At 40.1% G+C, this 1153433-nt stretch overlaps 2 protein-coding genes and 2 long non-coding RNA genes across 11 annotated transcripts; 2 read left to right on the forward strand and 2 right to left on the reverse strand.

Annotated features, from left to right (window-relative positions):
• Nucleotides 1-112535: 112535 nt before the first annotated feature.
• LOC139082348 (uncharacterized) lies at nucleotides 112536-138252 on the reverse strand. Its single transcript, XR_011538254.1, has 3 exons — nucleotides 138076-138252; nucleotides 125375-125496; nucleotides 112536-113272 (listed from the first exon to the last, which is right to left on the reverse strand). It is a non-coding gene; the product is annotated as an uncharacterized lncRNA (long non-coding RNA).
• On the forward strand, nucleotides 138198-193678 carry DHX15 (DEAH-box helicase 15). Its single transcript, XM_008513561.2, has 14 exons — nucleotides 138198-138738; nucleotides 145032-145467; nucleotides 150432-150625; nucleotides 163509-163668; nucleotides 165369-165587; nucleotides 171078-171245; nucleotides 178258-178344; nucleotides 179600-179749; nucleotides 180152-180260; nucleotides 180769-180960; nucleotides 183867-183989; nucleotides 189313-189503; nucleotides 191712-191881; nucleotides 193112-193678. Exons 1-14 carry the CDS (start codon nucleotides 138668-138670, stop codon nucleotides 193227-193229), a joined length of 2388 nt encoding a protein of 795 aa, XP_008511783.1. The 5' UTR covers nucleotides 138198-138667; the 3' UTR covers nucleotides 193230-193678.
• Nucleotides 193679-224623: 30945 nt separating this feature from the next.
• LOC139082349 (uncharacterized) lies at nucleotides 224624-231571 on the reverse strand. Its single transcript, XR_011538255.1, has 3 exons — nucleotides 230962-231571; nucleotides 229049-229162; nucleotides 224624-225305 (listed from the first exon to the last, which is right to left on the reverse strand). It is a non-coding gene; the product is annotated as an uncharacterized lncRNA (long non-coding RNA).
• A 1843-nt stretch (nucleotides 231572-233414) lies between these two features.
• Nucleotides 233415-843115, forward strand: PPARGC1A (PPARG coactivator 1 alpha). Of its 8 annotated transcripts, XM_070613065.1 has the most exons (16): nucleotides 233415-234036; nucleotides 394287-394381; nucleotides 407825-407889; nucleotides 560594-560761; nucleotides 752381-752560; nucleotides 802632-802826; nucleotides 804877-804999; nucleotides 805867-806071; nucleotides 810255-810300; nucleotides 810410-810483; nucleotides 821886-822801; nucleotides 823344-823448; nucleotides 823601-823721; nucleotides 833196-833317; nucleotides 833650-833801; nucleotides 839255-843115. In XM_070613065.1, exons 4-16 carry the CDS (start codon nucleotides 560693-560695, stop codon nucleotides 839356-839358), a joined length of 2412 nt encoding a protein of 803 aa, XP_070469166.1. In that variant the 5' UTR covers nucleotides 233415-234036; nucleotides 394287-394381; nucleotides 407825-407889; nucleotides 560594-560692; the 3' UTR covers nucleotides 839359-843115. The 8 variants fall into 8 exon arrangements, with proteins under 8 accessions (XP_070469166.1, XP_070469168.1, XP_070469164.1 ...); XM_070613067.1 differs by lacking the exon at nucleotides 560594-560761; XM_070613063.1 differs by lacking the exons at nucleotides 394287-394381; nucleotides 407825-407889 and having other exon boundaries at nucleotides 233439-234036.
• The last annotated feature ends 310318 nt before the right edge of the window (nucleotides 843116-1153433 follow it).

A 1153433-nucleotide genomic window follows, 5' to 3' on the forward strand; every position in this document is an offset into this window, starting at 1 on the left:
GGCAAGGATTTGGAGAAATCAGACTCTTCGTATATTGCTGGTGGGAATGTAAAATGTTTACAGCAACTTTGGAAAACAGTTTGCTAGTTTCTTAAAAAAGTGAAGATAAACTCATCATATGACCTAGCTATGTCACTCCCAGGAATCTACCTGAGAGACGTGAAAACATGTCTTGTTCAGGAATGGTCATAGGAGCATTATTTATAACAGATGAACGTTGGAAACATCTAGATGTCCATCAACTGATGAATGGATAAACAAAGTGTGGCATATCTAAAGAATGGAATATTATTCAGCCAAAAAAAACCCAAAAAGAAATGAATTACTGATACATGCTTATTATATAAATGAGCCAAAGATGGCTTCTGTGTATTGGCCTCTGAGTTACTTATTTCTGCAGACCCTTTAGCCTAATAAAATCAAACTTTACACATGCAATTATTTTTAAAATAGTCCAAACAAGCAGAGTCTTGGCCATTTAGCCTGTCTGCATTGCATTCCCCAAGAAACCTCACCCCACACTGGCTAGTAACAGAGAAGACACACCCTGGGCTATGAAGACCCCTAGCTGCTGTGGCCCTTCTCTCTGACCCAGAGACTGTCTCTGAACTGCTGAGTGACATCACCTAGACACAAAGGCCCCCTCTCGGATCCAGCTCTCTGCCAGGAGTTCCCTCACTCTCCTCCCCTTCTGGATGGTGGTCCCAGAGCCATAAGCCTCTGGACAGTCTCATCCTGAAAGGGACTTACCCTCTCAAGCAATCCTAAGCGCCACCCCATACAGCTTGTTGGGTGCATTACTGCCTCTCCTGGTCATATCTTTTTCCATTATTAGCCCCCAAATCCTTTGAACCCCTTACAACGCTACAACACAGATGAACCTCAAAAACGGTGTGCTAAGGAAAAGAAGCCAGACACAAAAGACTACATACTGAATTACTTCATTTGTATGAAATGTTCAGAAAAGGTGAGGCAGAGGCAGAAAACGCTGATATTTGCTTGAGGCTGGGTGTGTGAGTGGGGATTGACTTCACATACGCACAAGGTGATCGAAATGCTGGTTTGGGGTGATGGTTGCACAACTTGGTAAATTTGCTAAAAATCATTGAGTTGTACTTTAAAACAGGTGAAATGTGTAGTCTGAACATTAGATCTCAATAGGCTGTTTAGAAATTCCATTTTGGTGCTGACTCCAAAAGAAAGAGGAATTAATGTTGGGTTTTGAAACAGCAAATGCCCAGAGCTTCTTGCTCCTGCAACTGTCATTTATTCCTGCTGTCATTGTTGGGAGCTCAGTAAATATGGAGTCATGCAGGACTATTGAGAGCAGCTGTGCTAATCATTTTCATTGCTCATCAATGTAACTTTCAGTTCTCTGCCTTCTGGGCGCCCATGTGATTGTACTTTCCCGGACCCTGTGGTTGATAGAACCATATGACTAGCTCTGGCCAATCAGTTGTGAGTGGAAGTGACGTGGGTCACGTCTGGGCTGAGTGCTTGCCTGTGGAAGGAGCTCCAGAGTATTCCTCTTTACTCTCATGGTGACTGCCAATGTTTCATGACTGAAGCTCTGACAACCCCAGCCAACCTATGATGGACAAATAATATAGGTAAAAATAACCCTTTGCTGCCAGATACCCTTGAGGTTTAGGGGTTGTTTGTTACCAAAGCATAATTTAGCCTATCCTCACTGATACGAGGCAGCCAAATTGGAACCTAGTATTTTCTGGTCCAAATCTGAGCAATATCAATTGCCACTAATGATTGTAGTACCATTTTATTAATCAATTACTATGTGCCTTATGCTTTGCAAAGTATTTGACATATTTCTAATTCTCAAAGCATTACTTCCAAGTACAGATTACTTTTCTCACTTTACGTATGAGAAAACTGAACTTCAGCAAGTTGCAGTAACCCAAATAAGGTGATATGCCTATGAATTACTAATACAAAACTCATTTACTCTCCGATTCAACAAATAGGCCTATTCAACAAATGTCGCCTATTGCCAGCTGATCATGTATGCTGGGCACCAGGAATATGATGGTGAGCAAGACAATCACAGTCCCATCTCTCCCAGGGTTTAGATGCTTCAGAATCACCTAGATGCCTCAACCGTAGTCCTGGAGATTGGTTCAGTCGTTTGAGGAGGGGAACTTGACATCGGTGTTTCTTAAAAGCTCCCAGGTGACTCTACTGAGCATCCAGAGAGTGAACCACTGGTTTGGAGTCCAGAAGACCCAGGCCTCTTGTCTCCAAGCCTCTAATCTCCAGTCTCATCACACCGCTTTCGCTTCTGTACAACCTGGACCAGGTTTGACTGGGCCAAAGCAATCGGCTGGGTTGCCAGGTTCTCCTCTTTTCCTCTCATAGACCCTTTGCCATCACCATCTTTTGTTTCCTCAGCCATCTCCCTGTCTTCATTTGCCAGGGAGTCTGTTATAACAGAATCTTTGAGCTGGACAAGACTTTAATTAGAAAGACCAGTGGTTTCCTAACATTTTTAAGCTCTTAATTCCTCTTTAAAAAAAATTCTTATGAAAGCACACCATCTGATGGAGATATTAGTAAGACCTGAATGGAATTAGAAGATGGGATCCAGGAGCTGTCTTTGCCCTCCTTTTGCCCCTTATCTCTGGAACCCCCGGGCTCTGACAGACATAATTTGAAAACTACTGAGAGAGCTCTCCTAGCTCATTCAATAGGCAGAGCAGTTGATCTCGCAAGAGGGGAAGGGACTTCCCCAAGGTCCCACCAATTCCTTAGTGTCAGACATCAAGGCAGGATCTAGGTGTCCCACTCTCTGCCCACTGTTTTTGCCACCACATCACGGAGTCTTCAAAGCCATGTTCCCCTTAGCACCCGTGGTATTTTGGAATCTGAAAATATCAGATTAGCAGGATGTCAGGAAAGGCCTCCTGGAGGAGGGAGTAGCTGCATTGAGGCTAGAAGAATGAGTTGGCACTAGGCAGGCCAAGAGAGGTGGGTAGCATTTCGTCTTGAGGGAGCTGCATATGCAAAGGTCCTGAGGCAAGAAAGAGAGTGATAACATCAGCAGCTTCAAGTCTGGCCAGAGGCCAAGTGATCAGACATGAGGCTAAACTAGAAACCAGAGGCCAAATCATGAATAACAATGAACACCATGCTAAGGAGTTCAGACTTGAATTTTGTCTAAAGGCAATGAGAGTGACCTGGGGAAATTATATATTATGGAATATCACTCTGGCTCTGGTAAGGAGAATGGTTTAAGTTGATCAGGATTTACTCACAAGTCCAGTTAAGCTGTTGTGATGACACATAAGAGGGAGAATAGTATCAAGCTAGTGATGGCTGGACAGAATGAAAGCCAATAAGGAGGTAAGCGCCAGGGCCTGATGAATGATTAAGTTAGGGGGATGAGAAAAAAGAAGACACCAAGGATGACAACCAAGTTTCTCCCTTGGGCGTCTGGATGGATGGTGATGCCATTCACGGAGACAAGGAACACAGAAGGAAGGATCTGTCTGAGCAGGGAGGATATGAGATCAATCCATCAGTCAGATGCACTTGTCTGTGAACATCAGAAAACTCAGTCCCAAATGGCTGAAACAATAAGGGTATGTACTATTTCATATCACAAGAAGTTCGAAACAGGGCAGTTTCTGAGCTGGTTAGTTCAGAAGCTCAACAAACTCATCAAACACCCAGGTTTTTCCGACTCTGCGCTGTCATCCTCAGTGCATCTGTGAGCACCCCTCATGGTGGAAGATGGCACAGCGGCCCCAGGCACTACACCGTCACACACTGTGTTAGTTTCCTAGGGCTGTCGTAACAAAGTGCCACAGCTGGATGTTTAAGACAACAGCAATTTATGGTCTCACAGTTCTGGAGACCAGAAGTCTGAAAGCAAGGTGTCGGCAGCGTTAGTTCCTTCGGAGAGCTCTGATGGAGAATCTGTCCCCTGTGTTTCTTTTAGCTTTTGAGGTTGCGACATCTCTGGTGTCCCTTGGCTTGCAGCCGACTAGCTCCAGTCTCGGCCTCCATTGTCACGTGGCCTTCTCTCTGTATCTGTGTCCAATTTCCCTCTTTTTGTAAGGACACTGGTCATATTGGAGTAGGGCCACACTACTTCAGGATGACCTCATCTCCACTAATGACATCTGCAATGATCATGCTCCCAAATGAGGTCACATTCTGAAGTACCAGGGGTCAGGACCTCAACATGTCTCTTTGGGGACATAGTCAACCTGTAACATACATCAAGGCAGAAAGGGAATGTGAGGGTTGATTTTATGTGTCAGTTTGACTGGGCACAGGTTGCCCAGATATTTCCAGATATTTGGTCAAGCATTATTCTGGGTATTTCTGTGAAGGTGTTTTTGGGTGAGATTACATTTAAATGAGTAGACTAAGTAGAGCCCATTGCCCGCCCTAATGTGGGTGGGCCTCATCCAATCAGCTGAAGGCCTGAATAGAACAAAAAGGCTGACCCTCCCCCAGCTAAGAGAATTCTTCTATCCTACTGCCTTCAAAGTGGGACATCGGCTTTTTTCCTGCCTTCAGACTTAAACTGAAACATAGCTCTTCCTGGATGTCCCGTCTGCTGCCTTCAGACCACACTGTCGGCTCTCCCGGGTCTCAGGACTTCAGACTCAGACTGAAACTAAACCATGGGCTTTCCTGGCTCTCCAGCTCACTGACTCATCATGGAGATCTTGGAAGTTGCCAGCCTCCATAATCACGTGAGCCAATTCCTTATAATAAATCTCTTTACATATATATGTGTGTGTATATATCTCTTATATATTTGTCTATATATCCTATATATATATATATATACATCCTATTGGTTCTCTGGAGAATCTTAATAATACAGGGGACCAGCTCTTCTTGATATCTCTTGTATCCCCTTTTTTAGAGTTAAGAAACCTTACTCAGAAGCTCTACTCTCATCAGCCAAATTTGGGGAATGGGACTATCACTGTTGGCTTAGGCCAATCTGAATTTATCCACGTCACTTGGGGGAAGATGCGGAGACTGGAACGGTATTAAGATTTCTCCAGTATGGACGAAGGGGAAAGCCGTGCCAGTGTCAGCTGGAGCACAGACCATTTTAGGGGCAGGCGAGCCTCAGGTCAGGACCCAGGCAGACAGGTAGACAGGCACTGGCATCCAGGAGTCCGTGAGACACCAGGAAAGCTGAGTCGAGGCTCGAGTCCAGCAGGGCATTTCCTAGGGTATTCTGTTGGGGCCAGAACCCATCCCAGCAAATGAGCCCCTGGAATCTGTAAGTGAGATCTGGAAGGCGAATGTAGCCGTCTGGAAATGGGGAGGTGCTGAAGGCAGATGATGTCATCCAGCCTTAACAGGAATATATTTCCTCAGCCGTGGAAATAGTGATTTCTAGACTTTGCCCATTGTGCCATTCCCCAACTTGTTCCCAACTTTCAGATGAACTCAAAGATGCCAGGGCTCTCGGCGAGTCCTCTGAGGGGCAGTCCCATTGTCTGTCCTTGAGAGGTAGGCTGTGAACATCACAGAAAATAAGTCCATCTCCAAGTGCTGGATGCTCTGAAGGATCCAAAACCACCTGGTTCCTTCCCTCATGGAGCTTACAATCTATTCTGGACCCAAAAAACCTAAGACTATAATCCATATTCCTCCTGTTTATGAGGAGGACCTCCTAAATGCCAGGCCCTGAGCTGAGGACCTAATATGTGTTCTATTGTTTACTTCTCACAATAATGTAATGAGAAATATATTGTTATTCCCATTTTACAGACGAGGAAATGGAAGCTCAAAACCATTTCCTAACTTATTCAAATTTAGAGGAGCAGCAGAGTTGGGACTCACACTCAACTCTGACCCCAGAGCCTGCATTCTTCCCCATAATATGGGGGAGAAATCATACCTATTGGAGTCTGAGAAAGAGAGAGATTTCTGTGGGAGGGGGAGAGGTGGGGAGCAAAGATCCCCTGTAAGGAGAGGAGTTTCAGGAAGCTCACCTTGAACGATGAACAGAATTATTATAAGCTTTCTTTTTTCTTTTTTTTTCAAAGTGAGACAGTGAGACAGAGCAGGGGACAATGAATCTTCCAAGGTCACGCCACAAGTCACTAGCCAAGCCTGGCCTGTCACTCAAAGCTCTGAATTCCCAGCTCACTGAATTCAGCGGTTGAAGCAGCTGTGATGGGGCCATGTCAAATGAATCTGGAATAAAACACCAACCCGCAGTGTTTCCCCTTCTCCTCTTTTCCCCACTGTGTCCGCTGCCCCCTCCACAAGCAACCCTCTTATCATCCCTCCCACCAATCCATAAACTGTCCCGGAAAATGCCAGGATCTGAGCACCATATTGGCCATGAGGGACTCGGTCAACTTCTTTGCCTTCTGGCTGTTCTAAACAAACAAAGGGCAGTGCACAAGTTATTAGTAAATACCAAGGCTTAGTTTATTGTATAAAACTTCAATCCAACAAATAAATGAGCCATCAAGTTTGAATTTATGTAGCATTCAAAACACATTAAAGCCATTTGACCATGACAAAGGCCTTTCCTGCTTTGAATGATGAAGCCAGCACTGCAAATACCCTTCGGATGAGACATTAAGCGAGGTCCTTTCAGTTTGTCTCCGGGGACTGTCAAGGTGGAAGGTAGAGGTGCTGGCACTCTTTCGAAAGAATTCTTTCGGGAAAATCTCATCTTGGCTAACGTCTCCTTTCCCTAAAAAAGGGTTTGTGTGCCTCTAACAGAACAGTTACAGTTGCTCGGCTAGCGGTCATTCAGCTGACTGCCGCCGCGAGGCCCTGACTTACCTTGAGACATTCCCAGAGAGACATCAAGGAATACAGGAGTTCTCATCAAAGGACGCTGGCAGCTGATCGCAGGAGGTTCCAGCTGCCGTTGTGGCCTGTCTCCGAGCAGTTTCTTCTCCTGCAAATTGGTTATAATAATACCGCAAAGGGGGTGGTGAGAAATGAATCAGACAGAAAAGAGCCGCTTATCAATTCCAAAGCCCTGATCAGATAAACGGTGTTATTATTAATAATATGGAAGGGCAATCGTTCAGCCCCACCTTCTCACATCATTTTTGTTTTTGCTGCTTTCGCAATGGAAAGTTTCTCCTTCTGCTGATATTTCTGCCCTTGCAGGGAGCTCTTGGGGCCTGCAGCTGCTATTAATGATTGCGGTTGACTCACTGGAGTTGAGCTCCATCTGGTCAAGGATGGAGCCTCCACATAAACAGGCAATTTTCAGGCAGCCAACCCCAAGAGATGTAGAGAGCCTAGGAGAAATTACGTTGGCGTGGTCTTCCGCCCGATGCACTCCCAATTCCCACCCAAACAAAGATCAAAGGCAACCTTAAAAACATGAGTAGTAGTCCAATGAGTCTGGGTGGAGGAGTTGGAAAGGGACTATTCACTGAGCAATCTGATCGTGCGCCACCAAGGGCCGGCCCTGTGTTGGCTGCTGAGTTACAAAGACGAGTGAGACACAGGCCCTGGTCTCGAGGGGAGTCAGACATAAACAGATACGGCCAGTAATAGATGGGCTCTGGTTGGAAGCTGTGACCAGCTAGCTGTGACTTGTGGACTCCAGTTCCACTCCCTTTGTTTCAGGGCCTTTGGGATTCGGACTGATTTGTGTGTATAAGAGTTCCAGGTCACTTTTAGCACCTCTTTCTTCCACCTGCAGGGCCCTGGGTCATTACCTCCTCAATCTCAGCTTGGGGTGATTAATCTCAGTGGATGCACCAAAGGGTACATCCCATATAAATTCTCTGCTAGGAGGAACACTGGGCGACATGAGAGAGCTAAAAACAGCCAAGGGTTTGAAGAGGACAAAGAAGACAAAGAGATTGAAGAGAATAAACCCAGTCCTTGGTCTCCAGATGTCTGGACTTTGGTGTAAGAGCTGTAAATAATCACTAATATTTACTAAGTTCTTGTGCTATCCTCTCAATCTCATTTAATCATCGCAATAATCCTGGGAAAGAAAGGTTCACTTTTCTGTTCTGCAGCTTGGGAAATGGAGGCTCAGAGTAAATATCTTTTGCAAGATCCGTGGCTAGTAAAGTCAGGATTTGAACTCGCATGTAGCTGACTTCAAAGCTGGACTCTGAACTGTGCACTGTGCTGTCCCCACTGAGCCCTTTTACTTTGGACTCTTTGTTAAGGTCTGATCTTTTGAAAATATGCTTTGCAGATTCAAGTTCAGAGGAGATGATGGTTATAAGGCACCTAGTACAACACCTGGAACCCACTAAGTGTTGAATATATAACAGCTACTTCTCCTTCTATTATGGCTGTTATCACACCATGGTAGGGACTCAGAGAACAGGCTCCAGCTCTGGCAGAAGGCACTGGGGGAAGCCAGGCAGATTATCAGTATATTCAGGACAGGATCCGAGTCCTAAAGAAAAGACAGAACAGGGGAATTTCCTGAAGCTGCCTATGCAAAGGCAGAACTTTGTGCTAAGCAATAAGGTTCCAGAGTGTGTGTGTCCATCCATCTACCCATCCATCCAACAAAATATGTCTGAGCACATCTCACGCGCCTGGCACTGAGTATAAACTGGTGAACAAAACAGACGTAGCTCTGATCTCTTGAAGCTCATAGGTGGGGAGGAAGGACACAGTAAACACAGAAGTAAATAAATGTGTCATCGTAAATTGAGACAAGCCTTATGGATGTGACGTACAGAGTGCTATGCTAGAGAACAGTCAAGGAGGGACACTATTGAGACTAGCCGGTCAAGGAAGGCCTGTCCAAAGAGGTGACATTTAAAACAGACATGAAGGATAAGCAGCCAGCCAAGAGAAGGAGGGAGACCTGCCCCTCACAGAGCTGCCCAGCAGGCCACCTAATAGCAAGACTTGTTGGCACAACAACTCACTGCGAGCTCTCAACCAATGTGGGAGTGGAAGCCGGTGAATGACTCTCCCTGCATCATTGGTTTAGAGACTGGGGCCCTCTGGTCCTAAAGTTGACCCTAGAGGAAGTCCTGAGGAGCTGAGATATCAAAAACAAGGACACCAGCAGGCACCCATGAAATGCTGTCCAAATTCTCTGGGAATTCCTCATGAGATGCATTGAATGAAGGTGTTGGGAGTGGGTCTAGGGAATCTGGTGGTGACGACCACCAGCGAGCTCTAGTCAGTCTGTTTTCCAAGGCCCCAAAAAGCCTACTACTGCTATTTACATTTCAATGTAAATCAAGCCGGCTTCAACCCGCAAGGCTCTGTAAACTTGTGTTTAATGTCAGGTTTATATTAATATTTGCATTAACAAGATTGATTGTTTACATAACAATGCATACGTAAAGTCTGGGCTAGGTTTGGGTTTACACACATTTGCATAATGTTTACGGATTGATTGATTAGACAAACTGTGCATAAATCCAAGTAAACTGCTAGTTGTTTGTTTATTTTCTCTATTGGGGCTTGGGAGCCTATATCTTAATAAATGGGCTAAACTGAACCTAAGTCCTCTGTTATAACCTTCACGGAAGATTTAATAGTTCTGAAAAGCAATTTTCGCCAAAAAACAGTAAGATAAAATCATTGGGGTTAGTTTTTCCTTTAATCCTCAGCATCGAGTAGTGAGGAGGAGGACACCAGCTTTAAACTTGCCCTAACAGAGAGAAACCCAGGCTGTAGGCGGAACGTCTAGATTCAAGAGTCCTTCTGCCTTTGCCATTGCAGTTTCTTAGAGAAGCTCAGGTTTGTCAGGGACCATGACAGGTCATCTCACCTCCACTACCTACTGGTCCAGAGAAGCCAGGTAGAGAGTGCAGCTTCCTTCCACAACTTGAGTGCCTCCATACGACTGAAGAAAGATCTGGATACTTAGCCTCAAGCCCAAGCAGAGGAAAGCCTTGAAAAGGGCAGGAGAAGAGATTTTAGAAGAGAAAGGCACAATGCAGAAAGAAATGAAAACGAATTAATTTAAAAAATGCTTTTGTTTACTTTTCATGAGGATCCAAGAATTCAGTTGATCACTTCCTCAGTTCTCGGCACATAGTCTATGCGGATCCATGCAAGGCCCTCAGCTCCATTCCAATTCATCCTCACCCCACAAAGGGTCATTACTCCAATGTGCCCAGCAGATCTTTGGAGATCATGGAAATAAACGAAGACCAACCAAATGAGAATAAGCAAAGGCTGTTTATTCCAAGCTTGCTACAGCAAGGGAGTCAGCCACTGTCACTTGTGTTTTGACAGAGACTCAAAGGCAGGCAGAGGAGTGGGAAGTTTTATTATGAATCAAAGGGAAGGCTTCAGATGTGTCCTGATGGGAGGCTGTTGGCCCAGGAAGCTGGAGGAGGGCCAACTAGAAGCTGGGCATCCTCTCTGTTGGTTAGGGGTGCATATTGGGCTGTCTCTGGTTGATCTTAAGTTGGGAATGGGGACAAAAGATTAGGGAAGCTGTCAGTTATTAATCAAGTTCTGGCCATTTTGGGCTGATGGTTAAAGAAATTATTGTTTAGTTTCCTGAATTGTTTAGCTGTCCGACTTCCTACAAGAATGACTTACATAAAGCAGGCTGGCTTCCTGAGCTGGTTATTGTAGATAAGGAGTTGGTTTCCCGGGCAGGTCCTGCAGGTTACGGGTCAGAGTTCTATTTTTATATATGGTCTGGCCATCGTCCATTTGTATATTCTCTCTCAAGATACAGGTACCTTACAAAATACATAGCATTGTTTTCTGTGTGTATGTGTTGTAAATTTACTAAATAGTATTAAATAGTAAATTAATGGTAAATTAAATTAATAGATAATAGTAAAAACGTCTTGGTGTTCTTACTTTTTTTCACTCAAAACTACGAGTCAGTGGTGCATCTGGGTTGTTGAATATATATATATAGTACATTGCACATTACGGATGCATATGCTCCATAGTGTTCATTCATTAGTACAGTCAGTCCTCCATACCTGTGGGTTCCGCATCCACAGGTTCCATATCGATGGATTCAACCAACCTCAGATCGAAAGGCCTATGATGGTGTGTCTGTACTGAACATGTACAGACTCTTTTTTCTTGTCATTATTCCCTAAACAATACAGTATAACAACTATTTACATATCACTTACATTGTGTTAGGTATTATAAGTAATCTAGAGATGATTTGAAGTACATGGGGGTATGTGCATAGGTTACATGCAAATACTATGCCATTTTATATAAGGAACTTGAGCATCCACGAATTTTGGTATGGGGGCTTAGCCTGGAACCACTACCCTGTGGACACCGAGGGACAACTGTATGCACCTTCCATGTTTACATCAAGTTGCCTCCAATATCAACCACTACTAACAATGATGAGATCAAGATCCTCATGCATACTCGGTTAAGGAACAGGATGGCAGAGGCCCCTGTTCATATACTCAGGATAGGAGAGCTGAGTCATAAGATACATGCTCGTTAGTTACAATATCACTGGATTTTCTCAGAATGGCTATAAAAATATATGTTTTATCAACAGTGCATGAGGGTTCCCATTTTCCCACATCCTTGCCGACACTTGGTAGTAATAGGCTTTCTATTTATGGAGGATGGGAGGGTGCAAAGCAGTGTGTATTTCATTGATGTTTTTATTTTCTATTATTACAAGTGAGGTTGAGCATCTCACTGTGCACTTATTACAGAGTCAAGAGTTTCCCTTCTGTGAACTGTCTGTTCAGATGCTTTCTCCATCTTCTCCTGGTTTGTCTATCTTTTCCTTGTTGACGTACAGAAGTTCTTTGTATATTCTAGACATTAATTGTTTGTTGGTTTTGGAGGTTGCAGAACTTTTCTCTCCATCTGTCACCCTTCTTACAGTCTAATGAGCTTTGTTGAACAAAATGAATTTTAATGGAGACAAATTCATCAATTCTTTGTGTATTCAGGAGCCACTATTTTAGAAGTTCTTCCTTAACATTAAGAACACAAAAATAACCTCCTCCACTTCTATTAGCTTTATAGGAAGTGTTTTTTAACCCAGAGGGCATTAACCTAGAATTCAAGGGGTCAGTGAACTTGGATGGGGAAAAAATTACATTTTTATTTTCACTAACCTCTAATAGATATTTTTCATTTCTTTCGATTATGAATGTGGGCAACAAACCACAGTAGTATTACCAGGCTTTTGATTTTGTCACCCAAATAAATAAAGCATATTTTTTTTACCTTACATTACAGTTATTACAGGTATCTCAAAATGTTGTTTATGCTCATACTATTTCAAAATTGCTATAGATATTAGATTTACTGCTAGATCTTAGTCGATGTTTTAATAAGGAGGCATATATTTTGCTTCACAATTTTTAAAATATCTGCATTTCTACATAATTGGTTTCCTTGGTAATCCTATCTATTTCATGTTATGCATTTGAAAACATTATTTGGAGGAGTCCACAGGTTTCCTCAGATTACCGAAAGGATCTATGTTAAGAACGCTATTCAGAGCTTTATCTGTCACGTTGAGGTCTTAATCTGAAGTTCGTCTTTGTATATAGTTTGAATCAGATTCCTACCTCACACCATATGCCAACACCATATGCAGAGCAATCCTCTGTTCCCCACTAATTTTTGGTGCCATCCTTATTATAATAAACTTTCCATACATAAGTAAGTCTGGCCCTGAATCTCTGTTCTGTTCTATCCATCTTTGCCGGGTCCAGGCTGAAATTCTAAAATATAGAGCAGGCGGGTGTAGGAAGTAGGTTTGGGTACATCCACGAAGTCTGCATTTGGAGGTTTATTTGATTTTTGGCTGTTTTATTATTATATGTTAATTTCCCCTGTTTGTTTTTAATGAGTTAAAGAAAGACATTTTTTAAATTTTAGTAAAAAATGCATGGTTTAGGATTCTTTGGTTTTGAATGAGAAATCCTGATTTCCTTCGCATTCTAATACCAGGAATTGGCCAACTTTTTCTGTAAAGAGTCAGATAGCAAATATTTTAAGTTTTGCAAGCCTAAACTGCTCAACTCTGCCTTATAGAATGAAAACAGCCAGAGACAAAATGGAAGCAAACGAACATGGCTGTGTTCCAATAAAACTTTATTTGTAAAAATAGGCTGGCTGGATTTCGCCTACCGGCCATAGTTTACCAATCCCTATTCTATAACACTTGTAGTATTTTGTTCCCTGTATAAGGTATCAATGGTCTTTACTGTGAAACTCATCAAAGAAATTATTATCTTTGATAAAGGACTCTGCTCTGCGGAGCTGGGCATCAGATGTGTTCATTTTCTATCCCAGCATTATTTATAATAGGTGATATAACAGACGCTATATGATAGAAGATAACGCAATATAGCCAGTAGCGAGAAAATCATCAGGAAATTATGGTAAATCCAAATAATAGAATATTATGTAACCATTTGAAAATGTTTATGGAAGTCTTTAATAACATATGCAAATATTTATGGTATAATGCTAACAAAAGATGAGGATAAAAATAATACGCATAAGATATAAACTATGTTTTAAAATGCATAGAGAAAAGCCCTACAAGGAAAGATGTTAGTGACAGCTCTGATTGCATGAAATTATGGATGATTTTTATTTTCTTCTGAATACTTGGCTGTATTTTCCGTAATTTCTACAGTGTAGTTGTATTATTCTCAACATTTTCTAAGAAATCTTAGTGGATGGCATCCACAAAACTGTCTGGATAATCTCCCTTAATGTCAAGGATCACTGAGCGGATGGACAAGGAAAAAGCTTTTCTAGCAAGATCCCAATAATTCAGAATGTATAACAATTTAAAACAAAGCCAGTTGCAGCTTTAACCTTTGTGTTGAAAAAAGCAAGCAATTAATAATAGGCAAATATTTCAGAAAACATTGAATTTATTAACCTTGGGGACTCTTGTCAGGGCCATATATGGTGTGCTAAGAGTTTTCCAGGGATTTTCTCAATTAATCTTTCCAATAGCCCTTGAAGATAAGTGTTGCTATCATTATCATTGTCATCATCATCTTTACTCCCATTTTATACATGAGGAAACTGAGGCTTCTGTCGTTTAAGTACTTCATCCAAGCTTTGTGTATCTAGAAAGAAATGGAGGTTGGGTGCAAATCCAAGGAGATTTAAGGAGTAACCAAGCACGGGAGAAATCAACTGTTTCCTGGTACTTTAAAAATACCTATTGGAAGCTTGGTGTTTCCATCAGGTGAGGTATTAGTTTCAAGTGGTTATTAATTATTCACTGAAGCAGTTCCCAACAGGATCTCTATTTGCTGAAACTTGCTCTCATTCTCTTTATATTCTCATCTCTGGAAAGGCTTCATTTCTTTAAAAACGCTCTGTCAGAACTTTCACGGTGCAGGCAGGAAAGCCTCTCCCCTTCCTCCCGGCTGTCCCCCTGTCAACCCTGGGAATTCAGAATGATAGAGCTTGTCTTTTCCTGCAATGCACTGCAGTGGTTGCAATGGGAGGGCTTGGACTTCAGAAGGCTTCCTGAGATCGGTACCCTATGGCCCTTAAGCACCAGGCTCCCACTCACACTTCCAGACACTGATTTCTTTGGTGCTCCTCCGACATGCCCAGCTTTCTCCCACCTCAGGGTATGTGCATTGCTGTTCCCTCAGACTGTGATAGCTGTCCCCCAAACCTTCCAATGGCTGACTCCTCATCATTCAGATCTCAGCTCCAGTGTTCCAACGCCAGAGGACCCTCCATGATATCCACATCTAACACACCCCGCAACCCCTTGGCCCAGCACGTGCCATCTCACTCCTGAGGTATGATTACTTTTTTTCTTTATAGCACTTCACACTGTCTATAACCATCTCATTCATTTTAAAATGCTTGTTGTTTATGTCTCCCACTAGAATAGTAGTTCTCTGTGGACAGAAATCCTATTTGGCTTGTTCTTTGCTATGTTCCCTGTTCCTGGCACCTAGGAGGTCCTCAGTAAAGATTCCTTGAATAAATTATCCCACTTAATCTCCCCAAAATCCCATAAGGCAGGTCCTGCACTGCAGTTGAGGGAACTCAGGCTCAGAGAAGTTAAAACAATATGCCCAGATAACACGGCTAAAAACTGGGGTAGCATAGCGTGAGGACTTCATCTGCCTGCTATTGTTGTAATTACCCCCTATCCAGCCTGTGAGTGAAGGAAGGATTCTCTCCCCAGGGCCATGGAGATGCCAAACACATGACACCTGACACTGGACAGAGGAAACTAGTACCAGTTTATTAGTCACTTATACTCGTAGCCCTAAGGGAGGAGGACACTGTGCCCTGCAGGGCCATGGCAGAGGGGGTGCACCAAGGAATAGAGTGAACTGCCAGGGTCTGTGGGAGGGAGGCTTTGTAGCATCAAAAGGGTGAGGTGCCCCCTGGTTCCAGCAGGAGTATATGATTGTCTTCCTTGAATAATTCTGTAGGCTAGCAGGGAACTGAAACCCACTACTCGGGGATAAGCAAGAAATACACCTGGTCTGTTTAATGAGGAGGTTGTTTGGCTAGGGGACCTGATCTGCAGGAGTAGAACAGGAAGGAGAACTTGGGGTTAGGCCCTTTGAGGCCCTCCCAGTTTCACCACATGTCAAGGCAGCACATGATTTTGGATCTTAATTTTAAGCTTTGCACCACACCCATATTAAAAACTGTATTAATGGTAAAAGAGAAAAACCAGAGGATGCGTAGCAAGGAGATGAAGTAGAAGTTGCCATTGAATAAGACAGCCTAAAATTCAAGAGGGTCAGCCAGCACCCTGTGAGGGAAGGGCACAATTCTTTCCAAAATGCTTTGCCATCTTCAAAAAATTCTTTCTTATTTCAAGAGTACTGAAACATTGGCAAGCGTGGTCTTTCTGGGAAGAACGTCAAGGGCAATATTTTAGGGCATTTGAACTCATGAAGATGATGGACATTGGCAGACTCACGTCCTGGAGCCCGCTCAACACCTACCCATAATACCAGTGGGTCTTGATAGTGTGATTTTAAACACCCATAAAAATCAAGCTTTATTGATGGGGAAAACATAATATCTCCTTGGATGTGGGCCCTCTTTTGTGCAAAGAGAGTATACACAATGTTTCAACTATAGATAAGCGACCCAGGAGTCCTCTGGGGCTATTGCAGCCTTGAACGTAAACTCGTCTGAAGAACTCGTTAAAAACAACGCGACTGGCATCTAAGTCGTGTCACTCTTGCCTGCATTTCAGATGCTTGGTTGGGTCAGACATCAAGTTATTTTCATTATGTGGGATGAAGATGTATTTGCAGTTCATTTCATTTTGCTTTGTGCGTGCGTGTGTTGTTGTTTGTTGTTGCTATTTTTTCTCTTCAGTTCTTTGAGACTGAATTCTTTCTGTACTTTTACATCCCCATGAGGGAAAAAGGAGGGGAGCCCCCAGATTGACTCTCCCTTGACTTTCTGGGGAAATGTGCGACCTTCTTATATGCATTGCTTGGAAAGGTATATGCTATGTGCCCTTCCCCTCTGTCTAAGGGGTGTGTGCACACAATGCAGGCATGCACGTACACGCATGTACACATACACACTCACACATATATGTGCACGAAAACAGTTGTGTACTAATGCCACTGAGAACCTGGATCCAGCCTACTTTTGCCACCTCCCTCTCTGACTCCTGCCAGAGAGAAAATGGGCAGACATCGCAATTTCTCCACCTCCTGACAGTCCTCCTGTTTGGAACACTGTACCCCGTCCCTTCTCTTCTCTCCTTCACCTCCCACCCTCACCCTCTTTAACTGGCCAACCCCCAGCCACCCTTCAGATCTCACTTCCTTAGAGAGGCACATACTTTAATTAGAACCCTGTGTCTCCTGTTCTGTAATCCTCCGTGTTCAGAGGATGCCCTGGGGGTTGTAGACAGCAGCCTCTTCAGCTACAGTGTGTGATCTGATCATACTGGGCAGGGGCAAGACACAGCTGGGAGGGTCAGAGCTGTCATTTTCCCGTCCTGAACTGTTTTCTCCCCTCACCTCTGTTTCCTCCACCTTGCTCCAGACCAACGTTAACATCCCATGAACTACAATAGCAGCCTTTTAACTGGTCTTGCCTCATGTCTTGCCCCTGCCCAATCTGATCAGGTGCCATCCTTACCCTTGGGCTTCTTTCCTGGGCTCTGTACTACTGGGTTCAGCTGTGGCTGTCTTTCAGCCATGCCCCTCCTCATGGACTAAGAGTCTACAGGCCAAGGGGACGTTCCCACCAAAGTCTGTGTTCCCCCGCATCCCCCCGAAACAGCCACAATTTTACACTGTGATCCCGGCACCCAGGACCCTGTATTCCTGATACTCCAGCCCTGAGCCCAATCTGGGCCTGCACAAGACCCCTCCCGAGTCCATTCTCCTGAAGGCAGAGCTGTGACCAGTGTACACAACCCCAGGCCTGAAATGTGGTCAAAGGGCAGCTGTTTGCCTGGAAGTAGGGTTTGGATGGAGTCTGGACATAGACTGGGGAAAGCAGAGGTCTGCCAAGTGGGGCAGAAACTGGGGTGAGAAGAGATGAGGACCAGGCAACAGGCTGGAGGCCCTGCGGGTATGAGGGGCAGGCCTGAGGGCACTCTCTGCTTGGACCCTCAAGGACTCCTTACTGCCCTCAAGAAGGCATCGAATCTCCTTAGGATTCGATATAAGGCCCAGAAGAGTCTCTTTTCTGTACATCTCCAGCTTCAACCATTTCTCCAAGCTTCCCTCTCCAATCCTCGTTCCAGAGTTGCATACCCTTCACAGATAATTTGCCCTACCTCATCATTGTTTCTTTACTTTCTGATCCCTTTCCTCCCCACTGCTCCTTGAGGGCTGGCTCCAGGACTGGTCACCCACTGGCGTCTCCCCAGCATCCAGGACTGGGCTTGACACACAGCAGGCTCTTGGGAAATATGTCAGGGAGGGAGGGAAGCAGGGAGGGGCCAGGGGAGCCAGAATTTCTGCCTATGGGATCGATGTTACTGGACCTCTGAGCAGCATAGTCCACACTCCAACACTCTGAGAAGCTCCTGAAAGTGCTACGCTAGTGTAGGCTGGGGTTGGGGATGGGGAAAATAGAAATGAGCAGAGTAAAGAGCATAAAATAAGTAACAAGAAATGTCCACACGGAGATAATAGTGAGAACAAGCCCTTGTTAGAAGTTCCTCCAGAATCAGAAGCCCCAGGCCCCACACCGTCTCTGCCATGAGCTTGTTGGATGAACCATAATTCAAGGGGTTGCCCTGGGACCCAAGCTCAGAACTTCCTTAAGTTCTAGGTGTAGGACACTGCAAAATGTGCAAAATACGTTTTCAGTTATTTTTCCATTTGCTACCACCATTTTTGTTTTCCATTTAGAGAAGGCATGTTCCCAGCACAGCCCTGGATGTAGGCTTCAGTCGACATGTACATTACTTTAGTCCTGGGTCCCCCACTTATGATCTGTGACAGAGGTCAGCAAACATTTTCTATAAAGGGACCAGTAGGAAGTATTCTAGGCTTTACAAGCCTAAACTTCTCACCTCTACCTTTGTGCCACAAAAGCAGCCACAGACAGTACATAACTGCATAGGCATGGTTATGCTCCAATAAAACTTTATTGACAAAAACAGACAGTAGGCCAGATTTGGTCCCCTGGCCAGTTTGCAAACCCCCTGATCTCAGTGATCTTAAACATATCAAACCTTATCTGAAAAAAAAGTTTTGGATGTAACGTCTGTGTTACAGCAGACGGAGAGGTGTTAGATGAAATTATCTTGAAAATTATAATGAACTAAAGCACCAGAGAAGTGTACATTAGTAGTAGTAACAGTAATGCTAATATGCCATAGTTAGTCCTATTAATAAATCACATTTATTAAGTACCCACTGTATACTAGGTGCATTGCATTCCTTACGTTACTCAATCCTCACAAAGATCTTGCAAAAAAAGAAGTTGTTACTTATCAATTTACTGATGAGGAAACCAAGGCGCTGAATTTAACCAGGTAGCCGGAGGCAGGGCTGAATTCTAACTTAATAGCAGTTTCCGGATCCCAAACAGTGGTCTCAAAAAAAGAAACATAAATGTATAAGACGTGTAAATAAGAGATAAATAGATGAATAAATGGCTGCCGACAGACGGGTCCCTGTTGAGTTTAGACAGGAGGGCAAGACCAGGTACCATTCCCCTGACTATCAAATGATGACCCTGTGTTTGCCGTGGCATCTGAGGCTGGCTGCTCTTCCCTGGAGGAGAGAAGCTTTTCCTGGGCAGGGTCCCATATTTAAATCCTCAACGAGGCAAGCCACCTATGGTGGGCTCTGCCAGCGGTGGAGGGCTGGCCTTCCCTGCAAGGGATTTCCTGAGTCACAAAGCAGACCTCCAGAACTTTCTGGGCCTGCTTCAGCCCCAAGGGGAGGCTCGAGCAGCCGGTGCCACTTGAACGCTGAGTCCCCTGCCTCGAGGAGGCCAGATTTAGCAATCTGTCACACACAGCCCGCCTCATCGTGACACTGGGCTTGGAGAGGCAGGCGGCGCGGGCAGGCAGAGAAGCATCTGTCGGCATGCCACGCAGACAGGGATTAGAGAGGATGGGGGAGGATAATTATGGCATTCGCTTTCCTATAAAGTGTGTGTCAGGAGGAAAGGATTAAGCTAATTGAAGAAATCTCCAGCACTTACGTCAAAGGTGGCTGCAAAGCGATTGCTTTATCTTGAATCTCACCTGCTTCTGAGAGCCCAGCTCAAGGAGGCCTACCCACAGCTCCACTCTGTCCCCAGCAACTCTTTGCAGAAATAGTTTGAGTTGGCGTTAGCCATTCTGCAAAGGAAAGAGGAGCCAAAAATAAACTCATCTGAAGGAGGATCCCTGCCTTTTTTTTTTTTAACTTCCAAAGCTCACATCGACTTTCCCAGAGAAAGATGGAGAGCTGATTTTCCTGAGGTTTTACATAGTTGTGTATGTGTGACAGGTGAAATAAATAGCACTGAGAGTGCGCATACTACCCGGGGACAGGTGGCAGCCGCTCTCAAACCCTATCTCTTTTTCATCTCTCTGGAACATTAGCTGATGCTCCTGAGGACCGTGTTGCGTGCAAAGAGAAAGCAGAGATTCAGGATCATTTATCACTAGTCCCTCATGCACCACCTTGAGTCCCAAACAGCTCCGAACCCAGAGCCAAACCCAAAGGGGTAGGCTTTTGTCTTCTGTCACACAAACGGAACTTGGTTTTTGAGTTGCTGGGTGACAGATTTCGGAGTCCTCTCTGTAATGAGTTTGGAAAAGCAGTAAATAGTCAGAAAGGCTTCCTCTTTCTTTTAGTTCAAGATATTACACTATGTCTACCCAAATAATGTTTGACAAATGGACTGTCGTTTCTTGACAAATAAAATAGCACATCAGAAAAATATAGCCAGTTGTCTAAGTTTTGCCATGATGCATTCTTAGACTGCCTGAGAAAATGGATTGCCAGATGAATCCAAAAATATCCTTTCAACGCTTAAGTCTGGGAACCTGGCTCCATTCTCTGTCACTTTGTAGTTTTCTGACCTTGAGTGTGTTGTTTCAACTCACTTTGATTTCTTCATTTGTAAAAGAGGGGAGTAATGCACACCACACAGAGTTATTGTGAAGATTACATGAGGTGGCTCAAGAAAAGCATCTGGCACATAGTAGGTGCTCAAAAGTCAGAGCTATCCTCATTACCATCATCTGCCAGAAAGGCGTAAGGTATTTTATTAACTACGGTTCCCCGGAGAAACGGAACCAGTAGGATGTAGATATGTGTATATACAGATTCATATATATAGGGAGAGAAACAAGGGGGAGTGGATTTTAAGGAATTGGCTCAGACAATTGTGGGGGCTGGCAAGTCCGAAATTTGCAGGGCTGGCTGTCAGGCTGGAAATTCCAGCAGGAGCTAATGTTGCAGTCTTGAGTCCGAAGGCAGTCTGGAGGCAAAATTCCTTCATCTTTGGGGGATCTCAGCCCTTTTTCTTAAGGCTTTGAACTGATTGGATGAGATTCATGCCTGTTATGGAAGGTAATCTGCTTTACTGCAAGTCTACTGATTTAAATGTTAATAACATCCAAAAAAATGCATTCATAGCAACGTGCAGACTGGTGTTTGACCAGACAACTGGGCACCATCGCCAAGCCAAGCTGACACGTAAAATTACCCATCACAGGTATGTCATCTCTGATGTCAGGGAAAATCATATCTGACCCAGCCGTGAGCATGGAATATACCTTAACAACACACTGTTTCAAAAGACACAACAACAACAACACCACAAAAGGTGCCACAACCTATCACAGGCTTACCCTCCTCAGGACCCGTGAGAAGTCTTGAAGGAGGAAGGTGCCTGGTGTGATGGAAGGCAGTCAGCTCAGAGCTGGCGGGGCTGGTCCTAGCCCCCTCTGCCCCCCGGTGAGTGTGTGGTTTTTAGGCAGGTCACTGAGTGGCTGAACTTCCCCAGCTGTGTCTCATAGTAAACACATCTGCCCTGCTTACCAAACAGGGGAACCGTGGGAACAAAATGAGACAACGGTTGGGAAGAGCTTGTAAGTAAACTGTTAATGGTCCCAGTATAAGGCATTATCCTACAAGGAACGTAATGCTCTGGACAGATCGAGTCCAATTATTTGTACTAAAACAAATAAAAGGCAACTCTATTAGTTCATAAGTTTGACCTGACTCTGATACGTTAGCTGACATAATCATGAGTGGTTTCAATTGAAGTTAATTTTATCAGCTTTTGGTATGTGAATTTGATGACCAAGTTGTCTGAACACTAACCTTTTTCCCCCTCTCTCAATAAATTTTCATTGCATTTGAGCAGGACTCAAAGCAGCAGGTCCAACAAATGTTTGTTGGGGTTAATTCATTTATTACAGATATTTCCGGAGCCCACACCTGTGCGGGGCGCTGCCCTGGGCCCTGGTCAGAGAGGATGGTGAGCCCAGTCGTGTCATAGGGTAAGTGCTTGATAAATGTCAACTATCTAGTATTTGTTTGTATGTTATAATGCAGCCATTTTTGAAAAAGAAAGACGGGATTAACACTTTAAAATAAAGATGAGGCTGAGCAAACATTCCTGCCCACTTCTGCAGCTTTTCAAAGTTCTCAGGCCTGAAGCTCAGCATCAGTTCAGCATCATGACAAAGTCAGGGCACCAGGAGCTCAGAAGAGCGAGGCAATTCTTTGGAAAACTTTGCCATCAAAGGAAATTGTCCTGTGTTGTCTCTTAGAACACTTCACACTTCATTGGGAAGCCGTAAAAACAATTACCAGGTCATTAGTAAAGGTTATTATTTTTTTTTAAGATCTAAAAGCATCTCTTCCGGAATGACGTTAGCCAGCGTTTCAGGGAGAGACAATTGCCGCAGTGGAAAGGGTGAGAGCTTTGAAGTGGAAACTGAAGGACCCTGCCCTGGGTGCTTGACCTTCTCTGAGCCTCAGTTTCCTCAACCCTCTGCTAAAGCTGGGAGTCCCTGCCCATCTCACTGGGCAGTTTGGGAATAACACAACCCTGGGGACTAAAGCAGGAAGTATTGAAACACAGACACTGCAATAACAACCTGAAGGCCTGAGCAGCTAAAAACAACCACGTCCATCTCTCAGTCACACCCCAAGTCCATCATGGATTGACAAGGGAGCTCTCCTCCTGTAGTCACTTCCAGAAACCTGACCGATGGAAGGTCCATCTTGTCACGTGATTCCAAGATCACAGAGGGAAAAAACAGGAACCTGATGAATCATACGCTGACTCTTCAAGTTTCTGCCTGGATGTGATGCACATTAATTCCACTCACATCACTGGCCAAAGCAAATCATGTGTCCACACCTGAGATCGCCAGGGTGGGACGTATCATGCCACCAGAACAGCAAGGATTGGAGGTGTAGGAAGGGACAAATGTACATGAACTAGGATGAAGCCAATGTCCTTGTCTAAAAAAAGTAGGTGGAAATCTAGCAAAAGTTGAGGTTTCAAATATAATCCATCCTGTCACACCCACTCAAATCATTTTCTTTAACCAATAACCTCCTTTAAACATTCAATCCTTTGTTTAGTCAATAATTTGGTTATGCATCTTCAATGTGCCAGACACTGTTCTGGACTCAGTGAACATGATCTGGTCCCTGCCCTTACACAGCTTATCTTCTAGAAGGAAGGCAGACAAACAAGTAGGAAATATATACTGTCGTTTCAAGGCATGACACTTGCTATAAAGAAAAAGGAAGCAATGTAAGGGGGTAGAGGATAACTAGAATGAAGGAAGAGACTCAGAATGTGTGCTCAAGGACACTGAGTGAGCTGATGGTATTCCCCCCCACACACACATTTTATTTTATCTCCTCCCCTCACCCCCTTAGAGCCTTCTGGAAGGTAATGTGACAGCCTCAGAATAATGACAATAACAACAATTTTCACAAACATGAGAGCTAACGTTATTTCTCCCACCAGCACCACTACCCCTGGTCTAGCGCCCCTCCTCCCAGTGTGCACCTCAGACACTGGGAAGTGCTCCAGACTCCTGCTGCTCCAGAGGACCCAGAGGGGGACACATTAGACTAAGGCAGGGCAAGAACAGCCTCCACCAGTGCCTGACCTTATGCTGTAAACACTGGCAAGGCCTCAGCCTTCCTGTGCATCTGCACCGATCTGGAACATTCCATTTGTTCACCTATACCTGTGTATGGATATCTAGGTCACTAGTCAGGAACAAAGACAGAACTAGCATAGAGGAGGATCGGCTGAGGGTGGGGTAGCTTTCATTTACTGAATATCTCAACTGGGCCAGGTGCTCTGCAGACACACCTTCTCTATTTAACCTTCCTAATATCCTCAGGAGGTAGACAGGTTTATTCCCAGTTTGCAGATAAGGAAACTGAGGCTCAGAATGGGAGGTAATTTGTTCTAACTCACAGGGTAAGTGCCAAAGACAGCATTAGAGATCTCCATGCACCTTCTATTCATCTGTGCTGACTTCCAACTCTTGGACCCAGCCTACGCTTTCTTCCTCTCTTGGTCTTAGGGGCATCCATTGGCCTCAACGATTCAGCCCTGCAGGTGGTTCTCAAAATGCATAAGGTCATCAGTTAATATTTATTGAGCTCATATTATATTCCAGGAACCATGCTAATGACTTTACATACATTATATGCTGTAACATCATTTTATGTTTATTAGATTATGTATGTACCAAGTCAAACTTATGAGGCGGGTCTTTATGATCCCATTTTTTACATTACAAAACAGAGGTTCTGAGAGATGATGTCAGACTCTAAAAGACCACACTTTCACCCACTGTGCCACATTGCCTCCATAAACCCAAATTCTTTTCCAATAAGCCTGCACGCTGCTATCTTTTTCTCCCACAACAACCCAACAAGTAGACTTTCCACAAGAGAACTTTTTTTTCCTCTCTCAGACTCTTTTGAGGATCTGACAAGTGTATGGACTCTCTTCCTCAAAAAATACTCATAAAAATGTAAGTGGGAAAAATTACAAGCAATGATCTTGTTACATTAGAAATGTATTTCCTTCATCTATGTCCAACGTTTTTTTTAAAAAAATCTTCTCTCTCACTTTTATTTGATTATTCAAAAATTAATGGCTAATCCCAGGAAGAAAAAAGTGCAATAAAAGAAAGTCAATCTTAAAATCTTCTCAAAAGTAAATTTCTATCTTAAAGACATAATGGCGTTTTTAAGACCAACTTAAAATTGAAGTTGAAATTGTAATATGCAGTTTGACATGGTCTGTGCATGTTGTCTTTGATATCTGGTCAGTTTGACTTCCTTTGGAAAATATTAAATGCTGACTCACAAAAGAATCAGTGCCCTGAAGGTTTTGCCAGATGAGGGAAGATTTGTGCCGAGGAGCATTACGATTCTCCAGGATAGGGTTTGAATCATAAATCCTATTTTTGGAGGGCAAGTAATAAAATATCTAACTAAAGTGATTTAAATCCTAAGAATGTATATTTTCCCAAGTAATCTCAAGATAGGGAGTTCCAGTGTTAGTCTGGCAGCTTAACATTGTCAGAATTCTGGGTCAGCTTCTCTGCAATTCTCTTGGCCTCCCCTTCATGGTCACACGATGGCTGCAACAGATCCTCATAGACATAGTATTAAAAGAAATGTCAACAATTCCAGAGGAGTGTTGCCATTCAACAGAGGTATTGCTTCAATTTTCTTTATCTATTCCAAGTCTCAAATAAGCCAGGTCAAATCCACGGAACGAGGACTTGCCCAAATATCTCCAACTATATAGGGCTTCTTTTACTGAAAGGGTAAATAAGCAATTGTGTAAGATGTTTCAACAAACGGAGTTTGTGCTGAGACAACAGAAGTTTAAATACAGTTCCAGCCTTTTAAAATCAAGCCTTCTCAGGAAAAATGTCTGCCTTGTCTAATGTATTTTCGGGATAGACAGACACAATTTTGCCATACAATAAGCACTGCAGCTTTTGTGGGGGAGTGGGTCACGGGGGTTGGTCCTGATCAGGATCATTGATAAAAATCAAAACAAAGGATACGTGTAAATTTAGACATCATTTCTTTTTATTGATATCTTCCCACTTAAGCTAGGCCCGAGGTAAGAAAGACAGGAGGGCAAATTCACAAAGGTAGGGGGATTGTCATCCATTTCTCTCAGTGGGACAGTCCTCTTGCCAACAGGAAGTCGGAGTAATCACTAGAGTGTCTATTACCCACCATGTACAGTAACATCCTTTCCATCCTACACATGTTTGCAGTGAAACCACTCATCAAAAATATTTTTACATTTAGAAAAAACATATTATTTTCACAAAGATAATTTACAAAGTGACACAAAAAATGATCTAAAGAAAAATATTTATCTTTCCACCAGATCATTCATGGACTGCAGGTTAAGAAACCCTGCTGTAAATAATTCCCCTCTCTTCCTAGAGGGACAGAATGGTAAGTGGTACTTTTCATGTGATCTCAGAGTTCTGCCTCTAAGAACATCACCTACGTAGGACCTGCTAAGAAACTGGGATGCAACCATTTTCAGTCCTTCACTCATCAGTCACTCAAGGGTAGATAAACAGATTGGAAGGAGAGGAGAAAGTGTGAGCTGCAGAGCGACACTGACGTGGGCCGTGGGCTTGAATCCTGGCTTCCCCACTTTCTACCTCTGGGAACTTTATTAAATCAATTATTCTCTCTAAACTTTAATTTTCTTACCTGAAAAAAATGAGAGTAATCGTTCCCCTCAGTGAGACTGAACATTTTTAAATTACTAAAATTGATGCCGTGTTTATGACTAAAATTGACCAAAGAATGTTTTATTATCTGTGAGTGACTAGCGAGCTAATAGGACCAACCTGAGTTTGCACACGCAGGCAGAGGAAGGATTCTCCCCTTCCCCAGGGAGCATAGTCAATGGGAAGCTGGGAGAATGACTGCCAGTTGTAAAATTCTATCCTCTATGCTTGTTCACAGTATTTTTTTCCTATCCACAGAAATCCATATGAGTTGTAAGTTGGGTCCACTTTGCCATCCTGGGTAGTCTTGTCCAGGGTGAGGGAAGGCAATCAAGGCTCACATTTGCAGGCATTCCCACCTACCCCTCAAACCCACCAGGAGAAGATGTTCTGCCACCCTTTGGTCTATAGACACGTCAACCTAGCTGTGGTAACAAAGAAGAGGGGCAGGCAATGTGGGAGACACCAACGCTTGGTTTCTTTACCTTGGTTTTGATCAGGCCAGAGGAAGAAGCAATAGTTATATGAACTCCAAGCTTACTACTCTATGTCTTGGGCAAGTCATTCACCCTCTTGTCTTCTCCCACCCTTTCCATCTACTTTATTTGCATGTGGTTTTGCTCATTATAATATCGATAGCATGAGCAGAGAAGTCTATTTACCAGGGTAACCAAGAGAGAAGCTGGGGCCATCCAGCCTTAACTGATACCAGTCTCCAGCCGCATCCTTAATTTACTTCATTTTGTGAGTTTTCAGATTGTAGAATCATACGTTTTCACTATATTACTCATATGTCTTTTTAGCTAAACATACTCTTCTAATCCACTTATTGAATGTATTCATTTCCACATATATAAGCATATGGTTCTTTGTGTGTAAAAATGATTGTATGTAGGTATACCATCGTATGTATACCAAATACATTTTGTGTACTTATTATTTAACCTAATAAATGTCCTTCCTCCTGTACAATAGATTAAGTTCTTGAACACCACGAATCCTCTCCCACTTGTTATAAGGGTTCTGATAAATGTTTATCTCCCTTCAAAAGAAACCCATTTCTTCATTTTTCCATATTCTGAATAGTACTTCATATTTCCCACCTCTCAAGATGTTAAAGAAATTGGATCACACTTCCTACATTTCCAGAGCCTGTGGAAGTCAAAAGTTGCCAAGGATTCTGTGAATTCTCAAGTGACCTTGGGTTCTTGTGGTCACCTACACTTTCCACGCTTTCTCATGCTGACTTAGACCTGCCACCTGATATGAAACTTAGTGGCTTCCTTGCATTCTCCCTCGAAGGTCATTCACATCAAATATAACAGAAAAGTATAATCCAAAAATGCAAATTCATGGCTCTTCTCCTACTCCCCCATCCTGGGTTAGCAGGGCAAATTCTGATGTGGTCTCCTCTGCATTTTCCTGTCTTCTCCTCTCCAAGCCCTCTCTTGGCCCCTGGTGTGGAGATCTGGGTGCTCCCAGGGTGGGGGAGATGGAGAATCAAAGGTTGGGGATTGCATTAGAAAATGCAGACTTTTCTTAAAGAGAAAGAGTAAAAGAAAAGAGTGGAAAAGTCATGAAAACAAAAGGCAGAGAGAGGAAAACTAGAAACACCCTTTCGTGTTGAGAGTTAGAGAAAGCAGATCCTAAGATTCAGTTATTTATTTAACGAATATTTATGTAGCTCATCCCATGTGTCAGGTGCTGTGTTGAGGTCTTGACAAATAGTAACTCATTTAATTCTCATCACCACCCTAATAAGTAGATACTATAATCATCTTCCTTTTACAGATGGGGGAACTAAAGCATAGAGAAGTTTAGTGACTCACCGAAGATCTCACAGCATATGAGGGGCAGAACCAGAACTCAAACTCAAGCTGTCTGGCCCAGACCCCAGGCTCTCAGCCCTGCTTTATACTCCGTCTCATGTGGTTTATTTACTACACTTCCTTTTACGTTATTACAGACATTCAAGTAAAGTTTGGAATTAGCTATTAATTTCAGCTTGTGGACTGCATTACTTTGTCCACGAGACCAGCTTGAGACTGGACCACATGGGGCCCTGGAGTCTATTTGGCTTTTTTAAAAAGCACCTGAGTTGACAGGCTTTTCTGAAGATGGAGGGGTGTGGTTCAGAGGCAAGAGTAACATAACCGTAGAGACTTCTGCCTCCTTGACTGCCTCCTCCTGCTTCTTCCTCCCCTCCCTCACCCTCTCACCTCTTCCCTCCAGGATTGCCTTGGGAACTCCAAATTCTTCTCCTTCCGTCATACCGCTTTTATCAAGCTGCTTCTCTCAAATATGCATGCCCGACCATCATCATGCTCAGATGAATAAATTTACAAGGTCTACTCTGCTTTAGACAATTTAAAAAGTTTGCCTTTGGTTGAATTCTCTCATTTCTTGAGTTTCTCAAAAGATGAATCAGAACTCAGTTTTACCAGAGTGTTCTCCACAGGGTGCTGACACAGGCAAAGGGGGCTACTCAGAATCATAAAGAAGAAGCATTTAGAGTCACCCAGAGAGTTGCCATGGAAAATGCTCCCGCCTGACTTTTCTATGCCATCCAGTTTCCCTTCAATTCACTCTTCTGATAAGCAGAATCTAGATGCTGGTGCTTCCCAGATATAGCTGTTTATTGCTGAGTGCCTGAAAAGCCAAAGCAGAGATATTTTTCAAAAATCTGGCCACTTTGATAGCAACAGTGACTCGGGCCCAGTGGAGAATGTTCCCTCCTATTGCCACATTGCAAAAACGCCCTCTTGAGTTTCCAAAAATACCTCCTTGCTGAAAAGTCCTTTGCCTCAGAGAGGAAGGGTGATGGGTCGAAACAGCCACTGAGTAGAAGGCAGCAGGCATTAGTCACACGGGGGAGAAGTTGCAGATAAATTTTAAGAGCCACTGCAAACAAGGGACCATATGGTGTCCGGGGGCATTTTTGTTTTAGCAGATATATCTTGGGATCTTTGAAGGAATGGTTGCACTGCCAACTCGTCAATTAATCAACCCTCCCAAGGTCGCCAGGGACGCTGTGGATTGGGCCCGGGCAACAGGGGCCTGGAGGAACTGGCTTTAATTAAAGGATTTGTGCAGTAATGGAATCCTCAAATCCTTTGAGCAATGTTGCATGAACTGGGCCTTTCAATCCCTGTGTGCATTTTCCATGGCTGCAAAAAAGCGACAAATATCCTGACCAAGCACTTCGAGGGAGGGTGTTGTTAACCCATTTAGAAACCCCGCTGAAGGACACATGGCTGGGAAACAAGCCCGAGCAAATGAAAAAGAAAAAGAAAACTGCACCCTGTCACAGTGGGAGGGTTATCCTCTCTCCGAACTCCTGTGACAATGTCCTGGTACGGGCGTTACTATTTTAAAGAATTGCTTTGTGGACGTTAAGTGTTTTGACGTTACCCGCACTTCAGTACTCACCAACCATCTTCATTTGAGAGGTTAGTTATGATTTTGGATGGGATAATTGATATCTGAGATTAACAGTCCTGCAGTTTGTGAGGCCCGCAACCTGGGGGAGGGCATCTGGATGAATTCTGCCCTTCTGTGTTTTCTGACACTTAGAATATTCTTGCAGGGCATCTACTGGCTTCTGAAAAACTCAGCTACCCTCTTCTGACCCTCTGGGCCCATTCCACACACAGCCCCACCTATCTGGCTCTTGAAGGTATTTTTTTCTTTTGTGACCCTGATCAGACATTCTCTGAAGCTGTGCTCCCCCCTTTGCTGTCATTTGGCACATGTGAAATTCACTCACACACACCCCCCATACTGTCATGGGTGTTCCAACTTGTGGACTGCTGCACAGAAAATAAGGCCTGAAAGTGACGCCAATTCCTGGACACTGCCAGGAACTCCACTTCACAGCTGACTGCTACACGTCTCTCTTCCCGTCCCATTGCCAGGAAGCTGAGAACCAGTATGCTATGACTTGGTCCCCAAACTCTCTTCAAAGAACTATGATTTAACATTCAGGCATCAGCTTTTTTTAATGAGCTGGTACAAGGTCATCTTTATGTGTTTTGAGAAACTGCTATCAAATGTTAATATATTGTTCAATGTCTCTTATCTGAGTAACCTGCAGGCTGGGTTACTCTCAGAGCTCAGAACTGGGAAAACAATTTGCTTTCTTTCTTGATAACCAGACAGGTACAGGACACATGTGAGTCAGCTCAGGCTGCCATAACAAAATACCACAGTATAGGGGGCCTAAACACCAGAACTTTTTTACTCACAGTTCTGGAGGCTGGGAAGTCCACAATCAAGTGCTAGAAGATTCGTCCTTGGGAAGGGTCCTGTTCCTGGCTTGCAGATGGTGCCTTCACACTGTATCCTCACAGGGCGGAGATAGAGACCTCTCTGGTATCTTTCCTGATAAGGACACTAACCCTGTAGGGTCAAAGCCCTACCCCATGACCTCGTTTAATCTTAATTACTTCTGTAAAGGTCATGTCTCCAAACACAGTCACATTGGGCTTCAACACACGAATCTGGGGGCGAGGGAGACACAGTTAGTCCATAGCAACACATGCACACAATCCATCCAATTTTCTTCCTCCCTTCACACTAGGAATCTCATAGCAAAGTTGTGGACTGAATTCCGTGAGCTTCTTTATATTTTCATCTATAATTTTTCTGTTCCTCCTTGCCCTCATTACTCAGTTCTTTCATCCTTGTCACGATATGCGGTTCTGTTTTGTTACCTTGTTTGTGTGTTAACTCTATGTGTGTAGATGTGCTTTAATGACAAATCTTCCAGATAAATTTTGGACCCTGATGGGATGTAAGAATGATAAATACAAGAAAAGATTTGTGTCTTGACACCCTGAGGAAAGATACTCTTCAGATGTGTGTGTGTGTGTTTGTCTGTCCTGGAGATCTGCTTAGCTTGTTTCTGAAAGTCCTAGCTTGCAGGGCCCGTAAAACTTCAGCTGGCTTGTTGAAAGGCCCAGTAACAATGGCTGGTCACGCTGAAAAACAGAGGAGCTGGTTTCTGTACTTTTCTCAGGAAAGTTAATTCCCAAGAAAAACATATTGGAAATTGGTAATTGGCTTCGTCATCAGCCACTGACTCAATAGCTAGTCATCTTTTGCTTAAAATCATAAATATTTGACCAGTAACTGGCTTCTTCCCTCTTATTCATGCTTCACACCCAATCTGTTATGAGCTTCTGTCGATTCTGCCTCCTCACTATCTCTCAAATCCATTTTCTCCTCTTCATCTCCTCTACCCTCTCTCTGGTTTGGGCCCTTGCCTGCTTTTTCAGATACACTGTTAAACTCTGTAGTGGACATTTGTCATGCTTTTGGCCACCTAGAACCCCTTCTATATTTGGGAAATGTCCTCACCTCCATAAAACAGAAGCCAAAAACGTGTTCTCCCAGCATCCCTTGCAGCCAAGACATAGACATCGAGTTGGCCTCCAATCAAACATCCTCCCCCGAGACTTTGAATCAGAAGAAGTGACGCAGTGAAGCAGGTGCCACATTGAATACACCCTGGCAAAGGCGATAGCAGAATCTTCTGGTTTCCAGGGACAGTGACCCTGGAAGTCGTGTTCACCATCTGTGCCCAGTGATGGTCCAGTGAGGGTGGCAGTGGTGTCCCCACTGCAACTGCTCCCAGATGTGGTTTGGGCCTGGTTGTTGGCTTCACAACTCCTCTCTGGTTCTCTAAGAGATCCTAGGGCTTGCCTACAATCCTCTATTAAGTTGTGTTCTGCTCAAACTAGCTTGAGTGGGGATGGGGTTCGGGGCAGGCGGCCCCAAGATGCGCCACTGCGGTATGCGGAATGTTTCAAGCTAAAGACAATAGAGGCTCAGATGAATGAAGAAGAACAATTGACCTTCCCCCAAACTGCCTAAAAGAATTTAATATAGAAGGCATGTTCCAGGAAGGAGCTAATACCATAAGATAGCTATAGTATGATGTAAAGTAGGTGTGATAGAAAGGCACCAACAAGTCCATTTTGGGCCCAGCAAAACTTGTTTAACAAACATTTGCATTTCTGTCTCCATGTAAATTATCTTCCTCCCCTCTGAAGTCCCAGACCACTGCCCCCAATATCTTCCTTTTTCTTTAGCTGAAGATGGTATTTAAGCCGGCAGCTCAGCCATTTTGGCGAGCTACCCAGTTTCCCGGGTCTTTCCCGTTTATACATGTTATAAAGCCTTGTTTTATTTTCTCCTGTTATTCTGTCTCATGTCAAATTAATTAGCAGCCCAGCCAGATGGACCTAGAGGGTAGAGGATTGTCTTCCTCCCCAAGAGTGGTTTTCTGTTATTTACCACTAAGAACTCTATGTCATCAAGATCTTACTTTTAAACAACAGAATCTGACTTTGACTAAGTAGAAAAGTAGTTGATTAAAAGGATATAGAATGACTTCCATCTTCAGTAAGATTCAGTAGGCATTGTTTCCCCCATTTCTCCCACCTACTACAACTAAAAACATCAGACATTATATGGACAAATATAGGAAGTCTTGGGGCCGGCCAGATGGTGTAGTGGTTAGGTTCGCACACTCTGCTTTGGTGGCCTGGGGTTCACAGGTTTTGATCCCAAGTGCAGACCTAGTACCTCTTGTCAAGCTGCACTGTGGCGGCACCCCACATAAAATAGAGGAAGATTGGCACAGATGTTAGCTCAGCGACAATCTTCCTCAAGGAAAAAAAGAGGAAGATTGGGGCCAGCCTGGAGCATAGTGGTTAAGTTCACACGCTCCACTTCAGTGGCCTGGAATTTGCAGGTTTGGATCCTGGGCACAGACCTACACACCACTCATCAAGCCATTCTGTGGTGGCATCCCACATACAAAATAGAGGGAGGTTGGCCAGATGTTAGCGCAATAACAATCTTCCTCAAGCAAAAAGAGGAAGACTGGCAACAGTTATTAGCTCAGGGCTAATCGTCCTCACCAAAAAAAAAAAAAAATATATATATATATATATATACATATATATATGCATATGTATGTATATATATATGTATGTATGTATAGGAAGTCTCTGAAAGAAGGTGGACTGGCTAGGGAAATTGAAATCAAGGGAATGACACAGTAATGAGTTCCCTGGTTTTCTTTTTGCCCCACGTATCCTGGATTGGATATTGGAGAAGTTAGAAATCCAGAAACACTAATGAATACAGGCCGAAAGTCTCTACAGAAGCCTTCTCTTCTCTCTCTACCAAAATGATCAAGGTGATGAGGATTTTTAGGCTGCTTAATTTTAAAATGGCTTATGATGAGGATTTTTAGGCTGGTTAGTTTTAAAACTACAGATGAGATTCAGGCTCCAAGGAGTGGAATTTGTTTGCCCCTTTGTTGGGAAACATTTACATTTCTAAGGGAAACCTCTATCTGTGAAGATGCCTCCCTCTCTGTGCCAGGAAGAAGGGGGAATGGTCTTATCTCTAGAAGCTCTTAATGGGGAAGGCAAGAACTTAAGTTGATTGCTGTCTGGCAATCTCATGTAACTGATTTAGGGTGGTGGCTTCTGACCTTTACTTAATCCGATTTGATTCTTGTCTAAAAGTCATGGGATCACCCAATGACCAGACCCCACCTGCACTGATACCATTTTAACTTTTTTTCATGTTCTTTCCTTTGTCTTGTAAAGAGATGAATCATATACCTATGCCTTAAATTTAGCCCTAACCCTCAACTCGGGGCAGCAGCAGGAGCTCTGACTGCCCGTGGGTCCTGTCCCCACGCACCAGCTCTGCCTGCCCATGGGCTCTGTCCCCATGCCAGCGGGGGCAGCAGAAGCGGGGGCAGCAGAAGCGGTGGCAGCAGAAGCTCTGACTGCCCATGGGTCCTGTCCCCATGCTATTCTATACTATTCTCTAAATAAAAGAGCACTCCTGCCAGATCTTGAGAGTCTAAGAAATCTTTCTTTCGACTCCTGGGCTCACCGACCCCGCATCAAAGGCAGAAGCTGCTAGCAGGACAGAAAACCTGTAGCCAATAACCAGCTTGCTCAAGCCAAACATCCCAGGAAAACTCTGCAGCCCCACCCACACCCCTGCCAGCAAAGGCTCCCACTCTTGCCAGGCTGTAGTGAGGTGCCCCAGCCTCCCTGCTGCATGAAGTCAGAAAAGGAATCGTAGGGAGCCATGATTTCCTCCCCAATAGGTAGAAATGTAAGGAAGAGGGGAAGATGCCATCCGTTTCCCAGCCCACTCCCTGCAAAGTCTGGCTAGGATTTCTACCCCTGAATTCTATCAAATTCCCCTCTTTTGACAAATCTCTCTTTTAATTTAAGCAGTTTTAATAGGTGTCTGAGCCTCACATGCAACCGTCCTCTGGCTCAGATGAACAAAATTCAACAGGACGCCTGGCACATGTACATACTAACAGTTGAAAAGATGATGTTGGTTGTGAACCACCTCTTAAATTACTCCCCACACCTCTGACAAGACTTCCTTGCTCTAGTTAGATGTCACTTCTTCAGGGAGGGTTTCTCTAACCTGACACTGCAAATGATGCCTCTCCAAGCCATCTGCGGTTGGCTTTCAGAGTACCAATCATATGTGTGATTGGACATTCATCTGTGGCTGTGTCGACGCTGCCTGGGGCTCCCTGGGAAAGGGCAGTATGCTGTCGTTCAACTTCACACACCCAGCAAGACACAAAGCACAAGACGAACAGTATGCTGTTGATCAAAGGCTGCCCCAGAGAGAGAAGCCCGAGGCATCCTGGCTGCATGCTGATCTATATCTCCTTCCGGAAAGTATGGGACGTCCTGACCTGATTTGTATCTAAAGTTATACGACCCCACCTGCACTGATACCATTTTAAAGACTTTTTACATGACCTTTCCTTTGTCTAGTAAAAACTAACTCACATACCCATGCCTTATCAATTTGACCCTACCCTCAACAAGCTGCAGGTCTTCAGAGCCCATGAGTCCTGTCCCCATGCTATTCTCTGAATAAAGGAGCACTGCTACCAGACCTTGAGAGTCCAAGAAATCTTTCTTTCGACTCCTCAGCTCGCTGAGCCCTCATCATTTCTTCTCGTGGCCCATATGGGGATCTTGCTTCACCAGCTTGTGAGCCTAAGCTCTGCTATGTGCCCTTTCTTTCCTTGTACCTTCCTCTTTTTCAAGGATGGATCTAAATTCACTTCTTCATAGGGAACCTTCTCGGATAGCTATATGAATCTATGTTTGCTACCCATGGCTGCTCTGTGGGTAGCCTGAAGAGAATCAGTACCTTAAGCCTGAGGGTGATGAAGAATTATACATGGACACAGGTCTACCATTTAAGTCATTAGGACGGTCGCCAATCTCGAAGACTCCCATAGCATGTTTCTTTTCCTTAGGTTGGATTGGAATCCCTCCCTATGGCTCCTGACCACTCTCTGAACCTTGGGGAAGTCCCACTCAGGACTCCAGTTCAAGGAAAATACCAAACTCTAACCTTTGGTTAAGTATGGGAACTCTTTCTTGGGAGAATGGCTCCAGGACATAACTGGGTAGAATGTCCCCCAGAATGGTGGGAAATTCTTCACTGTTTTTCTCCATTCTTCTTCTATCTCTGGGACCATTCACCAGGCACCTATTATTGCCAGGCATAATAGGGAAGATATACAAGGGATGCAAGGCAGGGGGATGCCCCCATCGCCCCTTGCTATATGAACCCCACAGGCAGAACAATGGGTGGGACGCTACCCTAGGTCCAGGGGGGATCTTAAGGTAATGCACTCTTTTCTTTCATCTCTTCTTTTGTCTTTTTGCTTCCTAGGACCATGGGAGCTTCTAATTGCATTCCTAAGGACTCACCTTTGGGTTGCCTTTTAAATAACTGGGCAAAATTTGATCTACAAGATCTAAAGAAAAAAAGACATTTTTTACTATAATACTCTTTGGCCTCAATATACTCTGAATGAGGACAATTGGCCCATGAATGGCACCCTAAATTTTAATGCTATTTTTCAACTAGATTTATTTTGCTGTTACCTGGGAAAACGGTCTGAATCCCTTATATTCAAGCATTCATGGCCCTAAATCAAGATCCTGAACTCAGAGCGATTTGTCACTTTTGTCTAGCTTCCCCTCCATCTGGGATCCTTCCACTTATGACAGGGCCATCTGGGGTCCAATAGGACCGTCTGGGCGCACACCCAGAGTGGGAACAGTTGTAGGACTTTATACCCTAAATCTGGGAACTAGTTCACTGATGTCTGGTTTTTCTGTGTGTCTGTGTCTGTGTCGGTAAACACCTTAAAATTGACTGTTTGGGGACTGAGTTTCTCAGAGATTGTAACAAACTCTTTTTAGAAATTACTCTGTTTGTGGTGGCCACCTTGGGAAAAGCCCCCTAAAAATCAAGATAACTGTGAACAGCTTGCAAGATAACCTGGAATAATCTAAAGTTACACTGGCCATTTTGAGCTCCTTTTGTGTTTTGCAACCGAGCAACAAAGAAATCTTTAAAGACTCAAAGGCTCCACCCCTGGGAGCCCTGCCCCCCCACCCTCACTCCCGTTTTCCCAGCCTGATCACCCTGCAACCCCAAGTGGGGTGCCCTCTCTTGGCAGTTGAGCTGTTGAGTGTTTTAGGCACCTACTGAGTCAGTTACAAGGATAGGAGACGTGTGATCTATTCTGTGAACTGTCCTGCCGGTGTTGTGTGCCCCATCATGGGAACTGTTGTGTGACCCTTATCTTGATAACCCTTGGGAAGAGGCCATGAGGGCAAGGCTTGATCCCCTCTTTTCCTTTCTTTGTCTGTCTCGTTCGTCACTTCCTCTGTTGTCACCAAGTCAAGGTTAAGTTCAGGCTGGACCTGAGCAGAACCTTGACCCTCTGTAAAATCAACAACTTGATAACACTTTGCCAGGGACTTAACTCTCAACCCCAGTGCTGGGAGCCCCAGCCCCCAGCCAGCTCCAGGCCTTTCCTGCTGCTCCCCTGGCTCACCTTGTGCTGGCTCAGGGACCAAGTGCCTAGGCTGAGTGGGACTTGACCAAATCTTATAACTATGTTGATGCCTGCAGTCAGGCTCTGCACCCTTTCTCCAGCTGCTGTCAGTCAGACACTGGCTTTACAACCATGGGGAATGCCCCAAGCATCCCCAGAGACTCACCCCTCAGGTACATTTTAACTAATTGAAAACACTTTCAATTGGATGGTTTATGCCCCAGAAACTCCATCTTGGAGAAAACTTGAGTGGTTTCTCTGTGCCTTTTTGATGAAGTTGGACAGGTAGATCAACCTATAATGTCATTTGAATTACAACCCAATTTCTGAGAAATCAAAGCAACTGTCCTTGGAAAATCCTTGCAAGACTGGAAAAGCAGCTCTAGAGGTAGTTCAGATTCCACCAGTTCCTTTATCTCAAAAAAGATTATCATCTTGCCCCTCCAGGAGCTGTTATCTAGCCCATCACTAATTCCTAAGACTGAAGGGAAAAAAAAGGAAAAAGGAAAAAATTGCCATAAGCATACCGTTGCCGAAAAAACTAGCATCTTAAATGTTTTCTCCACAAATATTAGTAAAAAGTCTCAAAACAAAATTTGGATTCATAACTAGGGAGTGTTGTATTACTGTACCTGATTCATGGCAATAATTTTAAAACAATAACTGTAGAGTCTCTATGTATGTATGTCTACATGTATGTTATATATGGATGATATTTTACCTCTGGATGGTATGGCCAAAATTAAGAGCTCTGTTTAATTGGCTAAAAGCAAGCACTTACATAAATTCTAAATGGCATAGAAACTAACCCAAATGTCATTCAAGTTAACATGATAAAATTAATCTTTGGTAACTAAAAGTTGTTAGTTTGATTAAAATGGACATGTCCTTCAGAGTTATCAACATTGGATGTGATGCAGACATGCAGCCTTTTGAAGAAGATAAAAGTGTTGGGTGAACTTTTTAAAATAATTATGTATTATGGCATGTATATTTAAGATAACTTCCAAAATCTCTCTGGCAATGTGAAACTTTGAAGTTTTGCTAGGTAAAAATTATATAACCTTCCTAAAATTCTGATCTGTCCTAGATGTCAGCCATAATTCTGGTTATTTTAAAGTGTTGTATGTCATAAAATTAACCAGATTTCTTTGTCAATTTCCATTTTTGAATCTTTTGTTGTTTACAGACAGTTATTGTTTTATTCTGATGCTTTTGCAAAATATGTTTCATCTTCAGAGAAATTCATGGAAAGGACTCTGGCACTTACTCTAGAGTACAGGTTTCTGATAAACTTTCAGATGGTAAAACTGAACTGGATAAGAAATTACAGAACTCTCACAGAGAAACTGATGACCTCATAAATCTGCTGATAGAAGATTAAGATCAAGAACCGATTATACTGGACTGAATGAACTGATGAGAATGATTATAATTTTTTATGACTTTTGTGTGAAATATTGCTGATTTTTTATGTGTTGTTTTTTCAAATTTAGGGAAATCTTTTTCTCTTTTCTCTCATGCTAACTATGACATATAGCAATTTGGTGAAATTGTACCTTCATGAGCAGAATTGAAACAATTATCTTTTTCTCCCTACCTGATCACTCCAGAATTTGGAAACTCTTTGTGAGTGAGTATTATCTTCATGGCAATATAGTTATTTGCAGAAGTTCAATGAGAATCTGTTCTCCTTATAACAGGACACATTTGGAAACATTGATTATATTTACCAAGGCTTTGACTGGAATGTCATATTTGAGAGAAACATACAGGCTCAGACATGACAAGACAGCTTTTGAGGAATAAAGGTTGAATGTCTGGAATAAAGCCACTTGGAGATATCGGCCTGGTACCTTGTTTACAGGGATTCCAGCAATCTTACCCAGTAAGTAAGGAAGGTCACTTATCTGGCAGGTGCCTGGAACCTTGAAATATTTTGGGGGACCTCAAGAAGAGAGGAATCCACCCAAATCTATAGGTATTGCAGGCAAAATCTGATGTCAAGTCCTTGCTTGGCTTTCCTGGCCTCGAGAGGCCTTTAAGATTCAATCTGAGATTCCTTATAAAAAGTTCCAGCAAAGCAGATTTAAAAGAGCCTATATAATCAATTGCTATTCTTGCTGCTCTTGTGTAAATACTTGGACCAAGTTTTATTAAAAGTAGACATTTTACAAACCAGTTAATCTTAATTTGGCTATCTTTTGTAAAAAAGTGAGGGTGATTTTAGAGAGAAAAATTATGTTTCCATAGAAGCTATAGTACACATTCACCGATATTAGATTCTAGCTCTTTTCTTCTACAAGATCCATCTATTACTAATCATAATGTCTTCTTGTGGCCATCTATCTCTGATTCGGGAGCTCCTGGCCACAAACCTTTTCTTTCAACTCTACTGACCATATACTAATTGGATTCACCTTATCACAGGTGGATCATAAACAACGAGTTCCTAATGAAAAGTCCCCAACCTATCAATACACACAGGATGGACTATATCAAATTTGGGATGAATATATTTGGTTCACTCCTACTAGTGGTCAACTCAGTCAAAAGGCCATTCACTCTATGTTGGGAACAAACCAACTACACTTGTGATACATGGCCTAATAGCACCCAACCTATGGGACAAATTCCCTGTTATATGTGTTCTAATATCATAGCCTTAAAAGATACTGATTGGTTTGGGACTGACTTGGATAGACAGCCCAACACACGTTGGTTAGCCCCTAATGGCACTCAGTGGTTGTGTGGCTCCAACTTATGGCCCTGGCTGCCACCTGGATGAATTCAATGATACTCCCTAGGCTTCATTGGGCTAAGAAGTAGAACTACATTTACTATATCTCCTCCTGCTAACCTAGTCAACCTACAACAATGTTGGACCCATTTTGTCTTCCACTGGTATGATCACCTTACCTCGATTTTCCTTCCCCAATTAGGAATCAAAAGTATCATCTGGCACATGGAAGCCCTAAACAAATTTATCATGAAGGCATTAAAAGATACACAACATAGCCTTTCGCTGCTCAATTTAGAAGTATCCCAAATGTGTAAGGTGGTCCTCCAAAACTGAATGACACTGGATGTCTTGACAGCAGCATAGGGAGCACTTGTGCCATTATAGAAACCGAATGTTGTGTTTATATTGCTGACTACCGTCAAAATATCTCTGGTCTCCTATCAGATATGAGTCACTAAATTAAATCCATGTCCGATCCCACCCTACTCCTAAATGATTGGTTGGACTCTCGGTATGGTCCAGGTCTCTGGACTACTATCAAAGCTTTATTCATTGTGTTAATCATGTTGCTTGTATTTCTTATCATAATTTGTTGTCTATTTCATTGTTTGTCTTCCACATGTCAACAAAATTTCACATCCTGGATCACTTCTCGTCAAATGATTCTCTCGTCTCCAGAGGATCTGTATACCTTGTCTGCCTTGGACTCAGCGGCTGCAAACTTCCAGTCCACTGAACTTCCTGTCTGTACCCCTGTGGTCCCCATTTAGGAACAGTTCTATGACTTTGTACAGCTGGAAGTAGTTACAGAAGATTGACCATCGTCCATATCCCCAAAGGATTTTGGGGCCAAATGAGTTCAGGGGGGATTTTGTGATGTGGATCAAGGCTGCCCCAGAGAGAGAAGCCCAAGGCATCCTGGCCTACATGCCGATCTATATCACCTTCCAGGAAGTATGGGACGTCCTGACCTGATTTATATCTAAAGTTATATGACCACATGATAACCAGACCCCACCTGCACTGATGCCATTTTAATGACTTTTTAACATGACCTTTCCTTTGTCTAGTAAAAACTAACTCACATACCCATGCCTTATCAATTTAACCCTACCCTCAACACATTGCAGCTCTTCAGGGTCCATGGGTCCTGTCCCCATGCTATTCTCTGAATAAAATTGCACTACCACCAAACCTTGAAAGTCCACGAAACCTTCCTTTTGACTCCTCAGCTCGCCAAGCCTGCATCAAGTAGGTGCCCAATAAATAACACTCAAATTAACAAGCATCTGAAGCTGGATCAGCAGTCCCTCCCCCGCATCCATCTCTGCCTTTTTATGGGGGGGGGGGAGGGTGATATAGGCAAGGAATGCAAATGGGGAGGGTTAGCCTCTTCAGAATAATGTGTCTTTTACCTCCCCTTCCAGCTCCCTGCCCAGTCTGCTCCCCTCACTGGATAAACTCCCCAAAAGGAGAAGCTGCCTCTGATCTCCCTCCCCACTTAGTCCATCTTCCAGCAGAGGGGAGGTGAGGAGGAGGAAAGGCAAGGAGACAAGGAGGCGGCATCCTCCCCATTAGACTCATTTTCCCCAGAGGAAGGACCTGGCCAAAGCTGCTGCTGCACTCAGTGACCATTCAGCAGCTCCCACCATCAGGCTGGGATGCTAGAGAATGAACTCTTTATGACCTGCATCCACGAACTTCATGCTGGTGTCGAAACAACCCCCTCAGTCTTCCAGAATTTAAAATACCAGTGTTTTTTGTCAACCTCCATCATTTTAAATTGGTCGCATAAGGAGTGCGTTTCGGTGGCTGTTGTTTTTAAGTGGGTGGAAGATGCTTTTGCACTGAGACCTCTCCTTGGCCTGTTGCTGTCTCCAACAAATGTTGCAATCAAATTACCATTCCTTGGAAATAGCAGCCTAAACGGGAAATGCTGACAACTACTAACCTGAGCTGTACAAATGGCATTGATAGAAATCTCAAATAAACGAATACAGACCAAAAAAAAAAAAAAAAAAAAGCCTGAGATATGGTTTTCCTTAATGCAGAAGAACCATGTGGCTCTGAGCCTTCTGCGACTAGGCAGGAATGAGAGGCCACAGCACGCGGTGGGAAAGCCTTGCTGACCTTTGCATGGATTGCATTCTGCCAGCATTGTTCTAAGCTGAAAAGCTGGCTTTGTAATGAGGTCTGATAATCAGCAAGCAAGGAGCACCCCAGACCCCCGGCCCTCCCCAGCCCTGGCCGTGAGACTGCGCCTCTTGGATCACAGGAATAATGTCTTGCATTTATAGAGCTCTTTATCTTGTTCAAAGTTCTTTTTGAAAGAGACATGATAGGTATTTAACACTCCATTTTAGGTAAGGAAATTAACAACAAATGCATGGCTCATCCAGGCCTAAGCTCAAACTTTCTGATTCCTAGTCCAGTGCTCATTCCACCAAAATCATGTTTGGAAGTTTAAACAATAATAATAATCATAGTAGTAGATGATGGCTGACATTTATCAAGCACTCATGTGACAGATACTGTGGTAGGTACTTCAGTGCACATGAACCCATTCCGATGAGGTAGGCGCTGTCATTATCTACATTTTATGAACAAAGAAACTAAAGCCCAGAGAAGTTAAGTAACTTGTCCAAGGTCACACAGCTAGCAAATGGCAGAACTCTCAACCCCTATACATAAGGTTTTGCCAAGCTTAACATTAAGAGAAAGAATAACACTGTTTAATTTATGTATTTTGTTTTATGTATTCATTTCCTTATTCTGAAAGTGATTTAGTCACATGATTTAGAAATTAAGGGATATTCACTCAGTGGATTCTTCCAGCAAAATTTGGAAGATTACTTAATAGCATAGAAATATGTACGAGATAAACATCTACATATAAAATCAGGGTACAAAACTGTAAGTATTCTACACTTGCAACTATGTAAAATAAGCTAGGGGGAAAAAAAAACTATGAGAAACACCAAAATATCATCAGTGGTTGTGTTCGAGTGCTGGGATTACGTGAGATTTTTTTTCAGTGTTCTCTTTTTGTAAATTTTATGGGTGTTTTTTTTTTAATTTAAGGAAATGTGAAAAGCTTCCCCAAAACACAGATTGGCTTAGGGTTTTGAATCTCTGGCATTTTGGAAGCCACAGAGAAAAAGCAGTGCTAGAAAAACAGAGAAGGTGGGAGCAGCTCCTGTTTTTCATTTTTATTGTATCGAAACTTTAAGGAATTTGATTCCTACTTGATTCTACTAGTAAAAACTTGTCCCCACTGCCTCCCCAAAACAGAGAGAGAGAGAGAGAGAGAGTAAAGAGCGAAGGAAAGGGAGAGACTGAGAAAGAAAACAGGGTGAATTTTGTTGCACAGCAGAACCATTAAATTTCATGGCTTTGTTTGGAAACTACTTAACAAGTCCACAAACACTTATCTTGCCGGGTAATTAAAACAGTGTAAATGTCACTATTGCGATCTCTGACATTTGGTTTGGTCCTGACAGGACACCATGAGTTGCAGAGAAGGAATCTCCCTGTTGCAAACACATGTGTTAATAATCCTGGCACGAGCCTTACTATTCCTCTAGATATTTGAAAAAATCCGTACAGCTAGATATATGCCGGTCCTTCCGCACTTCATCACACGCTGTTTCATGGCGCTGCTTCTATTGCAGCTTCGTATAGTCGTGTGGTGTCTTGAATCATTTCCACATCCATGTGTGCAAGTCTGGATTTGCCGTACATGTGGCGTCTTTCCTAAGGGCGCTGATTGTGTTTTATTTTTTAGTATCGCAATGTCATATACACTACAGAAGGTGAACCATATTTTAGTAATAACAATAATAACAACAATAATCATGGCTACCATTTATTGATCACTCACTATGCACTAGGCACTCTGCTTCATGTCTATCAGATACTTGCTCATTTAATGAGAAGCAGCACGTGCAGTGGTTAGAGCAGGCAGCCAGCCAGGCTGAATCCCAAGTCCACAATTCACTGGCTCTGCAACGTTTGACCCATTTCTCAGCCTCCCTGTTTCTTTGTTTCATCCTCAGTAAAACGAGGACATAGAGGTACCTTACTAGTCAGGATGGTTGCAGACTTACATGAGTTGTAGAGTGCTTGCACATGGCAGGCACTCAAAAAACGTTAGCCTGTACAGTGCTCATTTTATCACTACTACTGTTCATTCTTACGGCCAGGGAACTCTCCCCTCTCCCTACCCTAATTTCTCCCCCTCAACTTCCCCATCTCAGTAGATGGTACCACCTGCCTCGTAATGGCCCATGTCGGAACACAAGTCTTCACCCTCGAGTTCTCTCTTCGCCTTCCTCCAAACCCAATCACTGAAGGAGTCCTGGCAGCTCACCTCCAGCATCTCCCGAATCCTCCCTCTGGATCTCGCCCAGGGAAATGGCATTCCACGGCGGCTCTGCCTGGCTCAGGAGCCACCACTTATGATGCACGAGGTATTGGGCAAAGTATTTGAACAATCGTCTGGAATAACAATAGAATTTATGTCACGGGGCTGTTGTGAGGGTGCAATCAGAGGATCCACGTAAAGCACTTGAAACAATGCCTGGGCACAGAAACCGCTCAGGCTACGGTGGTGACTGCTGTTGTCATTGTTATGTCCTCTGATTCCGGGCAGTCCAAGCTACAGCCTCCTAATTAGCCTCCCCGCTTCAGTCCTTATCCTTCAACCCAGTCACCACACAGCAGCCAAAGAGATATTCTGAATATGTAAATAAACCTTCTCTCTCCATTGCTAAGAATCTTTCAATGATTTCCCATTACACTTGGATAAAAATCCAAACTCTCAACTCTGTGAGTCCCTATATGAAGTGACCCTGTCTCCTCTGACCTCAGCTTGGACTGCTATCCTCCCCTCACCAGAATCCAGCAGCACCGGTCATTTTTTAGTTCCCTAATGTGCCAAGTTTCAGCCTGCCCCAGGGCCTTTGTACTTGCTGTTAGCTCTGTCTCCAGAACGTTTATTCTGGCCCTTTCTTATACTTGCAGGTCTCCACAGGACAAATGTCCTCTCCTCTACCAGGATTTCCATATGCTGTCTGGGCTTGCTCAGACAATGTATGGCACACTCCCCAATCACATCATTCTATTTTCAGTTATTTGTAGCCCTTTTTTTTTTTTTTTTTTTTTGGTGATGAGGAAGATTGCCCTGAGCTAATATCCATTGCCAATCTTTCTCTTTTTGTTTGAGGAAAATTGTCCCTGAGCTAACACCTGTGCCAATATTCCTCTATTTTGTATATGAGATGCTCCCACAGCATGGCTTGATGAGTGGTGTGTAGGTCCATGCCTGGGATCTGAACCTGTGAACCCCAGGCTGCCAAAGTTGAGTCTGTGAACTTAACCACCATGCAACCGAGGTGGCCTGATGTTTGTAGCCATTTTTGACAATATCTTATTTGTTTCTTTATTCACTGGTTTATCTTCTGTCTGCCCAATCAGCATATTAGCTTGTTATAGTTAATAGAGTGGCAGGACAAATTACTCCAGAACGTGTGGCATGAGAAAACCATTGTTTATGATGCTCACAGATTATGAAGGTAGGGAAGGCGGATAGGGCACAGTGGGGACGGCTCATCCTCAGGGCCTTGGCCAGAAGACTTGAACAACTGGGGTTCTTGGGGCATCTTTCTCTGTCTCTGTGGTCTCTCCATGTGATCCCTCCAGCGCACCAGCAACAATGTAGCTGGACTTCCTGTATGTCAACCCAGGGATCCCAAGGCAGGTGTCTCATGAGAGAGGGCCAGGAGAATGCTGTCTCACCTCTCATGACATAGCCTTGAAGGTTATGCAGCATCACTTCCACCATATTCACAGGCCTGTCTTGATTCAAGAAGAGGGAATGTAGACCCCCACCTCTCCATGGAGGAGGACCAGTGTCACAATGTAAGAAGAGAATGTGGGGTGTGTGTGTGTGTGTATATATATACACACACAATGGAATATTATTCAGCCCTAAAAAAAGAAAGAAAGTCTGCCGTTTGTGACAACATGGGTGGACCTGGAGGACATCATGCTCAGTGAAATATGCCAGACACAGAAACACAATATTATACTAGCTCTCACATGTGGAATCTAAAACAGTTGAACTCATAGAAACAGAGAGTAGAATGGTGGTTGCCAGGGGCTGAGGGAGGGGGAAATAGGGAGGCAGTTGTCAAAGGGTACGACGTTTCAGTTCTGCAGGATAAATATGCTCTAGAGATCTACTATACAGCACAATGCCTACAGCTAATAATAGCGTATTGTATACTTAAAATTTGCTAAGAGGGTAGATCTTATGTTAAATATTCTTACCACATACAATAATAATAATAAAAAAATAGTAACAATAAAGAGGGTGAGAGGAAACTTTGGGAGGTGATAAATCTGTCTATGGCCTTGATGATGGTGATCATTTCACGGGTTTATACTTATCCTCAAACTCATTGAATTATATACCTTAAAGATGTATCACTTTTTCATGTCAATCATACCTCAAAAGCGGTTTTTAAAAAACAATAGGCATTTATTCGTGACTTAGTTTGTTTTCATTGTTTGCAAGGGTGTTTAGCATAGAATGTTTTTTAACAAAAGAAGAGAATGTGGGACAGAACATACTGGTACAGCCATCTTTGAAAACACAACCTGCCAGAGAACTCCATGACAGGAGTGGCGACCTTGCCTTGTTCACACTGTTCCCATAGCTCCAGAGCAGTGTCTGGCATGTTGTATATGATCAATAAACATTTGTTGAATCAAGGAATGAAATGCCCTATGATGCAAGTATATCATCTTCATTTTGCAGATGAAAAACTTGAGACTCAGTGAACGGCTGAGGTAGAAACCCAGGTCTGACTCCAACTGCTATTTCCTAGCACGTTATCGACTCCATTCCCTCCCCAGTGTTGAAGACTGAATAAATGAATAAAAGAATAAAGGATTGAATTATTCTCTTTCTTCCCTAGCGAAATTATTCTACCATCACTTGATTAACATTCAGATTCTATCAAGTCTTCCAATTTCCTTCCCAGATTTTTCTTTCCCAGACGTTTTCATACTGACTCTTAACACTAATATGTACTGAGCATCCTTTTTCAATAAGATCACATAACGTCTGGTCTCAGGATATCTAAGTTACTGCTTCCAGGTCAAAGGCCCTGGGAATGGTTAAACACAGCTCTTAGTGGACTCCAGCCAAGGACTGTCTAAGCAGCCTTCAAAACGGAAAGCATCTAAAGACTCATTTTATTGTTATTTTCTGGAGGCTCGGTTCAGGTCTTGGCTGGTGGTGGGGTGGCGCGTCTGGGTCATGGTTCAGAGGAAGAGCGCCACCTACTGATGACCTGCTCCACCTCCAACATCAATACAGCTTCCTGTTCTTGGTCAAAGGGATGTGCAGAGGTCTTCTGAGCAGAACAGTGGAATATTGGTTTTGACGTCCAACTCTAATATTTGAAGTAACACTGAGACAGACAGAATCAGAGCACATTGAATCCAAGGCGGCCGAGTGTGGTTCTGAGAGGCAGGACGGGAACTCAGGTGGGAAAAGATTCTTTCCAAAATACAGCTTGCATTTTCCTGGCAAGCCTCTCCACTGAATGTTACTTTATTAAGGAGAGTAATCCTATAGCATATTTAACAGCATTCTAGCAAGGCGTCAACTAGGTTATTATTTCCAGTAAGGACACTCAAAGAGTTCTTGTTTCAACTAGGAGGCTCACAGCTACAAGTAACAGAAAACTGTGGCAACCTGACTAAGTAAATAGTTCATACAGTATGATTCTATGTATGTGAAGTTCTAGAAAAGGCAAAACTAATACACTGTGATAGAAATTAGAACAGTGTCTGCGTCAAGGGATGGGTAGGGGTTAATTGCAAAAAGACGTAAAGGAAGTTCTGCGGTGATGAAAATTTTTATATCTTGGGGGGTTTGGGTGACTCAGATGTCCATATACATATTACTCAAAACTCATTGGATGGTGCGATTAAGATTTGTGCATTTCACTTATGTAAATTTTACCTGGAAAAGAAAAAAAAGACGTAAATAGATATTGAACTCTAGTTCATGACTTGCACGCTAATATTTCTAGGAATGGCGTTTACTGATGTTTGCGAGTTACTTTGAAATCTGCTAAGAAATAAGATGGATGCCCAGAGAGTGGGGTTGATACATGATAAAGCAAAAAGGGTGGATGCTAATCACTAGGATTAAAGTGCTGTGTATATGGATGTTCACCATATGATTCTTTCAACTTTTCTGAATGTTTGAAAGTTTTCAAAATGAGTTAAAGGGAAATGAAAAAAGAAAGAACTGAGTCTAACGGAAATAACGCATACTCACCTTCAGGTTGAAATGAGTTAAGAAAATATCAAATTTGGGCTGGAATTATCTCAACTTGGTTATCTGAGTAGGAAGAACAGATTGGGGAGTTTAGATGTCACCAATTAATTTTTTGAATGAGAAAATTTTAAAATTTGAAGTGCCCCTGATCTTCCCTATGTAGTGGTGGGCTCCCAAATTAAGCTAATGAGGCCAGGGAAAAGGATACCACTTTACTAATTATTTGTCCCTTTTATTCTAACTGTATTGTAACCTTTAATTTACTGTAACCTCTTGACTAACAAGAATGTTTTAAAGAATGGCTGGGAGCCTGCCTTCCCCGAGTCCATCGCCTTTCTGGCTTTGTACTTATTTTTTCAATGAAAATCACCCCCTCCTCAGCATCCTGTCTCTGGAAAGCAGCTGCACAAAAAAATTCTTATTTAAGAGAGCCAACAAAGCTTTTTAAGCCATCAAATGAGTTAAGCGAAGATGCACCAGAAGTATATGAATTAAATTTCCCCTCAAGTCCTATAGAAATCCAATAAATAAATTAAATGCATGTGGATTTAAAAATTAAAGGCCAAGAAGACTTGAGGCAAAGTGCATTTGACATTTGAAATAATAGGAACTTGAAAGGAGCCGTGTAGCAAGACGAGCACTTACCTGGTGTAATGGGGCCCTTGGTCGCCACTCCGCCTGACTCTGTGTTTACAGAGCATAATGGCATCGCAGGGAAATTCAATAAAACTCTCCGGGTGCCAGGTGTGACTGGAGTGCCATCATTTAGAAGACAATGTCAGCGGGTTCTGCTCAGCCCTCAGCCCAGGAGGGCCGTGATGCCCGCAGTTCCTTCAGTTACCCCTTCCTGTGGGAAGGGTTTGCCCACAGCTCCAAAGCTTCCCAACCAAATGGTCTGGCAGTCTGTTCTAAGAACCTAAAAGATGTTCTGACGTTTTGACCCAGTAATTCTGCCTTAAGGAATTTAGCCTAAGCAAGGAATCCTGAGATGTGGTCAAGCTGTGTGTACACGGATATTCACCACAGTGTTATTCAACACAGTAAAGATTTTAAAACAATCCTATGACCAACAATAGGGGATTGGATAAAGAATTGTCCGGGATGCTATTGAACACAGCGGCTAAGATAGTAGGTGTGAGTTTGAGACCTGGCTTACCCACTCACTAGCTTTGGCACCTTGTGCTGGTTTCATATGGAACCTGACTGAGCCTCTGCTTTTTCATCTATAAAATCGGTTATGATAACATAACATCCTTATCAGCCTGTTGGAAGGATGAAATGAGACAATACTATACATATATATATATATATATATATATATATATATATATATATAGTCATGAGCCACATAAGGAAGTTTCGGCCAATGATGGAGTGCATATAGGACAGTGGTCCCATAAGATTAGTGCCATTTAGCCTAGGTGTGTAGTAGACTATATCATCTAGGCTTGTGTGAGTATACTCTATGATGTTCCCACAACAATGGAGTCACCTCAGGACACATTTCTCAGAATGTATCCCCGTTATGTCATGTTAAGTGATACATGACAGTATTATAGTAAGTATACATATAGTGCTATTATGTAACTATTACAAATTATATTGTTTAAAGAATATTTAGAGGCTGGCCCAGTGGTGTGGCAGTTAAGTTCACACATTCCACTTTGGTGGCCTGGGGTCCGCCAGTTCGGATCCTGGATGTAGACCTACGCACTGCTTGTCAAGCCATGCTGTGGCAGGCATCCCACATATGAAGTAAAGGAAAATGGGCATGGATGTTAGCTCAGGGCCAGTCTTCCTCTTCAAAAAGAGGAGGATTGGCAGCAGATGTTAGCTCAGGGCTAATCTTACTCACAAAAAAGAATATTTAATGGCATGAAAAACGCTCATAATGTCTTATTAAGTAAAAGAAATAGAGCACAGTCTGAACATAAAATATAACTCAATTTTATTAACATAGACATTTAATGGATATAAGAAAAAAGACTGGAGGAAACCGTCAAATTTTATGAATGACTATCATGTCTGATGGGGAGAATCCGGACGATTTAAACTTTGTTCTCTACGCTTTCCTCTATTTTCACATATTACCTTGTGAAAGTCCCTTTTAAGTAACATCTATTAGTTTGCTTTAATAAAGATGAATATAAAGAAAAGAGCAAAAAGAGATCCATTCTTATCACCCAGAAAACTGTTTGGCATTAAAAAAAAGTAACATACAAACGTGGTTGGAACATTGAGAGCAGAGAGACCCCGAAATTCATAGGGAACTTCCTGTTTGTTTACACCCTCTGTCCATCCCCCACAATGGTAAACACTGTTAATAGTTTTCTTTAAGGGAGGAATAAAGAAACCAGTGATGTATCAGTGCAAATAGATCCACCTCATTTTTTAATTTTTATCAAGTTTTGTTTACATTCTATTCTAGGGAACTGTTACTTTTAAAGCCCTTTAACTCTCCTCTCAATCCATTCGGCCACTGGCTCCCCCCCTTCCAGCCCAGCCACAGTTAGGATGATTCCTTCACATCAATTCCAGTGCATTTACTACAGAACAACATCCTCGTCCACAACATATGGCATTGTTGTGGGGCTTTTCTTCTTCATGTGAATGGCATCACACTGTACACATAAGTGTAACCACGGCACAGTGTTCTATAATATGGACATACCATAGTGTTTTTAGCATTTCTACTGTGGATGGATATCTAACCTTGTTTCAATTTTTATTTATTATTTTTATGATCAGGATGAAATATTACTTTTAAATTTCCTTCTCTTGAAACCTAAAATACATATATAAATTTTAAATGGGATGTTGGAAGCAGAGAATTCAAAGTTCATATGGCTTACTCGAATATTGAGTCAATGAACTCTCTCTGTGGTTTTGCAATGTTCATCCCATTCTGGACCCTTTCAGTGAACCCAGCCTGTACAATCTCACCCACACTGGACCTCAGAAATCAGCACTTCATCCCAGGAACTGCTCCAGGCTCCCTCCAGTTTCCCCTCTGCCACCTTGAGGTTTCTCTTCTCTCTACACATCCCTTCTCCTCTGACCACTACTTAGCCCCATAGCCTAGTTCTCACTTCTACTAGCCAGGAGATGCCAAACCAGGTTTGGACTTGCTATCTCAGCTAATCTCTGACAGACACGCAGGAAGGAGGGGTCAGGAAAAAAGACTTTTTGCCTGTTTTATACCTTAACAATAGAGAAACTGATACTCTGAAGTGCAGGCTGCTGTAACATTTCCTTAACTAACATGAAAGTTTATACTTGGGGGCAGGCCCAGTGGCATACTACATTAAGTTCACATGCTCTGCTTCGGTGGTCTGGGGTTCATGGGTTCAGATCCCAGGCATGGACCTAACACTGCTTGTCAAGCCACACTGTGGCGGTATCCCACATAAAATTGAGGAAGATTGGCAACAGATGTTAGCTCAGGGCCAATTTTCCTCACAAAAAAAAGTCTATACTTGAAGTGGGGTGCCATCATGTCATAAACCTAAAACATGGGACACCCATCTAGTAGTTTGCCTTTCAAGCCATCACAGGTCTTTTGCCGCTACGTGTCTTTCCAATCTTCCATATCAGCTTCCTTGTTGCCCACAGCCTGACTAACCAGTGATGAGTGACAAGTAGCAAGAAAAATGATTTTAGAAGCCATAAAGATGAAGACTATGTTATGCAGCAGTAAAACACTTGGAAGCAAAGAAATAAATCAGGCGTGAACATTTTTGTTTAGGAAAGAACTTTGACGACTGCTTGTGGTTACTGCTCGTGGAACTGACTAGAAGCATTCAGATCAGAAGCCCACTAAGATTTTGAGGGACAGTATTGCCAAAGAAACCATAGACCTGGACCTTGTCTGCAGATATTTTTGGCTGTCACAACTGGGGCAGAGATGCCTCTACCCACTGGCATCTAATGGGTAGCGGCCAGGAATTTTGCCAAACATCCTCCGCTACATAGGATAGACTCCCACTCAGCAAAGAGTTATCAGGCCCAAAATGTCAATAGCATAATAAACCACAGAGAACAATAGATGAGGGAATTTTTCCCAAGGAGTTTAATTCTGGTCTAATCAAGAAAGTTCCTCTGCTGCCTGGCAGAGACTTCACCATGCCTGCTGGGCAGGATTGTACAATTGTACAATTTACGGACGATGGACCAGTGACTGCCCTGTGACTCCTATTCTGTCCTTTTCTGAATGGGAGTGCTTGTTGCCTTGTCTGGTCAGTCCCTGTTCTATCATGGCATATGGGGGACATGAAGGGTGGTGGCAGATAACTTGTCCTTTTAGTTCACAGGTCAATGAGCTTGAAATATTGCATTTGGGCTTTGTGGAGATATTACATATCCCCTGGAGACTCAGAATATTGAGCTGGGTTGCCCCCCCTTGCGGGGGAGCCGGGGAATCAGTGTGTTCTAAGCATGGGAAGAAGGCTATGAAGGTTATTTGGTGACCAGAAGGGCAGACTGCAGCAGAAATCCCCAAAACCTAAGCTAGATGACTTTCTCAGTGTCCCTTGTGGTTTGGTGTGGCTATTGACTGCTAACTGACAAAGTGAGAAGACACGTTCACACTTACCACTTCCTGGCCTGGCCCATAGAAACCTTCTGCCAACCCCTCTTCTCCACTCCCGTCCCCACCAGGCTGATGCAGAGGAACATAGGAAACTCAGAAACCAAGTGTGGAAGAGGGCAGAGCCACAATATGGAAGGAACATGAGTCCCTGAAACGCTGCTTGGCAGAGAGCTACCCACTGATCAGAAATATCTGTCTGGGGCTTTATGTGAGCAACAAATAAACTTCTCCTGGGTTAATCACTGACAATTTAGGTCTATCTGTTTCAGTGGCTAGCGTTACCTTGACTAACACAGTTATACAAGGGCATCTAGTCCAACTGACGCCTGGTGCACAGCCAAGTTCTCCCAGTAGAGCCGGTCTCATTCGATTCCACAGACACTGTGTGATCAGCACTCCGAGTAACGCTCAGGACACTCCTAATTGCTTGTTCAATGTCTGTCTCCCTCGTAGACTACAAACCCCATCAGCAAATGTGTCTCTCTTCACTGCTCCATCCTCCTAAACGAAAGCGTACCTGGCACACGCCAGCCGGGCAGTAACTGTGTTTTGACTGAATGAGTAAAGTATCTTCGTGTTCTCTTAAACACTTTCTGAGGAATATTCTAAATCACTCATAACAACAACAGTTAGCATTGATTATGTGCTTATGCAGGCGCAGTACTAAGCACTCTGCATGGATTATTTCATTTTATTCCATAGCCAACAAATGTGTGCTGGGTGCCTGATGTAAGCCCTTGACTGTTCTAGGCTCTGGGGATTCACCAGGTGCACAGAGGAAAATTTCTGTCCTCTAGGAGCTTATATTCTGGAGGACTTAAATATTTACAGCTCTTCCTTTTTATACTTGAAAAGCTAAGTACATTGCCTAAGGACTCGCGGTGGGGAAAAGGGGGCTATGTGACCCCAGAGCCCAAGTATTAACAGGAAGAATGATTGACAAGCCACGTGGCTGCCTCTCTTGGGGAGATTTGTAACAAGAGAACAGGAGTGGGGTCTGTCTGTGCTACTTTGTTACAATGAACCCCATGCCCCGACATGAACTCTTTTAGGGGACTATCAGTCAACAGGCCCCATGTTGGGGAAGACAACCCAGAAGAGGAGGAAGGCAGGGAGACCTTCACAGAGACTATGAAAACTCTGGGTGCTCTGCTCAGCTGCGTGTGAAGCTGGTGCTCAAGACCCACCTGCTGACCCACCCCCAAAACTGAACTGGAAAAACTCACTAGCCAACACGCATGGGCGTAAGGGAGGGTGTTATGGACTGAATGTTGTGTCCTCCCAAAATTCGTATGTTGAAATCTTAACTCCCAAGGGGATGGTATTAGTTGATGGGGTCTTTGGGAGGTGATTAGGTCAAGAGGGCAGAGACCTCATGAATAGGACTAGTGTCCTTATAAAAGAGAGCCCACAGAGCTCCCTTCCCCTTCTGCCATGTGAGGACACAACGAGAAAAACAAGGAAGCAGGCCCTCACCAGGCACCGGATCTGCTGGTGCCTGGATCTTGGACTTCCCAGCATCTAGAACTGTGAGAAATTTCTGTCATTTATAAGCCGCTCAGTCTGTGGCAATTTGTTCTAGCAGCCTGAAGGGACGAAGACAGAGGGGCCCCTCTGAACTGGCTCAGTTGCACATGTTTCCAAGTAAACACATGGAGTGTGGGCGATGAACAGGGCCTCAGTCATGGGAGGGCAGCTGGAGTGTATGCACTGTTTAGAAACATACGGGGCTGCCTTGAAAACGAGAGAGGCTCACAGTTCAAAAGCAGCCCCAGGGGTCAATCCAGCCCCTCTGATCAGGTCAGCCCGCCCCAGGACACTTGACCCTCCTTCCTCCGGCTCAGACCCTTGTGCCCATCCCTCGGCTACCCAGGATCTGCACTCCTCCTGTCCACTCTCGTGGCCAGGTGTTTCACCGCCACACACCCATGCCTACCACTCCCTGAATTCTCTGCTTAACCCCTCTGACTGTGTTTCCAGCTCTGGATGACTGACGCTCCGTGACGCCCCACCCCCTTGCACACATCCACACTCACAGATGCTCCCTCACGTCCCAACACTCACCTCCCACTCCTGGCTCTTTTTGGACTGCTCACCTTTGTGCGTCATCACCTCACATTTGCCTCTAAACAGCCAACAGACATTGTAGAAACCACAATCCAGAGCCCTCAGTGAGGGCTACATCTTACACACACAACCCCATTCCCTCGTTCCCACAGCCAAGTTCATCCACAAGTCAGTTCTGTCAACCAAATGAGACCAATGCCACCAGGACTGAATTTTCACCCCTTTCAGTGGAAGTGTGTCATAGGCCTAGCTTGCCAGCAAATTGATCTGGGCCACAGAAGGTTCACTCAGCTTATCTCTGAACCAGGAGATGTTCCAGGAGATCTTTCTGCTTGGGGTACAAAGGGGGTTGATCTGAGAGGTTTAGGGCCTCTTTTGGCAAAGGACTAGACATCCTCTTCAGGTCACAATGCCCGAAAGGGTCTGGAGAGTGAGGCTGATCACAGAGACCCCTGGCCCACTCCCTAGGAGACCTCCAGCCCAGCTGACCTCAGGCCTGGCCAGAGAACAGCCCGCTCACTCCAGAAGGGAGTGCTGCTGGTCTGGAGTTCACTGGCTTGACCCTGGGCCAGGATGGGTAAAGCTGGGGAGAGGAGGAGGCTGGCCCTGTGAGGAGGATTACATCATTTTCCATGGAGCCAGGGGTTGGCCAGGGCTCCAAGAATCCCTTTCTGGCAAAGCAGATTTCGTGTCCTCACAGAACATTCAGTTTGAAAGGAACCACAGAGAAGGTCTGAGCCAGCCTCACTACCACAGCCTCCCCAACACACAGAAGTCTAATTCAACCTTGGCCATGAGGCGCCTGGGGCTGTAAGACACCACGTGACTGAGGAGGTGAAAATTTGACTGAAAAGAGTACTAATTCAACTGCTCTGCATCTTGAAACACATAGGTTGGTAAAACGACTCTGTGCTTTTTCAAGATTGTGAGCTCTTCGAGGACAGGAAGACTATTCTGCCCACCCCTGTGTCCTCTGGGGACCAGCCACCTGCCATGTACACAGTCAGTGTTCAATATGCTTGTTGAACTGAATCTAATTGTCCTAAGTAGATGCCTAGGAACATGGAGGTTTGGGAGACGGGTGGTCTCTAAAAAGCAGATTTCTGCTAGCAAGGATTCCTGCCTCTGCTGCAATAATGATGTCTTTTCCAAATATAATAATACACTTTTCTTTCAAGACACTTTTCTATTTTTTACTACTTTTTTCTTTTTTTTGCTGGGACTTTGCACTTTGAAGACCGCACCTTGCTCCCAGTACATTAGGAAGATGCACGTGGTCCCTGGTCTGTAGTTTCAACATCCATAAAAGGAGACAACGAAGATGTCCCATTTGTCTGCCTTACCCATATGTTGTCAGATCAAAGGGGCTAATTTGCACAAGCATCTTATAAACTATAAAGCCCTGTGTAAAAGGCCTCGCTCCTCTCCTACTTCTATTTCTCTTCTTCCTAACGTTAATTGAACATTACTTTGTGACAAAAACTGTGCTTGGCACCTCACTTCCGTCTTCTCATTTAACTTCATGAAAATCCCACGTTATCTCCATTTTACAAGTACAGAAACGCAAGCTCAGACAGGCTCAGGGACCTGCCAAGCTGGGGAATGACAAAGTCTGTTTGATTCCAAAGCTGCTCTTCCACCTGCTCCTCCTCCTTGCTTTGCTCCTCCGTCTTTTCCTCTACTCTTCTTCTTCTTCCATCCCTCCACCCTCCCAACCCTGAGGGAGGGGTGAGGGGTGGGGAGAGAGACACTTTTCGCGGTCTTCCTAACAGCCACGTCCCCTGCCTTCTTCCTTGAACTCAGAACCCTGATTTTGTTCAGTCTGGGGTTTCCTGCACCTCAGGGGAGGCAGGGCCTCTCTCCAGCTCTAGGGTGAATCTGGATTGTTTGGCTATAAACCAATCAGAATAATTTCATTCCTTTGCTAGTGATTGGTTTTAAGCGTGAGTATATGACTCATTTCTGGCCAATATGACTTAAGAGGAAGTCTTTTGGGGGGCTTACTTGGAAATAAAAGGTACACATGGAAGGAACACTGCTTTGCAAAGACATGATGCCCAGAATCATGGCAGCTATTTTGTTACAAGAGGAGAACTGGCCTGATACAAAGTGGAGAAATTAAAGGGATGTGGGTCTTTAATGATATCGGTGAGCTGATGATTTAACCATTCCTAGAGCTTCTGGAATAACTCTGGCTTTCTTTTCACATTAGTTAAATCATCCCCTTATTGTTCAAGCTGATTTGGGTTGCTTTGCACTTATTTGTGACCAAAAGCCTAATTCACATTCTTTTTCCCTCTTTTTTTCCTCCTTGGTGTACTGTTGTTTTTTTTTAAGGATTCAGAAGTGCTGATCGCTGACACTCTTTCTGCTGTTGAGACTGTGCCAGAAATGGCAGAGAAAAAGGCAAGGGGCCCTCTCTCCCAGGCTTATATAGGATCCATGGATGCCTCAAAGTCCACCTTAGGTTCACACCACACATTACACCAGACTTCAATTCCAACTGCTCAAGGTGGTGTCCAGAAGGAGCCAAGGTCATTCACACACCTAGACTTGAGGCCAAGAGGTTGCTGTTCATTGTCAAAGGAGAAGCAATGCTAAAAGAGAGAACAGGAGTGACCCCTCCTCACCTGTCTCATGGGGAGTCAGAAGCCCTGAACATTGTTAGTACTGGAGGAGACCTCAGGCACCCAGGTTCATTCCTATTTTTTTACAGATAAGGACACGAGGCTCAGAGAGGCGAAGTAATTGTCCAACATCCCACAGTTAGTTAATGCCAGAGGAGGGATGGTCTGCATACCCAGCATTTGGGTTCCTAACTGAGGGCTTCTGCATAAGTCAAATCTACCACAATCAGTTGAGATAGCTGGTCCCAGATTGCTAAGCATTTCTCACATTGTCCCTGAATGCACAAAGCTAAGATTCAAATTAGGAAGCAGAAAACTAAATCAGGGGTATGGGAGGAGGCAAGAGGAGTGTGTGTGTGTATGCGTGTGTGTGGTACAGAGAGGATGAGATGTGAGTATTCGAGAGGCTGCTGCCACACTGACTTGCCTCTGGTGCTCCTACCACTGGGCTTGCTGGTCACAGCAGCTGCGCTTCCCAAAGCTCATCCCTCCTGGCCTGCCACCGACAAATTGCATTGATTTAGGAAACAGACAACTCTGCAATTGCCTGAGTACATTTAATCTTTTCAAATTAAGCCAACTTCACATTCGGCATACCATATGGAATTCTTCAGGGTGTTTATAAACACGATTACACTTAAGCCCTCGTCCACTCTGCTTAAATGGTAGCAGAAATAGTACAGGGAGCCAGAACCACACAGATGGAGGGGACAATCGGCCACCAGGCCAAGCCCTTTCAGAAGCTGAAAAGTCTTTAGACATCATCTGGTCCAGAGCTGCACCCCCGAGGCCCATGGGTTGAATTCGGCACACAGATGTGTTGAGTTTGGCTCACTTTGTGTTTCTGAAAATTTTTGTGCCAACATTTAAGAATTGGAAGATTTCACATAAAAATCCAGACTTCCTGCATCTTTTGTAAAAACTAAAAATGTGGCTACACTGAGCCTTCATTCCCACACAACAACAATTGTGCTGAAGATGAGTAGTAGCTTCTCCCTCTGCTAGGGGTATCTCTCCTGTTGGCCGTGATTATCACCATTCCCTATTGTCTTGCACTAACTATATGCTTCACTCATTTTCAGTACTTGCCTGAAATTTGAGTTTGTCACCATTTTCTAAATCAAGACGTGCATTTACAGAGGAGGAAACTGAGTCTCAGAATCCAAACACGACTTGCCTAAAGTCACATAACTGACAAGTAACCAAGTTGGGATCTGATTCATGGTACATAGTGGGAGCCACTGGGTGGACACAGGCATACAGAGGCTGACAGAGATGATGGAAGCAAAAGGCTGTCCCTGAACCCAGGCATTTCCAGGCATTCCAGAGAGAGCTTTGGCCTTCCTCCGCCTGTGGAGTTGGGTGTGGGGAAGATGGGGGAAGGTAAGCCAATTGTAGCTATATTTTGAGAGCCTAAGAGACCACAGATGACCTCAGGATTAGAAAATGTGAGATATTTGATCCTTGGCCTCTGGCTCATGGCAGACGTTCATTTATTCATTCATGTAACAAACATTGATTGCTTTTCACAAACTACTTTAGGCTCTGGGGAGACAAAGATATTAAATCTCGATTCTGGTCCTCAAGGAGCTTTCAGCAGAGCAGAGAAAAACAGACATGCAAGCACATGAATTCCAACTGCCTTTCCTTCACTCTCTTCCAGTCAGATCTGCAGGCGGAGGGCAAGACAGCACAGTGGTTAAATGTGAGATAATAGAAAACAGATATTGGCCTCTGCCCCCAGTTCCTGGCACAGCACTCCTCAAACCCTTGTAGTTTCCTGGGTGATAGGAGTGTCTTTTGTTCTAAAGAGGTGACTCTGGGTGGACTCCTGGGTGAGGGCTGGTCACTGGAAAGAACAAGCCATGAGTAGAAGCTTGGCATTTTCAACCCCACCCCCCATTTTCTTGAGAAGGGAGAGAGACTGACGATAAAGTTAATGATGGATCACGCCTACTTGATGAAGCCTCTATAAAAATCCCAATAGTAGGGGGTTTGGAGAGCTTTCAGGGTGGTGAACAAGTGGAGGTGTGGGGAGAGTGGTGCACCCAGAGAGGACGTGGAAGCTCCGCACCCCTTCCCACACACTTTGCCCTACGCATTTCTTCCATCCAGATGTTCATCTGCATCTTTTATCATATCTTTTTATAATAAACTGATAAATATAAGTAAACATTCCCCTGAGTTCTGTGAACACTCTAGCAAATCAATCGAACCCAAAGGGGGAGGGGATCATGAGAACCTCCTATTTGTAGCCAATCAGACAGAAGTTGCCGGTAACTTGGGGACCTACTACTTGCAACTGGTATCTGAGTAGGAGGCAGTCTCATGGGACAGAGCCCTTAACCTGTGGGATCTGACACTCTCCAGGTAGAGAGTATCACAGTTGATTTAAATTGCAGGACTCCCAGCTAGTGTCAGAGAATTGCTTGGTGGGAGAAAACCCCTCACACATTTGGTGACCAGTGTCAGGAGAGAAGTGTTCTGTGTGAGAAGTAAAGGAGAAAGACACGCAGGAGATAGACAGGCCTGGGTTTGGGGGTTTTTCAAAAACGCATTAAAGCAACAGGCTGACTTGCAAACTGGATTCGAATGCTGGTCCCTTCTTAGCTTGGGCACAGTGCTTCCCAGCTAAGCCTTAGTTTTCATTCAATAATTGCATTCAGTAATCGGTGAATTCAATTAGTTCTCCTTCTGGAATGCTTTTTCCTCCTCTTCCTCTGTTGCTCATTCTTTATTTCTTTTTCCCCTTTTTATTTCTCTCCAGTTTGTTCCAAACATTGTCTTAAATTTTGAGTTCTCCAAATATTTTCTGGCATCACAAGTCGCTGGGCAATGGGCAGGCCCTATAATGAAAAGTGCCAGCACTTATTAAAATAAGCCCATGTGGCCTTGACTCTCATAAGCGGTGCATTGTTTGCGTTACTTCTTTGAAGAACAGAAAATTACTAAGGAGTGAATCCTTAATTATTTGGTCTCTTATTTGCATGGAATATCTTGGTTGCAAGAGTATCTTGTCCTGCTCTGGGGTCTTCACACAAAAAAATTCTTCTGGGCCTTGAGCATTCCAGATTCAAAAGGGAAACAAAGGACCGAGAGCTGGAAAATCTTAGATTTTAATCCCAGGACAGATGCTGGTTCCCTTGTAGGCTACGGGCAAATTACCTCCCCCATCACTTTCCCCACCAGCACTGCAGAAATCAATTATTTCCTGGCCTCACTTGAGGGCTGAGAGACTTAATTAAGCTTTTGGAAGATGATCGTTAGTTAACCTAATTCTTCTGTAAACTAACAATCCTTTACTTTTCTAATCACGCCTCCCAAACTTTTCATAATTAGTCCCCTTTTTCCTAAAGTCAGAATGTAGGATGACTCTTTGAAGTAATTCACATCAATAATTGGCTTTTAAGGATATAATTTTCATTTTCTCATCAACAGGCCCAGGGTAGGAACACTCTAATGAAGAGAGAGTACTTCAGCGATGTCCAAGACGACAGAGGCTCTGGAGAGACCTATCGGCTCCAGAAGGGAAGAGTTATCTTTCTTCTTGAAAATAGAGAAGGGTCTTGGGCCCTCTGGTCCATGTGGGCGCCCTAGAGGGAACTGTGGATTAGATTAAACTTCTTATTTGGCGGTGGCGTGGACAGAGTCCCACCTGGCATGAGCAAGAGACCCTCAGACATAGGTTCAAATCCTGGCTCCACCACTCCCTAGCTGAGCGACCTTGAACATTTGCTTAACTTTATAACCTCTTTATCTGTAAAATGACAATGATACAGTCTCTTTCACAGGCTTGTCAAAAGGAGAAAGTGAAGCCACATGAGTTTCCTTCATCATATTCCCTTTTAGAAATATTTACAACTGTCCAATTTCCACAGTAGATTATAATAAACCCCTGAGAACAGGGATTGCTCGTGTGTCCAGCCTTTCTCAACAGGGGTTCCACAAGAGAATTAAGCTCCATGGAAAATTATGTGAGTGACTATTCTCTCAATTCTCCCAAGGATGATATATAACTGGTACCCTTGTAGATGCAGAGGAGAGCAGTTAATTCGTTACCTACAATGGATGCCTTAGGGCCTTAGGGCTTAATTCTTTCCTGCAACTTGGTTAAGAAGCTCTAGTAACATTAATCATTGTAAAAGATAAACTCCAAACTTTCAGTGGTTTAATATAAGAGAAGTTTATGTCTAATGGGTGTACCAAATTGTCAGGAGCAAAATAATCAGAGCTTCCAGGCACCCCACGCTCATCTGCATTAAAGGGAAAGAGCAGAGAGGAGAGAGGTTTTCAGTTCACATTCCCTCAGCTAGAACACAGGCCCATGGCAACTCCCCACCACAAAGGAGGGTGGGAAATGAGCCAGAGAAAAGAAGAAAATGCTAGTGGTTCTTTGCTATGTATAAGTATTATCCCCCCGGTGTTGAGGCTATCATATCATATCATACAGTAGGGGACAGTGTTCAACGAATATTTGTTAAATTTATGAATGAATGAGTGAATTAATTACTCATTCATTCAATCAGTCCTCACAACCTGACTTTCTCTGTTCATCCTATGTCCTATTTCTGCTGAACCCTTCTTCCAGCCAGCTGCCATGTGAGGCCCCGATAAATTGATCCATAGAGCTAAACAGAGTGTTTGGAAGGAGCACTGGGCCTCAGCTTCCGAAGTCTTGGACCTGAGTCTCCTCTGGATCAATTACTAGCTGCATGACCTGGGCCAGCCACTTCTTACCTTTCATTACAGATAGGTATTACATGCTCCTCTGTCTATGGTGGAAACAATGCTTTGCGGCTCATCTCATGGTTCTGGGGAAGACCACAGGACTTAATATAAGTTAAGGTACCTTGGGAAGTGCCACACACATGTAAGTGCTATTGATGTTCATGCTTGTTAAGTCACTAGCTGGAAAAACTCAAGGCATTTCTCCTCAAAGCACATTTGTATTATAGGAGAAAACTCTGAACAGATTTCCAGTGGTGAAATATCAGGCACTTCCTTGCAAAGCCATGCTTTCTGCTCAATGTTTCTGTGTCCTAGTAGCTGCATGATAATAATTCCATAAATGCTATCACAGAGGGACCAGAGTACAGGGCTATCATTTGAATCTGTGATGATGGTGGGCTCCAGGATAGGGAGGAATATGCAGACATGAGATAGTTGTGTCAATGAGATTCAAACCACTCCAGGGATAAGGAAAGAAGGAGAAGAGAGAGGGAGGAAGGGAGGCAGAGACAGGGAAGGGATGGGGTGCCACCCCACACCTGTGTGGTGTGTCTCTGGCAACACAAGCGAACATCAATGGGCCCAACTGGATTATTTCCTCCAAAGGTAAGGGTTAGAGAGACTCGGGGAAATTCAAAGTTTGTAGATTCTTCCAATGGGGTGAAAGAAAAAATGGCTTTGCCATTTGCACAGAAACTAATCCAGATGAATTCTAAGTTCAACCATTCACCTTTTGTGTAGCAAGAGTTCGAAGGGCAACCTGTTGTCACAAAACTCTTACCTCTTAGGAAAGGATAGAATATGGTATTATAAAAAAGACACTGACTGCAGAGCCAAGTAGAGATGGGTTCAGATTTTTGCTCTGCCACTTATTTCTAGTATGATTTTAGGAATATCTTTCTAAGTTTTTGGAGACAATGCCTGTGTCAAAGGTTTGTCATAAAGACTAGATACCACAATATGTCTGTTAGCCTGCCTAGCACATAGTAGGCATTGAATAAGTTAAGTTATTATTATCAAAATAGACCAAAGGATCCATCTCCCTTAATGACGTGATGAATGACATGCCCATTTCTGCACAGCAAAGAAAGTTTGCAAAGCTCCAATGGGGTTTAAGTACTACTGCCTCTGGGATTGGTGGGGGGATGGGGAGATCTTTCCTGACCACTCTGTCCAACATAAATGCTCCTGGTGACTTCATTAGTGGATGTGTCTTGGTATACTTGGGTTTCATCTGTCTTTTCAACCAAAACGTAAGCTCCAAGAGGGCAGAGAGCTTGTCTGCCTTGTTCATGGTGGTTCAGTGTGTGACACAGTCTGGAACGCCATGTGTTCAATAAATGGCTGTTGGAAGGAAGACTAGGAAAGGAAGCAGGGCTGCCTGAATGATTAGTAAACATTTTAACACTGACAACCCTCGCATCCCATAGAGAGAGCTGCATCCTGAAATGCAGATACCCCTGGGAAAGTTAGCAGTTGACTGAAATGCGTTCTGACGTGTAAAGGGGCTCCTAGGAAATCGCTGCACAGGAAAAAGTCTCCAGAGAAGGTGAGCTAGGAGATGGGGGCCGGGAAAGAGCTTGTCCGGCTGTCACCTGGGCACACAAATTCAGGTGTGCATGTGGGTTAGACAGAAGCCCTCCCCAACCCAACCTGCCCATGCAGAACCCAATTTACATGCATCACCCGCCCCCTCGGCGTAGCATCCATCTTCCTTTTCATCAGTGGTTGTGGGGCAAGGGAGGAAAATACCTTTCAAGACCAGACATGAATCTTGCAGTAAACAAGCTTTACCCTGCCTTGTTGTGTGGGTTTTAACCTTTCATAGTCCCCGAAGGGCAGATTGAAATGCTGAATTAACACACTGTAAAGCTTCCATGCTAGGCTGGGAAAACTCTAGCCGTGAAAAACAAACAAATAAAAAAGCATGGAAAGCCTCATGAGCCTCTTCTCCTAAAGAGGCATGTAGACCCACATTCTTTGTTAGATCTTTCTCTTTTCTTTTAATCCCTCTTTCCCTCCCATCCCCTCTCTCCTTCTCTTTCTTCTTCCTTTTCTTATTCCCTCCTTCCTTCCTTCTTTTTTTCTTTTTCTTTCTTCTTTTCTTTTCGTTCCTTCCTATCTTTCTTCCTCCTTCCCTTCCTCCCTCCCTTCTTCCTCCTCTCTCTGTGTCTCTCTCTCTCTCTCTCTACTTGTGGATAAGACTAGGCTTCATTTTAGGTGGTAACCAAGGAAGGAAAGGACCTGACATTTATGAAGCACCTACTGTATGCCAGGCACTGTGCCGGGAACACCCACATGTGTTATGTCATTGAACAGTCCCAACAAGCCACATAACAGTCCTTATTCCCTCCGCCATACACTCAGTATGACATTTAGCAGTTAACTCACCTGAGATCACACAGCTAATTGATCAGATATTGGTCAGACTTCACCAGCCATACTACTTAATTATTTTGAATTTCATTCAAACTGAGGAATATTTTCTTATAAATGTATAGGCTATACTCTGTCATCCATTAGTATCATTTCCTGTGGAAATAGTTAAAGATGTACATGAAGGATGCAAGAATGAAACTGGTGGTTACAGCATTATTTTTGATGGCAAAAAATAATTATGATAACTTAAATATCCAATAGTAGAGGTTGGTTAAATAAATTATGGAATACTCATGCAGTGGAATGCCTCATAGATATTGTGATTGTTTATCCATTGCCATGGAAACATGTTGCTGATTTATTATTATTGGGGGGGGAACCATATGTAAAATTCTATTTAGGCAAATATTTGCATATAAAATTCAAGAAGAATGTAAAAAAACTAACAGTATCTTTGAATAGTAGGGTTATAGGTTATCTTAATCTTTTTTCGCTTATCTGTATTTTTAACTATTTTTCTACAATAAGCTAGCATCTGTTGAGCAGTTAGTTTTAGTTTTTTCTTTTTAAGAGAAATTTTTAGAATGGTTAGAAAGCTGCTTTCTAACACATTTTGCTCTAGGGCCCAGAATTTGGAAACATCTCTGTTCTTTTTTAGCCACTACTGAAAGGAGAAATAAAAATCCTAGCCAAGTACTAACATTTGGCCAATACTGTTTCTTTTTATAATTACATTGTCATTCACTGATTAAAATGTAAACACCTGGGGCTGGCCTGGTGGCATAGCGGTTAAGTTCATGAGCGCTCTGCTTTGGCAGCCCCGGCTTTGGGGCTTCAGACCCCAGGCGTGGACCTACATGTGGCTCATCAAGCCATGCTGTGGTGGTGTCCCACATACAAAGCAGAGGAAGCTCGGCACAGATGTTAGCTCAGGGACAATCTTCCTCACACACACACACACACACCATGTAAGTGCCTGAAAACAGAAAACCTATCCTTTTTCTTCTTTAATGGTTTTCCCTTTGTGGTGTTCAATGAATATCCATAGTTATTTGATTTTTTCCCTTCACTCCTTTGGTTTTTGGTGTTGGGGTTTTTTCCCCCTATTTTACACCAGAAGCTTATTCATTTAGACCCTTTTTAATTTAGGTTTGTGAAAATTTGCAAAATTTAGACAAGACTGAAACTTACTTTTTCTCTTTAAATAAAATTAGGGTTTGTTGAGCAAAGTGTCCATGTAAGCAAATGAGGCAGGAGGAGTATATTTAACCTACCCGGGAAAATACTTTTGAACTCTTTACAACATCCTTTTGTGCCCAGTTAATTAATGGACTGATTACAAATGATTATAATTCATTGAGTGGATTTGGCAGGATTTCCTCCTGGCACCATTCTATTTCCTATTAGCTGTGTTACTTGTCAGTATGGAAAGTAACACATCTCCTTTGCCTTACAAATAGCACAGATACTCTCTAATTCAGAACCTGTTCAATAATCTGAGTGGGTCTTTCATATTCTTCTAATTTTCAGATTTTACTGTGTTTTGAACACAATACATCCCTCTTTAAAATAAAATCAAATCACGTTTTTTAAAAATACAAAAGTTCTGCCTTCACTAAAACATATAGCTATACAATACAGCATATGAATGGAAATATTAACCGTGCTCATGGAATAAAAAATAATGCAAACAACACCAAAGGTCTCAAAAGTGAAAGTCCACACTCCAACTGTCCATTCTCCACGCACAGGCCCGGAGGATGTCTGCCCCTGTACTGCCTTGTTTCTGTGGAGAAGCACAGTCCACTTCTGCTTTCACAGTACAGTGTTCCAAGAGTCATGTCACCACTTGGTACCCAAATGCCAATTTGATAGAGTTGCTGATTTTCCCGTTTTGCAAGGTGGTTGTTTGTTTGTTTTGTTTTCTTTGCCAAAAGCAAACTCTTTAAGAGTCTTCCAACTGGCAACATGTCTACCAGACAACTATTTCCTTCATTAAATAAAACAGCTTATAGAATAAAGGTAAGAATTGATGATAGGAGCACATGAACCTAAAATAGTCTCATGAGAACTGTACTGTTCAATAAAGTAGCCAGTCACACATGTGGCTACCTAAATGTAAATACTTAAAAGTAAATAAAATTTAAAATCCAGTTCTTCGGGTGCACTAGCCACATTTCAAGTGCTTAATTACCACATATGGCTGGTGGCTACCATGTTGGAGAGCACAGATGGAGAATGTATCCATCATTGTAGAAAGTTCAATTGGATGGCATTGCTCTAGAGCATAATATGAGACAAAAAATGCAAAACAATTAGTGAAATACCTTTGAAATATAGATCTATGCTTCAAGTTTGGGCTACAGATATCTCACACTTTGTGCAATAGATACAGTTCAGAAAATACAGTATTACTGGAGGAAGGACAAAACTATATCCCAGGCACCTTCTCTTCTGGTTCCTATTGTTGTGGAACAAGTCATCCCAAAACTTAGTGCCTTCAAGCAACAACAGTCACTTTCTGGGGTTCTGGGGGCTGTGCTGAGTGAGGCGGTTTTGGCTCTGGGTGCGTGTACAGTTGCAAATGGTGGCTGGGGCTGGAGTTGGCTCAAAGCCTTCCTTTCACCAGGGTCTGGAGGTTATGTGGCTGTCGGCTGGGACCGCAGCTGGGCGTGTCCTGGAGGAAGCAGTAACACCTCTCAGGACATGGTTTGGGAAGTCACACCCAACATCACACACAAAAGTCCTCACCTTCCCCGATTCAAGAGGAGGGAACACAAATGGCCATTCTGACCAGGAGGAGAGTCCTCATCATGTTTGGAGGGTGTGAGATGGACAAGCTTGGGAACTACCATCTGCCACATCTTCTCAGGACAGGCCAAGTGTCCATTTTCACTTCACTGCCTTCCTGGTCTCTGGCCTTGACTACAGATGGGAGTCCCAGTTGGCAACTGATTACGTTAGAGGAAAACTAATTGCATAACTTCTGTAGTGCTTTTTCCTGTCAAAGCACTAATTCTAAATTTTATTGTGCCATGGGTCCCTTTGGCAATAAGGTGAAGTCTGTGGGCCCATCAGGATAATGTTTATGAGTACATAAAATAAAAACATAGAATTTCAAAAGAAACCAGTCATATAGAAACACAGCTACCAAAATAGTTAATTAAATAATAATTTAGTAATATGCAGCAAGTTCTAGCAGCAGGTCTAGTAAGTACTGTAATTTCAAAGGTCTGGTGAACCTAAATGATATTTCGAGATATCTGTGACAATTGTATGTGATATGGAAGAACTTTGGGAACTATAAGGTGCAGGCTGGGTGCAAGGTGGGCAGAGGGCAGGAAAACAGGAGCTAAACTGCTCAGGGCAAGAAAGTAACAGGAAACTAGATGGGGAAGGGGAAAGTTCTGGAAGGACAGAAAGCTGGAGAGGATGGTCAAAGGTGGAGCCTGAGGAAAAAATTCCCTAGTGAGGAAATTCCCTCTGGTCCAGATGGCCAAGGAAACTTTAGGCACCCCCCACTGGGGTTCCACATGCTTGATTTTGCCTTCCTACCCCCAGCCAATGATGCGAAATTACCTATTGTGGCCACACCATGAGCTACGTCCCTTTTTCTGCCAGTCTAGACTTCTAGCACATGCAAGCAGAGTTGTTGCCTCAGCGTCTTCCCTGAGCCAGTTGGTTCAGTCCCTTCTGCGGGGGTTTAAAGGAATTAATTAACTACACCGTCCTCCTCTGTGCCCAAATTCTAAGCCAAATGAGAGAGCCGGGAATGAGGAGATGGATAGCAAAACATCTGCTTTATTGTTACTAAAATCCGGATTGGAGGGTATGGCTTAGATGCGGGCCTCTGACTTCTCCCCACCACCCACACACCCCATTCTAAAGCTAGGGGAAAGTTTGAGTCTCCAGAACAGACACGCTTCTGCAGGACTGCTGCCTGGCGCTGGTCTAGGGCAGGATGGTGGAGGGGGAAGAAGGCAGAGAGAGGCAAACACACATACACACACACACACACACAATTTACCTTTAGTATTTTTGATGGACCAGTTCCTTCCCATCTAGAAACATGGACCAATGGCTGTCACTCACCAACCAGGTAACTTACTCCATCTCCAAGGGGAGGAGTGAGGGGTGTTGCAAGAGGTAAGGAGTGCTTAGAAAAAACTTTAATGAAACCTGAACGATGGAGAATTATCCCCCTCCAACACCCTACCCTGTGTTAGAAGATAAACTGAGGCATAATAAAATTTTAAGAATTTATTTGAGCAAAAATCAGTTTGAATTGGCCAGCATCCAATCTAGCAGATAGAAAAGAGCTCCAAGGAACGTACAAGATGACAGACTTTTGTAGGCAGAAGGGAGTAAGAACAAGGAAGCAACACAAGGCGAAAAAATCAGGTTGGTTATTGCAAGGTTCCCTTCCTTGAGAGGATGGCGGGGGTCTGTCAGGCAGATTACCTAACTAGTGCCGATCAGGCGAGTCCCGATTGACTGATTTAAGATCCCATTTCTGGGAGAGCCAAAACTGTAATTAAGTTTCAATTTGGTGACATAGAGCTTAGCATAAGCGACTCCATTTGGGGCCTGTTGTCTTGTTTTTTTACACCAGGTATAAATAATAATTATAATTCTATTTTTGTTTCTTATTATTACAAAAAGAAGAGGAGGATCAAGAGGGCTTCCTACCTTGTGACGGGGACTAGAAAAAAAATTTTAACGCATAATCTCATTTAATCCTCACAACAACCCTCAATCGTAGGCAGTTGAACCATATGAAATTGATTTTTGACTTACAAAAATGACAATTTTGTGTCCTTCGATCTAACGGCTCCCCTACTTTAGAGGTAATGTCACTGAGACTTACAGAGGTTAAGTGACTTGCCGTGGACCACTGAGCTAGCAAGTGAGCCATCTGGAACTTAATTTAGGCCTGACTCCAGAGCCCACGGTTTGAACTGCTACGGTAAGATGGAAGTTCTCTAGGCACTGGAATGGTTGGAGATGCACTCGGAGGATTTCAAGGCTCATTTCATAGAACAGCAACACCCAACTTTCACCTTCCAGGCCTGTGCCAGGGACCAAGATCAGAGAGACAAATAACATTACAGGTTCTGTCTCAAATGGTGCCTTGCATATAGTAGGTGCTCAATAAATGTATTTTTAATAGGCTAAGTACTGAGGTTCACCTTATACATGTAGTGTGAGGAAGCCCAGCTCTGCTTGGGAGAGGCCTCAACCTTCCGTCGTCCAGCCCTTTACTGTTTACAAAGCTCATTGGCACGCATTCTCAGAGTTGGTGTGTTTCTTTGTTAAGAGCCTGATTAATGGCTGAAACTGATGACTTAGCCCACTTCCGGAAGAGAATCTCTCCTGCTCAGAATTAAGCAGGCTTACAATAGAAATCAAGGCCAGAGCAAGAGCAGCCTCAGGCCAATTTAGAGAAATGCTAAAGATTCAGATGCGGGGAACTTTCGGATTCTTTTTTGCATTTTTTCTGAGCATGAATCCACCCTGAAATGAGATCTCATCTTCATTTCAAATTGCTCCTGGGAAACAGGTCCTACATTAAGTACAATCCAATAGGAAATTCAGCTCCGTGGGGACTCTGGCGGCAGTGGGACCCTGTGGCAGTGAGACTGTGCATCCCAAGATGCATTGATGGCATTTCAGCCTTTAACACCCAATTCCTCAACAGTCGATAGAGTCTGGCTGGAGGACCACTCCAGCCTGGACATTCTGTCTCCTAAACGCCTTCGGAATGAATCCACTTCTATTGCTGCCGTCACCACCCGAGTCCAGATGGCAATAATCTCTTCCCCACATTACTGATCCATTAAAAAGAAAAATCCAATTGCATCATCATATCTCTTCAAACCCTTCAAAATGGTTCCACTGACCCTAGAATAAAGTCCAGACCCCTCACCTGGCGCCTGCCTAACTCCACAGTTCACCTCCATCCGTCCCCTCCTCTTCTCTCACACTTGGGGCTCCAGCCAACTGGACTTCTTTTACTCCACAAATACTTCACTCTTGAGAAAGCTTTTCTCCAGGCTCTCATGCACACCGTTCCTCTGCCTGGAACATTCTCCCTGTCTCCACTCATCTTGGCCATTATTTCCTCAGATGCTTTCGCTGGTGCTCCTTTGGGCTCCTATATTACCCTGCACGTCCTCCATCCTAATACTTTTCACACTCCGTTGTATTTTCTTGCTCACTTCTCCACCTCTCTCACTACGTGTGCCTGAGTCATAGTAGGGTTTCAATAAACACTTGTTTAATGAATAGATGGATAAATAAACAAAAGATGAAATTAAAGATCCACACTCCATGGATTGAAAGGTCTTTAAAATATGTAGCCAGTTATGGACCTGAGAGAACTTTAGCTCTGCTCTGGGAGAGAGACATGGAGTCTCCGGGTTCCAAAGGCATACATATATCTGGGCGGATCCAAAACCCCATGGAAGCTTCAGCATGCACTAGTCCATAATATATAAGGGGTGGATTCCCAAAAGCCCAATACATGGCAGTGACTGTAAATTAGGATTCATTCTTCCTCCTGCAATTTTAATCCCACTCAACAACACCAGGTCTAAGTCCCATCAAAAACGCCATACAACTTGATTTGCTTGTATTATTCATCTCAAACATGACGAAAGCAAGTTTTTCCTGGACTTGAAAAGGACAAAGACCTTAATTTCTTAGCTGCCTGAATGAGCGCTGGATGGGTAGCAGACTTTTTCAAGGACAGTTTTGCTTTAACAATGTCATTGCTGCTGTCTCCTCAAGGGAAGAGGCCGGGGTTACCTGTAAACCCTACACAGGCCAGCGCTGCCCACCCTGCAGAGACTAGGGGAAAAGAAGTGGTTGTTACTCACTCCAAAGAATCTGGATGTTGGAACTTTTAAAGCAAAATCACTAAGCTATGAAAATATTTATTTATGCCTTAAGGACAACAGTTCTTTTAAAACCTCTCTCTCTCTCTATTTTTCATTTTTTGAGGAAGATTAGCCTTGAGCTAACATCTGCTGCCAATCCTCCTCTTTTTGCTGAGGAAGACTGGCCCTGAGCTAACATCTGTGCCCATCTTCCTCTACTTTATATGTGGGATGCCTACCACAGCATGGCTTGCCAAGCGGTGCCATGTCCGCACCCGGGATCCAAACCAGCGAACCCCGGGCCGCCGAAGTGGAATGTGCACACTTAACTATGGTGCCACCAGGCCAGTCCCCAAACCTATATTTAATGTATAAACTAAATTCAAGAAATCTGAATCAAACTTTGCATTACATGAAAGTTCATACAACCACAGCCATGCGTCACTTAATGACAGGGACACGTTCTGAGAAATGTGTTATTAGGGGACTTTGTCATTGTGCGAGCATCATAGAGTATACTTACACAAACCTAGATGATGTAGCCTACTACACACCTAGGCTGTACGGTACTACTCTAATGGGACCACCATCATATATGCGGTCTATCGTTGACTGAAGTCATTATGTGGCACATGACTGTAGTTCTTATAAGGAATGCCTTCTACAGCCTAAAGATATAATGACTATAGCTTTGTCGAACCAAAAAATGGCATTTGCAAGGTGAGGCTATCCCATTATAGACCCATGAATAATCTTGCTGATCTCATCCACTAGCCTTGATGTCATAGAATGAGAGTTAACATCAGTGAGATTGGGTCCCAAACCACTGAGTGTTATGAGGACGTAACAGACAGTATGCATGTATTCATTCTTGGCCTTGCTCCACAAAGCTTAGAGAGGCTATGGAAACACATAAATTTAAATAGTGTAGGGGAGGAGGACATTTCCTCTCCCCAAATGTGGGTTCGTCTGGCCGAACGAATTAAATTCACATGAGACAGACTAGCAAGAGAAAATTAAACAAAGCTTTATGAGGAACCATGGCCTGGGCCTTTCTTCCCGAAGGAAGAAAGGGCACCGAAAAAGTGGGGTGCACATAGTGGTTATATACCCCCAAACAGGGTGTTTCACATGTGATTGAAATGTCCCTCCCACAATAGTCACAAGATTGCCCTGTCGGCACTTGATGGACACAGCAGGTAGTGGTCTGCTATCTTGGTGGGATAGCAGGAGGCAAGTCTATTGTCTGGAGCTGGGCGGTCACCGGTGAGTGCAGCAATCAGTTCTTAGCCTAAGGAAAGATGCTTAATCCTTAAAGAAATGCCAACGTTGGGAGGGGGAGGGAAGTCAGCTACAGGAGGTTACCAGAAACAGGCACAATAAAATGCAGATTTAAGTCCTTGCCTTTGGTATTGATTAAGAGTTTCTAGAGAGAAGGTCCTCTCCTTTCTTCTTCCTGGTACAGAGAGGGAGGCACCTTTTACAGATAGAGATTTACCTTACAAATGTAAACGTGTCCTAACAAAGGGCAAGTTCCATTCCTCAGAGCCTCCTTGCCTGTCCCAGTTTATCAAAAGCAATCAGCCTCAAATAATCCTGATGCCAAAGAGACATATCTTGGGGTGGCCAATTCCAGGTCCCCACAATAGTAAGACATAAATAAATGCTAAAACACAAGAATCAGGGAGGCTACGAATTAGAAGGGGATGTCAAGTTTGGGGGTGGGGACAAATGGAGCAGTTTTGAAGGCCAAAAAGTTCCATGCGTTATTACAGATGAGCTGCAAACGTAGCTTTGAGTTTCCTAGTGCTCAAAATGAGAAGAGAATATAACTAGTGACATTCAACTTAGTACCACAAGTTGTGTCTTGGAACTGCACGTCGTAGGGACAGCCCCTGCTTAGGAACATTGAGAAATTCCAAATACTAGTGAGACAGGTAGAATAGAGTTTTATTTTGCCTCGGGTGAACTGCTCTGTTCTCACTGTTCCTAAATTACATTGTAAAGGTGACAACACAATCTGTCCCTCTCAGATCTGTTCCGAGGCTCTGAATGGGTTCATCCATTCAACAGACATTTACTGATGGCTCACTCTGTGCCAGGCACTACCCTGGTGTGATGGGCACTGGGATGTGCTGCCCAAGACCCCTTCAGGCATGAAGGACTCTTCTCGGCTGCTGAGAGTGCTGCCAGCATCCAGCCCTCAGCTGTCAGCTTGCTTCAGGAACCACCCGAGCAGAAGGGAGTTGCCTCACCTGGGTGGCCCACATGTAATGACTGATCCGTGAGGAGATACAAAGGCCCAGCCCCCTTCTTCCAGCTTAGGACAATTTTGGAGGGACATCCTGGCTTTAGAATGCCCCATAGAGTTGTCTGGGGGCTCCATGGAGACCGTATCACAGCTCAACTTCTCCTTCTGCCCAATCCCACTTCCTTCCTCTCCCTTCTGCGGGCACCAATCCCAAGAGTCCCTCCTAATAAACCTCAGGAACACTACCTCATCTCAGAGCAAACTTGAAGGAGGGGAGGAAGAGAAGCTGCACCTGGTGAGCAGTTACACCCCTGCTCCCTGTCCAGGAAATGACAGCAGAAGAGAGGAGGGAGGGAGGATGCTCCAGGCTCCAGGAGCCTGGGTGGTCCAGCTTCCACATCCTTGACCTCTCTTTCCTCATTTTCCTCCCTGCTGGGCATCCAAGGCTCTTGGCTCACTCCCTCCTCTCTCTCTCATTATCAAAACTAATCTTGGGCTAAGTTTTTCTACATGTAAAATAAGGAAAATGGACTAAATGGTTTGTAAGCTGTATAATTACGATTCTTTGAACATTTTAAAACATAGTCATGTTCTTTTAAATCTCAACTACTTATTTCAGAGAACGCCAATTTATGCAAATGCAAACTAAAGGACATCACAATATACTATTTATTTTTTCAATACACTATATTTTAGTAAATACATTTACGTCACCAGCATTGAAGAACATTCAGTGAGTGCCCACCAGATGCATCATACAGCACTTGAAAAATCAGCAATTGTTGAGATGTTGACATGTTTAAATTTGGCTCATATTGCATGAAGTAAATGAGAGTGCATAACTTAGATTGGGAATTACATTCATGCTACATGGCTGTTGTTTCTTCTTCCTCTTCTTCTTTTTCTTCTTTTTTCAAGCTGCCAGATGGTGTGGATCAAATTATTCTAGAATGCAGAGAGCTTGGATTTCTGCAGATGAGCAAAACAGTTGGTGCAGACTTTCGCTTCCAACACGCCGCTCACAGTGGTGTAATCTGCTCCCAGCAAGCACCTCCAGCCACACATGCCGCGCAGGTGTAAGGGTGATTCCAGAAATATTTCTACGTGTCGTTAGAGAATTTCCAGCACGAAACTTTCATTTTACCTCTTTCACTTATTCTCTTAAAATCCTAAAAATATCAGTTTTATCTTTAGTTTAAAAAATGGGCAGGATGACTAGGATACATTAAGACATGGTGACTAAAATTCCAACTTGAAGAGTCAGATGGACAACGATGATACCACATTTTGTTGAGCATTTTCTGTCTACAAATGTATCTAATCGTCACAACAATGTCTCCATTTTACAGAGGAGGAAACTGAGGCACAGAGAGGAAGGGCAACTTGCTTACCCAGCTAAAAGAGAGAGAACCAGGATTTTAAGATATACATATACATGTATATATTACATTTATATCTGCCTTAATTTGTGTTCCTCCAGAATCAAACTTTGAGAAAAGGATGTAAGTGTATATCATTTTTTGTGATCCCAGGAAACTCCAATAGGCAGTGGAGAAGGAAGGAAAGGTCATCAATTAAGGGACATTATCAAGAGTGATGACTGAGGGCGACCGGAGTGCAATCCTGCTGGGGAAGTCTGGAAAACAGTGTAGACCTACCTCCACAAAGGGGCCAGGAAGCTGGGGTATTTATCTACCCACTTTCCATCTGTCTTTGATTGTGGGCTCCTTCCAGGAACCTTCACTCTCCAGTCATTCCGGCTTGGCAAAAGTGCTCCCAGGGCCAGAACAAAAAGCCCCGGGCAGGCAGGTGGGAAACCTCAGGGTTCACAGAGAACACCTTTGGTGTGTGGAGCTGAGCGGTGAGAGGACATCGGGCGGCGTACTGACTGGGTCTGCTCAAATAGGCACATAGGCCATCGGGAGGGAGATGCGTGAGGAACGGGTGTCAGTGGCGGGGAAGCGGAGGGAGAACTAGAAGCCTGGGAGAGATGCATGCTTTCACTATGAACCCTACTGGACTTTGTGCATTTTGTCATGTGTGTCTATCATCCATGCTCAAAGTAAACAAAATGATATCTAGACATTAAATCAAGGCCCTGCAGAGATGCCCAGGAGGCCAACAAGCATGTCTCTACAGCACCTGGGACTTGTTGACATTTGGGGCCAGATAATTCTGTCCTGGGCGTTGCAGGAGGTTTAGCTGCATCTCTGGCCTCTACTCAGTAGACACTAGTAGCACCCCCTCCCCGAATTGAGATCATCAACAATGTTCCAGACGTTGGCAAATGTCCCCGGGTGTACCAGATCACTCCCTTCTCCTCATTGAAATCTACTGCTCTAGAGGATCTGGTGAGGTTGGATTCTCTTGGATGTCTCCAATGAACACGGGGTGGCCTCAAATGGCACATCCATATCTTTGCATGAAGCCTGTGTTCGGGATGTCAGACCACCCACTCACCCCATAAAAGGGGTGGATGGAGCTGCTTATGATTCTCCTTCCTGCCATTCCCTCCCCTCCACACACACACCATCCCTCGTCTCCTACACACATTTTCCACGGAACTACACAGGACACTGGGAGTCAGGACATAGACATGATGTAAGTGTTTCCAGAAGCTGAGCTGAATCAAATGTGCCCTCTCCCTGAAGTAGAGTAGCTCACAGCTTTCAGGAGAACCGACCTGTGAAAGGTGGACCCTCAGAGCGAAGGGCTAGTCAGGCACTGAGCAGCGGGGGGGCTTCCTCCTCTCCTTTCCTTTCTCTGCTCCCCTCTCAATCTGATCTGTCCTCAGGAGCACTTCTCACTCTCTGCAGTGATCTTGTTCATCTTATTTATTTGTTTATTATCTGTCTATCTCTGCTAGAAGTAGGCTCTGTAAAAATGGGGATCCTTCCAGCCCTGTTCTCACCATTTCTCCAGCATCATGAACATTGCTTGCTACAAAAGAGGTGGTCAATAAGTGCCTATTGACTGCATGATTGAATCACTGGATGAATGCATATTGCAGAGTGCTGGAGAAGGAGAGGAAAGATGAATGACGATAAGGGGAAAAGAGAGACCAGGCGGGAACCAGGCTGGGACACGCCGTGGAAGGCACCAGGCGCGGCTTCCACTGCTCAGAACTGCCATGGGATGAAAGCTCTTCTCCAGAAAGAAGCTGGGATTCCTTCCCACTGACTCCTCCCCACCTTCTGCCAGTCACCTCCCAGAAGCTAGAGCTGGACCACAATTTGCAGGGTGTAACACTGTCAGAGGGTGAAGACATCTCTAAAATGAACTGATTTTCAATGAGTTCACATGGCTTTATGCCCCATTTACCAGGTCCATGCATCATTTGCAACTTTTGCATCAGGCCATGGGGAAGGAAAAAAGGAGTCTTTATGTCATCACAGTGTAGGCCAGCTTTTCCTGAGACTGTGTAGCATGGTTGCCATTGTGTGGACTATTGTTGAGCAACACTCACTCTCCCTCCCACTGTGGGCCCAGGACATGGCCCTGCTCCATCAATGTTGGGCTTGGCTTCATAACTTCTTTGGGCTGATGGAATGCTAGTTACAACATGACTAGAGGCCTTAAATGCACTGGCCCGTTTGACTTAGTTCTTAACTCTGGTGTCCCCTCAAGGGAAGAGCATACCCTGCATGGCCACTCCCCTTTCACCTGGGCCCCAGAATGAACACACATGGAATCAACCCGAACCCTGATTTCCAGCCTGGAGACAATCCCATGGGACCCACAGCCTGAAGTAGAGTCACCCACTGAGTCCAGCTGAGATCACCCAAACCACAGTCAACCCACAGCCTTGGAAGCATGAGAATAATGCTGGTTGTAAGCCACTGAGTTTGGTTCACACATCTGAGTGGTTTGTTTGCAGCTTTACTATGGTGATTGATGGTTGATTCAGTCATAATCAGCAATGCCTGCTCCAAAGTCAGGCCTGAGCTTTAATAATGACTCTTTCCCTGCTAGCTATATGGCCTTGGGTAAGTCAACCTTCGAGCCTCAGTTTCCTCATTTATAAAATAGAAGTAATAATAGCACTCCACTCAGCATTGTTGAAAGGATTAAATGAGATAACCTATTTAAAGTGTTAAGCATCGCACCTGGCCCAGGGTTAACATTCTATAAATCAGAAATTACAAATTGGAAATGTGTTTTCAAAAACTTCAATTAACTATCTCTATTCCCCAACTGCCACCTGGGGAATTTCACAAACAAAAAATCTAGACTTAGACTTTCTCTTGAAAAATCAGATCTGGTGGCAGGCCAGCATTCCCACATGGCAACAGTAGATAGCCCTAGAGGGCAGTGTATCACTGTGCATACAATAGAAAATCTGACCACCGGGGTTTAAACAAGCAAGGGGTTAATTTTTCTCATGCAGCAAGATGTCCAGGAGTCAGAATTCCAGGGCTGGCACTGAGGCTGAGCAATGCCATCAGGAACCTAGGTTCCTCTGTCCTGCTGCCCTGCCTTCTTTAGCATGTGGTGTTTGGTCCTCATGATCTCAAGATGGTTGCTGCACATCCAGCTATAGCATATATGTTTCAGACAAGAAAAGAGGGTAAAGGAGATAAAGGGGCAAAGGATAAAATCTCTCCGAGCAAGTCCTTGTCCTTTAACATAGGAAAGGAAGACTTTCCAGGGACTTTCACTTACCTCTTAAAGATCAGAAGTGAGTCACATTGACTACATCTTGCTGCAAATTTGGCTGAGTAATTGAGCATTTCACTCTTACCCCTATAGTCAAGAAAGAAGGGTGTTGGAAAGGTGTTGAATAACTCGGTTTAGCACAGACTCTTTCCAGTCAGGTTTACCATTTACCTTCCCTCTATGCCCCTGCATCTGTTTGCGTTTGCAACTCCAGCCATAAATGGCACCTGTTTTCATTATTCCCAGCCAAGTGGGGGCATTGTTATGGAGAATGCTCTTGAGTTTCTCACCTCTGACCTAGGCCTTTCTAAGCTCAAGGCAGAACTGAACTTCCAAGGCCCCACCCTCTCGGACTACTTTGCCCCATTCATCATCTTTAGCTCTTTATCTGAGGCAGGGACAATATGCCATATGTTCAAAGAAGCAGTGCAAAGTTTCTGGTCCGCCTCTTAAAAGTAGCTCTGACTACATTAGGCTGTTCTTGGTGTGGCCTTGGCTAAAACTGAGAAAACATTCTTCTCCCTCTACTCCATTTGTCCTATTTTTCCTTTTGATGGACTTTGATAGTTTCATACCATTTTTCAAGGCAGGCTATTGAAGTGCCAGGAGGTGACCTCTATTTACTACAATAAAATTAGTGATTTATAGAAAGTCAGAATTCTACAATCCCCCAAACTCCCTTTTTATCCCTAACTACTGTGTCAACAAAGCACCCAGCATCCAGTATGGTTCAAAGGTCTGAATTGTGTAGCAAAATAAATCATTTTTAAAATCCCAATAGTAATGTATGGCGGAAGCATTCTGGACTTGAATTGAGTGAGGAGGAAGAGAGCAGACGCAGCCAACCTTGGCTGTAGTATATTACTCAAGTTGATGTGGGGCAGAGAAGATTGGATATTTAATGTCAATGATATCATGAGAAGGGGCGAAAAATTCCAAGTTCCACTAGAAAATAAGAAGGTAAAATTTAGGTCCCATAAGCCCTAGCCTATTTTTCATTTCCTTCCCCTCCCCCACTGTCATTCCCCTTGTTTTCTTACCTTCCTCCTTCTCACTCTCCCTCCTTTCCTGCCTGCTTGTCTATTTCTGTGTCCACTGTTGAAGGCCTAGCAAGTTTTTCACAAGGGCCCCATTTTAGGGTTAGTGTCGACATTCTAATATACACAGAACACTGGTCTCAAACTTGCTTTTTCACCTGCTCTTGACGTTGTGCATTATATCACAGCGTTCAAACTTAAATCTCTGGAGTGTGCAGAGCTGCCCAGAGCCTACGCAGAGTTTGCTTCGTTTGGGCAAATTTGCACATTCAGGGTGGTGTCCCCTCCAGGAGACTCAGCAATCACGGAGAGAAAAGGTCTGTCTGTTAGGGAGTGGAGGAGGCTCCATGTGGCTGGCTGCTAAGTGATGCCAGCTCACTTCACCAAAGCTGTGTTGAGCTCCTACCGTATTCAGACACCGTGCTAGCTGCTAGGGATACAAAGATCCATAGGACATGATCCTGCTCGCAAGAAGCCACCATCTGGAGGAGGTGGCTGACGTCCTCCCCCCCAAATTATTTACCCCTTAAGAAAAGCTCTAAATGCTTTAGCACAGTGTTTCCCACTTTAACCTGCACACACACCCTGGGGTTCTTGTCAAAATTTGATTTGGATTCAGCAGATCTGGGAGGACCCTGAGATTCTACACGTCTGACAAGCTCCTAGGTGAGGCCCACGCTGCAGTTCTGGGGCCACACTGAGTAGGACGGTCCTAGGTTTGGGTGCCAGCTGTGAACAGGAAGCCCACAGCGGGCTGGGTCAGAAAACCCCAGGCAGCCATCAGAGGCTGCTTGTTGCACACTTCAGAAGCAGCGGCTTCCACTCAGGAAGTATAAACAGCAGTATAAACAGGCTTTGCCCAACCCGCGTTGCCCATCCCGCCAAGGTCACCTGCCACCGTGTTGCCACAAACCAAAGGAACAGTTTTCAACTGTGGGCTGAGTGATGGGGCAATTTAGGGAGGCAGATATTTGAAAACGAAGCAGCACACCACTGTTTAGGGTTTAGGGGGAGTAAGGCCTTCCTTTCTCTCTTTTCTGTCTTTCTTGGAAAAAGAAGTTTTTCAGTGCACTGTCAACTCTGCAGCTCTCCATGAAGGCTCTTTTCTCCCATATCCCCTCACCATGTAAAGGTTACTGTACTTGTCAGAATTCTTATGGCACTCTGCACACAGTTGGTGTTCAATATATGCTTTAACAATCTTGAGCAGGAAACATATAGAGGTTGTATTCTGCTTTTTGCTTTTTAAAACCTCAAGCCAGACTCTAGGATCCATTTTGTATTTCTGAATCTCTAGAAAAGTTCTCCTTCTTCTTTCTTGTAAGGGATCATGTAAGGGATGCATGATGTGCAAAACCTTCGAGAGATCAGTGAGTTTCCAGTCCATGAGATTCTAAATGTGTGCTATTGTATCAGCTATCTATTTCCACAGCTAATGCTGTGTAACAAGCAACAACAAGCCCTCACAAGCAATATGCTCATTGTTCATGCATCTGGTGGTTGGCTAGCAGGCTCTGCTGGGCTGGGCTGGGCTCATTCACACATCTGGAGGTCATCCGGCTGTCAGAAGATCTAGGCTGGTCCTGACTGGACAGCTGGGGCAACTTCGCTCTGCTTCGTGTGTCTTATCTTCCAACAGGCTCTCCCAGGTGTGTTTTCATGGCAATTGTGGAGGGTGCGAGAACACAAGGAGAGACAGGCAAGTGCATTTTTTCAAGCCTATGCCTGCATTTGTCTGCTAAAATCTCTTCTGTCAAAGAAAGTCACACGGCTGGGCCAGAGTCAGGGTGGGAGGGCACTGCAAGGTTACATGGTGAGGACATGGAGTCAGGGAGGGGAGAAACCCTGGGACTATGAATGCAATCCGTCTACCACAGCTTTCACATGTAACAGAGAAACCTTACAGTTCATAGTTAAGCTGATCCAAGCAAGATCTTTGCATGCAGCAAACATCTGGCCTTCTCTGCTCCAGGAAAGACAAAACAGCTGCAGAAAGTCCAGAGAAAAACAAAGGCATCTGAGAGGAGGGAGAGCAACCAAGTATTTACTGACAATGCTCTATTCATAATCCACATTTAATTCAAACTCAAAAGGATGTATTTACAATCTGCCAGGTTTTAATATCCCCACCCTAAAGTGGCATCCCGGCAGCAGCAGAAATATCAAGCTTTCTGCCTCTTTCTAAAGCAAGGGCCTGCGCTCACGAGGTAAACAAAGGGTAATGAAACAGCAAATGGCAGAGTGTCAAGTTGTTGGAAGGTGTCTAGCGGGATGCCACGGGGACGCGGCTTCATTCTGGTCTCATTTGACATCTTCATTAATGATCTGGAAGAGGGAGTAAACAGCACATTAATTATAATCACAAGTGATGCTAAATTGGGATTTGTTGCCTGCACCAAAGGAAGGGACTCTGAAAGGACCGGTCAGGAGATGGATCCAGCTTGGAAAAGGCAAATGGCACCTAAGAAAAATATCACAGCACATGGCAGGAGAGACAAGAGGGCATTTGGAAGCAAAGAGGCCAAAAGGCAAGGAAGTTGTCTGAAATCCTTTCTGGAACAAACTAAGGTATTCACAAATAAACCCAAAGGGGGAAAAAAGTTTACCTCAAAAAGGTGGCATTAAGAAATTAGATACAAACAAGCTGGAGCAGGAGAGGGGAGAAAGACAACTAAGATTTGGATTATAAATGAAGGAGCAAAGGGTGCTTGACCTCTTCTGCTTCCCAGGTTCCTTTTCCTGCTAGGCTATTAGCTCTGAGGGTGGGGATTTGTGGGGATTTATTTTCTGCTCCATCCCCAGCACCTGGAATTATGCTCGGAAACAGAAGCCACTTAATAAATATTTGTTAAATGAATGAATGAATGAAGAAGGGAGTGTGACTTCTGAAGAAGGAATCAAAAGAGGCTTTCCCTCCATAAGGCACAAACCACTCAGAGATTGATTTTAAAAACAAAACAAAGAAACAAAACAAAACCTGGAGCTGGGGAGGAAATGAACAAAGTGAAAATCAATAAAGCTGCCCAGACAGCAGCGACTCGATGGGTTGTATGATGCAATGCAAATCATAGTCGGAGCCACTGTGGTTGGAGGTGACCGTCACCGTCACCATTCTAAGTGCTTTGCACACATTATCTCAGTCAATCATCACAACAAAACCGGGAGGTACGTTCTGTCTCCGCCCCCACTTTATATAAGAGGTACAGAAAAGTTAAGTAACTTTTCCAAGGTCCCCTCGTGATGGAGGGATTTAAATCTATGCAATCTACTATATAGTTCACTGCCTGCCACACTGGCTTAAAGGAAAGTGGAGAGATGTAAGAGAGGGAGACGGAGGGCTCAGGGGAGAAGGAGGGAAGGTGGGAGGGAGGAAGAAAATGAAAAGGAAAAAGTAAACACAGTCAAAATAGGGCAGGCAACTCCTGCCCAGCTCCCACTCAGGGAACCACACCCCCGTGTGAGCAAGGAGCCTGAAGACTGAACACAGCCTTTCTCCCTGTAGGGGTTCCATGGTCTTGGCCCTAAATATCATTCTAGTATTGAAAGATAAATTTTTTTTGGGATACAAAATGCCCCCTTCTAAACTGAGTACTTTATCTGGTACTCAATTGAAGAAACCACTTATAGTCTTCTTCTTCTTTACTCTTCTAGTTCTCATCTCTCTTTTATGAAAGTAAAAAGTCTGGAAATTTATATTCTGCATATGTATTCATTATTTTTCTGTATGTTATTCATTATTTTCTGTACATTACTGCACGCCTCTGTCATTTGTACATATCAAGAGCTGAGTATATAAAACCACATAGACTGTACTTTGTAGGTGATTTACGGGATTTTCAAGGGTAATCTTTTACAGGAATTGTTTTTATCCTACACTTTTACTTTAAAACCGAACCCCATTATCCTGGGCTTTTCCTCCTTTGAAACCATTCTATGTTGTTTAACGTTTTTGTTCAAGGTTCTAATTTTAAAATTATTATCTTTTTTTTCTGATGTTTATTATGTGAATACTTGAAGGTCATGAATTTGACTTCTGTAATCGCCAGCATCTATAGAGGCCACGTGGTCCGTGGTGGGACAGATTGAAGCTCAGGCAGAGACAGGCTGTGGTTGGAGAGAGAATTCTGGAAACATCAAGAAACTGGGTCCAGCCCCCTAAGTACCCAAAGGTGCTCTCATTCCCGAAGTTTGTCCCCTGCTTTTATAAGTTTCTTCTCCAAGTTACTTTTTTTTTTTCTGCCTGTTCAAATTGAGTTTCTGTCTCTTACAACCAAACAGTCCCTTAATAATGCAATGACCTTAGGGTCTGTCCAACTTTAGACAATCTGTGCTTTGATTCTGGGATTCTAATACTAACACTAATGGGGGGGGTCAATTTCAAAGTGTTCTGGGGGACAATGGGAAACCATTGTTCCAGGTAATTCTTGTCCTGGGCTCACCTAAAGATTACTAAGAATTGACCCTAAGATTGGTGCCTGAGTAATGAAAATATGCCAGCAGAGAGGAATTCTGAAGGCTGATCTCAGGTGGGTTAATCAGTTGCTCTCCACAAATAAAGATGACCATAGAAAAGCATGTTCCTATTAGAACAGGTTGATCACATAATTTACTCTCCACATCAGTACACTTTGGGGAATGAAAGGGGATGCCTTTGCAATTACGCAAGAACAACCCGTGTAAAACAGGATTGGTCACCCTACGTAAAATATGGCTGGCCCAAAAAGTTTGGAAAGTCTGCATGCTATGGTTCCCTTCTTGAGAGTGACAACATTCACTCTATTAAAAGCTCTGAGTCCTTTAGTAAAGAAACCCGCTAAATGTCATCCAAACCTGCATTTCCCAAACTGATTTGATTATGGAATCTTTACTTGCATTAACGCTACCATCCCAGGGACTCAGTGTTCCATACTTCAGAAAATGTTGACCTTGGATATATCATGTTCAGATACAGTGTAACCTGCTACCTGCATGAATGACCTGAAGCTAGAGGCCTCCAAAACAAAAATATCTTCCCACCAAGCTCCCATTTGCCTGAAATTTCTACCATTATTTCCTCCTTTAACAATCTTTTAAAGGATGGAACATTGTAATGGGGTTAGGTATTATGTCATGTGGAAGGAATAACTCATTAGCTAGCAAAACATTAGCGATAATTAGTTTATCTGAATAGCCACTTACCACTTAGAGATTCTGAGCAGAGAATGGGTCCCCCAGGAATTGTCTTCAGGGGAGGAATGGGGAAAAGGGTCTATAGCATGGGATGCTGGCCTGCCCTGTACAGTATTTTAATGGAAAGTTCTGTATTAATATGATTGCCAACCTTTATTCCACCAAAGATCACTTCTCTTTACCTGCTCCCCTAGTTTTCAAAGACATTTCCTTCCAAATAAACTGAACTTACTCGGTAGTAGCATTTGTAACTTTATTGTCACCTTTATTTTTTGCCTGCCCTTTACTTTCCTTCTGAAAATTCTCCTTCCCAACTTCAACTGTGAGGTTCCTGATCTTCTGAAACTCCACCTTCCTAGACCTGACCAGACTAGTCTAGGGGTGAGCCCTTGGACCAAGCTGCACTAATCAGAGACCTCCCCTGGGACTTCTGACATTTGGATTGGAACAAGCAAATCTCAGTCCCTCTTGGGCTACCAAAGCTGTTGGATGTGGGCCTGGTTGTTGCTAGCAGCCACGTTTCCAGCCCCATAGAAGTTGGTCTTAGAGCAGAGTTTCTTACTACTATGGACATTTGGGTCAAATAATTCTTTGTTTTAGGGGGGTTGTTTGGTGCATTGTCGGATATTTAGCAGCATCCTTGGCCTCTACCCTCTAGATGCCAGTAGTACCCTCCCCCTGACATGTGACAACCAAAAACATCTCCAGATATTGCTAAATGTCCCCTGGGGGAAAAAATCTCTCTCCACCTCTGGTGGATAAATACTGGTCTAGAGAATGAAGCTTATACTCAGAGAAGCACACAGTGAAAGCCAAGGAACGAGAGAAGGTCCTGGGGACATTTGAGGCCCCAGTCCTATCTGTCCCTGAGTCTCACACACCCTAGTTCTTCCTGTGGATTGATTTCATGAGCCAATTAATTCCATTTTTTCCCTAAGCTGGCTCAAGTTGAATTTCTCTAGCTGCACACAAGAGTACTGTGTTCATCTATAATTTCCATTTGGATTTTTGACAGACTGAAAATAGCTCACTTCCTTGCTCTCCTCCTCCTGTCCCACGCCCCCACCCCCCCCCCCCCAAGCAGGTCCATGACTACATTCAAAGACCCCTCTGAGGCACAGTCCCCTATCCCTGTACTAGACTCAGAGGACAGAGACAGTAAAAATGAGCCCCGTGCCCCATCTAATGTGCATATAACAAAAACAGTTCTGCTTTCTCCAGCAAGCAGTAGAAGTGGGTCTGCCTAAAGATAATTTTTTTTTTTGAGAGGGGTATGGGGGCTGTGGGGGAGGTGGAAGTAGTCTTTCTTCATTGGTGGGAATAAGCTAAGCGAAAGTTGAAAGGATAGAAAGCTGGTCTCTTGGTGTCAGAGGAAGCCCTTCCATGGGGCTGCTATAGGCTATAAGGAACTTCTGGGCACTGTGCCTGCTGGGGCTGAGGAGAGGCTGTGGCCTGTCCTGCCTGCTCAGAGCTACACGGACTTGCCTTCTTGAGTCATCAGGCCCTAGGCCTCTTCAACAGACCCCTACACTCGTCCTAGGATTGAGTTTACTGACCCACTCATCCCCTTAAAGTGCACAGACCCAACGCAGGGGAGAGTTTTCATAGGCCCAACTGCACCACAGCGCGTTGGAGATTAGGGCAAGGTGTCTGGAAGGGGCAGCGCTTGGCGCTCAGGCAGGACACACCAGGATGGACAAAAGGCTGTTAAAATATCAGAATGCTTCCACACTGGTGGGTAAATAGATGCCATCCTGAGCCCACAGAGTGTACCTTTCTCAATGGAGTCTCTCCCTTGGAACTGACGCTGCAGGAACTAAAGCGCTAATGTCGCCGCACAGCAGGCGGCCCCAGGACCCCGCTTCTGAGCAGGCCCGCCTCTATTCGGATTGGTTAGCGCTGGTGCATCGCTGGTTGTTCCATATTTCGAATGTCACACCTTAAAGGGAAAACAGAATCCTGGAGGAAAAGGATGGGAAGGCGATAGACTTCACTTATTTTCCAATTCTATTGGGAACGACCCGGCATTGTCACCTTCTTTCCGGGTGCATTTGTTCCGAAAGCATTTGGAACTTGCGCTCGGGGTTGAAGCAGCCTTGGCTCCCGCCGAAGACGCTCGCCATCCAGCCGGGGAGAGAAGACGTGCGCGGCGGGCACGGTAGAGAGCGGACAGGTGATGGAAAAGGTGCTTTGGCGGGAAGGCTGCTGGGGACTCAGGTGGTGGACACCTTCATTCCCTTTGGAGGTCGCGATGAGTTCCTATGGTTTTTCTGGGAGCTGGGAAGTATGCGTCCGCTCTCTCTTTTGTCCTTCCTAATGGGCGCACATTGGCAAGTCCGCTAGTAGAAATTCAGCCTACCACTGAGGAAGCGCACCCATCATCCGGCCACGTCCAGGCTTTGCTGCCACCCGCTGAGCCACCAAGGCCACGTGTGTACCACGAGACTGAAGCATCAAACGGAGCTAATTTTAGACTGGAGGGGCCCTTCTGTTGTAGCTGTTTCCTTGGGTTACTTTTACTGTTTCTAATTTAGGCATGACAAAGTAAAGACGCTCCAGCGTTCCTCCTTAATTCAACTTATGCTCAGGGCAAAGGGCAACAAACCAACCGTTTTAACACTGCTCCTCTTGAGAAGGCAGAGGAGAGGGCTATGGATAATGGTAAGCAGAGTTCATGCTGGTCAAAATATAAGAAAGACCCCAAAATGACCCCTTCAGTATTCTCCTTCTTCCTGAATCCATTTGCCCTTCCGCAGTTCCACCCCATCCCTCTGCCATTCTGGCCCCATTAGAGCAGGATCCAATGTTCATGCAACAGTCAACTATTAACTGATAAGGCTTAACAACTCCCAGTAGGTATTTGCATTTTAATAGAGAATTATTGAAGACCAAAAAGCTTTCAGAGTCCCAAAGAACAAAGCACAGAATTAGAGGCTGTGAGGTGGATATTTGGGGAAGCAGAAAATTGTCCAGGTTATTCTCTTTTACTGTGTTTATTTTGTCCCCGTCACAAGGGACACCTCTTGTCACACCCTCTTCCCATGTTCTCCTCTCCTACCCCCACTCCCATCCCATCTCTACAAACACATGAGCTGTCAGTGGCTTGTTTGCAGGCTACCTGAGAGAAAGAACAGTCTTTTATTTGGTGAAAATTCTGATGGCCAATCTGGTTATGGAAGGCTAGCCCTCAAGGTGTGGCCTCCCTGGGTTGGAGGCAATAGAGGGAGGGTGAAATACTTGGCTTAGGAAAATATCACAAAGGGAGAGTGGCTGGGTTGGGCGCTGCCTGTTAAAATGCAGGAAGTAAAAAAAAGATGAGAGAAAGAGCAGATTGGAGCATATGAGGGTAGATCATGGTTTTGTATAGAAGACTGGCCAGTAAGAAGCTCATGGTACAAGAAAGGCCAATGGGCCTTTAAAATAAGGATGTTTAATTTTAAGTTGGGGTGTGTATGTGTGTGTGCATTTGCTATACTGAGTTAAAAGCAACCCCCCAATAGCCTCAACGTTTCAGGAGAAGTTTGCTTTACCTTATGTCAACATGGAATTTTAGGAAAGTTCATGTATTTGAGTAAGCAACACTAGCTGTGGTAGGAGATAAACCTGAAACAGATAAGCCTTAACTCGACTCAGGTTTATTTCTCAATCTGGTCACAGTCCAATGAAGATTGGGCAGCCATTTTGTGGCTATGCATTTGAAACACATGGCCACCAAGGTCAAAGACCTGTGTGATGTGAAGAATAAAATCAATCGGGCAATGTGGAAAAGGAACAGCATGCCCCAGAAAGACAGTGTATAATGGAGACTGAGAATCAAATGGAAGCAGGAAATTGAAGCCAGAGATGACTAGGAGGAATTTAAAGCCACAGAGAATAGTAAAAGATGTTGGGAGGGATGCTATTCCCCACCAAAGTGAGATGGGAATTTGAGTTGATCTTTACATCTTACGGGACATAGTGATTGCAGGCTGAGAGAACTGGGGACTTCTAGATAGCTGACATTTAGTCACTCTGAAACAGGATGTTACCTGCCCCTCCCCCAATCCTACTTCCAATATGTGCCTGTTTCAAATATTTGGGTCATCCTTAATGTGGACATGGAAAGAATAAATTAATTTTCCAGGAAAAATGGAAAGCCAAGACTCAAAATTTTCAGTCTTGGATACAAGACCACAAAAGAGCACAGGCTACAAGCCACTGGGCATGAAGTGATCTTGGCAGCATCCTTGAGTGGTGATGCTAGGATTGACTTCAGTAGCAGGTCACAGAATGTGCCGTAGCATTGTCCTAGCATTGTCCAATGGGGAACTCTGCTTTGAGACCAGGTCCCAAGGGAAAAGAGTCTCTTCCCACCAAAGACGGTTAAAACACTGCTCACATGACGACAGATGCTGTTTGGGAAACAGCACCTAGACCACAGGGAGGGTAAGTGCATGATTAGCACCCCCAGAGGTGCAGCGGCAGAGGAAACATCATCTAATTTGAATACTATGCAGGACTTCAAAGGAATCTGCTCTGACAATAGAGACCACTACTGACCCAGGTCTCTCTAGCAGGAATCATGGACAACAGAGAGACAGAGAGGGCTTAGAATAGAGAGACAGAGTCATAGGCCCAAGAAATTAGACCAAAAATTTACAAAAAAGATAGGAGAGAAGCCAAGTCTCCTTAAATGTAATATATAAAGGGGATTTTTAACATTGCAGATGCAAACACTAAGCACTATTGGCAAATAACAATATGGGCACAGGCCATCCTAAGATCCGTTTTTCACCCTTCCTCTGCTCTGCTCTGCATCCCACAAGGTGTGTATGTTAAGAGAGTGAGAGATGGGCTGACCCCTGCGGGCTGCACTTCCAAGGCTGCCCTGTTAGCTGGCTCCTGCTGGGTTCAGCCACTGGGAGGCAGTAGTGGGAGCCTGGAGTGGGAGGAGGGGAGAAGCAGGGACATCATTCTGCTCCTGACAGCTCCTCCAGCAGCGGCTGTGTCCGAGCTGCCAGCTCCTGCCAGACAAGCTTGTGGTGGTTCCTGCGTCCACCAAGGGACCCCAGCCCCTGGGCTCCAGCAACACTTCCTTCTCCCGTCATCCTTCCAGCCTAGGGGTGGCAGTGGCTTTCTGCTGTTGCAAATCTCCAAGTCACCTCACTGTCTCATTTGTCTTCTCAGCTCTCCCATCACTCTTGTAACCAATTCCCTGCATTAAATTCCCTCTGTTTTATATACTCAGCAGGTTTCCATTGCCCCAGTTAAAGCCTAACTGACATGGCCCTGGAGTGGGAAATACCACTGTGTAGAACAATAGCGGATGAGACGTGGACATATCCATGAAGAAGTGGGGCACAGGCAGAGGACCCCACTGGTGAAGGATCCCCACCCATCCTAGAGAGGGTGCTGGGAGGCGATACTGGAAGAGTGGTCATGCTTAAGCACATATTTAGTAAAATGTTCATAATTTTCATTCTAGTGTGTGGATTCAGTTATTCTCACCCAATCTTTTTGTAGTCTTAATGAATGTAAGCTCTGTGGGGTCAGAGATATTTTTTGTATAACTTTTTGTTTGGAAATAATTTCAAACAGAAAAGCGGCAAACATAAGAACAGTACAAAGAACACCCATGAACCCTTTCCCTGATTCACCTGTTAGCATTTTACTCATCAGGTTTAAATTTACTCCTTCCCTCTCATATAGAAAACATGTGATTGTTTTAATTATGTAACCATATTCTATAATTATTTACAAGTTTCCCTCATTATCCAAAGGTGGAGAGTTCTTGTGAAATCTTTTGTAAAGCAAAGAATCAATTACGTTTAATTTATATCAGAAAAATTGAGGGGGGATTCTCTGACCCAAAAAATAACCTACCAAAATAAATGGAGATAAAGCACGGGCGCTCACAGACACTTCAAAGCTGTGGCGGCTTGATGCTGAGATGCTGAGTGTAGTTCCCGGGGAAGGAGCTTGGCGGCGCCACTCCCGCTGCCTTGATAACGGCTCACTGTAAAAGGAACGCTGAATCTGTTTTTGCTTTTCACCTTTTTTGGTAGAAGCAAAAATCCTCTTTGGATTTCTTTCGGTTAGCGAAAGCAGGTACTAAGGTAGGTCTTTTGTAAAAGCAAAGAGGACTAAAATGAACTTTTGGATAGCGGGGGGAAACTGCAATACTTTTTCTGACTATTTGAGAGTAGATTGCCTACATCACGGCCCTTTACCTCTAATTATTTCAGTGTGTATTTCCTAAGAATTGGGATATTCTCCTAAATAACCACAGTTATCAACTTCAGTAAATTTAACTCTGATAAAACACTTTTATCTAACCTACTTATTTTATCCCAATTGACAATTGACCCCATAATGTCAATCAACTCAATACTGTCTTTTGTAGCATTTTCCCCCCAGCTCATCCTTTCTTTGTATTTTATGACACTGGCACTTTTGAAGACTATAGTGCTTCTCTCTCTCTCTCTGTTTCTCTCTCTTAATAGGAGGTTCCTATTTGGGGTTGGTCAGATGTGTCTTCATAGTTATGTTACCGAACCTGAAGTGAGTCACTCACCTGTTGCACAGCAAGCCAATCTCTGACACCGGGTGTGGTGGAAGAAAATAGGAATTTTATTTTTGCACAGCACTGAGCAAGGAGAGAGGGCAGTTAACACTGAAATCCCAAACTCCCCAAGAAGCTAAAAGGAAGGGTTTTTATCTGGGGTTTTAGGTAGAGGAGGGGGAGCATATGGCCTTGCTGGTCGGAGCTTTCCCACCAGCCTGTCTTTGGCCTTGAGACACTTGCAGAGAGGAGGAAGCCTGTGACCTTGCTGGTCAGCAGCTTTCCCACCAGCCTGTATCTCTTTGTGAGGAGGAGATAATCCAGGTGCTTGTCCTTGACAGTGTCTGTCTCCATGGAGGATAGTGGATTTTGGAACCAGGAAGCCAGAGAGTAAGCAGGGAATAAGTGTTTTGGTTTTAACCCCATATATGCTGGGTTAAATGTGGGAAAACTGATATCAGGGTAGGTATCAGATTCAGGTTATGCACTCCCAACCAGAGTTCACCATAGGTGACATGTGTCCTTCTCAATGAACAACATCTGGAAGCACACAACATCCACCTGCCCCTCATGGGTGTTGTCAGTTTTAATCATCTGGTCAAAGTGATGTCCGATTTCTGCACTCTTTAGGTACCGTTCTTTCCCTTGCAACTGATGACTAGTCTCCAGAGAGACACTTAAGGCCATACAAATCTCTACTCTTCAGGAAAATTACCTCCTAGATTTAGAATCCATTGATGATTCTTGCGTAAGCCAATCTTCACTATGATGGTGGGAAAGTGGTAATTTCCAACTTCAGCCCTCTCCGCCCACTTACCAGTGGGAGCTTGGCATTTTACTGTAAGCAAGAACTTTCACTTCTTGGTTTGTTTGTCTATCTACCTATTATCAAAATGAATGCATCAATTTCTATTTTTTAATGGTTTATAATTCACCATTGTCCTTGAATATTCGGTCCTCAAATTGTCCAGAGTTTGCTGGTGGGAACCCTGTCAAGCAGGCTCTGGTCCTTGTGACATGCACTCATCAGTTTTTTGAGTACCTCCTTACTCTCTAGTATTCATTAAAAGATGTTCAAGGTTCGCCTTGTGCTCACTCAGGGCAAAGATTTTTGTCTGTTTGTTCATTGCTATATCTCCAGTACCTAGAACCACGCCTGAACACAACGAGTGCTGAATAAATATATGTTGATTGTATGAATAAGGTTCTTAACCAAAAACCTTTTCAGATGCTAAGAGAGATATCTGTGCTGGCAAAACCTAAATGGTAAAGTTAAGATTTCAGAGGCCAAAAGCCTGTGAAAATGTTTAAACCCTGTAACCTACTAATTCTATTTCTAGGAATCATTCCTAAAAGGAATAATCTGAAATTAACATAAAATGTGATTACACAAATATATAAATATATTATTATTTGCACAAAGAAAACTTAGACACAATGTCCAAAAGTGGGGGAATGATTAAGTAAAACCATGGTATAGTCAGGGCTGGGCCAGTGGTCTAGTAAAGTTCGCGTGCTCTGTTTTGGTGGCCCAGCGTTCACAGATTAGGCTCCCAGGCACAGACCTACGCACCACTCATCAAGCCATGCTGTGGCAGTGTCCCCCATACAAAATAGAGGAAGACTGACACAGACGTTAGCTTAGCGACAATCTCCCTCAAGCAAAAAAGAGGAAGATTGGCAACAGATGTTAGCTCAGGGCCAATTTTCTTCACCAAAAACAAACAAAAAAAACTATTGTATAGTCACATGATATAATCTATGGCAGCCGTTAGAAGTTAGATTTCTGGGAATTTGTTAATAATATTATAAAATGCTTTTGATCTGATAATAAGGGGAAAAGGAGAATCCAAAATTGAATATGTAGTCTACATGAAATATATTAAAATATGCATACAAGAAAAACCAAAAGGATACAGGAAAAAATTTTAGAAGGAGTTGCCTCTGTGTGGTAGGATTATGCATTTTTTCCCTTGTTTTTCTCTCTTTTGCATTTCCAATTTTTCTACAATGTTCCTGCATTTCTTTTTTTTTTAAGATTTTATTTTTTTCCTTTTTCTCCCCAAAGCCCCCCGGTACATAGTTGTGTATTCTTCGTTGTGGGTCCTCCTAGTTGTGGCATGTGGGACACTGCCTCAGCGTGGTTTGATGAGCAGTGCCATGTCTGCGCCCAGGATTCGAACCAACAAAACACTGGGCCACCTGCAGCTGAGCACGCGAACTTAACCACTTGGCCACGGGGCCAGCCCCCTGCATTTCTTTTACAACTAGAAAAGTTAATTTTTTAAGAAGGAAAAAGAAAATGTTCACATGCGTGATGAGTAACTAGGTAAGCAATATCCCTCCTGTTTGCTTCATGTGTACATGTTACAAAGTCAGTCTCATGTTCTGAAAAGCACTTCTCAATAAACAGAATAGACTGACATTGTAGGGCTTGAAGACCTGATTCAAGCGAGATCCTCTACCTGGAACACTGCACCAGCCTCCCTCTTTCTGTCAATATCTTATCCATCCTTCAAGCTTTCTTTTCTTAGTTTCTTTCCCTGCAAAAACAGACCCTGAGACAAGGGCTTGGGTGCAGGTGGCTTCTTTGAAAAAGGAAAACAATAAGATGTGTGTTAATGAGCATGTTACTACCAAGACTAAACTGGGGCTCAGTCCCCAGGGGTATTGTCTGAAAGACTTGGTACAATGTGCCACAGAATTGTCCCAGCATGGGATGGGGAAGCTGGGGTATTGATTCACCAGCTCCTATCCCACCTTGGTTGAGGGCGGCCCCGGGGAGCATGAACTCTGACACTTGCAGTCTGCCCTGCAAGTAGGCGAGCAAACTTCGATGGCCCTGGAGAAAGCCTCAAGCAAAAGAGCAGAGAGTCCCTTGAGATGAAAAGCTGGCAGGTGGTCCACCATAGCTGCCAGTGAACTCAGAGGTGGTCCTGGTATGAAAGGGGGCAAGGCATCAACAGCAGCTGCTACAGGGCCCAGGTTCCAATTCATCCCCACAGCAAAGAAGCTTTCAAGTCATTTATAAAATCATCAATCTCTCCTTCCTAATACTTCCATAGCCCTTTTGTTATAAATGCCGCTACCACCTCCTCCACCTCCTCCTCCTCCTTCTTCTTCTTTTTGTGAGGAATATTGGCCCTGAGCTAACATCCGTGCCAATCTTCCTCTATTTTGTATGTGGGACACCACTTGATGAGCGGTGTGTAGGTCCACGCCCAGGATCCGAACCAGCAAACCCTGGCTGCCGAAGCAGAGTACGTGAACTTAACCACTACGCCACCAGGCCAGCCCTGCCACTACTTTCTGTGTGAGCTTAGGTACCTCTTTATGGCTCAGTTTCCTCATCTGTAAAATGAGGATGATAATCGCCCCTGTGGTGTATTGCAAAAATGGCTACAATGTTTCACCCCTCTGGTATCCACGCTCTTTACAGTATTTCTTTGCAGCTCTTCTCATCAGGAGGTGGAGCCTACTCCCCATTCCCTGAATCTAGGTTACACTTGTAAATTTGCTTTGGCCAAGGGCAAACACAGCAGAACTGACAGTGCCAGTTTCGAGTTTCGGCCTCTAGAGGTTTATGTGCTCCTTGGAATCCTGTGTCTGCCATGAGAAGAAGCTGGAGCTAGCCTGCTGGAGGAGGAAAGATAAAGTAAAACGGAGGCAAATTGCCTCATCTGAGACCTTCTTAGACAAGCTAGCCTCCAGCTGCCCAGATGCACAAGAGAACCCAGCTGAGATGCCTCAGCCAACAGCCAGCTACCCCAGAAGGAGAAGCCCCCAGCCAATGCACAGATTTGTGAACAACAATACATGTTGTTGCATGCCACTGAGGTTTTATGGTCGTTACACAGCATGATTACGGTAATAGATAACTGATAGAGCACCGATTTCACTGAGGATTAAAGAAGCATACAAACACGTGCAGCATTTAGTACAGTGCCAGGACCATGATACCCTTCCCTGAAATGTTAATTATTATTGTTATAATATTATTGCACTGTCATAGTGTGCCATGTTTTCAGATTATTTACATAAATGTCAGTTTCTCCTATGAAACAAGGGTCTCCTGGATAATAGAAAACCAGATCTATTTCATCCTTCATGACATAGCCCTATACTCGGGGGCCCATAATTCAGTAGGGAGACAGATGTGTGCATAAAGTCTGTTGTGGAAACTGGAGATAGCTAACATCCAAAAGTGCTGAACACAGAGCTTAATACAAAGAAGACGCCCAATGATGATAAAGCAAATAATAAAAACCAAGCACCGCCCCCTCCCCCCCCTTGTCAGGGCATCTTATGGAAGGCAGAATTGATAAGGACTGGGCTGGCCATCACCTCCACCTCACAGAAGCACAGCCAGGGGAATGATGGGCTTATTTGGCGGTTTTATAGCCATAGCTGCTGCTCACGCTTTCAAGCTCTCTCTTCCTCCAGAGACCAACCATCACATGATAAAAAAAAAACTAATTAGAGCAAGCATGGTGCCCAGAATAAGCAGCCTATTAAGGAAATTTGAGTCAAATGAATGCAAAAGGACATCTATTATAAATATATCCTTAACAAGTATTTATTTTGGGTTTTTTCCCCCAACTTTCCTAGGGGAGTTTGTTGTTTGAGAAATGCCTGGTAAAAATCAGAATATTTTCACGATGTGCCTCCAGGTCCCCATAGAGATCCTCTCTGGGGCAAGCAGGCTGCGTGGAGCCAGCTCCCAGCAGGAACACGTAGGCAGCACAGGTTAAGCCTGGACAGCAGGTTAACAGAGACTCAGATAAATTCATCTTCATTTCGTGTCTTCAGCAGCCTTTGAACTTAGGTCAAGTCCCAGGCAAACAAGTGATTTTATTAGAGGCAGGGATAGGCGGTAGAGAGCAGGTGGACTAACTTGGATTCCATTCCCAACTCCTTGACCCACCAGCCGGGAGACCTTGACCTAGTTACTTAGTTGCTCTGAGTCTCAATTCCTTCGTCTGTAAAATAGGGATAGTAAGACATCACCATGCTGGGCCAGTATGAAGACCAAGGGAGAGATGCCAGATGTCTGGCTCATAATGGCAAGTGAGTAGGGGCAGGATAGCCTAGTAGCTAAGCAATTGGGCTCACGAGCCAGATGGCCTGTGTTTATATTCCAGCTTTGCCACTTGCTAATGGTCCTTAACCTCTCTGGGCTTCAGATTCTGTAAAATCTGCAAAGTAGGGAAAATTATTACTAGCTCTTAAGGTTGTCATGAGGATTAAATGAGTTCGCATATGTAAAGTCCTTAGAACAGTATCTGGACGTGCCAAGCACTCAGTAAGTGTTAGCTATTATTGTTCTTGAAATAGAATTATTAATAGAAATCTCTGATGACCAGAGACCTCCTAATCATCTCACTTTAGTCCAGATATCAGCTGCAATACATTAGCTCATACACAAATGGCAAGAGTGGATTTAAGCAAATCATAATTCAGTGAGTCACGATTCCAGTTTATAAGCAGGGAAGCACAATTCAATTTTATAGGCAGCTGGGCTGCTAATTAAGAAGAAGCCCTTAATTATAGCACCTGACATAGGAAACTTGTCTTATGCTCGCTCGCCTTGTTTTTCCTCACTTCTCCTCCTTCAATCTATCACCCATCTATTTCTCTGCGTAATACTTATTTCCCTCTCTCTGTAGAGGGTATGTCAGCGGTCTAGAGACCTAAACACTGAAGCTACACCCTGATTCTAGAACTCATAATCTCTGCTTGAAGTAACAACAGTGCTTAACTCTCCAGGCAAGCGTTCTGAGGATAAGGCAGACAGACACGAGTGAGCCACAGGAGTCTAGGGGAGCCACAAAAATGATACATAGGATTTACCCAAGGGAAGTGAAAACCTATGCTCATATGAAAGTCTATATGCAGATGTTCATAGTGGCTTGATTCATAATCACCAAAAAATGGAAACAACCCAAATGTCCTACTGGTGAATGGATAAACAAACTATGGTGTGTGCATACAATGGAATACTGTTCAGCAATAACAAAGAACAAACCCCTGGTACAAGCGCATCGTGGGTGCATCTCAAATGCATTTGCTGAGGAAAAGAAGCCAGACTTGAAAGGCTACATAGTGTATCATTCCATTAATACGACTTATTGGAAAACACAAAATTATAGGGACTGAAAATAAGCCAATGATTCCGAGGACCAGGGAATAGGGGAGGAAGGCTGGCTACAAAGGGCCCTAGGGAATTTGGGGAAGGAATGGAAATGTTCTATACTTTGATTGTGGTAGTTACACAACACATGTGTTTGTCAAAACTCATAGAATCTACTAAAATAGGTAGATTTTACTGCATGCAAATTCTACCTCAGTAAACCTAACTTGCTGCACCGTGGTCCTTATGGACCATTTTCTTTTAAAGAAAAGGAGCTTGGACACTTTTCAAAGTCAAACAAATAACCTCTATTTTTTTCCTGTATTTTATTTTTACTTTATACATTTATTGACATCTTTGTTAGCCGTTAAAATATACATTTTTAAAAGCAGAGGACAATTAATCTCATCAAACATAGTAACACTAGCATAAGAAAATATTTCTTTTTCCAAGTAAAATTAGTCTTGCAAAAGAATCAGAGAAGAATTCCATTGGGCAAAACATGTTAACAGCCATTACCCATGTCAGATGATACACAGGCTGGGATGCGTGTGTTTCTGATTCTGGAGTAGAGGGGATAAAGGCTGCTAACATGTTTTCCCGAGGTGATTCATATCTGACCTCAATGCACGATGACCTCAACACAGAGGGAAGCTGGTCCTACGAAATTAGGGCAAAGTCAAATATAGACAAACACCATGTGGGTATTTCCAGAAGAATAGCTTTGTCTGAGTGAAAGCATGCCGGCCTGGACAAAATCCGGATTCATACTCAGAATGCCTCCAAACTGCCCAGGGTCTAGCATTGCAGAAAGAGACCTGGTGTTCACAGTTCATCACAGAAGTGTAAAAGAATGTGGATTGATTGTTGTGAGCTTTTTCTACTATTAAGACAATTTTCTCTTAACTTAAAACACACTTTACTGATGAATCAAGTGCCAGCTTTTCAAAGAACATGACGGCTCCAAAAAAGATCTGTGGATAAATGAGTAACCCAAGACTGGGTGGGGCGAGGTGGCAGCGTGATATGAGCCAGCAAGTGTTGAGTATTTGCTGATCTCAGACATCCGTGACCTGGTCTCTTCCCACCACAACCTACGAGGAGGATGTCATCACTGGGTTACAGACAGGAGATGAAGGCTTAGAGAGGAGAAGCCATTTGCTCTTAACCGCTTTATATTTTTGAATGCAAATGACCTGTGACTCCACAGCAAGTAGAAATGGTGATTTCCGAATTAAATTCAGACAGAGGTGGTGGGGGACAAGAGGAGGAAAAATAAAATCATAAAGAAGCAAGCAGGGGTGTGCTGGTAAATAGTTAACAACAGGATCTGGGCAGGGACTCTCCCTGGGAACTCTACCATGGCCAAGTTGAAGCTATCTACATGAAGTCAAACAGCTTGCAAACTTCCTGACAGTGCAACAGTCAGCTATCCTGAGAGTTGTTTAGTGAAAAATATCAGTTCAGAGAAAGCTTTAGGAGATCCCTAGTCAGGAATGGGAACAGGAGGGTGATAGGAAGGGAAAAGGGGACTGAAATATATGGGGGAAATAAAGAGGAAAACAGAATTCTGGGGACAGATTTGAGACCTGCTGATGGTGATGTAGGCTCTCCTGGGAGTTTAATGAAGCCAGGGAAGGCCTGGATCTGCCCATGGGTTGACTGGGGAACTGAATGGAAACCTCTGCTTGAGGAAAAGCCAGGAACATAGTAATCGCTGGTCAGGATTTAGAGAAGTGATCTGGGGTACAGAGAAGGGACTGAGTTCCTGAGCAGAGGAAATGCCAATTTCTGGTGACTACGTTGTTTGTTGTTATTGATTTGGTTTGGTTTGGGTTGGGTTGGTTTGGTTTGGTTTGGTGAGGAAGATTGGCCCTGAGCTAACTGCTGTTGCCAATCTTCCTCTTTTTGCTTGAGGAAGATTGTCACTGAGCTAACATCTGTGCTACTCTTCCTCTATTTTTTGTATGTGGGATGCCACCACAGCATGGCCTGATGAGCAATGTGGAGATCTGCAGCCAGGATCCGAACCCATGGACCCTGGGCCACCAAAGTAGAGCGCACAAACTTAAGCACTATGCTACCAGGCTGGCCTATTCTTTTTCCTCCCTGAAGCCCTAGTACATAGTTGTATATTCTAGTTGTAGGCCCTTCTAGTTCTTCAATGTGAGATGCTGCCACAGCATGGCTACCAACAGACAAGTGGTGTGGCTCTGCACCTGGGAACTGAACCTGTGCCACTGAAGCAGAGCCTGCTGAACTTTAACCAGTAGGCCATCAGGGCTGGCTTGATGGTGACTATGTTGTTAAACTTGCTCAGATGTCCAAGCATAAAGAGGCAATTGTCCTGCCATCTGAGTTCCTCTGATGAGCAATATCACCCCATATAACACACACTAGGCATTGCACCACTTCTAAAGAGAAACTCCAGCATCTCTTGCTGTTCATAGATCTTACTTCTGAATACCTGACACCAACAGTTCCTCCTATCACATAGTTTCTGACTCTTGCTGCTTAGATTCTGACCTTATTGCTTATCCTCCCACTTGCAGCCTCACCCTGCCCTTCAGGTTTGGTGGGCATACAGTCTTTCCCCCTATAAATTTGCCTTCCTGTTGAATTCTCCCTGCCTCCACACTCGTGGCAGTTTTAAAACAAGGCTGCAAATTCTTTGACACTCCTTCCTTGGATAGGTAGGATCTACGTCCCTATTTCTTGAACCTGGGCAGACTTGGGCCAATAGAACATGGCGGAAGTGCCATTACACGATTCTGAGATTGGGTCATAAACAGCCATGAAGCCCTGGATTGACAAGCAAGAAGACAAATTACCCTGATGTCATCACGACAGAAAAGCCATGTGTAGGCACTACAGTGAACAGTCCCAGCTTTCATCCAACTCCCAAGCCACCAGACGCACGAATAAAGCCAACTTGTACCCTCCTGAGCAGCCCAACCTCCGTCTGAATGCTGCTATGTGATCTTAGGTGATGCTACATGAAGTACTTCTGCTGCCCCTGCCTAAATCTGTTATGCACAAAATCATGAGATATAATAAAATGGTTGTTGGTTTAAGACAATAAGTTTTGGGATAGTTTGTTCAATAGCAATGGATAACAGGAACACCTCACTCCCACCCCCAGGCTTTTCATGCATCCCTCTTTGAATCCCTCTTTGAAGAGCCTCTGGGCAGACAGTACCTCTACTCCTATCTCCTGAACAGTTGAGAAGATTCTTTGAATAATACCGTGAAATACGTAATTCCATCGTATGAACCAAGAATAACTTTACTAGCCCATGTACTACATGAGGATGTTTATGCAATAAAGGATCACAGCCTGCAGCACACACTTCCTTAAAAAACCAGCCTCTGGACCTAAGGACTAGCAAATATTTCCAAAACATCCTGTTAATATTTGTTTGTTACTTGTTTATTCACCTGTTTGTGAACTGTTCCCTATGAGAGAAGTAGAAGCAGGTTCCAAAGATTCATGGACAATTTAAGTGATAAAATTCTATCCATTTATGTGACTTTTTTCCTCTTGAGTTTGAGAAAATCATTCTTCAAATTGAGCAATAAAACGTCTCCATCTCAATTCATGGATCGAGAAGACTAAATTGAGAACCACCCTTCAAACCTACATCAGTCCAGCTAAGTAACTGATACACAAACGTGTCATCAGTTACCTGACGAGCTTGTAGTTTGCATTTACCCACATAGTCCACAGTATTTATTGAGCACATAATACAAACCAAGCACCGTACTGGACTCTATGGACACACAAATGAAGTAGAAAAGACAGCAGAACTAAAGAGCTTATAGTCCTACAAAGGAAAACAAACACATAAGTAACTATCTTAATTTTGTGATTGTAAGCACGAATATTTGCTGTTTTGATATTTCTGGGATTGAAACGTGCCTTTACAATCAATGCCAATCCTTATTTTCCTACCCGCAGCCAAGCAGAAGAGTAAGTTGTCACTGCCTGGGGTACCACAGGTGAGAAGGCCTGAGTGGAGGAGTATGTAGTGAGGCACAATGAATATATTTGCCCTTTTCTCACCTCCATGAGTTGTTTATATTGCTGACAAAATTTTAACTAAACTTTGGATTTTTTAGTTGTTGCTTAAAATGTCTTCCCAAAGATTACATTACAATGCAGCACAAAACAAAAAAAACATTGAGCACCCAGAAAAATTCGTCCCTTCAACAGGCAATGCAATTAAAGGTGGTACAAACCACCAAGTCTCTCAGCAAGAGCTGATAGATCTTCCAAACCTGGGAGAGACAGGCATGACCAGTTCACTCACCATGAAGGATTATCACTCAGGCTCTAGAATTCTCTCTGTTCAAAGCTTCCTGTCACTTAGAAGCCATTTAACTTCCAGCAATATGTCATTCAATTAAGGAATAACCAAGACTCTGAGTTTAACCAAATAAGAAACAGAGACCAAACTCTGATAATCTTTAATATACTGCAGTACTTAATGGTTTTACCCAAAGGTGCTAAAGAGGTCACTGTCGCTGTACAGATTACAAACATGGTCATGACATAAACCACGATGCTGTGCAAACTGCTGATGGTGAGATGTGATTCAGAAGGGCCCTTCAATTCTCAATATGTTGACGACTCAAACTCTAATACTAAACAAGAAAAGTAGAATGTAATTAATTATCTGGATAAATTTGGTAGTTTAAAAATTTGATATCTTTTAATAGTCTTTTAAAAAGTTATTACTAAATAAATATGCTATCTTAAAATCAATAGTGTCTCAAAACGAAGGAACTATGGTAATTATATTATACTGTCAAATGTGCTTACGGAGAGCATGATTTAGAGTATATTAATATACTGTAATTATAATATATTGTCAAATGTGCTATGGAGTCTTGATTTAAAGTATTTTATCATTGCCCTCATTAGTATAAATTACATTTATCAGGAAATGTGTTACGTTTGTTGATTAGGAAGGTAAGATCACAGGCGATAGGATAAAGGACCACGAGAGGTGAAATGGGGAGTGATTCATTTCCTTTGAAACAGGAGAAGGAGGAAAGAAACCGGCTTTCTGAAATAGTGATTTTTTTTGTTTGTCTTTAAAGATAGGTAAATTTTGGGGCTGGCCCCGTGGCCGAGTGGTTAAGTTCGCGCGCTCCGCTGCACGCGGCCCAGTGTTTCGTTAGTTCGAATCCTGGGCGCGGACATGGCACTGCTCATCAGACCACGCTGAGGCAGCGTCCCACATGCCACAAGTAGAAGAACCCACAACGAAGAATACACAACTATGTACCGGGGGGGCTTTGGGGAGAAAAAGGAAAAAATAAAAAAAAAATAAAAAAAAAAAAAAGATAGGTAAATTTTTTGTCATAGGAATGAGAGGAGTTAAAATTATAGGAAAATAACACGATTGAAGCAAAAACACTTGGCTTATTCAGGAAACTCTGAGTAGTTCAGTGGCTAGAGTTTAGGCTTTATGAGAGTGGTGATGGAAAAAGCATGCTGGCCGGAGTGGCAGGGCCACAGCAGGGTCCCATGTTTCACTTTGTCCTTTACACGGAGGGAGTCACAAGACATCTTCAACAGGGAAGTCTCATGATCAAATGCATGTGTTTAAAGAAACAATAACTGTGATAGCTGTATAGAAAACCAACGGGAAGAGAACAAGGCTGGAGACAGGGACGCAAGCTGAAGGCTCTTAGAACATTCTAGGAGAGAGACGAAGAGGGTCTCAACCAGGGAAGTGGCTGAGCAAATGGATGAGGGAAGCTTCTCCCTGGGGCTTCCTCCCTTTGAATATCCATATTCTTCATGTATTTTTGGGTTCTGTGTGTGGGACCAGAGCAGACACAGGAAGGGGATATATGCACCAAAGCAGAAAAAGTATATGAATCCAAGGATTTAGTCTTTGGAGAGAAAATGCCCCTTTTTAATTGACTTAATTTTCTGAGGGGGCAAAAGAGAGTTACCAGATATTGATGAGAACTTAGCAGGTGAAGCCTTTTCCTCAGGGATGGTATGGATAGAGGAGTGTCCTTTTTATTACACAATTATGTTAAGTTGTATTTATTACACAGTTGTATTGGATTAGGGCCCCCTCCAAAGGCCTCATTTAAACTTAATCACCTCTTTGAAGACCCTATCTCCAAATACAGTCACATTCTGCTGTACTGGGGGTTAGGACTTCAACATACGAATTCAAGGAAGACACTATTCAGCCCATAACAAATGCTGGGGAGGATGCAGAAAAACTGGATTTCTCTGGCCTTGTTGGTGGGAATGTAAGACAGTACAGCCACTCTGGAAAACAGCTTGTCAGTTTCTTAAAAAACTGAACATACAATACGACACAGCAATTCTACTCCAGGGCTCTTATTCTAGAGAAATGAAAACTGAGATCTTCCCAAAAGCCTGAATGTGATTTTTCATAGCAGCACTGTCTATAATAGTGAAAAACTGAAAACAATCAAAACGTCTCTCAACAGGTGAATGGGAGAACAAACTCTGGTACATCCACATCCTGGAATACTACTCAGCAATAAAAACGAACAAACTATTGACGCTCGCAACAATTTGGATAGATTTTAAAAGGTCACTATGCTGAGTGAAAAAAAGCCAATCTCAAAAGGTAACACACTGTATGATTCCGTTTATATACCGTAATTAAAATGACAATGTTATAGATGTGGAATTTAGGTTACTTTTTGCCAGAGCTTATGGAAGGGGGAGCAGAAGGGATGAGGGTGATGGTAGAGGATAGCATGAGGGAGATTTTTGAGGGGGGAATCTTATCTTGACTGGAAAGGTGATTACATGATCTACAACATGTTAGAAAATGACATACAACTATATGCACATGGCACCAATGTCAAATTCCTAGTTTTGACATTGTGCTATGGTTATACAAAATGTAACCATTGTGGGAAACTAGGTGAAGAATAACACAGGACCTCTCTGTACTATCTTAGCAATTTCCTGTGAATGCGTAATTATTTCAAAATAAGAAGCTTTTAAAAATCAATGATTAATAAGATAACAAAATTTTGAATAAAGACAGGATCCGAGGGGACTAGAATTAGGGTGAGGTGAGTGAGGCAAGCAATGCAATTGCAGGATTTCCTTTAAATTTTTGATAGTATTTTGTTCATCATAGACTTTATTTTTTGCATTAACTTTGATTTTTAAAAAAATATTGTATTAAAATATCACTTATTTTGACTACTGAGTTTTTTAGTGTCCCCTTAAATTTTGTGCCCAGGGCAAGTGCCTCTCTTGCATTACCGAGTCCCAGCCCTATGGCCCATCATATGCTGCCAAATCGTTTGTCCAAAGGATTTGCTTTTAATGACTGCTATGTAAAATATGAGCATGATTTTATAATGTTTTTGAATCTAATTACAAAAAATACTTCATACTCATAAAAAATAAGAGCGTATGGGAAAAAGTAAAAGTTTCTCATATCTTTCTGCTCTCAATCTCATTTCCAGAAGTAGCCATTGTTAACTGTGTATCCTCCCAGATAGGTTTTATATAAATACATGTAAAGTATACACACCACATCTACACTTTAAGAAACAAATGGGATAGAAAACATTATGGAGATGCCTCAAAAAATTGAGAATAGAACTACTATACGATCCAGCTATTCCACTGCTGGATATTTACCCAAAGAACACAAAAACACAAATGCATAAAGATACATGCACCCCTATGCTCATTGCACATTATTCACAATAGCCAAGACTTGGAAACAACCTAAGTGTCCATTAAGGGATGAATGGATAAAGAAGATGTGGTGTATATATACACAATGGAATACTACTCAGCTATAAGAATGAAATCTTGCCATTTGCAACAACATGGATGGACCTTGAGTAACATAAGGATGGACCTTATGCTAAGTGAAATAAGTAAGACAGAGAAAGTCAAATACTGCATGATTTCACTCATAAGTAGAAGATAAAAACAACAAACCCACAGATACAGGGATTGGATTGGTGGTTACTAGAGGGGAAGGGGGCAGGAGGAGGGCGAAAGAGGTGACATGACATGTGTACCATGATGGATGGCAGTTAGTCTTTGGGTGGTAAACATGATGTAGTCTACACAGAAATCAAAATATAATGATATACACCTGAAATTTACATACTGTTATAAACCAATGTTATCTCAATTAAAAAAAAGGAAACCAGATGGGATCATATTCTACCACTGTTCTGAACTTGCTTTTTTCTCAATTAATGATGTAACGGGTACTTTTCCCTTTCCTTCTATTCTAGTGCATTCTATTTGAGCTGCCTAGAAATCCATTGTATAGTTATATCATAATTTAGTTACTCAATTCTCTATTGATAGATATTCAGGTTGCATCTAGCATTTATTGTTTCAAATAAGGATACAACAAAAATTCCTAAACATATTTTTGCATGTTTGTTCTAACTTAAATTTTTAATTAATGTTGCCAAATTGCTTTCCCAAATATTTTGTGTATCTTTTCACCCTTTACCAGTCGTTTCAGGAATGTCTATTTCCCCTCTATGTGGCCGACGTTGTATGGCACCAATATTTTATAAAATAAATTTGCTAATCTGACAGGTAAAAAATAGAATTTCATCACTTTATTTTGATACTCTCAACTTTTTATCTATTTGTTAGCATTTCCTGCTCTCCTGTGAATTTTGTGTTCAGACCCTTTGTCTCTCTCTCTATTGGATCATTAATCTTTTCCGTGTGGATTAGTGTGACTCCGCATATTAAAGAAATTAGTCCTTCATGGATTACAATCATTTTTTTTTCTGATTCTTGTTTGTCTTTTTATTTTATCTATGGAGGGGTTTTTGTTTATTTGTTTTTGTGGTTTTTTTGATGTATGGATATTTCAGGATTAAAAAAATTTAAATAATCAGTCTTATCATTCTTGGTTCTTGAATCTCATGTCATGCTTAGTATGGCCTTCCCCATTCAGACTTATTTTATTTACCCATATTTTCTTCTAGGGCTTTTATTGTTGTTGTTGTTATGGCATTTCTTTGAGAGTTTAAGCTGTGGAATTTCCCTTGGAGAAAGAAGTGATGTAGAGATCCAGATGATCTTTGTCAAATGGCTTTCCATTTTTCATGACATACTTTATTGGATAGGACATTTTTCACTACTATTTTATGAGATGCTAACTTTATCTTACAATAATGTTCATACATCCTTCTGATCATTTCTGAATTTCCCTTTCTATTTATTTAATAGAATCTTTCTGTTTCCATATCAGTTCATAGCACATCAAGTACTGTAATTTAACAAAACATTTAAATATTTGATAGGGCTATTTCATTTCATTATTTCTTTTTATCTGCAGATTTTTTTTCTGGGTTTCTTCTCTCATGATTGTTTCTCTAGATAAACTTCAGAATAATTTTGTTAAGTTTTTAAAAACCCTACATTCTGACTGGTATTACACTGAATTTATCAATTAATTTTGGGATAATTTCTGTCTTTTAATATCTTTTTAATAATATTCACATTTTTTTTAATTCTCAGGCAAAAAGAACATGTCATCATGTATCAAAGTCTTCTTGAACAAAATAATATTGCCTTACATTGCATATCTTTTATTAAAAGCTTGAGGAAGGAGATCTCTTCTATAATTCTATAAGTACTATAAACATTTGTTTTAACGTGAACTAATTCATTCTGTAAACAATTATGAAGCACCTACTGCATGTACCACACACCATGTTAGACAATGAAAAGACAATGAAACAAAGACACAGTCCCTCCTCTGACACCTTATCAGGTGGTCATTTCTAGTATGAAGGACAGTCATATAAATAATTGCAGAATAATGTAGTGACTGCTATAACAAGGGTGGTACAATGTGTTATGGAACACAGGATCATAGAGTTTGAAGAGCTTACTTTCCCCAGGGGTTTGCTCGGGGCTTTCAAGACATGACATGTCAACTAGATTTTGAGGAAAAGTGAATGTTCACCAATAAGAGTATTGTCCATTTACGTATTTACTACTAGAGTCTTGATGTTACTTAAAAATATTATTTTAAGTAAAAATAGCAGAAAAGAGAAAAAAGGATACAAACGTGCTCATTAAAATTGGATCTTATATATTAGCAGGTTTTCATACATGTGAGTGAATTATTTAAATAGTGTAGATATGAATTTTTACTGTTATATGTGATGCAAATACTTTCCCAACCAGCTTTATTAATTTTCATGGTACAGAAATCCAAACATTTTAGACAGTTAAATCTGTCATTTCCCGTTTAATTTCTCCTATTGTTTCAATCTTTTGAAAGCTACCATCTCCACAAAGATCTGGTAAATGGGGTCCCATTTTGGCCACCACATTTCAATAATCACATGGAATTGCTGAATAGCATCCAAAAATGATGAGAAATGAAAAGTATGTTTCCATTTTTTCATGAGTAAAAATTAAAATAGAACAGACCAAAGAGAAATCTTGTGCCTTGTCTCCAAGAATAATACAGAGGATGATGAGCAATGATTTTCCATGTCCAATAATTTTGATTAAGAGAAAATGAGTTTACAGCAAAGTAAAAAAGTTTTGGAAGAACTTATTTACTATCAGGGTGCTGGAACAATGGAATAAACTTTAAAATAAGATGAAGGCCTCCATTCCCATAGATTTTTTAAAGATAATAGAAGCTATTTATACCAACGGTTTACAAACTGGAGTTCCTATTTGGACTATCTTGGAGAAGTTAAGGGAAAGGGATAGGACTTTATCCTTAGCAGAAGGCCAAGGGCATGAGTCTATAGGTTGAACATAAAGACCTGGAAAAACTGGTTTATCCTGTTGACAGATGGAGTGTTGACAGGTGGGGTGCTGACTCAGCTGATAGCTCAAGGTCCCTTCTCAGTATTGGCTGATGGTAGTAGTTAAAGGTCAAATCACATTCTTGAACATAATAATTTTTGCCACAGCTTTGTTATTTTGCAATCCATATTAATTCACATTTAGCCTTGGACAATGGGTTCACAGTGAACATTTCCTGCCCCTCCTCACATCTAACATAGTCATGAAATTACATAAAGGTAAAGAACCAAAAGCATTGAGAATATAAAATTATTTTTAAATAAGGGGATAAAAAGCATGTCTTTCTGTGGTTTATAAATGCTATGCTGGTGGGAAAGTTAGATAAAAATAGTTTAGCACACTCTCAAACTCCCAAATTAACCAAATTTCTTTTCGTAGGGCAGGCATATTCAGCATGTAAATCAATGGTCAAAATCTGGTCTTTAGTGACTTTGAAAACAGACATAAAAATGCATATTTTACATTTTGAAAAGTCTTTAATTGACTAGTAGAGCCATGGTAAAAGGAGATTAGAAATTTTTTCAGCTGCAGAAGATTTTCAATGAGTTCCCTAAGGATGTGGGTGGATATCTTTGATTTTAAGATTGAGTCTATTAGTAGGAAGGAAATGTGGTGTCGGGCATTAGAACCTCATTTTTATTATCTAGTATTTATGCAATTCATTTCCTCTTTGAATTGAAAAAATACTTTATAATATCTTGGTTAATGTGAGCAGTGTTACATTTTTTAAAGGGCTGGAGCACGAGATATCAGAAGAAGGCCAGCTGGTGGCCAAGCCAGGCTTCACAAGCCTACTTTGTGTTGATGGGGTCATCTGGGCCCAAAGTTCAGTAACTGAAGTTCATCAGATTCACTCAGACTTGGAGAGACTGACTCATACTAACAAACTCCCAGTTCTTTGAGGTCAAGGAAGTGGGCAGTGAGCACACACAGCTGCCTTTTCTTTCTTACCAAATCATATGAAATCACCATAGAGGTACTTTTAAAAAGAATAAATCTATAACAGTGTGGGGAAACAATAAAAAGCTTCATTAATGAACCAGAAATTTGGAATTATTCCTAAAAGAGCAAAAGCAAAAGGAGTCACATTTAAGAGAAAAAAAAAATCTTGTAGAACATCATAGCTCAAAACACATGCAAGAGAGGAATCGTAGCATTGGGAGGCTGGTTTTGGGGGAGCTGCATGCTCAGAGCTAATGCAATTCATCAATTCATTCTTTTTTCCACCAATCTGTTAAGCACAGCATATGTGCCAGGCACTGTCCTAGGCATTTGGTTCACATCAGTGAACAAAATAAGATTCTTGTCCTCTTGGAGCTTATGTTTTAGTGGGAAGGGACAAACAATAAAAGGTAAACTTAATAAGCATTTCAGTATGGAGAAGAGGATGAGTGCTATGGAAAATGGAAAAATAGATGGGGCAAAAGAGATTTGCTGTGTGGGGTTAGGAGGCTAGATATTGAATAAAGTAGTCAGGGTAGGCCTCTTTGAGAAGAAGAGGAGAGAATTAGTCAAGCAGTAATCTGGGGGAAGAGCATTCAAAGGGAACAGAGAGTGTGAAGGCCCCAGGGTGGGAGTGGTGTGCCTGTCATGTTCTAGGGATTTTAAGGAAGCCAGAATGGCTGCAGAGGAGTAAGCCAGGAGGAGAGCGGAAGGAGATGAGGTCAAGAGGTCACAGGGAACTGGACTGTGTAGCCCGTATATGGACCTTGGGTTTTAATCTAAATGAAATGGGGGCAGTGGCAGGGGAAAGTGTGTAGCGGGGAGAGGAGAGTGCAGGATTTTGAGCAAAGCAGTGATGTGATCTAGTGTACATTTAAAAGGGCCTGACTCTGGAATCATGTTGCAAACAGACTGTAGAAGGGCAAGAACAGACACAGGACAGCCAGTCATCCAGGTGAGAGGACAGTGGCTCTGACTAGGATAGAGGCAGTGGAGGTGATGAAAGTGGTCAATTCTGAAGATACTTTGAAGGTAGAAGGAACAGGATTTCCTGAAGCACTGGGTGTAGAGTGTGAGAGAAAGAGAAAAGTCATAGATGACCCACGTTTTCGGGCCAGAGCAACTGGCTAGATGGGCTGGTCCTCACATGAGATAGGGATAGCTGCAGGTAGAAGAGGTCTGGTGGAATTTGGGAGATGCGCGGGTGGTCATGAGTTTCATTTTGGACTGTTGAGTTTGAGATATCAATCAGACCTTCAGGTGGAGATGTCAATAGGCAGTTATTCAGAATTAAGAGTTTGGAAGAGAAGTCTTGGGCTGGAGATATGTAATTTGTGGTTTTTTGGGATATGTGTAAGGTTTAAAGCCATGAGACTGGATAAGAACACTACATGGGAGAGTGTAGAAATGGAAAAGAAAAATGACATTCATTGATTAAAGGAAAAAAACCAGATGGTCATCTCAATAGACGGCAGAAACAATTTGATAAACGTTAAACACTCATTCCTGATTAAGAAAACAATAACAACAAAATTCTCACCAGGCTAGAAATATAAAAAAACTTTATTTAAGAGAAAAAAAGACGACTTCAATATATAATGAAAGATATCATAGTCTCTAGATGGAAGACTATATATTTTTTTCTTTGTTTTCTCTCCTTGATATTTCTCCAATTACAAAGCAATACAGCCTATTGTAAGAAGAAAACAGTACAGTGATGTGTAAAGAAAAAGTTAACCATCATTTCAACCCCATCTCAATCCCCTTTGAGGTAACAAATGTTAACAACCTGGCATTTATCCCTTCGCATCTTTTTCATGGCTCATTCAGCATTACAAGCACTTATGCAGCTCACAGTTACAGAGGTTTGTTTGTATGTGCTTTGTTTTGACAAAATAGAATCATACCGTACACATTACTAGCTTTAAAAAATTTAACAACATATCATGGACATCCCTGCAAATATGTATATACAGATTCAACTCTAGTTTTTTCCCTTAATATATAACATATATATATATACACACACATTATACATATATAGTATGTGTATATATATATAATGTATATATGTATTAACGGGTATATATATATGTGTGTATATATATAATATCATTATGCTAGTTAAAAAAACATTAAATCAGATTTTTTCTTCTACCCTTCTTCCAGCATCTACCCAAATCTCAGCCCCGACCCCAAACCTGGCATAGCCCTTGTTAACAACCCCATGTAGAGCATTCCATGCTTTTTCCCTAAGCTTATGTAATCATAAACAAAGAGAAGTTTGCGTACGAACATATACATTGACACACAGACACACACACTCATACATACATACTAGTTTATCACTGGGAATCAAAATATACACAATTCTCAGCATCTTGTCTTTCTCACTCATCATCTTGTAGAAATCCTTCTAATTCATGAGAAGTAGTTCCAATTCCTTCTCCCTAGTAGCTGCATAGTATTTTATGATGGAGATACACACACAATTTATTCAACCATTTCCTTATGGGTCCATATTTACTTTGTTTTTACGTTTTTGCTACTGTAATTCTGCAATAAACAAGTTTGCATGTAGCCTTCTGTACTGGTTCTTTTATTTCTACTGGCTACACTCCCAGGAGTGCAATCATTGGGTCAAAGGGTATATGGATTTTTTATTTTAATAGATGCTGCTAGATTCTTTTTTCTCAAAAGGCGATAACAATTCACATTTTCACAAGCAATACATGAGACTGCAATAGATAATATCATTCTTTTTAGTTTTTGCCAGTCTGATGGGTGTAGAGTAATGTCTCATTATTATTTTAATTTACAGTTCCCTGACTGCTGGTGAGTTTGGGTATCTTTTAATATGTTTATTAGCCACTTAGATTTGCTATTCTGTGAATTGCCTGTTTACACCTTTTGCCCTATTTAAAAATTGGAAGAGTTTATCTTTTTCTCATCATTTTGTAATAATTTGTTGCATAGAAGAAATACTAACCCTTAGTCTTTATCTGCATTGCACATATTTTCTAAATGCAGATTTTGACTCGACTTTGTTTATGGTATCTTTCACCATACAAAAGTTTTAAATTTTTATATAATCAAATATGTCTATCTTTACACTTTCCGGGGTTTTGGTTTTAGTTAAAAAGGTGTTCCGTCCCCTAGGTTTGCATGTAGTCACCTAAATGTTCTTCTAAGATTTATTGTTTACATTTAAGTTTTTAATCCATTTGGAATTTATTTTTGGATTTGTTGTGAAATTAGAATACAAGTTCCTTTTGTTCTAGATGAATAGCCTGTTATGCCAGCACTATTTATTAAATAAACCATTCTTTCCCACAGAATTGAAACACTACCTTTGTCACATATTAAATTATGATGTATATTGAGATCTATTTTTGGATCTGCTCTTCTGTTCCACTGATTTGTCTACTCTTGTGCCAATACCATGTTGGTTGTATTACAGTGATTTTTATTACAGTGGCTTTCAGTTGAAGGTATGTCTCTCATTATTTATCTTCTTCATACTTTTCTTTGTTATTCTGGCATTTTATAGTTCCATATGGCTTTTAAAATAATTTTACCCAACTCCCTCCACCCCCCAAAAAGAAAACTGTTGAGTAATAAATGGAATTGTGTTGTATTTATTTAGGGGAAGGATTGTTATTTTTTTATCTGTAAGAATTTCAGTATTTATTTCTTTAAAAAGGAAATACCAATATCATATCTTAAAAATTAACAACAATTTCTTGATATAATTAAACGTATAGTCACTGTTGAAAATTCCCCAATTGTCTCATGATTATTTAGTTTATTTGTTAGACTCAGGATCAAAATAAGGCCATAAATTGCAGTTGGTGGTGATAGGTCTTTAGACCTTTCTTAATCATAGACTCCCCCTCTGTCACACTTTTCTCTTATAATTATTGAAGGAAATGGGTTGTTTGTCCAGTAGCATTTCCTAGCCTGAATTTTAATAATTGTACCTCTGTGGTGTCATTTAATGTATTCCTCTGTCCGCTGTAGTTTCTGTATATTGGTGGTTAGATCTAGAAGTTTGATCAGACTTGGGTTCAATTTTCTGGAAAATACTCCTAATAGAAGGTGGCACAGGATGTCTGATCTCCCTTTGCTGTTCAGCAGTCCTATATCCATTGATTTGTTAGGACTTGCAGAGTGGTGATATTTTGATTCCATCATTTCTTCTTCATTGTTAACTGGAGCAGCTTTAGAAGTTTCTTCTACAAAGATACTGTGTCCTTTTCAACCACCTGGGTACCTGGAGGTACAGGTTATGCAGGAAAACAAAATAAGGGATTGATTTCAGATGAGCTGGTTTTCTAGAATCCCCTAAAGGCAACCACTAAGTTTTTGCTTTGTTTTATTTGCTTTGTTATGAACTAGTGGGCATAAACATAGCGGATGAGCTTTCACCTATTATTTTTATGTTTCAGTGGCCTGTGGGAACCTCTTCAGATTGGCTAGTGAGTCCTTTGGACATAGCCTGAAAATCTTTGAGGTCACAGAGAGCAGGAAACTCAGAGGCTCCAGGGCAGATGGTGTATTTCCTGCCCTAGACCAGTCAGGGCTGTAATCCCAAGGGCCCTGCTGCCTTCTAGGGCAAATGGAATTAGGGACCACCATCTGGGTGCTTGATGTTACTGGCTTAGTCACTGTTTCTAGACTTTCTCAGTGGACAGAGTAGAAAATGGTATTTTCGTATGTCATGAATTTATACTAATATTCCAATTCAAATTAAAGTCTACCAGGTTTTTACTTAACTCACTGATTTCCTTTCTGCCACAATGGAAAATTTTAGTTGTTGACAATCCCAACAGAATTACTCATTTACTTTAGGCCATTCTACACACACTACACACACTTCAGTCTCAAAATAACAGTCTCCACACTGCCTCTAAAACATGTGATTTCTCAGAGCAGCTTAAGATATTTTTTGCAATTCTTTTTTTGCCCTTAGTGCATATCCCACTAGGGATGGGCTGTCTTATCTCTGTGCTTTGAAAGTCACTTTAAAGAGGTTCTCTCTGCATAGCTGTGCCACCTGATTCCAGTTGGGTTGGGTTTATTTGTTTTACTTTACTTTCAGTGTTTAGGGATTGCTTTTTAAAAATTTAAGTGTCATGTATAACTATTAAAATATATATGGTTTTAAAGTCAAATCTAAAAGTAAGGTACATTAGGAAAAGCATAGCTTCTGTGTCAGCTTTTTCACTCCTTCTCCCACAGGAAGTCATTTAAAACTGTACTGTAGTTGATTAACTTTGTGTTTTTTAATTTAAGTGGTTATGGATTTATGCACATGTGTATACATACATAGTATGTGTATACATACATAGTATGTGCATATGTGTATGTATATTTCCCCTTCCTTAATGGTAGAGAACTATATATATTTCTCTCCACCTTTTTTTCTCATTTAACAAACTATCCCAGAGACCACTCTATCTCCTTAATCTTAGAACATTAATGTTTTCATCCAGTGTAGTTCCTGTATCTTCCAACTTATCAGCTTCAAATTGGCCAACATGTCCTCAGTTGGGTCTTCAGATGCACAACCCAGTTGTATCATGTATTCTCCTCTTCCAGGCCATTGACAGCATCCACCAGATGAGAAGTGTTATTTCATGATATTAACTTTTCCCATTCAAGGGCAAGGTAGATGCAAATGTAAGGATATCAGTTATATCTCATATTACTACATAAATTTAATTCAATCCCAATCCAAATCCTAACAGGACTTTTTCAGGGAATTTAGTAAACTGATTATACAATTCATATGAAAGAGAAAGGGACCTAAATGGCCGGGAAAATTCTGAAATAAAAAGAAGAATCAGGGGGCTGGCCCAGTGGCTGAGTGGTTAAGTTCGCACGCTCCACTGCAGGTGGCCCAGTGTTTCGTTGGTTCGAATCCTGGGTGCGGACATAGCACTGCTCATCAAACCACGCTGAGGCAGCATCCCACATGCCACAACTAGAAGGACCCACAACTAAGAATATACAACTATGTACCAGGGGGCTTTGGGGAGAAGAAAAAAAAATAAAATCTTTAAAAAAAAAAGAAAAATTAAGGAAGACTTTTCCTACTAAATACTGGAGCATACTCTAAGAGTCTATAGTATTGACTTAGTTTACTAACATACTGTAAGACTTCTGCTCCTGGCCATGATGAAACAATAGGGTCCAGATTTAGCCTCCTCCCTATACAACAAAATTACTAGACAAAAGATATAAAACAACAGCTTTCAGGCATTGGACAACAGGCAGCACAGAGAAGGAAAACAAGGTGAACCCTAAGATTGCCGAAGATTCCTGCCTGGAGAGAATTTCTCAGCTGCAGTGCAGGGAAGGGGTACTCAGAGAGATCTCTGACTGGAGGACAGAGTCAGTGTCTGAGGAGGTCAAGGCAGCTAGAATTTGTGGGGCAGGCCAGAGAGCAAAGAGCCACACGGAGAGAGCTCTGAAGATCTACAGAGGGTTCCCCTTGAATAGTCAGCTTAGTACTTATCAGTACTCATCAGTAAATGTGTGTCTTAGACAGCTTGGGCTGCTGTAACAAAACATCATAGATTGGGTGGCTTAAACAACGAACATTTATTTCTCACAGTTCTGGAGGCTTGCAGTCTGAGATCAGGGTGTCTGGTCGGGTTTTTGGTGAGGGCCCTCTTCCTGGTTCCTACACTCACGTGGCCTTCCTTGGTAGAGAGGAGAGAGATTCCATGTCTCCTCTTTTACCAGGACACTAATCCCATCGTGAGGGACCCACCCTCATAATCTAATCTAAACCTAATTATCTCCCAAAGACCTCACCTCCAAATGCCATCACACTAGGGGTTAGGGTTTCAACATATGAATTTGGGTGAACACGAACATTCAGTCCATAGTAATGTATATGAGAAAACAACATGAGGTGAAGGAAAGACCTCCAGAAAGGATCAGGCAGAACAATTCCCACAACTAGCCCTAGGCTAAATGCCATTCTGGACCCAACTAACAAAGCATAAAGACAAGCTTTGAAACGATAGAATTTCTTCCAAGTAACTGCCCTAGAACAAAGCCCCAAAATATTTAAAGGAACAAAAAATATCTAGTATTGAACAAGACAAAATTCAAAGTATTTGCATGCAGAAAAATTTACCGGGGGGCCGACCTGGTGGCATAGTGGTTAAGTTCATGCGCTCTGCTTCAGTGGCCCAGGGTTTGCCAGTTTGGATCCCAGGCGTGGACCTACACACCACTTATCACTTATTATGTGGCGTCCCACATACAAAATAGAGGAAGATGGGCACAGATGTTAGCTCAGGGACAATCTTTCTCAGCAAAAAAGAGGAGGATTGGTGGCAGAAGTTAGCTCAGGGCTAAAAATTTATCAGGCATGCAAAGAAGCAGAATAATATAACTCATAATGATGAGAAAAATCAATCAATAAAACAGACCCAGAAATAACACAGATGATAAAATTAGTAGACAGTGGCATTAAAAGGGTAAACATGAATATGCTCAAGAAGGTGAAGGAAAGCATCAGGATGTTAAGGAGACAAGGAAGATACAGAAAAGACCCACATCAGACTTCTAGTGACTAGGGCTTTGGAGACTGGGCCATTTGATGAATTGGCCTTTGGTGAATTGGCCTTTAGAAAACTGGCTTTTGGAGAACTGACCAAGAACTGTATCTTAGACCTGAGGCTGAAAGTGGGGCTAATATTTCTTCCCTCTTTGAATGGAAATAGCACAACTGGGAAACAGCAGGCCTCCCTCCTTTTGTTGGGGGAACAGCGGGTGAGAAGAGTATGGGTGCTCTGCCTTGGCAAGCTTACTCTGAGGAGAAGGAGTGAAGAAGGAGTGGAGAATGGACTCCATTTGTGGGCATGCAAATCCAAGAGAACAAGAACCAAAAAGCTGGGTCACACAGTGAAATTTATCCCACTCAACTGAGAAACAAGGACCAGTGGAGGCTGGGCTCTCACTGAGTTGGTGAAAATGGTGAAATCTTCCTCCCTGGTACTTTCCCAAGATGTGCCCACAAAGTGTATAAAGCTGGGGAGGGAAAGAGAAGCTGTGTCCATACACCTAGTAAGCTCCAGGCATTGTGCTGAGGATTCAAGTTTGGGTGTGATGTGGCCACTGTTCTCAAGTCTCTCACAGTCTGTTGGGCTTGCCTTCCTCACTTTTACTTCCTTTCTTTACAGGCTTCCGTTCTTACTTGTCTCTGAAATAATACAGAGCCTGTATGGGGCTGATAACAAGGCTGCCCTGAGCTTCCTACTGCTCTATTTATACAGTTATCATGATAGGGGGAGAGACTGGAACAAATTACTAGAGCCTACAGCAGGATCTCCCTTGGAACCAGGGAATCAGGGCTCCTGACCTGAGCCCTGGGCTATACAGGGCTCCTCTGGGGCTCTCCTCTGGCCAATGCTAACCCACTTGGCAAAATGTCTACAGGGCCAAGGGAATGTGGCCGCTTGAAGTCTCTGCCCCTGGGAACATGGACCAGGGCCATCACAACTGGGCTGCAGTGTCCATACAGGGAGGGGAGCGAAGGTGTGTATGCCACAGGCCAGGAGCATTTGTTTATATCCTTGCTCCAGACCCCTCAAATGTTAGCAGTAGATCTGTGTGGCAATCCAGAGGTGGCCTGACTTCTTACCTGGGGAACCCAATAATATTTTTTATCAGCTTGAACCCTTTCTCTGGGGCCTGGATAGCATATCAGAACTTAGAGCTTTACCTATCACTCTGTGTCCTGTCTCTCAGCATGACCAAAAGAGAACTCTTGATTCATTCCCTCCAACCTACCCACCACAATCGTCCCCATCTTAATAAACAGTTCCACCATCCACCCAGTTGCTCAAACATCCTATATTCTTCTCCTTTCTGCTATCCTGAATTTCTGCTGAGACAACCCATTAGCATGTCCTGTTGGCTCTGTCTCTAAAATACATCCCAAATCCAACTACATCCTACCTGCTTTATTGCCACCATCCTAGGTTTAGTCACCATCTTTTCTCACCTGGGCTACTTCAATAGCTTCCACACCAGTTTCTCTGCTCCTACTTTTGCCTTTTCCCCCATAGTTGCTTCTCCAACAGCAACTAAAGTGACTTAACAAGTAAAACAGAGAATATTATCCCCTTGTTTAAAATCCTTCGATGGATTTTCATCCAGATTAAAATAAATCCCAACTCCTTACAATGACCCACAGGCCCTACACAATCTGGCCCCTGCCTACCTCAATGACCTCATCCTAGCCCACTCCCTCTTGCCCACTACCTCCATCCACTCTGGTCTTTTTCCTATTTTTTCACACACTCATACTCATTTCCTTCCTTACACATGCTCTTTTCTCTGCCTGAAATATTCTTCCCTAGCTCTTAAAAGGCTGAGTTCCTCTTACTTGGCTCAAATGCCATGTTCTAGGAGAAGCCTTTCCTAACCACCTTATCAGTGCAGCCCCTCACGCCTTCAGCACCTCCATAGTACTATGCTGTACTATTTTCTTCATAGCACCCATCAGTATCTGAAATTATCTTACTTGTTTCATGCTTATTGTTTGTTACCCTGCACTAGAATATAAGTGCCACCAGGGCAGGAACCTTTCCTATTTTGTTCATCACTGTAGCATTCGCATTTATAATAGCACTTGATATACAGTTGGTGCCAAATAAATATTTGTTGAATGAATGTATATATGAGACTTGCAAACTTTCTGACATTTCATCCAGAAATTAGAGGTTATTCATATTGAAACTAAAAAAACCAACCCTAGTATCTTAAACTGGGTTTCCTGGGAAGCTGACTCTGACACTAAGATTGGCCTACAGGAAGTTTGTTAGGGATCAATCCAGGGATTAATGCCAGTGGAAGGAAAGGGAAGAAAGTAGGATTGAGCGGAGAGAAAATTTGGCTGTGATAGTCCCCAAAAAGGCCTAAGTCGATTCCAGAGAGAACTCCAAAGCTAGGACAGCCCCTCCAGTTTGGTCCAGATTGCAATGAGTGGGACCAAGACCTATACTCCCATCATTAGACACAGACTACCCAGGGGAGAAGGTGTGCCACTGAGATCATCCACAGACACCACCACGGCAGTAGGTCTCAGTACTGTAATTAATACTCATTGTCTCCCTCCTCTACTAGCCGTCTGTTTTACTCTCACCCTCAGCCAGAACCTCTAGTTCTCCTGGTGGCTTACCTGGTAGTATGACGCAGATCTTTAACTTTTAAGGATCTGAGTCCCTGGTCATTATGCTATTCTCTGGCTGTAGCTGCTACACTTGTTAATTACAATCAAAATTGGACAAGAGAGTACCAAGAAGTGCGCAAATGGGGGGGGGGGGGAAATATATTCATTTTTGCTCCCATTGTGAAATAGCTACCTTACCTCCTCCTGGTGACAAAGGCCAATTACTTCTGCCAGGATGGTGATTCCTCTTCTTGCCTTCTGGTCCCTTGGCACAAGGAACTTAAAGAACCCAGTTGACAGCCATGGTAGAAGTATTCCCTTTTAGGAACCATGACTCTTAACTCTTCAGAATCTAGAGCTTCAAGTATGGGAAGCACAAATTCCCAAAGTGGATCATTAGAAGTGAAGGAAAGTGAGGGTATTCCTCCCACCTCTTGATTTCCAGACCCATGGATTCTACCTACTGGGGAAATAGCACCATATAAAGGTCATTTATTTAGAATGTGCACTGCATTATGGAGAATGGCATGCCATCTCTGTAAGGTATTGTCTCTGAACCAGTTCTTCTATCAGGCCAGTGGCTTCTGGGTATTGAAGTACATGGTATGAAAATGGTATCTCATGGTCATGTGCCTGTTCCAGCACTTCCTTTAATGGTAAGTGGGTCCTTTTGTCTGACACAGCAATATGTGGAGTCTCATGCTGGAAGATTAAACATTGTATATGCTCTTGGATAATAGTACTGGCTAAAGCCCTGTGGGCAGAAAAAGAAAATCCATACTTAGAATATGTGTCCATTCTTGTCACAAAGAATGGCAACCCCTTCCAGGGTAGATGGTATCTGATGTAGTCAACTTGTCACCAAGTGGTTGCTTGGTCTTTTCAAAGAATTGTGTCATATTGGGTACTCAGCATTGGTTTCTGTTGCTCGTAGCTTGGAGTTTCAGTGGTGGCAGTAGCTAGATCAGCCTTGTTGATTGGGACCTGTGCTGCTGCATCCATATATAGCCTCCATCCCTGATACCATGGAAACTCTATTCATGTGACTGTTGTGCAAGCATTGGAGTGGCTAATGACAGAGGCTGGCTTGTACCAACTTGATGATATGTGGCTTTTTAGTGCCTCTTCTATGATGGATGCTCTCTGATGATCATTATCATGTGAAATAAAGATCTTTACACTCTATTCCCGCTTCCATATGTTCATCCATGTGGCTTTACCCTAGTCTTCACTGTCCCCTAATCTTCCAAGCTTTCTGCTTCCAGACCCTTGACCAGATGGCCAAGCTATGCAGCACTGCTCACGAGTCCCTATGCATTCTAATTTCAGGCCACTTCTCTTTCTAGATAACGTGGCTGACCAGGTGGGAGGATTTCTCCTTACTACTGTCTTTCAAGACCATGCTGAGTGGGACAGCATTGCAGTCATCATACATTTCTAGCTTGCACCAACAAACCAAGTCAAGCTTTTTGTGAATCAAGCTCAAGCTTTTTCTGCTTACATCAACTGATCATTGAGGATCCCCTCATGCAGTAAGAAATGTGAGCTGAGCAGTGGTATACTGGTAAATACTTAATAATCAGCTTTCTGAAAAGGAGAAAAAATATCTGGTTTATACCATTAGCTAATTTTCATGGTGTAAATACTTCCAATATGGTCAATTTCAAACTACCAATGTGATGTCAACAGGATGTCAGCATTCCTGAAAATTTAACAATGAGCTCTCATGAGCTGGTACAGACTGTCTCCAGCATACCACCAGGGGCTGTGTAACAGTGGTGGGTGATATGAACTACTTGCATGCCACCTGATCTTGCAGCTTGCTCGTGTCCTCTGGTTTTATTGACAGTCAACCATAGAAATATCACTTCCATCTGGGCCTGTCCACCTTATGGGTTAGAGAGTGTGATAGAACCAAACTCATGAGGGGGAGCTCTGGTGTCATGGTCAATTGATGCTCCATGGTGAGGCCCTTGTCTCTAGCAGGCCCTGGTAGTACTCCAAGAGCTGTTTTATGAGAGGTGTATAATTCTCCATTGAAGCTGGTATGGCTTTGAATCCTATGGATCCACACTGTGATTCTCTATTGGGGCTTGATATAAAATCCACGTCATCTTTTCCCACCACTGATACTAATATTATAGGGTCTTCTAGATTCTGAATAACAACTTATATGGCAGGCTCCTGAATCTTTTAAGGTTTAGCTCCCTCAAGAGTGCATGTGAATTACCGAGGCCTCTAACCTCCTATCCACTTCTTGTTCATTTGGTCCAACTAGCATGATGTCATCAATTTACTGGACCAGTGTGATATTCTGTGAGATGTCCAGCTGGTCCATGTCTCTTCAGACTACGTCATGACAGAGGACAGCAGAGTTAACATAGCTCTGGGGCAAGGCTGTAAATGGATACTATTGCATGTTCCAAAGGAATGTGAATTGTTTCTGATTCTCTTTTGGATAGGGATAAAAAGAGTTGATTTGCCAGATCATTGGCCACATATCATGTACTTGAGTCCATTCTAACCTGCTCTAGCAAAGATAACACACCTGACACAGCAGCACAATTGGGGGATACTGCTTGGTTAGGTTTATGATAGTCCACTGCCATTATCCAGAATCTGTCTGGATTTTGTACAGGTCAGACAAGAAAATTAAATGGAGGTATGATGGGGACCACCACTATCCACGTTTTAGGCCTCTAAGGGAGGCAATCATTTTTACCTTTTTTCTCTCAGTTTTTTTTAATGTGGTAAAATATATATAACATAAAATTTACCATCTTAGCCATTTTTAAGTACATAGTTCAGTGGCATTAAGTACATTCACATTATTGTGCAACCACCACCATCATTCGCCTCCAGAACTCTCAGCGTCTCATTTCACTCAGCATATCTTCAAGGCTCATCTATGTGGTACATGTGTCATATTTTCATTCCTTATTAAAGTTAAATAATATTCCATTCTACCATTCCACCTCCATCATTCACCTCCAGAACTCTCCGCATCTTATTTCACTCAGCATGTCTTCAAGGCTCAACTATGTGGTGCATATGTCATATTTTCATTCCTAGTAAGGTTAAATAATATTCCATTGTACATGTATATCACATTTTCTTTATCTATTCATTCGTCAATGGACATTTGGGTTGTTTCCACCTTTTGGCTATTGTGAATAATGCTGCAACAAAGTGAATAGTGCTGTTATGAACGTGGGTGTACATATGTCTGTTCAAGTCCCCGCTTTCAATTCTCTTGTGTGTATACCCAGAAGTGGAATTGCTGAATCATATGATGATTCAATGTTTAGTTTTTTCAGGAATCACAATACTGTTTTCCATAGTGGCTGCACCATTTTACATTCCCAACAGCAATGCATGCAGGTTCCAATTTCTCCACATCTCCACCAACACTTCTTATATTCTGTTTGTTTTTTATAATAGCCATCCTAATGGGGGTAAAATTGGCTTCTCTTCACGGTCTTGATTTGCATTTTCCTAACGATTAGTGATGTTGAGCATCTTTTCACGTGTGTATTAGTCATCCGTATGTCTTCTTCGTTGGAGAAATGTCTATTCAAATCCTTTACCCACTTTTTATTTTTTGAAAAGATTTTATTTTTACTTTTTCTCCCCAAAGCCCCCCAGTATACAGTTGTGTATTTTTAGTTGTGGGTCCTTCCAGTTGTGACATGTGGGATGCTGTCTCAGCATGGCCTGATATGCAGTACCATGTCAGCGTACAGGATTCGAACCAGTGAAACCCTGGGCAGCCAAAGCAGAGCGTGCAAACTTAACCACTTGGCCATGGGGCCAGCCCCTACCCACTTTTTGAGTGAGTTGCTTTTTTGTTGTTTCCCTTGGTTGATTTTTCTAATGGTTTTCTATTCATTGTATTCATTCTTTATTTCTTTTCTCACCTCTTCTTTTTCTGCCGTTTCTAGTTTTAACTATTTTATATGACTTAATCCTATCTCGTCTCTTAGCATATCAATTATACTTTAAAAAAAATTTAGCGGCTGCCTTAGAGTTTTCAGTGTACACTTTAACTTATCTAAGTCCATCTTCAAATAACACTATACTGTTTCATGCATAGTGCAGGTAACTTAGAATATCCCCAATTCCTCCCTCCCTTAGGACATTACTATCATTCATTTCATTTCTCCATTTGCTATAATCACCCAATACATTGTTACTATCATTAGTTTAAACAAACTGTTATCTGTTAGATCAATTAAGAGTAAGAAAAATAAAAAATTTCATTTTACCTTCATTTATTCCTTCCAATACTCTTCCTTCCTTTATGTAGATCTGAGTTTCTGACCTATATCATTTCCTTTTCCCTGAAGAACTTCTGTTAATATTTTTTGCAAGGCATTCTTCACTTCTGTTGCAGTTTTTGATTTCTAACATTTCCTTTTGATTCTTTTTTCAGAGATTTCATCTCTCTACTTATATTACCCATCTGCTCTCATATCTTATCTCCTTTTTCCATTAGAACCCTTAGCATATTAATCATAGTTATTTTAAATTCCCTGTGTGGTAATTCCCAAATCTGTGTCACATCTGAGTCTGGGTCTATTACTTGCTTTGTCTTTTCAGACCATGTTTTCTCTTGCCTTTTAGCATGCCTTGTAACGTGTTGTTGAAAGCCAGCACAATGTATTGGATAATAGGAACTGAAGTAAACAGTAGGCCTTTAGTGTGAGGTTTAATGTTAATCTGGCTAGAAGTTGGGCTGTGTTTAATGTTTCCAGTGGCCGTAGGTGCTAGTGGTTTCAAATTCCTCTGGTGTCCTTGTTTAGTCTTCCCTGTCTTCTCTGGCTTTCCCTAGAAACTCTTTCTCAGAGTCTGCATCTCGCAGCTCTTTCAGCTGCAATCCACTGCTATTATACTGGAGCCCTGTTGGTGAGGTGGTAAGGAGTCGTGAGGGAAAGTGTTCTACAATCTTGTGATTGAAGCTCAGTCTTTTAATGGGCTGTGTTCCTATGCTGTGGCCTTCACAAGCATTTCTTAGGGTTTTTCATCCCGTTAGGCGAGACAGGAAGGCTAGAAGGTGTTGAAGTGGGAGAAGTGCCCTCCCCCCAGTTGGAACAAAGCTCTGGTTATGTCTTGTCTCTTGGAAAGTAAGCCCTTGTTATGGAGGATGTACTCAGCTTATTTCACAATGGTTACTCTTCCCCTATCTCTGCCAGAGCTACAAGCATATCTTTCTTGGCTTTTTATTACGAAAACTGGGTGGGATTCCTGGAGGTAAAACCTACGAAAGTGTGGGAGCCCCCCTAAGACCAAGGCCCACAGGAGTTTCTCACTCTCTAGGTAGTCCACACTCAACCTATAGCAATGGGTCAAAATGACCATTTAAGTGCTCCAACCAGTTTGTGACTCCAGCGACTTCTGCTCCAGGTAAGCAGATACCTGCTGTGACCCTTTGAACCTGCCTGTCTCTCCAGACTTCAGGGTGGCAGTTCATCCTGCAACCTGAGTTTCCTAATGGCTCCAAGAAGTCATTAGTTTTCAGTTTGTTCATCTTTTTCTTCTAAGAATGGAAGTGATAACTTCTACACTCTACAGGCTGGAAGTGTAAGTGGAAATCCCTCCCCAGGTTGTTTTTGATTTAGTATCTTAGCTGGGATGGGTGGGGGCAGTTTCATAAGCTTCCAATTGGATAGCCCTGACGCCTTACAGGCCAAGAATTCAACATGGGGGTTGTGCCAACTGCCAAGGATGTCTATTCTAAATGTATATTTATAGATTGGGGACATGACAAATGGGTGGGTTTGAGAACCCATGAAAACTACTACGAGCTGGACCTGGGCCAGACCTCCATTCTAGACTCCCATCTGCCCCCACTAACAGAGAATCCATAAAGACACTTTCAGTCTCTTAGTATCAACTTCAGTTCAGATTCTATATCCAATTGTCCCTGAAATGTTTGAGTATTCTCTTTTCCCCACTGCATGGCTATCTAAATAAATGTCTATAAATCACCTAGGGAAAGGACTCAGGGAATTATTACTGTACACATTTGTTATGGTGTTGTACACTCCTTCTCCTGGGGACATGGCTTTTCCCTTAATCAATATATCCTAGGTCCAAAATATGGTAGTAGAACCAAATGTTAGGGACAAAATGGAATTGACTAATGCACGTGCATTAAAGAAAAATGAAACTTAACCTTACCTAACATAAGTTGCAGGAATTTACAGCTCTTCTCAGAAGTCAGCAGAGGACACTAGCCAATCCCAAACGCCAAGTCTGTTCTTGCCATCTTTGTACTTCCTTGTTTCCCTGACTCAGCTACCCTAATAGAAATAAGGAAGAAGACCACCAGGCAACCAATCAGCTGAAAAGGCCAAACTTCTGCATTTATCCCATAAAAACCCTTTAGTCCATGAGCAACTCGGAACTCATTGTTCCCATAGCCTTGAGTTTTCTGGCTTGCAGGTCACAACATTTGTAATAAATTCATCTTTCTTATTTGTTTTACTCAGTGTGCAGAGTTTGGTTTTTGACATGGTTCAAGTCCAGAAACTGGGTAAGTTTTCGTTGGGGCAATTCAACCTCTTGATTTCCCATTCTTGATTCATTTTGGTTGTTCAGATTGAGGACTTTCTTTGATAGATGCCCATCTATTTTGCCCTAGATGCCTTCTTCTATTAACTGTCTCTACACTCTCTGTGAGTCAAGCCCCCTTGATTGCAGTTCTACGTTGTCACATCCACCTGGCTTCTAATGTTTAAATGCCACCATAGGCTCTACATGTTACAGGGTCCTATTACCTCTACTGCACTCAGGGATCCCAGTTCTGAAATGGCACCTTCTACCTTCAGCCCTGGACTACAGGGAAAGCCACCACCGAACTTCTGAATGGTGTTGATGCCTCTCTTACCAGAAAATTCCTTATTGATTTGGAAAGTGGTATATCCTCTGAACTTTCCTATGGAATATTTTCATCTGTTGTTTTCCACCTTTATGTAAGTATTTTCGCTCTAGCACATTCATTTCTTTGAGCTGTTCAATCTCCTCTTACACTGTCAATCACAGCAGTTCTGGCATTTCTACCTAACTTGGTGCACTGTGGGCCATTACTTTTCCCATGCTTCTACATGACATCCTAAGTGTGTTCCCACCATCAATTGGGGTTCTTGAGCGAGTGTTAAATCCTGTACCCTGGAAGAGTACTCCCAAATTGATAAATTCTCCCTTATCTAACTTTATGTTCCACCTCCCACCTCCCTTCTTTATTTAGAACCTTGAGAATTCAGTCCTATGCACACTCTCCTGGCTTCTGCTGGTACCTGTTATCTGGCTCCTGCAGTTTCTTTGGGGTAGGATCACTTTCCAATATTATCAGCACTAGGATGTCCTTGCAATATCATATGTTGTGACTTAACCCTGATTATTGCCTAGTAGTCAGCAGGAGAAGTGGGGGTGTATACTGGGGAAGTGCTTAATATCCTGCAGAGAAGAGGCCTCTCATTATCTCACAAGGAAGGGGGACTAGCTTTTAATAGGGAGGAGTGGAGCATTTCAACAGGCTCAGCAGGTCGAAGGGAATTTAGGGATTTTAAGATTTTTTCAGTATGTTAACCTAAATGTCTCCATCCCATGTGTCAGAGTCCCACTCTTTCCCAACCAGCACTCTCACCTTGACATATCATGCCTGCCTAAGTGGAGAGTTTAATCTTCTTTGGAAGTTTCCACTTGGCTTTCTGCTACTGTTATGTTTTGAATCCTGGGACTGGTCCTCAGTTTTCTCTGCCTTCTCACTTCGGGAGATGAGAACCTCTATATATGCTCCCCAGAGGGTCTTCTGGTTTTTGCACTTAGCTTTGAATTGCAGATTAATCACTCTCAGCCTTTCAGTTACCTCTCTCCAATGTTTCAATTCCACATAGCAATAGCTGTCAAATTCCAACCTGCTTGTAGGTGACTATTTTCCCCATATTTTGAGAACAACACCTCCTCTTTTGCTGCACACCACATGCTCTTTCCCAGAACATGACAAGTCAAACTTGTAACAATTGCCCTGCTTTCTTGTGGTAGCTACATTGTACCCGCCACCACTGATTCATTGTGGGCCAGCAACTGGTAGCCAACTCCAAAATCCAATCATAGTGTCTGCTTTCTTGGACCACTTCTGGCACCAAATCTTTTAGGTTGAGTTCCATGAAAAGTACACTCTGAGGCAAAGATTAAGATTCAGGAAGTTTATTAAGGAGTCCACTTGGGGTCAACACCAGTGGAAGGGAAGAGAAGAAAGTAGGATCAGAGGGAAAAATTGTGCTGTGATGCTGTTGTATAATAAATGATTTGACTGGCCTTTGTCCCTGGTTCCTGAGAGGTAACTTTTAAGTGCCTGGAATTTCCCAAATGATAGGAGTGTCTTTGTTACTTATGGTGGGTCCTTGGACCACATCTGAGTTTATGCTAATGAAGTGATTCAGGATGAGGGCTGGTCATGTGAGAAAGACCAACCATGTGATCAAAGGGTTGAGGCTTTGAGCCTCATGATATCAGCTTAACTTCCTGACCTCTAGGGAGGGGAAGGGGGCTGGTGATTGAGTTCAGTCAAAGAGCCAATGATTCAATCAATTATGCCTAGGTAACAAAACCCCAATAAGAACTCTGGACACTGAGGCCCAATGGAGCTTCCTGGTTTGTGAACACATTGATGTGCCAGGAGGGTTCATATACTAATTCCACAGGAAGAAGTTACAAAAGCTCTGTGTTCAGGACCCTCCCAGATCTCACCCTATGTGTCTCTTCATTTGGCTGGTCCTTATTTGAATCCTTCATAATAAAACCGTAAAAATCATGAGTATAGTGCTTTCCTGAGTTCTGTGAGTCAATCTAGCAGATTAGTGAATCTGAGGGACTTGTGGGAAACCTGAATCTGTAGCCAGCAGGTCAGAGGTACAGATGACCTGAGGACCCCTGAACTTGTGGATGGCATCTGGAGTGCCAGCAGTCTTGTTGGAGACTGTACTCCTAACTTGTGGGGTATGAGATAACTCTGGGTGGTTAGCGACCAAACTGACTTGTAGTACAGAAGATGGCATTATAACAATGGCCTCAGCTGATCCCATAGGGAGCTCTGATGCTCTGAAGCTCACAGTTGTCCCAAGTTTGGGAGAGGGGCAAGGTGCTTATACTTTCACAACGTATCCAGACTGCCCTTGGGCAGCTCTCTTTAGCCAAGGAAATTCTTGAAGGGAGCTGAAGGTTGTCTGCAGGTAGCACTCCCAAAGACTGAGCAATGTTTTTCATTCTTTTTTATTATTATTATTAAGGTTATAAAAGTTAACATCCTTGTGAAATTACAGTTGTACATTATTATTAGTCATGTTGTAGGTACACCACTTCACCCCTAGTGCCCTCCCCCCACCCCCCTTTCCCCTGGCAACCACCGATCAGTTCTCTTTGTCCATATGTTAACTACTACCTATGAGTGGAGTCATACAGAGAGTTCGCCTTTCTCTGTCTGGCTTATTTCACTCAACATAATACTCTCAAGGTCTATCCATGTTGTTGTGAATGGGACGACTTTGTCCTTTTTTATGGCTGAGTAGTATTCCATTGTATATATATATACCACAACTTCTTTATCCAATCATCAGTTGCTGGGCACTTAGGTTGGTTCCATGACTTAGCTGTTGTGAATAATGCTGCAATGAAGATAGGCGTGCATGGAACTTCTGGAATTGCTGATTTCAGGTTCTTAGGATATATACCCAGTAGTGGGATGGCTGGGTCATAAGGTATTTCTATTCTTAACTTTTTGAGGAATCTCCATACTGGAGATTTCCATAGTGGCTGCACCGGTTTGCATTCCCACCAACAGTGTTTGAGGGTTCCCTTTTCTCCACAGCCTCTCCAACATTTGTCACTCTTGGTTTTGGATATTTTTGCCATTCTAACAGGTGTAAGGTGATATCTTAGTGTAGTTTTGATTTGCATTTCCCTGATGATTAGTGATGATGAGCATCTTTTAATGTGTCTATTGGCCATCTGTATATCTTCTTTGGAGAAATGTCTGTTCATGTCCCCTGCCCATTTTGTAGTTGGGTTATTTGATTTTTTATTGTTGAGTTGTGTGAGTTCTTTGCATATTATGGAGATTAACCCTTTGTCAGATAAATAACTTGTGAATATTTTTTCCCAATTAGTGGGCTGTTTTTTTGTTTCAATCCTGTTTTCCTTTGCCTTGAAGAAGCTCTTTAGCCTGATGAAGTCCCATTTATTTATTCTTTCTACTGTTTCCCACATGTGAGGGGTTATGGTGTCCGAAAAGATTCTTTTGAAGCTGATGTCAAAGAGTGTGCTGCTGATATTCTCTTCTAGAAGACTTATTGTTTCAGGTCTAATCTTTAGGTCTTTGATCCATTTTGAGTTTATTTTAGTAAATGGTGAAAAAGAATGGTCGATTTTCATTCTTTTACATGTGGCTGTCCAGTTTTCCCAGCACCATTTGTTGAAGAGACTTTCTTTCCTCCATTGTATGCCCTCAGCTCCTTTGTCAAAGATTAGCTGTCCATAGATGTGTGGTTTTATTTCTGGGCTTTCAATTCTGTTCCATTGATCTGTGCATCTGTTTTTGTACCAGTACCATGCTGTTTTGATTACTGTGGCTTTGTAGTATGTTTTGAAGTCAGGGATTGTGATGCCTCCAGCTTTGTTCTTCTTTCTCAGGATTGCTTTAGCAATTCGGGGTCTTTTGTTGCCCCATGTGAATTTTTGGATTCTTTGTTCAGTTTCTGTAAAGAATGACATTGGAATTCTGATTGGGATAGCGTTGAATCTGTAGATTACTTTAGGTAGTATGGACATTTTAACTATGTTTATTCTTCCAATCCATGTGCATGGAATGTCTTTCCATCTCTTTGTGTCGTCGTCAATTTCTTTCAAGAAGGTCTTGTAGTTTTCGTTGTATAGATCTTTCACTTCCTTAGTTAAATTTATCCCAAGGTATTTTATTCTTTTTGTTGCGATCGTGAATGGGATTGAGTTCTTGAGATCTTTTTCTGTTAGCTCATTGTCAGCATATAGAAATGCTACTGATTTATGTATGTTGATTTTAAACCCTGCAACTTTGCTGTAGTTGTTGATTGTTTCTAATAGTTTTTCTATGGATTCTTTGGGGTTTTCTATATATAAGATCATGTCATCTGCAAACAGCGAGAGTTTTACTTCTTCGTTGCCTATTTGGATTCCTTTTATTTCTTTTTCCTGCCGAATAGCTCTGGCCAACACCTCCAGTACTATGTTGAATACAAGTGGTGAAAGTGGGCACCCTTGTCTTGTTCCTGTTCTGAGAGGGATGGGTTTCAGTTTTTGTCCATTGAGTATGATGTTGGCTGTGGGTTTGTCATATATGGCCTTTATTATGTTGAGGTACTTTCCTTCTATACCTATTTTATTGAGGGTTTTTATCATAAATGGATGTTGGATCTTGTCGAATGCTTTCTCTGCATCTATTGAGATGATCATGTGGTTTTTCTTTCTCATATTGTTAATATAGTGAATCACACTGATTGACTTGCGGATGTTGAACCATCCCTGTGTCCCTGGTATAAATCTCACTTGATCATGGTGTATAATCTTTTTGATCTATTGCTGTATTCGGTTTGCCAAAATTTTGTTGAGGATTTTTGCATCTATGTTCATCAGTGATATTGGCCTGTAGTTTTCCTTCTTTGTGTTGTCCTTGTCAGGTTTGGGGATCAGTGTGATGGTGGCTTCATAGAATGTGTTAGGGAGTGCTGCATCTTCCTCTATTTTCTAGAACAGTTCGAGAAGGATGGGTATTAAATCTTCTGTGAATGTTTGGTAGAATTCTCCAGAGAAGCCGTCTGGTCCTGGACTCTTATTTTGGGGGAGGTTTTTGATTACTGTTTCTATTTCTTTACTTGTGATTGGTCTATTCAGATTCTCTATTTCTTCCTGATTCAGTTTGGGTAGGTTGTATGAGGCTAGGAATTTATCCATTTCTTCTAGGTTGTTCAATTTGTTGGCATATAGTTTTTCATAGTATTCTCTTATGATCCTTTGTATTTCTTCAGTATCTGTTGTGATTTCTCCTCTCTCGTTTCTAATTTTATTTATTTGAGACTTCTCTCTTTTTTTTTAGTGAGTCTGGCTAAGGGTTTGTCGATTTTGTTAATTTTTTCGAAGAATCAACTCTTTGTTTCATTGATCCTTTCCACTGTCTTTTTTGTTTCAATATCATTTATTTCTGCTCTAATTCTTATTATTTCTCTCCTTCTACTGAGTTTGGCCTTTGTTTGTTCTTCTTTTTCTAATTCCGTTAGGTGTCGTTTAAGGTTGTTTATGTAAGATTTTTCTTGCTTATTGAGGTGAGCCTATATTGCAATGAATTTTCCCCTTAGGACTGCCTTTGCTGCGTCCCAAATAATTTGGTACGGTGTGTTTTCATTTTCATTTGTCTCCCGATAATATTTGATTTCTTCTTTAATTTCTTCAATAATCCATTGTTTGTTCAGTAGCATGTTGTTTAGTCTCCACATTTTTGGCCCTTTCCCAGCTTTATTCTTGTAGTCGATTTCTAGTTTCATAGCATTGTGATCAGAAAAGATGCTTGATATTATTTCAACCCTCTTGAACTTACTGATGCTTGCTTTGTTTCCCAAGATATGGTCTATCCTTGAGAATGTTCCATGCGCACTTGAGAAGAATGTGTAACCTGCTGTTTTTGGATGAAGTGTCCTATATATATCTATTAGGTCCATCTGATCTAATTTTTCATTTAATTCTATAATTTCCTTGTTGATTTTCTGTCTGGATGATCTGTCCATTGGTGTTAATGGGGTGTTGAGGTACCCTACTATTATTGTATTGCTGTTGATGTCTCCTTTTAGTTTTGTTAATAGTTTCTTTATGAATTTTGGTGCTCCTGTGTTAGGTGTGTATATATTTATAACTTTTATCATCTTGGTGGAGCATCTCTTTTATCATTATATACTGCCCCTCTTTGTCTTTCTTTATCTGTTTTGCTTTGAAGTCTACTTTGTCTGATATAAGTATGGCAACACCTGCTTTCTTTTGTTCATTATTGGCTTGGAGTACTGTCTTCCATCCCTTCACTCTGAGTCTGTGTTTGTCTTTGGGGCTGAGGTGTGTTTCCTGGAGGCAGCATATTGTTGGATCTTGTTCTTTGATCCATCCTGCCACTCTGTGCCTTTTGATTGGAGAGTTCAATCCATTCACGTTTAGTGTGATTATTGAAATGTGGGGGCCTACTGTTGCAATTTTATCACTTGTTTTCCCGTTCTTTTGCATTTTGTCCTGATGGAGAGCTGTTACTTTGTGTTATTGTCCTTCTGCTTATCTCCTTTGTTCTGGATTTTGTAACCCCTTTCCTTTTCTTGATTTTTCAGGAATGAGTTTCTTCCTGAGCAATTCTTGAAGAGGAGGTTTTATGGTGATGAACTCCCTTAACTTTTGTTTATCTGGGAAAGTTTTTATTTCTCCATGATATTTGAAGGTTATTTTTGCTGGGTAGAGTATTCTTGGCTGCAGGTTTTTGTCCTTCAGAGTTTTGAATATTTCATTCCAATCTCTTCTAGCCTGTAAAGTCTCTCCTGAGAAATCTGCTGATAGCCTTATGGGGTTTCCTTTGTAAGTTATTTTCTTCTGCCTGGCTGCCCTTAGAATTTTCTCTTTGTCGTTGACTTTTGCTAGTTTCACTACTGTATGTCTTGGGGTTGGTCTTCTTGTGTTAATAAAGTTTGAAGATCTATTGGCTTCTGTGACATGAAGTTCCATCTCTCTTCCCAAGTTTGGAAAGTTCTCAGCTATTATTTCTTTGAACAGGCCTTCTGCCCCCTTCTCCTTCTCTTCTCCCTCTGGTATACCTATAATCCTTATGTTGCATCTCCTAATTGAGTCGGATAATTCTCGGAGAGTTTCTTCATTTCTTTTTAGTCTTAATTCTCTCTCCTCCTCTGCCTGCAGCATTTCTATATTCCTATCCTCCAAACTGCTAATTCTCTCCTCCATATTATCGACCCTACTGTTCAGAGAGTCCAGATTTTTCTTAATTTCCTCCATTGTGTTCTTCATCTCCAGTATTTCTAATTGGTTCTTCTTTATAGTGTCAAGCTCTTTTGTGACATAGCTCCTGAACTCATTGAGTTGTCTCTCTGAATTCTCTTTTAGGTCGTTGAGTTTTTTCATAATGGCAGTTTTGAAATCATCGTCATTTAGGTTGTAGATTTCATTGTCTTTGGGATTGTTTTCTGGGTGCTTATCATTTTCCTTCTGTTCTGGAGATTTAATATATTTTTTCATACTGCTTGATGGCATGGATTTGTCTTCTCATAGACATCGAGTTTAGCTGCTGCTTCCACTTGTTGCGTCTGATGTGTGTGTGGGGGGGCAGCTGTTTAGACTGCCCCAACCAGGAACCCTGTCAGCTGTTACTGACTGGGCCTGGACCCCTCCTCGTAGTCACAGTGGTCCTGTGGGGTCCCTCGTTGGTTGTGGGGGCAATCGCAAGGGGGCCTCAGGCTGCTGGTGCCTACTGCTGCAGTCCACCTAGATGCGCTCCCTCCTTGTGGTCTGCAGCAGTGTTGTAGGCTTTCCCATCAGCCAGGAGCAGGATCACCTATAATCTCCGATTTGTCCCTAACAGAGCCCACCAGATCACACTTGTCCACAATAGGTCCAAGCAGAGCTATGGGTAACTTCTGCAGTCTGTTGTTAACTCACCTGTGCTGCTTTTGCCCCAGGGCCTTCCTGCCTTGTGATCACCAGTCGGGATCTCTCCACTAGTGCTGTGCAGAGGCTTTTGCTGAGGCTGCTGTAAGAACCTGGAGATCCCCCCTGGGCTACGTAGCCATTTCACCAGAGCTCTACTCTGCCCCACTTCACTCTCACGGGATCTCTGGGAGCCCCTTGCCTTGTCTGGGACACGGCCAGAGTCCGTGGGCCTGGTGGTGGCTTGTAAGCTGCTGCCTTGTGGGGAATTCTGCTCTAGGGAGCTTCCTGGTGTTCTGAATGCTGGGCGGGGCCTCCCTGCCAATGGCGAGCAGAGGCCCTCCCTGCTGGGTGGGTGTGGGACCCTGGAGCGGACCCCGGGCCACAGAGCTGGGTGTTGGAGCTCCACCCAGTCCCCAAGTGTGTCCATGGGAAGTCTGGGCACCCCCTGCACCGACCCGTGTGCAGGAGACCGTGAGCCAAGTGGCAGCTTGCGGCCTGGAGCCGCCCCGGGGGATCTGCCCACCGGGAGCTTCCCTTTGTCCTGGATTCTGGGCGTGGCCTCCCTGCTAGTGGCGAGCAGAGGCTTTCCCTGCCAGGGAGATGTGGGACCCCGGAGCCTTCCCCCGTGCCACAGAGCCAGGCGCTGGAGCTCCAACCGTGTCCCCAAGCATGTCTATGGGAAGTCCGAGCACCCCCTGCACCGAGCTGTGCGCCGGAGACCGTGAGCTCAGTGGCAGCTTGCGGTCTGGTGCCGTGCCGGGCCTGCCAGGAGCTTCTCTTTGTTCTGGCTTCTGGGTGGGGCCTCCCTGCTAATGGCGAGCAGAGGCCTTCCCTGCCAGTGGGTGTGGGACCCTGGGGATTTCCCCCTGGGCTTAGGTGTGATCACCGGGGGCTTGGGTAGGGGTGTTGTCACCTGTTTCCACTGTCGCTCTGCTGGTGAGTGCACACTCCTGCCCTTGGTGTGTGGCGATGCTATGGGGGAGTCCACTGGAAGAGAGCCTCCTGCAGGAACTAGGCTGTCCGGGGGTCAGGGGTCGGGGGTCGGAGAGTTTTCACCTATTTCCACCTCCTCCCGGGGGGAAGTCCATCCACCTTCCAATGTGTAGTAGCACGAGACTTTTAGGTGTCTTGAGATGCTATCTGGATATCCTTTGTTAATTGGTGAATGTCCAATTAGTTGTAGATTCGACGGGGGAGAGACAAAGAAGACCTCTCACTCCGCCATCTTGCAATGTTTTTCATTCTTAAAGCAGGATTTCCATGCCAAATCACAGTGCCCACCACACTTTGTAACTATTTCTATCTATTAAATGGTAGAGTGGGAATAGGGTGATTAAAAGCAGTAGTGAAGATTCTTTTGAATTTGTAAGCATTTTTCAGCTGAAGAGAATTCAAAGAGTGAGATTGGCGGGTTGATCCTGGTCAAATCCTCATGAGTGATCACATCGTTTTCCCACTTAAATCTTTTTGATGTCTTATTTGCTCTTGGGAAGGACAAAGTCAACATCCTTAGCAGGAATCCTCAAGCTCTGCATGATATGGCCCCTTCTTGCATCTGAAGGATCATGTCTTCCTCATCTCATTGTACTCATATTGTTCTGTCTATGGATTGCACCTGACATTTTAAAGTTTCAGGGCCTTTGCATAGGCTGTTCCCTCTGCTTGGAATGCTTTTCTCCCTCTTTGCCTTGCTGATTTGTACTTAGTTTTTAGGTTTTTGTTTAAATGTCCCTTTCTCAGAGAGGTCACCCCTAACCTTCACTCTGAATCAGGGCCACTTGTCATATGCTCTCACAGTACCCATCCCTCTTAGATGGTCTTTTTAGCTCTTAGCAGAGTTGTAACAATATAGTTACTTAGGTGTTTATCTGTTTAATGCCTGTCTCTCTCCCTCTGATAAGTGTCATGAAGGCAGGAACTATGGCTATTTTGTTCTTTCCTCTCTCCCCAGCTCTTAACTCAATGCCTGGCATGGGGGTTTAATAAACACTTGTTGAGTGAATAAGTAAGTGAAGTAATTAAGGCATAGATAATAGTGACACATTGTAGTGGTTAATAGTGTTGCTCTGGAGTCAGATTGGGCTCCAATCCTCCAAATCCTGACTTGTCCATCAAGAGCTCTATTAAATGAGCCCTCCCCTTGGACAATGAGGAAACTTCAGTTATCAGTTCACATTGAGTTTATTAGAGTAGGGGAACTTATCCTCTATAACCAAACCCTAGGAGAAAAATGTGGAATAAGAACATCTATTTACCAGCAGCAGCACAGCATAGCACTTAAACACACAAACTATCTGAAATGAATCCCAGAACTGTCATCTTGGTGAGAATACTTATTCTCTTTGCACATCAGTTTTCTCACCTGTAAACAAGTCTAACTCATAGCACCTTGCTCAAAGATGCCGTAAGAAACAAGCAGGTTAAAATATATAATAAACAAACAGTGTCTTGTAGCCAGTACGTGTTTTACATATGTTTGCCATATCATTATTGTTTATTAATTTAGGTTGGGAGTCACCTCTGGCTTGACACCTGGAGCTGGTTAGCTGCATAAGACATTCTCTCTATTTGAATAAATTCATGCCACAGACCAACTAACAGACCAGAGGGTTGTCTAGTAGACAAAGAATAACAGTAAAGGAAATATTCTCTGGCAACATTTCTAGGAAGCTGGAGGGGACCTTGATGAATAGCTCTTCTCTGCCATAGGGACAGTTCAGCCTGAAAATCTAGCATGAGTCATCTAGACCCAGAACTCTGCCTCTCCTCCCAGGGAGTGTTAACATCCTGGCAGATTCTGGCCCTTGGTTCCTCTTGTTGTAGATTCCAGAAAGGGCACCATCCTTTGGTAAATATGGCCGTTCTTCAGTCATTCAGGTAACAGCTTTCTTTAGATATCCCCTAAGCCCAAGGAGGAAGTCTCATCACTTTGATTCCAGTCCTCCTTTACCAAGCGTCCTTGCTAATGCCTCTTAGGGTGGGGGCACTTCTGCAGGTAGAATTCTAACCTTTTCCTTCATTATTTCTCCAAAACTTTAGAGTACTTTACGGAAGCCCTCAGACCAGGAACCTGGAGACTTGGGATTGGCATAGAGTGAAATCTGGATTTTAGTTCTGACTTTGATGGGCTGTGTGAACTTGGGCATGACCTAGGGGCTCAGGTTTCCTCATATGTAAAATGATGCAGAAAGAGAAAACCAGCTGGAAATTCTTTTCCAGGTTTACAACTCAGTGATTATGCATCAGGATCTCTGACAAAAGTCAGTACACGTACTGTTAATGTACATTTAGGGTTGAAAGTTGTACTGAATTTTCTTTTTTCTTGACGAAGATTAGCCCTGAGCTAACTGCTGCCAATCCTCCTCTTTTTGCTGAGGAAGACTGGCCCTGAGCTAACATCCGTGCCCATTTTCCTCCAGTTTATTTGTGGGACACCTACCACAGCATGGCTTCCCAAGCGGTGCCATGTCCACACCGGGAACCAGACGAGCAAACCCGGGGCCAAGGAAGCGAACTTGCGAACTTAACCGTTGTGCCACCGGGCTGGCCCCTGTACTGAATATTTTATGTGAAGGTATTCACTTTTCTTTGCACTGACTTTGGAATGCGGATTTGGTTAAAAAATAAAAACCCTCTTTATCAGTTGCAATATTAAAGTTGTATTTAATCTTAGCGACTGCAGTTCTGAGGATGCGATAAGACCCTGAACATGGTCTTCCTGGGCATCCAAACAGCCATTTCACCAACTGCATAGATCACTGAGCTTGGGTTGGTCCATAGGTCTTTTTCTTGTGCATTTCTTCCGGGAATGCGTGCAACTGAGCAAGCAGATAAGTTCTAGGGGGAGAGATCTACAAAAGTCAAGAGTCATCTTACCCCCTCACTTTGCTATGGCTTTAGAGACAGCCCTAATGGCTGTGTGGCTTCTTAACCTCCCTCAGCCTCAGCGTCCACATTGCTGGGTTACTATAAGAATGAGGACAGAGGTAGGGTCAATGCCGTGAAAGCCTATAATAGGCACACAGACAAAAAAAAGCTTTTTATAAACTTACTGTCAATTTTTTCTATTCCAGTAAAAACCTCAATGTTGAGCGCATGTTGTCCGTGTTGGGTAAAATAAGGGCAAAAAGGATTACGGCAAATCTCCAGATTTTTCTCACCTGTTTCTTCACTGTAATTGAGAGTGTCTGGTCAGTGGCTGAAAGTTCTAAGATCTGGAGTTACAAAACAGTTGGGTTCCAATTCTGGCTCAGTCCCTTATCAGCTGTATGATCTTGATTCGTTTCTCAACCTCTCTGGGTCTCAGATTCCCCTAAAGCCAGGGTAATACAGATGGATAGGACTTCCTAACCAGGGCTAGACTTTCTCGCCTTTCAATTTCCGATATCAGACGGGTGTGAGGCCATTAGGGCTCGCCCCACGAAGCAGGCGCACAGACGGCAGAAAGCGCCCGCACCCGCCGGGCGGAAGGAGGGCGAGCCAAAGAGGCCACAGGCGGGGTTGGAGTTCCCCCTCCGATGCGTGCGCGCGCACTACGCATGCACGCAGAGCACGCTGCGGAAGCGCGCGCGCAGGCCCAGCCCTCGACGCTGCCGCCATTTTAGCTCCTGGTTCCGGCCGCACGGTGTAAGCTGTTGTAGCGGGAGGGGTAGGGGTCCTCCAGAGTTAAGTAGCTGCCCGCGACTGCGCCCACACAGTCGTCAGCTTCTCTTTGTATCTTTCTTCACAACCGCCCGCTCGAAGAGTCCGAGGATGTCCAAGCGGCACCGGTTGGACCTGGGGGAGGATTACCCCTCCGGCAAGAAGCGTGCGGGGACCGATGGGTAAGCCAGGCCGGGGGCACGCGGCAGCGGCTCGGGCTTTGTTGGGGTCCCGGCGGGGAGCGGGCCAGGACCGGCCTGGACGAGCGGGCCCCGGAGCACGACCCTTTGTTCCCTCTGGGCTCGGCTGGCTGGCGGCGGGTCGGGGGGAGAGCGGCGCCACTCCGGACGTTCGGCTCGGCAAGGGCGCGGGATGTGTGGCGCGGCCGCCGCCCGGCCCAGTCGGGAGGCGGGGAGAGGCCTGCCGTGGCCACGAGGGCGCCTCTTCCCCAGGCCGAACCGAGCAGGAGTCACTTCAAGGGGAGCGGGCGGGAGGGAACCGCGGACCGCGTGGCCTGGGTTCCCGGGTAAGGCCTGGAGCCGGGGAGCAGGGTGGGGGAGGGCGCGGCGGGAGTGTTCACTTCCAAGGGCACCAGGTACTCCTCGGCCCGAGGGGGAGAGGGCCCTGGAGGGCGGCTGCGAGCCCGGTACCGGAGAGGCGGAGGGCGGAAAGTGAGAGGCGCGCGTGGATCCTCGTGTAGGCTGGCATGGGGGTGGCGGGAGTTTTCGGGGGAAGGGAGAGTCGAGGGCCTGCCAGGAGAAAGGAAAACGTGGAGGACACCTGATGGGCTGGAAGCTGCTGGTTTGGAGCCACCGAGTTTATAGATTGGCGGGAGAACGCGTGCCTCGGTCCATTCAAACACTTCAAAGACGATACTAGGCAAACTTCCGCTCTCTGCCTACGCTCCCGCCATCTCCTTTATTTCCTGCTTTGGCTAAAATAGTGGTTACTGAACATCTCTGGGATAGGCATTAGAAGGCATTCATTTTTTCCAATAAGTTCTCGGTTTTTCTTTTTTACAACCCCCTCCCCCCGGCCCACCTTCATAAGCAGCTTTTGAAACACGATCCTTTTCAAAACCGTTTTTAGTAGTTATGGCAAAATAGCGCCCGTGGGGGAGGTTGTTTGGGAGTTGAAATAATTACACAGACTCGTGGTGTTTCCGATTCCTTTCCCTTAGCGTTTCCTTAAAGGTACAGGGGAATTTAACAATTGGCTTTAGCAGTTGCGTCAAAATCATTTCTTCTCCGGTGTGTGTTTTCATTCCTGAGGTACAGTTTATCTGGATAAGTCAGGCAAAAACACAAAAGTCTGAATATCTAAATGCGTTGCATAATGTTATCATTTTATTGTGTGTTGTACGCGTACAGAATCACTGTGTCGAGTCATCTGTGTAACTTTATGAATTTCTCTTCACCCGAAGTCTTTCTTTTGGATTGATTTCCAGGTATCTGTTCAGTGTTAGTGGAGTATAAGTCAGGATAGGATGTACTTTTTAATACTTTCTCCTGTAGCGAGTATGGAAAGCAGCAGTATGTAACATTTTAATCTTGTAAGGTTTTTTAGTTTACAGTGTTAGACGTTAGTTTTCTCTCCTTTTAGGCTGCCTCCTCTCCCTCCCCAAAACTTTAGCTCATTTGAGCTACACGTCACAGACTCGTTGGAGCTGGAAATGACTTAGAAATGGAGACCCAGAGTTGTTAAGTTGGCTTGCGCAAACTTACACGGTTTACAGCTGGGTCTAGAACCTTGATCTTTTCATTTTCACTCTTAGCCTCTTGCTTTTTCCATTACAGCACATAGTCCATGACTGTAGTTAAGAGTCATTACAGCCTATTTTAATGACATTCATAATGGGTTGTTAAAGTAGGGAACACTTGGTTCTCGGTTCCTGTGAAGCAAAAATAAATTGCTTGTCATCTGGCTAAGATGCAACTGATGTCTCTCACAAGAGTTCAGATTGGAACAAAATATACTGGGAGGGAATGAATTTACTTACTCGTAAATGTATGTATGTGCACCACTTAATTGCTTTTTAGAGATTAGTGGTCCCATAATATGTATATGGGGTTCCTCCCTATCTCTTGCAAAACCGATATCCTGAGTAAAAATGTGGACTTTTTAGGTCTATGACGGTGACGTTATGATTCTCTTGGATGTTATATGGCATCTATCTGTAAGTGAAGGAGAGTTCATCTTTGGAATAAAGCCCAAGTTCTGAGGTTCTGGAGGGAAGTTTCTGTATTCGTTTCTGTGTCACTTGAATGTTATTTCTCTTAGAACTGATTTTCTTTAGCACTGGGTTTACAATGTTTGTTAGTGCTTGTGTTTTTTTCCCTTCATATTTGATAATTTAAAAAGTCACTTTTGCTGACTGCCATGCAGTCTTGCAGATTTTTTTTTAAGCCCTGCTAGTTAGCAGGTAATTTTTTTCTTAGAGAGTAGGCTTGTCAGTCTTTTGAACTCCACTGCCAAACACGGGTGTCCTGTTTCTGCGATACTGAGAGGGGAAGGTAATTCATTGGGAGATTTCACTCAATATGGCTTTATTTATTCCTGATACGTTTTAATTTGGGAGTCAGGTAGGGAAGTAAAAGGTTTCTGTTACATAATGACCATATTCCTTTTTCCATCCTCCCACAAAAATTTCTGTATAAAATTATTACCAAAAAGACAGTTTACTAGTGAAGTATGGAAAAAACTTTCAAAATATACTGTGCTCCCAGAAGTGTTCTAGGTGCTTTATATATATAAGCACATTTTCACGACATTCTTGTGATGTAGGTGATGTTATGTAACTTGCCCTAGGGAACACAGGAAATGTCCATACACAAAGATGAAAAGGCAAAAAATTCCCTGAAATCTTTATCCCTATCCTTAATCCCTTGAGGAACATTTTTTTAGATCTCTGCATATTTATTTATTCACAAATGTGAACAATAATAATTACTATCAGTGGATATTTCAATGTGCTTTCATTTTTATTCACTCAGAAATATGTCAAACTATAGAATAGATGTACATTACCCTTTTCATTGGCTGCATTGTATTCCACCCTGTAAAGGGGTATCATAATTTATTTAACCAATATTCTGTTCATTGATGTTTGGGTAGTTTCCCAGTTTTTGTTGTTTTGTAAGTGAAAAGTGTGACGCACATCTTTATATGTACATATTTGCATACTTATATCCTTAGGAGGAGTTCCTGCAAGCGAGATTGCCAGATAAAAAGCAATGTTTATTTAAAATATTCTGATTTTGATGACCAGTTTACATCTTGATTAGTAGTATCTTGTTCCTGTTATTCCATGTAGAATTTTAACAGTGTTTTAAATTTTAAAAGAACCCACTTTAATGATCGGCAATATTGGGCATTTACTGTGTTCCAGGGACTACTTTAAGCACATTACATATAGTAACTCATTTAATGCTTGCAGTACCCCACAAGACATATGAATAGCCACATTTTATAGAGGAGGAAAGAAATAACTGGTCATATAGTTAGCTTGAGTGCTGAGCCAGGATTGAGCCAGAGTACAGAACCATGTGCTCAACAACTGTGTCATCTTGCATCTCTCTCTCCCAGTGTTGTGGCTAAGTGATTATAAAGCACTGCTTTGGTAATCAGGTGTTTTTTTTAGGCATTATACCTCAATTAGTAAATCTTTTTAACAAACTTCTTTATAATAAAAGTACTTGTTTAAGAAAGAAAACATGCATATGCACAGTAGTCTGTCTATATTTATAAAGTAGTGGGTTTGAGCCCCCCTTAACTGACCTTTAATTTTTAATCTTCCCTTCTTCCATTAAAGGTAGATAGTTTGAATCATAGGCAACATTTCGAGGTGATTGAATTTGCCTTCTGTGTCCTGCCTGTTGTCTTCTTATTTTAAGCTAAGAGACTATTTCATTAATACTTTTACGCTTTGCAGAGTAGCAAATTGAGGCATATGTCCTACCAGTGGTTACACAACTGTTATTGATGTTAGTGCTCCTTTTACTCTTATATCACAGTCACCCCCTTTGTTGGTTAGCAGCTCATCATTGTCCTCAGAATGTATTTTATGCCTCCTATGCTGAAATTATTTTTGGTAATGAAGTTTCTGATGAAGCGGGTCCTTGAAAAACAAGTTGGTTAGTGTAAGTATTACTGTAACAAAGCAAAATGGTATATGATTTACTTTGTTCATCACTCTCCATTCTCCATATTTTGTTACTCTTGAAAGATTAGGTCCGTATGTTAAGTACCTGGTACTGTGCTAGAAATGTAGAAGTTCATTAAACTTTGTTGTCTGAACCCCCACCCCCACCCCCTGCCTGCCACAGTAGAGTGAGAACTAGAAATGTGAGTCCTTTTTATTTAGACCAGATGTTTTTTAAGGGTTCTTTTATGTTCCATGATCTTTAAGGTGTTTCATCTTTGAACCATTTGTGCCTACAGTAATTCTCACTTTGCTCGGCACGTTTCTACGTACCCTGTTATAAACTGTTTCTAATTCACTTTTTGGGGCAGTATACATTTTTAATTAATGAGAACCTTCGACCAGAGGCGGAATAAGAGAGGCAAAGAAAGGATGGTTGACGGCATATTTCAAAGATAAGCCAGGAAGGTTTAGTTTTGAATTGTGAAAGCTAATCTTGTATGTTTATTAGGTTATCCTTTGGGTTCTTTTTCTCTTTGATTTACTTTGTCTTTATGGCAGATGGGATGAGAGGCTTCAGTCTTAGCTTGTATGTCCTGTGATTCCATAGAACGTGAACATTGGGATGGGAGAAGGGAGAATCACTTTTCATGTATTTTGTATATACATACATGAAAAGTGATTATATATTTATGAGAAGAATATATATATATGAAAAGTGTATGTGTGTAATAAGACTTTTCTCTCATCTTTAAGTAAATTCCTATGGAATAGAATTATACACTTTGGGAAGGACAAGATCAAATATAATTGATCACCTTACCATTTCTGTAATTGAGGAACCATTGCCAGCTCATGCTGGGGTTTTGCCTTTTAGCTGTATTCTACCAAGGAGAGTTACTGTTGCCCAGCTGATGTGCTGTTAGAGAGAACGACTGGTTTTTCCTACTCGGCTACTGATAACTGGGGCATGGGAAATTTGGATGTCGTGTGTGTTATGAATAAGGAACAGTGACATATTTAGTGGCTTGTGTCATAGCTCCATGTTCCCTCACTATTTCAAATCTGGATCCAAACATCTTGTCGCAAGTTTGTCTGCTATAGGACTTGGTCTGAAGTAAACTGGACTAGTAGAATGAATAAGTATAGATTATTTAAAAATTACTATTCAATTAGAGATCATCTCTAGTAACTGGAAGTGGATATTAGAATTGACTATTTAAAATTGATATAAGTTTAATATAGTGATCACCTGGATAATTTAAATATTTTAAATGACTTAATAGTATTCAGTGACACTTGTTTTTAATTGGCTGTATTTCAATTTATGATTGCCTAAAGTGTACATAGGTTTAACAAAGTACTTCCAATGTTTACTATTGTTATTAAAGCTATCATGCAAGAGTAAACAATGGAAACAAAAGAATAAAAAGTGTTTTAGTTATAGTTTTTCTTATCATAGAGCAGTATATGCTAATTGAACAAAATTGAGAAAGTGTTGGAAAATGTAACTTAAGAAAACAAACTCGGCCAGCCCAGTGACGCAGCAGTTAAGTTCACACGTTCCACTTCTCGGCGGCCTGGGATTTGCTGGTTCGGATTCTGGGTGCGGACATGGCACCACTTGGCAAAAGCCATGCTGTGGCAGGCATCCCATGTATAAAATAGAGGAAGATGGGCATGGATGTTAGCTCAGGGCCAGTCTTCATCAGCAAAAAGTGGAAGATTGGCAGTAGTTAGCTCAGGGTTGATCTTCCTCAAAAAAAAAAAGAAAAAACAAACTCACCTAAAATCCTTGAACTCATATTTATATTTGTATTATTGTAGCTAATGTGAGGTGCAGTTTTCTTTGTGTCCAGTAGCAGTGTTTTTACTAAATTTTGATTATACTTTGAGTGCAAAAAATACCTTTCATATAACTTGAAGGAGAATCTGGGAAAGACTGTGATGCTGTCCTCTTGGCCTGATTTGACCCTACCTTTTCGCCACCTGCACTCAGTCTTTAACTTTTAATGTCTAAGTAGGAAGGGATTTTACCTGCAGAAGACTTAGTTCTTGTGTTATCTTAGCTGATGGCTAAAGGTTGTGGAAAGAGACTGTCCCCTAACAGAATTTGAGGCTTCATCAAGGAAGGGAAAGATGTTTATGGGTGAGACATGGCAAATCCTTAATTTTAAATTCTTTTTCATTATTTCTGATACTTAATATAATTCATCGAGTTTTGTATCAGTTTATTCATTTGGTTGTTGGACATTTATTTTCTTTGTGACTGTAACACTGCCATGAACATTTTGCATAAAGTTCAGAATCTGAATTCTAAATTTTTATTTTTAGGAAGGATCGAGATCGTGACCGGGATCGTGAAGATCGATCTAAAGATCGAGACCGAGAACGTGATAGAGGAGATAGAGAGCGGGAGAGGGAGAAAGAAAAAGAGAAGGAATTGCGAGCTTCTACAAATGCTATGCTTATCAGTGCTGGATTACCACCTCTAAAAGCTTCTCATTCAGCTCACTCAACCCACTCGGCACATTCAACACATTCAACACATTCTGCTCATTCAACACACACTGGACATGCAGGACACACATCACTTCCACAGTGCATTAATCCATTTACCAACTTACCCCATACTCCTCGATACTATGATATTCTAAAGAAGCGGCTTCAGCTCCCTGTTTGGGAATACAAGGATAGGTTTACAGATATCCTAGTTAGACATCAGTCCTTTGTACTGGTTGGTGAGACTGGGTCTGGTAAAACAACACAGGTGAGTTATTGTATACCATGGTACATATTTTATTAATGTTTAAGTTTACTAAATGTTGCTTAATTTGATCCTGGTGATCATTGCCATTGTTTCGTAGAACATCTTAAAGAATATCTGCTTTGATCTTTAGTACTTCTAAGTGATTTAGAGAGTAGGAATACTGTAGGGAGTACATATCTTCCTGAGTCTGTATGGGGAAATAGCAGTGCTGTTTTTTCCAGTTTTATTACGGTAAGTATGGCAGGGTGGTCCTCTCTCGCTCACTTTGACTCCGGGGTAGTATAGATTTAGGGGTACAAAATTTGTTTTCCAGTGCTTGGATGGAGAGATGTGAACTATTGGAGTGGTTTTTGTCATTCTTGTTCGTTTCTTTGTTTTGCTTTTTTGATTTTTTTTGCATTTGTTTTGAACCATGTGAATATTATCTTTCCTTATAAAGTTGAAAGAGCTTAAAGGCTTATAGTAAAGTCTCTTTATCCCTGATCTCCATCCATCTAGTTACACCCTATACACACACACACACACACACACAGAACTAAATGTTCGTGTCTCGTTAGTAGTATATTTAGGATATTTTTCAAACATGGATGAGCCATTATTTACTAGGTGCTTGTTATAGACATCTAGGCTGCTTCTAATGGTTGTTTTGCATACGCAAGTATGTCTGTAGGGTAAATTCTTAGAAATAGACGTTCCTGGGTCAGAATTGTTTGTAATCATGATATACACAGCAAATAGCCTTCCACAGGGAACATAATCAGTTTACCCTTCCATGAGCAGGTATGAGAGCATATGTGGGAAACCATTAGAATCTACTGTGAACTTAAATTTTTACAAATCTGATAGATGAAAAATGGTATTTCAGTGTAATTTTTAGTTTGCATTTTCTTGTTATGAGTGAGGTTAACCATATTTTCATGTGCTTGAGCCTGACCCATCAGTTAAAAATTTCATAGAGATTACAAAAGTAGCAGTCCCTGGCCATTGTAGGAAAATTTGGAAAATTCAGGAAACTGTTGAAGTGAATTTAATGATTACTCATCTTACTGTGCAGAAATAGTATATTGTTTCACCTGTGGGCCTGTTTTCCATGTTTATGTACCTATGATACATGTTTATAATTGAGCGAACTGCATATACAAGTTATCCTTTTTTTTAAGTTACGTACCCTTTTTTTGTTACTTATGCTACAAGTCTATAAATTTGAATATTTCATGGAGACACTTTGAAGGCTACAGTAGCAACCAAAATAATAAACTTTTGTTAGAGACTGAGCCTTAGTACAACTTTTAGTGAGGGAAAACTTAGTGTTAATGTAGGAACTTAAACTGTTGGTTTATCATCATCTTATGGAAATTTAGAGAATTAAATACATGAAAAGATATAACTCTAAATTTCTTAATATCATAGTATTTTTAATATTTCAAATAGTTTGTCCAGTTTGTGTAATATTAACAGCACCCATTTAATTAGCAGTTGGGGAAAGCCAGGCACTGTGTACTTTGTATTATGTATTATCTCATTGAAGTTTTTTAACAACCTTGCAAGGAAGTTGCTAATCACCATTTTACTAATGAGCAAAATGAGGCTTAGATTTAATGAGAATCTTAGAGAGGTTTAGTGGGTTGCCTTAGGTTACATAGTTATGGATTTAATTGGGCTCAGTATTTAAAACTTTGTTCTTTTGTTTCATAGCCCAAGTTAGATATATTTCATACTGCTATTCTGTGGTTGTATATGGTTAACCTTATTTCAGAGATGAGTTTATTTAGTAGCACTTAGTGTAGAAGAAGGTCAAGTCACCTCAAAATAAGAGGCTTGTGATTGCTTGGATTAATATTTCGCCTTTCTTTTTTTGGATACTTAAAATACTTGGATACTTAGGATTGCTGGGCATTTCGGGGATTTAAAGGGAAACGGAACAGTTTAAATAGTGAATTTCGCTCAAATGCTTTTTGGCAGACTCTTACTAAACTTTGACTCAAAACCATTAACAGTAGTTAGCCATATTTTTGCTTATCTTTTTGTGCCTGTCAGAAAATGAAATCCCCCAAGTAAAATCTAAAGTAATGACTTTAATTTTTTTTTTCTTAAGATTGGCACCTGAGCTAACAACTGTTGCCAATCTTCTTTTTTTTTTTCCTCCCCAAATCCCCTCAGTACACAGTTGTATATTTTAGTTGTGGGTCCTTGTAGTTGTGGGATGGGGGACGCCGCCTCAACATGGCCTAACGAGCGGTGCCATGTCGGCGCCCAGGATCTGAACCCTGAGCCAGCGAAGCGGAGTGTGCGAACCCAGCCACTCGGCCACGGGGCCGGCCCCCTAATGACTTTAATTTTTGACTGAGACTCAGTAAATATATTTTACGTTGCAACTTGGTATGCATGTGCTTACACGCATAGTTGAGAAACTGAAACTAGTTCAGCCAAAAGGGACAGACAGCGTGAGCAAGGGCACAAGTTTTGGAGAAGGGAAAGCATTGTATGCCCTGACCAGAGTAAAGGGTGTGTATGAAGAGTTAGGTAGGACGGGTGAGGCTGGAACAGCAGGTCTTTAATACAGACCTTTCTAATTAGATTGGGGAGTCATCAGAGCTTTTTACTTGGAGGGGAATGACAAAGAATTTTTACAGAAATGTCCTGTCTAGTGAGAATGTTGATGACAGACTAGGTGGGAGGTTGTAACAAAAGTTTGACTCTGTAGGGTGGTAAAAAGGAGGATAAAGGAGAGATTGGAGTTATGATGTTATTATAACTGAGTAAGGGACATGGGGAGGAATTAAGTATTTCAAGGAAGGTGAGAAATGGTTTTGGTTTTGAACTTGTCGAATTTGAGATACCAATAAAATATTTATTCTTCAAGTAGAAATGACCACTAGGTTGGGGATGGGATCTAGAGTTAGGATTGACATTGATTTATTATAGGTAGTGTTAGAAGTCAGGAGAATAAATAAGATCACCCAGGATAATGTATAAAACAAGAAGACTAGAGGACTTAGGATCAGTTTTTGGAAGATGGTCTCAAATGGAGGAAGGGTAGAACCTGAAGGGAAGGAGTAGTTTTAGAACTTATCCCTAACTTGAACAAGCCAGGAATTAGCATGTTTCAGGACCTGTTTCCCTTAATGCTGTTCTTAGAAATGTGAATAGATGCATTGACTGAGCCATTCTCCGAATACTGTCTGGGAACCCTTGAAAGTCCCTGAAAACCTTTCGAAGGTCCTGGGATTTTCTTCGTATACTTCAAACAAAGCAAATATTGTGACACATTCAAAATAGAAACAGATAAGAGAATCCAGCTATAGTCTATTAAGCTAGACATTAGAGATATGAAAAATGTAAAACAGCGTACTTTTCTTCCTGAAAATTTTTTTTATTTGGGAGATGTAGTTATTTTTCATAGAAAATGTTGTTTATGTTAACGTAGAATGGGTGTTTACTGTTAGGAATTAATATTTTAACAATTTTTCAGTTTTAATTTCCTAATATAGTAAGTCTATTAGTTGTTTCACATCCTTGGTTATTTTAAGAATATAAGCAGGTCCTGAGATAAAAAGTTCGAAAACTGCTGAATTAGCCAAAACTGTTTATATCTTATTTTTAAAGTGGGAGTAAGCTATCCCTTTCACTGGAGTGCATTGAAAAATCTGTGAACATTTTTGCTTTGAGAATTCTGAATTAATTTTATATAGCTTTAATTGACCAGTGAATGTTTTGAATTTCCTTTTGCTTGGTCCTTTAAATTAAGTACATTTTGCCTTTGTAAAAGCCTTGCTGAAATGAAGATATGTATAAAGCTTTGCTGGAAAACCACTTAAACTTTGTTCTCTGGGTTTACAGACCCAAGGGGATCCTGCTATTTTAGTTTAGTAATTTTGTTCATTTTGAATCCTTGTTACCTTCCTAGAGAAGCAGCATAATCACCCTTCTCCCCTTTCGGCTATTTGTGTCAGTGACAACGGTTATCCCAAAATTGCAGAAGTAACCTAACTAAAATGTAGTAATAATGCAGCAGTCAGTATTCTTCATCAGATAGCATTGTACAAACAAAAATGAAAGCAAAACGCATTTTCTGTAGCATTAGAGTCTGAGAGGCTTTTGGAGGCTGTGATGGAGACCCATCATGCCTTTCTTCTAGCAGTGGATTCCCTTTTGATGTAGTGGACACTTAGATTTCTTCCCATGGTTCTTTTCCAGGTAAGTGACTGGAGAAGAACCGTGAAATTAGAGGCTCTATTAGCTTCTGTTGATAACAGAATGGGGAGAAAATGCACTGTCATCATAGCAGCCAACCAACTTGTGCTTATTGGTGTTATTTTCTTCCTTCCTACTTGGCTGCCGTCCTTTCTTCAGGGATGTGCTGCTTCTCTAGATTCTGTTGAATTTGAGATTGGCCATTACTAACATTGACTTTTAAGATGGTATCTAAGGTGTTGCCCTTGTGCATACCTCTCCTGAGGGGAGGAGTTAAGAGTCTCTTGGCTTACAAAGCAAATTGGAATTGAATTAAAAGATACAGCTTTATAACTACAAGGGGATATGATTTCTACTTTTACCTGCATTTTGTTAAGTCCAAGTGTATAGGAATTTATGTTATAGTTTCTTAAAATATATTTGGAGACTAACATTTGTTATAAAGTAGAATTTTTCATGAGTTGGATTTTTTTTACCCCATTGCATAGAGAAATGCTAAATGATGGAACGGTTCGCACTGTATAGCGTATTCGGCAAAGCCTCAGTGGATCTAGCCCACTCAGGAATACAATTATGTCATATCAGTGTTATCTATGACTCTTTGACTTGGAAAGCTCATGCTGTTATAAGTTTGAGTCATAAATAATAATTTGTAGTGTGCCTAATTTAATTTTGTTTTAAATTATTGGAATGAGATAAAACACTTTATGTGACATATACTTGATGTGCAGGCAGGGTAGAATTAATTTAAATGTGAAATTATTTGATAGATTCCACAGTGGTGTGTGGAGTACATGCGATCATTACCAGGACCCAAGAGAGGAGTTGCCTGTACCCAACCCAGGAGAGTGGCTGCAATGAGTGTGGCTCAGAGAGTTGCTGATGAAATGGATGTGATGTTGGGCCAGGAAGTTGGTTACTCCATTCGATTTGAAGACTGCAGTAGTGCAAAAACCATTCTTAAGTAAGTACTTTCTTTAAAAAATGGACACTTTCTTTGCTTTTAGTTTTCTGTCCCTAGAATAGGAGACTTTGCTAATGGAGCCTCAAGTCCTCCAAATTTAGAGTAGTCTGGAGTAGACCTGAGAGTTACTGGGTGACTTTAATATGGATTCTTTTTCTTGATATCGATATGTATAGCTATTCAGTGGAAACTGAAATTCAAAGGTCAGGTTTCAGTTCCTTGGTGCTGTATCTTAGGTGAAATGTTCTATCATTTAAATGTGATAGGAAAGTTAAAGCGATAAAGCTTAGTAAAGCGCAGTTACTTTCAGAAAAGAAGGATACGTGGGATGGCACCTGGTTTATTTGGGGGAAAGGGCTTTTACTGTTAATTATACAGCTGTTACCATGCATATGTTATGAGCTAAAAGAAGGAATCTTTTGTTCTGTAATATGCTCTTAAAGAGTCTCCTCCTTGGAGTCCATGTTCCTCTTCATTATAGTTGTGGTGCATGTGATTGACTCCCATATTGAGCTTCTTTCTAACATTTTATTTAACTTTCCTAGTTTTTTAATCTTTGTCTTATCCTTGCATTCTGCAGAAGTAGTGCTATATGTGTTCCCTGATGGTAATTCTTTTGAAAATCTTATCCTTTTGTTGCTTCTGTTTATTCTGTATATGTGACATTTAAATCATTAAAAAAAACCAATGATTTCTTTGTTGTGATGGAATCTTCTCCCTGAATTTGTTTTTAATTTTAGATGATTTTGGAACAGAATGTTACATGGGCAGTGATATGAGTCTTTGATGGCAGAGATAGATTTATACAGTGTTATGTGTGAAAGCCATGTGTTTTATAGAAATTTTCAAGTGTATTCAGAAGTAGAATAGTATAATGAACTCCCATGTATTTGTGCATCTTCAACTATGGCCAGTCTTGTTTCATCCATATCTGAACCTTTTCCTTGTCCTATATTATTTAAAGCAAATCCTGGACGTATAATTTTATCTGTAAATATTTCAAAGTCTCAAAGAGAAGTCTTCTTAAAATATAACTATGATATCACAACTTAAAAAATTTCCTTAAAATATCCAGTCACTCTCCAGGTTTCATGTCAGTTTTTTCTAGTTTTTTGATAAATATTGTATTTTATTAGAACTTTAGATAAATGAATTCAGTATCATTTTTAATAGCAATTGGACTTAAATATTTAAGTCAGCTTGTCTTTATGACTTTATAAGACATGTTTTTGGCTTAACTCTTAATTTTCATTGAATAAATCCTTTAATGATAATCACATTATTGATCACTTATAGTTATGTTGTAATTGATAAAACAATTACATAAACAAAATCATAACTTGCCATTTTATACTACTTTAAAATGCAGATAATGTCAAGGACTTGAAGATTTAATGAAGGACAGATTTTACTCATTTAGGAGGAATAATATTCTGCCATTTGATTCATTATGCATTAAATTTTTCTTGGTAAACTACAGTTGAGCAGAGAGAACAGAATTTGGAAATTGGGAGATGAGAAAGTTATATGTACTGTTGGGGCAGAGAGAGAGTGTGTGTGTGTGTGTGTGTGTGTGTGTGTGTATGTGTATGTAGGAGGAAATGGTAGGCTTTCAAAAGATGTTTGTGAAAGATTTTGGTTCCATTAATAGGGAGTGATAAGCAACATAAATAGATTTAGTAGCTCAAAGTGAAATTATTTTTGGCATTGTCATGTTTTCTTGTGGAATGGTTTCCAGAGGCTATAACAACTTGTTTTAAAAATCTTACTCCAGACAGGGTAAGCTTATTGGGATTTCTTGTAGAATCTTTTGAAGAGCTAGAAGCCAACCTAGTGTTATATTTAAGTGATGTTTAATCCTATTTAATACTATGAGGCTAGTGGTAGTTTTGACTAATGGGAATGCTTTATTAAACGCAGTGTTTTATGAGTCCCTAAATACGTCTTGTGTAGTCATCTATCAACTCATTTCTTGAGAACCCAGATGTTAAAAAACAGCTAAAGCCTTAACTTAATGAGGATCAGTTACACAGTTAATTGAGTAGGAAGAGTGAATACATCAGATAACTGTTGGTACCCTCCATTAGCTACTTTCACATATGGAAATAAAATGACTCTATCCATTGTGTAGCCAGAAGAAGCCTTTAATTTTCACCACAGAAGAATGATAAAGAGGACTAACTTCTGAAGATTCTGCCTCAGGGACTCAGAATTTAACCACATTGATACTTCCTGATTGATTGTTAGCTGTAAACAAATACTTGTTTACTACTTAAATAAGTTTGAGACTACTTTAGCTAAATTAGTGTATCTTTAAATCGTCTGTATACAGGGGCTTTCAAATATAGTTCCTTCGGTGTTTGGAACAGGTGCATAAATTCTAGTCTCTAGGTCTAATATTGTGCTGTTTTCGGAGGATTGGATCTAGCATAAATTAGTGCACACTCTGTCAGACTAGTCTTAAATAGCTACCTGGTCCGAGTAGACAAGTTAGTTTTCAAAACCACCAATGCTAAATGGTTTTTATATTTCATTTGTTGTGTCTTTGCCTCCATCTTTTTTTTCCTGCAGTATCTCTTTGCAATATATTTATGTTTCTTTTGCCATCTTGGAATAGGAGTTATGAAAAAACACAGAACCAATGAGGTAGCTAAAGAGCAGACCAGTCAATGAACTAACTATATGTTGCCAGATTTGTGGCTAGTCAGTGAAAAATATCTTAATATGTTTTAATGTAAGGAGGAAGAGATTGATATACTTTTACAGTGGATTTTAAGAAAAACGGAGTTGTAACAAATTTTAAGAAATCCAATCTTCACTTTTTTTGAGAAAGCTGATAATTTTTTAAGGAGTAAAACAGTTTTATAGTTTTGAACCTTTGGGAAAATGTCCTATTTGAAGTTGTTATTTTGGTAGCCAGTTTCACTATTATTTTAGGTGATAAGCTTTCTCTTTTTTTACCCCCCCAAGCTGCAAAATTACTGAGATTTTGATATTGAGTGAATCCAGTAATTTACACAAGTAATGCATAGTCATTCAGTCAGCTACTAATCTTGAGGACTTTGTGTGTAGTGGGCAGTGTCAGGTATAGTAGTATAAAGTAAATCTAGTCCCTGTCCCCATAAAGCAAATAAAAGTGTAAATAGAAAATTTCAACTTGTGATTAGGCTTCTGAAAGAGAATGTTGGACTTTATATGAAAGCATGATTTGAGGATTCAATTTAGAATGGGAAAGAAGTGAAGTTTAAGTTAAAGTCTGAATCGAAAGTAATGGTTTGCCAGAGTAGGAATTGGGCTACAGGGAACTTAGCTTTCTAGGCAGGTTGAACAGCATTTTTTTAAAACTTGTTTTCTGGAGGGAAAAATGTTATACTTGAGAAGGCACTGTAGTCTGTGTATACTTAAGTATCCAACTGATTTGTGTAGGTCAGCATTTCCATGCCAGATCACTTTTAAGATACTACAGGACTGGTTTATGGACAAGAGTAGGGATAGTCAAAGTTTGGTTTCTCTATCTGCCTTGCCTAACTGGAGCAGAAACTCTGGGAACAGAGTTTGAATCTGTATACTTGCCGTATGCATGGAACCTTTTTTTTTTCATCTGAGAGAGGTGGAAGGGGTGACAAAGGAGTGTGAAATTTGTCACTACAATGTAGACTGTGGGTGAATCTTCAACATACTCATGGAAAAGGGGTAGATTCTTTTCATGGGAAGACATTTTCCCTGATTCGTTAGAACTTCTTTTGGTGGACAGAGTATAGTCATGGGGTGATTTGGTGCACATAGTTTGCCTTTTATTCTGAATCTTTTGCTTTTGAGTGTCAGATTCATTTCAATTTTGGAATCTGTCAAAGCTGAGGACCCAGTCTGGGGTAATGTTCATGAAGCCGAAAGTGTAGCTCTTTCTTGGAGGACATGTTTGTTAGTTATGTAAGACTGCACCATCCTGAGAGGTTTATCTTCTGTATAACTTCAGGGCAATCTACTAGAAGATCAAGAACAATTAAAGGCAGAGGATGTGGTTGAAATCTGTAATTGAGTAACAGGGAGAAATGTACAGTCTGGGTTTCAAGGTGTGATAAGCCCCTTGTAAAGCTTGAGAGAGAGAAGTTTTCAACAGACCAGCCGAAGTAATGCCACTCCTCACAATATGGATCAGAAACTTGTAGAATGTTTTAATCTCCAAAGGCAAGAAGATGAAAGAGAATCCAAAAATATTTAACAAAAGAACCCAGTACAAACACTGCTACACTAAGGAGCCGGCTGGAACTTTTAAAGTTGACACGGGATTACCAACTATTGCCATAGCAGATTCTTTGGGGCTACTGAAAACAAGTTTGAAGCACCGACTGCATAAGGACTACTTAGAGATTCCAGAGTAGGTTTCCAGCAAGGTAACCTCATTTTAAAATGGATAACTTGAGAAGAGAATCAAAAGGAACTAGGCCCTAGAGCATAGACTTTGAGGATCACAGTGCCTGAGTTGTGTCCTACCTCTGCCACTTACTAGCTATGATCTTGTCTGTGATACCCTCCCCACACTTACTGCTTTTTCAGAAGATGAAGCTGACAGTAACTAACTCATAGGGTTGCTCTGAGATCAAATACATTAATTTGTATCCAACCCTTAGTGTAATTCCTGGCACCCAGCAAGTGCTAAGTCAACATTGCTACTCTTGCTGCTGCTGATAGTGCGAGAAATTATTGGATCTTATTAACCAGTTAATCAATTAAAAAGGGTCTTATAAGACTAATTTAATAAAGTTCCTTTTAACACAACAATTGAACTATAATTTGGGGGGTTTAACTTGAATTAAACCTTGACATTATTAGTGACTATGAAATGAGTGAGTGAATCCAAATATTCATTTAAGGCTGGAGGTAAGATGTGGAAAAAGGGTTTGGGACTTTAAAGATCATTAATTCTACAAACATTAATTATAAACTAATTTATTGAACATCTGTTATGTGGTAGGCTTTGTTCTAATTCAGTTGTGGCACTGAAGTTAGATAAAGGTAGTTTTACTGGACCTTTAGAAAGGGGTGGGTATAAAGAATAAATGTAGTTTATTTACCACTTAAGCAGTTCATACCAGAGAGACTAAAACATCACTGTTATTCAAGAATTAAAATTCTGTTGGTTTTTGTTAATTCTTGGAAAGCTAATTTGATTTCTTAAAGGTCGGCATATGTTATTATGTTTGACCTTTCTGTTTATACTAAAGCACTTACCCTGGATTAGTTATAGAAGGCTCTCATTGTTTACAGTGCCATCATCTTTCAAAATGTTAAATAGAACCTGCATATTCATTCCAGTTTTCTGTGAGTTCTTTTGGGAGGATGGTAGAGCATTTCCTTCAGAACTTGTGAAAATTTGAGGAATGGGCAGTATATTTTGAAAAAAGGATTTAGTGGCCTTTTTTCCCCTATTGTTAATATGTTAGGCATTTCTTTTCCTTGATTGCATATCTAACTTGTTCCATATCTAAGTCTGAAACACATACCAAGTGTATTTTAGCTGTTAGCCAACATAAAGCTGTATACTTTGGCTGCTGATCTTAAAGCATTTCAGCTAGGAAGTATGAGACTATACATGTTACAAATGAGGTTTGATGTTTTCTCCTTGCTTTCTTTTTATCTGTTTTACAAAATACTGTATAGTGCCTTTCCATGTGACTGTTTGCATGTAGTAGTTTGTTCTCTTTCTAACTAATAATCGTCCTATATATAATGCTCTTGTGATTATAGGAAGATTAGTGTTGTTCATACTTTGTAATGTTTTTGCTAAGACTATATCATTGAACTTGAGCCTGTATAAATCTGTGTTTATCCCTTTACCAATGAAAGGAACATTAAGTATATAAAGGAGCTGTGCTAGTATCTCCAGCTTTTCTCTGGCTTGTTTGGGGAGGTAAGCTGTGAAGCAGTTAGGAGGGTAGATTGAGTATCACAGGAAGTGTGTGGATGTTTTCACAGAGGAGATATTTTTCATCTGAGCTGAGAAGAATGAGGAGACCCAGATAGGTGGATTAACTAGGTAAATGAGCTAGGTTTTATGTACAGTAGAGGAAGTTGACATGCTGCCTTGATTCCTAGCATGCTTTTAATGTCTTCAGTAATTTTTTCATGGCACCCTAGGCCTAAAGGAAGAAGTTAAAATTCCATTTATTTAGTAGTTCAGTCCTAACAACTTAATAAGTACTATATAAATTGAGAAATATAATTTTAGCCATTTTGGACAGACATAGAAGATGTTCTTAAGTTAGTGATGAATCCAGAAATAGCTAGATCACTTAAGAGGTAAATAACTTCATTTTAAACAGACTTATATTTACTTTGAATAGATGAACAATTCTTTTTTTTGTACATGGCATACAGAAATAACTGATATTGAAGGAAATTGTTTTAATGGAAGAAGGTAATTTGGTGACTTGTTATCTTTGGCTATTGAATATAATAGCATTCACTGTGAGCATGTTTAAAAATCACTTTTTTTTGATAATTGAGCATTTCATAGTGTTATTGTGAAGATTGGGTAGGTCTTCAGGTTCAGCATATTTAGTAATGAAAAGACTGTATTTTATAAGATCACTAATATGTATGATTCTGTCTTCTAATATAATTCCTGATAAGTGAAAACTGTTTTTGCTTTGTCATTCTTGTATTCCTTACTGTTGTCATTCAAAAAGAGTATTCTGCTGGTAGGGGCTTTAAACAAAAATAGGTTATGTGGTAGAGAAAATAAAAATTAATGAACATTTCTTTTGGTCAAAGTCTCATTCAGAAGTCTCGATCCATTAAAACTTTAAAGAAATTAACTACACACAAACCCGTTTGTGTAGGCATTTTAATGTGGTTAGCTTTTCTTTAATAGAGGCACTCACGTGTGACTTGACCGAATTCTAGTGGGTTAGTCTAAAAACTTAGTGGTAAATAGAAAATTTTTACAAACCTTAAACATTTTATTTTAACTTAACACCTATACATTCAATCTGTTAATATAGGATCAACACCATTTCCTTGAATATGGGCCCTTTGAAGTTCCATTACACAATAAAATGTCTTATTCCAAAGATGGGCTTTAAACTTTAAATATTTGCAAAATACACAGGTGTTGCTTTTCTGGAATTCAACTCCAGACCCCTTTCACTCTTTTATAGTTATCTCACACATTTGATAGGTTTTTGTGTGTGTGACTCATCTTTTCCCAAGCTTTTCTGGAGCATACAACTTAGGATACATATAAACCATTCTCTTTTCTGTGCTAAGAATTTATTATTTCATGTCAAATATAATTATGTTGACCCAACTGGCAGGGACAGAAATGTGGCTATACTACTTATAGAGGGTTAGGTTGTTTCACAGATTTATTAGTTAAGTGGGGTTAAGAGTGTAGTTTAGAGTTCTGTATTGAATACTTAACAAGTGCCAGGCAGTTGATGTACTAGGTGCTTTATATACATTATTTTGTTTAATTGAAACAGTTGCCACTGTATTCTCATTTTACAAATGGAGCATTAGAGAAGTTGAACTTGTTCAAGTTCAGACACTAATGAGAAAGCAGGGACTTGAACCTAGGTTTGTCTTGTACATGTTACTACTATTCTCCATCTTCATTCCACACCTCTCCATGTAATTCTCTATGTGCCTTGGTAAAGCTTTCCTAGGTAGTATGAAAACAGTGAATCTAATTACTCAGATTAGACAATGACAGTCATTTCTAACAGATACCCTTTGAAGCAGATACCAAGAATTTCTTTGGATTATGCTGAGTCAAGTTTTGGATTCTTTAGAAACACAGTTTTGGTTTATCTGTATATTTAGTTTTGCCAGGATAAAGCCTATACTTTGAAAGGTAACCAAATCCTAACATTATTGGAATAGCACTATATAACTAGTATTTTCAGAACAGATTAACTTTTTCATTGTTTGTACCAGGGCTGCTTCAAGACATGGCTACTGATTTCATTTACAGTGTATCTTGGACATAATGTTCTAGAACAGTAAACATCAAGTTGCCTCATTTCTTTTAATGGCTGCATAGTTTATCTCACTAAGTCTACTGACGGGCACTCACATTTACAGTTTTTGCTGTTAAAAACAGCTGCTGCCCTTACTACTTTTTTCCCCTTATACACGCATTTTGCACACATGCACAGGTGTATATCTGTGAAATGAGTTCCCTACAAGTGAAATTGATGGGTCGAAGAGTATGTTTGAATTTTATTAGCTGTTTCCAGGTTGCCCTTTGCAGAGTTTTTATCTACTCTGACCAGTAAGGAGGGAGCACATGTGTCTTTTTCTGTACCCTTGCCAACATTGTGTTGTGGAACTTTTTTTTATAATCTTTGTCAATATTTTAAGTGAAAAATTGAATCTCATGGTTTTAATTTGCATTTCTTTTGTAAGAAATTGGCCATCTTGCATGTGTTGGCCATTTGTATTTATTTTTGGAATATGAGACTGGTGCTTTTCTCATCTTTCCAGAAGTATTGCTCCTTGATTGACAGTCATTTGTAAGTTACTATTTTGGAATGCATCCCAATCACAGAGAAGTTAAATTTGAAAAAATGTACAGTATTATCGCATTGATGAAATTTGGTATTTGTTCTATTCTTTGCCCGTCTTTATGTGCTTGGTTTGCCTTTTTCTTACTGATTTGTAAAAGTTTTTAACAAAATTGGCACCCTGGATGTAAGTTGCAATATTTGCTCGGTTTGTTGTTTGTTTCTTTGTATTGTTTATGACACCTCATGCCATGCAGCAACTTGAGTTTTATACTATTTAAGTAACCACTTCTTTTTTAGCGTTGGATTTTGCGTCATACCCTGCCCAAGATTGTTTTAAGTAATTTAATCTGTGTATTCTAGTATTTTGGTTTTGTTTTAAACATCTTTGATCAATCTGGAATTTTTTTAGGGGAGTGTAAGGTTCAAGGTAGGGATTCAGGAAGCGTTTCTCTCTCTCTCCCCCCCGTCACACACACACATGCATACACACCCCCACACCTTTGTCCCAAATAACATGACATTAAGTTGTTGGGGACTGCTTCCCCATAGAGACAGTTTTTTCATTAGTAATAACTTGAGCATTAGTTGTTGGCATTCATTAAAGTTATAAAGTAATTTAATATATAGTATATTGCTAAAAATTTCTGGTGTTCATTTTGGAAAACATTTTTTGCCTCTCTGAATCTTTTTTCCTTTCTTCATGATTTTTCTTTGAACCATGTAACTTGAGGTATTTCAAAAAATTAGAAATGTAGGTAAACACAAAACTGTAAACAAATAATACCCTTGCAGTGTATAACGTTTTACCATGATTTGTTCACATCAGAATTGGTGACAATGGGATCAGGGTTGGTGATTGGCTTGTAGTTGTACTCTGCCATCTGTGTTGTGCCCTTTACGGGGAAAAATACCTGAGCTAAGTTGATACTGCTCAGCACTCTGAGTTTTTTGGTTTATTTTACTTAATTAAATAGTCATGGTTGGAAATATGAACTGTTTCTGACTCACCCTGAGGATGTTTTTGCTGCTTTTAGGCATCTTCTTTGTTTAATCTGCTTCTTGTTTAACTTGGTTAATTTAGCCTAGTACTTCTCACACTTTAGTGACCATCAGAATCACATGAAAGCTTGTTAGAACTGAGATTGCTGTGCCTCACCTTCAGAATTTCTGATTAAGTAGGTGTGTGGGGTGAGGCCCAAGTTTCGTATCTCTAACCAGTTCCCAGATCATGCGGATGACTTACTGTCTTTGACCCAAAACAGAAGAACACTGTTGATAATAGGGTACGCAGTAAAATGTAGAGTTTAGCTGTCATATGCAATTTTTGTTTACTAGTCCATTATTAAACCTTCAAAATTATGTCATTGCAGTTTAATTATTGTGAGGCCCTGTTCTTGTGACTCACCCCTTAGTCTGGGTAAAGGTTTTATTACTACTGAAAGGTAGTAAAACTTGACTTAGGGTGAAGGAAAATGCTGTGGTTTTTATGGGATTATCATACCTGGTTCTGCCTTTTCTGCGCTCTGTGTCCAGTTACTTTGTCCTTTTTTAAGCGAAGGGTGTAATCTAGAAGTACAGCAAATCATCAAGGTAGCTTTTTGCTGTAATAAAGATATTATATTTATCTGGGACTTTGAGGAGAGTGTGTTAATGTAGGAGACCCCCAGGATTGGGAATCAGTACGGTGAAACCTAGTCTTAGAAGCTATTTAACTAGTTTTGAGACCCTGGAAAAGTTAACTGCTAATATTTAGTTTTTGTCACTGGAAAAAACAGTAAATTTGTATCTTTAAGAGACCTTCCAATTTTTAAACTTGTTTTTCCTGAAGCTCTGTCTGTCGAATAAGGGGCGAGCTTCCCATATTAACTGGTGGTGCAGGAGGTACTTAACTGTATCATCTGGTGGAGTTTGATCACTGGGTGATAATCAAATTAATATTGAGGAACTATTGGGAATCTGTCTCTGGAATCTGAAAGTCAGAGGGTTCAGGTTTAGTTAACCATTTCACTTAGTATGTATAATATGCATAGTTGTTAATAAAACGTGGCAAATAATAGCTCCATTATCTAATTTATAATCTGTTATTTCTAACATTTCTCCTCTTAGAAAAATAGAAATGAATGAGTATTTGGGTCATCTCTGCTTTTGAATCCCTCCGTGTTGTGCTTGTCTGAAGCTTGAATTTGAGGAGGAAAAAGATCAAAATAAAGAAGGTGGCTTTTTAAAGTGTTTACAGAATTTTCAAGTTAAAGTCTGATACTTTATCAGTTCTGTGACTTTCTTCTCATTTTCTTTTTAAAGATTTTATTTTTTCCTTTTTCTCCCCAAAGCCCCCCAGTACATAGTTGCATATTCTTCGTTGTGGGTCCTTCTAGTTGTGGCATGTGGAATGCTGCCTCAGCGTGGTCTGACAAGCAGTGCCATGTCCACGCCCAGGATTCGAACCAACGAAACACTGGGCCGCTTGCAGCGGAGCGCGGGAACTTAACCACTCGGCCACGGGGCCAGCCCCCCTTCTCATTTTTAATATGTGAAGTTGGGATGTATCTTCCAGTCAATGAGGATCTTATAAACTGCTGGCAGTTTAGTGGTTGGCATTGCCTTTGAATGCTTGAACTTGACCTGGCTGTAGAAATTGTCACTTAATGTGCATTTTTGGAACTGTGTGTTGAGTTTATTTGCTAATTAAAATGCCTTTAAAAATATTACACTAGGATTTCATGTTGAAATGAGTAGGCTTAGAAACTGAGCAGTAGGGTATAAATTTGATAGTATTTAAGGAAATACTTGTTGGCAGAGTGATCAATTTATATTTTTTGCCTTTCAGAGCAACAGACGAGCTTTATTGAATCTAAGGAAGTTACCCACAAGTAGATGAAACTGTATTGTTTTGCTACTGAGATAATATGCAAAAGGATTGCGTATCTCAAGTCAGTAATAACATCTGAAGGCAGGAAGAATTACCAATTGTCCGCAAATAGATCAAAGATATTTCAACGCAGCTAGAGGTTATAGTGTTGCTGATTCATGCATTGTGCTGCACTGTTGTTAAGGCATTGAGTCATAGTTTAATTGGTACTGTTTTTTCTTTCGTGATCTTGATATAAAATAATCTTGCAGGTACTTCTGTGTCATTCCAGAAATGTAAACATGACCAAAGAAGAGAGAAGCATAAAACATATAAAGGGATTTATTTGCCAAAAGTCTTGATAAGTTTAAAATTAAGTTCAAGTGAAATAACGAGAAGGATTCACTTCTCTTGTACACTGTCAATTTGCTGAACTTATTGCTCCAACAGATGGCATTAGCTAAAAATGTTAGGTTGGTCCGTGAAAGATTAGGTTAGACTAATTTGTGAAAAATAGAGCCAAATATATTTTGTGAAGGCATAAATGATGACTTCAGATTTTTGTACCGATTTTAAATCTGTAAATAAAATCACCGATTTGTATTTAACTGAATGAGCTGTGACTTCAGTATTTACCGGCAGACATTGTTTTGTCCAGGTGCCAAACTGAGAATAATTGCTTTGTATTAGTGACAGTAGCAGCCAGAATATGGCTGATCCATGCAACCATTCTGCACCCCACTCTTTATCTGAGTGCCTGGATTCCATATTAGCTGACTTCTCTTGAGCCATACCTGATCTAGTTTCCCTCTCTTGGTTCATTGATCAAACTAATGTCATTTGCCTTTTCTCTTCCATTTGCCTTTTCTCTTCCATAAATATTTATCAGCATTTTTATAATGCTAATGCCACCCCTCATTCCATTAATGTTTTTCTTCTTGTGCTGCTTTAAGATCATCTCATTGAATTGGCTGGGGTGGGGGACAGAGATGGTAGACTGCAGTGCTCTCTTCACCCTTTTGAACCAGGAGCCTGTTAGCTTAAATGGGGACTTATTAAGGCTTTAAATAAATGTATATTTGCATGTGGTAACATTTTGGTGAAGTGATATAAAGCAATTTAAAATGATTTCTTAGTTTTATTTTACAGGTTGAATATTTGTATGTTTTAAGTTTTGTTTTTAAGAAATTCATTTATTTAAGTGATGAATTTTGCTTTGGCATTTGTGTGAAGCCATGTGATTATTATATTCCATGCGCAGACTTATGTTATTTTCTCAGTGCATTTCAGTATTAACAGTCATACTTGACAAGATTTGATAATGTGTGACTTGTTTGATATATACTCTTAAAAAGTTTTCTTGAAGCTTAATTTTATAATTATGTATGAAATAATGGCACATTTGTTTTGGGCTAAGGTTTAATTTTGACTTACCTGATGTCTTTGTATTTCATTTTTATGTCATGAAGTTTAGTTTTAAAGTGCCCTAAATGAGCCTTGACCAACGTGTTCTTTGTGAACATAGGTATATGACTGATGGGATGTTACTTCGTGAAGCTATGAATGATCCCCTTCTGGAACGTTATGGTGTAATAATTCTTGATGAGGCTCATGAAAGGACATTGGCTACAGATATTCTCATGGGTGTTCTGAAGGAAGTTGTAAGACAGAGATCAGATTTAAAGGTGAAGTAATTTCTTTTACTCATTTAGTTCATAAAATAGATATATATGTATACATAAAAACCTGGGAACATCACTAATCAACTATAAAAAATAACCAACTGTAAAGGAAGCAACAGTGAGTACCCACATTGGTGTCTTTCTGATCTGCTTTGCTGTGTCTTTGTTTGAGACTTAAGTATACTTCCACTTTTTAGTAATGTATTTTTGAGCTGAATCTTTTCAGTTTCTAATCCACCCAGTCTTTTGTTTGTTTTTTATGATCTGTTAGCATGGTGTAACCGTGCTGCTCACCCTACCTTTTATTAAGTACAGAGGTCTCCTCCTTTAAGGATCAAATCTTTGTCCTTGTCCCAACACAAACACACCCATTATCACTCATAATGCTGGAGGGGGAATAACTGTACCCAAAACACAAACTGTCCCTCAGAAGTGCATTCACTTAACCTAGTGTCTTTTTTTTCCTGTCTGTTATACCACTTATACCCTGGCCAGTGTCACTGTATTGATGGTAAGGGCTTAAAACTGACTAAATATTCTGACATTTTTGTCTCCTAAAGTTTATGAAGTTCCCCTTTTTCATTGTGTGTGCGTGTGTGTGTGCTTACTGTCCTTTGAACCTTAGACTCACTATCCTGTGTTAGCATATGTGTTATAGAGGGACAGAATGATGCTGCATCTTCAAAAAATTGATATGAGTATGTTTTTGCTTATAAAAATTAAATTTGTGTTTTTAAAGAATATATTTGAAGAACTATATGAGTACTATCATTATTGATTAAACCTTATGAGCTATTGAGGTTTTAGGGAGAAACTGAAAGTAGAAATTAGGAACTCTGTAGTAGAATGTTTTATGGGGGAACATTCTGTTTCAGTAAATTTTTAATGGATTATATATGTATGATTTACATAGAGGGAGGGTGACTGCACAATCACTGCAGCCGTGTATCTGAACGACCTTTTGTAGCTGTGGCTTTTTACAACAGTACAGAAAAACCCATGCTTACTTTAGGAATTTTTCTAAAGTCATACTTGTTAAAGATGGTTTGGAAGCAGGGAGAAAATTTATATTGGCCACTGATTTTTTTTTTTGCACTTCCTGTTTTTCCCTATGTGTGAAGTTGTGGTGTTCTGTTTTAATAAACATAGTAGTAATCATGCTACCTTCTAATGTCTTTTACCAATCTCTTTTACATATTATGGAATTTTATAAACTTTGATTTTGAAGGTATTGTTTCATGAAGATATTATAGTTTATTTATTGGATGTCAGGTTTGTTTCTAATTTTGTTAAATATAAATAACTTACTATAGCTCAGCCTTTTTGTAATTGATTTTTGTTGTTTTTTCTTTTTTCTTTTCTTTTTTTTTTGTTTTTTTGGTGAGGAAGATTGTCAGTGAGCTAACATCTGTGCCAGTCTTCCTCTATTTTGTATATGGGACACCATCACAGCATGGCTTGATGAGCAGTGTGTGGTCCACACCTAGGATCCGAACCTGTGAACTCTAGGCTGCTGAAGTGGAGTGTGTGAATTTAACCATCGTGCCATTGGGCTGGCCCCCTGTATTTGGTTTTTTAATCACAATTATATGAAGATTTTTGTAGGCTTCTTTATAATTAATAAATTTAGTAATCATTACTGTAGTTGTCTATTTTAAGAATCCTTGAAGATAATTTCAGATAATTTACTCTTTTCTTTTCAGGTTATAGTTATGAGCGCTACTCTAGATGCAGGAAAATTCCAGATTTACTTTGATAACTGTCCTCTCTTAACTATTCCTGGGCGTACACATCCTGTCGAGATCTTTTATACTCCCGAACCAGAGAGAGATTATCTTGAAGCAGCGATTCGAACAGTGATCCAAATTCATATGTGTGAAGAGGAGGAGGGAGATCTTCTCCTTTTCTTAACTGGTCAAGAGGTATGGTCATTACTTGCTTCATTATTTAACCTTTGGCATATTATTTTTATTATGCAACAGCTTTCAGCTTAAGAACTTGGCATGTATTAACCATATATTTCTTAGCTCAGTGTTTAAAATTTGTCTTCAACTTGATTGTATTTATATATGACCCCTTTTATGTATGTGTTTCATATAACCCCTTTTATCTGTGTACTCTAGGAATACCTTTTTTACCACTAGTGTTTGTGTTTTAGTTAATTATCTTAAGAGTGTTGAATGCTTTTAGAATGTCAAGATTTAGCAATGGTTGTCCCAACTTTGGAGAGACCTGGGTGGTAAGTGGTGTGTGGTAATTTGCAGTTTTTCTGAGGCATAAATTTGAATCATAGCTGCTGTGAAATCAGGCTGTTATAGTCAGTTATTTAGCTTGTGAGTGAACTCGGGTGCCCTTCCACCATTGAAACAAATGTTTGTGTTTTGTTTTTGTCTTCTTCCCTGTGCTCGCTGAGGATTGGAAGGTATCACTGAAATTCCTTATTTAGAATTTACCTTCCTTTAAGATAAGAATGTTATTCTCAGATGCAGCATTTTCTAAACTCGTTTCCAATGGGACTTTTGTAGGTGTGCTGTAAAATTTAGTGGCTAATTAAGCTCAGGAAAAGTTGTCTGGATAAAACAGTTTTAGAAAGCCATTTACCCGATTTTTTTCTTAGAGCTTATTATTTGCTCTAATCAGCCTTATGAATTTTCTAGAATGTGCTTCTCAAACTAATATACATGCAGATCATTTAGACACTTTTGCAGATTCTGATTCAGTAGGTCAGGTGGGGTGTGAGATTCTGTATTTCTAACAAGCTTTCAAGTAATGCTGAAGAGCTGAAGGGTTTACTTAGCAAGGTTCTAGAGCAGGGCTGCCCCGTTAGAACTTTCTTCAATGCTGAAAATGTTCTGTCTGTCTGCTATTCAATATGGTGCCACCAACAACATACAGCTTTTGAGTATTTGAAATGTGGCTAGTGAGAGGAGGGACTAAATTTTGATTTTATGGAATTTTAATTAACTTTAAATAGCTACGTGTGCTGACCCTCTTTCTGTTTTAGTTTTTCTGTGGCTCAGTGGTTAAGAATTGTTTTTACATTTTTAAAGGATTGTAAATAAAAACAAAGAGTATGCAACTAGATGGGTATATGGATGCAAAACCTAAAATATTTTGGCCCTTTGTAGTAAAACATCTGACCCCTGCTCCAGAACATTTTTTCTCAAGTGTGGTCAGTGGATTACCTGCCTAGGGGAAGAGAGTTTGTTAAACAAAGCAGGTTCTTGGCTCTGTCCCAGACTTGCTGAAACAGGGGAAAATTGAGAGTGAAATATAGGAATCTGCATCTTCAACAAGCTCCTCAGGCCATTTTTATATTCCCTTAGGTTTAAAGGTCGCTGCTCCAGAGGAATATTTTAGCCAGCATAATGCCTGTGGTACATTAATGAGACCACCCTAACAGTGTTGTGGGGAATTGCCCTAGTTCTCTCAGATAGCAAAATCGGAGGTCTCCTCTGTGACCACCTGCCTCCACTAGAATGTGAACTATCTTATTTGTGTTCTTTTTCTACAAGGAGGCTTAGTATATAGTATTTGAGCAAATGCTGTTGCATTTAGAGCTATAAATGTTCAGTAATTTTTAAATTTTTAAAATTTTTTGTGAGGAAGATTGACCCTGAGCTAATAACATCTGTTGCCAATCTTCCTCTTTTTGCTTGAGGAAGATTGTCCCTGAGCTAACATAAATGTTAAGTAATGTTTTTTTAATCTTTGTATTTCTTGTATTGTCCATATAGTGTATGATTTGTGCCCCATTGGCCAAAGTTTCTTTTCGATAGAGCAGGGTTTTTCAACCTCAGCACTATTTTCATTGTAGGCCGATTAGTTCTTTGTTGTGGGTTGCTCTGTGCATTGCAGGATGTTTAGTAGTATCTCTGGCCTCTGCCCACTAGATGCAGTAACACTTGCTCTCCCAGTTGTGAGAACCAAAAATGTCTGGAGATATTGCCAGATGTCCCCTGAGGGATGCAAAATCATTCCCAATAGGGAATCATACTTGTTCTTTTGGGAAATAAGATGTGTTGCAAATTCAGTTTTACAGATAAACCTTTGTTTGTACTAGTTTTCCTTTTTATGCATTTTGAATGAAGGATTTCTGTATATTTTGTAAGCAGGAGTACCAAATGCTTTTTTGATGGCGTATAGACAGTATTTATTCTGTAATACAGTGTTGAGGCCGTAGAGGTTTGCATTTTCTCCTTTTGTGTCTGGTCTTGATAGTTTCTCACTTCCTCCAAAGTGCATAGCATGTTTTCTTAAATGATTATTTAAAACAGTCATTATGTTCAAATAACCAACCATATCAGAAGTATCACATGGCCTCATGGTGAGGACCTGAAAGGCTTTCTTTTCTATGAGTTTATTTCGTGCAGTTCTTATTTTGGCAACTGTCCCGTATCTGGGGAAAGGGGAGTGGGGGGTAAGCTCCGTGGTTTTGAAATGTGTGCTGGGGGAGTTTCTTTCTTTCAGGAAAGTGTTCCTGTGGCTGTGAACTGGGTTTAAATGTGTCCTGTTAAATTTTTAAGTTCTCTTTAGATGACTAGTCTTGAATTTGAAGACCCGGAGAGAAGATAGCAGAGTACCTAAAGTGTTTTGTATCATTGATTGTGTTTAGTAGAACTGATTTAAAGATATGTAAAATATTATTCATCATGTCTGTGAACCTTTGTTATTTTTACTTGCTCAATTAAATGGTAGATTCTGGGAATTCACTACTCCTGTTGGCATATGAATAGCATCCATAAAATTTAGTTATCTCATGAAATTTTAAAATTTTAATATTATTGTTTTGACCGTTTAAACAGTAGTCATCTGAGTTAATTTGGAAGTTGGAGAGACTAGTTTTATTTGGTGAGAGTTGGGAAAAATTTGACTTCTGGAGTGTTTTTTATGTTATGTTAATGCGTGAACTCTGGACCTATGATTAAAATTAAATGTTGCCTAGTGGAAGTCCTTAGTAGAGCTATACTACTGAATTAGATAAGAATGATTATAATTGAAATATCAATTGTTTGTAAATAGATACTTGAAAATGTTGAAACCCTTCATTCTATAAACTGCACATTCTTTTATCTTTAATTTTGCTGAGTCAAATGACTTTTCTACATTGAGTTCAACCTCTTTAAATTATTAGGGTCCAAATTAATTTACTAACGTATTGGAGTTGAAAGTTTCTTCAAATCAGAAACTCGTGAACTCCTGTCTCACTTCTCAATATTGCTCATGACTAAGCTGATGGTTGCTTTGTGCTGATGCATGTCAGTGAGTTTCCTGGTCTTCTAAACTGACAGTGTTGATTTTATGGCAGTTTGGTAAATCTTAGGGAAAATTTTTGTTTCGGAGTTTTACAACTTAGTGTTTAGAACCTTGTTTATATGAAAACATTAGTGATGTGGAGATTTCCCCCCCTCTTTAGAGATATCTTTATATCCCATGCAGTAGTGATTTTATTTTAGCTCCATACGTGGTTAGCAGATTGGAGAGTCTAGTCCCAAGTAAAGTTGGTACCTTGTTAAAATTCTGGAGTATGCAAATGTATGATTTTGGGCACTTAGATTTTTCTAATAAGTGAAATCTGAATGTTTAGTAACTTCTGACCATACATTTTCTAGTCAGATATGTGGTTAAATTAACAAAATTGCAAATATTCTGAGTATTAGAGTTGGTTTTCCCTTATTTTTTTTTTTTTTTTTTTTAAGATTTTTATTTTTTCCTTTTTTTCTCCCCAAAGCCCTCCGGTACATAGTTGTGTATTCTTCGTTGTGGGTCCTTCTAGTTGTGGCATGTGGGACGCTGCCTCAGCGTGGTTTGATGAGCAGTGCCATGTCCGCGCCCAGGATTCGAACTAACGAAACACTGGGCCGCCTGCAGCGGAGCGCGCGAACTTAACCACTCGGCCACGGGGCCAGCCCCTTCCCTTATTTTTTTATTTTAGAAAAATCTAGTTTTGGATTTATATTTATGTCTTTTGGTTATTTGGAAGAGATCTCATTTTGTATTTGCATACCAGCAGGGGGCATTCTAATCTAGATACAGCATTTGAAAGCAATTTTTTTCTAAAAATATTTGTGTTAAATTTTTTTCTTTCTGTGAATAGGGTTCTTTCATTTTTTTTTTTAAAGAAACTTTAGGTCTCAAAGGGAATTATTAAGATTGAATCCTTAATAGTAATTTTCTGTTACAATTTTTAAGACGTTATCTGTCATTGAAGAAAACTAGTATGTTTGAAATAAATGGAAAAAAATTTTTGTTCTTGAGTATCCAAGAACATTGTATTCTTTTTTTTTTTTTTTTTTTTTTAAGATTTTTTTTTTTATTTTTTCCTTTTTCTCCCCAAAGCCCCCAGGTACATAGTTGTGTATTCTTCGTTGTGGCTTCTTCTAGTTGTGGCATGTGGGACGCCGCCTCAGCGTGGTCTGATGAGCAGTGCCATGTCTGCGCCCAGGATTCGAACCAACGAAACACTAGGCCGCCTGCTGCGGAGTGCGCGAACTTAACCACTTGGCCACGGGGCCAGCCCCGAACATTGTATTCTTTAACACAGAAACAAAGCGCTTTGACTTAACATTTCAAAGAAATTTATTCTAGTTTACCTGATAAACTTTTTCCTGTGTTTTTTTTTAATCATTCTGCCCTTTGAATAAGAGATTATTTGTATTGATAAGGGTAGTTTCTGATTGGGTCTCTCTTTGGACAGGCTGCCAAGTCATTGTTTAACATAATTCTGAGTTTAACTGAATTAATGCTTCAGTAAAATTTAAAATATGTCCCCCTCTTCGTTTTTTAAGTCCCTTTGCCACACCCTAGAGCGTCCACATGCCTGTCTCTCCCACTTTCTCAATAGTCATTGTCCTCTCCTTAAACCTGGGTTTGAATGCAAATGCACTGAAGGAGTTTTCAGTGGTAGTGAAATTTTTGAAGGTGCTGTAAGATATTTGAGTCAACCTAGTTTTGAATATCTGTGTTGATAATGTAGAAGTGTTTGTCCTCAGCAGGCACAATGAAGCAAGTCTTCCATATAATTGTCTTTGTGATTTGTGACCTTAAGCCTAATTGGCTTATTTAAAATATCTGGCACATCAGTTTGTTTTAGATTCTGAAAATTGAAAAGGTTATGATTACAGTTAAATATTCCTGGGTGAGAAATTCCGATTTTAGTACACTTTAGAGAATTAATTGGGACACCCTACTCTAAAAAGAAAGATGTGGAATGCCAGTAAGGCTGTTGTATGTTTATTTGACTGCAGAAATCAAAGTTTCTTGGATTATTTTGAAAATCCAGATGAAATTTGCTAAGTTAATTTTGATTACTAAATTGAAAATAAGCCACATAGAACTAGAAGTATGATAAATACTTAAAATATTTCAGTGTGTATTCGTCTTGTTTTCAGACTCAAACTTTTATTTTGTAGGAAATTGACGAAGCCTGTAAGAGAATAAAACGTGAGGTTGATGATTTGGGCCCGGAAGTTGGTGACATTAAAATCATTCCATTGTACTCTACACTCCCACCTCAGCAGCAGCAACGGATTTTTGAACCTCCGCCTCCAAAAAAACAGAATGGAGCAATTGGAAGAAAGGTAGCATAGAAATATTCTCTGTAAACATTTCATTAATACTGAAAGAATTGTCTCTGAGATATCAAACTATATTGAATTAAAAAGGACTAAGTTATTGGTGGTTGTGAACTGGATTGTACACTACAAAATAATCTGAATTTCAAAAGTAAATAGGAAAAAAGTATGTTTTTGGTGGAGTTTTGTATATCTTTTGACCTTAGAGAAAGAGCAGGTGCTGCTTATGCCCCCACGGGAGGTCCCTCCTTAGCAAATGAGAGGTTGGTTTTGGTGGGTTAAGAAAAAGGAAGGATGGCTTAGTGCTGTCTGTCTTTCCATTAAATCACTTGGCAAAATCTCAGCACTTTTTTGTTCAGTGTCTTGGCGTCTGCCTAGAATTTCCTTGAAGACCCAGCAAATGTCATGTCTATTAGGTATGAAACGTTGACTGCACAAATGTCTGATTAAAAGCGTGGGTTCCCAAGGGCAGGAACTGTGGATCCCTTTGTGGATCCCTTTGGTGTGCCTGGTTGCAGGGAGGGAGGAAGGGTTTTTCAACCCGGTTTCTGGGTATTGTGTTGAGGGGATAGGAAAGGAGATCTGAATTCTAGTTTGGAGCAGAGCAGCTGTGCTTTTATTTTTTAAGAGATGTAGGTTCTAATAGATTCTCTGAAAGTGATTGCATTTTTTTTAAAAAGGTCTGAAAACTACTAGAACAGTGGAGTCAAACTTGACTTTTTTAAAGCCCAGCCATTTATTAGGCAGTATAATAGCTGCATGTGAATTTTGCTAAGACTCTTAATCTCTGGTTTTAAAGTTTTCATTTTTTAAAGTGGATATAATTTATTACCTATCCCTGCTGGTCTAGTGGTTAAGATGCGGTGCTCTCACTGCTGCAGTCTGGTTTCATCTCCCAGTCAGGGAACCACACCGCCTGTCTGTTGGTTGTCATACTGTGGTGGCTGCATGTTGCTGTGATGCTGAAAGCTATGCTACCAGTATTTCAAATACCAGCAGGTTTCAGTGGAATTTCCAGACTAAGACAGACTGGAAAGAAGGGCTTGGCCACCCACTTCCAAAAAAATTGGCTATGCAAACCCTATGAATAGCAGTGGAGCAGTGTCTGGTATCGTGCCTGAAGGTGTGAAAGGGTGGTGCCAAAAAGACCTAGCAGACTTCTCCTGTGCTGTACACAGGGTCGCTAGGAGTCAGTCAACTTGACAGCATTAACAGCAATTTATTACCTTCGTCACCATGGGAGATGATTGTCAAGGATTAAGTTTGGTGGTGTATACAGAGTACTAACATCTAGAGCAAACTATGCTCTCATGGTAACCACCATGAATTTCTGGAGTTGATTCGTAGGAAAGAAGTCTTACCTGAAATGCTACTCACTTATGATTTGCTTGTCAAATTTGGAACCAGTTGCTTTTTTATTTCCACATTCAAGACCAACAGATTCAAAACTTCTTTTGCTATATTTTTTTCAATCTGTATACTAATAATATTTTTGATGGTGGTTGAAAAATTACAAATTATAAAGATATTTAACTATATCATGGCTAATTATTTCTTCACATGGTTTTGTAAAAGTTAAATGAACCAGATACGTTTTTCAAATTGAAAGAATTTTTGAATGGGTATACAATACCAGCCTAGTGGAATATAAATTAACAGGAGATTGATAGGGAAAAAATCAGCTTTTTAATTTTTCATAGATCAGCAAGAATAGTGTCTGACTTAAAAAATAGTCTGATCATAGCTTCATTATGCTGAACTTTCCAATCATTTTTGTCATTGTGCTATCTCTAGAACATGTTAAAACATTCTTCTCTTGTTACTTTATGTACATTGTGAACTTTGGAGGAAAACTTGGAGTTTAAGTGATAACTTTAGTATATAGTTTGAAGTTGATTTATTGACTGAAAAATACTTATTCTCTGGAGGTTTTAGCTTGATTCTGTATCAACAGATGTATAAAGTAATGTAGCTATTTCTTAAACATTTCTAAAGAGAAGTGAATGCATTTTCCAGGCAGAGTATTTAGTTTTTCTTGAAATCATGCATTTTGTTTATCTCCATTTGTTTTAATTTTAAAAGTGTTTTTATTTACCGTTGAGCAAAATTGGCATACAGCAAGATTTATCTTGTTTGTCTATCTTTTCATGTAGTTCTCTTCATTCCATTTTGAGTTACTTTGAGAAGTATTGGGCCTACATTTATTAAAACTTACTTTACATCTGAGCCCTTCTTTGTTCTGTTAACTTTTAGTGTTTTGGAAATTTAGGTTTAGTCTGGTGCCAGTCCAATACATGATACATTTTATAGAATCTACAACTTAAGCCCGTGGAGTAGAAATAGTTCTTGTTTTTAACTATTGCTTTTTGTGTTCTTGTAAATTCTAAGGATATTGAGAATTTTGTCTTACTGCAAAGAGTGGTTGAACAGCAGTTGGATGTATGTTTGATGGTGGCCACAGATTATGAGGGACCGTTGGGTTCCCCAAGGCTTGAGCTCACCTTGGGATCCCATTTTGAGCTTTTAATTCAGAATGAAAACTAAGGGCCACAATGCCTCTTCATCATCCATTGATGGTATTTGATTTAGCTAACGCTATAGGACCTCTTGCTGGGAATTCATGTTATCTCTTGGCATGAGTCTGCTTCATTTTAGAGGTTGAGAAGAGCACTGTAATAGTCTCCCTGGATGATCTCATTGGAAGGGAGGGATGGTTTCCTTGGCAATTGATGCATCATTCTCATTTTGAGGAAAAACACGTTGTTGAAGCGCAGCGTATTTAAGGGAAAATGAAAAATTTTTATAGAAGCCTAGTTTATAGAGGAGGATTCGCTTATCAAATCATGTATTTTTGATTCTGGGCTAGGAAGCTGCCTAGGAGGAGGTAGGAGCTCCCTCTGAAACCCTGAGATACCTGAAACACACTCTGGCCAAGCTCTGACTGGCATGCCAGATGAGCAGGTGACCATCAGACCCAGGGCCTGGCCCGCCCAGTTAGTGTGGGAGAGAGTATTGGTGGGATTGTGGGGAAGGAGGAAGGGTGAGAATTAAGGTGCATACAGGTTATGAGGGGAAGTGAGTGGATACTGGAACAGGAACAGGAAGAACTGGTATTCACTTGCTCTTTTCCTATTCCCTGTAAAAAATGCCACAACTTTGATAAAATTCTGTTTACCTCATAAAATAAAGGTTGAGGCCAGAGCTTGGTTCTTTCTTCTGTCCTGAATTCATTAAACATTATTGTGCCAGTTACTAGAATGGGGACTTTCATTCAAGAGTAACTGTCACTGATATTCACAAATAATTTAAAATTACGTAGGAACACAGGGATTTACTCTCTGCTTCCAGTTATGTAAAACAAAGTACAATTTGATTCATTTTTTGTTGTTTACTTTGTTCTACTGTAAGGATAATAGCATAGAGTAGAATATAATAAGTATTGAAAGGTTTAGAACAAAGAGAATGTTTAATACAATTTTTTAAATTCCACCAAAATAATTATAGTTCTGCTTTACTCTATATTTTGGTACTTTCTGTAAGGTAGTGCTTTATTTATTATCTTACTTCTCATTGTATTTATTTATGCAAAACAATTTATAATTTCATTGTGGTAAAACTAACAAGAAAGCTTTTTGGTATTAAATTTTTTAAATGTAGGCTATATTAAAGGTAAAGATTTATGGGCACCTGGGGACTTAACTAGCATGCCTTTTACAAATAGTTACTTAGTTCCTTTTATGTGGACTTCTAACAGCGCTAATGGTGAACTATTTCAAGTTTTTAATGATCAAGAAAAGTTGCGAATGCAATCCATCTATTTATGTGAAGGTAGATATTTTTACCTGTTTTGATAATGCTTGCCGTTTATTCAAGGGTTTGACTTTAAGCTCAAGCAGTATTTTTGTATATGCATTCGGGTTTACTCATCAGTAAATCACTTCTGTGCATCTTTTGACTAAGGCTTATAATTGCTGTTTTGTAGATTTGGTGTTACTAAAATTCAGCAACTACTCTTTCATTTTATTTATTTTTCATTAATTTTATCCATACAAATAACTGGTTTTTCTGTAGCTTATCTTACATTTTACTAGTTAACATGGCTCAGAGCATACTTTGCTCAATAAAAAAAGAGAAATGGTCCTCGTGGAGATAATTGTATAGTTTTAAAGAGAGACTTAATGATCCACTGTCTGAAGATAACTTAGTGTGGTGCTGCTGGGATGTTTACAAACAAATAAGTTAATGTTCTTACTGAGTTGGAGACCCACAGAGTTCCCTTGGGACTAAAATTCCAAACTAGTTTAACCTAAATGCATTATTGTGTCCAAATAGAATTCAAGTAGAGCAAATCAAGTACTCTGAGTTCTACTACTTTGAAATGGAATTATTGCAATAAATCAAAGTGGTTTTCATTAGAAGACATAGTATTGAAGGGGGAGGGGATAAATCTAGATGAAAGTTTACTCTTAGCACACTGAATTTAAAAAAGATAAAATTGGCAGCAGTGTCAAACTTTCTATCATAGGATTTATTCTTTATAGTATTTGGGGTTACTTACCTGGAATAGTTACTTGGTCAGTTAGGTTTGAACACTTTTTAAGGCTCTGACTACTTATTGCCAAGATATAGCCTAGAAAGCTTATATATATTCCCATTGGTCATATATAAGTCCCTTGACAAATTCAGGATCACTTTGTGTTCTGACCAATTGCTAATAAGATCATGTGCCACTTAATTCTGGAACATAGTTAGGGCTTGTCTCATCTCCACTGCTAAGGTTCCAGGGAAGTTAGATAACTTGTTATCATCTCATTTATTTGTCTTTTCTTTTGCATTTTGTGTGTGTGTGTGTTTTATTTAGCCTTAGCTGGTATTATTTCTCCAGCTCTCGTGGTAGTCAGTAGAAGTACCTCCAGTGTTGTACAGTTGTTTACATGATTTTTAGTTTTAGAGTTTGGCTTTTAGATGGCAGTAGACTGTCAGTAATGACGTGGGACTTGCCAAATGGGCATAATCATCTGATTTTTAAACACTTGTGGAATCACAAATCCATATCTCCTTACAAGTATTGTATAATATGTCACACACACAAAACCACATGTGCATCAAATCAAATTATTTTGTGGCGAAAAATTATTTTTAAATAATTATATAAGGAGCTGTAAACTTGGATCACATCAAAGTTTATCTCATTGCCTGTATTCTGTTCTAGAAGAAATATGTGAAATGTATTTTTTTCCAAAATAACTTTTTTTTTTTTAAAGTAATTTCCTCCACTGTCCTAAATATCTATCCAGGATACAATAATTTTCACCCCAGAATTTCGGAAAACCAGGAGACCTCGTATATAATCACAGGCATGTAGTCAGTTCTGGATAGTTTATACGGCCTTTCCATATCCATTGTCTAATTTTATTTCTTAAAGCCCCCATCTTGCTAGACTAATAAGCAAGAGTTATAAAAGGAAATTGAAGTTTGGGATATTAAAACCTTTCCATCATTGCGTAACTGCTTAGGTTTGATTTTTAGCTCTACCACCCACCCCCAAATGCGTGGCTTCTTTCACTACAATACACTGACTTTCTGGAAGAATATTAAACTCACGTTATATTTATTCAAGTTCACTTGTCAATCTTATATACCTTGTTTATATTTGCTTTTGTTCTGATTATTGAATGTGCTGATCATCTAAATGTCCTGAAAAATGTACTTCAGTAATGTCAAGCCACCTCTGGTTTTCTTATCCATTTGCTAGTTAGCAGTCTTTTTAACTGACCATGCAAAAAGGAAGTATTTTGGTTTTAGACATGTAAATGATTCTAAAATATTACCCTGTTAGTGATTCTCTAGTAAAGTTTTTAAATAGGAGTCCTTTCATTTCTTATCTTTGCCTGTGACCATTCTCGCCTGCATGCCCTTGTTTAAGCTGAATCTTCTCTTGCTCTTCCCTTCTCTCTTGTGGTTAGATCCCACCTTGCCTTCAGCAACTGTCCTAAATGCCATTTTCTCAGTAAGCTTTCCTTGTCTTTGCTGTGGAAGTAAACCTTTTTTAAATCTCACAGCACATCTTTGGTGTCATTTACTCTTTCTATCCATATCTAATCTTCCTTTACAAACTGTAAAAACTATAAGAGCAGACTCTGTATCCGATTCATCATCTGTGTCAACTGCTTGCATATACAGGCATCTCCCTCTTAATGGCAATAATCTGTTCCTGAAAATCAGATGTTCTGGGTAAAAACACTAATGAAGACCGCATTTTCCTGTTTAAAAAAGGAAAAATTATGTAATATGTCATTCTTGAGCCCCTAACCAATTTCCTGAAACATCCTTTAAAATACAGTAAAACACCTACATTTAAAAAAGGTATCGTATTAGTTTGTAAATGCTTTAAACATTTTTCCGTCAGTGAAAAGTTGAAATGATTCTCAACAGTTAGTTTATATGCAGTGACATAGTACATGTCATCCCCTTTGAGACTGCATACTTTCCAAAACATCTATATTTGATTCTGATGATCTGCCAATTCTTCTTGGATTATAACTTGAGAATTTTTTTCCCCATGTGTCATTTTGTTTAAAATTTTGATTTTTGGTGATAAAAAATTTTCCTTTGTAAATATTGCCTGAAAAGATTGAACAATCTACGTGTTGTGTGGAGTTTGTTGTTAACCAAGGAGTGTTCTATTAGGGAGACATCTGTAAGGTATGCCTTATATTGCTTCATTGATATTTTTCTTTTGATGTTATCCTTCTGTTTGAGGAATCAGAATGTAATGTGGTTGAGTGATAACCTGAAGTAAATAGCTTTTGTTGAAAAAGGAAGTTATGATGAAGTAAATGAAATATTGAATTCTTAAATGTTGTCTCTGTAAGGCATTGGCCACTGAAAATGAAACCTTATTTCTAGTTTAATTACTGGTTTGAAATTTTTTAGTGAAAGTTAGTGACTAATCTGATTGTCATTTGAATTTTACTTGACTTGTAATATAATTTGTATGCTGTTTATTTCTTAACAGGTAGTTGTATCAACTAACATTGCAGAGACGTCTTTGACAATAGATGGTGTGGTATTTGTGATTGATCCTGGATTTGCGAAACAAAAGGTATATATTTTAGTAGTTTAGTTGTATATTTTATAAATTATTGTTAGCTTAACAGTACTTACTGCCTACTCACTCAATGGCTGAAATTTAGATTTTGGAATTACTTTCCTTTTTTCTTGTGGTTCATTTTCTGACTTCTGTGATCTGAGCCCTTTGTGATACAGCTGGCTCTCACATATTAAGCCCACGTTTAATGTTTCAGCCTAGGCTTTTTTTCTTTTAGGCTTGCATTGGTTTCTTTGTTTCTGTGTAGTGATGGTGAGTGTTTTGGTTTGTATGTTCATTTAAAGAATATAGGGCTAGTAATAAGAGTACAAGATTGTCATCCCTGCAGATCAGTTATCCAACTAAATTAGAGTTTCTCTTACATACTAGGCATAGTATTTGAGAAAAGATAGTACATTAAGTGCTACTTTATCAATAGTGAATACCAAGCACTTTTGCCAAACCAAGTGACTACTCAATAAATACAGTACATGTGTTATTCAAAGATCTTTGATTATATTTTTATAGGTATAATGGAGAGAATTTGTTATGCATAGTATTCATGTGGTTCTTTTAGTTTGTTTGCTTTCTTTTTTTTTTCCTTCCTCCTGAGGAAGATTCACCTTGAGCTAACTTCTGTTGCCAGTCTGCCTCTTTTTTCTTTTTTGTATGTGAGCTGCTGCCACAGCATGGCCGCTGGCAGTTGGTGTAGGTCTATGCCCAGGAACCGAACCTGAGCCACCAAGGTGGAGCACACCAAACTTAATCACTAGGCCACCAGGGCTGACCCTAGTATTCATGATTTTTATGGCAAAATTTTCTTTAAACTGAAAGCGTGTAGCTGACTTCTGGACTAAGTTCAAAAGATTTTTGTTGTTGCCCAGTGAGAACATCAGGTGTTAAAATTGATAGGTTCTTTTCAGGCAGAAAGTCTTCAGCTCTGTCCACTATGTAAAAGCAAGATGAAGCTGGTATAACTGAAATTACTTAAAATTAGGAAGAGTAAAGATGATGTAAGTTGTCTGGATGTTGGATAAGAACTTTTTCATGTTAGCTTGAGTCTTTCAGAATGATAGAGTCAGAACACCTGAAAGAAAGTTAAGGCAAAAGGATGACGGGTTCTGTTTCTTTGGCAGCATGATTCGTAGCAGTCATCAATACCACTTTGTTTACTTGGGGATTATCTGTGAGCTTTGGCTACTTCTGTTAGATCACAATTTTGTGTTTAGCAGAAGAAAGAATCATTCGTGTATTATTTCCATTCCAATAGGTGTACAATCCTCGAATCAGAGTTGAGTCCCTTTTGGTGACAGCTATTAGTAAAGCTTCAGCTCAACAAAGGGCTGGTCGAGCTGGACGTACCAGACCTGGGAAGTGCTTCAGACTTTACACAGAGAAAGCTTATAAAACAGAAATGCAGGTAAGAGGTTTTGCTGTACCCTTCTATGTGTTTGGAAGGTTAAGTTGAATTTGTTACCAGAAGAAAATTGCTTCATTTGCTTGATCTTGCCTTTGGCACCATAACCTCCTTAATTTTTCCCTGAGTGAGATTTACGGTGTAATCTACCAATACAATCTCTTCTTACAGTTCTGAGTTGAGGTGGACAGCAGCAGAAACACTTAGAACGCTATAAAGATAGTTCAAAGAAAGTGTCTGATTCCTTTTTAGTCCATTCCACAACTATTTTTCTCATCTGAGTCAGTGATGTAGAAGTAATGCCAAAGTAAATAGCTAAGGAGGCAGAGAACAGATATGTTTTATCCTCTGGAGCAAGAGGATTAAGGAATGTTTAACAGAACAAACAATTTTGTTTTTTCCTAGGATAACACCTATCCTGAGATTTTACGTTCTAATTTAGGATCAGTTGTGTTACAGTTGAAGAAACTTGGTATTGATGATTTGGTGCATTTTGATTTTATGGATCCACCAGGTATGAATTCTCAAAGCAGGTTTTATGAAATCTTTTAACCAAAATTGACTCTTTTTCTCTGCATCGTATTCATTTTATATATTAAGTACATTTTACCTTCTTCCAGTATGCATCAAGATAAGTCCTGTGTGTTGGTGTTAAAACTAAAAGCTGACAATTGTATGAGCAAATCCCCCCTCGAATAACTAAATTATTCTGGGAATTATTGACTGGGCATGAAAATTTCCTAATTTTGTTTTAGAAAAAAATTGTTGGTAAACACATTGTTGAGTTAACAGTTAGTTAATTTACTTAGGAAGTTGACAGTTTTAACTACTATACAGGAAAATTTTGCAGTTTCATTTGATTCGTTGTTTGTTAGATCCCTGTAATTGAATTTGATGACAGTTTGAGTTCTGAGTTTAGTCTGCTGTAGCATGAAAAATGAGATTGCTAATAATAGTTTGTACTTTGTCACATTTTTGCTTGCTAAAGGCAGCTTGTCTAATAGATTGCCGTTTCCCCCCAGCTCCTGAAACTCTGATGAGAGCCCTAGAACTTTTGAATTATCTGGCTGCTTTAAATGATGATGGAGATCTGACTGAATTGGGATCCATGATGGCAGAGTTTCCTCTAGATCCACAGCTCGCTAAAATGGTTATTGCAAGTTGTGACTACAACTGTTCTAATGAGGTCCTATCTATTACTGCTATGTTGTCAGGTAATAGAGGGAAAGGAACTAAAAAAAGCCCCGCTCTTCAAAATTTGGGTGGACTTCACTTATGGTTTTGTTTTTTAGTATTTAGTATGATAGTGGATTTTATAGATGGTTTTAAGGAACTCATTTTGTTTTCTCCATATCTTGTAAATAGCTTCATAATGGCGTAGTATATCGAAAAGTAAAGTCATTGTGCGCAAAATAGAGTAAAAATATTGGCTCTCTTGAGTGCACACACAAATTGCGATAAGGGAAGAATAAGTCTGAACACAGTTGTAACTGAGTTCTTTGGAAGGTGCGTTGGTTTTGCAGTTTATTACTGAAAGTACGAGAAGAACTTTGTTCTAGTACTTGTCACTATTAAGTGAGCCTGAGAGAAACCCAAACTATCATTTAAAGTAGCTTTTTCTATATGTATATATATGCATTACAGTGGCAAACAGATGAATTTCAAACTTAGTGTCAAATAAATAGAAGTAGTGTTTAATTTTAGGTTTAAAATGTAATCTGATGGTAATTCTTTTACAGTGGCAGAAAAACACTTGATAAAAGAAATAAACCTAATAGATAAAATTGCTTATTTTGGAAATTGAAAGTTAAACAAATTGAAATTAAGCTAAACAAGTAGTTCTGGTTTTAGTAGCAGTAAAATTTAATCCACAAATGAATTTTAAGTTGGAAATTAGATTTTCCAAAAAGAAGAAATATTGATGATATACAGAGGTACACTGATTATTACAGCCAAAAATAGAAGATGTCTTAAATTTTGACTGACCATCAAAGTGCTCTGTGATACCAGCTTCGGTACTGGAGAGAATTGACTTCCAATTGTAGAGTGGTTTATTGGTCTTAATTATAATTTAATGCCTCAAGTAATTCAGAATCTTTTGGAATTAAAGGATAAATTGAAAAAAGTTTCTAAATATAAAAATTTTGGCTTAGTTTAGATGTATGGTATATTTTAATGGTGTGAATTTTTATTTAAGAACTAGCTAAAATGTTTTTTTTGCAGAGTTATGACTGATCAGACTCAGAGCAGATGGGCAGGGCAGTAGTGAATAATTTTAATTAAATTGTAGTCTCACTTGCGGAGGTGGTGGTAGGTTGTTGTCTGCCTTTCTTATGTATTGTTTTTGTTAGATTTTCCCTGTTGTACTTATCCCAAGATTTTAGTTTTTAGAGAAAATGTAGGGCAAGAGTTAACAGATTATTTGTGTATTTAGTTGTTATCTGCCCAGTTTTTATTCTTCCAGGTTCTCTTATCAGGCATACTATATAATTACCATTGTTTGAGTTTAGAATATTAGCCCTTTAAAAAACTGGTCATTGTGATGCAGTTGAAAATCTTGCAACTACATGTCTCATTTGTAAGAGGAGTTCTGCAAAACATAGGGTTTACTGGTTGTCATTCTTAGCACATTAAGAGAATGAACATTTGTATGTAGCAGTCATTAAGCCTGACATTTGTGGGGGACAATGTTAAAGGGTGAGGACGAAGGCACGGAACAAAAACAGTTTGCTGAGGTTGTAATGCTTTGTTTTTCATTTAAATAGCTTCTGAAGTTTTCAGGTCCTGATATAAATAGTGCAAATCAGGGGCCTTATGGAGTGCTACTTATTCCCACTATTAACTCTGGTAGCTAGTTCACATTAACTTTCACAGCTGTGAGAGGTTTCTGTACTTTTATAAATTGCCTTGCTTCAATTACATTAAGCAAGACTTCTAAGATTTACTGTGATCGCGTGTCATTGTCTCTGTTTGGCTTCTTTGGCATCTTTTTAAAGGGGAAACTGTATGGGAAAGAGTAATTTGGTACTGTATTTGATCTCATTGTCGATTATTCCCATTATCTTCTTTCTGAACTGATAATTTACAATTTTTTTAATTGACAAGGTTTTAACAGCTTTAAAAATGTGTTGACAAAGTCCCAAGCTGTTAAGTATTTTTGTTTTCATATTGCTTTTATGACTATGGAATTGCTAAAGTGAATTAAGGAAAGTTGTATTTCAAAAAATGTAGTGCACCCTTTGTAACAACTTAAAGTTTTATGTGAATTAATATTGAGGCTCTAAACAAATACTGTAGTTACATATTTTGATGACCCTTGAAATAATGACTGTTTCAGACTAATTGTCAACTTTTTAAATATTGGATTTTGCTTTTATGTTGAGGTTTTGATTTAAATAATTTTTTTTAAACTTGGGACTTTATTAATCTTTTTATTAAAATGCTGGAAAACTAGGCTGAATATTCCCAGCCTTTTTGAATTTTCTTAATTCAGAGGCGGTTTAACCTTCCACCACTACTGCTATCTTAAAACCCAAGATTTCATGATATATTTTATGTTACATATGCTTCTGCTCACCGGTGCTAATAGTGATACCCACCAGTTGGTAATGGCCACAGTACTAGGGGAAAAATTACAGTAGAATTGTGGCAGTAGACTGGTTAGAAAGTTGTTTTTAGCCCTGCAGTGGGCAAGTACAGCTTCATATCTTTCATAGCCATTCAGTGGATTCAGTGAATGGCGTTTTGAAAAATTACATTTAGCTAAAAGCCTATTGACACCATAATTCTGGATATTGGTAGAGCTATCAGCACTGGTTTTTGAAATAAGTTGAGCTTTCTAGTATCTTGATGGCCTTCAGAATAGCTGTTTTGATGCCTACTTTTAGATCTAGTTAACATAATCAGGTACTCTGTAGCTTTGAAATCCTCTTGTCTTACAGATGTGGTTAGGTGTTGATGTACCAAATCAAGGTAGTAAACAGTCCAAGATGCAGTTGGAGGCCATCCTGCCCTGCCCTATGCTCTGTGAACTGACCTAGCTAGGCCTTGTTCCTCTATCTGTGAATGCGTGACTCATCGATATGGGCGTTTGTGTTGGGCCCATACCAACCTTGTTTAGTCCCACAGTGTTTTGTTCGCCCCACGGAGGCCAAGAAAGCTGCAGATGAGGCCAAGATGAGATTTGCCCACATAGATGGAGATCATCTGACACTGCTGAATGTCTACCACGCTTTTAAACAAAGTAAGTGTAAATTAGATTGAAGGCACTCTTTTGTCTAAATGTCACTTGCAGCACATAAAATGTTTTTTCATCTCACTTTCATTTATTATCTGTGACAACTTTACATTAGAAACCCAGAGGTACTTTTGGAAAAACTCCTGACTAGCATTCAACATAGAAATTGCTGATCTTTTTCAAAGTTGTTTGCTTTTATAATCAGGAAGGAAGCACTGATTATAGAAAGCTGGGAAATACAGGGTGATAAAAATGAAATACTTGTATAAAATTTACCACTAACATACAGATTTTGATTTACTTTCTTCTATTTATTTCCATATATTCAGCTTTGGTTTTTTTTGCTGAGGAAGATTCACCATGAGCTAACATCCGTGCTGGTCTTCCTCTACTTTTTAGTATGTGGGCCACCAGCACAGCATGGCCACTAACAGCCATGTAGGTCCACTCCTGGGAACCAAACCCAGGGCTGCCGAAGCGGAGCGTGCTCAGCTTAATCACTAGGCCATAGGGGCTGCTCCATTCTGCATTTTTAATGACTAGTTTTGTATCGCTTATAGAATCATTACTGTATTATTTTACTAATAGCTCTTACATGAAAGTAAGACTGGGAAATAGAAAAATGGGCTACAGATTTGACTGTTCTCAGTCAGGCTACGAGTGGTCTGTAAACGTGGGGGGAAAATTCAGCTCTACTTTTTCGTTCAAGAAATGCATTATTATTGAGAGGTAGCATTTTCTCACCTATAAAATTGGCAAAGGCTAAAGAAAAATAGTTCTTAGCTGTATAGGAGAGGGTTTAGGGAACAATCATACACCAGAGGTGGGAATATAGATTCATGTTGTCTTTGTGAAAAGCAGTAGATTTTATGTTACCAAGAACCTTAAGAAATTCATACCCTTAAACCCAGAAATAATGTGTGAAATTATCTTTTAGTATTCTGTGAACACAGACATGATTAAGATTTCCTCCCAGCGTTATTTATGATTCTGAAAAACAAACAAAAAAAACCTACCTAAATGTCCACCAGTAGAAGGATGGCTCAGTGATTTATGCTACAGCCACATGATGAAATATTGTTCTAGCTTTAAATCATGTTTTCAGAGAATATTTAGTGACATGGAAAACATTTTCCAGTTACTTGAAAACAAGGAAACAAAGTAATAATCAGGTTATATGCTGTTGGAATGCACTGTTTATAAAAACAAGGCGAGAGTAAAACTTAAAAGAGAAAAAACGCAGAAATAACTGCAACAGGTTTTGAAAATGTTTGATTTCTACATGCCAGTAATTTGGATGATATGTAATCAAAGACTCATAGTCGCACATCATCACTCTTTACCAAAAATGTGGGGTTCTCAATCGTTCTGTTTGTGGTTTATGCTAAGAAGTAGTTATTTTCCTAACATCAACATTAAAATTTTTCACCTCTTGTTTTATTTGTAACTCATTTTTATTATCTTCTAGAAATTCTGTTTACATTCCTAAAACAGTCTGCTGATTTTGGCACATCTCTGTTAGGGGCGAGGGTGAATTTGTTCATCTCAAGGTCCAAAAGTACTAGAGGGCCAGTATGTAGAACAAAGCATAGCAGCCGAAGTACTGCACATGTATGTCATGCATATGAACCCTGGTATGAGTTTAGTAGAAGTGATGACTGTCAGGTAAAAAAAAAGTATGGAAGATTTCTCTGCCCAGGTCTAGCAGATTTGGGGCAGAAAAGGGAGGTAAATGAAAAGTGATTGAGAAACCAAGAGATGAAGGCCAGTACACAGTTTACTTCAGAGCATTTATTTTCTCTTTGTTGGTGTCTAACATATTGGTAATGCATGATGTTAATGACTTTATTCCTGAGAGGATAGGTCAATTCAAGAAATCTACTGTATTCCTGCTGTGTGCCAAACTGTACCATACCGGGTGGTACTGTGTGATCACCAGATGGATCACCTATTAGCAGACTGATAACTGCTATAAAGGGAAGACCTTGAGAAGGAGCGGATTCCCATCCACCTTGGTTCTTAGAATCCTTTGTTATTATTAAGAGATCGTGGAAGTGAAAAGATTTCTAAAGGAGCAATTTTTTTTTTATTAATACTTTATTACTCTCTAAGACATTTTAATTCTTTAAAAATTAGGAGATTGTGTTATTTTGCCATTTAAGTTTTTGATAACTAAGTAGCACAGCATTGTATTTGGATTTCATAATTGTGCTGTGAAATGAAATTTAGAATTGGTATTTGAACTACGTGTTTTGATTTTAAATACAATTGTAAAATGCAATATTTGAAATTAATGGAATTTAAGATTTAAAAGTAAAATTACTAAATAATGCTTGTTCTTTATGCACATATTTGATAGTTGAGACCTTTCTGTTAAAATATTGAAGAGTAGATATCTACAAAAGGTTTAATCCTACCCCTTCTAAGTAGGACTAGCGGTTAGAGGGAGTGTTAGGAGTTAGAATGGTAGCATTCACTCACTAGTAGATGATCCTTTTCTACTAAATGCTCCTCACTGCCATAGGACTGGTAAGCTGTTGGTTGGTTTTAGACCTTTTGCTCTTTACATTTGTCTGAATAAGGTCAAAGGAAACAGAAGGACTGGACATTTGATAGAATTGTCCCCATTAATCAAAGGATTTAGCCTTTAATCACACACTGCCACCTTTTCAGATAAGGAGAGCCATTTAATACTAAGCTTCTAGACCTCCACATAATATTTGAACATTTCATGTCCATTTATTGAATTTAGTGATTTTTAAATGATGCTGTGTTATTAATTGAGACACTAAGTATATTGAAAAAATAGCAGATGTATTTCAGATATTAGTCAAGAGAGTCTGTTTCATTAGAGAACAATGGTTGATTGCGTGGTAAACTTATCTTAATACTTAAGTAAACTTATCTTAATACTTAATACTAAAACTTATCTTAATACTGTTTGAGAAAGAAAACTAGATTTAAATTCTTTTGCAACACCTTAATTTCTGTGTGTGTATGTGTGATTTCACTCTGAAGTGGTTTGGTTTTAGATCTTAAGAGTAGTTTACTGTATTGGTGAGAAATACATAGCTAGAATTGTTTTAATCAAATGTTACCATGTTTAGAGTCTGTCCTTCCCATTTATCAAATTATTTCTCACAAATTTAGGTATACAGTAGAACCATCATCTATCATTTATCTTGACAACTTAAAATTGCCATTTTATTACTCTGTAGTGTATGAATTCTAAAAGTTTAGAACCTCAGAAACCTACATTCCAGATCAGTGCAAATCAACAACCCTTCTCAAAATTGCCCTTTTTTATCTTGGTTTCGAAATTTCCATTGCCTTTCAGCTTGTTACAGAGCATCACCATAAGCAAAAATACCTCTAAACCGTACTTTCTTTCTGTTTATCTCCTGAAGATATTCAGTGCTTTTTTTTTTTTGTCCCCCTTTTTTCTCCCCAAAGCCCCCCAGTATATAGTTGTGTATTTTTAGTTGTGGGTCCTTCCAGTTGTGGCATGTGGGATGCTGCCTGGGCATGGCCTGATGAGCGGTACCATGTCCTTGCGCAGGATTTGAACCAGCGAAACCCTGGGCCACCGAAGCAGAGCATGTGAACTTAATCACTTGGCCACGGGGCTGGCCCCCAGTGCTTTGTTTTAAATGTCAGTAAGTTCAGATGGTTACCTTTTATTTCTAGATAAAAATTAATTAATAAGTTAATTAATGGATGTTACAACATGTTAATTTTTCAGTTTAAACATCCGTTTACTACCCCACCTACTTACCCACTGTTTTTGAGATGTGGCTGAATTTTGTAATGAGTGAATGTTTATTAATATATCTGTTGTTCCTCTGAAAAGCTATTAAGAAACTGTTATACATTTTAGTTGATAGAATCCTGAAACCAAGGGGAAAAGAATATACCAGGGGCCGGCCCCGTGGCCAAGTGGTTAAGTCCGTGCTCTCCGCTTCGGCGGCCCAGGGTTCGGATCCTGGGCGTGGACATGGCACCGCTCATTAGGCCATGTTGAGGTGGCGTCCCACATGCCACAACTAGAAGATCCCACAACTAAAATATACAACTATGTACTGGGGGGTTTTGGGGGGGAAAGGGGCAGGGAAAAAAAAAAGATTGGCAACAGTTGTTAGCTCAGGTGCCAATCTTTAAAAAAAAAAATTGCAAAGAATAATGTATATCACAGCTGGAGCAGGATCAACACAGTTCGACTTTTAAGGTTTTTTTTTTTTTTTTACCCCCATTTCATGATAACCCTCTTAGGTTTATTTATCAAAAGGGGGGCCTCCTTGTGACTGTCTTTGGGATATAAAGATGTCACTATAGTGCCAGCCTCGATGGTCTACTGGTTAAAAGTTCCTCATTCTCTGCCTTGGCAGCCCGGGTTCGCTTCCTGGTCCTGGTCAAGGAACCACACCACCTCTCTGTCAATTGCCATGCTTGCGGCAGCTCACATAGAAGAACTAGGAGGACTTAGAACTGGGATATACAGCTGTGCACTGGGGCTTTGGGGAGAAGGAGGAAAAAAAGAAGATTGGCAACAGATGTTAGCTCAGGGTGAAGTCTTCTCTGCAAAAAAAAAAAAAGTCACTGTATAATATTTTACGTTATGCTACATTTTGAGCTCTTAGATGAGCAACACTAGGTTAGTTGGAAGCTTGTCAAAGATTCATCAGTGGAGAAGTACCCCTTTGATAATAAATACGTGTAGTTCAGTTACTTGAAGTGCTTAGATATAAGCCTTGTTTATTAACATGTGGGTGGGCCTTTCTGATATCCTTGTAAAACTGTTATCACTTGTATTTTAAACCTTGATGGTCCATGGTTAAGAGACACGATCACAATAAAATTTTTAACACTTCAGGTTTAGGGTGCTCTAGCTGAGGAATAGTTAAAGAAAAATACACAATAGTCATTTGAAATTCACTTTTATAACTTTTAAATTGTATTTGAAAATCTAAGCCTGTCTTTTCTTTGAAAATGAGAAAGACTTGGCATTTTACCAAATTCTCTCATCCCACCCCTGTGTGTTGTTGGAAACAACCAGGTGGATGTTCAGAGGGAAAATAATTCATTAAAAATAGTTTATTCAAATCATTGTCATCCCTTTGCCAAAATCCTTAGTGCTGTTTCTGATTTTGAGCTTCACTACGTATTTTTAGGAAAATTGATAATATTGTGATTCATTTATAAAAATGATGAGTAAATTCCCTTTCTGGATTATTTTGCTTGCTGGTTATAATGATTTTCTTTTTAATTATATAATATTCCTATTTGGATGATTCATGTCCTCCCTTTTTTCCCCCTCCTTCCAACTTTGTAGATCATGAATCAGTTCAGTGGTGTTATGACAACTTCATTAACTACAGGTCCCTGATGTCAGCAGATAATGTACGCCAGCAGCTATCACGAATTATGGACAGATTTAATTTGCCTCGTCGAAGTACTGACTTTACAAGCAGGGACTATTATATTAATATAAGAAAAGCTTTGGTTACTGGGTATTTTATGCAGGTATGTGGATAATACAGGAATGTGTAATTAAATGTTTACGTGATATTGTTTGCTTTCTATGATAGCCTTTTGAATCCCCTTAAACGCAGGTCATTTTAGGACTGTCTGTGAATATTGATCTTGAATGTTCTGTCCAGATTCTCAAGTGAACTAATATACTAAGAAATTTTATGTGCCTGATGAGTAACAAATTCCCTAAATATCGAAATTAGTAATCCAGTTAGGTAGAAATCAATTTTAGAATTACTTTTTTATTATTGGAGTGTTTTTTATACCAAATGGATATGGTAGCCATTTTTCCGGTGGAATTAGCAGCTGTTTCTTCAATGTAAATTTCAGCCCTTGACATTTTGATAAAATGTGTTAAAGAGTTCCTTTGAATCTAGATCTTCATTGGAGACATGTAATCGTAACAGAGTACTGAAAGAAATCAGTCGTCTGGGTGGATCCAGAAGTACAGTTTACTTTCCTCTTTATGTAGAAACCATTCACCCCAAATTCAAGTAATCAACTATATTTCATTACAGTGCTATAGGTGATCGTTGATATTTATAACTAAGACAGGTGTGCCACAAAAACCAAAAATGTCTTTTGAGTTAAGTAATAAAGATGAAAAATAATTTAAACTGTTTCATTTAGTTTTAAGTGTGTTGTATTGGAGGCTCTACAAACTGAAGTACAACTTGTCAGGTAAATTTAGTGAACATTTATTTTAAAAGGTTTAAAACAAATTATGTTTTGAAAAACTCAAATTTCTGGTGATAAAATTAGAAACAAATCATTCCATTACTTGAGATAGGGTTGATTTTAATTATCTTGTCTGTCTCTTGCTTGCTTGTTCGTTCGTTCTTCTGGCTATGTCTCCTAAGCAAGAGGTGGCCTGCCTTAAGGCCGGATGAGCTCAATAAATAGAATGGACCTAAATGCACTGAGTCAAAACACAAGTAGATTGGTGCATTGTCTGTCTTTGAAATCAAAGTAACAATAAGAATGTTTATTGTGGCATTTTATTGGAAGATCTTAAGCTTATTAGAGTTAGGTGAATAATAGAGTTAGGTATGAGAATTCTTTCTCCAGAATCTTAACTGTATTCTTAATATTTATTTAGTATGTACTAGTGTACACTAGCTTCCTTTAGACGTGTTGTTAAATTTGCTTTTAATAATTCAAAAAGGATTCCCAAAGCCATAGTGAAGCATTATGGATTCCTGATTCTCTCTTAAGATAAAAATTTGTTAGAAACAGGGTATACAGTATGGTACCTGTCACCCAGTAGGTGCTTAGTAAATATTTATTAATTGAAATTGATTTTCTATTATTAATAATTATTCATTTCTTTTCACACATTCTTTATGCTACTGGAGTTCTAGAATTTGAAAGGACGTATAGTCATTTACTTCAGTATTTGTTAATGAAGTATTAGATGAGTGCCACCAAAGTGTTTGATTATAGATAGAAGAAATATAACCAAGAAGCACATGCACCTTCTCTGTCTTTTTTTCCTCATTCTTTTTCTTACTATCTTTTCTTTTTAGGTTACTTTTTGCTTCTCCTTTTTGCTCTCTTTATTTTTCTGTCTTAAAATGTGAATCTTCTCGTAGTTGTTCATCTACTACATAATTGTCACTTGGTGCTAAAGAACCCACTCTAGTTGGTCTAAGGCAGGGGAAGGACCTGATAGTATGTATTAGGCTCTAATTGTCACTTGGTGCTAAAGAACCCACTCTAGTTGGTCTAAGGCAGGGGAAGGACCTGATAGTATGTATTAGGCTCTGTGGGCCCAGTAGGTCCCCATTGAAACTACCAAACTGCCAGCTCTTAGAGCGTTAAAGCAGCCATGGACAAATGGGCATGCCTTTGTTCCAATAAAACTTGACTCATGGACACTGAAATTTGAATTTCATGTGATTTTTTACGTGTCAACAAATGTTTTTCTTTTGATCCCCCCCACCCCAATCATTTAAAGATGTATAAACAATTTTTGGCTGACAGGCCTTAACAAACACAGGCAGTGAGTTGGATTTGGCCTGTAGTAGTTTGCTGATCCCTGCTTTTATCAGGCAGTGATAAATAAGTGTAGCCATGGAATAAAAAGCAAAAGGTGAGGCCTGCCTGTTCCTAATTATGTAGGTAGCTTTATATCACTCTTTTGTTTTGGTAACTAGTACATCAGAAGCATTGTATTAATTTACTGAGTTTTGGTTTCAGGTGGCACATTTAGAACGAACAGGGCATTACTTAACTGTGAAAGATAACCAGGTGGTTCAGTTGCATCCCTCTACTGTTCTTGACCACAAGCCCGAATGGGTGCTTTATAATGAGTTTGTTCTTACAACAAAGAATTACATCCGGACGTGTACAGATATCAAGCCAGAATGGTAAGCAACACCTTTTTTGTTGTAATAGTTTTTGTTAACGTTTTGCTTAGAATGGAATCTGCTTTGTTATGGAAGTCCTGTCCTTCTTTTCACTCATAGGGGAAATTGGTGTTCCCACCAGCTAGGGATATATATTCCATTGTTAGAGGGCTTTGGATATGGTTGATCTCTTACACTCTTTGCTAAGAGGACAGTGAGATTGTTGGTATGGACATGGGCAGGATTTGGAGCCAAATATAAAGTTACAGTTGACTAGTACCAACAATGTCTTTGGAGCCATTCTCTTGCTGTTGTGATTAATTCAATTTTCCTGGTTCCAGAAGTCAGTCAGTCTTTGTATTTTATCTATGCCATTATAATTAACTCTCAACTATGTATTATTTATAAGTTGGTCCTTTAGGCACTAAGCAAGCATAAAAACTACGTCTCTTTGTATCAGCATATTTAATTTACAAAATGTAATCAGAATTGATTGTGTTATTTTAAGTAAACTTACTCCACCCCCCATTTGTGTGTGTGTGTGTGTGTGTGTGTGTGTGTGTGTGTCTGTGGTATGTGTTTGCCAGAGGCCATTCTAAACTTGTGATGGGAAACGTCATCCAAGAATGGTGGAACTGAAAGCACTTATTTTAGTTGATGTCACTTGCTATATATTGTGAGGCTTCTTTCCTACATTGCTTGATGACTTTGACACTTAAATTCTGTAGGACATTACCATTTTATCTTAAATGCTTTGTTGAGAAAAAATTGTATGGCTAAACTTTAAAAAAGATTGCAGTCAGGTCTATTCTTTGGGGTATAAAGTTATATTTATAGTTGTTAAAACTTTGAAAATGAGAAGGTCTTCATTTGAATACTAAGATGTTTCTTATGTAGAACCTGTTTTACTGTAACCTTGCAGGAGTTGGTCAGAATAATGTTCTAGAGCGAAGAAATGAATGACCTATGTTAATATCTTTATATTAACGTAAAGAAAGGGTTTTTTAAAGAATTTATCTTTTTTTTTCTTTTAAGTTTATGAAAAGTCCAACGTTGGAAAATTTACAGCTTACTAAAATAACACATTTCTAAAAGTGATATAAGGATTAGGCATTTGTAATTTTAACATTGATTTGGAGTCGTAGATTTGCCTTTGTTCATCAATATATTAATGAATAATGCCTATCCTATTAGCAACTCTAGTACTTTAATTAAATGTTAATTTGGTAATTTTTCCCCCCCTCTGGACAGGTTGGTGAAAATTGCCCCTCAATATTATGACATGAGCAATTTCCCACAGTGTGAAGCAAAGAGACAGTTGGACCGCATCATTGCCAAACTTCAATCCAAGGAATATTCACAGTACTGAATTCAATGCTTAGAACTGAAGTTATTCAGAGGACAGCTTTAAAAGATGAATGAACTCAAAAGTTCAAGTTGTGCTCTTCACGTTGGTTCAATAATGGCCTTTATTTGAAAGCTTTTTAATTTTTCTTTACAGTAAATATTCCATTCTGATTTCATAAATTAAACATTTATGCCTCCCTTTTGTGTTGACACTGTAGCTCATACTGGAAAAGTCGATCAATGTTTTGCAGTTTATTGAAAGTAGTTCTATATATAACAATGTTATAAGCATTTCTTTAGAAATGGTTGAAAATGCTTCTAAAATGTGATTATCGACCATGGTATGCATGATCGTTGTAATTGTTGACATTCCTTTTAGAAGTTGTGAAATGTTACAACTTGTGCTTATGTAGACACAATCTTCTGTCTCAGTACAGAGGCACTGACTTCAATAAAGTCTATTTATACTAATTTCGGCCAAAGCACTTTGATATCTTTGTTCTAGTCTGTGTAAGTATGGCTTCTCTGCGTAAGTGTGGGGTTTCTTTTTTTGTAAGTATAATGTGATTACATCTTTAGCATCTTTCCACAAGGACCACTCCTCAGATAAAGTAGTCATTACAGCAGTGTTTTTAAGAACATAGCTTAGCAGTTTGTTAGGTTAATCAGGATGTGATCTAATGGGATAAAGTATATAGTTTTTATTCAAAATTGGATCCCAAAAAAACAATAATCAAAGGAGAGTTTTCTCTTCACCTTAAAGCTTATTTCATAAGGCTGATACTTTGTTATTTTGTTACCACGTTTTTAGTAGATCTTTTTGTTATACTTGGAGAAACCTTCTAAGCACTCTGGCCTCTGAAACAAATGTTTATTTGTATTAGATAGGGAATGAAATGATATTGTAGATTTTGGTCAGTTTTACTGAATTGTCAGTGTTGGATGTTTTAGGCAATGTTGAAAGTAATTAGTATGGTGTATTACAATGTGAATTTGACTTTCCATTTCCTGTAACAGGCAGTAGACAAGTTAACAACCTTTTCTTAACCACAAATGAAGTGCTTGGTGTGACTCATCAAAGGGTCTGTAATAAATCGCTTCCTTTCACTTGAAGACTAAATACTGTACTCATTTATGTCTGGACTCTCCTCTTCTCCCCCTTCCCCTTTAAAAACTAAATGTTAAAGGAAATGTCTAGGTGTGCCTAGTTGGAATTTAAGCATACTTTGAAACATATTTCTAGTATGTGGTTTAAGGGAGTTAATTGGGCAAATTGAGTTTTTCAGGCTACTGGGATACTTTTTAGTGTAGGTAGCTCTTGTTACTGAATGATGCCTAGTGGCTTGAAAGAGTTAATATACTTCTGTAAGTGCCTAATTTTGTTCCCATGGAATAATTTACATGCTGATATTTCAGATTACATTTAAGTTGGTTAAAATTTTATTGTACGTTAAGTATTGGCAAGGTTATCTGCTGGAATTTTTTTAGATTATGTTCAAGTCTAGGCAGTTGATCAGACTTCACTAAAAAGGCAGCTCTTGCCAAAGAAATATGCCGTCTGTCAAATTTATGCCACAAGCATACAGTTTGTAAATCAGTTGCATATCTTTATAATCTGACCATCTATCCAAGTTTAAATAGGTCTCAATCTAGTGTATGTATTGTTCAGTATTGTGCTCTTTTAAATGTGAAGATAGACCATTAGGTTTTCTTGTAGAGAAACTTAAGTTACAGAGCTCCTGATACGTGGAACAAAGTTTGGTATTTGGCAGAGTTTCTGGGAATGACAAGTGCTCTTTCCATCTTGTAAATGTTGAATGTGCATTGAGAGTGGCTCCGTGGAAAGAGTAGAGTGAGGTGAGTTTTTATTTCCTATTATTCCTACCCTAGTGTCGACAGTTTGAGGAGGCTGGCCACATCTGACCAAAGCTGAGAGTTTCTTAGTCATTGATGTTACTGACAAAGGTAGAGTTTTTAACACTTGTGTTCTCCAACCCCTTTATTTTATAGATTTGGCAACTGAATACCAAAGTGGTTACAATTTCCCTTGTTTACATAGGTAGTTACAACTATCAAATGAATCCTCTGTGGTATAGAGCAAGAAAATTAAAATTTAAAATTTTCTCCATAATATTCAGAAAATCTTTTTTGAAGGTTTTCTGAAGAGGTCTCCTTGTCTCTCACTTAAAGTAGTAGAGCTGCTTTTTGTTGTGAGTATGGCATACAGAAAGAAGGCCATCAGCAAATAAGAACCTTTGAGTGTAAAAGTTGAGGAAATGAACACAACTTAGGAAGAATAGGACAGGAAAAAATATACCCTATAATCAACCCATTTAGCCAGAATCCAAAAAACCAGAAAGCGTTCTGTGCTGAACTATTTTATATAGCATATAACGTAGTCCTCAAATTTTAGGTTAATAAAGTATCTACAAACACTTGGGATTCTCTTCTGAATTATTTTAATGGCCATCCCTTCTCTTCAGGTACTTTAAAGAAAGCCACTACTTTTTAAGACAGCTTAATGGATCTGTTAGAGATGCTGAGCTAAAATACTCTTTCTCTCTAATTGTTGGTAATTTTTCCTTCTAGAGCAAAGTTGGGTAAATAAGGCTGTTTGTTCTACTGCATGATGCCAAGTGAGTTGACTGTCAGCTCCCTTTACTCTTATTTAGGCTGTTTCCCCCTCATCCTTCCTGTTTGACATGGTTCTAGGTATCCCAAACATTCCTGATTAACTTCTGCCAGGTATGCTTTGGATTGCATTCAGTACTATGGTCTAGACTGGGCCGAGTACAGTGGAACTTGAAACTTGTATTTCCCAGGGCACCAGCCATGCCATCGCTTCTGATAATGCAACTTATGATTACATTAATCCTGTAAGCAACCCCAGCATACTTTGGGCTCTTATTAATCTTACTATAAATTTAAGGTATGTAATTATTACATGATAGTTTTGGATGTGGCTCAGGGCTGAGGAAAAACCCTTACAGACTTGGGCAGTGTTAATCTTTGGAGACTTCATCCATTTAAATGCATCCCATAGCTCATCAAATAGCATTTTAAAAATTAAAGATTTTAAAAATTGCTTCTTAAATAATTGTAATAGGAATCTTTTACTTATACATGTTTTCTAATAGTTCCAGGGTTCTTGTACTGAGAAACTAACCTAACATTGTTTTCAAATGCAGTTTTTATCAATACTGAATTTAAAAGTTGACAGGTTTGGTATTTACTTATTTAAACATTGATTTGTATTTCACAGTTTCTTTTTACGTTAGAGAAAGTAGGAGAGGGGATTATGTGCTGGTCTCGGCATTTTTAGTGGTACCCTAGTACCAAGCCCATGGATAAAATGTCCCTGTAGGGGGCTGGCCCTGTGGCGTACTGGTTAAGTTTGCGCCCTCTGCCTCAGCAGCCTGCGGTTCATGGGTCGGATCCCGGGCATGGACCTACACACTGCTCATCGAGCCGTACTGTGGCAACATCCCACATACAGAATAGGAAGATTGGCACAGATTAGCTCAGTGACAATTTTCCTCAAGCGAAAAAGAGGAAGGTTGGCAACAAATGTTAGCTCAGGGCCATCTTCCTCACCAAAAAAAAAATGTCCCTGTAGATAACCATTGCACAAGCGGTCAAGTAGTTTATCTTGCCATTGCCAAGGCAAACGTGTTTATTGAGAATTTCTTGCTGCAGTGACTTTTAATTACTTCTGTTGATAGACACTGGTGAGATTATGGGAACTTTCCTATTTTGCTTACTATGACTTCTCTAGTTTAGACTTGATAGTTGCTTGTTTCTAGGGTATTTGAACTTAACCTAGCAAAAACAGCTCTCTGTAGCCTCCTCTATTACTAGTTTAGCCCAACCGTGAGATTTACTTATGTTTGGCAGGTTTGTTATGTATATTTTTTAATATGTGGGCATATTTTATTCTGTTTGAAAGTATGCTGTTCTTTGTAGAGTCTTCATTTGTAATTAATAGTAGAGTAGTAAATGGAACCGGATTAAGAACTCAAGTCATAAATGTAGGAAAACCACATTTATAAAACCTTGGTTTTGTTTTTAACATTTCTCCCTGATAGCAGTTTTATTTTATTTGTTATAGTAGTCTTCCTTTATAGAATTTCTGTATAAATTGCTTAGTGGTACTGATCATTGTTCACTTTATTAAGCACCAATTCTGGAAGACACTGTGTGAGGCTATAAAAATATATTGATAATTCAGAGACTGTCTCGATTTATGGTCTGGTTGGGGTTTAAAAATGTACAAAGATCTATATTACAAAGCAGGGTATAATGGTGTAGTAAAAAAGTTCAAAGAGCTTTTTGTATCACAAGGAAAAGATGGGTTAAAATTAGGCAAATATTGAGGAAAGTGATGTAAGTAAGTAGCCAAGTCAGTTAAATGGCTAAGTGTGAGCCATTGGAAGTAGTAAGGGCTAGGACAAGCACACATCCCTGGTTCTGGCCGGTTGTCATGTCACAGTGCCTGGTGATCTTTCAAACAAAGCCGGAGATCCAATTTTCTATGTAAAATCTCCCTATTAGAAACTTTAGATTTTTTCTTAACTCTTAAATTCTGGGCAGCCATTTGTAACTTATGGGTGAAGTAATCAGAAAATTTTGTGGAGGAGCCTTAGTTGGACCTCAAACAAATATGAGGATTTCAACAGGCACTGCACGTTTCTTAGATGGTTAACAGCATTTCAGCCCAAGAGTCATGGTTCAGAGACAGTTTTTAAAGTTCTGCTTTAATTGAGGTATAATTTACACTAAATTATACCTTAAGGTTTAGGTCTATGGTTTGATGAATTTTGACAGATTTATGAAGTTGTGTAGTCATCACCATTTTCCTTGCCCCAAAGGGTTCCCTCCATCCCTTGGTAACTAGTTCACTTCCCTCATTCCAAGTGCTTAGCAACCACTGAACCTTCTCTCCTTTTAGTTTTGCCTTTTCCAGAAGGTCATACATGCAGTCATACTGTGTAGTGTTTTGTGTCCGGTTTCATTCATTGGGCATAATGCTTTTAAGATTCATCCATATTGCACATATTATTATTTTCCTTTTTATTATTGAATAGTAGTTCATTATGTATGTACCATATCGTTCATGCATTCACTGGTTGCTAGAAAGTTGGGTTATTTCCAGCCTTTGGCTATTATGAGTAAAGCTATTTGCATACATGCCTTTGTGTGCATATAGGTTTTTATTTCTCTTGGAGGAATACCTAGAAATCAGATTGCTAGTTTGTATGATAAGGGCAGTTTAATTGTTTTTATTCTTCTCCCCAAAGTCCCCCAGTACACAGTTACATGCTCTAGTTTTGAGTGCCTCTGGCTCTGCTCTGTGGGACGCCACCTCAGCCTGGCCTAATGAGCGGTGCCATGTCTGCGCCCACGATCTGAACCGGCAAAACCCTGGGCCACCAAAGCAGAGCGCGCGAACTTAACCACTCGGCCATGGGGCCAGCCCCGGGCACGTTTAATTTTATGAGAAATTGCTAAACAGTTTTTCAGAGTGCTGTCCCACTGGCAATGTACAAGTGTCTCAGTTGCTCTGCATCCTTGCCGTTTTGTAATTATCCATTTTTATTTTAAATTTTAGCCATTTTATTAGGTATATAGTTGTACCTCATTGTGGTGTAAGTTTGCCTTTCACTAATGACTAGTCGTCAGTGGCGTTGAACATCTTTTCATGTGCCTATTTGCCCTTTATATCTCTTTGGTGAAGCAACTGGTCACATCCTTACTCCTTTTTATAATTAGTTTTATTGTTGAGTTTGAGTTCTTTATGTATTCTGGATCCAGTCCTTAATGAGATATATGTTTTGCAAATGTCTTCCCAGTCTGTTGGCTTTCTTGTACTTTTCTTAAGAGTATCTTTCAAATAGCAGAACTTTTAAATATTGGTGAAAGCCATTTTTTCCTTTTTCTTTCTTTGATGGGTTTATACTTCTGGTGTTCAGGGCCAGTTTTGAAGGTGTGTTAAGGGAGCACCAAGGAGTCCAGTTTGGCTGGAGCATGATGCCTAAACTGTTTAAAAACAAAAAAGCTTAAAGAAGACAGTATAAGTGATACATAACAAACTTTATTTAACACTTCATGAAGTGGCCAGTCTTCGGAGGGCTGCAAAAGGGCGCAGAAGGCAAGAAGCTTTTATAGCCTAAGAACAGAGAAACAAGGAACAGACACATAGAAAGTATCTGATTGTCTAGGGCCACATAGTCAACCTTGTTTGGTGTGAAAAGGCCCACAGTTCGCTTGGCATTTGGGGCTTCGTTGACTGGATATACTGCAATTCTGGTCAAGTGGAGCATTTCCAGGGACAGGAAAGCTATCTAAGTTTCGGTTTGCTGGCATGGCACCCCAGGCAGGAGTGGCTCCATCTTGGGCATAGAGATTTATTTCAGTAGTATTTAGCGTGAGGACAGATGAGGCTGTGAGGTTAGGTTGGGATTGAGTTGTACAGGGTTTTGAAGGCTAGGTTAAGAGTGATCTGCGTTGAATATAAAAGATAGATTGTAAGTGGGGAGAACACTGAAGCAACTTAGAAAACATGTTATAATAACTCAGGTAATGGGATTGAACTTGAACAGAAGAATAAGCGTGAAGGAGCAAGAGATGAAGTAGTGATATAAAGCAAAGGAGTCATCACAGGTAGCTGGTTTAGGGAATAAGTCAATAGCTTGGGGTGCCAGTTTGAATCTAGGCTTCAGATCATTTTATTGAGATCCTGTTTGCTACCTAGAGCGAAAAATGGCAGACATTACAAGTGTAAAATCTTGAATAAGGGACTGAGAGGGGTGAAAGAGAAACCAAGAAATAAAACAATTTAGATAGTGCAGTTTCATGTTACAGAAAGGTATGAAGGATGAGAATTATGAATCTAGAAAGCCATTGGATTTGCTAGTTTGGTCTTTATCCAGCTTATGTAAGTTTAAGGTAGAGGCTGCAAGCAGCCTGTTGATTTGCTTTATGTGACCCTCATGGGTGTTTCAGATCAGTTAGAGCCTTTGTTTAGAAATGGAGAGATAATCACGTACAGTTTTCAAAATATCCACAGATCTGGCAAGGACAGGCCTACCTGATATTTAGCACGGCACTCGGTCACCTGCTGCGTTTGAGTTTTCGCTGTCCCCTGTAGTTGGGCACATACTCTTCAGTTTGCCAGACCCCCTTGCATGCCTTCATTTACTCTTTCTACCTGGCCTTATGTAGGCATTATTGAGTGAGAAAGGGCTTTGAAGTGGAAAAAACTTGCAACGGCTGCTTTTTAGAAGTTGCATGGTTAGGATTGAGATCAAGAGAAGCGCTGCTTTTTTAAAGAAAGTGACCACCTTAACATATTTTTCGGCAAGACTTTCACCAGTGTCTTAGGAGAGACTCTCAGAGTTGAGGCTAGACTTGGTGGTGGTAGCCTTGGAATGAGGAGAAAAATTCCTTAGAAAGACTAGGGTGAGGATAGAAGGGAGGGTTAAGGGACCTCAACTCAAATGGTCTCTTTTATGGGGAGCGGGGTATCTGTTGATCTGAATGTGAGGTGGATCAAGATAAGGCTTGAGGGAGGGGAGTAATGTACGAAAGAGACTTAGCAAGTGGTTTGATTGTGAGTAAGCCTGGGCTCATCATTGGGGGGGGGGGTGGGTTTAGATAATTTGATAGTGAATCCACTTTCCCCATGTTCCTCTTCTCTTATCTATAGCCTGGGAACTGAAAGCAGAAGGAGAAGGCTGCCTCAGGTTGAGGATGTCTGTAGAATAGGCACGGAGAAAAGTGCTGAAGTCTTTACGATCTTGCCATTTAAAAAAATCGTTAGACAAAGCAAATGTTCTTTTTTTTATGCTTAAGGTTTAATGGATTCTGTGTATTTAGATTTGGATCACAACTAAACCCATGAACTCGTCTAGTATCAATGAATTTTCCTTATGCTTTGTGCTCCTCTGGTTTTTGGTTAGTGGCATAGGTGAACACATTCTTCATTCGGTAATAGATATGATGTCTTTGCTGAGAGGTGTCTTCATTTCAGTGCATAGTTTTGTTATTCATATGAAGAACTTGGGCAATTGAAAGAAATTTTGACTTAGCCAAATCTGAGGCACGATCAGAGGGTAATGAAGCATGCTATCAATTTTAGGGAGTGACTTATTTAAAATTCATAATGAATGGAAATTTATTTTAATGCTTACAGAGGTATGTGTTGTTTTATTTTAGATTATATAAGGAAGTAAAATTGCTAAGATTAGGTGCTTGGGAATATTTCAGCTCTATGACGCTAGCACTCTTTAGTGCCTTATCAGAGAACCTAGTGTTCAATTGACAGGATTTCCCAGTGCTTACGTTCTTCTTTAAAAGGGAAACATTTTAATTTTCAAGGGATGATAAACTTGTGCAGTAAATTATAAAAGAAATGATGAGAATTTCATGTTTGAGTTGCAGTAGTGAGTGTGTGGCATTAGAGTATTTGCTTTTATTGTATAGTCAGTTCTGCATAGTGCAAAACATACAGAAGACTATTTTCTAAAATATTTACTTAAAAATTCTTAAAGCTTTATATTTGGCTGTTTTGTGTAATCATTACTTCCCAAGATTAATTATATTAATGAATTCTTTTTTGTAATTTAAAATATAGTTTACATATTGTTTGCCTTTTTACAATTAGGGGCTGAACTGATGATGTTAGATGTATTTTTAAGCTTTGAATGTGTGAGTCTGCTTTCCTTGCCTTTTAGAGCCATTTAGTTACCTTGGAGAAACAGGAATTTGTAGGGAAAGTGATCCTGCTTTAGAGATGTCTCCTTAAAGTAATGTAATGATCTGGACTTGCTCATGTCAATTTTGGTAAAAGGTATTTTGTTTATTAGGGATAAGAACAGTCTTTGAAGCCTGAATTTCCCCCAATTTTTGTTTATTACTATAAAGAAATATAATATTGGGTATCTTGTAGTATAGAGGACGTTTAAGTGAATAGATAGGCTCTTGAACAGTTACAGTCATGTTTTCACCAAGAAACAGTAAGATAGACTGAAGGCAATAGAAGTGATTGGGCATGTTGGAGGAAAAGAGAAAGCAATCAACAGCAACTTTTAAAATAATTTATAGGAACTGTTTAGAGTCCTTGATCAGAATAGAATCTCATAACTCTAGGGTAGATTGCATCATTTCCTTTTTTTCCCCCAGAAGAAGTGAGGTCCTACGTCATGTGGCCATTTATCAGCCGAGCTGGCTCTTCCCTACTCTGCGGAGCTAAGGGCCCCCTGTACTATGAGATTCATTTTCCTGAGCTGTGTACCAGGGAGCTTGAATGTATAAGGCTTGGTTGGAGTCCTTGATTTGCTGCATGATTCTAAGATTGTGATGCTCATCGTAAGTTTAGAGCAGTATCCCCATTATATATTAGGTACCTGTGTGAGCAAGGTGAGTCTGGTTTTCCAGTGGCCAATTTCCAGTGGCCATTTACTGCATCCCTGGTTCTCCTCTTCCTTGAGTGTACTACAAGGGTCTGATGCGGACATCTGTTTTTACTGGTGACTTGCTGCTTTATTATAGTTTGGATTTTCATTGCAATCATTTCTTGATTATGTTTTTAGAATGGATCAGTGATATTCTAGTCTGAAGTGAACATAGTCCAAAAGTCACTTGTTTAGTTTTGCAGTTAAAAATATTTCCAAACCAATGTTAGTCACATTCCCTCCTTCTTATTCACACGAAACTTCTTTTCCCCGTGACTTGGAGCCATCATGATTGATTGTCTTTCCCATTTCTGTCCTTGCAGTCTTAGTATTTATGGCTGTTTTCCTCTGCTAGGCTATGGGTTCCTTAAGGGCCGGAGCCATGTCACATGTCACTGTGTTCCTAGTACCTAACAGTAGGCTAGGTATGCAGTAACTCTTCAGCAAATATTTTAAAAATGTAATGCCGTGGCTTTCCTGTGTTTGCTTTTTTATAGCGCAGTTCCCTTCCTCACTGGTGGTGGTGGTGGAATTTCTTCTTAGACTTCTTACTGTTTTTTACTCACTAGGATAGAAACCAGCTTGTCCAAGGGTATGGAATGGAATGGGGTAGGAATATGATGTAATGAGCTTTTTGTAAACAGACTGATCGGGTTTTAAATCCCAGCTCTGCCCTTCTCTAGCTGTGAGATTGTGGATTTGTGACTTACAAACTGCTTCTGTGTTTGTAAAAGGGTTTGGTTCACTAAATGAAATAATGGTTAACTAACACCCAGTCCAGTGGATGCCCATAGGTGGCAGCTTTTCCTCTTCCACTGTGACAAGTACGGTTAAATAGGTATTTCATGAGCCTGAAGAAAGCGCCATTCTCTACATGGTCTTTGAAATAGTTATTGTGACCTCCTTCTAGAGGTTGGTCCTGCTTAATCCTTGACTCTTAGTTGAAGTCACCTGAAAAGAGAATCCCATTTGTAAACAATGATACTGCTGTGAATATGACAAGAAGATTTAAGTAACCTGAATGATTTCCTTCCCTGATTATATGCCAGGGGATGCTTGCAGGGAAATATCAAGAAAAAAATGTATTGAAAGGAATCACAAGCATTTCATGAATAATCCACACGGTGTTCCTGAATTGACAGAGTGCCGTGTCTGTGACTGTTTGTAGATGCTGTGCTGTAATCTGCTAAAGTCAGTATGTGATTACAAATAAATGACCAGAAGTATTTGTCTACAAAGGAGACTCAGGGTGTTGTGCACTCACTAAAGATCAAGTGTAAGTTTCCAGGGAAAGGGCTTGCTTGTTTGCACCTTCCGTTTTAGTCTGGTGATGGTTTAGGTGCAGCGAGGCACACAGGGGTGGATGCTTGGACTTAAAGACCACCTTTTGAATTGTTTGGCATAAACAACCGTTGTTTTTCTTCTGCAGGATCTTTTTTTCCAGTCCCATAAGCGAAGAGGGAAAAATATTTAAATTGCATAATTAAGGAATTTAGATTGTTATATTTCATATTAAAAAGTAATACTAATAGCTTTTGTAAAGGTATATCAAGAGAATCATTTTTTAAAAACTCATTTTCATTGAGTTTTTACTAGGTGTCTTTTGCCAAATTTATCTAGTTCGTAAATATAAACACTTGTCATATGTTAATGTTTATTATATCTGAATAATACAAAGACTTAAATAGTGCTCTAAAAGTTTTCCATGGCCATTGAATTTCCAACAATTTTTAGGCCTGCTGGATTTATTTTTTAAGTTAGTGTTTCAGTTTAAAGTTTTGCTCTTTGTTAAAAAATAGGAAACTTAGAAAAACAGGTAAGTGGCAGTTCGTCATGTCCCAGGGCCCTTCACACAGCTCGCCACCCCCGCATTCCAAGTCATTATCTAGTTTCTGAATATGGCATTGCAACCCTGATTGATTTATTTTTTTTTTTACTGTTCTGCACTAAAGCATTTGAGATAAGTTCTTAGTGTTGAGGAAATCCTGAATCCTATTGCCAGGGGGTTAAAAGAAATACAGCGACAGGCTATGAAATAGGGTTGTCATAACTTATCAGTGGCTAGTAAATAGGGTAGTTGCCTTCTGACACCATTTTGAGTGAAGGCAGTTTAATTGCATTGCCTCTGTTAAGATAAGCATTTGGGATCCATAGTCAAATGTGTGAATGCTGTGGTTAAAGTATTTCCATTATATAAGATCTGATTTCTTAAGTGATTTTTCTTTCTAAGTTCCACTTTACATTAAGTTATTTGGACAGTGTCTTTCACTGTGTGTGTGCATGGAGAAACGTCACCTACAAATGTATGTAAATTCAGTGACTGTGAAAAATTGGAAATTTGCAAACACATGATTGACAGTTGGTGATTTACCCCCATGTGTCACTACCTCCCTCACCCCCCAAAGCCTGTGAAAACAATTAAACAGTTCTGATTAAGAATTTGTAATTTTTTAGTTGTGTTATTTTTCCTTGAAGAAGACTCCTTCCTGTTGAATGAGTATTCTAGTTTCTGGGCATATCACATTCATGCTTCCAACCTCATTGCTTCCTGCAGCATAAACAGTAAACACTTAAACCACCAAGCATTTATCAGGATCCTCATAGAGGACGGCTGCGGCTATTTGAGCTAATTTTTGCATGCTTTGTCAATTCAAATTTTCTACTAGGTTGAAATCCACTTTGGTTTGCAGTGGTGATCAGTTTTATCCTCTGATGATTCAACCTTTTTGATTTTTGAAAGAGAAGTGTTAACCTTAGCAGTCATGTAGCACTTTAAATTCAAAACAAGAACTTGACTCTGACTCTTAAAATGATACTGTGTTTTCTTTTTGTGGAATGGGAGAGCTAAATGGATAGTTTCTGTCGCAGTTGCAACAGCTGTCATAAAATCAGAGAAAGTGCTGCAAGGGAAGCTCAGAAGTCATTGATTTCAAACCCTCATTTTCAGAGAACACCAAGGCCCTGAGATAACCAAGTTCTCTTCAGGGTCATTTGGTTTGTTATTTTGTCTCCATTCCAGGCAAGGGCTTTTCCCCCTATGCAGTTAAATACATGGTGGCTTTTATTTATAATCCTGTTTGATTTCCCACATTCCCCAAATAAACAAAAACTGTTTCTGCACTATGTTAGTGGCATTAAGAGAACTTGGATAATAGTTACCAAAACATTGTGTGTGTGGTTTTAGGGATTTAACTGTGGAGGAAGTTTTAAACCTTTGCTAATTTCAGACTGTGTGAGAGGAAGATTGGCCCTGAGCTAACATCTGTTGCCAGTCTTCTCTTTGTGCTTGAGGAAGATTGTCACTGAGCTGACATGTTGTGCTAATCTTCCTATGTTTTATGTGGGATGCTGCCACAGTGTGGCTTGACCAGCAGTGCTGGGTCCGTGCCCAGGATCCGAACCTGCGAACTCCAGGCTGCCGAAGAGGAGCTCTGGAACGTAACCCCTACGCCGCTGGACTGGTCCCTCACCCTTTTCTTTTTCTAATCATTTGATTAGCATCTGATACGGCTATGAAATCTTGGTCCTTTACAACTGAAGATGAAGTTAATTTTTTTTCCTTTAAATTTTCAGATAATGCATACCATTTCTTGACTTTCTTGAGGAAAAATCTGTTGAACTCTGGAAGAAAAACACATTTCATATACATTTTGATTTGGCCTACCATTTTTTGAACACTTTTTTATGTACCAGGTACTGTGCTAGTTAAGCACTTAACATGCACTAAATTTATCAATTCTTCACAACAGCCCAGCCAAGGGAAGTGAGGTGCTTTGAGGTTTTGTGACTTGCCCAAGGTCTAGGACGAGTCAGTAAGAGCTGGGCTTCAGACCTTGAAGGTGGAGGGTAGAGAGAGACAGCCCATTAACTTAGCCCCACAGCCGTTACTTCCCTTAATCCACTTTACCCGACCCCTACCCAGTGTAAAGCTGCACTTCATTGTCATGTCTTGTGTCATGTCATTGTGTGACTTGGGACATGCTTTTTGGAAGGCCCAGGCTTTATGTAGAAATCGAAGCTCTACTCCACCCCTTACTGCCATTCCACCTGTCCCTGTTTTGCCAAATTTGGCAAATGTCAAAGCATATCCAGTCACATCATCCTTATTTGAATTTTCAGTTCCTTATTTCCGTGCCCGTCCAGGGGTGTTCTCCTCTTTCCTGGTATGCTCTACTGTGCATTTAATCTTGATAAATTTATTTTCTGCATCTCCAGGTGTTTTGTGGCAGGTTATCTGTCTCTAGAATTGCTGAATATAGAAGCTGGACACTCCCCCTTAATCTTTAAATCAAGAGAAAGGCTTGAGATCACATCACTGTGCCATCTAACGAATTATTTGTACAGATGTAGAAAAGATATTTATTGATGTAATCAGATGAGTGAAAGTTTAGTAAGCTTTTCCTGACATATTGACATACTTGGGCCAGCCGATTTTCTATCCTTAGCAAATCTCACTTAAGTTCTATTGGCATAATTAAGTGGGGTTGGATAAACCATCTCTTTTACTTCTCCATGAAGCCTGACACCCAGGGGTCAGGCTTTGAAACCAATACACCCCTTTCTTGGGGTTAAGTAAGAAAAGTAGAGACTGTTCTTAGGTTCCTGCGTCACATTTTCATCTTGGCTGTGGAAGAGGCAGCTGAAGAGGTAGCTGAGCCAAGGCCAGCCTGAAGAGGCGCACAGTTCTGGAGATGCATCTAAGCTGTTCCTTCTCAGGGCACCTTCCTTGAGGAGATGGGGCTCTTGAGCCACTTCCTTGTTCAGTGTGCTTGCCACTGGACTGCCGAGTCTTTGGTCATTCCCTCACTTCAGAGAGGGGTAAAGTGGAGTCTTGTCTTCCACCCAGGGTCAGACTAAAGTCAGTCCTTCAGGCAAAAATATGGTCCAAATTCAATCTACCCAAGAAGGTGCTGTGTTAGAGATGCATCCTGGGCTACTTCAAGAAAAAGGAAATGGCCAGTTTTTCCTCCAATGTTGAAAGATCACAGTGTTTAAGCCGAGATTCAATATAGTTGGCTTTCATTCAGAGGCCATTTACAAAAAAGGAATATCTATCAAAATGAGAATCCCACTTATTATAGAAGACACTTCAAGAGGCAGACAAGTCTTGAGATGGGGAAACAGCAGATTCATACCTCCCGTTTCATACACTCTGCTTTCACTCAGAATAGTGGGCAGAACTGCCCGAATTGTGTATATTGCGTTTTCTCTTTTGTTGGTGTTTGCTGATGACTTATAATTGAATTATCACATTTAATTAATAAGTATTTGGATATTGTGAGAATTCAGTTGGGTAATCATGACACATGCTTTGTAAACTGTAAGATCGCTGTGGCAGGCATTGATGTGATTCTCTAAATATTTCTGGTTCCAGGCATGTGGTAGGTTTTCACATCCCTCTTGAAGTTAAGTATGGCCATGTGACTTGCGTAGGCCAGTGGGATGGAGCAAAAGATGGACATCATCACATCTGAGTGAAGCTGTAAGAGCACAGTCAGTGTGCAATTCCTGTGCTCCCTCTCCCTCTGCCACAGCAATGTTCCAGGTGAGGTGACAAAGAGCAGAGTTCCCAACTGACCCCAGAGGGAGATGAGCAAGAAGTAATACTATGTTGTAGACGCCACTGAGGTGTGGGGACCATTTGTTATTACAATATATCTTAGCCTGTCCTGGCTCATGTACACACAACACATACAGCTCTTATGTGATATTGTGCTATTTCACACATAGGCCTAACCCAATCTACAAGGCTCTGGGAAAAGTACGGTTGTGAATTTTATTTAAAACTAAAACTTGAACTCTTAGCAGAAAAAGATAGCTCTAAGATCCTTCAAGGATATGTTTGAGTCGTGCCCTCTTTCCACTAAGCTGGCATGAACCTTCATAGATAAGGTGGAGAATTGCTGTTTAGTCAGCCCCTTCTCTGTTCCTCTGACCTACTTACACAGGTAAGTTCATTCAGTCCTAACGGCAACAATGGGAAGAACCCTGGGTATTCCTCCTTTGCTTGGTGTAGAAAGTAAGGCTGAGAGGTATTCAGTGTCCCAGGTCCCATAGCTAGCTAATAAGCAGATGAGGAAATTATTTTAGAGAGTCCAAAATGCTACTTCGATGTACAGTGACAATTTCAGCTTAATCCTAGAAATTGGCTGCGAGTACCTGCTTGCTGCAGATTAGTTGCCCAGCTTAAGGGTTAATAACTCTCGTTCTGGGTTTAAAAGGGAAAATGTAAGTCTCCCCACTGCACCTTGATCTTTCTCAATGACCTTTTTGTTTGTTTGTTTGTTTTTGGTGAGGAAGATTGGCCCTGAGCTAACATCTGTGCCAGTCTTCCTCTATTTTGTATGTGGGACACCAGCACAGCATGGCTTGATGAGTAGTGTGTAGGTCCACGCCCAGGATCTGAACCCTTGAACCCCAGGCCACCCAGTTGGAGCATGTGAACTTAACCACTATGTCATCAGGCCGGCCCTCAGTGACCTGGCAAAAAGTCACCCTGATAGAAACTTCAACATAACAAAGCCCTCACTCCTTAGTGGACCACTCCTAGCCATTTGGAGGAAGTTAAGTTACTCCTGTTTGGATGAGAGTGTAGACTGGACTCTTATCAGAGCTCTCTGTTTTATTACTTGATTCATTTTCCTGATTTATATTGTATCTTCTCATAAAAAAAAGAAAAAACCCTCCAGCAACCTAAACTGATGTGTTGTCAGAATGCTACACCTTTCAAATTCAGATTTTAAATTGCAAAGTCAAATATATTCATTTGCATTTAGTATAAAATAGTATTAATAACTGAGAGCAACATTTAATTGCTTGAGTATCATCATTTACCACACGTTCTTATTTTCATTTGTTCTTCAGCTGTGTTAATTCACCTTCGTGCATTTCTACGCTTGGACATGGAATAGGTGAACAGTTTGCCAGTCTTTGATGGGTGCTGCTTTATAATACAATTGAACAGAGGTTCTCAACCTGGCCCCCACCTCAACCCAATGAAGTCAAAATTTCTACATTTAAGGGCCCAAACATCAGTAATTTTTTTTTTCAAAACTTCCTATTTGGTTCTATTGTGAATCTAGGGTTTATAACCATTGGGTTAGAGTCGTGGGCTCTTGTTGGTCAGACAGATTTGGATTCAAAATCTGGGTTCACGGGGCTGGCCCCGTGGCCGAGTGGTTAAGTCCGTGTGCTCCACTGCAGGCGGCCCAGTGTTTCGTTGGTTCAAATCCTGGGCACGGACATGGCACTGCTCATCAAGCCACGCTGAGGCAGCGTCCCACATGCTACAACTAGAAGGACCCACAACGAAGAATATACAACTATGTACTGGGGGGCTTTGGGGAGAAAAAGGAAAAAATAAAATCTTTGAAGAAGAAAAAAAAAAAAAAAAAAAAAAAAAAAAAAATCTGGGTTCACTGAGGAAGTTATCTACCCTTTTAGTTTTGCCACCTGTAAAAAGGATAGTATTAAGTATAAAAGGATGTGTAGTAGGTAAAGGAGCATCATCCCTATCTAAGATCAAGTACCCAGGAGATTATGATTACTGTGGTTTCTTTTTAAATGAATGGGGACTACGTGTCAGGGAGAGCAGGAAGGAATGTCTCCATTTGCAATGAAGCAAACCCACCTGGACAGCGTTTGAGAAGCGACTTGCCCAAGTTCTCATGATAGGATCCTGTTTCCTCCAAATCTGATTTCATTGTCGTCATTCCGTGCTGCGTCTCCTTTAAATTTCAGCTCCTTAGTTACATCAGATAGCATTCCCTTAAACCAGCCAACAGAAAGGAGTTGGGCGCCTTTAGGAAGGGAATGTGGGCTGCCAAGAACCTTGCACAGTTCTGCCTCCAGCTGCACCCAGTCTGCTTTGTTCCTTCTTAGAATATTCTGCTGGACATAGCTCAGGGCTTGGGGAAGTGCAGGCACTTTTCTAGTAAGTGGGTATGTGGGCCCTGGGGTCTCAGGGAGGCATAATGGTTGGTGCAGTGGTGAAAGGGTGGGACATTGGAGTCGTTATGCTTGAGGCTCTGGCTCCAAGACTTGGAGCTGTGTGACTTCACACCTCTTCAGTGGTGATGATAATAGCTTTTAGAGTTGTAAGAAGGGCTGAATAAACGGATTTTGCCACTTGCGGATGTGTGACCCTGGATTAATTACTTAACCTTTGATATCCTCAATATTTTCGTCTGTCAAATGGGGTGATAATAATAGTGCTTACCTTGTAGGGTACTTGCGGTAATTAAATAAGATTATGTGAAGTGTTTAGCATATACCTGCTACATGCTCAGCGCCTAAGCAATTGTATATATTGTACCTTGTTATGGGAAATTACCTATAGAAAACACCATCCGGCTACATGAGATGTGATGAGGTACATTACCCTCATGAAGTCTGCTCCCTCTTATGAGGCCTGGTGGACGGTGGCCACAAAGTCGGGCCCATTGCACACACCCCTGCGTGGAAAACCCCACTCCTCTTTGCTCCTCTTGCTGAGCGTTTCCAACTTCATCCCAGCTTGCTTCCCATTTGTGGATCCCTTTGGTCTCCAGCGTGCCCTCTCTTTGTCTTGCCTTCTGGTTACTTCCTTATCATTGACTTTTCCATGGAGGATGGGCAAGGAAAATAAAGGCTAAGACACTGTTAGTAAGAAGTGTGGGGAGAAGACGTCCCTCTTATTTTATGGGAGGATACATATTTGCAATACCATTCCCACCTCATTAGCCTGAGAATAAGAAACCTTCACATTGGAAGAGCCATTTATAATCAACAAGGCACTTACAGGTCTATTGTTTCTAAGATGGATATTACCCCATTTTAACAATCTTCATAACTGAGGCACAAGCAGGAAAAGTGATTTCCCAAGACTGTTAGCTGGTAAGAACTCAAGCCTAGATTTTCTTACCACCTTTTTCTTTTTACCTCAGGTGCAGAGGTTTGAGTCAGTCAGCTCTTTAGTGTATGGCATATTGTCATCATTTGTGCAGATGAAGTTCCCCTGACAATATGTAAACAAATATCTGAGACTGTGTTCCAAGAAAACATTATTTATACAAATAGGGTCAGAGTGGATTTGACCTGGGAGCCATAGTTTGTGGATCTCTGCTCTTAGATAACCATTCTGCATTTCATATGAATTTTCTTGTTTATATGTGTCTTTCCAAGTGAATATTTTGTTCAGTGGGACTGTATTTTGAATTTACATTTTATGTATCATTTGTTTCTTATTTTTTAATTTTTCCCTAACTGGATGCCTTTAAGGTCCCTTTTGCCATGGGTCCATCTGATCCGTTGCTTCTTACTACTCATCCTGTTACTTGGGTTGCCCTCCCCATGGTTCACCCACCATGGCTCTCCCTGTGACAGACACACATGTTGTCTCCAGCTCTCACTGCCATCCATGAAGCTGCAGGGAACACGTCCTTGCACCTTGTCCCTGTGCACCTGTCTGAGAACCTGCTGCCTCCCAGGTCGTGGAGTGGGCTGATTTAAGCAAGTGGGCCACGTGGCTCCTCGGGATGGCTGCACTGTACACTTCCTCCATCTCTGCTGGCAGTTGGTGTTCCACTTTCTCCTGTTCGCCTATTTAATATCTCATTGTTTCAATTTGCATTTCTCTGATTACTAATGAGTTAGAACATGTCTTCATGTGCAAATAAGTCTTAAGTTTTCTAATTCAAAAGCCAAGTTCTTTTTCAAACCTTAGTGGTTCCTTCCCAAAGACTTCAGATCTTTTAATGGGACTTTTCAGACGCGCAAAAAAGTTATAGATGTTTTGTAATGGACTCCCATGTATCTACCTCCTGCATCACAGTTAACATTTTGTCATCTTCCTTTCAGCTTTTATCCTGTACTTTTTTAGTTGTTGTCACTGGAAGGTTTTGAAGCCAATCCCAGATCTCGTGGCATTTCACTCATAAGTCAGTTTGCAGCTCTGCCTGATCAGGATGTTTTTAAAAACATTATCACTATGCCATTATCCCAAATAACAAAACTGACAATTCTCCCTTAATATCCATATTCAGATGTCTTGAGTTGTCTGCATCTGGCTGATTGTTTCCTCATGGTGTCACTTGTTCCTCTTCCACCTGCCTGGCTGCTGACTTACAGGCGTATTTGCGCCTCCTCCTCCCTGTGGGAGCCCCACCTGCAGGCCGCTGATGGCCCAAAGCTGCCTTAGATCTCTCTCTGCCTGTCTGTTACCAGCCTCCTCAGTGCTCACGCTGTCACCCACGTCTGCGTCCTTCCCTGTCCACCTGCTCCAGGCCAGTGGAATATGAAGACCTGGGGTTCCAGCATCATGACCAATCGCGTGTTGGCTGTACACTAGTGTAATAGGCTGAAAAGTGACCCCTCACCTCCAAGTTGTCCATGTCCTCACCCCTGGAACCTGTGAATATATGACTTTACGTTCCACGAGGGTCTTTGCAGCTGTGATTCACGTGAGGATTTGGAGATGAGAAGATTCTTCTGGATTGTTCAGTGGGTCCATTGTAACCATAAGGGTCCTTATAAGAAGGATACAGGAGGGTCACAGAGTAGGAGATGTGATGACCGAAGCAGAGAGAGGTTGGAGTGATTTGAGGAAGGGGCCATGAGCCAAGGAATGCAGGCAGCTTCTGGAAACTAGAAAAGGCAAGGGAACAGGTTCTTCTCCAGAGCCTAGAGAAGGAATGCAGATCTGTTGTCACCTTGATTTTAGCCTGTACGACCCACTTTCAACCTCTGACCTCCAGAACTGTAAGATAATAAATTTGTTTTGCTTTGTGCCACTAAATTTGTGGTGATTTGTTACAGCAGCAATAGGAAATAAATACTCCCTGTATCACGTGCTTTATGCCAAAGCTATAAACCAATATGGTAATGCCTTCTGGTTCCCTCTTCCTCAAATACCCACGTGGCTTCCGCCCTCACCTCCTTCACCTTCCTGGGTTTCTCTCTACTCATATGCCACCTACTCAGAGAGGCTTATTTCAAATAACACACACACTCCCATCACCTTATTTTCCCCTTACCCTGCTTTATTTTTCTTCATAGCACTGATTACAACCACAATATCCATATGTAGATGTATGTTTCTTTTTATATATGAGAGCAGACGCTTGGTTTGGGTTGCTTTGCCTGGCACAAAGTAGGGGCTTCATTAAATATTTGTTGACTGTGTGAAGGAAGGAGAGATCTTGCTTGTGGTGCGAATCCTCTACCCTAAGGGCTCCTTAAATGACATTCCCACTTACCTGTATTCTTACTGTAGTTTGTGTATTTCTTCCTTGAGTCTTTCAATAAAACAAGGGCACTCTGCTTAAATCATGGAATGCCTCAAACACACAGCGGGTTGCCAACAAGAGATCGGCATTAATTCTACACTGCAAATGAGAAAAACAAAAGTGCCTGATCCGAGGCCAGCAGCTTTTTAAAACCATAATGGTGGGGATTTGGGCTGCTGTGCCGGGCAGAGGGCAGAGGTGAGTCGGATGACTCTGATGGAATGGCTCACCTGGCTTTCCAGGGGGAGATTTATTTCATCCTAATTCACTGTCAAAGAGCAGCAGAGCTGGGAGGGAACTGAACTGGGGAGCTATCTGGCTTCACTCCCTGCCTTTGCCTTGTGACTACTGAAACATTCCCTGGGCTCCAGGGTTAAAAAAATAGATACCCCATTCCCCAGCATCATCCCTTCTCCCATTCTTGTCTGGCCCCAAGCTTCCCAGGCTTCAGCAAGACACTTGACAGGTTTTATGATACTGTTGGGGACAGAAATCCTGGCTGGCTCGATGCGAAGGCAGTCAGGCGGACTGGTAACTGTCGCAGGCCTGGGGGACTAACACTTGTGCCTGGCTGCCCGAGGCTTTGCCTGGGTTTCCAGCAGTGTGCAGGCTTGAAGAGTCAATGGCCCCAGGAGCAGCCTTGAGCCATTGTGGGGTGGGGAAGTGTGGATAAATACCTCCTTCTCCTCCCCTTCTGCTGGGATGATTCTCCAGCACATTCTACACTGTCTCCGTCTCCTGTCATTTCCCATCAGCATGGAGCTCCAGTGCCCTCAGCAGAAGGGAGCTTGACAATGTCCCTTTCATTGGCTTCCTTTCCTTCCCTGCCCCCACTTTCCTGCCAGTATTTCCAGGGATCATCTCCCCCCAGAATGCATGCTCTGCATTGTTGTCTCAGGACCTGCTTCTGGGGGAACTCGAACTGGAAATCAGCCCCCAGCTCCACCTTAACCAGTTGGTTCACTTCCTGGATTCTCTCCATGCTGGTATCTGAGCGGCTGCTCATGCCATGCCCCTCCTCGAGAAAACCACTTCTGTTCCTTTCTGCCTAAGTCCTACCCACCTTTTAGCAGCATCTTCCCTGTCCTCCAAGTCCCACCCTTATCTTTTCAGATCCCTCTGTCTGATTCATCAGTTAATGTCCCTCTTTGCCTTTGGCACATATTCACTGCCTTGTGACAGCCTCACTCCTTCGCCACCGCACCCCTTCCAGCCTCCGTCCTGCCCCCACAGACCACATCCTGCCCTCTTTCCTCCTTGAGACGTTCCCTTACTTCCCTGCCTGTACTGTCCTCCCCAACACCTTACGCTGGATGTTAAAAGGCCTGGTAGAGTTTGTCTTTGCTGATTTCTACCTAAACAGCCTTTGGGGACCTTGAGGACCAGACAATATTTTAAATGCATCTTTCTTTTTCCTTAGTGCCGGTTTTGATGACTTACCCTGTGCTGTCTCTTCTTCATCCTCATCTTCCAGCTCTGCACCCTCTGCAGTGACCTCTTCCTTCTCCTCTTCATAGCTTTTGCTTTTGGGAGTTAACAATGTATCAGCCACTATGAGAGACGCGCATTATCTCATTTAATCCTCCGTAACTCTATGGAAGTAAGTAAGAGACTCTCCATTCAGAAAGGTTAAGTACCTGGCCCATGGTCACAAGGTCAGGAATGTAACAAAGACTGGGTGATTCCACAGGTCTTAATTATTCTTAACTGCTTAACTGTACATACAGTCTTTCCATCCATCCATCCTCATTCCCACCAGCGGCACTTGCCTACTCTGCCCCAAGCACTGCACTTAGGCTCTTGGTATGCAAGAGAAGCTTCTAGACTTATGAGGGAAATATGTACAAGCCATTACAATACAAACTGTTAAGTAAGAAATCAGAAGGGAATAAATGAGCCGGGGGGAGGGGGAAACAAGGAAGGGTCACATTTTTCAATCACATAGGTGGTGTCTGATAAATATGAATTATTTGTTGATTAATTTGGCTCTGTTTGCTCCCCGGGACAAGCATCTGCTCTCCTGATGAAACGAGCATGTGCGTAAAACGTAGTTTGTAAATTCAGAAGCACTTAGAAATGTAAGGAGATGTGCTGGCGGTTACTGACAGGTGCGACAGCTGTGGAGATGCCTGACACGTAGTAGGTGCTGAATCGTGAGAGCTGCTGACGATGAATGTCAAGGGCACAGTGGCTCTGCTAGCCTTGCTAATTTAAAGGAAGAAAGCTTTGCCATTGTGAAAATACCCCCTCCTTCCCTTTTCCCCTCCAGTCCTGTAGCAGTGATAGGACTGCAGCCAGAAGGGGAGCGCATTTTCATGAAAATTCTCCAGGGCCTACAACGTTTTTTTTCTTTTAGACCAGAATCTGAGGTGCATTCTCTCACACCCACACAGACTCACCATTCACTCTACTTTCCCCCCACCTATATCATCCCTAGCATAGTTTGTGAGTTCTTCTCCTAATGGGTCTCCTAGTCATTAAAGATATACTGTGTGACTTTGGGTGAGTTTCTTAATTTGCCCAGGTCCAAAGCCTTAATTCTCACATGTGGGCAATTAAGTACCTCCTCATGGAGGCTCTTATTGAAGATGATAGGAGATAACATAGCACCTCCTTTGGTGCCTGTGATATAGTAGTAGCTCAATAAAACTGTGTTCCATCTCTATTGCTCTTGAACAAATAACCTCAAATTTTAGTGGCTTAGAACAACCATCTTACTATATTCCTTGAGTGTAGGATCAGGTTATTCAGGGAGGGCTTGGCTGGATGGCTTGTTGGTATTCCGTGGCTGAGCTGGCTCCTCTGGGCTGGCAGATCCACTTCCAAGGTGGCTCACTCACATGGCTGGCAAGATGGTACTGGCTCTTAGCCAGAGCGCCACGTGGCCTCTTCACAGGGCTGCTTGGTCTTCCTTAAAGAAGAGAGGCTGGGTTCCAAGAGTGTCTTCCAAGAGACAGAAGCTGCAAGGCCTCTTATGATCTAGCCTCAAAAGTCCCAGAACATTATTGCTGCCACATTTTCATGGTCAAGGGAGTCCCTAGGACCAGCTCATATTCAAGGGGAGGGAAATGAGACTACGCCTATTGACAGGAGGAGTGTCAAAGGATTTGCACCTCTCTTGAACCCGCCAGGAGCAGCGAGTGGTGGTGTTATTCAGTGTCATCCTGAGGCACCAGGGCAGCACAGCTGCTGGGCTCCTGTGCTGAGCAGGCAGGCACTCTCAGGGGCAGTCCTGCAGCTGTTCCAGGTGTGGAGCAGCAGCTGGTTCCTTCCTTGTCTCTGCTGGCCTCTCACTGAACTGGAGAACACACATTTCAGAGCCAGCCATGGCTTTTATTTATTTTAATTTCTCTTGAATTTATTTCACTGAGTAATTCTTTAAGTACTGGTTTAAATTCTTTTTTTTTCAATTTTATTGCGATATAATTGACATACAGCCCTGTATAAGTTTAAGGTATACAGCGTAATGACTTGGCTTACATATATTGTGAAATGATTACCGCAATAAGTTTAGTTAACATCCATCACCTCATACAGTTACCAAAAAACATGTCTTTTTCTTTGTGATGGAAACATTTAGGATTGTCTCTTTCAGATAGACCATACACAGTGTTAGCTATAGTCATTATGTTGTACATTACATCCCCAGTACTTATCTGTCTTATAACTGGAAGTTTGCACCTTTAACCACCCTCACCCAACCCCCCCACCCCCAGCTCTGGTAACCACAAACCTGACCTCTTTTTTCTATCAGCTTAGGTTTTTTTAGATTCCAATTATAAGTGAGATCATAAAGTATTTGTCTTTCTCTGTCTGACTTACTTCACTTAGCACGATGCCCTCAATGTCCATCCATGTTGTTGCAGATGGCAGGATTTCCTTTTTATGGCTGAATAGTATTCCATTACATATGTATTCCATCTCTTGCCCTACTGTGAATAATGCTGCATGGATTGTACTAAACCGTCAAAATGCAGAGTCATAGCAGAACCTCTGCTCATGCTGGTGAACATAGCAACTTCATGAATAAACTCTCCTTCCACACTAAGATCTTAGCTCTGAGCATGAACTAATAAAACACATTTTGTACCCCATAGTGTGAAACAACTTGGTTGCCATTTTATTTTGTCTTCTGGATTATATTTGGGAGTCACCCTGAATGCTGAAATGCTTTTTCATGTTGTAAAGACTTGGTTTCTTTATGGTTCTGGTTCTGTTTTTGTTTCCTAGTTCAGACTTTCCAGAAGTGTCTTACTTGAACAAATTTTCCTCCGTCCTTGAGATATCTGTGTCAATTCATTATTCAAGTGTGTAAGGTCCTATTCTTCACTTTCATTATGTTCCTTATTTGCCAAAACCAGCATTTCTCAAAGTGAACACTAATAGGTGTCATGTGTAGATAAAAACCCTGCTGTCAAGTAGGCCGTGGAAATGCTGACTGGCTTCAACAAAGACAAGCAAACAGATTTCTTTACTGCAGGACTTCTCAGAACCTTTAACAAACTAATGTGTACTTTGTATTTCAGAGAGAACAGTGAAGGCCACATTTCACAGTCTTAGACCCCTTTTACAGAGCACCTCCCAGAACTTAAGTTCCATGGGATGCACTTTGGGACATGTAGGCCTAAACCTATGCTGCTTTTTTGGGTGAGATGCATGTGACCCCCCCATTTCGTCAGTGTCTGCTTTCAAGGGTCTGCTCACCTTCCCTTCCTCCTGGCAAAGTTGAGTGCTGCTCTCCTCTCCAGGGACCCTGGGGGCAGCCCGGTGCGATAAGAGGAATCTGGGTTCCATCGCAGTTTCTCCTCTTAGCTCTCTGATCCTGGGCAGGTTAGCCTCAGATTTCTCGGGTCTAATGTGGAGTTAACACAACCACCTGAGCTAGGGCAAAGGGAGGATTATAAACGGCTGTGCACCCAGAGATGGGGCTGGAGGAGGTGCCAGGTGCCCCGTGTATGCTGGCTTTCCCTTCCGAGTTCTGGGACCGATCCACCACGGGGAACAATGAATGAACGCACTCGCCCCCTAGTGGACATTCCTGCCTCTGCCACCTGAGTCGACCCATCCTTACAGAGGACTCCCTCGCTGTAAGGCTTCTATTGTTGGCTTGTTGGCAGCTGTTCTGAATTGGTGTGTAGCACTTCCTTTTAGACTAACGAGTCAAGAAATTATTTACAGGAAGATGATAGGTTTGAGAACAGGGATGGTGGGTTCTTTCTCCAGTAAGAGTAACGATGTGCCATCCCCATTTTAGAGATGCTGGCCTTGAGGTTACACAGAAGTGACAAGGGGACGCTAGGACTCATGGATGGGCCATTGCCATACATCTGACTGTTTGTGTAGACAACCAGGAGTGAGCTCTTCTTATTACCTTTATCGGTTCTTCATTTTGAGAGGAGGGGAGAGGTATGATTTGCCCCATTCTATCTGCGATTCAGGATAATCTCTAATATCTAAAAGTCTTGCAAACAGTAGGTAGGTAGGCAGGGATAACAAAAGTTATATCTATTGAGAGCTTTCTGTGCCAGGAACCCTCCTGAGTGCTTTGCTTACTGAAGACTTGCAACAAACCTTGGAAGATGGAAGGAGGAGTTTCATCCCCATTTTAGAGCTGAGGAAACTGAAGCACAGAGCATTTGAGTAACTTGCTTGAGGTCACACAGCTAATGTGGGTTAAAAGCAGCATTCAAACCCACACGATCTGATTTCATACCTATGTACTTGACCAGTCCACCTCCCCACCTTTCCAAAAATTGCTTGCTGACCACCTGGGTCAACCAACAAGTATTTATGGTGGCCCTGCTGTGTGCCCACCCTGGTGCCAGGAGCCGCAGAGGATACAAAAGATTCATGAGACTATTTGGTATCTATGATTGCTCCAAAATTGGTTTTGACTTCTTAATAAAGGGTAAAATCCCCGAGGAAAAAACTGAATGATGAAATTTAAAAGAGCAAGTTTTTCAAAGGAGGAAGAAACTGGTTAATAGCAGGCTGAAGGGCAAACATGTTTAAAAAAAGAGCCAACACCGGGAAAACCAACGCTGTGTTAGTGACACGTATGATTTGTATGCCTGTGAGCAGGAAAACGTAAAAGGGGGAGCGAGCTGTCTTCTCAAGTAAATGAGGCATGGAAGTTCATTAGGACTATAAAGAAAGTGTTAAGAGCGACCCCTGCCCGAAGAGCATGAATGGACTGTAAGAGAAACCATGTTAGGTAGGTGCAAATTAGAAACTGCAGATGCAAAGGCATGATCTGAAGAATACAGTTACAAAAATATCAGATAAATAATAAATTATTAAATATGTTAAAAGCTAAAAGGATCTTTGTGTCTGCAAGGCTCTTAAATTCAAGAGAAGAAAATACCCGGTTGGTCTGGTCCGAGAGGGTGAAGGGAGGGATGGAGACGGTCTGGCTGGATTCGTCCTTTCTCTGAAGATGCAGGCAAACATCCCCAGTAGAGCTTTCACAGGAAATCATTAGGTCCAGGCCACGTGCAAGTCCCCTGGGGAAATGAAGGAACAAGTTAAAAACACCAGAGCGCTAGAGAGACGGGAGGTGCCCCATGCTCATTCCGCGCGCGGGAGCCCGAGGCCTGGCCAGAGATCCTGCTGCCCCGGACAGGGAGGTCTGGGCCCACCGAGGCCCCTCTCCCATCCCAGGAATTCCCTTCAGCCCCTCTGCTGCCATCTTTGTTTGCGGCTGCTCAGGACAGCAGGGCAGAGTGAAAATCTGCAGGCCCCTGGGCCCGGCGCTGGGCAAAGCCCGTGAAGATGCACCTACCTGGGCCTCTGCAACCCCCCTGCCACCTCTCCTGCCTGGACCACAGATGGGAAGGAAAGACCTGGTGGCCAGCAGCATGGCAAAGTGGGCATAAGCAGAGGATTCGGGGCCAGTCTCAGCTGGGTGACCTTGGGCAAGCAACTCAGCTGTTGGTCTGTAAAACGCGAATGATGATCATAGTAGTACTTCAGTGAGTTCTACGGATAATTGGGGCATGCGTGCTCTGCCAGGCACAGAGCCCAGCACAGTCTGACCAGGTGGAGGTTACAGAGTAGGGGGGTCGTCCTTCTGCCCCTCCTTGCCTGTCGCGTGCTACCTGATGGGGCATTTCCCCAAGCGCATTAGCTACGTAAGTTTATTTCATCGTTGCCACCATCTTCATGTTACAGACCAGGAGACTGAGGCAGAGAGAGGCTAGGGAACTTGCCCAAACTCGCTCAGCTAGAAAGAGGTGGCACTTTCCGCAATCCCATGTGCCTGCTGTCTGAGCTGTGCTCTCAACCCCTACTTTATACAGGAAGCCAATAATTGCACGGACAGCTGTGCAATTGTAGCTGTGACAGGCGGATGAAGGAGAATGCAGAGCGTGGCGAGCCCACCGTATGGGCATTTCATTGAGGAAGTGACATCACTGGGATCTGAAGATGAGGCTGGCGTTAACCAGAGAAAAATAGAAGGGGATATGGTCCCTGTGGCAGAAATCAGCCTGGTGCACTGCTATGAGGACCAAGCATACAGGCGTAGAAAGGGCCTGGCGCAGAGCTAGCCGCCTAACTGCTGTGTGAACTTAGCCAAGCTCCTTAACTCCTTGGAACCTCAGTCCCCACATCTGTGAAATGGAGAGAACAGGAGGTCAGAGGAGGAAGTTAGATGATGAATGTAAAGTGCTTAGCCCACTGCCTGGCACACATGGGAGCCACTGTTAATATTATTTATTGTCATGAACAAAGATTCGTGAGGAAGGATTTTTCCCTCCAAAGCCTCTACCTCAGCAGTGACACCACCTGAGAGTTGAGAGGTCAGAGGTGGCCCATTTAGCTCTCTTCCTCAGTTTACTGGAGTAAACATGAAATGAGCAGCCAAAAATCATTCCTCAGAATTTTCTAAGCTTCCCTGGTGATGAGACTTAGCAAATGACGTGCGAAGTATTATCTGGGTCTTGATCATGATACGGTGACAATGCCCAACGGGCTCATAAATACATGTCATTTGTGAGGTCTCAGGAATCTCCTTATTCTACTATTGATTAATATTGATGCCCTAATAATCCCAGATTTGACCCTTCTGCAGCCAGGCCAACCAAACAGTGAGTGTCAAAGTCAACAGCAGCTGAAGCACTCCATGTCCCACATGGGCCGGTGCCCTACACGCTTATTCCATTTCATGCTCACACCAGCCCTGCCCTAAGATAAGTGTCACCAGCCCATTTGGCAGACAAGGTGACTGAGACCCTGTCTAAGGCCACACAGAGGACAGCCAGGATCGCCCCCTCCAGCCTCCGGCTCCGAGGCTTGCTCTTCCCCTCTCTCACATGTTCTGTATGAGAATTTTGTAGGTAAATGATACTTCTGGGTGCCATTCCCTAGGGCTACCTTAAGCTTTTGTTTTATGTTGAGAGATTTAAATAAATCTGACTCTAGATTACTGTGTGATTACCTCCTTCTTGTCATTTGGGTATCGCTTCAAATCTTACCTCCTCAGTCTTCCTAAATGACCCCTGCCACCTCCATTCCTCATAGCACAGGTGGAAATCAAAATCTCACATCATCTTGTTTTGCATTTGCTTACTTACTTTTTGCATGGCTCAACTCACTGGACAGCAAGTTCCACAGCAGTAAGAATAGTGTCGGTCATCCATTCTCCAGCAAATACCCTGCGCACAGTAGGTGCTCAGCGTCTCTGTGTCTGAGGTGGTGTTGTCAGGTGACAGAGCCGAGGTGCCCAGGTGGGTCATGGTGTTCCCCTTACTGCCCACCAATTTCATGAGCATCCAAGCCTTGCTTTCTCATCTGTAAAATGGAGGTAATCATAGGCAACAGGACACCACACAGTCCCCCAAAATGATGTGCAAAAATATGGAATGGCGTGGACTGATATTCATGATATGGTGAGTGGGAAAAAACCAGGCAATGAAACAGCGTGTCGGGATGATCTGTAAAGGCTACGGAACATAGACATTCAAGGCCTAGGCTGTGCCTCCAGGCGGCCTGGTTTCCAACGTGAATCCTCCCTTTCCTCGTTGTGCGACGTTGGGTCAATTATACTCTCTGTGCCTCAGTTTCTTAAAGTCTGTAAAACGAGGACGGTAAGAGTCTGTGTCAAAGTGTCATTGTGAAAGTTAATGAGTTAAGGCACCTACTGTGTGTGAGGAGGGTGTTTGGCACACAGTGAGAGCCTAATGAAGACGCACTGTTGTTATTGTTGATGAGACAACTATCGTGTCCATTGTTCCTGTGATGTATCAAGTGAAAATAAAAGATTGAAAAATGGTACGTACACTATAATTCCACTATTTAAAATATGTGCGACTATATGACTGGAGGCACGTAGACCGCAGTGTCACATGATCTCTCTGGGAGAGATGTTTTTCTTATTTTATTTTGTTCTTTCCTCCTTCTCTCCCTCTTTATCTCTCTTCCTGTCTTCCTCCCTTTCTTTCTTTCTTTAAACAAACATGTACTACTTTGCATGATGAGAAAATAAAACGAAGAAAAGTCATTTAAACTAAAAAATAATAAAACGGACAAGGCACCCTTTCTGGGGCGTGGGGGAGGTGGGTTCTGGTCTCAATTCTGAAGCAGGTAACAGAAAGCAACACTTACCAAATGCTTTTATAACGTGCCAGGCATTACACTCCACCCCTCACATGCATTACACAATTTAATCCTCTCGTCAGACACAGACAAGGAATCCAGGGCCCAGAGATGTCAAGTAATTTGCCCAAGAGTGCCCAGCTACCAAGGATGCAGTTCCCAGCCAGGCCATTCTGACTCCGAGCCTGAGGTCTGAAGCCTTGTCTATTGAATTGTGGGGCCCTGGCCAGCAGCAGCAGCATTGCCCAGGAACTTGCTAGAAACTGCAGACTCTCATGCTCCAACCCAGCTCTACCAAGCCAGAATCTGCACTGTGACGAGATCCCCAGTGGTTCATGTGCATGGTCAAGCTGGAGAAACTCTGGCTGAACCACAGGCTGGGCCCTGTCTCTCAGGCTTCCCTACCACCTGCCTTCCGTCTTGGCTCTCCCTGACACCCTCTCACTCTCCAGACCTCAGCATGGGAAGCTGGTAGAAGCTGCCTGCAAACCATCCTCTCTAGTGACTACTTAGCTCTGAGACAAAGGTTTGAAGAAAAACAGATGTCTGAATCCATAGACCTGATGCAGGAGTCATCTACTGAGTGTCTATATCCATGTTATCCCTTTCCAAATAGTGGACCATAAATAGGATTTTTTCATCAAAGAAAAATAAATACTGCAGGCTTCATAAGCAGAGGCCCTTCTGCTATGCTTAAATGCGGTTCTGGAGATAGAACAGCAAAGGTAAATTATCCCGGCCTGTGGGTGTTTAGATATGATGATAGAATGCAAACAAGCGTTGTTTGGCTCTGAAAGCAGAACCGGAGAAAACTTCATCTAGGTATTTAATTATCCAGGGCAGAGTAGAAATGGTCTTTGTCTCCTCGCTGGCCCATGTTTGGAAACCCATAGGTCACTCTAAATCAAAAGGCATTACCGTGTGTAGAAGGAACTGGAACACAACATTTAGCAGAAGTTTTCTGCATTTCTGGTTGTGTTCTTCACTGCTAAGGCTGTTTGCACTGTGTAATTCATGTATGGAGCTGAATAATGTGGTTGGTGCCCGTGCATGCACACACACACACAGGCCCTTTAGGGTTTATGTGAGAAAACAGAACGATCAAATATGGTAATTTGGTGTTTAATTCGCCCGAGGTAAAGGGAGGATTGGAAATGAACGGTTCTCCTGTGTTTGTGGATATATGAGTTACACAACCAGATAAAGTCAAGGTATTGGGCTGTAGCTTTTGTCAGTTTCTTATGAAATATCAGGGCTATTTCACTAGTGTTAGAGCGAAGGCAGAGAACTAGAAAGATAAATGATTTAATTCGGGCTGTCAGGTTCTGTTGGTTTGGAAGCAAGGATTCAGGAGGAGAAAAGCACATTAATTGAGGTCCCAAGGTGGTCTTAGAGCACATTTGATTACTGCTTTCTGTGTAGGGGGATTGCCTTTTTTTTATTTTTAAGTTTATTTGGTCCTGTTCAGTCAACTTTCATTGAGTAGGTGCTACGTGGGGAAAATCAAAGTGAATAAGACCAGCTCGTGGGAAATGGGTAGTGGGAGTGTGGAAACAGGGGGAGGAGAGATGCAAGGAGTTTCCTCTGGGGCAGTTACAAAGGGCTTTCCCCAAAACGGTGACTTCCAAGCTAGATCTGGAGAAGGTCTCTCTGCCAGGCAGAAAGGGTAGGAAAGGCATTCCAGGCCAATGGAACAATAGGAGCCAAGCTACACGGATGTGGAAGAACCTGATGTCTCTGGAACCTCGGCGTGTGGGCAGCACCGGGGCCGCGCGTGGGCCTGGAGACCTGTGAGAAGGAGAAGAAGAGAAAGTTCCTTGAGATGAGATTGGAGAGGTATGCGGTAGGAATCTGATCATGGGGGTTCTTGAGGCTTCTTAGGCCACATGGGGTCATAGAAAATTGTGTCAGACTTGGGAGGCTTGGGGGCGGGCAACTAGATTGGAGGAATTGGAAGGGGTTGTTTTAAGGGTTTGAGCTTTGATCCAAAGAGCAATGGAAGCCATGGAAGGGAAGCCATGATTAGATTTGTGCTTTGAAAAGATTATTCTATTTGCAGGGTGGAGGATGGCTGGTAGAGGGCAAGAATGGACGTAAAAAGACCTGTCAGGAGTCTGCTATAAGGTCCTGGCAAGAGAGGAAAGTAGCCTGGCCTAGGGTGAGAAGTGGAAATGGAGAGAATGGAAGTATTTAAGGGATGGAAACACTGCACACGGGTGTTGACAGGGAGGGAGGTGTCAAGATTGCTCTTCATACAACATGGTCCAGACTTCCTCCTGATTGCCTCCCACAGACAAACACAACGTGCCATCATCTGTCTTCAGATGGCAGCCAGGACTTACAGGGATGGTCCAGAAGGGGTCTGAGGGTACAGGCTTCTGTGAACATCTTATCCCCTGGCGTCTCCATCCTCTAATTTTTGAGTAAATGTCAGAGCCAAATCAGATAGACCAGTGTGACAGGTGATCGGATCCTGAGTCCAGCCTATCAACATCTCTCCCACTGAACTCCCGTAATCTGCTCTATGGCAGATACTGTAAATTAACCCAGTATCCACTGCAACACCTCCTAATTAACCCTTTGGCACTTAGAGGCTAGAAAGCCGAAAACAACATTTCCCAGACGCCTTTGCAAGTAAGCTCATGCATTGTGACCAAGGTGCCCCCGAGCAAACACATCTTCTCCTGACTTACAGACGGAAGTAAGCAATGTATAGTGGCTGCTAAGGAGATCAGATCTTCTGGCCAATGAGATGGCAAAGTCTTCTTGTTCTTCTCGGGCAGTGGGTGTACAGTTTTTGGTGTCCAGTCCCTTCTGTCTTGCAGCTTCTTTTTCTGGCTGTTTTGTTCCTATTTGTAGCATCCAAACCCAATTCTCTGGCTCTCCCAGGAATTATATGAGTTACCTGAGACTATCTCTGTAAAGCATGGAAGTGAATTCTGTTTCCTGCAAATGACAGCCTGCAATTGATGTCATTTATTATGATATATTTTCTTTGTTGTTCTACACGTAGTGTTACTCTTCTCTGAACATAGTAGGAGCTTCTTAAAGACAAGAAAGAGGCCACGTGTCCTCTGCAGTGTCCATCAATGTGAATGACTGTGCTTTTTGCCTGCTTGACAGCCAATCATTTTTCCACAAACAGGAGATTACCAGATTGTGTCCCAATTTTCCTCTGGGGAACCATATTTTCACCAGTCTCAGTTCACATGCTTTGGTGGTGTTGACCCCACCAATAGAGCCAAGGAGAAGCATGTGACTAAGTCTGGTCAATCAGAGCATGGCATCCCACTGTCTACCATCATTAGTGTAAAGATGGGCACATGACCCAATCAGAGCCAATGATTAGAAATGTCAGGATTTTTGCTAGGCCTGTTGAGAGAGAGGGGCATCTATCTACTCTCTTTCTGTTGGACCACTGGTAAAAAGGAATAGGTAAGCCAGGCACTGCTGGAGACTCCAAGCAGGACTGAAAACGAGGTCAACCCAAAGGTAAGCAAAACCAAGAAACTGTGTTGTTGACATTGAGCCTCACATAGATCCAGCATTGCCTGAAGACAGCCCTACTTGTGGTCTCTTCATTTAGGTGAACCAATAAAGTTCATGTATATACAAATATTTTTTTTGCTTCAGCCAGTGAAGTGGGGCTTCTGGCACTGGCAACCAAGAGTCCTGACTAAAACAGGAGTTGTCCATAAATACCGCCTGATTGACTCATAAAAACAAAAAACCACCACCGACAAAAAACTGAAGGTCTTAATTCCCTGTTTTCTTTTTCTTTTAAAACTTTCTATCACTTCCACTCCGGCCTTTCTTCAAGTGACCATCATTAAGACATGACTGAACTTTTTTTTTATTAAGATTATGATAGTTAGCAACTTTGTAAAATTACAGTTGTACATCATTATTAGTCATGTTGTAGGTACACCACTTCACCCCTAGTGGCCTCCCCCCACCCCCCCCCCCGCTTTCCCCTGGTAACCACTGATCAGTTCTCTTTGTCTATATGTTAACCACCACCTATGAGTGGAATCATACAGAGTTCATCTCTCTCTGTCTGGCTTATTTCACTCAACATAATACCCTCAAGGTCTATCCATGTTGTTGTGAATGGGACGACTTTGTCCTTTTTTATGGCTGAGTAGTATTCCATTGTATATATATACCACATCTCCTTTATCCAATCATCACTTGCTGGGCACTTAGGTTGGTTCCATGACTTGGCTATTGTGAATAATGCTGCGATGAACATAGGGGTGCATGGGACTTTTGGAATTGCTGATTTCAGGTTCTTAGGATAGATACTCAGTAGTGGGATGGCTGGGTCATGTGGTATTTCTATTTTTAACTTTTTGAGAAATCTCCATACTGTTTTCCATAGTGGCTGTACCAGTTTGCATTCCCACCAACAGTGTATGAGGGTTCCCTTTTTCTCCACAGCCTCTCCAACATTTGTCACTCTTGGTTTTGGATATTTTTGCCATTCTAACAGGTGTAAGGTGATATCTTAGTGTAGTTTTGATTTGCATTTCCCTGATGATTAGTGATGATGAGCATCTTTTCATGTGTCTATTGGCCATCCGTATATCTTCTTTGCAGAGACACGACTGAACTTTTAATGATTTGTTGGAATAAACAATTCAAATAAAGCCAAGAGGTACCCTGATCCAGTGTCCTCTTAAATTGGGAGCTGCTTCTGGCAGGAAAGAGGCTCCAAGCGAGGGCCAGGCAATGAGCAGGATGACGTGGCTCTGAGCTCTGTCCTGTGGTAGACGTGAACTGCCACTTCAGAGCATGCTGGTTCAGAACCTGGTCCATAGTGCCATGTGGAATTAGGGATACTCGAGGTTGAATATTATCTCCACACTCATTAGATGTGTGATCGTGGCCAAGTTGCTTAACTTCTATGAATTAAGCTCAAACTGGCTTATAATTAAAGAGGAGTTTATTGGCTTATGCACTTGGAAAGTCCAGGGAGGTGCCTAGCTTCAGGTTGGGCTGGATCCAGATGCTCAAAAGATGTAAGTCAGGAATCTGTGGTGCATATTCAGTGCTGGCTTCTCACACTGGCTTTCCTCTGGGCTGGCTTCAATCTCAAGCTGTTGGGTTCATTCTCGTGGGAGTAACATGGCTTGGAAGAGCTCCAGGCTTATATCCTCCCAGCTTTGCTCTCCTGGCAGAAAGAGCACACCTCTCGCCCTATGGCTCCAGTGAAAATCGGAGGTGGAGCTCTTATCAGGTCAGCTTGGGTCACCTGTGCATCCCTGGAGTGAGGCAGTCAGGTCAGATCACTGAGATGGGGGAGGGAATGTTTCTCAAAGGAAAAGCAGGGGGCTGTTACCAGGAGAGGGAACTGATGCTAACTGGGTAAAAACAACAGATGCCACTTCTTACTCTCCTAGACTGTGTTCTCTTGGGAAAAAGTGGAAATGTAATAGTTCCCACTTCATAAGGTTTTTGTAAAATGAAACCAGTTAATGTTTGGGTAGCAGATGCTCTTGGTGCCCCACCCATATCCCCACAGCCCTTACCATTTCCACGTACATGGCCGCAGATTCTCACATCAGCCTCTGCATCCCTTTGCCCGCGGACTTCCTCTGGCTGCCAGACCCCGCTTTGTCCATGCTTGCCACAGGCTGGGAATGCTGCGAATTAACAACACCTGGGAGCATCCTTCAGCCGAGGAGCTGGAGGATCCAAACCCCAGCCTCCTCTCCCTTGAATGGGGCCTTCTCCACTCCCTCCCAGAGGTTCCTTCGTAGGATTAAGCTCTGGTTGACCAGTGGTGTACCCTTTAACTTTTCCTTCACTTCTTCTCTCTTCTCCTACTTTCCTACCTGTGTTTCCTAGGATCTCCTCCCAAATAAACAACTTGCGCTCCAATCCTTGCCTCAGGGAAACCCAAAGGAACAAAGACTGTCCCGCCCTTTACATCAGGCCTGGCATATTATAAACATTCAATCCAAGTTTGTTATTATTATTGTCATAGTTATGTTGAGGCTCATTTTCTGCCTTAGCTTCTTTTTGCACTAACTGCCTCGTCCTTCTTCCTGCCCTGTTCTTTCTGCTTTTCACAGCATGTCTTCCTCTTTTGTACCATTCCTCTGCCCTCTCAACTTTTCCTTGTCTCACTACTACTTCTTAATTTTAATCTTTCCCCAGCATAATTATAATTGTGATGAGAGGTTGTACATTTTTAAAGAATTACAAAGAAAAATTGGCAACTAACAAAATTGATAGACCAAACGAGCTTGGTTGAGACTGTAAACTTCTTGAAGGCAGGAATGATATTGGTTTTCACTTTGCCTAGAATTAACGCATAAGTTTGTATTCAGAGGGCTTTTTTCAAACAAGACAAATTAGCAGATTTTATTTTAATAAAGGAAGGAGACCGAATGAAACCTACTTCCTTTGTATATTACATCTGCTTCCCATCTGTAGTTTTAGCCAAAATGATAATTTTTTATCCACATCCACAACAGTTTGGCCTCTCGCATCTGCAGAGCCGAGCAGCCACTCACTAAATGATACCCTAGTGGTTTGAGAGTGTTAATGCACCTCATTTATAAAAAAGGAAAACACCCCAGCATCATCTGGACTATTAACCAATTCCCAATACGAGATTAATGCAAAACTTATTTCTTGGGGAGAAAGTGTTTATGAATAAAGATGGATTTTCTCATTAATGGAATGATATCACTTCAACAAATCACACATTTTCAGTGTGACAAATCGTGACTTGGCAATATGACAGGAATGCACGCAGAAGAAAGTTTGTCTTGAGAGAACCAACCACAGTGGATTTGGAAATCAAAGCCTTTCTGTTTGGGGTTTCCATCTTCAGACTTCTGAATCCTGCACAGCGAGGAGTTGGCAAGGTGGCTGGGGTGATCTTTTCTCAATGAGCTGGCGGCTCCCTCTGCTTCCCAAGGGGCTACTTCCATCTGTTCTGGGCCCCAGTGGGGGTGGAGGGGGTGGCTTGTTTTTATGTTGTTGGGAACCAGCAAACAAACCTCGATGTTACTGTGCTCATGCTAGGTGAGCAAACCTACTGAGGAAGAATTCTTTCAGCAGCAGGGCTGCCCCTGGGAGAGGGGCAGGCTGGGCAAAGAGGGACGCGTTTTATCAGAAGTCTATCCAGGTGGCCCTCTTTGGGCCTTCCCTGTTTAAAAAAGAAAGACCTGGAGTTTTGAGGGGAGCCAAATGTTTGTGGCTGGAGGCCAGACTTCATTTATACAAATGTTCCCCTGCTCGTTGCACAGAGGAGATTCTTTCCACCTGTTTCTGCCTCCCTATCCCTTGATGCCTCTGCACGCCCGGGGCCTGCTCAGTGGATCCATGTACCCATCCTCCTGTGTGTGTGGAGATGGGACAGACTAACTTTCAGGGAAAGAGAAGCCACAAGCCAGAAATCTTTGGTTCAAGACCCTGCTGCGCCACTTACCGGCTGTGGGTAGGATGGGGAGTCAGGAGTCTTTCCCTTAGCCTCAGTTTTCTCATCTATAAAACAAAAATAATAATAGCTTCCTAACAGGATCCTCCTGAAGAGTGGATGAGAACACGTAATCACTTCTTACATGAACACATCTCATAAACGTATACTTATCACCAGTTTGGGCAGTCAGAGAGTAGAACCACGCCTCTGTTCTTGGAGGGAGATGTGAAACAGTCATAACAGTAGTGCTAGTAGTGCTCAGTTAGATCTGGCTGACAGAGGGAGGTGGGTCACAAAGTTTGGGCTCAATTCCTACAACTTTGTACCTGGGTGACCCCGGGAAGGTTATTTACCATCTCTGAGCCTGTTTCCACATCTGTGAAATGGGGATAAAGAGTCCTGATTCTTCCAGGATAGCCATGAGAAATAAATCTGTTCATTCAACAAATAGGAAAGGGGATCACAGAGACAGAATTCACTTCCACTGTGGTAGAAGCGGGACCTGAGCTGAAACCAGGTGGCTGCAGGAACAGTGTTGACTTGAGCTAAAATAGATAGGAAAAGCAGTTTACAAACTAAGTTTCTGTAGTGCTTTATGTAAACATTATCTAAAGGACTTTATTTAGACAGGAGGCCTAAGAAACTTCAGGCACTAGGCCTAATTTTATATTTTCCAGTCCCTTTATGTTGAATATCTATAGGAGTGGGACTGCAGGGGGATTAATATTGGGGACAGCATGAAGAATTCTTCCCTCTCTTCTCTCTCCCCGCGTGGAGACACAGGAGACAATAGAATTAACGATGGAGGAGAAGCCCTCTACTCAACATCGGTGAGATCACCAATAGAACTTCTGTGGGTTTAATACTTCTTAAAAACTATTGTATTTTTAAAGCCAGGTCAGTCAGCATCATTTGGGTCTGAATTTAGTACATTAAATTCCATCTCTCAGTGTTATTTTTGACATCATGTTTTTAGGAAAAAATCCTTTTCCCCTTTATTAAAATCCATAGTGGCCAGGGAGGTTAGGGACCACTGATTTGAAACACTATTCTTCACGAACCCAGAAAAGGGAACGGTGACCTATTTTTTTAAAAGATCATTTGACATATCTTTGAAAAATAAGTCAATCTCAGAAAAAGAAAACAGGTATTTAGCCAGAAATCTGTTTTCTGAATCTCTACTAGGAGTGATGCTATTTGCAAGAAAACAGAAGCTGTCTTTCTAGAGAGATCCTTTCCTCCTCTTTCCCCTCTGAAACGGTGAGCCAATGTTCGTGACATCACTGGGTTGCTGTGGAAATGCTTATTTCACAGAGGATTTCGACCTCAAGTGGGGAATTTACAAGAGGAAGTGTGAACTCTTGGAAAAACACAATCGGTTTAATAAAAATGGGCAACATTTGGAAAAAGGATGCAGAAAGAAAATAATATAAACTGCCTATAACAGGTTGTTTCAAGTTTTCCTGCAAGGATTGAAATACTTATGGGAGCATCTTACACAGATATGCCAATTTTGATTTGAATTTTACTCACTATAAATATCTGTATAAAGAGTTGGGGGAAGCAGGTAAGGAATGGTTTTTTGCAGGAAAAACTTTTGGCCTTTTAATTTATTTATTAGTTTATTATGATAAATTATTAAAATTGAGAGAAAGGTTTGGTCCTAAAATACCATCTTGAGGGGAAGGGAGGAATGATATCCGTTTACATTTTTACAACAGACATTAGACTTAAGAGAATAGCTCCATTTAAAGAATTGTGACTCAAGGGGCCTGAGTTTTAGTGCAGAAGCTACAAAATCCTTTTTCGTTTTAAACTGTTAAATCAACAGAATGCCAAACGAGAGCCTTTCTTCCTGCTGGGGCAGTATTGTCCCCTAAATCCACTTTCCACTTCTCTCAGCCTAGCCTAGTTTGATGTAGCACCGACTTAGCTTAACTACACCAACCGGCAGAAGGAAGTGGGTTTGCATTCGGGATGGGAGGAGGCGGCCCCGGGTGTGTGTGCCTGCGTGTGCGCGCGCGCGGAGGACGGGGGGCACCGGGAAAGAAAGAAAATCGAGATATAGCAACTGTGTGAAAATAATCTCCCCGTGGCTGGAACAGGGGTCTCTGCACGGGAAAGCAATTTTAGGAATTTAAAAAAAAAAAAAATCTTCAAAAAGGATGGGAAGAAGGCTTGCCAGGAGGGTGCGGGGCGTAGCGGGGGACCTGTACGTCTCCGCTGGCATCTTTCTTTCCCCTTCCCAGGCTTCGGGGGACCCCCTCCCCACCCACCCACCTGCCCGCGACTGCACCCGCGTCCCCTGCCGTCCCGGGGCACGCACGGCCGGGGGTTGGGGGAGAGGCCGGCGGCCGGGGGGGCTGCAAAGGTCTGGCGGCGCGGGCTGATTTAGTGGCCGGGGCTGTAGTACAGGCTGTCCCCGGCAGCCGGCGGAGTCAGCGCGCCCACGTGACGGCCCCGGCTCTCCGGTGAGCTCCCCAAACAGACGCACACCCAGCCACACGCTCGCACACACACACACACACACACACACACACACACACGCACGCACCCCCGCGCGCACACGCCCGCCCGCCCGCTCGCTCTGCCTCTGCGCCCTCCATCCCGGCTCGCTCATTCTCTCGCCCTCTCGCTTCCCCTGCGGTCTCTCGCTCTGCGCGCACACACCACACACACGCACACGCACACACACGCGCGCACACACGCAGCCGGCACAGGCGGCGGCGGCGGCGGCGGCTGCCCAAGTCAGGACGAACCTCTCTAGGTACCGTCTTGAGAAGGCGGCAGCGGCGGCGGCGGCGGCGGCGGCCGGAGCATCCCTCCTCACCCGGAGAGGGAGCACCGCCGAGAGTTTCCGTTCCCTTCCCCCTCCTTTTCTTTATTTTCGAGAGAATTTCTTCTTCGCTTATCGGTTTAATTCGATTTTGAAAATTTTGGGTTGCTTTTTTGTGTGTGCCTTTTTTTTTCTTTCCTCATTTTATTTGCATCCAGAGCATGGCGGGCTGCGGGCTGTCGGACGACACCTTCTTCTCTTCCTTCTTTTACAACTACGGCTCCTCCTGGGAAACCCCTTCCAACCAGGTAAGGGGTGGCTCGGTGCCGGGCGGCGTCGCGCCCCGTGCCCCCAGCCGCGCGCTCACTTGGCACTCGGCGGGGAGGCAGAAGCTCGGGAGGGGGTGGGGAGGCTGGGGGGCCAAGTGGGTCGCACTGTCTGGGTCAGTGCCAACCGGCGAGAGGAGGTGTCCCCCCCCCTTCCCCCGGCACTAGCTCTCCAGTCTCCAGGGTCTGTCGCGTCCCTCCCGTGCTTAATCTGCCATCGACACCTCCTCCCCTCTATCACCTCCCAGCCCAGCGGGAACCCGAGAAAGAGGCAGGAGCCGGCACGTTACCCCGAACAACTCCAGGCAAAACCAGGGAACTCGAGCGCAACCTTCCCCAAGTCGCCGCGGGCGCCGCGCCCCTGTGCGCCTGGCGCCTGCCCGCCCTCCAGTTGCGCCGAGGGGCTGCGGAGCTGCGAGTCCCCCGCGACGTACTGTTCCCCCCTTCATTCCCCCCGGGCCCCGAGCCACCTCTTTCCCTAAAATGGCTGCATCTCAAGTGGAGGCGTCCGCTGACCCCGCGGAGGGGGGAGGGGGGGCAGAGTGGATGCTCCGCTGCCCATGACCCCGCGCCTCCCCCGGCGCGCACAAGCACCCCACAAACACACACACACTTAACTTTGATGACTGTGCAATGCAGTCCGGCTGCATCGTGCCCTCGACGCTCCCCGCCGCCGGCCTCTAGGTGTGCATGTCTGTGTGACTGGGGTGGGGGGTGGTTCGGGGAAGCTGGGGGTAGACGCCGGAAGGGGGGCGTGGAAGGACATGGATCTTAGCGGGCCACTGGTAACCTGGAGAGACAGGCGTGTGTTCAGGGTCTAGGAGTGCAAAAGCTATATTGGGAGGCAGAACGAGAAAGAGAGAGAGGAAAAATGCCTTTTAATTAAATAACTGTTGTAGTCTGCTGCCCCCACCGCTTGTTTGGTGAAAGTCTACAGGCATCTGTCATCTCCAAACTACACCGGGAAGTGGAGCTGGAGTCGAGGGAGGGGTGTGTGTGTGTGTGTGTGTGTGTGTGTGTGTATACACGCGCGCGCTGTGTCCAGGCTGGGGAAAGTTGGGGCCGGAGGCGAGGTGAAGGAGCATTGGTCAAAGGCACAGCAACTCGGTGGGCGGTCCGGGGCGCGGGGGATTCCCAGGCCTGGCGGAGCGCGCACCGCGGGGGGAGCGGGCCGGCGCGGGTGGGGTGTCGAGGAAAAGAGCTCTGCTGGGCCCGGCTCGCCCAGCCGCCGCGGCATCTCTTCTCCCCAGCTCGCCCGCCAGCCTCGGCCGCTCGCGGGGCTGCCCGCCGCACTCGCCGGCTCTGGCGCGCTCTCTCCCGGGCCCGGGGCGCAGCGCGCTCCTGCGAGCTCCCGGCAAAAAAGCCAAAGCCCCAAGCAAAACAACGGAAAAATGTGCTCCGCCTGCCCCGCATCACCCCCAGTTGGCAAGAAACTGAGATCGTCTAACTAGTAGTTGCCGGGCGAAGACCTCGCCTCTCCGGCGTGGGCTCTCCAGAAAGCGCTGCGGCCATCCGAGTGGATAATACATAAGGGCGGCCCGGGAGCCTTGGAGAGGCTCCTGCCGCCGCGGCAGCAGCAGCAGCAGCAGCGGGAGACGGCGGCGAGCTCCGGCCAGACCGCCGGGCCGCCGCCGCGGGTGGGGACGTCTGGGCCGCTCCCGGGAAGCGCGCCGGCCGCTCTCAGGGCGCACAGCCCCGGGTGGGGCAGGAGGACAGCTCAGGCACGTGAAGTTCGGGTTCGGGGAGAGGCAACTGGGAAAGGGGAGGCCCCGCTGTGAGTAGAAACTTGCAGGAACTGCCGGGGTGGTCGAACTGGCTCTGGAGTTGGGGGACTCGGGGGTTCCCTGGCTGTCCGTGGCCGGCGCTGGGCGCCGTCTCTAGGCCACCCTGCCCCGTCTAGCGGGGCCCGGGTAATTTCTTTGCCTTCGCGCGTCGACTCCGAATTGCGGAGAGCCAACGACCCCTCCAGCCCGGCAAACTCCAGCTCTCCAGGAGCGGGCGTCCGCGCGCCCCTCTGTGTGTGTGTGTATGTGTGTGCGTGCGCGTGTGTGATTGTCGATGGGTCAAAAACCAACCCCAGCTCGCCTTTAAAGACCGAGACGGATAGGAAAGGCTTGAACCACACACCTGGCACAAGCCGGGCCAGGATTCGGGATTCGGGATTTCTTGGCAGCCAGGGGCTCCGCTGTCCTGGAGTCAGATGCGTTAGGATAAGTTTCCCGGCGCGCACCTCCGACCTGCACCTCGGGGCCGCGAAACTCGGGCACTTGTTTTCCTCCTGAGGAGGAGAGAAAGGAGACTTGAGTGTGAGGAAGCAGGCAGTGATACAGCTTTACAGCGATGGGAGGTCTGGCAACATCTTTAATGAGATAGGAAACAAGTCGTTTGCGTGCGTTTAAAAGCGAAGGGCTGCGGCCGGATTTTGCAAGACAGGCAATCACGTGCAAACTCCTTGGAAACCAAAGGAGGTGGGCGAGAGGGAGGGGTGCGGGGCAGGACTGGAGTAAAGGAAGAAAGAACAAGAGAGGGAGGGGTGGCGTTTTAAAAAGAGGAAAACTATCGGTTGGTTTCTTCGGGTAAAGTTAGTTTGACTTGATTTGGAAAAGCATTTTCACCAAAGGCAAGATCTTTCTTCTGGAAAGGGAGACTCATGTTGCTAAGAAAATCGGAAAGAATTTCTGATAAAGCAGCTGGCGCTGCTCTGTGGAGGGTGATTAGCTCAGAGGCTGGTATTGGGTGGCGTGCTACTCTTAGTGCAGTGGAACTGTATGGTGGGGAGAGGGAAATTATCTGGGATATGGATTTCTCCTTCCAGTGGTGCGGTATGAACTTTAAGATAAAGTACAGAAACAAATGAGAGATGTACATCGTTAGAGGAAGGTGCCCTCAGGTGCTACAGAAGCCTTAACCTTTGGTGGTAGATGCAGCCGGGCGGTGCGTTTTTACCAGCATTTGTGGTTTCCAATGGGGCCATATCACCGTTTTCAGGGATGAAGACTGTATGTGCGCATGGACCTAGGTTTTTACTGATCTCCAGTTTGCGTTTTCAGCGTTTGAACGTGGGCCCGTGACTGAGAAAGCTGCTCCTAACTGTTCCTACAGAGAGGAAGGATAAAAACAAAGACAACACTTTGAATCTCATCCTGGACTAGGGCACGGCTGCTTTGGGGAGGCCTGGACCAAATTTGAAAGAGTGAGACTTATTCATGATTTTTACCTGAATGACTGCCAAAAAGCTTACAGATCCTCTGTTCCTTAAAAATAGCAATGCTCTTCAAATATAATTTGTTTACTCTACCTCAGTTAAAAATAAAACCTTCTTCCCAGTGTTATAAAGTGCTTATGAAGGTAAGCGTTGACTGTACCAAAAAAAAAAAAATCAAGCTTTTTATTTCCAGATCAATATGATGTGCTCTCAACATCTAATACCATGTAAAAGGAGCCTTTTTACAACATCAATAGGAGGCAGGCACATCTCCCTAAGAAGCTCTTTTCCTGGAATCACAAGGCATTTTGATTACTTTCATTTTCACAAGAAACATGATTATGACACCTCTGGTTATAAACAAGCAAGTGAAAAAAATAATGAAGATGGGAGTTCTTTATATAGAGACCTGGAAATTTGGAAACAACTGGGGCATTTATTCATTACTAAACACAAAAACAAAAACGAAAAACCCAACCACGAATCATTGTTGACTGGCAGGTTTTTAGTTATTCTGTGACATTTTATTATTCAAGCTGGGCGGCGGCGAGTGGGATGGGGTGAATATTTTGGAGAGATCCCAATGTGTATTAGAGCCGAAACTATATCTGTTCCCGTCTAAAAACTGGGAAATTCCATCTTATGTCTGAATAGACCATGTTGCAGATAATTTGGACCCACTTGCCAATGTGCAAAACATACCATAGAGAGAGTGTGTGTGTGGGGGGGGGGGAGAAGCATCTGCTTAGGTGGAATTTATTTCTTCAATTAGAATGAAAACCCCAATTAAAGTGTGTATGTGAAATGTCTCTGATTTGGCTCTGTGCAGCAGACAACAGACTATTCTTTAATTTACAGTTTCACGCCTAGGGATGGCAGTAGTGCAAGCTTCCAAAACCCAGCTTTATCTTTTTATGTTGTGCTTTTTCAACCTGTGAGTCTCTCCTGGAGTTGTTTTAGCTTTCTGTCTCCATCATCAAGGTGATCTCGGAGTGGTCTTTACTGCCTGCCGGTTGCACCTGGGTCACCTTCTTCCTTGTCACTGGGTAAGCCCAAATCGAAGCAGGCCAGGTCTGTATGATATTGAATCAATCCATTGAGAGTGAAAAATGGAGCCAATTAGCTGACTGCTTGGGTGTCCATGAGGCCAGACATCTGCCTTTATTCACCCTATTGACCACTTCTTTGGCTACTGGATGGCTTCACCTGAGTTTTTGAAAAGACATTACCACCACACTCGACTCTGCTCTTTTACTTTTCTTTTTCTCTCCCCACCCCCACCACTCCCTCCAGTTTTCCAGACTGGAAATATAAAATGGCTTCCTTATAAGGACACACACTATCTTCTCAGAGTGGGCAGTGACTATTTGAATTCAGCCCTGTACTTTTGTTAGCCAGTACCTATAATTCTTTGTACTCCATCTTTTCAAGCAGGATAGAAGTTTCAATGCAGAATCATTAATGGATGTGGGTAAGTTGTTGAAAGCTTGTGCTGACTATTTTTTTTTTTTTTGGCTTGGCACTACTTCCATGAGTATGGATAGCCCAAGTAGAAAGCAGCCCACTGAGGAACACTTCTTTTCCGTCCAGTCCAAGTACTATAAAGAATCCAGTATGTTTTCCCTCTTTCCTGGGTATTTCATAATTCTTAAAGTAGTAACAATGTTTGGATCCACAGAGATGAACCAAGACTTGGAAATACCCTCCATTTACCAAGTTGTTAGAAAGCCAATATCTGAAAGTTCAAAGAATATAAACTGGGCCTCTCTATGTTTTAAACATTTTTCTTTTCCTGAAGATGTTTGTATGAACTGCAAAATAGTTTTTAGGTGCATTTCTATATATTTACCTTAAATAAGTTTTAGAAATCCACCTATAAATCCAGCTCACCTAACCCCAATTTTTCCAAACATTCGGTTTCTCCTAGGTAGATAAAAAAGTAAAAGAGACTTGTAATAACTTGGCGTTGTTGGGGGTCTTCCAGTAAGACTAACTTCCTTAAGGCACCAGCTTGAAAATATTCACTTTTCTTTGTAAAGTTCTATTGACCTAAAACTTGGGAACCAAAGAGCAGGGACAATAGTTACCATTTATTAATGCTGTTCCAAACACTTTTCATGTATTTGACTCGTTGAATCTCCACGACAACATGTGAGTTAGGTAGTTTTATTTTTATTCTCATTTTGTAGATGAAAAAAATGAGGCACAGAGAGTTAAGTACCTGGCCTAAGATCTCAGTGCTAGTTAGGGGCAAAACTGGGATATCCTCCAGGCAGTCTGGTCTCAGAGCCCAGAATGCCACTTTCCTGTTCCTGGCCACACTCTGCTTGCCCTCCAGTATAGCATAAAGATGTTGTGGGGCCGCGAGTACATTCCTACCAAGTTTGTGATGATGTCGTTCATTTGCCACCTTCATGAAATAGTGACAAACTCCTTTGTTTGCCCATTTTTTCCCTCTTTATATATATATAACCAGATATACTTCTCTTTGGTAAATGACATGAAGTCTTCTGTTTTGGTGAAATCATCCGTAACTACCTGATGCTTTTTTTTTCTTGGTGATGGACTAAATGTTTGAGTTTACCATTCTTTTTGGTTTGAATGGTTGATCCATTTTGAGAGAGAGACAAGGTTTTCAGATTGTCAGCTCCCAACATCAGATAACTATGATTTAGTAGAGGGCTCATTCCAAATGTATGTGAGTATCAGTAAAATAACACTCTACAAAAGAAATGTAATTTTAAGATACATGAATAGGATAAACAATTATCATTATTATGTAATTAAATATATCACCTATTTTATATAAATATTGTATATGTAAATCAAATATAATTGTTGTAAATAATCATTCAGATGCATCAAAACCCCATCTCATATATATATATATGTATATATTAAGGCATTAACTCATTCTCATTTTATAAGCAAACCCATATCATTTTGGGTTTGCGCTGTATATAGTTTGCGATTTAGTCCAAAATACACCTTTCTCATCATGGCCGTGTTATAACAGGTGTCTTCTGTACTGAATCATGCACCTAACATTTATGTCCGTCATGAACTAATACCTTTTAGTGGTTCATCCCTTATATTGTGATCTTCCAAAATATAGTTGTGAGGAGGGGAGGAGAAACATTAAATGTCAGTAGTTACAGCAAGACAGTCTCTAGAAGAGGGCAAAGAGTTTCTCTCAGGTTTCACGTTCCTGTGGCCCTAGCGGAAATGCAAAAGTGCAGGGTTTGCATTGGAATGAGAATGGGGTCACCTAGCCTTTGTAGTCATCATCAAGGAAGCAGAACTTCCTTCCCGAGAGACCATAGGAAATCAATGATCACACTTTGCCAGTGAAGAGGTAAATGTGGACAGCAGACGGCATTAAATAAAAGGGCAGCAGAAAAGTGATTTACTCTAGAAGGCAGTGTGACTTTTTGGTCTCTTCAAAGAATTCATATTTTTGATATAACAATTATATTTAAATATTTATTTCTTTTGGATTATATGTTTAAAAAAAAAAGGAAAAGAAAAAATGCCATTAAATGATGTTCCCATCTTTTTTGCTTGAAGATAGTTACTGAAGGAAAGCAGAGTGTCCAGGGTATGGTATTATATCCCTTCCTGCCCTTATTTTTTTGTTAATAAGAATTGACCTGATTTATTAAAGTTACTAGATTTCTGTTTGTTTATTTCGTGTCGTCCCTGACGCAGAGGAGGAGCTTGTCACGGGGGAAGGCTCACCTTGACAGGAAAGTATTGCAGAGCCGTCCTCATCCAGGAGAGGCACGGGGAGGGGAGTATGTTTGTGGGGAGGCGGGTGATTGCTGATGTAAGGAGAAACATAGATGTGGAAGCTTAATGAATGTGCAAAAGCAAGTGTGTGGTTCTCGTATGCTTCCCCTCTTTAGCGTGCCCTTCTGATTGCCTTCTGAGCACATCTTCCTGTAGATTTGTGGTATAGAGCTGCAAAATGACCGTCTGGCTTATATCTGGGAGAACACAAAACATCCATGTAATCTCTTGCCTGAAAGCGTATTAGAAAGTGTGTTAGTTGTGTAACAGCAAAACGAAACAAGCCAAAAAGACACAAAGAGAAAGAAAGAAAACTCTAACCCAAAACCCCTACCACATTTTGCTCCAATTTATTATTTCCAGTAGCAGTTTAGTCCCTAATGTTAACAATGAATGATTATGATTCTGTAGTTTCGTTTACAGCACAAATTAGCATTTTGTTTTCTGTTACAGCTTTTGAATGAGGAATTATAATGTATAATTTGCTGAAAATAGATGTTATCATCTCTTAGGATGAGAACAACCACATAAACTTGAACAAATGATAAAAATGGAATCAATTACATTTCAAATGGAAGTAGTTTACAAACCTCCAAATACAAAGTGGCAGTAGTAGCTGGTTATTGTAACAAATAATTAGTTTTTTTAAACAACATTTATTGAATTCCATTGACAATTTGGTAATTGTTCACAGTCGACTGTCGCCCTCCCTCCAGCAGAATGAAATGTGGCGTGGAATGGCTGCATTTTATAAACTGCGGCTTCCTCATTATTTAGTGTTGCCACCAGAATGTATGTTTATTTGTGTATGTAACCCTTTCTGCGTAATAGGAAAATATTAAATTGAATAAAACGCTGTCACCAAATCTAGTTGGCGGCTTAAGATAAACATCCAAGGGCTGGTGTTTGAGAGTGTTTCAGGTTCCAAAGAAAGAAAAGAAGCAAGTCATCAGAATGAGTGGGTTTGAGTATCTGTTGAAGGGGAAACATTTTAAATGATTTATCAAACAGACACATCTTATTTTTACTTCAGCAAGAGTTAATTTTTCTTTTCCACTCCCATCGTTCTCCCTCCCACAACCCTTTCCACCTGGTATTGTCATTGTTGGTGTGAGTCTCTCCTCCCATAGTGCCCAGGAAGCTCCTTGCGGGGAGGAACCATGTCTCCCTCGGTTCTGGATCCCTCATCATGCCTAGCCTGTTGTAGTGGGATGGAATAGATGTATGGAATAAATGGTGGAAATTTCAGAAAACAACTTTTATGCCATTATATGTGTCACTTTATTTCTTGTTCTTTGTTCCATCTCTCCGGATCATGAGGACAATCCTGCAATGTCATTTTTGAAAATGAGAATTTGACTTGGAGAATAAATGAATCCTGCCTTCATTTAAGCATCCCCAGGGAAGACCATGGATGGTTTACCATAGGCTCATTAGACCTTTTAATTTTTAAAATGAAAAATTATGAAGCCTATACTTAATAAGTTTAGAAAGGATAAAGGAGGAAAAGTGGGACTCTGAGGTTTTTTAATTTTTCTTTCTCTTCTTTGGTAACTGCTACATGCTGAGTGGATCATTCATTTTTGATTATTTCTAAGAGATTAATCCATTTCTTTAAAGTTAATATGCAAAGAAATATGTTCAACATCACTTTATTTTTAGATCCCACGATTTAGTCTGAAACAAATCAGTGGTGCATTATAAACACACAAGAATGTATCTAATGACAGGAGTCAGGCTGAACAGATGCTAAAAAAGATGCCTTGTGTGAAGTCGAGGGAGCTGCAGGAGGGAATGGAAAAAAGTCTCTAGAAGATGGAGGGCTTGTGAGGTGAGCACTAAGGAGAGTTTTCGCCCATCACGTAGGTGCTGGAGAGCACTTCAGAGCAGAAGGGACTCCATTTGCTCCTGCATAAAAGTAGAAATGATGACATCCATCCCCTAGAATTGTCGTAAGGATTAAATGAGACCTTGGCCCTGGAGAGACGTTTGCTATTGACTAATAAAGGGCAGAGTCCATATTAGGTCTTATCAGTCAGTCCTCAAATATTTATAGAGTCCCTACTGATGTGGCAGCCTAGGAGAGTGCCTGGCACATAGGAGATTCTCAATAAATTATATCGAGTCAATAATAATAGAATCCATGTGGTAGACACTTACTATAACACTCTAGAAGCCTTTTAAAGTGCTTTTCATGGATTAACTCATTTAGTCATCAAAATAACTCTGTGAGCTTGGTACTGTTATTAGTATTACAGGTTACCTATTACTACTGAGGGAGCCAAGGCACAGAGAGGTGAAGGGACTTACCCAAGATCATGCAGCTGGTAAGTGGTACAGCTAGGATTTGTATCTATTGTGTCTGGCTTCCAAGCCCATATATTTTAACCACCATGCTAGGCTGCCTTCAGGTGGATGAACCGATAGATGACAGAAGAGAATCAAAGAGGAGTAAAGTGTGCTGCCTTTAACATGGGTGTGGGTTACAAGTGGAGCCCCACCTCTACAAAGAGGGGGTTAGGGAAAGGTTAGAGCTTTAAGAAAGCAGCGGGTAGCAGTGCTGTGGTCATCGGACAAGGGGGAGTTTACTTTTGGCTGGAAGAATCACAGAAGGTTTTAAGAAGGCGGTGGCATTTGATTAGGGCTTTGAAAAATGGAGAGGATTTGGGTAGGTGAGAATGAGGGTGGGAACGGGGCAGAATGGGCAATTCAGACAAAAGGAAAGCAGGGCAGGAATTTGTCAAGGAGTAGTTGGGAAGGCTGGTGCTTGTTGTTGTGGTTTATTTTTTTCATTCAACAAGATTTATTGAGCACCTACAGTGTGCTTGTCCCTGCCCTCAAGGAGCTTTAATTTAGTAGGAGGGATATAAATCACATGATACATATGATGTACATATAAAGCCTTTTGTATCTATATACATAAATATATGTATACATATCAACCTGTCTATCATCTGTCTACCTTCCTTCCATCTGTCCATCCATCCGTCTATGCATCCATCCATCCATCCATCCATCCATCTATCCGTCCATCATCATCTCTTTTGAATTGCGTGAAGTGCCAAGAAAGAAAAAGAAAGACTGTGTATAAAGAGAAGAACCGGGGCCAGCCCCGTGGCTGAGTGGTTAAGTTTGTGCGCTCTGCTTCGGTGGCCCAGGGTTTTGCTGGTTGGGATCCTGGGCTTGGGCATGGCACCGCTCGTCAGGCCATGTTGAGATGGCATCCCCCATACCACAGCTAGAAGGACCCACAACTAAAAATACACAACTATGTACTGGGGGCTTTGGGGAGAAAAAGGAAAAATAAAATTAAAAACATCTTTAAAAAAAAAAAAAAGAGAAGAACAGGCTAAGAGGCGAGGTCTACCCTACTCATTGTTTCAACTTTGGAAATTTACCAGTAGGGCCTTTGGAGGGTGAAGCTACCTTCTCCCTTGGAGTCATTGGTTCTCTCACGGACAGTCCTCTTTCCTCTCTCTTACTTAGCACAGGGAAGTTGCTAGCAGAGTTGGGATCATGTGAGTTAATAATCTAGGTAAGAGAGTTGCTTCACCTGTTCCTTCTGTCACAAGCCAGCAAGAAAACTTTCAAACTTAGTTGAAAGTCAAGACCTTTGCGTCATTTAAAATCTGCTCTGTTGACCACAACTAGAAGGACCCACAACTAAAAATATACAACTATGTACCAGGGGGCTTTGGGGAGAAAAAGGAAAAATAAAATCTTAAAAAAAAAAATCTGCTCTGTTGAGAACGTCAAAAGAACAGTTTAATTAGTAAATCAAATAGAAGGTTTTATTTGGGATCTTATTGCTCTTTACTAGGTTACTAAACTTTTTCTGGATTACAATTAGTCACCCAAACTAAGAGTGAAATAACATCTGAAGTTGGGACGTACTCTGAGGCCCGTGCAGCAGTGCTAATGAAATCCTGTACTTTTTTCTTTGTGTGACGTGAAACTAAAAGGATTACATAGCTTTGTGAAAACAGCCCAAAAAACTGTAAAAGGGAATGGAATCATCTTTACGAAGTTTATCAAAGGCCTGTTATTTTAGGCAGTAGGACTCCATTGCTAATTGATTTTTTGACCCTGCTAGTAACAGTTGCATCAGAAATAATTTAAAAATTATTTCCCCCAATTAAACTGGTCTTAAAGAACAAGTTGCTAGAAAACAACGGGTTGATTCTTGGTTTACAAGTATGAACTGGTTCATTTTTTCCAAAATTTTGGCCATACTCATTCTTTTACTGTGCTAGTATAATCAAATATGATGATATTTTTGGGAGTGTTTGAAAACTGTAAAGTATTCTCTTAGTCATTATCATTATCGAGGAAGGAGAATTTGCCTTCTGGAAGGAGAAACCATTTTTTCTATTATAGTAGCATTGCACAGACCCAGAAATAAAGTAAATGTTAAATAAGTGTACATTATACTCATTTATGTAATTATTTTTAAAATGCTTGTTTGCAATGATATCTAACATTTGCATTGTGCAGCCTCACTCCAAAACAATGACTAAATCTGTATTAAATCTCTTTGCTTCCTCTGTAACCCATTCTGTCAAGTGACCTCTCAAAGCATCCCAAACAAGATTGACTGAGGTCATTCCAGGCTAATGAGTCTGCCCCAAGCGTTACTTAGTTGTTTAAATAAGGTAATTAGAGAATGTCCTGTAATATGAGAATGTCCTGTAATGTATCCTTTGAAAATACTTGAATATCCTTCTTTTCTGGAAAATTTTGGGAAAATGCCAAATTTGGGGCATATACAGTATGTAAGAAGCCTTCATAAATAGTAAACACTGCTTAAACGCTAGTGGTTCTTATGTGTTCTTTGGTGCCTATTGTATTTAGAGGAAATAACTACAATTTTTTTCTTAGTTGATTTATAAATGCCTTGAGTTTTTTTTTGGTTTTCTTTTTTAACATTATTTGCAACCCCACAGCATTAAATACAGTGCAGGGCTTGAAATAGATGCTAACAAAAATCTTTATTGCTCATTTGAGGAGAGAAATAACCTTTGACTCGTTCTGGGAATTTAAAGATATCAGCCCCTAATTCCAAAAAGATCCAAACAGAGAGGGGCGGGAGCATTCCTTAAAGCACCTCCTCAAAAGGACATTTGCTAAAAACGGAGTTTTTCCCCCAATTAGGACAAATACCTCTTTTATTCTGCATTTTCAGGTATAAGGAATACTTTCTTCCTTTGTATTTACCACTTAATTTAAAAAATATATTTAGATTTGATTTTCTAGGGCTTTGTTTTGAATGTCAGATGCCAGGAAACTGATAAAAGCATATTATTATATTTTTCTTATTACAGAGTATAGCATTTTTGTTTTGGGAATTTTTCTTAGAAGAGTTCAGAGAAAAGAGGAAAATCAAAACCATACATAATGCAAACACCTAAAGATAATCACAGATAATATTTTAATATCTATCCTTCCAGTCTTTCTTCTAGGCTTACATATTTCACTTTTAAATTAGTGTCACATGTAAGTATTTTTATGACCTGATTTTAGACCAATAAATCCTAACCAGCTTGCCGTGCAATATTTCCTATGTCTCTATATCCCTTTTAATGGCTCTGTAGTAGTCCATTGTATGATTTTTAGGACCATTTATTTAACCCTCTCCTAGATATTGGATATTTAGGTTGTCACCAATTTTGACTAAATCTGGTGCATATCTATGGTTATTTCTTTAGGATAATACCCAGTAGGGGAAATGCTGGGTTAAAGGCCATAAAAAATTTTAAGACTTTTGTTGTCATTGTCTCTCAGAAAAGATGCAAAAACTTACACTTCCAGCAGGTACATGTGAGCGTACCAAATGGAGCCTATTATGAAATGAATCCTCATATTACAGTATTTCCTCTGTCCATTTGAAAACTTCAAAATAAACCTTTTTAATGACCACATCAGTCAAGAGGTCATACTTAGAACAATGATGACCTTCTTTTGTTTTTCATTTTTTGCACAGTCTTAGGTCTGCTAGAACATAACGTGAGTCAGGGGATCCAAGCAAACAGTTTGTGTCAAGAGTTTAACTCTGGCTATTGGATGAGCATTTTTTTTCTTTCCAGGGCATAATATCTCTGCAGATACCTACCGGCTCACGTTCTCTTGAGATCTACACAGAGAAAAACCTTTCTTGTTCCACTCATGGGACTACTTAAACTTCAAAACAAGGAATGAGTCTGGGCTCTAAGCAGCATCTCTTGTCATTCCTGAGATAATTCCAAGAGAAGAGGAATGTTGACTATATACGAATGCATCATTGTTGTTGGTCTGGTCTGGACCCAGACATGACAAATCTTAGAGATATTTGTGAAAATATAAACTCTTACACAAAAGTGATGATAATGAAGTTCCACAATGAAGGTCATTCTCATTTCTCTTGGGCTCCCCGACTTCCTTTCTCAGTTGACCCCCTCACAGCTTTTTCAGTAGTGCTTTTGGATGTTTGGTTCATTAACAATATAAATTCCCTTTCCCCAAATTTTGCCGTTACTGCAATTTGATTCCTCCCTAAGGAAGTGCATTTTTGGGGGGTAGCGGCTGTTCATCTGTCCATGCCTCTTAGGCCCAGAGGAGCTGTGATCACTGCTGCTTCCAGGACTTGACTTTACCACTATCACACAAATCTGTGTGATTCCTGTAGGCCCCAGTGAAATTTCCCTAGACTATATCCCACCCTTCTTCCTGGCCGTCTTATCCTCTTCCTGTCACTTCCCCTTGTCTCCTGAGGGCTCAGGCACCTGGCTCAGAAACCCTTGCATGGAAGGTGTACCCAGTGGCTTAGCTTCAGAGTTGCAACACTTTACCTCCCCCCACTACGCTTTGGCAGCCCAGTCACATCGCCCACACCCTGGCCTCATCCTTCGGAATGGCTCTGCTTCTGGAACCTTAAACTCTAGTATAATCATATATGACTATAGCCTCATAGCCTTTCTGCTCCCTCACCTACTTATTTCCAAGATCTCTGGGCCCTGTACAACTCTGTCTTTTTCCCAGTTCATACTTTGTCCCTTGCTCCTTTTTTAGCCAACCCAGAGCCCATGATACATCACTTTAACCACTCTCTTGCCAAAACCTCAAAGCCCTTAATCTCTTGCCCTTCTGTATCTGTCCACTAAATCCCAGTCCTGTGGTAGTCCAACCAACGGCCTTGTTTGCTTCTGCATGTGAGCTGTTGGAAAAACACAGTCATGCTAAAGAATGTGACCATAATTTTATTGTCCCCAACATCAGTGCTATTCAGCAAGCCTTGTATGGGTCATCAAGCTCACTTACTGTCCATATCTGCAACTCCAAACTCTGCCCACTGCCCTCAACTCTCCCGCCCACCACTGGTTCCCTTCCTAGGTGAGGATTCATGGTCACCCAATGTAAATTCCCTCAACCTTTTGTCTCATGTCTGGAAATCTCCATCTTTCCACCCCCATCTTTCCTTGCATGTGTACTGTGGATATCATTCTCGCTCTTACCACCATCCTCTCCAGGACCTTGGTCCATCAGTTATGGCTTTATGATTCCATACACTTAGGAATAAATGTACCAAAATCTCTTCCATCTTGAAAAGTTCTTCCATGAACTTCCACTTCCCTTTAGATGTTGTCTATTTCTTCTTTTATTGAACCACATGGAAGGTGTTGATATTGGAGACTATACATTTTAATGTCATGAGTCCTCATGACTGAGGTTGTTTTCTCTCAGTAGCTCACAGATTCCTGGAGCAAATTGGCAGATAGTGTTCCAAGGCAAGTGACCTATCTGCCAAGCTCAGCGAGAGACTTTTAGACACTCGTTGTTTCCATATCCTCCCCTCCCATTCACTTTTTGATAACCTCTAGGAAGGGTTCAGCCCTCACCACTTTGCTGAAACGCTTCTGGCAATGACTTCATATTCCCAAATGTGGAGGACTCTTATTAGTCTTTTTCTTTTTTTTGACATTTCTGTAATTTTGATTCTGTCAAGAAATTCCTTTGACTTCTCTGGCATCGTCCTGTCTTTCATCATTTCTCCTTCTCTCCCTCCTTGACTCTCTTGCTTTGCCTGACCTTGAATGTGATGTTCCTGGGGTCCGAACCTGGATATCCTCCTCTTTCACTCTATTCGTGCTCTCCTGTGGCAATCTGCCCTTGCACTGAAATCCGTCACATGCCTGTCTTTCAGATTCATATTTTCGGGCAAAATCTCTCTCCTGAGCTCTATAGGACTATTTAACCAACTGGCTCCTTGCCAGCCCTATTGATGTTTCAAGCACAATATGTCAAAGACAGAATTACTCATCCAGATTCTGTGGCTCTGGAATTCCTTATCTGGGTGAAAGGCAACAATGCTTATCCTGCGTATCAGTTAACTTTTGTGGAATACCAAACTACCCCAAACTTTGTAGCTTAAAACAACCAGCATTTATAAGTGCATAATTATATGGGTTAAGAATGTGGGCTGAGATCAGCTGAGTGGTTCTGCTGGATTCAGCTGGGTTCACTTATGCTGAACCAGGCAGTTGGCAGTTGATGGCCTCACTCATATATCTGACATATGGTTGGCTGTTGGCTGGGAACGTGGGGCTAAGTGAGCCAAGTATCCATGTATCCAACATCCAGCAGGCTAGCTCAGGCTCATTCACAGTGCAGCAATCACAGGATTCCCAAGAAAAGCAAGAGAGAGGAAGCTGCAAGATCTCTTGAAGCCTGGACTTGGAACTTATAAAATATCACTTCTGTCTTTTTCTATTGGTCGGAGCAAGTCACAAGGCCAGCCAAGATTCAGGAGTGGAGAAATAGATTCTACCTCTTGACGGGAGGAACTGCACGCCACATCACAAGGACACGCATGTGTCTGGTGGGGGTAGGGGGCAGGTTGAGAAGGGTGGGTGGGAGGAAATTAGTGGCCACTTTTATAATTTAGTGCACCCCTAACTCAGGTCAACCTATAGCTCTTGCTTTCCTTCTGCTTTCACTTCTTGTCAGTCATCAAGTCATATTGATTATGCCTTTATTATAACTGTCTTACTTGTTCCTGTCTTCAACCACTGGTCTACATAATTCTTAAGCCTTACTTCTGTACTAGTTTGCTGGGGCTGCTGTAACAAAGGACCACGGACTGGGTGGCTTAAACAACAGAAATTTATTTTCTCACAGTTCTAGAAGTCCAAGATCAAGATGTCAGCAGAGTTGGTTCCTTTGGAGGGCCATGACGGAAGGATCTGTTCCAGCCCTCTCTCCTTGACTTGTAGATTGTCATTTCCTCTCTGTGTCTCTTCATAGTGTCTTCCCTCTGTATGAGTCTGTATCTAAATTTCCTCTTCCTATAAGGACATCAGTCATATTGGATGAGGCCTCATTTTAACTTAATCACCGCTGCAAAGATCCTCCAAATAGGGTCACATTCTGAGGTACTGATGGTTAGGATTTCAACATGAATTTTTTGGGGGGACATAATTCAGGCCAAAACAACCTCCCCCACCATCCTCCACCTCATTTTAGACCAGTGTTATTGTAGTGGTAGGGCTGAAATCTCAGGCCCTTTGTTAGGGTTATTATATTTTTTGCCATTGTTTTTTATGTGACCCTACTAGACTATGAGCTGCAAGAGAGAAGCACATCTTGTCTTTGTGTCTCCAGCACATGGAACGGTAGACCCCCAAAACAGTGGTTAATTTCAATGAATGACTGCCTGCTTATGAAAAAATAGGTAGAACTAACGATCCTGGGGAGATGGTCGTCCAGAAACACTGTGATCTCAAGATCTGTAATTTGGAAAAGAATGGTGAATGTTGTGGCCTTGTGCTTTTTGGCTGACTATGAACAAGGAAGGGAGACTATTCTAGCCTTCACTGATTCAAAGTCATGTTATAACTAGTGCAGAATGATTGAAGGGACATTGTTGAGGAATTAGAACTTCTTAGACCCACCTGTACAATTAAACCATGTACTGTTAGCTCAAGAAAGAAATGGAGACTGTGTTGCAAATTATAGCAATGTTGGACTTTTCTGAAACAGTGTATATTAGGGTTTTCTAGAGGAACAGAAAAAAACAGGCTCTGTGTGTGTGTGTGTATGTATTGAGAGAGAGAGAGAGAGAGAGAATGAGAGAGAAGTTTTAAGTAATTGTAGAGGCCTGGCGAGTCCAAAATTTACAGAATAGGTCAGCAGGCTGGAGATCCAGGGGAGAGTTGCTGTTTGAGTCCCAAGGCAGTCTGCTGGGAGAGTTCTTGCTCCGGGGTGGTCAGTCTTTGTTCTAGTAAGGCCTTCAACTGAGTGGATGAGGCCCACCCATATTACAGAGGGCAATGTGCTTTACTTGAAGTCACCAACTTAAATATTATTCTCATCCAAAAAACTCCTTTACAAAATCATTCAGAATAACATTTGACAAAATATCTGGGCACCACGGCCAAGCCAAGTTGACACATAAAGTGAACCATCATACAGTCCAATCCTCCTGGTCCTATGAGACGCTTCATGGTGTGGAACGTAATGATCATAAGGTAGGCAGAGGGTTGGACTAAAATAAAGCCACTGACCTCCGCACATATGTAGAAGAGACTTGTTGAAAACGTCATTAGGATCTGGCCTGATTTAGATGTTAGCAAGCATTTAAAAAAGATATTCTACAGTCTAAAAGGAATAGTTAGATGATTTTCTGTAGTTAGGCTAGAAAATATGATGAGCTCTGAGTGTTTAAGAAAACTTAAATCCTTATTTGGTGGTGAACTTAATTCCAGTCGATAAGATACAGCACAAATATAGATACAGTATTCATTTTTATGCAAACATGAAATCAAAGTTTATGGTGTATCCTGGGAAGAAGTATTACAGATTAAACAAAATAATGAATATCAAAGAATTATTTGATTAGGAACCCAGGCTGAAGTGCTGATTGTCACAGCTCAGTTATCTCCTTTTACTGTTACTCTCAGATCTATTTGTGATTCTAATCAAATTCCCTGTAGTTTCTTTGAGCAGACTCACAAGAGTTATGAAAAGAAATAATTGTTTTTTTAGACAGTTTTTGGATTCTGAGAAAGTCTTTCTTAACAGAAGAGGCCTTCGCGGGTGGTGATTTGAGGGGCAATAACAAACATGGAGTTATATTTCCATTAAGCCTTAAAAACATTTATGAAGGTGAGGAATTTGGAACAAGCTGTTTTTTTTCTTCAAACGGCCAAATATTCAGATGATGAGATGCTGTCTTCAAAGAGGTCTGTAAGCATCTGGCCCAGACTTGATATGCAGTGTTTATGAAATCAAGGGAAGAGAGAAAGGTTGCTTGTAATGATGAATTCAACACGGTGGTTATTAATACTGTCATTGTTTTTACTAGTGAGCATCATCCAGGCTTCAGATTCCTCCATTTTTAATGAGAAGAAAAGAATCTCTGAAACATTTATATTTTCCCAGGCAGATTTGTATAAGAATTCTACATTGCTTTAAGGTTTTGACCTCTGCAAATTGAAATCTTCTCATATAGAGTTTCTAGGAGGAAATCCAAGCACAGTGTGTTAGCCAAGGTCTGGTGTTTTACAGTCTTCTCTACAAGTTACTAACTTTTAGTTTTCTGATCTTTAAGATAGACATTGTAACATCTACCTCCTGAGGTTATTCTAAGAGTTAAATGAGGCGGTACAAGTGAAAATCTTAGAACAGTGCTTAGCATGTGAGAAGCAAATAGAAGCTACAATGATGGGGTTAGTATGAACGGAGAGAGAGAGATGTGGTACATCTGAGCAGATGCTAACGAGGTTTATAAGAGACAATTTTGGGGAAACCATAGTATCCATTTGACCACATTTTCTCTGTCCCCTTCTGGATTTGTTCCCACAGACCATGTTGGTGATGAGGTAAGTTTCAATAAAATATTTTCTAGGAACAAACACACATTCCTTTGTTGAGAAGCCTTATCCCCTAGTACAAACTAGTCAGGTCATTTCCAGAAGGTCTGTTGTCTGCTTCAGATTTTAACATTTTTTTATCTGATTTGCAAAAAAAAAAAAAAAAAAAGGAAAAAATTGCCCATTTATTTGCATGGAATAAAAACATGTAATACCAAAGAAAATTAGAAGGTAAAACCCTGGAATAACAGGATTCTTCAGAAAATACAATCCAATTAAAGGAAACAGATACTATCCAGTTCTTTTTTGGTTGACCTATAATAAATGCAGATTCCTTAGGTATTAACATAGAGTGGTATTTCAAAACCAAATGGTGACTATTATTTCCATTGTCAGTGATAAAAGTAATGTTAAGGTAGAAATTACTACTTTGGGCTTATAAATGGGAAAAAAGAACCTTTTGAGCAAAACAACCTGAAAAATTGTAACTCTTTCGATCTCAAGTTAGAGGACCGTTCTTTCAACAAATATTTTTGGAGGCTCTGTCATGGTCCAGGCACTATTTTAGAACCTGGATAGACGGCTGTGAGTAAGAAAGAAAGGCCCTAGCTTTGGTGAAATTTATGATCTGGCAGGTGGAGACAGAATGAAAACAATAAAATTAAATGCAGGCACAAGATAATTTCTGAAAGCGACAAGTGCTGCAAAGATTATAAAAAAGAAGGATGTGATAAGATTGACAGTGACAGGGATGGGGTGTGTGTGAGATGAAGGGGGTGTTCAGACTGGGGGGAGTCAAGGGAAATCCCCCTGTGGAGTTTTGTTGGAGCTTCTGCAGACGGTGTTCTGGGCTGGCAGGACGTGGCAAGCCCTTCCCACGTGCCTGCAGCTGGGTGAGTGAGGGGATGTGGCTGGAGATAAAGATCCAGGTGGTGGAGCCCAGATCCCAGGAGACTGCAGGTGTGATGTGAGGAGTCTAGAAGTCATTTTCAATGGTATGGGAATCCATTGGACTTTTAAGCAGGGAGGGACATGTCCTGATTTATGTTCTCAAAAGGTTACTCGGGCTGTTTCCAGGAGGATGGGCTCTCGCTGGGGCAAGAATGAATCAGAGGGCAAGGAGGAAGAGTTGGGGGCTCTTTAGTAAAATAGATGACACAGATGGTGGTGGCAAGGATTAAAGATGGAGAGTCATTGACCTAAACAAAGAAGAGTTGGGGCAGCTGCCTCTGTTTACCAGCGTTGTAAGGTCGTCTGAGTGTTTAGTAAGAAATGCAAATGACAGACCTGAGTGGGCTCCTCAAACATTCAACAGTGGACAAACCCTTCTGGGCCAAAACATAGCCTGCTGTTTCAGAAGGTGAGATTACTGTGAAGTGTTGAGCAATGATATATCCAGTTATGTAGGAAAATCATGTTTGTTTGGGTTAAAGGAGAGATTTAAGAAAAATTAATGCGACAAAATTAAGTTGGGTGTTCAGGGCAGATGCTCTTGGTTTTTTGTGGCGAGTTGGATTCCAGTGGTAGATGAGAATGGGGCTGTGGACACACTGTGCGTACCCTTGTGAACACCCTGGTGTTTTTAGAAATAAGTGTTTTAAAAGTTTAAATGAGCAGACCTCTGTTTTGTTTGATTATTGTAAAGAACGATTGCCCAGTTTGAAGAAGGGCTTGGTGCTGAAGTCTTTAGAAGCTACTGGTCATTGCCTCAGTCCTTCTGTGGGAAAGGACGTCTTCTGGGCTGTTTTGTGTCCATGTTTCCTTCTTTGGTTTGCAAGGAAGAAAACTCAACACGCATGCGTGGAAACACACACACACACACACACACACACACACACACACACAGCTTTAGTGGATAGTGGATGTATGGCAAGGATCCAGATATATCACGGGATTCAAGGTCAGAAAGTCAAGTGATGCCACATGTCACATGAAGCTGGACCAGTTGCTGCAGAGTAGGGACAAAGGCTATAAGCCCTTGCCATTTTAGAAGCCCCTAGGAGAAACTCTGACTCATGTGGCCAACCATTCAGCCCAAACGGCTGCCATTCCTGATTCTGCATCATCACCTGTCAGCTCCAGTGCCCCATCCCAACTAATGCTGCTTCTCTGCCTTACTTTGTTCAGTTTCCCAGAGCACAATTCTGTTTGGCTCAGCCCCTGGAGTCACCTGCCTGATCCTGGTTTGTGCCAGTGGCCTGGGGCAGGTGACTGTGACTCCTCATCCTTCTGCTCAGCGGCGCTGGGCAGATCAATGACAGATGGGTCCAGGGTAGCTGTTTTGTGAAGAAAGCCATCTTCAGTTTCTCCACAGCCTTGGGGCCACTTGGCAGTGGAGGAAGGAGAGTGTTTCCAGTTGTGTCTTGGGAGGGAGGGAGGCACTGTCGGTGCTCTGCTGGGTGGCCTGCCTGTGGAGAATTCTGGAGTGTCTCTAAGGGAGTGTTGGAAGAAGGTTGGGGTGGAGTAGCAGCACTCAGATAAGAGATGCTGCCAGTGGCTCAAGGGGCCTGCTCTAGAAGGAGGTGTTTCATATGCAGTGATCAGGTTTTCACTTGTAAAATAAGGCAAAGATATGATTCAGTTCTCTGGCCAATTCAGCATTTCCCACCTGTCTCCGTGAGTCTGGGCTGCTATAACAAAGTACCACACGTGGTGTGGCTTATAAACAGCAGAAATTTGTTTCTTACAGTTCTGGAGGCTGGAAATCCGAGATCAGGATTCCAGCTGGTTGGGTTCTGGCGAGAGCTCTCTTCTGGGTCACAGACCACCAACGCCTCATTGTATCCTCAAGTGCCTGAAAGAGCGAGACCTCTGGCCTCTTCCTCTAGTTATCAGGTCTCTAATCCCATCTTGGGGGCTGTGACCTCATGACCTAATACCTCCCCACCTCCTAATACCGTCACATGGGGAATTATATTTCAGCATATGAATCTTGAGGGGACACAAACTTTCAGTCTATAACAGCACCTTATCTATTCTGAGAGTGTCACCTTTCATTCTGGCAACATGGGCCTCTTAGCATCCCTCTGTGTGGTTATTATGTTAAGTGTCTTTGTCTCTGCCCTCCCTTGAGGGGATTAAAATATATAAGAAACTCCTATAACTCAAAAAACTAATAACCAGATTTTTAAAAATGGGCTAAAGATTTGAAGAGACATTTCTTCAAAGAAGACATACAAATGGCCAACACATATGTTAGTGGCTCAATATCACTAATCAGGGAAATGCAAATCAAAAACATAATTAGATGTCACCTCACACCTTGTAGGATGGCTAGTATCAAAAAAGCAAAAGACTCAACTGTTGGGGAGAACGTGGAGAAGTTCAACTGTCCCTTTTCTTATCCTGGCTTTGGTGTATGGCAGGTTCCAGAACAAGATGCTGTTAGGTGATAGAAAGTGTGTTGAGAAAACGCTGCTTCACTGCTGTCTTAGTCCGTTCAGGCTGCTGTGACAACAATACCACAGGCTGGGCAGCTTAAACAACACGCATTTTTTCTCACAGTTCTGGAGGCTGAGAAGTCCAAGATCAAGGTGCTGGCAGACTCAGTGTCTGGTGAGAACCCACTTCCTGCTTCATAGACGGCCATCCTCTCAATGTGTCCTCATGAGGTGAAAAAAGCAAGAGAGCTCTCTGGGGGTCTTTTTATAAGGGCACTAATCCCATTCATGAGGGCTCCACCCTCTTTGACCTAATCACCTCCCAAAGGCCCCACCTCTTAATACCATCATATTAGGGGTTAGGATTTCAACATGAATTTTAGGGAGACACAGACTTCAGACTGTAACAATATGGATTGAATCATTTCAATGATGTTGAGTGAATGTCTTTTAGCCAGCAATGTTCTCTGGATTATCAGAATATACTTGGCAAAGGTGGGCAACCTTCTTGCCTAATAAACCCAGAAATGCATAATAGTGGAATTTTCTGATAGTTTTCAAGTCCCTGTCACTCACCTAGATTTGAGGACTTTAGAAGAGCTGTGCTGTTACCTCTGAAATGCTTTAAGTTCAGAGCTTAACAAACACCAACACATTTCTTAAGAGGTTTGGAAGAATGGAATCCTCTGGAGTTATTATTTTCCAATAATAAGACTCACTGCTGGTATTCTGAAAAGGGCCCCTGTGAAACACACTAATCCAGTACTGACAATCTGCTTGTGTTATCATAGACAAAAAGGAAATGTGAAGATATTGATTTTATATCAACCCAGGCCTACTGACACATGATTTAGGAAATATTTAAATAAAAGAACAGTCAGGGAAAAGGGATTATACGAATCTTCGAGACAGAGAGACGATCGGTCTTGAGATCTTAGTTAATGTTCACACTTGTGATTGCCACTGACTGCGTAGGGTTTGGTCCTAGGTAAGCGCAGTGAACGTCTTCACATTTACGGGTATTTGTGGAGAGCTGGTCATTTAGTCATAGGGCTGTTTTCTGGAACCTCTGAGAGGGATTTTCGGGAGATTTGCTGAGTTGACTACTTCCCTGTGAAACACTGCTCCATGTGGTCAAGTTAGTGAGAGGCTGCCTGAGCAACTGTCCTCTCTCTTTTTTCCAAACTAACGCAGACTCAGTTGCTCACCAAATCTCACCCAGGCCACCGTCCCTTGAATCACTTCTTCCCAAGTTTAATAAGTCTGATCGTCTGTAGGGGGCCAATCTGACTTTCTAATTTACATTGATCTCACCTTCCCTAACGTCCACACAGCTAGCAATTGGTAATTGATTAGGAATGACCTTGCACTGTTCTCTGTTTTATTGCATGGGTTTCATCTTCCAATCTAGACAGTAGGCTCCTTGGGGTAGAAACAACTCTCAAAACTGACGTCTTGGCTACAACTTGAGTTTGCACTTGCATCCTTTTCGGCCTGGACAAGTGCAGTAGATTCTTAACGGAACCAACTGAAAACAAAATTTCTAAAACACAAGGGTGGCTGTGGCCATCCCTTGTTTAAAAACCCTTCAGGGAGTCCCACTGCCTTCGATTTAACTCCACAGGCCTTGGTGCAGCCCTCCAGGAGCTGGTTGGGTTGCTGCACTTTGTGTCTCCCCTCTCACGGCTTCCACACTGTCTTTCCTTGGTGCCAGAGCTATTTCTTGGTGTTCAAGTGCCATGTGATCTTTCATTCCTCTGAGCCTTCTCTTCTTCTCGTCCCTTATCCAGACCTTCCTTTCCAACTCTCACTGTTCTGTAATTTTTAGCATATTATAAAAAACAACGGACATTTTTTGGACTAAAATGGTGACATTAAAACAGAAGGAAGAGAGGTAAAGAATGTATGTAATAATGAACATTATTTGACCAACCAGACAAATATATAATTTGTGCAGGTTAAAAAAGCATATTAATAACTTCATGAGGTTAACCAATTTAGGACTCAATTAGAAATGTGATCCCAGGAACTACATACAAATTATTATAATTATGGTGACAGGAAATGGCACTCCTAGGAAATGGTAGGAGGCAGAAATTTAAAGGGGGAATATATTATTTAAAAGTCAGGCAGCTTGTCTTTGCGGCCCTACGAGTTGAACTGGGAAAATTAAAGATCTCAGATCATAAAACTACCAGCAGAATGAAGAACTAAGCTAATCCACTCGGCTGAAAGCAGTTCCCCATCATAAGTGGGAATACAGGCTTGTGGTTGCTTAATAGAAGCAACCATTTAATCATGTCAGGGCCACTGTGTGCCATAGATTTAACATACCATCTCTAACATATTTTGCAACTTGGGCAATTAATTCCACACCTGTACTGTCCCAGATCCAGCTTTATAAAACATGTCCTCCACATAAAATAAATGTATGTGGCAAATAGCCCTCTCTCTCATTTGCCAAAAAACAGATTACTATCAGGAAGGCCGAATTAGCACCTGCTGTCAACAAACGGATTACCGAAGTTAAGGTCATTATCATTGCTCTCATTATCTTACATATTAAAGCTGTTGCGTATGAACAGAGGAATGAAATGGATGATCTTGAATTTGTCTGGGGTTTCTCTTAGACCTTTCTGAACTTCATTTTGCATGCTTGTAAGATTATGAATTAAAACTATCCATGCAGACCCACATTTTTTTTTAAGAGAAACTGCCTCTTTAAATGAAGAATTTTTTCCTTACTGCTAAAGGTTTTAGATTAACTCAGCGTCCCATGAACCTTTTCATGTTGTCATCTACTGACATTTTTCTTTCTGGATTTTTAGAAATATAACACAAGATAAAAATTCATTCGGAGGTGAAACAGCAAGAGGTAGAGATAACAAGAATATTTATTTAGTTTACTCTTCTGCTTTTATTTTTTCCTTATTATTTATGTAATTTATGTTTCCACTTTTTTAAATCTCTGAAGTCTGTTTCGGTTAACTTTGATTTCCCGGATTCTATTTTATTTAATTAAACTTTTTGAAGATTTTTTTTTCCACTCCATTTAAATGAAACATGGCTGAGGAGAGAGTGAATATAAACATCTTTGCATAAATGATACGTTGAAAAATGCATGACCACTTAAATGTCACAACTCGGCGAAGCATTTCTTTTTCATTCTAGTGCCACTGAATTTTAAGGACAAGCTGAATTTTGCATTTGTAGCTTTGCTAAAATCAGGTTGCACCAAACTCTTGGGCTAAGAATTAGCTCCATGATGAGCATGTTATTGAGATCTCAAAGACTTTCTCCCTCCTCTCTCCACCTCTCCCCTCTCTCTTTTCTTCCTCTTTCCTTCCTTCCTTCCTCCCTCCCTCCCTTCTCTCCCGCTTCTCTCCTTTTCTTTGGCAAGGAGCCAGGGCTGTGGGCATGACAGATGTGAGGCCAGCCTTGGGCTGAGGCAGCAAAGTCCACATTCAGGGGCAGATGGCCGTCCCTCCTCCTACTTCCTCTGCCTCCAGGGCCTGTTACTGGTGAGGCTCCTGTGCTGCCAGGTCCAGCAAAAGCCTCAGGAATTAATTTTATTATTACCTCTTCTCTGACCGGACTGCTCATTTACTTGCTCTCCAGCAGTCAGGCTGCGGTAGCTTAGACTCCAAGAATGAGGTAAGGTCTGATTCAAATGTCCTACCAGCAGGATCCCACGGGCAGAAAGGGGCAGGGGAATACAAATCTGGAAGAGAAATAAAAGGACACAGAAACAATTAGGTTATTACAAGACCAAATAAATCAGAGCTAGAAAAAGCGAGCAAGGGCAGGGGAAGTGGGCCAGGGAATGACCATTTCAGAAACACATACTAGGGGCGGGACACGCACATGGGAGCCAGGCAGGGGTGACATGAACGAAGCGCACTGGGTGGGTGGTGACTAGGGTGAGTCCTTGTCAATTTGTCACAGTCCCCACCATTCCATAGTGTCTCTCTAACAAACAAATGATTACTATTTTTAAGGAGCAGGAATTTTTATGTTGCCTCAAATCTTAACTCAATTTTGCATGAGATTGCTTGGGAGTGATGAGCATGTGTGAACCCGAAAATCTATACTTCTCTGGAGGAGGCAACAGCTTCTCAGCTCCCATCACTTGTTCCCATGTAGGAATGCACGTAGAGTGATGAGCTCTGATTTTTCAACAGGAGGTGCTGTTCCAGATTTGTTAGTGTGTGTTGTGTGGAATCTCCTGACTTTTAAATGTTGATAATGAAATGAAAACTTTAACAATTGATTAACACCATTAAATAAATATGTCTGTGAGATGAATAGGTCAGGGGCTGGTGGTTTAGGACTTGTGGCCTGTGCTGTGCATGAGCTAGCCGAGTCACACCTCAGCCCAACCCCACCGGGTCGGTATTGCTATTCTCCTTCACAGGAATGAAAGGAAGCTGACAATGAGCTTGCAAGAAAATTGAATCCAGCAAATCTCTCCTGGGTACCTACAAGGTGCCAAATGCCATGTTGTTCCCTGTGGGGAGACGTAAAAGAGTTGCTGCCCCGTAGACGCTTCTGGTCTACCTCACAACCCTGGAGGGATGTATGGAAAGTTCACCACCGCCACGGTTCACAGCAGTAATACAAGGCCACAGGATGAAGAGTGAAGTCAATCATACAGATAATCATTGTAATAGGAACTCCTAGGAGAGAGAGAGACCCCTCTTTGGACTTGATATAGGGCAAGGACTTGGAACAGGGATCAAAAGATTAGGAATATTCTCCAAAACAGGTTGGATAAGAAGAGAAAGTCAGAGTGAGAGACCGAGGCAGCTTCCCTTTTGGAAGAATTCCTTCTGGAGAAAAAGTCTCCTTGGAGGTATGGGATTTGGCCCAGAGGGTTGGGTCATTTGCCCAAGACTGGGCAGTAAATTCACGGCAAATCCAGGCCTAGAACCCCAGGGATTCTTTGTGTAAATGGGTCATTTTATTGGACTGTATCTTGGGTCTTTGATGGGAAAGACCAGAACAGTTATAGCAGGCGTCTCTACAGCGTGGCTGCGGAGTTCCTATGCCCCCTGGTTAGAAGCTATCTAATACTGTTTTGGAATTTTTTCTATTTTCTTCTGGAAATCTTTTTTCCTGTGAAAGCAGTTATGGTATCACCTGGATGGTGGCCTTGTAGTCCCTAGGTATGAGAGTCTGCCCAAGACCACTTGAACACTTATAAACAGTCATTGGGGGCTGCTTGAATGACTTCTAGTGTTGAACCTGGAGGAAGTCAAGAAGATAATAGGAAAAAATGACAGCAAGTGCAGAGACTGGAAGGGAGCATGCAGCTAACTTCTAACTGGCGTTCATAAGGAGTCCTAGCTGCTCTGTAGAGACATGATTTTCAAACTCAGTTTTATTAACTACAAAGCCCTTGGTTCAATGGAACTTCTCATTCAAAAATCCCCCAATTTAAAACAGATGAAAATAGTCCTCCCACAGCCTCTGCACCTAAGCCTTCCCCTAGGGTGCTGCGTTTAGCCCTAGGGGTTGGAAATCCATTATTGAACCAGTTCTCTCAAGGAATGAGAAGGACGAAGAAGAATCAGAGATGGGGGAGGGTGGACATGGGGGGAGGACAGTGTTCTGGGCCAGTTCTTTTCAAACTGCCGGGGCATTTACCCAGGGGGTGTGCAAGGGCAAAGGTGAAAGGGAAGAAGATTTTAGAATTTCTCTGTCTTTTTGCTTTGTATCTCACCATCTTCAAGTTCTTGTTGGTTTCTATGTTGTAATGTGTATAATATATTAGTGCAGCAGAAGTAATTTATGATTGAATTATATCACGGTATATTATAAGTTAAAAAACATGCTACAGGTTTGTGCTCCGTTTTACTTTTTATTTTACTAATGAGGTACAGGGTCAAAAATGTTTGGAGACCACAGTCTATGACTATGAGTTTCTAGACTATGAGTTTCAACCTTTAGTGCATATTTCAATTCTCTTCTCCTCAAGGATCTAGTTCCTACCCGTGATAGAAACAAGAAGCCTAGCTTTTCCAAAAACAGTTTAACTGCTCACCGGCATTCTGTAATTTGTCATGTATGGCAGGTTTTGAGGACATCAACATTGCAGTGGTGTTTTTGAGAGAAAATTTTTATCATTATAGCTCCAAAACACATCACAAACAGAAACAATAATTTCATTAGTCGCCGAAAATTGTAATAACGCTGTTGAATATAAATTGCACTGCTGTGGTAATTCTAAAACACGAGGATGATGAATAAAAAATTGCAGCAGTATTATTGGGAATAAACTTTATTGCGATGAGTAAGACAAAAGTGGGAGGATTGATGGAGACTGAAATTCTGGGTGATTGTTTTCCGCCAGTGGTATGGGTATTGTCAGTAGGAACGTCTTTTTTTTCCCCTTACTCCAGTATCATCTCCTCACCTCTGGTGGAAAATCCCTGCTCCATCGAGAAGGGGATAATGCTCCCTTCACTTCAGCCCGAATCACATCTGTTTCTTAATCGGTCTTTTATTACCTCAGTAATTCTATCCTGTTGCTTAAACCAAAACCCAAGGATTGTCCTCTCTTTCCCTTTTCCTTCACATCAAACCCATCGGCAAGTGCTATCGGTTCTACCTCTGAGTCAGTTTGTTCCTCTCCATCTTCTCTGCCACCTCCTGTCCAATCCTGGACCACATAGTATCCTCCTACTGGATCTACCCACTCCCTGTGCTGTTTCCCTCCAACTGGTTCATCACCCAGGACCAGAGTGAGCGTTGCCGTATGGTCCTTGGATCAACCACCTTCCAGCTAAAGCCCGCCTGTGGCTTTCCCTTATTTACAGATTTAAACCCAAACTCCTTACCATGGTGTTCAAAGCCCTGCAGGGTGGCCACCTCATCTCCTGCAGTTCTCTTCTTGGGCCACTATGTCTAGCTACTCACATCTTCCTTCTAATTCTTGGCTGCTGCTATCGACTGAATTGTGTCCTCCCCAAATTCACATGTTGAAGCTCTAAATTCCCCAGTGTGATGATATTTGGAGGTGGGGCCTTTGGGAGATAATTCAGTTTAGAAGAGGTCATGAGGGTGGGGCCTCATAATGGAATTAGTGTGCTTATAAAAAAAGACACCAGAGAGCTTGCTTTTCTCTCTGTCATGTGAGGACACAGCAAGAAGATGGCCTTCTGGAAGTCAGGAAGAGAGCCCTCACTAGGAACTGAATCAGCCAGAACCTTGATTTTGGACTTCTCAGCTTCCAGAATTGTGAGAAGTAAAGGCCTGTTGTTTAAGCCACCCAGTCTGAGGTATTTTGTTATGGCAGCCTGTGCTGACTAAGACAGACACCAAACTTTTGCCAACCCTAGGACATGCCTGTTCCCTCAGCTCTGGGGTGGCTCATGTCCACCCTTCAGGTTCTCAGCTACATGTCCTCATGTCCTGTCCTTGGAGAGCTCCTCCCTGACCACCCCAGCTGAATAGCCTCTCCGGGCCTCCATTACTGTCCATCTTCACTCCTCCACTCCTCCAGGGGGTGCTGTTCACACAGAGTACGGGGCGAGTGGTGGCCCTTGGGGATGTGCAGTGAAGCAGTCCTTCATCATCTCCTTTCTTTGCTTCACAGACACTACCCCAACCTATCCCATCACCTTCATGTTTGTTTATTATCTATCGCTTGGAGAAACAAAAGCCCAGTCTTCAAAGAAAGGGAGATTTTGTGACTTTTGGGTTTGTAGTTCCACATCTGATAAGGGAGATGGATACCATGACATAATGGCGAACAAAACACCCGTGTGTTCACGTGGTTCTGCTGAGTTCTGTATAGAGCGAGTCAGACAGACACTACTCGCTGGCGGACATGCTCTGGGGTGGCAAATAGGTGTCAACGTGTCTGCCACCTCTGCTCACCTGTGAGAATTGTGTGGTGCAGCGCCTTGCCGAGCCACCATGGAGCCTGAGACAGGAGAAAAATCAGTAATATCCATCTTGTTTTGACTTAAAATTTCGACATTTTGCTCATCATCAATTTTTTTCTGTTTTTTAACGTATAGCATTAAAATATTATCTTGGTTCTTGAGATTTTGGTGCTTCCTTAAGTTTTGCACTCAAGGCAAGTGCCTCAGCTGTACCACCCTAGTCCTGGCCCTGGCCGGGAACCTTCTATTGATCAGGGATGTATAAGGAGTGTAAAAGGAATCAAAGGTCTTATGCTGGCTCAGCAGAACAGTGCTTTGGCTCAGTTAGTAGCATGGGCTGTTGTGTTCATGCAGTTGGGTTCGATGCAACCTAGTTGCTCACCCTGCTAAACTGCCAGACAAGGACAGGACATGTCAGGGGCTAGGAAATTTCACACGGTTACTTTCTAACAGCCCAGCATTGACTGAGGCCTGAGAGCAGGGTCCTACAAAATGGTGGGAAGAGTGGGGCTTGGGAGTCTCATGGCCTTGGGTTCAAATCTTGCTTTTTGCCAACTTATTAGCTGTGTGGTTTAGGCCAAGTGATTTATCTTCCTTGGCCTCAGCATCCTTGTTAGTAAAATGGAGATTTATAAATACCACCTCTTCATGGTGTTGTTGTGAACATCCAATGAGATCATTGACTCATTTGGCACATATCCACCGAGCACCCACAATGTGCCAACTCTGTGCTCTGCGATGGATTCAGAGGTGAGGAAAAGAAGCGAGGATGTTGTTATGCCCCTCTCGGAGTTTGCGGTCTCGGGGCGAGGTGGACATGAATGTAGTGTCCAAGTCACAAATGTAAGTACCCACGCTATAACGGAGGTAGTTGCCTTCCTCAGAGACAGTAGGGAAGAAGCAATGATCTAGGTAAGACTGGAAGAAAAACCAGGAGTTCACAACGCCTAGCAAGTAGGAAGAGCTTCCAGTGGGGGAAATGGCTTGTACAAAGACCCAGTGCGGGGAAAGTCATAACCTGCCTGCAGAAATGAACAAATGCGTTAATTTATGTTGTCATTTTTACCATCATCAGCCACTCTGCTGGCTCTGGCTGATACCGGGAAGATGGAATCCAGAAGGTTCCCTGGCTTACTCATGCCACCCACAGGAAGGACAATTCCGCCTCCAAAGGCAGGAACTGAGCTCTAGATATAAGGCTGTATTTCTGGAAAAGTTTCCAGTAAGGGGCAGGAGAAGCCCAATAGGGCAAAGAAAGAGGGCAAAGAGTTAAACCGAAAAAGCCAACCTTAGGATGGACAGTGAATAAACAAGAAGGGACATTTCTGTGTCACCTGCCATATTTCTTTGGAAATAAAAATTATTTTTCCAGAAATAACTTTAGTATTCTGCAAGAAAATGTCCTGAACTGTACAGTGCCAGCGCTGAGAATATTCCCTGGTGTGTTAACATGTCTGAGCAAAATGTGAAGGCAGCTGTCATGGGCTCTGCCCATTTTCCCCATGAAGTAGCTGAGTTTTGGGGGGAATCTTAAATGTTTTAACTGCTAGCATGTTTCCATGGGCCTGTCGTGGGTGGACAAAAATTACATGAGAGGGAGAGTAAAATTGTTGGACTTTGAAAGTAACTCGAAAAACGTGTTGAAGAGGAATTTGCATTTATGAATGTTTTGATACTGGCAAAGCGCATTCCCCCTGGAGGTCACAGAACAGGTGGGAAAGAGCCGCTAATTCTGTCCCTCCGCCTCATGCTCTCCCAAGCCCGGTGTGACCTCAGAGAGCGTGCGTTTCCAAGCTCTTCCTTGAGACACTGTGCCGTGAGGCTGTCACGTGAGCGCCATTTGTGGCAGCTGATGATCCCCTGGAAACTTTCCCATGCTCCACCAGAAGATAACAGTTTTTCATGGCCTTTTGCCTTTGAACTAGTGACCCAGAGGCGAGAAATTCTATCTTCCATTACTGACTCCCTCAGCTCTCCTGGGCACCCGGACATAGCCGGGACACTCAGAGTCATGTGTGGCATGCTGCATCGGCTCATGATGAAAAGCTACACCGGACTGAAAGCAAATACCACCATGCCAGCTTAGCAATTAACAGCTCTGACTTTCCTGAGGGGGCTGCCTCAAGCTTCAGCATCGCCAAACTGTTCACAATCCCAAAAGAGGGGTGGTGTGTTCAGAGCAAAACGCCCTCTGTGGTCTGTTGTTTATGCTTCTCATTAGCTTAAGTGCCTTCTTTCCTTTTTCGGGAGAGGGAGCAGTTTTAATCAGTGCCCTGCAAGGGATCAGAGGGACTGAAGTGAAGATTCAGGGCATCTCGGAGTTTGCAAGATGTTTTGACACTGATGACAAAAATAGCAATCAACAGGTTGTCTTCCCCATCTAGGGTCTTCTGTGGGTGGGAAAAATCAGTCATTATAGAGGCCAGTGAGGCTTGGTGTCATTTTGTTAATAAAGGCTTTATAAGAACCAGGAGAACACCATCTGGTCCTGGGGCTCTGCCAGGTTGAGGAGACTTTAATAGCTTCTTGAGTTTCAGCAGTGAAAATTGGGCTATCGAGGGAACAGAACATGTGCTCAGGAATGATGAGGAGGTAGAGCTTATTTAAAAAGTGAGGGGGGGCTTAAGATAACCCTTTACATTGTAGGAGAGAGAGATGGGCTGTGTAGCCAGAGGAGCTGTTCCAATGATGCAAAAAAGAATAATTGATGGCTGCAACTTAGCATCCCAGGTGACCCCATTGTCTGGGATCCATGAATTAACAAGAGGAGGAGTCTCTTTATTTAGAAGGCTGTCCAATAAGAGACCTCCTTCAAAAACTCAATGCCCGTAGAAAGGAGCGATTAAGGTGAGGGTTTACATGTCGCTTTTGCACGTAGTGGTCATTAACATTGGTTATAGGAGATGCGGGTTTTTCTAGTTTGTGAAACTTGCAGGCCCAACTGAAACCTAGTGACCTATTTCAGCAAGTAAACTGTCGAAGAGTTGACAGTCACCCTCCAGAGAATTGCTTGTCCCCCTAGAGCAGAGGAAGATAATATTTATTCATAGTTTTAAAAAAATTTAAATTAAGTCACCCAGTAGCAACCTCCTGAGAAAGAAAGAAAAATGTACAGGGACACTGGTTAGAAATGTTGCTATAGATTAAGACTATGGAGGCAATTAATATTGAGAAAAAGTCAATCTAGCAAGCTAAGAAACTGAAATATTTATATAGAAAGTTAAAAAAAATCCCATTAGCTGTTACCCAGGTGGACATATCTCCATGCAATTATGGAGTCTACTAACAAAAGCAAATTTCTCTCTCCTTGGTTCCATCTCTAAGGCATTAGAATTGGCAGAAGTTCTTTTCATGGGGAAGTAATTTAAATAGATACTGAATGAGTAAACGTTTCCTCTGTAAATTGTTCTCATTCTATAGGTCAACAATGTGACTCCCACGGGGCAAGGAGAATAGTTGGAGAGAGGGAGACTGCCAGGTTCCTATCAGGTGTTCAATAGATTATTGCTGAACTGTATTATAAAAGATGGCAGACAGCTGGTTTGGGGAAACTGTGACCTGAGTGGTACTTAGGACTTGGCAAAAATCATTCAAGTAAGTTGTCCTATTTGAGCTCTACCACAAGCCAGTGAGACAAGTACAATAGTATGATCCACACTTGTGGGTAAGAAGCTCATAGAGGTAGGATGACACGCTCAGGATCAGACAACGTTGAAGGGATGTTGGGGCCAAAACTGGAACTAAGTGCTCTTGTTGGTAGAGAAGGAGGGTAGTCTCTCTTCCAGGACAGCTCTCCTTAGACCACACTATCGAGGCATCGGGAGTCCATTCTTTTCTCTCTGCTTCTGCTCTGGGGCTGTGAGCATTCCTAAAGGGAGCTCCGTGACCATGTTGATGGACACCACCATGAAGTTATGGTTTCCAGTTTTGGCTAGGTCTTTGGTGCTTCTTGGAATCTCTTTGCTTTCCCCTAGTTAGCCACTTTCCTCATCTGAAATGAGCTATTCCTCACCTTAAATTGTACAGATAATCTTGCCTCATCTTTCATAGAGAAAATAAGATTCCACCACTTGGGGATTCCCTCATTTTCCTTTCATATACCTGAACATTTACCCAAGGCAACCCACATCTTCTCCTCACCTTTTCTACAGCAGACAAAGCTTATTAAAGTCAACTTCTGCTGTGGTCTGAACGTTTGTGTCCTCCCCTCTCATTCATATGTTGAAATCCTAACCCCCTCATAATGATATTAGGAGGTGGGACATTTGGGAGGTGACTAGGTCGTGAGGGTGGTGCCCTCATGAATGAGATTAGTGGCCTTTAAATGAGACTCCAGAGAGATCCCTCCCTCCATCCACTATGTGAGGACACAGCTGGAAGGTACTGTCTATGATCCAGAAAGTGGCCTCTCAACAGACACCGAACCTGCTGGTGACTTGATCTTAAACGTCCCAGACTTCAGAACTGTGAGAAATGAATTTCTGTTGTTTATAAGTCACTCAGTCTATGGTATTTTATTATAGTAGCCCGAATGAACTAAGACAATCCATTCACATGTATCTGGACTCCCCAACCCCTTCCACCTTTCCCACTACCTTAGTCCATTTCCTTCCCCCTTTATTTAATCTTCACTTTCTTTCCTCTGGGTTATTTTATCTAAGTCTATGCCTGATTTCAGATTGCTTCCCTCTCTCCTCTTCCAAACTCACCTTCCCTTGACATTGCCTTCTAGTCCCTTGCAACTAGTGTCCTCACTCCCATTTTCTTTGAAGCCATAACAATTTAGCTTTTATCCCAACACTTTATTGAAATGACTCTTACTAAGATTACCAATGACCTCATTTTCAAAACTAATGGCCTATTTTCAGTCTTCTTCTTTCTTATTCTTTCAAGCAATTGCCTTTGTTGACAACTTCCACATTTTGGAATACTTTTCTTCCTTGGCTTGCACTCCTTTCTTTATCCGTTTACTCATTCAACAAATATTTATTGAATCCTACTATGTGCTAGGGGCACTATTCAAGGTTCTGGAGGTAAAGAAGTGTATCATACTCTAGTGGAGGAGGCAGGCAGTAAATAAATATGGAAATGAATATAAAGTGTCATGCTGGATAATGATGAGGCCATGATGATGGCCAGCCCTCCATTGCTGGTCACTGCTCTCTCTTCCAGTGCCTTTGACAGTCTCTCTGGTTCTTCTGTCTGGTTCTTTAATTTGGAATTCTGAAGGTGACGTGTCTGTTCTCCTCTCTGCTTTTTCCACATAACTCTGTAGGAGATGTCATCCACCCCAAGACTTCAGTGATCATATCTCCACTAACTACATCTACATCCATGTTTCCATCTCCAGACACATCTTCTGAAATCTGGAAGCATCTGTTCAGCCATTTACTGGACATTTCCATTGGAGGCGTCCTATAGTCCCCTCACATTTAACCTTCTATCACCCAAACCAGTTCCACTTTCTGTCTTCACTATCCTATCAGTCTCTCATTCTAGAAGATTTTCCCTCATCCCTACTATAATAAGTCACCAAGGTAGTTGATTCTGTCACTGAAAGGCACCAGAACGTTGCCCTACTTTCCACCTTCAGGGTCATTGCCTTGGTTCAGACTCATATCATGTATTTGATGGATTCTTGCTTCTAATGGGCTTCCCTAGCTCCAGGGTCCCCATTCTAGTCCATCTCTCCCTTACCACCAAAATTGTCCTCCTAAATATACCTGATTTTGTCAGTTCCCAATTAAAAAAACTCTCTTGCCTCCCTGTGGCCTGTAGCAGGGTTTAAGTTACACCCACAACTGATGCGTGACTCTTGAAATCATTTTATGGGGTTTGCAACAAAAATTCAAGAATGTGAAATAGAAATTAGAATGAATTTCTAGAAATTCATTAGAAAGGGTGAGTGTTGTTTTGTAAAATGTTGTTTCAGTTATAAATCCATGTGTTCACACTAGGTTGTGTGCACATGCATGCACATGCAGTACCGGAAGATAAGCATTAATTTTAGGGCATGTACACACAGCCTACTTCTGAGTTCTTTGACTACATTTGTATCTTTACCACCTCGGCCCAGTGCCCCTGAAGCCAGGCGCTGGTCACAGATTGTGTTATGCCACTGTTCCAGGCTGAATAGATGGGAATTTGCAGTGAAATTCCACATATATCTTGTCATATGCCAGTAGCAATATGACACTAGTTTCTGCCGTTGTGTTGGGTCCTCCCATCACTTACTGAGGGCAATCGCTTTGGTATTTTGAGGTCCCATGTCACTTATGCTCTGTCCTCATAAAGCCTGAGATTATCACATGGCCTGAGGCTCTTAAAATAAGGCATTTGTATGGCTAATGATAAGGAAGATACAGTTTCATTTTTCAGCCCTGGAATGAATTTGGCTTACAGTCAGCACAGGAAAGAGGGAGGAGATGTTGGCCTGAAGTAAAGTTTACTTCCTGTTGCATTGTACTCACTCCTCAACTATTTATGAATATTTTGGAATTTACTTTAGGACACGGGTCAGCCGCCTCCTTGTAGCATGACCAGATAATGTCCCAGGGTGTCCTTTACTGGGAGAGAACGCTTGGCCTGGAACTGGACTCACATCCGGTCTCGCCTTTACAACTTGGTAACTTGGGTGACCTTTGACAAATTACTGATATTTTGTGAGCTTTCGTTTCACCCTGTGTACAGTAAGGATTTAATACTTCCCTTAGAGGATTGTTTTGAAGATCACACAGGTTAAACTGCTTTGGAGACTATGAAGCATTCTCCACATGTAGACTTTTGAGGGCAAAGAGAAAGGATAGAGAGTAGAAGAAGAGAGAGGGAATGAGGCATGGTGAAAGACAGAGACAGAAAGGAGAAAATGGGAGGAAAGAGGATGATAGGAAGGAAAAGACTGGGATCCCTTGGCTCTCGTGCTGTAGATTGCCTTCTGTGGCTCTCCACCAGCACCGCCTGAGGGCCTTCTGTATGCCAGATGCCGGGGAGGTGCTGGGGATGCAAGCGTGAATCATAGAGACACCTGTTCTTAACAGCAAGGAATCTAGATCAGGGTTTCTCAACTTCGGCACTGTTGACCTGCGGGGCTGGATAATTCTTTGTTGGCGGTGGATGGGGGGTACTCTCCTGTGTCCTGGCCTTTACCCACATGATGCCAGTAATCGAATCACCCGTCCCTAACTCCCCCAGTTATGACAACACAAGACGTCTCCAGACATTGCCCAATGTCCCCTGGGGGGCAAAATCACCCCTGCTGAGAAACACTGTTCTAGACAGGTATTTGCCCACCTACCTAAGGCAGCTCCGACGTGTTGAGCAGATCACAACTGGCGTTGTGGACCCTGAGCTCTGTACCTGGAAAGACTAAGTGAATAAAGCTTTGTAAGAAAGTTGATTTTCAGCTTCTTCACTAAAGACCCTACCAAAAATCAGTTAGGTGAAGCTGTTTTCCAGATAGGCAAGGAAAGAATGAGAAAGCTAGTAGCAAGAAAACCAGGAACAAACAGGGCCCTATGCTTACTTAGTGAGCTGTTTCACAGCTTTAGGCCGTGAACTTGTGATCGAGGGGTGCCAATCTGGGTTTAACCGTGACCCAGAGGAACCTGGGCAGACATCTCCTCCGGATGACTAAGTCATTGCAGTAAATGAAGAAGAGGAGGGGAGCTGGTGTCAATGTTTTCCTACTTTAGTGTTTCAAACAACCGAAAAAAAATTCTTGTTATAACTGATTTCATTGCGTCTGTTTTCTAGGAAATGCTCAATTTTCTGTACTCTACCTGATACTGCTTTGCCAAGAAACAACCAGTGGGCTTCTTCAGAGAGCTGGTAGTTCTTGATAAAGCGATGAAACTCTTTTCTCACGTCTTGAGATGGAATATCCGAGACAGCTTTAGATCTACCATTGCTCCCAGACTGTGCAGTGTCTTCCGGTTTGACCAGAGATGCATTTGCAAAGATTATTTCACATAGAAAAAATTCGTTAGCAGGAAAATTACAAAGAGGGAGATAGTTGCAACATTGCCTGTATATTTGAAGAAAAATTTAAAAAGTATGCAAAATCCCCAGTTTACAGAATTCAGGAGAGAAATACAAATAGATTTGTGATGAATGCATTCAGAAATTGTGAGAAATTTACCTTAATGCAAGAAGTCAGGCCTGCCCAGCAAAGCGGTTAATTCTCAGAGAGTCAATACCTTGTGTCATCCCCAGCAGGTCATTGGGCCCCTGTGCCTCACTGTTTTGACCTGCAAAATGGGAATATTGCTATTATACCATTTAGCAGAGGTGATGAATGTATTAACCAAGATCCTTGCAGCTTTCCTGACAGCTGAAGCTTAAAAGGGTCAAAATGTTCTCCCCGAGACTTTGTGTTATAGAAACATTCGCCTACATTACAGGAACCTCCTTTCTGTGTGTGTTTTCTATTACGTCTGTCTGGATATTTATCTTTGCAGTATAGCACTATTACCGTAAGGTACATATTTTTCAGATCATTATAAGATTCTCGGTGTGATAACGCCAGGGAGGGAAAAATCCATGCATGCAAGCCAGCCTTGGAACGGTCTGAGCATTTATGGCAAGATTGTGTTGCTTATTTCTAAGCTAGACATCTGCAATGAGCACTAGACCATACTTAAACCATAATGTATGGTTTTAAGGTCACTGCCGGTTATTATCCGACCGGTAATGACCACAGAAGTATACATTATTGCTATTAGGAGCCATTTTTGTACTATTTTCAGTTTTCCTTTTTATTGAGTAGCTGCTGACACCCCCGCAGTTTCGCGGGGTTGCATTATGGTCGCTGAAACGCTCGGGAATTTCGCTGGGTTTGGTTTTGGGGAGAAGCTGGTACATAGCTGCAGTTTTTGCTCATAAGCTGTCAAGGGGATGGAAGTTTGTTTGAAATGCTCCTTTTATTTTGAAATGACACTTGGGACCTCCCATCCTACGAGGCCCTATTTTCTTCCCCTTTAAATTAGGTCTTAAGGTACAAGGAGGAGTTGGGGTTGTTTTCTTACCTTTTCTGAATAATTAGTTGTTGTGTCTCCGAAGTAATCACAATGTCAATATTATATATTCTGGACTCATAAAGCATTATATGATGGGCTTTACCTCTCTCGAAGAGAAAATAAGAATGGAGTCCAATGTTGACTGATTGTGTTTCCCCAGAGTTGTAATTTTAAATCATGTTTGTGATTGTTTGTGTTACTGATCTTACTGAAAAAACAGTCGTGCTGGAGTTTGAACTAGTAAGATCTTTATTTTTCCAATGCATAAGCATTCCTTTTGGAAATATTTACTGTTAGAGAAAACACCACAGAGTGGTTTTTCTGTGTGTGAAATCTCGTTATTTTGTGGTTAGCTTCAGTCAACTTTCATTTTCTGTGGAGATTCAAATAATTATTCAGAAAGTAATACGAGGGGAAGGAATCAGGAATGTGGCACCGTGACAATTTGATCCCAGATGTGAATTCTCTCCCTGAAAGTACACAAGTGATATGAAAGATTTTATTCAGCCGAACAGTTAGATATAAAGGTCTTAATAATGAAACCTCATTTTGACAGCTTTTACTGTTGGACAGCAGGCTTCATTATATTTGCCATGTTGATTTATTATTTTTAACTTCTTTTACATATGTATGCATGCTATGTAGAAACGTCGTCTGCATCTTTTTTTTTTCCCATCGCTATGTGGCCTTATGAAGAGATATATTAACATTTTTAATGGGAAATTTTATGTAGGAATAAGAAACAACAAACTAACATTAATTATTATACTTGTCTAAAGAAGAGAAGAATCTCCACCATATATCTTTGTCTATTTATGTAACTGTCTAATGGTGGATAAATTATACCCTAGTTGCTGCAGTAAATTAAAAAATAATAATAATCCAAGCTAGAGAAGCCGTTTTATAAATCTCTGGTTCTACAGAAATATTTCAGGAGATGACGAAGTTTCCCCAAGACTTTGTTATTATGTCACACACAAACCTTTGCTAATGGGTGTCATTGTGGTCCAGTTATCGAGACCATAATTACAGTCTGTGATATTTTAAGGTATCCTTTATAATCTTACCATTATAGTTTTTCTTCCATAAAAGAAGTCAGATGGGTGGAAAATTATGCTCCCTGTGATTCTTTGCCAAACTAGAGCTTTTTTGGAGTGTTTGGATGATGACAGAATGATCTCTTTTATACTCTTAAATACGTAATCCCAAGAACGTTTAAATCAATGTGTTAATTGGTAAGTGATACTGTAATTATATGCATAATCAGGGAAATTTTGAATCCAAATTATTGACTTGCTCTCAGGAAATTAATCTGCAGAGGTCATATATGAGATTGCTTGTTTATGAAGTGGAACCCCTGTAGTTACAAAGTGCCGACCGGCTCTGCCCTCCGTGAAGCATTCTTCTAGATGTTCCCACCAGGTGTCAACGGCACAGAGCCTCGAGTGCTTATTGATCCAGACTCAAACAGTTCATTAATCTAAGCACACATTATATAGATTTTTCAATGTAATTTTGAAAGGGTTGAAAAACCGTATTGAATGATGAGAGATGATACTCAAATTATGCTTTTTATAGCCCATCTCCCTCGGGGTTGTGCCTTCTAACGAGGATGGAGACTGGACCACATGGTACGTAGTTCTCTCCAGACTGAACATCTCTTCCACTCCCCTTTTATTACGTGGTTACTTAAACAGTTTGCCCAGCATTGCTTTTCCATAGTTCTTTTCCCCTTTCCTGTTGGGCATAATCAGTGAGGCTCCCCTCAAAATGCTGAAATGAAAAAATCAGCTACAGAGATATGAAGCCTGCAAAAAAAAAAAAAAATCACATATGGAACAAAACACTTTTTAGGATGTTTTTATCTTTCTCATGAATACAGTAAAATTTTCCTTGAAGCTTTTAATTTCTTCTCAAGAGCTTTACTTTTAGACATATACTAGATAGTTTCAAATAATCTATTATTATGTTCCGAAATAAACAAAGTGACTCTAAGATCTGGAAAGGATGCTAAAAATAATCATTGCACATATTTCAATCCCTACCATCACTGCCGCCATTTTGTACATCTCTTGTTGAACAAAAATAACTTTCCATCCAAGCAGGCTTGACTTGTAGGCAGAGTTGGGTGGTGTTTGAATCTTGTTTGGCCTGTTACACATGTCGCCAATTCCTTTAATTTGGGATCATGCCTTTACAATTTCTGTTAGAACTGAGGTTGGCAGAGGTAACCAATTATCTTATTCGTACTAATGTGCAAATGACTGATACTGGCTTATTTCCTAAGAGAAAAGGAGCAGCAATAGGTAGATAATAAGAACTCAACAGGAAGAGAAAGCATACAAAAAGGGAAAGGCTAGAAGTCATTGAACCACCCCCTCCCCAACGTGACTCATTGTGTATCTTGCCTTGTTGGTCATAACTTGTTAAACAAACTGGATTGCAAACAGAATGTTTCTTTGATTAGTACAGAAATATTTACTCAGTTTTGTTTTATTCTCCTAGTTTAATAGAAACTTGTGGTCATATTCTGCTTGGATCTCAGCTGGAACGACTTTGGGGGTTTCATCCTTTCTTCTAGCCAAGAAATATTAAGTCCTATCATGTGTTGGGCACTGGAGAAAGCAAGTCAAGCGTAGGCTTTGATTTAGAGACAACCAGGTGAGCAACTTGTCACCTGCTACATGATTATGGCAAGTCGGTGACTACTGGACTTTCAAGAGCGACCAGAGTCTATAGATACTCAGAGCACGGGCAAGAAATTTGGTCTGTGCCAGTGTGGAAACGTTTATCAAGGAGGTGATATTGAGCTGGAATTCACGTATATGTGTATACGGTGTTTTCCAAGGCTGGGAAACTTTATAGAAATGTTCAATATCTGTAACAGCACAATAAGGGCTGTATTTTAATTTTATTTTAAAACCTAAGGTGTCCATGTCTTCTCATCTTAGTGATTTGGCTTGAGATGCTGCAATACTGCTGACCTGTTGTATTAGAATGCTATCACGCTTAAGGATGCTTAACTAGTGGGGTGCAATTATGCTTACTCAGACATTTGCAGCTGATTAAAGCTTTATTTCCAGAGCCTACCCATTGTTTCAGAAGCAATTTGTGCATGATTATGGAAGTTACTCTGTTACCTATTTATGCTACCTTTAACATATTCTGTGCTAAAGTCCTGAGTTGTTGAGTTATTAAAAAGGGTTTGCCTTATATGGCCATAGTTCTCTATAAGAACAGATGGCTTTTTAAATTTTTGTTTTGCGTTTTTAAGGAGAACGCGATAAAAGACATGCTGGTATTTCACTTACCATTACCTAGTTCAGGGTGTAGGTGGGTCTGAGTTAATAAGGGCAGGCTTACTGGAAGAAGCAGATATTATTCTGAATCTTAAGCATGAGAATGAAGGATGGAAAGCCTCGGCAGATCTAAGCATGGGAAAGAGGTTAATAAAAAAGAATCTGAAATGGGAAATGGAGGTCCATGTCAACTTTCGGCTTTATTGTGTCATATACTCACTCTGTTCCAAAATATCTCTGTCATGGGGATGTTCAAAGTTCTCTCTTCTCCTTTGACTACCTTGATGAGGGATACTTTAGGTCAGGGGTCGGCAAACTTTTTTTTTGTAAAGGGCCAAAGAGTGAATATGTTAGGCCTTGTGAGCCATATGGTCTCTTTTGCAGCTACTCAGTTCTGCTGTCGTTGCATGAAAGCAGCCATAGGCAATGCATAAATGAATGATTGTGGCTGTGTCCCAATAAAACTTTATTTACGAAAACAATCACCGGGCTGGATTTGGCCTGTGGGCCAAAGTTTGCTGACCCCTGCTCTAGGTCATTGTTTCCCAAACTTCAGTCCTTTTGGTACCACTGTCATGATATTGCTTAATCTGAGTAGCATCTGCACTATTGTTTACTAAATTTTCTCCCTTATATTGACTTACCTTTAAAAGAAAAACACAACTTAAATTTATTTTAAAAGGAACTCCATCTTGCGACCGTCAAATGGAAAAGCAGTATTATGTTATTAATAAGGAACCACCAAAAAATTAATACCATGAAAACAAAACAGTAACAAAACGATGCAACCATGTACTGCTAATTGTATGTACACCATGTTCAGGGAACCGTTATTGACAGAAGCTATTGTCAGTAACAAACAAAACAGCTTGAACTTAGTCTCTCAGATTTGATGACTGTTCATTTAGACATTTTAGAAGAATGTAGACAGGTGGGCTTCATCAGGGAGGCACTGGCTGGAGAACTGCTGGGAGCAGGAGCTGTCGTATAGAAGACCAGGTTATTATGTGACAGATCAAATACAGAGTGCACATTAAGTCTGATCTTTAGCTAAACAACAAATAATTTTTCAGTATAAGTCTGCCCCACACAATATTTGGCACATACTTATGCTAAAAATTTATTTGTTGTTTATCCGAAATTCAACTTTAACTGAGTGTCTTACTCCCCTCCTCCCCTTTTTTTGGCTACGTCTGGCAGCCCCATGGTGCCCCAACAGCATGGAGTCGGTGCAAGGACCTGCGAGCATTGTGGGGGGTGGGAGGTGCTGGTGGGTACGGAAAGGGTACAGGAAAGCAGGAACTTAGCTTACTTAAAATTTATAGGTCTCAGCAGGGGACAGTGAATAAGATGGCCTGACCAGGAGGTGTGGGTCAGAAATTAAGTCAACTTCTTATGACTTGGAGCCCCAGTCAGGAGTCTGGCCATGATCCATTTCAGCACCAGAAACCACTGGAGGGTTATAAAGAAGGGCATATGTGACAGGACATAAAATAATCTTTCAAAGAGCTTTGCTGTTAGCCTATTTATGTAGCTATATCATGCCTTCAATGCTCTGGAAAAATAATCAAAGGAGAATTTAGAACTGTTCTCGGATTGTCAGTTTTTCATCTAAAAATGTTAATGTACATTAAACTTTTAATTAAAAAGAGCATATCCCATCACAAACTATTTTTAATATGGAATATTTAGCAGTGTTGCACACATTCTGTTCTGAGCTCCACCAGGCTATTAACCAGAATAATTTGGGTTTAAAAATGAACTGAATTAGGTTGTATACCCCCAGGTTAAGTCCCCAACAAATTTTTGCTATTTAAACTGCCATCCTTACAATGTACGGGCATGCTTTTGGTTTTCCTATGCAGGATAAAGTTGCAATTCACTTGTGAATTTTGATGGCATCAGAAATGTCAGCAGTTGATAGAACCATTTGTGGAAAAGAGACAAAGGGAATCTCATTATGGGTCTTTAGACCTATTTCTCGCGTTCTTTTTTTGTTTTAAAATGATTTTATGTCTATAACTGCATGCCTTGAAGACTTGAAAGGCCACCAAGTTGCCTGGATTTAGCCTAAATGTTTGTGCAAGTTTGTGAGTTTGTATGAGGATGCATTTGGACATGAAAATCTAATGCTGGCAGGAATTTTCTATTCTCTTGTCTCTTCCCTGTGATTTGAATGTGATTATAATCAGGAAATAGTTTGAATACGATGGAACCCTGGTGATTCCTAATTCTAGCCATCATGTGCAGCAGCCACTTCGGTTTCTCTTTGGAAAGGATAGAAGAGCCAGCATATGGAAGTTGCTTTTTCAGGCTGATGGGAATGAGTGCGTGCCTAGCTCACCTGGCCGCTAGGTGGCGCTGTAGCCATAAGGAAGTGAGGGCGCAGTTACATAGTTTGGCTGTGACGTTAAGTTCTCCAAGGCTGGCCTTTGTATCTCTGGCTTCCCTGGGTTGTAGGGCTCTTTGGATTCTGCTGCATACTTTGTGTATCTAGGATGCTGCTGAACGGGGAGAGGATTATTTGATTAGTATGCAATGTTTCCTGTGTGCTGTAACACACATGTACACACACATGCTAGTTGAAGATTCGCTAGGGATTGATGTTGGCTGGGGAGTGGGAAGTCAAGGGAAATCTCACACTTCCATGGTTTCTAAGCAGGATGTTCTGTTCCAACTGAGCAACAGATAGTGTCCTGACTTATGGCCCCTGAGTGAGTAGGACTGTCCATTTCTTCGGTGTTTATCTGCTGGAGGCGGCCATGGGATGTGTTCTCTTAGTAGAGACAACCAAACATCTGGACGATGGTAAGTCTCATAGCATCTCTCTTTATGCCAGCCTCCTCTTTTAGCTGTTTTCTCTCTGTTTTTAACCATTGAGAAAAAAAAACATGATTGTCCCAAAGAATATTTTTGTTTTTCCTTTTTGAACAGAAGCCAAGTATTTGAAACGTAGACACCCCACTGTCTTCTCAAAGACGAAAAGAAACCAAGGAAGAATCTAGTAGGAGTGTCAAAGAGTGAAACTGAAACAGCAACCCAAGTTGCTTTCTAAATATAAGAATTTTGACAAAGAATTAGCAGAACTATTTCCTAAATAGATCGAAGTTGAAGTGTGCCTGGTGAAATAAAACTTGCTACTAATGACTTAATTGCCAATGTACCCTCAGTAAACTTTTCTTTAAGTCAGCAAACAATGGGATTCATAATGAAATGATGATAGCTGTATTTATTGAGGTCCTACTATGTGCCAGGTCCCATGCCAGATGCTTTCGTATAATCACTTCATCTTTGGAATAGGCTTTTGAAATGGGTATTTATCTCCTTGTATGGCACATAAAGAAATGGTGGTGTAGGGGCTGGCCGGGTGGTGTAGTGGTTAAGTTCACACGCTCCACTTCAGCAGCCTGGGGTTTGCGGGTTCGGATCCTGGGCGTGGACTTATGCACCGCTCATCAATCCATGCTGCGGCAGGCGTCCCACAAGTAAAATAGAGGAAGATGGGCACAGATGTTAGCTCAGGGCCAATCTTCCTCAGCAAAAAGAGGAGGATTGATGGCGGATGTTAGCTCAGGGCTGATCTTCCTTAAAAGAAGAAGAAGAAGAAAAAAAGAAATGGTGGTATACAAAGGTTAACTTGGGCTGGATTCTAACACCTTTAAGAGCTCTATTTAGAATTAGGTCTGTTAGGTTCCGACACTGTGTCTTGGTGTTTAGGGAATGACTTGATAATGGAATATAATGCTGGGGATAAATCTATGTCACTTCTCCTTGTTTCTCCAGGACCTGCCACACTATCGGGCTCATAGTAGGACTTCAGTATACGTTTGTTCAACCAGTAGATAAATGCCAGAGGACTGAAAATATTCTATGGTATCTAATTAGAAAACTAGTTATCCCTTTAAGTACAGACTGTCATAAAACCGTCATATTTGGGTTGCCCTTTATAGTTTAGGACTGTGTTGGTTTGCACCCTCAGGAGTTGCTGGGTGAACTCTGGAACTGGCCCCATACACAGAGGGCAAGGAGAGACTGAAGAAAGAGGCAGGCCACTCCAGATGAGGAGATGGAAGATTTACTAAGCAGAGGAACTTACATACGAGGCTTGTCTTGAGTGGCTGCAAGACAAGCAGATCTCCACACCTGCCAGCCAGAATCTTAAGACTTTATATAGAGGCCTGGACAGGGTTCAGTCACATACACCATCCAGATGGCCTCAACAACACCTCACTCTCTCAAGGCTGCCTCCCTGAAACAGCTGCTAGTATGGGAACGGTGGGCGGAACGTCCATTCCAAGACAGAGGAGGGGGGTGAGGAGCCTCTAATTGTCCAGGTCCAGCTGGAGGGTCCCCCTGTGCTCATGTCCTCTTGAGGACCTCCTCCAGCAGACTGGCACATGCTTTATTTCGTTCAACCAACCTCAGACTCTGAGTTCGCGGGGGTGGGAAGTACTGAATTTTACAAAATGAAAAAGCTAGAGCTCTGGGGTCAAGAAAGCTTCTTGAATTCAGGTTTTCTGACCGTAGGCTGAAGGATCTTTACAGCAGCCCCACAACACAAATGGCCACATAATTTTTTGTAAATTAAAATTATGTATAATGAATGACATGCCTGATATTTTAGTTATGTATATATGGAAGCGTTCCTACAGAAAATCAAAAATAGGTAGTCTGAGGAAGAGAGGTAGGATTATAGCCCTATAGAGGTCTTTTCCCTTAAAAAGTAGCTGTTTTTTTCAACTTTTAATTATAATAAATATTTATTCTAGAAAACCTAGAAAATACAGATAAGCAAAATGAAATGTGATAAAATCACCCATCATTTCTCTACATTAGAGATAGAGACAAGTATTTATGTCATCTATACTTTTTTCTGTGCATATATGTGTTTTAAAAAAGAGATCATGTTCTTATAATTTGCTTTTAAAGTTTAATATATTGTACACATCTTTATGCGTCAATAAATTATTTCTATATCATAACCTCTCATGGCTACAAAGTGATCTGCCATATGAACATATTTATTTGTTTAACCAATCTCTTGTTGTTGGACATTTGTGTTGTTTCCAAATTTTTACTGTAGTGAAGCAATATTACAGTGAACATCCTTGAATATGTATCTTTGTGCAATTCATCTTGACCCGTCGTTTTATAGATGAACCTACAGAGACCCAGAGAGGTTATGAAATTTTTCTGAGAGACAGAACTTGGACTGGACTTCAGGGCTCTTGGGTCCCAACTACCTCCTTTCCTGTTTCATCATTGGAGGCCACTCACCTTGTCTGGTAGGTGTGGCTGCACCCTCCCCATTCATGGCCTGTGCTTGGAGTCATTCAGCAAGAGAGCTAAGCTACCCCCAGAAAAGAAAAGTCAAGTTAAAAAGCAGACAGATACATTATTTTATGGCTATAACGCTGTTAGTACAACTCTTTCTTTAAACTCTTTCTTCCTTGTCTTCTACAACAGTATATTCCCTTAGTTTCCTTCCTTCTTCTCTGACCTTCCTCCCTTCCTTCCTTCCTCTCCTCCTTTCTTCCCTCCTTCTTTCCTTCCCCTACCTACCAGTTGTAGATATTGAGTTTCTATCTTCAAATTTCTTTTCTCTGTACTCTTTCCCTATTTTAATGGCTTCGTCTACCACTTCCAGACAAATGACTCCCAAATGTGAAACTTCACTCCTGATGTCTCTCCCGTAGGCCAGTTCCATACATCCTACCGACTGTTGGAACTTCGTGTTTCTGGAACCAGCACTTCTAGTGAAAGCCACTCATTTCATCAGGCTAGCACTGGAGCCGTCTGATTCCTCCCTTGCCTTCATTTAGTCTCCCACATCTTGCCAAGTCCAGTCGGTTCTATTTCTGGCACTTTGCCTTTCTCTGCATTCCCACTCCCTCTGCCCTGATTCCGACGTGCGTTACCTCTTGCCTGGACTGTTGCGGTGGCTGCTCACATGGTCTCCCTGCCTCTTTCTCTCCCTAGACAATTCATCTTGCCTTGGTTTAGCAAACTAATCTCCTGAGGTCACTGCTCAGATACTGTCTACTGAATAGATTCCAAATCTATTAGCCTCGCCTTCAAGACTATTGGTAATTTGACCCTCAACTACCTTCCTAGCGTCATCTACCCTCGTTCTCCAGCATAGACATTGTGCTTCAGTGAAACTGGATTCCTTGAAGATACCTTAACACACTGAGCTCACAACTGGCTCTGAGCCTTGATCAGGCCAGTTCCTGGGTCTGAAATTCCTGTCTTCATTGGCCTTTTGAGATCTTAAAACATGAATGCCACCTCTTCCATGAAGCCTTCCCTGGTTCCTCAAGGCAAAGGTGACCTCGTCCTTCTTTGGTTAACCACAACTCTTTGCTGGCAGTACTGAGCATCCACTGTAGCTATTCACGGAGTTGTTTCATGTCTCACTGCACTTTAAACTCCTCGTGAGTAGGAACATGTATCTTTCTCAAAACCCTGCAGTCCTGCCCCTCTCCCTGAACCTAAGTGTCTCCCCCATACCAGGTTCTCAGAAAGCATTGAGTGAGGAAATAAATTACAATAATTTGGGATTTAAGGAATTTTAGCTAAATTTATCAGAAATACAACCACAGTATAAAGGAAATTTTAAGGCCTTGATATTCTTAAAGCAAAACAAACTTTACACGTATCCATAATAGCTGCTACTTAGCAAATCTTCTCCTTGCTCAGTGTGCTGGCGACACACATGAATGGGATTCAGAAATAGCTGGTCAGAAGCTCAGCAGAGTTGGGTAGGAAGATCTGGTTTTGTCAGTGAGAACCCTTGTCTCTGTCCTCGAAGTACACTCTGCACCGTTACCTCTGGTAGAAAGGCCGTAGGACTGGAGTCAGGTCATTTGGCTTCTGTTACTTATCAACTGTGTAGGCCTGGGCAACTTTTCTCATGTGTAACATGGCGATGCCTACTATGTTACCTAAGAATTGCATTTGGCTTGGTAACAGACATTTGATATGGTGGCTTGAAAATAAAAAAGATTTATTTTTCTTCCTTGGAAATAAAGTCTATAGACAGTCCACAGCTCTATGGCTGTCAATGATGCCAGCTCTTACTCTCTGTCTTCCCTCTTAGCGTGTAGTTTTCATCTTCATGGTAGCCTCACAGACCAAGATGGCTGCTTGAGCTCCAACCATCATGTCCACATTCCCAGAAAGAAGGAGGAGAGGCCCAAGGTCACCTTATCCTAGCTGAGTAAGCTCCCTTTAAACAGTTTAAAAGAATTTTTCCGGAAGTTCCACTCAAGAATTTTGGCTTAGAACTGGTGGAGGGCTTCTCAACTCCAGCTGCCTATTTGAAACACATGAAGGCTTTAAAAAAGTACCTATGTTTGGGCCTCACTGCAAACAAATTAAATCAGAATTTCTATGGTTGGGGTTAGGCCTCAGTATTTTTAATTGGTCCCAGGTGATCCAATTGTATAGCCGAAGTTGAGGACCACTGAGCTAGGGTGACCAGATAACTGATAATCCAAATGTGGACTCTTGAGAGAGAAAGGGGGACAACTGGCTTAAACTAGGCCTGTCTTGGGCAAAGCCAGAGGTACAGTGAGTGACCCACTGTGGGTCATCCTCTGCCCCTATGTATAAGGTGGTTGGGCACATCGTTTTCTACTGCTCTGGAAGGAGGAGAAGGAAGGGGAGAAAAGATACTGGTCAGGGGCTCAGGGTTTCCTTTCATTCCTACTCAAGCTTTTGGGTAGATTAAATGAGATAATTGTACGTGAAATCACTTTGTAAGCTGCGGTGTTTCGAAGATGTGTTTATAAATAAGATTATCATAATGTAGTACAAATAAGTACCCTTGATGGCCAGAAGGAGCCCAGTTGAGATTCACTTAGCACATGTTTGATTAATTTAGTGCCTTAGGGTCATTTCTTCCCCATGGCTCACTGGGAGCCGGTGCCTCATGGCGGTTTGAGAGTACGGACCTGGGAGGCTGAGAAGAAAATCACTGTGGGTTCGAATCCTAGCTCCTTACCAGCTTTGTCGTTTGACTTCTCTAAATCTCTTCAAAGTCTCCATAATATTGCTTAGCTCAAAGGGTTGTTGCAAGGATTAAAGAAGTTAAAGCGTGGAAAGGATTCAATTTGGGGCCTAGCTTATAGTAAACGTTCAATAATTGGCCACTCATTGTTATTCATAAGATGACTTTGGGACATGCAGAAAAGGGTCATCTTTTTTGTCTTTCAAGAGTCTAAAGTGTCAGAGGTGTTTTCAGGCTGCCACTGGTCTGAGAGCCCTTTCTTCCTCCCCTCCAGCTGGGAAGTGAGCCGTGGAAAGAAGGAATTGCAGACTCAAAATGTCTTCCTGGTCCCAGTGGCCACCTGTCCTAGCTGACCCCCCAGCAAGGGTCTGGGTCGAAATACCAGTGGGGAACCCAGCGGCTAAAGAAGCTAATAGCCAGAATTAAATTCATTATTTCAGCGACTTGATCCACACATTGGGAGATTTGTGCATTTGAAATAACCTTTGCCTGTGGCGGTTTTGTCTTGCGGATTCTTCCTTCTGGCCACTGTGTGGGGTGTAATCTCCCTTTCCATCCACTTGATTGCCAACTTGTAAACTTCTTCCCTGGGGCTTGCTCCTCTAATCTTGCTTTCTCCGTTTTGCTGTAGTCTTGTCTTCCTTTATTCGTTCTGCATTGCTTTTATCTCCTTACCTTTCCTCCTGCTGAGTGTAAACAAACCTTTAGGCAAAAAAAATGAAGGCAGGCAGGATGCTGCCTGGCTCCCTCGAAGGGGAAAACACAGTCTAAATCTTAGAGATGGCGCACTTTACTGTTGGCAGTCCAAATTCAATACTTTCTACTTGCAGCATCCCCACCTATACAATGCTAAGATGTCTGGAAAAAGTAAGAAGGAGGGTTCTATGGGGAGGAGAGCCACATAAGGAAATGGCTTTTGAACAAATTTTCGAGTTTGTTGATAGAAAACCATTACAAAGCCTAAGATTGTCTTCATAGAGACGATACTTCCAACTGGGGCTGATTCTTCTGTGCAGGGGTTAGCAGGCTTTTTCTGTAAAGGACCAGATAGTAAATATTTTAGGCTTTGCCGGCCATGCTTTTTTTGACAACTACTCAGATCTGCCGGCACAGCAGAGAAGCAGCCATAGACGATGGGTAAGCAATAAGCATGGCTGTGTACCAATAAAACTTTATTTACAGCCACTGAAATTTGAATTTGATGTAATTTTCACAGGTCATGATATTTATTATTTTAATTGTTTCCCCTAACTACTTAAAAACATGAAAACCATTCTTAGCTCAAAGGTGTAGAAGAGCAGGTTTGGCCCATGGGGTTAGTTTTCTGACCGCTGCTCTAACGTCATGGAAGGAGCACACCGATCGGATTTAGAAAACCTTGGTTCCAGTCACTTCATTCAGAGTCTAGACTCAGTTTCCTCATTGAACTAATGAGGTTAGATGATAACAGCACATGCTAGAGAGGGTGTGGACCAACAGGAACTCTCATTCGTTGCTGGTGGGAATGCAAAATGGTACAGCCCTTTAGGAAGGCAGTTTGGCTGTTTCTTACAAAACTAAGTATACTCTTACCATATGATGCCACAAATCATGCTCCTTGATATTTTCTCAAATGAGTTGAAAACTTATGTCTACATAAAAACCTGTGCGTGGATGTTCATAGTAGCTTTATTCATAACTGCCAAAACTTGGAAGCAATCAAGATGTCCTTCAGTAGGTGGATGGGTAAATAAACTGTGGTACATCCAGACAATGGAATATTCTTCAGTGCTAAAAAGAAATGAGCTATCCAGCCATGAAAAGACATGGAGGAAACTTAAATGCCTATTGTTTCATGAAAAGAGCCAATGTGAAAAGCCTACATACTGTATGATTCCAACTATATGACTTTCTGGAAAAGGCAAAACTATGGAGACAGTAAAAAGATCAGTGGTTGTTAAGGATTAGAGGGAGGGAAGGATCGATAGCACAGAGCATGTTTAGGGCAGAGAAATTATTCTGTATGATATTGCAGTGGTGGATACATGCCATTATACATTTATCAAAACTCATAGAATGGACAACCAAGAGTGATCCCTAATGTAAACTCTGGACTTTGGGTGATAATGATGTGTCAGTGTAGGTTCATTGAATGTAACAAAGGTACCATTCTGTTGTTAGTAGGGGAGGTTGTGTCTGCGTGTGTGGCAGCCTATGGGAACTCTCTATGCTTTACGCTTAATTTTGCTGTGAACCTAAAACAGCTCTGAAAAATAAAGGCTATTGAAAAATAAGATTAATGATATCTGCTTAGTGTAACTCAGAGCGCGCCAGCAGATCTGATGGGTTAGTTGTAAAGCACTGAGGAAACAGGAAGTTGCTACACGAAAGTTAGTTACTGAGTAGATGTCAGGTCCTCTTTCTCTCTGAGATGTCCCCTGTGACAAGAGTCTGGAGAGGGTTCTCCTGAATATAAGATTTCTGGGTACTTCTTGGATGTCCACAATGTAAGCATTCACTTCCGAGAAGGCTTGTCGTTAAAAACAACTGCCACCACATGCAAAAACCTGATTAAGGTTGTTTAATCTAGCATTTCCCAAACACACACGTGACTTCAGAGACCATTAACGAATGCAACACCATTAAAATGAAACTATTTTAGTGCGGAGGTCTGCAGATGCTCTGTGGGAAATGCTCATCTAAGGCATTTCCATTAATGCTGTAGAAAAGCTGAACACACAGGAAATTTACCTTCATGAAGCTTCAAATCTAGTAGAGAAAAGCAAGGACTTGTCTTATACTGACATTTGTTTTGTTGCTATTTGATGTTACCTAACATGGTGTCATGTTTTATTAGAAAATTAGGAGCCATTGGCAGATGTGTGGATTTAAGCCGCCTTTTTAAGTTAGATTATTTTATTAATTTTTTTCACAATTTATTTCAATAGTAACAGATCACTGAAACGGAAAGGCAAGTTAATGGAGGAATCTGCTCCAGTTACAGATATTTGGTTTTCTCTGTACTCCCTTCGTTAAGAGAGATGTACATAGAATTCTAGTTCTCGATATAGCAGCACACATATTAGTGGGTTAATTTAATTTATTAGTGAAGTTAATGACTTGTTAGTCTCTTTGGTGTTGTTTGGGAGAATAATCAACTCTCCTAAAATAGATGCATTTCTGAGCTGCTCGCCCTGCAGGGCCCTGTGTGGAGTTGCCCGCAGCAAGAAGCAGTTTGGCTGACCCCTCATTTGCAGCACACGTGGTTTTCTTGTCCGAACATAGCACCTCATTTCTGATGCCCTGGGAGATGAGTGCATCTCTTTTCAAGATGTGCCCTACCCCCAAAATGACCCTTACGTACCCTGCATGGCTTATATTTTAACCAGGCCATTCCAAATGCGTTCTCCAGCATGAAGAAAGATCTGTCTAGCTCTTGAATGTCGTGTGATAAGAGAACAGAAATGTAATGTTATTTACACTGGTAGGCAGATGATCTAGAGTAATATAATGTTGTCAGGGCCTTGAGAGTAAGTGGTTTCTTTTCCATTGCAGCTTGCAACAATAATATCTATAGTTTTATAGCACTTTATAGTGTATGTTGCCCCTTTAACTGTTTAAGAATTAAGCAATTGCGTTGGGAAAAACGTCCTTTGCTCATGAAGCAATGAAGCCCAGAGATGTTGAGGAATGTGCTTGAGGAAGCCCAGCTAGAAGGAGGGGGAGCTGGGATTTGAACTCCACTCTCAGGTTCTTTCAGCTCTGTTTTCTGCCTTCTCAGAGGTGGATGCCCTGTGGTTGGACAGGTAATAATGAACTTGACAATACTGCACATTTAAATGACATCTGTGATGCCTACTACGTAGAATCACCTAATTACTAACATCCTTTTCCTTGTAGTCTTGAAACTTTGTGTTGCTAAATCCAGAGCTCTTAAAAAAACTTTCATTAGAAAATATTTAAAAATACTCAAGAGTAGAGAGAAGAATATAATTAATCCCTGTGACCCAGTCTCTCAGTTTTAACAATTAGCAGCCCATGGGCAAGCTTGTTTCAACCATACCTCCCACCTCAACTGGATTAATCTGAACATCCCAGCTATCATATCATTTCTCGGGTAAATACTTAAGGATATGCCTCTAAGAGAGAAAGTTTTCTGATTATTTTTTGCTGCATATCAAAGCACTTCCAAACTTCGTGGCTTAAAGCAATATTTATTGTGATTTCTCATGGTTCTGGGCTGACTGGGCTCAGCTGGGAAGTTTTTGTTTGGGGTCACAATGTGATTGTAATCAGATTTCAGTTGGGGCTAGGGTCCTCTGCAGATATGACTGGGCTGCATATGCAAGGTGGCTCCCTCGTGTGACTATGAGCTGGGGATCAGGCGGGGCTGTAGACTCGTTAGTTCCTACAGATGGTCTTTCCATGTGGCGTGGGCTTCTTCCAGCATAGCTACTGGTTCCAAGAGGGAATGTCCCGAGAGCAAGAGCTCTACGATGCTTGGGTAGAAGTTGTAAGGCTTCTTATGACCTAGTCTCAGAGCTCATGACCATTGTTTCCATCACACCCCACTGGAGAAGGGAGCCACCAGGGCCACCTCAGAGTAGATGGAAGGGAACTACCTCTCCATGGGAGGAACAGCTAAAAGGTTAAGAATACTTCCTTTCACAAATAGCCAGTTAGTGTTTAAATGGCCTCATTCGAACTATTGATATTTTACAATTTGACTTGTTCAAAGCAGGATCAAAATGAGGTCCACACATTGCATTTGGTGGATAGGATTTTTATCTTTCTTTTAATTTAAGATTCCCCCACTGTTTTTATTCTCTGCTTGACATTTATTTGTTGAAGAAGCAGGTCATTTGTCCTGTTGGATTTGCCACCGTCTGGATTGTGCTGCTTGCATCCCTCATGCTCCTCTGTCCCTTTTATTTTTCTCTGGTAGGCTGTTAGGTCCAGAAGCTTGATCGAATTCAGGCCCACAGTGTTGGTAGAAACACTTCATAGGTGGTGACACGTACTTCTTATTGCATCACACCAGGAGGCGCAAAATCAGTTTCTCTCTCTTTGGTGATGTTAAAATTGATTTGTGGGTTCAAGTGTTGAGTCCAGAGCTCGTTACTCCAACTGAGCCTTTTTAGAAAAAACTTTTCCATTGTTGCCTCCTATTTTTCAGGCTCAGGAAATGGAATGAGTCTATATTGATATATCTGTGCTGCATTTACTGTGTGCTAGTAACCATGTGCCAGACATCATATCAGATACTTTACATGAGTCAACTGCTTTATTTTTCATAACAACCCAATAAAAGGGGCATTTGGACTATCCCTATTTTCCAGAGAAGGAAACTGAGGCAGAAGATGCCCTGTGCCTGACATCCGGACAGTGGATGCCTTCTGATTAATTCTCATTTGCAAAAGGGATTATTTCTCATTTTCAGGGATTCCTGGAGGAAACCAATTTAGGTCCATGAGAAAGGGAACAAAGTCGGTTGGTGGACAAAACAAGAGATTCACACACTTAGTTGCTTCCTCTTAAAATCCAGAGTCACTACACGGAATCCAGAGGCTTGTGAGGCAAATTCTGCCCCAGCTTCTCAAGGTAGGAGGATGACTTATTTAACAATAACATTTCCCCCCTTTGCATGATTCACTGTGCAGCAGGGTCAGCGGGGCGTGGCCTGCCGCCTCTGCCAAGGATGTGGGCATGATGCCCCATTTACATCTGTGTTGCCTGCTCCACCCACACACTGGATGCCTGCAGGAGGCTCAGAAATGACAATTTTATTTTAAACAAAATATTTTCAAATGCAATTTTCAGTTTATACATGAAGAGTAATGAGCAAAATGGATGCAGCTGTCTCTTAAATTAACCCTGCAGTGCCACCCCGCTTTGCTTTCCTGCCGGAGTGGTAATGTAAGCAGTTCTTGTTCCTCTTGTCAGGACTTTGGAGGCCTCTGGAGCTTCAGAGAGAGTAGAGTGGGCCTAAAAGATAGGCGTATGCCTGGTGGTGCCTGGTATCTAGGGGTGCCATAGCTGAAAAACAAAAGGCCTAAAAGAACAGAACCCAAGAAGCGCACAGTGAAATGGATCCTACCTGAGAATGCGCAGCAAGGGCCAGAGAGCAGAGCCCTGAGGGCGCTGGCTGGTAGCAGGAAAGCTTCCCTTTCTTCCAGGGAACATTTCTGAAGGACACGGCAACGTTTCTTGCATCTCTGTGGAACTCTTTAGAGCCGTCTTGGTGCTGTATGTCCTGTCTCAGGCAGTCATTAAAACAGATTGGATGCTCTGTGAACTTCAGGACACGATTCTCTGCCTTTTTGTGCAGGTATTGGGGGCTGAATGGAGCCTGCTCTGTCCTCCGTGGAGGACTCGACATTCTGGAGACTCTGACCTTCCTCTGTGGTCAGGTGTGTACCCAGCTGTGTGAGTCTCTAGGCTCATGGGCATTGCACATCGACAAAGCCAATTTCTTAATTGTGCTTGAAAGGGGGTGACTAGTTCCAATTTAGAAGATGCAATTTCTTGGCAATCCTCTTAGCGTTTGTTCTTAGTTATTTTAAAGGACAGCGAGTGACTTAAATAAGGGAAAGTACACACCCCTTTACAAAGACAGAGACACAGGCACATACACAGACACACCCACATCCACACAGTTTAATTTTTCGATATCCTGATATCCATCACTCCAAGCGGACACGATGATGGTGTGTATGACTCAGAGAAAGGAGGATGCCTCAGGTGTGACACAGGGACACAGATTCCCAAGAAGTTTCCATGGGCCAATGAAGGAGATAGGATTCACCTGAAGTCACATAATGGCTTTATTCATCTGCAGCCTAACTTCTTTTTGTGGGGTGATAGCCATGGCTGCCACGTGGAACATCTGAATTAACTTGAACGTATTAGCCACTCAGGACCGGGGCATTTTTACTGACTCAGCAGGTGCCTCATTAAGAGTGTGATGACATTTTATGTGAAGTGCCATGGTGGTTGCTTATTTCTTAAAACACTTTTCTGTAGCATCTACCTTTCCCATGGACAAAGAGCTCTAGCGTAGCATTTCCTTGCTTGGTGTCTTGTGACTTAGGAATTGAGCCTTGTATTCTGTATGAGAACAGGCTGGAGAGGAAAGGAGAGGAGAGGAGAGAAAGAAGGAAGGAGGGAGGGAAGGAAGAAAGGAAGGAAGGAATGAAAGGGGAGAGAAGAAAAGAAAACATTTGAAGCCTTCTAATAACCCTAAGACTGGGCAGATCGTTAGAGTTGAGTTGAATAAATTATTGTTGAAAGATTTGTCTTTCTTCTCGGAAAGCTCAGGGTATTGGCCAGACTGGCTGGTTGGAGGCCACTGTTGGGTCCATCTTCATCTTGGAAGGATGGCGCAAAGTCTCAGGTTGGTCAGAATCCCCAGCCATGATGTAATGAGAGCTTCTACCTCATGCTTGTATGTCATTCACACAAGTGGAGCATCATGGGAGCTAGGCTGGATTGATGTCCCCTCCAAGAATAGCAATGATTATAGAACAGATTTTCCCATATACAGAGCCATTTTTAATTCACTGCCTACCACAGCTGCCAGCCTGCGGAGATAATTCCTTCTAGCAGAATAGCTCTAGATTATTATAGGGAAATCAAATTTGCATAAAAGCACTCTCTCTCTTCTCTCTTGCTCTCTCTTCCTCTCTCTCTCTGTTACTAAACAGATACTGTCAATTACTTTTGTTGGAAAAGCTTTTTTGGGGGGAGGGGAAAATACGCTGTTTTTGGAAAAATGCCACCTAAAAACTTTCTGGACAACTTGAAAAGATTTTAAGGACTTGCATTTAGTGTGACATTTCACATTTGATAAGTGCTTCACTGTTTTCAAAGTGCTTTGCAGTTTAACAAGCTTTGTATATTTATTTTATTTTGATTGACACAGGCCCTGGAGATGTAAAGATGAATGGCCCTTGCTTTTGAAAAGCTTGTTTTATTTGATTCATGGAAAAGTTGTGTGAAATAAATAAGGCAGGTATCATTAGGTCCATTTTGCAGATGAGGAAACCAAAGCCCAGAGACGTTTAAGTGAGCTTTTGAGAGTGTGCGTAACTGTAAGTGAAGGATGGAGAGGTGGAAAACAGGTCTTCAAAGTCTTGCTTGGGCTTGTTGTGGGTACCATGATGTCAGCTGGGAAAGGAGGGGTTACAGTTGCAAATTGGCAGCCTGTAGTTTCTTGGCCAAACCTTTTAATCTGACATTGAAAAATCAGGATGTACACCCCAACTCCTACCCCTAAAAAGAAAGGACTTCTCGCTTCTTATGAAACATATAAAATCTGGCAACACTGAGCCTGTATCCCATCAAGGTGAGATTGCTCCAGCAGACCAAACATAGCCAGTGGACACCCCACATCCTAATGCCCAAGTCACTCAGTTAAGTTACCAGCTTTTGGCCCAGAAGGCTTTGAGTTGTCCCTTCGGCTGAATCTGGGAGAGAATAAGGATGTGGCACCTTGTCCTGGGAGGAGCATTCTTGTGCTGTTTTTAGAATAATCTTTTGAGTTTTTCCATTGCCTCCATTTTTCAGCTTTTTAAAAAAAGATTGTCCCTTGTGATTCCCCAGTCTGATGATTCAGGATTTGGAGACTGACAAGAGAGTTCTACTTTCATAGCCACCGTAGACTGATACTCTACTTGTGTTCTTAAAAAGGCTTTTGTGGCTATTGTTTTATTTAATTGCTTTTCATTTTCTGATCTGTCTTAAGCCACCTTTTGGGCAATGCACAGAGTGAAGGTAGGCATTGATCAAGCCCTCGCTTCTGCATTTGGGCTTCTGGTTGTCTGATTTGGATTGTCTTCGAATTTCTATGCTGAAGAGAGGTTCTTATTAGAAAGATGAGGAGGAGACTACTATGAGAAATAAATAGAGAGACGAGCATGATGTTGAAAACTCCTTAGATATAAGGTGTTGCTAAGTTCTAATTTACTGCAGGAGCTTAATTAAATCATTTGATTTAACCATGGAAGTTCCAGGTTAGATGGATCACCCAGGAAGCTAAAAACAGCCCTGGAGCATAAGAGACCTTCCAGGAAGGGACTGCATGCAGCGGGCTGTCTATATGCAGTGAGTTCTGAGCCCCATCTCTAGTATGCCTCTTCCTGGTGTTACACTGTCGCCTTTGTGGGCATCAGAGTTGAGGTGACAATCTGCTGAGCTTCCCACCTTGGCTGGAAGGTCGTTTTGGGTGTCATTTGCATAATCTTGCAACTCTGGGATTCCAAATCTGAGGATTCTGTTGGCCGCTCGCCTCCCGAGAAGGTTGCTGTGTGCACGCAGTATGGTTTGATTTCAAAGCTAGCGACAGCTCTCCTGCCCCCCAAATACGCCCATGTCTTCTCGGGGCTTAAAATTCCACTTAAGTTGTGCTGATTTGGCTTTAGACTTTGATTCTGCGTTAGAAATCAGTTATCAACCTTTCCAAAGGCAGAGTTTGCAAAATGCATTCATATACTGTATCTCATTTGATCTTCACAAAAGCCCTGTGAGGTAGAAGAGTGGCACTGTCTCCTTTTGGGAAAAAGAAATACAGAGGAAGGAGTATCATTTGAGAGCTAGAGATGTTGGATTTAAGTCCCATTAACTATGACCTTGAACAGGAGATATGACTTCTCCGAACTTAATTTCCTTCCTCCATGCACAGGATTAAAATTTTATTTTACAGAGTGGTTGTGAGAATTAGAGAGAATATTTTCATTCATTCATTCATTCATTTATCATTCATTTATTCTATAAATATTTATTCAGCCCCTACCAAAACTCGGCACTGTACTAGGCTCTGAGGATATGTTCGTAAGTGTGACCGACTCTGTTCCTGCCCTCATGGGGCTTACAATTCAACACAGGGCACAGTGTTGAGCACGCAGTAGTTCCTCAATAAATGGTGGCTGTTACAAACAGTTGGCCCAAAGTCACTTGGTGAGCACAGTGCAGAGGAAGAGCGGAGCTCAGATTTTGGTGTCTTTGGCTCCAAAGTCTTTGACTAGTGGGCTCTGTCCCCCAGTCCTGTGGAGAAAGACAGCTCATTGTTATTGGAACCTCAGCCGTTTTATTGCAGTCATCATCTCTGGTGGGTGCTGCCGTAGGAGAGTGGCTTAGCCTGTCTGGGCTGCTGTAGCAGAATACCCCAGACTGGGTGGCTTTCTCACAGTTCTAGGGGCTGGGAAGTCCAAGACCAAGGCTCCAGCAGATTGGGTGTTTGGTCTGAACCCGCTTCCCAGTTCACAGACAGCCCTCTGGCTGTGTCCTCACATGGCAGAAGGGGTGAGGGAGCTCTCTGGGGGTCTTGTTTATAAGGGCACTAATCTCCTTCATGAGAGCTCCACGCTCATGACCTCCCAAAGGCCCCACCTTCTAATACCATCAGGTTTCAACCTAGGAATTTTGAGGGGACACAAACATTCAGTCTGTAGCAGAGAGTGGAGTTAGACGGATTACAACCCAGCTCCGGGCAGAGTCCTCGCATTCCCCCTCTGCAGAGAGCGCAAAGGGACAGCGCCTGCCTCAGCAGGTTGTCGTGGGGATCAGTTGAAGGAGCTCTTGTAAAGTGCCCCGCACTGTACCTGGCACATCGTGACGTGTTTGTTAAATGCTGGCTGCTGTTATTGCTGGCTGGTCTCTGCGACAGCGTCCATGTGGCTGGGGAAGACACAGCCACTCCTGCTTCTCAGGACTGGCTGCCTTTCTGTGGCCGAGGAGACAGGACACGGGAGCAGTTGCTGAGTCTGAGAGGCTCGTGGCTTCTCTCTCCCCACCTCTCAGCCGTTAGTCCACATTCTTCATTTTGAAGCTGTGCTGGGCCACAGCAGGTCATGGAGTGGGGCAGGCCGGGAGGAGAGGCCTTTCCTTGGTGTGTTCTGGTTCCTCCTCAACCAGATAGAGTTCTATTTGGCAGTCCTGCCTTGCCTGGGTTGGGGTGGGACCACTTATGTTTGAGGAGGAGCCTTCAGAGCCGTGGTGGAGAGGGTGCGGCATGTCAAGCTTCTGCTTTACGTCAAGTGTCAGACTGCTGGGGTTCAAGTTCCACTTCTGCTTCTTATGAGCCACATAATTTGACTTCTTTAAATCCTAGTTTCTTCGTAGGAAAAGAAGGGATGATAGTGGCTAAGATTTATGTAACATCGACTGTGTTCCAGGCTCTTCCCATGTACCGATTCACTCATCCTCCTGTCAGCTCTACGAATCAGTGGCTATGGTCACACCATTTGTAGACTGGGAGGGTGAGGCACAGAGGGCTTTCCTGGCTCTGTTCAAGGTGAATGCGGAGCCGGGATTCAGACCCGGGCATCAGACTCCGGAGATCTCTGCTCTGCTCCTGCCCTGACAGGTGGGGTAGTGAGAATCTGCCGCAGAGGGTTTTAGTGAAGATCGGAGGAGAGAAGCAGGAAAAGCAGTGCACATCAAGCCTGGCATATAGTATGTGCTTATGTGCTTAGTAAATCGTAAATCCTTTTTTTTTTTTTAAGCGAAAAATTTTAATTTTGTGTTATCAAGTATTTACTTCTTTCTGTACAGTTTCTCCCTATCATTTAAGCTCAGAAATCCATCCTTTTGGATTTCAGCTATATTTATTTACTGTTTTTTCCTAATGTTTTAATCATTTGAATTTTTATATTTAGCCACCAAAAGTATATTGTTTTAAAAAAATGTATATATTTATTTTTTATTTCATTTTATTGTGGTAAGAACACAACATAGGATCAACCCCCTGAACAAACTACTAAGTGGACAATATGTTATTGTTGACCATGGGTCCAATGCTGTCCAGCAGATCTCTAGAGCTTATTCATCTTGCTTGACTGACATGTTATGCCCGTTGATTAGTAATCCCCATTTCCCCTCCCCCAACCCCTGGTAACCGTATGTGCTCAGTGAATATTAACCGTCATTCTCATCTCCGAAGGTGGGTGTGGATCTCTCTGGAGCAGTGAGGAGCAGGGCCTTAGAACAGGTGGCATATTCTTGAGAGATCTCAGACTCATGGGCACATGTGTCCATCCTGGCCTCATGCTGGAAGTTTGAAACCTAATGCTCATGAGTTGCCCCATAATAATATTGTGATGCCCTCCTGGCAACACTAATATTTACTGTAAATATGAAATATTTATTAAGTACCTACTTAGACCTGATACATTTTCAGATGCTCCAGATCTAAGTAAACAACCCTGAATCATGCCCCTCTGGAGTTTTCAATCTCAAGCAGAGAATGCTTCATTTGTCCTGCATTGATTTTAGTTTTCAGTCACTTGGCATAGTTACTTCATATTTTTCAGAGATGCTTTTAAAAATCATCTCCATCTGCATCGTCATTATCATCATCCTCCCACCGTCACCATCAGAAGCTCTTACTATGTGCTAAGTGCTGTGTGCTTTGCCTGAACTGTCTCATTTAACTCTTACATTAGAACATAAAATGAAGAAGATTTCTGCAAATTAATCACCTACAGATTAAAGCCAATGTTGTGTAAATATCATTGCTAGCAATAGTGATGACAGAAGGAAAGGGAGAGAAGCGTATCTCAGCTCTTTGAGTATTTAAGAATTGCTCCATAGAATATCTGAAGAGATGCCTTTGGTGTAAATGTTCATATGCTTAGAAAAATAGGATATGATGAATAATTGACTAAACTCTGCTAGTACCTGTTTCCAAAATATTGCCTGGTGGACATGGGTGTTTTTATTTTATTAATATAAATACTTAGTGAGCACTTACTATGTTCTGGGTCCTTTGTGTTTTCCCACACTCCTCTTCCTCTGCTGCCCCCTGGAAGTTCTTGAGTTAGGTATCATGTCCTTCCACTCTGGTAATGGATTAACAGCTGAAGGAATTTTCCTAGAGCTGCCTCTCAGTGCTGAATAATTTTTAGTGATGGAGAAAGCAACCTGTCAGGAGAGTGTTTAGGACAGACAATAGGTGAGAGTCTCCCCATTTTATAGGCATAGGTTCTTTTGTACTTAAAAATTTTCTGATTATAAAAGTAACGTCAGCCCAAACTTCCAATTCTGGCTATATGGCAGGTTGACTAGATACTCTAATAAATCTTCCTGCTCAAATGACCTCAAAATGTTGGGTAAAGTATAACTAACATCTTTTAGTGATGTCTGCAAAAAAGTGGGTGCAATTTCCAGGGGCTAAAAGTAAATAGGGAGATGGAAACTGGGTGTGAAGCATAAGCTGAGGCTCTGCTCTGAGGGTGTTTGCTGAGAGCAGAAACTTGAGCTTTGACTACTGTGCTGGAGACCAGAAACCAGGCTTTGGGCTCTTCAATGTGGGAAGTGGAAACTGAGACCATAGTGTAAAGTTGGGGCCCAAAGGCTAGACCCTCCATGAAAAAGTCAGTTAGAAAAAATATCCCCCTGTTGGCTGAGAGAATATTTTAGCATTAGCCTTCATTGGGGAAAAATGGCTTCTTTCCAAAATGTTAACAACAGCCTGCCCTCATTTGGCTCTAGGGGTGGAGTTTATACTACCTGAGTGATCTAGGTGAGAAATTAACTTTGGAGGTCCTAGATTGGTGGGGGTCTGAGTGGTTAGAAGATGGGATGCAGTTGCTCTCTGGAGAAATTCACTTTTATCCCAGACTCTATGGCATGTCCACAGTTTCAGATTAGTCTCATGTGGTCTCACAATCCAGAACTACAAACATAACAAATTTAGTTGTCATGTATTTACGAGTCAAGGGAAACCACAAATAGCAGAATGAGACCCTCAAATACTTCATATATTAGAGTTATGATGATGCAGAAAAAGACACAGGAATAAGATGAGTAAGTTAAAAATGTTCAATGAAATATAGAACCGAAAACATGAGCAAAGGAATCCACTCATCCCAAATAATTTATATCAAAAGTCTATCGAAACGACTATCAAGATTCAAAAAAGGACCAAATAGAACATCTAGAAATAAACATAGAATTATTTAAATTAAAAGTAAAGTATGTTCTTTGTAAGAAATTTGGAAAGAATAAAGGAACCCCCATAAGTTAACCGTTATTTTATCTCTCAGAGGCAGGCAATGTTAATCTTTTTATAGGATTTGTCTTTTTTTTCTATGCAGTTTTGCAAAATAGACATCATGTTCCAAAAGAGTAAAATTTTTATGCTATCATTTTCTTTCTATATGGTAAGAATTTCCCCATCATTATGCTGTATAATACATGTTAATAAACAAGTGCCATAATGTAAGTGTTCCCCTATAGTTGGATTTATTTATTCATTTATTTATTTGCAAAGAAGATCTCGGCAGAAGCTGCCACGCTTTCTTAACATGTAGGCTGGAAATCGGCACAGTGTCACCTTCTCCACATTCTACTGGTTTAAGTGAGTCATAGGGCAAGTTCAGATTCATTGTGGGAAGAGACTATATAAGGGTATGAATAGTGGGAGGCATGGTTCGTTAGGGAGTTAGGTACCACACACATAGTGTTTTTGTTTTCCTTTTTTTTTATACAATGGTAGCATATTACACAGTATTTTGCATCTTACTTTTTTCGATCAAACATTTTACAGCACATTCAGTATTAATACATATATTATTTGGGATTAGGATTGGCTGCAAGTAAAACTCCAAGTTATAGTGGCTTAAACAAAAGAGAGATTTGTCATCTGAATTTAGGAAGTCTGGAGGTAGTTGGTTTGGCTCTTTCTATTTTGTTGCTCTACTACATGTGGCTTCCATTCTCAAATCACCTCACTAACTAAGATGGCTGCTGGAGTTCTAGCCATCACATTTGCATTCCAGCCAGTAGGAAAGAAGGAGAAAGAGGAGAAGAAAGTATATCTTTAATGGTACTACCTGGAATGGTACTACCGATCATTCCTATTTACTTTCTTTAAGCTAGAACATATTTCTCAGACCATACCTATCTGGAAGTGATGCTAGGAAATATAATCTTTATTACAAATGGACATGTGCCCAGCTAGAAAACCAGGGATTCTATTACTAAAGAAGAAGAGAAGAATGGATACTGGAGGACCATGGTACATGAAGAATTTCCTTATGTTTTGTACATGAGTCCAAACATAAGACTTTTGATATATTTTGCTATATCATTTTCAAGAAGATTGTACACATAACAGTGTACTGAAATGCCAGTCTTATGTCACCCTCATAACAAATTTTATAATATTGGCAGTCAGTTAAGATTACATCACATTTTAATTTATTCTTCTTTGCTAGTGTGGATTGACATTTTACTCTATTGTTTATTAGCCATTTATATTTTATCTTTTGTGAAATTTTTGTTCATGGAGTAATTGGTTTATTTATTTATTTATTTTTGACGAAGATTAGCCCTGAGCTAACTGCTGCCAATCTTCCTCTTTTTGCTGAGGAAGACTGGCCCTGAGCTAACATCTGTGCCCATCTTCCTCTACTTTATACATGGGACACCTACCACAGCATGGCATGCCAAGCGGTGCCATGTGCGCACCAGGGATCTGAACCAGTGAACCCCGGGCTGCCTAAGTGGAACGTGTGCACTTAACTGCTACTCCCCCAGGCTGGCCCCAGTAATTGGTTTATTTTTATTAACTGTTTACTCATCACTTTATATTAAGTCATTGACCCTTTATCATATTAATTATAAAGCAGAAATGATGTTTCTGAGAGTCCTGGAGTAGGGGATATATGAGGGTACCATTTTGTAACTGCGGCGGCTGGTGAAGAACTCTGCTCTTCACACTGGAAGTGGACTAGGATTTGTACATGTTCCGCGTTTGAGGCAGTGGACTTATTCTGTAGTGTTTTCATTGCAGAAATTAGAGTAACTTTCTACGAAGGAATCAGAAAAACCAGAAAGGGCATGGACAGAGAGGTGCCGTGGGGAGCTATACGCAGTGTGTTTGAAGCACAAGCTGTGGGGATCAATGCAGGACTCTTTGACCTCTAAATTGATTGCCAGGGCTTCCTGAATCCTGCTTTGTCAGGTCTCAGAAGAGGGGAAAAAAAAAAAAAAGACTTCAAGATGTTTCAACATAGAGAAGGTTGTAATGATACCACCTATCTGTTAGAGGGCGCGCTACAGACAGCCGTCTCCGCTGTCTCTTCGTTGAGAGCATTTTGTAGGCGCTGTCTCATTTAATGTGCGCGGGCGCTCCCACGGTAAGAACGCTGTCAGCGCGCTTTAACGCTGGACTATAAAGGTCAGGAGTCGACAACTCTTACAGAGGGGCCTGCTCTTAGAGATTCCTAGATCAAATCTCTCACCTATCAGACAGGGGAGCAGTTTGCCTAACATTCCCCCGCTTGTTAGCTGCGGAAGCGGATCTAGAAGTCGTGCTTGTCACTCCCACATAAGCTGCCACATTCTCCGCCCAGCTGCCCCTGAGCCTTCTCCATCGTCCTGTGCCTGCCCTGAGGGTTTGGACCGCCACGTGTTCTGGAGAAGCCCGCCTTGCCGGATCTCCCAGGAACTCCACGTGCGGTGCACACTGAGCCACCCTGCCCCCTCGTGGCTCTACCTGAGAACAGCGCTCCCCGAGCTCCGTCGTGGCCTAAGACCCACTGTTTACCCCGCTCAGCCCCACAAAGTGCGGGAATAATGAGACGTGGAGTCTCCCAGAAACTTGTCTCTTCTCGAGAACACTGAAAAGAGGTCGGCAAGAGATTTAGGGCTAGTGTGAAGGCTGGGAGGACCGATGAAGAGCAAGTCACGAACCAAAGATGAGAACGTGGAATGTGGACGAAGAGCAAAGTGGTGTATATTTCATGTTGTTTAATGATGTGGACGCCTGGAGTGGATGGGAGGAGCACTGCATTTGGAGCCAGATTTGGGCTTCCTTCCAGGCCCGGTTACTTAATGATGATGTGACCTCTCTGAATCTCGATTTCCTCTTCCTCCGTGGGTTGCAGCAACGCTCCTCCTATCCTAACACCCAAGCTTGGAATGAGGCTCCGATTGTGTTGCAGCTTGAAGGCACCTGGTAAAGTAAGCCCCACACTAAAGAGATGCTGCTCTGCCGGTAGGAGGAGTTCCTATTCCCACTAGGTGTGCTGGAGTAGCTCATTCCACATTTTCTCTTCAGGACAATTCATATTTATAGACTTTGAGCGTCCAGGAGGAGCCCTGGAACAGAAAGTCATAAGGAACTGGAATCTGGGAAGGTAAATTGACCAACCCAAAGGAATCCACCTAGACAGGGCCCATCTCTATTTGTGACTGACCGTTCCTCAGGTACTAGCCTATTTAAGTGAGTGTTAACAAAGCATACAATGATGATCTAAAACCAGTCAGCCCTGTGGTTCTTTGAGTCTAATAAGGAAAAGAGAAAGAAAAAATTACTTTATTACCACAAATGATCATTAGCTTTCATTAAAAATTAGTTCTGACAAATCTGGGCAGGAAAATCCTCAGGGTTCTTATTTTAAGTTTTCCACTGGGAGTGTGTGTTTAAATATTGAAAAATACAAAGAGTATTTTACAGATGTACCCGCTGAAGCTTTCCGAGTTTGTTATTCACTTCATGTGCCGTGTCTAGTGAGTGGCGGAAGCCGGACTTGAACCCAGGGTCTTCCCGGCTCTGCTCTGTATCACTGTTCTGTATTGTCCTGTCTCAAAAGGACGAGAATTTACTGTTCTAGTTACGTCAGATAGGATGTTGCACCAGATATGCTTTTTCATTGTTTTCTGAAAACCAATTAACTTCCAAGCTCTATATTATTTGCTTTTAAGCAATGGTGATTAATAATGTGTCTCATTGATTCCAAGACAAGCATTTTTTCCCCACATTTTAACATCTCTGAAATTGGATGCTTCTTACAAGTGATAGTGTATCATCATTTAATTGGCAGCATTTTTCTTTCTTAGTGGCATATAAAATAATGGTGCATCTCACAATTGATAGTATCTTAGATTTGATGAAATGCAGTCATAATGGCGGTTCATATCAAGGATAGAGTCGTACTCAGAAACATGCAGATAACCAGGGGGTGTACTAGGGTGGAGGGACATTACCTATTTTCCCTCCCTTCTCCTATTCTTCTAGTTAAGACCCTTGAGCTGATATCCCAGCCTTTCATCTCTTCTCTGTCCAGTTATCTTTTGTACCACAATCTGAGTTTTCTTCTTAAAGAACTACCTACCTATAATGATTTCCCAGCTCCTCCTGTGAAGACCAAACACTTGACATGAGCTTCAGGGTCCAAACCAGTGCCAGATCTGCTTTCTGCCTTGTCTCTCATTATATCTTTCTCTTAGCCAACTCCCGAGGGTCTTCGATCTATTCCATTGTTTCCCAGAGTGTAGGACAATGATTCAGAATGACTTTAGGTGGAACACCAACATGCCATTGAATCACCCTGGGTCACCCCAGGAGCAGTTTATGTAGTTGAGAATTCTCTCTCAACCCTCCTGAGAACCTTGAGGAGAAAGTCTTTGTCTGATGCCGGGAAGTCGTCAACATCTTGCCCCTGTAGCTTCTCTTTGTAACAAAGAGAGGAGAGGATCAGACAACAATGTTTAGCTAGAATTTCATTGTTTATTTTTCATTTATTTATTTTTATAATTATCTTAGAAGTGGGGCAAGTGACACTGGGTTTTCATTTATAGTTTTTGTTAGTAACCCAAAGTGGATTCCAACTCTTAACCACCCTGTGTATGAGAGAGCAAAGCCTGCTCTCTTTGCGCCATCCTCTCACCTTCGGGCGCTGTATCAGATATGCTCCGCCGCTATTCATAGAGTTTTCGTGGCCAGTTTTTTTGGGAAGTGGATGACTGGATCCTTCTTCCTAGTCTGTCTTAGTCTGGAAACTGCTGAAACCTGTCCACCATGAGTGACCCTGCTGGTCTTTGAAAAACCAGTGGCATAGCTTTCAGCATCACAGCAACACGCAGCCACCACAGTATGACAACCCACAGAAGGGTGATGTGGTTCCCTGCCTGGGAAACAAACCCAGGCCACGGTGGTGAGAGCCCTGAATCTTAACCACCAGGGCTGGCTTTCCATTTATGGTAGCAACATAAAATTCCCTTTTAAAAAATGAATTTATTTTAGTGGAGTCAATTAAAAAAGAATATTAAGAAAATGCTAGTACAGATGATATGTAGATATAGCAAGAATTGTGAATGTCGTACTTGCATGACAAAAATGTGGGCAACAATGATCTGTTGCAAGTACTTCCCTTGTCTGTATGTTTGTCCTTGCTGTTCCTTAACCCTAGGTGCTCTTTTCCCTGCTCACTAATAATGAGACTTCTTTGCTTTCTCCTCTTTGAAGCTTTCTCTGATTTCTCTAGTCAGAATTAATTGCCTGCTCATAGGACATTGCTTAAATTTGGTTTAGTACTTTGGTTATCCTAGTTTTCTCATGGTTAGATATTCACATGTCCAAATCTGTTGTGATTAGAAGCCTTTTATGGGCAGAGACCACTTCTCAATCCATCTCTACGAGTCCTTCAAGGCCTTATTTGTGGTTATAGGAAGGAATGAATGGATGTATTTGAAATTTATGTTAGCAATTATTTTATGCAATTTTCCCCCATTCTGCAGAAACTTGGCCTGGTTTTAGACAGGCTCATTTGCTTGGCTTTCATTTCAGTTTCAGTGTAAGTAGTAGTTACTGAGGCTTTTGTAGAACCTGCATTGTTCTTCAGTATAAATATTTTGCAAGGAAGCTCATAGAATCATCTGAAACCATTCATGAGGAAGTTAACCCTAGGGTAAAGCCAAAGAAAGGCCAGAAGGAGGTGTGCCTCTGTGTGTGAGTGTGTGTGTGTGTGTGTGTGTGTGTATGCTCGCGTGTGCATGTGCTGACAGAGCAGTAATCCATTGGGTGTAGACCTGTACCTTCTGGTTGACTTCGCTCTTCATTTGAAGCCCAAAAGACAAAATTCAGTGACCAAAGATAATGGTAATCTAAGCAGAAAGTAAGAGAGATAAATAAAATCCTTGCAGGTTTTATACTTGAGCAGCCCTGTTATCCTTCTCAGAGTCTTAGATAAGGAGCTTTGCTCAGACTGCAATAGCTGAGGCAGTGGGAAAGAGTGCAGAATTACAAAGATAGGTGCTGTTTCTGGAAAGATGTCCGATTCTGCTATGAATGTCGTCTTCTGGAAAGAGAAAGCAGAAAAAGACCTGGAACCACCACACCATCAATTAGGTAGGATGAATGGCGTTCTAAACAGCTCCTAATGAAGCCCACTGTTTACTAATCTTATCTCTGCTAAGGAGGAACGATGGCAGAGTGCACCTGCGGAAGGGAGGTGATAAAAATGGGAGTCAGCTTTATGGGAACATGCCTTTTATCTTCTTAGAAGACTTTCAAAGCATATCTGACTGCATTCTCTCAAAAATAGCTCTGCTCAGTTCATAGTATATCCTTAAAGACAATGATGGGAGGGCAAGTGGCATGAGGCCTCCTGGATGGCCATCTGGTTTTCTTTTTCTCCTTTTAGGATTCAACTGCGTTAGGTGCAATCAACATGATAGTTTAATTGTACTCCAAGGAGTGCCCTAGTCCAATCATCACTGACACGTGATGGTCTATGGACTAAGAATCTTTATTTAAAAAAAAATCTGCGCACAGTTGTCAGTCATTTACGAAAGAGTCCAATTTTAATGATTGATGGCAATTGGACACATCTTACTGTCCTTCCTGTGCTGATCTTTTTTTGGGCTTTAGTTGGCAGATCTGGGGAAGATGGGAATGGCAATAAAGCTCTTCCACTGTTGGGTTTTTCTAGGGCCTCCGTCGTGCTTTGGCAAACTGAATTGGAATAATAATTAATTTGATCAATTTTACATTAAAAACTAATTTCTGCTTGTATATTCTGTATCCTTTGTCAGGGTACAACCCTGTGGTCTGCTGATCTTTAAAAGAATGTACAACATATCTGTTTCAGAGCCCAGAGAAAGCAATTTACTATTCACATGCTAAATATATGGGACAGTTGGTCTTACTACAGCAATACAATTATTCTGGAAAAGAATTTTCGATGATGAAAATGAAAAAAGTTAAAATCGTCATAATTTACTGCTCCGGAGGGCCGGGCAGCTGTTTTCTGCCTCGATCTGTATTCTAATAAGTCTTTTAAATGAAGAGATTTATGAGATTATTTTAATTTTGATGTCTTTTTAATGCTCCATGCATTTTAAATACAACCTTTTAATAGTTTTTGAGATTGAAGAATTTAATTTTGTTTTATACTGCAGAAATAAATGTATTCTCAGGAGACCACGCCATTATTGTAGTTCTTTCTTTCTTTCTTTCTCTTTTTAAATCAGCGTATCTACTACATACAGCTCAATTGCCAACCAGAACTGACAAAGTCTTTCTTTAGCTGGAGAGCCAGCAAAATAGAAGAAAGTGTCATCACTGTGTTACAATATAACTGGCGCTAATAGAATTTTTGTGGGTTTAGAAGTGTATTTACTCCCAGTGGGGAAGAGCTTTCTTGATGAAGATGACCCAGCGTTATTTGGTTGAGTAGTCAAAGACGTATGTGAATCGAACATATATCTGATGCATTGCTTATGAGCGAGGTATGGCCAAGTCATACTCAAACTTTAGAGAGATCATTGTTGTGTGTATGTAACATAAACTGGTTTCAAAAATATAACATTATGGACAGTATTCACCTAGAAACATGTTTTAGAGAAGTCATATCTGTCTGGTACTATTAATTTTTTAAGGTACTGGAGAAGCTATAGAGATGGATTGAGAAGGGGTCCATGCCCCTAAAAGGCGTCCAGTCACGATAGCTATAGGTCTGTGAACTTCATAATAATATTTTGCTTTTGCCTTTACTCTCTAGGCAGGGAAAGCCGTCAAGCTAAGGAAAGCAGTTATAGCCAAAAGATTTGAAGTACTCAAAATAGGTTTGTTAAAATGCAAACACAAAGAATTACTCCTAACTAAAAGCTTTTCCCTGATATTTTAAGGCAAAATTAATTCCTTTCCTACATTGCTTTAGACAACTTTACATGTGTTAATTGGAGTTATCAGGGGGGTCCCAAAACTTAGCTCTCCATATTATGACAGAGAGGTCTGAAATGCAGACAATTCTTGAATCTATGTACTGTTTTAAAAAGGGGAGATATCCAAATCTAAGAAGTCACTAAAAATCCTGTGTCAAACAACATTTAATAATACAGGAAATACTCCCGATACAAGGTTAAAGGAAAACAAGAAAGGCAAATCTGCATATATGATATCCCAAGGATAAGAGGGCGGTTTTTGCATGATGTAAAAAAAAAGTTATAAGCTGCAAGAAGTTGGAAATACAATTTTATATTGGGGGCATGTAAATAAGTGGATGTGCACATAGGCATATCATGCATATATAAAACATCATGACATCAAGAGTATACATTTCGAAGTTGTGGAGTTTAGGATGATTTTTTCATTTTCTTTTTCATAATTTTCCACAATAAACACGTGTTTTTATATAGTACCAAAAACTAATAAAAATATATCTAGTTGTGTTAAGTAATGCATAAAAGGAACCAGAATTTCTTATATAGATTGCTAAAAATTCTACCTTCCTGTTGCAAGCATAGGTATTTTCAAGTAGCCATCTTCTCTGAATTTGTATTTGAGGAAAAGAAGTGCTAACTTCCTGTCTTGTGACTGATCTCGTTCTGAAGCTGAAAACCCGGACTCGTCTGAGGCATAATCATATTCCGTGAACTTTTAGCTTATTGCTGCTAAAATATAGTTTTCATAGTGCTGCTTTTTGCAGGTCTCTCTGTCTCTCATTTTTCTGAAAATAAGTTGCTTACATTCCTACTCTGATTAATGATTGCTCAAGTGTTACTCTACCATTTAAAACTCCAAATCCATCTAAGTTGCTTTGTCAACAAAAAGGCAGCCATAAACCCTCAACTAGTTCTTCCCCACTTGGGTCATACTGGGAGGGCTGACACTGTTTATACCCTTTCCTCTAATTTATAGCTTTAGGAGAGAACCCACTTCAGCCCTTACCTAATATCCCTATTTGTGGGAAATCCTGTCCATTGCATCGTTCTCTTGGACCTCAGTTCTTGAGCTATATAATGGGTCTAAGACCTGTCTTACAGAGTTAGAATGAAATCAGAAGCGTTAATGCATGGAAATGACGGCCTGCTTGTGAAAGCTGTAATAATACTTACCATTATCCTTATTTGTGTCATCATCATTAATAGTAATAAATGCGGGCTCCCTCAAGGCCGGAGCTCCGATGCTTCCGTGTATCCTTGCAACATCTAATAATAATAACGCTTAACATTATCTGTGTTCTTATTATGTTCCAGGATTATCTCTAAGCACTCTGCGTACATTAATCTCACTTAATATTCACAAGACCTGGGGAGATAGATGCTGCAATTGTCCCCATTTTGTAAATGAGAAACCAATGGCACAGAGCCTTCCTATAACTCACTGAGGGTCTCCAAGCTAATAATGTCAGAGCTCAGATTCAAACCCCTCTGACTCCGGAGTCGCCCTTCTAACTATTACAGGTCTTTACTCAAAACTTTACTGAAAATATTTTTAAAATAAAATTAAGTTGATCATAAATAGTATTCAGCTAAAAATGCAGAGAAACTTGGTAACTTTAGCATTTCGCTAAAGATTACTTATGCTGGAACTGTCTGCCATCTTAATTTCTTTGTTTTCAGTAAAATGGGTGAAAAATATTTTTATATTTACAGACGCTGACTGTAGAGATAAGAGGGTACCTGTCGATATCGTTTAGATGAGTCATCCATTTCACCTTGTCTCAGTTCTAGACAAGGCTTCGGAGTCTACAAATGAGCCATAGTCTACAGTCTACAAATGTGTCAAGATACATTTTAGAATTCTTTTTTTCTTACTTAGGACTGTTTTCTCTCCACTGGTTTTGATCTCCAATTACTTTTTTCCGTCCCTCGCTCCCTTCCTTCCTTCCTCCCTGCCTCCCATCCCCTTTCTTCCTCCCTCCCTTCCTTTCTTTTATCTTCTGAAAGTTCTTGTAAGAACATTAAAGGAAAACTTGAAAAAATAAACAGAAACCTTTCTTATTCCTACAACCTGGCTTTTTTTTTTTGAGTTTGTGTGTTACGTTAGCAGTAAGAATTTTTGGTTTGCACACATAATTTATAATTATATGATTGCAGTCAAAGTGAACAAGTAATTTTATTCAGCTTTGTTTCACACAATTAATGACTATTATTCCATTAAGCAGATGTCTGTAATTTATGAGGTTTTCTCCTCATTGTTGAGTTTTTAGGTTGTTTCCATGTTTTAGTTTGTCTAGATAAAATTCTAGTGAACATGTGTGTGCATATAGCTTATTTTCCTATTATGTCATATGATAAATTCCTAAGAGCAGAGTTATTGGGTTAAATGTAATGAATTGTTTTATGGATATTACATCTATAATGAATTTGCTATTTCTAGGTGAATTGAAGGAAAGAATGGTATGGACTTTGACTCTAAAATGGGCTGAAGTTCCTAACACTAAATTAAATAGCCCAATGAGAACCACAACAAAAATGAAGTTTCTTGAATTTTTATGGAAACTTCTTCAACTAGTTTATACTACACCAAAGGATTTTTATCTAATCAACCTCAAGTCTACTTAATGGTGAAAGAGTTATTCAGTTGATTTTAAACACCTCGGCCATTAGTAGATAATTTTGCCAAAAATTGATTCATTCCTAGTTCCTAATTATTTATAGCTATGAATTGTATTCCTTATATTAGTCATCTCTTTAAATGACCCGAGTAACATAAAAATTTAAGGTGAGACCTTTTGAAATGAGATCTCAGGATTTTTTCACACTGACAAAAGATCTCCGGAGTGTGAATTTTAGCTGAATGATGTTGATGTTTTAAGAACGAACGTTTGGACATGTGTTATCATATCTTTGTTTTGCGGCTCTATGACTATATTTCTGTTAAGTGAACCAAGGTGACTTCATTTCCTTGGTAATCATTACTGCGCTTGCAGCCAGTCACCTATTAATAAATAATCAATGACTTTCTTTCCTACTCCTGTGTTCGTTTCCAGTTTTGACGCTCTCTTTCTGCTTCAGTTCATAGCTGGTTTTGTGGAAGGAGTTGCTGCATTCACTCTGTCCTTAAATCTCAGTTATTCCTTGATCTGTTGGAAGCTTCTAACCACCCACTGAAACTACTCCAGCAATGGTCAAATCAGGAGTCTATCATTAAACCTAAATGATGCATTTTGGCCTTTTCTTGTTTGACCTCCGTAACCTTTCACCGTTTTGATCACTCCTTTTGGAAAATCTCTGCTCCTCAGCGTCCATGATCTGTTCTCTCTGACCATTCCATTTTAGTTATTTTTGTAGGCTTTGCGTGCCTGTCCTCAAATGTTTCCCCAATTTCCATGCTCCTCACTTTGCCCAATCTTCTAGAGTGATTCCATCCATTCCTAATGTTTTAAGCATGTAGCGATCTGCTGAGCGTTCTTGTCTGTTCCTCTATCCTTCGCCTATGACTTGCATGCTAATCTATGCGGTCTACTGTTCCTTCTCATCCGGATATCCAGAGTCACCTTTAATTCGACATGTCCAAAATCAAATTTACTGGCTTTTTGCCCAGATCTACTTCATTTAGGTAATGGTACCGCTGTCCACCCAGTTATTCCATCTAGAAACCTGGGAAGTACCTTGGGCACTTTTTCTCATGTGCTGACATCTAACTGGCCACTAAGTCTTGCTGATTCTATTTCTTAACTATCCCTGGAACGCCTTCCCTCCTTTCTGTTTCCACTGTTCCTTATAGGGATAAACTATCAGAATCTCCTGCCTGATCCACCTGACTCTAGTCTTACCTTCCTCCATCCTCTGCTTGCTGCAGCCAGTGATCTAAATAGCTGATCTATTCTTACTACTTTCTTCATCTCATCTCTCTCCACGTCCCCTTCCCCAGTAGGCTCTACCCATAATGTATAAAGTTTGAAGTCAGATCCTTTCCCACAGTATTCAAGGTCTTCTGTGAGCTGGCATGTGCCATCTCCATCATCACCTTCCACGATTCTTTGCCCCAATGAAACTCTTCATTTTTCCTGTTGTTTCCTTGTGTCTCATGCTTCTGCACCTTTGCATGTGCTCTGTCTAGACTTTGCTCCCTGTTGTTCTTGAATACCTGCTTACCTTGCAAGGACCAGTTCGATGTTTTCCTCCTTCTGTTCTCAACTTGTGCCTTGGGTTACTCCCATAGTATTCTATGCTCTCTCCTCTCAAAGAGATTATTACACTTCTGATGCTTTCTGCCTCTCTAGTAGAGCATGAGTTCTTGAAGGCAAGGATTGTGGTTTTATTTCCCTTAAATAATGTTTATGTCCCATTATTTAAAAAATATATTTTATTGTCAGAGTTTAAATAATAATGTCCAAAGAAGGAAATAAAATCACAATACCCCCGTCACTCATATTTATTTCATCCAGATTGCTTATGTACTTATATATAATTATGTCTTTTATAAAATTGGTGTGATAGGATATAGGTAATCTTGTGACCTTTTAAAAAAACTAATATCATATAGTGAAAATTTCCCTATGTATATTCTTCATAAATATAATTTTAATGGCTGTGTTATATTTGATAACATTATTATTACGTAGACATACTGTAATTTATTTAACATTACCCATGATGCATGTTTAATTTTTTTTTCAATTTTATTATGATAAAGCTTTGTTGAACTTCCTTTTTTATTGATATTTAATTTCATGAGATAGCAGAAGGGGCCAAAGAAGATCTACTGTAATTCAAGTGTAATTTCAGGGCCGGCCCGGTGGCGCAGCGGTTAAGTGCACATGTTCCGCTTCAGCGGCCCGGGGTTTGCCGGTTCAGATCCCAGGTGGGGACATGGCACCCCTTGGTACGCCATGCTGTGGTAGGCATCCCACATATAAAGTGGAGGAAGATGGGCATGGATGTTAGCTCAGGGCCAGTCTTCCTCAGCAAGAAGAGGAGGATTGGCAGCAGTTAGCTGAGGGCTAATCTTCCTCAAAAAAAAAAAAAAGTGTAGTTTCCTTAAACTTTGCAAGTTCAATCAGAGGGAGATTTCTATGAATGGTAACAACTCCCTGGTATAGTGAAAGCTCTGTTAATCCTTTGGATGGTTTTATTATCAGTATTGATAATTAAACATGTTTTTTAAAAAAATAACCTTTTTTGTAGCTTAAACCTATAGAATGTGTGAGAGTGACTGTTGCTAAGAGAATCTCAGCTTTCTCATTTTCTGATTTTGTGGTAATATAGCTTTTTATGTAACTAGTTCATATTTGTGAAGTGCTTTGAAGATGAAAGCTATTATGTAAGGGCAAAATCACTTCATAAAAATGTTACATATAAAATACGAAAATCCATAGACAGACTTTAAGATTTTCAAAGTAACATCAACTCTTTCATGTAATCATTTATAACCACCATCTTTAGACTGGTAATCCAGGATTCATTTATACATTATTCTTGGAGTATTTTAGTGTCATCCGTCATAGTGAAATTGTTTTTATAGTCAAAGATAGTAGTTAGGAATGACGTTATTCTTTTTAACCATAGCTGTTGAAGTTGTAGCACAATTTATAAATAGGTGAGGGTAAATAAAAATTGGCCATAAATATAAAGCTTTCTTTTTGCCATCCAATGTTGCAAACACACATATTGGTATTTTAAAGAAATAGATTTCATCCTGTGTTGTTTAGATTTTAAAGTTATAGCAACCATAAATTACAGATCATCTGATTTCTTTTTTTGTTTTTACTTTTTGGTAAGGAAGATTGGCCCTGAGCTAACATCTGCTGCCAATCTTCCTCTTTTTTTTTTCCTCTCCCCAAAGTCCCAGTACATAGTTGCATATCCTAGTTGTAAGTTGTTCTAGTTATTTTATGAGGAATGCTGCCACATGTGGGATGCTGACAGGTGGTGTAGGTCCGTGCTTAAGATCTGAACCGATGAACCCTGTGCTGCTGAAGTGGAGCACGCGAACTTAACCACTCAGCCGTGGGACCAGCCTCGCAGATCATCTGATTTCTGCAGCATATTTAAAGGAAGAGTGTACAGACTATGTGAGTAATGACCGGGGAAGTGAGCCAGGTGTTCAAATAAGGATTTTCCCCTTGTGCCTCTCTAAACAATATTCCACATGAACAATGTGTCATTCCTAAACTAAAGCTGTCCTGATGTTAACATTTGACCCTTTTATTTACACAATGATTTTCGTTTTAAGATATTGTCTTTGAGTTTTCTATGCGTCTCCCCCACCTCTTCCTACATACATATCACTAAAAATGAAGTGTGACTTCTGTGTCCTGAAACTGAAGCCACATATTTTCAGTGATTGCTTCTAATGACAGTGGCACTCTTCATACAGACACATCCCAACTGACGGACCCCAGATGCCCACCAAACCACCTTATGATCCATGCGTTCCTTGGCCAGAATTGAAACTCAAGTACAGTGAAGTTAAGAACAGGAGCCCAGAATTGTAGCAGTGAATGAAGAATCAGGCTGAACTTTGGGTACAACTGGCATGTGGTGATTGAAGTCCAGTAATTTTCTTTTGCTTTTATGCCTTTCTGTTGGAGTTGATGTATATTTATGCAATATGACTTCAACTTTGGAAATGGAAAACAAATGAAATATTTTCTATTTAGCTTTTTTTTTTTTAACTCTTAGTTCTTACTTCCTCCTATTCCAGGCTTCTCCTTCCTACCTTTCCCCTGCATCCTCACCCCTGCCCCATTCTTGGCCTCATTGGTTTCTGGGGATATTTAAGCCCAGGCATATGTGAGGTATGAGAAAATTAAGGTTGTTTCAGAAATCTTTTTTTTTTTTTTTGGCTTCTGACCTTTTTGTGCACTTGAAATTGCATTTAATATTTCATTACTACAGGTCTTTCCATTTAATTTCCTGGATTTTTTCCACTTGAAAAAAATCTACAAATTTGGTTTCTCAGTACAGAATTATGGGGTCTAATAATTCTCCAGCCTATGACAGTTCAGTAACTGGTGCCCTCTAGCATTTTTATTGCACACACTTTTATTGCTAAAAGGTTAGACCATTTGACCATTTTTTTTAGACTTATCCATCAAACATTGCTCAGAGAGAACTAAAATCATGCACAATTTAAAACGTAACCAACATGTAGTCATTTCTTTGAAAGAGGTATCCTTATTTTCATTATGAGAAGAACCCCCAACCTAGAAACATAATGGATGAGTTTGTGAACGTGGGAAGTTGGGTAAGGATGTAGCATAGGTATGTCTGGTACTTCATGCAGCTGAGCATGCAATAGCAAAGGTAATGAATAAGCATTTCTCTAATAGTCTTCCCCTTTTAGGCACCCATAAATATTTCTAGAACATTGACCTTTAGTCAAATGGTGAATTCTTTCATCCTGACATGACAAGGAAAGATCAGTGAGCTAGTTAGGAAAACTCTCTTGCAATCCATTTTATTTTCCAAGTGGCTTAAAAGCAATCAAGAGAACTATAAGATTGGAATTTCATCAAATTTACAACTTTTCTGGTGATTGGGAAATGGAAGGACGCTTTGTCAGACACATCCTTTCGTCTGCCTGAGGATTGACCTCTATCCGTGGGGCCGATTGGGTACATCCCAAATGTGACAAGCTTTCATGGAAAGCTGACTGCTTCTGCAGTCTCGCCTCTTCAATTCCCATAGGGCTGTGCCCAAATGCCATTTGCTCCACAGGACATGCAGGAAATACCTGATTGCTTTTGGAGTTAACCAATTTGATGGAGGGCTCCTCCACTGTCCATGGGGCAGTTTATACGCTTATGTGTGCTAAATGCATCAAGGAACTAGGTATCACTCTTTAAAGTTCCTTAGTGAGGTTGATGACGGTATTTAATAATGATAATTTTCCAAAGGAAGGTAAAATGTGTGAGCTCTTAGATATTATTTAATGTGTGAATGGAAAGCCTTTAAAGAGAAGAAAGGCAAAAGGTGCAGTTTTCTTTGGGGTGTAACATCTCCCATTTTGCATAATCCACACAAATGATTTCTGATGGTGTTACTCTTAGTAGCACCAGAAACCATTTGGCACTGCCCGTCATAGTGGGCCTGCTCCGTCCTCTCCTCCTCTTCTGGGCCTCCGTCTCTCTGTGACCATGACAGGTCCCACTTAGGGCCTGGGAGTTTACTCTTTCTTTTGCATGGGACTCTCTTCCTGGGCTCTCAATATGGCTGCTTCCATCCCATCCTTCCGTCTCAACCTAAATACCTCCCTTCAGAGAAGGCATTCCTGAAACCCTGTCTAAAGTAGGCTTTCTTTATTTTTCTCTCTCAAACACCCTTTTCAGTTCCATGATGGCTCTACTCTCAGTTTTTAATGATTTTACTAAATCTCCACCATAATATAAGTTCTACAAGGGCAAAGACTTTGCCTTGTGATTTGCATATCCCTAGCGTTTCCTGCAGTACCTGGCATAGAACAGGTGTTCAACAAATATTTATTGAATGAATGACTAGATACACAAATGACCAATTTAAGCTCGATTCCTGCTTCAACTAGTTGATGTGACATTTTCCTTTTTAAGTGCCTCTTTGGTCTATCCCGTGTTCAACTCTTAAAGAAGCCAAGTGATTTTGATAAAACTTGGTACACTGCTCCGTGTAAGTCTCATCTTGAATTGGATTTATAACTCAGCCTGTCATCTTGAATCCAAATGGTGGCAGATAAAACTTGACAAATGGGACTTGGAGCAGATTTCAGTACAGTTTGGTACATGGGTCGATGTACCATTTGATTGAAATGTGTGGAGTCTGAATTTCACAAACCCTTAATCCTAACCTTCACCTCCCCCAATTCTACTTTCCTTTTTAACGATACTGCTTTCTTCAAAACCCAATATTTGCCACTAGATTAAAAGTGTCTTGGGGGGGGGGGGTGAAAATCCACATGGAGTTTTAATGGTGGATAGTTAGCTGTTTTCTCTAAAAGTCTTCACATCCTCTAACCTGACAGGGTTGATGATAGACAAGGTTTTCTTCATGACTTTTGGCAGCCAGGCCACGTGGGAATGTCTCTAAAGATAGAGTGACAGGGTGGATGGTCAATAACTTTCCCCAAGTGGGTCTATGCCAACAGGCCAGAGATAGATGCAGATGGAAGAAAAGAAATACTGACCTTGGGTTAGTGAAAATGGAGGCTTTCCCACATGGAAAATGTCCTCCCCAGGGGTGTTACCCATCAGAGTTTTGCCACGGGAAGCATTTTGAACCTTGTAGGAAAATTTTAACTCAGACATCTGGGCTTGCCTCTTAGAAATCCATGACATCCTGTGTGAAGTTGCACGTATTTTTAGACTGGAAAAATACAGACAAGTGATGTTTTATAAAATATAAGCACCTCCTTGGTTTTGTTTTGGTTTCTGTATGCCTGTGCTCAATGCAAGGCTCTTTTGCAGGGGAATTTGCCTAGCATTCCTCAGTGATTTATTTGTGTTTGCTATCACATAGCAATTCCCAGGTTCCAAAACACTGGAAAAGCCACTGTCAACACTGCCAGCCAAAAAGGTTAAAATATGGGCTGCAGACTTATTTGCTATTTGCAGTGGCAAATTCTGACCCCAGTCTCCTAGAAAACATAATCTCCTGAATGGTTAACCCACCAACTTTCATTTGATCTCTTCTTAAAAACACAGCTCTCTGTCTCGATATCTTAGTCTTGCATCCTCTCCCACCCCCACCACGTGCCTCTTTACTCCTTGTCCCTCTTCTCTCATTTATAAACTTGTACGGCATGCTTCATTTATTCCTTTCATTTTTTGATAATAAAAGACATTTATATTCATTATGGATCTGCAGTCTGCAAAAATGTGTATCGAAGAAACTAGAAATGACCCACAAGTTCACTACTTAGAAGGGAACCATATTAACATTTGAGCATGTTTTCTTGCCGTCTTTTTCCTGCATCTGTGCATGCACAGATAGGGTCAAGCTAATTTTTAACAGCGATCTTGCTTACAGCAGGGCTGAACATTGTTCCTGTTGCCTATTCTCAGTGGTTTGAGAAATTCATTCTGCAGCCCTGCCAAAGCTGCAAAGGGCAAATATCTTTCATTTTTCTCATCTTTCCCTCTTCCATCTGTTGCAGACGGCTCTTTGCCTCCATATCACTAGACTCCACTGTTTCCTCATTAGGTTCCTCTGACCATTTGCCTCTCTCTTCCTGCGCTTTTGGCTGCAGGAGTCCAGGACTGGCCTACTTATGTCATGGCCTGCAGTTCTGTTGGTTCACACTTGTAGCTTCTCCCTTCCAGGGTGTAGAACTGGACTGTGTTTCTGCTTCTCTGCGCTGACGAGAGGGAGGACACTGCTGCTCATAGTGGGGAGGCAGAGCTTTGAAGCTCCAGGCGTCTCTCCGGCTGGCGTTGATCTGTCTAGCCAAAGGCTGCTCTTGGGGTTCTAGAAATTCAGCCTGGTCTTCCTCCAGCTCTTTCCTCTGTGAGCGCAGAATCCCCTGTCGCCTCCAAATTGTAGGAAGGGAGTGGTAAGTAACATTTATTCAGCATTTCCATACTGTGTATTTTAAATCCGTTCACTGCTCACGATGATCCATGAAATAGATATTTTCACCCCCATTTTAGAGATGAGAAAGCTGAGGCTTAGTGAGATTACGGGGCTTGCTCAAGGTTACCACACTAGAATTCAAAACCACATTTGTGAAGCTACAAAGCCTGTGTTTTTCACCAAACTACAAAGGCCCCTTTGGTAGAGGAATAAATTTCAACTGTTTGGCGTGGGCAGTTCTCTGGATAAGGCTAGGAACCGCAGCGTAGCAAAGACAGAAGTGTTTATGGATAAAGGCTGGGTAGGGCCAATGGAAGCAAGAAAAGGCTGCCAGCCCTTAAGGGAGGTTCAGAGACTGCAAGAAGGTTAGCACTGGACTGGCCCTTAGAGCTCATCTATGCCAGGATCCTCAAACCTGGCCACATATGATGACCACCTGGGAAGCTTTAAAAATTACAAATGCCTGGCACGTGCTAACCCATTAAACAGTCTCTAGGTGTGGGGCCCGACTGGGCATGTTTATAAAGCTCTTCACGTGATTCAGTTCTGACATGGAGCCATCTTTGAGAATCACTGAGATGGGCCAACCGCCTTATCTGGCACTTAAGTAAACCCAAAGCCAACAAGTTAAGTGTCACAAAGTCAGTTAGGAAGAGACCAGGAGGGAGGTTGTAGTGCGTGGTCCTTAGTGTAGCTGCTGCCTCAGGGTCAGTGGAATGATTCTGGAGCTCTGTATTAAAACGTAATCAAATCAGAAATGCACATGTTTCTCCCAGAGTCTGGAAGCCAAGAGAGAGTTGTATCTTTCTTAGTGCCCCGTCCATAAGTTGCACCAGTGAGTTTCCGAAGAGAGGCAACCTTGCATAAAAATGAACCCATCCTACCGACTTTCCACGCTCTGTGTGTGGAAGGTGCAGTCTTCTCTGTTCACTCCTGATTCACGGATTCTCCCTCCTGCCCTCCCCTTTTCCTTTTCCTCGTAGACTTCTGGGTTCCTTTTTCCAGAGATGTTCTGTCGCCCCTCCTTTGTAGAAGGTAGTAGGTGGTGGTTAGGGACAGTGCTGGTGAGGGTAGATACCGTCACTCAAAAACCCTTTTCAAGTCTCTAAGCAACTTGATTATTCTGGAGGAAGTGTATTAGGGACAGAAAAGTATGTGAGGCTTGGAGACAAGATGAAATTGCTTCTGATACATTAAAGGTGGTCTGTGTCTTTCACATGTAGTACAACATAATTTACGTACTGGAGATGAGAGACGGCGAGAGGAAGGTGGAGAGAGAGTGGGGCCGGGTGTCCTGTGGTCTTATTTCTGCCTCTGGCTGATCTGTGTATTGGACTGGAGCACGTGCTTCCCCTTTGTAGCTGGCCCTGGGCCCCAGCAAGGGCCTGTCGAAGTGAAACCAGAACACCTTTGACTGGATCGAGAGTCAAATCGTCATAGGTTAGGGGTGTTGCTATTGAAGAATGAAATTCCCACTTAATACCAAGATGGTCCTAATGACGGGCCTTCTCAAATTGAAGTCATTCATCTACTATAATTTTTGAGGGGTCATGTCTAAATATGTCTATATATATGTCATATCTCTCTATATAAATTTGTCTATCTAAACTATTATTTCCTACCCATCTATCATATATCCATCTTTTAAACCAAATCATATGAAAGTGCCAATTTTTGACTATTTTTGATATTAGAAAAACCACTAGTGGTTTCACATGGTTCAACCTAATATATTTATCTCACTGTTTTTTACCTTCAGAAATTTATTCATAGAAGAAATTTTGTTACCACTTTAAATGGAAAACGAGTTTCACTTGCTATAAATTGAAGGATACCTAAAAAAGTTAAAAGGACACCAAAAAATTAATGTATTTAGCTAGACACTGTTGCCTGCTGAAGGCTATGAGCCTGAAACTTGTTTTTCTTTTGTGAAAAAGGGGTATTAACAAGTGGTGGAGGGCTAAGGGAGGTGGTAAATGTTTATTATCTCCAAGTCAGGACTTTTACTTTGATGGGTGGAATCACGGTGTTTGAAAACAGGATTGAAAAGGAGCTAGCGCCTTATTGAATGCTGCGCTTGCCCACCAGCAGCGTCTGCTTTCTGCTGGTGGGGCCATCTCACACAGTGGGCACCATGGCGCTGTAGGTCCTGACCATGCCTTGCTAAGCCCCTGTTAATTCGGTGGGTGGGTGGGCATTCACGGAAGTCTCGGCTGCCTTTGTTCATTGTGATTGAGTCGAATGTGTTGACAGGGCACTTGTGCCTTCTTGAATAATTATGCAACAGCAAATATGCCAAAATTCTTGCTGCATTTATAGCTACAGCTCTGCAGGGTGTTAAAAAAGCATGATGTACTACCAGTTATGATGTTTTTAAAAAGTAAATGAGTTTGATGTTTTATATTTCTTTCTCTGTGCGAGCCTGAGCAGTTTTTCTCTTCCCTCTGAGCTTCAGTTTTCTCATGTATGACTTAGGGTCATACCACTTCTCATACCTACTGCAAAGGAGTATAATAAGGGCACACGAGATAGTGAGTGGAAAGTGCATTTAGGATATGAAGTCTCACTATTATTCCAATTCAAATTAATTTACTTGTAGCTTTCACGTCACTGAGACTATTGCCCTTGCCCCTTGCCCTTAGAGGGACAATGTGTCCTTTATCCCTGATCTCAGAGTTTGAACATAAGGTGGAAGCTGTTAGATTTTAATTCTGTTTTTAAAAAATAACTTTTATGGCTTTTGTCTGAGTGTAAAGTGATGTGCATGTTCAGTTAAAGTATTTACAAGACAGAGGTCTGCGAAAAGAAGGAAGTAACAATCACTCGTATTCTTAGCATGCTCCTCTAGACTGTTTTCTCTGTTAATACTGATATCAACCGACATATATCTTTAAATTCAGTGGCCTCAGGAAGGGACAATAAGCTTGCCTAGACTTCAGTCCTCTTATGAAATGGTACTTGTCAGAGCCAGCTGGGGTGCTAGCGGGGGGTTGAAGACACTGCAGAGCGAGGACCGGGGATGGAAGACTTGTCTCCATTCCATTGTCAGGAGAGTTTGTGTGTTTTCTCATTTCAAAGGAGAGAATAAAACTTGTTTGAAAGAAACTGAGTTAACAGGCCACAAGAAAACTGCCATCTGCTGACGGGTCCCTCTCTGTGTCTTGTGCATCTCCCTGGTGGATATGCCTCGTTCTAGTTTTTGTTTCAAGAAAAGTTCTGCCTTTCGTTCATGTTAGGTTTCAACTACTTTCCCTTAGCATAGTGCTTAAGAAATTAATTAAACTACTAATCAGTTTAATGCACAGCTTATTGGGAACAGGACACATAAGGGTCTTTTTCACATTTCATGTGGTGTGAATTATATGATGTAAATGTATGGAGTAATATATGGATATTTTAAAAGCCCTTGCTCAGAGGATCTACCTTAAAATTACTGAGTTCCTTTGTGAAGAGAGAAACCCAAAAGTTAGATTCCATTGTTGCTGGAGTCTTAGTTACCCAGCTTCAGATAAGAATATAGAAAAAAGAAAACTAGAAGTGCTATCGGGAGAAAGGAGAAAGAAGATCTTTTAAAAAAAGTGTTCCAAATTTGTATGCAGGTTACCATGACTACAAAATATCTTTATCACTTATTGAAAGTATATGTTAACCTTCTGTGGCTGTCCCATCCGTAGCTATATTTCGGGATTGCTACCCTAAAATTGTATAGTTCTTCGAAATTGCCCCGTTAACAGGTTGCTGAGTCTGAGTTGGAGGCGTCCGGTTTTTATGCATATAGAGTTCAGAACTCACTCCTTCTTACTGTGGTTTCCAGCTCACATTTGACCCAGCTGGTTAAGACAATTCACGTCTGACATCTTAACATACAGCAGAGCATTTAGGGTTCTGTGACTTGAAAGGGAATTAGAAATATCTCAGTCATTTTGGCAAGTTGTGTGAAGGTATTTTTAGAAAATCTTACTTATATAATTTTGATGTCTTTTCCTTTCTCTCTTCTCCGTGCAGCAGCCATAGGTGAGAGCTCGAAAGTATGGCATTTTGGAGAGAAACGATACGTGTGTCCCTTGAGTCAAAGGTTGACATTCTTAGTCACACTCCTGGAGGGACTGGGGTATGATTGTAGCGGCTGTCCCTGTTTATTGGAGTGTTCTACAGTTTCTGGGCAGGCCAGGTTGTTCCAAAGCCCCACCTGCCTCTTCAAGCACAAAAAGAGCCCGAAAGTGGCCAGATTGCTTTTTTCTTTTTCTTTACAGCAACAAAGAAATGACAAACCCTCATTAAGGCAGTATAGATATTCATAGATGTCTGCTCAATAAGAATGTTTATAAAAATTAACTTCTATTTTGAAGCAAGCAAGAGAGGAAAGACTTTTTAAGGCATTTTAAGATGCCCCGATGTCTTCCCACTGTTTCCTCTCAATTACTTACTTTTTGCCTTAATCTGGAATTACTTTCTTCTTGCATAATTGAAGCCCCTGGAGTTATTTGCAGCCATTGGTGGCTTAGCTGACCAGGTTCCTGACATAGTTGCTTATTGCAAAACTCATTTCATTTGGAATTTTCTAGTATGTAAACCTACTTTACTTAAGCTTTTAAATAGGTGCCTTTTAAGTCAAGATGGATGTTGAGGATCAGAACTTTTCTTTCTGTGTCTGCTCTTTCAAACTTGATTCTAAAACAATTGGATTCTCGTGACTCATTTGGCCCAATTATGGCTGTTCACTATACGGTTCCCTGACGATGGAAATTTGGGGTTATTCTCTTCCTTTGTGATTTTCCTGAGGACCTCCCCCCACAACCATTTTGTCCTCGGGTGCCCACTTTTTCTTCCACAGGAGTGGTTATTAACCCCTGGGCTCCTACCAGTGTTACCAACCATTAACCCAAATGCTTCTCTTGACAGCAATTGCTTTCCAAAAGGACTAAAGTCGTATTTCAACAATTTTATCCATTATGACCTATTTTGAACATACACACCAGAAGAGAGCAGGAGTCTAAAAACATACAGCCTTGTGGTTTCTCCACAAGTGTGCACATCAAATAATGATCCCTCAGGCACTTATTTCTCCCTCCTAAAATGTTCCTGGATGGAATCCCAGCATAGTTGTCATCTTGTGAGCAAGATCAGAGCTGGAAGGTAGAAAAGGGAGAAAAATACTTATTTTTATTTCAGAGAACAAAAAGTCCTACCCATGGCTGGTATCAGTGGAATTCTCCTGTGAATAACCTCTAAGAAGGGCTGCCCATGATAGGTTTTTGCTGCCTCCTAATTCATCACAATGGGGTGTTGACTGAAAATAGCGTATGAATTTAGATCTTGGGCAGGGCAGAGGAGACTGCCTTGAACAGGGTCAAGTCTTTTGAGTAGCGTCTGTTTGGGTAGGCATGGCCTTTGACACTTCCAAGATATTTAATGCTGCTAGTTCAATTGGTGTGAATTTTGTGTCACCCAATTCTCCTAAAACAGGAGAAAAATATTTGCTTTTGGTCGTGGTGTGAGAGAGAGGAGGATTAAAATAGAAGATAAAGGCAGTAAGATAACCAGCGAACTCCTTTTCTTAGCTAGATCGCTAGTAGTTGAGTCAAATGTTATAGTAGCAAGTCATCGATCAATCCTTTCTGGAATAGAAAGGCTTCAGGTAAATATCAGCTCTCCCATAAATTGTACAGAGTCAATAAAAATTGGTCTAATCATTTCAATAAACATGACATGATTTCTTTTCTCATTAAAGATTTAAGGAGTAATGCTACATAAACTATAACTCTCTTCAATGAATGAAACTGAATAAAATATGTGAAAAGAATATTTTGGCTGGCTCTAAGAAGGAGAGGTTGGTGTTTTGGTTTAAATGTTGAAGAGTCATATTTTCAGCTTATTATTTTGATGGTGTGAATTTCAACTGTTGGTTAGGCAGTTTCTGACCGAGGACTCTCAGGCTAGTTCAAGCCCAGTGGTTTTCATCCAGGACATCAGAGAGAAAGGAAATGTTCAGATCTTTTCTCTCCTTTACTCCCTCTGCCTCCCAAGTTGATGATTATGAGAGAAGCCAAAATTGGAAAAGTGTAGCATACTAAGTGATGTGGCTGTTCTGAATTTTTCATTGTATATTCTCTAATTTTGAACCTGTCAAGTATTATCTGTCAATCATCTGCGTATAGCTTGTTAAGATTACAGAGTCGTGAATGTGCATAGGAGACTGACTAAATCCTGTGATTAGCAACAAAACTTATAAGAAAAAATGTTGAAGCATACATTAAAAAAAAAAAAGTTAAAAAAACCTATTGCTAATAAAGACCCTGCTGTTTACTTATGAAAAACAGAAAATCAGTGATTTGGAAAAAAAGGTGTTTTGGGGAATGCAGCACAACTGGAATTTATCTGATGTACATTTAATAATATAATAACAATGCTGCTGCACCCTCAATGCTTAAGAACAAGAGGGATTATTAGATTTGTGCATGGAAGGTACAATTACAGCAAAGAATTGCTTTGGGGAATATACAAGATACAGGAAATGAAATGAAATAAAATAAATACAGGGCAGATGACTGATTTTTCTGTATTGCTGGGTAGATGTAATTAATTGCTAATATAGCACTGAGCCATGAATTACTCAATCATTGCCATTGTTTCAATTTTCGAATTTTCCTCTTAAATACAGATTCATTAGAAAAGAGGAAAATGTCACTGGGCAGGGAATAAGTTTTTGATTTTGAATGTTAACTTTTCACAGTCGGCTGTAAAATATTGAGAAATCTTGTGAAGATATTTTTAAATAATTTGGAAGATTTTTTTATCTTTATTTTGATGGGAGGCTTTATTGTCTTTCGAAGTCCCACTGAAATCTGAAATAAATCAGTAAACTTTTCATCATTCAATGCCATTCTGCATTACTTTGTTGTATGTATTTGGGAATCAGTAGGATGTAGTGAAAAGGGCAAGGATTTTAGACTCAAACAGATCTGGTTCAAATCCTATAAATTTAGCATTTGTCGGAAGTGTGACCCTGGGCAAGCTACATAACTTCTCTGGGCCTTGGTCTTCTGTTGTGTAGAGGCATATTGTGAGGATTAGTAATAATTCATTTGTCTGCTATTATCATGTTGACAGTATACCAAACGCTGTGCTAAATGCTCTGGATATAATCCAATGATTGTCATCGTAGCTAATATTTATCGAGAGCTTATTAGGTATTGGATATTGCATGAATCATTTCATGCATATTATCTAATTCAACCCTCGCAGCAGCTCTATAATACATACGTGTATATAGGTATGTACACACACACACAAAATATACAAATAAATCATTACATGATAAGAGTGGAATGATTTGCTCTCTGGAAAGATCAGTTTCCTCATCAGAGGTAAGTTTAAAATTCTTCTTTGACTTTTCTTTTCTTCTTATTGTTAGAAAGAAGAAAGCCTTGGATATTGCCAACCTGAACAATTAGAGAAAAAAACATAAGCACATGTTGTCGTAAGAGTGGAGGAGAACCCCAAGACCTTCCCCTCTTGCAGAGTTGGAGGGTCCTCGAGGCAGCCTCTCTGGAAGCAACATGGAGGGACTATATGGTTTAAGTCTTTGCAACTTTTAATGTAGCACTTTGTGTCTGAATATCCCTTCTGCTCAGGGTTTTGCCAATTGAAATGTCGTGCAAACCAAAGTTTGCCATGTATTAATTCGTAGAGAAAAGGGACGGTGTAATTGCCCACAGGAAATCCCTTCATAGACTGGGAATGTCTTTATTATAAATAAGCCTCAAACACCTTACTGGAAACACTTTATATTCATCTGAATGGCCTGCTTCTCTTTCCATTCCTGAAAGCTAGGAATGATGGATCATCCGCCGGTGATATTTGCAAGCCGTGTATTTTGCAGTTGTGGCGGTTGTTAAAAGAGGTGGACTTATTCCGGTGATCTTGGGCATCTAAAGCTTAATCTCATAAGAAAATCTTTAGCCAAGTCAGGTTTTTAATCGCTGTGTTAGTCATCCTACTGATTACATAAGGAACACTGTAGGAGCATTTCAAATGCCATCAGCTCTTGGCAGTGGAATGACAATGAGGATGAAGTATTAAAAACTAGGTATGCATAAAGGCAGACATGGAGAGAAGGCCTCTGATTCCTGCTCCTGGATATGCCTCGACATTAATTCTGCTCCTTTCTCAGAGAACTCACTGGAAGAAAAGCATAATTTGAATTAATTATTTGCACATATGGTGTGTTCCTGATGTCAGCTAATGCTACATTAAGGACAGACATGCTGGGCACCCATTAAATAATCGAGTAAATATTTGTATTGTTTATGATAAACTGGTTCCTTCTGTGGGTATTTTCTGTGTCTTTGTAAACATTCCTTTGGTAGGCAGACTTTGTTGGGGCTTCATACCAGGCTTCAGTCTGACAAAGAGCGCTGTTTAAATTCTAAATCCGACAAAGAAACCTCACACCCACTGTGTTTTTTGGAGCTAAGTGAATATTTAGTAACACTTTAATATAATAGCCGGATCATTATGGTATATTACCGAACTGAATGCTATGCTAATAACATTAATCACATGGACTCATTCTTGTCCTAGCCTGAATGTTATAAGTACTTCTATATGATTTCCACTATAATTCAATAGTAATTAGTGATACAATTACTTCAAGCTGGCACCAAATGTTTATATTGAACCAACATGAGTGTTAGGTCTCAACATACAAGTGAGCCCAGCCTCTGAATAAAAGATTGGGGCCTAGGTAAGTCAACCCCATTTTTCTTTGGTGAAATGTGTTCTATACCTGGAGCGTCCACAGGTTTATAAATGCTCTGAGTACATGAATGCGATTGACTTTTCACACTGTTCGCCAAAGGTCACGTTGTCACAGGGAAATATATAAAGGGATCATCTCTGGGTATATTTTCTGGAAAAGAATCAAGTGTTTGAGAAAAGCTTGAAGTGAGACTGGGAGAGAATGACATCAAGTTGAGGAGGCACCTTAGGATCTGTACTTTGTGGTTGTCTAAATATAAATTCCTAATGTTTGTTGGGGCCTTTTGGAACAAGGTCCTTATAATGATTCTTTTTCAGTGAGCTTTAGGACATCTTGATTTTTTTTGCAGACCTGATATTTCTAAGGGGCCTCCGTACATGCTCTCACATGCCTCTTTTTGTCTCATGGAAGGAAGATTATATGTTCGGCATTGTTCTACGTAGATCCAAGTGTGGAAGCAAGTGGTAGCGCTTAACCAGGATTCTTGGGAACAAACTGGGTCTGACTATGTCAGCTGCTGGGGATCAGCGTCACTGTCTGTGTGAACAGACTTGGAAGCAACCTCTAGACATTTCTTGAAAAGTTAGAAGCAAGCCTCTCATTCCTTTTCTGAAAGTGAGGCGAATAGGCCAATAAATACTTGTATTTACTTTAAGGCAACGTGGCTTGTAACTGGCTACTTTTTGGCTGTGGAATTTAATCTGTGGATTAAAAAAATCTAATCATTTTTTCTCCCTCTGCACCCTGCTTTTTTAAAAAAACCTCCAGGTGAATTTATTTCTTCTGTAGCCCCAAGGGCAAGTCTCTGATCTCTGAATAAATGAATCCATTCATTCATTCACTTGTTCAACCAACTTTGATTGACTGCCTCCTAGGTCTCAGGAATTGGGGCTGGAATTGACACAAGAATTGGAGCCTTTCTTTTGGGGCAGTGAAATGAAATGGTGGGAGATACGTATTCAAAAAAAGGAAGATGGTCACAGCTGGTATCTGAAAGGGCAGGCACCAGGGAGTGGCGACCCATGACCAGAGCCTCTTCAGAATAGGCCACCAGGGACAGGAATGTAAAGAATATCCTGGAGAAATTGCAACTCTGGAGGAATACGAGTTTTGCACAGGACTTGGTCTTGTTAGTCTTAAAGTTTTATTATGACAGAAAACTCCCTCCAAATGTCAGGAATGAGCTGAAACCCAGTTTCTCTGTTTTTATTCCCCATGTGGGAATTCCTTCGGGACGATGCATTTGTGCTTGAGGACGCTGTTGGGCCCAAGGAAAGGAGCGTGCTCTATGTTCCCGCCTGCACCTGCCCCTTTCCCTCGGCTGCCTTCTTGACTTTGTACATGACAGAATGCGGATTCTCAGCTGATCATGCCGCTCTGCCTGCTCAACAGCGGCAGCTGGGCATGGCCACGTGGATGGGGATGCTGCAGTTTTCTTTGTGTTGGGGTCCTGAGTATAAATTTCTCTAACCTTCATCTGGGTATCTTGCATTTAAAAATAACACTAGATTTTTCTCTTAGATTTATTTTTTAAGCTAAAATAGAGGCATTACAACAGATTATCAAACTCAGGTGTTACATACACAACTCATCTATAGAAAGGGATATTGAGAGAGAAAGAGAAACGAGAGAGAGACAGAGAGACAGATAGACAAAGAGATAGAGAGAGAGAGAGTGTGAGAGAGAATGAATTAATCTCCTTTGGGGAAAGCTCATGAAATTCTTGCTAATTCTGGTTGTGAAAGGAAGAAATTCTTCATTTCAGGCCTTGTTGACTCTATGGCTGCAGGAACTTAGCCGTTCAACTCTCCGAGGAGAACAGGGGAGTTGTAGGTTCTCACCGAATCCAGATCCTGATGTATTTCCTCTGGGCTGTGTTCCCATTTGTCATTTAAACCAGATCATGTCTTTTCCTATCCCTTAGAAAACCTTTTGGGATCTGGCCCCCCCCTACATCTCTCACGCCTCTTCTGCTGCCCTCCCATTTCTTCCTTCTCTTCCCTGCTGCTCCGTGGCTGCCGTGGTTCATTTGTTTTTCAGCCACACTAACCACTGGCGAGTGATTGCCTGTTTTCCTTGTGCAAGTCCCTGCCTCGTTATCTGCTCTCCTCCACCTGTAATTCCTGTTCTCCCCACTGTCTAAGAGCCAGTTCAAGGGACACCTCCTTTGTGAAGGCTCTCCATTTTATTGAGTTTTTACCCTGCACCAGACACTGCACACCAGGCACGCCTTATCTAAATTTAAGCTATACATAGGATATAAATCTATATATCCATCTTTAAGCTATAAAATATGGCTGATTAAAACTATGCTGTAGTGGGGCTGGCCTGGTGATGTAGTGGTTAAATTTGTGTGCTCCACTTCAGTAGCCCAGATTTTGTGGGTTCGGGTCCCGGGTGCAGACCTACACAGTGCCCATCAAGCCAGGCTGTGGTGGTGACCCGCATACAAAATAGAGGAAGATTGGCACAGATGTTAGCTCAGGGCCCATCTTCCTCAAGCAAAAAGAGGAAGATGGGCAACAGATATTAGCTCAGGGCCAATCTTCCTCACCAACGCCTCCAACCCCCAAAAAAACCTATGCTATAGCTAATGCTATATATAAACATTGCATTATCCTGGGGAATAGATGCTATCATTATTCCCATTTTAGAGATGAAAAGAAAAATTATGCTGTAAGGCAGAATTAGACGCTGCCCCTTCGACACTACAAGTGTGGAGTATATGCTCTCTCCAGCACTTTATTGCTTCAGCGGATGTGCTGAAGGCCTGTGACGAGCCAGGGACTGTCCTAGTGCCTGGCAAACAGTGGTACGGAAGCACCATGCTCCTATGGTCATGGCGTTCCAATGCTAGGGAGGGAGGCAGACAATACACAGGCATAGATATATGATATGCCAGGCAGTGCTGGTGGTAAGTGCTATGAAGACAAGTAAGCAGGGTGAGGGACAGAGAGGGAGGCAGGGGTGCCATACAGAGAGCCTCTGATGAGATGGGAGGGCAGTGTGGCTGGAGCAGAGTGAGGGATGGAGAGAGGCACAGGTGAGTTCAGGGAGGGGAGATGGGGCTGCAAGGAGGAGGGCTTGCCAACCATGGCGTGGAGTTTGGATTTTATTCTGGAGCCAAAGGATGATTGAGCAAGGAGTAGAATGAGCTGATCTACGTTTTAAATGTGTGTTGCAGCCGCTGTGTGGGGAACGGTCTGTGACTGGCTAAGGGGCAGCAGGGAGATCCGTCAGGAACTCTTTGCTCCAGGCCAGGGGAGAGTTGATGGTGACTTGAATGAGTGGCAGCTGTGTAGGTGGGGAGACGTTGTCAGATTTGGGATGTATTTGAATGTTCAGCTAGTGACATTTCCTGATGGATTGAATGTGAGCTGCAAGATTAAAAGAATTGAAGAATTTGCCTTATCCCTCGGGAGGATGGATTTATCTTTTACTCAGATGGAAGGCGAGGGTTTTGGGGGTGTATTCATTTCCTAGGGCTGCTGTAACAAACTACCACAAACCGGGATGGCTTAAAACAATAGAAATGTACTGTCTCGCGGTTCTGGGGGCTCTAAGTCCAAAATTAAGATATTAGCAAGGCTCTCCTTTCCCTGAAGTCTCTAAGGAACACTCCTGCTTTGCCTCTTCTAGCTTCGAGTGGTTGCCATCCTTGGAGTTCCTTGGCTTGTAGATGCATCACTCCAATCTCTGCCTCTGTAGTCACATGACCTTCTCCCTGTGCCTGTGTCTAATTTCCCTCTTTTTCTAAGGACACCAGTCCTTGCATTAGGGCCCACCTAATCCAGTATGACCTCATCTTAACTTGATTACTTTTGCAAAGATCTTATTTCCAAATAAGGTCACATTCACAGGTACTGGGAGTTAGGACTCAAACATATTGTTTGGAGGACACGATTCAACCCACAACAGTGGGGATCAAGAGTCTGATTTTAGTCACGTTAAATTTAAGATGCCACTTAATATCCAAGGAGAGATGGTGTGCAGGCAGGTGGACACAGGGGTGTGGAGTTAGGGTACAGCCTGGACTGGAGGTCCAAATGGGGATGACATCAAGATAGAGATGGTAGTTCAAGCTATAGGACCAGATGGGATCTCTGGAGAAGAGTGTACACTCTCAAAACAGAAAATTTAAGGACTGGTCCTGGAACACTCCAGTGTTCAGAGGTCAGGAGAGGAGAAGGAGGAGCATCTGGGGGAGGTTGTTTGGTTTTGTGTTTGTCTGTCTTACAAGCTCTGAGCTCCTGGAGAGCAGCAATCATTGTCGTATTACAGCTCCCAGCACTGGCGCTGACATGGAGCGGCTCTCCAGGAATGTTTGCTAAATAAATGGACAGTGAAATTTTTCTGTTTATAAACCATAAATAAATGTACAACATCAGTGGCAAGACAATACCAACAGAAATGCAGGTGCTGGCCTTTTGTAGCCAGCCCAGTGTGTTCGCGATCGCCCCGGCTCTTCCGTGCTGTCTGTAAGGAAGGATATATGTGTGAAAACGGGGGTGGAACATGACAAGAACATCTCTTTGCTGAGCTAGGGGACCCAGATGCTAAAATAGGCCAAGCCACCCTCCTGTTTCACTAACCATCACTGACTGTATCGGGGCACAGGAAGTCATCTTCGTATTGTGCTGTGCAGTGGTCCAGCTACATCTGGAGTACCTCCGTTCTGAGAAATTGGCAACTGGAATGGAGAGTTTCCACAGGTCCTGGATAATATGGTGAAGGGTTTTGAAGTCAAGGCATTGTTAAAGAAGGGAGTAAGAAGAAACAGGATCGCCATCTTTGAGTACTTATAGTTTTATCAAGGGAAAGGAGTGGGACTAATTTTGTATTCTGGAAGCCGACACTAAGAAAATGGGGAGAAGTGACACTGAGGATATTTAAATGGAGTATAAGAATTTATGTCAATATAGAGTTTTATGGTTAAGAAAGTTAACAAAAAGTAGTGTTTTAGAGCATGGGCTAGAAGCCAGAGTACCTGGGTTTGAATCATGCCTCTGCCATTTTCTGTGTGACATTGAAAAATTGCTTAACCTCTCTGTGCCTCAATTATCACATCTATAAAATGGGGATAATGATAGTGTCTATTTCATAGGGTTATTTTAAAGATTAAATCTATTAGTATTTAAAGATCTTGGGACAGTACCCACACATGTCAGCACTATTGATTACACAGAAAGAGGTTGGACTTTGGGGTCGGAGAGACTGGATTTCAGTTCTGACTCTGCCACATACTAACTGCATGGCCTTAAGCAGGTTACCAGCCTCAGTTTACTCAGCTATAAAATGGAGATAATAACTGCTTAAAAGGGCTGTTGTGAGGATTAGTGAAATAATATATATGACACCCCTGGAACATCTCCTGCTATATCATAAACACTCATAAATGTTAGCTCTCTACTAACAGGAAGGACTCAGCCATCTCTAGAGGTAGCTCAAATGATAGACAGGATGGCCGTATGTCAGGGATGTAGCAGCAAGATGGGTCCATTTGAAGGAAGATCAGTGTTAATGCCTTTTACAGTCTTCAGCCTAGACTATTTCTTTTTCTTTTTCTTTTTTTTAAGATTTTATTTTTTTCCTTTTTCTCCCCAAAGCCCCCCGGTACATAGTTGTATATTCTTCATTGTGGGTCCTTCTAGTTGTGGCATGTGGGATGCTGCCTCAGAGTGGTTTGATGAGCAGTGCCATGTCCACGCCCAGGACTTGAACCAACGAAACACTGGGCCGCCTGCAGCGGAGCGCGCGAGCTTAACCACTCGGCCATGGGGCCAGCCCCATTCAGCCTAGACTTTTAGCAAGTAGAGCTGCTAGAAGCAACATGGACAGGAAAAAATATAATACGAATATGGAAAAGTCTAATTCTAATTCATTACTTGAATGTATTGATTAAATGTGATGCCAGATATGGGATGGTGTATTTTTCATAAAGACACCAGGCAGCCCGTGATGAAAAGAGATGGTGTAATCCAGGGTGTAAGAGTATGGACTTTGGCATCAGCCAACGTAGGTTTGGTTTTGGCTGTGCCATTTGTTGGTCATATGGCCTTGGGCAAGTGTACTCAGTTGGCTTCTCCCAGAAGCTGACCCTGAGTCTTAGGCTTGCGTTGGATTTACTTATTTAGGTGCAAATTTATTTGGATGCTCTCAGGGGAGCATCTTGGGGAAGAGGGTCAGAAAGCCAGTACAAGGTGTGTTAATGAGCAGGTTACTGCTGTGTAACCTGGAGCCCAGTTCTGCTGGGACCTCTGGATGACCATGTAGACCTGACTCAGCCTTGTCCTGCTCAAGGGGAGAGGAAGCTCGAGTACTATCCATCAACTCCCATCTCTCACTATTTGAGGGCTGCTCCTGGCACAGGGAACGTCAACTCCTTGGCACTTCCATACTGCCCTACTTAATGGCCCAGATGCTCCTTTGATTGGAGAAAGCCCTCAGGCAAAGAGTCTTGACTTGTAGGAAGAAGCTAAGGATGCTGACCTGTGAGGATGGAGGGTGTCTCAGTCAGTTCAGGCTGCTATAACAAAACATCACAGTCTGAGTGTCTCATAAACAACAGAAATTTATTTCTTTCAGTTCTGGAGGCTGGAAGTCTGATATCAAGGTGTCAGTATGATTGGGTTCTGGTGAGGGCTTTCTTCTGGGTTGTATGCTCACATCGTGGAAAGAGGATGAGAGAGTTCCCTTCCCTTTTAGAAGGGTACTAATCCCATCGTGGGGACTCTACCCTCATGACCTAATTACCTCCCAAAGGCCCCACCTCCTCATATGATCATCTCGGAGATATGGATTGTGGGGGGCCACAATTGTTCAATCCATTGCAGAGGGATATGGGTGGGCACTAATAGTATCTGCTAAGACAAGTCACTTGAACTCTCCAAATCTGGTTTCCTCCTCTATAAAATGGGCATAACCATAACATATACCTCATAGGTCTTTGTGGGGATTAAGGGAGATAATGAACATACAATGTTTAGTTTACACTGCTTGGCCTATGGAAAGCCAGCCAGAGCTACTATTATTGTTATAAAAGGAAAGTGTATGAACAAGGAGACTCTGCCTTTCAAAGAGTGGTGCCCATAGACTCTACTGAGGAAATAAATTATTAGAGGGAGTTTGTGTCGATTTAATTTGCTTGGAGAAGAGCCCATAATAGAATCTTCTACACTTGGTCACTTAAAAGAATTATGTGTGGCTGACACACTGAAGTCACATTTATCCACTCGGGCAGAAGGTTCATCTTGAGTATAGAGCCTGTAATTTACTTACAGGTGTATATGGTGGGATAACTCAGGTTAATGTCCATGAACAGAGACCAACAATTAGCAAGTTAATTAGGGTCCTGATTTTAGTAGCGAAGGATAATCATTTATTAGCTTAGGTCAGACCCTGGGCCTTCCCGTGAAGTGACTTTCTATGAAAATATTGACTGAGAGGGACTCCCCGTAGCTTCCCGCATACAATTCACACATGCTTGGGAAACTCATTGTCTCTTACAGAGAGAGCAGCGAGGACTACAGTAGTTTAGGAGGATGGCTTCATCTGGTCTGTTTTAAGGTGTTGGCCGAAATATAAACAGGCTTCTAATATAACAGTGGAAATATGAGTCCTTCCCCATCCCACCCGGGTTCTTCAAGTGCTGCTTTGCTGGTTTCTGACTGCTCTTCGCTGGCACTTTGCTTTTTCCAGCCAATAATCTCAGATAAATTAACATTATCATTTCATTTGAGGCATTTGTTGAAAAAAAACATAAAGGGTACTATTGTGCCTTGGGGCTAAAAAGCATTAGGAAGTGGTAAGCTTTTCTTTTTTCTTGTTTTTCACAGTGGCAGCCATTGCTGTGTACCTGGGATTCTGTCTAAGGGGCTGGAGATTATAAATCCAATTTAGAGAAGGCGAGAGGGCATGGACTGAAGGGGCATCTAGCCACGGATGAAGATAAGAATGGCAGGCAGCTCCTCTTTTTGGCAACAAAAGGCATGAGGTTCATTGTGTCGATTTTGTCTTCTCACCTGACCCTTCTTGCCTTTTTTTTGGTACTGGCACCTGCTTAGCTTGGGTGGAAAGTTACTTAGAATGTCCCTTGTCTAATCAGGCGGAGGCTTGGCCATGCCTCGTAAGCTATAGAAAGGATGATGGACAAGCCTTTTGAAATCTGTTTGGCTTCTGTTTCGTGTGCCATCATTCATGAACTGTAAGCGAGAGTTGTTTCTATTTGTAAAATAGGAGCGGAGATGAGGTCGTGACAAATGTGGCTTTGATAAGTCACTTCAGCTTTCTGACGGAAGCTGATCCTGGGTGATGAAAACATTCCTTGGTCTCTCTTTGCTGGGGGCAGGTTACCTCAACACTTTTCCCATTTTGGTGTAAGCCAAATCTGCCAAAGGAAATGCCTACCATTAAAAGTCCAAGCCAACAGGGGCTGGCCCCGTGGCCAAGTGGTTAAGTTCGTGCTCTCTGCTGCAGGCAGCCCAGTGTTTCGTTGGTTCGAATCCTGGGCGTGGACATGGCACTGCTCATCAAGCCACACTGAGGCAGCATCCCACATGCCACAACTAGAAAGACCCACAATGAAGAATATGCAACTATGTACTGGGGGGCTTTGGGGAGAAAAATGGAAAAAAAAAATTAAAAAGTCCAAGCCAACAATCAAGGGGTGATTTTAAATAATATCTCACTGTTGTTTTTTCTTAACACTCTCTGGGTAAACTTAGTTAATAAAAGAAAACTAAATGGTGGAAATTCCCCACAAATAATTTCCCGAGGGCCAGGTTCCATATTCTACATGTAAATTGGTGCACATTTCTATGAATTGTTAATATTCAAGCGCTCTTGTGTCTTAGGCAAAATAACATCCCCCTGAATGTCTATACCCTGATCCCTCCAGAGCCTGTGAATGTTACCTGACATGGCAAAAGGCACTTGCAGATATGATTAAGGTTATGGACTTTGAGATGGAGAGATTCTCTTGGATTATCTGATTGGACCCAATCTAACCATGTGAGTCCTTAAAATCAGAGAACTTTTCCTGGCTGTGGTGAGGAGAGAGAGGACAGCATGAAAAGGATTGATGCCCCGTTGCTGGTTCTGAGGTATAGGGGCTGTGTGCAAAGAGCTAAATTCTGCCAACCACCTTAATGAGTGAGGAACCCACCCTCCCCTAGGGCCTCCAGAAGGGAAGTCAGCACTGCCAATGCCTTGATTTCAGCCTGGTGAGACCCAAGTCAGAATTCTGACTGACAGAACTGTAAGATAAATTCGTTTTGCTTTAAGCCACAGATTTTGAGCTAATTTGTTGTAGCAGCAATAGCATACCAATACATCTCAGTTTCTCTGGTCTAGAGTTTTCCTAGTGATAAAGTGGTTTCTGAATCCAGTGTGGACCCTGTGATCAGGAAGGGTTGAATTATTTCCTATCAAAATCAAAAACTCTGGCTCCAGTGTTTCAAAGAATTCCAACCGGTGGTCCTGGGTTGCTAGAATGTCAGACAACTTGGGTGATGGAGAACCAAGAGGAAATGAATGAATATGAATGGAGCATCCTCTACATTCCCAGGATATTCTTCATCTTACTTAACCCTGTAACAATCTGTGAGGTAGATATTATTGAATTTTACAGAAGGTAAACTGGTCCCGAGAGGTTCAATGACTTTCCTGAGTTTACAGAAGTAGTAAGTGACATAGTGAGGTTCTGAACCTCCAAAGGATACGTTCTTTCTATCTTCTGCCCCACTCTTGAATTCTTCTTAGCAATCCTCAGGAGTCAAGAAATCAAAAGCGTAGCGGCCGAGTCTTCTGCGGTAGAAAACAAGAAAATAGAATCACTTGCCAGTCTCTCCTTAATGTTTCTTCAGTTGATAAAATATTGATGAAGATGGAGGACATCGTCCCTGCCTTTTTTTTTCAAAACCCACAGCGGGAGGGGCCCCCCAGACAGATTGGCTCATCTCTCAGTCTCCGCTCAAGTTCTCTTCTACGTACTTGGCTTTCCTGATTACTAATCAGCAGTGCTTTGTGGCTTGCAGAATAAGCACCTAGTTTGTTAGCAAAGGAATCAGGTTGGCATTTAAGATGAAAGAGGATTTGAAAAAATGATTGATTATTTTAAAGGGTCACTTGGGACCGGCTTTGCAGATCCGACTGCATTAAGCCAGATTTTGGTTCGATGGCTGGAAATGCCGGTTGGATTAGATGTGTGCAACATGCCCCTGAGATCCCGAGACCCTCTACCAGCTGTTCAGCAGTCCTACCTGTCATCCAGAGAGAACGTTGACTCTCAGCTGAGGAATCCCAGCCCCCCGCGCTGCAAGAGGGGCTTCTTAAATTCAGCTGGAGTGCTGGTGGAGACCTCCCCACGGGATTTGTTCAATGGGTGGTTTTAAAGCACTCACTTCGCAGCATTAAGTTCCACGAGAGCAGGAAAGAAGCATAAGAAGTGCTACCTGTTTCTGAGGAGCGTCTGGTCTAGAGGGAGCGAGAAGACTGTTTCAAAAGATGCACAGCTTGTGGGAAACAAACAGTCCTGTGCTCCACAGGTGGGGAGGAAACTCAGAGTCACCGGTGCACATGCCCAGGTTTGGGGCAGGCGTTGGATGTTGGTGGCATGTGTTTGCTCCTGGGTTGGTCAGGAAGGATGCCTAGAGCAGCCTCAGCACCCTCTATGGTTTGAGAAGCAAGTCCTCAAAGCTGGGCCAGGCCCTGGTGGCTGGACCCCAGTGAGCTGCTCAAGAGCCCTGTGTCCGGCTAGACCCCACCTCTGAGATAGGCGGGGTGAACTGAGCACCTTCTGAGGACCCTCACTTACAGGATGTTGAATGTAGCTAGTCCATTAGCTCTTCCCAATTTCTTTCCCTAGAGCCAGATCATGCTTCTAGAATCTCTCTTCTGCCCACTCATGTTGGCCATTCCTGTCCAAGCTGTTCTCTCACCTAGCTTCTGGCCAGTGCCCGATAGCTCTGTGCTTTCTGTTGGGTTAATTCTGTTATTTGCTCCAGCTTGCAACTTGCTCTGCAGACTCAAAGCTCTCTCCCCCTACCTATTGCTGCCTCTGGGTCAGCTTCCATCCCCCGATGTCTCTCATATCCCAGGCTTCTCCTGGCCTCTCGCCTCCCACCCTCTAGTGGCTCTGTGTTGTTAAAGTCCCAGCATGCTTCATTTGGGAGTTGGAATAGCAACAGAACGGACCCCAAATTCATCCCTGTGGGGCCTCCTTGATTTACGCCCATCAGGTTTATAACTCCCTTTCGAGTCTTTAGCTGTGACCCCAGAGCCCAACCAACATAGTACCCAGCTCTGCGACTTTGCACAGAAACTGCCACACAGGATAGAATAAAATTCTTACTGAGATTAAAAAAAAGTAAAAACCTTTCTTTTCTTTGTTAACTACAGGAGGCCTTTTTTTAGAAGACCATATTAAAAAAAAAAACAGCTGTGACTTTTTGGTTAGAAAATAGTCACAGAGTACACTATGCCCCAAATCAGGATGCTGTATGTTTTCTGCACCATGAAATCTTTTTTTCTTCCTCAGCTCAGCTCTTAAAATAAAATAATTTTAAATACTTAAGACCAAATACTTCTTATGCTGGATAATTAGTGTCTTTTTGGAAAGAGTTTTGGGTTGTATCTGGGTTTATTTTTGTGAACTAATTTTTTATATTGAATTCTTTAATGTGCATTGTAATGGTTTTTTATAAGCTCCGGACCTCAAGAACAACGTCTATAGTGAAAATAATCTGTTGTAAATACAGCTTTCAGCATATCACGACTCTGCTCAGAAATTTTGCTCTGTTTTCTGATCTCTTTTCCATTTAACCTAAATTTGAGTGCCTAACTTTCCAGGTCTACCAGCACCTGACCGCACTGACCTTTTGTTTTCCAACTCTTTTTGTTGTCCTTTCTCCATGTTCTGCTCATAGTGAATGCGAGGCTGTGTCATAGTTAGTGACAAAGACCCTGAGCCCAGAGTTCCTGGGTTCAAGTCATGTCTATTAGCTGTGTGACTTTGGCAAATTGCCTAACTTGCCTGTTTCAGTTTCCCCATCTGTACAAAGGGATAATAATATGACTTACCTTATAGGGTTGATAGGAAGATTAAATATGTTCTGATGAAAGCATGCTTTCTAGTACACAGTAAGTGTTCAATAAGTGTGAGCTGTTATTTTACACTCTCTTGTGAGGGGATTGGTGATTTGGGTAAAAGAGCTATTTATGTCCTTTTCCTTCTTTTTTCTTTACTCCTCAGGGGTAGGTATCCTTGCACTTGGTTTAAGGGGAAATTGGCGTACCATTCAGAACATTTAATTGTTTTCTTTTTTTCATTTTTTCAGATACACGGCAGCTTTGCTTGTTCAGAATATACTGACTAAAGATTTTTCCTAAAAGTACCATGCACCCCAACTCTACCCTCTACCCTAACCATTTGCATATACATACAAGATATTATCTTTAATCCAGAAAGTCAAATAGGTTCAAGGTTTGGGTCACATTTTCTGCATTCACTGCCGTATCATTGAGACTAGCATGGGAGGTATGGATACAAGATAATTCATCTATAAATAAGGGTTTGGTTTGAATCAGGAGACTCTAGAAGGAGAGTATTTTAGTGGTGGTTTTTGCTATTTTGAAACTTTCTATTCTTGTTTCCCAGCTCCCCTCCCTCTAAATAAATCCTACAAGCCCAGTGACCTTCAGAACTTAGTTTGAAGCTCACTGACGACATCAAAAATGAGAATGCCCATAGTCGGTCAGATTTCTAGTCTCTCTAGCCCAGTTTCGTGTTACCAATATGTGGAAAAGTGTTGTTTTTCAGGAGAACATGTCAGCGATCTACCACAAAATTCCCTTCAGGAAGTCAGGGGTTTACCCTAGTGGCTAGCAAAGCAAGGCATCCCAATGGATCAAATGGGGTTGGATGTCCATGATGGAATTCAAAAAAGAAGTCAAAGGCTCAAAGTCAGAGTCTGTGAAGTTTTTGAATTGTCCCAAGACATAGTTTAAGTAAAAGAAAGTTTTACTTTACTCATTTGCTTTAAAGAATAATCCTCTTTGGTTTTACCATACCCTAATGAAGAAAATACATTTTGCATCACAAATTTAAGTCTTGGTAACATAATAAAGGAAAGACTTCTTTATATATCATCTTGTAGCCATTATATATATTTCTTTCTGAGAGAGAAATCAATATGGTTCTTATCTTTATATTTGAGTTGAGGGAGGCAGCGTAGTGTAATAGATAAGAGAATAGATTCTTGGGGTAAAAGATTTGGTAGTTGTCAACAACGTGATCTTGCTCAAGTTCCTAACCTCTTTAAGCCTCAGTTTTCTTATTTGTAATTCACAACAAAAATAATGAAAATCACACACACACACACATACACACATGCTTCTTGCAGATATTTTTTTAAAACTTGAATGAACCAATCCATACAAAGTACTTAGGACACTCCCTGGCCCATACTAGGGACTCAATAAACGGAAATTCAGCTGATAAGTACTCAAGTGCTTTTTATTCCATGTATGTGAAAGGCACAGGGGTCACAAAAAATGAGTAAGAAATGGCCTCTGCCTGTGAGAATCTTACAATAAAGATACAAGGTGTAGGAAGTCTGTGGGGTCAGTCAATAAAAGAGGAAACAAGTTGGTTGTGGGTTTGCTGGGTGTTGTGGTGAGATGATGGCGCTATCTCCAAAATGGCGGTAGGGCCCCCATGATGTGGCTTCTGCCTGCGTGAACAGAGTCATCTTAGGTTGCTCCCCTTCTTGCTCATTAAACTCCAGTTACATTGGCTACATTGACTCACTCAATCATTTGTAGATGTTTAGTGAGCACCCTCTATGAGCAAGATGCTTCTGTGAGCAAGATAGCGTGAACAAGTGGTAAATAAAGCAGGTAGGAACCCTGCTTTTCTGGAACACATGTGCTGCCAGTGTCTCAAACATGCTAAGCTCCTTGTTACCTCAGGACCTTTAATCATGTGTCCCCTCTACCTAGAATATTCTTTCATTGATGCTTTCTTCACAGTAGCTTCCATATGTCCCTCATGCCTTAAATTTTGCTTCCTTAGAAAAGCTTTGCTGATTTTCTGTCCCGAGCTCAATGTACCCTTAACTTTTACTTCAAAACACTTATCACAGTTTATTTGTATCATTTATTTGTTTACTGCCTCATCCACTAGACTGTATGCTCCATGAGGTCACAAACTATGTTGATTTTGTTTAATTTTTATCTACCACATCTAGGACTTAGCTGGTTCACGATAGGTTCTTTAAGATATATTTGATTTAATAAAAAAATCGACTTAGTATTAAAGTATATTTTCGTTTTACAAGCACTGATGGACAGTTTGTGTGGATTGTTGGTGGTAATGCATTTAGATCAGTAGATTTATTTTGGTTCTACTAGTTGATTGTACATATATATGTATATATAATTTTTTAATTGCTAAATTATGATCCTGGGGAGCTATTCTTTATATTTGAAAAGCTTTCAAATAGTTTTCTTTTCCTCCCCACAGGATTAGCTTTTAGAGTGAATTTTTCTTAGGATTTTGTCATGTTCTTTAATCTTTATAATAGCACAGGTCACTTAGTATGAAAGTCCTTGGGTATTTCAGAAGCTCATTCTTCAGATGGAAAATGTAAATCTGCTTCCTTGATTGCCTGTGCTGTCAGTGTCAACTGAAATCTCTGGAGATAGTGTTTAGAATGAAGAAATGGATAATGCACCAAACAAATGTTACCCTTTAGTCTGCTGGCGTGGGGAATAGATAGGAAAGGGAGTGGGGCAGTCATTGGGTTTACACATCTACAGCTGATATTAGCTTGAAGCATTGGTCAAAGAGAAGCACAGAAACCTCTTCCTCTGGCAGAGTCGACTAAGCCAGCCCACTGTGCTCCTATCCTTCTGAAAAGCATTAGTTCAAGTTTCAATACGGCTACAAAAAAAAAATCTGCCATCGCAGCAAATGATACTGTTGGATGTGGATGGAAACCCCATAAAATTGTATGGGTGATATTAATTTAGTCACCTAGGGCTTAATAGTCATTTTATGGACATTAAAAAAAAAGTTTTGTAGCCATAATGTTTTATCTGTCTTTATGGTCTCTTATGCTGTGTTTAATCAGTGTAATTATGGGAGAAGATAATTAAATATAGTACTATACAGTTCTTAAGATTTTAATACTGTTATTACTAATTTAACCACAAAAAAGATACATAAAATCTAAGACATTGCAAATCTGAAAGAGAAATATCCAGTCAGAATTTTTAGTAAGCAGTGTAAATAATAGAGGTGCCGTTCTGACTTCTTTTTTGTCAGTTTATTTATGTTATTTAATATATTTTTTATTTATAACTGAGAAGGAAAATCGAGAGGAGAAGAATATTTGCACTATTCTTTGAACAAAAGTGATACCTCTCTTTAGTTCAAAGTTAGAAATAGTCCACTTCCCCAAAAGAGTATTCAGGACTATATTTTAAAATTGAGGCTATACGTGCACTGTAATTTATTGTATATATGTACTCTATATACATTAGCCATATTATTATATTTTCATCTGCATAAATAAAAATATTTTTGTTTTTTTTTATTTTAACAAAAAAAGGGATTGTCAAAGAATTGATGAGTGTATTCTGAACTGTCGTGCTTCAGGGAAGGCTGCACTTGAACTTGAGCTTCTATTTGCTGTTGTGAAAGCACACATGTCACAGCCAGTCTGTCTGTAACTGAGGGGTGCCTTGAACATAGTGGCTGCTTACTAGATCTGTCTTGATCTGTGCTCCCATGGATCTCGTGGTGGAGCATGCCTTGAATTGAGCCCACAGGAAAACTAGGATTTAGACTAGAGAAAGCAGGGTGCAGAGTGTGCTGGGATGAGGAACCAGCAGGAGCATTGAAATTCCTGGACAAGAGGCAAGGAACTCCTGACTAATCTTCTCCACCCCAGGGCACGCAGAACTATGTAATGGGAAATAAGTTAGGGGAAGGAAAAAAAAAAGTCAGGTCAGAATATAGAGTTTAAAACATCATGCAAAAAGTTCTGGACTGAATACAATGGAATACTATTCAGCCTTAAAAAGGAATGGAATTATGATACAGGCACATCATGGATGAACCTTGAAGATGCTAAGCTCAGTTCTCTTCACTTATTTCAATAGGCCAGACACAGAAGGACAAATATTGCATGATTTCACTTATGTGAGGGACCTAGAATAGTCAGTCATAGAGACAGAAACTGGGACGGAAGTTCCCAGGGACTGGGAGGAGGGGAACGGGGAGGTAATTTTTAGTGGGTACAGGATAGTTGTGATGTGAATGTCCTAATGCCACTGAACTGCACACTTAAAAATGGTTAAAATGGTAAACTTTATGTTACATGTATATTATACTACAATAAGAAATATTTTAAAAGGACTGGGCTGAATTCTATAAACAATGGGAGGCATTGAAGATTCTTCTGGAAGGGAGGATAAAATTCAAATGGTATCTCTGGAATTAAGCTTTTTTTTTTTAGCTTTGTACTTTTGTTGACAAGCTGTGTTTGAGACCGTCTTTGTTACTATCACTAGGAAGAGGCATTGTCAGTCCCTATAATTTCATGAGAAAACAGGTTGATGGACAGAGGTTTCTAATGGAGAATGTGCAGTTGAGAGGGGAATCAGGGCAACAAAACATGGCTTAAAGCCAGAGTTGGTATCCCATATTTGAAAGACTTCTTAGCAACCCCAAAGAAATTTTGATTTGCCTGCATCCTTCTAGAAAGCCTGAGTTAGCTGAAACACTGAGGCCTAATGTTGAAAGCTATCAGCCTGGAATTCATGAAAAATGTGAGACCAGATCCTTAGGTTTTAGAGTGGTTTTGTGCACTAAATTGATGTTGTGTTCTTTCTGATTCTCCAGCAAATATATTCTTATTGTGTGCTCCAAGGAAAAGATTAAAAAACATCATTAAAATACTTCTTTTCCTTTCTTCTTCATTGGAAAAGGCCACAAGTGCCTGCTTTTTCAATTTGAACCAAACCCTCGCTTTTGCATTCTAATAGCAGCTCTCAGTGCTGATGGTGTGGTTCAGCGGCTTGCAGGATGTTGCACCATGAGACTTGCAAAGGGGCTCACACATCATCATTTCTGATCTCCTTGCTTTAGAGATAGAGAAGCTGGGGCACAGAGAGTCATTCCTGATCCTTTTATAATTCCTTCAATTTTATGGCAGTTGGAACAGATTTATACCTGAATGGCAAGGCTAGGCAACTCGAGGCACGTCAGGGGCACCAAGCTCAAGAGAAGAGGAAAGTCCACACCGGGTGATAAGAGAGCTAAGGAGTGAAGCCTCCGCTTGTGGGACAAAGCAAGGGAGGTTGCCTGGGAGGAGGTGGGTTCGAAGGGAAGGCACATCTCTCTGTCATCACAGATGGAACTAGGGAGTCACAGCTTAAGTCTCGGGGAGCTTTATTTGTGCTGATGGAGACTTTGTAGTGGGTCTGGGATGAGCTCGATGGCAGCTTCAGCGTAGGTCTGGAGTTACATTTGGCTTCACCCTTTATTAGGCTGTGATCTTGGACAAGTTACTTATTTATCTAAACCTCAGTTTTCTCATTTGTGAAACAGCAATGGTATCTCCTTAATGGAGGTGTTCTGTGGATCACTGAGGCAATTCTTGTAAGCAGAGAGCAAGTGCTCAGAGAGAGTAGCTACTGTTACGTCCTTGGGGGGAAGGATCAGGCATCACCTCCACTGGGAGGTCTTTCTGACTCTCCCTCTGCTACCTGCTCCAGATGCCCTTCTAGAAGCACCTGGAGCCCCAGGACCTATCTCCACAAAGCTCTAGTGTCATGGTGGTGCTGTCGTTTATTTACATGTCTGTCTGCGCCACAGCACCATTGTTCCTCCTCCTCTTGTCTCCTCAGCACCAGCACAGGGCCTGGCAAATAACTGCTCAACGACTGTTCAACTATTGGTTGGATGAATGAATGAGACAATGGCTTTGTTTGACTTGTCTTGCAAATAGGAGGGACAAAACTTGGAGGGCATAAGCTGTTGACCTTCCACAAGTGGCGTGGAAGGGGCGGTGAGAGTCAGAGTGAAGGTGGACCTCAGTTTTTTTGGCCTTTTCACAAATGGCAAATCAGAAGCTGATTATTTGCTTTTTAAAACTTCTTTATGACATTTATAAAAATGTTCTTTGCTTGATAAGGGATTTGGAGAGAGTACAAACTTTTTGGAATGCAATTTAACAATATAAAGAACCTTCAAAGTGCTCATAATCTTTGATCCAACAATTTTGTTTTTATAAAATTTATAATTACTAAGTAGACATTTTGCATAAAATTGTTCATGGTAGCATTATTTATAATAGCAAAAAATTGAAAAAATTGCCAACTATTTACCAAAAGGAGTATGATTCAGTGTATTTTGGTATAATCACACATTGGAATAAGATGCGGCCATTAAAAATGATGTTGATGAGAATTGTAGTAACATAGACAGCGTATGTCTATATGGAAAATTAGTGATATATGCAAATTTATGATATGGGTTAAATATAGGAATAAAGTAATGCATATTTAACAGTAACCACTTTCATACTACAATAATAATGAGTACCTTCTTTGTATTTCTCTATATTTTCAGTAAATATTTATTACTTTTATAATTCAAAAAAAATCCTGAAAAAATCTATTTTCCGTAAAAAAGAGACACTGGGCCCAATTTTCAGGGTGCATTTCAGAAGGAAATATCCTAGCTCGAGGTGCACAGGCACCATCCCTGTCTCCTCCCGGGAGCAGGAGAGGCCGATAGATCAACGCATGCGAAGTGACATAGTGACACAAAGCTCTTGCCAACAGGGAGGTGGAAACGCTGCCACTCTGATATCTCCTCTTGGAACCAGACACACAATACCAAGGAGAAGGGGCTCAGGAGACCAAGGACAAAAGAGTCTTTGAAAAGACGGACAAAAAGAGAGATTGAGAGGAAGGATGTGGAAAGTAGAAAAAATGAGGAGGACAGAGGTATGGAGGCATAGAAACGGGGGAAAAAATAGGAGGAGAGGAGAAAGACAACTGATGTTTTGGGGGAAATGTAAAGAAAGCCTTCAGTTAGTCCCTTTTATGGCTCTGGGCCTCAATATATCAGAATATATTCTGATAAAATAACAAATCAAAATGCTATACTTTTATTTATTTACTTATTTCTATTTAGCAGTGGTATCATTAGGCAATAAACAAGTGGGCATATCCACCTGACTTCTGTCTCCAGGAAGCATTTGTAATTCAAATTGGAAGCAAGACCAATTTTTCCTCCCATGTATCTCTGTCACCTTGAGCAGCTGGTTCATACTGTGCTGGGAATTTCGGCCCTGGGTGATGGACTGTCGTGTGACTGTTGTCTACACACAAACACTTTGTTTCCTAAATACAGGATTTTCTGAAATGTACCCTAGTGCTTACAGCTGAGGGATAGGATTCAGGAATGCATTCCATATTTTATTCCAAGACCTTTCAGGTATGGCTGCGAGGGATCACTTTTTCCTACTATGAGGGGATCCATAAAATGGAAATACCTTGCTAACATTTGTCATTAGCTGGCATTTACAAAGACTTCTGGTATCGGTGAAAGGAACTTGATAGAAGAGGGGAGACAAAAAACATAGAAGGAAAGAAGCAGGAAAGGAAACAGCCTAGTGTAGTGGAAAGAAAATTGCTTTTGGCATCAAGCACCTATGGGCTGGCATCTTAACTCTCCTACTTACCTAATGACCTGGTAAACATCACTTAACTTTTATGAGTCTCAGTCTCCTCATCTATAAATGAAGATAGTCATACCTAATTCAAGGGTTATTATGAAGGCTAAATGACATAATATGTGCTGACACCTAACACATACGAGGTGGTCATTTACATGACACCCTGTTCTGTTTATTGACTGCCTACCTTATGCCAAGAATTATGCTAAGTGATTTCCAGGGCCCCTGCCTAGTAATTTAGACAGACAACTCCCATTATTTCCTCCGAATGCAATAAAGTTGTTTTGAGTATATCCTGATAAGTAATTGCCTCCCTTAATGATACTCTAGTGGAATACAATATGGAAACCTCTGAAGGTTCTTATTCTTGAAACTAATTTTTAAGTACAAGTGCTTACAATTAGTCTTCCCTCGGCGTGATTTGTAGCATACCAAAAAGCTCTGGGTTTCTAAATATAGAAATCAAAATACCTTCAATCCTTTGAAAGCCAAATCAGAAAACCTTACACAAAAGGAGGATATACTCACATTATTCTCCAATATAAGTATGTTTTACAACATAGGGAACATTGTCTATTAAGTTACTAACTGTCTTAGAAAGGTAAGTGTCCAATTTGTTAATAACTAACCCTCCTACGTGCACCTCCCCACCAATTCCCATTATAGCACGTAAGGGAATTTCTTGGGAAAAAAACTCGGTAATTAAAAAAAGCACCCAAAACCTGTGGAGGACCATGCTTTGATGATGGTGTATTTTGCCAAGGTGGTGGTTAAAAATTTCCCATGCAAGTAGAAAAATGACAAAAATGCGAACATGTGCTCAGTGAGATTCCTGGAATTCTACCTTAATTATTCTCCAGCATGTTGAGTCATGTGATAGAGGAGCTTTTGGGGCTGAACCTGCTGGCTTTTTTTTTGGAAGATTGGCACCTGAGCTAGCATCTGTTGCCAATCTTCTTTTTTCTTTTTTTTTTTCTTCTTCTTCTCCTCAAAGCCCTACAGTACATAGTTGCATATTCTAGTTGTAGGTCCTTCTGGTTGTGGCATGTAGGATGCTGCCTCAACATGGCCTGATGAGCGGTGCCATGTCTGCACCCAGGATCGAACCGGAGAAACCCTGGGCTGCTGAAGTGGAGCGCGCCAACCCAACCACTTGGCCCCGGGGCCGGCTCCCTGGTTGAACCTGCTTTTGGCTTTGCTAAGAACTTCTTAGACATCATGTCTTTCTAATCCTCACAAGATCTCTGGCAATATTTTTTCAGTAATTGAAAAAAATGGACCACGGAGAAGGTTAGTTGACCTTCTGAAAGCTACAGGGATTTGGTTAATCAGTAAACTGGAATTAGAGTCGAGCTTATACTTTGGGCCTCAGTTTCTTAATATATAAAAGGGGTGTAATAATATTTACCTTGTTATTGGGGGAGAATCAAAGGAGTGGGTGTATGAGAAAGTGGAATGCTTCGTTCTAAGTGTGGTCCAGCAGCATCAGCATCTGCCAGGAACTTGCTAGTATTGCCATATCCTGGGCCCCATCTGAGACGTCCTGAATGACTCTGGGAGTGAAGTGTAGCAATCTGTGATTTAAGAAGCCCTCCAGGTGATTCAGATGCCCCCAAAATTTGGGAACTATTAGGTTAGTTTCTTTTGCACTGACTTCTTCCCAGTGACTATTTTGTAGCCTCCATAGTATAATCCACATACTAGATTTTGATTTTTGTTTTGCTATTCTAGCTTATCCTCTGCGTCTAGTAAGACTGAGAAGCTCTCTATACCACAGAACCCTTTGCTGAAAAATAGGGAGAACAGAATCAAAATGTTGCTGAAGAATTATAAAATGATTAGGAAAATTTTGCAGATTGAACATTTGGAACAAACATGTAATAGTCATTCGTGAATGCATCGTGAAACTCAGAGCTAGTACAAAATATATTAAATTGATTTTTTAATAGTTTGAAGGTATTTTAAGTCTTTGAGTTGTCAGGAAGATGGGAAGATAGAAAATGTCATTAACTCATATCTCTACCATACTTGTAAGTCTTCAAAGCCTTTGCTCATCTATTATTTTATTTTAGACTCATTATGAATATTTCAAGTTGGTAGATAGGCAAGAGATTGTCTTCAGCGTACAGATGAGGAAACTGAGGCTCAGCGAACCTGAGCAAATTTCTGAAGTTTACGCTTTAGAAATTTAATTAATGTTAGGAGAGCATCACATCTGCTAACTCCCTAGTCTGTGGCCTTTCCTCTGTAGACTTCACTGCTTGCACATTATGTATTTTGGGGAGCATAGATGTTCATTTGTATTTCAATTTTGCTTTGTGCCAGTTAGTGTAAATGATTTTAAACTCTTCAGCTACTTTTTTTTGTACGTTTCACATACACAAAATAAGAGATGTGCTCTGGGTTCTTGTACATATTGAAATATAAGTGGTGAGTGATAAGGCACAAGGCAAAGACGTTTCATTCATCCATTCAACAAATACCTGTTGAGAGTTTACTCTGTTCCAGATCCCGGGTTGAATCTCTGTGTTTACAGGGGTGAGCATGACCGACCTCCACTAGATTTAATGCTGTCATTTCATCTTCTCCCTTTATGTGGCCTATATTAGTACATGAAGTGCTGTGAAGTATGCCTGCTCAGTTTCCCTCTTTCCTTGGGATCATTCTGGAGGTAATTCTGAGGACCAGCTTTAAAACTACTGATCTCCAGAGAAAATGGAGATCATGCATGATGCCGTTTCTGGTGTATTCTATTGGTCAAAACAGTTCCGTGCCAACTCAGATTTAAGAGAAGGGGACAAAGACCCTACCTCTCAATGGGAGGAATGTTAAAGAGTTTGTGCATCTGTGGCCCTCTTTAATCTGCCACACTATTTTATGGATTGTGGTGAGAACTGAATAGGTTAGTAGAGAACACTTAGCAATGCACATGGAACATAGAACACATTCAATAATGTCAATGATTATAAAGATGGTGATAAGGGAGGGTCTTGAAAGCCAAGCAGGAGATTTGATAGGTCAACCCTAATGAGGTGGCAGGGTCCTCTGAAATCCTTGTGTTGGAATTGTGGGAGAGGAGAGATCGGAGAGAAAACTCACTCCCTAGTTTGTGCACAATTAGAATGAAGATTTTGTTCTATTGGGTTTGCTTTGTTAGATTCTCTCAATGGCAGTCAATATCTCTTGTGCACTTCATTCATTCATTCATTGACCTTGGCAAGCATTCAAACCTCAACCATTTGCATGCTCGGTGTTGCACTGAGTACTAGATGAATAGGACAGACACAGTCCCTGCCAGTGGGGGAGCAAAATTATAAACCAATAGTTATCAATAATTAAGCACTGTGAAGAATGAATACACAGGCCCCCAGGAGATCATAACGGGGGACCTAGCCAGGTCTCTACAGATGACATTCAGTCTTGAACAAGGATAAGAAGGAATTGCCAGGTAAAGAGCCCCAGGAGGGGGCCCGGCACAAGCAAGGTTTGGAGGTGGAGAGGAGCGTAGGGCACTCAGAAACCTGAGTGGTGGCCCTTGTGGTTGAGTGCAGTAGGTTGGGGGACCAGTGGCAGGAGGTGGAGCTGGCGAGGCAGGTAAGACCCCATCATGCAGAGCGTTGAAGGCTAATTCAAGATTGCAGATTTTATCCTAAGGACAGTGTGCTTCACTGGAATGGTGGTATTTGAAGAGTTCCCCAAATTGCTAAATCTTTTTGCCTGAAGAGGAAGAAAAAAATATCTTAAAGAGATGGGAGATGGTGTTGAAGGATGAACTTGGCTGGTTTCACTTGAACAAATAAATCACCGGTTGCCATTTATCCCCAATCAGCAATAATCCCAGCATTCTCACCCTGGGTCAGTCTGGACAAAAGCTGCCCACTCTGCTCCCTTCCGCATTTGTCAGCCTGTAATAGCATCCTTATCTCAGGAAATCTCTAGATTGCTCCCCAACATAAACTGTTTGCTGGGCAGCCAGGGTCAGCCGTGCCTGCTAAGCTTGCAGACTGACCCAAGTGCCCTGTTTGAACTGCGGAGGGTTCAACGGAATTGAAGCAGCCCTTCCGAGGCGGTGGTGTTTACTGATACAGGTTTGGGTCTCGGACTGTAATTTCCCGGTGCCTGTGAAAACCACCTACACGAACTAGTTCATGGGCTGAATGGCCAAGCATTGCATGTAGCCAAAAGGATGTTGCTTCTCTCTCACTGCCTGCAAAGAATCAGACCATTTAAAACAAGCTCCATTCATGCAAGGAGTGGGTTTTCTCATAGATTGAGGTGGGTGGTGTGGAAAAAAACCCCTCAAATTACAGAACAGAGCAAAACAAAACAAATACACATCGCCTTCACTTTTTTTGTGCCAACATTGAATGAAAATAGTCTTCCTTGGGAAGGGAGGCGATTTTAGTAGGTAAATGCCTATAACTGTCTGTTAGATAGGGTTTAAATGCTTTAAATATTTCAAATGAGAAGTTTGGGCTGAAAAAAATCCTCCTTGCCCAAAGGGGTTAAAAATGTGGAACATGTTTCCTAGCGCCTCTTTTCTTTTGTTAATGGGAACTGACATGCCCTACAATCAAATGGGACTGAGCCTAATCATATTCTCCATGACAGAAGAAATTAAGGTCTGTGGTAGAAGACATTATAATCCTGACAGAATTTTCGTGTTCTCCAAAAGCCCAAATTACTCTGTTTACTAAAATCATATGTTGGTGGATCTTTGTTTTAATGCTCTGATTTGGGGGCTTGCTAATTTCCATTTTGTGGGGAGAGGGTAGCCTTCAGTGTTGTCAGCAGCCTCCCATCATTTATCTGTGGATGGGCTTGAGGAGATAAGTGGCTCAATCCCACAGTCCTTTGACTAGAAAATCTCTCCCATGCTGGATGACTTCAGGATTTGGGCTGGCCAAAGGCAGCAGTGGGAACTGACTCATTTTGTTTTTCTCTAAGGCCCAGCATGGTTTCTTCCGTCCCAAATGATCTGTTTGGGATCTACCAGCAGTTGAGCTGTAGAATTTATTTCAGCAGAGTACCTGAGGTCCAACCAACCCCATGCTCCGTCCCCCCAAAAATATATAGACATATATATATATTTCTGATGATGGATGATATGATAGTATGTACTGCTTTTCAAAGATTACATCTAAAGATAAAGTACACATTGCAACTACATTATTTGATTGCACATGTATGAGGGTGATATTCAAAATATTGCACTTGACCAGTCAAAGTGGACACTGCAGCCCATCAGGATGGATGCTTATGTAAACAACTGGTATAGCAGTAGCTAGTGGTGGGCTGGTACATGTTTAACAACTAACTCTCTAAAAAAAAAAAAAAAAAAGCCATAAGCCCTGACTCATAGTGCATGCTGATTTATGTGATGTAAACACTCTCACGATGGTCAATTTCAAGCCACCAATGTGATGTCAATTGACTTGCAGAATTCCTGCAAATTTGATAATCGGCTCTTGCAAAGCCAATATAAGCCAGTGCCAGTACACTACTGTCGGTAGCAGGTACATACCAATTTAATATCATCCTTGCACACACTCACAGGCAGATACACATGCATCTAAGAGATGCTTTTCTCCCTCCAAAAAATGTGAAGTTAAAAATGACATATAGGAACAGCTCAGCTGGGAATAAAGTGTCTGAAGTGTTACCAGATGAGCCATCAGGGTTGTCAAGGGGAGAGCTACAGTTTGATTATTTTCTGCTTCTCCACTGTAGTGAAGCTACAACTCAAGCTTCGTTTTCAAAATGCATTTCTCACCAAATGTTTTTTGTTTTTTTAATACGCCTCATCTAAGGGGAGAAAATAATTCTGTACCCTGACCACCAGTGAAGTTAGCTCAAAAATTACAAATTTAAAGAACCATTTTCAGATTTGGTATGCGGACAAAATAAGTGGAGGCTGTAATCAGGAAATTCTGCATAAGAGCAAATGGATCTGAGCTGATTTTAACTCGGTGGGTAACGAATTCTACAGCATTATAGTTGGAATAATTCCTTGCAAGCCTTCTTAGGGCAGCTATGTTCTAAAAATGGTTGATGCTTCTATTAGGTCAGTGTTCTCCATTAATCCGTGATCTATTTCAGCAGGAAAAACAATCCCGTGCAGCCGGTGAGATTTTTGATTCGAGCACCTTGGGCAGAGGCCGATTATTTCTCTTTTACGGACAAGTCCAGAGTTGCTCTTTGCAAGTGCAGTTCTTACAAAGAATTCTAATAGGCATCCTGCTGGGTGTTGTCTGTTCTTAAGTCTCTTTTCATTTGAATTGGAGAGAAATAGCAGTCAGTTGAGATACTGGTCTCTTTGGCAGTGGCCTTTGCAGAGCTAACAATACAAACCAATGTCCATCATCGCACATTACGACGAAATCATCTCAGTCAAGTTGCATGAAGCAGAAAGATGGTGATTTTTGCATTGTACAGCTTCTGACAAATATTTCCCGGTCTGTCCATAAACATCTCTATTGGTGCCTCTCTGGGTTCTGGAAAAGCAGTTCCAGCAGGGTACTGATGCGAAGAAATTAATGTCAGAGAAATACTTGTATCATTGTTTTTGCCTTGATTTCTTTACATATCAAGATTAGTTTCTGATTCCCACTTGGGAGAAAATCATACAGTCACTCCTAGTGGAAAACCTGTCTTCAGTTATATTTAGCAGGGAAATGAGTCAAACTGTTGAGGGACTGCCAGCTTCATCATTATAGGATTATGCATTTTAATGGGACACAAGTTTGAAGGCCTCTGGGTTTGATAGTTGCGTCACACACATTTTATTTTTCCAAGCAATCTGAGGCCTAGAATCTACCTAGTTTTTAAAAGCCAGGTGTTGGGTGACCTCTGTTTCTTTTTGCTTCATTTTAATCACTTGATCCTTTTTACACGGTATCATTTGGGATGAGGGAATTGACACCAGCAAATTTAATTCGAAGGGCACCTCTATTTTGGAACTTTACATGATGACTTAGCAGAGAAATAAATTTCCTCTTCTTCGGAGCTTGCTTAGATAATTCAGGCTTGCACGAAGAGGAGTCAGGCCCTGCACCTGGCAACTCTTCTTCAGTACAGCTGGGACTAGGTGAGAGAAAAATGGAGCCTGGATGTCTTCGGGGCCTTGTAACGCTGGTTTCCAGCAACTGCTGGGATGGTGGTGTAATTTCACAGGACTCAGGGCCGGCTTTCTGGGAGTCATTTTCTGGCTACTGATCTTGTTTGCACAACAGCAGTTTTTGTCAAAATAACAAACAGGTATTCAGAAGTTTATTACCTAGCTTCTGTAGTTGTCTATGTGTGTTTCTCTTGGTTGAAGTCTGTAAATCTGGGTGATCTCCATGACACAGTGAGCGGCTTTCTAATGTAAAGGCTTTACACAGATTCCCAGGAGCTTCTCTGAGCTTCTTGCAAGGGAGACACCTGTTTACCGGCTTGTGCCTCAAAATCTATCTCTCTATTTTTATATAAGAATGTCCATTGTTTTCAAAGGGTGTTCATTACCTGGCAGAATATTTTAAAGTTCCTAGCACTTAAATATAGTTGGGAAATGTCAAAGAGACTGAAAACCAAGTCTTCATTTTAAATGCATTTCTTTATAGCAAAAAGAAAGGGAGAAAGAGAAGGAGTCTATAGATCACGACTAATATTAAATGCTAAGGCTGTTTACTTTCCTTTGGACCTTACCAAGTAAATATAAATCTAGTAGAAAAGAATCTATGAAGCAGATTTCTAATGGTGTTATATTTATTTTTTGTGAATAAACTATATTATTTATTCTAGAATAAAAAAAGATACAACATTTTCTTCCTTCCTTCCTTCTTATGATGTGAAACAGAAGATAGAGGATAATTTTAGAAAACATTGCTGAAACCTGCAGGAAACAAAATGCCTCCAGAAGGTTTAAGAGAGGTTGTGGCAGTGGTTCACAGCAAGTAGAAATTTTCTAAGGAAATCCACTATTTAGAAATTTAAGTTTACCAAGTAAAAGAAGAGCAATCCGCTCCAATGTTCCTCTAAATGCAGCCTTCTCCTGCTGCTCTCGCAGTTCAGCATTCGTTATTCCAGGTGTCTCTCATTGGTATTTTATGGAGGCCCTGTCTTGTAAAATGTGAGACATGCCCATGTCCAGAATGACCCTTAGTGAGCAATCGTCTCTCTTTTTGATGAGCCAGAGTTTTGGGCAACAGACATGAAGAAGTAACCAAAAAAAAAAAAAAAAGAATTACTATGAAATTAGAGATATCCCTGTGGATAGAAACAAGTGCTTTAGGGAAAAGTAACATATCCTTCTTATAGTGCATTCGACTCATTCTGCAACAATTTCATGGGAGGAAAACATTTCTTCTGGACCCCAGATGTCTACCTTGAGTTATGAGTATCAATAACATTAGCCATCACTGCAGATAGACTGTTACTTGGATGAACATATAATTCCATTAAATCTAAAGCTCGCTAAGCTACTTGGGAAAATCGTATCTATAGCAGTGAATCCCCAAAGCTAATTGTGTTATGTTAAAAACACTTCTTCAACCCATTTATTTTTTTCTCTCTTTAATTTCATGGAGTGTTTCCTTGGTCTTGCCTTGTGGCACAAGGTAACTAAGAAGATCCATCTGGCATATTCATGAACCCTCATTTATTAATTACTTCATTCGTACTCTTTATCTTTCTTGACACTTCTCTGTTTTCACAATGAAGTAACTCTCATCTCAGGACAAACTTGGTCTTTTCTCAAATGAATGACTTCATTTCTGGTCTCTTCTTTTTATTTCTCTGCTCCCAATTGATTTTTATTGTTTTTGAATCTGAATGATCTCCCTGTTCGTTTCCATCCGTAGAAATAGTATTTATCTTTGAAGGTGATGCTCACCCCCTGCCTTATGTGGGAAGTTCTTCAAACTTTGTTGGTTGGGTTATAATGTGGCATACCCAGCCATACTTAGTTATCTCTTCTGTGTTTGAAAGTTTACCAACTAGATTGAAGATTCTCCGGAGAAAGGATTTAGGGGGTCCCCAAATGACACACCCTTGGCTTAGTCCGTATTTGCTGTTTGATTTAATAGAGACTATTCTGACAACATCAGAGACAGAGATAGGACGTAAGGCTGATTTAGGCCATAGCCTAATAATACTTTTCTGTATTATTCAGTGCTTTAAAAAAATGCTGTATACGATTTATTGACACTTCTGACTAAGAATAGGTGTTCTCATGAAGCTGTCCACTGAGATGCTTGCAGCTTTCTCTGAAGAAGTTATCACTTATTCTGGACCAATCAAGACACACAAAAATAGCAGGGCAAAAATGTTTCCTTTTGCTTTTTCTGATGCTCCTTTTGATCATGGCTCACTCAATTTTGTTAATTCTTTTTTTCCCTTCTGATTTTATCTTAACTTCACGTTGAAGAGTTTTAACTATTTTCACAGAAGGTCTGAGAGCCCTTAGGCCATATCTTGTGTAATCCCATCATTTCACAGATAAAGAAATTGAGGCACAGAGAAACGTATTGACGTGTCCAGGCTGGGCCAGCTCCCTAATACTCTACCATTCCAATGCTTTCTCTGATGTACCGTGCAGTCTCCTGTCATTAGCTACCTGCATCTTTCTATTTACTGTACTTCATTTGACAAATCATTAAAAATAGATAGCACAACACTGGCCTCAGGACCGATCTTTGAGCAGCCCCATTATTTTTAGCTTCCCATGTGGAGAATTGGCTATTTATGCCTGCGCTTTGTTTCCTCTCTGTTAAGAAACCTTTAATCACGACAGAACTTACCTTTCACCCTGTAGTTACAGACTTGTCTGCCTGGCCTTAATAGCCTCCTATGAGAGAGACCTTCTCAACAGCCTTTAGAAAGTCTAAATAAATTATGCCCACAGATTCCTTTTTATCTGCTGTTTTTAGCACACAATTTTCCCAAACAAAAAACCAGGCCAGAGTGCGCGTTCTTCTTGGTAGGTGCTTTGAAATGCCTTTCTGTGGAATTTATTCTTTTCTTGTGCCTGGGTCAAGATGGATGCTTGTCTGGGGCTGGGCTGTGGAGTGCGGCAGCCAGCTCTGAAGTGAAAGCTTCAGCCAAACAACTGGTTTCTCTGTCTACAGGATGCCACGCAGCCAATCTGCCTGCGTATCTTTTAGGGACAGCCCTTTTGGTGTTTGTTATCTCCTCTTCTTGCTTAAGTCCTGCTAAAACTGGACTTCTCGAAGTCACCTCTGCTTTGAAGCCTTTTGAGACCTCCATACTTTCATCCCTTTCCCTCCTCCAGTCCCCAAAGCAAGTAGGATCTCTCCTACCTGGGGGTCCCTGGTTGCCTCTACAAACTTCTGTCATGGAGCTGTAGCACTTTTGATGGCCCTTTATTCACTTGTTGGTTTTACACCACCAGACTGGCCAGTGTCTAGCACAGTGCCCAACAAACGGTGATGGCTCAGTCAATACCTGCTGAATGAATGACTTCTGTGTCTCCAGGGCCTAGTGTAGGGTTGGAATATAGCTCGAATTAAGTAAATGTTTGTTAATCAATGTATGAATGTGTAAATGAATAGATAGGGTTGAGTGGCCATGGTTAAAGAGCATGCTCCCCAACCAGCTGAGTGATCTTGGGTAAGCTACTTACTTAACCTTTTTATGCTTCATTTTCCTCGTCTGTATAACAAGAATAATGATATTACCTACGTCATAGCGCAATGGTAAGGATTAAGCCAGAAAGTATTTAGAACAGTCCTCACTTACGGTATTTTTATTTTTATTTCTGAATCAAAACGAAGTAACTTTCTTCTCCTCCCACATGCACACACAGCAGAAATGAATGTGGATTCTGCTGGAGGTTTGTGGGAACGATAGGGATATGTGTAGTCATAACTGTATTGAATTAGCCCAAGACGTGGTGGCTTAATGAATGCCTACCTTTTCAGTTGACTGTTAAAAATTAATTTCCATTTTCAAAGTTCTTACAACATTACCTATGTGACCTCGTTTAATTCTCAAAACAGTAGTTCAAGTGGACATTATTATTCCCATTTCACAGATGATGAAATGGAAGCTCAGGAAGACAAAGGCAAGATCTTGCGTGAGTAAATGGCAGAGCCAAGTGTGGACTTGGGGTCTTGCCACTGCCCCTGTGGGACTGTACAACCAGCTCTGCCTGATTTGAAAGGAACCATTGTAGAAACTGACATAGAGGGTTTAAAAAAGTATTCTTAGATTAGTGCTTGAGGAACAAGTTCGTTTGTAGCTAAAGTCCCTCAGTTGTATAATCGTGCCTCTTTATTTTTGCTTCAAGAGGGTGATAGGACTACAGGTTATTGAATTATAGCTTATTAAATAACCACTGAAAGTAAAGCATTTGGACTTTGTGCTAACTGGTGTAGAATCTTAACGTGGACCCTATACTGACTCAGCAGCTACAGAGATGTGGTTGATTCATTTGGCCTGGGGATCTATCTCTCCATAGCCCTGGTATAGCTGTCTCTGCCCATCCAAGAAAGAACCCGCTGTGGCAGACACATTTGCTCTTGACAAATGCAGCATCACTTTGGCTGGCCCCTTGCATCAGGAGAAATTGTGATCTTTCAGCTAGACCAAGACAGATGAGAGCATTAATGATCCTGAAAATCATTCTGGAATCCAGGAGAAGAGACAAATTGAGCAGAGCCCCTGGCCCACAAAGGTCTGAATGAGAAGTGCTGAGTTCAGAAGCCCTTTGCTTGGCCTCTGTGGGCACTGGGTGCATCCTGGGCTGTGGCTCTTCACGTAGGCCAGAGCCCTTGGACATGAACTATACTTTCTGAAGAGCAAGTCCAGAATGGCACCTTTGCATCTGTCCCGTGTGGTCCAGTTTGGTCTGGTTTTGAATGCCCAGGAAGGCCTTGTAGTCTAACCTACACATGGTCTGAGCTTCAAGGGAGAGTTTCTCAACTGTGGCATTGTCGACATTTTGGGATAGATGATTCCTTTGAGGGCTGTCCTGTACATTTCATTGTAGGATATTTACCAGAATACCTGGCCTCTACCCACTAGATGCCTGTAATATCACCCTAGTTGTGAGAACTGAAATGTCTCCAGACATTGCTAAATGTCCCCTGGGAGTACAGCAAAATTGGACCTGGTGGAGAACCACTGCTGCAGGGTCATTGGCATGTGAAGTCTTGACCTGGGCAGAGCCAGTCAGTGAAGACTTGGTCCACTGATGGCTCTCATATCCTAGGTGTACTTTTGAATGTTTAGCAGCTAACGCAGTCTACTCCTCTTGCATGGAATTCTGCAACATATTTGGAGCCTAATACCATAAAATACCATGCATTTTCAGTTTTTGCCAAGTGTACTCCAAGAAAGCCATTTTCTTCAAGTGGCTGAACCTGGATAGTAGATACGTGGCTTATAACATCCCACTCTCCTCAACTCCCATGCTTATGGCGGACATTGCAAATCCGTGTTGACACTCCTTCCTACTCAGCTTAGTCGCATTAGCATCATTTCAACATAGGCTCCAGGAACTATCGTTGTTCGGAATTAGTAAGTAAGATGTAACGTGTTCAATGTCTCTGGGCTTGATCCTATGAAATCAATTCAAAGAGAACTGCCAAATGTTAAGATAGTGGTGGGGAGAGGGTCGTTTTGGCATAAGAGGGTCTGAGCCCTTGATTTCTAGTTTGTATTGATTTCTTTCCTTAATATCCCAGATTATTTATTTATTCTCAGTTATTTATTCTATAAAATGGAGTCAAACTTTCTTGGCAGAAAAAGAAATGCCATAAGAGCTGTTAATTCTCCCTCATGGATTCTTGGGTGATGGAAAGCAGGAAGCCTTAGGGACTGAAGACATGCCATCTATATTACCAGGATCTAAGTTAGCAGACAGGGCTATTTCTGCCAGCACTCTGGGTTTCCAAGTCACATTTTGAGTTTGGATTAATAATAGCTTTTGGTACATTTAGTAGTAATCAATTTAGTAAAGTTAAGCTTTGTATCCAGGTGATGGATGGAACTATATTTTTTTTCTTGAAAATTAAAAACAAATAAGAAAATAAAATACGATAGAAATTCTATTACCACTGCCCAGAATTGATAATTGCTAATATTTTGTCGTATTTACCTCAAATTATTTTTTTAATTAAAGAAATAGATCTTCACCGATAAAGTGACATAGTCAATCCATCTCTAGTTCCTTGCCCCTCCCAGTCTTTCCAGAGGCATCCTATATTATGAATTTGTCGCATAGCTTAGTGGTGTAATTTTATTCTTTTATTTACATATATATGAATCTGTAAAAAAAGTGTATTATTTTAGATATTACTTAAAAATTTTTATATAACTTTTGTCATGCTGTTTGTATCCTTCTGTTGACTTGCTTTCTTCACTTAATGTCTTGATTTTGAAGCTTATGCAAGTTGGTACACATAGATCTCGTTAATTAGGAGTTGAAAACTTCCTTTTGTATTTCATTGTATGAACGTTTTTTATGTACCCATTCATCTTTTTGTGAACATTTATGTTGTTACCAGTTTTTTACCTCTAGAAATAATCTTGCAATCAACAATCCTGTAATTTCTCCTAGCGTTCTTCTAGCATATGTACCTAGCAGTGAAATTAGTGGTTCATTTGGCATATGCATTTTAAACTTTACTAGATATTACAAATGTTCTCTAAAGCTAGTGGTACCAGTTTATCCTCCCACTAGCAGTATATGAGAATTTCCATTTCCATACATTCTCAGATTGGCTTGATTAAAGCTACCTTCTCTTGATGACCTTTGACCAACCAGCCAGTCGGGTTATAGTATGAATGTTTTGCAGTATGGAGATCATTCTACCATAGAAACTGAGTAGATTTTCTGACCATGGTAGAATGTAACTTGCCTTCCAGTTTACTATAGTATGAAGTCTTTTAAATGGCAAATGATAAAGCTATAAGGAATCAGAGATTACAGGCATTCTGCACTTCTGGATTCTCTGGTGAATGCATCCTGCTTTGGCTGGAACGTGGCAATCCATTCTTTCACCATTTCATTGACTCATGGTTCCCTTTGATGTCTCAATCTGAGCTGGGCCTCTCTTTCACATAATAAGATTTTTCCTCCCTTTCCTGTATTGCCTTATTCTCCAGTGTGAAAACTGATGCAAATACATTATTTAGTTTCCCTGCAATCTCCTTATCCTTTTGAATATCTCCTTTGTGCTCTGCTTGTCTAGCCGATTCACTGATCCCTTTGCTGCAGTCTTATTTCTGATGCACTTAAAGAATTTAATATTATTTGTTGTGTTATCGTTGGCTGTTTGTTTTCACACACCATTTTTAATCCTCTCTAATCTGTACTTTACATCTCACCTGCTAAAGTTTATTCTTCTGTAAGCCTCACAGTGAAATGGATTTCAATTTTTTGAAAGATGCTTTTTCTTTGGTCTCAATAAACTTCTGAACTTTGCTAGTTTTCTGAATTTTTTTTGGCCACCATTTTAATTTTTTGTTCTGATGTGGCTTGTTCTGATTATGGATTAAAATTTGAAATTTCTCTTTTGCAGGGAAGTTTTCATGATAGAATTCCTGGAAGAATGTTATATGCAGTTTCATTCAAGAAGAACAAAAAAATTCTGGGAAAGTAAATTTCTTTGTGCTTTAAATAAATGACTGCACGTCATACTACTGGTTAGGTCCTAGTAACAAAGTAGAGACATAAGTATTGATAGTTGGTCAATAAGTTGCAACTTTATTTTTTAGTAGATGAAAGGCCCCCCTCCCGTTTTTTGGTGGCTAGATTTGTAGAGATAAGACAAAGAGAAAAGCAAAATATCAAAGCTGATTTTCTGATGGGTAAGAAAATTAAAGAATTTCTTATCCACCTTTTTTTGTTGATTCTTTCTTTGGTGGAACCCATAAATATTGCAGTGCCTCAGGGCATAGTTCTTGGACTCCTTCTCTTCTTTGTCCACCTAGGTGATCTTATCTAACATTTCTAATTACACATGTGTTATACCTTTTGATATTGTCCCACTGAGGCTCTGTTCCTTATTTTTTCAACTTTTTCCTCTGTTCTTCAGATTGCATATTATCTATTGATCTATATCAAAGCTCACTGCCTCTATATCAAAGCCTCTGGGCTGTTCAGCCCATCCAATGATTTTTTTTTTTTTAAATTTCAGATTTTCTACTCTTAGTTCTAGAAATGCCATTTGGTTGTTTTTTTTGGTAATATTTATTTTTCTTTGTGAGATAGCCTATCTCCTAAGTCATTACAAGCATGTTTTCTTTTACCTCATTGTGCAAATTTCTAATAGTTGCTCTAAGATCATAGTCTGTTAATTCCAACATCTGGGTCATCTTGTGGTCCATCTCCATTGATTATCTTTCATTTAATACTGGGTCACACTTGCCTAGTTTTTTTGTGTTGAGTAATTTTAGATTGTATTCCAGACATTGTGGATTTTACGTCATGGAGATTCTGTTGCAGTCTTCAAAAAGTGTTGATTCTTTTTGTGTTAGTAGGCAATTAATTAGTTAAACTCAGACAGAAAACTTTATTTCTTGGGTAGCAGCAGCTGAAATCTCAGTTCAGGTATTTTATTTTTAGTTGAGCAGCTTTCAGTTGGCCCCATACAGTTGTGGTGCAGGGTCTCAAAGACTTGCTGTCCTCTCATTCTCCAGGCCAGAAAGATGGCTTTTTCTTCCTAAATAAGCCAAAAACCAGAAAAATGGGAAACTCACCTATGACTTCTTTTTCCAAGTATCAATTCTTCTCCAGAATCTGCTTACTTTTATTTACTTTTCAGAACCTTTGTGTAGTTGTTTTTGGTATTTTGTCCAGAGTTTATAGTTGTTATCTATGAGATAGTCACTCTGATTGGAGCATTTTCAGCCATACTGGAAGTAGATCTCCCTAGCTCCAAGTTTTTAAATATTACCTCTGTGTTATGAATTATTTGTTTCTCTATGCAAAATATCCTCCCCCCATTCTCAATAAATGGAATACCATTCTCCTTGATGTTCCTCCTTGATGTTCAGCTAGGAGTCACTCTTGACACATTTTCTTCACTACTCCTCCCCATTCAATCCATCGGCAAATCCTATTGGCTTTACATGCAACATATTTGAATTCATCCACTTCTCTCCATCTCTAATATTACCACTTTTACCACTATTATCTGTTTCCTTGACTAATGCAATAGCTTCTCAATATTCGTCTTCCTTGCATTTATCCTTTATCCCCTAGAAACTAGTCATCACACACCAGCCAGAGTATTTTTCAAATATATATCAGATTATATCCCTCTGGCTAAAAATTCTTCAGTGATTTAGATTCTTTGCTCTTAGAATAAAATCCAAATTTCTTACCACAATCCATGTGGCCATGTGTGATATGGTTCCTGTCCACCTCTCCAACCTCATCTTTCTCATGTCTTCACCAGGTTCCAGGCACATCGTTCCCTTATCTGCTTCTTGAACAGGTCTCAATCTTTCTTCTGGGATTTTGCCTTTAGAGTTCTTTCTATCTGGAATGCTCTTCCCACTTCTTTTGCATTACTGGCTACTTCTCTTCCTCCTGGTTAAATTCAAATATCACCTCGTTCAAGGGAACTTTCCTAGCCAATCTATGTAGTTACTTTCTATCTCATTACCTGGTTTATTTCCCTCATGGTGTGTATCACATATGTAATTATTTTGCTTATTTATTGATTTGAAATCTTTTTTTTTATTCCACACTGGATTGTGGGCTCCGTGAAAGCAGAATCCTTTTTTATCTTGGTTGCTGTTCTTCCTCAGTTCTTGGCACAGCATCTGGTATATAGAAGGCGCTCAATAATATTTGTTGAAAAAATGAGTGAAACCAGGAGTACTGAGCTTTTCCTTCTTTCATAGACTAACTCCTTAACTCATCTAAGCCTTTTCTCTTTCTGACACCTCATGCTCAAAGGTTGAAAGAAAACACTGATATGACTGTGATTTTCTCTATTTGTAGATTTGAGATTTTACCCTCGTCCTGTTACAAATTAGCTGGATGATCCTGGGTAAGTCTTCCATCTTCTTGAAGCCCCGTTTTTTTATCTGTGAAATGAGGAAGTAAAATTGGAATCAGTGGTTTACAATTTTTTTTTAAGCAACAGAAAACCTTCACCTCTTTAATTTCCAGTGAAGTCTTATACATAACCTTAAATAGCTCCATTTAAAACAGGATGGCAGGGCTATAACCCTTCTTCTCACTCTCGCACTTGAGCCTGAGACACCTCTGTAGAACCTGAGGTCTTCAGAATGCAGCCTGAAAACCATTTGTCCCTTCTACTCAAGCAGCCTCTGACTCTACAGCATGATCAGTTTTTCTGAGATGAGCTCAAGGTAAATAAGTCCCATACTGCTGTCTGTGGTAAAGAGTATAATTAATCCCTCCATACATCAAAAAACATTTGCACTTGTTAAAAAATTAAGGCAAGAAAATATGACCCCAAATCCAGCAAGCTAAATACAAGTTAACCTGATTTAAATGTACCTCAGAGAAAACGTGGTTTCCAAGCTGCTTTTTTTTTTTTTGTCTTTCCTCCTGAGAGAATAGCCATACTCCCTGTTAGGGAAAGACAGGGAATTTGGGCATCAAAGATCTGGAACAAAGGTCTGTGTTCCTTCCCACTCTCTAAAGGATGAGGCAGGGAATATTGCTGCTGGAGTAGTGTCTTGGGTATTCATTAAAACAGGCAGGGCAGGTTAGTGGAAAGAGCTGGGACTGGACGTAGGGTGGGTTCATGAGTCAGCTGGGACTCCAGTTACTGTTAATTAATGGCTCAAGCAACTTTGTCTTCTGAACCAGCTCCTCTGCTAGTACTAAATCAAGACCTTTTTTCATCTTATATACCTGTGCTTCTCAGAGAATCTGCCTTTATCAACTCACACTATCTTTTTAGTCTCTTAAGTGCTTCGCAAATGACACTTAACTCTCCTGATTCTTTTGAACCATGTCCAGTAGCAAAATGGAATTGTTTTCAGCTTCTTCCTTGCCTCCTCTTATTTTGGATAAAGTATAAGCTTCTTGAGGCTAAGGAGGAGTGTTAGAATTGCCTCAATTTTGCAAGAGTGGCTAGCACAATGCCAGGCATATAGCATGTGCCTTTGACATTATTGAGTTCAAACAAATGTTTGGCAAAATGTATTTTCCTCTTTATGAAAGTAATATAGATTTACTATAGAAAATTTAATGTGAGGAAAGAAAGAAGTGTATTCCAAGTGTCATCAGGGGAGAGCTGCCTCCAATGTCTTGATAGATTGGGTGAAACCCCACTCTATGACTTGTGGGAACCTGATGCCCTTTTCATGGTACCACTGCTTCTGGATCATGGAGATGCCTCGTGGATGTCTTCCTGCTTTCGCCTACGTAGACCTGGAAGTGAACCTCTTGTTCCTTGACTCAATTTTCTCTCCCCTTTTCAACAAACAAACAAACCAACCCATTTCCATGCATGCAGGATATTTGTACATAAAGCAAACTTTGCTTAAATCTTGGGAGATGGGAGAGGCTTAAGTTAGAGCAAAACAAATCACCTCAAATTGAATATCAGACATACCTGTTTTTAAGAGCTACTTGACAACCTGCCATAGTGTTTGACAATTCCCTTTTTTCTTCTCTACCCGACCCTACCCCCTTTTTCTCTTTCCACTATGCCCAAATTTCTGTTTTTTTCCCCAATACAGAGCATATTTAACTAGGTTTTTAATTTTTTTCCCTTTTTTTTGGGTTATGTTTTCTACCCCAGGTGTAATATAAAAGGGGTTTTTCAAAATGAGGGTCATGAAATAAATTTTAATTATTTTGTGAGGCAAGTAGGGCATGACTGAATAGAAAGTTTTCTTGAAACTTTTGTTTCAGATAGGGGTGTCTGTCTCTGTGTGTGTGTGTGTGTGTGTGTGTGTTTACTGGGTCACTGTGTCAAGGTCCCAACAGGAAACAGAAGACACACTTAAATTAGAATAAGTTGAGCAGGGTTTAGTGGGGAAATAGGGAAACCAGGACCCAGGATCAATGCAGACCTGGGGCTTAGCAGCAGCAGAGCTGTTATTAGCTAGTTCTTTTGATTTTTTGGATCTTGCTGGTGCATCCTCTCCATGTCTCCTGCCCCAAGAGACTTTTCTAGGCATAGTCCCTAATGAAAACAGCACCTCTTCTAAAGGGAATCTTGAAAATGTTTTTTTCTACCTTGCTACAGAAGAAAATAATAACCCTATAGAATACCACCACCAGAATAACCACTGTTAGTATTTTGTTGTAGATCTTTTTTTGTCCTTCTCTCTATATTTTTTAAAGAAAAAGCAACAAAAATTTTAAGCACCTGCCATGTGTAAGTCACTGAAGTGTTTGTTTTACTGTATGAAAGGTGAGCAAGCAGTGCTTAAAAGCAGCTTAACTAGGTAGAAATAACATACCATAACTTGATGATGGTTATGATCTATTACCATAAACCTGATGGCTTGGAACAAAGCAAGTTTATTATCTTACAGTTTTGGAAGTCAGAAGTCTGAAATGGGTCTCACGGGGCTAAAATCAAGGTGTTGACAGGACTGCGTTCCTTATGGAGGCCCTAGTGAAGAAGCTGTTCCCTTCCTTTGCAAACTGCTGGAGGCTGCCTGCGTTTCTTGGCTTGTGACCCCCTTCCATCTTCAAATCCCGCAACATTGAGCTGAGTTCTTCTTGCTGCCATTTCTCTGGTTCTCTCGTCTGAATCCCTCTTCCACTGTGATCAGTGATTAGGCACACTTGGGTAATCCAGGATCACCTCTCTATTTTAAGGTTAGCTGATTAGTAGCCTTAATTCTGTCTGCTACTTTAAATTTCGCTTCGCCATGGAGTCTAACATATTCACAGATTCTGGGCATTAGCATATAGACATCTTTGGGGGACCATTTTTCTGCCACCATAGCATAGTCACAGCTGTTGAGCAAGACCCAAGGGGACACGGCTTGGATGCTACAACAATCAGAAGCTACAGCATGCCAGAACCAGTGAGCCTCCGTTGGGGGAGGAGGTGGTTCTTAAAAGGAAAAGCAAAAGAACTTGAACTCTGGGCCAACCTTCTGATTTGCATAAGGATGGTGATGAGAGGATAGACTTATTGCTTGGGCCAGGTAGCGGGCAAAGAGGAAATGGGCAATCCCTTCATTTCTGTTTATTTTTGCCGTTAAAGGCAATGACCTTCAAACTGAAACTGGTTGCTCAATGATGGTGAAGTTGGGGTGGGCTTTCGATGTGATCCAGCCACTGAGCCACCATCCCCCTGTACTGCAGGGACTTGAATATATTGCAGGACCACTGTTGGTGGTTGTAGGCATATCCAATAGAAATGGAGCTAGGCCAGAGGCCTGGAAATTTATTGATGGCTTAATTTTTTAAAAAGAAGAATTAAATGGACTTTGGAAATCCTAGAAACCAGCAAATATTCTATCAATCTTCAGAAAAATTCTAGTAAAATTCTGGAGAATTAAATAGCTGGTTATTGAACATAGAGAAAAAATAGATCCCTAAAGTCAAAGAAAAAGAAGTGAAGCTAACCTCATTTGTAGTGGACAACAGACAGATAAATCAGGACATGCTATAGATAGCGTGAATATTGATTTCATCGTTGTGCTTGACCAAGACTCCGAAGGTTATTTTTCTTTTGGTTGGAGATGACAGCTAAGGTGGAGAACTGGAGGTGACACTTAGAAGCATTTATTGCTGATCAACAACTATGTCTCAGATTTTGGTATGTCAAACTTAACATGGCCACCAGGCTCTCACCCCCACCCCATAACATAAGTCTTCTCTGGTTAATGTCATCATTGTCCTTCTAGAGAATAACACTTAAATCCACAGGGACGTCTTCAGTGTAAATTCCCTTGTTATTGTCTACATTCAATCCTGTCAATTCTAATTCTAAGATGTTTAGGCTTGGTACTCTTCAACATCACTGCCGCTGTCCTGGTTTAGGCCTTGTTCCTTTTTACCTAGATTAATAGTTTCCTTGTCTTAGCTTTGCTTTTCTCCTGTTTTAGACCTAAGAGTATTCTTTCATTAATGTGATCTGATTGTATCATACCCCTCCTCAAAAGCATTTGCTAGCTTCCCACTCCCTACAGTTTGGTTCATACTCACCTTTTTATTGCTAGTGCTGGATTGCTGACTCTTCTCTCTTTTCCTTTCCTTCATCATTAACCTGAAAGCACCAACAGCTACTCAAAGCAGTGCTCCTGAGAGCTTCAACTTTGCTTTGTTATTCATTCATTCACTCACTGTGCATTCATTCACTCAGTGAGTTTTATTGAACACTGAGTTAGGTGTTGGAGAGATAATGATCATAAGACAAAGTTCTAGTTTTCAGAGATCCTGCAGCCATATCTTAAATTGATTGTTTTTGACTGCTTTTCTGCTACAGTGACAGATTTGAGTAGTTGCAACAGAGGCTGTACCGCCTGCAAAGCCTAAAGTAATTACTATCAAATTTTTTTCCAGAAGAAATTTGCCATCCTCTGGCCTAGATCATGACTCAGAATTTGCAGATGGGGGAACGAGTATCTGGAGGTTCACTATGTTGACTGAGGTCTTGGGGCATAGCTCTGACCCAGGCAGGAACCCAATGAGCATATTGACCTGGTTCCTTTCTTAGCCATTTTTTTTTCCTCTAGATTCTGGTCTCTTAACTTGTGGCACTAATTGTTCCTCACTTCCTCCATTTTTGGAGTCATTCAGACTTTTTCCATAGTTTGAGGAATATTCCTGATTTCACTATGCTTATCTGTTTCAGGCCACCTTCAAATGTTGTACAATTCTAGCCAGCTAAAAATCCTTTAAATTCTGTACCCCTGTTGGATTTTGAATCTACCAAGGGTACGAGGACCCAGACTTCCCAATAATGATACTGGCCATCATCTTGTAGGCAGTGGCAAACATTGTGCTAGGCTTGTAACATACATTACCCTTCTCAGTACCACTTTACAATGAAGATATTATTATTCACATTTTATAGATAGAGAGATGGAGATTCAGAGTGGTTAGTTAATGTACCCAAAGTCACACAGATAGTAAGTGGTAAAGGCCAAATTAGAATCCAGGTCTATTTCACTCTTAGAATCATGTTCTTTCCACTATAACACCCTGCTTCTTGGTGATAGCATGATGTAGGTGTATTCCACCTTAGAATGCTCTCAAACAACCATTCTTGTGTATATTATCTCATTTAATTGATTTTGAGCCTCACAGCAACCTACTAGAATATTAGCTTCAAGAGGGCAAGGACCTTGTCTGACTTATTCTCAGCCACAATCTCAGCATGTGGCACAGGGTTTGACGTTAGTGGGTACTTAATAATATTTTTGTGAATGAGTGGGTCCGCTCACTATCCCTCTCCACCTTTTCTTAAAGCCAATAACGCATGACTTTTGCTCAGGTCTTCCTTTATCATTCAAACTGTCTTTACAACGTCTACACCTTCTTTACTAATAAGGGGGGCATGTTTTCCCATTTGCCAAAGACACTTCCAGTTTGCTCCTGCTGCTTTGGCACAATTATTAATAGGACCTCATTTCACTTTCAAAAGTGTCTTGATTTGGTCGATAAATCGTATGGTCATCCACATGTAACATTTAAAAAGAAGCATTGAATTTGGAAGTCTGGTGGAGAGGGAGTTGAAAGTACAGACTCTGGAGTCAGACCACCTGGGTTTAAATCCCATTTCAACCATATACTTGCTTGCAAATTGGACAAATAACCACTCTGTCCCTCCATTCTCTTATGGAGGTGAGAAGACGACCTACCTCCCAGGGTTGCTGGTGAGGATTAAATTATAATTATGCAAAGTGCTTACAGCAGTGCCTGGGTCATAGTTAGAACTCCAAGTGATAGCTATTAGGAGTACTCCTTCCTTTAACAAGTTATAATAAATTTGGGGGCCCATTGTTGGAAATCCCTATGCTTCAGCACTCACTCAAAGTCAAACAAAGTGTATGAAGCTCCCCTCCAAAAGGCTGCCCCATTGCAACACTAGCCACTAACCAGCGAGCATTTATTAGATTAAAATACCCTTGTACCGAGTGAGCAATTTACTTCAAGCTCTCCCAGTCATCCCAGATTCATCAGCTTGTCCTCTGGTTGACCGAATCTTCCAGAACAGAAACTTGTCTTTCCAGATTCTCCTTACATTTCACGGGAATTGGATGAGGGCTTGCAGAAGGGTGTCCCCTTTCAAAGTCGGTCACTAAAACTGATTCATATTCCCTATGTACATTTCTTATTGGGACTAACCCCACAGCAGAAAGAATTGCACCTGTGCATTTTCCTCCCTTTCTGGCATTTGCTTTTCAAGGGAAAGCATCTGAGCAATACAGAGTTCACTTAAGCCGGACATGAAGACTCTCTGGTTTAAAAGGCACCAGAAACGAACGACAACTAATTTGAGCTTTCTGTACAACACTGTTTATTAGACCAGATGATGTACTCGACTCCAAACATTCATATGGAAAAAAAATTGAAGAATTGTGATTAAAATTGATTTTTTCCCTTTGGGAAGTTGGAATCAAAAATGGTTACCTGCTCATTTATGAAACAGATTTATTCTGTTGACATGGAGGCTTGTTTGAAATGTAATTGAATTTCTGTTACCTAATGGAAAGTGACAGTTAACAGTATTTATTTTCCATTTGTGTCTCAGCAGATAACATAACACAATTTTGATTTGTAGTTAGCTTCGGAATCTGGGATTGTTCTATCTCTGTAATTGAAAAGATGGGAGTGTGATGGCCCCAATACAATCCTTTTTCGTTTTTATAAAACCAGTAAAGGTAGCTTTAATACAGTAAACAGCCTCTCTTCCACGCCGCTAATGGTTATATTCAGATGTACTGCGTGCAGCTTGTCTTTCTTATTAAGCTCTAACACATCTTTCTATGTTGATAATCTCTCCATTTAGAGTCACATTTTTTTCCTCTCTGCAACTAATTTCTGTAAATAACCTCTCCTCTGTCTTCTCCCCCTCCCTTTTGTGCAAAAATAACTTCTATTTGGGAAATAAACTGAATGTTCTCCATGAGGATTTCAAATCTTCCTGCCTAGCTGACATTTCTGGGTGCCTTGTGTATGGGACAGGAAAGTTGTGGGGGAAGAATCACTTTTGCATGTGGCAGTTGTTCAACACAGGGGTCTGGGTTTTTATGTCAGGGAAAGGAATGCTTCCTTTGACTTGATGTTAACTCTTTTCTTTATCTGAGTCTAGACCGAGAGGTACAAGAATATAATGACTAATAAAGTAGACTGAACATGGGAAAGAATGTTCATTAAAACAGTTTTCTTTTTCATTAGAGAAGTTGGAATCAGATCTGGAGGCTGCCTCCCCAGGCACTGATTCATTTGTCTTCCCATAACTTTATTCCTTGGACTCTCTGCTTTCCCAGAAACCCCTTTGGATGGATAATTCCTGACTGCCATTTGAGAAACAGTGAGTGTGCGTGACGAATGGCAGAAATGGAGGTTTCACGGCCATTGGACTTGATTATGGAATGCCCTGCCTGGCCCTTGACTTGCTAAGTGACCACGGGAAGTTCACTTCATCCACCTGCTGTAAACGAGGGCCTCAGAAGCCTTCCACAGTGGTCGGATGAAAGGTCTCCAGCGAGGCTACAGTATTTTTGATTCAATAAAACCAGCCCTCTACGTCAGGGCCAACTCTATCAAGCACCCTGTCAAAGTGCCCAAGTTTAAGACAAGTAGCCAAGACGGCCTGGAGGGCAGGGGCGAAGAAGAGATCGGCCAGATGCTGACCATTCATAACAGCCTGCAAGGGGAGAACGGACATTTTGGCTCTTACTTTAAAAGTTGTCCGTCAGTCTCTATGGGCGGGGCAGCTCTTTTCTAGAAATATAGTATTGCAGCAAGGACATTACTCAGGACATTTAAAATTTTTTTTATGTGGTGTTTTGTAAACAGTTATGCAGCCATGAAATCAAACCTTTTATACAACATCAGATATCATAACCATCAATTATTATTCTATCATCAAACCATTTCCTTGTTCATGCTGAAAAATGAATGAAGAAGGAAGATGGATTTTCGGAGGTGGCTTAAATCTAGAGTGGCGAAGGACTCAGGAGAATGCGAAGTGTATGCCTCGAGAGGTACAGCTGGGGGGAAGTGAAGAGAATAGGAAGTGGCTGCTCCAAATGCAGGAATAGTGTTGCTTCAGAGGGAATGTTGAATTTCAGAAGCAGCGTGCTCCACTGACCAATTTTAGAAAAGGACTCTTCATTCGGTAAACGTTTGTTGGGTGCTTATCGTGCGCCCAGCACTGTGCTAAGTTAAAGGGGCAAATGATAAAAAGACCTCAGACAGGATCTGTGTTTGCCAGGGAGTCACTGGTTCTAAGCACAAGAAGCCTACGCTGCTTGCTTTAAAACACACGCGCACACTTTTTTTTTTTTGATGATGATGGGGGTGAGGAGGGTGCATTTTAAACTTTTCATTAAATGCTGACACTTAAAAAATCTCCTTTGATGATCTTAGAAGCTAACTGCAATCTCTCGCAACTGATGTTGCTATTCACTAATAGACCTCAGACTATTTAATGACTTGATGACTCAGTTTCTCTGTCAATAAAATTATGTCAGTAATTTTACCTACCCCATAGGGCTATTTGCAATTTGCTACAAATTTTAGGCATGATAGGTTCTACATCACTACTGGTGTTATTATTTACTTAACAGCTAGAGTTCAATTCTCATCAACATGAACCTCATTAACCCTGGACTCGGATGGTTTTGCCAGATAAAATCCTTCCAAATCACAGGGTCTGAAAGAGCTTGTGCTTCTTTTTATGATAAATATTGACAAAGAAATCAACTTTTATTAAGCTAAAATCTGAATTGTATTCATTTATTCACCATTAATGGGCTCATAAATGATTATTTTAACTTTTAATGGAGTATCCTTTACACATGCTGAATTAGATAGCGAGTGAACAAATTAGGGGTTGTTTTTATTTCTTTGTGAATGAAGACCAGAAATAGGCCCTTTAGCACTGGAGTGGTAGCTCCAAAAATTTGTTAGGGACCCAGGTCTTTCCTGTCTTTGTGTTTTTTCGTTTGTAGTACATGGGCTCTCATCTTCTAGATGAGACAGTTGCTGAATCTCCAGCCATTATTTCCACATTTCAGACAGGAAGAGGAAGGGCAAGGGGCAAAAAAGGGGTGAGTTCCAGTCTTCTGTCATCTTTTAAGGAATTTCTTGGATGTCTCAGCCAAAGACCTCTGTTTGCATTTCATTGGCCAGAACTCACTCACCTCTCCACGTGTAGCTGCAAGGGAAGCTGTGAAATGCAGAATCCACTGGGCACATTGGTACTCCAAATGAAACTAGGGCTTTGTTATTAGGCAGAGGAGGAGAATGAATATTAGATAGGCAGCGTACCAAACACATATTAGGTAGAAATTCCCTGTGGCATACTTGCACCTGTTTATAAGCTGATGGATCAATATAATAACAAGTTTATTGCAGATGTCAGCTTACTGCCAGATACCAAAGGAAAATAGGTTTATCTAACTGGAAATTTATGCATTTGTAGTTATGTGTGTGTGTATATATATATTTATTTTTACACAATCATGTTTTTGATATATGCTCATGTAATGCTTCATCACACAAGTATGTATATATGCCAATATGCCTATATCATGTAAGTTTTTAACTTATGCAAAAAATGCTATAGTTTGGAAAAATACCATTGTCTAAAGGGGAAAAAAACCCCATAAAAGCAGTAGTAAAGCAGTTTTGCCTTATTTCTAGATAATGAGATCCTATATATCAAAATGTGGCAAATTGAACAATGATTAAAAATATGAGGAAGACACAAATAACTGATGCTGACCGTTACTGTAAAGGGAGCTGAGAGTGGATACCAAAGGCAGGAATGCCAGAGTCCTCATGTTTATTTCTTGCTGCTCCCACCTAATCAGACCTGACCTTTAGAAGGCCTTGATGCATGGGACCCTCATCAGATTGGAAATGATGAATCAAGTATAAGTCTAAATTGCAAATATGGAAATGTTTAATTTGCACATCACAAACAAAAAGCCACATGATTTTTGATGCAGACTATAATTTCAACACACATGGTTCTCATAGATGAGGTTGACTAATATACGATATATATATATATACAAAGATTTTATATTTCTCAAAATGGTGCTTTCTCGCCTGGAATTTCTGTCCTGGACCTTGCCTCTAGGGATGCTGTTCATATTTTGGTGTAAGATGGGCCTTTCCTGAAGGATCCAAGCAGCCTGGTTAAATAGTCTTGTGATAGTCCCTAAAACTGAAGTTACTTATGTGTTAGTGTTGGGATGTCCTTAGTTTGTCATGCTCTGTGCCATAGAGAGTTGATGGGATACCAGTCTATGTCCACATGATCATTTAAATGAGTCATATTTTGGCTTATTTGGAGAAAGAGGACTGAACTGTAGCCTACATTTTCCAGGCTCTGAACGATGAGCTAGCTCTTCAACCCCACCAGGGCTGAGCAAGGTGGTTAACCATTTCAGCCCCTGCAAGAGGCTTTATTTTGTAAATTTCTGCTCCAGGGCCCTCTGCAACCCTGAAAAGCCCATACGCTTACTTCTGTGTGCAATCCTACACCCCAGATAGAACTAAGTTCCTTATGTTGCAGCTGCTGAGGCAATGATGCTCATGCATGAGACATAGACTTTTAACACTGCAATGAAAATATATTTTTTTATTGCACTGGAAACTGTGGCTTTAGTGCATAATTTTTAATAGCAAAAGTCCTATTCATCAACTAGCTTCTGTGGTCAGCTGTGGCGATCCAGGTTGACAAATGAGGAACTCAGTGACTGAATTTAAAATCAGGTCCTTAGAGAAGTTGTGTAATAAAGAGCATAAAATTTTCACCGCAGCTGTTCTTTGTGTTCAATCTGTGTATTTGGCTGTGACTTTTGGCAGCATTTGTGCATTGGTTTTGGTATAGAATATTTTATCCGCTTCTTGGTAATGAGACCTATGGATTTAGTTGACTCAATTCTGTACTTCTTTTTACTGCTCAGTTCACTAGTGGCCTATTAGTTGTGATATTACTGTAGCGAGAGGAGTTGTTTAGGTTCTTATCATTAAACATTTAGTAAGCACATTTATTAAACACATATGTAGGATAAATGCTGTTTCACAGAAGGGAGGCATAGGTGCTTCTAGATGTTTACATTTTGAGAAGAGAAAATTTGCACGACAGACACCAGTAAAACCAAGAACTTCATAGGAACTATGCCTCTTGGACATCTGCTTCTAGGTTTTGTTTTTGGTGTGGAATTGAGCATAGTAAAAGCCATGTTTTGTAGAGACACTATACGTTTTCTACTACATTCTACTACAAATTCAGACAGTGCCTTTTTCTATGAGCATTCAATGCCTAACCGAGAGTCTGGTATGTGTAGGGGCTTAGTATGTACTGGTTGAAATGAACTAAATTGTTATGAAGGTAAAATACCATATTAGTCAGGATAAGATAGGTTATGCTGCATTAAAAAACAACCCTTAAATCATCGTAATCAATAGCAGTCATGTATGTTAATGATAAAAATGATGGCCAATATTTATTGAGTAGTTACAACATAGTAAACATTGTTCTAAATAGTTTACATGGATTAACTCTTTAATACTAACAACTAAATAAGATGTTTGCTATTATCATTCCCATTTTACCCACAAGGATGCAGAGGCACAGCTTATCCAAGGTTATAGATAGTCTCAGAGCCAGGATTTCAACCCTGGAAGGCTGGTTTTAGTGTCTGAGCTTGTAACTACTACACAGTATTTTTGTAATCATTTAATGTTTCTGTGGGCCAAGGAATCCCCCCCCACCGACTTTCTTTTTTGTAATAGCACATGAATTTTGCTTTTCCTCCAGCCGGCTACGTGACTAAGACTAGGCCAATCAGAGTTTCTCTCTCAGGAATTGGAATATGAACTATAGTTGGAGCTAAACTATGTGTCCATGGAGCTGGCTGGTAAGAAGGTCTATTAGTTCCTGTTCTCTACATCACCTGTTATCTAGGTCCCCGTTCTTTCTGAAGCCTGACTCTACAGACTTTCCTATGGGTTACCACATGCCGCATGTCCATTTGTTTTCTCTTTGTAAAAAATGATTTGGGCTTACATTAGCCAAAGATGGTTTCTGTTGCTTACAACCAAAGAACCCTGATTGACCCAGAACATAGCTGACGTGCGAGTGGTTCCATCTTAGTGACACAGTTCTCTTTTGTCTCCATCTCTCTGGGCATGGAGCAGTAGAGGCTTTGGACACAGGTAAACTAGGCTGTCTTGGCCACTATTTTCCTGTGTACAAAGGGGATATGTTCTCATTTGATGGTGCCTGTATTGAATCAAAATGTGAGAGGATCTTACTCCCTCTACTTCCCTTAAAGCTCATGGTGAGCTCCAGGTATTAGTTATTTGCTGACTCTTGGGATGGAAACAAACCATTGAGGTTGGCTTTTTTTGACCTTATGATAATGAACCTTTTTTTTCTGCAGTGACCCTTCTTTTTTAGATACAAAGATCACATATGAATGAATGAAATCTGTTCATTGGCTGTTATGGGCTATTATATAGCCCCATGATGGTCCGTGGAGGTGAACTGTGTGTTTGTGTTTTGAGGCGAGCTGAAGGATGTGAGAACCTTATGGGCAAGAGTGAGATGCTTTTTAGACTGCATTTCTGAGAAGAATATATATCAGTGTCGCAGCCTAGTGGTTCAGAGTATGGGCTTTGTGGGAGAGGTATCCTAGGGGTGTGGGTTTGATTCTCCTAGCTCTATTACTTGGCATTCCTGGAAAAGCTGTTTAGTCTCTGCCTCACTTCCCCATTCATACTAGTAAGGTTGTAGTGCTTGCATTGTACATAGTGTATAGCAGGGGTTTATTAAATATTGCTCATTATTGGTAATATTGATTTGATGCCCAGAACCCTTTCTAGTTTCAAGTGAGAGTCACTTTGACACTTCTTTACTGTCTCTTATGTATTACAATGATTTGTCTTGTCTTCTTAACAATATGCAAGACCCTTGTCTTTTCCTTTTCCTCGCATCATCAACCTGAATCAAGCCGCAGTATCTAACACAGTCCTCCACACCTTATACATTTGCAGTTGAAAAAAAATAATGTGTTGATTTGAATGGTGAGATAGGAGGACATAGACTTTGGGGCAGGGCAGATGTTGATATCCATCCTGGCACTTCCATTGCCAGCTGTGTGGCACTGGACAGGTTTCTGCAACTTGCTAGGTAGTAAATAATACCAGCTTCACAGAGATGTGAGGATTAGATGAGCTAGAGTTATAAAGACCTAGCACAGAGGCTGGGCACAAAAATAGAGGTGCTCTCTATGATAACATCATTTTCTGTTTGAAATGTGAATGGGTTACCACTTAAAGCATATATCACAGATACATACCGCTAGGAATGCTGGAATGGTAAAATTCAAAAAGGTGATGGCCACAGACCAGGGTTGCCATGAAGTCTAGCTCCTGAGCTTGTGAATAATTCAAGCAAATTTTCCATCAGCCTAATTGATTTAGATGAAGAGTTTGGCCTTTGAGTGAGTTTGCCAATAGGACTTAACTTCTTGTCCTCTCAGGATCAACTTAAACTCTCCGGGAATTGAGTTGACAGATAAAGTACAGCACAACCAGTTAATTTAAATTCCAGACAAACAATGAAGAATTTTTAGTGTAAGTATGTCCCATGTAATATTTGGGATTATTTGTTATTTATTTGGCATTCAAATTCAACTGGACATTATATCTTTTTATTTCCTAAATCTGGCAACCCTATGAGGGGCCATATAGCAACTACTCCTATTACTCTTGCTAGTGAAGTCAAGAACAGACCTTTCAGGATAAAGTTGGATTCCTCTCTCTGCTGTCTGGTGCCCTGGATTCTAGCACAAGGCTCTCTCTGATGCTTTTCCCACAAACTCCAATAGAACCCTGTTTTACCTTAATTTTGCGTTCATCTATTTTAATCCATTTCATCAGATGAACAGCATTAACTCATCCTATTTATATAGAATCTATTTATAAGCACTGAAAAAGAGAGGGTATATTTGGCAGGAAAAACAACTCCTATTTAGCAATTGGCAAACATCAAGATAGGTTTTGGCTTCAGTAAACATCTCTAAAAGTTGTGATGGAGAGAAGGAGATTATTACCATCCTCTTCCTTTTTTGGGTAAACTTAAAAAATGAAAACAAACACACAAAACATCTCATGATAAGGAATAGGGAGAGACTTTGCTTTTATCCTTATAGAATATTCTTTGAGGCTGCTTCTCAGTCTCAACTCTCAAGGCACTAACTAAACAGCTTTGCATTAATTGGAGAGGCAGCTGGGTTGAAGCAGCACTCGATGCCTCTGAATGACCACAGCATGGCCAGTCGCCCATGAAACTGCCTCCTCAGAAGCCTTCCCATGGGCTTGCTAGTGCAGGCACAGCCCGGGGAGGGCAAGGGGTCTGGGCTGTGCTGTGCCACTGCACAGGCTTTGTAGTTAGAGCTGCCAGCCTCAAAAGGCCTGGTGGGCGTCATCCCAGAATTACAGGCATGCTTGGTGCCAAAGAACTGGGAGCTCCTTTTGCTTTGTCATTGCATGTTTGTGGGATCATGGGGAAAAACATAAAAGGAAATCCTTTGCCTGGTTTCTTATCTTTCAAAGGGAGAGATCAAAATCTGACTGTATAGTGATTTGGTATCTATGGATGAAGAGACCCATTTGAATGCTGACTCTTGTGAGAAATCTCCAAAGACCAATGATTCTCTACCCATGGAAAGCTTGTTTGGGGTTGTGTGCATAGAGCGGTGTGTTTTCGACTTCACTAGGCTTTCTTGAAGAAAACTCAGCTGGTTTATGATCATTCACACTTATTCCTTTTTTTTAAAGATTGGCACCTGAGCTAACAACTGTTGCCAATCTTTGTTTTTTCCCCTGCTTTTTCTCACCAAATCCCCCCAGTACACGGTTGTATATTTTAGTTGTGGGTCCTTCTAGTTGTGACATGTGGGATGCCCCCTTACCGTGGCCTGATGAACGGTGTCATGTCCGTGCCCAGGATCCAAACCAGTGAAACCCTGGGCCGCCGAAGTGGAACGTGCAAACCTAACCACTCGGCCATGGGGCCGACCCCTCACTTATTCTTTAATTTGTGACCTCACGATGCTTCTGAATTGCTTCCTATTTATTTTACAAAAGAAAGAATTTGTAGCAATAGATATACAATATTTATTCCCAGAGAGAGACTTTAGAAATGAAAACTCATAAAAATTAAGCCTTCTATGGAGAAGCTGTAATACTCATTTTAGGGACATGACCTATGTATTAATGGTCACTGAAGCATGGTTCAAGTCACATTTTCTGAGTGTCAACTATGTACCAGGCAAGTCACTGTAGATACTAAAATAATAATAATAACAACTAACTCTTATGTAGTCTTTCTACTTTCCAAGTTCTATTCTAAAAGTTTTATGCATTTATATATTTAACTATCTCCTCGTTTACACCATAAAATAGCCTCAGCTTTGGCCCAGGTCTTCTCTAAGAAATACAGTAGGGAAGAAATTGAGAAAATGTAATTTTATATTCAAAGATCTGGATCTAAGAAGGCGTTTGTACCCATAACAGTCAGAAAACATTTTAGGGGGCTTCCTAATACCAGAATTGAGAGCAAGGGGAGTGTACCAGAGAAATAAGATCATTCTAGAAAGCACGGAGGGAAATCCCTGAGTTAGACCTTGAAGAAAAGCTGGGCTTTGAAGTGATAGCAAGGATGGGTGGAGCACAGGCCCCTGGGGGGGCGGGAGTGGGAAAACGTGTCTGGGTGACATTTCTGAAGCTTCTCTGGGAAAGGGCACGTCTCGGAGATGGAACATCAGGTCTTGGCTACCTGCTTATTTGTAAGTGACATTTTCCAGAGAATGGTGGACAGCAGTTCTGACCTCCTATCTTTTCCTAGTCCCTCCTTTTTCGAAAGTGACTAGAATCAACACAATCAGGCCGTTCATAGCAACTCATAACAGTTCCCTCTTTCAGTGCGGGAAGTATTTATTGAATGGCTATTTTGTACCTGAAGATTTCTATGTGTTCTCCTGGGGTTCATCTGTATGTAGGGGTGAGAATAGAGGCCGAATCCTTAGGACGATCCCGCTAGGAGGAAAGTCTTAGAGAAGCCTTTGTGGTGATGTATTTGTCTAGTCATCTCAGCCCTCCGTCCTCCTTTGGTCTGTCTCCTTGCCTTCTCTTTCTTCTTCTTCACCCCCTTCTTTCCATCTCTGAGGAAGCAAGTCCCCCCTCACTGGTTTTCTGTGCTGGCTGCTGCCCGACATCCAAAGTGATAAACATTTTAGTTCTGCATCCACGGGAAACCTAGTTATTTTCTTCAGCTGCTCTAACCACTTTCTCCTCAAATTCACTTATGTCTTCATTTCCCACATTCTCCAATGAATTCTCTCTCCAGCTCTTCCACTCTTCACTGGTTTCATACCAGATGTTTCTCTCTGACTTACTGCTTTCTTCCTGCTCCTTTTCTCTTTTAATTAATTAATTTATTCTTCATATCTGCTGGTCTCCGCCCCAGGCACCCCGGCCCCTGAGTTCAGCTTAAACGTTCAGGCTGGTCAAGTGCGTGGGCTTTAGATCAGCTTGACTGGGGATAGAAGCCACTTTCTCTGCTTCAGTAGTGGTGTGTTTAGGGACAAGTTGTTTGGCTCTCTGAGCCTCAGGATTCTCATACTTGGGGATAAAACTTCCTACCTCCCTAGGGTTTTGTGAGATGAAATGTAATACTGCAGGATGTGTGTGAGGCTCAGCATCACGTCTGGCAAGAAGCAAGAGCCCCGTGAGTGGCAGTCACAGCTATTAGTCACCGCTTAATGCCATCCTACTTCAAGTTCAAGGAGTACTTCTCAACATTTACATCGGACATGCATTGACATAGAATGGCTGCACATGACCTCTTGTCCACTACAAAACCAAGACGGGGGAAAGAGTGGGAAGAAGTTAATTTACTATGTCATTAAGAAATATTGAGGGAAAGAGGATTTTAAACAGGCAGCTTCGTCAGGCTCAGGGGTTTGGACTTGTTATAAAAAGTGAAGGAAACGAGATTCTGAAACAGGAGTGTGATCCTGGGCACTAGTTTCCAGGGAATTCATCTGGCAATTGGGTGGAATACTTTAGGTAAATTGGAGATACAGAAACCACTAAGGAGGCCAGAGTGATGATTTGATAGTCAGAAAGTGGGATAAAGACCCAGATTAAAGGACAGCCAGAGAGGAAGGATAAATGAGGTACATGAGACATAGGGGTGCAGTGGAGGGGAGGAGAGAGTAAAATGTGAACCAAGATTTTGTCCATAGGCTATGATGAAAATGGTTATTCAAATTAATAAAAATGAAAACTTCGCAAAGAGAGATCAGTGGGAAAAGAGACACTGAATTAAATTTTAGGCAGACTGTGATTGTAATGTCATATCTAATGAATCTCAAAATCAAAATCAAATAGGCTCAGAAATAAGGGGCTATATTTTGGAATCACCCGCATTGAGTCATTAATTAAAATGTTATTTCACTTCATTAGTTCAACATATACTTATAAAGTGCCTACTATGTGTAGGTATAATTCTATGACCTAGAGATAAGGGATTGAACAAAACAGTCTCTGCCCCCCGCCCCCCCCAACCCCCAGAGCTTATATTCCAAGTGTGAGACCAGAATGGGTATGCAAGGAAACCATGATCATGAATCACATGGACTTTGGGATGCCACCGTGCTCAGCACTGTACTTGGATTATATTATTTGTTTCTCGAGGCAACTTAAGGAGATAGATACTACTATAACCTCCATTTAATAGGTGAGGAAATAGAGGCTTAGAGAGGCTAGTGCGTGCAGAAGGAAAAGCAGAAGGCTTAAGACTGAACCTTGCAGGATATGGACCAATGAAGCTGGTTAAGAGAAAGGGGAAGTAAGGAAGAAGGTAAAGAAAGGGTCAGAGAAGTGGGAGAGAAACCAGAAGCTGCTGGGAGCAGTGATCAGTGTCAATTGCCCTGAGAAGCTAAGCAGAATAGGAAATGAGAAAAGATCTCAGGATTTGCTCAAAAGATACTACTTAGGACTTCCCAGTGGTCACTCCCCTCAAGTATTACAAGTAGATGCTGAATATCAGGTTCCTTCACAGATCGAGAAATCTCTAGTGAGAGAAGGGACATAGACCACTCCTCTCAGGTGTCAGAGAGAGAAAGAAGTGAAATAAAATAGCAGTTAACAAACACGACCACATGAAGTTATTTTCTACAAGGAGACAACTTCCTTTGAGGGAAGGTGCAGAAGAGAGAATAAGATGTTTGTGAGATGAAGAAAAGGAACGTTCCCATGTGGTTGGAGGAGACGGGATTGAGAGCCAGCCTTGGATGGGAGGACTCATCTTGAAGAGTGCAGGGACGGATGGTAAACGAGACGTAAGGCCTGGATCTGCTGAAATGGAGCTAGGTAACGGATGGGGAGACTCTTGCTTTGGACAACTAACTTTTTCTTCAAACAGTAAGATTCCATGTTACCAGGTACAAGTCTTGATCAACAGAAACGACTGGGGCCTAAAAAGAGGCAGGAATACTTTCTGTAGTCTCTTTGGGGAATTCATCAAATGGGATTCACTATTCAGTTGTTGTATTGTTGATGTCTACTGCAGTTTATTTATTTATTTTGCATTTCTAAAATAGCTGCTCCTCTTATCCTGTTGGTGCATGTCTTGTTCTTGTAGGAAAATGCTGGTGATATTAAAAGGAAATTTGTATTTGCACTTTCGTTAGTCTTTCACATCCTCTTCCTGTCAACTTTATTAGTGTGAAATGCCATTAATCATTACAGTGTCATAAAACACATTTTACAATAATGTTATTTCCCTCCAAGGTTTATTTCTACCATTCTAAGAGATATTTGTGTTGGAAATAGCTTTCATTTTGAGCCTTTCATCTTGAACTTCATAGTTATTCCAGGGACTACTGCCCCTTAGTTGATAATTGGTTTTGGATGCCTGTTACAGATTTTGTAATCTCCTGAGGGAGCTCTGTAAAGGGATGGGTTAGGCCAATAAAAAGACCCTTAGTTTTTGAACAAAAATCACCATATGGTCTTTCCCTAGGACCAGGTGTTCAAAGCCTAGGGGGGTGAGAAACCCAGTCAGGGTCATCATCAGGTAGAAAGGAGCTCTTTGCCCTTGGGAGGCTGTAAAGAGTGATCAGTTCCTGAAGGATCTGAAGAATGAAAACCAGGGTTGTTGGTAAATTGAATGGGCTCATATAGTTCAGGTTTGGGGTATCCCAGGAAGGTTAGCCAGGGAACTGGAATGGGTTGAGGAAGAATCCAAGAGTTGCTAGGTCTCTAAAGAGAATTTAACATGGAGGGCATCCAGAAAAGAGGGGGAGTGGTGAACAGGTATGAATATGAGAAAAGGTGCTGCAGGACCAGCTGGTTGTCATTCTCCTTTGCTATACAATCGACTCTTAAGTCTTCTGTGTGGTCGACAGCTCTTCTCTATTTCAACTCTATTCCCAGGCAGGTCAGGAGCAGTCTTTTTCTGAGCATGTGACATTTACAAAATACTTAAAGAACCCCAGCTGGTATAATATGGTCATTCCTTTTTTGAAATGGTAGCATTTTTTTAAATTGCTAGCCTTTATATTCTGACTTTTGTGTCTTCTTTATCCAGTAAAAATGCACAAGATGGAGGCAGTTGATGTCTTTCCTTTAGAAATTTGTGTGTGTGTGCATAGTGTGGCCTGTGTGAGTGAGCTTAGAAGTAGAACTTCTGAGGCCTGCCTACTGCCACACGAGTGATTTTGGAAGTAGACCCTTCCCTAGTTGAGCCTTGAGGCGACTGCAGCCCTGACCAGCACTTTGATTATAGCCTATGGAAGACCACAAGCCGGAATCACTTATCGATGCTGCTCTCAGATTCCTGATCCACTAAAGTTGTGAGATAATGGTTGTTATTTTAAGCTGCTACACTTTGGGGTAATTGGTTATGCAATAATAGATAACTAATACACAAAAAGTCTGGAGGCAAGGTGGTTCCAGAATTGGATCAGAGATTCAGTGATGTCATCCAGGCCCAGGTTCTCTCTGTGCCTCACTCATGCACCTTCTGTGCATTGGCTGGTCCTTGGGCTCTCCCTTCATGATCATAAGATGGCTGATTTAGGCATCATACACTCAAACCCCAAGGCAGGAAGGAGAGTTTCTTCTCGGGCATCTCTTTTTAATTGGAGATGAAAACTTTTCTCAGGAGCCACCTACAGGACTTTCCCCTTAAATTCTTGAGGTCGTGATGAAGACATATATGATGTCCTCGTTGTAAGGCAGGATGGGATAGTAAATATCAGGCATTTTTGTCCTCTGTGATGGGAAGTGATCTCTCTCAGCAAAAAAAGAAGAGCGAGTCTGCAGAAGAGATAATTCCATATCTTTCCCTCTGTGAGTGGAAGCCTGTAGCTTTGGGCAACTTTTATATGGTGGCAATAGCCATATCCTGAGTCCAGGACTCTATTTAGTCTCTGGGCACTGACTGCTTGGGCAATTATATCTCCCATTCGCCTCTTCTTTCTTCATAGCAGATATTTTCCCACTGAGACGTGCTTGCGTGCAGGGAATTGGGAGGGAGGGAGAGAGGTATGGATTGGTTCAGGTATCCAGCTCCTGGATGCTGGGTGAATCTCAGGGGACTGCTGCTGTAATAGAAAGCATTGTTTCCTCTGAAAGTTTGGGCAGAGTTGTTGAAAAGGGATGGACTGTGGTTTAATAGTTTTGCTTTTCCTTCAGCTTCAGTGCAACCCCTGCTGCTTCTGACTATGGCCGTAGCCTTCTAGAAGAGAAATTATGGAGAGAAACAAAATCACATAGTTTGTCCTCATGACTGCTTTGGAAGTGGTGGGGAGATGAAGAATACGTATGCGGCTGGGGGGGCGGGTGGAGTTTGAAAACACAATGACTTGCAAAGGAATGGTTGAGCACAAATTCTGGCTCAGAAATAGAGAGACTCACGGAGATATCTGAGTTGCAAGAGCAGGTAGTTTAACATAGAGAGGCGGATGGTACAGGGAAGATCAGGAGATCTGGAGATAAATGTGTTCAAACGTCAGCTCTACCCTTTATTAGCTGTATCATCTTGGGCAAGTCATTTAACCTCTCTGAGGCTCAATGCTGTCATCTGTAGTATATGCAAGCACCCAACATAGAATGTAGTAAGTACCGTATTTCTTTCTTTCTTGTGAAAAGTCAAATCAAGTCACTTCTCTTTGGTAGAATCTTGACGTTTGTTTTTTTTCCCCTTCCCCCAGCTTCTTTTTCAGAGCCCCATGTCACCATTTCATTCCTCATTCGTCTCTGAGGACGTCCATGTGCCTACGTATCTGGCCATGTGGAAGAGGCATCCGAGGCACACAGGCACCGCTGGGGGCAGGAATTTAATTTCTTACCTGTCACAGGCATATTTGCATTTTGAAAGAGGAGGACTGAATGGCTACAAGCTAATGCAAAAGCATAAATCATGAATAGTAGGACATCAGTGGATGAACAATTTTTTGGGGAGCTGTGTCTCTCTCTGGCTTCTTAAATCATCCTATTCAGGCAACCGCCTCTTCCTCCTCTGCCCAAGACCAACTTCACAAATGCAAAGTTCCCGTTAGAACAAAAGGGCTGCATACGACACGGGACTATGCCCTCTTTACCCAGAGGATGACTTGTTACTTTCTTCTTTCCTTTCTAAGGGGTGAAAACTATTCTGTTGCCTCCTGCTTCAAGGCAGGGACAGACTAGGGGGGGTTCATTCCTTCTTTGTAAAGTGTGGGAGGAAATGGAGCTGAGCTGTCCGTGATCTGTAGAGCTTTGGGGATCCCCTTCCCTGCTGGCCCTCTGGAGATAGTGGGGAGCACCTCCCTCCATTCTTGCCATGGCTTTGGGCTCCCTTGTGGGGTTTTCCCTTTCAAAATCTCCATCTTCAATTGATTTCACCGTGCTATGGAAGACTGTGGGCCCAGAAACTCACAGCTAAAACTGACTCCAGGAAGAAACTAATGGAGGGGTTTAGAACTTGGGCTTTGGAGTTAGACTGCCTGGGTAAAGTCTTTGTGCTTCCACTCAACAGTCATGACCTTGAGCATGTTATTTAATTAACCTCCCAAAGCCTTGGTTTCCTCATCTATAAAACTGGATTAATAATAGTAATAATAGACAGGGCTTACCTGAGCATGTATCACATGCACAGACCTGTTATAACACTTTATATGCAGTGACTCATTTAATTCTCACAACAATCTTAAGAGTTGGGTATCATTATCCCCGTTCCCTGTGAGCAGAGCTGAGGCAGAATAAGGTTAAGTGATGTACCCAAGGTCACACAACTAGTCAGTGGAAGAATCAGGATTTCAGCCTGAGTAGTACAGGTCCAGAGCCCCTGATCTTAACCCCTCCACTACCCTGATTTCATGGGAAACCTTTGGGGACTCATTGAGATGACACAGGCAAAGTGATACAATGGCTCCTTGGTGGCTGTTGTTGCTAGTATTATTTTCTGTTCATTGGGTTACTTTCCAGAGAAAACCTGAAATGTATTCTTAGGTGTTGATGAGATAAGGAGTTATCTGTTACTGACCCTTAGAAGTTGGCAGAAAAAAATTTTAATGAAGTCTTTCTCCTTCTTTGGTTCCCTCTTTCAGGTTCAAATGCTACCAGCTAGAAGTAGAACTTTAATGTTTTAAATACCTGAAGGTGGATAGGTAGGTTTTCTGACCCCCATTTTAAACACAAAAAAGAGGAGGCAGTGATGGATCACATGGCTAGTTAGTGGTGCAGCAGGGTCTTACCATCCAGGGGTCCTCCTGCATGACCCCGGCAGGAGGTTGACTTAGATATGGTGGGAAAGTAACTAACAGGGAACCTCGGTGGTTGAGAACAATCATGTCTGACATTAGATCAAATCCTTCTGGATCCAGTACCAACACCGTGTCTTTGTCACTACATAATGAGCATCACAAGAGGGTGGCTTGTGGTGGAGTCAGTCATATGTCTTGGCCTTAAAATTGTTGCAAAGGAGAAGTGAAGGCCAACGACTGAGTTGGTTTGTAAGGACCACAGGAAGTAACAGCCGTATTATTGAAGCTGACCTTCTGCTTAAACCTGTAGCCATTTCATCAATCACCCACCGGTTGGGTCTCCTGAAGGTCAGTCAAATGATTCTGTTAATCGCCTGCTCATTCTCAGGTTCTCGCTTCAGGAGTAATAAATTTTTAAAACTTTTTAAAAAATGAAAAGTTGGGTGACAGGTGTGTGTGGAAGAAAAATAATCAGATGGAAGAACAGTCATTTAGGAGCAAGCGGTCGGAGCGAGTGCTGGAAAAAGGTAAAAGTTTCCCCTGACTGAGGAAGACCGTGCTGACTCGCAGAACTGTGCCTGGGTGAAAGCAAGGGATGAGGTCCTTGACTTACCCAAGGTGTGTCCTCCACACCCCTCGGTTCTGTACCTCTTGGCGTCAAGTGTTTCTACTACTGAGCGAGCAATGCACAGAGCCCAATGCCGGGAAATTCCTTACAGAATTAACCACACAGATAAGGTCCTTGTCAGTGACGAGCTCTGATGAACAGGCTCCTTTGAAATCAGAGAGCTGCCTGACCCACTTCTCACTTGTCATCTAAAATATCAGCCTTCCTTTTGTTACACAGCTTATTGGGAGAAACAAAAAACACACGCAGACCCTTAAAGAGATATATCTCCTTTGTTGTAAACAAGTTTATTTGTGTGCAAAAATAGATACTGTTATTGGTAAGATGGAGGAAATGGAGCTGCGGAATAGAAGCACTGAGCAGAGAGTTACTTGGTCATGTGGGTTAAAATACTACAGTTGTTTCAACATCATGGGCCTCCATGTCAGAAAGACCTAAGTTGAGTCCTCTTTCTGCACAATTAGCTGTGTGACCTTGGGCAAGTTACTTAGCCACTCTGAGTCTCAGCCTCAGATAAGTAGATAAGTGCAGTCATATTTACCCCTTAAGATTTTGTTAATGCTTATGTGAGAGGCTTCATTCATTCAAAGACTGTTTATTGGTACAATAAGCATCCTGCAATAGCATACAGGTTAAAAGCATAGATTCTAGAAGCAGAATATGTGTTTGAATTCTGGCTTCACCACTAACTTGGTCAAGTTACCTAAGGCCTCTGAGCCTATTTTTGCATCTATAAAAAAAATAGGGATAATAAGAGTGTCTACCTCGTAGGGTTCTCGTGAGGATTTGTTGAGTTTCTATATGTACTGCCTGGCCTTAGAAAGTGCCTGGCACCTAGTCAATACTAAGTAAGTGTTAGTCATTGTTATGTGGTAGGGACCATGGCAAAGCAAAAGAAAAACCAAAGGGAAAAATAACAGAGACAAAACCTTTGACTTCATGGAACTCCTGGTTTTGGGGGAGAAGACAAGACACATGAGGGCTGCAGCACAGAGCCTGGCGTCTGTATTCAGTGGAGGGAAGCTGTAAGAATCTTCATTGTTACCAAATTTACTTGGCTTCAGTCACCAGAAGCCAGCATCTGAAAGGCGGAGTTGAGCTGTAAGTCACGTGTAGTCCATATGTCAGGCCTCCACCTCCTTCCAGGTCCTCATCTCGCCTCTGGGATGGATGCATCCTTTGAGATAGGCAGGGGAATAGAGGTGGCTGCCTGATGGCCCACTTATAAAGTATATTTTCACCCATGATGAAAAATGTTGGGTTTCTCCATCTTTGGTTGGTTGTGATTCTGTCGTGCATTACTTGTGCCCAGGAGAACACAGACTGCAACATGCCAGAGCACCTTCAGGGATTAACTCCATCATCCCTCAGCAAGGAGTTGCTGTTGAGAAACATGTCCCGTGAGATTGAAGGGCCAGGAGAATAAAAAGGCCCACCCCCAGCGGTGTCATCATATATGCAGTGGATACATGCCTGAAAAGTTGGGGATCAGGTGAAATGAAACCTGTTTTCTCATTGTTTCATTGCACGATTGGCAATTAAGTCCGTTGAAAACATTGACTCTCAAATCTCTAATTTCCATAGAAATGTGTGCTCTAAGAAATAGTCAGGCTGTGCATTGTCTTCCTAGCCAATATTTTCTACTCATTAATTGGGGGACAAATAATAGGAAAGGCCATTTTTTTCTTTCCCGCCTTCTCTCCTTTTCTCAGTCCCTCCCTCCCTCATTTCTTTTTTTCTTTCTTTTGTTCTACCTTCCTTCGGTCTACCCTCCCGCCTTCCTTCTCTCTTTTTTTCCTCTCTCTCTCTCAGAGGTAAAAGAGCATCTAAAACACAGGAGAAAAGAGACACACCTAAGCTGCCAGGATACGGCTCTGAAGCAGGTCGCAGCATATTTCTGAGAACAAAAACTGTGATCTCCTGCCCTTTTGGCTTCTTGGGAAGTTGGTTTCTTTATTTGGCATTTGTTTAGCATTTATTTACAAAGTTTAGGCAGCAGCTGCGACTTCAGCAGGTACACACAGAGAAGAGCTAGCAGGTTGCCAAATTCCACAAGTACAAATCAAATGTAATGCCACGTTCCGTGAGTTCTCGGTATTATGTGAAATTAAACTTTGGACCGTCAAGTTGCTGTATGAGAAGGGACACTTCCACTGATCTCGGCGAGCCAGTGATCCACATTAAAGATGAGATGCGTGTCTGGATGGGATGCATCAGGGCAGTCCTATTTGACAGGGGGCGGGATGTGCGGGGCATTGTTCGGGGAAAGAGCGGATGGGCTAGATATTGGCTTTCTGGTTGAATTGGGCTGGGCCTCTCTAATAATAGCTCTCGGAGGGAAAGGCCAATTTGCTCTCCTGCTGTTTTCTAGAATGCTTAAATCCCTTTTTCTCAGTGGCCCAGTTATGTACCTTAAGCATATGGGAACTCCAGCAACTATCTGCCCCAAATCACACATCCTGAGCACATTTCTAGCAATGTGCTGTTTCGATGAGGAGCAGAGAGAAGGAGAAGGGGGAGGCAGAGATTGCCCCATGGCAGCTGAGAGCAGGAGCTGCCAGCCACCCTTGCAGAGGGACTGCAGAGGAAGTTTCAGTGCCCGAGGGCATTGCGCGTGTCAGTGGAGCTTTGCCACCATCTGTGGTGGGAGTTGGGAGTGAGGACACCATGTGTGAATCAAGGTGGGACAGTCTGCCTGGTTCTGGCTGGTGAATTCTTTGTTTGTTTGATTTTACCGTTTTGGGTTTAGAGAGCTAGACACAACGATCACAATTGCTTGGCCTAACTATACAGGATTCAAGATAGAAGGATTTTTTTCTCTCTCCTCCTGGCCTCCATTATTTCTTTTTCCATCGTCTTGAATACCTCCATGTCCACTTCCTCCAGCATCCAACTTCCCTCCATGTAACCCAAGAATGAGGTTGTACAAGGACCGCTCAATAGATTCATATTCTTTCTTTCTCAAGATGCCTGTGAGATCACTAAACTTTGCTTTGCTCTTTGCCCAACATTTGGTCAATTCAAGCCTTCTTATTTATCTACACCATATATCTATGGGAAAAGTGAAGCTAACAGGCTATTGGCTCACTCAAGCCAAAGACCATTTTGTTGTTCAAGTACATTGGAAGAGAGGGGAATGTGGATTTTACCAAGTGGTCAGATCACAGAGGTATAGACTTGGAAGGCAAGAAAGACCCAATAGCAGAAAGCAGTGGCAGATTTTGCTGGTCAGTTAAACTGAGAATGCTCATGCCGAGATTTTTCTCAGCCTTGTAAGCTCTTCTTCCTGTTCTAGGAACAAACAGTTTCCATTTGTCATTTTTTGCTGTGGGAAGGTATATCTGGAACTCAGCCCCTTAAGCTCAGGGACTGACTTTCTGGTCACTAGGAGTGACCTAGGGGAGGATGTGGATGGTGAGGCTCTCTGTTCTGAAAGCAGAGGCTCAGAGTGCAGTTCGACCACTATGTGCAGACGCTCTTCTGGTGAGGGAAGGAAATAAGAAAGTTAACTCGACTTTGTCCCTTTTCTTACAAAGCTCACAGTATAGGGAACTGTCCGTTTGTTAAATCAAAATTGCAGCACTGGAAATTCAGAGACTGATCCTCACTCAGGCGCTAAGAGAACCCCAGGGAGGAGCTGGGCTGGAGGTCTCTGGAGGCTTCTGAGAGGACGGACACACTCCTTCAAGATTCATGAGGGACAATGAGGACCGAGCCTGTGCGCAGCATCTGAATTTTTGCAAAATATTATTTGCTCAGCAGTTGTTTTCTCTTGTGTGTTACCTTAAGGATTGGTACTATAACCTTTCAAAATTAGGGATTGAGCCTGGACAACTCCCAGTACCTAGGACAAAGCCCAACATATAGTTAGTGCTCAATAAATATCAGTTGAATGAATGAAAGTGTCTTATGGGCCATTCCTTGGATTTGTGGAAAGAAAGCATAGATTTTTTTTGGGGGGGCGGGTAGCTAATTACTTTCTTTTCTTTTTTTGGTATTAAAAAGAATTTTAAAGGTAGAGATGCATGTAACAGCTGCCATCTTGAGCTCCTAATCTATGCTTGATGCATTATAGTGCTAGATTGAATTTAATCTCACAGCAGCCGTGCAAGGGAGTTTATTGTGCTATTTTAGAGATGACAAAACTGAGGCTCAGAAAGGACGAGTTCCTTGCTGGTGACACATAGCTAGTGAGTGGCTTGGGCAGCGTTTTTTCTCTTTTCTCTTTGACCCCCAACCAGTGCTCTGTCCCCATCCCCCTGCCATCTCCAGTTAATGTTCATAGCTGATTGGAAAGTCAGTCTTTTAAACAAGGGAATAAATGAAATGAGGGAATTTTATTTCCCATCAGATTTCATCTCTCTTAGAGAGATTTATGTCCCTGGATTGTGTTTCATGGAACCATTTTACGAGTAGCTAGATTTATAGGTAATAATCAATAGAGTGCTGAGCTGGGTTTCTGTTGCATATGTATACCTTTCACAAAGAGCAGGTAAAATGGTGCAGGCAAGAGATGGTCTTCACAGTTCCTAAGCATCCTAACTGAGCTGACACTAGTGGAGGGGGGCGACGGAGGGAGATGGAATCTACATTAGGATAGATGCTTGGAAAGTAGTGGTGGTCCTGCTCTATGTTTGGAGAAGGTGAACCATCAGAAAAGGGTCATCTGTCAGGAGACCGCATAACTCACACCAAAGTCTCCACGTGTATGTTTGTGAAAATGGATACCCATGGAGGAACGCCCACTTGGAGCTGAGTACATCCTGGAACACATCAGGAACGTGAATGTGAATTCCTTTTGATGTCAGACTCTACTCAGCAGAACTCCACGAGGATGGGTTGCCTGATCCTTGATACCCATGCATTTTGCTTAGAGGTTATCTATGATCACACGACCTGTGTTTGTTTGTGTGCGGGACTCAGTCTGTTCCTGTGTCTTTGATACCTTCTTTTTGTGGGTTATTTTCTTGCCCTTTTGGGGATGCCTCATCTAATTTCTGCAGGGTTTTAGTACCTAACAAGACATCATCCGGTAAGAGGACTTAAGCTATTTCTTCTCCTAGATATATTTGAGTTTAATTTCAGTACCCTTGGAGACCAGAAAACCTTTAAAAGGCAAAAGAATGAATTGCTAATTATGGGATTTCAGGATATTGAGAGAGCAATGTTATAATAATTTCCAGGGCAAAGGGCTCTTCCCAGATGCCTTTCAAATATGATCACAGAGGTCACTGGTTCCTAAACTTTGAAGTGCATTAGAATAACCCTGGGAGCTTATTAAAAATACAGGAGTTCTAGAGAAGGGCTTGTAATCTGGACATGCAGGTCTGAAATAGGACTCAAAATCCTAAATGTTGAGAACATGTAATGTAGACAGCTGCTTATTCTGCTTTTTTCTGGTAAGGTTTGGAAGTCACCAGCGTGAGCGTGGGCATGTGTGTGTTTGTGTGGGTGTGCACCTCGGTGCACGTGTACTTCAGGACCTAGAGCCAACGTGACTTTGGGCTGCTATCTAAGCTGTAAACATGGTTTCCATCTCAAGAAAAAGCAAGCAGTGGGCATTTCCCTTATTTACTGGAGGGATTCAGGTACTGCTGCCCTTTCTCTGAGTCTTTGCAACTCGCCTGTAAATGTACTGTTGACTCCCACTAAATGTTCATCAGATCATCCCCTGCTTCCTGGATGGCTAAGAGTGTCCACTAGTAGCATGTTATCATCACCGCATAGTGTTTTTATATTTATGCTTTCTATAGCTTCGCTTCTTCAGATGTCATAATATCTTCCTTCACTCCTTTCTTCCATCCTTCCTTCTTCTCTTCTTTCCTTTCCTCCCTCCCTCCCACTTTCCCTTCCTTCCTTCCTTTTATCTTAACATAAGGAAATCAGTATGAAACTTAGTATTCCAAGAAGCATCTCTCTAGTTTTTTCCATTAGCCTCTATGTATTATATATATGCGCATCGCTTGTGCATTTGTATTGGCAGTGCATCTTATAAACGCTGCCATGAACTCCGTTCTTCCATCCAGGATGGGAATGGAGTTTTTAAAGACAGTTGATGAGGTGGCATCTGTTGGCCAACAGTTTTATGCTGCAGTAGCTCTGAGCAGATAACATTAATAGGAATCACATTTTAAAGTTGTAAATTTGATGTAAAATACTAAATTTGACAATAATTGTGTTATAAAGCCAAAATTCTATTTATTAAAGGGCTCCCGTCTCTCCTTCGTGTGAGGGGCTCTGAAATTCTTGCTTATACCTGCCCCTAGCAATTATCATGCCTTCTCTAAAATTCTGTTTTATTTTTCCATTTTCATAACAACTACATTATGATGTGACATATTTTTTTCCAGATATTTTGCTTGAATAAATAAATAGGATATTAAATTCAACTGGGGTATTAGATTATAAATTAGTTCTGTAATAGGCATCATAATGTTATTTAGATTTTCAGTTTACACAGACCTTGTAGCAACTCCCCAGAGCTATGCTACAGAATTAGAAGTAGATAGAAGTTGATGTCAGAAAATTGGTTTTTGTAATATGCTGATGCCAGTAGAGTTGTGTTGTGTGTAAAGGTATTTAAGTGAAATCTTCCTACTTACTTCATTGTACAGACAAAAGATTGATAATGATTTCAGTGACTGATTTGTTGGTGCTGATATTGGCCATATGTGAAACTAAAATTTTTCTTTCCAAAATTAAAGCAGTATTTACATATGAAAGCTAAAAATCCATTAGTAGAATGATATCAGCTGTCCCATGGATGGATGTTTCTCTTTCATCTGATTGGTATAATAATGACATAACCTCCCAGTGGTTTCTTTGTGACCACGTTAGTCCTTTCACTTATATTTCACGTCAAGGAAGATACCCCACCCAGAAACACTGTGTGATTATTGAAGTCACTAGCAAGCAGGATATAACCTTATTGAACTAATATGTAACGCACACCAATGGAAAACCATACACATTTGATAGAAAATGTGAATTAGCCAGGTGAGAGCTGATAGCAAGTTAAAAAGAGAGCACCTGGGTAGCAAAAGAAAGTTTTCTTTGTAGTGGGTACTTTCATAACTCTAAACCAGGGTTGGCAGACTATGGCAGGGGCAAGACAAATCCGGCTATACTTTCTGTATAGCTCACGAGTCAAGAATGGTTTTTGCATTTTTAAATGGTTGAATAGAAATCAAATGAAGAATAATGCTTCATGATGCATGAAAGTTATATGAAATTCAATTTCAACGCAGGTAAATAAAGTTTTACTGGCACACAGCCGTACTCATTTGTTTACAAAATGTCTATGGCTGCTTTTGCACTATAGCGGCAGGCTCGAGTTCAGAGACCAAATGGCCTGCAAAATGTAAAATCGTCACTCTCTGGCCCTTTACAAAAAAAGCCTGCTGACACCTGTCTTAAGCCTAAACCAGGGTAGACTGCTATGTCCTCACATCTCTGAAAGCCCTACCCTCAAGGGGGTTGGTGAGTAGGAAGTGGGTGTCTTCTGCTTGGGATCTCTGGTCACTAGTGAGCAGAAGCACTTTGCTTAAAAGGGAGAAAATGAGTGAACAAATGAGAAAGATTGCACTCCTGGGCCTTGGTTAAAAAAATGGCCAAATGTAAAATCAATCCAACTAACTTCTGTAGCACGACTAAAAATATCCTACTGGGATAAGCTCACTTCCAAGTTTTATGGCACTTTTATCCAAATCCCAGAAGGGTGATACTCTGTGAGACTTACAAAAGTGCCCCAACAAAGTCTATTTTAGAGTCTTGCCACCCGTACAACACTTCTGGAAGGCCTTTGTAGGGTGGCCAGGCCCGACCTGGGCCACAGTGTCCCTGCACCTCACCAGCCCTGACATTTTGAAAAATCTTATTCTCTCTTGGGCCTCAGTCTTTTCATCTGTAAGCTGAAGTGGCTCATTTCAATGACCTCTAAAGCCCCATTTGCTTCTGAAATGACACAGTGTCTCTGATAATGGAGACTCTGACTAGCCTAAGAAGGTTCCCGTCCCAGGAAATGTGCCTCTTCTTTCCGGCACCTTTGTAGCTTCCTCTTGCCTCTAAAATGTTGCCTTTCATTAAGGGTTCACAAGTCTTGACATGTTTGTAAAGAAAGACACGGCAAGAATTCATATGCCTCGCCTTATAACAAACATGTTGTGAATAACCTATATTTGGAATGCAATTTGTCATGGGGATGCAGGCAGAGTTTTAAATTTGAGCAGCCTCTGAAATGCGATGTTCTATTCTTCTCAAGCAGATCCCTGAGCTCCTCCACTTTACACCTTGAATGGAGTCTTTATTGGAGAAGCTGCTCTCCATTTCCGAAGAATGGGAACATTTGCACTAAACGATGTAAGAGATGCCATTGTAATTTTCATGAGAATTACCCTTTCCAATGAATGTTAGATTAAGAACCAAGTAAAATCCCTTGAAAGTGGTTGGAAGATAAATTAGAGCTGAGCTGCAGTTAGGTAGAACTAAATTTTATTCCTTCCCTTTAAAATGGTTTTTAATTGATTTGGCATACTTTTTAAGTTAATAATGAATACTGTACCTGAGTCTGCATGATCACTCCTGTGAATTAGATCTATCGCACTGGAAACAGCTTTCCCTTACAGAGGACAGTGATTTTAATGAAGAGTCTTTCCTTATTGCACCGATGGAAATGTGGTTGATGGTGGTTTCAGACAGTTCTCTAATTAGCAGTCCAGCCTGTTCCCCTGAATATTTTACCTGAAACAGGATAGGAAATCTAGACAGGAAAGGTGCTTTCTCATAATGCTGGAGTTCTTCCTCACTTTGCAGGAGACCATGTAAATGCATGGAGATCTTGGAGCTGGGAGCATCCTGTAAAGATGTTGTGAGGCCTAGAGATCTTTAAAAGGGGTAGAAATAAGTAACTCTGAATAAACAAATGGTTTTTATGTTGGAATAACAAATTTCATTTTTTTGGGGAGGGTGGGCACAGAGGAGAGGCATTAAATCCCCAAATTGGGGGCTAGTGATCAGATTTCAGGTATGTCAAGGTGTAATGTGGTTGGAGGTGGGAGTCTCATGGCTCTTATACTCACTTGTTGGGGAATGGAGTTTCTCAGTCTCTCCAGTGGTATCACCAGAGGAGCATGGGGTGTATGCCAGGGCCATGTTTAGAGGCCATGGTTAAAGCCAACATGGATAGAGGGGCCAAGAAAGAATGAACCAAAGCCAGACATTCCCGAAAGGTGAAAATATAAAGAACAGAGTCTTCCCATTGACTCACAACACTGAGTGAGTGAAAAGGAATGGACAAAACATGGAAGGAGACAAGAAAGGAGAAAGACAAAAGTTTGAAAAATATAGTGTCCTGAGCGATAGATGCTAGCATTCAGCACATTTCTACTTTAAATAGGACATTTGGTCACTATTATTAAGACTATGATCTCAAAAATTTAGGAAAATGTTTGATCAGATTTGCATTGATATAAAATGATAGTAGCAACCACTAGTCTGTCTTGAAGACTTACTATATTCCAGATGCTAGGCTAAGCGTTACACACAGAAGGATCTAATTTAGCTGCTATTAACACCCTATGAGGTAGGTACTACTATGTTTTCCATTTTATAGATGAGAAAACTGAGGCACAGAGAAATTACCATTAGCCAAGTTCATATGGCTAGAAAGTGATAGAATAAGATTTTAAACCCTGGAAGAATGACTCCAAACTTCTCGATTACACTGATTCTGCAGAGGGAACTGGGTTCACTACCTCTAAGTGGAGAAAGAATCATATTTCCTGAACTCAAACCATGGGAGTCAGAGCTAGGGCCAAAGTGAAGAGCTGTTGGTTCCCATAATGCACTTAGAGCCATAGACTGCTGCGTGCTTTCTCGCTACCCAACTGTAATTAAAATTATCATACAGTATAATGATTTCTAATACATTTCAGAACAAATCACCATCTTATATCTGACATGTTGTTAATGTTTACTACCATAATTACTAATTTGAAATATAAGGCAGCAATTTTTATTAGTGTTTGGTTATGTATAATTATGTCAAATATGAGACTGCAATTTAGATTGAACTGTACTAGCAGAGATCATAGAAAATGATTACCCTGTATATTTGACACCCTGGGTATTTTATGTTTCTATAGATTTTTTTCCCCCTTCAAACCATAAAGAATTATTTAAAGATCATCCAAAGGTTATTTATAATGCTTTTTATTTAAGGAATTTTAGAGCATGGGAATACACATAACTAAAAATGGAATGTACTGAATCATGGTTTAATAGAGAGGAATGTAAGCTACGATCAGTGAATGGATCTGATGTGCCAGACCCTCTCCTGGGCACTTTGTGCATCTAATTTCTAATCCTCACAAGGAGTATATTATTTTCCTGACTGGAAACCAGGATCCAGAGAATTTAAGAGATGTTACCCATCTAGTGAATGGTGGAGCTAAAATTCAAGTTCATGATCTTTCTGGGAGTTTTTATCCTGAGTGGTTAAAAAAGAGATCGTTTTATGGTAGATTATTGTCAGAATGTGCTTTCCTGTAAAATTAGTAGTGTCCTGTATTTAATGAGATGATGTATATGCTGGTCCTTCCTTATATATTATCTCAATAAATAAGTTCTTTCAGGTCCATTTTAGAACTGGCAAAACTGAGACTCAGAAGTTTCAGAGTCGTATCAGGTTTGCACAAGTTAATACGAGAAGAGCTAGGACTTTAACTAAGGACTTCTGAATTAAATTCTAGTGTTTTCTCAGGACAGGTTGTTACTAGCTTCCTTTGTAACCGGTTACTGCCAGGATGCTCTAAAGCTGCTCTTTATTGCAACAGACCTTGAGTTCTTTGATGATGATGATGATGATGATGATGACACAGTTTGATGATGAAGGTAGCTAACAGTGATCAAGGACTACAGGCTAAGCTATTTACATTTATCATACTTATTTAATTCTTGTGATATGCCCCTTTTATGAATAAGGAAACTGAGATATGCAGAAGTTCTTACAACACAGTGGGAGAGTGAGGACATGAATATATAGAGCTTGTCTGATTCCAAATTTCATTCTCCTACATATTCATTTCCCATGGAGATAATAATCAAGTTATCTCTTGGGATCTGTGACCCTGATTCCTTATCCTTCCCCAAGAAGATCCATTTTCCACTCCTCAGTATGTTTTTTGTTACGTTTCCCTGAACACTCTCTTTTTTACTAACATATTTCAAAAATCCAATGATCAAAATTTCTTTGAACGTTAACATTTCAACAAATAACACTTGAAAAAACAAAAAACAAGTACAAAAACCAGAGTCCAGAAAGATTACTTCTTGGTCCCACTGCTTAATCAAATTATTTAAAAGCAGTAAATGTTTTAGATTTTAAAAGCAATAAAACTATGTTAGAGAGAACAATAAAATAGTAACATTTTAATTCAGTCACTGATATAATTTGGTGAATTTCCACTCAACTGCTCGTTCACACGTACTTTTTAAAAAATACTGTAAGCACCATGAAGGCAGGGAATATATCTGTGTTGTTCACTGTACCTGAATCGTAATATAGTTCTCGGTATATGGTAGGAATCCATGAGCATGTACAAATTAAAGAATCAATCAATGAAGTATAAATGTTAGTTTGTGTTTTGCTTTTTTATTTTCTAGTTAGTATGTCATATACATTTCTAATCATAATCCTTTTAAATCTTGCTTAAAATTAAATTTACAGAGTGATTATTGGTGGAGAAATTTGCATCCTAATCAATAGTGAGATTTTTGTGTTTGATTGATTCTCTCAAAGCGCATCTTGCTCTTTTGGATTGACTCAAAGCCGAAGCAATAAGCCTTTGTAAAACCAAAGACTGTTTTCTCTGAAGCCCTACATGGTAGCCTTAGAAACCTTTTAAACAATCTCACCCCGAACCCATGTTTTGTCATTCATCGATGATGTCTGTGCCCAACAGAAGGGCATCTATTTTGCCTTTCTATTCCATTCGTGGTGAGGGGTGTGCTGCCTCATCCCCACCCTAGCTTGACTAGCCACCACTAGGCCAGTGCCTTGTACTTGCAAAGCCAGCATTAAGAACTGGACAAGGCAGGGTTTGACCATGTGTCATAACTGAGTGAGCTGGTGGGGTGGGATCCTGATTAAACTCATAGAAGTGAATTTGGCTAATACTGGGTTCTATCTGAGCCATAGGGCACCAGATCAAATCACACTGAAAATTAACCTGCCCTTTCGGCCAAAATGAAAAAAAGAAAATATTTTGTCTATGAATGTTTTACTGGACTTTATAGTAAAGACTCATGCTGCTTGATTAAAAAATATACATGTCAAGATTCAGAACCTTACATTTTAATATATCAAATTAAATTTCTTTGTTTGTTTGTTTCAAGTGCTTCCACCATCACAGAGACGTATGAATCAGTCCTTTTAAGGTTCCTCATGAAAAAGAGACTTGTAAATCCTTTAACCCAAATCTGAAATTGATCCCCTAAGAAAAGTTAAATATCACCATTGTTTGTACATTGCTAGATCACCATGAAGATAATTCTTTTATAAATACAGATGGTGCCCTTATGGAAATTGCATGACAGCAAGTAGATGCCAATAGAGGAAGAAAACAAAACATTAAAATGGTATTCAGTAGAATTATGCTTCTTTGTCTAATTTATGGCTTATTTGAACTTGTGATGCCCTGTTTTCACTTTGGCTTTTAATAAGTGCTCCTTTAAAAACTTTTAAAATGTAAAATAATATGAATTTGATTGTCTTGGGCATAAAATGCTAATCATCGATTAGCAGTGAATCATGGCTATAAAGCTTCTACTTTCTCACCCCTTCTCACCCCAAGCCATTCTTATGAATTGATGAAACTGAATCAATCGCCAGGAGACTGAAATCACAGCACTAGACTGATAGTTACAAAAATGAGCTAATGAATATGTTATTGGCGAGTTATTGATATAAAAATTAATACTCAGGGTATACTCAGGCAAGGGGGATGGGGAATGGGGGCAGGAACCTATATTTACTGAGTACCTAGTGTGTGTCAGATCATAGAAACAACCTCATATTGGGCCTCTGCTGACGCTTTTTCTCTTTTATTCTCTCTGAGCTGTGTTGTACCCAAATAACCACCCCCCTGCCTTTATGATCATCAGTTAGAGTACAGCGGAATTTTATCATGCTATCAGGACATGGAGGGCATTTGAATATTAGCATTACATTTTCCACCTTCTCCCCTCTGTTTGTTGGTAGGTGGAATGTTGAGAAATGTTGCCCAACCTCTTTGAAATGGCACGTGAATAATCCCGTAATCAGTATAATGTATTCTGTTATGGGAGTAATCAAGTCGTTCAGCTTTGAAGTAAGATCCAATTTGTAGAAAGTGGCTGATGAATGCAGTTTCAGGTATTTAGAGGAGGCTGATGTTCCTGGACTATTTGGGTCTTCTGGTTGAACAGGGAAAAAAGTGCTTGAGGAAACTGAAGTGGACCATTCTAAAAATATCTAAGTTTTGGGATATATTTTCCTAGCAGGCAGAATATGCAATTTAAGATTTTAAAATTAAACACGTCTGTGTGCTTTTGAATTTAGTATTGCCGAAAGCTTAGTTGGTTGGAAGCGAGACACGATGGTGGCCTGAGCTAAGTTTGAGGGAGGATGGGCCCCTGCCTCCTCCTAGGCTGTCGTTTCCCTAGATCTTTGTTGGGTGGGGTCCTCCTTGGTATTCAAGTCTTAGTTTAAATGCTCCTTCTTCAGCCATGCCTTCCCTGAGCATGTTTTCCTGCTCCCAAACCACATCTCCCTCTCTCCTTTTCCTCTTTGATTTTCTTCATGGCTGTTATAACCAAAAGAAATTCTTATTTTCTTGTGGTCTCTGCTCCTCTGGAAGAATGTAAGCTCCTTGAAAGCAGGAACTTTGTGTTGTTCATTACGGTATCCACAAGACCCCGTATGGTTCCAGACATAATGGAGGCACTGATGAAAGATGGATTGAAAGAATGAATGCTTGAGTCTAAACTAATGGCCCCAAGATTCCGTGGCTCAGAGGGTCCCCCTTCCTGTGCATCATTGGCGTTCCTAAAAGAGTCAAGGGAGCTGCAATTGTCCTTGCTACAACACTGCCCACCAGCTCCTCAGTGGCACACCTAGGGATTAAGGTTCACCTAGTGGGTCCTGTCCCAGGTGGGAGGCTGCTGCTAATTGGGCAGCTTTGGTTCCCAGGCAGGCCACAAGCCGGCAGCAGTCACGCAAAATACTGTGAGTGTCCCTGCTAGTTAAGCTTCATATTACTTAAGACATCCATTTCAAAAATAACTCCAGCATCTATGGTTATGTTCTGTACTTGATTTGCAGGGCTTTAGCGGTCCAAATCCCATTAATGCCAGAGCCCTTGCACAAAGCCTTTTGTATTGACTTGGGTCAACTTAATCTGTGGGCTTGTGTTTCCCTCCCCCACCTTAGGCTTCTCAACAACTCTCTTGCTGACCCCCTCTCTTGCTTTTTCTCTCTCTCTCTCTCTTGCTCTTTCTTGCTTGCTTTTTTTTCTCTCTTGTCCTTCCTTCCTTCTTCTGTTGCTTCCTCCCTTCCTCCCTCCCTCCCCTTTTTTCTCTCTCTTCCTTTGCCTCAGACATTGTGGGTGAGTCCTGTGGATTCTTTCCTCCGGAGACTGAATTCTAAGCACATGACGAACAGTCTTGGCTCTAGTTTCCTCCTGCCTACCCCTTCCACTTCAGATTTATTTAGTGTCCAATATTAAGTAAGATCTTCATGAAAAGCCCCATATATAAAAATCTTCATGTACACATAGGTAATTTTTGGACTAATCATTGGTGGAGCAACACATCCCTATAGAATTTCTTTTATTTTTTTCCCACCATCGAATTTCTGTTTATGAAAGTAGTACACGCTCACTGTGAAACATTTGGATAATAAAGAAAACCCAGGGTGACTTTAAGCAGCAGGTTCCCCCAGTGTGGCCAGAAGAGGATTTGGCTTTCAAGAGAATAATTAACAAAACTCGTTTTAAGAGCCCATTTATTGCAGAAAATAGGGGAATTACCTGTCCAAGGGAATGAGAAGCGTTCAGATGTTGCCGACATTTCCCTCAATGCACTGTAGTCCCAGAATAATGACTTCTTTTATAGGAAAAGGAGGAGAAGTTGCTGCGGGCCAGTGGATAGGAAACAGACTGCTAGGCTTTCTTGGCTTGCAGAAAGTATACCCATGTCTGCCTTTTCAAAGAAGGCCATCAGACCACAGCAGAACCCGATAGGGTATATATTCCTTATCTTTTTTGATTTATTTGTTCTTATAGCAAACCCACATTTCCCAAAGTCTGTTCCATTGAACAAGTGTCACATATGATTTTCCATGCCAAAGGGTTCCACAGTCAAATAAGTTGGGAAACCCTCATCCCATTGTTCACATTTCTTGGAGATATGCGATGCACATTAGCATATTAAAGAATAGGAAGGCCTGAAGTAAAGGGACCTGCGTTTCATTTATTGTTTCTAAAACTTATTTGACTGTGGGCTTTCTTTTTCAAGTAACGTCTGCTACTAGATAGAACTATTTGGCCATAAAAACAAAAACAAATTAGCAAAAGCAGTTATTGTAGACTTAACTCTGGGTGCATAGTCTTTATTTGGGGGCTTTTGCATTTCTGGTGTCCTTTTTTTCCTGGAGGAGAAAGTGAGTGAGGCAGGGACTCAGCTATCAATTCGCTAGTGCCAGTCACTGTGCTGGGCTCTTTCCTGGTGGTACTGCATTTGAACCCCATGGTGACCTGCATGCCTCGTTTTGCAGATGAGCATCCTGCAGCTCAAAGAGGTGATGTAACTTGCTTACGGCCACTCAGCGAGGGAAGTGGTAGAGCTGAGTGATGGCTACGGTTGCCCACCCTATGCCAGGGCTGTCAGTGCTTCCAACACTCATGCCCTTCAGCGCAGCAGACACGGCCCCCACTGTACCCTTCCCACTGTTGGGGCCCCTTAGCGGCATTCATTGGTTGCCTTTTAAAAGAAACTGGTGTCAGCAGAGTGGCATCACGCACAGACCCCTATTGGTGAAGACTGCATACCCTTCATACTCAAACAACTGGAAATCAAGCATGTGATGTGTATGTATCCATATCCATCCATCCATATATATGTGTACACATATATGTAGACACATGTGTATACACACACACATATATACATATATGTATGTATGTGTATATGTAGTTGCCGGCTTCCCCAGAATCCCTTCTAGGGCCTGAAGCATAGTAGGAGTTTGGCGACAAATATTTATTGATGTGAAACAGGGAAATGAACGCTGTATGAAGTATGAACTCATGTCCTTACACTCCCTAGCTGCCTCTGCTTTGTTATTCTCCATAGCCACCACTGGACGTATATTTACCCTTTTACTTTACATTTACTTGTTGATTTGCATACAGGGTGTCTCCCCACATTTGGATGCCTCCACTCATTTTCCTTGGGGAGGCAGTTCTTTAGCTCGTTTATTCACCACTGTGAACCTACAGCAGGTGTTCAGTAAATATTTGGTGAAAGAATAAATGGTTGAATACAAGTTTTTACCATTACTTCTACTTCCCCCAAAGTCCTCAAATTCCTTGCTTTATTTGTCTACTTCTCTCTCAGGAGTAGTTAAAATGTACTGAGGTCTGTAAATAAAGAAAGTCTATATTCTTGGCTATTCCACTATAGCAAACATGGGAGGGCTCTGGGCTAATGGGCACGGGGCTGTTTGCAGGGCAGAAACAGCTACAGAGTCTAGTGTAGAGGAAGGTATGTAGTCACAGGGACAGTACACAGAGTCGCCACCATATGCTTTCAACTACAGCCCATCACTGTCACAGCACAAATCTCGTCAGCAGAAATCCCAAGTTAAAAAAAAAAAATCCAGATAGCTCCACTTTCCATCCAGTAAAACTGCACCCTGCTGGGGTTCTTAACCTGGGATGGAAAAGTATTTCAATATAATGAATCTCCATTGCGAGCCTTTAAAAACCATTCTTCTTAGAAAGGGTCCATAGATTTCATCAGACTGCCAAAGGGATCTGGGAAGGATCAGGACCCCTGAAAAGCCCTGACTAATGTAGACCGGGTGGAATATTTTGGTTGACGCTTAGGTAAGGCAAAGGGAAAAATAAGTTTTCTTTAATCTTTGAAGTTAAAAACAATCTATGTGTTTATTCAATATTTGCCCCTGCCCTCCTCCTCTCTGCACTTGTAGGTGGGTACAGTCAGAATCAGACACACGCACGTGCATGCACACACACCTTACACACTCTCCATTCTGTGATGGCAGAAGTGCTTCTGATGAAACCCTGTGGTTTAGGAAGGTAGGTGAAGCAGAGCTCCACTGGCTCGGCAGCCTGTGGTGTGGCCACCTTCCCTTCTGCGGAGCCATCAGCGATGAGCACGGGACTGACGCGGAATGCAGAGTGTGGTTGAAAGGCATTCTGCCAAAATGTTTTCCGACCGAATGGTAGAGATTGAAGCTCGCCCAGCCCTGATTGGATTACTGCAGCCCCAGAAGCACTTTAATCTCAACTGCTGCTACTCAGAGTGGGGAGGGAGCCGGGGAGGAGAGGCAATGATTGAGACGTGTTGCTTGGTGAAGGCTCTTGGAGGCTTGGGTCTCCCAGCTTTGGGGCTGGCGCTGGGAATAGGAAACTGCTTGTCACAGAGATAAAGTAAGGGATTCTTAAGTATGGGTCTGTTGATAACTTCCCTTTAATTTGGATTCTGTTGTATAAAATCTTGGTCAAAACAGGCTTTTAGCACACACAGCCTGGTGGTGGCAGATTGTGTATCACTGGCTGATTGTATTCAGGGAATAAACCAAAGCTTTAAATAGTGATATACTTTCATAATGGGTGTGTGCTGGGGGTGGGGAGGCAAAGGAAAAAAAAGAGCTGGATTGTAAGAAAGAAGGGACCCTTTCGTAACCAGAAACAGCAAAGTAGAAGGAGAAAGGAGTAGAATAAACTGTGAATGAAATAGAATAACCGGAAAAATATTATAATCAAAATGAATGATGTTTATCCAATTACATACTTGTATCCAATATTAAAGTAGTTGGAAAAATGTAAAACCCCCACCTTGGAACAAATTTATTTTCTTAGGCCACACAGAATAATAGAAATCATGATAAGCTGTGATTAATTATATCTAAAGTAAAAAAGGGAAATAAACCAGGTTTTCTGCCTGACTGGGGCCCAGAGTCCATATATAAGGGCAGGTGTCCTGTAATTAGAAGTGAGTGTCTTGGACACAGGAGAGACCAGATGACCCAGGAGAAGCGCTGGGAGGGATGGGAAGGGCTGAGAGGCACATGTGGATCTGGAGCGGTCGAAGCTCTGAAGGTTGAGCCATTTGCCCTTTAGGCGGAGGGAGAAGGAGAGCCAGGGGCAGGGATTCAGGAATGTGGTCCGAGGGGAGGCAAAGATAGATTTGCCCAGCGTTGGCATTTTAGATGGATTGTAGTGATGAGAGATGAAGGCTACAAAATGGAAGGCAGGAAGAAGAACAAAGGAGTCTATTACTCAGACTTTCCCAGTAGGGTGAGAAATGCAGGGGAGTGGGTGCTGATTTCTGGAGTGATATTTACGAAAACAGGTCAGGAAAACTGACAAGGACGCAAGCATAGAGCTCGTTGGAATAGGAATGTCTGCGTCTTTCTATGTACGAGGGATGTATGAACCCGCGTGCATGCAAGCAAGTGGCAAAAGTTATTGGAGAAGCGTCAAGGTGGAAATTCATAGCTATTATTTTTGTGGCCTCTAGCTACAAGAGCTAACAGGTGAAGATAGTCTTGAGACCCAAAGTGGGAAAAGATGACATTTTAACATTTTTGTCAGGTAGGCAATTTAAAAATAAACTTGAATTCAATATATACCATTAATGCTAGAGGTTGTGTTATAACGATGCAAAAATGCCTTCTTTTCCATAGCAGTTAAAAAAAAAAAGTATGTTGTAGGGGGCTAGAAACCATATATAGAAGAGGCATATGTGACTGTGACAGCAGCCCCACAAAGCTATTGAAAACATATCACGAGTCTGCCCTCCAGAATTAACACCGTAACCTATGTCAGGGACTTACTATTATCCTAATATCTGCTTTTGGATTCTGTCCAGTCCCATTAGCGATTCCCATGTTGATTGCTCTGTTACTCGTGAATGTTAATTGCTTCTAAATCTCTTTGGATGTTCAGATGCTTGGGGAAAAAATTCTGACTGGCAAAGGTGCGAGTTTTATTAATGTGCAAGTAAACAGGAAATCTGTTTAGAGACCCCAGTGAAGTGTCTGTGACTCAAGATGTCATAAACAGTTGATGCGGCATCCTTTTTCTCATGTCTGTTGTATGTTGGTGGTGTGACAAGAGTGAGGAAAGCAGGTTTTCAGTGATATCTGTGGTGTTTGTCCAAAATCGCCATGCTTGTCGATGTGTTGGATTATCAAATCCTTTCCTCTGGGATTCCTACTTGCTTAGTATGAAGTGATCCTGCTACCTTTGAGATAAGCTTGTACTTAGACAGTGCTATTAAATCAGAAGATGTAAAAATATGAATATAATTTGGCCCATCACCGACATGTCGATCTCCATAGTTTCTGAACCAGAAGGAACCTTGAAGGAAATAAGCTTCTTAAGCTTCCTTATTTTGCCTTTGGGAAACAAAGGCCCAAAGGGATGAAGAGGTCAGAGTCACAGAATGGATCACAGTAGAGTTGGATGGAGAGCAAGTTTACCTGACTCTTGTCCCAGCGCTTTAGCAATCAAGAGATGGGAAATTGATCAAACTGGTGTTTATTATTATATTTTTCAGAAACATTTCATTGCGTGTTTGTGGAGTTTTTTTTTCCTTAGGATGGAAAAACCTATTTTGATCCAGTATTGAATTTTATTTGTTAGTAATTATAGCAGGATCCCGGTGAGAATAAAAGCAGATAGAGGAGAAGGGCAGAACACTCAGTTCAGCATTGCGATTCATTTGTTCAACCAGTATTTATGGGGTACTTTGACCCTGGGATTTGGGAGTGAGCAAAAAAGTCCCTGCTCTATGGAGCTTATATACAAGTGGGAAGGACTCAGGAAAACAAGTAGAGATGGGCCATATACTGTTAGGTTGTGGTGAGCCTTAGGAAGAAAGAGACAGAGCAGTAAGGGGACAGAGCGTGGTGAGTTGCAGCTATTTGAGATAGGTGCTCAGGGGAGAGGAGTATATGAGCAGAGATCATGGAAGTATCTCAGCAAGACTGTCCCAAGCAAAGGGACCAATTGAAAGAGAAAATGTCCTGAGATGGGAATGTGCTTGGGTATTTAAGGATGAGCCAGCCGTGGCCGTCTAGTGGTTAAGATTCGGCACTCTCACTGCTGCAGCCCAGATTCCCTTCCTGGTCAGGGAACCACATCCCCCTCCCCGCCCTCCCTAACTCTGTCTGTTGGTTGTCATGCTGTGGTGGTTGCGTGTGGTGCTGAAAGCTATGCCACCGGTATTTCAAAAACCTGCAGGGTCACCCATGGTGGACAGGTTTCAGTGGAGCTTCCAGACCAAGACAGACTAGGAAGAAGGAACTGGCCACCCACTTCCTAAAAAGTTGGCCATGAAAACCCTATGAATGGCAGCAGAGCATTGTCTAATATGATGCTGGAAGGTGAGAGGATGGCTCAAAAAGACTGGGCAGGGCTCTGCTCTGCTGTGCACAGGGTCGCTGGGAGTAGCAATCAACTTGATGGCACTAACAGCAACAAATTTGAGGATAAGCAAAGAGGTCAGTGCGGCTGCAGAGGTGAAGGTAGTGGGAGATCATGACCCTCAAATCATGGGCTTTGGGAAAACTCTGGGTCAGACATTTTATGGAGACCCATCTTTAGCAGTTCTGTAATCTCAAATAGTATGGCTCATAAACAGAGCCCAAACTCATCTTTTTTGAGAATATTCCCCAAAGGAGTCATCGTTCTGGGATTGGTGTCTACGACTCACTAGTAGAGTCCAGAAGCCTTCAGATCCTTCCAGAGAGTTTTAGATCAGAGTAGTTGTCGCTGTACTAAAAATCGTTTAACCATAACATTACGTTTCTTGATGGTAGGACCCGTGTCACACACATTTTTGTGTCCTCTGGGAAACCGCATGCAGCGTGAAACTTACATCTAGTAAGAACTCAGTAAATACTGATTATTTGGTCAATGCATGAATAAATGGCCTGAGAGTGGTAGAAAGGATGAGGTGTCCTAGAAAGGATTGTTAAAAATACACACTTCTAAAAATGTTGTTAGCGAGATTACTTCTGAAGCATTCTGACTTCCTTGAAATAATTTTTAAGACAAGTCCATATGCTGACATGTGAACATAAGTGTATAATGAACTGAACAGTAGTAACATTATTTTCAGGCCAAATTTTAGCTGGATGGTTGTATTTTGTCAATCTGATTTTTTCCCCATGTTTTAAACTGGGTATGGAAGTTTTTCCAATCTTTTCTCTAGTATTAAAGGAATATTGGTGTCTTGGCTCATATGAGCAAGGATTATATTCAGCAATGTCTTACTCTGGGTATAATGTATTTAATATATTGAGATTGTGGGGGAATTACCTGGGAAATATCAGTCCCCTAGGAAAAGATGGGTGGTCAAGTTGCATTGTGATGGGGAAGATGGAAGTTGTAATTCTTGTCCGCTGTTACTGAATTCTCTCACTATAATGGACCAATAATTTATTCTCCTATTGCATTTCAATATCCCCATCTGCAAAGTGGGGGTAACACAAACTTACCCTCTGCCTTTCAGGTTTTTTGCGAAAATCGGTGAACTAATATTGGTAAAATTGGAGCCCCATGGATGAAGGGTACTTTGTAAGTATAACACATTATTGTCATGTTATGTTCTGTTACTCCAAAGTGCAAACACCAGATGTCTGCTCTTGCCATATTAGGAAATCAGTAACACCAAGTTTCACACCCAAATATTGATAATCTGACTTCTTTTGAGGAATTTAGCATTTCTGAACTCTCTAATGTTTTGCCAATGTGTTGGATGTATGAAAAGCCTCTCTTCTCAAAAAATATTCAGGCAATGTTTACTACACAATTTGGAAGAATACATTTCTGCAGGTTGTGTAAAAATGTTGATATAAACCCTGGATATGAATGTAAGTTATCTTTATTTCTCTTTCCCCACCTCTCTCTTCCTTTCTTTTTGATTTGCATTTAACTCTGTGTTTTGAGCTGTCAGTTTGTGTATCAAAGAAATGGTTGGCTTCAGGGAAAGACTGAATGTTTCACTGAGGTGAGCGATGTTTTGTTAATGATGGAACTAAATTAGACATTCCTTAGACAAGTTGCCAAGTATTGTGTTTCAAGACTTGGTTTGGGGTAAGGAGGCCCACTAGAATGGTGAACCAAGTGTGACTCACCCCTCCCTGACCGTGTGACAGCCCAGGTGACTTGGAAGTGGCCTCCTGTCCATGGAATGGCCAAGGGCTGGAATCCACAAAGCCAAACAGCAGGCAGAAAATGTACAACCCTTTAGCAACTGCTTTGACTGATTTTCTCGCTGAATGCCACAGCTTTTTATTTTGCTAGGTCAACCAATGCCCTGGCTTACGTAGACTGGTTGGTGACATGCCGAGTGTATAACTCATGGTATTTTTTTCAAAGGGTGGCCGTCGCCCTTTAAAAAATTTAAAAAATGTTGTGACTGCTTATTAAAGCCCATTTTAGTGAGTCCCCCTTATATCTGGAAGGGTCCGTACATGTCTCATCTAGTCCTATTTCTTGGCCAGATCTAAGGATTCTATCTGATGGGTGCCCAAGAACCTCTGGAGGCAGATATACTACCTCAAGAGGCAACTCTTTTCAGTTACAGCGTTCTTTCTTGAACCCAAATCCACCCTCTATGTATCTTCCACCCTTGGGTCCTAATATTTACTATCCATACCTACAAAGAACAAGTCTTCCTCCTCCAAAGTGACACCCTTTCAAGTATTTGGTGGCACTTATTGGGTCACCCTTCGATAAGCTTTGTCAGCTTCAGTTCCCTCCACAACTGGACCTTGTGTGCCATGACTTCCAAGCTCTCTACCCCTCTGGAAAGGTTCTCATTTGTCTATATCTTTCTTAACAAGCAGCACTAAGACATCTTACCTTCTCCAGGCCCCATTCTGCATCTCAGAGTCAAAAGATCTAATCAAAGGTATGGAAGAGAATGACCTCGAAGAAATCGTCTGGGATCTCTGTGCCCATGGATTGCTATGAGTAATCAGACAGCAAAGCCCACATCCCTCTGTGAGGTGCAGATGATTGACAGGGAGAAAGTTGTTTTGGTTAATAATACAATCTGCTTGCCTCCTGGAGACACAGCAGTAGCCTACTAATTCGTTAGAAGTGAATTAAGGTTGTTTACCGATGTTTTAAAGTAACTGTCAGAGTGAAAAAAAAGTTCCTACCAGATGAGACCACTCACCTACTTCAGAGTTGCTGTTTATTTTAAGCTGAGTGCATAAATAATATACTGAGATACGAAGGGTGATTTCAAGCATTAGAACACGAAGCCTCCTGTTTACTAACTGTCATTGGGCTGAAGAGAATTTAAACAGCTCTGAACCTTTTTGTCTGTGAATGCAAGGCATGAAATTAACTTTCATTTCGTAGTTAGCAGAAATCGTGATTAAGGCAGCCTTGTTGACGTGTCTTGTGCTGATCTGGGGCTCTTTTGCTATGCAAGACAAGCCTTGGCAGCAAAATGCTTCCCGTGTCTCCACTGAAACAAGACCTCCTCCCCACCTGACTCCCCCAAAAAGCACAGATCTGTCTGGGTCACTGAATCAGTTTGTTCTGGGTATAAAGAGAAATAGTGGAAGAATACTAGACTGGGTTCCAGGGGTGCTACTCCTGACGGCCAGTAGCCCTCTCTGAATCATACTTTCTTCACTTGTAGAATGGGGAAAATAGCACCTGCTTGCACTGCTTCACAGGGAGATTGTGAGAACCCAGTGAGGTCATTGCTGTGAAATGGCTTTGAAAGGTATCAGGTGTCATATCTGGACGGGACAAGGCTGTGTTCTAAGTGACTTGCATATCTTAACTCATTTCATCTGCCTGACAATCCTTTGGGAGAGGTACTTTCATTATCTCAGTTTGACCACTACAAAAACTGAAGCCCAGGGAAGGGAAAGGGCTTGCTCCATCATCTAACAGCTAATGAGGCAAATTGGGATTCCAACACCAGTCAGCTGGGGTCCAGAGTTTGTGTTCTTGACTATTACTTATTTGGGAGAAGGGGCTGGGTTTTCCTACATATGATTGTGTCTCTTAGTCATGTGCAAGTAAATGAAACATCATTCCTAACAACCTGGACCCAATTTAGCTGGAAAAAATGCAGGTATGTCTTCTCCATGAGTGATTATCAGCAAAGAGGCTTCCCATTGGATAAGGATGGAGCAGACTGTATGGATTAATTATGTTTTATGTGTAAAGAGCTTGGTGATTCGTAGATGAAAAGCCCTCAGTGAAAAGGTCTATTACTTGCAATGCTTTCAGAAACAAGAAATTTGATTCCCTTTTTGTCCCTGTAAACTTGAAAGTCTGATAGCCTATTTTGGAGTATAGGGAGAGTATTAGAGAATGAATAGAAAATGTATGGAATGTTTAATTTTGCATGATTACATTTCATATTTGCTGAGGTAACTGTGGCAAATACAAGTGCATAATAATATCACAGCGCACCTATTTTAGATGTTTTGATGAAATACTCTGTGTTTTCCAGTCTGATACATGAACCCTTTGGGATAAGTCCTTATTAAGCAAATGAACAAGAATGTATTTGTGTCCGCATCATTGAAAATATGTAATTTGTACAACTGCTTTTTTAGTGATATTGACATTATATTTATTTGAATTTCAAAAGAGGAAAGAGCCTAAGTGATTAATGAAAACAAAAATGATGTGAGTTTGCCAACATTTTCCCCTGAAATATTCTCAGTCTGTAGTGGGGTCGTACTTAAAAGCTGGAGTGGGAAACATGGGGGTCTAATTTGCTTTGGATTTTTAAGGGAAGCAGTTCAAAAATAGGGTCATTTCCATAATCCCCCCAAAATAGATGGACTCATGAGAAGTAATCAGCGGAGGGAAAGAATAAATTCTGCACTTCCAAATTGCAAAAACCTCAGCCATTGCTGCTGTGCCCTAGAACTTGTTAATACAATAAGATAATTGCATAATTAAATACACTATGGAATTTCCATAATTGGAAACTTTGTTTTCTCATCACAATATGCAACTTGCTGATGCTGAAAAGCATCGCAGCATCTTACGGAGGCCCGGCTCATTCTTTCACGTCACGTCCTCTGCAGTGTTCTGCGGCAACTCTGGCAGTTCCGAGACACTTCTCTTTCGGGTTATTTTTAGTTGGTTATATTTAGACAAGGTGAAATTAAGCAGGAAGTCCCCCAAAGTCTGACTTGCCTGCCCAGGCCATGGGAGTTGAGGATCATTTTGCTAAAAGCGTCCCTGGTGCCCTCTAGATCTTTCTAGATAATAATGGGTGAAAAGTGAAGCTGAAGATGAGTGCTGTTTGGAATAGGGGAGGACCCCTCTGGACAGTGATGTAGCTTAGTGGAGTTGCTGAGAGGGCGGTCTCCAGAGCTGGCTCCTGGGTTCAGACCTTGGCGTGGCTTCTTACCTGCTGATTGGCCCCTGGAAAGATACTCCATCGCTCCTGTTTGTGGTTCTGTAAAAGGAGACTCTCGATCTCCGTGCAAGCCTTGATTGAGTTAATACACGGAAAGAGCTTAGAAAATACAGCGCAGGTTGTCAGCGCCCAGCAACTGTTAGCTAGTATTATTAGGCAATCCTGGAGGAAGTTTCAAATTCATTTGAATGTGGCAAATCTTTGAGGAAGAACAAATAAGTAGATTTATGGTTTTGTCCACTCAGGAAGTATTTATTGAACCCTTTATCTGCCATCATCCTGGGTGTCAAAAAAACAAAGATGAATATCACCCATTTCCTGCTCTGGGATGGTTCAATCTGATTGGGAAAATAGACACGTAAATAGATGATGATAAAAATAATAGTATTAAAACAGTGTCTGGCAGATAGTAAGATATTTTGGCCGGGACTGGTCTGTCATCATAGTATCCCCAGCACGTAACACTTAGATGAATAAATGAATGACAGGAATTTGGTCTAAGATTATTTTGTCTGACAGTCAAAGCAGTTTACTAGCGCGGAGTAGGTCCCTAGCTGAGTAGGAGACTAGATGAGTCAATGCATTCATGGACCAAATTGACTTTAAGCTTCTTCTCTTTAGGGTTACTGTCGTCAGTGTGAGAAAGCAGATGAATTTGCTAATGTTCAATATTAGGGCCCACACTAGGGTGAAGCAAGTGAGATGTGTTAAGCTGCAAAATTAAGGAGGCGCCCACTCTCAGAGTTGTGCTGGTGCTGAGGAGGGGCTCAATTTCAGGGTCCTGCAGGGGCTTCCTTAAATCTTGCACCGTAGATGCCTTACTTTCCACGCTCTGGTCCAGGCCCTGTTGAATATGCTAGTCTTACATGTATGACTCTGCTTTATTGTTTGTACGTTTGAACACTTCCCCAAATTTTATTTCAAAAAATTTCAACGCTGCAGAAAAGTTGAAAGAATATTCCAAGGAACACCCTGTACGCCTTTTGCCTGTATTCATTAATGGTCAATATTTGACCACACTGATGATATCCATCTCTACAGACATGACTCTGAGCCTTGTCCTAATTCACCAGAGAAATCATGTATCCTCCATACAGCGTCCTCCCCCCACCTCTAGTGCACGTAATGTTAAATATACTTCCTAAATTCTGCATCTCTAATTTATAAATTTTGAAAGAAAAAGACAAAAAGACCATCAAGAGAACTTTGCTGAAATATTTTTTTCATGTTTCAAAACTGCTACTTGAAACTTATTTTTAGACTTTTAATATACTAACATATTTAGAACATGGCCAATGGAAGATGCCTAAAATTTTAAAGGTTATAGAGTTTTCCTGGATGCTTTGACATTCTCTTTCACGGAGGAGAGATTTTTTTGAAAAGGCAAATTCCCTTGACCACTGTTTTTCTGAGAGCCTTTGAAAGGGAGATGGTAGTCCAATCACTAATACAATGAGATCACCGTTTTCTGTGTTAAGAATATTTACTGTAAGAGGTGACTTGTAAATATGATAGAGGGACTATTTATAAATTGGTGATATGCTCTCAAATAAAGAGAAATACATGCTTGACTTTGGACTACACTGACAAACTTTCATGAAGAAAATCCTTTCATGGTAATCTTGAGTGTTTATAAAAAATAAGGTATCTGTCACTATAAAAGTGTGGCAAGATCTGCCAGAAAGTTGTGTTATTTCAGTGGCTTTGAAAATGCTCTCCGTGGAAGCCTAGGGGATCTGGGGAGGGGCCTCAGGGCCACCATAGGTGGCGGTGATGGGGACCAGAGGGAAAGGAGCAAGACCAGCATTGGGAATCCAGACCACTCGCTCATGTTCCATCAGAATATCTCTGATATCATGTGCTTTATATTGGCAGCTGCCTAAGAATCAGTTTTCAGGAAAGCATTCTAACGTTAAAAAGAGAGAGTTCGGAAATCATAGCATTGGTGGCTAGAAGAAGAAATAGGAAAAATTTGTGCAGCAGTGTTGGTTGGCAGTGAGAAATGATAGCTGTCAACTTGCAGGGTGGGAGAGGTCAGAAAAACCATGAAAAACAGACGCAAGAACTATAACACAGTTGGTGTCTGGGAGTAGTAAGCAGGGTCAAACGTCCATGCACAGCCTAAGGCGGTGATTCCGAGGCTCCAGTGAGTCCTGGTCCTTAACCCAGATATTCTGACTCAGCAGATCCAGGGAGGGGCTCAGGAGGCTGATTTTTAACAGTCACCCTGTACCACACACAGAAAAACTGCTCTCAAGTCACGTCTACATCATCGAACATTACAGTTTTTGGTGTTGATAAAGATGACTGGCGTTGTAAAGAATATATTCAATTCAGTCCGGTGTAGTATAACCCTTTTTCAAATGCAGGGACATTTTAGAATGACTTCTCTCCAAAATGCTTAAAATAGAGAAGATTATCCTGAATACTAGAGAGGAAAAGGCAAACCTAAATAATTATTATCGAGTTTACTAAGTCCAGTGGGAGATGTACGTACAAGGGGAGAGGAGAGGAAGCTTGTGTCTGGCTAGATGCTGAGATGGGCTCTTGGAAGAGGGAGTCTCCTGCTGGGGCCTCATGGCTTGACGGGATATGCCTGGGCTGTGGAGCTAGACGGCCCTGGATTTGAATCCTGACTCTCTTACTTGCTGGTTGTAGGACCTTAGGAAATTTACCTAATCTCTTTAAGCTTGGGTCTCCCTCATAGGGTAAGAATGAAGATTAAATTAGATGGTGTACTCAGAGTACTGAGCACAGGGCCTGCAAAATGATAGATATTCAATAAGTGGTTATGATTATTATTACACCTATTTAAGATGGACCTTAAAATGGGTAGGCTTCCAAGAGGGCAGGAATGTGAGTGTGGTGTCTATTGGTTTTGCTTTTGGATGGGGTCGGGGAGGGGAAACAATAGAGTATCCTGAATGAGAGGAAGAGCATAGGCAAATCTTGACGTAAGAGATGGGTATACTTTCGTGCCTTCAGTGTTCTCAAAAGTGTTGTTTGTGTAGAAGGTGCTAGATGATACAAATGTTTTACAAATATTAACTAATTTAATCCTCATAGTGACACTATAAAGTAGGTGTTATTATTTAACAGACCATGAAACTGAGGCACAGAGAGATTAAGTAACTTGCCCAAGATCACACAGCACGCAGTGGTAGAGCCAGGATTTGAACAATCAGCTTCTGTACTTCCGTCCACTGTGCTATGCTGTTTTAATAATTATGCTTGATATTAATGTGTATCAGGAAAATACAACTAGCACGGTAAAAACCATGACTTTACTGATATTATTGCCTCAAACAATAGTAAAATTTTAAAAAGTAACTTGATTTAAATGAGTCGTATAAAATGAATAATAGTAGGGGTGACATCTCATATGACAAGAATCCTGTAGGTGATCCCCAGATGATTTTAGCCTGGGAAAATATGGGGCAAGGAGAGAATGGGACCGCCATGGGAGACTGTTACCTCCAAATCATTGTTGTGTAAGACAATAAACAACAATAAATCCCTTCAGTTCTGGGGAAGAAGCACGTGGGAAGCTGGGGGAGGGAAGGCCTTGTAGCTTGCTGGGTTCACTCCCACCTCTTGCAGTTCCTTTGGGAAGGGGGAAAATGTCCCCGTTGGCCCAGAAGCTCTGTTGGGAGGCCAGGCTGTGATCTGGGCTATTTTGGAATTTTTCAGTTTTCGCTCCTCTTCCTCTGTCCCCCCTCCTTCCTCTTCCTTCTTCTCTTCTTCTCTCTCCTTCTACCTCTCTCCCTTCTTCCTTCTTTTTATTGTGCATGAGGACAGATTTCAAAGAGGCCATGCCCCAAGAATGCAAGTGCCTAATGCAATTCAGTAGGAAAAAGAGTTTCATCCTCTACATGGCATTTTAATTTACCTTCAGCTTTCCAGGATGGATGGGGGCAGAAAAATCTAGAAGCCCAGGTAATCCGAAAAGAATCTGTGCTCAGGCTTTTATATTTGCAGCAGACTTACCCTCCTAACAACCTGAGGCTAATATTAAAATGTTTGCATTCCTGGGGCAAATGAATACAGGAGTTAGTCTAGAACTTGCAGAAAACCTGAGTGTAACCAGCCACCCTTGGGCAAGGAAGTTTTGGGTAATTCCACAGTCCCCTAAACCTGGGTGAGGGTGCCTGCTACTTGGGCTCCAGATCTGCCATGTGCTGCTTGTGCGTGGCTGGGTCTCATATTTAGAGACGATGGGTCTCCTTCTCCAGTCCTGTGCATTTCCCCTGTGTTACCCTGAGGACAAACCTCATACTCCATTCTTCCTACGTCTCTATGCCCACACTGCGTGCTTGGCATATGGTAGGCATTCAGCACCTTGGCATATGGTATGTATTCAATACATAAACTTTGCCCATCGGTTAGTAAATGATATCAATAATGCACTATTTCTTGGTTCAGATTATGTTTCGACAAATATTTACTGAGCACTCACTATGTGATAGGCATTGCGCTGAGGGCTTTCATGCTATTGGATTCTCGCGACAGCCCTCTTCACCTGTCAACGGTGGGGAAATCAAGGCTCAGGGAGGCTAAATAATTTGACTAAAACCACACCCTCTTGGCTCTGCATGATTCAAGCCCAGCTGTCCCGAATTTCAAGCTCAGTTTTCTGTCTTTTGTGTGCTAGTCTCCTGGCCTTGCAAACGTTGAGTGGGTTTCCCCACGCCTCTTAGAGTTCCCTCGCAACCAATTCTCCAGGATCTCAATGATCAACCCACGAGTAGGAGGAAAGTTTCTCCCTTTCTGACTATAAGTAAGGAATCTGTCTTCGTGGCAGGAGACCCCGAGTGTCCTCAAAGCCCCTGCTCACAGCGAGTCCGGGAACGGAAGCTGCTTTCCGCGTTTCCAGCAGAGGCTGCCTGGGAAAGCACCTCGGGATTAGGCCTGCGGACGTGCCCCGGACGCGGTTTCCCAGATGAAAATAGTTGTCACAGCGACTAGAAAACTGGATTGGTTAAACCTTCTGGTTTTAGATTGTTTTTGGAGAGTGAGTAACTATGATTTTTACTTGTCACAGGCTAAAAGGAAAAAAAAGTAAGAGTGAAACTTCATAGCTATTTTTCTTCCCTGTATGTTCATAGTGGTTATTTATATCTGGGAAGTTTCCATTGGGATTTAGTTCAGGATATAGACTTGGCAGGGTGGCTTCTGCACTCTGCGGTGACATTTGACAGACTGCAGGCAAAGCAGGATGGATTTCTAATATCTAGATGGATGGATTTGGGGGCAAAGTGTTAGGATTGTACTGTATTATAAAATGGATTTATTGATTTGAATCTAAAAGTGGCCCTTCGCCTGTCAATATCAGATCGGTGTAGATACGTTTGATAAATTAGGGCTCCCGACCCTTTGCCTTGTTTGCTTTATCAACTCCACTTGGCAATAACAATAAAAGACTCCAGGTGGTGTATTGCGAATGGCTTATTGCACTCATCATGTGCGCGACTGACCTTAGGGCCCGGTTTTGCGATCCCGCCTATGTTATAACCATCCAGAAGTGCGCTGCTGTGCCTGACTTTCTCCCCTGAATTAGACATTTCCTTGCAATGTTGCGTTTCAATATCAGCTTCGTGCATTAACCTTGAAACGCTGTGCCCATGCTGTAGGCAGCATCTTCATTTTCCAGATGAAGAAATTAAGACACTGTGAGGTTAAATGCGCTGCCCAAGGCCACATGATAAATCTCTACTACAGCTGGGATCCAGGCAGAGGTGTTATGGTTCCTGGGTGAGGGTAGGACACCTTCCTTTTCTGTGGTTACAAAGTAAAAGGATCTGAATTTGCAAAAAGCTTGCCAATAACACACTTTTTGCCCAGGTGCGGTGAGGCTGCCATTCTATCTCTGAGTCTTTTGGGGAAGAAATCCATGCCCCTGTGCTGGAATCAGAAATTTCAAAGAGTGCTTTATTTGGTCTTTGTAGCCACAGACCCAGGTTGAGGACTTTCTGCATCCCACTGGGTGCCGACCCTTGTGGCGTGGTTCTTATGCCGTATGTATCTTTCCGGGGGCAATTGTATGTCCAGCCAAATGTTAGGTGATATGGGGGTCATAGAAACAGAAGACATGGTTCTTCCCCCTAAAGTGCTTACATTTTGGTTGGTGGGAATGGTAGAACACTAGTCTGTATCCCCAAATCCTTTCATTTGTGGGCTGGTAGACATCTTTGGTAGGTGAAACAGGCCCTCTGACTCCATTCACAGGACCACAGCCACAAACACAATAATAAAGAATGACTGCATGTGCTTACTGAGCTAATCCTGGCAACTATGTGGAATAAGGTTAACAATGGTGTTTGGCATTGGCAATCCCTATGTGTGCCATGTGGGGTTCAGGTATAATTCTGAAGGTATAGCTTGGTGTAAATTATGTTACTATTACTGTTTTACTTTGCTGTTGTTGTTTTTTGAGGAAGATTAGCCCTGAGCTAACATCTGCCGCCAGTCCTCGTCTTTTATTTTTTTTGCTGAGGAAGACTGGCCCTGAGCTAACATCCATGCCCATCTTCCTCTACTTTATGTGCGGGATGCCTGCCACAGCATGGCTTGACAAGTAGTGTGTAGGTCAGCATCTGGGATCTGAACCAGCGAACCCTGGGCCACTGAAGCGGAATGTGTGAACTTAACCACTGCACCACCAGGCTGGCCCCTGTTACTGTTTTACTTTTGAGCCCCTTCTGGAACTTTGAATTACAAAGTCACTTTACTCTGTCATCACAATGATATAAGCTAGAATAGAAAACCACAGAGATAGTTACTTGGAATAATATAGCAAAACCTTTCTGAGCTAGAATATTTGGGAGGTAAATGGAGTTTTATCTAGGAAAACATTTTTTAAAAGCCTTTCTGGTTGAAAATTCGTTCTAAATTATATCATGGAAACATGCTTGTATCTCTGTTTTCATGCCTTAGTGTGCACAATATAACTAAATTTTCCTTTTTGTAGAGCCTCAGGGTTATGATTCTGAAGACCAGAATTTATTTTGCAGGTTGACAGGGTGTAGGGCATTAGCCAACTGATGACTTTTAGATTGAAATTTTTGACATTAGTTTATTTCAAATACGGTGAGTTAACGAGCACGTTTTCCACAATCTTATTTGCATCCTTTGTCCCAAGGGAGATTGTCTAATAGCATGTTTTTGCTTTCTCTCCTCTATCCCCTCAATCCATATTCCTCAAGAGTCAAAGAAAAAAGCCAATTCCACCTGAACGTATTGTCAGAAGTGCAGATTCCCCCAGAGATTCAGGTCTAATGGATCTGGAATGGCATCTAGGAATCTCCATTTCTAATAGGCACTTTGTGCTTTTCTAACAAGCTTATTAGGATCTTTATTTATAACAAGCAGGTGTTCCGGGGCCCACACTTTGAGAAACAGTGTTAAGAGGCGGAGGAGTTGGCTCCGAGGAGACTCTAAGTGAAGGAGGAGAGGGGGTATTTGTTAGAGAAAGTATTCCTTATTCTGGAAGATGGTTTCATGGGTGACTTGGTGGTGGCTTTTAGTCAATGACCAACTGGTTATACAATCTTATAGAAACTCACATCATACATTTTACCCCAAATTCAAGTTTACAAACATTTATCGCAGACATCCTCTTGAGATCCCAGGATTTAAAGGAGAAACAGAATAATATTGATCACTGGGAAATATATTTATTACGGGAGCTGTTTTTTTATTGTAGGGAGAATTTATTTCATGCAAAGAATATATTATTTGATTGATATTATCAGATTATAGGAAGTCTCTGAGAAAAGAAAGAATCACGCCAGCAAATTATCACGTTAGAGTTATTCATCCAGCTGTTTGTATACCATATGAACAAGTGCTCTTCGAAATCTTTCGTTATTCTGTCAAATAGAAAAATTATTCACAGAGAACATTTTCATTACTTTCAAAGCAACAGCACTAGTATGACTGAGCGCGTGTGCGCGTGCGCATGCACATGGCTTGTGGGTGGATGTCAGCAAACAAGCCGTGAACTAATAATAAAACAACAAATTAGCCACAATTTAATTAAGCACAATTTATCTCAAAGTATCTGAATAGGGATATGATTACATAATTATATGTAAAAATTTGAGGAAAAGAACAGACATTTTTCTTTTCTTGTATTCAACACCGCATTCCGCCATCGTCCGGCAGCTGTTTATGGAGCTGCCAAGCTGGGTCACAACTTGGGCCAAACCTTTTCCGAGGGAATGGTCTGTGTGAGCTGGCGGGCTGTCAAGCTGTGTGTGGTCCTCGTACCAGCAAATGAGTAAATCAGAGTTATAAGTTGCAAATGTGCCTCAAATTAACTTCTACATAGTAGGGAATGAGCTTGGCATAATTTAAAGTCCAGCTCAGTGACAACCTTCTCTCGCGGCAGCTGAGTCAAGAAGATGATGGAAAATTAAGGCCTGGTGGGCCATGGAGCTTCCACAGGGCATGAACTCAGTGTACTGCGCTCGAAATGTCACATTCCGAGAGGTCCTGGAATTAGCAGGCTCAGTGTCATATCGCGCTGTGGGCTCTGTTCACATGATGCAAGCCTTTGCTTATCTGACCGGGCCTAAAATAAGACACTCCGATGCTTTATTTATGAGCTCCGGGCCACCCAGCCCGGTGATGTAAGTAACCTCAGGGTACACAGCATTTGATCACTTCAATTCCCATTAACTACCTGTTTCTAAATGGGGAAAAGCATTTACCCAGCACATTGCGTTATTCATGAAGACACAAAGGCAGCCTGTTGTGCTGTCACTGGGGTTGATTTCCATGTAATGTGATCCAGCTGTTGAATGCTGCAGTGTAATGTTGGTTTTCTCCTTCTCTTTTTCATTTTCTTTTTTCTCTTCACTTTTTCCTCCTCCTCTGTTTTTTTCATTCTTAAAAAGAATTGGCCAATTCCAGCTATTTTTAAGCACATAACAGTTTATCAAGAAGTTAGGAGCTGTTCCCCTTTGTAACAAAGAAGGTCACAAGTTGGTGACAGAGAACCCATTTTACATAATAACAGGAGCATTTACTGCAGAGATTCTCACACCAGCACTATTTCTATTTGGGACCTGATAAGTTTTTGCTGTGGGGGCTGTCCTGTGAATTATGGGATGTTTAGACCATTCGTGGGCTCTCTTCACTAGATGCCACTAGTGCCTATCCATTTGTGAACCAAAAATGTCCCCAGACATTCCTGAATGTCCCCTTGGGAGCGAAACTGCCCCTGGTTGATCTATGTGACAGCTTACTGGGTCTTTGTTAACGAACAATCTCACTGACTCTCCCTGAGATTGTACAGCGATGGTTATCAGATCTGGATTTAGAGGCAAAAAATCTGGGTTTGAATCCGGCTCCAACACTGTCTCACTAATTGGTGTGACTCTGGGCAAGATATTTCGCTTATCTAAGCCTTAAATTCTTCACCAATTAAATAAGAAAAATAATACTTAACTTATAAGGCAATTGAAAAATCAGTGAACTAATATGTATAAAAATATGGCATATAATACATGCTCAAAAATTAATGATGTAATTATATGACCTGATGTATGAAATATTATGGCTGTCAACTTAGACGCAGAGAAATCAAAGGCCGTCCTGTGCGCCCCTTGTATCATGTGTTGCTCAGTTCCGGTTTTATCCTTCTTCTATTTCCCTCTACTTCCATCCCCCAGCCGTTCTTATATTCCCGAAACTGACTAATTATAGCCGAAGATGTGAAATCAGGAGAATGGAAAGAGAAATGGTGAGGGGCATGGAGGAGAACGGTTTCCTGGTGGGATCGTTCTATTAGGAAAGCCCCACGAAGAGGTGTGGGCAATTCATTTAGCTTCTTGAGTCTGAAAATATAGAAAGATTGTAAAAACAAAGAAAGCTCAACACACCATTAATCTGAACCCCACTCGGCACTCAACAAATGCCAAATCCACCTTGTGGTTTTTGCTTCAGGAGAAAGTGAAATCGCTTTCCTTATTTGGGAGTGAGGGTGATAAATGTTAAATCTGTTTTCTTAGGAAACAGCTGAGAAAACAGACAAAATGATTCCATGTGACTAGCACAGTTTTCTGCCTGGGTCTTCAAAGTCTGAGTCCCTTTTGAGCTGTATCTAAATCTAAAAATAAGGGCCACGCGAAGAATGAAGGAGTAGACATCAGACAGGAAGTTGGACTGTAGTCTTTGACATTTCTCTCTCAGCCATCACATGCGTATTTCATAGAGCCTCCACGTCTGCTACTTGCCAGCAATTAGGAAAACGTTGGCAAAAAACCTACGCTACCCGTTTGTTCGGAGATACTTCTTTCTGGGTATGTTGCAATTTCACTCACGTTTTGCACGTCTCTCTTTCTCACGTCCACTCTCTTTCTAGTTGTACCACAGAACACAAGGATTGGAAAGTGTCTGAGAGATTGTCAAGTCCATTGGTTGAATTGCTTCTAGACCATTCCTGACATGGACTATCTGTCCTCTCTCCTTGAATGATTCCAGAGATGGGGAGCTCACTGTTGTGAGGGAGGATGCTTAACTACTGAAGTGCTCTCTATGTTAGCGGCGTAAAATCTGCCTCTCTGGATCTGCACTCAATATTCCTTCAACAAATACATCCTGAGAACCCACTGTGTGCCAGGACCCAAATATGAATAAAATATAACTTCTGCCGTCAAGAAACAAATTGTGGTCATGGTGATATATTACATGGATGTAAATAATTCATTTATTCATTCAACAAACATTTATGAGCAATTATGATGAACCAGGTATCTTGCTAGGGACTGAGGATACAATAGAGCAAGAATACCATCTCTACTCTCAATGGAGCTTGCAGTCTAGTGGAAGAGAAAGGCATTAGTCGAAAGATCATCTTAATTAGTATATAATAGGATTGCACTAACTTAAGTGCAATGAGGGATAGGGACATGGTTCTGTGTGTATGTGACCATGAGAGCTGACTTATATTAGGTGGAAAGGGAGGATCGGGAACTGATTCCCACCAAACAGTCTGTTTTCTCTGAGCTGTGAAGGATGAGTGGGAATTAGCCCTCTCGGGGAGGAGGGCCTTGAGTTTGGAAGGAGAAGGGAAGAGTGAGCATCCTGATTGGGGGATGGCAAGTGCTGCAACAGGAGCTGACATGAGGACCCAGGGAGCGGTGGAGGCCAGCAGGACTGGAGCCCACACAGCAGAGGTGGGTGAGGCCAGCAGGGCTGCAGGAGTTATAGATTTTGGTCTTTATCTTAAGATCAAGGCTGTCAAAGGGATTTCAAGAAATATTTAGGGGGTAAAAAGGACAGACTTGGTCATGGTGAGATATGGACCAGATCAGATCAGTGGACGGAGAGAACACACTGAGATACGTACTATGAGGGTGCCAAGGATGGAGCAGCTGGCCCTCCTGGTAAGGCTGTAGAAGGCTTTCTAGAAACGGTGACAACTGAATCCTCGTGAAATAAGAGTGGGCATCCTCCAAGCTGGTGTTCCAGGTAGGGAACTGCAACAACACAGATAGGCAGGCCTGAAGCTTTACAGAAATATTCCAGAGCACAGCAAGTTATCCTTCATAGGCTGGAGCACAGGGCCAGTATCATTGGTGAGTATCAGGACAGGAGGCTCGAAGTTGGGTGTGGCCAGCTGGCCAAGAGCCCTGCAGGCTACGCCGAGGTATTGGGCTTCGTTCTGAAGATGAAGCTTTGGGGGAGCTTTGAGAGGGAGATGGAGATCCTCAGCTGCCTTTAGAACAGTCACTTGGCTGCTGTGTGGAGGCGGAGACTGAATGCTGGAACATCTGATGTAAGGTCTGTGCAGTGGTCAGGATGAGGAATAAAGAGATCTTTCGCCAGGGCAGCAGCAATGGGCTGGAGCTTTTAAAAAGAGAGAATGAACAGGACTTATTGTTGGGACTCTAGTATGCCATAGACACCTTGGCCATTGCTTCCCTAATAGCTGGGGAAATGCTGGAGAGGCTAATATGAATCTACAGAATGTGGCCTGGAAGAAAACTTTAAAGTGGAGCAAAATGATAGGAATGAAATAGTCCAACACATACAGAAGCAACAATGAGTAGTTCCCATTTTGTATGCTCTTTTGGATTGTTCACGTACCTGTTCGTTTTCTTTGTTAAAGGCAGAATATTATTTATAAAATGCTGTTTTATCCCCCCAAACATCTGGATGTTTGGAGTTGCACAGATAAAACATCTGGATTTAGGCCTGAAGTTTTGCCCCTTCTTCCAGATGTTCGGTGTCCTGCTGACAAAGCCCATGGGTTTTTGCAAAGAGCCATCTTGTAAAACCAGGTGCTAAACAAGGCTTGAGCCTGTAGATGAATTTTAAGGGGTATAAGAATGAATAACCCCCACATGCATGTGCTGTAAAATGACCAAACTAATTGTCGGCCCAAGGGAGTTGGGAATTTTTCTGGTTGACCAAAAAGGATATGAAATAGTGTATTTAGGCTTTTTAGGAATATATTTTCGGATGAATATTTGCTTCGAACAACGCTAGGTGGAAAGGTCAGGGGAGATTAGAATGTGATGCTTATGGAGGGGTTCTCCAGCTGAATTCAAGTCTATCGTTTAACTTGGCTGGCAGACAAGGAGCCAAAGAATATGAGGGTTGAGTTTATTCTTTCCTAAATAGCACTTTTTGTTAGAAAAGCATTTTCTAGGCTTTTTGATTAACCCCTTGTGATCTTTTGTAAAAGAATGATCCACAAGGGGTTTGGGCAATTATTTAAATGTAGGAATTATACACAAACTTTCGAAAAGTGCAGCTCCATTATAATATCTGGGGCAGGAGAAACACGCATGAGAGAATATGCAAACTGTGTTAATAAATTTCAAGTGAACCATCTTGGCCATTCCTGGAACTGGGCTTAAGTTAGTTCGTTTTCTCCCCCCTCTGCCACCCCTCAGCAGCGTAGTTTCTCTTTTATCCTCAAATGTGTTTATCTTTGGGTGGGACGGGAATGTGACTGCAATAGGTCACGCCATAGTTTGTCCCAGAGTTCCAGGAGGCTGCTCCCATGGACTGGGGAGATACTCCCCTTCTCTCGCACCCCATCTCATGTGTGTCCCTCCTGAACAGTGTCTCTGCTGAAAAACCACTTCCCCTTTCTAGATAGAGGAGACCTGCCTTAGGGCCAAGGGTGCATCTGACTAGCTACGTCCCTCTGCTAGAAATGCCTCCATCTGAACTACTGTCAAGGCAAAATTGCTTTATTTTCTAATTTTGATGATATTAGCAAATACATGTAATGGGAAGTAAAATTAATCAGTTTGTGCTTGTGAAATTGCCTCCTGTTTACCTCATTCTTGTAGCGATTTTTCCCCCTCCTACAGGGGTTATTTTAATTAACAGCATGAATTTTTGGTAGTTTAATTTATTTTATGATTGTGTAAAAATACTCCTTTGTAAGGGTTTATATATAACTAGCCAGCTAATTAGCAGTAATATTTTAACAACAGCTGTAGAAGCAGGGAGTCCCATGAAACACGGCTTCTCCCTTCAGACTGCCGAGATATTTATTGGTGTCTAGCCTTATCAGCTCTAGCTGAAGGCAACAGAGGAGGGTAGTGTGAGCATCAGATAATTAAAAGAGAAGTCAGCATTCCAGTCGTCCTCTCACCTGACACACAGAACTTCCTAAGGACTTCTGTGTCTCCAAGCCTCTGATTTAAGACTCCATCTCCTTGGCTTCTTGTTCTTCCAAAGTCTATTATATATTCCTTGTGGGCCTCAGCATAAGACATACCTTTCTCGAAAATTATGAGGAGTCTTTTAATGGCATTAACTTGAACTAATAATAGTCACCGGCATTTGTATTACACTTTCCATTGATGCAAAGCATTTGAACATAGAGTGAAGTCCATCCTCAATTCCTTTAACTTATGGGAATTCAAGTATCAATCTGGGGAAAGGGTAGGGGTGCAGGGGGTGGGAGAGAGGACGGGCGGAGGAGATGCAGAGAAGCAGAGACACAGAGAGTCAGAGAGAGAAAGCAAGATAGACAGAGAGAACTTCTCCCTCTGTAGCTAACACAAACCCACGATCCCCTTCCACGCCTCCATTGTCACCAAGCCACTGTTTTGCTGCCTTGGGTTTGGGTTCAAGGACCGGGCACAGGAGAGGCAAGAGGCCACACATTAAGAGGACTGTCGAGACAGAGATGCGTTAGGGGACCAGCAGATTCGAGAGCTCCCACTGCATCTTGTTTTAGGGTGTGCACTCATTGGCCACTCTCCGTGAGATTTCAGAGGTCAAAGAGAAGTCGCTTGTTTTTTTTCACCACATGTTTTATTCCCAAAGGCAAGCCAACACTTACTCCAGAGCTCAGCGTGAACTCTGCCTACACTCTCTTTTCCCCTTATGTGTGTGGATTTCAGATCTAAGTCCCGCAGAAGCGTGTGATCCTCATCACCATGTGAGGGTAGGTATCCTCAGCCATATTTGTCCCTAACCTTATTTTAAGATAGGGACACTAAGGGCTAGAAAAGTCAAGTGACTTGCCCAAGATGTCACAGAGTTAGTGGTAGAGAGGCAACTGGAACTACAGCCGGCTCTTGGAAGGCTGTGCTCTGTGTTTTTAAAGAATGCTTGGGAAGCCTAACTTTATTTTCCAAGGGAGAACATACCAGTCTTTTCTCTGTGTACCCATGGCGCTTCACCTTGATGATAGCACGACCTCAGTTTTCTCAGCATGGAGCATTTGCATGTTTGTTGCCCTCACTGGTTTGTGAGCTCCGTGACAGCGGAATCTCCTTGTGCCTGGCTTGGTGCCTGGTCCATAGTAGATGCTCGATAAACAATTATTGTGTGGATGAGAAAGATCATAGTAAGTCGAATCTGACTTTCCAGTGCAAACTTCTTTATAGTAAGGAGTCTAAATTTCTGATTAAGTGCTTGATATTCACCTACTTACACTAATAGTTGTGTTTGAAAATACTATACGTGCCATGATGGTGCAGTGCCTGAAACATAGTAAGGACTCAAATGTTAACTATCGTTATTTCCTCAAGTTTAGTAAACTAGAGGGAAAGTCTCTATAGAAAGTACAATGTAAGTGTTTCCAAAAAGTGTTGAAATTGATAAAATATGGAGAATCAGTAATCACGTACATACGTGTACACACACACACATACACATCACACAAAACCTTGGTTTCACTGGATTCACTTAAGAGATTTTCTGGAGAGATGAAATGTCCAGTGGGGGGACGGGTAAAACTTCCTAAGCAATGGCGACCTTCTTGTACAATAGAATCACTCCAGTGACCAATGTGATGTCTCGCAGTGTGAAGCGCTTTATCTTTCACATACCTGAGGATGAAATGTAATTGAGATCAGCAGCTTGTTTTGCCTGAGGCTGCACAGCCAGAGCTTTACCAGTGCATGACACATAGTAAGTGTTCAGTATGTATTTGATAAATGGCTGAATGATCTTATTTGGCTTTTACTGTAACCCTTTGAGGTGGGCATTGTTATTATCTCTATTTGGCAAATGAGGTGCTCTCTGAGAAGTCACGATCCCCGGGGAAAGTGCCCTAGCTGATCAATGACAGAGCCAGGAGTCAAACCCATAGCTTTGCATTCCAAAGTCTATGCTTTATTTTATTTATGTAAAATAGCTCCACTAACGATGTATTAATTATGTGGATAGACAATAACTAAGTCTAAAGTAATAAGTTAGCAAGTATAAGATAGTAACTAAGTATAAGCAGCTCATGGTAATATTGAGAGGGTAGTAGGTGTAGTGGTTCAAGATAAGGCTCTGTAATTAGATAAACTTGGGCTCAAGTCTTGACTCTACTGCCTATTATCTGTGCGTCTTCGGGTAAGTTACCTAACCTCACTGTGCATCAGTTTCCTCATCTCTTAAATGACAGCAGTATTAGTGTCTAATTTACGAGGTTGTCTTGAGGATTATGGGAGATGATGGCACTGGCTGAGCGTTGGGCATAGAATCGGGGCTCAGTGGTCACTACCTAAGAAGTAAGTGACAGGTCCTGACTTCTGTCCCGAACTGCAATGGGGTCTCCCTACCGTCTTCATCTGGAAAATGACAGGTTGGATGACATAATCTATAAGACCCCTTCCAACTCTAAAATCAGTGATCTGAGCATAATTTTGTGATGTCTCACATGTGATTCCCCTCAGCATTTCTGAAACGTTTTCATTCTCTGATGAAGAGAGAAAATAATAATGTGAAGTGGAAAGAGAGAGGAGAACGGAGGAATTGTAAGAGCATCGGTAAAGGATGGCTGAAGGAGTGGGTATCATATGACAAGTAGCTAAATTGACCATTATGGGTATTGAACTCCATTTGGTGTGTAATAGTAGGTGAGCACTTGGCCATATGAAACTCATATCTATCTATCAGCTTTCCCCAAACACCATCTCAATTAATGAGCACTGAATGAGGAATGGAGATTTGGCTGGGCAGAGATAACAGTAGAAAATATGAGAAATATAAGTATAATACTGTAATTAAAGGAAAACCGATGTGGCTTATGGCCTCCATTTCAATTCCTTTTTCTTTCTTCCCCTGTTAAGCAGCATAAAGCAAGAACTATTATGGAAAGTAGATAGAGGAAGCAACATTTCTTTAAAAATCTAAAAAGAAAAAGTCCAGACTTGGGATTTCTTTTGATGGGGAAACAATGCAACGTTAGATAATTCTGAGGTTCTCACTGCAAGAAAACAATAATTGTATTTTGTATTTTATTATAATAATAGGTTCCCAGCTAAATGCACAAATCTAATAAAACCATAATACCGAGCTACAATGGGCTTCATGAACTGGAAATGGAGCGAATTTAAATGTTTTTGGCACCTGCCACCCAGTTCCCCAATAATAAGATCTATAATTTCCTGATAAGGGCGTGCACAATTCTTGTGAATTTAGCTCAACAGAAGGGCTAAGGGCTGTTTTCAGTGTGCATGTTAATTTCTCATTGGCCTTGTCAGGCCCGCTCTTCATGGCTAACCCTTTTGCCATTTAAAAACACTAAAAGTACTGAGGTAGATTTTGTGACTTTTAAAGGGATTTTTGAACATATAATTAGGAGTACAAGCCAGAAAATGGTGAGTCATCCTGGGCTTATTTGAGTGTTTCAAAAGCACTGGGTGTCGCTCATACACACTTAGAGAACACTGTGTGTTTGCAAACGGAGCAAGCAATATTAGTATGTGTTTTAAGGCTCAGGGCACAGTGGAGGAAAGCTGTTGCTGCTTTGATCTGAGTGGTTAGTTCAGCAAAGTTTAGCGCAATTTTCCCTAGTGGCTGCTACAGGTATAACTAGAGGTTGGTGTGGACGTGGTGAGTGGGGTGAGAGAGATGGGATTTCATTTCCCTGCTCAGGCTCTTGGGCCCTGACAAGGCCTCTAGGCCAAAAACAGGTGCCTCATTGGGCTCTCACACAAAGCATTTGCGTGTACAACTTGGGGTACTGCCTGGGGTCCTTGGAAACCCCCTTTCTTCCAAGAAAAGGGGTGTCATCATTGGTGGGAACACTTCAAGTTGGGTCCCATTTTATGACTATCCTAGTGCCAAGTCCACAGGGAATACATGAAGAAGCCACCAAGAGTGTCTTCTGCCTTTAGCTATATCTCGCTTACCCCTTCCAGACCCACATGACACCAGATGGGCGGCTGCTGATGGTGTGACCAAAGAGTCTGGGAACTGTCATCTCCTTATAAAGCTTCCAGGTGCATGGCAAAGGTTTCAAACTGTTGGCTCACCAGTAAAAACTGCTGGCAGGTACACTTCACCAGTTCTCTTTTCCTCCTGCATTTAACCTCTACGCCACCCCATAGCAAGGATTTTGTTCCTTTAGGCTCCTGGTAAACCTTTGGATGTTGATGGTCACTTAACAGCCAGTGGTAAGAGTTTGAGATATTTAATACATATAGTACCAGGATGACAGAAAACACACCTCTGAAAAATTTGCACTTTCCTCCCTGTGTCCCCCACCTTCCGCCATAACACTTTCTGCTCTCCTTTCCAGCTTGGAAAACACAGTTTAATTGAGCTGAGTCACCTGCTTCTGATCACTTCCTTATCAATGGCAGAGGAGTCTACCTTGACTTTGCCCCCGGTCTCATTTAATTAGATATAAGCCTACCTCAAAGTCAATTCATTCTGTTTCTTAACATTGACCGCAGTTTCTCTTTTGGCTAACTTCTTGCCTTTCCCTGTGATTGGAGCAGTGGAGGTTGATAATTCATTTTGTTCCGCCATTATTGATTTGGTGGCTCTGGTCCAAAATTTGAAAATTTCTCTCCAGGTTGTTCTTGCCCTTGGTTTTTACAAAGACGTTGCATAAAATGAAGGGTGCAGTTCGGAAATAGAAGCTTCAGCGCTCCTTTAGAGTATGAGGGTCCACTTTCAATTGTGAAAGAGGCTTATTGTTAATTACAGAGATTTCCAAGGGCATCACACACTTCTCATGCGGTGGCTGGGAAAAAATCCTCCTTACAGAATGCTTTCTAAACTGAGAATGGATTTGAAAGACCATTGTCTGCCCTAGCTCAGAAATTATTCCCTCATAAAGGACTTGTGTAAAGGTTTTCAAGATACCTTTATGTGAAAGATAAACTATATTAAGGGCCCAAGAGCTTCTGCTCACCACATTTTTACTGAAGGTTTCCTTTCTTGATTCTTATAAATGTCAGTTTCACCGAAGAGTTTCTTAAAGTCACCGCCTCCCTTGGATTAAGAATTCTGAACCAGAAAGTGGATGCTTCTCTGACATCCTTTCTTTTTATTCCGGTACCTTGGTGGATGTCAAGTGGCCAGTTGAGTTTTTCTTGAAGGATCATGAGATTGTTGGTAGGCTCTTATATTGCCTTAGAAAATCTTCCTTAAATGAGCATTGCAGAAACCCCAGGAACCAAGAATTTGTTTTGTGGGGCTCTTGTGGAGGCTTACATTTCTCCATTATTCCTCTAGCATGTGATGTTTTATTTTCATGTTGCAAATAATTGTAATAAAGGCCTATCCTTAAAAAAAAAAAAAGGGAAAAACCCTATCTTTCTTTGTTTCATTTTCCCCAATTGGTACGGCAAGCTGAGTCAGTGACCCCTGGGGTCTATTTATTGGATTTTATGAAAGAGCAGTAGAAATGAACAGAATGCATTATTTTCTTCAGGTCACTTTAATTCCATATGAAGATGGGTCCTGTGAATTAGTTCGTAACCACTGTAGTGTGTAAGCGTCTTACTTTCCTCTTCTGATTTTTATAAAAGCCGACAGAATCCATGACATTGTCTTATATCTTTAGAAAACTGGTAGTAGATGCCTTCCAGAGACACTTATTCTAAATAAAGCTAAATTCTTCCCTCTCCTTTCCATCTAATTTGATATGGGTCTCTATAAATAAAACAAGCCTGTAATGTCAGTTTATCATTGGCTTAGAGATCTACTCAGCCTTGACCTCATGCCTGTGATGAACTCGGTTTCCTACGGTCAGATAGTAAAATCACGACCAAAAAAAGTATTTTCCTGAAGCTCGACAGAAAACCCAAAGATGAAACCACCATCAAAGGACTTTTGAAATATTTCCCTTCTGTCAGTCATGACTGTTATAAAACAGGTAGTGCGAAGATGTTTATAAGCCTCGCTGGCTGTCAGCTCCCAAAGTATCCAGCCAAAATTGGGGAAAGCTCTTACTGCGTTAAGTATTCTGGCTCAGTGCAGCAAGATCCAAATCTGCCCATTGTGCTTTCATTTCAATAGGCCCTCTAGATTCTTAATTACAACATGGGCTAATTATGCAGTCAAAGTTCTAAGCTGCACTAGATGTGCACAGCACGCCTTCCCTTTCCTCTCCTTCTCTCTGGCATTCTTGGATGGTTTTCCCGACCCTGTCAGACTGAGATGTAAATCCTTAACCTGACATTCATTGTGTTCTGTGTATCAGCCTTTCCTGCCTCTCTGAATTACGTGCCCAATAAAGTTCTCATTTCTGTCATAGGTCAGGACTTGGTCTTTTATAAATTCTTAGGCCGGGACCATTTAAATTCTGTTTTTGATTTGATCCTGCCTCTTCAAATTATTTGCCTTGTAAGCGCTTTAACTTTTTGGTCTTTAGTCTCAGCATCTTAGGCTATTAATTTTTTTTTTTTTAACTCGTGTGACTGTTGAAGCAAATTTATAGAAAATCTTGTTGACAATGAGGTGGCTTCATTCAGGAAACGAAGAGAAATGTTTGGAAGGTCTTCAAATGGGAGTAATTTGCTAAACCGTGTGTGTGTGTGTGCGTGCCTGTCCTCAGTGCAGGTCACTGAGGGAATCTCCAACTATTAGAGCCTCTTGAGTTTAGCACGTGTAGAATATTCTCCATCTATGTATTTCTTCTAGCCACTTCTTTGGGTGTTTGGTTACAGTTTCATTGGGACAATGCCCTAGTTTCCTCTGAATCTAGTTGAGAGAAAGAAGGAGAGTGGGAGAGAGAGAGAGAGAGACAGAGACAGAGACAGAGCGAGAACGAGAGCTCTTTAGTACGATGAGTGCTGTGAAAGGCTTATGACACATGAACAGACCAACATATCACCTCATATTTGCTTGGTTATTGGGTGACTTGTCAGAATATTTTTGTTTCTTTGAGTTGGAGAGGAAGTTCTCTAATATTTTATTCTCATATACCTTCCAGTGAGACTTTTTGGGCTATTCCTACAAATTCCAAAGACACATTGGAGTCACATTGTTTTAGGCTTTCCTCAATAAGAAAGGGGCCAAGGTAATATGAAAAAGCAGACAATGCTGGGCCTTTCTAGGCCCAGGGCCCTGATGCAGCCTCGGGGCACCTTTTATGGGTATTCTAGCCACTACTGGACATTCTCAGTCAACTTCTGCTTGCCTTGGCCTCCCCTTCTGTACATGTACTCTTTGCACTTACCTGTCTTTGACCTCTGTCCTTGAGAATTTGCTTTCTGTCAGCTAAATCAATAAACATGTTCATGCAAATATGTTGGAAGTTACTAATCACCTAATATGTTATCCCTTCTGGATAAAATATTTGCATTGCAACAGAATCCTTCTAGATACAATGCCCTAAGTCAAAAAGATGGCACTCCTGGATGGAATTTCATTTGATCCTGTGAGTATTCCCCAATCGGGCCAGGCTGAAAGCCAGCTTTTCTATACTAGCATAAGAACTAAACCGATTCTACTTGGATTAACAGCAAGTCTTTGTGAATTTTTAAAAAAAGTGTATTTATGTATTATATATAGATATAGATCTAGTATAGCTATGTATGTATTATGTATTTTTTTCCTGGGTGGAAAGCTTATTGATCCCAGCAGCTGTTGAATTTTTATATGCCATTTATGCTTGTTCCCGTGATATAGTGAAATATTCAAGGCAAATTTGATCAGTGTTTCTTAAAAAGGTCAAGTACTTCTATAATACTTTAGTCTGAAGACATCCCAAGATGTTCCCTGCCAATCCAAAGGGAGTTGGACAAGTATATGTAACTAATGGAGTCACAAATTGGAGGCTGGCAAAGTAGTGCCAGAGGAGTTTAAGCAAACCTGGTTCTGCATCGATAGTTCCACTGACCTGAGATATCTCAGAGAAAGGAACAATGTCATTCCACTGGGTCACTTCACCTGTACAAATAATCAGGTGTGATTCTGTTCCAGGATTTTTTCACTGATTTTTTTTTCCTCTCTCAGGGAGAATGGAGCATGGTAATGATAGCAGTTGGTCAGCTACAGCCTAATTCAGTCATGTTCCATGCTGAACTGTCTGGTAATTTCATTGTCACACTGAAAGACAGATTGAGACATATTTCAAAAAAGTGTTTTATGGTGACCTCAAAGGTTGTGTATTTGAAGACAGCTGCAGAAAAGCAGACAGTGTATACCATTTTGTGTAAATCTGAAAAGTTTTTCTCTTAAATTGAGGGGAAAACAGGAAAAAAAAAAAAGACCAAATGCAGGGCTATTTTCTTTGCTAGAATAGTTGTTACTTTTTTTTCCTCTGGAAAATAAATAGGTTACTATCTAGGTCTTTGTGTTTTTCTTCCTCAACTTTATTGTAAGTCTTGTCAGTTTCACTCTGGCAGTATTATCTTTGACAAGAAAAGGACTGGATTTTGAGTTGGCAAAAAATAAAAAATAAAAAGCGCATGCCCCAAATACCCAAATAATGTTTAGTGGCACCCTCATTCTTTGTATTCCCTTATGGCAATGTAATTTCTTCCCCAGTGGAAGTTTCTGGAAATAGGTATTTGACCTCCCCTACAAACTGCCGCTTGACAGCTAATTTGGGGAGGATTGCAGTTCCATCTTCAGAGGCCTTTGTAGTCTGGGTTAAGTCCCCAAATGTGAACTTCATCTCCTAAGATTTCTGTGATTGAGTTCTTTGGGATGGGCCACTCTTGGACATCATGGTGAATCCTCTGTACTAGGAACCCTTAGGAGAGAGAATGGACCAGATGGGAGGATGCCTTATATCTGTTTGAAATGTTGAATATCAGGGCTCTGAATGATGAGGAATTTTTAGTGGAATTTATAGGACAAGATCCCAAGAGACAGGATGTGCAGGGAAATAAAGTTGCCACCCTGGTGTCACAAAACGAGTGAATAGTGGAACCAGGTTTTCAACCCCGAGGCTTTTTCTCCAGACCACCACTCTTCGGCCTCATTTCGGTAGTCTAGCCCATCGCTGTGGCGAGGGTTTAGGTTGTGGAGTGTCAGACCCTGAGACTAGGCAGCGAGGCAGAGCGGAGTCATAAAGGGACTTGGGACTGAGGCTGTGAACTTTGGACTGTCTCTGAAACACTGCGGAGCCCTTTTTATCCTACATCTGCTCACTTACGTCTTTCTTCGGATCATTCCCTATTTGTTCTCTGCCCCTCTTCCATTTCTGATGAGAACCTTCTGATTATGAAGTTGCAGTGACATCATCCTTTGTCAAACAATAAAACCTTTCCTTCTTTTCTATAAATTTGATGATCCGTCTGGTTCCTTCCCCTGCTGTGCCTCTCCCTGGGAAGTACAGCCCCTTGATCAACACTCCTCCCCTGCGTTTCTAGATCCTATTTTGAAATCCATACTGAGCGAATTTACTTGACGTGTACAGTTGGTAATGATCTGTCAAGCCTAACCACATCTGTCTCATGATATCAAGATGCAAGTGGCCCTCTTCGCTTTTTTCCCCTTTTAGATCTTTCCTAACTTCTGCCTTGAGATCCCTTTCTCTTCTTACACTACCCAGAGTCATTTTACTTTGGAACTCATTTTACTGTTCCTAGATTTCCCCCTTTCTCTTGGCGTACTCATGCACCAAATCTTGGGACAAAGGAAGGTGCTGTATGAGGTGGGTCCAAGGGTGCCAGATAGGGATTAAGAAAGAGTCTATTCTGGGGGCTGGCCCCGTGGCCGAGTGGTTAGGTTCGCGCACTCCGCTGCAGGCGGCCCAGTGTTTCATTGGTTCGAATCCTGGGCGCGGACATGGCACTGCTCGTCAAACCACGCTGAGGCAGCGTCCCACATGCCACAACTAGAAAGACCCACAACGAAGAATATACAACTATGTACCGGGGGGGCTTTGGGGAGAAAAAGGAAAAAAATAAAATCTTTTAAAAAAAAAAAAAAAAGAAAGAGTCTGTTCTGCTCCCTGCTCCACCAGTAACCAGCCGATGACCTTAAGTAAATTAATTTACAGCTCTTGTCCTTGCATCTTTCATTTTTAAAATGAAGTAGTCCATATAAGATGGGAACTGACTCCTGTTAAACTCAGTCTCAGATCCTTGGCCTACCCATGCTTCTCCCCAGAAGGAAAATCTAGAGGACCAAGAGAAGAATCCCTGAAGTTGGGGGCTTTTATGTTTTGGGTTCATTTCACAGGCAGGTTAGGGATTTCGGAGGTGATCCTTTTCACCCCCAATTGTGTGCTAGGTTAAATACCAGGGCTTGTTTATATCCATGTAGTCATGCCAGAATGACTAAGGATGATAAAATTGGAATGTGTTGCTAAGAGTGGGGCTGCAATCAATAGGATTGCAATGGTAATAACACCAATATTCTAGTTATAGAGATGTAAATTGCACTTCATTTGAAAGTAAGTTAGAACCACACTGGAGCAAGGTGGGATGAGGAGCTGGGCTGCCTTAGAGTGGGAAGTGTTTTGATGCTGGCGCTGGAACTTTGGGATTCTGGTCCACATTTCCAGAAATGCCTTCAGCTACCATGTTGTCCTCTACAGAGGAATCAGAACTCCAGAGACCAGGAGGCGTCCAGTGAACAGAAAGTGTTTCCTGCCATCAGCAACAACAAATGCTTTAAAGAAGGATTTCTTTTGAGGGGATATACCAATAAGTCTCACCCAGGCTGCACATTAGAATCATCTGGAGAACTTTTAGAAGTCCAGACAACCAGGCTTCATCCCTAATCAATTAAATCTGAATTTCTGGGAGTGGAACTCAGGCGATCAGCATTTTTGAAAACTTTTCAGGTTATTCCAACGTGCAGCCAAGGTTGAGAACCACTTGTTCTAGACTTTCTTCCAAACTGTGGAATACTTTGGGGTGCTGTAAAAGATAGTTACTGACGCAGAATCCCAGGGGATTCTGCATTGTAAACAGATTCCTCAGATGACCTTGATTAACAGGAGTTGGAGGATAAATCCACTGGCAAACAAAGAGATGAACTGTGGTGATAAATATCAACTTTTGATGACATGAATAATTATAGCCTTAATTGGTTAGTGGTAATTCTTATTAGCTGTGATGAGTGCAGCTGGGCAGCATTAGATCGAAGACCAGGGCTGATCTTCATTGTTGGGAACTTCTGAGGGGTCCTACCTTTTCTCTGCCTGGGTTTTGGACAAACTGAGAAATAAAATGGAGGCCACATCTCATCTTTATTTCCATGAAGCTGACACGTGGCTTGGTCAAGAGAGGCAAATGGCCCATCACTGTAACCCAGATGAGGTAGATTTATCCATTTAGTCATCACAGGATATTCCCCCACCCCCTGGCACTTGCTGGAATAACCTGGAATGCCAGCTTCCTGAGGGCAGCTCATGCTCAAGATGAGAAGGATGGGAGTAGCGCTCAGCGTACTCAGCTGTTCTTCCCAAATTCAAGCTAATGGATCATGGCACTGTACATTGTAATGGGATGGAGAAAGGCAGCTGTTTCCTAGGGAGATCTTTTCTCCATGTGGACTGGGAGAAGGGGAAAGGTGGTTCTTTCAATCATTAGGCGACTCTGTAAGTTACTTTTTGCTTCCTGCCCCCATTTTGTACTTCTACGGTTTATGTGCTCACTGTCCTCCTGTCTGGAATCTGTCCTCAGATTTTGATTCATGTCCGATTTTCTCTTCTGGGTACAGAGATCCTGGAGGGCTAGAACCAGGTTGGGGTTTGGAGGTCTGAGCTGAGGCTGCAGGTAAGGGATACTGGGCACTCTTCCATCACTGGACTAACCAACCTCTGTATTGAATGCCCCCTGTTTAAATATCTGGAGTGATCTCTGTTTCTGTGATTGGACCATGACTGATGGAGTTGGCATTTTATGTTTATCCTCTTGTTTAATATTCCCAGCATCCTGGATATCTTTGTCTTATTCTATATCCATTTTACAGATGAGCCCATGGAGATGTAAAAAGGTTAAATAATTTGCCCAAGGTTATATTTCTAGAACTGTTGAAACCAAGAATTTAAACCCAATTCTGGCTGAATGTAGTCTCTGGTTTCCTATTGTTTCATGTTCCATTACCCTGCACAGAATAAAAAGCCAAGATAAGAGTTTTCTCTTTTTGCTAAAGATCCCCTAAGAAGTTCTACTCTGAGAAGGTATGGGAGGGTGACCGGGCGCATCTGTTCCCTGCACACATCTCTCAACTCCTGCTCTTGTGCATTTCACTGTTTGTAAACATCACGCGATCATAGACCTTGGAGCTGGAAGGGCCAGAGCTGATCATCTGGCCCAGCAACCTGCCTTCTGGCAGGCAACCGCTAATTATCTTTATTTTTCCAAATGAGCTGCTGAACACTGAAGGGTTACGTGACTCGCCCAAGATGACACAGTGACCAAGTGATAATGCAGGCCCAGGCCCCAGGACTTCTGGGGGTGACTTTATCTCTCTCCAAACACAGAGCCAGAGAAATTAACCCAAAAGGAAAGACTGTGAGACAGTTTTCCCAGGATCATTCCAGAGGAGCTAATTCTTTGCATTACATCAACCCTACCACTTAACTCTGAAGGCAAGAGCAGAGAAAGCTGCTGACTGGGGAGTTCCCCACCTCATCTGCCCTCCCTCTGCCCGTGTCTTCCTAATCCTCCTTATTAAGGGTGAACCCTTTCCCGACCTGCCGAAGCCAGGAGTGCAGAGGAAGGACCTTGGAACAATTCCTATTCCACGACAAGTGGGTATTAAGGAGACCCAGGCTGAGCTGACAGCCTGTGATGCAGAAGGCCGGGCGCCTCTGCTCTACCACCAGATTTGCAATTTCCAACGATCCCACCGCCCGGTCAGAATGAGCACACTTTAGACAAACGTGCTGGAAATCATCTTGTCACTGGTATTTACAGTGTCAGACAACGGCCGACTGGGACACATGCTCTTGGTTTAGCAGGAGTGGTGTGAGTGAGGCTGGAAAGGAACTCATCCTCCCTAGATGGGTGATGGGCGGTTACAGACTCCGAAAACGTGGACTCCTGGAACCAGCTCTCCCCTCCTTGCTCTCTCTCTTCCCTGGTTTTTAGGCTGTTTCCTCCTCTTTGCCTCTCTCTCTCTTATTTTATTTTTAGTGTTATTGTTTTATCTTTCTCCTTTCTTTTTGTCCCGTTGTCAGTTTTGATTTTTCGGTTTTCTGTTCTTTGATCTTTTGTTCAGGTATTCGTCCAAACGAAACTCCTCTGCTGAAATATCTAGTAATTCCCAAACTTATCACGTCCCCAAAGTGGACTTTTGATCTTTTCCACCCAAACCAACTCCTCGCACTGCCTTTCCTAGCTCAGCACACGGAAGCCCCATTTTCCATTTTTTCAGACCAAAAAACCTGGGGTCATCCTTGACTCCTCTCTTTCTATCACACACTATATCCAATCCATTTGCAAATCTCTTGGGATTCATCTTCAAACTATCCTCAGAATCCAATCACTTTTTAGTACATTTCAGTTATCACCTTGGACCAAGTTTCTTAGCTAGATTGCTAAAATAGGCTTCAAACTGGTCTCCTTCCTTTTTTTCTTTCTGCTATGGACTCTTCTCAACACAGCCGCGTACTCTGTTAAAACTGGTCAGATCATATCACCCTTCTGCTCTAGACTCTTCAGCGGCTCCCCATTTTACTCAGAGTAAAAGCTTTGGTCTTAAGACAGTCTCCGAGGCCCCAACCTCTCCCTCCCACTTTGCTGCATCTATATTGGCCTCCTTGCTGATCTTTGAGCATGATGTATACACTCCTGCCTCAGGGCCTTTGCACTTGCTGTTTCCTTTCCCTTCTGCTTACTCTTGTAGTTCCCTCAAATCTTTTCTTAGATGTCACCTCCTCAGTGAGGTCTTCCCTGATCAGTCTTTTTAAAGTTCAAACCTCTCTCTTACCCCCAAGCGCTCTCGTCCAGCTGAACTCTTGTATTTCTTCCGTAGCACACACCAGGATCTAATGTTTTGTAGGCTTTACTTAGATGTTTATTATAGCCAGTCATCTCCATCCACCCTCCCCATCTTGCCCCCTCCCCACCAGAATGTAAGCTCCTTGAGGGCATGGATTTTTGTCTGTTTTGTTCAATGCTTTGTCTCTCTTGCCTAGATAATTGCCTAACACTTAACAGATGCTTAGTAAATATTTGTTGAATGAGTGGATGAATAAGTGATTGAATGAATTATTGAGCACCTGCTATGGGCTGGGCATGATGTTGGCATTTATGAGTATCTAAGTCATTATTTTACTTATTTATTCCTTTAACAAATACCCATTGAGGACCGATATGTCGCGTTTTTGAGGATGTTCTAGTAACATTCTCTCTTTTCTCCACTTATTTCTCCTCCTAGGGACCTCTTTTTTCCCACCTCCACATCAACTTCCTGGCATCTTTCTCATTTTTGAATACCTGTCCTGTCCCCAGCACCTTATCTTCCAGTCCCTTCCTCTTTCTAGGGAGCGCAACTCTTTTTGGTCCCATGTGACAGTAGGTACACAGTCTGAACAGGTCCCAAAATCTACCTTAGGGGTTTGCTTTGGTTTTGGGCTTCCTCCCAACCCCCTGCAGCTTTTAGAGGTGGATATACTTCGTCATGACACTGCTACTCTCTTCCCCACCCCTGCCCCTACACAGCCTCTATTGGAAAATACGGAGGAGGCAAAGATGAAAGATTCTGAAGTTTCAGGTTGTACAGTAAACAGGGCATTTAGATGGCTTTTCACTCCCATCTTGTTTATGATATTTCTGGCCAGAATTTCATGGAAATCGAATCTCAGAGAAGGCATATTTCTTTCTTAAAAAGAACAGAGAAGAAATGTTAACACATGCATAATATCGTAGTAACATTAATGGAACTCTAAGTGAAGGGAAGAAAAAATATTACTTGTAAATCAAACTCCATTTGTCTACATTCGTTTCTCCTCTAGCCACCAATCATACAAAATTTAATGTGATTCTATATTTTCACGTTTTTACATAACTTCCATAGTTACTATTTTTAATGACTGCATACGACTGCATTTTCTTGATCATAAGATGCTACTGATTTTAAGATGCAGCATTGCTTTCATAACAGCTTTTTGAAGAAGAAAAAAAATATTACCACTTTATTTGTATACATTTAATGCAAGATGCAGTCTAATTTCAGAAATGTTGAAAATTTACTAAAAAAGCTATCTTAAAAATAGAGAAAAATAAAATAGTTCATAGAATGTCTATTCATTTTACATTTACATTTACTTTACATTTATATTTACGTAGTTTACTTTACTACAAATAACCATGCTGTGAAAGTCTTTGTGCTTATAGCTTATATCTTCTGAATTGTTTCCTTGGTATAAATTCACAGAGATACCAACAAATATTTTTATGGTTTTAAAGCATATTGCAATGATGTTTTTAAAAAGGGTTAAAGCATTTTAGCCTGTTACCCAAAATGTATGCTTGAGTATCTGTGCTTAGTTGCAACTCTGCCAGCATTAGGTTTTATTGTTTTTTGTTTGGTTTTGTTTTTTGCTAATTTTGTATATGTAGATGGTTTATATTTGCATTGTTTTGATTATTTGGGAAGTGGTATAAGATACATTAGTGGTAAATTTAGTGATTTGTTTAAATGGCTAGTAAAAGGTGTTGCTGTTGACAAGGTGGTATAATATTATCTTATTCAGGCGACAGACTGGAATTTGTTCTTCAAAGTTCTGGCCTTTGGCTGGGGTGGAGGAGAAGATTAAATTAATAGAATTATTGAAAAAGAAAATCAATTTTTGTTTCTGAGAACAAGTCTAATTAAACTTTTGCCATTTCCCAAGGACCTTTAAAAGAAGGCACTGCTGTCTAACCTTGGAATTTTCAAGAATATCTGTTGGGAACTTTGATGCTGCTTGTTTCTTTTACAGAATACGTAAGGAGGGATTCAATTTAGTCACTTCGAATACATGATAATAATAGCCACACACGTTCATTTATGGCATCTACCATATGCTGGACAAAGATCCGATCACTTTGTATACTCATTGAGTTCTCACAATGACCCCATGAGATCAATATTATTATTAGTAGTCCCATTGATGGATGAGGAAATTGAGACACAGAGAAGTTGATGTATCAAATAAGTTAAAACTCTTGGATACCAAGCCAAGCAGTCTGGCTTCAAGCCTATGTTGTTAACCACCTCAAGGCACTGCCGCCTATGAGCATAACACACTGCAGTGTAGACAGGAGGCTGGGGAGGTTGCTGGAGATGCTGGATCCTGAAAGACTTTCTCTATGCTGACGAGCCTGACTTTCCATGTCGAGGATGGGAAGATGACATTTATTCTCTTGCCAACTGAAATCACGTTTTCCAGCCACCTCTGCCTTTTTGACTCAAGTCCAGAGCCAAACACCGTGATGATATCTTTTGCCCTTGGAGATGGTCCCTGAATTATACCCTTCTCTCATATCCTTCACCTTCCCCCTGTGTTATCAATGTGTGACTCTCAGTGAGGCAGATGTTCAAAACACTGGGACTTGCTAAAATTAATGCAGACGTTCCAATGCTGCAGCATCTGGGATGTTTCTAGAACATTTTATCTCTCTACTGGACAGAATGGTGAACTTTGATGGAAGAAAGGTCCTATTGTTATTGGAACAAACAAATCATTTCAACTAGCTAATTTAATTACAACCATGCCATTGCTCTTCAAAACTTATCATTTTATGCATTTCTTCTGTGCTTTTGTGTCACATGCAAATATCTCCTCTGTGTTTGTTTGTCAAGAATTAGTAATATGTTTTACTTATATGAAATTTTATTCCTGTTTGGAAGATAATTTAGCCCAGTGATTAAGGGCACAGGTTTTAGAGTGAGAAGGACCTGGAAAAAATCTTAGTTCTGCCGTCTCTCATTCTGTGACCTTAGCCAAGTTGTCTAATTTCCTCAGGTATGAAATGAGGATAATACCGTCCTACCTCATACGTTTGCTGTAAAAGTTAAAGAAAATTAATGAGCTAATGCTTATAAAATGCTCAGACAGTACATGGGACATGCTAAGTGTTCAATAAATTAGCTAATAATAATATAGGTAATAAAATTTTAATGAAATGTAATAAACATTTAGGTAAAGTCCAAACTCAGAACTCTTTGGGGGAAGTATTTCATCTTTTTGCTACTTTTCTTTCTCTAAATCAATGACTTCTAGCTGCTCTTACTGTTTAATTTTGTGATCTCTCCCCTCTAAAAATTTCCTCTAAAAGTACAATGAACTAAGATTTATTTTGTCTGTGGAATTTTAAAAAATAATGTCACAGGTTTTTTTCGTAAGCATTGGAGACATCCTCGTTTTTTTTCCCCATCTGGGGGTAAGATGTGCTATGTCCTTTAGTAGTTTCCAGGGTTGTACAAAGGAATTGTAAAACAAGTACACTTACTTTCAAGGAATGAAAATTTTAACCTTCATGTCTAAAATTGGTCCAAAGAAAGAAATAACTTCTCCTTAAGAGTGGGCACCTGTCACTGGGTGTTGTCATGAGGAAGGGCTCCTTGAAGGGGCTTCTCAACAGGAGGGATGGGACGGTGGACAGATGAATCCCAGAGTGTGGCAGTGGCCTTTGTGTTGGCTCATGTCAGAATGGCCTCCAATACCAGGTCCAAGGCACCACGTATAAAGCATCAAATATCTGAACATCATCCCCATCTCTACGTTTTTAGCTAGTCTCCAGAGCATACATATTCGGGGGAGGGGAGATGGGTCTCTGGAGCCCAGCCAGTGGCTGCAGGTGTTTAGTGAAGATAGATAAGAGTTAACAGAATAATGGAGACAACTCATTGATTGATTGATTGTTAACTGAGCAGGACCCTTCTCCTGAGGCTTTATCTTGATGGTGGCTCTCATAGGGTGGACGCAGGGATGCAGGTGTTGATAGAAAAATGACTCCATCACTGAACAATTCAGGGGAAGCCAGAGTCCAGTATGATGGAGCAGATAACCTAGTTGCAGTTGTTACGGAGATTCTGCCTGGGAATGTAACAATCCCAGCCTGCGGGCATTGGTCTGACAGCTGCTCTCAGCATTGGAGAGAGATTCTGGATGGTTGCTGCCAGATAACAAGAGTTCAGAGCATGCTGGCTCAGGTGTGACTACCCCCGGCAGTGTGCTGGCACTTGCAGAAAAGCATAGCAGTCTCCCTGGCTCCATTTCCAAGGGTTGTGAGGCCATGAAACATCTCCAGGACTTTTGGCCTGGTACCACTCGCTCACCTTGTGGGCTCACCTTTCTGCCTTCGCTACTTCTGAATCAGCTGAAAATTTGAACTCTAAGGGGGAAATACGCACCCCTCTCTTACTCCACCCAAACAGCACTACAGTTGTTTTAATTGGAAGAGGATTGCCTTTTCCCCACCTTGCACTTGATGACTGCATTGGAACATGCATCTCAGCCAAAGCAGGTTCAAGGGTGGGCAGCAGGGCAGATTCTGGGACACTAGTCTCAAAGGGACAATAAAACAGCCCTGGGAGTGAAAGGAAGACAATGTCAAATTTATCAGAACTCCACTCGGCGCAAAGACTGACACGTCTTTGGAAGGAATGCTGTGATTGTGCTGCTTGGCGAGGGGGGCGTGGTACTGATCATCTCAAGAGACACATGGAGTAACAATGGAGGTTTCCTAAAATGCCTTCTGAGGAGGATGGAAGTGGTTAACTGGTTTGCTGACTAGGATGTGGAAGTGTGGGCCAGAGCTGGATTGCTGGGGACGTTAGAGAAAAGATTGACTAGTGTCACCTCCTCCATCCTTCCTGTCTGAAGCTCTTCTAAATAAATGTGTAACTAACATTTTAGTGCCTTTTTGCAAAGATGACAAATTATAAGTCTGCTTGGTGAATCCACGTGACTTGATCCAGCCCTGCATCCTGGCATAGGTGACAGGACCCATCTCCTTCCTTCCTTCCTGGTTATCTCCTCCAGGCACTGCTCATTGACCTACCAATTTCTCTGTACCCTCCAAAGTGTGAAGAAGATTGTGTGCATGGTTTGTCCAGGGTTTTCCAAACTCATCATGGAATCTCTTTGTCCTTTGACAACTCTTACCATGTAGTCTTTTGTGTACCAGGCTTGATAAGAGTCTGTTCTAGCTGTTTTATCAGGTGCTCCATAATTCTCAGAGCAATAGTCTATGTCATTTATTTATTCTTTTGACAAGTATTCACTGAGCACAAGCTATATTTCAGTTGCTGCCATGTGCCCTACCAACATTTTAGATTCAACAGGTCTCTGGATAAATCCATCACCATTCTTCAACCCATGCCCCAGAAAACTTATCTTGAATTTCTAAGTCTGTATGAATGGCACCAGCATTCTCTCCCATACACTCAAGATTAAAGCCTTAGAGTAATCACCAATGCCTTCCTCTTTTGAATATGTCATTTACTTTCATAATTTTTAAAAACGTTTGTTGTTTTTATATAAATGTTGCACATTTGTTGTAGAAACATTAGAGGAACACACGTTAGCTAAAAGTGGAAAAAAATGCTTGCCATTTCAAACCAGTTGCCAAGTTCTAGTGTTCTGCCTCTCTGTGTTCTTTTGTATCAGGTCCCTTCTCTTGTCTCCATGGCCACCAGCCAACACCCTCCATACACTCATATTCTTGCACCTGAACAATGGCAATAGCCTCTAATAAGCGCCTCCACTCTCCACGTTCTAGTGTCTATGGGGCCCACTTCTGTGAAGGTGTGGAATGGTCGCATGATCCAGAATGAAAGTTAGAGTCCTACGTCTTCTCAACAGGGTGTTAATACCACCTGTGCATCTCTAGTAGTAAAGCAAGGTTACAGTTCTTGAATAAATTTAAGGATCTACTGTTTCTTATGAATATGAATGTGCTACAAGCCAGCTGAAGTTTTGCTTGAGATCTCTGGCAGAAAATACCTAAGGGACAAATAAACTCTTTACTCCCTTGGATCCTTAATTTGTGCTTCTCCTTGCTTCAACATATCGCATGCGTATATTAACACATGTTACCTCCATTCCAGATTCTGTGAGATGGAGACCTAAAATTGAGGACCCACTATGTGTCAGGCACTCTGCAAGTATTATGTCTTATGTGGTCTTTGCAACACCAGTAATTATATTATTTAGTTCTGTTCTAAGATAAGGGATAGGTACAAAGAGCGTAAACAATGTACCCAAGGTCACAGTTTCAAAACCAGGTCTTGATGCTTGCTGAGCTGTCCCTTCTCGGAGAGTCTTGGATAATCAGAAAATCCAAGGGCTGCTTCCTAACCAAATCCCTTTCTAGGTGAGATTTTCTTTCTACCCCCTTTCAGGTAGTAAGTTTTGTTTGTAGGGAAACTGTTCCTTTAAATCCACTCAAATATTTGACCAAAAATAGGCTGGGACTCCTGATTCTTTTTTTTAAGCTATGTTTCAGGGAAGAAACAGTTTGGGCCAGAAAAAAACTGAAGGGCAAAAAAATTCTCAGTGGATCCTTTCAACTATCGAAGAATCTCATTATCTCCTCCTGAAGAAGAGCTGATTTTGAGTAAGTCAGCTCCATGATATACCATTTTATCAGAAGTTAGCTGCAAAATGGATAGGCCTGCACAGTGAGGTGGTTCCATATAGTAGGGAGGTCTGGTCAGACTGGATAAATTATACCCGCCTCAAAGACACCTGGTGAAAAGAACTTCTTCCGAGGTTTACAGACAGATTTCAACAGGAGCTGGGAAACAGTTGAGTGAGTTGCATTATCCACAGCACCTAGGCACATGGCTAGGATAGTCACCTCATTTTTTCTAGTCTGGGATAGGCTACAAGAACAAGTAAGACATAGGTTTTGCCCTTTCCGTAGGCAAGCACCTTCTCACAGACATTCCAATGTGTGACAATCCAATCTGCTTAGTACAATAAATGCTCAATAGATATTTCTTATGTTAATTCACTGTGGATACTTTTCCACTATAGCCATCTTGGTCATTTCCTTTGTTCCCATAGGAGCAAGGAGAACTGTGGGTAGTCACATGGTGTTATTTCATTTTGTCTTCCATCTCTTCCCTGTCAAACCTTTCTAAGTTTGTTTGAAAACTTCTCTATTTATGTCTCCTTTTTCTTCCATAGTAAGCATAGCATTATTTTAAAGTTGCATATAAACCCCTTTGAGAAGATATCAAACCCCCATTGATAAAAATGTAAACTCAAGTACAATGAGATTAAATCACTGGTCATTAACAAAGGCAAGATTCACCACCAGGATTGTCTGATCCCAAGCGCTTTTTTTCCCCTCTCTCAAGAAGGACCCTACTAAATTCTGCTAAAAATCATTTAGTGAGGCAAACGCACTGGTGATTTCATCAGTGAAATTCAGCTCGGGTCTTCCTAAACTGATCAGATACCAGCATCCTCCATGTCCCATGCAAATGTGCATGAGCCATTCTCTCTGCGTGTGGCTCTCTGGCTCTTTGTCTCTGTGTGATGTACGAGCTGACAAGATGCTGGTGAAATCACAGGAGGGTCTGAAGCCATTTGTTTATTTATAGCCTGGGCATATCCTGGGGAGACCGACCCCCTTTCTGCCCAGAATAGAGCCAGCGCCTCTGGGAAGAGAGAGCCGGGGACGTGAGTATTTCCTTACTCCTTGGCTCTCAGATTTGCTGCTAACAGAAGGTGCACTTAGAACTCTCTGTTATGGTGACTGGGTTCTTTTTTAATGCTGGACTCGGGGTTGAAGCCACAGACTTGAAGACCCATGATTCAGAGCCATTCAAATATGCTACTTACAAAGAGCAAGGGCCAGCATAGTTGGCGTGTGTCTAAATATCGTGTACCTCGACTCTCCTGGGTCATTTCCTTCAGGAGATACTTTGCCTTTTCCTCTCTTTGCTCTCAGGAAATGTTCTGCTTTTCTGCTTTCAGAGCTTTACCTTCTCTGGAGTGAGCATTTCAATTTGGCAGAGGAATTAAGGATTAGCGTTCTGGTACTTATGTTCTCTTCCCTTAGCACTCCTGCTTCTCGTCCTACGGCACACGGAAATGGCCTCTGCTGGAGGGGCCATCCACACACAACAGACAGCCTGGAAGTTTCGGGGGCGAGATTGAGGAGGTAGCACACTATAGTCAAGAGAGCAATTGCAGAAGAACCTGGGAATCTTTGTCTTTGCCATTGTGTAGCTGTCAGTTCGGGTCCATCTTATGCTTCTCGTCTCTCACATGGTAGTAGTACCCATCTCTGAGGTTTTTATGTTCTCTACTTCCTCTTTGTTGCCAAAATCTTCCAAAGGCCTTTTTAGAAAACCCTATTCTGTAATTCTTTCTGTTCAACTTTTATACACAGGGCAGAGTTTTAAAGGCATGTATAAAAGCCCTCCACCCACTCCAGCTTTCCTAAATCCTTAGGAAAATAATGTGAAATAATGCTGTTGTTTTCGGGGAAGCTTGCCATTTGTTTTACCGGTCTGTAGTTGATTAATTTGCAAATGATATTCCCAATAAAGTGCTTAGAAGTAGATAATTACAACTATATTAACAGTTCCCGGGGAAGCAGATGGTATTCTGAGGACCTGCCATGTAGCATTAGTGCTGAAGCTCCACTGTAATGTACCGTCTACCCCAGAAAACCACAAACAACAAGCGCAAATCCTGCTGATATTCCAGATTGGGAGGAAATTGTGCTTTTGCCTCACATTCCATTCTTATCGGAATTTTTATGTGTGTTTTCTTGATCGCTACAGTGCTCAGTGAACTGGTACATTTTATGTTAAGTCTCATAACTCCCCAACTCTGTAATTCTGAATTAGCCCCATATTAAGTCTGCACGAAGCAAGTTTTTAAACTGTTCATCAGTGTTCCTCCTACCATGCCAGATATTTTTAAGTGCAGATTATCTCCGTACAAACATATAATTTCAATTTCCTAAATTACCTGAGCCAACATGCCATGATAGATAATCAATTAAGAATTTTTGGGTGCAGAGGAATCTCTTCCTCTTTCTTTCTCTTTCTGTGTCATACACAGATACACACGTGCATGCACATACATACATGTGCATGCGTGCATGTGCATACACACACAAGCACATGCCCTTGTCTAGTTAGCATCGTATTTTCTTAAGCTACCTGATAAAAAGGCATCATTTTTCAGCTTCTAGCTCTCAGGAGAAAAGCCACCACGTCATGCATTCCTGTCTGCCTACTGGGAGTTGTCCCTCTTAAGTAGGCTGGAGTTATGTAAGTGTTAACACACAACAGGGCGTGGGATTAGAGTCGAATATTCACTTGTGTTCTGGTCAGCTGAAGACTGTTGGGCTCTGGAGAAGAGCCCATGGATCACCAAGAGCGGGATGTTAGTGTGATATGGAGCCTCCTTGGTGATCATTGCTGGATCTTTGCTCTAGGTCAGGCTAGCAGTAGGCCACCAGCAAGGACTAGCCTTGGCTTGGCAGGGGTCTCCCTTCAGTTGCTGTTTTCTCTGAGTTACTGCTGGCCTGGAAGGGCTATGTACAGGCCATTGCAGTAGACCTGGAATGACCACTCTCGTACTTGCCCAAGTCCGTAGTCATTTCTGCTACGAGAGTAGGAAAGGATAGTGACCATTGTTTTCTCTGCTTCCCTTAGGGGAGAATGGGCTAGGAGAATATGTGTGGGCTGCTGAGTGCTTTGTGCTTATTTAAAGCTGTCTCAGAGCATATGCTCACTGGCTCTTCTAGAAGCAGGCCTTGTGATTCTTGCTGGGGGCTTACACATTAGGGGGCTTAGTTGGATACACAAGTAGGCTCCAGGATTCCCAACAAGTTGCTCAGTTATCACCATCAGCCTTTTTACTGTTGATGTACACTAGAAGCTTTTAGTGTTAGCTGCCATCTTTTGCGAGTGTACCATGCACCAGGCACTGTGAGAAATGCTTTGAATACATCGTTCCATTTAGTTTTCACAATTTTCTGTAAAACAGATAATAGCTGTATTTCACCAAAGAAGAAATAGAGACTCAGAGAGGTTAAGTAACTTGTCCAAGGTCACAGAGCTAAGAAGTGTCAGAGTTGAGGTTGAAACTCTAATCTGCCTGCTGCCAAAACCCAGACTCTTAATCGTGATGTCATCCAGTATTCAGTTATTTTATGAAGTCAATTCAATGAACATTAGAAAAACTCACCTAGCATGTTTTTATAGTTCTTTGCAGCTATCAAAAGTGCGTAGATGGTAAAACAATGCACATCCTTGATTTTATATAGGCTGTGCTCAAGGATCAAGAAGAACATGGGAAAGGCATAGAGATGGGGTTGAATGGGAGGTTGGAGCTGGACTGGGAAAGGTCTTGATAGTGACAGGAAAGAGTTTGGAAAGCATCCTACAGGCTGTGGGGAAGCCATGGGGGTGTTCAGGCAAGTGAATTATGTGATCAGATGAGAATTTTAGAAAGAGTTTAGAAAGAGGATGCTTTGGGAAAAGGTGGGGGCAGTAGACAGGCAATCTAGTTAGGAAGGTTTTGGAACAATCAAGATAAGTAATGCTAAGGTGCTGGCTGGCATAGGTGATGAAACAAGGGGAAATTGCATCATGGAGGTAGAATATGCCAGTGCAAGAATAAAAATAGCCAGTATTTATTATCCTATGATGGTGTATACGTCATTGTTTTAAGCATTTTTTAAAAATGTATGAGCTCATTTAATCCTTACAACATCTCTATGAAGTAGCTGTATTATTTTCCCCATTTTACAGATGAAGAGATGGAGAGACAAAGAGTGCCCGAGGGGACATTGGTTATAAGTGGCTGAGCTGGATTCAACCTCAGCGTCTCTCTCTCCAGATCTTGAGATCTGGCTAGCGTGATGTCAGACCCTGGACCAAGGTGGGGCGTCAGGGTCCAACTTGTCTTTTCCTAGACATGCCAGCCATGCACGCACATAGGGACATATACCCCTCTCTACCCAGGACAAAATGCATGTAGGGCACAGAAGAAGGGAGTTGGCATTAGCCTGTATGATGATTCTGTTTGTGCCCCCTTCTGTATCCTGGCAGCCCTTTCAAGGCTGTACTCAGGGGAGTGACATTCAGCTTTCTTTCTATTTTCCTCACTTAGGTAGGAATTACCTTCGATCTTGGAGTCTCTGGTGAAATTGAGATCAGAAGACCTGGGTTCATGTCTGTCTCCGTAAATTATAAAAGCATGTTTTTGGGCACATGACTTAAGTTCTCTGAGTTTCAGGTTTCTCATGGTTAAGATGAGGATGATAATATTCATCCATCTAGTCATGCTGTCAAGGAATGGATATTGAGAGCCTACTGTGAGACCTGCAAATGCGAGGGAGGCACTGGGCAAAACAAGACATGAAAGAGTCACAGTGTGTGCTCTTAATGAGTTCAGGGTCAAGTGGCTCGCACAGGTAAGTAAATAAGCACCTGCAATTCAAAGAATCAAGGAGATAATATTCATTACAGCTTTGTAAAATCTAAAGTGCTTTAAAATAGTGTGCTACTATTGTTATTAACTCTATTTGGGAGAGTGAGGAAAGAAAGTCAGAAAATGCCAGAGAAATCTAGGTTGGGGTTGAGCTCCTTGCATCTCCAAGGCTCCCACTGGGAGAGGTTACAAGAGTGCAGGGCCCTCCAATGAGGGCACCAAGGCGCCTGCCTGCTTTTGACCTTTCTGGAGAGTGCTTGCATGAACACACTTCATTTTCAAAAAAAGTTTAAAAATACGCACTTGGAATTGCTGATGATCAAGCATGAATCTCAGGCCAGAAGTGCGTGGGAGAATTGTGCTGATCTGGGAGTGTGCAGGTCCACGTGCCCCTGCAATTTGACGTCAGCACAGTCCAGGAGGCGCATGGCGTCTGTGCCCCTGTGCGTGGTCAGTGTGTGATGCAATGTGTTTTCACAGCCTGTGAATCAATTCCCTCTAGGACAAGAAAAAAACAAACACCGTGCTGATTAACTGGATTTAACACTGTTGAAATTCCTGATTTTGCAATATTTAAGCACTTTCTCAGCTAAGACGGTGAAATAGGGTAAGCAGAAAACGAAACGCCACACATATTTATTAGAATCAAGCCCTTTCCTTTTTTGAATGTTGACCTTTGAGTTTCCAGATTGGGCAGAGGAGTAATTATCAGGAATACTTTGATAAAAAGTTGTATGATTGCAATTTAGGAAAATGACTTTATATTTATAAATCCTTTGTATTTTTGGTAGCACTTTAATATCTGTTATCTAATTTAATCCTTCATACCAGCTCTGTAGAGTAGATGGAACATCTATAATTAGGTTATAGATGAAGACACTCAAGACGGAGAATCTGTGACCTGTCCAAGGCTCCTACACCCAGGAAAAAGGGGAGAAGGAAGAAGGTAAAGGAAATGAATATGTATTGGGCGGCTATGTGCTCAGTGCTTAATACACAATTGAATTTAATCGCCACACAATCCTGAAGGAATAAGTATTCTTATTCCCATTTTACAGGTGGTTAAACCAAGGTTATACATTTAATGATTAGAGGCTGAGTTGGGGATTAGACCCCAGATCTCCTTAATTCCAAATCTATAGCTCTTTCTCTACATTTCCAACATCCTCTGATTATGTGCTCTTGTCAGTAAACTGTTCTGAGCATTTACCTCCAATAAATGTGTATTTGTTTATATACAAATTATTTGCATGTACTATTGTACTGTTACTTTTTGCACAGGAAATAAAAAAAATAAAGATGCATAAATATGAATAGAAGACATATTATTTTCTTTTTGTACCCCATTTTGAAGACTGCCATCTAGGATATGCTCCTTTCTTAGCAAGTTAGGAGCACAAAGTTCATTCTTATGGTTCATTTTTTTAAGAAAATTCCACTAGATAGTATAGGAATACTTTAAAGCAGGGTTTCTCGACAGTGTCACCATTGGCATTTTGGACTGGATAATTCTTTGTTGTGAGGGGCTGTGCATTGTAGGATATTTAGTGGTATCCCTGGCCTCTATCTTTTAGATGTCAGTAGCATCTCCTCCCCAATGTGACAACCAAGAATGTCTCCCGACATTGCCAAATGTCCCATGTTGGGGGTAGAGGAGCAAAATCACCCCCAGTTGAGCACCACTGTTTTAAGGTAGTCAATAGGAATGTTCTCCTTGCTAATGCCCAGTGAAGAAGGCATCAGGCAGCACCAGTTTGGGAGACATTTTTCTTGCCCATTGAAATTCATCCAGAGGTCCCTTGGGCTCTGTTCCAACCTATATCCGGCAACTCCTGAGGTTGGCCAGCCAGAATGGAGGTCCAGCTGTTCAGTGATGATATCAGCCTTTGGATGGCTCCTGTCCCCATGCACATCACGTCTAATTTTAACATCTTGTGCTTCACTGCCAATGGACTTTGACAAAACCACTGGGGAAGACCATGGTGGTGCAATGTGGGGTATGGTATGACACGGCAGTCAAGGGCATGGGCTCTAGAATCAGGTAGGCCTGTGTTCAAATGTGTGTTCTGCCACTATTATCTGTGACCTTGAACCATTCCCCTGACCTCCCTAAGCCGCTCTTTCCTCATCATGATGAGACAATGTAAGGGAGAAGAACACTTGTATTATAGGATTGTAATATTTAGCACAGTGACTGTCACTGGCTCTTAATAAATGGTAGTAGCTATTATTTTGATTATGATATGATTATAGAAAACATTTAGACTCTTGCCTGGCATATAGTAATCACTCAGTGAATTACACGCATTATCATAATGGATGATGTAAATATATATATTTCTGAGTTTTGTGAGTTTGATTACAGATTCCATGAAATAGGGACCAGACCTGTCTTATTCATCGCTTGATTCCCATAGTCCTGGTTCGACCTGGCCTGTAATAGGTGGTCAATAATTGTTTGTCATGAATCCATGAATGCAAGTGTTCTTCCTTGTAAGCTGTCAGAAATTGCGATCCCACTATTTCTTTTGGTCTGCTTTAATATCGTGTACAATGGCCCCGGCTGGGCAATGCTCCTAAAAATTCTCCTGCCCACTTCACCCTGTGCAGCTTACTGTGAATGAATGCATTTGGCTCTCCCATCAAGGAAAGGGAGGGGAGGCAGCTCAAACTTTTCTTTTTTATGGCTTGAAGCTCAAGGAGAGGGAATTCTTCATAATTTTGTCTAGTCAATGGAAATGCAGAAACTTAATCATCAGGATTGTCTACTTGTTCCCTTGGATTTGACTGAGATCCTTGCTGTTATGGTATTTCCCTGAATTCCATTTCATAATGCAGGTTTCCTTATTTGGTTTCAGGTTTTTGATTTATTCTTTGTTTCCTCTGGGTAGTTTTAGAAAAATTAGGACTCTTTTGTGGCTTTAGGAAAAAAAGATAACTTATGAAGTTGAAGAAAAATTTTTTATTGGGAATACATCAAAAATCATCAATAAATCAGGCAAAACAATGCTTGATAAATTTAGGGGAAAATTGATTGCAGCAGCAATAGCTGATTTAGACTAATGCCTGGTTGTGTCATTACTCAAACAAACACGGGAGCTACATCAGTTTTAATTTCTGTCTTGTTTAAAAATGAGCAAGTTTCTTTTTGGCAAATGACTGTTGATGATCTGTATCTTTACATTAAAAAGGGAGAAAATTTTCCACCATTTTCTGACTTGTTGATGTTGTATGTTCTTCAAATTTTCCGCACCTCAAACCTATAATTTTCAGACTATGTTTTATAAAAGCGGAATTAGCAGTTTGGGCTTACTTTTGTGTTTGTATGGGTATTGGGAGTGTGTGAGAGAGGTGTGTGCATAAGTATGCGTGTGGTTTTTGTCGTTTAACCTAAATGAGATATGCAGTTGGAATGTTCCTTTTGTTCGAAAAGCATGTATTCAAAAAACATATTGCCTCTCAACTTCACTGAGTAACCTCTCTTTAGGTATTAATGGAGTGAGTGAATAGAAGCTTCCATTTTGCCTTGTCTAGTATCACTCAAAGACTGATTTTCTGTTAAATTATATGTAATTGCCTAGCCACATCAAAATATTAAAAAAATTGAGAGCAAGAGTAGCCAGCCCCATTATTCCCACTGTGTCTAGGAAAGGATGCTGAGATTCAAAGGAAGTAAACAGCTGAGAGACTGGAGGTTTCTAGTTTCTTTTTTTCCCTCAATTATGAAAATATGTGAAAAATGCAGAAAAATTTTTTAAAAGTCAAAAGAAAATATTTAAAAGTTCTATAAAGTTTTGCTGTCTAATTGCAACCTCTGTTAGCATTTTTAATATGGTCTCAGGCCGTTTTCTATAGATGGGTTCAAATAGAGGAATTGAGGTAAAGTCGCACATACCTTTTTGTATCTTGATTTTTCTTTCATGTAACTTATAGTCATGATTTTGTGTTATTGAAAATTTATAGCAATTTAATATCTTCATCGATCAATAAACCATAATTGACTTAACTTTTCCTCTATTATTGCATATTTAGGTTGTTTCCATTATTTTCGTTATACCAAATTTTGCACTTAATTAGGTGAGAGTGCTCTGGCCCAGATATGTATTCCACTTCTCCTCCTTTTACAATTTGCTTATATCTCCTTCTGTGGTATCTTAACTTGGCTTTTTCACTAAGCCAAATGGCCTGGTCTATTTGGCTCTCTGTATCTTTTTATTAAAATTTCCACAGCTTTACCAGGGGCTGGTCTCCAGCATAAAGGACCCAGGTGATTTACTGCAATTTACCTCTAAGTCTTGACCATAGTATGGAAACGTTATCTCTCTGAGCCCAAAGAATGGAGCTATAGTTGCCTCCAGCCAAGAGAGGAACTTGGCTGGACGTGGCCTTGCATTTAAAGCTGAGTTTTAATAATTCAAGGTTTGCTTCTCCCCAAAACTACCTTAAATCTTGAATTGTCAGAAGTTTCTTATGTTTAGCCATATATTGCTCTTATTGAACATGGGTTGTTTCCCCAGAAAGTGTATGGTTGATTAGCCATAGTAATGGACTTTCCAATATGAACCTGTCACAGAATGATTCCCAAATATCCTGGCTCTGACTTTAGTGTTCTCTACGTGAGTATTGTGTTTAGAGCAAAAACTATACCATACACTGATCCTGTTTCTGTGAAGAAAATCCTCAGTTGCTCTTGTCCAGGTTGGAAGCAAAGAATCACGTGTTTGTACTGTTCTATTGCGTAGAGAGGTCAAGGGTGAACATTTTGAACATCTGCCTCTTTAAGTGTCATCTTTTCCTAATTTCACATTACAATTTTCATGACCGATATCATTTGCTAAATGTCTGTATGTTATATTAAACCTCTCTCTGTATACCTGAAGTCTCTCCTTTTGGTTGGTAGTTCTAGGTTTTTGGCCAATGGCCTCGTCTCACTGGTTATGTCTTCCTTCTGGTCTTGTCAACTTTCTTGCTCACAATGGTGATCACCACAGCTAGTCTGGTCTGAAAGGAAGTTTTAATTCATTTAAAAGGTACCTATTGAGGTCTTGCTATATTCTAAGGGACTGCAAATAAAAGAAAAATAATTTAGCATGGGATATGAGGGGCTGAGTGATGCCTTTAAGATGCTCCAGATCAGTATCACCAGATGTACTCATGGCCTGCCCCATTGGAAAATAAGAGGAGAAGGTGATGTCTGTTGCATGGAATTTTCTGCTGTTAATACTCAGTTCTGAGCTTGCAATGCCCCCATGTATGTCTCTGTTAGGCCCTGTTTCTCAATGGGCAGGGTCGGGCAAACGAGCTTATAAACAACGAATAAGGTACAGAGTGGTGGTAAGTGCCAGAGAGGAGTTGTGAACGGCATTGCGAAAGAAGGGTGATGAATTTGGCGCTCCTACCCTGACATTCACAGCTCTCCTACCAGCTCTTCTTCTCTGCTTCCATCTTTCAGGTTGTTGAGGGGTATGTGGATATGGGAAGAAATAGTTTCCAGGAAAATTATCCTAGGAAGACTGTTTACTGAGGAACACAGATGTGTCTGTCTTCTTTTCCTCAAGTCCTTCCTTCCTTCTGTCTGTCCTTCCTTCCTTCCTTCCTTTCTTCCTCTCATTTATTATTTAATTTATCCAACAACTATTTATTAAGCAGCTTCTGCTTACCAGGATGGAAATAAAGTGATGATGAATCCAGAGAAGGTTCTTGCCCTCAAAAAGCTTATATTCCAGTCAATTAGCCTACTGGCACTGCTGATTACAGGGCCAAATTACAGTGCTCCATATGCAAATGTTTTCACTGTGATTAAGTCATGCTGTCTTGGCAGAAAAGCTCCCTTTGGCCCTTTAAGTTCTTTAACTCTTTCCTGGCCCACTGTGAGTTTTATTAACATCATGTTGTGTCTATGGTAGGCCTTTATTAAGTACTCGTTGATCAGTACTTGGCTAATTCTGCAGGTTTCCTAATAGATATGCATCTTTGATTTATCTCATTTTCAGGCACAGTCTCTGCAGGAATTGACTCAATGATAGTTTCAGCTCTACATCTATAATAATCAAATCCCTTAAACGTTTATTTTTAGAGGTTATGCTCTACTCCAGCACCTTAATTTCATAGTAACAATGAACAGTTTTCCAATGAACACTTCAAAGCACCCACAGGCATAGAGTCAAGTTCACTGCCTTCAAGTAATCCAGAATTTAAACCATTCTAAGTCAGTTCTTTGGCACATTCCTTTTCTTTCAAAGAGCTCAGAGCAACTTGCCTGCTTTATCTCCTTGATCCTCACATTACCCATCAGACATTCACGATGGGGTTTCATCATTGCCTCGCCCTCTGTGAATCTGCAGCAAAAGGATAGATTTTTATATTCAAAGATGTTTTATGCTTTTGTATTGTGAAGCTGAACTCATAAATACTTCTTTATTTTTTCTCTGTTTTCTTTTTTTTCTCTTATTTATCTTTCTCTTTAGTTTTTTCATCCTTTACTTCCTTTGAATAGTTCATTATTTCTGTATTGAAAGGATAGATCTCAAATGTTACTCATTCTTAGTAAAAATGAGCCACAGGAGGGATTTTTGTGTTCCCACTGGCCAGCGATCCGTTTCCTCCCATCATGAAGTCTTCCTGTGTGTGGGCCACAGGTTGGATTTTAAAAGCTGTTCCCTGTTAAATTGATAATGGCTCATTTTCAGAGCTGCCTCTGTGGTTATGGATCCCCAGTCTCTCTTGTAAGCCCCTTCTGGGGCCACAAACCTTTGTGGAGAGAGAACTTCTTCCTGACGAGGGGGCAGACACCTCCTTAGCCTCCTCCGGCTGATTGGATGACTTGGCCTCTCAAAAGGTCGTGCACACAGTGGATTCTTTAAAGCTTGTTTATCTGGGAAAGGGCTTTAGAAGAGAGATTGAATCCCTGCTGTCAATGACTCTTTTCTGAAATAGGGCCAGGGAGATAAGGAGAGTTCATGTTGCCAGGTAATGACCTTGCCTGGACCACTTGAGAGAGGAACCTGGCAGGTATCTTGTTTGGAGGGGCCTGGCAGAATGATGACTGGGCTGACTCTCTACCCAGGGGGAAGAGGGCTGTCTCCTCTCTACCCCCAAAAGGCCAAGGAAGAAGAGAGTTGACTCACATGGACAGTTTTCCAACTTTCGGGCACAATGCTTAGGTTTATTCAAGTCATTGGGGTCATTCAATATTTCTCAAAGTGTCTACTATGTATGAGATGCCAGTTGTCAGCTTTTACCCCAGCACACTCCACTCATCAGAGGACTGGAGACAGTGGGAGTACCAGGGTCAGAAATGTACTCAATTCACGAGCATCTCTTGAGTACCTTGCAAGTGCCTGGCTCTGCATTAGGTTCAGTGGAACTACAACAAAAAATATGTGACGTAGTTATTCCCTCCTGAGTCTTGTTTGAATCATGTTGGGGCCCAAAGTAGAGATATATGAAGCAGCTAGAAAACAGTGCTTGGCTGTGCAGAATTGAACTTTGAAAGGAAATTAATTGCAACGTTATTTAAAATTGCAATGAAATTAGAAACACCTTTGATGTCCATCAACATGGGAATGCTTAAAAACGATGCTTTAACCATACTGTAGAATATTCTGCACCTGATAAAAAGAATGCTGTAAATGGAACTATAGCCAATGGCATTGGAAGATTGCCAAGATTATTAAGTGAAAAAGAAGAGAATTTTACTTTCTCTACAAGCCATTTATATTAAAAATACCTATATATGTTTATGAATGTAGATAAATGCATTGAAGAGAGACTTCCATCATATTTACATGTGGGCTTTTGTTTTTCTGTTTCGTAAGGATGATGTATTTTTATATTGCTTATATAATTTAAAAAGTTAATAAGGAAGTAAGTGCTAGATTATATGAGATCAGAAGAGAGGAGGGACAGGGCAAGTGCTCCCTCTTTCTTGACTATGCATGTTGAGCCACTGTCTTATTTGAGCAAAAGCCCAGGGGCCTGGTTGGAGTTGCTTCTTCTCAATCCTGGGCCAGGGGAGTAGCCACAATAATCAATATGACTTTAAAAATGGCTGACTCTGCTTGTGAACAACACCCAGGTGGAAAGATCCACCATTTGTCTTCATTTTCTCTTTCTACCCAACGTGTTTGTGTTAATGGGGATGAAGGTTGGCAATGTAACTTGTGCCTCCTTGTCCTCAAGAAAGTCATAGCCTGAGTGTGTAAGGTCCTTTTCTGCCATTACTTTTTTTGATATTGACAACTGCCAAGATACAAAAAAGCTGATATTGTGTTTATGGCTCTAATTTTATTTTACACTAATACCAGTCGCATACTAATAAAAAAGAAGATGCATTATAGGATGTAGTTTTATGGTGTGTAATTTCTACATACTTGTTTGAGAATTATTTGAATGTATATATCTTTTGTCTCGATGGATTATTTACTCATTGAAGTTGGGGATTTTGTCTTTTGAGCTCATAGGTATCCACTAGAGTTATGTAGAACGGTAGCTTGTTACTTAATGGACATTTAATAAATGCTTGTTGATTGAATAAGTGGCTGAATTAATGAATGGAGTAAATAGTTTCTGACTTTTTGTTTAAATATAGAAAGCAGAGTCAACTCAATAAAAATGAGGCCATGGACTGAAAACTATAAAATAAGTCTGTCTTCTAAGTGAAATTCCTTTGGCCAATTAAAAAAATATGAAATCAGTAAGAAAAATACAGAACAAATATAACAAATGCCTAAGAAACACCCATGTGTCCAACATCCATATTTAACAAATGCTCTGTTTGTCACGTTTACGTTAGATTTTTTTTTTTTTTTGCTCAAGAAATAGCACATTTCAGATACATTAATACTCTACCTGTCCCTTTTCCAATCCCATTAGTCTCTCTCACTTCTCAGAGGTAACCACTACTCTGTGGGAAATGATACCTGTTTCTATACTTTTACTTTTTATGTAAGAGTATACCGCACAGTCTAGAGTTTTGTGAGTTTTAAAATTTGCATAATAGTATCAGAGGCATGCACCCTTCTGTGACTTGATTTCTTTTATCAATATTATAACAGAGATTTCTCCCTGTTGATAATGTAGATATAGTTCATTAATTTTAACTCCCCTATAAATAAATTCCGTGATTTATTTACTGCCTATTGATAGATACCTATTCCCCTATGGATGGAGACCTGGCTCTCCCCTCGTTTTTCACAGTTATCAATAGTGCTGTTGATGACACCTTTTGCTTAGGAGAACGTTCCTCTAGGCCATGTACCAAGAAGCGAAATCCCTCAACTGTGGGGGAATTATGTTTTCAATTTTACTAGACATCAATAAATTGTCCTCTGAAAAGGTTGCACTAATCGACATCCCCACTAGCAGTGTGAGAGAATGCCTGCTTCTGTCCATCTTCAGTAACACTTCATATCAGTCTTTCACTTTTGATTTTTTAAGGGAATTTATTTCTGGCTGATGAAGGCTAGGTTACAAAGTTCACCCCCTGCCAGTGTGCTTCATGCTCCAGATTTATGTAATGTCATCCAGTGATCTAAACATCGCAAAAGTTATCCCCTTTGCCAGGAATACCTTTGATGCCTTTGAGTAGCAAACCCTTACTCATTCTTCAAGCCCCAATTAAAATGTCCCTGCCTCTCTGGCACTTTCTCTGATTCCCCCAGATCATTTGTTGCTCCCTCTCCTTGCTTTCACAGCTCTCCGTGTAGATCTCACTTGTTACCCTTACGATGTTATATCATTATTACTTTCTGTGGCTGTTTCCAACACTGGACTGTGAGATTCTCCAGGGGAGGGATGATAGGCATGGGACTCAATTCATGAGCATCTCTTGAGTACCTTTCATGTGCCTGGCTCTGTGTTAGTTTCCACAGAACCACAGCAAAAAGATACATGACATAGTCTCTCCCTCCTGAGTGTTGTTTGAATCATAGCGGGGCCCAAGGCAGAGGTTGATGAAGCAGCTGGAAAAGCCTGGCTGTGTAGAAATGAGCTTCTGTCACTTCTGACACCCTAGCACTTAGCCCAGGTACAGCTCAGTCAATGGTTACTCCATAAATACATGAGCAAATAAATTAATAAATTAATCCACTCAGCGAAATCTGCTAAGCACTTTTCTAGGTGTTGGGGATGTGGCAGAGAGCCAACCTGTTAACTCTCTCTTCTCATTGAACTTATATGGGTGTGTTGGTTGGGACGGGAGTGGGCGGGGAAAAGGATAGACAAGAAATAAGTCAACAAATCAACTATGTCAGGGGATGAAAACTACAGGAAAAGAAATCTAAGTAAGGTGATGGAGAGGTAGCAGATGGTGAGATGCCCTGTACCACGTCCCTTCAGCCACCTCTGACTTCAGCTGCTGCTGAGGAGAGGTCCTTTGCTTACAACAACCTCCCACCTCTGGCACTTTCTCCAAAGCTGAGAAGCTGGCTCTCCCTGGGAGGAGCAGCCTTCCCTCCAGCAGGATTAGTTCCAATTGCCCACAGTGGTCACCAGCTCCATCTTCAGCCCTTCATTGACTTTCTCTCCTACCTTGTTTCACTCCCCCATCCTTCACTCCAGCTCCTTAGAATCACCTGTCAAATAAACATTCTGTTTCAAGTTCTAACCTCAGGCTGGAGGAACCCAGACTAAGACAGAGGATACTAGAGGGGCGGCTAATCAATACAGAGTAGTTAGGAAAGGACTCTTTGAATGAGCTGCCTGAGAAAAGAGAGGAAGCTACGGTCACCTGGAGGAAAGGCGTCTCAGAAGGAACAGCAAGTCTCACCCTAACCCTGAGGTGGGTGTGTGCCTGGCGTGTTTGAGGAACAGCTGGGGGAAACAGCTAGAGCAGAGGTGAGCCAGGAAGGAAGCAGGAGATAATATCGGAATAGGAGCAGAGACCCTGTAAGCCAAGGTAAGGGGTTTACAGTTTATTCCGAATGAATGAATTGGACGTCTTTGAACAGAGGAGAGGCAGGCTGCACCTGAGGTTTTAAATGAACGAATGCATGCATGCATGTGTACTGCTTATGACCGAAACAGACCTAACAAGTAATTTGGTTATTTAGAGATTCCAATTCATGCAGATCTGAAGGGCAGTCGTATTTCATGAGACAGAGTTGAATCACAACCAATTCTTCTGGTCAGGACTGATTTGACTCTGCACTCAGATGTCTCTGAAGTCAGCTGCTGTCCAAAGTCACTTGACTTTGGTAAGCCTGTGCAGGAGGGAGAAGTAGGAAGGCAGGCAATAGGAATTCGAGGCCAGGCAGAATTTCCCTGGGTACTGAGGATTTTGAAAATGATGTTGAGGCTGCATAAAGGTCACAGACTGCTTGTTACTTTGTGATGGGTGGGATTAAGTCAGAGTGTCCGCTGCTTAGCAATGTTTTAGCAGGTGGGCTGCAAGTAAATTTCAGCTTCCTTCACGAAACCGAACTCCACAGCTAAAGGGGATGTTAGCTAATTCATTGGGTTTGTGAGAAACTGCTAACTGGCAGCTCAATTACTTTTGCCTTCCCTGTGGCAAAGCCATGCAGGATTGTTGGGTTCCATAGCAGTTTCTCCTTTGCAAGGTGGCACCCTCCAGCTTCATTGCTGGGATTTCTGAAAGAGGTGTTTATGGTATTTATTTATGGCTTTGCTGAAAAATGAGCACCCTGATCAGATCACAAAATGAGATGACTCAGAGAAAGGATTGTGCTTCCTCTTTAAGACTTAGGAGCAAAAGGGCCTAGTGGCATAGGAATGCGGAAAGACTGGCGTGGAGTTACTCAGGCCCAAGGGTCAAGGTGTGGGCACCAAGCTAGGACCCAGAGGAAGGAAGATGATAAAAGTCCTAAGGAGAGAAATGCCCCTTTCCCTGGTGAAAACTCAGGAATGAATAATCCCACACTAATCTGACTTTTTCTGGGCCTCCCGTTCATTTGCTCCGTGTGCATTAAATTTATCATCACTGGCGTAGCTGGAAAATGGAGGTCAAATTTCATTTTGGCCTGCAACGTGATAAAAATGACCCGCAAAAGGTAGATGACAGGTTGTTATTTTATGCCCTGGAAAATAGCAAAGATCAGATAGTGCCTCCTCTGTGTCCTCTTTTTTTTTCTTCTTGGATGGCTGATACTAACTTTCCTTAGTAATGCATCATAAATGCACATCCTCATTTGTTATAAGGTGGTCAAGGTTTAAAACAAGAACGATCTTTTTCTAACTGGCAATTTCAATCAGTACAGGTTGACTAGGCACCCTTCGCTGTGTGAGTTCTTTACGGAACCACTGACAAGTCGTAAAAATATCCAGAGCACAAGCGTGACATTCAAACACACTGTCTCTTCTGCTTATAGTTCATTGACTCCCAGAAGTCATCTATTTATAGCAATTAATGATTTCTAAGCAATTAGATCCCCCTGTTTCAACAACTATCATGTCATAGGATAAATCCTTCCCCACAGAAAGGCGTGTGGCAGGCAGCTTCAGGTATGGGAATCGAGGCCAAAGTTGGGATGCATGAGGCGGGGGAAGAAATCTTTTCCTTTGGCGTTTGAGGTAGGTAGGATTCACATCAATGAGGACTATCAGGAATTGTCTCTACATCAAGATTTTGAAACTTAGGAAGTGCTCACTTACCCTCCACCTAGCTTTGCCTCCAAGGATAAGAGCGATAGCACCTGCCTGTCACTCTGCCAGGTGACAGCCTGGCTACTGCATTGCAGCCTTCTCCACTGGAGGTCCTTCATGAGTCAGTACTACTCTTGCTTTTGCTTTGCTTTGTAAAGATCATTGCAAGGGCTTATCTTGGGTAATTGTTATTACTACCATCTGCATTACGGTATAATTACCTCTCCAAAATGCTAGATCTCTTTAGCTGATGTTTAAAGATAAGTAATAGCCAAATAATTGCAAAGCCTTTGGATAGAGAGCAGGAGCTTTGCAATAAAAGGTGGGCTGTGTTTACAGCCTGCGCTTCTCTCTCCGGTTTTTATTTTTCCTTCTTTGGGAGTGGTAGATGGAGGACCGATTTTCCTCCCTAGCTCTCCCTTTATTTTTACACAGACTGATGACTAAGTCAATGTGGTAGAATTTATCCTTATCCCACTCTGATATCCATCCTATACAATTGCCAGGATGAGGATGTGGCATTCAGGAAAGTTAACTTCCGTTGATGGGAAGTCGTGGTGGGTAAATTCTCTCTCTCTTCCTGAGGACTGAAGGTGGGAAAGCAGATGAGATAGATTAGAGAGAAGTCCCATGGCCTCTCTCGGATCAGGCAGGCAGGTTTGGTGTCTTCTCATCCCGACTCCTCACCTTTTAAATAAGCTGTTGATTGGAACTTCTTTCTTTGTGGCCCCTGATGCTCTGAGGTTCCGGCTACAATTTCACGACTAAACCTTGAGCGTATTTCTTTATTAGCATGATCGATCAGCAGAACCTCAGCCACCTGTGGACCTGGTGCTTTTGCTATAAATTCTGGAATACCTCAGACACAGAACCATAGACGGTGAGGCTTAAAAAGGGAGAGAATGGGGAAAATGAAGAAAACGGGGAGAAAAATATGGATTAATTGGTAATGCAGAGAGAAAAAGCATGACGGCATCATGATGGTTTGCGTAAAGAACAGTATTAAATTTATGGTTTTAAAATCACTATTTTAAATCCTGCTTGCTGTTTGACATTCTCATTTTTCTAGAAATTCATTTGATTAAGCAAATTAGCCCAAATATTCATCTCCTTAAATTTTTAAACAAGTAAGGCAGACGGATTACTTTGAGCCTTGTGGACTCAAGGAATAGACACCACATGCCCGCAAGATTTGGGGTCAGTAGTATACTAGCTTGGAAAATACTCTCAGTCCTCAAATTTGCCCTTCTGTGAAAATTTATGGCAGATGTAATAATTAATTTTATGAAGATACTTAAAAATTGCAATTATTTGGGAGTTACTTTGTGCCATTACCCATACGAGGCTTTTTATTAGCGTTATCTCATTTAATCAACACAATAGTCCTATGAGTAAAATTATTATTCTTTCAGTTTTATAGATGAGGAAACTAACCCTTAGAAAGTTTAAATAAGTTGTCCAAATCATATTAACAGAGCTGGGATTTGAACCCAGCTAAGTCTCTGCTGTTAAGAACTTATATATGACGTATGTACTCTGCTCATGTGGTGGAGTGGATATCTGTATCTATATCCATAACTATAGCTACATCTATACAGATATATAGTCATATATACATAAAAGTTTACCTGTGATTGTGCAATATGACTGCTGGATATCTTAGCTATGCATTTATTATAAGCCAGGATTTATATTGGGCAAACCAGGAAAGATGATAGCTATTTTGCTGAGGAAGATTCACCCTGAGCTAACATCTGTTGGCAATCTTCCTCTATTTCACATGTGGGCTGCTGCCACAGCTGGGTTTGATGAGCATTTTGTAGGTCTGTACCTGGGATCTGAACTGGTGAACCCCGGGCTGCTGAAGCGGAGTGCGCAAACTTAACCACTACGCGACGGGGTCGGCCCCCTTAAGATGCTAGTTTTTTCTCTCAACAGCTAGTTATATTCTCCATTCTGGTGGAAAACATGCTGGAAAAGATTGTGGTGGGTTGGTGTTTATTTGCTAGGCTGCTGATTAGCCTCTCCCCAGCTGAAACAGCATCCCTTCTCTTGCTCCATTCCCAACACCACCAATTAAGCAATCATTTTAAAAGCATTTCTTCTAGCACCATTTTAAGAAATATCTGCACCCGTAAGAGCTGACATTCAAACAGGCAAATCATGCAGTTTCCTGAATGTGCTTGTAAGTGTGTGTGTGTGTGTTTAAGGGGGACTAGAAATGTTCCTAACTCCCTAAAATACATTCCTGGCCCACCAGTGTCTGAAATTCCTCTGGTAGATCTTGGTTCCTTTTCTTTTTTTTCTTTTGGCCAGGAAGATTGGCCCTGAGCTAACATCTGTTGCTAATCTCTTTCTTTTTGTTTGAGGAATATTGTCCCTGAGTTAACATCTGTGCCAATCTTCCTCTATTATGTATGTGGGATGCTGCCACAGCATAGCTTGATGAGCAGTGTGTAGGTCTGCACCTGGGATCTGAACCTATGAACCTTGGGCTGCTGAAGCAGAGTGTGTGACCTTAACCACTGCACCACTGGGCTGGCCCCAGATCTTGGTTCTTTTGACATAAAAGTTTATTCTATGTTCAAGGACAAAATTCTTGGAAGAAGGGCTATAGTAAACCCTGCCATGTATTGTAAGCAGTTTTTATCAGATGTTGTCTAGAGACGCAGACTTAGAGGAGGGCAGGTAAAGAAAGCATGAGGAGCGTGGACAGCTCGTGGGAGGTTGTGGGGGCATTGGTTTTGAAGACTAGAAAAGGGATGCTAAGGAATATGAAGGTAAACTCCACCTTCTTCTCTATTTTCCATTAAACCATTGCTAACTCTGGCTAGTTAATTGGATTAGCCAAGGAAAGAGTTGAATCAGTGCTGGCTGCTTTAATGGAAGTTTCCATACTTGGCACCAAGACAACACATTCTCCCTAGTAGAGAGTTGCCCAGTCTGTGGTCTTTCTTCTTCCTTCCTTTTGGTTAATGGTGGACTCTCGATGGAGTGTCTCTTTTGTAGGAGTCCCCACGCCTTCTTGGAGCACTCACAGAAACAAGGCACAGAACCTGCCCTCATGGAGCTCCTAGCCTAGGTGGATACACTAAGAATCAAAATACCCGAGGCTTCATAAAGCTCAGGAAGGGATCAATCAGCTGGAGTTCTTGGGATAGATTGCATAAAAGATGATATTGAACTCTGGGTCCTGATACATGAATGGCATCCTCACGTGTGGAAAGGAGGCAGGGTGTGAAAACTTCTCAGGAAAGAATCGTTCTGGAGTCAGAATTTTCAGGTCCCAATGAAGCCTCATATAGCTTGAAATTAGTAAGGATAGAACAAATCGGTCCCCAAGGGGTCTCATTGCAGGACGTTCCCCGTCAGGATTCGCTTACCTGGAAGGCTGGGGAGAGGTGAGCTGCTGCTGATCTGAGTCCTGTGTCCCGTTCCCTTCCATGGCTGTGGCATGTCTGGAATGGATGCTAATTGAATTTCAAAGTGAAGGTACCCCTCCTGTTACTGTGGTGAATACCCCAGTCATTGAAACCTGGCATCACCTTATCCGTTCCCAGCCTTGCCTCCCACTGTTTGTTTTAGGGGACAGCTCAGGTAAAGGCAAATACATCCCAAACAAATAGAGTAATGCCTTTTAAACAAAGAAAACCAGGAAGACTTCTGAAAAAATGGAAAAACCGTAGTTTGATATTTTTGAGAAAAGTTACTAAAGACTCAAATTTGCATTACAACTTAAATACGCTAAAGCTTTTGCAGTTATAGACTCAGTAATCGATCTAGATATCTCTTCTTGCTTTCTCTTTTCTAATGTTCTGGTGCCGAGCAAAAACAGCGTTTCTAATTTACATGTCCAAATTAGTTTCAACTTACTTATATTGAATGATAATAGATTTCTTTTCTTTATAATTAATGTTGTCTGAAAACATAATACAGATTTAACTTATCATTGTAAAGATCTTAAGATTTTAATATTTTTGCAGAGGCATAAATACAGTGTAGCTATAATTATTTCATTATGTATGTATAAAAATAGGATACAGCAAAAAGTACATGCTTTCCCTCACTGATTACTCTTAATGTCTCCCAAATTTCCTGATTTACAATATTCTCTAAGGATGTAGATTTTTCTAATTGAAGTACAGTAATTTGCATATTTTTAGACCTTGTTGACACAGTTAATTGATATGTCATTACTTATATCATGCTGAATATAATTTACACTCTTTATTCACGGCAGACTTACATGCTGGCCTTTTGGGGAAGAATTCACAAAGTCATGTTCTTTGTCTTGCTTTTCTCTTTTGCTTAGCTAGCCTTTGCCCAAGGAAAACCAACAGGAATGGTGGCCAATTGGCAGAGTTTTCTGTTTGGCTAAATATTAACCATTAACATAATAATCTAATAAATCTTAGCATTGGTGTTAAAATGTACATTTTTCTAGCAGTCTGCTATTTTCAAAGGACATTCACTTATTATTGTCTCAGTTAATCCTCACATAACCCTTGAGATAGGGATTGTTACATTTCCTTTACTGATGAGCAAATAGAGGCTAAGAGAGGCGTGAAGACTGATCCAAGGTCACAAAGCTAGAAGATTGCAGAGCTGGGATGGGACACAGTTCTTTCGTCTCCAGGACAATGTTTTTCCACTGCACCACGCATTCTGCCAGAGAGGTAAGGAAATAGGACTGAAGACAGAACAGGAAAATAAGAAAGAAATGCTAGTGGAGCCATGGACCAAACATACAAGCTTAGAGACAGGGGATACAAATTCATGTCAGTGTTGTCTAACGAGGTGTGTCTGAAAAATTTAATGCTCCCAGTACAGTTGCACATTTCTCCCTCTCTCTCAGAACTCTGAATGGGAGTGTTGTATACACCCTATGGCTTGGGCCCAAGCTTTCCACTCCTTTGTCCCTCCCACAGTGCTTTGCTATGTTCAAATGAGGCACTCAGAAATAATTGTTGAATGAGTGAATGGCATTCTTCAAAAGTTGGAGTTACGGCTTCATTGTTCTCATGATGGGCTATGATTATATCTGTGCCAGCTTCGGCCACCCACACCCATCTGAATCACACAGGCCTCCTCTGCAAGGTAGAATTACTTTTTGCCTTTCTCCTTTTCTTTCTTTCTTTCTTTTTTTAAGCCCCATTACTCAGGCTGGAGAGTTCTCGTTAAAAAGATGGCTGGAATTTGGCCTAGCGTTTACGTGGATTGCTAAAGATGTAGGATCTGCTTTTGGTGGATTTCCAAGCGTGCAATCCATCCAAGCAGCTGAAAATCACAACAAATGGAGTTCAGAAAGCATGCAAAGGCGAGACATTATTGTATAATGGAAAAAGCATCAGCTTGGGAGCGAGACAGACCCAGGCATGGATCCAAAATCTGCCGTTTGCTAGCCATGTAACTCCTTGCAAATCACCTCCCTGAGCCTCAGTTTACGTTTCTGCACAACGGGACTTTAGTTCATGCTTCCCTCTGAAGGCAGTTCAGAGATAAGGCATGTAGAGTGCCTCGTCCAGTATCTGGCACCCACTGTATCTTATGTCCTGTCCCTCATTCATGTTCAGGCTGATGTTGACCCCATTTAGATGGGTTGTAACTTCTGCTCAAAGAACACATACAGCTCAATTCTTCATTCATGGGTGTTGGACCATGTGACTTTTTCATGCCTTGTTAACCTCATGGGTTTGTGTTGGGAACTGTGAAGCGCTTCCTGTTGTCCACTGTGAACACAAGTAGAGGGGCTGCTGTGTTCTTCCGCCAGCAGCTGTGGGGGCCGTTCATTTCCTGGAATCTGGGGGCTCACTGGGCTACCCTGTTTTACCGAAGGGGGCAGTGTTTGGGAGCCGGGTGGGATCCTCCTGCTCTCTTTATTGGGAAACTCTTTTTCTGATGAACGACAGGCTCGTCTTCCTCTTGAGGGTGCTGCTGCTGTCGATCGCTTTCCACCAACAGTGGGAAATATGCTGAGCTTGACAAGAGAGTGAGGGCTGGCCACTGGCTGTGGTTTTCCTTTATTTCTTGAGGAATGAGCTGGTAGAATAGAAAGAGCCCAGGCTATGAAGCCCTGCAGCTGAATTCTGCCTTTGGATTTCAACTGCATGACGTGCAGAAGCCACTTCATCTGTTTGAGGCTAAGTTTCTTCCTTTGTAAAATGGGGCTAATAAAACCTAATTTATAGGGCTTGGAGAGGATTAGAACCTGGGAGTTAGTGGTGGTTCAGGAAATAAGAGAGATAATGATTTTTGTTGTTTTCATGAGACAACTTACAGGCCAGTTGTATCCATGAGTTGAGTTGGTAGCCACCTACGTGTTGTGATTGTGCCAAGGACTGGCCAGCAGTAGAGGACACTGCTGCTGGCCAGGGGCTCACAATCCTTACAAGTCTTCTGTAACTCTGGACATTTTGATTGGGTTATGCTGTGAGGCTGCCAGGCATGGCACCTCCTTGGCTAGGTACTGTGTTAACAAGGAGTTTTTGTTGGATCGACCAATTCCCTTCCCTTCTAACCTAGGAGGAAGTGGCAGGGTCTTGCAGAATCAGGTTACAGAGCAGGTGTGCTTGGGAAGAGGATGCTGGGAAATGGTGGAAGGTGCTGCCAGGTGAAATCCTTTGGTGGGGAGCTCAAGGCAGTCTGATAGGGATGGGGCATAGGAGGCAGTGAAAGAGAGTGAGGCCTCCCCATGGCTAAATCTATTAAACTAAATGCATGGAAAGTGAGGGTCTCCTCTGTGCCAGCCACTGCGCCAGGTGCCAGCAAGGAGAACTCTTAAGTCAGCCTCTGTTCTCAAGGTGCTGACCACCTAGTGCACAAACTGTGAATGCAAGTCAGAGTAAGGCAACACCTATGCAGGTATGATGCAAGAACTATAGGTGGTGAAAGGAGTGGTTCTCACTTGTAGTAGGGGCAATTAGAGAAGGCTTCCTGGAGGAGGTGACATTAGAAAGGCCTGGAAGTCTAAAAGAGGACAATTGCCACGTGCTTCCTATTTTGTACTCTTGCCAGAGGGTGGGCTAAAGCACTTAGCTAGGACTTTCTCAAGGGTGCAGCAGAACTTCCTGATGGGTTTACGTTTCTGTCTACACATGCAGAGTGAAATGGAGTATCCAATCAGCTATTTGGATCGTTCAGGTCGGTTTTTGAGGCAATGTTGGGGCCTTTACTTGAATTATCCTGGTGGTTTCCATTTTTTTCTTCTTTACTCTAGTTCCCCCGGGGACCATCCCTGTTGGTGAAGAGAATGATACTGGTAAATGTTGTCAAAGCACTCATGGTGTCTGAGGGTTCCTTAAGAGTTAGCGCCTTAGCCTGATCCCCAAACTCACCTTCCACTTCCTTGGGGAAAGCCTGACATTGAGATGGAAGCCTCGGAGGTGGGAACAAGGAAGACTTCTCTACTGTGGCAATTATTAGAATGCTAGTGTAGCCTCAGGATACAGGACATAGATGGACAATGACACCAATGAGCTGGCCCTTGCCTGCCTTGCCAGTTCTATCCAGTACCACTTTTCTCCGCTACTCGCCATGTCTTGGCCATATTGCCTTTTCTCAGTTCCTGGAGTACGCCATATTCTTTCCCGTCTCAGACCTTCACCTGTGCTGTTCCCTCAACCTGGAATACCTTTTCGGCCACACTTTAACCAACCTCTGCTTATCCTGCAGTCCTTGTTTTAAATATCACTTTCTTAAAAGATCCTCTAATCTACATCAGGTCCTTCATGTTATTCTCTTTCATGGGACCCTGGTACTTATCCTTTAGGGCGCTTATAAAAATTTGTGATTGTATATTTACTTGTGTGCTTGTTTAACATTATGTCCTCTGCTAGACTGTGAGCACCAGAAAGGCAGGGAATATTTCGATTTTTTTACCCCTGTTGCATAAGGACCTATACAGTGTCTATAGCGTAGTAGATGCTTAATCCACAACTATTATTTACTAGGTGAGTGAATAAATCATACAGTTGTTGATCTGGAAGAGATCTTAGCAGACATCTAACATAAAGGCCTCTCTTTCTTAGAGGAAGATACTGCAACCACAGATGTGAAGTGACAAGCCAGGTTGGGTTAAACAGATAAATAGGTAGTTGGTGGCAGAACCAGGATCAGCCACTGAGTTTCCAACTGGTGATTTTTCTATTAGATAATTTTAGAGGTAGCCTAACATGGTGATTAAGAGTGAAGATTCTGGAACCAGCAGCTCCATGGGCAAAATACCTAACTTCTTAGTACCTCGGTTTCTTCATCTATATACTGGGTGTAAAAAAGGCGACCCATCTCATAGGGTGGTCATGAGATGTAAATGAGAAAATGTAGGTAAAGCACTTAGAGAAGTGCTAGCTCATGGGGAGTGCTCAATAACTATTAGCCATCATCATTACATCACCACGATCATCATCATCATCATCATCATCATCTTGAGTCAATGAGGGCATTTGCGGATGACAAGTGATACCATCCTAAGGTGCATAAGCAAAGAGGACTAGTATTCATGGCATTTTATTGCCCTAAAACCCAAAAGTCCCTAGAGAGGCAATGGGGGCTGCAGATGCACAGGTCTCTCTATAAGTGGTGCAATGTTTGGCAATGAAAAAAACAAGTGTGTTTAAAGAAAACGCACGCTAACTTTTTCCACACTAGATGCTCATCTGGAAAATACCTCTGGCTGCACATGCAGAAGCAGCCTCGGTGGTCACAGCAGGTACTCAACTTTTTGCTGGCAATTAGCTGCTGTCTTTCCTTGGCAGTCCCGCCTGTGGTTCTGTCAACCAGTGGCACTGAACGGGTTAGAAGAGCAATCATGCCCCCATGCAAAGGAGCACATGCTCCAAGTGGCTCCAACTGAGTATCAACCTCTTTGCAACCTACCTTCAGAGATGATAATGCTAAATAATAAGGCGCCCTGCTAAGTGCCTTACCTGCATTCACACTCATTTAATCTTCCCATCAACGCTGTGAGGTGGGTTCCATTTACAGACACTGAGGACACTGAGACACAGTGGGAATAAACTGCCCAAGGTCACATGTGGCATGAGCATGTGGCAAATACAGATCTGAACCCAGGTGGTCCGATGCAGAAGCACCCACACTTTTAATAACTGGGTGATCCTGCCTCATGAGGCACAGCTGTAGTAGGTGACAGATGGAGTTATTGGAAGCCCAAATATTTATTCTGAGGTGGCTCGACTCTAACTTAATGTTTTCATAGAAGGGTCCTCTTTGCATTCTGAGATATTTCGCACTGTGTGCGCCTCTGTCTCTGTCTGTCTGTCTCTATTTGTATGTCCCCCTTATTTCTCTTGCTCTCCCTCTCTGTCTGCCTCCCTCCTCGTCTCCCACACCCTCTCTCCGCTTCACACAGGGCTGAAGTCTCCAGTCCACACACAGTCTGATAATTGACATGGTCAGCACAGGTATCAACATGCCATGAATTCACGAACATTCAAATTGCACTTGCTGTATATAAGTGACCAGAGATCGGTTTAAGAATCACCCTCCCTCCAGCAATATCTGTAAATGGAATCAGACCCAGGGATGATTCTTTATACATATAATGCTTTTGCTGCTTTAAAGGAGAGGAAGAAGGTAAAAATTCCGAAGCCCTGAAAGCAAGCAATATTCTCAACTAAAAAAAAAATCTGTTCTCTCCAGCTATAAACATGCAATAAATCACCCATACAAATAACCTAATCTTTAAACTGAAAGTTGGCAGCTGTGCTAACTTGCTTCTTGGACCAGCGAGGGGAGAAATACAACGCCAATGGCACTACCTTCGAGAAGATGGGGCATTACGTGTTGGTTGTGTACATTGAGAATACTGCAGGTTCATAGATGAGCATTTCTGGGGTCTTGGACGCATGCTTGCTTTAGCTCTTTTGGAGAATTCCAAGGTTTGCTTTGTCAATATGAGCCTGATTTAGTCTTCAGTTTTAAGATAAGAAAATCATCCGCCTCTCAGTTTCTCTCGGTTTCTCAGGTATATGACTTAAGAATTTTAATGATTTTGGAATTACATCGTGACAGGCTGAGTTTTTTTGTGGAGGGTGGTGAAGGACATAATTACTCAAGTTTCAGGGAATATCTGGTATTTCATGAGGGAAAATGTCAACATTTGGTACATCTGATGATTTCATTTTATATGTGTGAAAACAGAGGCAAATGTCTGTATTTGAGGAGAGTAATTGTATAGATCAGTGTCTGTACTTTTCTCGAACACACTGTTAAAATAATAATTAAGGCTCCACACCTGTTAGACTGTGAACAAAATCCTTTTCTCAGAAAACAGTGCCTTTCGAGAAGCTCACAGAATCACTGAGACGAGGATGGGAATGGTGCGTAGCTTTCTTGTCTCTACTCCTTTTTCCACATCTGTCTCCATATGTATATTGTTTTTTCTTCTTCTTCTGCCTCTTCCATCACTATCTCCTTATTCCTCCTCACTTCTCTTCTGGGGAAAGCTGTTTCTTGACCTTAGGAAATGATTTTAGCTGGGATATCTCTGGGCCACTGGTATTTTCATTACCAGCAGGGTCACCCATGGTGGACTGGTTTCAGTGAAGCTTCTAGACTAAGGCAGCCTAGGAAGAAGGACCTGGCCACCCACTTCCAAAAAATTGGCCATGATAACCCTATGAATAGCAGTGGAACATTGTCTGATACTGTGCTGGAAGGTGAGAGGATGGTGCAAAAAGACTGGGCAGGATTCCACTCTGCCATACATGGGGTCACTGGGAGTCCGAATTGACTCAATGGCACTAACGACAACAAATCTCTGAGCCAGACTGGGATGCAGCACCTCCTTCTATGTTTCTTGAGCCAAGTAGAATTTCAAGTGGGCTCTGAGAAAAACAGGTGGCAAATTAGGAGAGAAAACCATCACCAGCACCAAGAACAGCATCCTCACTTTGATCTACCCCGGGCTGAGGCTGGGCACAGAGGAGGAAACTAATCAACCAGGCATTTATTGAGTACCTACTATGTGCAAGACACTCAGCTGGGTCCTGGGGAAGCACCGTTTCTGCCCTTGGTGACCTGATGGGATTGGTTGCTATAAAACAAAGGCACCTCCCTCAATACCAGGTCTGGATTAAGCACCTGGTAAGGACTGGCTGATTAATTTCCCAAACACCTCTTCAAAGTGAGTTTCAGAGTTCTTAAAAGACCCATGGGAGGTGCCAAAGAAAAATATAGTTAGTGCGCACCGCTGGACCATCTGTTGTCTCACCGAAAAATAGAATATTCTTTTTTTTCAGTAAATTTATGTATTCTCCTTAAGAAGGCAGTTTCCTAATTTCCAAATTGGGGATAATAAAAGTACCAAACTCTGGGTGAAATACTTAGCACTGTGCCAAACACATTATTATATTCAATGCTTGTTAGCTACTATTATCAGGGTGGTATAGTCCATTGGCTTCCTACAATTTGTATCACCAATTTCAGGTGGCTCAGCGATACTTTCACACCACCACACTTCATCTAATGATGTCAGAGGACAGAAGCGCAACAAAGAAAGTTGGACATGAGATGTCAAGGAAGTGCATTTTTTTAGCAAGGTAGCAGAGGAAGATTCAGCAGGTATTTTTTTCGTTTTGTAGGTAAGTATTTTTCACACCAGGCCTTGTGTACATGGAGTTTTATATCTTTTCTTCAACTTGCAAACTGATCATTTCCCAGAAACTAGACTCCAGTAACATTTCATTAAAAAAACATCTTCGCCGGGCAAGGCACTGAGTCACATCTTGCATTTTTCCTTTTATCACTAGCAGATCCTTTTTAAGATCAGATGTTCCTGATACAGGTAACAAGGTCATTGAAGGTAGAATGAAAGATCAGAGCAAGGAACGCAAACCAGCGCGCACAATGAGATTATTTTACATCACAGGGAAGCTGCCCCCCTTGCTGCAAGTCTGTTCTGAATATAAACATTTAGTTTCACCGCAATCCAGTACCTAGCAAGGTGCTAGAAACATGCCAGGTGTCCAATGACCATTTGTTGGTTGATATTCACAAAGCTCTTTTCCAGGACCTTAAAGAAACTTCCTAACTTTGGTTCCATTTCTGCCCTCTGGTCCACCTGGGAATGTAGACACTCCCTTTCGGCGAGATGATCCTTCAGTACTTGGAAGGCATAGTAGCCAAGAGCCTAGGCTTTGGAGCCAAGCTGCCTGGTCCAGAGCCTGGATCTTGCCAGCTTGTAACTAGTGCGATCATAGGCAATTACTAAGTGCCCTGTACCTCAGCATTTTCATCTGTAAAATGGGGTAATAAGGATTCCTACTTGACAGAGATGACTTTATATATGCAAGGTACTTAGAGCAGTGTCTGGCACTCAGTAACTGCTGTAGAAGTATATACTTGTGTTATTGTTGTTACTATTACCAGCTACTGAGTCTTTTACTACACTTTGATAAATGCTTTTCATCTAGCATATCGCTTTATCCTTATTTCCATTTGATCTTCTTTGCATGATTTCCACTTAGAGTCACCTCCTTAGAGAAGTGTTGTGTAAGCTATTTTATCTTCCTTGCAGCCCTTCTCAGGGCCTGAAGTCATTTGTGTTATTTCTTTGATTACGTGTTTATTGTGTCACTCTCTGCACTGGGATGTAAGCTTATTGAGGGCAGAGGTGCTGTCTGCCTTGTTCACCATGTGATTCCTGGTGCCTGGGAGCCTGGCCTGTAGTAGGTACTCATAAATATTGACTGACTGACTTGGTTCTCTTGCCCAGTGGAGATATCCCTAAGACCATTAGCCATTTCTCAGGTGATCTGGTTTCTACACTTTCTCCAGCCTGCTATTCATCTTATCCCTCTTAAGCTGTGGGATCAAGAGCTGAGCCAATATACAGAAGTGATCTTGTCAGCCTCAAGGGCTGCGGAAGTGTTCTGTCTCGGCAAAATGGGCCTCCATATTGTTTTCTCAGGGTGAGATTTCAATAGCCTTTTTCATTTCTGTTTCAGCCAGGTAGCACCTTTAGCTACTGACCCACTAGACTATGAAGCAAGGTTTTCCTTGCACAATTGTAGTTGAGTATGCAGGACTTTACTTTTATCCTTGTTAAATTAAGTTTTCCTTGCTCTCTGCCCAAGGTTCTGTTTGTCAAGGTATCTTGGAACTTTCATTCTGACATCTGTTGTATGAGCTCTCTTATCTTCATGTACCCATACATAGTTAATCAGCATGATTTATACACCTTCCTTCAAGGAACTGGCAAAAATGTGGAGCTGTGGATATACAGCCTGTGGCAACCAAAGAGACACCCCATATTGACATAAAAAAGAAATTATCGGAATTCCTACAATAGTAATATCGAGTGTTAATTAACTACTTGGCACATGTGAGATCTTGTTCTAAGAGTTTCAAATGAATTAGCTCATCTAATCCTCACAAGAACCCTCCAAAGTAACTACCATTATCATCACCATATGTACGTGGAGAAACTAAATAACTAGTAAGAGAGAAACTAATTTACCCAAGATACTTGGTGTTGGGATTCAACCTGGGGAGGATTTGAACCTGTGCTTTTCTCTCTAACACAACTACTCTGTGATCACTCTCGTAGATACTAATCCATTAGTTAATACTTCCTGGTTACAGTGATTTTTAGCTATTAGTAATTCACCTAAGTCTACCATCTTATTCTCAAAGAAACTATGGAGCAATTTAGCCAATAATTTGATTAAGTTCAGATTTACTCTGTTTATGGCATTTCCTTGGTATTCTTTGTGGGCAGTAATTGAAGGAGCAAAAATACGTTCCCAAAGCCAGGAACTGGTTTACTTTGGACTGGCAGCTGCCTACTTAGATGAGGCAGAGGCAACCTTTCTTATCCCAGAGAGGTCATTTTTTGAGTCTTGATTTTGTAAGTGACACAGAAAAAATGGCTTTAAATGCTTCTACTTAAATGCTCATATTGAGGATCAAAAATACTAAAAAATGGCATGAGGCATTGGGAATTGTCTGGCAGCTTTTACACATCCATCTTCTAGTCCATGTGGACAGGAGTGAACGGTTTCACAGCCTCACAGCCATCGAGGGCCTGGTGATATTTACCATGCCCTACTTCAAGTTGCTTATTCAGATCATGAGTGCTGAAAAGAGTGAAAAACTCAGTTGGGACCAATGAAATAGTGTCTGCTTGTTGGGCCCGGGGCTGGAACACTTGCACACGGTTCTTCAGATGGCAGATTGTAGCTCACGTAAGTGACCCATGGAATTGTCATCTCCATTAGAGTTCTCTTTGGCCTATAAAAGCCTTGTAAGTTGCCCTTGCCTTGTACCTGATATTCAAAATAAGGAATTGAAGTTTATCAAATATACGGTAATAGAGTATTTCTCAGAGTGTAGCAAGTAGGATGATTTTAGGTGGTATACAGATGAACATATGCATTTTTTATTTTAACAGTTATGGAGAAAATATGTAATTAGTTTATAAAACAACTGATGTCATGGTTATTATTGCTTAGAATTAGACAAAGCAAAAAATGTGACTCAATTTGAACCTCATTTAAAGAAAAATATTCAGTAAATAACAATATTGGTGGTTTGCAGAGTAGCAATGATTGTGAGAGTGATATGTAAATGAATGATGTTTGTAGAATATTGGGCTAATGCAATGTTAATTAAAAATGTAGTGTTATATATGTAAATGCCATTAAACGTTTTTCATGCTCATTATATTTCCAAAGCTCAAATTGGGCATGTAGTCACAGTGGATGCACTCATTCATTGCAGAAAGAAGGGCTGATGGATCGGAGAAGGGAGGCAGTAATGGTGGTAAATCCTAGAGAGACATCAGTCCTTGGTAGAATGGTGGATAGGATCTGGTAATGAGAAGCAAACACACGAGAATTATTAACTCCTACTCGTCGTTTAAATCAAATTATTCCATATTTTTGTCTTTGAGTGTTACTTTAACCCTCTCACCCCCAACATTTGTTTTTTAATTACAAAGGAATCTAGTTTTTCAGTAACAAATGAAAAACATGCCAGCTGAGACAGCCTTGACTATCTGAACTCTGTTTTCAGTAATGCCACTGTATCAGTCAGCTCTTGCTGTGTAACACACCATCCTAAGATTTAGTGGTTAAAATAATAACCATTTTTTGGCTCATGAGTCTGTGGTTCTGCAGTTTGGGCTTGTCTTATCTGGGTTCACCCACACATTTGTGGTGAGCTGGTGGTTAGCTAGGCAGCTTTGCATTTGAGGCTTGGCAGGCTGTCACCTGGGGTGATGGGGGTGACTGGACCACATGTCTCTCATCATTCATCAGGATAGCATGGGCTTGTTCTCTTGGCAGAGGCAGGATTCTAAGAGAGAGCGCATGGAAGAGTGCAAGACCTCTTGAACCTCAGAACTGGCACATCACTGCTTCTGACACATTGGATTAGTCAAAGCAAGTCCCAAGGCCAGATCAGATTCAGTAGAGGACGAGACTCTATGTCTTGATGGGAGGAACTGCAGAGTTACATTGCAAAAGGGAATGGTTATGGAGAAGGGAAGCATTGTGGCCATTTTTTGCAGTCTATTACACCTACTTGGCAAACATGTCACCTTGGACAAGTCACTTCATTTCTGTGGTTTGTGGTATCCTTGTGTATAAAAAGGAGATAATATACTAGCCCCTCAGCTCTTGGAGTTACAACCAGGCCCCACAAATCAGATCAGCTATATCAAAACACTTTGAAACCTACAAAGTCCCTTTAAAAGGTGTGATTTTGTGCTTACTTTGCACAGATTCCTCTTTAGAACAGGACATCATAGTAGAACTTGCCTCATAAAGAGACATGAAGAGTCTATAAGACGATGATTGAAAACTGCTCAGACCAGTCCTGGCACCAAGAAGGATTCCATAAATGGCAGTGGTTCTTTTTATTATTAATTAAAAAAAATGAACATAAGCTATAGGTGGAGAATACTCAGTAGATTGTGATTAAAAAAGAAACAAAAACAAAAGACAGAGCAAATTCATTTTAATGAAATATAAGCTTACCCCAAATCTCCAACTGTTTTACTATAAAACGTACTTGTTCATCACCAGTTGAATGGCTTTTGAAATCATCTATTTTTATTGTCTAACAAAGGGCACTTTGTTGAGTGCTTCATTATCTGTAGAAATGTTTTAGTATTCGCACCAAAACCCTGTGCTCAAATGCTGGCGTTGGCAATACCTCTTAGTGATAATTTTCGAGTTAAGTATTATGCATCAGGTAAATGATTGTGCATATAAATGGTCATTTTAGATTCTGCATTAGCAGGTAGAAATGGACAATCTTTTCCAAGAAATATTCGACTTTTTTTCCCCCTACAGTTAACTGCTTCAAGTAAGAGCATGCTGTGATGTTGTATGAAGTCAGATTAAAAAGAATAATAATAAAGATCTTAAAACTGTTAGCTATTCCAGGAAAAGACTCGGGACATTTACTGTTTACTTTTTTCTGCTGTACAGCTTCACTTATGTTTATGATGTTATTTGAGTAATGCTAATAAAAGCCACTAATAGCAATATGCCATTTAGAACTTATGGCTCTTACTCTTTACAAACATTGTTTTAGAGTACAGACACCTAGATATTATAATAGCACGTATCTCCCTTCTAGAGAAAGTGCTCCTTTGCTTGCTGTTTCCAGCACTATACTTAATGTATAGTGACTCTGGAAGACATGAGTTGGATTTTACTTAAATCTTGGTGAGTTGTACATAGTGGGTGCTAAATAAATGTATGTTAAGATGAATAATGAATGAATGAATGAATGATGGTGGCTTATGGAGAACTCTTGTGTCTCATTTATGTAATATTCTTGAAGGCCATCTTTTAACCAAAATCTCGCATAGTTGATTAAAGACACAAGAATATGTCCCATGAAGGATGTTTTCCATTATGCTGTTTCTCCCCATGCTGTTGGCAGAAGTGTACTTCTGTAAGATAATCTGTATATGACATACAGAGAAATCAATTCCCTTACAAGATCGCCTTCGAAATTGCAGATGACTTCCTGAAAGTGGAATCTACACTATCCTATGTAAGTGGCAGTTCACTCATTACACACTTCTATCCTAAGACATTCAGATGTAATTAAAATGACCTGTCTTCCTGTTGGCCCACTACTGGACATGGTAAGCTCCTTGAAGACAGAGCAACTGTGTTTTGTCACTTTAATGCCTGTCACCTCTCAGAATGCCCAGTATCTACTAGGCACTAAGAAGTCCAAAAATTCTTTGATGGCTTGAAACACCACCCATGCCCTGCCCTCCAGGAGCTTTCCATCTGGTGTTGAGGCAGTGGAGAGGCATAAAAATTCAATTTTAAAATCCATTTTCAAAAATCATGAGGACCTTTAACTGACTCCTGTGCAGAATGTGTAAAATAGAGAAAACTGGTGCCACACCAGGGGTTTGAGTATGTTGCTTGCACTCCTCACCTTTGACCTTTCTTCCTTGGCTCTGCCTCCTTGTCCCCAGCTCTGTCTTTTCCATGTGGTTGTCTGAGTTGATATTATTATTATTACAATTTTTATTAATCTGGGGTTGTGTTTCTCTGAGGAAGTTGACAATCAGTGCAGTGGGTCCTTGGCTGCGAAGTGGTAGCTCTTCCCTGTTCCTCACGGGTGTGTGTCAGCGAAGGACTTTGCACACTCCACATGTTCAGGAACTATATATATATATATTTTAAAGATTTAATTTTTTTCCTTTTTCTCCCCAAAGCCCCCCGGTACATAGTTGTATATTCTTTGTCGTGGGTCCTTCTAGTTGTGGCATGTGGGACGCTGCCTCAGCGTGGTTTGATGAGCAGTGCCATGTCCGCGCCCAGGATTTGAACCAACGAAACACTGGGCCGCCTGCAGCGGAGCGCGCGAACTTAACCACTCGGCCACGGGGCCAGCCCCTCAGGAGCTATATATATATTTTTTTTTTTAAAAGATTTTATTTTTTCCTTTTCCTCCCCAAAGCCCCCCGGTACATAGTTGTGTATTCTTCATTGTGGGTCCTTCTAGTTGTGGCGTGTGGGACGCTGCCTCAGCGTGGTCTGACGAGCAGTGCCATGTCCGCGCCCAGGATTCGAACCGACAAAACACTGGGCCACCTGCAGCGGAGCGCGCAAACTTAACCACTCGGCCACGGGGCCAGCCCCTCAGGAGCTGTCTTTTTAAGTGACTAAATAGACTCCATCTTCTGCTTTTGGCTGTTTTCTAGTTCTACGCAATCCCTCCCTCTTGTAAATTTCAGGATCCTCTTCTGCCTTTGAATGACATCTCATTGTGCTCCTTCACCCGACTCCACGTTCAAGGACGATGCTTGTGTTACGCCCCCATTCCCTTCTCCCACTACACTTTTTTGTTGTGTGGCAGGACAATGGAGGACGATGGAGGCTCAAGAAGTAAAGGGCATTAATAAAGTAGTTGAGGCACGTTGCAAAAAGAAAAAAAATCACCAGGTAAAAAGGTAGTTCTATTCTGTGTTGGCACTGTTCTAGGTGCTGGGATAAAGCAGTGAATAAGAGTGACTGAGTTATAGCATGTTAGGGCTGGAAGAAGGGAACTTCTATGCAATACACATATATTGAATATCATCAGAATGCCAGGAACCATGGTTGGTCCCGGGGATACAGCCACACTTTAGTCTAAGGCTCTGAAGAGTGACTTTCTGGGGAGAAGGCCAGCGAGCCTCAAGACTTGAGATGACCAGAGTGAAGGTTAAGTCCTTCTTATTCATTGTGTTTCTGGCTGGAATCCCCAGAGTGGCTGCATTTGACAATGGGTCAATTGATTCTATGCCCACGACTTCTAAGCTTCCCAGCCCTGTGAGATGCAAGGATGCCATCTGCTACGTGTTTAAGCGTTCATTACTGTAGTCATGAAATAAATGAGATTGTGGAGGATTTTGCACTCTCTTCTGCTAAATAAAGCTATGAATGGGATTACAATAAATTTTATTAATAAGATTTTATTATTTACAGTTGGCTTGGAGCCATTAGCTATATATAAAATAAAAGCAATGAAAGGATTTAAAAAAAGTCTCAGAAATCAGTAAGCTCAATGGTTATTATCACAAAATGGGATCATCTCTTTATCAAGGAGAGCAGGGATGGACCTTCAGCCCTCCCAGGCAGCATTCCATTTTCTCCAGTAAATAATACAGGGTTTACCCCATAATTACCTGATAGATTGGAATAGCTCCTTGGGATCCATTTTGGTCTGTTGGGTAAATGATATGTTTTCTAATGGCATTTTTAGCCAACAGTGAAGCTTGTGAACTAATGATATATGTAGTGAGGGCTCTGTAGGGAACTGTGAGGAGGCAGTAGTTACTTTTATAAAGTTATACATAGGCCCCGAGCTACCAGATTCCAGGGACACAACATTTGTGTTTAGTATTACCAGAGAAAATAAACACTTTGCAAGAGCATTCTTAGGGCATTTTCACAGGATGTCTGAAGAGGCCATGAGTTGGGCAGGGTGCCATTTCCAGCCGGTGACATCCCATTTGAAATGCAGCTGCTCTTTGCTGCTATGAAGGACATGTCAGAATTAGTCTGGGACGATCCCATGACTAGTCCCACATGGCTGCCTGGATCATCGGTCATGGAGTTGTTGATAGAGGAGTGATTTAGATTACTGAGGCAACCGTGAGATCATGGAAAAAGGCCCTGAATTGCAGTCATAAGACCTGGGTTGGAACCTCAGCTCTGACATGGGCAAGTCACTTACCTCGCTGAGCTTCAGCATCTGTCTTTAGAATGAGGATCACACAGAACTTAGGAGGATTGAGAGGCATGCCTTATGTGCATTACTATAGGAAGGTTACTGGCATACACCAGGCCCTCTGTGAGTGTTTGTTACGCAATCAAACCAATAACAAATGACTTGGCACTAAGACGTTCTCCAAACTTGCCTGCTTGTTAAAACACAGATCCCCAGGCCTCCTACCTGACCTGTTAACTGAGACTCTCCAGAAGAGAGGCCTGGGAACCTACATTTAATAAACATCCCAATTGATTCTTATGGTCAGACAAGGTTGGAAAATAGTAGTGAAGACAAAGAAGCTGCAAAGGATTCATTTGATGTTTTCTGGTCATCCATAGAGCTGAATCAGGCACGTGATCTGGTTATCCATCCCAGTCATGTGGCCCTTGATTTCTGCAATTAGCAATATAATCAACCGTTATGGTCAGTTGTTTGTTGATTCAGGTGTGTGTGGAGATGTGGCCTGTGACTCTATCAAGACCATCTCAGAGTGGCTTGGCTACGTTTCTATGGCACAATGAATTTTTTCTTTTTGCATAATTCCAAATTGCAAGGCATGTAAATGTATTCTAAACTTAAAATCAATGTCAGTCCAAGAAACATGATTCCCCAAAGAGATAGAAATCGAAGTGACAAGTCTGCATAGCCCTCTCAGAGCTGACCCAGCCCCCTCCACGCAGTTTCAATGCTGGTTGTCTGATGGCATGGAGCTATCATTAAAAGGCTTTCCCTGGAGTGGTAATGAACCTTCCCGGGGTCCGCCCAGCCAGGCATCTTACAAGATGCCTATGAAGCAAGCTACGAGTTAGATCTATGGTCTAGCCAGCCTGGCATTTTATCTGGAGCTACACCTCTCATATAGTTTGTAGGGCATCTGCTACTTCCTTTCCAGGCTGACGGTCTAGAAAATTAGACACTTCAGTAGAATAAGAATTAATAATAATGAACCACAATATCTGGGAAGCTTCTTATGTACCAGGGACTGTCTGCTTTTCCAATGTTATCTCGTTTAATCTTCGTAACAACTCTGAGTCATTATTCCCATTTTACAGATGAGGAAACTGATGTTTGGAAAGAGGGTAAGTAACTTGCATGAGGTTGCTGAGCTACCATAGTGAAGGGCAGAAGTAAACCTGGAAAGTTTCCAAGCTCCAACTCTCAACCATCGTGCTGTGGTATTATCCTCATGATGTAGCCCAGTGTTTCAGACGTTCCCAGCTGCTGTGTACAGATGTAGTCTCACTGATATTAATGCACTCAGGCTCTACTTCTTTGACTTCAGTTTGCCTGATCTTTGACAATCTGTCTCTCTCCAGACGTTTCTGAAAATTTCTATGGGGAGAGGGCTTATTTATCCAGTTTAATAGTGGCCACTGCTGTTTTGCTTTTATAATGCCTTATGTATCTATCACCGCCATTTTGAATAACAGAATCTCAGAAGTACAAGGGGCTGTAATGGTTATTTAGCCCCTTGAACAATGAATGTTGGCTCTGCCATCTCTGACACATCATGAACCCTTTTTCTAAATGTCTCTGAGGATGGAGAACTTGCTGCCATCCTAGGCCATCTGTGACAACTCTAGGCAGACAACACAACCTGTTTACATTTACTTCCATATACATTCTTCGGTTGGGGCTGATGGAGAAGCTCAAATGTACTCAAAGATAATGTGCAGTAAGTAGTAGTTGACTGAATCCAGGACACAGGATCCCTGGGTTTCGGAATAGTCACCTTCCTTGGATAAATAACAAAGTGACTTCACCTCAGAGCAGAGGGGAATCGTAAGATGGCAAAAGCTGAAGAGGCTTTGAAGTCACCAAGGGGGCTGACGTAAAGGAAACACTGCGGTGTTTTCAGGATTGAAGGGAGAGTCTAAACCAGCAAGGGTAAAGTGCCATGTTTGCATTTTATTGATTTCCTACCTATTGATTTCAACGGATGAACTGTCTGCCTGAGAGAAAGAGACTGACAGTGAAGCAGAAACCCAGACGGCCTGGCCTTCAAGGGAGGGAGGGAATTACATATAAAACACCCCAGGCACTCACTTCTCTCACAGTCTACTCTGAGCACATTCCAGGGCTTTAATCCTTCTCTTGGAATCCTGGAGGGAGATAGATTTGTGGGCTTGCCTGAGCCTCCTCCACTATCCTCCCAGGAAATCTCAACAGTAGGGAGAAAGGATTAGGGGTTCTCATTTGGATCCTACTGACTTGAGCCACAGTATCAGAACTATTCTGAGCTTCATTGTGTCTGATGCATCTGTGTGTCGTCAACACCTAGCAAGTGGTTACACAAAGTAAGTGCTCAATAAATGTCTTGAAAAATGAAAGAATGAATGCTTGATGAATTGCTGTCTTTCTTTGGGGGCTCAGGCATTAACATAGTCTTACGTTGGGAGTTTATCTGAACATCTCAATCCTTCCAGTTGGGAAACAGTCAGAAGGGCAGGGACCACTCTTAAACTTCTTTTTCAGTGCTCTGCTGTGATACTGTGATATATCTTGGGAGGCCTTTGTGTTCAGCATCAGCCTTTTCTCCCTTTGATAAGACTAGGGGTAGTTTTTGCCCTGGTAGAGGACCACTGTTGGAGGCTGTTTTTCCTCTGTCTTGGTCCAATGTATTGACTTGGAACACAATGGTAAGATAGTACTGGCTGGTTCCTGAATGCTTTTTTTTTCATTTTAAAGTATCTTTATTGAAGTATTCTTACCATTCAATAAAGTTCACCTGTTTTAAGTGTACAACTCAATGATTCTTAGTAAATTACGTAATTGTGCAACCATTGCCACAACCCAGATTTAGAATATTTCTATTACCCTAGAAAGATTCCTCAAGTCCTTTTGCAGTCAGTCTCCAATCTCACCCTCAGCCCGAGGCAACCAGTAATTTATTTCATGTCTCTATAGAGTATGTGAGTTTTGCTTTGTTCATGTTTTAATGTTTTGAAAGTTCATCTGTGTTGCAATATGTATCGGTAGATCATTTCTTTTAATTGTGGGATAGTTTTCCATTGTATGAAGACATCACCCTTTGTTTTTCCATTTACTACTTGGTGGATATTTGCTTTTTTTTTTTTTTTTTTTTGGGTTTTGAGATTGGCCCTGAGCTAACATTTGTTGCCAGTCTTCCTCTTTTTCATGAGGAAGATTGGCCCTGAGCTAACATCTGTGCCCATCTTCCTCTACTTTGTATGTGGGACTCTGCCACAATGTGGCTTGATGAATGGTGTGTAGGTCTGCACCCAGGATCTGAACCCGTGAACCCTGGCCCGCCAAAGCACAGTGTGCGAAATTAACCACTACGCTGCTGGGTTGGCCCCATCCTACTTTTTGATTTTTATGTTGTGAACATTCTTGTACAAGTCTTTGTGTGGACATATATGAGAAGGAGTCTGCTAGGCTCTGTGTAGAAGAAAGGAGAACAGAGATGAATAGGAAATGAATTTCACATGTATTTGTGACTTTTACAGCTAGTACCTAAGTAAGAAACAAAAGAAATCTGTGTCATTATTATCACTTTTAATATGTAAAGTGATTGTATTTTCTACACCAAAAGTCAGTCTCAAGACATGTTGATAAAAAGTTTATAATATCATAAAAGTGAAAGGCCATATATACACATATCATGAATTAACTTTTTTGTAGGAGTGGGGTATTGGGTTAATAGAAATATGATCTGCTCATCAAACAGAAAGAATTGCTTGAGAGTTAAGAATTCATTCATTCATGAATTTATTTGACTTTAATGACGTGTGCCAACCATAGTTCCGAGTGCTGGGAGTACAGCAATGAATAAAGACTCCTGACCTCAAGGAGCCTATATTCTAGAGGAGAGACTGAGACAATAAAACAATAAATCAGTATGTTACATGGTGATAAATGCCATAGAGGAAAATTAAGCAGTTAAGGAGGTTAGAGTGTTGGGGATGGAGGTGGAATGGGACAGTTTAAAATAAGGTGGTCAGGAAAGCTTCTCTGAGAAGGTGAGTCTTGGGCAAATACATGAAGAAGGTGAGGGAGCAAGTCATGTGAGTATATGGCAGAAGAGCATTCCAGGCAGAGGAAAAAGCAAGTGCAAAGGCCCTGAGGCAGGAGTGTACATGTAGCGGACAAGCAACAGTGAGGAGGTCAGATGGCTGGAGTGGAGGGTGTAAGAGTAAGAGATGACATCAGAGAAATGGGATCAAGCAGGGGCAGTGATGCCCCTGGAACATGCCTTGAAAGGTAGTGAGGTCCTTGCCACAAAGAGAAGCTGAAGGAGCGCTTAGGCAGGGATCCTACTGATAGATCAGGTGTCAAATACTCAGCTGGATACAATAGCTTTTCAGGTCCCTTGCAAAACTGGGACAGCACCATGATGCTTTGAGATAGAAAATGACTGTTCTCTACTAAACAGCTGAGATGTCTGGTGGATGAGATTTGAGCCAGAGGGCCTCCACTGTCATCGAGCTGATGGGATATTGCCTGGCATTTGCTGTAGGTGGGTGATGTGAAGTGAGCAGACTCTGAGGAGCTCAGCGCAACATCTCATTTCACCGACTAGCATCTTACTGGGTCCCCTCCCTGCCATGGCCTTGCAATTTAAAAATCAAGAATTCTTTTTTTCCCTTCCGTAGAGTGTACCCTCTTGGTGTATAGGTAGGAGGGAAAATAATTTAGTTTGTGAGGCTCCAACAGGTACTTTACAGTACATTAATGTCCACTTAGCTTCCACATGGATTGCTCCGTCAATACCCAAGGCATTTAAAGTTGCAATTTTAGGATCTCTTTCACACTGGGTACAGACACACTCAAGCTGAAGTTGTTGCCTCTTACTCCCCCAACTGTGAGTGACTAACTGATTTTCACCCTTCACCACCACTCAGTAGAGGATTGTTGGGGCTGGAATCAGACAGCACAGGTGGTACCACCTGCCACACTTTTTAATTTTTTTTTGAAAGCTTTCCATGTTTCTTTAGCAGCTGTTGCCTTTGGTCTTTTACTACTTTGTTCAATGGTGAGAAAGGCTGGCTCACAGATTATGGAGGATCTTTTAATTTTTTAATATTCATTATCAAACATTTAGGTGGTTGAAGTATTTGGGCTGCCATGATGGCCAGTGTATAGAAATCATAGTTAAGTTTCCTTGTTGACCCTGAATTAAGGCCCATCCTTTGATCATGTAAAATGGTTTATTTGTCATGTGTATGACTTTGGTGCAGAGGGGTCATCTTTTTCTTTTTTTTTAAACAAACATTTAATTTTAGAACAGTTTTAGATTTATGGAAAAATTGCAATGATAATACAGAGTTCCCATATACCCTGTACCTAGTTTCCCCTATTATTAACATCTTTCATTAGTATGGGACATTTGTTACAATTAATGAACCTATATTGATACTTTTCTAGTAACTGAAGTCCATACTTTATTTAGATTTCCTTAATTTTTTCCCTAATGTCCTTTTTTTGTTCCAGGATCCCATCCAGGACACCACATTACATTTAGTTGTCATTTCTCCTTAGATTCTTCTCGACAATTTCTCAGACTTACCTTGGTTTTGATGAACTTGACACTTTTGAGGAGGACTGGTCAGGCATTTTGTAGGATGTCCCTCAATCGGAATTTGCCCAATGTTTTTCTTGTGATTAGATTAGGCTGATGGGTTTTTGGAAGGAAGACCACAGAGGTAAAGTGCCATTTTCATCACATCAAATCGAGGGCACCTACTTTCAACGTGACATCTCACTGTTGATGTTGAACTTGATCATCTGGCTGAAGTAGTGTTTGGCAGGTTTCTCTATGGTAAAGCTATTCTTTTATTTTGCTTTTTGCCATCCTGTACTCTCTGGAAGGAAGTCATGATGTGCAACCCCCACTGAAAAAGCTGGAGCTGCACTCCACCTGTTTGAGGGCAGCAGATGTGCAGAAATTATTTGGAATTTCACTGCATGGGAGATTTCTCTCTTCCCCCTCATTTACTTATTTTATTCAAATCGTTTGCTTATATCAGTATGGACTCATGGATATTTATTTTACACTTTGAGTTATAATCCAAAACTATGTTATTTTACTTCATTCCAGCTTTGGCAGTTGAGAGCTCTTTCAGTCGGCTCCTGGGTCCTTTTGACATGCTCCCACCATTGTGTATGTGTGTGTGCATGTGTGAGTTTATGTGTGTGCGTATGTGTGTATTTGAGCACTTCCTTATTTTCTGGCGCTGCAAGATGCTCCAGAGCCATTTTGTATATTACTTTTCACAGTCCAAGAATTGGCCATTTCTGCAGGGAGCCCTGGTTTCTTTTATTGGAGAATGATATCAGAAACCAAAAACTAGGCTCTAGGAGTGCTTATCATGACTAGGATGTTATTGCTTCCATGCCAGGAGGGGTTATATTTAAATCAAACCTTTTTCCAAGTCTCCCAAGCCTTGGCTATAGTGTATAATGCTGCCATGAACATAGTGCTGCATGTACCTTCATGCCTTTGTGTTTTCAAGTTCTTTGGATAAATACCCAGCAGTGGGATAGCTGGATCACATGGTAGATCTCTCCTTAATTTTCTGAGGATATCCATACTGCTTTCCATAGTGGCTGCACCAGTTTGCACCTATTTTGCAACCTAGGTGCCCATCAAGGGACGAATGGATAAAGAAGATGTGGTATTTATACACAATGGAATACTACTCAGCCATAAGAAATGATGAAATCAGGCCATTTGTGACAACATGGATGGTCCTTGAGCGCATTATGCTGAGTGAAATAAGTCAGAGGGAGAAAGTCAAATACCGCATGATCTCACTCATAAATAGAAGGTAAAAACAACAACAAACAAACAGATAGCAATGGAAATTGGATTGGTGGTTACCAGAGGGGCATGGGGGGAGGGCAAAAGGGGTGATTAGGCTCACATGTGAGGAGATGGACTATAATTAGTTTTTGTGGGTGGACATGATGTAACCTACACAGAATTCAAAATATATTACGATGTACATCTGAAAGCTGTATATTGTTATAATCTAATGTTACTGCAATTAAAAAAATAATAATAAATTTTAAAAAAACCACAAATGTTTTTTGAGGAGACAAAATTGTGATATGGGAGAATGGGTTCTGAACTCGAAGCTGCTATTTGGGGGTACTAGCTAGCTCTTGCCCATGTAACTGTGTGTGTGAATGTGAGCAAGCCACTTCGCTTGTGAGTCTGTTTCATCTGTGATATATAACATGGGGACATTGGTGTTGTGCCTGCCTCATTTACGGGGTTGCAACAAAGATCCAGAGAGTTCATATCATTTGAAAATGTTTTGTGAATTGAAAAGTTCTATACAAAGATTGGTTTTATTTTCATCATCTTAATACTTTTGCGCATATTATGCCTGTCATTGTTGTAATTTTAGTTTGAACAAATTTCATGCATTTTCAAGTACAGGATCCTAAATACTAGTATTCAGTTATTTTTTATTTTTTTGAGGAAGATTAGCCCTGAGCTATCCGCTGCCAGTCCTCCTCTTTTTGTGCTGAGGAAGCCTGGTCCTGAGCTAACATCGTGCCCATCTTCGTCTACTTTATACTTGGGACGCCTACCACAGCATGGCATGCCAAGTGGTGCCATGTCCGGACCTGGGATCCGAACCGGCGAACCCCGGGCCCCCGAGAAGCAGAACGTGCAAACTTAACCGCTGTGCCACCGGGCCGGCCCCTTCAGTTATTTTTTAAAATTAAAAATGTTATCATTTTTAATCTTAGAACTTACTTGGTAATATGTCCATTAGAAATTTCTGTATGAGAAAAAGTTTCTAATATTTTGCTTAAATTATTTCCCTTTCCTCCAATTCTTCCATGTTTTCAGAGGTTTAAAGAAGAGTCAAGTCAGATACTAAACAAGAGACAACTGGAGTTACTCCTAGCAGTTGTGTCAGAGTAGCTTGGAGGGATTTCGAACTTTCCTCCTCAGCAGGCTTCCCTCCCACACCAAATAAATGTGCTAAGTTGAAACTGCATTTTCCATGCAAAATGTCACATTGAGACAGGTCCCCTCAGCCGCCATTCCAGCTTGCTTGCCCACCCCCCGCCCCCTTATAGGAATTCTGGGCCTGCCAACGTGTACAGCCAGAAGGTTTATTTACCCTCCAATCTGTGCACTAGAAACAAAGCATAAACTACATCATGCTTTCTCCATGCACTGCAAGCTATGAAGACTGCATTGTATGTAACGTGGTGGAGCTCTCGGTAATTTTAAAACAGATTCTCCAAGGCAACTAATTTGAAAGGGTACAACAAAATCAAATCAGCCTCTTTCTGTTTGATGTCCCTTGTGTAAACCAACTAGATGGCATATGTGTGTGTGTATGTATATATATATATATATTTAGCACCATGGAGATTCAGTCAGAGTTTGAGGACGGGAGGCTCGGCTCAAAGCTGTCAGTCTCTGGGTATTGCTCCCTGGCCTGGCGACCCTGTGGAATAACCCCCAGCTGTGGGCTATAAATGATGTAGAAGGGCGGTGAACCAGCTCAGCAGGAAGACAGACACATTTTGCTGGCGTTGCTGTGTTTGTGCTGCTTATTGGAATTTTAAAATGTGGTCTTATCCAGAAAAAGGATGCCCTGCTCTTTCCCCACCACCAACGAGACTGAGATTTCACTTCTGCACTGGGTGCCAGCTCAACTCTGCTCCTGCCCTAGTCAACTTGGTTTTCCTCTGCATCTCTGGCGCTCTGCTCACTCATAACACCTGTTTAAATCAGTTTGTCTTTCTTTTTAATTAAGAGCTAATGTCTGAGAGAACAAGGAAAGAAACATGCAAGGAAGAGAGTTGTTTATTGTACTAAGGACACAATACGGAGATGCTCATACTGAAAATGAGAATTATCTGGTTCAAACAGGATTTTCATTTTGCTGTAAATAAACCAGCCTAAGGTGAAATGATCACAGAAAGAGAGGGCAGGGCAGTGGAAATCCAGACTGCTTGAAAATGTGTTTATTTAAATAAACAGTTACGTTATTTCAAGTCTGATGTGGGAAGGAGGCTTTCTCATTGGTTTGGGAAAAGCTCCCTTTGGGCTGTTTGTCTTAAACACAGCCTAACAGAGTGCTACTTAATGAGAGCCATGCGGATCTCAGATTCAATTTGGTTTCTAACTGGCTATAGCACGTACTTAACTTTGATCTGTAAGTAGGAATCAGGAGCATGATTGGCTAATGTTTGACTTCCAGTTGGCCTAATGAGATTTTATGAATATCAATATTGCTACAGCATCATAATGTATTTGCTGGCTTTTTGTGGCAGTGAAAAAATATTGCTGTCTATTAGTCAAATAACTTGGTTTCCTAACACCACAGTAATTAATCCGATTTCCCTTTGGTGAGTGTGGACAACTGCTCCTTAATTTTTGGGGAAGTCAGCATATATTTTTAATTGATGCTTAGTTTGACTACATCTAATGTCAGTCAAATGTTGTTAATAGGCTCTATTATAACACAAAAGTGCTGATATTTTAAAAGCAGTTGGTGAAACCCAACAGGGCTGTGTTTTCAGGACTGCTCTGCAAGGTTGCATTACTCATTCAGCAGCAGTACCGAATTTATGTCGTTAAATTCATTTTAGCCATTGAAACTTGACAACTAATTTTGGATAAGAATGATTGGAATTGATAAACTCTACTTTTGGAAGTGGCTGTTTTTCAAAACAAATCTTTTATCTGATATGGCATATAATTTAGTGGAAACATACCCAAATCGGCATTGCTGTTGATCATGGGGGTGGGGGAAGCATTCAAATGATTAGATCCTTTATTTTTCAGGAAGAAATAAAGAATAATGTATGAGGGCCATGATGTTCACTCAAAACAATACATATTTGGCAATAGTTTGTAAAGTGTTATTTTTTAGAGAGGGAGATGGAAAATAATACACTTGGTGTCTGTTTTCCACAAATCTTATATTATTACATTTAGAAGAAAAGAAAACTCTTGGACGTTTCTGGCATGGCAGAAAACTCCAGTAAAACGGAGATAAAGAAAATCTATTTCATGAGTGCCTTCTTGTATAGGAAGGGCTCTTTACATGTGTATCCCACTTAATCTTTGCAAGAACTCTGAGATAGCTAATATTAACCTCATTTTACAACTAAGAGAAAGCTTTGGTGAGGTCGAATCACTTGGTCAGGACCCATTGCTATAACGTGGCTGAGCTGGAATTCACACCCAGATGGGCTTGGCTCCAAAGCTCTTTTCTTTTCGTTAAAATGGAAGCTTCATGAGTGAATGGGTCACTTCATTTTTGCTCACCTCTGCCTCTCCCAGTGCCCAAAGCAGTGGCTGGCACCCAGTTTAATGATAGCTCCCGGCCATTCCCTTCCCTGACCTCCAAATATACCGTCTGAACCTGTGCAAACTACCTCTTCCCCTGAGCTACCATCTTCATATTTTACCCCGAACTAAATCAAAACCCCCTTGTAGTACTGACTTTTAGTTTGCTGCCTGTCTAGCCACCCTTCCCCTTTCTAATAGTCCTCTCATGGTATCTCACTACAACCCCGTGAATGAGATAGATCCCGTCAGCTCCGTTTTCCAGGTGAGAAAACTGAGGCTCAAGGGAGTTAAGTGGCTTCCTGTAGTGCACATCTCGTATGGGGTGGACCTGGTATCAGATTCCAAATGTGTCTTACTCCTTTTGCATGGAATCTGAGCTGTGTCTTGAAGGCAGAGATAGGACTGTTGAGTCAACATTCTAGGTGACAGCAGGGCTAGAATTAAGTTTGAGCAAAACCTCAGAGGTGTGAGTGCATGTGGGACCCTTGAATAAAGTCATCGGGATTCTGGTGTTTTAGACTTGTTTGCAAAAGGTGACCTGGGTCATTTAACAATGTCATGCTCTTCCTTCCTGACCATTGCAAACCTGAATCATACTCTTCCTTATTTAGGACCAGCCAATAGAACCCGGGAACCATTTTGTTGGAGGGTAGCTCTTTGACAAACTCCTTTTGCAATCACTCATTCTGTAGCCAGCAGCTGCCTCCTTCATGTTTTGAGGGATCCACACACACACCTTTCCTGTTATTGCTTCCTCTAGGCATAGAAGATTTGGCTTGGTCCTCACTTTGAGTTTTGACTCTAAAGGCACAGCAAGGTGCACTGGTTAAAGCGTTTTTGCCATCTCCCACCATGTCTTCCACAGTTACTCCCCCCAGTGAATACCTGGTTTTTGGCAGAAGGAGGGAGAACATGACAGAGCCAGAGATTCTCAAAAGCCCCTTGCTGATGAAACGGTTTTGCTTTTTCTCCTCTCATGCTGTTGTTTAAGTTTCAGGTTTCTGTCCGGGGAGCCTCTTGAAGTTAAGAAAAGAGACCACAAACAGTGTCACTGCTGAGCTCCCGTGACAAAGTGGTGTGCTATGAAAGCCCAGCGATATCAAGCTTGTCAAGTGTTTATTTTAGATCATGCAACAAAGGAAAATCCTTAGCTGTTCAGGTCTTGCATTGCTAGACTCGGGGAAGCAGGAGAGCCCTGATTTCTCAAATGTTCTCATCTGATAAAGGCTTCTTGTGTTGGCCACTCTGTCCATGTGGAAAGTTACCCACCTTCTCTCTGTCCCAGTTCTTCCTCCTTGTCACAAGAATCAGAATCGTTGACTGTTGTTCTTGGCAAACAACCCATTCTCTGCTCAGGTCTCAGGAATGAAGAAACAAGGCTGACTGTGAGCATAGTTTTAGCTCCTCCTTCTCTTCTCCAATGCCTCCACCGCCACCAGTGCCCTAATATACAATGGAAGTCATGTCTTAGCTGCCCAGTGCCTTTTCCCCTCAATTCACAAAATTAGCACCTGTGATGTGCTAGGCTCTGGTCTAGACTGGGGGATGCAGTGACAAACAAGATAGATGAGGCCCTTTCCCTCCATAACCTTTCTAGTTACTCTCCCTAGGGGAAAGCCTACCATTTTGAGATGGTTTTCTACACTCACAAAGCTCCTCCTGTGCTATTTTTCTGAGCATCAGATAGCATTGTGAACTTTCTGCCCCTTTATTCAATCAGCTCAACATTTTGTTAACCTGAAGAGTTTGTGTTGTTCAGCCGAGCTGGAGAATTGGGTGCATGCTTCTATTTAGATCATTTATAAAAATATTAAAGAAGACCAATATCAGGGTAGCCTCTGGGCGCCCTCTTGATGTGCTCTGTGTTATCCTTAAGCCGATCTGCCTGACACAGCTTAGGTATGTAGTACATATTCAATAAATTTCTCATTGATTCATTGATCCTCTTTTCTTGTCAGTCTAGTTCCCACAATCCTAGGATGACTCAGTGTTTTAATGGCCCTCGATTTGAAATATTGTTAGAAGTCTTTTTTGAGGCTAAATAAATCCTATGAATTCATTTCTCCTGGTTCCCACGCTTGCCTTCTTAGAGGAGTTACGTGATCGAGCAGACCTCAATTCATTGCCTCCTACCTCAATCCTATTCTTATTCTCCCATTGGTTTTGTTGTCTTCAGTGTTTGGTGATCTGAAAACTTGGATTCTAAATTTGCAAGTCTCAGAGTGAAATGGAGTGATTTGTCTTTCCAGGGCCTGCGAGCCAGCTTCTGTAGCCTTCTGACAACTGTGCATCACATTGGCTGCTGGTAACAAAAGTTTGAGTGTTTTGTTCAGGAGGTCCCCAACTTTACCCTTGAGTTCAATGTGTTTATAAATTGTAGCTGATATCACTGATGCTCATTCATGCAAATATTAAGTGCTGGGTCCTGTTCTAGGTACAAAGAGCAAGGGCTCCTGTGCTGGGAGAGCTTACATTCGAGTGGAGCATAGGGCAGTGAATAAGCCAAGACATTTAAAAAATGAGAATTTCAATCTGCACTGAGGGCTATGAAGCCAATAGCCAAGCTGCAGTGAAAGAGACATGGGGCCATGCAGGAAGGAAGAGGCTGGGTTAGGCAGCATCTCCTCTTTGAGAGGTGACGTTGGGCAGAATATGGCATGATCAGGAGGCAGACATATGATGATCTTGATGAGGAAAGCTCTTGGCAGAGCAGACCCAGGCACGAGGGCCCTGAGATGGGATCAGCCTGGTGCTTTATGAAGAATTCCTGGGTGAATTTCAACTGGACATCAGTTCCAATCATAATATCTGATGTGAATACTTTTACTTAGTTTTAATAATGACTATTGTTTATGGATCATCAAATGATATGCTAGATGTTCCAGCTCCACATCCATTAGCACTAGTTGCTAAAATGTAAGCCAAAATGAGGGCAGGGATATTTATTTGTTTTGTTCAATGATGTATCCCACATACACATGGAAAGTACTCGATAAATATTTGTGAACTAAACAAATCCTTGCCATAAGCCTGCAGAGGAAGTAGCACCTCCCCTAATTTGGAGATCAGAAGACTAAGGTCCAGAGATGTTAAGGAGAGTTGGGGTTTGAGTCTGAGACTGTCAGACTTGAAAACCAGTGCATTTCCCACTGTGCTCTACCTCTCATGCTTGTTCTAGTACATTCCACCCACCTGCTTCCAAAGTCTAATCTCATTAGCGTTCCTCTGAGTCAAGACTGAGGCAGGGAGTTAATTTGGCTGTTATGCTCTCCCCTGTTCATCAGGGAGTGGTCCTTCTGCAGCCTGATCATTATATGGTCCCACTGATTTCTGAGCTAACTTGCTGCCTTTGATATGGGCTCAGATCTTTTCAAAAAGCCAGACCTCAGACTCTGACTGCCAAAGCTTGCCCTCTAAGAGGTTTTACATAAATCATAGCATCAGAGCACGGTTCATGCTCTAACATTCAGGCAAATGTGGAAGAGCAGAGGAAAAGGGACCTCACATGAATTGAATACCTGCTATGTGCCTCGTTTGTGATGGGCATTTTGTATTTTATGTACAGAACCTAATTTAATTTAACAATTAATAATTACTATAGCAGAATGGTGATGAGAATTGGTTTGGGGGCTCAGATAGATCTGGATTAAATTGTAGGATCAAGCATTTAGAAGCTGTATACCTTTAGAAAAGTTATTTAATCTCCCTGTTCCTTAGTTATAAAATAGGTCTAATGTCACCTATCCTCTAGGCTTATTGTGAGGATTAATAAGAACATCTGTAAATGCTTGCCTGAAGCCAACATTCAATGAATATAACTTATAATAACTTGCTACACTTTAGTGAGTTTAAGATGCCATATATTAAGTACCATTATTTTATATGCCACTAAGAAGTGGTGCTGCCAATTTGACTATCATGCACTATCAATTGTAAGATACCTTCTGATATTAGAGATGGAATGTGGGAAAATGTGCCTCTTAGAATGGATGAAGTATTGTTATAGGTTACGTAGGTTGTGTAACCCATTAACAGTGACAATAAATTAACAAATTAGTGAGCATCTAAATCTAATCATTGGGTATTGTTTGTCAAGTGCTTTAGGAATGAAATGGTGGCACCTTTCTTTATAGCCTCTTTCAATTATTTGTGACCCTCAAAAATCAAAAAGATTTTTCTTATATCAAGTCAGGCTCTCCAACAACAATTTCAGCCAGAATCTGCTTGTTTATTCCACTCTGCAGATAATAAACGAGTCATCAGTGTACTCAGAACACTCATTCATCTGCTTGTTAACTTACAACTTAAATGCCTTTCTTTCAGACTAATTACAACATAATTATCTAGGCCTGCAAAACATCTCACCAATGTAATGTGGGTGAGTTCAGAGAATCAGGAGATTTTAAGTTTGCTATTCATTCATTCGACAAATATTTATGGAGAGCATAACGTGTGCCTGGTCTTTTTTAAATATTGGAAATAAGATTGTGAACTAGACAAGGTGCCTGCTGTCATGGAATCTGGGGGAAGATGGGTAATAAATGAGTAACAAAGGAATAATATTTCAGATAGTGATGAAACCTATGACAAAAATAAAGCAGGATAATGAGATAGAAAGTGACTTGATGCTGAGGCTGTTGTAGGTAGAACAGTGGGGAAACGTCTCTGGTGAGATTACTATTGAGTAGGGACCTGAATGATGGGAAGGAGGGAGAATATTCTGGTCAGAGGCAACTATTACAAAGACCTTTAAGGTAGAAATGGACTTGGGCTATTTATAAAACAGAAAGAAGTGGAGGGTCTAGGAAATGTAGGGGTGAGTATGGGAAGGAAGGTGGAGAGGTAGGCAGGGTCTAGATCATGGTGGCATTGACAAGGCAGGAGAGGGAGAGAGGAGTTTATTCTAAATGTAGAAGGAAACCAGCAGAGGAGGGCAGGCCATTAAACTGGGGAACGATAAGATCTAATTTGCTTTTTATTTTTTTCTGAGTTCCCTGGTAGCAGAGTAGAGAAAGAATTATGGGGTGGGGAAAGGAGACAAGAATTGAAGCAGGGAGACCAGTCAGAAGGATGCCTCAGAGATCCAGACCAAGTCTAAAATGGCAGGAATAAAAGTGGAAAGACGTGACTGGATTGGGACAGATTTGGGAGGTGGAGCTCTTGTGATATGGATTTGGGAGGGAGAAGGGAAGGGAAAAATCAAGGCTGACTTCTAGGCTTGGGGACTGAGCCACAGAGCGGATGGTCGTGACACTTACTGAGATAGGAAAGAGCTGGGAGGAGTGCATTTAGGGAGACATTTGTGGTCAGGTTACCATTGAGATGTCTGTCAGTCATCCAAGTGGACAGGGACGGGAGGCGGATATGTGAGTCAGGAGTTCCGAGGAAAAGTCACTGTTAAAGGTGTAAATTTAGGAATTATTTAAAACTCAGGTGAAATTTTCTAGGCAAGAATGGAGATAGAGTTGAGAAGATGCTTAGAGGAAAAGGAGAAGCAGCCCACGAAGGAGCCCCCACGGCGGGTGATGTTACGAAAAGACGACAAGCTTTGCAGATCAATTGAGAGGAGAAAAATAAACAAAGGATCAAAGATGTTGAGGGGCTGGATCATAATTGCAGAGTGATGGACCCCTGTTGGGCTGGGAGTCTGGAAGAGAGAGACTTTCGCTATGAACAATGATGCTCAAAGGAACAACTGCCTTTGGTTTTGGGGAAATTGAAACACAGAAAGTTTAAGTGACTTGGCCAAGGTGACAGGAGTGATAGAGCTGGGATGCAAACTCAGAGATCTTGGCTCGAGCATCTGGATTCTTAACTACCACACTGTACTGTGCCTGCCTCTATGTGGATCTTTGAAGAAGTTTAAATTAAACGGAGGAAAAAATAAAATAAAAAGAATATTCTGTAACAAAGTTGCAGCAGGATGGGAACTGTGGACTGGCTTAGTGAAAAGGTATTTTGGGTCAGCTTCACCATTTGGGTGACAGTGCCATTTTCAAAGAGACCAGAAGCACTCATAATGAAAATAAATGTTGTTTGGAACGGAGAAAGCAGGCAGAGTTCATTTTCTTCCTTTCCCTTTCAGGTAGTTCTGAGCAATAAAGGCCACCAACCACTATTCATATCTGATTAAACAAAAGTAAAAAAAAAAAAAAGTAGAGAAAAGACCACAAGAGCGAGTGGCAAGCTTAATCTTTGGTATTTAGAATGATGAAGAGAAGCAATATGTGAAATCCACTTAAAATATGATTTCATGTTCTAATATACATTTTGAATTTATGGGGAACTGACTTCTGCCATTTATTCAGAGAGCAAAAAAATGCATATGCTATGCAGCTGAACTTATCACACCATAATGGGACACCTAGCATTTTTCACAAGTGATTGATCTTCCCCACCCCTTAACAGTTCTTTCCTAACTGTTACAAAAAATGGAATACATTTCAAGGTTCTCTTGAGTTGAATTGAGCAGAAAACCAAAGAAGCCACTAAAATTCACCAGCTATAGTAAGAAAAAAAAGAGAGAGATGGAGCTGGGGAGAGTGTATCCTTTACGAAAAAGGAAGAAAATTTCAGCTGGGAGAAACACCCTGGGGGTGGATATGCTAATTGGAATATTCCCTACTAAGGTTAAATAGAACTTAAACACTGTTTGAAGCCTATGTTATATATCCCAAAATACATACTGAACCAGGAGGTAAAGAAACTGGGTTTCATTTCCAGCTGTGTCGTTGATTTGAACAAGTTGTTTAACCTGTCTGGGGAGCTCAGTTTATCCATCTTCAAAATGAGAAAAACAGCGTTTGCCTATACCCAACAGAACCTGAAAGCCAGGTTTCATAGTCAAAGCTCAGGGTCCTATTTAAATTTGAGTTTTAAGGTGAGTGGATCTTCTTTCAAAAAAGAATCCTGAGAATAGGAAGAAAGAAAAACAGCTGGATGTAGAGGTCTAAAAAGTGCTTATTTTGCACAGATCCTTCTCCAGTTACACAGATCCTAGTCCCAGTTCCTTTCTTGGAGCTCTGGAGGAACTTTAACTTGTACTTTTCCACTAGGGTGACCAACTCATGATGGTTTGCCCAGGACTATCCTGATTTTAGCATGGAAAGTCCCGTGTCCTGGGAACTTGCTCAGTCTGGGTCAACCCTGCACAATTGGTCACTCTAGTTTCCATTGAGCCCTGGGTCACACTTGCCTTGGTGTTTGTGTGTTTGCAACTAGACTACAAGCTTCATGAGGGTTTGGGAAGTAAAATATACTGATTGTTCCTAGTCCTTTTGTATTTTTGACGGTAAGTTTTGGGTCCACAGTATGTCCTTCTTGCAAATACTTCATTGATGGATTTGTTTGCCAAATGCACCCTAAGATCTTTAGCCTCTGCCTCCTGCAAAGTATTTTGCCAAGCAATTTCAAATACGTTATTACATTTAACATAAGGGTCCATTGAGGTTAGCGGTGACCTTCCTACCTATAGATAAACTAACTGGGCTTCAAAGAAGAGAGCAATTCACACAAGGCCACCCATCTTATAAATGTCTGACCTCAGACTAGGGCCTAGATCTTCACTGAGCAAAGCCCAGATTCTTTCACTACGAAACGCTGGTTCTTGTTTTGTGGGCCTGGAACACCCTTGCCCCTCGCTTGATGGGTGGATATTGAACACGTTTCTCAAGGCTTAGCTCAAGACTTAGCAACCACTCCAAGGGGCTTTCCTCAATGCCCCTGCCTGTTAGAATTTCTCTTCTTTCTGAGTCCACATCATTCTTTTTTTCTTTGGAACTTAATCTTACCCTGCCTTTTATAATATTGGTTTTCATATCTGTGTCTTGCTTTATGTCTCCTGGGTGATTATGTGCTTCATGAGGGCAGAGACAAGAGCTTCACTCATTTTTGAATTCCTAGCTCCTAAGTGCCTGCTTATTCATTCATTCAAGGTTTGATGACTGTGTTTAGCAATATCTTGATTGGAGGGGAAGGGACATGGCCTTCACCTGGCTTGAAGTCAGCCAAGCTAAAAACAAAGTAGAGAGGAAGTCCTTCCTCAGGTGGAGTGGCCATATATTTTCAGTTTTATTCAAGGGCCGGACTACCACAACTTGCAAAAATCTTCCCATAGCATTTTCTCCAAGTTTTTTTGCAACTCTTTAAGCTCGGCCAGTCAGAGAATTAAAATGTTCAGATTCTATGAATATTAGAAGAAAGTCATTTGCTTGGTTAATTTATTTGACAGGCATGTTTTTGAGCATCTGCTCTGTGCGAGATGTCGTGTCCAGGTCCTGTGGGGAATTTGAAGAGTGTAAAGTTTGGTTCCTGCCCTCTAGAAGCTCACAGTATGGCTGGAGAGCCAGGACAGACACATTAATCACTGCAGTAGAACGTGGCTCATGAGTTCCCAGAATGAGGGGGGAGACAGCTTACGCAGTGGTGAAACTGGACGACTACCTTGAGGAGGTGGGATTCAGATTGGGCCTTGAAGTTTGAAGACAATTAGAGATAACAGTGATTATCAATCTCAAGTGTCTTAATGGAAAGGTGGTCCTGAGTTTGGGTTTGTGGGCTCTTTTTCTTTGCTTCGTGGTCCTCTATCTTTCTTTGTGAGAAAATCTGGCTTTTCTGGGGTATTTGGTCCTGTATTCGCTTCTCCCTGCTCTCCTTTCCACATTTGTTTCCTACTGTTTTTTTTCCCCCCTCGGTCATTTGGAGAAATCTGTTTTTGTTTGGCAGATCTGGCATCTCTCTGGGGCCAATGACCCATTTTGGTTTCAATTTGATCTTGTTTCTAGGCCTATAGTGATAGAAAGCCTACAGTCCAGCCCCTAAAAGTTAGATCACACCATTTCCATTCATGAACAGAGTCACCATGCACCCTATTCACATGGCACAGGAAATAACATCATTAGGTTTTCATGTGAATGAAGAACCTGGGGAAATGTTTACAGCACTTTGTGAAATTTTTATGGACTAAGCCATGATTGACATGTTAATAAACAGCAGAAAAATATTTTGGTTTGCTTTCTACTTATCCTTGTAGTTCCTATTGGAAACCTGTTGTCAACTAGCGTATGTCTTCCGTGCCCAGCGTACATGTATCTGCTGATAATTGCTGTTTATTCTTCATTTACAAAGAAATCCTGGAGGAACACTGGAGCACCAATCTGTACCATCTAGTGTCATTTTTATTCAGATCAAATCTTCTGGTTGCTGAAAGCAGGGGAGGTGCTAATGCTTGATATTTTTTTCAAAGCATGCCATTTCTTTGAGATGTTATCTAAATTATTTTATTTCTGAGTGCTGGGAGCCTGGCAGAAATAATTGAATTGTCAGTGTTTGGTGCAAATTCTAACATCCATTGACTAGGAACTTTCGATTTACCAGTATTCCTGATTCTCTCCCATGTGACCGTATGAGTAGAGTGATGGTACAATCGTGTCTTCCGAGAACACTCCATGCTCCTCTTCAGTACCTTCTCCACATCTGAGCTCATTTTGCCTCCTGTATCCAAAGCGTCTCTCTGAAATCAGAGTCAGTGCCATTATTACTGTCGCTAACAATAGCTCATGTCCACAGCAGGGAAGAACAATTAACAAATTCATGAATTGTGTTTGTTTACATGTCTGAGCTCAAGGCTAATTATTTAATTAATGTCTTCTGTCTTGAACAGAAGTGTTAGCACATGGAAGTGTGGCTGAGTGGCAAACAAGGTGAGATTTGAGAAATTCCAACTTATTCGTGATACGTAAATAGCCATTTATTCACTGCAGACCTAGAATTAGGGTAGGAGTGTTTTAATCTCAACAGCTAACTCTGGCAATGCTTGGTAAAGAGTTCATTAATCAATTTAGTTAATGCCTTTTGCAGTCATTGGAAGGTACTTCATAGCTGAGACTAATCATTATAATAATAGTATTAAATGTCAAACTATTCAAATACGTCAACCAAAGCTTCATCATATTTCACGTTGTAGGGTTGGGCAAATGTAGCTATTGATTGTTCACAACCTCAGAGCCCTAACTCAATCTCTGACTCTTCTGTGTGCGCCCCGAACTCTTCATTTATATTTTTCATATGGTGGTACCCTTTGCATTGTGTAAAAAGCTACCCTCCCCCTCCAGTGTTGACTTATGTCTTGGTGTCCCATGGTCCCTCACGGTGTTTCACTCATTTCAGGTGCTCCGTAAATGTTTGCATGAAGGGAAGGCTGATTTTCAGAGTTTCATTGATTTTAATATCAAACAAGGAAATAGTTTGCCCTTAGAGCTGCTTCTTTTTAAATATGTAAGTACAGATAGAAAAGTGAGACAGTTACCAGGCCTTTGTAGCTAATACAAAGCTTCTTTTCAAAATTATCTTTATGTTTTGGGTGGAAGTGGCTTAAAAAGAAGAAGGAAAAACCTTGAAGTATCCAGCAATTCCCTGAAGTTGGGGAGCAATGCTTTTTTCCTTCAGTTTCTTCAACAAAAGACCAGCCCTGGCACCAGGCTGTGCATTTCCCCTCCCTGTGCCTTATTGTTTAAAGAAATGAATCAGATGCTTCCAGAGATCCCAAACTCCGAGTTGATTGAGTTTGATTATTCCGCTGACCCTGTAATTATTTATTTGTTTCTGCCTGTGTCTGAGACACTCTGCCGGGTGCTCTTTTGGAGGCATGGATGAATATGAAGATGTTATGGTGTCAAAGTTGAGGGTGTGACCTCTAGAACCGGAAGGCCTGGGTTCAATCATTAGCTTCATGATGTATGGGCTGTGTTACTGACGACTCTGTGCCCTTGCGTACCCATCTGTATGATAGGGATAGTCATAGTACCTGGTGATAGGGTTATTGTGGTGAATCAATCAATTAATACATCTAATCAATATAAAGAGCTTGGAACAGTGCTTGGCACAAAAATACGTGCATTTAGTAGATGTTAGTTAGGTAATATGGACTGAATGTTTGTGTTCCTCTATTCCTATGTTGAGGCCCTCATCTCTTATGTGACAGTCTTTGAAGGTGAGGCCTTGGAGGTGATTAGGCTCAGATGAGCTCATGAGGGTGGAGCCCCATGGTGGGATTGATGTCCTCATAAGAAGAGGACGAGACCAGAGTCCTCTTTCTCTGTACCATGTGAGGGTGCAGTAAGAACTCTGACATCTGCAAACCAGGAAGTGAACCTTCATCAAGATTGGAATCTGCCAGCACCTTGATCTTGGACTTCCCAGCCTCTAGAACTATGAGAAAGAAATTTCTGTTGTATAAGCCACCCAGTAGATGGCATTTTGTTATAGCAGCTCAAGCTAACTAAGACACTAGTTTCTGACCTAAGCACACGGTTTCTGATCTCAGGCAACATATAGTTTGGGCGGGGGTGGGGAGGTCTGGGGAGGAGAGACAAAGCAGAGAAATGAGGAAGGAGTAACTGACCGTTAGATAGCAGTAGAAATGCCTTGTTGGCAGCAAGACGAGGCAATAGGAATTTAGGGGAGCCAGTACTTACAGCAGAAGCTTGAGGAATGGTAGACTTTAAAAGTGAAGGGAATCCCAGAACTGGGGAATTACATGTGGAGAACTGAGCAAGTGGCAAGCACAAGGCCTGTTTGGGACATGAAGGAGATATGTGAGAATAGAGAGGAGAGGCTGTGAGGCGAGGTGTGGAAAATAAGGATGGGTAGACTGTGGACAGCAGTCCCCAGCCACAGTGTAAGGCATAAGGGAATGGGCTTTGGCATCAGACTGACTTGAAGTGAGTCCCAACCTTGCCTCTTTCAGCTGTATGACCTTGGGCATGTCAATGTACCTTTCTGAGTGTCAGAGTCTCATTTATCAAATGAGCATTATTTACATAAGTCCTAATGCTCCAGGTACTCAAAAGGTGGGTGCACTTAGCATATCTCCTGTGTGCAGTGCACACTGGAGATTTTGCAGTTGAGTTACGCTCCACCAACAATTTTTTAGAGTTAACTGGCACAAGAAAAGAAAGGACTTCTTGGCTATAAAATTTCAAAGGAGTTGGGCTAATTGGGGTGAGTCAAGCCCTCTAGTTTTAATGTGAAGGGTTTAGTCTGTGTTGATAAGTTTTCTTCTGAACTTCATTTAATCAAAAACTAAAGCAAGAGTTCTCATTCTTGCTCCCACAAAAAGAACAGAGGCTTCAAAGCCACCAAAATACTTGCTAAAGGAAGTTTGTAGAAGAATCATTCATTAATTGACATTTGTGTCCAGTGCCCTTTCATGTTCCACCCACTTGTCCTTTCTGCATTGCAAATCCCACAGCGTGCTGGTCTCCATTGACCTTCTTACTCAACGGTTCACAAGCACACCATCCTGGGAGCAATTTTTAACCACAAAACACAGCCGGTGTATCTCTTCAATTCGTGACTGAGGATGAAATAAGATTCTCTCATCTTGTTTGTACTGCTGATTTGTTAGCTCTTTATTGATTAAAGATCGCAATGCACAATTTGTTTTTCATCTTAAGTAAGTATATTCTGTATCTGTCCCACTGTCTATGAGTTATTGATTTACTATGATCTGTAAAAACTCTTTTGTCCCAAAAGTTGGGGGCTCTCCACCTTCCTGAAGGGTTTTGGAAGGATAGTCATCCATCCTATTCTAAATCAATGAATTTCAGCTTCTCCCATGAGGTTTGCTGTAAGTTTAGGAAAAAATTGGATTTAGATTTAGATGAAAACAGTCAAGGCTAGGATGGCCCCTCTTAATTTCTTTTCTTTCATAACTGGCTTATTGGAGGAGGATCTAGAAATATATGTAACTGCTGAAGAAAGCTTCCCCACTGCTCAGTGTTCTTCCTGTTTATGGCGAGTGGTAGGCATCAAGGCATTTTCATTCTATTTGCAAGTGCATCTTAAGAACATGTGCATCTATTCAACCATTAGAGAACAGCTTGTCTGAGCTCTTACAAACTGCATAGCTCACTCACATCAGGAAATGTGTGTAAATTGTAAAATGTATGAAACTCAAGCCTTTAATGGCAGCAAATTGATTCCCTAAATGAACAAAGCAAATTAGTAATAAAACTGGTAACCCAATAGGCCTCTTTGCGTTAGCCCCAGCCTAATTCTGTAGACACACGTTCTGTCTTTTCACTACCAACTTATTTTTTTTTATTAGCAGGATTGTCATAAAAGATGCTAGATATTAAAATCTTGTTAAAATTTCTAAATCCAACAACTCATTAATACTGCTTACCTTGGTTTTATCTTTTAGAAATATTGGCTTTAGGAGCAAATAGTGAATTATGGAAATAGATACAGGTGGCATATCTTCATTATTCTTGATTTACCAAGATAGATAGAGTTAATAATAACTGTGCTCATATAGAAAACTCTTCATCAGAATTATTTTATCCTTTCATCCCATGCAGTTGTGAGCATTCTCTTTATAGTTTGTCAATTTTATTTTTGTCATTCATTGAAGTGTGCTTTCCCTACCATTTAAAGATAAATGCAGTAATAATTTTAATGGGCATGGTGAAAGGAAAGACCACCCAGAGATTAATATTTGGACACAGCATGATTTGAACGCAGTCTTTGATGCTCCTGAGCGCGTTAGAGTTTTGACTGATATATCAAGCATGTGTGTTTACATTGCATTTAGAGAGGCATTTAGTCTTATGTCATTAATGGGTTGTCTCAGCTACTGTTTGTGAATGTCCTTACTTATGAGGAGGAAGTATTTTTCATCCGCCTTGACAAACATGTATCACGTCCATGTCTACATGACAGAAGGATTTCTAAGTACATTTTGTGTTTTTTCTGTGTTGAGCAGATACCTTTAGCTTTGATATGGTGAGCAAATAATCTTTTCCCCTGTCTTAGCCAGTTTGAACTTAGGATTCATTACAGACAAACAGGCACCAGTTCTGATCCTGAAGCTCCCCAGGAGATCTCAGGGCTCTCAGTCCATTTGTTGCTCTGTTTAGTTCTTAACATTTTGTGCTGCAATTTATATTGATGTGCTAGTTTCTTTTCATCCTGCTAGAAGCTCCTCCAGGTCACAGACCGTGTCTCCCTCCTTATCATATACCCGGAAGCTGACAGAGCATATGGTAGATACACGGCACATAGAGGAAGGAATTTCAGTAGGTGACACATGCAGGTAGAGATCATGACTAAGCTTGTAAGGGGGAGGGATCATTCTATGGGGGCTCAAAGAAGACTTTAAAAAGTAGGTAGTGTTAGAGCAGGGCCATGTAGGAAGGGTGGGAAGCAGAATTTATGGGGATAGCCTAAGAACACAGGTAAAGGAAGAAGATGTCAACTGTGAATGTCAATGCATCTTAGACCCAAAGTAGGTGTCTAGACAAGAGTATATTTGATTGTGAGATGGGAAAACCTACATAAGCTGGTTTGTAATAAAAGGAGTGTGTGATGGGGTGGGGGCAAATTCACAGATCCAGGAAATAAAACCTGGTCAGACCTCAGGTGAGTGGGAGTTAGACATCTGCCAGAAGAGGAGAGCACCTCTTGCTCTCTCTGAGAGGATGGAACCTGGCTTTTTAAGTTTCTCAACTACAGAAGCTACACAGTATCTCCTTCCTGCTTCTCTCTGGCTTCACTGTATTTTAATTGGTTTCCTTCTGCTCATTCATGGGCCGATATGGCTGCACGCACTGATTTGTTAAGACCTCATGGTTCTATTGCATATGACCACCAGATGATGATCTTTGTGGCATTTAAATATTCTCTTAGGAGAATTTGAGCTGATTGGCCACTAGTCAGGCAGTGGGTTGGCTGGCTGTGACCTTGTGGTCATTTCTCATCCAGTTGGCCAAGAGTGGGTAAGGGGGCAGGCAGACCTGACTGGGGTGTTTGAGTGATTCAGGTTCTTTGGAAGGGGCTGTGGGCAGGGCAGGCAATAAAATAATGCCAATGAATTTGGGTAGGAGAATAAGAAAAGGCACAGCGAGGGGCCCTCTCAAGTGTTTCAAGGCTTTGACATGCCCTTTGTACCCAGAGGGCTGTTACAAATGCTTGATGTTGTCCACTGTGATTCAGGAAGCTGGGAAACAACTGCTTTCTTGAAGAGCCTGACCTTCTGGAGTAAGGCTCAGTCTGAGCCCAAGGACATGGGTGACAGGCACCTCTACACCAGAGCTCTGCCTCGTTCACCCTGGCCCTCTTATTGTCTTCACTTCTCTTGCCCTGGGTTAGGTTGTGACTAATAGGAGGGTAAGGAGGAGTGACAGTTGTGTCAAGGTAGGGCAGGAAATTAAAACCCAGGACTGTCACTCCCTAAGGCAGGGTATCTGGTTGCCTGAATCAAAGTTTCCTAAAAGCAGAACGTTCATTCCATGTTTAATGAGTATTTATCAAGTGGCTTCTCTGTGGCAAGCCTTGTTCCAGGCTTGAGGGCTATGGTGATGAATGTGACAAATAGGTCCCTGACCTCATGGAACTTATATTCTAGGTGGGGGGAGACAGGCAATAAAAACAGAAACTAATAAGATAATATGCGGCAATAAGTGCTATAGAAAACAACAACAGGGAAACGGGCTGGAGAGCCACCGGGGGTGCTTTTGCAGATCAGGTGGTCAGGGAAGACCTCTGATGATGGGACACTGTGAGAAGGAGGTAATTTCTGTTGCGTGAGAGTGCCCCAAGTGCCCCATTCCAACTGACCCCATTGTGAGCTGCCGTGGAGGTCCAGTGTTGGTCCTTGTGTTGATTTTCTCTCTCAGGCCTCGTTTAGGCTGTGTGCACCTTGTTTGCTAATAATGCAGTCCATCTTTGGGAAAAATGCTGATGCTGATTGGGACCTTTAATAGGTACCTCCTTTTAGGGTCTAACAATGCTTCCCTAGTCAGTGGGAGAAGGTGCCTGTGGTCCCAAGAGTAAAGACACTTGAGGTTATGTGAAACTTCTAGCTGACATTGACAGACAAAAACACTCCTGTAGAGTTTTGGAGTTCTGTGTTGAAGCTTTGATTCTAACTTTGTGAAGTGCTTTTCAATTAGGACTTCACATCTGCAGAAATGTGCAGTCTCAGTAATACGTCAGTCCGCAGGAACTGACACATGACACAGACACATGAGGACAGACAACTTTGCTAGGCCTGGGCATACACATGGCTAATGCTAAAGAAATGAGCCATGCATGTTCTGTTTATATTTTGGTTATGACTTAAATACTGGTTTTTGATTCAACATCCATTAGACTAGTGTTTTAATGGCCTAATAATCAGAGCGGTCCTCTTGAAGAAAATTTCTTTGGTTGATATTCAGAACATCTGACATGGTGTGTCCCATCTTGGCGCTTCAGAGGACACATGAACATCTTATACTCTGCTAGAGACTTTGAGGGAGAAAGAATCTGTTTCACTTTCCTTAACTCACAGTCCCAAACTTGTTTGACCACTTGGCTGCTGTCTAGGGCATAACACCAAATAGTTGTTCTAGGTGTAAGCGTGAAAATACTCTTTGGCTTTGCATCTCCCAACATTGAGTGTAAGGCTCAGAGGAAGCCCCAGTACTTGTGGAAGTTTTAAGCACATTATCACTCACTTACAGGCACTAATGACTCCGATAATGTTGTGAAGTTTAGCATAAATAGGCTCATCATTAAAGTTGATGGCAGAAGTACAAACAAGGCCCACACTATTAAATTTGCTATTTGTTCGTTATACATCTGGAATTATCCTCCTGTCTCTAGCTGTCTCACACTGGTGTTTATAAACCTAAGTAGAATGTAGTACTATTTTGTTTTTCTGTGCAGTGAGTTGATTTTTTAACTTCTCTCCCACAAACTGGATTATCAAAGCTGAGAAGGACAGATTTTGGCTTTTCCAAGGTGGCGTCTTCCATTCTGGTCATAAGGCTTTTCAGAGCATCACGATTGTACAGAAAAAACTTGGCAGTAGATTTAGGGATGAGGGTTAAGGATCTCATGTTGTGACTTTGACAAGACACTTAGCCTTGCTGAATTTTTGTGCCATTATCTGTTAGGAGAGCTGGGAAAAGCAGCATTGCCTCACAGGAAGGGTGGCACAGGCACCATACAGTCACAAGTGCAGGTGGATTCGGAGCCAGATTGGCTGGTCATGGCTGCTGGTATTGCTGAGTGCCTTTGGGCAAAGCACTTCATCCCTTCCTTACTCCGTGGAGTGGAGATGATCATAGGGGAATTGTGAGGACTAAACGTGTGAATACTTGCAAAGTATTTAGGCCTGTGCCTGGCGTATATACATATGTAGTGGAATATATATTTATTAGACTATGTATATTTGAGTGTATATATATATATATATATATTCACCAAACACTAGCTTTTATAACAAACAGATGTACTTGAAGGGGTGGCAGAGTGTGGAGTTAGGCAGGATATTAATTATTCCTGGTTCCCAAGGATCCAGAGACTAAAAGGAAAAAGAAGACCAGAGACATATTTACTGCCCTCTCAGAGCTCGGGAGTGAAAACACGCACGCCCCTGGCTGAGATACAAAGAACACTACGGTTATTTTGCCAAATGTCAACCGCAGAGGAGGGCTAACATTTATTGGAAGAGTGCATCTATTTTGTAGGGATGCTGGCTCTGTGCTTCTAATGTCTGGATGAAGTGACAATGAAGGCTCAGAGGAAGACAGATAGGGAGAAGGCCGAGGGAGAGGAGAGAGGCTAGTGGGGCAAAGAGAGTGGAAGTGGGCAGCCTTTCCCAGCAGCTGTCATTCTGCGTGGGTCTCACTGCCGGAGGGAAGCTCAGGTGCCCTTCTGGGCAGTTTCCTACGGCAAGGTGCAGGCTTCCCTTAGTCTGCGCCTAAGGCCAGCAACGGTACAGAGAAGGGTCACTGAGTGCCCGCAAGGGTCAGCTGGTAAATCTGTGATATGGAAACTCCCAGGCTCCAGTGAATTCCCACTTTCTTTTAAAACTCAGCTCCAGCATCGCTTCCCCTGGGAAGATGTCCTTCAAGCTTCCAAGCAGACCTTTCCCCATTTCTTTTTTTTTAAAGATTGGCACCTAGGCTAACAACTGTTGCCGATCTTTCTTTCTTTCTTTTTTTTTAAGGATTGGCACCTGGGCTAACAACTGTTGCCAATCTTTTTTTTTTTCTGCTTTATTTCCCAAACCCCCCGGTACATAGTTGTATATCTTAGTTGCAGGTCCTTCTAGTTGTGGGATGTGGGATGCCGCCTCAACGTGGCCTGACGAGAGGTGCCATGTCCACACCCAGGATCCGAACCCTGGGCCGCCACAGCGGAGCACGCGAACTTAACCACTTGGCCACGGAGCCGGCGCTTCCCTATTTTTTAATCACAGACCTGTGTATCCCTCCATCAGACTGTTCCTTAGGCCGCCGAGTCTCCTAATAATAATATAAACCTGTCTGAAGTTAATATGGTAAGTCAGATATGCTGGCAGGAGTGAGGGCTTTGAACATTTGTGACTTTAACGTAATCAAAACAGTTAACATCTGTCCACCCTATTTGCTAAAATCCATGTTAATCCTCACGTGACCAAGTTGTGCAGACACCTTCTTGGGACCCTCCGCAACTTGAAATTGTTTTCCTGTCTGTCTCATCAAATAGGTGCAAGCTCCTTCAGGGGAAACTTCCTTCCACCTCTCTACCTTTACGTCTGAGCTCTGAGTCAGCACAGGACATGTGGCCAATAGGGCTGGTTGAATGTGAATACGAATGTGAATAAGTGAAAAGCACACAGACTCACTGTTGAATCAAAAGCATGCAAAAGGAAGCCAGTTTAGCTGCTATTTTTGCTTGAAACTTGCAGCAAACTTGGAGTAAGACTACCACATTCCTGAAATTCGTCACTGGCTCTTCCCCAATTTGCTATAATGCCAAGTGGGGGTTCTGAGATCCTGGTTTTGCTTCTCATTTGACTTAAGCCTTCCTGAGAGCAGGGACCACGTCTGTTTTTTTTATAACTTTATTCCTAGTACAGTTGCTTATGTATAACAGACATTCAGTAAATGCTTGTTGAATGAATGAGTGATCAAAATATTGGCACAGTCATATACCTGTGTAAGACACATACACATACACATACACACATGTACCTTACAATATACATGTATTTTGTGTGTGTATATATATGGCTATACATATTCATACCATCTCATGCTATTCTAATTTACATTTCTTCATGCACTATACCTTTATTTTAGTTCTTCAAACAGGCCTCTTTCCTGCCTCAGGGCCATTGCATATGCTAGTCCCTCATTTAGAAAGCCATTCTAGCTACTCTTGCATGATCAGCTCTTTTTGATCCTTTTGGGCTCAACATAAGTCACCTCCTCACTGAGACTTTTCCTCATCACTTTCTCCCAAACCAGATATTCTTTTTTTCAGCTTTTGTGTGATTCTTCACAGCGCACATTACAACTTGCAGTAGTTTTGCCTATTTCCCATTATTTATATTGCCCCTCTCCCCTATTAAAATGTCAGCTCACAGGGGAAAGGCCTCTGTCTGTCTGTTCACCATTATGTCTCCAGAGCCTGGTACACAGTACATTCTTCATAAGCATTTGCTGAATGAACAATTGAAGGGATCAAAAAGAAAGGAACAGAGACCATTCCTAATCTTCATAATTCTTTCCCTCACAAATAACCACTGCTAACATTTTTGATGTATATTCTCCCATTTTTAAAAGATATGTATTATACGTATATTTTTTCATAGACAGTTTCACCCTATGCTGACAATTTTCTTACTTGCCTTTTTCCCCACTTACTAATCACTATATTTTGTCCCTTTCTCCATGTTGCTATTACTAAGCACATCTACACTTTATTACAGTCACAGTGGCCTCCTGCCATTCCTTGACCATCCCAGGTACGCTCTAGCCTCAGGACCTTTGCACATGCTACTTCATCTATCTAGGATGCTTTTCCTTTGGATAAACACAGGCCAATGCTCCAATCTCCTTTAGGTCTTGTCCAATTATCAACTTCTCTGTGTGATCTTCCCTGATTGTCCCCTCCTTCTTTTTAAATTGCAACCCTAGCACTTTTCTTTCTCTCTTCCCTGCTTTGTTTTTCTCCATAATACTTTTCGCTGTCTGATATAATCTACATTTTACTTACTTATTTATTAGTGCTCCATTTCCACCCCTTCTGAAATGTAAGCTCCAGGAGACCAGGGAGTTTTCTCTCTTTTCTTCTTTGCTGCGCCCCCAGTGCCTGGAACAGTGCCTGCGATGCTTTATTGAGGTTGGTCTCAATAAATCTTTGTTGAATGAATTACGTCTCAACACCATCAGTTTAGGTGGTTGGACTGTGTGGGCCACGATGATTTAATTTGTTGAGTGGATGTAATACTACGGGCTGACTTTCTTATAACAGAATAATATTATGAACGTTAAATAGTTCTTTGAGCGCCTCAGGAAAGGCTCATAAATTAGTTTTATGGGTGATTGTTTTTAGCACGATGCCATGGTTTTTGAGCCACGGTTTGGCAGCAGGTTTTGTGCCCTGATTAGAAGCATGCTCCCTTTTCCTGGTAGCTGTTCTTAGAACCTATCGACCTGCAGTGTCTTATTTTCACTGAAGGAAACTGAGTGTTTCTTTCTTTGCTTCACATGGTCACATCTTTAGATCCTGAAGCAAGAGATGCAGCCCATTCTCTCAGGAGTCCAAATGCAGCAACAGATTTTGCCTCCAAGCAAGTAAGATATGCCATTAACACAAGCAACTTTTCCTTCACCAGCTCGGCTCTCATTTGAATTTTTGATGCCTCGGTGGTCATTTCGAGGTGATAGTTGGTAGGGAGAAAGTCGCAGCATGGAAAGGGGGAAATCATACACCGTTTTCCCCAAGGCCTGCTGCTTTGGCTTGATAAAGTAACTTCCCGGATTCCGTGTTCTCTGCCTCTGGCCACTTAGCTGGGAGTCCCTGCCGATTCCTCTGAGAAGCGCATCATTTGGCATAGCCGGTTAGCAAACCCCAGATCCGGGGTCAAACTGTATCAGGCTAGTAATTCTTCAGCACAGGTCAACACTGAAGGTGAGGGACTTCAAAACCCTCCTGTGACAGCTGAGTAGATGTTTCTAGCAATGTATTCCCTGAGGGGCGAGCAAGCTGAGGATAGGCAGGGCACCGAACTGCGGACTCGGAGGCCCATTGGCCGTTGTCTTGCTCTCTCGGCCTCTTCAATGTGCCCGCTATCATGTGAACCATAGAAGGTGTTTGTCAGAGTGGTGGTGAAGTTCTTCTGGCGTGAGACATTTTGCCTGTTCCTTGTTTCCCCACTTCTTTCGCTAACTCGCTGCTCCAAGGATCCTGGCTCAGCATCTCCTGGCGTCTCTAATGGCTATTTGAAGCCTGCGTTTAGTGCTTAGCCTTCTCTAGGTTCTCCCAACTCCTATTAGTCCTTTTGTTATTTGGAGAATTATTTGATATGTTTCCAAGCAGGAACACAGATAAGTCTGTGCTGCCAAGAACACCCTCCACCATTTTTGGATGGGACGGTCTCTCTCTTTGCTTTCTTTTGGGGTGGTCCCAGGTGGGAGGGGGGCAATGTCTCCTACTAGTCTGAAAGGGCTGGTGTCTCTCAGTGATTTTTGAAGATAAGTATGTTCATCAGGAACTGGGGCTTTGAAAGAATCCTCTAAGTCACGCTTCTCTCAGGTGTGTGAGCACAAAGAAAGAGATTCACCTTTCTTTGTCTCCCTTTTCATCAGCAGAATCCTATTTTTAGGCCGTTGACATATAATTCAGCTTCCCTTACAACCAGGTCCTGGCATTCCTTTTAGGAATTTCTAGAGCCATTAATGGTATGTGACTAAGTTGAGGGCAGAGTGTCTTATTACCTCAGTCCTCTTCTGGGGATACATACGTTTGAGGAGCGAGCTATTTTCAGAAAGTTTCCAATGTAGCATTGTCCGATGATCAGGCCACGACATCACAGATCTTGGCATTGTTGTGAACAAAAGAAATTCCTTGTTCCTGTCTCAAGGCAATGTGATTACAGGGCCCCGTGATCAGATAGGTGACCCAAGATGGATGCCTTTCTGAATGTGACTCGAGTTTATCTGTACCTGTCCCCACCATTATCTCTGAGCACATCCTTTGCATTTGAAGATGACATGCCTGTTGGATTTATTTCCAGTCCTGTCTGCCACCACGCCTTGTGTTTACCTTTGCTGCCGTGCTGAGGACGAATCATTCTCTTACCCCTGCCTTTGTGGTCTAGTGTCTCACACAGCCAGATGGCAGGCAGGCATCGCTGGCAGTTTTGGCTCCAGACCAAGTGACGCTCTCCACATGACCTCTGGAGTGGTCAGGCAGAAGCTGGTCTGCCTCTGCTTGGTACCTGGAGATCCCCAGCTCATCCCCATTCTCCACTGGGAAGAAGCAAGCCTGTTTTTGTCTGTTTGTTTTTTGGAGAAGTTTTCAGTTGGGTTTTCAGATGTACTTGTTTTGGAGATGCTACCTTTTAGGTTTAATCCGGTGGGTAATTGAGCTGTAATGGACCAGAGTTTTACAGACCTCCTTTTTGGTGCACTCAGTTCCAGCATTTCAGCTCACAAATGAGCACTTCCCTTGTGAGTCACGAGTGTGTGGTTTGCCTAATGCTTGGGCTCAAATACTTATTAATATGTGGGAAGGAAGGAAATGTACCCTCGTGTGGGGCCCACACAGGAGCCTATCACGCACTGTCGAGAATCCCCAGGTTTCCTCAGGGCCATGAGAGTGGAAACACTTCAGGGTGACTGCAAACAGTGATCTTCGTTGGGATTTTGCATATTTCTCACTAAACAGGATCATTTGGATGATATTGTATCAACTAATAGCAAAGGCTGTTTTTCTCTCCACTACTCTGTAAAAAAGAAAGCGATGTTTACTCAAGCAATCTGTGTATTTCACACTTAGAGTCATTAATGTCAGTTGATTTTTTTTCAATAACCATTTAGCAAAAATTCACTAGTAAACATAAGTAATTAAAAGTTTCTGATGGTGGAGAAAAATAACTTGTTAACTTGCTTCTTTTGAAATAGCTTAACCCACTTCGCATCCGCCATCGATTCGAAGGAAGAAAAACTACACCGGAGAGCCCCACGGAGTTTATGAGGAGACATTGCTAATGGAAACAAGCTCTCCTCGGTAGATCCCAATATACGGCTCAAAACACAGAAGTTAAAAGAGGTGCTGGATAGAGGCCACAGAGTGTCTTGTAGGTTAAAGGCGCAAGTCTCAAAATCAATACTCTTGCTTAATAGACGGTGCCTGCTGGGCTTTCAGGCAGGGTGAAATGTATTCGTATGCACACACTAGGATCTTTGCATTCACGTGGATTTCTCCTGATGTTTCCAGTTGGACGGAGTGGGTAGGCTAAAGGGAGAGGTGACTATTTTAGCGGCCAAAGGCTTTTGCTGTTGTGAGAAGACAGTTCTACTCTTTTGTTTCTTAACAAGAACAAGCAGGAACTGAATTCTCATAGGCCTGGTAAGACTTCAGTGATTTGCAAAAGGGAATGCATTTCATGTGACCAAGCTGGTTATTCCCAGGCGCATACTTTGGGATTTCACCAGGAACAACCAGAGGTCCCAAAACAAACAGCCCTAAAGGATTTGTGAACAGGAAGTGTTCCCTCCCTTGTTGACCTTAACTTCTACGTTGAGTAAACAGGTCTCTGTTCTGTATACCCTGATGTGTCTAAGGCAGCTTCTAATTTCACTGCAACTGGACTGTGTCCAATTGACCCTTTGGTTCTGGATCTTAAAACTGCCAAGAATTAAAGGTTGAGAGAGACCTGACTTAACTAGAGAAACTGAATCAGAACAGGCCGTGGGTGGCTGTGCACATTTCTCAGGTTGTAGGTCAGTTACCTGACCTTCGGCGGGGTTAAGAGAGGCCCCCATGACTTAATGGCCCTGTCTGACTGCAGTTTAACTGCAAACCTGGCAGTGTGTTTGTTGTTCTAACTTTTAGATGCCTTATAGCTAGTTTAATCTGGTGAACACACAGACCAGGGGTGTGGGCAGATTGGACTCAGAATCTTGGGTTCCACGCTCACCCTGGCCTTCTGGGGCCCTGGTTTTCTCTTTGGCATGGAGCTCTTCAGATACTTACATGGCAATCTGTGACAATGACTGAGACAGGATTTCACAATCATGTTAGATGGTTCTTTTAGGAGTGGTGGTTAGGAATTGGGCTAGTTTTCGTCATCGAATTGTCAGGTAGGTTTGTCTGTAGATGAGGGGGAAAAATGGCTTAGATGTTGCTTGATTGTTGGGATAGCACTTCAGAGAAGGGACTTTTGCAAAAGTTGCTTGCTTACACACCGTGACCTCCCACTGACCCCTTGTCTGTGGCTTAGAAACATTGAAGTTATACTGAGATAGGAATCTGCCCTTGGCTAGAAGCCAGGAGTGTCATCTAGGTCTTTTGTTTGATGGGCTTCCCTACGCCCGGTGCAGGCGGCAATGTGGTCCAGTAGACCAACCATGGACTGGGGATCTGAGTCTCTGCATTTTGGAAGGTGACTTCCTCCTTCCTCACTTACTACATCACCTTTAGGCAACTCGTCTGAATTGATCTGTTTCTATTTGAGCATCTGCATAACGGGGTTGGTGAGAGTGGAATGGAAAGTACCATCCTTGGAAGGCCCGTGCTGTGCTGAGTACCTATTGTGTCTGAATGCTCTGGAGACTCAGAATGGCCTGTAATAGTTTATAAGGGCTGCCATAGCAAAGTGCCACAGACTGGGTGGCTTAAACAACAAAATTTATTTTCTTACAGTTCTGGAGGCTGGAAGTCTGAGAGCAAGGTGCTCGCAGGGTTGACTTCGCTCTGAGGCGTCTCTCCTTGTCTTACAGATGGCTGCCTTCTCCGTTTGTCTTCACATGGTCTTTCCTCTGTGTTGTTCTGTATCCGATTCTCTTCTTCTTAAAGCACACCAGTCATACTGCCTTAGGGCCACCCCTATGTCCTCATTTCACTTCATTACCTCTTTAAGGCTGTATCTCCAAAGACAATCGCCTTCTGAGGTCCTGCAGGTTAGGACTGCAACATATGAATTTGGGGGCTGCACAATTCAGCCCGTAATATGGCCCCTCTGAGATGGGTCTAATATTACAATTTTTGGGTAAGAAGACAGGCTAGAAAGGTCCGTTTAACCTCACACAGAAAGAAGCAGAGCCAAGACTTGAGACTCTCTCTGATTCTACATCTTGTGCTCTATTTTGTTTCTCTGCTTCTGCTGAAACGGACCTCCCTCCTGGGGATAGTTGGTACAATGACTTCACAAGATCAGCGTTTCCATGGCACTGTTCTCGTGATTCCTCACCTCTGATTCTGACTTTCCGGACAGGGTTGGGTAACTTAGATCTGCTTGTCTTACACTCAAACCATGAGGTCTTATTACGTGTGTTTATATGTTTCGTAACACAGCGTAACTCATAGTCTTCCCGGCCTCCATCAGAAATCCAACTGCAGACACATAGATTCTAGAATTTAAAAGATCATTCTTTGTGAAGTGGCAAATGGACTTGTTATTACTTTTGAATCACCTCTTCATAGCCTGAGTTCACAGAATAAACACTCATTGACCCGGTTGACTATACCCTTCATAATCTTGAAACAGTTCAATTAAGTGCCTGTACAGTGGCTCCATATGTTGACTGGATGCGAGGTGCCAATATTTCGACACTGCTTTCTCATTAAAATGATCAGGGCATGAGCCTGGAAGATTCCAGTGTGTGCCTCACCTGGGACCTCCCCAAGGGAAATGCGCCTGCCAAGCAAACCAGAAATAGTGTCAGAGAGGAAGCATCCCCCTCTGCTGGCTGCCCTCCTGGATCAAGTCATTAATGAGCACTTTTTACCCTTGGCAGGACCAGGTAAGTTTGAGAAGTGTGCCTCCTGTGGTGTTGAAACACATTCCAGTTACTCCCATGATAGCGATGCATGAAAAATCAACATATTGACCCCCCCAGAGTATATATTAAATTCTGAAGGATTAATCAAAACTGCACCATGTTGTGTGCAATTAAACCCTTGAAAGGCAAAATAAATTTGCTGGAGCAGTAGCAGCTCTCGTACCACTTCTAGCCGGAATGAGGCATTTTTCAGTTCTATTACTAACAGATGAGTTTTTGCTTGGGCGCATTTTTCAGGAGGTGGGATGGGCTAGCGGAGACATCTGCAGAACATTTTACGGATGGGAGGAGAACAGGGAGTCAAGCTCTTATATTGTTACCCTTTGGAACTAGGTAAATACCAAGCAAAATCCTTCCATCCGAAGGAGCACTGGATTGTGTCATTTTTCTTATTAGAGAAGAAAATGCCAAAGGGTCACCTCAGGAAGAATGGAGGGAGTGAAACCTCGCTGTCTGCCAGGCCCTCCGTAGGGATGGGTCCCTGCAAGGAGGGCCATGGGGAAGGATCGCTCTGCTCACTTAGCCATGCTCCTACATTGATGAAGATGACGATTTGGTGTGCATTTCCAATTCAGGTGAACAGAATCCTGGAGCCAACTCTTTTCTCCCCCACATGGCTATGCCTGAAATCACCCACACAGCTCCTCACAGAGGTACCTCTACCTGCCCCTTAAATGTCCCAGTGGTGCCCAGTTTCACATTGTGTAGCCGTTTTAGTTTATTGTATTTTTTAAAGATTCAATTGGAGTCTGTTGCAGAGAGCTGGGAAGCTGTATATTCAGTTCACCAAGGAGTGAAAGAAGAAAAGTTTGGTGTCGGATTGCTCTGTAGTGACATATGGTAGCCACAGAAACTGTACTTCCGAGCTAGCCCATGAGCTAAAGGAGAATCGGATCAAAATGAGGTCTGCGGGAGGGGAGTGAAGAAGTTAAAATAGTCTTATGAAGGCAAGAATGAGACCAGAATTGCTTTTTTCTTTGTCCACTTTTGACAATAAATTTCCTCTGCTAGCCAGGATGCCAAGGCTCAAGAGAGACTCATAAGGATGGACACTGTAGTGTGCTGCTAATGGCACAAATGTGTCTCCATGTCTCCTGTTCTACTGGAAAAAAAAAAAAATTAGCGAATCAAGATGCTTAAGTCACTCTCATAAATAATCCAAGACTGTATTCATTGCAAGAAAAAATATTATGTAGAATGATGTGAAATCCTTGAATTAATAAATTCAGAAACTCTCACTGTGTTAAATGTAGCAATTAGAAAAATAAGGATGATGTGCTTAATTTATACAAAGTACATTTTTTTTTCAAAGTTCCGAAATAAATTTTATTGGGAGATGCATTGAAAACTCTCATGACATCTGGAATATGGAGATCTAATTGCTGATTCAATGGCATTGCGAACACGCAAACATATTTCCTTGGTGAAATGTCAAAAAGGCAGCAATCAAAATGAAGCGTTTAAGCATTAAAATGAAGAAATGATGACTGGGTTGATTTGTAAACATTTATCTCTAAGCTTACTTTATGAAAAAGAAGAAATAAGTTTAGGAACATGTTGACAAATTCGCACATTCTAAGTCCTCGATATCGTGAGGGCGTGAAAGGATGCACGGTGGGTTCACTCAAAACTTGTGTTTTCCTAAATTCTGATAAGCTGACTTGGCTTTTTATATGGAATTTCTTGCACTTTAATGAACAGCAAGAGGTTGCAAGGGGATTAGGGAAGGAATGGGTTTATTTTTCACCCCACCTTAGAGTGATGGAACATTTCTCTGCTTTTGAAACGATCATTTTTGAATGTGTTCTAGAGTCATTTACTTGTCCTGTGATGTTGATTGGTGACAATATTTACTTTCACTTGTGTTATTGAATAAGCTAGGTTAGGAGCCTCCGATCCCAGCATCATCGAACTTTGACCTGACCATGTAACCCTGACCCCTTCTGAGTGCTACTTGTTCTGTGGGCCAGTGTTCCTTCAGACTGATTAGATTCTGAAGAGGCAGATTAGATTTCAGGATACATCTCAAGTTTGCACCTCCTTCTGGTAGAAGGAGCACCTAGCAACTGTTACCCAGGATGTCAACTATAAAACCAAAATGTGTTAAGCCACTTGGCAGAGAAGGCAAATAAACCTGTTGCTGAAATAATATTCCTCTGTGCTGGCTTAGACAAATCTCTACCTTCTACAGAAGCAGTCTAGAAAGAAGTTTCCAATGAAAGGAGGGAAATTGTTAAATCAGCGAAATCCCCCATCTAGGGAGGGACTCACAATTATCATGGCCACTCAATGAATAATCTCCGTCAAATGAATATATTTTCAGGGTCCCAAATTATGCCAATCATATACCATGAAACCCCTCTTCGATGAAGACCTGATCAAGAAATAAAATCTACTTGAGGAGTGAAGTTGCCTTCCCTGGAGGCAATGCATTTGTAAGGTCTCCACTGTATTGTGCTTGCGAATAACATTTATTTCTGTAGTGTAAATATGCAAGAGTTCATTTTAATAAAAAGTAAGTCCTAAAATAAGATAAAACCCATGACTAGACGTGCATTTGAAGATTTAGAGTGTATTCATCTGCTGGTTTTCGGTATAAATATTCATTGGTTTTGAGCTCTCAGGTGTTGGAACTTTTAATCTGTATTCAGATGGAGGTACTTTAATCAGAGAGTTCATAAAAGTCTGCAACTTTCACCCCCCAAGAAAAAAAAAAAACAGAGTAACAGATAGAATAGAGGGTGCTAGGGCTTCAAAATAACCCACCGAGCTGAACTGTATTGCTAGAGGGGGAGAAGAATAAACACCAAATGCCATTTTGTACCATAATATCAATATTCTATTAAAAATAAATCTCTTGCTGTTAGACGGAAAAGTCTCAAAAAGCTGTCACTTGACTGCAGTCTTCAGAGATGACTGATAATGGGTAAAAAATCCCATAGCATCTGTTTACCATGTACTCACACAAACTGTTAGGAATGTTTTTAAATGTCAGCAGTAATGTATGCATGTGTATTAGCTATCACAGCACAACGTTGCCACCGCGACAGCACCAGGGACTGCTCCAAATTAGGTAGGTCAAGTGAAGAAGATACCAGAGGAACCCTTTGAAAGGAGGTAATTTGTCTGGAAAAAAAGAATCTAAACTGTAAATGTTAATATGTGAATACTGGGAAACCCCCTACACCAGATTTTGAATCAAGCTGTAAATCATAGGAAGGTTTATCAAGACCCTAGTGCTAAGGTGAGTTTGGGGAGAGCAAAGGCTGGAGGGAAAAATTTTGCGTTAGGTGTATTTTGCATTAGCAGGCTCTCAGATTTATCTTGGTAACCTAAGCACATATCAAGAGAAGAAAGTCATTGAGGTACAATCGCTGACTAAACAATGCGATGGTGACAGCGTTGTTAGCAGCTGCCGTATTGCTTGAGAATTCTGCGCTATTTAACTACTGAGAGGGGAAACACTGCATGTTGTCCCAGCAAAGTCATCAGGACTGCGGGCAGTCTTCAAAAGGAGCTTTACAGCAGTTTTTGCTTTCTTCAAGAAAACAAAAAGAGGTTTGATAATTGATTTTGAGAGTGGATTTAATTTTTTCTGATATGGTCAAGCCCCATGAAGATAATATGGCATCTTGAGGATTAGAGGATGCAGGAGTCAGAAAGAACTGAGAATGAATTTTGGTTTCACCACTTGCAAGGGCGTAACCTTGGACACATTTAAGGTTTAACGTCTCTGCCTCAGTTTCTTTTTTTCACAATGGGGATGATAATAGCACCAGCCTCACCGGGTTGCTGGAAGGATTCCATAAGTTTATGCACGCAAAATGTCTTCGTCAGCACTCAGTAAATGCTCCAGACAAATTCAGAGGAAGGCCAGTGTGAATGAGTGAAAAATATAAACTATGCCGTGTTTTAACATAAATGTGGGGTCATTATTTTCAAATGTGCATGGGAATTACGCCATGCTGTCTAGAGAGTTCTGCCTTCATAATTCGGTGGCACGATTCATAATTCACACATCAGAGCTGCTGGCCTCTGTTTATACCATGAGAGGTGTGTTTGTATACAAAATGGTTGCTTCTCAAGTGCTTAGAAGAGTCGGCTTCCTTTTTGATCCTGTTTCCAACATTAATTGGCTTATTAAACTCTTTTTTTAAAGAATAGAACCAAGGTCACCTTTAGAATACCTCACATTCTCATTTATATTTTAAATCGTGGTGTTTTAACTAATGTGGTTTCATTTTGTTTGACTAATCATATAAATTGCAGAAGGGAAAACATATAGAATCAAAAGAAGTGGTTTCTTTCCATTTGTCCAATCTACTTAGATGGGGAAATATTCAGAAAGATGCTTACTCTTCTTTCCTCTGTGGCCCAGTATAAAATTTCTCTCTCATACCATGTGTCCGATTGCAGTATAGCTCCTGATGTTCACTGCATCCCTGCCTTCTCAGCTAGCATAAGATTTCTACCAGGGCAGGGACCATGCCTTATTTATTGGAGCAATATATATGCTCAGAACAATGCTTGGCACTTCATAGATGCTCATTTATTTTCTGTTGACTGATTATAGTTGTAAGGGTAGGGCGGTAACAGAATTAGTGAAGTCAGTTCTTAATGCTTTTAGAGCAACCAATGGATTATGTTTTGTGTGCTGGACATAACCTGGGTGCTCAGATTAAAACCATTTTCAACACTTCCTCACACTACAAGATTTTCCCTTGCTCATTCAACAAACGTTTCTCCACCAAGCCCTGGGTGCCTGGCACTAGGTACTAAAGTTAGACATGGCCCCTGGGGCCAGGCCTAGTAGTGCAGTCAAGGGAAGTGGACTTATCAGTAAAGAAACACAGTGGAGTGGAAGAGGCACCCAGACAGAAGGGCGGTGAGCACCCAAGAGGAGGACATGGTGTGGTCTCTCTGAAAGAGACCGGAAACACTTCCTGCAAGCAGTGGGTGGGAAAATCTCAGCAGGGTTCCCTGGGAAAAGAGCGATGGGAGGAGAGCATTTTAGGCTGAGGGAATAAAGTGCAGACCGCCTGACTCAGCAGGAATGGAGTGGTGCTGGAGAGATGAGCCTGGAGAGATGAGTGGGGCCAGTGACCTGTGCTGTTGGACTGTTGTGTATCTTATAGGTAGTGAGTGGCTGTGATAGATCTTGAGAAGGTTGTTGTGTGAATTGACTTTCATTTACAGAAGCATCAAATGTTAGAAGTTACAGATGACGAAATCCAGGCCCGGAGACATGAAATACTATGGAGGTGATGGTGCATAACAGAAAGTTTGGAGAGATTTTTAAGGGGACGGCTTGTGGTCAAAATTGGATCTGGTCATCTCGTTAATTGTATTTCATTGAACAAGTCACTTAATCTCTCTGAAACTCAGTTTCTCCATCTTTAAAATGGAGACAGTAATTTTACCTGCTGTCCAGGTGGGTAGGTGGGTATTGTTGTGGAGCTTAGATGAGGCAATGTGTGTGAAGGCCTTTGAAAACGTGATGTGCTGGAGAAATGTGAATGTTAGTTGTTAAAAGCCCGGTCTTTGGCCTCAGCTTGGCTGGGTTTGAACTTTAGCTCTTCCACTTTCTAACTGAACATTGCTGGGCAAACAGCCTACCCTCTCTGTTTCTGGGTTGTATGTGAAGATAATAATAGTAAGTACCTCATTGGTTCTTGTGAGCATTAAATGACAATGCATGTAAAACACAGTCCCCTGTACATTATAAGCACTTATTATTAATTTAACTGTTCTGTCTAGTATTCTTTCCAATATACCCTGCTGCTTTTCTTTGAACCTCTGCAAGACAGCTGCAAAGCCACAGAAATCTTGAAACTGATCAAATGTACATTCTAGACATGATAATGATGAGCCATTGCTAGGTGATGGCATGTAGACTTTGGCTGTCCAGTCCTCCCCCTGTGGAACATTGGGCACTGTGTGTAGATCTCTACCAAGCAGTTCATAGAGACTTTTGACTCTCCCTAGAGGGCTATCTAAAGTTACCCTCATCACCGAGGTACTCTCGGGTCTCAGTGATTGTATGAAGAAATGAAATCTGAAAGATTAAATCTTCCACCTGCCACCTCCATTACTGTTACTGTTTATTACCTGCAGTCTTGTCAAATATATATATATATGTGTCAAATGACAAGAACACCCAATAAGTTCATTTTAACCTCAGTACAAAATATAGAAGTCCTTAAAATATTGAGTCACCTTTAAAATTTTTGCCATACTTACACAATACACTTCTGTCCTTTCATGGCCTGTGACTCCTTGTTCAAGTATTCTGGTCTTCCTGGTGAAGTATTCTGGGCTGCCCACCTTCTTAGAGGGTGAAGGGTCTTTTGTTGCCAGGTGAACTTCATTGGTTGTTAAAGGGGACACTCCTTCATTTTCTCAATTATGGGTGACTTTTCTCAAGTTACGGGTGAGGAGTAGAGTCCTATTTGGGGCGTAGAGATCTCATCTAGGTTCTAACCTAGCCAGACTGGAATGATTTTAAGAGAGGATTGGGGAGAGAATCATTTTTGTTTTTCTGATTGCTATTAACCTAATAATGATACAGAGGAATAATTTGAAAACAAAGTTAGAAATCACCCATGACCCACACTCACACATATATTGATTTTGGTTTTGCTTATTCCCTCCTATCATTATCCACATGTGCACGCGCGCACACACACACACACACACACACACACTAATAGAGTGTGATGGGCTTGAATGTTGATTTTGGCTCTGAGGGCTGAGATCAGCTTTAGTTCTTTCAGTTACTGACATGTAACTTCTCAGGACTGGATCTATGATTCACTCTTTCAACCACATCATAATAATCATCGTAATAAAATGTCACTTACCTAATACTTATGAGGCATTGGTCCAGGGCTTTATACATATATCAATTCATTTAATTTTCATAACACCCCATATGAGATGCATCTTATTATTATCATCTCTGTTATAAAGAAGAAAAAACTGAGTCACAGTGAAGCTCAGGAATTTGCCCAGAACTGGTGGGTGGTAAAGCCATGATTTAGTGAGGTTCTCAATCTGAGCCTGCTTCACAGGAGACGCTCTGCTGTGGCACTGTGGCCTGGACTCTTGCTCATCTGTTCCTGCTTTCTGCAGATATATATGGGGGATGCTAAGGGAGCTCATTCCAATGAGATATGGACACAGAAATGACTTAGGTGAGAGGAAGTTCAAGAAAAGTGTTCAGAATTTACATTTGGTCTAAACATTAGTTACAGAGCTATTACAGGCATGGGGAAATCTTGGAAACTAGCCTTTGTCCGGTTCTACTTTTTGGGGACTCATTTGGTCCTTTATGGCTTCTTATTAGTCCTTCATGGTTGGACTTTTATGTGTTTCCTTTATTTTTTTTTTCCTACAATAGCACCCTTCCTGATGTAGTGATGTAAGTCATGTTGATAGAACTGCTTCCACACATACTAGTGAGCTCCAAGTTCTTGATGTCTGTGGAAGGCTGTACAGTGAGGTAGGACAGGGCCATCCTTTAGGCCAATTTAGCGTTTTTGATTATGGAAATTTGGAAATTTTCTCCTGGAAGAAATGGAAAGTCATCATAGAACTTAAAGGGTTAAGTTTTTATGAAGTTGAGTCTTTATCTCGATTCATGTATGTTATATAGTATTATGTGTACATATATCTACAAATATGCATACATATGTGTGTACGTATATCATGCAATTCTTGAGAATTATACTGGAATTCTAATAACCAAAGCATGATCCGTGCCCATCTCCATCCTTTTCCCCACCAGATAAAAATGTTTCTAAACGAAGACTTTGATGTGATAGAAAATCTTCAAATTTGGAAGCAAATTGTGGTGCTTTGGTTTATGATGTGAAAAGGCTCCTGGTCCCCCCATCCCTGCCCCAGTTTTTATTAGCTGAATTTTCTAGGCATAGGGCACATTTGAAACTTTTCAACTACTCTGGTCATGACAGCTAATGGTAGATAGTGCCATGGTTAGGAAGTTTCTCAAGGCTAATCATTTTTCAAAGGAGGAAAAATAAAAACAAAAAACCAAGTAGATTGATAAAAAGGGCATGGTGTTCTTGATGAGGCAGGCAAAATCTCAAGGCATGGCTCATCCCCTCTTTTAATTATCCAGTTCATTTAGTCAGCTGTGATCCAGGACTTTAGGAGGTCACCTGCAGTGTGAAAAGAAGGCTTGGCAGCCATTGACCCACGGTTTGGTTCACGGATGGAAAATGGCCACCCAGGCTGACTTGTCCTTTTATAAATGGAACCTGGAGAGAAGGGCTCCAGGTGTGATGTGTGGTGCCGAGAAGTCCTCCTCCTGCCCTGAGCTTTCTTGAACCTCATCATAAAAAAGTAATTGTATCTGAGAAATTGGCTGGTCAGCCAGCTTTTGTGATGGCTCATTCACTTGAGCAAAGAGTGCTCAAAATGGAAAGTTATAGGTAATGTAACTGGAATGCAGCCCTCGGGAAGAAATAATATCAGCATTGCTGTCACACCCCTGCATGCCCCTACCTTTTTCCCGCCTCTGCTGATTATTTGACATATATAGGACAACCTTTGGGGCTTCCTGTCACTGTGGCCAGGCAGCCTCTAAGACATCATCTTCAGGCAGAGGAAAAAAGTCAGGAAAACTCACCTTGCTCCTGCCTCACTATCTCTGAGACTCACTTATTCCAGGATGACTAAGGAGAGTACCCATCTCGTCCTGCTACCAGGCTGCTTCTCAGGCCCCTTGAGGATACACGTCTCCATTAAACCACCCGCTGTCTTGTAGCCCATTTAAAGTATGTTTCATCCAAGGAACTAGAGAAATGATTTTGTCCCTTGTATAACTTCAGACTGCAAAGGCCATTACTGATTAGTTAACTTAGAAGACCTTTTGGGTCAATTTACCCATGTGAAAAATGATTGTGTCTGTATGTGGTGAGAAGCCAGGCCCAGTCAATGATTTAAATTACTATTTCAACACTTACTGAGGGAAGAGAAGTTCATCATTGTCAAAGCTGCATGTTGGCATCTACACTGTGTTGTAGAGTCTGTGAGATTTGGACTGGAGTCTCGTTCTGTTACAATGGGTAGTCACTACCTTGGGCACGTCACTTGGCCTCTGTGATCCTCAATTTTCTTTTCCCTATCTGTAAAGTGGGAATAATGATGGCTACCTCATAAGATCATTGTGAAGATTAAAGACCAACTGCATTTCATAGCCAAGGGTTTAAAAAATTACGCTTTTGAGCTCATCCTCCTCTTGAGTTGGTTTTAGTCACATAAAGAAAAGGCATTCCCTAGTTTGTTCACGGAGCCCTGGGCCACCCCTCTAGGGAGTTGGGCGGATCAGATATGTGAGCCACAGCCCTCCACCCCACCTCAAGGAACCAAAGAGCTAGTGGCCGTACTGTAGAAATAAGCCACATTTAGAAAATTTGGGATATGAGGTCTCTCTCAACTCTTCTTATACAAACCTCTAAAATTCTATAAGACTTTTCAGCAACTTTGTGGTTTTGATGCCATTATTTGTGAATTGCTGGTCTCTCCTATAGAGATAATCACAAATGTAAGGGATTATAAAGTAGGGAAGGAGAAGGGAGGAGGGCAGGAGAGGAGTTTTCCATTGAGCTTGGTGGGGTCATGAAAGTAGACAGGTTGTGGTCCTTGCAGAACTGCTTCAGTAAGAAGAGAGGGTGGCCAACCAGGTGTCTTTGAAAGTAACAGATTCAGAGTCATTTAAAGGCAGATGCTTTGAAGGTGTGTGGGGGCTCCTCTGGAAGACTCAGAGGCCAGGGCTCCGTAGCTGCATGTTATATAATCAGAAAGGCAGTGAATATTTGCCTGGAGACCACCTTGGGGAAGGGCTTGGGGCGGAAGCCTCCTTGTGCTTGCTGTCTGTGACGGAAATGAATTTATAGGCATTTTGTTGGCACTCTAGTGGAGGGAGGACCTGGCAAGTTTCTTGAGAGCCCAGAATGATAATGATGAGTGGGAGTTAATTATGTGATCCCCATCATGATTCATTTAAGATGCGTAAAATACCATTGTTGGACTCTATATAGCAAGGGATCATTATTCTGCATGCAGTTTGTGTTGGTCATAAAACGTATTTTGAGATCTTTTCACAGTGCTGCCTCAACCCAGTATTTTCTGTGAAGCCTTAAGTTCCTAACTGTGAATTTCAGGAGTTTTCTGGGCTAACTCTCTTCCCATGTTTTCTTTCATTCAAGGAGAGAGTGTAAAGTATTTACTCTGAGAAATTGCAAAACCCAGGGAGGTTTTCTGAAATTCTTGTGCACTCCTGTGTTTATCATAAATCTGAGACAGTGATACCATCAGCAAGCTTATTTATGTCTGAATACAAAACACGAATACCATTTAAACAGAGCACTCTCCTTTCCCAGCATCTCCCGTCATAGCTTGACTATGACTCTTACAACCATGGTGGACAGTCTGCTCCACTATTAGATATTGATTAGTAATTTAGTTTGCAGTAAATTGTTCTCTGTACTAACGTTTGCATCTCCTTCCCAAAAAATGTGTTTCCACCTTCGGCCCCTTCTCCAATGTCATTTGAAGACTGTATCTGGCCAGCAAGTGAAGCCTTCCTCCTCCCTGGCTTTCTAGAAAACAAGTTACTCCCGGTGAAGACCTGTAGCTCGGGGTTTCAATGCTGCTTTGAAGTGAGACCCAAATTGCAGGCCATGCCATAAACTGTCAATGTAAGGTGTCTGCTGGCACCAATCGGATGACTCTTCAGGAAGTGATAACTTTAAAAATGTATGATGAGTACCACTGAATTAAGACAGATGGGCTGATTTGTGTTATTCCTAAAATAAGTGGCAAGTAGGTGTTTATCTCATTTTACAACAGGACAAAATTGCTTTTGCAGTGATTCATTTGTGATCCCAGCTAAGCTGTCCTATTAATTTACTTTACTTCTGACTGGTGTATTTGCCTCAGTATTTATTGTGTTTCCCATCAGTGTTGTCAAACTGTGGTGCTGCTATGACACCTTGACATTTGCATTTAGATGATGGGGTTATGGGTTAGTATTGTAAGATAGTGTATCCGGCTACGGTGTGGTTATTGAAGGTGTATTCATAGCCGTTTCTGACATCTTTCCTTGAGTTCTGCATGTGGAATCGTGATGATTATTGTAACCCTCCAACAGGCTCTCCTGCTTCCAGTCTCTTGCATTCCTATCACCTATTCTGGATGCTTTTGCTTGAGTGATTTTTTTAACATGCAAATTTGATTTTGTCACGGCTCTTTTTTTTTTTTAAAGCAAACCCAGATTCCTATAGGAAATCAGGCTTTCTAATAGCATGAGTCCAGGTAGGTGTGATGGGGCCTATAGTGCCCAGGAGAGCATCCCCCATCCAATGCAAAAAGAGCAGTTCTATCTCAGCTAATGGGAAAGTCATCCCAGCTTCTTAAGGAAAGTTAGAGATCCAGGTTTTCACAGAATGTCTTGAAAACCTTGCACAGGCCAAACACATTGCATCTGTGCACAGCCTCAACTTCGAATCCCTGGCTTACAGTCACTTGCCAGTCCCCCTTTGGACCTTAAGATATTGTCTAAACTCTTTAGCATGGAATATGCAACTCTTAATAATTGGGCTTTGTTTCCATGCTTGTCTTCTTCTGCACTGCACTCCATTCCCACTGGTCCCTATGTTATTCACGCTGAACCAACTTCGGTAAAACCTTCCATAATGCAATGAGTGAGCTCCAAATAGTTAACTGTATAGAATGAGAGGGGCAGGGGCATTGGCTATGAGGTGGATGAAATGAATGGGGAGAATCTATGTAGCTAGGCATCTGGGTTTCAGGGACCTTGCTGCAAGATCCAAATCCATCTCAGTCCTGTCTGTAGTTTGGTACCACACAGTGGCAGGGGTCTACTCTGGCTTAGTTATCTAAGGGAGCCCCTATGGCTGGCTGGGATGTTCAGGAGAGCAGCACTGAGTCCAGGAGTCTCTAGGTAGTTGTCATCTGTCTTATTGGTCCATTCTGGAGCAATTGGGATGAGTGTATACTTTATATGTGGGACTCAGTGTCACCTCCCTTTGTATGCATGAACACTATGTGCACATGTACACACACACACACGCACACCGATAGACACACGCTCATGCAGAGCAAACAACTTTAGCTGTCTCCATTTGAGAACTGGGTCTGGACAGAGGGCAGGAGATAATTCTTAATTATGTCCAAATTCATATCATTGCATGTAATCCTGGGGTTTTTCTGTACTTGTAGTTCCTCAAATGCCAGCACTAAGCTGTGTTTAGCCTCTGGGCCTTCGTAAGGACTGTTCTCTCTGGTGGCATCACTCTGGTTAACTCTTCTTAATCTTTAGGATTCAATTTCTACTTCACCACCTCCTTGAAGACCTCTCCACACCCCTAGGAGGAGTCAGGTACTTCTTTAGCATTCTTGGTACATCTCAACAACTTATCATGTCTCTGTAATTGGTTCATTCCACTCGGGGTCCCAGGCTAGCCCTGAGTTGCTGAGGGACAAGGACCATGTCCTCGATAAACTTTTCTTTTCCCAGTACCTTGTGGTACCTAGCAAGTTCTCATTAAGTGCTTGTCGAATGACTGGAAGAATGGAGACAAAATGTTGCCAAATGCTGTAGAAAAGTTTGCCAAGTAAGAATGAAGCATTTTGTTTGAAATATATATATATTTAAAATGTATTAATATATATAACAATATAATATATAATATAAAATATAATAACATAATATATTAATGTATTTATATATACATACATATATATAATGTGTTCTGGCTCGTACAGAGCAGCTAAGAAGTTAGCATACCTTCCTCTCCACCCCCTCCACCAGCGACATTATTCCATGTGTTAGTTTTCTTCTAAACTTCCTGGCCCAGAACGAAGTTTTCCATGAGTGAAGACTTTCTTGCTGCTTCCTGGCTTGACCTGAAGTCAGATGCAGGAGAAAGGAACCTCACAAATAGGTCTGCTCTTGCCAGGTCATCAGCCCAATTGAGAAGACTCGATAGGCTCGTTGAAGTTCTAAGCACACTGTCACACGGAACCCATACTTCCTGCCGTCCTCGTCCCATTCCCCCATCAGGAGTGTTAATGTTCTCCAGCTCGCTTCCTTCCCCCTCAACTCTTCCACTCCCTTTGAGTCAGCGTCAGTGACGTGCTCTTCCCAGTCACTTCGAGTCTTGCGGTTTGCTAAAATGAGGTTCTCAGGAACAAAGGGAACTCAAGTTCAGGGTTAAGATGCTAAAATCAGATTGTTCTCCTCTGGCAGTAAATTGGTATGCCACTCTCACCACTGCCGCAGATAAAATTAACCATGCGTTGAAATCATTGCAATAGGCAGTGTCATCAAAGCTTATTTGTAATGAAAATATGATGTTTCAAACCTAAACTCAGGAGTATAATGAATGTAGGACCATATGTTCCCCTCCCACGTAGGGCTGCAGAGAGGAGATGCTATTTAAAATATATAGCTGTGGATGGGGCTCCTGATTTCCTCTGTATTTCTCGCTCCTGGTCACCCGTGGGTTGTCCAGAAAGAGTTGAGGGCAGATCCTAGTGCACAGGCCTGGCAGGGATGGCTGCTGGGTCTGAGGTGGTGCTGGTGGGTCTCTGGCTTGATCGGCTGCTCTCCTTCAGTGGCAGTGGTCTCAGTCCTTAGTGATTTTCCCGCTGTTGCTGCTTTGTGTTGTGTTTAGGTAACTATTATAATGAGGAGGAGGAGCGAGGAAGAAGAGGAGGTAAACTCTAGTGAGTGGATCCTTGAGACTTATGATCAGACTCAGAGGTTCTGAGGGCAGAGTTGGTTGGTGTTCTAACTTGTTAAACACGGATGGAGGAAGAGGCTTAACTCCAATAGCCGGAAGCCTGTGTTTTCTGTCGCTGGCCTTTTCCTGGCCAACGCCGGCTCTCTGGAGGGGCTGATCACTGTCATTTGACAATAAGCTTCAGCCACAGAGATGCTGGGGCTTCTGATCCAAGTGCACAGGATGTCACAGGTGTGGAACCCTGAAGCCTGACAGTAACCCTGACCAGCGGGTATTACTACTCCTGTTTTGCTTTCAGATGAGGAAACTGAGGACCAGAGAGATTGAGTAGCTTGGTGGAATGATGATGGGCAAGCTGAATTATTTCATGCTTGTTACTGCAGGAGAGAGTAAAGCAGAGGAGTCTAATTGCCTGGTTTGAATCCTGGCTTTGCCATTTAATAGCTATAAGACCTTGGGCAAGTTGCTTATTCTTGCTCTTTATTTTTTCTTCTTTAAAATGGAAACAACGCTTATCTCAAAAGTCTTTATGAGGATTAAATGAGAGACTGCAGGTAATGGACAGGAATCAGGACATGGTAAGGGCTCATAAACCTTGCTTATGAATATCATGTTGTTACCTCTGTCAGGGTCCATGGAGTTTCTCTCTGTCTGCTGTCTCTGAGCCATGCCTACCTACGTCCTTGCTGGCCACCCTACCTGGGGTGAGACCAGATGGTGGTGTTAAATGTGTACTTTAAAAGAGTTTTTTTCTTGCAAAGAATAACAGGGACAATATATGCGATGTTGCCATTACATAGCAGGCATGCCATACCCCCGTGAGGTTCTTTTTCCTCTCCTACCCTCAGTGGCCTTCCTCCAAGCTCTCGGGCCTCTTACAGTGTCATCTGCCCTAGGTATTCTTGTATCCTAAGAAGGAGACTTATGAGGCTGGACAAGCATTTAAGACTCAAGGAATATGTTTCCAATGGAGGAATTTCAGGCCCCTTTTCAAATAGAAGAAGGTGATTTCGGACGTGTTTAAGAGTTAGTGAAGTGGAGATGTGTTTTTGTGGGGTTGAGGGGCTGAGGATGGCTCATGCAGTCATTCACATCTCCTAAGCTCATCCCAGATAAATGAAAATGGATAAAAGCATCCATTTCTTCTTTTCTTCCTCTCTCCATTGAAACACACACCATATTATCCAAATTAAAATCCTCCAATCAGTTGCTATTTGTAATTTTTTTGGCCAGTGCGCATACTACATTATTGTAAAGTTAGGTAAGCCTGCAGCTTTTCATTAGGCTTGTTAAAATGAAGAGGTGCAGTTGAAGAGGTGACAGTCTTGGGTAGCTCCCTTGATGCTCCTTTGATCTCCTGACTGTTTGCTCAGTCACCTCAGAGAAGCCCCCGTGTCTTTTCTCTCTTCAGCTTTTACACCTGGAAAACTGGCAGGGCACATTGCTGCCTTCTAAGCCCAGGGCTTTTGGGTCTAGGGAAACAGTTAATTTGGGGCAAACAATCTGAGTGCTCCTGGTGAAGTGGTGGCATTGAGAGCCTAAAGGGGTGCTGCTTGGACTTGACTCTTAGCTCTTAGACTGAGAGGTTTTATCAGCCAGTGTTGTGGGCCACATCTGGGGCCGGGAGGAGGAAAATGGCTGTGTCTCATCTTGGTTTTGATCAAACGTCTTTTAGAAAGGTCTCCTGACAAAAGAGCCTGCCTCACGCCGTCAGGGAAAGCAGGCTTGGCTTTCCGTTTTCTGTTGAGACAATGCAAAACAAGATCCCTCGCCAATGACTGTCTGATCAAGGAAGAAATTGACTGGACCAGGTGATGCGTTTGATAGGTCACTCTCACCGATGAGCCAGAAACGCCTTCTATTAAGAACAAAATGAGGACAAATTGGTTATGCACCTTTTGTTATTTTTAGATTGCATTGACATTTTTTTTTTTCCAAGTTGGAGCCTATTATCCTGAACTTCCTAATAAACAGGAGGGACATAGAAAACGTTTCATTGTGTTGACCTTTCCTTAATTTTCTATGCAAGTGCAGAAAACTGTTACGGAGGACCAATCAACACCTTAAATATCCTGTGTGTCTATGTTATGCTTATAAATAGGTGTGGGCACAGCTTTTGAGTATATTTTTATCAGCTTGTGTAAGGGTAAAGGGCTTATTTAAAAAAACATATATGTCTCTATATTTATCTGTTTCTGAGAATGGGGTAAAATGGTTCATTTAGGGCCATTGTGGTTCCAGAGATCACGTGCTGCTAAAATGTGAAAATCGGGTAGTGTTCTAAAAATAATAATATTCCTCTGTGGCTTGCCTTTGGTGAGAGCTCTGTGTAGGGCAATTAGAAAAATGATATTTAGTTGACGATTTCCTCTTTAGCAGAAGGCAGTGGCCGGCAGTTGAGCTAAAAGTGCTTGCAAGGCCAGAGAAACACTGCCATAAGCTGCGCACATTGGGGAGAAGCACCTTTTAACGTTTTGGGATTTTTCTTTCAATTTTCTTCAAACGTTCAAACTGCAGGAGGGTGGGTAATGCAGCTGTTCTTTGTAGCTTCTCTTCTGGCAGGCCGACAAGAAAATCAGGGAGCTGCTGGAGTCCCTGACTTGGCCCATAAATAGCGGCAAAGTGCTTGGTTTTGAAATGCCTGTGTAGCTCATTGACCGTGCGCGATGGCTGGGATGCTAATGGTTTATGTGGCCTGCAGGTGACAGGAAGATTTCTGCAGGCAGGGCTTTGTTGTAAATTCAGTCTGCCTCACCGCCTCCTCCCATCAGAGGTGGTTTCCAAGTGATCACAGGCTTTTTGAGTTACGGCGAGGGGCGCCAAGATGAATGATGGGTTGGCCTAACACAGCTGTTGCTCCCGTCGTGAGGAATTCCAGAGGACGCATAAAAAGAGATTGTGCTGCGGAGATGTGGGAATTAGAAATGAGGCCCAAGTTGTGTAACAAAGCGGGGACTTTTGTGACGACATTGTAAGAAAAGCTTAGAACTTTTAGGTTACTGTTCCAGAACTGCATCCAAGGTATATGGCTCTTCCTTATTATTACTATTTATTGTTAATAGCAATTATGTCTTGTTCCTGTAAGGGACTTTAGTTCCACAGTGTCCTCACATCTGTCATCTCATTTTATCCTCATACCAAGTGGCAGATATTTATAGAGGGGGTGGTGTCCTTTTCGAGGGAGCCACCGGCCTCCTTTTGAAGTGTTGTTGTGTGCCAGGCGCTGTTGAAAGTTAATTAAAAAGACACATTCTCTATCCACTAGGCACTTATAGGCAAGAGAGACGAGAAAACTGCAAATACTAACCATGTAATAGCTGTTCTCCAAAAGGCCCTTTACAAATAAGGAAAAACGAGGTGAAGGGTTTTTGGTCTGTTTCTTGTCTTGGTGGATTTGCTCCTGGAGAAATAACATTGATAAACAACAACATAGTCCAAGGACATTAGTATGCACTTGGCCCTGTCCTAGCTGGCACCTCATGTGGATTCCCTCATTTAATGCTCACAGCAACCAGGCAATGTTGATATTACTATTAGCTCTGTTTCATCAGAGGAAAGTGCAGCACAGAATGAGCCCAAGGCCACACAGCTGGTAAAGACATTGGCAGGACTCGAATCCAGGCCATTTGGTCTTGGAAAAATTTAAAGCTTTCTATTTATGGGAATAGTATTACTCTCTGGTTCCAGAAAGGCTTCTGGGAATCCCCTTGCTCAGTACAGATGTAATCCTTTCAGTGGAATCTAAATAATTTCTTTCCAATGATTATTTACCAACTTCACCGTGCAGGCTTCTAGTCATCCTTTGTTTTTGTTTTTGTTTTTTAAAACCTGGTCAAGGCCAGAAGAGAACCCAGTGGGGAATACAGCACTGTTCCGAGGCTGGGCTCCCCAAGGGCCCTTTGGAAGTCTGTACTGAAGAATGTGACAGAATCTTTTAACCTAAGAAGAGCAGAGCTGTGATGGAGGGGAGATGCAGGCTTATGAGTCAGAAGGTCTGTGTTTGAGGCTTGAGTGAGTTTTCACAAAATCCCATCTGGGTTCTAGGTTCATTCCTTATAAGATCAGGACCATCAGACTCGTCTTGCCTGTTTCTTCGTGCTTCTTGGTCCTGCTGAGCTTGTTCCCGCCTCTGAGCCTTTGCATGTACTGTTCTGTCTGCCAGGAGTGCCCTTCCCAGATCTTTGTATTGGCTCCTTGTCTTTCATCACGCTCACAAGTCAGCTTCCAGAAAAAGTCTTCCTTGACCACATTACTAAAGTGACAACTCTCTACTTGAGCTTCTAGTGCATTATTTTCTTTCATATTTTTGTTATACTTATTCTGGTCTTTGTATATTTATTACTTTTAGAAACAGCCTTTTTATTTGCTTACTCGTTGATCGTCTGTAACCCCAAATTCACTAGAGTGTCAGCTCTTGAAAGCAGGGACCGTGACCATCTTGTTAACTACATGATCCCAGAGCCTAGAGCTGTGCCTGGATGAGAGAGGGCGCTCCATCAATGTTTACTGAAGAGTGGAGGAGCAGTGGACTAAATGAGTTATCTAGTTGGAGGGCTACTCAAGATAAAGTGAACAAAAAGCATATCTACAAATTATTGCAAATATCAAGCACAAATAGAATGAAAACAAGGGGGCAGATCTGCTTAAGATACTTAGATGCAGCCATGTGCTCCACCAGAAAACTTGCTTAGGTGGCTGCATAAGGACTTTTCTCTCATCTGCTTGTGTCAGTTCCAATAACTGGTATGTAAGATAACAGGTAACTTAAAATTAAAAAGCCTGCCCCCGCCATTATCCTCATCATAATGCCGGAATTGAGTAAGTAAATTTCTTGCATATGTTCTTGATTGGGATTGAATAAAAATCAGTGTAAGGGGAGCCCAAAGCCTTCCTTTAGACAAAGTTTCATGCCTCTGATCTTATCAGCAAGGACAGGCAAAGGGAGGGTGTGTTGGGTTGGTCTGCGGATAAAAAGGGAACTCAAGAATAGCCATTAATGATTTTCTCCTACTTGGTCAGCATTAAAGCCCTACATCATTGGGGTACGAGAAGGATTGTGCACCTGATAGCTGTGCAGAGTTCATCTTACTGGGGGCTGGTCAGAGAATCTCTCAGGGACCTGCCATTTTGCATTCTGTCTTCATTGGCATAGTATGAACCCTGGTTGATAATGTTCAGAATCAGAAAACCCTCTGAAAGCATGTATGGGATACACTTTCAAAAAAGATTGAGATTGAGATGTTTGTCTCCACATATCACATGGGCAGAATAATGTACTCCAAGATATTCTGTTGCTTTGCAAGCCACAGGATTTTCCCAAGCCTGTATCTGTCTTTGCTACCTACCCTTTACCAGAAAAATGTTTATTTAAACATTGTGCCATCCCCACAAGCACTTTTATTATTTACCGATTTAAAAAAATGACACCATTACTTTTCTTTTGAATTTTTTAAAGCGACAATTGTGCAATTAAATTACTGAATTCATTTATATTTAATTGTGCTTTTGGTTTTAATGTGCTATTGGACGACTCTTCTTTCTGAGGCTGTTAGTTTTCCACGCAACACGGAGAATCTAAGGCCGTATCAAGGAAATATATTACATGGCAAGACAAAGTCTCATTAGTGTTATTTATAGCATGCTGAAACCTCATTAGGGGAAGGTATGCTGGATTCAAAAATGCATTACTGGGAACGCTTTAATTTTTGTACTGGAGAAATTGCTTTTATTGTGTTTCTTTGTCACAAGCATAGTGGCTACTGGACGTTTTGGTTTCTTAAAGTATGAAATAAATTAAGTTAGAAGAAAAGAGTAATTAATCCATTAGCAAGTATCACCGCATCATATTAGCAGAATGGCCTACATGTGGTTCTAAGGAATTTCTATTTACCCACACACCTTACCCTTGACCAACCATTAATTTATAACTTGTTTCACCTCAGGTAAAAAGCAATATTTTTCAGGGCAGTAGTTTGCATCTTAAACAGCAATAATGTGCTTTTAGTGCATTTCAAATCAGGGATGAGTGAAACTTGAGGTGCAAAGTCACAAATTGCCCAATTTAGGAAGTTCTATTTGTTCTAATGTGAGCCATATATCCAACTCTGCGTAAATATTGTCCAGGAGGCATGCTGGAGAACTGTGATTTGAGGCAAATGGAAACAAAAGAATGAGTCCCTGAGTTGTCAGTCTCAGGAATGAAACTCATTTGAACTGTGTGGTTGCCTGATGAGATGGAGCAAGGAGATGCTGGACTATTACAGTTAAAACTCTCCTTTTTTCCGAGACTTCCCCTTGCTGCCGGATGGGATAGTGGAAGTAATTCAGACCAAACCACTAATTTCTCTGCTCCATTATCATCCTGACTGTGGTTCTTCATTGTCATCTATGTTTGAGGGAAAGGCTGTATCAGTTAGGATTAATTTCCAGTATAAGATTCAGAAAACCCAACTAACAGTTGTTTACAAGATAAGCACATTTATTCCCTACTTAACAGGAAAGATAGGTAGTCTCAAGATTTGTTCATTAGTTCAGCAATGTCATTAAGAATCCAGGTTCTTTCCATCCCTCTTCTCTTTTTTTCTCAGCCTTTTCTCTTCATGCTTATTGCCACATGGTCTCAAGATAGCTGCCACAGCTCCAAGTATCACATCCTTACACTAAGTGTTGCAAGTAGAAAGGGAAGGGCAGGGGCAAAAGTCTTGTAAGTTTGTATCTTTCTTTCCATAGAAAGGAAGCTCCTCTCTCAAACTCTGCAGGCTTCTCCTTAAGTTTCATTGGCCAGAACTGGGTCACATGACCCTCTCCTTCCCCAAAGAAATTACTAACACGCAATAAAATTACCAGTGTTAGACTAGAACATGGAGAGTGATCCCTGTTCCCTAAGATCAAGGGTTCTCTCTGCAAGGAGAAAGTGGGATTATGGCTATTTGGTACTGAATATGCAATATTTGTTGTCTGCCTTGTTGGCCACAAGTAATTTATAAGACAGTTTTGCTCAGTAAATATTTCTACTAGTCACACTTGTGATTTTGTTCTCTGGGCCAGGATAGAGAAGATTTTCTCATCTTTCCTTCCCCTTTCCTTCCATCTACGCATCCATCCATCCATCCACCCACCTACCCACCTACTGAGCATTTGAAGAATAGCTACCACTTACTAGGTATGAATGAATTGTTTTGTGGGATAGAGCGATAAACCAGGTATGGACTCTCCATTAAAAGGAACCCTGATATATTTTGGAAATTAGACACATGCCCAAGTAATTGTAACTCAAGATAGAAAGGATCAATTGACCTGGGAGTTCAGAAGTGGGAGAATCAGGGAAGCTTTCAGGAATAAGATGGGATTTGAGCATTTTATATCTACCACTCACATTAAACACAATAGCCCTGTCTGCAGCTTTCTCATCAGAAAAAAATTCCTCGATTTTCTCAGGAGTTATTTTTGATGGATTCTCTTGCCCCAGCTTCCTGCAGCTGCCAGTGACACCCCTAGGGGTGGCATGGTCCCTGGTTAAGAAAGGAGTGGTGATGGGACGAGAGAGGAGTCTGGACATTCTTTTGCCTCACTTGATAATGAGTGCATTTGAATTTGTGGATGAATTAGTTGGCTGGGTTTGATGAGATTGCTATTGGAATTGTGTCATCAATGACTCCAAGTGATGCATCCAGGGCAAGATCACTACAGAAAAAACCAAGAGAAGCAATAGAAATCATCAGTCACGTTAACGGTGATGAATGATCATGGCATCGATGTGGCCTATTCTTTTTCTTCCTCTTGGAAGCAGACAGCCTATACCTGGCTACGTTTCTAAGACATAATGACATAAATAGCTCCTAGGTGTACATCTACAAATGGTCTGCCTGCCAACTTATACTTGAAGTCAGAAACCATTTAGGGCAGAGGGGAAAACTTGAGGTTTTTGGGTCAAATCCAGCCTGTGGTCAGATTTTGTTGGGTGTACGTGCTGTTTCAAAAATCATGAAATTTCAAAAAATAATAATAAAGATTTTGGACCTTTCTTTAAAAAATGGAAAGATATAGAAATTCTGGGTTCACATCCTAAATGGCAATAATTACCTAAAACTAAGCAGCTCCAACTGCTTTGAACAGGGCATTACCTCTTCCTTTTTGCTGCAATACCTACCATTCCCTGCTACCTAACACTGGATCTACTTGATTCACTTATATTCCCTGTTGGACAATGGAAACTTTGAAGTTCGGCATCTCTGACTTAGAGGTTTTAGTTCAGATTTAGGCAACACACAACAGATACACTCTACCCACTTGGAAATGACTCTTCCCATCTTTTCAAGTCCTCAGAGAAAGCTTACCACTGTCTTCTAAAGGTTTTATTGTTTTGTTTGTTTGTTTTGCCTAAAGTCGCGAAGAACTTCATATTTGAATTGCTAATAGCTTTCTTTATAATGTGTTGACATTTCAGTTAGTTTTAAATGGAGTAAAACTATTTGGGCAGAGTTAATCTAGCTAAGTGTAAATTAATATGTTTCTTCAGAGGTATACTATATATATATAGCATGAACTCTCTCCACTGGGAGGCATTTTGGAAGGCAATGAACTCTTTTAAGAACTGTCATTGAATGATCCCAAGTGGCTTGAAAGAGTTAACCCACTTCCCAAGTATGCAATTAACTTCTTTGGGGCACTGCCAATTACAATCTTGGAAAATTTGGTTGAGTTATTGTGGTTGTTACTATTGCTGTTAAATAGTAGTAATAACGGATTTATGTAGTACCTTGACACTACAGAGCTAAAAACAATTACATTTAAATATCAATTTAATTTAATGTGAAACCATGTTTTGTCTAATCATTGTAGCTAATTGCCATCTTTTAGAAGCAGTTTCCACAACATTTTTATTAATGGTCTGGTAGCAACTTAGCTGTTTGGAAGCTTCTTGCATGAAATATTATGCAGTGTGAATTTATGTGTGTCAAAAATATCTTTTTAAATGTATTTACTAGCTGATGTGTATATAATGTATGACCTACTGAAGATTAGAAATGTCAGTTGAGTCAACATGTCTTTGAATCAAATATGTCTGGAGAATGTTCATGAGGATAAGATGAAGCCTTCATATAATGAAGTCAATATACAAAACAATGAAAAAAGAAAGTTGGCCCTTCCATTCCATCTGTCAACTAGGAATCCCTATTGACAATCAATAGATGTTCAATAAACCCCAGAGATCAAAAGTACTGGAATAAATGATGTTGGAAATAATCTCCCTGGGGGCAATGCAAGTTGTGTGATATCAGAGTAACCCCAAAGAAAGATTAAATACCTTAAATGCTTTCCCTTAAGCCCCTAAGATAACAAATGATCAAAAAGTCAAAGTCAGTGGGAAATAAAAAAAATATTTGTTTTTATATATGACGACTAGGCAGAATGATGGGCTTAAAAGTCAGAAGGCCTAGTGTTCAGATCTGGATTCTTCCACTTTTTAACTGTGGGACCTTAAGCATGTTATTAGGTATTTCTGAGCCTTTTTCAATTTCCCCTTTTTAATGAGGATAGGTATTACATATTTCTCAGGGGGATCTTGAGAAGTTTAAGTGAGATGATTTCTTTAGAGAGCTTGCATAGTGCTGGGCGCACTGGAGATACTCAGTGTGCTTGTCAAGTGTCCGTTCCCTTTACTTTTACACGAAGAAAAGATTTTTTGCACCTTGTATGTTAGGAGTTTTCCAGAAACTGTCAATATTCTTGTACCAGGTTCATGAAAATGATCTGATTGTTCTTGCCTATGTTTCTTGCCTCATCCAAAAATGCCTATCTGGCTACCAACACCTGGATTGTCTTTCCCATTGATTATTTTCCCAGTGGTTTGGGGATTCTTGTTGCTGAGCTGGGGAAGGAGTTGGTAAGTTTGGAACTAGACCTTAAGTCTCATAGCACTAAATTAAGTGATTTAGGCAGGTGTTTGGTTAGTATGCACAATTCAAGCAACATAACAGCATCCACTTGATTCCACTTTCAGGTCAACCTCTTCCTAAAAGTCATCAGTTCAGATATTTGGAAGTAAAGTGGGGCATCATATTGACCTCTTAGGTTAAAATCTAGTATTATTTTTACCACGCTTGGGTCATCTCCCCACAGTGTGGCCCATTGGTCTTGTTGCCTAAGGCTAAGTTATGTGGTTGAGATAGGTAGGGTAGACCAGATGGCTAGGTAAGGGTGCTGGCATCTAAACCAACTTGCTCAGGCTTGCTCTGATAGACAGCAGAGCACCAGGCAAGCAGAGAAGTGGTGCAGAAGGAAGTTCAGTCTGGGGGCCACCGGTAAAAAGGATGGAGAGCTCAGAGAGCAGAGTTGGAGACCCATGCTGGGAGATGGTTGCTGCAGGCCCTCCTCTCTTCATGCCTCACCTCTTCTCTGGGCTCCTGGGGCTTCTTCCTTCTCCTCCTCCTCTGTGGGGATGCTGAACTCATCTGTAGCAGCTGGAGAGGAGGATCTCTGGCTCTGTGTCACCACTTCTAAGGAGGCAAATGTAGACGAGGGAATGGAATTTCAACAACAGGGGCTCCAAGTGTCCTTGCCCCTCCTCTCTTCTCCCACATCCTTGAACTTGCTCCTCCCTCCCACCCCATGGCTCACATCTGTTGTGGAGGCCTAGGAAGGAAAAGAGATGTGGGCTACACCACTTCTCAGCATCTCTTTTCAAGGTCGATTGTGGGGATCAATAATTGAACAGTGAGTTTTAAAATATGAAGTGCCATATAAATGCTAAATAGACTTGTAATTGATGGGGACTCTAACGTTTCAGATACCATAAGGTGGGATGGGAATGAATAGATATAAAGGCTTATTCCATAAATATCATGACAAAGTAACACATTCATTTGTTTGACAAATATTTATCAAGTGCCTGAGTGCCTCCTAGGAGCCAGACATTATGGTAGGTGCTAGAGATACAGAGTGAACAACCACAGAAACAACAATAAACCTCCCCTCCACCCCTGCCCAAGAACGCGTGTCCTAACAGAGAGAGAGGTGATAAGCAATGGAATACGTAAGATATATAGTATTACAAAGTGGTGGTAAATGCCGTGGAGAGAAACTAAAGCAGAGAAGGGATAAGGAGTTGGGGAGAGGTGCAATTTTAAATGGGGACGGACTAGATTATTATATTTTACTAATTTATTCTTACCAAGGAATTTAGATTTTCCAAATTAAAATCTATTTTGAGCTAGGTTAAATGATGCCTTTTCTGTTATGTAGATATCCTTTCCAGAAATGGCATTTATGATTGCAGGTGTGTGTGTGTGTGTGATTTTTTATAGCTCCCGACTCAGGATTTCTGTTTTAACCAATACTTCCAGGTTCCACTAATTCACTAATCCTTTTTTCCAACTCTTTCCAGTTCTTTTACCATTCCTCTTCCAATCTCTTCCTCTCAACATATCCCTTAGTTCCCTAAGTTTAGTAGCATCTTCTGGCCAAAGTTAGCCCTGTTTGTGCTCCTAGAAATTAAAATTCAGAAGTCCTAGGGCAGACCTGGTGGCTTAGCAGTTAAGTTCGTGAACTCCACTTCGGCGGCCTGGGGTTCGCAGGTTTGGATCCTGAGCCCAGACATACACACAGCTCATCAAGTCTTGCTGTGGCAGTGTCCCATGTACAAAATAGAGGAACATTGGCATAGATGTTAGCCTGGCGACAATCTTCCTCAAGCAAAAAGAGGAAGATTGGTAATCGATGTTAGCTCAGGTCCAATCTTACTCACAAAAAAAAAAACAAACCCCAAAACAGAGGTCCTTGAGAACTCAAAGATGAGCCCCAGGCACCCCTTGGTGTGCAGGAATTTGTGCCCAGCTTTGGTATAATGGTCAACAGCCCAGGCTCTGGAGTCAGGGCTGAGGTCTTGGGCAATAAGACCTTTCTGGGCCTCAATTTTCTCGTCTGCAGAATGAGAAGGATGATTTCTCATTCAGAGAGCCATGGTGTGAGTTAAATGAGAGGATCCAGGGAAAGTGCATAGCACAATGTCTGACCTATAATATGCTCAAGAGATGTTAGCTGCTCGTCTCTTGATTTTTTCCTCATTCTTAGTTTTGAATGATTATTAGTATAGTATTTTTATCTCAGAGCTAGATCAGGGAAATCATCTGGTTTAATGGTTCTCAAATTGTTTTGTTTTTTAAATCAATAGAAAGAACCTATTTTTTCCATATAAAATCTGGCGTGGAACCCCACTACACAAGATAATGAGGTTAAGCTTGTTGAAATGGGAGCAAGAAGTCTGGATCCTGCGCACTTGGCATGTACCCTGTGAGACCTCACCCTTGTCTTCTCCCCCATGAAAGCATGTAAGGCACTTCTGAGAAATACTAGGGTTTCTTAGGTCTTTTAGATAAACCAAAACAACTTCTCAGAGGGAGCCTGACTCTAATCTTCCCTCAAATACTCTGCATTCTTAAATTCTCTTTGCAAACAGTCAGTCAACCTTGCTTCCTCCCTAGAAAAATTTGGGGTGGGAACTGGCAATTTGGATTTCTCATTCATCGGCTCCATCCCCTTCCTCTTTTGTATTCCTTTCCAGGCTCACTAGAGACTATCTACTTGGCAAGACCAATGCGTTTTTCATCCTGTTTTACCTCTATACAGCATTTGTAGTTGACATCCCATCCTTTCTGAAACTCCCCTCACCCTGGGGCTCCTGTGATCCTACAGTAAGGACCTGAGGCCCCTCAATAATGCTCCTAAATGATACCTTTGATTATGTCAACCTTTTCTCAGAAGCCCTCCACGGCTCCCTCTTACCTGTAGAATCAACTACACACTCTGCAACCAATATTCAAGGCCTTTCACGATCTATCTGATATAAAGCTTCTTTTCTAACCTTATATTTTATGACTGTCCTGGACTATTGCCTGCACATGCTCTAGACCTCCCAAATTGTGTTTTTAAAGTTGAGAAAGTTTACTTGTGGCTGGGGAAAGAAAAAATAAGAGCGGGATTAGGGAAGGTGTGAAAGAGAAAGCACTCTTTCATCTGGACCTGGGAAGATGGGTCAAATTTAAAATGGTATCAATCGTAGGAGGAGCATGCCATGTTCCCTGCCATGCATTGAGTCAGTATGTGCCTTTGTCAACTCTTCTAGATGGGAGTTATCTGAGATCAGGGACAAATGTGTAATTCATCTTTGGAGCTCCCATAGTACCCAACTCGCAACTTTGCTCATCATAATTCTCAACAAATGAATGCATAGAAGAAGGAATGACCGACTGAATTTGAAGTCTAGTGAACTTAAAAAATTTGCACAAGTTAGTATAGTCTATTAATGAATAGATTAAACCCTTTGAAAAATGAAAACTAATATAGAAGTATGTTTTAATTATCTAATTCCCTAATGTGCTTTTTGTTTTATAAATGATGCAATTATGTTATTACAATGTATTTGTGTTCATTAATAATTTTGTCAGAAGAAAGCCAGTGTCCTGTTGGAATTATTTGTATACATGGACTTTTTATCATAGCTTTTCCAAAGGAAGCTGTATTAGTTATTTTTTTGCCAAATAATGCTTCCTCACAAAGGACTCCAAAATTTAGTGGCTTAAAGCAACCACTATTTATTACTTCTCTTGAGTCCAAGGGTTATCTCTGTAGTTCTGCTGGTCTAAGCCAGGGTCAGACAATCTCAGCTGGGCTCACTCTTGTGTCTGGTGGGTCAGCTGGGGGCTGGCAGGTTGGAGGATAAACTTGGCTCTGCTCTAAGTGGTCTCAGGCTAGCCCAATTGTTCTCTTGGTGAAGGCAGAGGAAAAAGAGAGTAAGCAGAAGCATTCAAGGCCACTAGGCTTAGATCACATACTCACACTGTGACTTCTACCACTTTCTACTGGCTAAAGCAAGAAACAGGGCAGCCAAGATTCAAGGGATGGAGAGAGAGACGCCACTTCTCAATAGGAGAAGCTGCAGAGTCACATGGCAAATGGTATAGATTCAGGGAGAGGCTGAGAACTGGGGACATCCATCTTTGTAATCAGTCTGCCATGGAAGATCTACATGCTTTGTCAGTTTTCCTTGCGCTTAAGAGGGAGACAAGGGAAGATGCACGTTATTCCAGCTTGAAAGACCGTGAGCTTCCTTTCGTCTTATTGATACTCAAGCTGCTACTTGAAGGTGCTCAGAGTATTACTATTCAATCTGCCCCTGAAGCTGATTTAATTCTTTAAAGGCTAATTCTATAATCTGTCCTTTTCATGCCCTCTTAGTTTCTTATCTTCTGACACAGGAAATGATAGATCAGTTGATTTGTTGCCTTTGTGTCTATAATGAGTAGAGAAAATAAAAGAGATTGGGAAGTTCATGGGAAGCGGATATGAGGAGAAATGAAAAGAGATATCTTTCATTTGCCTCTTTCTTGGCTTGCTCTTCAAAGGCAAAATCTACAAGAAAGTGGAGTGAAGTCTCGGGGGATATTTTTTGGTTCAGGAAGGATATAACTAGGTAAGTGAAGGCATCTGTGGGGGAGAAGTGAATGGAAGTGCTGATCTGGAGTATTGGAAGGCATGAGAAAGAAGGGACTGATCAATAGCTATTTTTCAAGAGCAGAGCATAATTTGTGTCAGGCTGCTGAAATGAGTTAGTGCTTCATAGTTAATGGCTGTGAGCACATTCCTTTATCGCAGCACTCTCCAAAATGTTTGCCATCAACAATTCTAAAAGGCTGTGAGTGACTCACAGCCCATGTGAGTAATGCACTGGAGCTTCGTGAGCTGGGGCCTCTTTTCTGGAAATCTTCCCCTTGGACATCGTGTCTCTGTATTTACATCTCTGGCTTGGCTGCCCCTCAAATCGTCCAGTACTCTTGCCATCTTGTTTGGACATTACTCTTTTTCAAGTTGCTCTTCTTTCACTTGGAGCTGTCCTGGTTTCCCCACTCAGCCCTTTCTTAAGCCCTGAGGAAACACCATTCTCTTGCTATTTAAAGTGTAGTCTATGGACCAATAGCATAGATATCACCTGGGAGCTTATGAGTTCCAGGCCCCGTTCCAGACGTACTGAATCAGAGTCTGCATTTGAACAAGATCCCCAGGGGTCTTGTGGGATTCGCAGGAACACGAAAATTTTAGAAACACAGCGTTATTCCACAAACATTGATTTTCACCCGTTATTTCTATTCTCTGGCTGTTAACCTCCCCAAGGCCCTTTTTTCCTCTTAACTTAGGTTGGAAAATGCTCCTTAACTTTTTACTAACCTCTATGTGAGTGATTCCAAAATGTGATGAGTGATTGAAATGAAGTCTTGTTAAAAGATTTTTTTTTCAAGGTTACATATTTGCTTTGGTAATTGGAAGCTGGGAGGGGTCTTCTTGCTCCATAAAGTGGTATGGATCACACAGAAGTCTGAAAACCAGGCATTTACACAAACAAAGGCCATGCTATTTTGCCTTCGTCATACCCTAATGTTAATCAAGGCTTTCTGCCGGAAGAGTGGGTGCTTCACGTGATTGGGGGCATATTAGGAATATGACCCAATTTAAATAGCTCCCACTTGACTGAATTATATCCATTTACTTAATGTTTTTTGTGAACCACGTGCCATACACTAAGCCAAATATTATATATTCATGATACGATTTAATCAGCACATCAGCCCAAAGGAGTATGATCCCCATTTTACAGATAAAATTGAGGCTTGGGAAGGGAAGTAAATTGCCTAAAGTTATACAGCTGGTGAACTGTAGGATTCAAAAGAGGCTGCGTCCTTAATTACTATGTGATTTCTTTCTTTGGTTCTAAAAGGCTTTTTCCTCTGGGTTTACTAGGCACATCATTTCGAGAAGAGGCATTACAGTAAGCTAATTTCTGACCTTCTTCCACACCAGGGCTTGGGTATTTTGAGTTCTTCATCCCTCTCCTTGTCTTCATTGCCTGTTTCGAATGCTGTCTCCATCATGCCGTCTATTCTGACACCTTCCAGCAAGATGTCACCTCTCTCTTCTTTGAATTGTGCTGCCTCTGGTCCTCTGGAAGCTTTGCTTCCTTGTGGAACTACCTGGCACCTTCTCTAACAAGGACATTCCATCCTTTGCTCCCCTCTTTCTCCTTTGCCCTGCCTGGCACTGCGCCTGGCACATCACAAATAACACATATTTGTTCAGTGAATTGAATCTGAGCTGATTTCTCTCTGACAAGGACTTTGGGAGTGTCAGAACTGTAAGTGGAGGAAAGGTTGTTAACAGAGGAGAATTTCTCTACACAGACTATTTCACACTTTTTGCCAAGAGCCAGCCCGGATGTCTCCTAAAACCTAGTCCACAAAGAACTGAAACAGAGGGGATGATGACTAGGAGACAAAGGATGTTATAAAACCCCAATAGCCACTCTGACCCACACTCCTAGGAAGGCAGAGCCCACTCGACTGCTTTTGCTCCTTAAAATTCTCAACTAGAAAGAAAGTAGAAAACATTTAAAACTTCCTCTTGGAAAGCTATTCTGCCTTTGATTTTTCAGAATGTCTTCAAGTGATTTGGGTCTATTTTTAACACCCGTGAGACATGATGTTGTAAGGAGAGCTAAATATAGGGGCCACATCCCCCTTTCTTTTATTCATTGGCCTTAATCTTCCTCGGAGGAAAAGAAAACGCACGCACTATTTCACCACGGAGTTGTGACGTTTGCCCTGATGGGGCCTGCTGAAAGGAAATTCATAAATCCTGTGTCGGAAATAAAGATAATGAATGGCTTCTTTTTGGAGAAAACGTTAAGTGGGAGTTTATTTATGTAAAACCTCCCCTGTCTGCTGAAGACTGCGAGATAGTTCCTCTTCCTTTCCTCGGGGTCCTTTGGGGACAGCAGTCAGCCTGAGTTACTAGAGCAAGCTTCAGCACCCTACCATCAGAATCCAGAAGAGAGGACACTCAGCCAAAAATAACACAGCTCAGAGCAGCAGCTATAATTCCGGTTCATTATATACTTACGAGGCTGCTGCTGCTTCTTTTTTTAAAGAGGGCATTAAGCACATGTTAAAAAGCAAACAACTTTGTGAATACCCATCTGACCAGAAGGAGAGTCTGGGGCTTCTTGCAGTAGCCCTGAGCCCAAGGGACCCATGCGAGAGGGCTCTGCTCTCTGTCTTATGGGTTCTTCATGCCTTTGCGTTTCCCGCACACCTTCAGGATCCATCATTTCCATTTGATTTGGGTGGATCCCTATATTGTCAGCATCTGGGATGTGGCTTGGAAAAGTCCCTTGGGTGAGTCTCCGATCTGGTGTTGGTGCCATCATTGCCTTTAGTTGTTGGTGTGGAGGCTGACTAAGAAGTGAAGGCCAGTGGGAGTGTGGCTAACAGAATGGGGTCTGGAATCACCCACTTGGTCCAGGCTCTACTCCGTTAAAGCCAGGAGAACTTTGGAAAGTAATTCAATGTTTCTATGCTTCAGTTTCCTCATCTGTAAAAGAGAGATAATAATAAGACCTTACAGAATTGTTTTAAAGATTGAAGGACAAGGGGCGAAGTAAGCATACTGTAGCCTCTAAGTTTACCATTGTAACAAAGGGTGGGGCCAGTGAGTCTTCTTGAGCAGTGACATGATTTTCAGCTCCTGGTTTGATATATTGACTATGTTTTAACAACCATCTGTAGGGTGACCTAGGCTTAATTTGGTTTCTAAATCTGTTCATGGTCCTGCTTCCCAGTGTTATTTTAAGGATGGTGGCAACCTCGGCTTCAGCTGAGAAGCTGCATCTACAACAAGTGTTGTATCTGTGCTCCATGCGGATAAAGAAGAGCAGCCCACATCCCCGGCCGAGAGGTGGAACTGCAGCTGCAAACATTGGAGGATTTCTTCCAATGAGGTAGAAATCAAAGGTCCTGAATAGCACTCTTCCTGCCCAGGTTCCAGAAATACAGTCCCGCCGACTCCCTAAATCTTCCAAAAGCAGCTGCCTTTTTAGACCTCTTGGCTTGTGTTGTTCCTGTTCCTCTGTCTTGAAGAAGGGCACTCTCAAAGGAGCACGTCTTTGTTGAATGCCATTCAAAAGACCCTAACATCTCTGCTGATCTCCAGCTGGTCTGTCTCTGAAGAGGACCTTTGGGGAAATAGGGCCTTGGGGCTATTAGATCAGAAGGACACTTGTCCCTAAATTTCTCTTTATGCAAATTGTTGACTGGAATCCAGCAGAGGAGAGTTTATTTGTCTGTGTGGACATCAGTGTCTTGTAGGTGTCCATGGATATTTGGATTTAGAAATAAGTCTAAAAAGAAAAAAGCATCCATAGGTCAGAGTACTGTCAAGTCTGGGTGCCGTGGTCTACATTACTATAGAGATAGTTCAGAAACTATTTTATTTGAAAACACTACCACCAAAACCTTAAACTTAGCATTTATACTAAGGGTTGGGGCAGGGTCTCCATGCTGTTCTTCTCCAAGGACGCTGCAATATGTACAGGATTCTTGGAGCTGAGCTGTGATGGGCTAGGGCATTGGGATGGACCCCCAGGGAAGTGCAAGCATGCTCCCTCTCCACAGCGCAGATATTAGTTGTGGCTGAAACGATTTGCACACCTGGCTGTCTTCCTCACGGCACAGAGAGGGCAGGGATGTATTTTCCTCTTCTCTTAATCATTAGTACCCAGTCCCATCCTTAACACATAGTAGGTGTTTAATTCATGCTTTTAGAATCCGGGAGCAGTGAAATGATGTGAAGACACGACTTTGCATCTGTTTACTTGGGAAGAAAGACATCTATGTTGATTTCTGTTACGGGACTGGATTTATCTCTGATGCCAGTGTAGGACTGAGAAAAACATTTGAATTTGAATTCTGACATCCAGTGGGATCTGTCTATAAATTTACAGTTTATTTGATGGCCCTCATAGGCACATTTAAAATCTGAAATAAAGTGAGTTAAATAAGTTGTAGAATTTGTCTCCTTCGCCCTGCCCCCACCCCCTGAAAGTGTTAAACAGCTGTGTGCTCAGTTTCATGGTTGCGAGGTTAATACACGGTCTGCATCTGCAAATTGGAGTTTATTTGTTGTAGAACCTTAAAAAATTATGGCTGTTCAGACAGAAGCTAGAAAGTATGAATTCAGCTCTTATTTTGTAGTTCCTGTCATAATGCTTTCCTGGAAAAAAAATGGATAGCCATGTTTGTCGCAAGTGGCCTTACCTCTAAATTATATTGTTTTTTGTGGTTTCAAGCCAGATCCTGACGTTACTTTAACTTGGTTTTCATGGTTTAATTTATTTTGTTTGGTAAAGATTATTCATCACTCATTTAATTCCAAGGTTATCTATTGACTCTTTTCTCCTCATTTGGTATTTTCTGACATTTTGTGGCACTCAATATTGATTTATACAAAATCAGTCATCTAAATGTCCAGAGGAGATGTCATTCACGTGTTATCAGCTGTTTTTCTGAACTAATAAGTGGAATAGTCATGTATGTGGAGGTTGGTGGGTGATTTAAGGGTGGGAGTCCTGCCCTTCACACCTGCTGGATCATGCTTATAAGTATCCTTATATAATTTTGAAAGTGAGGTCACTCAGAAGGTTCTCCACAGGCAGCATCAAGCAGTTTCTTGGTGGGGGGGGGCTCAATTCTTCCCTATAACATCTATCAGTCATTCTATTCCTGAGCCACTCTAAAGCTACCCTCTAAAAAAAATAATAATAAAGCTTGCTATGCAAATAGACCTTCAAGGTAAGTCTCCCTAGCCCATTGTTTCTTAAACTTAATGAATCAGCCTTGTTAAAATGCAAATGAAATTCTGTAGATCTGGAGTGGGCACTGAGATTCTGCATTTCTAACAAGCTCCTAGGTGATGCTGGCCTGGACCCTTTGAGTCACAAGTCCTTAGTCTACCTTCCAACCAAATTTCCATCCTAATTTCCTCCTATTTTGAAATCTTCCAACTGTATTTGGGGTTCCCTTTGCATTAAGATGTTATTAGGAGTAAATGAAGAGGGAAGAGATGCGCCACTCTCCCCCTCCAACTTACATTTTATAACAGCAATGAGAACCTAGGTATTTGTTACTAGTATGTAAACCAATTGGACAGTTTTTAATAATCTTCCATCGAAAGAATTTGGTGGTTGGTAAAGTCAATTTTCGTGAGTCTTTGGATTTATATTTCCTAATTTTTTTGTGCTGGCTGGACTTTGGCAATCCCTCATCTCCTGTCCTCTGTCTTTTTCCTCTTTGAGGTGCCTCTTGTTCTGTTATTATTCCTTGCCTGGTTGCAAACAGTCGTACTCTGCAAGCTGAACTGGAAAATAACTTGTGACAAAGTGTTAAGAGAGAAAGCTTTAGGGTCCCCTTCTTAAGAGTATTTGCAATTTCATAGACAGTGACAGAAAAGTTTTTAAAACCAAAAGCCGTGATTGGTGGAATTTTTAGCACCATGACTGACTACTGGAGGATTTTGAGGGGGGTGGTTGTGGAGGGGAGAAAGGGAAAGAAGTTTCTAGCCTGCTCTATAGCCATATAGCCTATTTCTCATTCATCCTACTCACAAGATCTATCTTCCCCCTCTACTCATTAGTCTATTGGTTATTATTTCTGGGTCTTGTGGCTTCAGATGGTCTTTAAAGGAAATTCTCTTAAGAGAGCTTTCTGTATGTGACTGGGTAGTTAAGTTTGCGTGTTCTGCTTCAGTGACCCGGGGTTCGCTGGTTCAGATCCTGGGCGCGGACCTACACGCTGCTCATCAAGCCATGCTGAGGTGGCACCCCACATAGAAGAACTGGAAGAACCTATAACTAGGATAAACAATTATGTACTGGGGGGCTTTGGGGAGGAAAAAAAAAAGTATTCTGTAATTCATTTCTGCTGTTCTTAACATTTGCTAAGGCAACACTCTGTGTCTCTGGGCTTTCTTGATGTCCAGGACATCAAAAAATTGGAAATAGTATATAAACATACTGGAAGGGGAAATATCATTTTTGTATTGAACTGGGAAGGATGATGTATGGAATGTCTTCACCTGGGTTGGACTTAGATTTGATTCTTCTCAAATCAGCCACAGATTCCTATGTAGAGAAAAATTGAAGTTCTCATCTGTATGTTGTTTCTTATTACATTATTTTGCTTCGGGCTCAAACATATCAAAGTAATTCAGACACTCTGGATGAAATCATCTGATTTCTATCAATAAATGTCTACTAAATCCTTCTGATTCTAGGCAGTTGGTATTATTACATAGTTATAGGAAGACACGGTAATGCCATGCAGTAATTAATTGGAGTCTACGTGGCTCCAATTTATACAATGTTTAATGTTGATAGTTACATCCAGGCTGTTTCTTACTTAAGTGATATAAGTAGACTTAGGTATTGAAATGGATTCTGTTCCTTGGTTTGAATATTTGAGTCTATTTCTCTCTATCTCTGTTCATAATATGTAGGTTAAGAAAAGTCCTGCCTGGTTTACCATTTTATTTTTTCTCATAGAAACCTTATTATTCCATACAATTGAAAATTCTAGTTGACTGATTAATCACATAAGTTGATTAAGTTGGAGAATCATAAATCATATACCTACACAAAACATTAGATTTTGCTTAAAATCTGTAAGTGCACACTTATTAACAACCATTTTGCTGTGGAGCTGAAGTCTTTTCTCTGGATCTACAGAGTGGAATTCTGGAGTCTTTTTATATAAGCCATATTCCAAAAGGATCCTCTATCAAGCTCAGTTTCAATTTCTTTCTTTTTTTGTGTGTGAGGAAGAATAATTCTGAGCTAACATCTGCTACCAATCCTCCTCCCCTCCTTTTTTTTTTTGCTGAGGAAGACTGGCCCTGAGCTAACATCCATGCCCATCTTCCTTTACTTTATGTGTGGGACACCTGCCACAGCATGACTTGATAAGCAGTGCATAGGTCCACACCCAGGATCGGAAACAGCAAACCCTGGGCCACTAAAGTGGAACGTGTGAACTTAACCACTGTGCCACCTGGCCGGCTCCCAGTTTCAGTTTCTTTGATGTGAATTAAGAATTTAAAGACAGTGACCAGCAAGTTGAGTAGAGGATCTGAGTAGATTTTTATGATCTCTGCTCCTATAACAGCAATTTTTCTTTCTTTCTTTCTTTCTTTTTTTTTTTTTTTGAGAAAGATTCGCCCTGAGCTAACATCTGCTGCCAACCCTCCTCTGTTTGCTGAGGAAGCCTGGCCCTGAACTAACATCTGTACCCATCTTCCTCTACTTTATATGTGGGACGCCTGCCACAGCATGGCTTGACAAGCAGCGCATAGGTCCACACCAGGGATCTGAACCCTTGAACTTCGGGCTGCTGAAGCAGAACATGCGAACTTAAGCACTGTACCACCGGGCCAGCCCCTAGAACAGCAACTTTTTTAAAAGCAATTTTTCTTTATTAGATCTTTCCAAAACATTTGACTAGTTTCATGAAAGCAAAACTCCTTTTCCATTAAAACTCATATTTTATAGATATGCCATTTAATTACATTGTATCATTACATTAATGGGCACAACTGTATCAATAGGATTGGGAAGAACACAAGTGAATCTTGGGAGGCGTGTAACTCAGCTATATGGGGGCCAAAGTACGTGGGTGTGTGAGAGAATGTTCTAGCAGCTACGGCTTCTACCGGCCACAGTCCTGTGGGCATCACTGTAGTTCCGTGTAGATATTTTACAGAGCGGATGGTCAGCTTTCATTATTCCCGTGAAACAGTGAACTGCAAACTGATATTCCTTTTTTTTTTTCCTTTTCTGAAATACAACTACAATCCGGGAGTTCATCCTTTTCAGATTTGTCACTCTTATGACAGCTGTTTTTGTTTTGTTTTTTTAGAGTTAATATACAGACATCTCTGGTGTTGTGTATTTCGTACATTATTATAGTTCTTTTGTGAAGCAAATTTCTGAAGAGAAACACCTTATTATTAGCTTCTAATTAAAAAAAAGAAAAAACAGAAGTAAAAGTTTGTGGGAAGATGTCTTGGAAAACTTCATTGAGAATGGATTTAAAGGGAAAGTGTATAATAAAATGGGTGATAGGAACTCTTAAAAATTCTAGCCCAGGTGTTAAGGGAAAGCATGTACGAAATCCTGTTGGTGGGTAGAAGACCATCATATTTCTTCCTTGCCTGGGGACTCCTTGGCTCTGTACTTATTTTCATCAATGTCCTGCTGCTCCCCCCACCCCAGGCTTCCTTTCATTTTCTCTTTTAGACAGAATATCTGCATCTATTAGAACAAATTAAAGTGCCATATTCCATGATCATATAACAAATGGAATACAAGGTTTAATTCACTTGGAAAACTCTTTATCTTCTAGACTTTTGATTCTTGAAATGAAGTATTAACCCATTTTTATACTATAAATTAAAGGAATTTTCCTTAAAATCAAGGGAGGCTGAATGATGCATTTTGTATAAATTTTTCCTTTTTTAATTTTTTATCATTATTATTATTTTTTTTGGTGAGGAAGATTGTCCCTGAGCTAACATCTGTGCCAATCTTATGATATTTTTTATAGTTGGAATGCGCCACAGTGTGGCTTGATGAATGGTGTGTACGTCTGTGCCTGGGATGCGAACCTGTGAACCCCAGGCTGCCAAAGTGGAGCATACGAACCAAGCCACTACGTCACTGGGCTGGGCCCCCTTTTTTATTTTTATATATAAATTTTCCATAGGGAAAATGTTACAAATTCTAAAACTCTTTCTATTTCTTATTAGTTAGCCTATTCTTAATAAACTGCTTATCTTGAGGGAAAAATAGTGATTTGCTGGCAATCCTTGGCGTTCACTGGCTTGTAGATGCATCAGCCCATCTCTGCCTTCATCTTCATGTGGTGTTCTTCCTGTGTGTGTCTGTCTTTGGGTCTGCAGTTCCTCCTTTTTATAAGGACACTGGTCATATTGGATTAAGGAAGGCCCACCGTAATGACTTCATTTTAGCTTGATTACCTTTGTAAAGACCCTGTGTCCAAATAAGGTCACATTCTAAGATACTAGGTTAGGACTTCAATGTATCTTTTTAGGAGGACACAATTCAATCCATAACACAAGGCATAGTTATTAGCACTTGTATTTGAAAAACATTAAAAAAAAAAAAGAAGGACTCTCCCAGTGGCATCGCAGAGCAAGTTTGGGTTTGTGTCTTAAAATGTCAGTGTTGTGATCTGACCAGAGTTTTATCCGTGCTTTCCTTATAATTTATTTTCATAGTTGAATCTCCCTTTAATGCAAACATTTAACAAAGACAGAAACAAAACTGGTTCTTTGTTGATTTGATTTAAGAAGAGTGTATAAAAGCTACGCTACTTAATAAGCTCCTGTATTCATGTATGTTCTCATTATGTTTACATTTTGAAGACGTGTACTCTATTTTATCAGCAGTGAATTCATACCGAGCTACATTTATTATTTGATGCTTCATTTTGCTTTCATTAATTTCCTTGCTAAATGATAAATAGCATTAAAGTCATGCTATTCTGAGTCTGCGTTCTGAGACAGAGTGACGCTGCATTATTGAACACTTTTACCCTTTCTTTTTAAAATTCATATTTCTACATCATCTATGGAAATTGCCACACTTAATGCTACTAACACATGAGCAGGAAAAACCCAGGCTGTAAAAGAAGGAAGAAATAGGACAGCATGAGGGACGTGAATGGAACAGCCTGGGCTTGTAATGGAATCTATTTAAAATGATATTGCAGACTTACTCGATGTTTGTGATAAATGCTGTATGTAGATTATTTCATTTTATTATTGCAGCTCTGTACAGTATGGGCAGTGTATTGGTCAGAGCAGGCTAGGTTATACTGAGGGAACAAACAACCCTGGCAGTTTATTCCTTCTTCCCATGATGCCTGTTGTTGGTCCAGGTGACTCTCCAAGGTGACTGTTCTCCATGAGCCGGCTCAGCGTTCCAGTCTCCTTTGATGTTAGAGCACGTCTTATTAGCATGTGCCGTCACTGCAGTAGGGGAAGAGTTGGCTATGAATCAAGTGCTGGTGATTCAGGCCTCCCCCTGGGAAGTGATACCCATCATTTTTCTTACATCTTGTTGGCCAAAACAAGTCATATGGTTATGCCTAATTTTAAGGGGTTTAAGGAAGTGCAATCTTGTTGTGTGTCTGGAACAGAGGGAAACCAGATATTGATGAACAATACTATGGCCGAGACGATAACACTTCCCTTTTACAGACATGGAAACTAGGGTTCAGAAAGGTTCGGTGACCTACCCAGGGGTTTAGAGCTAGATAATAATGGAACTGCTAATCAGACCTAGGTCTGTCTGACTTCAAAGACTATGTTCAACCACTTCGTTTACTGTCTTCTGTAAGAACTGATTCTACTACCTTGCAGATGGTGTGATTCAAATGGGAAAACGAATTGCTCCCAGTTTTCCTTGTGGAGTCCTGTTGATAAGGATGTAGAAGAGATGAGGAAGAACCAGATGGCCAGTGAGGCTTCCACTGAGTCTGGTCTCTGGGGACATTTTCTGGACCTTTTCTCCTCTGGCCTTTCTCTCTTATACTTCAGGGTAATCTCTGAAGAAGCATCTCAGTATTTCCAATAAAAGAGAGGAGCCAAGTAAGTAAAGGAGGGATTCTGCATTTATCTGCTTTGCCAGAGATGAGGGGAAGGTATAGTCTTGTAATTATTAAAAAGATGATAACAAGAAGTTACGTCTTTATGGCAATTTATAGCCTACAAAACATTTCCTATATAATCTGAAGATGAGAGCAAATCTCAGTGTACTAATTGACTGAAATGCCATATTAGTGAGATGTGATTGTCAAAACAGCCAATGGGACCTGACACTGCCTCAGTGAAAGGGCATTGACTAGCATGGAGTAGGGATCAAGAACACAGGCCTTGGAATCAGAATGGGGCTAACTCCTGGCCCATCACTGAGGCAGATGTCTTTGTCTCTTTTAGATTCTTCATCTGAAAATTAGAAGTATGGTGATGACTTCACAGAATGTTTGTAAAGGAAAAATATGGTAAGGTTAATAAAGCAGTGAACAGAGTTCCGGGTGCCCAGATCCATGCTCCATAAATGCTGGCTGCTCTTATTATTATTATGGTGGTTGTTATTATGAGAATTTTTCAAATAAGACATATGATTGATTATTAGACTTTATATGCAATGGTAGATCATAGCGAGAATATTGTAATAGCTTCTGGAATATTACAATCACTATCATTAGAGATAGTGGAATATATTTTGAGGCCAGCAACCAAGATGGAGAAATTACCTGAAACCATCTTACTTAATTTGCTTAAGGAACTAATAAAATGTAACCCGGAAAAAGACACTTTAGTAGAGGCTTGAGAGCAGGGGCCACTACTGTCTTTAGATCTCTGAAGGGTTGTCCTCCAAAATAGGCTTTATCCTCATTCCTTATGGAATTAAGAAACAGTATAGCCATGGAAGTTGCCAGGTGAAGGATGTCAGTTCATTTTGGGACAAAGCAATCAACCATGGAACAGGAATGTCTTGGTAGTGTGTTTACCGTCCTTGGTGGTATAAGCATTGTTTCTATGGATATTTGGATATTGACAAGGGCATGGGGATTCAAGCATCAGATGAGTGATTAGATTAAAGAAACCTTAAGTGATACTCGATACTGAGTTTTGTGATTTTAATCCTGGGCACTTAATAGACTCATCTGGTGGGATTTAAAAAAAAATACCAGTGTCTTCGCCCCCTCCCCCCCAAGACCAATTAAATCAGAATCTCTGGGAATGAGACCTCAGTAACAGTATTTTTACAGATCTTCCCAGGTGATTCTATTGTGCAGCCAAGTTTGAAAGCCACTGTTCTAAGGGAAAAGAACTAGCTTCCATTGATGGTAGTCCCAGCTCCATATCTTAAAACTACAGGTAATCAATTCTAAACAGCAGGAGAGAATATCATTCTGTGTGAGAAACAGTAATGAAGCAAGATGGAGTTTGGTTCAGTTTGGCTTGATTGAGCCCCAAGTTTTGAGGAGTCGCTCCAAACTGAAGCCTCTAGGCATTTTGAATAATGATTTGGGGAAAGGGTTGAGGTTCATGGTCAGGTTGAATGCCTGCCGTGGAACATCCTATACAAGGGAAACTGGGGACGATAGATGCTCAGGATTCAACTCTAGGAATGAGTTTATTTTCACCCAAAGGAGCTTGCTATTATTCATGTTTACTGGCTTCTGAGTGATTCATATGGTGTTGGGGGAGATGTGTTCAAATGAAATGTGTTGCTTCTATGTAAAGTAGCTTATTTCTTCCAGGATACTCCAGCCCACTGATGCAACCCTGCAGAACAATGCAAATTCTGGTGTGAGAGAGAGTGTGTGTTGAGTGAGGAGAAGACGGGGAGCACACATAGAAGTGCATATTTCTAGGGCACACAGCATACCTTCGCAATTCCCTCCTCTGACTTTTATGCCAGAAGCATAAGAATGACCTATTGTCCCCTGGCCCTGGAGCTTGGTTCTTCCTAATCTCTGGATGCTCAGTGGCTGAGCTGGCCTCCTGCCTGGCCAGTTGGCAGCTTTCAGGGTAGTCCCATGTATCCCAAATTTGTTCCCCCGTGGCTTCTCCCTGCCTGATCCCTCATCCTCTGGCATGGCGTTTTCTCCATGACAGTCGGCCCCTGAGCTGCCCTCGCTGCTGCTTTGGTAAAGGCTTACAACGAAAGAGAGTCACAGCCACTGGCGAATCCAGTTTGTGCAAGCAGCATCAGCAATGGATGAGACCTCCCCCAGGCTGGAAGAAGACTGGAAAAAAGGACTTCAGCGAGAAGCGAGCTGGCAGGTAAGTGATGTCCTCAGCTCCAGATGGACTCAAATCTCTCGCTCAGCTCTTTTCACCCAGGTCTAGGTAATTCGCATCAGTGTGTTTGCAGAGCTGCATTATCTGCAGCCACATCCATTTGGGAAAAGTTATCATTAGTTTCCATTTCTTTATAAACCATGCAAATAAGACTCCAAATGAATTTACTCTAGATTCTTGAGCAAGCTAATAGGGTTTTACAAATCTATAGATGTTGCTAAATTTATACTTTCTTAATAAAGGCCCTTGAATTAACAAGTTGCAGGTGTATATCAAAGGAAACATGCAGATTTGGTTTGTGTGAGTACAAGTTCATTGCAACATAAAAATTTAATACAACACCTGTCATCAGACTTACTTTATGGTGTTATAGTAGCCCGGAATAAAGGGCTTGGTTTTAACCTATTTTAATGAGGTGACCATTCTTTTAATGCAGCTTACGTGCCTTTCTTATTTATGCTGAACTCATAATAGGTAGGAGCTCTGTGGTATGCAGAGAGTTCAAGCTAAAGGATTCATTTTAGTGTCGAGGCAGTTTTCATTAAAATATGCAAAGCAGTAATGTTTATACGTTACAATACCTATTTCAAATTAGCAAAATTATATGCTCGTGTCTCGTAAGCTGCCAACTGAAATCCTTTCCTAAATCCCGTTGAATGGCTCAGATTACTCTTCTTCACATTACGCATTACACACCTCTAATGCATATTTTTACGCATCCACTCCATTGCCATTTAATTAGACAACAATATTGAAGAGTGATGCCAGAGCTTTTTTTCTTTAATGCTGCTGCCTTATGGAAAAACAGCACTTCCGTGCGTGAAGCATTTCTTATGGGTGTTGGATAAAGTGAAACTGTGATTTTCCGTTTTGTCTATAGCAGAAAGTTTCATATAAAAATGATGATTCACAATGAGTTGATTTTCAACATCAATTTTTTAAAAATAATTCTCCCTTTTTATAAAAAGAGGGAAACTTCATAAGATTTCTCCTCTGCAATAGAAATTTTAGTGAAATGTAGTACTGTTATTGACAGTTCTGTTCTGTTCTAAGCAATGTGATGTTAAGTAAGAAGCTTCAGAAAAAAACATCCTCCAGCCTGTAGTGAAATTGGAGTCCTTCCATTTTGAGTGAGAGCATTATTTAGGAAGTAGGAAGAGATACAAAATACATCTCTGCGTGCTACTTTGAGGATGTCATGTGGTGGCTCTCTAGGGGTCTAAACAAGTATTCAGGTATTTTATGGTATGTTGATGTGACTTTTGGATTTTTGTCTTTTGTTTGTACCTTTCCTTTAGAAGGTTGGCATCGTATATATAGTCTTCATTTCAAAGGAGGATGAAGGGAGGAAAGATGTCAGGAGATGACTCAGAGATCACTGTGGACAAAATGTTTAAACTAGAACCTGAAATCCAAATGTCTATGTTAAAAAAGCATCTATCCTATTAATGTTAGCATCCCATGAACCTTTAGCGTAGTATTTTCCCCAAAGGCAGATAATGAAAATGTTCTGTATGCTGCTTGCCTCCATAGACGTGCTCCTGTACAGCTGGTTGACCTCTGTCACTTCCATTGTGATAACTGAAGTTCTCCCTCCAGCCGTGGAGGTAGTGGTTATGCAAAGGGCACCCCAGTGTCTCATTTGATCTCCCCAACTCTTGGTAATGCATGGCATTTGGTGTCACAATGTGTCAGCTCCAGCCTCATCTGCTTCCGGCCCTCCCCCCCACCAGCGAGGCCTGCCTGCTGCTCTCAGTCATCTGTATTGCCATCCTGGGTCTCCACATGCATGGAGTCACCCCTCTTCAGCTGACATTCAAGCTGTCCCTAAGGGAGGAAATTAAATCTGATGGCATGAGATGCAAGACCTTTGTCATAGGACTGACTTCTTTTGGCCATTCATGGCAGTGATGGAGTTGGGGGAAGTTTTAAAAACAAATAGTGATGATGCTGAAGCTTTAGTTTAGCCAAGTACTTCATTTCTTATTGAAACTGATCCAATACTTTCCTATCTAACTACCCTTTACCAATCACAGTGCCCAGGGTTTTGTGTGTGTGTATGTGTGCATGGATGTGTGTGCTTGTGTATGAACAAAAATACATGCACACATACTCCAATCATCCCCAGAAGCCTATAAGGTAGATATGATTACCCTCATTTTACAGATAAAAAATTAAGACTCAAGGTTGTACAACCTCTCCAAAACCATCCAGTATATTTGTCTCCAATGCCTGTGTTCTTCCCACTTTGGTTGCTGTGCCATCTGAATTGGATTTTATTTCATTTTTTTATCCGTGGAATAATAGCTTATGGGCAGCTGTGACGTGGGCAGGCAGGAAGCAAGAGGAAGAAAGGGAAAAAGCATGACGATCTTCTAATGGAATAATCAATCTCTGAATCATTAAGACTTTAATAAAATGCTCTTTAATGGTTTATGTTTTTAACCCTTACTCTATACCAGGCACTAAGCTACACTTCTAATTCTTACAAGTTCTTTGACAGACAGATATTATTTATTCCTATTATACAGATGAGGAAACCGAGGGTCAGTGGTGTTAGGGAACATGCCCAAGGTCACACAGCTACTGAGATGCTGAAAAGGAATATGGACCTGCTCGGACTGACCCTGAAGCCTGTACTTCTATACAAGGCTGCCTTTCAAAGTGTATTTTCAAGTTATATTTTGATCATACCTATTTTAACTCTCTCAGCTCATAATGATGTCATGGGATATGGTCCTTGAGAAGTCCCCCTGATAGTTTTGTTTTTTTCCAAATAAATTAAGAGTTGAGCAGAAATGCCTTGTTCATTCAGTTTTTCGGAATGTATTTTAATTGGATGCTGTTTGCCTTAAATGAACCAGCTTACCCAAGGAGTTGGAAATGAACTAGATGCAATTTCTAGAATCAACTGTAAATCTGAAAATCCATTTAAGCATATAACCCATACCAGAAAACCAATAGCAGCTGTGTCACAGTTAATGCTGCTGTCTCGCACAGCTCACTTCAGCTCTGGGAAAAGCTTGGGTACAGAGATGACAGTGGCTTATGCCACCAGGTAGCCATCTGACCACTGGAAAACTTACTTAAGGTAGCAGCTTTGCTTCTTCACTTGTAAACCAAGCTGATTATGCTTGAGTGAGGCCCTTAAAGGAAGATGGGAGGAGACTGGATGATGCTTCATTGTTTTGGGCAATTGTCAGTTGAAAGACATTATGGAGAGGCAAGCGACTCATTTCTGGCTAATGTTTTATGTTGGGGTAGACGCCTTTAAAATAAGCAATCTAATTATAGTGTGGCCATTGTGAACTCGTCTATTGATATTGTCTATCTGTGCCTGTCTCCCCCACAAGAAGATGAATTCCTCAAGGGCAGAGATGTATCTTGTTTGTCTCTGTGTCTCTGCACTTAGCACCGAGTCTGACACACACTCAACTCTGATGATGTTTGCCTGGCTGAAGGGAGTTGCAAATTTGATCTGGAAAGGAGCTAAGATGTAATGTGGACCCAAAGCCCTGATTTTACATTCGAAGAACTTAGGCTGAGGGAGGCTAAGTGACTGCCTTGACTTGTACTGCTGGTTGGTGAGGAGCAGGGATTGTGATCTCCCTGTTCTGCTTTCTTCCTTTTCCCTGAGGGGGTAGGGACAATTTCACGGAGTAGGTGGCATTTGAGCCAGATTTTTAAAGAGGAGTACAATTTGCCAGCAGTGCAATCCTGAGTTAGGATCCAGGCTCTGCTGCTTCACTGATGGCAGATTTGCTCTACGTGGGGCAGAGGACAGTCTCTTGTGCTTGTCTCTGGGTTCAGCAGGTCTCCTAAGGTTATTGGACTGACTGAACTTCTCAAAGTGGTGTAGGCCAACTCCATGGCTCCCAACAGAGGTTGCACATGGTGAAGGAAGCTTCTAGGAAGCCTGGCCCAATGCCCAGCTGGCCCGCGCCTAATAGGCCACGGTGTTTGGGAAATGGTAGGTTTGGAAACTAGAGGACCTGACTGGGGAAGGGCTACTGGTCCTAGACGTGTGACCCCAGACAGTCCCTTACCTCTGTGAGCTATTTCCTCCTTTGTAAGCTACTCACCTCCCAGGTAAAAATTTAGTGAAATAATGTATGTTTGAAAGAATTTTATTTGATGTAAAGCATTCTACAAGTGTAAGGTTTTATTTCTATTAGCTGAAAATAAAGCAGAATTGTATCTTTTAAATAATACCAAATACAAAGATAGTTTTGGGTACTCTCTACCTTTCCTGCCAATTCCCTTACTATTTTGTGTTTCAGTTTCCATGTAGGAAGGAAAATAAGTAAGTTTGATGTTGTTTTCTGCTGTCAGGAGAGGATTTGTTTGTATTTGAAGCACCTGTTGTTGAGATCGCTGGATTAGGGTTCATATTTTGGGTTTAGTTCATGTTTAGAGAAATCTGCTTCAAAGTACTAATGTCATCTATCAAATAAGAAAATCATGATGAGGGGTCAAAATCAGCACCTGAGGATGTAGACTGACCAGTTCTAACCTTATGTCAATAGAATGATGGGCCTGGCAAGAAATGGTTTGAATGTAGAAGCTATAAGAGTTTAGGTTCATCAAAAAACAAGTTCCATTTTTTTCTTCTTTTGTTACACTTCTGGCACAATGGTATGTTTGGGAAGACCTCTTTTCTTGGTTATTGCAATTTTTTGTTGTTGCTTTTAAGTTATGTGGAACTTCTTCATTCATCCATTCATTCGGTCAAGGAAGGTGGAGTATTTGATATATTTCTTAGATTCAAATATTGTAGATTTATAAATGCTAGAAGAGACCTTGGGATGACATGTCATTGTTTTCACCCTACATGCTCCTCACTCTGAGCAGAAGCAAGTCTGAAAGGCTGAAGACAGATGACCTTATATAGCTTCTGTCCATAACTCATTCCTAGGTCTAACAAACAATTCTTAGGCTAAGGAAATTCTTCCTTGTGGTGGATTTAAACCGTGCCCCTTGCAGCTCAGGACCAGTTCTGCTCCTTCATCCTCCCTGGAGGTGGAGAAAAACAGCTCTGTCACTGTCCTCGGGAATCAGCCTTCCTGGCCTTGAAGATCATTATGAAAGCAGCCCTAAGCTTTTGCTTCTCAAGGCTAAGCAACCTAAATCCTTAGGTGTAATTCTTCATTTCCATCTTCTTGAGTTTCTCTGAATCTTCTCCAAGTCTGCTCATTACTCTTCACTTATATAGCTGGGAACTTTTCAAGAGGAGCTAGCTGGGGCTAACCAGTAGTGATCATCTGCTCATTTATTTGATCAGCCAATATACATTTATTGAGCTCCACATTTTAAATACTGGACCTCTGGGCAAAGCACTGAGGTACAAAGATAAGTGAAAATAGCATAATGTAACACTTAAGAGCTCGGTTTGTATCATGGATCACTGCTTATCAGCTGTATGACCTTGAGCATGTTACTCAAACTCAGTCTGTCTCAGTTCTCTCATGGGCAAAATGGGAGAATAGCATCTGTCTCATAGGGTGATTGTGAGGATTAAGTGGGTAATGCACTTGGAATAGTGCTGACACGTAGTTATGGCCATGTAACTGTTAAATAAAATAAATTAAATAAGATGCAGACCCTGACCTCAAGTTGTACCCACTCTGCTTGGAAGGATAAACTAATAAACAACTGATTACAATTCAGTATGTTCAGTGCTCTAGTTCAGTCTGAGCATGTGGGATGGAAGTTCAGAGGACCAAGAGGAGTGATGCCTCAGGGCGTCAGGAATGGCTTCGTGGTTCAAGGAAGGTGAACTGTTTGATATACTTCTTACATGCACATATCATTGATGTATGAGGCTGGGAGAGACCTTGGGATGACATCTCATTGGTCATTTTCACCCCCACAGATCACTGAGTTGGATCTTAGGGGAAGAGTGAGGGCTTTCCGGCTGGTGAAGAGGGTGAAAAGGCATTCTAGACAGAGGGAGGCTTGTGAACGAAGAACTGGAAGAATAAATGTTCGGCACATGTTTGAAAAATTGTGAGTGACTGGTTGTGTCATGGAGTGTGATGGGCAGTGAGGCTGGGAAGAGGTTCTTCCATCTGGTGGCATCAGATTGTGAATAGAGTGGGAGGCCTTGCTGTGGCATTTGTCTTATCCTTAACCTAATCCATACTCCTGGGGTTTATTTAAAAAAGCTGTAGATCAGTTAGGGAGGCTTCCAAAGCATTTGATGTTTCTCTTTTAGGAGTTTTCTTACCCTGTCTTGGATCAGAGTTATGTGTCAATCCCCAGAAGCCAGAGTCTGAACTTTATTCATTTTCCTATTTCTCTCAGGGCCTAGCATAGTACCAGGCATGGAGAAGGCTGACATCACGTGTGCTGAAATCAAGTTTGCTGTGTATAACCAGGGCCTCATCTGCCTGTTCTAGGACAACCAATTGTACTTAGGCATGAATGAACAAATGCAAATAAATGAATCAGGGACTTCATAGTTTTCAAATTTGACTCAATTTCAAGCACCTCTTAGGAAGGGAAGAGTTTTGTGGAAAACCCAAAAAACCAATATGAGAAACAAATTCTCCCTGTAGTGTCTTTGCCTTGTACATTCAGCTTCCTGTACTCTTATGTGCCATCTTCATGGCTGATTATTCTGATCGGGCCCCACTGAACCTTGAGAGTCTAAGACTTGTAACACACTTCCCTTCTGGAACTCTTTCTTGCGCATTGACTTAGATAGGTCACAATCCACGCTGACAATGGGTAAAGAACTTTGAGGTGTGGAGAGCAGATTTTAAAAGAAGGTTGAGGGGAAAAGGCAGCTCTTGAGTATCTAAAGAGACAAATATGTTTTACATCAAGTTCCCCTGTTGAAAAAATGTCAGAAGAAGTGAGAAATACTCAAGTTGTAGCAGCTGGTTGAACACAGCAATTCTCTCACTTAGGGCACAAAAGCTGCAATTTTCTATCTAATTCACTACTCAATCATTCCATGGCCCCTGTCTCAAGCTCCATTTAAGCTCAGTCCCCAGTCCACAGAGCCACTGTACAGTGTATATAGAAATGACTGGCCAAAGGGACTGAGGGGACTAAGGAGCTGTGTGGTGACCCAAAGCTTGAGTTACCAAGTAGTCCTGGGATCACAGGGCACTTCTTTCCAACATCTCTCATAAAGTCCATGTAAAATAGGTCACTTCTTCTCTAGCCTTTAAATTGTGATTATCTCCGCCTTATAGGATAATGTGATCGGGCATAGCTTGATGCTTCTGTTCAAATGCTCACCACATATATTGGGGGAACAGACAAATTTACTGAGTAATCAGGGGTAGTGCCTGGACTGAAAGTTCGCTGCCTCGAGGGCTTTGAATTGAAATGGAAACAGGCTGGTTGTCTGCAGAACTCCATTACTGTTGATGACTGTTTGTCTTTTTCAGAGGAGTTCGGGTGAGCAATAAATATGACTGCTCTTTAGGGAGAGCATCCTGGAAACTGTTGGATTTTTCCTTACACATGTCAAGTGTGTTTCAGTTTTCAAAAGCACCTTTCCATTTATACTCCTTTTTCAATCTCACCAAAGCCCTATGAAGGAAATGGCAGCAGTGTTATTATTACCAATAGTCAAATGAATAAACCGAGGGCTGGCAGGTTAAGAGCCTTGCCTGGCAGGACCAAGACTAGAACCTGGGTATGAAGGGTAATCCTGTGCTGGTTCATTCAGATCCAGTTGCCTCTCTGTTCACTGGTCAAGGGTAAGCTTTCCTAAAGCTTGTAAAAATTGAGTTCTTAGATGAATACCTAATTAGCCCCAATCAATTGTCCCCTTCCTAAAGAAGTGTGACACTTAAAGCAAAAAACTTTTATGTAATCGCTTCTTTGGAAGAGCTCCTCCCCCCAACAATGAAATTATCTGGTGAAAAAGCAAGACGTTCATGTTTCTATGTGCTGATCACACTGCTTCAGGCCTGGGCTTCTCGCGGTGGTGGGAGCCCAGCAGGGCTATTACACAGTCAGTAATCCGGGGCTACGCTGCAGAAATACATAATTTTGTGTAACACTCTAAGAGACTTTATTTTTAGCATTGCTGGATTCCTTTTTTCTCACTGGAAAAGGAGATACACCGCCTCCCGCAACTCAGCTCCTCGCCAAGATGCGACTTAAATAGCATGAATCTCCTCAATCCTACCTTCGGGTAAATCAAAGTGTCAGTGAATCAAAGATCTGAACTAATGAGGCCAAAATGTTTCCTTGAGAAATTTGTGGAAACTGAAATGGTCAAGAGGTCATATGATACAGCTTTATTATTTGTGTGCGAATAACAATAAGCTCTCAGATGCATATCTTTGAAATATATTCTTTTCCTCAGTAATTGACCTTGGTGTTCATACATAACTTGAGGAACTATGGAGAAGCATCTTATGTTGTACTTTCTTGCATTAACGTATTCTTCCTGCCTGTGTTTCATCCTAGAATCAACTTACTTGTCTCTCTCCCATCTCCTTTCTTAACCAAAATAATCACGGCAAACCTCATAGTCGTCCTTAAAAACTCCTATCACCAATCATACTTACTTGAAATACTAAAATATAATGTTAGTTATATTACTTATGAGCGTGAACTCTGGAGTCAAACCAATGTGAGGTTGAATCCTGCTTTGCCATTGACTACTTGGGTAACCTTGGGTATATTTCTGCCTTAAAGTATCCTTTCACTACCTTTAAAATGAGATTACAATACAATAGTAACTTTCTACTAAGATGATTATAAAGATTAAAGGAAATAATATACCCAAATCCTTTGGCAAAGTGACTAGCATACAGAAAGCACTCAGTAAAAATTAGCAATTATTATTCTTATTGTAAAGGTGTTTCCATTAAGACCAGGATCATGACAATCCTGTTAATAATCTCATTCATGCAAACCTACTAATACGTGAGACAGAAATAAGATATGGAAAACAGGAGACAAAAATTTCATATTAATAAGTAAAATTATTGTCTACGTAGAAAAACAAACATATTTAGAAAAATTGAAAAATTGTTAGAAAATATGAGAGTTGTTAATTGAGTCAATGTAAAATAAATATACAACAATTAGTAACTTTCTGGCATAGTAGTGATAACCAGTTAGAAAATATGAAGATAAAAATTCATTCAAAATAGCACTAAAATGTAAACTATCTAGGAATAAACTCATTGAGTAATAATGTAGACTCTGTATGAAGAAAACAGTAAAACTTTAACAGGAGACATAAAAGAAGACTTGGATAAGTGGAAAAATGTGTCATCTTCCTGGAAAGGAGGAATGAATACTGTCAACACTTTCATTCTTCTCAAATGAATGTACATATTTAATGTAATTCTAATCGAAATCATGTTGCTGCTGTTGTTTTCTGGAAACTTGACCAAGTATTCTAAAGTTCATTCTGAATAATAAATGCAATGAGAGAGCTAAAAAAAAATTTTTAAAAAAAGAGCAGTAAAGCAGGCTTTTCTCTAGCAGATATTGTAATGCACTATAAAGTTATGGTAATTAAAACAGGATGTTCTGGGGTAAGAATTGCAGACAAATGGGGTTGAAATAGACCAGAAACAGACTAGTAAAAATAAGAGTTTAGGATGTGGATATGGTCAAAGTTGGATTACATATTAGTTGAAGAACTGACAGTTATGCAATAAATGATGTTGGGTTACCTGGTTAACTGACCAGGAGAAAAGACAGCAAATTAAATTCCAGAGGGAAAAGAGTAAAATGCAAAAAATAAAAAACATATAAATAAAAGGAGAAAATGCAGAGTAATATTTATCTGATCTTGGAATGGGGAGGCTTTGTAAGCATAAAAGAAAAGAGTGATAATTTTTATTATGTAAACATTTAAAAATTCTTTATGTCAGAAGTGTAATAAACAGACAAATAATGAAAACAACAGCAAATAATGAAGTGGAAAAATATTTTTGACAAATCTAGTGTAAAAGGCTTTATATCTTTAAGAAATTAACAGTTCACGGGGCTGGCCCTGTGGCCGAGTGGTTAAGTTCTCGCGCTCCGCTGCAGGCAGCCCAGTGTTTCGTTGGTTCGAATCCCGGGCGCGGACATGACACTGCTCATCAGACCACGCTGAGGCAGCGTCCCACATGCCACAACTAGAAGAACCCACAACGAAGAATATACAACTATGTACCGGGGGGCTTTGGGGAGAAAAAGGAAATAATAAAATCTTAAAAAAAAAAAAGAAAAAAAAGAAATTAAGAGTTCACAAAAATAAGAAATAACCTAACATTCTACTAGGAAAAAAATGAGTTTGGTTCATGAGCAATTAATGGAAGATATATGTTACCAACAAATACATGAAAAAATTATAGTCATATTTGTCAGCAGAGAAGTCCAAATTAAAACAATACTGAGACACAACTGGTAAATATTTTGAGAAGCAATAATGCTGGCGATGATGTTGGTGGTGATGTTGGTGATGATGAGATGAATTCCAAACAGCAACTGCCTCTGCCTTTTGAGGGGGTATAAATTATTACCACCACTTTGGAAATCAATTAGATAACATGTATCAATATCTTAAATAATTTTTAAAACTTGACTTAATACTATTCTAGAAAGACATCTTAAGGAAGTTATCAGAGACAAAGATAAAACTTTATGTAAGAGTATGTTTATTCTGATGTTGCTTATAAAAATAAAAATTTGACTCATCTTAAATTCTCAATTATAGATTCATGGTTAGACCTCCTATGATATGGCCATCAAAAATGATGTTTTCAATATGTAATGTAGGGGAGAATGCTTTTGATCTAATATTAAGTGAAAATATTGGAAAATATACTTTGGATTAAATGTGGTACCTAACACCCAACCAAAGACAATAAAGACATAAAAATGATTTGAACCCCAAAGGATGAAGAGAATGAAAAAGGGGGTGACATCGGTGAAGAAATGTCAACTACATTTTGTAATTTCACAAGAGAGTAAACAATGGTAACTGACTTGGCACAGCATTAAAATAATAGTGAAATTTGACCTTGTGGGGGAGGAATCAACAAGAAGCAGGCTGTTTTGCACTGCCAAATTCTGGAAATACTCAGGAATTAGAGGTACCAGGTATCTTAGAAGCTGAGGGTGTGGGGTAGAATGGAAAATAAGTGAACAGGCTGAAATCATACAGAAAGAACAAAGAGACCGGATCCCATTAGACGAAGGCAGAAAACAGGTAGTTTGGGTCCTAATGAAGTTGAGCCAGAAAAGATCTAGATTTGAGGACAATTAGGCACCGTGGAGGAACAGGTACTATGCAATAATGAAAATAAGGAAGTTTCAAGTGAAAGTCTGCAGACTGAACAGTGAGACCTCAGATCTCTTTTCACTTCCAAATGTTGGCAGCATGCCTATCCTTTGCCAGAAAGGAGAGCAAAGATTCCTTTCTGGGGAAACTGACCAGTTCAATAGAAAAGGCTTCACTCATCATGTCACACTGCAGTAAAGCCAACCACTTGTAACTCCTTCTCATGCTCCTAGACCTTCCAGTCAGCCTTGGATGTTTTACTCTTACAGGGAGCAGATGACCAGATATTACTGGAAGGACTCTAATATGAAATAGAGACTAAAACAGAAACAAAAAATATTTGGAGAAAACTAAGGCAATGTAGAGCAGAGGAAAACATTTAAAAAAAAGTCTTCTTATTTTGAGAGGTAAGATAACATATTGCATTCATGATATAGGAACAAACTACTACGGGAAGGAACATTCAGAAAATCAGAATGAGCTCTTGGAAGTTAAAAATATGAAAGCAGAAATTAGACTTAATGGAAGAGTTGGAAAATACATTTGAGAAAAATCTCTGAGAAATTAGGTAAAAAAAAAAAAACAGAGATGGAAAATAAGAGAGGAAAAAAACCCAAGAAAATGTGAAGAGCAGCCCAAGAAGTCCAATATCCAAACCATACAAATTTCAGAAAGAAATACCAGATAAAATGGAGTAAAGGGAACCGGTAAAGAAATAATACAAGAGAATTCTCTTGAACCAAAAGATATAAATTTATAGATATAACGGCCCACTCACTTAATGCCAGCCTAATGAATGAAACACATATGTGCATGCACACACACACACACACACACACACACACACCTAGACACATCACTGAAAAACTTCAGAACATTTGGAACAAAGAAAACTTATCAAACTATTCCAGGAAGAAAACAAAGACACAGGTCGTATGCAAAGAATTGAGAATCACATTGGAAAACACCACTTCAAGCTAGAAAAGAATAGAGTATTGTATTAAAAATTTTGACTGATTGTCAACCTAGAAGTTAATATCCAGCTACTGCCTCTCACTGCCATGGGAGTAAAACTAGTAGGCATCTCATAGGATTAACTAAGATAGTGAATGTAAAGTTGATCAAATTTTGGAGCAGAATAAAATATTTTTATATTGCAAGGTCTTTACAAGTAGCTCAGAAAGTTACTAAAGGATGTGCTCCATAAAAACAAGAGAGTAAAACAAGGAAGAAGATATGAGTTCCAGGAAATAAGAGGTCCAAACCCAAAGAGGCAAAGGATATTCCTGAGGTGATGACAAAAGAGAGCTCTAGGATGTCAGCTAAGTGAATGCCTGAAGAGAAGCCAGTCAGAGCAAGAGGATTAAGGGCTCCTGGTGGGATGCCTCCCAGAAAGAAATGGAATGGATCAGTTGTCTGATGAGTTTGAACGTATTTAGAGGTATGTTTTAGCTCTGACAAAGAATTTCTCATTGGGTCAGGAAAAAGCAAGTAAAAACATTAAGACAATTATTAACTCTAGGGCAAACAAAAATGTATGTAAAAAAGAAAATTTAATTATGAGACATTACAGAGCTCAGCAGTGAACAAAATCTAAAATACTTATAATAACATAGACATTATTTATTTAACCAAAAAACCCCTGTGAAATAGCTATATTGGGAGGATGAAGGGAGAGGAAGTGTATGTGTGGATTGGGGTGAGGTAAGTTGTAATTCTCCCCTTCCATTTGGAAGTCAGCAGATAATATCAGATGCAACAATCTGGTTAGATAGGCCTGTTATAATTTACAAACAAGGAGATGAGCCCAGGGGTTGGATGACTTGTTCAAGATTTCACAGCAAGCCCGTGGTAGAGCCAGAACCAGAACCTAGCTGTCTGGCTCCCTAAACTTGGTGCTGAACTGTGGCAGAAAGGTCTGTCAAAACATATCCTCTGTCTTTCTCTGGCTCTTCCCACAAATTCAAATTTCAGGAAGTTCCTTTGTCCATAAACTCGTATTGAATTAAAATGGGTAGCCAGTGATTTTTATTAGGTATTCCATGTGAGTTTCATTCTAAGAGGCAGGAATTGTGCTGTTAAGAAAACTATTTTGTAAGAAGAGGTAGAATTAATATATAAATTGTGATTTGGGGGGGCTGGCTGTGTCGTTACTCAGGATCCGGGTTTGAGGGCTGACTCTTCCACTGATTAGCTGTGTGATCTTGGACAAGCTACTTCATCTATTCAAGCTTTGGTTTTCTCATCTGTAAAGAGGGAATAAAAAGAGTGGGTATCTCATAGATTAAATGAGACAATGAATTTAGAGGGATGAGTACAGTGCCTGGCTCATATAAGAGCTTAATCAGGTTAAGGATTGTGGCAGCAGTGCAAACACTGTTGTGGGGTAGGGAGCGGGGGAGCAGTTGATCCCAGTAACCCACTACAAATATTATACTTTCTAAACGTATTTGTATTGTTAAAATTACATTACATGCTGTTGGGAACTATGACATAAAAGTGTAGGAGGAGGATGGAGATATGTAGAGAAACTAGCCAAAGTGGCATGGTACCAGTTTTGGGTCTCATGCCTTCACCAACCACTGGCATGGGTTAGAATCTGGCCCTACCTCTGGTAGTGGTATTTAACAATGGAGCAGAACTGGTAGTAGTGATATAAGATTTGTTATTTCTTCCAGTTATCCCCAGAATACTTCATGGGACATCGGTCAATATGAAAGTCATTTTGAGAATTATTTGAAAATTTCACGGGTGATAGTTCTGAGCAGTTAAGCAAAAGTGGGAGGCTTGGCCTTGATCCTTTGCCTTTAGAGGTGACTCCAGTGGCGACCATCACCAATCACACATTTACACAAGGAAACAGAACGGACCACTAGGTTGCTTGGTCTATAATGTGAGGCCCAGATGGCAATTTCTTTGTTTTTAAGAAACACACCAGTGATGGTACAGAGTATTTTTAAAACATGATGTATTATTCGATGACAAGCCCTACTCTCTGATATATGAGGTGGAGATGGGCTCATATAAACCTGAGGTTTTCTGCAAAGGGGGGAGTATTTGTCTTCCCCTCTAAGGAAATGATGCATTTCTCTCTCTCACCTGAGACTGCTACTTGGCTTCTGGGACTGGAAAAGGAGGGAGGGGATGCATAGGGCTTGCCTAGGTGTCTCTGGAGCGAAAAGCTGGAATCTGTGAGGGGTACCAGGAGAATCTTCCTTCTGCTTTCAGGGAAAGCACTCTCTGCCACTTAGGAAAGGTGGGAGCTTCCCATTCGTTGTCCTCTGTTCATGCTTGTGGTTCAAAAAACCCAAACATCTCTCTGTGCAGAGTGAGGGATGTAGGAAACGCTTGGTTAGGCAGATGCTTAAGGACCAAAGCATCCAATTATTTGCCTCCCACTGCACTGGGCAAATATTTTCAGTCAGTGGGCGTTACACAGGGAGAACACTTTATCCAAAATTTCAGAGAATTCTGCAGAAGAATGGGAGAGCAAGGCTGATTTCACAGTAGAAAGATCAGGGGAGGGAATCGAGGGAAAAGGATCAAGCAGGAGAAATGACTTTCATGGAGAAAGGTGATATAAAGAAGGAAATAATTGGGAAATCAGGGAGAAGGCAGCTTAGGTAATAAGCTGCTGGTGTGTGTGTGGTGGTTTACAATCAATTCTCTTGGCAAACCTGCAAACATAATTGTATAATTATTCCCGGTGACAGATGAGGAAACTGAAGGATGGAGAAGTTGGTTCTCTGTAGGGTGTCCAAGCTCACACAGGTAGTGGTAGGAAGTGTCTTCTCAGGTCCTTCTGGCTCCAAAGGCTATCATTTTCCTTCCCCCATGTGAGAGGAATGTTACTTCTTTTCTTTTCAAGGTGTTTCTAGTTAATGCTGGAAATCCTCTTTGCTGGGATCCTCCCTTCCCATTGTTTGCTGGGCCAATCCACTGTTCCTTCTGGTAGTGATTAGCTTTTGCAAAACCCTCTACACAGATGAGGAGGAGGATCTGGGCGTCTAGGCTGAATGCTGTCTCCATGTCTCTCTGTGGGTGTGGTACTGGATACCCCCAGTGATGTCAAGGGGTCCAAAGACATCACAGACATTCCCCGCCTTCTCTCCTCTACCCCAACATACTCACACTCCACAAACTGGGACACACAGTTGGCTAACAATTCCTTGTGATTGCCTTAAAGAGGAGAGGCCAGTTTAATGCTAGTCCTTAGCATTGTTATTTTATTTTGTGAGGAAGATTGGCCTTGAGCTAACATCTGTTGCCAATCTTCCTCTTTTTGCTTAAGGAAGATTGTTGCTGCACTAACATCTGTGCCGATGCTCCTCTATTTTATGTGAGACGCCCAGCATGGCTTGATGAGTGGTGCTAGGTCTGCACCTGGGATCCAAACCTGCAAACCCTGGGCCGCCGAAGCAGAGCACGCGAACTTAACCACTATGCCACTTGGCCAGCTCCCAGTCAGTAGCATTAAATGGTCCAAATCCTGGCTCTACCTCTTAGAAGCAGTGAGAACTTGACAATTACTTAGCCTCTTTGTGCTAACCTTTGTGTTTCCCCATCTGTAAAATGATGATATTAACAGTAGCTGTCTCATAGTGCAGCCGTGAGGATTAAATAAGAAAATCACATCGTCATCATCATCATCATCGTCGTCATTATCATCTCACTGCCACCCACAAAGAGCCTGCGCTTCGTAGGTGCTCACAGCATGTTGGCTATTTTCACCTGAGATTGGTTTCAGCTATTGGAAGTTTGGATTTGCAGGAATAGGAGTGAGTTAAGAGTGGGGTCAGGGTTCAAGAGAAGGAAAAGCAGAAATAAGAGCAATGCTTGTGAACATAAGCTCCCTGCTATGCTTGATGTTTCTCCTCTTGATTCCCATGAACATTCCACCTACCTTGCTCACACGTAGTGTCACACACACACGCACATGCTTCTCTCTATTTTTATTGTGGACAAAGTCCACCATTCACTGGAATACCCTGAAACCTGTTTCTCAGAAAAACTAAACGTTTTCTGGATCACCTTTCTCTCTTGAATGAAAGAAGATGTCAGGGAGCATTTTAAAAGACATCTGGGCCTCTATGCTGTCCTTGGAGCTATTGTTCATCCATCTCTTTAGTACAACTCTAGCTGGACTTAAATTTGTGATTAAACGCAATTACTCATTGTGACACTGAGTGCTTTAAGGAACTTCCACCTGGTGACATTCCTGTAGCAGATCTCACTTGGCCCACAATTCCCTGTGCAGTTGCATCATGACAATGTTTCTACCTGGTTTTGTCTCCCCGGCACCCATGAGCCCGTCCAGCAGTCATTGAATTGCTCTAGCATCTCTGAGCAAGGCTGAATCACCCTCAGCCTTTTAAAATACCGGGGAACTTTCAGACAGTCATGGTTCAAAATGTTGAGGCTGCTTGCGGTTACCTGGAGAAGTTTGCACGTGCCTTTCAAGAAGGGTAGTTTAGAAATCTTTGATCAATGGGTACACAAGGCCGGTAGATTACCACTGAAGGGATGACAATGTACTGGGAAAAATGGCTAAGCCATTAAGAATCAAGTTTCTCTTTGTGTGTGTGTGTGTTTGAATTCCTGATTTTCAGATTTATAAGAGCAAGTAATTATATCACCAATTAAATGAGTGAAAAAATCTATAAAACTAAAGAAACGCTATTCTTATTGAATAATATACGTACATAAAATTAGAGCAGTTCACAAATACAGAATTCTAATGTTATATTTGATGCTTGCAACTGCAAAGCCTGCATTCATATTTTCATTACAGCTCTGTTTTCTTTCAGTTTGAGAGAATGTTTCCCTTAACAAAAAACTCTAATGCTTTATTTTAGCCTAAAGGGATAAATCTCATACGAGATCTGTTTTAAATGATTTTTGGAGGTTTTGAAGAAATAAAATATTTTTATTTTAATAGTTTTTTTTTTTTTTTTGTTCTAGGAGAACTCAAACATAAATGAACTTTAAAGGTTGAAACTTTCCACCTGCCTAGTTTCCAGTGAGGAGGCTGCTCAGGAATTGAGAATTGTTCAGAGAGAAAATGAGAGACTTGAGAGGAGGCAGAAGCATAGAGTCTGGCATGGGAAGGGACTTTAGGGTCATTTAGCCCCACTTGCTGCTGTCAGTGACCCTTGGGAAATGTGTGTAAAATCAGTATGCATGTCTAAAATTCAATAGTATATCTAGCCCCATCAATCAAGATATGAATTGGAAGTAAAGTTCCTTCCAGCTTTACTTAAAAATTATTTAAAATTAAATCAAAATAATATATGCTTATGATATTTTCTTTATTTTTACTATTTACTATTTACTATTTACTATTGTTCAAAAGGACTTGTAAGGAAAAACAGTTGGCCCACCTCTCCCCACTTTGAGCCCTATTCCTTAGTGGCAAATACCATCACCCCTTCTTGCTTTTCAGGCCATAAAAAAAACAAAACAAAAACTTAAATACTCTGATTCAAACTGCCGTTTAATATTTCAAATTCTTATGTGCTGCTAAATAATTACTTAGAATCCATGGGTGAGTTGTCTTTCTAGAATTAGGAAATGTGGGGATGCGAAAGTTCCTCATGATCTAACGTAACTCGCTTATATGATAAATGAAGAAAACAAAATGTAAAGAGGTGCTGTGACTTGTCCAAGGTCAAACAGTTAGTTGATGACACTCGCTGAGACAAAACGTGGGTCTGATGCCCTTTCCCGTCTACCATACTGCTTCTCAAGATGTGTTTTAACACAATTCAGGCACATCCTGAAATAGTGCTCTGATAGACTAGGTCTGCTCTTCAGACAGACTATTTTAAAATACTAGTTAACAAGAATGCAATGGGAGTGGACCGTTTGTCATTTAGAGACTAGTCCAAATTATACTGTACCTACAAAGATTATAATGTATCTACAAAATTGACCCAGTTTGCCAAGTAAAAAAGAAAGAAACAGGCATTTTGGAACAGAAAAAATAAAGCATTATTCATATAGGGAACCATGTAATATTAGAATACTTGGTAGGAGCTTTCCAATGTTAATAGTAAGTTCCAGTAATATCTTTCCATACTTGATGGTTCCTTCAGTTTGTCATTGGATGAGGAAACCAAGTATTGATGGTTCAGGGAATGTGGAAGACAATGTAATAGAGGAAATCCGAGAGTATAAAGATTGAGGAAATAGAAAGCAGAATTTGGGATGTACGTGTGTGTAGGGGGCTGTGTATGTACATGGAAGTGGTGATGGTAAATTAGACGCAAGAGTGAAGAGAGTGTTCTGGAGTTCTAGGAACCCTCTTTAACAGGGGCCGACCCATTTGAAACCTAGTCTTAAGGTCAGAAAGAGTTTGTTTGATCAGGTAGCAGCTAGGCCAGTTGGGTCAGTTTCACAAACTGAAAGAAAACGTAATTGGCCTAGACAAGGGGTTGGCGAAATTATTCTGTAAAGGACCAGAGGGTAAATATTTGGGGCTTTGCTGACCATAAGGTCTCTGTTGCAATTACTCAGCTCTGCTGCTGTAGCACAGAAGGGGCTGCAGACCACACATAAACAAATGAGTATGGCTGTGGTTCAATAACACTTTATTTATGGCCACAGACATTTGAATTTTATATAATTTTCATACATCACAAAATACTATTCTTTTAATGTTGTTTTCAACCATTTAAAAATATAAAAAGCATTCTCATGGGCTGTACAAAAACAGGTGGTCAGCTGGATTTGGCCTGTGTGCCCTGGTTTGCTGACCACTGGGCTAGACGTACAAAGGGTTAGGGTCTGTCATTTAAGAAATGATTCTGCTGTCCTAGCAAACGAGGAGGGTGGAGCTGCTACTTTTCTTTCTCCCTGATTTTGTGGTTTCCGGAATCTAAGAACTCTCTGTTTTGCTTTGTTTTCCGTAGACCAGCGGTCTTGACAGAAAACAGAGTAAGGTCTGTGTGTGATCTTTCACTCTAATACCCCATTTCCTGATCCACAAAGCAGTCCAGTGGATAAAACAAAGAGAGTTCTTTACTGCGATCTACAGACCATTTGCTGAATATGTTTGCCATCGTGACTAAGGTGTAGCACTTCTAAAGATTTTTGTTGCTCTCAAGTGCATTCTGCGTTCTGATATAGTTCTGTGTAGGGTACACACTGGTGGGAAAACCTTTCCACGTGTCCTTTGGGTTCTAATTTCCTCCCGTATGTCAGAGGGGCTCTCCTTTGCTAGCAAACCCCAGAAGGGCACTCAGTGAAGAGTGCTTGGCTACGTCCCTCACTGGTCACTGACATCCCTCATTATACTTAGTATAATTCATATCCTAATCCCTACACTGTCTGATTGGTTTCTGGCCCTTTTTATGACAGTAATACCATATACTAATGGCATGCTTTCAAGGTGACGAGTTTCTTCCATAAAAAACTCTGGATGCAGATGGCAGACTGACACTCAGGGAAATCACACAGATAGAAAGTGGTGGAACTATAACTCAAAGCCAAACTGGACTCCAGATGTATTGTTCCTTCTGCTCAGCCACACGGCCTTGCCTCCAGTTTAGAGTTTATCGGGCTTGAGATCTAAAGCCACTTGTAAACTTTGATGTGATGGGGCCAATTATTCTTAAAATTTATTGCCAGTAGAGAGTGTTTATGCATTTTATTAATGTGCCAGCTTCCTCCTAAGCGAGAGTCATTGACTTGAGTGTAGGAGGGCATCTCATGCCTTAGAAAGTAAAAAATGAATACACACATTCACATTTGTTGAGCAATTAGCCCCTCTTTCCCTCTGTTGACCTGGGGATTCTTGCCTATGGACATTAAAAGAAAATAGATACTTAAGGAAACAAGAGAATTTAAATAAAAGATTAGAATATCACTGTAAGTTCCTTGGAATCTATAGGATGGGTGGAGATATGTACAAATTCTTCATATCTCAACTAATTTAAAAATTAGTTTTTTTTATTATTTATTTATTCCATGTGGATGCCTGTAGTATTTACTTTTTGTTTATTTTGCCAACCCATTTTGAAAACCCATGCCCTTGACAATGCCCTGGCTTCTGGGGAAGATACTGGAGAAGACATAAACCTCATTATTGGCCCAAAAAACATGCAGTGTTATTGGAAAAACCAAGAACGCTTGAAATAATTCAATAACGATACAAAACAGTATCACCAGTGCCAACACTAATGGCAGATATTCTGAGCTGGAGGGGATTTCAAAGAAGGAACATGTCAATGTAGACCTAATGTCTGGAAAAGACTTCATGAGAACGCACCAATTTGATCTGGGCTCTGAAACAGGGAGGGTTGGGACAGACAGACAAAATGAATATTTCTTGAGCGTATACTGTGCTGGGCACTGAAGTGCCTCATTTAATCCTACCAAACATCATTATTACTATATCCACTTTGACATTGAGGAAACCATGGCATCTAAGAGAGGTAGGGTAGCTGAGTGGTTAAGATTTCCTGGGGTTGGCTCTGGGAACTACCATTTTACTAGTTGGGTGACCACATGCAAGATGCTGAACCTTTCTTTGCCTTAATTTCTTTCTTTGTAAAATGGAGATCATAATAGTACCTACCTTGGTAGCATTATTGTGAGGTTTGAATGAGTTAATGCATGTCAAGTGCCTGGCATGTATTAGATGCTCAATAGATGCCAGGTATGGTGGTTTCTATCATTACCAAGCACCTTGCACAGATTGGAATGCAGATCTGACCCTAACTCCATGCTCATTTCACTGTAGCGCAGTTGTAGAAGGTGGTCCTAGTGCATCCAGCATCATCAGAAGGCGGGAGGGCAGGGTGAGGTACCATGGCAGTACCATGAGTGTCATGGGGAGAGTGCTGTGATGAAGTAGAAGATTTGAAGTGATGACTGGTGTGAGAGAAAGTTGGGTGTGTAGGGAGAGTACTAGTGTCATCCTTCAGGGCAGGATACGCTGCTCACTAGGCAGTTTGGCCAGGTTATGACTTGGTAAACATTACTACATAACTTTTCCATCGACTTCAATTCAGGCCAGGTCTGTGGGAGTCCTGTTGTAATATCACATGCCTCCCACAATATGCACACGTGTGCACATGTACACACACACACAGTGGCACTCAGGGTAAAGTCCAAATCCTAAATGTGACACAGACTAAGCCATGCATATTTCTCCAGCCTCAGCTCTTATCCCTTGTGCCCACACTGTGCTCCAGTCATACAGAATGAATTTGTAATTCCCTAAAGTCCACTGGAATGTAAGCCCTGTGAGGGCAGGGCTGGTTCTGTCACACCCCACTGCATCCCTACCCCCTAGGGTAGTGCCTAGTCCATAGTAGGTGCTCAGTAAATGATTGTTGAAAGAGTGAACGGATGAGTGACTGAGGGCCCTCTCATGCCTCTGGACTTTTGCATATACAGTTCCCTCAGACTGGAACAGTCTTCCCATCTTCTGTTAACTTGTCAGTCACCTTTTCCAGAAGGCACATCCTGCTTCTTTCTTACCCCTTTCTTAAAATCTGAATCAGATGTACGTAGAACCCATACTTATTCCTTCCTTGGCATTTATCACATCGTGCTGCAATTTCCTCTGTATTAGTTTGTTCACCTCACTAAACCGTGGCTTCCTGGAGAGCAAAACAGAGCTTTCTTTACTCATCACCAAATGCCCTGTGCCTAGTAGAGTGTCACTTTCACAGGAGGGCCCAGGACCTGTCTGTAAACACAGTGAGTGGGCACACCACGCACACGCACACACATACCCTTTCAGGAGCTGTTCTGTTCTGGCCCCTCAGAGAGAGTGAGTCACCAAGGTGAGTAACAGGTGACTCAGGACAGTGGCAGATGTCTCTCTCCTCCTTTTCTGGCAGCGGGGGAAGCCCGGCTCAGCCTCCACAGTTATGCTGGCAGTTGGAATTCAGAGAAATCAGCAGCTGACAGCAGAAGTGAAGTGCCTGAGACCCGGAGTCGGTAATCAGCCTCGGGACTTTTAATGAGCGTTCTCCAGAGCGGAGTCGCTAACAAACTGGCCTGGGCTCCCTTGATCAGTTTAATTGGAGGACAGACGGTCTTAAACATTTAAAAAAGCTGACAGAAGGATCTAATTCCCAAGGCTTCCCCTCAAGCTGAACCTGTGCCTCCGAAGCTCGCTTTCTTGGACACGTGCGATGGTACATTTGACCTTTGATAGATTCTGGATCGCTGTGTTCCCAGCTCTGTGTCTGAGCATGATCTTAGTTTCGTCCTTTTGAGCACATACAGAAGGATGCTAAACTCTCCATTAATTCTGATGCCTTGCTACTGGAAAGACATTTAAGCGAGGGAATGCTTTGGGGGCGTTTTGATGCCTGTCTATGCCACAGATTTTGTTTATCTGTTTTTATAAAGCATATTTAAAGCTAACTCTCTCTTTTTGTTCCCTATTTCAGAATCACTATAGAGTTTCCTAGTAATTGAGCTGCTTCTTGGCATTAAGTGCATTTTGTTTTTCTTAGCAAATTAAAATACTTGGAAAATTGAATTTTTGTAGTACTAATATGTATTATAGAAGCTGATAAATGTGAGATTAATGGCCAAAAAGAGACATTTCAGATGGATAATTTAGATTTTTATCATTTATTAATCATGGAAAGTAAACCTGCTGTATAAGTAATTTTAGTTTTATCAAGAAGATAAATTGTTCTGGCTAATGAACGTATAGATATTCTATGCCAAAGGCATTTGGAGTAATCTGTTAATCATTTAACTGTGTCAGGGCATATGCTATGTCTTCATAAAGCAATTAAAACACATAACTTTCTCCACTGAAATGTGTGTTGGCCTTCACCGCCTAAAGCAAATTAAAATGGCATTTGTCTTAGACTAGGTTTGGGTGGCACAGTATCTAAAGGGAAAAAACATGGGAGGCGATAGATGTCACGGCAAAAAAAGACGAGTTCAATCTCTCATACTCGGGGTGAGGTTGCAAATCACTCCTAGAGTGGAGCTGGACTAATGAGGAAGGATTTTCTGGCTCCCAAGTACCTATCAGAGTGGATGGGTTCCTGGCGGAAAATCCCAGGGGACCTTTTCCCTGACCAGTGCCTGGGGATTTACATCTGTAGCTCCCATTAGCACTAATGGGTGCTCCCCGCATATAAACTATCCTCTCACTGATGGAAGAATAGACCCCTGAACAATATTCTTGCTCCATTTATCTGGTATTCGGAGACGGACGGAGGGCTGCATTAACAGGACTTTGATAGCGTTCTGGTGCCATTATGCTAATAGAGATTTGTGTTAGCTCTTTTTCAGAGGGTCATAATTCTACTTTTAAAACTCTCTTTCAGCTGAAACAAATTTTTAAATATTAATATTTTATTTTATCTTTTGCAAACAGTCACCACCACCACCACCACACAAAAAAATGGCTCTTTTACTTACTCGGCAATAGTTTGTGGAAGGTGATTTTCACTCCACATATTTTCCAGACACCCTTCCACCCAATTTTCCCCAAGCTCAGGACTGGGCTTCCGTCATCCTCCCTTGTGTGGCTCTGTCAGTACCGAGTCTTGGCGGACCCCTGTGACGGAGGTGCTCAGCAGAAAGCTTCGGTTGGCACCCGAGGAGGCCAAAGACAAAGAGAGGTGAAGCAGCAGTTTGAGATTTTGTGGAAACCAGAGGCTGAAGTCCACTTGCATTGGAAATCAGATTTCTGATTCCAGAGATGGTAGGAATCTGACAGGCAAGCTCCCCCAGAGCTTCTGGGTAGGAATGGAGGGCACTGATTTCTGTCTGGGTTTCCTTTGTCCGGCAGAGGGCACAGCACACAGCGGTCCCTCAGGAAATGTGTGACGAACCAACAGATGTACTCGTAAGATTGGTGTTGGCTTTTGGCCTTTTCTCTTACTGGCTTCATAACCTCCTCAGGTCTTGCTTTCCTCACCTGTAGCCTAGGGAAGGCAATTTTTTCAGACCTCATAGTGCCTTCTTGAGGAGTCAAGGAGTTCATGCACATGAAGGCCTCGGCTCAAGGCCTGACCTAGAGTAAGCCCTCAATAGGTGTTTCCTGTTGGAGTAGTTCCTCCTGGTGATACTCTTTCTTCAGACCAGGGGCCATTCTCAACAGGGACTAACTATACCACTAAATTGGCCTACTAGCAGTCCAGCAGAAGAAAGGTGTGGATTCTGTTAAATGCATCCCTTTTCTTAGCTACCTTAGGCCATTGCAAAACAGAGAACAAGCTGGGCTACATTGGGGTTTTTTGGGGATAACTTCTCCACCTGAGTTAGGTAGGCACAGGAGGCAATTAGCTAAAGATCAGAATGTCAGTGCTATTGTTGATAAAAGTCTGAATGAAAGATATGGCATAGCTTTGTGGGGAAAAGGCTTTCTAATGCCTGCACACCAGGATTAAACTGGTCAGTGCAATACTGGCAGAGAAAGACTCCTGCATGGGGGAGCAGATGCTGGTAGGCAGGTTCTGGTGAGAAGACCCAGAAGGAACTGAGTTACCCAGTTTGGGTTCCTCTTCCAAACTTGCTAATTAAGTAAGTCCCTTCTCCTACCCTGGGGTGAAGGGAGGTCAACAGTGTTACTCTAAATGACACTTTCCCTCATGGAAACAAGACAAATGGGGAATAAACGTTCCCCCTAAGCAGGTTGTAAGATGTCCCTGAATCCATTCTTTAAAGGACTTGATGAACAGCTTTCTTAATGATACACTAGGACAAAGTCCCCAAAACCTTTTTGTTATAGAGTGATCATCTTTATTTTTGAACCCCAACATCCGCTAACCTGGATTGCATGTGAGGCCCATGAGGGGCAGTTAGGAAAGGAAAAGTGAAGATGGGCAGTCATTTCATAGTTAGCAAGGTATACATGTTGGCACTTAAAAAATCCAGAAAGGACAATGTTTTATGTAGATGAAATTTGAAAAAAAGGAAAGTGCAGAGGGCATTTTGAAGGAGGAGGGTTGTTACGAAAGGACGAGAGGCAGTGGAGGGGCATGTGGGAGAGGACAGTTGCCTTGTGTGTATGTATATGAGCATCTCGAGTGGGCTTTTTGTCACATTTTCAGGCAGAAACTAGCTCCACGGTATCTTCTCCTAACCCCAGCTTCTGCCCTCTGCTCTCTGACAACTAGCTAGATCTGATTGTCCTGGTTTGCCAACTCTTGGGACAGCTCTGAGTCACCCACCCACGTCAAGGCAATGACTGGGAGAGTCAGTCCCATGCCTTGCTCTCCTTGACTCTTTCCCTCTCGGCCTGTGGTCCACATGCCAAGCAATGGAACTATGGCAATTAGCAAAGGACTCATTGTCACTGAGCCCTACACGGTAGCAGGCCCTGCTGGTCCCCTCCACTTCACCAAGTCTCCACAGGCTTTCTGGGCACAACAAGAATGAATGGCCACTGACTTGTTAGTGAACCAGGGCACCACACTGTAACAACCCCCTCCCCTTCTTTCTTGTTACCATTGAGTTATCTTCCCAATTCTTTGTCCTTATTGGATTCCTCTTCTAAAGTTTTTATCCCCAGATAAAATCAGCTTCTTTTCTGGTCACAGTAGTCTTCACTTCTTTTTGGTGCCTGGGGGCCTGGAAAGCCTCTCCTGGGAGGAGAGGGAGGGAGGGGAGGTGCTGCTTGGGCAGTTTGGATGTGGGCGTCTGGCCAGCTCCAGAAGGCTGGCCCACTCCAGAGTCTCGAACACAGATTCCCTGCTGAGTAGCATGTTGATGCCAGCAGACTGCCAGGCAGGCCCCCTGATGTTTGTAATACACAGATCCATATCAGTGTTATGAAGTTCCATATTAATATGATGCTAAATAGGGATTCCGACACTTGCAAGAGGGGGATGGGGGAGCATTGAAAGAGGTCACCAGTAAAAATGAAAGCCTTGGGACTGGAATAACAGCAGACTGGCAGGTGACTGTCGAGATGCATTAGCAGTAGGGGGAAGCTCAAACAGCATCTGCCTGCATTATTCTTGGTTCCAGCCCAGTGCCCCCTCTCTCCTCTTTCTCATTGAATTTGATGCTTTATGGAAGCTGCAACGTCATAAAAATAACACTCTGCTGCATCCTTCACCCCGGGATCTCAAAGCCCTCTACGGACATTAATATTTATCGCTAGGAACCTGGGATGTCGGTTGAGAAATATTATCCCAATTTTACAGATGAGGAACTTGAGATGGGGTGGTTAAGTGACTTGGCAGAAGTCACTCCCTACCTACTGAGTAGTGGGGCCATGCCCTGGGCTAGATCCCAGGAAAGTATTCTGAGCCTTGGCAGAATGGGAGAATGCCCTTTGTTTAAACGGAAGAAAACAGAGTGTGCCCTGAACAAGCTGGAGGAAGGCAGGACGAGCCGTCTCATCTCCTCTCTCTGACTTTGATTCCCCTCTTGTCAGGCTTGAGGGAGTCGACTCTCATGGCCTCTTTAGTTTTTCACTTCTCTGCCAACCTTGCCAATTAAATCTGCCAGCTCAGAATCTGTGGCTGGAACCTAGTGGGCAGTTTCAGTTACAGAACTTTCAGGAAGTATGAAAGACCTGCTTGGGAGAAGGACATCTATAATGATGAAGAAGAAGGGCGACCTGCCACAGGAAGACAGGAGAAATACTCTCAGTCTGGAAAGATGGAGGCTGAGAGGAGAATATCATCCAAATCGAAGGAGCCTTGAGGATTTTAGAGAGGCGGACCATTGGATATAAGGCAGAATTCTAGAACTATGGGCTTATTTTCTTCTTTTACCTTCAAATTGTTCAGGAGGAATAAAGGGTAGTTCTACATTTTTCATGTAAATGTGAGAAGTGAGAACTTCTATGTCTTGAAAAATACATGGATTTTAAAAAATGGTTTAAAGACATTGATAGATGAGGCATCAATTTGAAGGCACATATCTGACCATTTGGGTTGATATAGGGAGACAGTGCTGCAGTTTTAGGTTTTAGCTCTGGCTACAATGGAAAACTGGAATATGGGTGGGATGGTGCTTTACTAAGCATTTGCTAAGCATTTATAAAGCTCTGACGATGGGCCATAGACTCTGTGGCACCAGGGATACAGCGCTGCACAGAATGGAGCTTCTGCCCTGCCAGTGGAGGCCCCCAGGCTAGCTGGGGGATGCAGACGTGCAAATGAATAATTATGGAGTTGTGAGATGAGTGCCACAGAGATTGGTACACTGTGCTGTGGGAGTACAGAGGAAGAGGTGATTTATGTCAGAGAAATTCTACTTGCAGATTATATTCTTCCCAAACTGGCCTTGATGAGGCTGGCACATTTTACCTATTAGGAATTGGATGGTGACCACCTGGTTCATTTTATGGGTAAACAAAAGCTGTTCTGAAACATTTGATCTAGGTGAATGTTAGTCATATCCCATGGAGTTTTAGGAGGTGTCAAGAGTCAAGAGTCTCCTGCCAGGGTGGCAATAGTGGTGTTGTCACCTGTGGCACCCCCTGAGTACCGGTAGGGAAGGACATCAAGGTTGCTCTCTTAGGGCCAAGTCATGACATTTCCTTCTTTCTCAGGTTTTATCAGTAATGTTAGAACAACAGCCTAGAATTGAGTTTGCAAAGGGCTTTGTTTATTGCTAGAAGTACTAATAGATAGTAGGATACGTTTTGTGGTGTGGTGTATTTTGTAGGCCCCAGAGGCTTGTGTGCGAAAGCTTGACCAGACCTGTGGGAGCCATGATCACTTCTTCCCATGTAGTGCCTGAAGATTATATAGATGACGAGGTGAAATAAGCCACATTAAATTAATAATTGAGACTGTGCTCCCCCCACCTCTGTGGAACCCAAGCTCTGGTCTGCTGGCTAGGCCAAGAGAAGGTAGTTGAGGACTCCTCTACCCATATTGGGGAGACCAAAATGGCCTCCTTTGTCTTGATTTCTATTTCAGCTGTAAGCCTGTCCTAGATGCCATATGGGAGCATCAATTTAGAGCAAGCATTTCAAGGGAAAGGCCACAGACACCAGGTTGCCCAAGAGCCTGGATCCAAAGGGAGCACAACAAGCTTACTCAACAGCATGGTCTCTTCCTTCATCATGTACTCCTGTCATACCATGGCTCAGTATAGGATCTTCCTCCTAAGCCTGACTTTTCTCTGAAGGAGAAGCAAGTGCATTGCTTCACAAATATTTATTGTGTTGAGGACAGTTCTTGGCACCAGGAGTGATTGGCACTCTAGTGATTGGTGTGAGTCCCAAGGAAGTCGAAACAGGATGGTTGCTGTCATAAGTTTTATGCAGTTTCTAAGTCAGTTGTGCAGCATTCCCTGTGGCCAAACTTGCTTAGTTCAGTGTGCAGAGTGGAGCTTCTCCCGAGTTGCCTGCATGAATGGAATCAAGTCATCGGCCAAAGCTGGCTCCCAGCCAAGGTGGCTGTGCTTCCGCACTGTGAACCCAACCGCCTTTACCCATTGAAGGCTGGAACAGTGAAAACTGGGTCAGTTTGTAGAGAGAGTTTATTAGCAGTACATTAGCATGGTGGCTAAGAGTGTGGATTTGAGAAGGAGGTGGCTCTGGGCTGAATCCCTGTGTGACGTTTGGCTCATCCTGTAGTTCTTTGATCCTCTTTTTCTTCATTCTTTTAGACCAAATAAAAAAAGTTTATGCCATAAGGATAATAATACGAATTGCAAGGGTTAAAGTAATCATGTATGTAAAATATTCAACACTGTGCTTGGTGTATGGTAGATGCCTTCATGTCCTCATCTATAAAATGGGGTTAAATATTATACAGATCTCACAGGATTTTTGTTAGGATTAAATGGGTTAAATTCATGGAAAACACTGGCATGTAGTGATCACTCAATAAATGTTATTTTTACTAGTATGTACTCATTGCTATTATTATGATTGTTTTGGTGAGGAAGATTGGCCCTGAGCTAACATCTGTGCCAGTCTTCCTCTGTTTTATATGTGGGCTGCTGCCATGGCATGGCTTGACGAGGGGTGTGTGGGTCCATGCCTGGGATCTGAACCCGAGAACTCCGGGTCTCTGAAGCAGAGTGCACGAACTTAACCACTATGCCACCAGGCCAGCCCCTCATTGCTATTATTTTTATACATTTATATAAAGACTTGCAAGGCAGACCTCATGAAACACTGCCCTTTCCCCTTCACCTGGCAAAATGAAAGATTTGATTTGAAAAGTTCAAGTGGCCAGCACGTTGTGATCAACTGACAACGTGAAAGCATTTCCTTAAAATCCCTTTTTTAAAACTAACATCTTTCCCCAACCTTAGAAAGGCTTAAATATTAAAATGCAGTGCTTGAGTGCTTTTGTTTTTATAGAGATTTTGTTTTTCTTTTTGTTGTTCCACAAAAGTACTTTTAAGAATGGCACAACCCAGTATTAGACAAATGTTTATCCCATTACATAGGCACATCAACCAAGAGAACGTAATAAGGCAGAGTTCCTAGAAATTCTAAACGTGAAAAACAGGCATATTAAAATGAATGAAAAATTATAGGTATTACAGCAGTAAGCTGCTTGTAATGTTCTGTAACAGCACATATTTCCCAAAATGTGCTCCGTAGGTTTTTGCTTGCAAAATGAAAGAAAGCTGGTTTCCCAGGTCTGCTTGTGTGGCAGAAAGCATGACTAGCAGATAACTAGCTAATATTAGCAAAAAAGTTGGAAAACTTTTGTGTTTGTTTATTGTATCTTTTTTTGTTTGTTTGTTTTGTAACTTTCTGGGCTTTAGTCAGGTGGAGTTCAGTTTTTCTCCATGTGGATCTTCAGAGCTTAAAACCACGTGCTGCTGGTAAGCCCAAGAGTCTGGAAAAAATAGCTTGGTGATGATGAAGCCTTCTGGATGGCAGATGCGGAGTGCTCTGCGGTGCTGGGTGCCCGAGGCAGTCTGAGGTCTGCTGTGTGTGGTGGAGGTGGAGGTGGAGGTGCAGAGAGGCGGCTCCTAAGTTCACTCCTTCTAGAGTGGGGTCATGAGAGATGCGGACCCAAATGGCTTTGGGATTGCTGTGGCTTTGAAGGAAACGATCATTTTAGGCCATGTTGCCATAGATTTGGGGGGCTCCTGAGAATAACATGGAGAAAAGAGACTCTTGTTACAGGCGTTGAAGAAAGCTGGGGACCCCACAGGGGAGGACGGGAAGAAAATCCTCCCACAGGGTGCCAAAACCAGATTGGGAGTGCAGCTGGCACACTGGCGACATTTGGCTGTCGTTCTGCAGTGGGGATTGTCTTGAAGATGTGGTTAGACTTTTCAGGGAAGTGACCCCCATCAAGAGTGTGTGACGGCCACCGCTGTGCCCGGGATGGGGGACTAGGGGGTGATAAATATGGGTCCAGAGTCCAAAGCAGCTGGCTTTTTGGAAGAAGAAAACGACTGTGGCTGCTATTTCTTTTCTCTCTCCATACCCAAGAACACCTCATGACAGACTCAGGGTGCCCACCTAAGGAAATAATACTGTCCGTGGATTTGCATTGATACGTTGGATAAATTCTGGGGCAAGTCCTGTAATCCACGAGTCTGGTGAGGCCAGCTGCTGCTCCCCCTGAAAAGGTCAGGATGGCATTGCATTAAAAAGCCCGCTTTTATTTTTTGCTCCTGGTGCCTCATTATGCATTTTGTTTAGATTTTTTCCCCCCTTGGATAGCCCAGTACTGGCGTGTTCTCTTTGGTTACAATCGTGGAACTTGATGGAAATAAACATGGAACAGAGTTTAGGAAGAGATCTTTTGACGAGCTCTATTAGTAGAACAATAAAAAACCACTTCCAACCCCACTCCCCCCACCGCACACACAGGCAGTTATCTTTCCTTCTTTTCTCTGGTCAACCGTGGCCTAGAAATTCATGGTCCTTAGCACATACAGTTTTATCTTTAATCCTCTCAGTTGTACTTTTCACTGTTGTCCTGAACTCATCTCTTTTGTTTCCTTTCCCAAATTTATCGTTTATCTCATAAACAGGAGGAGGGGGCCGCAAAATCAGTGTGGTGGGAAGAGGGGCTCCTGATTCGGGCTTGTGGGGGAGGGCGTAGGCGGCAGAAGTCAATTAGTTTGCAGGTATCAGGAGTGTGCATATCACTGTCCTCTGCCAGGGATCATGCAGAGTGCCAATGACCATTGATTTCTCAATAAAATTGAGTTCAACCTTCCCCAACATAATCCAAGACAGAAATGACAGAAAACGGTAGAGAACCGTCTCATTTTAAAAATTTTATTCTTTTCAGGCACTTTTGTTCTTGGAGTTTTATTATTGTTATTAGCCTTGGACCATGAGACCCTCACCTCATGGGCCTTCCTAGACATCACGAAAGAGGCAGAGTCAGCTGAGGAAATGTGGGATCAATGTGCCAGCCTCTTAGGATAGCCCTCTAGGGCAGGGCTCCTTGCTGGGTGCCACAGGAAGATGCAGCTGCCCCGAAGCCAGAAGTGCAGGAGTTCACTCTCTCTGTTTCGAATCACGTGCTCAGAACCTAATGGACTGATTATAGCAGATTGCTTCCCTTCATTCCAATCACTCTCCTTGCTCTCTCTCAACCTCTCTCTCTCTCGTGCATGTGCATACTGAAGCACATACATGCACACCTCTACCTTCTACTCAGAGCCCATTGCTTTGGGAACCACCAGCCAACCAACCTAATTAAAACACATTTTTCCAATTGCTGGAGCAATTCCCCAAATGCAATGCCTTGCCACCACCAGGCTGGGCTTGCTCAGTTCACTACCTGTGTTCAGCTCCCATAGAGACTCATCTTGTGCAAAAAAAGTCAATCCATTTAGTATTGCTTTGCATTCTGAGATTTAAAGCATGCATCTTTCTCTCAGGAAGCCAACTTCTTCCAAGGAGGAGAGGTGTACGTGCGCCGCATTAACATCACACTACTACCTCCACTGCCTTGGCCACCACCTCACACCACCTTTCCTGCCATCTTTACCAACAGTTCAACGTTCATTAAACAATTGCAGTGGGCCAGCACTGTGCTAAGTACTTTTTCTTTTTCTATTTCAAGTGTTTTGATTTATATTATTGCTCCCTCTCCCTGAAGCTGATTGTCCCTAGGGCTTTTTTTTTAAACCAGCTTAACCATTTTTGAGTGTATTTAAGTGGTATTAAGTACATTCACATTCTTGTGTAACCATCCCACCATCCATCTCCAGAACTATTTTCGTCTTGCAAAAGCAAAACTATGCTCATTAAATAATAATTCCCCATCATCCCCATGCTCCAGCACCTGGCAACCACCATTTTACTTTCTGTCTCTGTGAATTTGACTCCTCTAGGTATCTCGTGTAAGTGGCGTCATACAGTATTTGTATTTCTATGACTGGCTTATTTTACTTAGCTTAATGTCCTCAAGGTTCATCCATGTTGTAGCATGTGTCAGAATTTTCTTCCTTTTTAATACCAAATAATATTCCATTGTATGTACATACCACATTTTGCTTATCCTTTCATCCATCGATGGACACGAATTGTTTCTACCTTTTGGCTGTTGTGACTAATGCTGCTATGAACATGGGTAAATAATATTTCTTTGAGGTCCTGCTTTCAATTCTTTTGGGTATATACTCAGAAGTGGAATTACTGGATCATATGGTAATTCTATTTTTAATTTTTTGAGAGACCGCCATACTGTTTTCCACAGCAGTGGCACCATTTTACATTCCCACTAACAGAGCACAAGCGTTCCAATTTCTTCTAATCCTGGCACACTTGTTATTTTCTTTTCTGTTGATTGTACCCATTCTAATGGGTGCAAGGTGGCATCCTAAGTACATTATATGCCTCACAACCACCTGGTCGGTAGTAGTATTTTCCTCATTTTAAAGATCAGGAAAATGAAGTTAAATGTTCTCACTGAAAAAAAAAGAGATAAACATGTGAGGTGATGGATGTGTTAATTAACTCAATGGGGGAATCCTTTCACGATGTAAATGTATATCAAATCATCACATTGTAAATTTTATCTATCTTACAATTTTATTTGTCAATTTTACTTCAATAAAACTGGAAAAAAAAAGATCAGGAAATGGAGGCTTGGAGATGTCAAATGAATTGTTCAAGGCTACACAGCTGGTTACACTCAAATCTGGCTGGCTCTAGAGCCTCCCTGGGACAAATGAGGTCCCTGATCTATCAGGTCCCCTGTGCTGGCTATATTGACAGCATATCAACAAAGAATTGGGCGTTTTTCTTTTTCTGTGTAATGGCTAAAATTACCATATACCTTCTCAGGGAATCAGAGCTCTGCCCATTGCATATAAGCACAAAGAAGACATTCTTCCTTTATTATTCTGAGAAAAGCAAAGGAAAAATACACTAAACAACAGTGGGGCAATTTATTCTCTATGCCATAATGTCTTTCCTAATTGGGCAGGTAGGAATCGACCTGGTGACTCCTCCTAGGGTTGGAAGGAGAATGACTATTTTCTGTCTGCCTAAGCAGAACACGCCTTTATAAAGAAGAATTGGTAGCCTGGAGGGTATTATCTTAGATCCAAGGTGAAAGGCATAGACATATAAATGTATGCATTTCATTGGCACTGCTGAAACTTTTGTTCAGCAGTCCTATAGCTGAGTCCTAAATCTGCCACTTCTTAGCTAAGTAACCCTAGGCAAATTTATTCACCTCTTTGAACCTCAGTTTTTCAACTATAAAATGGAAATAAAAATATCTAGCTCATAATATCTGTCCTCTTCTAACTAAAGAAAGGGTGAGAACAAATAAAACCTCTATGTGCATTAGAAAGTCAAGCTTGCTGCCCACCACTGCTCCCTTTGGTTCAGTCTAACAAGGGGTATCCATGATTCAGATGGATGACTTCATCACTAACCAACCCTGGGGCAGAATGTCTCAGCTGAGATCTGATCTGTTGCCAGGCACCAGTGGAGAAGCAGGAGGGCAAAGCAAAGATGTTCTCTCTGGAGTTGGATGCAAACATGGGGACTAGTGCAGAGGGAAATCCAAGGACTGGTCCAGTCTTGCAGTTAGCATTAGCTTCATGTGTGACTTGGGGCATGCTGCTGAAGCCCTCCCCATGAAAGTTCTCTGATCTGAAAATGAATAGCTGACTTTTCCTAGTAAGTCAATCTAGTTTTCTTGATCTTTCTGTAAGTTAATATAGTTCTATCTTTTGATCACTTTTGTGGCTCTCATTCTGAACTCTGTGCTCCAATGAGATGAGTCCTTTATATAAAAAGTGCTTAGCACTTTTCTTGGCACTTAATAGCTTTTCAATAGAAATTTTCTCTTTCCTCTGTCTTCTCTCTCCCTCCTTCCTTTCATCCTCCCCACTTTCACTCTGGAAATGAGCAAGGTTCCAACTAAGGTCTATGGCGCCACTTTCGTGATTCCAAGAAACAGTCATGAAATGAGTCATGCTTGTAAGCAGGCAAAGGACTCCCACTTACATTCATTTTATTTTCCATCACTACCCACATCTAACGCGTAGCTACTTCTTGGATGAAGATGGCTGGTCATATAATCTGAACTCATGGGTTGAGTCCCTCAGGACAATATTTGCCCATAGGACCTGGGAGCCTCCTGAAAAACAACTGAAGTCTTATAATCAGAGAGTGCATTCTGGAATCACACAGATGTGGGCTGAAATCCAAGCTCACCTTCCTTCTAGTCATGTAAGTGAGGCACGTTCTAGAGAAGTATTAAAAATCTCGGATTCCTAAGTCTTTCTTGGTTTAAATTCCAACTCCGCTACTTAATAGCTGTGTGATCTGGGGCAGTACTTAACTTCTTTGTTGTGCCTCAACTTCCTCATGTGTAAATAGAGATAGTAATAAACTTAATTTATAGGGTTATGAGAATTAAATGTGATAACACACGTGACACCTTTAGAACAGTGCCTGGTGCAATTTAGTAATATTGTGACTGTACTATTACTGCTGCTACTACTACAAATGGTATTATTACTTCCACAGTAACTACTACTGCTACAGGAGAGTCCTTTGCCTGCTTACAAGCAGGACTCGTTTCATGACTATTTCTTGGATTCAGATATATCTTGTGAAATACATTTTAAAGCACCATTGCTAGGTGTTTTGTACTGACTTCAAGTTCTAAGGGGATTATATTTCTTAATTTAAATAAGATTTCTCATATTATTAATAAAGTATGTTAATAGAAACTCATTTGCCAGTTGAGTGAGATTGTTTTTACCATGAGAGTTAAATATGTATATAAAATGTAAATTATGTAAATTTTTTACTCAGTTGAAAAGATGTCTTCAAGAACCCTCCATACTACAGTGTATGTCATTCCAGAGTACAAATAAGATTAGTGGCAGGGAGAAGAGAGTAGTATTTAAAACTCTAAGTAGACATATGCAGAAAATAAGTTGAAAACTCAAGTGGAATAGACATCTCCACAAAACTCTCCTTTTTCATAAGATGTCAGTATTAGGCTGTTGTCTCAGATGGCTTACTTCTTCTAACTAACACGTGTTTTAAGTGCCCGTATAGTGTGCGTGCGTGTGTGTGTGTTTTTAAGAGGGTCTTAAGAGGGAATATGTTTCAGTCCCTCCCAGAGACCACCTATCCTCAGTAGCAAATAATACTGTGCATGTAAAAATGAGCGTTTTTTTCCTTAGAATATCTCTTCTTAAAAATCTCATTCCCTGGGGCTGGCCCCGTGGCCGAGTGGTTAAGTTCGCCCGCTCCGCTGCAGGTGGCCCAGTGTTTTGTTGGTTCGAATCCTGGGCACGGACATGGCACTGCTCATCAAACCACGCTGAGGCAGCGTCCCACATGCCACAACTAGAAGGACCCACAACGAAGAATATACAACTATGTACCGGGGGGCTTTGGGGAGAAAAACGAAAAAAATAAAATCTTTTTTAAAAAAAATCTCATTCACTTATAATTCCAATCTCCAACAGCTGGCTCTGTCCTCTAATCCTTTCTCCATTAGAGAATTCAACACTACTTTGAACGACTGGTTAGCTGATGACCCAAATCTCCTTAATCCAGAGCAGCTGGAATGCTAGACCGGCAACTAGTGTGTATTTTTCTAATTTACTCCACACATTTTCTTGTTCCCTTCACATCTTCATGGTGTTCTGATGATTGAAACAGTGTTACATCCAGAGATTTGGCTGAGGCTGGTGGAGAGTATGGGTTTAAAGGAGCAAGATGTAGATTTCTTTTGATTCACCTGGGTACTTATCACAGTATGATAGCGTGTTGAATAACTGGGGTTTATTGAGCAATTTACTGTGCCCCAGTCAGATGCTAAGAGTTTAAGCATATTATCTTATTTAATTCTCACAACTAACCTGAGACTTTATCTCCATATTACAAATGAGGAAACTGAGGCACAGGGAAGTGAAGTATCTTGCACCACATCACTCAGTTAATGGCAGACATGGCTGAGATTCAAACTCAGATCTGTTTGACTTTGAAACTCGCTTTCCTGTTCGCTATAAATATAGTGTTTGGATGGATGGACTGATCCATCTAAAATTCATTTTTAATGTCTCCGAGATTTCGGATTGATGAAACCTGGATTATTTTTTTTTCTTGTTCCCACTTATCTTTTATTTAGGCTACTTCTGAGGCATAGTGGCAGTGGTTATCAAAGCTGGTGTCTAACCTTTTATGACTATGACTTTTCACCCATGTTATTCCATTTCCTCTTCTGTTTTGCCCTTTTCATGTGTGCCTTATGTCCAATGCACAATATAACACTAATTCTTTAGGTTATTTGGGCAATTCTTTGGGTCCTCTTTTTGACTTATATTCTGAAGGAGAATTAAAAAACCTTGTATTAACTTGATAGAGGTATTTCTTGGGCCTTTCTTGTTACCAGAGAACTTGGAGAATGAGAAATCCTTCTGGATTAAAAAAAAAAAAATCTGGCTGCACAACAGGAGACTTTCTTTGGAATTACTTCTATAAATCTGAGTGTTTATTTACCACATTATCTAAAATAACTCAGAGGAAGAGTTTGAAAAAGAATACAGAGAAAGAGAGGAACGATCAGTCTGCTTGGTTACAACAGGGGCAAGTTAAAAAAAAATGAAAGAAAACAGGGAAGGTAGATTGTTTCCAGGGACAATTTTATGGGGTCTGATTCTACCTAGGGGGCTCTGCCATTCCCTCAAATTCAGCTTTGTAAAACACCTCATTCAGTCATCCATTCATTCGTTCCTTTATTCATTGTAAGAACATCTGAGTGCCTACTGTACACCAACTATTTCGTCAAGCTCAAACTGACACCTTTTCTTGATTTATATGATTTTCAATAATGGCAATAATAGTCATCAGCTTCAGAACCTCAGAATCATTGTTTATACTCTCCAGCAAAGTCCAATATGCAAATCTTGCCCATTGTTTTCTGTGATGCCTGTTCTCTTCATTCAATTCCTTATTACCCCACCCAAGAGAATTGTTATCTTCTTCTAATTAGTCTCAGGGCCTCCAGTTTTCAGTTCTTGGGGCACATCACTACTGAGAATAGCTGTCCCAAGCTGACACGTTCACCAAGTTTCCTCTCTGCTCAAAAGCCTTCAGTGCCTTCCCCCGTCTCTGCAGGTTTCGGTGCTCACTCTACAACCTTGCCTCCCAGAGGAGGCTAAGACCATTCCCGTGGCCTGCATGTCCTTTCCTTGCTTCCGTGTTTCCCTGACTCAAACTTGTTTAAGCCACACTGTTGTCTTCCTAGCCCCTCTTATTACTAACAATTAACCAAGCATTAAGCATTGATTGTGTGCCTACCATGTGCCAAACACACTCATGCTCATTCTCATTCTTAGAACTTAAGAATGCAGACACTGTAGCTATCAATTCTGCCTCTGCCACTGGTAAGCTGTACGATTTGAGCTGTGCCTTAATTTTCTTAATCCTCCATTCTCTTATCTGTAAAATGGGGATAACAATAGCACTTAACTCATAGGGCTGTGATGAATATCAAAAGAGAGAATGAACATAAAGCTCTTAGCATAGAGAGAGCTCACATAGAGTAAGTGCACAATAAATTGCTACCATTATTATGGATGTCACTTATGATGGAGTATAGTCTTTTAAAAAAAATGTGTTCTATTTTTCTCCAATATGAAGATATTTCCTTTGAAACCCCTTTCCAGGGGTCAGGCAGCATATCTTTCATTCTATTTCCCATGCTTAGTACACTACCTGGCTTTCAATAAATACTTGAATGAATGGATAGAGTTCTGTGAATAGACTAGGTTCTAACTGAAGTGTTCATTGGATTTGGTAGCAAGGCTGATAAAATTGCTTTTGAAATAAGCTAGTTGTCAATGAATATTTAAGAATTAGACTTGCCTTGGACAATTTGTATTTTGCAGAAATAGATTCCACAATGCCCAAAACAACCACAACCAAAATATTTCTTCTAAGCAATGGAATTAGAAAGTGAAGGAGAAGGGGCCAGACAGGCCACTTCATGTGAAGAGGGAAGCCAGACTATTAGAGAACTGTGCTGTGAGGGAATTAATTAGCAATTACTTGGCCTCCCCCTTTAACTAAATTACAGACAGGAGAAGCTTAGAGGAGTCAAAGTCGAGGAGACTTTTGGTGGGAGAGTCAAAAAGCTACCTAAGAGGCTAAATAAAAGAATACTCTAGCCCTAAACTATACCATATAAATCAGCAAGATCATATTATCTATCCCAAGCATTCTTAAAGAGCCAACAAGGGAGTCATTCATGAAAAAAATCTTCAGAAAAATCACAAAATGAACATTAGAAACCATGAAAATACGTAATTCTCCACACAGTCAGTCCTTGATTAAGCACACTAATGGAGGAGAATTCACATAAATCAAATTTGTGGATAATCCTCAAACTATTGTTTTGATTTTGAAGTGCTTCTGTGCTTGTCCCCTTCACAAAAGGAGAATGAAACTACATTTACTAATGTTGTTCTGAAATCCTTTGGTAGACATTGACTAAGGTTGGGAGCCAGGGTCTCAAAAGGGCATGCAAAGGTTGAAGTGGGCTGTTCTGAATTTGGGAAGGTGGAACCAAGCGTGGCCTTGGATAATGGAAAATGAATAATCTACATATAACCTTTATAAAGCCAAAACCTCTCAGAGAACCATCTTGTCAAGGACCAAGTCAAAGGAAAATAGTTACTGACATTGATTTAAGTTTTTTTTTGTTATCTCTCCAACAAATGCTCTGGAGGTAGGACATGTGTAATACCCACAACTTCTTCCCTCTTTTCCTACCTTATCTTTCAGACAGGCAGTAGTCATTCCCTTCAATACCCATTCTCTTCTCCAGTCTCCCCCAGAATTTCCCCAAAATCCACCACAGGAAGCCACTGACTTGTACCTCTACCGCAACCCTAAACAGTTATTTTCCACTTTCTTTGGAACAAATCCCATCTTTAAACCTTCTCAGTTTATCCCCTTCACTGATTATTCTAATATATATTATGACTCAGGAGCTCACAGGAGGAGAACATACCAATACTAGAATTTTTGTTGGGGTTGAGAGAGTTAAGAGAAGAGGCTGTGAAAATTAACACATTGTCCCCGTGGCAACCATATAGATAACTGAGAATTCCCTGCATCAAGAAATATATAAAGAAGAATATCGTCTCCATTTTACTGATAGAGAAACTGAGGTTCAGAGATGTCTTATGTTGCCTAAAGATAGGGAGATTTTTCCTTAGTCTCCATTGGTTAGAATTAGTTTATCAAATTAGTTGACTGACAGTTTTGAAGAATTGGTATCCAAGATTGGAGTATGAATACTGGAGGATTAGGGGAAAATAAGGTCTTGGACAGCTTGAGGGAAATTATAAAAAGGCATGAGAATAGCAGTGCAAAATTTTCTCTCCTTTATAAATTCTCTAGGCTCAGGGTGGGTATGGGCCATGATCTAACAGGCACTATTTGGGATGAGATGCATTTCATCAATATTTGAAAAACTGGCTTGAGCCTTGTCTGAACCCTGATTTTCACAGGGTGCTGCAAAGGTCCATTTATAGTTCTTACATTCGGGACTCTTTGAAATTCTTGAGTTTTAAAAAAATTGAACCATAAAATATGTCTACTCATGTATATCACAGCAGATCAAAGAACCACTTGTGACCAGTGAAGATAATTGGGCAAACATGAGAAAGACAAATCCAGGTAAAGAAGTAAAGTGTTGACCAAAAAACAGAGCTGAGGAAGAGAGAGGCCAAAAATTATGTCAATTCTTGTCAGGAGAGGATTCTGATGGAGATACTGGTCCTGGAATACCTGAGATTGTGCAGTGTGTGTCCGTGTATACGTGTGCTTGTGAGAGTGCCACTTTGCTTTTAAAAAAAGGTGAAAAGGAAATACTGCAAGCAAGGATGACGAGAATGATAAATGGATTAGAGGGCATGACTTACTGTACAAAGAAAGATTGAAGTAATATAGCATAGATTGCCTAGAGAAAAAAATAGCAAAGGAAAAGGGAAATTGCTAATACTTCTAAGCACCTGAAAGGTTGTAACATGAGTGACATTCATTTTGGAACTTGAGCACATCAAAAGACATGCTTAATATGGTCTGGAGATATATATTTGCCCGTTTACCCACTAAATTCAATGGCACTGAACCAGAAAAGGCAGGAAGTAGAATGTAAAGTCTGAAGAGTTGGAAAGAAAACATTTTAAGTGTTTATGTTACCTTAAAGGAATGATATTACTAACTTTCTGCTCTGTAAGATTGTGTGACGTTAAGCATTGGAGGTTGTATAGCTTCTCTGTGTGTGTTCATGAACAGAATCCCTGGTTGGCAGCTCTGCCTTCAAAGGGGCCTGGAATAGGCTCGGGGACTGCTAGACCTTGGGGGCTTTTCTCCTGTTGGCTGAGAAGGACTCATTACAAAGTATTTATTCATTTACGAACTATTGGTTAAATTCAAGGGTTCTGTATCATCTTTCTGGGTTCAAATCCTGACTCGGTTACACACTAGCTGTGCAGTCAAGCAAGAAACTTAATCTCTTTAAGCCTTATGTTTCCTTATATATAAAATGAGGGTAAAGAATAGTCTATCTCAATATATATATCTGTTAGTACAGTGCCCGACACATTGTAAACACTTGAAATTATTAGTTGTTGTTATTCATTCATTTATTCAAGGAACATTCAAGAGCCTACTTTAGACTAGCTAATCAAGGTGCTGGGGATACAAGAATCAAGTGAGTAAAGGTCCTGTTCAAGGGGCTTAATTTCTAGTGGAAAAGAGAATAAACATATATATACATAACATATCAAGTAGTGATAAGTACAATGAAGAAAAATAAATCAGGCAAAGAAATGGGACAGTGAACTATTTTAAGTAGAGAGAGCATTCCTCTAATGGAAGCAAAGTCAAGAGGGACATAATGAGTTAGGAGAACCATGGTGGTTCACTGAGGCAGAAAGATGGTCTGGGATGGAAAGGAGTGATGAATGAATGATGAGATGGAAGAGGTAGGTAGGAGCCAGAAAATTGAGAGCCTCAAATGGTGTATTGGTGAAAGTAGGTACAGTGCTGTAATAAACAACCACCACAACTCAGTGAGTTAATACATAGAAATGAATATCTCACTCATTTAGAAGGTGGCTTTCAAGATTAATTCAGGAACACAGATTATTTCCATCTTGTGGGTCTACAATTGCCTAGGGCCCCAGTGCCCTGTAGAGGACCCTCTGCATCCAGTGGCAAACTGAGGGAGAGAGGGAATAGGGAATGGCTTGAGAGATAGTTATGGACCAGGTTGGATGTACCACATGCCATTTTCTTTTGTGTTCCATTGGGTAGAAAGGTACTCATGTAGTCACATCTACATGGAACTACAGGGAAGGCTGGGCAATGAACTCCAGCTGTGTGCCCAGGAGAAGAGGAAATGAGTACCAGTGAACATATAGCCAGAAGTGTCTGCCTCATATGGCATGCTGAGAATCTTGGATTTAATCTTTAAGGCGGTAGACAGTCACTGAGGTAATTTAAGCCAGTGAATAACTGAGTTTGCATTTTAAAAGATCAATCTGATAGAACAAGGATTGGCGGGGCCAAAAATTCAAGTTAACAAAGTGAATGATCAGATACACAATGAACTCTCAACCAAGGGAGTCTTGTGGGGATGGGGAAGAAGAGGCTTATTTGAGAAATGTAGAAGAGTTTGAATGGACAAGGTTACAAATTAGTGGATGGGAGTGAAGAGGTCAGGAATTGATGTAGAATGATTAAGAACTCCCACCTGTCATTCACTCAGAGGAGAGGAGAAGAAACCTGTGAGGAGCAATGAAGAGTTAAAAACAAAACCATTGTCTTTTCTTCTGACTCCTATATTTTAGTGAGCCTGTTTTCCAAACCAATATTGGGACATATATTCTGACATGTACAAGTGAAGTTGTGGGGCCAGCATATTTATAATCAGGATTGTTGGAATATCCAGGGTATACTATTACTCTCTATCTGTTGTTCTCCATAGTCTGTATGGTCATTCATTCACAATATTTGTTATTTGACATTTATTGAAGTCTTAATATGTGCCATGAATAGTGCTTGGCACCTACAACTAAATCATGGTCCCTATTGCCCTGTGAATCAGCCAGAAACAAATAATTACAATGCTTGTGATTGATGCTAAAATCTGGTTGATTGGGCTGTGTGGTGTAGCCCGTATGTTGGTACTTGTATTGATTTTAGACTATGAGGTCAGGGGATGCCTAATGTGCCTGTTATGGATTGAATTGTGTCCCCTAAAAAGATATGATGAAGTCTTAAACTCCATAACCTGTGAATGTGACCTTATTTGGAAATAGAATCTTTGCATATTTAATCAAGGAAAGATGAGGCCATGCTGGATCAGGGTGAGCCCTAATCTAATTACTGGTGTCCTTATAAGAACAGGGAAATTTGGACACAGGCACAGGGAAGAAAACCATGTAAAGATGGTGGCAGAGATTAGAGTGATGTATCTATAAGCCAAGGAATGCCAAGGATTGCTGGTAACCATCAGAAGCTAAGAGGCAAGAAAGGTGCATTAGGTTTCTCCAGAAGAACAGAACGAATAGGAGATATATAGATATAGAATGCATTTAGACAGATAGGTAGATATAATACATATATAGATATATAATACATCTATAAATAATAAGCCTATAAATGTATATATTTATGGAGAGATTTATTATAAAGAATTGACTCGTGATAATGGAGGCTGAGAAGTCCCACAATTTGTTGTCTGCAAGCTGGAACCCAGGAAAGCTAGTGGTGTAGTTCCAGTCTTAGTCTAAAGGCCTGAGAACCGGAGAGCCGATGGTTTAAGTCCCAATCCAAGGGCAGGAGAAGACCCCTGTCCCTATTCAGCGAGGCAGAGAGCCGCTCTCCCTTCCTGTGTCTTTTTGTTCTATCTAGGCCCTCAGTGGAGTAGAGGAGGCCCCCGCACACTGGGGAGGGCAGTCTGCTTTACTCAGTCTGCAGATTCAAATGCTCATCTCATCCAGAAACACCCTCCCAGACACACCCAGAAATAATGTTCACCCAAATATCTGGGTACCTCGTAGCCCTGTGAAGTTGTCTCATAACATTAACCGTCACAGAAGAATTCCTCTGCTAGAGCCTTAAGAGAGGGCATAGTCCTGCTGACACCTTGATTTTGGACTTCTAGCCTCCATAATTGTGACAGAATAAATTGCTATTGTTTTAGGCCACCCAGTTTGTGGCACTTCGTTATGGCAACCCTAGGGATCTAATGCACATGTGGTATCTAACGGCACCAAGCAGAAAGGGGTGTTTTGACAGAGGGATGGTGTATCTTTGCTCAGCATTTAAACTAATCATTAATTCAAAAATATTTTTATATTCTAAATTATAAAACTATTTTTAGACATATTTTTGTTCTCATATAACATAATTTCTATGGTAGATAAGAGGAAAGTAAGGCTTAATAAGTTAGGACCTTGCTCCCATTCACATAGCTGGGAGGTCCTGTGGCTTTGACAGTCCTTCCTGGAGCTAGGGTGATCCCTTCCATGCAAGAATTTGGATGTAGTCTCTTGCTGAGTCATCAGGCGCCACCCAGGGAAATTAGAAAGCAGTGACCCTGCAGGCTGTGGTTAGTTCCCCTGAGAACTTCTGTGCTCAGTAGGGCTTAAAATACTTGCCTGTGTGGAAAGGCTTACCTTTCCTCTTCCATGAGCACCGCCTGGGAAGTGCAGGAGATAAGCGCAAAGCAGGAGTTGTTCTTGGTTGTCATGTGAGCTGAATGCAAGGAGTTTTGCAACTCTTGTCTACTTCAAATGTTTCTTTGGGTGTTGCCCACGTGGCCTTCCAGCTGCTGGAGAGCTAGAAGAGTGCTTTCTAGTGACCAGCCTTGCCAATCAACTAACTGCCCTGTGCTCTGGTGGAACTCTATGTCACTATATATCATTTTGAGATGTATCCAGTGCTCTTTGGCTCAGAGTTTCTGCAAGCTGAGTATGCAGTGCCTAAAATGTTTCAGAGCAGTTGAATGTACCTCAGCTCAGATTTTCCACTCTGAGCTCTGGATTAAGAAGCAATCTTTTGACAGAACGAAACCTGTTTAATGCTTAGGAGATAGTTATGAGGCGTGTGTTCCTTACTAAAACAAATCCAAAATGGGTCATTCTGATCCTATGTGAGGTTTTCGTGAGGTGGCCGTGATTTTGACTAATGAGGTTATATTTCCTAATGCTTTCTGCTGTGCTTGCAGGCATCGGAGTGGTTCTTTTAAGAGACTCATCGCAGTACAACTCAGATTAGAATCTGACCCTCAAGGTCTTTTAAAAGAGGAAGGCTTTGTGAGAAACTGCGGACCAAGATGACAAAGTGACATTTCATTTGCTTTCTATGTAAGTGAGTGCCCAGGAAAGCTGAAAAGGAAGGAATGGGCCCGACTCAAAGACAGACTCAGTTCCTTTGGTAAAAGTGGCCAGAGTCCTTGTTACACACAGCTGCCACCTTGCTCAAAAAGAGCTTCGGTCTAGGTGTTACAGTCGACATCTCTTAGAATTCAATTAGTGATAGTGCAGTGACCCACTTTAACACTCTGTTAACTGAAAGCCAGTGTACACATATGGCATTTCCAGGCCAAACTGATCCACATAGACGATATACTCAGAATCTGAAACTGTTGGCTCTTTCTTTGCCCCAGAATTGAGGACATGTACTTTCTTTCATATGTCCTTCCTCTCTTCCTTCCTAAGTTATTTATATTGTGGTAGGAGCAGTGGAAGATACAAAAATAAACAAAATCACATCCAATTTTCAAGTTCCTTACTTTATAGTAGCTGGTTTAAGATAAAAGTAATAACTACAAAAACCATATTTGGACTTTAAATGTTTTACATATTTAATTCTCACGGTTACTTGTTATTAACCCCATTTTACAGATAGGTAAACTGGGTCTAGTAGTTTACAAATAGGCAAACTACTACCCAATAAATCACTGAGGTTGGACTGGAGAGTACTGGGTAGGAGGGTATAGAAAAGATGCCATAATGTGTTATAGATGAGGTAACATTTGAACTGCCTTCGAAAAGGCTTTCTGTATCGATAGGGGGAAAAGATAAGCAAAGGCATGGTCATAGAGAATATGGTACTGCCAGGCCAGGGAATGGTGATGTATTCATTTGGAACCCACAGTAACACAGAGCAGAGAAGTAGGAGTCAGAGTAAAGCCAGTGCCAGATTATGAAGACTCTGAATACCAGGCCGTAGAGTTCAAACAATTTCTCCTTTCAGTAGGACAGGAAGAGCCCTTGAAGGGTTTTGAACGGGATGGGTTGGGGGTGAGAGGGTGGGGAGCGATAAGGGCTGTGCTTTTAGGAAGATTAATTTGGCAGCAGTGTGTTTGATGGAGTCAGGGGTAGGGTCCTTAGGTGAGCGGGAGACAACAAGGAGAGAGCCTTCTTTGGACTTTTGAATTCAGTTACATGTTTATTCTTTTTTTTTTTTTTTTTTTTTTTTTTAAAGATTTTATTTTTTCCTTTTTCTCCCCAAAGCCCCCCCGGTACATAGCTGTGTATTCTTCGTTGTGGGTTCTTCTACTTGTGGCATGTGGGACGCTGCCTCAGCGTGGTCTGATGAGCAGTGCCATGTCCGCGCCCAGGATTCGAACTAACGAAACACTGGGCCGCCTACAGCGGAGCGCGCGAACTTAACCACTCGGCCACGGGGCCAGCCCCTACATGTTTATTCTTTTAAGATTAAACGGAAGTCATCTCCTGATTCAGTAGGAGAGGACCAGTGTGGGGAAAGGATGAAGAGAAGACATCACAGTTTGCTGACCCCAGATAGCCACCTCCAAGGTTGGTAGCTTCACGGCAGATTAGTAAATCAGGAGGGACAAAAATAGCATTTTAGAGTAGATCACTTTCTCAGGACTACTGACGACTGATGTTAAAGATGAGTCACCAAGATAGTCAAGGAGATCTTTGTTAGTAAAGAAAATAATATAGGATAAAAAAGAGAGGTAGTCCGCTACTAATAAACTAGGTGAACTGTGGAATTAATATATCCACATATTCTTTAAAATAATGAACATGAAAGGTATCTTTTATGCTAATCTTATTTTTGGGATAAAAAAGAATAATTTATATGCTCACAGAACACATACAAATTTATATATACTATATCATGGTATTTAAACAAGTTTATAAAAAAAAAGGTGACTTTTAAATAGAGGGTCATTAAGATGACTGACATAAGAAGGAAAACATCAACTAAGGTTTTTTTCACATGGTCATCAGGTGACATTTATGTGGTCCGGTGTCTACTGTGTTGGTTCTTTTGTTCCCCTCTGAACCACACAGAATAACTGAAGCTGCCAGTAGCTTAAGGAATCTAAGTAGCATGTGTTTTCTGGAGTCAAGGATTATGCAGGGCACTTTAAATTTTACTAGCCACTGATAGAGACCTGAAGAGATTCAAGCACACTGGAGTGGTGGACTTCAGCTTTCTTTTTTATTTTTTTCTATGGAAAGATGCTCATCCTGAGCCATGGGGAAGGCATAAAGGCAGAGATGGTGACTATTTGAAGTGGAATTTATTTTTCATCACAATCTATGCATGTTTTCTATTGGGCTAACTTGGTATATACATTTTTAATACTATGAAGCCACCCATGTTAATAAAAAAACAGCTGAATCCATATCGGCATCCTTGGAATGCTGAGTGAGTCTAGTAGATGGTAAAATTTTAAGAAATCTCTTTCAGAGATTTTTAAAGACCTTTACTTATCAGTAGACCAGATGGCACTGGAATTGATGAATAATAAACTTTACAAGTAGGTAAAACATTGGCTTATGGAAAAATATTCTAAGGGTATGTACTTACATAATATGAAAAGCAAGGAAAGAAGTAAAATTAAAGATGCGATATAGAGCAATATTTCTATATTTGTTCTATGGAGATTTTTTTTAGGGGTGGAGTGCTTTCTTATAACTTCATATTCCACAATCTAATGTCCAAAGTAGGGCTCTGTGAAGAACAATATGGTACCCATATAATTCACTTCTGAAAATAAAACTTATTTTCTTAAAAATCATCTTCCCATAGTAGGGCTTCATACCTTGGGATCCATGGATGTGCTTCAAGGTGTCTGTCAGCTCTTCGAAATTGTATCAGAAAATTCACATGCAAGTGACTATGTATTTTGGCAGAGGGAGGTCTCTATAACTTTTTTTTCATTTAGTTTCTCAAAGGGCTTTGAAACCACCAACAGGAGGAGAACAACTAGGTTAATGGAAAGTAGACGTTCCAGTCAGAATTCTGGCAGGTAACAGATGGCACACTCAAATGGGATTAGAGTTTAATGAAGAGACTATTTTCAAGGGTGTGGGAAGGGTTAAAGGAAATCAACAAGTGATGAAGCCCCATTAGTAACAGTGGAAGTCCAGGACCACCGCTAGACCTGAAGATGCCAAGGCAAGGAGCTTATTCTGGAACCCAGAGAGCTGTAGCTATAGCTGGTGGATAGCGTACATCTTAGGAGTGCAGCGTTGGTGGAGGAAGGCAGTCTATTTCAAGCTGTGCCCAGCAAAGAGGGAATTGGAGGGAAAATACCCACCTTATTTTCCTTCTGGCCTTGGATCTATTGTTAGTGCCTCCTAATATCTGAATCCAATCAGAAGTAGAAGGCAAGGAAGCCCATGGTCAACCTTTGAAGATCAACCTCCAGGGTCACAGGTTAGAGAAGGCTGAAGCACAGATCCGGGGGAGCAGATAGAGAATGTTTGCAACAGTGAAATTTAGCTAGCATGCTTTATTATAATCCCCATGTCTGTTTTCCTACTGCCAACGTGAACTGAAGCCAAGTTCTGCTATAATAACATTCTCAGTTTAGAAATATTCACAACCTAGACTAAGGCAGCTTTATTTCTGGTTATGTTTTTTTCAATCTTCTATTTCTTAAGGAGGGTTTCTAATTGAGCCATGTGGACACTAGAGGATCAGCAGCTTGAAATTAATTTTATGTTGAGATGGGTATTATGGATGTTGGGAAAATTTTAAGGCAGGTCGATATCACATGAACATATTTTGCTAGAATGCTAGAGAAGCAAAGAGGATAATAATTATTTACTCACTCCTAGTGAAACAAATCTTTGATCGTACTATATTCAACAGAGTTTCTAGTTGGTTTTTATTTCAGTGAGAGACTCAGATTTGTAAGCTCCAGTATTGCATTAACTCATTGTACAGAGTTCATTATTGTAATTAGACTGCTTTTTAAGATTATTAGTGGACTCACTAATGTACTCTTAAAAAGCTTTATTTGGAAGGAAGTCAATATCCAAAGCCAATAGAGCCGATGAGCTTGTGCCACACGCTCTGTTGCTGAAAATCATGTTATCAATTTTCATGTGACTGTTAATCAATTAGAGTGACAGAGAGATGATTCGAAGTCAATTTTCTGTTTATTGCTAAATTAGCATTTGATCACATGTGCTTATTTTGAGTTTCAAAGAAGCTGTGGTTTCCTTTGTCAAGAGACAGAATGGAAGTCAATGATGGGAGTTATCATTTGTAATTTTTGAAATATTTGCATATTAAGATGCAGAGTCTACAACTGTTACAGAGCTGAAGTGGCAGATCTGGGTGTGTGTTTGAGTTGGATAGCAGAGGAAGACTGATCTGATAAAGTATTGCACCTTGTGCACACGTACCTGGTCAGCGTATAACCCAGGAAATGAATCAAGCATTGGATGTTTAGTGGTTGATTCACATATTGTCCTCAAAATGAACAAGGATCCAGTTTTTCAAACTGGAGAAGTATGCTGTAAGATATACTACCTTTGGGATGGGATGTAAAGATATTCTGGCTATTGTGGAACAGTAAGCATGCTAGGCAGTGGCCAAGTTGTGGGTTAGATATTGAGAGTGTCAATAGGGTTTACATAGAAGACTATGAAATAATATAGTGACTAGCACTGGACATGATGATGATGATGGTGATGGTGGTGGTGGTGGTGAGGATGATGGTGGCTAGGTTTTTATTGAGTACTTGCTGTGTGCCTAACAATATGCTAAGTGTTTTAGAAAGCACACTCTGTCAGCAACTCTAGAAGTTGCTCTCTGTTTGTTGCTAATTACTTTAGGAGTCATCATTTCTATTTAACAAAGGAAGAAAAAAATGCGTCTTTATTTAACTGGTAATAGTCTCTATGTAGTTGCTCTAGGAATTACCATCTTTAAGAAGAAGAAACAAAGGCATAGAAAGATTAAGTGGCTTGTATATCATCAAGGCTGAATTTTGTCCAACTCCACAGATTGTGGATTTGACCACGATGCTGAACTTTCTGAATTGGAATCAGAAGGCCTCCTTTTGAGACCTCCTTTTGCATTTTATAAGCTGACTGATTTTTGAGCCTCCATATCCTCATACATAAAACAAGGGGTTAAGCAAGATGAGCTCTAAGGGTCTTTGTAGCCTTAAATATTCAGATTCTAGAACTATCCAGAAGGGAACAATTTCTCTCAAATGTAGAATATTATGCCAATATTCCAATTATAAATCAAATACTCGGGAATCTGGAATGCAGACATTATATTTCTCATAAGAACCTCAACTCCTTGTAATTGCGTATTTTCAATTACTCACTGGTGTAATTGAATCACTAAAGTATGGCTCCTTAATTTATGTCGGATAGCAGGTGGACAAGTTTACTATCAGAAGTGTTGCACATTCTGACTTTTCTTCCTTTAAGATATGCTTCCAATTGGAAAGCAGAATAAATTACTGAGGATTTGTCGATGATTCACAGTTATGGAGGGAACATTAAAGCTTTGGGATGACAGAATGTATTTTGTCCATATATTTGGACAAGTGAAGTTGAGTTTAAATTACTTATGATAATATTTAATGGTGGGCCAGTAAATGCACTGTTGTCTATTTCGTGAGTGTAATTAAATTGTGTAAGACAAGACCTCACTGTGGCTCTTAGCTATTAAATCTCTGTGGCGACGTGAGGTGAGGCTGTCAGTGTTCTGTGGGGAATTACCAAGCCTGAGGAGTTAAGAGGGAGGATTTGCTAGCTTCTGCCGTATATCACTTGCTCTATTTGGATTCAGAATGCCCATCTCAGTACAGCATCTGGGGTGCACTTACAAGGTTTAAATAGAAATTAAACTGGAGATGGGTCCATCCCTGAATATAGCCATTTGCTTTCATAAACACAAGAGGGGAAAAAAAAAGAACTGAGAGGAAAAATCCAAGCCAACAGCCCATGTAGGAAGACTGTTCTCCTACTTTGAGGATCCCAGCGGGAATCTCACCTTGAGGGAGAGCTGTTGGGATGGTGTCAGGGCCTGGATTTGGAATGTTCTTGCTCTGGACTCACTGGGACAGAGAATTAGAAGAGCAGGCTGGATCCAATAACCTTGGAGAGTCAGAATCAGGAGAGGCAATTACTCTGGTACCTGGTCCCTGAATTATAACTATCACTTGTAGACTTTTCTCCAAGCTTGAGTTAATTGCATTGGCTCAGTAGGTTCCTGGGTTATGGAGGATGGGTGCTACTGATTCTTCTGTTAAAGGAAGGTTTGGGCCACTGCTGCTAACCCAGGTCAACCTCCCTATTAGTCGGGTACTCCTTGAGTTACAGTAATCTCATCTAGAAGTGATGAAGACATCCAGATTAGGTTTATAGAGGGGACTGTAGATGATCCTGAGAGAGAGAGTTGTGCACAGTGAAGCCATAGGCACTTTATGTTGTTTTGCTTGACAAGGTCATAATGTTCTTTTGGTCGTCCACTTATGTTTGGGCAGGTTGTTTACTGCACAAGGGGACTTGGTTTGAGAGGGCACGGGGAGGCTGAAATCCAGTCCATTCTCAGCTTGCTCAGCTGTGTGTCCTGGTGTGGGACTGCTTGTGCTGGAAGAAAGAGGTACGTACTTTTGATTTTTAAAAAGCTGCCATTTAGGCTAGCAGCAGCCTGGATCATTCTAGACATTTAGGTCAACACAAAATTGTTGAGTACCTGCTTTGTACCAGGCACCATGCTAAGCTTTGGTGGGCATGGGATGAGCAAGCCGTGGCTTCTGCTTTTTAGTAGTTTGTGGTCTAGTGGGGATGGCAGCCAGGTAAAGGGATAAAGGTGCTCTCCTGCAATATATGCAGTGATAAAAGTACATGCACACAGCATGTCCTAGCTACAAAGGGGAGGAGGCTGAAGCGGTTTGGCAAGGTTGAGGCAGTACATATACCAACACTGTACAACACACCCTCACACGTGCAGAAGCCTACACTGATTTTTTTCTTTTAGGTCATGGGAAGATCTGTCAGTAATCAGGAGACAAATGTAAATGTACAGCCACGGGTGCCCTGCTTTCTCTGCTGGTAATAGAGATAATACTTAAAAAGAAAATCATAATGGACTGCCGTATTGACAGGTTTTTACAAGCGTGTCTGTAAACAAATTGGAGTTGATACTCCCATGTGATCTTGAAAAATCATTTAGCTTTTCTTAGGTCACATCTAAACAGACGTTCTGAGATGATTCAGACAAAGGTGAACCTGGGATCATGGCTAACGCAACTGCAATGAATGCTTCTAAAATATTTAGTTTTAGCCCTGATCATTTTTCTCTGAATGTTAAAGCTTAAATCAATCTAAAATGACTAATAGTAGCTAAATTTTTATAGAAATGTTATAACAATCTTACGAAGGAGCTTCTATTATCAGCTGTATATTAAAGATAAACAGAGACTCTGGGATGATAGGGAACATTGCCAAGGCTCGCAAATGGCAGAACCAAGAATCACAGGCAGGTTTTTCTGCCTTCAGAGCTTGTCTGCTTAATTGCTGAGCCATGATGATGCTTCCAGAATAGTAACTGGAACTGGTTAACACGTCTCAAACAACCTGTCCACTTGTTAGGATGGGGACTGTGTTTGATAACTTTTCTGCCCTCATAGCATATTTAGGCTTTCAACAAATGATGTAGAATCTTTGAAATGGATAGATAACTAGAAGATAAGAATAAATAATAATAGCACACACTTCCACAGCACTTACCACGTACCTGGCATTGTTCTAAGTACTTGATATTAGAATTTACTTTTGATCCATGTGTAAAAAACACAGTAAAGTGTGTAAAGTGCTTTAATCTTCAGTGTATAGCTCAATGGATCTTTATCTGTGTATACAACATTTCCAACACTCCAGAAGGTTCCCTTGTGCCCTTTTTAAGCCAATATCCTACCCAAGAGGTTACCACTCCCAGAGGTTACTCTATCGTTATCAATTAGTTATGTCTGTTCTTGTACTTCTTGTAAATGGAATCATCTATTATTCATTCTTTTGGGCCCATCTTCTTTTGCTCAACAAGATGTCTGTAAGATTTACCTGTGTTGTTACATATTAGAATTATTTTTATTGCTGTGTGGTATTTCATTTTATTAATTTACCACAATTTATTTAGTTCTTCTCCTGTTGATGGACAGTTTGGGTTGTTTCCAGTTTGGGGCTAATATAATTAAAAATGTTAGAAACGTTTTCATATGTGGCTTTTGCTGGCCGTATACACTCAGTCTCCTTGGATATCAACCCGGGAGTGGAGTTTCAGGGCCACAGAGCAGGCGTGTGTTCAGCTGTAGTAAATCCTGCCAAATAGTCCTCCAAAGTGGTTGAACCAGTTTACACTCTTACCAGCAATGGTGAGAATTCTAGTCACTCCACATTTGTGCTAACATTTGGTGGTGTCACTCTTTTTAATTTTAGGCATTTTTGTCGATATATGGTAGTATCTCATTTTTTTCCTTCTAAATGTGTTATACTTAATCCACACAATAATCCTTGGAGATAGACACTATCTCCAGGCACAGAGCAGGAAACTAAGGGCACAGACAGGTTAAGTAACTTGTCCAAGGTCACATAGCTAGTCAGTGGCAAAGCCAGTGTTTGAACACAGGCAGTCTCATTCCAGAGTTCACATTCTGGAACACTTTGCTACACAATGGGGCACTTATGAGGAGTAAACAGGAAGCTGTTCTCTGGGATTCTGCCATTTAAGCCTGGGAATAGTACTTTCAAGCATTTTTGTCATGGCTCTTTACCAATAGTATGAATATTTACTTAATAATTTTATTTAAAATGTAAATTATTGTAGCATCTCCCTAAACTGTTGCATCTGTGTAAACATCAATTACTTTCTTCTTAATAAATATTAAAAGTAAACATATAACTCCTAAAGGAAAGTTGTTTGTGACCCATATAAAATCACCTTGCCTACCACTGTGGTACTCAAAATTTGAGCAACACTGATTTGAGCTATGTAATGAACTGCTTGCCAAAATAACCCCTTTCCCAGAAGTTTTTAAAAATTTTGTTCCTATATATAATGATGAAAAACATGTATATTAAATTTAGCTTATTGACCCTAAGGGGACACAATCGCTACCTCAATAGTTTCCCTAAGTGTTTCTCGCACATTTGCTGTGTCCCAGATATTGTGTATGGCTCTCCAGGAGGCAGAGGGATGAGTGAGACCCAGTCTTAGTGATGGTCAGTCTCATGGAGGTCGCAACACAGTGGAGGAGGAGAGGGAAGAGTTCCGTGTGACCACAAGCTACAGTGGAGGAAGGCAGGCTGTGTCGCGTGCTACGGAGCTGTTCAGAGTTCTCCACATCACTGTCTTTGAAGCAACTCTGCTCTATCATCCAGATGCTTCCCAACACACTGTTGAGTCAGGCACTGATGATTCTATGTGCCACTTTTTGACCAGAGGGAAAAAAAGCCATTCTATCTTTATCCTCAATCACTTTCCTTTTAAAATATTTTTTCCGGCTCCTTTAAAATTTAATCTATTTCAGTTTTTATCATCAAACATATAAAAAAACAGACAAACTAGTATAATAGTATAACAAACCACTATGTACCTGTTACCAGCTTCAACAATGAACAATGCGTGGCCAATCTTGTGTCTTTAATGCCACTATCTACTTCCTCCTCCCATATTACTTTGAAGCAAATCCAAGCTATTATTTCTCCTGTAGATATTTCATTGTGTATGCTTTAAGAAGGCAATGGCAATACCACTAGCACATCAAAAATCTTAACAATAATTCTTATTATTATCAAATATGCAGTCAGTGTTAAAACTTCCAATTATTTTATAGAAGTCATGTATTTTAAGTAGTTTGAATAGGGATCTAAATAAGGTCCATGTGTTGCTATTGGTTGAGGTGTCATTCAAGCTTCATTTACTCTATAGATCCCCCTCTCTCTTTTGGTTTACCTTGTAATTTATTTATGGAAGACCAATTACTTCCAACTTCTGAATTTAGAGTAACAAAATGGAATATGGATATTGGAGTTTCTTTTCTCACCATCTTAAGTTTCTTGAAAGAAAAGACCTTAGGACTGACTTCTGAATTTCTCCTTGGGAGAAATAATGAGGCTTCTTTATTTGTTTAGAAATATCTTTTCTGCGTGTCCAGCAGATATCTACATAATTATTTATTTATGATGCTATGGCACCACTAACCGGTCCAAGACTCTGCTCACCCACGTGTTTAGGAAGATGAAGGTAAAATGGATCACTCAGCATCCTGAGGCTTCTGAGCCAGAGCTTTGCCATTTTGATATGAATGGTATTTTTGAGGGAGAATCGACTTGAAAGCAGCCTAAATGTAGCAGTAAATGAATATGAGTCGGAGTTAAGCATCCAGTCAGCGGGCTCCACACAGCGCCCATCTCTTCCAGCCATCTGAAGCCGTTTCTGCAGAACTCTGCTGAGTCACTTCGCACAGGGGGCCGCATGGCACAGGGCTAAGTGCTTTTGTATGTCTGTATCTGTGCCTTTTTCCCTCTATCATCCACTCAAAGGCGTTTTGGAATAGTGTTTTTTTTAAACACCATATAAAGCTAAATTGAATTCAATGCTAGTAAAAAGAGTGGCTTATGTTAGAGACAAGGATGTGTTCCTTTAACTCTAAATGCAATAGCAAAAACCTGAATGCAAGGTGTTATTTCCTGAGGGGCTGAGAAAGATTATTTTCCCCGGTGATACTTCTCTGTGCCACTCTTGATTCACTCTTGTCCTCTTCTCTAATTGGAGTGTGTGTGTGTACATCTATTTATTCCTTCTTTCTCCTTTATTATGACAATAATAAGTGCTATATCAGTATCAGCTATTATATGTCGGGCGATGTTTAAAGCACTTTGTCTATATCGACTCATTTGTTCTTCACAATAACACTTTGAGGTAGGTATTCTAATTACCTCCATTATACAGATCAGGAAACTGAGGCAGAGAGAAGTTACTGGTCCTGGATCACACAGATAGTAAGTGATGGGCCAGGCGTGCAAACCCAGGAAGTCTGGCTCCTGAGCCTGTTTTTAACTACTGCTCTCTTCAGCCTCTTTGGAGTTGTATGTATATTCGCTTTGGACCATACACTCCTTCTGAACTGTTGCTGGGGCAACACCAGCTGTGTGACTTTGAACAAATCCCTTAAAAGTGTCCACTTCTGGGTTTTTATCATTAAAATGGAGATATATCTCATGGAAGGTTTTGGTGAGATCAAATAAGACACTATTGATATTGAAGTGTGCCTGTCCCAGAGCAAAGGACTCATCTATTCAGTTTGGTTTCACAAGCATTGGTTGAGCATGTATTCTGTGCAAGGCACAGAGGATACAAGAATGACCAGGACAGACAAGGCCCATGCCCTCTTGGAGCTTCCTGTCCAGTGGGAGACCTGGTCAAAATCAACAAGCAATAACTAATCTTGACAAATGCTAAAAAAGAAATAAACTACTGTTAGCTTCCCTAGACATGCTGAGCCTTGAGCTTGGCTCATCCGAGAAGTTCAGCAAATACTTGTCAGATTAGGTGGATTACATCAGGTGCTGAAGACTGTCGCCAAATGTGACTTAAAAATGCAAATGTCAGATGAAAGTGTGATCTGAAAGGACAGAGGGCAGAGCAGGGCTGGCTCAGATGGAACGACAGCCAATACAAGTCACGAACTACAGCCAATACGGTAGGGCAGTGCTCAGCTGGGAGCTGGCTCTCCAGGTGTATGGGGAGCCCTGTAGACAGGTGACAGAGTGGAAAGACAAGAGGCATTGTAAGCTGGGAGCCCCCCTTTGAGCCCTGTCTCTGCTATTGGCTTGCTCTGGGACCATGGACAAGGTTCTCAGTCTTGGCAAGTTGCTGCCCCTCATTTATAAAAATGGATCTGGGAATATGTACCTTGCAGGATTTCTGTGACTATTATGTCAAAAGGTTATGAGAAAATGCAAAAGGATTCTTAGAAAAGTGTCTGGTGCATTGCAATCGCTTTGTGAATGTTAGTTTTCATTATGATTATTATTCATTAATTTTATTATTGTGTAAGAAAGTGCTATATTGCTGCTAAATCAATGTTAGCTTCCTTTCTTTTTAGATGCCTCTAAAAAGAATGTCATATAGAATCATGGTGTGGTGGAAAGATTCCTGTCTGAGTGACAAGAGAGATTCTTGTCTGGGGCTTATTCTGCCACCTTTGGTGGGGTGTCCTTCAAACAGTCATTTCTTCTCTCCAGCTTCAGTTTCCTCACAGGCAAAGTCTGAGCTGGGCTGGATGAGCTCCGAAGTCATTTTTAATGCTGGGATTCTGTGATGGTCTTCTGAGATTACCCATCTGACCACTGGAGACCCCCAGGGGGTAGATTACCAAGGGGCCATCATCTACAGTGGTTCTTAATTGGGGGTGATTTTGACTGCATCCCACCCTGGGCCATCGGGCCATCTCTGGAGATATTTCTGATAGTCACAACTGGGGAGTGCTACTGGCATCCAGTGGGTAGAGGCCAGGGATATTGCTAAGCATCTAACAATGAACAGGACAGACTTCCACAACGAAGAATGATCTGGTGCAAAGTGTTAATAGTACTGAGGTTGAGAAATACTTGCTCATTGCTTACCTTGTGTTTTTAGAAAGTGAGGGCTGAGCCACAATTGCACATACACAGACACTCCCATCTACATGTTTCTTGGTCATTTGAAGGGGCCACATAGAAATTTTATTATTTAAGACCCTTGTGTTCCTATTCTCTTTTGTATCTTCATGACAGGCAGGTGGGAACAAACATGAGGTGTCTTATGACATAAAAAATGGAATCAGGGAGACCTCAGAGAGGTCAACATGAAGCAACTTCTGTGTAAAGGAACCATTAGGGAATGGGAATGGGTCACTGTCTATCTTGCTGAGGGACTGGTGGGCAATGAATGAGTAGTTTCTCATGGGAATCCCTTTGTGCCATTAATTCATTCACTCGCTATGCGTGGAGTACTTGTGGGGTGCCAGGCTCTGTGCTATTTCTGGGAATATAGCAAACAGCAAAATAGAGCAAATCTCTGTTCTTTATTATGAGCTTTCCCATACCTTCCCTCTTTTCATCTCCTGGACAAGTCCTACTAATCCTTCTAGACCAGGTTCAGAGAAGCTTCCTTTTCTGACTCTCTGGGTGAGCTAGGTGCCCTGCTGTCTCTTCCCACTGAGCCCTGCGTTTACCTTCTTAGTCTTTTGTTTATCTGTCAGCTTCCCTGCAGAGATAGGTCTTAGTCTTCCCTGTATCCTGGGCATCTTACCTCATGCCTGGCACTGAGCAGGCCCTCAAAAACTGTTGAAAAATGAGAGAGCGAGCAATTGAGTTAATGAATGAGTGAGGCAAGGCTTCAAAGACCCGTCTTCATGCAGTTTTAAGACTTCCTCTCCTTTCATCTTCCATCCCAGTCTACTCTGTGTATCCCAGATTGGAAAGAGAGAGGGGAGAGTGAGGAGGACAGCTTTCCGGCCGAGGTCTCACTAGGGTGCATAGAGGTGACCGTCACCTGGAGAAAGGAAAGCTAATGGGATCTGAGGGCAATTTTAACACAAGCGAGAACTGTGGATGAGACGGTGTTGTGGGTCAGGAGCGTGAAGGTGATCAAGGGAAATAATGGGACCGGTAACTGCTCTATTATGGAGAAATATTAATGATCTCCATAAAGATGGTATATGGCTCAAAAGGTATTATTTTTAGTAGATGTCTTCAAGTTGTATGAATTAATAAGGAACAGCTTGGGTAGTGGAACTCATTAACTTCTCAAATCTAACTTATTTACACCGAATGTAAACCTTTCTCAGACTGGTGGTATGAGCCATTATAAATGATGTTCCCAGTGTGAACTGTATTTTCTGGTAGAGACCGTATTTTTGTCTTAGGGCGTAGGGGTGGGGAGGGAGATTTGGGTGCATGAGATGAGATATCTATTTATAGGTGACTTCATCTTCTCTTATCTGAAATCCTTGTTGAAACTGAAAGTTCTGACCCACTACAAAGACGTTTGCAACCAATCAAATAGTGACTGCGTTTCTTAAACACCATTGTGTAGCAGTTAATTCAGTTCTTTTAGAATCGCTTCAGTTGGTCAATCGTCTGTTGTCCTTGTCAATAGGTTATTAGTGTTAATTTACAGTACAGTCCCTCCCTTTTACTTCAGCAGCAAAGGCACTCTATCTGCAGGGTGAGTGGCTGGCTGATGATGGGGAGCCTCTCACTGATAATGGCTTCTTCCTGTAAACCCCTTTCCGGACCAGCGCCCCTCCTTTCTACAGAGTCCTGGGCAGCTTGTGTTTTCCCCAGCTCAATATAGGACATTTCTCTCAGGTCTTCAGTCAAATGGCCTTGCTTGCTGACACTTTTTTTTCTGGCAACCATATGAAAGTGTCGAGGTGTTGTCTTTCATATTGTTACTATTTTTTTACTATGGTGTAACAGACAGTTTGGAGTCTTGGCTTTAAATAAATAATAAGAGTGAAGCGACTCTGTTGAAGTAGTTCTCAGAAGTTATCATTTCCCTCTCCCCACCTATCTCTGTTCACTGTTGCATCGCCTGCTTTACCAAGGAGAATGGAGAAGGGGAATCGAAACTGTTGGGTGTTTTAAATATGGTATCCCATTTGACTCTTGTTTTAAGGTAGGCTTTATCATCCCAATTATTGAGATGGGAAAATCACAGCTCTGAGACAATAGATAATGCACCTACGATCACAGATCACAGCGCTGGTAGTGGAGAACTCGGGTTCCCAATCTAGATTTATCTTTGCCACAACTTCTGGTAAATCCCATTAAACACTATCTCTAAGGGTAAGGAGAGGACCAGAGAAAGGTTAAGGCAAAGGACTTTATAACTGGAAAATAGGAGAACACTGGGCCTGGAATACAGGGAAAAAGTTGAGAGATTGGATTATTTTCTACCATTTCCACTAATGAGCATCTTGGAAGCCCATTGATCCAACCCAGCAAAACCCTCAGAATTTCCTCATAGTTTCTCCCTGTAGATCATGAATCAGAGCTTGGAAAGAGTCAAGCTCTGGTCAGTAAAGTTACCAGCATCCTATGTCTCTGAATCTATCTTCTTGATGCTGCTTGAATTTGTGGCTCCCATTATAGGAAGTAGAGGGACAGTGTAGCAAATAATTATATGAATAGCTAACATTCCTTGAGAACTTTCTACATAATAGGTAAGCATCTAATCTAGTACTTCTCAAACCAACCGCTTTTCCTTTTTTTTTCCTTAAAATATTCTAATTTGTCATGGACTATTGCCCTATTAAAATAAAATGAAAGTTAATTAGTGGAAAAATGAAATTTAAAAATAGCATATAAAATACAAGGCCCATTGTTTATTATGATTGGAGTCAATGGACATAAAAATTACTCTCTCAGATGGTCAATTTCAGTATTTATCTGATCATGGACTGGTGACATACAGGATGCAGACTGGTGTGGTCCATGGACCATACTTTGAGTAGCCTTTCTCTAAACAATTTACCTGTAGTCATTCTTGGGAGAATTATTTTCTTCACGTTGTAGGAGAAGGGACAGAGGCACCAGAATTAACTTCTAAAGACTCAAGAGATAGTGAGATGAGGAGCTAACATTGGAAGGCAGGCAGTTGATTCCAGAACCTTCCCTGTTAACCTCTCTGCATTCTGCCTTGACTCATAGTTCACAGGATTTGGGCTTAAAATGGGATGGACTCCAGGCAAGTCCTGACTTGGTCATTTAGCACCTGTATGACATTAGGATTAAATGACATCTCAAAAGCTCATAGATGGCTCCTGGCATGGCGTAGGTACTCAACAAATAGAAGCCATTCATTCTGACAAGGACAAAATTCCAAGTGGCACTTTGATAATGATTTAAGGTGGATTATTTGATTTGGTGCAGTTAGTATTCCACATGCCAATGTGTCTCAACTGTCATGTTTGTCATAAAACACTTTGTCGGTGGTTTTTTTTATTCCATGAAAGAAATTAAGTTTTACTTTATTATTTTAATATCTCTGCACATTTATTTCTAAACCCTGTGGCAGAAATGGCCAGCTATAAAATAGATAATTTTCCTTTGGGGAGCCAGTAAAACAACTGTGGGGTCTGATGCCTGGTTTTAAATTCCAGATTTTCCAGTTATTAGCCATGTAGCCCTGACTAAGTCACTTTACTTTTCCAAGCCTTAGTCTCCTCATCTGTAAAATGGGGATGATAATAATATGACCCATTTCAGAGCATTGCTATGAAAATTCAATGAATCAATACTTGCGATGTACTTGCACAGTGTCTAGTAGCTAATAAGCACTTAGCAAACATTAGTCATTATTATTGGTGCCAATTAGTGGGGAAAGGATGAGATTCCAAGACATCACTCATTCACTATATGTGGCCTTTAAGTGAAAAGTTTGCAAAAATTAATGATAACATTAATGGTTAATTACTAGAACTATTTTTCTTTAGCACCTGTACATGCTGGACCTAGAGCTAGTCATTTCCACACACATTGTTCATGCAATTCTCTCAGCATTTTCCTGACCGGTAGTGAAATCTCAGTGTGATCAAGTTAGGTGCTCAGTGTCCCATAATGAGTGCAGAGAGGCCCCCCAGGTTGAACTCAGAGTTCACCTGGCTGCAACCCACACCATTTGCCAGTCAGTTCTACTCAGAAGCAAAATTGATAATAAGTAATGAGTTAGCACTTACTTAGTTCTATGTGTTGGGCCGTGTTCCAAGTACCTTACATGAATCATCTCATTTTATCCTCACACAATCCTGTGAGATGAGTACTACCATTATCCCTATTTTTATAGATGAAGAAACAGAGTCAAAGGCAATAGGGGACTCAGGTAGTGAGAGTGGGACCAAGTTTTGGGCACAGGCCATCTGGTTCTACAGCCCAGGCTATGCTATAAATGGGGGAGAAACAAGTATACACACACATCAGCCGGGGGCAGGTGTGCATAATCCTGTTTCTTGCGTTCAATGTTTTTCCTTCTCTGTAAAATGAGAGGGTTGCATTAGGGCCTCTTAAAAGTCCTTTTTGCCACTAAAAGCCTATGACTCTGTAAGTAGAAGACAAAATACAGCTTTCCTTGCATGTCTCCACCACGTTATTGACCAGTTAAATAAATGGCCATCACGTGAATGGCTTAATTTATACTTAGGCCCTATTTATACAATTTTGGGGAAAGAAGTCAGGATGGAGGCCCAACAGAGTAATTTGAGGCACGTTATCAGCTTCTTACTTGGGATTTAGTCCTAGAGTGCTGGTTCTCTTCCCAAACACGTACACCGGCATTGTGCCCCGAGAGCTTTCTCAGGGTGTATATCTTATCCCACAGCTTTCCTATACACCCCACTCCTTAGAGAAACTATGGGTGATTGCCTGTTGTGCAAAGTGGACGCTCCATGACTCAGAGTAGAGGATGGACGATTATTTGGTGAAAGCATGTGTCTAAAGATTTGCCCATTTTCCCCATGGAGTCTTTGAATTTGTTGTTAGAGGTGGCTCCTTTGTTGGCCTACAGAATAAAAAAAAATGTTTTTTGAAACTCTGAGCTTTCCATACTTATCTTGAGAATTCATTTAAAAAGAGGTTTTGTTGTTCACTTAAATTCAACGGAGAAAGGGACTTAAAAGGTGATCATGCACACTTTTTATTCTACAGACAAGGGAGCTAAGGATCAGGGTGGTCAGTTGGCCAAGCTCAAGAAGCTCCGGATAATGGATAATCTCTAACAAGGATTCCATCCACCTCTGAACCTTTACAATGAATTTTGTGTGTAGAAACGTTTCTCAGAAGAGACGTTTTGTGGCAGAGATCAGAAATTCATGGGCCCACAGATCAGGCAAATGAGTGATATAGTCAGGTGGAAGGCAATTGGGACTGATGACAGGTGTGGCCAACTGGTTACTACATACTCCATTGTAAAGAAAAGTTGCTGTTCATCATCAGCCAGTTGTTACTATGGGGTAAATCTGATCCATTACTGTCAGGCCTTTGAACTTTTCAAGAAAAACAAGTTTTCCAGACTTTATGTAAAATATTTCAATTTTAAATGTTTTCCACTCATACAAAGATTTTTAAGGGATAGTACAGGCCAAACACAACATGATGTTAAGTTAGATATCAACCGTGGGCCGCACATTTGCAGACACAGATTTATAACTCTCATCAGATTCTAAAAAAGGCCATGATCCAGAAAACATGGGGAAATGCCAACTTTGCTAATGACAGTTCCAGCACTAGGACGCAGATTTCTCCTACTTCCTGTCCAACCGAATTATATGATGATTAAAAAACATCACCTAAACCAGGAGTTATATTTAAGTCAGTTGAGAGCAACTCCTCCTTTACAGAACATTATATGTATTTATGACAATGTCTCATAGTCTGTCTCCCTCTATCTGTTGCACTTGAGACCTGGCAGACTTCGTACCACCTATATTAATATCCCTACCTTCTTTCCTGGTGACAAATACCCATCTGTGAGGGGATGAGGCATTGGACAGAGGTGACCAGCAGCTCTAAATAAGTATTAGAGGCATGTCAAACTCAGTTAAATAAGAGAGATTAGAAGGGGGGTCTGGGGAGAGAGCATAGATCTGTGATTCTTGGGGAGGGAGGCGAGTATTCCTTCAAGAAAGATGGGAGAAATGAAGGTGAATTGAGAGAAACTGGAGATTTTATCACTGCAGATAAATCTCTCTCGCACTGTCCAAATCCAGGGCCTTAGCTATGACATAAAGATGATGGTGTGTAGCCAAGGGTATTGAAACTTCCCCAGATGTTGATTTGAAGTTCAGTGTTAGCAAAATACATAGATGCACCTCTCTATTTCTTTCTTCCTCACTCTCCCCATCTCTCTTTGTTAATTTATTCCATTGAGCACCTGAAGAATTCCCCCTTTCAGGAAAGACATTGTATAACTCACTGCTCTGGGTGTACCACATTTAAGAGTGTCCAGGAATGATCAGTGTTAAGGGACCAGGGATCATTTTCACCTTTAGGAAAGGAAATCCTGAGTTTAGGGACAGTTTTTATAATGCAACTTTGTAACAGGGTGGGTTTTCAGCTCACTTGTCAAAAGAACTTTATTTGTCAGCCCTAAAAGTACTAAGTAACTTGTCATTACTTCTCTAACAGTGGACGATAATTAAATCCTACATGTTTTAGGGAATCAAGCCAGGGTCAGAGCTGTTTTGCATACAGCGTGCACAGATTAGGTGAAAGTAGCCTGTTTAAACTGTCACTTGGTATTATATTAGCTATTAGATAAATGGAACGGAGCTGTGGAGGACAGCAGATATGTGTCTGTGCCTCTCCATCCTTGCATTGTGCTCTGGCATGATCTAGGACTCGCGTATTTGGGGATAACTTGATACACTGAGACAGTGGGAGAGCTTGACCACTGGCTGCTCTGTTTAGACTGTCATTAAACACCGTAATGCTTGGTGCTTTTCGTTTCTAGAGAACTCTGAAGTCAGTCTCTGAGAAGGACCTGGACAGGATGAAGTGGATCTAAATTGCTGCCCATCAGATTTGGAGACTGTCATACGGGGTTGTGGGCAGCAATGTGACAAGGCTGTTGAGAAAGAGCAAAACCAGAAATTGAGTGAAGCAGGAGGACGCGGGTGGACAGTGAGGGTGGAGGCAGGAGCTGCTGCTTGTGAACTAAGGCAGGGAAGAGCTGCCTGCTGATGCAGTGGGAAGATCACGGACTATGGAATCAGGCCCATGTGGATTCAAAATCTCGTTCATCGCTCACATACCGTGTGACTTGACTTAACCTCTCCGCCTCAGTTTTCTTGTCTGGAAAGTGGGCTCGTGCAAGCTGCCTAGGTCAAGGCTTAGCACATAGAGCATGCTTTCTACCTGCTGAACTTAGTAAGGTATTGATGAGTGAGTTAAGTTTGAATACTGATCCAAACGCCGAGAGTATGTTTGTCATTTCTTATTCTAGTCTGCTTGGTAGATGTGGGTGGCCTGTGTCCCCCAGGTGTTGATTATACCCAGAGGAAAGGCAGAAATCAGAAAATTATGCCACTGTTTGCAACACAGACATCTCAGGATAGCATTTGTGCTCTAAACTACCGCTTAAGTTGGCTGCACTTTGGAATGCACTCCTAAGAAAGAAGCTTAGATTCCACCTGCTTTGACTGTTTGTAACAAAACAACCTCAGCCATCTATGGTCAGAGATGCTGCCTGCTCTGCTCACCCCTCAAGCTTTAATTTTACTTTTCTTATGCCACTTAACATTGCTACCTTGTATCACAGTGTTTGGGGAGTTTTAATCTTCTCTAGACCAAATCCCTGTGTGGTGCAGCTTTGATGCATCCGGAGCATCCAGTACCATCCCTGGCTATAATAGGAGCTCAGCAAATGTTTGTTGAACAATAAACAGTTTGCTAAAAGGTAGGAGGATGATTTTATTGACCTGTCGTAGTTTCTCTTGGCCAATGATTATATCGTCTCTGCTTCAAGCGTCCAAGGGAAATAAGACTTAAGTCAATGGCCCCAAGAGTATATATTTCCTATGATACCAACCCCCACCCATATCCTTAAAGTATCATAGCTAGACAATTCTGGAATCCAAAGATAAGAGTGCCCTGAACTTTAGAGCAGGAAGCCCCATGTGCAATGCCAAAGGGCACTGGTCTCCATCTTTTCCCACTTATTGATGAGGGTCTCAACTAGCCCTACCTGTTTTTTTTCTAAACCTGTTTCCTCTTTGTTAACTTAGACTTCAGAAGCTGTAAAAAAGGGACATTTGGCTGGAGTCATAGCAGAATGGAGTGATCCAATGGGCTATGACCCACCCCCACCTCTTGGGGTCTCAGAGTCCCTGGCTGCTCTCCAATCTAAGGCAACTGGTGATGCTAACTTCGAGTTAGATGTTTCAGTTCCTACTTAGGGAGGCATCCTGTGCTCCTATCTCACCCTCCTCTTCCGGGCCAGTCACTCACCTTCACCACAATCACAACAAATTCCAGATTCCCTACGGAACGCCTACTATGTGTGAAGCACTTTTCTAGGTACTTGGAATAAGTCAGTGAGCAAACAGGTAGAAAATCTCAGCCCCATGGCACTTACATCTTAACAGGTAGGCGTGGAGGTCCACCAAAGAATGACAAACAGTAAGTAAATGACATATATGTTGGGAGTCAGATTGTGCTATGGGAAAAGAGCAGGGTGAGGGGCAGACAGAAAGGGAGAGACAGACAGAGAGACAGATTTGAGATAGAGCCAGTGGGAGAGACGTACACACATAGTGAGAGACAGACAACCAGAGACAGGGCAGAAAGAGGAAAAAAACTGCGAGGGACGGAGAGAAGATGAACAGAATGAGTGAGACCCAGAGAGAGCCCAACAGAAAGGCAGACAGCAAAGAGAGAAATGATCGTGCCAGAGAGCAATGGGTCCAGCTCCTCAGCTTTCAGCTGCTTCTTAGTCTTATAACTCTCTCCCTGATGCTCTGCCCCCTCCCCAAGGTGTCTTCTCACACCACCAATGTAGCCTTGTTGGTACCCTCTACAACCCATCATTTTAGCACCACAATCCTACCTGGAAGTCATCCAGTCCCTCCCTATTGCCCTTGGGATATATTCCCCCCCAGCACTGGCCACTCCCTACCTCTCTGGTCTGGTCTCAACTCTTGTCATCACCTTGCCCTGGCTATGTGCACTAAGCAGCCGTTCTTAGAGGCAGAGTTCTTACTTCATTTATTCCGAAAAGACTTCTCTGACCCCACTCCAGTCTGGGATGGTGGCCCACTTGAATGTACTCCCACCTACTCATCTCAATTCTCAGTGAACTGAGAGAGGAAATGCTAATGCTAGTGCCAGCTCACACTTTGGATGCTTACTAAGGACCAGGCAGTATGCTGAGCAGTCCCATGCCTTAGCTTGTTTAATGTTCCTAACAACCCTTTAAATTAGGTACTATCATTACCTTCACTTTAGACATGATGAAGTTGTGGCACAGAGAAGTTTAGAAACTTGCCCAAGGTAACCCAGCTTGTAAATGGCACAGCAGCCTACTCTTCTAACCTAAATAAATATGTACATGTTGCTCTTATTCCTAACACTAGATTTATCACCATTTTTGTGATGTTTTCATGCTTCCCCCTCTCTCTCGTCTCTCCCACCCCCTAGATAATACATACTCCTGGACTGTGAACTGGGTGAAGACTGGGCAGACATCTTTGGTGTGTAGCTTAGCACCTGGTGGAAAGTCAGCTCTAAATACATCACTGAGGAAGGAAGAAATTCATCACTGTTAGAACATCCATACAGGAGAGGGGCCAGGAGGCGCCCTGTGTGCTTCTTAGCCATGGCTTTGGGATACCTGTCTTAGGTAGCACAGAATGCTAGAGGAGGGGTGTTCCTGGGTGAGGAGACCTTTGGAAGTGGATGGGCCCTGTCCCTGGAGGCAGCTGCCAAGCCAGAAGACTCTGCAATTTCTCACATGCCTGAAAGGGGGAAGAGGGGAGATGAGGGGTACCCTGCTTACCTCCGATGAGCCAGGAAGCCTGCCTCCAAGCCTGCATTTTCAGGTGGCATCTCCAAGGTTCTAAGGGGCTCTGATGTCTAGGGGACCATGCAGATCTTTGCCAAGAAGCCTGGGGAGTTGACTGGAATCTCTCTTGTTTCAGCAGCCTTAGAGCTGTTAGACCCACCGCTGAAGGTGGGATGGTGACCTGTGCACACTGGCCTGAGCAGAGCCAAGGAGGACACGTTTGGGCTCTTGTCAGCATCTTTGGTAGTGTTTTCATATGGATTTTTGAGAGGATAGACAGTTTCTGAAAGAACAGCGAGAGAATACAGAATAAAACCACACCCAAAGTACTGATGTTCCCCGTCCGGAGAAGAATACTTGTCTAGATGGACACATGCTCCACCAGGGCTTTAAAGAGATAAGGGATGTAGGAAACTGAGCTCCAGGATGCAGAAGAGAAAGGGGGTGCTGATGCACCTCCTCTGTCCCCCCTTCCCTGTCCTGTCTCCACTCTTAGCACGAACTCCCCACCCTCCAGGATGGGGGAACTGTGAAATCGCAGCGTTTTCCTCACACGTCTGATCCCTCCTGAAAGATAGAGGGCCCACCTCCTTCCTAGCATCAGAATGACTTTCTCTAGTAGCCGACTGCCTCAACCCTGTGAAGTATTGTCTTGCAGGTTAGAGAACATTGAATGCAGGAAGAAAACATAAAATAAATAAGAGCTTCTAAGACAGTGGTATTGATATTGTACTTATAAAACTTAGAAGCCCCTGCTGACTGTGGAAAATTAATGATAGGTACAGTCGATATTAATTGTCCCTCCAAAAAGCAGGGGGGAGAAAGCCTCCAAAATGAGGATCAATATAATCCCCCTGCCAGTACCGTATTGAGCCTTTCTTCCAAAAATAAATATATATTTTTAAACCATTGACAGGATTATTTAGGAAAGTGTTTACTTAGCCCTGCTAATGGAAAACCATGATAATGATCTTTGAACAATAGGTTTTAGAAACATCAGCTCTCGGGTGGTAGACTGGCTTCCCACCCGGTCAATGATGCAGTTTTTCTTTGAAAGAGAAGCAGCCAGGGCTCAGGGGTGGAAGGAGTTTGGAGACCCGATCTGCCCTGTAGACTTGTGGTGGGTTTTTGTTGCATCTCCTATGAATTATTAAATGCAAATCCAGCAATTCATTTGGGAGGAAAAAGCAGACGATTTCCCTTTGAGTTTGCTGTTTAGCCAATTGCCCAGTTCGGAGAGGACTCCACGTGTTTCTAGTTTCTATATACGTCTGTAGAAACGGAGCATCATCCTTACTGCATTTCAAGTGAATGATTTTTCAATTAGCCTGTCCTTCCTTTGCAATATTCCCTCTGCAGTCCTACGTGGGTGATGTAGAGCAAAGGTTTAAGAGGTTTGGGACAATTTATGTGGTTTGGAGAGGCTGTTTGTCAAGAAACAATATCTGCAACAACTTTTATGTGCAATTTGAGTCCCAGGTCTTTTGCTTATTTTTATAGCACCATTTTCAGAGGTGTTCAAGCTAACTCATAGCAGTGTTTAAATGGTGTTGGTGGTGTTGGTAAGGTGTTTCTGGAGGGGGCTGAGAAAGCCTGGAAAATCTTTCCCCTGAAGACGTAGAGACAATGGACGTTGGTATAACTGGAGGGCTATTTGGTGGGTCTCATCAAAATACTTTGAACCATGAATATTATTTGACCTGAAAACTTCACCTCCAGGCTGGTAGAATAGTGTGGGTGGGTAAAATAATGGATTTTGGATTCAACTAGATCTGGGAGACAAGTTACTTATCCTCATCGTAATGTTGCGTATCCTCTGTTTTCCAACCTGTAAGACTGGGAATTAGTACAAAGATTACATGAGATAATGCATGAAAAGTGTTTATTCAGAGCCTGGCACAAAGTATCCTCAATAACTATTATTATTTCTATTATTATTGCTGCTTCTATTAGGAATCTAGCCTAAAACAACAGATAGAGACATGTGCAAAGATTTAGTTGGAAAGATGTTCCTCACGGCATTATTTATAATAGTGAAAAACCTGATTGACTAAATATATTATGGCAAATAAATACAATGGTCATTGTAGAATTTGGCTATTAAGGACCATGTGGTTGATATTTATTGATAGAACAGTATTCATAGCAATTTAAGTGAAACGTTAGGATGCAAAATGATATCTTATTGTTTCATCAAACAGTATAAGCATAAATATATACTCACACACCAAAAAAGTATATCTAGGTGAATCCCTGGGTGATGGAATACAATTTTTTATGTTTTACTTATTATTATTATTGTTTTTGCTTATGTGAAGTTTTTACAACATCTACATGCTACTCTTGATTAAAATCTATTTTTGGTTGGAAAAAAGGAAGCCTTAAAATGGGTGAGACTCTCAGTTGGGGGATATCCCCTTTTATGGTGGGGAAAAAAAAGTCACAGTGTCAGTATGGCTTTATCAGAGACTTCAGGCTGTGAACTGGGACATGCTGGAGGTTATGTCACTCCATCAGAAAATGTAAGCAAGGGAGGAAAGATCAGGCACATTTGAAAATGAGATCGTGAGGAACGAGAACTACACAGTCGCTTGGCCCTGTGTATTTTCTTTAATAGAAGACGTACTGACATTTGAAAAATGGAGACCTGTGCCACTGACTTGAAGTTGCCTGGCATTTATGGGCACTATAAGGCATTACTTGTCCTCTTCCGCCACTCTGACCCCACATCCCAACTCTCCCCAATCTACCCTCTAAATTAAATTGAATAAACTATAAAACTTTCTAAAATTGCTATGTGCACACACTAGTTGTCGTTTTCAAAATATGACTTACCTGGATAGAAATTTGAAAAAGGAACTTGTGACATTTTAAATACTTTTACTGACACTTGTTAAAAAAGAAAAAAAATAAAGAAAAAAGAAAATTGCACCTGTTCAGAGAGAAAAAAAAATGAGAAGAACTGAGAATAGTTTCATATCAAGTCTTTATTGAAATACTTGGGCCTAAATCCCAATGGATTTTGTAAAAATTGAAATAATGTTTGGAAGGAGCACATGATTGCTATAAATATCTATTTATATTCATTCCTCAGGAGTGGGCTAGGACCCTTAATTTTCTTCATAAATGGGAAATTATTTTCATGAATGGAGGTTTATCATTTTTATAATGCTACAACTTGACCCTCAGAGTTCTGGAATTTTCAGGGCTTCCAGCTGAATATATATTTTAGAGACAAGGTGCCTATGTGTTCACATATCAGATTGCACCCTAATGCTTATGAGCCCCCCTTTTTCCCCCAAAGGGTTAAAGCACATTTATGAATATTTTGTCCTTTTAACTCCAAGCTTTTTGCAAGGGAAAAATTATATTTGTCTCAAAACTATCATACTCTCAAATATGTCCTCAGACACTTTTTCTAAGTATTTAATTCTGAGGATAATAAGTTTTAACACAACCCAAAAGTTGAGCATCATAAAGTATACTGAATGCTATAAAAAATGATAATATTATTGTCAGTAAAAATTCTAAATCGTTTTGCTAGCAAGACTGTTATAAGTGAAAATTTAGAGGAATTATATTTATTTCCCTGAAATGCCCGTTTCTGCCTTTGTTCCTTTCTTTCTTTGTTCCTCTGTGCTGGCTTTCTCTCTCTCTCTCTCTCTCTCTCCCCAATCTCTCTTTCTATGTGCTTGCTGTCTTTCTTTGTCTCTGCTTATATGTCTCATCTTTCTTTTGTTCTCTCTAGTGTATGCCATTTTTATTTATTTTTTATGTACAAAACTTTACCCGCTCTCCTCCAATCCCATCTCCTGCCGTGGAGATCTTAGCTTTCCCAATTATATTTACCCTCATGACTCATTTCCTCAGAGCTCTTTTAGTCATCAAGAATTAAATTGGGGCAGGCCTGGTGGTATAGTGGTTAAATTCGTGGGCTCTGCTTCAGTGGCCTAGGGTTTATGGGTTTGGATCCCGGGCACAGACCTACATACTGCTCATCAAGCCATGCTGTGGCGGCATCCCATATACAAAATAGAGGAAGAGTGGCACAGATGTTAGCTTAGGGCCAATCTTCCTCACACATACACACAAAAGAATATTATTATAATTTCATGTATAGCATTAGGAGATGAAAATTTCAATGTTTTATCATCTACTATAGAGGTCACAACTGGCTACCTGTTTGTTTTCTTTGCTCCAAATGCTATTTAAAGTTTTTTTAACTGGTTGCCAGGGCTTCAAGATTTTACATGAAATTCTGAATTTTCTTTAAAACAAAATGAGAAGATTTAGCTGCTGTGGGAACCTTACCACATGGCTGAAGCAGAGAGTAGCTGCCCATGTTCTCCAATACAGCACAGTCCTTCCCCCACCCTTTGGGGTCTTCAGTCATCTACGTGACAGCCCTGATCTCTCTCGGCATTTGACTCTGTCAGCCCTGTTCTCTTCCATCCTGATCCTACAGTTTCCTCTCCCAGACCCCCCGACCACTGCACCAAAAGAAGTGAGAATAGTGGGAATTCCAGTTACCATGGCGGGACCTACAGGAGGGGGTACCTTTAGTTATCCCTCAAATCACTCCTCAGCTTATATATAAGGCTGGCCTTAAGACAGAATGTTGACAAGAGACCTGCTCTGAATAGCTTCTAATGTTATTTCAGGTCACTGATCCCTGAGTCAATCAACCATTCAGATTTATTGGTATAATTTGTCCTCTGGTATTTTTCAGGTGTGTAGTTCTTTTTTTTAGCTTAGGGGTCATACAATGAACTTAAATATATTTCATCATAATTTGAATAGTAACTAAATTGAAAGAATTTAAAAATTCTATTGAGGCATGTCTAGGTTCCGATAATGCATGTGTATTTGTGGTTCTTCTGAGATTTCGAAGGGATCTTTCATAGAGTCAAATCAGGGTTTTCCTTTCCTCCCACAAATGTTTGGTAACTTTTTCTTGGTGTTGCCTGTTCTGGCTGTGCTGATGTCTCTGGATCTACCAAGAGTACACCAGTGACTGATCTGTGCTTAGCATTCAATAGACGTTTGAGAAATGAAGGAACCTTGTTATAAATGTTTGTGAAATGGAGGCAGAGAGAGGAGAGACAATTTACCTTTGGTCATACATGAAGTCACTGAGAAAATGGGTGAGATTTGGCTGTTTAGTTCAAACATCTGTTTAAGTGAAAAAGTGCTGCTTTCTTTCCGTTTCTTTCCGTTTCCCATCCCACTACACAGCTTTTCAGTAAATGTTCAATTTTCACTTACCCTGAGCCCTCGAAATGGTCGTATATATTGATGATTCTGATTCTAATTCATGCTTCCAACAGAATTGCACTCAAGTAATGGTTTCCAATTTTCAGAACATTTACAAACTGTTTCCTTGCTTAAACGATTGGGGAAATTCTGACATTTTGGGTTTGTAATTTCTTGTTCATATTGCAAACATCACAGCCCCTGGGCCACTCTGCTGGTAGTGCTTTTATCAAGTGAAAGTGCACACAATCACATATTTGTGCATGTCTTATCAACCTGCAGCAACTCATGACTTTGTGCTGTTGTGCTTGTCCACAGAAGTCCACCTCATCTCTTTTAGCACATACTGGCATTGAGCCCAGCATATTTACTTCAAGTTCATGTAGGATGTTTGCTCGAAGGTTTTCTGCTTTACACAATGGCCATGGGTTGAGTTACTTTTGCTTTGGTTTCCTGCTCTGGGCCAGGCTTTCTCTGTGCATCTTTGTGAGAGTTGTATGTATTGCTTGTTAGACCTGACTTAATTCATCTGTCAAAAATGACACGTACTTTGGAGGTACTTCTTTGCAGAGTCTCCCCAGTGTACGCACACACTCACACACTACACACACACGCACACAGACACATGCATGCCACCATGAACTGAGAATTGCTCTGAGATGCTCAAAATCTAGGCAGTCACGATGAAAGCTTTTCTTAGAAACAAAAACCTCATCTAGAATGACTTTCTCTTGTTTCTCTTTTCCTTGGGACTCCATTGATGCTGCAAAAATGAAGCTGGCGAAGAAAAAGAGGACTCATTAAATGGAGAGTAAATAATAACTATTTTACCCCTAAAACCACCAAAATCTCAGTTCAAATATGGATAATATGCACCAAACTGAAAAGAGCATTCATGAGCATCCCAGAGACAGAGTGGTTTGGAAGACCTCACTTTACGAAAGAAGACTGATTCTTTCTCTATCTTCTGTATCTATAGCATCTATATCTAAATCTATATCTATATATGTATGTATTTGAGTTATTGGTGATTTCATATGGTTCAGCCCAGTAACTCTGATCACAGAATGGGGCCCTGCCTCTCTTCCCTACCCATTTTCCCCTACTTCTTTGTACTCTAGAAAAGTGACCAGGAGCTGGAAATGTCAAGAGAGAATTGCAGCATTGCGGTAGGTAGAAGTTCACGAAGGCCCCCAAGATTGCTACTCCCTGGTGTCTGTGTCCTGTATAATCCCATCCCCTTGAGTGTGGTCAGTCTTGTGCATATGATGCTATGTCACTTCTGTGATCAGGTTACATTATAAGGCAAACGTGAATGAATTTTGCACATGTAATTTAGGTCGCAAATCAGTTGATTTTGAATTAATCAAAAGGGAGGTCATCCAGGTGGGCAGCACTTAATCAGATGAGAGCTTTTAAAAGAGGAATTGGGTCCTTCCTGAGGGGATAGACACTCTCCTCCTGTCTGTGACGAAGCAACCAGCCATATTGTGAACTGTCTAAGGAGGGAAATGGCCCCTAGGAGCTAAGAGGCCCAGTCTTACAACCTCGATGACCTGAATACTGCCAGCAATCTGGCTGAGTTTGAAAGATGAGGACATAGTCTGGCCAACACCTTAATTGCAACCTTGTAAGACCCTGAGCAGAAGACCCAGAGAAGATGTGCCCAACTTCTGACCCACAAAAACCATGAGATAATAAATTTGTGTTATTTTAAGCTACTAAAGTTTTGATAATTGGTTATACAACAATAGAAAATGAATACAAACATCGAAAGATCTGCATATTCAGATAGTGGGTCTGATGACACCTGTGCTTACCGCCACCTGCCTCTTTAGCATCTTGTTTCATCCACCTCCATCCATAAGTGAAATCAAGGAAAGGATCTAGGTGAGAGTCCACAGTGCAGAGAGAGCCTCGTGTTCATTCTGGCTTCAGCTGGTACTTTTGCACTGGTATCTGTGAACTCGGCTTTATTCTTATTTGTTTTATTCTGTTACAGCAACAGGGAGAAAATCTCTTTTCAGGAAAAATATGTAGCTTGCTCTTGGTTTGGAAACATCAGACACCTGATGGTAGGAGTGGAGTCTTGGGCTGTTCCCGGCAGACACATCATCCTACAGCATTGCGTGAAGAAAAAGGCGTGTGGCTGCCATAATATACTTCTTTTATTTCCTTACTCTCTTTTTAAATGTTCTTCCTGTTCAGGCTTCTGGGCTTTTCCTTCCCTTTCCCTTTGTGTGGTGGCATTTGCCTTGAATGTTGATGAGGAAAACTTGGTCCCTCCCCAAGAACTTATTTGGGGGTAATTAATTCTTGGCACCGTAGCAATGCTTCACGACTGTGACTTTCTTAGGTACGAATTGACTGACTAAATGTCCAGGCATGGGATACGTGCTATTACTGCATTTCCTTTTGCCAAAAATTAATCGTTTATTGAACCTACCCCACTGGGAATGGGAATGGTGATTGCATGTGTGGGAGGGTAAGGATGAAATTCACATGAGGACCAGTGAGGGAATCCTGGGGAACATAAACTCTTGCCTCTTAATTCATTTTCTTTGCAAATTTATGCTCTGGAGCTCTGGAACAGGAGTGATCCAGGAAGCTGAAACATGCCACAGGGAGATTACAGTCTATGAGGTCAGCAAGCATCCCAAAATGAACATTCATGAACTCTTGATAGACCGTGCAGACATGGGTACAAAGAGATGAAGGAGAAGAGGGTAGAGGGACAAACTGTGTTTAGCGGGGTAGGGAAGGCATCTGAGAAGAGGTGTTTGAACTAGGGTTGGATGAAAGAATTTGGCTGGAAGAAAAAAAGTATACGGTGATGATGAATTCGTTGATTTTTCAGCATATGTTGAACTTGAACTTGAAACTGGGTATAATTTTAGGGGAAATTTTGTACTACCCAATACGTGGCAAAAGAAAAGTTAATTAACTAATACTCTGCTAATTTAGAATTTGTGGGAATTTGGAATGTAAATTATGCCAGGGTAGGGGTCATTGCCATCTTGTTCTCTGTTGCATCCACAATGCATAGCAGAGTTTTGCCTGTAGCAGGTGCTCAAACACAATTGGGGCCTAAGTGAGTGAATCTCACCACTGAGCAACCCATTAAAAGGGTCTTCTAATAAGATTAATTGTGTGATTGCATGTGTAAAAACAAAAGTGGGAAGAACAAACTATTTTCATAGAAATGATTGCTCAATCACAAAACATTGTTTCCCATTCATTTAAGCAGAGCTCCAAAGGAAGGCTGCAAATGAATTCATTAATAGCCCAGTGGATTCACTGTATATTTCGAATGTACAAAAGTGTATATACTTTTGAAAAATAGTGTCTCATTCATTAGTCTTCCTCCCAATCTGACGTTCTGAATGAGCAAAGATTTCATGAGGTTTCAGCAGGCTCTCCTTTTTGATATGTTACCAGGTTTGAGGATGATAATGGGTTTTGGAGGCTAATCAGTAAACCAGACCTGAGTTCAAGACAAGTGATGCAGATATGAAGCAGGTTTCAGAACAGAAGAGCATGTACCACATAGCCTGTCAAGAACCTGGGGCAGAGGGAAGAGTCCAATCCAGATAGGCTGGCAATGGCCACAGAATATTCCAAAGGTAGAAGCCCAGGTAGACGCTGTCTGTGGAGGGGAGGCTAAGAGTGAACAGCAGAATTTGTATGTCCAGTCTGACTAATGGGTCAAGAGCATAATAAGTTCAGGTCAACCATTAAGAGCTGACAGTATGCCTCTTGGCTATAGGCTTTCCTAATATCACCATCCTCCCCTAGAATGATCAACTCTATAGTTGCCCGATGAACTTGGCTGATCTACAACATACTTTTTCTCCCTAAAGGCTCACTTCTATGTATACAGGCAATTTTAACTTTAATTATTCTGGATGCTCTTCACAAAAATATTTCCTGCTTTCTAAGACTCATTGGGCATGTGATGGCAGCTCCACTTTGTGAAGAGTCACTCTATCATTTGTTTTCTCGGTGAATATTGTAAGTACTCCTGTGAGGGGGCTGAGAGTATGAGAGGTATAATATAAACCCCAATTTCTATTTTAGGAAGCAGGAGGTTATGTGCACAAAAGGCCTTTTGCTGGATTGCGTGTTAGATACCTCATTAACAAAAACAGAATTCGAATGTAAATTATAACCTTTGTTATTACTCGTAACTGCAGGTCAAATGATAAGTTGCCAATTTTCCCTACCTTCATAAACCAGTAACCACGAGAATAAATTATATATTGTACCTAGTACCAATTGTCCTTAAAGAGGCGATACTCGTTCACAAATAGTATAGGTTGCCACAGATTGCACGTGAAGCTGCTGCCACAGCTTGTGGTGGTTTATCCTCTTTCCATCATTTCCCTGTAGGCTCTGAGCTGACTGAATTCAGGTCTTCAGCATGAAAGAGCTAGAGTTGTTACATTTGAATGTAGTGATTGTGGGTCGAAGCTCGATGAGAAGGAAAATCCAGGACTTTGTGAACACAAGAGAGCAGTCTCTGTGCAGCCTTTGCATGGTCCTGGATGGCCCTCCCCGGAGCCCGCAGGTTAGGAAGCCAAGGGACTTTGGCACTTTCCTCTTGGGCTCAAACTACCTTGCTTATTCTCCAAGCATAGGGATGAAATGTTCTAAAAACTCTTTGAATGAGAGTCCCCTGTATATATTTGCATGTATGAGTATGAGTGTGTATGTATGTGTGAGTGTACATGCATGAGTCCATGAGTGTATAATTGGTGCTGTTTTATTTCCATCAAGACTTTAAAAAGGAAAGCGAATGCCCTGATGGCTGATGCTAAAGTCCCTACATAGATAGATTTGCACGAGAACTTCAGAGAGAGGGATAGAAAGTTTTTTTTTTTTTTTTTTGGAAGATTAGCCCTCAGCTAACTACTGCCAGTCCTCCTCTTTTTGCTGAGGAAGCCTGGCCCTGAGCTAACATCCGTGCCCATCTTCCTCTACTTTATATGTGGGATGTCTACCACAGCATGGCGTGCCAAGTGGTGCCACGTCCACACCCGGGATCCAAACCAGCGAACCCTGGGCCGCCAAGAAGCGGAACGTGTGAACCTAACCGCTACGCCACCGGGCCGGCCCTGGATAGAAAGTTTTGACCTTTCTAAAAAAGGTGACCCCGCTTTAAAGTCCATTAATATTCACTTGACTTATTTCACAGTTGCAGGAAAAAGAAAGGGTGGAAGCCTGGAATCTTACATGGAGCAGACAGGATGATGGTGGTCGCTTTCATTTCTTTTTGAAACTGCAAAGTCCTGCTTCTGCTGTCAGTTCTTCCATCCCGGCACATTCCCCAAAGCAGCCCACTCCCCCTCATTATCAGACTTGAACAGATGGTTCTGAGCAGTTCTCTGGAATTCTGTATGATGCCAAGTGAAAATTAACACTCACGGGGACTCTATTATTCTAAAACCAAGATCTTAGTTTTGGTATTTGGAGACCCTGCCCCAACCTGGAATGTGTCAACAGTCACAATTTTCAGTATTTCTCTGCCTCTTAGGCAAATGTTACAGAGATGCAGTCTGCTCTGAGGAGGCTATGTGGACATTCTAATTTCTTACCTGTCTTCATTTCTTGATATTTTAGGTACATATTTCTCAAAAATTATTATCCTGTGATCAGAAAAATTGTTATATAAGCTCAGTGAATTACAGAAAGGAGTCATAAATAAATATACATTAAATGAATGAATGAATAATTATTGTGCTTCATTACTTTCTGATGTGTTACAGATTTCTTGGTGTGTTTCTTACCTGTCCTTCCTACTAGAATGTAAGTTCTATGAGGGCAGGAATCTTGTTTTAGTCAATGCAGTTTTCTCAGAAGAGGGATATGATAGGCATTTAATAAATACTTATTCAATGAATGGATCTCCCATGGGGACTGAGTGAACAAATGGTGGCAGTAAAGGTCAATTCTGCTTTTGAGGGTGTTTCTGAATTGCTCCTTCCTTTAAATGCTCTAGCCTCACAAAACTGTGTTGGAAGTTTATACGTATTGAGTGGTCTGTTGTGTTTCAGCTGCTGGGATAAGTAGTTTGTTGACACATGAATGAGTCTTTCATTTACAATTCTATGAGGTATGTATTATGATTATACCTATTTTGTAAATGAAGAAACTCAAGTTTATAGTGGTTAAAGACTTGCCCAAGAACAGAGGACTAATTAGGTGAGTGGCCAGGATTTCACTCCAGGTCTGATTAACTCCAGAGCCACCCCTTGAACCACTGGACCCGTCCATTGTCTTTCTTTGACTTATCTATTCAGCCAACCAATCAACTAACCTATTCTTATTGAAGGCTTACTGTGTGTCAGGCACCACGCTAAGGAGGAGTGGGGGTCAGGGCAGGGGTTGGGGGAGGAGGTGTAGGTAGGTCTGTATGCACTAGTAGGATAAACTGATGAATTTCAGTCAATTTACTTCATGCAGGGGGTAATGAACAGTGAAATGCCCCATAGCTGGACCAGAGCGACGATCTGTTTGCAGGACGCAGCTGCTGCTGCTTCCACGGCAGACTCAAGTGTTGTGTTCTGAAACCGAGATCTTGTCAGTTTCCCTCCAGTCAAGTTAAACCCAGAGTTGTCTCTTAAAATATTGACCCGGTCTGGGTTTTACCCACTTCACTTCTTCTCAGAATGGAAGTTTACAGAGAGTTGTTTGTAGTTACAAGAAGAAGAGTGAAGAGATGGAAGCTAGCAATATATCGTCAGCCCTGAAATGTGCAGCTTCTCACTGCTTGTCATTTAGGGCTGTATTATTTTAATGTCGCTCACATTGCTTCCTAACCCTCATGCCATCGCGGGAAGACACCTCTACCAAGAGCAGAATCAGACCCTGTTCTCCGAAAGAAGCCTATGGAAGTACCTTGACCACCTTCCTTTCTTGCTCCCTTTACTTGCAGAGACAGTTTCAAAATGTTTGTAATAGCTTATTAATGCAAGCGTGTATAGGAGAAGTTCTGTGCTTTACAATCGAATGCTCAATTAATTATGTAAAATTCTGGTAAAATAGCGAATAATCATCAGAAGTGTTTTCCCTTCTCTTTTTTTCCTTCACTGTATTTTTTTAACAGGCTGCGGGACACAATGCAGCAAATATTTCACACGGGAGTTTGTGCCACTATAATAATTAATGCCAGAAAGTTATGTGAAGGTCTTCCTGTATTAAGTAAACTAGCCCTTGCTGAGAACGGAAAGATAAATGGTGAGAGAGTTCAGAAGAAAGCTGCTGTAAAAATGACCTAAGATTTAAGATACATAAACTGCGGGAAAAGAACCCACATATTTTTATCTTTGCCGAGAAAGGTTACTATTTTTCTAAGACAGTAACAGAATAATAACATCTTCAGTTAGCAAATTGCACAACTGTGTGATCAGATGCTTATAGATGTTGCAAGGGAAAAAAAAATTAACAGGCAACTGTGCTTTGCCCAGCATTTGTTTGCTGCCTGGCTAGTGATTAGATTCTGTCAATCAAAGAATGTTTTTATATAAAAAGCCGTTAGGAGTTAGATCTTCAGTACTTCTGAAGGGCAACCAAACTTGAACGCCGCTGGAGATGGCAGTTAGTCCATGGTCAGCGTTATCATGGGGGTGAGTTATAGGTATTGGCATTTAGCTTTGTAAACTGTGCTTACCTGGGGATTTTAATAAACCATGGATTGAAGTTTTATGTTTTCCTTCCTAAGAACATATAGCATTTTTACACTGAGACTTTATTAGTTGTTCATATGGCTTCATCAAATCGCAATTCATAGGGTAGATGTACAAGGACTGGAAATAGATATATTCCAACCAGTGGAATAAGAGCGGTTTGTAAGTCAATATCTGCCAAGAAAAAAATGCTCCTAAGGACCCTTTGTGTTCCCTTTAAATAAAGAGCTCTTTTTCTTCAAGCTTCAAATAAACTTTTATCTTCCCCAAGTTGGTTGTGAGATCTTCAGTGCATCTAATCAAGACCAAGCCAGACTTAGAGTAGGTTGACTCAGATTGGAAAGTTCAGGGGAGGGTCCAGCTGGTCACGAAACTTCCCAGGTGGGAGAGACTGGCAGGACACGTGGGCCGTGCTTCCTTCCTCTCCCCGTACGTTCCCAAACCCTTTCTCTGTCATGCTTTGTTCTCAGTTCTCTCCCATCTGCAGCAGGAACCTTTATTGAATATTCTGACCTCATTCTCTGGGTTTTGCTCCCAGGATGTCACTGCAAGGTCTGTGTGCAGAAGAGGCGATGGAAATGACTGCACTGCAGAGCTGAGGTCTGCCAGGCTGAGCTGGTGAAGAGAGCAGCCTTGAGTCTGTATTTCCCCATCAGTTCTTGTCTGGACCACTGGAATGGTCTCCTAACCTGCACCCTCCACTGGACCTCATACAGCATCTAGAATGTTTTTGATCTGAGCATCTTATCTCTCCCGCCCCTACCCTTTGGTTTTATCTCTTGAATGCCTTCAAATTTTCTTAAGATAAAGACAGAGACCCTGCCATAGTCTGACTCCTGACCCATTTCACCCCACATCTATACACACCCCCTTTGTTCTCTGGGATCCAGTGACATGACTTTCTCACAGCTTTATTTCCATCTACCAAAGGACTTTTTGATATGAAATTCCCTCCGCACACAGGCTCTGCCTTCGGCCTTCACCTTTACCTCTTCTCAAGCATGATATCTCAGATCATTCTTCGCTTCCTCAGGGAAGTTTTCCCAACTAGGTCATTGATCTGGTCTGTACTCCTTCATAGCACCATGCCCCTCTCCTTTCAAGCATTTTACTAGACTTGTAGCTTTACACTTGTTTTTGTACTATTGGGTCAATATCTGTCTCTTCCAAGTAGATGATAAGCTTCATGAGGGCAGAGATCACTTCTGTTTTGGCTCATCATTTCATCTCCAGTGCTTAGCTAAGTGCCTGTCACAGGGGAAGCATTTGAAAAGTCTTAGTTAAAATAAGGAAATGATGAGAGAATGACAGTGATAGTGACAGAGCATGTGCACACGCAAGACAGAGAGAGAGAGAAATGGGCTGTTTACTTTCCTGTAGGCTATGGAAGATAGTGATGGAATGGCTCTCCATTTCTGCTTTGAATGCTGCATTTCCTGGAGGCTAAGATACCATAATCATAATCATAATACATGATCAGTTTATATATCATAAAGAAAAAAAATTGCCAATTGAATTGTGACATACTATTGATTGTAAAATGCTTCCCCATTTTAGACATCAAAATTTCAGATGGTGGGCCAGCCCCATGGCCTAGGGGTTAAGTTCGGCACTCTCCACTTTGGTGGCCTGGGTTTGGATCCTGGGCCTGGACCTACTCTACTGGTTGGTGGCCATGCCCTGGTCACAACCCACATACAAAATAGAGGAAGATTGGCACAGATGTTCAGGGTGAATCTTCTTCATCAAGAAAAAAAAAAAAATTTCAGATGGCAAAATGTGAAAAGATGTGCACCTTAGAATTAATGCACATTAGAATTGGATTACATTAAATCTAGGGAAAATGAGCTAAATGGACAGTCATATGAATATAGGCTAGGTTGAAGAATGATGACCATGAGGATTGGTGCTACTGCACAGCAATTTTTAAATATCAGGATGCCATTGCTGACCTAGGTGGTGGTTCTTTAATTGTTTTCTTTTCTGGTAATATGACACGGATTGGGGCACATCTAGTCACACAGGTATGCTGTGGTCATAGAGTGAGAAGTAGCATTCAGCTTTCAGGTGGTTGGGATTACGATGGACAGTCTACACTGTAGCAAGAGGAAGACCTCATGGCTATCAATGGTGTGCACTAACCAACAGACTAGCAAGTTAAACAGTATCTAGAGAATGTAGCCCAAAAAGGTGCCCAAGCATGTCTTCTCTCTCAGCTCCTATAGAGTAGTGTATTTATGCATGTCTTGGAGATTGTTTCAGCACCAATGTTGCTCTGAAGAGGAGTAATGGATTAGCAGTCACTTGAACCAATGTTTAGGGGCAAAACTATAGATCGCAAAGCTGTTCCTCTTGCTCCCAGCAGTAGGTGTTCTCAGCAGCCCTTCCCCACACGTGCACTGCAGCCTTTTCTCTATGAACCAATCTGTAGAACTTCCAGTGGAAGGAAGACTCACTGGTCAGTAGTCAAGAATCTTGGGTCTATAACTAGCTGAGTGACCTTGGCAGGTAATGTCCCCGCTGTGAACCTCAGTGAGATTACATGTTTCCAAGACTCTTCCAATCCCCACTCTGAATCTGAGCCGCCTCCCCATATGATAATGAAATCATAACATTTCTGGGTTTTGTTTCTTTATGCCCTCTTTTCCCTGCACTCCATTGATTCCTCTCCTTTCTTTTTAACCAATCAACACACTTTTGTGCCGGTTGGTATGCCACAGTGGGACTCTGCTTTCTCCCCTGCTGTTGCATTTTTTCCTCACTCCTGGTATTTGTTCTTTCCATGGGTCCAACCCTGTGTCCGTTCCACCAGTTTAGGTGTAGCGTTTCAAATCCAGAAACCTCCAGTTGTGTGTAGAAATGAAAATGTGAATCACGTGTCACTTAATACTGCTCTCTCAGTCCCTGTGATCTTAGGGCCTTAGAAGTATAAAAATGCTGGATCTGACAGGACCTGTAGGGATTGTCTTAGCTAATTAACTCATTTAACAGATGAGCAGACTCTCAAGGGGCTGGGGGGATGATTTAGCAAAGGTTACCCAGCTGGTGGTGGTAGACTTAGGACCTGCGTCTCTGGTCTGCCGTTTCATGCTCTCTCCCATATACCAAGCCAACTTCATTCTTAACAATACCCAGGACAATAGATTCTTGTACCCTATTTTAAGTTCCTATTCACTTTGCCTTCTGAGTTTTGCAAACTTGTTTTGAAAAAGAATCATATCTTTTTTTTTCAAAAGTTCTCCTTTTATTTTACATTTAAAAAATATGAATATGAATTCCCTTACAAGTTTAGTGCTTATAATTTTCTTTAAGTCACCAGCTTCAAGACTCTTTGTTCCTGCATTTTAAATTTAAATCTTCCTTCTTAGGAATAACCTAGGGATGTAGGACATTTCTTCGGGATTCAGTGTTAAGGATTCTCATTCCTTTGAAGACCTCATCTCTGTTTGTAACCAGATTGTCTTAGCTCGGGTTTTTATAACAAAAATCCCATAGACGGGGTGGCTTAAACAACAAATATTTATTTCTTACGGTTTGGGAGGCTGGGAAGTCTAAGATCAAGTTTCTAGCAGATTCAGTGTCTGATGAGGGCTTGCTTCCTGGTTCATGTTGGAAGGGACAGGGGATCTGAGATCTTTTTCATAAGGACACTACTTCCGTTCATGAGGGCTCCATCCTTATCACCTGTCACCTCCCAAGGGCCCCACCTCCAAATACCATCGCATTGGGAATTAGGTTTCAACATATGAATTTTGAGGGGACACAAATATTCAATATGTAGCACAAGTGGAGTCTTTCTAAGTCGTGAGTGCTGTAGGAAAGCCCTCAAGGGAGATAAAGGGGGGCAAGCTGTTCTGGGCTGAACATTTCTTGTGTACCTACTATGTCCCTTACAAACACGACCTCATTTTGATCATCCCAACAATCACCTGTCAATATGACTTTCATTTTACAGATAAAGAAACTGAGGCACAGAGAGGTAAAAATAATGGATCAGTAAGTCACTCAAATAGCAAAGCATAGTACCAGGATTCAAATCCAAATCTGTTTCTTTATGAAGCCTGGTGTTCTAGGAGTTTGCCTTTTCAGATCCAAGAACTTGAATTTTTCATCATGTGTGGTTATGTGGTCCTTGAGCTATTGATTTAATTATTTATCTTTTACTGAAGACAGTAACACAATTGATGATTTCCCTAAAGAGATTTCTAAACTGTCCCTCTCATTTTCTGTCTTATCTGAACATCTCTGGGAATTTAGCATCAACAGGCAGCACTTTAGAGGTGAAATCTGCCTTGGGTTAAAAGTGCATGGTCACCACGGAAACTGAAAGGAGATGAGCAGAATGAAATTAATCTGTTTGAATTTAGCGGCTGGTACAGGACTTACTACTCCTTTGTTGCAGGAAGTCGCCAGCTGTGTTTTAACCATCCCAAGTGATCTGGACTTTGATCCCTAAAGTCATCAAGTGTTGCCTCTTAATGCAGAGGCTGCATTTCTGTCCCTCGAATCACTCATGCCATTTCTTTTAGAAGCAGGAAGATCTTTCGGGTCTTCTTTGTGAAAAAGTGTTGTTTCCCTTTATTCAACTTGGAAAGCTTAGGTGAGAGAATTCTGAAATGGTCACAGCTTTGAGCACCAGAGACTTGCCCGTGTTAGAGTCTGAGTTTTCTTAATCTGCACTAGCAAACCAGATGGCTTGAATTCCAGTTAGGACTCAACCCAGTGATGCCCATCATCAGTTTCATCTCGCCTCTGTTTCAAAGACCTATCACTCAGTGTTTCAGAACATGGACAAACCATATGCTTTGGCTAGTGCCAAAGTTTAAGACATTCTCTGAAAAATATCACTGCATTATTATTTTTGAAGATTGTGGTGCTGTTTATGTAATGACAGCCACTGCTTCCATTTAGATTTCACCTTAGCATTTTGTTTTCAAAAGGACTTTCATGTCTGTTATCTCAGTCGTACAATCCATTCTTCACACTGCAGCCAAAGTAATCTTTTTAAAAAAAACATCAATCTGATCATATCACATCCTTGCTTAAAACCCTCCATTCGCTTCCTGATGCCATCAAAACAAATGTGAAATTCCTTTCTATGGTTTAAAAGTTCCTAAGGAGCTGACCCCTGCCTGCCTCTCTACTCCATCTCCTGCTTACTCAATTGTAGCCACTTTGGTCTTTTTCCTATTCCTGGAATTTATTTCTGCTTCAGGGTCTTTGCACTTGCTGTTCTCTATGCCTAGAATGCTTTCTGTGAAGATGTCTGTGCAGCTGGTTCCTCGACACCTGATATGTGTCAACTAAATTAATCCTCATGGCTTGGGTAATACTCATGGATGTGTTTACTAACTTCGGAACCCAAACTCTCACCCTCTTCCTTACTCAAATCTTCTTCAACTACGTGTTTTTCTATTCTAATTCTGTCTTTTCATGTACTGGACATCTGGTTTAGGCTTTATGTAATGTTGAAAATATATTCAACCAAGCTCACAGAGGCTGAAGGAGCATATCTTCGATTTCTTTGTGATTGCCCACTTCAGTCTGTTCACCTGAAGGATTAGAAGATGTGAGGTTCGACACCATAGTGGAAAGAACATCGGACTCTGAGTAGGGGATATGTGTTCTAGATTGACCCACTTGTTAACCACCTGTGTGGGTATATGGGTAAGTCATCCACTTCTCTGGGTCCTATAGTTTCCTCTCCTGGAAAATGAAATGCTTTTGACTCCCTCTCATTCTTGTTATTCATGGACAGAGTTTTCAAACACGACCGTGATTCCTTGTGTGATCATAAAAATGGATTTCTCTGTGGTAATCAAGAGAGGATCAGACTAAATAAATCCAACAAGATTGAAATGAACATGGATTTCCATTTCAAATTATTTCTATGTTTTGGAAAAGATTCAAGACCCTATGAGGTGGACGCATCCCATTAATGCGGGTTCATTTTCCACTTGTAATTGTGTTTAGCATGTCTGACTGGAATAAATCACGGTCAAAGTGGGACATTTGTGGTTATGTGTGGCATGCCTGGTAGCTGGATCCAAACTATGAGGTGGTCGCATACAATGAAGGATACTATAGGGTACGTTTTCTAGTTTTTTATCTTGAGGTTTCTAAGGAGAACTTGCCACTTAAATATTGTGTCTAGTTCTTTTTGTTTGTGTTTTTGTGGAAAACAAAGCTAGGAAAATATTGTCATGATTGTTAAAAAAAAAAAGCAGCACGCACTTTTGAGAACCATAATTGACACTGGGATTATGCCAGGATCTCTTGCTTGATTTTTGTAAAACCATTTCCACCATCTCTATAGCAAATTGCAAGGAGATCAGTGACTTCAGCTCTCTAGAAATGACGAGTCAGGTGAAACTAAATTTCTAAAGCATAGGCGAATGTTCCAAATTTCCAGACACTCCTAGAAATATTTGTCTTCAAGTTCTCTTTTTTTGTTTTTATCGTCCAATTTGTGTGAAACAGAACAACTAAATAACAAACCACACTGAGTGACTCTCTTCCTGATGGTCATGACATTTGACTGATTATATCCCCCCTTCCTTCGCTTCTTGGTATGTTTTGTGATAGATGTATGATTTGCCTGATTGTATCTCTTACTTCTTGAACTAATAGATTCATTATATCTCTTCGGATGCTTGAAGAGCGTCTGTTTCGGTGCCACACTCTAATTAAAGGCTGGTACCCAGCTGTAGGCATTTACAGTTCTTTAACAGCTTTTCTTGTGTTGTCACATGGCGTTAGCTCTCTCTGAAGGCAGGAGTTTGCAGCAGTTAATGCTCTTGAAGGAGATTACCGTAATTACCAGTGATCAATGTTTAACGCCTCTCCCTCCAACCCCACCTTTGCCCCTTTACAAGACAAGATGTAGAAGAAAAACAAATCAGTGCTAGCAGCTTTATAGTGAGCTTGATTTAGTTTACAAGAAAACTGATTCTGGTCTGGGTTTTGAAATATACCAAGGCTTCCCAAGGCATTGTTTCTGAGTATTCTCTGGGATGTCAGTTGCTAGATTGTTACTATATTTTTACACAATGGATCAGGTTCCTTTTAAAGATGTACTGTGTTCTCACTTAAAAAAATTACCGAGAGAAAAAAATCATTTGATTTTGCCCTCTCTCTTTCTTACAAGGGCCATCTATATAGTTCAGTAGGAGAGCTTGATTGGTACAAGTGTTAGCAAAGTGCTCAAGGTCCTGCAAAGGTTCAACACACAAAAATAAAGGTACATCTTGGAGAGAGGAATCATTTCTCCCCACTCTTACTAATTAATATCATCTTATAACAAAGAAAATCATTAAAACATAAAAGTATGTTTTTTCAAGTCACATTTATCAAACATGGTAAAGTAGACCCGAGCTCTATTAGTTCCTGTGTATTTTTAACATGATATATGGATTTTCCTTTTCTATTGTTCAAATGTGGAAATGTTTTAAAAAGAAAAACATGCTTTTATTGCCATTTTTTAAAGTATTGAAAGGGATAAAAAGGAAAGTGTAATAAGAGCAGTATATTTTGATGTCAAAGGTAACCTTTCTATGGTACTCTTTAGATAAAACTGAATATTGGGAAAGAAAGGGCAAGATAAGTAGCTCCCTTATTCATCTTAGTCCAAAATCTATTTTACTCACTGCTGGTTGCTGGCATTGCGTGGTGATGTGACATAGTACCAGAAGATCAGATTATCAGAAAAGAAGGAGATTCCCAATTTAATAGTTACTCACCAAAATTTTTCCCTTATCTCTACATCACAGAAAAATAAGTAGCTGTTAAATTTCAAATCCTGCAGTCTTTCTGATTTATCATCAAATCGTGGATGCACTTAGCTGCCTAGCGTCAGGGAATCCAATAAGTCCTGTCACATAAAAAGAAAAGAAAAAATCCCATTGGATAATGGGCTACATTCTCCCCCACAGTGATTTATTTCTGTCACAAGACTTAATTTTATCATGAGGCAGATGCTCTGTCTGTATCAGTGTATTCATTTCTGCATTTATCTGCTTCATTAAATAAAAGCACCTGTGCATTTTGGGGGATGTATTTGGCTTCTTTATTAAATGCCCTGATGACCCGATTATGGGCTATTTAATCACATCTTTAATTTCCACTATTTTATGATTTGAAAATTCCTTAGCTATTTTATAAAGTGAGTCTGATGTGAAGGGGTGCCACGGTGAATGAAATTGCATGGGGTAACTGTTACAGCGACAGAAGGTGTTAACATCTGAGCTCTCTGGTACCAAGTCTCCGAGATTCATGTCAGAGGGAATAAGCAGAGCTTACCGGGGTTATCAGACGATACCTGGGATGAAACGGTGACAGCCTCTCTTATGAAGTAATTTTGCTGGCCTGCATGTGGAAGACATTGTTGCCTCTCACAAAACCTGCCAGGTAGACTTAAAAAATATATATATAAATGAAAACAGAAGGGGAAGCAAGGAAAGAAAAAAGGAAGGAAGGAAGGAAGGAAAGAAGGAACTTAAAAAAATCCCATCATTTTTATTTGGTCTGAGTCACTACACCTCACGGCAGAACATTTTAATGACGTGCTTGTGTCTCATCAACTCGACCCTCCTTCCAATCTGCCACTTAATATAGATTCTGCTCCTCTGAATAATCATCCTTGTTCTTGGGGCAGCTGAGGTCTACAGGTTGAAATCCTTCGCCAACTGTCATCATTCCAGAGGAGCAGCTACATCTGCCTCGCCACATTGCTCCTTTTTGCAGTCTCTCTGTTGCGGAGTGCCTTTTCCCCCCCGCAATGCAAGGAGGTCCCAGCGAGAGATTGTCAGATAGCTGAACTGTTCAATAAGCCTGGGAGCTCTGCAGTTCCCATTTTGACATTCAGGCCAAAAGACTGTCCTGTTGTGCGCTGCCAATGACAAGTAACAAGACAAACTGTGAATTTTAGGAAGTTTTCACAATCCCTTCTTTACTTTCTTATGGCTTCTCTCCTTTTGATTCTTGCTTCCTCACCTGATTTCCCTTAAAAAACAAACAGAAAAGAATTGGCCCAGACCATTCACTTTTTTTTTTGCATCAGAGAGGGCACAGAGGTTAAGGTAGATTGTGGTGCTCTGTTTCCCAGATTTGCATTTTAGTGGGATCGCTGCAAGAAAGCTAATAGACAGGAAAGGAGACCAAGTTAATGACAATTCTCTAAACAGCTGTTGTACGATTCAGCTTCACTACTTCAGTTAATTAATCAGCACCTTGCTGGCAACTCTGGGGGAGAGACTCGTTAGATACTGGTAGTGAACAGACAATGCTTTCATATCAAATATGTTCAACAACATCTAATACAGCGATAACTTCCACAGAGGAGGGTAGGGAATACTGTGGCTTATAAAGGCACTCAGGAAGAGGCCCTTGGTATTCTTGGAAATATACACTTGCTAGAAGTGCTGCATATGCTGTTTTTCTTTGTTGTTGTAACCAGCCCAAATAAAACATGGGCAGAAGAATCTCCAGAGTTCCGTGTTACCATAGATGCCTCTTTTTATTGTAATAAATAAATATGTATTCATAGGTTGATCGCAATGTTCATGATACATAATAAATCAAGCATCTTCATTTCTGATTTTAGTCACAGTATCTCATTTGGAATTTTAATCATTGAAATAGTCCTCGAACTTGACAACAACTAAGGAAGATCAAAACATTCAAATATAGGCCACTCACCAAGCTACCACAGCATTTAGTATGAGAGCTATTGACTCTTAAGCTTCTCCCTGACTTTTTATATTCTAAAGGGAAGCAACCTCTTGTTCCTCCTAGGAAGTCAATAAAGCCATACATATTTTATGAATGATAATGCACAGAAATCTTGAACCGACAAAATTATATCTATATCTGGCCAATGTACTCTGCATTTTCTTACTCTTCCAAAATTGTTGTCAGGAAAATCGGTACTGAGTTTAGTGTAAAAGTTGTGTTATTCTGTTTCCTGTTATCACGTGGCCTTCTCATTGATTAATTAAGAAGATACCATTTTGCATAGCTCTTACTTCACTCTCTTTGTTACTCTGTCTTTCCCTTTCCATTATTCAGAGATAATGTAGAAACATGATGGCTTAAAAAAAAAAAAAGAGATTTACCATCGAACGATAATACTTTTCCAGTTAAATTTAAGTCTCCTATTACTGATATAATGAGAAAGATAATACTGATCACAATAAACAATATACATAATTATAAATCTTAAAAATACACGTGTGTTTTATGTATGTGTGTAATTTTATCTATTTTATCATTTTCCATTTTTAGGAATAAAATTGTGAAGTAGAAATTCTTATGTGTGTAAAGATTATTGTGCTTTGGAAATTCCCTTTGAATTCCCTTCTCTGATATTCTCATAAATAAAACTCAGCCTTGAGTTTCCTACCCACCTGCCAGGGGTCAGGTGGAGAACTTCATACCAAGGACTCGAGGTTGTATTAGCCAATTCATTTGGACGATTTATCCAGTTGGCCTGTATGTACTGATGTAGACAATTATAGCTTTAGTTCTTTAATGAATCCTACATTATGGCAGAAGAATATCATTGAGTCTGTAATACTCCAGGGAACTATAAAGAGAAATGTCCCTTTTAAATTAGCTTTATGGCACTGAAGCTTTATGTATTTACTTGCAAATTCAATATTAACTCAAAGTACAATTCTTGAACCGTCTCTACTGTTGATGACAACATTGCTTGTAGAAAGGGCTTTCTTGGCAGTTATTAATGGTGAGTCTGTTTAAAAAAGAAAAACAACTCCCACCTGCTCCAGTTGCTTTTGCTAGAGAGAGAGCAGGATGCTTTCATAATCCTAGGTAATCTGACATACAAACCTTAGATAAAAAAAGGATTTTTGCTTAATCCAACTTCTCAAAGTATGATTTACTTTTAGATTGGGTCTATAGACAGACTTTTTGACTTTCTCCTTTTTCAAAATCATAGGTTCCTGATTTGTGATCCATTTAGAATATAAGTGAGATGAAATTTACTAGAGTAGAAGGCAGCGGCAGGGTAATGGCTTGGCGATCGCTCAGCTTTGGTGAGTCTCGGGCTATTTGAAAACTGTGCATGGTTTCACGGCCTCTTTATAAACTCACTTGTGTGCTCAAACCTTAACCAAAGATGGCAAATATGGCACATGTACCACCATGATCCTTCTCACACCTGTGGCAGACATCACTAATTGATCATACCATCTTTCCTACTAAGCCCATAGATAACCTTAGAATCTTCATGAACACCAAGCTTCAGGAAGCCAACTACTACTCATTGATCAAAGCTGGCACATGAGATGAAATTTATTTACTTCCCTTGACCTAGACCAGGGGTTGGCTAACTATAGCTCATGGGCCAAATATGGCTGGCCTCCTGTTTTGGAACAGAAAACTTTGTTAGAATACAGCCATGTTCATTCGTTTTTGTATTGTCTCTAGCTGCTTTCACGCTACAATGGCAGAGTTGAATAGTTGTGACTGAGATCATATGGCTCTCAAAGCCTACAAGTATTTACTTTTTGGCTCTTTATAGAAAAGTTTTGTTGGTCCCTGGCCCAGATCTTCATATGTTTCCTGAGGCTTGGCTTTCCTTGTTTTGCAGAAACAGAGCATGTTAGGAAGCTTTCTCAGAAGAAACAGGGTGGGAGGGAGGGAGATAGGGAAGAGGAGAAAGGAGCAGAGGGGGAAGCCTACTGCCCAACCAAGCTTTGTGAGATGATCCTTTAGATTTTGATCAGATCTGAGTAGCACTGGGAATGAGAAGCAGTGAACTTGCTTCATGGAAAATCTTATTCTGCAATTCTGATTGGGAAATCCTTGTTGATTGAGACAGGTAAGACCAATGGATAGAAGGATTTTTCTCATCTGTGGGAGCTGCATTTTAAGGAAAGAGCTTAGGTTTCGCATCATCATACCTGAGATGGAATCATGAGCACTACTCACCTCCTCTGTGACTTTGTGCTTTGCATAATAAATGGGGATGAGACTTACCTCTTTAGATTGTTAAGTGATATAATGTGAAAAGTACTGGTAAGAGGTAAGAGTTCATTCATTATTAGTCTCCATTACCTCTATTTCATCAAAGGTAGAAAATGCTATCACAGCTGTGAAAGTGCTTGTAAATTGCAATGCCTGGGCAAATGTGAGTAGTCCTCTTGCTGTGTCATGTAGACATCAGTCCAGCTGAAGATGAGAAGAGCATGCTTTCCTTTCAGCATCTCTGAGAGTTTCTAGACTCACATTTTTTTCTTGCCTTTGAGGATCTTCTGCATCTGGCTCAAAGTCAGGCTGCCTTTGGAAGGCTAACTAGAATTTACCTCACCTTTTAAAGCATCCTCTATTGCTAAGAGGGATTTTTCATTGTTTTATTCAGCTAATCAATGAACGTATAAAACCGAATATGACTCATTTCCTCCCCATAGTCTACCAGAGGAATGAGTAAGTAAATGACAATTAGGATGAGGAAGGAAAGAGTGGGCCCACAGTGATGTTCCAGATGGGTCTGGCTCCTTCCCTGGAAAGTCACTTTCCTACAGAAGGGGCTCTTCAGCCAAATCTTAGTACGTAGAGAATGTGGAGAGGGATGGAGTTAGAATTCCAGGCTTGTGTACAGTAAGCAGGTGAAAAAAGTAAAAATCAAAGTGAGAGGAGATACATGCAGTTAGGTATGGCTGGATAGTGCTAAGAGGCAATTGTGGAGAGAATCACAAAAATCTCGATGTGTGAAGCTAGGGAAATTTGAATTCTATCTGCCAAACCACTGAGGACCACTGAGGGACATTAAGCAGGACAGTGACATAATCAAATGGTCAACAGGTCCTTAAAAGAGTATTTTGGAGGTCAGAGAGAATTGTAAACTGAAATAGGACACTTGCAAGCCTATGGCAAGATGGAAAATTCTGTGTGTGTGTGTGTGTGTGTGTATGTATTTTCCTTTTCAGGTAGTCAAACTATATGAATTTCCCACATTATTTTCTACTGTGCAGCCCAGGATGTGGAGAGGACCGACAAGAGTTCACCAGTCCTTGTTTGGGTTCTCTATTGCTCTGCAGACTTTACGCAGACCTGAGAAATTTTGATATGATCAATACCACCAGGGGTTTTTAATTGGAACTTGTCACAAACAGAGATTGATTATAAAACAATGATTTAGACTCACACTAAATTATATTGAACTGCTAACTTAGGTAGCGGACGATCAATTTCAAACATACTATTGTGAACGTGAGTTTTTGGCCAGCAATCCTTCATAAGGGAATTGGTACACATTTTAAGTCTGGGACTGTCTCCTTCCTGCTCTGTTGATTGTTACTTCTATCAGTCATCTTTTATGTATATTTCAGTGACCAAATCCATTCCTTGGTAGTGTCTGGTTACTGTTGTTTTTTGAAGGGACTCAGCTGTGGCTGCCCATCTTACAAAGCCTGACCAACTTCCTTTCTTAGTGTCTAGGCTTCTTTCTTTCTTACGGTGTTTTATGCATTTTTAAGTGCATATTCATGCTTCTTGCATCTTCCTTCTGGATTGCTGCTGCATCTCTGGTCTTGAGGCAGTGGGGCATGCTGGAAGGAATATGGACTCTGAAATCTGACAGACTTGAAGTAGAAACCTGGAAGTGTCACTCAGTATCTTTGTGACCTCCGAGAAAAGTTTGCTTAAGTTCTCTCATTTTCCTTTCCTTCATCTATAAAGATGAAATTACTAGTATCTCCCTTGCAGAGCATTGACAGGTCTAGATTGGCCATGAGGAATGTGTCTAGGGTTGTGCCGGCTGCAATTCACATGCCTAGAAAATGATGGCTGTAGGGCATTATTAGTAGTAGTGTTTTTCTTGTTTCCCTTCTCTGCCCAATCTGGGTGAATGTTTATTTCCACCAGGAAACCTATTTCATTAGCAGGAAGACCAACTTCCCTACAGATCACTTCTCTCCTCTACCCGCTGGAAGACTTTCACCCCAGGAAACAAAACAGCCCTTTTCGATAGCACTTTCTGACTGGTGTACTTTAAAGTCTCTCTGCTGAATCTTCCAGGCAGGATCAAAGCACTCTGGGCTCCTGGAGCTTCAGAACGTTTTAAATCTGCTCAGGAGCCTTTAACTGGTTACCGCCTACACACAGGGATTACATAGACAGGGGCAGGATGGGTTTAAGCCGAGACAGAGGCAAATGGCCAGCATGGTAGTACAAAGAGCATTTGACTGGAAATTAAGTGACCAGGGTTCTAATCCTTGGTTTATTCCGAGCTCACGGCCTGGGCATCTGAGCAGACTGGAATATTTTAGCTCCAATTCACATTACCTGGACACTTGTACTCTTTATTTTTTTCTTTTGGACCTCAGGAGAAATTGTGAAACACCAATGACAACCGTTTTAACTCTGACATTCCTTTAGGAAGGAAAAAATGGATTGTTTCAAGCCCCTAGGATACCACTAAGAAAATAACTCTTAAGGGTACTGAATGGTATGCTAGTCGTTCAAGAAGTTATTATGCCTTTGCGGTGCTGTTTAGAAAAAAAAATCCGTTTTCTTCCTTCTGTCTTCTAAATACTTGCTGACTTTGCAATAACCCGGACACCACATAGGTAGGTAATGAGCAGTCAGGAGAGCCTTTTAGCTTAGTGGTCAAGAGCTTGAACTTGAGAACTTGGTTCAAACCTTGTCTCTAACCCTGATGAACCGTGTGTCCTTGGGCAAGTTACTCACCCTTTTCAAGCCTCAATTTCACCATCTCTAAAATGGGGCTGATGACAATAGTCCCTGGCTCATAGAGGTAGACCATGCACAGAATATATTGAGCAGCTACAGCCGGCAGAGCATGGTGAATTTCACACGTGCTACTGCAGATGTGAGTTTAGTTTTTGAACATCCCTCCTCCTTCATGGAGGAGGTTGGCAAACGTTTTCTGACCGGGGATGGTTAGATGTCAGTGTTTCCTTCCTGCTCTGTCGGTCCAGTGAAACTTCTCCTCTGTCCCTGTTTGTTATCTCGTCTGCACATTGCAAGGGTTCAATCTACGCCTTTGGCAGTGATGTGATTCAGTGTTGAAGGAAGAAATAATCTGTGTAAGGCACTTGGTGAGTTACCTGGCACAGAGAATACACTCAATAATTGTTAAATACCATCATTATTCTTACTAGCTACTGTAACGTGGTAACATAAAGTATAGCTTTTCCTTAATTGTTTTTTATTACTATGTACAAAGAGTTTGCCCTTTTGTTTTGTTTTACTTTGTTTGTTTTAGTGGCCTTTGTTTTTTAAGGGAGGACGGAGTAGGGCCAATTCCCTTCAGACACTAGGATTAGGGGATAAGGCTAATTTGTCATCTAAAGGGGACACAATTAAACTTAAGGAATAATTTAGGTACCAAGAGAATCTGATTAAAAGCACCTAAGGCTCTTTGAATTTTTCAGCAGGAAAGTACTGTGTGAATTAAATACTGTTTAATTGAAAGTAGAGGATGTGCTTTCGTTGGTTCTTCAAATCTTGAAAGATTTGGCTAGAAGGAGGCTCCAGACTTCATTTTTGATGTGTGCACATAGAGGGCAAGAGTGGCAGAGAGAAGGAGAAGAGTTTAAAATGGAAGCAGAAAAGCTGCAAAGGGAATTGAAGAGATTTTGATACAAGTGGGTATAAAATTAATGGGCTATATCAAGCCTTTCAATCACTCTTTTAAAATGGGAACATGCAGCTTGTCAAAAGGTACGATTAGCAATCACAAAGCCAGGCATCCTCCATTTAGCTGTGGTTAAGATGATGGGCCTTGATGTCAAACTGACCTGAGTTCAAATCTCAGCTGTGCTGTTTTCTGGGTGCAAACTTGGTAGGAAAGTTCTGTCTCTTGGGGTCCCAGTTTCCTGATTTTTTAAACTGGAGACATATGCCTATTATATACGGTTGTTATGTGGATATGAAATAATGTATGCAGTGCTTAGAACAATGCCCGGCACACGAGTGGAACATAATAGGAACAGTGTACCTGACAGTAATCATAATATTAATAATAGTACAATCAGGTGCATTCCTGCTCTCCGTACTAGCACAACAGCGTAAATGGAACTACTAAGAGAGTTCTAGTTTCCGTGTGACAGACACAAGGAAATATGACTGAAACTTCTCTTCCCAAGGACTTGAAAGGAGGAAAACAAATCACCGAGCGTTAGTTGATGCAAGAATCATTTATTATATTGTTCAATGCATGTTAAAACAAGAATCCCACAGTAAAGACTTTCTAAAATGCAGTGCCTGGAAAATGCTTCATTTTGTTAAGCTGAGATCTTACCTAGAATGAGATAGAGAGAACTTGCTAGATGCAAGGAAATTCGGCACCAGCTATTTTGTGCTCTAATGTTGTAGCATTCCTGGGCTAAGGTTTTTTGCTAGGGTTTTTTTCCATTCCTCTTTCTTTATGTCTTGACTTTTGACCTTTGTCACATGTTAAGTTTTTAGTCTAGTTGCTGAATTGCCTGGGGTGTAAAGGAGAGAATGTGGCTATGGGTTTCAGAAGCCTGTGCTCACATTTCTGCTCTGCCTTTTGTTGGTGGGAAATTTTGAGCAACCGATTTAAGCTGTCCCAGTCTCATTTTTTCATTGGTCAAATGAAGCTCTTAAAAATGACTTTATATGGTTGTTGTAGAAATAAGCTCAGCTTCAGCCCCCAGAGCAGGATTTGGCCCATTGTAGGCTCATGTATGTCACTGCTCCGTCACCAAGTTTTCCCTTTCACACTCTCTTTGAAGCTCTCTCTGTCAGGAAGGACATGCCTCCTAGATGGGGTCAAAGTGGAGAAGCCCCCAGGCCTGAAGGGACCACAGCAGAGCCTGCGTTTGTCTGAGAACTTTCTCAGGGTCATGCGCTTCTCTTACCTGGTTAATTTTTGTTAATTCTGAGTTAATCAATTGTTTGGTTCATTCAACAAATATTTATTAAGCAGTATTGTGCTTGTTACTGTGGGTTACAAGGGCAGAGATGACATAGTTCCTAATTTCATAGAACTTTTATTGTAGTCTCCAAACAACCAAGCCATCTGCCTGCCCATGTCTCTTAAGCGTCCTTGACTCGGGAGGAGTGGCCTTCACTTCCAGAAAGTGGAGTGGCCCTATCATGTGTGACCAACCTTTGGGAATTAGGCTTGGGAGGGGCTGCCCCTCTGTGTCAACAATATGATTCTGGAGAGCTCTTTATTTCTCATTTTAAATGGATATGTGAAAAGTACATTTAAACAAGTCTCCTGCTTATAAGGATGCTTTGATTGCAGCTGCCAAACTCTCACAGGGTGAGATGTTTCAGTACTTTTTATTTTATTTTAGCATTTAGGGGAACAGTTTTAGCAAACTATGCCAATTTCTGTATCAGGTTGTGATGCTTCCTTTCCTCTCCTACTTGCCTTGAGTTTTATTTTGTCAGGTGGTTATGGCTTGTTTCCCCCAATTAAAGGAATTGATTACAAATTGTGCCCGAGTCTTTGATGCTCTTGCCTTTCCGTTGATCGTCTGTGAGTTAGTGATACCTGCAGAAGCCCCTGTGTGTCAGTACAGCTGCTTCCATCTTGGAGCTGGACCTGAGCACAGCAACCGAATTCTCCAGTGGACAGGAAATGCCATGTATTTCTCAGGGAGAACTTACTTTTCAGAGAGGCCAGCAGAGTTCTGACTACAATGAAACAGGAGATGGATGTTGCTCCCTATGTTTCTTGAAAGCATGTGGCAGTTTTCTTGTGGATAATGTAGTATCCCAGTAATTACTGTAGGAAAATGATCTATCCTAACATGTATTAATTCTGCTTACTGCAGTCTAAGGTGCACGACTACTGTGGTCACGCTAGGCAGGGTAATTGCTGCATTAATACATACGTGGAACACGGTATAGTGAATGTGATATTTACATAACATAATTTACTGTTATTGGTATTGTTATTCTGTGCATTCAGGTAAATTATCAACAACGAGGCTCAATACTTTATTATTATTATCCATGAAGTATATATATTAGAAGTGAGCATTAATGGTGGGGACAAATTGTTTAAAGAAGCTAATTAAAAAAAATCTTCAACAAGTTTTTGCCTTCTGGGCTGGGGATAAAACTTATTAATTGTCTGTGTTGAATATGTGTAATTATTTTCCTTTAAATCAGTTTTAATCTTGTCAAGGAATAGTCTGAGAACAAAAGAATTTATCTTAGGGAGTTCTTGAGACTGAGAGTCAGGCAATTAGAGTTGAAGTACTATTTTGCAGAAAATTTTAGTATTTATTTATTTACTCATTCATTCACTCATTCGTTATTTAATTTACTAAATATTTTTGAGCAACTACTAGGCTAGGGATAAAGCAAACAATAAAAAAAAAGGCAGATAACATCCCTATTCTCACGGAGTTTACGTTCTGAGGTAGGTTACACAACTTTTCTATATTTTGGTTTCTGCAGTTCTATAAAACATAGAATAGCATCCTCTACTTTTCTTACCTGTCCCTCTTCCTCTCACTGCAATTTCCTTGCAGGATTCATTGTGCCTGTTAACTGGGCTAATATGAAACAACTCTTTAGAGTACAAGTTAAAAATGTGAAGATCACATGCCTCATGCCACACTTCCTTGTTCCTTTATCCACTTGCACTCAGTTAGGAAGACAAAGCTTACATTTAAAAAAATCTGTCAAGGAAGTGAGGCAGTGTTGAATTGCTACAGAAACCATTAATTATTGACATGACCTCTTGTTAACTGAGGATTGAAATGTGCATTATTAAAAGAAAACTCCACCCAAAATTCTAAAGCCATTAATCTGAAAGTTTAGAAGGTATTAGATCTTATAATGACGGGGACATCAGAAACACTTTGATAAATATATGCTTGCTGGCAGCCTTTCCAACTCTGCTTTTCTGCGTAACTGTGTCTGTGTCAGGAAATGTTGAACTGTTCAAATGCTCCCTAGAGGTCAAGGAATTAGTATTCTAGTTTATAGACATACAGACACAAAAAAACTTATGGTGCAAATTATTTTCATGGTTAAAACTCTTTTCATATGTCATACATAATGTCTATCATATATAAATATAGAGTATATATGTATATAAATATTCATATAAGCATGCTCTACATAATTTTCTCTGTAAAGAACAGTAAACCCATATATACTATTGGGATAATTTCTAATACTACAAAACATAAGTATATCCTCAATACCTGAGAGAGCAAGGAAAGTGAGTCATCTTCAGTGCATTAAATCTCTAAGCAATTTGTTTTTCAAAGGTTTGTCTGTTTGAGGATGGTTTTTGCATTTGGACATTCCCGACAATATTGACCATCAGAGTTGTTCCTTCTCATTCATTTAACAAATACTCATGGATCTCCTACACTGTTAGTGTTGCACTGGAAGCTGTGGATACCATGGTAGAGAAACTAAGGTTTTACTTTCATGGGGCACACAGTTGAGTGGGGAAATCAGGCAAGGAACAGGTGGTTGTAACTTAGATGTGTACGTGTGAGGGCACAGAGGGGATGAGATGCTCTGGGAACGTAGAGGAGAGTCACCTCACATGGACATGGTGGGTCAGGTGCAAGTTAGGGAAGGCTTCCAGGAAGCAGTGACACACTAACACATAAAGGAAAAGAGTTAGGTGGGTAGTGAAAGAGCAACACAAGGTAGCATGCGCTGAGTGAACAGCACCTGCTAAGGCTCAGAGGCAAGGATAACACTATGGGCTCAGGGAACCAAAAGCAACTCTTGAAGGCAGCGATGTATTTGGGAGGGCAGAGTGGTGAGGAATGAATGTTAACAATCTGAGTGTTAATACAAAGTTAGAGTCTGCAGTGGAAGAAATCCCACTACAATGAAATCACTTTTTGCAGTTCTTTAGATTGGGAGGCATCGTGTGTGTTATCTGTGGCTTCAAGGCAGACATTCCTGAAAGGGAGGAAGATGGACAAGCTCAATATACTTAATATTGCTTTCAGCAAGTGGTTATGTGGTTCTCTGCCTTTGGTTTGATATTTCTGCCACATGGGCTACCATAAGGAAGATTCCATTTTGCATCATCAAAAATCCACAATGCTTACCATTAGAAGTGTTATGGGACTTGATAATTGAAAGTAGGCCTAGATACTTTGGGCTTTGCTTTTACAAGCAGTTCTATGTTTTTCTTGGTAGTAGAATTACTGTTGAAATATTTCTTAACAACCTGTAATTGCCAAATTATGTTGGAGAATTTGAAGATAAGCAAGAGAAATAATATTCTTGATGGTTGGTAGACATTTTGTGCTTTTCTTTTTGGTTCTTTCTCTGAAAATGCCATTTAATTAACATGGAGGCTCAACAATGCCTCATTGTTTATTAATATACTCTAGAGATTGATGCCATGTAATGGAGTGAACTGGCATGCTTGAGTTTGAATTTTGTTTTCGCTGGATGCTGGGCTGTGTGACCCAGGGTGAATTTGACTTATCTCAGCCTCAATTTCATTGTCTGTAAAATGTAGATGATACTACCAACTGTTATTGTGAGATTGAAACAATGAAATGAGATCATAATTATCAAATGCCTAATGTAATCTAGGTTTCTGTAGGTTTTCCTGTAAGAGTTTTCGCTACCTCCTGAAGGGAAATTCAATTGCTCTGAGCTTGTTGAGAAGCCGTGCAGAGCTGTGTTCACTTGGTAAATATTGTCCCGTTACCCTTGCAAGTATAGTCTTATTAACTATTATTTCGAACTGAATGTTACCTGGAGTCATATACAAATCATTTTAATTTGAGGACCTGCGTCAAATGTCATTATGTTTAAGTTTAATTGATGAAAAATGCCGTGAACCAAAGTAAGGTAAAATCTTCTTTCTATTTTTTCCCAGCTAATCTCTGTTAAGTATATGTAAATATTCTAGACTTTTTTTACTCTGCCTTAAGGCATTTCAATTAATACTGAGATGCATCCCAGTTAACACTATACTTTCCAAATGCTTACTAGAAATTCTCTAATTTTCAGATTGACACAAAGGAGGCCTCCATATATGACTTAAATTTAATAACACTTCAGAGATTTAAAATAAGAGAGGCAGGTTGTTTTAGAACTTGAAAAGGCTTGGGCAGTGCCCAGTCAAGTCTCTTCATTTTACAGACAAGTAAACTGAGGTCTTCAGAGATGTGGGGTCATTGTCCAAGATCACATGTCTGGACACTTTTGGCATTTACTTGGGGTTTAGTCTCAAAACTCAGGCTGGAAGGGCAGGTATTCCTAATCCATGACCAATACCTTTCAAATTAGTTTACCATTTTCTACCATCATTTTCTCATTGAAAAATTGGTTGAGGTATGATATGTAACATACTTTTGACATGACTGGTCTTCCTGAGAAATAGTCCCAGTAAGAGCCATTCTATTTTTCTGTCGTTGTTCATTAACTTGAAGACAAAGTAGAAACATCTAAATTTCCTCTCAGTCTCTGTAATCCCTTAAGAATTGTGATTTGTGTGTGATTTTAAATTTAGACTTTTAAAAATTCATTCTTAAATTTGAAAACACCTTCTACGTAGACAAGCAATTGGTCAAAATCTCCATACTATTTGCTAGATGCGCATTTACTCTGCTTCCTACCTGTCTGTTTAGTCAAAATATTTCTTTCTAAATATGCTAAGCGTCAATGTCTGCAGTTGATATATGGTCAATAGGAAAAACTTTGGGGATATGTCTAATTTTCCTGGCCTTTCCTGCTTCCTGCATAACAGCCACCTCTGAACATTGGATGGTGCTAGTCAGCAGGAACCAGCGCGACGTGCCTCTTCCATTGACTTTCCACCTGAGTGGACTCTCTGTTAGGTGAGCCCTCACTCCTCCTCATCAGAGAACGAGATACTATGCTGGGAGTGAATTCTACAGGCTAACGACTGTTTTGCTCACCCTACCCACCCTCCATGTAATAAACATTGGTGGGCTTGAAGGCTGTTGCTAACTCATCTCTCAGTTTCCGTCCTCCAAACTTTCACCGTAGCCCTGTAATCTTTCTCGATTTTAATTCCCAGGGCTTTAATTATTTCCATTTCTGTCTTCTGGCCACTCTGAAACGTTTGTCACTGTTATGCGGCATTACATATAGTCGACTCTTCTGACAGTTCTAATTCATATCTTCCTGAGGGCATCAAGAATTTCCCAAGCCTGGACTTGCTCTCCACGTCCTGCCTGACAATGGGCAGTGTGAACTGGGGTTGGGGACACTTGAGTTCTAGTTCTTGTTCTGCTACCAACAGGCTGTGCAGCTTTAGGAAAATCATTCCAACTCTCTGAGTTTCAGTTCCCTCATCCATAAAATGGGGGTAAAAATCCCTGACCTCATCTGCTTGAAAAGGTGTTGGGAGAACCTGATACAGGAACAGATAGAAAAGGCTTTTTGAAAAATGAAGATGCCCCTGGAAAGTGATGTGTGATTATTCACCTGCTTTATCTTATCAGCTACCTTCTTGATAAGACATTTCTTATTTTCTAAATTTATCCTCTAAGGCTTTTTGTAAGCATCCATTTCTTTTATAGAATAGTTTCATATATTTGTTTAATCAATATTTAGTAAGATCTACAATGTGTCAAAGCACAAATGATGAGGACACCCTGGTAAGTAAAACAGACACAGTATCTTCTCTCATAAGAGGATAGAATAGACATTTGGATAAATATTAGAGTTGGTCATGGGGTGGGGCTGGCAGCGACAGAAAGAAAGACATTAAGAGAATAATTACAAATGAGCATCTAGTTTAAACTGTGAAGGAGAAGTAAGAAGAGTTATAAGAGCACAGAAGCCTTTCAGCCTAGGACTGCATGTTATTTGAACAAGATAAGTTTGTTTCAACCACTATTATTTTGAGAATATTGGTTATAGCACAAACTCTGTCTCCTGACTAATATAAAAACCCGTATTGAGGGGAGAGGGGATATTCTGAGGAGTTTCTCAGAAACATTTGCTTGTGGGTGGAAGTGGGTACACTTTCACTGTTCAAGGAGAAATGAAATGAAAAGTTGTCACTTTCTTGATGCATCTAAGTCAAAAGATCTTGCTTTTTGTCTGGTTAATTCTGGGCCTCAATCTTGGTCTTCCATTTTCTTTCTTGCCTCAGGGCCCACTAGTCACATAACCTCTTCTGCTTTCCTTTCCCTTAGTGTAGTCACCCTCTTCCCATCTCTGAGCTTTCTCTTCCCACTAAGCCCAGCATTTCCTTCATTTTCCCATTCCTTGTGGCTTCAGAGAAAAGTGCCACTGCTGATCACTTTGTGATCAAACAAACCAAAGCAAGACAAAACAATACAAAACAAAGTAAAACAACAGAAATAGGGAATACTAATAATTCTATAAAAACATACGCAAGTGGAGAAATTACAAGCTTGAAAAGCTGATGGCACTTCCACATTCAGGTCCCTGGTTCTGGTTGTTGACTTTCCTTTGAAAGGTTGGACCTGTCCTCTCTCTATCTGTCTTGTAAAACTTGCTTCCTCCTTCTGACCCCTTCTCTTTGGTAGATGGTACTTATCCCTTCTTCCAGAAACACTCCCTGTCTAGCCCACACCTAATTTCCCTGAAGCTGCCCAACTGGCTAGAGTGGCTGTAAAAGGAGACTTAGAGGGGAAATTTCTACAGCAAGAGTATCCTTGAAACATTTCCCCCTCCTTCTCCTTGGAAATTTGATGTCCCATGGTGGTCTAATGTTTAGCTTTGTTCTGTAAGTTCAAAGGAGACAACACACATGCAGAATTGTTTATGTTCTTCTAGGTATAAGGCCAACAATTTGAGAAAACAGGCACCCAAGGAACACGGGTTCCTACTTCTGCCCTCATGGTGTATTTACTGAAGATAATGTGTAGAGCTCATTTTAAGTTGGAAGCTTGGCGAGTCATTCCTCTTCACCAAAATTCCACTACCCTGTCTATAAAAGGGGACCCTAAGGGATACTCAACTGACAGAGTTTTGGGAAGATCAAAGAGATATGTGTGAAAATGCTTTGTGGATCATAAGGTGGTTTAAATGTGTTTATTCAAGCTGAACATTTGAGATGTAGATAGTGAGTTAAAAGGAGTTCAGAGATGACATGGGAGAACATTACATATAAGAAAACTTAAAGAAGGTCTTATGGAAGAGGTAGGACCATGAGGGCTAGTGTAGTGGATGTTTGCCAAGTTCATAGTCGCCCAGCACCATATGCATTTGTGCCTCCCTGAAGGCAGAAGACAGAAAATTGTTTCCTGGGTCCTTTGATTCTAGGGTGCGGGCATGTGATCTAAGTTCTGTCCCCATTTGAGGTTTCAGCTTAGAAACAAAGGATGTGAAGGAGTAGGCTCCACTTAGACCCTGCTATCAGAGGCAGCAGAGGGAGAGAATCTTGTGGAAGCCTCCTATGCCAGCCTCTGTCCCTCTGGTGGCGGGAAGTCTGTGGCCTGACTCCAACGCCTTGGGTACCACTGAGTGGACCTGGGATGTTATTTGAGCATTACTCTTGGCTGCTTAGCCTCCAGCCTGATGCTCTTGGGGTTTCTGGAAAGTACTTTCTATCCTTTGATAATGTCTTTTTCAGTTTAAACTGGCACAGATGGGTTCTCTTATTTCTGACTAAGAATCACTGCTGATAAAGATTGGGAGATTTGTTAAGTGAAATGACCAAGGGAACACACACATGCTCAGAATAGTGTGGTAAGTGAGGAAAATGAGCTCACTCAAACAGTGGATTCCTTATAATGGGAAGCAGGAGCTAAATTTGGATAGACAGCGTGGGACCGGTTGACAAGAGCCTTGAATGTCTTACAGAGGAGTAAGGATTGTAACCCACAGAGAAGGGGGGCTACTGAAGATATTTGAGCAGATAAATGACATCACTGAATATGAGTTTGGAGGAAAGTGAAGACCAAGCTGCTTATCTCCCCTTTTCTGCTGGCTGGTAGCTTGAATTCAGGCCACAGGAAGTGATGCTGGCTAAATTAATTAAAACAGAGAAGAAAGGCTATGGAGGTGGCTTGCTGCATCAAAAGAAAACCTGAAGAACCAGGTTTCAGCAAAACAGGGCCAGAGAATTCCTGAGGCCCTAGACACTTGGAAGTATAAAGCAGTCTTTTCAATGGATTGATGACTGTGCTCACCCCATGACTAGGAGAGAGGCGTGTACCCTGATAAACAGTTCCAATAAGACCACCCATAGAACGAGAGATCCGGCACTGTAAACAGATGAAAGAGAGGTCCACTACACCTGTCCTTAGCAATAGCCCAAAGACATGGGACACGGGGAGCGAAGAGGTACACAGCACATCTGAGTCTGTCTGACGAGAGGTGAAACAAAACCACCAGAGTAGTTATTTTCCCTCCCTGTACAGCAAGGACCCATGGCAACATCCCTCAATAGGTTTACAGCAGCTTCTTGTCCCCCCTGCAGGGTTGTGAATTGGGATCATTAAGTTTTAAGTTGTTCTGCTGCTTCCGTGTAAGTGATCATGTAAATATCAGGATGCTGGATGGGGGAAGCAAGTAATGGCATGATTCTCAAGATCCTGGATTATTGCTTATTAACTTACATCCAGAAAAATCTTAAGAATAGCACCCCCATCCCCCAAATCGTAAGCTGAGCATACTTTATGAGCACTGCTTTAGAAAGGCAAAGCTAATAATTGTAACCATGTAGATGCAGAAACCGTTAATGTTTCTCATGCCCTGTGGTAGGAGGAAATATATTAAAAATTGATTTTTGGTTTCTGCCTTTGTCTGTGTAACATTTATAATAAAGGATACAGGAGAAAGTATCCTTTAAAATTGATATTTCAAAGCATTTTGGGCTTGTTGATGTTAAAATAAACTTTTATTAATGGTTTCATATTGCATAGTAAAAGGTCAGCATCCGAATATGACAATTTAGTCTTTTTTAAAAAAGAAAAGATGGTGCTGGAATTCTTCAATAATTATATATAAGCCAGAATTTTTGCTACACTATTGGGTTAAACCATTTTTAGACATGAAGTTGTCCTTGGAATGTAACGTGAGCTAAGTATAGTAAAATGTGTGGCTTTTATTTCTTCCTCCATTTTCTGTCATCTTTTACTCTTTTCCCTGTCTCTTTCGATGTGTAATAAGGTGTAACTTGTTTCCATGTTGTGTATACGGTAAGCGGTGAGCCGTGTGTTCATATGCCTCCTTGGCTGTGGGATTCTATTATCAGTTTACTCTTCTATAATTGAAGAAGCTTTTGTTCATCTGTGAAAAACACATTTCATTTTATTTTGTTCCTGTTTCAGCTTCTTGGACCTGATGTGGTGAATATACAATCCTCCGGGTAGTTTTTTTTTTTTTTTCCAGTTACTTTAAATAAAATATACTTCTAAAAAGCCTGCCTCATTTGTTCTGAATGTTTTAGAATGTATCTTAGCTGTAATTCCCCAGAAATGAAATGGCATGGTGCACTTTCTGATGGGTTTTCATTAATCTGGTATAGTTTTGCTGCTGATTTGAGTTTATCAAATAGGGTTATAACCTGATAGAAATAATGCTGTCAAATGCTTGGATTTATCATATGTTTTGCACTTCCATAGATGATGTGGGCAAGATGGATCCATATCAGAAAACAGCCTTTGATTCAGAAGCGCTCTGAAGGCTCGACGCGTTAATTGCCAAACCACCTGAACTGTACAAAGAATGACATTTTATGCCACCTCTTTCATCATATTTTTAGAAAGACTATGTGATGGATTAATAAAACATAGCAAATCTTCTATGCAAACCAAATGTTTATAATAAATGGAGCATAGTCTAACTGTTCTGCTATAAAATGAATTAAAGTAGTCTCTAGCCAGTAAATTCAAACAGAATAGAGTGGGATGGTTAGGTGACCTCAACAGGCAAGCGTTTTATATTGAATACATAATTTCCCTTCAAATGGTCCCCCTGTCAGGTTTGAGTGGGTTCAAAGTAACACTGGGGTCTTTCCTTTAGCTGGTCAGTAAGCAAAACTGGATGCAAATTGGATTCTTAGAGCTGGGGGCGGGGTGCCAACCATGGCCCTCATATCTGCATGGAGTCCTTCTCTAAATGCCAACTGAAATACTGTCATTTTGATCTCATTCTCTTCTCTTTTGTACAATGTAGTAGTAGTTTTTTAACTTAGTTTGGCATCCATAGTATGTGAAAAAAGAAGGCAAGCTAGTATAAATTTAATGTAATTTGTGATGACAAATGTATTAGGAGGCTTATATATAGATGTCTCAAGATCCATTTACTTTTTACCTTTATTATTGACAAACACGTACCATGTTAGCATTCAAAGTCAAGGGAAGGGGTGATGAGGACAGAAGTTGAATGAAAGTGAAAAAATGCTTTACTTTTTCATGTTTATATTCATCTTAGAGCTATCCGTTTCTTAGATTCTTTAATTTTTCACTGATCGCAGCCATGTATAAGGTGGACACCTTCTCTGAGATTTTGCTTACTTTATTATTTTAAACAATGAGTAGTTTTAGAGATAGCTAAGGTTCCATTCTATTCTTCTTCTCTTTAGCATAGAGGTGATTTTATTTTGCTTTGGGCTCAATTTCAGTGAATGCATAGCCAGGAAATCTGCTGGATGAGGAATCCTCATGGTTTTAGGGCACGTGCAGAAGATGGTGCGATCTACACAGCACCCCTTGTGGGGCTGAGCAGCATAGAGAGGCAAACTCTATCCTCAGCGGAGGGTCATGGGAAGAGTTTTCAGCCGTGATGATTTTATATCATGGTCCAGAGTAGATGCTAAGGAATGTTGTTCTTCTGCTCCTCCTTCTTTCTCTTCCTACAACTCCTTCTACCTTTCCTCTTTCTTTTGCAACAGTTAAGCAGAGGAACTCTTCTAAGGCTGCAAGTCTTTATAGCTACTGCATTCATTTGCTAGGGCCGCCATAACAAGCTACCACAGACAGAGTGGCTCAAACAACAGACATTGATTTCCTCACAGGTCTGGTGGCTGGCAGTCCAAGATACAGGCGCCAGTAGGGTGGGCTCCTCTTGCGGCCTCTCTCTTTGGCTTGTGCCAGGTGGCTGCCTTCTCCCTGTGTCCTCACATGGTCTTTCCTCTGTGTGTGCACACCTTTGTGGTGTTCCTTCCTCTTCTTATATGGACATCAGTACTACAGGATTAGGACCCTATGCTTATACAAAGAGATTAAATGAATCACACGGTTAGTGATAATGGGCCACAAACTCAAACTAGGTGGCCCTTTGTATTATAACCACATTCTTTCCTCTCCCCTGGCTTTGCACTGTGCCTATAGCTGTGGCTCCAAATCCTGAGGCCCCCACCTCTTGCAAACTTTGCAAGGAAAGATTAGGCATGGCCTTGTCTCACTTTATGCAGTATTGCCTAAATAAAGCAGACAGACAGTCCTGGGAGCAAGCCAGCCTCTGCAATACTACCCATGGAGTTTCCTAACCTCTTCATGGCTCTCTGAGACTCAATTTTTTTCCTATGTAAAAGAGGAAAAGTAATGGTAACCACATCAAGGCAATGTTTATTAATTCAATAAATATTTATTTAACACCTTTTATGTGACCGTGAACATGAGAGACAGGGTTTTGGTTTCAAAGGTCACTGTAAGACTTAAACAACACACACAAAGGGCTTAGCCCAGTTTCCTGGTACACGGTAAACACTCAACAAACATTATGAAGTGCTATTATTGTATTATTTTGGGTCCCATGGCAGATGTTTGTTCTGCTTTCACACAGCATTGCCACAGATGTTTTGTGGGAAAATACACACACACACATTCTAAGCAGAGAACAGTTTTGTCCGTGTTGTCATTATTGAGTCCTCGATAAATATTGGTCCTGATGCAGCTAATTCTTACTTCTCAGTCTATCCAATACTTGGGCTGCTCTCTATGACTTTGTAGTTATCTCCCTTTTCATCTTGCTAGGCCATTAGAAGTCCCTCTCTTTGATCTCCAATAGCTTTCAGAGAAGCTGGAGAAATCTCTTTTAGCCTGTGAGCCCCTCTTTCCTGCTCCGCATCCGCCATATGCTGCCCTTTCTGTAACTTGGTGATGAAGCCCCTCAAAGGTTACCAACCCATCATGGCACCAACAAATTTGTTTTGTTTTATGGATATGAGTGTCCTCTACCAATGATGCTCTGTGCTTTTCCCTGATGTTTTGATTTCATTTCAGAAGTAGATCCCATATATTCAATTAGGAACACTTATAAAACTTCTTTCTACTGGTTTATAGTCCCATCTGGAGGAAGCAAGTTACTCTGCAGAATAAATTGAGTGTGAAATTTGGCTAGGCAATAAGAATTCACTTCCGTTAAGGTAAAGAGAAGAGATGCATAAAATTCAAATCATGCATAGAATGAATGCTTTATCTTTAAGAAACATATAAATAGACATCAAATGCCATAGAAACATAGAGGGTTTCCTCTCTCTGTCTCTGTTTCTGTCTCTCTCTTTTTTAGAAACAAATTTGTGTGCAATTTCATAGCAAAAACTTTGCAGGGAAAGATTATGCATGTCCAATGCTGATAAGACTGCCCAAATATAAATTTTATGATGCATTTCCTTTAGAATTCCATCTTTCTACCAGCACAATCAAAGAAAGGAAAATAAAGTTTGAAAGCCTTTGGAGAGCCAAGTGCTGGCACCTGAGGAAATCAGAAAAGAATTGAGAACCTGATATTGTAGCTAATTTGTAACATTTTTGCTAAGGCTGCTTTCCTTAAAAGAAGGCACTTGCTCTAAATTTTCTTTCCTTCTTTAGCCATGGGACTGCCCTTCCTGCTAACACTTGGCAATGATAAAAATGCAGGGTAGGAAGTGAGGGGTTGAAGTAATTAGGGAAGCTTGCAAGCCAGCATCCTGAGCCCAGGACCACAGTGGAAGGTCTTATCTGATCCTTCGGGGAATTGACAGTGGGTAGAATTTCTGCAATTGAATAATAATACAGTTAATGTTTGCTTAACCAGCAGCTGAAGGACCCTCAAACCAACATCCCTGGTACAGACAGGAAGTCTCAGGTAGGAGCCGGAAAGGGTCCCTTTAAGGACCCTTAGAGTCAGACACCTGAAGATATGTACAGGAAATTTATGTCTCAAAAACCTTATGATAATACCTTATATTTTTCTAACACAGCATTCCCCAAATTGTGACAAATAAAAATCATTTCTATGCTCAGGTGAATTTGGGAAATATTGATTAAAGAAAGAAAAAAAGTAATATTATTGAGGGACTTTTCAGAGCCTTTAATAGATGAGCATTGTGAATATCTAAGAGAAACACAGTATGAAATAGTAGTTTGATTTTTCACTAAGTATCTTACAGGTCTTTGATTCTTTGGAATCCACTTGAAGATATAGCGGTTTAGTGCTTCACAAAGCACTTTCATACGGATTATGTCTGAAAAGGGAGCACATGTATATTCCATCAAGAATATGTTAAATTAAGGTCTGCCAGTTTAATAAAATCTCAGTAACCTGAGGAGTCGCAATCCACATCTGTAATCCCACTGAGTCACAAAGCCATACTTCGACCGTCACTACCTACAATCCTCTGAAACTTTCTGGCTTGCACATCTGTGCTTTTTATTTTTAGAAACTGCTGTTTATTTGCAGGAAGTCTTGAATTCATCTTCCTAGACTAGGTTTACTCTACTGGCAAGAGATTTCAGATTTTCATTTTTATCATTATCTCTTTAAATCTGATTATGTTTAACTTCTTACAGTTTCATTATTCCTAAGCGCCGCCTCTGACGTTTTACATTTCAAATTTTACTGTATTTCTTTAACTGTCTGTGCCTTTATTCCTGTGTCATTTGGGGAGGATGAATTTCCTCTTTTCCATCCTGCTTAACCAACATCACTGGAGATAAGCAACTCGGCAGGCGTAGCATGCTGTTTTTAAGTATATATGATGGTCCAGATGACAGATTTCACATTTGTGTTTGGTGAAAAACTGCTATTTCAACCAAAAATATGAATTGGAGAAAGCTCGACCACTAGAGTCAAATGCCTGAAAAACAGGTCTGAGTTACCATCTTCGTGTTGTTTGCGGAGAGGGGCTTGGCTTCAGGCAATTTCCCTGTAGAAGTGCATTAACCTTCAGTAAATGGCAAAATAGGTAATTTGGAACACACTATGCCCCAACCATATTGATTCCATGAGTTATTACTGTAATATTATCTTAAATTTATATGAAATCTTACTTCCAAACATCTCAAAGTATTCTTGCATTTATTATCCCGTTTATCAAGGGATGATATTTGGAATTTATAACCATGGGTCAAACAACTTGTCAATGACCAATCAGAGTGGACCCAGGTCTGCCCTGGAGCAGGATAGGGGAGCCCCCTGCTGTGCTGTACTGGGTGCTTCCCTTTTGGCTGTTGGATCCCAGGGAAAGCCTACAGATCATAGGATGGGCACTGGAGTACCCAAGTAGTCAGCATGGAAGTGTTTTAATATTTAACAACGATGCAGCTGTACTATGCCGAATATCAGATAGGCATATATCATGAGAAGGATACTAGGAAACAGACAAAGTGGGTGCCATTTTTCTCATTTTAGGAAAATTGCAAAGGAAAAAAAAAATCTGAGGCCTTTTGCCCTTCACCCAACATTATAGTCACTGACACTACTCAGAATAGATACCAACCGGGTATTCTTTCCATTCAGGTAGGAAGAAGGGACATAAAGTAGTGACCTCAGATCCCTTGGCTGCAAGGTAAGATATTTTGGAAGGATTGGCAAACACTCACAAAAATAAACTGATCAAGGCAAAGAATATAGCATGTGACTCCATGAACTGTATCCGCCATTCTCTGAGGGTCACATTCAAGCTTGTTAATTGTGCTAAATACGTCCAGGTAGTGCTTCCGCATAATTACCTACCCCCTTGTATAACACACAGCACACTGCCTGTACCAGATATAAGTAACCACGCGTATAAATCATGATCTGAAAAATTGGAGGGGCTGGACTGGGACACGTGGCTAAGAGCTCATTTTCTGCTAAGTTGCGAAATAACAGGGCTGCACTTGGGGTTGCAAGGTTCATCTGACTTCAGAGCCCACCGTTAACTCATTTGGCCTCAGCTCCAATAGCAAAGCCCAAGGAGGTTGAAACGTGAACACCTCAGCCCTTTGCAGCAGTGGGAAAAGGGTGGCGTGTATTATTAGGTTTCCTGTCTTCTCAAATGGCTACTGCTGTGGTGAGCTAGAATTTGTTGTACTCAAGTTTTGTGTCCAGTCTGCTGCAGACAGACACAGGAATTCCTAGACCCAGAGGTAAAGGATATCCAGTAAAATAAGAAGTCTGTCTAAGCATTAGTAAGTCCACACTGCTTTTGGTACATGAGAAGTGGGGTAGTCACATACCAAACCACCCCATAGCATGTTCACAGTAACTGGTGTGTATCTCTATCTTGTGTCACTGTTTTGCTGTCTTTTGTCTGCTTTTGGAAGGTTAAGGAGAATTGTTTTCTCATCTCTGTGGGATAAGAAAAAGACAACAGAGGAAAGTCTTTACCCACCCCAGGAGAAAAGATTAAGGGACATAATGGGATATTTTGAGCAAGAAGTGTTGAAGTTGCTGCCTGCTGAGAGTGTGTAATTTGTGCTGAGAGGCTGCCCTTGAGGCAGGCATAGGTCTGGGTGTACCAATGTGGGCGGTCCAGTGGGTGACCCTGTGATAGAAAGAAATAAAATAACAGAATGTCCCACAGGTCTAGGGCTTGGAGAGCATGTCAAAGAACATTATAGAAAGTTGATTCATGGATGGCCATCATCATTATAGGAAGTTTGGAAGAAAATAAACAATCAAAAAGCTTTCCAACTGTCCAAGATACTTAGACTTCCCGTGAGAGAGTAAACTGTTTTAAATATTAATAAATAAATATTCATTGAGCCCCTCCAATATTCAGTGTGTTCTTCCCAGCACCGGAGGATTGCCGAGAAGTATAAAAGAAATTCCATCATCAGAAGAGGCAGTATGAACAGGGGTTATGGATATGTTCTATAGCGTTGGCCCTGGTGTAGGTCACAGCTGCGTCACTTACTAGTTTAGTGACCCCACGCCAACTGCTTAACATCTGTGTGACTCAGTTTCCTTGTCTGTAATGAAGCACATAATGATAGTCCCTGCTTCATAGGATTACCGTAGGTTAATTTTTAGAACAACATACATAGTCAACTCTCAATAAATGTTACCCATTTTATCAAGACCCTCACTAGACATTTCTCAAGACTCTCACCTTGGTATTGGGGCTATAAGGCTTGAGTCCTAGTGACAGTTCAACCATGAGGAAGCTGTGTGGCTTCAGACAAGGTACTCAGCTTCAGTGCTTCTGGAAGGCACAGCGCTATCGTCAGTAAAATGAGGATCTTCATACTTGTCCTTCTGACTGAGGGGAATATTCCACAGATCTCTACAACAATCCCTCTGGTGAAAGCCCTTTGCCAGCTATACAGTTCTGGGAAAGTTCAAAGTCCCAGTAGTTTTTAGTTTAATAAAGCATTTATTATTAAGAATAAGTTTTTATGACCTTGTTGCAGAAATAAGGTATATAGAAGAAGAAGAAGATGACTGTGCATATAAGATAGTGTGAGTAGAGAGTGACTAGGAAAGAAAAAGCATGCTAAAGGTACTCTAGGTGAAGGAGCGATCTGCAGAGTGCCCTGAGAGGGCTTGCTGGGTGCAGTGCGATCAGCACTGTGACCTGAAAGAAGGGAAGGCCCTAGACCAGCTGATGGGAGACAAGAGCCTGGGGACCAGTTCAGTGAGAACGATGATCGTGATGATGATCACAGCAAAGTAGCCACCTCTAGTATTTATGAAGCCCTTAATATGTTCCAGGATATGTGCTCTACTCAGCGAATTCTCCTCTAATTCTCACAAAAACACTATCATGGTTCCCATTTTACAGATGTGGAGAATCAAATGGGAGATGTGGAGAATGAGTCTTAGAAAGGTTAAGTCACTTGCTGGAGGTTTTGTGGCTAACAAGCAGTGCTTATGGGATTTGGGTGCTGTTCTACCTCGTGCCTGATTTCGGGGTAGAGTCTTTCGACCACAGACCACTGGGGCTCCGCAGCATCCTCTGGAGCGGGGACAGAGCTAGGACCTGCTGCCCTGGCGGAAGATGGCGCCAAGCACTTTCTTACTTCCAGTTCTTCTCTTTTGTTGTTCCCACGGCCTGAAACATTCTCTCCCTTCCCCCATTTGGCTCTGTCCTGCTCCTCCTTTAATTTGCTGTTTCTAGGAAGGCTTCTTTGGTGTTCTTCCTCCCCATCTCTGGGCTAGGGGCTCCCTGTGTACTTTCCTACATAGCCCTTGTCACACTGTAGTGTCACACTGTTCTCCATCTACAGCCTTCAGCTGGACTGTGAGCTCTGTGAGGGCAGAGATGGGGTCTGCCTTATTCGTTATGGTATTGCCAGTGCTAGGAAGGAGGAAGGATGGAGGGAAGGGAAGAAAGAAAGAAGGAGGTTTATACAATAAAAGATAAACCTGATAAATGACTGTGGAGGTTCAGATTGTGGAATAATTTTTAGAAGCCTCTTTAGGGCAGAATTCTTGTATCCCTCCCCCTCCTCATACACACATATGGGAAATATATTATTCTTTCCCTTGAACCTGAGGCTCTCAGGAGCCAATAAGGAGCCCCGGTCCAGGTAAGCCAACTCATCCCGTCAGAACTTGAGCCACTGTTGTCTGCAAGCATCTGCTTTACCTGCCTGGCTGACATGTGGGCCCCATTGCTCAGAGCCATTGCAGCCAATTTGGTCGATAATCTGCAAATTAAAAATTCAATAAGTAGTTCCCAGAATCATTTTCAAAAGCTGGGACACAGAAATTAACATGTTAATAATTGGTGCGTGGTGGGGTGAGTTTTCTGCTGTGGATTGTCATTGCTTTAATTTGGTATTACAAAAAGGCCACGGGATGCATTCCTTTAATTTTGCCGCACACAGTGCAGGCTTTTAGGGGTATTCGGTAAGTATCGATGTGGGTAATTATATTGCACATGGATTTTGTGGCAACTTAGGCAGAAAATAAATAGAGTGCGGTAGGATTCATCAGAATTTCCTTTAATAACAAGGCCTGACATCTGTGCAGCACTTTTACTTTTTAGCACATCCTCAAATGATCTCGCATATGCTCCCAACAAGCCTGTGAGACAGGCAGGAGCCGACATTTCTTCTCGTACATGCACATGAAGAAATGCGTCCAGAAGTGTGTGGTCTCCCACCAACAGCTAGTGGGAGGTAAGGTGTGATGAGGAGCTAGCTCTCTCCATCCCTAGATGGAGAGCTTTGCTGAGCTGAATGTTGAGTCCTGTGGTGCTGACAAATTCATACAAAGATTGCCCTAATGATTCCGGTACAATAACCTCAAGGCAGAATGCCTGGTCTAAAAACCACTCTGAGCAGCAAAGCATTGACAGACAGACCTGGGTTTGAATCTTTGCTCTATCATATGCTAGTCGAGAGACTTCAGACTTATCACTTAAACTCTCTAAATTTCAGGCGGTTCATTTAAGTGATAGAGATAATAATAACTACCCCATTGGGTCACTGTTAGGATGAAAGCAAGGAGGATGCATGGGTATCAGAAGTGGATGCATAAGTACTCAGTGAATACTTGGTGTGATTCCTGGCATTAGGAATTGAAGATGTTTGGGGCAAGGTATCTGAAATGGAAGATATATCCATAATCTTTACTGTGCTATCCATGTGGTAGCCACTAGCCCCATGTGGCTATTTACTTTTAAATTGATTACACTTAAAATAAAATTAAAAATCTAGTTCCTCTGTCTCACTACCCACATGTCACGTGTCAGTAGCCACATCGTGCTAGTGGCTACCATATTGGGCAATGTATCTGTACAGAACATTTCTGTCATTGCAGAAAGTCCTACTGGACATCACTGCCTTAGAAGAAATGACCTCTCCAAGGAAGTAGTCAGGGGAGGTGTCATGCAAAGACTAGACTCCACATTGCCACAAGAGGAGGCCAGCAGGAAGACGTGGACCAGTGGGTGCTACTTCCTGTGGTTTAACAATGTTGTTTACATTGGGGCTATGCAAATCATGTGTGAGGAACACAGTGCAGGGCGTTGAATAGGCCCACTCCAGAACATCCTGCTGATAATTGTGTGGAGCGCTGCAAATAGTGGGTAATTTCCTCTCAGGTGCCTGTTCTACACGCTTGTTTGGCATGCTTTATTGCCGGGTGGATTTACACTCTGCATTTGCCATAAAAACTGTTTCCAAAAGAAACAAGAAGCGTGGGCAAGATAAAAAGCGATATAAAAAGGGTATTTTGTGATTTATTTATGTCAAATTTATGGAAGATGACAGGAGGCATTACAGTTCCAAAATTAGTTGTCACAGTCAGGCTATAAATCCTGCAGGACAGGAGTTAAAGGAGTGAGTTGGGAACCGGGACCCTTGGGTCTACAGGGGCCTGTGGGAAGTCCAAAAAGGTAAGGGATTTCTCAAACCCTCCACAGAGGGGCTCGGCCAGCCATTGAGCTGGGAAGCTGGCACTTAATAGCTAATGATTATTGAATGCTTGCTATGTTTTAGGTACCTTCCATTTATAATCTCATTTAATTCCCACTAGCTTTATTTTACTCATTTTGCAGATGTGGAAACTTGCTACCGTTTTTCTGCACCAAGACATAGGGTGAATAAGGGGTGAAGCTAGAACAAAGGTGGAGGCTGACTTGAATGTACCTATTATGCTTTCACTAAAGATTTCAATTCATTCATGGTCCATAAGTGTTTATCTAGCACCTTGTATGTGCCAGGCAGACCACCAAGCACTAGTGGAACAGAAAAAAATCAATGAATTTTTGGTCTAGCAAGTGATTGAACTGATATAAAAACAACTGTGATATTAGACCAACAAAAACGATGTAGTGTGGATATGTATCTAGTTCTCTAGGACCACTGGGAACATGGTTTTAATTCCAACTAGAGTGCATGGAAGAGCTTCTTGGAGGGGGTAGTCTTTGAGATGAAGAATAGATGGGTCCTTGACAGTCAGAGATGGAGAGAAGGATGGGCCAACTGACTTCCCCTTAGCTCATGAGATGAGTTCTCTCATTTTCCCATAAATTGAGCTGGCATGGCACTAATCCATCTTCTGTCTTTTAAATTCCTTGTATTTGGTTGGAGAGTGGTATCCTAAAGAGATAAGTAGGAGAAGATAAAATTTTCCCCAATTAAAGAATGTACTTTTAAACCAGAGAAAGACTGTTGAAACCCCCTTCTCTCTTGGCTTCCATCAAGCACTCTTCTTCTCCAGCCACTCCTTCCTGCTCTACTTTAAGGGCCCTTCTTTTTTCAACCCTTTAATGTTGATGTCCCCCCTTCTTCCCCAAAGGGGTCCTCTTTTAACCTTCTTCCTTTCTCACACCATACACTATATGTGTGATCTCATCCATTCACGTGACTCCAGTTCCCAGGTATTTTCTGGTGACTCACAAATCTGTAACACCCAATCTAACTTCTCTCTTAAGCTCCAGATCCATATACCCACCTCGCTATTAACCATTGTACTTAAATATTCTAAAGATACATCAGACTTGCTCAATATGTCCCAAGCATGCTTCTTTTTCTTTGTTCCCCACCACCACTGTGAGAGATACCATGGGCCATCACTGAAGTCAGAACCCTGGGGAAGCAGTCTTGGTCATCCCTTCTCTCATCATCCCTACATCCCACCAGGTACCCAGTCCTTACTACATCTTAAATCTGTCTCCGTTCCTAATCTATGGCCTTAGTAACCAGTACTAGCTACTATTCTTGGAGGAGTGATAAGGAGCATAGATCCTGGAGCCAGAGTGTGTGGGTTTGAATCCTGGCTCCATAACTTAAGATACTAATCCTCTCTGTACCCTAGTTTCCTCATCTCTAAAATGGAGGCAAAAGATAATACCTACTTCTTGAGTTGTTGTGAGGATTTAATGAGTAACGGAACAGTGTGTGGCATACGTGAGCATTATTTAAGTTTTTGTGATTATAATCGAACATTTCTTCTACTGAGCAATGTACATTTATCTTATAGAATCTCCACAACACTATAGGGATTTTCATTGATCCTGTTTTACAGATGAGAAAACTGAGTCTTCAAGAAGGGAAATAAATTGCCCACATATCTAATGAGTAACAAAGCCGGCATTCTAACCCATAACAGACTGACTCCAAAATTCGTGCCCTTGACCACTATGCTGTCCAGATTCACCCTATCAAGACCCCTAACCAGCCTTCTGGCCTCCAGCTTTGCCTCCCTCTAATGGCTCTTGCACACAGCTGCTTGACCATGTTGTAAAGGACACTTGTTTTAAGAAGATTAAGTCGTCAAAAACGTCAATGTTTCCTCCCTGGCTGGCCTTTCCTCATTCGAGCCAGGCTCTAACACCCTCATTTTCCATCCCTTTGGCCAAGACTACCCAGGAGTGAATGCAGGACTGCCAGGGTTCATAAATGCAAGTAAGTGGTTAGTAGGGACTTAATATTATGGCCACGCATTTATGGACAGTTAAGCCGCCTGGAGGGGGTTGAGAAATATATTGACCTCCCTCTAGGGCTTGAGTCAAGACTGCCTCTGTGTGGACCCGCGATCCTTCCGGAGTTTTTCCACCTCTCCAAAAGGAAGATACCTCTTATTTCAAATGGACTGTGAGGCTTAACTAATGATTATGAAGGGCTTACAGGTGCTAGAAGACAAAGGCATTAGTTAAATACACATGTAATATAAATCATATGTGGATAAAAAGAGACAACTAAATTAGATCAAGCAAAGGTCACTCATTTACTCAGCTGGGCACTCTGAAAGTTCATCCAGGATTGTTTCTTGCCAGGAGTGAATGAATTTGAAAATAAAGATTTTCAATGGTATTTTGCTCACAAAAGATTCCTGCAGTGGGTAAAGAATGATATTGCTCATGGTAACAGCAATCAGAGAGGCTGGTGAGGGAGAATAATTTGAAAAATGAATGTCTCTTGCTATTTTCCTTTGACGAATGATCATAAAAGAGCGTCTAGGTTTAATGCTAGGTCCCAGTTTCTTGAGCCTGTGTTTTAGAAACTGATTGGTTGTGGTTTTTCACTGGATCTCCACCAAGTCCAGATCACAAAATGTCACTTTGCAGTTAGATGGCCCCCATCTGAAAGGCACCGAGAGATGCCAATTGCAATTCAAAAATCTCAATTTTCAAATATACCTTACAGCTTATTCCTGGTGAGAAACACTTTCCCCCCTCATGGGCATGCTAAGTGTTGTGCTGAGAAAAAAGGTGGAGAGTGTTCTTTTGAATGAAGGGAATTTGCAACTAGGAGCTCAAGTCCCTGAAGCTCAGAGGCCTCCCTTTTTTTAGTGCTTCTTGCTGGGCAGCTTTCCCATGGCTTCAGGGAAGAGTAGGAGACAATTGAAATGGGAGAGGTAAAAGGCATAGACTAATGGCAGTTGGGTTTATTACCTCCCCAACTTGGGCTTCAATCAAGGTTATAATCCATATGTGCGGGTACCCAGTAGGCCCTGTGCTCTCAGTGGACCAAGTTCATGTGGAAAGCCCTGGGCAAACAGGAGTCTTATATTGAGATCTGGGATCGCTCAGACAAATATCTTCCTGTCAAATTGTCTTGGGCAGGCTTGAACTCAGAGATGGTAGACTCTGGAGAGATCTTAGCAATGGATCTGAAATAATGGAGCAATGAGGGAGGCAATGTGATGAAGTGGGAAGTTTTGTTTCCTGGTACTCTTACTAGAGAGTTTTCTGAGCAAGTCATTCACCGTCTCTGCACCTCAGTTTTCTTCTCTTTGAAATGAAGGTGTTGAGCCGGGTGACCTCATGTCCCAACATGCTATGCTTAGGTGACAACCGGGGCTCAGTCTCTTTCAGCAATGCTTTGCTTTCACCCAAAATGTACGACAGAATTTGACAATTGTTGCCGAACAGATATTCAAATTTTTCTATCCCACTGTATTTTATCTAGAAGAAAAATAATCCCCTTGCTACTTTTGCTTTCTTCTTGGTGTTATTAAAAAAATAAAAAGTGAGAGAAGGGGTTGTGGAAGATGGACCCATTTGGTCTGTTCAGCAGATTTGCTGTTTGATTTTTTTCTTATCCCTTTTCTTACTGGCCAGAAGGGTTTGATTTAGTTGGAAATGGCACCTAACAGTGAAAATCCTCATTATCTTTATTGGTCATGATCCTCGCACCCATTTCTTTGTCCAAAGCACTCAAAACAGGCTATTAGGTAAAGTATTCACTAGGACACCTTTAGGGCTGGTGTCACCGTGTGGGGAGAAGGATGATTTCGGAAGACTCCTCTGCAATGAGCATCTCATCACTGCATAAAAATCACAGGGGGTTTGTGATACACAGAGAATGTGGCCATATAATGTCTGTCCCAACTGCCACAGTGAAAAAGGCCAGCTCTTGTACCATGTGGTTATAATGCAAGAACAGGTGACACATGAGGCTGGGAGATCATGTGTCCTTGTCAGTCAGCCTGGTTGTCATGTGTGGCTCTGGCAATTGGATTCTTGCTGAAATTAGCCACGAGTGCCCTAACTTTTATAGGAAGAGTGATGTGGTGGTTAGCAAGGGAGATGGCTGGTCTCCCCACTAGGTTCTGAAGATACAATTGAGCCTGCTGAGAACTTCCTGGTACTATATGGTTTCTATAGAAGCATAGGGATAAATCACATCATATACTTTAGCTGCATCCCTGAAATCTTCCACAAGTGGAACTGCCATTCCCTGAGCCTCGAGTTGGGAGATTCTGACCTTCTTTCAAGTTTGATGAAATTTTGATCAGAGAGAAATTAAATCTAAATCGCTATTCTGTCATCAGACCGTCTGCTATGGTGGCGGATCTTTTATGGAGAGATAGTATTGTTACGAGATGAAAATAGTAAAACGGTGTAACTGCCCCTTTCCTGACATTTTTATGAGCTGCCTAGACATGTGATCATTTTTTAGAGCACTGTCTAGAAAAACTACGCACAGACACACACACAGACACACACACACACATCATTTTAGCCATCATTTTACTTTTTCACCTAACATGAAGACTTAACTAAATTAAAACATAGACACATAATGAATATAATTATTCATAGATTATTTCCTTGATGACTCTAAATAAGAGCACTCTCTGATCAGTGGGAATAGCCTAACTCCCATCATTTTGCTGTGTGTGTATAAGCCCACAAGTCCAGCAGGTTCCCAGAGAAATTGGAAAGACTTACTATAGCGATGCTTAATTTTGTTATGAATTTGGGCAGATTAAGGGGAGCTTGAAGCCTCAGGCACTGTAACAATGGGATGACTTTCACCCTAGGTGGAGGTAATAGAGCTAATTGAGCATGCTCGTTAAATCTTACCCATCTGCAGGACACATCGCACGATTCAAGATGATGGGCTCTCTGCCAGAAATAATGATGCTTTTACTCCTTTTTCCTTTTTGCCATTTTCATGGGACAAGTGCGTTATGCCTAACAGGACTCCATACAGGACTTGACCAAGGCCTGCCTAGTAGAACTCAAATAGACTTGTAGGTTTTGCTTATTCCTGCCTCTCAAATTAGGAGCTGAATGTTTCCAGCTTACTCTTGGCCAAACTAGCTGTGATTTATCTACTTTTGTATGCTCTAGAGAAGAGTTTCTTGATAACACTTAAGTACTATTCATCTTTTGGGCCAGATAATTCTTTGTGGTGAGGGGGGGCTGTCCTGTGTATTGTAGGATGTTTTGCAGCATCCCTGACCTCCACCTATTAGATACCAGTAGCATCCCTGCCTCCCAACAATCACAACTAAAAGTGTCTCCTGCCATTGCCAGATGTCCCCTGGGAGGCAAAAATCGCTACTGCCCTAGAGATATTTCTGACACAAAAGGATGAGAATTTAGGCCTTCATATCTAAAATACAGACTGAATCTATCTGGCCACCTTATTGGGAGATTTCAAATCAGTTTTTAAAGGTTAGCCTAGATTGCTACCTGATTCAACTCAGCAGGACAAATCATACCATGTTGCGTATGAAGTGACTATAATTTATTAGCTCATTAGTCCGGCCTTGAAATCACCATTTTGAGCACTTGCCCAGGCTGACCAAGCTTATAGGCTGAGTTGCTTTTTTAGACTCAAGGTTTCCCCTCTGCTCTGAGGCACTCATTGCAGGAACTCCCTGAGCTTACCATGGCTTGGTGCACTTACTGATAAGCAGCCCTTACTTGTGCATCCAACGATTTGAAATCTTCTGCTGCCATCACTTTCCCAGTGGATATAAAAGTTCTGCTCTATAAATGAGAAGGACAAAGAAGTGCTGATCGCAGAGCTAAGAAGGAGAAAGACTGACCTGTCTCATATACCCTCCTCTTTCCACCTTCACAGGAGAGTTCAAGACTTCACAGCCTCTTGAGGGTTTAAAAGGGCAGCAAGAGTCACTATGTTCATTGTTGGCATCTTTCTAAATGGCCAAGATGAAGGTGGGGAGAGTGATTTTCCCCAAACTTACACTGCTGGTCTGCCCCCACAAAAAAACAGAAAGGATTCTCAGTTTCTATTCTCTTGCTGTCTTCACCATATCTTATCACATTCTGTGGAGTTAAAAGCATACTGGCCGATTGAGGATGTTTTTCCATTCAGGGGTATGTCATGCACACTGTAACACCATAATAATTACTGAAATATGCAAGAGAGGCACATTTCATTTTACCTTGGACTTGATGCCTGCAAGTAATTTGGAGACTGGGCAGCCAGTTCCAGTATCCTGATGGATTTTTATCTGACCAGGTGTTCACTTTGTTCCCTGCTTAGGAAGTCAGCAAAGAGCTCCTCCTCATGTTGACTCCATTGAGCAAGGCCATATGGTGGGCAATGCCTCCCCTCAATCAATGTAGTCACATGTTCATTCATTCTCTGATGAGACAGTGAAGGGGAGACTCCTCTCCTGTCCTGGAACTTTGTGCTTGAAGCAGAACTGAAGAGAGACTGCTGGAGGCTTCATGTTTTTTTTTTTTGTTTTTTTTTTTTGGTAAAAAAATGAAGGGTACTAGCTAAAGTCATTTATTTGCATGCTGAAGTTCTAGGATATGTTCCAAATTCTGCTTGTTTTATCAATATGAATAAACCCTTTGGAGATAAATCATACTAATAAACATAGTATTCAAAGAATTAAGGCAACTAAGATTCTATTTGGGTGTATCTCTGTTTTTAGCCTTCCTTGGTCAGAAGGACATATTAATCTATTTTTTCTATGTGCTAAAGGCAATTCTCTTTCATAAATACATTTAAGCACTTTCTAGAAATAATTTTACTATAAACGTTACAAGTACAAAAACTTCATTTTCTATTAGCTATTTTCCATTAGTTATGTTTTCTATAAGAAAACATACTTCATATTTCTATATTTCTATGTTCACTTATAGAAAGTACAATGAGTTACCTTTGCCAACATAGATGTGTATTGATATCCACATAAAACTATTTATTTGAAAACTGCCCTACGCCTGAACGAAATTGATACCATTAAGGTTAAAAGAATTGTCAGAGTGGATTACAGTTGATACAGATACATTTACTTAAAGTAAAGTAGAATTTTAAACACAGTAAAGAAAATTCTGAGTTATAAGATTGGAAACTATGTTAGGCCACTGGGTTCATATCTATTTTTACTATGAATTTGTAGTTGGTATGAAGTCAAGTTATCAGCCATTTTTAATTGCAATATACAGGGTTATATTACCGGGGTTTTACAAAGATTTTATAAGGATTTCAGGCTATGTTTTTTTCTATAGGTATTCTTGTATTGCTATTATAACTATAATTCTACATACGGTAAAAATGACCAATAAGAAAAATGAAAAGTAAGTAAAATGGTGATTATTGTTAAAATAATCCAGTACTTGGAACTGAATTCAAACTTGAATCTATAGAAGTTAAGTCATTTATGCTTTTCATATCCAATTTAACAAGTATTCCTTCATTCCTGCAAAAGGTAACTGTTTCTTAATGTATGAAAAGTTCTTTCACATCTCTCCACTTTTCTTACTTGCAGCATCCTTATTTAAATGCATAGCCAGGAATGAGCTGCTGGCAGCTAATTATATCAATTGCAAAACTATTACAATTTTTAGACCCCAAATGGACTGTGTAATCAACCTAAACTCAGGTATCCTTCTATCCTTTTGTCAACATTCCAGATTCTCACATATTTGCAATTTATATTCTTTAAAGACCAGAAGGAACTGAGTCTTACTTGCACACATACAAATTGATTAATAGAATTATAAATATCACCTATAAGAGGTTCTCTACTTGTTGTATGTATGTGCATATCCATATAAAAGAGTGCTCCTTTATTAGCTTCTATTTTCTCTCTCTCTCTGGCATTTATCATTGCCCCACATTGTTCTCTCTCTCCCATCAGACTGCAAAGGGCACAAGGACGGGGACTTTGCTTGCTTTGCTGTTGTATGCTCAGGACCTAGAATTGTGCCTGGCAGGCTGTAGATGCAATAAATATGAGAGTGAATGAATGAATGATTATATGATGAATCTTGAGAACAGTTTAGAACTTATCTGATCCAATCCCTTCTTTATACAGATGTGGAAATTAGACTAGGGATGATTTGTTAAATTGATTTCTTATCCATTCATTTACTTCTCAATCCTCTTGTTCATCCATCAAATATTTATTGAACACCTACTACTTACCATTGTTAGTATTATCTGATTTTGGTTCCAGAAGAAAAGAAAACAGAGACTCTGCTTTATAAGAGAGGTCAATGTTAGTAGGGGAAACAGACAGAAAAAATAATGACTCTGTGCGCATTTTTGTACCTTGGGGAGAGAGGGAGACAAAGGAGACTTTGAGAGGTGGTGACATTTGCCTTGAGTGTTAAGAGAGGAGGAGAAAGAAGCAAGTGATGATGGAAGTAAGGGAGGCTGTAGGCGGAGGATGAGCAACAGCAAAGGCTTGGGGGCAAGAAATGGCATGGCGTGTCTTAGAGACTCTTAAGGAACTAAGCATGATAAATGTATGAAATAACTTTGGGAAGGGATACACCTTAGTGGTTACACTGTGGGCTCTGGAGTCAGAATGCCTGGGTTCAAATCCTGGCTCTATTGTTTATGAGCTCTGTAACTTTGGGCAACTTAAGCTCTTTATGTCTTAGTTCCTTATGTGTAAGGTGGAAATAATAGAACTTACCTCATACAGTAAAATATGGAGCAAAGATGAAAAGAAATACAATTGTGCCTTATACATAGTAAGAGCTTAACGAGTTTGGAGCTATCATTATTATTATAATTAGGAAATGACAAGGCAAGATAAAATTGGCCAATTTGGTTAGGTGAGATTGAAGAATGTAGCATCTGAGTTTTATTCTGTATGGATTGGGACACCACTGAGATGAGCATGAATCAAGAAGGGAAATATTTGGATTTTATTTTAGAGAGAAAGAAGTCTCAGGTCACAAAACAGAGGAAAGTCTGCCAAGAGAAGGGACTGAAGACTTCAGACCTGTTTGGAGGATATGACTGGACAATGGCATTGAGGAGGCAGAGCCTCCAGAGAGATAATTCAGAGGTGGGGCAATAAGGGTGAGGGAGGAGGCTCAAGGGTCCCAGCTTGGCACTTGTGTGTTTAAGTGAGGTCATTAACCAAAACCCTGGGTATAGGAAAATTAGCATCCTTAGAGATTGCTCAGGAGAGCATTATGGTGTAGAGCTTTGTTCCTCAGAGTGTGGTCCATGGACAGGCAGCATCAACATCACCTGGGAGTTTGGTGGGAATTCAGAATTCCCAGACCACACCCCAGACCTCCGGAATCAAAATCTGCATTTTAGCCAGAGCATGACATTAAAGTTAGAAAAGCACTTGTCTAGAGGAGGTTTACAAACCACAGGCCCCTGACCAAATCTGGCTCACTGTCTGTTTTTGCTTTTAGCCTATGAGCTAAGAATGGTGTTTACATTTTTAAATGTTTATAACAAATTAAAGGAAGAATAATATTTTGTGACACATAAAAATTAGATGAAATTCAGACTTCAGTGTCCTTAAATAAGGTTTTACTGGAACACAGCCATGATCATTCATGGACACATCACCACCCGAAAATGTTAGAGTTGAGTAGCTGCCTCAGAGAACATACGGCCCACTAAGCTGAAAATATTTACTATCTGGCTCTTTACAGAAAGTTTCCTGACTTCTGATCTAGAGAAAGGACTTGGGAGTTAGGAAGACCTAGGTTCTCGTCCTAGCACTGATAGTTCCCCACATGTAGTTAGTTACTTAAAGTCTCTGTTCCTCGATCTTTCCCACTTGTTAAATGAAGATATTATTTCTACCCCATGCAATCATAAGAATAAATAGGAATAATGCATCTATTGTACTTATCCCAAAGACTAGCACATAGTAAGTGTTCAGTACATTTTAACTGTTGTTCTCATTACTCAATAAAAATATTAATAAATGACCACGGTACATCCCAAGTCTTTTGCTTTAATCCTAGATATTTCTCTCTGATACAGATTTCTTTCAGGCACATCTACACTGCTGTCTTCCTGAACATTGACTCTAAGTTACCTTGATTTTTGCCCCTGTCCAACTAACTGGTTTTAGAGAAATCCATAGTAATAAAGAAAATTGCTCCTTCATGTCAGTAGTTAGGGCTGTCATGAATAATAATATTAATAACTAATAACCTACAGTGTGGTGTAGATACTAGGGAACAATTTATTTTGGTATTTTTATGCCATCATAATGAATTTGTTTGTTATTCTTTGTAACTCTACTTTCAAGGCATAAATCAATGTTGTTTTATATTCTGGGCAGATACTGTACGTATTTCCAGAGGTTTTCTAGGGTAAAGAATTAACATTTATTAATAGTAGCACGAGCATGGGCTGTTTTGAACACATTTTAAAAGCATCAATAAAGAAATCACTGCCATGGATATTTTTCCCATTTTGAGGGAATGCTGTAAATAACCATGCTGGTATTTAATGCTTGGACCTTGATTTGAACTTAAATTGAATGTAGATAAACATTTTGCTTATCTCTTCAATTGAAGTATAACTTTTCCTCTAAAGGAAGATACTGTTTCAAGAAAAATGGAATGTTCCTGCCTTTTTAAGTCTGCCTTTTCTTATTAGCTACACTCTGATATCTCTTCTAGCAAACACCGATAGCCAGGGATGCTTAGTGCAAAGAACAAGACAACAGCAAAACTGAGAATTTATGTGCTGCTATTTCCTGGTTGTGAACATAACATTTGGATTGTGGTGTTAAGTATCAGATAATTTCCTTAGATCTTCAATTATTGTAAATATCTTCTCTTAGTACAGCCTTTAAGAGTTAGGAAATAGAGACATTGACTCAGATTTTTAACAAGTTATGATCATTACAAATGAAAAAGAACAGAATATTGTCTCTTAATATGAAACAATCTATTTCTTTGCAACTTTGTAGAGACAAATTCGTATGTTTTCTATTTATATTCTTATTCTCCATTTTATTTTGCTTTGTTAATCAATAAACATTTATATTTCTGATTGGCATCTGCTAGGGTTATGCTAAAATTATGCTATATAATTATTGAGAATATTTCAAACTTCAAACTTCTTCAAATTAAGCATTTAAGTGAGAGCTCTTTCTAGAAGACCTTAAGTTGTAAAATAGAGTGAAAGAATTCTCTAAAGTTCTTTTAAAAATAAAAGAATATATACTGCATTTAAATTACAAACAGTGCAAAAAAGCCTTTAAAATGACCATTGCTTAAAAGAAAATATGTATTTGGTTCTAACATATGCCTGGGACCTGCCTATTAGTAAATGTGCAATATGTGAGAACTGTGGATATTCCCCCAATTAACATTATCAAACTGCCAGAGTGGAGAAACTAAGCATGCTGATTTTCTGTGCCACATTAAGCATAGTGAACTTGCTATGAAGATCTCACCCTCCCATGCATTTCCTTTCCATCCTAGAAATACTAACATAGTAAACATTTGATAATGTAAATTTCAGCTTGGTTGAGAGAGGTAGCCAACCTCCATAAGCAATCTCACCTCTTGGTTGTGAAATTACTATAAACAGTTAAAAAAAATACTGACTGTACAGGGTTAGGTAGATAAGTAATGATACGGAGGGAAAAAAAATGCCATATTTCAAAGGAAATTTAACTGAATATTTCTTACTTGACAATGTAGTCTTATGAAAAATCTTAGCAACAATGAATGTGCTGTTCTAATTTGAAGCACTTTTATCACATGAGGTGCCTGGAATGCCATTGTATATTTCCACGTGTGACAATGTAGCCTTGTATTTTCTTCTTGGCACATAGCTCTTTGAGCTTCTGACTTTGGAAGGTGAAGTTGTTTGATGACTTGAATCAATTATAAAATGGGCACGATTTCTGTTACTGAGTATTCTGTCTGTGGACACTAGCAATGACATGTTCTGAAAACTGAAAAGGAACAACAGGTCATCCAATGCACTACTACAGGTTTATTCTGAGTGAGCTTTGAATGTTCGGAGAAATGAAGCCCTGGCCAGTTCACTGAGGAGTTTGCTCTATAATCTAATGATTGCATAATCTTTAATGCATGCTCTGGACATTACAGTAAAGGCAAAGGGCTGATTATTCTAACATCTGCATCAAATACCTGCAAAATTGTGTACACTGTATTGTTAGAGCCAAACCAACATGGTGCCATAATAAAGTTCTTCCCTCTGTTTCTGTAACATAATAATACTTTGTTCTGGGTGACCACTAAGGGGTTTATTCAAAAGGAGCAGCAGAGAGTGATTTAGCAATGATAGATAGCTACATGGCAATTACAACTGCTAAAAATCGTAGTTGATCAAATGTTTCTTTAGAAAGGCATCATCATATTTCTTTTATGCATTTTAAGAGTATACATCCAATACATTTCGCTTGTGACCTGCTTGGAAAGGCTCACAAGAAAGTAAAGTATTTCCTTCTAGTCCTGCCTAGTTTTATTTTCTTTTTTACTCCTTTCGGAAAGAAAGCTGAGATTCAACCGTAAGATTAAATTATAGAAAACTTTAATGTCTCCCAGGTAGGTAGGCAGTAGGGGAAGAAAGTGAAGTTGTTTATCATGTCGTCATGTAATATCTTTGAATTGGCTCTTGGACAAGGATTTCTGCAGGACACGGTATCTACACAGATTGTTTAAATGATGAGACTTTAATGAAGAGGCTACTTATAGAGATGTGAGCTTGTAAAGAGAACAAATAGGCATGTTGGGGCACCAAGAGACTAGCAAAAACTGGAAGTCTTCAGAGAGGGGACTTAGCATGAAGCTAATCATGTTTAGGCTTCAAGGCTCCACACGTTGTACAGACTGCTTCCAAGGTCCTGAGTGGGGCCAGCAAAATGTTTTCATGATCATATATTTTTTATTAAATTTACAACTTTAATTATAAAAGTTTTGGGCTCTATAAACCTTGGAAATGCCTAGAGCCAAAGGGCAAGGAGATGACATAGTGTTACCTGAGCCCTGAGAAAAGTCAAGTCATGGGGGTAAGGGAGGGGCGACCACCCAGCAGGAGATGAAGCTGTAGAAACATACAGCTGTCTTTAAGAGAGCAGCACAGAAGCAGGGAGAAAGTGGGAAAGAAATACCTTGAATCCTCTCCCACCTCACTTTCTGGCTTCCTGATGGTGCTTTTCATTGGCTGAGTCCAACAGGAAACTTGCAGCCAAGGAGCCCAGGAGAGGCTGTCCATGGGCATCCTAAGGTGTAGAGTCCAGCAGAGAAGGATGGAGAATGGACTAGGGAGGGGAGGAGAGAGAGGGGAGGCAGAAGAATAACCAGCAAAATAGTGAAAATTAAAGTTGATGTTGTGACCTGTTTTCTAACTCTGATGTTTTAAATGTATAATTTTGTGTTTTGGATTCTCTTTTGGAGACCCCTGTGAGCATGTGAATCGAGGGGTTTTCTGATGGTAGATTCCAAGAAGAATAAAATGCAATATAATGTTTAAAGTTGTACTGCAGACTTTGGTTTGCACAAAAGCCTCAGTGAGAACAAGTGACAGAACACGTAAAAGGGCCCATGAGCCAGTGTGTCCCATGCGGAAAATTGTGATGGGGAAGCGAAAGGAAATGACCATGAGTTATAAACAGAATTATTCAATCTACAGACACTTTCCAGACAAACAACTACCTTTCAGCCTGAGCTTTCGTTAATAACTGTTCAAATATTTACACATATCACTGATGAATGGATATGAATGTTAACCTCCTGAAGCGTTGTCTTGGAGATGAAAGTAATGGCTTTTCTGGTAGGGCAGAGAGAAGAGAATTTATTTTTCATGAATGAGTTCTAGATAGAGAGATTGCAAATTACTCAAGTCAATAAATTGAGGGGGTTAGAGTGGGATTGTTAAGCTCTAGGTTTTTCCTTCTAAACTCTGAGTTAGTTTTTTGTGTGTGTGAGTTTCAGTCAAAGGGAATCAGCTTTTCAGCTTTCCTTTGACTATCCTCCCCATCATTATCTGTATGCTATTGTTCCTTATTTAGGTGTTAGATATTTTTTTCAGCATCTATCACAAACCTGAGTTTTACAAACTGGAAAGCCATTTGCTTGTATGTTTTGATCTTTATTTTAAGAAAAGCTGTGTGATGTATCGATGGTAAAGAATGCTTTGATAATGCGTGGCACCATTTTTCCTATTCTTAGGTTATCTGTTTATCACACTCCCCAGCCTCATGTTCCAGACCTTGCTCTTTTATATTTATTTTCTAGTAAAAAGAAACAACATGTAGCTGCCTGTAAGGGTTCCATGTAGGATTTTGTTTGCACTGTTCCCTCTGTCTGGCTACCCTTCCCACTTCTAGTCACTCATCTAATTCTTACTTTTCTGGATTCAGATCTGGCCTCTCTTGTAGGAAGCCATCTCCCAATCCCTGAGCATCTCTATCTCAGCATTGATATATCACATATCATATCAAATCTGTGTGTTTGACTCTGCCTATTGGACCATAGGGCTTTTCAAGTCAGGGAAAGGATTTAATTCCTATTAGTATCCAGAGTGTGCAGGATCTTGCATGAAGCAGGTCCTCAATAGGTATTTGTTGAACTGAGCAATTGTATAATTGTAGAAATTTCATTTTCTCCAAAGTAGGAAATACTGTGTAATCCTCAAGGTAGCTCTGGTGTCCTAGTTAAAACTTAGTCCAATGTGTAAAATTTAATTATCTCTCTCTGATTAATTGGCTCCTGAGATGACTTTTGGATTTTCCCTGTGCTTGGGGTAAAATTAGACCAGTAAGTGTCTGCTTCATCACACTAAGCTACCTGAAAGAGTAAGTTGTACTTTTTGTTAAGACTACATTGCAGATTAGGTAATACCTTTAATATGAAGTAGCAGAGAAGGGAACTAACCCTGATTGTCACTATCGTGCCAAGGCCACAGTGAGTAAGGTGGCAATGACAGTGTCTATTATCACGACAGATCCTTATGCCCACTCTATTATGTGGAGAGAATAGGAATCTCATTGTCATTTTTAGCCGGAGAGATCAAGTAATTTTCCCAAGGTCACCATTCTAGAGGAAGCAGGATTTGAACCCTGGTCCACCTGAGTCAGGTCCAGTGCTTTCTATCTAGTATTCCAAACGTCTTTCATCACTGTGAGAAGGCTCGTCACAATTGGGTATTATTTTTACTTTCATCTAACCAATACTCATTACCTTATATACAGTTTTGATGAGGTTTTGGTCTCTCCTTAAAGGCAAATGGTGTACATTTTCATCAGTTTACTGACAGTTGGCTTTTGGAGGTAGTGCTGGAGAGGAAGGGAGTCTATAAAAGAGGTGGGTAAAGAAATGCTAGAGATTGATGATATATTGATCATATAGCTTTTCTTAGGGCAAGAAAACAGACTCTTGAAGATAATAAGTTTCTCAGGGAAGATTTATACCAGTATTCTTAAAGATGCATGGAATATATACCTTTCTAGGAAGTGGATTGGAAATCTACTTTGGGTCTATACCTATGATGAGTCAATTTGCCAATGAAGTGTTTTGGGGTTAGACTATTTCCTATCTGCTTTTCTAAGTACCTGAGTGTTTTATACCTTGCTAGGCATCATCCATTTCAGAGGAGAGCACTTTTAAAATGGGTTTCCGTCTAAACTCAGTCACATTTTTAGTGCACAGTGAAATTAATTTGAATAATGGGCTTTATTTTCTGTGTGCTTTCAGCAGAATTGTGAGCATGGAAAGAAAACAAGGCAGATTTGTAGGGTAGCTGCAAAGTGAAAAATATGCATTTGAATGAGTGATGGCATGTGGTTGTTTGCATTCCTCTACCTCTCGAGGATACTCCCCCAGGGGAGAAAGGGGTGGCTCTTGTCCTTGAATTCACATCAGGACATTGTGACACTTCATAATATAGATTCCAGGGGAAAAATGTCTTGAGATTTGCAAAGTCTAAAGAGGCCCGGCAAAATGGAATCCATTTGCTTAAAATGGTAGGGAGTTTATTTACTGGATTAAGTGTGAAGTATGTTGATAACAGATGGAATGAGTGATCACATGACATATTTAAATAGTCTAAGGATAACCTCGATGTCCTGGTCAATGTTCCTTCTCTCGATTAATGCCAGTGCTAATTAACTGGCACAAGTGTTCCTAGCCATATGGGGGATGTTGCTGAAAGCCGGCTGGCAGCCTATATCCAGCCACTACCTGTACGTAATTTAGTGCTTGCTTGGTGCTTTGGGACCTCCATAACGGTATAGTCCAGCACAGAGAGAGCTGATGGTTGCAAGCATCATGTTTTCTTTGTTTGTTTTGTGCACATCTTTCCATATGTGGGTGATGAATTAGAAAGAGCATTGACTTATTGTAGGATGAGTGAACTGTCCTTGGTCCATGTCTGTATGTGGGTTCCTTGAGTTTCTGAGTGGTCTGTTAAATGATCTTTATTCATAATTCCTAATAATGGGCAGCTAATTCAGAAATGATCTTCATTGAGCCAGTGCTGTGCCATGCAGCTGTCTATCTGCCTTATGACTTGAAATATGAAGGGAAGAGCTAGTTTAGACCAATAGAGTGTAACGCGCTTTGGGAGTTAGGTTCTAAGCGCGTATCCAACTATGGTTCTCATAGGAAGCGTTGGAGCTAGGGGAAAGAGTGCTGGATTTGGAGTCTGGTAATTTGGGGAAGAATCCACTTGTGTTGGTCACAAGCCTTTTGGCCCTGGGTACTCCAAAGAGCTGGCTTGAGAAACAGATTTAGCTCCAACTATGTCTAGCAGTCTTCTCCAAGCCAATTCAAATAACAGTAAAATTGAAGTAAAAATAGGGTGACCATATACTTTATCATCAAAATAGAACACCTAAAAGTGAAAAGAGGAGTTCGCAATAGTTACTCAGGGAACACAGGCATAAAGCGGGACTATCCTGGAGATGCTAGATGTGTGGTTCGCTAAGTAAGGCTACTGTACTTGCTCTGCAAATGCGACTTCAAGACAAGACCCTTCAAGCTCTTGATTCCAACTGGATTTCAGTTCCTCAGGCCCTCCCAGACTGAAAATTGAAGCTTTCATTGCCTGGGAAAAAGTGTTGTTGAACCTCTCTGTACCTCAGTTCGCTATAAATTGGGGATTATAGTACTTGCCTCTCTGAACTGGGGGAAGGATTAAATTAGATGTGTGTAAAAGTACCTGTGACAGGGAGGGGCTGTCACACAGGAGTTGCTCATTAGTAAATGTCTTCTTGTCCTCCTGCATGCTTCCTCCCCCTCCTCTCTTCCCCAAGTAGACGATTGTGCTAAAGCAAATGTATTAATATACATTTTTAAAGGAAGGGACCATAATTTTGTATTCCTTACTAAATAGTGAACCATTTGAACTTAGCAACAGTGTTTTATCGATCATTTATTGCAACTGCATGGTACCTGGGACAAAGTAATACTCACTAAACATCTATTGAATAGGTGAATGAATTAAAGATTGAAAGAATGGTGATCGTTCCATAGTAAAGGACTTTCAGACAGAGAGGAGTGGCGCCGCATTCTTGGCTGATAAGAATTCAGGAAGCACAAGATCATAGAGTGGTCTTTCCCAAATGGAAACTGAAGCTGAGTGGCAAAATAAGAAGGCTCCTCATGAGAGTTTGTCATAAGCAAGGGAGAACTGGGTCCTCCTGTCCCCACTGGGCTCCCCAGTTCCTGCAGAGTTTCTGAGATGGAGAGGAAGCAAATATGGAGCCCGGCACAGCAGGGAGGGATAAACACGTGTAATTTCCCTTGTGCCCACTCTCTGCCTCCCACACCAGCAATTATGTAGCTCCTCTTTACCAGGCTGCTTGAACAGGCTGCCGCATGCCCAGTGTGCAAAGGACAGACCCAGGAGCCTGAGAATGTCAGCTCTTTTGTTGAACCTGAGAGGAGTTAGGTCTCCACATGTAGTGTCTGTGAAATCTGATGGGCCCTGTCTCGACTTAGTGGCTTTTGTTTCCTGTTTGCACTAAGGGGTCGTAAGCAAGCTTTGGGGAGTGGGGCGTGAGCAGATATTCTTCAGGAGGATGTGGATATGATCTGAGCAGTGGACCAGAGGGCAGCCTCTGCGTTTATACTGCCCAGGTTCAGTCCCAGCCCCACGAATTAATAGTAGTATAACCTTGGGCAGACTCATCAAATTCTTTAAGCCTCCATTTTTCCGTCTATTAGTGATAATAATTACATCTACCTTACAGGCTGATTTTGAAGGAAAAACAAGATAACCTATCTAAAGCATCTAGTACAGTGGTTGACACATAGTAGGCACATAGTACCTATTATCTGCCATTTTTCATGTTAGTACTATTAGGATCATCACCATCAACTTCATGATTAATGGGTTTTGAAGCTGACCCTTCATTATACCAAATTCTCTCAATGAGGTGATTTCTCCCAGTTAGCTGGCACCAGGGAACCTCCAGAGGGGAAAAGTGGATATTGAAAGACAGGGAATTGTCACATCAAGTATATTACATGCTTCAATAGCCAGGGGCTGATTAGTACAAATCGAATTTTGCACTAACCTTCCAGAGGTAGAGAGTGCACGACTGGGCTCTGTGGGTTCAGTTTGATTATTGTAAGGAGATATTTACACGAGAGGTGTCACGTGAATATCCAAAAATACTATTTTTACTATCTTTGTAGCAGTTAATAACACAGCAATATGCATACATAATACATATCTATATTTAAAAAATTTTTTTAACCTCCCCACCAGGAAAGAGATATACACACCTGAAAACTACTCTTAGACTTGAAGCTTGAAGGCCAGAGTCCACCCTGGGGGGAAAACCAAAAAGATCAAAAAAGAAGCAATCCCCTGTACTTTCAGAGCGGGCTTTATTCGTGTCATCTTTTGTTCTTTCTCGCATGTCTGGGTTGCACTGTCCCTATGCTGCTCTTCCTACTAATATCATTCTACTGTCAGGTTCCTGGCACACCCAAGTAGGAAAGAATTTTTCCGCACTTTGAGCTTGAGCTGGGCCCTGGGAAATCCTCCTGTCCTGGATTTGTAGCTGCATGATGCCATTCTTCAAGCTGAAGCCACTGTGCACCCGTGCACAGAATTTTGGCAATTGTTAGAGTCAGCCCCGCTCTGGCTCATGAGGGGGCTCCGCTAGATATAGACGAAAACTGAATTTCTCCTTTGTGCCTCTGTTCGCGGCTCTCGCACGATGAAAATAGAACCTGCTTTAATCTTGCTGGGCCTGACGAAGAGATATCTGCCAGACTGCAAGTCAGCATTTGCCCACACGATTGTTTGGCAAAATCTATTTTTAAAAATCCATAAATTCTACCAGCAGACAAAATGGGTACTCTTTCTTGGGGGAATGGGAGAGAATATATACCCCAGAATGTGCTCTTAAGTCGTGAAGTGAGATTCTTTTCCCACTTCTTTTTTCTCAGTCTCTGTCTGGGAGCGTGGTATCCTAAAGATGTCCGTGCCCAGTTATGATATGGAGGAGGTCTGTTCTGCCCCAAGGAGGAGGGAGGGTCTGGCTTGTCATTCTGTGACTGCCTCCAGCTGTTCTGGGTTGTGCCAGCGCTGCGTCTGCAGCCGTTTGTGACTCACATCTGCAGGTCACATGAGACTGACCATCGTGACATGTGCGTCACCAGCGTTGGAAATACAAACTCAGAAATCAGGTTAGGCTTCTTTTGGTCTTTTGTTCCTCTTTCTCTTGCAATGGGAGAAGATTAGGCAGTCTGGATGAGGGTTTCATTAGTTAGGAGTTTTTACAAAACCAAACTTGGAGACAGTTAAAGGACTCAGATTAATGTAAAGATATAAAAGGCAGGGTTTGTGCCGATCTCATGAGTATGCCCAGAGCCTCTGTAACTCTGCTTTTGCTCACGTTGTCCCCTCTGCTGGGACGGCTCTCCCCGCCCACTCTATTCCCAGCTGTCATCTCATAGACTCATCTTTCCTTTCTCTCAAATTCTGTCCTAATGATTGCTTCTTCTGGTCACATGCCTGCTCATCAGAGATCATTTTAAGGCATCTTTTATTTTGTTTTCCTGAGTGGCTCTTCAATTTTTCAGCAAGGATTTTGTCACTTGTCTCTTCAGCTAGTTTGTAAATTATTTGGAGAACAGAACAATATCCTAAGTCGCTTTGCGATGTATCATCGGTGGCTGTGTATGCATGTTTAGTTATTTTCCTTTTTTATTAATATTTTCAATAAGTATAATATATCTTCATTATCTAAAATTATGAATAGAGATAAACAAAATAAATTTGAAATAATTGAAAATACGCATCTTAAAATGGCAAACACTGTTCACTTTAGGTGTATAGCTTCTAATACGTATAATTTTAATCATTCCATCTGGTGATGAGAGGTGGAGGGAAAGAACAATGTGTTTCGTATGTATTAACTCCTGAATCCTCTGAATAAACCTATGGGGTATGTGCAAGGATCATCTTTATTTTAAAGATGAAGAAACTGAGGCTCAGAGCTGTGAACTGACTTGCCCAAGGTTGTAGAGCTAATATGTGATAGAGCTTGCTATCCGTAGTGTTTCGTAATTTACTTTTTTTTTTCACTTGACCACATGGTAATCCATTAATTTACTTAACAGGCATTTATTAACTACCTGGCATGTGTCTTGCATAGTGTTAGGAGAATTTTGCACAGAATAGAATTAGCCTCCACTCTCATGAGGTGGGAAGGAGACAATTGAAAAATCAAATACATGTGATCTATGTTCTATGATAGGAGAATTTCAGGGTACTGTGGGGGCACACAGCAACACCCACCCTAACCTGGAAGTGGTGCACATATTTATTTATTATCATTGTTCATCATAGCATTATTTTACATAAACTTTTTATTTTAGAGTAGTTTTAAATTTATGGCAAAGTCGTAAAGACAATACAGAGAATTCCCATATACCTTGTGCTCAGTTTCAGCTAGTTTAATGTCTTACATTCCTATGGCATGCTTGTCACAACTAGTGAACCAATATTGATACGTTACTATGAACTAAACTCTATATTTTAATCAGACTTCGTTAGTCTTTCCCTAATGTCCTCTTTCTGTACCAGGATCCCATCTAGGATACCACATTACATTTAGTCATCCTGTCTCCTTAGGCTTCTCTGGGCTGTGACAGTTTCTTAGACTTTCCTTGTTTTTGATGATCTTGACAGTTTTGAGGGGTACTAGTCAGGAATTTTATAGAATGTGCCCCCGTTGGGATTCGTCTGATGTTTTTCTCCTGGTTAGACTAGGGTTATGGGTTTTTGGGGAGGGAACTCACAGACATGAAGCACCATCCTCAACACAGCATGTCAAGAGTACCTACTATCAACATGAATTCTGATGCTGTCAACCTTGATCACCTGGAAAAGGTCTGCGTCAGATTACTCCCTACCCCGCGTTTCCTATTGTGCTCTTTAGAAACAAGTCACTAAGTGTAGCCCACACTTACAGGGTGGGGAATGATGTTCTACTTCCCTGAGTGGGGAGCACGATTGCATTTTTACACTGCATGAATATCCCCTACCGATTTCCCTAACCCCCTGTTGATAGACATTGAGGTTTTCCCATTTGTATCAACTATTAAAGCAATGCCACATGAATGTCCTATACAAATATCTTTGGGCCCCTCAAATTATTTTCTTTAGAATAAATTCCTCTACATAAATTAGGGTCAAAAGGTAGGCAATTTTAAAAGACTTTAAATTTATATTGGTAAATTACTTTCTAGAAAGGTAATGCCTGTTTACACTGGTAAGTGCTAGCTTCACCAAATCATAGCAATGCTGCATATTGTTCCTTTTAATCATTGGTGATTTGATAAGCAGAGAATTTAAGCATGTAGGGGGTGTACCATTAAAAGAAGGTTGTAGAGTCGAAGTCCTATTTTGACTGAGAAATCATAATCACTTCCTTATTTTATAATCGACTAAACTCAGGTTGACTAAAAAGTTAATTCAGTGGGTATTTGCTGGACCACGTTCTGGATATGTAAATAGTTTCTACTCCCAAGGATATTTCGGTCTAGGGATGAAGGCAACATAAAAAAGCTCAAATTATTCCTGCAACTTGAATAATACCTACAATTCAAATTGTACTTACATTTATTCCATTAAAAATTCACAAAATACCTCTTTAGACAGTCTACATGACTTTTCATGCTGAAAAAATGGTGACGATTGCTTGAAGTATTTCTGTAGTGCTAAAATTTATTTAACATGAAATTTAGAGGCCGACGTAGATGGAGAGGTTATCGGTGCATGAAGGAACCTACACTCCAAACAGAAATTGTTTATGTAAATATTGGACTCTGAACAGATCTTCACTGAGGAAACCTGCCTTTGTGAGTTCACAGTTGCCAAATGGGAGGCGATTATGAAAGAATTATGAATTCCAAGATGTAGTGTTACATGCTCTTAACTTTGGATTCCCAAAGGGACCAATTTACTAATACTAAGTGTATGAGTGCTAAATGGGATGTGGGGAAAACAGAGCTGTACAGATTCAATAAGTGTGGAAGTGAATTTTAAATAAATAACAGTAATGTGGGTGTTTCAAATATTGAGATTTTTGTCCTAAACCCTATGCTTATTTGGGATAATCATAAGGTACTGTTTCTTGACTGGTTACTAGAGAAAAACAGAAAAAATTCTGAGTATTAACAGCAAAATCCACTGGTTCTGCTGTATCTGACCATGAAGAATTGATAAGAAATTGGGAATCATTTAGATAGAATCAAAATCTAAATATTGATACTAATTCCTTTCCCACAGGGATGTATTCAGCTGTTCTTCAGTGAATCCAATTACGTATTCCTCTCGCTGCTTGTCAGTTCCTTGTTTATCCCAAGGAGAACCATACTGTTGATGGCACTGTTTTAGAACACACTTGGATTAGTAGGGCAAGAGGTGAACTTGGAAAATCATTTCTTTTTTGTTTTTTTGAGGAAGATCAGCCCTGAGCTAACATCTGCTGCCAATCCTCCTCTTTTTGCTGAGGAAGACTGGCCCTGAGCTAACATCTGTGCCCATCTTCCTCTACTTTATATGTGGGACACCTACCACAGCATGGCTTGCCAAGCTATGCCATGTCCTTACCTGGGATCCGAACCAGCGAACCCCGGGCTGCCGAAGCAGAACGTGGCACTTAACCACTGCGCCACTGGGCCAGCCCCAGAAAATCATTTCATTAAGGCGAAAAATCCATGAAACTGTGCTGCCGATCCTCCTCCTCCGCCTCCACCTTCTTCTTCCTCTGTTTTTTGCAAGTACACTGTCTTCTGTGATGGAAAGACTATATCTGCTCATATTATTTAGTGTTCTTGGGTTGTTGATTTTAGGAGCTAAAGTCTTTGCTCAGCTTAAAGTAAGAACAGCAAAGAGCTCTGGCCAGTCTCTGAAACAATGGCAGCTTTTAGTTTCCAAATTCAATTAAAATCATTCTTAGTGGCACAAGTAAGCAGGAAAAGGAAAGATATTATGGTCATTCTTTTTAGTGTAATTGCAGTGGTGGTCGGTGTTGTGGCTTGGGTTCATGCAGTGAGTTTCTGCAGTGACGATGCCCCACATGTATCCAGGGAAATAATACCTGAAAGGATCGATGGATCTGAAGCCCACTTAGAGGTGACACTGTGCCCTAGGACTGTACATGGCCCCCATAAAGCTAGAATGGTCTTGCATCAGAATTCCTGCTCCACAAAGCATCCCTAGGTACCCTCTGACATGGAAATCCATCACCAGAGCCATTCTCCTTTCTAAAATGAGTATGAGTGAAATGGAATATACAGCCTCTCTGTGGAGTTTATAAGTCCCTTCAGGAGCAAGGTTAAAGGTGGGTCGTTATTTCCATTTTAGAAGGTAATCCCGAAATTCTTTGTTTCTATCAGTGGCCCGTCTGATCCAGTCTGATGGGTATCACCCTCTAATCTATAAGCTGGATTTTTACTTTCTCTCTTACAAAGCAATGTGGATTGGTTAATCCATTTTAGAAGTAAGGCATTGAAAAAAATCTATTTTCAGTGATTCAGAGTTCTGTTTTTGCCAAGGTCTCTGTTTAACAAGCATTAATTTTATGAGACATTCTTGTTGAAGCTACATTTTAGCCTATGGTTTGGGGACACTACTTTACATCTGGAGCTTTAAAGTTCGTCTATGTCATACTGAGCTAAAAGTTGTATTCTAGAGTCTGGAGGGGAATAATCTTACGCTGGGGCTTTTAAGTAGAAAGCAACCAAGAAGGACTCAGGCTAATTAGAATTGGATCTTACAGGCTGACTCTTTGTGAGGCCCGGGTCTAGTCTGTCTGAAAACCCACAAAACAATTCCGTGAATTAACTATAAAAGAAAAACAAAAGCAACACCACCACCACCAACACACATATTCTTGAACTTATGAGATAAAAAGCATTTCATGGATTAATTGAACTTTTCACTTTCCTTTTATTGATGTCATCTGGTTTCATGCTGTTGATACTACTGTCCACACAATTACTATTACTTTCATGTTATCATAAGCATGTAGAGGCAGTGAGTCAGTGAAGATTAGATTCTTGGTTTGTTTGTTTATTAGTTTTCAGCATTAGGGCGGGAACTATAACATATTCTCAAATGGAAATCTAGAATGTGCTTCAAGCTGCCCTCCCTCCTTTGACAACTGCCTGTTGAGGTCACCCGAGAAATTTTAACTCATCTTTTTGACTTGAATGAAATGTTACCTCCTACTGGAAGTTTCCCTGAGGCTAATGGAAGAGATGGCACTTTCTCTACCATATTCCATGTACCTTTCGTAGCTCTCTGATATAAGATGGAATTTGTTACATTGCTGCAACTATTTATTACTTGTCTCTTGACTTCCTCAAGGCAGGAATGATATACTTTCATCTCTGTGGATAAACAGAGGAGTGCATGGCAAAAGAAGGCACTTACTACATGTTTGGTAAATTAGTTACTGAATGAAGGGAGACCCAGATAATTTTTATAGGTCCTAGTAAATCACTGATTACATTTTAGTAATTTTGACCAATAAGGGGACACTTGAGAACCTGGAGTTCTAGGAAAGTTATTAAGGGTTAAAATATATTTTCAAACTCATGCAGTTATTATATGTAGATTCTGACAACTTCCAAGTGAGGGAAGATGAGGAAAGATAGCTTAGATGAAAGAGAGTAATTTTTTTTCCCTTATTAAGAGGTAACATAATATTTTTTTAAAAAGATCAGACTTGGAAGGTTCTTGTTATGTCCTCCCCTTACAAGTTATGTGCTCTTGAACCTCAGTGTTCTCATAGGTAAAAATAGGGTAATATCAACTTTTTGTAGAGTAACTGTGAGAGTTAAATTATTATGTTGTATATAAAGTTTCTAGCATTAGTGTCTGTGCATAGTTGGTTAAACGGTAGCCTTTAGTAGTGTGGAAGTGGAGATCTCTCTAACTCTTAGGTTTGTGGCATTTATTAGTAAGCTACCCTCTCATCCCTTCCTTATCTCTAACTTTCAAATGAGGTAGAAATTCATTTCCCCAGAGAATGTTCACACGTAGGACAAAGACAGCAAAATCTCTGAGAGTCCCTAATACCATGGAAGCCTGTGCCCATGATAATCTTTCATATGTGCTTTGAATTCTTTAGAAGGAGAGTATATAGAAATAAAAAATTAGCTGCTATTTTTTAAATGTTCTTTGACCCAGAGGGCAGTAAGGTGAGGCACACATTTCTGAGGATGCTCGTTGCATTTATACATTATTTTTGCCCATCTGTCAATGAACTAGCCTTTAATTTGGGCTGAGCCATTTTGGCATTTCAAAACAAACAAAAGTATTTTGAAACAGCACAGAAAAAATGTCATTTTGGATCTTAATATGTTTACTATGCTTTATTTTGGAGGATTTTGATATGTAAAATTCCTATTGAAATGCAAGGGATGTTGCCACCATTGATTTGAGTACTAAAAATAAGATGTAGTCATATTCTTCCTTTTTTCCCCCACCTCTTATTTGAGTAATTGTATAGTAAGGAGCTAAGTGGCAAGGAAAACTAAGTTCTAAAAAGCAACACTGGGTAAGATGCCCCAGCCGGGCAGTCATCACTATGGACCCCACCTAGCCCTGAATAGCCTTGATGAGCTTTGAGCAAGAGCAGCTGTGGAGGCTTCTCCCTAATTCCAAGAGGACACCCACAGGTCAGCCACTGAATGCCTTATAGCCACCAAAGGCTGACCCTTGCTGGGCAGCAGACACACTGACTCCTTGCAGCTCTTACTTCTCCTACATGGAAGTGATATCCTTGAGAGCTGGGAGGAAGGTGCACTTACCTGACGTTCTCTCTCACCACTTCTCTGGCCTTTGCTTCTAACCCTCTTGCTCAAACCTCTTTTTTTTTTTTTCTATGTAATCCTTACCTAATGAAAGGAGTCATGTTAGTACCACTCTCTGAAGTGACCTTCTCTTACTCCTTTGCCTCTTGCACTCATTCATTGTTCATGGTGCCTTACACATCACATCTTCAAGGAGGCCTTCCTTGTCATCTTTAGTTAGTCATTTTCTCCTCTCTGCTCCTTTAGCATTGTATGTCTTAACCAGTCTGTTAAAGTCTGTTTTTCTGACTCTACTGTGACCTCCTTGAAGGCATGTCTTATTCGTCATTGCATCCTCCAATGACTACCTAGCGTAACATATGACATGTATTAAGTGTGCAATAATGTAATGAAAAAATGAATAAATTAATGATCTAGAGACTTGTTGGACCAGAAAAAGATGTGAATTTTTCTTTTTAAATGAAGAAGTGTCACTTGGTGCCTCTGTCTTCCAACGAGGGGTGTTTCATGGTTCCTCAGACTTTCTGTGTAACAATTCTTAAGATACTCAAAGATGCTGAAATGAAACTGATGGCAAGAACCAGAAGCTGTATTTAACAGAAACCTATTTTTTTCCCTAGCTTTCTTGTCTCTGTACAACTCTACTTCCTCAGTTCACTTATTTTTGTAACCCCTCTGGAGCCTTGACTCTGGATCTCATAGGACCCATTTTGGCCACACTGAGCCTCCCATGGGTCACAACAGCATTAGATAGTTTCTTTTGGACCTACCTCCAAGCCCAATGGTGCTTATGCATATTATTCTGACTTTGCAAAGTTCTATTGAGATGAATGGAATGTTTGTCAAGGCACTTCCCTTTGGGACACTGTGGAAAGGACTGATCCTAAATAATGAAAGGTTGTATAATCGAATGGGCTGTGATGATGAGGCAGAAAATATTACCATAGCTTTGCTCTTCCTCCTGTGGAGAGAGAGACAGAGAGATCATTTCTGTCCCTGGTAGAGATCTATTAACCCTTTTGGACTTGCGAGGTATGGAGTAGGATAATGAATACCCGACAAATGGATTTACGCTCAACGATTGGACAGTTGGCAGTACCTTCTCACATTTCTGGAAGAAGAAGACTATTGAGGACAAGTGGAAATTTAGCTTATTTTAACAGGCGAAAATGTTGAAGAGAGTCAATAGAATTATGTTTGGGTTAACTGTTTTTTCTATTGAAAACAATAGGGAAGGTGTGGGCTGGGAGCTGAGACTCTTGGGTCTGATGCACAATTCTACCTCTGGCTTCATGCCAAGTTTTACTTTGGGCAGAAACGGTGGAGCTTTCTGACCCCATTTCCTGGTTTAGAATGGGATCAGCAGCACTTTTGAATGCATCATCATACATTGCATGAGCTCCATGTTTTGGCGGGAGAAAGACGTTAAATAAATGAAAGATGAATTTTACTTGTAAAACTACCATAGAGGCAGCAAAAGTAAGATAAATAAGCAGACACTATATAGGGGCCTTGAGGATAATGTAATGTTATGATATCTCCTATCCTCTCTTCCTCTCTTTTCTATGTATAAAAGATGTGATTGAAAGAATTGCACCACGTTGTGGATCATGAAGCCTGTGATTTGCCTCTGTGGCAACTGCCTTTCATGATACTACTCTTGGTCTCTGGTCTTCTTAGCGATTTTGCACAAAAAGTGCCTCCTCATTCTTGGGCATTATGGAGAAGTCTATGCTTTTAATGTCTAGTCCATGCAGGAGCTGGTGCTTTGCCCTGTTCTGGGAGCCTGTTTCTTTCTTGTTTTTGTATGACTACCCTTCTTGATTCCTTCTGCCGCTTTCCACGTCCTGCTTATCACTCTCCTCTGGATCTTTGAGTCAGTGAGTAGAACCTAGAACCAGATTGCCTGGTTTATAGTCTGGCTCCTTAACATATCTGTGTAAAGTAGGACTGCTTTAGTACTTACATTATAAGGTTGTTTGGGGAGAAGACATTCTATGGAAATGACTTAGAACTGTACTTAACACATAGCAGGCCCTCAGAACGTGCTAGCTTTTGTTATTGGCTCTTGAAATCATTTTAGTGGATGAGTTGGATCTAAAGGCTTTGTGATGGTATTGACTTATCATTTAAAGTTAGATGAAGTCAAACTTTTTTCTGTATGTGGGCATGAATTAATATGCAGTAATGTCAATACTTAGAATTCACTAAATTAAACAAATGTGCTAAAAAGGTCTACATGTAAAGAGGACAAGAAAACCTCATCCATTTGCCTTTTTGTCTTCTTGAAAAAAATAAAATTAAAACTCTGCTTATATATAGCGTCAACATTTAGATACTAACCAACTTTGCAATTCTTTTTTAAGGTTCACTTTTAACTATATACTAGGGCATCAGTTAGGATAGTGAAATAGTTAACAACGTGAGCTTTGAACTCAGGTAGTTCTGAGTTTGAATCCTGCTTCTGCAACTTACTAGTTGTGTTACTATAGGCAAATCTCTTAAACTCTCAATATCCATTGATTTCCTTATCTGTAAAACAGAGACACTAATGCCTACCCCATGGTTTGTCATTATGATAAAATGAGATACTGCATGTAAATCATTTTGGTCCCTGGCATAAGGACAATCTTCTATAGGTAAAGCCATATTGCACAACTCTTGGGGGCGCCATTCACATTGTATTCTATGTTAATGTCATCCCTTTGAATTGTACAATTGGTGGCCCTGATACAAAACTTAGTATCTGCTAACAATATCATTCTGATGATACAGCCAGGAAAAGTGCCTGTGAGCCAGAAATACATGATCATCTGCTCTTTCTCTGCCAAATGTGTAAGCAGAAAAAAAAGGCCAAAATTGAAATATCAGATACTACTGGATGTTGTCTCTCTTTAATTTCACCAATTCCTATTGGAGAGATTTCCTGCATGTGTGTTATATTTATCAATGATCAAGTCTATGACTCTTATGAAACTTAATGGGGGAAAGAGCAGGCATAATCTCTTCTTGCTGAATGTCCTGATTGCCAGTGCTTGATCCTGCTCACCCCACCTCCCAGGCACGCGGGTATTGTAGACAGCTCTTTCAGGAGGTGGTACCAGGACACCAGTAGTATTTTGCAAGAAGGATCCTTGGCTCTGCTCTGTGGAGCAGAGAATGTGATCCCTAGCTGGGAGCCAAACCACAAGCATGTGAGCAGAACCTCGAGCTTGGTTTCTGCCCAAGTACATGTAGGGGAGTGGAAAAGACAGGGAACCTTTGTGAAAATGGTGCAGCCTCACATGCAGAGACAATTCCATTATGTCTGGTGGGATATTCCACCATTGTCCCAAAAGAGATAAATTGTTTCTTGTTTCTTGTTTACCTAGAATTATCTCCATTGGAAAGGGAACCTGCACATCTACTTCCTAGATCTGGGGTCTTAGGCAAGGCACTTAATCTAAATGAGCCTCAGTTTCTTCATCTATAAATTTGGACTAATAATCTCTTCTCTGCCTGTGTCATAGTGTCTGACCCAGAGTTGTTGCTCAATCAATATTTGTTGTAAGTGTAACCAATATGATTGACCAATATGTAACCAATATGACCACCATGGGCCACACAATTATGTCTCTTATTATTGTTACTGATCAACAGAATGTCTTAGGTGCCATTGCTGCAAGAAGTTGAAATGGCGTGAAGTCTCTCTGTCATCTCAAAGATCACAATCCTAATTTTCCCATATAAGCAAGGGTTTATTTAGTCTAGAGGGTTCAGCCTGTTTTATTAAACACGAGGCTAGCGGGACAAGTAAATGCCATGGTCTTTCTACTCGCACCACTACTTCTGCTGCTACCACGTGGTGTCATTGTTGAACGGTGATGCTGCATGGCAGAGTGAAGGCTGGTCCACTGCTCTGCAGGGGCTTTTCTTGCTGCACATCTCTCCACAGACCCCATGACATCCCCTAGCTTGGACTCTACGTTGCAGCTTTCTTTCATCACACTCACGTGCTAAGTTAGTGCTCCTCATAGCATTATAACCAAGACAGGGTTGCAGGCTCTGGGTGGATGTCCAGTCTTAGCCAAATCCGTCCTTCCCCATGTCTCCTAGTTAGGCTCCCTACCCTTCTTATGGGTCCTCTTTGAGACCTTAGTTGAGGCTGCCTCATTCTAATAGAGAGATTTCAATAACATTGAACACCAAATAAGACTTTCTAATTTTTCTTTCCAGGAGTCTCCTTATCCCCTATGACAGTTTGTTCACCTCTCTCCAGTGGACAGTTCTGCATAGCAAGGGATATTTGGAGACATTTTTGTTAGACCACACAGGATACATTACATCTTTCCTGGAAGTAATTGGTGCTCATGGGCCTCAGCTTGACATAGCTAAAGAAAGAATTTCTTTGTCCACCCCTGGCAGATGAGTGGCCAGCAGCTGCCAGGACCCAGTGTCACATGAATGATTAAGTAATGTATGTGAAAATGCCTTCTAAATTAATACACTGTATATAAAAGTAAGCCCTTATGATGATTATTAAGTGGACGTGGATGATTTGTACACATGGCATAGGCAAGGCTGGTACTCATGGACTTCAAGAGATAGCCAGAAAGCTGTCTGAAATAAAATACTTTCTAGCACCTCAGAGTATGCTGGGCCAGTAAGCTATTTTCCTTAAGACTGAATCATGTTTTTACTTTTTATCTCATTCCCTATTTTCCTCTGTCATCCATTTGCATATTAGTTTCTCTTGCTTAAGCTTCACAAGCCTCCAGCTAGTATGAGGTTAGCAGGTGAGAGTTAGTCTAGCCAACACACTAACCTTTTGCATGCTGGGGAAGAGGAAACTGCAAACACGTGCTCCTGTAAGCAAAGAGAGAATGATAGTATTAATAATTTATAATGTGCCAGGCACATCTATAATAACTCATTTAATCCTCAAAACAACTCTGAGGACTTTTCTTTACATCCGAAGAATGAGAGATGGAGCTGGTGAGCTTTAGGGACAGGCCCTGGTCCACACAGCTCTTGAGTGACAAAAGAAACAGGCAGACTTCATCATTTGTGATTGTTTTCTGATATAGCACACTGCCTGGCTTCTAGAAAGGGAATGGCTTCCACTTAAAAAGAAAAAAAAAATTCACAGATCTTTCAGACATTTTGGCACCGGAATAATTGGGATGAAACTCTAGGCAATGGCTCCAATTCCTTCCTGCTGAGCTTCAACTTTGCTTTGTGTTCTTCTAATTTTTATTCCCGTAGAGCCACCACTTGTAGGGAACGGTGGGTCTACCTGGCCAAGGCCAGTGTTCGTTCTTCTCCTTGAAGCACGTGCCTAATGTTAACAGTCTGGAAACAGCAAGACTCGGATTCCTGCAGCCCATGTGTTGGTGGCTTTCCCTTCTTCAGAGCCAGTTGCTATGGGCGTTTGTCAGGGGAATCTTAGAACATGCAGTACCCAGTAATTAATGTACCCAATAATCAGACTTGGGAACATTAGCAAGAAAGGTCTAGCTTTCCTCTTTCCCCGTGGAGTTGTCCCTGCTTAGGTTTCTCCATGAAATTCTAGCTTCCTTGATTTATCTCCAATAAGATGTCTTTCTACTACATACAATTTTTATTTCTCATTTTTAAAATTTTTACTTTGTCAAATTACTGTTTGTGTTTGTTGAAAAAAACCTGTAGTTTTTTTTTTTTTTTTCTGCTTTCCCTGATTTAAGCAGGAACTTTTGTCTGATGCCAATAATCATCCTTGATTTAGTTGTAATGTTTCTTTACTCTACTTACATGGGATTTTTGTGGTGCTTTTTCTTACCCACCTATCTTTCCTGAAAGAGCCCCCTTATGCTACTTATGGGCTGTGTGATGCTAGAAAAGTCGTTACAGACCTCTGAGCTTCAATCTGTAGAATGGGAAGCATAACATATTAACTCCCCGGAGGCAGCGGGAGGGTGGACGAAGTAATTTCCAACTAAAGGAAGTATGATTAGGTCCCCTCAGGACGTTCTCTGATCCCCTCGGTGTTCTCATGTATTTGTGTCCTTTTAGGAACCTTTCAATCTGTCTTGGTCACTACCTTTGATTTTTAGTTATCTATGCACTATAACTTTGTATAATTTTACTTTTACTGGTACTTCTTGCTATTGCCATTTGATGAATAAATGAATGGATTTGCCTTCTTTCTACCTACCTACCTACCCACCTACCACCACCACTGTCACTGTCTACCAAAAACCTACTCCGTGCGTGACTTTGTGCTAAGTGTTAAACATTGCCTCTTTAATTCTTTTCAACAACCCTCCCAGTTGGCTATTATCATCCCCACTTTATAGATAAGGGAGACTGAGGCTCAGCAAGGTGAAATAACGTGCCTGAGGTCACAGGCTAATAAGTGGTGGAACCAGAATTGGGGCCTGACTCCAAAGGTCATCACGGCTTCGGCGGCTTCCCAGTAGCTACTGTTTATCCAGCACCTACTGCGTGTTAGCCACTTAGCATGTATCACCTCTTTTTATCCTCACAGCAATATTGTAAATTAGGTATTATTATTCCATTTTACTGCCCAGGATAATAAAGCTTAGGGAGAGATGTTAGGTAAGTACACCAGGGGCACCCAGCCAATAAATGTTCCCGAATCCAAGGTCAGATGACCTCCCTCTCCCTTCCTTTCTGCTCTCTGCTTTGTGAATGAATCAGTGAGTGATTCTTTCTTCCTCTTTTCCATTATTCTTTGCTTCCTTTATTCTCCTTCTTGGAAAAAAAAAAAAAAAAAAAAAAGATATGACTTGACTTCTCAAATTCCAAATCTAAAATATGCTGGAAGCAAAAAAAGAGGGGCAGCAGAAAAATAAAACAGAGCCAGTCCATAGTAACCTTCCACCCAGAGGTAACCACTTTCCTTCCTTTTCTGCCCTTGCCTTTGCGTCCTCTTACCCAAGAGTCACATTCCTCCTCTACCTCCTCCAGCACGAACTCCCTTTGGGGGTCCGAGTTTCCCTGCTGCGGCGCTTGGCTTAACGTGTGACACACGCATTTGCAAAACTAATCAAGTGTGGAGGGGACAGGGAGTCCCAGCACGAGCTCGGAAAGGCAGTGCCGCCACAGCAGCAGATCCCTTTCCCTGGCCCCAGAGGTGGGGGAAGCAGGCGACTCCCTGTAACTGAGCCCCAGCTGCCTCTCACAGGGACTGTGAAGCAACAGAGGCCCTAGCAACGGAAAATGCCACTGGACACTCCAGGCGGCGGCATGGGCATGTGCAGGGCTGCCTCTGGGAGTCTTTCGTTCTAAGCCAAAGTTCAGCTGAAGGGCAGTAGCCAAGCCAGAAAGTCATGTGGCTCTCATGTTGGTTAGTGTGTCACTTTGAACAGCTCTTATCTGATATTATTATGACTAACCCAGTGCTGACAGCATGGGACAGATTATAGGGGCCATGTGATGATTATTTAAGGCATCACGGAGGGCACTGTGCAGCTTACATTAACCCATTCTTTCCAGGATCACTTTCTTCCATGAGTTTGTTCTCCTGAGAGTCTGGTTAGGGAGGGGGATGGAAAAAAAAAATAAAGCCCATTGGACCTCCAAGGGTCCTATTGGTTCCCATTTGGATGGCCTCTCAGCAACAATTTATTTTTGTCCCCATAGAGTGAGTGATATACGCTCTTTTGGCTTAAAAAAAAAAAAATCAATGATGATGGTTGTTCATATTTCAAAACCTTTCTTTTCTTACACCTTGTACTGATAAAATTCTATGCCTTTGTTGTTGTTGTTGCTAAGGTTGATCTTTAAGATATTAGAGAACTGCATTGAAGTCTTAGCTAGAGAAATAGTCTTTCAGCGTGGTACCTAAATGTCAGCAGTGAGAAGGTGTTACTCCCCACGATATGACTGGCGTCTTGGATGGTGCAAAGCAAACATAAAAAATCCTATTATTTATTATTTATATGCTGCCCCAAGTGTACACGGAATGGCACAATGGTAGGCAGCTGCACAAGGGTTGCCATGCCAAAAATCAACTTCAGAGCCACTCACGTGGTGGAGAGAGATTTTCTCTTGCTTGAAGCCATGTGAAGCAGTGCAAATGATCTTTATGTTTGAGTGAAAAGAAATTTTGAACCTTATTTGAGCACTTAAAAGTAAATAAACAGAATGTTTGTGTCAAAATTTAGATGACATCGTCTAAAAGATGTCCTGGGTGCTAAAATATAAATATATTGAGTAGGGTACCCTGGAGTGACAAATAATGGGGTCTGCAAACCTATAGGAGATGTTGGACAACAGCCATGTTTTGAGGATTTCCTTGTTGAGTTCAGACCCTGTTAACACTCAGCCGTAAAATGGAATAATAATAATACCTTCCTCATACAGTTGTTAAATAGATTTAATGAGAAGAGGCTTTGAATGGCTTAGCCTAGGTCACAAGGAGTGCTCAATGAAAGGTGGCAGGTGTTATTCTAATTATTATTCTTGTTAGTGTTATTATTTGCATGCACAGCAGCAGAAGGCAGAAAACTTGGAGCATAGACTAGAAATGTTGACATTTCCAGGGTGATTTCAATCTTGGGGCCACTTCAGCCTTTTCCCACTGGGGATGAAGCCATTCCCAACCTCCCCCTGCCCCAATTCTCCACTCCACAATGAGTACCACACTTCTTCCTCTCAGTAAAGTGCCTGCTACTGCCTTTGTCACTGACATCCAACAATGCTCACACTTTGTTACTGCAGAGGGCTCAGGACCACTTTGAACAAAATGATAGAGAGGACCTCACCCTTATTGCCCAAGCAGTTCAGCTTTGCCCCCAAATTTGCGTATCTCACTCAACCATACAGAAGGCCTGTGGGTAACTAGCTGTATCCTCAGGTGGTGGTTTAAGGAATATCTGTTATGATGCAAGCACGACCGTGGGGGTTTCTTTCTTCCATTTGGGGCGACTTATCAAAGTTTTCCTTCCACCACATGTAGCATACTCTGCCTCAGTTGTCTCCTGCTGTCCTTTGGCACCCTTTATAGATCGGTGCTCTGTCAACCTCCCCAGTTGACCCAAAATTTAATGCAGTTTGGGTGAGCTACTTATTCATTTATTTACAATACTTGTTATGTTAAATGCCTGTTATATGCCAAGTACACTTCTGGGAACTGGAGATACAGGAGAGAAAGAGCCTAGAAGCCCAGACTAATTTTGCTTCCTCTGTTCCTCCATCAGAGATTGTGGATTTTCCCTCTAAGGAAATTCCACTCAATGGCACCTGTAGAGGAGGACAATGACCCTTGGGAGAGTACAACACCAAATTCTGAGAACAGGCCAGACACTTTTCTCTGATATCTTTATTCTGATGGATCAGATCAGGGTTGATATTCAGCTGACATTATGGCAGTATCAGTTGTCAAAGGATTGAAGTGCTACTGGGTAAATAACTGCTGCCCATGCTTTCTGAGTGCTCACCCACCCGTCACCTTGGCCCCTTTTCTTGGAACTCCTTGGCTGCCTCAGAATCCAGGAACCAAAGAATTAGTTGTTATAGGAGAGGCCTCTAAGGCATGTTCTGATTGGTTGGTGTCCATTCCCACATTGGTGGTTATGATTTTAGTCATAGCACAATTCTGCTCCACAATGTAGAAGTCAATCGTCGTGAGCTGAATTTGATTGAGAGCAATGCAGTACACAGTTGAAGAGCCTGGGTTGCATCAAGAGTCTAGCCCTTCTGACTTGTGTGGTTTGGGTGAATTATTCTCAGTGCTGTAGTTTCCCTTTGTGTAGTAATACCTAGATCTAAGCTGCCTAGGGCAACTGCAAGGACAAATTAATTCAGACATCCAAAGCACCTAGAACAGTGGTTCAACAGGGTAAGTGCTCAGAAAGGATTATTACTTATTATTATTGTTCTTAGAAAGTTTGGCAAAATTCATGCTTAAATTGGATTAATTACAAAAAAGGGTGACACAGCTCCAATTACCCTCTTCCCTAACTGCGAAACAAAACAAAACCCAGGAAGAAAACATAAACTTTTTCTTGACGGATCTGAAGAAGTAAGTGTATATGAAGTTCTTATTTTACTAGCGTGATAAAATGATAGTATCTTTAAAATAGCTCTGTGTAGGTTATATGTGTATAGTGTTTTTGTGAAAGAGATCATATATTCAATAATTGTTAGTTGTTATGTGTGTGGTTGATATAGAGATAAATAGCAGAGATCCCATGCCATCGATGAGCTCAGTATCTGTTGGGAGAAACAGGTGTATAAACCTATGATTATAATGTGCTGGGTGTTGTACTGGAGGAATACACCAGGCACTCAAGGAGCCCTGAGCAGAAGGACCTAACTTAGCCTCAAGGGGTCAGCAAGACCTCCTGGAAGAGCTGACATCTTAGCTGATTCTTAAAGGATAAAGAGATGTAAGATAAGGAAAGAAGGCCCAGAACGAGATTTCAGGTAGAGCTTGAGCAAAGGCTTGAGAAAGGGCACACTTTTGGAGGTTGGAAGCAGGGGGTGATAAGAATTCAGGCTGGAGGCATGGGCAGGGCCAGCTCAGAGAAGGCCTCCCTGTCATGTTAAAGAGCTCCCTCTAGATCATTGTGGAGGCACTTAAATGATGTACACAGTGGGGAGTGTGGCCAGAGATGTGCTTGAGAAAGATCACTGGGGTGAGGTTGATGAAGGCCTGGACGAAATGAGGGCATTTACAGTGGAATGGAAAAGAAAGAACAGATTTAAGAGTGATGATGTTTTAAAAGTGATGACTCTACATTTTTGGCTGGATGGATCTTGTTGCTACTTTCCAATGATACAAAAAACACAGAGGAGCTGGCCCAGTGGTGTAGCGGTGAAGTTTGTGCACTCTGCTTTGGCAGTCTGGGTTTGCTGGTTCAAATCCCCAGCGTGGACTTATGCATTGCTTATCAAGCCATGCTGTGGCAGCATCTCACATATAAAATAGAGGAAGATGGGCACAGATCTTAGCTCAGAGCCAATCTGCCTCAGCAAAAAGAGGAGGATTGGCAGCAGATGCTAGCTCAGGGCTCAAAAATAAATAAATAAAAATAAATAAATAAATGAAAAATACAAAAAACACAGAGGAGCAGCTGGGATTCGGGGAGGATGTTAAGGTCCATTTTGTATACTTTGAGTTTCCCTGGGCCTGCAGGATCTTGGTGGTTGGCAGCCAGCTGACTCAGGCTGAGAGGGGGCAGCCTTGGCTGGAGACATAGATAAGCAAATCATTATTGCAGTGATGGTGGTTAAAACCTTGAGAGGCAATGACATCATCAAAGGAAGAGTGAGAACAAGCAGAGTGGGCTGAGAACAGAATTACAGGGAACACCATCACCGGAGGGATGGAACACTGAGAAACAGCATTTGGAGAGGCAGGAAAACCAGAAAATACAGCATGACGAAACCCAGGTTCCAGAGGGTCAGGCAGACACACAATCATGCACAATTAATACTACTCTCTTACCATGCTTCCTGGTAACATTTTAGGACTGAAGTTTTATAGGAACTGCCTTGACTTGAGATTGAAAACAATTTTTTTTTCAGTATTTTTCTGACGTATCGTGTTTCATGGCAGGTAAGTATTAAGCACTATACTGATTTTTTTTCCTTTTTGCCTGTGGACTAAAACCAAAGCATAAAGTGGAACATAAAAATGATCTTCCCAAAATGATCCTCATGTATCCCCTCACTTCTCACCCCTTCCAGTGAAAATTAGACTCATAAAACCTTTTGTTTGAGTCCTGGAATGAGTTTAGGTCAATTCTTTTTGTTAACTGAATCCATTCCATTTTCTCTCACCATCCTCAAAATATGTTCCTTTCACCGCTTTTCTCATCCATTTATGAAATGTTTGTCCTAAATCTCTTTTATTTTGAGTGGCACTTATAAACTAGACTCTAACACAGAGCAGATGTACTCATTTAATAGTTTACTTTGATGGCTCCTTTAAGAGGCTTTATAATCTTTATATTTTACCATTGGGTTTGCAATTTTATGCTCCTTTAACAGGTGTATTACCTTCATCAGATGTTTTCATTTTAAGCTGTTGACTTATAAACACATGGCCTGCGGGGATTGGTGTGCAGAAAATTTATTCACTTACAGATTTATTCTCCTATTCATTTTTGAATTTAGTGCAGGGATATGCAAAGAACTTTAGATTGATTGATAATGACAGTTCATTGGTAAAAATGACTCTTTCAATGACCAAAATAATTGTTTCCTCCAGTTGACAATGGGTCGGTGAAAGATCACTTGTATTGAGAGGATTTTTAGAAAAGTTAATTAAAAACAAAATGCTTTCAAGCCCATGTTTAGTTCTCTGGGTTTGCATTTTAGGAGAAAATTGTGCTTACACATCTCTTCTGAGGACACTTGAAGGTTTGTCTTTTAAACTATTTAATTGTTCAAATGGTTCATAGTTGTCAAATGGTAATGTGTTTTGCTTGAAACTGATGTGTTCTGATCTTATGTTTCTATATAAGAGAGGAAAGTGGGGAAAGCCGTCCTTCTTCTGTTTGGCATATGAAGGAGGATGGAGCAGGAGAATCTTAAATGAAAACAGTGTGTGTAACCAAAGGGCTATGACAGGCGGCTCCATCCCTTGTACCCTTTGATGACATGGATGGGGGAGGAATTCAGTGAGTAACTACTTGAGGAAATTGTTGCTTCTGCATGAAAGACGTAAAAGGTACACTGTCCCAGAGCCTTGTGATTGGAGTCCTGTCTAAGAAAATAAATGGCATAGAAGTCGCTTCCTTTACTTTTTGCCTTAAAATCTTGGACATCTGCTGTGAACATTGAGCAACCCTTCCTCTAAACAGCACTGACAATTCCTGAAGATGGAGTAGAGAATCTCATAGGAGAGGCATTCATCTCCACAGAGAGGGAGGCTAAGGTGTTTAAGACTGGCCCATTTGGTGTCCAACCTGTTTTGCAGTATTACAAAATGAAGTTGATGGCCAAATCAATCTCCTGTGACTGATTATCTTCATCATAAAACCACTGTAAGTGATTCAATGTAGTTTGGTATCATTTCTACCTGTGCCCAGGAGAGGCCAGGACTGAGCCAGCACTGAAATGGAATTACTCTGACTTCTCAGACGCAGAGGCATCCCTCCTTAGTAATGAATGAGGGCGTAGGACGGAAATTTCATGATTTCTCCTTGCTCTTTGGGTTGTGGTCCTCTTAAAGAAAACTACATGGCTTCAACAATAGCAAAAATAATGGAAATATGAAGACGGTATTGAGAGTGGGAATAGAGTTAAGGAAAAGGAGGTGGACAGATTATTTTAATAGTGAACTTTTTCTGAGATATTTTATCTCAGAGGAAAGGTGGTGGTGGGGGGGGGGGTGGGAGTGGACATGATGCCTCTCTCTGTTTCTCATCTCAGGAGGTCATGTTAAAATTTTACTTCGGTATAATTGGAGCATTTTTGGAATTTATGTCTAAACATAGACAGATCAGCTTGTACTCCCTTCCTTCCTTTTTATTCTGACAACCCTTTGATTCTCTTCTTTTCTAGAAGTCATTTCATTCTTTTATTTTCATCAAAATTTGTTGACATGCCTTTTTCCTACGGGGCTGTGAATTCCTTGAGAGGAGCATCCATATCTTACTCACTTTTTTGTTTCCATCACTAGCATCCTGCCATTACATAGTAATCTTTCTCCTATTAAGCGCTCATTTGTTGAAAGCATGAAGAAGTGGATTCACATGAGTGAATGAGCAAGTGAAGAAGTTATGCTGGGAACAGATACTAGAATAGGATTGTTTTGAAGTGGGTGAATCAAGCGTATAGCCATGTTCCTCAAGTGCTGCTGCTGACCTGTATACAGTTGAAGACTCTAGATTTAATTCCATACCTTAGTCTGCCCATCCATCCAGCGTCTTCACAAACACTTCTCTAACATTTGAAACTATGTTGAGACTCAGTTGCTAGGGAAAGGGAGCCTAGATGTCCTTTTGCCAAAAAAACCTCCCCTGTACTGGAGGCTCTATTATTTTCAGAAAAATAACCCAGGGATGTACAGCACCAGAAGAGTTAACGGCAGCCAACAAAATGAAACCCAAAAGCTCCTGGGGAAAAGTCTAGAACTAGAAAATGCAATAGTTAGCTGATAAAATGTCTACTTCAGTTTCAGCCAACTTCCTTGAACCTTGCCCCATTGCAGTGGCCCCCGGTTGAAGTGGCAAAGAGGTGTCAGTGATAAATCACCCTGCCATGAAACAGCACAAACTTTAGTAAATTACATGTGGAAACCAGACTGGGTAGAATAGTGGTGTAGCACGGGCGAGTCCGCAGGCCTCTGGTGGAGGTGAATATTTATCCCTCCCTAGCCACGGGATGCCTTCTGTTCGTTCATAGATGGAAAATGAGTTGGGTGTTTTTCATGGAAACATTCCATTGTATCTGTCAGGAGTAAATGAAACAAACACACAGAGAGCTAAAACACGAGCAGAAGCCTCTCCCTCAGATGCAGAGAGTTAGCCTTCCCATGGACAACTGAAGTCAACTCCTCCTTTGACTCTCCATTTGTTCTTAAATGAAAAAAACAGAGGAAAGTGAACTAACTGAGCTAATAAAGCTAATCCTCTTAAAACATGACAGAGTTTTTAAAAAATGAAGCTTAGCTATTGTGCAAACACGTCTACTCCCCTGCTGTTACTGGGGAAAGAAAGGAGGAAAAACCCCTTGATAGCTATAGAAATTCAGACCACACATGGATGTGTACCTGCATATCTTGGCAGGAAAGTCAAGTTGTCTTGGAGATGCTCCTTTCTTGACGTGATGGGATGTTGAGGGCTCCCTGTCTTCTGTTGGATACCAAAGCTGAGCAATATGCTTTGTCCCAGCTGGAATCAATTTCTCTTTGAGTGTCAAATACACAGCCCATTAGGGGCCAGTTTCTAACATGCCTAACATTTCTCCCTCGTACTGAAGGATCTTTGGTGTTTGTGTATCATTTCCCCTATCAGACTGCAAATTCCATAAGGTCAAAATCCAGGTCTGATTATCCGTCTGTGCTTCCCTGCTCTGCCTACCTTCTAGCACGGTAGGAACATTTCATGAAGACTCTGGATATTCAATGAATATTTTTGGAATGAATGAATGATATTATTCCCTGTCAATGGACACTGAGGAAGCTCAAACCTGTGGAAAGTGTTCTCTAACATTTCTAGTACCACCTTATAATTTGGGGACTGGAAGAGGCATTCTATTTAGGTGAATGCCATATTTTCCTTGAAACCATGGAATTATTATTATTTTTCCTTTCAGACTGAGCTTCCTTGTGTGAGTCCAAATAACTTTCCCCCCCAACTAATCCATGAAATTTGCACCAGTAGCAATTCGCTTGCATTCTGTAGGCTCCGTATGCGTTTTACAATAAATTCCAGAAGAGCCACACACAAAGTGTGCTTATCTTGTTAACCCCTCCCCTGCCACCTGCCTGTGCCTGATGGGATCTGAGCATTTTCAGACAGTTCTATTGTTGCCTGTGAAATGTCAAGCAAAATGGTGTTCAATGTTCCCCGGGGGCTTTACACGAGGAGCTGCCTGGCACCCTGGAGTCTGCTGTGTAGTGTTGTGTGCTTTTGTAAGTGAGGGCAGCCAAATCAAATCCCACACCTGGCCTGGCTCAGGCTGAGAACCGGAGACACGAGGAGAAGCAAGGTGTTTCACTCACATGCATTTCTCTTTGTGGAGACTTTCTCAGGAGTTGAAGAATCTCTTCTCATTCAATTCAACTCCTTACCCTCTCCACCCCCTCCCATCCAAAACACACACACACACACACACACACACACACACAGTTGGTTATCTGAGGACAAGAGTTGGGTTGTTTACCATTTTCCCAGAGTACAAAGTCTTGAAGAGTTTAATTGTGAATGTAATCTGAAGAATCAAAGTCAGCCCCATTCCTCAGAAGAATGTGATGAGTGGGAGAAAGGAATTGTTCCTTTGCCCAGTGCTCAAAGTGGTGTATCCCACTCCTTTCCCTTTGAGATGGATGGGAGGAGGGGGTGGGTGGGTGGCGTGGAGGACTCAATCGTCCTTTTTATAGAAGAACCCCTAGTCTCCTGGGTTGTTCCCTCCTGGCTCCTTGCTGTTTACTTGGTGGGCAAGTCCAGGCTGGGTTGTGCAGCTGGTGTATCCTCTGCAGAGACTGAGTTCTGGCTGGGACAGGCTCCTGGTTGCTGAAACTGGTTTGCAGAACGGGAGGAATCTCTTTGTTTTTTCCAAACAGGAACCTGAGTTGGCCCTGGCCCTGGTCATTTAAATAGCAGGGCAAATAGGAAGGAGGATTCTAGAAGCTGAGTGATGATGTTGTAGGATACAGGAGACCGCATAAAAGAATTCCAGCAAAACTTGCCCTAATTCTCCCTTTTCTGTGGTTGGGGGAGGGTTGGGATTAGGAAGATGAGAGGAGGAAAGCTGGGGTGGAAAGAGGAAAAGACGAGAAGAATAATTTCAGCGTTCTTCATAGACAAGTTTAGGGTTTCAGGGAAAACGAAGCCTTGGTTTGTTCGAGTACTACTTAAAGCAAGAGGATTATGATATGTATGCCTGAGTCAAATTTCCCAGGGGCAGGAGGCATTGCTCTCCCCGTGACGGGTTCCATTTCCCTCAATGCTTGCTGAGCTGCTGGCCAGGTAGAGTTTTCTGCACTTTAGTAGCTTAGCATTAAGGGATGCAAATTGAAGGCCTGACCACAGTATAAACAAACTACCATTGTAAGGACTAGTATAGACATTAACCTGGGTTCCATTTTTGTCTTTTTAAAATTTGGATAGATCAAGTTAGAGTAGCCAGAGACCTGTTTTAAGTGAAAACACCTGGCAGATCACTGAGTTAGTTCATCCGTGTGACAGCAGACCAGCGCTGACCTGTAGATGCTCCTCTGTAGTCAATCTTAACCCACACCATGATATTTATGATGCTCCTTTGAACAATTTATGTTTTATCTTTGAAAATCAGTAGTTTTTGACGGAATGTGATGGGATTTTTTTATGCATACCACTTTTCTGGCTGAGTTAAAAATTATAGTCTCTAAAATGATTTCATTTACATTTGATCCTATGTGGACCTCGAGGGTCAAACAGAGCGAGTCAGACCTTTGGATCTCCACTCCTTCTTAACCTCTCACACTCCACTGATGAATCTTGCCTTCCTATCCCACTGTCTTGTTGACTATGTTGGCTTCTGTTATATCCTCTAAGCAAGGTCTCTTATTAGCAAGAAGCTTACAGTGCTGACTCAGTTCTTCCAAACTGACCCAGGTTTCTGATATTTTTTTCTTTGTCCTCCATTTATTCTCTGCGTGTTTGCTAAGCTACTTTATCAGCGCATGAAAAGAGAGAACATTCTGTCAATAACAATATTTTATCTAGGGCTCCTGACCAATTAGTGTAAGGGCCATCACTCAAATCCTATTTTCTATTAGTAAGAGGGTAGACTTTTTTAAAGGGCTGAAACAAGAGGAGAGAATCACCATTCATTTTTTTGGAACTAAGAATAGAGAGGTTGTGAAAGCTGAGCTGCCTCTCAAGAGGATTCACGATTCACTTCTTTTTCAAAGTAAAAAAACTTTTGTTTTATTAGATGAAAAGAGATATTTCAAACTGTGAAAGTCCTCCTTGAAGCACAATCTCCTCTAAGATTTGTAGAATCCTTGAATGCTAGGTTGATTTGAGACCTCAGAGATTTTCCATTGCCACCGCTCTATTTTAAAGATGGGGAAACTGAGGCCCAAAATAGTTACCTGAATTTATACAAAGTCATGCATGTGGCAACCAGAGAACTACTATATGAAGCCAGATTTTCATAGCCATGAGACTTATCTTTTCCCCATGAAATCATATAAAAACTATTTGTTGAGTACTTTTGACATACTGGCAGTGTGCTCGGTGCAGTGGAGGCTAAAAAGAATGAGGATAAAAGGCTGTTGCCTTCCAGGAGCTTTAGGATTTTATTTAAAAAAACAAGACATATCCAAATGAAGAAACTACAGAAGGGTGAAGCTTGGCATATAATCAAGTGCTCGATGGTGCAGTGTTGATGGGGGCAGCACTCAATATTAACCATGTTGAGTCATGGTTTATAAAAGAGATGGATCCTCAGATAACTCACAAAGAACCAGGGGAACAGAGTTATTCAGAGAGACCAGCACAGGACAGACAAAATATATGGAAAAAGAAATATATGGGATATATAAATATATTCCATATGGAATAAGAATGTCAAATACTTGACACACAGGCCACTTGCTCTACTCTGTGTTCATGGCAGACATCACTCATCTATTGCAGAACTTGTTACAGAGTTCAGACGTGGTTGAATTTTTTTAAACAATGAATTCCTGGTAGCCATTATGGAATAGTTGGAACAAGCAGGAGACGATGAAATCTGTTTGCTAACTTCCATGTTGGGATAAAAAGATCTTCCTGGTTAGAGTGATGATTTCCTGTTTTAATACTAGGAGATACAAACATATAAGCCTTAGCTTTGATAATCATGAATAATATTTGCCACAATGACCCATTGTTAAGAGACCTGAAATGTTTACGTATAATCTATTTGAATTTAAATTATTTTTTTGTCATGTCAGATCTCCCCAAATCTAGTGCTTACTGCAGTGCCTGGTATGTACTGGGCATGCTGTAAATATTTGTTGAATGAATGAAAATCACAGAGAAGTTAATTGTAGCCTTGAAGAGGTGAAAGGCCAGAGTTTTATAAGCTGAGTCCATCCAACTCCTGCTGGGCCCTGAGCCAGGAAGGACTATATCCACAATCCATCTCAAAGCACAAACCGCCTTCTTCTGTAAAATTGGTATCAGCAGGGCCCTGTTTCCTGCCATGCACATTTGTTCTAAGTTACAACATTAATTAATAGAGAAGATTTATTGTAAAAAAAGAACAGCAATTCTAAATTACTTGTTTTCATGCATTTGGATGCCCTAGCCAACTCCTTCCTGCCAGAAATAATATGGCAGGTTTTATTTTCAGAGACTGTTATTTAATTTCAGTTATTAGTCAATGAGATTGTAAAATACGTGAGATCAAGGACTTCGGACATTATTTCCACTGCTCACCCACAAGTGATCGGCATTTAATAAGCATAACTCTTGTGTGGCGTTCTATTAGGCAAAGGTGAGGCCACAGGGAAGGAACGGGGTTTCTAATCTCAAGGAACTCTGAATATAGGTGGGACATGGTGTAAATTAATAGAGCTGCAGAACCTGCCACTTATGACGTGAGTACCTTACGTGGGAGCTACTCAGGAAGTGCTCGTGGATACCACCTTTTTCATTCTTTATGTCCTCAACATGGGGCGAGCAACTACATCTCATCTCTCCTGCCTGTTCCAGTGGTTTCATAATGAGTACTTGGAGTTCATTGTCAAAAAAGATTCTGAAGCCATGGGCAGGTTCTGGAAAGGGCGGCAATCAGTGATGTCAGTCTATGAGCAAAGGACAGCGAGTGAGGTGACATGTGCCAGGAAAAAAGGTGCAGTCTTTGTACTGAGAAATGGGCTTTTGGGAATCACCCTAGTTCTGAATTAGTGGTCCCCATGTTTTTCGTGTTCAGATGCAGGATCGCTAAATGCTGTGCTTTTTGAACGACGCTGTAAATACAATTAGACGGAAGCATCATTTCCAGGGGCTTAAAGAAATCGTGAAAGAAGAATTTTCAAGAGTTGAATGGTGAGGTCTAGATATTTATTTTAAAATTAATGGTGATGATAGCTAACATTTGGATATTACTTTGTAGTTTACAAAGCACTTTCACAAATTGGAAACCACCGAACTGTCTGCGAATGGAGTATTGGCTAAATAAATCAACGTACTTTCGTACAATGGAATACTAGGCAGCTGTTATATAGAAAGATGTCAATTTTTATTTGCTGATATGAGATAACACTCATGATAAGTTTTAAGAAAGGAAGTTTTAGAGCATTATATTGTATGTGTCTGACTCTGTTTAAAAATTATATTTTCATAACCACACGCACATCTGTTTGAGGCTATGGCATAGAAAGAAGACTAGAAATTTACACAAGAAAATGCTAATAGCTCTTGTCACTGTTTATTGGGATGCAGAGGATTTTTACTCTCTCCTCTCCATTTTTCTGCATTTTCTGGAAAAGCTGTGATGAACATATGCTACTTTTCATGAAAATAAAAAAGTCATTCATTTAAAAACTTACGCACATTAACACCTATTAAGATCATTTCTTCCTTATGAGTGCATAAAGGATAGTTATTATCCATGTTTTACAAGTGAGGGGCACAAGTTCAAATTCAATGCCAGTACTTAGTTTTGTTATGTGCTAGGCATTGTTCTGATTGATTCACATAAATAAACTCATTTAATTCTCACAGTAATCCTTTGAGGTAGGTTCTGTTGTTACCCACATTTTACAGATGAGGAAACTGAGGCACAGAAAGACTAAGTAAATTGTCAAAGGTCACACAGCTTTTAAGCTTTTAGAATGAGAATTTAAACCAGATGCTTGGCTCCAGAGTCCACGTGCTTCACAATTCTGCCGTGCTGCCTGAGTGAAGGCACAGGGTGGGAGGAGGTGGCCTTGGGAGCTGAACTTAGATTTTTCTGGCTCCAAATTCTGTTCTCTTGCAACTACATATTTGCATGTGCCTTTTATGTTATGCTTGTCATGGATTGTCAGGCCATTATCTCCCCACCCCAACAGAGCCTCATAGACTGGTATAATTTATTTAAGGGACTTCTTGATAAATTTCTTCTGGAATTCAGTACTGAGAATAAAATAATTCTTGACTACATATATATATGTGTATGTATATGTGTGTGTGTGTGTGTGTGTGTATATATATATATATATATATATATATCTATATCGCATCTACCATGGGGCCAGGTACCATTTTAAGAACTCGAGATAAAATAATGAAAAAAACCAAAGACTACTGTCCTCATGAATCTTATATTATAGTGGAAGGGGACAGAAAATAAGCAAAAAGTATAGAATTTACAAAATTGATAAATGCTATGGAGAAAAATATAGAAGGCATGGAGGTACTAATGACTGGGTACCAGAAGTGGGGGCAGGGTTAAGATTGAACTAGAAAGATTGGGGAAGTCTTGTTTCCTTTTGTTGGAAAATGAATATTTATTTAACCCAACACATTTTGAGTTTTGTCCAAACAGCCAGGAAACTCAGAGCTAAATTCAGAACTGAGTTACAAAAAAGTAGTGCATTCCAACTATAGACTAGCATTTACTTCCTTGCTCCTTTTAACCTGATTTGATCTGGTTTTCATTTTTATTGTCCTGTTTTGTGTGTCTAACTTTGTATGTCATCCAGAACCCCATTTTGGAAAGTAGAGAGGATACACATTTTAAACATCAAAAAAATGAATGGAGTCAATATAAAGTAGGAAAGAAACCAAATGGCCCATTTTCCTTTAGCCCAAAGGACTCTCTCCTTTTTACTCATATTGACTGTTGAGTAACCCCCTCTCTGATTTGACTGGGGACTCTTCCTTTTCCTTTATTGCCTTCTCCCCAACATGCACACGGAACACTCTCTCTCTTTCCTAATTTTCACTTCCAAGAAGGTCTAGGTTTGTGTTTTCTGAATAGAATTGGCCTTTTCCTTTTAAGATACAAAAATCTTTACTCTTTCATTGCTGTAACTTTTTTGAGGGACTGTGGAACTTTCTAGGTCCTTGGTGATACTTAGCAGAAGTCATGTATGTTGATGGATAATATAGTTTTCTCAAGTAATTAAAACTACAGTTATTTATAAGGCTTCATTTAGAAATTGTTGCAATATATAGTTGCTGTTAATTGATAGCAAATGCATGCCATTTCTGAATAATGTAAGATATTTATATCAGAATGTTCTGTTGTTGTGCTCAAACTGTTAGCACTGAGATCTTGAGAAGCAATGCTTTATGCAAGCGTTGTTACTGGAAGGTAATTGAAAACACTGGTGTCGACTGACATCCTAGGTAGCTGTGCTGGGTTCAGGCCATGCTGACCTGCAGTTAACGTGATGTCTAGTCCTTAATCACAAAAAAGAGACAGTGGCATTTCAAAATATAATTTTGAAGATCTATCATGCATGTTACCAATATTTCTCTTTAGTTATTTTCCTTGTATAAGGATAGGACAAAACGCTGTCAACATATTTTTGTTGTTAGTGTTCAAAATCATATTCTTAAGTTTTGGGGAAGTTCTGAAGATGGCGTAGTTATGCTTATGATAAGGCCTTTGCAAGACTGGGAATCATGTAGTCTGAAATTGCAGCTGTTTGTGGGTATGTCTGTCCCTTCCACTAGATTTAAGGGCAAAGATTATCTGTTAATAAAATTGGTGCCTAACAGTGTTCCTTTCTGGTAGTAGGTGATCTAGAACTCTTTGAAGAGTGAACATATGAATACGTCTGTATGATTGCCTTATAAGAAAGAGTCATACATACATACCAGATTTCCTAGTGGTATGAAAAGAGTCAGTAAATAAATGTCAAGGGCTTAGAATAATGCCCGAAACATATGAAGCAGTCAACAAAATTTAGCCATTATACTATCTGCGTATTCCCAGGGCATAGTATAGTGCTTGACACAGAGTTCACATTAATCAAGATTTATTTAAGAAATTAATGCATGAATGAATTAATGAATCCCTTCCGGAAGAGGTTAGGTGTCCATTCTCTGAGCTTCCTTAGCATCTCCTGCATCTCTTTGTTCCAGTATATACTACTAACATAATTAGACATGTGTATCCATCTGCTCAGTTACTAGCCTGTAGTGGTCCAAAGGCAAGACTTTTGTCTTCTTTCTCTTCACAGTCCTAAGGCTAGCACGGCCTGTAGAATGTGGCAGGCACTCAGTGCATGTTTGGTGAATGGACGGATGTAGAGATGGATGAATAAATACACACCTCTTCTACAATGCTCCCTTAGAGCAGAAGTAAAGGTTTGAGTTGATACCAAGTAGTAGAAAAAATATTTCCTACGTTTTTGTACATAGCTGTAGAATTCTGTCATTTCTTCATTCTCAAAACATGTTTATTAAGTCATTCTGTCTCCATTTTAGGCCTATGGACATAATTGTGAACAAGACAATGTCTTTGTCTTCATGGAGACTAGATTCTAAACATCTTTAAGCCTCATTTTATTTGCATTTCCTCTATTCTGAGAGCCCTAAATTTGCTTTTGAAATCATATTAAAAGTTACATTCCTGGGCTTTTAGACATTTTACCAGTTGGTCTACTACTGACGAAAGGCATACATTCTGTATGCTCATTTACTACATGGGGGTGGAGGTGCAAAACAGAGAGAGAGAGGGAATGAATTTAAGAGTTAAAATTCTTAAAATGCCTGGAGCACTGGTAGCACATAGCAAGCATTCAATGTGTTGAAAGATGTTGCGTTAGTCAGGGTTCTCCAGAGAAACAGATTACACATATTTATATATATCAGGACAGCGGGTTAGAAACTCAGGCAGGACTTCTAGGTTGCAGCCTGGAGGCAGAATTCCTTCTTCTTAGGGCAACCTCGGTGTTTAATTGTGTGATCTTCAACTGATTGAATGAGACCCACCCACATTATGGAAGGTCATCTGCTTTACTTAAAATCAATTAATTGTAGATTACATCTACAAAAGACCTTCACAGCAACGCTTAGATTAGTATTTGTACAAACCACTGGAATCCGTGGCCTAGCCAAATTGACACATAAACAATCAAGATGTATTATCTTTTATGACCCATGTAGAATCCTCATTACACCTTAGGAAGTAGGCTCAGGGAGCCCTATGTTACAGATAGGAAACTAAGGAATAGAGAGTCTTCATACCTTTGCTCAGGCCACATGGCTATGAGCCAAGGTCAATGTCGCAGGTAAGGGTGTGAGGCTCTGCTCTGTACCAGGCCACCTCTCAGCCTGGCCTAGCAAACCCAACCAAGAACCTGCTTTTGAAAATGCCCTCTCTTCATCTAGAATTCTCTCTTTATTTTTCTTTAAATCTTTAAGACTTTTTCCTACTTAAAAAAATAGTTTCTCATAACAGGTATCTTTTCAAACTAACCCTAACAACCTCTCTGTGGTTCCACCTTTGTAAGATCAGTGGAAAATATCATTACTAATCCAGAGATGACAATGGCAATTATTTTTACCGTGTGTGCCCCATGCTATGCTAGACACACACAGAATGGTTTCAAAGAAGGGAAGTTGAGAGAAAGGCTCTGTTCTGATAACTCCTGCTTCTCCTTCCCCACTCTGTTCCAGGCAGCCTGGGTTTCTCTGTCATTGCGGTTCACTCAGCATATCCTGCAGGTTCCTCTGTTGCTCCAGACTCACAGATTCCACTCTGCCTGTTTACTGTGGGCTCTGTGAGACCAGGAGCCAGGTCTTATGCAACTGTGTAGCTTGAGTATTTCACATAATTTTAATTAGTAAAGATTTAAAACTTTGGCAGATGGTAGAAGGAAGTTGAGTGGAGGAGTTAAGGGTGTGCACTCGGGAACCAGGCTGCCCAGGTTCAAGTCCCAACCACCACTTACATGATGTGTAGCTTTGGGCACGTTACTTCACTTTCTGTGTCTGTTTTTCCATCTGAAAAAAAAAAAGGGATAACAATAGTTCTCATTCATCAGATAGAATGTGTAAAGCACTTAGAATAGCAGTGGGTACTTGGTGGACATCATAAATTAGATTTTATTTTTAAAAAATCACCTATTTCCATTTTAAACTACTCTTGATTTTGTTTCTTTGGTTTTCTAGTGACTTCCTGGAATTTTGTGGATTAAAGACAGATTTTCAACAAGATCACATAAGCAGTTTGCATCCCCCCACCTGGTTGGGAGCCAAATCTGGGCTCTCACTACCTTTCATATTTCTTTGTATTTCCCCTAGCAGCTACCACTGGACCTTGTATGATTCATCCTTTATTACCAGGACTTTTTATTTTCTAGTCCCCTTAGCATTGAGGAAAACTAACATTTACCAAATATCTCCCAGGTGCCAAGCTAGGTATTTGATTCCTACATTCTCCATGAGATAGTGATATCATTTCTATTTTATAGAGGCCCAAGGAGATTAACTGTCTTGACCCATTTTGAAGAGTCTGGAAGTATCAGAGCCTAGTTCTGCCCTTAGGTGTGTCTTATTTCAAAGCGAATGCTGTCTCTCCCTCATTATCCTTCCTCCTTCTGCCTCTTATCCTTTTAGGGTCTCTGCAGGCACCCCTTAAAGCTAGAGGAACCCACATGTTCTTTTCCAGCCAAGTGTGCCACTTGCAACCCTCTGTTCTGGATCTCAGCCCTTTTATTGGAGAGACTACGAATGGATGGGCAAGGTCCTGGCAAACTACATCTCTATTTTCCTTTATTTGTGTGTCGGTACCCACACAGGGTTACCCAGTACTACACTGAACTAGTGAGTAGGGCACGCAGCAAAGCAGGGTACCCATACAGGGGCACCAAAAGTTTTCCTTTGAAAGATTATTACATTTAATTGTTTAAAGCAATCATTGAAGCAGCTATTGTGACAAAGATTGGGCTTCTCTTTACATACATAATTTAGTAATAAGTCTAGTTTTTGTTTTGAATTACAGATGGGGCAGGGGCCTCTAAAAGTCTTCACAGGGCCTAGCTGGCATACCCACTCTAGGCTGTTTATAAGGTTCATTAGATCTATTTTCAAGCCCCTAAGTGATCCCCATCTCTTCTTCCTCCACATACTTCCTATTGTTCTGTTCACATGTGGGTATGTTGATTGATTGTGAGTCTAATGTTCCACTCACTCTTAGACTGTTAGCACTTTCAGGGCAGAAAGTTATAAAATCTTGCACAAGTTAAGCACCTGGCGTGTTGCTGGACCATCTTTTGGAGCATAGTAGATTCACATTGATTTACAGACTCGTAACAGCTGGCTGTTTCCCCTTTTATCTTGTGTTCTACACATTTGCAGATACATATATTCCCACACATGTGGCTCGGTGTCGAGAGATTTGTAACGGTGTCTTTCTCTTTGCTGTGGCATCCTGGAGCTAAAGTAGTTCTTTGACCCCAATGGAGTCTTTTAGGAAGGATTTTTAAAATTTTAAATTTAATTTGATTTTTAGAATCAATTTTATCTACCTTTACAAGGTAGGAAGACTGGGAATGGTTAGTACCACTAAGCAGAGTTCATGTAGAGAGAAGGAAGTTCATCTCACACCCTTTGGCAAGTCTAAAGTTACTGTCTGAGACTATCAACAATGACTGTAGACATGCATTGAAGAGATGGGTTCTTTGGGGATGATTTTCCAAGCAGCAAGATATTTTCTTTCCTGTTCCCTATTTCCCTTTTTAAGTGGTGGTAGTTACTGATAATATTTAGAGAAACAATATATAGATTCTGAGAATACATTTCTTCTCTCCTGTGTTACCAGTTTAATTTATTTTACTTATTTCAAACTCTAGGCATTTCTAGAGTACTTTTATGATGCAGATATTCAAAGACAGCTTCAGTGCATATGAATAATCTAACTTTCAGATTTTCCTTGTTTTTTTTTTCTGCATTTTATGAAGTTTTGCATTTTCAAAATTTTGATATATCATATTTAGTTTTTGATAATTTTGCCTATAAATACCTAAAGGATTCTTGAAGTTGGAAAATGTAGACATTGTCTGTCACTCGTTCTTTTGAAAAAAGTTACATTTGGTGGCAATTTCCACTGTATCTGTCCTCACACATTTTCCCAAACTTGCAACGACTACGCATTGACAGTAAATCCAAATATCAGATTTTTCTTTCACACAAATCTTTGATCTTTAAAAATACCTCTCTTACACATTCAGTCAGGGCTCACTTTAGGCTCCAAGCAGCGTTGTCATTCCTTCTCCTTTCTATATGTGGCCGAGGCACCCACAGAGGGCAAAACATGAGCCCTGATTCCCATACACATTTGTGTATTCACAAATGTCACTGTCCACTCCATGGGATAAAAGGTGTGGAAACCTTTATTACATATATTTTATTTTAAAATGCTCCAAGAAAGGAGGGAGAAGAAAAGACTGAGAGGACAGAGGAACAGTTGGATCTGAAAAACCTGAACAATGAGGGAAATGGGACTTCGTGTACCGCCCACTGCAGGTGAGGCATTCTGCAAGGCCCTTACTACACCCCTTCAGCTTATCCTGTTGACTTCCCACGGTACACCTGGGAGGCAGGTATTTTCCCGATTTACTAGATGGAAAAATGAAGACTGGGAGAAATTAAGTAGCTCAACTGGAGGTATTGAGGTAGAATGTATTGAAATGGCTTCACACACATGTTTGTGTCCCTGGTGCTCTTTGCTGAGTGCACAGCTTTCACAGCCAATGTGTTCTGCATCCATCTGAGTTAGATTCTGCTTCGAAGTGTTTGTTCCTAGCAGCGTAATTTGCATCGCTAGAAAGGGATCATAAATGTGACCCTGGCTTAATGCTCTTTTAGAAAGTGAGTCTCTTTCTTTTTCAAATTGTTCCCTTTGGACCAGATCTCAAAATATTACGTAATCAAACACATGTAAGTTTTATTCCTGCTCAGTTATAATCAGTGTGGTTTTGAGGTTTTTAAGTGTGATGGTGATGGTGGCCATGGGGATTTCAGAATTAATAATCACGTGCCTACCTCCCCAAATGGCCATAGACCATCCCTGTTTGCCATTGCTCTTCTAGACTCCAGAAGCTGTGAGAGTATCAGAGGACACAGCCTGTTCTGGCTTTGTATTCTAGGCCATTTACTTTGGAACCTGCCCCATGAGTGAAGGCCCTCCAGTAAGCCAGGTGACCCAAGGACTTTGGACCTTAGTTATAATTGTTTCAAGACTACAGCCACAGAGTTATCCACGCCTACATTTTTTGGAAATACATTCAATGGAATTTGTTCTATTTATATTACCTAAATCAGAGAAGGTTAGAAAACTACATATTTTAGCCTCCCTTTGTGAAGACTTGTACCACAATGAGTTTTAAAAGGCTCCAAACTCAGGTGACCTTTTCATATTTGACCACACTTCCAAGCAAAGGCTATAAAAAATATATTTGGGAGGTTGATTCAATTATTGGTTGTAAAGAGTCAAGGTTAAAGTCTACTTGCTGAATTCTGTTCTAGAGTGAGATAAATACATTGTACCTCTTGGAATAGATTTGCATGGAAACACATTTGTGGCAAAGAAAGCATCTTTGTAATATAGTTTCTCATGTGGTCTCAAGATGTGTTCTAACCTGGTCTTTATTTGTAATTGCCATCTTCAAAAGGAGTCAATTTTATTTAGGGAGGGGGGTAGCGTTATTATTCTTGTATCCTCCTCCTCCTCTGGAATTGCTCTCAATGATCTGAATCAGATGTCCCAAGTTAACTTCAGGGTTGATCCACAAACAAGGATGCATTCTCTGAACTAATCCACCAGGTCACATTCATAGGCCCTTGGAGTATGGCTTCTTTTGATCAGAACAGGGTGCCACGTGTTGGGTATATTCCTGCTTAAATCTACCTTTTCTTTATTTCCCTGGTGGTTTTCACTAGATGTGTGTGGTGTTTTTATCTTCCTTCTGAACATGAAGCTGTGGTTCCCCTCTGATTTGTGGGGAGGCTCCTAGATGTCTAAGTTAGGTGACTGGTGGGCACAAACAAAAATGCCATTTTTCTGCATTGTCTGCTCATTAAGAGCAAAATGTCTGGAGTCAGACAAGACTGACTGCAAGTCCTAGGTGTCTCACATACCACCTTTTGTCTTTAGAAAGGTTACTTAACCTCTCCAAGTTTCACCGAGTTTATCCCTGGGATCGACACAATAATAGTGCTCACTCCTACTGTTAGTGAAACAATTAAGTGAGATAATCCACATAACTACTTAGCACAGTGCTTGTCACACAGCAAATATTCACCAAATGTTGGATATCATTTCTTTATTGCCATTATTTTCACTCTAGCTCAAACGGCTATGAACTGCAAACTTTAGCGAAGTAGAGAAGACCCTGTTCTTTGAAAGTTGAAGGAGGATGGAGGAAATAGTACTGTGCTTCATTTCCCATTCCTCAGACTTGTTTATTACAGTGGTAGGTTACCATGGAAACTTTCAGGATTAAGATGGCATTATTGAGCTAAGCATTCAATGAACACCTCAGGAAAGAAAGGCTATAACATGTATGCATGCCATAAGTAGTTTTCAAATGAAAGGGTTATTTGGGAGTGAAGAGGGGATGACAGTTACTGACTTCCTTATCTCACGGAGTTTCCTGAATTCTCAAAGAGAATTATGATCAAGAGCCCACGTTTGCCTCTTTGAGGACCCTTCCATAAAGTTGTCAGTAGTTATAGCCAGAATTTCAAAATGGAAAGTCGCTCTTTACGTACCAGGGAGTGTGGCTTTCCAAAATAGATTCTGAAGTCGAAAAGAACTCTGAGTGTTTTTTGAGAAGGGTTGACCTCCTTTCATGCCACTTACTGTGAATTAAAGCTGCGAGGGAGAACTAGTTTGGGCATGTGGTACAGCACTTAGAGCCGCCGCTGCCAGGGAACAAGATTTGTGTTTCTAAGGAGATACAACAAAAAGGAGAACGCTTTAAGAGCCAGCGGCTGTCAGAGTGTAAAAGTATCTATGTTCAGAAAGGGAAATAGAAGTTGAATTAAGTAATTTTATACACACATTACAGGGTGCCCTTCTGCTAGTAATTCTTAAATGCAAAAGCAAATAGTTGTGGCCACAAAGGGCTTAGTACATCTCAGCTGATTTTAGTTCTCAGACTCAAACTGGATATGATTGGTATTGACCTGCTCTGTGCATGTGATTTTAAGATGGTCTGACTCTTGTCTGTCATTTTCTTGGGTTGTATTAGTTGCACGGGACAAAGGGTGACATATTCCAGCAGAGGTCTGGTCGGTCACTTGACAACCTATTCTAAATAAACGAGAGGGGAAAAACTCTTTTCCGACCAACTGGGGCAGCAAAACAGAGTCCTGCACCAGTATCTTTCATGCCAGTTTTAGCCAGTTTGCAAATGTTTAATCAGTTATTATCATGGAAGGATGCCCTGAGTGGATTGCTTGGATAAAGTCTCATCACAGGACAGAAATCACAGGGAAAGTGCACCAAGGAAAAATTACAGTACAGCTATATTTACTTAGTGCCTCTGCAGTAGGGTTTTATTTTCCACAGTTGGAAAGGGAACCACCTGTCTCAACTGCTGATGTCAGAGAGCTCCCTCGAGACACAGTGCTGTTGGAAAGCACATGATACTGTATATATTTGCTCTTACGTCCATATCTGGCAAAGATTGGGTTTCAGATTTGTGCCCTATTGTGGAGTTCATTGAGCAGTGACTCCGAGATGCCCTCCCACGTCATCATGCCCTTGTGAATTAAAAGTAGCGTGTGTAAGCCCCCTTCGTGAGTGAGTGTTCCCTCAGCTTGCGATACACGTATTTACACTGCAGTAAAATGAATGGCACGCGTCTTGGGGGTTATCATCTATGGATTCGGGTTTGAAAGTGAGTATCAAGAGGCATTATCTCTGCACCTAGGAGCCGGTGTGCTGCTGGAGTTCTGGCTTTTGTTTCATTTCTAATGATCAGGACTTTTAAAACATGTATATCAGATTTGGAGGTTTTGTGTATAGATTGTTAAAAGAGGCAAAAAAAAAAAGAGAATAGTATAATAGTATGTGCCTATCTTTTTTCATTTTTTTGCTGATAGCGTGTCAGTGTGGAAAATTGTTGTAGAATGCATGAAATGCCTAATGCCTAATGGAAAGACTGGATATTATGACCATGCATTTCAAGGGACCTATTGCATTATTATTATTATTTTTAAGACTTTCAAAGAGTGGTATAACCACTGCTCCAGTTCTTTGTGCCTAAGGGAGAATCGGGCTTTTTAAACATAGTTCCTTTTAAACATGTGGGGGCCACTGCTTTGCACAACTCCAGGGGGCACCATTTATGTCATAGTCAGGGACTCATGCTTGAACTATTCCACTGACCATATGTCCAATCCCAGGAAATAGGATGCTATCAACATTACTCAAACATTATATAAAAATAGAATTGTTACCAACAATTACAGAAGGCTTGCTATTAGTGAAGTTGTTCATTATTTTAATAGCACCATGTATCTGAATTGGAATATCTTTACCAACTTGCAAATTATATGGTTGTTACACAAAACAGGTGGAATACAGAGTCTCTGAGAGTGTAAATTACATTCTTGGGCCACATCAAATCAATGTCCTATTAGGGATCAGAACCAGGGTTCTTAATTCCCAGACTTCCCATGATGCACACCTTCAATTAAATTAATATTTGAAATGATGCTTGGTATCTTTTTCTCAAACCCTAAAAATAGAGTAAATAGGATGGGCTAAGACCCCGTGGATCATGTAATCTTTTCCCCAGTGTAGGATTTTCCTCTGAACCACTAAAACTGTTATAATATATGATTGATATTAATTAGTTTTCTGTAAAGTACTGCACTCCTTAACATGAACTGAACTAGAAATAAATATATTACCATGAATTAAGATTTTATTAGTTGCGAAGAAGAATTGGATGAAGGCACCTATGTGAAATCCTAAGTACAGGCGTCAAATTGAATTAATGCCAGCACTGCCTTGAGATTAATTTGAGTACTGAGTAAGAAATTGTATACCATAACATAACTGTGTTTACTGAATCATTTTTGGCATCAAAAACTAAAGCTACATTATAGATGCAACAACAGGCTTTTCTCCCTTGGAAGAGCGAGGCGGGTGCATTTTGTAATTAAAGTGAATGTTATCCTCTGAAAAATGCCTCTAGTCTCCAGGAAGAAAACAGCCTTCCGGAGAACAGTGCATCCCTCAGACATTGCATACTTTGTGCTGCTCTGGCCTTCTTCTGCATCCTTTGAGAGTTTTATAATAGATTGGCTCTATTTTCTACCCTCCCCGCTTAGGGTACTGGGTAGACCTCACTTTATATATTTGCATCTCATTATTATGTCTATGTTTTGAAAAAGTGTGGAAAGTGTTGAAAAGATACATGGGGTTGCCTCAGGGGTGTTCTAGAAGGGATTCCTGATTCTGTAGGGAGCATTTAATACAGGGCTGTGCAAACTGAATACTGTAAAGCTCCAGGGATCACTCTTCACACACTGCGATGTACATCGTGCCCCCTACAGTTGTGCACTGCTTTAATACCCCTTTTTATTCAGCAATTCCCTGATTCTGTAGTTCATTAATTTTATTTGCATGTATGATTTCACTTCCTTCAGGGTGAGCGCAAAACTTTAGACCACCACTGTCAAATAGGAAGATCATGCACGTCACATTCTAACTGTTGCCACAATTAGAAAAGGTAAATTTAATTTTGATGTCTCTTATTTTTCCCAATAGATCCAAAATATTATATCAACATATAATTAATATAAATTATTAGTGAGATATTTTACGTTCAATTTTTCATGCTCAGACTTTGAAATCCTATGTATATTTTACATTTATTACACATCTCAAATTTGACTAGACACATTTCAAATGCTCAGTAGCCATATGAGTGGCTATTGCATTGTACAGCACAGTTTTCCATGTCTATGCCAATTCATCAGCATTTCGTTACACAGAAAAATTACCTGCAAGAAAAACACCCTTAAATATCTAAGACAAAATATAACATATCCTTTATGTCATTTTAGCAATTTAAGTGATTGTATGATTGATCACAAATTTGTGAGAAGAGTGTGAATGCCAAGAGGGTTTGGTTGATAGGCCACTGGTGGCAAAATTGACTTTATATTGAATTCTTTTGCTCCTGTGGCTTTGTTTTCCATTCTTCCCTCGTTGATATCATCATTTGAAAACACGATTTGATACTTTGCGGTTCTTCTCTCATTTGCAAACTCATAGTATCTTGTCAGTTTTCATGCACCATATGGATGTCCCGTTTCTTAACAGAGAAACACTTGAAAGACTTTTGGCTCAAATAACTTTTGTGGCCAGCGTAATGGAAACAAAAACTGTTTTCTGCACTTGCTGCTTCTTGGTGTCTTTAGAGGTAGAGCCAGGTCAGGACTAGTATGAGGCTGGTTTTACTTTTCCTCAGGTAAGCAAAGAAACCAGCGGACACTTGGCATCGTGACAGCTTAGGTGCTGACTGTGCGCACACTCATAGCAAGTCAGCTTAATGGAAGACTTTAAAAGAAAGTCTGCTCTGCTTTGTTTCTAGGTCTTTTTTTAGATGAGGAAGGCAGGCAGAGAGCAAGCTTCTGCATCTACTCTTGGTGCTTGATGTTAAACTGAGTTTTAAGTATTCCTGTGTGAACAGTAGATTATCATTATTGAATATTTATTATGTGCCAAGCACTGTGCTCATACACATCTCATTTAACCCTGAGACAAACCATGTAAAACAGATATTTATACTGCCATTTTCATAGATGAGAATGTGCGATCAGATGGTTTAGCTAACTCCCTGGGATCACATGGATGGATACTAAGTGGCAGACCTGCACTGACTGACCCCTTTCAAGGATCATACTCTCAGAGAAGGGGACCAGGTTTTCAAACCAAGGCAATGACATCCTTCAATAATGAATTTTAAACAAAGGGCAAAATGCTAAAGTTTTAGAGTTGGAAGTTTCCTTTACTTCATTCAAGACATGCTTTCAGAGAACACCTGATCCTGTCCCATCTTTTGATAGAAAATAGATCTAGAAAGTTGAAGTGGCTTTGTCCAAGGTCAAACAAACTTAGACATCGGGTCCCTTGATTCCTATTCCACTGCTAATTATCTGTGTGGTTTAATGGCTTCTTTAAGAGATAAATTGAACATTCAAAAATTTTTTTAACAGGCAGCAAACTTTAAAATTTTGCAATAGAGGAAGACGACTTTCTCTTTCTTCTCTATGCACTTTAGACTTTTTATGGAAGTATAATATGAATACTGAAAAGTGCATATTTCATAAGGGTTCAGCTCTGAATTTTTACCAACTGAACATACCCTTTTAACCAACACTGACAGCAAGAAATCAACCATAACCTGCTTCCTGGAGCCCCTTTCCCTTGACCATGCCCCCCAACCCCCAACCACCACGAAAGGCAACCTCTATCCTGACTTCCAGGTACATAAATTAGGTATATCTATTTCTGTACTTATTTGTATAAAGAAAGAGTAATAAAGTATGTACTTTTTTGGGGTGCCTGGCTTCTTTTGCTTCACATTACAGTTGTGGGATTTATCCACATTTTGATGCACAGTAGAAGTTCGCTCATTCTCACTGATGTATTCGGCTATCCTTTTGAAGTTTAAGAGCACCAACAACTATAACATTGTAAATGGAATTAATGGATTTATTGAACATTAATTATTGCTAAAATTGCTTTTTTTAAGAACATTATTAGCCATAGTTTCATTGGATTTAATCTAGAACAAAATAACAAGGCTCAAATATGGTACCTTAGCGGTTGCAGTGCAGGGTCCATCTCAGCAAACCACTTTTGCCCTTTGTTTTTACACAATATTCAACATAGGGTAATTTAAAAGAGAAGACCAAGAGGGCACAGTCTGAAAATACCCACAGGAGAGCGCCTAGTTGGAGTTCCCATTTAGCAGCTTTATGTGGCTGTGCAGAACGTGGGGTGTGGCCTATTTTTAGGTGCCCGACGTGGAAATGAATCTACTTGGACGATAGAAAGTTACACCTCAGGAATTGTCAGTGATTTTTATTTTGAAAAGAGGTAGGAAAAGAATTCTTTCTGATCGTCGGCTTGGGGCAAAGTACAACCTGGGCTCTTTAACGAATAATAAAGCTTTTGGCCTGTTTAAAACGGAAACTTTTGTAAACTGACTTTTGGAGATTGTTTCACAGGCATAGAAATCAAGCTTTCTTATGTTAGTTTTCCTGTTTTTTGCTTTCTCTGAGTGCAGGAAAATGTGAAGTTAAAAAGGTCATGCTAGTGAATACTGTTTGAGCATCCAGCATTGTAAGAGAAGAGCTGGTAGTTTATCAAGGCTTTGTCCTTCCTGAGGTTTATCATTTACCTGGTCTTACTCTGCTTACTCCATTGTCACCAGGGCTCCCTCTCCTAATTTTCTATTAGGGAATTTAGTGTGCCTGTCGCTATTCATTGGAAAATCTCCAAGCTGGGTGGTATTAGGTGGCTCTGGAGCTCAGATCTTCTACCTCCTGCTAAATAGAGTTGTATGTACAAAGAGAACAGCTGAACAGGAAAACTCTGTAACTCCCAGTGACACATCAACTATTCTGTGATACAGCCACGGTTATTAGATTTGCTAATAATGCCATGATAAAATATTTTAGGCATATGACCTTCTTTTCTCCCTTCACACCCTACAATATCTCAGATGATTCACTTCAAATTATAAAGATGCAAGGTCTCCTTTTACCAAATATAATGAGCTTTTTATTTAAGGGGTGAGGGCTCTAGTTTAAGGAGGCAAAAGGGTTACTTTAAGCTCTTAGTTCCCTAGATGCTATACACCTTATTCCTATTTACACAACCCTAAATTTAGGATCCATCCTCTTTTCTAAATCTTCTCTTTCTGGGTAACATCATTTCTTACCTGTTGTAAAACCAAATCACATGTTCATATGTTAAATTGCATCCATATGCAGGCATCAGTAAATAGCCACTATCACATCAGTTGTGTTGCTTTCACTCTTACTGTGCAAGCATAGTCTTGGTCATACACATGATTTGTGCCACTTAATAGAGTTAATGATGAACAGGATGAAAGCTTGCTGTTTCCCTGGGGCAACTAGCTGGGCTTTGTCAGAAACCCAGGTCTGGAGAAGCTGGTCTTCTCATAGCCAATATGTGTGGCTGAAAGTGTTATATATTTTACAAATTTTCTTGTGCCCTTTTTCTGGAATGGTTAGAAAGTTAAATATCCATATTACAAGGCAAGTGATGAAAAGAGCAAGCTGTGCTCTTTTAGCAAAGTTGAGCACCAGTTGGCTTTCTTGGGCATGCTCTCTGATTTCCGTGCCTCTGTACAACGAAACATTTAGATTCACCTTGCACAAAAAAGTCTTCCCAAGCCTGTCTCTGCCAAGGCAGACACATCATTGCATTTGAGAGTTGGCAGGGATCTTAGATATAATTGAATCCGGCCGTCTCCTTGGACAGATAAGGAAACTGAGGCTCAGGATCATTAAGTGAAACTGCCCAAAGTTGAATTGCAGGCTAGTGACACAGCTGAAGGAGCACCCATTTTCTCCCTTCCATCCTTTTTCTTTCATTTTGGGCTAAATCAAGATTCACAAAGTCATTCTACTTATCAAATAGTCTTGAGCCTCCTGTAATCACTTTAAATCTCCTGAACTTGGCTTTGGTTCCAGCCTCATTTCCCCTCTTCTCATGAAAAATTTTTAATGGTCAAAATAATGATCACCCAAATGTAGAAAGAGTGATTTGCAGGAAAGGTCCACGAAACTGTGACAACGCTAACTTAGAGGGGCAAATAGTAAAGCTTTCATTCCTGTGGAGATAGTCAGCCTTCCAGGGGAGAGAGGGTGGGTCAACCTCTCATGTTATATTTGGAGAGACCAGAATGAGCTTCCTGCCTAAGAACCGGGCTGACACGTGACAGCCTTTATACAGGGGGTCCACATTTAGGGACAGATTATGTTCCAGAAGTTCAATTGCAAGTCGCTGCTTTGAATCTTGGACTGCATTTTCCTCATCCGGGCAATTTCATGTATCTCCAGTAGGAGTCACGTCTCAAACAGCTCCTCCCTCAGCCTTCTAAGACTGCCCCTTCCTATTCTCCAATTGGTAACATCTCTTCCTGAGAAATTTTCTTAATAGTTTAGTCATACCATTCTGAAGGCATTTACTATTTTTTTTCTCAGTATGTGCTTCTGAACTCTATGAGATGCTAGAAGGGAAGAAAAAATATGACTAACAAATAGATGCTTTGGTATAAATAACTAAAATCCCCTTAACCCTACCAAGGATAATTACATTTTTGATTGGAAAGTTTAACTTAACTGATGAAATTTCAAATTAAGAAACAGAGTGAAGACGGTAGTGGCATCTGGGAGTCAACGTTTTGGGCCCATCTGAGGCAAGCGGATAGTAGTTTGTAGTTCACCTCTCCCTATAATTCAGGGCTCACAGGGTTTCTCAGAGTGCGAGGTAGGAACCTCTCCCCAGGCTGCTCCTGAGTGGAACCTCGCCTCCTGAGAGGAGCAGCTATTAGACTTGGTGTGATAAACAGAAATGTCTTCCTTTTAAGTGTCCAATGAATATTTGAGACTTACATTGGATGTCAGGGACTATTTCTATTTACTACATTCCCTGTATGTTAAGAAGGCATAGCTATAAGTTTGAATCTCTATGTTTCTTTAAAAATGAATAGTTTTTATTATTCTTCTGAACATAGAGGTTATACACATTTATTATAGAAAATTTCAAAAATTTCAGAAAGGTGCATACTCACACATGAAGAAAATTGAAAGGAACCTAAAATGTCCTCAGCCACTATTAACACCTTATTATATATTATCCTTGTCCTCTTCCCTCTTCTTTCTTTCTAAGAGGATATATTTGTATGTAAATTTGTTGGGATTATAGTTTTTTCAAACATAATTTTAAAACAATATATTTTGCACATTTTCTCATTATACCATTAAATGTATTTTACAACAGTTTTTAATGATAGCATTGAATATATGTAATGAATATATGTACATGAATATTATATATATATATAGTGTTGTATAGATTATTTAACTAGAGCATTACTGTTGGATATTTACACTGCTTTCAAATTTTCAGTAATGTAAATAATGTAGCATTAACTATCCTCACACCAAAAATCTTTGCCCGCATCCCCCTGTTATTTCCTTAAGATGAATTTCTGGGTCTATGGAGATGCCCATTTTTAACATTTTTGATACATATTGCCTGCTTATCCTCCAGAAAAATTTGTCCCCATTTATAATCCTACCATTAGTATTTTACATCTATTTTTGATTGAGCTGCTAAATGTGGAGGTTAATCTTAGAAGTGTTCTTTTGATTAAGAATGTTTCCTCCAAAATCTTGTGTCTAGTTGGGCTAGCAAATATAAAATGAGATTTTATAAAAGTCATCATAAAATTTAGCTTAGACCTTAAGCTAATTGCTCTTAAGATGAGAATGTATTTTCTTTCTACATCTCCACATTTGCAGGATCTATATTAGCTCTGCTAGAGGAAATTCAAATATCAAAGCACTAGAAAAATCTACAACAGAAACAAAAACAAAATAACTAGAACCTTTTGAAGGCTTTTTTGGTGGGATTGAAAAAAAAACACTTCACTTATTTAATTCTTCCATTTTGAGACTAGTTGAAAAATACAATTTTCTTCTCTAAAATCAAGTTAAGCTCATTAGGACCCAAGCTCTAGAAATAAGTACCAGAGGGAACTGTGTGACTAACAAAAATTTTTTCAACTCAGTAATTTATGTACCTCAGTTTTCTCCAGCTCTCACTAACTTCAGTTAGGGGATAAAATGTCTTTCTTACTAAGTGAACTATTATGTTATTGAGGTTCAGTAGCCATTTAAATTTTTAAATAGTACCAAATTTAGTAAAATATCATGTGCTTTATTTTCAGTTTCAGTAAAAAAAGAAATTGCTAAATAATCCTGTTGAACATTCCTTGTTTAAATAATCAATAACTCACTGCATTATAGCTGAATTAACCTGAAATAATTAAAGTAAATGAAAATGTCTGTAGATGCACATATATCGCAGAGTTAAGCATCAGACAAAATCAAATTTTAATCATCCTTTTATTATCTCTTATCTGTGGTCCTAATAAGCATAATTCTTGCTTTATGTTTAGATTAATCCAATTGACTGCAGCTTTGATTAATTTTCCCATTATTTTTTGTTTTAATGTAAAAAATGCCAAGAGCAGCTTTTGAGGTCCACGTGAAAATATAGGCTGACTCAATTGCATAGAGCTGGTCTGCAGAAGATTTTTTATTGGAGATGGGAGATGTATTGCTGAGGCTATCACCTCTAGTTTACTAAAAAATAAAAATAAATAAGTGAATGTTAAGAGGCATTAAAGCTGTTCATTAACTCTTCTCTAATTTGTTTCCCCAAAGGTGCTTTGTTCCCATTGACATCGACCATGACAGTTTTGTGTAAATTAAGTCTTGATTTTCGAGTGTTTATTGGCTAGAGGTCTTTGTTATATCCTGCCCTGCTACCAACTTCTGGGCCCCGCACAGCCTCTGCTTCAAACACGTCCCAGAAGCTCAGAGCATGTGCTCAGAAACTGACACAGGGTATCAGGATCAATTAGCCCCTCTAGGAATTAAAAGCAAGCAATTGAATGCCTCTTAACAATGATTAACTTTAAAATTATTAGCAATTCTGGGCAGATCCTTTTTCTTTCTGGAAGAATGCTCTAGGCAGGTAGCAGTCCCAGGAATGTTAGTTTCTAGTTATGTAGGCACTCTCTTGGCTATAAAGTTGCCTTAGGGGTCTTGGCTGTGCTTTTGATTTGGGAATGAATATTATTCTTATGTATGAAACTTTAGTTCTTTCTAGAAGGGTTTTCTGAGACCTGTAATCTCTTGTTGGCTGCTATCTAAACACTTGCTCTGTCTTATTTTTCTCGATTAGAACATGGGTACACACATAATCTTTATTGTGTAGTTTTGAGGACCAAATTGATTGAAATGTGGTATATAAAAAGCTGATATTAATGTCTAGCTTATGTAAACTCTGCTGTATAGGTTTTCTTTTCCATTTTTCTTTCTTGAAAAGTTTTAGTCAAATTTATTCTTATGTAGTTTATTGTAAGTTTATAAAAAGGAGCAAAGATATTTATACTAGCAGCTATTTACTTCTGAGTTCTCACCTGTGTACAATAATGACATCAAAATCAATTCTCTTTGCTGTTGTCTAATTGGGTATTTGAGTACTTATTGGGTATTAGAGTTTGATTGTGTTTATTTCTTAGCAGTAGCGGTTGTCTGAAATATGGAAAGTGGGAAAAGCCTGTAATTTGGGGCAGGGGTGGGGAAAGAAACCTAAATTTATGTACTTTGTCAAATATTTTTGTCATAGAATCAAATTATTCTTCTGAAAGTTTATTTTCTCTCTTGTTATCAACTCTAAGGATAGATTCTCTAGCCTCGACCAAAGTAGGAGCTTTGGGAAACGTTAACAGAACTACCGGGGGGAGAAATTCCATTGGGGTGGAATCTAGGCTTTGTGTAGATATGGAACATTATGGGCACTCAACAGATGTTAATAAATACCTCTTTCTATTGTTGAGACAAAATGGGGGTGATTTGGGTGTGAATTGTAATGGTTAGTGGAAGGACTTTGTACCTAAAAAGGGTGTGTTTTAAGGAGAAGAGGAATCTGTATATTGAGCAAAGTAACGTTGTTGTTTTTTCATATCAAATTATTCTCCATTTTTAAAGGCTGTCATTCCCCTAAAATTGTAAGCTCCCTTGTGTCCATGTCATATGCCTTCTTGGCAGTCCTTGCAATATGTTGCTGTGGACACAGTAAGGTTTCAATAGATCCTTGTTGATTGAAACCAAACATTTGGAAATCTTGAAGGCAGAGTTGACGAGGGGGTAAAAAAGGGCTGGAGGGAGAGAGGAAGGGAAACAGTCAAAGCAGAGAGAGAATTAACTATAGAAACCTCCTGGGAAGTCAGAAAAGACCAAGGTTTATGAGCAAGCAACAATTTACGTTCTCCTGAGAAAAGAAAAAACTGGACAGAAGAGAATGTTTAATCTGAAGAGCTAATTAACCAAATTATAAGACCTCTAAAATATCCCTCATGTTACAGTTGTAATTTTGGGACTTAAAAAAAATGGTGGAAGGTACTCTTATTTGTCCCAAGAATGTATTTAAATTTTGATTTGTACAGAAATAGAAATTTGAGGGAAAAATTGCAGTATGCTGTGGTTTATAAATCATTTCAATGTTTTGAGTCTTGACTAACCCTCTTTGTGATGGTGAAGGAAAAAAAAAAAGGGTATATTAAACCACCTCTGGTTTCAGTGGATGTGCTGATTTGATTAGGAAAAAGGTGGAATTAGGTGGCAAAAAGATAAACAAGAATACCCCAGCAAGATGATGTGAGCAGGTTACAATATCCAAAACAATACTAGAAAATGTTGCAGTGTAAAGAATTTCCCTAAAAGGTGTGAATAGGATTTAAAAAAATAGATAATAGATGCTGAGCATTCGATGAGCACTATTAAAAGTATCAGAGAATAGCACAACACGGGAATCACCTGATAATAATTAATAAACATCAATTCTTCATGGTCAAGTGACCAATATTATTTCACAGTTGACTGTGTTGAGGGTAGAGCCAATGACCCTTGCCCTGAATTTTAATAATTTACTGTAGTTTTACATTAAATCAGAATACAATTGGGAAGAAAATGAGTGTTTCTTTGTGGGGAGTGCAGAGTAATGCCACTAATTGCATGTATAAAACCCTTCCCGAGATTGTATTTTCCTGTTCTTGCTTGATTTAGAAAATTAAAACTACAGTAATTTTCTGCTATTTGTAAGAGGGAAAATGTACCAGTGTAATATATTCAGCTAACTTAAAATGCCAAAGCTTTCGGCCATCTTTTTATGTCCCGTAATGACAAGCTGTCAATTTCATCACATTGTTCAGGAATTTACTAGCAACTTGTTGCAGATATCAGAGTAGACAAATCTCTTATAATATATGTGATCGGAAAGAAGCAGCCGTCTGCTGTTTTTTTGTCTTTTTGTTTTTTCTTTCAGTTTAATATTTGAGCAACTTTATATTTAAATTATATGTTAGAGCAAATCACTGTTTTTTCTTTATAAAGAGATGGACAATAGAGAATACATTAAATTAACATTGGTAGAATAGGAGTTTAAGTTCATAGTGTTTTAAAAATTATTTTTAGATAGCTATCTGGAGAATGTTTTTCAGAAAAGTTATCAAGTAAAAGAATTGGGCTGATTTTAAAAGTATTTTGGGCTTAACATTTTATAAAAACACACATATTCACAAATATGTATATGTGTGCACGTCCCTGGAACTTGGAAGGGTTAAATCAGATCACTGTATGTTATGGAAAGGGTTTTCCGCCGGTGTCTAGTGCCTTGGGTTTGTTATGTATTCAGTATGTAGTGTCATCATAAAACAGTTGCACCTGCATTAGCCCTCATTGTCTCAGGGTAGAAGCTGGGAAAAAAAAAAATTAAAAAGCTCAAGAAATAAATCTTTCTGCTAATAGCGTGTCGGTATTTTTCCCTTACTCCACGGACATTTTTGCTCTCAAGTGCAAACTGCACCACCCAGGGCACTAGGGTTGAAATCCAGTGTTTATTCAAAAAGGCACCCTAAGGCATTAGAGAGGAAATGCTCCATGTATGAAAAAAAGGCAGCTGGGAAACTGAGCGGATCTGGGCAGAGCAGCAGCAACTGTATTTACTAACACTTGTTTTCTGGGAGCCTATGAGAGAAATGGAAATAATTAGAAGGAACCTGAAAGGATGGGATTTTGTTTCTTGTTCTCCTTATATGGAGCAAAGCAAACTGCAGTCACACTTCGGGAGCTGGTGTTTCCTACTGCTATGGGGACAGCCGGTTTCTGAGTGGAGGAGTTTGTTTATACCTTAACAAATACAGGCTGCTTTGTTGATTAAACAAGCAAAAAAAAAAAAAAAAAAAACGCATGCCCCATTCCTTGCTTTCAAACACTTCCCCCAACTAGAAAATGTCTCAGAAAAATGCATCATGTGATAAGCTCTTGCTTTAGTCCCAAACCGAGCTGGAATCCACTTGGAGATCTTAAAATTCAAGTCCTTAGAGAGTACACATTTTAGCTAAGAATATAGTTACTCTGTCATGAAACAGGGAGCTTTGCCACTTGCTTGTTTGAAAGGAAAATAATTAAAAAAAGATTGCAGGGGATTTTAGTTATTATATGGCCAGGGCTCCATTTAGAGTCTGTGGCATTCAAAGCTGGCTTTAATCACAGCATGATGCTCGAAGCCTCCAAAAGTCCAAGTGTTTCCTTTCTTTCTTCTTTTGGGATTTTTTTTTTTTTTTCCTAAGCGTTACTTCACTGAGGCAGAGGGCTGCCTTTGAGTGACGTCACGAGTTTGAGCAGCAAGCTGCACAGGAGAAGGGAGGCTGGGTGAGTGACAGCCCAGCCTACTTTTTAATAGCTTTGTCATGTGACTGGGGACTGTAGTAAGACAGGTGCCTTCAGTTCACTCTCAGTAAGGGGCTGGTTGCCTGCATGAGTGTGTGCTCTGTGTCACTGTGAATTGCAGTTGAAAAAGCTTGACTGGCGTCATTCAGGAGCTGGATGGCGTGGGACATGTGCAACCAGGACTCTGTATGGAGTGACATCGAGGTGAGCTGGGACTGGGCTCGCTCGGCGTTGCAGCCAGGACTGAAGCTTCCCTCGAGATGCAATTATTCCTGTAAGGGGGGAAGGGCTCGGGCGAGGAGAGGAGCGAGAAAAGTAGCCCGGGCAGGAGCTTTTGCAAGGGAATCTCAATCTTATCTTAACTCCAATAAGTTTGCTATTTTAAGGTGGCTCTGAGATGCCTTGAGCAAATCAAAGCTTAGCTGCTGTCATCAGTATCTGTTGCAGTTAGAAACTCTTTCCATGTGCCATTGGCTCTGTTTCTCCTCATATGCAATATTTATGCTCTAAGATATTGATATGAATCAGAAGCTGAAGTCTTTCCAGTGGTGTTTAGTGGCCTGCTTGGAAAAATGCCATTTCTATTTATAATCAGATGAAGATAAAAATATTAAAATGGTTGTGCTCAAATATAGTCAGTTTTGACTCTAGTCTGGATTTTTTCCCCCGTCTCTGTTCATCAGACAGAAAACTCACAAAATCCTAAAAATCTTGGTGGGCTATTTTGGATTGCTTTTCCCACAGAACACAAAACAATGAAGCTGATTCCTTTCAAACTCCTATAGGTGGTTGAAAGATTTGGCCGGCAAATTAAAAAAATATACCGTTACAGTGCAAGGGTTTCCATTAGCGTCGGTGCCAGGGAAGCCAATGGTTAAATGTCTGTGTACCACGGAGAGCTGCCTGAAGCCGAGAGAGAATAGAGTTTATGCAGGACTGTGTGTGGAGCTGCTCGCTGCTTGTGTAAAAATAGACGGCAATACATCAATTCCACAGCCTCTGCCGGCTACAATTCATACAGGGGGAAAAAAGCAAGCTGTTTCCTCGTCATCTCTGGAGTCTAGAGTGAGTAGCGGGGGACGGAGGACCTCGGCATGTTTGCCTTCAACACAATGGAATGTTCTCGGAAAGTTTGGGCAACTTGGGAAACAAGCGAAACTTTCTGTGGACTCTGGTGAGATGGACCCAAGTTGAATTGCATGGAGGATCCGAGCAGCGAACAATGACTCTGGCAGAGGACTGCCAGTGCTTCCTCTGGGTAGCCGGGGGCACGTAGGGTAAGGGGGAGGACCAAGCGCCACACGTGATTTGATTAAATAAGATGTCCATGTGGTGCTGCGATACACATCTAAAGTGAAAATAATTTGGCCGAGGCTGTCTGCGAATGCATTTTTCCTATCTAGCGAGGCATGCCCTGGATTCTTAACTCTTTGCTGGGTTTGCAAATGTTGGCTCCGTGTGCCCTCTCTTTCCTTGGCAGATCTATTTGTGGATTGTAATTGTTCTTATCTTGTTGTGATTTCTCAGTAAAGCGGAATAGATATGGATAATTCATGTGTCCTGTAGCTATTATGAGTCAGGGTTATAAGTGGCTTCAAAGTCCTAATTGTCTTCGAGTAGCTGGAGTGTCCTGTGGGTGATAGTCTGGCTGGCACTGTGGGGCTCAGCTGCTGTAGTTTCATTTTTCCATCATGTATTATTCCTGATGCTGCTAGGAGCTGAAAGAGGAACTAGATTATATGGAAATATGCAAGATTTACTTTAATCATTGGAATTTCGGCAGTCATTTTCAAATCAGCGTCAGAACCATTGAGAACAGCAGCCTTTTAATTTTTTTCTTAAGGAGGTGAGGTCTCGGGCTAATCGTCCCCCGCGGATTGAGTTGTCGGTCGGCTGAGCCTGGCCAGTCGCTTCTCTCTTGCTCTGGCGGCAGCAAGCTGCTGGAAGCCCAGCCTTCGCGGCGGCAGCTCTGGGAATCACCTCCGCCGGTCTAAAATATTAGGAGCAGCAGGTAGCGTAGGCAGCTTCATTTTTTGAATCATTAATGTTTGCTGTCATTCTAAAACGTATTATGCCCTTTTGCACATAATGAGAGGACAGCACCTTGGTTAATAAAGGCCTACATCACTATAGCCACTCCAACTCTCCAGTGTTTCACAGTTTAATGAAGGTGATGTACAATCAGGTTACTAAGATTGATGGAGACAATTCACATGACATACACTCCACTAAGACTGTCATTCTTTACTGGCCCCCGCCCCACCCCTTTCCTCTGTCTTGACTATTGTTTTTAAGAAGTAAGATTCTTTTTTCATTAATATAATTAATGCGGCCAGGTCCACTCTTTCTTCTCTCTCTTTAAAATTTACCATCAATGGCACAAAAATCTCCAAAAGGTTAATGGAGAATTATACTTAATTATAATGATTCATTATCATCGGTGCAGTTAAGCTAATTTATTGTCTGCTCCCTAACTAAGAGAAAAGTCTGTTGGGGTGCAATAACGTACAATAATTAGCCTTTTGTGTTTAGTGACTGCTTTATCCTCTTAAATCTTATTATAAAATTAAGGCTACGGTTGTGAAATAGCTGTCATGGTCGCAAAGAAGCAGTAGAATGTGTCTCTGTAATTGCAGTAAAGCACACCTGTTACAGATGTATAGGGAAGCAGTAAATATCAGCATGTCAGATGAGGACAGTTACAGGGCTCACACTAAGTCTCGCATCATCCAAAGGCCAAATATAAATTACTAACAGGAACACTTGCTACCACTAATGTGTTTTAGATTATCAGGATAATGCCACATTCAGAAGCACTGATTTTATTAGCATGTCAACAGTGGCAAGAGCACATGCATATTTTTCAACCATAACAAAAGCAAAAAGGAGGGAGAAAGAGAGACAGGGAAGGAGGGAGACAGGAGAGGAGAGGAAAGAAATAGGTGCGTTACAGCATAGTAAAATACCAAACAATTGAATCGAGTTTTTCAATGGTTTTCAAAAGTTACTGAAAAATACATATTTCTGAAAGGTTACAGGATGTTGAACAAGCCAGGCCGAGTGAGTCCAATGGAAGAGAGGGAGACAGCAAGAAGTTGTTCTCTCCTGGGTAGAACACTTCAGCGATCCGAAACGTGGTTTCCAGGTTATGCTCTTTACAACAGGAACTTAAGCCAGATGTAGAGATCCTATGTTTTCTAACTTATTTTTATTTGTTGTTGTTATCGTTTATGCTTTTTTTTTTTTGAAGAAAAAGACTATCTCCCAATGAAATCCTACCGGTTTTTACACCATTGAAAAAGTTATCCCCTTATCTCTGAAGTGGTCGTGTGGTGGCAGGGTTACCGCAGTGTGTGTGCGCTTGGAGCATAAGCAGGGTGGGCAAGTATGGAGCCAGGAAGCGTTACACCCATAACAAAGCACGAACATTGTACCAGAACAAAATCTCCTCATCAGCCCAGCCTCTGCTTACTTATAAACCTAGTCAAGTATACCGATCTGGATCTGTAACTTTGGGCTAACTCGGATAATAAAAAAAGAAAGACCCATAAAATGATAAGGAAAGAGTTTAGTTGGAGAGAACTGCCCTCTCTTTGCATTGCCTTTGTGCCTGCAATTTGGGAGCTCACCGGGGCCTGGTGGGTTTTAAGGAAGAACTACAGGGATTTTCAGATTCCTCGCAGCCTCTCCTTACCGACTGCTGACTCCATTATCCAAGACCTGCTTCTCGGCATGGTGCTTATGAGCATGCTGCTGCCGATGACCCATGCATTGGAGCCTGCCAGAAATGACAGGGGTGCTCGAGAAGAAAAATCTGCCTAAAACTTATTTTATTCAAAATCTAAATGTCAAGCAGGATCTTCAGCTTCATGCCCAACTGCTGCCTGGATGTGAGCAACTCCACAGCATCTCTCCTGACCTTGGAAGGTAGGGCCAAGAGGGTGCCACTTCAGCGTGTGTCCCTGCTGATTCAGACACCTTGGCTTGCAGGTGGATAAAGTCCTTATGGCTTTGGCATCACCAGCCCCCTGCAATAGGAAGTTTCTGCAGGGTTCTTCACAGTAGGCAGGGAGAAATCAGCAGTTGGATAGCCAACTCCAGGTGAGAAGACCACCCCATTGGTAAGGGGGTCCACTTTCCTCAAAAAGCCACAGTAGGGGACAATTAAAAGACCATTTACTCCACGCATGGAGGTGAAAGACTATGCCAATCTAAAATAGCCTTGGTGACAAGCAGCCCAGACACAGTATAGAATATTTTAAACCTCTCGATATCTTGAAATCATTTTAAAACACCAAAGAAAAGTAGTTCTGTTGAATTCCCTTAGAGCATAGTTTAGGAATACGAAAATGATGAAAAAATATAGTTGTGGTGTGCTATAGTGCTGTAGTGGTTTTTCTTTCCAGACCTCAGGTGATCCCAATCATACACATACATACACATACACACACGTACCAACACACATGACTTGCAGGTTACACATAGTGAAAGATATGAAGATCGGATAGAATCAGATCAGTGGTTTTTGTTCTTCATCTCAAGGAACTTGCTTTTGACCCGTTCAAGATCAAGTTCAGAAGCTCATGAAAAGTCAAGTAAGAGTAAAAGATTTAGATAACAGTTCAAGAGAACCATAGGCAAGTTAAAGGACTTTGCATCATTAGTTGCTAAATGAATTATATGGATTATAATGGTTAAAAGGAGCGTGAATGGAGAAAGTTTTTCCTAGTATAGTTCCTATGTTCTATTTTTCATTTAGCAATTATTCCCTCTCTATTATATGTGATGGCAATTCGAAGATAAAATCAAATTTAGACCCTTCCAAAGGGATTCTACTTGAAAAGTAGAGTGAAATTTGCATATAGTTAACCAGAAAACCATTTGTGACTTAGTAAGTGCTAACTATCAAAGAGGCACAAACAAATCCAGTTGATTTCTAACTGGAAAAATTAGAGAAGGCTTCACGGCATTTACCATGAATTTGGAGGTAAAATTTTGGAAGGAACGGATCAGGCGAAGTATCTTTTGAGAGCAAAGTGAGTAAACGAATTGAGGATGTTTTTTCTGGTGACTAAAACCCTGGAAACCAGCTTTGGTGGAGTCGTTGAGCTAACCAGGCTTAATTCCTATCACATGCTGTTGCAGTTTAATAAATTCCTGCAGTTAATAAAGGCTTTTTTCCCCCCTGCCTCCTGCAGTGTGCTGCTCTGGTTGGTGAAGACCAGCCTCTTTGCCCAGATCTTCCCGAACTTGACCTTTCCGAACTAGACGTGAATGACTTGGATACAGACGGCTTTCTGGGTGGACTCAAGTGGTGCAGTGACCAATCAGAAATCATATCCAATCAGTACAACAATGAGCCTTCTAACATATTTGAGGTAAGGACATCCCTTGGTGAAAATTAATTTCTCCTCGAACTTGGCTTGGGCCACGCTAACATGATTATTGGCCTGAAAGTACAATGGGTTCTTACTTTGCTGTCATCAAAAGACTCTTTATCACGGTTAGGCACTTCCTATTTTACGAAAAACAAATAGATATTTTTTTTTTCTTTTGAGAATTAAGGGGCTAGGAACCAACAACAAAGTGCATTAAACTGTGTTGAAATGCTGAGGGATTGTGAAAGAATTAGGGAAAAAGAAGAACAAAAGTCTAAACCTGTTTATTCCTATTTCCCACAGAAAATGGTGCCTAATATAAATTAATGTAGAATGTAAAAGAATGCATTTCTTTTTAACCAAGGGGTTAGATATCTACTTTATTTGTTTTACAAAGTAAGCAAGCAATTATTATTATTATTATATTTTTGGTCATACCTCTGATTTCTCTATTTTATGGAAACTTCTAAACTCACCTACTCTAATATTTACTTATAAATTAGTCAAAATTCATTTGCCTTTCAATAGTGAGAATTATCTTCCAGACTCTAGACTCTTATTATAAGCCTACCCTATAATAAAGAATGTTAATCTACTACTATTAAAGTGTTACTTTGAGAAAAGAAGTTCTTTCTCACAAGATCAGTACTCATTTACTTGAAAATAAGTGGTTTCTTATAGGGACAAGCATGAAGTGAGTACTGTGGCAAGTGAGTTGAATAAAACTTGTCAAAGCAACTAGTTTTCGGTTTCACAACCACCAGTGCCACCATCATCTAACATCTTCTCCCCCTATGTGCCAACCTCCATACAAAGCACTTTAAATGTATTGTTTATCCACCAGCAGAAACATTTCTTATACTTTATACTTAGATGTCATTTGGTTGAAATATTTATTCTTTTTCCAGCACCCAGCACATGAAAGGTACTGAATAAATGTTTATTGAGTCATTAAGAAAACCAATTCTGCAATATTTACTGAGTTTGTCCAGCACACAGAAGGTGTTAAACAAATGTTTGTTGAATAATGAGTGAATGATGAATATAGTAATGTTAAGAACAATAATAGTAATGACAACAATGACCAACATTTTGGAGCACTTGTGCTTTGTATATCATCTCACTCATCTCTCAAAACAATCTATTGTTTAGATACTATTATTATCATTCTCATTTTACATATGTAAACACTGAATCTCAGAGAGGTTGTGATTTTCCCAAAATCACACAGCTGACGAATAAAGAACTGAGACTTGAACTCCACATTGATCTAACTCCAAAGTCTATATCATTGATAAAAATAGAACAACAGTGAATTTAGGTGACAGCCATCCTTTACAAAGACGTATCAAGCTGCTTCTTTGCTCAATATATTTAAAAATAGAACAGAATCTTTCCTTTCAGTGTTGGTTGAGGTGGAAGCAGGGATAGCTAGTGAGCTGAGGTGGCGGTAGGTTCTGCCCGTGGCTGAGATTTTATAATATGTCGGGAGCATTAAGTGGGTCTGAGAAGAGGGTTTCAGGTAGTGGTGTTGGGGCTGGGGAGAAGGAATAACGTGGAGGAAACACTGGAGGTCTGAGGTTAGTTACACTTTCCCAGGCTTCTCAGCCGGGTCTTAGAAAGTTCATGCGAGGACTTGGCTGGTTAGAACTGGTAAATTGAACATTCCTCATTCAGTACACTTGTCAGGTTACAGGCCCATTTTAAGTCATGCTGCATTAAATAAACAGTACTTTAAAAAATGTCCATCTCTATAGACCTCTTATCTGAAAATCGGCTATTCCTTATTGGGTGAATGCCATGCATTTTGTAGATGATGGTTAGGGAATAACTAAAAGGCGGGGGGAGGTGATGTGGTAGTCAATACCTCCCCGGTGGGCTAGTTTCAAAAAAAGATGACTTTCTCCGTGACCTTGTGTCCCTGTATTTCGTGTTGCAGCCCTTGCTTGAGGTACTTCTCATTTACACCTTCAGGAGCCTTGGTTCAGCAGCTAGTTAGTTATATACAGATGCTTAATCTACACTGAGACACCCCTTTTGTTTCCCTATATGACTTTCTACCACTGATAGAATTGCTTTCAATGCTCTAAAACACAAGGTTGATTTAATTTCATCTTTCATTAGGTCATTTTAAACTGGTGACTCTCAACTGAAGGCAATTTGCCCCCCCCAGGGGACATTTAGCAATGTCTGGAGGTATGTTTGATTGTTAAGAGTAGGGCCAAAAGGATGTTCCTGCCATTTAGTGGGTAGAGACCAGAGATGTTGCTAAATACCCTGCCAGGCACAGGACAGCCCCCACAACAAAGAACTGTTTGGCCTCCAATGACAATAGTGCTGATGCTGAGAAACCCTGTTTAATAAAAGTCCCTGAAATACCCCTTTATAAAACACTCAAGTTGAATTGGTCAGTTTTTTGAGAGAAAATATAGTTAAGATACAGGCTACGAAGACTCAGAAGTCGTATAAAATTATTGAGATGCCAGGGCCTCAGGACTCTGTGTCAGGAATTCTCTTAGTGACAGACAGCAAAAGTAACTGTTTAGATAAGCCTCCATATCAGTTTTCTCTGCTGTCACAAAACCCATTCTTCTTTGTCTATGCAAAGGGTAAGGGCTCCTGTGGCAACACTGTTACAACCAGCGGCAGCTTCCTGACTATTTGCATACAGCTAAATCGCCTCTACTCTTTGCCCTCTAGCGTTAAACTCAAACATTTTTTCTATAAGGGAAAAAAAGTGTTATGTGAGCCTAGGAGGAATTCTAAAATTGTGTCTTCCCTGTGAAGAAGGTCCCACATGCAGCAAAATAACCCTTGAATGGCCACGGCTTTGTGTTGCTGCATTTCCCTCAAGTCTTTTTCCCAGAGCCTGTGCCTTTAAAACTCTCCCAGTGGACTTTCACCCCTGCTCTCTTTCTTCCAGTTCTCAAAGGCCTGCCTCATCACATTTGTGGAAGGCCTTGTACTTGAGCAAGCCAAACAGTCACGGTCTCGGCCACCTCTGATCTGCCAGTAACAACCATCATCTACCTCAGATTCCCAGAATAAAATAAAGCACCCAGTAGTTAAACACTTTCCCCTGACTCAAGCAGCACATTGATGACCCTGCTGGAAACTGGCCACAGGATTTCTGAATTCTAATCAAAGCTGATAGAAGGGGTATTAAGAGCTATACTCAGTACAGCAGAATGTTGAGACGTTGAGAGTAAATAGAAATTTCCTCCTTTGGCCTCTTCCGTACATTTGGATCTAAGTTTAATTTTTATTTAACTTTAGAAGGAAAAAAAAAAGGAATGAAATCGAATGTCACAATTTGTGAAAGAGTGAATTCCTGAGTGGGAGCAAGTTGGGCCAACACGCAATTGTACACGTAGGTTGAGTAACTGGACACACAAACAACGATCTTTGTTTGCACAACCTATGTTTGGATGTGTAAATGCAGGTGACCAGGTATGATTCAGAAGCCACTTAGAAAAACAGGACACAAGGCCTATAGGTGCAGCCTCCAGTGAATCTGACCCATGTGTCAGGAAAACAGGATGCTGTCCCTGGACCGACTGGTAGGAAGATTTATGTTTCAGAATATTGCAACATAACTTCCTTCCCTCTGTTGCCTTTGTGCATTGTTTGAAGGAGGAGAATAAAGGACTACTCTTACAACATGGCATTGTGTAAGGGTGCGTGGCCAGGGGTTAGTTTAAATAGCACATTGGCCTTTCTGAGTCACTGTGGGCCACCCTGTCTCTGCTTTAATGCCTCCGTGATACAACTGAATGGGCATCTTTCATTCATTCATCTGTCACTTCCGAATGCAGCCACTTGGGGTTCTTTAGAACATGGAGAGTGAGAATGTAGCTGTCTCTAGGTCAGTACTCTTAAGGTGTTCTAGGCCTGCCTTTGCTAATGGAGAGAGAAGGCCTCACAGCTGTAGCCAGAATTCACGCTGGGTAGTTAGTGGGAGTCTCAGTACGTCTGATAAGGTGAAATTTCGTAGCAGAAAAAGGGGCAAGGGGTCCTGTTATCTGTCTGGAAGGTGTCCTTCTGCCAAAGGAATGGTAGGTGGAAGCCTACAAGAATACTTAATCATTCTGGTGGGGTACAGATGATTTTACATTTCTTCTTTTGGCTTTCAGTTATATTCTAATTTTTTTCTGAAATAAGCATAAATTGTACTTATCAAAAAGTTAAAACGACAAATCTTGGCTATTCAAAAGACTGTGAACATTTTGGAAGCAGGGAACCTGCTTGTCCTGTTCACTGAAGTTTTTCTAGATGTTTTCTTAGCAAACAGCCGAAAGTAAGTACTCAATAAATATTTGCAGCATAATGAATGAGTTGACCATCATGTATTTGTTGATGGTGGCAACTGTGTTAGGTAATGTGAAGATTACAAAGAAAGTGCAAAAAAATTGCTTCCTAAAGAACTTTAAATCTAGTTTGGGAGGCCAAATTGGGAAACAAATAGCAAACAATGCAAGACGGTGTGTGCATATGTATATACATATATATGTTTACGTACATATATACTAGCAATTGGAAAACAATGTAAGACTATGTATATTCATGTATACATGTACATATATGTTTATATGCATGGGGTTATATATCATATGTCTATTAGCAGTTGGCAAGCATTGCAAGACTGTGTGTATGCATATGTACATGTATGTGTGTGTATCCTAGCTAAGGAGGGAATCAGCAAGAATAATGTTGCCAAGGCTAATAAGAGAATAAGAGTGAAGTGTTTTTATAGAGGGAGCATGTTTGGCAAAGTAAAATATATGTTGATGGGAACAGAGTGGTAGGAGAAGTAAGTTTAGACTTAGGATGGATACAAAATTGTGGCAGGCCATGAGAACCCAGTTGGAAGTGTTTAGAGTATATATAGCAGGAATGAGGGAGCTATTGAAGATTTTTAGCAAAAGGGCAATGTAATCGAGTGGTACTTAAGAGTGATCATTGTCAGAGTTGTACGAGCTATGGACAAGCAGAAAGTAGGGGAAATCTGACAGCAGGCCCTGCTGCATTCCAGACCCTGTGCGAGGCAGGTGCAGGGAAGGGACCTGCAGAGGGGATGGTGTCCAGGGAACAAAGACTTGAAGCACCTTGAAGGAAAATTCCATGAGCTCTGATGACTATGAGTTAGGTTAGAGAGGGAGGTGGCAAAGAACGCTAACTCAAAAATATTCCAAAGAGAATCAGAACTTCATGGATATCTTCTTGGCTAAGGTTCTGCTCACCTTTAGGAGTTGAAGTACTTTCTTAGTCTTGTGAGTCGTTTTACAAAGGGGCTCTCCATCTCCCTACTGCCTCAGGGGTAGAACATATTTAACCCAATCCACAAATTTACGTGGTGTCTGCTTTTTCTCACTTGTCTCCTTGGAGGAAATTCTGCAGCCTTCCATGGTAATGAATTCCTGCTTCTGACTGTGCCTGTGGTCGGACAGCCTTTTCTATGAATGGCAAACCTCTTGGAATTTCAACAAAACAAACAGAGAAAAAAATGTGTGTCAAAACAACCTCACCTTAATTTAATCATCAAGAGGATAAATTCTCCTTTGTTATGTGGAAAGACTGAACTAATTTACAATAATCACTTTTTCAGGATTTCTAGAATTTCCAATTTGCAATCAATAAATGTTTGTCATTTAAATTAAATTTACAGCCCACAACCAGATTTTTGCCACACTTGGTAATGACGCTTACAGAGAACATAGACTTCAAGTAAGAAAATAATAGCCATTTAAGTGGCGAGATAATTGGCTGTAACATAAGAACATTGAAGAATGTTGAAACTCATGGAGACTTATGGAGTATTTTAAAAATTTATGTTGTACTTATCTTTGCATTTGTAGTCTACCACAAAATTCCAAATTCTGGGTATAAATCAGTTAGATGTTCTTCTTGGAGAGTCACAAATCAGGATGCAACAATTGGACCCAGCCTGTGTGCTGCTTTATTTTCAACTTCTACTGTCAGCTTATCTTGCAGGGAGACTAAATAGCGGGGTCTGTGTGTGTGTGTGTGTGTGTGTGTGGTTGTGTGTGTGTGTTGTTCATCTACACACCTCAGTTAAAGACTATTTTAGACTTCTTGCCTTGATAACATCTGCCTTATCTTGGGAACATCTGGTTTATCACCCTATTTCCTCCCTGCCATTATGCTGACCACTGGAAAAATATGGCTCAGGAGTTCTGACCCACAGGCTGTGTCTTTTGGCATCAACCTCTACCTAATAAATAGTAAGTCACAGGATGTCGGTTACATGACCGTCTTTCACCATCACTAACTTTCCTGGTGGTTGCTTTTGTTAATGTGAGTTGTGGTTACAAGAGGTGAGGTTGGCTGCTGTTTTTCATGGAAGTTGATCCAGTTCTTAGCCATTTGCAATTTGGAAAGTGAGAATCTGTATGTTTAGTTAGGCACAATGATTGTAGAATGTACTATTTTGTGTTTTTTGGGTTAGAGACCAACTATTTGATGTCAGATACTCTGAGCACTCCAAGATGTAGGTAAGCTATTTTATGGGCATGTCTTAGGCTTTTCCCACCTCCTGGACTCTCAACTGGATCATTTAGCTAAAAATTATTCCACCTGGATATTTTTGGGGCCAGAAAAGTAGATACCCACATTTACATGGAGGGAAACTTGGAGAGGAATCAGGAAAAATTGGCTCATTGCCTCTTAGATTTACTTCAAAGGTATTAGCCCAGGTTAAAGTAATCAAGATTCAAGATACTGCATTGGACAAACTGTCTATTTGTATAGCAACTCTGTGTTCTTGGGTAGTAACCTTATACATATGCCTTATCTATTTGTCCATGTCCCCCTATCTATATGCATCATCTTGGAAACACAGCCCAGCAGATGGCTCACCTCTGAATGAGATCAACACACAAAGCAGATAAAAAGATGAACCTTAAAGATCACATTATTAAATGGAGAGCCGAATTGTTCTTCCACTGTGCCCTACCTGAGACTTCACATTTTTAACAAGGTTAATTTGGCCCTATAATTGCGTGCCTACTCTTTTAGCAATGAAAACTTTTATTGTGGGCTTTATAAAATGAATTGCCTGTGATATAAAACAATTTTGTAAGGACCATTTTTTTCTTCTTCTTTAACCTCTCAGGTTACTTTCAAGATTGTGTGCTCGGAAGTATAGTTTGAAAGCAAAGTGGCATATTGTGTTTTACGGTAGCCTACCAAAGATGCTGAACTACGGGGAGCTAGAACAAGAGCAAGGGAGAAGGGCAGAGATACACAATGAAATTCCCACTCTTATTCTTGGCACGGGCAAAATTTTACGAAGAGAAATGATTTCTTATCCATTACAATATTTGTCTCAGAAACAATGATAGGAGGTACTTTTGTGCCTCTTCTGCTCCAAAATGATAGAATCATTTGCGTGGTTTCAGATTCTAAACACTAATACTTTGTAGACCTGCCCATCTCCATTACTACTGCAAGTTATTCATTCAAGGTTTGTGGCCGGATGGATTAATGAATTACCAGATCTTGCGTAAAATGACTTGGCCTGACTTTTAAACAATTGCATTTTTTTCCCTTTTTTTTCCTTTGGCCAGTCTTGTGATTGGTGTTAATGGCCTCTAGAGACCGAGCCCCCTATAGAGTTGGCTTTTTTTTTTTTCCAGAAGTAGCTTTGTTAAGTATTTCCCCCACTTTTTCATTCTCTTGCAAACTTCTGGTCAGAGGCAGTCAGTTCAAGGACTAACAGGCAGGCTGGGAGGGCAGGGAGGAGGGAGGGGACCCGGTAGGCAAATCCTTGGTGGCCGATGCCCTTTCCTGTGCCAGACCAGCCTGGGTTATGAGATCCCTGGCTTCAGCACCACCGAGTTTAGAGTGAGATCCTTGGTGTTCCTCCCACAATATGCAGAGCTGGAGCCTGAACTTTGAAGGAAAGCCTCAGAGCTATTTGCAAAGTGCTGGTGCTTAGTGAATACTAAATTACATTTAGGAAATAGTCTACTGCGACCAGTTATACTTCATTTTTATTCTTGACACAGACACCTAAATCAGAGAACAGTAACATTTCAGAGATTATGGAAGCAGTTTGGGTATGTTCCAACACTATAATAGGATCAGAATTTTAAGGCCTTTTGTATTATTACCAATAGTCACTTAGTTTCCACTGCAGTGTACTTTGTAGGGAATTACAGCTTTTACTAAAAAGATTAAAATGCTATTATGCAAATGATTGCAGTATGTTATTATGTTTACAAATTAACATCCGTGGCTCAACACACAAATTAACTAACTATTCTATCTATGTTATTAAGGATTTAATAAAGTAACTGTTAATAAAAATGGGTAGCTTGGAAGACTTAATAGGAAACTATTGTGATTTAACACAGAACTCAAGCGTTGTGTTTAATGTTCTAGGTGACATAATGGTAAAATAAAGTTGAGCACAGCACACGGAAGATCCAGGGCTGTGTCAGATGCAGGGCTGCTTGTCTGGGATCCCGAGGACCAGGAACCATATAGCTTCAGCCTACCACGTACAGTGGGCAGCATATCAATAAATCTAAGCAAAGCACACAAACCGTCTTCTGTTAATAAATAGTTCATTGAAATGATAATTGCCCTCCATTACATGTTTGATATGTTCCGTATGCACAGAGAATGCTTACATTATTCTAAAATGGAGCTCACAGCAAATTTTACTGTGGCAAATGGGATTTAGCTGGAGAAGCTCGCCGTGTGATAAAAGAGGAGAAGGCTGGGTTCAGACTAAGATGACTTTACAAACAGGCTGCAAATTGCTATTCCTGGCTGTTCATAAGAGATCATAAAAGCAAGGAGATAAGAACTGCCAAGGTCCCTGAGAAATGAATGTATGTGATTATGTTATCTCGTGGGTTGTACTTACTAGACAGACCGACGACACCTTTGCTTTAGTCCGACAGGAAAAGTAGAAAGAGATGCAGATTTTAGAGAGCAAACTTTGTTAGAACGAGGAAGTTCTAAAACACTGTAATTAAAAGGTTTCAAAAGAGATCCAGGGGTCTGGTCACTGAATCCTTTACTAGATCCCAAAGCAAGACCTAGAGGTGTTACTTAATATTAAGCAAACAAACAAACACAAAGGAAACAAAAGAATTACTAGAAAATCTTGAAACTATTCATATTTCAAATATTTTGGATTTCTTTTTTCGTAATAGTCAAATACAGATGTTGAAGACTCCTATGGAAACAGTAACCTTTTTAAGTCTCCCTATAAATAAATAGTTCAATGACATAATAAATAATTACCTTCTTAGGTCTACCTCCAGGGGGCAGCTCAGCTGAGCTTCTTAGCAGGAATATCTGGGTGTACTTAAGAAACATCTGAGCAGGGAAGCAACCACAAACCTGGTCAAGGTTTGTGCCCTTGCATACAGTACAAGCAATTTATTTTGTTCTGAACAGCACCTCTGTGGTTGGGAAAGTATTTATGCAAATTTTTGATATCTAGCTTTAGCAAGGCGCCTGGTTCCTTCATTTCCTTCCACATTTGGATAAATTGTGTTGTTCTTCACTCTTCCAAATTTGTCCTTGTGGAAGCGAACTGCAAATTGGTTGAAGCTTGCTAGGAGAAAGAAGAGGAGAGGAGAGAAGAGGAGGAAAAAACCTGACCAAAAACAGTTGATGGGACAGCATATGATTTGATGGTTTGTGGTCTTGTCCAGTTCCCAGGCACCTGATCGAGAAAGTGGTACAATCCTGTTATGCAGGCATTCCAGAGTCCTTGCCAGCATTCACCTGACATGACCAAGGTTTAAAGTACTTGCTGTAACTTTACCCAGCGTAGTGGAAATGTGTGCCTGTGTGTGTGCGTACACATTCACATTCTTTTTCTTTTTTTTTTTTTTAAAGAAAAAAAGTGATCCTTGCCATAGAAGGGTGGTAAAATAATTAGTCCAGTAGACAAATGTCTTGGCCCATGTTTAAACAGAGCTTTAAGGACACAGTGTTCCCAACAGTCACATATCTAAATACAAACCAGTGTCAGCTGCCATGCAGACCAAAATGTAATAGCCTGCTTTCACATAGGTCATCGTCAATCCATTTTGGTCGCAGTCACACTGCACATCTGTTTCTGCGCACTGCAGCTTCTTAAGGTGGCATTTGGACTTCATAAAAGCACAAACAACCAAGCTATAAATTGCCACTGCTGGAGTTATTTTGAATAAGTGTATACTGTTTCATATTTATAATGGTGAGGCTTCATAATATTCACAGTGAATATATAACACTGATCAGTTCAACAAGCATGAAATTGTATGTTGTCAACTTGTCACATAAATAGAGTCATATTCTGGCTTGCGATAATGTTGAACTAACATTTTTTCCCCCAGAATTGTCGAGAGGGTCCCAAAAAAGTGAGGAGGTGGCACTTCCTTTGGGTGGATAAACAGTCAGGGCTATTGTAAAGTTGGTATTACTATTGATGAGTTTCTTTTCTTCCCTCTGTCCAAAGTGCTTGCTTTTCTTGGGTGAATGCTAATTGGCTAACCTGGTGTGTTTCTTCTGTCATCCAATGGCATTATTTTCAGCCAGGGCTAGAAGGCTTTTTTTGGATTGTGTATGTGTGAGTAGCTTTTTTTGTTTTCCTTTAAGACAATTAAGAAAAATTGTTTTTTCTATTCTTGTAGTGCAAATCAGTGCTAATTGTCGTGAAATTCTCTAACTATACTCTGGCAAGTTTTCTTGTTGCATTTGCAACCCAGTTAACTCAATTGATTACCAGAGCACTGGGAAATAGTGAAAGCTGGACATGTTGGTCCAACTTTTGTGCAATAGAGACTTTAGAGGGATGCAGAAAAATGCTTATGGAGCCAAAGGTGCAATTACTGAAAGGAGAAGGGAGGAAAATGGAATGTACTCACCAGCAGCTAGAGAGCTACTGCGGAGACCCGTTTCCACAGTAGCTGATGCTCCTACACCAGAGGCATGAGTAGAAACTGATGCCAAGTACTTTTCACTTTTGAGAAATGCTCGGATGTGTTCAGTCCTCCCCATCTTCCTTCAAATGATCTGAAGACAGAAGGCGTTCCAGTCTGTATCTGCAATCACGTTAATTTACCCGGTGAAGTTGCTAACTTTGAAACCTCAAGACAGTACTTTAGAATGCAAATATTACGGAGGATTATTACTGACCTAGTCTTTTCATCCCCTGTCACTTGTGGTGTGAGTGGTCATATTTTCTCATATGAGAAACCACTTGCCATCCAAAACTCTCCGACTTTTGCATAGTTTCACATTTCTGCGTGCTTCTGGATTTTAAAAGTTCCTGTATTCTCTCATGGATTTATTTACCCATTTATCAAAAAATAATTATTGTCAACCATTAGTTTGCTCATCTCCTTGCCAATTTCTGGGGATACAGTAGTGAAGAGTCGACGATGGTCTGTGTGCCATAAAGCTCATAGTGAGTGATGAAGACTGGTCTTTAAAATCCACTGGGATAAGCTCTCTGACAGAGGAAGCAAAGCGAGGACTTTCTCCACTTGCCTGTTATCCTGGTCATCGCTAACAGCTAAATCCTGCCCTTCTCTGTATTGGTGCACTTATCATCTTCCGAAATGCCTTCACCTTGAAATGGAATTTTGCTGGTGAGCATTTCTTCTAGCTATTGGGACCTTCTTTTCCAAACCAAGAGCCCAGACATAGGGTCCAATAAATGCAGGGCAGGGGGACAGAGTATTTGAAATTGGGAGACCTGGAATTTATGGTGTTCCACACATAGTGTATTGACGAAAATAGCAGTTTGCTCATTGGAATTGCCGAGGGAAGACAAGAGGAGGCCAACCTAAGGGAAGAGAACAAGGCTGTCAGCAGAAAATTCTTTAACCGGTATACAAGGCTGACGTGACTGGAATAGTGCACCCTAGCAACGTATGTGGGGCTCCTTTGGGTGAAAACCACTTTGTACCATTTTAGGCCTGTTGACCTTTCTTCCTGAGAATGATATTTCAGTGGAGCTGGAAGGGCTGACGTGCTTTTTGCCTATGTGTGACATCTTGAATATGTGGCTTTTCTATCTCTTGGAGCCTTTTTCTTGTATCATGGGATGGTCCTACACAAGGACTGTCCTGTTTCCTTGAATGAGGCATGCGCAGGAAGAATGCTACCTATCCCTTTCCTCCTCTTTCTGGAGGTACTGAGAATTATGCCTCTACTGAGCCTTATTCAATTCAATCTTCTTCACTTTCCTGTAATACGCCGGCTTAAATATCTTCTCCCCAGTCCTTTCTGAGAAGTTTATTTATGCTTTTGAATGGTGCTTACATAGGGAAAAAAGTGCCTCTATTATAGGAATGCCCTTGGTTTTTCCATGGGCTCTTGGCCTGAGGACATTAGCTTCCCTGAGTTCCTTTTCATTTGTTCAGACGTGAAGTTGGAGCTTCTGTATTCCAGACATAGTTCTCCTGGGTGTCCAGGGATCCTCGCCAACTCAGATTCTGTCCAGAAATGTTCTCATGTTAGGATCCTCTTGTGTCTTGCCAGCACATGCTTAGCGGGGACACCCTGCTCTCCTCTGAGCTGCATGTATCAGCCTGGCTTTTTCTTTCAGGCAGTGCTGCCTGATGGGTAGACTCCTCTCCTGTTCCCACTGCCTAAGAGTCTGGGCAAATGCCTGAGCATTTGAAGGCAGTGATGCTGCGTGGGATAAGTGACTTCTTTCCCCTGCTGGTCCCCAATTCCAGGGCTCTGCGTGCAGCAGATTTGAGAGTTACATTAGGTCACAATGCCACTTTCTAACTCCTTTAATCCTATCACCCGGCAATCCCAGCAATGTAGCTGAGGTGGCTGCCCCTGTCCTAAAGGAATTTGTGTCAATTTCTCCTGGGACAAATCTAGTCTGGACTGCTTTGCAATATTTGTTCCAACTGAAAATTTTGACAAAGACATTCTGTCCACGTAGAGCCAAAAATTCTCCTGTGTTCAGATGCATTTGGAGGTAACTGAATGTTGCCTGGTCTTGGCAGATAACTAAGTCTGGCGATTCACATAGCATGATCCATGCCCCATTTAATTTGTCTTTGAATGGCAAATGTGTTTCTTCTCTGAGTCAGCAAAAGGTGCGATACCCTCCTACAGGACTGGGTGACCTCCCCACTGCTTCTGTGGCTCAGAAAAACAAAACTCTGCTCTGACTTTTTCCTTCAGTTGCTGGTTCCTTTTTATTTCCAGCTACATGTTTCATAGCTGAGAGAGAAGATGTATGTTCCATAGACACGATGCATTTTTACTTAAACACAGCAGTTGTTTTTATAATTCTTTTTAGTAGACCTCATTTCTCTGGCCATTAATAACTTATTGTTATTAATTGTCTGAAATATAGCTGAGAAACACACCGTTTGTAAAGCTGCCTCTCAGAGGCCAAACCAGATGCAGAAAAATCATACTTTCAAACTTAATGCATTTTATTCCCAGAAAAACTTCTCCAGCCCTCACCTACCACTTGCTTCCTTTGATTTTGCTTATAGTTTAAACCAATCTAGTTATCTGTTTTCCAGCATGGGAGATTAGAAGACATGATTTAGAAAGTTAACGAGTTGGGAGAGGCAAGCAGATCTTATTGAGAAGTAGGGACTGACCAAAACAGGTGAGACCAAAAAGTACAAAAGGGAGACAAGCACTCAAAATTTGACTGTCTGGGGCCCTTTAGTCTGAGGGCAAATAGCCCTCTGTTTCTCAGGGCTGTATTTCTAAATATCTCCTCGCAGTCATTTTGCACGATCCCCCAATGCCACAAAAACCAATTCTCATAATTTTTAAGATGGGGGAAATATGTAAATGATTTTGAAGTCTTTCCATTAAATGCTGTAATAAAAAACTTGGTGCTTAAGCGAGGCAACTTCTTGATTCATCCGCACCAGTGCCTGCGTGGATTAATGCCTGATGATAAGAGATACATGAGGCATATATATAAACACACATATGTATTTTTAGATCTAAAAGATTTTCATGGAGTCTTGCTGTCATCCTGTAAGTCTTTCCCATGTTGCGGTACTGAGGAAGAGAGTGCTGCATGGGATGTTGAATTTCATTGTATGATCTGTCAGATTACTTCCTCCCTTAAAAAATACAACCGTTAAAATTTCCTCTGAGGAAGAAACTTGTCAATAGTAAAGCTCTTTAGCTTCAGGGCCGTTGGTCAAGACAAATACAGCTCAGCGGAGTTATCCTTAAATAAGTAATTCCCCACATTGCTTTAGAATGAAATTACCTTCACTTCCCTGTTCGTTGCTTTCCATCCTTGTCCTTATCCAGTCCCCAAATAACCACCACCTCAGTAATGCATAATTCATGTGTATCTATTCTTTGGGAGCACACTAAGTTGTAATATCGGTACTATGAGTAATTTCCCCTTCTTTTCCCATTTTGTTTGGAGATCCTTATAAACATATCACCAACCTTAGGGCTTGCAAAACAATCACTAAAATGCGCTGCTTGGTTTAGGATACAAGATTTCAGATAATGTACAGGACTGAGTCCCCTAAATCTAATTTCTGTCTAGAAACCCAAGGAATGCGATAACTATGTCTTTTTTATCCAAACTTTCTCAGCCAGATCTGTCACCTTTCACCTGAAGGGAGAGAATGGACAGCTTGGCTTTCTCTATATGGACCCTGAGCTTTGGTTAGGCCATGACCCCTCATTAATACTCAAACTTTGGCAATTGCAAAGAATGCCTTCCACCGTGGCTGTTGTAAACGGCCCAGGTCCCCGGTACTTTCTCATGCTTATCCTTTGTACAAAGGCATTTGTGTTTCTCTTCATGTCCCTTTCAGGAGTAATTCTTCCCTTGTTCAATTTTTCCCTTTCTCTTTATGGCTGTCATAATAGTCCCTGATACAGTCAGGTAGCGATGACCCTGTCCATCACTCACCTGCAAGCTATTCTTGAACCAGCCGATGGTCCCTCAGTGGCCAGATTAATTGTGCCAGTGGTGGGCCTTTCCACCTGACCTTTCATCTGGCAGCATAAAAGCTGATTCCAGGCTGTGTGCAAGGTGGGCTGCCCTGCCATCTCAATGTCCTCCATGGAGCCAAGAAGTGGAAAGGAGAGTATCAATGCAAATTAAGTGCCAAGGCAGGAATAGAATAAGGTATGCAATTGAGCGTTATCAGAAATTAAAAATGTCCTCCTTTGAGTGACAGTGGAAATATGTCTTAAGGAGTGAGAGTCAAAAGGAAATTTTCCGTAGACGCCATTTCCATAAACTGTATTGTGACAATGTGCGTTCTCAAGGTTGCCTGTTTTGGTCTATGTTTAGTTGAAGGCTTTACCAGGCATAGGCTAAACTATTAAGTCCCTAAATTTAGAAAAGTATTTGTGGCCCTCTTTGACACAAAGTGAGTTTTTATTGTCACATGTGCAAAAGAGCATCTTTTCCATTTGTTAAGGCCTTTGAATTGTGGCTATAGTTGTCTAAGCGATAGCTTTCTGGAAGTGGCCCTCAAGCTATATTATCAACTGCATGAGGGGAGGGATATGCCTTAAGCTGGTGCCTCATGACCTTCTCAGTGCCCAGCACAAAGCCGTGCACGTATGGAACTCTATCTCTGATGTCTGTTAATGGATGTATTTACACTGGTTCTACCAAATTCAGAGAGTGAGAGAGAGAATTAAATGACCTTCCCAGCCATTCAGACCAATTATGCTAAAAATAAGACATATCAAAGATCTGAGAGCATGTTCTCCAAGAGATGGTTTGTAAACAGAGCCAACAGTGGCAGCAGTATGTTGTGTGCCTGCCAGAGTGGCTGTGAACTTACCTTCTAAGTCACTTGCTGCTAAGAAGACTTGCTGCTCAGATTAAGATATATGGGTGGTTTTAAGGGCAGTTGCGACACATGTGGCTGTGTTAAGCCAGAGTGAGTTGGCGCATAAGGGCGCTGCTGTATGTCTGTGATGGACATTGAGCATTTGCTCGTCTCCCCTGCAGAAGAGGAAACATTTCTCACACTCAATGAAGAGCTACAGAATGGATACTTTTCCAGGGTTCCAGAGAATCACAGTAACTCTGCCTCTGTGTAGGGAACCAGCCGTTATCTGAGAACTCCTGAAAATGCACGGCCACAGCTTCCCAACATGCTATTCCTAACACCATGCCCATATTTCCTGGCCTGTTTTAACTCTCTCAATGGATCCAGACTTCAAACTTTTGCAAATATTTTGTTGTTGTTGTTGTAGATTCCTTGTCAAAAATTGCAAAAGAGGGGCTGGAGCGGTGGCACAGCAGTTAAGTGCACACGTTCCACTTCTCGGTAGCCCGGGGTTCACCGGTTCAGATCCCGGGTACAGACATGGCACCGCTTGGCACACCATGCTGTGGTAGGTGTCCCACATATAAAGTAGAAGAAGATGGGCATGGATGTTAGCTCAGGGCCAGTCTTCCTCAGCTAAAAGAGGAGGATTTGGCAGTAGTTAGTTCAGGACTAATCTTCCTCAAAAAAAAAAAAAAATTGCAAAAGAGAATTTACCTCTTGTGGAAAAATGATTTCATGATTGAACAAGTTTACTGTGCTATCGTTGTCTAGCAGTTACCTGATATCTTGGAAGAATCAAACACAGAGAGTAGAAAGGAATGGTGGGATGGCGAAGGACGACTGATTTCCCAAGGCATTTGCGCTTTTCAGAAGTTGTGAATTTTTTTGGCCTTGCTTTCGTTTATAGGCTGTGATCATGGAAACCAGGGTGCAAAAATAGCAAAGAGAGAGGATCCCCTGAACTTGAATTTCTTACTGGTTTCTGTAGAGCAATTGAATTCTTGGTCATCTTTGCTACTTTAGCAAAGGCTGTGGAAGGGAGCAGTTTAGCCAGCCCAGGATTTCAGGCTGACTCCTATGTTATAATTCAGTGTGCTATTATACAGGATACTCTAACATAGGAACTCATTTCATTCATTCTTAAGTTAACCCATTTATCAACTATTTAAAGAGCACCAACTATGTGCCAAGCACTAATTTAGGTACTCAAAATACAAAGATGTATTATGTACATAATACTTAAGACACAGGACTTGATTGTCTACAGAAAAAAGACAGACAAACAGCTAATTATGAGATAATGTGATGAATTCAGTGGTAAAGTTAGAAATGAAGTGCCATGAAGACAGCAACAGAAGAGTAAAAAAATCTACTGAAAAGGTGAGAAAAAACAAAAATTGGTATTTGTTGGTAGAATATTTACTTGAGACATTTTACCATATCATCAGAAATCAACATATTCTTACTTATTTACAAAATGTAGTAAACTGCTTTTCTCCCATTTTAGGTGGAAAACAGAATGGTCCAGAAAAAGAATGCACATCGTAGGCTCTTCATAACATTTTCTAATGAATTTGCCTTCTAATAAGTCCTGTCTACATTGTATTGGGCAGTCCAACAGTCCTTTCGGTTTTAACAAAAGCAGCAGAATGAAATAAGAATTCCTCAGTCGGGCACCCCGGGTGGTATCTCTGAGAGCAAAAGTGGCAGATAGAATCAGAAGTGAATTAAATAGTCAGCTACAGCAAGCCAAACTTAAAAAAAGCCCTGAAATGACCAAAAATGGAAACATATTACAGTTATCTGCATTCACAGTACAGAACAAGTTTGGTCGTATTTAAGATAATTCTCTAGTGCCGGCTATTTTTAGCCCAAGGGTAAGCTCCTCTAAGAGCCTCTCGGCATTGCATCCCTTTAACCTGGCCTAACAAACTAAGCCAATAAGCCGTCTGATTTTCCTCGTCCATCCGGGAGGAAGAGAGATAGCTAAAACAAACCATTTGCGGGGAAAATGTTCAGCCTATCTTGTATTAAGAGCTTTTTTCATATAGATTTTTAAAACATCCCAATATTAAGTGTTGCCTGTCAGAGACCAAAATGTCAAGCTTTGCTGTTTTGAAATTGTAGGCTCATGGTTATAAAAAGAGGATTTTATAGGCCTAGTCTAATGGAAATAAACATTACTCCATTACCTTCAGTAAAACCAAATCTTTACAGTTCAAGCTATCATTATTAATGTCTATGAGAAGAAAGAAATGTTTCCAGAGGGTTTATTTATTTTTTTTTAGGCAAAGAAAGACCGGCGAGCTGTACCATAGCAAATGAAAGTTTTCTTAAAGCTTTCTCCTCAGTGACTTTGCAGTGTGTAATCTAAAAGCAGAAAGCAAAGAAAATGCAGTTTTAAAACACTAGGCTGGCTATTCCTGGTATCTTTCTTTCTTACATATTAACGACCCTTTGTGAGACTATTGCTTTGTCAATTCTTGTCTGTCTGTCTCTATATAGTTTATACAAACAACTTTATCAGCTCTTTATTGTTCACAACCCTCTGTGTGTGTGTGTGTGTGTGTGTGTGTGTGTGTGTGTATGTGTCTGGAGGCATAGGTGGGAGCTGTCTCAGTTTAAATTGGGTAACCACGTGTGGATTACAACACTTGACAATGTGTTATCTTCTACTCAGTTCATCAGATACAATGCCGCTAATCATCAAAGTTTAAGATTATTCCACGGTTGACCAATTGACCAAAATTCAGAAGACTGAATTTGCCAATTCGGTATGGGGTAGATTTTAGCCACAGATGCCACTTCAAGCAATCAGTCGCCAGGTATTTATTGAGCTTTATTACATGCAAAGTGTCATGGCAGGTGCAGTGTCGGGTAGAAAGGTGTTTAAAGCAAGACCTCAGTCCTCAAGGAGGCTTGTCATTGAGTTGCAGAAATAAGATATCCACGCCTGTAGAGTAGCAGTTAGAAAAGTTTAGGACTTTTATAGAGATCCTGCTATGTCCCAGACACCGCACTTAGGCCTTCTCTCTTGACTCTACCTCAGTTACCGGCCTTCTCATAAACGTTTTATTGAGTCCCTGCTAAGTGCTGATCACTACCCTTGGTTTTGCCTGGTTTCTGTCTTCCCACAGATTCAGAATTTGGGAGTTGGTATTTAACCAGAACTCAGATTTCCTGGTTCCCACTGCTTCTCCTCAATGTCAGGAAGATGGATTGGTATTTTCTATCAGGAAGCCTCAGAAACACCGGCTCGTCGCAAAGCCATCTCTGAGGATATATTTGCTTTATTGAGATGCTCTATTGACTGTTCAATGACCAAATGGTGCCTATTTCTGCAGAGATCTGGTGGGCTATGGACCTTTGTGGCTCTGCAATTGCAATCTGCTGCCAATGAGGTTTCTGCCCCTTTGCAAGCTTGCTCCTGATCTTTAGTCCCCTTTAAGACCAGCTGTTAATCTTTAGCACAGGCTGACTCTGCAACACAGTGCATACCAGGTTGCCTAACTTCTTGTTTGTGTGCTCCCAGGGATCAGAAAACAGTTTGCTGTTTTTCCCCCAAACCACAAGCCTTGGGGTCACTACCTCTGTCTCTCTGTCCTTTGTTCTCCATATTCAGTCCATTGCTAAAAACTTCCTTCTTATTCTTAGGTGAATGTTCACCGTCTTCCTCCATCCTTTCTTGTCTAGTCTCACTACTTGTACTTAGGTGGTCAAAGTCTCCTTTTCTGCCTCCCGCTTCCCTCTGTCAGGGTGATTCCTGGCTACCCCTGAAAGTATAACATCCCGTAAGTGTCATACTTGATTATGAAGCCAACCATTATTTTTCAGCTTCTGTTGTGTGCCTAGAACTTTGCCAGAAACTATGATACATATAAAAGAAGTATGTGGACTTCAGAAATTATCTTCCTTTGGGAATGCACAGCTTTATGAGGAGACAAGACCTGCCCGTGTGACACAATCAAACAATGGGATGAAATGTGGATGGTCACTCAACGAAGCCCTATTCTAGGTACCGTGTGGCAAGAAGAATCAGTGCTCTAGCCCCTGGTTTCAGTTTTCAATAAAAACTAATTGTCCCATAAGGAAACATACGTTCATTGGCATGACGTTAGTAAACTACTCTAAGAAGTTTTAGAGGTGGGAAGAGATCCATAAACCTGTGGGGGAAGAGGGAGGCAGCCTCTGAAACAGGTCTTCAAGATGGAGAGAGATTTCCAGCAGCAGAGAGGAAAGGGGAGTATTTCTGACATCGGCTTTCATTGCATTATTTACACAACACATACTTACTCATTACCTACCGTGTGCCTAGATTTGTGCTAGGTGTTGGCATAACAAATTGGATAGGACAGAGACAGTGGTATGAGCCAAGTCGTAGTGGTGGGGAAGCCCAAGTGATGGTTGGGAAATAAGGACTCATCTAATTGGGCAGAAGAGAAAGTAGATACATCCGAACAGAGTTTTAGGATTGTACTAAATTAATGTGAGGAGAGATTTAGTCTAGCAACAGGGAAACCGAGGCGCAGGCACGTTAAGTGACTTGCATAAGGGACATGAGCGTTAAGTCAGGACATGCAGGGAAAAGGCAGATGATAGGGTTTGTTCTTGTGGAAGAAGGATTATTCTGACGGAGATTGCAGGCAGGGGCCCAGTGAGGAAGCTGTCTTGGTTTGAAGCTGAAGGTGATAGGGCTTGAATTAGGGAGTGTTGGTGACAATGAAAGGCGGGGATGGATGTGGGAGACTTTGTGAAGGGAGAATCGATAAAGATCTTTATCACATAAAGTGATGGGTTCAATGCTGCGGTGAGAGAAAAGGGAGGAAAAATGACTGTGGTTTCAAGCCTGGGTGATTTGGAGAATTTGGGATCAGTTAAGGAAAATAAGAGAATCAGGGAGGGTATGGTTCAGGGAAGGAGCCAAGAAGAAGGATCTAGAATGCAGTTCGTGTAGATTGTAAAGCACATGAGGTGGCTGCTATTGGAAGTCTGTGAACAAAATATAATAATTGAGCTCGGGAGTAGTCATGGCAGTCTTTATGAGGAAGGGTGTCTTAAAGGAAATATTTGTTTGGCAGACACAGTGGAGGAGGGGTATGAGGGCTCATCTTTGTCTGACATATTAAAGATGTCACTTTTGCTTTGATGTCGATAATTTGCCAGACCTCTTCTTGCCAATAATAGTAGTGATTTGGGGTATTTTTATGTGCCAGGCACTGGGACTAAACATTTTTAAACAGTGTTTTAGTGTAAAAAGAATTAGTTTTATAAAATTTAATTTAATAAATTTTACCTTTGGGGAGGAAGAAGAGGTCGATCTTTTTTTTTGTTTTTTTGAGGAAGATTAGCCCTGAGCTAACATTTGCCACCAATCTTCCTCTTTTTGCTGAGGAAGACTGGCCCTGGGCTGACATCCATGCCCATCTTCCTTTACTTTATATGTGGGACCCCTACCACAGCATGGCTTGCCAAGCGGTGCCATGTCCACACCCAGCATCCAAACCAGTGAACCCTGGGCTGCCGAAGTGGAACGTGTGCACTTAACTGCTGCGCCACCGGGCCAGCCTTGAGGTCAGTCATTGAGGGGCATGTGAGGAGAGTCTTGTGGGGCTGGAAATGTTCTTGAGCTGTGTGGCTGTAACAGGGGTTTGTTAATTTTGTGAAAATTCATGGAACTGTTCACTGGTGATCTGTGTGTTTTATACTTGAATTAGAAAAGCAAAAATAAATCTTTGGTCAAAGAATAAAAATAAAAAAATAAATGGTATCGTCTAATTCTCGTAATCTCCATGATGGGTTGGAGGTGTTACCTCATTTTACAGTTCAGAAAGTGAGGCTTAGATAACTAACTTGGTCAGGGCCAAGTTACAAAAAGTAACCAGAAGATCTAAGCTTGCCTAACTCCAAGACAAATTTTTAACCACTCCCTTCTACTGCCTTTTGCTTAATACCTCTATTGCCAGCCAGGCTCTAAGCTTCTCCTCCCCTCCTACTCCCAGCCTTTTGCAAATTTTCCAAATGCCTGGAATTATTTTTGTCCCCTTGTTTTCAATCATCCTGAATCTTAAAATCACAGGAACCTCTCAGATTCAGGAAGTGTTCCCTGATTAATTCCACCTCTACCTTAACAACTAGCAGAGCCCAGACCTGATCTTGTTGGAGTAGATGTCACGTTATTTAGCGGAGAGATCAGCATGGATGCACCCTGTCACGCACTGGCCAACAGATCAGAGTTCATGCCCTACTGCCCGTGGATCTGCAGATGTTTTCATTTGCGGAGGATTGCACTTGAAAGCATACATTGAAATTGTAAGGCAAGGAACTGTTTGTGATAGTCTTCATTCCCAGTGTGCATATTCTTGATACTTGTAGACTGATTGATGAAGATTTTTGTTGGCATTCAGTTGAGAAGGAAGGCAATTACAAAGTATTGATAATGCATCCTAGACTTGGCTTTAATGTTCTTTATTGAACTCTTGGGCATGTCTTCGTAAACTAGATTTGATAGAATACGCCTGTCAGATAAGTTTCTCAAAAGACAAGTTTAGGAGGGAATGTAACTCTTTTCAAATGCAATTGGAAATATGCATAAACAATTTCTTACAAATTGCACTTAGCTCTGATCATTCTCTTCCTTAGTGGACACCAAATCATTTTGCATTTGTGGCTGTGCAGTTTTTTCTTAATATTTTGGCTTTTTGTGGCTCCCGGGTTAAGGAGTGAAAGAGTGCCTTATTCATCTTTTTCTTATATACAATGCCTTGCACCTAATAGGAGCGTAATAAATACACATCACAAGACTGGGTGTTATTTCGTCAGGTAATTTATAAGTAGGGATGATGATTTTTATTTCTTTTAGTTCCTGTGTTCTCCTATCAGTTCTTCGGTTCCTAGTTCAAAATTCTGTACGCAAAAGGTACTCAGTACTGCCTAATGAATGAAAGTGTGAATGGCATTTAGCCTGTGATCTAACCCTTCCTGGAAATATTTTGAGGGGACTAGAAGAATTACCTGAGTAACAAGATCTGTTGAGTAGCTGCCAGGATGGGTGTGGTGACTGTATCAAAATCTTGGGTTAGGCTGATGATTCCATTTCAGCTGGTTCGTTCTTTGTTTCGAATAATACAGGTTTTTGTGCATTGATGTTTAAGATAAAGTGGTGCCCATTTTGCATTTCTGGGTACGTTTACAAAACAGTGTTTTATTGCTGTCTAAACATGAGAGTGCTCACAACCACGCCCATTGCAGCACACTGAGAAAGGACTGTTATGTGTTCTTGCCCTTCCTTTGAAATATGTTGTGTTTAAAGGTCAGAGTGTTCTGGTTTGGGTAGCAAATTATTGATCAGGGTATTATGGTGACAGTTATACTGCTGTTGGGATAAAGATAAATATCCAAGAATGCAACTAGTCTTACCTGGCATTATTGTTTTTCCAGGGCACCTGGTCTTCTCATGATGGCTAAGAATGGGCAATAGGTGAATATGATCAGGCAGAGTACAAGCCAATGGTAGCCAATGCCCTCCACACACCACTATTTGGATTCTGACCCTTATCTTTTCCTGCATCTCTTTTTACTCTTTATTTAGAATTCCTCGACCTTTTAGAATTTTTTTCTTGTTCCACTTTTTCTTCTTGCTTTAATACTCATATTTCCATTTATTTTTCGAAGGATTATAAAGAGGCAATATTATCATATCTACTCCCCCACTCTTGAGTTTAACGGTGCTTCCTCCAATACCATCAGGGAATTCTTGATGGTCTAGTATAAAGAGCCCTTTATCGGGTCCCCATTCTTCTGGAATTTTCTGTGCTATTTGACTATTTCCCCTTGACCAGCATGTAATGAAATTCTTTGCTCCCTTAGCATTTTATTTTAAATGTTTTAGTTTTTGTTAATGTTCTTCTTTGGAGTCTCCTAATTTTCTTCCTACTTCTTTGAACACATCTTTTCTCTTTCCTTTGCTAAAAGATCCTAAAGGTACCTCTCCCTTCACTCTCAGCATGCAGGCCGACTAGAGCTAATTGGACAAGTCAAAGATCACATCTAAAATTGCTCACCAGTGGCTCTGTGTTGACCGTCTTTTTGCATGATCTCTGAGTTGAGCCTTGTCTTGGTCTGACTTTGGGATTGGCATTTTAAGCAATGCCACTCTTCCCTAATTAACAGAGGCAACCCAAGGAAGAATGGTTTATGATATGATGCTTGAGCAGTCTCTTAGTATGACTTAATTCTCTGGGAAGTCCATTGAGTGGATAATTCATTTGAACAGTGTACTGGAGTGCACTGATATTAAAAGTTATTATAAAAATATCTTAATTTATATTTATAACTATATTTATTTATACAAATCTATATTTATATGTTACCTTAATTTATATTTATAATTTATCTTATAAAGGATAACTATAAATTTATAACTTAAATTTACATGATTTATGTTTATATAATTATATATTTGTATACTTTATATTTATATTTCTACTCACAGAGTTAGTCCATACAACTTTCACTAATTCTTCCTCCCTTCCTAAAAGGACTGGAAAGCAAATGTTTTGCAGTGGGGAACTCAGAATTAAGAGGCTTACCAATCCACAAGTGAGCAACGGGAATTCTTTCCCTCAATTTTAATATATTATCTCTACATGGCATTTTCAATATGTTCAAAGGGACTATCAAAAGCTTACAAAAACCAAAGGAAGGCTATATCTCCACTTCCCAATGAAGAAACCAGAAATCAGAGGGGCTTGCCCAAGCTCCTGGACGTCAGCAACACTTTTTCTTCTCTGTATCCCAAGAACCTGAAGGCACAGCAAGATGTTTGGGAGATGGGGCCCTGGAGTCAGACAAGCTTGGGTTTTAAATCCTAGTCCACCACTTACTTGTGTGGAACCTGGACACGCTTTACTTAACATCTTCGAGTCTCACTTTCTTTTTTCATATAATAATGCCTGCCTCATAAGGTTAATCATTCATTCAGAAAACATTTACTGATCACTTATTACATGTGAAAAATCTGCTAGACATTCGGGATTCAGGAGTGAACAAGGGAATAAAAAATCCTGCCCTCTTGGAACTTATGTTCTCCTGGATGGGTGGTTGTTAAGATTAATTGAGATAATGCGTCGAAAGTGTTTTTGCACAGTGCCTGGAACATAGTGGGTATTGGAATAAATATTTTTTGACAAAATGAATACAAAGTCTATAAATAGCTGGAGATGATGATATTTGCCTTTCATCCAACAGTGTATCTATAGAGATAGTAAATGTAATGTTAACAAAGTCTTTGCTTTTCCAAGAATCATTCTGCTCCTTGGAAACCATTCAGAATTTAGCTATCGTAGTTGAGATTTATAATTTAGAGATTTTTGATTGCAAACAACAGAATAAAAATAAAATAGAATCATCTCTAACTTCCTCAAGCAGAAGAGCAGAAGGATATCAGTGGCTGATGGAATTGATGAGAGGGTATGAACTGGGTTTAGATCCTTTGGAACAAAGCTGCAAGAGGATTCTGAAAACAATTCAAATGTCAGTAGGTTTCCCCTGGATTCTGGACCAGCCCCTGGGTGGTGAGCAAAGTGTGAGTCTTTTGCTTTCTGACTCTCAGTGTGTATCTAGTGGAGAAAGGATAATTTTGTGAAAAGAAATTGTGGTGCTGTTACAAGCATACTGGTCAGTCAAGAAAGAACACATAAAATCTATTGGGCCTTAAAGGAAGTGAGACGGTCTTGTTAGCATCAAGTGCTTGACATTAAGGAAAGGAATGGGATTCTTTCTCCCAGATAAACAGTGGGAATTCTACCACCCAGCGGCTAGCCTCTGAAATTCTGTGAATTGAAAATAGTGCTGATATTTTAATTATTTATGCCTTTAAAATATAAATACATATTCATAGACATGTATATATATATACACACTAAAAACATTTTGTGAAACTTTGCCTCTGACATTATTTGCCAAAGGTGAGTTCTCCATCTTGTGGTCTGTGCATCTTATTGGCATTTGACATTATGCTGTCATTGCCTTTCATAGTGATCCCCAAATTCCAGAAACATGTATGGAGCATCAGTGATGAGCATCTTCTGTGATCCCAGTGGTGTACTAGCTCTGGGAATATGGAGGGATACATTACATTACTAAGTTCTATAATCACATGTATTTGCTATCCCTGAGAAATCATTTATGTGTCTTTGCCAAGAAACATCAGTCTTTGCAGTTTTTACAAATGTTCAAATAATATATGTAGAAATAATGTAAGGGAAGTGCAGAGTTCAATGCTTGTACATAATTGGTAGTCAATAAATGGCAATTTGTAGGAACATTCAATATCCGGAACTTCCTGGATAGCTCTGTAAAACCAGAAGTGTCCTTGGGAACAAAACTGCAAGAGAATTCTGGACAAGATTCAAATTCCGGGGAGGGAGTGTCTGACAGCCTGCCCGTGGGCTCTGGGCCAGCCCCTCAGTGATGAGGGGGCAGGGGGGCTTTGCTTACTGGCTTCCTAATGTGTATCCAATGTATGCCTTTAATCCAAGGTGAATTCTATGAGGGAGGGGCCATGTCTCTTTTATTCACCACTGTACCCTGCACTTGCATGGTTCTAGCACATAGTGTGCAAATAAAAAATATTTGTTGAAGAAATGACCAAATTGGGAAGTGCTAGACAGAGGCCAAAGGGAAATGACTAAGCTACTTGCTTGAGTGGCCATCGTTAGTGCATAATTTTCAAAAGCAATCCTAGAATGGGCAGGATGTTTAATCTCTGTCATGAAATGTAACCTTTGGAGGGAAGACAAGCAGCCACAGTGTGACTTCTCAGAGTGCCCTGCAGCTTTGAGCGCTGCCCGGGCCTCACTCTGATGTGGCTGATGAGAGCCAACGAGCAAAGGCATTTTATATGTTAAAATGAACCACGTTTAGTCAATGAGGTTTGCGATGACTAATGAGTCCAGGGTAAGTGGAAACCAGGAAGCAGTGGCCTACACTACAGAAAATATCAGCATAGAGAATGCTCGCTCAGAGTACTGGTTGCAAAAGTTCAGCATTTGGCATTTTCAACAACTGCTGCTTGATTTTCTTTACGGTTGTAGTAGCACATTCTGGAAAAGTGGTAAGCTCCAATATATCTCACGTGAGCAATTTGGGGTGGGGTTAGGGGATATATGTGTTTTTTGTTTTATATTATTACTATTGCAACAAATTTGCAAATACCATGCTTTACTTTGGTTCGGGTAGTTAATGTCAGATGGTTCCCATAACATAATATTTGCATAATTATTCAGTTATTCAATGACGATTTATTGAACCTCTACTATATGCCAAGTCTGGTGACACTTGGGGTTTTTCTATGTGTAAGCTATATCATTTTGTTTTGATGTAGCATATCTCTTTATTGATCTCTTGGCTTACCTAATTCCTTATTATCATCCTGACTCCCCCTTCTATATCACTTCTCCTAGACTATCTCCCTCTGGTATCAAGACATCTAGGTGCATCTACTGCATGCCCTATAGCAGTTATATTTTCCCCCATGCTTTCTCAGTCTGTTTGTAATCTACTCTGCCTCTCTCACTGGAAGGGAAGCTATTTGAGGGGCGGAGCTGTGATTTTTGCTAACACAGTTCCACTACCTAACTCTGTATCTGAAGTACAATAAGTTCTTATTAAGTATATGTTGAATGAATAAGGAATCAAATAAATCTGAAGTTATTTTTGGAGTACATTGTACAAAGACACAATGCTAGGTATTTGGAGAACCATCAAGCATAAGTAGGTACTTGCTTGTCCTAAAGGAGCTTCCATTTAACTCGACCCTTCTCTATATTTGACAAGTGCTTTTTGAGTGCCTACTGTGTTCCAGGTCACCATCTATTTGGAAGAAAAGACAGGTACTTTAAAAGATACCTAATGTTAAGTGTTGTTTGTCTTGAGTGCTAGGTGGTAGGTTCAAATAAAGCAATGAGAAATGGAGAGTGGCAGTGATGGGAAGATCGCTTAAAGAGGCTGGTAAAATATTCGAACTTATTTCATTTTCAAGTAAGCCCTTTCTTTCTCTTCCTTCTCTTTTCCTCTTCTCATTTACTCATTCATCCATCTGGGATTCAGTATCTGCTTTATTTGATACTCAGAATGCAAAAATAAACAGCACATTCCTCCCTCAGAAATGCACACAATTAAACATTCTTCAAAGTGAGTCCTGCCTTTCAGTCAAACATTTTAGCACAATGCATATTATCAGTATTAAAACGAATCTTTATTATTGACATTCGGATAATGAGCTAAAGGGTGTAAATGATAGCAAAAATATGTATTGCTATTTTTTTTGTTGGTAAATGCCAATATGTGAAACTTTTTATATGAAGTTGATAGGTTTCTATTATATAATTAATATCAATGAAATCATATCTTTTTTCCAATTGTGACTTTCCATTTTAATTTTAGATCACTCCTGACTTGCATACATGCTTCTGACTTTACTGGGTTTATAATCACAAAATATGTAAATAAAATAAAACTACTCCTACATTTGAATAAAAGGTAAATAAATTGTTAAAAAAATAAATGAAAATAAAACTCATCTTTGTGGGACAAGGGCATCTTCGTTTATAGTTCTTTCGCTTTTCTTCTCTCAAGCTATGTTTCTTTGCCAACCTGTGGAAATATTTGACTGTATGGTCTCTCTGTAGGGCCAGACAAGTTGGGAGGCCCTTGGAAGTACGCGTTTCTTGTAATTGGATAGGTCAGTAATCAAGTTTTATGTGAAGTCTAGATGTGTTCACGATGTGCCTTCATGCTCCAGGTCAGAGGGAAAAACCTAGATGTCTTAACACACCTAAACATTAGAGAGATCTATTTTGTGATAGTTGTTGAAGAAATATCCATGACCAAAATAATGTAACTATGCTAAAAATTCTATGAATTGATAAGAAATCCCCTTCCTAGATTCTTGACAACGTTATTTAAAACTAAAAATGATTCTCCCTTCTCAGAACTAACCCTCAGTATCTGAATGACTTATCCGACGCTTGTCATCAACATGACATTTTGGAGTTAGTTATATTTTCACTGTTCCTGTCTCACTTGACTAGATTATAAACTCATTGAGGGTAACAAAAATAACATTTAGTAATAATTATTTTCTATTGAAGGCGTCTATGTGCCAGGCAGTATTCTAAGCACTTGACATGTTTTAATTCGTTTAAACTTTACAACAACCTTGAGGCAGATATTTTATAATTGTCTTCACTACAGATGGGGAACTGAGTCCCCAAGAACTTCAGGAGCTTACCGTAGGTCCCCAATTCTGGTAAGTGGCAGAGCTAAGATTCACGCCCACATGGTCTAACTCCAGCTCCTGTACGCTTAGCTACTTCATGGTGTGGCATTTTTTCGAAGGGACCATAATAGATGTAACTTAGCAAATCACCTATTTAGTAAATAATAATAATTTGGCCCATTGTAGTAGAGCATATGAAGTATTATGATCCTAACATAAATATTACTTTTATGCTGAATTTTCTGTACCACCTTTCCTTCTTTCATGCCCCTCAGTTTCCCCACTCTAAGAGATGTTTTAGAGTTTCTTCCACTAAAAATGATCCCCTCTCTCTGTGCTTGCCTTTTATGAAGTTTTAAGTAGTTAAAAGTTTTGACTGTGTCTTTGCTTTCTATAACCAAAACCTTCTTCTAACATAGAAAACTAATATGCTAAGTCCTAAATGCTTAAAAAAAAATCCTTTACAAATCCCTTACGCAAAAAGGAACACCTGTGAAAAGAGATCTATCAGAGTTCCAGAATAAAATCAGCAAATAATTTTGTTGGTAATTGCTTCATGTGGCTCATCCTGTTAACCTGAAAATGCCACGACGCATTGTAAATTCCCCGAGGACCGTGACGATCTAGTTGAAAATTGAGGTAATAGGTGTACAAATGCATGCGTGTACGTACACACACACAGACACAGACACACACACTTATCTGAGTCATGTATCTTGTCCATATCTATTTCACTATAGATAAAGGCTGATAAAAATGCGTTTATGAAAAGATAAAAACCAGGCTTCCTACGATAAGCATGAAATATGGTATGACGTGCTACAACGCTTTAAAAGAGTTAAGTTAGTGTGCTTAAGAAATATTTAATGGAACAGGAAAAATCAAACAGGATCTTAAGCGACACTTAGGATTTCTATGAGGAAAAAAAAAATTGGAAAAGCATTTTACATCAGAGATACCATAACAAGGATGTAGGAAAATGGAAAGAAAAAAAAAAGGAAGATCAGAGTGACTCCAATGACAATGAAAAATATGGTGAGGATGGCCATGGAAAGTCAATGTCAGGACTATAAAGAGGAAAGAGAGAGTGGAAAGCCAGAGAAGACATCCCCTGTGTAAAGCGAGGTGCTGCTCCTCAAATCTTCTGATTTCTTTTGAAAAAAGAAATTTCAGATGAAAAATTCCAATTTAATAAATATTATTAACTAACCTAATAGTGTTTAAAATCTTTGGTAGACAAATACCATGTTAGCCAAACAAAACATATACTTGGGGTAGTTCTGGCCTGAAGAGCTCCAGTTTACAACCTGAGCTAGAATGAGTGAAATGATATAAAAATCTAAGTCAATTCAAAATGTTGTTTTTGCTGGTGAGGATTAGTTGTAATTAAACAGAGTTTTTCTGCCCTACATGATGGGGGCAAGTACTAGAGAAAATGTGCTGTGCTGATAAAGAAAACCGGAGTCTTGCTACTCAAACTGTGGTCAGTGGACCAGCAACGTGAACATCATCCGGGAGGTGGTTAGAGGTTCAGAATCTCAGGCTGCACCCCAGACTCTCTGAATCAGAGCCTGCCTTTTACCAACATCATCAGGTGATATGTATGCACATTATTGTTTGAGAAGGACCAGATTTAGTATACTTAATGTTCTTGGTTTTAAATAGCCCCTGTAAGAGAAATCATACAGCAAGAATTTGAGCAGATAGCAAAATTTCTGAGAACCTTTAGTGTAACAAGTGGAACATGGAACCAAAGAAGTTCATTCTTCCTGAAGCTTGAACAGAGCAGTTAATATGGTAATGTTGACATATTTAGCAATGCTTTCACAGTGTTAAGTTCTTTCCAAGAACTTGGTGAGCCAAATGCGAAGCTCAACACAGGTAATGCATTTATTTGGTAATCAGTAAATTAGCTTATACAGTCAATAAATGTTGAATCCTGGACAACTGATAAGATCATTTGCTTTCACGTGTTTTTTTCAATATTGTGCTCAGCCTCAAGTATAAATTGAATAGAGTGACCTCTTGATACTCCATGAAATTGACTGCATTTCCTAAGATTCTGTGGTTTCAATCACCATAAATTTTTTATATTGGGTCCACAACCGTTACTTTGGCCCCAGAATAACAATCTTATTGTTGATTTTGATAGTGTAGTCAGCAGCAGTGCAGCACATTGTTACTAATATGTGTGTGAGCACGTGAGAGTGCACATTCCCATTCAGAACTTCATGTCAAGCACAGAAACAATACACAATTTACCCAAATCAAATCGAATCACTAAATGGATTGCAAAATGGGAATGATTTTTGGTCCAGTGATGGAAATTGTGTTCTAGGGTGCTAGCTGGGCCTTGAATTTGTGAGATGGATAAGTCAATTAGTGGTTCCTCAGTTTATTAGCAACTTAATTGTCAGAATGTAATGGAAACTTCTGAACTGCAACAACTCATTAGAAGCAATGAAACATGTGACCTTTTTTTTCTAGAAGAATATTTAGTGAGCTGTTTTTTCCCCAAGAGATCTTGAAAATGAAGTTAAAAATTGTTTAAATTCACACCTGTGAATTCTGCCACTGGAAAAATGTTCTGGAAAAGTCAGGGACGTGGAAGAGAGGAGGAACTTGGGCTCAGATTTCCACTCTGCTCTGTTTGTTATGTTAACATTAGGCCAGTTTCTTAACCTCCTTAAGCCTCAGTCTCTATCTGTAAAAGAGTGATATAATAGCTTTTTCGGAGGATTATTATGCAGATAAAAGGAGATAGTATGTGCAACGTGCTTAAAAACCTCCTTAGCACACAGAAAGAGCTCAAAGACCATTATTCTTTTTTATTTATCAACCTAGATATTTTTCTTCATTTGCCCTTTATCTTGAAATAAGTTTGATTTTAGAGCAACCTTGTTTTTCTTAAGATTAAAGACGTAATCATTGAAAAGCATGTAGCCATTGTCGTATTTACTAGAAAGAAACTATATCTTGCTGTCATGCTTGTACTTTACAGAAATGGACAGTTTCTGCCAAAACAGGAGTTTACTTTTTAGTTCCCTGGTTGATTGTGGTTTGATTTTATTGGGCCTTTATGGCAGTAATACTCTGATCACTGACACAGAAACTCAAAAAAAGATCTTGGTTCTCCTCTAATGTTTTATTATGGCTATAGCTCCCCAAAAAAGATCTTGGCAACGTTTAAGAATAAAGAGCAGTTGAAGAGTTGTGTTTGCTGATTAAAACTTTAATTCACACTTCAAAGATAGTAATTATTTTCAGAAGCCCGCAGCCCAAATGAAGAGTATAATATGAAAAGAGTATTTCGTTTCCAAGTAACAGTGATGATAAAATTATGGATTCTTCATTCTCCTTCTAATTCCCTTTTCTTGGATTTTTTTTCTTTTTCTCCATGTTTTCATTATTTAGTCTATTTTTTCTTTCATTCAACATTTAAATAATTATATTATATAATATACCAATGACTACTGGGCAGCTAGGATGCGGTAAACATCATGAGGACAGAGACTGTGTCTTTTAGAATCATTGGTGTGTGCCTCAGACACCTGACATCCAAAAAATGTTTTCTGAATCTACAAGTGAATAAAAGAAAGAATGAATGAATAAAGCCAAATAAAACATGGCTGTAGACTTCAAGGAGCTTAAATATCTGAGATCTTTTCTTTTTTTTTTAGGTTATTATAAAGAATTTAAGTAAAATGCATGATATATTTACTGAAAAGTCTGTTTTACCTGGTCTTATTTTTAAGTAAGATGAATTAATTATTTCTTCTCTTTATCATGTTCAAACACAATAAGCTTTTATTTTCCCTGTATATGTCTCCTGTCTATATTTCCTGTGATTCAGTGGTACTTGATTTTTTTAATGATATTTTTGTCCTAGTTCAGCTATTCCAAATTGAAGGCAATATCTGTAAAGTGTTTTTTTTGGAGGGGTTGGGGGAGATTGGCCCTGAGCTAACATCTGTTGCCAATCTTCCTCTTTCTTTTCTTGTCTTCTGAAAGCTCCCAAAGTACATAGTTGTATATCTTAGCTGTAGGTCATTATAGTTCTTCTGTGTAGGATGCTGCCACAGCATGACTTGATGAGCAGTGTGTAGGTCTGTGCCCAGGATCCGAACCAGCAAACCCAGGGCTGCCAAAGTGGAGCATGTGAACTGAACTTAACCAGTAGGCCACAGGGCTAACCCCAATATCTGTAAAGTTTTATCAGTTACTAAACCCAATTTGTTATGTAAGTAGAAAGGCTATTTAATCAGGGGTAAAGATTGTGAAATTGCTCATCTCAGGTAGTAGATTAAATTCTTGTTACATAGGGTTTCTTAGGCTTCTGTCTTAAGTTTTGTGCTTTTATGGACAAGGTAGCATTTTGAAAATGCTTTTTAAAAAGGAACATCATTAGAGAAATAGTAGGAAATACTTAGTGTTTTATGGTGGCTTTTATGCCCAATATCTCATTTTATCCTTACCAAAATGTTGTGAAGCAGCTATCTCCATTTTACAGTTGATGGCCCTGAGGTCACAGGGCCCAAGTGCCTTCTCCAAGGACACAGGCTAGTATGTGACTGAATTAGGACTGAACTCCATTCTTCTAAGGCCAGATCCCGTAAGATCTTGACTACTCCTTTGGAAACATTCACAGTGGACGTGATAATCAATAGGAATAGAAGCAAGTGAGAGCCCTTGGGTTAATGTTTCAGGAATATTGAACTACTGAAGGCTCTTCCAGGGACAAATTGAGCAGCAATTGACGCTGTAATGGCACAGAACTCTTTTGCTGTCAATTGCTAAAGCCTGATGTTGTCATATTGTGCCTGGCGGTAAAAGAATCTACTCCAGGGCCACCCTTAGTTGATAGCGTCAGATCTTTCACCCCTAATAGATTACAGCTGGCTGACATCATCTAAACAAACAGACCTGGAGAGTTTGTCTACAACTATTGATGTCAAGTAGGGCACTGAGGACTCCAGGGAGAGGGTGTCAGAATGGTTTGTTGTCCCCTTTCATGGCTTTGCCACAGTCTCAGATGAATTCTATCATTGTTCTTATACAGGTTGTTATAGTCTGCTTGATGTTGTGAGGTGTTATGAGGAGGAAATAAATTTATTCAACTATATAAATATAGTACAAATTTAGCAAATATTGTTTGAATGATTTTATCTGAAATACGCATATATTTAGCACTACATTTTTGTATAATGCTTCTTAATTCTTCCTAAATCACATAAATATTATGCTATTTTTACTTCTAATAACCTCAGGGGATAATCATGGCATGTTTCCCTGCTGCCATTTTACAGATGAGAAAATTAAGGCTCAAAGAAGGCAGATTCTAAGCCAGGGTGACAAAGTGGCGTAGACACGGACTGGTCTTGATTATTTTGTCTCACTTAAGCTTTTTCTCTCGTCCCTTGTTATCATGCACTGCACATGCTTTTTATTTTTATTTTATAAATACAAAAAATGTTCAGTACAGAAAGATTAGGAAAGAAACAAAGTGAATTAAAGTCATCTGAAGTCTCATTTTCTTGTAATGTTTTGGCGATTATTCTTTCAGATGTTTCCCAGTAAACACGCATAGATCATGGGCTGAACAAGTGCTATTTGCTAATTTTCTTGACTGATTTAACAATATTTAATGAGTCTGTTTCACTTTAATAATATACATAAATCATCATTTTCATGGATGTAGCATGTCACTATATGGGTTCTCTTGGACATCTTTTTAACTTTAAACTCAAGCTTTCATAGGCTGCCCAACCTGTGGTCAGAGACCACGCTAATGTGATCTGTGATTACTTTTTTTTAATAGAGATCTGATCTGGTGGCAGCAGTCATAGCAGTAAGGCTCCTGTCTGGGGGGTGTCCCTGCCATATGCCAAAAAAATCTATTTCAGGGACTTATGGGTATTGAAGAAGTGTCCAGACCTGGAGAAAGATACTGATAGAAGCTAACCAAGGGCTTCAAAGGTCCAAGTTCCCAGCAGCTAGTTAGAGTGGGTAATTGAGGTGAGAACTGGGACCCAGGAAAGAAAGACCCCCAGTAAAGGGGCCAGATGTGATATGCACTGGATGAAGATGAAGCATCAGCATCTGTGGACCACGTGAGGGATTGAGGCTTCTCGATGTGGGATGCTGGTCTGCACTGATGGGAAAGACCAGGAGATAGATCATAGCAAATCTTTTCACCTTCTTTCAAAGGCTCTACCATCCAGTCCTTTATAGGAGTAATTCTCAGTTCTGGTTCCTGTTAAAATCCTGGCAGGGGAGCTTTTAAAAATACTAACTCCCACCTCCAGAGACACAGATTTAATTGCTCTGGGGAGGCGGGTAGGAGCATAAATTCTTTTTAAACGTTCACGTGATTCTAATGTATGCCAAAGTTGAGACTCATAGCTTTACAGGCACCTTTCACTTTGGGTAAAAGAAAGTCAGCAGGAAGTTTTCTTTGAGTCAAGTTTTTGTACTAAGAGTGATATTTTCAAGTTTTAGATATTTAAGTGTTTCTAAGTTATCCCAGTATGAAATCTTTTCCAAGAGAAATATTCATGCCCTGTTTAATAAATAAATCTGATTTTTAAAAATATTTGGCTTTCCTTAAATAAAAGTAAAGTTCTTATTGCTTTATCCATTCATTTATTCCTGACAATTTTGTTTATTCTCAATTAATAATTGTTTATTCTCACTTACAGTCATGTATTTTGTTAATCATCTGTCTTCTCTTGCTAGAATATGCTCTTTGTGGGCAGGGACATTTAATTATTTTGTTCCTTTTTAATTATTTTATTCATATCCCCAGTGTCAAAAATTCCTGGTACATAGTAGGTACTCAATAAATATTTGTTAACATTTTTGGCACTCGGTTTGTTGCATAAATCGTGATTCCTATTCCCAGGAAGCTTATGATCTATTGAAAATCACAGACACGGAATTTAATTACAATCCAGTATTTCTATAGTGGTCTGAACTGGGCACTTCCCATTCGCAGTATTTTAAACAACATTGAGACCTCAAGAAGAAAAATAGTAAGTGTAAGAGAAAGATTCTTTGCCATTATTTTCTCTTGTTCTCCTGGGAAGTAACATGAGATAGTAGAACTAAGGAGTCCGTAGGCTCCAGACAAATCCAGCTTTCCATCAGTTGCTACTTGACCTTGAGAAAGTCTGTTTAACCCTTTGGGGGCTAGTCTTCTCATCTCCAAAATCACACAGTTGGATGAGTTGACTCAGTTTAGCTCTTACTATTCGGTATTTCTGTTACTACACCCTATCGTTATGTGAGCCTATTTATTGTTAACTGATTTGTTTTCTCCTTTAGTCGTTCTGTAACTTTTGAATTTTTGTCCAGTTTTGTTTGTACTTCTCTTGTCTTTTTCTCTGATGTTATAGGCACATATGCTTTTTTCATCTAGTTATCAAGGTCACTTTAAAAAATGTCCCCTTTGGTGTTCTTAGTCACTTTGTCTAACTGGATGTCAAATGCTACCCTACTGTGTGTGCTTACCGCATATGCTTATAAATCACTGATAATTATGAATGATTCTGCATCCAGAACTGATTCAGTATGAGGTACTTTGTTATCTCTATAAAGATTCTTCACAAGGGGTGCACTCAGTCTGGCATTAAAAGAAGCTCAGTCTCTACATCCTAGGAGATTGCAGACTCACTCAGATGCTTTGGAAACCTAAACCCACGTGGAACACTTAGATACAAAGTCCTTGAGAAGATGAACTTCTCATATTGTTTTTATTTGGCAAGTATTTATTGACAACCGGTTACTCTGTGCAGAACACTTTAGTGGAAAATGAAAGTTGTTCAAGGATTCTGAGACCCAATCCCAGGCTTTCTCATGGAGGGAGGGCCAGGAGCAGCACAGAAGCTTACCAGGAAGCACACTTTGATTTCCTTCACCCTACTGGCCCCACAGAGAGGACAGCCTTGCCTCTGAATAGCTTTTAACCACCTTGAGACAGTTTTCTCTCATTTTAACACTATTGCCAGAATATTGCAGTAATTGGATCGCTTGACATTGCCCATGTCTTGGCGTCCCCAACCTTAATGTACCGTGTAGATCCTGGTGCCAGGAATCTGCTGCTGCACGGTTTGCACACCTATCTTGTGGGGCTAAGTCTTTATGAACAAATAGCATTGGGCTCTGGGATGGTGCCTTCTAAGTACTTCTTTTGGGCAGAAAATGTACTATCTTATAGAGAATTTATTGGTTGCAGTGGGAAATTACTACAGAACATTTCTTACAGAGTCAGTCTAAAAAACATTGCTTGTACCCAGGGTTAATATAACCTGCTAATTTGCAACCATAAAACTTTATGAGTCACTTACAGGAGGCCTCCTTTCCGAAGTCCTCATGCTGCTGTTCTCATTGATCAATGCTCATGTGTAATGTTTGCTAAATATTTTCAATATCACCTCCCTCCCACTTATACCCATATTTAAACTGTGAAAAATTTGTCTTACTTATTGTAAGTTCTCATCTCAGGGCCTTTGCACTCGTTCCTTTCTTTGCTTAGACATTTCTTTTTCAATTACTATGGCTTACTACTTCAAATACTATCTGTGTGTTTGTGTGTATGTGTGTGTATATGTATATATATATAAAATCATATATTTATGCTATCAAATATGTTATATACATATACATATATACATATATGCTATTTTTTCCTCTCTCTCTATATATGTATATTCCAAATATATCCTCTTATTCTATATATAAACTTTCTCTCTGCATTTATATATATATTCTCTCTCCATGAGTATATATATGTATGTACTCTATAAACTTTATATTCTTTCTCTCTCTCTACATATATATGTATGTATTTGTGTATGTGTTTATATTCTATCCATCTCTCTCTATCTGTCTATTTTAGGAAGAGGCTTATTTGTTTATTATCTGCCATTCTCTCCACCAAACTAAAATTAAGTTCCTAGAAAACAGATTATTGCACCGAGTAGGCACTCAAATATGTGTAAGTAATAAATATGTATGTATCTGTAAATGCACACAAATATGGTATAGGTCTGCGTGTGTGAGCACGAGTGGTGGATGTGTCAAGTGTAGATATCATAGTTCAGCTTGGTGTGGATTCCCGGTGATCACGCCACGAAATCAGCATACAAGCAGCTAGTGATTATGTCAAGCCATGCCTGTTAATTCCAACATATCAACCTTAACAAGTAACAAATAGACAATGACTTTTATACAAATTGTAAGATTTCCTAAGCATTCACATATTCAATAATTTTAATAAAACACCTAAAATCTCTATATTGTATGGGCTTCACTTATAAAGGGAAGAATGTTCTTCCCTTTCCTCTTCGTTTGTTCATATCCTATCCCTACCTCAAAGTCTACTTTTTTTTTTTTTAAAGTTTTTTTTTTTTTTTTTCCTTTTTCTCCCCAAAGCCCCCTGGTACATAGTTGTGTATTCTTCGTTGTGGGTTCTTCTAGTTGTGGCATGTGGGACGCTGCCTCAGCGTGGTCTGATGAGCAGTGCCATGTCCGCGCCCAGGATTCGAACTAACGAAACACTGGGCCGCCTGCAGCGGAGCGCGCGAACTTAACCACTCGGCCACGGGGCCAGCCCCCTCAAAGTCTACTTTAAATGTTCCATTATGGGATTTTTTTCAACGAATCCATATTTTGTTTCACTTGTTTTGAACTCAATCTAGTGCATGAGGACAATAATATAACGATGATAATATTAATAATAGCAAACATACGTCCTCACTATCTACCAAGTGCTGTTCTACACAGTTGGCATGGATTAGCTCAGTTAATTCTCAAAATTTCCCTACATTGTAAGTCTTATTACTATAACACACTTCTCAGACACGAAATCTGAGACACAGAGAGGTTAGGTAAGTTGCTGAAGGTCACCCACCTTGTAAGTCATGAACTCAGGATCCAAACTCAGGCAGTCTAACTTCAGAGTCTGTATTTTGCCTCACTGCCTCTTTCATAAGGACTTAAAAATCTTAAAAGGCTTTTATGCCCTTTTTGAGCTTTAAAAAAATCTTAAGAAGAAATGTTTAAGAACTCCTCCAAAAGTATATAGAAGAAAATCCTCAGAAATCATTTAGCATGTAGTCTGTGCTACCAAATAGACTAAAAAACCAAAATGAACTTTATGATAATGGTGATGGTCAGAAAATGTTGAAGAAAGAGGAGAATGAATGGCAATAGAAAGAGTGAAATGCCATAGGACTAATCAAAAAGAAATTCAGGGAGTAAACAACCAATAAGTTGTAATCAACAAGGAAGCGTAGACTGTAAACATCTGGGCATGTTAATGCAAGATATTGGGAATAAGAATTCACACAGAATAAGTAAAAAAATACATTATTAATGTCTATTAAGGGCTTCTGGAATTGCATATGTGAGGTGATAAATCTAGCATACATGGAATCATAAATTCCAACTTGATTTATACACTATTCAACAGCCACAAAACAGCAACTTAGCCAAACTTGCATGGTTATCAGATTCACTTGGGATGCTTATCAAAACTGCAGAATCCTGGACTGTTTCTCTGGGGCAACCATTCTCAATTGGAGACAGTTTTGCTTTGTGGCAAATATTTGATAATATCTGGAGACATTTTTGGTTGCCATAACTTGGGAGGTGCCACTGGCATCTAATGGGTAGAGGCAAGGGATGCTGCGAAACATCTTAAAATGCCTAGGACAGGGGCTAGCCCCATGGCCGAGTGGTTAGGTTTACATGCTCTGCTTTGGCAGACCAGGGTTTCGTCAGTTCAGATCCTGGGCGCAGACATGGCACCGCTTATCAAGCCATGCATCCCACATAGTTAGAACTAGAAGGGCCTACACAACTAGGATATACAGCTATATGCTGGGGGTGCTGTAGGGAGAAGAATAGGAAAAAAATAAATAAGATTGGCAACAGATGTTAGCTCAGGTGCCAATCTTTAAAAAAAAGAAATGCACAGGACAGACCCCCGGGGCAAAGAATTATCTAGCCCAAAATATCAATATTGTCAAAGTTGAGAAACTCTGAAGTAGAGACTCCCTCTCCCCCCACCGAGGAAGACCAGCCCTGAGCTAACATCTGCTGCCAATCCTCCTCTTTTTGCTGAGGAAGACTGGCCCTGAGCTAACTAATCTGCGCCCATATTCCTCCATTTTATATGTGGGACACCTGCCACAGCATGGCTTGCTAAGTGGCACATAGGTCTGTGCTTGGGACTCATACCAGCAAGCCCTGGACTGCAGAAGTGAAGCATGCGAACTTAACTGCTGTGCCACTGGACTGGCCCCGAGAGATTTTGATTTTGTGGTCTCTTATGGGGCCCCAAAATCTGTATGTCCGTCCAGGGATGCAGGTTATTCTTGTAAAGACTTTAGGGACTTGAGGATACCAGTATGAGCTGGATTTGTTGAAAAATATGCCATTAAAAAGAAGACACTTGAAGTAGGCCTTGAGATAGGGCTAGGATATAAACAAATGAAGGGGAAAGGAAAGAACATTCTAGCAGAAGAGCAAGTCACAATCAATAGGACTAGAGATTGGCTACACGCTAACACTGGGCCAGCAGTAAATAGTGAGAAGCGATGTCAAAGCAACATCCTCTTTCTCAGTGGAAGGCCAGTGCTGCTTCATGGGCTGTAACTGCATTTCCCCACCTGAGTTCTTACCTGTTGATAATTAACTGATATGCCTTTCAACTCACTTTGTATCCTCTGAGATGAATGTAGGTTAGACTAGCCAAGGCCCACTCTCGTTTTTGTTCTAATATTCTCTTCCATAAAATTCCAACATATAAAGAAAGGGAGTGAGAGCGAGTTTTTATCACATATATCTAGTTTGATATCTAACTGTGCTTGTCATTAACTCTGTGCATTTGGGGCTAATAATAGGATTAATGGGGGGTTTAGATGAAATAAGTCATGTAAAGAAATTAACTCAGCACCAGACACATAGGAAGCACTCAGTAAAGGTCAGCTGCTATTTACTATTTTTTAAAATTAAAATAACATTTATCTGAGAGAACTATGACACTATTTAAATGAACAGAAAAAAAGTAAAGTTGGGTTTAAAATGACCGATAAACCAATTTAGCAATGGATTCTTCTGTACTTTGTTTTGACCGAAGAAGATTGAGAAAATCCTGCTTCATAGAAATGAGTATTTGTAAATGGCTCCAGGTTTTAAACTGCTTACTCTCACTTCTTGAGATATTTTTTAATCCTTAGACCAACACAAAATGATTCAGCTTGGCAGGTTAATGCAGTGGTGGTCTCTACTGTGTTTGTGATAAGATAGCAAACATCTGAGCGTGCATGTTGTTTTCAAAAAACAAATTAGTTATCTTGGAATATGAGTTCAATTATATAAATACATAAAATATATCATACACTACTATATTTATAATCAAGCCTTAGAGTAACTGTACTGATGTTCAGGGTGCCTTGGAGCACAGTTTGAAAAAACCTCTGGCTAAGACTAATATTTATTTCTGGCTTTGTAGGTAAGTGTGTTATACAGTATGAAATGAAGAAGCTCAGTCTAGTCCAGATAGATTATATCAATTGTTTTCTCTTGATTCATGAGCCTGATGCTGCTGCATGGACAGAGAGTAAGGTGGTCTGGCATGATTTTCTCTTCACAAACCATTTTGGCTCTTTGGAGATATTTGCAAATTAATTGCTTGACGATGCATTCCAGGATAGTCCCAGAGTTGATGTGAGTAAATCTCTGCATTTACAAGACCCGTCCCAACCCCTTCCTTTACAAAAGATGGACCTTACATTGACTCTTACAGATTCGGTGCTTTGGGGCTAATTTCAGCATTAGCCTCTCTGTACTTGTTGCTGTTCCTATTTCCTTCTTTCCCACCAAGAACACATTGGCTGCTTTCCTGGCCTATCAGCTGTTGTATGAGAAATGAATGCAAGCTAATTTTAAATCATAGCATATGATAAACATTATTAAGAAGACAAATCTACTAAGGGTGGGAAGAGGTGGGAATTACAGAGCAAACAACAATGACAATGACAAAAGGAGAATGGAAAGTCACTTAAGACTGGTTATACTTTTTAGTTATTATTTTTATTCATTTTCATTAAGCATTTACTATATGCCAGGTACCTTAATAGACACTATTAAGTATCACAGTGTTTCCATTTTAGATAGACTGTGAACAAGATAAGTCAGTAAAATATATATTGAGGTATAGAGATAAGTGTCAAAGCGAAAAATAAACCAGGAAGGAGGCTAGAATGTGTCTAGAGTAGTTGGGAAGGTCTCACTGAGAAGGTGACATTTGAGTAGAGGAAGGGATGAAGGGGCAAGCCGTGTGGCCATCTGGAAAGAGGAAACAGCAGATGCAAAGGCCTTGGGGCAGGAGAATGCCTGGCATTTGTGTGGACTAGTGAGGAGGTCTGAGTGTTTGGAAAGGATTCAGACAGATAAATTGGGGTGTTGACAGGGTCAGACGGTGTAGGTCTCATATAGGGCAACCAACTATACATCTCAGTTGGCCTGCAATAGTCTGGGTTAACCCCTGAGTCATTGATTATTTATAGTACTCCCCCACCCCAAAGTATTCTGGCTTGGATCATAAATTATATGGTGATCTTAGGCTAGTAGGTCACTCTTGGGATTTGGCTTTTACTCTTAGAGATTTGGGAAGCCATGGAAGGCTTGGTCAAAAGAGGGCCAAGGTATGACTTAGGTTTTATCAGGATCACTTGGAATTCTGGGTTGAGAATGGACTATTGGGATGGGGTGGCAGGGGTGAAAACAGGGAAGCCAGTTAGGAGCCCATAAAGTTATTCTAGCATGTGCAGTGCAGCCAGAGTTGAGTTGTTTCACTTCAGGACACGCAGCTAGCTAGTGGCACAAATGGGACTAGGATCAATTCTCTTGACTTCCAGTCTGGTGTTCTTTCCAGTGCCCAGTTTCTCTCTTCATTTAAACTTAAGGACAAATGGAATGCCTTGCTGACTTTTACAGGTCTATGAAGCCTCCTGTTTGGTGGCACAACTCACTTACTTCCTCTTCGTGTTGTAGGAAACAGACGTGAAACATCTCCCTTTCCCCACCCCCACCTGCCAAAATAGCTCATTTTGAGAGTATCAACCAGGATTTTCTTAAGCCTTTCTCTTGAACCTCTGTATTTACACTTTTGGCTCATGTAACCTTTTCAGGATAGCGAATTCCACATGTTCAGTGCATGCTTACTAAGTCATGAGTGTGTGACACAAGCTAATAAGTTAAACGGCACCCAAGTACACATGTGAACATACATTTTATGCATGCTTAAATAGATGCATAAGTACTAACAAGAATTAAATGGACTCCCAGAGGTGTAAATTTATCTATGGAGGGAATTCTTCGGTTTTTCTTGTATTTACTTCCACTTGTTTCTCATTTTATTTTTGCAGGAATTATCTTCAGTCTTTCTTCTTTCTCTTTTTTGTTTTTTGAGGAAGATTAGCCCTGAGCTAACATTTGCCACCAATCCTCCTCTTTTTGCTGAGGAAGACTGGCCCTGAGCTAACATCCATGCCCATCTTCCTCTATTTTATATGTGGGACGCCTGCCACAGCATGGCTTGACAAAACGTGTGTAGGTCTGCACCCAGGATCCAAATAGGTGAAGTCCAGGCTGCTGAAGTGGAATGTGGAAACTTAACCTCTGTGTCACTGGGCAGGCCCCAATTATCTTCAGTTTTTGATCATTGCTTTTCTCATTTAGAGTGGATAACTAGGAGGAAGAATTCGTGTGCTGATTATACACTTATATAGTCAACTGCAACTGAATGTGTGAGAATACATTCAAAAGACTGAGATGCACATGTACATAGATCTTGTTTTAAATGTGTGTACTGAGATGGAAACTTGTGTGTATTGGAGCGGCATTGTATGTATAGACACATTTACACTCATGATATTTTAAGTAGCCTATATGTCTATGGGGAGTTTCCGAGATAGTGAATTTAAAATTCGTGTTCTTTCTATTAGCCACTATGTCAGTACAACCTTGAATTCCAGCAACTATGGCATCTGACATAGTGTCACATAATGTACTCATATTTTCTCTCCTGGGAGTAACAGGGGAATAAGCAAACTCTTAGGCCATTTGTAAGAAATGAAGAGATAACAGAAGTATTTTTTATAAGAAGTGTGTGATGGAATGTAAGGTGGTCTTTATTGCCTTGATTATTTCTCTGTTGCACATGTATACTTGATATTTCTTGTCATTTTTTTTTTCTATCTTCAAAAGCCCATCCCATTTTCAAAGCCCTTTATTCCATATGCTAAACAAAAAGTTTGCAGGTTATTGTAGAGACCCTTCCCATTGAATGGGGTAGGAGTGAGCAGCCTTTAGGAAGCGTCATGTGGGGGTTTTGCCCATTTTCTTTGGGGATGTGAGAAGGTAGGCAGACATGCCGTTGGTATCCACGCCTGGGTATGAGACAAGCACGAAAAACCACACAGATTGTAGAGCATTCAACAAGAGAAAGAGAAGAAAGAGAGAAAAGAGAAAGCATTGTTTGACAGTGGGTATTCAAAATATTTAACAACCTCTCCAGCAAGGGCTCAGACCACTCGGAGCAGACATGTGCAGCAAACAATCAGGGAAGTGGTATCTGTCCTCATGAAAATAGTTTAAACCCAAAAGCTAGAATATCAAATTCTATTTCAGTGGTCTAATCTGAATTTTTTTTAAATTCATTTTAGGAAAATAATTTATTTATTTTGAATTCAGCTTCTTGCAAATCTTGAATCAAACTTTATACATTAAAACCAAAATTTGTACATGCAAACTTTTTTTGCCTTTTTGTGTGTAAAAGAGAGGTACAGAGCTTTACCTCTAGAGACTCAGGAAAGGGGCTCTTTTGATCACTGATATTCCTTGTTTGAACCCCTGAGTCTGTCATAAAAGTTGCTTTCTCATTTATTTATTTCAATTCCTGGTGGGGTCTAGTGGAACAGATAATCCAAAATAGTGGATAATCCAAAAATGTCATTTATATTTGGCTTCAGAATACATTACCAGATGTTACTCTAGCAGATTTCCCTTCCTAATTAGGCCTCACTTAAAGTAGGAGTTAATTTTGTCTTCGTTAGCTGCTTCCAAATCAGCAGGATGGGGCAAGGAGGAAGCCCATGGCATGCTGGGTATTGGGAGGAAGCTGTCCCAGTGCTAAAAGTCAGCGGTAGATCGTGCTCAAAGAACAAAATTCAAATATGGGTAATCAAGATGATGGGCGTATACCCTGGAAATGTCTATGGAGCACCTTCTTGACGAATTCTCAGGCCTTTATCAACAACTCTTTCTTTCTTCCTATAAATCATGAGTGCAGAAAAGTTCTGTAATAGGAATTAGGCAGATAATAACCTGAAATTTTATATAGAAAAAAGTAGAGGCTCAGAGAGGTTAAGTGACCTCTCACACAGATTGATCTCTGAGTAAACAGTACCTAAGGTACTGAAACTGATTAGTGAATGATAAGAAGACCCCACTGTTTCCTTTTTATTGATGATTTGAATAATGAGGAGGCAAGAATTCTCCTGGCCTAATTCGCATTAAGAGAGCTAAGATAATGAAGCTGTGATTAAATGGCTATTAAACTATTTTTATCAAACAGAGATCAAGCGAGTGTGGGAATCTGGGGACAGAGAGTATAATTGCACTTCTACAAGATGTGGAAAAAATTACTATCATAAGCAGGGCATGGTCCTTCCATAATAGCCTGCATTTAAAAATCTTTGGGATACCACATGCAGTTTTCACTCTGCGTTTCTCCCTTCAGGTGTCAGTTAGCATCTCAGAGTCCCTTATCTTCTCCTTAATTTAGTGGATTTATTCACTCCCCAAGCGCAGTTGGGGGAGTTGAATGCACTGTCTGCCCCACCATGTGTAACCAATTGGAAGATCCTTTTGCCAACTGCTCACAAAGGAAGAAAGCCCAGATTTTGTATACTGGATCCCAAATTTCAATCTTGAGATGACTCTGGGCACCGAAAGGGGCAGAATCTACCTTCCTTCAATGGACCTTTTGAATTATATCACCCTTAGTGCAGGTCATATAGGACCCAGCAGTCCCAAAGAGCAGTAATGAACCTTCTGATTTTGTTGACTGTTCTGAACTATCATTAATTAATAACATAGCGTTGTTTTAAAAATGTCGCACATTCTCGATTTGGGGTTGTTAGTATACATGCATGTGTATCATCTGCCACTAGAAATTCTTTACATCATGAGTGAGTTTTTGTGGATGTGCCTTCTTTATTCCTGGAGAGCCCTTAGAGAATGAAGTGTTCTAGTCACAGGGACCTTTGTGTAGGTTGGGAGAATAGCAGCCGATTTGCATGTGTAAGGAGAGCCCAAGGTTGAAACCCACCATGGCAAATGCTGCTTGATGGCCACAGAGCTCTCCTGCAATGCCTGTTCGCCTGGTTTCTACTTTGTGTAGCTGTAGATCACCACCCAATTGGTGATCTGCTCTCTCTTTCTCATCTCTCTACTTTTCTTACCCTTTTTTTTTTAACTTATTTGGTACTACTAAATATATTTTTGTAGGGACAATAATTTCAAACAATTAGAAAGCAGTATCTGAGGCAAGTCTTTGAAAGGTTATCTTGCAATGTCGTTTTATTGACTGGTGTGTTTCCAGAGCCTGTCACCTGTGAGCAGACATGTGTGCATAGGCTAGTGTGCTTCATCCGCGGCGACTTTGATTTATTTGCTCTGTAAATTGGGACTGAAGCAATAATGGAAAGTGACATTAATTGTTCAACGCAGTCTTTTTTGTCACATCCATTGCCATCCCTGGGGCGTTTGATTGTTGAAACTCATGCTAAACTAATTGAAATTGCCACAGTGAGGGGCAGTGTCCACTCAACTTTAGATATGGAAATATCTGGTGAGCTTCAACACAGACGTGTCATCAGTAAATATCAAACTTTCTTCTCAGTCTTTTTTGATTAAAGAAAACACAGAGAATTTGAAGTAATAATGTTCTTTTCTTCCTTAATTCAAGAACAACTTTGCTAAAACATACAGTCTTGGAGCACCTCTCTGAGTCACCCACATGCAAGGATGATCATAAAAAGGTTTAATAATCATTTCTAATGGACACTGACTGTAAATAATGATTACAGCCCTACTGGTCCATACTGGTTGAATACCAGCCTGTCCTACCCACATACCAAAACACACAAACACAAAACACACACATACACATACATACACACTTTTCTAATCTCCCATCCCCAAAACCCTCCCCCTGTGGCTCCAATAGAGAGAAGAATTTAAATAGTTGATGATTTCATTAGATCTTGTAAATTAATTATGACATTATCAAGCTCCAATATTTCTGCCATTGTATTCGGTGTACATTCACCCAGGCTTATTAAAGAAATTGGAGAGAACTAGTTAATTTAAGTGTTCTTTGGCACTTTGACTTGATTGGAATTATTGTAGTTTGTTTACACTTGGGATAGAACTAAGACGCTATTGTATTGTGTGATTGAAAGCAAATAGAGGCTTGTAGTATTGCTGGAAAGCCAAACACAAAACTTAAATCGGAGTAAACAAAATTACTCATTTATTGGTAAACATTCTTAACTATTTTTCTTGAGCTATTTTTGAATTTCAGTAAAATAAGCCCTTCTGAAAATTGGGATACCTGGAAAAATAAAAGTGTGTGTGTGTGTGTGTGTGTGTGTGTCTGTGAGCATGCATGTGTGTGCCTGAGATGGAGATATTTATATTGATGTAAATTTCATGGTTTTGAGATTATTTAAAAGTATATATTTCATTTAAAAATAATATTTTTTCAGAACCATTTAATAACTTGAATTCAGTTTTTGGTGTGTGGGGAAATCGAAATTAAAATAAAAAGGGAAAGATTGGAATATTTGGATACCAGATTATGATCCCGGTCAGAAAATAAGGGAAAATCCTCTGAGTATTTTTATTATTAAGATTGCATGGACATGATCCAGAAGAATCAAGGGGAAGGGAAATGCTCATAAGGTTTTGCGATTGAATTGAGCTGTTTGGATTTTTAAAAATCAGTCAGTTTATGGAAGGAAATGGTGCCACTTTGAAGTTAACATTTCAGTCCTTCTGATTAGAATTTACCTTCTGCATTAGAGACTTAAAACTCATACAATTGTCACTCCACTCTGTGTGCCCAAAACCACTTGACTCACAAGGTCAAGTCAGGGGCATCGGGGAGGTGCATTATGCAAATATAAAAAGTGCTGAGCAAAGTCTTCCATGAGTACAGATGGCTCTTCTTGCCCTCTTAAATCCAAGAGAAAAGTCTGTAGTTTTACTTCTGAATGGAGACTCATCAGTAATGAGGAAAAACAATTTTTATGTGAAAATAGAATGTATACGTGATAAAGGCCTGCCTAATTTCTCTAGTAATACAATTTGATTTTCTGATTAGCTGTCTTATTCTGTGATTCTTGTAATTTTGTCAGGTCAATTAACTGGAGTTCAGTGCTAGAGAGAAAGGAAGTGTGGGCACTGCTGGCTTCATTAGATGTCAGCAGCTGAGGTGCATTTGGTAATAGAATCCATGTGGAATAATTTAGCCGGTATTGTTCATGTCATAGCATACAGAACCTAAAAAAAAAAAAAGACTTATGAAGCAGGTCAAGTTGGACAAACAGTGTGAAGTGCTAAAAGAAGGAAAAGAAAGTGATCTACACAACATATATTCTAGGAAATAAATGCAGATCAATGAATATTATTCAGCAAGTAATCAATGACTCTTTATACTGTATGCCCAGCATTGCCACTGGTTGCTCAGGTGCATAGAATATAACACATTGCCCTATAAACAAGGTGCATAAGCTCCAGTTTGGGAGATCTTGAAAGTTTTTGTACAGAATGCTGAAATAAACATTATCTTTTACAATAACTTGTTTACAGGTTCTTCCCTTCCACTTGAGGGTTGTTGGAGGGATGGAGTTTTGTCTCGTTTCTCTTTGTATCTCCAACACTTAGTATGACCCTAGCATAGAGTAGGTGCTCAGAAATATTTGCGGAATGAATAACTGAAGATTAGCTTTCCGAGGCTGTGTTGGTGGCAATGAATGTGGGAGATGGGAAAACGAGTCAGACTATGTTTGCAACAGCCCCCATTAGAAGTAATCTTGCATCACTAAGAATAGTACCCTTGGCCACAAGAAATGAATGCATTTAATAGACCTCACGAAGGAAGACTCTACGTGATGACTGACCAGATAAAGACTCAAGGTAGTTCCAGAGTTTAGGTCTGAAGAGTTGTTACCCACGCTTGGAAAGTCAAGAGAAAAAGCAGTTTTGTTGTAAAAGCTCATAAATTTGGGTTTTGGAGATGAGGAAGCTATTATCAGGTGGAAACGTCCAGTTGAAACTTATAGATTTATGACTAAAGTTGGGAGAGATGTCAGGGAGAGAGATAAATGACTGTGGAGTGTTCAGTGATGAGATTATAATTGAAACTGTGAAAGTAGATGGTTTCTCTTGGTATAGTTTCAGTTTCTGGTGGTGTTCAAACAGAGGATTATCTAAACATTTCAACGGGTATGCTATACAGGAGATTGAAACACTATATCTAAAGATGAAATAGATGATGGTTAAAATTCTCTCAAGCCCTGAGGTTCTCTAAATCTTCTTTTTTGGTTGGGGAAACAAGACACAAACATGTGGAAAACAACTGTGAACAAGACAGAATCATATACAGCAGTATTAAGCACTGACATAATAAATTGCTAAATTGGACAACTTGACAATCAGAAACTGATACAGTGGAGGTATTAATTAATCGTGTGATTCAGACCAAAAGTGAATTTGGAATTTGAGGAAGACATGATCTTTGTATTAAAAATTTCATGTAGAGTTTACTTATTTGGTTAAACATGCTCAGTCTATGCTGATCAATTATGTTACTCATCTCCCAATGTCAATGCACTCACATCTTCTTCTCTGCTGTGTTCTGTTTTTACAGAAGATAGATGAAGAGAATGAGGCAAACTTGCTAGCAGTCCTCACAGAGACACTGGACAGTCTCCCTGTGGATGAAGACGGATTGCCCTCATTTGATGCGCTGACAGATGGAGATGTGACCACTGAGAATGAGGCTAGTCCTTCCTCCATGCCTGACGGCACCCCTCCGCCTCAGGAGGCAGAAGAGCCGTCTCTAGTAAGAACCCTTCCTACTGTTTAACAGGAATTGGAGTTGCCTCTGGCTACCCGCTGCATGGGTATGATGTAGTAACAATAAGGTCTGGATTTTTAATTTAGACTAATGCCAAAACAATTCCCAAGCACACTCAGAGTTGCAAATTCTGAGATTCTATGTTTAAAAATGTTGATAATACAGCCTTCATGTGGACTTACTGCAGTTTTTTTTAAAATTACCTTTTTCTGTTTATGTGTGTGTATTTTTATTTCTTAGTGTTATTTATGTTCATGGTAGAAACATGGTAGAAAATGTAGACAACCAAAAAGAATAGACTAAAAATGCACTTGTAATTTTAAATAACCTCTCATATAAAAAAACGATTGAAATCTCCTCTTGTTTTAAGATATATCAATATGTCTATGAATTTTAAATATATGCATTATTATTATTATTATTATTATTATTATTATCTTGGTGAGGAAGATTGGCCCTGAGCTAACATCTGTGCCAATCTTCCTCTATTTTGTATGTGGGATACTGCCACAGCATGGCTTGATGAGCGGCACATAGGTCTGTGCCCGGGATCCAAACCCGTGAACCACGGGCCACTGAAGTGGAGCACACGAACCCAACCACTATGCCACTGGACCAGCCCCTTTAATATATGCATAATTTTTAATGGTTACATAGTATTTCATTATTTGGAGATGTCCTAATTTATTAAGCAATCCCTTACAGTGGGATATTTAGTCTCTTACTTATTTTTCACTATCATAAATTGTATAACAATTGACATATTTGTAGTTTTATTCTTAAGCATACAATTCTAGAAATAGAAGGTAGATCAAGGGGTATGCAATATTTTAAGATTTCAGATCCATAATTCTTACGAAGATTGAAAAATAATAGCATGTTTGCAACCTAAGTTACCTAAATTTATGGTAGGCAATGAAGACTGAATTTGTTGGCAATGAAGAGTGAATTTTCTTTTCAGTGCAGTGCTTGACCAGAATTTTATTAGTTCTAAGACACAGTTTACCTTTTCATCTATGGTAGCCATTTGTCATCTGCCGTAAATCTGATGTAAGAGCACTATGTAAATTATGGAATGCCATCCTCCAAATTTTAATTATCCAATTTGGCATGACTTTTAGAGGTTGTTTTTCTCCCATCTCTAAGTTTTTAAATGTTAAAAACACTCCTTGTAAACATATGAAGACCCTACTTGTATTTCTTTGCATTTTGAGATTTCTGGTCTAGAGAATATCTCATAAGTCATTGTTACTTATTTATTCCCCAGTTTCTCCACTTGTCAGTGTCATTGGCTTTGCTGTCTAGTACTCTGATTTCTTTACATTGGTACTAGATGATTTTCAGCCACACAATTGGTTTAACTGGGAGAGGTTGTTGACTCAGAGTCATAATGCATGTCTGAGCAGGGAGGTCCTGGAAGGTCATGGAGTCAAATGAAGAAACAGGTCAAGAGACGTAACTGCTTTGCCTGAGCCAGAATCCATATCTCTTGACTCAACTTAGAAATCCTTTTCAGTGATAGTCACACTTTTATCACAAATATTCTTTGAATCAGTAAAAGCCCCCCGGTACATAGTTGTATATTCTTCGTTGTGGGTCCTTCTAGTTGCAGCATGTGGGATGCTGCCTCAGCGTGGTTTGACGAGCAGTGCCATGTCTGTGCCCAGGATTCAAACCAATGAAACACTGGGCCGCCTGCAGCGGAGGGCATGAACTTAACTACTCGGCCACTGGGCCAGCCCCCTTTTGCCTTATTTTATCTAAAAGAAAAATTAAAGTAGACAATGCTAAGTCTTGAATATAGGAGAAGGACACACTTTCACCGGTGGTAGTGTAATGCCAAACTTTTTCTTACTTTTTAAAAATATGTTTCCTTTGGCACTATTGTGCTAAGGTGTGATATAATTAAGAATGATAGAATTAATTTTTATAAGTATAATTAACTAATTTTAAGTGTAAAATGTCAATAACATATTCTAATGCTTAAAAGATGCATAACTTTTCTTGCTTTTCCCCTTCTCTGATATGTTTCTAGCTTAAGAAGCTCTTACTGGCACCGGCCAACACTCAGCTAAGTTATAATGAATGCAGTGGTCTCAGTACCCAGAACCATGCAAACCACAATCACAGGATCAGAACAAACCCTGCAGTTGTTAAGGTACAAACGTAAACTTTTTAAAACAGGAACGAAAGTAACAAAGGGCTTTTGCTTGAAACTATAAAACATACGATAGGTTTATGTATATGTATTAAGTCAACTGGGATCCTGCAGTTGCTTCATAACGGTGAAACAGATTATGAAATGCGTTTCCAAAGGTGGCACTCTAGCTACTTTAAACTAGGAAGAGTTCATTCACGCTTTGTCTTTTGACGACTGGAATGGAAGTTTCGCCGTCTGTTACTCCTTGCCCACTTTATTAATACATGCAGTAGCGTGAGCTACAGTAAAATTTGCTGATAGGCTGGTATTATCTATGAGTGACTTTAAGATGCAGGATTGCCATTTTGCCAGCTGTCTAACCTGAGAAAGATTGCTCTAGAATTACCACAAAAGATCTATCTCTGCCATTAATTGGATGGAATGCTGGCAATGACATAATTCGGTTAGCGGGCTGTATTAAACAATGTTTGTCTTGCCATTCACTGTGAGTGAAAACGGAGCGTTAAGGGGTACTTAAGAGAATTGTGAATACTGGGCTCCAGCAATCAGTGGCAAATTAAGGTTTAAACCAGCTTATTTTTTTTTTATTCACAGTAAAGGCGCTGTAGGGTCTTGTTAGTTACATGTTGCTGAGTAGGAACATTGAAATGTAGGAGAAATGAAATAAAAAGCTGCATAAATGTCATTTAGGAATTTTAAATGTAATTTTCTTTCCTTGTTCTGCAAACAATTATTCACAGCTCATAGATCTAGTACACTTAGACTGAACACTTCATTGAAAATCTCATCTCTTCAGAAAACCTATATCCATTCTGATAAGGTTCAGTTCACTAATTTTAGCTTTCTTTATGCCTTGTTTTTAAGACCGAGAATTCTTGGAGCAATAAAGCGAAGAGCATTTGTCAACAGCAAAAGCCACAGAGACGTCCCTGCTCGGAGCTTCTCAAGTATCTGACCACAAATGATGACCCTCCTCACACCAAACCCACAGAGAACAGGAACAGCAGCAGAGACAAATGCACCTCCAAAAAGAAGTCCCACACACAATCGCAGTCACAACATTTACAAGGTAGGCTGGGGACCAAAACAGTCTTTGTCACAAATGGCAAGCTTTTGTCTTGTTTTACAGCTGAGTAGTATTCTATTATATATATATATATATATATATATAACACACCACACCTTCTTTATCCATTTATCCATTGATGGGCACTCAGGTTGCTTCCAAGTCTTGGCTATTGTGAATGATGCTGCAGTGAACATAGGGGTGGATATATCTTTCCAAATTAGTGTCTTTGTGTTCTTTGGATAAATACCCAGAAGTGGGGAGAAAAAACCCCAAACATTCTGTCAGTGAGGGTGCTGAAGGCCAAGCAAGCATGCACTGGTCTGAGAATGCCCAAATTTCAGACTTTTGTTGCAGGCATGTCTCTCTGGAAAGAGAATTCAGCACTTTATTAGAGATGGAAAAAAATCCTTCCTTGGACACAGGGTGAACATATCCTATTTAGCTGATACGCAGCCTAATTCACAATCACCAAAACGCACCTGAAATGTTAGCCGGGTGGGGGGGCAGATGAAGGAGGAAAATTGCAACATCAGATGAGGTTTCTATGAATCTCTAAATGCTGAGATAATTGAAGTTCTGAGCAAGCTGGGCTAGCCAATTCATTGAAGAGCTTTTATTTTTTCCCTTCTAACAGAGGGAAAAAATGAGGCAGTGTTGATTTGCTGTATATACCTTAAGAAATAGTAAATAGTATTTATGCAGCCTCTCCTGATAATTAAGTGCATTCTTCTTTTTTTAGAATACATATTATGTTCACAGATTTTATTTTGTAAATAAGGATGTGGAAATTCCTGGAATTTTTTTATTTGCTTTCTATTTTAAAAAATATTGCCCAGATTAAACTAAACATCTGGGTTGATTTTTATTATCCCCATACGTTTCTAGAAGGCTGGCACTTCTGAGATAGATTGGCGTGATTTGGGGAAAACCCCTCTTGGCAGAGATATAATTTTCCTTCTTTTTGGCTCCTTCTCTCAAAATATTCTAGTCTTAAAGGTCCAAAGATAGGTTGTTGAAAGCTGCTGTTGCTCTAAAATATTCCAGCTTCCACATTAACGCTACCTCTAAACTTGTAGTGGGGTTAGGCATCTTCTTAAATAGCAATTATAAACATCCACCTCTTTTTTTCCTTTTGTTTCCCCAACTTCCCCTTCCAGCTGCAGAGTGGTAGCCCCTGCTCCCTGTTTTGAACCATGATTATTTCATACAGGTATGCTGTTGCTGCTGTTTTTAATAAGTATTTTCTTTCCCAGTGTTTTGAATTTCCCTCTCTCACCCTACCTCCCCATAAGCCTGGGATTTTCAGGAACTTTCCTTTAATATTTTAAATTGGCTCCTGATTAGGTTTGCCCTGATGGAAATCTCAAAATCACTCTCCATTCCTTTCTGTCAGTTCAGAGAAATGTATTTACCGAAATGGGCCAAATGCTCTTTGCTTGCTTCACTTTGATCACTCCCTCATACACATTGGCTGGAATGGTTTTTCTTAGAGCAGAACCAGCCATGTTGTGGGACTCCTTGGTGTTGAAGGCTGCAGGTGAAGGAAAGCCAGCTGCGCTCGCTCTAGTGAATGAACTGAAGAATTCACTGGGCTGCTGTCCATCTCGTCCTAGTCATGCGTTCATTTTCTGGAGCTGAATTTGAAGTCCCAAGTTCGATGAAAGCCTGTAGTCAGTGAACCCAGTCCAGCAGTATATGTTTAAAAATTGTTTTTGGAAATTTTAGTTGGTCCTTTTGGATTTTGAGGGTTTTCTAATTTTTTACATCCACTTACCACTAAATATTTCTGTAAACTGTTACAAATCATAGCAGTGAGAAATTAAATTGGCCTTGGAGGAAATATTCTTTCAGTAAGACATGCTGTATGTGGGGTTTTTTTTTTTTTAAAGTATATGTCTGTGGTGAGGCATAAAAAAAGCTTATCCCAGAACAAAGCCTGTTGACCAAAAAAAAAAAAAAGTTATTAAAGGCTTAAAAGAAAATAAATATGGCTGGCTGTTAATAACCAACAGGAAATGAATACTTAGCTTTAATAATTTAAATTATTATTCAAATTTCAAAGTAGAAAATATATGAGCAATTAGAAACAATAACTAAGAATCTACTGAGATTTCCTTTCTTAATGTATAGTAATTTTTCTCACTGAACTTTGTGTGTACTCTCTGTAACATTGCGGGGTCGGGTTCTTTTCAGTTCCTTAGGATAATAGTCTGCGGTGTGGCCTTTAGTGCATGTTGGTGTCCCATTTATTCATTCATTTGTGAATGCATTCATTCATCAAAAATATCACGATCTGTATGTAAACATGCATTTCTGCCCTCAAGCATCTTAGATTCTCTGGTCTACCAGTCACTGGAACAACGTGGATTAAACTCCTGGTGAACCAAACCAATTGCCCCTCTAGCAGTAGCTTTTGTGAGCGTGGGCTTATTCAGGAATTAAATTCTGTGTGTGGTTTGGGGTTGTACCCTTCCTATGGCCTTCTTTTCCTGTTTGTCTTTGGTCCCATTAAATATGGCTTCTGCCTATTCCTCTCTTTCCATTGCCCTTTGCCTTACCTCTACTCAACTATCAGAAATTTGGGGGTCTTCCTTTGAGCATTTCAGGTAGCCTACCCCACACCTTGAAAACCAGAATTCCAGTGACTGATTTTCAATATACATTTAGTGAGTGACATGGCACATGGTTCATATCTGTTGATATTTTCTATAGACTGTATGCATTATCCTAATTAATTGCTGAGTGCCATAAAAGTTGGTAAAGTTCTAAGTTTGTTCTTTTTGAAAGGCTCATTATATCAGACATACAAAAAAAATTAATGTACAATCAGTTCATTTATCTGTATACATGAAAAAGCTGATCAATCAATGTACCTAATTTGTGGAAGACAGCATGAGCTTCATATTACTTGGATGCACATTGGATAGATGGTAAACCATTCAATTGTTTAAAAACTGAATCTAAATCTACAAATTAAATATGTAAATACTATTTATCCAAGTAAAGTACCTAATTTCAGCCTAATTTGGACATAAATAATATTTTCACATTTCAAAAGACCTTAATTACTGGGGTTGATTAATTTACTTTAATATGTATTGAATGCAATTCCTTTTGATAACAGGAGAAAGAAACCATATTCTGGGCCAACTCTGCCAGTAGCTAATTTTATGACCCTGGAAATAGCATTTAGCATCTTTGGGTCTCAGGTTTCTCATCCATAAAATAAGAAAGTTGATTCTAAAGACTTTTTTTGTTTCAAGTTATGATTTTCATTATGTAAAAGACTACCTCTTGACCTCTTGAAAGTAGTTATTTTAATGAGAAAAATTGAGATAAACCTACATACATATAAATATATCTTTATAGATAAGCATATGTATACATAATATGTGGATGTGTATCCCAAGCACGTTTCTCATCGTGTTTTCCCCTCCTTCTGTTCAAAATACAAGACTGCCAAGGAGAAGCAATTGAAATTTTGGAGTGAGAAGAAGATTCTTACTCCACCCTTCATAATTGGGAAATGCCTCCTGTAGGAGGTAAGATCTAGGAGCATAAAAGGTAGTAGAGGAGCTCTCTTTGCAAGTCTAAAGGTCTCTCAACTTAGAAACATCGTATCTTATTTTAGTTGTCTACCATATTTGGGAATCTGAACCCCTTTTAAACCATCAGGATCAACGTCCACAATTTGCCACAATCTTTTAATTAATTTTCAGTGAATGGAATGGTTATTGCATGACCTTTGGCCTCATAGAAAGAACCTATTCTCAGGGCTATATATAAAATTATGCATCTTAGGAGAAAAATCGACTGAATATTCATAACGTTCCGTCCTCTTGTAGTTACTCTGCTGTTTTCTTGTCTAAACAAACCCTGTAGTGTATTCAAAATGAAAATGGCAAACATCCTTTCTCTCTGATGCAAGTGTGGTATCCTTAACAAGGATGCTACAGTTTTGGGAAAATTCTGTTTTTGTGTTTTTGAATGATAGTTTACTGATGCGGTGTTGTTTGGAATTCATTTTAGCATAATGGACTATTGTCTGACTTTGATCCAATATTCAGAATTTCCTTACTTTACTTTTCCAGTTTCCAGTTTCCAACCTGACTGTAGTAGAAAGAAGACAAATCTTAAAAACACTCAATATTTCATAATTAGTTTCCCTTTTCTTTTCCTTTAGCCAAACCAACAACTTTGTCTCTTCCTCTGACCCCAGAGTCACCAAAGTAAGTATTAAGAAATGTAACCATTTTCAGAAAGGGAAGGGGGTTCTAATACATTTGGCTACAGCAACTCCATTTCAGTTTGTTTTTATAAATGTGCCATATCTTCCAGTGACCCCAAGGGTTCCCCATTTGAGAACAAGACTATTGAACGAACCTTAAGTGTGGAACTCTCTGGAACTGCAGGTAAGCCTTACATTTCACTTGGAATTTTGTGTGTGTGTGTTATATATTAAATAATAGAGTCTATTCTCTATGTGACTAATGAAATTAACAGAGTATAAACAACATTGGATAAGAAGTTATCTATACATATTTTCAGTAGTTTATTTATTTATTTTTTTAAGAGAAGACATTTATTGTCGGTCAGGTCTGAGTAAGACTCTCTGATGTATACAATTGCTTTGGATCCTCAAATAACCTTATTTTGGATTAAGACATGAAAACTTGAATAGGAGGAGAAATTAACATTTATTGATTTCCCACTCAATAAATGTGCCAGGCATATAAGTGTTTTTGATTAATTTCACAATGACTTCATGAGGCTGGTAGTAGTTTCTCATTTTTAAGGTGAGGAAATAAGGTTCAGAGATGTTAAGTAACTTGTCCAAGATCACAGAGCTAGAAAGCAAGGAGCAAAGGTTTGAACCAGGTTTACTAACTATCAGTGCTTCACTTGGAATATTTTCTCACATTCCACCTTACATAACAGTATAATACTCTCTTATATGTTACCATTTTTATATCTTTCCAGCAAAGGAGAAAAATGAAAATATGTCCATTCACCAAAACAAAATCTTCTTGTACACTTTTAAACAATAACGATTTCCTTCACCATTTGGACTTCTGAACTCATTTAGCGAGTCTTCACTTTACATATTGAAGAGGAAAGAGTTTTGAAAACTTGGACTAGTCCCTGAGAAACTTGTTAATCTTGAAGGCGTTCCCAGGGAGACCTCTAGGTTGGTTGTCAATGGTCCCTTGGCACTAAGTGCTTTGAGTTTAGATGCTTGAACCCCCCAGGAAGTGCACTTCAGGATGTCAGAACAGCAGCTTCCTTGGCTCTGGCCATTGCTGATAAGGGGAAAGGAACAGTAAGTTAAACAAGAGGCTGTCGACCAGAGCTATGGTGCCTACACTGATTGCGGTCATTGTCACTAAGTTTAATTTCACACTTTGAGCTTGCTAAATTACCTCCTTATGAAAGGTCTATTGCATGACTGCGTGATTTGATCAAGCAGTAGAGTAGTTAATTTCATGGTATTTATATATATTTTATGTGTGTTTATACACGTATATGCATATACAAATACATCTTTATATGCATACATACATATACATATATTCACTTATAAGCACACACATGTCATTTCTTAAATAAATTATAATTTACACATATGATAAGTAACTTTTACTCATATGTATTATATGGAGTAGAGGCTTTCTTATCTGACCAGTGAGAATGAGTATCTGATGGGTTTATCTAAAAAGTCGATTAAAGTGTACGTTGTTTTGCTATTTTACTTTTGTTTAAAACATATAGATATACATTCAAATATCAAAATTTTGGTATAAGACTGAGACTTTTGCCTTGAACTTAAAGGTGCTGACTGGGAAACCATTCATCTTCCCGGCATAAACTGCACGAATAATGCCTGAGAGCTGGTATCCACTTTTTATTTCCTGCACTCTGAAGGAAAAGAATTAAAGATGTTTGTGTGGTAGTCTGAGTACAAAATCGTTCTAGAATTTTATAGTTTTCATATAAATCATAATCATAATCCCCATGTTTTCCCAGTGTTTTCTGATACCACCCACCTACAGTTAATTTGACAGTCCTTTTTTTAGTGATATACCTTTACTGGGTCTTTTTACAGAAATGGCTTTTCTTACTCATATTTTATTCACTTATATAAATGTTACTATCTTACATAATTTCACTCACCAGTATAATGGACACTAACTGGTTTGGGAAAATATACTCCCGTGGCTCATAGCAACAACTCAGCTGAAAGGACTCTGTTAACTCAGGTGTTCACAATGTTGTGGGTATTAGTTATTTTGTTTTAGAGCAGATTGAGAAAGCTTCTGCTGTATATACAGTACTGAGCTTTCCGTTGAAGAAACACTTTTTATTATTCTCTGATTATAAATAACGTAAGGTTGCTATAAAAATGTCAAAAATATAAACTAGTGGAAAAAATTATTCATAGTTCTACAATGCAAAGATATTCATAGCATTGCTTTCTATGGATATTTGTATACATCTGTGATCATTTTGTATCTATATAATTTTGCATCCTGATTTTTCAATTAACATTTTAATAAGGAATTTTTGTATCATCATAGACACTTTATTGTCAGGCTTTTAGCACGCTATGTAATGTTAGTTTGAGTAGGTACATCAAAATGTGTTTAATTGTGCTCCTATTGGTGTACATTTAGGTGGTTTTAAAGTGTTACCATTTTGGAATAGCTTTGCGTAGAAATCTCTGTTCATAAATTTTTAAATCTTATTTTATCAAAATAAATTCCTAGTAGTTAGTAATACTGAATACAAGAATATAAATATCTTGGGGGCTTCTGATAGACATTGCTTTCTGCAAGGGGTATTTCCATTTATAGTCCTATTAGCACTATATGGATATACTGGCTTTATCCTATCCTTGCTAGCATTGGGTAACTTCATTTTTTAAATGTTTTGCTAATTTATATCTATGGACATATTTAAATTTCATTTCTTCTATTAGTGAGATGATGGTGTTACAAAAGAGCACTTAGTTTTATTTTCTTCTTGCCAGAAGTTTTAATATTTCTCTTATTGATAGATACCTAATGTTAAATAATTTAGTTATAATTTTGAAAGGTTAGTAGCCTACACTATTGAAAGGCACATAGAGATTTATAGAAGATACTTTTTCAAAATACTTAGAATCCTTAAAACTACATACAGTGGATTTATTTCTGTCAGTGAACCAGAATTTATCTCTCTAGTTTAAATCCCTTTTTCTTGGTGCTTTGAAAAATTATTGGGCACCATGGAAATCAATTTCCCAACATGTTTTTAATACCTGCTCTATTTTTGCAATACAATAGGTCTTGGTGGGTGTACAGCAAGTGTAAGACGTAGAGGCTCAACCACGTAATGCATGGGACATTGTACTTGGCCCAATAGTAGGTGCTAAATAAATGTTCTTGTGTTTAAGATGTGGGCTTATAGTTTGTTGGGAAAATAACACACATTGTACGAGTAGCATGAAGGGAAAATATTATTTATTATTGATGATGTTTTGCTACCTTCTAAGAAAGGTGGGCCCAAAGGGTGGTTTTTAGTTTGTTGAGTGTGGTGGTTATAAGAGTGAAGATACAAACTGGGGAAGCTGAGGTATGACCGAACTGCATTACCTCACAGAAGGAATTTAGAGCTACAGGAAAACAAGGAGATGAGGAGGAACTTGGAAGATGCTGAAGGAGGCTAGAAGGAGAAGTTTGGCTTGCCTGAAGAGTGGTGTGCAGAGGAGGAGAGGCTTTTTTTGAATGAGATAATGTGGGTTTGAAATGCTATGCAATATGTGATGTTTATGATCTCCATCTCCTCTAACAATCTTTAGTAAAATTTGTTGTGTAGTAGTGTTTGGAGTATGTGACAAATACTGACTGTGCCTCAAGAGAATTAGCAAAGGGTGAAAAGAAGTTATCAAAGGGAACCCTGTAACGTGTCTTCAAGTTAAATACAATGATTGTGCGGAAGATTGAGAAGAATTATAAAGACAGGTCGGGACTGAAAGAAGCTTTCAGGCAACACCATTATGCAGCGAATGACAGAGGTGATCTATGGAAAGGAGTTTGGAGGAAATTGAGCTCTTCACAGGCTAAACTGACTTGGGCAGCCTTAAGGGAGAAACATATTTGTATCAGATTTTGAAGTGTACAGGTAGAAAGGGGAGAAGATACTGATGGAGCAGAAGCAGGAAGGCAGGAAATCAGAGATGTTTAGGTAAAAATGAATTTGGCATGGGCAGGGAAGTCTGTAAGCAACAAGAAGATGGGGTATATACTTTCCCTGCTTCATCTTTTAATTGCTAAGACTTTTCTATGTCCTTAATCTTTTCTAGAGCTCAGTTTCCTCAATTTTAAAGTCAAATTTATAATTCCCAAATGAGATCACTGTCTGACTCTAAGGACGAAAATATGGGTTGAAACATAAAATTGCCTATATTCAACAATGTTTGACATACAAAAATGGCAGTTTCATGTGGTTCGATCTGAATTAATATACTTTATAAGCAGCAAAGCTCCAAATAAAAGTAGTCTATTATGATTTTAAAAGGGCAGACAGTTTAGCTTAGTAAAGTTGGGCAAAACCTTGGCTTTGATTTTGGGCAAACCCACGTTCAAATTCTGATCTACCCCCATCTAACTGTATGGCCTTTGCTCAACTTAATGAGTTTGATAAGACTCGGGATCCTTATGTATCAAATGCAGATGATAACAGTACTTGAATCTTATTGAGTCACTGTGAGGATTAAATGAGATAAAATATGAAAAAGGCTTAGTCGAGAGCCAGCATATGTGTTGAATAAATATTAGCTGTTTAATTACTAATTCTATGTTAACTTCATCTACTGAGGTCATTCTACCTAGCTGCTCATCTTTTCAACTTTTGACTATCTTTTTCTGTTCCCTTTCATTGACCTTAATGTTGTCTCCTCTTTGGCACTCTCATATCTAAAGTTATGTATTCTTTTTGTAGCAAAGCCCCTTAATTCCCCATGAAATTAAGAATATACTACTGTTGGTGTGAATGTGGAATGTACCAAATCAGGGCAGAAAGATCTCCTCTTTGATATTCTCTCAACATCAGCTGCTTCACTATTACTACACATTCCAGAGGTTAGGCACTCCCTAATAGGCACTTCATATATTATCTTTTTTGACTCTCTGCCCACTTAATTTTTGAGGAAAAAGCTGTATGTTGGTTCTAGCTCTGTGGTGGACCCTGGGTTCAAAGCAGTTCTGTCTGAGTAGAGATTATGTTTCTTTGCTAAAGTTTCAATTTTAAGGATAGTAGTTGACATCTGTTATGTTAAATAGATTTCATTTCACTTGCCAAGTGTCATTGATTAGTATTGGCTGCCAGGAGCATTGTGTTGAGAAGCATTCTAAGGCCAAGTCTGTACTCAGTGGGAATGTCATGATCAATTAGTGATGTCTGCCATAGGTGCAGCAGGGGGTGGACAGGGTGGAAACAGCATTCATGTTGTTGATTTGTTGATCCTCCGTCTGCATGTTTAATCTGTTTGGTTGTGGCAGAGGAAATAGATCAAGCTGTTGCCCAGGCCTTTCTGGTGTCTTCTTTCACTGTACTCTTTACTTTCAGTGAAATTTTCTGAATATTTAAGTGGAAATGTAAAGAGTCAACAAAATTCTAAGACCTCCAGCATAATCCCTGTGCCCCATCTGCGGAGTCTTTGGGAAACAGGAGGGATGAGCTAGGAAGTTTGCTTTATTAGGTATCGCCAGCTGGTCTGACTTTGTGATTGTCCTAAACTAGCTCATTTTGACTGATAAAAAATACCGCTTCTCTTTTACAGGTGTAAAAACTAATTTGATTTCAAAATAGCTGTTAGTAAAGCAAGATGAGAGAAAAGAGAATGCTCTTTTGGCAGAAGGCATTTAAATCTATTGCATATGGAGATTTTCAGAGTGCTAGACTCTTTTTGTTTCTGAATTGGGAATGGCAAAGCAATGTCAGCTCAACAAGATGATAGTTTTAACCGCAAGACGTGAAGGAATTTGGTTAGGGACCAAAGTGACTGACCTCAAAATTTCATATGTATATAAATTGCTTTTATCATTATTACTGTAAAAGTAATAAAAAGCAATATAACTATCTTATAAACAATTAGGGAAATGAGAAGAACAAAATAATCAGGCAACTCATCACATTACGCACTAGGTCTTAGCAATTTTTTCCTCCATTGGTATGTTTTTTCCCCATGGTTTTGATGATAGTGGACGTGCGATTTGGTGTCATTTATTTTTCATTTAATGTTTTCCCTCAGTTTAAATGAGCAGTCATTCAAAGTGTACTTCAGTGGACTTGTGCTTAAAAGAAACACTCATTAACCAATCAATTTGTAACTTATTCTTCTTTTATGTGTAGTTTTATATTGTCTTTTTGGGACTTCCTCCCAAAAGTTTATTCTGCTGGATGGAATGTTAACAAACAGCATAAATTTGCTGTACTCTTTCAGTATATTCTTCTTTTGTATGTGACTTATCCTTGGGAAATAGACCAAAGCAAAATATGAGTGGTAGTGGATAGTTTTAAAAAGAAGACCACAGCACCAGAGAGATGGAAAGTGATTGTGACAGGTCATATAATCCATTCCTGTGCCTGAAGACTAAGAGAGAGAGACCCGACAAATCCTCTTTACAGTCCATTCCAATGTTTGGCAACTCTGACTGTCAGGAATTTCTTCCATATTTCAACCATAGCCTTCATTTTCTGTTTTTAATCTCATTCTTCTTGACCCAACATCTGGTAAGGTAATTCCTTTGTTCCTCAGTTTTCTTTTGTCAAAATGATACTGTTCAATTTCTTTTAAGGATAATGAAGCAATTTCCTCTTTCCTATCAACTTGAGGGGTTTGCCTGGAAAGACAGATTCCCCTCACCCCCTCCCTGCTTCCCTCTTCTGCCCCAGCTTTGTAGGAAAGTGCGGGAGGGCTGGTTGATAATATCTTCATCTTCTATGAGCAAGAATTGGGGAATTAGGCACATGTCATAGGAATGTTCTGAAGCTGTCCTGCAAGGCCAGTTTGTTCCCCAGTAAGCAGGGGTGTTATAGGAAATACTTAAAAAGCGGTCAAGACAGGGGCACACTCAGTCAGAGCAGGATGTGGGAGGCCCCTCTGTGCCAAGTGTTAACACCTTGGGTGCTGGCTCTTATGGAGCTCCGGTGAGTCCTTGTGGATGTCGAGGGTGGAGTGAGGGCACAGGAGGAGCTTCTATCAGTGGAATATTTTAACAACTGGTGTAGCAGTAACGGTTCACAGTGAGTATCAGCCCTTCCTATGTTCTCTTGACACCCACTCCAAGTTCTTGAGGCCTAAAATATGTGAGTAGAACAAGTCGCATCCCTCTCTTTGCCCATTTTCCTTTTTTGGTGAGTTTTTTAGCAAATTAGAAACTTATCTTCTCATTGTTTTTCCTTAAGAAATATCTGAATTGACATGTGACTTAAGAAAAATCCCGCTGTCAAATAAACTCTAAAGCCAGTCACAGATTTAGCAGTAGATTCTCTAAAATGTTCTAAACTATTTAAAACAATCCTGCTGAAGTCATTGGGTGGATAGTAGAGCACGAAAAGCAGAGCAGAGGAGTCACCGTTCATCAGAGTCATTCAATTAAACAAACAAACCCAAAAGAGAACTCCTCAAAGAAAATCGTTTTATGGCACGTAATGAAAAACCAAACCAAACAAAACTTGTCTCTGATTTTTTTTAAATAAAAGGGCTGTTTAAAAAGATGACTCTAGAGTGTGTACCACTTCTCCCAGATTTGCTGTGCAGAAGTGCGTAAGTGTGAGTGATGTAGAGGCCCTTGTTTATTATAGAGCACATTTCAATGCGGTAATCATAAATATTGCTAAGGTTGTGCTCTGTTGAAATATGACCTACATACTCTTGATTGTTTGTGTTACGTGATTTGTCTGACACCCATTACATTCTGGGTAATAGCAGCCATTTGTTGCTCTGCACAGCAGGCTCTTTTGACAAAAGAAAATAGGCAGCAATAAAAAAGCTATAGTCTGAATTACATTCTGCACAGCGCTGCACTGCTGAGAGTTTGTGCAAGTGTGTTAACAATGCTCTGAACTGCCTCTTGTCAGCCTTCAGCCTGTAATGGCCATCTGTCCTCACATAAATCTGTCAAAACCTGCTAAGTTCAAGAGAGAGCATGGAATATACCTTGTACTGTCAACACCAAAATGTACACATTCCCCAGAAAATCAACACACAGGAAATAATCCGGAGGTTATGGGAGGCATTAGCACTGTTGATTTAGGCTTGTGGGATGAAACGGAGAGTCTGGCGATTAGTGGGAAGATGAGCAAAGGTAATGGCATTAAGGAATTGAGTATTGACTGCCCTCCTACCACAGGGGAAGAAATTCTGGGTAGGGGAGATGGGGTTAGAGAAATCCAATTAGTTCAGGGGCAGCAAGGGGGTTTCCTGTCCCATCAAAGCTCTTAAAAGTTTGACACTATGTTAAAAGAAAAAAAATGCTTCCGACACTTTCATTTTGCTTCGTATTGTTTTGCTTTGGGTCTCAACTGTATCCGAAAATAGATTTTGAACTAGGCACTGGTGATGTTAAGTCTTGTGATCCTTGAGATTTCTCAGTCTTTCTCTAAGGTATTCTCTGATTAAAGATGTTTCAGTAAACAGAAAAAGTTTAGGGAATTATCTGACTTATTTTCCCTTCCCACCTACTCACTAATCCTAAGATAATTTCTATCCACTAAGCAAGTATTATTTATTTGTTTTAACAAGGAGTGCCAACAGAAATTTACAGCCCTGAGATTTTCCCTCACAGGATATATTTTGTTATCTCAGAGTATTTCTGTAAATTTTAAGCTTATATGCAAGAAAATATACTTACTTCAAATTTAAAAGAATTGTCTCTTTATTAAAAAAGAACCATGAAGTCCTTGGGGCTGAGTCTCTGAAATACCAGCATCCGGCATAGTATCCAACACATAGTAGGTCTTCAGTGAATGGCTGTTCAGTTGCCACAGCCTGTACAATATGTGAAGGAGGTGAAAGGCTTTGTTTTTAACTCCAAGAAACTACAATCAGGATGTTGCCACTCCCAGGAGCAACATGAGAATCAGTTATTTAAGCGATAATGAGCTTAGGTACTAGGACAAGGGTTTCAAATGTTCAAGACTAAAAAGAATTTCTATATTTAAAATCCCTAGATAGCTGAGCTATTTTTAGAAGTAGTCTCTCTTTAATAGTGGCCTAATTTGGTGTTTCTGAAGTTTATGGTTTCTTTTTATAAGTCTACAATGTCAGTCAAAATACATATACCTGAGTACAAGCGAGTGTGTCATGGGCTCTCTAGGACAGTGGCTCTCCATATGTGGGCTGTGAACTACTTCATTAAAAATCTTTAACCAGCTTCCCAAGCGATCCTTGGGCCACTGAAATGTGAGACCGGCTACTGAAGGTGGATCTAGAAAAATAAAAATAAAAGTGAGTAAAATTTTTTGCAAAAATAAGCCCAAGCGACCTTCCACTGAGAGTTTCTAATCTATTTGGAGAGAAAAGATATAATTCACATTCAAAAAAGATAAGCAGGAATATGTAGCAATAGCTGATAAGTATCAAATGAGTGATCTGGGCAGTAAATTATTGGAAAAGTAAAATTTACCCTAATTTTGGTATTTACCCTAAATTTGGTATTTAATTTACTCTAATTGTGGTACCATGAAAAGCTTTATGGAGTTGGATTTTAGAATGTTGAATGTCATTTCCCCCAGTTCAACGGCTACATCATTTGGAATATTTTGTTACTCACTCAGCAAAGAGAGATTATTCATCTTTATTTCTTTGGGCATCTTAGCTGCCCGTGAGAAATATTTGAGAACTTATATCTTTGCTGGGCATTAATATCTTTACATATGTTGTCATGTAATTGAAGGTAGCGTGAGGTAGAAGTCAGTATGTATGAATAGGACAGTGCAAAAGGTAAAGAAAAGAAGGAAAAAAAGAGAGGCAGAAGAAAAGATTGACCATATAGGAATTTCTTAGCTTGTGTAAAAGATGTATTTGTCCATGAAAGAAAGAACAAAGGGAGAGTGTGCTTCAGCGAGGCAGGTGATGCAGTCAATAATATGTCACCTCCCTATTATCTAGAAGCAGAGAGAGGGGTAGACATACAGTAGGCTGCTAACGAAGGGAGGCTTTTTGGAGAGTCAGTGTGTCTCTTCTCTTCGTGTTTGCATTTCTCTGTCTTTCTAAACTTTTCTGGGATGGATTCTCAGAGTCAAACCACTTTGCATTTTTCTATCTTTTCTTCCCTCCTTTAGGGAGAATTTGCTATGCATAATAAAAATTGCCAAATATTGGCATAAAATATTTTATCTTGGAGAAAAGATTAATTTCTTCCATCTCTTTATTGTAAAGTAGGAGAGAGAGACAGCATCTTCTGTTCATACCAAAATTTCGGGTGGCTTTCAGTGACCTACTTCGTTCTTTATATATGTAATGTTTTTTTTTTTCCCAGCGAGGTAGAATTTCTCTGCGTTTCCTTGAAACGTGCAGTTGCCTTAAGTCTCCCCCCAGGCTTGGTAGTGGACTTGAAGTTCTTTCTTGCTGAGTCGTGTTCACCCATCCTCCGAAATAGAAAGTGTATTGTAAACTAAAATGTTCCCTTGTAAGCATAAAGTCATTTGAACTCCAGCCTGCCCTTCTTCAAAGTTCCTTGGAGTCTGGAGTCGTTTCACAATTATTCTTCCTCAGCACAGAGCGATGAGTACGACTTACAAAGGGGTGAAACGTAATGGAGGCAACCCTGCTTCACAGACTCTCTCACAATGACTTCTGATGGAATTTTCTGCTCTTTGGTAAAAAATCAGGAATGGCAATAACTAATGAGTTCTGCCCCTTCTTCCTTTCCGTTTCATTTTTTTAATTAGTTGCTGAAGCTTGGATTCTTTTCAATCCTTCAGCCTCATACCCCACCCTGCTGTTGTGCTCTAAATAAAACGGTCTGCTGGCACTGCAATATTTAGTGCTCCTGTTCACTTAGGTTTCTGTTGCAGAACCATATTTTAGACAGAATGTATTAGTTATGCTTACAAGAATGTATTATACCTACATTAGCCATGGTTTACTAAGTTAATGAACTGTGGAGACAAGGAATCATTGCCATCAAGTTGTGGAGTTGTCTAGTTCTCTGCATGCGTCTGCTGTATTTTACTGGACTGACTTTGAAGTTGCCTACGTCATTCCCACGCTGCCACACATTTGCTGTCATCCCATCTTTTTATTTTTTTTTTTAAGTTGCCTAATGCTTTGGCTCCACAGGTAGATTTCCTTGATTGGACAAAAAGCCTTGAGCCACCTGCATCTTCACAGCGTTCTTTGGAGACAAATGCTACCAAAGCTACTCTGTAATTCCCCTGAGTCCCACTGCGTTAATTTTCCATAGCGCAGACTATATGATGCCCTTGAAAATGCAGGCTCTGGTAATGCCTGGGGCCGTGGAGGCCAGTAGTGATGCGTTAATGTTTTCTGGAAAGCAGGATCTGTTAGCCTTGGTGTTTGAAACACAAAATATTATGGCTCTCACTGCTGCCTGGCATCGTAGATCCATCTTTTCTTGGTGACAGAGGGTTAGGGAAAGAGTTACTTTTTCAGGGCTTGTCATGAATTTAGTTTCTTCTTCACTCAGTTTTAACCATTGTCTGAATCTTGGAAAAGTTAGGAAATGTACCCTGGCATTGAAGAACATTATTTCTGTCTCTTTTCTCTTTTTCTCTTCCTTTTTGTTTTTTCCTTTTCTCACCTTAGGCTTAACTCCACCCACAACTCCTCCTCACAAAGCCAACCAAGATAACCCTTTCAGGGCTTCTCCAAAGCTGAAGTCCTCTTGCAAGACTGTGGTCCCTCCGCCATCAAAGAAGCCCCGGTACAGTGAGCCTTCTGGTACCCAAGGCAATAACTCCACCAAGAAAGGGCCCGAGCAGTCTGAGTTGTACGCACAACTCAGCAAGTCCTCAGTGCTCACCAGTGGACACGAGGAAAGGAAGGCCAAGCGGCCCAGTCTACGGCTGTTTGGTGACCATGACTATTGTCAGTCAATTAATTCCAAAACGGAAATACTCATTAATATATCACAGGAGCTCCAAGACTCTAGAAAACTAGAATATAAAGATGCCTCCTCCAATTGGCAGGGGCAGATTTGTTCTTCTACAGATTCAGACCAGTGCTACCTGAGAGAGACTTTGGAGGGGAGCAAGCAGGTCTCTCCTTGCAGCACCAGAAAACAGCTCCAAGACCAGGAAATCCGAGCTGAGCTGAACAAGCACTTCGGTCATCCCAGTCGAGCTGTTTTTGACGACGAAGCAGACAAGACCAGTGAACTGAGGGACAGTGATTTCAGTAATGAACAATTCTCCAAACTACCTATGTTTATAAATTCAGGACTAGCCATGGATGGCCTGTTTGATGACAGCGAAGATGAAAGTGATAAACTGAACTACCCTTGGGATGGCACGCAATCCTATTCATTGTTTGATGTGTCGCCTTCTTGTTCGTCTTTTAACTCTCCATGTAGAGATTCCGTGTCACCACCCAAATCCTTATTTTCTCAAAGACCCCAAAGGATGCGCTCTCGTTCAAGGTCCTTTTCTCGACACAGGTCGTGTTCCCGATCACCATATTCCAGGTCAAGATCAAGGTCCCCAGGCAGTAGATCCTCTTCAAGGTAAACCTTGTCAAAACCCACCCAAAGCATAAGGTGCTCCCAGGAATTCAAAAAACACATTCAAAACCCACAGACAGCCCAGCCCCTCACCACTACATTCCCAGTGCTGCTGGAACTAATCAGATCGTTGTTCCACATGCATTCCTCCCGTCTTCTCTTAAATCTGTCAGCCTTGAGCACAGTGCCTTGAGCCAGTCAGATCAGAGAGAGCATTTGTAAGAGACTTGCTCATCTAACTTTTTCCATTACCTAGAGAGCTCCCTGTGCCAGGGTAGTGGAGATCCACACAAGATAGAGCTGACAGTGTAACAGACTGGCGTTCCGTGTTAACATCAGTAAGAGACGCTGGGAGAGCACACATCACTCCCAGACTTCTAAGCTGACTAGATGATCACAAACTGTCATTGGAAAATCTCACTAGGAGCTAGGAAGAAAAAGCCGGTTTACGTAAAACGGTGTTCCAGAGCATATTCAGTCGTGCCGATAAACTGGGGTTCAGTGGCAGCGGCAAATGCCCTTTGTGTTTTTCTTCTCTCTCTCAGATCTTGCTACTACCATGAGTCAAGCCACTGCAGGCACCGCACACACCGAAATTCTCCCCTGTGCGCGAGATCACGTTCAAGATCGCCCTACAGCCGTAGACCCAGGTAATGATGCGTGCCGTTTGCCTTCCGCTCCTCTCATCCCCTCCTTTAGATGACAAGATGTTATCTAAAACCCTCCCCCCTCCCCCGTTTATTATTCATTTTGCTCATGCAAATGGAGGTGGTTGACTTAATGATGAAGTTATGTTTCTCAGGTATGACAGCTACGAGGAATATCAACATGAGAGGCTGAAGAGGGAAGAGTACCGCAAAGAGTATGAGAAGCGAGAGTCTGAAAGGGCCAAACAAAGGGAGAGGCAGAGGCAGAAGGCAATTGTAAGCAGCTTGGAGCTAACTTTCATTTTAAAGGAGGGTTTCTTTTCTTTTCTTTTTCTTTTGTTTTTGTAGATTAGAAAATAAACTGAAGCTAAGGCTTTCTTAGAATGTGCAATATTCAGCCTTTTGGCTTTACAACATCAAAGAGTCCGCAATCCCTCTTAACACAGGTTATTTGGAAACAAAATGTTAAATCAGCATATTTCTCATTCGTACTTCATATTTCTCATTCATCTCGAAGCTCATTACTGTTTCCAACTTTGGGGTTCAGAAATGGAGGGAGCAGAGATTTATTTAGCCAAATACTGGTTCCATCTGGTTAGAGGATGAGCTGTGCTTACTGTTCTTTGCTGCTTCGTCTCTGAATGGAAAACGAGGAGATATTGCCGTTTGGTTTCAGTTTTTGCTGTTTGGCAGATGTGAGGATAGGATTGGATTGTCCGTGAAGAGACTGGGTTCAAGTTAGATTTAAAGGAGGCAGCAGAGGAAGACTTGCTAAGAAACTCATCATTTCTTACTTGTGCTGGGCCAACACCTAACAGGGTAGTTGACACATCCACGTTTCTTGCAAACTACTTTCCAATAGCCCATTGGGTATTTTGGTATCACTTACTGTGGGTATTACATTTACTTGACATATAGACAGTACTGACCCTTTGGTATAAATATCTAGATTATGTTACACCTGTTTGTTCTCTGTGGATCAGTACCTTTTTAGCAGCTGCTTACTAATGGGTAGACTTTACCCCTTGTTGCGTATCAATCAACTTTGGATAGCAAAAATGACGCACTCCAATTGTCAGCATCCAGTCTTGTTCATGGCAGACATTACTAATCAATTATGGAATTCTTTCCCACTGAGCCCTCATAGAGACTTTGGGTCTTTCCCAACACAGTGCTCTAGGGAGCCCTGACTAATCAATCAGAAATGGCACTGCTTTGGTTCATTGCAGCTGCTCGTCTGTGCTAGCTTCTAAGTGTCATTTCAGTGAAGATCAGCTTTTGACATATCTTACATATAAGCTTACCAAGGTTTAAGGAAATGGCTTTTTACTGTAAAGGTTAGATTTATATGATACCTTTAAGAAAACCCACTACCATCAACAAAATCTTGGAAAACCTACATAAAAGAGCTGACTAATGGAGTCAAAGTCAAGTATTGGCCAATAGTTATCAGCTAGAGGAAAAAGGTTAACTGAGAGGTTTGTTAATCACAGGCACTCAAGGAGAAAGAAGGGAGAAGTAATTGAATACTTAGGATAAAGGTCTAGGGTGTTTGCTACCATTTAACTTTGAATCTGCATAAGACTGAATCAAAGGCCTTGAGCGGATTACAACACTTTTCCCCATTTTTCTCAACTTTCAAATGAGCTGTGATATTAAGATCTGCCAGAGTATCATTAGTTAACACTCAATAAGACTAATGAAAATTAAAAATTCAATTTTTCTAATTTTGCTGTATTTAATTAATAGCCTATTCAATAATTATAATAACTCACATTTATGTATAGCCATATAGTTTACAAAGACTTTTAATATGGCACATTGCAGTTAATCTTTACAAAAGAGAATCATGTTGGGCAAGCATGTAGGAACATAGTTATTTCTGTGATTGCAAATTCCTATTTTATAAAACCCTTCATGTTTCTTCCCAAAAACATGACTTTAAAGAGAGAGAGTAATAGTATCATCATATATTTGCTGATTTGGGCAAAATACACCACCACTATAACCAAAGCTGTGTAGATAAATGGCAGGTGCTTATTTTATTTCTTCCAAAGATAATTTAGTGCCAGATACTTAACTAGAACATGTAAAGGGAGGGAGGTGTCTTTCTGTTAGTTTGGCTCTTCCCAAAAAACCAAATAGTGTAACTGGTCTGCACTCAATAGTTGATACCTGAGACCAAAGTACTCTTGAGGTCACTAAGCTCAGACTGGAAGCAGATGCCACCCTCCCTTTCCTTTGTGTCACAGATGTTGACCAGTTCCTTACTCAATTCTTTGACTAAGACAATCTTTATCCGCACATTTTGAAAGATGACTTAAATAGCGTATGCCAACTTGGCTTACATTAAGCCATTATAAATTAGCTAGATATTTGTGAGAATTTTGGCTTTGAGATTTTTTTGTTTTTGTTTTGAAAAAGCAGATTAAAAACTAAGACAGAGATTATTTACTTTACCAACACAGTAAACTATGGACAGTAAGAACTTAATATAAAGATTTGGGACTTACTGTTAAACCAGTTCCCACTTGGACAATTATATGCTATTTTTGCTTAGCATAAGTGAAAACTCATGCCTCTTTATGTGACAAACATTTGCTAGATGCTTTGGATTAAAATTAAGACCTGGTCCCTACATCCAGGGAGCTTCAAGTCTACTGGCAGATAAAGATATACAAATAGGCAATAGGATGTGTTTAGCGCTATTGTAGAAGGTACATCAAAGGTACTGTGTGCATATGAGCGGACACCTAGACCTAAAAATGAGGGAAGGTATCCTTGGAGAGGGTGAGATTGATCTGAAACCTAAAGAGAGGGGGAGGGCAAAGATTTTCTACACCTGTGCTGTCCAATATGATGGCCATTAGCTACACGGCAAATTCAGCTAGTCTTGAATTAAGATGCACTATAAGTGTGACTGGATTTTGAAGACTTAGTACAAAAAAGGAGTGCAAAATACCTCATTAATATTTTTTATATCAATGACAAGTTGAAATGATAATATTTTGGATATGTTGAGCTAAATAAAACATATTATTAAAATTGAAATTCTTGTTTCTTTTTAATTTTTCAAATGTGCCTCTTAGAAATTTTTTTTTTTAAGATTTTATTTTTTCCTTTTTCTCCCCAAAGCCCCTCATACATAGTTGTATATTCTTTGTTGTGGGTCCTTCTAGTTGTGGCATGTGGGACGCTGCCTCAGCGTGGTTTGACGAGCAGTGTCATGTCCGCGCCCAGGATTCGAACCAACGAAACACTGGGCCGCCTGCAGCGGAGCGCGCGAACTTAACCACTCGGCCACGGGGCCAGCCCCTCTTAGAAAATTTTAAATTACATATGCTGCATTATATTTTATTGGACTTTGCTATTCTAGGCAGAAGCCATAGCTCATATTAAGTCTCTGGCAAAGAGTGAGGAAACTGCTAGTCATTTAATTGAATACTGGGACACAGGAGTGGCGTGAGATAAGTCTGGAGGGCTCTATGGAAGCCAGATCCTTAAAGGGTCCTGTAGGTCATGATAAAGATTTTGAAGTCTGTCTTGGAGGCGTAGGGGGACGATTTAATGAGTTTACCCACAGGAAGATTTCCTGATTCATTTCCTTCCCCAGAATGATCTGCTTTCTTGTGCCATAATGCATTTGTGAAGTATATTTTTATGAACTTGGGCACAGAGATACATGCAGTGATTTTTGACTCATTTGACTAGATTAGCTTGAAAAGTCATTCATGAAACAGTTACAGGAACTAGGGCAGTCTGCCTAAGTTGGTAAGGTAAGTGATTTCCATTCAGACTTTTGAGACACGCTTAAAGTAATGCAGAAGAAGCAAATATCATTTGGAATATCTTGGGTGCAGTGCTGGATTATCTATTAATTCAGATCAATCCAATAATTTAGGGATCAGCAAATCAGAGGCTCCAAAAGGAAATGAAAAAAGTAGTGTTAAAATCATGTAATAATTGATATTTTGCAAAATTAAAGTAGTCTTTGCTACTTTTGTCTTGTGCTCTGTATTGCTTTTATTTTGAGTTCCATCAGAAGGAGATGGTTTAGGAGGTCTATAAACTTTTCAGTGCTTATGCCTCTAAAAGTCTTTATCCAGACCAACTTGAGTACACCAAGTCAGAGACATGAGAGAAGACTAATAATTAGTAATTACTAACAGAATCATATTGCGGTTGAATATTGCCATTGTTTCAGTTGCTACTTTCCTCCAATTTCCATCTAAACTCTTTCTCAAAAACCAATTCACCCTCTGCCTTTCTGAGGGTCATAGGCTTGAAATAATTCAAGTCACACTGGAATTCTGCAAGCCAGAGTTTAGTACTTAATGTCTAAACTGCCACTGCTCTAATTTCTTATGGAGTTCTAAGTCCAATTCCATTTGCAATCTGCACAGTTTTCAGCTGGAAAACATGATAATGAGATGTTAATTTAAAGGGCGAATCCAGGCATTATGATATGGCTCAGCGCTTAAAACCAGAACCAGATGTGCGTGGGCAATGACCGTACCATTTCATTTCTCTTCTTTCTTGGTCAGTGTGCAGCCCAGGACCCAGGACCAGTGCATCATTACTGATAATTATCAGCTTCTTCCAAATGAAAAAAAAAATTGTATAATTTCTCTGTAGTTATCTTTTTGGAGAAAGTAATATTTTCTATACATGCCTTTTTCAAGAGATAGTTCATGTGGGTGAATATCTGTTACGTTTTGAGTCTAAGTTCACTATTTAGAAATGATCAGTTTTATCAAAAGTAGTTATACATATTCTCAGTCTATAATTTTAACGTTTTCTGATTTATCAGTTTGTTTGCTTACATCTTAGTTCTTACTTGCATGTTAGCTCTTAAGTAGACTAACCTGAATTTATTCACATTTAGCCAACCTTAGACACTAAGGAGGAATATTCCTATAGTACTTGGGTGGGGGTAACTTTGGAAAACTGAATGCCGTAGGTTTGTTTCTCCCCTGAGAGTGCCTCTAGCAGTAGGCACTTATGGAATGCCTACTGAATGAGATGAGTGTAATCAGTAGAAGACAAGAGAGAAAAAAATTGTTTTTGGCATTTTGTCAAAAGTTTGGCATTTCTTTCTGTCCATCGTGCCTTTTTATGACCATCCACTCCTCTCACTTTATCTTTTAGGAAGCGGGCCTAGCTGCAACATTCACTCTAGAAATGGCATGACTTTTATACATTCATCTCATCTGTAGTATTTGTAATGTCTTTGGGATTTTTGTGGAAGTCAGATTGTAGCTAATCTGGAAATGGACACACACCTTTCATTGCCAAAGTTGGCAAGCAGTTTCCTTAGCATAGGAGGAGGGATTTTTACATTATTCGGACTTGGAAGTGTAGAATAAAAGTACTGAGAACCCAAATCTAAATTATATCAGATGGTTCCTTGTTGTTACCTAGCATTGCAGAGCATTTTAGTGAGATAACCCATAAAAAAGCATCAAGCGCTGTACTTGGCATATATTAGAGTTGAATAAATGTTAGTCTTCCTACTAATTTCCTTTTTTTCTTAGCCAAGTCCCTTTTACCAGGAGTAGCTTATTTTTTGATGAGAAACAACCATAGGATGTTTTCCCCAGTTAACTGGGAGGCTCTGTACTCTTTTTGATAAAGATTTTGATAATGCAAAGTCAGTTCATTCAGTCAGGTTTTTTTCTTTATTTATCCCCTGTGTTTTGATATAATGAGGATTTACTATACCTGTTAATGCAACGTAAATCTTTGCTTTTATTATCCACCCCCTCAGCAAACTAGCTTTGTGAAAATTGAAGCTAAAAGATATTTGATAAATGTTCCATCCTCCTCAATAGTGAAAACTGGTCTGAAAATCATTTTTCAAGGAGCTTTTTCCAAAGGTTTAGAGTTCCTCCAAGCCTTTAAGAACTTGGAAATGTTATTAAGCATTTTGATTTCTTTTCCTTTCATCTCCTGTTTAGAAATTAATGTCTTGAAAAATTGGCTGCAAATGTTAAGGTTTTTTAAAGATATGGAATCTATTCATCTATCTAATAAAACTGTACCATGCTGAAAATAATCGGTTCTTTGCTAGACATTTTGGCCAGTTTTGGGAAGATTTTTGACTTTACTTTTTAGGCCTTCAGATGCCTTTGAATTTCATTTTTAGCGTGAGGAAAACCAAACTCTCTAATTATTTTCTCAAATGGGAATTTCAACATATATTCAATCTCTGATCTTTGTAAGGTAGCAAGACGTGGTCTCATTCCTGTGTTTCATAAAATGAGATGATAGACAAATAGGTAATTTAAGTGACTGTGGATCAGCCCTTTGTATTTCTGTTTGTCTCATCTAGATCGTGTCTTCTTTTTACTGCAGAATGGATCAGTATCCAATATAAAAGGTCCTCTGGTTTATCTTCTTTGTGGAATCATTGTTGCATACAACTTTGTATAAAGAAGCAATTCAGAGACTGTCCCAATAAGTCTGCATATGGACGTGCATATGGTCGATTTTAGCTTTAACTTCGAATTTCCTTGAATACGTAGGCTGTGTGTATTTCCATTATGGTAGTTGAGCAATTTCTTTGTGATGGTTCAATTTCTTTCTCTCTCTTCTGCATTTCCCCCTCCTTTTTCTCTATACAGTAGTAACCTTCCTTAAAAGGCTCATTAAAAAAAAAAAGTCCCTAACACCCATGCAAGCAGGCGCCAGGAAGTTTAGATAACAGTCCCATCACATTTGGCTGTTTGGCTAGAGCTGGCTGCGTAAATAGAATGGAATGTGGTGTTATGATTCCATTGCTCAAGTGTACAACACTGCCCCAGGATGAGCCTCACCATCCGTTTATATTTATTAGCTCCAGGATGTGCTGGGTGCTTTGGAACAACGCAATTACCACCTTCAATTGAGACATACAATCTACATGGAAGCAAATCAGGCAGCCTGCTCTGTGCTGTACTTCCTCTGGCCAGTTATTTAGGCTCAATAACTATTGTCGGAGAAATTGTGTTTTAGCAACTGTTGCAGTAGAGCCCCACCTCTGATTTTCAGGGGTACTTTTTAAGAGGGAGAGTCCTGCAAACATGTAGCTACTCCATACTTCTTACACTGAAACCTCTAAAAACAAATCGTGGAAACCTTGTTAATTCACTCAGCTGAGCCACCTGGGCAAGTTTTTTCCTGTGATAAGGCACCAAATCTGGCTTTCATTCTCTATTGTCTTAGAGAGTCTCAGAGAGTAGAGACTACACTTAGGCATCTTTGATGTAATGAAGGATACGGGCTAAGTGTTAAAAATGATTAATTCATTGGCTGTTGATATATTTTTCAACAAATATTGAGATTCTGTTATGTTTTAGTTACCCTTTAAATATTTTAGTCAATAGGAGAGATATGGTCTCTGCTTTCATGAAGATTCCATTGTAGGGGGAGATAGACATTAAACAATGAATAAGCTATTAATTATTTAATCACAATTGGGCATAAAACTACAAAGGAGAATCAGCGTGTACTATAAGAGTAACTAATAGGAAGCCAGACCTCGTCTCAAGTCTCACAAAGGAAATGATTGTTGAGTTCAATGTAATTCTAGACAGTATGTGTATGTTGGTGGAGGGGAGGAATAGTCAGTGTGGAAGGGATGCTCCAAGTGGCAGGGAGCAGTTTGTGCAAAGGACTTTGGAAAGAAGGGGCCACAGTGTATATTAGGGACTGATAGAAGCTCAATGTGGTTGGAAAATAGAGTAAAGAAAAGAATGGGATGTGGGAGATACAGCTCTTGATGAAGACAGGTCCAGACCATGCTGGGCCTGATAGGTCCTGTTACTGATTTAAGTCTTTCTCCCAAAGTTATGAGAAGCCATTGAAAGGTTTTAGATGTTAATTGGCATGATCAGATTCCTGCTACTTTAGCAAAGACTATTCTGCTTGAAGTGAAAGAATAGATTGGAGGAGGGTAAATGTAGACACAGGATCTAAGAAGCTGTTATACTAGTCAAGAAAGAGATGCTGGTAGTTTGGTTCAGGGGATATGTAAAGAAGCATATTAGAGCGAGATTTAGGAGGTAAAAATCAGCAGGACTTCATGAGTGATTGGATATGTGGAGGGGAAGAATCAAGAAAGGCACTCAGGTTTTTGTCGGGAATCACTGGTTAGATGGTATTAGCTTCATTGATACAAGAACAATGGAGAAAGACTCATTAGGGAGAGAGCAGAACAGGGAGAGTTTGGTTTGGGGTAATGTTGGTCTAGCTTGAGGTGCTCTGGGGACATCCAACCTGAGATGTCAGTTACTTGGCTGAGTCTGCAGCTCAGAGGAACTTCCCTGATGAAAGTAGAACTATGAGTTTTGCATGTGGTAAAAGAAAACGAGGCATGGCTGATCAGATCAAACAGGAGGTTATATATCATAGAGTCTGTGAATTGTTCAGTTATATTTCACAACTGCTTATTGAATGCCCACTCTTTGCCAGGCCCTTTGCTGAGTACTGAGCATATGTAAAGGAAAGACACTCAGTAAATAACATAGGAAATCTCTTTGCCTTAAGCCTAAATTACTTTTTCATCATCCGAGACAGGATACTCTCAGTACATCCAGAGAAAACTCTTGGGCAGACTAAATCTGTACCTTAGTCCTGTGTTTCCCCGTCTTTGTTTCCATCGCACTTAAACCTCCGCAACATTAAGTTCATTTTATTCTTGTTTGTTCTTGATAGACGTATAAGCTAGTTGGTAAGCATGTTCTTTATAGTAATTCCTTACATTCTTGAAAAACTTTTTCTCAGTTTTGAGTGACATCATCACCTTTGGCTTTGTCTTCTTGGCACAAGAGGTAGAGGATTGCATCTTACACTAAGCGTGCAGTCATGTTATTTAAAAAAGGAAATCATTGTCAAGGTGTCAAATATTCTTTCCATATTTTGTAGGTTATAAATTGTTGATGACTTTCAGATTATGATGATATTGATTGCACTTGTGAAAATTAGGCCACACCCTTCTAGTCTGTTCCTAAAATAAGATTCATTTGCAAAGCGAAATTTATAGCCTCTTTTATAGCTCTTATTTCAGAGACCCATAGTTTAGAATAGTCTATATTTTAAAACTGTGCTTTTCAAGTTACTGTCTTTGGACTGCCTGTATCAGAATCACTGGGATGTGCTTGTTAAAAATGAAGATCATTGAACACTATCTTCAAATATTTTTTCAATTCAGCTAGGATAAACCCCAATAATTTGCATTTTTAATAAGGACCCCAGGTAATTTTTATTTATACTAGAGTTTAAGAATCATTATTTTGAGGGATGTCAAATTTGTACATCTCATTGTTAGAATTCTGAGTTGATGAGAAATTCAACAGTTTTGCAAGCCAGGTCAGTTCCTTACCGATTTTGAAGATTAATAAAGTTACAAGTGTGAAAGTATTTAATAGATATTGTTCAGCTATTCAGTGATAAAAAGATCACATTACACATATTTATTTTCTCATACACAAAAGTTCATGTGAGAGAAGAACAGGGATGGATAGAAAAAGTAGAAGAGAGTGAGATGCAGAAGAGAGCGCATGTGAAGGAGAGAGTGATATTGAAGAAATAGAAAGTAAAACTTGGTTCAAGTGTAGTCTTTCACTCAGTTTTAGTATATGTTTTACTTTCATTGGCATGCTCTGTGTGCTCTTGTTATGCATGATCGTACATTTATGGATGTTTCTAGAGGTTCCACTTCCTTCCTATCTCCAGAACTAGCAAGTCTCTCCTTATTCCCCTCCCCGCCAGGAAGAACGTCGTGTGATTTATGTTGGTAAAATCAGACCTGACACGACACGGACAGAACTGAGGGACCGTTTTGAAGTTTTTGGTGAAATTGAAGAGTGCACAGTAAATCTGCGGGATGATGGGTGAGAATCTTCAAGATTATTTCTTGTTTAGAAGCTGACATATGTAAAAAATTATGGCCATAAGATTACTAGGATGGGAATGCTTTGACAGATGACATGTTGAGTTCAGAACCTTATTTATTTTCTTTCATCCCTATTTATTAATCTTTCTAGTTGAGATTTCCTGTCCCAGAAATAAGTATTTAGCTGCTTGACAGGACAATCACACTGATAAATGGATGCAGTGGTTCAGACGTTGGCACCAGCGAGGTCTCCCAAAGTGGAAAGGGTTACAGTCATATATGCTAATGCTTCCTCACTAGCTTTGAACTTCTCTTCTTTGTCCATTGCAGAGACAGCTATGGTTTCATTACCTACCGTTACACCTGTGATGCTTTTGCTGCCCTTGAAAATGGATACACTTTGCGCAGGTCGAATGAAACTGACTTCGAGCTGTACTTTTGTGGACGCAAGCAATTTTTCAAGTCTAACTATGCAGACCTAGGTATGGATTTTATTGTACATAGAATGAGGAATCCATATGTAGAGCTCAAAATGGAAGCAAATGTAAACCATAGGCATGTTGGGCTGGATCTTCACTTTATTTTGCTAGAGGGAATATCTGAATACAGATTTATCTTATGTTTTATTTTTTTAATGTATGAGATAGTTGCAGAAGCAAAGGGCTCAAGTTTTGGCAACAAAGGGAAGAAGTAACTTCTTTGTACTATCTGCCCAGATGCTGAAATTCTGAGCTATTTGTGTATGTATCTGTGTTTGATATGTTGTGTTTTGTGTGTACATGTGTTGTGTGTGTGTGTGTGCGGTATTGTGCGTGTATCTATATGTGTTTGTGTTGTGTACACATGTGTGTGTCTTTGGATGTGTTTGCAATCTGCTTTCCATGCTTACCCTGAATCCTTTTGTAAAAATCAATAACATTGTCATCATTGTTTTACGGAACAGAATACGCAAAAGTGTTCTTCTTTTTCCTTAGTATCTCACAAACTCTTAGAAATGTTAACATTTTCTACAAATTACACTTTGGGAGGGGAAAATAAAATTTCATATGCTAAATCACACTACGCTTTCTTTAAAACAAAAGAACAAAAAACCCTATTTTTTGAATGCTTTCGAATACTACGTGCTGTGCCAGACGCTTTGCAAGCATTTTCTCGTTTAATTACCAGAACGATCCTAAAAGGTGGATATTATTATTATCATCTTCATTTTACAGATAAGGAAACTGAAGTATATATAATTTTTCATTCGTTTTTCCTGTTATAAAAATTGTACAGACTCAAGAGGTAAACTCTGGAAAGCATGAAAAAAATCTTAAGAAAAATAGTAAATCACCTACCAGCCTATCACCTGGAGATAACCACTATTACCTAGCGTGTGATTTGCAGACCAGTATTTTGTCTCAGATTGCCGAATTTCTTATAGTTGAGGTCACATTGTCTATGTGTAAACTTTTAAATTCTGCTTTTCTCAATATTATGTAAGCTCATTTTCCACTGTGATTCATAGGATTAAAAATAATTTATCAACATACTTTAATGGTTGCTCTGTGCTCTGTTCAGTGAATAGTGCCATTATATTTAATCATTCCATTATAGCTAAACATTTATTCTATTTCTAATTTTTTGATATTATAAATAATGCCACAATGAACATCTTAATTTCCTTCCCAATGTTAATTTTGCTCCTGTGCATGTCATTTCCCACCTAATTTGTGTCTTGTAAGGCTTTGAGCTCTTTGGTGAAGGAATGAAGGAAGGAAAGTGGCAATTGTCTTGTGCATATGACATGACTTTAAATCGAGGTATAATAGTAATCATAAAATTAACATTTAAATCTACTCCCAAGCATTATTATATATCCATCTTCACTTGCTTTGACTTGGTATAAAGAAAGAAATTAATACTAAATACACGGATTTTTTTCTTTCTTCCACTCAAGTGATGTCTTCCTAGAGTAATTGATGTAGGTGGTGTGCACTGATCGGGGGGAATATGCTATAATTCACTTCACAAGCTAAATAGATAGCATGAAGCAGGGGAGAGGCAGCTGAGTGTTAGAGAGATAGAGGCCTAGGGATGAAAATATAAAAGGTGGCAAGTCATTTGTTCAAATGTTGGCTGATAAAGACAGTCAAGACAGATTGAAGTCTTGAGTTGATTTGACTTACTTTCTTCAGTGACGAAGGCCAGGGTGTTTCCAGTCTCTCAAAACATCTAGAGTTTAAAATAAGCTACCTGGAGGGGCCTTTAGATCACAATTCATCACTGGGAGAGGGAGGATTCGATGGTATTTCCAAATTGAACCGGAGCCTCCCTGAAATATTTCTAAGAAGAATGCTTCCCCTCTCGTTATCTTTCTGCCTAGCCAGCAGCAATAGAAGCTTTGCCATCACTAAGCTCAGCTCTGTATTTGCTGAAAATTGTGTTTGATGTGCATTGTAGTAGCATGGGTTTTTCCAATTCCCTCAGGCCCTACAATTGCATGAAGGTAGTTGGCCTGAACATAGGCATGGTGTAGTCAAAGAATCCTGAGTTTGGAATCTTGCAGACCTGGTTTTGAAACCTGACTTAACTTCTGACCTTGAGCAAATAATTAAACTCCCTCCGCTTCTGGTTCTTCATTTTTAAAATACCTTATAATGTTGTTGTGAAGATTAAATAAATATTTGTGAAGCTGTTAACACAGCGTCTGGCATAAAATAAGTGCTCAATAAATAGTAGCTATGATTATAATTAGCCAGCTCTCACTGCCTGGGCCCAGGGTTTATTTCCGGCCAGGGAACCACACCACCCATTTGGTGGTTGTCCCCCTGTGGCAGCTGCATGTTCCTGTGATGCTGAAAGCTATGCCACCGGGATTTCAAATACAAGCATGGTCACCCATGGTGGACAGGTTTCAGTGGAGCTTCCAGACTAAGACAGACTAGGAAGAAGGACCTGGTCGCCCACTTTGAAAACACTGGCCATGAAAACCCTATGAGTAGCAGTGGAGCATCGTCTGATTTAGCACCAGAAGGTGAGAGGATGGTGCAAAAAGACCAGGCAGGGTTCTGCTCTGCTGTACACGGGGGCACTAGGAGTCAGAATTGACTTGACAGCACTAACAACAATGATTATAATTAAAAATGATGGTAATGAGGAGAAGTCAGAAATCTCAAGTTATTTTGAAATGAAAGAATCACACCAGGAGCCAGCTTTGGTACTGAACAACATTCACATGTATCCTGTCTTTGTTCCCTGAAGAGTTCAAGTTAAATGCTTCAGGGCACAGCCACTGATTATGGTGAACACAAGCATATTCTGGACTCTTAGAGGGATTGAGAGCTTGCATGTGTGTCAAGAGTGAAGTGAAAATGATGTGATATAGATTAATTTTACCAAAATTAATGTGACATCATTTTAGATGAATTAGTTGTTTTCTGTTTTTATTTGCTTCCCCAAATTAAGTTAGCTCACACATGCTATTTTTCTGCTATTGTGGCCACTTAACGGTTACTACAATACTATTAGTGCAAAACACAATGATTCCAGTTACTATTTATGAGCCAGTTTTATAAATGAGACTCAGAGTTTAAAGGGACACTCAAGGTTACCATGGTAAAGCCAGGATTTAAGTCCGGTTTCTATGAATCTGTAATCTCTGTGTCTTTCTATTTACTGTCTTATAAACAAATGGATTTTTCTGAAGCACCTAGATGAAAATTCTTAAAGAGGAAAGATAGACATTAAATTAAAACTGTAGGATCAGAACAGAAGGAGGGGTATTAAGAATATAATAATTTTGATCAGGAATTATAGTGTAGAACTTAAACATATAAGAAAATTGAAGCAAATAATGTATTCATCACAAGTTCTTTATTGATTCAAAGAAATGTATTACATTATCAGCATCTGGAATATAGGCATAACTTTTCACAGACCCTTGCCATTCATTGGTTGAACACTCCCAGATCCCAATAGAAATATTTTCAACCACAGTTTTTGTAATATGCTGGTATTCAAGATCAATAGAGTCATTCAACAAATATTAATTTGAGTATCTACTTTGTGCCAACAGTTTTTTAGGTGCTAAGAATACAGTTGCAATGTGATTTGTTTCTATTTATACCATCATTATTTATAACAATTTATTTTTTGAAAGAATTAGAGTGACTTTCAAGTTATTCCTATAAAAATTTTATTACATCTTACTTGTGTTGCAATATCCTTCCTCTAGTGGAGAAAAGGGATAGAGTAGATGTCATTGGTTCAGGAATTGCATGTAACCACATTCTATCTTCATGCAACAGAAAAGACTTTGTGGATGCCTACTGTGTTACATAGTCTGCCTGTATAAGTGGGTATATATGTAGTCACCAGTCATCATATTTCATAGGGAAGAAACTCTTGAGAACCATTGTTTCAAAATATTTGTAGTATTTACTAATGAAAATACAGAAACACTGACATTTTGGGTTTCCTGTAGAATAATCCAAAGTTAGGACATTTTAAATATTCTCAAAATTTCCTCCAAGGAAGGATATGTATGTATGTTCTTGATGGTTCTATGCTGACCTTAATGTCATACAGACTCCGGTCATCAGGAAACTTCCATCTTCACCTACAGTGCAAATGGAATGCTGATTTCAGGCTAATCTCTAGCAATGAGCAGGAGTTATATTTTGTTTCTACAAAAAAGATTTTGAGCAACAGCTGTTTGTGAGGCTTTAACAATACAAGCAAACCATTCCTTAGGCTGTGATGAGAAGGGTAGAAGGCAGTGTCATTTAAGATTGACCATTTAAGATTTTAGAGAGGAAAAATTGGGCATTTTTGTCCTTGCTTTTATGTCTGAGGCCAACTGTAATTGTTATTGTTGCTGTTCTCACCTGGAAAAACTTGCTGAAAGAAAGGCAGTAAAGACAAGGATGGTGAGAATGACAGAAAAAAGTTAAGTGAAGGAATTTCCTTGTCTTTAAATCTGAGATGGTTAAAGTAGATTGAAGCTAGGTGAGAAAAATCAGCCTGGTTCTGGAAAGCTTAAGGCCTTGTAACCTTTTCAGCAAAAGAACTTGTGAGGTCAATGATTATACCTCCATATTATCTAGTATTGCACTCTTCTGCCGCTTCAAGCATTTCTGAGTAAGACATGGAAATGCTCATATTTTAGTAGGATTGTTAATGTTTCCCAGAAAGGTTTTCTTTTTCCTTCAAGTAAGTGATTTCAAAAGAATGAATTTTTTTGCAACAGGTTTTCGATTATATTTCCAAGATAGTCTTTCTCACTTGCAAGACCAGCACAGATATCTGACTTTTTTATAGATGTTGATGGAGAAAAATAAGAGATAGTCAATAGAATCTCACTTTACATCCAATATTGCTGAAACACATCGATTTTGTTAAGGGCTATCTGAAGTAGCATGTGGAACTTCGCACAAAAGCTGACTTAGACTAGTTTAAGGATCCAAGAAAGACCATGGTTCAATTTATACCTGCCTATTTTTCTTCTCCTATTAATGAGTAAAGAGGCTAAATTTGCCCTGAAGCATTTCTCTAAAACTTCTAATTTGGGGAGAGTTTGCACCATTACTGCTGGGGTACTCCAAGGTATGGAGTAGATGGCATATGTCCCTCTGCCTCAAAAGAGAGCAGCAGAGGGGGAGTGGGTGAAGTTCTGATGATTCTGTCTCCTGTTCAACTGGATTTTCTGCTCAATGAAATCAATCCCATTGAATAGGAAAATTAGTTCCAGCTTCTACTCTTCTCTCTTCATCTAAGTCATTGAGGAACCTTGGGTAAGTTATTTAATATGCCAGGAAGGGAGTAGGAGGGTGGGCTTATTTTTAAGGTACATTGATTAGATAAGTTGCTATTGGATCAAGTCATCTTGAATTGGATGATTGAGTTAATGACCATTGGCCAAGGGTGATTCTAACTCTGCTTGGGTTTCTTTCAGATTCAAACTCAGATGACTTTGACCCTGCTTCCACCAAGAGCAAGTATGACTCTCTGGATTTCGATAGTTTACTGAAAGAAGCTCAGAGAAGCTTGCGCAGGTAACATGTTCCCTGGCTGAAGATGACAGAGGGACGGTGAATACCTCATGGGACAGCGCGTCCTTCCCTAATAGACTATTGCAAGTCATACTTAGGAATTTCTCCTACTTTACACTCTCTGTACAAAAACAAAACAAAACAACAACAATACAACAAGAACAACAACAATGGTTTACATGAACACAGCTGCTGAAGAGGCAAGAGACAGAATGGCTATCCAGTAAGCACATGTTTATTCATGGGTGTCAGCTTGCTTTCCCTGGAGTCTCTTGGTGATGGAATGTGTGTGTGTGTGTGTGTGTGTGTGTGCCTGATTTGGGGGAAGTATGTATGTACAGGTGGGGACTGGGGGCACCTGACCAGAGTGTGCAAGGGCAAACCACTTCAAATGGCAGCAGTTCCATGAAGACACACTTAAAACCTGGAACTTCAAAATGTTCAGAATCTATTCAAAAGGAAAAAAAAAAGCATAAATTCAAAAGGAAAGGAAACTAACCAACCAACCACAAACCACCCTAAAATGACAGCCGTGGATGTCTGGGCATCAATCTCCGTACTCTGTTTTTTTAAGAAAGTGCAAAATCAACTTGAAGCAAGCTTTCTCTCATAACGTAAAGATGATATGACAATCCCGAAGAAACCACAGGTTCTGTAGAACTAATATCCCTTCTCTCTCTCTCTCTTTTTTTTCGTTTATTCCTTTGGCCATGGAATCTGGGTGGGAGAGGATACTGCAGGCACTGGAATGCTAAACTTTCCTAACATTTTGAAGTTTCTGTGGCTCGTCCTCTATCCTGACACCCATGTAAATGTCCACAATGTTGATCTTCCACTGCAAATTTCAAAAGCCTTGTCAATGGTCAAGCGTGCAGCTTACTCAGTGGTTCTTTCTGAGGAGCCAGCACGGTGTTACATTACTAATGAGAGTTGGGTGGAACTCTCTGGGATGTGTTCAGATAGTGTAATTGCTACATTCTCTGATGTAGTTAAGTATTTACAGATGTTAAATGGAGTATTTTTATTTTGTGTACATACTATACAACAATGTTCTTTTTTTGTTACAGCTATGCACTGTAAATGCAGCCTTCTTTTCAAAACTGCTAAATTTTTCTTAATCAAGAATATTCAAATGTAATTATGAGGTGACACAATTATTGTACACTAACATATTTAGAAGCTGAACTTACTGCTTATATATATTTGATTGTAAAAAACAAAAAAGACAGTGTGTGTGTCCGTTGAGTGCAACAACAACAAAATGATGCTTTACGCACATCCATCCCTTCTTAGGTGAGCTTCGATCTAAGCATCTTGTCAAGAAATATCCTAGCCCCCTGAAGGTATTAACCACTTCTGCGATATTTTTCCACATTTTCTTGTTGCTTGTTTTTCTTTGAAGTTTTATACACTGGATTTGTTAGGGGAATGAAATTTTCTCATCTAAAATTTTTCTAGAAGATATCATGATTTTATGTAAAGTCTCTCAATGGGTAACCATTAAGAAATGTTTTTATTTTCTCTATCAACAGTAGTTTTGAAACTAGAGGTCAAAAATCTTTTTAAAATGCTGTTTTGTTTTAATTTTTGTGATTTTAATTTGATACAAAATGCTGAGGTAATAATTGCAGTATGATTTTTACAATAATTAATGTGTGTCTGAAGACTATCTTTGAAGCCAGTATCTCTTTCCCTTGGCAGAGTATGATGATGGTATTTATCTGTATTTTTTACAGTTATGCATCCTGTATAAATACTGAGATTTCATTCCTTTGTTTACTAAAGAGACATATTTATCAGTTGCAGATAGCCTATTTATTATAAATTATGAGATGATGAAAATAATAAAGCCAGTGGAAATTTTCTACCTAGGATGCATGGCAATTGTCAGGTTGGAGTTTTAAGTGTTTTATTTGGGAAATTCAGCTTTTGCAGAAGCAGTGTTTCTACTTGCACTAGCATGGCCTCTGACGTGACCATGATGTTGTCCTTGATGACATTGCTTCTGCTAAATTCAATAAAAACTTCAGCAAAACCTCCATTTTTGAGCATCAGGATTTCATCTGAGTGTGGAGCCCCTGGAATGGAAGTCAGGAAAGATTGGAGTGTCTATTCAAGTTTCTAAATTGGGATTCGATTACGGTTTGGCTGACATGACTTTTCTGGAAGACATGATATACCTACTACTCAATCGTTCTTTTCCTTTCTCTCTCCCAACACGATCTTCTAAAACGGATGTCACCCCCAGGCCAATGCAGCTAATTTTGATAGCTGCATTCATTTATCACCAGCATATTGTGTTCTGAGTGAATCCGCTGTCTGTCCTGTCGGATGCTTGCTTGATTTTTCGGCTTCTTATTTCTAAGTAGATAGAAAGCAATAAAAATACTATGAAATAAAAGAACTTGTTCACAGGTTCTGCGTTACGACAGTAACACATCTTTAATCCGCCTAATTCTTGTTGTTCTGTAGGTTAAATGCAGGTATTTTAACTCTGTGTGAACGCCAAACTAAAGTTTACAGTCTTTCTTTCTGAATTTTGAGTATCTTCTGTTGTAGAATAATAATAATAAAAAGACTATTAAGAGCAATAAATTATTTTTAAGAAATCGATATTTAGTAAATCATATTATGTGTTCAAGGACCAGATGCGTTCTCTATTTTGCCTTTAAATTTTTGTGATCCAATTTTAAATACATTCTCCTTTTTGCCCTGGATTGTTGACATGAGTAAAATACTTGGTTTCTTTTCTTACTTCTCAAAAGACAACACTACAGATTTCATGTCGAGGATTAATTTATCCCCCCCTCTGGCCTGACAAATATTGTTACCGTGAAGATAGTTTTCCTCCATGGACTTCAAATTGCATCTAAAATTAGTGCAAAGAGAGAATCACTAAACCATCCGAATAGAGCTTTTGTATCTTATGCAGACACTGTGGGTAGCCCATCAAAATGTAAACTGTATTCCTTTTATTTTTCTTTTTAATTTTTTCAGAGAGAATATTTCAAATAAACACATACACCCCATCATCATCACTGGAAGCAAATTTCAGCATAGATCTGTAGGATTCTTAGATGACCACGGGTCATTGCCTTCACGCTGTGGTAAGAACCACATCTACAATTTTGGTAACCGAACTGGTGCTTTCGAAACGTGGGTTTTTTTTTTTTTAAAAAGAGATGTACCAGAATAATTCTTCCAGTGCAACAAAATCAACTTTTGCTAAATGACTCCGAGAGCAATGGTTAGGCTGTCAACATTCAAAGCAGCAGAGAGGGAACTTGGCACTATTGGGGTGTGATGGTTGGGTCAGTTGAAAAAAGGAAACCTTTTCATGCCTTTAGACGTGAGCTTACAGTAGGTAATGATTATGTGTCCTTTTTTGATGGCTGTAACGAGAACTTCAATCACTGTAGTCTAAGACCTGATCCATAGATGACCTAGAATAGCCATGTAATATAATGTGATGACTCTAAATTTGTACCTATGTGACAGACATTTTCAATAATGTGAACTGCTGATTTGATGGAGCTACTTTAAGATTTGTAGGTGAAAGTGTAATACTGTTGGTTGAACTATGCTGAAGAGGGAAAGTAAGCGATTAGTTAAGCCCTTGCTGGGCTTTTTTTCCACCTGCCAATTCTACATGTATTGTTGTGGTTTTATTCATTGTATGAAAATTCCTGTGATTTTTTTTTTTAAATGTGCAGTACACATCAGCCTCACTGAGCTAATAAAGGGAAACGAATGTTTCAAATCTACTTCCGCTTTTCTTATTTATCGTAACCAAACTTCTGGTATGTTCCTCAGATCAGTACACGTTACTTGCTTATTATTCTATTTCCTCTCTGGATCACCCTCCCTTTCTTCCTGCTTTTCCATGTTCATGGATGGATTTCAGCTCTAAGGTAACGTGAACCTTCTGAATTTTACCTTGTCTCCTTTCAAATAGCAAAGGCAGAAATTGTCATTTCTATAATGAGAAGTGATGTGGGACTTTATCAAATGGATTAGCTCCTTTTATTGTACTTAACCCTGGAAAGTATGTATTTTTAAGTACATGCCATTGCCCCTAGTGAGAAACCTGCTAAATATTCAGCTTAGGAAGCAATTCCACTCTAGAGAGACTGAATATTTTTCAAAGACTTATAACAGGATGCAGCCCCCCATCGTTTGTAAGCCATCAGGTTAAATATGGGACAAGGTGATAGCTGCTGACATGTCAGGATGTCCACTGTGCCTCATAGGTGATTGGCGGTCCTAATGACAGAGATGACAGAGAGTGCATTATCAGTGCTCTGCCCTCTCTCGATTTCAGATGGTTGTCCCCACTCCCAGCCACTTTCATTGCAGGAGCCAACATAAGCATAGCATCGGGGAAAGGTAGCTGAATATATCTCAGTCCTTGCCCCTCATCTCCTAGAGAAAAAAAGTTTGTAATTATCAGAAATGTGACAGAGCTATCAATAGTACATTGAAATCTGCTAAATAACACAAGAAGCATTTCCCATGGCTCTGTTTCTATTTTATACGAGTATAAGAGTTGCCAATTGTTTTATCAAAATAGAAGATAAAAACTTACCATTATCTTACCCAAATTTTGCATTCAGCTACAACTGTGGGTACTGAGCACTCCTGACAGACAGTGGGGGTGAGGCTCAGATCCTGACTTGTCTCCACTGATGCTTAAATTGTATAGGGCATTTTTACTTTTCTGGCTGGAACTGGCAAGTTCATTAGAACAATGCAAGTCTTCCTTTTAAAGGGTTAACTTTTTACCTTGAAAAACCTTTTGAGTGTAAAGAGGGACTTTTAGAAGCAGCAGTAGTAGCCACTAGTCTGGTACAGGGACGTCCTGCGTAGAGATAAAGGATTCATTTGATGTTCCCCTCAAACGTTAAATCACTTCCATCTTTGATTTTATTAATGATAAAATAATTATTGAAACCAAAATTAGGCTGAGAAAAAATAAATGTACGCTAGATATGAATAGTTTATTTAAAAGGAGCTTGTTTCAATTCAAAAATCCTCCAAAGTGAATCTGTTTAAAGTATACAATGTGATGTTGGTTCAAAATTCTTTCTCTTCGTTGTAGCATTATTTGGCTAATCACTGGATATAATTTACAGCTCTAACAACATTATTATACTCATTTGACACTAGCGTTACTAGCTACACAGTTGTAACTCAGTATTAATTATAGAATATTTTAACAAAGCGTACTTTTTGCAATATTTGCTTAATATTAATCTTATGTTTTGCAATTCTCATTGCCATTCTTTGTCTTCAAACACATTATACACCGTTGTAAATCAATCTTCGTACTTTATCAAACAGCAGAGAGCAATAAAGAAGGTCACAACTCATGGAGGAGTTCCTTGGAGGTTTGTAACATCATGATTTAAATCTCAGAAAGATTTAATCAAAAGCTGAATTAATCCCTGGGGGAAAAGATGCTATATAGATTCTATTGATGGGCACAAAGCAGCCTATTTCTTTTCACTGGTCTCTGTTAACATGGTAGGGGAAAGGAACATAGTTTTTCTATAAGACAGAAAATAAGATTTCCTTGGTGGGGCAAGGATAATATGCAATGACCTGTGTGTCTTGTTTCTTCCCTTTCGTTCAAACTGGCCGGTTTGATTCCACTTAGTGTCCTAGTGCGTGGTTGAGCTAAATGTCTTCCACCCTCTTGCTCCCCTCAGTATAGCCCATGTGATTCCAGTAATTCTGCAAAGTCTCAAAAGCTCCACTCCAGTGAAGCATGTGGAATGTGTGGGTCACATGAGCTGGTTTCCAGGTCTTCTGTTGTAATCAGGTGACTGCCCCTGGGCAAATTCTCAGGGACACTGAAAACTTTGCAGGAAGAAATAATTATAAAATGCAGGTATTTCTAGGACCAAGTTCTACAGAAAAGCCTACGATTGTCCCATGACTAGGATGCATGCTAAGGACAAAAGGCCACCTCTTTCCCGTGTGTCTCTTTTCTGTCCATAATTCCATAGAAATATCCTTTTAGCTCCAAAAGTATTACTTACCATCAGCTGACTGATAAAAGGGGCAAAGTGGAATTAATTAATTGAAAAAAAGTGAGAGAACTTTTAGAGGAGAAAACCAAATGATCCTATAATATTTTCATGATTAAATTAAATGAGCATAATTATACACGCACATATGCACACCAAGGCATTATTATAATCAAGAACCTTAAAATATTGTATTGTTTCAAATTTATGCATATAGCACTTACTGAAGGCAAGTAGCTACTGTGATGTTTGAATTTGCATATTGACCATTTTCATATATTTTCATATATTACTTTCTATTAGGAAGAAGCTGAATTATTAGGAAAAATCCTGGGGTGATTTAGAAAAAATATTGTGCTTCTGCTCATTTTTGAACATCAGGGGCACTTAGTAACATTATCTTTTTTTTCCCCACATAGTTTTCTGTGATGGATTTTCAACAAGATGACATCCAAGTGAAAGCAAAAATTAAATGGGAAGGAAAGAATGTTAAGTGGTAAAACCCTAAATAGCTTATTAGACTACTTAATTGGAGGGAATTTATTTTTGCTGCTGTTAGGAACTCTGTAGTCAGGCTTCTCTTTAACAATACTAATTGATGAAAAAAGTGGCTATAGTAATATAGTTACCGCACAATACCCTCCAGCAAGACATTTAAGCGAATTCACAGGTACTTTCCTTTGATTGACTTTGGTGTTGTTGAAAATCAAGTTCATTCATATCATTGCTTTCTCACTTCATTTCCAACCAGGTCTCTTGCTTCCTCCTACCGGAGCCTCAGAGTGCACTTAAAAGACTTGAAAGAAACGAGGCCATGCTTGTTCCCAGTTTAACTATTTAGCAAGTTTTCGGCTTGATTGCTGTACCCTTTAATCAAATGACTGTTTCATAGTGCTTAGAGGTATTGCCCTCTGTAAGCAGTTCACTGTTTGTTGGCAGAAATATGTGTACACTATCACAGAATGATGATTAATTACTCTGCCTCCTAGAGAAGGATAAGTTAGTAAGCTGGTTACACAGCACGTGATGTGGCCATGTTACTTTCATGTCAGGTAACTTAATGATCAAGTGCAATGCATGGCCTAATCAAGAACCTTAATTTTTCCTCCAATTATCTTGCTGCATGGGACAAAACATCCTGGTACCTATTCAGTGAAATGCTTTTCCCAGGGCCAACAATCTGAATTGCGGGTCAGATTGTCCAAAGGAAAATATCGGAGGGAAAGCAAAAGTGGGAGTTCACCACCCAGCGTTTGGCCTCAATGTCTGAGGGTGGGAAGTACCTGTGTATTGGGACTGACATTTTCCCATTTTAATGGCAAGAATGGTGGCATACAAAGGGAATGCCACTGCATGCATCTGATGAATGAAACGATTCATAGAGAGCTCATAAGAGTTCTTTGTCACATGGTGCCAGGGTCTCATCGAGCCACCTTCTGCCATGGCATACCATGACAAGGACTAAGACTAGAAAGGTCAGCTGAAGGAAAGAGAAGGAATAAATAGAAGGTTAACCAAACACATTTGAACTTCAGGTACAAAGCAAGGTTTGGGCAAAGATTCCTCATGGTCTCTTATTTGCCTTTTGTGCCAACTCATTCTATGGGGTGATATAAACAGAAGAGGCAGTTGTATAGTTAGGCCAGCAAAGCTGTGAAAAAGAGAATGGACTTTACAAAGCTCGTTCTGTGTGTGTGTGGTTCTGTGTCAGCTAGACAGCAACTGGCCTTTACTGACATGGCGTTGCTCAGAGGAGTTGATTAAAATCCTGTTTATTGCTTTTGTTACTAGATTGATGGGAGGTGCTTAGGGATTTCCCATAGCCAGGTTTTTGGAAAGAACTTTTCACCTTTAATTTTGTGGAATGATAGAAAGATGCCCCTATGTGCATATAACAAACAGGACTCTTCATATTCCAACAATGCATTGTGAAAGACCCCCTTTTTTCTTCTAATTGGTTAGTTTGATTCTCCCAAAGTAGCCGTCTGCCGCAAGGACCTTCACAGACTTTCAGCATTTTGAGGGTTAAACTTAAACCCCCTCCAGTGTCGTATCTGTTAGATACCATGGAGGCATTTAAATTCATGGCATTGGGATGATTTAAAGGCATTATTTGCTTTTTTCACACTCTTAAAAGCTTAGCCTTACGACTCTGGAATTTGCCCAACTTGGAGACTTCTCTTCTTAGTATCAGTTCTTAGTGACACACCTGGTTATCTTGTTGCTCAGCAATTCCTCCTCAGGTGATGATGTTGCTTAATTTGACTCATTTTCTCGAACATCTTCATTTTAAATGAGATGAATCTTCATATGGCAGTAAGAAGGCTAATATGAAAAGCTATTCTGCATTTGAAAGTCCAGTAGATTCAGGGTGTGATTAAAACAGCGAAGATAATGATGACCATGATGATATCAGCTAACATTTATTGTAGGCTTGCTATCTTCCAGTCACTTTGCTTAGCTCTTTATGCGAATTTTCTTAATCCTTCTAACTAAAGAATGAGGTAGGTATACAACTATTTCCATTTTATAGATGAGGAGATGGAAGCGTAGAAAAGTAACAGCCAAGATTTGGGTAAAGTCTAGTTGACCCCCAAACTTTTTAACTGACTATTCTGCTATATATAATGCCCCCACAAATAAAACACTAACGCCCAAAGAGAACATCTCTCCACTGGAGGTAATTGAAACTTTAGTGTAGTTTTGTTGTTGCTATCTGGTTGAAGCCAAAATTTGCATGTAATGTGTTCATTCATTCCACATGTATCGAACTTTTCCAGTGGGCCAGAGACTGCATTAGGCACTAGGAGCAGAAAGGAGAATTAGACATGGCTCCTATCCTAAATTCTAGCTGGCGATACAGTGAGAGAAAATTAAAGTGTGTATATACTAGCAGCAACCGCAGGGCACTCTTGTCAGAACCCCTAGTGTGTGAGTGTTTGTATGTGTGTGTGTGTGTGTATAGATATGCGTATATATGTATATGTGTGTGTGCATGTATGTTTGTGTTTTCTGGGAAGTATATTGCTATATAACCAACATCTACGGAGACTGAGGCCAGAGCTCCTCATACTTAATGGGAAGGAATGGCAGAGTGCTGTGATCCCATGGTATATGATCTGATTTAAAAGGACTAGTAACCAACTTTTTAAAAAAGTAGACTCCTCCCTACGTTAAAATGGGTTTGGAGGTTTAAGTTGGCACACCATTACCACTTAGGCATTCAATAACAAAAATAATCAATATTTTATGATCTTTGTGCTCTTCCAACCACTACTAAAAAGTTTATGGCTTAAGGCTAGCATATGTGACAAGCCATAGGCATATTGACAAGCCGCCTTTTGACTGAATGCTTCCTCATTCCTGTGTTTAGTTTCATTGTTATCTTGAATATCAGCTGTCCTGATAGGAGACCTTCTGAAAAGTTCTCAGAGGTATTTGTCTGGATTTCTTTCTACAGTGCTAACCTTTCTACGGTTAGCTCTTAGGACCATTGTGCAAATCAATCACTGGACACTCACAGTCCCAGTTTACAGATGACTTCTTTAGGGTAGTGTCCTTCTTGCACCTGGCACCATGAATAGAGAAAAGAGGGCTCAGTTTCTAACATTGCGGCATCTGGGCTCCGTTTCCAATCCAGTGATCAAGCTCAACGTGGCCAGTTAAAATTATGAAGTGGGAAAGGGGGGCATGTGATCATGGAATTTGGTCTTTGGAATTGTATGAACCTTAAAAAATACTCTAGGGCTTGTAGTCTCCACCATGAGAGAAAAATGGGATATAACTGGTTTAACCATGGCCGCAAAGCAGGTATTGTCACAGCCTCTTAAGAATGTTTTTATGTTTTAATTAGAAAACATTTCAAAGAAATATATAAGTGCATAAAATAATAGAATAGAACTTTATGTATCCATGTCCTAGATTAATGAGATCTTAACATTTTACCCTGTATGCTTAAGATCTCTTTTAGAACAAATCACATAGCATCTCTTTTTTTCTCCTTCCTTCCTCTGTGATGACCTGTCTCCTGTGGCTGGTGTGTGTTATTCCCATCCATTTCTTTTTCTTTTAACTATATTTCCATATATCCAAAAGTAAGATGCAGGATTATTTTGTGTCTTTTGAAAATTTACATAATGTTTTCCCACTGTTACGTATCCTTTTTGTAACTTGCCAGTGGTGCCTTTTAATGCAAATGCAATTAGAACAATTCAGCCTTGGTGTAAGCCAGAAGGAAACCCTTCTCTCCAGGTGTTTGGAGTTGCCTTAGCAGCTGCTCCAAATGTCCCAGCTAATCATTCTTCCCAGCGTTCCTGACATGCATCTTGGTTTCCTATTTATCACTTGGGCTCATGGTTAAGTGTATTTATGCAATATCTTTAAAAGTCTTCGATCCTTGATCCACGCTCTCGTCTTGCTTATTGAGTGGTTATAAAGTTATTCCAAGGGAATAAGAGGTCATAAAATCACAGCAGAAGATAGAAACCCATACCTAGGTAGTTATTTTTTTTACAAGAGAATGAATTTTCTGATGTTCCTTCTTTTTTAAGTGAGAGATTTTTGCCAGATCTCCAACCTTCCCATTCTCACCTACCTGTGAGTGGCCATGCCAGAGAGGACTTTGGGGAGCCCCAGCACTCAAGAAATTATTTCTTGTAATAGTAACCGATTAAACTAGTTACCAGCTGGGGAGCATGTTTCAGCACTTAAGTTAATTGAACTGTTGCAAACTAAATATGATTCTAAATCGTTTCAGTATTCCAAAGCACTTCATGCGTGCAGATAAAAATGAAAAAAAATTACCAAATCGGTTTGAAATGTGCAAATCAGGCATATAGCGCTGACATTTAGATCTATGCCCTGATAACTCTGCAGTAGGTACCTTGAAAAACTTTGTGAGCTTTTTTTTTCTTCTTTTGCTGAGCTCTTCTTTGAAACCCCTGAACCACTACTTGATGTGATATTCAATAAGTGGAAGTCAGGCTGCAATCAGAAGAGAAACTGTCTGTATCAGGGTTTTTCTACAATTTGTCCAGAAAGTAATCTCTTCTTGATTTATTTCACGGGCCAAGTAAGAAAGGAATTGTTGAAAGGAGGTTGAGCTTAATGGAGGAAATGCAGTTATTTTATTCGGAGAGAATCTGGCTAGAACTTGGCTTGTGAATCTGTTGGAGGGCATCGTTCTCCTGGAGAGGCAGCCTTTCTGTAGGCCACTGTTCATAGCAAATGAATGTTTAAACTCAGGAAAGAGGTGGTCCTCAGGAAAATTTGGATGTCAGAAGATCCTACTCCCCAATTTGATATGTTCCTTCTTCTTCTTCATGTCTCCCATGTCACCCAAAAAAATGTAGATGACGTTCCGTTTCCAGAGCTTTCTGTTATCGTGAATTTTCTAAGCCTTTACATATATCAGGCCAAAGACTGGAATTGAATGGGTTGTTTGTGAGGCTCAGGTGGGCTGTGTACCTCTTGGAAGTTTAATAATCATCTTGAGAAACAGTTACACAGGATCCACGTAATTCTTATATCCCTCCAAGGTTACCCTTCCCCTTCCCAAAGGAAATCCAAGAATAAGATGAAGTGAAATACTGTATCAGCTGACTTCATGGACTCTATTTGAGAAGATAAATAAAACTCAGAGAATTGTAGAACTATTGTCAGGATGAGGGTCTTAGAGGACACAAACAACGATGCTCAGGGTCACAGAGAGTGACTTATTGTCTTCAGCTCACACAATGATAGAGTCTGGTTAGAATATAGGGCACTGTTGTTATTTCAGTTACACCACAAGTGGCCAGGCATCATACAATATCAGAACGTGAACCAGCAACACACTGACAGAGCAAACTCATGCAGAACAAACTGAGTCCATGAGGACAACAAGGATATTGGCTGACCAGTCAGGTATGGCCAAAAAGGGAGGTGAATCAATTTTATTACAGATTAGGCAGCTACATCCATAGTATGAGTTGAGAGGTCCATGGCAGACTCCTTTTTCCAAGATATCTCTTCTATGGCTTACAAATCATACTAGAAATTAAACATACAGTGATTCGTGTATTTTTAAATTAAACTTAAAATACTCCTGGGGAAGAAAATAAACTATAGCCATTACCAATTGTGGCTCACCATTGCTCAGATAATTTCAAGATGAGAGCCAGTTTTGTCAGGGCAAAAATGAAAGGAATCTGGATACCCAAGTCCTCACTGCCTGGAGGAAGCCAAGAAGGACAATGACACTGGGTGATCAGAAGAAGGATGTATAGTGAGCGTGTCATCGATGTCACTATTTCATTGAAATTTGAGTGGGCTCCTAGAAGAAGATGTAATGCTCACTTATATTTTCAATATCTAAGAGCTTGCTTTCTCGCTTATTTATGCATTCATTAAACATTTATTGGACATCTAATTTGAGCCCTGTGCTAGAACTGGACAAGATAAATCATGTAGTTCCCACCTTTAAGAAATTTATAATCAAGTGTGGAGACATATGTAGTATCTGACAAACTTTAGGAAAAATCCCTGCTGTGTCCCAGACACTGGTTTAGTCACCAAAGTGGCAAAAAGGAATTAATGAGAGACCCCGTCCTCAAGCTATTTGCTGTCTAGTGCATGCATACAATGTAATGAGCATACAACTAAGATATGTCCCAAGATCTATGAGAACAAATACATGACTAAGAAGGAAGGATGGACAGTGAAGCTTCTGTGGGATCTTTATTGCCTGATCTGGCCCTTGATATGTAGAACTGGACAGTGGATGAAGCAGAAGTAGTAAAACCCTCTCTTTCTCCAGACTTCTCCCAGAATTGAGAGAATTCAAGAGTTCCCTAATCTGTCTGCCTCTGAACACTTACCATCTTCCGGTGACTTAGTTCAAGTGTTGCCTTCTCTTCAAAAACTTTCCTGACCTATTTCTCCCCACTTTCTGCCTCAGACTTATAGAACTGACTCCTTCATTTTTGTGTCTTCTGCACGTACATCTATCACAGCAATGATAATGTCATAGTCTAATATATTAATTTAACTTTGTTTTGCCCTTTGAGTTTGTGAAGATGTTGGCTGACTGAATGGATGGATGAAAATTGACAGAATTTTCAAGTTTATTGAAACTAATTCCAAATGCCCTGACTCTGAATTGATTCTGGAATATCATTCTTCTCAAGCTTCTGTAAAAATGGCAATTTGTGATTCTCGATATAGGAAAATGATCCTTCAAGCCTTCTCTGAGAAATAGGGTGTAAGGAATATTCATGTGGTAGCATTTTCCTTCTCACGGCTCATTCAAAGAACCACCCTCTGACACAAGAGTTTTGCTATGACAGAAATGATTTCTTCATTTGAGGGTAGTCACAACATGCTTGGCTCCACCTGGTCAATGCAAAGTATGGGCTGTCTTTCCTCAGAGCTTTAAGGCTTCTCCCTCAACAGGCTAGCTCTGGGGAAGCTGTCTGCTGCTTCTTGCTTCTAAACATCGTCTGCTTTTCTTTCCTAGCTGCATGGTTCTGATTTCAGATTTCTTGGATTACATATCATCAGGCCAACTTTTTTGGTTCTTTACCCATGTGGGAAGTTGGGTCAGGCAAGGGGGTTTTGACTGGGGCACAGAGCCAGCCTTCCCAGGAGTTGGTAATTATCCTAACGATCTGATTATAGTTTTAGGGGAACTTCTCTGGGGGTCTAGAGATTTCTGCTGATCCTAAGGACTTAGGGAGGCTTGAAACTTGGTACAAAAGCCTCTCCTGCGCTCAAACGGAGAAAGCTGGGGAGATTTGCCCATGCCTTCCAAATATCTGTCCAAAAAGTCTCATTGCTGCTATTTCTATGGCCAAATGAATTGTCACATCCATGTGCATCCCTTACCCAGCAATCTGTTTATCAAGAAAGAGAAGCCTGTTGTCTTGCAATTTCTGCTTTCTAGGTGACTGATATTAATTAGTTTGCAGCAGGCACAATTTATCTCTAGCTGAAACCAAAGCAGATGAAAATGCTGCCGTGCAGTAAGATTTCTTTTCTTGAAACGATGAATGGGATGAAGATACTTATCTGGGAGAACAGGTTTCAGGTGGAGCTTCCATCAGCAGTACTTTGAAATGCTTTGTTAAACTATGGCTGATATGGGTAAGGAATAAAAATAGCATGTCGTATTTTGACTACATTAACTCATTTACAACACAAGAGGCTGAGGCCCCTGCACAATGATAGACTTACTCTGAAAGTAGAAAGCGCCGACTTCGTTAATAACTCTAGAGCCAGTTCTCAATTATTGGCATTTCTTGAATGATATCGTTAATTTCCCCAAAGCTGTGGCTCCACGTTAGAATTCATCTCAGTCCCCTAATACAGAGAAAAAGCCTTTAAATCAGCCTACTCCCTTTTTTATTATTATTAAGATTGCCCACCTAGAATTGTCCCTTCTGGGTAGTTTGCAAATGGATTCAACACTGAATCCCCAAGAAGTTGACAAACAGAAATAATTAGGACAAGCTGACAATGAAATAACAATCTACCTTAGCTGTATGATCCCAGGAAACTTATTTCCTTGCATCTCTTAGACTCAGTTTCTTCAATAGAAATGGGAAAATAAAGCCATTTTGTGGGGTTGTGATGACATTTCCTGGGCTAATAGAACCTGGCAAACAATGACCACACTCCCTTCTCAGTGGCCCAGATGGGCAATTGAAATACCTTTGAAAAAATAGAAGGTTGTGATGAAATCTGAGGTCAAAAGGATACATTTTTTGGTCACATTTCAGTTCCCACTCGCTATTCTAGACAGTGAGACTAAGGGAAACAAAAACAATAACAGAAAAACAAAAACCCTAGCCTGGATCGGAAACTAGAAGCTCTGGCTTTTAGTTCTGGCTTTAATATTGACCAGCTGTATGTACTTTGCCAATGCACTTTTCCTCTCCAGGCACCATTTTTCACATCTCTAAGTGAAGGGAACAGACAGCTTCCAATTCTAGGATGCTGTGGAATTAGAACAACAGACTTCATGCATTAACCTTCATTTTTTTCTTTCCACTCTAGCCACCACTTTACATTCTCCTTCATTAGTTTCTTTTTCTCTGCTTATCTCTTTCATGTGCATATTCCCTTGGCTTTTTTCTTTAATCATCTCTCTATGCATGTTCTCCTTGAGATGTATCATTGACCATGATAACATTGAATTCCCGAAGACCGTGGAAGATGACTTCTAAATCAATTTCTCCAACCCAAATCACTCTCCCAAGCTTCAGACTCATAGGCCTGCTGGACATTTCCTTTTGAGTTTCCCCTGGAATTTTAAACACAGTGTGTCCCAAACTGAACACATCTTCTTACTTCCTAAAAATCAACTTATATTCCCCTTTTCAGATTGACGTCAATTGAAACTGCCCCTGCCAAAAACTTAAATGTCATCATAAATCCTCCCTCCTTTCATCACCATATCTAATTTCACCAAATCTAAGATTAGCTAGTCTTGTTTATTCTGTTCCTTTCAAAGTTCTCAAATTGATTCTTTTTCATCCTTATTATTCCAGTTATTATAACCAATTCCACTATAGTTACCACTTAGTAGTCAAAATATTACTTCTAAAACACTAATTTTATCCTACCCTGTCCTTATTTAGAGTCCATTGATGGTTTCACATGGCTCTCTGGGACCAAATGCAAAGCCCTGAGCACTGAAGATGTTTATCTATGGATGGTCCTATCCTCTCCCAAAACATTATTTTTCACCATGCTCTCAGCCCCATTGCTCCCCAGCACTACAGCTCCACTCTTACTCCAACCTTTGTAGCTTCTGGAATATACCTTACTCTATCATGTTTCTGAAATTTTGCAAAAGCTCTTCCCTCTGCTTGAAATACCTTTCTTTTCCTTCTCTATCAGAGAGGCCATGGGTCTTTTTCACATGATGGTTAAGAGCCCACACTTTGGGGTAAGATAGCTGAGATCAAATCCCAGATCTAGTAATTATAAGCTCTGTAATGGTAGGCAGGTTATTTATGCTCTCTAAATATCAGTTATTTCACCTTTAAAATGGAAATAACAATATCTGCTATATAATATTGTTCTAAAGATTAAATGTGATACATTTAGTATGGTATCTGGCACATAGGCACATTCAATAATTGTTAACTAATATTTGTCCTTTACAACTAGACTTTAAGCTCCTTCCCCCACCTCTCAAACATACTTCTCTGTGTCCTGATGTGGAATTTAAGCTCCATAATGTCAGAGACAGAGTCTATTTTGTTCACATTTATTTAGCACTTGTCACAGTGTCTGACCCACAGCAGCCCTGCCATAAAATTTTGTCATTTCCGTCAAAATTCAACTTAAACACTGTTTCTTCCAGGAAGCTTTTATTAAATCCTTAATCTCTCAGCATTGGTTCAGTACTTCTCTTCATAGGCCCTGTTTATATGCTATTGAAATGGTTTCTCTTTCTTCTCTAGACTCTTGAATTTCTGGAGGACAAAGACTGCGTCATCTATATCTTTGAATGCCCAACACCTTTCCAAGATCCAGATAGTAGCACTCAAGAAAAGCTTTTTCATTGAATGAATGGATGATGAATGGATTATCTCTTTCCCTCATGTCTCTTTCTCTATTTTCCTCTTACCATGCTCCATTCACATTCAGCTTATAAGAATCAGGCAGAGAATGTGGACAATAATGGATGTCAGGCAGGTGAGACTTCTCGATCATCGCAGAGTAGACATCTTAGCCCCCCAGTATTCTGTTAAAAAAATCTTATTGAGAGTGGCACCTGGCTGGGAAAGGGTCTTCTATCATGGGAGCATTAGAAAAGCTTTCCCCGATCAAGGGCATGGGGACAGCACAGACACGCTGCTAGAGATGGTGCAGACCTCCCTGAAGCAAGTCTGAAAAGCTGGAGTGTAAGAGTCCTCCCTGTGACTCTACCAGAGAGGTTTAAATAATAGCCTGGGAGGACAGTGCATGCTCAGGGGAGAGTGGCTGAGGGATGGTCTGAAAAGGAAGAGGAAGGCTTCTCTCCTCTGTTCTCTGGGCCATGGCCTCCAAGCCACCTTGTAAGCAAAGGCAAAAAGCCGAGCTGACCCTGATATGCATCAAAATGAAAGGGTTTGTGTGCAAATCAGGGAAAAATTCTTTCAGCACCCACAGGACTGGTGCCAGGGAGTTAACATTTGAAACCTCAGCTCAGTGCCAGGTCATTGTTTGAAAAGCAGCAGATCTTGGAGCAAATGCCAGTAAGGTACAGAGGGGAAGAAGTGAGGACAAGGACTCCAGGAATTAGCTATTCAAGAATGTTCAAGAAACCTGATAGCTCTTTTCCTTGTCAAAAGAAAAAAAAGAGAGAGAGAGAAAGGACATTCAAAGGAGCGTTCATCGAAGCAGGCTGCTCAGGGTTTTCGGGGAATTGGGAGGGCAGATGCTACAAGGTTATTGGAGTCAGTGTCAAATGCGAGAACAAAGTGGCAGTGACATGAGCTGAGAAATGACTAAGCACTCGATGCCTGGAGTAGCTAATAGACGGATCCAAATGCCAAGTGAAGCAGTTGTCTCAACTCATTTGAATACTTCTGAAGAGGTGATGAAAAACTAGCAGGAGGGATGAAACGTCTTCTCGTCTGGAATATCCCCAGATTATAAGATAATATTGTGTTACCCTGTTACGTCCTGATTGTGATGGATCAACTCTCTCTTTAGTGACTTTCTCCAGAGTTGTAGAGTGGAAGTTTTAGAACCACTGCACATCAAGTTTCCCTTTGATATTGGGGCCTTTATTCTAAAGGAATTGCTCCCTATTTGCAGTGTGGGACTCTCCCTCTCCCGTGAAAGGCTGCTCAGAGTTTTAAAATAAAGGGCATGTTTTGGCACTTAAGCAATTAAGCTTTTCACTTATACAGAACTTCCTTCTTTCTCCAATTTGTGTTTCTCCTTTTTTGGCAGTGTTTCTGTATTTTGGGGAGCCTGAAGAATTTACATCTGAGGGATACGATGAAGGGAAGAGAGAAAAGATAGAGAAGGAAAAACTCATATTACAGATTTTATTCTCTCTCAGGGAGTATTTGGATGCAAAGAGTCATTGAGTAAATGGTTGGCACATAGTAGGTGCTTGATAAATACTCCCGTCTTTGCTTCTTCTCCCCCTTTTCGATTTCCTCTCCCTATCCCTTCTTCATTTTCTCTTTAAGAAGGATAATGATTGCTTTGAAAAGAATTATTGATAACTATTGATAATGCTAAAAGCTATTGCTTACTGAATGCCTCTTCCACGTGAGACTCCATATTAGGCATTTTCATGAGCTCAATTATGCCTCGTTCAACATGGAATGAGAGGGGCAACTATACCCACTTTACAGATGAGGAAGTTGTGCAAACACAAAGTAAATGTTAAGAAGTGGTGGAGCTGGAATGTCAATCCAGTTTTCCAGACTCCAAACCCATGATTTTTTATGATGCTACATTTTTCTCATGGACCATGCAAACAGGGTTTCCTTGGAGCAAACCCACGTCACTCATCTGGCCCTGGGGCCAGGGCTAGTTAAGTTGGTGACTTAGGTTTGGGTGCCCTCCCTTTGGCATGCTCCTTTCAATTCCCTCTGCTCAAATAGAAACCTATCATGCCACCCTTTTGGTCTAGCACTTTTGATTATCTCCTGTGACTGGTGGGCTCACACCCCTACCCCATATCTTTGTCCCTTAGGGCCCCAATGTCTCAATTAGCTAATTAAATAAACTTGTCTGGACTAAGAGCTCTTAGTTCCAAATTCAGTGCCCTTCCTTAGGTATTGAGTGCAGAGTCAAAGATGGGGATTTCAGTTGGTAAATTGTTCCTGGGAGAGAGAATTGTTTGAACTGGACAAAACATCATTGCCTCTCAAATCTCACTCAGCAGCAGTCACACATCCTACCTTCACGTTGGCAGTTCCCAGTTTACAAAAGCCCCACTGAAAAAACACCACTGACTGTTGAGATTTGAGCCTCTAATTTTCTGAATAATAGGCTCCAGTTAGGGATGACTTTTCCTGATTTGTTAAATACTTCTTGAGCACCTACTATGTGCTAAGTTCTGTTCTAGGTAAGAGATTCAGTGGGGCAACAACTCAAGCCTCTGGATAGGTTCTATGCTACTGGGCATTTTCTCTCTATCTTTCTGTCTCATGGACATTTTTATAGCCTGTTGAACACTTAGGAAGACACTCTAGAAAAGATCAAGTACCAAGTGGCAAGGGAGAAAAAAGAATAGGAAAAAAAAGAGGGATATTAGTTTTAAACTGCTCATTTAGAATTACTGGTTTCAATCAATGACAATTTTAAGATATTAAATCCATTCTGGAGTAACTTGTCAAAAAAAAAAAAAAAAGAAAGAAAAGAAAAGAAAAGGTGCCATTACTGATATTCTCCAAGGTTTTTCTAATAAGATCAGGGTCAGTGATGGGAAGTAAGCTGGAAGATGAATAGGATGTCAGAATGCAATTGGGTTCCAGGCAGTTAGCACAACTTCCTAGTAAACGCAGCTTGAGCAAGTTTGTTCTGAGACAATGATTGGGGAGGTCATTGGTGGAACTGGCCTGGGGAACAGCTGCTGATGTCTCACCACATAAACAGTGTTGGACCCTCCTTGTACTAAACCTATTGAAAAGCATTTCTTGTCATTCTCTGAGTTAAGGGAGAGAAAGAGGCAGCCACGTGAACCCTCCTTGCCCCTCTGCTTCTGCACTCAGTTTTATTTTGTCAAGAAGCCTTCATAGATTCTTCATGTGGCCCAATGAGAACCAAATCCTGGCTGCATCAATTACTAGCTGTGTGACTTTGGGCAAGCGTGTAACTCCTCTAAGCCTCAGCTTCTTTATCTGTAAAATGGAGATAATGTTAGTAGTGACTAATAATAAGAGCAAACGTTGATAAGGTGATTGTTTCTTTGTTCAAGCACAGCCATGCCAGAGATTCATTCCCTCATTTCATGTTCATGATCCCCAGGAGTTAAGCGTGATTATACCCATCGATAGCTATTATTAAGAATCATGGTCACAGTTCAGAAATCATTAGACGTGACATTTAAAAAAAAACATGGCTACCTTTTTTTTAATTGCCAGTGACTGTGCAACTTCTGTGATAGGCATCTCTGCCAGGAAGGAGTTTTCCTCATTTAATAAGCAGCATACTTTGGAAGAGCCTCTGAACTCAGAGAGATAGTGCTGCCACCAACTCCTACTTAGTCCTCATAGGATAGTAGGATAGTAAGACATTTAACTGATTGAAAATATATACTACCTAGTAAACAAGTATGTAGAGTTGTGTGTGTGTTTCCATATACTTCATTCGATGCCCTTGAAAGTGAAGCAGGAAATCAATGTCCCCACCTGTCACCCTGATTCTGTGACCTGCTCTATGATTTGCTTTGGAAATTCTCAACCTCGTAGAACCCAGGGGACACATGGGTGTCATCTTCAGCAGGCCCTGGTGAGGTCTCCCTATCCCAGGGCTCAGCCTGCAGACAACACATTCTTTTTCCGGAAGAAGGAAGGAAAGAATCCCTTTAGCTCTGCCATCTCTTCTCTCTATCTCCGAAGGCCCCTAGTCTTTTCTCTGTTCTACTCTTATTACGGGATCTGTGAGAAAAGAACAATCAATTCCGTAGTTAAGGTCAGCCAGTAAAATTTACTCGTAGCTCCCCTAACCAAATCCTGATGAATCCAGCCACATTTCTCCTGGGTTACAATTCAATAAAGGCTCCTAATGGTCTTTGTCATGACTTCCTTTCACACAGGCCCCTCAGCAGCCACCTTTCATGATCACTTTTAAATCTACTGGTAGGGAGATCATTTTGTCTTTTAGTTTTTCTGGTTCATTTGTGGAGGTGAATTGGACTAGGAGGGTGAGGGCTCAAAACCAAAGCCCTGGGTTTTTAGCCACACCTACTTATTCCATTTAGTGTTTGTAGCAAATTATTAGAGGAAGAAGGGTAGCTTCAGACAGCGCTGACTGGTAAAGACTTGAGATAGCTACTTCCTGGGCTTCACCTGGTCCCTGAATCATCACACAGCATCTTTGGAATCATTCATTCATTTATGGTAGGCCATGGTGAGAAACATTTTATGAGCCCCTACTACCTGCAAGGTAACGTGGCTACTGAGAAGGAAAAGTACCAGGTTGGTGCTCACCATCTAAGAGGGGAGGCAGACAAGCAAGCTAGTCGGGAGTCTAGCGTAAAGGGAATGAGTCAAAGATGCCTTAATTGCCTTCCAATGGCAAGAGAAGCACCTGTTCTCCCCATAGGGGTAGAGGTCTTCAGAGGAAACCCTGCTAGGCCTGGTTGCAATGCATTGAGTCTTGAAAGTCGAGGATGAGTTAATCAAGGGAAGAAGTGAAGAAGATAGTATGTTTGGACATCAAACAAACCTATACTAAAATTCTACATCTACCAAGTAGTAGCAATGTTACCTTAGACAAATTACCTCTCAGAATGTAGGTTCCTGAGCTCTAAAGTAGCTATAACTGTTTTGCAGGGCTTTTTTGAAAATTAGCAAAATATATGTAAGCACAACACTCATGTCCAACACTGAGTAGATACTCAATACATGGAGACTCTATTTTTGCTATTATCGTTTTTGATAATTATTTGTTGTATATTATGAACTTATCAAGGATCAACTCAAGGATAATTAGAACTAGAGCATGATCCATTGAGGAAATGAAAGAATTCAGGTTTGACTAACATTGATAATCAGTATGGAAGAAGGGGTTAGGGAGCCAAAGTAGGTGAATAGTCAGGCAGGAGCCAGTTTGTTAAGGGACTTGTAGTCTGCATTAAGGAGTAGAGATTATTTTCTTGAAGGGGATGGGAGCCATTGAAAGTTAACCACCGTTTAGGATAGGTTGAGTGAAAGCAACTAGACATCCCAATAATGTGGCCCTTCTTGTTGTCAACTGTCTGATCCCAGCTCACAGATCCTTGGTTCATTTACTACCTAGGCATGGAAAATAAAGACTCAGACACCACTTTGCCTCTGAAGAATTCTCAGCTATTTTTCAGAGAGTAAAACATTCTCTGTGAAATTCTTGAAGATTTCTCCCCCTCACTCTGAAATGCTCTGAATTTCAAGCAGCTATAATGTTGCTGAGTCACTTCTAGTTTCATAAGGATCTGGGTTGAGTTGTCATATGTTATAAATCTTTAGTTTACGGAATTTCTCCTATTGCTGTAAGGTAGACCTGGAAGTGTGTCAAAGGAATTCAAGGTGGGCTACACAGAAGTTGAGCTTAAAAAGTGTCCTGTAATTTTGCTCATTTTCTTTTCCACTAAAAAAAGACCTTTCATGTTTTTACAGAGTCATTATTTAATTTTTGTCTTAACGAGGAAATGTCAAGGAGTGGACTTGTAAGATATATGTCTAAGACTGATTGTATTTAACATATATTTTCCAAGTCTTCCTTTAATGCTTTATGGAATCTCTCTACATCATTCATGGCAAAAGTACGTCAGATCTCTGGCAGGAGGCAAATTTCTCCTTTTAGGATTTTGCCTTGACTTTGTCTATAATGGACAGGAACATCTAGCAACTTTGGGACATTGGGCACCCAAGCCTGTATGTTAAACAGGAAATTCAACGATTTGGCAATGCACAGGAAGAGAAAAAAAGGCCGGGCTGAAGACGAATATGGCTTATGTTACAGTTTTTTCCCACCCAAAATCAGCTCTATTGACAAAGCCAACAGAATAAACTCCGTGGGATTTGAATATGATTTTGCAAGCCAACTTATATCAGGGCACCTTTTTGACTGTGCCTTTATACAAGCTGCTCGCTCCTCCTAGAATACATGGATGGATGGATGGATGGATGGATGGATTGATGGCCCAGAACAGCAGCCGCTGCCTGAAAATATAACTCCTTAACCTATTGTTAAGGGCTAAGCACTCTCTCTAAATAAAATAACCTACATACTTATTTTTTTAACCTTTAAAAAAGATGTCATCTCTGAGTGCTTTGGCCTTGAATACCATTACTCACTTCTTTGAGATTTTTTTATCGCTATGTCTTGTGTTACTCCCTTCTCTTTGGGTTAACCCTCCTTGGCCTAAGGCCAAGTTCAGGGAGACAACATGCAACAGACTACCTAGTCCAATTTACATCCTTTGATCGGGAAATTGAGCCTCAACCTTTTACGAAGCTGTGGTTTCTTATGAGAAGGGATGCTGACTCATAAAACAGGCAAGGCATGAAGTGTATATGCAAATATATAATTTGGCTCTTACACTGACTTTATTAGATAACAGATCTGTGCTATCTGAGAAGTTGTCAAACACTTAGGCTCAATTGTACGTAATTCTATAATAGAATGACATTATCTCTGTTTCCTTATCATTGCATCATCTCTTTCTCTCCTTCACTAGAAATGTAAGCTCCATGAAGGCAAGGCTTCTGAGGATTTTCTAACTGCTGTACACCCATCACCTAGAACAGTGCCTAGTACTAGTAGAAACTCACTAAGTATTTGAAGAAATGAATGACTAAATCTAGGTCAAAATGCTCTCCTTCATTTGCCTCTGGTCTTTGCTTCATGTGGTTTTTGCTCCCTCCCTTGGAGGAGAGCTCACAGTGTCACCTACAATGAGAGAACTTAGAGTTCTTTTTCCAGATCATGCCATTTTATTATGGGGAGCTGGAATTTCCGTGCTCATTCTTTCTCCCTGACACCTGCTGATTTTATGTCAACCTTTCTATATTTTTCACATTCCTTGTGCTCTACAGTTGCTTTTGGAAGAAGTCAATTTTTCTTAGGTTATTTTTTGATGTACATATACTTATTTCTAAAATATTACTAAATTTAATTTTACGCTTTGTTTTGCTCCCTACAAACGATATTTTCTTTTCTTTGTGTTTTCTTATTTGCTCTTCTTGTAGGTAATTCTTTCCTTTCAGGTCACCAAACAACAATTGGCTGAGTTTCTCCGTAACATCTCTATTATGGTGTCTTCTGCCTGATCTTTTAGCACTCTCCCTATAACCCAGATCAAATAAGCACCTTCCTTGTTCTTGGCAGGAAAGTGTTAAGCATTGACTCCTAATAGCCCTACTCCTTTTTCTCTCTCCTTTAAGTTGCCAGATAGATTTGAAGTAAGAAATAGAAAGTCACTCAAGCCAGGATCTATTTTCTTGTATAGAGGAAAGGCAGTCTCCCAAAAGTCATATCTAGAAACAAATTGACAGCTATAGTTTGTCCAAAAGGGCAGATAAATAATCTTTTGTAAAGGAATAGTGGAGGTATATTTTTATATATAGGAGTAAGAATAATTTTGACCAAGTTTCAAATGTTCAGATGCAAAGAGAAAGGGACAGAGATAAAAGCAATCAATTATCAACACAAACGGCATGGATTGTTTGCTAGCTGTAGTAATGAGTACAAGGTCATAATAAAGGAGCTTTGAATAAATTCAATGAGATTCTGTGACTCTTCTTGACTAGGTATTCAGGAAGATGACAAGGTCAGTTGGAACTTAAGGGAAATAATAGGGTACAAAATGAAAATGAAACACTCAGTTGGTACCTTCCACACCCCCCCCCCCCAAAAGATATTGTCAGTTCCTAGGTGAGCATGGAGTGGTGTTTGGATCATGAACCACATACCTACATGATGTGTGTATGCAATTGTTAAATAAGGTTGCACATTGTGAGCCAGCTCTAATTACTTGGTAGTGGTTGCCTAGAACGTTCCATTATGGAGGACTCTCAGGTATTAAGTGGTATCTGTGAGAAAATGTGCAGTAATCATCAGAGATATCTATTATGGGCATTGTGCTTGGAAGTGCTAGCTTGAGTTCTATACATTTTTCATTGTTGATCTGTGTCTAATTACTACTTCAATTATGTTTAGTTTTCTTCAGATAATTTTTTGGGGGGATTGCTAAATTTGTTATTATAAAATTTGCTTCTGGAAAGATTGATGTATAATAGCCATCTGGCCCTTGTATTGTTTGCCCAGTTGGAGTTATTACAAAATTGTACCCTGACAGGTTTCATAGCAGAGAACAGATATCTCACATGGCCTGTGAGGAAACAGAGATGTTGATCTAAAAAAGGACGAAAATGTGCAGTGCAAAATTCACAATTGTTTTCATAGAGTAATGAGTTAGAGAAATTCAATTACATTACAAAGGACTCCTCTAGTAAGGAAGTTTTCAGCTGCACACAACAGCAAACCCAACCAACAGTGATATAAACTAATATGAGTAACTGTTGTTCACTTAAGAAGCGGAAGGTTAATAATTGCTGATGTGTTCAAAAGCATAATAGTGTGAGGGCTTGCTCCTCTTTAAGTCTCTTGGGTTTTTTTTCCCATGATTATCAGATAGATGCCACATCACCAAGTCTCATGTCTACCTTAAAGTTAGGAAAAATGGGGTTAGGTAAAGAGTCAGTGATGTCTGCTCATTTTATCAGTAAAATAAAAGCTTTCACACATTACCTCTGATCTTCATAGCTTTTCTTTAGAAGCATGTCATATGGCTCACCCTGGTTGCAAGGGAAAGCATATATTTAGCATGTCTTGCCTCTGTGGTGGATGTGGCAAGGAAGAAGAAGGTTGGAGCTAAGTAATGAGTTAACCAATCAATAGTCTCCAACATAATCCACCCCTTAGATTAGTGAGCATCCATGCAAATCCTTCTTCATATATAAATATACATATATACATTCTAGTAGAATCTACTCTCTTCCACAAGAAGTAACCCCAAATATCGTTCATTTTAGAATCTAGCTTGAAGTACATCATCTCTGAGTGATGTCCACTCCTCACTATCAGATCCAGACGTGGTCTAGTGACTTTTAGCTAAAAGACAAGTCACCTGTTCCCTTCATCTAGTATACAATGGTGGTGAAGGAACAGGGTAACTACAATAAACCTCCACCTTGAAAAAGGAAGAATGGGAATTTCACACAAATTATTGATCTATAACACACATCAGATAGCAGAGACTTTGCCCTGGCAGTGGCGTGAGCTTGCTATTAGATGATCTGCCCGTCGTTTTCTAAGAGTATCCTTCACGGCCGTATCTGAAGCAGGCTTTGTGGAAGACGCTCTTCCTGAGGAATGTACAGCCTTACTAGTTCATTTTTTATTTGTGAAGTTTCAAGGGCTTATAGGGTTAAACAGTCACAAGTTTTAGGTTTTTTGAGCAATAACATCCCTCGAAAGCATAGTAACCTTGGGGGTAATTATGCTTCTAGTAATGTCCATTTGGGGCAACTAAAGCCAAATACATGTATAAGCATAGTATTTGTGAGAAATCCTATCTCCTAGTGCCTAAGCTTAGGAATTTGTCTAATGGGCAATGCCTTGTGAGGATATGACAAAAACAGGCTTGTGTTGGAAAACACCATCCTAAATAAAACCTATGGAGGTATAGCTGTGGTGTTTGTTAAATATTGGAATACTTTCATACTGCTTGGTAAGTAGCTGCTTCCTCACATCCCCAGTCTGTACCCTCACATCCGGCTACTAAAAGATATATGCTTGACATAGTAGGGGGACCTCCCAGGATCCTCCTCTAGTCCTGTTGCCAACACTCATTTTGATTCCTCACTGCCTCTGCCTTACCAGGTATGAAATATTTTGTATATCGCCTCTGGCTTATACCCAATTAGGGTAGCACAGAAGTATGTTCTTCGTATGGGGGATCCTGGGACCAAGCCAAACATTTCCTAAGGAAATGTCACATTTGGAGAATGCTAATCAAAGCCTTAAAAAGGACAACATCAAGTTGAAAGGGCAGCTTGTAAGGAAGTAATAAAAGTGAAGAGAAGGTCAACGATAGGTTGGTTAGAGACAAAGTATGAATTGGATGAAGTAGATTCAGGAGATAATTATGCTAATATAGACCAACCGCTGTGGCATTCCTCTCCTGTGTGTCTTGGCACAGTGCACTGCCCAGGGGCATGTCCTTAAAGCCATTGACCCATCTTGGATACAAGCCAAACAAGGAAGGGTCAGGAGCAGAAGCTCAATTAGTCAGGTACCACCAGTGAAAGCAGGCAAGGGACCAAAGACCGGAAGGTCAACTAAGACAGGGGGGAGCAAGAAGATGTCATAGATCTCAGAGCACAGGCAGGGTCCAGAGTCTAAGAGGTTAGGAATTTGGCAGAAAAAATGGTAGTAACAAGGGTTGAACTTGGATCCCAGGGCAGAAAGTGTTCCATTGTACTCTATTACAGCCTGCTGAATGTGCATGATTTGGGACCATAGATGCTGAGCATTGTCAGGAAGTCTCAAAGAATTGTTGTAATTTAGGAAGAACAGAGATGACAGTAAGAACTTACCTAGATTTTACTACTGAGTTGTAGTTTTTATTTTTATCCATTCACTTATTTGTCATATCTCTTGAAAACATACCATTATTACTATTAATAATACCTGACATCTTTTTGGAGGAAAGCTTACAACATGACAGGCACAGCTCTAATTGCTTTACATATAATCAATATCTGATTAAAGTGAAAAACAAATAGTCACTAAGAGTTTGGTAAGTAGGAGTAAAATTACATTCAAGAACTAGAAAAGTATATATTTCCTATTGGAACGTAAAGTGGGAAGGACAAGAGGATGAGAGATTAGGCAAGAAAGAAGGCAGGATGCCAAGCTATAAAGGGCATTCTAAATGGCTTGGACTTTATCTTAATGGCAGTGGGAAGACTTTGATGAGTGTTAAGTAGGGGAGTGACATGATTCATTCATTTTGCATTCTAAAAGTATCACTCTGGCTGCAGTGTGGAGGACAGATTGGATGGGGCAAGACTCTGGGCAGAATCATTTGAGACGGAGTCACTTACAGTCTCCAGGTGAGAGACAGTAGTGGCTTGAACTATGGCAGTGGCCGGTGCAATAGAGAAAAGTGAATGGGATGGAAAGTATTTAAAAAGGTGAGCTAGGCCATAGACCTTCCACATGGAATCTGTAATATAGTGTATATATTGCCATTCATCTGGAGTAGATATGAGTTAACATTTCATGCCTTATTTTTGGCATCTACTGGAGTAACTGGGAGCTTATGGGAAACCTAAGCCAGCAAAATGTATATTTCCATAGTTGGTAATACAGGACAGGAGAACCTCTGGTTTTCATGAAATAGGCCCAATACTTACGGCAAAGGATGCGTTGCATTAGAGGACTAGGGTGCTTAGTGTATACTTGAATTCTTTTCCTGCGCTTATGAAGCCAAGTGGAAGCTCCACTGTGAGGCGTTGAAATATGGGGCTCTGTAGGGAAATTTAGTGGAGTTCTTCCTGATAGCGGTTATCTATTTTGAAAGAAGAGTTTAGTAAAAAACATTCTGTCTCACCACACTGAGATTCTATTCTACCTTTCAAGTTACTTTTTCTTTAAGGGAAGAAGGACTTGAAGCCAGATTCTAAGACAGCAAACGACAGCAGCACCGTGGTAGAAGCTGAACTCGGCCTGGTTGTCCATGTGATGTAAAACCAGAGAAGCTCATTTTCCACCCATTTTATAACTAGGAAGTACATGAACAGAAGCCCCTTTTTGGTTTTATATTGCCTCCCTATTGAATTTAACTTTTGTCCAATTGAAAAGACTCATATTTTACTGCCAGTCATCTCAACAGCTATTCAGCAGCCCAATGAGAGCAGTTTTTTCTTGCCTGTGGAACATACTTTTATTATTGTTGCTTCATGCCATATTCTGTAATTTGCTCTTATTTCTATAGTGTGGCTGGCCAAGGTCTAATCATCAATCTTTCATCATTTCTAAGCTTCAGCCCTTCACATCTTGTCTTGTAAAGGTTTACATCACACATTTAAGTTGGCATCCATTGAAGCCAGACATAAGGGTTCCTTCTTGCCTTCACTCCTTAACTTTCTTATCATTTCCCAGGGAGGGAGGGAGGATGTTAGAGGCCCTTCAATGCACAGCAGCTTTTCTTAATCCTTGGCTGCAAAGCACAGTCGTAAAGAATGATGGAGCCAACAGAATTCCTATGGCATCACCATCATCCCCTGCCCAGATGATTGGAATACTGTTTTCTGATCTCTCCACCTTCCCTCCTGCTATCCTCCAAGCCATTCTCCACTTACAGCCAGAGTGATTTTCTTACACAGATCCTGATCTTTTCTGTCCCTTGCTTTAAGCCCTGGGAGCTATTAGAGTCCCTCCACCTCCCGCTAACTCCCCCTGGATTACTATGGTTCATCTAGACTGATCTTTAAATTCTGTGGATTGGTTGTGCCTTTATTCCCGCCCAGGATGTTTACACGAAACTCCCACGACCTGGAGTAGTTATCCCACCCTCTTGCTTTTCAGATCTCAGGTTACCCCTCATTTGCTCTGGAAGCCTACTCTAATAATCCAGAAACTGGGTTTGATGCCCTCCTAGTCCCATTTCTCATAGGTCTCTTTATTTCTCTTATCATATAGCTTATCAATTCTCTTTTATAGTTGGCCATTTGTGTGTCTTTCTCCTCTCGTAGAATATAAGCCCCTTGAAAGTAGAGACTGAATTTTTCACCTTTAAATCATCAGTGCCTGGCACAGTGGCTACCATGTATTAAGAGCTTGGTAAGTATCTCTTGACACTTTAGTGATGTGGGAAAGAAATATTCTCAGTTTCACAGAAGAAATCTCCCTCATTAATCAATGGAAGTACCTAATATTAATTAATTAATGCTAACAATAAATATTTTCAGTGGCTATGAGTATGCCAAGGACTATGTTCAGCACTGAGAGTACAGAGATGAATAAAACATTTTTCTTTTCCTTGAGACATTTCAAGTCTGATTGGGGAAATTGAAAAGTAAACATATATAATATGATGTGATATATGCTGTGATAAATATATGATATGTTGTTATGGACCATAGAAAAAAGTAGTGCTTAAGTCTACCTGAGCATCTAAAGATAAGCCACTTAAACTGGGTCTTCATAAATTTTAAGTGAATGTTTGTCAGACAAAAGGAAAGAAGTAAATCTTAGAAGGAGGAACCAATATAAGCAAAGGATCGAAAGTGGACGAGAACACTGGCATATTCAGTAAGCTGACGGGTCAGTAAACTGTCCAATGATGGTAACTGATGTGAACCTGTAGGGTAGTGAGGAGCTGAATCATTATATCTTTTGAAGTAATTAAAAAATTGGGGGCTAATGATTGATTTTAGGTACAAGAGAGATGTGCTCAGAGTGTCGCTTTAAAAAGATCACTCTAGCAGGAGTGTGGAAGATGGATTGGAGAAAGGTAATACCAGAGATCAATGAGACCTGTAAGGAAGACTTTAATTCTATTGGTGAAAAATACAATAGACCTACTAGATATAAGTTTCTAGCAGTGTATCTGGAGAGCAAGTGAAAGGGTTATAAGTGACTTAGGAGGCAGCCCCTTATTGCCATGCCTTGAAATAGGCTGTTCCTTCTTCTTGGATTATTGGTCTCTCCTTTCCTTAGCTAATTACCACTTATCCTTTATCATTCATTTCAAGGGTTGCTTCTGGCAAGTTTTCTCTGACTCTCCCACCCTAGTCTGATTAAGACAGCCCCCTTCTTTAAGCTCTATGGAGTATAGGGTGTGACCTTTGTAACATTAAATTGTAAGCAGTTTGAGAGCAAAGATAATGTCTGATTTAACGTGGCAAAAGGTTAGCAAAGTGTCTGGTACATGGTATCCACTCAATGAGTATATATTACATAGATGAATCTATGAGTGACTAAAGGCTACTCAGAAATGGGAATTTTAGGAAAAAGACTAACTTAGTTCCACTCTCAGGTTTCTGCTTGGACAACAAGAGAAATGGCGCGAATAATCACTGAGACAGGGATAAGAGGGGGAGAAACAAGTTTGGAGAATAGTTTGGAGAGAGTGATCGTGATGACATTTACTTGGGACAGGTTGGGTTCAAGGAGCTTGTGAAAAGAACACCTAAAAGTTTTTTAGGAGAACTCCTAAAAGTGATCTGGTGTGAGGTCAAGAGTTGTGATTCATCTGTTTGCAGGTGGGTAGTAGTTGAAAACATGAATTTTGGTCATCCAGGAACACTGTACATTGAGAATAAAAAAGACAGAGAGACCTGATGATCACTATCACAGTGATACTTGTTAGGCGAAGAGGTCCAAGAGACCCACCACAATGGTTAGACATTAACAGAGAAGTTTACATAGAGTATTGCTATAGAAGACGAGAGAAATGAGTTTCAGGAAATGGTCAACGACAGCAAATATTTCCAAGGGGACAAGTATAATAATTGAAAATAACCAATTCACCTTTTGTAATTCGACCATTTGAAAAGTTCTTTCTTTTGAAGAGCAATTTTAATGGCGTGTTAGGAGTGCTGTAGAGTTTATAGTGATTTGAGATATGGAATCACAGGAGACAATGAGTATAATTTATTCTTCTCAGAAGGTTGGTTATACAAAAAGAGAAATAGATAGGGCAGAGTATGAGGAAGAATGAGAAGTGAGACACAATTGAGGGAGATTCTTTTTCTCTTTTCAAATGGAAAAAACCAAACATGACAAAATCTTGAGAATAAACAGCAATTTAAGAGGGATGCATAAATAATATAGGTGGAGGAGATGTTTGCAAGAACAAAGATTAGGACAGAGTAGGATCAGGAGCCCAAAAGGAAGGATAAGTGTCTGTTGGAAGAAAGTCACATCTTTCTCTGAGATCAGAGGGAAGAAAGGATGTGTACAGGTGTAAGTTTAAATTAAGTGGGGAACTCATTCACACCTGAATCTTCTGTTGCTCAGGAGATTAGCAGCAAGACCATCTACAGAGAGTGAGGGAGATATAGGTGATAACATTTGTTGACTGACTTCTGTGGGAATTAAATCTAGAACTAAAGAGACTAATGAAAAAATTATTGCATAGCTGTACAGAACTTGCTAAAATAGATGAAAGAATATCTTTAGTGTACTAATTTGCACTGTTGTGTGATTTACTCAGCATCATCCAACAGCTTGTGTCCACCTGAGATAAAGGCAGAAGATAATTATATTGCTCCAAATTGGCATTAACAGGGTGCACTCGTGAGTTTCTAACCTGGGGTCCCTGATTCATGGTCCAAGTGCAACTTCAGGAGTAGGTGACCTTTGGACTCCTAGAAAGCTATGCAAAAATTTGTATACAGACTTCTATGAGTGGGTAGTTAGTTTTCATATAAATTTCAAAGTGAGCTGTGATCAAAATTTAAAGATTAAAAGATTAAGGGAGAAGTATAATAGTTGCAAATAATTTTATCAATCTTCAAAAATCGATAAAAGAATGAGAATGTGATTCTCTTGGGCTACAATGTTTGTAGAGGAATTATTTACATTTTTTGAAAAAGACAATAATTTGAAAAAGTACTAATAACCAGAATACATAAAGAACTCTCAAAGCTCAATAAAGAACTCTCAACCCAATAAAAAAATAGGTGAGGGGCCGGCCCCATGGTACAGCCCTTAAGTTCGCACGTTCCGCTTTGGAGGCCCGGGGGTCTACCAGTTCGGATCCTGGATGCGGACATGACACCACTTGGCAAACCATGCTGTGGTAGCTGTCCCACATATAAAGTGGAGGAAGATGGTCACAGGTGTTAGTTCAGGGTCAGTCTTCCTCAGCAAAAGGAGGAGGATTGGCAGCGGATGTTAGCTCAGGGCTAATCTTCCCCAAAAAAAAAAAAAAAAATAGGTGAAACATTTGAACCTATGGTTCACTTGAAAAGATACATAGATGACAAATAAACACATAAAAAGATGATCAACAGCATTGTCTATTAGAGAACTGAAAATTGGAACCCCAAAGAAATATCACTACACAATTATTAGAATGGCTCAAATTTTTTTTAAAAAAATGGCAATAACAAATGTCAGCGATGATATGGAGAAACTGGAACTCTAATATATTGGTGGTGCAACTTCAAAATGGTACAGCCTCTTATAAAACAGTTCAGTAGTTTCTAATGAAGTTAAACCTATACTTGCTACACAACCCATCAATACATTTTTTTGATATTTACCGAAGAGAAATGAAGATACATGTCTATACAAAAATCTATATAAGAATGTTTATAGTGGCTTTATTCTTAATTGTCAAAAACTTGAAACAACTCACATATCCACCAGCTGGTGACTGGTTAAACAAATTGTGGTGTGCCATACAATAAAATACAATAATGACTATTTTACTCAGCAGTAAAAAAAGGAATGAAGTACTAAAACATGGGACGGAATGGATAACTCTCAAAAGCATTATGCTAATTGAAAGAAGCCAAACTCAAAAGGCTACAATTCTGTATAATTTCCCTTATATAACATTCTGAAAAAGGCAAAGCTTAAAGGACTTACATTAGGTCAGAGGTTGCCAGGGGCTGGGAGTGAGGAAAGGGAATTTGCTACGAAGGAACACAAGGGGACATTTTGGGGTAATGGGAATATTCTACATCTATTAAGTTTATCAAAATGCATGGAACTGTACACCTAAAAAGAATTCGACCATTTGAAAAGTTATTTCTTTTGAAGAGCAATTTTAATGGAGTGTTAGGAGTGCTGTAGAGTTTATAGTGATTTGAGATATGGAATCACAGGAGACAATGAGTATAATTTATTCTTCTCAGCCCTTTTTATTTTATTTCTTGTAAATTATACCCCTGTGTGTGAAGGAAAAAATAAGCACAAAGCTTTATAAGAAAGTGCTCTTGAAGAAGCGTGATGGCACAGTTGTGTAAATGGGTTTGGACTATTTTCTCCTAGTGTCACCTTTCACATAGAGTTTATTCTCTTTGATCCAGCCACTTCCTCAATTACAGTATCCTCCAAGGTTTTTGCTATAGAAGAGCTCTGGAAGGAGAATCTCCATGTGGTAACAGTGGGAGAAAGAATCCTACTGGCAAAATGAAAATCAATGGAAACCATCTGGATCACTCTCTAGTAGTCTTTTTACCAACTTATATTCTACTAAAACTTTAAGTTGTATTAATAATGGACTCCATTGTTGACAGTATTATATTCAACGGCAAACTTTTGCCCTAGGGAGAGGTGATTAGGTTAGTTCTTACCATTCCTATTTCACCTTAGAGAACAATAGTGGAGATGAATTTATTGGATTTTTGTCCACCAATTAAAGCATGTCTTTCTTGGAATGCATGCAAAGGAGGAGTGTTTGCTTAAAAATATGGTATAAGAGCTTTTGTTTCCTGAAGTCAAAGCACAAATGGAACACAGAACTATGGGGCTTTGCCCAATCAAGTCATAGTGAAAATGACCTGGACACTGGGAGAGGAACAAATACCAGTGATGAACAGGAGGAGGTAAAATTAAACATGGAAAAGTGCTAAGCATAAAATGATAGCAACCTCTCATCATTGAATCTTTTACAATACCAAGTACATATAGAAAGTGTTCCATATATACTTTTGGGTTTGAATTAAAATGAATTGAACTGAATTGAGTAGAGTTGAATTGAATGGCCTCATATCAAGAACAGTGAGAAGTCTCTGAGTCATGGCCACTGAAAGGGTAGATTTTGCTTATCATGGAAACTCAAGACCCCACCCAAAAATGTCTCAGGCACCAAAATGTGATTCAAAAGATTGTCTTCAGAAAATGTTGTCTCTTCAGAATATTGTTGATGTTGGTGATGGTGGGTGCCTCATGGACCAAAATGCTTCTTCTTATCCTCAAATATCTGCTATTTATGCCAAAATGCTGCAAGTGCAGTATCACATTAACAGCTGACATACTCTGTGAAGAATTCCTACATAAAATCAGTAGCAGGAAGATTCTAGCTAATCCACCTGAAACTACACACATAAGAGTTTAACAAAAACACCCCCAAGAAGCTACAGCCACTGTTAAATAGGATGTGACTCCTTCCACCATGGTTCCCAATAAGAAAGTTAGCCTTTCCACTAAAGAAGAAAAATGAAATGCTCTCCCACCACTGTTCCATGCAATTATAGGAGAAGAGTGCTGAGAAGAGAGGAGAGGAGATGGATGGAAAGGGAGAAGGAGAAAAGAGAATATAGGGAGAGATGTGGAGATGAAGCTATTACCTGGATAAAAAACACCTAGTCAGAATTTTTCAAAATACATTAGAGGGAGAACAAACTTTAGAAATATTACAGATAAGGAAGTAAATAGCCCAAGTGAAACTTAAACTACTAAAACTTTAAAGTACTGCAGACGGACTGAGAAAAACCAACTTGGCTAGAACAATAGTTAGGATATAAGAAAGGGACAACCTAATACAGACTGCCAGGGACAAGAGCAGCCGAGTTCTCACCATTGAGGAGCAGCGGAACACAGCCACAGCCAACAGAGCAAAAGTCTATACTGGACTGGACTCGCAGCCAACTAGGGGTTTTCATCAATTTCTTGGAAGGGGAAAATTGGAAATTAAAATGAGAATTCCATTTTACAAGTAATTTTGAGTTGGCTAAATATAATGTGTTTACATCATATCTATGGTTAAACAAGTCTCTTCCATTAGAGTCCTGGCAAATGAAGATAGCATACTCAAATCAAGTAATTTGAAGAGTGCTTAACAAAGAAAGTGCTTTCAAAGATATAGGGAACCACAATAAATATATAGCAGTTACCAGGAACCATTAAAGGGGAAGGGCTATCACTACTCCCTCTGCACAAAGGGGCGGAGAAAGAGAATGGATACTGGAACCCAAAGGAAAGAAATACGAAAGGAGGGCCACTTGATAGGCCGTCTCAAGATGAGAATGTAGCCAAACACTTTAGCTTCATAGAGTGAGTGAGGAAAATAGCAGGACTTCTTTCTCTTCTCTGTATGTGCTTTCTTGCCAATGCTCCCCATTGGATGAGCCCAACAGATACCCAGAGAGATGAGAATCCATTGATGCAACATTTACAGGTCATCCTCCCAAAGCAAAGAGCAGAGCGGAGAGAAGTAGTGCGAAGATCTGGAGAGACAAGGAGATTACCATCAGCACAGAAAATCTCTTTAGCTTCTTAGCAACTACTCTTGTCCTTCATCCATTAAAAAACTTATGGCCTTCACAGGAGATAGACAGTTGCTACTGTATCATTGCGTGAGTGATGTAGATTCCTTCATTCTTCTACATGAAACTTTAAACGTTAGCCACTGGTCACCACATAAAGTAGCAGAAAAAGAGAAAGAGTAAATATCATAACAGTTAGCTGCTTCAGTCCTGCTTTAGTAGCTGATCATGAGGCCTAATTTGGCAATCATTACTATCATCTCCTGCCACACATTTTAGGTTTCTCATACTTTCTGGCAGCACCTTTGCTGGATAATTAGTGACCTGACCTTTCATTCTCATAGTTTTGAATCCCTAGGGATCTTATCTTTTTGGGAGAATGTGGAGAGGAGGTTGGTGCAGTTTTCCATTCATAAGTAATATTGGGCAAGGGAGTACTAGGAGGTGCCCAGGAGATATCCTATGCTCCATATATGGTCCTCCTTGTACTTTTTCATAGCAATAATCTGATGACCCAGGATCAATCATCCTGCAAGACAGTGACCCTTCTCTGCCTGTTGGTGAAGCTGCCTAAGAAACATGAAATGGCTGAAGGGAAGAATTAGCTTCTATTTTAAGAGAATCAGGATTAGTGCTTTTTTCAGGTACTAATAGGTTTCTCCTTTGACTTTAGGGTCTATAAATCCATTAAGCTTTTGTATGGTCATACCAGTGAATATCGTGAGTACTAGCCTATTGTTAGATTGACCAGCCTTAAAAAGTGTCAGCTGTTTAGAGGTGTGTTCTGAAGGGTACTGTATTAGTTTCTTAGGGCTTCTGTAACAAAGTACCACAAACTGAGTAGCTGAAGCAACAGAAAGTTTTTGTCTTACAATTCTGGAGGCCAAAAGTTCAAGATCAAGGTGTCCCCAGGGACATAATCTCTGTGAAGGTTCTAGAATGGATTTGTTCTAGACCTCTCTTCTAGCTTCTGGTAGTTCATTGTCTTGTGGCAGCATAACTTCAGTCTTCACATGGCATTCTTCCTGTGTGTGTGTCTGTCTCTGTGTCCAAAATTCTCCTTTTTATAAAGACAGCAGTCATATTGCATTGAAAGTCCATCTTATGCCATTGTGACCTCATTTAACTTAACTAATTAGATATGCAATGACCCTATTTCCAAATAAGGCCATATGTCGAGGCTTTGAGGGTTGAGACTTCAACGTATGAATTTTGGGGGAACACAATTCAACCCATAACGAGAACCATGGAAATCCATATGGCTGTTTCTCCTCCCACATGAAGTAGACCACAAAGTGTACCATCCAAAGTTGTGCCCCCTGAAAGAACTACTGTCTTTCGGGAAAATGGAAGGAGCCATCATAGTCCCTACTCCGTGGGGGTAGGGCATTTTAAATGACCACTTTTATTATCTTTATAAGGTCTTGAATTGAAGAATCCTGCCAGATACTCATTATATTTAAACAGCACAACTGAGTTGGCCACCAGACCAGGTAAGCAGCTCCCTGTTGAATACTGCTTAGAAGTCTTCTTTCTGTCTCTGTGTGTTCTGTGTTAAACATGTTTCCAATGAAAGTTGAAAATTTTGCTGAAACAGTTCTTCATGGGTGAAAATAGACTCAAATAAAAGAAAATCTTTGCTTTCGATTAGTTCTAGTCTTTCTTCACTAGCATTGGCATTTTTTTCTCATTAGGGATAATTTTAGAAATAGTTCTTCAAAACCCTTATTCTTATACTATTGGTTCTATAATCATATTTGACTTTAAATATTTTTTCTAGAACCAGCATATAGCCATATGAACACACACACACACACACATGCACACATATGATATTAATAGCAATTTGCATGCTATATGATTTGAGTGGAAATAAAAGATTCTTTTTTTTCAGAGTCAATCTCCCTTTAGCCCACTTTGAGTTCTAGAATTGTCACTATGTACCAGGCAAAAATCCTTCCTGTTACAGTATTCTATTTAAAAGTCCTTTGTCCTAATAAAATTTTTCTTTGGAATAAGATGCTCTGGTGCAGTGCAAAGATGACAGGCTTGGGGATAAGAAATATAAACACCACCTCAAGTCTTGCCCCTAATTGTCCATGTAAACATGACAAACTACCTACTTGGTCCTCTATTACCTCATTTGAAAGATAAAGATATTGAATAAAAGCAGCGTTCCTGAAATTTGACTGATGAATATAATCACATAGAGTGATTGTTAAATGACAGTTTTCCAGGTCCCACTCCAGACTAATCACATTGAACTCTCTGGAGTATAGACCAACAAATTTTTTATACCCACTCTAACCCTAGCACTCCACTCTGGTTTCTTATGAACTGACAACTTGGGGAAATGGCATATTGGGATATTTCTAAAGCCCATTCCTGCTCCAGTGATCTGTTTAAACCCAATAAAAGCCACTGTACCAATTAACCCATTAGCTCTCTTTATTCCTCACAGTTTTCCAATATCATCAAGTGGAACAGGGTTTTGAAGAATAGGGCCTAGGATGGGTAACTTCTGATGAGCAGACAGTTTGGGGCAGCAGGAGGCCCAGATGTCAGGTGCATTGGGAAAACTTGGCTAACTTGAGGATAGAATGAGAGCCTCATGGATAAATTTGGGGACAAAAAAAAAAAACTGTGAATGTGTATATTATCTCTGAATATATATATACATGTATATATGAATCAAGAAGAAACAGACTAAGTGTGCAAATTATGGATACATTTAAAGAGATTGCTAAAAATGGCAGTGTAGATCTATATTTATTGAAATGGAAAGATGCGCAAGATGGATTTCTAAGTGAAAAATAGATATATCTCATAGTTTTCTTTTTTTTTAATATTCTCTTTGAAGATTATACTTTCAAAGTACGGGTGAATTTCACAGAATGGTGAGAGTATAGTTAATTTTTATGCCCTCTTACTTCCCTTTTTATATAAACTGAATTTTTTTTTACGATGAGAATTAAATATTTTACAATCATAAGCAGGAGTAAAGCTATTTCCATTCTGACAATAAAAGAGAGGGTGGGTTGCAGAGGGGAGGTGAGAATGGTGGTTGTTGCTGGACCCTTGAAGGGACTAAACAGAGCAGGTGTGAGGAGGACTTGGTTGGAAAGCAAGGATTCAGCCCAGGGCTGTAGACAAAAGGGAGATGAGAGAGGAGAGGCAAGAATGGCTAAGCCCAGGGAAGTCTGCATTCTCCTAGGTTCTTATCACTACTCTTGGCACATTGGCCCAGGTAGCAGTCAGGGTGCAATCTTGCACTTTGTTCCTTTCTGGGGCTAGTAAGGAACTCATGGGTCAGTGTGGCATGGATAACTGCTGTGCTCAGGCTATACTGGACTATTTAAGATTTAACTCCTTTGCTGCCAATTGTCAGCCTGAAAACTTGCCTGGGGCCACTTGCTCCACAGACCAATGTATTTATTTCTGATGTGCAACCCAGGATTGCAGGGTTGACTTGCAGCGTGGAGGGAAGACAAGGGAATCGAGGCTATTTATAGCAGAAGGCAATAAAGGTTTCCTTTCTTTCCTTTGCCACGAGTTATATTTCTCTGAAACTCTGCCCATGTTGTACAGATATCAAAAGGGCAAGAGAACAAGTTCTTCAGAGCTGGTTGGAAAGTTCCAGGTCTCTGTTTTTAGAGCAAATCTGCCAGCTTCAGAGGAGGTTGCAACCACCCTCGGATTCTAAATCAGCTTGATGGCGGTGCAAATAGATGCAAATGAGGGTCAAATGAATTTCCATAATGAACAGCACAAGCAGAGCGGACTCTTCCCCACCTGACTCAAAATTACTAGAAAATTCAATGAGGAGAAGAGAAACAAAGAAAGGAATGGAATGCAAACATCTTAGTGACTTGAAGACTGTTGAGCTTTGGATCTTGGGAATGAAAACTATGAGGTCCAAGAATGACTCTGGACTTTATTCTGGAAGCTTGTCTAGGAGTGGATGGGTCCAGGATAGCTCTTCTGAGGATTTTAGTTGTGATCAGGTCTTTTGCTATGTTTTTTTGCTGTGATTCATCCTTCCTTGTTCTAAGGCTGCCCTTAATAGCACACCTTGGTTGCCTTTTTTTCCCCCTTTATAATAGCTTTATTGAGATATAATTCACCTACTATAAAATTCACCCCTGTAAAACATACATTTCAGTGCTGTTTAGTATATTTGCAGAGTTGTGCAACAATTACCACTATCTAATTTTGGAACACTTTCTCCACTCCCGAAAGAAACTCCATTCTCAGTAGCAGTCTCTCCCCATCCGCCCCTCCTCCAGCCTCTGGCTACCACTAATCTACTTTCTGTCTCTATGGATAGGCTTATTTTGGTGATTTCGTACAAATGGAATCATACAACATGTGTTCTTTTTTGCCTTGCTCCTTTCACTTGGCATAACGTTCCAAGGTTCATCTATGTTGTAGCATGTATCAGTATTACACTCCTTTTTATGGTAGATTGGCCTGTTTAAGCAGAACAGAACCAACATAAGGGCTATAAACCTCTGTGTCTCTAAGGACTGCAGTGAGCTTCACTTATTTCATGGAAAACCACATGAATTTGGAGATAATAGTAACATGACTTAACCTTATTACTTTTCCATTAAGTCTTGTCACTACCTTTAACTCTTGACCTCCCTGCATTTCAGAAATTAGCTTCATATCATTCAACTAATACTGGACTCAACTGACTTACATTTATAATTAACAGGTATTTTTATGAGCCACAATGTGGAAGCATTCATTTCCAAAGACTATTTTGGTACTGCTGGCACAGCCTATGTCACTGCATATGGTTGACTTGCATCTATGAAAGAGATGAGAGTCGCTAGAACTATAATACATATGGGCCATTGACTGAACCATCTGAGGAATTTTTAATTGGTGTGAATATGGAATGCAATAATTTATATGGATCCATTACTTTTATATGCTTAAGTACATGGAAGGAACTAATTGAATGGATTTTATTTTCTCGAAGGCCTTGAATATCTTTGGATAACCCCAAATATCTTCATATAAAGCTATACTTCCATGCAAGTCATTACCCTTAAGACACATTTATCAAATGCCTCTTTTGTGCATGCCCATACTTTGAAGAAATGTGGTTTCCATCAGTAATCATGCTCAGCAAACCTTCTGCTTTTTGACTACTCAGCCAATAGAACCTCACATTCAATCGGCAAATATACAGGCAGATGGTAGAATAAAAATCGAGGTTCTCGATGATGTCTCTGAGGAAGGGCTTACATCTGTTGGGAGGCAGGGGAGTCAAATTTAACCTTAAGTTATGTTTATGGCTAGGATTCAGCCATGTCAGGGTAAATTTGACAAATGAGTGGAAAGTGCAAGCCAGAAAGCTATTTTCTACCAAGAATTAACAAAAGAGGAGTCCCCTGGGAAAGAACTCATTTATTTGAAAGCTGCTCTGGGATCCCAACATGGGATATGAGTCCTGTTGAGGTTGGTGTGGTATTCCAGAGGGGACCCAAAGCCGTGAAATGGACTGAAAAATCTGGAGGAAGAATGCCATTATTTCGTATTAACATAATACTGCGGAGAGGATGCCAACTTCGTATGATTTTTTTCTAAGATAAAAGATGAGACATCAAAGAGATTTTGCTCTCATGTCAGGCCATATCTGGCTCTGTTCCCAGACACACAGGGTTCAGGTTCACTGTGCACAGAACTTGGGTGGGAAAGTTTGAGGAGTACTAACTAGAGTGTCTTTCTGTTCTAAAAGCGAGAGAAAGGCAAATAAATTGGCTGCATCGAGTAATCTAACACTGTTATTGGGAAGGAAGGAAGAATAATTCTAATAAAATAACCCTTTCAGTCATTTAGATTTTACCCCAACCTACACCCTTAACCTCTACCTCCTCCACACTGAAAGCGTTGTAAAATATTGGGCCACAAGACAAAATCGTTGTTGTGCCTATGTCATAAGTTTAACACAACAGATGGAGGCAAAGCATTCTCTCCACTTTGGCACAGAACTCAGTGTTACTTTGTCACATCAAGAGCTGTTGTACACTGGAAACACCCAGGACTCAGGTGGAAGGGGAGACGGGGTGACAGTGCCTAGAGGTGGCCATGTCCACTGTGACAGTGTTCAGAGGGTAGAAGGGTGATGGTAGAGGGTCGGAAGTTGGGATGACAGCATTTCTGGCACCAGTGGGATTAATAAATAGATACGTTTATCATTATATCTATAATAAATAAATAGAGTCACACAGCTTCCTGTGTGGATCTACACCCTTGCTTCACCAAGAGTTGCTATTTCCCCTTCGTATCCTCCCTATTTGGTGAAGGTTGAGATGTCATGGTCACAGGCACATTGGAGATGCTCTGTGGGGCTGCTCAGAATAGGTGGGTGAGACTCTCAGGGACCTGGAAGTCTGCAATAGCAGGTATGGGTGAAAGCCAGAGAAATAATAATAATGATTGGAACCATAAGAATAACAGCTATTGAGGGTATCATGTGCTAGGCTCTGTGCTCTGTGCTTCACATTCACTATCTCTTTCAGTCTTCACAATAACTCTTTGAGTTAAATACATTTATTATGTCCATGATACAGTTGAGGAAACTGAAACATCATAAGTTAGATTTTCTTATAGCTGATATTGTCAGAATTCAAATCCATGTTTGTTCCTTATGATTAGCTCAAGCTCTTAACCTCTGTATTATATTACCTCTTAGGTTATTACTATAGGACCTCATTTTCAGACAGTCATATATTGTGTTTGTGTGAGTATTTAGTGCCAACAATATATTTCTTGGGGATGCCATTTAAAAAATTTGGTTTATATACATAAAGATACAACTATATGTATGTTCCTTAATATGCTTTGTTCACATTGATAAATAACTACAAAAGGAAATGTGTGATCATTATAAAGAGTAGATTAAGATGTGAATAAAGACTGGTATTGTAAAAGAAGCATTTTTATCAGCATTCAAAGTGACTTCAACGAAGAAAAGCAGGAAGGAAGAAGTGTTTACTGAACATCCTGGTGTGTGGCAAACGTTAGGATAACACTGGATGTTCACATCAATCTTGTAAGATTGAGATCATTGTATTCATTCTACAAGTGAGAGAAAGGAGCCTCCAAGATATTAAGTAGCTCACCTAAAATCTTAAGTTAAAATGTGATTCAAAATCATGTATGACTTTAAGCCCATCCACTGTACCACTGAGGCCAATTTCCAGCAAGATGTTAGAGAATGGAAGAAATCATCCCTTTCTTAGTCCCCAAACACTGTTAAACATGAAAGATCTATTTATTTAATTTAACAAAAGCTTATGGAATACCTATTATGTTCCAGGTACTATACTAGATGTTGGGTCTCAAGTCTTTGCATTGACCACGGGGGGAAATTTCATTGTTCAATGGAAGAGACAGAACTTATGCAGATCACTAGTTAATATGCAGGAAGTAAAAGTTGTATGAGAGAACAGGGAGGGAGAAAGTTCATATACTTGGTAAAAATTTTACAGAGGCGGCGACCTTCTTAAGTAGGAGTTTGTCAGGCACAGAACCAGGCAAAGGAAAAAGCAAAGACCGTCCAGAAGATATAGAAAAGCTTAATTTGGTTATCCTTTTGTGTGGCATGAAAGTCTGGTTTTGAGATAGACAGTGGAGAGAGAAAAATCTGGTGTCTTGTTCTTGGGGCCTGGTTTTGAAGGATTTTATATGTCCAGCTAGTGAATCTGGACTTTTTCCTATGCTGGATAAGAAACCACTAAAGCTTGCACAGACAGTATGACCAAATTTTTGTGTTAGAAAGATAACTACATAAGATTTGAGATGATATGCTGAAGTATAGAGGAAAGAGCATTAGGGAGAATTTTTTAAAGACTAACCATGTTGAAGACATCCTTGACTTCTTCTCCTGTAAGACTCCACATGGATGGTTACCAATTCCTAGAAAACTTCTTTTAAGTCAGGAGCCTGCTTTCTGTCTTGCTGCCATTTTCATAGTCCTTCAGCTCATCTTCCTTTATTTGGAATGTTGCCCTAGTCCCAGCTCCCTCTTCCAAACCCTTGGTCTCCTGCAGCTTTAGTCAGGAGTCACTGTGACTCCTAGGCCTAGAGCATCTCCCAGCTTACACGAAATCTCAATTCTTCAGGTTCTATCATACTTTCATCTCTTTCCCTAAGCAGCGGAAGGTTGATGTTTGCATGAAGTTGAGCCTTCTGGGAGTATTGAATGCTTCTTCATTGATTTGACCCAAATACATTACAGATGGCAGATTCTGATGCCGCCCCTCTTCAGGATAGTCTGTCAGGACCTGAGCTTAGGGGTCCAAGTGGGTCACCGGGAACCATTGTCCATTTATCCTCATGATTCACTCAAGTAGTGCCATTTTCTGTGTACACTATGATGTGAAAATATAATTGAGAAGAATTAGAAAGGCAAAATTGCTCATGGGGGATGAGATTGTACAAACGAACAATACAGAGTTAGAGAAACATACTTCATTTAACATTTCCCACACTAGACTAGAAACATTTCCAGAGATCTAAATTCTGTTCTTGGTTCTCTTTATAGCTTTTTTTTATGACCTAGGCCAAGTCAATTAACCTTTCCATTCCTCAGGTTGACCTAAGTAAACTTAGGATAATATATCCCTCCCTGCTTGGTTCCCAGGCATGTGAGGTTGAAAGGGTTAATGGGAGAAAGTTTAGAAAGTGTTCAAAGCACTGTTTATCAGAAAGTCTACAGTCTGTTGTGATAGCCAATCTATGAGTGAGTGTGCTAGATAGTAGAGGGTCATGAAACCTTGGTAAGAAAGATTATTGGGCACAGTTATCTCTTTTCCTTGGAAGCCCTCAACTTACAGGTCAATGAGCACCTACGCACTTGGTGATATTCAAGGTTAAAGGAAACGCATGCCTTACTACTATACTGTAAAAAATCAGTTAATTACAGGGCAATCTGTTCTTACCAGGCCCTGAAGGCACTGCCTGACCTCGTACCAGGCCTGTGAAAAGACCCTTCCCTGACAAGGAAACACCCGGACTTATGAGTGCTCTCCTGTATTCAGGTATTTACAAGCGTAGTTAAAGGCAGCAGTTACATTTCCTTTGGAAGTCACCACACCTCCTCTGTCTCTCTGATTTCTCAACTTTGCCCAGAAAAGAGAGAAGCAAATAGCAAGTGGGAGTTTGCTTGGGCATTGCAATGACTAGAGAAGGGGAGGCCAGTGATGCAGCAAGCACCGTCTTATCGGTGGTATATGGGTGAGGTTGAGTCCCAGCATAACCTGCAGACAGACTGGGAAAACAGAGAGAGGGCCTATTTTCAAAGTCACATTGAAATCACATTGGCAACACTTTTTAAAGAGTATGGTAAAGAAATATCAACTGGCACAGGCTGATCGGTACACATGGTTTAGAGACTTATTTGCCAGTATCTGTTAAGATTAAACTTTCATGTACTCTCTGACCCAGCAATTTCACTTCATAGCCCTAATAGAAACAACCACATGTGTGTAAAGGGCCATGAATATGGACAAAAATTTAGCACAGTTTGTAATTAAAAGAGGCGGGGCGATGCCTTAAATACGAGGAATGGCTAAATAAGCAATGGAGTATACCCTTGTGGACTATAATGAGAGTTTACAAGAATGTAAGAGACGTATGTCCAATCCACCAGCAAATCTTGTTAACTTTTCCTCTCAAATATACTGTGATTCTGACCATTTCTCACCAATTCCACCTCAGGCATCCTCACCCAAGTCACCATCCATCATGGTTCCTGTGAACTGGGACCTAGCAATAGCCTTCTTACTGACCTTCCAGCTTCCTCTATTGCCTCCTACAGTCTATTTTTCACTCAGCTACCAGAGTGCTCCATTTAAAATACAAATGTGGGTATATCACCCCAATGGCTTCTCATCACATTGAGAATGTCACCTAAGGTTCTCTTAGAACAATATCTGCTGGGCCATTTGTGATCTGAGCCCTGGCTACCTCTCTAAATTAATTTCTTACTGTTATCTTTTCCCATATCTACATCATACCACATAGTGGGTGCTCAACAAAGCATTGCTGAATCAGTGAAAGATGAGCTTTATATGCATTAAAATGGAATGATCAGCAGGACACATAGGCTACACTGTGGATAAAGACATTGGCTATCAATTTAAGTAACTGCGTTCAAATCCTAGTTCCATAATACAGTTTTCAACTGTGTGGTCTTGTGCGGGTTAGTAAATTCTTTGTATCTTCAATTTCTCTTCTAAAAACTGCGATTAATAATGTTATCTATCTCATAGAACTGCTTTAAGGATTAAAGGGTCAATTCATGTAAAGCTCTTCGAGCCATGTTTTACTCATAGTAAGTCTCAATTAACATTAATTCATGACTACTTGGGGCCCCTACGACTTTTTGTTTTTGCCTCTTTATATTGTCACCACATCATATGTCGTGGATGCTATTTTATATTCTGTGATCAGGAGGAGATTATGGATAAGACGATTTTAGTAGAGATCTGAAGGCAGTGAAGCTGAAGAGCATGCAGCTTTCTTGGGGGAGAATATTTAGGAGAAGGAATAATTGGAGGAACTGAGGTGAGAGTATCCCGGAATGCTCTCTATAAAACAGTACTCATGGCACATGAGACATCGAAAATATAAGGAGAAAGGGAAAATAACACATAGGGGCTCCAAATGTGGTGATACAGTATTAATTCATACTTAGTATGAGTAAGATGCAGCTCTAAGTGCTTTATATATACCAATTATTCAATCTCACAGTAGTTCTATGAAGTGAGAGCATTCTCGAATGTTCCAGGTAGACCGCGAAAGCCAGAGGCAAGGAAATGGAAAGGAAAAAGAATGGGAGGAGAGTCAGAGATGTGACAAGGCAAGGTGAGAGGTAAGAGAATGCAGACCTCTGGGGGCCACGGTAACAGCTTTGGATTATACCATGAGAGAGCTGGGAAGCTGCTGGAGGGCTTGCATTAAAGACTAGCACATTTAGGGGCTAGCCCGGTGTACAGTGGTTAAGTGCACACGTTCCACTTCTGTGGCCGGGGTTTGCCAGTTCAGATCCCAGGTGTGGACATGGCACCGCTTGGCAAGCCATGCTGTGGTAGGCATTGCACTTATAAAGTAGAGGAAGATGGGTGTGGACGTTAGCTCAGGGCCAGCCTTCCTCAGCAAAAAGAGGAGGATTGGCAGCAGTTAGCTCAGGGCTAATCTTACTCAAAAAAAAAAAAAAAAAAAAAAAGGCTAGCACGTTAGAAGGCTCACTGGGTGGAAGCGGGACACGTCAGTTAGGAGGACAGTATAGCAATCTGGGTAAAAGATGATGGTGTCTTGTACATGAGTAGAAGGCATATGTTTTGATGATAGAACTGGAAGTTTTGGCTGAAGAATTAGAAGTAGTGCTTGAAAGAAAGAGAAGAGTCAAAGATGACACCATGGCTTCTGGTTGAGCAATGATAGAATTGGGTTGTTGCTCACCATGTTTACCAAATGGCTACCTAAGATGCAGTTTGGTAGCCTGGGGGCAGCAGGAAGTTCACTCAAGAATTTGGTTGTGATATCCAATTGGAGATGTAAAATAGGCAGATGGATATAAGAGTCTCAAATTCTGGGGAGAAGGCTGGGCCTATTGAAATCTCAACATTTGAATCTCTAGAACTCAACTTTGTGCAAAACCTATAATGACTTTATTGTCACTGGGATGAGTATGTTGGGGGGTGGGGTATGTGAGTCTTTCTTGTTTCTTACTCTTCTCTAAGTTTCAGCTCCAGGATTTTTCTATTTGATCTGATTCTTGCCATCTATTGAGGATCTGAAGGAAAGAAAAGAGATAAGAAGTTTTGTTTGTTTCCTCTAGGTTTCATTCAAAATGGTGCTGCTTTGGAAGAAAATGGTTTAGGAGTTGAGTGACCACAAAGAAGAGATCCAAACTGAGAATTAATAGTGACTGGAAATATTTGATATGAGAAGGGAACAAGGAAGGGTTCACGTTGTTTTATAATGTAAGACCTCAGTAAGATGTGCCTAAGACATTCTTGAATAGAAGATACAGATTCAAAACTATACAAGCCAAAATAATCTGAAGACTATTGGTTCCAATATTTCAAAGATACATTAGTTATAATAGTAATATTATTCTTCTTAGCTACCACTACTCTCAATAGCTCTTCTTGTTAACTTCTCCTAGTTTTGAATATCATACAGCTTGTGGGATGCTTTTCTTGGTGCTTAACATACATTACCTTATTTGATCCTTAGACTTTGCAATATTACACTGGTATCTCTGTTGTTCAAATGAGGTAATCAAAAACATACAGTTACCTTAATATGGGCTGTCCTGGAATAGAAGTTCGCAAAGTTATTTCACAGATTATTAAGTGCTATGAAAAGAAAATGGTGGCAGTGGAAGATTGGGAAGTGTTAGATTAAAGAAATATCAGCATGCTTTTTGGCAAGACTTCTCATGTCATTAATATGCCAATCTTATATTATAAATCTCTAAAAAGAGTTATAGCATGTGTCATTTCTCAGTTACTTGAGCACAGAACCAATGTTTTTCCTGGAATTTCTTAAAGTTTAGGAAGAACACATTTGGGGACACGTGTCTTTAGGTCAACTTAAACCTAAGTAATGATCTATGTCCATAATTCCATTTTTCTGTGGTATTTTTTATCAAAATCTTCTTTATTGGGCCTTTTATGTCACATGGCTATAGGCATTTGAGGCTGTCTTGTATTTCTGATTTCTCACTCCATCCTAGACTTGGAAGTACATTTTGATTGATGCACGGTTGTATATCATGCAAACATGATTTCACTGTGAACATGATTTCAATTTGTTGGATGCCCAGGATGTTTATCATATGAGTAGGGCCTGGTCCCACAAGATTTTCCTTTGTCCACCTGCAGTTATAAGCCATCACCCCAATACCATGGTCATCCCTGAGGCACTGGAAGCTTTGTTCCAGTCTTCTCTGTCTACCTGCCTCTGCTCTCCTCAGCTCCTCCCAGTTTGCTCCACAGCTGTCCCTATTCGTGAGTTTGGCTACATCCCAAGTGATTTTTGCACCACCTCAGACAGAGAGTGCTTACCACTCCAAACACTTCCTATATCTGCTGGGGCTTAGTAAGAACCCAGTGTCTTGGAAATGGGGTTTTGATGATCCTTGCAGAGAGTGAGGCCTCTCTACCTGGCCCTGGAGTCACAGGCCTTTGTTCCTACTGGGACCAGTCTTTAGGTGATCAGAAAATATTTACGCTTTGGTCCCATTATTAAGTTCCCACATTACTGACCATTCAAAACTCTCAGTTCTGCTTAAGGGACCCCAACTGGCTCTTATCAATGCCCCTAGAAATTAAATATTTAATTGTTAACCTTAGTCCATGTTCTGAAGATCAGCTCTCCCTGGACAGATGCCTCAGACAATAATTTGCTTAGACTTCTGGGCATTTCTTAACCAAGAGCCTCTTTAGCTGTGCTTTACCTGCTGTTGTTACACTGACACATTGATGACAAGAGCAAAAGCTTTCATTTTATACATGCTGACTATGTGCAGGCTAAAGTTTTTATAAATATTATTTTATTTAACAGCCTTATAAGATAAGTATAATTATCCCCATTTTACAGACAAGGAAGTAAACTTACCAAAGATGATGCCCCTACCACTAGGTAGGGACAAGATTCAAACCCAGGTTTTCATCCTTACATCTGTGCTTGCAAGAGAACACTACCTTCTCATATACATTTATGACATTCAATCATTAGGATCTACCTGAATTTCCTTATGTTTTCCTTAACCTGAATTTAGCTAGTACTTACTACAGAAAGCAAAGTTACTTTGTATTACACTTAATTAATTCCTGCATTCATTTGCTAATTAATCAAACATTTACTGAGGGGTGAGTGTTAGATATTGTGCTGGCTGAGGACAATGCAACATTTTTAAAAAGGTGTAATCTCTGATATCAAGGGGCTCCCAGTTTTAAGGAGACAGAAACAAGTATGTAGAGAGTATAAAGGCTGCTATGACAAGCAATCATATGTTTAACATTAATAACCCTTTAATTAAGTAGAATGATCAGTAGGACATTGCAAACACACTGCCTTAGTGTCTCTAAACCCAAAATATCTAAAAAAAGTAGTGCACATGCTTATTACAAGTATATTCTAGTAACATTACATCTAGGCAGTTTAGTAAAGTATCACTTCGCTAGGTATATAGGTAATGGTGCTCCCTTTGGTGAGTCACTTAGAATTCTCCAGATGTGTGAAGAATTGATGGTCATCAAGAAGTGGGAGAATCAGTTTGCTCAAGGGGATCACAGGTAGGATATCTCCTGGCAAATTATTTATGCACCAGGCTAGACCCTCCACCAAGAAGCAGGGGCTAAGTGGGAAGGCCCTAGGTGTCTCCAAGGTTTCTTGTCAATTAATGCGTGGACATTTTTCCTTGGATGGATATAATAAATAAGTAGTTCTACATGTGGGTACTGGAGAGGCAAGACGGTGTCCTTGGGCAGCATGGCTAACAGCCAGGCTGGAATGGAAGAACCAGAGTGACATCTGTGCTAGACACGTTCAAGAGTGCAATTAGGTTAGGAACAGGGAATTTGGGATGTGAATGTTCTCCACCGTATTTCCTAGGATGTGTAGAGTTGGAAAAATATACTCGATAAAGTGAACTATATAATGAACTCTACAACCTGCATTGGATCTGGTTATTTTTCCATAAAGGATCTGTTCAAATTGTCAGCCTGTTTCAGTTGTTCTAAGGAGAAATAAGGAGAGGGATTTGTGTCTAGGTTTGGACCAGGAAGAAAGAGAAGAGCTTCTCTGCTGGGATGGAAATGGGTAAAAAAGAGGGAAAATTGAATGGCGTGGGAGGGAAGCAGGAGAAGAGGGATTGCCGACAATGATTCCAGAACATTCACCTACTCAAAAATGAAGGATTTCAGTAAGGAATATTACGTCCCTGGAATTCTCTAGTGGATAAAGAACAAGAAAACAAACCCTGTTTTGACTGTACTACATCAGTCAATCCTATCAGAGTCTTGGATCCAAAAGTCTCTGAACGAAGAGACATTGTTATCATGGACAACAATTACACTGGCCTTTCAGAAATCTTAGAATTCTCTTCTCTCCACCCTGCCCACCCCTCATCCCATTCTGACAGCTCATTACTGACATCCTAAGAGAGTCTATTTAGCTTTCGAAATCTTTACATGATGAGACTGCTGAAATTTGGTGAGAGAATAATACTAGATTTTAGCTAGGAGATAAATTGGTAGTTACACCCTTTTTATCAAGAATATTGTATTATTCTTATCATTTATATCATTGCTAAAAGAAAAAGGTAAATGTGTTTGATCATTTAGCCATTCAAATCTCTTTATTAAGAACAAACTATAAACAAGTAAGACAAAGAAGAAAATGCTTTTGATACTAGAGTCCTATGTTTTGATAAGCTTAAGTCCAGGAATATCCAGAAGCAGAATAGAGACAACTTACCCAATATTGGTGATCAAGGGTGGCTTCTTAGAAAAGATGACTGACATGGAAGCCTAAAGAAAGTCTCAACGTGTGTTTTAGGCACAGATCATGGGCTTGCACCAAACTAGCAAGATTCAAACAAAGATGAGTCCCTGCTCTAAAGAATCTTCTCTTTCTTTAAAGATGCAAGCAATTCTAGAAATTAGCATAACCATAAGACAGTAAATGATTATTAGCTGTGATGTGCAATAGAGATAAGTTTATAGGAGGTCAGAGGAGGGAAAAGATCTCCACGGTTATCAGTATGGCCAATTTATAAATGACTTAATTTGGACACCCGCTCTAATACCTTGCCATCTGCTTGAAAAGAATTTCCTTCCATTATGTAAAACACCTGATCGTGGGGTGGTGTCTATATTAATGGATGCTTTTTCTTTTAGGGAAACCTCATGTGCTCCATTTCAAGTTGAGCTCCAAAGTCAGATTACATTAGATGTTCATGCTGTTTGCCACTTGGCAATTCTAATCTATCAACAGCTGTCTGGGTAGAGCACTTTTGTGCATAGGGCCTTTGGAAGAAATCAGAGCTAAGGAAACTCACTAGCCCCTTCAGAGACAAAAACTCACCAGGCACATACCTAACAGTCCAATCTTTATGGCTGAGCAGGAGACCCACAGAATAATTTCAGACTTTTTCTTGGCATGTGGAATCTGTTACTCCTGAAACTTCAAAATGTATATATTTTCCCCAAATGAGATGTAATTCCATTGAGTTAATTATCATACAATTATAGCAATGGAAAAGAAAACCCTAATCAAACGTGAACAGCTTGTCTAACTATTAACCAGGCCGTGGTGAACCATTACTTAGCTCTGACTTGCATGATCCATCATAGACTTTTGGCCCTCTGTGAACGAATGCTTAAATGAGTCCACAGTCATTTAAAACTGAGAGGCCTGCCCGCCTGGGATATTGTGATTGCCTTTAAATTGTTTAGTCATTATATTTTACAGGCGTGAAGCTATGGCAACTTTCCTCCTTCCTCCTATCTTTTCTGTGTGATGAGAAGTGGGCAGGACATGACATGAAAGGCAAGGCTTCCAGGATTCTGACCTATAAAAGTGGTGATTCATTTTAAAACGTTTCTGCTTATATTCTCTTAAGCTACTAAAATATATTAGAAGTAAAATGCCTCTGGATAAGTTTCCTTTCTAGGGAGATCCAGAGTCCAAAGCATCAGATTCAGGGTATCTTTTAATATTAATCCAAATTGATCTATCTTCAGGCCAATTCAACTATTGCCAATATTCCAGAAGTCAAATATAAAAAGACTCAGGTGTGGCATAATAAACTTTTGGTTTCACAGTCTTAAATACAAGAAGTCAGTTTGTATTGATACAGAAGCATGAAAGTAGCATTTGTTTTGGTTGAAAAGGGCCAGGTTGTTAACACTGGGAAAGAAATTCAGGAAGGATAAAGCCCATTAGAGGGTCTGATACCACCTTTGGGGTTAGGAAATGAGACTGTGGGTTCAGGGATTCTGTTTATCCCCAGGCACACTAGAAACCTGGCATAGTTTAATGCCAACTTTAATGTCATATGACAGCCAACTATTTGTTCATCCTGACCCCTATCACACTGGACTTGCCTTAGTATCAGCCACCGGGGCCTCCAAGCCATCAGCTGCTCTGGAAAGGCAGGAACTGGCATTTCCTGTGGGACTGTGTGGGGTCAGGTACACAATCAACATAAAGGCGGATTGAATGTGGAGCAGATTCATCTGTCTTGGGCTTTGACAGAGTGGGGTGTTTAGAAATGGAGGCAAGTAGCTGACTTTAATTCTGCAAACACAGACTTAACTACAGCAAATGAGCTCTTCTATTGACAAAGAGGTCTACATAACATTTTGGTTTTCTATTGTTTCCTCGTAGCACGGTCTGGGCAGAGGTGGGAGGAGGAAAGTGTGGGGAAAAGACAAGGTGGAGGTGAATCCCTGCTGATGGTGGTGTTGAAGCTACCACAGCAACCGCCAATGGCAACCACCCCAAGGGCCCTATCTGTAAACAAACAGGCCATTCCCATGAAAATATCAGTCTCATAAGACCAAGATCAGCAATCATATTGTGGCTTCCTTTTCTCCACTCCAGCCTTCTGCTAATGAAAAGAGAAAGGCAAATATCTCAGGAATAAGAACCCAATTTGGGTTAATACTCCAGTATGCTTTGAATGCCAAGGCTTGCCTTCCAAGCTTACCTTGCTTCCTATAAGAGTTTTGAAAAACTGAAAATTAGCTTTGGAAGAGATCTCAAGTAGGGGTTTGCATGGGGAGAAGATGCCAGTGAGAATGAAGTATATAAAAAAGGACCCAGGCCAAGGCTAGGAAAAAGTCAAACTAATAAGAAGGTACAGAATAGGAAGTGTATTAACAATTTGTAAAGGCATGGGGTACCTGCAGCAAAGGAGAGGGAGAGGGAGGGAAAGGAAGGAGAAGAAAAGCAAAGAGCTCCAGGAGAGAGTGAGAAACTACTGACTAAGGGGAGCAGCCTCAGCTTGGGGAGAAGGAGTAAGAGTGCTCAAGGATTCCAGAGTTGTGAGCAAGAACATTCTACAGAAGCTCTGTGGCGTCAGAGTTCAGGCTTATTTCTCTCATCTTTATATAGAATCTATTGAAGGTGATGGATCTGTTTCCTGCACGTACCTTGTGGGGAATAAAGGTTTCTCCAGAGAGAAATAGGTTGGCTTGGTAGAGGTCCACATAGCTACTTTCTGCTTAGGAAATGAAACGACAGCAATGTATGGAGAGTTAATGGCCAAAAAGGTCATGTGCATGTGTCATCTATAACATGAAATAGAACTGAGATGAGTGCAGAATTGGCAGGGGCTGCTTCTCTGTGTTCTGGAGGTTCATCACTGCCTTGTTACCAACCTCTGTGACCCCAAGATTTCTTGCCTCTGAATAAAAGAGGGCCAAATTCAGCTCATGTAAATTATCTGCCCAGAATATGTGACACGGCATGCATTGCAGAGTTTCGGATGACTTCTAAGCATTTTTGTGGTCATTAATGACAATTTTTGCCCCAACAGAACCATTGATCAGAATTGAGTAAACTCTCCTCGATGATGTGCGTCTTTCAAAAGGGCGTGATGCCCCTTGGCGAGCAGCTAAGCAAGATTTTGAAGAATAGAAAAATCGGATTCTGAAAGAGAACAATAAAATTCTTGGAATGATTCACAGCTCCCAAGCAGATATTGAATGTCTGCTGCCCAGTAGATTTCCACAGTCAATGTGAATTGTCACAAGCTTTAGCAAAAGTTTTGCCCTCTGATATTTTGAATAAATAATACCAGAAAATTCTGTTTTCTGATCTCTTCCCCTCACCATCTTTTTGCTATATGGCTTTCTGCAGGACCATGGGGGAGTACATCTAATAGTTCTGTTTTCCAGAATGTCCCCCACAACTCTGAATGAGGTATGATGATTGGGTTCAACCTTTTCCTTGTCCTGAATAAGCAGAGTTTGTCCTCTCTTATTCTGTTCTCCTCTAACCATAAATAATATTGCCGCTGAATAGTTCAACTACTTCATTTAGGTTGAGTTAATTTACAAGATACAATTTTTTGTATTAAAAGAATATAACAACAGCTACCATGTGTTGAGTACACGCTGTGCCAGGCAATGTACTTTGCTTTTGTATGCCATCTTATTTAATCATCATGGAATCTGTGCAAGGTAATTCTTTTTGTATCCATCTTTTCAGATGAAGAAACCTGGGAGTTAAGTGCCTTTCTCTGAGTTTACACAGCCAGTAAGTGGCAGAGCAGAAATTCAGAATCTGACTGTAGAATCCACAGGCATAATCATTAAGGTATATATCTTCCTGAGGGCAGCTGATAAAACTCTGTGATAGCAGTTACTAAATATATGCTCAAAGCATTGAATTCAAAATTGAATAGAAAGCCATCACCCTCTAGACCTTGTCCTCAAGGTAACATGCTTCTGACATTTTATGTATCTACCTTTTAGTCTTGCAGCCAGTCTGAGAGGTGGATTCTAAAGCTTGGCAGACCTATGTTCCCATCTTAATTCCTCCACCTCTAGCTGTGTGCCCTTGGACAGGTTATTCAACTTTTCTGAACCTCAATTCACTCATTCATAAAATTGAGATAATATCATTTTTATAGAGTTGTGGAAAGAATTATGTGATATAAACAAAGAATGCTCAGCCAGTTGGCAGAGATTAGACGTATGAAATAACCTTCCCTTCTCTAACACCCATATGTCATTATCCACTTCTTTAACTAGCCAGTCAAAAGCTTCCCTTCTGGAGAATAATATCAAGTGCTTCACCTTTTGGTCCTTAAATCCAATTATTTCCATTTAAGAAAACAGAATCACATTATATTTATTTAATATTTCTACCTTCTCATGTGCTGTATCACAAATAATAGTGAAGTCCCCTAATTTTCTCTTTTTAATATTTTGATTCGTGACTAAGAACTGTCCACATCTCAATAAATAATGACTATCTTCTGCAAGTGACAGAAGCTTTTTTGGAAGTTAACACTCTGTATTGATTGCTGATGCCTCCTTTCTATCAATAGACTCTTGGTACTGATCAAGGGCAGTAGTGCCAATTGTGGGCCATTACAGATGAGTTTGGATTTCATTGAAATCTGTAGAGCAGAGCTAATGGGATATATTGTCATCCTGTAGATAGCACAAGAGCTACTGTGGCTTACTTAATTTGAAGGGACATTTCATAATTCTTGCTAAATTGGAATCACAAGTCAGATGAAATTTAGGAGCACATTATAGTCATCTTGCCCTCTAGAAGCTTTGAAAGAATAAGTTATTCCTGCAGTTGGTAATGGCTGTTGATGAAGTTTCTTCAGTTCAAGAAAGAAAGCTACTATTTCAGGAGTTGAGAGTTTCTGGGGTCCAATGACAAAAATGATCAACTCTTCACAAACTAAAAAGCCTTATGATTTCAAAGGGTGAGAAATATTAGTGTTCAATGGAGCAGTGTGAAATTAAAATATTTTTAGAAATATTTTAGGAGGGGCTAATGAGAATGCAGGAAAATGGCTGCATCGAATTTTAGGATTCTAATATCAAATTTAGAGAAGAAAAAATATTAAAATCAGAAACAGGGTAATTATCCTGTATCAGGAGCTGTGTTAAACACATTATACATTACGCCATGGAATTCTTATAACCACCTTATAGATACAATCTAAATTTTAAATCTGTGGTTCAAAAAGATTAAATAATTTACCTTAATGCATATAGGTAGTACACTGGATGACTTGGACTTCAACTCAGTATTTGTCAGAAAAGTGTATTCTCTTCCTATCGTGTAAATTTTGTTGCCTGCCTCATGGCTCATAACCCTTCAGTATCACCCTACTGCCTGTTAACATCATTCTGACGAGACTGGGTCTTCTGCTCATTTGTCTAGGATATAAATTAGGTTATCTCTAGTATCCTACCAGGGATCAATATCACCAAAGAAACAGCTAAGGGCAGAATCTAAGATCAGTAGAACACGAGTGGGGGAGATATTTGAGGAGCACATTTGAATTGGGGAAAGCCCACAGGCCTACTTCTGTATACACATGAGGATTGTGTCTGGTTTGTCCAGACATATTCATGTATGGAAAGGGAGAGATCCATGTGGAATATGGGCCAAGGCATGGTCTCAACAACAATCATAAAGCGATACCATTTATTGAGCAGCTACTCTCTGTCAGGCACTGTGCTAGATTTTTGAGCTCTGATCCACTTAATCTCTACAGTTTTCATTTTCAAGACAAGATGAGGAAGGTTTTGAAAAACAGCACTTAGAAAGATCAAACAAGTTGTGCAGAACACATACCTAGAAAAGGACAGATCTGAGGTCTAGGTTTGTCCAATTCTAAGGGTTACACTTGTTCTGCTTTAACCTACTCATTGGTTAATGACCAATATTTACCTGCTGTGTCCTGGGCCTGGTGCTAGGGACAGGGATTCACAGATAAATAGGGAACAAGTCCTACTCTTAGGATTTTATTCCTTTCATGTTTTGGTCAATTCTCTCCTATTATAAAGAAACCTTCATAGTTCCTTGAACGTGACAGAGTCTTCTGTTTCCTCCTCCTCTGTTTTGCCCTACACAATGTGAGGTAAACGATAGGCAGTCAACAACACTGCATAATTGGCTTATGCATCTCAAAATCTGCTCATCTACCACCTCCTACTTAAAGAGGTGAATCAGGGCCATTCCTCCTTGAATCATGATCCCTCAATGCTTCGGAGAATTCCAATTTTGTAATTCCCTTGCATTAGCACAATTAGCAGAATTAACAGAATTGTCTTCTATTAACAGAAACATGGTTAAGGCTATAATACCAAGTGGGCATGAAGAGAAGCTGGAAACACCAGTAGGAAACAGTGTGTCAAATCTCCCAGGTCTTTTCTCTCTTGTATTTCAGTACTGTTCTCTTACTGCCACTGTCCTCTGTGCTTTTGCCCAGATCACAGAGGAAGGCAAAAAAAAATCCCGCTAATGGAAGTTGGAAATGATGTCATCTCATTCAGCTTCTCTCCCTTCTATGTGCCAGGGGATGGAGTGGGAACTCACGTACTACTAACTTCCTACCCTGGGCAACTGGAGATCTCAACCTCATCTTAGAGCCCTTCATCACAAGATCTTTTAGAGTTCTCGGGGGATGCCACATGCCTGGAATGATGTACTTCACAGAGAAAGGTGAAATTTCTCCAATTCTGGCCTTTCTTTTAGGGCTTGGCAAAGCAGTTGGTAGGTGCCCAATAAATATATATTGCATGGATACCAACATGATTTTTAAAACTGAAAAAAGTTGAGGAGAGGGCTCTGACAACCAATAGTCCACAAGGCTTTAGTTTTTACTAAGTTGAACAATTACTTTGATGTATGGATACAAATAAACTAATAATGCTAGTCCATTCATTTATCTACCCATTCAGCAAGCAGTAATTTATAGAGTGACTTCTATGTAAACGGCATGGCTCTAGGCCAAGAAAACACAGTGGTAGATTCGTAGACACAGTCTCAGCCTTACAAGACTCAACAATCTAGCGAGAGAAATAGTCTAAAATAAGAGAATAGACACATATACATACTATATTATTTTACATTGAATTACAAAAGGAAATGGCTAAGGTTCTGATTTAAGAGTAGTAAAGAATATTTTTCTCTACCAAAGTCTTTATGTTGTTTGAGCTCCTCTTTCTTCTCCTCATCTATTTAAATTTTCTCCCATTTCTTTTGTTTTACCCTCAAAACTCCTAGCACATTGTCCTACAGTTGGCAGGTATAGTAAGTACATACTACCACAAATGGCAAATATTTGTTGAGCACTTTCTATGCATCAGTCACTGTAAAAGTGTTCCATCTATGTGTCACATTGTGCTATGAACTTAATAGAATAAGAGCTAACATTGATTTGGTACATTTTTTGGGTCAGTGATTTTCATGTAATATTTGTTCACCTAATCTTCACAACGTTTTTGTGTTAGGGTTCTCCAGAGAAACAGAAACAATATGATACATATAGATATAGATATAGATATATAAAAGAGGAGATTTATTATAGGAATTAGTTCACGTGATTGCAGAGGCTGAGAAGTCCCAGGATCTGCCACCTGCAAGCTGGAGACCCAGGAAAGCCAATGGCGTAATTCAGTTCCAGTTCAAAGGCCTGAGAGTTGGGGGCCAATGGCTTCACTCCTGTTATGAGTCCAAAGGCCCAAGAACTGGGAACACCAATGTTCAATGGCAGGAGAAAAATGAATGTCTCACCTTAAACAAAAAGAGTGGATTTGCCCTTCCTCCACCTTTTTGTTCTATTCAAGCCCTCAGTGGATTGGATGATGCCCACTCACATTGCTGAAAATCATCTTCTTTACTCAGTCTGCATATTCAAATACTAATCTCTTCTGGAGACACCCCCATAGACACACTCAGAAATAATGTTTTACCAGCTATCTGGGCTTCCCTCCACCTAGTAAAGTTGACGCATAAAATTAAACATCACAATTCCCATGAGTATTACTATTATTATAAGCTAAGTAATTTTTCCAAGTTTTACAATTGGCAAGTATCTGGATTCAGATATGATCCAAACTGGTCTTACTTCACGGTGTGCACTCATAACCACTGTGCTAGTGGGTTCATAGCAACATAGTCTAAAAATACATTGAAACATATCAGAATGTGTTGCATATATGAAAGAATATTATTTTGGGATTTTTTTCAGTTATACATACACATTTGTACGTACGTAATAGGTATATGCGTACAGAGTCACAATGTAAGATTCATTTCTTATGTGCATCATGCTCAAAAAAGCTTCAAAAGCACTGTTACTAAACCATGGGGACCCCTAACACATTAGTGTATAGAAATTCCCTCCTCATCCCGGAAGTGTCTACTATTTGACATGGGCTTTTGGGAGACGACAATACGACTTTAAAAGTGGATGGATTTGGGCTGAGAGGAGAAAGAAATAGGGAGAGCTTGGTAAAAGGGTATGAACTTTCAGTTTTAAGATGAATAAGGTCTGAGGATCTAATGAATAGCATAGTGACTATAGTTGATAACACAGTATTGTATAATTGAAATTCACTAAGAAAGTAGAACTTAAATGTTCTCAGATACACAGTAAATGATAAATGTGTGAGGTGATGGATATGTTAATTAACTCAGTGGGAGGAATCCTTTCACAATGTATACATATATCAAATCATCACATTGTAGCCTTCAAAAATCTTACAATTTTATTTGTCAATTATAATTCACTAAACCTGGAAAAAAGTGGATGTATTTTCTGTGGTTCATAAGCTTTTGGAGTCAAAGACAGCTGAGTTCCCCTCCCAAGGCTGTAGCCAAGCATGTTGGGGATTCTTGATGAGTCCTTTGTTTCTCCAGTGAAAATGGGAATAGTCTGATCTTCTTTGCAGGGTTATTGTGAAGATTACACGAGATATCGAATTTAAATTTCTCAACATATCACTCATGCTTAACAAACATCCTGAGTGCCTTCTCTTTCCCCAACACTCCCACAATTCATACTCTACAGACCTTAGACCCTGCTCAAAGAAACTCTTAAAGATTCCATGAGTTGACTGTGAGACCTCCAGCTTTTTGGCATACTTAGGATTTCTAGCCATTTGCGTAGACTGTGATTACTAAGAAGAGGCAGGTCATCTATCCTTTCAGGGACTAAGCAGTGGAACAACCACTCAAGGTAGCCAGGAGCCAGGATCTGCACATACACCTGCCAGGTGTTGCTCAAAGGATAAGGCAAAAATAGGAAATATCTTGGGTAAAAGTGGAGCTGGGCTTCTCCAGTTCTCTTCACACCAGTAATGTTTTAGAAAGTGAAGTTGCTATGACAAGTCACATGTTGGAAGGATTTATGGTGATTCATCGAACTAAGGGCTCTTTAAAAATTAGAAGATTGTAGAAACTCGCTCCTAGGCTAGAGCTCCCTGAGAACTCTGGAACCTGTATTTTTCCAGTTCTGCAAGGACTCTTGCTCTGAAATGAAAAAACAGATGCTCCTTGCATCTGGTTTCACCTATTAGCTCTTTAATCTATCCTAGAAGAGTGCTCTGCTTCCGTAATAGCAATGTGTTCAATCTGGGTAGATGTGCAAGATGCCGGCCTGACAGCATTCAATTGCAGAGGAAATGCCAGATACCAATTCTCTTCCTTTATTTCAATGAATTTTCTCTCCTCCTCACCCCTGCTCCAAGCTCCTACCACTCTTGCCCTCACCCCACCTCCTACCATCACCACCTTTGTAGTTGAAGATGTAGATGGAGATGTGTTTCCAACTACTTAGTTTCAATCAATCCACAGCTTTCTTTAGATATCGAAAGACTCTTTTCATGTTGTTTTCTTTAACAACATTTGCTTTTATTTGTCTCACTGTTCCAATAATTGGGAAATGGAATCTTTGCTGAGAAGGTGTAAGTGATTAGGACCTAATAGTTCCAATTGAGCCAGAGCGCTAGGAAATGTATGAGGATTACAACCCTTGTCAGAGTGAGAAACTTGCTTTCATGAAGAGCATATATTTGAACAATTGCAACTAAATACAGTCATCCTAACCCCTGTACCCATAAGCAATGATTGTAAGTGGTAACCTTTAAAAGGAAAAAAATGAAAGATATTTAGATGTGGGGTTGACTAGGTTGAATTGCATTTTTGCACCAGTGTGTGTGCATGTATATGTGTGTGTGTGTATATATATATATATATATATATGTAATTTTATCTGTCTTTTTTTTAAACTTTTCTTCTTAGCTTACTCCTAAAACTTACTATCACTAACCTTCAATCTTAACTCATTTCATTTACTTTACATCTGCTTCCTGATGCCCAGGTTAAGAAAACAAACATTTACCTTCAGCCATAGGCATCCACAGAAGCAAATACCAACTACAACATGACCCAAAGTCAATTGAAGGAGAAACAGAACAGATTGGAATTCCTCGTGGCCCCCCTCCTGGTTTCTTTCAGGCCCCGGGCAAGTGAGCATGTGCTAATTTGCATGGTTGACTAAATGGCATGCTTAGACCCCACATTTGCATCTCTGCTTGGGTTCAAAAGTGGGTCCCTGAGCCAGTTTCCCTTAGCTCCTCTGTTATTTCCCACTCAAAAGTTAAACCCCTTTGGGAGTGTTGCTCACCAGGGTACATCTTAGTGCGGAGAAGCAATAATTGGCTGGGCCCCATTCTTCCTTTAATGTAGGGTACAGCCAGCTGGTACTGATGTGATGGGTTAAGGTAGGGGAGAGGAAGGGTTGGGGAAGAGAAAGAGATGATCTCCAAGGCAATCATACAGAAGGCGTGGAGTGACTGGCTCCACTCTGCTCTCTCTGAGGGAAGAAACTCACTGTACTTAAAGGCCTTCACAGTTTTTCCTCCTCCTCCCAACTCCCCAGTCCTGAATGGGGAAGGAGGGGTTCAAAGCAAGCTGAACAGCTTTATGTAAACCATCCATTTCTCTGTGCCTCAATTTCCTTACTTGTGACATGGGAATCAGATACTTCCCTGGTCTAATACCCTGGATTATAAGAAAGATTACAGTGGTATTTTGAGATTACTTAAGGTCCAGGAAAGAAAAGTCAGTTTCATCCTGTATATTGTGCTGAGAAGGCTTCTGAAGCAGAACTCAGGGACCTTGGGAAGAATGCCAGATCAGTCCATAATTAACCGACACCGGGGTGTGGGGGTGTGCGTGCCTCCATTAGCTCCTCAGATCTAGTTCACCCCTGCCATTTCATTGATAAAGAAATTAAAACCCAGGGAGTCAAAGCAACTTGTAAAGCCAGACTGACAAAGTTAAGTGTTCTGCAAAGGTAAGATCACTATATATTTTTGCAAGTAATGAGGATTTTATTAGGGTGCTATTTCAGTCTTTGGGAGAAAATTGAGCTGAGTAAATAACACTTTGGTGTGTGTCCTAGTTTGGTTGCAAGTGTCAGAAACCGAACTCTAGCAAACTATTGGCAAGAGGGTCCATTATCAACTTATACAATCATGGCAAAGTTGAATACCAAACAAGGACAATGGAAGGGCTCCAGCCGAGCCTCAGGAACAATGGGAATCAGGGATGTGGATGCTGTAGACCACCCCTCCAAGTCTCACAGCTCTATCTGTCTGCATTTCAAGCTGTTATGATTATTTTTTTCACCACGTATTATATTTCTGGGGAGGCATATGGAAAAACAAGATTCACTTTTTTTGCTTTGGCCACAAGAGGGAGACTGTATCACCCTCTGCGTGCTCTGAAATTTAAAATATCTCAGGAAAATGAAGGGATTGGTCCAGATTGGGGAAGAGGGTGAGACTATATAAAAACATGGCAGCTTCAATCAGGAGCACATAGATGGAGTAGGAAAAGATCTGGTCCCAGAAAATGAAAGTTTTCCTGGGCAGAAAACTAATGTGATGAAGTCACTTAAAATACATATGTAATCACATAAATACAACCACAGGTCCACTCTATGCCACAGAGTTCTCTCTTGCATGGTGAATTAAGAGAGATGAATCTGATGTTGCCACCATCAGTCTCAGCATTCCCACTGTGCTGAGATATATATTTTTCATAGGATATGTCTTCTCAATCCAAGCAAACTACTGGTGCTCAACTGAAGAACAGAGAAAATACTAGAGATAAAGAGGCCAGCTTCGGACCTACTGCAATGAAGATGGTGTGCGAGTGTTGCACATGCTGCCTTCCTTTTTTATCAAGAGTCATTTGACTTCCTATGATCATCATTTAGTGGTCTGACCTGCATCTCCAAGCAGGCTGGGACTCCTCTGACCGTGCTGACCAAGCAGACATTATAAAGCTGGGCTGCAAGTTCCATGGGAGATATCTTCACCTTTATTCCTGGGGTATCACATGCAGTGTTGTGGTTTCCTACGGGCTTCACAAACTCATAAGTCACTTTGTTCTTCAGTACTCCTAGTAATTAAACAGACCAACTAACCACATGCTAAATGGAAATATTAAAACCCACCCAAGAGTCCTGGGTGGCTACAAGTGCAGTTGAGGTGACATGAAGAAAAAAGGCCCAAAGCTTCTCTGAAGGCAGTTTTGATGTCTTAGCTAGGAATTACTGAGATTAGAAATAAAAATAGCCATGATTATAAAGAACGCATTTTGACCACATCTAAAGTACAGCACTTTATAACTCAGAAAGTTGTTGTTAATGTTCCCGGAGAAAGGAGCCTTCCCAAATAAAACAAAACATCTCAGAATTTAATTATATTTTTCTTCTAGTAAATAACCTTTTCTTTTTTTTTACCTACAGATATGGCCGAATGCAATCGCAGGTTAAAGTTTTCATATTCATAACAGATTTTAAGTTTAACATAGATTTAACCAGGCCAAGGACCACACAAGGGGGATAATGTTTATAGTTATAAATTTTTGCCAAAGATCTTGTTTCATCCTCTAGCTGAAGTCGAACCGTGCACCCATAACACTGAAAGAAAACAAAACATCGCTGTTGTATAAAACTAGAAACTATTTTCTAAAAAGAGATGAAAAGAACTAGTAAGTTGTACAAATATTGCTCATTAAGAAGTTAACATTCAGATGGCAACTTGCATGTACCAGATAGGATATTTACAGAATATCTAAAAAATTCTCATGGCAGTCCTGTGTGCTAGATTTTATGTACACATTAGATACATGAAAACTGAGATTGCATAACACTTGAAACTTTCAAGGTCACACAGATAGTACTGGTAATGGCTCGGATCTGTCTGACTCTTGTAACCTATACATTCCCCCCTGCATCCCTCTGCCTGTATTTTGTTTTGGTTAATGATGATTTAGGAATGAATGAAACATATTCAGCCTTGTTGGATGCTATCGTGATTTCAAGCTTCCAAGTGAGATTATTATAGTTGGGATTAAAAAAAAATCCCCTTTCAACTTCACATATTTATGAATGTGTCAATGAACACTTTAAGAATGTATCTATCAATATCAAATGTGGTTTCTAGCAGAAACCTTGAAAAAATTGCAGAATTATCCTCTGAAATATTGCTGCTATTATTTTTTAAAATTGCAAGAAAATGTTCTGCCATTTCAGACCATTTATCTCTGTTAACAAGACACTTTTTTAGTTGGATAGATAATATACACCCATCTGGTCTGCAGTTTCTTAATTTACTCTGGTAATAATAACTAAAGGCATTTCTCCATTGCTTTGGCAATGTCCTGGCCAATCTTTTGCCTTTCCTGCTGTTGATGTAGGATGCAAAAAACAAGAAGAAATTAGGACCTGGTTATAATACACAGACATGCCATTTAGAATGTTATTTCAGTGTTGAGGAGGGAACAGTGCCTAAGTGTTAATGAAAGCAGAATCATATTTAAAACATTCCTAGCCATTCAGGAAAGATCTAGAAAAATGCCACAAAATGTTTTTGTGCTTTCAGTAGACACCATCCCATTTTCTTTATCTTCTATTTCACAAAGTTCTCCAATACAAGGTCTACACATTTGCAAATATGTGTGTAATTCAGATCTTTTGCCTGAGTCACGTGGGCAGATAAAAGAATTACAAAGAACTCGAGCAACATTTCACTTGGCTTTAGTTCTGCTTACAACACAATGAGACGTGAAGCACTGAGACAATTGTCTAAATAATTTAAGGCAAAGAAAAAGGAATTTGCTTTAATCTCCTTGATGTTCAGTAAAGACTGTTCTTCAGTGTTGTGGAGTTGCTTTATTTCTCCATTTTCTCTTCTGTATTCACAGAGTTGGCATGTTGGCATAGAGTTTGCCTGGGAATTCTAGAAGGGATTTTTTCAAATAAAGTGTAAGAAAGCATGAATTATGATCCTGAAACAGCAAGCTACAATTTCCTCTTTCTCTTTTGTCTCCATCTCTTCTTCTCCTTGTGCTTTCTCTCCATCCCATAGTTTTCCTTTCTCATCATTATTCCTAAAGCTTCCTGACCCTCTGTTAATTGGTTTCATTGAATTCAGTCTATCAAAATACACTTGAATTCAGGGAAATTTATGTTTTGTTTCAGTTTGAATTGTTTCTTCTTTAAGGAGTTGTTTTCACTTTGCCGCAAAACAGCTAAGTTGTTTGCTCATTCCAGGCCTTTCTTGGCAGGTAAACAGACCTGCCTTCTTCCTCTCACCAGCTGGTAGTGGAGTGTCTGCGCCCCAGCTCCTACCCAGGCTGGTGGGCGGGGCGCGCTAGGTAGAGAACAAACAACGGTTTATTTTGAAAATGATGCATAATTTTTTACCCACTGAATTCAAGAAGTTGTTAAAAAAATCAAACAGGTCAACAAATTCAACTAGTAGCGGCCTTGTCTCAAAGCGGTTTATTTGTGTAGACAAAGCTTGTTAGTACTGTGAATAAAAATATCTCTTAAAGGGTGGATTTTGGGGGTTTTTTTTGAGAAAGATTAGCCCTGAGCTAATGTCTGTGCCCATCTTCCTCTGCTTTATATGTGGGATGCCTGCCACAGTATGGCTTGATAAGCTGTGCATAGGTCTGCACCTGGGATCTGAACCTGTGAACCCCAGGCCACTGAAGCAGAGCACGCAAACTTGACCACTATGCCACCAAGCCAGCCCCAAGGGCACCTTTTTTTTTTACTTGTCAAGCCGCAGTTTAAAATAATACCCATATGAAAATATATCATTCTTATTTCTCCCTCCAAAATATTGCTAATTTCTTTTTAGTTAATGATATAAAGTGTCTTTCTTCTTTTTAAATCAGAGCTCTATTAAGGTATAGAGAACATACAATGAGCAGCATACATTTAAAATGTGCAATTTTATGTTTTGACATATGTAGAGAGCATCAGTCCTGAAATTCCAGAAAAATCTAGTTCATCCTTGCTTAAAGTTGGCTGTGCTTATTATAATGAGACAAAGCTCTATTTATTTATACAAACCAAATTTTATGGTGAACATATTATTGGAAGTGAGCAGATTAGAGATGATATAATAAGATACTTTCATTTTACAGATGAAGACCCTGAGGGTCAAAGAAGTGAAGTCTGTTATTCAAGGTTGAAGATCATTTGTGATACGGCCCAGGCAAGTCTCCTGATTTTCAGTTCATTTTTAGTTCGGTAGCAGTTATTTACACCCATCTGTCACTTTCACTCGATGGGAGGAAAAGAATATATATTTTTATATATTTATATTGTATATAATTCATATATATGTATATATATAAAAGGAAAAAAAAACTTTTCTCAATTTTATGTTAAAGCCTGTTGGAATGCAAATTTTCTTACTAAATTTACTAGGAAATAAATAAGAGAGGAGCCCTCGAATCCCTCTGTAATTTGTGTGTGTGTGTGTGTGTGTGTTTGTGTGTTTAGAAGGATACATTCCAAGAAACAAGGTCATGAGACACTCACACGGATATTGGCAGGAGCATAAAGAAAGATTTATCAGGTAGTACTTCAGTTGGTTTTTTTTTTCTTGGCTATTTAATAAACTTGTGCTGACTGAGTTAAAAATACAGAATCCTCCATGAAGCAAACTGACACATGAACCGCAACATGTGGGCCGGTGTTCCTAGTTTTCTTTTTCATTCTTGTTCTGAGATGTCACTGGATTCTTTGCCAGATTTTACTGTTGACATTTCCTCTTGAGATAGGGACCCTGGGCTTGGAGGTCACCTGAAGATTTAAAAATCAAAATCTGGGACTGGCCGTGTTTAAACAATAGTGTAAGTTCCTAAAAAGAACCATAAAAAGGAGGAAGTAAAGGTGGGCATTTTAAATATCCCCTTTCTGCCGCCAAATGAGCTGCAGTGTCTGAATGTCAGAAATCTGAATAACTGAAGAGCATTGTGTGTATCTTCAGGTGGAAATTTCACATGCCTGACATCAAACCAGTAGGCGTGAAGTCAGAGGATCAATATTTTTGAATGTTGTAAACTAATTCCTTTCTATATTTTGTTTGATAGCACACAAAATAGTTTTTTCTGTTTTTCCTCTAATTTTTGGCTTAAATATTTATAGTAATGCCTTATAGCTAATACTGATACGGTAGCAAAGCCCTACATGTTTTAGGAACCACTGTGAATGCTCAAATATACTAAAACTGGAAAATAATAATTTAAAGTAGTTTGAGAAAGTATTTGAGGTAAGAAAAAACCATTCAGTCATATATACAAAACACATTTTATAACACCACTGGAGTATGGCACCCCAAACTTCTCTGTTCCTGATGTATCATTTTGTGAGCCCTGAAGGCAGGGACCTTGTCTTTCTTCCTTTCTGTTGCATCATAGCACCTGTGCTTTGCCTGAGTTGGATTCTTAATGCCTTTAGCTAAATGAAAGAATAGTCAGATTCCATACTCTCCAGGCCGCTTTTAATTAGAAGACCAATCATCAGGGAGAATGACATATTAACTCAGTCTGGCCAGTGTTCTGTCTTCTCATTCACTTGTTATGCAAATATTGATTGAACAACTTCTATGACCACAGAATGTTCTAGATACTGGGGTACAGCCAAGCACAAGATAGACAAGATCCTGCTGTCTTAGAGCTGGCATTCTACTGATGAAAGATGATTAAAAAATTTAAAAATAATTCCAGACAGCAGTAGATAAAAGTTAAAATAGAACAATGAGATGGAGAGATGGAGTGTGGGTCAGGAGGATGGTTAGGGCAGCCTGCCTCTGTTGAGTTGATAGCTGTGTGGTAAGAAGGCAGCCAAGTGAAGCTCTGTGGGGATTATACCCCAGGCAGAGGGAACAGTAAGTGCAAAGGCTTGGGGTAGGAACAAGGTGAAAGTACTCAAGGAGCAAAGAACTCGTCCATGTAGCTGGAGTGGAGTAAGGGCCAGAGGTTCTCAGGATGTGAACCTGGAGAGGCGGGCAAAGGGCCAAACCAAGGCAGGCCTTGGGAGTCTGCCATCTGATTGTTTTAATTAGCTCTAAGTGAGGCTTCTTTCATTAAATACTGGAGTTCATGATACTTTTTTAAAAAGTCTACTTAATAAAGATAGGATTTTAAGTAAACAAACAGCTATTATTTTTAATGCTTCATGAGCAATTATGATATTATGAGATGGATTAGAAGAGTTTGTTACAATAATGCTCCATATAGCTAGGTGGGGAACTTAGGACTTCTCCCAATGGGAAAGTATTTGCTTTATATTGAGGGTTGGCAAATTCTTTTAAAGGATCAGATGGTACATATTTTAGAGTTTGAAGGTCAAGAGGCAAAATCCAGCATATTATGTAGGTTCTTACATAACTTGTGTGTGCATGTGTGGGTTTTATAATGACAGATAACATGAAGTTTACCATTTTAACCATGTTTGAGTGTATAACTCCTTATATAACTATTTATAATGTGACCATTTCAAAATGTAAAAATCATTCGTAGCTTGTGGGCCAACCAAAAACAGGCAGTGGGTCAGAGTTAGCCAGGGGCCATCGTTTGCCAGTGCCTGGTTTATGGAAACATAAGAAATACTCTTTTCAACAGAATAATTGACATGGACACAGAAAAGGATGATGTATTCCAAATCCAAATAACTTTTAGTTTAAGTCGTAATATGGAAAAAAGTTAGATGATCCTTTTTTATTGAACATAGATCCTATTGATTTTGTATTTGTCAGTTTAAGAACTATAGTTTGATGACGTTCACAGCATAAATATTAACAAATAGAGTTGATATCTGCGATGGTTAAATTTTATGTGTCAACTTGGTGAGGTTATGGTGCCCAGTGGTTGGGTCAAACACTCATCCAGGTGTGGCTGTGGAAGTACTGTACAGATGTGATTAACATCTACAATCAGAGGGAAGAGCAAATAATGTGAGTGGGCCTCATCCAAACTAAGGCCTTGAGAGCACAAACCAAATTTCCTGGGCAAAAAGGAATTCTGCTTGTTGATGGTAGCAAAGAATCCTCTGTGCGTTTCCAGACTTCTGGCCTGCCTTAAAATAAATCATATATGATATATATGTGTAACAAGTGATAGTTGCTCTATTTGTCTGTTTCTCTGAAGAACCCTGGCTGATACAATGCCCTTCGTGTTTTTTTGAGTCTGAGAAGATTAAAAGTTTCTGTGACTTTTTGGAATAAGATCCTACTGTTTAGATTTTAGTTTCCAAGCTTTAAGCTTCATCATCAAAGACAACATAGACTTGGTCTACAGATTGTAAAAGTCTCTGGTACTGAATTTAGAAAGCAGCCAAGAATCTGGCAAGTGACAACCTTAAGATTTTTTTCAAATCTTACATACCACCCGTCTTCGAAAAAGCCCTCCAGTCTGTAAATGGAACATACAATTGTTCAGCAATTGGATTCGCTCTCTATGCAAGTCTCTATTTGCATGTTTTCTCCCTTGGCCTTGTAAAGAATCCAAATAAATCCTCCAAGTATAGTCTATGGGAGTTCCTCCTCTCAATTAGTAATAGAATGCCATAAAGTGGCTGGATCAGTTACAGTGAGGACTCTTCTCTCCTCATTCTCTCCTCATTAACTCATCGCTTCAGAGAACTCAGTGCCTAGGGGAACCCTCGTCTTGTATCAGGGTTTCAGGCTGTGTGATGTTTTTTCCCCAAGAATTGAATGATTGTGCTATTGGGGAAATAGCATCGTCTGTGACAGATAACTTCTTTATTGGGGAAGATGAGTAACAGTGACTGCAGCACTGATATCATGCTTAAAAACCTAAGGGGGAAGAAAGGTGATAGAGGGTATCGCCCAACACCTGTCTATAAAGCTGATGATTCATCACACCCAGACTATTTTGTGGGAATAATACATTCATTGTGTCATGGCCGCCAAATCTTCCCTAGTTTAATAGCTGCTGGAGACCCATGGTGCAGTAGAAGCCTCTGAATTAAGATGATTCAGTAGGTTCCAATTCATCCTAAATAAGTGGCTGTCTAGATAAATGAAGTTCATCAAATTGCAATGAATACCGTATAACAACCCTGCTGGGATCGCATGCCCCCGAGACACGGACCGTGTCTAACTCTGTGCTCTGCAGCATCTCCTGTGCTAGCACTTTGCAGATTGTGTTCAATAATAACAATATGACAGTGTGTTTGCCCTGAATCATTTTATTTTTTATCAGCAAAGTTAATGCTTTAACTACATCAATTAAGTCACTTAAATTCAGCCAGTTAATGAAATGCCCTTATGGAATGCAGCCTTGGAATCATTTTTTAAAGCAGCAGAAAAATAGAACAAAAAAATTGGTATAAATTACATCTCATTCAATTTATTAAAGAAAAAGACAATTCACATTCAGGTTTTATTTTAATTAATGATCAATATTGTTGAGGTGGTCTCAGCCATGCAGGATTCTCTTCACCTAGTAACTTTTTTCTCTAATACCCTGGAGGACACCAGGCCAGCGACACAGCATGGTGAGAGGAGCTGAATTGTTGGAAAGTGACCTTATGTGTTCCCTCTGGAGGGCTTGGACACTGAGTTAGTGGGGCCAGCTTCTCCTGTCCCAGCGTTTTCCCCAGGGGGAGGGACTATGCTCAAGTTCACCTTTCAAGGGCCAGGGACTCCTTCCTTCTGCTAGGAGAACTGCAAATGCTCATGGTGCTAGAGACTCCAGGGGCAAGCAATACTTCTACACAGCTGGTACCCACGTCTAGACCATCTGGTGGCAAGAAGCCTGTGCATTCTCTGCAGACAGGACTGCTTTCTCACACTTGCTTATAAAAATAGGAAGTGAGATGTGGGGCACGGTCCCTTCGCTGGAATGCAGGTCCACATTGCAGGCATAGCCATGTCCTGGTCCTGGCCGAACTCTCTAGGGGATGGTGGGGGGACCAGGTAGACCCTTATCTTCCCCTGTCTAGCTGAGCCTTGGCTGCTGTAGTTTCCTCACTCTCCAAATAAGCCTACTGCTTAACCTCTATTTGGTGTGACATTGTGGAATTCATCATGAACTTCATTGGCAAGATGTGGCTGACCCAGATGGACTCACCTTGAACAACGCATAGCCTAAACTGGCATTTTGAGCCCTCATTTTTAGGAATTGCTTCAGTCTCCATAGCCCAGCAATTTAATTTCTTCAAGATGAAATGTGCTCTTGGCGCCAGCTGGGGTCATCTCTTTGGTCTAATGGTTTTCTACTGGGCACTGTGCTGCTTTGCCCCTTAGGGCTGAGGGTAAAAATGACCACCCAAAGCATTCTTTCTAAACCGTCCCTCACTGCGCTTTACCACCTATGTGGAGCACAGCTTTGCTGCAGTTTCCTCTTCAACTGCTTTCCGCTATGATGGGCTGTGCAACCTCCTTTGTTTTGCTCCTTTTGTTTTTTGGGGCAACCCATGGGCCCACAACCAAGACTGTGTTTTCTGTCTTGGCATATCTGATACGAAAATGGTGTTTGGAAAAGAGAATGTATCCTTTCAGAGTCTAGATCACAATGTTAAAATATATTTACATTTTACATGTGCTTTTGTGGTGTGAAGAAAAAACACATGTATTTGGAATTTAAATATGAGATGTGAATCCTCTTCTACTATTTGGTAAATCCCATCACCTTTCTGTCTCTTAGTTTTAATTTTTTATTTTCTTTGTTTCTTTTTGTTGAGGAAGATTAGCCCTGAGCTAACTACTGCCAGTCCTCCTATTTTTGCTAAGGAAAACTGGCCCTGAGCTGACATCCGTTCCCATCTTCCTCTACTTTATATGTGGGATGCCTGCCACAGTGTGGCTTGACAAGCAGTGTGTAGGTCTGTACTGGGATCCGAACCAGCAAACCCTGCACTGCCGAAGCAGAATGTGCCAACTTAACCGCTGTGCCACCAGGCCAGCCCATCTCAGTTTTCAGATCCATGTAGTATGTAGTAGGAAGCTGAGAGGGTGGAGACTTACCGCTAACCAACTTCTGGAGGGTTTTTAGAAGATGCAAGTATGTTGCTGTATTGAGAGTACTTTGTAAAATTGAGAATGGTCACAGAGGTGCTTTTAGTGGATGGTCTCTTGCATAGGAGGGAGAAAGGGTATTATCCCCATTAAAGATACAGTAACTGAGGAATAGAAAGGTGAAGTGACTTGACCAAAGTCCTATGACCTGTGAGTGACAGCTGGGACTAGAACCCAGAGTTTCCACCTTCAGTTTCAATTCTTCTCTATACATTTCCTTTTCAATTCTCTCAACAAGACTGAGGATATAACTCATGATTAGAAGAAAAACAATACTGGGAATGACTGAGATCCTCAATTTCTGAGAATTACTCATCGATGGCTTACTTCTCCCACTGAAGATGGCAACCAGACAAGTTCAGTGGTCTTCACTTAATCATTTGGTTTTGAGGTTATATGAGGTTAATAGAATCTTATATCTGACATCCCTAGGGATGTATGGGGAGAAAGAATAGGGGACTCTTTCAATCTGTTTTTCTGCATGGGGGAGTATATTGTTTATAAACATTTTATGCATGTCTGAACCTCAGATCTTTTTCATGTTATCACCTTTTTCCTTCTTATTAGGGGTTTTCAAGGACCCTATCTAGACGTCTTTAAAATAGAGTAGCACAAGAAACTTGGAACCTTGTGTGTGGCTCTACAAAGGGCATTTGCTTATACAAATCACTGTCTGGAAGAGGTTGTCTCCACTGCAGGAGGTGGAGGTACTGCCACTGAGTGGTTTTTATCTTCATTTCATGGCCACAAGGTATCCATCCTCTGTACTTTGTAAATACCCAGTTAGATCAGGAATTTGTTGATCATTTTCTCTTTCGCCTGAGACCAGCCTCGGCCCAATATTGCTCATCCACATGGGTGGTTCTATCTGGTTTGCTTTTTCCTAGCTCTTATACCCCTTAGCATTTTCACTCTAAAGTCATGCTGTCAAAACACAGAGCCAGAAGCTCTCTGAGCAAGGACTTTCTGTGAGTGGCTGGAGCAGGAACGACTCAGTTCTGGCTTGTTCTTCTCTAGCTAAAAGGACCACGATCAGCTTGTATCTCACCTGGCTCAGCATGCCATATTTATGTGGGAAATAAATCATGTGCATTGCCTGAAAGGTAGGAGCACGGAGCGTCCAGTTCTTGCCACATCCAAGTGTGACTCTCAGGAAATCAACACCCCTCTCTTCTTTAGGGATAGCTAATATTGTGATTTTAAGCACTTTCTTATATCAGAAAAATCAGTTATGGATCTCTAACTTTCTTCTTCTACAGATGTAGCGAAGGCAGGATATTAAGTGGGTGGTGGTTATCAGCACTGATGCTCAAACACCATTGACTCTGTCTCACTTCTCCCACTCCAGGTAACAATCAGACAAGGTCAGTTGCCTTCAGCTAATCATCTGGTCCTTGGTTACACAAAGTCAATAGAATGTAAGGAGACATGAGGTGAATGTGCTAATAGAAATCTTTAGACAGTGGTTGAGGAGGCAGCAAGGAGTTATACCCAAGACCAGGCAAGAACAGGCGACATTTTGGCCATGCAATGACTTCTAAGGAACAAGCAGGAACAAAATCTTTTTAGAGATTATTTGGCACAAATGTGCTTCTTAAACCACAGAGGACAATTCTGTCAATCACTGGAAGAGCAAGGAGGCTTCCAAGATAGTTAGGAGCCACCACAAATTATTCACAAGATGCTCTCACCTCAGGTACTTCTTATTATATCCAGCTTTGTGAATTAAGAATTCAGCACGGAAACAAGAAGAAGCAGGGAGAGAAATAAAGATTGTTTTTGCTGAGCTTCATGAGTTAAGGACATAACTGCAATAGATTGCTGTCCAAGAGGTTGAGAATCTTTGTACTGTGTACATTAGCACTGATACCAGGAAATAATTTGCCTTGTGGAGACCAGCATGGAACAAAGAAACACAGAAGCAAACCATGTAGACCAAGGCTAATGGACTAAAATCAGGCTCTGGTCAAAAAAAAAGTGACACCATCATAGATATTTCTAGCTAAGAGACTGTCGTACACATATGGAGCTGTCAGAGACTGAGGTGCACCAACACTTTGCCCTGACTTTTTTTGTTCAGGGCAAATTTTCAGACCTGGCAGGGAAGGTGATATAGCAAAGTAATTAAAGAGACAGCTTTAAGAGTTACATTGTCTTGGTTTGTGCCCTGGTTGTGTGGCCCACTAGTTGTATCAATCTGCTATTGCCACAACAAAGCTGAATAACAAATTACTCCACAGCTCAGGCAAACACAAAGTAGAATCTTTTTTCACCCAGGTTTTCTGTGAGACAGGTGGGGCTTAGATGATCTAGTCAGGGCTCATCCAGTCTTGGCATCAGAACAACAGTTCAGTTCAGGTATACTCCATGTATCTTTCTTTCTTCTAAGACTGACAGGCTACTTGGGTTGTGTTCTTGTAACAGGGAAGACAGAAGTGCAAGAGTGAAAGTCCAACCACATGCAAGAGTGTTTCACACTTTCCTTACGTCATATCTAATTACTCCGTGTTGACTGAAGCAAGTCACAAGACCAACTCCTAAATCAAAGGGTAATACACTCAACCCTCTATGAGGCCAAATCAAGTATCTTGGCCAACTCCAGTATCAGTGGGGCAGGGATGCACAATCTTCCAATAGATGCATGGGCTGGAGGGAAGGAAGTGAATGTTTGAGAAACAATAATCAAATTTACCATACTGGCTCTTTGGCCTTGAGCGTTTTGCTAAACCTGTGTTAGCCTCAGTTTACTCATCTGAAAACAAGGAAAATAAAGGTGCCCAGAACAAATGGATGTAAGCATTAAATTGGATAATATGCTTAGTGTTTAGTGAAGTTCCTGGTCCATAGTAATCATGCAATGAATGTTAGCTATTATCTGTCTATCATCATCACCATCCTTCATAGATTTCACTGTCATCTCCTTGCTAGACTCACACTTGGTCATTAATTTCCAAGTGTTGTAATAGTCAGTTTTCTTAGATGTAAGCAACAGAAATGATTCTGTTGGATTGAATCAGAAAAAGAATTTAGTGAAAGAAATACTGCAGACTCAAACTCAGGAAGTGGTCAGGATAGCAGCAGGAAATTTCACCGAGACCATCCATTACTCACAAGGATAGAGCTGTCACTGCCATTGAACTTTGGATGCTACCACTGTTTTGCTGTTGTTTCTGGCCTTGGGCATATGGAAGCTGAATGCTCCTGCTCCCTTACAGGCCCCACTTGAATAGACTTCCCTGTGTCTATCTTCCTGGTAAAAGTCCCTAGCAGATGCATCTTATTGGCTGGGCATAGGTTACATGCGCATGAGAAGAGTTTGGCAAAGTGATTCTTGACTTTTGCTTTTTGACATTTATAGCAGAGTTAAGTTGTCTCCCTTCAAGACATGTTTCAAAGGGAATCCTTCAAACATTGAAAAGGGCTTCTGATTTGAGGCAGACCAAAATGTCAAAGGCCCTTGAAACCATGGTCTCTACTTCCCAAATACAGGTTTTGCCTCTGGATTGTGACTTCTGGAAAGTGTACAAAAGGAAATCTGTGTTACCTTTACCATTTACCATTATTTGCAAATAATGAATCATCTCAATGTGAAATTTCTTTGCATTTACTGTGTAACTTTGTGTTTCTCTCCTTAGTACTCATGCTAATTGTGGGTGATTTTCAGTTTTCCCCATTTTTTCTATCAAATGGTTTATGTTACTGAATTCAAACAAGTAATTTGGTATCGGGCCTTTGAGCTTCAATTTTAAGTTTTTAGCTCTACTTAAGGTGTATCAAGGCATACATGCATGTATTAGTAGGACTTAGAACATGTGTTCTCCATGTGGAACCTATCAGGCATTACTAATGGGAGGTGCCTAAACTGATGGGTATCTCACTGACATCGTCCATACTATTCTCAGTTGACCACATAACAATGATTTTATGGGTGTAGTACCCCGCAACTATAGGTCAGCTTGAAGCAGCTGACAAGTACCCTCTTTCTGGGAGAGTAGAAAATGCATAGTCTCAGATTGAATCTTGGTGCTTCAATTTGCTGGCTGTGTGTCCTTGGGAAAGTTAGATAACTTTTCTGAGCTTCAGTTTTTGTTTCCCAGGAATATACCAATTCTTACCTTGGAAGGTTCTTGCAAGCATTGAAGAATGTGCATATTAACCTTAGGTCACCTCTTTTTTTTTTTTTTTAATCCATTCTGCTCTAACCAGGCTGTTTTTTCCCTCTTGCTTGAACAAGACAAGTTTCTTCCTGTCTCAGGGTCTTTTTTATGTCCTTTACCATTTATGCTTGCCACCAGCAACATTCATTTATTCATTTATGTAACAGATATTTATTGAGTGCCTTCTCTGTGTTAGGTGCTAGGGATGTATCAATGTACGAGACAAACAAGGATGCTTTCCTTCTTACAGCTTACATTCCAGTTAGGAGAATAGTCTTAAATTAGCATGTTAGAAGGTGGTAAGGATTAAAGGGAAAAGTAAACCAGGGAAGGATTAGGGGAGGGTTAGGTTTGGAGCTACAATTTAAGTGAGATGGTCTGGTACAGATTACTAGGTCACTGTGTTCCCTGGTATCTGGGAAGACTTTCCAGCCCCTTGAGGTGAGATGGGGCCATGTCACTAGTTTGGGTCAGTGGGTTAGTAGTAAAGTGATGTGATCACTTCCATGTAGGGCATTTAAGAGAGGCTGTGCATTCTGCATGGCCATTTTTCCTCTGCCACTGAGGCCATGGAGGCTGCCTGCTCCTGATAATGTCAATGAAAGATGGCAGTCTTTATCAACCTAGCTCCCTCAGTGATTGTGTGGGGTACAGACCACCTGTCCCTCCAACTACAGATTTGTTGTGTTAGACCAGTAATATTAATTTCTTAATTTGTTACTACCATATCACTTAGTTTATCCCGACTAATACAGTTGGTTAGACAAGAACTCACTGAAAAGGTGACTTGAGTGACTAAATGAGGTGGGGGAGTGAATAGATATTTCATCTCAGATGTCAGCTTAAAAATGATCCTTCCTCACTATTTTCTCAATGCTCCAAAATCTTAAAATTCCACAAGTATAAGGATGCATTTGTTTCGTTTTGTTTTTAATTGAATTTCCAGCATTGTAGGACTTCAATACATCTTTGAAAATGAATAAATGAATGAACAATTATATAATTGAATGAATGAATCTCACAAAAAATCGTTAGGAAAGAAAAAATAGTAACCATTACTATTTTATTTAACACTTAATCTCTTTTTTTGCCCCTCTCGCTTCTTTATGTTGTTCTTCAAAAAGAATGATAATAGATATTTAATTAAGCTTTTTTGATTGACAGTGTTATTAATTATAAGATTTATTTGGATACAAGGGAAATAGAGTTATTTTGAAGCTGAAGGGCTGCTACATATGTCATAGTTTTATGACTACTGGGGCATAGTTAATGATAGCCAATAATATCTAATATTTATTTACAGAAAGATGATTTCATGCCAGTAATATACTAAGCCTTCCCATGTATTAACTTATTCAATCCTCATAATGGCTCTAATGGTAGGTCCCACTGTTTCTCCATTTTATACATAAAAAAACCAAGGAAGTAGAGGGGTTGAGTAACTTGCCTAAATTCCTACAGCTGATACGTGACAGAGCTGGGACTTGAGCTCAGCTCCTCTGGTCCCAGAGCTGTATCATTCAAACCAGTATACAGCCTCCTCCTGGACTAACCCCCTGCCTCTTGATGAGCTACTAGAAGTTGCAAGGTCCCCAGCAGACAGGTTCACTGGTCTCAAACTTATGCTTTGCCATTCATGTTACTCAGCTCCTCTTAATATGTCTGCTTCTCGCTGGATCCATCTTCTTCTCTCACCATAAACTCAATTATTCTTCCTGTCTACAGATCTTTCTGAACTTTGCCACTTTGCTTACACTCTGACTTTCTCATAAGCTCAGTGACCCCTCATGCCTTGACCCTACATCAGGGCTTCTCTCACTGTAAATCCTTTCAGTTTCAATTCTTGTTACTGACTTTCCAGTTTTTTCAGAAATCAATCAAGAGTCCATCAGACCCTTAGAAGTAGCTCATATCTGGGCACCAGCCAGATCTCAATTTCTTGGGCATCTCATAGGTCACCTGTGTTGGGGCTAGCAACCAATGGTGTAATCATCTGTGGCCAAGGGAGCTAAGACTTATGGCAGAAACAATGTTGCCTAAGGACTCCCAGAGTCAAGTGCTTGATTGTTGTTGTTTACTTAGAAAAGTTTATGGACGTAAAGGAATCCCAATTAATATTGTTTATGATGAGCTAGGCATCACACAAGACACTTAGACACGCTGAATAATATGATGCTTCAAGGTAGACATTCTCATAATGTTCATTCTAAAGAGACGGATATTGAGGATCCAAACTTACCATGGCTAGAAAATAGCAGAGCAGATATTCAGACTCTCTTGACATTTTTACTATACTAAACCAGAAGTGTCCTTCACACGTTTATTTTATTTAAAAATTTCTGCTTCCCTGCTACCTGAAATAAATAGAATGCTTGAAAGTCACCACTACTGTCAATATTAGAGACATGTCAAATGTTGTCACTTAGCCAGAAAGCTGCTTTGGAGTAACTGTGTAATATTATACAATATGACAAGCTCTCATCCACAGTGGCAACATTAAAGCTAGGGACATGTGGCTTGTGCAAAACCCTAAAGCCATTAGCTGAAATCCCAGGACCTGAAGGCTGAAGAATTCACCACCGAACCCACACAGTCCCAGCCCTCAGAGCAGAGGCCACTTTGCACGGGTAGGTTATTTTCATTCAACGCAAAATGTGTGCCGACATTCAGCTTTCTGTTCTGGAGCTGGCTGGGCACGTTATCTTCTCAGTGTGGATTGGATGAGGGAAGTGAGAAGCAAACAGCAAATTCTTGGCAGCTGAAGACAGGCAGGCAACAGAAAGGAAGGGAGAAAAGCTGTCGGGGGATTGTGGAGGAGCCATTTGACTCTTGTGATGCTTCTGCTGTTTTTCTTCAGTCATCAGCCTGCTGTTTGTAAGCTTGATATTTTCTTGATAAACTAAGGGTGAGAGGGAATCGTAAGAATAGAGACCAGAAGAGATCATTTACCTGCCTCTCTCTCTTTATCCAGATTGTCACTGCCACAGCCAGGTTTTTAGCAGTTAAGATACTTCCATGAACAGGAATGTCCAAGTTGTAGAAAAACCCATTTAAATCACATAATGATTAAAAAATATAATTCATAATGCTACATAACTCTAAGGTCCCCATTTAGAGTAGACTTAAAGTAAGGTTTGCTAATTTAATTCTCTGTGTTTGTTTTCTGCAGTATTGGCTTAATCAGAAGGTTGCTTTTCTTTTTGTTCACAATATGGTGGCCAATAGTGTCCAGGCTGTATGTTTCTGGTTCTGGAAGAGACAATTCTCCTCTCAGTAGTTCTTCTAGAAGAGCAGAGGAGTCTGTCTTTCAAAAGCCGCTGCCCAGGTATTCTCTGGTCTCATTTGCTCCACTTGAGTCACATGCCTAGTTCCAGTTCAATTGGTATGGCCAAGAGAGTGGGCTTTTCTGATTAGCTAAAGTTAATTAAGAATCACCCTTGGAGCTGAGGATGAAGTTAGCTCACTCTAACTGCAGGCTAAAAGTGAAAGGAAGGGTAGTTTTCTAGAAATCCTGTGCATCACTGGGGGAGGAAATATATTCAGGGTAGCAACAACAGATCTCATGAAGCCCTTATTAAATCTCAGCTGGACTATGACAGGTCCCCTCATTGAGCTTCTTGCCTCTAGTCTCATCCCTTTTGCTCCATCTTTTCTACGTCTCCTGATGGCAACCAAATGAAATTTAAGCAGGTCATATGGCATACAAAGTCCTTTATGAGCTTCTTCCTAACTAGTTTCTTTTCTATCCCCTCTCCACAATGAACTGGGTGAAACTCCCTAAACATTTTTCCAAACTTCTCCATCTAACTAACTCTTCATTATTCTCAAAGGTCCAACTCAACCATTTCCCACTAGAGGACTTTCATGACCTTATTATCTTGGGCTAGTTTCTCCTACTCTGTGCTTTCATGGCAATCTGAGTTTACCCTCCATCACAGAAACATCCTACAGTACTGATTTGCTTACTTTTCCTTTCCCTTTCAAGAATGTGAGCTCCATAAAGGAAAGGTCCACAGCTCTGTATCCTTTGGTCCTGGGACTCCATATGGCATAATGTAAGTAGTCAGTCACTTAATGCATGTTTACTGAGTTATTGCTAATTGCTAGTAAACTCTGCTAGGTGATGCGGGCAGAAACAGCAGTGTGAGCAGAAAACAAATTCAAACCCTGGTCCATATTGTCTTACATCCTATTCATTAAAAGAAAAATTAAAGAATAAAGAAGAAAATGTGAGAAAGAGTGTGAGGCATCTTCCAGCATCCAAGGAGATATATTGAAAAGAACATGAAACTGCCCTCTCTCTATGGGACCTCATTCTCTTTCTCTCTCTGAATTGCATTTTTATCACCTATAAAATAAGAAGCACTCCAATGCTTAACATTTAAAAAAAAACCCTTAATTTTCACTACATTCTACCCAATCTTTCTTTATTTGTTTTCTTAAAAAATGGAGGGCGGGGGGAGTGGTTTTCACACTGAGATGTTCCTCAGAATACCTGGGGGGACAACAACCACGTCAGCTCCTGTGAACATCGTTTCCATTCCTTTGAGCAGGCAAATGTTCGACAGTGGAGAGCCTTCCCCAGAGCCTTGGTCAATTTTCTTGGGTGAGAATCAAAAAGCATATTTAATACCAACTACTGATGCCAAGGCTGAAAAAAATAATATTATATTAAGTGGAAATTTAGTGAATTTAGTACCAATCTAAATCTCGCCTTGTTCTTCTGCCAATGCTTTGTTTCAACTGGCTGCCAAATAAACTTGAACCTAATTTTTAACTACTATTTAATGTTGGAAAGCTCTAGGGACATAATCTGTACTAGTATCAATGATACATTAACCTAATTAATTAAAAACGAGCTTATAATTAAGAAAACAAATAAACAAAGGCCATTTTTGTGAGGCAGTGCCCTCAATTTATTGTCATTTTTTTTCTCCCATTTTGCTCACTTGCTAATTCTCAGAATTCAATAACCTGCACTGGGTTTCCCAGTCATTAGTATGAATTAACAACACTCCACTGTAATTCACTAGAGACAGAGTTTTGATAAATGGAGAAAGGGTTTTAATAGAGATCGGTGTCGGTGAAGCCAAATTGCAGGAAAGACTCGGTCCCTTTGGTCACTAGGCTTTCCTTCGGTTTCCCTATCCTGCATTCCCTGCCATCTTGTAAAATAAAAAGATAAAATAAATGAAATCCTTAAAAAAAACCCTAAATCGGAACCTAGGTTTTAATAAACTTAATATTAATACAGAGTTTGCATGATTAGAGTAAGGACTTCTAATCAATCCAGACAGATAAGATCACAGTCATAATTGCTTTGGCTGTTATTATTTCCTTTTCATTTACGTGTATCAAATGGAAAATAAAGTCTTGAGATGTCTACAAATGGAAATGAAAATAATGGTTTTCAGTGATAATTTGATAGGAAGTAATTGGCCACCTGAAGAGAAAAACCCTCATCGTGGAAATAATTACAAATAATTGGTTACTACAAGATTGGACTATATTTGATACACTCAGTACCATAAATACTCTTAACTAACGATGCTAACGTGGAGGTTTGAGGAGTGTTAGCAACCATGTAAATTGGAGACAATAAAACAATTTATAGACTGGCTAACCACTTTCCAACTTTGACCCACAGACATGATTTCTTTGGCCAACAAAATTATTTTGAAATATATTTTAATTAGTTGTCAATACTTAAAGATGGAGATTTTATACAAAAATCAGGATTTATAGTTTTTCTTTTGAAAACGATTGAAATATAAGACAGCACTGGATTTTTATTACCACGGTGGCAAACATCCTATGGAACCAGAACAGACACTAGAGCCACCCACAGGACCCGCTGACCCACCTCACGCAAGGAGAAGCCAGCCTGGACTTGAAGATGTTTGAGTCTGTGACTCTGGCTCTATAGCTTATCCTGTATTTATATAAAACTTTCGCATTTTATAGTAAGTTCACACTTCTTAACTTAATCCTCACAGTAACTTTACAGAAGAGATGCAGTTTTTAGAAAAATAAAACTGAGGTTTTGTTTTAGTGGCTCACCCAAGGAGACAAAGCAGGAGCTGAAGAAGCCAGGACATGAATCCAAGTCTTTTGACTCCTAGTCACCTAACCTTTCTATTGAGCCCTGCTAACTCTTCTCTGAGAGCAATCACGCAACTCCTCATTGGAGTAATACGCGCACTCAGGTGAAGTAAACATCCTTTATTTGGAACCCAAAGTAGTAGCATTTGGCATCTTAGATGAAACAGTCTGTTTTATGTGAGAAATACTAAATGATCAAGAAACAAGATATGGTTCCAATTCAGACCCATAGGAAAATTTCTGGAAAGTTTCTTGGGGTCATTTGTTTAGTTAGAAAAATAACCAATTTAAAATTTCCACTCCTAAACCGACCCTATTAGGTTTTTCCCGTGGTAGGATATACATGTTTTTATTACTAGGTACTTGACTTTCTCCAACTTATGACACATTAATTCAAGCTTTTATTCAGGGAGATCAGAATCTTGAATAAGTTGAGTAGATAACATTAGAAGTGGGGCCTCCTATAAATAAGACAATGTGAAATACAACATAAACAGTATTTTGGAATCCTTAGAAACTTCTGAGAATGTTCTCGGCGAACATTATTGACTAGAATGAAACTTTCTGTTTAACCCTTTACTTGGAGGTGGGTCTCCTGGAAGCTTTCCAGTGTCTGGCACTCCCACTTTCTCAGGAATTGCTAGGGCAGTAGCTGTGTCATTCTTTAATAGAATTTTTTTCCTGGTCCAACTTCATGATTCAGAAACAGCATCTCAACAGCAATTTCTCCATCCTTTTATTCATTTTAAGGTCAGACTAAGTGTGCACCGCCATAGCAATATAGGTCAATGGCCAACAAACGTATGAAACAAATATTGAACCTTACTAGACAGAAAGAATTACAAGTTTAGAACATGTAGTTTAAACAAAATAACAATGAGATATTATTAATTGCCTACTAAATAGGCAAAGAATTTTAAACTGATTGTACCCAAAAGTTCTAGGAAACTGGTATCTTTGTACATTACTGGTATGAATGTAAATTGGTTCAACTTATCTGGAGGGAAAATAGTACTTGTATCAAAAACCTTGAAAATTTGAAAATAGTTTAAATTGGTATTATAATTACATGATTTGGAATTTATCATTTGGAAATGATTAAGAGCGAATACAAATATCTATTTATAAGCACGATAATCATCATGTTGCATTAGATTGCTAAAATTTAAGAATAATAATAACAATAATAATAAATTGGAAGCAAATTAAATTCCTAAGCATAGTGTATCTGATCCATTCTCAAATATGCATACACTTGAATTAACATACAGTCAGTGTTAATGTAGGAGAATATTTAATGATATAGAAATGTATCCCCAGAGTAAGTAAAGAAAAAAAGTTTTTGAAAAATATTTAACATAAGATCCTATTTCTGTGTACATGCAAACAACGTGATGTTAGAAATGTATGGAAGAATGCATTCTAAGATGTCAACTATGCTTATCTGAGTGGTGGGAATATGGATAGTTTTTCTCTTTTGCGTGTGCCTACATATATTTTTAAAATTCGTTTCAAAGAATATGCATAACTTTGTCATTAAAAATAGAATTGAACATTTTAAAAACAAGTCGAATATTATTATTTCTTGGAACATTCAATAAATCCCATTTAAATGACACAGTCCCATATTATGTTCATTCCAAAGTTTAAGGGATCATTCAAATCTAAGCTTCTATCACATTTTGCTTGGACCACTGTAATAGATTCCTAATTTGCCATGTCATTCCACAGCTCAAAACTCTTCTGTGGCTTTCCAGAGCATTCAGAATAAAATCCAAATTGTGTACCCGATCCTATTCGACCTGGTCCCTTGTCTGACACTTTCATCTTATCTCACAGCGCTATCCTTTCCTCCAATCAGCCACACGTTTTCTCCCACAGACCAAAAATCTTTCTGCCTTAGGGACATTTCACCTGCTGTTCTGCCTACCTGGAACATTCTCCCCTTTCTCTTCCTACTCCAGGCTCTTCCTGTGACTGGCTCTTTCTCACTTTCCACATTTTAGCTCAACTGTCACTTCCTGAGTACGGAGTAGTCATCTCCTGACAAAAACTGTCTGTGTCATCAACCTGTTTACAGCCTTTAGAGATCTTCTCACTACATCAGTTTTTCTTGCTTAGTTATTGTTTCACAGTAGTTATTAAATAATGATTATTTTTATATTATTGGTTTCTTTCTTCCAAAGTGCAAGCAGAGACCCACTTGGTTTATTCACTATTCCATCCTCAAGCAGAAGAAAGATGCGTTGTATGTTGAAGGTGCTTGAAAAAGAAAAGTTTCCCTCTGGGAATAGGAGGTTTTCTGTGAAGCTACACATGCACAGCCTCAGAAAGAAGAGAAACTGACGGATGCCTCCAGATCCAAGGTGAGGACCTCAGGAGCTGGAGTTGGGGACATCCGCCCTTCACTCAGGAGACAGTGTGGCCAGTCATTGCTCTTCTCAGTTCATCTCTATTCTCTATTCTTCATGCAGCCTAGGGTTCTGACTATCTGCTTTTTCTATATATTTTCCTATCTTCAGAACTTATGTTGACTCAATTGTTATAATTTTGATAATACCTTACAGTTAGAGACTACTATAAAGCAAAATGACCATAACAGCATTTTGGTCCTTATTTCATGTAACTTCAAGACACCTGTATTAACACCAGTATAAATTCCAATATTTTAATAAAAAGTAAAATATGATTGCTATCAACTTCTACACCAGTCCAACCCAACATAGATACAATGCAAGCTATGTATATAATTATAAATTTTCTAGTATCCACATTAAAAAAGTTAAAAGAAAAACGTGGAATTAATGTCAATATTATGTTTTATTTAAACAAATATTTCAAAATATCTTTGCAGCTGATAATCAATATAAAGATACTGAAGCAATTTTTATTCTTTTATTTGTGCTAAGTTGTTGAAATCCAGTGTACACACCTATGGCAGATCTCAGTTTGGGCTAGCCACATTTCAAGTGTTCAATAGTCACATATGGTTGGAGACTGCAGTGTTGAGCAGTATGCTTCTACACTTTGTATCAGATTTGGTTCCATTTGAGAGAACACTAAGGCTATTTGGGCCTTTTGGCTAAAGTAACCCCTGGGAAGATGATGGGGAAATTTGACCCTTGTTAGGATAAATAGTAGAGTTTGTGGTGTTGGAGGGACAGTAGTGATGAGATCCTGAGAAATGGATTTGATCCTATGAGGATAAAGGAGCAGGGAAAAAGGAGGAACCGAGCACTAGGGGAAGGGAGATGGTTAGGCTCTAGGGAGATAGCTAGAAATTATGCTTGGGAGAACCTCCCCACCTTTTCCCTGTCTTCTTCTCTCCCAATCCCCATACCTCACCCTCCTATTATTTTCCTTTCCAGGTGGCACCTGCTACCACTCTACGCTAACCCTATCAGAGCCTCCAGAAGTATGTATGGACCCAAATTGGTCCTGGTGTGTATGAAAATGATAAGATGCTCACCTTGGAAATAAGAATGGAAAACATCAATAAAATACCTCGAAAGGATTTTAAACAAGGAGGAATGTGATTAGAACACTTGGTTCCATTAGTTTCTTTGTGTATTTCTAAAGTTTTAAATGATTCAGATTTCAGATGTTTTTAAATTAAAATTTTTTTTTAAATTAATTAATTTTTTTGAGGAAGATTAGCCCTGAGCTAACATCTGCTGCCAATCCTCCTCTTTTTGCTGAGGAAGACTGGCCCTGAACTAACATCCGTGCCCATCTTCCTCTACTTTATATGTGGGACACCTGTCACAGCATGGCTTGCCAAGCGGTGCCATGTCTGCACCAGGGATCCTAACTGGCGAACCCCAGGCCACTGAAGCGGAACGTGGGAACCTAACTGCTGCGCCACCAGACCAGCCCCTTGGATGTTCTTTTAATGGTAAGATAATGATATCAAAGAAGAAAAAGGCTAGTGTTTTGGTATTTAAAAGTATCATGGTGCTTTCAATGTGGACTAACAAAACTGGTTATTACCATTACAAATCTCAGCTACCCTGGCCTCTTTCTTGTTTCAACTCTTATTCTCATCACTAAGGACAAATTCTCTCTGCATTTCCTCATTCAGATTCCTTAGTGAGATAATCCTATAGTCCCACTTTTTGCATTTGCCCAAATCATCACTTGCTGGCCTGTTTCTGGATGAACAGTTCTTGAGCCAGGTCGTCCAATAGTTCAGCCAGCTGTTGCCAGGAGAGGCAATATGACTCCCAGGGAGCAGTGGACAGATAAGCATAGCAAACGATATCTTTTAGTATACATGTGCACTGGGCAAGCTGGGTGGCCAGCTGGCTAGCTCCTTGGCTTTCTTCAAGGCAGTATGGAGTAGTAAATCAGAGCATGGACTAGGGAATCAGGCTTCCTGGGTCCAAATATTGATTACAGCAAGAACTAGTTGAATGTACTCAAGCTAATTACTTAACCTGTCTGCAAATCTCTCATCTATATCATGGAGATACTAATGGTTGTGAGGATTAACTGAAATAATATATGAAAGTTATCTGAATACAGCCTGGCATATAGTTAGTGCTATTTAGTATTATTTTTTTTTCTCAAATTTATGCAGAGCTAATCATACTCTTGGCACACTGTGTTTTGTCTTGTTAATCTTCACAACAGCTATGAACAATGGATATTGTGATCCCCAAACCACCTATGAGGTAACCAGGGCTAACGAGGGTTAACCAGGGCTAACGAGGGTTAAGCAATTGGCTTAAAACCACGGGATTAGTTAAGTGGCAGAGGTGGGACCTAAAATAAAGACTGATTGATTTCAAAGGTCAATTTCTGTGTTTTACTACAACTATTTCTGTCCCAAGAAACTATATATAGTAAGAAAGCCGAGTGTCAGGAGTCAACATACTTAGGGGAATTTTATTTCGATGATATGTGGTTGGTTATTGCAGAATACAGCCTCAGGATCTTATTTAGTTTCCATAGACCTCAACTCTTGTCCTGTGTCCTATTCATGCTTAGGTTGCCAAAATGCAAGACCTGCCACTGAGTGCCTCTGCTCTGTACAGCTGGGTCCCACTGCCATCAAGTCATCACTGATGTGTTGAAAATGTGTGTTCCAGTTTGCTTTGCAGAGAATGAACTGATGCCTCTTTGGGCCAAGATCAGGCACATTGTTCGAATAACACGACTGTAGAACCCAATCAAAAGGCCCAGGCTCTAGCCCTGGGGGCGATAGTGATGGAACAGCCAGCAGCGTTCCAGCCATTCTCTTTCTGCATTGTAGTCTTGAAATGGTTTGCATGACTGTGAAGCTTGACCAGAAACCTCATGGATTTGCAAAACATTTTCTGACATGCTTTGGTTTTGTAAAAAGAGATCCAAGCTTTGAATTGTTCCCCCAAAGATAGACTTTGCTTTTGGAGATTTGGGGAAAAAACACACCTGTGTAGAAAAGTGTGAATGTATCACATTTAAGGGTAGAGCCATTATAAACGTTGGTGCTGTTAAATTCTGAAAATCAGGACTTGGAAGGGAATGCCTCCTCTGCTGATTGCACTGTAACCGGTGCAGCTATAATAGGCTCCAGACACTACTAGAATAGCAGATATCCGCGTGTGACTACAGAGGAATATATAAGAAAGAAAAAGACAGATGGTGTACTTAGGTGCACTTAAGTCTGATTGCATGAGTTGATAATGAATGTTTAAATATGGCACTCCCATAAAATCAGATACCTGGAGACAATACTGGAATAACTACAGACTTGCTAGGAAAAAAAAATGAAGTTGTAGATTCTAATTTTTGTTTTTGTCATTATTATGATTGTCTATTTACTCGCATGGGAATTTTCGTAACTTTCTCAGAGCCTAATCATAAAACAAAAAACACAATCAGTAGCATAGAAAACAGATTCTTAGAAATGAGAGGAAACTTAAAGATTATTTCAGAGCTATGGAAGCTCATGGCCAGATAGGTGAGATGGCAAAGTTCAAACAATTCTTAGTGACAGATTGAGGATGAAAAGACATGTTACATATCTCTTTACTCGGTCACCATTCCACCACAAAGCACTGTGTTTTCTCTCCAAGATTATATTAAAACATTATAAACCATGCAAGAAAATCATGAACTAAACTCAACCAATGTGGTTCAAAGGGGGATAGTCTTTGACCCCCATGAACAACATTGGTTTACATGTTTTATTGGCCCCAAACCAGATTTAGTAGGACTTTTTAAAACCTTAATAAAAGTTAAGGCAAATATGCACTCAATTTTCCTGAGGGGCCCCAGTTTTAACATTTTTCCTGCAAAACAAACAGTTTTGTATCCAAATAGTTCTCCAGTTAGACTATTAAAATTCCAAAGCCTAAAAAGTCAGAGATCTTGCTTAGATCTGATACCAAAAGATAACTATGGCCCCAGGCTTTCAGGAGAAGGGTGCACGCTTCGCCTGTGTGTAGGGATGGTGAGGGAACTGAAGGAGGTAATCCTGATCTGATGTGCACGCTGAAAGCAGACATCGATCAGAAGCTGTAAATAAATTGGACCTGGCACCTTAAGTGCCTTAAATGTTTGAAGTTAAACCTTAAATCGCGTCCTTATTCTTAAAGGAAGCGGGTGAGCCTCCCATCAAAGAGACTGGTAGCATAATCAAGATGAGTAATGCCACCGAATTCTGAAAGGACTTCACCACCTGAGTAGGAAAGACTGTCCCTGGTGCAGGGAGCACTGAAAGTCCACATGTCACTTATCATGAGCAGGAATCTGGGGGCTGAAAGATGCTCATACTTGAATATCAAGCAGTGCTGACATATATTGGAAACTCTTTGCATGGTGGTAGAAATGCTTTCCAATCATTGTCTCCAAATGAGGTCCACATCAGGCTGTCATAAATTTTGCTAGAACATAGAAGATTTTCAAAACGACTCTTCAAAATGCAAGGAAAAGGACAACTTCACATACAACTTTTTAAATTATTTTATGATTCTTAATTTGTATATTATATAGTTGTATAAATACAACTATAATATTACTCATAATTCCCACATGAATAGATATGTTTAGTAAACAAATATGATACAAATGTCACCTTTCTAGCTTCCAAAGAGTTTCTTTTATTCAACCCATCAAAATGACAAGATGATTATTAATCACAGTTTGCAAGGGCGAGGTAAATACTGTGAAACTTGCACACGTTCACAACAAACTGCAAGAGAGGAAGGGATGACATCGGCACAATAGAAATTTTGAAAAATTTTGGAAGTTAGAAAGCATACGGAATCAGGTTGACATAGAAATTAGAACACAGAAAATCTGAAGTATGGAAGTAAGGGCAGTTCTCGCCTATGTAGACCAGAAGAAAGTTCAGCTCAGAATCAAGGTGCAGAAAGAGCATGAGGCAATTATAGGCAGAAGTATTAAGGCTTGAGTATGGAAGAGTTGGTTCAGTTATGCTCCTCCTACAGTGTAACAGTGTTTCCTTGCAGCACATGCCCCTTAGCTAAAAAACATATTCCTCATGAGGGTTCCTCGCTGTGTGTCAAGCAAAGCTGGTAAGCCAATCAGGGTGTGTTATGATTTCAGACCTTTGTAATAGATCTGAAAGAATTAAAAAACCAATAATAAAGGAAAAAGGAAAGACAGCTCCCCCCTGTATTCAAAGTGTGAAAGGCATTGACATGTTTCTCATGTGGAGTAAAGGCACCCTTTCTCCAGCAATTAGGGAGGGAGGGGGCAGACTTCACATCTGTTCTTGACCAATTCACTAGCTATAAAGCAAGTCAGCTTTTCCATAAGCCAGGCCACTAAACAGAGCACTCAGTCAGTTCTCTCATTTAGGGAAAAGAATAAAAGAGAGAAATCACAAATAAACTCACTTTAAATGAGAAAATTGACATAAGCCACAGAGAAAAAAGTTTAACGAATAGAATTTTAAAATTAAGATGAAATGGCTGATTCTTCTGGAAAAATATAAATGATCAAATTGATCCAGAAGGAGAGAAATAACCTTAACAAACAGAAAATCACAGAAAAAAATGGAAAAATTTTTAGCCAAGATCTCATTCTAACCCTCTGACCCCTACCAAAGGCAATACCAAGACACTCCACTCGTTATACAAAACTACCATAACCCTTATACCCACCCTGGAAAAAAGAAAGATTTTAGAAAAAGATAAAAGAAAACTACTGGCCAATCACCTTTATAAATACACAGAAATTCTAGATTGAAACTTGGCAAACTAGAGGCCATACTTATTAAAAGAATATTTCATGATTCAACATTATGTTACCAAAGAGTTATTTTAACAAACGAAAAGTCCATTATATGTTAAGTTGTAACCAGGCTATTCTAGTGAGCTGTATAAATATTACTATTTTCTATGTTTGCCATTATGTAAAGAAGTTTAAGATATCCTAGTTTAATCCAAAATGCTTGTTATGTCATCATATGTAGAGCTTGAAAAACCTTACTTGAAGTCATGCATCTAGAAAGTGTTAGAAATGGGTTTGAACTCATACTGTCCAGCTACTTTGACCATACTCAAAACCACCTGCCATACTGCAGAAATGACTGCCAAACTGCATAAAGACTAAATCTGTGGAGCTCTGAATAAACTCCCAGTTCTCTCCAAGTGGTCATCTAATGGCTACCAACTATTCGAAGATAAAGATTTGAAATGATAATTGCCAAAAGAGTTTTCTGTTTGACAATAAAACAAGAGTTTACTTTCTCTGCTTTTCAAATGGTATTGCTAACTTAGAGTCATGGGATCAGCATTACGTAGAAAAAAAGGTCAAGAAATTTGCACCTTAGTTCCAGTTTTGCCCTCAATGACTGTGGAACCACAAGCATGTCATTTAACCTTATATGATCAAGTTTTCTCCTATGTAAATAGCTATCAATACTACTATCACTCAGAACCGTTTTAATGATTGAATGAGTTAATGTTTGTAAAGCACTTAGTATAGCATCCCCACTATACTATACTTACAACAAACAAACAAGCAAACCAGCAAAAACATGAGTGATTTCTCAGGTTGTTGGTGCATCTGACCCTTTGTCTGTTGAGTAATATACAGCTACTCTTAAATGACAAAAAACATCCACTGGGTTTTCTGTCCTCAACAATCTTTTAAATATCTATGGGGCAGTTGTAGTAGTCAGAAATATACATAAGGATTTAAATGTGGCCAGAGATTCCACTGTCTTTTTATAGTCCTTTAGGGTTTCCCAGAATAACTCTTTTCCTTTTAATTCTATGGTGAATTAAACACCAAACTTTTATTCATTCATTTCTTTTTCTGATGTCAGCACCATGATTTTCCTTTGGAGAAACACCAATCAGCTCCTCTCAGCACATGCAAATTTTGAAAGGCAGGGCTAATCTTGCTCTTAGCTCCAAGGATGGCAATTTGTGTGGAATATTGGAGTTGACCCATGCCTGACCAAGCAGAGAATCACATTCCCCTCACCAGGGTGATTGGTCCAGGGATGGACATATGAACCACATCAGGCAAATCGGAGTCAATGAGACTGATTCTGGACTTCTTTTAAAGCTGTTGGGAAAGAAAAATACTCTTTCTACTGATGTTGCTGAGAGGATAGGGAATAAACATAATCTTGAAGCTTCTGGCAGCCATCTTGCCACCATGAATGAAGACTCTGCCTAAGAGTGGAACCAACACAGAGGAAAACATAGTTAAGAGATAGATAAAGATTGAGTCCTGAGGATACCATTGATCTCCTGTGGATCCATCTGTGTCTGAAGCCAGGATATAACCAAAATTTCCAGTTACTAGGGCCAACAAATTATCATTTATTTCCTAAACTAGTAAAATTGGTACTATATCATTTGCCACTAAATAATGCAAAGATAGTTATTCTCTTGACTTCCAAGTGTTGGAACTGCCAAATGCATTTGAATACTCAGCACCATTGGCAACAAATATTCCAAGTCTTGTAGACAGCTCAGCTATGTTCTTCATGCCTGCCTGAGTTGAGTGCTTGCTCTCAAGATCTAACCAGTGAGCTGCTTTGTCCAACTTCTGGTTTGCCACTCTGTCTTTCCCTTAAGAATCTGAATAATGTATTTGAGTTCCTTATAACAAAATGGCAAGATTGTTTTGCATAAACACACATGACTTCTTCCAACTCATTCCCAAATGAGTCCTCTCCATCAGTGCACAGAGATGCCCATAGCATATGGCTCCAACTACACTATTACATTCACTCCCTACAGAGATGCTCTGGGTCAGCTCCGGGAGACAGTAATTACTCCTTGCACAGAAGTAGCTGTTTATCACTCAGGGCCTTTTGTAATTGATGTTTCTTACACTAGTGTTTCTTTCTTTTTAGAGATGGCTCAGAGTGCTGCAGACTAACGTCTTTAGGTAACATTTGCTTTTTTGTTTAAATAATTTTTTAAGCAAATAGCATCTTATGATGATTTTGGTTCATTATTTCAAAGACCCTGAATTCATGTCAGGCTCATCACCTTAATAATGATAGATAACCTCTTAAAAAGAGTCATTTGGCATTTTTAAGAAAGGAACTATGTATAATTATTTATGATTATGACATTATAGCCTGAAATTGTGAAGTAGCTCTTTAATATGAATACCAGAAAATCCATATGGTAGGCAAAGCATTCACTTTCCATGGCTTTGAAGATTTACCATTTCATTTTTTAGGCAAAGTATCATGTTATCCTAAAATATTAACACAAGGAAATGTCATTTGTTCCTACCTCTGTAGGATACTGCGTTTAGCATTCCACAGAATTGATGCACCTAGTAACCATGCAAGCTGAAATTACTGGAGCAACTTCTTCGTTGGCCTAATACGAGTGTAGAAGAGGAAGTTTTAAGCATGTGCTCATCTGATAGAGGACCTTATTTGAAGAACATTATAGCTAAATTGGAGAGAGCATAGGGCAACAGAAATGATAAATGGAATAGAAGGGATTACTGAACATACGAGAAGAGATTAAGAAAAATGGGGTTGTTTAGTCTTGAAAGAAGATGAGTCTGAGGTGAATTGATTGAGGAATTTGAGCTAGCTAAGGGCCACAATGCAATTAAGTTTGATCCATTTGAAGGTGCACCTTTAGGCAGAAATGTATGAAAGGCAAATTAAAGGGCTCTTATTTTACAGGAAGTGTAGTGATAAGCAAAGAAAGGATTTGTAATACTAAGCTAAAATAAAATTGTATTATCATACTTAAGAAAATATTTGTACTGGTTAATTCAAGACTCACAAAAGCAAAGGAGAAAGACAATGGGAATAAGCATCCAAGGTCTTGGCATGATTTTCAGAGGCAAAAACACTTCTATTATTTTCTACTCATATTATATTGAATCAAGATATTTGGGTTGAATTCTAACTTATTCACATGCTATCTAGTTGATTCTGTGCCTTCGTTTCCTCATCTATTAAAGAAGTGGCAGAGTTAATATTTGCACTATTTTATTAGATATTAAATAACTAAAGAAAATTTGCAAATTTACTATTTAAAGTATAAAATATTTATTACATGTGTATATGTTATATTTACAAGTCTTCTTCCTAATGTAAATGTGGCCAAGCACAGTTTTGAGAAAGAATATATATTGTAGAAAACACCTTGTAAAGAATTCAAATAATTTATTTGTCCTCTCTATCTTGTTTCAAAACAACCTGAGGCAGCAACCAAAAATACATAAAATAAACGAAAATGTTCAAAGTAGATGCAAAGTGGTAAAAAGAAGTGAGGTACATAAAACGTAGTGAGGAATAAGTCTGAATCATATAGCATGCAAACTTAACATGGATAGACTACAAAGTTTTCCTGAGCTTTCTCTCAAAAAAAAATGTAAAAAACAAAACCAAACCCTGAGAGTTACACAACATAGTAAATTCAGAAAAAAAACCAGTCCAACCAATATGGCAAAGAACAACTATTTCTGACCCTATAGCCGAAGGAGTATGTTTCCTGAGTGCTCCTCAAGGGAGCACTACCAACATAATAGACAAGTTCTTCAACAACATGTCTAACAATACACACCATAATACTTTTCATAGGACTGTTTATTTTAGTGCTCAACAGTGTAAACAGTTGGCATAAAGTCAAAGCATAGTTCAGTAAATGCAATTCCAATTAGTATTGTGTAAATTGGTCAAAATAACAGTTCTTTGGTGAGCTCATAAATAAAAATTCTATTCATTCACTCATGTATTCATTCTATTAATTCACATTGAGTATCTGCCATTTGCCAACATCAAGTTAAATCTTAAATATATTCAGAAATAAAACATAGTCCTTTAGTCAATTCTGCTTCTGGATTTAATGGGATAGTTGGTATTAGGCTAAACCTCTCAGTAGAACCAACTATAAAATCTGGATAAAATACAAAGAAACAAACAGTTATTTGAAGAGATAGAGAGCAACCAAGGCAATCAGAATTTGAGAAACAAGATTTTAGGGAGATTGATCTAAGAGGCTTGAAAAGCTAATTGAAAAACCAATCAGTTTTGTAGCATTTGGGAGACAAAAATAAAGTTCAGGAAAATGAAGGAAGAAAAGCTTAGATAAACAGTCCAAGTTTTCTTGAAAGCATGGAAGAATTATGCCTTAGGAGTAAAGGCAAATGATAATAAACTCCCCTTGACTGATAAGGTGATATGATCATATTGTAGTTCCTGACCAGAGGAAAAATAAATCCTTTGAAAGATAACATCAACAGAATATTTAAAATTGCTTATATGCAACACCTAACATTCAATTAAATAAATGCCACAAAAAACCCAAATGACCAAAACCAGAATAAACACGGAAAACAGAAAGAAGACCTTGGGTGAAACAATTGTTAGAGTTATACAACAGAAACTTTAAGATAACTAAGACCACTGTATTAAAAACAGATAGAAAGAAGGATATTATTTACATTAAATTTAATACACGAGAAGAAATCAAATGGATATCCAAGCACTGATAAAGAAAATAGGAGATATTAAGAGATCAATAGATTCTTTTAATAGAAGATAAAACACAATAGAAGATAGGATTAGAGAATGGGAGGATGCAACAGCAGGAAATATCCAGTTTGAAGCATGGAGAAAAAATGCAAAATACAAAAAAGAGAATAACAGACATCTAGAATACAATAAAGATGTCTAATATACTTGTAACTTGATTCCCAGAGTAGAGGAGAGAATGAAGCAAAAATATTTTTGAACAGATGCTATTTTTCAAAAGCAACATGAGATATTAAGCCACAGATTTAAAGAGCTTAGAGAAACCCAAACAGGACAAATATAAAAAAATCTGTTTCTAAGCACATCGTGGTAAATTTTTAAGAATCAAGGACAAACAGAAAACCTAAAAACCAGAGGACGAAAGACACATTATTTTCAAAGAATGAGCTATAGCGATAAGAAGTATAGCTGACTTTTAAACAGAAATAATGAAGCCAGAAGATAATGGAATGACTTTTCAACTGCTGAAAGAAAATAATTGCCAACCTAGAATTCAATAACCACCAAAATGTGCCCCCAAATCAAGGTGAAATAGAGATATTGCAAACTGCATTAGCATTCTACTGCCGTCATAACAGATTATCACAAATTTGGTGTCATAAAAAATATAAATTTATAATCATCTTACAGTTCTATAGATAAGAAGTCCAACAACAATCTTACTGTACTACAATCAAAGTGTTGGCAAGGATGAACTTCTTTCTGGAGATTCTAGAGGAAAATCCATTTCCTTGCCTTTTCAAACTTCTAGAGTCCACCTACATTTCTTGGTCTTTGGCATTCTTGCTGCAACTTCAAAATCACCAGCGATGGGCCAAGTCTTTTTCACATTGCCATCCCTTTGGTTTTCTGAAGTTAGGAAGAGTTTTTCACTTCTAAAGATGCATATGATTAGTTTGGACCTTCTGGATAACCTGAGATAATCTCCTCATTTCAAGATGTATAACCTTAGCCACATTTGCAAAGTCCTTTTTGTCAGTAGCATCATAACATATTCACAGGTTCTGAGGATTAAGGTGTGAACATTTTTGGGGGCCATTGCTCTGCCTACCACAAGGACAAACAAAAACTTTGAAAATTTGTTGCCAGCAGAACTTCGCTAAAACAAATACTAAACAGAGTTCTTCAGGAAATGGAAAATAATTCTAATAATAAGCACAATAATGCAGGAGAAACAAAAATCATCAAAAAGGGTAAATATGTGGATAAGCATAATTGTTTAAAATGATAATAACATCTTGAGGAATAGAAATATATATAAAGTCCAGTGATACACTTGGGCCAGCTGGCACTGACTTTCAAGAATTTACTGCTAAATTTTCAGTAATTCTGAAAGTTGGTTGTTAAACACATTATATTAACCATTGTTAAAAATTGAATTGTGTAACATTACAATAAAATAAATTATAGTAAAAATAAATGTAATAAATACTTCAAACTCACCACTTCCTAATTATTTTATCACATTTTATATTGTCTATGCTCCTGAGATTATTTATGTCTATTCTATATGCATGATGGAAATACTACACAATGTTGTATTAAGGCATATCTCTTTCCAACATCCATTCAATGATGTCACATTGTAACTTGGAGCTGGCTGTCATGAGAATATTTACACCATGAAAATTAGCAAAATACTACAAATCAGGGCTTGATTTATTGTTTTGTTGATTGTCTAGAAAGTGACAAAAATATTAATTACACAGATTAACTATTATCCAATTTAGCAAAAAAAGTTGCTCGTGTCAATGCATAAGCTCTGACATTTATCATCGTCTTTTCATGTTCATCATGCACGTTAATATAACTAAGATATAAACCCATTCATGTCATAACTCTACTTACTCATCAAATTCAACCACTGTTTGATTAAGAATATGAGATTGTGAGAAAATTCAATGTAAGCATTGTGTGAGAATCAATTGGTTATATGGAATTTATAGTAGAGAGAATTATATATTTTATTTTTGTTTGTAAACTTAACACTTCACATTCTTTTTATCAGGAAAAAATATAATAAACTTACATACATACAAATATATATGTATATATGTATATATATATACATATATATATACACACACATACATTTTCCCCAGATAACTGGTTGGTAAATGTTTACTAGTGTATAGTGAAATAGGTCCAAAATATAATAGTAGCAGAAAATGTGTAAATTCTTATTACTTGCATTGTCTGAGAGATAGTAAAAGTTATTAATTTAAGGTCAAGAAAACAAGTTGTGATTTCCAGGGTGCCCACTTCAGGAATGATAAATAATAAACTAATAGAATGAAAGAAGATAGCCACAATAGACACTCCTATCCAGAAAGAGTAAGGTATTTCATCCATTTCTATTTAATTTAATTACTGATACATTGGAACTTAAAAGGATATTCTCATTATTTGTTATTTTTTATTTAGTTCATCTAATTTTACTCCTTTTTGTCTTTTTATTTTCTCTCCATGAGGTTAGACTCAACAAAATTGTTAATGTTTCTATATATAGATTTGTAGCCTGACTTTTCACTACATGTTATATTGCATGCCATTAAATATTCTTTGAAACATCATTTTTAATGGCCACATAAAAATCTCATTATATCTACTATTATTTATCCTCTCCTTCATTCATTGATATTTGCTTTTTTATGAGCTATTATGAATATTGCTATGAGTAACATTTTTTTCCACACATTTCTTTTGCAAATCTCTGATTATTCCCATAGGGTAGATTCCTAGGAATAGAATAAAAAGGTATGGATGGTTTTAAGCACTTCATACATATTGCTAATTGACTTTCAGAAAGGTTGTGCTAATTTGCACTCCCTCTGGTAGTTAAAGGATGTTCCTTTCTCACTATAGTTTCTTCAACATTGAATATTATTAAAAATATCTTTCAGTTTTTAAACTTGAAAATATATATCCCATTACCATTTTGATTTGCATTTCTTTGATTATCATTAAAACTAAATAGTTTTGCAGGTTTATTGACCATTTATATATCTTTTAGAAATTGTTGGCTTATGTCCTTTGCCTTAATTTCCAAATGCCTTCTTCATTTTTAAAATATTTCCTGTGTTTTCATGATTTCATGAGCAATTTATCTGTGGAATTACATATAATAATATTAATCAATTCATTAAATATTTACTGAGAGTTCCTAGCTTTTAGACTTGTGAGGAATACAAAAATATATGACATAGGGGCCAGCCCCATGGCCAAGTGGTTAAGTTCGCGCACTCCACTGCAGGCGGCCCAGTGTTTTGTCAGTTCGAATCCTGGGCGAGGACATGGCACTGCTCATCAAACCACGCTGAGGTGGCGTCCCACATGCCACCACTAGAAGGACCCACAACTAAGAACATACAACTACGTACCGGGGAGCTTTGGGGAGAAAAAGGAAAAAGAAAATATATGACATAAATAATACCCTAAGGAGTCTACAAGGTTAGTGATAGCTGTTGAGTCTTCTGATGCTCTAACCCAATTCTTAGTAGAACATGTGACCGAGAGCCAAATGCATATCGTAGACAATAAATGTGCATGCTAGGAAATACTAGTAGTTGGCAAATCTTTTTGATGGAGCTGGCATGTGCATTGAGCCTTGTAGGAAGAATAACATGTAGATTGGAGGACGTAAGCTAAAAACAAATGGAATGAAGACAGAATATGTGTGTGGGTGAGTAGAAAGAGTGGGATTTGTGGACTAGTGCTTTTAGCAGATGAATTGATGCCAACATGTTAATTGAGATAGTTGGTGACATTAGACACATGATTTGATCTAGCATGCAGTAGCTTGTGCTCCCTTTCCAATCAAAACTTATTTCAAGATCCACTATTGAGTTGAAAAATGACAATAATAATAAAGAAGGGAATGATGACCACAACAACAAGAGAAGAGGGTAATGTGCCCACTAGAGTTGAGCCATCTACATGTCATTTTAGTGTCGGCACTAAATAAGGAAAGCTGAAGGAGACTCTTCCTAGAACACACACCACACACAATAAGAAGGACTAGAAACATGTAAATCAAGTAAGTGATCCGATGTACCTCTCCCCACTATAGAGAGAGAGGACAAAAGAGTCTTTAACTTAGGATTTTTATAGACTTCTCTTGACATCATAGTTTTTTAGATTACTTAAGCAATTTAAACATTTTCCTTCCAACATTTCCTGTTCCCTTTAAAACAGCCAACAAAATAATTATAAACATTCAAATTATAAAAAGAGAATAATTTTCAAAAGCAAATCATTTTGGAGCTTCATCTTAATTCGTACTGGACTTGTTCTCTTCCTGTAAATAACAAGAAAAATGGCCAAAATGCATGAAGTATTGGAAAACAGGCAGGGTAGGAGAAAGGGGAAACAAAGGATGTGAGCTCTACAATTGCCCGAGATTTCTCTGTGGAAGTACATTCTGGACTGTAGTGCAGGGAGGGGGTGCCTAGCACCCAGCTAGCAGAGCACTGTAGTCTCAATAAATGGAGAAGAAAATATAAGAGGGCCTGTTGAAATACTAAGTTAAAAGATGTCACTTCTCCTCTCTAAACACCCACTGATGGCTTCCAACCTCAGGAAAAAAAAACAAAAAAACATGAATTAGGCAGTAAATGCTTCGCTCCCCACCGTTACCTCTGTCCCTATTTCTTTTCCCCGGGTCACTCATCTTGAGGTACGCCAAGTTTCTGAATCTCCAAGCTTTTCCTCAAACAAACCAGGCTCTTTTTTCCACCATTTCCTTTTCCTGGAACTCCCTCCCTAAACTTCCCCCCCAACTCCCTGCCACCATATTCACATGGATGTTTTTCCTTACTTCAGTTGGTCTCCACTCAACCCAGTTCTCATTTGTACAGATAGACCCTCCATGGTCACCATATATAACATACTTCCCCCAATTCATCATTCTCTGCCATACCCCTCACCTCATGTTATTTATCTTCATAATATTTTTCACCTCAGGACATACTATTCTTTCGTTTGTTCGTTGAGTGTCTTTCTTTAGCAATATTTAAGCTTCATGAGTTCAGAGATTTGTCTATTTTCTCAACTGCTCTGTGCCAAGGTGTGGTACATGGTAGGTACTCAATAAGCACATATCAAATGAATGAATGGGTGAAGAGAATTCCAGGCAAGGGAAGTAGTAAGTGTAGGCTTTATAGAGGGCTTGAGAGAAAGGATTTTATTTAGCTGGAAATGAAATGCCCAGAAGTATCAGCACGCACAACAACATGGAGTGAGGCACAGGAAACAATTTCAAACCAGTTTGGCTGCAGCTAGGGGGATGTGAAGGAGAACATCAGAAGATAAGTCAATCAGATGGAGGAGAGCCTTGAATGCCAGCTGAGGTGTTTGTTTGTTTACTTGATTTTTTAACGTCTCTGGAAATCCACAACGGTAACTGGCACTGGGAACTTTAGTTAGGCAGGAGAGTGATTTTTTTAAACTAGTACTTCCAGAGGATGAACTGGTCATCAGAGAGAAGGAAGCTACCTGAAAGCAAGGTAGCTCCTGAGGGTTGTCTAGGTCCAGCTGGTTAAAAGGACGTCATGAGTACTGGTTCACCATCACAATAGTATTGAGCTTTGGTGATCCAAAGGAAAATCATTAAAATAGGACACTTTTTTATCTTGACTGTTGCTTGCCAAGCATCCTCTGTGGATTGTCAAAGGGCTACATAAAAAGAAAGTCGAAATATAATATTACACTTTCAGGACACCTATTATTGTGAAAGTTGATTTCTCCTCCTCAATCCCCAGGGACGTTGTGAGCTCAATGCAGGGACCTAATAGAAACTTCTGTAAAAGTGGTTCAAATCCATTTGGCTCAGTCTTTCAAAGGAGAAAGATGTAAGTCAGTAGTCTTTGTGCTTTTTTAGAATTAATGGCCCTTAACATGCAGATTTCCCCTCATTTCTAACTTCATTCCCAATTGTTAGTGATTGGTCTCATTCATTAGTGATTTTCCAGAGCCCTTTCTAAGAGGCTGGCCCCATTTTACAGATGGGGGAACTGAGGTCCACAGAGGTGAAGTAATTTCCCTGAAGATTCACATTAAGCCTGGGGTAAGAAGGAACTGGGGCATGGCAGTTTTTTATCTTTTTAGCCTATAAAGTTACATTGGTTCAGTTTTCTTATTAACATTGAAACTCCTGTGTATGCACTTGTACTAGAATATTGTACACATGATTTTCAAAAGGGATGCCAGTATGTGATGACACCTAGCTATCAATACTCAGAATTTATATCATCTAGGATAATGAGAAGGCGATAAAAACAGTAAGCATTAAATAATAATAAAAGTCAACTATTTGATGCTTTTAACTTTCCAGAATTTCATGTCAATTTCTTTCTTATGACACTTACTACATCCTTATGAGTTTAGGTAAGATAGTCATTCTTATTTCTACTTTATAAGTTGGCTAAAAAGACGTAGTTTTGCTTGACTGCTTCTCAAATGCTTAGAAGCCATATACGATGCCTCCTTCATTCATTCAATAAGACATTCATTTTTCTATTTATTCACTTAGCAAATATTTGTATCTACTATGTGCCTAACATTCTGGTAGGTTCTAGATATACTTTGATAAATAAAATAGACAATCTCAGGCTTTGTGGATCTTACGTTTCAGTAGGAGAGAGAGGAAGTAAACAAGTAAAGAAATGGGTATTTGCAAATTGAGTGAAGAGATGGGAGGGGATTGGATGTAATATAAAAAATGTCAGCAAGGGTTCTTCTTTATTATGATGATCAGGGAAGGCCTCTCTAAGAAGATTATTTTTAAAATTTAGACCAACATGGAGACGAGAATAGCCATGCAAATCATGGGTGAAGTTAATTCCATGCAGAGGTAGTAATGTGCATGAACATCCTGAAGAAGGAAACAATATGTACGAGAAACTGAAAGACCAGTGCCTCTGGAGTGTGAGAATGATAGTACAAGAAGAGACTGAGGGAGCAGGCATGGGCCATAGTATTCAGATTCAGGTTATGATAAAAAGTTTGGCTTCATTCCAAGTAGCATAGGATGCTACTGGAGGTTTTAAGCAGAAGAGTGATATGATCAGAATTATGGGTTAAGAAGGAGCATGTCTTGGGGATGGATTGAGGGTTGGGTGGGTTGGAGAGGAGAGAAGAGTGAAAGCACAGAAACACCAAGAGGGAAGCTTTCACTGTGGTCTAGGTCAAGGGTGATGGTGATGCTGACAGCAGAGATGACACAGAGTCAAAATACACTTTGGGAAGTAGAACCAATAAGAACTTTAAATGGATTTGATGTTGGGTAGAGAAAAAGAAGCAATTGCGGGTGACTTTGAGTATTCTGACATCAGCAACTGATAAATGGCAGAGCCCCTTATGGCAATGAAAAAGGAGAATCCAGATTTTAGGAGGGAACAACTGTTCAGTTTGAGCGGACAAGTTCAAATGAAGAAAACAAGTAGTATGTAGTTGGGTCTCAGTCTTGGGATTTGAGGGGACACTACTCTTGATGATATGAATTTGAGAGTCATCTACATAAAGATAGCATTCAAAACCGTGGGAGTGGAGACCACTTACAAAGACAGTATAAGAATGAAAAAAGCAGGTTGAGGATTAAGCCCTAGAAAAATTTCGGAATTAGCAAGTGAGTAGAAGAGAAAAATCCTGCTAAGAAAAATCAAGAAAAAATACAAGGAAAGAGGCAGGAGGGCAACCAGCAGTGTGTGTTTTCATGAAAGTCGGAAGGAGAGAATTTCACTCGCTAATCCTTTTCATCCTTATGGCCCTCCATCTAAAATTCAGCTCCTCATGTCGTATCCCCTTTTCTAGAATGCCTTTCCTCATAATCCGTTTTGACTCCCATGCACCATTTTTGATTGGCTTATAACTGTGTTACAAGGGCAACTACTAAGGTCCTTATTAAAGACTTGAATTGTGCCAGCAGCTACACCACACATTTTCATGTATTTATTATCTCTTATGCCAAACTCACACACTCATTAAGTAAAATTGACTACTTTTTCCTTTCCTCAACTTCAGTTGCAGTAGATAATAAGATCTACTCTGGGGTGCTATTCAGAAAAGAGAAATAAGTGGTCACATGCTTAGCACAATAGCTACTATGTAGAAGGAACAGAATCAATAATAAGAAATGGTTATTATTCTTTTCACTAAAATACTTAATGTACTATGATTTATTTATTTTTATTTATTTATTTATTTTTTCTTGAAGAATATTAGCCCTGAGCTAACATCTATGCCAATCTTCATCTATGCAATCCTCCACTTTATATGTGGGTTGCTGTCATAGCATGGCTGATGAGTGGTGTAGATCCATGCCTGGGATCCGAACCCACAAACCTGGGCCGCCAAAGTGGAGTGCTCCAAATTTTACCACTATGCCACAGGGCTGGCCCCTATACTACACCTTATGAATTTACTTTTTGGAATTTACAGTTAAAAATCCACAATTTACAATTATAAATTTACAATGTGTATATTTATATTCCCTATAGACAGTGAGCTCTTTAAGGGAGGGATTGTTTTTTATTCATCTTGAATCCCCAATAGCTTGAACACTGCTGGGTACATTTTATGTAAACAAAGAGTTTTATGACAGTATTAGCACCTATTTTATCTTGTAAAGGTAGAAAGCTCAAATTCTAGATGTATGTGTTAGGTGGAAATGTGTAACATCATTTTTTTAAAGCATCTTTTAAGTTCAGCATTAAAAATCACTATAATTTCAAACTTGACTAACTGGTTTTAATTACTTTTTTATTTTTTGTTTGTTTTTATTTTTATTTCTATTTTTTTGGTGAGGAAGATTGATGCTGGGCTAACATCTGTGCCAATCTTCCTCTATTTTGTATGTGAGATGCCACCACAGCATGGCTTGATGAATGGTATGCAGGTCTGCACCCAAGATCTGAACCACAAACCCTGGGCCTCTGAAGTGGAATGTGTGAATTTAACCACTAAGTTAACCGCTGGGCTGGCCCCTAATTACATTTTTAATGATTATATTTTGGAGAAGTGGAAAGGAAGTGAAGCAATCAAGATCTGGTGTATCGTGCTACAGATAACTTTTTTCTAACCTGACAAATTTGTAAGTCATACTAGGAGTCAAAGAATAACATCCTGGTTGAACTTCCTGTTCAGTTTTGAGACACTACGCTATATTTCCATTTACATAAAGGGAATAGAGTGTTTCCTCCTCTTCATAGAGAAAATGAAAACTTTAAATTCCCAGTAGACCAAGTGATATAGGAGCCTTTTACTAGAGCTTTATCTTGAGTAACGAACGTGGGGCACTGCTATGCGTAGGCTCAGATCAATCCTCCATATTATATTTTAAATGCATGATTTCAAATTAATGTCATTTCCATCCTACCCATTCTTTGATTCCAGAAAAAAATAAACATTACCTAGGGTAAAAGTCTAAATAACCCACAGACATGGACAAAACAGAAGTCCTCAGGAAAATTTTAAATGAAAAGATGTTCTAATCACATCTGAAACAACTTACCATGGAACAAACATGCTGGATGTGTGAAAGATTAAATGAAAGAAGACAGCAAGAGTGTAATTGTTCACTCTTGGATGTAGAATAGTCTGGAAAGCTAAGAGACTACAGCATCTGGCCCAGCCACGGCTGTGAGCAGCAGGAGTGACAGGGAAGTTCAGTGGTTCAACCATCAGAGGGGTTAGTACTTTTTTTTTAAGAAGATTAGCCCTGAGCTAACCCCTTTTTGCTGAGGAAGATTGGCCCTGAGCTAACATCCATGCCCATCTTCCTCTACTTTATATGTGGGACACCTGCCACAGCATGGCTTGCCAAGTGGTGTGTAGGTCTGTGCCCGGGATCTGAACCACTGAACCCTGGGCCCTCAATGTGGAGTGCAGGAACTTAGCTCCTACACCACCAGTTGGCCCCCAGAGGGGTCACTTCGTGGCAGAAGAGGTGCTCTCCTTGTCCCCTGCCTTGAGCTCATTAGAACTCACTTGGATAGCCTTTTACTAAAAGCACAAACTCACAGCGTCAAGCCAAAATTTTAACAGTTTGTTAGTCAGTTCTGTTTGATACTTGCCATTTAAGTCAGCCATGTAGGTGGGGCTCAGAGATGATTTGAGAGCCTTGAATGGATTAAGGTTTGGGGTGAGACTCAGTCATGAGATGTGTTACAGGCGTGGCGTGGAGCACAGGGATAAGGGGAGGTTGTCTGTTGTGCTTACCACTTGGTAATAATAATTGTAATGAAGCATAAAGTTTAATAATTGCACCTTGCAGAGTATCCTTGAAAAGTTTTTGTGTCCCTAATGATTTAGTGAAACAATACCCACACTCGTACACTTTTCAGTCGGTAGCTGAAATTTTTCATCATGTACTTAAATACTTTCAATGATGTCATTTCCTGCAGAGTGCAGATACTAACATTTTAAAATAAAACTGTTAGATCCCACTTTAAATGTTTCCAATAAAAAGTAAATACAATAATAATAAATACTCGTCACCATTCATTTAAAATACATGAACAACTTTAAATAAAACATTTTTTTTGTTCTTCAAACTAGTATTTTTTAGTCTACTTTCTCCAAATAATTTTATCCTAATTTCATGTGTTTTATGCTTGGAAGGACTTTATTGATCAGCTTAACATATTTCTCTGCAATAAACCATGTATATAAATTGAGATTTAATTTTTGAAATGTTTCCTGTAAGCATAAGACTGTTAGGTGTTAAAATTATCTTCCACAATGAGTTACTATAATTGTCATAAGTATACCATTGATCTAAACAACATATTATATTTCAAATTCAATTAATAATCTTTATGTATAAAAGTAATATTTTATTGGAAATTCATCTCTTAATGAGATAGATGTCTTTTTATTCTTTCACTGGTTCATATATCTACAGATGAATCCTATTTATTGCTAGAATCACATAGTTACCCTATGAGTTCTTCTCCTATTTTTGGTTTTTATAGATGTAAGTCCTGAGAAAGCTTATTCACATAAGTATGTGGATGGGATTGGAAGGAGCAATGTCCCTCAATTCTTTGATCTTCTTCAGAGATATGTGCCAGAATTCACATAGTCATCTAGCAACATAAATTATTTTTAATCTATTAGCTGACAACTGGATTAGATCCTCTTCAATTTTGCAGAAAGTAAAGAATTGGAAACCACCTGACTTTCAAAAAAGATTTGTCACCTAGTCATTATAGTCATTGAGCTTTTCAGCATCTCCAGCAATATGTGTCCCCTTGTTTGGTGTAACAGAGGTTTATGTACCCCAGGGCATTTCACCAGAGGTAGATTCTCAGATTGGTGAGAGTTATGCCTTTTTTTATTAAAGTGGAAAAAAAGAGATTTACGTGAGAGAAAGTGGACAATAAAAATCTGCATGTCTGTAATGTTCTCAGGGAGACTAACTAGGAAAGAGCATCGAAGAAACGTGGGAACTCAGAAACTCTTGGAAAGTCATCACATAGTAGCAGGAGCACCTGAAGCGGAAATACCACAGACTGAAGACTCAGTGTAATCTCTTACCGTTCGCCTTATGTCATAGCAGCCTAGGTAGAATATCTTCCACTGATTACTCCCCAAGTTATATATTCATATATTAGATAGATGTTAGTTACCTATGAGATATAAATATATATATTCAGCAGGTATAAATCTCTACAGCATATTGTAAAGGGTACACATTAGTAAGTATGCCAAAACAAACCGACATGCTAAAATGTCTTGGTAGAGAGAGATTACATTAGACAATGGGGAAGAGGGTGAAGAAAGTCTGCAAGGATTGTAACTGATACATGTGATACAGTTCCACATCTGGGAGTTTATCTTGTGCTAATTTTTTGCAAACAAATATTTATTGCAATATTATTTACAATGGTGAAAAATTGAAATCAACTCAAATTCTAGTTCATGATATATTGATTTAATAAAATGGCACAATTTGTCAAGAAATATTTTCCAGACATTACAATTATGCTTATAGAGATGATGGAATAATTTCAATAAATGTTTATGTTGATTTATACAAATTAATTAGTTTATGCAAAATTCTATGTCAAATACAACAAAAACAATAAGAAAAGTATGTATATGAGGAAAAACTTGAGGAAAATATATGAAGGTAATAATAATTATCTTGGATTGATGTCCATGTTTTTTTTTTCCTTTTCCTTGAAATAGAGGAAATGTGATTATGTTGAACCTGTAATTATGCTTTTCCTCTGAAGTTCTATAGTTCTTCTTTGAAGGTATATCTTATATACATACAGTTATCATATATAAATATAAAATGTTATCTTATATATTCATATAACATTACATGTAATAAATGCATATCTGTTATTAATTTTTTAAAAAAAATAACACATGCACATAGTAAAGTGGTCAAACAGATAGAAAAATTCAAAAATTTACAAAATAATATTTTTTTGGGTGGGTGCTGGCCTGGTTGCATAGTTGTTAAGTTCACGTTCTCTGCTTCAGCAGCCCAGGGTTGCGGGTTCAGATCCCAGGTGCGGACGTACACACCGTTCATCAAGCCATGCTGTGGCAGCATCCCACATACACAATAAAGGAAGATTGGCACAGAAATTAGCTCAGGGACAATCTTCCTCAGCAAAAAAAATATTTTTTTCTTTTTTTCCAGTTTTATTGAGATGCAATTGACATACAGCACTGTGTAAGTTTAAGGTGTACAGCATAATGATTTGACTTACATATATTATGAAATGATTACCGCAATAAGTTAGTTAACATTCATCATCTCATATAGATACAAAAAGCAGGAAAAGAAAATATTTTTTCCCTTGTGATGAGAACTCTTAGGATTTGCTCTCTTAACAACTTTCATATGTATCATATAGCAGTGTTAACTATAGTCATCATGTTGTACATTACATCCTTAGTACTTATTTATCTTATAACCGAAAATTATTACCTTTTGACTTCCTTCATCAAATTTCCCCTCCCGTCATTCCTGCCTCTGGTAATCCCATATCTGATCTCTTTTTCTATGAGTTTGTTGTTGTTGTTTTAGATCCCACATATAAGTGAGATCATACAGTATTTGTGTTTCTCTGTCTGACTTATTTCACTTAGGATAACTCCCTCAATGTCCATCCATCTTGTTGCAAATGGTAGGGTTTCCTCCTTTTGACAGCTGACTAATATTCAGACATAGATATATATATATATATATATATAGATACAGACATAGATATCTCACAACTTTATTCAATTGTCGATGGACACTTAGTTTATTTCCACATCTTGGCTGTTGTAAATAATGCTACTATGAACATGGGGATGCAGATATCTCTCTCTTTGACATAGTGTTTTCCTTTCCTTCAGATCTATTCCCAGGAGTGGGATTACTGGATCATATGGTAGTTCTATTTTTAATTTTTTGAGGAACCTCCATATTGTGTTCCATAGTGGTTGTACCAGTTTATAATCCCATCAAGAGTGAACGAGGATTCTCTCTTCTCCATATCCTCACCGCCATTTATCTCTGGTATTTTTGGTGCTAGTCATCCTAACAGGTGTGAGGTGATATTGTGGTTTTGATTTGCATTTCTCTAATGATTACTGAAAATTTATGAAATGAAAATATTTTGTATTTTAATCCAGCCTTCCAGGATGTAACCACCATTGCCCACTACTTATGTATGCTTCAAGAAACTTTCTATCACACACATCCATATTAATGTTTATAGACATAAATGAGAACATGGTAATAACATGCTTCACATAAATAAATTCAGTTTTTTGGCAGAACTAACTTTTTACAACTGGAGAACTCATGGCAACTTGCTCCTCAAAGCCAACAAGATAGTCTCTGATTTCAGAAAGGGCCTAAGCCCTCTTTGAAAGGGCTTTCTACTTTTTAAGTCAGTGCTGTCCAGGATTATTTCCCTTTCAATTAAATTCAACTGATTTGAGCTCTTAATTACATCTGCAAAATTCCTCTACCTTTGCCTTATAATGTAACCTACTCAAGGGGGTGAGACTCATTATCTTTGCCATATAATGTAACTTAATCATGGGCATAACACCATGGGGCAGAGATCATGGGGCCACCTTTGAACTCTGCTTACCATTGTCTCTATAAGAAATGCTGGACAGAACAAGCACAGTAATTTGCAAGAGACATGTGAAAGGAATCCACAGTGTTCTTACTCAAGCTGGTGGAGAGATAAATGAGTAAGCACACAAACACACGCACAATTAAACATAGAGTGACAGGTGCAAAAATATAAGCATGTAAGGTATCATGGTAGTTCAGAAGGAGAAGCCTCCAATTCTTCCTGGAGAGGGGAAAGTCAGATAGTGCTTCCTAGAAGAGGTGTTTCTTGAAGAACGAATAAAATTAACAAATACAGAACAGATATGCAGAGTGAGAGTAATGATTATCTGCAGTTAAATAATACCTTTGACCTTTACCATAATAGCATAATATATTCATAGTATTTTGATATTTTATTCATTATAGACTTTTGCATTTATTTTGATTTTAAAAAATATTGCATTAAAATGTTAGTTGACCACTGATATTTTGAGGGGCATCCTCTTAAATTTCACACCTGAGGCGAAAGCCTCGTCCCCCACGCGCCCTCCTCTAGTCTTGGCCCTGAGCATCAAGTGGCAGAACTATTGCGGGAACTGCGATCATTTAGGTACTGAAGTGTAAGGTGAGGGTGGAAGAATTGCAGGCAGGAAAACTAGAAAGGCATGATGGAGTAAGATCAGGAAAAGTCTTGTTTTGTTCTCTGAGGAAGATCTCCAAACACTTTACCCTGAAGACAACGGGGAAGAGTTATGGTCTAAATGGGAGAGTGAGACTTTCATTTAGAAAGATTACACTGGCAAAGGTGTGGAGGCTAGTTCAGAGAGGTTTGCTATTATCCGTTAAAGCAGAGCAATTAGAAGGCTATTGTAGTGGTCACATGAGGTAAGTAATCATACTTATGTTATCCATAGTATTTGGCTCATGAAAAGTATTTTAATTTGGGAATTCACCAGAAGAAACCAAGAATTTCTTTTTGGAGAGCACATTGGATGGCTTTTTGACTCTCTAAATGGTAGGCCTTTTGCTAATGTGATTTTTTTTTTTTATGGCAATCACATTTATGGCTGAAGCATTTCCGCAGCTCTATGCAGCTTATTTCACCGGAGAACTGTTTTTGATAAGATACAATGTTCTGATATATGGTGCCAGGATTGAGTCTGGGCCTATAGTTTTTATTGCATTTATATGCAGTGATGCTAGGTTAGGAGTAAGGCAAATGAGTTCTCACCATACAAAATTGAACAACCCAGCTTTATAATTGCTTCAGGACAGTCGATTGCCTATTTTGTCTCTGTTCAAAGTACCCAAAGGAAATCTTCCTAGGGCCATTGAAAATATCAGAGTCTGCAGATGGAGATCATAACTATATAGTATTGGCTTTATATTTAATATACAACTAGTGAAAACTGATTCAAGGGAGGCAGCCAGGATTACAATTGGAAGCTTGATTGGAAGGGCTGGTGTAACCCAGAGGCCGATCTGTAAAAGACTACTTTACATAGTAAAGAAGTGGCATATTAAAAAAGTATTTACTGCCTTGAAAGATTCTAAATATGCACAACATAAATGCTGATAGAATCGTGTAGCCTTTACATGTCAACATCATTTAATTTCTCTGGTACCAGCCCCTGTCCAGCACCTCCACCTTTTGGGGTTTTCTTTCTTTTACACTATATAATTACACCAGTCTCAAATTGTTTTCTTGTTTGTTGATATTAATTGAAGACTCCAGTAAGCTTTATTTATATATTTGGGTATTTGTTTTTAATTAGAACAGTTTTCGTGTTTTAGAACAGTTTTTAATGCTTGTCACTTAGAATGACCATCAGTTAACTTGAAAACGTCATGACTGATTCTTGAAATTAGGGATAGAGTTCTTCATCTTAGGTTTAATTGGAAATTTTTGGAAACAAAAGGAAACCCCAAAAATCAAACCCCAAATTTTCATGCTTCCTCAGAGCTTGTAGTACTCATTGCTGAGCTAACGTGTCATAAAGTTTTGTGAAGGCTCTGAACGTGCAGGTCAGGAGGCACAGTCCCAAAAGGAAATTGCTGAGTCTCAACCCAAGAGCAAGGAGGAGATGCTTCCATCATGGGCATCATTTCAGCAATTCCAAAAACGTCTTCCAGAGTTCGCTCCACACACGACACAATCTTTTATTACGTAATAGAATTTAAAAAATAAGGTTTAAAAGACAAATCTCCCTAGCAGAGTTTACATTTCAATTAAATTTTTATTAAAGTAAAAATTACTGATGGCTGAGGTTTTCCTGGGAGACTGCTATGATAAGAGTCCAGAAATCCTAAGAGGATGACATTTTGGAGGGAAGGGAAAGGAATAGAAAAGGATGCACACTGACCACTGTTCCATTTGACTTAACAACCATCACTGCAAAATCGAAATTTCAACTGAAAATGAAATAGGTGGATTTGTCGAAAACTTCAAACAATACAAAATGCATAAAATAAAGTGTAATACTCATGCCTACTGCGGATCTCCAGTTCCCCAGACCTCTCCTCAGAAGCAACCATTGTTAGAAAATTTTAAAATATATTTTTGCAGAAATATGCTCTGAATATATAGGCATTTGTGCCCAAATAATATAGTAGGATACATATATACTATGTGTGTATATGTATGTGTGTGTGTGTTGATTCTATTCAGTTCCCCAAATGGGAAGAGACTGTGCCTTACTTCTTCGGCCAGTGTATCTGCAAGATCACTCCTTGTCAGCCCACGCAGAGCTTCCTTCTTTCCTTTAGTACCTGTAGAGCCAGGGCTTCTCAGTCTTGGCACTATGGATATTTTGGGGCAGAAAATTCTTTGTTTTGGAAGGCAGTCACGTGCATTGTAGGATGTTTAGCAGCATCCCTGGCCTCTGCTCACTAAATTCCAGTAACATCTCCCCAGTTATGAGAACCAAAAATACCTCCAGAAATTGCCAAATGTCCCTGGGGTGCAAAATCACCTCTGGTTGAGAAATGCTGCTTTAGAGGATCCTACTGTATAAATACGTACTCCTTTTTGATAAATATTTAGGTTGTTCTCAATTTTTGAAATAACAAAAAAATGCTGCGCCAAGCCTTCCAAATCCACCTGTCTCTGAGCAAATACACACGCCTATCGGTAGGATAAATTCCTAGATGAATTCTCATGTCAAAGAGGATGTGTATTTTACATTAGTATGGAAATTGCCAAATTGCCCTTCTTTTATGCCTATTTTGCCTTAGAATCACTCTGTCAGAATCTCTTGCTGATCTCTGGGTTGAGAAGAGGATGCTCCATAAATGTTTAAATCATATATCCGAAAACTCTAAAGAGGATGACAGCAGCAGTTGTCAATTCCATTGACCAAGGCTATCCTGGAGGAGACGACGTGTCAAATGTTTAGATTTCAAGGCAAGGGGAGAGTGGGAGAGGAGGAAATGCAGAAAAGTAGGAGGAGGTGAGAAAGCAAACATTTATTGCATGTCTTCTCTGTCCGGGTGCTGTGAGCTGCACTTTACATATGCTACCGCCAGTGTGTTAGGAATTATCATTACAGCCCCTGCAGGGGTTGGCTTGGGTCTCTGGGCATGAACCCAAACCAGGTGAGCAGGCTTAAGGACCAAACACTGCCAACATCAGTGCAGGTGCTGTTTCCCTTGTGCAAAAGTAAAAGCCACCTCCTCAACAGCCTGAAGATAGACTCAGTTTTATAGCAGGTATATTTCATTGAAATAGCCCATTCCTCCAGCCCCTCCAAGGGTCATGTGATAGATGCTTGTGTCATATTTTAATCATAAAGTCACACACTGGTGGCTAAATTGTTGGATTGGCCCACAGACAGGGTTTGTTTGGCTCCCACAGTGTCATAAAAAATTGAGCCAACATTAAAAATCAAGGGATGTTATACAAAAATCCCGAGTTCCGGTTTCTCTTTTAAAAGGATGAAGATCTCCAACAGTGGGAAGACATTCCACCTGGCAACAACTGGTGTGAACTGAGTGAGTAACAGATTGTCCTTAAGACAGGGGGCATATGCTCTCCAATTTATCCTAGTCCCCACCACTCCCTATTGCCTCCTTAATATAAAGGTGTAGGTTCAGTTTCTATTGAAACAATAGCCCTCATGTGTATCTTCCAACTGAAAAGCTTCTTGCTGTAAATATTCTTTTAATCAAGGGGAAAGGAAAGTAAAAAGGGAGCGACACATGACTAGGAAAATAGGAGAGAAGATAAGTCTAGCTCAGTGATTCTCAAACCTGTCTGCATATTAGAATCACCTGAAAAGTCTTTTTAAAGTTATGACTGCCTGAATCTCACCTCCTTGCCTTCACTGATTTAAGAAGGATCCCATGCATCAGTAGTTTTTAAATGTTCCCAAGTGATACTAATGTAGAGAAAAGATTGACACATCTAAGTCCTAATCTAGGTCACTGTTCGTCTAACCTGGCACCTGTAACTATTTCAGATTTGGGTTCCTTGCCCCAAGCCAACCATTTTAACCACACTGCTTATACAATTGTCGCTTAAGTCTAGTTTACCCCAGTAAAGTGTATATTCAAAGCAAAGCACACTGCAGGACATAATAGACACCAAATAAACTAGTAGTTTCTTACCTTGAGTTCAGGTCATTGTCCCTCTTTTCTCCCTCTTCGTCTGACTAACCCAGTCCATCTTATCTTCAACGTGCCATTTCTATTCCTCTTTAACATGCTCATTTCTTCTTTTCATTAACAATTCTAGTTTTCAGATGAAGAAACTGGGCCTCAGAAAGCTCAGTCAACTCCATAAAGAGTTAGGGGCAGGCCTGTGACTCACACCAAATCTTCCTGATTGCAAAAACCCATGTTCTTTCCACCACACCAATTTGTTCCACAGTTTCATTGCCTCTTCTCTTATTTTTGAAAGTCCTTTGACTGGAGATAAAGTTTTCTATTTCACAATGAAAAGGAGCTTGAGGGAAAATGCCCGTAGAGGAGGTAAAGTAATGAAATAAAACCACACCAATGTATAAATGACTAATTGCAGATTCTTTCGTGAGAATGGATTGGACTTACATATTACAACATTCATTTTGGCTGTTATAGGAGTTTTACAGGCTCATTGGGAAAAAATTTGGAAAACAGATAAAAATAGAAGGAAAATATTTACTAGAGAATCACCACTCTTGAAAACCACTCGATATTTTGATGTGGTTTCTTCTCTTTTTTTTCTTATCCATTTATCTCAAAATTGAGATACAATTTTCTTTCCTAATTCATCACCTAGCATCACACACTATTTCACTGAGTCATTGAAAGGTCTTTAAAAGATTTCTAATGGTTGCAAAATATCTGTTGTGAAGAAACACCGTAATTTATTTAACCAGTTTTAGCAAAGGATGCTAGAGACAAATTTTGAAAGATGTGGGGGTATGTTACAAATGGACAAGGGAACACGAGAGCTTGTATGCCGGCTCTCTGGCAATATTTGCTGGCCTGGTTTGCTGCCCAAGAACCACAGCTGTAGCTGCTCTGTGCTCATGGATGACTGTTTGATTTGGATTTGAACTGAATCTTTGGAGAGTTTAGATTATGTCAGTCTTTCAAGGGAGGAGAATCAAACTTAGAGAAAAAAAGGAGGAAGCAGAGTAAAAGGGGGCTATTTTGATTAAGTTGTAAACGCATAGGTGTTTTTCTTTACCTTTGAGAACAACTACAAGAGGGCAGTCAGCACTTTTTTAACTGGGCACACATTGAGCAATAGAAGATGAGTCAGGCTTTTGAATACCTCACTACTCGAGCTAGCACTATCACTAATTAACTGAGATGATAAACTTTAACATTTAACACTGGACATATATACTAGGCGAAACACTAAACATTAAGGATATAATTATGGGCAAGAGAGACATATGATTTATCTTCTGGTTGATTTGGAAGGTAAAATAACAATATTTTGTAACTCTACTTTTTCATTTATAAGTTAAAGGAATCTCTATAGCTCCTTTCACTGATAAAGTAGTATTTTCTCACATCATTCACTAATTTAAGAAACATTTATTAAATGGCATTTATTAAATGACTACTATGTTGCATTCCCTTTGCTAGTTGTCGCTGATGCAAAGTTACTTGCTCTAAGGAACTCACTGCATGAAAAGAGTAGGTAATAGCAACATAATTCACAATGAAGTGCAATGGCTTGCCATTATGGAAGCATGCACTGGGTGATTAGGGTCACATAGAGGAAGCATCTGTTTTTCTGAGAGGGAATGGAATGTCTGGGACAGTGTAGAAGAGAAGACAGTGGGTTGTTGTAACACAGGAACAAAAGCTTTCCATCTGGAGGATCCAGGAAGGGGCATGTAGCATACACAGGTTCACAGGAGCGTGAGAGGCCATTACGTATTCAGGAAATGTTTGAAATATAAGTTATGTTTATTAATTTATCCATCCTATAAACATTTATTGCATACATAGAGTGCTAGGCATTGCGCTGAGCCCTGGGAATAAAATGGTGGTCAACAGAAATGTGGGTCCTGGGCTGGCCTGGTGGTGCAGCAGTTCAGTTCACACGTTTCACTTCTCATCAGCCCGGGGTTCGCCGGTTCAGATGCCAGGTGCGGACATTGCACCGCTTGGCAAAAGCCATGCTGTGGTAGGTGTCCCACGTATAAAGTAGAGGAAGATGGGCATGGATGTTAGTTCAGGGCCAGTCTTCCTCAGCAAGAAGAGGAGGATTGACAGTAGTTAGCTCAGGGCTAATCTTTTTCAAAAGAAAAAAAAGGAAAAAGAAATGTGGGTCCTGACTTCAGAGGGCTTACAGTTTATTAGTGGAGATACACAATAGACAAATAATCACACAGATCAATATATATCTACAAGTAAGTGCAAGGGCTATGAAGGGAAATTCTCAGAGTTGCCCCAGTAGGCTTAAGAAGTGTAAGAATTATCTAGGGGAAAATGTGGTGGTGTGCAAGACATTCAAAGGGGGTAGAAATAATACATTCAAAATATCTCTTAAAGAAGTTTGAAAGCGGTGATTTGATGCAATTTATGGTGTCATGTGGGTGAAGCAGGCAGGACAAAGGGGATTGGCACAAGATGAGTCTGAAGCAGAGACTTAAGCCAAGTCAAATAAGTCCAGGGGCCATCTTGGGCCCTGATAGGCCCTTACTGAGATCTTTGATTATGTTTAACATTTACTAATGGGGTCCTTAATCCCTAGGTTATCTGGCCTGTACCTAGTTCCCAAGTTTCTTCTGTTGCTGTGTTTCTCCTTGTAAATGGTCCTCTGGGGTTTTCTACCAGCTGCTTCTTTTTTAGGAACTGCTCTTCCCCCATTCCCATGGTTACCATGGTATTCCCAGCCTCATCACACACGCCAGTTCCTGGGGATTTCTTTTAGGGATCCCCACAAGACAAGGGAGGTCAATCAGAGTACTCCTGCTCCAGACCATAGTACAGGGGTCAAGGAATTTTTCCAGTAAGTTTCTTCTCAGATCATTTTTCATTATTTGCAGTTGCAAAGGATATGTGGTAACCCACACCATGAGTTACACAGACTGCTAGTAATAGCAATTTCTTTACCAGCAAACTGAGCAGAGAAATATAACAGGGTCTCCTGAGCATTCATAGCTGTGCCTAGAGTGTGCCTGGACTGTACCTGGGACAACCAGTAGCATACATGTGGGACAAAAATGCCCAGGAGAAAGACAGCACCCACATTCGTACCACATTGCGTATTTGTAGATTAGCTAAAGGAGGGTAGAAAAGATCTGGTATCTGTAAATAGCAAAGAATATCAGGGGATCTCTGGAGCCAGGATTTGGGGCAGGCAGTGTGATGCCAGGGGTCAGGTTTGTGCCCTGACATGCCTGGGAATAGCCTTGTGGATCTCTTTGTGCCAGGGTCATCAATATCAAAGGCCTTGGCATTTTTCTGTAAGCTATCTCAGTCCAGTGCACTGCTGAACCCCAAGAAAAAAAAGAAAAAGAAAATTCGTCCCTCTTCACTTTCTTACTCGAATGAGGCATTGGCCCACACTAGCACTTCAAAGCAATAGAAGATGTAAAAGAATCAGAAATTTTAATTCAAACAGTAACTCGCTTTGCACATACAAAATCCCATTGATAGAGACTCTTTCCTGGAGATTTTGGGGTTCTCTGCATGGAGTGGAAGTTCTATAAAGAAACAAAAGCTTCTTATAAACCTAGTCTAGAGAAAATTTCCTGTCTATCTAAGAAGGCTCTTCGCTCAGCCCATGTGTGAGGAGGACATATACCTGGCTATCCCAAATACAGACCAGAGAGGGGACAGAGGTTATATCCAGACCACCTTCACACTCCCGAAGAAGTGAGATTTGCTATCTGTAATGCTGTCCTAAGGTTTCTGCTTCTAAAAGAAGATTTTGAATGGTTACTCCATGAATGAGTGAATAAAATGCTGATTTGGAGAGGACAATGGGGAGAGATAATAAGCATAATGCAAAAAAAGCTCAAAATGTGCATGTGGTTAATTAGGCTTGGTAAATATTGTGTTAAACATGTGCAGGACTTTTCAGAGCCTTTATTAAGTTAATTTATGCTTTGAATTTCCAAAGAGGTAAAACTATAGTCATAATTTCCAAAATTTACTTAACTAAGGAAACATTTTATTTTTCTACCCAGATTCTTGAGGTAATAATTCTTATAATAATACCACTGACACTAATTGAGTGCTTAACATGTGCCAGAAAATGCAGTAATTGGTTTACACAAATTATTTAATACTCATGGTAAGTTGAAGATGTAGAATCTATCACTTCTTTCATTTTACAGAGAGGAAATCCAAGGCTCTGTGTATTTAGCGTCTTTCCCAAAACACACTGCTTGTGTAAAGAAATGCTCTGATTTGAACCAAGGCAGTCTGACTCCAGAACTTGTGTTGTTAACCACCTGATATTGCCACCCATAGTTCCTTAGATGAGATGAAGAAAATCTGGCATAGAATATAGAGCTTTTTAACAATGCTTGCCTTTATATGAATTGATCTTTTATTACTTGGAGCTGTGTTGTTTTGGAACACATGGATTTCCATAGAAACACATTGATCTAATAGAATTTGTGACAGTGAGTCATGTTTTAGAGGGATCCACCAATATCTCTACAAGGAAACTTATAAACATTTTATTTTATTGAAAGACAACATCATAAAACCTTAGCTGTGCTCTCCTGTTGTCCCTCACCTTGAGCTGGGTGGGTTTGTAATTAGTTCCTTTCAAAAATGAATCTTCAGTGACCGTACGCATCCTTACTACAACACAGAATCAAGATACACTTTGATTCTTCCTAAGCTCTCCATCCCTTTAGATCACAATCTAGTCGGGACAAGCCTTATTCCTGAGGTTCAGGAACTCTAGGTTTTATCGGAATAAAATCATACTAGAATCTCCAAAAAAAGCCCCTCATTGACATTTTCCTGATTCTGTATCAAAATCCCTGCCCTGTGGATAGTTACAAGCCTCCTGTCTCAGCTGGCGGGTAGTACTGGGAGATCAAGGTGCTCTCCGTGCTTGGTGCACATGTCTGTCCCCTGTGATGTTTTTGATTGTACAGCACACCAACTGCTGCTGTAACTCATCCTGAGCTCTGAGGAAGGTAGTGGGAGAGATTTTTTGCGGAAAGATCTTCTTGAGAATATCCTTGGTGCATAACATGTTGAGGCCAACACAATGGATTGAGGTTAGGATTTCTCTTTATTCTTTTGCTATACTGCATTACAGTTTTGCTATTAATGAAATCCTGAAAAATAGATGTGATTCTGCTGCACTCTAAGGAAAAGTTAATTTGCCACTACATTGCCAGGTGAGGAAAGAGGGCCTAATTTCAGTCAGATCCCCTCTGATGACAATAATATTAGATTTGGCATCCATAAACACAGCAGGGACTTCTGTACTTTCCATTATCATGCTGGACTTGTGTGAAGGTAGGTATTTACTTAAATGAGCTTTTTCTGGACACCCCTCACTGAAACCTCCAAAATATATTGACATCCAAGAAATTCCTTTGATTTATAGATCGCGTTATACTTTAAAAAGCAATTTTATGTATGATGACTTCATTTAATGTTCACACCACTCTATGATGGTTATTATTACTTCTCTACTTTGTGAATGAGGAAAGAGGCTTAGAGAAGTTAAATGATTTGCCCTGAGTCACACAGTTAATAAAAGGACAAACTAGACTTCAGAGACAGGTCCCTGTCTGGCACTCTTTCTACCACACCTCCCATTAACCTGCCAAAGCTCACCAACATTCAGAGAAGCACAAAACAAGGAAGCATAACTTAAACCCAGAGATGTTCCATTTTGACCATTAAATTAGCAAATGTATTTTTTAAATTATAACATTCAGATCTGAAGATATCAGATTTGCTATTCTCACGCCTGTCTAATAGACTAGAAATCAAATAAGCAGAGTTTGAAATGTTTCAAATCTCTTTATCTAAATAATTCTACTTCAAGGAACTCATATTTAAGTTAAAATGGAAAAAAACGTTTTATGTACCAAGATGTTTATTGGTACTTATTTATTTTCTGAGGAAGATTCACCCTGAGCTAACATCTGTACCAATCTTCCTCTATGTTGTATGTAATTCACCACCATAGCATAGCTGAGGAGTGGTGTAAGTCTGCACCTGGGATCTGAACCTGTGAAGTGGAGTGTGCCAAACTTAACCACTAGGCCACGGGGCCAGCCTCGTTGACATTTGTTTTTGATGATGATACAAAGTAAAAATTTCTCAAAGAGCATAGTGACTTAATGGTAGATAATACAGTGGAATATTATGCAACTATTAAAATAATGTCTACAAGATACATTTAATAATATGGAAAATTCTTCTTATGAAGATAAGAAGAAAAGCAGAATAAACAAGTATATATATTTGGGGAATATGTTTACAAAGGAAACAGAAAAAAATAACTAGAATCATATCAGTACTTGGAATGCTGGAATTGTGAGTGATAACATATTCTTTCTGCTTCTAGGCATTTTGAAGCTTTTCCAAAATAACCATTTTATTCTTTATAATTTAAAACTGAATTTTTAAAATGTGTTTTTTAAAACCAGATTAAAGCATTTGACGCACTAATGTGATATGTTGGCTAGCACTTTTTTCCCCAAATCAGGGAACCTGGTTGGGTCCAATATTGGGTTATGCTAGCTGATCTCTAACAGTCTTTTCTGTATCCATTTCCTAGGACTATTGGATCACAATGGCCATTTATCATCTTTTGTCTAACCACCTTCAATTCTTCCTTCCTAAGAGCACCTTGATGTCCCTTTGGGGCAATTCCTCATTGTGTATAGTCTGGGTGTGAGGTAGGGCTGCCTTTCCACTCATTCTCCTCCTCTGTGTTACTGGTATGCTGAGGCTTTGAATCTTGACCTAGTGGCTCTGGAGCATGGTGTTAGGTGGAGAGCATTTAAATTGCAGCTGGCCAGATATTACCTGCTATGAAACGACTGCCAAGTTTCCTCCTAACACTTTGAAGCTCTTTTGATGCTTGTTCATTTATAAGCCAGTTCTTCAGCCTTCCATCAGTTCTGACTTCCTTCTTGTCTTTTCAGTAAATTCCCTTCCACTGAATTTATCCAGAATCAGTTTCCATTGCCTTCAATCCAGAACCCTGACTAATACACATGCTGACAACCATTCTACGTTGTGAGTATTGGCAAATGCTTTCCTTCAGATCCATAAAAGTTAGCAAGGAAGCATTTTCAGTATCCAAATAAAATGAAAAGTAAAGACTAACTGCTGTAACAGAACATCCCACCCAGAAAGACCTAGTAAAAACACTAAAGGCCACAATATACTGAGTCAAAGCCTTAAAAGTGTTTTAATGTCATAAACACATTTTAGACTCCAGTATGATCTGAGAATTAATTCTCTTAGTAGCCACAAATGGGTGGACTCAGACCAAATGTCACTTTCCAATTTGGAGCAGAAGACTGCAGTACGTTGCAGGATCCTTGATAAACTTACACTCCTAAATTTTCACAGCATCTTAGACACAGGATTTTTTTTTTTTTTTTTTTTTTTTGGTTGTTACTCTGGCTGTTCTTCAAGACCTTTTGTTGAGAAGGACATAGTTTTTGGCCAGTTTAAGCTACTCTCAGTGTTCTGAAGATAACCTGCTAATGCCTCAATTCCTTTGTAATTAAAATCTTTCTGAAGTGGTTGCATTGGATTTGTAATAATTCTCTCATGACAGCAGAGACAAGCAGAAGACCCAAGTCATCAGCCTGTTTCCTATAGTCTTTTACACAACAAAATTCCCCATGATCAACACTCAGATCCTTAAAGAGGCTTTAACTCAATGAGGCAAGCCTTCTCTTGTAGGGTCCAGAAACCAAAGCAGTTTTCAAAATAGGAAGCTGACATAACTGGCTTTGAGTTCTGTCCTAAAGAGATATTTAGTCAGCTTTGCCTCTATTTACTTAGCTAGTGGGTTAACCAGGATCACAAGATTGACTTGCAAACACATTTCTTCAAAAGAATACAAAGAAAGTCACTATTCCTTCAAAAACAGCAGTGGGACAGGAGGCTCCTGGGTGGGATGGGGTAGGGGGCCTGGAGTTTGCTTTTCCCTGTCTTGCCTATGAGCTCATCTCCCTCTCTCCATCCCCACTCCCCTCCTAGCTTACCTGGAATGAGAATGGCAGGAGCTGCTGCCAGGTCTCCTAAAGAAGTTACAGCAGGAGGATGACACAGCAGTTTCAGGACTCCAGAAAACAAAGAGCCTCTGTTTCTTTTTTAGAGCCCCCTGTATTGCCACTTAAAATTTTGTCTAGTCTCAGGTGACAAATAGAAATGGCAAGCAATAGGATATATTGGAATATATGAGGAAGCCATTTGGTGTAAACCTAATTTGGCCTGATTTTGTTTTTTCCAAAAGGGCCTGACGTGGCCATTGAGCATGCATTGTATATCTGCTTTAAACATTTACTATGGCAAGAACAAATGCCCTTAAGATAAAGGTGCAACTTCCCCGCACATTGGCATTTCCTTAAGGATGAGCATCTTTCCTTAGGCTAGGAACCGATTGCTGTGCTCACCTTTGACCACCCAGCTCACCTGTGACCACCCAGTTTGAGACAACAGACCTGCCACCCTGCTGTGTCCATGGAGACAGCAGACCTACCTGCTGTGTCCATCAATCGCTGTGCTGACAGAGCAGTCTCGCGACTATTGTAAAAGGGACATTTCAATCATATGTGAAACATCCTCGTTGGGGGTATATAAACACTCTGTACACCCCACTTCTTCGGTGCCCTTTGTCCTTTGGGAAGAAAGACCCTGGGCCATGGTCCTCACATTTTAGATCAGAATAAACTCACCCCAAATTTTCATTTATAGATTGGTTCTGGATTATTTTTATCGACACAGGGATAAAAACTCTCTTATTTCTTCCTAGCCATCCCAATTCTCTTCTCCAAACCCCGGACAGCGTCATCTCACCCCCCTGTATCAGCTGAAGACTTTATTACTGCACTGCAGAGGTCATAGTATGAGTCCAACCTGACTTTCTTAGCCCCCAGCTGATGATGACTGTTTCAGGCAGACAATTCTCTTCTGATCCTGGTTTCTCCGCATTCTGCCTCAGAGGCAACCCTTTGCTTGGGAAACCCTTCCGGTTCCACACAACACTAAAGTAACACCTCCCTCATGTCCTCTCTTTTTCAGGTTCAATTTTGCCTCAATTCTTTGTTCTTTCTATTCTTACTATGAACCAGGTATTCTAAGCACTGGAATACAACAGTTATGAAGTCACACACGGTCCCTGTTCTCAAAGCTTACTATCTAGCAGGGTCACAGAAAATTAATTATACCACGTGTGATGAATGGTGGGGGTGAACACGGATGCTACTGGGATAATGCAGGGCTTTGACCTACATTGCTGTCACTGGGGATGTCCTCCTCGATAAGGTAAGAGCTAAATGAGCAGGGAGATTAAGTAGGGGTCAGCTAGGTGATGTAGGTGAGTTTACCAAACCAAGGAAACAGATTTTTCTTCTTCTTATTTTTATCAATTGTGTAGTTAATTCAGACACATTGTGAAATTTTGGGAAAATAGAAACTGATAATGAAGAGCAAGCCCCAATTATCTTAACTCCTATCATTCAAATACCATTAATCATTAACATTATGGTAGCTTTTCTTCTAATCTTGGGTGTATGGGGGAGGGGATGAGGAAATGATGTACAGATGAGCTAGATTTTGTATTTTTCAAATTATTTACTGTATATGCAATTTTGAATACTGATTTTTTCACTTAAAATTGTACTATAAGCTTTGTTTCACTTCATTAAAGTTTTCAAAAACATCATTTTAATGGCTCATTTGGTTTTTCTACGTGAGTCCTTCCTGGTTTCTCTCACTCCTGTGGTCACACCAGTAATTTCTATTGTTCATGCCTCCAAATCAGACTTGCCTTCTTAGCACTCACTTGGAATTGATAATATTGGTCACATTTGTCATCTCCATGATTAGTGTGACTTTAGAGTGGCCCAGTGCCCCCAGATGGTTAGATGGAACATGCCTAAACACAGCGCATTCCAGGCATCATCTTTCACTGCCTTTGGGACTCCCTTCCGCATGTGGTCAGTAAGCATTCCTGACTAATCTATCAATTGATGTTCCCTTATAACATAAACAAGAATCAAAAGCTTACACACCTTGGCTGAATCTACTCTGAACCTTACCTGACTCCTTTCATTGGGCAACATCTAAATACCTCGTACTGTGAGTTATTGATTCCGACAGTCATCATTTGTCGTGGAAATTTCCCTTTAATCAAGATTAGGGTAAAGGTTAGGATGTCATGTGCCAGGTATTGATATGCTTCCCATCTTGCTGAAATAGCTAATTCATTGGCAGCTGCTGTACAAATCTATGCATGGAAGTTACTATTATCATATTTGTATTCCCTAATATCCTTATCATTACACCATTCTCAACACTATCATTATTTTATCGATACCATTCACAGCATGACTCTTATACGCCAGTCATTGTGCTTAGTGCGTTACTCATATTATCTTATTGAAATTTCAAAATAACCACCTGAGGTATGTTGCTTACATTTCTACTTCCAAGAATTTAAGTTAAAAAAAATAAGCTGGCCAGTAAATGGCTAGGTTAATGATTGAACTAGATTAATCTGGTTCCAGAGGGTGTGATCTTAGGAGAGAAGGAATGTGAGAACCTCTGTGTGTGTGTGTGTGTGTGTGTGTGTGTGTCTTTGAAAGAGAAAGAGAAAGCAAAGAGGAGGAAATTAGGAGAAGCACAGATAGAAAGACTAGAGAAAATTTTCACTATGGGGAGATTTGAAATAGCTCATTAGATTTTACGCTTCTTCTTTCAAAAAGGACATCAGTCAAAAGTCTAATGCCTGTGATGGTGCTGAGAACCCAAAGTTTTCTATGGAAAAGATGTTACTCATTTGCTGTCATGGATTCTATCTGCCCACGAGGATTACTATTATACTAGTTACTCTCTTTGCTGTCCTAAATATAGGTCTTTCTGATCTTTTTCCTTCCAGCTTCATTTAGTCCTGCAGTCAAAGAGAAGTCAAAGGTAATGTTTATTAGGCTTAGGTGAGTGATAATATGGCCAATTTGCCAATGGGTTTCTTGAAGATATAGTCACATTTTTATATCTGTTTGCTTTTCTGTTTCTTTTACTTATCTTTCCCTTCCCTTCATCCTGATATCAAATATAGTACAGAAAACATAAAGATGCTTTGTGCTAATCACATTTTTTTTTTGAGGAGGAGGATTAGCCCTGAGCTAACATGTGCTGCCAATCCTCCTCTTTTTGCTGAGGAAGACTGGCCCTGAGCTAACATCCATGCCCATCTTCCTCCACTTTACATGTGGGACGTCTAACAGCATGGCTTGCCAAACAGTGCCATGTCCGCACCCAGGATCTGAACTGGTGAAGCGGAACATGCGAACTTAACCACTGTGCCACCGGGCTGGCCCCAATCATATTTTTTATTTTCTGTATATTATAATGTTTTGACATCTTAAGAAACCTTTCTGGCTGGGGAGAGACTGCCCTTCCAGCCAAATCTTAGGGATAGAGACGGCAAAGGGCCCAGCCTGGAGCATGTCCTGATATGTGAACTAACCAATCCAGAACCATACCATCTCCATCTGGCCCTTCTACCCCAGGAAGCAATATTCCTCTGCCTTCCTTACCCCAGGGCCAGGTGCCAGACAACTAGAGACCACATTTATAGCCCACAGCCTGATGAAATTATTCAAACCAGCCAATCCTAACCTGTTTACTCTGCCCTGCCTTGTCTTTCCTGTGGAAACTCCAATAAAGACTCTGACATACACCTATCCCTTGCTGCTGCTTCTGCTTCCTGACCAAACCCTGGTGTTTCTCCTATGGCCCTGTGTAGTGAGCCTTGCCTCGATTCTAGAGGAATTGTGAATAACATGAAACCTTTCTTTCAATGCATTGACTTCTCTGTGTCACCACTCAGTCACCTTTAAAAATTAAGACCTGGGCACAGAACATTTTTAAGGTATGCCATTTGTGGTAGAGAGATTTTAAGGTGCTTCCCCTGATCTCCACCTCCTGGTGTGCGTGTGCTTGTACAATTCATCCCCTTCACTGTGAGTAGGACATGTGACTTGCTTCTACCCAGTGGAATATGGTGAAAGTGACGGGTTGTCACTTTCGTGATTATGTTACATCATGTAAGATCCTGTCTTGCTAGTAGTTTTGTTCTTGAGACTCCTCTTGATGGCTTGATGAAACAAGGGGCATGTTGGGGAAGTCTTTGGGGCAAAAAACTGCAGGCAACCTCCAGGAGTTGAGGGAGACCTCCAGCTGACAGCCACCAAGAAGCTAGGGCCCTCCATCTTACTGTCTCAGGGAAACAAATTCTGAGAACAACTGAGTGAGCTTGGAAATAGATTCCTTCTCATTCACGCCTACAGATGAGAATGCAGCCCACCTGACACATCTTGATTGTAGTCTTGTGAGCCCCTAAGCAGAAGCCTTACCTAAGCTGTTCCCAATCTCCCGCAGAAACTATTAGGTAACGAATGTGTGTTTTTTTGAGCTGCTAAATTTGTTATGTAGCAATAGCTAACTGATACAGCATTTGAGAGGAATCATCAGCATATACCCAGCACCTGGTCCAGTGCCTGGCACATAGTGGGTGCTCAGCAAATTATATTGTTTGGACTAAGGATTAAATTGAATAATATGTATGGAACATAGTGAAAAAAAAAAAAAAACAAAACAAAAATCCCTGGCTATTGGGGACCATTGTCTTTTCTGGCTGTCACCCACGAGTTCCCCCTCCCTCCAGCCGTTCTTTCCCCATCACCCACCCTCACGCATAGACTTCAAGTGTAAACTCTGCCTCACCAACTGCCTTTATTTAGCACTCAGCCCTGGGGCTCTGTGTATGTGGAAAGAGAGGGTGAATCTCACTCAGAGAAGAGACTCTCCAGTGGGAGGCATGGCCAATGATGCTATGTAGCCCCAAGGACACACACAAGGGTCCCCAGACCTCTCTAGCTTGCTCTCTAGCTTCTCTTCCTTTCCTTCCACTGATTTACTCCAGCAGAAGTCACCAGTGACCTCCATACCACCAGTATAATGGATCCTCTTTGTGTTTATATTATGGGCCCTCTCAGTGACGTTTCCACCTACACCTTTTGAAACTTCTCTACTTCAATGTTGAACTAGAAGTACAAATCAGAATCAGTGTGAAACTTTTTCAAAATACACAGGTCCAGGCCCCTCCTAAGAAGTACTGAGTCAGATCTGAGAGGCTAAAAGTAGGACCTGAGCATGTACATTTCATGAAGGCAACACAAGTAATTCTAGTGGCAGTTCTTCAAAAAGAAGTACTGTCCCATCCCTTCTGCGATACTGTGCTCTCCTCAAGGGATAGTGTTCTCCAAGGTTCCACTTCTGGCTCACTAGCTTGTTTCCTTCCATCTGCTTTCATTGGTCAATATAATCTATCTTTGTAGTTTTATAACCATCTACGTGCTGATGACTCCCAAGTTCTCTATCTTCACCATTAAGTTCTCTGTCTTGACCATTAAAACCCATCTACTTGATAACTTACTGAAAATACTCAGTTGAATGTTCCATAGCCTCCTCTAATTCAGCATGTTGAGCACTCAACTCACCTTTCCATCCTCACTCTTCAATCTGCTCTCTCCCTGTATTCTCTGGACCAATGAATGACATCCCCCTTCCTTCAGATGCTCAAGTCAGAAAACTGGGAAATCAGTTTAAGCTTTAAAGCCTTTAAATGACTCCTTATCCTCTGCAGAGTGATTCTAAATTCCTTAGTCTCCCTAAGGCCTCCCAGAACCGTCTCCAACTGACCACTATAGCTTTAATTCCTGCCCTCATCGTCTCACAGTTGATGTTCTTATACTGCTCAACTTCTAGAAGTTAACCATATTTACCATTCTGAATCTTTATTGGTTTTACCCCTCTGTAAAAGGCTGCCCATGTTTATTCCCCTCTCATCTCATGTGTATGTCATCTTCTCTACATTTCTGAATTTTTAGAGCTCTTCTTGTATTACTACAATGTTTTATGCATACATCCTTCATTAATTCTTATTATATTAACTCACATGTTTGCATGAATGCCTTCCTTTATTGGACAATAAGTGCCTTGAGGGCAAAGCCTGTGTCTAATTTCTTTTTGGTTCTTCCAGGGCCCTCATGGCGTGTTTGGCATTGGACTGAGCTTTTGTTGAACTGACTGACAGCATGTATAAGTGCAGTAGTATTTGAGGCATGCTTAGCTACTCTAAAGCCTTGAAACTTGGGATATTGCATGGAGAATTTGGGGAGACAGAGGTGAGGAGGCGGCTTACTGTGGGAATCATGCTCCTGGCTCCCACGTGGATAACTTTGCTGGAACCACTACAGGTGTATTCCTCTTGAGACTGCCTCTGAGGGCTTGGTTAAAGCAGATAATTACTGGTTTTTAAATTCTCTCTTTTATTTTCAAGCCCCAACATCATTCAAGTTTCTTTAATTATTTTAGCTGTGTTTTCAGGGAGTCTTGCTACTACCTTCAAATAAATCAATCTCATGGGCATGGGGCACTGGGGGGCAGTGCGAGGTATGTGTGAGGGAGCCTGAAGGGGAGAAAAATCAGATAACGATGAATGCATGCAGTCACACATTATGAATCCACAGTTATGTTCCTGTGTATCCACAACCTGCTTGCTCTGACTTTTCTTCTCTTAGTTGTGCACTGGACTGAAACTTATAAGAAAAATGAGTGGTACCTGGTGTGATTGGGGTCAAGTTAGGCATTGCAAAATGTCTCTTAATGGTTGTTGACTGGAACAAGTCAAGGCCTAAATTTGCCCTTTTCCTTTATCTTTAAAGCAGGTTGAATTTACAGCTAATTAGAGGGTATTTTGGTTGTTTTCCTTTGATGTTTTCTTAGTGCATGGAATACTGTGCTCACAAAGAAGGAAAGCCAGGAACGACAACATTCACGCTCACTCTCCTTGCTTTTTTCCCAGTCCTGAAACACAGCTAAGACTCAGACTTTGGGAACTTTGGAGCTAAATCCTGGTATCAGCTCTGGAATGAAAGTTATTCCCAATGAATTTTGGAAAAGAAAGAACCACACCTTTCAGGCCACTATTCATGGGATAAAAATTAAATCATGAGATGACAGTGAAAACAAAACAAAGCCAATAAGGTAGAGCCAAAACAGACTCCATATCTTATTTCTGAAATGTTTTAAAATTTGGGCTTCATGGAAATCTGTATTTGTGGAAAAATGCTACATACAATTGATTCAGGCAGATGTATGCAGTTCGGACAGATGTATTGAAGGATGGCAGATGTCTTTGATGAAGCCAGATGTGTAAAAGCAGTCAGACGCATATGTATCCTTAGCCAAGGACTTTGAATGAAAAAGTAAAAGGTGAAAGCAAATATACATATAAATGTAGGTGGTGACAAATGTGATACTAACATTTAGACATAGGGGAAATTCAGTTATCCTATGAGTATTAAACCATACAATCCACAAGTAGTTGATAAAAGATAAATGTACAAAATCACTAAAAGAGAGTAGTTCTTGGGCCTGATAATATTATAAGGCTGCCAAATCAGTAGTACTAACCACTGCCTTTTTATATTTTTACTGTAAAATCTTGACTCCTCTTCTATACCTCTCTACTAATATTAGGCATAAATTTTTAATTCCTTTGTTAAGTTTAACTTTTATTTCAAACAATAACATTTTATAACTAGTTACAATATTACAAATTTAATTTTCAAACATAATACTTATGTGTTCTCATATTGAATCAGCAAGCATCAATTACAAGAATAATGAGAAAAACCTGTTTGGACCATGTTTTCATTCTAGTCTGTGTCCTTGTTCTTTCTTTGCTGAAGTGAAGATCTGATAAATTTTTCACACACCATAAGTTATGCAAGGGGGAAGAGAAGAAGGTAATTTCTATGTACAAGCCCATGAATGAGTCATAGTCAATGTCTCTTGTCACTCCCAAACCCCACTTCTGGCACTGGGAATTGGAAGGGACAGCATAGAAAATTGACCATTTAGAACCACAGAAAACCAGGAATAACACTTTACAAAACAGTATGTGACACTTTGCAAACTAATAAATACTAAACCCTCTTCTTGCCCCCTCACTCACGCCTGTGTTTCCCCAGTGATGACAACCACGATATAGGCTGCCCTTGGAGTAGACCCAGGAGAAGCCAGAGGGAGTTATTTTCTAACTTAAGAAAATGTCTGACTGAAGTAGAATTCCTTTTCTCATATAGGGTGATATAAAAGTGCATATAAATAAAGACATAGTTTATTTGAATTGGACATTGCAATCCATCAGCATACAGTGTTTGCTGTTATACTGGCAGCACTTGTCTGTTAAAATATGAAGTATTCATTATCATTCTAGCTTTTATAATTCTTTGAAATAGAAGTTCTAGAACAAAATAATTTGGCTTTCAGAAGTGATGTGTGAGAGTTTATAAGGGAGAATAGAGGATATAGATGAGTGATTTTCAACTGTGGCTTCATATTAGATGAAGCTGTGGAATTACTTACAAGCGCCAATGTGGCATGGCTTGGAACCTACCCCCACAGACACACTGGGTGGGGCTTCAGGACCAGCATATTTTTGAAGTTTCCCGGATGATTCTAATGTGCATCCAGGTTGACAAACCGTGGAAGAGACGAACCAAGGAGACAGAGATGCAATGTACTGTTAATATTGTCGAAGGGAGTAGTTTCCTGTGTCAAAATGAACTTAACAGGGTGTGAGTTTAATTTCATTAACTATTCAGATCAGTCAACTTAAGCTTCCTTGCTCTGGTTCTGTGCTAACTGAGCACACTTCTTTATAACATGGCTTCTCAAGTTGGTCTGACTACTGAGTAAGTTCGGGCTGGTTATGTTAACACTGGAGTTATGGTTATAAGACACTTACACATTTCATTAGATATAGATCAATTCAACGGCTTCTTAAATTAGATTTTAGTCTCTTCTAAGACTGGTGAGTACAATTAGTTTCTCAAAGACTGATTAATTCTACAACCCTGAAAACTTTGGGTTTTAAGGCTACAGGCCAGATAAAGTCATAAAAATTCAACTGAAGAACTTCACCGTGTGACTGAGGACTTTTGTTTTTCTTTTGGAAATATCCTTTGGGAACACTGTTATTAATTCTGTGGGCTAAATGTTATCTTGGTAGACACAACAATCTTGGACAGCTCTTGTTAGAATTCAACTAATTTTTGTTAACTTTTTGGAAAGAATTACTGGACCAGAAATTATTTCAAACATACAGTCATGCACTGCATAACAATGTCTTGGTCAAAGATAGACCATAGATATACAATGGTGGGCCCATAAGATTAGTATCATAAAGTGTAGGTGTGTAGTAGGCTATACCATCTAGATTTGTGTAAGTACACTCTATGATATTCGCACAACAATGAGATCGCCTAATAACTCATTTCTCGGAACATATCTCTGCTGTGAAGTGACACATGACTATATTCTTAAATTTTTGGGGTTCAAGTCACTTTTTGCTTGTATTTAGCTTGTATCACCATTCACGATAAAATGAAAGGGTCCTGACTCTGAACAAGTTTTGATGCTATATGATCTCACACAAGTCATTTCTTCTCTTTGGCTACCAATCTTCCTTAAGGCAAAGTAAGAGGGTTGGGATATATTGAAATACCTCCAGCTCTAAAATAACGTACAGCTATGCAACTATGATCTTTTTTTAAATAAATTTTTCATTTTATAACAGTTGTAGGTTTACCAAAAGAAGAGATGGTAAAAAGAGTTCACATACTGTTAATATCTTAGTATGGTACATTTGCTAAAATTAATGAACAAATATTGATGTTATCATTAACTAACCTCAATATTTTATGCAGATTTCTTTAGTTCTTACCTAATGTTCTTTTTCCGTTTGAAGATCCCGTCCAAAATACACTTAGTAGCCTTATTTTCTTAGGCTCCTCTTGGCTGTGACCCTTTCTCTGATTTCCCTTGTTTTTGATGACCTTGGTAGTTTAGAGTATTAATCAGGGATTTTGTAGAATGCTCCTCAATATCATCTAATGTTTTTCTCATGATTAGGCTAATGGGTTTTGAGTCAAGACCCACAGGATCAACGAGACATTTTCAATACATCATACAAACGATATGTTCTAGCGACATGACGTCACTGTTACCGTCGATCTTGATCGTCTAGCTAACGTAACGTGTATCAGGGATCTCCACTGTAGTTATTCTTCTCTGCCCCTTTCCATACAGTCTGTCCTCTTTAAAAGGAAGCCACTATGGGCTGACCATGCTTAAGGAGTGGAGAGTTATGTTCTACCTCCTGGAGGCTGGAGTAACTGCACGAATAATTTGAAATTCTGCAAAGGAAATTTGCCTCTTCTCCCCCATTTATTTATCACTTATTTATATACTTTAAGTTGTAATTCAATGTTTATTTATTTTGTCGTTCAAATTGTTCCATCTTTGTCTAGTAGGAGCTCTTTCAATGGGCTGCTGGGTCTCTTTCACATGTCTCCATTGTTGACCATTTTGTATGTGTGTGTGTATGTGTGTGTGTGTTTAGTGTCTGTCACTACCATATGCTCCAGGCCCATCTTGTTTATTTCTCACCCCAGTTTTAGAATCAAGATTTCCCTAAGTTTCCGTTTATTAGAGAATGGTATTAGAAACCAATAAGTGTAAAATAAATAAGTCATGGGGAATATAAAGTACAGTATGGGGAATACAGTCAATAACATTGCAATAACTTGTATCATGACAGATGGTAACGAGGCATATTGTGGTGATCATTTTGTAATGTATAAAAATACTGAATCACTACATTATACACCTGAAACTAGCATAATATAGTATGCCAATTATATTTTCATAAAAAAAGAAACCAAGATCTGAGTTCCAGATGTACCCCTTGCTACTATTGCTTCTTGGCACACTCATCTGGTAGACTGAGGAAATGTATGTTTGTATATATTAACCTGTGTATATACACATATCTATAAATATTTCTATGCGTAACCACCTGTATCTATATTAAGCTAAACCTAAATTCATACTGAAATCTCCAACTCTAATCCCTTACAATATAGATCATTCTAGTCTTTTCCACTAGCTCACCTATAACGACCCACTCCAACAGTGAGAAACCTAGCTCCCACTGTCTGCCATCTCTTTATTTAATTGTTTGGATACACACGCAGTGGTATCAGAGCTATTAACTTATACCCCCATTGGAAACAGCATTAACTAGAGTACAGTGCTTATGTATACTTTCTTTGCCTTTAGGCTTAGAGACTCCATTCATTTCTAAAGTTACTGAGATTAGAACCTTTTCCCTTTACCCCATCAGCAAGGGTGTTTCTACATTTATAATATGATTAGATTCTTAGGTTGTTTTGTCACATTCTATGTGCCATCTTAGGATTCTTCAGCCTCCTAAATGATCTTTTAAAAATCAGCGTACATTAAAGTTTACTCTTTGTGGTGTAAAGACTATAGTGTATTTTGATGTCTATTTTGGTGGACTATTACTTGTACTTCAATGATTCGTCACTAAATAAAATCATGTACATGTACACCTTTGATATATGGTGTGATGATTTTTGAGAGTAACACTTTCTAGGAATGCAATGTGGAAAGTTACATGTACATATTTTTTTTCCCCTTCGCTTTTGCTGCCATCACAGTTCTATTGTCAGAGTTCTTAGTTGCATGGAATAAAACAGTGGTTTAAGCAAGTGGCTGCCCAATAAGAGTTTGGGGAAAAAGAAAAAAGAGGAAAACTTTTGGAAGTAGAATCATCAACATTAGAAGCAAAGACACTTTTCCTTCTTTGTTCGTTTTTGTTTTTAAATTAATGAAATGTTTCTAACATATTTGTAAGTGAAAAGAAAAGTACAGTAATCCCCCATGTACCAATTATTGAGATTTGACACTTATCGCAGTTTTGCTTTAAATTTTCTTCATTGATCTCTTTCCTTTTTTAAGATTTTTCTCACGTATTTTGAAGCAAAATCAGGTAATAAGTTATCATCATACTTAATGAAATTAATCGCAATTTCTTAATATCATCTAATAGTCTCTAGTCAGATTTTTCCAATTGTCTATAAAATATTTTTACAGTATATCTGAATTATGAGATAAATAAGGTACCGTTACATTTGTTTGTTGCAACTCAATTTTTTTTTTTAAGTTTTATTTCTTTCCTTTTTTCTCCCCAAAGCCCCCCGGTACATAGTTGTATATTCGTCGTTGTGGGTCCTTCTAGTTGTGGCATGTGGGATGCTGCCTCAGTGCGGTCTGATGAGCAGTGCCATGTCTGCACCCAGGATTTGAACCAATGAAACACTGGGCCACTTGCAGCGGAGCGCGCGAACTTAACCACTCGGCCACAGGGCCAGCCCCTGCAACTCTTAATTTTTAAAACCTGTTTTGTATCCTTCTCACCTTGCTTTTCATGCCACTGACTCAATGCAGCAACTGGATCGATTGTCAAGAGGCATGAACTGCATGCTGCATTTGCCCGTTTACTTCTTTTTGTGTCATTTAACTTGCCCCTTTTATTTCCTGGGTAGTAACACATGGAATTTAGCTCTAGAAACTTGGTTAGACTCAAATTCAACTTCTTGATGAGGGCACTTCATGGTTGGTATGCTTTGCTGCATGTTGCATTACATGGGAGGCTAACAATGTCTGATGCTCCCTGCCTTTGGTGATGCTAAGCTTGATCAGTGGGTTCAAACGATAGACATTTGGTTCCTATAATGTATTTCTCATTAACCTTTCATTTAATGGTCTCATCCATTGATGATTATTGTCTGAATCAGCGATTTCCCTGGGCATTGCAAAATGTTGATTTTTGAATGTTGTCATTCTTCAGATGTTTACAAAGCGTAATTCCTGTTTAAAGAATTTCTCCACCTCATCTGTGACTATTTGGACCATGCATTACATGGTCTACAAAATAGGCAGGATTCCAGTTAAATTCTTTCCTTTTCATTTCCAATATTCAAACAAAGGAATGAGAAAGGAATTGGTCTCCTGATTTCTTCATGACATTTGTGAGATGCATGGCAAATATAAGTACTTATGTATGTATTTCATTTACTTATTTTAATATTTCTGGCTTAATTATAAAATTCTGGTTTTTTAACAATATTTCATGCTTTTTAATCAATTACATACATTATTCTTTTTTGGTGCTCAAAGTGAAGGCGCCCCTTCATTTTGGCGCCTGTGTTATTTAGATATGACTGATTCATCTTTGTTAGCTTCTTTGTTTAGGGCACAAAAAAGATGCTCCATCATCACCTGTTTAAGGAATCCTATTTCCTTTCAGGGGGCATAATATTTAAGGACCAAAATCTAACTGATAGGCTCATTACTTTTGAGGTACCATTGTTTTCAGGTTTTTCATTGGATGAGGGTATAAAATACATATTTTTGCACAGAATATATCATGACTGGATACTGATGTTTCCAATCCAGATTTACTACTACAAGATTTTTACTTCTTTAAATATACACTCTCATTTCTTTTCTCTTACTCTGAAAAGCTCGATTCCTACTAACATTAATAAATTACTCATTTGCGTTATTCTGTAACTTAGATAAAATAATTTCAAAATAATATTATCAACATTGCTACAAGCAATCAAATTACTAAATATACTTTAAGACTTTCAGTTTTTATTGTCCTTTGAATTTTGGCTACTGAGGATGAACTGTCAAAATATAACGTTTTGCTGTCACTTTAACGCACATCTCTATGGTTATGTCATCAATGTGACACACAGGTTCATCCATTTCAGTTTGTTTACACATCCTAGCTATTGCCTTTTAAATTGATTTCATTTGTGAGTATGTAAACACAAGTATACAAGAACTGGAGACTATATTCAGAAAAATCTAACTTCTCTTCCAAAAATACCTGACTCCTCCCTGTTTTTTCTCTTCCGTATAATAAGCATTTTCTTAATTTGTGGTTTATCTTTATTATCTTTCTCTTTGCAAAAACCAACAAACGCATGTTCCTGCCTCTGTATTACACAGAAGAGCTACAATGCGCATCATGTTCTAGACCTTATTTCTTTCACTGAATAAATATCATGGATTTCACTGCACATCAGTGTGTGGAGCTCTTTACCATTCTTTCTTTTTTATGGCTGTTAGTATTCCTTCTTGTGGACATATCGTGGTTTGTTCAAGCAACCCCTTATTGATAGACATTTTTCATTATAAATAATATCTCGGTGAATAACCTTATGCCTAAGTAATTTGTGTATAAATCATTTTGCATATTTGGGTTACACTTTGGAAATGATTTTTGTTGGTTGAAGAGTAAATGTGTGTATAATATCCTAAATATTGCCAAATTCTTTCCATAGAGGTGAAAGCATCACATTCATACAAACAATGTGGGAAAATACCTCTTTTTCCCACGGTATTCCAACAAAGCAAGCTGTTAAATTTTTTGATTTCACCATACTGATAAGGGAGAAATAGTATTTCAGAGTACTTTTAATATATTCAATTATATTATTATAAGCGAGGTTGATCTTTTCAAATGTTTAAGATACATTTTCTATATTTTGCTTATTTTCGGGGTTTTCTCCCCTCAAATTTTAAGACCTTATTTTCTTGTGGAGATATTATTCTTTTATGATAGAATTTGAAAATATCTTTTGTAGTTTGTCCTCTGTATTTTGACTTTCATTTAGTGGGGTTTTTTTTGCCAGTCAAAATGCTTTTAAATATATTTTTCTTTAGTTGAATGTATCAATACTGTCTTTTATTATTTTGGATTTTGACTTATAGGTAGGAAAGTGTTCCTCACTCACTTATTAAAGGTATTCACACATGTTTCTTACTGGAAGGTTGTGAGTTCAGTTCTTACATTTAAATCTGTAATTTATTTAGATTTTATCCTGGCATACAATATGAAGTATCGGTGTGATTTGACCATTTCCTTAATAGCTATCTTCCACAACATCTTTTTCCCCCATTGTTATGAGTTGAATTGTGTCCCCCTAAAAAGAGATGTTGAAGTCATAACCCTCAGTACTTCAGAATGTGACCTTATTTGGAAATAAGTTCTTTAGAGAGAAAATCAAGTTTCAATGAGGTCATTAAGGTGGGCCTTAATCCAATTTGACTGACATCTTTATAAAAAGGAAATTTGGATTCAGAGATAGACACACACAGAGGAAAGACGATATGAAGAGACACAAGGAGAAGACAGCCATTTAAAAGCCAAGGAACACGTGGGACAGCCAGCAACTAGGAGTGAGGCCTGGAGCAGATGCTTCCCGAGAGCCTTCAGAGGAAGCGTGGCCTTGTTTGCACCTTGACTTCGAACGTTCGGCCTCCAGAGCTGTGAGACAATGTTTCTATTATTCTATGCCATCCAGTTTGTGGTACTTTTTTATGGCAGCCTTAGGAAATGAACACACCCACTGATCTGAGGTGCCATCTTTCCCGTACACTATATTTTCACCTGGATCTGGGATGTACTTCTGAACCTTCTATTTTGTTCCATTTGGATTATCCATCTACTCGTATATCAATACCACGATATTTAATTAAAGACGGTCTACACTGAATTTTAATATCTGTTAGAGGTCTCCTCCCCTGTTCTTTCATTTTTTTCAGTTTTACTCCATGTTTTTATAAAATTTTTCCATATGAAAGGCATTAAAACAAACAATCAAGCAAATAAACAAACTAATAACTCCAGAAAAAGGAAATTAGTATTGTTTTGGGATTGCAACATTTTCTATTTTAAGGGTCATTCAAACTATACTCTTCAGCCAGCCCCCCAGACTATATCCCCCAAATCAGCATCTCCCCTCTCTAGTCTCTATAGTTGCCGAGACTTCAGAAATGGCTCCAGTAGCTATTGAGATATTTTCTCCACAAAGCCTGGAAATTCCTTGCATGCAAGGCTCTCTGAAAAGGTTTTCCCTACCTTTACAGCACTCTTCTGGATGCATACTTAGTCTCAACAATTATATATCAGATGGAATCAAGTTGCATAAATATCAATTTTAAGGTTGTAAAGGAAGATTTGTTATAAATGATCTGTCATTCAGACTTCCAAACAACTCAGGATGTAATTTGGGTAACATAATACAGTGAAGTCAGTATTGGATGTACAATCTTAAAATCTGGGTTCTAACATTCTCTCCTTATTATATATATTATAATTATATAATATATCAATATATTATTATATATTATTTATATAATGCATAGTATATGTAATTATATATATTATTTCATGGATATTATATAATATATGATTATGTATACTATAATACTATATGTTTTATATACTTATATACATATATGCTATCTTATTCAAAATCGTATGTAAAAAGACAGTTAATAACTTTGAAACCAGCTTCTCAGCTTCCTGTGTTTTAGAATCTAGGATCAAAAGCCTCTTCAGCGGATTACTGTGAGCGGGAGATGATCCATTGCTTCTGCTGGGATGTCTAGCTCTCCCCGTGGTCTGGTCCCTGCCTCTTTCTCACCATTCCTCCCTTGCTCACTTGGCTCCAACCATGTTGGCTTCTTTGCTCTTCCTTGAATAGGTCAAGGTCATTTCTGCCTTAAAGCCTAAGCATTTTCTCTTCCCATTGCTGGAACTATCCTTGTACTTTTATTTAACTTCCTCTGTGATTTCCTTAAACTGTAAGTTCCAAAGCACTTCGTCAAATGGCCTTCCCTGATCACTTTACATACAATAACCTGTCTTCTCAGTCCTTACCTGCTTTATTTTTCTTCATAGTACTTATTTATATCTGAACTTGTATTGCATATTTGTTATTTTGCTTGTTATCCTTTCACTGAGATCTAAGCTCCCTGAGGAGAAAGACATTGTCTTCTTCAGTTGCATATCTTCTGGCTTACAACAAGTATTAGGTGCTCAATAAATATTTGTTGAATAAATAAATAAATAAAATGGCGCAGTGCATGTAAAATCCTTGGCACATAATGGTTGTATAATGGACAGTAACCTCCTTTTTCGTTTATTCCACAAAAGTGATTTTTTCGGTTGTTGTAATAACACTGAAGACATGTGTAAATATACCTTATTCCTTCCCTACAATCTGCAGCCTTGACCTCCGGTTAATAAAGACCTAAATAATCTGATTTCATCTTTTGAACTGCATGTTCCGGGTGTGATTTTTTTCCTAACCCAAACCCTTCTTCACTTGACAAGAGGCCATAGCATTTATAAATGCTTCTTCCCTGTCATTATTCATGCTGATTTCTTGGGTTCTGGGTGTGCTCATGTGTCCAGTCATATCTGGGATGTTTGTTTCTAGACACCAGCAGAAAGTACATCTCTGCATTTGCTTTTCACAATCAGATCTCAGCCTGTAATAGTGTCTCTCTTCATGGTTATCACTTCTCCAGTCAGGACTTAACGGTGCTCTCAACTAAAATGGAAGATATTTAGGCCAGTTTGACTTTCCCATTCTTCAAATGGAAAGGTCCTGGCATCACTGATTTTCTTTAAGATTTTCCAGAGTAATAGACCAAGATTGAGGTAGAGAATTGTCTGTCCTACTGAAAGTTTAGAAAGGTGTACAATTTGGGAAAGTTTCTGACCAAGCTTGACATTTCTCTGAATTGTCAATGCCCTGGCACTCAGGACCAGTGAGAGACATGGAATTTAGCTTCTGCTGTCATGGCCCTTTTGACAGACATGATGAGAGGGTCTAGTCACCAATGAGGGTGTTTAAAATGCCAAGGAGCAGAGCAAGGGTCAAAAGATTGAGAAAGGAACGAACATTCACTAGGTATATATTGTGTACATAGCACAATACTGGGAGCTAGTCAAGAGCACTTAAGTAGCTTTCAGAGCAATAAATGTCTGGCAGCTTTAACACAATGCTGGTTTAGGAACATCCTACTGCTTTACCTCTCAAGCCTTGCTATGGTCTGAATGTCTGTGTCCCCCCACAAAATTCCTATTTTGAAACCTAATCCCCAACATGACAGTATTAGGAGGTGGGGCCTTTGGGTGGTGATTAGGTAGTGAAAGTGGAGCCCTCATAAATGAGATAAGTGCCCTTATGGAAGCAATCCAACAAAGCTCCCACCATGTGAGGTTACAGTGAGAAGATAGCCATCTATGAGCAAGGAAGCCAGTCCTCACCAGACACTGAATCTGCCAATGCCTTGATCTTGGACTTCCAGCCTCCAGAATCATAAAAACTAAATGTTTGCTATTTATAAGCCACCCAGTTTATGGGAGTCTTTTGCAATTTTCTACCTCTAGAATATCTACAGTTCTAGATGCTCCATAATCCTGAACGCACACAGTTTTTGTTTAGTAGCCCAAATGGACTAAGACAGCCCCCCTCAACTTTGTCTAGAGTAGTGGTTCCCAAACTTTAAACACTCAGGTATACTGCCTTTACTACTTTGGTCATCGCTGAGTACCATCTGTACTGTTCTTTATTTTTACTTTTTTTCTATAATCAACTTACTTTTAAAAAATTATATCAATTAATCATAAAAGAAAAAGTTATATGGTTCCTAAAGCCATTTTCTTTGGTCATGGAAAGTAACTACTAATTAAAAATTATTGTTGTAGCACCTAAAATTACATCATATTGTCACCAGTAGCTTGAGTCCCTACCTTACTTTAAGAAAAACTGAAATCCTTGACTTCAGTTCCAGACTGTTTGAATGACAGATTTGGACTCTCATTTCTTGTCTGACTTTATTATGATACTGGATTACCCAGTTGGATTGAGTCCCAAGTCGTCTCTGTCTTCTCTTTTCCTTCTTTCTCTGCCACTGCAAAAGCAAATGCCCCGGGGCTCCATCTTCCTCTCTTCCTTCTTGAAACTCTTATTTCCCCACCGAAGCTAGGCAAATTTAGGTCTTCCTACCTGGTATCTGAAAGCTACAAAGGAAAAAAAGAAGAATGAAATTATTTTAAATATGTCAACCACAAACCAAGTACAGTTTAGATGCTCTGTAAACCTGAACTCACTCAATACTTTCAAACCATTCATTGTAATCCCCATTTTACAGGTGAGTAAAATGTACCAAAGAGACTGAAGGAAATTTACAAAGGTAACGCAGTTGAGATGCAAACCAAGTAATATCTGACAATAAAGAATGTGCCTCTTCTAGTAAAAATCCTGAAGGAGAGAAACCTTTGGCATTTCAAAGATATGATATGCAGAGTTGATAATCCCTCTTAAACTGACAAAAACTCAATCATTTTTGTGATTCAAATAGCTACAAAATATATGTGTTTCTGATTCAAGTTGCACTTTAGGTATGAAAAGACTGCTTTTAAAGAGCCATTTAATGTTCAAGAGCCTTATAAATAGGATCAGGCAACTCAAGGTGGCTAACTGAGAAGATCTATTTCTTGTTTCAATCTTAAATGTGCTGAAATGATATACAATTCATAATGCTGCCATTGATATGCCCAGAGGGTAGAATCCTGTGACTACTTAATCTCATGTTCCCTGAGAGCAGAGGACTGTATAATCCTTCATTGTGTGAGGGCACTATCATTCATTTGAACATTTCCCTCTTTTTGGATATTTAAGTTGATTTCCTTTCTTTGATTATATGAATAATAGTGTTATTATTAGTTTTAAAGTCCAATTTGATAGGTAAGGATGATATTTCATTTTTAAATGGATTTCTTTTATAGTTTATGAATTTAAAAGTGAGTATTTGTGTGTATCAGGTGTTAATTTTTTTTTATTTAAATTTTCAATTTATGTACATTTTGCATCTCTCTATTTGTATGCTTTCCTTTTCCTCACTGATTTTCAAGCTCCATGAAGACAGGGACCTTGTTTGTGTTGTTCCATGCTGTGTTCCCAGATTCCAGAATAGTACTAAGTACAAAAATAAGGAAATTAAGTAAGAAAGGTTTATTTACCTAGGAATTATGTCAATGATGTTAATAAGAACTTTCCTTACAATGAAAAAGTTATACAAGCTAGCACAAAATCTCAATGTCAAGTACATTTTTTCCTGGTCAAACAGATCATCCTGAGTTCAGGCCTCACATGTTCCAGGTGTAAGGTAGATCTTACACAGCAGATGCAGGTCTGAATGTCTACTTTCTTATTGTAAAGTTTCAACTAAACTAAAGAGAAACATGGATGTTCAACACTCCCCCTTTGGGCCACTGAGTTTTGAATGACAAATTCTCTAGAGAAATGAGGAATGAGCAGGTAAATAATCAGTTGTTTAAAAAGAAGGAAAGTCCAAATTGCAAAAAGCATTTTTAGGCTATAAAGAGAGCCAACTTAATAATGAGAAATTGTTATATAGGTCAACTGTTTACAAAAAAAAAAGGAAAGAACATATAAGTGTTTACATTGTGATGGCATTTTGCTAAACTTGTCAAGTTTGAAAGGTGTACTACGTTACCCAATTAAAATTCTTAAAATACAGTCATGTACTCCCACCTACCCACACACCCTACACACACAATAGAGACAATAATCCTTGTGTTACCCTCAGAGAGAAAGCACTCAGCTGGGACGAGCCTTTCTAGCAGCTCTTACTGTGGGCCAAGCACTGTGTCCAACACTTAATATTCATGAGCTCAATTAATTCTCTGAGATGGTTATTGTTGTCCCTCTTGACAGACGTGAAAACTGAGACACAGAAAGGTTACATCAACTGTTCCAAGACCGAAAGCTCCTAAGAGGCAGGAGCAAGATTTCAACCCAGGCAGTCTGGCTCAGAGCCAGAATCCTTAACCAGTAAACACAATTCCACAAGCTAAGGATGCTACTCCTTTGACATGTGTACTTCTGGTTTCTCCCACTTTGAAACAATAGTTTATAATTTTTAGTGTTAAATACATCCTGGGCACAAATCTAAATGATTTGTTACTCATACTAACTCATTTAGACTTCAAAACAACTTTGTAAGGGATATACTATTATTATTATTTCCGTTTTGCAAATGAGGAAACTAAGATAAACTGAGGTCAGGTAACTTGATCTAAGTTCTATGTTTGTAGGAGGTAAATCTGGACTTTGACCACGGCACCAAGGGACTCAAACTCACTCCTAACTCCTTTGTATCCTGCATTTTTCTCTCCCCTTCCCTTTCCTTCTCATGTTGACACTTACTCCTCCTCCTAGTCCTTCCCTCCCCTCCTCTCCATATCTCCCTATCTCTTCCTCTTCATTCAAAAGATTATATCCACATATCTTCTTCCGAACTTTTGTTTTTGAGTTTATATTTTCAATTGTTATAATTTCAGTTATATTTTCAATTCATCCACCATCCCTCACTTATTTGGCACTATTTTTAAAGCACAATATGCAATTCTTATCTTCTATAAGTTGTTACAGAAAATAGAAGGCAAAACGGTGTTTGTTAACATCCAGTTCTCCTATCATTCCTAGGCATAGAATTCTCTACTTTCTAGGGCTCGTTAGCATTAGATGGGATTCCGTGACCAGTTCTGGCCAATAGATTGTGAACAGAAGTAACACCTGTTGCTTTCAAGCTCAGCAGTGAAAAGGCCTCACCTCTAGATTACAGAGCAGCAAAATCAAAGTAGACTGGTCACTGAGTCACTACATGGAGGACAACTCCAACAGAGAAATGTGGGAGCTGTAACAGTTCTCATTTCTCGTTTATTTACATGAGAAAGAAATAAAATGATATATTTAAAACCCTGAGGTCTGAGATTTGTTTTTTAATCCAGGTTAGCCTCATCTATTCTGATTAATATTGTAGCCAAAACTCCCAGCTAATTTAATAAGGCTTGTATAGTTTTTATTATAAATTTGATTAAGGACATTGCCAGAAAAGGAAGTAATAGGCACACGTTACTTTTGAACACAGATTTTAAAAATCTAGTACATATATTAGATCATATGTTATATATAAGTAAACCCAGTCAGTTTTATAAAATATATTATGATCCATAAGTCAGGTTTATGCCTGAAATGTAAGATTGGCTTAACATGAGAGAGTCTACCAATATGATGATATAATACATTAATATAGAAGAAAAATCAAATGATCATCTGAATAGATGAGGAAAGATATTTAATAGAGTTTAACCACAAAATATTCATGATTTCAAAATTCTTACTAAACTGAAAATTTAAGAGCCCTTCCTATCTTAGTGTTACTGGTCGGAAGCAGACTCTGAGAGAGATATTTTCATGCAGAAGGTTTATTGAAGAGCGCTGTCATGAACAATACCTGGGGTTTGGGGAGAGCGAAGGAAGCAGCATTGGGAAGAGAAGGTCAACTCTTATGAAATTCTAAGAAAGGCCTCAGCTAATCCTGGAAGGAGCACGGGAGTCAGCATAGCCATACAGAATTGAGCTCATTCGAAACAAGAGGACCGTAATTTTCTACAATCAAATCTACTCACTATTAGATATTATACGTCCCTGGAAAGGGCCATGACCTTGTACAAGGAGAGTCTCTTCAGTCAAGGTCAAGTATGGGAGGGACTTGGATGAGAGCTGTTGATATGCCAGCAGCTGGGAGAATGAGAGTCAGTCTTGAAGGAGAGAACGGGCAGTGCACCATAGTGTTCACTACATTTCGTAAACATATGTAACAGAAAAATTTAAATGTATTCTCTACAAGACAAAGAAGTCCATTCTTATGGTTTTTTAAAATACAGTACAGGAGGTCCTGGGTAAAGTTCTTAGAAAAGAAAAAGAATAACAGATGTAGATATTGAAAGGACAGATCTAAAACCGTCATATTTGTAGAGGATATGATCATCTAAGTAGAAGAAATAGCAGAAGTAGCCAGCAATTGTATCAAATGAGAAAATTAAGTAAGCTTATCATATATAAGATCAACTTGAAGTAATCTAAAGATGAAGTTGCAGTACACCAAAAAATTAAATTCAATTCAAATATCAACAGAAACTATTCTGAATCCAGGAAATAACGAAGAATTCACAAGACTACTGTGGAGATGGTATTCCATCAGTCAGATGACCTAATGTTATAAATTCCCTGAAAATTACTTCATAATCCCACATTTGAGGTACTCGGTAAGTATATTCTCAAATTTATATGAAAAAATGAAAATGCACACCATGTATTAAGAGAATTGAAACAGGAATATACATCTAGCTATATCTTGATTTAGTGCTAAATTTTAATCATGAGGAAAAATTTCTTCAGGCATCCACATAGAAAAATCAAGTCTGCTTTCTAGGATAAAACCTTCATATCCCCCTCAGACTTCTCAGAAAACTATCGTAAAAGCTACAAAATTCTAAGGAAAAGAAAGTCTTAGCTAAAATTGTCATACTCATCCAAGGTACGCTCAAGCAGACAGGACAATAGGCAGACAGAACAAAAGGCATATAAACTTCAAAAAACTCAGCGAAGATAGAAGCCACAAGCTCTCCTTTGAAAGAAATCTACTGAAGGCAAACCAAGAAGTGAATTAAAATAAAGAGCCCAGAAATGGGCCAAGTATCCATAAAATCACTAAATCTGTTTAAAGGTAGAAATAAGACTAAGGAACTGGGAGAATTATAGTTACAGAGTATAGCATAAATTGTAGACAACTTGAAATAAAATATGTACATCAAAAGTGGTAATTAAGGGGGGCTGGCCCCGTGGCCGAGTGGTTAAGTTCGCGCGCTCCGCTGCAGGCGGCCCAGTGTTTTGTTAGTTCGAATCCTGGGCGCGGAACATGGCACTGCTCATCAGCCACGCTGAGGCAGCGTCCCACATGCCACAACTAGAAGAACCCACAACGAAGAATACAGAACTATGTACCGGGGGCTTTGGGGAGAAAAAGGAAAAAATAAAATCTTTAAAAAAAAAAAATAGTGGTAATTAAGGAAGGGATAAAGTGTGAGAAAATGTGTGAGTCTATTTCACATTTGACAGCAAGGAGTCATTCAAGACTGTCCACATTGAACACGGCCTTAAACACCTTGTGCCTCAGCTTCTTAACATTTTCAGTATTTCTTTCCTTAAACGCAGAGGAGTTTAAAGGATTCCATATCTCATAATTTAAAAACCAAGTGAAGAACCTTTTAAGTAAAATATATTAATTTCTGTGGATTGACCACATTTTCTTTAATATTCTTCAAATTCAAGTAAAATTAAATTAAGTCCTTTTAAATTTAATACTAGCATATTAGCATGTCTTAAGCTGTATGTCTCTATGTATCTATCTACCTTTACTATGTCTTGTTAAATAGATTAAAAAATATGAGTTCTTGTATGCATACAGACCTCACTAAATACTGATTATTTCTAGCACGTAAGATTATGTGGGGTAATTTGTTGTTTTATTAATAACGTGCAGATATATTACTAACAATAAAGAGACTATGCTTAGTGAAATAAGTAAAATAAATCAAATGAAGTAAAACTAATCAAATGAAAACCTATAAATAAGAAATTAGAAAATTATATTAATAAGAACATATTCTTAAGTAAGGAGGCTGGTTAAAAAACTAAATATAAATTCAACAGATTATTTATATATCAAATAGCAGCTAACTAGGAAACATAATGAAGAAAAATTTTATTTCCAAGAATAACAAAAATCATAAAGACTCTGGGACAAACTCAATAAAATATGCAAAATCTATATGAAGAAAACCAAAAATTTTACTGAGGGTCATAAAAAATGATTTGAATAAATGGGGAGATGTGTTATACTTGGGTAGGATGATTTAATATTGTAAAGATATCAATTTTTCCCTAATTAATTTATGACTCTAAAGCATCCCCGCTGAAATCTTAATAGATCATTAAAACAAAATTTAGAATTCAGATACCAACTTAAATCTATGTTGGAATTTAGTTTATGATATAGATAACATTTTATATCAGTGGGGAAAATAAAAAAATTAACTAAAATTTTCAGAGGAAAAATGGGCTAAACATCTAAAACATTGAATTTGCAAGTAATTCCTTATAATAAAATGCATTCTGGAAAGATCAAATATTTAAATAAAAAATGATATTATAAAATATTGAGATGAAAACATGGGTTTCATGGTTTATCATCCTGGAGCAGAGAAGACATTTCTAAACATGACATGAAACCTAAAAGCCATAAAAAAAAATGACAAATGTGAATCCATAATATTTTTAAAATTTAGGTGTGGCAAAACAAAACTGAACAAAGCAAAATATCTAGTGTTGGTCAGGCTGTGAGGGAAGAGGCACTCATGCATTTTGGAGAGGAGCTTAAGTGAGTAGAAATTTTAGGAGGTGAGTTTGCCAATGGTGCTAAGATTTTAAATGTTCTTTCTCTTTTAACCAGTAATTCTGCTTAGTTTATATAAACAATATTTGTTGAAGATCTAATTTGTACATAGCATTGTAGTAGGTTCTGTCAAAAATAGGTGAATATAATGAATATGTTCCCTGCCTTCTTGGGTTCAAAATGTTTTCTTAAGGAAGGAGACATATTTTTTCATGACAGTAACAGAGCTTAAGCTTTAGAGCCCCTCATTTGCATGACCCCTTTCCAATGCCTTAGATATTTTGTGGTTAAATTTGAAATTTGTTTCTTAAAGATGGCATTTTTAGGCCCCCAAAATCTAATTCTGGCCCTACTTAGAATAAAATCTAACTAATTTATAAATATGTACACATGATTTTTCTTTATTATAGCTATATTTATGGTTAAAAAAAGTACAATCTAAATATAATATCAATTAAAATATCAAATACTTACATAGTTCATACTATGTCCTAAGCACTCTTTTAAGCTCTGTACACTTATTAACTCAGTCTATCCCTAAAGTAATCTGAGAGTTGTATTAATTATCCCCATTACTCAGATGAGAAAACTAAGCCACAGAGAGGTTTAAACACAATCTAAGTGCTTATCAATAGGCAATGCACTAAATGAATCATGGCCTAGCCATCAAAATAATCTTATGGAATCAACATGATAAAATAAATTTTTATTGACATGGAAATATGTCCATTACATTGTTAAATGGAAAAGTAGATATCAATATAGGATTAGCTGTATGATTCATTTATACAAAAAGTTCTCTATATTTATATCTCTATTTCTATGTTTACCATTTGTCAGATCCATATCTGATCTATATTTATAGGTTCCTATTTGTATAGAGAGACACCTGGAAAAATGTTCTTCAAAATGGTGACAGAGTTTATTTCTGTGTCAATAAAATTTGGGGTTATTTTAAAATTTTTTCTTATTCATAATTTTATGCATTGCTTGAATTTTTCATTGTGAATATATTTTTCTCATTGACAAAAATATGTTGCTTTAGAAGAGAAAATACATAGCACAAATAGGGGTAAAGATGTTATAAGACACCATGTATATTTTGCATGTTTGTATAATTTAATTAATGCTTAGTATAGTCTAGAATAATATACAGTATAGAGTTAGTAACATCTACGTAATACAGCTGTAGGAAATTTAAAAATATTTTCTTGTTTATCTGATTTTTCAATTTTTCTTCATCGTGCGTATTATACTCATGTAATAAGCAATAGCATTGGTCTATAAACACATTCAAAACAAAAATGTCAGCCATATATATCTCACGTAATGAGTAATCCTTTTTGACCTGCAAACTCCTTGAATGTATATTTTCTATATGGTCCTTCCTACATAGCTTTAATAATTGCTTCTGTTATCATGTGTGCTTCTGAAAAACCAAGTATTCCCATATCTGACCTCTCTCTCTTTGCTCTTCATCCTCACCATCAATGTCTGCATCTTGGAGTTTTTCTTCTTCATTCTGCATTTCTTCTGTAGATTCTAGAGTTTAAACTCATTATCAAGAATTCTGTAGTGTTAATTCTGCTCTTCATTGCTTTTAATGCAGATTTCTATTCTATTATTTCATTTTTAATCTCCTTATAATCTTTCTTTATCATGTCAAACTCCTGTTTTTATTTCTACCTGCCTCTCAGCCAACTCCCCTCTCATCTCAACTTATTTTCATATAATCTCATCTTTCATCTCTTTATTCAGAGACTGTAGTTTTCATTTCTATTAAGATTACAAAGCAGACAATTTCTGCAATTTCTGTTTCCTTTAGTGACTTTTTAAATTGTTCTTTTTCTGCACCTTGATTGCTCTTTCCTCCTTTTATTGTGCACAGTATTTTCAATGGAATGACTTATTTTTCTGTTTTCAGTGTTGTCACCCTTAAACAAAGGAGTATCTACCCATGGTTGAGGGTGGACTATATCATTCCCTTCCACCCAGCCCTAGATTGCTGTTAAAATTCTCTTGTCAGATCTTAAGCAAAATGGTTGGTTGATATTTGTGGCTCCAGGCCACATTTATGATATCTAGCAGTCATCCATCTCACGCTGATGTTGGTTTTAGGAGGGACTCTATTCTTGAGATATTGACTTCTGTGAGGAGACAGTATACTGTAGTAATTAGCATATTGGTTATATACGTTAAAATGGTGCCTTCAAATTCTGAGTCTACCAATTATTAGAAGAGTCATTCAACCTCTTCAAGACACACTTTACTCTGTCTGTGAAATGGATACTATGAAAGCACATACCTCATTGCATCTTATGAGGATTGACACTGATTATCAAACGTGTATTGGACGGATGTACTTCAAGCATATTAACTCACAGAATCCTCCTAAATAGTTTTATTCTCATTTTTTAGGTGGAGAAATTGAGGCAGCATCATGTTAAGTAATTTGCCCAAGGTCACATAGCTTGTGAAGTGTAGAACCGGCATTAGAATCTAGGCAACCACGCTTCCAGTGAGTGCTCTGTATTTAGCATCTGATAAATGTTTGCTATTATCACCAGAAGGCAAATTTATTTATGGATGATTGAAAGTAGTGAGTAGCTCTCTCCCTTCTTGAAATAATAAAGGCAAAACTCAAGTGTTCCACTGACATGTTTTTTTTTCTTCCCATTGTATTCTAAGATGAAAGTTTGCTATAACTTAACTCCTCTGCCTCAGGGTGTGTAGAATACCTGAAAATTGTAATCCCTAAAAATATTTAGAAGAAGTCCAAATTGGGGAATCTGAGGTGGAATATGTATGTGTGTATGTGGGTGTTTGTGTGTGTATAATACTTTCATCTGATTATATATATATGTAATATATAATACTTTCATCTGATTATGCGTATATGTACACACACACACCTTATCACACACACACAGCTACTTTAGAATCTGTGTTCCATGTTCTGTTTCATAGAGCTGTGGCTAGACAATCTATCCGTGATTGGCGGTTGTCACAGATTCAGCTTTTCTGAGACAAGAAATAGGTAAGTGTGTTGATGTGCCTCTGCATTGTCCTTCACGTTGGCAATTTTGATCTCCTTCAAGTGACAAGGTATGTGTTAATGTCACCTGACAATTGTGTTTCTTTTTCACTCCATGAATATTATAATTAAAGGAAATTCCTCTAAGATTTGGGCGGTAGATTAGTTGTCAATCTTAGTTTCTTGGTATTATGCACTCTCATCTCTTTCTATGTTTTACTAGATATTTTATGATGAACATCACAAAGTCTGAGATGGAAAATACTCTTCAATGACTTTCTTAAGCTGTTCTCTCCTCACTTCCACCTCTATTTTATACCTGCACACACATACACACACACACAGACTGTTGGAGAATTTGAACGTGTATTAATGCCAACGGCAATGTGACAACAGAGTAACGTTAACATTATATAAGAGAAAAAAGTCGAGTAATTTCCTTGAGAATGCTTGCTCTGTGCCCCTTACTTTGTGATGGCAGGAGGGTCTAAGTCAAAACAGATAAAGAGGCAGACAGATCTGTGGGTCTGAGGGTTCAAAACTTTCAGCAAATTCTCCTCCGGTTGCCAGAATTGTCAGCAAAAAAAGTAAGATATGAAGCCATTTACAGAGAATGAGAGAGGTAAGGTTGGGCTTGAGCTATTAGAGATCTGGCAAATGTTTACAAAAGCTACTGCTTGAAATGGAGAGGAGCTATTGTTTTATTAAGATAAAGATCTGTTCGGTGTGGTGGAACAAAGACAAAAATAATGGTGGCTTAAACAGGAAAGAAGCCCATATCCCCTTCATGTAACACTCTTAGCATAAGCAACACAGACTTATTTAGTGACCCCACAGTCTTAGGGAGCTGAGCTCTTTCCATTTGTTTACTCTGTATTTTGCCCTCACCTGCATAAACCAGGATTCCTTCCCACCATGACCACATTTCAAGCAAGAGGTGGGAGGATGAAGGGCACAAGGAGAACTCATTTGCTGACTTTAAGGCCACTCATAAGAAGTGGAACACATCACTTTCACTCACATTTCATCATAGAAAGCTCAGCATGGTCCTACCCACCTGCAAAGGAAGCTGAGAACTGTAGTCTTGAGCTGGGCAGCCATATGCACAATTAAAACTTAGCAGCTCCCTTACTAAAGTAGGAAGGCAAGGATGGAAACTGGAGGAAACAACATTGTATGACATAGTCAATAGGGGCCATATGTTTATGGGTCCCAGCAAGGTTATGGAGTGAACCAAGTTTGCTTTTGAAAGTCTTCCTCTTTCCATTTGCCCTCACCTCCAGGGTTTTCATGATTTTCTGCAAATGCTTACTGACTTTTCCTGCTAAGTAGGGCAGGGAAATTAATAGCTATCCCAGCTTCCTATCTATACTATTCTTTCAGGTTTTCAACTGACCTCTCCTTGGAGATTTCCAGAGCAAGAATTCAGGACTCCATTGGATTGTAGGATGGTTCTAATTCTTAGAATTTCTTTTTTCAACTAGTTTGATGATGTTGTTATAAATAAAAATATGGCAGAATACCCACCGCATATTCACCAGCCGTTCCCCCTTTCTTCCCTCCTAGCAAAATCCAATTTGTTCAGGTAATACGTGGAGATCCTTTGATACATGGAATTTAGACTCTTACCCCAGAATGTATCACGAGTGATGCACTCCAGTCATCAGCATATCATTTCCCTTGGCCAGTCATGTTGCCCAGTTCTGAGACAACAAGAGAAATCAGCGAACTTGTGACTGGAGATTTTCCTTCACAAATTAAAAACAAAAAGTGATCATACGGCAATATTAGTTAAAAAAATGCATACTGTTTTCAAAAGCATGGAGAAAGTAGGCAGAATCAGCCAACAGCTTAGTTAGACTAGTTGGAGACCACATATATTGATGCTATACAATTAGCATTTTTAATTGACTGCAGCAATCAGAATTAGAATTTGTCGCTCAGCTAGAAACTAAGAAATTGAGGAGTCAGTACCTGGGATGAAGACACAAACTGACCTAGCTACCTTGCAGGGAGGAATTCTGGACTTAGAATCATAGTGGTCCTGGAGACAGTGAAGAGGGTTAAGAGGACCAGGCAGTTAATGCACAGGAGATGTGAAAGAGGCAGGTAGAGAAATGAGAGGACATCCAGTAGAGAGACCAGTAAGTACACAACCCCTGATGGATGACTCACAAGGAGATAGAAAGACTTAAGCTATTGGGTTTGTGAAATTCAAAAGTAAGATTCTTGTCTTTAAGAGGCCTCCTCAGGCCTAGAAAGAAATAAACATAGAAAGAGCAACCAACCAGTGAAGACGAGGGAGCAGTATACTAGACAGAACATAAGGAAGGGATTTACATACGGAAGAACTATGCAGGAGAGTGGTTTTTGGAACTCAAATGCTAAGAAAGGACATTATATATTTGAACTAGCATATAAAGGTAGAACTTTTTGAAGTCTACGTTTCTATATTGGGAAATACCGACATAAAAACATCATCCCCTTACTCTGCCTTACTCTTCACCCCCTCTCATTTATTCCAGTGCCACCTGTTTTTTTGATTTTTGACTTTCTTTATTTTGCCTTTGCTTCCAATTTCTATGTTCAGGCTTACACTTGACTCTCAGCACTCCTAAACACTTTTCTTCTAATATGCTTCAGCTCTTGGGTTTTGGGGCATATTTGTTTGTTTGTTTGGCACCCTTTGGTTTAGTCCCCAGCCTGGATATGGTTGTGTGTAGCTGGCACCTTGACCTGGCTTGCCTCAGCCCCAATCTGGGTAGGATTCGATAAAGGGTCAGGCAGATTGTGGTTATCAAGTGTTGTTCTCCTAGCATTGTCACTTTCCTCAGAGTGGGGATGGTATATCAAGAATCAGTTTCAGAGATACAGAAGACTCTAGTGCTGAAAGAGTGAGGCTCCTTGCTTGAGCCTCACTGGGAAACAATTGTTGATGGGAAACAATCAGGCAAAGACAGGTTGAAAGCCAAAGTTAGAACAAATGGCCTTCTAAGGATCCTGGTGACATGCTAAGAAGTACTGATTGCTTTGTTGAGATTCTCACCCTGGTTTGGACATTTTTAGCAATAGAGAGCATGGAATGTTTTCCTTCCTTGATTATATTAGTTGAGACAATACCAGAGGCCTGATACTCCACTTGGCTTCTAGTCGTATCATCCTGTCTTGTTCTACTTGTCAAACAAGTTTGAAACTGTCACCAGCATCCTGACCAATTCACCCTGCCTTGTTTTTCTTGGCCCCAGACATCTGGAGAGTTGAGGCCCTGCCATCAGATCTCAAATTTTCATTCCCTCTAAGTCCCAGCAATGCATGTCCCTAGTTGAAAGGAAAAGATATTGGATATATGATCATCCCACCTCTGAACTCCCAATTCTCAGTCACATTTCATTTTCTCCTTCAAAAATGATTAGGTGCTCTGCTAGAGATGGCCTTTGTGCTTTGACCTGGACTTTTTACTCTGTTATCTGGCTTAACTCCCTTGTTACTTCTCTGCGTCCCCTTTGACATCAATCAGTTATTCCTGTTCTCTTTCCTAGTATTCTCAATTCCTTTTTCATTCTCTCTGTCTCTCATCCTCTGCCCCTCCTTTGTATGTGCTTCCTTTCTCTAAAAGTCCTTATATATCCTATATGGCAATTTTTCCCCAGTGGTGGCAGGAAAGAGACAGATAAGCTATTGCAAGCTTTCTTTCCAAGATTCATAATTACATTTCAACAAAAAAATTATTGATTGCTAAACACTCTCTCAGGTCCTGGTGATAAAGTGACTGGAAAGGCAATTCCTACCCCCAGAGGAGCTCACAGTCCTATGCAACAAACCAGAGAGATGCATAAGCAAATAATTGCAATACAGTGGGGTAAATACTATAGAAGAGATATGCATAAAAACCGTAATAACGTTAATGATGGGGCAATATGTTCTATCTGTAGAGTAAGAGAAAGCTAAAGACTAAATCCAACAATTAAATGCCTTTTTTTCCCCCTATATATTCAAGGAACTTATTAAAAATTGTGTAATGCTAGAGACTATTCCTGTTTAATCCATGAGAAAATAGACCTCGAGAGGCTGAGTGACTTGCCCCAAACCACTGAGCATTTCACAGCAATGCTGGGATCTTATGTACTAGTCAGGGAAATTAATACTAGCTGTTACAATAGACAAAGTCTCACAATCACAGTGGCTTAACATAACAAAAGGGTCTCCCTCCTCCTTCACTCAAAACTTATGTGGGGAGGCCTGCCCCGTGGCCAAGTGGTTAAGTTCGTGCATTCTACTTTAGCGGCCCGGGTTTTCCTGGTTTGAATACTGGGCGTGGACATGGCACCGCTAATCAGGCCATGTTGAGGCAGTGTCCCACACGCCACAACTAGAAAGACCCACAACTAGAGGTATACAACTACGTACTGGAGGGATTTGGGGAGAAAAAAGCAGAAAAAAAAAGAAGATTGGCAACAGTTGTTAGCTCGCTGCCAATCTTTAAAAAAAGCCGGAAGTCTTATGTGGGCTTCGCAGTCTTCATCCATCTTGCGAGTAAGCCATTTGCAACACATGGACTTCAAAAGTGTTCTAGCAGGAGAATAGAGTGGTGAAGAAGAAATACTGGCACTTAATTGCCTTGTCCTTGAAGTGACAGATGTTATTTTCACAAATCATTGGCACACACAAGACTTATTCCCCAATACGAGAAATGCATACGAATGCATGAAATTTATTGGGGCCAAGCTATCTTTGCCACATCTGAACTAACCTTGAGAATTCTGCTTCTAATGCCAATGGATATTCTTCAGTGTATACTGGTGGGGGTGGTGAAACACAAAGTACATGTGTACACGGACAAAGGGATGGATGGATGTATAGACGGAGGAATGGATGGACAGACAGATGGGTAAATGTGAGATATGGTACCTTCTCTCTCATTGATCATGATTATTTCAGCTGATCTTCTTAGCTAGACTGGTGTTTATTTTCCACACTACTTTTCTTATGAGTTGACTCTCATGCCCTTCAGGTGAAGAGCATGACCATCCTTTCATCCAACAGAATTCAAGAGAATTTTGATAGTGCAGCATGGGAATCATTGTGTTAATCATTTTGTGACTAGTACTGCAGAATAAAATGCCTGGCATAGTAAATAATAGCATTAGAGCTGTCTTTGAAAGAAAAGGTCAATACTATACCTGCTTGCTGATAGGAGAGATTAATATACTCTTGCTATTATTAATAATAGTAATTAGACTCTATTGCTTTAGCTGATCCTTAGGACCCATTTATAGGAACAGCCTAATGTTCTTCCTGAGCATGACTTGGCATATTTTAGCACGTCATTGCAAGCATTGAAAATCAGTGCCAGGATCTCCTTATCATTTTATTAGCTTTTCAGCATTTGGATTTTGTATTTGTGTTGGGCTTACTTTTCCACCATTGAAACAGTTAGAGATTTTTACATGAAAAGCCAAAGACCTTTTCTTAATAGCATTTCCTATTGGGGGGTATAACTATAGATCTTTGTATATTTTGCACCATTTAGCACAGCCACTGTTGCAAATTAAGAGGACGGGCATCCTTGTCAGGACAATTAACACTTGCAGCAGAAAACTCTTCTTAGCTGTAGGGGGAAAAAAGCTTAAATTGAGGTTGTCATACAGGGAAACCTTTTCGGGGAGAGGAAATTGGAATACTGGGTGTTTGGTGACTGGATGGTCAACCTCTTTTCTGTTACAATTTCTCTATGAAGATAACCTCTGACTACTGTGAAATGGTTTGCAGAGATGTAAAAATGTTCCAGGATGGACAATCCTTGTTTCAAGCCTAAACACATGGAGTGTAATTTTAGACGTTCCCTCATTCAAATGAATTCCCCTCCATGTTCTTTCCTCTGCCTCGAATTTTCACTAATATTTCCAGTTTGGGATTAAAGCTAAAGGCCTCTGAAAAAGTAAACCAGTGTTACCTAGCAGGGGTAACCCACTTACTCTTTATCATTAATATCTTACTGTGAATCATTAAAATGAGGTTTCTTCCCTTAGTTAAGCCTTAAGAAATAAAAGTGGTAATGTTTAAAATCTTAAAATTTATAGCATGCTAGAGTTTGCAATGCCAGCCGAGTTATTCACCCATTTGTTTCTTATAATAATCTTGTGAGATAAGATTGGCAGAGGGGAGGGTTATTCTCATTTAACAGATGGAGAATCTGAGGCCCTGATCTGCGAATCAATTGCCTGTTCGAGGACATGATAAAGGACTGGATTATAGCATGAGTAGGCAGCAAAGAGGGAGAGGAGGAAATGAAGACAGCAGAGGGGCGGGTCAGTGCTTGTTGGACTAGTAGGGAGCATATTGAATAGCTAAAGTATGTGGGAGGGTTTGGAGGGTCTTGAAGGGGTTTAGGTTAGAGAGAGGCTACTAACAATAGTTGTATTATTTATCTTTTCTTGAGTGTCTATTACCCATTAAGCACCAGACTAGACTCTTCCATACATTGCTTCATTTCATCTTCTCTATAGTCCTGCACAATGGATTACATCCCACATTTACAGACGAGGAAACAAGAGTTTAGAAAAATTTAAAGTCTTGCTCAATGTTACTCAACTAAAAGTGGCAAAATATTTTCCTGTTCCCAAGCCCCACATTCTTTCACAGCCACGCACTACCGTGCAAGAAAGCAGACAGAGGACAGGTCAGGGCAGGGCCTTGAAAACAAATTTCCCTTTCTTCACATCTATCTCAGGCTTGGCTTCTCTGCCCTTCACCTTTCTATTAACTCTGGAATCCTGCAAGGAACAGAAATTGGATCACACCCTGACCAAGGGGAGGGTTTAAAAATTTCTACCTGGATACTCTTTTTCAGCTTTCAAAGTTCCCCATTCTCCTTTCAGATTCATTGTGTGAAACATTTCACATGTTTATTTCAGTAATTTGTCTATCGAGGTGTTTTGTTTTTACAAGGCCATTTTTCCTCCCTTATTGAGAAATGTGGTTGCCATGTATTTGCCTCCTCTGTCAAAAATTACCCCCAATTATCTTTACGTGCAATGCAACCTATCAAAAGTTTCTGACCAGATTTTTTTCTCAAGCAAGAAGTCATTAAGGGCAAAGAGTGAGAGATACAATAGAAGGCAGCATTTGTTACTTAGCATTTGCTACTATAATTGCCGTAAACTGAAATTGCTCTCCTTGATTCAAAGGTGGCCACCTCTTGGGTGAAATGTGGCAGCTGCTTAACAGTGTACATTAATAAAACATAATCATCTAAGAAACAGCAAGTAAGGATGAGCCGATGCAGTTAGTTGGCAAGGTAGACAGAGGCTCCATGGGCTCAGCAGTAGTTCTTTGAGTTTTCATCTCCTTGTTGAACAACCTTGAGCAGGCTGCTTAATTTCTCCATTACTCAGTCTCCTCATCTGTAAAATGGGGATAATAACACTTACCTAGCTCACAGAGGCCTGTCAGAATTCTTTAACTCAAGCAAAGTCTTCCGGGATCACTGGGTGAGTGGTGTTCTGCGATTGCAAATGATTAGTATCCTTATTATTCTGACACTCCCCCATAAGGCCCATCGATCAAATACGGCTCTAGCTGAACTGGGCAGAGCGATGGATTCTGTGACTGCATTCGATGGCAGTTTGCCCTGAAGATAAAGTCTGTCACACACAATGTCTCCCCAGAGCAAGCTTAAGCTGGTAGCAGTATTGATGTAGGTGATCTGCCTGCCAGCACGCGCAGAGGGGGTTTCACTAGAGCTAATTATGGTCAGCAATAGCGCCAGAGCCAAGAACTCACCTCTGATTATGATGGGCTGCTCAAAGAAACTATTTCTGAACCAGATAATCAGGAAGAATTTTCTGCACCGTTGGTATGGGCAGCATTCTGAAGAATGTCAGGGCACCTCAAATTTCAGAGGAAGGAGACTTGCCATATTTTTCTAGAGAGGAAGAGAACCAGGGAGAATTGTTATCCTTGCAAATTGCCCTTTGTGACATTCATCATTTATTTATTTTGGCTTTTTTGTGGTTGTTATACAAATATTACATGCTTGTTCTTAGGATAGAAATGAAGGGATGGAGAGAGTCAGAAAGCAAGACAGGTAAGATGGAGCCTCAACCTCTTCTCAGGGGAACATTTGATCAAAGAGAGAGCAAGAGAGACATGTACAAACAAAACACAGAGCACAAGAAGTAGAAGTTTGAGGAACCTGAGAGCCAGTGCTGGATGGAGGTGCTTTGATGTGGTGTGGTCCATGTCACTGACCATAACACCAGAAGCTACCAAACTCTATGATGTGTCAGTGCAAATAGCCTCATTTGCAGGACTGCCACCTTAGTGCACATTACTGTCCTTTCTCCACCGGACTACTTTGATAACCTGGCTGGGGTCCCTATTTCAACCCTTGCCTCCTGTAGTCTAGCCAACACATACCAGATTGCTCAGAGCAAGTTACTCTTCTGCTTAAGTCTTTCAAGGCTTCCTTTCCTGCTGCACTTAGAGTCAAATTCAAACTCTGGCCATTCCTTCCTGGTTTTTTGCCCACCTTTAATCTTATTCAAAATCCACATGTTCTCTAAGCTCCGTTCATGCTGGTTTTCTTTCATTTCCTTGAAAGCCAAGCATTTTCCTGTCCCAGGGCCTTTGCATGTGTCCTTCTTGCCTAGATATTTTTCTCTAGGTGATTTCCACTCGCTAGACCCCAATCCTCAAAATGTTTTAATTTAAATGTCACATATTCAGAAGGCCCTATCTAAATCATCATTTCCCTGTCCCTTGCCAATATTCTGTGTGTTGTTGTTCCCCTTCATGGTATTTATTAAAATCTGTAATTGTTCATTCACTTACTAATTCATTCATTCATTCATTCACTTGTTAACTGGTTCTGTCCCTTACAGAAGGTACTTGCCCTCACCCCTTATTTACTAGTAGCCAGTACCATACCTGACACAAACAAATAAAACATTTCTTAATGTTGTTGAATAACAACTACCTTTATTAAGCACCTACTGTATGTCGTGCACGGTATTACACACTTTATATACAAACCTCCTTTTTTTCCATGCAACAACCTTGAAAGGCTAGTATTATTTAGCTGCAGTTTTCATACAATTAAATTGAGATTTAGGAATGTTGAAACTTGCATTAGAACACAGCTTGAATTTAGTGAAACCTGGATTCAAATATAAGCCTTCCTGGTTCCAAAGTCAGAGCTGGCCTCATTGTTACCTGGTTTGGGGGGCTGGATGAGCACTCTAAATGAAGGGGTCAAGCATATATCCTCTTTCAATGGATTGGCTTGAAAAGCATTTTGGGAAAATTGAATCTAAGAAAAAGCCCCCAATTGTTAAGTACTTTGTTTAAGTACTGAGAACTCCATGATGACTTTCTAGAGGAGAGGTAGTAAAAGCCTTGAAAAGGATAAGCCCAAACAATCTTTTTCTGCCCTTCTTAGGAAACTCTCCCATTTATTTTCCAACCTCTTCTTGCGTGGGGGCATCTCAATTTTTGGCTTCTGATTACTGTTTCCTGGAGGAAAGTTTAGGGAGTGTGAAAATCATTTCACTTCAGATTCACTTCAATTCATTTAAGACCCTTGCACATTTGAGAATCTAAATAAGTAGCAAAAGCCTACTGAATTAAAGTGTAGAAAGATTGTGGCTTTTCTTTTCTCAGTCTTTGACATTTAACATTCGATATTTTGTTTGTGGTAGAAGCACTCTCATAATTAATACAGACAAACAAGTTAGCTTTAAAAATGAGATAAACATTCAAAGAGAAATATGGTTCTTTCTTTACCAAAATTAAAAACAAATCATTTATGTATAGCTGGGTAGGATTTTCTATCATAATATGAATATTTTCCCAGAAAGATAGTTTTTTGTGTGTGTTTTGTTTGTTTGTTTGTTTCAGGATTGTTTTGCTGAAAGGTTACTTGCTGCCTATGATGATGGTAAAAAAAAGTTAGAGTAAAGCCACATATGTATTTAAACCATCAAATCTCAACCAGAGTAATCAAAACAGCCGTAAAGACACATAAAGATAAAATTTCAAATAATGTAGCACAGCTGTGCACTGATGGGCACCAAAGAACTAAACTAAAATCAGAAGCATTAGGTAAAATGGAATAATATGTCTGTGTGCCAGAGACTACGACGTGTTCAGTGCCAAGAGAAGTACTGGGTGTTCAAAGATAAAAGAATTTGCCTTTGCTGCTTAGGGACTCATGGTAATGACAGGGAGAGCAACTGATAGATCATTATAAAGTTACGATAGAAGTAGTCTCAGGGTTCCGTGGGAAGACAGAAGGTAGAGCCCTAAATCTAGCCTGGCAGAATCATGACAGACTTCCTAGAGGAGGTGACACTTGGACTGAATCTTAAAGGAATGTCTTAATTTTTAAGAGCACGACAGTAGACTAAGAGTGCCTAAAGCTTCCTTTTGCTTGTCAATTTATTCCTTTCTATTGCAACTGGCTTTCTCCTCAGGCCAAAGACACTACAGCCCCACCTGGTTTCCAGACTCCTATTTCTCTAGACAAGAGATCTCTTTCTTTCTAGCAACCATTTGAAAAATCCTAGTAAAAGATTCTGATTTTCCTTGGTTGAATTTCCTTTCTAACTCATAGGCTAATCATTTTGGCCAAAGAAGCGGTGTTCTCTGATTGGTCTAGCTTTGACCCATCCAATGCACCTAGAATACCAGTTATCTAAGATGCCAGCTTCCATTTAAAACCTATGACTTAATATGCTGATGAGAAAGGTCTTAAAAGAGAGGAGAACTATTTACTAGATGCATAAAGGATTGCTGGTCAGATGAGATAAATTACATTTCTAGAGACTATCTTCCAACCTACCAGTGGCAGGAGTAATTAAGCCACATTTTAGGTACATTTGCCTACTGAGAGAGTATCAGGCAAGAAGAAACAAACATTTGCTAAGTTATTTTCTGTGCTGACCCTCTTTCTAGGTGTTTTACTTTCACTGTCTCATAAAAATTCTTACTACAAACTTGAAGATAACTATTAATTTAAGGATGAGGAATAGAGAGGTTAAATAACTCTTAGAAGACCACATGGATTAGGAAGTCACAGCGATTTAATTTGTTTTTAATTAGTAAGTCCATGTTCTCTCCACTACGCCATGTGGGATCTTTGGAAAACAATGTCTGTAGCATAATGCATAATCTTCCAAATGGCTGGAGGTGTGCAAACGGGAGCATTGTTTTGTTTTCTTTTTTGCTGACTTTATGATAAGATGCTCTTCTTTCCTCAGATTTTAATGTGCTGTATCAGGAGAAAATATAAAATGAGTGCTCTGGATTTTCTGTCTTTTGAGCTGATTCTGTAAGACGTGTCACATGTCTCTTCCTTAGAGAGAGTAATTAATGGAGTGTATTGTTATTTCCATATGATATCGCTTCTGGATGAATTTCTCTTCACACACACAGTGCAGTGGTAGAGAGGAGGGGAGGAAGGACACTTGTATACTTCTGCATTTATATTGAAGATTTTCCCAAAAAGATGGCACAAGGAAACATCAACAATTAAATGGGAAATACCCTTTCACTTTTATAGAGAGATCTTCCTATTAAGCTTGGGTGACAATTCTTTTGGAAGGGTCGTCATCACTGGCTCTCCAGTTGTGGATTGGCAGAATATAAGATGGGGGAGTGACACTGCAAAGACAATGCTTGGGTCATTCAACGGGAAGCCAATAACTGCTCCTTAGTTTGGCTCATTGCTCATTTTATCAACCCTGCACAGGGTTTCCTAGAAAGTTTTTTTCCCTTTCTCAGGTAAACATTAGGCTTAGTTACAGAGGTGAAAAGATGTATAAATAGAAGGGTGTATCTCATTTTATTACTCTTTTGTGTAATAGTAGTAAAAGTTTTGTAGGGAGTATGTATACAGTAAAACAATCATTTGTCAAAGGGTAAACTTACTGAACATCAATGTTCTGTTTTTAAAAGATCCCCTGTGTGTCATGAACTACACAGTGTTCATAAAAAGTTGTACTCCAGGGTTAGATATTCTTGCTTCCTCAATTACTAGAGTTTTCTGAAGTCTCTCAAGGAAAGAGGATTAAACGTTTATTGTCAGGAAGCACCAGGTTGCACTTTGTCCCATGCTTTGACACATTCATTAGTCCAGACTCTAAATTTTCAATTACTGAATCCATAAAGTACCAGCAAAAAAAACAAAGCTAGAAGCAGTAAAGGAGAGGGGAAAAAAGCAACAGCCAGGACTATGCACAGCAGTTTTGAAGACTCTATTCTTGCCTCGTCTTTTTAGTTTGGCTATATAGGCAGTGTATCTCTTTAATGAATGATACTTGGAGATATATTCGAATCATAAACTACTCTGATTGATTATTCACTAATTGATACTGTAAGAAAATAAGAAATTTGCTGTCTCTTAATCTGTAGTCTTTAGTGAAGGGTTGATATGACTATGTAGTTGACGAGGAACATGAAAGAAATTAAGAAAAATTCCTCATGGTGCATTGGCAGGGAAAGAACATTTTTAGATGATGATGCTTACATAAAGAAGATATTTGAAGAGGAAGCTAAAAGCAATTTCTATGACACGGTCATTCAGAAATTGTAATTCAAAAGACTAACATAAATTATTATGTGCAAAATTAAATAGAGTTTTAAAAATATAGACAGCTGGCTTCAGCTCTGACATGTAAAGTGATTGGAAGTTGTCATTCCCAGTCTTAGAATGGGAAGCAGCTGGACAACCTGAAAATCAATGACTTTGTCTTGGACCCGTCAGAGAATTAAGGTCTCAGGGCAAATCAGTACCCTGAAATCTCTAGAGGTACGTGCATCTAGAGAGACATAGCTGGGATCTGCGTGGCTGGGACAGAAGTCCTGGAGCCATAACTGGCAGTAACCTATAAGTGGTGTTGATGAATTTCTTAGGGCCAAATGTGGACTAGAGTGAGATTGAGAAATACCTTATGGCCACAGTCTGGGGGTTGGGGGATGGGCACAATTCTCTGGTTTTACTCTCAGGAGCTCCACCAGGTTCTTGTGGTAACAATCCAAAAAGATACTCTCATGGCCCTGGCAAAGGGAAGGAAAGAGTAAGCCTCATGAAACACACCCAGAGCCTTCTCCATGACAAAGGCCTACTCTTCAGCGAAAAAGCTTTGCCAGAGACTAATTCCAGCTTGGGGGAAGGAATTCTCCCACTCCAGCTCCATTCAGCCTTCTCATGTCACCTCAGGAAGGAAATACAGTCTGCAGGATTCAGTGTTTCAAGGAAATAGATTGGGAACACTGCAGCTATGGAAGGGAGTAAAGGACTGTTGGTAGAAAGCTGTTCTTGGGAGGAAACATATGATGGTCATAGCCCTGAAAAAATAGGCCCATTAAAGTCCTGAAACTGAATCAGAAGATTATAGAACACTGTGTCTCCCCCTCACATTACCACTACTCAAACAGGGCTCCTGTATAAGAACAGTAGGTTATGGCTGGAAAAGCTGTCCATACAGACTCTCCCTGAAGAACAATACATAGGAAAGACCAAAACAAGGACACTGGAGGAATGTGAAGGCTCTAGCATCCACGGCTACAGCAAACAGGAAACACAGTCCAACTCCTGGCCAAACTGACTTAAATCTACACACCAAAGACGAATTCCTCAATTCCTATTAGTCAATACAACATGTCTGGTCTTCAAGAAAAAAAATTACAAGACATGCCAAAAGGAAAAACAAATAATAAAGACAATCTGAAGAGACAAAGTAAGCATGAAAACCAGAGTCAGATATAACACAGGCTTTGGAATTATCAGACAGCGTATCTAAAATGATTATAATTAATCTGCTAAGGATTCTAACAAAAGAAAAAGGAAAACATGAGAGAACAGATGGGTAATGCAAGTAGAAACATGGAAACCTTAAGAAAGAATCAAAAACATTATAACAGAAATGAAGAATGCTTTTTGATAAGTTTATCAGTAGAATCAACATAGCCAAGAAAGATCTTTTTTAAATTTCTTTTTGAGGAAGATTAGCCCTGAGCTAACATCTGTTGCCAATCCTCCTCTTTTTGCAGAGGAAGACTGGCCCTGATCTAACATCCATGCACATCTTCCTCTACTTTATATGTGGGATGCCTACCACAGCATGGCTTGCCAAGTGGTGCCATGTCCACACCCGGGATCCAAACCAGGGAACCACAGGCTGCCAAAGCAGAACATGCAAACTTAACTGCTGTGCCACCAGGCTGGCCCCAAGAAAGATCTTGAAAACTAGTCAATAGCAACCTCCCAACTGAAACACAGTGAGAAAAAAGAATTTTGAAAACAGAACATTCAAGGACTGTGGGACAATATCCAAAGGTGTAACATATACATCATTGGAATAGAAGACTACGAAAAGAGAATGGAGCAGAACAAATGCTTGAAGCAATAAAAGCTGAGAACTTTCCAAAATTAATGAAAGACAGCCAGCCACAAATCCAGGGAGATCAGAGAGCACAAAACAGGATAAATATCAAAAAAATACAATGATAGGTGTCAAAGGGTCATAGGAGACACTGAAAGAGCTCCCAACTGCCAAATCTGGAACAATGTGAGCAACAAAATAATTAAGGTAGTGTGATGGTAAATTTCATGTCAACTTGGCTAAGCCATGGTACCCAGATATTTGATCAAACATTATTTGAGTTGTTTCTGTATTGATATTTTTTAGACGAGATTAACTCTTAGATCATTACACTTGAGTAAAGCAGATTGCCCTCCATAATGTGCCTGTGCCTCATCCAATCAATGGAGGGCCTTAGTAGAAAAACAACCGACCTCTCCTGAGAAAAGGAGAATTCTTCCAGCAGACTGCCTTTGGACTCCAGTTGCAAATCTTCCCTGGATCGCCAGCCTGCCAGCTTACCCTGTGGATTTTGGACTTGCCGACCTCTGCAACCACATGAGCCAATTCCTTAAAATCTCTCTCTCTCTTTATTCATTCATTCATTCACTCTGTTTCTCTGTAGAACCCTCACTAATAAAGATAATAAGTATTGGATTATAATCCCACATATAAAAATCTCTCATATAGAAGAATTCCAAATAATTGATGTAGATAATTCCCTCCCAAATAGGTGGACTTAACCCCTCCCCCTGCCTCTTTAGTGTGGGCTGTCCTTGTGAATTGCTTCTAAAGACTAGGGTACAGAAAGAGAGAAAAATAAAATTTTACACTGGACAAACCTGACAAACAATACCTTAACCAAGTGACCAAAATCAACCTCAATGCAAGTCACATCGACAGCATGAACTGTTAATATGATTTGATGAGAACGTCATTTCACGTCTGTGGTCTTCCTCCCCAAAACTTATAACCCCTAGTCTAACCATGAGAAGAACATATAACCATATCCAAATTGAAGGACCTTCTACAAAACACCTGACCAGTGCTCCTCAAAACTGTCAAGGTCACTAAAAACAAGGAAAGTCTGAGACTCATACAGCCAAGAGGAGCCTATGAAAACATGATTACTAAATGTAATAAGGGATCCTGGATGAGCTCCTGGAGCAGAAATAGTTCGTTCAGGTAAAAACTAAGAAAATCTACGTGGAAAATCTGTATGGAGTGAATAAAAATGTATCAACATTGATTCAGTAATTCAGACAAATGTATCATACTAATGTAAGATATCAGTGACAGGAGAAACTGGTTGTGGGAAATATACGGGAACCCTCTGTAGTGTCTTCACAACTTTTCTGTAAATCTAAACTTATCCTAAAATTGAAACGTTTATAGGAAATATAGGAGAATAATAGTTTGAGTAAACAAAGTCACTATTATGGCAAAACACCAAATGCTTCTTTCTTTTGAGGAAAGAACTGAACTGAACAGGCATTTCATTAGAGGCAGGATCTCGCAGGTAAAGGACCCAAATCTGTAAGATATAGGAGCTTTGACTGTGTATCTTGGCAACTAGTATTGACTTGTGAAATTCAGACTTAAAATAATTACATGATTTTTGCCATGCTTATCAGATATAAAGACTAATAAAAAGCATCTGATTGCCATTTCTTAAAATGCATACTGATACACCCATTAGTATACTTTCCATGCTTTATGTTGATGGAAAATCCATCTTTAACCATAAACCAATTGATTTTCATAAACATTCTTTTCATATATTACTGATTGTATTCTGTAAATCCCACTATTATAGGACAGTTTGAGTTGTAACCCACTCTCTCCGTGCTTGGGCTCTCTGGTTTATTCAAGTTACCAAAGGACAGAAATAGCCACAGTTTTGGCAGTATCCATTCTCTTTTCCTTTAGGGAATACTCACTGTGTAGCAATGAGCATTTTCAAATGCAAATGACCCTCCAAATTAGGGCAGTCCTCCTTCTTAGAGCCACAGCTAAGCCACCACCTGCGTGTGATCCTATTCAAAGCCGGTCTACTCAGTCCATGTGCATCTCCTCCAGTGTTTTATTTGACAATCTGTTTCAGCTTCGCAAGGGAGCTAGCAAATTATGTATTGCTCATTTTGTCAAAGTCATCATTGATGACAATTCCGGCATCAAGAGGCTCATTTTATTCTGCAGATGTTTTTATCAAATAGAAGATAAATCATAGTTCCCCATCTTGTTTTGTGTTGTACTTCTGGGAATAACGGAGGGCACAAATAAAAGCCCTTTCATTAATAAAGAAATAAAGGAATAGACTCAGGAGGATCACCATGCATGATTTTCAGATACACAGAGCACACACTGGTAAGAGATTATGTTTAGCACCAATGTAATAGGCTTGGGGTGGAGGGTGGTGGCGCTGGGGGAGGCTTAATTTTTAAGAGATTTATTTCCTCTCATTCCTTTGAGAATAGTGGGCCCAATTTCATTTAGAATTCCAATACAGAGCAATGTTCACCATAGCATCTTCTAGAAAGAGGCACTGTAAAACATACCTGAAAAAATAAATGATTAATCTCACTGGTAAATCATTGTGAGAGATGTCTTGATGTTCTCATGAAATTTTGCTAGGTTCTCTGTGGTTTCTGACATGAGCACCAGGGGGTCAATGGATCTCTTGATTTGGGCTGCTGAAGTCTATACTGAAACTTAGAATTGGAGGAGGCGGGGGAGAAAAAATCCCAGGTATGTGAATATGTATGCATCTTCAGCTATAAGGTATAGACAGCTGATGAAAGTAAAGCAAGACCCTTAAAAAAAAAAAAAGAAATATTTAATATAGGCATACCATATGCAAGGCACTGATATTCTATTAGGATTCCATATGTACGATTAAAATGGCCAAACATACTTCGCTGTGGTTCCTATAGTCTCTAGCGAAATATAGAGTTTGATGGGATTGAAATCAGGGTCTGGTATGGTAGTTACCAGGGGAGAATGAGCAAATGTTAAGCGGCTCATGACCCTCCATGATGCAGATGACAGCATTGTGAGAGCTAGCTAAAAATGGATATGATTTTGGAAATTCTCTGGAGGATGCTGGGAACAAGAGGGAGAAAATGTTAGAGAGGTAGCTAACAATAGAAAGAAAAATAGTTAACACAATTCTACCTTGCCTTAGATCATCATTGCCAGTGATGTTAACTGCGTGCCAGGCACACCTCTAGCACTTTATACGTATTATTACTCTCTATCCTCACAAGTACATCTTGACATATTGTCTCATTCTACTTCAGTATGAGAAATGAAGGTTCACAAAGATTGTGCTACTTACCCAAGACTACATCACTAGTATTTCTGAATCATTTTGAACAGCGGCTAAGAGAATAAGATTAGCATTCAAATGGCCTCTGGTTTGAATCTGCGCAATCCAACACTTCCAACTATTAGAACCTGTGTGGACCAGTCTTACTTTTAATTGGGTGGGTATGTACTTACTTGACATCATCACTTTATTTATTCATATATTCCTTCTCCACCTATATTGAAATTCTCTTATCTGTCAAGCTCCATGCTAGGTTCTGGACAACAGTGATAAAGTATATTATCATCTTTTCTAAAACAAGGAGGAAGGAATTAGTGTAGCAACCTCTTGTTCTTCTTGGACTATCCATGGACAAGTTTCTTCCTTTCTACCTCGGTGTCCCTTTCAGACTCTAACCAATCTCTCCAAGGAACGCTTAGATGTTTTCCATCAGCACTGCAATTTACTATTTAAGGGAAAGATTATTTCCCAATTTTTCTCCCATCAAGTCTGAATAAAACATAAGCTGATCAATATATAAAATATCCATAAAACTGGGCCACTGCAGTGGCTATTCATGTTGATTTTTTTCCTCCTTTTTACTTTACTTCCACATGATTTAACATTAAAGTTAAGGCAAGAATGACAACAAAAGAACAGGGAAAGCAAATAAGATTTTAACAAGCTTTCAATAGACTGAAAAAAGGAGATGGGAAACTAGAAACATGAAAATAATAAGCAGTAACTCTGTCAAGAAATACAGTCTCCAAATGGATCCTGAATGAGAAATTTACTTATTTATTTGCATCTTTCAGTTCAGTTTTGCGTTAACTATTTTTTTCCTCTTGTTTTGAAAATCATTTGTATTTATTGCATCTCCTGGTGTTCTTTTGCATTTTTTGTTTGTTTCTCAACATTCCAGTCTCCTTATTTTAACATCTCTTTATGTTCAGATTTTTCAGACACTGTTTACTCTTTTTTTTCTACAAATAGTAGAAATCATGAAATGAACAGTTAAGAGTTATTGTTAGTGCACAAATAGCTTAAGACAGATTGTAAAGTCTCTAGTGATCAGGGAACTATATAACGCTGACTAGGTCCAGCAGCGACAGCAAAATTTTCGTAAGCCAGATGCTTAGCTTTCAGCTCAACCCCCATCAACTTATCTTCACCATGTGAGAATCCCCCGTTACTTTTCCAAAAGCCTATTGTCTTTCTGACCTGAGAAATTCGGCAATTTTTGAGCTCTTTCCCCAGTTTCATTCTTTCTACAACTGCATGTAACTCAAAACGATGAAGATACATGGCAAAAGGCAAGCATGCATTATTTTTTTTTATCTTCCATAAGCAAATTCAGATTCAGAATTTGAAAACAGGGGATACTGAAGGCCTTTTGGAGAAGATGCTGCCACTTGTAATATGAGAACTTACAGCTTTCCTGTAAGCATAAGAGGGAAAGAAGGCAGTTTTCATTTCCTGAAGAGCACGAATGGATTACTCAATGAGCTTACATTTTGTATATATCATGATTCAAATTACTGTGACTTAGAATACCTGAACATGACAAAACATTAACTAATTTTTTTTTAAATTCGGTCATCTCCTCATCCCACACAAACTCTGTTTAGAGTGAGTGTTTATAACATTAGGCAAGCTTCAAGCTATTAAATTTTATACAAGATTTTTTTGTTTTTTGGGTTTTCTTTTGGTGAAGAAGATTGACCCTGAGCTAACATCTGTGCCAATCTTCCTCTATTTTTTATGTGGGATGCCACAACAGCATGGCTGGATGAGCAGTGTGTAAGTCTGTGACTGCAATCCAAACCCTTGAACCCTGGGCTGCTGAAGCAGGGTGTGCAAACTTAACCACTATGCTACTGGGCCGGCCCTTACAAATTTTTTTTTAAACCTGTCCATATAACTCCAAAATCCATTATATGGGGTCATTGCATTTCTTGGAATTTTTCTGTAAGAGACATGAGAAAAATAAATCTCAGGAAGATTTTGTGTTGAGAATATCATCTGCACAAATACAAGGTGGAGAATAAAGTAAACAGTTAGGAAAGTAACAAAATCAGTACCCCCTCCAAATAGTGCTTTCAGACATTTGGCTCAAAGTGAGTCAGCTCCACAAGATAGATTCCTGCCTCCTAGAGTGAATATGATCTATGGCTGCATGAAGACAAGTAGAGAATCTAGAACACAGGAGATAATGGTACTGGACTATTGAGAGCCCCTCAGGCCACACTAATATACACAGATATATTAGTTTCCAGGTTGTCATAAGAAACTACTGCAAACTGCGTGGCTTATAACAAAAGGAATTCATTCTCTCAGAGGTCTCAAGAGTCTAGGGGAGGGTCTTTCCTTACCTCTTCCAGCTTCTGTTGGCTGCCACCAATCACTGGCACTCCTTGGTTTGTAAATGCATTACTCCAATCTCTGCCTCTGTCTTCACATAACCTTCTCTCCTATGTGTCTGTGTCCAAATGTCTCTCTTCCTATAGGGGCAATAGTCATATTGGATTTAGGGCCCACCCTGATACAGTATGACCTTAGCTTAATTTGATTACATCTGCAATGACCCTATTTCCAAATAAGGTCACATTCAAAAGTTCCAAGTGGACATGAATTTTAGGGGAACACTACCCAATTCAGTAGACTAAGATTCCAAGTTCCATTTCAGGTGACATACATCTAAGAGGCATCTCAAACTTAACATATCCAAACCTGAACTCCTAATCTCTTATCCCAAAGTACACATTCCAAGCAGCATCTTCCCCATCTCAGTTCAACAACAACTGATTCCTTCCAGTTGCTCTGGCCTAGAAACTTAGAATTATCTCTATTTAGGGTCCTTAGTTCACAGCTAACATCCAATACATCAGAAAATCCTCTTGGTTATAGCTTCAAATTATATGTAGAATCTGGTCACTTCTCACTGCCTCTACCGTAAATGCTCCTGTGTGAGTGGACATCATATCTCATCTGTATCATTTCAATAGTCTTCCAACTGGTCTCCCCACTTCCACCTTTCTTTCTCTATAGTCTAATTTTAAGACTCCAGATGAAGCGATCTTTCTGAAACATAGGTCAGGTTATATCACTTCTCTGCTAAAATCCTTCCAGTGGCTCCCCATCTCATTCCAAGTAAAAGCCATAACCCTAATGAGGCCCAATGTAACCTTGACCCCCAACTTGTCTGATCTCATCTTCCCACCTCTCATTCTCTGCTCCATTCACACTGCCTCCTTGCAATTTGTCAAACATATCAGCTATGTTCCCACCTTAGGATCTTTGCATGGCTATTCCTTCTATCCAAAGACAACTTTGAAGTTACTCAAATCTCTACATTGCTGGAGGACTCATGGAAAGTTGGACAAAGTCCTGATCAAAATGACATAAAATGAATTCATGAGTCGTTAGTTCTCTGAACTAGAGCAAAGAAAACTCTTATAGTGTACAATAAAGAAATACCTCCTTTCCATCTTTTGAATGCTTATAACAATAATAACAATATGGTACTTTTAAAATACTTTTATATATGTACTGGACCCTTTGTTAAAGTGATTTTTTTTTAAAGATTTTATTATTTTTTTTTTCCTTTTTCTCCCCAAAGCCCCCCGGTACATAGTTGTATATTCTTCGTTGTGGGTCCTTTCTAATTGTGGCATGTGGGACGCTGCCTCAGCGTGGCTTGATGAGCAGTGCCATGTCCGTGCCCAGGATTCGAACCAATGAAACACTGGGCCGCCTGCAGCGGAGCGCGCGAACCTAACCACTCGGCCACGGGGCCAGCCCCTAAAGTGATTTTTAACACAGTAATGTGACCTATAAACTCTTAGTGAGTCTTAGATCCATTAGGATGTTGAAAAGATAGGCTTCGAGCTATGGCAAAGGAGGACACAGTATGTAATTATGTGATAGATGGAAAAACTCTCCTCTTCGTCCTTTTCCAACTTAAATCTATCACTGCTGAGTGCCTAACCTTGGCCCCATAGCCCCATCAGTAGTTTATAGGGAAAGAGTGAATTTATAGGACGTCCCAAGGCTCCTTCGAACTTCTTGCAACCTACACCCGTGGATCTGTGATCTGGATAACGGACATTGCTAAAGAAACAAACAAGGTGTCAAAAAAAAAAAAGACACAAGAATTTAAAGAAGAAATTACAAAACAAAACTCAGAGATGAAAACCAAGCATGCAGAGCTCAGACAGGAATGGAAGGGAACAATGAAAACAGAATAGAAAGTAAAGGCACATAAAAAACAGTAAGATATAACTTCAATGAAAATGCTGTCAGGAATGTTGCAAATGCATCTGAGGAAATTGCACAAAATGGAGCAGAATAAAAAAACATTTTAAATTGGTCATAGAAAATATACTCAGTGTGGAAGACAGAAAAAGGAAATTGAATACATGTGAAAAATGGTGTTTCTGAAGATGAGAATAGAACATATGGAACATAAAAAAATAATAAAATATACAATGAAAGTAAAACTGTCTTGAAATTTAGGAAAAAGCTTGTATTTGCAGATGAAAAAATGTATACCTGTCCCTAAATCATCAACACCAAAACAAACTGGTCAAGTAAACGGACTCCAAGAAAAAAGAAAAAAACAGGGCTTCTATTTCCAGTGACAGGGATCTAGGTTTTTTGGACCCATACTTTTGCTAAAAATAACAAAAATTTCTGGATAATATATTTAAGTCAAAAATTTGTGGGAATGTAGAAACCCAGAGATACAAGTGGAGCCCTGTACTGGAGTAAAGGGGTGCTTCCCGTGAGGACATTTTTTGCTGCTGGCAAACACGGGCCTTTGCTTTGGCAAGCAGGGCCCATCTCACATCAAACAGGAGACATCTCCTCCTTAACCTGAGAAGATAAAGGTGAATAGGAAGTCACTCTGTCCTCAGAGGACACAGGGAAATTTGCCTTGATGCCGAACGGCTAAAGGGTGGAAAAGAAAAGAGATTTTAAAACAACAGATATGAGGAGTTGTACTTATTGAATTGCGGGTGCTCAGATTTGTGGTTCAGATTCATGTTTCCTGGAGATTCCAAATGAAACACAAGCTTTGACTTCAGGTGTTTATGGATTTATAGAACCTGGTAGAAAGCAACTTCATTCTAGGTCATAGAGAATTCATGCCCAAAATAGTTTTTCAGACAACAGGCAATGCACAATCAAAAACATGCAAACACAAAAGGAAACAATAAAAGAATCAACAAAGCTAATAATTGAGACAGACTCATGGCAACTTTACGCAGCAAAGCTAGCTGACATGGTGTATGAGTACACTGTGCTGATCATGTGGTTTCCAAGAAGCAGCGGCTCCAACCCAGGAAACCAATGAAGGGAATTCCCAGGAAAGCAGCTGAACAAGAGGTCTACTGGATTTTAAATCTAGGGTGGAAGAGAAGGACAAAGTGTTTTAGAGAAAATTATCCAGGAATAAGAAAGGGATTTCATGAGCTGATTAAGAGTTTCTTTGGACCCTAAGTGCTCAAGAGTAAATAATGTAATATAAAATCAAAGATGTTTGGAGCTTTCAAAAAGAATACGTCTTATCTAAAGAGGAAATGCTAATTTGGGTCAGTGAACAATATGTATACAGTCACAACTGATTTAATTTTCAACTTTTAGAATCAAATTTTATTCAAAACTAAATCCAGGTCCAAAAATGAAGAAAATAAAATGGCATAAACATAAGCAATTGAGAAAAGATAATTTGGTCTAAATTTATGAAATCTTTTCTTTTAAATGGAGTAGTTCAGTATTTCTTACAGGTCCATTTAGACTACCTAGTTAGAGGCTAAACACTTTATTAACTTTGAGCTTTTAGAATCGAACTTCAGGCAAAGCTAGACAATATAATTATGGCTGCTGAATTCAGTGAAAGTGCTGCAAACCTTGACAATGTAAAAGTAATACTATTACAGAGAGAACGGTGGAACAGGGAAGAAATAAGGGTGATGTAACAGAAAAATATCTCATCATTCAAACTAGAAATCAAAAGATAATTGTTTAGAGTTGATAAATATGCATTTTGTACATTTAATGGTCCCCATTTGAACTGAAATGAATGATTTACAATAATTATCTGATGGGAGTGGAAATGCGAGTGTCAGTGGAGTGAGAGAAATTCCTGTCTTATATCTTCTGAATTTTTAAATTTATTTTTCTATCATTTGCATTTATTATTCATATAACAACCCATTCTAAACATGATTTTAATCTGTGGGAATCTCTAGCTATTAGTTTTCTCATATACCTTGTCTGGGTGCTTTGGTTGAGAAGAAAGTTGAACCTCAAACTATTAAATTCGTACTAATAAGACCATCAAAATGATTAGAGGCGGCCCTCACTCATTCATTCACATATTCATTAAGTATATTGTTCATCGAACAGTTGGTTCAACGTTGGAATCATACCGATAAATCTACATCGGTCCTTAGCGCCTGTCTTCAGTGTAGAAAAAAAGACAGGTGTGCGAAAACACCAGTGGTCCTACAATGAAGAGGGCTGAGAGCAACAGAAGGACCAGTTTTCAGAATCCGAGATTGGAAGGTTTCAAGAGGAGGGGTGAGGGAGACAGGATTGTTAGCAATGTGAAGGAACCATTCTTGAGTAAGGTGAGTGCTCAGCTGGGTTTTGACAGATAAATAGATATTTTTGGATCAAAAGTATGCACATTTGAATTGGGAGAATCTACATCAAACACGAAACAAGGAGGCATTAACCGTATTGGGAGAACTCAAAGCTGTTCAATATTTCCAGGATATAAAGTTGCAGGAGACAATGGGCTGGAGACAGTGGTCAAATCATGAAAGATTTTGTGTGCCAGAGCAGAGTTTGAACTTTTGAACCTGTTAGCAGGTTCTCCCCAAAGACAACTTCCTTCAGGTTTTCTTTTAAGTGCTTCCTACACCCACACAATGGACCTTATCAGAACTTGCTGGTGAGCTGAAGAGAAGGTTCTTTTTAAACCAAATCTTCCTTATAAAGTTTATTCTCATTTTCTGATCTTGATAAAGAAGAAATAGCTTTGACTATAGTTTCTCTTCCCCTTGCCAACTCCAGAATTCTGCCTTCAATTCATTAATAAACTTCATTGTATTTTTGTTTGTATTTTACCAGCTTTCCTGGGATCTGATTTATACACTGTATCATTTACCCACTTGAATTGAACAATTCAATGATTTTTTGCATATCTTTCTAGGTTTACATTCCTCACAATTTTGGCAGAGATCAGTTCTCCTGGAAATCTTGCATGGATCAAGTAAATAGTTTTACCTTAAGGGTAAACAACAAATGAAGAAAGACAAGAAGGCGGGAGGAAGAGAATGTGATATAATTACTTCAAAGTCTTTTACAATAAAACTGAAGTGAAATATATGATGTTAATCACTAGTAAAGGAGAGAGGCATTCTTAAGTCCAATTTGTTATACATCTCATCTTGGAACAATTAAGTTAATTCTCTTTAAACTTCATTCTTTACTACTTCCATTACAGCCCTTTTCACCCACTGTCTGATGATTTGTATTTTGTATATGTCTGCATGGAAGAACAAGAACCGTGGATTAGAGCGCGCCCTATGGTCTAGTGGTTAAGTTAAGCGCTCTCACTTCTTTGGTGGGTTTTTTTTCCCAGTTGTGGAACCACATCAATCGTCTGTCAGTAGCCAAGTAGCCATGCTGTGACAGCGGCTCATATAGAAGACGTAATAAGACTTACAACTAGGATATACAGCCATGCACTGGGGCTTTGGGAGGGGAAAAAAAAAAGAAAAAGAACCATGAATTACATTTCTGTATTTCTTTTCAGGACTTGTAGTATTCTGCACGTAGTAAGAGCAAAATACACATATACACATGTAGTGCATCAAACTGTGAAAGAAAAGGGGAAAATGGAAAAAATGATGTACCATCACACAGAAAATGTATGATGGAAATCATAAGATCGCAACCCCATTTTGGCTTTCAAAATCTGAATATTTCAGGTAACGGTGTTTAAGTTTTACTAATTTCATTTCTCCACTTCAAATTGCTAGAAGAGATTTGTCTTTTAGCTGCTTATCACTCCAGAGAAACCAGGTGTGAGAACGTAGCCCTCTCTATAAAGATCAATTCGCCTACCATTTCTTGATAAGAGGTTGACAAGCTTTAAACAGTCTCAGGCAACCTCTCATCACATTTTATGGTAGGAACCTAAAGAGAATAAAGTATTCAACCGAAATCCCAAGGATGTTTTAAGAAATAATTATCCAAATGGAGGTCCTAAAATAGCAGCAGAAAAGTAAGTCCACCCTCAATCTGTTCAAACCCCCCCACCTCCTTCAAGGGAAAAAATACTGAATAAGAAAGTTAATGCATTAGCATAATTATTTAAATCTTGTGAAACTACTTCCACACCCTTGGAGTTTGGAGGTCAGCCTAATTTCTTGATTAGCTGAATGTATATTAAATTGGATCTCTTTGAATTTGGGGAGTTGTCCATCAATAATTAACAGCTTGTTAATTGTATGTAAATGTCTGTGTCTCTTAACTTAGCAATGTTTTATTTCTCACTCCTTTCATTTAGTGTTTACCCATCCATATTCCACATTTCTTGACACTTTTTTTTTATTAAATGCCCATTTATTGGTATTCAGGTATTCACTCCTATGTCACAAACATCTTAATACTCTTTTTATTGCACCACTAACTGTGTATCCATCTGCATTACACATTCCTTGCCACTGCTGCCAGATATATTCTATTGATTGCAAAGCCATTTCCCTTACAACTGCCTTGCACTGATCCTTTGTGAAACGTCTTGTTCTATAGCAAAGTCATTCCCCCTGCAAAACAGCAAATAAGCAGGGTACTGCATTATGTCCCCTTTAAGCAATAATTGGTTGCTTTGCAACTTTTTGGCCCGATGCTTCCTAATTTGTAATGCACAAGGCTCTGTTCAAAAGAATAACATATTCCATTTCTGTTTACAGAACTAACGCTTGATGCAAAAAGAGATAGAAAATAAGATTGGTCCTTCATTGGTGATAATTATACCAACAATACTGAGCAAGATATGGAAGGGTTAGATAAAAGCAAGTGAACCTACTTTTTAAATTGAGTTTGCTAGATATAATCATTTAACAAAGTACAAATCTTTTAGCTGTTCAATTAAAACTATCTTATTTTTTCCAATAATTTAGGGGTCCATTTTTGTATTATTTTGCATAAGTATTTTAACCAATTTCCATAAATTTGCATTTTTGTTCAAAAAGCCCTAATGCCAATTATGTAAAATAAGTGTAATTAATTAGTGCATTCCACAGGAACTGCATTCAAGCCTAGTTTGCAGTTAGAAACCCCATGATGGCTGAGCACAGGGAACTGTGGGCTGGTAAACCAGCAAATATCCATCCCAAATCCCCTACAGCAATTTGAAAAGAGAGGTTGGGAAATGCTTCCCAGAGAGGTTAAAATAGATCAGATATGAGATGCCTAAAAAGCTTTTTTTTCAGTAAACCTAATTCAATGCCTAAAAATAAATAAGGAATGAGAGACCTGCTTGTGCCAACATCATCATCTGCATGCAACCATCTCTTCTGTATCTAATCCTCAAGCTGATTGGGCCAAGCTCACCTGTAAGTATGATTCTGTTCTTTCTAGCACATCCCTCTGCCTAGGAGAGGTAAGAAAAAGAGGACAAGGCATGAGTTACTCGTGCTGTAATATGAAACTTTGTTTTCCAAATCGGAGTTAATTCAGGAGGCAACAGAAAAACGTGTTCCTGTCTTTTTGAGCACATTTTTGCTTTCCCAGGAATTTCAGGACGCCCTGGTAAGTGTTGCGTGTTTGCTAGTAAAGAAAATCTGTAGTAACAGCTTTAGCTCAAGTTTACAAACCATTTGCTGCTTGTAAGCTGGGGAATGACCCTCTCCCTATTTTAATCACCAGAATCTCTGATGAAATTAGAAAACTATAATAATTGGCCAAACTGGATATGCTCATCCAGTTGCTTCAGGTTCAAGTCTATATATTTAGAGGCCTTAATACAGTGGGGATGGGGAAAGAAGTGAATAACTGGCCCTCTCATCTAACTCTGAATTGCATGTGAGGCATATCTCAGTTGTTTCTTAAATTGATTCTTGCCTGAATGCTCCCTTAGGGCTTAAAATATATTTTCATATATTTTAATTTAATAAATATTCAGGAAGGCAGACTGCCCCTCCTTTGAAAACGTGGAAAGTCCTGAGTTGTTTGAACTTCAGGTCTCACTGTGGGAGCCACCTTTTTGTCTTAGACTTTCATTCAATCAGCATTGACAATACCCGCGGGGGATCTGGTGGCTCTCGGGTGGTAGATCAGACAGGGGAGAGGAAGCAACTAGGCCTGTTCTCACATGAGTCCCTGGGATCCTGTACTGACAGTCTTGCTCAGTTTATAGATGATAGATGTCTGTGCAGCCACCAGATTTAAATATACAGTAGGCAAAGTTGTCTTACATGTTACACAGACCTGCTATGTGAGGCAAGGTTGAACCTGTCAAATTGGGGCAGAATAGTTGAAAAACATATCTTGGCCAACTTAGGAATGCCTTCTCATAAGCTCCATGTAGGATTAAGTTTAACCAAAGTTTCTTGTTTTATTCTTCGTATTAGGGCTGGAGGTTACCATAATCATTATTTCTATAAAGCAACTGATTCTCAGAAGTTTTATCTTAGAAGTTTCTAAATGCTTCACTTTTTGCTTTCTTATGTCAGTACAGACACGGGGGACATTGTATATGTTCCATAAGATAATATATCTCAGCAGTCTGTTAAGCCCACTTTGGATGAAATTGATGCTTAGAGGTGATCGCTGCTACACACATCCCATGACAAGGCAAGGTCATGAACTGTGACTGAAGCCCATGTGTCCATTAGCTGCAGAAGCTCTTATTGCTTCTTACCAAACCCAGTGGCAGGCAAACCACAAAGTTTTTGTCCTATAGTCAATTTTTAATACAATCTGATGTCACTCAGAAATTTAGAATCTTCTAAGAGTGAAAGGGAAGAGCTGTTGTCCCAGATAGAGCCCAACACTGTATAAGTAGTGGATCACTGACTGGATTTTAAATATTTCTTGTGCTGAGGTTTGATTGGTTCTTGAGAAAGCCAACATTTCTGGATGAAGGGTGAGTTTTCAGAAAGAGTGGAAACATCATCTTTCATTACAATTAACTCTCAAAAAAAGGCCCCCAGGAAAGCAGGTATTCTGAAACTAAAAAAGTGTGCGTTTGTGTGTGCATGTGTGTGTTGTTTGGGATATGTTTGTTGTAATGGAGTGTTTTCGGCATTTAACGTGTTGCATCCCTGGCCCTGATCTCCTCCTTCTAGACCCTGTTCCACTGAATAGTCAGGGAAAAGTGACCATGGGTAGGAGTATTTGATTGGAGCCTAGTGTGAGCCAAGAGAACACTTTTGAATGTGAATATTGGGTTACTCAGCAGTGCTATAAAAATACCAACTTCACAAGGCAAAGATTGTTGCTTTGGAACTTTTGGTGATGACAACTTAGATGCCCTCCTTGTCATTTACTTACCTTCGCTTGGGTTTCTTTTATGTAATAATTCATCTAACAGATGACATCTTAGGATAAGGCAACTTAAAGGTGATCTTGTCATACCACCACCTAGATGGCATTTTATTTTCTTATATATCTATTATATGTATCATTTTACAAAGCACATAGTTTGTGTTCACAGCAGATTCTTGAAGGAAATAGGTCTGGGTTGGATTGGGAAAAATGAAACTCAGAGAAGATACGAAAGTTGCATAGACCCACATTAATTGGAAGATTTTAGGTACAAACTGAGACTCAGATCAGATATCATCATCTTTACCAAAAGCCTTCATTCATACTCCCTTATTGTCTGCTAAGGATTATTGATTCTGTTACCAGAAGATGCTTGTTGATTGAGAAGGGTGATGGGTATGTTAAAGCAAATTTGGAGGGGTAATCATTTGTAGGGAAAAAAAAGGTGTGAGTGAGATGAAGGGAAATAGCAAGGAAGATATTTGCTGGCAAAAGGCAGAAAGGAATAAAAATTTCCCTTGGTAGGACAGAAAAAGAAGTTCGAGAAAGGAGACACATGGAAAATGTATAAGTGAGGCATATTTTGGGGTGTGTAATGCAAAATCCTCCAGATTTCTTCCTAACATATCTTTGAGGAAAATCTGTATTGGTGATGAACACATTAGTGTGAGTAGATATACTAGGTCAAAGTTGACATAGAGTGGAAATAGTGGTTCCTACTGGCATAGCCTACAACTGGGCTACAGTATTATTTTGAAATCATCTGTTTAGGTTTGTTTTTCGGGCTGGATTATAAGCTGCTCAAGAGTGCTTTCTTCATCGTTTTATCTCTCATATCTATTCCCATATGAAGTGTGACATGTAACAGGTGCTTACTACATTTTGTTTGAAACTTTTTTACCATTTGAAACTATATACTGTTTGAAATTTTCTTTTTAGCAGCCCTACTAAAGGAGGTCCAGAATTAATAACAGCTCCAGCACCTGAAGAAATGTCTTGTGCCCAAAGCTTGTTTTTAGACTTAATTAATTATTATATTTATTTATATCTTACCTCATCCTAGAAACGGTTTATGATGGATATATCCTTTAGGGTTTTTTGTTTTATTTTCTTTTCTTGGCTTGTTTTTTGTTGCCAATAATAAAAAATCTATAATGAGTGATTTGAGCAAAAGTAAATTTACTGGAAAGATATTGAGTAAGTCACAAAATCAGTACATAGACCAGAAACCTAGAGCACACACAGACACAGTTTCAAACAGAGTGAGAACAATCAAGACTGGAGAAACTATTCAGCCAGGACATCAGGGTACCAAAGATAGGATAAATGAACACTGACCATGTTTTCAGATCTTGAAACTCTCTTGCTGAGATTCAGAGTTTCAGGTGAAAGAATCTGATTGGTTGAACTTAAGTCTTATGCTGACTTACTCATTGGCTATACTGAATTTGAGAGAAAAGATCTGGTTGGAGGAGTCTATAATGTCTCCACGGACCCCTTCAGCTCCCCTAGTAGAGGAAATGAATGATTTACAGTCCTATGAAGACTCCTATCAATGGAGGAGAGTTAATTTCATGAAGGGAAATATGAGGGCTTTTGGAAAGCACTCAAGGATGCTAGGCAGCCAGAACAATAAATATCCACAATATTTGGGTACCATCTGCAGTGGTTCTTTCCATCTTCAGAGAACGAAAACTGTGAAAGCAGCCCAAAGTGAGACCACGAGTAAGAGACAAAATGAGAAGTCAAACACCACCCCGCTACACACACCACAAAGCCACCAGGATTCACAGAGAAAGTTCTACAGAGAGGTGAACAATACCACTTCAGCCAAAGAGGGCATTTCAGAAATGAAACAAGGGAAGACTCTTCTGGATTGGTTCTTGTTTTCTTTTGTGTTTAGATTCTTTCCCCCAGGTGTCTTGAAGCTAAACTTTCTTTCATTTATCAAAGTAATTGTAGTTTCCACCAAATGGCAATATCTTCTCCCAATTTCCAACAGCTGTCTATCTTAAAACGATTATCTAGAGATTTAAGAGTATCTAAAAGAACTTGAATCTTGATTATGAATGACTAAGGAGAGACCAACACTGGAGAGTTGTGAAGACTGGGCTAGTTCAGGAGTCCATCATTTCTATCTGTCACTGACAAGTCACAGGCCACTGTAATTCAAAATCATTAGTCACATCTTCTTGAAGCACAGAGGCAAAGCAATAGAAAAGCAGCAGGCACTGGAGCGCTTCAGGAGGATGGATTCTTTCTCTCCATGCACTGGTCATATTCTGAAGACCCTACAGATTAAAAAAAAAAAAGATGACACATGTCAGCAATACCATACTAGATTCATGACAACCTATTTTAAGTATGCAGCAAAGCTGCAAATTTTGCTGATTCAGGGTTCTATAGTAGGGAAAGAAATTCTGATAATCTTGTTATGAGAATATCATTCAAAAGATTATCACGAAAGATGGCATTTCTTACTCTTTTTTGTGGGAAGTATTGGAAAGCTACTAAAGAAAGTTTTCCAAATTCTAAAGAGATAAAAATATAATATGCCAAAGTACCAAACTGAAGCAAAACTGAATTTGTTAAATACACGTTTTGCAAAGCCAAACCATTGCTTGTTATGCCATCTCACATGAATTGCCTGCAAACAGCTTTTAAAATGTGCAGAGCATTTAACAGATCACTGAAAGCCTAAATACCAAAGAGTCCACTAGGGTGAGATATATTTATCTATCTTCTGTACCCATGCCTGCATTCACCATTTTTGCCTGCTGCTATGTCAAGGACTTTTAATGCAGAATTTTCAGAAATGCTCCTTTTTCACTTTTGCAGGTGAAAAAAGTCTTGATGCAAATCTGCATTGGAGGATGCAAACCTTCTTCCTAAAAATGTGCATTTATGCCTGGGGGTTAACCTCAGGCTCTGTCAAGAATACATCCAAAATGGGGAAGAGGTAATTTGTAGGACTAGAGGAATTTGGAACAGTGCCTTGTGAAAAATTATCTCTCCTCCAACACCCCATCAAATTATATAATTTTTCTTTAAAATGCACAACTGCTATTAAAAAACGTATTCCACAAATAAACCTCATTTGAATATGAGAGTAAACGTCAGTCTAAGGAACACAGCAGAAGCAACTCCCAGAAAGGTGACCTTGGAACATTCCAGAAACATGATAGTTCTGAAATTGGTTCTGGTCCAGATGCCATTGAGAAAGAGGAGGGAATAGAAGATCTTTGGCAAGATCCCACTTATTTTGCTGTCAAATATCTGTTCCCTCCAACTAGATGTAGTTTCACCACATCAGTCATATTTCAATGTTGGGTAGACAGATGAACTTGTCCCATTCAATCACTAATATTGAATCCCTCTAGCAAGAATGAAACTTTGAGTTGCCTTGGCACCAAATGTGCTATCCATATGCAAAATTAAAGACAGACAATTAACAGGTGCTCCAATCAAATATTTTTAGAATGGATTCAATAATGGACCATGTTCCTTTATGCTTCTCATGTAAATGCTATGGAATAACCTCTGTTCAAGTACAAATATTCTTACCAAGTTAATGATTGGTGTTTCCAAAAGATGGAGCGGGGATATTACCTAAATGTTATATAGCTATATTTTTACTATGTTAAGCCAAAACTTTGTGCTGATCCCAAGAGTGTAAATTTTTTTTGGGGGGAACTCTATCAATTTTCCAAACTGGTCTGAGTATAATGTTAAATAGATATGGGATATCATAACATATGTGGCCACATTTCCTGTTTAAAATTCATTATCTAAATCATTTATCTAACACAGAATAAAGCACTTTAGACTTGCATATTAATTTGGAAAATTAGCATCATAATATCTAGAGATATATAGTTTTAATATGTATGTGTTAGAATGCAAGATGCTTTTGAAAAACTTTTGAAAAATGGGTGGTTTTAGAGAGAGCTATTTTAATAAGTGCTTTTATGTCAGGAGGGTATACTGGAGGTTGTTGCAGTGTTCTTTGAGAACCCTGAACTATATAGAAAAGACACTTCTCTTTGTGGGAGTGTCAAAGGCAATCCTAGATAAAACAGAAAGGAGAGAAAGAGTGGGGTCGTGGGAGACAGTCTTGTTGACCTCTTTGAGCTTTTTCTACTCCTGGATGATGATGCTCCTTATAGAAATCTATGACTGTTTCTCAATAATCAAAAGTATATTTTCTCAATAAACCCCACTATATTTTGGTCCATGTCCATTCATATTATATTATGCACACGGCCTTAACCAATTTATATGTGTATAACCTGTAGATTCTTACTAGTAGAAAACAGGCCAACCAAAAAGTTTGAGGAGTGTCAGGGCTGGCTAATCCTCTACAAGCGTGCTACCTCATAATAATAACAGTACATTTCAGATCAATATCAATATCAATGACTATTGGGTTTATTTGCTTTGTAAACATTTATTTGCAGGCAGGCTTTGAAAGTTCACATGATTGGTTCTGTAAATCTAATGAAGTTCCAGATCTCAGTCCTGTTAGGTACTCTGGCCGTCACCTTGCATGAAACATTCACTCAAGGGAAATGTAACAACAGGCCAGAGGTAGAAATTGGTGGCCTTTTTGGCCCATATCTGGCAACCAGAAATCTTTTTAACCAATGGACTGGCACAGGAACTTTAGGAACTCTTCTTAAAGTACAGCCTTTGTATACCCTGTTAACGCAAGTATCAAAATTTCTCTAAAATATTTTTACCAATTCACGTATTTTGAATATTTTTACCAATGTGAACTCATTTCTAATATTAACCATAATATTTAAAAGAATACTAGTTTTGGTAAAAAAAAAAAAATTTCTAACAATCACCAAGCTACTTAGTAAGGCATTGTTATTAATCTAGATAGGGGTAGCAGAAGTACAGGTAGAAGCCAGTTCTAGAGTAAGAGTTTTTTAATTAGAAAGCTAGCTAGATACCCCTGGAGTGTGAATTCCTGATGACAGCAGCCACCTACTTGTGGGTTATGGTCTAACCAACTAACAAACCCATAACAGCCTAACATGGAGGACTATGCCGAAATATTTTAAAGTAAATTTCATTCATCTCACCAACAGCACACAGTTCTTGCCACTCTGGTTCCGTGCATAATGGAAGACCAGTTACATTTTGTACTCTTGGCTCCATCGATTGCCTAGTGTCTAAGTATCACAGTAATTCATCATCTTTACCAATTTCTTAAGCCCTATAAACAATATCAAATGCTAACTCTGCACAAGGCAATGTTCAAGAGTGAAGCTGGACCCAAATGTGCATAAAATCTTCAGCCTTCAAACTTTTTTTGAAATTAAAGATAGATATAACTTTCATTCCTTTGTATGGATGTACTACTGAAAACAAGTTCTAACTAATAATGATGAGTCTTTTGTGGGAGTGTGTAACTGTTTCATTTGCCTTTGCCTGAGCAAAGGACAATGTCTTATACCCATCACTATGCACAGATTTTACAGAGTACCACGCCCATGTACCTAATCAATAGATATTTGTTTATGGCATTTGAATCACGATGGTAATTCAGTGCCTGGCTTCTTAGAGTAGAGTTGCTGACAACAAAGGAAATAGACATCCTAGTTTGCTCAGAGTCAAATAGTCAGAGACTAAGTCGGGACACAAATGCTAAATAGCTGTGTGTCTTGAGCAATAGTCTTCCTCTCCATGAACCTCCATTTTCTCATCAGCAAAAGAGGAATGAGAATCCTCTGACTCACAGTTATTGTAAAATTTAAGTGAGAAGATATGCAACATTCCTAATGGCATATTTCACTCATGGTATTCACTCAAAACTACGAACAAAATGAATTAATTATCTAAAACATAATAACTTATTTTGCAGTTTTTTCTTCCTGGCAATACAGTATAATAAACATCATTTGATGCTGGACTGGAGTACAGAATTGACTCATGAATATACACTGATTACATTATATCAGTCTTGCATGCATAAGGTTTTGTTTTAAGGGCATTATTTTGCTCCACAGAATATCAATGTAACTGAAATTATTATTTATTTTTGGTAGGGTTTTGGCACATCTTATTTAGATTAATTTTATAAATTCTATGTGCTCAAAAGCATTATCCTGTGTCCTCATTATTAATAAACAATTATGAAAATGAATCACTATCTTCACTGTATTAATTAATGGAGTCTTTACTTTTAAACCATATAACTTGAACTAAATTCTACTTAATTAGCATAGAATCCCTGGTCTTGTATTGGTAATGTTGAAAAGATATTTTTTCAAAATATTTTTTGGGTATCTACTGTGTACTAGACAGTGTGTTAGAAGCTGTGATCTCACTTAATCCTCACCTCAGCCCATCAAGGAAGGTATTTTTTAGATGAGAAACTGAGTATCATAGATGTCTGCATCCTTATTTCACACATATTGCAGCTGTTTGTATTCAGACTTCTATTGTCATCTATCTATTAAAAGTTCACCAACAAATGTCATTAGTGATCTCCTTATTAATAAATGCAATGAGCATTTTGATTTCTAGTCTTACTTGACCTTGGCAAAACTTAGTACTGTGATCACTTTTCTTTTGGAAATTCTTTCTGATTTTTTTCCCTAACATCGCTTATCCCTGGATTTCCTCCTACATTATTGTCACTGCTTCACAGTTTCCTTTATGGACACTTCTCCCTCTGTCTATCCCTTAAAAATTAGAATTCCATGAGGGTCTATCCTCATCCCTCTTCTCCCTCTCTCCATGTACTCTCCCTCCCCAATCTGATTTACTCCAATGACTTCAATAATTGTCTCTATGCTCACCACTCCCACATCAACATCTCCAACCCAGGTCACACCCCACAACAGTGACCCATATTCCTAGATGCCTACGGGAACTGTTGCTCCACAGGCACTTCAGATCTCAAGTATCCCAAACCGAACTCTTCATCCTCCCATAGACCAACCTCCCACCCCCGAACTCCACCAATCACACACACATACCCACACACACACACATAAACACACACACATCACTCTACTCTGAAGTCTATCCTCTTCCTCTAAGTCTTATTTCAGAGAAAGTCACCATCATCCATCCAATTTTTCCCAAACAGAAGTTTCAGCCCATAAATCTAAGCATTGGCCAAAGTCCAACTCCATTTTTCCATGTAACATCGTACAAATCATTGCCTATTCCCCATCTTGACTGCTGCATTGAACCACTAGGAAATCCTGCTGAAAGAATACTTCCCTGCCTAAACTCCTTCACTTCTTTCCCCACATCTTTAGGATAAAACAAATAAACAAAAAAATGTAGTACGAAATATATTCATATTGCCTAAACTTGCTTAATCCTAAGAAGCAAATGTGTTCCTGTTAAATGTCCAGGTTCTTAAATGTTGCATCTGGAGAGTCTACCAGCAGGTCTGGGAGAGGAGTGGATTGTTGTGAATCTATAATTTTTAACAAACCCCTTGGGTTCTATTAAATAGAAAAATTTGAGAAATAATGGTATATAAGTCCCTTTATAATCTAACAGCTGCCAATAAATAGCTTACATACTATCAACATTTAGCAATCACCAATATCTAGCATCATGTCTTGCATTTTTGCCAGATAAGTTAATGAATAGATTTGTCAATATGAGATTCAAACCCAAGAACTGGATTGTGACTCCAAAGAGCATGATTTTATCACACATTAAAGTAATGAAAAGGTAAAAGGAGAATACATTGAAGAGGGAAGATTTAGTGCCCTGTCCTTGGAAGCCCATGGTGGGCTCATATGGACCTACCACTCACATTATTTCCATGGTGCAAGTGCATGATTCATTCACACGTGCAGAAAATGTGTTCACCATGCACCATGTGCCAGTCATTTCATACACACCAGAAAGAGAGTGATGATCAAGACAGACACAGTCCCTGTCCCTACGGAGTTCCTATTCTAGTGAGAAAAAGAGGGGAAAAAAAAAACCAGTGAACAATGTATGATGTTGATAAGTACTCTGAAAGAAAGAAGATGTTCTGTGAGATGCACCTTGCATGCAGATACTCTATGAATACAGAGAGTCATACCTCAAACAGCGAGAGAAAGTCTGACTGTGGAAGTGATATTTAAACTGAAGGATGAAAAGATACTACCATGTGAAGAGCTGTTTGGAAAATGTTGGAGGTAGAGCAAATGTCAGGGTCCAAATCTCTGAGCTAAAAGAGCTACATATGTCCAAGGAATCAGAGGGGATCAGTGTGTCTGGAGCTTCCTGAGCAAGGTAAGAGGTAACTTGACATGACGAGAGAAAGGAAAGAAGGATCCAGATCATCCACATCACATCAGGTACATATGAAAAATTATCAAACAAAGATACTTCGAGGATTTGTGACGATTTCATTTACTAACTGAATCATCCATTTGGGGCATAGATTTTTGCACCAGTGTTTCAACAGTGGGATAGCCCACACTCCAGCATCCATTAAGAAGTTATATATAAGGAAATCTTTTTATCTTTGTACTAGAGAAAGGAACCTTTTGCTTAATATTTGTTATTTCGTAATTTTCTTTGTTTTTTATTATGGTTGTGTGTAGCATTTGTTATAGAATATTCAATATGTGACTCTGATAAAAACGATATACCAACAATGGTATATGCATGCTGCATAAAGGGAATAGTCATCTGTGTGTTATTTGAAATATCTTATATGAGATTATGTAATTAAAATGGTAGTTATTTCATGAAAACATCCAATGTGGAAAATCATTGGATACAAGATCAATAAGTTACTAGAAGAGCAATAATAGTGTAAAATGAGATTTTTCTTGCAAATAGAGTCACAAATCATAGAGAAATAATTTTATAAACACACGGTTAAGAATCTACCAAAATAGAAATTCTCGTCACATTAAGAAGGTTTGACAAAGACATCAGTGCCTATATTTGATCAGAAGTGGAGATGAAGCCTCATCCCAAATGGTCATAATTTTTACAGTGATAGGTAGAGTGCTAGTTTTTGAATATGCCTTTATAGTTTATGTAAGGAAGAAAGCACCTTCACGATCACAGGCAGAGATAGAAGAGCAAAATATTATTTTAATGTGAAACTTCATCCAGAAATCACATTTTGAATTAAAAAAAGTTATTTGTAACAAATACACTTTAAAATGTAATATAAAATGTCTATCTCAGGAAGTTAAATTTTCAAATATAAACTTTACACCAAGAGTACTAAACAATTCTTTTAGTATTCACAAATGTTCTAATATAATACAATTCATTTAAGACTATGACACATCAATGTAATTTTTAGTTGTTGACTGTCTAACTTTCAGACAACTTGATGGAAAAAAAATTATCTGTTACAGAGAGCTTCGTGTTTTACATCTATAACACTATATTGAATATGGGAACCACCTGAAAATAAAAAGAAAATCAAAGAAATCTTTCCAAAGTCCTTCTCTTATCTAGTTAAAAAAACCCATGGGACTCTATATATTAAATAGTATTTTTAGAGTCAGTTTTTCATTGGACTTTCAATATTGGAGGAGAATTTTTTAATTCACCAAAAAGAAAAAAAAGAAATCAATCAGCAGGGATTTATATAGTACTTACGGAATGCTCAGTGTTGGGCTGGGTTTTATGAAAAAAGAGGATGCGTAAGAGTGAATCACTGCCTTTAAGGAAATTATAGGTTAATTGGGAAATTGCATTAGCTTGATGGAAATAACTATGGAATAAAGCCTTGAGGAGTGGAGAAGACTGAGAAAGCTTCATAAAGCAGCTGAGAAAGGTTGAGTCTTGACAAACAAGTAGGATTTTGAAAGGCTTGAGAATATAAGGAAAAGATTAACATTTCTTGATGCTAACCTACTAGGTGCTTAGACAGGTGCTAAATGCATCTTACACATTTTTTACTTTTAATTCTCATAGCATCTCTGTGAGACAGACAGGCAAAGTTATTCCCAGTTTGAAGCAGAAAATACTGAAACTTAAAGAAATGAGCTAATTTGCCCCCAGTCCACAGCTTGTACATGGCAGCCACTGGGTTTAAATACAGGCCTCTCTTGCTCCAACGTCTATGATGCTCTCCCAATCACAATATTCCAGAGGTGAGACAGAGGAAAGGAAGGACATTCATGTGAGAGGCAAGAGGAAAAGACTCAGTGGGATCATGCACAGACGTGACATTTTCCTCTCAAGCGCTTCTGATTTCAGAGGTTTTCTCGGGCTTATTTTACCTCTTTAGGGGAATAGTTTCCATAAGCCAGTCTCCTCTAACTCATTAGGCAGCATTGCCCTGCAATCAGTTGCTCAAGTCATCCTTGAGCTCTTCAGTATGTTCACTCGCTTACCAAATTCATTAGCAAATTCTACTGTGTCCATCTCAAATGTATCTATATGTGTTTGTATCTCTATCTCTGCCTAAACTCATATCTACTTCTATATTGATATCTATCTCTATTTGTATCTAAATATCACTATCTCTATATATCCTATCTTTAAATCTATATCTATGTCTATTTCCATATCAATTTCTATATTCATATCTCTGTATCTCAATCTATAACTATTTCTATATACATATGTATATCTAAATCTCTGTCTCTATTTAAATCTATACCTATATAGGTCTATTTCTAAAACTATCTCTACATCTATATCTATATCTGTACTTACACCTACACCTATCCTAACCCTGTCTTTACTTATATCTGCATTTCCCTCAATCCATCTCTACTGGAATCAAGCTAGTCTAAAGTATCATCACCTCACACTTGGATAGCTGTGATAGTCTCCTAACTATTCTTCCAATTGCTATTCTTGAACCTCTATAATCCTTTAAATATGTAAATTACTTCATGCTAATTTCAAAAGCTTCCAATGCCTTCCCTCTTCACTAAGAATAGTATCCAAATTCCCGCCCATGGCCAATTGACTCTACTTTTCCTATCTCATTTCCTTAACGTCTCTCCCTCAATCTTCAAGCTCCAACTAGACTAGCCTTCACTCTTTTATCAAATGCATCAATCATCTATGCCTCAGGGTTTTTGTACTTGCTATTCCTTCTACCAAGTATGATCTGTTTTCTGAAGTTAGCGTTTTAGTTTCTTGTCATTGAGGACTCAGTTCAAATGTCACTTACCAAGGAATACTATCCTCCATCACTCAACATTATGTCAGAGACCCTTGGTAGGTTAAAGATGGCCACGTATGCTTTGGCACTTCTCCCATTGAGAAGGTGGGGGTCCATGTAGTATCTCCTTGAGTCTGGGTGGGCTCTGTGACTGCTCACAAAAAGAAGATATGGGAGAAGCAATGCTCTGGGCTCTGGCCTTAAGACACTGGGCAATTTGCACTCACACTTAGAAGCAAGTCACCGTGTAATTACTGTGACTCTCCTCTGACCACCATACTGTAAGGAACTCAAGTCATGTGGAGAGACCTTGGGGGATGAATTACCATGTGGAAAGAAAAATTGAGGGAGAGTCACAGAGAAAGAGTCACAGAGAGAGAAACAGGGAGAAAGAGTCATAGAGACAGAGACAGGGAGAAAGAGTCATAGAAGGAGACAAAAAGAGAGAGGCTCTGAGTGCTAGATATGTGAACGAAAAAGCTGTTTTTAGAAGTGGATCTCCCTGTTCCGTCTGCCACTATATGGATCACAGACAAACCACTCAGCTGAATCTTTCCAGAATTCTCAACTCACAAAAATTGTAAACAAAACACAATGTTGTTTTAAGCCATGAAGTTTTTGAGTAGTGTGTTACATAGCACTAGTTAACCAGACACATGTCAAGTATGGTTTATCACATTACCCCTTTAATTTTCCTGCTAGTTAGCGCTGTCAGAAATGTCCTTCCTTCCTCCCTCCTGCTTGCCCTCTTTTCCTCCCTCTTATTTTCTCTCTCTCCCTTCCTTCTTTCTCTTTACTTTTTTCTCTCTCTCCCTCTCTTTCTTTCTTTCCTTCTTTTTCTTTAGTACATGGTTACTGTCTCATCTGTTTAGATGATGAACCCCACATGAACAGGAACTTGGTGTATCTCCTTCCCCACTGATCTCTGGTGTGTAGAAGTGTGCCTTACAGATAGTTGGAATCAGGAAATATTTATTGAAAGAATGAAATAAGCCTATGCGTTTAATTATTCTACCTGCATGAGGTTGGTAGTTACTCTATCAAAATTATGGCATGCATCCTTTACATAAATAAGCAGACAAAAGAACTCTGACAAAATAATTCCAAATATAAATGGGGAAGGAATAAATGATATACGCTATTCTGTAGTTTTACAGTGAGGTGGGTTTCAGCAAAGCAGGATGCTTCAATTGGCTGGATAATTATACCTCTCCACTGCTCTTTGGTATAGACATCAGTGGGATTACTAATGGTTAGCTCAGTGCTGTAATGAGCTTCAAGGGGGGAAAAATATCCACAGATTTCAAGGTAGCTTAAAACACATCTTTTGGCTCTTCAGTACTAGATCTTGTAGCTGGCAGAGTTCCAACCCCCTTTTCATCAGTGACATGACGACCTGGACCAGGCCTTGTGGATCCTGACTGCCCAGCTGCCTCTGATCCGAGGAGCTGACACAGAAATAACTTCTATTGCTCATAGATGACTCTTCACAAGGGCAGAGTTAGCACTGCTCTCCAAATACCAACTCGGGGCCATTTGAGAACTCCTGCTGTGGAGCAGATGAGGTTTTCAAGATATAAGAAGAGCACCTTTCACATTCTCATCCTTTGTGCTAAGTACAAAGACTGAAAAGGCGGCAGAGTCTTAGAGAGGTTCCTATCACCCATAAAGTAACTAAACTGAGCTAGCCACTTCAGAGACAGTATCTAGGATACCCACCCAGCCTGGACTGTGTGTTCCACCTCTAAGAAATTCTCTCCTGCCTCTGCAGTCTCAGGGGTGAGCAGCTTCCCTATCCAGACTCCAGCCACTCTGGCTTCCTTCCAGCTTCTTCAGTGTGCTGTGGAACTTCCAGGATCAGGGCTTTTGCACAGGCTATTCACTCTGAATGGAACTTTCTTAACACCTACCCTCCTCACCTCACTTAAAATCAAGGACTCAGCTTAAATGTCACTTCCTCTGGGAAGACTTTTCTAGTCCCCTAGGTGAGACTATGAATCGCTGATATACACTTTTATTACAACCCTCATAGCAAGGAACACCTCTGTATTTAAGCAGCCAGTCCACTGTTGCATGTATTCTCTGTGATTAATCAATCAATCCATTGTGCTGTGTTCCCTGGTATTGGGCAGTGAGCCCAATAAAGGCAGAAATCAGGCCTGATTTGTTCCTTTCTGTATCCAGAAGATGTAGCATGATTTGAGGCATACAGCAGAATTAGTCTTTGAATAAATGAATGAATGGTTGATAGGTGGATTGCAAGGATGTTATCTTTTATTGATCTTTATCCCTCAGACTTGGAACAATGTGTGTGTCCCTACTGAAGGTGAGAGACTTCATGTCTAAATTCTTTATTTCTAATCCTCATAGATCATTGATCTGCTCAATTGCAGCCTTTGTTGCATCCCGTGTTCTAGACCAATCATGACATGAGGAAGGAAATACATAAGAATTCCCTTTTCTTATTCTTAAATTTCTTGCAACGTTGTCCTTCCTAATAAGGACTGCTTTGGTGCTGAAGGCTGGGATGGAAGTGTGTCTTTTTAGGGTGTGATAAAGGGAATCTAGCACACTTAACTCAAGCCTGAGCTTCTGCTACGTGTGCCAACTATTGAAATTTATTTCAGTATCTAGCTCAGCCCATAACATATGACAGGCACTCAATAATTGGCAGCCATCATTTACCAATGTGGTTATCGATTGTGGGTCAATGTTCCAATCACCTGGGCAAACCTTCCCTCTGCCTGTGAGTTCTGTGTTCACTACTTACATTTCCATCAGGTCCCTTAAAAACAGTCTAGAAATCTTCACTCTGACTCTAATACATGAACTCAGGTTCTCTTCTCCCTGACTATTTTTCTGGTGTTCCCAGTTTGCTTCTCTTCCAGCTTCTCTGCCAGAGCGTTTGTGCTACAGTTCCATTTACTGAGGCTCAGCTCATCTGTTGGAAACCTGCAGCTACTTTTTGAATCAGATCTGAGCAGATCATTTCAACTGAGATCAGAGAACATTGTGATATCACTACTATGTTATCTAGTCTGGAACACTAATTTTAGAGTTACTTCATCTAAGCATCTCTAATCTATTGTAGTTAAGAGCCTAGATTCTAGAGTCAGACAAATAAGTTTTGAAGAATGGATCCTCCACTTATTAGCTGTGAAATCTTAGAAAAGTTATTTGGTCCCAAGCCTCTCTTTCTTCTTCTGGAAAAGAGAAATCAATAATAGTACCTACCTCTCAGGGCTATTGCCAGGATAAAGTGAGATTTCATCCTAGTAAAAGACTACTGGTAAGCCTATTTTCCTCCCACGTCTGTCTGCCTTCCTATGATCAAAAGAATTGTGATCACAATTTCTTGCTTTGTCTTAGCATTTGCCCCAAGGTTTTGCTAGGTGTGTCTGGTTCGAGTACTGCCCCTGTGTATTACCTGAAGGTACACATACATTATTGGTCTTTGGTTATTTTGGGAGCTGGAGATGGTACAGATGCCAATATTTTAAGCACTATTTGAATCTGTTCCCTAGAATAGTCTGATCACAGTAGTAAATATTTTCTGCGACTTGCTAGGCAATCTCTCAAATGAACTGGACTGTGGAATTTTCATTTAAAAAAATCTATAAAGGAAATTATTATTTTTAAAAGTTTTGCTAATAAGATTTCTGCTTCTGGGAGAAGGAGTAGACATACCTCCCTCATCATCCCACAAAGTACAACTAAGAATATTAGATATTATATATATAAAACAAAAATAAGAAGACTCTGGGACATAGAGAGAAGGCAGACTGGCTGAGAAACTTAGGACCTGTGCAATGACATGGTGGTTGGTTACCTGGGTTTTCTTTTTGCCTCATATATTCTGGCTCAGAGCTGATGAAGTCAGCAATCTGGTAACACCAGTCAGCACAGACAAAATAGCTGCGACAAGATCCTGCTCTCTCTAGCCAAAGGATCAGGATAAGAGGCAGCCCAACAATACAGAAACTTTACACAATAACTGCTCTATTACAGACAAACAACACAGAAAAAAAGTCTGGCCTCATCCTACCCATTCCAGCAAATGCTAAGTGGAGACCCACTCAAGTGTGTAACAAGGAAATGCAACACCCCTGCTGGGCTGCTGTTGGAGAGGGTTATGTAAGATGTTAGAAATTTAATCCCCGCTGGCCAGTACCAGGCCTCTCACCCACTGTGTCAGTGCAGACCACATGGGCAACTGGAATTCTACTCATACTTGGCAGTAATGCTCCCATTTTTACTCCCCACTCAGGTGGCATCAGAGGAGGCCTAATGGAGAGTGATATCTTTCATTGTTTCCCAGTGGTAACAAGGCATTCCCACCATTGTCAGTGGAGACTACATGGGGAGTGACAACTTGTACCTCTGTCCAGCAGTAATGAGGAGCCTGCTCAACTTGGGTGTTGATTGAAGCTGAGTAGCAGACCTGGAATTCTATCTCCAAGTGGCAGTATAGAGGTGGTATTGCCCCTTTTCCTCCAACAGAGTTATGCCCCAAAAAGCCAGCTAAATGATAAATTTAACAATATTAAGAACTTCCTTACATAACATGAAAATGTCCAAGTTTCAACCAAAAATCACCTGCCATATCAAGAATCAGGAAGATCTCAAGCTGAATGAGAAAATACAACCAAGGGATGCCAATGCTGATATGACGAACATGTTAAAATTATCTGACAATGATTTTCAAGGAGCTGTAGTAAAAATGTTTTAATGAGCAATTACAAGGACCATTGTAATGCATGGAAAAAAGTAGAAATTTTCTTCAAACAAACAGAAAGTCTCAGCAAGGAGATAAAAGATACAAAGAAGAACCAAGCAGAAATTTTAGGACTGAAAATACAATTACTTAAAAAGTTAAGTGAAGAGGCTCAATTGCAGAATGAAGAGGACAGAGGAAATTATCAGTGAATGGAAGAGACAATAGTAGAAATTACCCAATCTGAACAGCAAAGAGAAAAGAGACTAAAAAACATTTATAGAAACTTAGAAATCTGTAGGATTATAATAAAAAATCTAATATTCTTGTCACTGGAGTTCAAGCAAAAGAAGAGAAAGAGGACAAGACTGAAAAAGTTACACATAAAAAAATAACCAAAAACTTCCCGAAATTGGTGAAAGACATAAACCTGTGGCTTCAAGAAGCTAAGTAAATCTCAAACGGGATATTCTCAAAAGAATCAATGCAAAACCATATTTTAATTAAACTTTTGAACACTAAAAGAAAACATCTCAAAAGTGCCCAGATAAAAATGACACCTTACCTGTATGGAAAAAACAAAATCATAGCAAATTTCTCATCAGAATTGATGGAAGCCAGAATGAAGTTGCACAATACTTTTTGAAGTGGTAAAAGAAAAGCACAGTCAACCTAGAAATCTATACCTAGTACAAAATATCCTTCAGGAATGAAAGGGAAACCAAGATATTCTTAGATGAAGAAAAACTAACATAATCTCTCACTCTTAGACCTATTCTAAAAGAATGGCTAAAGCAAGTTGTCTAAACAGGGAGGAAACTATAAAATAAGAAACCCTGGAACATTGGGGAAGAGGAAAGATCAAGTTAAGGAAAATACGGAAAAATGCATTAGAATTTCCTTCTCTTGAGTTTTCTAATTTTTTTGATGATTGAAGTAAAATTTTAACATTGTGTGATCTGGTTCTAAATGTATGCTGAGGAAATATTTAAGACAATCATATTATAAATAGGGGAGTGCAAAGTGATCTAAAGCAAGGGAAAGTTTTAATACTTCATTTGAAATTGTAAAATAATGACCCCAATAGACTGTGATTATACATGTATATATATAATTTTATATATATATTATCTCACTCACATACACACACATACAATGTAATATGTAGAATAACAAATAAAAAAGCTACACAAAGAGATATACTCAAAAACACTATGGATAAATCAACATAGATTCTAGAAAAAATTTCAAATAAGCCACAGAAAGACAGGAAAATAAAAACCTGAAAGAAAAAAACCCAGAAAATGGTAGGCTCAAACTCTAACATATCAATACTTACATTAAATGTAAATGGCATAAATACACCAACTAAAAGGCAGAGATTGGCAGAGTAGATTATAAAACATGGCCCAATTATTTCAAAGAATATATGTATATACACAAGAAACATTACTAAAAGGAAAGCAAGAGTAGATTTACTAATATTAGATAAAGTACACTAGAGAATAAAATAATTATGTGGAACAAAGAGTGACATTGTATAACACTAAAAGTGTAAAAAAACAAAGAGACACAGAAATCCTAGATGTTTATGAACAACAACAATAAAAAAAACAGCTGCAAAATGTGTGAGGCAGAAATAGATGGAACTGAAACAAAAAATATACATCCACTATCATACTTGGAGACTTCAACACTCCTCTCTCAATAATTTATAGAAAAACTAGACAGAAAATCAGAAAGGATATAGAAGAATGCAACAGCACCATTAATCAAAAATATCTACTCAATGTTTTTGGAACACTCAACAACAGCAGAACACATTATTTTCAACTGCCCATGAATCACATCCTAAGGTAGAAAGCCATAAAGTAAACCTCAAAAATTTAAACTAACTGAAATCACACAGAGTGTATTCTCTGACCACAATGGAATTACAATATAAATCAATAAGAGAATGACTACAGAAAATTTTCTAAACATCCATAAACTAAGCATGATACTTGTAAATAATCCATGGATCCAAAAGGTAGTGTCAAGAGAAATTTAAAAATGTACATTTAACTGAATGAAAATGAAATTACAAATTATCAAAATTTTTGGGACACAGTTAAAGCAATGCTAAGAAGAAAATTTGTAGAACTAAATCCGTATGTTAGGAAAAAATGTCTCAAATCAATAATCTAAGCTCCACCTCAGTAACCTAGAAAAAGAAGAAAATAAACCCAAAGCAAACAGAAGGTAGGAAATAATAAACATAAGAGCAGAAATCAATGAACTTGAAAACGGAAACACAATAGAGAAAATCAATGAAACCAAGAACTTATTCTTCAAAAAGATCAATAAAGTTAACAAACAGCTAGCAAGACTGAGAAAAGAAAAAGCAATGAAAATACAAAAATTACCAATATTAGAAATGAAGCAGGGGATTCCACTATAGACCCTGCAGACATACCAAAATATAGTACAGAAATTCAATGAATAATTCTGCGCATATACATTTGACAAGTTGGAGGAAATGGACCACTTTCTCAAAAAACACAAACTACCACTGCTCATCCAATATGAAATGGATATGAGAAATAGACTGGAATAGCCCTATAGCTATTAAATAATTTGAATTCAACTATTGAGGAATTGACTTCAAAGTCCTCATAAAAGAGCTAGTACTGTTTATTTCACACAGATTTTAACTAAGAATATAAGAAAAGTCATAGTGGGTATCACTTTATGTTCTTCAGTAATCTGATATTAGATTCTGTTCTTTTCCTCCTGAGAGTTTTATGTTTTGCATTTACGTGTAAATCTATGGTGCATTTGGGGTTAATTTTTATAAAGGTGTGAGATTAACCTCTTGTTTTTGATCAATGATTTAAGTGTATATCACTACCAGCTAACAAATCAAAAAAACTAAACATCCAAGGCCAAACAACAGTTGATGTTCAGTTCATTAGAACTGAAGAGTCAGCTTTTATCATTTTAATTACACCGTGGCTATGACCTGTAAAACAGGAGCCCAGTGAAATGAATCACGCTGGTGTGATTCAGTGAAAAGGGTTCAGGATAGGGACTCACATTCTCATTTTGGTATATTTATATCTAATTGTCTGTCTTATCTTGGGCTAACACTTAAATTCCTTGAGTTGGCAATTGAAAAAAGTTGCATGAGATTATTTTACGTTCTTTTCCTCTTAGCTATAACATTCTTTGATTCAGATCCAGTGTGTGTCATCAGAACTAGATTAAGGGACAGTGTGGCCAGGGTATCTTTGGCAAATTGGATTTTCCAAGGATGGTCACACGAACATTAATCCTATCTCACACGCTCTCCTTACAAAGTGATATTGACAATCCTCTACTGAGAGATGAGGTCTCTGGTCCATCCCTTCAAACCTGGGTATATCTTTGTAACTGCTTCAACTATGAGAGCATGGCAAAAATGACACTTCCCTGACTTCCGAGGCTAGGTTATAAAAGTCAATATAGCTTCACCTGGAGCTCTCTCTCTCTCTCTCTCTCTCTCTTTCTCCCTCTGCCCTGGAACATGTACCTTTGGAGATCTGATCTTCCATGTATTGGTTCTGAAGCTACCATGCTGGAGATAAGATACCACATAGACTCAAAGAAAGATACATACACAAGGAGCCTCTGCTGTTCCCAGATGTCCAAGTTTTCCCGACTGAAGTTCCATTCAGGTGAGTGAGGAAGCCTTCACGATGCTAGGCTCAGCCACAATCAGACTGAAATTTCATGAAAGATCCTGAACCAGAATCACAGAGCTGAGTTGCTCTTAAATTTCTGACTTATATAGATTATGAGACACAAAAAATGAATATTGTTGTTCTAAGCCACCAACCTTTGGGGTGGTTTATTACACAGCTACTGTTACTAGAACAATGTCCACCAAAAGATTCCTAAAAGATCATTGGAAATGCAGCAACATGGATAAAATTGTGTTTACTAGAATGCCTTAGAATATATGAGTGTACAAATGAATCTAGTGAATCTAGGTCCCACTGATAGTTACAATGTCTTAACAACATTAACATTTGAGTGCATATTTTGCATATTTGCAAAATCTAGAGTCAGAGGAGTAGAGTGTCGAAGTCAAAATACTTGCTAATCATATCTAAGACCAACACATTAGGGTAGTTCAGTATCATATAGCTTACTGAGCAAGACTGTGAAAAGCAATGACCTTGGGGGAGCCATCAAAGAAAAGGAACACTTTCCCCTACAGAATGTGAGAACTCTGAGCTCTCATAGCTCAAGAGCATGTGTTCCCACTGCAAGGGTGCATGGTCTTTCTTTGTGCGAAGTTTTGAAAGTAAATTTTCTCGTTAGAGACTCTGGAATACCAGTGAAACCATGGGTAGTTGATTCAAGCCATAGTGCTGGCCTAGACAGCAACTAGGTAAAGAGAGAGTAATATAGTTTGCCATATCTATTGTGTCAGACTATATTATATAATCAGATTATTATATAATTATTATATGATATATTGTATATTATATAATATATATTATATAATAATAATATCAGATTATAATATTGTTCAAAATCACTCAATCCCATCTTTGTAAGAAGTTTATATGTCTTTGCTTTTGTCATGTAACTTGCAGTGCCACTGTTTAGGTGGCATATACATTCCTGTCCCACTGGTAGGCAGGTCCAATGTAATCTGAGTGAATGTGGTGTATGCCATGCTGGAGTAGAAGCTTTAAATATAATTGCATGGTTCAGGTTAGTCTCTTGCTTCTGCTTTCTGCTCTGAGAACAGCACATTCCAGATAGAGGTTGCTCCTTTAGCTTAGAAGTCTAATTGAGAATACAGACGGAGCAGAGTTTCCAGTGAGGCAGAATTCTACTGGCCTAAAGTTTACATGTGATGTGAGCAAGAAATAAACCTTTGTGTTATACGACACTGAGATGTTGAAGTTTGTTTCTCCAGCAAAGCTACCAAATACACACACCTATGGGGACGTTAATAGATGTGAACCCACCTAGAAATACGGAGCACTGTGACATTTTACTGAAAAAGAATATATGAGTGTGTGGGTATGTGTCTGTATATTAACAGAGAAGTTTTGTCTAGATAAATTAAATAATTTTATATTCAATTTAGTTAGTGATACTGAATAATCCCATAACAGATGTAAGTCATTTAGAAAGGCTACCTTTGGTTGGTTTGCACTTATTACATGAAAGCCAGTAGAGTGAACTTAATGTACTAGTTTAGATATAACAATGTCTTTCAAGGACAGTGCTATAAACAACTGGAGGAAATATTCTGCTATGAATGGATTGTCTTAATAAAGCCTGATTTCAATCATACTTCAAATCATACTAGCTTAAGCAAAATAATAATAATTATTTTCTATAAATAGATTAAATGTTCCTCTGTGTGCATGTGTATGCATGGTATGTGTGAGTGTGTGTGTGTTAGAGGAGGCAGATTAATTGGTTTTATAACTGAAATATAGTTCAGGGTATGGCAGGACTCAGATCTCAAACAAGTTCATCAGTGTTTTCTGTCTGTTTGTCTCTCTCTCTCCTCTTCCTTCCCTCTGTCTTTCCCCTCTCCTTTTCTCATGTTTATCTTGCTCTGGTCCATCTCTCTCTGTCTCTGAACTACACTCTCCTTGTTTTGACTCTATTCTTATTGCTGAGGAGGGAGTCCCATCAGAAGCCACAAGACTGAGGATATGAGATGAGGATATGTAAAGAAAAATAAAAGTGCTATTGTCAGAAGAGGGAATAGATGCTAGGTAGGCAAAATTTAAAAAGAAATATATTACAAGGGTACATTCCCAAAGAGCATGCCTAAGATAGCCCATATGTTTGCTAAATTTAACTTTAGGAAGAGTGGAGATGGTTAAATGTAGGTCATTTGTTTTGCTCAGTGACATACGCCAATTTGGGGCCACAGCAGAATTGTTCGGGGCTACAAAGGAGAGAAAGGAAGGCTACTCTGTCCCAAGCTCAGTAAATGAACTTTCTGTTTAAGGAACATTAAATAACTATTTACAAATACCAGTTTGAACGGGGGTTGATGAAAACTTATGAGCTTGGCAAGTGAACTCAAAACCTACTTCAGCACTATCTCTAGAACCTTGAGTTCCAAATGCAACATCACAGGGCCTTGATATTGAAGACTGAAGTCAGAAGAATTAGAGTACTCTCTATCAGAAAATGGTATCAGTAGGTCATGAACCTGCTCCCGCTTCAATTCTTTTGGTAATATTTTGCGTGCATGATTCAGTGCCTTTGTCTTTATTTAAAAAAATTCAAATGTGTAAAAAGCTCTTTAAATACGGTCTCCCAGGTGTCTGTTGCAGCCTCAAGCCCCTTTCTTTCTTCTATTGTTCTCTTAATTGTTACTTCATAACAGTTAGTTGAGTATTCATATGCAAATATATGCAAATGAAAAGGGGCTCAATACATGAGATTTTTCACTACTAGTTAATTTCTACTTTTGGGTCTACTGATAAGATCTGCAAAACTGATTTTTTTCCCTACCCCTGCTCCTTGGGGCATAGAAGAGAAAAGATGGCATGAAAGCTACCTAAATATCTCAAAAGCTCTGCCATTGTTAAGATCCTTCTTTAACTTGGAAAGTAGTTTTTAATTGTTTTTTCCATTGTCTGTACAGCTCTCTCTTACAGAGTATGTCATGTTGAAGCTTCCATTGTTTGTTATTGCCTAGTTATTCAGGATCCAAAACGGCATTTGGAGTACTGTAATCAATACGGGAATGGGCTGGGAAAGGAAAGGAATAATCATCAGAAAAATAAATGGAATTTGATTGATTGATTGATTGAAACCATGACTCAAGACCACAAAATATTTATTAAATATCATGAGAGGAGGGAGATCTGATGAATACTACATTAAAAATATTTATAAAGCTTCTGAGAAACATCAGATAATTTGTAGAGTAGAGGAGGTAGTTAAAATCTAATGATTATGATTTTCCCTGATCTAATAGATTAAACATGTCTGCAAAGTCTTTGCTGTGCTACACTTAAGACGAGAAGTCTGTCTCTCATCCCTTTGAATCTGAGCTTGCCTTAAGTGATTTTCCTGACCAATGAATACAGTCAAAGTAGCTTCTGGGACTTCTGAAGCTAGGTCAAAAGGAGTCTTGCAGCATTCGCTGTGCTAAAGGAAAACTCATTCTAGGAACTCTGATGCTCTGCATAAGGAAGTCCAAGAAGCCTGTGGATAGGTCTTCGTGGATCACAACCAGGTCACTCTACAAAAAGACTAGGCTTAGCTCTCAGTAAACACCAGTACCAACTTGCTAGCCATGTGAGTGAGCTAACTTGGAAGTGGATGCTCTAGCACGAGTGAAGTCATTCCAGCTAACATCTCACAGAGCAGAGATGAGACACCCAGCTAAGCACTTCACAAATTTCTGATGCACAAAATCATGATCCAAAAAATTATTATTCTAAGCCACTAGGTTTTGGGATAGTTTGTTATACATCAACAGGTAATGGGAATGTTAGACATGAATTAAAAGGAATAAACAAAGTAACAGCTTGCTTTGTGAAGGCAGTCATACTACATGTACAATTTCCTTTACAAGACTAAAGAGGTGATCTATTCATAGATGGTTTAAAAACAGGAAGCAATTAAATTCAGTTTACAGATGCTAAAAAGAGCTTTTAATTGGTAAGATTTCCTTCCCCACATTTAACCTTGGCTCTTTCAGTCTCTATTCACCAGAAGAAGCCCTGGAGGAGAGGGAGGAGTGCATTGGTAAGGATAAATGTGCTGGCCAAGACTCCAATGTCCTCTGTACAACCTACAGATGCCTCAGTGACTAATCTTCATCTGCAGATAATTCAGAAACAGGGCAGATCCCTTGGATTTGAAAATGGGAACTAAAGCTCATCCATCTTCTCCTGATGGCTAAACAGGCTATTATTAGCAGGCCAGATGATTTAATAGGCCGGGGATGGAAAGGCACATGTTGATAATTAAACACTCCAGAGTTTCATTCCAAAGCAAATGTCCTTTAATAACATGAGTAAGGTTTGTTTGCTTTTAAAACCCTTCTCTTCCAATTCCAAGCCTCTGGAATGTGTTCAGGCATCAACATAAACCTTTTTGATGGACAGAAATGATGTGTGTCAAACCAATGGTCAATTGTTTCATGAAATTACCTGTCTGAATCAGCTTGGTAAATTCAAACATATATGAATTCTAAAAAGAAACTGAACCACTCCTTAGCAAATAGGAGCTGCGATCTAATAGATTGTGGTAGAGTGACATAAGCACTGTGATTTTGTGCTGGCTCTGCTTGGTGACTGTTTGACCTTGAACAAGTTAGAGATCTTTAGTGCCTTAGTTTGATCACCTAAAAGTGAAAAATACTTGATTCTAAGGTTCCTTCAGGCATTAAAGTTTGTTCGTTCTAGAAATTTTATTGTTGGAGGCAGGTCAAGATGGCAGCATAGGCACACTGTGAACTCACCTCTTCCCATGGACACAACTAATTTACAATTACTCTTGGAAGAATTACCCCTGAGAGAGAACTGAAAACTGGATAAAAAGAACCCTCGCAACCAGGGACAGTCCTGACTGAGGTGGAAGAAGCAGAAATTCCTTTCTGGAGAGAAAAAAAGCCGCCTTTGCAAGCTGTGGCATCTCAGGGCTGGCAGGGAGCAATCCTAAGGTACAACAGCCTTCCCTGGAGGAGTGGGGGACCTGACTAAGGTAGTGTTACCACTACAAGCATCCTTTGGATTCAGCACAACTGAGACGAGTGTCATAATATCTGGCTTTGCTGGTTACTAACAATAACAGGGAATACCTCCAGAAAAGCTATAGGGCATAAAGGGAATAAAAACTGGCTCTCAAAGTCCCCACACACAAATTCACCTGTTTCAGAAAGCAACCTAAAGTCACCCCAAAGAAAGGTGTACAGTCCTTTGGTGAAAAGAGATTCACCTGATAGGCTCTGGGTGCATCTTGGTGAGAGGTGAGACCTCTCCAGGGACTGAGACATAGATGGCAGCCATTATTGTGACCTAGTAGAGGCATGCTGATACAGACTTTGGCAGATGACATTGAAGTTGTTCCACTGTCTTGTTAGCCCATGGTCTGCCACATCCCCTAGAGCACTGATTTAATCCAGCTCAGCCAGGGCAGGCAGCCTTCCCTAGGGACTGGCCTCACCCAACAGCAAACTCTCAGGCATAGGCCTACTTAGGCTGGGTGCTTGGATCCTCTGCAGCCAGGTGAGTGGGTCCACCTCTAAGGGGCAGGGCATGTGTGAGGAGCAGGTTGAGTGTGTGGGGCATTGGTGGAGTGTGTGGGGCCTCTCCAATGGGGCAACTGGGTCTACTTCAGGGGGTCTGGGCACAAACACAGGGCAGGACTGTGTTGACAGTGTGTGTGGCCCTGTGGGTGGTGGGGCTTGTCAGCTGCAGAAGACTTGTGTTTCTCAAACACCTAAATAAGGGATTGACCCCACTTTACAAAGCCTAAAACACTTGGGTGTTCCCATGCCTGGGCAGCCCCACTCAGGTGTTATCATGAGAAAGCTGACAAGAGCCTTGCAAACCAGAGGCCTATAGCAATTGTAACCCCCTGAGCCTAGCAACCTGCCATGCTGGGGACCTACTCACTTAACAGGAAAACTGCAACAGGAATGTGCTATTAGACCTTGCAGCCAACTGTGCTGGGGGTCCCCATGCCAGATAAAGAGACTGAAGTGTCCATAGCAGTCACATGCAGCTAAGCATTACAACCAGCCAGCCAGGGGGACAGCCTAGCCTTCTGGGGCACCTGCAGCAAGAATAACTCTATCACAACAGAAGGACACCCCCTGGAACTGGTGATGAGAGGGAAGCAGTCTGCTGGGCCTCAAAAGCATCTCTTACATAAGGCCACTTCTCCAAGATCAAGAGATGTAGCTGACCAACCTTATATATAGATATAAGCACAGAGAAAGAGGCAACATGAGGAGGCAAAGGAATACATTTCAAGTAAGGGAACAGGACAAAACCCCAGAAAAAGAACTAAAACAACAGAAATAAATAATCTACCTGACAAAGCATTCAAACAAAAAGTCATAAGGATGCTCACTGATCTTGGGAGAAGAATGGATGAATTCAGTGAGAACTTCAACAAAGAATTGGAAAATATAAAAAAGAACCAATCAGAAATGAAGAATACAACACTGGAAATGAAAAATTCACTAGAGGGACACCATAACAGAGTTGATGATACAGAAACACAGATCAGAGAGCTGGATGAAAGACTAGAGGAAATCACCTAAGCTGAACAGATACGAGAAAAAAGAATTAAAAAGAACGAGAACAGTCTAAGGGACCTATTGGACAACATCAAGTGCACTAACACTTGTATTATAGGTGTCTTAGAAGAAGAAGAGAGAGACAAAGGGACAGAGAATCTATTTGAAGAAATAATGGCTGAAAATTTCCTAACCTAAGGAAGGAAATAGACATTCAAGTAAAGAAAGTGGAGAGAACACCAAAGAAGATAAACCCAAAGAGGCCCACACCAAGACAAATTATAATTAAAATGTCAAGGATCAAAAATAAAGAAAGAATCCTAAAAGCTGCAAGAGAAAGACAACAAGCTACATGCAAAGGAAACTCTATAAAGCTATTAGCTGACTTCTCAGCAGAAACCTTGCAGTCTAGAAGAGAGTAGTATGATATATGTAAAGTGCTGAAAGGAAAAACTCACAGCCAAGGATACTCTACCTGGCAAGGTTATCATTCAGAATGGAAGGAGAGATAAAGAGTTTCCCAGACAATCAAAAATTAAAGGTGTTTATCACCAAGCAATCAGCCTTACAAGAAGCCCTAAAGGGACTTATTTAAGTGGAAAAGAAAATACCACAAATATGAATAAGAAAATTACCAAAAAATAAAAATAAAATCATTGGTAAAGGCAAATATACAGTAAGGGTAGCAGATGAACCACCTGTGAAGCTAATACGAAGGTCAAAAGACAAAAGTACTAAAATTTTCTATTTCCATGAGATGTTAGTAGATACACACAAAAACAAAAGGGGTTAAATACAATATCAAAAACGTAAAATGTGGGAGGAGAGGAGTAAAAGAGTAGAGCATTTAGGAAGAAGTCAAACTTAAGAGACTGCCAACTTAATATAGATTGCTATATATGTAGTTTATTATATATGAAACTCATGATAATAACAAGACAGAAACCTATAATAAATACAAAAAAAATCAAGAGAAAGGGATCCAAATATGATACTAAAGAAAGCCATCAAATCACAAGGGAGGAGAGCAAGAAAAGAAGAAAGGAACCGAGAAGAACCACTAAAACATACAGAAAAAAGAGACAAAATGGCAATAAGTGCATGTTTATCAATAGCTAAATGATCCAATCAAAAGGCACAGGGTGACTGATTGGATAAGAAAACAAGACCCACATATAGGCTGCTTACAAGAGACATACTTCAGACCTAAAGACACTCACTAAATGAAAGTGAAGGCATGGAAAAAGATACTCCATGAAAATGGCAATGAAAAGAAAGCTGGGGTAGCAGTACTTATATCAGACAAAATAGACTTTAAAACAAAACCTGTAACAAGAGACAAAGAAGGGCACTACATAAGGATAAAGGGAACAATCCAACAAGAGGTTATGACACTTGTAGATATCTATGCACCCAACACAGGAGAACCAAAATATATAAGGCAATTATTAACAGACATAAAAGGAGAAATAGACAGTAACACAATAATAGTAGGGGACTTTAACACTCCACTTTCACCCATGCTTAGATTATCCAAACAGAATATCAATAAGGAAACATTGGCCATAAAGGACACATTGGACCAGATGGACTTAGTAGATACATAGATAACATTCCAACCAAAAACTGCAGAATAAACATTCTTTTCAAATGCATGTAGAACATTCTCCAGGACTGATCACATTAGGCCACAAAATAAATCTCAATAAATTTAAGAAGATTGAAATAATACCAACTGTCTTTTCTGACCACAGAGGTATGACACTAGAAATCAACTATAGGGAGAAAATCAGAAAAGCCACAAATATGTGATATTAAACAAAATGCTACTGACCAACAATTGGGTCAATGAAGAAATCAAAAGAGAAAGCAAAATATACCTGGAGACAAATGAAAATGCATATACAACATGCCAAAATCTATGGGAGACAACAAAAGCAGTTCTAAGAGGGAAGTTTATAGCAATACAGGCCTACCACAAGAAACAAGAAAAATCTCAAATAAACAATGTAACAGTGCACCTACAGGAACTGGATAAAGAGGAACAAATTTCCAAATCAGTAGAAGGAAGGAAATGATAAAAATGTGTGGAAATAAATGAAATAGAGACTAAAATAATAATAGAAAAAATCAATGAAACCAAGAGCTGGTTCTTTAAAATCATAAACAAAATTGAAAACTTTTAACTAGACTCACCAAGAAAAAAAGAAATAAGGCTCAAACAAATAAAATCAGAAATGAAAGAGGCGAAATTACAACAGACACCTCAGAAATACAAAAGATTATAACAGAATACTACAAAAAGCTATATGCCAACAAATCGTATAATCTATAAGAAATGGATAAATTCTTAGAATCATACAACCTTCCAGAAATGAATCAAGAAGAAATAGAGAACTTGAATAGACCAATCACCAGTAAGGAGATTGAAACAGTAATCAAAAACCCTCCAAAAAATAAAAGTCCAGGACAACATAGCATCCCTGGTGAATTCTACCAAACGTTCAACTAAGACTTAATACCTATTGTTCTCAAACTCTTCCAAAAAATTGAAGAGGAGAGGAAGCTTCTTAATGCAGTATACAAAGACAACATTACCCTGATACCAAAACCAGACAAGAACAACACAGAAAAAGAAAATTTCAGGCCAATATCACTGATGAACATTGATGCAAAATCCTCAACAAAATACTAACAAATCGAATACAACAATGCATTAAAATGATCATACACCATGATCAAGTGGGATTTATTCCAGGGATGCAGGGATGGTTCAACATCTGCAAATTAATCAACACGATACACCACATTAGCAAAATTAAGACTAAAAATCACATGATCATCTCAATAGATGCAGAGAAAGCATTTAAAAAGATTGCAGCATCCATTTATGATAAAAACTCTGCATAAAATGGGTATAGAAGGAAAGTACCTTAACATAATAAAGCCCACATATGACAAACCCACAGCTAATATCATTCTCAATGGAGAAAAACTGAAAGCTATCCCTCTAAGAACAGGAAACAGACAAGGATGCCCACTTTCACCACTCTCATTTAACATAGTATTGGAAGTCCTAGCCAGAGAAATCAGGTAAGAAAAAGAAATAATAGGGATCCAAATTGGAAAGGAAGAAGTGAAACTGTCACTATTTGCAGATGACATGATTTTATATATAAAAAACCCTAAAGAATCCACTAAATATCTTTTAGAAAAAATAAATGAATATGGTAAAGTTGCAGGATACAAAATCAACATAAAAGGTCAGTTGTATTTCTATACACTAACAACAAAGTAGCAGAAAGAGAAATTAAGAATGCAATCTCATTTACAGTTGCAACAAAAAGAATAAAATACCTAGGAATAAACTTAACCAAAGGGGTGAAAGATCTGTACACTGAAAACTATAAAACATTGTTGAAAGAAATTGAAACACAAAGGAGTGGAAAGATATTCTATGCTCTTCTAGTGGAAGAATTAACATAGTTAAAATGTCTATACTTGCTACAGCAATCTACAGATTCCATGCAATCTCTATCAAAGTTCCAACATTTTCCACAGAAATAGAACAAAGAATCCTAAAATTTACGTGGGATAAAAAAGACCTCGAATAGCCAAGGGAATCCTGAGAAAAAAGAACAAGCCTGGAGGTATCACGCTCCCTGATTTCAAAATATACTACAAAGCTATCATAACCAAAACAGGTTGGTACTGCCACAAAAAGAGACACACAGATCACTGGAACAGAACCAAGAGCCCAGAAATAAACCCACAGACCTATGGACAGCTAACTTTTGACAAGGGATTCAAGAACATACAAAGGAGAAAGGAAAGTCTTTTCAATAAATGGTGCTGGGAAAACTGGACAGCCACATGCAAAAGAATGAAAGTAGACCATTATCGTACACCATACACAAAAATTAACTCAAAATGGATTAAAGATTTAAATGTAAGACCTGGAACCATTAAACTTCTAGAAGAAAACATAGGCAGTGCTCTCTGTGACACTGGTGTTAGCAGCATATTTTCAAGTACCATGTCTGACTGGGCAAGGGAAACAATAGAAAAAATAACCAAATGGGACTATATCCAACTAAAAAGCTTCTGCACAGCAAAAGAAACCATCAACAAAACAAAAAGACAACATAACAATTGGAAGAAGATATTTACAAACTATATTGCTGATAAGGGGTTAATATCCAAAATATACAAAGAACTCATACATCTCAACAACAAAAAAAGTCACAATCCAATTAAAAGATGGCAAAAGATCTGAGCAGACATTTCTTCAAAGATATACAGATGGCCAACAGGTAATGCAAAGGTGTTCAACATTATTAACTATCAGTGAAATGCAAATCAAAACTACAATAAAATATCACCTCACTCCCATCAGAATGGCTACAATTAAAAAGACGGGAAACAACAAGCGTTGGAGAGGATGTGAAGAGAAGGGAACTCTCATACACTGCTTGTGGGAGTGGAAACTGGTGCAGCCACTATGGAAAACAGTATGGTGATTCCTCAAAAAATAAGGATAGAACTACCGTACAACCCAGCTATTCCACTGCTGGGTATTTATCCAAAGAATGTGAAGACATGAATGTGTAAAGATACATGCACCCCTGTGTTCCTTGCAGCATTATTCACAACAGCCAAGACTTGGAAGCAACCTGGGTGCCCATCAAGGGACAAATGGATAAAGAAGATATGGTATATATACACAATGGAATACTACTCAGCTATGAGAAATGATGAAATCCAGGCATTTGTGACAACATGGATGGACCTTGAGGGTATTATGCTAAGTGAAATACGTCAGAGGGAGAAAATCAAATACCGTATGATCTCGCTCATAAGTAGAAGATAAAAACAACAACAAAAAACAATCGCATAGAGACAGAAATTGAATTGGTGGTTACCAGAGGCGAAAGGGTGAGTGGGGAGGGTGAAAGGGGTGACATGGTACATGTTTATGGTGAGGGATGGTAATTAGTCTTTGGGTGGTGGACATGATGTACTCTACACAGAAATCGAAATACAATGATGTACACCTGAAATTTATATAATGTTACAATGTTAACCACAATAAAAATTAAATTAATTAACTTTAAAAAAGAGAGCATTTTCATTGTCAAACCAAATTCTTCTTTCAATTATAAATTGGCTTATGGGGTGGTTGAGTTAGTAGGAATTGGATTATTATTTGCTCTAGGCACATGCATCTCTTCTCTCAGCCCTCTTGATTTACCGTATTCCCTGACATTCTTTTAACAAAGATTGTGATTTTTATAATTGTAAATATTTATTTTGCTCATAACTATGTGCCAAGCTCTGGGCAAAAAGCCTTACAAATGTTTTCGGATGCATTCCTTACAACTCATTGAGGTGAGATCTAAGTAGCCCTACTTTACAGGTAATATGATTGGGTCTCAGTTAGACCTGGTATTTCACAGAGTGGTGGAGCTGGGATTCAGATCCACGTCAGTGCGATGCCAGAGTTCATGCCTGAATATTTCTGTCCTACAGCTATTTATTTAAATGCCCACAGTCATCCTGAAGACCAGCAAAGGCTTTTAAAGTAAAACATTTTAAATATATATTTATATAAAAATAACATGATATTATTGGACATTTAAAAAATATATTTAAAAATATATATTTATTTTATATCTATACACATATATATATCAGAAACAATGTAAGATTGAAGACTGTAAAATCAGCAGGCTCATTGAGAAAGGTTCTTCTGCATGGGATGGTGTTTGCACTGATCTCTTGGGTGATTCTTTTCCATCCTTGGCTTGGAATAGGCTTCAGGGAGGAATTGAGCTATAAAGCTGGGAAAGAAAATAAAATGCTTTTCCAGAAAAATATCCTTTCTGTTCTTTTGAGGGAAGGCTGCTTGATGTTATTTTCAGCGCATTGCGGTACTTCTAGAGAAGGGACTTTATTTTTTAAGCGGGAGAATTGCCGTCTGGACATTGCTGTCTGTTTTCTGTTTCTGGAATGACAAACTCCGATTCTTCTTTAACAGTAGATTTCCATTGTTCCAAGGGAGTCACCACAGTGAACTTTCGGTTAAATAAATGTAGAACAAAGCCGTACCTTTTCTTCAGAAAGGTGTGCATCTGCAGTACGTGCTTTAATTGATTTAGGGCTCAGGCTGAGTGAGCCTTTGTTACTCCTTCCTGCGCACAACCATGAAGAGCCGGGAGAGCAGGAAAATTGGCATAAATAAAAGGATCTCCTAGATCAATTTAAGAGTTTCCAAACATTTAGAACATATTTGGTGGATTGAAGTGATCCTGATTCAGACCAGCAATCAGGAAGGCCCAGAAGCTGACAAAGGAAGACTCATTGTAGAGATATTATTGTCCATACTTCAGCCAGATTAGCTCGGCTCCTGTTATGGACTGAATATTTGTCTCCCTAAAATTCAGATGCTGAAGCCCTAACCCCCATTGTAATGTTGTTTGGAAATAGGGACTTTGAGAGGTAAAGGGATTAGGTTATGAAGGTGGGACCCTCAGGTCGGGATTATTGCCCTCACAAGAAAAGGAAGAGAGATATCTTCCCCCAACACACACTCATGCACGTGCACTGAGGAAAGGCCATGTGAGGACACAGCAGAAGTCAGTCATCTGCAACCCAAGGAGAGACACTTCACCAGGAACTAAACTGGCCATCACTTTGATGTTGGATTTCTCAGCATCCAAACCATGAGAAAATAGATTTCCATTGCTTAATTCACCCAGTTTATTTGTTTGTTATGGCAGACAGATCAGACTAAGACAGCTTCCCTTTATTATTTCTTTGCACCCCTCCCCTATTTCCATGTGTTTTGGCTTCCAACAGCTATTAAGCAGCTCTCTTCTTGGAAGACAATCCTTGGGAGTTCTCCTGAACCCGCTCAGATCAAGACAACACCAAGATGTAATTTACACCCCAGATTTCTCCCCCAGCATGAGAGTCAGCATAGCATCTTATTTTGGCTCTTCCTTTTGTATCCTTCCTCCACTTCCTGACAGTTTATCCTGAGAGAATTTCCGTAATGAATCACTTGCACATGAATCCTTGTCTCAGGCTTGGCTTCTGGAGAACCTGACCTGAGATGCTAGCTATAAAAAAGAGATATCTGTGGCCGGCCTGGTGGCATGGTGGTTCAGTTCATGTGCTCTGCTTGGGCACCCGGGTTTGCGAGTTCGGATCTCAGGCAAAGACCTAGCACTGCTGGTCAAGCCACGCTGTAGCAGAATCCCACATAAAATGGAGGAAGATTGGCATAGATGTTAGCTCAGCGACAATCTTCCTCAAGAAGAAAGAGGAAGATTGGCAACAGATGTTAGCTCAGGGCCAATCTTCCTCACACACACACAAAAAGAGAGATGCCTGGACTGTAGATCTGGACATCAACTGGCCTGTAGAGCTTGGACTCAAGAGATAGCGTGAAGTTCATGAGGAAACTCCTATTGTATCTTTACCTTTGTGCTTAGTACAAATGTGGAAAAACTGGCAGAGATTTCCTTTACCTATAAAATAACCAGATCTAGCTAACTGCTTTAATTGATACCTCTTAGGGTGCCCACTCAGTCTGTAATCTACAGTCCTGTCTCTGAGAAGTGCTTTCCCACCTCTAAAGTTACAGAGGTGAGGGCCACCCAACCCGAATTCCAGCTACTCTGGCCTCCTTTCAATTGGAACGTGTGCTCTATTTTTCAGTCTCAGGGCTTTGCACATGCTATTTACTCTTTCACACTGCCTGAAATTTTCTCATGGGTTACCTTTCTAACTCCATCTCTAGTAATCCAGCCATCCCAGAATTGTGAATATGTTTTGGAAAACACAGCCAAGGGTAGCTCTTTTAGAAACCACTGATCAAGCTTCTTTGTCTTACATCATTTCAGGACCAACCCTGGACCTCAGTTGTCATGGCTTCTGCATTTACTCTTTAAATTTTTCTTCTACCAACTGCTCCAACTCTCATCTCCTTATTATTATTATAAGGGGTCTCTTAAAAGCCAGCATTCTTCTGTGTCCCCAAACTAGCATCATTAGCATCACCTAATAGCTTATTAGGAATGGAAATTCTCAGGCCTCTTCTCAGATTCAGAAACTCTGAGGTGAGCCCGGCTGTCTGTGTTTTAACGAAGACCTCATGCTATTTTGACATACATTGAATTTTGAGAACAACTGGTCTAAGTGTTAGAAGACTTTGAATCTTGATATATAATGGCAAATACTAGAATTTTTTTAAAAACTCAAACAAATAAACAAACAGGCAATCTTTCCTCAGGATCTTGGTTCTTGGAAATCATTAGTGCTTTGTTAATCTGCTAAGGCTTCCATTAACAGAGTACCACAAATTAGGTAGCTTAAAGAACAGAAAAATTTATTGTCTCACAGTTCTGGAGGCTAACGTTTGAAATCAAGGAGTCAGGAAGGTTGACTCCTTCTGAGGGCTGTGAGTGAGAATCTGTTCCATGTCTCTCTCCTAGCTTCTGGTGGTTTTCTGGTGAACTATCGTATTCCTTGGCTTGTGACAGAGTAATTCCAATCTCTGCATAATGTTCTCTCAATGTCTGTGTGTCCAAATTTCCCCTTTTTTGAAGAAGAAGATTAGCCCTGAGCTAATATCTGCTGCCAAACCTCCTCTTTTTGCTTAGGAAGACTGGCCCTGAGCTAACATCTGTGCCCATCTTCCTCTACTTTATATGTGGGACACACCACAGCATGGCTTGATAAACAGTGCATAGGTCTGCACTCAGGATCCGAACCAGCTGCCAAATTGAAGCACATGAACCCAACCACTGCTCCACTGGACCAGCCCCCAAATTTCCCCTTTTTGTAGTGGTATAAGTCGTATTTGATTAAGGCCCACCCCAGGGATCTCATTTTAACTTCATTAGCTCTCTAAAGACCCTATCTCTAGATAAGGTCATATTCTGAGGTATTGGAGGTTACGCCTCCAAGGTAGCTTTTCTGTTGAGATACCATTCACCTCACAACATGATTAAGTTTGTTTTTTTCCTGGGTCATATCCACTCTCTTACAGAGGCCATGGCAACTACAGCTGAATAGCTGTAATGAAACAATAATAGCTGAATGAAACAATGAGGAAAAAAAATCAAAAGAATATCCAATTATTTTCTTGCCAAAACAGTTTAGTTAGAGGCAGAAAGACCAAGAACTCAGTTACTCACAAACTCCAAGGCTCATCATATTAGTTGGCTCAGGCTGCCATAACAAAATACCATAGCCCAGATGGCCGAAATGACAGAAAGTTATTTCCTCACAGTTCTGGAGGCTGGAAGTCCAAGATCAAGGTGCCAGCAGGGTCAAGTTCTGGTGAGAGCCTTTCCCTTGGGTTGCAGACAGCCAGCTTCTTGCTGGGTGCTCACACTACCTCTTCCTTGTGGGAGCATAGAGAGGCAGGGCAAGCTCTCTCTGGCATCTCTTCTCATAAGGACACTAATCTCATCATGAGACCCCACCGTCTTGACGTCATCTAATCCTAATTACCTCCAAAGGCCTCATCTCCACATTCCATCCCATTGGGAGTTAGGGCTTCAATATATGAATTGGGGTACACAAACATTCCATCCACAACACTTACCCAGAGAGATTCTGATTTATTTCATCTAGAGTGGAGTCAGTCCTTTTGAATTTTTAGATAACACAGGTAATTGTGATGCAGAGGTAGTTGTTCAAGCCGTTGTCCTAGCTCATAATTTCTATGAAAAAGTCCAGCAATTTTATGCTCCTAGTTCCCACAGAAGAGGGCATGAAACTAGTCAAAGCTATCACATCTTCCCTCGCTATTCCGATTGCTGTGTATATCTCGTCAGCCCACCTCTTTTGTGAGCACTTGAAGGAAAGTCACCCCATTTCTACTTCTTAAGTTCTTCAGAAATGTCAGCTGATTGGTCAAATAAAATCTTGAATTCTTTACTTTAACCCTTTTGCTTCAACAACTATACAAATAAAAAATCAATACATGTACATCATTAAGTCTCTTCTGTGATGGAGAAATGCAAGGACCACATGTTGGAAATTTTACCATGTCTAACTTCAGAGTGTAGGATCTGAACCTGGGTTGGCCAAGTGATAGAGACACTGAAAGGCAAACTCAGCCTCTAAGCCTCTGTTTAGTACTTGTTTCTCTATTATCTAAGTCTCCCTTATACTCTGGATGGTTAGTAAAACTCTGACGTAACAGGCCAAATCTTATTCTAGGGTTGCTGTGAGATGTATTAGGATTGCAAAAAGGGTCAAAAGTGATTTCTCTCCTACATAGGTAATTATGGATGGAAAGTTAGGGAAGTCAGTCTTAAACCCCTGTCCCTCCCCTCCGCTTTCATCCCTTGTTTAAAAAAAAAGGAATTGGAATGTCAGGATCTTGGGAAATATATTATAAAAATAATGATCTAAAAGTCAGTCTCCTGTCCCCAATTCTCTGCCACCAAATCCAAGTAAAACCACTCACATGCTACCAACTTCTGAAAAAAGCAGTTTCCTATCTGTCCACCTATTATAGGATTTTTCTGTTAAGCCCAGAACACCCTGATTTGTTTGGAGAGATAAATTCCACCCCCAGCATTTCTTTAATAATCCTTTTATACTTTCTTCTTATCTCTCCTCTTGCTGCTATTGTTTGATAGTGCCACTTAAACAGGTCTTTCCACAAGGTTACTCAAATTAAACATTAGCCAGCTCAATAAGTAGCTACAGAAAACTACTGACGGTATCTAGCAAGATAAACATCCACACACCAAACTTTTGAGATTTCTTTATTTCTGCCTTAATTGTCTCTAGGGAATGTTTTTTAAAGACTACCTGACTTGTGTTCTGTTCTGTTTTCAGTTTTAGGACTTCTGGTGCCAAATGGACCATGTGGCATTGATAATTGGCTAGATTTCAATTCATTTTGATAATAGTAAATTTTAACATTTACAATCTGTGCTTGGGTTCAAGAGACTGAAACACTACATTTAGAGATTCATTCCTTTGGATTAAACAATAGAAAATATTAAAGAAACCTGTATTCTTTATCAGTGGTTCTCTAGGTAAGGCAAAAAATCCAACAACAAATGAAAAAACCAGTAATAACAAAGAACAACTTCTAGGCTAACACCTAAGTGAGAATTAGTTTATCAGAAATGGTCCTCTTGTAGGAAGCTCAGATAAGCTAAAAGCACTGGATGCCTAAATGTCAGGGGGCTGGGTACTACAAAGGGAAGATAAGGCCCAGAACATGAGCATTACAGGTGGGCGGTATCACAGGTAACCTTGACCTGCTTCATATTTATTCCCGGGCAAGCCCTGAGCAACACGCCCTGCTCTAGGGCAGGAGTTCTCTCTCTTTTGCCCTTATGCTTTCATGGACTGAGTACAAACTTCAGGTTCAGACATGCTTCTGGACAAATCTGCTTTCCCCATTACTACTTGTGACATCAGGATGAAATTGACCCTCATCAAGCTCAGTCTTATCATCCACAGAAGGTTCATAATAACGTACATCTAATAGTGTTGTTGGGAAGATAAAGTGAAATAATGTTCATAAGGTATCTGGCTTATACAGAGACCAAATAAATACTAGCTTGCACCCAACACAGCAATCTCTCCTTGGCCTCACATACGATTTAGTTTTTTGCTTTTTTTCCTGCCCCAGAAACACATGAAAGAAAGGATGTAGCATTTTGGCAGAGCATAATAAAAACTATGTAAGAGTCGCCTGATAACTGCTAGCTGAACGGTTGGCTCTGCTTATTTTCTCTCCCTATGTCCTTCCCACGTCGCTCAAAGAACATAGAAGCGCTTGTGGTGGCCTTTGACTATACGGGACTGGAGATCTTCAACAAAAGCATTTTTAACTGTAGAGAAATACTAGGAATTCCACACCTTATTTTTCTGTAAGATACCCAAGACCCTTAGAGAACACATCAGGAAAAAACAGGTACCCCTAGATTTTGCTATATTACACAGTACAGAATAATAATATATTTTTGTTGTTGTTACAGTGTATAATATGATAGTATATTATATGCTATAGTATATAATATGTAATTTATTATAGTATGGTATTGTATGTTAATACTATACTATCATTTAATATTTTATTATATAGAAATACATATTAATCTATATTTACTACATATTCCTCCAGAATATATGTGAGATGCTTTTCACAATAGATGGCAGAAAATGTGGGAGAAAGTGCAAAATCAGAACTAACAACCTGGTCATTGGTAATCAGTTTTCAAGTAATGTGGGATTCAGGGAGAAATAAAGATGTGCTGTGTATTGGGGGGGGGGGTGGGTGTAAATAAGGGCAAGTAGAAGAAGAAAAATAGAAGAAAAATAGGGGAAATTCTGGAGGCTTCCAGTTGTTAAGGATCAATCTATGCGTCTCCTGGAACCCTCCAGGGTGATCACCCAGGTGAGAGCAGAGAATATTTTCTTTTTATCTTTCAATCACTGCCTTTGTCCGTATAAAATAAAAATATCGATCACTGGAAGGTGATAATGGTTTCTCAGTCAAAATGTTATTTGTTGTTGGAATTCATTTCCCTGTCGCTTGATTTTTATGTCACTCTCCCCAGGTCTTCAATCTTCTTCAGATGTGGTCAATGTACTGGCAGGTCCCAGGAAGACCTAACAGTTGGGACATTCTTGGAAAAGACCCAACCTGGCCACGGGGATGTCCTGCCAGGATTCACACCTCAATTCCCAGCCCCCTCCTGCTTTCCACTCTTGATACAAAAGAATAATTTTGATTTTTAGTTCCTGACATGATTACAAATTAGTGTAGTCTGCTTCGCTCCCCTGAGGCTCACCCTGGTGATATTGTATAGGAGAGAGAGAAGCGTTTTAAACCCACAAAAGCAATTGCAAAGATGTGAACAAACTTGGAGAGATAGAAAGCAGTTTTAACTGATAAAAGGAGCAAATGGCAAACCAGGGTGGGAGAAAGCCCAGTGTCATCCACGTATGTGGAATAAAATATGAATTAAAAGTAAAAAGTCAATATAAAGGATAAATAGCAATATGTATCCAGCCCAAATGGTTTTCAGATCCAGAATATAGAGTTTTATGATGTTGCCACAAGACAACAGGAAGGAATAGTGTGATGAAAAATTTTTTAAAAATTTTTTGGAGGATATGGAGAACGGAGTCACAAGTTTTAACTCCTGTATATGATTCCTTAAAGGTAGGAAAGGTCATAAATGGAGGTGAAAACACATTTTAAGAAATGCGGGCTGAGAATTTACTAGATTTAGTGGATAACAAAAAGCCTCAATTTGAAAGGGATTATAGAGTGCTACGGTGGTGAGAGGATCCCACACCTACACAACTTATAGTGGATGCCAAGAACAAAAAAGGGCAAAAATAACATGTTCAAACTTCCCAGACAAAAAAGCAAATCATTGAACATCAAGCTTCTCGACAGCACTATAAGGAAAAATAACGGGGTAATATTTTCAAAATGTTGAACAAAAAGAACATCAAACAAAATGTTTTAAATACGCTAAGTAATTATTTCAATATAAATGAACAAAGCTATTTTCAGCTCTCATAAAGTTTACCTTATATAACCCTTTTGAAAGTATGCTTGGAGGAAGTAGTCAGACAAGCAGAGAAATCTTAGAGGATATATATATTTGTTGTTAGTGCCATTGCATGAATTCCAACTCTCAGTGACCCTGTGTAGAACAGAACAGAACCGTCTCCGGTCTTTTTGTACCATCCTCTCGTCTTTCAGTGCTATATCAGACAATGCTCCCCTGCTATTCATAGGGTTTTCATGGCTGAAGTGGGTGGACAATTCCTTCTTCCTAGTCTGTCTAGTCTGGAAGCTCCACTGAAACCTGTCCACTGTGGGTGAACCTGCTGGTATTTGAAATACGAATAGCCAAGCTTTCAGCATCACAGAAACACACAGTTACCACAGTATGACAACTGAGAGATGGGTGGTGTGTTTCCCTGGCCAGGAAATGAACCCGGGCCACAGCAGTGAGAGCATCAAATCTCAACCACCAGACACGCCAGGGCTAGTATGCATATAATATGTACATGAAATTAGGAATAAGGAAATAATTCCATCAAGTTTATTGTCTAAAGAAGTAAGGACAGTACATATCTGAGGTGCGAGTATTCTCAATACTATATAAGTACAGGGAAAGATACAGTTATTAATTAGCTTAAATGATATTTTAGAGGATATTTATAAGTTAGGCAAAATTAACTAAAGACTAAAAATAGAATGTATATAAAGAAGAAATCATAAAGGAAATTAAAATACACTATACTGAGCACTGAATGACAACATAAATGTACTCCTAAGAGGAAAATTAATAAATATCCAATGTAAAAAGTTGAGAAGAAAAATAAATAAAAGACAAAAGCCAATGACACAAGAAGAGAGCCAGTCATAATCTTAGCTGGCTCTAGAGAACAGCCTGGGCATGTACCCCCCATGAAGGCAGGGGTTTCAGTCTGCTTTATTCACTGCTATATCAGAGTGCCCAGAACAATGCTTAGCACCTTACAGCTTCTAGTAAATATTTAATAAATGACTGAATAAATAAATCCCAACTATATGGAGAGAATATTACCAAAAATGTGATTTTTCGAAGGATCCATATGGTATAGATATCTCTGGCAAGAGTGATCTAAGAAAAAAATAAAAGGGAATATACAGATAAACAAAACATAGAACAAAAAAGACATAGTAAGTATACGTACACAAGAGCTTTAAAATAATAAAGAATTATTATAACAGCTGCACACTGATAGGTCTGAAAACTTAGAAGACAAATTTGTATAAATAAAATATAAAAAGCCAGAATTGGAGCAAGGAGAATAAAAACCTGAATAGACCAATAACCATTAGAGAAATTGAAATGGTAATTTCAGGCTCTCCTCCAAAGACGCCTCAGGTCCAAATAGCTTCATAGCTGAATTCTCACATACTTTCAAGGGATAGATGTTTCCTATCTTATAAAAGATTTTCCAGAAAACTAAAAAACAAAACAAAACAGAGAAAGGAACCTAAGTTTTTATGAGGCTAGTATAATATTGATTTCTCAATTGGATAAGTAGAATACAAAATACAGCATTTATAGATCCATTTCATCTTTCATCACATACGGGACTAATCATGCAACTATTTTAATAGGTACAAAAACATCATTTACTAAATTTCAATGTCTTCTTTTGACATAGACTCAGAAAATCACTAGTAGAATGAAACTTCCCTAACTTAATAAAGACCTTATAATTAAAACCTACAACTTCATATTTAATGGAAAAACTGCAGCCACATTCCTTCAGGTTTATGAATAAGATAATAATATCTTTTATAACCACTCCTGTTTAACATGGTACTCAATTTCTTCGTTAATGCTATGCCAAAAAGGAGGAAATGTAAACATTAGACGAGAAAACATACAATTTAAGATTTAAGTAAGATAATCTGTATAGGAAATGCAACATACTTCTAAGATAAAATATTAGCCTTATCTGAGTAGTCTGTTAGTTGCCCTGATACAACATCAACATATAAAAATCAATAGTGTCCTCTTTTAACCAATAATATTTACCTAGAAAATAGTATAAACTATATAATATTCAGATAACAACAAAAAACTATACATAAGGTATCCAAGATAATAGTCTGACAAAGAATGCAAAACTACTTTTTACAATGAAAAATCTTAAATTCTATTAATTTATCTAAAAGAAGTGTAAAATAAGTAGAAAGATTGCAATATGGTCCTGGATGATTGAACATAATTTATAAAGAGGCAAGTAGATTCCAAATTTCATCAACACATTTGATATAATCCTAAAAAAAAAATTCAACTTAATATTTTAACAAAATTGAAACATTTATTTCAAAATTTAAAAGAAAGATGAAAGTGCTACAGATAGTGCTTCTAAAATGAAGGGCAACAAGAAATATTGCAAAGTCATCATTATAAAAAAAATATGAACAACTTGAAATAATATAAGAGACATTGAAAAATAGGAAAAGAGCTTAAAATAAGTCCCATTTATATATGTAATTTGATTTAAATCATTGAGGAAGGAAAACTGGTCAATTTACAGAAAAACAAAGAAATCTTGATCCTTATCTTATACCATACAAAGAGAGCCCCCACTGCACCCCACAGATGGATAAAGTACTCAAATGTGAAAGATAAAGCTATAAAGCTGTAAGATCAAAAATAGAAGAAATCTTTGTCCCTAGGGATGGCAAAGAACTTCTTAAACAAGAAGGTAAAAGCAAAATATAAGAAAAATTGGTAATTATGACTAGTAAAAACTAAGGAGATCTTTTAATGAAGGAAACCACTGAAAAGGTTAATGACAGATGATAGAATAGGGAAAATTATTTGCAATGTCAAAGGGTAACATAAGTTTCATATTGAATATAAAAGGAACTTCTGCAAGTCAAGGAGAAAAGATAGGGAAAAATAATTGATTTTAAAATTTAGTTAAAAGATTTGAGTAAGGAATTAATAGAAATGAAAATCAAGAAATCACTATTATTAGTAATAGTATTAAAATCCTTACTTTCATTATTAAGATTTCTGACCTAAAGAAACAGAATAAGACGTCAATGGAATGTAGCATAGTAACTTTGAGAACGGAAAAGAGTTGTGAATTGAGGGCACAGAACTCTCCCCAGAGTTGTACAGACTTTTTTCAGCCTCTACGCATTTCAAGTCTCAGACACCTCTCCATGGAGCTACAACTGCGTAATAGGAAAATAACGGATGATGCCTAATAAGCAAGAAGATGGTCCTTATGGCCATCTGTGAGACATTTTTTGGTGCTTTTCAGAAAAGGTTAGTGAAGAATTGGGAAGGAGTCTTAAGAAAAAGTTTAGAGGCATTGCAGTAACCTATGAGGGAATAATCAAATGAATGTCATTTGGGGCTGTTATAAACCAACCTTTTCACACAGCAGGTTTAGCCTCTGTAATCTGAAGCTTACTAATGCTAGATGCTAGATACTAGATGCTAGTTTTATAAAGGGAAATAGAGCATTGTCTCTGTCCTCTCAGGTCTGGAAACCTTTCTTGTCTCTCTATTAGAAATAAAAGTTACTATTATTTTTTCAAGTTGGCTAGAATCAGAATAGGGAGCCAACAACTTTATCATCAAGAGCTATAAATATTAATGTTTGGCAGTGAGAACAATGATGAACCACAGGTAGATAAGAAGGTGACTCTGAATCTTGATGCTAGCAAAGAGGTAAAGTAAATTACTATTTTAAGAAATTAATTAAGGGGCTGGCCTGGAGGTGTAGTGGTCAAGTTTGCGTGCTCTGCTTGGGTGGCCCCGGATTCACAGGTTCGGATCCTGGGCACGGACCTAGCACTGCTCCTCAAGGCATGCTGTGGTGGCATCCCACATAAAATAGAGGAAGATTGGCACAGTTGTTAGCTCAGCAACAATCTTCCTCAAGCAAATGGAAGAAGATTGGCAATAGATGTTAGCTTAGGGACAAGCTTCCTCATCAAAAAAAAATAAATAAATTAAATTATTATTTTTCTGCCACTTGTGTTAGTTGATATTTTATTTTCATTTAATATGGCTAATTTTCAGAACCCTAGTATCCCTGAGTTGACAGAGACCTTAAATCCCCCCAGTCCTCACACATTAATGATGCTTTTAGGTATTTAAACTGATATTTTATAATATAATTTTATAACATAAAATATAACATCCAAATCCCAGCTGTTTATTATTTTTTAAAAATATTTAATATTATTATTTTTTTGGTGAGGAAGATTGGCCCTGAGCTAACATCTTTTGCCAATCTTCCTCTTTCTGCTTGGGGAAGAAGATGGTCCTGAGGTAACATCTGTGCCAGTCTTCCTCTATTTTGTATGTAGGACACTGCCACAGCATGGCTTGATGAGCTGTGTGTAGATCTGCACCTGGGATCTGGACCTGGGCTACCAAAGGGGAGTGTGCAAACTTAATCACTACACCAACCAGGCTGACCCCCTAACTGTTTATTTTTATATAAGTTTACAAGCTGATCTTAAAACTTGCAAGGAGATCCAGTGGACCTAGAAGGGCCAAAATAATCTTGAAAAAGAACAAATTTGAAGTACTCATACTTTCCAACTTCAAAATTTATTGCAAAGCTATAATAATCAAAATAGTGTGGTACTGGCATACAAATGGACATATAGGTCAATGGAATAGAGTTGAGAATCCAGACATAAATATGTGCATATTTGGTCAATTGATTTTTGACAAAGTTACCAAGATAACCCAATGAGGAGAAGAATAATGTTTTCAACAAATAGTGTGGAACAACTAGATCTATATGTGCAAAAGAACAAAGTTGTACCCCTACCTCACACTATACACAAAACTTAACTCAAAATGGATCATAGACCTAAATGTAAGAGCTAAAACTATAAAACTCATAGAAGAAAACATAAGAGTCAATCTTCACAACCTTAGGTTAGACAGTAGTTTCTTAAACATGGCACGGAAACACAAGTGACAAAAGAAAAAAATAGACAAATTGAAAAATTTTAAAATATTCATGCTGCAAATGATACCATCAAGACAATGAGAAGACAACTCACAGAATGAGTGAAAAATATTTGCAAATGATATTTCCAAGAAGGGACTTTTATCAAGAATATATAATGTACTCCTACAATTCAATAATAAAAAGACAGAGGTTGGCCCCATGGCCAAATGGTTAAGTTCACGCGCTCAGCTTCAGTGGCCCAGGGTTTCCCCAGTTCGGATCTTGGGCATGGACATGGCATCACTCATCAGGCCATGTTGAGGCAGCATCCCATACGCCACAACTAGAAGGACCCACAACTAAAATAAACAACTATGTACGAGGGGGCTTTGGGAACAAAAAGAAAAAATAAAATCTTTAAAAAATAAATAAATAATAATAAAAAGACAACCCAATTTTAAAATGGGCAAAATATTTGAATAGATACTTATCGAAAAAAGATATACAAATGGTCAATAAGCACATGAGAAATTATCCAACATTGTTAGTCATTAGGGAAATGCAAATAAAAACCATGATGGTATTCCACTTCACACATCCAAGCATGCTTCCAATTAAAAAGTCAGACAATAGCAAGTGTTGGCAAGGACGTGAAGAAATTAGAACAATTATATGCTGTTGGTGGGAATGTAAAATAGTGCAGTCACTTTGGAAAACAATTTGGTAGTTTTTCAGAAAGTTAAACGTAGAGTTACCATATGGATCAGCAATTCCACTTCAAGTATACACTGAATACAAAGGAAAATGTATGTCCACAAAAAACTTGTACATGAATGTTCACAACAGCATTATTAATAACTGCCAAAAAATGAAAACAACCCAAATGTCCATCAACTGATGGATGGATATACAAAAGCTGGTATATTTTAAGGTGGACTATTATTCAGCAACAGAAAGGAACAAAGTACAAATGCATGCTACAACATAGATGAATCTTGAAAACATTATGCTAAGTGAAAGAGGCCAGACTTAAATGCTATTGATTGCATGATTCAATTTATAGGAGATGTCTAGAAAAAGGAAAATTTATGGAGCCAGAGAGTAAATTAATGGTTGCCTTGAGCTGGGAATGGGCGTGGGGCATGGGAATGACTGCTAATGAGTATGTAGTTTTGTTTCGGAGTGATGGAAATGTTCTAAAATTAGTTTTCAGCAATGGTTTTACAGCTTGGTGATTATGCTAAAAACCTGTGAATTGTATCCTTTGAGTGGGTGAATTTTATGATATGTATGTGAATTATATCTCAATAAACCTGTTAAAAATTGTAACTCAAGGGGCTGGCCCCGTGGCCGAGTGGTTAAGTTCGCGTGCTCTGCTGCAGGCGGCCCAGTGTTTTGTTGGTTCGAATCCTGGGCGCGGACATGGCACTGCTCATCAAACCACACTGAGGCAGCGTCCCACATGCCACAACCAGAAGGACCCACAACGAAGAATATACAACTACGTACCGGGGGGCTTTGGGGAGAAAAAGGAAAAAAAATAAAATCTTTAAAAAAAAAATTGTAACTCAAACTTTTAGCCTGCTTATACCTCTTGGGGACTTAATTTGCTCATTTAATATATTTTCTACCCCTCTCAGATAACACTAGTTGCAAATGTGATATGTATGCCACCTGAATCTTCATGCCTGTCCTTGACAAATACTGTAAACCTGAATAGAGACATCAGTATCCTTCCTTTAGGCTGGTATTAATTACTGCTCCTTGCCCATGTTCATTCCATAAGGTAAATCATTCATTTGCTTATTTATGATCACCTTTTACAGGGAGGCATTATATTGGATGATAAGTATAAAAGGATATTTAATGCCTGCTCCCTGCCATTACAGAGAAGGCAGCCTATAATGTGAGCCAGACAAAGAAGAAGTAAGTCCTAGAAGAGTTATATCTGTTAGGATTTTTTTATTGTAATCAATAGAAATCAACTCTAGCTAATTTAATTCAAAAAGAAATTTATTTGAAGGCTGTGGAGCTGCTCAGAGTACTGATGGGAAATCCGAGTAACCAAGGCTTCCAAATGGACAGGAGCCAGAGGGGCTCCATGATAAAAATCAGGGACCAATCAGTGGTTTTGTCAGGCTGTCAATACTGGTATTAATCAGGACTAACCATTCTCCATCCTTATGTCTCTCCACAAAGATCTCAGTTTTCAAGAGAGTAAGCTCAATTGACCTAGCTTTATCGGAACTCACCAGTTAGCTAGGGGAAAGCAGAGCACTCTGAATGGCAAACCACCCAAGAGTACACCACATGAGGGAAGAAAAATCAGGAGAGGGCATGGATTCTGAGTAGACACAAACCAGAAATGAGCACTAAATAGCTTTACATCTGGAGGATATAGAAGGACGGTTAGCAACAGAATAACCCCGGGGGATTTAGGTAGTCTTCCTGTTTGATGTGGTGCTTTAATGGAAACAAATTACCTGTGTGAAGTATGGAGTAGGGAGAGGGGCTGGGAAATCAAGAGGCGGTTTAGACAGATTGAGTGGTATGAGTCAAGGCACACAAGTTTGAAAAACTAGCCTTCATCGAAGGAATCGAAAATTATTGAGTCACAGCAAAGCAAAGGGAGACTTTTGGACAGGGGATATGAATATAGCTAAAGAAGTGGGCACCAGTAAGACTATGAAAGTCTTTCATGCTTCCCTGGAATGGAGTTCAAACTTTATTTTGGAATTGAAAAGAATCAAATGAGGATCCTCAAGCAAGTGAATGATATGATTAGAGCTGCAATTTAGAAATTCAGCTATTGTGTGTATAGTGGTTTGAGGACTGGAAAAGGCAGGCAGACTGGTGAGGAGGTTGCTTCAAAGGTCCAGCTGATACTTGAAAAGAAGATGCATCAAAGAGCAGCAGTGAGAATGCAAAGAGGGGCTATACATGAGAGTTGTTGCAGAATAAAGAAGCCTAGGCTGGGTGATAGCTGGATACGGATTTGGGAGGGAGTTGTAGGGACAAAGGAAGGAGTCAAGAATGTTACCTTGATTTCTGATCTAGAGGAGTTCTTGAATTTCTCAGAAGGACTTTTCACGGTTAGGTTTACTAGAGTAGCTCTTCAGGGTCCCTAGTTTGTGACTGTCCTGTCTTTCAGATGACAATATGGAGATTGCAAGTCCTTCACGTTTATCCCTAGGCATTCCTGTTCCAGGAATCCTTATTCTGATCTATCATGTTTATTTCAGAGCGTCTGGCCTCCTTGGAGGTTAAAGCCTAAACAGTTTTGTTTCCTCTGGCCCCACAATGCTTTTGTAGAGGCTTCACGGCCTTAGTACCTGAGGCAAATCTAAAAGATGCCGCAGTTTAGTCGTTCACCCAGTCCTGAAACACTTTTTTCAAAGGCAAGATTAAGAATGCTCTCAGAGCAATGCCAACAAGGCTTATTACTTTGGATAGTGCAGTCTGTCCTGGCTTCGCTGGCAGTGTGGTATAACTTTGGGTCACCGCCAACGGGATGAAATTCAAACTGGCCACTCAGAATTGAAAGGTTCTCTGTTGCAATACAAATTCACTGATCCAGAGGTGCAATTTTAACTTCTAATCAATTCAACCAGATGACCTTTCATCAAATGGAATCACCAGATTCGAAGGGACACTGAGAGGTCAAACCCACCTGCATTTAGGCAAGCTTCATATGAGCCCATAGAAGAAGGTAAATGTTCAGGTTTTTTGTAAAACATCCACTGGAGCAGTTCCTAAAGGTGCCAGTGTTGTGAGTCTTGTAAATCCAGGAAGGCTTTCTAAGGATAACATACTGTTCTCCCCTCTGTCTCAAGTCACTCTCCTCTTGTTCTGGACTCATTAGAAGAAAGGGAATCTGCTTCTTGTCACTCACATACTTCTTCACATACTCGAGAACTATTATTAATTCCTTATTCGGGCTTCTTTTCTCTAGGCTGAATAAACCTAGTTCCTTTAGCCTTTCCTCAGGGGAAGTATTAGTCAAACCTTGAATCATTTTAGTTGCTGTCTCCAGGACCGCCTCCAAATTTTCTACAGTGCATTTTATCTGGAAAAGCTAAAATGGGATGCAATAGGTTAAAAATCTCATTAATTCAGACTCTGCCAATTTGCAATTTGTGATAATTCAGACAAGGATTTGCTTAACCGTCTCTTCCTTCATTGATTGAGCAAGCTCAAGGCAAACCAGATCAGGAGAAGAAGAAGCTGTAGAAAATATTCAAAATTCTCATGGGAGCTAACCTTTTCCAAGTGTATCAGTGGTGCTCTTTCCCACAGAGCCACTTATAGGCCAAATGTTACCTGGACATTTTCAGGAAGTTGCCTAAAGACCTCCACTAAGCTGCAACGCAAAACTAGATTGAATTGTTACTGTGATCATATATTGTCTCTCCTATGACTGAGCTTATTGGGCCAAAGGTCTTAAATTTATCAGTCTGATACTGTTCCAAAGTTCTAGGCTGTAAATCACCATAATTTCTGTACATATTCTGAAATTACGCATTTATATTACAATTTGATGTTGGGCTTTTAACCAACTCAGAGCAACTATTCTTTCATGAATCTCTATGACAATCTTTTTCTGTGTGCAAAGATTACATTAATCCACATTTAATTTCAAAATATGTTCACCTTGCAAGTCCAAGTTATTCATCTATTTATGCATAGAATGAACATCTATTATGTGGCTACTTTGTGCCCAGGCATAACCATGTTAGCCAGTTTCACAGAAGAGTAAGTGGCCCCATCTTCACGGCCTCTCAGCCCGAGAGTGAATATTATAATATAAGTATCAATAAGGGTCATTGAGAGGACAGAGGAGGAGCACGCAGTGGTCCTTGAGTGGCCAGGGAAAGCTTCACGACAGAGGGGACTTCTGGAGAGGTACCTTATCTCAAAAGGGGAGCAGGATTTTTCCAGATGGACAAGGTAGAGGAAAGAGCTTGTACAGTATCACAGAAATCTAGGATCCTTGTTATATGGTAACAATTTATTTCACTTATGGCTGTTATGATGACTTAATATTTTTGTTATGAAAATTCTGAAAAGGCAGTCTTGCACCCCTTGGCATAGATACCTTGCTCATTTTGAGGAGAGAAAAGAATCCCTGCTTGATTCCAGAACATTTTGAGACATTGAATATCTTAGCCGAGGAGATATAGACCAAAGTATCTTTATTATTGGCTATGATGGGTGGATTGGAAGATATAGCTCAGAAGGCAGCAACAAGCAGTTTCCTCAGATTGCAGAATTTAACCCTCTGTACTAAGTAAACCTAGACAACCACAGGTCTCACGAAATAGAGGTAGGCTCTTTTCTCCAGGTTTATTTGAAAGAGATCAGATTTCTCTACAGATAAGGTGATCCCAAGAGAGCCCAGAAGCAGCTGATCCATGTCGAGCCTGCTCAGATTCACCCATCAGGCAATTTAGAGGGACTGAGACGCCAATGTGTTTCTCTAGCGAAGTCCTTAAAAATGAAAAATGAGAACTGTGGAATAAAGGTTCCAACTGGTGTCATAATCTGCTCCATTTTCCATAAGTCTGGTTATGAGGTCCTAGGAAACCAACACATAATCTAATCAACTTGAATCTAATCAAGTGCACTGTCATTCTGCTTAGAGAATGAGGGGAGAGAGTCTTAGGACTACAGAATCTGGAGCTAAATGGGTGAACTTTGGATCCTAATTCTGTCCTTTATTAGCCAAATTACCCTGAATAAGTGACTTAACCACTTTGTGTGAAATGTGGATAGTAATAGTTCCTACTTCATGGGGTTGTTGTGAGGCTTAAATGAATCACATATGTAACGTTTAAATCAGGGTTGGCACATAGCTGAGTGCTAGGCAAGTGCTTGCTCTCATTAAATGTGTTTCTGCCTAATACCTAAAGGCTAAATGACTTAAGGCAGGTTTCATTAATTTTTTCATCCATTCAAAATTGTGAAGCAACATACAACTGTGTACGATGTGCAAGAGATTAGACCAGTGCCTCTTAAAACTTTATGTGCATATTAGTCACCTGGGGATTTTGTTTAAAAGCAGATCCCATTCAATGAATCTGGGAAGGGGCCCCAAGATTCTTTAGTTCTTTAAGTTCCCAAATGATGCCAATATTGCTGATGGGTGGACCATATTTTGTATGGAATGGGCATAGACACTTGTACCACTGATCTATAAATCCATTTGGGTGGGTCTAAAAAAACAGGCTTAAATGCTGCTTGCAGGTACAGACATCTGGGTTTGGCTACAATGACATATTTCTTCAGTTCTCTAAGTGCTTTCTCAATTACAACCTGTGTAATGCATTTGTGCCCTACCACTTGTGATTTATAACTTATAGTCTTCTCATCACTTGCTCTCTTAATTCTTACCCTAACTCCTTAATTAAGATAGAGCCAGAAAACATTCTTTGATCAATTCACAGCCCTGACAAAATCTGGTGCTTAGGGAGAGGTTAAATCAATAAAGATTTCCTTTTAGCGTTGGTTTTCAAACTTTAGAATGCATTAGAATCACCTCGAAGACTTCTTCAATCACAGACCACAGGACCCTTCCCCAGGAGGTTATGATTCAGTAAGTCTGGGTTGAGGATGAAGAATTAAATTTCTAACAAGGGCTCAGGCAATGTTAGCGCTCCTAGTTTGAAAACTGCATTCTGAGAACCATTGCTTTGTACCAATAAGGTCTGGGTGCCTGAGAAGAGGAACCGACCGTATTTGAACAAGGGTGGCCAGTTGTATTTGATACCACCAAGTTCAGGAATAGCACAAATGCAATACCCATGTAACCAAAGATTAAGGGAGTATAGAGGAGGATAAATTCTATTTCATCAAAACCCACAGCAGCTAAAACCAGCTCACAGCATCCAAAGCCCTTATTTACTGTCAGTGGAGAGGGCTGCATGAAATTGAAGGAAATAATCCTGTGTAAAGGCCAAACTTGGTTTCTCTGTATTTCAAAACCAGGTAATAATGAGGCCCAGGAAGTTTGCAAATTTTTAATTGGAAAGTTCCATCAAAGAATCTGAGTTTATGTGTTGTTATGTGTCAAACATTAGCATCATCTCCACCTCCTCCTGGAGGGTTTTCTGAGAGCTTGATGCAGAGGCCAACATTTGCTCCACGGATTTGGCAGTGTCCATACTACTTTGGTGGTATTTATAATTTTATGTCACATGTTTACACGTCTCTAGACTTAGAAATCATGGAGGACAATGATCATCTTTTTTTTTAAATTTTTTTTAATTAATTAATTTTTTTGAGGAAGATTAGCCCTGAGCTAACATCTGCTGCCAATCCTCCTCTTTTTGCTGAGGAAGACTTGCCCTGAACTAACATCCATGCCCGTCTTCCTCTACTTTATATGTGGGATGCCCACCACAGCATGGCGTGCCAAGTGGTGCCATGTCTGCACCAGGGATCCGAACTGGTGAACCCTGGGCTTCCAAAGTGGAATGTGCACACTTAAGCCCTGTGCCACTGGGCCAGCCCCAATGATCATCTTTTTATCTCCGTGTTTTCAGGGTCTATCACAGCATACACATATATTTTTAGCATATAATACACATTTGTCTTCAAAAATTCTAATAATAATTGTTCTGCATCCAATGCCCCTCTGTTTCTGATACAAAGTCAAGTGTTAAATATGTGTAATGATGGATTGGATTGAGAGCAGTTAAGAGTTAGCATCACGTCATTGTAAATATAGGATATTATATTTAGATGAAAATAGCATTTCTTCCCTGAATAATCATTTCAGTAGCATGAACAATTCATATATGATGAAAAATTAAAATTTATTTAAAAAAATTTTCAAATAAACATATCAAATATTCATTAACAGAAGAGTGATTTTAAAAATGGGATATATTTACACACTAGAATATTACACAGCAGTAAAAAAAAAAAAGAAATATAACTACAGCCAATCCTCACTATTCACTGATTTAGTGATTTCAAATTCCCTACTTGCTAAAATTTATTTGTAGGTCCCAATACTCTTGGCACTTTTGGAATTATTTATGGACATGTGTAGAGTGGCAAAAAGTTTAAGTCACCCAGCACACACTCCCAGCTGAGATCCAACAGGGTGGTGTTCTGCCTTCTTGTTTCAGCTCTCATCCTGTAAACCAGCGTCCTTCCTACAGGCTATTTGGTGCCACACTTTTCTCACTTTTGTGCCTTCTGTTGACGATTTTGCTGTTTAAAGTGACACCCACGTGCAGTGCTGAAGTGCTATCTGGTGTTCCTAAGTGCAAAGAGGCTGTGAGATACCTTATACGGAAAATACATGTGAGGTAAGCTTTGATCAGGCACAAGTTACATAGCTGTTGGCCATGAGTTCAATGTTAATGTATACACAATGTACGTTAAACAAGGTGTCTTTAAACAGAAACACACGTAAACAAGGTTACATATTGATCAATTAACAAAAATGTTGTGAGCAGAGGCTCATAGGAACCTAACCCTGTATTTCCCCTAGGAGCGATACCTCAATATTGGCTGATTCAGTGTTCACAGTGATTTTACAGAATATAACTATTGTGAATAATGAGAATCAACTGTATGTGCAACTAGATAAATAAGTCTTAGCAATATAATTCTGGGTGAAAAAAAGGCACATCCTGGAAGACCACATGGTGTCCTTCTTACAAAGCTCAACAACAAAACTAAACAGTACTTTGTTGAAAAAAGCATTTAAATAAAGCAAGGAAATACAAAATTCAGGGTAGTCATTACCTTGTGGAGATCCAGGGAACGAATGGGGTTGGGTAGAAGCAATTGGTTGGTGTAAGGAACTGAGTGATGGGTTCGTGTTAGCTATCTTCTTAATTTCTAGCTAAAATAAAGAAATTGAGAGAGTCATGTATGAAAGACAACAAGACGTCATAAACCAAGGATTATAATTAAATCAATTCTTTGCACTGTCCATTAAAAGACATCTGCACATACCCATAAATTAATGTGGTGAATGAATAAATACATACATATATTTTGCCCCATAGGGAAGTGATTTTTCCCACTAAATCCAGGCTTTCTGAATGAGACTCTGAAATAGGGATCCCCGTGAAGAATTGGAGAGCACCCTGCCACAGAAAGAAAGGACGAATTCTCAAACATGGAGACCAGCACATGGATTTCTCATGTCATTCCTGAGAGTTCAGATACTTCACGTATGGATGTGTCACTAATGGAAAAGCATTCCATAGAACACAGCGGTACCCAGGTACCACTGGGAATCAGATGCATTCCTGATGCAAGCAGTCAAAACTGAAAAGAGGCGGAACAGTCATTCAAACTGAGAGCAAGCACAGCGGAGAAAAGACCAGATCTAGCATGATTTAAAGGTACGCATTAAAACCCATTTAAAACCCGGAATCCTGTGGAAGTGGCTGATCTGGAGACAGCCATAATATTGAGAAAGATGCAGAAAATGCAAAAGTTCTTAAGTCATAGGTTACTGCAAGTTTGTCAAGTTGGGCCAAGCCTTGAAAAACCTGAAGGGAAGCTAGATTATTGGATTTGGGGAAGGGTAAGTATTATAAAGTATCAAAGCGTATCCTCTTAAATGAGAAATCAAGGTGTGCCCTCACTGGAGGTTTGCTTTTGATATATGAATGTTATATTCCAGCAACCAGTTCCCTTGAAGTGGTCGATAATTTAGGGTGATTTGTATAATGCACCTTGCCATAGCATGCAAATGACACAACCTCCTCCTCTGCAATAGAGTCAGACTGGTGGAACTGAAACGAACGACTAATATTCAGGCGGCATTTAATCACACCTTTGGTTTGATTTACTAACGCTATTGTCTTTCCATTTTCTGTTAAGAAATTATTAGCAGGAAGTAACTCTGCCTGAACGCCACAATATGTTGGATCAATTTAAGAGACAATATAGATCACTGGGATTTCTTTTGTCAAATGGAACCATTAAGCTTGCATATTACAAAAGTATATATTTCTGTTTCGAGTGTGTAAGTGATGCATTGCTTACCATTATGCAAAAGGCCACCAAGAAGGCAAGAGGACAGACGCGAATGGATGCAGGGTGGGGATGATAAATATGTTGTTGCATATGCAGTTTATATTCGACCATGAGGATCTTGTTTTGTTGAAGGGAGGTGCATTTTCCTCTTTTCCCTAGAACGTAGTTAAGCATATTCTCAAGGTTATCATTCAAGAACTCAGAGAGAGAGTCCACCTTCTACTCTTTACACAAATATTCTATGACTAAAATATATTCTAACTATATCTAACTACTTGCATGGCCTCTCTGGGCTTTAGATGAACACGGTGCTTGAAAATCAAACTCAAGACACATTCTCTTTCCCTTTCATCATACGACGCATTTTCCCCCAATGCCTATTTTTCTGTGTCACGTCAGGTCTGTTTTTCAGTGTCCCACTGTCTTTTGCTATACAGTGCATGGATGGAACAGCTGAGTAATTATGTCAGTGTGACTGCAATTTTACCTTTGGGGCCCTCTTGCTACGCCTGCACACAGGTGACTAAACCAGGAATGGTGACATTCCTTGCCTGTGAGGGATTGGCCATGTGACTCTATCAACTGGCAGTACAGCAGGCAGCTGAGTCACACCGGTTAACCTTACAGCTTGGCAGTGTGAGTCTGAGAAAGGCAGGTGAAACGGGACCCTAGGCATTCTGTCCCCAAAGAGTTTGGCTCCAGATTGTGACTGAACAAACAAGATCTGAAGAGACAGTGTGGACCAAGGAAAGAAGGCATTCTCTGGACTCTCATTCTAGCCCTCTCTAACCCTGGCCCAGGCACTGAAAACCTTTAAGAATTCATTTTCTTATGTTTAAAAATGGTGTTTCCCTTCCACCTCCCACATACTTATGTTGTGAAGACCAGTGATAATAATTGTAACAATTACTATCATTTATTGAATTAATAAGTGTATGCCCTTGTGTGCCCTTGATAATTAGCAAGAAAAAAAAATCACAAAAGCACTGAGGCTGAAAGCACTTGAATAAAGGCAATTTGTACAAAAGCAAGTTAGGTAACAACAACAACAAATTGATCCAAAATTAAATCTTTTCAGTCCCTGGTTTCTCCAATGTCGACAATGTGAGTATACTACAAGGAAAATTCATAAGCTTTTATGTGCTTTTAAGTATTTTTCCATGTTACAGATTTTGTTGTTGTTGTTGTTTCCCTATGTTTTACTGTCTTCACATTTCTAATTTACTTCCAGCTGAGTTTTTTCTTCTCTTTGCTGTTTGTAGCCCCAGAAAGATGCTCATTTGGTTTGCTTTCAAGTCATATCCTATTGTAGGACATTTTGTTTCTTCTGATGAATCTCTTGTTATTGTCGTTTAGGTTGTTTCAATTTATACACTTATTAAAAACTTAAAATGCTCACTTTGGGTCAGTGAACCAGGACTGGTCAAAATAAGAAAGAAAATACAGAATGGAGACTGAAATGGCCACTGTCTTCACTGCACTTGCAGATATACTGAGCATCAGCTCTGTGCCAGACACTGAACTTAGAGTAAACACATAAACAAGACCAAAGTATAAATTCCACAAAGGAAATCAAGTAACATAATGTGTTAGGAAGTAACTCAGTGTGTAACAATCTGACTGTGGATGGAAAACGGAGAATTGCTAGCCGTGATCAGATCTAGGGGCAAAAGATTACAAGGACACAGAACAGTTTATCTGGAACTGGGTTTTTTATAAGAAGGGATATGAAATAAGATTGGAAAGATAGTTTGGGAGAAATTCTTTGACAGCTGTGAAAGTCATGGTGAGGCTGTGTCATGAGTTGAATTACGTCCCCCAAAATATGTTAAAATCCTAAGCCCCCAGTACCTGTGAACGTGACTATTTGGAAATAGGGTCTTTGCAGATGACTAAGTGAAGATGAGGTCGTTAGTGTGGGCCCTCATCCAAAATGACTGTATCTGCATAAAAAGGGGCAATTTGGACATATAGACAGACACAGACAGGGAGAGTGCCATGTGAAGATGAAGGCAGAGATCAGAGTGATGCGTCTACATGCCAAGGAACAACAAAGATTGCCAGCAAACCACCAGAAGTGAGAGGAGAACCATGGAACAGAGCCTCCTCATAGCCTTCAGAAGGAATCACCCTACCCACACCCTAATATCGGACTTTCAGCTTCCAGGACTGTGAAACGATAAATTTCTCTTGTTTAAGCCACACTGTGCAACTTTGTTATGGCAGCCCCTAGCCAATGAATATAGGCAGTGACGTCAAATCCATGGTGCTGTGGCAGATGCCGACCCCACACCTCAGTGCATGGCATGGCCTCAGAAGGTTTCTTAAAATAATCCCCAGGCAGCAAATACAATTCAACCGAGCTGGGCAAAGTAGTTGAAACCCATTGGGCTCACCCATTTGAAGTTTTCTTTTGGTTTGGATTTTGGTTGGCAACAGGAAGCCCTTTGAAAGCTTGAAAGAGGGAAGTAAATTGAGCTAACCTACATTTTGACCTCAGTTTCCAGCTTGAGGGTCGTTTATAAACCTGCTCCATTCCTCTCCCTCCCATAGCACTGATTTCACAGGGTCATTAAGTGCTGGTTTTTCTGCTTCTTCCTGGAATCCTGGAAGCACTTGAGACCAGGAATTGCATCTTCAGGTTCTGGATCTCCAGCACCTCTGCCCGGCCTCGTAGGCGCTCATTAATTACTTGTTTGGTTGTAAATTTCATTATTTTCTCACTTTTTACTTTGAAATAATTTCACACTTGCATAAAAGTTTCAAAAATAGTATTAAGAACTCTCATATTCCCCTCTTCCTGATTCACAGATTGATCACATTTTGCCACATTTGCTTTATCATTTTCTTCCATTCTCTATAGAAGCATACTATTTTTTTTCCTGAACCAACTGAGAGCAAATTCCCCTCATCAAGCCTCTATTCCTGAAAGCTTTAGTATGTATTTTCTGGGAACAAAGTATTATCCTACGTAATCACAGTAAAATTATGAAAGTCAGGAAATTAAACATTAATAAATGCTCTTATTTACAGCCAGTATTCAGATTTTTCCAACTGGTTCTTTATAGAAATTTTTTTCTGAATTAGGATTCAATGCAAGATCATCCATTTAATTTACTTGTCATGTCTCTTTAGTCGTCTCCTTTAGTCTGGAACCATTTCTTATCCTTCCTTTGTCTTTCATCACATTAACGTTTTAAGAGTACAAACCAGTTACACGGAAGAATGTTCTTCAATTCAGTGCGTTAATGCTTTCTAATGATTAGATTTAAGGTATGCATTTGTAGCCAAGAATGCCACAGATGTAATTATGTCTCCTTCTCAGTGCATCACATTTCGAGGCACAGGAGGTCAACTGATTTGTTCTATTTTGGATAATTTTAACTTTGATTTCTTGGTTAAAGTGATGACCCTCATGTTTCTACGCTTAGTTACTACGTTCCTTGTAATTAATAAATAATTTGTGGGGAGGTACTACAAGACCTTGTAAATATTATATTCCTCATGAAATTTTCACAGACTGGTTTTCGCATTCATTGTTGATTTCCGCGTGATTCCATTATTGTGGTGGTGATTGCACAATGGCGGTTTTGCTACTTCGTTTATTCCACATCTACCAGCTGGCATTCTGCTTTACCTTCTCCCCCAATGTTTATTTATTCATTTATTATTAGGATGGGCTTGCACATTCTTGTTTTATTCTATGGATCATAACACAGAAGCATCATTATTTAAGTTGCTGCGCAGATTTTCTCAGATTTGCCTTCCAGAAACCACTTAAATCTAGTTCCTTTGTACTTTGTACATGTTCTCGTCATCTGTTGAGCACTTTTTATTTTCAGGCACAACAAGGTACCCCAGTTTATCTTGCTTTCTCTTTGCCCCTCCTTGGAATTAGCCATTTCTCCAAGCAGCCCTATTTCCTTTTAGTGAGGAAGGATACCTGGACACCAAGAGCTGGGCACAATGGATTATGCTCAGTCTAACCATTTCAAGACTCCGCTTTTCAAGACTAAGTTTGTGTTATTCTCCACTTTCTGGTGCCAAGTAACGTTTGAAACTAAGTATCTTTTGAACTTTTCCTGTAATCCAATGTAGATTTTCTTCTCCCTCACTCCCATGTTCTTTTTTATTTTCTGAAAAGAGTGAAGTAATCTGGGGCAGATGACATCTTCTCTCCTCCTCATCTCAAATTTTTTTTGTCAACAACACTACCCTAGCTGTTCTATGTCTTTCTTTACCTCTTGGTAAACTTTGACCTTCTCTTTTGTATCTGGGAGAAAAGTGTCTCTCCTCCTCTTTCAAGTTAATCTTACCACCTCTTGATTCCATTTCCTTCTGTCTCCTCAAGGACCCCCTCCATCTGTATTCCTTTTCCTGCTTACATTTTTACCATCTCTCCTCGTCCACTGTATAGATATTTCCTTTTAAATTCTCAGGTCTTTTACATGTAGAAAAATGTCTTATGCAATCCTACAGCCCTTAGAGAAAACAGCCAAACTCTGCTTTGTTTCACTATCAAAGTGCTTCAAAGAGTAATCTACATTTTCCACCTCCATTTTCTTAGTACACACACTCCTTGGGGACTGGCAAAGATCTCAGCCCTTCGACTTAATTTACTCTCTTCAAAGTCATCCATGCTCATAGAAGCACCCGTTCTACCCTTCTATAGGAGTTAATACTTTTTTGTGTGTGAGGAAGATTGCCCCTGAGCTATCATCCATGCCAATCCTGCTCTATTTTGTATGTGGGATGCTGCCACAGCATGGCTTGATGAGTGATGTGCAGGTCCACACCCAGGATCCAAACCCATGGACCCCAGGCTGCCAAAGCAAAGCACATGAACTTAATCTCTATGCCACTGGGCTGGCTCCCAGGAGTTAATGCTTTTTTAGGAAAAATATGATGTAAGGAAAAATTGAGAATTAATGTTAAAAATGAGGTGCTAATAAATAGTGTTTAAAATGAGAATTGGTGTTGGAAAACATGGTTTTGGCCGTTTACCCATGTGACAGCAAAAGAAACTATGATACATAGAATTATTTTTCTGCAACATGGGGAGAATAGATTCTTTCCTCATTGGAATGTTCTAGGGACCAACTCTGTAAACTATAAAGCATCACATAACTGTTAATATTTATTAATAGCTAATAAAAAATACATAGCATAACTTTACCTTTAAAATAATAAAACACCAGTAAAACTCAGTGTTAATTGTTAGAAAATTAAGAGGCATATGGGTCCATTTACATCTCTTCTTACCTTTCCTTTCCTTCTCCTTCATAAATTTCACTTCCTCTCTGACCTTAGTTATACTACAAGGTCAGTCCTTAGGTTTCTCTGTTTTCCTTCCCCTGCCTTTTTTTTTCTTCTTAGACGTAAGATACTGTCATGGGTTCACTTGTTAGGCGTGAATTTTAAGTCACTATCTTCCATCTAGTCCACATTCCTAAGCCTGTACCCTACATTTCTCACTGACTGCTGCACAAATTCACATAGGGGAGTTCTGCCAGGTTTGAGTTGACTCAAACTCAACCAACATTAGCCTGTTTTTCTTTCCTCATAAAGTCTGTGACTTATTTGAGAAAATTCTGAAGACTTTCCACACAGGAGTCTCCAGTCTTCCAGGAGTGGAGTAAGCAAACTCTCTAGAGGAGAGAATATGAGCTTTCCTTGATTGCTTTGCCATCTTTTGAATTCCAGTCAGATTTGTGTGTTTCTTAGGAGAATTATCACCTTTATTTGCTATCACAATATGAGCAAAATTTATCTCTATTAGACTGCTAGGTTTTTTAAAAATTGTGGCAAAATACACATAACATAAAATTTACCATCTTAACCATTTTTAAATGTACAGTTCAGTAGTGTTAAGTATATTTATATTGTTGTACAAACAATATCCAGAATTTTTTCATCTTGCAAAACTGAAATTCTATACCCATTAAACAACAACTCCCCATTTCTCTTTATTAGTTCTTTTGAGAATATCGATGCCTATCTTACCAAACATTACAATCACTAAAGGGCTTATTACAGTGCTTTTTGTACAGTGGATGCTCAAGAGATTTGAAATCACCAAAATTCAACAGGCATTTTGTGATCACCTAATGTATGCCAGGCTGTGTACTAAGCAATGGGAAGTGAGGGGGGAGGATAAAAACAAGTGAACGAGATAGCATCCTCAAGGATTTTCAGGATTATAGGAAATACAGATGTGAAAAACAATTATTCAAACACAGAACAATAACAGCAATAACACTCTTTGGTTAAGAATCACTGCTATAATCGAAGGTACATACCAACACTAGGAATTGGCTAAGTATGCTTGACAAGGAAGGTTAGCATCATGAAAACAGAAATCTTATCTTTATTTTTCACTAAAATACTCCTAGAGCTTGGAATCATTCAATAAATATTAAATATTTATTAGATGATTGAATGAGGTGGCATCTGAGTTGGGTTTTGTTGAAATAATAGGAGTTTTCAGATCAAACGGTAAGAGGAAAGTTTAGGAAAATGGAAACACATACACGAAGAAGTTAGAAACACAATTGCATAAAGGCAATATGGAAGCTAGGTTTGACAACAAGCGTTAAGGTATATGGAGGAGATAAAGAATAGCTCTGTTGGGAAGGGAGGAAGGAAGGAAGAAAAGAGGGAGGAAAGAAAAGGGTGAATAAGTGAAATTAATCTCCCTGACAATCTTATTTTCTACCCTTTCCCAAACCAAATCAAGGAGAGGACAGAATTCTGTTTCTAAAGACCCATTCAGAGAGGTTTGTTCAGAGTGTGCCGAGGGAACGAGGATGGAGGGAAGGCTTGGGACGGAAAGGCAGAAGCTTCCTAAAAGACGGTAAAAGGCAAGGGTTTTATGACCTGTGGGAACCTCCCAGGCTTACTTCTAATATCACACCGAGGCTAAATGGCCTCACAGACCAAGAGCTGTGTGGGGTATCTCAGGAGACTGGGTCAAAGACCCTCATTCTCCTACTACCATGTACTACCATGCCCAAGGGAGGCTCAGAGGCAAAATTAAGAAAGAATCATTAAAGAAATTCAGAGGAATTAACCAATGACTATTTCAGCAAAGATGGATGTGGACCAAAGTTGAGGATACTTTCTGAATTTTTTAAATTTCATGAGACACCCCCACCCCAACAGAACCTTTGCTCTACGCTGTGCGCTGGGTGGCAAGGAAAAACCCTTAAATGATTCAGAACAAATTTCCAGGCAGCATGATTGGATAGGTGCTTTGACTAGTTTACAGTTGATTTGGATAAATAAAAGATACAGGATATATCTTTTTACCCTGTACTGTAGAATTAAAGACAAAGCAAAACAGTTGTCTAAAGAAAGCATACTTACAGGAGGCATTGCAGTCTGCGCTTTTAACCAGCCAATTATCAGGGTAAGACATCAGGTTATCAGAAAAATTTCCAAATTGGAGATTAAAAGAGTAAAAGGGGAGCTGGAAAAATGTCCAAAGAAGGTCGAGCTAAAGACGGGTGGTAAGGAGGAAGGTGTAAGCAAGGTGAATGGGATGGTGTGCTGATTAATTTTATGTGTCACTTTGACTGGTCATGGGGTGCCCAGATTAAACATTATCTCTGGGTGCGTTTGTGAGGGTGTTTCCAGATGAGATTAGCATTTGAATTGGTAGACTGAGGAAAGCAGCTTGCCCTTCCCAGTGTGGGTGGGCCTCCTCCAGTTGGTTAAAGGCTTGAATAGAATAAAAGGTGGAGGAAGGAGGAATTCAGCCCTTTTTGCCTGCCTCACTGCTTGACTTGGGACGTCTCTCCACGTATTCTCCTGCCCACGGACTAAAATTTACATCAGCTCCCCTGGTTCTAGGCCTTCCAACTCAGACTGCATTAGAACACTGGCTTTCCTGGGTCTCCAGTTTGCAAATGGCAGATCATGAAACTTCTCAACCTCCATAATCTCATGAGCAAGTTTCTCAAAATCTCTCTCTCTATGTATATGCATACATACATATATACACACACATATACGTGTATATACGCATATGTGCATGTATATATGTTTATGTATATATCCTAATAATCTATTGGTCTATTTCTTTGAAGAACCCTTACTAACACAGATGGTCTCTCTGAAGCTAAGCCTTTCTCCACTTCCTCAGTTTGCCTCAGGCCATGCTGTCAAGCTTCTTGGTGTTAGAGTCCTTTCAGTACCCAGAACCTGAGGTTGGACTACTTAATGCTTTTTCTCCACTTTTAGGTTAAACACCTTAAATATCTTTAGTACCATTTTAGTCATAATAATAAGATCATTTCCACAGGGGAGTGTCATGAGGTCTAATTAGTACCTGTAGAGGACTCTGTGATCTTACAAGGAAAGGAGTGCAGAGCACTATTCAACTTAAAAACCAAAAATGGATGAAGAGATGGCTCAATTTAGTTAGAGCCACAGTCATCCAACTCACTGGAAGGAAATGTGAATCTCTCCATGGGGATACTTTGCAAGGTCAGGATTTCATAAAGTCAATATTTCCCCCTTGGAATAGTACCTTTTCATTTCAGTAATTTGGGAGGCAGCCTGCTGCTGTGGAAAGGATGGATACACAAGAACTGGGTTCTAATCCAAATCAGCCTGCCACTACCTAGTGGTGCAAAGGTTAATTGGTCAATTCACAGCTTTGGGTGTAGTTTACTCATCTGTAAATTGAGTGGAATGAACCAAATGACATCTAAAGTTCTTTTCAACTCCTGCATATTCATGACTGAAATTCCTGGTTTTGCCTTAGACAAATTCAGTTCAATCAATATCTACTGAGGAGGTTCTATGTGGCAGGCATTGTGGTAGTTTCCAGGCAAGGTCTGCCTCTTGGCACGACTTTAAAGGCACCATCCCTATAGAAGACAGTGCTAATCATCACTCTCTAGTGTGCACTGTTATGGCCCTGGAGACTCAATTAATGAAGCCCAGTCATTGAACAGGGAATAGAGTGATGACTAAGTTGCATTGGTGGGGAGTAAACTAAAGCTTCTCTAGCGAGTTGATGTCTGCACTGGATTTTGAAAGATGAATACAAATTTGCTGGTAGGCAAGGTGGATTAGGAAGGAGTTTGGGGAAAGCATTCTGGTGAGAAAGGAAAGAATGTACCAAAGCACGAAACATAGGTGAAGGTTTCCTAGAAAATAAACTTGAAGGGGAGATGGAGGTGACCTCCAATACATTCTCATATCATGATATGTCTCACTATATAAATTTGATTTTTTTTGTCTTCCCAAGCCCCAGAAAGCTGTGGTTATTTCTTATTTGCTGTCAAGATTTATTCAAAATCTCTATATCGCAAGATCCGGAGAAGATGATTAAAGCTATATAGAATCAAGCACAAACAATGAAGCCAAAGCCTGCTTTGGATTTTTTGACTGGTTTAAATAAGAAAAAGAACGCAGGATTCCCATGAAGGCAAGTAACCTCAGGAGGGTGAGTTAGCTTTATAGGGGAATTCATAGTGTCTATGCCTGGTTTCTTCCAGAACTTGTCACAAAGAAGTGCAAATAAGGAGACTGGAGAAGCCAGCCAAGTCCTCTCTAAAATTATCCCTGTCATCAGAAACAATTAATACTATGTACAGCACAGTATTGTTCTAGGAATAGGAGCCAGAGGAGTGTAGGGGGATTTGCAGATCATATAATTTTGTAACTGGAGTTTATGGTTGGCACGGGTTAGTGTGTCAAAGCTTAATTGGTGGGAAGATCCAAGGGGGTCCAAATGAAGCTATTCAAGGGGTTCAAACGGCATTACTAGAGGCATTACTATATGGCTTGTATATTCATCACATTCTTCAGAAATTTGTATCTTTCATTTCTATTTGGAGCTGATCAAGTTGATCTGACTCAAAAGAACTCTACAATGTGTATGTTTGCACATGTGTACATGTGTGCCTGTGAACGTGTGTGAATTTGTTTCTTTTCTACGCAACATTCTGCGGGGACTGAGTAAATGTCAAACCATAATATCCAGGCAACCTTTTCAGGTCGAACTCATGGAACCTCAGACGAATTTACTTACACTCCTTTGCTCTTGGAAATCCTGAGTTCAGTCACACTTGACATTCTTTAAACATTTTAACAAAAAGAAAGTCCCATTGTAAGCACAAGGCTAATGAAAGCAGAGACAGAAAAAGAAGAAAATTTTTAAAAAGAAAATGTAATAATTTGCTAGGATAAACTTTTTTCAGCTAAAATTATTTCTACTTGTCTAGCACATTCTTTCGTGTGATTGGCCAGGGAGGGAGTTCCCATTTCTCTATTACTCATCTTCAAACTAAATGAGACGTCATGAATGGTTTCTCGAAGTAGTTTCGGTGTGTTCTTTACAAAGTCGGGATAGACATGCTCCATTCAGAGTTTTTTGTGGAAAAGTACCAGCTGCATTTTTTGTTTCATCTTTACATTTGAGGCAAAGGAGAGTTTGGAAAGGAAGTCTAATTCATTAATAAATCTATCCCCTGGATCATAGTTGACATTCAGTTTAAAAAAAGCTAAGTGTACTGTTTCTCAAGCTCATGAAGAAACAGCAGAGAAATCAGTATTTGTATTTTTTGGTAGTCATTAAAATTTGAAGCTTACAAGGCAGGCTGATTCTGAGGTCTGTGCAATTCTGAGAACTAAGTGAAAATTTTCATAAATAATCAGACAGTAGAAAACTCATCCACAGATACAGAAATGTTTTCCAAGCAGAATAAAGGTTTTCAGCAGCATATGTGCCTGCATAGTTAGCCCAGCTCATTAAATTGAAATTCTAGGTAAAGCAAAACAAAAATAAAGAGCTTATGTTTATCTAGGACGCAGGGATTAAAGGAAACATCCTTGTTTTTGGAAGAAAACTACAAACAAACACTCCCCCCGCCCCTAAGCTTTTCCACACTGGATTCCCTAATGGTCAGAGAAGGACATGTAAACCTACTCTGAAAGACAGGCTGAGCCTGAACATTGACACCAAGGTTTTACAGGGAAGAAAGAGTGCCACCTACTGAATCACACCTTAGATGTTTCTGTCAGCACTTTGATTTTCCTTGGAGTTCTACCAACCCTGGAGCATGACCTTGCTTAGAAATGAAATCTGACCTCATTATAATGCCAGCTTAGCGTTCTGCAAGCACATTGCAAAATCAGCCAGAACCCCTCATCGGCAGATTTCCCCCCAAATAGGGCAACACTAAGTGAGAGCCGCAAGGAAGGCAAGCGAAGGGGCGATGGAGAGCCGAAACAGCAAGAACAGCTGCAAAAGGGGAGCAGGCATCTGTGTAATGATATGTTTAGTCACTAAACGCAACTATTTTATCTTAAGATAGACTCTAAATCCACTCCACATGTTTATGTAAAGTCTTCTTATTCTCAGTCTGAGGAAAGTGCCTGACTAAATGTTTTGTTGGATGGAACTTAATTGTTGACATCTGGAATTGGTTAATGTTAATATTAACCAAAGCATTTGGCTAAATAAAATGATATGGGAGAAAGGCCTATTCTGAATGTTTATTGTGTGATGTTAACATAGGTAACTAAGCAGTTTAATTGAAACCTGCTAAATTTATAGAAAATGTAATAGATAGATATCAATGATTGTGAACAATACTGATTTTTAACTTAGTTCGATCTTAAATATTATATCATACTTTCTGAGTCACATATGCTGGAGGTCCTATCCTTATAAAAATCCATATTACAAGGAACCAAATATATTTATCAGGGTAACAGCTTATAGTTTGGCTCCTAAGCAGATTCATATATTATGAGCCATGAGAACACTAGAAAGGATGAAAAAGGGAAAATATCGACTGTATGTGCTTTTACCATCTGATTCTCTTTGGAGTTTCCCATCATCCATTGTAACATAATGTATCCCTTGTATGTGTCTCATATTTCATCCATCTATGATTGGCAAAAAGGAAATATTTGGGGAACCGTAGTTTTCTTAAAGAACAGCACTACAAAATGTAAAAATTTTAAGTCAAAAGATAGATAGGCACATTAATGTAAGGTAGGGCATGTTTAGATACATTTGCTTGTGTTGTGGCAGATACCAGTGGTGTCCATAATAGAATAAGGAATTCAAAGAAATTATGTAGATTGGCCTTGGAAATTCAGAAGCATCAGCCAGCCTTGAGCTAGACTGAAGAGAAACACTTTAACAGAGCATCTTAACCCAATTAAATAGCTATCCCCAGGCATCTTGCTGTAGTAAGTAATTGAAACCAATGACAAATGTTCTGCTTTCATAAAGGGCACAGTGTTAGAGAAACCTAAACATTTTTCAGTTGTTATTACTTGTTTTCATTCTTTGAAAGTAAAATGTTTGAAAATACTAGAAAGGGAGTGGTCAAAAAACAAGTATGGGGTCATGGCAAAGGGACATAGGAGGCAACCTACAAGAGCTTCCAAGGTCCAAAGCTAGAACAATTTGATCAATAAAATAAATAATATAATATCAGATTATAACCCAAAGTATAAAATAAATGTAAATATATATGTACTGATATGGATAAATGGTTAAATAAATAAATAAATGGAGGAGAACAGACACATTTTTCTGGCAGAATGTTGATACACTCCCATTTTTGAGTTTGGATTAGACTTAGTGACTCATTTCCAATGAATAGAGTATAGAAAGGGAAAAATAGTGACTTTGCAATGGAGAATCCTGGCAAGCTATACCTGTGATCAAAATCAAGGGGCCGGCCTGGTGGCACAGTGGTTAAGTGCCCACGTTCTGCTTCAGTGGCCCAGGGTTCGCTGGTTCTGATCCCAGGTATGGACATGGCACCGCTTGGCAAGACATGCTGTGGCAGGCGTCCCACATATAAAGTAGAGGAAGATGGGCATGGATGTTAGCCCAGGGTCAGTCTTCCTCAGCAGAAAGAGGAGGATTGGCAGCAGATGTTAGCTCAGGCCTTATCTTCCTCAAAAATAAAATCAACATTATCAGTGATGTCATATGGATGTCACATACACCCTGATGTGATACGATGAGAAGGGCTCTCACCTCTGTGGTGTTCCTTCCAAGAACCCATAACCTCCTTCTAATCATGAGAATATATCAGACAAACCACATTTGAGGAATATTCTACAAAATACTTGACCAATACAGCTCAAAACTGTTCTGGTCACAAAAAACTACGAAAGATTCAGAACACGTCACAGACCAGATGGAACCAGGAGACATGGAAACTAAATGCAACGTAGAATTCTGGATTGGGTCTTGGAACAGAAACAAGAGGATAGTGTAAAAACTGACAAAATCCAAATAGTGTTTGAAGTTTAGTTAAAGATTAATATACCAATGTTGATTTCTTAGTTTTGACAAATGTAAGATGATAATGTAAGATGATAGCATTAGGAGGAACTGAAACAGGGCGAGTAGCATAAAGATATAATTCAAATTAACTTGACAAGTTTTCTGTAAATCTAAAATTGTTCCAAAATAAAAAGTTTATTCAAAATATTTGAAGAAAACATTCTTCTGGAAGCAAAGTTTGTCAAGCCCCTGGCTCTTAAGATATGTACTTCTTGTGGCTGCTCTGTACTTTTAAAACTACTCATTGGAGGGGCCGGCCCCATGGCTGAGTGGTTAAGTTTGCACGCTCTCCTTCGGTAACCCAGGGTTTTGTCGGTTCGAATCCTGGGCACAGACATGGCACCGCTCATCAAGCCATATTGAGGCAGCTTCCCACATGCCACAACTAGAAGGACCCACAACTACAAATGCACAACTATGTACCAGGGCGGCTTTGGGGGAAAAAGGAAAAATAAAAAAAAATTACTCATTGGATTTCATTACTATGTATGTTTCCCATTAAAATTAATATATTTGCAACATTTCTGTTCAAAATTACAAATAGCAGCCTTGCATTGTACCCAGATAACGTCCAGACTTTAAGTAGATAATATCTGGATAAGAGATGGTGTTGATTTCAAAGGAGGTGCTGAAAAATGGTTAGTTTCTGGATATATTTTGAAGAGAAAACCAGCAGATTTGTTGAACTATTAGAATGTGTGAGAGAAACTGCTGATTTAAAAATTTCTCCATGATTTTGAGCCTGAGGAACTGGAAGGATAGTAATTGAGATGAGAAAGACTTCAAGAGGAGCAGGCTTAGGGCTGCCCGATGGCCGAGTTGTTAGGTTCCCGCTCTCCACTTGGGTGGGCCAGGGTTTCACTGGTTTGGATCCTGGACGTGAACATGGCACTGCTCATCAGGCCATGCTGAGGCAGCATCCTGCACAACCAGAGGCACTCACAACTAGAATATACAACTATGTACTGGGGGGCTTTGCAGAGAAGAAGAAAAAAAAGAAGAGAGAGAGAAGATTGGCAACAGTTGTTGGCGCAGGTGCCAATCTTTCAAAAAAAGGAGGAGCAGGCCTGTGATGTGGGGAAAGGGGATTATGACTCAAATTTGGAGCTATTATTCTAAAAATTAGGCTTAAGATACACATTTAAGCAATATATTGAACATTTTAAATATGTATTTTAGAGGAGATATCCAAGCTAGAGATATTAGTTTGGGGGTCATTAGCATGTAGATGAGAACAAATTATAACAGCAAAGAAGTGAATATGCAAAGCAAAGAGAAGAGGTGCCTGGGGTCCTCCAATATGAAGAGATAAGGTACATGAGGGCATCCAGAAGTGATAAATGAAGCAGAAAAGTCTACAGCACAGGGAAGGGAACCCAGGTAGGTGCAGTGGACAACCTGAGTTAAAGGGACAAAGCTGAGAATTCAAGGAGACCAAGGTGCCAAAAATGCACATGGCAGAGTATTGAAGAGGTGAGAGTTTCAGAGAGAAAACTCTGGATATTGCAGCGGGCCCCCTCTCAGATATTCAGCAGAGTAAAATGATATACCCATGAGGAAACTAATAAAGGCTAGAGAGAGAGCCATCTGAGAGGATTAGAGGGCAGAGGGACTGACACTCACAAGAGGCTGGGGGTAGTGCCTTTTTCTACCAATCAGATTGCAAAACGAAAACAAAAACCCATAATTCACAGGGAATTGGGTGGAGTACTCAGAAGCGTTTGTCTCAGATGTAGAGAATAATTATTCCTAGACCAAATGCTGCTCTGGTCCTGCCTAACAAAACTGAAAAGGACGACTTGAAAGAATGAAACTGCTTCCAAGTAAATAAATTGTGTCCTAATATAGAGCTGAGGAATATTTATAGAAATATGCACAAAAAAATATCCAGCACCCATCAAGATAAAATTTATAATATCTGGTGCCCAATCAAAAATTAGAAGGCATGTAGAGAAGCAGAAAAACATGACCTGTAATAAAGAGAAAAATCAATTGATTAAAACTGACACAGATGTGACACAGATGTTAGAATTAGTAGACAAGGATATTAAACAATTATGATAACTGTCCTCCATATGTTCACAAAGCTAAAAGAAGAATTGAACATGGTAAGTAGAGATGTAGAATATACAAGACCCAAATAAAACTCTAGAGATGAAAATTACAATGTGTGAGATTCAAAATACACTTTACAAGGGGCCAGACCATGGCTTTGTGATTAAGTTTGGCACACTCCACTTCAGTGGCCCAGGTTCGCAGGTTTGGTTCCTGGGCATTGCACCTACACCACTTGTTGGCGACAATGCTGTGGCAGCGACTCGTGTACAAAATAGAGGAAGACTGGCACAGATGTTAGTTCAGGGTGAATGTTCCTCAAGCAAAAAGAAGAGTATTGGCAACAGATGTTACCTCAGGGCAAATCTTCCTCAGCAAAAAAAAAAAAAAAAAAAAAGCACTTTTTGTGATTAATGGAAAATCAGACCCTGCAGAAGAAAAAAGAAATAACAGTGAACTTAAAGATACTGCAATAAAAACTATTCAAAAGGAAAACACAGAAAAAAATAATAAAAAATGAACATCAATCAGCCTAATATGCTGTCATTTCAGAGGACTCTCATTTTAGTCCCTGAAAGAGAGAAGTGGGTACAAAAAATCATTTATAGCAATAATAGCCACAAATTTTCCAAATTTAAAGATAATTATAAAGTAACATAACTATGAAGCTCAACAAACTCCAAGTAAAAAAGAGTTAAAATAAAAACTTGAAGAAAACAATACCAAATCATATCATAATCAAGTTGCTCAAAACCTGTGGTAAAGAGAAATCTTAAAACCAACTAGAGGACAAAAAAAAAGACTCATGTGAGCTATCAGAGCCGAGAGAAATCTAAGGAGAAGTGGTAAACAAATATAATGTGAGATCCTGGATGGGATCCTCAAACAGGAAAAAATGACGTTAAGTAAAAACTAAGGAAATTTGAATAAAATACTGACTTTAGTTAATAAAAATGTATCAATATTGGTTCAATAGTTGTAGCAAATGCACCTACTAACGTAAGATGTTAATAATAGAGGAAACAGTCCATAGTATATGGAAACTCTGTGTACTATCTCAGTAATTTTTTGGTAAATTTAAAATAAAAAATTTATTTTAAAAAGCTGGGTATAGAGGAACACAAATAAGAATAATGGCAGATTTCTTGTCAGAAGCAATGCAACTGAGAAGATCAGAGACCAATCTTTAATATACTGAAAGAAAAACTGTCAACCTAGAATTCTATACTCAGTGAAATATCCTTCAAAAATGAATATACAGGGGCCAGCCCCATGGCCGAGTGGTTAAGTTCTCACACTCTCCTTTGGTGGCCCAGGGTTCGCAGATTTGGATCCTGGGCACAGACCTACACACTGCACATCAGGTCATGTTGAGGTGGCATCCCACACAGAAGACCTAGAACAACCTACAACTAGGATATACAACTATATACTGGGGTTTTGGGGAGAAAAAAAGAAACTGAATATACAATAGATAATTTTTCAGTCATACAAAAGCTGAAATAATAGCAGACCCTGATGATAAGAAATGTTAAAAGAAATACTTCAAGCAGAAAGAAAAGGAGACTAGATGGAGAAATGAAACTACACCAAAAAACGAAGAGCACCAGAAATGGTAGCCACTTGGGCAAATATATATAAGATATTAATCTTATAATTTCTATCTCATGAAAAGTAATTAGCTGTTAAAAAGTAATTAACTGTGGTGTGAAAAATACAGTATATGTTAAAGCAAAATTATAAAACCAAAAGCTGGTTATTTGAGAAGATCAATAAAATTGGTAAATATCTAGACATTGATCAGGAAGAAAGAGAAAAGTCACAAAATTACTATATTAGGAATAAAAAGATGATATTACTACAGAGCCAACAGATATTAAAATGATAGTGAACTATTTGAACAATTTATTGGTATAGAACGGTAGATTCACTAACAGGCAAAACTTTAAGAGACACAAACTATCAATCTCAGTCAAGAAGAAATAGATAACCTGAGTAGAACTACACCTACTTAAATTATAAATTTGTATTTATGAAAAGAAATCCTGGCCCAAATGCCATCATTGGTGAATTCTTATAAGCACTAAAAAAAGAAAACTACCAACAATTTTATACAAACTCTTCCAAAAAATTGAAGGTGAGGGAATACTTCTCAACTCATGAGGCCAGTATTACCACTAGTTCAAAAAACGGAAAAAGATATTATAGGAGAATAAAACTACAGACTAGTATCTACAATGAATATTGGTTCAACATTCTTTTAAATGTTTTAGAAAATAGTATCCAACAAAACATCAAAAGGAGAATATATCATGACCAAGTGGGGTTTATCCCAGAAATGTAAAGATTGATTCATCATTTGAAAATCAATGCAAATCACAATTTTAACAAAGTAAAAATGAAAAACATACAATCATCTCAATACATGAAAAAAGTCATTTGACAGGTTCCAACATTTATGACTGATTAAAAAAAAAGCTCTTATTAATGCAGCAATGAAAGGAACCTCTTGAATCTGATCACAATCATGTAAGAAAAATCTCTAGCTAACGTCGCAATTAATGTTGAAAAACTAGATGTTTTACCTTTAAGATTAAGAACAAGACAGGTGTCCATTGTGTACTCAATATGTTACTGTGGGTCCAAGCCAGTATAAGATGAGGAGAGAAAAAAATAATCATCTAGAGTGGAAAGAAAGAGCCAACTGCTTTATTCACAGTTGACCTGATCATCTATGTGGAAAATATTGAATCTATCAAAAAGTTACTAGAATTAATAAGTGAGTTTAACAAGGTGTATATGCAATTAAGAAAAAATAGTCAATTGTATTTGTATATATAAGCAACAAACAATCAAAACTTTAAATTTAAAAATGAATACCATTTATAATAGCATGAAAATATATTAAATATCTAGGGATAAATCTGTGAAATTATGTGTAATAATGATACAAAATTGCAAAACATTGCTGAGATAAATTAAAGGTGCTCTAAGTAAAAGGAAATATATGCTATGCTTATGGTTCTAAAGGCTCAATATTGTCACTATATCAATTTTTACCAAATTAAACAATAGATTCAGTATAATCTCCATCAAAATCCCATCAGGCAATATTGTAGAAGCTTACAAGTTAATTCAGAAATCGTGAGGCAATGTAAAAGATCTAGGTAATGTAAAGGATAGCCAAAACAACTTTGAAAGAGAAGGTGTCAAGACTCAAGGTAAAGCTACAGTAATCGGGACAGTTTACTATTGGTATAAAGATAAATAAATCAATGGAACAAAAAAGAGTTCAGAAATAGAGCCACATATATGGACAACTGATTTCCAACAAAAGGTGTAAAGACAGTTCAGGGGAAAAAGTGTAGTCTTTTCAAAAAATTGTACTGGACAACTGATAGTCATGTACCCTAAAATGAACTTCAATCTATACTTTGCACCATACACAAACACTAACTAAAAATGGATCAAGGGCCTAAATATATCACCCAAAACTGTAAAACTTCTAAGAATAAATGAAAGAGAAATCCTGTGATCTTTGAACAGGCAAAGACTTCTTATATACAACACCAAAAGCATGATCCCTATAAGGAAAAATTGACATATTAGACTTCATCAACATTAAAAAATCTATTCCTTGAAAGACTCTGCTGAGAGAATGAAAAGAGAGACCACAGATTGGGAGAAATTTTGCCAATTACATACTAGTAAAAATCTATAACTGGGCTATATAAATAACTCTCCAAACTCAATAACATAAGAACAAACAATCCAGTAACAAATAAGGAAAAGATCTGAATAGATACTTCATCACAGAAGAAAACAGGAATGACAAATAAGCACATGAAAAGATATTCCATATCATTAGTCATTAGGTACATTGAAGTTAAAACCAAGAGATAGAAGTGTACATATATTAGAGTGGCTGAAATGTATAAGACCAACCACATGAAATGTTGTGAGGATGCAGAGCAAATGAGATTGCATACACTGCTGTTGAGATTGTAAAATGCTAAAACCATTGTGGAAAAAAAGTTGCATTTTCTTAAAAATTAAACATATATCTACTATACAGTCATTCTACTGCTAGGCATTTACCTAAGAGTTTTGCAAACATAAGTTTATACAAAGATTTATACTTGAATGTTCATAGCATCTTTAATTATTATGGTTAAAAACTGGAATTAACCCAAATGTTCATTGCAGGTGAATAGACAAATTGTGGTACACCCATACAATGGACTACTACTCAACAATAAAAAGGGCTGAGCTGATAAACACAAAAATGTGGATTAATCTCAAAGAAAATTATGCTGGGTGAAAGAAGAGAGGCAAAATAAGAGTATATACTGTATAAGTTCATTCATGTAAAACTCTAGAAAATGTAAGAAATCTGTATTGACAGATACTAGACCAGTAGTTGCCTGGTGATAGAGGTTGGGGTGGGATGACATATTCACAAGGAAGCTTTTGGAGGTGATGAATATGCTCATTATCTTTATTGTGGTGTTGATCTCATGGGGATAAGTAAATGCCAAAATTTACTGAATTGAACACTTCTTAAATATATGTATTTTATTGCTTGTCAATCATGCCAATCAATACAGGTGTTAAAAGACAGTGCTCAGCACACGGTAATTGTATACTAGGTATTTGTTGAATAAATAAATGAATGAGTGGATGAGTCAGTGAGTGAGTTAGCTATGAATGGATCAGCACTATTTGTAGAACAGTTAAATCATGTGAAAAATAACCAGATGACAGAAGAAAATGATTCTTGGAAAATTATAAAAAGCCCCCTTCTTTCAAAAATTTTGATAAACTGTAAATAAATAATGGAAAACACATTCTTTTCTTACAGTAGCATAAATGCTAATCTGGAAACAGTAGAACTATGAAATGACAAGAGAAGGAGAATAAATCTCTTTCTTGTTATTTTAGTGTTAAGGGAAAAAATATATTAATTCTGAACAAGTAAGTAATCTATACATAGTGTTCACAATAACTTTCATTAATAAGTATATGAATAGTCAGTTAAAGAAAACTTACTATTTGCCAACTATTTAAAATATAGTTGGCTGTTTCTGAAAATTTACAATACAATAACTGGGGAGGATCATTTTTGTTACAGAGATTGTTCACTTTACAGGAAAGTTCACAGAGGAATTATGGAAATATCAGAGTTTACCGGTGCATTCAACTGTCAGTTATCAGATCGTTAACTACTTTATAGGATGAGGTTAAGCTGGAGAGAAAATGAAGTTAATACACAAGAAAAGAGTATTGGAAGTACTTTGAGATGACTATACGCCAGAAATAAGAGTTAAAGATCTTGGAAAAAATAATATACATCAATGGAAAAGTACATGTATTTAACAAAAAGTCAGTTTATAACACATTTTAAGATGATATCTGTAGTGGCATTTAGTGTGATGGGGTACACGTGTGGAGGATACTTGGATCAAAGATATAAGTAAGTTGACTAAGATTTGGCAAACTGAATACATATCCTATTTAGTTGAATATATTCGGATAAGAACCACCAGTGCTTCTCTTATCAAAAAAGGTGGTGCTTTTTGGAATCAAAAACAATAAGGAAATTTGTGAGCAGCATTTCAAATCTGAAAATTTATTTTTCTAGACCTCCTTAGGCCACCTTGCTTTGGCAAGTATGTCTCCCTGGAACCAAAGGAAACTAGAGTTGATGAGCCAGGGACATTTCTTTCATCGCGATTGGCTATTGTGGCCCCAGCTAAGTGATGTGTGAAACTATGCTGAGTATGGATCAGTGACCTCAGTAATCTGTGAAATTTTGATATGTGAGTATAGTTTTCCATTAGCAAGCAAATCAGAGAGCCAGACCAGCACAGGCTTATTTCATTTGGTAAAAAAGTGAGATATAGCTACGTAACAACAAATTTGCTGAACCTCACAGATCTCTATCCTGCTGCAGTGATCTCACTGTATATTACTAAGAAGAACCAGGAGGAATCTTATTTGTGTTCACAAATAAATCTTTCCAGAAATCATGGATTTAGAAAAAGACAAGCAAGCAAACAAAAAATATCTCCTCTCTTAATCTGTTTTCCATTTACCGGAAACCAATATGTTCATTGGGCACTGCTGACAGTTCTGTTGGTTATAGTCACCCCCAACACACATTGATGATGAACCATCGGTGGCACATGGTGGTAGGAGCATCTATACTACTGACTTTCACCAGACATTGTCGTATAGCACAGAGCGCTGTCCTGCCATATCAGGCATTACTGTCTTTTCTTTGGGCCACCATCTTTCACATCCTTCTGCTGATGTGCCATGGTTTGGAACTGTCAAAGCTATGTTGCTTTCTGTGCATCCAGGCAATGAACATTTAGAGAGGCTTCTACTAGGTCAAGGAGACTGTGGCTAAAGTAGACAGTCTTTGTTCTTATGAGGCTTTCAAAGGGGAGTGCCATACAATGGAGAAGAATGTCTTGACCTGCAGAAAGTATGGAGAGGTAGGGCGAGTCTAAACTGTGCAAAGCTTTACCTGAAAAGCCTTGGGAAGTCATTAAAGTTTTATGGGCAATACATGGTCACCTTTGCTTTTTGAAAAAGGTCTGGCTGGCTGCAGTGAAGAAAAAAGAGTAAATGTGGGGAAAGCAATTATAGGCCTCTTGCCTTAGTTCACATGACAGAAAGAGAAATCCATCAATCTAAGAAAGTTTCAGAGAAAAAAAAATCAACAAGACTGGTGATGGATTGAATGTGGGTAATGAGGGATCGCAAGATGTTAGAGATGAGACTCAGGTATCTCACTTTCTCTGACAAGGCAAGGGAGAAACTCTCTCTGGTGTCATAACTCTCACAGGACCCCAAAGCAGTGTTCTCTGTCCATCAACATATGTTTTTTAAAAAGGAAACCGCTATTTATCAATTCCAACATGCCAACACCGTGTTAAGTTCCTCAACATGCAAGAATGCATTTAATTCTCTAAACAATTCTGTGAGCCAGGTGCTCACTATCCTTCCCAATTTAATGACAAGAAGAGTGAGGGACTGAACATTAAATGTGTCCAAGGCTATTCAGCTCAGATGGGGCAGAGCTGGGGTTGGTGGCTTGGCAGTCTAATTCCAGAGGCTTCATTCTGAAACATGCTATGCTAAACTAGTGCTATGCTTTCTTGGTTTGTGCTTTTTGTCTCTTCATAAAATGTAGATATAAATTCATGGAAGGGGTGTGTGTGTGCTTCCTTTGTGCATGGAGTTATTTGTGATACACATAGACCCATCTGTATTTGGGTGTCATGTGTGTGTTGTTGTGCATGTATGTATAAGTGCCTGTGAGGTGTGTTCTCGTGTGGAGGTGCACTTCTGTGTTATGTGTATGTGTTTGTGTATATGTTGTGTGTGTGTGTGTGTGGTATGTGTGCATGCATGCACATACTGGGCTACGAGAGAAATCTTTCACTGTGACAAGGAAGCTTTTACTCACAAGTTAGACTTGTTATGCCTCGGTCTTTTGTTCATTAACGCCATCGTTTTCCATGCTGAGTAATGCATAAATTATTTTTTAAAAAGATAATCTCTCAGGTCTCTAGCATTACACTAAGTTATTTTTATTACATGATTTCTTAAATATTTATATGTTTAAAGGTCATTTAATATAAAGCAAAAATAAATTTAGAAATTAAATGTAAAAAAAATATCTGACACTAATAGCATTAATGTGCTGTAATGGATGATGCTGTTTTGCTGAAATTAAATTCCTCTCATGTGAATATGGCATTGACATGCTATGGCGCAGCTTTGTCTGTTTTTTAAAGAAGTATAAATAAAATTCCATCACATTTTCCACTCTTCACAATGTCGTGAACTCTTTTTTCATTTGATGAAGCTTGGTGTAATTTGGACTACACTTTTGCTAGAGGAGCATGTATGTATTAAACCATTTTGGCCCTTTCTTTTCCTTCTCGTTAGCACACAATAATTAAAATAGCATTATATAAAAATGAATACTGGCACTAAAAATTCTTGTGTTACCCAGTTGTAAATTGGTATGTTCTTACAATGTATAGTGTTTATTTATATCATCCGAGTGAAATATAAAACTTAAAAATAATTCTTAGAATACTTGAAAGTCCTGTTTGAGAAACTGTCTTCAGATTTTGTGACCCCATAGATACTCCTCATATCTCACATGGATAAGTTTCTCACTGACAATCTGACCATTCTATTAACAAATTGAGACCCATTAGAATCCCAGGAAGGAACATGGATTGTCCTTAAACTGCCCCTTGCCTCCACCACCACAACCGCAAGTCCAAACAATTCTTCCTTTATACAGATGTAAGAGCTATGATCGCTGCCTGCATAGGATTCAGTTGAATGGTAAAATTTTCATTCATCCATTGCTTCCACAAACATATGTACTTTAGGCTTTTTTGCTTGGTGCTGTGAATGCAAAGACAGATGAGATGTAGTTTCTGCTCTTAAGGAGCTTAGGCCATTGCCTGGTGTAAGAGATACAGACACCTAATCTAGTCTCAGTGTCCAGGAAGAGTTTCCTGGAAAACATGATGTGCGTGAGCTAAGCTCTGAAAGATAAGCAGGAGTAAGTTAGAGAAAGAAGGAGGGGCATTTCCAGCAGCAGAAGCAGCGGGTAACAAGGGAACTAAAAGTAGTTGAGTTTATCCGGATCAGAGTGTGATGATGATGAAAGGGACCATGTCATGAAGTGCCTTGCATGCCAATCTTAGGAGTTGGACTTTTGCCCTGAAAGCTGTGGAAATGCTGTGCTGAGTGTCAAACAGATCAGCAGTAGATATAACGCATTTTGAAAGTTCAAAGAGGAAAATGTAGAAATGTAGGTGGGGGGGCATCCAGCATGGTCAGGATTAGGGAGACCAGTTAGTAAGATGAAAAAGAAATATGATGGCGGTCTCTACTAGGCCTTGCAGGAGTCTGCTAATCCGACCAGGTAGTGGTAATGCAAGGAGAGAATTTATGAGATTGAAAATTTGTAAAATGATGCAATTTTGTATGAACTTGCCTAAGGAGTTGAAAACTTTTTTTAAAAGTCAAAGATGAGGCCCTGGTTTCTGGCTTCGACATCAATGGGGGACGAAGAGTAATAAATATTGAGTGCTTAATGTATGCCAAATACCAGAATGAGTATTTTACATTGCAATTTCACTTAATCTTCTCTACATTCCTTTAAGGTTGGTGCTGTTCTCTCTCTTTTTTTAAGTTGAAGATCCTGACGACTTGGAGTGATTTCACAACTTGCCAATTTTGAATCTTGTTCACTGAGCTAGAAAACACAAGAGGAGCAGTGGTCATTTGGGGAATGGAAGATGAGTTTAATTTTAGACAAGTTAACTCTGAGTCATACATTAAGAAAGACAGAGAGCTGCACAATGCCTGGGAGCACCATTCACATAAGCCATGACCACGCACTCTGGACTTCTGCTATGTCGTATACTTGCAAGTAGATACATTTAATATGCAACTGTAGATGCATGTTGGGAGCTCAGCATCAAGCACTACGCTGTAGATTTATATTTGGAATATTAGGTTATAGTCTCTAGAAGACAAAAGGCACTCAAGAAATATTTATTGAATGGATGTCAAATTGATATTTGAAGCCTTGAGTATGAGTGAAATCATTCCAAAAGCATGTGTAGTGAAGAAGCTTATATGACATAAACATTTCAGGACTGGGCAATAGAAGGAAATGCCATGAAGGAGACTGTGAAGAATTAGTCAGATGAAAAAGGAGGATTGTGTCTTAGAAATCAAAGAAAGGGAAGGTTTCATAAGGGGCATCTAGTCACCAGGATCAAGTGCTGCCAAAGTCAGGGAAGATGAAGCCTGGAAAGTGGACGTGGGCTTTAGTAGCAATACTAAATACTTTTGAATACTTTTGATGCATGAAGAGGGGTATGAACTAAAGAAGGATTGGAAGAATCTACACGTTGAAGGCTTGTAAAAATTCAGCATTTTTCACTTGTTTCAGATCATAAGCGATTCTAGGGAGACCTTACCACTTGGAAACTCTCTGCCAAGTCGGGACCTCCTGTGTTCTATCACAGTAGAATTTGCCAGAGACAATCTCACTGTTTGAATTTAAAAGTGGACATACTTTATATAGTTTCAGACTCTACAATGGCTATATATCTGAAAAAAGGGGATCACAGAATCACGGCATGTGAAAAATCCCAGCAATTCAACTAGTCTGACCTCATTGTCTTCAAAAGAAAAGCTCACAGAGTTCTATCCCAAGTATTGCATCTAGACTAGTACATTTTCTCCGTACCATCTTGCTTTACTAGGTGTAAATGTTTGTTGTGTTTAAACATTGTTCCAGGCAACTTCTACCTTACTAGAAGTAATCCAAGAACACACAACTTTTAAAAAAGTGATAAATATACTCAGAAGCACAAAATGAAGGTAAGACCCACATTTTTGAAAACCGCACACTACACAACACCAACTTTAAGCCGTATGGACATTAGGGACCACCCTAAGCATAGTCATGAACTATGACTTTGTCCCTGAATTCTTATCAACCTCGGTCTTAATGAATCCAGGAACTTCAGGCAGCTAACAAACTAACTCTTGCTGCAATCAGACTCAGAAAGCCTAGTGACTACAGCTCCCCGCCTATGTTTTACTAATGATACTGCCTGGCAGCTGTGTAAGACTTCTAAATTCTCATCACCTTTTCCTTCCATTATCTCATCTTCTCAACAACTCAGTGATATAGAAAAAAGAGACATTCTTTTTCTTTGAGATAGATGAGGAGACAAAATAAGAGAGATTAAGAGATGTCTTCAAAGTTGCACAGTTAATCAGTTATGGAACCAAGTTTATAACCATTTCTCTTAGCTATTTGAAGTGGATCAGGCAGCTACGCGTTGTAAGGAAGCACGAGTAAGAGAACAGAATTCTTCATGATGATTTTCAGATTTCTAGAGATTTAAGGCAGAAATCTTTTTTCTTTTATGAGGAAGGTAAAAGGTGGATAGAGATTCTTTGCAACTCTTGTCATTGAGAGGTGGAGTCTACTTTTTCCCCTGTGAATCTGGGATGCACTTAGTAACTCGCTTGATCAATAGAATGTGGTGAAAGTGATATTCTGGGTTTCTGAGGCTAAGACATAAGAACCCATGCAGCTTCTGTCTATGCCTCTTGGAATGCTTGCCCTAGGAGAAGCCAATTGCCGTATAAGAAGTCTTGAGAATGCCATTCTTTAGGGAAGCCCAAACCGGCTATGTGGACAGGCTTCATGGAGTGAGAGAGAACCAGCCAGTCCCAGTTGTCTCAGCCGTCCAAACCCAGAGACCAGACTTTTAAATTAAGAAGCCATCTCAAACCTTCTAGCCCCAGGAGACGCAATATGGAGAACAATTGCAGAGTGCAGCTGATAAAACAGAGATCCTTAACATATGGCCCCAAATTCAGTCGTTTGAGCCATGTATGCTGAGACCCAGTCATTAGGAATCAGAGGTAAGCCATTCTCGCTCTACCCCTCTACCCTGTGAACATAATAAAATGGATCTTTTACACCACTAAATTTTGAGGTGGTTGTTTATGCAGCAATAGATAAACAGAAAATCTTAGGTAAAGACTTTGATATGACTTCATGATTGAAAGCCCTTCAAAATCAGAACTGTTAGTCATAGAAACAGCACAGCAAAATCTAGTTATCCAGAACTCTTGGGGAATAAGTCATTACGGATGATGGAATGATGGCATTTCAAAAGATGGAGGTGATCAATCTTTTAAATGCTGACGATATTGTATTTTAATTGTTTAACATGAATAGTGATCCACACAATCACTTAAACATTAAAAAATATATATAGTGAACACATACTGTGTGTCAAACTCTATGCTAAGCACTTGGTAAGAGGCTTGTACTGGACAGACACAGACCTTGCTCCCAAGAAAGTTTACAGATTAGTGGGTAAGGCAGACATACTAAATAATTTGCCCAAGTTTTCAAGAAAGGTAAATTATAGAGCTAGCTTTCCAACCCAGGTCTGCCTGACTCCAAAGTTCATCAAAAGATATTTTGCAAGATACTATAGCTTGGGGTTAATGGCTCAGTCTTAGGCTTTTGCCTTTATGCCTTCTTTTATAACCATCTTAAGCATTGTCCCTCTGAAAACCAGTTGCATTGAAAAATTTATATATCTGTCTATAACCTTCTAAGTTAGACAAGCTGAACTACATTGTAGGAATGAATTTATTTTGTGTTTCTGTTTGGTCATAACTAAGATTTAATTAGGAAATTCAACTGAAACAAACTGTTTGCAGTCATTTAAGATGGCATCAGTGATAATAATAATGATTCCTTACACTTTTCTGGTGCCTCTCATCTGAGGATTGCAAAAGGCTTTACGAACATTAATTAAGCCTTACAGGATTTCAAGGAGGTCATGAAGCAGTTTAATTACTGTACTATACTGAGATTTTAAGTAAAGCAAAAGCCACTTCCGAATTGCATTTTGAACCACTCCCCTTTGCTCTGGGTGGCATGGACCCAGGAGTTCAGGAATGACTTTTGTATTCCATCATTTGTCTCTCAAGTTTTTAAATTTCTGTATCCTTTTTTCATGTTAGAAGACATAGAAAAGTAACATTGTATATCTCCCGGGAATTAATTGATTAACCAATGTACATTTCACACCCAGTAAGTACCAGGCATGGTGCTATCCACTCAAGAGAACAAAGAATGCAATACCTGTCCTCAAAGAGCTCCCAACTCAGTGGGAAGATATGCAAATAAAATACAATGTGATTAGAGCTGTGGTGGATCCAGGTATATATATTATTCAAGCATGTGAAAGTGTATCTAACCTTGAAAAATAATAACTAATACCATAAAAAGCTCATTAAATTCTGCCCTTCCAAAACTTCACCTATATTAGCTGCTTATTTCTCGCAACAATCCTGATATTAGGCACTAGTATTTTCCTAATTTTACGAAGGAAACTGAGGCATAGAGAACTTGAGTAACTTGCTCAAGCTCACCTAGCTAGGATGTGGCACAGGTGGGATTTGAATCCAGTCATTGTCTGCAGGGTCCATGCTCTTACCTGCTATGCTGTAGTGTAGACATGAGTGGGATAAGAGGGGATTTTAAATGAATAACAGAAAGAAGGAAGCAAAGAAATGAATGTTTTGTACCTACAAATAGCTTTTATCATCTGAGCTTTGGCAATAGGTAGACTCCATAAAAAAGTCAAGAAGAAACTACTTCTATTGTATTTCTGGTCAACACCAACCTCTGGGCAAAAATCGTCAAAGAAAATAAAACTTCCGCTAGCGTTTTCAGTATCTTGCCAGCATCTTCTAACGATAGGCTTAGCTCACGATTTTCTGAGTCAATTGTGACCAATGTGGATCGTTACTCTGTAGCCCTGATATTCTGACCAAAGCACGTGGCACCTCAGCTACATGCGAGCAGTGGGTAGTCATATACCCTACACGTATCTCATAAGGTTAAAGTACACTTCCCTAAACTCTTGAGGTCCCGCCTTTGCAACCGCTTATACTTCAGTCCTCTAATGATAAAAAGTAGCTCCGTCCACAAGGCCAAACCCTGGACCTCTTCCATCTTTGTCTGTCTCTTCTATTCCTTTCCTCTAGTCACGGATTCTGGTCCTTTGTTCCTCCTTTCACTGTCTGGAGTGCTACTCCAGCCTCTACAGAATACCTGAATCTGTGATTTCTGTCTGGGCACTCCCATTTCCATGGCTCATGAGACCCACTCACTTAGGCTTTCTTGGCTAATGTTTACAATCTGAACTGAGTTCCTCTTGAGCATACATTACTCAGCACTCTAGATGAAACTCAATATCTTCTTGACTGATCCAGTAGATCATCAGTTCCGTGTGGCAAAGTATTGACTGACTGCATATGACCTGGCAATGAAAAAGATACCAGGGGTATTTTTAAACATTAAGAGGCAACGTGCAGTTCCTTTACATTTTTCATGATGCTATGTGTTGACTTGGACTTGTATTTCAGTATAACATGCCTGAGTTGAATATTACAATTTCGAGAGAGATAGGATGGATGTGTGAGAAGAATATAGAGATGCATTCACCCACTGATAATTTATTGACTCTGCACTATATATGCGCACTAGACCAAATGTGGAAGATTTCAAGGAGCACATTACTTAGTGGAGGAGACAAATAGCCACCCAGGTAATTAGGACACAGATAATATGCACTGAGACATGTGGCTGTGAAATCCCTTAAAGGGACCAACTCACCAGGTTTTAGTAGGTCAATAAATTATTCTGGAGAAAAGCGATTTCTTATCTGAGGCCTAATTGTCCAATAGGACCTAGGTAGGTAGTGTGTGCATGTGCGTGTGTGTGTGTGTGCACACGTGAATGTGTAGGGGCAGGGAGGTACAGATGTGTTTCAGGCCATAGGAAACAACACATGCAAAATTTTTCAGTTGAGGGAGATCATCAGGTATTTCTGGCTGCAACATTGCATACAAAGGAGTTTGTGGTGAGAAAAGATAGAGGTTCAAAAAGTGTATTAGCTTTGGAAATGTGGAGTAGGGATATATTTAGGTAGTTGAAACAACAGGAATTGATTGGCTATGAGAGAATAAAGATGACTTCTAGGGCAACTAGTAGAATCATTCTTTTCAATGACATGATGAACACAGGAGGAGAACCAGATTTTGAAGGGGTCCGGTAAAACAATGAGTCCAGTGTCAGAGATGATAAATTTGAAATAATATTGTACTTAAGAGAACAGGCCCTGGAACCAGACTACCTGGTTTTCAATCTTGGCTTCACCATTTATGAGCTGTATGACCTTGGGCAAATTGTCTCTATACCTCAGTCTCTTCACCTTTAGAATGTTATTAGATAATTGTGACAGTTAATTTTATGTGGCAATTTGGTTGGGTCGTGGTGCCCAGATATTTGGCTGAACATTATTCTGGGTATTTCTGTGAGGGTATTTTTTTTTTTTTTAAAGATTTTATTTTTTTCTTTTTCTCCCCAAAGCCCCCCAGTACATAGTTGTGTATTCTTCGTTGTGGGTTCCTCTAGTTGTGGCATGTGGGACGCTGCCTCAGCGTGGTCTGACGAGCAGTGCCATGTCCGCGCCCAGGATTCGAACCGACGAAACACTGGGCCGCCTGCAGCGGAGCGCGCGAACTCAACCACTCGGCCACGGGGCCAGCCCCCTGTGAGGGTATTTTTGCATGAGATTAACATTTAAATCAGTGGGCTTTGAGTAAGGTGGATTGCACTGCATAGTCTGCATAGACCTCATCCAACCAGTTAAAGGCCTGAGTGGAACAGAAAACTGACTTTCCCCAAGTGAGAGGGAATTCTGAGCAGACAGTCTTCAGATTCTAATTGCAACAACAGTGTTTCTTTGAGTCTCCAGCTGCTAGCCCATTTTGCATATTTTGAACTTGCCAGACTCCATAATCATGTGCCAATTCCTTAGTATATATATATAAAATATATAATATATATAATATATATATTATATTGTATATACACGCATCCTATTGGATCTGTTTTTCTGAAGAACTCTTGACTAACACAACAATAGTGGTACTAAACCCATAGCGTTATTATGAAAATTAAATAAGATAATATACATAAAAATTCAGAATAGTACCTGGTACATGTGAGTACTCAAATACTAGATATTATTGGGGTATCTGTGGAGTATGCATTTGTTGATGTACAATATGCCTTTGCATTCTCTAGTATGTATTTGTAGTTCATGGGTGTTGTGTAGGCTGGAGATAAAGATCAGTGTTATTAGCATTTAGATGATAAATGGTGCAATTAGAGTAGATTGGATTATCCAGAGAGAGAAGATGCTATGTGAGAAAGGCTCAGAGCAAAATCTTAAAAAGCTAATATTTAAGAGATGGACAAAGAAGACTTTAAAGGAGAAACCAGAAAAGAGGAAAACAGGAGTTTTTCACTAAAGCACTACAAAATCTATTTACTATTGGTGAGCTTAAAGTCAGCATACGACATTGATTTAGTGACTGTAATTAGAGTGGGCATATGCTTGAGTTTACTTTGGCCTGCTCTGGTTTATACTTATTGTCCCAGCATGCTATCAAATAAATTTTATGGTCATTTAGGACTCAACCAAAGGAGTTAGCAGGCAATTTGTGATGGCTCAATCAAATTAAAGGAATGGATTTATACACTATGCTTGGAAAAAAGTTTTCCTCATATTCTTCCACCACATATAAACAAGGAAGAATATAATGCAGAATGCAACTGACAACCATTTTGCTTTCAAGAAGGAAACAATCCTGAAGGTAAAACAATGCTGAGCATGACAGAACAGAGAGAAGGAATATACCTGGTCTTTGTTAACATCTTTGAGCCTCTGCTAGTAGAACATAGAACCTGACTTACTTCTGGACATAGGTATGAAGTGACACATTGCTTTATTCTTTAAGGCATTCTGCAGGGGAGCATTCTGTACCTTGAAGCCCCAACTGCCCTAACTGATACAGAGAGACTGGGTCTATCATAAGTCAAGGAACAGCTAAGTAGGAACATCCTAACTATAAGAAAATTTAAAAATTAACAACTCCCTTCACCAATGCCTTTTAAGGAGGGAGAATCCCCCTTCACACAGCAACTGGATGGCACTTTTATGAACACTGAAATGGGTATAAGCAGGAAAGTTTGAAGAAATAAGGTCGGGTGAGTACAAATGCTCTAATAATATGAGGAGTCATAGGAGGGGTGGAATTCAGAAGGAAAGTAAATGGAGCCAGGGAATTTGGGTGCAACATGGAAGGAGGGCAACAAAGGGGGTTCCCCTCTGGGGGAAAGCAGTGAAAGAAGGAATTATGGAGAATGGATGTGCTGGAGGATTAATTTTACAGATTTGATTGGGGAAATAAATCTCCTCTGTATTCTTTTTGGAAAATCTTAAATATATTCATGACTGATGCTTTGGGAGAAGTGGATTCTTCTGGGAATTGCTAATAAGAGCCAGTTCCAGATCAAAACTGGTCCAGAGAAGAATCATAGACTACATGCATCTGAATTGTGTAACAAAATTGACAAGTCACTATTAAAATCTCTATTTGATACATTGGAAACCAAAGTCTGTGAAATTTAGATACTTACCTAAGACCACAAAACTAGTAGCTGGTGTATCTGGGATTAGAACCCATGATGCTGCCTGCTAGTTTATTCTTTAATCATACCTTAGGAGAAGATGCTGCCAGTTTTTCTCTTCAGGGAGGGTATGAGTGAGAAAATGGAAAGATTAAAAATTAGAAAAAATTTTTAAAAAGTGTTTTAACTTTAAACCAGATTAAATCTACTGCTACAAGAACTTTTTTTTTTTTTTTAATGAAAATGACTTCATAGGTTATAGGCCAGGTTGTGTCTTATCTTAGAAGGAAATTTTGTGTTAATAGCCAAGGAGCATCACTATTACTATCGAGTCCAGTTATTGTTACCTGTATCTATCATGATATCAGAAATATCATGGCCCACTGTTCATAGTATCTCATACTAAAAGCAAACGCAGGTTGGAAAATATGGGACACATGCGAGACACTATTGGAGAGATTAAATAAAATTCCTTTACTATTAATCTAAGAGATTTTCTTCTTGGTGATGTAACAGAAAGAACAGAGGCTTGGAAATTGACAATCAAACTCCATTTTTACCACTTTTTACTTGTACTAGCATTTTCAACAAATTAACCAAGCTCCAGTTGCCTTATTTGGAGAATAACATAGTCCTCACCCTCAAAGTACTAATATTCTTGTGGAGAGGGGTGAAGGTGAGGAAAAAATAAGCAAAGACAATTAATAATACTTCTAAGAACAGATGAAAAGTTGGAAGAGATGAACTAGGGTAGCAGGAGGGAGAATGCAAGGGAGATTAGTGCTGCCTTAGTAGGGGTGATCAGGCAAGAACAATCTAAGAAGCGATCATATTTGAAATATTTTTTTGAGTAAGAGCCAAATAGCTTGAATATGGAGTATGAAGAAAAGAAGAGAAGATGGGACTCACAGACTTTTGGACTAAGCAACTAGGTGAAGGATGGAATCATTGAGTGAGACAGAAAATGTCCAGGAAAGAGAACATTCTGGAGGAAAATAACTAGTTCTATTTGGCATGTGAAATTTGAGATGCCTTTTAAATATTCAGGGAGATGTTGAATAAGATGTAGGATGTATAGGTCTGGATCCCTGGAGAATATCTTGTGACAGACGTGGCTCCATAAATTTTATCATATTTAAATCATGGGACTGATGAGATTACCTAGGGAAAGGGTGTTGCTAGAGAATACAGGGCCAAGGAGCGAGCTCTGAGGTACTCCAACATTTAGAGGAGCCCACAAAGGAGACTGAGGAGAGACCAGTGAAGCGTGAGAAAAACCAGTTGAGTACTTTGCCATTAAATCCCAGAGAAAAAGAGTATTCAAGAAGAAGGGAGTGGCTGAGTTGAAGATAAGTATGAGAAACTGGGTATTGCTTATAGTAGGAAGAAAAGTCAATGATGTCTTTGATAAGATGGCAAAAGTCTGATAGGGAGGAGCTTAGGAGAGAATAGGAAGTGAGGATGTTCCGAGAGTTAATAGAGACAACTAGTGAGGAGTTTTAGTGTAAAAGGAAGAAGAGAATTGAAAGGCAACCAGAAAGAGATCTAGAGACAAAAGAGATTGTTTTGCTTTTGTTTTTATAAACTTTCTATTTTGGAATAATTTTGGATTTACAGAAAAGTTTTGGAGATTGTGTTTTAAGATAAGTGATTTTTAGGGAAGAGGGATAAATGGATGCAGCAGAAAAAAAAAGATAATAATGGCATGAATTCCTTGAGAAAGTGATCCACAGGGAAGAGATCTATGGCACAAAAGGACAGTGTTGGTCTTAAATAGAAGCAGAGACAAAATGGAAGGCAGAGTGCATTCAGATGATGGGGAGTTGGTAGACTTGATAGGAAAAGGATGGGGCAGCTCTCTTTGGAGTATGAGGCATTGTCATCAGCTAAATGTGAGGAGTGGGAAGATGTAGAGTTTTGAGGAAATAGAGAAAAATAGAAAACAGTTTTCTAGAAATAAAAGTGAGTTTCTAGTGAAGTACTATCAATGTTAAATACACATTTGAGATTTGTATTCATGTATTTGAAAAGTAAGCAATCAGCCAAGTGTACGACTTTATTTTAACTGATAATATTTGTATGTTTGGATGCAGATGCATAGTAGCAGAGGTTGGATTTAACTAATACAAATCGGAATTGAGATTTTGTGAGCCTTTTACAGACATACTGTAAATTGATCCCCAAACGATCACTTGTTTAATCCCCTCTTCTTGACTGATAAACAATAGAATATGGAAAAGATGAAGGAATTTTGCAGATGTCCAGTTAAGCTCCCTAACCATTTGAATTTGAGTTAATCAAAGGGAGATTATCCTGGATGACACTGACCCAGTCAGGTAAGTCCTTTAAAAGAGTGTCCAAGCCATCCCTGAAGAGAGAATTTAGACAGCAATGACTCGCTCTCTCTTCCTTTCATTGACTTTGAAGAAGGAAGCTCCATGACATCTATAGCCACAAGGAAATGAATTCTACCAACAACCTGAGGAAGCTTGGAAACAGGTCCGTCCCTAGTTGAGCCTCCAGAGAACGCAGCTCAGCTGACAACTTGATTTCAGCCTTGTGATACCGTGAACATAGAATCCAGGTAATGCCCAGACTTCTGACTTACAGAAACTGTGAAATAACAGATGGGTGTTGTTTTAAGTCACTAAGTTTATGGTAATTTGTTGCACGGTATAGGAAAAAATGGTACTATGAAAATGGTACACTATGAAAGTAGTAAATATGAAGGCATTGAGTGTTTTTTAAAAATGACTATGATGACAACCTATGGAAATGAGGCTAAACTAGAATGAGAGGACGGGAAGAGGGTAATGGATAGGATAAATATCATAAAGTCAATGGATTAGAAAGCTCAATGATATTAGATAATTGCTAGAATGGGAGTTCAAGAGAAAATTAGCTGAAAGGAAAGGTGGTATTCGTTATAGAGAGAGAACATGAGGAAAGAAGAGAAAGAGACACAAAGAAAGATGTGCTTATTGACATAAACCTGAGAGTATATTCATATGAGAGGCTGAAGTGATGTGGAAGGAGATATTGATGAAGGATATAGAAGATGTAAGGGGTCAAAATGTTGGTTAAGTCTGTTCTGTTCATGTTGAGTGTCAAAAGTGATGACCAGAGTGATAGTGAAGAGGGATGTTAATCTATAAACAGGAAGGAAGGACAGAAATGATAAATGGCAACACCAAAAAAGCAGAAGTAGATGATGATGTCTGATAATATAAACTTTAAAGAAGTTGGAGTCTTTGAAGGAAGAGAGCAGTTTGAAAGAAGCGATGGGGAGTTAGGAGGGAACAGGCACCATTTAAGTGTCATAAGGTATACAGCATTGGGAGAAATCTAGCCTGTGGTTGAGAGATGTGCAGAAGTAGAATTCTCAGAGGGCATCTGTGTTTCAGCTAGAGAAAGAAAAAAGAGGGAGCATTCAGAGAAACACTTGAGGATATAAGTAGGATATTTTGTTGATGATGGATTGCCATTGCCCAGAGGCAATGTGACAGGGCTTGGGAGGGCATGAAGATGAATTTAGTTTTAGGGATAGAGAGAAAAGGATGGGAATGAGCTTCTGGGTGAGGGACTTTGGGGTACTTGAAGTAGGATGGAAAGTGATGCATGATGTGATTCCTGCAATATCAACACTTGAAGACTTCAGGGCTGTTGAATTTGACCTGGAGAAAGCACTGATTCCCATGATCCTGAGCATAGACCGCTTGACTAATCCAGACTACTGCTTTCATCCATCTCCAGTGTACTTGTAGCAGCCAGGACATGCTGAGTGGGAGGAACCACTTAGCTCACTCTCTTTCCATTTTTGCACAGAGTTACCACCATAAGAATAATAGTCCTGCCTATTATTACTCTTCTATATCTTCAACCTTTTCCATGGAATAGCAGTAGTCATCAGTCCAGTATTTCTTACCAAGTAAGATAATCCATTTAATGACTGAAATACTGTGGAGTCTTCCCTGTTGCCCCAAAATATTCTGAGGCATTGGTCTTAAGCAAGTATATGTTGTTTCTAGGCACTGCCCCTCTGCTAAGCTGACCCAACCTCTAGACCGAGTAGAGGATATGGGAGGATGAGTTTGGCAGAGAACTACAGAACCCTATTTATTTGCAAATCTCAGCCAAGTCTTCCAATCTAGTTTTTTATTGAATAATGAAGCTAAAAATTTGATTCCCGCCTTTCTGTGTCTTTCTCTTAATTGGTTCCAAATCTTGGTGAGAAATAGGCATGTTATGTTTTCATTCTCTAAAATCCCAACAGCAATAATAGAAGACTTGGACCCACTGTCAAGAATGAAGATGTTGTGATCTAGAACACAAACCTTGGGGCAGCTGTTCACACAGTGGAAGGAAAGGGCTAAGGAATATACTCAAGGAAACTAGTATGTACTTGACACCGGTAGGTGTTTTAATATATGTAAGTTTTTTCTCCCTCCTTAAAAAATGAGAGACCTTTGAATTGATCATAGGTCAATTGATCTACAGAACAGGTGATAACCTGTTCTGTAACTGAGGATCCTAGGTATTAAGAATACCAGAGACTTCTGCATCATCATGTGAATTTGGCTGCCAAAGCTGGGTAGAATTGTTACTTCTGGTCACATACTGAGAGTTATCATGGAGTCATCTTTTCATGGCAGTAGAAATGGGGTTGGAGTTTATGTGTCAATGTCTAAGAGTCAAATATTTAACTAATTGTACAACACAGAGTGACAGAGGGGGACAGAACTGACCGCCTTGTGCTAAATAGTTTATATAGGGTGGTCAGGTTGTCTCAGACTCAGAACGGAATTGGCAGGATCTTTGAAGGTTACAGCTTCCAAATAAAGACAAAGAGTCAGCTGGATGAAAGGTTTCTTTCCTCGGAGGTCACCCATAAGCATTGGTTAAATCCTTCCACCCTTAAACTGTGGTGTATGAGAAAGGACAACTGCCCCACTTAGATAAGCGACGATGAAAATGTAGAGAAAAATTTTGACATGTTCAATCCCTGGGTCCAGTCATCCATGAGAATAAGACCATCCTTGCCCTGGCTGCAATTTGGTTATATGAACCAAGACATTTCTTTCTTAACTATATTAGTTCAAATTGGGCATCTTTTGGATTGCAGTCGTGTGTTCTTAGTAATGTGGGAAGATTTTATTGCTTCTTTCCCTTTTCTTCTCCACTTGGTTTATCATTATTTTCTAAATTTTATACAAGGAATCTGTAACGAGTTCATTTGTAAACATAAGAATATAAGAAATCTATTGTATAATAAAAAAGGTAGACTAAAAGAAAGTTCTGACCCCAGCAAGTCCTAAACATCAATTTGCCTAGGGAATATTGAAAGGAAATGTGTCAGGGACCAAAATGATCTTCTGGTCTGCTGGACTGGATCTGCACATCTACTGGAGATACAGCATTAGTTTATTGTCTTTATTTGTGTAGATGGATCAATCTGGATATAAAACTCAAAATTCAACTTGGATTATCTAAGAATGTATATCAAATCTGTGCTGGATAACGTACACAGAAGAGGAATTTGTTTAGGATTACAAGAAAGTTCACAAAAGTGTGTTTAGAATAGGATGAGAGCCAGAACTGCTTCAGGGATCTAGAGAACATTGACTAATAATATCATCATGATAGATAGGATGAATCAGCTCTTTTCTTTTCTTTTTCTTTTCTTTTTTTTTTTGTAAGTATTTCTCTCTGTCCAAGATTTAAAGTTCTGGGAGAGACTTGGATCCCTTCGTATCCTTGCTATCCTGATTTATCCTTCCTCTAAGACCATCACAGAGATGGAAAGGGAAAGGAAGAAAGGAAGAGAGAAAGAGAGAAAGGAGGGAGGGAGGGAAGGAGGGATGGAGAGAGGGAGGGAGGGGATGAAGGAAGGAAGAAAATAAAGAAAAGAAAGGAAGGAAGGAAGGAAAGAAAGAAAAGAAAGGAAGGAAGGAAGGAAGAAAAGAAAGAAAAGAAAGGAAGGAAGGAAGGAAGGAAGGAAGAAAGGAAGGAAGGAAGGAAGAAAAGAAAGAAAAGAAAGAAAGAAAGGGAGGAAGGAAGGAAGGAAGGAAGGAAGGAAATACACTTCAAGTTGTTAAAAACTCAATAAAGAATGGGTACCAGGACACTAAAACATACTACATGCCAGCCAGTATTGAGTTAAAAATGACTCAATATTTACTATTTGTTCCAGATATCTATCGTTGTATGATAAATCACTAAAAAAAACATAGTGGCTTCACAATGATAATTATTTTATTATATTTCTGCCAAGGGTTTATTATTCTTCTGTATAAGGTTTCTGTGGGTCAGGAATTTGGGAGGGGCTCAGCTGGGCAGTTATGGCTCCAGTCCCTCACATGGCTGCCATCAGAAGAGGACTGCTGTTAAATCAACAGAGAGCTTAAGAAGCTGGGAGCTCTATGGGTACCTCTCCTTCTTTAAGTATTTTCATATCCATCCTGTCTTTGTGGTCTCTCCACATAGGCTCATTTGGGCTTCCTCACAGCGTGGTGGCTTGAAGACAGCCAGATCACTAGCATGGTTTCGCAGGGCTCCAAGGTGACTGTCCCAAAGTACCAAGTAGAACCTACATTGCCTCTATGGCCTTGCCTCAGAAGCCAGGTAGCATCTTTTCTCCACAGTCACAAGCCCACCCAGATTCAAGAAGAGGGAACTGAGACCCCACCTCTTAATGGGAGTCTTGTCAAAATTACATTGAAAGAAGAGCATGTGTGTTGGGAGATATTGTTGGAAAATACAATCTGCCACTTTTGGAAAATACAATCTGTCACAAGTATGGACCCAAAACAGACTAAACTCAGTGAAAGAAGCCTGGTGACGTCTTGAAGTCCTCATGTTGATTGCCTCCTCTCCACTTCCCATCCCCATGGTTAAGGCCTGTGGCAGGCACGATAAATCCTAGTGCAACTCACTGTTTGAGATTTTTAATACACTTCACAGAACAAAAGCGAAGTTGTGAATGAAGCGAAATCAATTACAACAAATAAGTTACTTTTGTCATAATAGCTTTATGAATATAAAGAATATTATTTTCATGACTATTTTTGAATACCTCAATCATAAAAGAAATTAGTACATTTTTGAGGAAATCCTCAAAGACTTTCGTGTTTTTGGCAGAAGACATTTCATGATTCATAGCATATGTATCATGCATTAATTATATGCCAAGCACTATTCTTGGTGATGGGTATGCAGCAAAAAACACATTAAAAAAAGAAATCCCTGGCACCCTGGAGGTTACCTGAATACATTATTCACTTGGGAAAATGACACTGCCTAGTAAGTGCATATGTATTCCATTTCTTCCACCACAATTGGATGAGCCCCCCAGGGCAGGAACTGTGTCATTTTCACTACTGTATTCGCAGCCTAGCACAGTGCCGGGAGAAGAGCAGAATTCAATAATATTTGCTGAACTAATGTGCAGATGTGAAGGAATTGAGGCCAGTTGTTTAAAGAAAAAGTCCTTCTTCAGAAAGGAGCCAGTACACCCTCTTCTTAAAGGATTGGCACTAAACTAACTTGAAGAGATTGCTGAGCTCTATGCTTAGCAATAAAGGTTTAACAAAACGCAGGGGAGGAGCAGGGACTGACTCTCTGTTACATTCTCAGTAACAGAAGAATAAAAGAATCTGTACAATCTCTTAAATTTTGTAATTCCCTTGTGTTTATGATTCCTGCTTCTCTCTGTTTCCCTGTGGTGATTAATAGTAATTAAAAAAAAAAAAATGTTGTGTGTACCTGTCTTTGGGGACCGGAAGGAAGGAGGAAGCTGGGGAGACAGTTACTCTCCGCAAGGACGCTCCAGGGGAGAGGATCCTCCAGGGACCTTGAGTTGGCAGCCTTCGAGAGCAGGGAGTAGGTGGAGTCCCTGGGGCCTGCTCCAAGGAAAGACAAGACAGCAGCAAGCCTGGGCTGCAGAGGGTCCTGAAACTCAAGAGTGCAAAGGCCTTTGTGGTTACTTGACCAATCCTTGGCCAATTTTCCTTGGATAGAATTAAAAACAAATTAATGCTCTTCTAATGCTTTCATTTTTGTGGTCTCAACATCAGTTAAATATACCATCCACTCTAAAACTCTGTCTGAAGCCCTGCCCTGCTTTTCTAATCCTTCATTTATAATCAGTCACCTAGTCCTGTCATTTCTGCCTGTTAATGTCTTTCAGATCAGGCCCCTTATTTCCATGCTCACTGCCTCTGTCTGTACTCAGACCTGGATCACCACAGCTGCTCCCTAATTGGTCTCCAACATGAGAAACCTTTATTCCATTCTACACTACCTTTTTCTTAAAAGCAAATTAGATTATGACCTTCTCTGCTTAACTCTCTGTTGTGAAGGCCAACTACCCCCAAGATAAAACCCCAAATCTTAGCATATGAGGCCTCTGCTCTCCATTTACCTTTTACTCTCATTTTTTGTGCCTCATCCTCAAACACATCCAACACTCCAGCCATGTGGGTTTGCTCTTGATGCCCAAGTATGCCATACTCTTCCAAATGATTGACTCTTGTACCTTTGCACATAATTTTCCCTTTGCCTACAATGTACTTCCTTTTCTCTCAGTTAGGTAGATTCCGTCTCAACTTTCAAAACCTCGAGGAAATATCACTTCCACTCAGTGAAGTCTTTGGTTTCTTCCCCCTCTCAGGCACTGTAGATTTCTATATTCTCTGTACATATTCTGGTTCTGGGTGATTTTCCTCACTAGATTGTGACTTTTCTGAGGGGAGGGATTTTGTGTTAATCAACACAGTATCACAAGTGCCCAACACAGCACATATTGTAAAATTGGTAAACAACATATATGAGGCAAATGAATGAATATGAGAAGGCATGGATAGTTTTGGTCCTCAGCGATGTGAGGCTAAGAAAAAAGATGGAAGTAAAAGCCTAGGTAGATGTGGAAATGGCCTCCCTGTTACATGTCACTGGTTATACCTGGAGATCTGCCTTTATATCGCCTGGGGATATAAAATTAAACATGGAAATGCCAATGCAGCTACTAAGTCTCTGGACAGCCAAAAATCTTCAACTCTATAAAGCATACATAATTCTCTTCTTGGATGAAAGAGAAATGCCGGCTTTGAACAAAGTAGGTTTTCAGGACAGTACATACAGCTGTACCTAAAGGAGTGGGTTCATTTGTTTTGTGGCAAAGTGTTTACTTCCAGATGCCCTGTGTGTGGCCAGTCCATCTCATCTAGAAGTAATGACTTTAGCCAGATAGTGTATTTCAAAGAAATGAGTAACTCCTTGCATATTAGTGCAAGAACAGAGATTTACCAATGATCTTCGAATAGCCAATATCTTAGTTGGCTCAGGTTACTATAACAAAATACCAAACTGGGTGGCTTAAACAGTCTTAGCTAATATTTCTTATTAAATAAATAAATAATTTGTTTCTCACAGTTTTGGAGGCTGGGAAGTCCAAGATCAAGGTGTCTACAGATTCAGTGTCTGGTGAGGGCCTGCTTCCTGGCTTGTAGACTGCTGCTTTCTCTGAGTGTGAGAGAGAGTCAGCTCTTATGCCTCTTCCTCTCTTAAAAGGGCACAAATCCCATCATCAAGGCACAACCCTCATGACCTCTTCTACACTTAATTACCTCCCAAAGACCTTCCTTCCAAACACCATCACATTGGGTGTTAGAGCTTCAACATTAAAATTTTGGGGGGACACAGACATGCAGTCCATAACAGCTGACTAGGAAGGACCCCAAAACAACAGCAATAATGAATAACAATAAAAATAGGTAATAGTAGTAGTTGAGGTTTATCGAATGCTTGCCATGTGACATTCATAATTGTAGGTATTTTTATATGTGTCAGCTCATTTAATCCTCCTATTGAACTTCTGAGATGGATACTATTATTATCCTCATTTTACAAATGAAGAAATTGAAGCACAGAAAGCTTCAGTAACTAGCTGGAGGTCACTCAAGTAATGATTAACAGAGATGCACTAGGTACATTAAATGCATTCCTTCTACAAAAAGAGGGAAAATTTTACAAAATATTTAAATGTATATTTTAGTACTCAATACAGTAGGAGAAATTCTCAAATGACAGAAAAAAAAATAGGATCAGAAATATAGTGTAGTAAAATGGAGACTGTCTTAAAAGTACTTGTAGATTCCTAGTAAGCTGTAGCTTTTCTTTTTAATAGTCATCTAGAGAAGAGGAGAAAAGTTCATGGACCCATACAAAGTACAGAGTGACAACAGTCACATGTAAAGATGAGATTAGTGACAGATCTTCTCTTAGAAAAAGGATGAGTCAGAAGAAAAACATGCCATGCAAAGGGAGAAAGTAAAGAAACTCATCAAACCCAGCGTCGAGTCTTAAGTAAGATAAAATTTTTAAAGGTGTCTCTCAAAATTCTTTATTACACATTAGCCATCACAGAAGTTGAGAATTAGGATCTACAGTACCTAAAAATCCTGAGTCAAGAAATTATGTAAAATATTTCTGGGCTAGAGTTCCCTCCAGGGTCTAGCAGAAGCAAATGCAAATCCTCTTCAAGGAATGCATTCTCAGCCCAGATGTTATAGAATTCCATAGATAAAACTCCAAAGGCATATGAACTTACACAAAAATTAAAAGGAAACTCATGAAAAAATAAAACTTGTGGTTTCTGTTCCAGCATATGCAGAGTTCAGAAGTTATCACTCCCATTCTCACAAAAAAAAAGTTGAACAAACTGAAAATCAACAACTCTCCTTTGATCCATCAGAGAATTGAGGTCACAGGGCAGACCGGTGCCCCCAAAACCGGAGAGAGAAGTGCATACCAAGAATCACATTCCCTTTTGCTTGCCTAGAACAGAAGCCCAAAGCAGAAGCCTGCCACTGGAGCCAGTGCTCATAAGAATACTTAAAACATGATTGACAAGGTGCCAACCCCGTGGTTGAGTGGTTAAGTTCGCGCACTCTGCTTTGGCAGCCCACGGTTTTGCCAGTTCGGATCCTGGGCATGGACACGGCACCACTCGTCAAGCCATGCTGAGGCAGCATCCCACATGCCACAACTAGAAGGACCCACAACTAAAAAATACACAACTATGTACCAGGGGGCTTTGGGAGAAAAAGGAAAAGTAAAATCTTTTTTTAAAAGAAAAACATGATTGATGAATTGCCAGAGGCCAAGTGTGGACTAGCTTGAGAGTTAAAATCTCCAGGGGCCTGCCCTTTGAGAGGGGCACACTTTTGTGAGTCTTACCTCCAAGAGCCATACCTGGTTCTTAGGGTGAAGATTGGAGAAAACTCCCCTCATACTTCTCTCAGGGACAGAGAAAACAACCATTTTGAAATATGCCCAGAGCATTCTCTTCTCAATAAAGAATTTCCATCAATCTTCAAAAGAAACTATTTTACCATAACCTAACCAACATGGTTTTACCAGAGCCTAATTGACCTGGAGAAAGAGGAATATCTAACTCCAGCCGCCTCTATTCTCTTTGTCCCACCTAAGGAGAGGGAAAAAACTTGAAAAGCATGTTGAGGGTGACAGCTAAGGGACACAGTCTCTCTGAAATTCAGGGATCCAATCATAGGATTATAGACTGCTTCCCCTCCTCCTACACCTTACCACAACGTCAATCAGGCTTCTGTATAATAATAGTGGATTTCAACTAAATGAACTGGATGCCTCAGATCCTTTTTAAGAAACAGCCTCCAGGTAAACTCAATGACATCATAGGAGACAAAAACAAGGACACTAGAGGAAATTTTAGATTCTAATACCTACAGCTAGAGTGAACAGTAAACAGTCTAACTCCTAGACAAATAAACACCAGACCTCACACTAAAGGCCCTTTACTCAGTTCCTTTATGTGATATATCACTTCTGCATTCAACAAAAAAATACAAGGTACGGTAAAAGGCTAAAAACACAGTTAAAAAGAACAAAGCAAGCATCAAAACCAAACTCAGATATGACAGAGATTTCAGAATTATCAGGCCAGAAATTTAAAATAACTGATTAAAATGCTGAGGTCTGTAATGGAAAAGTGGAAAACATGCAAGAACAGATCATCATGTAAGCAGAGAAATGGAAACTTTAAGAATCCAAAATAAATGCTAGAAATCAACACTATAAGAGAAATGAAGAACACCTTTGAGAACTCATCAATAGACTAGACATGGCTGAGGAGAGAATTAGTGAATTTGAAGATTTGTCTGTAGGAACTTCTAAAACCAAAACCCAAAGAGAAAAAAATAATTTTTAAAAATGGAACAGAATATCTAAGAACCGCAGGACTATTACAGGAGGTAGAACATGTGTGTATTGTAATACCAGAAAAGAAGAAAAAACAAAGGATCAGAAGAAGTTTTTAAAGTAATAATGGCTGAGAATTTTCAAAAATTGTTAGAGATACCACATCACAAAGATCCGGGAAGCTCAGAGAATACCAAATAGGATAAATAATGAAAAAAGTTATAAAATTTTTTAAAAACTACGCCTAGGTGTATCATATTCAAACTAAACAAATCAAAAACAAAGAGAAAATCTTGAAAGAGGCCAAAGAAAAAAAGAAATAAGGCAAAATGAAGGCCAGCACAAACTACTATAGACTTAAATAAGCAAAGACTTAAGATCTTGGAATTATAGGATAATGAATGTTAAACATATTAAATATGTGCTAAAATATACAATGTTAAATATATTGTAAATATATTATGTATTTAAAGAGATAAAAATGAATCATACTGATTAAGTATATTTTGAAAAATAATCTGATATAATTCTACAAATAAGAGAAAAGAAATTGAATTTAAAGAAACAAAACTTTTGTACTGGGGTTCTCCCAAGATATAGAACCAATAGGATAAGATGTAGATATGTATATATATCAAGAGAGATAATTTCTTTGAAGGAATTGGCTCACATAATTATGGAGACTGGCAAGCCCAAAATCTGCAGAATGAGCCAATAGGCTGGAGACCAGGGAAGAGCTGATGTTGCGGTTCAAGTCCTAAGGTCATCTGCTGGCAGAATTCCTTCTTGCTCTGGGAAAGTCAATATTTTGTTCCATTCAGATCTTCAGCTGATTAGATGAGGTCTCCCACATTATGGATGGATGGCTGCTTTACTCAAAAAAACCATTGATTTAAATGTTAATCTCATCCCAAAACACCCTCACAGAAATATCCAGAATAATGTTTGATCAAATATTTGGGCTCCATGGCCCAGCCGTGTTGGCACATAAAATTAACCATCATAACTCCCTGTGAATGTAGATGATCGCATTACCAGCTGTGTTCTTCAGTTTTCCTTATATTAACCCATTGTCTTGGACTCGGCAGTTCCTCCACTTGCGCTGTAGTACATTTTCTTGTATCTTGACTTTGACTTTGGCCATGGTACTTAGAATAGCTAATGGTCTAAGTGGAAGAGAGGACTGTCAGTTCTGAACTCAGGCCTTAGAGGTTTTTTGCGTTTCCGTTAGCCCTGTTAAGTTCCTGCCATCATCGTTAGAAAAATATGTCAGGAATGAACCGCATAGAGCAGAATCATCCCAACTGAGCTTCTCTGGATCTATCAAACCCAAGTTGATCAGCAGAATTTTGAGCTGAGTTCAGCCCGCCTTATCCAGTCCCCAGAGAATACATAGACTTGTGGGTGACAATAAACAATCATTGATTTAAGCTACTGAATTTTGGGTTGTTTTTATGTAGCAATATTTAACAAATACAATGAGTTAAACAGTTAATTAAACATGACTGAAAAGAGAATTAGTGAATTAGATGAATTGGCATAAAAATTTGAAATTTGGTACAAAGAGCAAAATTACAAAGGAAGGTTAAAAGTATGAATCACGGAATGAGAGGGTCTATAAATGACAATTTGAATTTGCAGATGAAAGAGCAAATTGTAGTAAAGAATTAGTATCCAAAATATGGAAAATACTCCTAAAAATCAATACAAAAAATAAAAAAAACTCAACAGAAAAAAATGATCAAAAGACATGAATAGGAATTCCATAGATGAGAAATTTCAAGTGAACAATAAATATATGGATTTCTCCCCTAGTCATCAGGGAATCACAAATTACAGTAATAGTGATGTACAAAGGCCTGGAATTGGCCTGAGCTGTTTTACTAAAATAAAAATGTACCGTTATAATATTGATTCCCAGCCAAGTTATGAAAATATTGATTGATAGTGTTGTTTTGTAATCTTGGGTCCAAGGAGTTTTGGGGTGGTTTAGATCAGCTTGCAACCATTGTTGATTAATAACAATGGCACCTGGTTTTGGTGACATACCCAGAGAGCTCTGACATTAGGACTGGTTATGTAGCAAGAACTGTGCCTCTCTGATCAAGAAGGTACAAGGAGACTAAGTTGAAACTCTCTATCGGGCTCCCTTTTTCTGAGGTCATGTGTCATGCACATGTTTATGGTTCCTGATTGAGAGAAAAAGTGCATTTGTTATGACCCTCACAGAGAGGGGACAACTGGACTTCATATCTATACTCCCTGGACTTCTTGTTATGAAGCAGCCTTTGGCTCTGATGCATATCCTTACTTTAATTCTCTTGCTATATTGCATTATTTTCCTGCAATAAAATGTAGATTTGTGAGCATTATCATTTGGGATTCTGTGAGTCTTCATTTGCAATTGAACGTATCTAATTGCTACTGGTAGTGCAGGGAAGATAAAAGTTTAACTCAACAAACTGACAAAATGTAAAAATCTGGAATATCAAATATAGATGCGATTTAGAGCAGCAGAGATGTTCACCCACTGCTAGTTGGGTCATGCATTGATACAACCACTTTTGGAAGCAATTTGGCTTTACCTAGTAAAGTTGAAGATTCTAAAACGTTTCTTTATAATATATACTATTGAAAAGCTCATGAGCATGGGCACCAACAGAGGTGTACAAGAATTTTTATAGCAGTAGTTGGATCCAATCCAAATATCCATCAATAGGAGAACGAATATATACATTTTGATCTTTATTGAGACAAGAATAACAATGAACAGAAACCATCACATAAGAATATATATTATGAAAGCATTTATATAAATTTCAACATGTATAAAACTAAGAATATATATTTTTAAAGATATAAAGAAAATTTTAAAACTCTAAAGACAAAAAAGAGAATGATACACAATAATTCGGGATATATTATAGTTACCTCTGCTACTATTCGAATGGAGAGAAAGGGTTTTTGATATGAAAGAATTTACTATTGGCTTGTTAATGGTCTATTTCAGGAGTGTTTGATAGATTATTTTATATATCTGAGGAACAGTTTAAAGCTATTCGTCTTGACCAACACATGCATTGACAGTTAAAGACATTGAGGACCAGAGTTAAGTGGCCTACACAGCCACAGAGCTTCTACTAACAGAGATGAGTCCAGGCCACTTGACTTGCACATGCTACTTTCTACCTAGCCAAGGAACTCACATAACATGGGGTGTAGTAAAAATATGGCTTGGCATCTTGGGCCTAGCACAATATACACATAAGGTAGGATAAAGTAGGAAGGAGCTATAGAAGTAACAGGTTTGATCAAGAACTTAAGTGTGAAAGAGGTTCAGTACCCTCCCTCTATGCCGTATAACAGAGCATCCCACTAGGGCATCTTTTCTAGACCAAATCCTAGCTAGCAGGAAGCAATGCAGGAGGCTCTGCTGGAGTCTTGATCCAAACATGGGGATAACATTGGAATTCTCTGTAATGTCTCTAAGTTATGTGGGAGAATGCTTATAATGAGCCACTTGGGAAATTTGGAATATTGTAGTTTGCCTTTTTTCACAATGCTAAATGGCTAGGAATTTTTAAACAGTTTTTTTGTCACCTTCTTAGGCTCAATAGTAGAAATATGTTTCTAGTTTCCTGATATATATTTAGGCTAGGAGAAATGTGATGCCAATAAAAGCTAGCAAGCCTTCAGTACTAGGAATTATTTTATGTAGTGCAATATTTGTTTTGGAACTTAAAAGACATAAGACATTAGGATTTAGGAAGAGATTAAAAGGAAATGGGCGAGACATTTGAAGGAGGTGAGACTAATTAAGGTGTGGTGTTCTCACATCTTTTTTGAGGATGGGGAAAGGTTTTATAGGGATTTTTTTTTTTTTTTGTCCAAAGGTAGAGAAGGATGGTATTAAATCATGCCCATTATAAAGACTAAGGAAAGAGTGGTGTACTTTTATACCATGGTACGCAAATGTGGTTCTATGGCTACCTATATCTGAATAGCCTATTTTTTTGAAATGCAGATTCATGAAAACTCCCAGGGAATATAATTTATTTGGGCTGAAGGTGGGGCTCAGAAATTTACATCAATAATAATAAAAAAACACTTACTGGGTGATTTCAACGGAAAGTTAATCCTGAGAATTACTTTTCTTAGTAATTTTGAAATCATGAAAATATTCAGTCACCAGGGAATGGAGTGAGGTCGTGGTACCTTAATGTCCTGGTGTAGAAATGGGATTGCCCCACAAGTAGGATGACTAAAAGAGACTGTACACTCTCAGATTCTCTGGGTCAGGACTGAAAGAGTGAGAACTAGTAATTTATGGAAAGAACACCGCCCTTAGTGTCTACCTCCTCTCTGACTGTGCTGTTGAATCTAACATGGGTACCAAGCCCCCAGGGTGCTGGTGAATAGTTAAGTTTGAAAGAAAGAAAAAAACCACAATTAATGAAGTCAACTGGTATTTTTCAGTGCTTCTACTGATAGATCATATTTCTGAAGACTTGAAAGATTTATCACACATATCCTACACCTGGTGCATTCCAGATGAGCGGACTTTGTGTCCTCAGAAGTGAGCAGAAAGATGTGCTGCATTGCATTTTATTGATTTTCCTCTTTGCTTGTATAGTTTTATGATGTTCCATTTTCTCTTTCTCTTCGTTTGGAAATTGTGGCCTAAGTTATTTATTTTCTTCCTTCATTTTACATTTAAAATGTATATGTAACACTGCATCAATTTTCATGGCCACAGATGAAAGGGCTGGGTGAATTCTCTGGCTGAGAAAAGCTGGTGTAGTGATGGAAGAGTTAATATTTTCCTTCTTAAGAAGCCTCCTCTCAAGTTCTCTTCCATTTTCCTTTTCTCACATTTTGGGAATGCATTTATAATTTGCTTTTTTATCTCATCACTTTCTGATTTTTAAAAGTGCTGAGGTCTCACTTTCAGAGATTCTATATTGATAGCTCTAAATTTTTTCCATTTGTATTCTGTACCAGGCCCTTTGGTGGTGAACAATTTCTTTCTACAACTTCTTGGTATAACTCATCTAGCAATAAGACTAAATAGCTGAATTATAAGAGAAATAAGGCTTTTGTTTGTGGAAACTTGGTAACTTATGAGGATCAACTTTGCTAACAAATTTGTTTTTTCTCTTGTCTTCGCTCAGTTTACACTGTGGTTTCAATTGGAATATTATGCCTTTTGTATTATAAAGTAACTTTCTCTCAATGTTGGATATGCCAGCCAATTATATATTGAAGTCATGTTTGGGCTCGTGGCCCATGGCACAGAGTTCAACCTCCAATTTTCCTAGTTCTTTTCAATATTGGTGAATTAATATGCTAGATTAGAGAATGACAGCATATGGGTCATTGCCCGCTCCAAGGCTAGAATCAAAGTGAGCATCACTCTCCTTGTTAAAAAATGATTTGAACACATAAAGGAGAAGCCAAAAGAAGAGATTCTTCTTGTCAACTGTTAATGATCTGAGCTGCTGTCAAAGGTACCCATTATTATATCAGTATTCCCAGATTTCAGACATTCCCAAAACATCACAAATTTTCTCTTATCACATATTACCCATAATATCATAATTAGTTTGAACCACATAATACTGCCACTTTTATTAGGCCAAAAATGGTGAATATTGAGAATTTCATGTAATTCAACCTAATTGTTCATATTTTCTATTGATTCTCTCTTTTACTAACATACTGTTTTTAAAAGAAAAAATCACTTCTGCAGAAGGAAAACTTCTACCGCTTGTGATAAATAGAATGTAACATTACACACAAATGCAATAAAAACAAAACAACAGAAAAGGGCAACGTCATTAAATTCTAGCTAGATACTGCAGCCTGCCAAATGCTCAGAGCTGGAAGTCGGCAGGGTTTTTGTTAAGAGAAGAGATTAGCAAGAGGAAGGATACCTTAAAACTAACAAAAATCAAACCAAGATTTTCTCTTGAGATATTCAGCATTGAAAAAAAATTTTCAAAGGAAATGACTCTTTTTAGTTTATGCTTTAATATTATTTAATTCCATACTCTGCAACCACATGTCCTACATTTTGGTAAATACCACGTTAGCTCATTTATTTCACCTAGTTTTCCCTTTTGTGTTTGGAGGGCACTTCTAAGCACGCAAGAAATGGCACAGTTATTCATGTGCCAACATCTAGGGCTGAATTAATTTCATAAATTATGTCAAGTGAAGGAGATGATATCTTCCAGAGAGACTGCAACTCTCTTAATCTTATTTATCATAGTGTATGGTTTAATTTAATATAATTTTTTATTTGTATTTTGTTTTTATCTTCTAGCCTCTGTAAATTCAGGATTTTCTCTCCTCCCTAAGTCAACTCTAAGAAGTAAAAAAAAAAAAACAGGGGAAAAGTACACGTCTGAGTCAATGAGTACAATGAAAGATGTGGAATAGTCATATTTACAAAAGAAAAATTCAGTTTAATCCGTGATCGTTTCTACAATACTCAGTTTCTGAACTATAAAATCACTATTAACACCCGGAGGTGAATGCACTCATTTGTCATTTAACACTTTACTGACTTCTGGAAATGGGATATTCTAGTTTCTAGAGGTATATTTTGTTGTGCCAGTGAGATTGAGAAGTCAGTGGATTAAACAGAAGCATCTTTCTAGCTACTGATATTATTATGTTACATATTACTATATGAAGAGTTTTTAAAACATTTATGTATAAAAATTATACATATACATACACACATATATATATCAAAACAAGCATGGATGTTATTTACAAACAGTGTAACATTGTATGAATTTGAAGATAATAGTGGGACTTCACACAAAAGTTTAAAGCATTCTCCTACCACAAATAAGGTAATATTGTTCTGGAACAACTCTCCTGATGACAACAAAAAATAAAACTGGACTCTCTTTCTATATATGTTATATACATATGTATAATGACTTTGAAAGTACTAGCAAGCTTATCAAGTCAGTGAGACTTTAAAGGACCAAATGCTGAAAATAGAAGTCCAGAGAGATGAATTCAGAATTTGGAGCATTTTTCTCCTTTACTGATTGTCAATTCTAAAAGCCAAAATGATGGCTGAAGATCTGAGAGGGATGCCTAAATCCTAACAATAATGTGAAACAAAATAGAACAATCATTAGAAGGACAAATTTCTAACCACTTCAATTACTGATTGAGTTAAGGCAATTTGCCCTTAACATAGCAGTTAGGCAGAAGAAAATGCAAACCTTATTAGGGGAAATGTAATCCAAAAATATCACTTTTACTTTAATTTTTGTACGTGATATCTGACAATCAAATGTAACTTGGAGTATGGAAAGACAAGAATTCACGGAAGATTCAAGAGAATAAAATGGGAAATGGAAACAGATCCATAGGAGATGTACAAACTGAATTTATTAGACACAGATTTAAGAATAGCTCTGATTACCGGGTTCAAGCAAACACATGACAAGGTAGAGAACTATGAGAGGGAACAGAAAAGTAGAATTAAGAATAAAGAAATTGTGAAACTGAAAATAGAACAATCAAAATTAAGAATTCAGTGGATATTTTGATTAGATTAAAGAAAAAATTGGTGAACCAGAGGATAAGTCAGAAGAAAATATACAGACTGAAGTGTGAAGGGTCAAATGGACAGAAAAGATATTAGAGACAAGTGTGAAACAGATAAATTGGCATATCAGAAGGAGAGGAGGAGGAGATTGAAGCAGAAACAATATTTGAAGACATAATGACCAAGAATCTTACAAAAGATATCACCCACATGTGGAAGAAGTATTATAAATCTCTAACAGGATGGATGCAAAAAAACCCCAAGCACACACACACACGTACACACAAACTCAGGCATCGCATAATGAAGTTGTTGAAAACCAAAGTCAAAAATCTTAAAAGAAGCCAGAGGAGAAAGAAAATAACTGCAAACCTAAAATTTAATATTCAGAAATCGATGCTTAAACAAAATTAAGATATTTTCAGACAAACAAAAGCATTGGCTACAATCATCATTCACTAAAGTTCAGGCGGAAAGAAAACTATCCCCAAAATAAATGAAAGGGGATAAATGACTAGAAATGTTTGTAAACAGGAATGGACATTGACTCTTTAAAACAGCAATAAATATTGTTGGTTTATAAACATAGAAATAAAACATTTGACAACAATAGCCCACAAATCAGGAAGGGGAGAAAATGGAATTAAAATATTTCAAAGCATTAGCATTGTCTTGGAAGTGGTAAAAGTACTAGTTTATATTAGTATTAAGGCAGAAATTCATGTCATAATCTCAAGAAAAACCACTAAAATTATAGAAAAATTGTAAAATATATACGTAATCTCCAGGGATTTAAGCAACAGAATAATAAAAATATTCCCCAAAAAAGGAGAAAGAGAGAGAGGTTTCAAAATTGAGAGAAATAAACAAATAGTAAGATTGTAGATTTAAAGCAAATATAATTTATTACTTATATTACTTATATACTAATGTCTATTACATTAAGTATAAATAGAGTAATATTGCAGAGAAATGTAAGAATTTTCAGACTATATAATAAAACTCAATTATATGCAGATTAAAGGAGACATGCCTTAAATACAGGGATTCTGAATGGTTGAAAGTAAAAGAATGGAAAAGACATGCCACCTAAACAAATATCAGAAACAGAAGGATTAAAAATTAAGATATATACGTTAGAGATAGAGGGATATTTCATTGATACAGTGGTCAATGAAGCAGGAAGATATTCTAAAATCTCTTGTCCCAGAAAACTATTGTAAAAAATATTTCACATCACTCAGAAGAAATACGAAAATCCATATCATAGTGAGAATTTTAACATACCTCTCATTAACGAGAACAAATAGACAAAACGTATCAGCACATCTATAGCAATATACTGGGCCTGACTGATAAAGACAGCAGACTGAGTTCAAGAACTTCAGTATACACTCCAATTTCAAGCGCACACAGAATGTTTACCAAAGTTTACTATATACTGGACCATATAGCACGTATAAGCAAATGTTAAGTTATTTTAAATTTAAATAGATATTCTCTGACCAACTTGGAATTAAACTAGGAAACAATGACAAAAATATAATTTTAAAATCCCCACATATTTGGGAAATCAATAAATAAATTACAGTGTTTGTTGTCTTAAACAGACCAAGAAGAAGAATATCTTAATAACAAGACTAGCATTTATTAGGTGCTTACTATCACCCAGACATTGCTTTATTTTTAGAAAATATATTTTATATCTGTTAGTAAAATTAACCATTCTGGAGAGAAAAATAATAGGATAATCATGGTAAACAGTAATAGTTAATATCTATTTCACACTTAGCATTGCCTGGCATTGTATCAAGACTTATTTTCACAGATATTATCTCATCTAATTCTTTAAAAAGAAATGTAATAGGAGCATTATCACCTATAGTTTTCAGGTGAGACATTCAAAGTTTAGATTCATGGAATAATTTGCTTAGAATGATGCTACCTGTGAGTGGCAAGACTGGTACCAGAATGCAGGCTGTGTGATTGCAGATTTCATGCTCATGCATCTGCTATTGCCACATACCTAAAACTGATCAGGAAAATTTAAAATTGACTTTGTTTTTAAAAAGTAAAAAATCCGTTTAAGATAGAATGTTGAAATACTAAGCTACATACGGGTAGTCCATCCTAAACTAAAACAAACACTATATTTAAAGACAAATCAATAGAAGTAATCACACCAAGGTGCATATAAGGAAATTTTATTGTGATCCCGTTGCCCCTACAGCCTGATGTTCAACAGTGTGCTAGGAGTGCTTCCCAAAGTAATTAAGCTCAAACATAAAATTTGTGATAAATAGTGAACATTTAAGCAAAATATCACTATTTGTAGACATTTTGATAGCATACCTCTAAAACAAATCAACTGATCAATTCTTCGAATAAGAATATTCATAATGTGAACAATTATAAGACATTAGAAAGAATAGGAGCTTTTCTATGTACCAGTTTTAATGAGGCAGAAAATATGTTGAAGACAAAATATCCTATTCAAATAGAGAAGACACAAGCACCTAGAAATAAATATAACAAGAGGTATATGGTGCCCTTATGAGGATATTGACAAAAAATTAATGAAGGACATGACAAAAATGATTAAATGAAGAAATATACAATTCCGAATTAGAGTATATATTTAGTGACAATCAAAACTCTAGCAGAATTTACTTTTCTTATGGGAAAACTATGGGTAAAGTTCACCTGGAAAAGAAAACCTTCACAGGGGCCGGCCCGGTGGCGCAGCGGTTAAGTTCGCACATTCTGCTTCTCGGTGGCCCAGGGTTCGCCGGTGCGGATCCTGGGTGCAGACATGGCACCACTTGGCACGCCATGCTGTGGGAGGCAGCCCACATATAAAGTAGAGGAAGATGGGCACGATGTTAGCTCAGGGCCAGGCTTCCTCAGCAAAAAGAGAAGGACTGGCAGTAGTTAGCTCAGAGCTAATCTTCCTCAAAAAAAAAAAAAAAAAGAAAAAGAAAAGAAAAAGAAAACCTTCACAATTAGTTCAAACAAAGTTCGAAAGGAAGAATAATAAAAGAAGTCTTTTTTCACCTGATATCAAAATTAACGCTAAAGCTGCAATAATTAGGCATTTCCTATTGCAGGAGTAAGCAATATATTATTATTAAATTCTAATATGTTAGAAAATCAGAAAGTGACAAATACATATACTAATTTAATGTATGATAAAAGTGAATGACAATGAATGATGCTAAATAACTGCCTGATTCTTTGGAATAAAGTTTATCAGTAGCTCACACCTTATATCAAAATAAAAAGTAGTAGCATGACAATTTTAAATGCAAAGTATATACCCACAGCAGTGCTTTTTCTACTTAAAAATACTTTGCAATTTTGGCATGTCAAGTATGACAATAAAGGCAGAAATAATAATTCAAAGTAAAATAAAAAGCAAAAAACATAATCATTCTAATTGACTAGAAAAGTTAAACATTTCTTTTTTGAAAACAATGTTTGAACTGATGTCAAAATAGAAAAGTATGTTATTTTTCAAATCTTTCTCCAATATAATGTAGCTAATTATTTATAATATATTTCTAGTTTATGACAAATGCATAGCCATACTCAAAATTAAAATTAAATTAAAATTAAATTAAAATTAAATATCCCTGCAACAGAGGCCCATAGTGTTAAAGGAGTAAAGCTTTGGATGTGCAGCCCTTGGGGTATGAGAGAATGCTGCAATGGCAGAAAGGTGAACTTCTATTTGTATTGGAGAGTAGACCCAGTCACACTGCTTAAAACTGGTGGCCTGGGGTTTGGCATCCTGTTCAAAAATGAAAACTAAAAGTTCTGGGTGCCAGCCCCATGGCAGAGTGGTTAAATTTCCATGTGCTTTGCTTCGGTAGCCTGGGTTCGTGGGTTTGGATCCTGGGTGCAGACCTACTCCACTCATCACCCATGCTGTGGAAACATCCCACATACAAAATAGAGGAAGATTGGTACAGATGTTATAGCTCAGGGAAAGTCTTCCTCACCAAAAAAAAAAAAAAAAAAATTAAAGCTAAAAAACTAGTGGGACTAAGAGTCTTGAACTACCACTTATATAAGCACCACGTGTGGAACAGAGCAGACATCCCAGCAACCTAGACCTTGGTCAAGCTGCCTGCTGTCTCAGTAACTGGATCTGTTATATCTCCTATCACCATAGAACAGGATCTCAGAGACATGAATACGACACCTCATTTTTCACTGGGGCTACAGAAACAGCAGTGTATGAACCTGTGGAACTGCTATAAAAGGAAGGCTAAGTAGAGACAGGAGAGTAATGACAAAAGTTTTACATAAGATAAGTTTGGAAATTAAAATTTGAAAATTCTTGAAGAACTTTGTTTTGAAGCTAAGGAAAATGTCAAGAATCAAAGTCACTTTCAAAAGTAAAAATAAAGAGCAATCTTACAATGTCTTAAAAATAAGTAGGGTAAGATTCTCAAAGAAAAAAATAAAAACATCTCTAAAGCAAAAAAATAATATAACTAAGCTGCAATAAATGAATTGTGAATAGATATACACAAAACTATTAAAATAGGAATGTGGTCATTGACATTTTTGAATCTCAACATACTACATTCATTCTAGTTTGACACTATTAAAGAGAAATTTAAGTGAATGAAATGTGATTGAAATGAAAGTTTTTAAGAATTCATTTAAAATCTAAATCAGAAAGATAAAGAAACAAAAACATATATGAATAGTTAAAAAATATTGAGGACAAAGCCATGAAGTTATTTGTAATAAAAATACATGTTACCTACCCAAATTACTAAGTTCAGATATTATTATAACTTATTTTAACCAGAAATTTAAGTAAAAGACAATCCTCTCTTTAAATAAAATATTCCAGAGACTAGGCAAAATAGAAAACTCTTTACAAGTTAGTATGGCTCATAGCAAAACTAGGCAAGGATAATGAATGGAAATATATATATACAGAGAGAACAATCATATTTGTAAATAAAATTTCAAGAATCTTGCATACACTGTTAATAAATCACATCCAGAAATGTATACAACTTATTAAACAAATTCTATAGAGAAGTAAACTTCCTTTACCTGACGAAGGTATCTCTAAAAAGGATATAATAAGTATCAGACTTAATGGCTAGTAAAGTCAGAAATAAGATAACAATGTCTTTTTTGATCATTACTATTAAACAGACCTCCCAGGACATGTAATTAGGAAAGAAAAACAAGTAAATTATATAGTAGTTGAAATGAAGAGAGAATAGTATGCTACACAAGATATGCCTGTAAACATAAAATCTAAGAGAATCTTTAAACTATCATAATTGTTTTTCATCACTTATTTTTTTCTTGTATTTTTAGGACTATAATCATATTATTTAAAAATTGTGATAGTTTTACTTCATATTTTGCAATTTCTATACCTCAATTATTTTTCTTGTCTAACAGAGTTGGCTAAAACCTCAGGAACGATCCTATGTAACAGCAATGTAAGGGGACACCCACATCTTCTGTCTGACGTTAATGTAAGTGCTTCTAGCCTTTATTAATTAAACATGTTGCTATATTTCAGACTGAAGATGATAAGTTTTTATTATGTTATGGTAACCCGTTCATTACTGAATCCGACAGCCTTTCGTTAGTCTTCTTTCTTAGTCTCAGTTTTTCTGACAATGTTTAAAAGGTTTTACCATCTACTTTTTTTGTATTTATTGGGGTCATCAAGGACCAAATAAATCACAGTTCACTCCCTCACTCAGATTTTAAAAAATTAAAAAATCAGAAAGTGGTAGGTTGATATCAAAAGATTATCTTAATTATTGATAAAGGAGAGAGCCAAATGGTCCTGTTCACACAGCCAGGGGCCACCCTGGACCAGATAAGACTTATGACACGGAGAGCCAAAGAGCAGCTCGTGTAGGCATACTCCCAAGAAGAAAGATAGAGGAGCTCAACCAAAAGAATCTGTTTTTACTTCTTAAATGTGCAAATCAAGCAAGGCTTTTCTCCTCCCAGGAAGGATGCACAAGGGTAGAAAGAGACCACAGACAGTTAGGGAAAACCTCTGTTAGTTTTCTATTGCTGCTGTAACATATTACCACACTTAGCAGCTTCAACAACATAAATTTATTATCTTACAGTTCTGGAAGTCAGAAGTCTGCCATGAATATCATAGGGCTAAAATCAAGGTGTCTGCAGGGTTGTACTCCTTCTACAGGCTCTAGGGAACTATCTGTTTTACTCTTTTCATCTTCTAGAAGGTATCTGCATTCCTTGACTCATGGCCCCCAGCTAACAACTGCATCACTCCAACCTGTACTTCCATTGTCGTAGTTTCCCTGCCTCCATCTTTCATTTACAAGGATGCTTCTGATTACATTGAGCTCACCCAAATATTCCAGGATAACTTTCCCATCTCAAGATCCTTAATTGACTCATCTGAAATATCCCTTTCGCTATGTAAGCTAACATAGTCATATGTTCTGAGAATTAATATGCGGACCTCTTTGGGAGAAGAGGGAACTTATTCTACATACGACATCTCATTTTATGAAAACCAGGAATGGAAGAGTGGAGAAAATGAGCTCTTCCCTAAAATTCCCCAGCTTTTGTGGCCATTTGCCCATTTTGGCCATTCCCCAGCTATTTGCCCATTGAGCTTGACCCTTAAGCCACTGGTCAATTGAAGATGTTGCTATCTGCTGCATAGGAGGAGTTTGGTCTCTGTTAGGATTACTCTGTTGTCACTCTTAGGAGGTTGCTCCTCCAATGACAACCAGAACTCTTTGGAGTATTATCCTTGGATAGTTGTGAGCAGTTCAGAGCATCCTCTTAAAAGTATGAAATGGGTCAGAATTATATGTCATATAATCAATTCAAGGTCAATCTTTAACTAGAATAGAAAATTCACTTTCTGTTCTATTTCTCATCCCAATTTTTGGCCATTCATGTTGTTCAACAGAGCACATTGTAAATTCATGGATCAGATTAGATGATAACAATTAAGGTACTCCGGTAGCAAAATATACAACGAGGGTGCAAAAGTACAACACCAACACAAGAATTATCTCAATTTAAATTTAAACCCCACCTCATTAATGAAAGTATGAAGAGAAATAAAACTACAAATATAACAACACCTTGCAAGGGAAAGTCAAAGACCAAAAATAAAGTTAAAAATCTAATTCTCTGTCTCTGTGTGTTTAAAGTTCAAAGAATTTTGTTTTCCATGGTGTTATAATCTGTGTCGTCTCAGCCAGAGATATTTTTGTTGGCTAGTGGCATGGAGATTTCAGCAGCAGCTGTAACCTGGACTGTCTTTCAAAAAGATCTGTGTACTTTCTTCAGAGTCTCAGAAGATGTGTTAACTTATTTCCAAGGCTCTGATGTTTCTAACCTTTTAAAGATTACAGAGAATTAATGGGACACATGAGATTTTTACAGCACTGGCCCCACAGGCATCACATTGGAGAATGAGCCAATCTTCTTCCTCAAGGGCGGTTATTCCAGGCAAAATTACATTCTACGAACCCAGATCTGTGTTGCCAGAGACCATAATAGAGGCTTGGTGACATTGGCATAAGGATGATAGATGGAGAAAATCTGGGTGTCAGCATCACAGCATCATTGAATGCTGGTTAGTTGTCTTCTTCTGAAATGCACAATACGTAAACTTAAACTCAGATTGGAGAGATCTCTGAGAAAAAGATTAATTTTAGCACTGCCAATTTACCCTGTCTATGATGGGAGCAGACATGTTTACATAATGCATTCTCTCCTAGGGAATGCCATTTTCCTGTCTTGTTTTTCTTTCAAAATTTTCTTTCAAAATTAAGCAATTTGCAATGTCGATGGACTCAGTCTCTAGGACTTATTTAAAGTGTCTTTTTTGTTTTTTTTTAAATCCAGCCTATACAAAATCTCTCAATTTCTATTTTGTATTTTCATTGTCTTGGATGAATCTTTCCAGTGATATTCTGACCACACTTTCCTATGAGCAGACATTTTCCATCCTGCTTTCCTCAGTTCTTGCTAAGGAATTATTTAAGTGTAAGACATTTGCATCTTAGGGTAGGTTTCTCCTTCTTAAGTAATTAACCAGCTCAGAGTCAATATAAGACCCTTTCATGGGGTGTGACTCTTGAGTCTGTGGACAGGGCCCATCTCCCTCTTCGATTCTTTCCTCTTGCTGACTATGGAGGGCATTGTCCTAGGGATTCCCCTTCACCATTTTCTCTTTCTGCTACTGATAACCCATATTACTCTATAGCTGCCAGAACTACCTTTCTGCAAATTTATTCTTTTTGCTCAGACCACCTGTTTATGCTCCAATACTGTAATTTCAATTTTATAATGGACATAAACACTTTAGTTCTCACCATCATCTTAAATTCAACATGACTGAAATGAAATTAATAATTTCTCCCTCTCCTACCAACAACCTGGGGCCCAAGTTGTTTCCTGAGCTTCTTCAAATGATGATGCCATACTGTTGTCATCCAATTTTGAAATTTTAGCATCATTTTTTACTATTCCAGGTCTACACAAAGCCTATCCATACTTTTAAGCCTGTTTCAGCTTGTATATGTTCCATGAAGCCTTTCACCCAATTAATGTGTCTCTGTGTGTACATATACACATATATAATACATATACATTAAATTATATATGTATATAATTAAATTATATGTGTATATGTTAAACCTGAAAATATGTTTAGTTTCAAACTTGATCCTCCATCCTAACTTGGGTAATGACATCACCACTGACCAAATTCTTCAAACTGTGAGCCAAGAAATTATTCTTGACAGCTTTCAGTTATACCACTCATATCCAAATAGTTGTGAGGTCCTATCTTCTAAATAACTCTCCAGTATACTTCTGTTTACTATTACTGCCCTAGTTCATCTCTTCTTACTCATAGGGATTATTTCAAGTTCCCCAGCTGGTAGTCCTGACCTCAGACACTCCCCTGTACTTCAATTAATTCTTCACACTACTGATAGATTTGTTATTCCAAAACAAAACTATGATCATGTTGCATCACTTCCTTGCTTAAAATATTTCCATGGCTCCCTATCCTACTGGCTGAAGTCCAGGTTCTTTAGTGTGACATGTAGGAACTTTGAAGATCTGACACTAAATTAATCTCATGTCACTTCCTCCCATGCTCCAGCCAGAAAAACTATTTCCCAATAAATCGTGATATTTTTCTCTCCTCCACTTTAATGCATATTGTTGTCTTTCCACCTATGTGTTGCCTCAGTCTCAATCACCTTTTCTCCCTTTTCAGCCAAGTACTTCAAAATCGAAAAACAATTTTACCTTCTTTGACATTCTATGAAATATTAGACATTTCCTCTTCTGGATTCCTATTTTTTTGAAGAGCTCTTACTTATTACATTGGAACATAATTGTTGTATTATTTTGATAATTACTTGTCATTCCTTTGCTTTTGATTTTTTTGTGCTTCCCACATTAGGATAAAATTCAAATGTCTTTTAATGGTCTATAAGGCCATGATCTCGCCTTTGGCTGCTTTCCTGACCTCATTTCCTTCCATCTTCTCCCCAGCTGACTCTGCTCCAGCAGCATTGGCCTCCATCCTATTTCCACGCACATTCCCATATTTGGTCTCTTGTGCTTGCTGTTTCTTCTGCCTCTTGTCCTCTTCCCCAGATATTTGCATGGCCGGTGCCCTCCTTCCACACAGACTTGTGCTCAAGGATCACTTCCCTCTGAAGGTTGTTTTTCCTGAGTGTGAAGTTTAGGATGACATGTGCCTCATATTTCCCAGGCATCTTGAATTACATTCACCATATTAATACATTCCCAGCCTGCCTTCTAAATTATAACTCTCTGACTTGTCTGTAAGTGTATATGTGTAACTTGTTGATCATGTTGTAAGCATTCTGGCACTGGCAAAGTATGGCTGGTATTGGAGTTTTCTTTTGAAAATAATGCGAGAGCCAAGTTTTCGTTTGAAGGTCATGATTAACTATGGATTAATTTAAATTCAAATAAGCCTTTTGGAATATTTGACTACTGTTAATAAGGATAACATGTAATGTAGCAGAATGTTTATCTGAGCTTACTGAATAAACAAACAGACCTCAAGGCAATGCAGAACCTATGCACGTTATTTTTTAAATAAATTCCATGGCGTGGACAGTAGCTTTATATGCTACATAATTTCTAATATCATACCAATAAATATGCTACATAACTTATAAGAGGATACAGATAAGTAAGTTGAGTTTTGCAGTAGATGGTGCATTAGAACTGTTGTGTTCTTATAGATTTTATCCAAAAATGAGGTTTACCATCAAGAGTGGCTTATAGGTTGGATTATCAAATATCTGCCTTGGACCCAGGAACACCAGGGGATCCTTAAACTCAAGCTGAATGTTGGCTTGTACTGACCAGCATACTTAATGTGTAACCAGGGATTATCCCAACATCTGTTTAGAGCAGACAGATGTTGTCATTACAAACCTTCATCAGTGTCCTACTTCATAGTTAAAAAGAATGATTCTCAGGCATTGAACTCATAAAAGCAAGGAAGAAATGAACAGAAAAAGTAGAAGTCTCCAGCATGTTTTGAATGAGAGATTTCAAGGCCAGAGAAGGAAAGAAGGAAATAGAATGGGAGGTAGGGCAGTGGTGGGGGTTGAGGGTGGGGACTGTTGTGAAGAAGTCTCAAGCTACATAAAAAGCTTTTTGTATAGTTTGTCTTATGTGATTTTATAACCATATAAAATCCAATACACTTGTTTCATTGCAAGCAGGAGGATGCTGTATAAAAAAAAAAAAAAGCTGGAGAAACAGCATGCAACTCATAAAAGACATGCAGTTTGAATTTACACATGCATCCATCATGGGGTAGTGTGCACCAAGAGGCGGGCAGACCAAGACATTTATTGGGAACGGAAGGCAGTGCTTGCTCCTCTACAGCAAAAGCTTTTCGGTCATAGCCAAGTGGCTGATATGTGGAGACATCACCAAGAAGAGTGAGTCTTCAGGGCAATAAAGAAGGGCGCTTGATATTATGCTCCAACAAATGGACAAAGCAGGCTGACTGTAGTCTCACTGTTGACGAGTAAAGTCAAGGTCTGTATGTAGGGAAACGTCTTTTTACGCAGGCAGCATTTAGTCTTTTCCCACATCTTGACTCCTTGGCTGTGCCTTGAGAGTAACAGGTGGCCAAAATTTTTATGCCAAGTTCATTCTTGACCACAGAGCTGTCTCTGGTGGGTTTCGTGATTCAGGGTGCTGGGAAGGAGGAAGGGCATAGCTATCAACTGATCACTGACATAAAAATTAACATCTCAGAGTCTCCCTTTGGAGGTTGGCTTTGACCCAAAGCCACTTCCAACTACTGATAACAGATTGTGATACTTGTGTTCCAGTTCCATTGATCAAGGTTGCCAGCAAGGTTCATCTTACTTAGATTTTATCCATGTGAACAAAGAGAGGGGCAGATGGACTTGGCACCATGTGATTTGTTTGGGTCCTTGACCCTGCCTAGGTACGGTACCTTCTGGCAGTTCAATATTTTATGCTCTTGGCTTTATAACCAGGTTCTATTCCTGCAGCTGCATTGAGGGAAAACTTCCTTAATGTAGCTTCTGTCAACCCAACCTCACAGTCAAATGCTCTTACCAGAAACCAGTAAAAGACAATCAAACCATTTACTCACACAGAACTCCCTTTTCAGAATGACTCCCATAAACACACTTCCTAAAGACAGACTAATTGCATAGATTAAGATTGTGGCTTGGTGATTTTCAGGGAAATCTAAAAGCTACAGAAAATCCAAATGGTTTTGTAAGTTTTTAGAATGCACACTTATACCAGCATAAATGAGGGCTTCTCTCCCATTAGGGAACTGGAGTCTGTTACATTATCCCCATTGACTCTCCTAATGTCCCTGGCTCAGCACCATATGCAACAGATGCAAAGGGTCACCAGTGAAGGGCAAAATATTCCGTGAAAATAATAGAGCTATGCTATCTACATAGCCAGTTTCTCCCACTCTGCACTTTGCGTGCTATTGCCTTGTTTTCATAGAATGAATTTCTTTTTATTTGCTGGAGTTTATTTTGTTGAATATGATGGAATTACAAAAAAAAAAAAAAAAAGAAAAGCAAGATCTCTTTGTTTTTTTTCTCCAAGTATTAACTAAGCACTTCCCAGCGCCTATTTCAAATGGGCTTTGTCATCCTAAAGCATTGTGCTTGTTTTACCTTTTCCTGAACCTGAGTGATTTGCCTAGCTAATCAATCTTCAATAATATGTCATGGGCAGGAAAAAAAAAATCACTAAAAAATAGAAACAGCTGCAGCTGTTTTCTGCGTTATGAGAGAACAGAAGAAGTTGTCTCTGGAGTAGATGCTCTTTTGTTTAGAAAGACTTACTGATGGGATTTTTAGGTTATGCAAAATTACACCCCCAAGATTAGTCCAGGGTGGGAGCGGAGAAAGAAGAGACAAATTACTCTGCGTTATCCAGGGTCGAGAACTTTGCTTTTGTGTCCTGCTGATTTTGGAGGCAGGGGTTGGGGGCTATATTCTAGAACAAGGAGAAGATGGAAATAGAGACATACGTTATTTGTACACACTCACACACAGACATCAGGAAATTATGGCCCTCTGGATTCTGAGCAGAAGGAGCATTTGTGAGAAGTTTCTTGGGGTAGAGATGGCTGAAAAATTTTAAGTCGTGGGTAATATCAATCTTAGGTTGTTTCCCGTTCTGTCGTAATGGGACCACCCCCCCCCCAGTACCTCTGCATAGATCCTCTGATTTTCAGTTAGACTATGTTACATTCTATACCACTTTGAATGAATGGTTCTTTAAGGAGTGAAGGGAGTGGGGTTTTGTCTATACTCGGGGCCAGGTAGTAGCTAGAGAGTTCAGGAGATGCTAAATAAATAAGAATTTCAAAAGCAAAAATGTGCAAGGAGATCCAGAACTAAGAAGAAGGCAAGGAATGTCGGACACATGGGAGGCACAAGAGAACATCAGCACCCTCCCTTTGGAATCTTCAGGAAATGGAGAAGGGGGTAGGCTTTCTCACAGCTGAGATGGGGTCATGTTATTTTATTTCAATATGAAAACAAAGTGTAGCCATAGCAGGCTGCTATCCTACCACAAATAGAACTGCCCAAAGTAACTTTTTGGGTTCAGCCACATCTTAACCCTACCATTTGAGCCAGTCTCTGCTGTCCTTTTCCCACACTCTCCAAACGCTATCTACAAGTAGTCCATTTTCTGACTTTCTGTTAAGCCATTTTTCCCCTTTCTGAAAAGCCCCTGGCTTCCATCCTCTGCTTATTCACATTCAACCTATTCCTGAAGACCCAATTAAAATTCCACTTTCTGCATCAGGTTGATCCTTAGAGCCTACCTTTAGGTCTCCCGTTTCTGAAGTCCTGTAGCTCTCATATCAAAAAGTCATAATACAGCAACGCGATAGTTATCTTCCATTTTCTGTTTCTTCAACCTTAATTTTGTTTTCCCCAAACAATAATGGAAATTCCTAAGATAAGGGAAAGGTATCATTTACTTTTCCTAATCTTTCAACTCCACCTAGCCTATTCCTGGATACCTACTAACTTCCCAGTGAGCATTTGGTTAATGGGCAAGGAGTCCTATCTGTCTTTATAATAAACATTTATTATCTAGAAAAAGCTCACTAGTGGGAAGCAATACCTATGAATCAGTGGATCCAGTCAAGCATCGTATCTTCAGCTGATGTTGCTTAGGTGGGCCACTGAATGTTAAATTAAATTCTCAGAATGAAAAATTGTAAGATCTTCCGATTTCTTTATGTGATGTCTAACTCAGCATATTTTCACCTCTTTCTACTCATAAACGAAGTATTGTTCTCAATACAACTGCATTGAGAGAAGCCAACTTAAAATAAGTTCCTTTAGTCAGTGATTCAATTTGGAAGAACTCACGGACCTTTTTAATAATTACTTAAATGTTGAGAATACAGTTAGCTTAATGAGAAACTAATATTTCAAACCTCAAATCACCTTGAGTACTGCCAGTTAAGGCATTAAAGTACAACCAAAGACACAAATACAGCATATATTTTAAACAATTCTATTTGCTACATGAGTCAAGGGTTCCAGAAGGCCTGCAAAATTCATTTCACACCTTGGTTTTCATTGTTGGTTCCCTGTTTACGCTTTCCACTCATTGCATTTTCTTTCTCTTGCATTCTTTCTCCTTTGCTCTAAGCTTCTTTTTTTTCTGCATATTGCTCTGCATCTGATGTTCTGGTAACTTCTCATAGCTCTTTCTCATTTAAGAGCTGTCATTGGGGTACCATCATCTGCAGAACAGCTGTATCAACTGACGGCACTAGGAAGTAAACTGAAGGTGCCACTTACGTGAGGGCTAGATTCTAAGGTCAGAGCATAAATAAGAAGAAAGTTGCACATTATTGAAATTACCCTTGGATCTCCCTTTGGTGGATGGTAGCTAGGAGGTCTTCTCTAATCAAGTTGAGCAAAGTCAGTTTTTCCTCCAGCATTAAAACTGGTCATTGTTTTATTCAGCTGAACCACAGATAAAGTAATTGGCTTCTTTATACAGGCCACGTTGATCCCAAAATGATATTCTTTAGACATACGTAATGGGATGAGATGCTCAGGTTCTGAGAGGCGTACAGAAACCAAGACCCTGGCAGAAGGTGGATTCTGGGCTCCCAGTTTACAAAAGTTCTGAAGTATTTGCACATCGAATGGCTGTACTGGTTGAATATTCAGTACCAATTAAATGAATATTTCTCTTTTTCTCTATTTCTTTACCTTCTCTCCCTCCTCTCCCATCTAAAGACATATGATGAAATTCCATTGAGTTGAATATGTTATGATGTGACTCTACCCTTGAATCAGGATGAAAGTGCCCACTGCCCTGGAAAAAAAGCCATATCTCTCTCTATGATGCTCTTGATCATTCGCTTGAAAATAATTGAGGCCATACACAAAGCTTCTGCACATCAAACCTGGCAACTTACAGGGTCTGACAGATCAGTTTTTGGTCTTAACCCTTCACTGTTTCCATGTTTGAATCATGTTAATAGATCTGGTTAAGCATAAAAATTGTGATAACTATCTTGGCATCATTAAAATTGCTTTTTTCTTGCCTCGATATTGCATGGGGAGTCTTCTAATCTGTTTCTTCCTTGCATCCCTCAATTAAGATGCTATGAACTAAGATGTCAGTGAACCTTATCATGATATTGCTCATGGAAGTTATGTGGCTTCATCTCTCCTCTTAGCTCTTTTGAAAAATTTATTTTATTTTTTATTACAGTTTTATTGAAATATAATTCACATATCATATAACTCATCCATTTAATGTATACAATTCAATTATTTTTAGTGCATTCACAGAGTTCTGCAACCATCACCCTAATTAATTTTAGAATATTTATTGTCCCAAAAAGAAATCCCATACCCTTTAGCTATCACACCCCAGATCCCCCGCCCCTGAACTTCCCCAGTGTTAGGTAACCACTAATCTACTTTCTATCTCCATAGGTTTGCCTATCCTGGACATTTAATATAAATAGAATATGAATGAGGGGGATGAGGGATATGGCATTGAGAGTCCAGCATCATCTACATCAGACAGAAGGAAGGAGTATGTAGATCTGTGTACTTCAGATCAGTTTAGATGACTCAGTGGATTAGTTTTCGAGGAAAAAAAAATTCACATCTCAGCATTTAACGGTGTTATACATCGTGGATGAATGCAACCCATCTTGGAGTAGGCAGTGAAAATAATCCACGAAGCTCCTAAAATATATACTTTGGTAGTAGATCAACATCAGGTATATATCAATATTTTCTCAATGACAGTATGAAATTTACTGACACATAAAAGTATCAGACAATTCTTTTCACTTGTCACCTATTTGGCAGATTTGGGAAAAATTTTATGACCCTCGTTTAATTCATTTTTTAAGTGCTGTCTTTACTATCTAAGTTCATTGAAAAAAATTAGACCGCTCAATGGAGAAAAGGTTTTCCCCAAATGTAAAAATGGAGTTTATTAGGAAAATTTTGCCTGACCAATAATTTTTCTAACTACCTCTCAAGGAAATGTCATCTGTTTTTAAATTCAACATGATAAACAACTATAATTGATTTACTTAAAAGTTTTATTTGTTAATTCATACATACATGTTAGCACGATTTTATAGGTTGAGTCACAGTGGCAGCAATATAAGATAGAATTACTGACCTGAGGAGCAAACCATATATATACTTTACACCTTTAAACATATCTCAATTTATATTTGCAGTAATTGGAAACTCTCAAAACCTAGACAGCTATAGAAGGGAGAGAAAGGAGGTGCTCCTCATAAGTAATCTTTTAATCATGGTGATAGCACCATTTGCTAAGTGCCTATTATAGGGCAGATGATAATATATTATCGCATTAATCTTTCCAGCAGCCCAGTGAGGTTAAGGGAGTTACCCTGCACTTTTTACGGAAGCTCCATATATCAGGAAGGCAGCTTTGGCTTATTCAGCCTGTTGGTGGCAAATCCGATCATCACAATTGGTTTGAATTTCTTTCCATATTTCCTGCTGCCTCTCGAGCTGAGTTAACTCTTCCATCTCTCAAATCTGAAGCAAACAGTCATACGTCAGGTGTGGGGCCTATTTAGACCAAGTTTCTAAAGTAGATTGAGGTGAGCTGCTTGATTGTAAAATGGTACCTGGTAGACATCCAAGTTGGTTGGTTATGACCCACCCACACCCAAGATTGGCAAAGTTACCAGCCAGGACGATTCTGGCAATGAGACCCTCTTCTACTCTCTGAACTCCACGGAAATGTAGTGGCCTTCTTTTCCCTAAATTATTAAAGGATCCTGATCTGACCACTTTTCATAACAGGTCTAACATGACCTTCAGATGCATTTCTTCTCTCTTTGAATTTGTTTTCTTATGACAACTTTTATTTTCAATTGCTTTATTAGAAGGAGACTATTTCACAGGGAAATGAAGTGTTCAGACTGTTTAAACACCAGGCAGTGTTTACTGATTATCCTCCATGGGGGACGTTATAGAGGATTCAAAAGTAGCATACAAAATTAGCCCAACTCTTAAAGAAGCTTCAAATCAGCTGAGGAGGCATATATATTTGTGAAACAAATAACACTGAAACACTTTATGACTAAGTGGAAAATGACTAGTAAAGAAAATAAGGGCAGCCCTATATCTTGTACAATTTTAAATTAAGAAACTTAGTTAAAATGTGTTTTTCTCCATAATATAAGAAGTAATTAGTGTCAGGGATATGTTTATAAAAATTTCAGGCATCATAGCATTAAATAGACAATCTCTTGAGTTAGATAACCTGGATGCAAATCTGCCACTTATCTGCCATTTATCAGCTGTGTGATTTTAGAAAATCACTTAACCTCTCTGTGCCTCATTTCCTCACCTGTAAATTGGGGTACATTATTTATAGCTTATGCTATTTATGTAGTGTGAGTGATGCTCACGTTTGCAGTACTATTCTAAAGTTAAATATGCTATGAGTCATTGATTCAGACAGTTGCTATCAGTTAAATACTTAGCAGCAGCCATTAAATGTTCATACTCTTTGACTAAATAATTCTACTCATATGTATTTATTTTAAGCAGGAAGATTAACATTAGCTGAGACTATAGTGGGTGAAGTCCATAGCATATTATTAAAATTTGAATCCTAATGAAAACTCTCTGATCTAGGCCTTATGAGGCCCAAAGAGGTCAAGTAATTTGCTGGTAAGGAGTGAAGTTAGCTTTGAACCCATACCATTGTGAATATAAGGTTCCTACGGTCAATGCTGGTCATGCCATAGTGGAAACACATTTCTAGCTAGACAATAAATTTATGAATTATAATCTATTATACTAAAAATAATTGGAAGCAATTTAAGTGACCAACATCGAAGAACTAGTTTAATTATGGTAAGTAAATGAACATAATAAAATATGAAGTTCTTAAAATTATAATTTAGTATAATCATTAAAAGTGTTTATAAAGAGTGTTACAAAATAATATATAAATAATTAGTAAAATTACATAAAATATGTAAATATGGATTGTATACTCTAACACAAAATTATCAGTATGCATTATATATGATTTAAATTTAGTTTAGCCAGTATTACTTTTTAATAAAACTTCTGAAGACAGAAATTTATAGGTAATTTATTAATATGTGCATTATTGAAGATCATTAACTTGTTTATCAAATTACTTAAAAAGTATATAAAGTAACTACTCTCTGTTGGCCACTGAGGTTAGTTCTGTGCACGTAATAAGACGAAGTCACTTCTCAGCTCGTAGTCTACTGAATTCAGTAAAGACATCTATACTTTCAAAATATATTTTCCATTTAGAAAATAATCTGGATTTGTATAATATTCTTTCTTCCCTTCAAGTTGAAATCTAGGTGCTTCAAATATATAAGTATAAAGTGAAACAGTGTTTTTAATAGGAGAATATTTATTTTATAAACTTGAAGCATGTAATATATTTTAAGAGAGAAAATTCTAATACTGTAAAAGAAATTACTGATAAATTTAAGTATATGAAAATTATTTTTGCATGGTAAAAATTACCATGAAGACAAAGTAAAACAGTGCTGGGTGATAATATCTGTTACATATAGTTTACTATATAAGATTGAACAAATCTTAGGAGATTATCAAAAAAACTGAGAAATAGGACCAAATAAATAGCATAATACATCACAGACAAATAAAAAGAGTTTTTTTAAAAAATTTCCTCTATTTAGAATTCCAGAAGTAGAAAATGGGGCAAAGGCTCTATTAGACACAATGCTTGAAAATTTCCTTGAATTGATGAAAAGCAGCAATGTTCAGTTTCTGGGGAAAAAAGTCTCAAGATAAACAAAAAGTAATCCATGAGTAGACATATTTTTTCAAACTGCAGTCCACCAAAGACAAACCGAAGATCTTTAAAACATCCAGAGAAAAGACAGACATCACCAAGCAAAACCAGATATTAGACAGTCTTCTAATTTCTCAATGTCTACCATGAAAATCAGAACACAGTGAAATGATGAACTTAAAGTTCTTGGACATGAAATAATAACAGTTAACCTAGTTTCAGACTCTGTACAATTCTACCTTTAAAAAATAGTGGCCAAAAAAGGAGGTTTTTAGAAAAACAAACAAAAACTTACAGAATGTATTACTTCTTTCCTTGGGAAGAAAAAAAGTGATTTTAGAAGGAAATTCAGATATTCAAGAGGATCATGAAAAAAAAAAGAGCAAATATGTGAGTAAATTAAACAAATACTGGTTGTTAAAAAGAATAAGAACACTGCCCAATGAGTGTGATAGAGAAAATAAATTCAGATAATATGAAAACCCTAGGCAAAAGCATAAGTTGGAAAGCAGTGATTAAAGTTGACACTTTCAACTTATTTTAAATTACATGTATTGTTAAAATGTTAAGGGCTAAACATTAAAAAATATATAAAGTGTACAATTTTAAAGTAAAAAAATAAAATTTTGGTGGAAATATTTCAACAAAATCAATAAATGAAAAAAGAAAATGGAGTGGAAAGTAAATTTAAAAATAAATTTAAAAAAATTGAATTCTAAAATAATCTGTAGAAATAAACCAAAACATGTGGATTATCACAGTCAAGGTGGGTGGACTAAGAGACACCATAAAAGTAAAAGGTTTTCTCAGTAGGCTAAAAAAAGACTTTTGGTATGTGCTATTAAAATAAATGACAGCAAAAAGTTCAAAAAGATGCAACACAATTGTGAGTAAATGGTGGTAAAATTATAAACTCCAACCTAATCAATGCTCCATAGCTATATTAATATAAAGGAAAATAATTTTAAGTCCAGAAGCTTTGCTAGACATAATAAAATATGGAACAATAATATTTTCACTTAATGAAAAAGATATAGCCATTCTAAATCTATAATTCCTATGTATTGTACCTTAAAAATCAAAGGAATGTTTCTAAAAAAAAAAAGAGCAGAGTTTGGCTGAAAAGTAAAGTCCAAGAAATTTTTAAAAATTAGATTCATTTGAAACATAATCTTTGACTAAATTGGATTAAGCAAGAAATAAAAACCAAAGACATAACTCAAAACTTCTCCATTGTTAGAAATTTAAAAATATATTTTTAAAAATAAACTTTTGAAAAAATCAGAATCAAAAGAGAAATCATAATGGAAATCCAAAAGTACTTAATGTAACAATAAAAATACTGTGCGCCTTTTGTGGCAGGCAGCTGAATTCCATGGTAAGGAGAGGGCAATATATAGTTTCATGTCCACACATTAGAAAAGAAGAAAACTTGCAAGTTAACAAATTCAGTATCCTTCCTAATTTAGAAAAAGAGCAAGAGGATAAACACAGAGAAAAAATAATAAAACAAACAATAAAGATTAGAGAAAAATGATGAAATAAAAATAAGATTCATTATAGAGGTTTTAAAACCATAAAAGATAGTTCTTTGAAAAAGGCTAATGAACATTTGTATATTCATTATATTATATACATGGAATGACAACATAACTTAGGATGCAGTTGAGATTGAAAAGATAATCAAATAATATTCTAAACTGAAACGTAGAGAAATGGATAACTAAAACTACTGCAGAAGAAACAGAAAGCCTGGGTCATCCTGTAACTACTAAAGAATGAAGTCAATAGCTAAAAACATCTTCTCATGAAGAAAACAAGTTCGAATGTTTTTCTGTATGAATTCTATCAAAAATTCAGGAGCAGATAATTCTAATTTTATACAAAGTATTTCAGGAAATTAAATAACAGGAAAAAATATCCTATTTTTAGAGAAAATAGAGAAAGACATCAACAGAAAAGAAAATTACAGGCCAATATTACTTATTAATACAAATGGAAAAACACTTAACAAAATATTAGCAACCCATACTCCAGCAATATATAAAAAAGATACTACTCATAACCAATCTGTTTGCAAGCATGCAAATTTGATTTAAGATTAGAAAACCCACAATATAGTTCTCCACATTAGTAGCTAGAGGAAAATCACATAATCATTTCAAGAGAAGTCTAAATAATCTGTGACAGGGGCCAGCCCGGTGGCACAACAGTTAAGTTCGCATGTTCTGCCCACTTCGATGGCCTGCGGTTCACAGGTTTGGATCCCTGATGTGGACCTATGCACCACTTGTCAAGCCATGCTGTGGCAGGTGCTCGGGAAATAAAGTAAACGAAGATGGGCATGGATGTAGCTTAGGGCCAGTCTTCCTCAGCAAAAAGAGGAGGATTGGCAGCAGATGTTCACTCAGGGATAATCTTCCTCAAAATAAATAAATAAATAAAAATTTAAAAATAATCTCTGGTAGAATTCAACAATTATATATATATATATATATAAAAGATCCTAGCAAGTTAGGAATAAAGATAAATCTCCTTAACCTGATAAAGGGAATCAAAGAATATTCAAACAAATTATTAGAATAAGTAAAATTTAGTAGTGTTTCCTGATGTATCAATATATAAAATTCAACTTTTTGTATATACCAATGTCATTTTCCAGATATAAAGTTAATGCAATACATAAAATTTCATTTTATTTGCATATACTAGTACCATTTCAACAGAAACAAACACACATACAAGAAATACCAAGGAGCAAAATAAAGTATGTGTAAGAATGTCAAGCAGGAAATTATAAAAGTTTACAGAAAAATGGAATATGAAACATAAAAATAATAGAGATAAATACCATGTTCATTAGAGAAAACAGTCAATATTTTAAAGGTAACTTCTTCCCAAAGCAATCCAGAGATTAATTATAATTCTAAAAATTAACTAACAGAATTAGTGACAAGCTGAGTTCACAATATAAATGGTAGATTAAAGGACCAAAAATAGCCAAGACATTTCTAAAGAAGAAGCAGAAGAAGATTCATGCTGTCCCACATATAAAAATTTCTATCAATATATAAAAATTAAGACAATATTTTATGGGCATATAATAGACAGAAGGGTCAGAACTTTTCCCACCCATATGTAGAAACCCAACATATGACAGCACGTCCATTGCATATCAGTGGTGAAAGATGGGAGAAGTATTAAACGATGTATGGGATGCTTGTTAAAAAGAAAAAAAAGAAAAGAGAAAACAAGTGGATCTTTCCCTAATACTATATACAAAACAGAATTTCAGGTAATTCAAAGATTTAAATGTGAAAGTCCAACTTTACAAGGAAAAGACAGGATAAGGTCTTTGTTACCTTAAACTAAAAATAGTTTGTTAAACATAAAAAAGCTCAAACCATAAAAGAAAAGCTACATTAAAATTAAAATCTGTTTCTCAAAAGACATTATATAGGGATTGAAAAGGGAAGACATAAACTTGAAAACGACATTTGCAATACATAAAACCAACAAGAGATTAGTTTAAGAAATTGACAAACGACTTCTGTAAATCAACGAGAAAAATACAAGCAATCCAATAAAAAAGCCAAAACATGTGAACAAACATTTCAGAATAGGGAAAACACAAATCGACCCAAAATCATATGAAAATATCCTCAACTTTATAAGTAATCTGAGAACAGCTAATTAAAGCCATCACTTTTGTAACATGACACCTGAAAATACCAAGTACAGTACTCTTAAACAAGTGAAGCATTCACTGAAAGAGGGGGTCCAAATCGAAACAATCTCTTTGGCAAACAATTCGGCATGTTTAGTGAGACGGAACGTTTCTGATGACCTAAAATTCCACCCTCAAGGATAAGCACCCTTGCGAAACTCTTCCATATGATCACCAGAAGAGATATAAAAGATTACCTTAGCTGCATTGAATTTAATAGCAAAAACTATTCATCAATAGTGAAACTCATAAACTTTGTGCTACTCATTCAATGGAAGACAACAATGAAGATGAACTAATTTTATATACAATGATATAGATAAATCTCAAAAACTCATGTTGTATGAAAGGAACAAGTCATTATAGAATATATAATAGAATATTATTACATTTACTTAATGTTCAAACCAGCTAAAATAAAACAATACATATTTTAGGAATATATACCAGTGATAAGAATGTAAAGAAAAGTTATGGAACTATTAGCATAAAAAATTCAGTTACCTCCGATGGTGATGAAATACAACGCACTAGTAGAAGGATGCATAGGAGCTTTCCAGGTATTTCTTAAGCTTGGTGTTAGGTACAGAGGTGTTTATTTTATTTATTTTTATAAATGTGCTCTAACATGTAGATACATATTTATATATCCTCTTTGATACGTATGACAAATTTTTCAATTACGAAGTGAAAAAAATTATTTTTCTCTTCTATCAGAGCTTATTTTAATCTATTGAACATTGACCATTAAAACCATTTGCTGTTTTGTACCCTCCTAAACACTGGCTGATTCTTCAGGACAAAGAAAAAGGAAAGAACACTTTCCTTCAGCGATGTGGTACCTTCCAAAGACCTCCCAGGAGCACCAAGACATCTTTATTTATCGAGAAAGGACGTGCAAATTGACCAACTCTCGTATTGAATGCCTACCATCTACCATGTGTTGAGCTGTAATCTTTACATCTATCTCATGTGATAATCATGCTCACTCCCTGAGATGTTATTATTCCCACTTTTACTTGAAGAAACAGAGAACTAAGGGCCATCCGTCTGCAGAGCTGTGACTGGAGGCCAGGTTAGTTTGACTCCAATCCCATGTTCCCATTCACCCCATCTCCTCATGGATTGAGCACCCATTCTAACATCCTGAGATAGTGAGCTGTTGGAAAGCAAGAACTGTGTCTTTTCATTTTCATATCCTTTACCTGTGAGCACAGATCAGGCTTGTGCTCAGTAAACGTTTGATACATGACTTATTATCACCGGGAGTTTTAGAATTGACATTCTTGGCCTACGTATTTATTGTGAGTCATAAAGGCCAGAATAAGAAAGGAACATTTTAGATTATTCGATTCAATGATTTCACATTTTGTTTAAGTAAACTGAGTCCTGAAATGTTTCATTGACTTGTCCATGACACTACGTCCTCAGAACTAAGTGGGAAATCCATCTTTGTATGTCTCTTCTCCTGGTCATCTCATTCAAACACCTCCTCCTGTGGATTTGGCTACTTTTTCTATATGGAGTTGGATAGGGACCAGTTTAAGAGTTTAATAAGATCTGTTTGTCCAATCCATTCCCTGACTTAGGTGTTTTCCTTAGTGAATAGAGCAGAGGACATTTTAATTAATTTATTATGTCCCTTCAATTAGGGGACCCAATTAATAATTGAAATGGGTTTTTAATTGGCTTATATCCTCTAGGGTATCATATTAATAACATAAATAAACTAACAGGTTTGCACTGAATTAGGATTCATCTATATGCATATCTGTTGCCTCCCAATACATTACCTACTCTTAACCTCCAAAATTGAATGTAACTTTTTAAACAAAGACATTCTGATGCACTAGTTTTTGTTGTTGCTGTTCCTCTTTGAGGCAAGGTCATAGTATTTTCCAGTTGACATGAAAAATGTTGACGTCATTTCTATTTTTGTCACCGGATTCATGAGTCTCCCAGTTCTCCAGTCTTATAACATTGAAATCACCATTGTCTCTCTTCTTCAGCCTTCTATCTAATCATAGACTTACGTACCATCACACATAGGCAGATCCTTAGAGATTATTGTTTTTAGCTAATGAAACTGAAAACCAGAGAGGTTACGTAAGGTGCCCAAGATCTCACAGCAAGCTAGTAATAAGCACAGTGGTCTCCAGTTAGGCATCTTACAGATTTTTCTCTCAATTCTTTTTAGCCCTTTATTCCTCTTTGGGATGTCACCACACAGACCATGCTTGGATTGGTCTTCTTTTCTCTTAAGAATAACCCAATGATTTATCTTTTCTTTGGTGAGGAAGATTGGCCCTGAGCTAACATCTGTTGCCAATCTGCCTCTTCCCTCACCCAAAGCCATAGTACATAGTTGTATATGCTAGTTGTGGGTCATTCTAGTGCTTCTATGTGGGATGCTGCCACAGCATGGCTTGATGAGTGGTGTGTAGGTCCATGCTCAGAACCCAACCTGTCAAACTCTGGGCCACCAAAGCGGAATACACAAATCTAACCCCTCTCCCATAGGGATGGCCCCCTGATTTATCTTATTGACAAGAAATCAAATTTCATTCTGCTATTCCCAGCACTTAGCAAAATATCCAGGACAACGGTGTGTCTATTACAACTTATTTGGAGTAAACTGCCCAAACAATCCTAGAATTTTCTCCTGCTTATAGCATTAACTCATGCATCCTCAGCAGGGCATTCTAGAACCTTCCATCCATGAATGCTTGGTCTAAATTTTCTTTTCCAATATTGTTCTTGATGTTTCCCTTACACAAATCCTCTTCTACATGTAGCTATCTCCTTTGCTATGGAACCCCACTGACTTATTCTTTCTTCCTTGCCTCAAGTCCTGAAAATTTCTCTAACTCAGTGGTTTTCAAAATGTAGTCCTCAGACTGTGATCCGGTAACTTGCTACAAACTCTACTTCTTGTCCGTCTTCGCCACTAACCCCAGGGATGGGGTCTAGCAATCTGTTTTAACAAATTCCCTGGGTGATTCTAATGCACATGAAAGTTTGGGAACTACCGCTGCTCTAACTTCTTGGATGAAGAAAGGATTCCTAATCAAATATTACATGTCTTTCAAATCTCTATTTTTCCAAAACGGTAAAATGAAGCCTTTTCTAACACTCACACCTACATCAAATTCCTCCTTTAACAGAGTCAGATTTTGTATATTTGGAGTATATATCTTATTATTCCCAAGTAAAAGCTGAGGGCTAGTGTTTTGGCCTTTATTCCTAACTATGCTTCCACATGATGCCTTACACTTGTTAGTGCATCAATAAATGCTAATTAAATCACTAGAGGCAGTAATAATGATGGTGACAATAATAATTATTATAGTCAGTATTTATCTTCTAGTAGTCGTATGCCATCTTTTGAACATTCTAAGTTCGGAGATTCCTTATGTTATGGATTCTACTTTCTCAAAAGAAAAGGCCAAACTCACCCAATTTGTCTCATAGCTAGTGCACAGCTCTGCCGGTCAGAGGCCTTAAAGACCTAGCAGCACAGAAAGGAAGGGATGGAGAATTCCTTTTCTCTCTAATAGCGGCAGCAGCAATGGCTATCTGTGGAATTCCTCTCAAAGAAGAGGCATTGGTGCTGGAGGCACCTGCAGTAAATTCAAGTTCCTAGAAGACAAGTGCCACGAGGACAGTGGCCCTAATGTTGAATGGTGGCACTAGCAATTTGTTTGCTTTTCTCATCAGACCAGTTCCTGAAAGATTAGTAGTAAGCCTCATTCTCCAGCCTGCCCAATGATTCTGTGGGCTACCAAAATTTTCTCAATAAACTCTTTTTCTTAATAAGCGAGAGTCAACTTTTGTTGTTTGGAATATAGGACCCTGAGTGATGCGGGAATAACGCTCACTGCTATATTTGATTGAGTACTTGATGGGTCTATTAAGCTGCTCGGCTTTCCAAATATAACAGAAAATTGGCTAGTCACATAGACAAAGATCGCAGAATAAGTCACATCTGTTTGTCTTCTGTCAGGCCTCCATACAAATATGAATATCTGATACTCTCTTTGTCCCACCAGGACGGCGTGAGGTAAAGGCTGACATATTCTTTTATATTGTAAACTACATCATCATTCCTCAAGAGGACAATGGGCATTGCCATCCACCATGTGGGCCTGGGTGTTACTAAGATCTTTCGTTTGTCAGCTCACATTTCTA

Source organism: Equus przewalskii, chromosome 3 (genome assembly GCF_037783145.1).
Source record: "Equus przewalskii isolate Varuska chromosome 3, EquPr2, whole genome shotgun sequence".
In the NCBI taxonomy this organism is placed as follows: domain Eukaryota; kingdom Metazoa; phylum Chordata; class Mammalia; order Perissodactyla; family Equidae; genus Equus; species Equus przewalskii.

What these genes read in the sequence shown, in the direction of transcription:
- DHX15 (XM_008513561.2), top strand. Translation starts at nt 138,668, where the DNA reads ATGTCCAAGCGGCACCGGTTGGACCTGGGGGAGGATTACCCCTCCGGC. An exon ending in AGTGCAAAAACCATTCTTAA is followed by an intron (nt 150,626 to 163,508) that starts GTAAGTACTTTC and finishes TTGTGAACATAG; the next exon opens with GTATATGACTGATGGGATGT. An exon ending in TTACTGGGTATTTTATGCAG is followed by an intron (nt 189,504 to 191,711) that starts GTATGTGGATAA and finishes TTTTGGTTTCAG; the next exon opens with GTGGCACATTTAGAACGAAC.
- PPARGC1A (XM_070613062.1), top strand. Translation starts at nt 748,053, where the DNA reads ATGGTTAAATGTCTGTGTACCACGGAGAGCTGCCTGAAGCCGAGAGAG. An exon ending in CGTCATCTCTGGAGTCTAGA is followed by an intron (nt 748,248 to 752,380) that starts GTGAGTAGCGGG and finishes TGCCTCCTGCAG; the next exon opens with TGTGCTGCTCTGGTTGGTGA. An exon ending in GTAAATCTGCGGGATGATGG is followed by an intron (nt 833,318 to 833,649) that starts GTGAGAATCTTC and finishes TGTCCATTGCAG; the next exon opens with AGACAGCTATGGTTTCATTA.